This window comes from Erithacus rubecula (assembly GCF_903797595.1).
Source record: "Erithacus rubecula genome assembly, chromosome: 19".
Taxonomy (NCBI): Eukaryota; Metazoa; Chordata; class Aves; order Passeriformes; family Muscicapidae; genus Erithacus; species Erithacus rubecula.
In genome coordinates this window covers 10,281,427-11,316,620 of record NC_136671.1, presented here as the reverse complement: position 1 = coordinate 11,316,620, position 1,035,194 = coordinate 10,281,427, and the positions used below count along the sequence as shown (strand labels likewise).

At 44.8% G+C, this 1,035,194-nt stretch overlaps 46 protein-coding genes and 9 long non-coding RNA genes across 121 annotated transcripts in view; 29 read left to right on the top strand and 26 right to left on the bottom strand.

Annotated features, from left to right (window-relative positions):
• Nucleotides 1–667: 667 nt before the first annotated feature.
• SBNO1 (strawberry notch homolog 1) lies at nt 668–30,141 on the top strand. 2 transcript variants are annotated; one of them, XM_079322158.1, is made up of 32 exons: nt 668–817; nt 7,060–7,193; nt 7,653–7,757; nt 8,617–8,926; nt 10,653–10,753; nt 11,846–11,942; nt 13,063–13,223; nt 14,165–14,298; nt 14,440–14,530; nt 15,469–15,630; nt 16,117–16,252; nt 16,330–16,435; nt 17,620–17,773; nt 17,862–18,044; nt 18,207–18,304; nt 18,952–19,103; nt 19,414–19,611; nt 19,885–20,055; nt 20,144–20,313; nt 20,998–21,129; nt 22,237–22,372; nt 22,791–22,903; nt 22,991–23,062; nt 23,515–23,614; nt 24,128–24,202; nt 24,441–24,587; nt 24,666–24,760; nt 24,892–24,984; nt 25,212–25,349; nt 25,842–25,918; nt 26,625–26,818; nt 27,532–30,141. In XM_079322158.1, exons 2-32 carry the CDS (start codon nt 7,062–7,064, stop codon nt 27,672–27,674), a joined length of 4,176 nt encoding a protein of 1,391 aa, XP_079178284.1. In that variant the 5' UTR covers nt 668–817; nt 7,060–7,061; the 3' UTR covers nt 27,675–30,141. The 2 variants fall into 2 exon arrangements, with proteins under 2 accessions (XP_079178284.1, XP_079178285.1); XM_079322159.1 differs by lacking the exon at nt 668–817 and adding an exon at nt 1,525–1,722.
• Nucleotides 30,142–40,184: 10,043 nt separating this feature from the next.
• On the top strand, nt 40,185–54,723 carry CDK2AP1 (cyclin dependent kinase 2 associated protein 1). 3 transcript variants are annotated; one of them, XM_079322966.1, is made up of 4 exons: nt 40,185–40,508; nt 50,280–50,386; nt 51,063–51,189; nt 53,858–54,723. In XM_079322966.1, exons 1-4 carry the CDS (start codon nt 40,301–40,303, stop codon nt 53,923–53,925), a joined length of 510 nt encoding a protein of 169 aa, XP_079179092.1. In that variant the 5' UTR covers nt 40,185–40,300; the 3' UTR covers nt 53,926–54,723. The 3 variants fall into 3 exon arrangements, with proteins under 3 accessions (XP_079179092.1, XP_079179094.1, XP_079179093.1); XM_079322968.1 differs by lacking the exon at nt 40,185–40,508 and adding an exon at nt 42,076–42,098; XM_079322967.1 differs by lacking the exon at nt 40,185–40,508 and adding an exon at nt 42,847–42,940.
• LOC306810410 lies at nt 47,315–50,246 on the bottom strand. The gene is made up of 2 exons (XR_013776456.1): nt 47,882–50,246; nt 47,315–47,720 (listed from the first exon to the last, which is right to left on the bottom strand). It is a non-coding gene; the product is annotated as an uncharacterized lncRNA (long non-coding RNA).
• On the bottom strand, nt 54,651–58,325 carry MTRFR (mitochondrial translation release factor in rescue). Of its 3 annotated transcripts, none has more exons than XM_079322970.1 (4): nt 58,222–58,325; nt 56,818–57,127; nt 55,889–56,131; nt 54,651–55,121 (listed from the first exon to the last, which is right to left on the bottom strand). In XM_079322970.1, exons 2-3 carry the CDS (start codon nt 57,091–57,093, stop codon nt 55,919–55,921), a joined length of 489 nt encoding a protein of 162 aa, XP_079179096.1. In that variant the 5' UTR covers nt 57,094–57,127; nt 58,222–58,325; the 3' UTR covers nt 54,651–55,121; nt 55,889–55,918. The 3 variants fall into 3 exon arrangements, with proteins under 3 accessions (XP_079179096.1, XP_079179095.1, XP_079179097.1); XM_079322969.1 differs by lacking the exon at nt 58,222–58,325 and adding an exon at nt 57,869–57,963; XM_079322971.1 differs by lacking the exon at nt 58,222–58,325 and adding an exon at nt 57,869–57,963 and having other exon boundaries at nt 54,651–54,994.
• An 86-nt stretch (nt 58,326–58,411) lies between these two features.
• On the top strand, nt 58,412–81,862 carry MPHOSPH9 (M-phase phosphoprotein 9). 7 transcript variants are annotated; one of them, XM_079322961.1, is made up of 25 exons: nt 58,426–58,623; nt 59,701–59,779; nt 60,942–61,074; nt 61,322–61,472; nt 62,630–62,719; nt 65,559–65,935; nt 66,325–66,448; nt 67,102–67,192; nt 68,403–68,509; nt 68,911–69,036; nt 69,808–70,244; nt 70,834–70,992; nt 71,892–71,979; nt 72,799–73,017; nt 73,811–73,858; nt 74,225–74,289; nt 74,726–74,827; nt 76,351–76,488; nt 76,632–76,807; nt 77,549–77,713; nt 78,031–78,151; nt 78,469–78,572; nt 79,389–79,594; nt 79,928–79,996; nt 80,846–81,862. In XM_079322961.1, exons 3-25 carry the CDS (start codon nt 60,968–60,970, stop codon nt 80,945–80,947), a joined length of 3,372 nt encoding a protein of 1,123 aa, XP_079179087.1. In that variant the 5' UTR covers nt 58,426–58,623; nt 59,701–59,779; nt 60,942–60,967; the 3' UTR covers nt 80,948–81,862. The 7 variants fall into 7 exon arrangements, 6 of the variants coding, with proteins under 6 accessions (XP_079179091.1, XP_079179089.1, XP_079179090.1 ...); XM_079322962.1 differs by having other exon boundaries at nt 59,698–59,779; XM_079322963.1 differs by lacking the exon at nt 59,701–59,779 and having other exon boundaries at nt 58,419–58,623; nt 76,632–76,774.
• A 2,263-nt stretch (nt 81,863–84,125) lies between these two features.
• PITPNM2 (phosphatidylinositol transfer protein membrane associated 2) lies at nt 84,126–206,544 on the top strand. 14 transcript variants are annotated; one of them, XM_079322326.1, is made up of 27 exons: nt 84,135–84,322; nt 98,430–98,529; nt 143,769–143,941; nt 158,296–158,510; nt 159,706–159,827; nt 160,936–161,169; nt 167,506–167,829; nt 170,658–170,753; nt 173,902–174,006; nt 174,865–174,935; nt 177,562–177,806; nt 178,269–178,458; nt 179,469–179,588; nt 179,887–180,098; nt 184,241–184,416; nt 184,782–184,952; nt 186,877–187,026; nt 191,620–191,784; nt 193,453–193,656; nt 195,360–195,508; nt 198,098–198,214; nt 198,851–198,967; nt 199,318–199,466; nt 200,081–200,230; nt 200,309–200,492; nt 201,694–201,822; nt 202,385–203,422. In XM_079322326.1, exons 3-27 carry the CDS (start codon nt 143,864–143,866, stop codon nt 202,721–202,723), a joined length of 4,212 nt encoding a protein of 1,403 aa, XP_079178452.1. In that variant the 5' UTR covers nt 84,135–84,322; nt 98,430–98,529; nt 143,769–143,863; the 3' UTR covers nt 202,724–203,422. The 14 variants fall into 14 exon arrangements, with proteins under 14 accessions (XP_079178443.1, XP_079178452.1, XP_079178446.1 ...); XM_079322325.1 differs by having other exon boundaries at nt 84,148–84,322; nt 191,623–191,784; XM_079322324.1 differs by lacking the exon at nt 84,135–84,322 and adding an exon at nt 86,208–86,226.
• On the bottom strand, nt 206,354–211,799 carry ARL6IP4 (ARF like GTPase 6 interacting protein 4). Of its 2 annotated transcripts, none has more exons than XR_013776394.1 (6): nt 210,063–210,276; nt 209,416–209,757; nt 208,880–208,997; nt 207,696–207,765; nt 207,368–207,540; nt 206,354–206,491 (listed from the first exon to the last, which is right to left on the bottom strand). XR_013776394.1 is itself a non-coding variant. In XM_079322333.1 (6 exons), the coding sequence occupies exons 2-6, from the start codon at nt 210,244–210,246 to the stop codon at nt 207,484–207,486; spliced, it is 771 nt and encodes a 256-aa protein (XP_079178459.1). In that variant the 5' UTR covers nt 210,247–210,254; nt 211,750–211,799; the 3' UTR covers nt 206,600–207,483. The 2 variants fall into 2 exon arrangements, 1 of the variants encoding a protein (XP_079178459.1); XM_079322333.1 differs by lacking the exon at nt 206,354–206,491 and adding an exon at nt 211,750–211,799 and having other exon boundaries at nt 206,600–207,540; nt 210,063–210,254.
• A 450-nt stretch (nt 211,800–212,249) lies between these two features.
• On the bottom strand, nt 212,250–218,347 carry OGFOD2 (2-oxoglutarate and iron dependent oxygenase domain containing 2). Its single transcript, XM_079322332.1, has 7 exons — nt 218,095–218,347; nt 217,964–218,020; nt 215,981–216,091; nt 215,429–215,528; nt 214,580–214,704; nt 213,923–214,177; nt 212,250–213,395 (listed from the first exon to the last, which is right to left on the bottom strand). Exons 1-7 carry the CDS (start codon nt 218,215–218,217, stop codon nt 213,120–213,122), a joined length of 1,047 nt encoding a protein of 348 aa, XP_079178458.1. The 5' UTR covers nt 218,218–218,347; the 3' UTR covers nt 212,250–213,119.
• A 7,045-nt stretch (nt 218,348–225,392) lies between these two features.
• Nucleotides 225,393–238,594, top strand: ABCB9 (ATP binding cassette subfamily B member 9). The gene is made up of 12 exons (XM_079322331.1): nt 225,393–225,463; nt 226,910–227,595; nt 227,948–228,062; nt 228,501–228,631; nt 229,585–229,790; nt 230,176–230,373; nt 231,919–232,047; nt 233,166–233,354; nt 233,880–234,053; nt 235,466–235,625; nt 235,719–235,855; nt 236,893–238,594. Exons 2-12 carry the CDS (start codon nt 226,983–226,985, stop codon nt 237,220–237,222), a joined length of 2,382 nt encoding a protein of 793 aa, XP_079178457.1. The 5' UTR covers nt 225,393–225,463; nt 226,910–226,982; the 3' UTR covers nt 237,223–238,594.
• Nucleotides 238,595–244,452: 5,858 nt separating this feature from the next.
• Nucleotides 244,453–258,356, top strand: VPS37B (VPS37B subunit of ESCRT-I). The gene is made up of 4 exons (XM_079323081.1): nt 244,453–244,625; nt 252,233–252,404; nt 252,993–253,075; nt 254,191–258,356. Exons 1-4 carry the CDS (start codon nt 244,521–244,523, stop codon nt 254,659–254,661), a joined length of 831 nt encoding a protein of 276 aa, XP_079179207.1. The 5' UTR covers nt 244,453–244,520; the 3' UTR covers nt 254,662–258,356.
• A 3,905-nt stretch (nt 258,357–262,261) lies between these two features.
• On the bottom strand, nt 262,262–280,714 carry HIP1R (huntingtin interacting protein 1 related). 2 transcript variants are annotated; one of them, XM_079322121.1, is made up of 32 exons: nt 280,467–280,714; nt 275,059–275,122; nt 274,522–274,664; nt 274,171–274,227; nt 273,859–273,939; nt 273,681–273,757; nt 273,315–273,376; nt 272,130–272,270; nt 271,593–271,650; nt 271,438–271,513; nt 271,137–271,274; nt 271,004–271,062; nt 270,866–270,938; nt 270,396–270,579; nt 270,225–270,313; nt 269,514–269,630; nt 268,988–269,089; nt 268,559–268,753; nt 268,262–268,409; nt 267,881–267,967; nt 267,498–267,605; nt 267,068–267,204; nt 266,402–266,512; nt 266,227–266,285; nt 266,059–266,089; nt 265,888–265,950; nt 265,302–265,402; nt 264,590–264,695; nt 263,772–263,895; nt 263,573–263,634; nt 263,299–263,490; nt 262,262–263,118 (listed from the first exon to the last, which is right to left on the bottom strand). In XM_079322121.1, the coding sequence occupies exons 1-32, from the start codon at nt 280,506–280,508 to the stop codon at nt 263,113–263,115; spliced, it is 3,093 nt and encodes a 1,030-aa protein (XP_079178247.1). In that variant the 5' UTR covers nt 280,509–280,714; the 3' UTR covers nt 262,262–263,112. The 2 variants fall into 2 exon arrangements, with proteins under 2 accessions (XP_079178247.1, XP_079178246.1); XM_079322120.1 differs by lacking the exon at nt 280,467–280,714 and adding an exon at nt 279,984–280,201.
• A 745-nt stretch (nt 280,715–281,459) lies between these two features.
• LOC306810064 lies at nt 281,460–282,126 on the top strand. Its single transcript, XR_013776375.1, has 2 exons — nt 281,460–281,732; nt 281,764–282,126. It is a non-coding gene; the product is annotated as an uncharacterized lncRNA (long non-coding RNA).
• CCDC62 (coiled-coil domain containing 62) lies at nt 282,122–295,840 on the bottom strand. The gene is made up of 13 exons (XM_079322123.1): nt 295,694–295,840; nt 295,465–295,598; nt 294,990–295,182; nt 294,236–294,402; nt 293,860–293,961; nt 293,354–293,525; nt 293,167–293,268; nt 292,201–292,289; nt 291,315–291,415; nt 289,992–290,720; nt 286,814–286,967; nt 286,074–286,202; nt 282,122–282,310 (listed from the first exon to the last, which is right to left on the bottom strand). The coding sequence occupies exons 2-13, from the start codon at nt 295,498–295,500 to the stop codon at nt 282,281–282,283; spliced, it is 2,004 nt and encodes a 667-aa protein (XP_079178249.1). The 5' UTR covers nt 295,501–295,598; nt 295,694–295,840; the 3' UTR covers nt 282,122–282,280.
• Nucleotides 295,841–296,916: 1,076 nt separating this feature from the next.
• DENR (density regulated re-initiation and release factor) lies at nt 296,917–303,360 on the bottom strand. The gene is made up of 8 exons (XM_079322126.1): nt 303,052–303,360; nt 302,056–302,170; nt 301,308–301,327; nt 301,107–301,191; nt 300,448–300,537; nt 298,448–298,564; nt 297,850–297,989; nt 296,917–297,212 (listed from the first exon to the last, which is right to left on the bottom strand). Exons 2-8 carry the CDS (start codon nt 302,159–302,161, stop codon nt 297,168–297,170), a joined length of 603 nt encoding a protein of 200 aa, XP_079178252.1. The 5' UTR covers nt 302,162–302,170; nt 303,052–303,360; the 3' UTR covers nt 296,917–297,167.
• Nucleotides 303,361–303,369: 9 nt separating this feature from the next.
• Nucleotides 303,370–307,164, top strand: GPN3 (GPN-loop GTPase 3). Its single transcript, XM_079322124.1, has 8 exons — nt 303,370–303,502; nt 303,589–303,697; nt 304,419–304,586; nt 305,009–305,133; nt 305,801–305,916; nt 306,210–306,306; nt 306,689–306,817; nt 306,943–307,164. Exons 1-8 carry the CDS (start codon nt 303,455–303,457, stop codon nt 307,003–307,005), a joined length of 855 nt encoding a protein of 284 aa, XP_079178250.1. The 5' UTR covers nt 303,370–303,454; the 3' UTR covers nt 307,006–307,164.
• An 867-nt stretch (nt 307,165–308,031) lies between these two features.
• Nucleotides 308,032–312,682, top strand: ARPC3 (actin related protein 2/3 complex subunit 3). Its single transcript, XM_079322125.1, has 7 exons — nt 308,032–308,153; nt 309,155–309,254; nt 310,214–310,290; nt 310,547–310,615; nt 310,878–311,004; nt 311,311–311,405; nt 312,160–312,682. Exons 1-7 carry the CDS (start codon nt 308,148–308,150, stop codon nt 312,220–312,222), a joined length of 537 nt encoding a protein of 178 aa, XP_079178251.1. The 5' UTR covers nt 308,032–308,147; the 3' UTR covers nt 312,223–312,682.
• Nucleotides 312,683–313,955: 1,273 nt separating this feature from the next.
• Nucleotides 313,956–322,020, top strand: ANAPC7 (anaphase promoting complex subunit 7). The gene is made up of 11 exons (XM_079323117.1): nt 313,956–314,149; nt 315,195–315,381; nt 315,852–315,971; nt 317,071–317,182; nt 317,398–317,551; nt 317,660–317,802; nt 318,036–318,153; nt 318,499–318,695; nt 319,916–320,140; nt 320,544–320,694; nt 321,550–322,020. Exons 1-11 carry the CDS (start codon nt 314,049–314,051, stop codon nt 321,737–321,739), a joined length of 1,698 nt encoding a protein of 565 aa, XP_079179243.1. The 5' UTR covers nt 313,956–314,048; the 3' UTR covers nt 321,740–322,020.
• Nucleotides 322,021–323,910: 1,890 nt separating this feature from the next.
• Nucleotides 323,911–325,119, top strand: LOC306810465. The gene is made up of 3 exons (XR_013776463.1): nt 323,911–324,016; nt 324,562–324,610; nt 324,993–325,119. It is a non-coding gene; the product is annotated as an uncharacterized lncRNA (long non-coding RNA).
• Nucleotides 325,120–327,041: 1,922 nt separating this feature from the next.
• On the bottom strand, nt 327,042–370,858 carry ATP2A2 (ATPase sarcoplasmic/endoplasmic reticulum Ca2+ transporting 2). Of its 3 annotated transcripts, none has more exons than XM_079322727.1 (20): nt 370,027–370,858; nt 368,753–368,835; nt 361,873–361,977; nt 358,355–358,493; nt 347,707–347,787; nt 346,202–346,287; nt 344,818–345,282; nt 342,447–342,535; nt 339,436–339,538; nt 338,795–338,926; nt 338,584–338,706; nt 338,186–338,404; nt 337,100–337,435; nt 336,655–336,875; nt 335,479–335,681; nt 335,230–335,315; nt 334,700–334,833; nt 333,603–333,720; nt 333,370–333,490; nt 327,042–328,145 (listed from the first exon to the last, which is right to left on the bottom strand). In XM_079322727.1, exons 4-20 carry the CDS (start codon nt 358,440–358,442, stop codon nt 328,132–328,134), a joined length of 2,619 nt encoding a protein of 872 aa, XP_079178853.1. In that variant the 5' UTR covers nt 358,443–358,493; nt 361,873–361,977; nt 368,753–368,835; nt 370,027–370,858; the 3' UTR covers nt 327,042–328,131. The 3 variants fall into 3 exon arrangements, with proteins under 3 accessions (XP_079178853.1, XP_079178852.1, XP_079178854.1); XM_079322728.1 differs by lacking the exon at nt 327,042–328,145 and adding an exon at nt 368,924–368,941 and having other exon boundaries at nt 333,075–333,490; nt 370,031–370,297; XM_079322726.1 differs by lacking the exon at nt 370,027–370,858 and having other exon boundaries at nt 368,753–368,867.
• Nucleotides 370,859–390,520: 19,662 nt separating this feature from the next.
• Nucleotides 390,521–400,220, top strand: LOC306810065. Its single transcript, XR_013776376.1, has 4 exons — nt 390,521–390,656; nt 397,714–397,907; nt 399,090–399,286; nt 400,131–400,220. It is a non-coding gene; the product is annotated as an uncharacterized lncRNA (long non-coding RNA).
• A 437-nt stretch (nt 400,221–400,657) lies between these two features.
• IFT81 (intraflagellar transport 81) lies at nt 400,658–437,999 on the bottom strand. The gene is made up of 18 exons (XM_079322122.1): nt 437,636–437,999; nt 436,643–436,746; nt 435,003–435,183; nt 432,053–432,142; nt 430,944–431,009; nt 430,515–430,625; nt 429,206–429,290; nt 422,894–423,057; nt 420,586–420,681; nt 418,694–418,840; nt 411,261–411,410; nt 410,272–410,400; nt 409,071–409,160; nt 408,047–408,133; nt 406,683–406,754; nt 406,509–406,594; nt 402,936–402,981; nt 400,658–402,022 (listed from the first exon to the last, which is right to left on the bottom strand). Exons 1-18 carry the CDS (start codon nt 437,777–437,779, stop codon nt 401,840–401,842), a joined length of 2,031 nt encoding a protein of 676 aa, XP_079178248.1. The 5' UTR covers nt 437,780–437,999; the 3' UTR covers nt 400,658–401,839.
• Nucleotides 438,000–449,437: 11,438 nt separating this feature from the next.
• On the top strand, nt 449,438–459,852 carry P2RX4 (purinergic receptor P2X 4). 3 transcript variants are annotated; one of them, XM_079322671.1, is made up of 12 exons: nt 449,467–449,802; nt 450,359–450,506; nt 451,898–451,969; nt 452,064–452,136; nt 452,612–452,708; nt 452,843–452,923; nt 453,010–453,151; nt 453,472–453,608; nt 454,900–454,993; nt 455,078–455,143; nt 455,230–455,325; nt 456,034–456,699. In XM_079322671.1, the coding sequence occupies exons 1-12, from the start codon at nt 449,510–449,512 to the stop codon at nt 456,049–456,051; spliced, it is 1,317 nt and encodes a 438-aa protein (XP_079178797.1). In that variant the 5' UTR covers nt 449,467–449,509; the 3' UTR covers nt 456,052–456,699. The 3 variants fall into 3 exon arrangements, with proteins under 3 accessions (XP_079178798.1, XP_079178796.1, XP_079178797.1); XM_079322670.1 differs by lacking the exon at nt 456,034–456,699 and having other exon boundaries at nt 449,451–449,802; nt 455,230–455,983; XM_079322672.1 differs by lacking the exons at nt 454,900–454,993; nt 455,078–455,143; nt 455,230–455,325; nt 456,034–456,699 and adding an exon at nt 458,565–459,852 and having other exon boundaries at nt 449,438–449,802.
• On the bottom strand, nt 457,528–474,352 carry CAMKK2 (calcium/calmodulin dependent protein kinase kinase 2). Of its 2 annotated transcripts, XM_079322668.1 has the most exons (19): nt 474,214–474,306; nt 470,021–470,137; nt 469,145–469,607; nt 468,279–468,326; nt 467,834–467,887; nt 467,641–467,692; nt 467,416–467,549; nt 466,783–466,819; nt 466,015–466,036; nt 465,658–465,746; nt 465,235–465,434; nt 465,091–465,144; nt 464,560–464,633; nt 464,109–464,196; nt 463,767–463,862; nt 463,094–463,222; nt 461,148–461,248; nt 460,464–460,786; nt 457,528–460,351 (listed from the first exon to the last, which is right to left on the bottom strand). In XM_079322668.1, the coding sequence occupies exons 3-18, from the start codon at nt 469,439–469,441 to the stop codon at nt 460,714–460,716; spliced, it is 1,548 nt and encodes a 515-aa protein (XP_079178794.1). In that variant the 5' UTR covers nt 469,442–469,607; nt 470,021–470,137; nt 474,214–474,306; the 3' UTR covers nt 457,528–460,351; nt 460,464–460,713. The 2 variants fall into 2 exon arrangements, with proteins under 2 accessions (XP_079178794.1, XP_079178795.1); XM_079322669.1 differs by having other exon boundaries at nt 457,528–460,786; nt 474,214–474,352.
• A 2,103-nt stretch (nt 474,353–476,455) lies between these two features.
• ANAPC5 (anaphase promoting complex subunit 5) lies at nt 476,456–489,086 on the bottom strand. The gene is made up of 17 exons (XM_079322667.1): nt 488,828–489,086; nt 488,668–488,747; nt 487,976–488,085; nt 487,380–487,575; nt 486,407–486,473; nt 485,539–485,640; nt 484,281–484,471; nt 483,394–483,475; nt 482,686–482,775; nt 481,614–481,795; nt 481,009–481,144; nt 480,706–480,780; nt 479,802–479,923; nt 478,591–478,698; nt 477,942–478,089; nt 477,205–477,367; nt 476,456–476,854 (listed from the first exon to the last, which is right to left on the bottom strand). The coding sequence occupies exons 1-17, from the start codon at nt 489,029–489,031 to the stop codon at nt 476,640–476,642; spliced, it is 2,271 nt and encodes a 756-aa protein (XP_079178793.1). The 5' UTR covers nt 489,032–489,086; the 3' UTR covers nt 476,456–476,639.
• Nucleotides 489,087–489,171: 85 nt separating this feature from the next.
• RNF34 (ring finger protein 34) lies at nt 489,172–502,577 on the top strand. 4 transcript variants are annotated; one of them, XM_079322683.1, is made up of 7 exons: nt 489,172–489,403; nt 490,096–490,172; nt 497,100–497,318; nt 498,602–498,991; nt 499,308–499,361; nt 499,603–499,804; nt 500,864–502,577. In XM_079322683.1, exons 2-7 carry the CDS (start codon nt 490,161–490,163, stop codon nt 501,049–501,051), a joined length of 1,065 nt encoding a protein of 354 aa, XP_079178809.1. In that variant the 5' UTR covers nt 489,172–489,403; nt 490,096–490,160; the 3' UTR covers nt 501,052–502,577. The 4 variants fall into 4 exon arrangements, with proteins under 4 accessions (XP_079178809.1, XP_079178808.1, XP_079178810.1 ...); XM_079322682.1 differs by having other exon boundaries at nt 489,263–489,344; XM_079322684.1 differs by lacking the exons at nt 489,172–489,403; nt 490,096–490,172 and adding an exon at nt 494,095–494,213.
• A 225-nt stretch (nt 502,578–502,802) lies between these two features.
• Nucleotides 502,803–615,605, bottom strand: KDM2B (lysine demethylase 2B). Of its 8 annotated transcripts, XM_079322664.1 has the most exons (23): nt 615,533–615,605; nt 615,026–615,098; nt 607,857–608,001; nt 604,657–604,735; nt 600,567–600,613; nt 584,503–584,681; nt 582,610–582,716; nt 573,939–574,032; nt 572,918–573,071; nt 562,563–562,678; nt 556,258–556,384; nt 548,359–548,813; nt 541,691–541,777; nt 518,861–519,085; nt 515,529–515,672; nt 511,260–511,346; nt 510,372–510,641; nt 507,277–507,953; nt 505,822–505,985; nt 505,220–505,381; nt 504,878–504,979; nt 504,387–504,605; nt 502,803–504,063 (listed from the first exon to the last, which is right to left on the bottom strand). In XM_079322664.1, the coding sequence occupies exons 3-23, from the start codon at nt 607,894–607,896 to the stop codon at nt 503,882–503,884; spliced, it is 3,717 nt and encodes a 1,238-aa protein (XP_079178790.1). In that variant the 5' UTR covers nt 607,897–608,001; nt 615,026–615,098; nt 615,533–615,605; the 3' UTR covers nt 502,803–503,881. The 8 variants fall into 8 exon arrangements, with proteins under 8 accessions (XP_079178790.1, XP_079178785.1, XP_079178786.1 ...); XM_079322659.1 differs by lacking the exons at nt 615,026–615,098; nt 615,533–615,605 and adding an exon at nt 609,144–609,304; XM_079322660.1 differs by lacking the exons at nt 615,026–615,098; nt 615,533–615,605 and adding an exon at nt 609,144–609,303 and having other exon boundaries at nt 510,372–510,632.
• Nucleotides 608,677–626,953, top strand: LOC306810273 (calcium release-activated calcium channel protein 1). Of its 2 annotated transcripts, none has more exons than XM_079322693.1 (2): nt 608,677–608,800; nt 623,675–626,953. In XM_079322693.1, the coding sequence occupies exon 2, from the start codon at nt 623,681–623,683 to the stop codon at nt 624,239–624,241; it is 561 nt and encodes a 186-aa protein (XP_079178819.1). In that variant the 5' UTR covers nt 608,677–608,800; nt 623,675–623,680; the 3' UTR covers nt 624,242–626,953. The 2 variants fall into 2 exon arrangements, with proteins under 2 accessions (XP_079178819.1, XP_079178820.1); XM_079322694.1 differs by lacking the exon at nt 608,677–608,800 and adding an exon at nt 615,888–616,171.
• A 471-nt stretch (nt 626,954–627,424) lies between these two features.
• MORN3 (MORN repeat containing 3) lies at nt 627,425–637,201 on the bottom strand. 3 transcript variants are annotated; one of them, XM_079322688.1, is made up of 6 exons: nt 637,029–637,201; nt 634,553–634,708; nt 633,682–633,839; nt 632,119–632,278; nt 629,300–629,484; nt 627,425–627,534 (listed from the first exon to the last, which is right to left on the bottom strand). In XM_079322688.1, exons 2-6 carry the CDS (start codon nt 634,695–634,697, stop codon nt 627,466–627,468), a joined length of 717 nt encoding a protein of 238 aa, XP_079178814.1. In that variant the 5' UTR covers nt 634,698–634,708; nt 637,029–637,201; the 3' UTR covers nt 627,425–627,465. The 3 variants fall into 3 exon arrangements, with proteins under 3 accessions (XP_079178814.1, XP_079178815.1, XP_079178816.1); XM_079322689.1 differs by lacking the exon at nt 637,029–637,201 and adding an exon at nt 636,477–636,617; XM_079322690.1 differs by lacking the exon at nt 627,425–627,534 and adding an exon at nt 627,541–628,101.
• Nucleotides 637,202–643,593: 6,392 nt separating this feature from the next.
• TMEM120B (transmembrane protein 120B) lies at nt 643,594–652,896 on the top strand. Of its 2 annotated transcripts, none has more exons than XM_079322687.1 (12): nt 643,594–643,762; nt 645,878–645,996; nt 646,897–647,013; nt 647,755–647,814; nt 648,371–648,466; nt 649,493–649,582; nt 649,878–649,943; nt 650,839–650,900; nt 651,139–651,231; nt 651,619–651,683; nt 651,834–651,906; nt 652,111–652,317. In XM_079322687.1, exons 1-12 carry the CDS (start codon nt 643,694–643,696, stop codon nt 652,185–652,187), a joined length of 987 nt encoding a protein of 328 aa, XP_079178813.1. In that variant the 5' UTR covers nt 643,594–643,693; the 3' UTR covers nt 652,188–652,317. The 2 variants fall into 2 exon arrangements, with proteins under 2 accessions (XP_079178813.1, XP_079178812.1); XM_079322686.1 differs by having other exon boundaries at nt 643,596–643,762; nt 651,834–651,902; nt 652,111–652,896.
• A 1,789-nt stretch (nt 652,897–654,685) lies between these two features.
• On the bottom strand, nt 654,686–664,579 carry RHOF (ras homolog family member F, filopodia associated). 2 transcript variants are annotated; one of them, XM_079322691.1, is made up of 5 exons: nt 664,205–664,571; nt 663,986–664,073; nt 657,859–657,968; nt 657,000–657,134; nt 654,686–654,920 (listed from the first exon to the last, which is right to left on the bottom strand). In XM_079322691.1, the coding sequence occupies exons 1-5, from the start codon at nt 664,367–664,369 to the stop codon at nt 654,756–654,758; spliced, it is 663 nt and encodes a 220-aa protein (XP_079178817.1). In that variant the 5' UTR covers nt 664,370–664,571; the 3' UTR covers nt 654,686–654,755. The 2 variants fall into 2 exon arrangements, with proteins under 2 accessions (XP_079178817.1, XP_079178818.1); XM_079322692.1 differs by lacking the exon at nt 654,686–654,920 and adding an exon at nt 654,964–655,834 and having other exon boundaries at nt 664,205–664,579.
• A 284-nt stretch (nt 664,580–664,863) lies between these two features.
• On the top strand, nt 664,864–677,058 carry LOC306810275. Its single transcript, XR_013776424.1, has 3 exons — nt 664,864–664,956; nt 667,065–667,158; nt 671,049–677,058. It is a non-coding gene; the product is annotated as an uncharacterized lncRNA (long non-coding RNA).
• LOC306810274 lies at nt 673,146–680,280 on the bottom strand. Its single transcript, XR_013776423.1, has 2 exons — nt 678,821–680,280; nt 673,146–677,784 (listed from the first exon to the last, which is right to left on the bottom strand). It is a non-coding gene; the product is annotated as an uncharacterized lncRNA (long non-coding RNA).
• Nucleotides 680,281–680,638: 358 nt separating this feature from the next.
• Nucleotides 680,639–727,708, top strand: SETD1B (SET domain containing 1B, histone lysine methyltransferase). Of its 2 annotated transcripts, XM_079322658.1 has the most exons (18): nt 680,658–681,029; nt 681,349–681,503; nt 681,923–682,021; nt 682,520–682,790; nt 685,878–685,990; nt 688,619–689,794; nt 710,275–711,045; nt 713,091–713,261; nt 714,089–714,176; nt 714,961–715,178; nt 715,379–715,514; nt 716,183–716,647; nt 718,428–719,972; nt 721,280–721,446; nt 721,679–721,810; nt 721,914–722,033; nt 722,364–722,501; nt 723,137–727,708. In XM_079322658.1, the coding sequence occupies exons 1-18, from the start codon at nt 680,957–680,959 to the stop codon at nt 723,308–723,310; spliced, it is 6,012 nt and encodes a 2,003-aa protein (XP_079178784.1). In that variant the 5' UTR covers nt 680,658–680,956; the 3' UTR covers nt 723,311–727,708. The 2 variants fall into 2 exon arrangements, 1 of the variants encoding a protein (XP_079178784.1); XR_013776422.1 differs by lacking the exons at nt 721,914–722,033; nt 722,364–722,501; nt 723,137–727,708 and having other exon boundaries at nt 680,639–681,029; nt 718,428–719,930; nt 721,287–721,446.
• A 1,279-nt stretch (nt 727,709–728,987) lies between these two features.
• Nucleotides 728,988–734,334, bottom strand: HPD (4-hydroxyphenylpyruvate dioxygenase). The gene is made up of 14 exons (XM_079322681.1): nt 734,267–734,334; nt 734,037–734,063; nt 733,221–733,283; nt 732,452–732,556; nt 732,279–732,321; nt 732,110–732,192; nt 731,893–731,982; nt 731,691–731,794; nt 731,461–731,538; nt 731,154–731,316; nt 730,777–730,848; nt 729,922–730,044; nt 729,686–729,802; nt 728,988–729,605 (listed from the first exon to the last, which is right to left on the bottom strand). Exons 1-14 carry the CDS (start codon nt 734,267–734,269, stop codon nt 729,495–729,497), a joined length of 1,182 nt encoding a protein of 393 aa, XP_079178807.1. The 5' UTR covers nt 734,270–734,334; the 3' UTR covers nt 728,988–729,494.
• Nucleotides 734,335–736,296: 1,962 nt separating this feature from the next.
• On the top strand, nt 736,297–739,753 carry PSMD9 (proteasome 26S subunit, non-ATPase 9). Its single transcript, XM_079322657.1, has 6 exons — nt 736,297–736,451; nt 736,534–736,636; nt 737,464–737,651; nt 737,811–737,912; nt 738,419–738,507; nt 738,823–739,753. Exons 1-6 carry the CDS (start codon nt 736,338–736,340, stop codon nt 738,848–738,850), a joined length of 624 nt encoding a protein of 207 aa, XP_079178783.1. The 5' UTR covers nt 736,297–736,337; the 3' UTR covers nt 738,851–739,753.
• A 1,159-nt stretch (nt 739,754–740,912) lies between these two features.
• Nucleotides 740,913–757,349, top strand: CFAP251 (cilia and flagella associated protein 251). 2 transcript variants are annotated; one of them, XM_079322454.1, is made up of 23 exons: nt 740,913–740,934; nt 741,414–741,627; nt 741,797–741,878; nt 742,038–742,144; nt 742,275–742,415; nt 742,606–742,715; nt 743,150–743,258; nt 743,687–743,767; nt 744,085–744,162; nt 744,592–744,636; nt 744,959–745,176; nt 745,654–745,827; nt 747,651–747,898; nt 747,980–748,128; nt 748,640–748,813; nt 749,087–749,271; nt 749,775–749,889; nt 750,002–750,165; nt 752,104–752,194; nt 752,397–752,540; nt 754,381–754,609; nt 755,776–755,877; nt 756,729–757,349. In XM_079322454.1, the coding sequence occupies exons 2-23, from the start codon at nt 741,580–741,582 to the stop codon at nt 756,878–756,880; spliced, it is 2,946 nt and encodes a 981-aa protein (XP_079178580.1). In that variant the 5' UTR covers nt 740,913–740,934; nt 741,414–741,579; the 3' UTR covers nt 756,881–757,349. The 2 variants fall into 2 exon arrangements, with proteins under 2 accessions (XP_079178580.1, XP_079178579.1); XM_079322453.1 differs by lacking the exon at nt 740,913–740,934 and having other exon boundaries at nt 740,952–741,627.
• Nucleotides 757,350–758,461: 1,112 nt separating this feature from the next.
• On the top strand, nt 758,462–777,468 carry BCL7A (BAF chromatin remodeling complex subunit BCL7A). Of its 2 annotated transcripts, XM_079322370.1 has the most exons (7): nt 758,475–758,724; nt 762,722–762,830; nt 766,299–766,380; nt 768,862–768,958; nt 770,845–771,012; nt 773,348–773,469; nt 774,268–777,468. In XM_079322370.1, the coding sequence occupies exons 2-7, from the start codon at nt 762,796–762,798 to the stop codon at nt 774,337–774,339; spliced, it is 576 nt and encodes a 191-aa protein (XP_079178496.1). In that variant the 5' UTR covers nt 758,475–758,724; nt 762,722–762,795; the 3' UTR covers nt 774,340–777,468. The 2 variants fall into 2 exon arrangements, with proteins under 2 accessions (XP_079178495.1, XP_079178496.1); XM_079322369.1 differs by lacking the exon at nt 762,722–762,830 and having other exon boundaries at nt 758,462–758,724.
• A 3,655-nt stretch (nt 777,469–781,123) lies between these two features.
• On the top strand, nt 781,124–821,300 carry MLXIP (MLX interacting protein). Of its 3 annotated transcripts, none has more exons than XM_079322354.1 (17): nt 781,125–781,561; nt 803,336–803,442; nt 803,731–803,816; nt 805,047–805,136; nt 805,406–805,447; nt 806,541–806,712; nt 807,612–807,701; nt 808,275–808,366; nt 808,464–809,130; nt 811,929–812,050; nt 812,760–812,946; nt 813,708–813,832; nt 816,214–816,312; nt 817,448–817,575; nt 818,709–818,832; nt 819,454–819,583; nt 820,052–821,300. In XM_079322354.1, the coding sequence occupies exons 1-17, from the start codon at nt 781,191–781,193 to the stop codon at nt 820,171–820,173; spliced, it is 2,754 nt and encodes a 917-aa protein (XP_079178480.1). In that variant the 5' UTR covers nt 781,125–781,190; the 3' UTR covers nt 820,174–821,300. The 3 variants fall into 3 exon arrangements, with proteins under 3 accessions (XP_079178481.1, XP_079178480.1, XP_079178482.1); XM_079322356.1 differs by lacking the exon at nt 781,125–781,561 and adding an exon at nt 792,088–792,110; XM_079322355.1 differs by lacking the exons at nt 811,929–812,050; nt 812,760–812,946 and having other exon boundaries at nt 781,124–781,561.
• A 6,910-nt stretch (nt 821,301–828,210) lies between these two features.
• Nucleotides 828,211–830,414, bottom strand: LOC306810172. The gene is made up of 3 exons (XR_013776404.1): nt 829,659–830,414; nt 829,314–829,471; nt 828,211–828,603 (listed from the first exon to the last, which is right to left on the bottom strand). It is a non-coding gene; the product is annotated as an uncharacterized lncRNA (long non-coding RNA).
• A 1,151-nt stretch (nt 830,415–831,565) lies between these two features.
• LRRC43 (leucine rich repeat containing 43) lies at nt 831,566–838,581 on the top strand. 4 transcript variants are annotated; one of them, XM_079322365.1, is made up of 12 exons: nt 831,566–831,809; nt 831,882–832,136; nt 832,365–832,475; nt 832,605–832,744; nt 833,307–833,545; nt 834,153–834,331; nt 834,640–834,748; nt 834,950–835,089; nt 835,217–835,306; nt 835,580–835,759; nt 836,300–836,351; nt 838,373–838,581. In XM_079322365.1, the coding sequence occupies exons 1-12, from the start codon at nt 831,720–831,722 to the stop codon at nt 838,531–838,533; spliced, it is 1,746 nt and encodes a 581-aa protein (XP_079178491.1). In that variant the 5' UTR covers nt 831,566–831,719; the 3' UTR covers nt 838,534–838,581. The 4 variants fall into 4 exon arrangements, 3 of the variants coding, with proteins under 3 accessions (XP_079178491.1, XP_079178490.1, XP_079178489.1); XM_079322364.1 differs by having other exon boundaries at nt 835,577–835,759; XM_079322363.1 differs by having other exon boundaries at nt 835,571–835,759.
• Nucleotides 838,582–838,715: 134 nt separating this feature from the next.
• On the top strand, nt 838,716–841,354 carry B3GNT4 (UDP-GlcNAc:betaGal beta-1,3-N-acetylglucosaminyltransferase 4). Its single transcript, XM_079322366.1, has one exon. The coding sequence runs from the start codon at nt 839,398–839,400 to the stop codon at nt 840,514–840,516; it is 1,119 nt and encodes a 372-aa protein (XP_079178492.1). The 5' UTR covers nt 838,716–839,397; the 3' UTR covers nt 840,517–841,354.
• A 2,219-nt stretch (nt 841,355–843,573) lies between these two features.
• Nucleotides 843,574–847,300, bottom strand: DIABLO (diablo IAP-binding mitochondrial protein). 2 transcript variants are annotated; one of them, XM_079322367.1, is made up of 6 exons: nt 847,194–847,300; nt 846,514–846,628; nt 846,232–846,363; nt 845,272–845,382; nt 845,076–845,172; nt 843,574–844,195 (listed from the first exon to the last, which is right to left on the bottom strand). In XM_079322367.1, exons 1-6 carry the CDS (start codon nt 847,238–847,240, stop codon nt 843,987–843,989), a joined length of 711 nt encoding a protein of 236 aa, XP_079178493.1. In that variant the 5' UTR covers nt 847,241–847,300; the 3' UTR covers nt 843,574–843,986. The 2 variants fall into 2 exon arrangements, with proteins under 2 accessions (XP_079178493.1, XP_079178494.1); XM_079322368.1 differs by having other exon boundaries at nt 846,232–846,360.
• Nucleotides 847,301–848,519: 1,219 nt separating this feature from the next.
• LOC306810171 (uncharacterized protein) lies at nt 848,520–848,944 on the bottom strand. The gene has a single exon (XM_079322371.1). It carries the CDS (start codon nt 848,933–848,935, stop codon nt 848,801–848,803), a length of 135 nt encoding a protein of 44 aa, XP_079178497.1. The 5' UTR covers nt 848,936–848,944; the 3' UTR covers nt 848,520–848,800.
• On the top strand, nt 848,940–851,358 carry LOC306810174. The gene is made up of 2 exons (XR_013776406.1): nt 848,940–848,971; nt 850,159–851,358. It is a non-coding gene; the product is annotated as an uncharacterized lncRNA (long non-coding RNA).
• Nucleotides 851,359–851,871: 513 nt separating this feature from the next.
• On the bottom strand, nt 851,872–860,309 carry VPS33A (VPS33A core subunit of CORVET and HOPS complexes). 2 transcript variants are annotated; one of them, XM_079322359.1, is made up of 13 exons: nt 860,153–860,309; nt 860,002–860,067; nt 859,806–859,933; nt 859,198–859,387; nt 858,384–858,500; nt 857,844–858,018; nt 856,985–857,178; nt 855,315–855,441; nt 855,086–855,153; nt 854,508–854,645; nt 853,980–854,117; nt 853,685–853,853; nt 851,872–853,265 (listed from the first exon to the last, which is right to left on the bottom strand). In XM_079322359.1, the coding sequence occupies exons 1-13, from the start codon at nt 860,252–860,254 to the stop codon at nt 853,072–853,074; spliced, it is 1,806 nt and encodes a 601-aa protein (XP_079178485.1). In that variant the 5' UTR covers nt 860,255–860,309; the 3' UTR covers nt 851,872–853,071. The 2 variants fall into 2 exon arrangements, with proteins under 2 accessions (XP_079178485.1, XP_079178486.1); XM_079322360.1 differs by lacking the exon at nt 851,872–853,265 and having other exon boundaries at nt 853,804–853,900.
• A 633-nt stretch (nt 860,310–860,942) lies between these two features.
• On the bottom strand, nt 860,943–922,058 carry CLIP1 (CAP-Gly domain containing linker protein 1). 3 transcript variants are annotated; one of them, XM_079322351.1, is made up of 28 exons: nt 921,393–921,775; nt 910,810–911,005; nt 909,785–910,350; nt 897,787–897,911; nt 896,559–896,775; nt 893,624–893,821; nt 893,191–893,294; nt 892,609–892,669; nt 891,526–891,558; nt 888,066–888,170; nt 885,839–886,783; nt 884,625–884,741; nt 883,691–883,748; nt 883,369–883,452; nt 882,604–882,760; nt 881,820–881,985; nt 881,515–881,730; nt 878,320–880,536; nt 877,055–877,192; nt 875,925–876,031; nt 872,674–872,794; nt 868,725–868,777; nt 864,107–864,224; nt 863,692–863,851; nt 863,532–863,587; nt 862,545–862,669; nt 861,762–862,006; nt 860,943–861,623 (listed from the first exon to the last, which is right to left on the bottom strand). In XM_079322351.1, exons 2-27 carry the CDS (start codon nt 910,901–910,903, stop codon nt 861,784–861,786), a joined length of 6,564 nt encoding a protein of 2,187 aa, XP_079178477.1. In that variant the 5' UTR covers nt 910,904–911,005; nt 921,393–921,775; the 3' UTR covers nt 860,943–861,623; nt 861,762–861,783. The 3 variants fall into 3 exon arrangements, with proteins under 3 accessions (XP_079178477.1, XP_079178478.1, XP_079178479.1); XM_079322352.1 differs by lacking the exons at nt 878,320–880,536; nt 921,393–921,775 and adding an exon at nt 921,880–922,027 and having other exon boundaries at nt 896,589–896,775; XM_079322353.1 differs by lacking the exons at nt 878,320–880,536; nt 891,526–891,558; nt 921,393–921,775 and adding an exon at nt 921,880–922,058.
• LOC306810173 lies at nt 862,700–863,332 on the top strand. Its single transcript, XR_013776405.1, has 2 exons — nt 862,700–862,835; nt 863,009–863,332. It is a non-coding gene; the product is annotated as an uncharacterized lncRNA (long non-coding RNA).
• A 5,581-nt stretch (nt 922,059–927,639) lies between the features above and the next one.
• Nucleotides 927,640–938,780, bottom strand: ZCCHC8 (zinc finger CCHC-type containing 8). Of its 2 annotated transcripts, none has more exons than XM_079322357.1 (14): nt 938,568–938,780; nt 937,754–937,791; nt 937,085–937,159; nt 936,489–936,594; nt 935,855–935,929; nt 935,443–935,546; nt 934,133–934,198; nt 933,082–933,142; nt 932,826–932,968; nt 931,969–932,111; nt 931,194–931,309; nt 930,416–930,499; nt 929,830–929,944; nt 927,640–929,123 (listed from the first exon to the last, which is right to left on the bottom strand). In XM_079322357.1, exons 1-14 carry the CDS (start codon nt 938,736–938,738, stop codon nt 928,321–928,323), a joined length of 2,100 nt encoding a protein of 699 aa, XP_079178483.1. In that variant the 5' UTR covers nt 938,739–938,780; the 3' UTR covers nt 927,640–928,320. The 2 variants fall into 2 exon arrangements, with proteins under 2 accessions (XP_079178483.1, XP_079178484.1); XM_079322358.1 differs by having other exon boundaries at nt 933,082–933,145; nt 937,754–937,796; nt 938,576–938,780.
• Nucleotides 938,781–939,199: 419 nt separating this feature from the next.
• On the bottom strand, nt 939,200–953,043 carry RSRC2 (arginine and serine rich coiled-coil 2). Of its 2 annotated transcripts, XM_079322085.1 has the most exons (11): nt 952,916–953,022; nt 950,282–950,438; nt 949,686–949,729; nt 948,692–948,769; nt 946,875–947,087; nt 945,819–945,962; nt 942,401–942,523; nt 942,225–942,304; nt 941,488–941,720; nt 940,183–940,272; nt 939,200–939,863 (listed from the first exon to the last, which is right to left on the bottom strand). In XM_079322085.1, exons 4-11 carry the CDS (start codon nt 948,697–948,699, stop codon nt 939,684–939,686), a joined length of 1,071 nt encoding a protein of 356 aa, XP_079178211.1. In that variant the 5' UTR covers nt 948,700–948,769; nt 949,686–949,729; nt 950,282–950,438; nt 952,916–953,022; the 3' UTR covers nt 939,200–939,683. The 2 variants fall into 2 exon arrangements, with proteins under 2 accessions (XP_079178211.1, XP_079178210.1); XM_079322084.1 differs by lacking the exon at nt 948,692–948,769 and having other exon boundaries at nt 946,875–947,065; nt 952,916–953,043.
• A 56-nt stretch (nt 953,044–953,099) lies between these two features.
• Nucleotides 953,100–983,341, top strand: KNTC1 (kinetochore associated 1). 3 transcript variants are annotated; one of them, XM_079322956.1, is made up of 64 exons: nt 953,100–953,229; nt 953,541–953,673; nt 953,773–953,893; nt 954,278–954,393; nt 954,703–954,775; nt 955,090–955,167; nt 955,302–955,336; nt 955,561–955,671; nt 956,521–956,614; nt 956,953–957,005; nt 957,268–957,380; nt 957,746–957,800; nt 958,452–958,550; nt 958,896–958,939; nt 959,042–959,107; nt 959,197–959,272; nt 959,442–959,567; nt 959,661–959,750; nt 960,297–960,362; nt 960,750–960,811; nt 961,266–961,377; nt 962,085–962,228; nt 962,456–962,512; nt 962,594–962,695; nt 962,935–963,051; nt 963,535–963,678; nt 963,931–964,029; nt 964,456–964,559; nt 964,681–964,786; nt 965,129–965,263; nt 965,665–965,784; nt 966,128–966,197; nt 966,276–966,343; nt 966,709–966,998; nt 967,191–967,363; nt 967,544–967,641; nt 968,441–968,579; nt 969,042–969,098; nt 969,623–969,786; nt 970,273–970,380; nt 970,514–970,642; nt 971,205–971,321; nt 971,699–971,808; nt 972,020–972,230; nt 972,903–972,992; nt 973,190–973,361; nt 973,722–973,780; nt 973,922–974,138; nt 974,621–974,694; nt 975,583–975,793; nt 975,894–976,003; nt 976,355–976,404; nt 976,747–976,825; nt 977,363–977,481; nt 977,611–977,746; nt 978,021–978,116; nt 978,759–978,815; nt 979,147–979,201; nt 979,285–979,348; nt 979,877–980,006; nt 980,872–980,961; nt 981,477–981,622; nt 982,360–982,450; nt 982,691–983,341. In XM_079322956.1, the coding sequence occupies exons 2-64, from the start codon at nt 953,548–953,550 to the stop codon at nt 982,736–982,738; spliced, it is 6,672 nt and encodes a 2,223-aa protein (XP_079179082.1). In that variant the 5' UTR covers nt 953,100–953,229; nt 953,541–953,547; the 3' UTR covers nt 982,739–983,341. The 3 variants fall into 3 exon arrangements, with proteins under 3 accessions (XP_079179082.1, XP_079179083.1, XP_079179084.1); XM_079322957.1 differs by lacking the exon at nt 953,100–953,229 and adding an exon at nt 953,268–953,304; XM_079322958.1 differs by lacking the exon at nt 953,100–953,229 and adding an exon at nt 953,328–953,372.
• Nucleotides 983,342–983,797: 456 nt separating this feature from the next.
• On the bottom strand, nt 983,798–987,480 carry VPS29 (VPS29 retromer complex component). Its single transcript, XM_079322959.1, has 4 exons — nt 987,422–987,480; nt 985,156–985,347; nt 984,752–984,987; nt 983,798–984,454 (listed from the first exon to the last, which is right to left on the bottom strand). The coding sequence occupies exons 1-4, from the start codon at nt 987,422–987,424 to the stop codon at nt 984,337–984,339; spliced, it is 549 nt and encodes a 182-aa protein (XP_079179085.1). The 5' UTR covers nt 987,425–987,480; the 3' UTR covers nt 983,798–984,336.
• A 735-nt stretch (nt 987,481–988,215) lies between these two features.
• Nucleotides 988,216–994,969, top strand: RAD9B (RAD9 checkpoint clamp component B). 3 transcript variants are annotated; one of them, XM_079322719.1, is made up of 11 exons: nt 988,217–988,301; nt 988,941–989,011; nt 989,867–990,016; nt 990,245–990,359; nt 990,868–990,967; nt 991,069–991,175; nt 992,659–992,765; nt 993,187–993,251; nt 993,724–993,846; nt 994,115–994,367; nt 994,638–994,969. In XM_079322719.1, the coding sequence occupies exons 1-11, from the start codon at nt 988,268–988,270 to the stop codon at nt 994,767–994,769; spliced, it is 1,257 nt and encodes a 418-aa protein (XP_079178845.1). In that variant the 5' UTR covers nt 988,217–988,267; the 3' UTR covers nt 994,770–994,969. The 3 variants fall into 3 exon arrangements, with proteins under 3 accessions (XP_079178846.1, XP_079178845.1, XP_079178847.1); XM_079322720.1 differs by lacking the exon at nt 989,867–990,016 and having other exon boundaries at nt 988,216–988,301; XM_079322721.1 differs by lacking the exons at nt 988,217–988,301; nt 988,941–989,011 and having other exon boundaries at nt 989,027–989,895.
• Nucleotides 994,970–995,461: 492 nt separating this feature from the next.
• Nucleotides 995,462–1,016,676, bottom strand: PPTC7 (protein phosphatase targeting COQ7). The gene is made up of 6 exons (XM_079322722.1): nt 1,016,076–1,016,676; nt 1,006,962–1,007,141; nt 1,004,061–1,004,259; nt 1,001,820–1,001,943; nt 1,000,127–1,000,256; nt 995,462–998,805 (listed from the first exon to the last, which is right to left on the bottom strand). The coding sequence occupies exons 1-6, from the start codon at nt 1,016,275–1,016,277 to the stop codon at nt 998,747–998,749; spliced, it is 894 nt and encodes a 297-aa protein (XP_079178848.1). The 5' UTR covers nt 1,016,278–1,016,676; the 3' UTR covers nt 995,462–998,746.
• A 4,282-nt stretch (nt 1,016,677–1,020,958) lies between these two features.
• On the top strand, nt 1,020,959–1,034,072 carry TCTN1 (tectonic family member 1). The gene is made up of 15 exons (XM_079322718.1): nt 1,020,959–1,021,170; nt 1,022,307–1,022,427; nt 1,024,210–1,024,340; nt 1,024,693–1,024,859; nt 1,025,299–1,025,386; nt 1,026,250–1,026,359; nt 1,028,926–1,028,946; nt 1,029,359–1,029,484; nt 1,030,032–1,030,157; nt 1,030,490–1,030,574; nt 1,030,922–1,031,060; nt 1,031,361–1,031,517; nt 1,032,168–1,032,293; nt 1,032,637–1,032,781; nt 1,033,561–1,034,072. The coding sequence occupies exons 1-14, from the start codon at nt 1,021,011–1,021,013 to the stop codon at nt 1,032,778–1,032,780; spliced, it is 1,701 nt and encodes a 566-aa protein (XP_079178844.1). The 5' UTR covers nt 1,020,959–1,021,010; the 3' UTR covers nt 1,032,781; nt 1,033,561–1,034,072.
• Nucleotides 1,033,983–1,035,194, bottom strand: part of HVCN1 (hydrogen voltage gated channel 1) — a 5,303-nt gene continuing 4,091 nt past the window's right edge. For all 3 annotated transcript variants that reach the window (XM_079322724.1, XM_079322723.1, XM_079322725.1), the window contains exons 5-6: nt 1,034,627–1,034,739; nt 1,033,983–1,034,331 (exon numbers count right to left, since the gene is read on the bottom strand). In XM_079322724.1, the coding sequence (XP_079178850.1) occupies nt 1,034,266–1,034,331; nt 1,034,627–1,034,739 (179 nt within the window). In that variant the 3' untranslated portion in view covers nt 1,033,983–1,034,265. The remainder of the gene's footprint in view (nt 1,034,332–1,034,626; nt 1,034,740–1,035,194) is intronic.

The window sequence follows — 1,035,194 nt, the reverse complement described above, 5'->3', positions numbered from 1 at the left end:
CGAGCCCCGCTCCCGGCACGGTCCCGCCGCTCCGAGGCCGCTCCCGCCAACGCCGCCTCAGGCGGGGGCGCGCGCACGGCGCTGTGCCCCCCCCGCCCGCCCCGTGATGCAGCGAGAAACACGAGATCTCGCGAGAGCTCCGCAGCTCTGCCGCGTTCTCGCCGGCAGCCGCCATCTTGGGGGAGCATCGGTCACGTGACCTCTCGCAGCCGTTCGCCTCCGCCTTCCCCTCCCCCCACCCTACCGGGAACCGGGCCCGGATCGCCAAGGCTCGACCGCGACCGCCGCCCCGGGGCGGGGCCCGCCCGCAGGGACCTCGCTTATTTGAAGGACGGTGGATACGCCGGGTTTTCTTGGGGGGGAGGGAACGGGGAAATTTCTGCCTTCCCGTTGCTGAGGGTAGGGAAGAACCGAGGCGCGGCATGTCACGTGACGGGGGACGAGCGGGGAGCGCGCGCCAGGGCCCGGCGGCGGCAGAAGCGGCGGCGGCGGCGGCGGTGGGGAGGGGGGGGTGGGCGCGAGACGGCGGCGGCCACGTGACCGGGGAGCCCGCGGGCGGGGGGCGGGTCACGTGGTGCCGAGCGCGCGCCAGCGGCGGGCGGTGGCTGGCGGGGTCACGTGGGAGGGGAGCGCGCGCGGCGCGGCGGGGGGGAGGGAGGCGCGGCCCGGGTCACGTGGTGCGGGCGGCCCCCGGCCCCCCCCTCCCCTGTGAGGGGAGGGAGGGCAAAGATGGCGGCTGTGAGTTAGAAAGCGGCGGGCGGCGGTGCCGGCGGCGGAGACTTCCAGGATCCCGCGGGAGGATCGAGCACGATAGAGAGTAAGTCTCGCTCTGCTCTTTTTCCTGACGTCGCGCCTGTTTGGCCGCCTCTGGCCGCTCTCCGCGTTGTGGGGCCGCTCCGGGGGTTTCCTCCCCTCCGCTCCTCAGCGGGGCCCGCGGCGGCAGCGCGGGGGTGTCCGGGGAGGACCCGTTGTGCTGGGAGCGGCTCCGCGTCTCCCTCGCTGCCTCAGCCCCGGAAGGCTGCGCGGCCGCCCCCGCAGGGGTCCCGGTGGGCCGGGGGCGGCGCGGCGGGCGGGGGAGGCGCCGCCGCCGCCCCGGCGGAGCCCCGCTCGTCCCGCAAACTTGGTGCCCGGGGGCGTGCGGGGGTGGGCGGCGGGGCCCCCCGCTCGTGGGGGAGCGCTTCTCTATCGGGGGCGGGCGCGGCGATGGGTTTGGCCGCCCCCCCCCCCCTCGCCGCATCCGTGCGCGGGCAGAGCCCCCGGCCCGGCCCGCGCCTTTGTGCGCTCTTTCCGCGGCTGCTGATTGTTGAGGTTTGAAACGGAGAGACCGGCCGGGGGGGGATGGGGCTGTTTGATTTATGGTGCCGGAGCGGCTGCGAAAGCCGCCGTGAGACGGAGCCCTGCCGCCCTTCCCCGGGATCGCGGTGCTATTGAAGGGATTTTAAAGAGGTGAAGATCTGGAAACAAAAAGTCGCGCATGGGACAGGATTACGCAGCCGATTCTGGCCCAACCCGGAAGTTTATGTCGGGAACACGTGTTGGTGGGAAGGTGGCGGGGCAGGAGCCGCCGACCCCCCGCCTCTCCCTTCGCCTCCCCCGGGGCTTTCCCCGCCCGGCCGAGCCCTCCGGGGCCCCGCTGCTCCCGGGGAGCTGAACCGCGGCGGCAGACACGGCCTCAAAGTCCAGGGACTCTTAACGAGCGCACCTCAAACAGAGGTTGCTAGGGTGAGTAATAGTTTAACGTAGAAATGCCCCTACAGTCTGATGGGGAAGAGGCCTTTTGGGTTTTTCTTCTGCTTTTTTTAGGTTGCTTCTTTATTATTTTTAGCTGACCAGGTTCCACGCTGTGTTTGAGAGTATAAATTAGAGCTCTTGTACTTTCTTTTAGATATTCGTAGGCTGGTTCTGCGTGTTTGGTCAAATTTTGTTAATGGCTTTAAAAAATCCAAACCTTGAATTGATCCATCAGGTAACTCTAGAGTAAGTAAAATAAAAAAAATTAGTGTGATCAAACGACACAGTGTAAAGTTAGGAATTAACTCAGTGGTAGTCCATTTGACTTTAGGCTACCAAGGCTGTGTCTGGATTAAAATTATTTTAAAACCTACATTAATGTTTTGTAAGCTGCCCTCTTCCAAAATTGAAAATCTGTAGTTGATGTTGTAAAGCGATAATTGAAATTGTGTAACAGCATGACATTTGAATTGGTGCTCTGTCTCTGTCTTACAGCCATGAGATTTTATATTTGTATGCAATCTTAACGTTATTTAGAAATAAAATGTGGGCAGTTTGTCTTTTTTGTCCAGACTATTTCTTTGGTTTCAAAACTGGCTGAGAACTAATCTAGAAACCATTGAAGCAGGACATGGATATAGTAATGGTGCTTTGAGACACACCTGGAACTGGCTCCCAGGCTAAAACTAAGGATCCTGGTGCTCACATGCTGCTCTTATTTCTTTGAGTTTTTACATCTTAAAAACTTTTGCTAGTGGCCAAATTACCATCTCCAGCCTTTTAGTCTGAAAGCTGATTTCATGCCAAATTATTGCATTGTTAAGTATTTTAGTATTTTCAAAACTTCTGAATTTCACATTTGCAGCCTGTGTAACATGGCAACTGTAAATTTTGTAGAACAGTCATTAAAAAGCCTTGAGGCAGAGTTGAACCCCACAGTGCCCTGAAGTGTCCCTCATGCCCTTGAAAGCTTTGACGTTTGAGTGGTAACCAGCCTTGGGAAAATGGGAATGATTTTTTTCAGAATTGGAGTGAACTTATGATTTTTGTGAGAACGCCTTTGTACGTGTAAATGCAAAATTAACTGCTAGTCTTGAGGTTAAGGCATGGAGGGATGAGTGAGTTCATTAATTAGGGTTTTGCTCTTTGATTGGATGGTGGTTTGCACAGGACCAGGAGGGGTTGAATTGGTTGAGGTTTTTTTTTTTTTACTGTTACCCAGGTTGCATTCTGGAGGCAAAAGCTGTGAAATGAGCAGAACCCACGTGGATATCCAGAGAATCCTGTTGGGTGGGATGGGGCTCAGCAGCCCTTACAGCTCTGCTGTGAGAGGCTGCAAAGGGACATGTGAATTTTTCAGGTCAATAATAACTCCTGCTTTAGACAGGCAGAGAATTTGAAGGGCAAAGCTGCCTTGTCTTTCCAACTCCAATATTGGTGTGATGTTATAAATGGCTTCCAGTACAGTTCAGGTGACAGGTATTCCTCAAAAAGGCAGTGGGATAAACCTTTTTAGTAAAAGAACAAAAGTTGCTGAATGCTTTTGTGTCCCAGCCAAGCACTAACAGCCAGGTCTGAGCTGGGTGCACCACAGAGCCCAGGTGTGTGAAGGGCTTGGGAACAGCAGTGCCTGCTTGATTTTGGTGTTTGGTTTAGACCAATTTATGATACTGCAATTGATTATGGTTTTAAAATAAGCACTTCAGGCATGCAGTGTTGCAATGTGTAACTCACAGACCTAGAAATCAAAAGGCTTTTCATTGTTTGGGATTCTACCATTATCTTTCTCAGGGGAAACAGAGCAGGTTGCTTGACATGTGTTTTAGAATCTTTTTTTCTTTTTTTTTTTGTTTTGTTTCTTTGTACCAAAGCTAAAATGGAAGGAGAGAGAGAGAGCCAGGTTGGCATGGATACATGACATGATATTAAACATGGCATTCTGGTTTTGTATCTTTAAATCAGGAATTATTTACATAATGTGCAGTGATCACAAAACTGTCTCTTCATCAAAGTTTTAAGCTATATTCTTCATCAGGAGAGCACCTTAGAGAAATGTTTGGTGTGTTTTGATAGCCCTTCTTGAAATAGCAGCAGTTTGCTTTTTCTTAATGCAAATAAAGTAATTAAAATATTCTACTGTTGAAGTTTTATAAATACATTCTTTTATTTAATAGGCTGATTCTTGCTCAGTGACATTGGACTACCTCACTAAACATAGACAGTCTTATCTGCAAGATTCTACATGCTCAAAACAGTTCTTTGAGTGATGAAATGCTCAGGGAACAGCTTGTAATATTCACAACTTTTTAATAAGTATTTTCTTTTGGAGATTTTGAAGATGTGGCAAGCAGGTCCTTATATAGTATTGTCAAGGCTGAGCTGCAGAACTTGATAAAGTCACTTTCACTTGTGTTAACTGAGGAGCCTCCTACCTTGCAAGATTATGGAGCTGGTTCAGCCTGATAATGTTTTAAACTTAACCAGCATGTGCCACAGAAAATAAACTTAAGTTATCACAATGCAGCTTCTCCTGTGTTTTTTCCTTCCTCATTTAATTTCCTTGCTAAATTAAAATGAGGAGGGTGGGTAGCATTGGTGCTTGGAAGTTGCACAAAGCCTAAAATTGATGTGAAGTATTCAGTGACTTCTAGTGTAAAAATTCTAGAAGTTCAGAATTCCTTTTGTTTCAAACAATGCAGCTTTGTTTCTACTGTACAGAAACAAAATAAGTGAAACTAGTCAAACTTTCATTGTCCAAATTGACAGACAGACAATTGCTGTTGTGTTACTGAACCTTTTGCTGGGTTGTGAGCAAATATGAATTTTTAAGACTTAAAATTTGGGTTATGAGGAGAGAGGTGCAGCTGGGAGATTTCTTACATTAAAACAGTTACACTAGAAAGGGATGCTTCTAAACTGGAGATATTTACTCTGAAATTGAAGGATTTGTTTTTCTATTGTCTATCATCAGTAATCTACTGAAAACTTTGAAAAGTTTAAAGCATTACTGCTATGAATCTATGAATTGTTGTTTGTTTTTTTTTCCTGAACTCAAACTTTTAAGATATCAGCCATCATATTTTTAAAGGTTAAACATGTCAAGGTCAGTGGCATTGTGGATGTGTTAAACTGGGCTTGAAACAGATGTGATGAGTTGTGACACCATTGTAGGGTGGTCTGGGGAAGATGTGTTTTTGTGGTGTTGCTGTGGGTTTTTCTTTTAACTTTGGTTTTGCTTTGAGTCTCAACTTCATAGAAAGCCTTTCCTATATTGTGAGAGCTTAGTTCTCCTAATTGAAAGCCTTTCTCTGCCTTTTTGTGCCTTTATTCAGTGCAGTCCCTTAACTCTCTACCAAGTTTTAGTCTTACCTTTGTTTAGCAGTGGGGTGATCACAGCTCCATAAAGATAAAGAATGACTTAACTGATGTTTTTTTCTGTTGTACATTTAGACATTTTAGTTTATTTGCCCTTTGAGCAAAGGTGGTGCTTGTGCCTCTTTCCCAAATGGATATTGTGAATACTGAATTTAAAGTGGTTTGGAGAGGTTTTGATGGTGTTCATTCCCCTTCTGTAGAGAAATTCAGTAGCTACTCTCAAGTTCTGAACACCAAAAGTACTGATAAGCAAAAAACTTCATCTGCAGACTTAATCCTTCCTCCCCTCACCTGGTTCTAGTTAGTAAATAATGCTGCAAGCTTCTAAACTTAAATGGGATGGTCACTGCTAAGACTTTAGTCTGATGAAAATTAAGTATTTGTCCTGCCTAATTAATATGTGTATATATACATATAGTCCCCTTTATTGAGAGAGGAAGCACAATCTTTCTGGAATGAAAGGTGAAACTGAAAGTCACTTTTTACCACTTTTGTTGGCCCATTCAGAATTCTGGGAGACAGGGGTGGTGACATCCTTTCATGGTGCTGCCACATCAATTAAATCTGCTAGATGACTTAATACTTGATAATATTGTCTGTACCTTATAGCAGCAAACCAGGCCATTCTGCCAATTTTTTTGCTTGCCTCAAATGCCTTTAAGACAGAAGAATCTGGTTCTGACAAGTTTGATGAGGCTGTGTGTGGTCAGTAGCAATCCCACCAATTGTTTGTTGCTTTGATATTGTTCAGAGCATCTTTAAGTCTTTGATGTCTTCGAATTTATCTCCCCTTTGCACTTGTGGTGCCACCATCTCAGTATGAATCCACAACCAAAAGGTTTTTCCCTGCTATTACACAGACTAAAACTGGGAAGAGTAAGAACTGAGTGCCTGAGGCTTAGCTTATTACAAGAATTACCTGTTCTGCTAAATGTGCTGAGGAATATGTGTGACCAGCCAGCTGGATTTGGCTTAGCTGTGCATGTAGAAGGGATAAGCAAGGGAATGCTGTTTTGGAGTCTTGTGAATGAACATCTAAAATACCAGCAAATAATTCTGTTCTCTTACCTGCTTTAGAGTAGGTATTTGGTTTCATTGGCTTTCAATGTTTTGTTCCCAGTGGGTGTTTAAGGGGTGTGGAGGGTAAGTGAAATTCAGATCTGCTTGAGGTGCATTTTAGACTGTATAAGCAACAGTTAAAGTTCTGTGAAATCATTTAGTTTTTATCTTAATACTGGGGCAGATGGGTTTCCTTCTTAAGCAAGTGAAATGTGTTATCTTCTCTCTTCATCTTTAAATATGGAGTATTTGGCTTTTTAATAAGTTTTTATGCTGTCTAGAATAGCTTTTTGAAATTAGTTTTGCTTGTCCTACACATAAAGGAGTCTGTGACCTGATGTTAGTGTCCTATTTAATAAGCAGTTACATACTATAATAGTGGCACGTTTGTTCTCTCCACTATGCAAAACAAAATTTCTCCAGTGAATGAAAGTAAGGGCAAGCAAAAAATTAAAGTTTTCCTTGTAAGTTCTTTATCACTAACTTGTTACAAGATAAAGTAAATGAGTTTTAATTGTGCTTCCCTAGTGTAGTTGTTTCACTGACAAAGACAGATTGTTAGCATAACATGGTCTCACCATTTCTGCTCTTGGAATTCCTTGTAATGCTTGAAAATGTGGTGCCTTAAAGACTAGAAATGGTGTCTTAAATTTATGGACATGTGATAGCATTTTGTGTAGTAAACTGTTTAATTCTACTTTCTTTTAAATGTGGGTATGTTGAAAAGTCTACAAGTTAACAAAAGCACCAGAGCAAATCTAGAAAGTGAAACTGTGTGTACAAGAGACTGCACTGTCAATGCCCTTAAATCCAGGAAATGGAGTTGTGTGGGGGGGAAAAAAGTCAGAATTAAATGTACTTATATTTACAGTTTAATTTCTTTTTTTCTTTCAGAGATGGTGGAGCCAGGACAAGATCTGTTGCTTGCTGCTTTGAGTGAGAGTGGAATCAGTCCAAATGATCTCTTTGATATTGACTCTCCAGATGTGGTTCTTGCAAATCCAGCACCAACTCCAGCTGTTCAGCAGGTTAAAACAAGAACATAGGAGTTTGATAGAGCTTGGGTTTGCTGTGATGGGGGAGTTAAAGGGGGTGAGGTCCATAGTAAAGGGCTGAAGCATGTGGAATTTTAAGTTTCTTGCTTCGTAGTAGTGAGATTGGAAAATGACTTGTGAATTAATTTTAAACTTCTATACAAAAAAGCAATCTGCAACACTTGAGGTCAGTACAAACAGAAATATGCTTAATTCTGCACATGGGGACTTCATGACATGGGGACAGAATGTCAGGTATCCATGGAGAGCTCTCATGTCATTGGGGACTAGCTGCTCTCCAATGAAATGTATAACAAATGTAATGAAAAATGCCATGTTTAAGCTCCACGATGGCCTTCACTCTGGCAGAGTGTAGCCACTTGAGGCACAGACTGAGAACAAAAGCCCTAAGGTTTTATTCCTGCTGACTTGTTTGCTTTCTTCCCTCTGCAGTCAGTACCACTTAGTGCATTAGAGCTGGGCCTGGAGACTGAGGCTGCAGCTGCTGTGAAACAAGAACCTGAGACTGTGTCTACTCCAGCCTTATTAAATGTCCGGGTGAGAACTGGTGCTCCAGTGTTTAGATGGGAGGGGGTTGACTTGGGCTGGGCACCAGGTGCCCACTAAGCTGCTTTATCACTCCACCTCAATTGCACAAAAGCTGAAAAATGATGCTGAAAGGCTCGTGGGTTGAGGTAAGGACAGGGAGATCAGCAATTTGTCATGGGCAAACCAGACTCAACTCGAGGAAATTAATTCATTGCCAGTTAACAATGGAGAAGGAAAATGAGAAATAAGAACAAATCTAAAAATACCTTCTCCCCATTCCTTCCTTTGTCCTGGACTCAACTTCACTCTTGGCATCCATGTTTCTCCAAGGACTGCAGGGGGAGTCTCTGCTCCAGCACCTGGGACACCTTCTCCCTTGCCTTCACTAACCTTGGTGTCTGCAGGGTTTTCTCCCATACTCTTACTCCTCTGTCCCAGCTGCTGATTGTGTAACAGCTTTTGCCTGTTATTAAACAAATACCTTCTCACAGGCAGTGCCAGTGACTCTGACAGGCTGAGCCTTGGCCAGTGCTGGGTCTGTCTTGCAGTGTGTTGGACTGACTTTATCAGACGTGGGGGAAACTGTAGTGGTTGTATCTTGTATCTGGGGGATGAATTTTGTTTTATTTCCTTTTCCTTACCTTAAAATCTAAAAAGATCTTCTGAAATATGTGCAGTGTATTGAGAGATACCTCTTGCTCAGACTGTTGCAGCACAAGATAATTACTCTGGCATCTTCAGCATGTTATTTGACAACATTTCTTACTACGAGTGTCTTCTAAAAACTGGTGTGCTAAATGAAGTCTGATAAAGTTTTCTCTTTCTTGTTGACTATTATCTGAAAATTTCCCTGCTTCTTTATTGCTAGCAACCACCATCCACCACAACCTTTGTGCTGAATCAAATAAATCAGCTTCCAACTCTGGGGACAACCATAGTGGTGACAAAAACGACGCCTGTCACGACCTCGAGGCAGACGATCACTGTAGCAAAGATCATCCAGACCAGCACAACCACCCGACCCTCAGTGGCAGCACCAGCAGTTCGTAATGCCCTGACCACTGCACCTTCCAAGGACCAGATTCAGCTGAAAGATCTGCTCAAGAACAATAGTCTTAATGAACTCATGAAATTGAAGCCACCTCCTAATATTGCCCAACCGGTAGCGACAGCAGCAAGTGAGTTTTTTTTTTTTTCTTTGTAATGACAGTATTTTAGACAAATAGCAAAATAATGATCTTTGCACATGGTGGATTTTTATTGATTGGTATAGTATCATGGTAAAATGAAGTGGTTCAGGAAACCTGATAAATTTCATTCTAGCTGTAGTCGTGTTAGAACTCAGGGTGAAGTAGTATGAAGTAACAGTCAAAAAATTAAACTCTTGATTTATTGTATGGAATGAGGCAAAGGACAGATTGCAGCTGGAAAATTGGTAAAATTAATTTGTGACTATTACTGAAGTCTATTAAGTGTGTTACTGAAGTCTCCACCAGTTCCTGTTCTAATGTGTACTTGGACTAGTACACACTAGACTTGTGTACATTAAACTAGTACTTTTTTCTATTTAGCACCTTCCAAACTAGATTTGTAGCACCTAAGGTGTTTGTGTGAAGTGTCTCCTGCAAAAGGCAAATCTGTCCCTTTGTTTCATTGCAGGCATCAGATCTTTTGCTTAAGAAATTAAGTCCTAAAAACTTGCTCTTTATTTTCATGTTACTTCTGAAATGTTGCAGTAAGTTAAATGCCACAAATGCTCTATTACCACACTCCAAATCTTAATTTTTGTGATTCCTTCCATAATGCTTTCTTGTATGTTATTTCTAATATGGTCGACTTGTATAAAGAAAAAGCTGTATGCGTGTGAAACTTTAACTCTTTCAAGTTGTTCTGATTTTAGCATGAGATTAAGATCAGACTAGTTCAGTTTGAAAATATCTTTCTTCCTGCTTCTTTCTGAAAGATACACAGGCACAGGATTTCTGTGATTTTCATTGTCTCTGAAACAAGCTTTGCTGATTTTATAGGTGTGGTTGGCATAACCTATTTTTCTGTATGCAGGGAGAGTGCAGTGCAGGAGCTGTCTGTTAGGACTGAAACAAAAAGCAGAATGTCCCTCCTTGTGTCATTGCTTTCTCTTAGGGAGTGGCTGCCAAAACCCAAGTTGGGACATGAACTGAAGCTGGGGCAGGGAGTAAAGGAGGTGAGGAGAAGGGGAGGAAGCAGAAATGGATAAGTCAGTCCTATTAAACCAAGTGAAAACTCAGAGAAGCACAGAACAGGTGACATCAACACACAGTAACTGTTAGAGTGGCACAGTTGAATCTGTAGCTTCTGTATAAAGAGAAAAAGAGATCTGTAACTTCTAGAACTGCATTCCCAATCTTATTTGTGTTCCTGTGTCTCTGGATCTTTCCTCGTTTATTAAAAAAAAAGACATACTTGTAGAAAAGAGAAGCTCTTGAAAGGAAAATGATCTTTTCATATAATTCAGGCAGCAGGAGTTCTTGATGGGAAAATATTAAGAAGTTAAATTATGCAATGTCTTTGAGGAAAACATTTATTTATGCAAGTGCCCTAATTGTTTTTAGGGGCAATTATGCTAAGTTTATTACATGCATGGTATGATGGAAGTTTGACAGCTGCTTTCAGCATTTTGCATCCATCCTTATGCAAATTATTTTAGTTGTGTATTGAGCCCTGTTCCTATTTCTTGCAAATGTGACTAAAGACAGGAAGGTTAGTAAATGGCCTTTGTAAAGGATCCTGTTACACATTTGTGTTCTTGAAGCATCACTGTGCTCCTGGATACTTTAAACTTCTTCCAGATTATTAATAGAGCAGCATGTTAATCTGAGTTGATGTTTGGAGGGAATTCTGTAAAGCACAGTTTTTCTTTTGCAGCTGACCTAAGCAATGGTGCAGTGAAGAAGGAGGCTTCCACAAAAGAGGTAGCAAGAATATGGATAAATGACATTAAAATGAGAAGTTTTTCTCCTACTGTGGTAAGTGGCACAAATTACTCATTTGCCAAACCAGTGTGTTGCTGGCCATGAACAGTTGTGACCAGTTTCAGGAGTTACTCATACTTGTCTTGTGTGTGGTGGAAGTGTCAAGTGCATCTGTTTGTTCCAAAGGTCAGTTGCTCCACAAGATGAAACTTGGTTAGATGAGTGAAGTTAACAGCTGTGCTGAGCAGGCTTAGATAGTAAATGACAATTTCAAGAAATTACTGTCCTTAGCAGAAACTGGTGTGGGCCAAGAAGGGTGTGGCTCTGATTAAAGGTGATAAGCATAGCATTTCCTGTGGGTTAAAACATTTTCTTCTCAAATCACTAGCAATGAGGAAACTGAGAGACTTCCCCTAGCATGGCTTTTTTTCTGGGCAATTGAATTGAAGGTATAAATTGAGTATCATTCAATGTTCTAAATGTAATAAAATTCCATTCTGGTGCTGTAAACATTTGAGTTTGGCATCTTCAGTGATGGCTCCACTGAGGCTGGTGTTTGGGAAGAGCTGTGCTCCTCAGTGACTGCCATACAGAAGGTGTTTTTCAGATCACTTTATTTGTATCAAACATTAGTAGTTGTGGAAGAGGTTTGATTTTTCATCTGTTAAGTGCTTTACAAATATATCAATATTTCTATTGGTTGGGGTCACTGTAAATGGGTAACTCTCAGGTTTCAGAGAATATTGGACTGAACTATGTAACTATAAAGTTGTGAAATGGTGTCATGAATGTGGAACTGCAGGAGACTCCAAGGGAGTACTTGAACATTTGAGCTCTCATGTTTTAAGTCATAGTCTGGTTTTAATATACTGTAAGAGTAATTTATTTTTAATTCTGCTTATGTGAGTTTGGAGTATTTGATCTCCTTGCAATGAAGAGGAAATTCCATGATTTTGTGTCTTTACAGGGTTGTTCAGAGTGTAAGAAATCTACATTAGTTTCCTCAGTGATTCACTGGTTTGTCCTCTACATGTGTTAAAAAACTGAAGTGCAAGTTTGTCCTCATTTCCTTTCTCATGTTAATTTCCAGGAGATGGAATATTAACAATGTTCTGTTTGACTAACACAGGTATTTATCTATTCTAGAAAGTGCCAGCAGTAAAAGAAGAGGAGGAACCTGAGGAAGAAGATGAGGAAGAAATGGGCCATGCAGAGACCTATGCTGAATATATGCCAATAAAATGTATGACCTGATCTTCTGTTACATCAAAAGGCTGAATGCTTTGAGAGTTAATTTATTTACTCTTGTGTAATTACTAACACAGAAAATAGATCCTGTCTGAAGTTAACAGGACCTGAATATGTTGTGGGTTTTTCTAGGAAATTTATCTTCTCTAGTGCTTAGATGTGCACTAGATAAGTGGATTTTTAAATAGAAGAGGAATTCTTCATTGTATCACTGAGCAGTATTTGTGAGATATATATGAGTATTTGTGATATATATATCATAGATATGACTAATGAACCAAAATCAGCCTTTTTTTTACCTCTGTTAAGATGCCTTGTGCCTTAGAGGAAATTTTATAAAGGAATTCAGTGCTCACTGCTACACTTAGGAATCTAGTTTGAGTCTTTTGGTGTGAAATCACTCTTAAATACATTCTTCCTGCATTGTTCCTTGCTGACTATTTAGAACTGGCTATTGGTTGTGTTTTGAGTGAATCTTTTACTGCTGTTAATTGCCATCTCCCCTTTTTTCTCTTTTCTTTGTTGTTCCCATTGACAACAAGCTGTTACCTTGTTTGCTAAATACAGTGACCTGCTGTAAAAGCAAGGCAAAAATTTTGCAGGGAGTTTGAGAGCTAAATGGTTAATTTTTATTGCTGCCTTTGAGATCTGTCAGCAATTAGACCATGTCTGTTCTAAATCTTTTCTTCTCTCATTCTGCTCAAAAATGGCATTATATAAATAGTGAAAAGAATGTTGCTTTTGTGATTCTAGCATCCTGAGGCTGCTTCTGGCCTTTTTGGGAAGACAAGGTTCAGGCTGATTTTGTTTTTTCTCAAACAAGTCAAGTACACAATTTTCTCTAAAGTAAATTTTATCTAATCTCATAAAAATTGTGAGAAGGTGGTGAGAAGAGAAGGTTAAGATTGCAGTTACAAATTCAGATTAATGTGTTTCTTTATATGCAATGCAGTTTAACACTTGGCAGATTGTTGCAATGAAACATGCTTGTTGAGTTCAGCTTTTACAATCACAATTTTAAGTTGTTTGGGTAAATACAATAACTTGTGCTGCAGCAACAGAACTTTGTATTTTGTTTTCATTTTCTGTATTCCTTCCCCTTCTTTCTCCACCAGTAAAAATTGGTCTACGTCATCCTGACCCAGTAGTGGAAACCAGCTCCTTATCCAGTGTGACTCCTCCTGATGTGTGGTACCAGACATCAATATCAGAGGAAACAATTGACAGTGGCTGGTTGTCAGCTTTGCAGCTGGAAGCAATCACTTATGCAGCCCAGGTATGCCAGACATCAGCACAGCTTAAAAGCTAACAGAGAATTTAAGAAGAAAAACTGCAATCTGACAAGTGCAGCTATGTCAGTTTTACAAGGAGATAAAATAATAAGAGCTTAAAGGTTTGAGTTGCATTAGAAGATGGCAGGTGAGCTTCAGCTCAGATAAATGTGAGGTAATACACCTAGGAAAACTTCCTCTAAACCACTTCCACAGTGCTGATCTCTTAACTGTCTTAGAATGTGTTAGTCATTTTTATTTCTCTGAAATAATTTAATGGCTGCAGTAGCAGCAGGCAGAGAAAGCCAGCCCTGTGTGGCATCCTTGGGAAGGGAATAGAGAAGAGGACTGGGTGTTATTTTGCTGTTGGTTTAACTTCAGTGTGCCCACCCCAGATGAGTGTGCAGCAGTGGAGTTAGAGCACAACTAAAATGGTCACAGGAGGGATAAGTTGCCTCATGGGAAGAGACTGACACAACTGGGACACCTAGGGCTGGAGAGGAGAGAAAGGAAAGGGAGTGAAATCAGGGTTAAGATAATCAAGAAGTGAGTGATTATCACAGAAAACCAAGAACAAAGCAGAGCTTGGTGACACTGATAGGAGATTGGTTTAAAATGGATAAATTCAGAATACTGTGGATGTCTGGATCTTGCTGCCCCAAAAGGCTGTACAGGTACCTGTTAGTGGGTTAGGAAAAGGCACAAAATACTGGACAGATATTTAGAACCCTTCTGGGTACTGGAGGAAGAAAAGGGAGAATGGATCATGCAATACAGTTAGAGTGCTGTGCTCTCCCTAGATAAAATCCCCTCTTCCTGCTTCCAGGAGTTTGCTTGGACCACTGGTCTCCTCCAATAGGATGTTTCTTATGTTTGCTCTTTTCTGACAATCCCCTGTGATGTGTTCTGGAGAATGGGTACAAGTTTTTTGTTCTTTCTCCTACAGCAACATGAAACATTCCTGCCCAATGGAGACAGAGCTGGATTCTTGATAGGTGATGGTGCTGGTGTAGGAAAAGGAAGGACCATAGCTGGAATAATCTATGAAAATTACTTGTTAGGCAGAAAAAGAGCAGTCTGGTAAGTGTGTCAGGATTTGTTAGAGCAGACACTCCAGTGACTCTATGACTTAAATTCAGGGTCATCTGTCTTCTGACAAATGTTTTAACTGCCTTTGGACCTGCTGTAACTTATAGAATGTGCTCTGTTTTGTATCCTCAGGTTCAGCGTGTCAAATGATCTGAAATACGATGCTGAAAGAGATTTGAGAGATATTGGAGCAAAAAACATATTGGTGCATTCATTAAACAAGGTGTGGAAACTTTTTACTATGTACAGTTGAGGCAAACCTTTAGGTACGCTTGTGTGACGAGTTGTGCATGTTGGCTGGTTTGAGAGCAAGATGTACTAATTTCAATAAATTTGCTGTCTAGGTCTTGTTTGACAGGCCTAAATCTTACAAAGAACCACACAGAGCTTTAAGTTAATCATGTAAATAGGCCCCTTGTAGGATTAAGTCAGCATGTGTGCTTTTTTTTTTTTTTTTTTTTGATTACACTTCAAGCCACTACTGACACTCTTAGTAGAATATTTTCTGGAAGTTGAAATATTCTTTACATTTTTTAAGGCTTTGTAGCATTTGAATTTTTTCCTTTCCATCTCTCAGTGCACATTTTATAAGTAATGCATTTTATGTGTAATACTTGAATAATAGACTTTCTCAATAATTTATTAAATCAGCAGTGGTGTGTGCGGTTATTTTTGGAGACACTGCCTCTGCTCTGGATTAGCTGCTTAAATTGTAAAGTTGCAATTACTGGTTGAATTCACTGAACTTAAAATTTGGTTTAAGTTGATATTTTTACTTTGTGAATTCTTAATTTTTAAAATAAGGATTTAGAAATCATCATTTATGGTAGCAACTGTAAATCCCATTTGAGATATTGGTTCTTAAAGGGATACATTGAAGCTAAAATCTCAATTGTATTTAAACTAAGGAAAACATGTAGCTAAGGAATGTGGCTGCTAAGCTTTTGAATCCTCAGATTTAGTCTTCCTTTAAGTAAGGTGTTGTATAACCCCTTAACCATGCTGCCATCACCTGTGCCCTGATCATGATGTGAGGATTTGGGTGGCTCCAAGTGTTCACACCTTTAGGGTTAAGACCACCAGCATCCCTTAATCATCTGATAGGAGAGATTGAGGAGGGGGTCTCTCTCGATTAATTTCTGTAATTTCTATTTATTGCAGTTCAAGTATGGGAAGATTTCCTCCAAACATAATGGAAGTGTGAAGAAAGGTGTCATCTTTGCTACTTATTCCTCTCTTATTGGGGAGAGTCAGTCTGGTGGTAAATACAAAACCCGATTAAAGCAGCTCCTTCACTGGTGTGGTGAAGACTTTGATGGAGTTGTATCCTTTTTATGGAGTTTATTTGATTCTAAACCAAAATTGCTGTTTGAACTTACATCTTTAAAGATTTTGTGTGCCTGCTCTGACATTACACTTGTAGTTTTACAAACTTTGTGCCAAACAATATCATCAATTTGTTGCCACACAACTCTCGTAGAAGAGTGAAGTTTCTGGGTTTTTTTCTATATCAAACCTACAAAATTAAACTATTATCCTTAAGAACTTTAAGTTTACAATGCTATTTTTGCAGACTTATTTTAATATATATTTTGAGTGTTCCAGCATTTTCAAGAACTCAAGTGTTAGAAATTTTGTTCTTAAATACTATCTCAACATTTTTTCAAGGTTTTTAGTTACAATGACTAGTGTCCTGAGTTTACAATTTCCACCTGCCTCCTATTGTAATTTGTAGATTTTCTTGCTTTCTGTTCCAGCTCCTCATTCTATACATTAATGGGATAAAGCTTTTCCTTAATTATGGTTCAGATCGTATTTGACGAGTGTCACAAAGCAAAGAATCTGTGTCCTGTTGGTTCATCAAAACCAACAAAAACAGGTCTGGCTGTATTGGAACTTCAAAATAAACTTCCAAAAGCCAGGGTTGTTTATGCCAGTGCCACAGGTATGTACTGCTGGGTTTGTATTAAATGTTGCTGGATGGTTTTGCTGGCACTGGTAAAAATTTGTTTCTCTTTTTAGGTGCATCTGAGCCAAGAAACATGGCATACATGAACCGTCTTGGAATATGGGGGGAAGGAACTCCATTTAGGGAATTCAGTGATTTTATTCAGGCTGTTGAAAGAAGGTAAAATTTCTAAGACCTACAGCAAGAAAGCACAGGGTTGTGGCTGACTGTGTTCTCCAGTTCCTTGTCTTCACTCTCTAGTCCTTTGCAAACATATCCTGTCACACTAAGAAAACTCTGGCTTCTAAATCTAGCAGAAACATAATTTATCATAAGTGGTGAAAAATAAGATGTTGCCTTTGTTCACAGAAAATTTTGAGAGCTTTAAAAGCTTTCTGGGAAAAGAGGCCTCTCAAAAATGTGGGTGTTAGGAAGGCAAAATACTTTTCTGCTCCCCATGAAAACACCCTGTATTATAGTGAGTATGCTCAGTGTAGTTAATGGCTCACTATTTGTAGAAGGCCTCTAATGTTTATGCATTCATCTTAGGCAATTTAACAGGAGGAAATCTTGTGCTTCCTGGCATAAGAACCCAGTTCAGGGAAATTCTTTGTGCTGTTACAAGGTACTTGGTGTTTCAGAACATACTAATAATACTAAATGTGAGAGGTCAGTAGAAAACACTGCTGCTGCATTCTGTGGTGGGTGAGCATCTTGCTTTGCCTACTCAAAAAGAATTTTAAACGCTTCAAAATGCCACAATAGGGTTTAGGATGCATCTTGTTTACCATCTGCATGATGTGTGTTTTTTCTGGACTCTGCAAGTGTAGCCTCACTTCATTACTGAGTGCATATCAAATAAGCAATAATGAAGTTAGAGCCCCAAGCCTGTGAGCAGCAGTCAGCTGATCTGCAGGTGACTTCTGTGCTCTCAAGGTGTGTTGCTCTTGAAGAGTTATTTACTAATTAAATAATTTTCATATCAGCATAAATCTGAGTAACTTTAAATGGTATGTGTTATTTTAAATCATCAGCAGTTTATAAAATTAGAATGCAAGTATTTGCCAATATTTGGACCAACTTCATTATCCAGTTACAATTTTTAAGTTACTGTGTCCTAATCCATCCTAGGTCATTTGGGAAAAAAGTAACTGAGTTTTACCTCTTGGGGTACCCTTAATATTTGCAAGGCAGGGGTAAAGTTTTATGTAAAGAATGAATTTCAAATTGTTTTGAGAACATATTCCTTCACATTTGTAAGCTGTTTGTTTCTAAAGTACACGGGGTTGTGTTTAGAGATGTTTTTTAACAAGTTCTTGCTATTGAAAATTCTAATATGGACTTAAATTGTTCCTTTATTTTAGAGGTGTTGGTGCCATGGAAATAGTTGCTATGGATATGAAGCTGAGAGGAATGTACATAGCCAGACAGTTGAGTTTTTCAGGTGTAACTTTCAAAATTGACGAAGTTCTGCTCTCGCAGGAATACGTTAAAATGTACAATAAATCTGTGAAACTGGTAAGAACCCTTTGTTAAATTTTCTTTTTCTTTTGACTTCTGAGAGGTTGAAGTTGGTTGAAATTTGAATGCTCCTTTTCTTGTTTAGTGGGTCAGTGCTCGAGAGAGGTTTCAGCAAGCGGCCGATCTCATCGACGCAGAGCAGCGCATGAAAAAGTCCATGTGGGGTCAGTTCTGGTCAGCTCACCAGAGGTTTTTCAAGTACCTTTGCATAGCCTCAAAGGTGAAGAGGGTGGTGCAGCTGGCTCGGGAAGAAATCAAGAATGGCAAAGTGAGTTGATCGAGTCTTCTTTTTAAATATTTGTCTTATATATAATACAAATATTTTCAGCTGTATTAGGAGCGTATTTTGTACTTCATGGTATCTAATGAGAATAAATTCAGGCAAAATAAACTTAAAACTCATAGTGACAGTGGTTCATTTGTCCTTCAGTGCGTTGTCATTGGCCTGCAGTCGACAGGAGAGGCAAGAACATTGGAAGCTTTGGAGGAAGGTGGTGGGGAACTGAATGACTTTGTTTCTACAGCAAAGTAAGACAATTTTAAATCTGTTCCTTGCAAAACTAACCTTCATCCAGCTTAGTGTGTGTGTGTGGTCATTTTTCTTTCTGTGTGTCAAATGTGTATAAGTGCAGGCTGGGAATCCTTTAGTGCTGATGTTCTTTACTGAAGCTGCCTGTACCTAAAATCTGGCAGCACTGCTCAGCTCCTGCTTCTCCTGACATTCCAAAGTGATGTTTTCAGGTGTGAACAGCTCATACTGTTCCCCTCAAACTGGGAGGATGGGGACACCTGCCAAGTGTTTGCTGCATTTATACCAGAGCAAGTTATAGGCTATGATTTCCCCCTTTGATCAGATGGACCAGAGCCAATCCCAAGCTCTGAAGCTCTTAATTTATTAACTTAATCTTTTACTTAAATTGAGCAATAAAAAAATGACAGTAGTAATGCCACTTGTTACCAAAAAGAAATTTAACAAGTTATAACAGTGCTGTAAAAAAAGGTCTCCTACTTTTAAGAAGGTGACAAATACAGTAATGTGGGTGATAATACAGAAAGTGCCCAACTGCACTCACAAGAAATCATTCTTCAGAGAAGTCCAGCAAGCTGTTAAATGTTACAGGTTTGTACTTTAAATAAATGCAAATTCCACTAAGCAAACTTTTTTTCTTAAACAGAGGAGTATTCCAGTCTCTTATTGAAAAGCACTTTCCAGCTCCTGACAGGAAGAAGCTGTTTAGCTTGTTGGGAATTGACCTGACTGCTCAAAGTAATAACAATTCACCCCGAGACAGCCCTTGCAAGGAGAACAAAGTGAAGAAACGAAAAGGTAATGCTTAAGTTCCTACCCTAATAAAACAGTGAAAATGGCAACTTCAGAGCTGCCTAAGAGTGAACTTTGTGGAGGGGAAAGGGGAATATCTGTGCAGTCATCCATGAAAGAGATTGTATTGCACATCTGCTAAGGCTGTTGTTAGAGATTGTCATTAATAGATGTTCTATTGCTGCTGAAGCAATATAAACTGTAAGTTTTAATTTTGCTCAAAAGAGTATTTTTCTAGTTTGTTGTAAAACAGACCTCAAAGTGTGTAGACTAAGGTTTAAACTAACTTCTCTTTTTTCTGGGATGATGGAATTAGGTGAAGAAATAAGCAGAGAAGCCAAAAAAGCCCGCAAAACAGGTGGCCTTGCAGGTAGCAGCTCTGATGAGAGTGAAAGCGAGTCTGATGCTTCAGACAATGAAGAAAGTGACAATGAGAGCTCCAAATTTTTGAGCTCTGGAGATGATGATGACTTCAACCCTTTCAGAGATGAATCCAGTGAAGATGATGAAGATGGTAAGACAGTCTAAGTGTTTCATCAAGCACGTAGCTGTATTTGCAGAGTAAGCAGAAAGTCTTCCCAAACATTTCAATGAGCCACAGATAAATGTTTACTAACATGTAGTTCAGTTCCAGTGAGACTGCAATTAGCAGAATGTGAAACTTCAATTAGATTTTTGTGCACTGGAATTCATACTTCTATAAGTCACTTTATGCAATGAGAATGTATTTGTTTCAAAGGCATGGATGGTTGCTTAGTAAATGTTTAAAACTTCTTTTTAACTTCAGATCCCTGGTTGATTAGAAAAGAGCATAAAAAAAATAAAGAAAAGAAAAAGAAGAAAAGCATAGACCCAGATTCTATTCAAAGTGCCTTACTAGCCTCTGGTCTGGGATCCAAACGACCCAGCTGTTTCACTTCCACTGTTGGAACCACCACTTCTAGTACCAACACGTCTGGTAAGAGCAACTTTCTTTGATGTTGTTTCATTTCCTAGCAGTTAGGCAATAAAATTCTAAATCTCAAAGAGTCTTTCTTAACTTTCAGCAAACAGTAACACAAACAGCAGCTTTGTAACAAGTCAGGATGCTGTCGAAAGGGCCCAACAAATGAAAAAAGAACTGCTGGATAAACTGGAAAAGCTGGCTGAAGATCTTCCACCTAATACACTGGATGAGCTTATAGATGAGCTGGGTGGTCCTGAAAATGTTGCAGAGGTAGGCTGGTGTTCACATACAGAAAAAAAATATGTTTTTAAAGAGGTTTGTTATCAGTTTTAGTGATCTCAGGAGTGAGAGCAGAGGTTATTCTGCTGATGCCTCTGAATGAAAGAAACTTGAAGAATGTGTTAGAATACAGGGGGAGCTCTGAGTGGGTGGATACCTTATTTCTGAGATTTTATAGTTTCTAGTTGTGTAAATCATGCCACTTTCTCTTTTGCTTTACTGTGATCTGTTTCTCTGACTGGCTGTAGTCAATTTGCTGCTGGTGTGTATTAAACAGACAGGAGCTTTAGTTCATCCTCCAAGGCAGTGGAGATTAAGCACTTTTATGTGTTAATGAAAAGCCTGATTAATTAATCTCTCACTAACTTCAGAAATGTCTTTAAGCTACCTGTCTCTATCAAGTAGCAGCATCAGTGTGATTTCAAAAACTGTTAAGATCAGTGGCAGCCTAAGCTGTCTGTTTAGTTTGCTGCTGGTAAATCCCTTATGAACAGTAGCATAATACAACATCATTTCTACATAGCAGATAATGGCATCAGCCAAAAAATAACCCAGGTTCTCTGTTATGCACTTGGAGTCAATTACTGAGTGGGTACATGGATAAATATTGCTTGGAGCTTTTGGTGCTGAGGTGGTTTTGGTGTTGGCACACTGAGCTTGTGTTCCCTTCTGAAGATGACCGGGCGCAAAGGGAGAGTGGTGAGCAATGATGATGGCAGCATCTCCTACGAGTCAAGGTCTGAGCTGGATGTGCCTGTTGAAATCCTGAACATCACAGAAAAGCAGAGGTTCATGGATGGAGATAAGGTAATCCTTGAAGAGATAGACTGCAGATAAATGTGCCAGATGCCATAGTAACTCTAAGCTATTCACCAGTGACTTGCAGGTACAGGAAGTGCTAGTTAAGCAGCACTTTCACTCCACTGCTGTTTTGTTTTTCAAATCAGTGTGTTCAGCAGTCCAGTGTGTTTAAAGGTCAGGCTGTAGTTTGGGTCACCTCACAGGCCTGTGCTTGGTGTGCACCCATGTGCCAAACTGAAAGCTGGCACCTTTAAGCCATTTTAAAGTACGTGTTTAAAAGGCAGATTTGTGATTCATATCTTTGATTCATTGATCTGGATCACTGAAAAGAGGAAATTATAAAATTGGGAAATGGGAAAGACCACTGTATGAAAATCACAGTGAGGGGTAAAGGGAAAAGGTGGGGCCTGTTAACCATAACAAAGATTGAGAAGTAACACTGGGAGGAGTGGTGGCTTCTGTCCTTCATGTTGCACTCTGAAAGAAAGTCCTGACCTGAATAATGGTAGAACTCTGATAAAAGGAGGAGGGGGGTGGAAAGCCCTTCCCAGTGGCTCACTTGGGTGGTGCTGCCACAAGAGGGCAAATGGAGTAAATGTCACTGTGCATGGAACTTGTGTGGTCCCATGTGACACTTGAGGGTAAAGGCTGGGGTTCCTCTAAGTGATTTGTGCACAGCCCAAACATTTACATTCTTTCAAGGCAAATGCATTCAGGTACTGGAATGGCTGGATCCTCTTCCTTGTACAGCATTAGCAGCAATGTTTTGTCTTTTCTGTGGTTTGCTATTGGAGCAAGTCTGTGTCCCTCCCCTTTTCCTTCTGAAGTACAAGCCAGTGTCAGGGATACCTGCCCTCTGGGATGGCAAGTCTTTGTTTGCACAGGGAGTTGTTGAAAAGTAAAGCAAATCCCCCTTCCTTTCACTCAGAAAAGTTCATTAGCATTTCCAACTCTGATACAGAAAGCCACACCTTTGCTGCCCTCCCTCTGCCTTGTGACATGAAACTATTCCAGGCCTGTGTTTGGTAATAGTTGTGAAACCAGGGGTTTTTTTGGAAACTGAAGCTTGATCTTGGATTTACTGCTAACTCACATCTCTTTTCTCAATCAAAGAACATTGCCATCATCTCTGAGGCTGCCAGCTCTGGTATCTCACTGCAAGCAGACCGCAGGGCCAAGAACCAGAGGAGGAGGGTTCACATGACCCTGGAGCTGCCCTGGAGTGCTGACAGAGCCATCCAGCAGTTTGGTAAATCCCTCATTGTGTGCCCTTAGCAGCAGACTCAGAATAATAATTGAACTAGTGTGGAAAATCAGATTGAGCAGGCAACCTCCTAAGGACCCCTCCAGTCTCTTGTACCCCTGAACAGAATCAGTTTTATCTGTGCTCATAGCTGATCATCTTGAAAGCTTTGAAAGAAACCTCACAAATGAGCCTAGGCTGCAGCTTTGGAGTTTCATTCACATATGAAGTGTCTTCATAGAAGTTGTAACAACTTTTAGAGTATTTCTGTGCTATCTTCTGTTTGCTGTATTACAGCAGAAATTAACTTTTAGCTGGATTAAATTGTGCCTTTTTTTCCCTGCTCTTCACAGTTCATATTTTATTAGAATTATTCAGTGAAATAGAATTTATCTAATATATATGCTTCTATTTAATTATCCAGGAAGAACTCATAGATCCAACCAAGTGACTGCTCCAGAGTATGTGTTCCTCATTTCTGAACTGGCAGGAGAGCAAAGATTTGCATCTATAGTTGCAAAAAGACTGGAGAGTTTGGTAAGATGTTTCAAGAGGTCCTCTCTTTCCTTTGAGAAAATGCAATTTAGATTTCTTTTTCTTAAAAGTTGTATTTTGTCTTGACAGGGAGCCCTCACCCACGGGGACAGACGAGCCACAGAAACTCGAGACCTCAGCAGATTCAATTTTGACAACAAGGTGACAATTCTGTTTCTGTTGGAGAGCTCATGCTGTGGTGCTTATTCCACAAATGACCTGTTTAGGAGGGTTCCCCTCTAACCCTTACCTTTAAGTGTATCACTTTCTGTTGGAAGGCCTCTCTCTGTAACCCCTAATTCTGTTTGTGAAGCCATGTGGAACACACATCTGTAAATCACTTTTTTGTTCTTGCAAACAATCAAAGTCTTAAGTAAATGGTGTGTGTCCTTTAAGCCACAATGAAAGATTAATTTGGCAGTTCCAATTAAAAATTAAGATTGGGCTGTTTCAGTTATAAACTACACTACATAAAGGTGATAAACAGTTCCCTTCACTGTTGCACAGAAAAGCTTTTCATTGTGAATTATAAATCCCTGTTAAACCATTGGTGCCTGGGGCTGAGGTACAAACACTGGATAACATTGATAGAGCAATTTTTTTTTCTTTCACAGTATGGCAGAAATGCTCTGGAGATTGTTATGAAATCCATTGTGAATTTGGACTCCCCAATGGTCTCACCTCCTCCTGATTTTCCTGGAGACTTCTTCAAAGGTAAGATAATGCACTGGCTGCCATAGCTACCTTTTGATCCTTCTCCAGTATGCAAAAAATGGAAATACTGTGAGAGCTGTAAAACATTGTTACAATTTAAAATGATCAGCTGAGACAGATGGGAGTAAACGCCCAGTGGGAGTCTGTGCACATTGCATGAATGTTGAAGTTCACACTTGAAACCAGATCTGTGAACTCTCAGTGTAAGGAATGTTCTGTATTTACTTGGCCACTGGATTATAAACAGATTTTTCTCTTCGTTTTCCCATTACCTGCTGGAACTGTTCTCATGCATGGTGCCACTGGTGCTTTCCCCTACCTGTGCTTCCTGCAGGGACTGAAGGCAAAGCTGTGTTTTCCTTATTTGATGTCTTAGGTAGAAACTGCAAGTAATGGGAAGTGAGGGGTGTCAGAGGCTTTGGAATCAGATCCTGTGGCTAAACAAGCTGTTAGTTCACTGGGTTATTTTTAGATGTCAAAGCAGATATGATTTAACTTCTTTCTCTCTCCTAGATGTTCGTCAGGGATTGATTGGCGTAGGCTTGATAAATGTGGAAGACAGATCTGGAATACTGACACTTGATAAAGGTACTTGGGTGTTCAGTGTATCTGTACAATGTCCCTGAGAACATCTTATGTCATGACAGTGGATTCCCAGCAGCAGAACTGAACTATCTAAAAAGTGACTTTTTGGAAGAACTTAATGTTTTCTGCATTTCTAAAAGAATGTGTTTAGTGTTTGTCAGTCTTTGAATACTGATTGAGGGCTTGTGGTTATCAAACTTAATCTTTGACCTAATACATGTGTTTCTTACTCTTTTTAAAGATTACAACAATATAGGGAAATTTCTGAATCGAATTCTTGGTATGGAAGTCCATCAGCAGAATGCTTTGTTCCAGTACTTCTCTGACACATTAAATGCAGTTATTCAAAATGCTAAAAAGAATGGAAGATATGACATGGGCATCTTAGGTGAGCAAATCATTTCCCAGTGCACTTGAATTCCAGTGAGAACAGAGCAGCAGAATAAAACTCTGCCTTCCTTTTCAGATTTGGGCTCTGGGGATGAGAAGGTGAGGAAGGCAGATGTTAAGAAGTTTTTAACTCCTGGCTATTCTACCTCTGGACATGTGGAGCTGTACACAGTAAGTTAATCCTGCATCATCTCTGTAGGAGCTAGGAACATCTGCCAGGAAGTTTTTACAGTGTGTTCCCATGTGTGTAACTGTTTTGAAGTCTGTTCCCACTCAAATCCCCCTGCACTGCTCTCTTGTAGATCAGTGTGGAGAGAGGAATGTCTTGGGATGAAGCAACAAAGATGTGGGCAGAGCAGACAGGTCCAGATGATGGGTTTTATTTATCACTACAGGTAAGATTCTCCTGTCTCTTGGATTATATTCAGAGGTTTTGGGGACTAAACTGAAAAACTTATTTGTTCAGTTTTGCAAAATGTGTTGAGTCTTACTTTAAAATTAATTTTAAGGGTTTTTTAACACTAAGTATGAAATTCTACCTTTTATCTCCTCAGGATATTTTCTGATAGGAATATGAGCCCAAATTGATATCTCTTATTTAAACTTTTTTTTTTTTTCCCAGATAAGAAATAACAAGAAAACAGCAATTCTAGTAAAAGAAGTGAATCCTAAAAAGAAGCTTTTTTTGATATACAGACCAAATACTGGGAAACAACTCAAACTAGAAACATGTGCAGACCTGAAAAAGAAATATAAGAAGGTAACTATTGAAATTATGCTTGTTTTTAACTTAGAAATGTTTGAAAATAATTATAATTATTTATGTATAATTTTGACAAGTCAAAAAGTAGGCTTTTCTCCAGAGCAGAGGTTTCATTTGGGCCTCTTTAAGCAGGTCTACATGATGTTGACATTCTTGTATCTATTTCTAAACTTTCTGAATACAAATCATCTGTGGTGTGGTAATGAAAGATGAGGTTCCTTTGGATTTGGCAAGTGTTGAATTTGCAAGAACTTAAGGAAACTCACATCAGGTGGTTTATGGAAAAAGCTCTGAGGTTCTGCTGTTGAAGCATTTTGCTCCTCTCTTGAGATGGATAGTTTGAAATTATTATAGTGTAGGATGCTGTACCTCTCTACACCATCCTGATGTTGGTGCTTCCTTCTTTCTCATGATAATAACCAAATTATTTTTATTCTATGTAAATTTTGTTGTGTTTTACTTTACTCCCACTTTGGATGACTCTTCCAGGTACCCTCTGAGGATGCTCTGCCACACTGGCTGGAGCAGTACAACTCCTCTGCAGACACCTGCACCCACGCCTACTGGTCAGTGTTTGTGCTTTGACTTCTGCTTCACTTTGGACTGGTTTATCACTGCTTCTCTTCTTCTGTCCCTCCTGTAAAGTCTTGTATTTCTTGTGTGAGGGAAATTGCCCCATGACCAGCCAAATGACCCAACTTCTGAGTGAAAACATCAGGCTTTGCACTTGTCCTAAAGTCTGAATCCATGAGATGAATGTTAATGTGTAAATTACACTCAGAGTTACTCAGGAGTACCTTGTGCTTCAAGTGCCTTAATCTGTTCTGTTATTGTAGTCTGATAGTTCAAATGTTGTTGGGGAGAAGTGTTTAAAGGTGAGATGGATGTCAGAAACAGCTGCTCCTCTGCTGCCTCCTGTGTGTCTGAACTCAGCTGATGGCTGAATTCCTGAGGAACTGCATAACTGGTAGAAGTTTCAGATTAATATTGGAGCTTCTGAAATACCCTGATCAGATACCAGTGTCCTGTAACACTCCAGCTCTCAGGTGACCTCAGTGATGGTATCTTTGCACAGACAGAGCTTTGAGTCATTTTGTAGATGGGGGCTTAACTAGGCCAACCTTCCCAAAGCTCAAATATCCTCCCCTCAATCCATGTGCAGCCCTTGCTCTACTCCTAATCACACGCTAAATAACCACAAGTCCCATTTTTAACAAAATGAGGCACGTTTGCTTGCAGAATGTCTCTGACAGCTTTCCTGTGTGTCTGCAGGAGAGGCAATTGCAAGAAGGCAGGCCTGGGGCTGGTGTGTGAGGTGGGGCTGCGCTGCAGGACCTACTACGTGCTGTGTGGCTCAGTGCTGAGCGTGTGGACCAAGGTGGAGGGAGTGCTGGCCTCCGTCAGCGGCACCAACGTCAAGATGCAGATCGTCCGCCTGAGGACTGAGGATGGGCAGAGGATCGTAGGTGGGTGCAGGGGCTGCTCCTCTGCTGCTCCCAGCTTTGGAGAAGGATGTTTCAAGAGAACAGGCTTATCTGCAGCTGGAGGAATTTAAATGCAATGTATTGAGGCAGGTTAATGAAGGCAGGTTTCTTTTTCAGCCAGGCTTTGGGGCACTTTAGTCTCAGTTCTTTGGATTTGCTGCAGCACAAATGTCTTGCACAGCCTGCTGCAGCTGAGGTTCTTTGACATCGTAATGGCTCCACTTTTCCCCCACTTTTGGCAATGAATAGTAGGTCTTTGAAATAATTGTTTTCTTGGTTTTTGAGCTACTGGAAGTGTGCAGAATGACTTCAAGATGATTGTCTCTTCACCAAACCTTGCAGCAAAGCCCTCAAAACAGGGACCTCAGAAACCAAGCTCTCCAAATGTTTTCTTAAGTGTGGACTTCCTGTGGGATGTGCCAATATCATGGCAGTTCCTCCTCTAGTACCAATTTTCCAGGATATTGGAAGTAGGTTTCTCCATATTTAGATTTTCATAGTGATGTAACCTCTGTGAGACTAGAAAAGCAAAAAGAGCTGACTTCTGGTGACAGTAGGTAACATGAGACTAAAGTTTGTTGTCAGGCAAAATGAGAACTTCTTTGTCCTGCTTCATAAATTAAGGGGTGGAATCATCAGCCTGTGCTCTCAATGCTGGTGTTTTTATGAAACCATTGATGTGTTGCTGTTCTCAGGTTTGATCATTCCTGCAAATTGTGTGTCCCCCCTGGTGAACCTCCTGTCGACGTCCGACCAGTCGCAGCAGCTCGCAGTGCAGCAGCAGCAGATCTGGCAGCAGCACCACCCCCAGAGCATCACCAACCTCAACAACGCCTGAGAGGACAAGCTGCAGGTGTTGACTTTGGTGTTTGAGGAAAAGGCTGTAAAAGCATATCACTCGCATAAAAATCAGGGACAGATTCCAAAGAAATATAACTTTTTCAGTTCAGTTGTGTCTCAAATACTTTGGGAATAAAGAGATCTAAAAAGGTTGGTAGAACTGAAAGCCAGCAGTTGTTTATGGTGGTGCATCTGTCTTTCCTTATGCTCTCTGTAGTGCTTCCTGTTTGCTTTTACTTTTGGCCTTTTAAGCTACAAACCACAATTTGTTTGAAAATGCTTGAAAATCCCCAAGCAGGCTTTATTTTTATCTTGTCATACAGTGCTCAGGGTTTAACGCAGTGCATCGATGCCATTGCTGTGGGAGATCTCGAATGCATGTATTGAGTATATATATAGAAAATATATATTGGGTTTTTCTCTTCAATTTGAGTTTATAAAAGCATGATACCTAGAGGTTGCACATCATGCATTCAGGTTCCTTCCCAGTTTCTGTTTGACAGTGCATGTCTTTGGAAACGGGCATGGACAGCATAAACACACGAGACAGGAATTCAGAGAGAAACACAATCTTAGTTGTACAGCATTGGTTATTGCATTTTTATAGTGTTTATACCCAGGTGTTGCATTTTTTCTGGTTCTCTCCTGGGAGTTATATATTTGAGTCTACAACATGTTCTTTTTGTGATAAACATCTTAAATTAAAATTAGTTCATTTTTAATGTATTAATGGTATTCCTAATGTGTACTGCAAAGATGGCTGGATGCCTGTTTTCCTTAAATTGAAGCATTTCCTTAATCTGAGGTGGTTACGGAAACTTAAGTGCAAATTCACTTCCATCTCGCATACAATCTTATATTTTTTACTTCATTAACATAATTTAATTTGTCACTTGTAAGATGAAACCTTACTTGAGCTGTAAATTAGAGAATGGGAAACACTTGAGGGTTCCGCTGTATGTGCTGTTTCTGTTATGTTTAATATGTTGTAAGACATTGTAGAGTTTATCTGGAGCTGTTTAAAAGAAATTGTAATGTACAAATGTGAATAGTCACTTATCTATAATATGGGTAAGTTTTGTTTTGCCTATAATAGTAGATGTTTATAAGAAAGTGAAGGACAATGTTTGTCATTTCTTGCTTGCACAGGTTGCACTATTGAAAAATTGAGATTGTATAAACCTGTCCAAAAAACTACAAGATAATGATCTTGTAGATGTCAAATAAAAGTTATTGTACTAACAAGAAGTGGAGTCTTGTTTAGGCAATCACCATATTCCAAAAAAAACTAACAAGTCTGTACAATTGGAATTTGACAGGACTTGGCATATTGCAGGCTGCTCTAACCAGGCTTCTGTCTTGCAGCCCCAATCTCTCAGCTGAACTCACTAATGAGGCAAGAACTAAACTCTGTCTAAAGCTCTGTGTGTATTTTAAGGAAGGCTCAGTTCCAGAGCAGGATGGCTGCAGGTGTGGCACCTCTGAAGCACTTGGTGAGCCACCCAGGGGTCACAAAGAGCAGGGCTGCAGGGGCTTCCCTCATGGAATTGCTGCTGCTGAGGCTCTGTTAATGCTCCCTGTGCCAGCAGCTCAGTGTGGTCTCAGCCCCAGCCTGAACTGATCAGGAGGGGTGAATCCCCTGCTCATGCTTGGGATAAATGCAGATCTGGAATAAATGCTCTGCTCCCCATGTGCTGCTGCACCTCTGTGAAGAGCTGAGTGCAGGTGCTCAGTGTGGGGATCTCCACTCTGCTGGGAGCAAGGGAAGGGAGCTGAGATCTGTCTCAGCACTGGGAGCTGATGATGCCCTGGCAAACTCTGGAGCACAGGGTGTGGGGGAGGCTGTTCCTGTGTTCTGTACCCACCAGGGGATGGATTTGGCACCCATTGCTGGAGCAGGGCTGGGATTTTGAGGAGTGTGTTGACAGATCACTGCTGCAGCAGAACCAAACTGCCAGTAATGGCAGGCTGTGTGGGGACTGCCCTGACTCTGCTGCTGAATTGTTCTTTGCTGTAGAAACTTCTGCCATCTGAGATGGTGACATAACATTTTAGGTCTTGATTCTCAGTAAAATAGTTCTGGAAGTGGTAGATTCACAATTAGTGATTTTTTTTTTTTAATGATTTAAATAACACTCGGTTCCTAAGTGCTCTTCTCAGCCTGGTTATGCTCACTTTGATTGTTGGGATGAGCAAATCTGATATTCCCTGTATTGATGAGCAAACCTTTTTGCTTCAACCTGTTAAACTTCCCATGGACTTGTGTTCCCTGGAGGGGATGAAAGCTGACAGTACTTCCATAAGAACTGTTCTTGTTCCAGAAATCTGTTCCTCTATTTGCTCTTCTTTGCCTGTTCCTTGCACCATCACTGCCTTGGCTTTGCCATCCACTTACTAACACAGCTGCAGCCATGGCTCTGGACTGTTGTAATATCTTGAAACTTAACATTAAAAAAAAAACAAAACAGCCTTCAAGCCACAGCAACATTTTCTCTCAAAAATTCCTACTCGGTGCTTGGGGTGTGGATTTTGGTGTTTGCTCCCTGCATGAGCTGCTGATAAAACTTGGGGAGAAAAGGAATAGAAATTGCCTTGGATGGGGTAAGAACAGTGAGTGGTGTCCCTTTGCAGCACTGCCTGTGAGACAAACATCCTCCTGGGGAGGAAAAAAAGACCAATTATTACATCATAAATTACCAGGCACGGGTGGTCTCTGTATTTTCTTGCTTGTGGGGTATTGATCTGCTTTGTACAAAATGAAATACAAACTGCTTTGTATGAAAATGAAATGGGTATAAAAGTATAAAACCTATAAAGGACAGGGGGCTCTGGTAACAGGGGCAGTGCCATGTGCAAAACAGCAGCAACTTCTGTGTGGATTTGGGAATTGTGCTGCAGGAGGAGAAGGTACATATTTGAGTTGATTTGGGAATTGAAAACCCAAATTTTGGATTTTTTTTTCTAACTGTCCCTTGACAGCAACTAAATTATGACTTGTTAACTGGTTTCATAATTAAGATATGTCTGGCATGATAAATGCAATTACAACCCCTCCAAACTTCCTTGCACTGCAAGAATTCACTTTTCCCCGTGGCTCTGTGGTTCATTGGGAACACACCCCTCCAGTAAGGACTTCAGGCTCCCAAAGATGCCAGTTCTCTGTTCCATGTGTAGTATTTTCTTTGTAAATGGAGAAATCTCTGCAACCTGTAAACGCTTGTTCAAGTCAATTATCAAGGGGTTTTGTATTTTTCTTTTGTGTTTGGAATAACTTCACTCGGCTCCCAGTGCAGTCTGTACATAAATAGAGCCTGTTTGTATATAGAGGTGTTAAAGGCTACTGAATTATTGAATGTAAATAACTCTTTGTTTTCCTCTGTGGTTTTTTTTTTCCTTCATGACCTTCCCAAGATGTATTCCTATTTTCTCAACCTGCCACATGGGCAGCTTGTGTGTACTTTGAAATATATATAGAGCATATATAAACCTTCCAGGGTGTGTGTGTACATTGTAGATGTTCTGTGTTGTCATCATTTTTTTTTTTTTTCAATCTCTCTCCCATGATCCTTCTGATGCTGTATGGGTTTATTCTATATTTTTAGTGTAAAATGCATTCCCTTGAGAGAAATGGACCCAATGTCTTTCAGTGATGCATGTTCACTTCTCAGTGCCTGTATCACAGAAACAAGTATTTGAGTTTTCATGCAGATTGTTTCCTTCAGTATTTCACAACTTGAGCTTTAATCCTAGAAACATTTATATTTTCTTCCACTTACTGGTATATTCAGTGAGTTCCAAAAATCAGAGTTCTAGAATTAAGTTCTAACGTACAAAATTGCTGCTTTTATCTAAAATGTGAACTGTCTTGAGCTCTAGAATGGCAGTGATTGAGAGCAGAAAAGATGTGTCTGCTGTAGTCTTATTTCCTGGTAAAACTTTGAGCTTTCTGTCATGTCTAAATGTGCAAAATGAACATAATGAAACTTAGGAAAAAACAGTGCAGATTTTTAATTGCCGGGTAAAAATAATATATCAAAGTTGGAGATGAATAAGAAATCCCTTTAATTTGTCTCTTAGCCCTTGAGCTTCCAGCAGCTGTCCCGTGGCTTTGGCCCCTCCCCAGCTGCAGGGAAGGACTGTGGCCCTGCAGTTGTTCCCTGCATTCAGTGATTTGCCAAACCTGCTGACCAGAGCCAGGGTGAGAAGCGTGCAGCTGCAAATAGCAACAAAATACTTCTGGTAGTTTCTGTGGTCACCGTGAGCTTTAAACGGGAACTGTTGAGAGCTGAGGGGGTGCTGGGGGCTGCAGAGGGACAAAGTAACACAACCAGAGCCAGAGCTGGGAACCCTCGGGGCTGGCACTGCCCTGGGAGCAGCCCCAGGTGCTGCTTCGGCTGTAGAATGAAAAGTAGCAACTCTCCTCTTGGGAAAAACAGGGAAGAAAAGGCTGCAAGGTGCTGTTTCTCAGCCCCACTTACAACAGCTCCAAGCAGGCTGCCCCTAAAAGCTTGTGCTGAAGAGAGTGAGGTGTAAAAAATATGGGGAGAATTTCCAGGATCTGATGTGCTTTGCTATTTCTTTATTGGCCCAAAATAATTTTTGAAAGAGGTTTGAGGCACCACTAAGATTCAAGAATAGGAACTGGACAGGGTTAAGCTGAGGCCAAAACTCGTGGAAGAAATTTTTTTGTCTGTTTTATCCAAGATTCTGTGAAGCTGGCACCCTGTGTGTGAAGGATGCTGAGATATCTGTGTGGAAGCTCAAGGTAAAGCATTTGGTGCACTTAAAGCAGGCAGCTAAACCAAAATACAGAAGTATATTCACATCTAAGCAACATCCTGCAGTGCCAGTACCTGAACCAATAAAATGTGTTATATTTTATTGTGTAAGGGCTGACTTTGGTTGGTGCCTCTGAACTTAGCTGTGCTTAGGGCATCTCTTCAGTGACCTCTGTGGAGGAGTAGCTTTCCTACACTTAATTTGTACTAGGAAGGATAAGGAGACATTTCTGCTGCCATTTCTGATACCATACATATTTATGTCTCTTCTTGCTGGCTTGGAGAAGATAACCAGGAAAATGCCAGCTTCCTTGCAGTCACAGAATCACATTTTTATTTGCCAAGTAATTTGATTTATTTTTCAGTCATTGACATATTGGGTTTTATTGGAGGTGGGTGTTTGCTGCCTCGGCACCTTCCCTGTAGCCCAGCCCTGCAATAACTCACTGGGAATCTGCCTCTGCAGAGGATACTCTGATTTTTTTTGAGTAGGGTTTTGCTATTAGTACTTGTTCAATCTCCCCCTTTAACAGTCTGAGGTGACAGAATTCCAAAGCCACGTAGGATTTCAGCTGAGTTGTGTGAGGTGGTTTTTTTGCCTGCCCTAATGGGAACCTTTGCCCAGCTAAAGGCTCCATCCTGCAGCCTGGGGTTGTGCTGTGTCCTGGTGTGTGCCAAATGTCCCCAGAGCAGCAGCACTTGGAGTGCCTGGCAGTAAAACATCAGCAGTGTTTAGAAAGATTTATATACCCTCAAAAACTACAAACTGAAATATGATGGACTCTGTACTCAGTTCTTTCTTTCTTGGTAAAAAAATTATTAAATAAACTGATTGCTACTTTGGGGATTTTTTTCTTTCCCCTTTTAATTTTCTGTTCTGGAACTTGCCCACAGAGATGCTGGAATGCCTTTCAGCAACACATCCATTAAACACACTCATTGTCACGCCATTTTAGGATCCCTCAGACTACAGAAGTCATGTTCTAGTGATCCAAACAGCTTTTCTTTCAATCCACTTGAATAATGGCACTTAATCTGGTTAATGTTATGGGTTAATTAAACTGGTTTCATTGGTAGTTAAGAGCAGACTCACAACATTCTCGAAGTGCTAATTGTGTTGGGCTTAAAAAAGAGAGGAGGGTGTATAAAAACTGTATCAAGATTGGAAAGTATCAACTTCATATTTTATGCATATTTTATGCGTATTTTATGCAAAGTATGAAAATAGTTTTCCTTTATCCAAAGAGTTAGTCTGGGGTAAACAGCCTAATCTTAGTTTTGTACATCATTTAACATTAACTTTTATTTTCATTTTTCCCAAATATGGAAAAGTGATGATGCCAAGATCTCAGCAATAAATGAAGATGCCCAAACCTCAGAATTTCATTATTCATTTTAACAAAGCAGTAGACTTTGTTCTGTAAGTAAGGGAGAAATTTCTGAGGAGAGGTTTTGGTTGGCTCCTCTCCAGCATGTAAATAATACACCTTAAAAATGCCAGCAAGGCAGCTCGGGTGCTGACAGCTTCCTCCTTTGGAAGTCCAGGTCTGGTTTGTTCCTTCCACATTCATAACGTGGAAGAACCCACTTTGCCTGCTAAATGCACAATGAATTGCAGGCCATGAAGCAGAGTTCTGGAGCAGCTTAGCCAGAGTTATACCATAAACCAGGGTGCAAGTGGTTTAATCTTAGCTCTGGGTAAGGCTCCGGGGCAGGAGCTCAGCAGGTGTGTCAGACTCATCCTGGCAAAAGCTGCGTCTGGGAGGGAGGAGGGGCCGTGCCCGGCAGCGCCAGCCGAGGGCAGAGACACCGAGGGGCCCGTGCCACTGCGGGCACCGCTGTCCTGTCACCGAGATTCACCTCCTGCTTCTCCTCCTTTCCCCTTCACCCTGCTCTTCTCTCCCCCGCCAACTCCGAGGAGCTGTTGTGAGGCTCCACATTCCTTTCCTCACAGTCATTTCCATTTTCCAGCTCTGGGCTTTGCTTCCACTCTCTCCTGCACTTCCTTTGCTCAAATGACCAGTAACAAAACAATTGGGGATGCTCCCATCAGGCTGCACAGTTGGTGTTGCAAGGAGGCCCTGAGGGTCAGAGGTGTTTGTGCTTCTGCTTATTTGTTTCAGGCATGTGACACTGGCCAGGTGACACTTGCTCTGCACTCAGGTTTTCTGTGTGTCCCTTCCAGCTGTGGTTGAATCTGCAGCTCTCACGGGTGCCACGTGGATGAATATTTCACACGGACAAGGGGTGTCTGACAGCAGCGTGCCCGCAGGAATCACTGCAGGTGAGCCGGCACTCTGTGCTGTGGGTTCCTGCGCTCCCAGACGCAGAGCAGGTTCAGGAGCTTTCCCAGACAGGGCTGGGATGAAAGAAGCCAAAGGGCGGGGTGTTCCCTGCCCCGGGCCCGCAGCGCGGGGAGCAGAGGCAGGGCCGTGCCGCAGCCCGGCAGTGCCAGCTCACTCCTTGGCACAGCCTTCAAGGGCTCAGCAGTGGGAGGGGAGCGGGAGTCCAGCCCACAGGGCAAGGAGGGAGAGTCCTTCCAGGCAAACTGAAGGAATCGGGCAGGGTGGAGCACACGTTTGTCTGGAAAAATGATGCAGAGAAGCCCTGTAATGTGGGGATAAAGTGATATTCCATCCCTGCAAGCAAGCAAGGAGGAGCCCCTTGGCCCAAGCCCCACCATCAGCTCAGCTGCCTGTGCCCATCAGGGCAGGAGAGCCCTCTCCTCTCCCTCTCCTCTCCTCTCCTCTCCTCTCCTCTCCTCTCCTCTCCTCTCCTCTCCTCTCCTCTCCTCTCCTCTCCTCTCCTCTCCTCTCCTCTCCTCTCCTCTCCTCTCCTCTCCTCTCCTCTCCTCTCCTCTCCTCTCCTCTCCTCTCCTCTCCTCTCCTCTCCTCTCCTCTCCTCTCCTCTCCTCTCCTCTCGCTCTGTAGTTTTATTTGCCAGTACTTAGCAAGCAAAACGAAGTGGTTTCATTTCTACTCTAACATTTCTTTGTTGGTTTTCAATGGAATCTGGGCTGGTTTTGATATTGGTGCCTGGTGCTTGTTTGCCTGGCAAACTGCAAAGAGGAAAACTTTCATTAGACAGATTCCAGGCCTGTGCTTATGTGGCTGAGGGCTTGGAAACTTCTCATTCCTTCTCCGTGGTCCTCCAGGGAGACGTCCAGCCAGAGCAGGAGAGAGCAGCTCTCTGCTCACTCTGCCTCAGGTAAACCCACAACGCCACCAAAGCCTCTTTATCTTAAACATTCCCAGTGCCTCCCGACAGCTTTCCAGGTGCTATTTGCTCTTTCTCCCGCTAGTACACGACAGCTCCGAGGCAGAGCGTCCCCCTCGGAGATGGAACGAGCCTGGATTCGGCTCCTCAGCCCAGAGGGCAGCACCCGCGCGGCGATGCGGAGCAGCTGTCTGCCTGGCAGGGCTGCTCCGCTTGGCAGCCAGACAAAGGACTCAGGAGCAGCAGGAAAACAAGGCTGGGAGGGAAAGTCGCTCCAGATAATACGGCATCTGGCCCTGGGAGGAACCATCTCGAAGTGGGGAGCAGGGCTGGACTGGGAGAAGTTTGTCAGGGAGGATTTAAAGGGGAAAGCCTGTCCGGAATAGGCATCCCAGCTGCCAGCTGAAATTGCTGCAGGGCTGTCTGGGGCTGTGGGCCAGGCTCTGGCTGCTGCTGCTGCAGCACTCCTGCACTGGACACTGCATCACCTCCCTCCTCGCAGGGTCTCAGAGGCTCTTTCCACTGGAGAGGTGCAATCCAGAGCTTCCAGGGGATTTCGAGGTGTGAGAAGGCAACAGGGTGGAGCTGGTGTACTTTTATTCAGGATTCGGTGGTTTTTGTGCATTTTGCTGAGGATGGAGCAGTAGGAAGCAAATACCAGGCAGAAAAGGCAGATCACAGAGGAGGGACACCAAGGGCTGTCAGCTTTCTCTTGGGAACAAAAAAAAACACGAGGGAAACTTTGTAGCATCAGCAGGAAGCAGTTGTGGGGAACAGAGACAGGAACGTAAGGAGCTGTAGCAAAGCGATAAGAAAGGAGCAATACTGGTGTCAAAAAGCACAAAATGCACAATTTTCCCTCTGTGCCAGGGTCCCAGACTGGCCCAGGGGCGTGCTGGGTGTCCTGGGGAAGAAGGTTCTTCAATAGGAGCTGCTGGCTCATTACAACCACGGTGAGAAAGGTACTCAGTCTGTAAAGCATCTTTGAAAATGCTGTTTGCTAAGCTGACACTCACTTGCCTCTATCACTTGTGTTTTCCACAGAAGTTCAACCTTGCCTTTACCCAAGACTTAAAAAGCTTAATTTTCAGTCTAGGCCTATCAGAGGCTTTTCATTTTGGTTGACCATGTTTAGCACCAGAGCAGTTTGGAGATTTGAAGATTAAATTAGTGCTCAGCAATTTGGAGGTGGTTATTTTACATATGATGCTGGATCACCAAAAATGTGGGGTAAGTATTTGAATATAAACTCCCTCTAGGAAAAGGAACAAACTTCCTACCTCTTTCCCCTTGCTGCTACATGGGGCTCTGTGGTGGGTAAAGGACAGTTAGAATATCTCCAAGTCACTCAGTTCATTAAGCCTGACAACAATTAATTACATTGAAATTAATGCGCAAATTTAATGTTTTACACACGTCAAAGGCATGCCAGGAAAAAAAGAGGGTCTTACTGTGCCATCTTTAATTCTTCTCATTGTTGACTTAACCCAAGGTGATAAGGAACAAGCCTAGTTTGTGCTCCTCATTTGCAGGTCCCCATGGGTGTTACAGCACAGCTCTGTGATGACTATTTCGTTTTGTTTCCAGATAAAAGGGGACAAACAAGTTTGTTTAACAGCATGGCCCAAGGCCCCTGGCTCTGTGGCAGAGCTGCCAGCACCTTCCAACATCCCACTTTGCATGAATATTCCTTACACCCTCCCCCGAGGGCCATGGCACCGACCCGCAGAGCTTTGGAAAGGGAAAACCTCCTGCAGATCAGTCAGAGCTCTGGCTAAGCAGGGACTGGAGGCAAACTCTGTGGAAACACTGGCTGCTCAGTATTCCCAGTGGTTTGGGAGGAGCAGAGGTGAGGAAGTTAAACCAGGAGAGGGAACAGAGAAAATACCAAGAGAAGAAAGGGAGGGGGACAGAGTGAATGTGGCAGACATTACACAACTGAGAAGAGGCAGCTGTACCTGGAAAATACATCATCAGTGCTTCTTGTAGTGACTGAGGAGACACACACGTCTCCCTGTCCATCCTCCCTTGCTGGAAAACAGCAGCACACATTTAAGTTATGTCTTAGTGTGCAGAAGGCTTGCAAATGTCACCTGTGTGATAAAATGGCTCTGCTGTATTTCCTGCTCTGTGACTTGGCCACTTGGTGATGAAGAGCTGCTTTTGCTGTCAGAGAACACACCGAGCCATCAGGCTGCAGAGCAGGGACCTGCAGCTGCTGCACACAGCCTGGGGGCTGGAGCTGCCACACTCGAGGCACAGCTTGCATGTGCAGAGCACAACTCCAGCGGTGCAGCCCAGCCTGCGACATCAAACCAGCTGAAACCGCAGGCAGCCCCTCCAAGGGAGCTCAGCTCTGTGGTCACCCTGCTGAGCAGTGAGCCCAGGGCCTGAGCACGGCGGTGGTTTTGTTCTTGTGGCCACACCTGGTTCAGAACAACTGCAGTGAACCCTCAGAGCACATGGCAGATGGGAAGAACTTGCAGGTACTTCCTACACTGCAGTGAGAGCCAAAAAACCGAGAGTAAAATCATCTGAAGCTTTAATAGAGTCTGAGGCCAAGCAGTAAGTTTGTCCTTTACCAGGGTCTTGTGTCTTGTACCACCACTGCTACCTGTGCCCAGAAAACTGCAGAGCAGAGACCAGATACCCAGATCTGATCTGCTGGGCTCCTGCTCGCAGGATAAATGATGCTGCCCTACAAGCCTGACCATCTCATCAAGCCTGGCCCTCACAGTCTGCTCCAAAGTTCACAGTGCCTTGTGCTGAAGGAATAATAATCTTTACAGGACTTTTTCCATATCCCCTGCCTCCCCCTTGGAATATTGTGTATTTTGAAGCTGCCATTATAAAACCCAAGCAAAACACAGAGGATCTTGTTCTTCACAGTGTTGCTCTGAGCAGTTTTGTAGAGTTGGTGCAAAGCCGTGAAAAACATGTAAAGTTCAGAACGCTCCCATTTCGCACTCACTTGGTGTGACTATAAACAACCACACGATGGAAAATCCCAGAACGGGGTGCAGGACTTTGCTGGCCTTCCAGCATTCAACAGAAAAACCGTTATTTACAAACCTGGAAACGAAGCTTTTGGTTTGCAGAGTTCTCACTCGCACAGTGAAGGTTTACCAGTGCAGTCTTTCAGGACTTTAAGAAGAATGGCACAGTTGTAATCACAAGCACCAGTGGGAAACTGCTGTCACTGAGTCTGTAATTCTGTGCCTGGGGCTCTCAGGACCCTTCTCTAACAGGCTGGAGCGTGGATCAGTTGTAAGGACAGTCAGTGCCAGTCTGGAGCTCACCGGGACTGCTGGAGTCGAGCACTTGGTCTGGAAATAAAACACAACAGTGTTTCCTCTGGTACCAGCCAGAATTTTCAATTTCCTTTCGTGCAGTGTACAGTCAGCAAGGCATGAACAGGGGGCTCAAAAGCTGCTCCTCTCTCCCCATTCTCCCTCAATTCTCCTTTATGTAGAGAAAACCATCTGATTGCTCTGTCACTATTTCCATGTCTCTGTGCTGGAGCTTCCCTCTGCAGGGCTGTCCACTCCTGGCTTCAACCAGTGCCTCTGACAAGGAATGTGCCCCTGCTTTCCAAGAAGCAGGATCAGGCTCTCCGTGCTTGCTGTGGCTGGCATTAAGAGCAGGATGAAGCCATGGACAGACATTAAGTAGCTCATACAGATTTCAGAGTGGCTGCTGGTAAAATATACATGGGGGGATGATCTGCTGGGTCTCAGGCTGAGCTGTGCACCTAAGGAGAGGTTGTCCAGACCCCAAGCTGTTTTGTTGGGATAAATCTGGAGTAATTGAACAATTCTCCAGTGTATTCGATATAAATTTACAGAAGGAGCAAACTTGAATATCTTACAGTGAAAAGGATGAGTTCTGATGGCAGATGCATGCTGGAAAGCTTCATCATTCAACCTGATTTTTTTTATTATTATTTTACTTTGGTGGGGAAGTTTTACTGCTGCTTGCAAGCAGAAAATGTGCCAATTGTCAATGAGATTCAAATTTTTTTAGTCCCTCAGAATCTGCAATCCACACTAACCTTCCAGTGGGGAGAACTAGCGGTTGGGGGAAAAAAAATTAAAAGGAAATAAAAAAAGGCAGTTTTTTTCTTGGCGGCATCTAGGAGGGTGGGTGAGGGGAAAAAAAAACCCTTTTATTTTAAAATTATCAACAGGTATTTTCGATGGAGATTGGCGCGGGGGGGAGCCGGGGAATGAACGCCCGGTCTGAGGCGAGGGGGAGGCGGGAAAGGCGGCGGCGCGCGGGCCGCCCTGAGGGACGCCCGGCCAGGGCTGCCAGGGCCCCGCCGCGGGCACAGCCCGGCCAAAACCCGCAACTTGTGCCAAAACTTTGCGAAGTTAATTAAAACAGCCCCCCCTCCTCACCGCCGCCGGGCTCCGCGCCGCCGCCGCCGCCGCCCGGCCGGCCCGCTCCCTGCCGGCGGTCCCTGAGGGGAGCTCCATTGTCTGTGAGGGGATGGCCGCGCACCCCCGGCGCGCCCCCGCCCGCCGCGCCCCCGCCCTCCGCGCCGCCGTGCGCGGGGCGCCGGGCGGCCGCGGCGGGTGGCTGCCGGCTCTCCCCCAAAGTTTTTGGATCCGCGTCTCCTCATGATGTATGGATGATATATTGCATTGTGGGTGTCAATATAACTGACGGCCATATTTGCCGGTGCTGCTACTGCTGTAAACAACCCAAAGTGTCTGGGAGACGCGGAGACGCTTCGCTGAATTTCAGGACGCTTCTCCTCCTCCCGCTGGCCATGTCTCTGGGAATGTCTTACAAGCCCAACTTGAACGCCCACATCCCCGGGACTCCCCTCAACCCGGGTAAGTCCGCGGCGGCAACTGGGTGGCAAGTTTGGGAGGCGAGCGGCGGGTGCCGCACCGGCACCTGGGGGAAGCCCCGGACTCGAGTTTGTGCCCAGTCCGCTATGGCGGGGCAGCGGCTCCGCGCCGCCATTACCCGCGCCCGCCCGCCCGCCGGCGCCGCCGGCCCCGCTCCGCGCCGCCCCCGCGCCGGGCACCGCGCCCGCCCGGCCCCGCGCCGCCGCCGCCGCCGCCGCTCCGGGGCTCCGGCCGCCGGGTTTCCTCCATGCTCGGCTCCCCGGGGCGGCTGATTGATCTGGATCAGGAATATTCCGGCGGCGCCTCAGCGAGGACCGCTGCTGGCGGGACGCCGCAAGTGCGGCCGCTCGCCCCGCGCCTCGCCTCGCCTCACGCCTCCTCCGGCGGCGGGGCCGCCCCGGGCCGCGCTCCGCGGGCCGGAGGGGAGCCCCGAGCCCGGAGCTCCGCCGGCGGAGGCACCGCCAGCGCCGCAGGGCGACCCTCGGTCAGCGCTCCCCCGCCCGACTCTCCCCCGCATCCCGAGCGGAGGAGCCGTCTCCGATCGCTGCCGATTTTTTGGGATGGAAGGGGGGGCACACAGGGATTGCACTATTTCTTTTAAAAAACTCCTCTTTAAAAATCACTCCTCATGCTTGGATTTGTACGGGAGTCCTTCCAACTTTCCTCTTTAAAAAGTTTCCTTGACAGTTAACTTTTTGCCTTTTTTTTTTTTTTTTTTTTTTTTTTTCTTTTTTAAAAACTGCATTCCCCCGTTTTTCCCGATTTCCGAAGGCATCAGCCGGCGGGTTTTTGCCGGTGCTGCGGTGCTGCTGCACATCGGGTCTCCGTGCGTGAATCGGTGCAGCCTGAACAAAGCCGCAGCAGCAATTGCTTCGCTGTGGGATATTTGGAGGGGATCTCGCTAATCTGTGCTCGTCGGCTCCGATTAAACAGCACCAAAATGGAGAAGTTGGTTCTGACTTTAAAAAAATCGTATTCCAGTCTCCCGTTCCCGCAGCCCAGCCTGCAGGACTGGCATCAGACAGCCACAAATCAGGGTGATTTTTTTTTTTTTCCCGATAAAAAGTTTTGGAGTTGGGTTTAGGAGGGAGGGAAATGTGCCCGGGTGATTTTTTACAGCACCGTTAGTGGTTGTAATCCTGGGAGGCTGAGGAACGAAAGGGATCTCCGGGATGTATCTCTAGTCTAGCTACCAGGAGAGCAGCAATCATATTTTACTGCAAGGACTCGTCACCAGCTGGTGGCTGAGCCGAGGTGGCTGTGCCACCCCGATCCTGCGTGGAGCTGAGCTCGGCGGGGCTGCCAGGGTGCAAAGGCTCGGGGAGCCGGGCTCCTGTGTGGGGGGCACCGTGGGCTCCAGCGCTGCTCTGCCGAGGGGTCAGGGAGCAGGGGATGTGCCGAGGATTTCTGACAAAAAGCAGAAAGTGTCACCGGAGAGGGGGGAAAAAAAAAAAGAGAAAAAAAAAAAGAAACAAAACAAAGCCCAGCAAGGGAAACCGTTCTCCTGCCGGCTCCCACGAGAACCTGTGCCTTGCTCTCCGGAACAGCCGTAAAATTGCAGGGAAAACAAAGGTGGTATTTTGCGATGGTGGGTGAGGGGTGGGGATTAGGTCATGCAGTGGAGGGGATCCGAGTCTGGCTGCTCTGCGAGCAGGGACTGCGAAATCCCGGCTCAGACATGCCGCGCACAATGCGAGCCGAGCGGTGAAGTTTCTGTCTCCAGTCGTGTCTGTGCTTTCCAACGCTCCGGCTGCGATCACGGCTTTGGATTCTTTCATGCAGTTTTATCTTCCCCTTCTCTCCCACCCTCCTTTCCCCCTTGTATCGGCAAGTTAGCAGCAGTTTGCTGTCATACTGGAACTATTCTTATCTAAGTTGTCCTCTCTTCTGAGTTCGGATCATCCTCAACACCCCCAGAATCTTTTCAATGAAAGAACGTCCTCCTCTGAATCCAAAATGGGCTCTCTCTTCCCTCCCTGTCTTCTGCCATTATCCTCACGCACCAGCTCTTCCTCTAGCTAGTGGTATTGCCAGCACCGTGGCCTAAGGCCAAGGGACTTAGACAAAGCAGTCCTTGCAGTTGCACATATCGCATTCAGAGTGATATGACTGCAAATGGCCCCCTCCTTTCTGGAGCTTAATTCTGATTTGGAAGAGATTGCTTCTCTATTGTGCCTAAATTAAATGCCCCCCAGCCAAGAGGATAAATCCTAGGTTTGCTTCCAAACCTGGAGTGAAGGACCCCCCCGACCCCCCCCCACCGTCCTGCAGAGGAGAGGAAAACAGGAAATCTGTCCCTTTTGGCCTGAAATCAGCCCTGCAGAAACCTCTCTGTATGAATGCTGAATATTTTGGTCTCAGCCGACGGAGGGCTCTGGGCAGCTGTGGATCTCACAGGGATTTTCCTCTGGGAGGTAATGCTGCTTCCCTGCAGTGCAGGGCTTCTGGTGCAGGAGTATTTGGGAAGGCAGTGTCGACTCAGCTCTTGGAGCTGTGTCCTTGCTGCAGAGCAAACTCCTCTCAAGTTGAGGCTGAGAGTAGTCACTCTGCAAAATTATACTTAAACTGCACATCAGTGAGATGAAGCAGTTGTGGTTGGTGGGTGCCTGGACTCTGTTCTTGCATGGGAGCATGTTTTGGGAATCCAGTCCTGGACTGAAGTCCAGAGGGAGAGGAGCTGATTGTGGGGGAGGAAATATGGGGAGGAAACCTCTGTGGGTTGTCGGCAGATCTGGGGATGACTGCGGGTGAGGAAAATGCAGCTGCTCCACAAGTGACTCAGGATGCTGGAAGCATCTGGGTGCTGACTCCTCTGCCTTACACCAGGCTGAGGGAAGGAGAATGTGTTGTCACAGCAGAATTCAGTGCCTGTTCCTCTTCCCCATTGCCCAGGTCAGTGCTGACACTTGGCCCAGGGTGGCTGCAATCAGGTTGGCAGTGTTTTGTCCGAATTTTGTCCGAAGTCACCTTCCTGGAGGGCCTGTGCTCAGGGAATTGGGTTCCTGCATGCAGTACCCCAGGCTTTCAATTCCAAGCTGCCTGTGCTTGGGGAGCCCCATTTAATCTCCTGCACGAGCTCCTTCTCTGCCTGGGCTGTGAAAGGTGCTCTACTGGGGGACCTGCAGTGGCGCCTTCCTGCCTCACCTGACCCTGCAGTGCCCCAGGGGAACCTCTGTTACCTTTTCTAACAACCATGTTTTGATTTGTTTTTCTTATCTTGCTTATCCTACTGATTCCTGGGAAGTACTATTTCCTCCTCATCTGTCTTGTGTTTCATATTGTTTGACTATTTCTCCATAAGGGACCAGCTGCTGAGCTGAGGTGAAGTAGAGCATCTCCGTTGACTTAAGCTGAGCTAGACACTTACACCAGCTGTGAATGGGTCTGTAGTTTGTTTTTCACCATCTTTCCATGTGTTTTCTGGCTCAGTGGATATTCACCAGCATTGCTATTTTGTTTAGACTAAGCACACGTCAGAGAAAATGTGTTTCAAGATACAGAAGCTAGTAGAAACAGCTTGGGATTTTCCTTTACTTTGAGGAGAGAACATCCTTGCAGAAATGTCAGGTTTTGAGACAAAATCCTGTTAGTGTAAAAAAGCTTAAGAGCTGTCATCTGTAGGGTCTGGAAACACCAATTCCAGCTGACAGTGACAAGGGAAGGAGCTGTGTCTTGGTTCCACATGAACAAGTGCTGGCCTGTACAACAAGTGCTGCTCTAGCTGAGGACCAAAGGGGCTCTCAGTGCACCTGCCACACCTCACAGCAACCACAAGTTTCCTGTGAAAAGTACAAATTCTTACTGGGAGGTGAAATGAAAACAGTTTCCCTATGTGGGGCTGGAGAGACCAGTTCCATTCAGTCCTGAGAAACAACTCCAGCACACCAGGCTGGCCCTTATGTTCTCAGCACTGCAGTGCAGACTTGCTCGAGCACATGGCTTGCTTGTTGCCCTTTACAGAGACAGCTTCTGTTTGATATTGTTGACCATATTGAGAGGTTGTTTTTGGAGTGGGAGTACTGGAAAGAATACTCTGTAGGCAGAATAGAGAGCAAAGTGTTTGTACCTTAGCAAGGGGGATATTTTCTAGGAAATAAGCTCCCCTCTCCAATTCAGACTCTTGAAGACCGTGTGAAGTTAAGTATGATGTAAAAAGAAGCTTGCTAAACATGTTTCAGAATTAGCAATTTTCAAGTGGACTTGTTTGGGCATTAGGAAAATGGGTATTTTTGGCTTTGCCTACCTGAGTGTTTGGCTTGAGAGCAGTGATGTGGTTTTCAGAGTCAGCAAATCTCTGCATGGTCCCCACCCAGCACCTTGGCTTTGCTGCAGAGTGGTTTGGGTTTGTGCTAACTGGATTCCTTTTGGATAAAAGTGCTCCAGAAGCTCTGCTCCAGTTGTGCAACATGGATGCTCCATCCCTTGCAATGGGAGCACAAGGATCCAAACCAAAGATGGCACAGCTTTGATCCATACCCCCCTAGTCTGGGGGACCAGACTAAAATCTAACCTTAAGTCATACCCCCTCAGGCCAGCTACATGTGGTGTACACATACCAAATGCTTTCATCTTTTGATCTGTTCCTTGTGGTGCCAAATAACTTGCTAGTGTAGGAATAGCTTAAGCAAGAAAAGAAGAATGGTAGGGAGTCAAGGGACTGGCTTTAGTTTTTCTGATAAAAAAGGAGACAGGAGGGTAGGAAGAGGAGACATAAACCATGACCATTATCCACATGGAAAGATTAAATAGCATGAGAGTACTAGAGGAAAGGCCCAGAGTGTGACAGATCAAAAGAGCAAGGCCTCTGGCTGTTATGATAAAGAATGTCCTAGTTCTTGAGAACATATTTATGTGTCTGCACACTGCTTTTTTTTTAAAAGGAAATAGTTTTATTCAAAGAAAGGTCTGTTCCTTCCACAAGGGCTGTTCAAGGGAGAAATAGTGGGTGAAAATACAATTTTCACAGCCAGTGCTATAAGGAGCAGTTTGTGCAAATGAGAACAAGGTCCATTATTTTAAATTTAAAAATTTATGGGAAAACTGGGCGGAATGGGGGCTCTGTTTGAGCTTTGGGTTGGCAACTGCTGTTAGAATTCAATGTGTGGCTTGGCTGTGCAGTGGATCTACTTGTGTAGACTTGTGGTGTCCCATGGATGGCAAGGAGTTCTTGTTGAACTCAAACCAAGGTGTGTGGAGGGCTAAGGAATAAAAAATCCTTGTAGGCAGCCAAAACACTACAGCTGTGTTCAGCTACTTGCTGCAGAAGTTGCTGTGCTGGGTGAAGCTGTTACCTCTGCCCTGATGCTCAAGGATTCCTCATGGTGTGTGTTGGCAAAGCCCCTTCAGGAACATTTCTCATGTGTTTTCTTGCAAAGTTGCCTGATTGAGGACAGAAGAATTCATATCATCTCAGTTAAAATGTTCCAGCCTTGCTGTCTGGTACCAGTGGTATCACTGGTACCCAGTGTCTGTCACTGGGCTCTGAAGAGGTGGTGAGCACTGAAATGGCAACAACCTTGATATTTCAAGCAGCCCCAGCTTGAAGGGTCTGTGAAACAGAGGGAGAACTGTTGAGATTCCACACACTGCACCACGTTCCTTGGGTAAAGTCCAGCTACAGGTATCTCTTCTGGCATGCTCTCGTGTTCCTGTGTGGAAAGAGTCTGTAAAATGGCAGGAGTTTGCCTTGGTGGTTTTTTAGGACTTTACAAAGTACAGGGCAGTAGAGAAACACATATCCAGTGGGATTGGGAAACACATATCCAGTGGGTTTGGGAAACACATATCCAGTGGGATTGGGAAACACATATCCAGTGGGATTGGGAAACATATATCCAGTGGGATTGGGAAACACATATCCAGTGGGTTTGGCCCTTGGCTTGTCTAAGTCAGTCCTACACGAGTAACTCAGTGATTTATGTGACTGTTCCTGGTTTTCCTTTGCTGCCTGTGGAGCAGGGGGGCAGCTGGTGCCTTGGCATCTGCCAAAATGGATCAGGTGAGTGTCCCCAAGTGTTCCTGCTCCTGCTGCTTCCTTCAGGCTGCTCAGCAAGATGCCTTCCCTGTTATTTTTCCAGCAAGCAGCAGTAATAGAATTAAGAATTAAAACTTGAAGCAGCAAATTGGTCATCACTGCTCAGGCTTGGAGCTGAAGGGATCCCTACAAACCTCTCAGGAATTAATGAGAAGGTTCCTGGTCACCAGGAGTTTAGGCAAACAAAGATTGATTTGAGATCCTTTGTCTCTCGGGGCGTTAATTTGGGTTGAGAGAGACTGCTGGAAGGAAGAGATTTTGATACCAAAATCTCATTTCTGTTTGCTGTACCCCCCATAATTAATAAAGATTAATATTAATTAACAAGGAAATCACTATATTTTTGTGGGGAAAAATGCTTGTGGCAGTTTTCTGCTTGAATACAGAAAGAAAAGACATTGTTTGCACTAGAATGAGTGGGGATCTACAAGGTTTTGTGTAAATTTAATTGGGGAAGTGAAGGGAGGAAAGTGTGTATATTAATTGAGGTTTTAAACAACAGCAAGCACTAAGAAAATTTGGGATGTGATCCAGGGTGCCACTGAAATTCAGTACCAAGCACACTCCCTTTTGATTCTGTCAGTTCTTAACTGTCTCCATTGTCATTTTAACGTTAGAGAGAGCAAGCCTCAATTTAGATCCCCCCTCCTTTTTTCTCTCTAGTGAATACCTAATCATCACACCGATTTTTGACTGGGTATTGACTGTGAGACTTCCTGGCCTAATTTCTAACTATAACAGTAATATCGGGTGATTTTTATTTTTTTTTTTTAACCCAAGGTACACAGGCTGCTCAGACATGCAGATGAATTTTGGGTTAATTGAGTAATAGTCATCCAAGACCCAGGGCTTCTCCTTGAGATTAACACACAAAGTGATAGGTCAAAAAGCTCAAGGTTTGTTGCCCTGCGAGATACTAATACCCCCCCCAATTAATTACATTTTCATGATCGCATCATTTTAAATTGAGGTGAAACCAAGGATTTTCCCCTTTTTTCCCCCCCTCCAGCCGAGTTTGACTGGCACAACTTCTGACACGGATGCACGCAGGCTGGTACCGCGGCCAAGCCAAATCCTTTCCTTTGTTCTCCGGGCCTGCTGCTGCTGCTGATAAAGTGGTCGGCGCATGGCATTATGTCTTATTACATTTTTGATGCAGACTGCAAAGAAACGGGTAAACTCACCATGGTTACCAGGCTCTGTCACTTGGCAGGGCCCAGCCTCTAGTGTCTGCAGCGCGGCTCTGCAGAGCCCCGGCACCGAGCGCGTCCCGCCCGCTCCAGCCCCGCTCGCTTTTGTCCCTCTCCCGTGCTCTTCCCACCTCCGGGAAACTTTTCTACATCTGGATACGACTCTCTGCTTTGTGCTGGCGCTTCGTGTTTCTAGGAGAGTTGTTTTTTTTTTTTTGCTCCTGCTGTGTTATCTCCTGCAGACCGGGTGTGTGGCATTGCTTGGATTAACGGGATGTGGAACAATCGCTAGATTGGCTGTGATATCACAGAATGTGCTGGGTCAAGGGACCCATCAGACAGACCCAGGGCACCCTGAGACTCACATTATGTGCCCGAGAGCATTATCCAAATGCTTCCTGAGCTCTGGCTCAGTGGCCTCTTCCCTGGGGAGCCCAAAGCCCATCATTTCCTGATATCCTTAACCACCAATATATCATCATCAACCCATATGGGATCAATAAGTTGCTCTAAGTTGTGCCTGGGCTGCAGCTCAGTGGGTAAAGCAGGATTCTTCAGCCTGGTCATTGGAGTCCCTGCCTTATTCACACCCAGTCTGGAGTTCCCAGCTCTTGTAGCTCTTGCAACAACAGTTCAGAGACAAGTCTTTGCAGGATGGGCCTTTTGTTTTATTGTACATGAGGAAAAATCACTTAAGCCTTTCTCTGCTTAATTGAGGTAATTAAACCTTCTTACCTTGCAGCACAAGGGGCTCATTAATGTTTCTGAAGCATTTTGAAGTCCTTGGAAAAAAGATGTGGTTTGCTGTTGTGTCATGTTTAGTAATTGTTCAAATTCAGTCATCTGGACTTGAAATACTGAGTTTCACACAGAGAAATCTTACACTTGTGTGTGTATTTTGAGCTGATAATGTGAAGAACTAATTGAGAGAGTAGCTGACAAGTGTGCTGTTCCTACAGTGCCCTACTCTATGGGTGTGGAGTTTTTTTTGGGGGGGTTACTATGCTCAAGCAAAATTAGCTCTATGTGAAATCTCAGTGATGAAGCTACACGTTATAATGACATAAAATTTAGCAGCTTTGTTAAAGACAAAGAGAAACCTTGCTCTTTTTAAGGTGACCTAATGACCAGCCCAATTTGCCTTTTTGTGATTTCACATCTGGTTAACTAGTAAAAATTAAGAACGTGCTCTATTCTTGTAATGAGTGATATCCTGTGATAACTCTGAAGTGGAAAGAGATTTCCCATCCCAGGACAAGAGCCTGTTCCACTATGCTCAGCAGAGCTTTTACAGAGTAACTGCTGGCCCTTTCTTTTTGTAGAGGGGAGGGGAAATAGGTATAAAATCATTTGCAACTTTAAAACAAAGCTAGAGATTTACATAGTTCTGAGCCCCAGTGACTTTTAGCATCAGTTTAATTTAGATTTAAATGAAGGCTGGTAAATGAGATTTGTTCCTCGTATGAAAGACAGTTGGGAATTTTCAGCAGAGGAGTTTGCAAGGGGGGAGATATTTCCAGACAGCAGGCAGTCTGTGTCTGTGCCTACAGGCAAAGACAGCAGCATCCGTGGATGCAAGGGCACTTGAGCTGCAAGAGTGAAGAAGTTCAGTGATGAGATGCTCCCTTGCTCCCAGGGCATAACCTGCAGGTTTTTAGCACAGTTGTGAAGTGGGCAGTAGAATTAAGCCCCTTAAAAAAAATCTAACAGTTGTTTCTCAAACCTAGATTCTTACCAGTGTAGGACAAGGGGGAGAAGGTGTTTTGATTGCTCATTTCTGGAGCAGTTTGTCAGTGATGACATTAGATCTGTTTCTGAAGCTTGTAACTGATTCAAAACTCATTTGGTGTGAATATAATAGCTTATAACTTTAGAAAAAGTAACCATAACACAAAGTGATGTTGTTTTCCCTTTGATCTACTTAGATAGCACAATTTGACTGGCTAAAAATGTTTGATATCACACGAAGAGGAATAATGGCAGCACTCCTTGCCTCCTATGTCACACAATGAGCAGCAGATCTGATGTACCTCAACTGACTGTTCCCTAGGAATAGTTCTGGCATTGGCTGAAAATAGTACTGAGGGTAACTTGCTTTGACCATGTGATGACACTTTGAGTTGCAAAATTACTTTCAGATAACTTGCACTGAAAAAGTAAAAATAGCACAGCACATTAGACTCATCTGTGTGGAATGTATATATGCAAAAATAGGGCTCCTTAATACTTACAGTTTGTCTAGGCAGAACAACCTGTCATGCTAAACTCTGCTTCACTTTTAGGCAAACAATTTGCACTGATAATGCTGCAGGCTGTGCTATTTCCAAGTGCTCATCAAACATGAGAGAAGCATTAATTCAGCCATTCTCTTCCTAGCAGTGATGCTCAGAAATGTCATTAGTGATCTTAGACAAAGGTGAGAGGTCACATCTTTAAGAACAAGTGATTAAAATGTGTCCCAATGTAACAGACTAATTAATCTTTAGATAATAACAGTGTTTTGGTTTTTTTTCTCTTTTCTCTCTGCAGCTGGGAGTGTTCATTCTCCCTCCACAAGTATGGCAACATCAGCACAATACAGACAGCTCATAAATGACTATGGCCCCCCATCTCTAGGCTATACACAAGGGATGCAGGTACAGCTCTGCTTATTTTCCTTTAATCAGATCACTGACCCTCTGTTTGCATAGTAGCAGAGATTGTGGCCTGAAATCTGAGGTGTTCCTCCCTCCCACCAAGGTCTGAAATCAAACCCAAATGGCAGACTGCTTCCTTGCACATGTCTGGGGATCAAATTAGGCTAAGCTGAGTGCTGAGTGAGGTTGGTTCCTCATTAACTGCTAGTCCTGTCCTGTCTGAGTCACAGAGAAATGTCTTGAATCATGCTCTCTGAGGGCACTTACATATTTTAAAGTTATTTGTTAAAAACACAATATTTCTATCAGTTTTATCTTCTCAGTCTCTCTACCTGGCTAACTTCTCCAGAAAATATACACCAAAACATTGAAAAACCAGAGAGAGGGTTAAATAAGCAGTTCCCAGTTTGCTGGTTTTACAGGACTGTTTTAACTTTACTCAAAGTCCAAGGCTTGCAGCTGTATCCTCACATTTGATCCCAATTTTTGAAGAGCATTGTGTCCAACTGTAGCAGCAATTTAAAAAAATCATATTTATATAACAATCCTGAAATTTAGTTCCTTTAAAGAAGTGATTTACAGGGCTATTTCTGGTCTTGCATAAACTTCCACCTGCTGTTTCTTGTGATTGTTTTGTTTTTACAGTATTTGACTGAGATTAATCTACTTTCAACAGGGCACCAGCAGCAGTCAAGTACCACAGAGCAAATATGCAGAACTTCTAGCTATCATAGAAGAATTAGGAAAAGAGATTAGACCTACATATGCTGGGAGTAAAAGTGCGATGGAGAGGCTAAAAAGAGGTAACTTTTAAACTTATTAAAAAAAAATAATCGTTTTTCATCCACTTTGTTCACTGACTACTTGTATACAAATTAATAACAACTGCTTCCTTTGAAAAAAGACAACTTGAGCTTCTATTGAAAGTGAGAGAATTAACCAGCAATTGAAACCTTGGGATGCTCTGTCCAAGCAGTATTTGATAAATAAACAGGGACAAAATGTGTCTCATGTGGATACAGGCAGTTTCAGTTAATAATTCAGTCCTTATTGTAGAACTTCTCATGTATACATTCTTTCAGGCTCCTGGTGATTTACTTGCCCTTTCAATTCCCTTTTCTCCCCACTCCCCAAAGTCCACAGCCAAGCATTGTTAATATCTCACACACATCTCCCATCTATTTAGCCCAGGAATTTTCACTGAAGTGCATTTTGCCCAAAGAAATACAACATTGTGGTAGTTCTCACTGAGGCTGGTGGAGAAAAGAGCTACAAAAAATCCCCAATAAGGTGTTAGGGAAGGCTGAGATGTCAAACACCAGCAGAACTCTGTGGAGAGGAGAGTGGGGCTGCTCAGGCTCCTTTACCTCCTGTCAAGTGCATGTCATTAAAAGTCCACTTGTAAGGGACAGAGCAGCTTTTAGGGCTGGCTGATGAGTGTCTCCAGCTTTGCTTTGTCAGCTGAAAGGGGTAATAAATGCCCTTTCCTTGCAGTGTAAAAGAAACCCCTGCATGCCCCAGTGCTGACATCAGCCTGACATTGTCCTCTGCAGGGGACGAGCAGGGATATTTCTGAAGGAGCAGTGGGACATTCCACTGCTCCAGCTCCTGAAATGACCCTGAAAGGCCACAGACAACAGCTGTACTGGCACTCCTCTCCTTCTCTAGCATGACATGGTTACTTTTTCCTCCCTTCCTGTGCTCCTTATGCTGAGATTGCCTCAACAGCAAAGGGGAATGTTATTGTGACAGACTAACTTCTGCACCTTGCAAATCCCCCTTACACTTACCCGAGACTACAAAGCTTTATTTAAGGCTCAACCATTATGGAAGAGTAATATATCTGCCATGACATGCAATAAAATGACTAGTAGCTGTTCTGGGAAAGGATGCAATAAAGTCTGCTGATGAGTGGTAAGTGGAATCTGGCCCAGCTAAAATCAATGTTGCTGGAGTCTCTCTTTATTGCATTGCCTGAGTCAGTATTAATAGATCATGAATGGCAACAGGCTAATAGGGACAGCTTGAGAGAGACCCAGAGAGATGCAGACATTCTCTGGGCTGGATGGTTTAGTTCAGTGAGGAAAAAGTTGCTTTTCTGCCTCTTGCAACAAGGTAGGTTTAAGATACAATGCTGCCACTGTGACTTGCCAGAGTTGCACGAAATCCCGAATAAATACTTTTTGCTGCCATCTTTTGGTCACAAAGGTACCTCTCTTCCCATTTTGGGAGCCTGGTGGCTGAAGGAGCATGTGCAAGTGTGAGAGCAGAAGTGAGTGAGGGCACCCATGTGGCTGCTGCCTCCATGGCCATGGAGTTACCCCTGAATAAAACCCCTGTCCCAGCTGTGCCTGCTCCTGAGCACAGAGGCTACTGACCTCTAAAACTGGCCAAATTCCCAGTGTTCTACATTATTCAGAGTAGTTCTGCTGCATGAACTGGGCATTCTGCCACCAGATCCAGGTCTAACACACTGCTTTGAGTTCATGTTTCTGCATCCCACAGCTGCAGCTTTGCTCGTCTGTGGCAGTTTAACTCTGCACTCATCAGGTCCTCCCAGGTCAGTAGGATGCTCCTGTGATCAGAACCATTATTTAGAGATTAACCCCATCTATTGTCCTTTCTCCACCTTGTTAAGGAGCATGATGAGCAGAGAAATCACCTTCTGCCTTGCCTAGTCAGCAAAATATAAACCTTTGTTGTAGAAAAATCTGTCCATCTCATTTTAACACCTATCTCCAGCTCTGTTCTTTCAGCAGCTCTGTGAGCATGAATCTACATTTAGTTCCAGGATTATGAACCAAGGTCCAGATTGTTGGAACTCAAGGCAACAGGACTTGTAGTGGAAAATTCCACATTATGTCTGTCAGATGAGAGCAGACATGGCAGTGTGTAAAGCAGTGATGGTTTACATTGGGAGCTGAGCCAGTGTTAGGAGGTAACTTTCTGCACACACCATAAAAAAAAAAAAAAAACCTCCTATTTTTACATGAGACACAAGTTGTCTTTGAACAGTATTGTGATGGCTTGGACTTTGATGCATCCTCCCAGAGAAGAACTATCCCAAGGCATTAAGAGCTTGCTAAAATGACTCCCCAAATAACTTTGTAATTTGTTTCACTCCACTAGCAAAATAACTCATTGGTAGGTAAGAGTTTTTTTTCCCCCTCTTAAATCTTTGATTTTAAGGAGGCCCACACTGCACATTAAGATCTACCTACCACTGCAGACTTACAAATCTTACTGTGTTCTGCCTCCTGCTTTAGTCCCTTTTCAATTTATGACACAAGTTTGGGAAGGCAGACTTGTTTAGTGGCAGCTGTTTGGGAAGCGAGGGCTGTCCCCCTTTGCTGAGGCTTTCTGTGGTAGCCTTGGCAACTGGGGACAGAAACACATAAACCTTTCTGTGAAGTGTCACTGCAAGTGTTGGCCTGAATGGGATGATTTAAAACACATCCAATTCTTTTGCAGGCATTATCCATGCTAGAGGATTAGTTCGGGAATGCCTGGCCGAGACGGAACGAAATGCACGATCCTAACCCACGCCTTCAGCTGCAAGGTTCTCCATCTCTCCTTGAAGAAAAAGTAACACTTCTTCTTTTTGACTCTTGAAACATTCAGACAAACTCCTTTATTTTAAATGTTTTACCGTTCTTGTTTTGCCCTTGCAAAAATGTACAGTTAAGAATGAAAAAAAAAAAAAAACCCAAGGATTTTTCAGCTTACTGAGGGTTTGCATTTTCTAAAGATGTTAAAACTCCCTAAAATGTTTCTAAAACATGGAAACTGATGTGCATGCAGAGGAATGCTCTTTCTCTCCCAGGCTCTATTTCAGTTCTCTTCTTATCCAGCCACAGCCTCATTCTGTTTTTTTTTTTCCTTTGACTATGTTCACTTATCCCCAAAACATCAATCTTTCAAAGTTTGACATAAGCTCTAAGGATTTTTTTTTAAATAACTGCAGAATAGCATGCTGTACCTAGTAGTCTGCTAAGTCACAATTTGTCATACAGCATAGACCCTGCTTAGAAATAACCTTCCCCTTCTCTTATTTTTCCTTTTTTTGTTCATTTTGCATAAACATTTGCATGACTGTTAGTGCTTTGAAGTCCACTTAAAGTGCATGAGCTATATGGAAAATAGGGAAACCTATTAAATAAGAACAAGGTCCTGGAAAGCTAATTTCTACATTAAGGCTGGAGATTTCAGTTTAAAGTTTGCAAAAAAAAAAAAAAAAAGGAAAAAGAAAAAGGAACATTCTGGATAAATTACTAAAACTGTTATTTGCATCTTTGTATGTATTTATTACTTGACGTAATAAAGCTTATTTTCATTAACAGTTTGTATTAAAACTATGTACAGTCACTTTAATCAGATTCATACTCCAGGAGCAAAAACTCAACAGAAAAAAATTTAACCTTCATGCAGGAGTTTAGGAAAGGACAAGGGAAAGGAACTGCAGATTGCTGGAGCACTCCATGGCACAGGGTGCAGTCAGTCTCTGAGATAAGGAGGTGAGTTCTGGAAGTCCCTGTTGCCTTCAAAATCCACACTCTGGCTTTGGGTCATTGTTGAAGATCAAAAATGTGGTGGCAGCTGGTGAGGGTGCTGTCCAAAGGTGAAAGAGAAGTTCTGGTTAAGCTGCTGGAGTTGTTAACAGGATAAAACCAGGAAAATGTACTTCAGGAGTGGCTTCAGAGTAATGGTGACAAAGGAAACACAGCTGCATTTGCTCCTATAAAATGGGAAATGTCAAAATGAATGAAGGTACCAACATGGCCAAGCAGAACTGCAGCACAGCATAAACATAATAAACAACTCTAATTAATTAATTCACAGCTTGGATGAACTGGACTCTGTTGCCTTGGGAGGCAGCTTCCAAGACAGGTAATTTTTTATCTGTAATGACTCAGTTTTACCCCTGAACTGGAGGGCCATGAGTGACCATCCCTCACCTGCAGGAGAGCCCCCCCTGTGCCCCAGTGCTCAGCACCACCCCAGTAAGATCTGGAAAGCTGCTGGTTACACTTTATTCAGAGCTGAGAAGGACAAGCTGACAGACCTGAACCAGTGACTGGTGTCACAACCAGAACCCAAACCTGGTCACAGTTTGTAAAGGATTTATGTCACTGAAAGCACTGCCTAAGGATGGGAATGAAAACCTTTTAGTGCTCTTCTCATGTGCTGGAGCTCCCATGAAGCAGCCCAAGGTGTCATCTGCACAGAAGGAAATCTATTGATTTTTTTTCTGTGCTAACAATGGTGGAAAGCCTATAGCTCCTCTGTAACAAGGATTCTTTTATCTCCTGAACTTGGCAGAAAAACTGATTGCTAAATGTGATTAATGAGATGATGGCAGGGAGAAGCAGGAGTACATGAGTGCTTTTATCTCCTCAGCTTTACAGGAACAGCAGGTCAGCACCAGGGTTTCAGCTGTGCTTATGAAGCCCTGCATCATTTGTTAGTTGGAAAATTGTTTGGGTCTAATGACAATTCTCTTACCCTGCTAGGGCAAGTCAGTATTTCATGTGTTTATTCCTTATCCAATTGTTGCATCTCTTTAAAAAGCTGTTTCCTTTCTAGGTTTTCCTTTGCTCTTCTTTTTTTCTCCTGCTTTTGCTTCTCTGCTGCTTTCTTCTCTTTAAAAACATCACTGTCTTCACCTTTGTAGAAAAGGTCAACTTTTTCCTGCAGGATTTCTCTGGCAATCTTTCGGTTCTTCTCCACTGATCTTGTCTGATGACACTGAAAAAATACAAAGGACATTTTTACTGAAACTTTATCCTGTTTATTCTTCAGCTTTCCCTTTCAGTCTATATATTCCTACCATCACATTAAAGAAAATCCCCTCCTCCCCAAGCCAAGAGCATCCTCCCACCAATAACAGCTGCAATTTTTAAATCCAGAACATATATTTTAATAATTATTTGCTACTGTAACTCATCAGACTGGTTTTTGCATTAATCTTTAATGCTTCCCATCTTACCTTGGAAAGCTGCTTGAGTGTCTTCCCTTTGTCACAGGAAGCAAAGATTAATTTCAAGGTATTAATCCACAAGAAGTAGGTAAGAGAAATGCTTAAAAAGGATCTGCAGAGTGACTGTGACCAACTTGCTAAGGAAGAGATTCTAACTGACATGAGGGACAGGAATGTGACAGCTGCCACCAAACAGCAGCCACAATGAAGATTCATTTAATTGAAAACTACAAAACTGTAACTGGGTGGCAAAGCCAGGAAAAGCAGCTCTGACCCCAAGTTTATTTATCTGCTGACAGCCAAGCCTGCTTCTGCTGAGACTATTTACAATATATAAATACATATATATACACTTTTCCTCTAGTGCCATCTGCACTGTGATTATGCTTTACTCTGAAAGGAGACTTGGAAGTCCTGAAACAATCTGTGACTCAATAAAATAAAACATAATTACCTTCACTACAATCCCAGATGGAATGTGCTTCAGGACAACACAGTTGTTTGTCTTATTTGTGGCTTGACCTCCTGGACCATCACCTCTTACAAACTGTTCTTCTAATTCTGCCTCACTTAGTTCAAGGAGTTTCAGAGAGTTCCTTTTTCTTTCTGCCTGAAGCAAGGGAACACTGGGCAGAGACAGCTGCTGCTTCCTCAAAATCCACTGTGTCCATGATGGTGTTTGCACCCCTCTCAGTAAGAATGCAAAATGAAATAAACCTGGAACATTCATACAGAAACAGGACACAGCTTCTCTGGAACAGAACCTGGAATGGAATGGGAGAGTGGAGTTTATAATGAGAATCCTTGTTTTAAGATGAGCTACTTTAGCTGCACATATTGACCAGTATTTCAATATTCAGATTTATTTTCAAGGTTATATGAACTAAATATTTGCCTTGAAATATTTACCATGCTGAATAGAATTTTGGTTCACAATGTCATTACGTTTCTTAAAATATTTTGAAAGGGATCTAGAAAACAGTAAATGAAAGAATACTCCTACCACCACTCAGAAAAAACCAACAGAGGGAGAAGAGGTTATTTCAGTCTTGCAGTCTGACCTGTACAGTCTCACTGGGAACCTGATTTTTCCCAGGTCAAGGTATTATAATCAGGATTATTAACAAAGGCACAAAGGTATGCCTGAAGTGTGCATTTTCCTCATGGATAATGAGGAATGTCAGCTCCTACTCCTGTCAAGTGTCAGACTTCTGCAAGGCATTAAGTAAGCAATTAAAAGAGGACATGCTTTATGTTTGAAATACTTTATTTGACTCAGAAGAAAATATTTCAGTGTGTGAAGAAGTGCCACTTGGCAATAAGGATAAAATTTAACCATAACCGTTGAAATGAAAAAATAATTAAAAGAAAAATTTTATTGGCAGGCGCTACAGAAGTTAGTAACATTTGAAAATTAAGAATACATGCAGAAAACCAAGCAGCACTTCTGGCTAGTTCTGAACGAGCCTTTATTTAACATGTTTCACACAGCTCTACCCACTTACAGAAGTTTTGAAACCAGGACTGAGAACACTTCATAAGGTTGAAAATCACGGTTCCTCTCAGCCTATTCCTGCAGTTGGACACTACAACCCTAAAGCAGGAGTAAAGGCAGGAGTAAAGGCAGGAGATACAGGAGAATTTACACAATTTCCCTCAGCGCCGCGGCCCCCCCCGCTGGCGGCAGCCCCGCGGGCTGGGGTCAGGCTCGGAACGCGGCTCCCAGCGGGGAGGAGCGGCCCGGGGGAAGCGGGAACCGAGCCCGGAGCCTGAACCGGGGGAAACCGGGAAATGAGCCCGGAGCCCGGCCCGGGGGCAGCCGAAAACACAGACCGGAGCCCAGCCCGACCCCGCTCACCTCCGCCGGCCCGCCCGCACCGCGCATGCGCACGCTGTGAGGGGGCGGTGCTGTCGGAATGATTGGCATGTGGGACAGCCAATCGCTGCGTGAGGGGGGCGGGGAATTGCGTTCGTCCTCCAATCGTCTCGGGGAACGGCGCGGCGGCGCGCGCCAATCGCCTGGCGGCGGCGCGCGGGCTTTGGCGCGCAGCGAATCAGCGCGGGAGGCGCGGGCTGGCGCGCGCTCGAGGCGGCCAATCACGGGGCCGCGCTCAGTGCGGAGCGCCCTCTATCCCCGGCCGCACGTTCCGAACTCTCGGCCGCCGCTCGCCGGGCGGGCGGCGCAGGGCCGAGCCTGTTCGTCTCCTCACGGCCGCGGGAGGAAGCGGCTGCCGTGCGCCGTGGGCTCCCAGCGATGCGGGTATGAAGCGAGCGGGCCCGCGGGCAGCCGGCGGGGTCAGCGCCGCTGCGCTTGGCCGGGTCCCCGCGCCCGGTACCGGAGCCGCGAGGCCGCCCCGGGCGCGCCGCCCCTTTCCCCGCAGAGTGATGGGCGCTGCAGCCAATCGGAGGCGGCGGCGCTGTCAACATCGCGGAGCGCGAGGAGCGGCCGCCCAATGAGCGCGCGGGGGCGGAGCTTGGCCTGAGCGGGGCTGGGGCCGCTGGTGCAGGGACGGGACAGCGGAGGGGCCGCGCCGAGTGAGGGGCGACATGTGAGGGGCCTGGGCACAGCCGGCGGAGCGCCGTGTTCGTGAGCGGACGGGGCGCGCAGCGAGCCGGGAGGGGGTCACGGACTGACGGGAGGCGGCCCCGAGGGGCAGACGTGGCGAGAGGGGTCCCTGCGGGGGCTGAGCCCCTGGGGCTCCTGAGGACAGCCCGGGCCGCTGCAGCCCCGGGACTCGGTGTCGCTTCTGGGGGTCCCTCAGGGCCCGTGGGGCGATGGGGGCCTGGCGGGCGCTGAGGCGCCGCTGAGGGATCTGCGAGGGCTCGGAAGGAATGGGGTCAGGCTCAGGAGCGATGCAGAACCCCACGGGCTGTGCGCCGGCGTTTGCATCGGCATCAACCCCGATATTTCCGAGTTAAAAACACCTCGCATATTGGTTTTTTTTTTTTTTTTCCCCCAACCGTGCCCCTTTCTGCAGCTACGTGGCCGTATAAGGACCGTGCCGTGCTGTGGGCTCCGTGGATGACAGCGCTCCCGCAGCACAGTTACAGCTCGCTAATAATTTTTTTTTTTTTTAATCGAGAACAGACTTCTAATGAGGTTATGAAACGAGCCTGTGTCACTGCTAAGTCCCACCCATTTGCTGTGCTGCTGAGATAGGCCACCCATGATTCCATCCTGGGGATTCGGGGGGGATTTCGATGCTCCAGTGACACTCCAGCCTCAGCTTTAGCTGTCACCTTAGCAGTCTGATAACCTCCAAGTTTTGCAGACTTCTGACCTCTAGAAAAAGGAGAAAAGCCTTGTTTTTCTTCTTATTTTCTTTATGCCAAGAAGCTCTGCCAGAGGATGTGTTTGTCTGTGATAACCTCCTTCCAATTCTGGCATTTTCAGCCCTACCCAGAGGAGATAGTGAGTGAGTACCCAAAAGATATTTCTGCTAAAGCCTAGCAAGCTCCAGTAAAACAGGGAAAAATAGGGCAGTTGTCCATTAGTTTCCTTCTGGTGAAAATATTTGATACTTCTGAAGCTATCAGAGATTTATATCCAAGAACTTGCAAATAATGAAAACTGGAATCTGTAAAACCCATCAGCATGTCTTGGTAAGCCCTGTAAAGAGGGATGGTTGTGCTTTTGGAGGTGTTGTGCTTCTTTAAGGCAGCAGGAATTTATTCTTGGCATTATCAGACTACCAAGATGTTATTTCTTAACATCTCTTTTTACTCTCCATCCATAAAATGATCATAAGGTTTTTCTTCAGTGTTTGAAGACAGGCTGAATTCACCAGGGTGTAGAACATGCTGAAAAAAGCCCTATGTAAGAACTGATTAATTAATCTATTTAAACTATTAGTGAAAGTATGCAAACTGGAAGAATATTTTCATCAGCCAGTCTGCTTTGAGTACTGTAAGACTGTGGACCAAGTATTGTGTATTTATTTATTTATGATGCTTTCAGTAGCCAGCTGCTGTTTTAATCATTGTAGGATTCCTGTTTGACTCCTTTTTTTTGTTGTTTTATTAATTGGTCAGAAATGCAGCACAATTTCAAAGCTTTCTGACTTTAATGTTACATAATAACAATGAAACAAGTCATCTGTGAAAAAAGTGAGCCAAATATTACACACAGAAACAAGTCTAACTCACTTGGTCTCAGTTTTATTATTTTTGGTGAGTGTTTCTTCCTGTGAAGGTTCAGATCCTCAATCACATCTAAATGCATCAATAATAGGAGATTTCACACCTTGCACATGGTCTGGGCAGCCCCACAAAAACAACTAGACCCCAACAACACGTTTTTACCTGGAATGTTTTGCATCCAGACATCCTTTCCAGCCCAGTCTGGATGTTTTGGGAATCTCTTGGACTTTGGGAGAGGCACAAGGCTGATTGAGCAGCACCTGTTTGCAGGGCTGGCACAGAAGGGAGGGAGCCTGGCTGAGGAATATTTGCTTTTTTTGGGTTGGTTTGGCTGACACACCTGTCTCTTCAATTCTAATTCTGTTTCTTGACACAATGAAGTGATTTTTTTTTTTTTTTTTAAGAAGGAGGGTGATGCTTATTTCTCTCTGTTTTCAGGGTAATGCCATACTTGGGACTAAGATATGGAAAGCAGGGATGTGGTGAATTCTGGACAAGAAACCCCTTCATCCTCTGCAGACTCTGATGTCAGAAACACCCACAGCTCTGTCTGTAACTTGAATTCTAACAGGTAACGTGCTGAAGGAATCACTAACAAGTACTTTTATTATTTTGGTTCTGCTTAGTTAGCATCCCTTCACAGTAATACTGGTATTGATGTGAAATTTTTCTGTCACCATGCTGAGAGTAAATTGTAGTATAAATTGAGTGTATAATTCCCTTCTGGCAGCCTAGCATATGTGGTGTATTGTTTGGGCCACTGTGTTGCACACCTGACTCAATAAATAATTGAATTGTTTTTCCTTGTGTTTCATTAGAAGTCCTTCATCCAATCCCAATGGAGTTTCTGGTTACTCAGGGAATACCAGGTCCTCATTAAAACCTGGTTCTGATGAGCTGCTTGCCTCCTTTATGCAAGATATCCAGAACATTGGACATGCTGACTCAGAAATTGTGAGGAACTGTGAGGTATTTGATATTAAAGTTTATTTTTTAAAATTAATTAATTTATTAATATATTTGCATTGCATTTTGGAAGGCAAATCTAATGATAAAATTCAGCAGCAAGATCTGTGTTTATTCTTAATGATGATTTACAATAAATGAACTAATCACCTGGCTGGATTTTACTGCAGTTTTATCTTAGTGTTTTACAAGAATTTGTCTTTACATCTTGCTGGTTTATGATATGGATTTGAACATTTTTTTCCCAAAGTTAAAATAATTTTGAACTGAAAATTTTAAACCATTAAAACTGTATCACATCAAATTGGTCCTAGAAATTAGAAGGTTTTTTTTCTAAAAATGGTTCTGTTTTTCTTTTCTTATATATATAATCCCTTTGTAAAAATGTGTAGGTGATTAGTTTGTTTCCAGACTTAAACCAAGACAAAAATAATGATTTGGTTTCAACGAACTAATTCTCCCAAACACTTTTTTGAATGCTTTTTGTCCTTTTTGTCTTTTAAATTTTATCATTATTTTTAGTGATCATAAAGAACATCAGTTTTCCACACCATGGGCTTGTTCTTGCAGATTTTTGAGCTTCTTGGCTGGGATCCATCCAAGTGTGTGTTGACAGATGCTTAATTTGGGTTCTCTTTAACACCTCCAGGAACAGAATATTGATGTCTGTGTCCCGTGTCCTGTGCTTCAAGCACCAGGCTCCATAAACATTAACATAAAAGAGTTTTTAAACATCAGGTTTTGCCATGTTTTAGGAATGCTGTATATTTGATTTTTTAAAGATTATCTCTTTGTTTCCATGACATAATTATACATCATGGCCTTTAGCTGGATTGCTGAGGGGAGGAGTTTCTTACTGAAGTGGGTGGACAGAAGGGTGTTTAATTCTTAATTTTAGAATTGCCTGTAATTAATGGAACTGGAATCAAACATACCAGAATTTGACTGTTGTCTGCTGGCAGCTGTTCATACTTTTAGTTTCCACTGATTGGCATGGTGGGGGCTGAATGTACTGTGGGGTGGGCAACCACAGTGCTGTTACTCAACTTTGTATTCCATCAACACCCAAGGATGGGATTGCAAAACTAGTTGTAGGCAGAGAAAAAGGTAAGAGGTGCAATATTTCTGTGCTTTAATTATTTTACTTTGTGATTTAATAGACAAGGTGGCTTCAGCTACTGAGGCTGGTAGAAAAACAATGCCAGGAACAAATAAATGCCCAGCAAGAGCAGTTCCACCATCAAATCCAGGTGAGCAATGACTGTTCATGGAGCTAGATAAAGCTGAATGATTCTTTTTTTTCTCCCTCCAACTCTTCACTCCTCCAAAACAATGCAGAGAGGCAGTTAATGGAAGTGGATCATTGGAGTGCTGTTTAAAGGATGCATATTTGAGACAGCCTTGGCTAATTAACAAGTCACTGTTAGGATCCATTTCAGGAGTGATTTGTGGATTTTTTGTTTTCAATTATTTTGTTTTCACAAATGTTTGGTTCAGAATGCTCACATAATAATGGGATTTTGCAGGTGCAAGGTTTTATTAACTGTTAGACAGTATAATTTTTAATTTTGAGACAATGTAGGTTTTTTCTTCATTAAAAATGTTATACAACTTAGTATCCCCTCATCCAAAGAGTGTATAGCCCAGGAAAACCATCACTGTAATAGCTGAACACCTATTTCACCTTCAGTTGAACAGTTTCCTTTCTAAGAATGAAAAATAACCCATATGAAGGTTCATATTTTTGCTGAACCCCTATTTATCCAGTAGAATAGAAGAAATGTATATGTGTATATAGCAGACAGTAATACTATAAATATATAATGCTTAATATCTTCATCATTTTGGTTGCTGTTTTTCCCTTCCCTTTCCTGATGCCCTCCACACTAGTAGTAATCAGCAGTTCCTGAACTGAATTACCAAGAGGTACTGTCCTTTTATCCTGTTTCTCCTGCCTCACCTTCCACCCCTCCCATTTGTTATTTTTGTGTTCCTTACCCTTGTTTTCCCTTCCTCTTACTGTAGTGGTTTGATTCACTTGTTGCTGATCATAGTCTTTACTAATCCATTGTGTTGGCTTTGCTGTTTTTTGTCTTTTTTTAATAGGAAAGGTTACCTCTGGAAGAGCTGAGGGTGTGGTGTCAGCAGGGACTCACTGCAGGGGTTCCCACACTAAATACAAAATCAGCAGCTGTAACTGAGTTGTGTGAATGCATTAAAGGAAATAGATGCAGCTGTTCCAAACTTACACTGGTGTGCCAGTGACATAGTGAAAACACTGAAACAGACAACTCAGAGAGAGTGATAAAAGGACACAGAAATAATAATAATTGACTTTTTGTGATAGAAAAACAAGGTGCTGCATCAGCACTGACATGTCTCTGAGGAAAGGTTTGCTCCATGCTGGGTTTCAAGACCAAGTGTGCTTATAAAAATCTCCATCCATGTGAGAATAGGGATAAAAAGACCTTGAATTCCTTTTGGAATCAGTGGGGTCAGCCCTTGGCTTATGTGATCTATACCATGAAAAAAAACTGTGCCAGGGACAAGCTGTCACCAGCTATGAATCATCCCAAGATCAGACTTTATCAAAGAGATTTTAAAAACAAAATTATTATTATTTGGGATTACAATCCCAAAACTGTAGAAAGCACATCTTATTTTCCCCATTTTTTAAAAATCTCTTGTAGTTATTTGTGACTATGCAAAAAGAACTAAAATGCAATTTAATTGGAATTGGAGCCTTTCACTTTTCCTGCACAGGATATTGATGACAAAGATTAAATATCAGCAGTGAATCTGATCTTCTTTCCCTCCACTCCAGTTCTGTTCTTTCCCTTCTGTTCTCCTTTCCCTACCTTCCTGACAGTTGGATCACAAATTATTGCTGCAGTCATGATTGAAATCATTAGCAGAACACAAAGCTTTGTAGTGGAAGGAAACTTCATCCCAAGTTTTTTGTTTGTTATTTTTGGCAGAGAAAGGCTGAACTAAAATTCAATTGTTTGTTTTATTGCAAGTTAATCAAAAATCACGTAGGTTCCTCTGAAATTAAGTCTTCTTTTTTATTTCTTACTTTGAGAGAATAAATCATTTTTGTTCAATTTGTGCTCTCCTGTTGCTATTCACATGTGAGTAATGTACTGTAGTTCTGTAAAAAAACATAAGTTCCATGTTCTTAAAATTATTGCAAGTTTTTTTCTTCTTTCTTTCCTGAGGGAATTAGTTTGAAATATACTCTTGACAACAATTCTATGCTCTGTCTTGTCAAGAGCAAGAGTTGTGTGCTGCTGCAGTTCAGTAATCTCAGTTGAACTCTTCAGAAGTGCTGGCCACAAGCACAAATGTAAAATCTCTTCACAGCCCTTGGCAAAAGCATTAATTATTTCTCAGAGCTCTTTCAGTATTGCCAGTGCACAACTGTAAAACTTAGAACTTAAAAAAAATAACTTACCTAATAGACTGAAGTAAGTATTGTCAGACATTGTAGACTGAAGAGTAAGTGACCTGTTAAATCTAGTGGGCCAGTTATGGGTTTACTCCACTCCATCAGACACCAAAACCAATCAAAAGGTGGAACTTTGTACCATATGAACCTAACAGCATAATATCTAAATTGGGTTTTTTAAAGTTGAGTTTTATGCAATAATCTTGCAGAGGTACATTATCCTATTTTCATAATAGAGTAATGGTTAACACTTCCATTAAATCATCCTTGCAATCTTTAAAAATGTATATCCAAGCGAAACAGTGTTTCAGACCTAAATTTAGCCAAACACCCGGATAGTTTGTATTTCTTTAGCTGGTTGGTGTGTAACTATAGTTCAGAGTGCAATTAGTGAATACATTCATGCATGTTTCTTACATGAATTAATGACTACTGAGACTCGTAATTCACTGCATGGAGTTCAGGATTGTTCCCATGGACATTTGACTGTTATGCACAGTATGTATTTATCTACTTTATGCATGAGGTGTCTGCACATGAAAACTTGGGAGTTATAGGGAATAAATGCTGCAATAACACCAATGGAAGATGCATCAAGGGATGGCAGGATCTCACGGGAATTGTGCCTTTCCCCCGCGCAGCTGATTCAGGATGAGATAAAGCAGCTGGTGAGGTTGCAGAGCAGCAGGAGCCGGGCTTTGCTCACCGATCCCTTTCCCATGGGGATGCGCTCGGAGGCGTTCGAGGAGCAGGAGAGCCTGGTGAGCCGGCTGAGATCCGCCGAGGGGGAGGCGCGGCCCGAGGGGGAGGAATGTGCGGGCAGCGAGGGCTCCACCAGCAGCGGCTGCGGCTCCGTGTCCGCCTGCGAGCTGAGCCCCGCCCGGCCCGGCGCGCAGCCAAGAGAACTTCCCGCGGAGAAAACACAGGCAAATCCTCTGGGACACAGCCATGGGTTCGTTTTTCCTGCTGGGTTTGAGCATAAAGCTGATGAGGATCATCAGCGTGGGAAAAAACCCAGGTAAGTGATAAACTGTCCAAATATGTTAATTTATCAGTAAAAGCTGGGAACTTGTCCGAGTTGAATGGGACCTCTTGATGTTCTGTTGTTGCTTGATAGATAAATATATTTCTTTAGCCTAATGCTTTTTAATGATGCAGGTCTGCATCTCCAGCTGGAGAAATACTTTTTGGGGAAATACTTTTTGTAGATATATTTAAGGGGAAATACTTTTTGTAGGTATATTTAAGGGAAATACTTTTTGTAGATATATTTAAGGGAAATACTTTTTGTAGATATATTTAAGGGGAAATACTTTTTGTAGGTAAATTTAAGGGAAATACTTTTTGTAGGTGTATTTAAGGGAAATACCTTAAGGTGGGTGTATGTTTGTGTTTCTTACCATCTAGTAAATCTTTAACATCATGGGCACAAAAGTTGAAACAAACCCAACCAAAAAGAGTAACTGCAGATGAAGCATGTGTGAGCTCTATGCAAGAAAATGAGAGAATGAAGGGGTTGCCACTTGAGAATGTAAGTCTTTTTATTTCATTGTTTTTCTGATGCTATTCTTGTAACTAGTATTTTTTTCAGAGTTACAGCATGTTCTCATTCTGCATATACTTTCATATTTTAAGCATTTGAGTTCCCATTCACATATTTAAAGTTTGTGTGGGCAAAGTTTACTTCTTGGATCATTCCATACTTAGGTACAGAGCTATTTTGGCTTATTTTATTAATTACTTAATTTTTATCTTAACACCTCCCTGAGTGGCACATGTCCTTTCCTTGAAGAGATAAAGGCCACATTCAGCTGAAGCTTCAGGTTGTGGCAATTTATTGTGCCCTGTAATTTTTGAAGGTTCTTGGATTTCAGCTGGTGATGCCTCTTCTGGCACACAGGATTCTTTGTGTGTTAAGGCATTGACCACTTTGCTCAGGACAAAAACACAGGCACATGTCTTAGGAAATAGCAGTTTAATTATGTGGTGTAGCTTAGTTCCACTTTTGGCTATGATTACCCTCAATATAAATTCTGTAGGTTTGGATCATGCTGTATAATTGTATTTAATATCTTTGCTTAAAAGGACTAATAACATTTACATGCAATTTTTAAACATTATACCCTTGCTTTTTATTTTCTCTTGCCTTGTGATTTTCCTTCTGAATTTGTTTTGCATTTTTAGACAAACCTTACTGATGCTGCTTTGCCACCATACACTTTTTACCTCAATCAACCCAAGGAAAGTCCAAATTCCATAGTGTCAGAAGCTTCAGGTACAGTTAATTTCTTGTACTTTTGAATTCTCATTTTTAAAACTCTTACTGGAATGCATCTCCAATAACTTCAGGGAGGTGAGGAGGATTTAAGCACTGACAAGCTTTGCTGTAGCTTTAATTCTGCTTCTTGCTCCTGTTTTCAAACTGATGGCAGCTCCTGTGTATTGCTGCTGGCAGATGTAGGACATGCAGCAGTTGGCATTTTTTTCTGAATTTCTCAGCATTTCAAGGCTAAACTTTGTGTTTAAAATTGTTTCATAATGGAGTTAATGTTAATGTCATGGTAGGATATCAAATATTAGCTCAATGGTGTAGTAATTACAGGAGTTCATGGTAACAGAGGCAGAATTCCTTTAAGTCAAGGGCATAATTCAATAATTGTGTAGATAGACAAGAACAAAATAATGCAGTGTGTAACATGGTAATTCTTTAATTTTGGAGGGAGGGTTGCTTATTTTGTGTTTTGGTAAGGTTTGGCTTTGTTGTTTTGGGGTGTATGTGAGGGATGATTGGTGATAGATTTGCATGAGTTTGGGGGTTGTGGTTATTGGGTTTTTTTTATCAAAGCCAGACAACTAATTCACATATTTTGATCATAACAGGGTGGATTCATTTCAGTAGCAAACAGGGGCACAGAGATGCAGCCCTGCAAACTGTGTATAATTATTGCTTCTTCACAAGCCACTGAGAGAGGGACACATTTAAGAAATTGAAGTGGGATTGAGGCTGTGTCTGTTCCTCTTGTGCCATCCCTCTTAGTCCTGGTGGTTTGTCTTTGCATGCTACAGAGTGCTGCACAAATTGAAGGGTTTGTAATAGTAGGTGACTGCCTGGAATTATTCCTTGGGTGGTAGCAGTTTGAAGTGCTATACTGGAATCATTAAAAATATAACTTTGTGGTAAATGAGGGTTTGCCCCTTGAACACCAAATCTGTGTGTTTTAACTGATTTGTTGCTTTTTTTTTTTGCTGGTTCTTTGTGATGTGAGATTGATTATGCTGCCTGTGCTTTGCATTGAGATTTTGGTAACTCCTGGCCCAGTAACAAATGCTCTAATGACATCCTAAAGCAGTAGATGCAAATAACTAATACAGCATTCCTGTTACTGACAAAATAACATTTTACTAATGGATTTTGAATTCCTGTTCTACAGCTGCGAGTTTGAAATCTGTAGATTTAATTTTCTTTTGGTGTTTTTACTTATCAGGACTTTCATACTGGAAGTTAGATGAAAAAGAGATGTATCATACTTTACCAGAGAATTTCAGAAGTGAGTTGCCTGATGTTTTCTCCACAAAAGTATCACCAGTTCAGGTAAACTTTGTATATGTTTAAAAGTTGTCATGTAGTTGCTTTTTGTCTTTGCTGTTTGCCTGTGATGGAGAGAACCCACCCTCCAGAAGTTACATTCTCTGTGAGAACTCTTTTACCTCAGTCTCTTGTACCTGGCTCTTCCTGTACCCCATTAACCCCACTTGGAATTTACTGACCTTCTGTCATTCAAAAGAAACTGTATGTAGGAGATGAGACTTCACTAACTAATATGTTAAAGTGTATGTTCCTTGTTAAAACCCCTTTTTTAGCTGAGTGCATTGAATAAATCTACCTGTTCTGAGCTGCTTTATTAGCTAAACCCACCCCAAAATTTGCTTATCTCTGTTGGGGATGGTGGATTGTGTTCAGAAAAAATAATGTAGCAATTTTGCCTGTTGAAGTTGCCTTCTGCTGATGAAAGGAAGTTATCATCACTGAAGGATATTTATCATAAAAGACAAAGGGAAAACAAGCAGATGCCAGACCAGAGTTTTATGCCTCCTTCCCAGCCAAGTCACCCACCAGAGGTAACATTCATTTTTTTACTTGACCTGTCAGTTGAGGATATGTTGGGCTGGTTTCACATGGCTTGGGTCCTGCTGCCACCTCCAGTGTTATGCTGGAACAGCAGTTTGAGCAGCCCAGGGATGAAGCAGCTTGGGAAAGGATCCAGCTTGAAAAAATCTCTAAGAACAGCCTGAGCAGAGAAGCACCTTTGCTGCACAACCTTGAGAATGCTGCAGGAACAGACCTGCTGCTGCTGGGGCTGCAGCTGCTGAGCTGCAGTGGCAGGGTTTTCACAGTGCTTCCCACAGGATGAGTTCATTCCACCCATGAAGCAGAACAGGCACAGGTTGTGGAAATGATTCTTTATTGTATCTATTTTTTATACAGTTCTCAGCCCTGTACATAACCCAGTAATGGTGGCTGCTGTGTGACTGTATTGTTTAGGTAATTGATGAAGTGCTTTTGTAACCCTGCAAAGTTATTGTTTCAACAGACAAACAGACATCATAATCCTTCAGGTTGCATAACTGACATTTCAGAGATTTTCTAGAAAGATCTTGGATATGTCCTTTATTAATGGAAACTTAGAAACTCAAATTGCAGTTGTTGGGAATGTGTATTGTCATTTTGGTGTTACAGGTGCCTTCATTTTGTCATTTCCAAATGATTGTAATAATATTCAATATAATACTTGCAGTTAGTTAGATGGTTTACTGATGCCTCTAGATAGATTTTGTTCTTGTAAATAGAGTTACATCACAATTTTTTTAGCTTTGTAACTTATTTCCTAGATCTTGACGTTGGACCCAACCCTGCATATGAAACCAGGCCAGCAGAACCAGGGATGCTGCATTTTCAATGCTCCTGAAGACTCCACTCCCTTTTCTCCAGACTCTATGGCAGAGCCTGGATTTCCAAGTCATTGTGACACAGACTCTTTTTCACAGACAAGTCATTCATCTCAGTTAGATGATTCTCCAACACAGCCTGCCAGCAGCAGAGCTGTGCACTTGGACCTGTGGAGAAATCACCCATTCCAGAGTGAGAACAGGGCCAGCTCTCCCTTCCCAGTGGCATACAGGGATGCTGACAATGATCATTCAGCCAACACTGAGGAGGAAGAAACACTGACTCTAACTCCCTCTTCTGTTACTCAGTGTGCTGACAGCAGTTTGCCAGATTACAGCCTTTCAGTGGCATCTGTTGAAGATCCTGTGGTAATGTCAAAGTAAGTAATTTTTTCTTTTTTAAAAATCAAAAGTTTGGTACTTTCACAAAAGGAATGAAACAATAGTAGTAAACCAAACAAAATATGTGAGTTCTCTTGGTCATGTCTCTTTATACATAAAAATAAAAATACATCCTTCCCTCATAGGCTGTGTGAGGGAGTTCATTTAGGCAGAGAATTTCAAAGTTCTGAAGGAGAGTTTATTTTCCTCTTTAGAAGTGATTGTGGAGAAGCACAGAATTTACTGTGTTTAGGAAGAATAAACATTCTCCACTCACTGCTGAAGCTCTGATGATTTGCACATGGACAAGCAAACAGGGCATATATTCCATGCATGAGGGCTTGTAAAAATGTAAAGCTTTATATTGTGTTTGTGTATATTATTTGTATATAATAATAATAATATCTACCTCTACTAATGTGAAGACTTTTCTGCCTTAGATGACAAAGTTGTCTTTGCTTCAGCTTGAATGCAAATAGAGTTTTGTAATAGACATTTATATGCTGAGTTCATTATGTGCAAATGAATCCAGCAGTGCATGGTCATGTGGATGGCTGGAATTTTTTTTAATTCTTATATTGAAAATAGGATTAGGCAGAACCTGAGGGAAAAACACGCTCGACACATTGCTGATCTCCGAGCTTACTATGACTCTGAGATACAGAGCTTAAAACAGCAGCTGGAGTCAAGCCACAGAGCTGCTGCATCCCAGGACCTGAAGAAAATCAATCAAAGCCTTGCTGACAGGTACTGTTTGTCCTCCTTGTCTTTCTCTTTACATGGTGCTCTTCATATTTTAAAGGCTGAGTGTCCTTTTTTGGAATATCTTGAACAGTTTATGTCCCTCTTCAGTTCTGAAGATTTCCCTGTTAAATATAAATTGTGCATTATTCAATGCAGTTGCTAAGTTTGGCTGCCCCATCCCTGGTGAAGGGGCTGGTCAGGGCCCTGAGCTGCCTCATCTTGTGGAAGAAGTCCCTGCTCATGGCAGAGGATTGGAACTGGATGAGCTTTAAGGTCTCTTCCAACTCAAACTATTCCATGTTTCTGTGAAGATCAGTTCACTATTGTTTGACAGTAAATGTGTTGTTTGGATCACAGTTCTTGTTTGACCTGGATTTTTTTCTGGAGCCAGTGCAAGCTTTGTTCAGGAATGGCTGGCAGGCAGAGGTACTCCTGATCAGTTTCTAGTGGAATGATTTGTGTTGGAATATTGTGCTCTCCTGGTGTGCTGGTGAACATCATCCTCCTGTACCTTCCATGTCACAGGCACAGGTGACACAGGACCAGTCCTGAGTTCATTGGTGACTTTACCTTGGAGTCTGTGCCCCATTATCTACAGTTTGAGTGCTTGCTGTACAGAGAATATTGGTGTGATTTCTGTATAATTATTGCCAGTTAAAACACATATTGCCAACTTAGCTGAAATACTGCACAAAATTTGTGTGTTCCCATTTTCCTTCTCATCCCAGACCACCACAGCTCTTCTGAGCAGAGACACTGCAGGGGCTGAAAAATGTGGGAGGAGATCACAGGCTGGGCACCAAAATTCACAGGGATGCTGGAGGAAGGAAAAAAGACTATAAAATGTAGATCTATTATTTGAAAATTTCAAGAGATTGGTGTAATCTCTGTGTTCCAAATAGGTGTGACCAGTTAGATGCAGCTCTGAATGAAGCAAGTGCTCGCATAAAAGCCCTTGAAAATAAGAATAATCTGCTAGAAAAGCAAGTGGTAAGTATATGTTCTTAGATCAAGTTGCTTTTTAAGTAAAAGGGTAAAAGAACAAACTTTTTCATTAATAAGCTGATCAGTGTTTTTATACTTACCTCTTTTTATTTTTAACCTTTCCCTTAATATATAACATCAGCTCATATATCACACAGTGACTTTCCTACCTGAGTTTCTTAGGATTCCCTACTTGAATCATCATCACTTTTGCTCATGGATTTTTTCCAGGTTAGCAGGGATCAAACAAAGTCTGAGAGTGAAATACCATGATAATGTTTATCATATTTATTTTAATTTTTTCAAATTAATTAATTTTGTTTTAATTACTTTCTTATTAGAGCTATGATAAAAGAAATCTTACTTATGCTGGGGCAAAATACTCTCTTTAGGTGTATTTGCAGTTTTTCTAGCTAGGCCAGACCTGTTTGCTTGTGCATGAATTAATGCATAGGTGCATTTATTAGTCAAAAACCAGGACACTGTCATGAAAGTTGAACACTTTGTCATCAGAGTTAGACACCTGCAGAGAACTAATTCCAACTTCTTTAGACATTTTTCTATTCTGGGAAGTAAGTCAGTAAGATGGATTGGAGGCCTCACCTCTAGATATTTAAAATCCTATAAAATAAATACATTTTTTTGTTTTAATCTCATTTTCATTTATTCCAAATCAAAGAAATGAGCAAAACATCTTATTTAGTTCATGTACAGATATACCCTTGTTTTCTGTGATTTTAAGATAATCCTTTGAACTGAAATAAACAATCTGCCAGGGGAATAGGAATGTTTTTAACATTCTCAGAAATGTTTTCTGTCCTCTAGGCAGATTGGAGAGAACGTTTCTATTCCATCAGTGACAATTCCAAGGTGCTGCAGGAGCGGCTGGAGGAAACGCGCACCAGCCACAAGGAGAAGGACAACACCATCAGCCGCCTGAAATCCAGGCTCAAGGAGCTGGAGGAGGCTTTTGAGAAATTATCTTACAAGTTAACTGACAATACGAACACGAGGCTCCAGGAAGAAAACAAAATGTTTCAAAATGTGAGTGAGAAATGGACAGGGGTGTTGGCAGGGATGCAACAGCGAGTGCCTGAGTTTTACAGCTGGAAAGGAACAAGAAAACAGAAATTGCTCAGCTGGCTCCTTACTAGGCTGGGTGCTGGGGGGCACTGTGGGTCTAAAAGATATTTAAAAACAATTATTTAAGGCAGCAAGTGTGTACTTGATGTGGTAACTCTTGCAATAGTCTCAGGAATTTGATTACTCTAACTTGAGGATATTACGTGAAACTATTTCAGAAAGTAATTTTTCCTCTCTTAAGCTTTTTGGAGATGGATTAAACTTTTCATACCTCATCCCAACTTGCTGAAACTGGCCATTGTGTATGATTTTAGACTGAATCAAGTGAATTGTTCCTCTGATTCTTCAGGAAGAGCTTTATGGAATGTTTAAATGGACTGGCAGAATGGGTATTAGCTGGAAAAGCTACTTCATGCTTTAACTTCTTTTTTACAATTGAAATTTCAAAGCCACTTTTAAAGTTACAGAGAAATTTTACTGGTTCATTCATTCAGTTTCTTTAGGGACAAATAATTTGAGAACTAGAAATATATTCCATAAGTAGCTCTGTCTCCTCTTGTCCTGTCTTTAACTTTTTGTTCCAATTAGAAGATGATAAAAAGAACTGAACAAATACTATTAAAGTACATTTTGTATCCCCTGTAGTGCTTCTGCATGTGTTAGCCAAGCTGTTGAGATGATTTTACAGCAGCCAACAAAACTGTTAATTGGCTGTGGTCTCACTGTGGGTTGGTGTTCTTTTGTTTTGTTTTAGCTTTTAGGAGAATACGAGTCCCTTGGAAAAGAACATGAAAGAGTCAAGGTAGGCACACAGTGGATAATTAAAAACCCAAACATGCAAACTTTGTGATAATATTCCATGGAATTAGCTGAATTAACTTAAATATTTTGAAAAAGCTCAAACAAAAAAAATCCATATTTATTTTTACTGATAACTTCCTTCTTAAGAGTCCTGGAGGGAACAGGAAGGAAACTGGAATCTGTTATTCTCCAGTTATAAACAGCAAAAATGCTGCAAAGTCAGAGCTGAAGAAATTTAATGGACCCTTTGAAATAGGAAGGTGTAATTGATGTATTGTTTTCAAGACTGATGTGGAGTTACTTGGGTTTTATTTAATGCACTTCTGTAGTTTATAGGCTTTTTATATTTTTCTTTGTGTCTTTGTAGGATACATTAAATACAACTGAAAACAAATTGCTTGATGCAAACACAGAGATTTCTGATTTGAAAAGGTAACTGTGAAACTTATTATTGTTTTAACAATATGAAATACAAACTGTGGCCTAAACATCTACTCCCAGAATGTGAGGACTGTAGATCTTTGAAGTTTAATTACATTTTATAAAACATTTCATGTTGCTGCATGCTACTGATACAAACTAAAAATCTGATTAATGTAGGATATGCATGTTTTTTTTTCTACTTCTCTGCTTCCACAGCAGTGTCACCTGGTCCTGTCTTTCTGGCCAGATTACCTGATTTATTTAACTTCAAATTCAAATTCATATTTCTATCCATATTTAGATAGGGATGCATAGACAGAAATGCAGCAGTTGCTCTTGTTCTCCTGCTTCATCCAGAATATGTGAATAAAAATGAAGAAAACTCTTAAGAAATATGATGTTTATTTTATGCCATTTAAATCATCTCATAATGCATCTTTTTAAGGACAATTTTAAAACTTGAAGCTCAACTCAAGCAGGTGGAACATGAAAATGCTCTGAAACTTCGCCATATAAGTGAAAATCGTTTAAAAACCTCTTGTGCCAAGTAAGTGACCATCCAGACATGAAAACAATGTGTTTTGGAATAGCTTTTGACATGTTTTGGCTAAAAATGGATCAAGATGAGGTCAGTCCATGGGCTGGACTGGATTAAACACATGTGATGTAATCCAGAGATTGGGTGTGCCAAGAAATTATTAAACCCAAATAAAAACTGTGGCTGATGTATCTGACTTGGCAAACTGTCCCTGCTCTTCCCAAATAAGTTTGCTAGGTCTTAGCTGCTCAGCTGAATTCCCATACTCCACAGAGATCTTGGGAATACAGTCTGATAATGCAGTTAGACATTGGAGGTTTTCTTTGTGTGCCAGTGGTTTGGAAAGCTGATTCCTGTTTAGCATGGCTCTAAATACAGTTTGTACAGGTAACCTGAGTTCTGGTCCCAGTTCAAAACTCTGGTTTGAATTGGGAGTTTGTGTTAAAGAAATTCAAGTTGATCTGTGCTCTGGTTTTGTTTGTTTGGTGGGGTTTTTTTATGTCTTAAAGGTCTGAAAGGATTTGTCCCCCTCTGGTTTTTATTACTCAGTTCAGTGTCTCCCATTTCAGCACAGATGCTGTGGAGCCCAAAATGACAAATAATGGGATTTGGGGATGTCCATTGGGATGTATTGAACAGGAGTATCTTGGAGTCATTTGAATTTTGATGATTATAAACACAGAAATAATTTATGTATTAATATATTAAGGGACAGATTTCTATTTAGACCTCTTTTAATATTTATGAACCAGACCCCTCAACAATGAAGAGAAAAAAGAAGACCTGGACATGGCAGACCATGTTCATCAGGGAGTGAGGGATGTAAGAGCCAATATGGATTTAGGAGTTAATCTGTCCCTTACTGATCCCAGAGGCTCAAGGAAAGCCTCATTCCAATTGAATGCCCAGCAGGACAGATTTGCAGAATGGTGCCTATAGTTCATAGCTTGGGTAAACAAGTCCCTTTTTTCCTAATTATCTGTTTTCCTGTGTATAGAAATCATATTTTTCTCTTGATAGCTCAAGATAATGATATAGTAATTGATGCTTATTAGTTGATATTTGTCACTCTTGGATCATCAGTGCTGGCTTTTCCTTGTTTTTTGTTTTTTATTTTTCTAATAATAGTTGTCCAAAGGAAAGCTGGGATCAGATGCTCTGAACTACTGCAGTAATCTCCACCAAATGTTTTCATTTAATTAGTTGAGATCTACTTGCAACCCAAACCTGGGTCTGAGTAAGCAGCATTAAATTACAGGAAGATCTTTGTGGAGCTTTGCATTCTGAGCATATTGTGTAATTTAGACTGAAACCTCAACATATGTTTTGTTTTTTTTTTTCCCAAATATTCTATTTTTACTTTACAAGCGTGTTGTAAAAAGCAGGTTTTTCCCCCACCGTATTTACAAGTTTATTGTATATTTGTTTCTGTTTATTGGAATAAATAACAGGTTTTCTTAAAAAGCAAAACAGAAACAAACAAAAACCAACCCCAAACTCCAAAGCCTTTCATAATTTTTTTATTCCCACAGCAAGTTGGGAACTCCTGATGTCAGCAGGCGAAAGTGGTTGATACCAGGAGCTGAATATTCCATTTTCACTGGGCAACCTTTGGAAGGCCAGGAAAGCCCCAAAGACAACAGGCTGGAAGAAACTTATATTCCTTGTAGGTGAGTTGATTTCTGAAATCTGAACTAAACTAAAGTCTTTCACCAGGTTGTTGTTTATTCTGTTCATGTTTGGGTATATGAAATAAAATAAAAAAAAAAACTTGACCTTCTTTTTTTCCTTCCACCACCTCACATTCTTTAAGGCACAATTCTCCTCCTGAGAAAGACTCCTCACAGGAAGATTCTTCAACAAACACAATAGAAAAGAAAGAAAATGAGATGTCAGAAGCACCAATTATAAAAGCCTTTAGAGAACTTGAAGAAGGAAAAATATTTAAAGATTGGGGTACACAGACAGAAAAAGAAGATGCACCAGCTAGTAACTCTATTTTTATATTCCTGAACGTGTCTTTGCTGGCTTTTCTTTGCTTGCATGTCTTTTGGCTTTGGTATTCTCAGCATTCAAGTCCACCAGGCTTCAGGGATGGGATAAAAATGGTTTTAGCATGCAAACTTGTGGGATTCTCCTAAGAAAATTCAAAGTTAGACATCCAAGTGATTTGTTTAGAATAGAGGGAATGCAGAGATTGTTGTTAGGTCTTAAGCTGAAGACTAGTCAATGTCCCCTTTTCTAAGAATATCTCAGTATTTATAAACAGTATTTATAAACTCCATTTATTAATGGAGTCCTAACAAAGCTCTGGCTGCTGTAGATCCATTTTAGTTTCCATGGTTTTGTATGGGAGTGGAACTGAGGAAGTGGGACTGCCCTGAGCTGCTGTAACAATGCTGATTTAAACACTGAGTCTTTCTTAAAAGTTTGTATTCTGGGCCTCAGGCAGGTCCTTCAGCCTTTCCCAAAAGATGCTTTTGTCCTGATTTCCACTGTTTCCCTATTAAACAGTGTTACTCAGCATCATTTCTCCCTCACACACTGCAAAGATCCTTTCTCATGAGTTAAACTGTCTGTTCCATGAGTAGGAAGAGAGACTTGAGCAAAACAGCACAAATGCATTGATGTGAGGGAGAAAAAACTCACTTCAGGGGAATGTTTTTGAGTTCTTGTGTTTAAAAAGATTGATTAATACAACAGCTTTTTTTTTTGTTTTCTTTTAATTAGAGCCATCAACTCGACGTCAGACTGTTGGGTTTGTTGAACCTTCTTTGGTTGCAAACAGATCTCCAGAGAAGGGGAAGGAGCAGCACAGACCCAAAAGGTTCAGCTCTCCCTCTGGCCAGAGGTCATCATCCCTTCCTCCTGCCAACAGGAAATCCAACACTCCCAGTCAGTGCTTTTCTCAGCTTTGCTTTGTGTTACTCAAAAAGTTGAATCAAATCATGAAAGGTTGCTCTAGAAGATGGAAAATTAGGGGCAGGATGTCTGCATTGTTCTGACAGTCTGAAAAAATCCATGTCTGTAATCACAGAATATATGAGAGTTCTAAGTTTATTTTCATTTTTCCATGTTGTGATGCACTTCTCATCTAATTTAAATAAACATGTAGACAGCTTTGAAGAGCATTCTTTTAAGCTGTAAGCACATGAGTGGGAGGTACTGCACTGGGGAGTTTGAGGTAGATAAACATACTTTGTCTTTTGCAGCAAGAAGAGAAATAATGTTGGCACCAGTGTCTGTGACATACAGCCCAAAACGATCTCCAAAAGAAAACCTCTCTCCTGGATTTAGCCATTTGCTCAGCAGAAATGAAAACACAGTGACCAGGTATGAGTCTGGTGAATACAGTTGTGTTCTGATAATTTTTAGAGCAGCAGGATGTTCATCCAGGCTTAATGCTGCTGTTTCTTGATCATTAAATGTCCTTGAAAATGAGATGTGAAGATTTCTGAATATGAAGCTAAGTGGTGCTTTTAAAATCTGGCAAGGAACATCTAGAATGACTGAACAGGATTTAGAAGACTGCAAGTTTTCTAAAAAAAATAGAATTGCTTATTCAACCAAAAGGTGAAAAAATAGAAAATAATGTATTGCTTGATCCATGACTTCTAACAAGTAATTGCTGTGTGCTTCCTGCTCTGTAGATTTGATATACTTCTAGATGACCTGGAAACTGGTGCTACTTCTACTTTACAGCACAATAATCCAAGGAAAAGGCTCCAGTTTCACTCACTAGATGATGTAGAAGGTAATCTGTCAAAGTGGAGGGAAACTGTTCTTTATTTTTGTACCACAATTCTTTCCACTATGGTAGCTGCTTAACTAGAAAGCTGACTCTTTACTCAGTTAAGTCCAACTTTTAAAAATCCTCTAAATATTGCCTTATTCCTATAGACAGATAAATCCTGTTCATAGAGTCTTTTATTTTTATGTATATCTGTGTGTGCACGAACACAGTGGAACAAGAGAAATAATTAAATTGAGAAAGAAGGGAAATACATTTCCCTGTGCTTAACTCAGTTACCCAATGCATATCTTAGTGGGGTCTATATTAAGATGTACACACTGAGTCATACTAATAAAATTCTATTGCTAAACATTGCATTATGAACAGCAAAGAGTAACTAATAAAGCCAGTTGTTTCAGATTTTTTGAAATGATTGATCATTTCTCATTTCTGTAATCCTTGTCACAATATTCTGCTTTTTGGTTTTATCCATGCTCTTGTTTAGACTGGTGTTTGCATGACAACCAGTCAGCTTGGTGATATTTAGAAATGTACCAGCAAAACTAATTCCTAATTAGTACAACACAGGAATCTGGTTGTTAACCAAAAAATATGCTGTGTTTCAAAGATCACTTGAAAGATGACCCATACAAATGTTTTGCATTCCTTTGGGAAGCTGTTCAAGGCAAGTGACTGAGGCTTTGCTCGTCCCTCTCCTCAGTTCATGCACTGCCAAAACCACACTGCTTGTCCTGTCATTAGTTTCTTTTTCTGTCCTGTGTAAAAATTTCCCAGATAGTTACAAAACAAATTAAAAGACACCTCTTCTCTTGATAGGAAGGCAGCATTCAGGTGTCAGACACAGCTCCTGTACTGAGTCTGTCAGTAATGGAATGAAGAAAGCAGCAGCTTGGGAGGAGAGGAGCCAAAGATATGAGGCAGAGCAATCACCTTGTGAGGAAGATTTCAAGTACTCAGCAAGGATTACAACTCTGGCTGAAACAGAGAGGCTTTTTGATGAGCTGACTCACGAAAAGCAACAGGCAAAGATTATTTTTGTTTTCAAGTTGTGAGAAATCGTAATTGTTGTGTGAGAGGTGAGGGATGGAGCCATTTACTCATGGAATGCATGGCTGAAATTCAGCTCCAGTGTCACATCAGGAATGTGCCATTATCCTTCCCTGTCCCTAAATTCATTAGAGTCACTATAACACAAACACAGTGTGGGTGGCCTGGCACAGTATCACAGTGTTAAAGAACAAAACACTACATCTGTCTGTAATCCATACACCTCACCTCTCTTCTGTAACAGGAGTTAGGGAGGCTCATATTGGCTCTTGAAACTAATTTACAGCTGAAGTGTTTTCTGTTATTAGATTGAGGCTGCACTGAGCCGAATCCCTTGTTCTGGTGGAAGAATGACCTTGCAAGCAAGACTAAATCAGGTGAAAAAGCTTCTTTGTATTACTGGTCTCTTTTGTGCTTCCACAGTGGAGAATACATAATGTAGAGGAAAGATCCTCTGGGTAGTAAGTGTGATTATTCTGTGGGAATTTTTTTTAATGTTATGGTTTTATATTGTTTAATATTTTCTATTTTTTGTACATGGGATGCATTTTGCCAAATTTCTGCAAGAATCTTGTGCTAATGCTGAGAGGGAGATAAAGGCAATGCATTAACAAAATGCAGTGACTATGAAATAGATCCCTGAAGCTGCAGAGAGGATGTTGTGCTGTAGAAGAAATTGAGAAGTTTAGTTTTTGTCTCCTTGAAAATACAAAGAAAAAAGTAAGAAGGTAAAAATAACTGATTTAGGTGGAATACAGGGAAGTGCTTTCTGGAAAACTCTGCAGACTCTTTTGATAAAAACATGTTTCAAATTTGTCTTTTAGAGATCTCTTCAAAGCCTTCAACTTCAGCATTTCCTAAATTGTAATTCCAGTGTGTTTTACCAATTTATCAATATGAAATTAAAAGTGCATTCCAGTAAATCAATACTGCCACTCACTACAGTGATCAGCTGTTTCCTAAATATGCCTCCCTGATTATCAGCCTGTCCTAATTCTTGTCAGGTTTCTCTCATGGAGTTTTGCAAGTCATGTATTAAAAAAGCCAACAAATACATAAAAATAACATGGCAATGGTCTGGCTCTGTTTTTTGGGTGATAGCAATGCTCCTAAAGTTTCAAAAAGGAATATAGGAATGATAGCAGTTTCCTAATTTTAGAAGGAGCATTGGATTTTATGATATATTATTAATGCTTTTTGTTCTTTCTTTTAACTCTTCCTTTTAGGAAGCCCTGGAAGATCGTTTGGAAAGAATTAACAGAGATTTGGGGTTAATACGAATGACTCTGAAAAGATTTCATGTTTTAAGAACCTCTGCAAATCTTTGACAGTTCTTTCTTGACTGCAAATATTCTTTTTTTTTTCTTTTTTGTTTTGCACTAATATATATATATAAGGATGCACTCAGTAAATGCAAATCATTTTGTATTTTTATAAACCCTGAAAAGTAGTTTTGCAACCATGTTACCCTTTACAAACAGCAATATTTTGTACTTCAAACAGCCACCTCTATTTTAAATGTATTTTTGTTACACCTGAGAAATCAATGTTTATCCTGTATTGTAATATTTTTAGAAATATTAATTATTTTTAAATAGTGATATTCAATTTATAATAAGAAACTACAAGGCAGCTTGTTTTCAGAAAAAATGGTAGTGTTACCCTTTTGCACTTGGTTTTCCTCCACCGTTTTATAAATATTTATGGTGTGATGTAAATATTAGCCAAGAGGAGATTTTGGACTTTAATACAAAAATCATCATGAGTTACCTGTGTTGAAGAGAACCACTGTTCTGTGGTAAATCCTTTTAATTTAAACCTTTCCCATGGGTGTTTCTCATTGTGACAGAACTGTGAGCAATACTTGCACTGTGGCTGGCTGGGGCAGGAAAACCCTTCTGATTTATCTGATGTCTCCCAGCAGTCCCAGTGAGGGTGTTTTGATACTGTGAGTACCAGGATTCACCTGGCAGCAGCCTCCTGTCTCCCAGTGAACAACTCCACTCCAGGACTGGAATTCCTTTCCTGAAGTTACTGGTTCCATGTGCCAGACTGGGTTTCATGCCAGTGTTCTGTTCATGTACATTTCATGTATTTGTGAGCATAAAACAATTTTTCTTGGTGAAAAAATGCATATTTGCCAGTTGTCATATTGTTGCATTACTGTCCAACATTGATATTTTGGTTTGTATTTAAATATTAAATAAATGTTTAATTAGATTCTTTCCTCCTGCCCAAGTACAGTAATAGGCTCTGGGATATTACATCAGCGATAATGTAGGTTTTAATCATATTGTGTGTTTCAAATTCTGTCCTTGTTCAAGATGTTTAGCCACCAATGATGTGATTATAGGGCCAGAATAGCTGTCATAAAGGAAGCTTGAGAAGGTCTGATGCTAAAATTAGAGTGCTGTGGTTTAAGATATTTGATGAAGAGCTGTCCAACCATGCATGGTCTTTTCAAAAATTCTGTTGTTTTTGCAACCCCTTCTGTGGTTACTTTCAGTGCAAGATCAGAGCTGGGGAGAAGTCAAGGATGGGAGTTTCTAATTTTTCCCCTTTACTCTAAAATACAGAAATTTGGTGTGAATACTTGGAGAGGATTTGCCCCAATGCCTTTCCTGTCTCCACAAAGAGATGTACAATTCTGATGGCATTCCATGTTCTTACTGGTAATTTTTACTTAGAAGGGGTAAAGAGGGAGAAAAAAGGATCTTTACTTCCCTTCTCAGCTCTATTCAGCTGCAATTTTTCCACTATTTTGTTATTAACAGGTAAAATTTTAAAGCATTCTTCAGAAATATCAGTCAGCCAGCGGGAATTTTTCAAGGAATCCATCACAGGAAAATTTCATGAGTCCAGTAATGGTCTTGTTTTCTTTCATCAGTGCTACAGCAAAACCAAAGAATTTTCCTGACAGACATTAGAGGCAAGTAGGTAAATCAGCTCAGCTCTTTCACTGCCTCTCCTTGTAACCTCCCTTCATCTCCACTCCATTCTCTCCAGCACTATTCATATTCATGGATTCTTTTTTATTACATCCAGAAAACCGAATTGTGAGTCAGAATTTATTTTTTAATCAAAAGTCCTCCTCCATCTGTTGGAGTTCTTTAGGCTATTTCTGTTCTATTATAACACTGAAGGGGGGGTGGAAAAAGTGTTGCTTTTAGTAAACTTCTGGGCCAACCTTCTCAAATATCTGTGTGACCTGTTCAGTGTGGTGCCTTTGGCCTGATTCATCAGAGGGGCAGAGGCTCTGCAGTTCCAGATTAAATCAGTGGGAGGCCTGAATGCTCAGTGCTCCTGAAAATCAGACCCGAAGCACCAAAAACTGGGACACGGGGAGCCTTTACTGGGGGAACCAGGATTGTGCTGGCCCTGCCCTATGCTGGACATGGTCCTTTTGTTTTTAAACCCCTTCCAACTTTCCCTTAACACGTGAAAATTACTTTGTTCTCTCTTTGTGGACACATGAGGATTTCCAGATAACCAGAGAAGCTTTTGCTTCCTCTTTGGAGGACTTTAGTCATCTTCCTCCTGTATTCTCACCTGACACCTCCCAGCTCTGTTGGCATTTATCTCCTTTCCAGATCGACAAGGTCCTGTTTGGAGCCCCAGGCTCTCCTTTGCCTCAATCTGCCCCAGCAAGACACTCGCATGCCGAGTTTTCTCTATGATAATAAACATTTCAGTTTCGGAAAATAAAATTTCTGTTTGCTCACATCTCTAGAAAGCAGATTAAAAAAGTTGTAGCATTGATCGGTTTAGGCATAATCTGCCTTAACGTGGACTACAACTGGCTGTGGCAATGCAGGGAGCAGTTACAAAACAAACTGAGTGTTTTGGCTTTGCAGAGAGGGAAGAAGCGCTGGGACGATGCATCCTGAATGGAAAACAACAGGAAATTAGCGAAGGTTTAAAAGGCCACGGTAAATTTCATCGCAGGCTCTTTTTTTCTGAGGTTTCTGAATGAAACGATAGCTGAACTTTTTGAAGTTTTTTCCCCCCTTAAGCTTTGCAGAGAGTAAAGTTGGAGGAGTCACCAGCGCTGCTCTGGGGGCAGGTGAGGGCAGAGTGCGGGCCGGGGCTCGGTGAGCGCCGTTACCGTCCCTGCGGGCAGCGAGCGGGAGAACGATCCCGGCGCGGGCGGCGAGCGGAGGAGGGCGGTTCCAGCCCGGGGGATCCCCGCACCATCCGCTCGTTCCCCGCTCGTTCCCCGCACCGCCCGCGCCTTCCCGCACGCCGGGGCGGCCCCGCGCTCCCCGCCGCGCCCGGCAGGCGGCGCCCTCGCCTCGCCCGCCGCCCGCCTGAGGGAGCGCGGAGCGGCGCGGGGAAGGAAGTGGCGGCTCCCGGTGCTGCCGGTGCGCGGGGCTCGGCTCGGCTCAGCGGGCAAATCCGCGCGGCCGCCGTGCCACGGCAGTGCCGGCGCGGGGCTCTTCGCTTTCCCCGCTGCCTCCTCCTCCTCCTCCGCAGCTGCGGCGGCCCGCCCGCCTCGCCTCCCCCCCGCCTCCGCCGTCCCCGCGCCGCGGCAGCGCCGGCGGGCGAGGAGCTGCCCGCGCCCGGCCCGCCCGCGCCGGGGATTATGCCAGCGGCGCGCGGGCATGCCGGCAGGCAGCGACCCGTAGGCAACGGCAGCCGCCGAGCCGCGGCGGCATCAGCAGCAGCAGCAGCGGGAGCCGCGGCCGCCGCGCCGGGAGCAGCCGGTGCGTGGCGAGGGGCGCTGAGGGCGGGCGGGGGGCGGCGGGGCGAGCACCAACACCTGGCGGCCCCCGGGCCGGCCCGGCCGTGCCTCGGCGGGGGCGGGAACCGCGGCGGCCTGAGGGGAGCTGAGCTGGGGTGGCCGGGCCCGCCGAGGGGCCGGTGCGGAGCAGGGGCCCCTCCCGGGACCGCGGAACGGCCCCCGCGGGCCGCGGCGGGTCCCGGCCGGCACCTGGAGGCTGCCGCGGCCTGAACGGGGCCGAACTGTCCGTCCTCGCCCGGGATGCGGCGGTAAAAGTTTCCCGATGGAGCAGTCGGTGACCGGGAGGGCCCCGCGGCCATGGCAGCGCCCGGCACCGCACGCCAGGGACGCGGGACCGCAGCCCCGCGCTGCCGAGGTGCGGCGGGTGGCACAGCCAGAGCCGGGCTGTCCCTGCGCGGTCGGGCTGCGGGCGGCTGACACCGCTCCGTGCCCGCGGGGACAGCCGGGGACGAGCGGACGGACGCACGGACGCAGCACTCTCCGCGCCGGGTCGCGGCAGCCGGAGGTGCGGGGCGGTCACGGCTTGAGGCCGGAGCCAGCCCCCGGGAGAGCTCCGTCCTGGCCTCCTTCCTCGGGTACCGCATCTCCGAGCCTGGAATTTCACCGAACTGGGCTCCGGCAGAGGCCCCGGTGGAGGTTTTGTGGTGCGGAGCCCCTCGGACGGGGCCTGGCCGTGGGGATGGTGAAGGTGCTGCCCGCGGGTGTCTCCCATCCCTGAGGGAGAAAAGGGTGAGACCCACAGCAGCCTCAAAGAATAAATTTGCCGGTGCGTGGTTAGAGCTGAGGGACAGCCCCGAGAGCTTTCGGGGCTCCAGACCCCGCTGTGCCAGTTCGCTGCTGGGTGGTGATGGCAGCTGGCCGTGCTCCTTAGGCTGTGCTTCTCCTTGTGGGAGTGGGAGGAAGAGATTATTCCCTTTTAAAAGAGCAGAATGCCCATTCCTTAGCTGGATGATGGGCTGCGAGGTGATTCTTTTTGCTGGGCCTGGCAGTCCTTTCTCTTGGCCTCCCCATCCCTTGGCAGAAGGGATCCTGCCTGGTGTTCCCGAACAACCCTGGGCTCCATCCTGGGCCGTGCTGCTGCCCCACGGCTACAGCGTGAACAGCTCCCGCTTTTTGCCCTGCTGCGGGAGGGTTAAATCCCTTCCTTCTCCTCGTCCCCAGCCTCTCCTGCTCCACCAGAGAAGCAGAAGCACAGAGTGCACTGAGGTGCTTGGGCTGGGAGCATCATTCAGGGAGCCCCTCAGAGCAGCGCCCTGCTCAGTCACCCACACGAGTCAGTCCTGTCACATTTCATGCTTAAATGCCGCGACTGAGGTGAAGTCTATTTAAACCGTGTATTTAAGCAAAACAAAAACTTTCTCCCTATGTTGGTACCTGCTCTAAAGTGAAAGCTTCCATCTTCTCTGTGCTCTGTCCGTCTGGAAGCTGCTAAGTGGGAATTGGATGTCAGGAAGGGTTTTCAACCTTTGAAGACATAATCTGTGAGTGCTCAGCTCTGAACAGTAGCAATAGATCAGTCTTTGTGGACATCAGGATGCGAATAGGCGGATGTTTGAGTGCATGTCAGAGTAGCACTGGCTGTAGGACTCTTTATCCCCCGATGGCACCGATTCCTGCTCCGTGCCCACATCTTTTTGCTCGTGCTGTATTTTTATCGCGTGGTTTATTTTTATCGTGACTGCCTTGTGCTCCCGAGTAACACAAGACGACTGACTGCCTTAGAGAGTTCAGCACTGGCTCCTGGGCGAGGGGTTCCCCGCCTTCCCCCCGCTGTTGAACAGGACGCTGCTGTTCGCAGCCCTTTGCCCTGTTTTCCCCGTGCCGCCGATGGCTGATGCATCTCGGAGCGCCTGGTTATTCTGACAGGTAACCAGCTCCTTGTTTTGGCCGCGGGCTGCTCGGTAATTGAAACGCCTCCTCGGGATATACAGAGTGAAGGATAGCCAGGCATGAAAGCACGGTTGCAGGCTTGTCCTGGCTTGTTGTTTGTCTCAGGATTGCTGCTTTGTGGCCCTTGCAGCGTGTTCTGGTTGTGGCAGCATCTTTGAGAGGGGAAGGAATGAGCAGCCGGGGCTGGGAACGCAGCTTGTGCTGCTTTTGATGGAGCAGACTTCTGGTAGGCTGCTGGGCTTCATTAATCATATTTAAGTTTCTGTCACTAACTTTTAATTAAAAGCATAGTTGATACCACTTTAATGAACGTACAGATGTTAGCCATCTTCATGCATAAAAATGCTTTTTAATTCCCTTACTATTCCCTTTATGGCCCTTAGATGCTTTTGTTGCCATCTAAACCGTGTACAGTAGCAGCTGTTTATCTTGTTAATAAAACTTTTTCTTGCATCTGTGTTCGGGAAACAATAATGCTTTGAATAAACAATTCCCTGGTATCCTTTAACAGTTTTTTTTTAAGAACTTGGCAAAAAGGATCAGAAGTGGTGCCTAATAGGGAATTCCAAGGCTCTTGCTGACTATAGCCCTGAGCCTGATGTAAGTCACCTGAAACTGTTGGTTATTCTCAGTCTTATGTGAGGTGATGAAGAAAATAAGAAGCCCTCAGTGTATGACTTTTAATTCTGATGAGCCTCACGAGGATCTTTTCCCCAAATGACAACTTCTTATTAAAATATCTTTTCTATTTTGGGTTTGCTGCTGATGGTGTATGTCAATGCTCTGTCGCTTGTTGTGCATCTAACAGCCTGAGCATTTATTGTGATTTACCATCTGGCACGTGGGAGTTTTATCTAACTTCTCATTTTACTTGACAGCAACCAGTTTGGAAAGACCTTGTCCTGATTTTTTTTCCCCCCTAATAGAAATTCTCAAAACTTAAAACTGACAGTAGGGCTAAAAGGTTTTGAATTTAAATAATTACTCTCTTTTTATTCACGAATTGTTACTGCTTCTGTGAGCTGGCCAAAGAGGGAAGCAGCACATCCTTCAAGTGAGCTAATTTAAAGAAGGTTCCTCCAATTAGTCCTAAGGAGTATTAATCTCCCCTCTGCATTCAAATAAAACTCTTGTCATTCAGTTGCTGTCTTGGCAGCCTGAGTGGAAGGCTTTGGAAAATGGCAAGTGAAAGCTGATGCTCACTCCTGAGTGCAGTTTGACTCATGCCTTTCATGCATATTCACCATAATGTCCTGTTCCAGGACCAGCCGTGTCCCTCGAGACACATTTCTTCTTTTAAGGTGTTTTTCTTTTAGGCTTCCTCTTATCAGAGACTCAAAAAAGAGGAGAGGCTAGAAACAGGCATCGATGCTTTGCTTTATTTTTATTTTCTTAGAAGGAAAAAGCAACCCATGGCTTTCTTAACAGGCAATTTCTCTAAATGGTGGAGATGCTTTCTCATTTAATTTTAAAACTGGCTGACGTAGAGTGTGATGCAATTAATATTTGTTTATCTCCCCAAATTGGTAAAAATATGCCTAAATTTAATTTTGAGCCCGAAAGCATCTTATAAACAAAAATGTGCTGTAGTTTTCAGTGTGAATGGAAATGGAATAATTAATGGGGGAGAGGAAATAAATAAAACACTTTTTATTTATAACTTTATTTCCTGGGTGTTGGAGGAAATCCAAGTGCCACAAGATTGTACTGGGGCAGAGTCTGTCTGAGCTCACCCACGAACTGAAAGGGAATGTGGCTTCTCTAATTGTGGTGCCCATGCCAAGAGTCCTAGGAAAATTTAAATGAACAAAGTAATGGAAGATATTTGGATGTTCTTAATGTAAGAAGAAAACAATCTAGCCTGGGGCTGGCTCAGAACCTGTCACTACAGGGAGTTCTCATCAGCACGATGCCAAGTCAGGAGAGCTCCTGAAGTCAGGCTTGTGCATTTTCCTTAGGAAAGAGGGTTTGCTGGTTTTAATTTTTTCTTTTAATTAAACTAATACTTCTTAGATGCTCACAGCAAAATGCTTCAGTAAATCCCACTGGAGAACTTAGAAAACAGTGGGGAAAAGGTATTTTGTATTTGGAAGGAGGGAGGGGGAGGTGCAGGGGACCTCCTGAGGGATGGCAGGATCTGGAGACAGAGCTGCTTCCCCTTCCTGCAGCTCTTCCTGAGTGAGGCTTCAGAGGGGAGAAGAAATAGGAGGTTGCTCAGGCAAGTGGAAATAAATAGTTTTTGGGCAACTCTGGGTGCAGGGAAGAAATGCAGTTGGCACAGGGCTAAAACGTGCCCTGGGGAGCTTGGCCACACCTGGGCTGATCCCAGCAGGGAAAGGGGAGGGAAAGAAAGTGGGGGGAAAGCAGCGCCTTCCTGCCCCTGTGCCGGGTGGCGGGGAGGGTCAGCAGGACCCCCGGACTTGGGGCAGGGTGGGGACCTGGCACCGGGCACAGGGACGTGCCAGCGCCCTGAGTGTGCCCAGGGTGCCACCGAGGGCAGGGACAAGCACACGCCTCGGCTCGGGAAGGAGTGCTGATAGCAGCAGGGGCACCCACGGCACAGTCTCAGTCTCGCAACAGCAGCACAGGCTGATTTTGGCTTCTCCTGACTCAGATAGTGGCTGAGAACTCCAAATTAGATTTTTTTTTTTTTTTCTGGATTTAAACTGCCTTCAGAAAATCTTGCTCAGATAGATTTGAAGACCTACAACATCCAGAAGTCTGCACCCCTGTGGACCTCGAGTTGTTTTCCTGCAAAAATAACCCGAGCTTGAATACTGAGTACCTTGGATAGCGAGGACTCTGCACAGCTTTTACAGTCCTGGCTTTCTGTGTTTGGACAGCTGAGGTTGGTGAGTGCTGAGCTGTGGGCACGAATCTTAAAACTGTCCTTGGCAGGAAAACAGGTGGGATGAGATGAATTGGAGGGAGTCCCTTGATGTGATGAGGAAAAGTGATTTGCTGCTCATGGCTTTCTTTAAACAGCTCAGTCTCCCGTCGGAGACCAGATACTGAGATTTCTACTCGGGGGTTTTCTGCCAGTTTCTATGGTCTCATGATGGTGAGGGGAGGGAACTGAGATCCAGAAAATCCAGCAGTGGAACTGAGGGGGTTTGCTGTGAGCTGGGAGAGCACAGCTGCTGAGGACTTGGGGAACAAAATAGTGAATGAACTGCAGAAAGATTTGTAATTCATCACTGGACAGGGAGGGATTCCTGTAATGGACAGGGCAGCTAACTCTGATTTGTTTGGATTGCTGGCACTTACATAACAATCACGAAGCTTCAGGATACTAATTCAGGCTTAACCCTCAGAGCAGTGACCTGGGAAGGCATTTTAATGGCGTGATAACCAATTTGGAGGGTGGGAGTGTGTAATCACATCAGCACTGAGGTATCTGGGCACTGCAGGGGCGAGGCCACCTTATCTCCTGCTCCAAAGAAGTTTGGTATTTGCATGACTTAACTCTGGATGTGTGGAGGGGCCTTAATTCCATTATGTGCTTTAGAAGGTTATGGGAGGATTTCAGGTTTTTCTAGTACAGCCGTGCTAAACAGTTGAGCTTCAGCTGTGTTTTGTACAGGTATTCATAAGGAGTGGGGTTTGGATCATTTTGTGTCTCTTTTCAGATGATTTGGGTTGGAGTCAGAGTTATTCATAGCAAAACCTGGAGGGCTGTGGGCATTTCTAAGGGGGAAAAAATAATGGGCTACCATCAGCCACTACATGTTAGGAAGGAACAGCAAAACAATTTCACATATTTATATGTAAACGTCGTGTAATTATGTTTTGTATACATCAGAGGACAATTCAATGGGAATAATTTCACTTGTAATTTGTTTCAAGATCAATACCATAACTTAAATAACCTTCCAAAGGTATAAACACAGTAGAATCACTTTTTCTATGTGGGTGGCTTACCTATTTTAATGTTGCCTTTTTTTTTTTTTTTAAAGAAGGAAATAGAGATTTTTATATTTATCATATCAGATGAAATTGAAATCTAAATATTTACATCTTTTCACTGGATCTGAGGTTGAGCACCAGCTGTAGGCGTTGCCAAGCTGTTTAAGTTGTCTCCTCCACAGAGCAGGTTGATTTCTCCAGGGTGGTGGAGAGATGGAGCCTCCTCCTGTTTCTGGCTCTTATTTTCCAGCCCGTCTGTGCATCTGGAAATTCTTCCCTCTGTGGGCTCTGTGACCTGGCCTCACGTTCAGAGGCTGCTCCAGCCTAAACATGCTGAAGTTAAACATGTGTTGTCTCCACCAGAATGCAGAGTAAACTGCAAGCTGTGAAACTGGAGGGGGAGTTTGGGATATGAGGATGTAAATAACTCGGAGATATTGGGTGGAAAAGAGCAGGAGGGGGAGGAAGGCCTCTCACTTGCTTTTTCTCTGCCATCCCATCTCCTCAGTAACAATCTCTGTGCTCTTCACAAGCAAAGGTGGAAGATCTCTTCTGTCTTAAACAAGGGTAAACCAGGAGCAGGTGTAGAAAACATTGCAGGCAATTTCAGCAGAAGAGACACTAAAATTCCTGTGGTTTCTGTCTCTGGTTTTGTTTTGCATTTCTGGTTTCTCTGTTAATTTCTTGAGCAGGCTTGACATGGATCTTTTAGGCTTCTGACCAACCAAAGAGAACTGCTGGAGAACAAATAGCCTGTTTTGTTATCCCTCTCCTGTTTTTAAGGATCATTTGTCCAGACTCACGGGACTCTTTGTTTGCCTAACCTGTCTCTGGATTGTAAAACACTGTTTGTGTTTTAACTTCAACAAACAGTAAACATCTTCCATCAGATATCCTTAAAAATGTGTTCAGCCTGGGCACAACTGTTTCTATTAGGACCAAAACAATTTAAATACTCTCTTTTGCTTACATTGAATGCCTATAAATAAATTTTGTTTCAAAAGGGTCACCTTTATCTGCACACTGCCACTGTGAGAAGAAAGGGCACATTTGGACAAGCCTAGTTGGAGAATTAAATTTTTGGTTCAGCTTCTCTGTGTTGTCCTGGCTTCCCAGTTTTTATTTATCCTTTTGTTTAGAGCAGGGAGAGATGGTTTGAGTTGTCTTGCTAGGGGTAAGCACTTAGGTATCTTTAGGTCAGATTTTCTTCATGTCTGCCAAGCATCTGGGAAGAGAAGATGGAGGGGAAAGAGCCTTCTGTCCTCCTGCCTGATCCTTCATACAGGTGCCCCAGCAGAAAAAGGAGCTTGACATAAAGTGGAGATTTATTTCACTGTCTAATGGAGCATCTGTAGCATCAAAGACAGATATGTCAGAGCACTTTCCCCCTCCCTGCTGTGTCTTTTGTTGTCTGAATGTCATTTTGCTGATATAACTTGTGTTGTATTCCTTGTTATCAAAGTAGAACAGAAAAAAAAAAAAAAAGAGGTGATGCTTTGTCTTAAACATTGTTACTGAAATCATGAGCTAAACTGTGGTGAGTGAAAATATTAATTCCTGGTTTAAAGACTGACTATAATTTGGATTTCAGACCTCCCATTTTTCCTAAATCAAGTTTATGGTAGCAGCAGCCATGAGTGTCAGTTTCTGATTATAAACAGATTTGGAGCCACTAAAAACCTCCTTGAAATCAGTTTGACAACTGTTTGAGAACCACCTTTTTAATATTCCCAGCAAGTTCCCCGCTGAGGTCTTTTGCAGCAGCCTTGTAGATCTTGTAGATGTTAGTTTTTCCTGCATATTTTATTTTAACTTGCTCTTAAGCTTCCTAGGAGAATGCACATGGATAAGCTTTTCCAGGCTTTTTAAAAATTCATTTTTACATGGAAACCTGGGCTCAGCAAGATGAGAGCTGAGTGGAAACTGGTTGTGCTGTGCTGGGGGTGCAGCACCTTGGTGCTCAGACCACCTTGCAGGGAGATGCTTTTTGCTTTTGCTTGGCTTTTCTTGAGGCTGAATCTCTGGACCTGCTGGGGGGTGGAGTGTGGCTCTGCACTGCAGGGATCAAGGGATATTCCCTCTGGAGGGGGGAAAAACAACCCTGGCAGCCTTTGTTCCTTCGAGGCTGGCAGCAGCAGCAGAGTCAGGGACATATTTCCATTTGACTCATTCCTTGTTGAGATGGTGACACCCTTGAGTCACATTAAAAACGAGACCTTGTAGCTGAATTGGCACATCACAGAGCAGGTGTTTGCTGGGGGTTTTTGGGGGGTTTGTCCTTGTTAAGAAAAATCATTTTCCTGTTTGCTGAGATGGAATGAAATTGATTAATGGTGTTGCTGTTGTCCTGGGCTTAAAATAACAGGAAAACCTGATTCAAGTAGAATGCTGGAAGTTAGCTGTCAAGATAACCTGCTTGAAATAGTTGTAAAGGCCTAAAAAATAAAATAAAATAATCAAAAAGATGAGTGCCCAGTAGCCAGATGGTTGGAAGAGAACACCCCACGATCAATGAGGCAATATGTAAATATTTTCGATCATTACCACAGTACTGCTGTGTTGACATTGAAATTCAGAGTGTTATTCTGTGGAACTCCTCATTGATCAGCAGATGAGCTCTGATAAAACAGAGGATGAAAGCACAATACTGAGCATTATTATGGATTGTGGATTTCATTGACAAGGACAGGCTTCCATCAGGGGCCAGGAATGGATTTCAGACTCTGTTTAAGCACGTTACTGAGCCACTGTATTCCTTCCTTGGCTGTCAGCTACCAATTAAATGATGTTTTATTTCTTGAGCTTCTTTATTTAGGGTGAAATACTGCATAATTGACTAATTTTTCTGTGATAATTGCTGCATTTATGTGGGAAGGGGCAAGGTGGAAACTGACATAAAGTTCTCTGCTTGAAGTATACCTGGGTAGAAATGACTGGAAAATAACATCAATCAAACAGCTGAATTAATTTTTTTTTTCCCCTAAAAAGATCCTCCTGCAAGCTGGTTGTAGAGACCCTGTCTGGCTGAGTCACTTAGAAACCTTCATGGGGTGATAGCATTCTCATGAATAAAACATGAAATGCCTTTGGCATACACAGGTGCTGAACGCACCCAGAGCTTTTTTCTTCTTTTTTTTTTTTTTTCCCTTTAAAAAAAAATCATCTGTTTTACTGCTCTTAGAAGGGAGTCTGAAGCTTGACACTAAATAGACTCTTTTGAAAGCTGCTTTTTAAGATCTGCACACCCCAAAGCAATCCCAGTGCTGAGCAGGGGCTGCTGGTGGTGGTTCCTGGGATCCCAGCCTGGAGGCAGGAGGGACCTTTGTGTGATATTAAATGTGACTCTTCCTCTTTTACATAGAATGGTGAAAGGTTCCTAAATATCTTGTAAGGGTGCATATAGAGTGTAGAGTTTAGGGTTTTTCAAAATATTTTTTTCTTGTAGTTGATCAGAGTAATGGGTTGTAGCACTTCCCATTTCGTATAAGGGAATAAAGACATTTAGGAAAGGATTAATGACTTCTAAGGAAGGAGGGAGAGGACTCTTGGCAAATGAAAAGCTCATTATAGCTCCAGCAGGATCCAGAGCCCAGGCAGCTTCTGGAAGCATTTACTGTTTGTTTTCCCTCCCTTTCCCTTGGGTCTGGCTGCTTACAGAGTGGCCAGGACCTTGTGCTCCTTCGGGAATGTAACCCCAGGGCACTTGGAGGGTCCAGATGCTACAAACATCAGAGAGGGAAAAAAGGTCTCCGTGCTTTTCCAAGCTGCTCCTATTTTCCAGTTAACTGCTGCATTTCTCTTGCTTGTTGATTAATTTCCTGGCACATCCTGGAGCCCGTTCCTCCGATTAGAGTTCAGGATTTTGAATTTATTTCCCTGTGGTTTGTTGATTTTTAGTTGCACACTTATATCCCCTTAGTGCTTTAGGGTGGTTGGTAGGAGAACAGAAACCACCTTTTCTGAGGATAAAGGACTCTGGAGACTCTCTGTGGTCTGAAACTGTTGCTCCCAAACCATGGTCCTGTGCTGTTTGACCACAGCTGACACTCGGTAGGGCTTAGAATTTATTGGTGCAGATTGGGCAAGAGCAGGAGGCTGAGCTAGAGCAGCTGTGGTGGTCATGAGGAACAGTTGTGCTGCTTCATTTCTCCCTGCAAGGCAGTACTGTCAGTACTTCTGCCTTTGCAGAAGCATTTTTACTGCCTGTGCTTGGCAGGGCTCTGTTGCCCAAGGCCAGTGTGTTGTGGGTTGGGGTTTTCACCAGGTGTGTTTGTCCAGGTAATGATGAGTGGGAGCTCTGCCTGTCCCACCTGTATAGAGTGATTTAGAGGTGGCAGCCTCCTGGAAGGACTGGAAAGTGAAATGCAGCACATCAGTTCAGCAGAGAAGCCTTCAGAAACCAGCAGAAAGCATCTTATAATTAATTAATCATCCTCCATGGAAAGGTAAATGCCAGTTCTGTTAGTGCAATGTGGTGTTTTCAACATTGGCTCTAAAAACGAGCAGCGTGACACTTCTGCCTCTTTGCAAAATATATTTACATGTGAATCTGTCTATTAATAGCTGTGGTCTGCTTTCCTGTGCCTCGGGTGCTGCTGAGCTGTCGTGCTCTCCAGACCCAGACGTGGTTTTTTGATTCAGTTCTGGGCTGCTCCAGGAGTGCCCAGGGTCTTCCATGAGGAGATGCTTCCCTGCAAGCCTTTCGAGGAAAAGAGAGAGTTTGTAACGTTCCTCTTTGCAAATCACCCATAATAAAAATGTTGTTGCAGCCTTTTGGGAGCTCTTACATTAACTCACATTTCTGTGTTTTTGTTGCGTTGCTTTTTCCTGGTGGTTTGGACAAATGTGCCCCTTGTTTAACAATGCTGAGTCCTCCCACGCTTTGGGAGTTTCATTTTAAAGCCAAAGCAGTTTTAACTGTGTACTTGGTTTCCATTTAGCACAAAATGCTTCTGAAATGCAGACAGGGTTAATGATTATAGAAGAGGATGAAAACCTGACAACTTTTAAGTTTAAATTTTGCCTTGGTAATCTGTTCTCACACCTAAAAATAAGTGAATTAAGAATAGCATCAGTGAGGCCTCTGCAAACTGCAGTGACTTTAAAAAGTGATGACTTGGGAATACAGTCAAGGTGAATTGTTTATGATTATTCCAGAAAACAAGTTTTATAAATGTCATAATGTCCTAGGCTACATTAATTATCTATTACTTTTAATGTTTGCTGCAGAGAAAATGCCAGTGTTTCTGTTTTCCCAGAGGCAATACTTTCAGTTTCTCTTGTACAGAAATGTTTTTGCTTTTAATCACATTTGATTGCAGTACCATTAACAAGTGTGCAGAGAACCCAGTTCTTCTGTCTGGAACAATTGTTACAGACTTACTGTCACTGAAAAGAACTTTTGTCATCCTCCCTTAATCTACCACACAGGGAAAAAACCCAACCCCAGAACAAAAAAGAATAATGGAGTTATGAAGATTGATTTTTCTTAACTGGAGGAGGCTTTGTGGCTGTCCTTCCAGGTTTGCAGGTACCTCTGGGGGCTTTGAGATTGGCCTTACACAAACTCTGAAACCCTTTGAAGCCCTGTGTCCAGGCCCTGCTAATTCAGAATCTGCTCTCTGCTCAGCTAAACCAGACACAGAGAGCAGGACACTGTTCTGACTCAATTTTTTACAATTTATTTACCAAAATGTGGGTTGTAGTGGATGGTTCTTTTGGGGTGTCTGGAATATCCAGCACCTAGAGAGACTTGTCTTGCTTGTGGAAAATGGGGAAGAATGGGTATGGACAAATCCCAATGTGTTTGATTAAAGAATTATTCTATAACCTCTGAAAATTGGTAAGGCTCAATCAGACTGGACGTGTCTTGAGTTAAAAATTACACAGCTATAATGAATCCTTTTAAAAGAGAGAGGTAATATGAGGATTCTTATTTACTTGCAAATCATAATGGTAGAATGGCTAAAAGGACTAATGAAATACTTGCTTTCATAAGCAGGCATTTAAAATTCAAAGGCAAAGCAAGATTAAAATATTATATTTAAATACATTTCCATCATACAGATTTGAATAGTTGCTTTAGAGAGAAAGTCCTTTGGTCTTTGCATCATCGTATTGTGTATAACAGTAGGAGGTGAAACATTTTACATTTCTTTTTATGAAAAGAATTTTTGCTTAAAGCATTCCTTAAGAATTTAGTGAGTTAATTCTGCCCCAAAGTGCACTCATGAAATACTGGCACAGGTATCAAATAATTGAATATTTTTTCTGCATTTATGAAGAGGATGTAATTTTACAAGTAGCAGTGATTTTCAGTGTTAATTTTGTTGTGAGCCTGAAGAATTAATTTTATTTATCTTCTGATGTTGACTGTATTAATGTTGGCAGCAAGATCAATAGTCAATGAAAGAAAAGAAAGCTAAGATTCAGTTTCAGATAAATTCTGATTGGATCCTAAAGCACAGGGCCACAGACTGGTCCTGTGGTTTCCAGTTCTGACAGATCCAATCTAAAAGTTGCATCACAGAAGGTTTTGAGATACGTTAAGCAACTTGATGCCCAAGACTTTCAACATCATTATTATTATTATTATTATTATTATTATTATTATTATTATTATTATTATTAATTTATTGCCACCCAGCCTGGGAAAGCAAAAGTGGCATTTGGGCTCTGTGTGCCTGGCTCAGCTGTGAATCAGCAAATGACGTTAATAAGCATTTGAGGACTAAATATATTTTTAAGCTGTCTGGCTGCTTGCTCTTGGTGAGATTTCTGAGATTAATGGTCCTGAAATGTTACTCACGTTTGCTCGTCCTCCAGGATGAATCTGACCTGTGCAAGCACTATTATATTTTTTAAATTGCTGTGCAAGAAGTTACAGGAGTGAAGATCAGTTACTGTTTGTTTTTTTTTTTTTTTAAGCTGTTGGCAAGAAATAAATTTGTGTTAACTGAAGCAGTGTTTTCAGCTAAAGGTATTGCTGGTTTTTCCAAGCACTTCAGGTTCTTTGGGGTTGTATTGATGTTTTAGGTATTTTTTGTGTAACACTTTGGCAGCAGTTACTGGTGTTGAGTCTTGGATCCAAGTCCCAGTGAAGGAGATGTGCTTTCATTTGTGTGATTGTGGACCCAAATTTGTGTATTCCTGGATACTGGAAAGAACAACTGTGCCCATGGTGACCTGAAGGGGAAAGAGATATTTCTGCTGATGGGGAGTTCAGTAGACAGAGGCAGTTTCAATGTGAGCATATGGGTTTTGGGGATCCCCAGGTGACTTGTGGGATGTACCCCAACATTCCCTGCTCCATCATCCCATTAGAGAGCCCTGGCTCTGCCCTGGCTGCTGCTTGGAGGGCAGACAAACAAGGATAAGACAAGACATTAAAGACCTAAAGGAACCTGAATATACTTGGGGAAGGAGAGCACATGTGTATGCCCTAAAGTGCAACCCAGCTGCTTTAAAAGCAGCATTAAAACAATTTGGTTTTAATCTCTGGGAAAGGCATCGGGGCTGCTTGGAATGACAGCAGAGCAATGACTGGCTCTGCAGGCAGAGTCACAGGTTCCTTCTGCCCTCCTGACACAATCAGCCTTGGGGAGAGCAGGTGCCTGCAGTGGCAGTGAAATGGGTGCCTGGGCTTTCCCGACCTGGGTTTGCCCTCCTGGGTGCTGCTGGTTCACCAGCCCTGCCTTTGTTCCCTGCAGGAGCTGCTGTCTCCTTGCTCCTCCAGGTGTGGAAGCATTTGTGGGGATTACAAGGGCAGCTCCAGCTCTGCTTCCACCCTCAAATGTGGGATCCTGCCCGGGCTCTGGGGCCTCCCTGGAAGAATCTGTGATGTGCTGGGTTTGTCTGTGGTGGTGTCTCCTCTGTGGAAGTCACTGAGCTCTCAGTTCAGAAGGGAAATATTGGAGAAGTTCTGTGCAGAGGGCACGTGAGAGTGGTCAGTGCAACGCGTGCTTTTTTTCTTCTCTCTTTTTTTTTTTCCTTCTTAATTTCCATGAGTTGGAGATGACGATGACTCATGGTTTGGAACACACTTTAAATCCCTGAGGTGCTCATTGCCGCCTACTATCACGTATTGAATTTCTGACATACCGGAGGGATGTCTGCAGAGAAACTCTGATGTGCAATTATAAAATGTTGTAGCTTTATGTTGTTTGCATAGAAACCATTAGCATGGTGTAACTGGAAAAATAATGCAGCTTTATTCTTGCTCTTGATTTCCCATGGGTATGGCAGTTCAGCAACTGTGTTCTCTCTTTTTCTAGGATGTTGACACATGTGGACCAACAGTGACATCCTTTTTCAGCAATGCTGTCTCTGCTCCCTCCTGCATTCAGAAGCATCTAGAGAGTTTTTTTGCAGAAGGTAGGTTCTGACATTTCAGCTGGATGGCTGTTCTTTTTCTTCTGGGTTAGGAAAAACAACTTGGATGTTACTAGGGACTAGGGAGAATGGTCATTTGTCTGGGGGATACTAACTCGCTGCTGGGGAGAGGGGATTAACCTTAGCTTGGGTTCCACTTGAATAAATGCTTGGGGAAACATGGTAAAATGGAGTCTGGAGAGTGGCTGCAGCAGCTCTTTGAGAAGGGCTTGGCAGTCACAGGACATGGTTAGATTAAATTGCATAGATGTGTGCATTGGTAATACACTTTTTTGAAAGAAAGCTCATGCTCCTTGCCTTTTTCTGCTTAGTCAGCATCCTTTTCTGCTTAAAATCTTTCAAATAAATGAATTAAAAGGGAGAATGACTGCACGTGATGTGCAATTAATATACATTTTAACCTTATAAATCTTAACCTTGTTGATTTTATTTGTATTGAAATAAACAGTAGTACAGCTTCATTTACTACTGTCACATTGTAGTTTCACTGTGTGTGCCCAGCTCCATCCAAACCTCTTGTGTGAATTCTAGAAGTGTATCTCACAGTGTGAACTCTCACTACAAAATTAGTGGCTGGAGTTTTTTGGTAGACAGGGTGTCAGCCTTTGGCCTGACTGCACAGTTCTGCATCTTCTTACTTTCCTCCAGTACATTGCTCAGCACTTAGGTGTTTTTTTCCCTTTATCAGAAATGGTCTTTTTGACTCCACCAAATGTTTCTTTGGGGTGATACTAAAACTTAATGATTGTCAGGTTTTGCTTCAAGAACAACGAATTGCTGGGAAGAAGAAAAAGAATAAATGAGTTTGGATCCGAGACTATTCACTTGTACCAAACTGAAATATGTTTTCAGTCTCCCTGGGCTTTTACCTTGGGGTCACAGCAATTACACTGAGACTGCAGTGACACCAACTCTGTATTTGCATGTAATATCTTTATCAGAAATTGTTGAAAACTAGGGGTGATTTGAATGCCTTAATTGTCTCCTGTCAGGAAATTGGCTCCCAGTGAATTCATTGCCATTCTCCAGGTCGATTTCCTTCCTGAAGCCTCTCTTTGGGATTAGCAGAGCCCAGTGCCAGGCTGCTCACAGTGCTGTGTTTTGCCCCTCTGTGGAACACCTGATTTCCTCGGGAGAGAGCCCAGCAGCTCCTGCCTGCCCACTGCAGCTCCAGGGGAGCTGTGGCCAGGTCTCTTTGGGATCAAAAGCTGCCAGCAGCAGCTTTAACAGAGGAGTTTGTGCTCAGAGAGGCATTAATTGCCATGTGAGTTTGTGCTGCTGTGCTGAGGGGGAACATCTGTATCCCAAGAGCTTTTCCTCCTGTTTTAGGTCACACACTCCCCCACAGGCTATTGTAGAGTGAGCATTTTTCTCTGAATTAGCAGTAACAGCAGAGAAGAAATGCAGTCCTTGACAAGGCTTAGGGTTTGCTTTGCCCCAGGGCTGAGGCTTCACTCATTTTGCTTGCCTGAAGGATTTTACAGGGCTGATGAGGTGCCCAAGTGGTCATTAATTCTCTGGGTAGGTGAGGGGAAATTGCCTCCAGAATGGTGTTCACAGGAAAATGAATCCCTGCTCTTGCGTCACCAGAGAGAAATAACGTCTGTGAGTTGGCAGGTAGGGAATGCAGGGTGAGAAATGGGTTTTAAACCTTGTCAGGGAATGCAGTGCTCATGGAGACAAAAAGCTGAACCACCATGCCCAGGAAAATGCTGTAGACACCAGGTAATTTCCCCCTCTGTTCTGCCAGCATCACTGTGCAGCCCTTTGTTTTTCCACACCTGGAGGCATTCAATCCAAGCTGCTGGACAGAATGAAAGTGCTGGGAGAATGCTCCTCTGCAAGTCATCCTTGGGAGTATTTTGCATAGAACTATTTCAAAATCTAGGGAAGTGTCCTCAATCCCTGCTGTGAGCAGAGCCCAGGGACGTGTGTGCAGACTGAGCTGTGTGTGCCAGTGATGTTGGGAGCTGTGGGAGCTGGGCAGGGAGCCAGGGGCAGTGCAGTGTGATGAGGAGATGGAGGGTTTGTTATGGGATGGGGAGGGAGCTGCTGCTCTGCCCCTCAGCATCCTCACTTCCAGCTGTCCCAGGGCACTGTGCTGCTACTGCTCCTGCAGCTGCAGAAGCTTGGATGAGGCGAGTCTGTAAGAGGAGGCAGAGGCTGACATTGAGCAGGAGGATAATAAGAGGGGAAGGTAGATGAGGTTGAATCCAAGGGTGCCAGGGAAGGTGTGAGGCAGGCTGGGGACACAGCCATGTGCACTGGGAAAGTGATGTCCCCTCTGTGTGATTGGTAAAGCCACTGAAGGAATGTGTTGTGTCCTGTCAAAAGGAAGCTCAGCTTTGCTTTGCAGTTGCCTCCTTCTAATGTCCTTCCAGCACTCCCTGCCCTGCCTGCAGCACCTGTCCCTGTCTCTGTGCCATGCTGGGCTGTGATTTTCCACCCCTGACTGTATGGTGTGACCAGCATTTCTCCTTCCAGAGCTTTATGTCCTTTTATATGGACACAAATTGGGTTTGAACCTTACTTTTTCTGCACCTTTTACTTACCAGGGGACTTAGTGTGGGACCCATGACGTGAGAATTGAACCCCTTTGAAGGAGTGAATTTGTGGAAACCAAGTAATTGTGGAAAAATCTGTCTTTGTGCTGGATTCTTCATCATCTGGATTGAAAAAGTCACTGTGAAGAGTTAGATCAAGGGGATAACTCCAGGGGGCTGGGTGATGGCTGCTTTTGTACTGGCTTGGCAGGGTAATGGAGCAGCACAGTTGTGACATTCCCCTGTCCCAGTGTGTGAAGGTTGTGGGTTAGTGTGGCACTTGTTACTGTGCCAGGCAGGGAGAAGAGGAGCTGCTGAGAGGTGAGAAAAGGGGATCTGGTAAAGGTGGGAGAGAGTTACAGGTAAACTCATTTAGACCTGACAGGACACAGGTGTTTGGAAAGGTACAGAAGGATCCCTGTTCAAAAAAAAAAAGAGATCTACAGAGTCTCCTGTACAATCTGGCACTATGAAATTTTTAATGGAAACAGTGGTGAGTTTCTCTTCTTTTTCAATAGAAACACAAGACATGAGGAACTGTTTGGACATACAACTTTAACTGGAGGAAAGGGCTGTGATGCTGCTGTGGTTGTAACCACAAACTAACTGACAGTTTCCTGCTGCAAGTAACTTTCTATAGAACTAAACCTTCTTCATTTGTGTTTGTTTTTCTGTGTTGTTTAAATGTCTGAAGAAGATTCTGTTGCTGCTAGGCTTCTATTTTTTGACAAAGTCTTTGTTATAATTTTGGGGGATGGTAGCATGAAGAGAGATAATTACAGCATTGATACAAACTTAGGCGGAGTCCAAAAAGTTTCTGTATTTTACAATCTGGTTCAAAGTTACATTTACAAAGTTACAGTTACATTTGCAGGTACAAAATACTGTTTATTTCTGAGGAGAAAAGATGTCACCATGTGAACCTGCTGTGTGGCTGTGATGCTTCATCTGATATTTCCATGGCATCATTAGTGGCTTTTAATTCTCCTGCCTCCTTCCCACCCTTCTCCCCTGTGATGTGTTAAATATCACAGCTGCAAAAATGAGGGCACGTTTTTTCCCTGCTGTTCCCATTCCAGCTGGAAAACTTGGACAGAACCTTCCCTTGTGGTTTGTGATACTGTAAATAAAGGCTTGGGAGGTCACACGTTTTCCATCTCAAGTTATTTTGATTCCAATGCTGGAATGGGAGAGGAGGAGGGAGGAGAAGAATAAAAATAAAAACAAAAACAAAACCTCAAACTGTTGTAGCTTATTGTGGGAAAAAGAGCTCATTAATGCAAAAGGAAAGCAATTGAAAAAAAGGACTTTGCAGAGAGGACTTAGTCTTTGACTGAAGCTTTGACTTGGATAATTAGGGTCAAAGATTTCAAAAGAATCTTCTATAAAGCTTAGAAATAAAAGTTATCTACAAAGCAGAGGCCCTGAACACCAGCTCCTGTGATCTGGAGCTGTTGCTGGGCAGTTGCTTCTGCCTTAAAAGGTGCATCAGCCTGACTCTGTAGGCATGTGGGTGAGTAATTTTACCTGTGTCCTTCTGAATATGGTTACTCATATTCTTAAATGTCAGTTAAGTGGCCTTTAAGTGTGGAGTTGAGAAATTGTAGTTATAGGTCTCACTAGCTGTGGTCAGAGGCAGAGTTTGCAGCCTGGGCAGTACCTCATATGTGGGGGATGGGAAACCTGTTTGCACATTTTCTCAAGAGGAATGGTGCAGTTCAGCCTTCTGAAAATCTCCACAGAATCGTGGCTTTTACTGCTGCTGTTCACAGCTGGTGTCCCACACCTGCAGGCTGGGGCTCCTCAGCTGTGTCCCTTCTCATGTTGGTGTTTGAAGCTTTGCATACTCATAGACAACTCTGTGTGGGCTTTACTGTATCATATTTTTCTCTTTTGATATTTGTATAATCTTGTTTTTGATTTACTAAGAAATGAGCTCAGGACAAGGTCCTCTGGGTTTTACTACTTGGTGATGATGTGCTGGGTGTGATGAATGTTGGCTTAGAGAGGAGACACTAACACTTACAGGCAACTGTGTCACTCACTTTTGTGGAGTTCTGAAGAGATCTTTTCCTGGTAATGATTTTTTCTGATGGCTTTTTTATCAAAACAGGATGCAAAATGTGAATATAATTTGTCACTGCAGAACTCACATTGTACCTTGACACTAGAGAAGTATTTCTTTTTCCATAAACTGTTATATTTATTATGTACAGCAGGAACAAAGGAGGAACATTCCACGTCTAGATGTTAATCTCTGCACCGGGTAGTCTTTTGATTCAATAACTTTTCTTCCTTGATCTTCTTTTGTGGGTTTTTTTTTACTTTAATAGGCACAGGACATATGGACATAAAAAATAATGGCCCAATTTCACCCCTGCTGTAGCTCATTGACGTCATTAAAGCTACAGCAGGGATGACTTGGCCCAGATTCTTTAAAAATAAGACCTGATGAACAACCCCTCCTGGAAAAGCTCTGTGGAGAAGGTTGTCCTGAGCACAGCATAGAGCAGATGTGAAGCAACTCACCCTGACATTCCCCTTGATGCTGTTCCAGTGAGATGCTGAGCCCTTCCTGGAGGGGACAGAAGGCTGCAGATGTGTTCCAGATCTGCTTTTACCATGTCACAATAGTGGGATGGAAAAGGGCAATTAATGAAGTGAGAGAAGGGCACTTAAGGCAGAGGCAGGTCTGGGTGGAGACCTCACTTAGTGGAAGTTGTGGGAGCTGTCTCTGCCTGAGGACTGGGCTTGGCACACTAAAATGGAAATATAGAATTATCTGTGAAAAACTGTTGCCCTGAGGAAGGTAGTTATGAAGATGGTTTGAGTGTGTTTTGTATTTTTGTTCTTTTTCCTCTAATCCCCTGTGACATCTGGGTATTGCCACACAAAGATCAGCCCTCTGAATGTGGCCGTTTCTGGCATAAAGGAGCACTGCAAGATTCAGTATCTCAAGGCAGGTCCAAGGTCCAGCTGCTTTTTCAGGGCATATTTCCCTCCTTATAAGTAGAAATAAAAATTCTAGGTAATGTAGATCAAAAAAGGAAACATGGGTCATGGTGAAAATAGTAGGTATGACCTTAAGTGCCAAGTCTGAATTAAGCTGAAAAACATGTTTTCAGATCTGAACACACTGAAAACAGAAAGGTGAAAATGTGAAAGGTTCTCAAGAGCTGTTGACTACTTTCTGTTTACTAAAATACTGGTGGCAGTTCATAGATGGTGACTCCTAAAATCTTCACTCTAATGTACAAAGCGAGTGTTTTGCTCACTGTTATTTATAACTGCAGGAGAAAACCCCCTTTAGAGTGGTCAGAGCTCCAGAGCTGTATCTGAGGTAGGTGGATGCCTGATCACTTTTTGTACAGCCACTATTCATTGCCCAGGGTATCTTTAATTTAACTGGTTATAACTGTGTCTGGCCAAGACAGGTTCTCTTGCAGTGAGTCCAAGAAATCAGATAGTTCTTTTTCTGATGCCAGACTCTTCTGGTCCACTGAATATAACTGCAAGAACACATAGTTCCCAAGGAGGAAAATGCTTACTATGTTTTTGGTGACAGCTGAAGCTAACTTGGGGGAGGGCAAGATGGAGCAAATGGCACTTGTCTGCTTATGAGAGCATGTTCGTTTTAAGGGAATTTGAGTTGGAAAGTTTTTTGCAGTGAAAAGCCAGAATAGTGTCAAAGTGACATTGACTAGTATAAATAGTGAAGGGAGAATGAAATCTTTAAAATATATTCAGTCCTTTGATTAGTCATCCAAAACTCAGCTGGTAAAACAGGGAAAGAAATCTGGGTTTAACCTGATAAATGTCTTTCTAACGGTGGAAAAAGTCAGAAAACCCAAGAATTTCATTCATGATATCCAGAGAAGCCATGCAACAGCTGGTAGCAGACTGCTAAGGAGTATTAATCTTAGAGAGAACAAGGAGAAAAGGTAACTGAAAACTCTGCAGCCTTAAGGACTTTTGAAAGTAAAAGATATTTGATGTAGTGCAGGTAAAGGTGATTAGCTTATTTTATTGCATAGGATACACCCTTGTCTGGTTAAACCATCTTGCTTTGAGGTTCTCTTTCCTTGTATTGTCTTCATGCATTTCAAGCTCCCCTATGTCATTGTGGGTGCACCTGCTTAGGATCTAACTGAGGTTAAAAGCAAAATTTGATGGGTGTGAAAAGAACCTGCCCTGGGACTTGAAATGAACCCCCACCATCTATCTCTAACCAGACTGATGAGCAGCATGGATTGAATATTTATGCCAGATCTAACAAAACCTTGATGATTGCAGAGAACAGTTGAAGAGAGGATTTTACCTGAGTAAAAGGATGTATGAAAATTTTAAATTGCACATCTTTGTGAGTGACTTACAGCAGTTAATTTTCCTGAGCCAAGGCTACATTGTCATGAGTTTTAGCAGAGCAGAGAAATGATTAATTTCTGGGGTATACAGAGATCTTTCTCAATAATCAGAAGTGTGTCATCTGCTTGAAAATACAATTTTTCAGGAAGGAGGGGAGCTGTAAATGGGCAGCAGCTCGTTGTTATGGATGCAGTCAGAGCACACACATCCCTGTGAAGCAAACCCTGCTCCCTCTCTGTGGCACTCAGGCAGTGCTGGGAAACGATGAGCTCCAGCCAAGTCTGCTTTCCCGACCTCTGGAACGTCAGCACGTGGATGTCACACTGCACACACATCCCCAGGCTCTGGGAGGTTATCAGGGAGATAGCCTGGCTGAACCCCAGCTGCTTGTGATGGTATCTCAGCTTCACAGCCTCGAGTGGGAATCCAGGAAATTCCAGCTCCTACTGAGGCAGCGTGTTCTGTGTGTTAATCCCTGTGAGGGGGAGAAGGGTTCACCAGCACATGCACTGGCAGACTCATGTTTTGTTGATGAAGAGTTACCAGTTGAAATCAATATGCAGATCCAGAGTGCTCTGAGTACCTAAAGAAAATCCTTTGGTTCCTGCATCATCCCAGCAGTTTATAAAAAAAATAGAAAGAAAAAGAGGGGGAGGTAAATACCATCTGTATTTATTCAGATTAAAAAGGAGTGTGGGGATGGAGCTGTAGGGCAAAGGGGAACTGTTCAGTGCTGAAGCAGAACTTTCAATTTATTTGATGGGAAATTTTAATCTATTCTGGATGATTTAACTGTTAAGCTCTAGACTGACTTCAGCTCATCACCTGCTGAGTGCTTGGGTTCCACTGGGTACTTTCAAGTCCTGTAGGGACCCGTGAGGTTCAGCTCTATTCCTAAGAGCTCACAAGGGTAGGAAAGAGTGAGGTAAAGGAAACTTTCTTAAAACACTGTTTGTGTTTATAAAAGAACAAAGAAAATAACCTTGAGATTAATTTGAGTTATCCCCTTGATCAGTTACTCTAGTTTGTCTAATTTCTTTGTATATATAGCTAGAATGCAGCCTACCAATAAAAGTTCTTTTCGTTTCTTACTATTTTGAGGTTTATTTTGATGGATTATGTTTCTAGGTAACAGTTGAAGGTTATTTCTGGGAAATGCTGCCAGAATGTTTATTAACATGTGACTAGACCCAGGTAGAGTCCCTCGAGAAAATCTGGCTCTTGTGTGCACTCTCAGCAAGGGGCAGTGACTGTGCTGGAGGGTGAGAGTCCTCCCAGCTCTCTGCCCACGCTGGGCCTGGAAATAACTCTGTCAATAGTAGAAATGTCACAGCAGGAATGACTCGCTGGATGTGCCCCATTTCATTTATCTAAATGAGCTGTGATCCTGGATTTAATGTGCTGTTTTCATAGTTAAGATAAGAGTCACATGAATTAGATTATTGTTGGGGAAAAAAATAGAGGGGTGCTGATATAAATACTTCTGTGGGAAGACTGGAGAGCATTAACAAGTCTTTTTACTTTTATGAACAGCAGTGGTCAAAGCAGTTTCCTGCGAGAGATGTTTTCCACATGATAGGAACTCCACTCATTAAAAAAGCATGAATCAGATTAAGAAGTGTAGGGTTATTTTAATTTGCCTTTGAGTCTTCAGATGTCAGTGCAAGCTTTAACCAGCAGCTGTGCCAGTGAGGACCTATCAGGAAAAGGGAGGATATGGGCAGAGATGCTCCTGACTGGGTGGTTCTGGGTCTCACCTGCACCCTGAAGGGCCCAGCCAGCAGCTACTCAGTTCCCCAGGACTGCATGAGCACTCATGACCCTTTTGTGTTTGTCAGCAACAGCCAAAGGTGTCCCTGTGGTTTGGGGAGCTGAGGAAGTGTTCAGCAGAGGGGCAATTGTGTGGACAGTGGGGTGGGTACCCAAAAGCACTTCTGCCTCAGTGTGAGACTCCTGGCTAAGAACATGTGGCAGAGATAGTGCCAGTCTTGGGACATCAACAGCTGGCAGCTCACTGCCTCCTGGGTGGTTGTCTGATGCCTTTCTTTCAGGTGGACTTCAAAATACTATTTCTGCTTCCTTCTGGGAGTTTTCTCTGCATGTGAAGCAAACTCCTTGAGCCCTTTGTCTTTAGTTTCACATCACCCTTGTGGCCTGTGGTGCCCGTTGCTGTGAGCACCTGGCTGGGGTTCAGTGCAGGGTACAGCAATGACAAATGTTAACAGCTCCAATTCTTGTTTCCATGTATGCTTAATAAGCTAAAGGTCAGAGGCAGTGATGAGCAGTTCTCTCCTTCCCTGTGTTCTCAGGGCACAGATGCTCAGTTTTGGCCCTGTACCAGTGATTTTGTCATAAGGAGTCAGAAGCAGGAGGGCACAGAGGGTGTCCCTTCTCAAAGTCATGGTGGGTACAGCAGTGCTGAACTTCCAATAACCCTGAGTCAATAGCTGTGACTTTGCTAGGGGCATTCTTAATGCTCATGTCTGGGTGGATGGCTGTGTTGTGCAGGTCATGGTCAGGGAAAAGGCATATTCCCTGGACAGGCTGGCAGGAAGTTCAGGAGGTGGGAGAGCAGGAAGCAGCTTTGTGATCCTGAGCTCCTGTTGGTAGAAAAGCCGCACTTGTTCTTGTTTCTGCTCTGGCTCTGTGTTGGCAAAGCTTGTGTTTAATTTTGTGGGATGTTCAGGGCAGTACCTGCCATCTCTCTTGACAGCTGTACTTACTCCTCCTCTTATCACCATGGCTGTTCACTGGTGATAAAGGAGAAGCAGAAGAGGAACCAGGATCCTGATGCTTGGGAACGGGGCAACACTTTAATTTGAATTTGTCTCTTGTAGAAGAGAGAGTTGAGGGAAAGTGTCAATTCTCCATCTCCTTCCACCCATACCATCACACACACCCAGACTGTTCCACTTACCAGCTTTCCTTGCCTGTGGAATCTGCATCTTTGCTGTATCAATGCCTGGCATCAAAGTGGAGCTTGGGGGAGTGCAGGGTGCCTGCTGCTTTTGCTGAGGTGTTTCCTGGGCTATTCCTGATCTATGGGGTGCTGCTTCCTGATGTCAAAGCAGAGGAGAAACTCTGGCCAGGGTCTAAACTACACTGAGCTTTTGGAGATTCAGCTGATTGCAGATGTCTCATCAATAATTCTTTCTGTATTAGTAAATAATTGTCTGCAATAGTTGCATTATTATAGTTCATGGAAGCTTTCAGAAAGAAAAATTTCCTGAATGAACCATTTCTGCAGTCTCAGCCAGCTTATAAAGACTGGTGTCATTAATTGAATTTTGGCTTTTCCTCTGGAATGGAGCCTGTGCTCTTTGCTTGAGTGTATGGTTGATGTACGTGAAAGAGAATAGGAGGAGATAAAGTCTTCAGAGCTGCTTGTATGGCTTCTGTGGCCATCAGGTTATTGGGAAGAGTGGGCAGCCTTTCAGTGGGGCTGCCTTATTCTTGGGTCTTTGGGGGTATGAGGCTTTCCCCACTGAAACCCATGTCGTGGTTCTTGGTTGGCTGTACAGACCTGGCTGCTTGTCTGCTGCTGACTCATTCTTCCTGCAAAATTTCTCTTAAAAACACAAAGCGTGGTCTGTATATTACAAGTAGGCAGATTTTTTCTTTCTACAGGGAATGATACTTGTTGGAAATCGATCTTGCCTAATTCAGAGCATTGCAAATGTGATAATTAAGCACTCCTTAATTTCCATACTCATTTAGTGGGGAGATAATAGCTTCTTTTTTAAAACTGGGCTTTGCCTTTTGAAAATACTCTGACCAGTGTTACATAGAAACTATATTGCAGCCCACCCTTATTAGCCACTGATTAGAGGGTCCTTTGTGAAGTGTTGTCTCTTTCTGACATAAATTCATTAATATGGAACCAGCAAAATTCCTATGGAAGCAAAACAGAAGTAAATTTAATACCAGATAAATGTGTGTTTTGGTCTATGAAAGTGATCACGAAACTCATTTCTTAACAGGACCACTAGAAGAACAAACAGATCCACAGACATGTGGTTGTAAGCCTCAGCTAGAAATGTATATTTGTGGATATAATTAAACTTGAGTTAATAATGTATTGTCCTCAGTCTTGGCAGAGAGCTGTACTTGGGCTGTGGCTCCAAAGCATTTTTACCAGATTAACTTCTGTGTGCAGCCTGGTCAGGAGCTCTCAGAGCACTTGCAGCTCTCCAGTGACTGCTCTGCATCTCTGCTGCTCTCTCAGCTCCGGGAGCACATGAACCCTTCTCTGTGGGGCTGGGTGGCTGTCCCTGTCCCTGACCTGCTCTGGGGGGCAGCTGGGGAGACAGTCCTTCAGCAGCAGCCTGAGGAAAGGTGCAGTGTGTGAAGGTTCATGATTCACCTTTTGCATTGCAAACCTTGTTTCGTAAGTAAGCCGCTTCCACTGATCCTTAACGATTTGTTATCTCTCAGGGCTTTTCTTCACCCTAGTCAAAAACCAGAGATCATCAGTGTGTTTGAAACCTCTGTGCTGAGCATTATATGATTAAGTTGTAATTTTGAAGTGATGGGTTTGGGCATATAATTTTCATGACCATCTTTGTTTTCAGGGGTCATAAATACTGGTTCCAGCTGTAATGAAGTGCTGTACTACTTACTATGTTCTTATCATTGTGTGTGTTCTTTTGTTTAAATTACTAAATCACAGTGGCAATGGCCATAATAATGTGGTTGTTTTATGTCTTGGAACAGGGAAAAATAATTTTATTTAGTTGGAATAATGTAATTGTAACATGCCTCTGGGTTAGAGTTAAAGGGGGAGGTGATGCAGGTGGCTGCCAAGGCAGGACTGTTCTCTGGATGATTTTCTGCAGCAAATTCCACAACCGTGGAGTGGCAGCATATTTGTTTTTAATGGAACAACTTGTGAGCAAACACTGGGATGTTTATGATGACAAGGAAAGCACTAGAAAAATAGAGGCTATAAAATCCCACTGGTTAAGGGCAGCACATGGATAATTGGCTCAGTCAGGTGCATCTCAGGGGAGGGGATGTGGCTCTGAGATCTGGCCTAAGCCATTACAGGCAAAACACTTGAGCTCTTTGCACCTCTGAAGGCCATCTGTAGGGGAGGCATCTCTGCCTGGGTGGTTTTGTGAGGCAAAGTGCCAGGGAAGGACTCAGAGATCCTCTGATGGAAACTGCTTTAGAGATAAGGTGTTTATTTCCCCTTTTGAAGGGAAAAGATGTGTGATGGTTTCTTGAATCAGGATGACTGCACCAATTCAGATCTAATTTGATAAATGAAGTATAAAGGCACAGTGAATGACCTTCTGTAAAATACAAGAGTGCCTGAACCATTTGTTCTCTAAATCTTGCTTCACATCTCTGTGTTTCCTGCTCATGCTGTTCATTAGTCTCCTGTGCCCTGTTGTTTTGGGGCTGATAATGGATAGCTGAGTGGAGATGCTGAAAACAAAGCTCCTGTATAAATAACCTGCTTTTCTCGGCATAAATTCTTGTGAGCATGGGGCACAAACCCTCTTCTTTTTCCCTTTTTTTTTTTTTTTGTATTTGTAGCTAGTCCCTGACATGTATTAGTGCTCCTTAAGTAACCCCTCCAAGTCCAGCTGATTGAGGCATCTCTTCCCCTGCTGGGAGTTTACACTGCTGTGGCTGCAGCAGGGACTGTGGTTTCTTTCCAAATGAATCATGAGGGTTTTACAAGCTGTAAAACTTCTCTGGAGAGCTTAAGGGTGCAACCAGCTTACAAGTGTGGGTATCTTGTTTTTTTTTTTTTTTCTCTTTTTCTGGTTGGGGCTGAATATATCCTGAATATCTGCTTGGTGTTTTAGATTGCCAGCAGGATTTGTTTTTCCTTCAGATGGGATGCAGCATAATCCCAGAGTTTTGTGGCTGACTGCAAAGCTTTGCTGGGACTCCCTTGGGGGGACTGGGTATAGGGAGTGATAAAACTTCATTAGTGTAGGTTCCTCCAGCCAATGTAAACCTTTTATGGGCAATAAGCTTGTGCATTTGGAAGACAAAATTGCCCATTTCTCTGGCTGGGCTTTGCTTAAGGTAAATGTGTCTTTTTGCCTTCCACAGCAGCTCTTTGCCCAGGCCTGGGGAGGCAGATTTGACCAGTCCAGCTTAGTCCAAACCACTTCTGTCCTGAGCTGACTGTTCTCCTGGTACTCCATAGCTGATGGAAGAGCTCTGCAGAGGGGACTGTGGGTTGGCAGAGCTTGTTCCCTTGGGCTCATCCCTGCTGGGCTCTTGTGGCAGGGGGTGACAGCTGGGAGACTTTGCCATGCTGAGGTCTGGGGTCTGCTGTTCTGCTCTGCCACTGCCTGAGGTCTTGGAATGTGTGAGCAGCCCTGGGGAGAGCTGGCACATCCATACTTGGCTCTGGCATGTGCTGGGCAGGGGAAATCTGGAGACCAAGAGTGTTTTTGCAGTAGTTGGAGCTCTGGGTGGGGGCCTGGAGGAACATTTCACTGTAGGAGCACAGTGTCCTGCAGGGCTCATCCCAGGTTCCTGCAGCAGCTCCCTCTGTTCTGACTCAGCCTTGGCTGCCCCAAAGACAGACTTTCTCCAGAGCAGGGCACTGGCCAAGAAATCTGGAGCTGGCAGTGATACAGAGCTGGCAGAGGACAAACCAAGCAGGTAGGAACTGTCAGGAGCTCTGGGAAATGGAAGGGAATGATTTTTTTCCCTTTTTCAAGCATATGCCAAGGGTAGGTGGTTCAGAAGGGGAATACCTGGCACAATATGATGCCAATTTACCCAGCTGCCATTACAGGATACTTTTGCCAGGAACCTTTGGACCTACTTTTCTTGGTGTAAATAAAATCAAATAAATAAAATACTTGTTACTTAAAATAAAACAGAATGAGTATGATTACCTGGAATCTCTGGAGGCAACACCTCACACAGTCAGCATTTGTTCCTTTCTCCATCTGCCAGCAGTTACTGGAGAAAGAGGGAACCATCAGTGTGCACAGGCTTCAGCCAGGCAGCATGGAGGCTCATAATAACTTTCTTCTATGATAAAGGAGATATTTTTATAGTCTGAATTTTTTATTTTACTTTCCCCCTGGTGGGAGAGAATTACTGGTGATGATAGTTGGGAGACCAGCTCCTGTTGGGAAGCACTGAATGGAGGAAGGATTTATTGAAGGGAATGTGTTGCAAATTCCTTTATAACGCACGTTTTTTTTCTTTCCCCTTTATTTAAAGAGGTTGTTTATAACTAAGAGACCATTAGAGCCCAGGAGGTAATTTTGTTGCAGCAGTACCTTATTGAATGAAAGCTTGGTAGTCTGTTTCTGGATGGAAGCCTTGGGAACAGCTCCTGTGTAATGCTGTACCTAAGCTTTTTTTTTTATTTCTCCTTTTTTCTACTTTAAATTGCAGTTGGTGCTGTTCCTTCCCATGTAGTTGAATGAACAGCTTTGTGAAGTACATGTCAGCATTTGAATTATGCTTTTCATTTTCTGTAGCCAGTTCCAGGCCTCTCCTTTCACCCCCAGGGTTTCTAGAAGGTTTCTTGACAAATCTCCCTTTTCACCCCCAGCAGCCCAGAGACAAAAACCCAGGAGTTCCTTTGTGTGCTGCTTGGCTGCTTTGCCTGGCTTGCTGATGCTGTTAGAGAAATTCTGTGATTTTTGCAAAGGATACTATAATTAGGGGGTGGCACAACTGTGCTCTGAAGAGTCCTGCTCAGGTAACTGCCCACAGCTCTGCCTCTGCTAAGGAACAGTCAGAACTGATCAGTGTAAAACCTTATACACCAAGAGAGTAAACAACATGGATTAACTGCTATGGGATGCTGAGCACTCAGCATCTCTTGTTGTGTAAAGTGGGGTTTGTTACTTCTGGCTTGAACACTGACCTCGTACTTTAAATCCTGGGTTTAAAGCACCTGCCAATCTTTCCCCACTGTAGCAGTTAAGAGATGAGAGAGAGAAGTGTATGGTAAAGACTGAGGATCATTGCAGAAGCTGTGTTCCTGTTTGGTTTAAAATAATCTTTCATGTGATCAAAGAAAGGGTGATGTGTTCCTAATTATCTCCACTGTAAAATCTTTTGAGCTGTTGCTGCAGGATGTCTAATCCAGAAGCCTCTTTTGGTGATAAAAATGGTGAGGGAAGGTCATGTGTATTTTGCATCTTGCCCCTTTTACCCTCCCTTTAGTTAAAGCACTTGGGATGGAATACACTGAGCTACCCAGGTGCAGAGAATATTACAGATTTCCATATTGCAAGCCCTAATTTTAGCTTCTCTCTGCAGGGTTCATGCCAATATTCACCCACTTGCATTTGCACTTTGGGTAGCACTCATTACACAGTGTGAGCTTGGCACATGTGCCTCTCCCCCTGCCGTGGGGATTTGTGTTCCCACAGCCAGGCAGAGGGGTCTGCGTGGGGCTGCTCACAGCTGTGGATGTGTCCCTGCAGGGCACCTGGATCCCTGCAGCCTGCTGGAGCCAACTGGATGGGAGCAGGGGGAAAAGAGCTCTGTAATTCCCTTCTGCTCTTCAGTGAAGTGGAGAAATGGCTCTGCACTGCACGTTGTGCACTTTGACTGTGGAAGGACTCCCAGTCCAATTTGTCAAGGCAGAGACTTGACGTGAGTCCAAATGTACTTGACAATAGTCTCTCTGCTGTCAAAACCTCTCCTCCTCCTGTGATAAAAACACAGCTCCAAGAAACACTCCTCTCCTTCCTTCCTGTGGAAAGACTCTTAAGAAAGACTCTGCATCCCAGAGCTGCTCTGGGGAGGAAGTTTTTTCCTGGATTCAAAGCACTTACCCGTTTCCCATTAAAAAGATTTGACAAAGCAGTGCATTCAAAACAAGACAGCCACAGAGAATTTGGATTTATGCTTTCTTTAATTGGCCCACATAAGATTTTATTTACTGATAGTGTCCAAAGGGAGCTGTCGAAGTATTGCAGAAAGAGTGAATATGTCCATTGTGGTAATGTGCTTTTGATAAATGCATTATGGCATAGTTATGAAGTCAGGAAGAAGCCTTAATTACTGTTATGAAGCCATTAGAGTCTAAAGCAGCAATTTGAGCTCTTGTTGCAATTGTGTTTTATATTTCTTCACTAAAGACTCCTGCACCAAAAAAAAGTGCTTGTTTTAGAAGGTAATTTATGCCTTTTATTTCCTTTGCCTTTTTAAAATGGTGTAGAAGTGACTATGAGAGCAGTGAGCTCCACAGATTCACATAAATAAAAAAGTCCCACAACCTTTGTGCACAGCATGTATGGGGAATTCATACAGGGAAGTGATGCTATATGACCTGCTGGTTGTTTTCTTCTGTTACTCATGGCACAAGAAATTACTGAGCTTGATTCTCCCATGATAAGAAAAAGAAAAAATAGAGAGAAAGAAGGAGAGAAGGATTGGTCTCCAGGAATCTCATGTAAATATTCCTCTGGGGTCTGAGAGGAGAAAGACTGGTCTTGGAAACTTCTTATTAATGAAAATTGCTTTGGGAGATCAGTCAGTGTTGGAATAACCTGCAGATGGGGTCAACAAATAGTCTGTCCCTGGAAGCCTCTATTTTCCACATCAGCTGTTCCCCAGCACAGCCAGAGTCTCGCCTGGGTCTCCCCTGACAGCCACCACAAAGCAAATTGTTTGGAGCTGACTCTTTTATCAGAAATGTGGGCAAAGAAAGGAGCTTTGTTTTCAGATGTTTATGATCTTTTCATCTTTTAAGTTATTCAGCAAAAGGCTGTTTAATGCTCACTCACCTGTTTTTAGTGCTTTGTAAATGTTCTTTGGCTCTCATGTAGCACATTAGTTACAGCAGATGTTAATTTAATGGCATGAACTCTGTTGCCCTTCAGCGTACAAGCATCTTAATTTCAAAACCAAAACTGACCAACAGGGTTGTAAATCAAAGGTTAACAGGCATAGCAACACGAAGGCATTGTTTGCTCCGTTGTTAAACTGATAGTGAGCTGCTTTCTTAAATGGAGTATTTCTTTAGCAACAGGAAGGCTCAGTACAAGTTGTACCATTATGAGAAAGGAGGAATGAATGTTACTAAGTGTTTTTTTCCAAAGCTGATGGCTTAAAATAATTGCAGGTGCAGCACGGTAGCACTGATGGTTTTTACAGCAGCTGTGGGAAGCAGCTGTGGGTGCCTCGAGCCACTGTGCACCAGCTCTGAACTGCCTCTCACTTGGCCCCAGTCTGGGCTCTGACTTTCAGCTCTTTTTTGGAATAGATTTCCCAGAGAAGCTGTGACAGCCCCATCCCTGGAAGTTTGTGTGATTCTAGAGAGCAGCAAGGCTCTTTGCTCATAAGCTTTGGTTGGAAAGCACCAGTTAAAAGAGCCTTTCCCAAGAGCAGGAATATCCTCGGTGCACCAAACCTCCCAGGGCAGGCAGGATGGGGATCTCCACATCCAGCACTGTGGGCTCTTGGGTCATATTGTTCATGCTCAGTCTGGGATTCAGCCCCTCCAGCAGACACTCAAAAGATGTCAGAGATGTGAAGAATGTCTGCTCAGTATGTTGGACCAGTTTTTAACTTCTCCAGAGTGTTTATCTTTGCTGTCCAGGGTGGTTTGCAAGGACTCTGCTCTTGGGATGGTTTTCTGGCTTGATTCAGGTACAAGTAATTTTAAAAAAAAAGCAGTAAAACCCCTCCCAAACTACCCAGCCTCCTCCATCCCCACACTTAACTATTCCAAGGCTGTGTGGTTTTCCTCTCCATGTGCTTTTAGATACTGAGCTGGGGAAGGTGATGATGGTAAATATCACTGCCTTGTTTCCAAAAGCTGTTGGGTAAGATCTCTCACTGCAGCATCTGAAGTATTACTGGAAATATTCAGAACTGTAACAACAACATCTCTGCATAATTTTTCATTTGCAAAAGCCTTTCCTTTCCCTTAATTTTGGGTGGAAGATGCTAATCAGAAAGATTCAGGTGTCAGTAAATGTTCCAGGCTCCTGAATCACCCAGCAGACAGCGAGTGCTAAGATATTCCCCTTTCCTTTGGATAGCAGCATTAATTCTCAGAGTGCACTGGCAGTGCTGCTGCAGTTATCATCAGATCTGTGTATTTTCAAACTGAAAGTGCTTGCAGTTATGATGTTTGTCCTGATTGACTATTGTTAGAGGTGTTCTGGAATTTGGGCTGACTTCTTGAAGTCTGACACACAACATAAAAATTCTCCGTGTGCCTCATCTCTGCAGAGTGACAACACTACAGATTGAACCTAAGCATTACTACTCCCCAGGAGACAGGCTACATTTTTTTTCCTCTTCAGAGTATTCTACATTGTATAGCTCTACAATTAAAATAGATGTATCCTTACCTACTTAATGTAATACCTGTTACTTCCTCCTTGTTTTGAATTTGAGTAATTTGGGACAGTTTATGCTTCAAAGGTCTAATTTAAATTAATTTGTTCACAGCTGTAAGCTTGTAGATGTGTTAGGCAGGTAATATGAAGCTCAAAAGAAACAGTGGAAGAGTCCAGAGAAATTTAAGGAGATGATTCCTCTGCTCTCCAGGATAGTTCTGTTGGGTTGTCATCATTCCAATCAGTTTCACCAGCCTCCAGCATAGCCCTTCCACAAGTGTGCCTGTATTTATTTATTCAGAGCATTTGGTGTCAATGTCTAACTTGCAGTCTAGTGCTGTTTGACCATTTTCTGGTCTGTTAAAATGTTCTCCAAAAGGTTCCTGCCATTAGTGCAGCTGCAGGGGGCTGCCCAGCTTGTCTCTGCCCTGGTGAGGGGATTTAACCAAGAGTTCTCTGGGAAGTGTTTCACCCCAGCTACACACACACACACACATCAGTAGATGTTGAAACCAACCATTTGTCTTCAGGCATTTGGGGCAAACGCCACCAGAAAATGGCACAGAGGACAAAAAGTAAATTTGCTTTCTAAAATCCTTTCAGCTATTAACTATTACAGATATAATTAGAAACAGAGGCAAGGATTATTATCCTATAAATGCCTTTCTAGTCTGTTCTGCTTTTGTAACCTTTTTTTTCATCTGTCATCCTGCCTCACTGTTGTTTCTCCTTATAGCCTGGCGTCTCCAGCCCTGTGTCCCATTGCTGCCTCAGTGCTTTGCCTCTGTTTGCTTTTTCCCTCGATTTACGTCAGAGCTGTCGTCGCTTGGCTCTGCTCTGGTGTTCTCCTGAAGCCACCATCACTCACACAAATAGGTGATTCTTATTGCTGCAGGAGAATGAAGGGCTGCTCTCTGCAATAGCTCTCTCCCCAGGCTGCACATCTTCTGCCTTTGCCACTTGGTTGATAAGGATTTTTTTGAGTTTTGTTTTGTTTGGTTTTTAAAGTGCCTCAGAAAGTCGAAGCTTTGTGTAAATTGGTCCCTGCAGGTGCTGATGTGGCAGGCAGAATGGGTCCCTTGGAACAGGGATGCAGGTCCAGGCTGGAAAAACCTGCAGGAGCTGCCTGGACACGGTGGGAAGGAAAGCCATGGCTTTCCTGTAAGAACATGCCACAGTTTGCCCAAACCAGGCACCTGAGAGCCCCTGAGTTTAGGGGATGTGCCCCAGCCCTTGGAAGTGCCCCGAGCTCAGATGTCTGAGCCCTTCCCTGCCTGCACACTGTGGTGTCCTGGAGTGCTGGAGAACCTGGGTGAGGAATCATCTGACATGGTGTGAGTGCACTGGCCTGAAAAACCCTGTTAGGAACCACACAGCTTTGCCTCCCACAGGTGATCACCTCAGGCAGGGCCTCTGGAGTGTGATTTTATATTGTGCACTTCCATGTGTCTGTGTCAGGGACAGCTGGGGGTGCTCAGCAGGACTGGGATCCAAGGTACACAGGCTGGAGCACCCACTGAGCAATGCCAGCATCTTGGAAAACAAATAACCCCCCCTAAAATCCAAGCTGATCCTTTCCCAGACACAGCTGAGATGCTCAGCCCTGCCCACAGGGAGATCAATGCTGTGTTTGGACTCCCTGTTGCTTTCCGTGGAGGTGAGTGTGTTTATGTTATTTAAGGAGTTGGTACATAATCAGTCTTAAAATTAACTGCCTGCCTGTTGACTTGTCACCCTGTGAATGAAAACACATTGCCTGTAATTTGTTTGACATTATTCTGTCCTGTTGTCAGGCTTCTAATTACATTTAGAACATAACCCAGATGTCTGTCTGTCTCTTGTCTCTTTTTAAAAACTTATGATCAATATTATTATTATTATTTATCTTTTTTTATTGTCAAACATGGAAGGAAGTATTTCTCTGAAGTGATGGAAGTCTGTTTGTTCTTGTCTGTTTTCAGGAGATTAGTAGGTGGTTGCAGGCTTATCTCTTAAAACTGCTCCTTTTCAAGAAGGTGTCACTTTGGGCATCCAAAATTGCTGATCCCTTGTGACTTTGGACTGACCTCCTGTGTGCTTTAGGGGTACTGAATTATGTTTCCATCTACATGAAAGTAGATGGAAGGTACTGCTTTCTAAACACGATCACATTCCCCACCTTATTTATTTTTAAAGAAGAGATAAATTGCTTGTGCTTTTAGAAGTTTAAAATATTAATGTATTTAAATATAACAGTGGAAGAGAGGTGAGGCAGAAGGGGTTGCCCTTTCAAAACGTGCACAAGTGAGCAATCTTTTATGGAAGCCATTGGATAAGCCTGTCATGCTCCTTGCCAACAGTGGCTTTTGATGATTAGCAAAGGAAACTCAAGCTGCTCACTGTGAGATTTTATTGCTCCAGCCCTATCCTGTAGCCTGAGTTTTCCTCAAATCACAAAATTTTAAGCACCGGAACAACAATTTTTCTATAGAATACTGGATCACCAAACCTGGTTTTCCAAAAGCATTAAAGTCACTTAAACATCAAAGGGCTGCTACTTCTGAACACTTTACCTCTGTTCCAACTTGGAGAAAACTCTGTTGGCCACTGAACAAGCTCCATTCCTCTTGTGGGTTCTTGTTGAACTGACTTAAGTTTGCAAGCAGCAGAAGTTAGTGGTAACTCCTGTTAGGAGTTAGAAGCTTGACTCTTAGTCCCTGCTGACTTGGGGTTTTTGGTATTATTGATCACCAACTATCCTAGCCCTGAGCTGTGTAGGGTTACTATTATACTTGGACACTGTTTTCTTAGGCAAAAGAGTCAGATCTGGCTATTTCAGCAGGAGACAAATTTTTCTGTTCTGCAGAACCTTGTTCAAACAGAGCTCGTGGTAGGGGAGAAGGTGGAAGTGTATGAAAGACACAGTGGGCTGCCATAAGAGAGAAAAACTGGGGAGAAAGAATAAAGGAAATAAAGCAAGTGTTCAATACAAGTGATATGTGTGAGCCTTAGGCATAGAGACTGCAAATTATTATGTAGTCCCTGCCATTAGTACAAATACATCCTTGATTTTCCCCTCTTTATCCCAGCCAACAGGATCTTAATGAAGGACAAACTAGGCAAACAAATTCCCTGAGCCACTTGTGCCTCAGCTTGAGACAAGCCATGTTCTCTATCCCTGGGCTGCTCCATGTCACTGGGATGGTGCTTTTGGATCTGCTGCTGTTGTTCTTGGGGTCTGGGCATCTGTCAGTCCTGCCACCTGTGGAGAGGGCTCCTGCCTGTGCTGCCAAAGGTCATTGGAGTCTGCAAAACTGCAGGGACAGAAAGTAAACCTTGTTTTTTTTCTGATGGAGCTGATTCCCCAAAGGGACAGAACTGATGGGCAGTGTTGAGCTTGGCTGAAATGCTGCTGGAGTTTGCATTTGGGAGAGAGGCTGGAGAGGGAGATGCTGTCACTTGAAGTTCCTCCCTGATCCCTTCTTGTTTTTGTTGGCAGCCAGCAGTTAAAGGGGGAAAAGGCATTTCTGGCTCGGGGCATCTGGGCCCAAGCCTGGCTGCCACCTCAGCTGCCTCTGAAGATCTTGGCCCTTACAGGAGCTGACAAACAAGAATTGGTGACTCACCAGCACAATCATGTTAGAAATGCTAGTTTTATTTTGCTGTTCCTGCATGTTCTTCAACCTGTAACTATTTTATACATTTTTTAGCCTGAAGAGAGGCTCTTGTGTCCATGTACAGCAGAGGATGAAAATGCAGAGTGGGTGCTTTTGGAAGAAAAGTCTCTTTGGTGCAGTGGGATGCTGCAGGTGGATAGCTTGGCTGTCACCAATAGAGGGAGGACTGGCAGAGCTTGGTTTTAGTCCAGGTGATTGGTAGAGCAAGAAAAAGGTTTTTCTAAAGGTTTCCTCTTTTATTTTCTCTCATTTTTTCTCCTGAAGCAACACAAAAGAGAACTGTGTAACTCCCTGCGTTTGAGATCAGGAGAGCTCTGTCCTTGTGTGTTTTCACAGGTTGGGGCTTTAAGTGACAAGTTAATTCTCAGATTGAGGAGGGGGAAAAATACTTGGAACAGCAATGAAGCTATGTCAGTTTTGGGGAGGGGGAAGAAAAGATTTTTGAAGAATAGAAAAAAAAAAGCTAATTTACAGTTTAGCTAATGAAGTAAAAAGTTAAGAAGATATAACAACATACATTTATTGAGTTGTCTTTTTATTTACTGGTTGCTGTGTTCACTGAGTGTGGTTTCCAGGGGTATGACTTTTCTTTCTCTTCAATGATGAGAAGTTATCTTAATAAATTAAGGGATTTATTAGCAGGAGCTGTGTGTTTTCCAGCCTTCAGCCAGGCCCAGCTCTCTCAGACCTGTGAACCCCCTCACGTTTCTCTTTGAGCACAGAGCAAAAGGAGCATTTCTCCTGGGTGTGAGCATGTCACACAGGTCCCTCAGCTGTGGGGACTTTGTTCTGTCCCTTGTGACAATATGCTCAATGTCTAAACTGTATGGATTGTGTGAGTGATTTTGGTTTGGTTTTTTTTTTCCCTTAGTTTGACTTTTCTTCTTCTTTTAGCTGTACTTTGTTGTTGTTCCACAGTAAGCTTGGATGTTAATCATATGGTATTCAACCTCTCCCACTGTGACAATAACAGCTGTATGATCATTTTTTTGGTAAGAATTTTGCCTTTACAACTGCAGCCTTCCAAAAAAAATCAACCAAAAATTAATACCCTAAAGAACTCAACCTATGAAAAAACCAGTAAGGCTTTGAAGAAATGTCAGTGTCATTTAAATATGTAACACACACACTCGGGCTTTCTCTCCATACCTGCTGTCTAATTTCCCTTCTCTCAATAGCTCTGACTAATCCTGGGATCTTTCCCTGTTGGAACTCTGCTATTTATGAATAGAGCAAGTCCTATCTGTAGACTGGTGAATGCTCAGAGTACGTGGTGCACTTAGATTAACAATGTGCATAAATAGCAGAGAGCTGAAGGACCGAGTCCTCAGAATAACAATTGGGAGGAGATGACCCTGTGGAATATGTGATGAAGGAAACAGCTTTCCTTTGGTTGCTGCCCCCCCGAGGGTGAGGGTTGTTTCTGTTGAGGGGCTTGCCATGATGAATCAAGCTCAGCACCCAGAGGTGATGATTTCATGAATCTGCTGATCTTCATACGGTGGTATTTTTGAAATGGTGCTGAGGTCACCTGCAACAGAAACAATGATTTATTTTCCCTTATAATCATAGAATAGTTTGGGTTGGAAGATCACCTTCCACTGGACCAGGTTGCTCCAAGCCCTTTGAACACTTCCAGGGATGAGGTGTCCACAGTTTCTGTGGATAGCCTGTTCAGTGCTGCTGTACTTTCTCCTCTACAACAAACTGCTTTTGCAGAGTATTCTGAGTGCACTGGTTTGCAAAAGACTCGTAGCACTGGCTCTGTTTTTACACAATTATCTCTAATACTCTTCCTCCTCTTACTGCAGCCCTCCTCTGTGTTCACCAGATGTTCACATCACACTTTGTGTTCCCCTCCATCCCTGAGCTATAAAGGAGAAAACAAGAGTGCTGTTAACCTGTGTAGTGCTCCTTTGGAAATGGAGAGCTGCCTCTCCATCCTCACCAGGAGCAGAGAACAAAGCTGCATGCTTTCCTGACAAAGGCTTCAAGTGCTTTCCAGCCCTTCAGTGGAAAAAATCCTGGGAGCAAAATGCTGTTGCTTATTTAATTACTGTTACTACCTAGTGCGTTTAGGGCAGCAGTTTAAGTGTAACTGGCATAAGGGATTTGATAAACTCATTACTCGTTCTGCTTGTAACAATTTCTGTGTCTCCCTGGCCCTTCTTGGGGAAAATAATCCACTTAAAACATCTTGAAAGAAGGGCTAGAGAGAGCCTGCTAAGGCCAGGGCAATTCAAAGTATGTGGTGGTAATGTTGATGCTCATTTTCAGTGCTGGGTGTCTGGAACTCCTGTTAGCATAAAAGATTTGATACACTGGTTTCAGTGCAGAATAAGCATAAAGTGCCCTTAGCTGTGTTTCCAGGAGGCAGCTGACACAGGGACCTTATCTCTGTAACATTTCAGCAATGATAAGGCATCTGTAGCTCTTTCCATGACACAATTTAGCAAATCCAGCAGCAGCCCTTTGCCTGACTCACAGAGAAGATGTGGAGTTGCTTTTTGAATGGGCTGCACAAAGTGGTGTGTAATGAGCTCTCTAACATCGGGTCATTTATCTGTTAAGTGTGAACTCTGATTTCAGTCTCGTTGGGCTCTGGCTGCTCTGGTTCAGTCTTCCTTGGTCATCCCTGCACAAGGTTCTGCTTCACAGCAAGGATAGAGGCCAGAATGTGTCACTTTTTGGTTCTCCCTTTGCACATCTCTTGTGTAGGTGGTGGGAGAAAGGTGCTCCTGATGTGCACAGGGACAGGGTGCTGCCGAGGAAATTCAAGCCTGGCTGGGAGCACTGGTGGCTCAGCTTGGTCTCGGGCAGATGGGGCTGTTCCCATGTGTGTGCTGATCACACTGCAGTAAAGATCAGTATCTCTTCATGATATTTCTGGGACTGTCACGAACTGGTGCAGCTCCATTATTAATGTTGACCTTTTCCCTGCCCGATGAGACATCCATCTGCAGCATCCACTGCAGAGGCTCAGGAGAGCAGCATCCTGATACCTGCTGTCAAAACCAGTCCCTTTTCCCTCGTTGTGAACCATCTCTTGTGATGTTTTCCACATGGCAGCCCCAAGTATGTAAAGACGTGTGTGTTTTCTGTGAACGCAGCTGCTGCTCTTGACCCATCTGCCAGGAATTCTGCTCTTCAGACACAGCTTGCTTCCTCCTGGTGTCTGTCTCCCTGTTCCATCAGAAACAAACATTTTAACACAGCTTTGCTTAATGCAAAAGAATAACACACTCTCCTTTTAAGGGCATGGTTCAGAGCATGAATGAATCCAATGATGGGCTGAATCTCCTGTCAAATGGGTATTTTAGTTTGGACAGCTGTATAAAGTATTTGTCGCTGTGGTAACCCTCTTCTTCCACTGCATAAAAATTCCCTAAGCAAGTGTATCTGGGCAATGCCAAACCTAGTTAGTGTAGGGTGAAGCTTCTTGAGAGTCTCTGTCCTTCCTGCTCAAAAGAAAACCGAGTCCATGCTTCATCTTTAATTGAGTTGAGTTTTGCTCTGCTACACGAGCTTTCTCAGCAGCACAACCAATATTGGGACTGGAGAAAAAGCAGCAATTTGTTTTACTGTTGTAAGGAGAGAACAAAAAATTGTTAAAAACCCCTCAAACATAAAACAAACTTAAGAGCAAGCTGCTTTTAAAACACCTGCCTCTCACCTCTGCTAAAAAGAGGACATAACTGAATTACCAAGGGCCTGGATTGTGCATGCAGGAGTCTTTCCACACCATGGCCATGGTGCTGCCAAGAGTGTGCTCACGAGATGTCCTCTAATCCAGTTAGAAGTACTCTTCCAGGAACCATATCATTATAGAGTTGGAAATTCTGGAAACTGGGTGGATGCAGTAGTACAGGAGAGCTGCTGCACTCTCCCTTCCTTGTGCTAAAAATGTCTCTGGAATGAGCCCTGTCCTGCTCTGGCTCTGCTCCTGCTGGCTGAGCACAGCGGGCTCTGAAGGGCTCCTGTCCCCTCCTGGTGCCCTGGCTCTGGCTGCAGGCAGTGACAGGGGCTCTGCAGAGCTGGGTGAAGCCTCCTCTGTCCTGCTGTGCCTCTCTTCCCTTTGGGACCACCTCACTGATGAAGTGATTGGTTCTTTTTTTGCCATCAGGAGGGGCCTCCTGATCTTTTCATCCCAGAGGTTAAATTTTTGATGTAAACGGGTCTGCTTTGGTCCACAGGTCACTTTGCCTGTGCCTGGCTCTTAACCAGGAGAGCATCTGATCAAACTTGGGCTTTCTGCCTTACAGGGCTGTGATTAGATGGGAAATAGCAATAGGCACAGGAGGAAAATCAGCTGCAGCCCTTGGATTCTCTTTTTCTAATACTAAATGGTTTTGTTTATGTTTGCTTGTTTGTTTTACTGTGCTATGCCTTGGACAGTCTGCTTGGCCATCCCTGGTACTTGGTAAATGTGTGCTTTTTAAAAGAGGAGCATGTTTGAAACTGGAGGAGCAGCTTCTGAAATTCCTCCCATGCTGCAGTCCTTCCTGTGAAGGAGCAGGATGGGCAGTGACTCCAGAGGAGCAGCCTTCATCTCTCAGAAGAGATTCCTCAGTGCAAGGTCTCTGCAATATGATGTTGGATCTGATGCTGCCGTGTCCAGAAGACATCTGGGCCTTTTTATTGTAATCATGTTTGTGCATTCAGACCAATTTTGATGGTTATGAAGGTTCAAAAAAATCCCAGAGATCTTAATAAGCTAATTCAGTAACTGTTTGTGGCTTTTGTTGTTCCTCTTTGTTGTGAGGACAGAACTGGTTCTTGCTGATGAGTGCTGCATGAAAATTATATTATTAGTAATTACTGGTAATTTCTTGTCTGGAAGCTTCAGGTTTGTGGGAGCACTTGAATCCATTTGCTTCTGTATTTCCTCTGGCTTGGCTGTAGCATCTCATGGTACCTCAATACACTCAAGCAGTTCCCTTTCCTCTGTGGCAGCTTCTCACCCCAGGTCTGGGTGGCAGAAGCAGTTCCCTCTCTGTCCTGATGTGGATTTTCTGTCCAGTCAGGGCATCATGGAAGTGTTGAGGCTTCCCCAGGCAAAGGGAGCAGATCCAGCCCTGGCTCATGAAGGATGTCAGTGCAGGAAAAAGGGTTGAGGGGGAAGGAAAGGATCAGAATGTGCCTCTACATTTCCCCCTTAAAACTGTAATTTTATTTTAAATGTGCTGTGGTGATACCGAGGTTTCTGTCAGCTGGCAAAGTGAAGGATTAGTCATAGAGGTTTGTTTTGTTTTCTTCTAGGGAAGCTGGCAGAAAGGTAGAAAGAAAAAAGTGCACCATTAAACAAAAATCCCTGGAAAAACAACAACACTAAATCACCAGCTTTTCAAAGAAAATGTCAGTATTGCTGTATTTGCTTTTTATGGGGACCATCACTTGGCTACAGTGTCTCAATTCTCTCTTTTAGATTTAGATTAGGGATATTCCTGATTTTTGAGTTGTGCATGGAAAACATCAATTGGAGGTAATTGTACCTGACTTAGCTAAGGAAATGGGAATAAATATAAGTACTGCTTGATTCTCCAGTTTGAGAGTTATCTGTTCTCTTTGTGACAAATACTGAGTTTTTTCTTGATCATCATTGGATAGAAACATTTTTATCTTTCTCTCAGCCTGAGATTTATAGTGAGAGACTTCTTAAAAGCTGTATCTTCTGTTTTGATTTGGTTTCCAACATCCTAATTACTTCTACTTCCAGCCATGCTTCTGAATTTGCTTTCCTTTCATCTTCCCGACTGTGATTGGAAGTAGCCTTAGACCAGCAAAGAAAGAAATCTTGGCAGTAGGTGAGATAATCAGCATTTGTGGAGGAGGAGGGCCAGGGGCTGGCACCTTTCACAGGACCTGCAGCCTGGGAACCCTCGGGAATGTTTGGGAACACAGCCGGAGGTGGGGCAGCCACAGGGTCATCTCAGACAGCTCTGGCAAGGGCTGGTGCTTTGAAATTTGCTGGGAATAAATAGTAAGTAAACCCTGGGACATGCTTGGAGAGGCAGTTCCTGCAGATGTTCCAAGCTTTTGTGAAAGGAGCAAGCAGGAAAAGCAGGGGGGTTTGCACCTTTTTTTTTTTTTTTTCCTTAGGCTATGCTAAGTTTATCCACATTTTCAACCTGTTTGAAAACCTTACTGGTTGGAGCTGCTGATGGGCTGGGGGTTCTGGGGTATAAACCTATAGCTCCTGTGTCCAGGTAATAAGGTGGCAGCAGCTTTAATTCCTTATGTCAGCATCTCTTCATGATTTTCTGCTCAGGAAGGTCAGGAAAGCTAAAGAGCAAATAACTTGTTCTCTAAGCAATGGACTCACAGTGCAGGTTGAGTTTATATTTGTAGCTTTGTTTTGAATTTTGTTGTTATTGGCTAAAGAAATGCTTGTGCTCTTGTGGTGCTCTGTGAACTCAGCTGCTGTGGTGCCCTTCAGTGCCTCTGGATTCAGAGTGGGAGGAATGCTTGTTATTTTGTGTGATGGAAGGGCCTGGCTGTTTTCAGACTGAGATGTGTGAAACCTTCAAATGCCAAAATATTGGCACTGTGATGCTAAACTTTCCTCTTGTACAGATAAATAATGGGAGATTTGCTCTGATTTGTAAAATAATAATTTCTTAGTGGTTACTTCGTGTGAACACTGATGGGTTTTTTTTATTAATTGATTCTCTTGCTGCCCCCTCCTCCCCCTGGGGAGAGATCTTTACAGCACATGGAAAATGTGACTGACCCTGAAAGGTCAGATTCAGTCTACCCTTCTGCTTTTCTTATCCTGCTTGTCAGACAACACTGCTTGCTTGCTTTATCTCCTGTCCAGATCTGGGGTTTTTTTTCTGTATATCTAATTTTTTTTTCAATGTGTGAATTTTAAATAGAATTTCTATAAAATATGGTGGCAGTAGAGCTGTTCCCTGAACATAATTTACTGTGCTTTATGGCTTCTGCTGATCTTTTTTTAGTTTCTTGCTACGGATGATATTGATTGGAGTACAGCATTTTTATGCAGCTGAAGGAAAAGGTTATGCTATTACAGATTATATATTTTTTAAAGACTGTTTTACAGTATAAACACATACAGTCAGTGGTTACCAAAACTTATTATTAAGTAGCTGTAAAACCTCTAACAAGATAAACCATTTAATGCATTGAGTGGTTGGTGTCTTTAGCCCTGTCTTTGATGGGGTGGTAGGTAGAGTGTATATTTAGAAACTAATTCCAGAAAAAACCCATCTGTCAGACTAAAGTATTTCTCAAGACCCAAAAAACAATCCTGTTTTAATTTTTCTTGAGCAGAAAATCATGTGCTGTGCATGAAAGATGCTGGTAGTAAAGCTTAGGGGAAAAAACAGGGGCAATGGGTTTGTAACATGCCAGGAAAGGGATATTCACACAGAGATTCCTGCTGGGATGGAGACTTGGATGAGCAGCAGTTGGTACCAGATTCACTCCCAAACCTCCTGGATTTGGGGTTGGCTTTTATTTCTGGCTTTTGTAGCAGAGCTCAGGGCTGTGCAGTCGGTTGAGCTCAGCACCAGGCACGCTGTGGATGTTATTCCTCTGTCTGGAAGGGGTTTGGGGATGCATCAGGCATCTCAGGGAATGATTCAGTTTGTGATAAACATGCATGTTTGTGCCTCTCCTGGTGGAGCTGCCTTGCTTCTGCCAAGCACTGGGATATGACTGGTTTTCCAGAACATGAGCAGAGCATCCTGAGCAATTTAAAGGCCATTGCTAAGCATTCCTGTCTTTTTCTTCCCTTTTCTTCTTTTTCTCTTTCTCTTTTTTTGATGTCACACATAAACAATTGTCTGGAGTAGGGAAGTGTGTTATAGAACATGTAACTTTATAACTGTTTTTTTTTTTTTTTTCTGAAAGTGGCCAGTTAGCTCATTAGCTGAATTTGTGTGCTTTTGGTAGTAATGTGGGATTTTTTTCCTTGGATTTGTTTTCCCTACAGGGATGTGTATTTGACTGAAAGAATCAATTGCTTCTCTTGCACATCCCAATATTTATTTGCTTGACTGGTTCTGCTAATGAGGAAAATGCACATTCTGAAAATCTTTACACACTCTAAGGGAAAGTTAAGGAAGTTTCTCTATTTGTAGTGACACTTAACTATAAGAACTGGCCTGTAAGTAAAAGGGAAAAAGTTGCCTCTAATACCCAACAGCTTTGTCCTCTGAAATGCCACTACTGGGAATTTATGGTTATTCCCATCAGGCAGCCTGAAGGCTCTGAAAAAAAGCTGTATTGGCATTACTTGGGTGTTACCTGTGTTAGCTCTTCATGCCTGAGCTGCTGGAAAGCTGGGGAGGAATTTGCACATGCAGATTTTTTTTCACCAGAATTACAGATTTCACCAAGTGTGTTTTATCTTGTCAGTTTTTTGAGGCTTTTCTCTTTTCCCACCGTGGTTTCTATGGGAATGTCACGAGTTTGGGTGGTGTGTGTAACCCTCCCAACTGCAGCACAGTCTGTCTCTGTATTGCTTAACTTTTGGGGTTTTTTTGGTGCTCATTTTGTGCTGCAGGACAGGGGCAGAGGATGCTTGACACTAAGTGGGAGTGCCAGTTACAGGGATGGAAGTCAGAAATGATTTCTCCATCCTCTGGAAGTGAAACAATTAAGTCAGAAAGCTGCAAAAAGCATTGTTTCCACACAAGCTTGAGGATGGACCTTTACCATCCCCAGTCCCCTGGGGTGTGATGCAAGCTGGAGCTGTCACAGAGGTGGAAAGTTGGTTTTGGGAATGAAGGAGGAGAGGGAATTCTGTTGCTGACCCCAAGAAGGGCACTAGTGAGTGAAAGGTTTGTCTCTACCACCTTTTTCAGAGGAACTGGTATGTGCTAAAACATCTGAGGGAACTGGGAGTGTTCCTAGCCCTGGGCACAGCGCTCCGTGCATTTAAAAATAAAAACTGCTGACATTTCTTTCAGCTGTCCTTAGTGTGAATCAAAGCACTCTGGTTTCCAGTATTTCTCAGCACTGACAACACCAGGCTGGGCAACGGAGATATTTTAGCCCTGCATACAGGATTAGTGGTGTCTTAGGGAGGAAAATGAGGCTCCTTTTGTTCCAGCAAATGAGCAATTTACTGTTCACTGAAAAAAGTCTGGTGTTGCCTGGCGGATGGTTGTGTGCTGTACAAGGCTTTTGATCTGGAAATGTTGTCAATCACCCGAGTGAAGAGCTGCAAGAGGCTGTACCTGCTGGGAACTTCGTGCTCATTTGTTGCACTGGCTCAGAGCTGCTTCCAAAGACTGTTCAGTGCAGATTTTGTGTCTTTGGGTGTAAGAACTGAACTCCAAAGGTGTAAAGGAATTTAGTTAACTAATCCCCTTCCCCTTTTAGAACGTGATAACTTAAGCTTTGGTCCTAGGGCATCCCAAATCCTAAACAAGGGGTTCAGGTGGGATTTTGGAGACAGTTGCCTGTGGTGCAAATACCACCCTTCGCTGTTTTCTCTGGTTTTAAAACCTCTTTATGCTCCATAGCTTTCTGCCTGAGTGCTCCCCTTGCCTTTGGTCTGGCAGCATTTCTGCAGGAAGAGATGTTAGGCCACTCAGGATTAAAGATGCAACAGGAACACAGTAAATCATCCCCTTTGTCCTTGTCCTGGGATCACCCAGTGCGTGTTGGTTTGGGTGGGCAGAGTGGAGGAGCCTCTCCCAGGAGGGATTTGTAGCCAGTCACAGGAACTCTGGTAGGGAACATTGCTGGAGGTGTGGATAGAGTTGAGGTATTAATGCAGGCTTTTACCACATCATCTCAGCAAACCATTTCCTCCAATAAATGTGACAAGTTGACCTGGGGCTTCCAGAAGAATTTGTCCCTGAATCCTGGAGGAGCTCAGCGCTGGGAAATGTTAGGGAGGCTGACACTTCTGTCTTGGAAATCTTGGAGGTGATTGCCAGGGAGAAGAATATGAGAAAATGATTTCCTTCTCCTTCAGATGTGTGCAATTTGTAACTGTTTGGTTAATGTGATTATCTCATTTTGCCTGGGATGACAAATGGGACAGATAGCCATGCTCTGCTCAGTTGGGTCCTTTTGTGCTAAAGGAGCACATGATCTTATTTTGAAAGAGTAAACTCCTGCAGGAATAAATACAGCAAAGAGAAAAATGCAGCTTTCTCTACTTTCCCCTGTGACAGCCTTCAAAAACGTGTCCATTATTCTGTAAAACAGTGTAGTTATAATCTGTCTGTCAGCATGGAACTGGAAAATATTTTCAGCTCAAAATAACCTCCAAAAAGAAAATAGCTTCCTTGTGATCACCTATTCAGAGGAAAGCTACTGGACTTTAGTCCTAAATAAAGATCCCAACCAACTTTGGTGCTTTGAAGAGCAGTAGTGGTTGTCCTAAATTTGACTTTACCAGGTTTACTCTCCAGCACAACCCTTTGCCTTGGTCAAGTCAACAGAGCAAGCTTCACACATTGGCTTCTCTTTGTTGCTGGTGCTTTCAGTTGCTTCAGTGGTGTGAAATGCAAGGAAAATTTTCCAAAATGTAATTACTGAGCCATCACTTAGTTGGCAAGTAATTTTCAAAGCTTGCCATTGTCCTTTCGTCCTCTTTATCATTGCTGGGAAAAAAACATTAACCTGTGCCTGAGAAAGCAATGATTTGCTTGATTTTTGATGCAGTCAGGCCTATTTATTTTGTCAGTGGGAGATGCCTCTAATGTATTTAGCAGTAAATCATCCTGAAGCCAGGTCTCTGAACAGCTCTTGCTCGTGTTCTTTCTCCTGATGGGGCTGTTGGGATGTTGTTGCTGAATGTACAGAAGAGAATGGCCTTTCTTCTTTCTCTTCTAATTTCAGAGATCAACATGGATCAACTGCATTGCATTTTTAGAAGTAGCAATTCTGGTTAGTTTGGAACTTGGAAGTTTTCTCTCCCATTAGCTAATTAGGACTATTATACTCTATTGTCATTATTGTCACTCGGTATTTTTGAGAATCAAGGGTGAAAAGTGACTGTATAAAATGAAACTCATCAGCAAGGCTCCCTGGGTCTATTGTGAGTCACCCTCGCTGATTTTAGTGACAAAAATAAATCTTCTGTTACAACTGTTGACTCCTGCAAGCCCTGCAGTTACTCATTACAGGAGCTGGAGCTGAGTTGTGCCTTGGGAAGAGCCACTGCCACCAACATGTGGCCATTCCTGTCAGCCAGGCTCTTTTCTCTCCACCTCTAGCCTAAGATAAGTTGTTAAGCTTTTCCTACCTCTTGGATTGTTTTGCTCTTTATCAATTTTATTAAAAATGCTGAAGCTGAATATTGTGTCCTGAGGAAGGCAGGCAGCTGGTTCTTGGTAAAAGCTTGTGTTTTAGTGGAAGAACAAAGAGAATAAGGTCCTGGATTTACATAATTATTGATGCCTATTCTTTTTTTTTTTTTTTTTTTTTTTTTTTAAACTAAAAACATGAATTGCACACCTGAGCAGCTGAGATAATCTTCTGGCAGTGGTCTGTGTAATTAAAAAAATCGTTAGCAGCTTGTCACTAAAAGTATGGATTGTTAGTGCTTCCATTGCTTTTGCTTTGCTTTTCTTCTTTGTAATTATCATGACTGGTATTTTTAGGGCAGCTTTGCAGCTTGTCTATTTTCTCCCAAGTTGGCTAAAAATGCTGGTCTCACGTGACATGATAAATATTCTCTTGGAAACTAATGCCGTATATATCCTGAACTTTCTGTTCTGCTGATGTCTGGGTTCATTCCTGAAAATTCCAGGAGCTGCAGGAAAGGTGTCCCTTTTTATTTGAAGCCTGGGCATGTGACTGTTAATTGTCTTAAGAGTAGATAATGGTCTCTGCAGATAAATCATAGACTGGAATGTTTTTGTTTGCTCCTTCCAAACGACCAAGGCCCTGTTTGTGTTATTGATTTCAGGACTTTGCTGTCATTCAGGATTTTTGCTTACTGACAGAAGCAAAATAAAAGCAAATCTGCAGAAGAGCAGAAATGGAAGTTTTAGGCTAATGAAGCTGTATTGTGTCTGACAAATGGGTGGCTAATCTGCTGGAGAAGGGGGAGGGTTGACTTTTAATGAGAAGTTATTACATGTTGAATAGCTGTTAAATTGCTGTATTAATAAAGTGGACAATCCTCTCTAGCTTGTCTCCTTAAAGTATTCTTTTAATTGAGAGCCTCCTTTAATCTATTCTTTTAAAAATTAATTTAGATTTTGAAAAACACTTCTTTGACTGTGGTGGTCTGGTTCAGATTAAATTGAGGTTATGTCATGACTCCTTCCTTATGTACTTTAATTGTAATTTATGGACTCATTGGATAACACTAACTTCATAAATAAAAGTTTAACACTTCTAAGAATGAGACTAATGGGCTGATTTTTTTGGTCACAGTTGAATTGGCAGCAAACAGAAGAATAGAAATGAGATGAGAAAACAGGGTCTGGTGCCTTGAGTGAGAACTTTGGTATTATTTTCAGTTCAGCTCCTGATTGTTTTGATTGTGAGCCAGCATTTGCAGTGAATTTTGGACTAAACTGTCCAAACTTTAATGTCCCTCAGATATTGTATTACTCGTAGACAGCTTTTTTTGCAAAGAGTAATTGTCATTTTTTTCATGCCCTGTTGTGATCAAGCTGGAATGTTGCAATCCTTTGGCTCCTCTGTTACACTTCAGGGATATGCCAAACCCTCCAGCTTTGGGTGGTTTGACTTTCCACCTGTTAATTCTGGGTTTTTTAAGAGGGTGTCTGGCCGTGGCTGTCTAAGAAAGCCCAGCTCCTGAATCAGGTCAGTGTTTACAAAGCAGATTTATGTCAGATATAAATACAGCTGTAATAACCTTTAGCAAAGGGCATGTGGGGCTGTGCAGTGCTCCTGCAATCCCAGAGCTGGCTCAGCCAAGGATGGAGACATTCCCAAGGTGTGGAACAACTGGCCAGGTCATGGCAGGAGCTGGAAAACCAGGACAGGGAGCAGCACCACTCACTCAGAGCCATCCCTGAAATCTGAACCCCGGGGATTGGACACTTTCTGCCTTGCTTCTTCAGCTGCTCAGGCTGGAACAAGGTTTCCATCCAATGGTGCATCTCATGAAAAGGAAAATCTTGTGCTTGAACCCTTAGCTTGCTTTTGAAACACTTTCCTTTAAGGGTCGCTTCAAAAAAGGACAATTTGGATATTTGTTGGGGAACAAAGGAAAAATTTATTTGAATGGGTCTTGGGATCAGGAAACAGATGTTTTTTTGTTTTAATTTGCATTAAATTGCTTTCTTTTGACCCACATGTGCAGTATGATATAGTGTTGCAGGACATGCTGATGGACTTGTGAAGCTGAATTTGTAGTTGGAGGAGGCAATTGAAATCCCATTTAATTTGAGGAATAAAGCCACACATGAGTCCTCAAGGAACAGCAGAATTCCACCCTTGGGAAGGCTCTCTGCTTGCTTTGTCGGGCTGAAACCACAATCTGTGCTCTATGGCTGTTAAATGCTTTGATACATTCAGAAATTTTCTGTAGAAAAGAGAATTATTTCCTAGAGAGAATTCTGAGTGAAGCCAGATCTTGGCTTTCTGAAACCAGTGGTAGTGGGAAGAGCTGTGGGAGGGTTCAGCAAAATGGCTCAGAATTAAAGGCCAAAGGATTTGCTTCCAAGTTTTGTCTTGTGGATTTGACAGCTGAAAAGTGAGTGTGGTTTGTGATGCCCAATATATTAATGCAAAAATTGGGTTCAGAACACCACTTAATCACATCTGAGAATATTTTCCCCAGCAAGGATTATTTGCATGGGGTTTTGGGGATACGGTTGTGAGGGTTTGAGTATCTTTTGATCTTGAGTGGTTTCTTTCCTTATAATTTGTAGAAACAGAAGGTCTGCAGCCCTTCTAGAAGAGGGAGTGTTTGGTTGTGGTCATCCTGGTCTGAGTGTGCCCAGGCTGCCAGTTACTGCATCTACCAAGATTTCAACTTTTTTTCAACGTTTCAGAAAAGTTCTTGAAGCTGCCATGTGCTTTCCAGCAGGAAAAAGTTTTGTATGGGAGTGACAGGAGATGGGGTGAGATGTGTGCTGAGAACCTCTGGGCTGTCAGGGAAATTTGATATTTTCAAGAATCATTTTATTTTCTGCAGGAATTACTGATATCTTAAAAGGCAGTTGGTAAGAAGAAAAAAAATTCTTCACATTTTTTTTCTTGCAGAATTGTGCCAATAATCAGGAAAATTGAATTTACTTGAGCTACTCCACTCTCTCCTCCTCCTGTCTTGAATCTGCTCTGTCACCGATTCTCTCTTGGATATTGGATCAGATAATTTTTTTCCTTATGTCTCAATTTCCGTGCATATGAGGGATAATGGTGGTTGTCCCTGAGGCCAGGGCAGAGTTTTACTGTATCCCTCCAGCACCAGGAGCTGCTGCAAGGAGCTGGGCCCCAGCCAGGCACTCCTGTGCCTCTGCTCTGGGTGGGTGACTCAAACAATTCTGTTTCCTTGTTTCTTGCCAGTTTGTCTCCTTAGGTACCACTCCTGTCCTTGGCTTAGGTGAATTCATAATTTATTATTATTTTTTTAAGTCCTGGGTTCAGTTTCCAGTTTCAGCTACATTTTAAATTAACATAGTGTGTGCTTTGGGTTGTATTTATTATGGAGTGGGCAGCCTGGGGAAGGAATATGTTGGGATTTCCCAGAGGAGGTGAAAATTTGGGATGTGGATAACACCTGGTAGTGTCCCTGTGGTCTCACCTTGGCCATTGCATCCTGGTTTGAAAGCACGTGCAGAGCTCCTGGGTGTTGTGGAGGTGCAGCTCTTCTCAAAGAGGAATAAGGGACAGAAATGACCCAGCAATTTGTAAAGAAGAAACAGAACTGGTCTGGCACTTCAGCCTCCTCTGTCTCAGCTGGCAAAAGCTGGAAACACCCTGGAACCCTCTAGATGGTGTGGGTGGTATTTAGAGGCTGGGTTTTCCATGTTGTGGTTAGCATTAAGGATGATTTGCAAAAGCAGTAAGATGTGATGGTTTAAAAATGCACCATCACTCCGTATGTGGGATGTGGAATGGTAGAAAGAAAGAAAAAACAGCAGCCCAAAATGTGCTGAATAATGAACTGAAAGTGGTTATTGATTAGCTGTGCACTTTCATTACCCTGCTGCAAGAGCAGCGAGCGATTCTTTTTTCTTTATTAAAAAAAAAAAAAAAAAGAAAAAAAAAACTTTCAAAGGCGCTTATGAAATATTTAGTGTAATTATTTCCAAGATCAAAACTCCAAAGAAATTACCCAGCCACAGAAACCTTGTTAATCTGTTGGTGTTATGGATGAAAGACGCAACAGAGATATTAAACTTTTACTGCTCTTGTGCAAAATGGCCCTGTACTTTCCACCTCAATTGCACCATTTTTCATCAGCCTTCACTGCTGTGTCTGTCCTGCTCCCCATGTAAGAATTTTAGGTGTCATTACAAGTTTCTTCTGATGGAGTGGGACTTATTTCCTTTATCCCCATTTTGCCTTTAGGCAAGGCAAGTCTCAGCCTAATGAAAGCAGTGTGAAGTATTACAGTGCTCTAACAATGCCTTTGCAATGGTACAATGTTTTCTTCCATGAAATTGTCTTTTTAAACCAGCTTTGAATGCTCATTTCCTGTTCCACATGATATTTGCCTAAGCGAGGGAATAAAATGTTATTTCGGTCAGGACTGTAACTACTGAAAAAGTGGAATAGCTGTTGATGACCCTTTTCAGTTTGAATAGGGAGTTACTGAGGAAGCAATCCAGGGTTTGTCCAATGTTGACTCAAATCCAGAATTGTGTTTTTGTGTCTCAAAAGCAGGTTTAGTGGATCTGCAAGTACTTGGGGATAAAAATTCAAATTAACATTGAGAAATAGCCTGAAATGGGCTGTAGGTTGGAAAAGATGAGCATAAAGACCCATGAATAAGCTATAAAATGGGGAATGAGTGCTGTGGTTGCCATTCAGGGAGATGGGATTTGGCTGTGATGGGTTTGGGACTGAGTGGCTTTCAAGTGCCTTGTGCAGAGGAGTGGGAACAAAAGTCACAGGAAATACACAGAGCTTTGGACTTCAGCCTCCCTGCTCTCAATTTCTTTCTTTCATGCTTAGTGACTGGCAGGATCAAAGAGTGGGAGTTTTCATGACTTTCTGCTCTTGATGTTTTAATACAAAACTGTGATTTCCAGTGCAGCCACCGATGGAGAGAAAGAACAGGGATGGTGTGAACATGAACATTAAGAGCCTGGATGCATTTGTGGTTGGGATTTTACTGCTTAATGCAAGTGAAGTCTGGTAGGAACTGCACCAAGCTCCCTTGTGCTCCCTCTCCTGAGTTCTGTCAGGAAGAGGGATTGTACCACCCGGAGCTGGGAAGTGTAAATGCAATAACCTCCCAGGGAGGCTACCTGGAAAATTAGATATGTTTATTTTGTTTTTAGACTTGGCCTGCCTCCCATCTCCCTGCCATGCTTGTGCATGCCAGTGGCCCTTCAGACTAATGGATGTGCCACCAACCAAAGAAAAATCCTGTCCATGCTGTTTGCCCATGGCATTCCATAGATTTTTCTTTCCAGTAGTTTAATGAGCTGCCAGCAATTTTCAGTCTGTTTTCAGCCAACACTCTGTACTTGCCACTTGTCAGTGCTGCTTTTATTTTTGTTTCCCTGTGTGTGTATATATATATATGTCTATATATATATATGTGTGTGTGTCTATATATAAAATATATATTACACATTCATGTATTTGTGTGTGCAATGTTGGCCTATTTTCAGTGGATAATGCTGAGCCTTGGATTAAGAGCAGCCCCATTAAAAGCAGGCTCTGCCCAGTTCCTTTAGCTCACCAGGCTCTGCAGGCTGGCCACAGGACACTGGGGGTTGTGGCTGCTCTCCTCATGCAGACTGCTTGGAAACGTTTAAACTTTAATGTCAGCGTTCTTTTTAATATTCATCTTTATCCCCAGTATCAGCAAAAGGATTAGAGGCTGGTTTGTCTTTCCCTCTGAACTCATCTGTGGCTCAAGTGTTCTTATTAGTTCTTTTAATGGCTTCTTTATTAGTTCGTTATTGCATAACCTCCAGGCACGGCAGGACTTGAAATGTTAATTTTCCAACCAAAGTTCAGCTGCTGGACTTCACCTGATCCCCCTGGAGTGGCTGTGTGCATGGGGAGGGCTGCTGGCTTTGCACCACAGCATCACTTACAAAACAGAAGGAAGGGAGTCAGTTTTTCCTTTCCCAGGTGTTAAAAGAGTAATAGGAATGGAAAGTACAAAAAACCAGCACAATATCCGAGAATGTTTGAGCAGAAAAGGCGGTGGGTGTTGTGCACACTTTGCTGTGGTGTTACTTTCCCCCCTCCCCTTCTCCTCACGTTGCTTCGAGCCAGTATTTGGCTGCCCAGTGAACTATAACAAGATTTAATAGCTCCAGTGTCGCTGTATTGCATTTGGACTGCTTCCATCCTTCAGTTGTAATAAACGTCTGCTTTACAATGAGCTCTTAAATTCTATAAGTGACGTCAAATTGTATCTAATAATGGAAAAAAGATCAAGTACTGTAAATGTGACTTGTTTGCCGTGTCTCACCAAGCAGTGTTTGTCCTCAGCCCCTCGCTGTGCTGCCTGCCTTCGGGAGCTCTGCAGCTTGTCCTACACCTGGGAAAAGCTGATTTCCACAAATGCCACAAATTTCCACAAATTTCCTTGTCCCCCTGCCCGTTCGCTGCCCCTGGCTGTGGTGCAGGCAGTGGGCAGCTCCAGCTGCCCCGGCACTGAAGAGCTGCTGCAGTTCTGCAATGTGGGCGCTTGTTCATTAGCTGCTGATTCACTGTCAGATGGGATCTAAGCTCAGTCATGAAACTCGGATGTGCAAACATCTGCATGGTAATTTTTCTCTCTGAAGATGTGACAGATGAGATGGGCGATTAGGATGAATGGCCCCGCCGAGAGTCACACACTGACACAGTGGCCTTGGAGCCCAGAGCGTGTGAACTGTGCACTTTTAAGGAGCTTTAACTTTTGATCTATTTTTTCTTTTTCTCCCCAGGCCTGATAAGTTTTTAAATCTGCTTAGCTGTCAGTGAGCAGGTACAACCCACACTATGAAAACTGAAAACTGCTGATTTTAAAAGGCTCGTTCTGTCTCTTCAGTTTAGTGCACGTCTGTGTTTGCGTGAGAGACAGTTTTGAGAGTAGTGATGAGTGTTTTGTGGCCACAAAGTTACTGCATAGAAATGCTGAGGCTTTTTAACCTTCCATTGTAGATGTGACTTGAAACAGTCCTGCTGGAGAGATCACTTTGGGGTTGGGTGAGATGAGGAGAGAAGGGAATGGTAAAATACGAGCACTCATTATTCATCTCCTTGGAAAAGCCACATTAATTGTGTTGCTCTGCTGACCCTTACAGAGCACTGGTCAGTCATGAGAGATTCATGGTGACACTTATGCTCCAGCCTAGAGTGTGCTGAGCACTCACAAGCCAAGAAGTTTCTCTCTGTCCTGTGGGATGTGGGCAGGACAATTGCCAGGCTGTGCTGGTCCCTGTGACAGATCTTGGGCTGTATGTGCCACAGCTCCTGGGGAGGGCTGGGCAGGCAAGGCTGGCGAGTGAGGGCTGAGCAAGGTTTGACAACCAGACTCTGTAGATGCTTCTGAGGGTCAGGGACACTGTGGGCAAGGAGGATCAGAGTGCCAGGGAATGGTCTTTGCAGCAGTGCCACTCTGGACAGATAAAGCTGAGCAAGACTGCTCTGGGCCAGGAGGGAAACTGCCGCATTAATCAAGGTGTGAGCACCGAGGCTGCCTCTGAAAACTGCTGACTTAGGCCCTGGGAATCTGTTTTCCATTTATGCTGCAGCTTCTAAAGGCATAAATAAATCCAAGCACAGTAAGCATGCAGTGCTTCCAGTCGTGGGAGAGCAGTGTCCTCCTCCAGGGCGCTCTGCAGGAGAGGGAAGGTGGCTGGGCTGCTAAGCCTGGTGCTGCTTCCCAGAGTCCAAGTGTTCCATCTGCTTAGGATCAGTGCTGGCACCTCTTTGATATCACTTTCTTCAATGAAGCACCTTCTTGGGGGATTAAGGCAATGTAGAGAACCTAAGGAAGGTCTTTAGGGAGGTAGGTGAGGTCTCCAGGTAATGCCTTCGCTCATCCTTCTGCTGTTACAGGTTTGGCTTGGTTTTCTTACAGTTCTTCTGTTCATTATCTTAAATCTTTTGGTGATGTGAAGATATTGCAAGGAAAATTGTTCAATAGCTGAGTCATGGATAGAAATCCTTAGCTCACAAGTGTGCTTTTTCATAGTGGATATTTTTCTCAGCTTCAACAGAGAGCACAGCCCTGAGTGGGTAGTGGGTGACCAGAACCTGAGACCTGGGGCTGGAGCCTGCTTCTGCTACTGGGTGACCCTCCATGATGGGTTTTCCTTTTAAGTTTATAATGGCATAAACTGAACGTCCTGTGTGAGGCTGGGAAAAGCTCATTATAGTTGCTCTCTGTGTTGGGGGCCTTTTCTTCTCTATTCAAAAAGGGTGCAGCAGAACCAATGTGGGTTCCTGCTGCTGGGGCGTTGCTCACTGCAGCCTTGAAAAGTCTCTGCTCAGCAACCTGAGCATGGAAAATGTGAGCTGGTCAAAAATGAGTCATTGAGGTGACAGCTGGGAAGAGTCATATCAGCCCTTTTGTAGTCTGAACCCACAGGTGTGAGTGGTTCTCCTGCCCTGAACCTGTAGAGGTGCTGGGATCTCTGCTGTCACACTCAGTTTCCATCCCCTAGGGCCAGCCTGGGAAGCCTGGCTGGGATTTGGCCTCCAGCTCTGCAGTAGAACAGTTTAACCACCCTTCTTCATAACTACCCTTCTTCACACACTGAATCTTAATCCTTAATTACAAGCTGTCAGTTATTATCAGCCCTTTGCTACCTCCTTTAGTACCAGGGAGGCTGCCTGGACACTCCCGAAGTGAACACCCAGTTCATGGGTTAAATGGAGAGATTCTGCTGGGTCTCTTGGTCTATTCAGCTGCTGTAGATCCAGTTAATCCTCCCCTGCTTTTAAAGCAGGGGCACTTTTTTTAGGGAGTTTGTTGTTGTGAGGGAGACTGTTAAAATTGGAAGTAAATGGAGCAGGCTGTGCATGAGCCTTTCAGACAGCCTGGAGCAATGGCTCAGAGGTGGACCTGACTCATCGCAGCAGGATATTGACTCTGCAGCATAATTATGATGCTTTGAGAACCTGATTTTAAAATAATTGAGGTATAAAATTATGCGCCTGGCTCTCACAGTTACTACAGCTCTGGGTATAAATTGAATAACGGGCTGTACAAATGTGCCACTTGGCTATAGCAGGAGCAGCAGCGAGTCTGGAGAGGTCCTGCGTCACCGCTGGGAAGCCAGCTGCAGGCTGAGCTTTGCAAACAGCCTCTGCATCTTGCACTTGTGCAGCCACAGGGGTTTGGTAAATCCATGGAAAGTCCAGCTTGGTGTAGCCAAAATCCAGTGCTGAAACCCTGGCTGTTTGCTAATCCCAGCACGTGGAGCATCTCAGACACCTCTGGCTGCTTCCAGCAATGGGCTGGGTGCAGGCAAGTGCCATGGACCCTGCTGGGGTTTTGATACCCATTTTCCAGAGCTGTGTGGTGGCTCCCCTGCTTCCAGGAGCACTTTTTCCCCTCTCCCATCATTTCTGCAGAAAAACTCCTGTGTTTTGTTTGTACAACACAATGTGAGGTCTTGGTGCTTTGCTTCTCTATAAGATCCCAAGGTTTTGGAAGGAAGTCACTGTCCTCAGTGAGTTGTCTGAAAGGGACATTTTGTCACCTCTGTCCCACCTGGAATGGTGTTCCTCCATATCTGAATTTGATGGAATCTAATGTTTTTATTTCATGGTTTGATACCTGGGCTCCACTGCTCTTGAAAGGGTAAGAACAGGTTATTTTCAATTCAAAGGCAACCCAAACCACAAACTTACCTTGATAATTTACTTATTTTTGCCAGTCTGGCTACAAACCAGGCAAACAAGTCAGGTTTGTTCTCTTTGTGCCTTCTTCAGGGTCTGCTGCTGCCTGCAGTCTTGTGGGCTGAGCCCAAACATTGCTTTTTAATCACTGATCACAGGGAAAGAGAAGCCTGAAGGGAACTTGAGACTGAACCCTCATCTCTTGTAAAAGCTGAGCAGGGAGCAGGAGCCAGTGCTGTGACCAGACAGGCTCCACATGCCAAGGCTGCTGCTGTGCCTGCTTGGGGCCAAAATGTTGGGATTTTTAGTCTGTAATAAAATAAACCCTCTTGTGCCTCAGCCATCTGAATTATTACCTGACTGGCACTTCATTGTAAACACATTTTTTCCATGTTGGTACTGGTTTCTTGCCATTTTACTGCTTTTTAGGTTCTATTTTTTGTTTTATTCATCTCTTCCAATCGATAGAAATATCCCATTTTTAGCAGGCAGCAAAGGCAGACATGACTGATGTCCCTATGATGGAGCAGAATCACTTTCAGAGCATTTGGGGAACAAGGGGAGAAGCTTTTAAATCTAATTTTCAAAGATCTTTAAAGCACATGAAAGTGCTTGAGATGTGTAGCTGAGTCTCCCACTGCCATTAGCTCTAAGAACTGGGATCCTGGAGTTGCACCGTTGCAGATCTGATCCTTGAGATCCATCCTGTGGTGGTAACTGTTGTTCTTTGGCATGACACTAATTAAAACCCACTTAATGAGATTATCTCCACCTGTTCTGGAGGATTAGCTTGATGGAGGAAATCCTGCACATGTGTGTGGATGCACACACTTCTGTACAGAGCTCAGTGGAGGAAAGCAGAGTTTTCCCAGAATTATTTCTCTCCAGGCTTTGCCATAGCAGAGACTTTTTTATCCTCCCCTCCACAGATTGCTCTGACAGCAATAAAATGCAGCAGAGAATTGAATTTGGAAATAAATTGTTTAGATGCTGCAGCACCAGACAGATCACTATTCCAGAAGAGTCAGTCCAGGGTGGATTTACTTTAGTGGCAGTCAGAGGGAGGAGAGCTGGGGCCCTGTGGCACAGGGCTGGGTGTCCCCTGGCCAGTGTCCCCTGTGTGCTCAGCACTGGGGCAGCTCTGGCAGTGGCAGTAAACCTGGGCTATAAATACTGAGTGTTGTCCCTGGTTGCTCTGTGACCATGGGCATGTGTTTGAACCTCTCTAAACCTCGTAAAAGGTTGGTGAAGTGTTGTGCAAACACCGACTGGCACTAAGGGCTGTTGATAGTGATGTGGTTTCCTGGTTCCCACATCATGGTTTAATCCACAAGATAAATTGGTTGGGTTTATTCTGTTGGTTGTTTTCACCAGTCACAGGGTTTGGAGCTGGTTGGGCTCCAGCAGCTCTCTCTGAAGACATCCAATAAGCAGGCACAGCAGAAAGTGGATTTTGGTGACAAGGAGGAGCCAAGTGAATGGTTTGTGTGCTGTGAGAGTCATCACCAGATCCTGCCAAGGCTGTCTTGGGCTGATAGCAGACTCTGCTTCTTGTGTCCTCCTTTCCTCACCAGTCATCCTTTTATTTCCTTACATAAAGTTATTGTCTTTATCCACAGTCCATAGTGGGTATTGAAGGTATTTGAAAAGTTCCTGCTTTGACCTGTGGTATAGTTAATGCTGTATTCCTTGAATTCTTAACCAGTAATTCTGTTACAGTGCCTTGAGGTGGGGTACAATGGGATTTTTCTCTGTTGCAGTTTGATCTTTGTATTCTCCTGCAGTGGGAGTGTAAAAATGAGCCTGACAGAAGTGACAGGAGGATCTTGCCAGCAGACTGTTTTGGAGGTGCAAAAAGAAGGGGTCCTACCAAAACCAGAATTCAGAATAAAGCAGGGGAGAAAAATGCATTTCTGCTGTCTTTATTCTTTGAATCCAAAAGTCTTTCTTCATCATGTTGTTACTGAGGGCTGAGGAAGTTGAATTATTACTTTTTCTTCCTGCTAAATGAATTTGAGAGGATAAAACCTGATGCTTTTGAGAGGATGCATCTCCGGTGTGTTGCTGACACTGGAGACTGTGGGCAGCCTATTCATTTGGAGCTTTTGTCACATCTCTTCCGTGGAGATGCTGTTGAATATGAAAGTCTGTTATGATGGCAAAGGTCAGGAGGGTAATAGCTTTGATGGTATCCCCTGAAGTAAATCAAAATTCTTTTGAAAGATTCTGTTCAATTTGATATCAAAGGTCTGGTAGCACTCCAGGGATTCTTCTCTCTGCTATTATGCTTATAGCTATTACAAAAATTAATGTTTGCCTGTTGCTGTTTTGTTGGTTTTTTTTTTTTTTCCCTAAATAGGATGTTCTACCATAAGAATGGAAAATAACCACTTTTCTCTTTCCTCCCCTCTCCTTTCTCTCTGTTTCAGGGATCCTCAATGCATTTCCTTGCCATTATTTAAGGAGCCTTTACTGAAAGCTTTTGGATTGTGTTTGTGAGGGGACGAGAGGTTCTTGTATCAAAATGCTGATAAAGGAATATCGCATTCCCCTTCCGATGAGCGTGGAAGAATATCGCATCGCCCAGCTCTACATGATCCAGGTCAGCACATCCTGCTCCCCGTGGCCTGGGGCATGTCCCACTCTGGGCTTCCTCCTTTGCCCCAAGATCACCCCAGAGGGACATGGGGTGGTTCAAACCCTGGTTTTCTCTGAGGCAGCCAAAGAGAGATTGCTGGAGATGGTTTTCTCTTTTCCCAAGGATTGTTTATTGTTTCTTATCTCAGGCACCTTTTGCCTGGCCAGCAGGGTCTGCTCAGCCTGGCACCCATGGTGGGATCTGCCTGCTGAGGGCAGGGCTGATCTTATATAGTTTATATTACATATTACATGTTTACAAAGTTTTCCCAATACAATACAATTTTATTAAATGGCCCAGCCCTGACCCCATCCAATCCAAGAGTGCTAACATGTCACCCAACATGGATGACATGGAGAAGAAGGAGAAAAAGGTGTCCAACCCCCAAATTCTCCATCTTGGCCACATGTCCCTTATCATAAACATTCAAAAAATCTTATTTATCTACCTTCTAACAATCTAATTTACACTTTACTAATTTTGGTAGCTTGTTTCCATTCCCTTTGTGCTGACAACTTCCCCCAGGGGTTAGAATTCAGCACCTGTGACACCAGGGTCTCACTCAGAGATCTTTGAGACCCTTGTCATGGGGGTTCTGAGACCCCCAAAGAGGCCAGGGGTAGCCCTGGGCTCCCCAGGGCAGAGCTGCTGCAGCATCTGAAGATTTAAATTTGGGTTTTGCTGCTTGCTTATAAAGGAGTAGTGGGGAAAGTAAAGCAAAATCCAATTTTGGACTTTCTTCCTCTTCTTAAATTGGAGAACTTCTGTCTGACCTGCATGGGGAAACAATAATTCCTGTGGAAACACTCAGCTTGATACTGGCTGGGTTCTGGTTACTCATTGTGCCAATTCCCATTGCAAACCAAATTCTGTTCTTTTCTTGGGAAGCAACAGCCTAATATAAATTTGAGGGGGTAAACCAAAGGCATAGCTTGGAAAAAAAAATAAATGTAATATATCTGTGCTTATATATCACAGTGAAACAGATACTAATCAGTTTAGGCATAAAATGTAGATTATTTTTAATGGCTCCTGAATACTGATGGGAATTTTTGCAGAATTCCCTGTCTGCAGTAAAGCAGTTAATTAAAATGTTGGGTTTTTGTAACTAAAATCCTCTGTGCCCATATTCTCCCAGTGTTTGAAATCCAACCAGGAGCAGTAATAAAAGGAAATGAATCTCAAGTGTTATTTCATTGTCCCACACTTTAAATAAAATGTAATTTTGCTCATCCAGCAAAACTCTCATCTAATATTGAGTTTGCAGGAGAACTCTGCTTTCTGAAGTGGGATGAAGCAGTGCTAGAAAAATCTGCTTTGGCTTAAAACCTAAACTAAGGGGAAAAAGCAAACCCCTCAAACCAAAGTAAAAACATGACTCCCCATTTCTCTCCTGACCACCCAGCTGTGTCCCTTAAGGATTCATGCACTTGGGCTTGGCTGTTAAAAAATGTATAGTGTGTATTTTGTAGGAATAATGGTCAAATTCCATTTTCTGACACAAATGTGTCATCTTTGTGTGTTTAACCTAAATCTTGGCATAAACAGGTAAACACTTTTCATTTTTCTGTACCTCTTCCTGATGCTGAAGCTGCTTTGAATATTGGTGTAATTATTTTGTTAACATTTTTGTCTTCCTAATTCATCTCAGCTGCTTTGCATGAAGAGCTGGTGGATGGCAGCAGAGTATTATCTGCAGAACTTCTCAGTGAGCAGCAGAGCATAGGGGAGAGTGATCTGATGAGGAAGGAGGAGCCCACCTGATTAATTAGAGGATGAATCCTTAATTGGGGAGTGTCTGTGGGGCCTCCTGGGAAATCTGGAGGACTTGGTCAGGGAGGTGGATTTGCTCAGAAGTCAAATTGCTGATTTTAAGTTCCTTAATGCAGAACACTGTTCTGCTTTGTTACTTGACAGGAATTTTGACCATCTTAACATCAAAAGGCCACCAGAAGCCATAAGGGTTTCATGCAAGAGGAAGTTCACCAGCTTGAGAAACTACATCTCCAGCCCTGCTTTAATTTTCTGCTGCATTGACAGGCAGCAGAGTGAGGCTTCCTCTTAGATCAGATATCAAGTCAGGTTTCTGATCTCCCTCCACTTTTCTGGAGCAGGGGGCTAAGATGGAAACACTTCATGGAGCCCAAGGTCTGGGGGAGCTGGAGGAGTACATGACAAGCAAGGTACTTTGCTGTGTTACTTGTGCAAGTAGCACAAGAGGAAAACTTAGCTGTGCTTTTCCTTGAGAATGCTAGTTTCAGCTCAAGTTTGAAAAAAACAAAAAATAACAAAACAAAGACCTCTTAGGTTGAGTTCGTAGTTTGGTAGTGATTTGCTTCAATTTTTCCTGAAATTGGTGGAAAGATTCATGCTGACTTCAATGTGAGCTTTTCCTAGACCAGGATATCAAATGTTTTCTTCAGTTTGATTTAAAAGTGGAGGTTTTGTCTTTGAGACAGGCACTGGGGAAGGAGAAGTGGGGAACATGACTTTGTTTTCCCTCTGAAATGCCTGAAGAGGCCACAGAAGTAAGTTCTATGTGTTGAGCCCCCTTATGGGAACAAGCTGAGATATCTGTGCAAAGCAGCAGAGAAGAGGAATTTCTGAGAAATCTGTGGCTGAAATGTAGAACAGAATGTTTTGAAGTAGTTCCTGAGAAGAGAAGCAATTCTTAAAAGCAAAAGGTTAATTTCTGAGACATTTGTCATGTACAGAATGGTGACATTATTGCTGGAGGCACCAGGCAGCCTGCTCCTGTGAGAAGCACTACTCCAGCAGTGGAAAAGGAGATGTCACAATTGTCCCTCAAGGATTTTAGGGAGCCTCAAGCTGATCATTCATTTACCTTTAAGCTCATGAATGAAAAATTCCTGTTAAATTCCAAACCAGTTGGTGCAAAGCTGCCTTTTTATATTTCCCCCCACCCCTAGGTATAGATTTCATCACTGTCCAAATGGAAGTTTTCCAAAAGGCCCTTCTCCCTGGAGCCCTGTGGTGGAAGTGGGGATTCTAAGCCATGTGGGCAGGGATGTTCAGACTCAACTGTAGTACTGTCATCACTTTTCAAAGACATTTTTGTGTAGATTTTTGCTTTGCAGTGGAAAGATCAATCATCTGTTTTCATGAGAGAACAATCCCTTCTTATTCTTAAAAATCTCAACAAAACTTTCCACCAGATTTGATGTAAACAGCATCATGCCCAAATAGCAAAGGATCCTTCCATTAAATGGGAACAGGCTGTTCTCATATTTGCTGTGTTTACTGGGTGGGAGAATTAAAATTGTGCACTATATAATCCACATCTCTCTTGCTTCTCTGCGCCACTGGGCAGGAGAGACATGCAATAAATCATTGTGTGCATGCCCATGTTCCTCTGCAATTCCTCTTATAACTACAAGTTCTCTAGGCTGGTGTATAAAGCTGTGAAAACTTAGATAAGTGGCCTGCTGCTTTGCTTTTTATTTTTTTTTTATTTTTTAATTTGAGGTGAAAGAGCAAAAAATCTCCTAAGTTGCTTTCTGCTGGCTTCTGAAATATTATCTACAGGCAGTGGTTTCAGTACTTTAAGTAGCACTTAAATTCTTCCCTAAATAAGTTAATTTTACATTACAGCAAGGACTTAATGTACCCTCGACTTGCTTGAAGCCTAGCAGATCTGAACTGAATTGTTTTTCTCTATTAAATTTCAGACTTTCAATATCCTTCCATGGGAAACCTCTCACGCAGCACTGTCAGCCTCTCCAGGGTGGGAGCCCTTGCTCCAGAGCAGTTTGGTTTAGCTTTTTCATGGGCACAAGGCCTTTTTGCATCATTGCTGAGGTTTTGTCTCTTTTGAGGTCCAAATTAAAACACACTCATTTTTCTGTCTGAGCTAAGAACCCACATTCTTCCTTCCTGCTGTGACCTGGTTTTATTCTGGTGCATAAAACAGGCAAAATATTTCAAAACAGTGAAATCACTCTTTGTACCTCTATTAATGTAACTTTTCCCTGAAGTCAGTGTGCACATTTAAAAGCCAGTTGTGCTTCCAAGGGTGAGAGTTTCTCAATGAACTCAGCCTGGAGAGCTGTCCATGGCACTGAGAGTGGTTTGATCTGAGGAAGCTGCAGCTGCACTCAAACCAGCTATGGAAGGAACAGTTTTAACCATTTGTAGGGATTTGTTTCTTGCGGAAGTTTTGAGCCAAGGACTCTGTCCTGGATGTCTCCTCAGACTGTGCACATCACATCTGAGCCATGTGTGCTATTTCAGTCTCTGCAAGGTGAATCCTGTTGGGCACAAAGAGATCTGTGTTACACATTAGAGAGATCTCATTAAAGGGTCTCTTAATTCTTCCCCTCCTGAATCCTGCATATTTTTGTCTCAGCAGCAATCCTTTCCTGGAATACTGGCATCCTTTCCTTGTGTGTTCAGGTGCCCTTCCTCTCTGTATCCTCCTCCTCCTCACCCCAGAAACAATACACACGTTAACATAAAGTCTCTGTTTCATAAAAGCTTGGAATCCCAGCCCTGAATGCATTTGCTGGGATGTTATTAGCCAAAGGTCAGTCCTTTTATCATCTTAATAGCGTTCATTACTGTGCTTCCATATGCCATGAGATTCCAAGAGACTGCTGCCCTTCTGACCCTTTCATAAGACAAGAGAATTCCTCTTGTTATTAAAACTTATTTTTATATCCGTGTGCGCAGCTTTCTTATCTGTTGTAAATAACTCTGGTCCTCATTTTGTCTACACAGATTTCTCTGGGTATTTGTGACCTTCCTCCAAAGATAGTGTGCTTTAAAAATATTCTTCTGCTGGACCTAGTGATTACCTTTTGAGGATGAGACTTATTTTAAGATGCAGCATCATCCTTTCAAGTTAATAGCATTAATACTTTGTCATTCATCACTTTGAGGGTCTGTGGCTGGGAAAGGCCTCTGGCCCTGTTTGAGGCACTGGATGGAAGATAACCCATCTGCTCAACACTGCCTGCTGATCTCAGGCAGGATCCTGGGAACTGAGGGCTTCTCTCATGTTTTTACATGAGCCTCTCCTCTACTGTCCTCCAGGGCTTTGCATTTATTGCCTTCCCTGAAAAATCAAAGTGTGTTCCAAGCATCTGCAGTGTGCTGTACTCTCCTGTCCTGACTGCTGATAGAATATCCTGAGCCACTTTCCTCCTTTCTGAAGGATCATGGTTTGTCCATCATCTCAGTTTCCAGACACCTGCACTGTCCTATTTTCCCCTTCATTTCCATGTAACTCTCAGGAATCACCTTTGAGAACAGATTTAAGACTCTGCTGGATGCTGGTGGTAATTCTTGAGACCCAGTTGTGATACCCAGGTGCAGGAGTTGTGTCCCTTAAACCCTCAGCTCTGTTTGGCAGTTGCCAGCAGGCCCAGCAGATGGTGAAGGATTGATTGAGTGGGGGAAAGCAAACTAACCCTTCATCTCTGGACACTGAAGAACTGGATGGCTGATTATTTTTGTTCTGCATGCAGATGCCTTGGCCATCTGCACAGACATTTATGCTTCAGTTTTAAAGCAGGTGATGCTGCTGACAGCTCCAGAGACCCTGGAAGGCTCTCAAGTCTAAAAGCAAAGCCTGGTTTGAAGCTTTTCCCCTGATTTCTCTGCTGTCTTAAAACCTGTGGCTTCTGTATTCTCTCTTCTTCATCTGCTTTTCATAACATTTTGTTTGTGATCATGAGGATTTGGATCCTTCTGGGGGAGCAGAGTAAGGCACTTGCAGGTGCTTTGTTTTGAGGACAAGGGTGGTACAGTTATGTTTGGTGGTACCAGACTTGGGGTCTCATTTGCACAGGTGATGGTGACACCCATCCAGGTTATCATTTTGGGAAAACATTCAGAAGGAGCAAACACATCTTTTCTACATTCACTTTTTTCTTGTTGTGTAGTCATTATCCTTGAACTCTTACATTGTCTGGGATTCCATATCATGTTCCAAAAACGATTGGTTTTAGGGGAGTGAACTTGATGTTACCTGTTTTGTGTTTGTGTGCTCTCTTTCTCCTAACAAAGGTGAATGAAGCTGAGATAGTGTAACACAAACAATTTTAAACTTCAGATTTGCACTGATTTTAATACAGGACACAGCACTGCCAATCTTACTGAGCTTGTTGGCTGTCAAAAAATTTTCCTTCTGTATTTTTTTATTCTTGTTAAAGAAGGACAAAAATCTTGACTGGGATCTTGACTCTCTTTTTCAAATACCTGAAGGCAAGTAATGAATTAAGTGTTAGGAAGATTATGGGTATTTCTTCAAGCCAGTCCTCTGGTATTTTAGCACACAGCCCATTGTTAGTGAACAATTGCATTGGGTTCCTAAAGTATAAGGGATGTAGTCAGAGGATTAGGCTTGATCCAGAGCACCCTGAGTTGAATTTTGTCTCTGACTCATGATATAGCAATGTGCAACTTGCTTTGCCTCCCTTCAAACCAGGGACAGTAATTCTCACAGACAGTGTCTGTAGAATAGTTAATGCAGTGAAAAATCAGTTTAAAGACACGGAAGGAAATACTTAGAGTAGATGAAATACTGAGCTGGAAGTGTAGTAGACATTTTGAAAGATGAGGCATGTGGAGTAAACAACTTTGAGGTATCTCCATAATAAAGTGATCCCTAATTCATGTGCCTCTGGCACATCCAGCCCTGACTCTAAAGGAGTATGACTGGGCATCTTTGTAAGGCAAAGTGATTAATGAGTGGCCATGAGAAAGGTTCTCTTAATGCTGTAAATTTTTTATGATCCTGCACATTTGATTGTCCCCAAAATATCCTGTTTTTGTACAAGCAGCTTCATTAATATCTAGCCCTGGTTCTAAATAATGCAGTGCCTACAACGCTGGTACAAAGTGTGTGTGTTGCTGCTCTGTCTTGCAGGAGCCTGACACTGACAGCCCAGCCTGCCTTCAGCTTTTTGGGCTTTTTTTTTAACAAAAAGTATTCTATTACAAGAAAAGCAGCCAGGAGTGCTGGTGCTGATGGTGCTGCAGATGCAGCCCAGGTAATGTGCATACCTGGGTGAGAGAGGTCCCTTCCTCAGGGCCTCCTGCACCCCCAGCTTGGCTTGTGCAGCTCTGCAAGTGCCTCTGACACAAAGACCCTTCTGGGGTGACATCTCCTTGTGTGCTGGATGTCCCCTTGGAGCCAGCATTGAGGGTGGCTACAGGTCTGTCTGGTAGTCCAAATTCTTGCATGGTAAATTTAAGGGAAGATCTCCCCCCATCAAATCCTTTGCACAGGCAGGAGTGATCAGGTGGCAGAGCTGGGAAGGACCCAAAAGGGAACCCTCCTGCAAGCTACAGCTGATCAGTGCTGCATTGGGAAAACAGGTTTGTGGTTACTCTCAGAATTGTGTGCAAGTGGTGAGGTATCAGTGTTTGGGGACAGGGTAGTGCCTGGCTGGAACTGAAGCACATTGCCCAGCCATTGATCAAACCTGCAAGAGGAATGTTTAAACCAGCTGCTCTTTTGCCTTTATTAATGAAGCCGTTGATGAGGAACAGATTTCGTTCCCCTCTCCCCAGGGCTTCAGGTCATTCCTGTGTGTTTGGAGCAATGAGGCTCAAAGTGCTATTGTAAACTCCGTGTTGTGATCGTTATCTTGTTGACAAACTAACCTTCCTTCCCAAATAAGTATTGACATGGCCCTTCGTGTTTTTTCGGTTGTTTTTAACAGCACTAATTGGATTAAAGTAATTGTCACGCGTGAAGGATGCATGTTAGAGCACAAAGGGCACAGGGGAGGCTCAGCTCTGGCACCATGGTTACTGGTGACATCACTGGTTTGCTGTTCCCAGCAAGGATTCAGTGCAGCTGAAGCCCAGTGAGGATGGCCCAAACCAAACCCAAATTGCTGATGCAGCCCCTCCCATTGCCATGGAAACAGAGGATGCAGTTGAAAGGTGTCTGCATGCACAACGTGGTGCTCATGGTGTAAACAGAGCCAGGGCAGGGATGGTGCTATGGGGACAGTGGTGAGTCCTGTTGTGGTTGCACTTGACTTTACTGTGCACCCTGAGACAGAGGGAGCCTTGCTTAGAAGGACAAGAGCCAAACTTCCAAGTCCCTTGCTGTCCTCCAGCAATTTTGTGGTTGAGGGACTGCCAGTCCAACTTGGTGTAATTGTTTCTGATTGGAACTTACTAAATGCAGGCTCAAAAGTTCTGTTGAAACCATCCCTGAGATAACAGGGTTCCCATTATTAATGGTAATTAAGCCCCTGCCTACCTTTAAGATTTTTTTTTCAAGTACAACCATTAAGATTGTTCTCAACTCCTACAAAACAGAAGTAGAGAAGATTCCCTGTTTGAGGACTGTTTTGTTGTATTATGATAAAGGTCCCTACTCCAGCCCAGCAAAGAGCTCTGTCACAAATGGTTAGGGTGCTGAAATGGGGATTCAAAGATCTGGACATTGGATGTAGCCCTGCCAGCAGCTCTGTGTCTTCAGGTTAATTTCTTCTTCTTCAAAACAAAGCTCTTTTGTTGATTCCATGACCTTTAATGTGAGGGACTCAGATGTTCTGACAGCCTTTGACAGCCAGAAGTTGTGTGTGCATTTGTACTTCAGCACTCTCCTGCATAAGTAACAGTTAAGGGTGATTTTTAGTTTTAATTTATTTCCTGTAGCTTCCTGTTTGCTTTTAGAACATTGTGCACTGATAAAATTATGTTGGTTTTGATGTGATGAGAAGTTCTGCATCTTGGCTTCTCTAAGAGTGGAATATTTCCATCTCCTCTGCTCCCTTCTTTCACTTGGAAGAAAGCTTTTTGCTCAGGTATTGCCCTTGTTACAGTGATATGATTTTAATTGAGTATTTCAGAAGATAAGAAAAGAACATAAAGAAAAGAATAAGTTGTAAAGTATGAAACTATGGTACTTTTAGGATAGCTCAGCATTTTATTTTCATAGTCAAAGACGTAGGTTTTGATTACCTGCAGTAAACAGTGCCCATGAATGGGGCCTGGTCTATCAGATATCTGCAGGCAGAAGGTTGCTGGTGGTGAAAGCAGATTGCTGGTAATGAATTAGATGTCAGCTCAAATGCTGGTGAAGGAGTGGTTAACAGAAGCCAGAGCTGAGTCATTCCGCAGCAGGGGCGGCTGGAGGCAGGTTGGATACACCCTGAGCAGGCACTCCCTGCCTGCAGTGAAACCCCTGTGCAGCAGAGCTGTGCTGGCAAAACCTGTGAACAATAAACCAAACATTACTTCCAGCACCTTTCAGTCTTTCCTATTGTTCATCATTGGCTTTCTGGTTTTAGGTGCTGTTTAATTCAGGCACCTATGACTGGAATGTGCTGTAGTATTTTGTGTTTGTTTGTTTGTGGTGTTTGACTGCTGATATTGCCACAATAAGTCAAATTACCTGGCTGAGACTCACAGGCTGCTTTTCTCATAATCTCTCCCAGCTTTTCTGTTAAAGTTTACCAGGTGCAAGGTCTCACCTGCTCAGTACTGGGTGCTTGGAGGTTGGAGTGAGGATGGCAGCTGCTGGAGCATAGCAAGGAAGGCTCTTCATGGTGGGAAGAAGACTCCACTTTGGAAAATCAATTCAAAGAGTGAAATATCCCTCACCCTAAATAATGTTCAGCTGAAGATAGTTGGGAATATTTTTCCCTTAGCGTGTGAAAGAGATTGAGAGCAAAGAGTTTATTCCTCTCCTCTCCCCCAGCTTAAATTTTGTTTATACCTTAGGTGCCTTTACACTTCCTTTCTAAAAGTGAACAGAACAGGTCTGGTTAGTGAAAACAGGTCTTAAGAGCTCTCCAGTGATAGCAGGAGTCATCTTGCTGAGCAGCTTCAGGCATTTTTGTGGTCTGATGGATTGTGTGAGGCACTTCATGCTTTCTCTGGTTCCCAAAGGAAGGGTCTGTTTCTGGGGACTTAATTGGTGTTTGTGGTAGCCTTAGCATCCAAAACAATAAAAAAAATAGTAATTGGTCATAGAGAATGTTTTCTCAGCCTCCCTTGCCACAACAATATGAGCAAGTATGTTAGCAGGCTCCTCTGGGGATATTTGCTGTCATGTTCTTGTTCTGTGGTTACAGAGATGTCTTTGCTGTCCTTGTTAACTGAAACCATCAGCTGGCTGGAAACTTCTCATATCCCTATCTGTGTCTAAGTGGGCTAAAAAAATCCTGAGAGTGCAGTGTTATTTTAATGCATTCTCCCAGAAGAGTTTTGTCCAGACTATCAAAATACCCCCTTTCCAAATGGGAGCTGGAGGAAAACAAACACCCCCCAGAACATCCTCTGGTTATTGTTCCCAGACAATGATTTGTGTCTTCCTTACCCATGGATGATAGGTCTGTCATGCATGGTGCTGTCAGTCTTCATAATTGGAGTAATCTCAAATCAGAACTCTCGTGGGTCCTGTGGCACTGTGTGACTGCACTGCTGAAGGGAAGTAAGAACTGTATCAGGAAGCTGAAGCATTCCAACCTTTTGTAATCACTGTCTCACTTACTTAGATTGAGAGGTTGTTCTGTAAACAGCAATCAGTGGTAAACAAGGTGAGAGTGTAGTTCTAATCTGTTTTTGAAAGCTAGAACATGCCTGGATCACCCATTATCACCATGCAGCCTGCCCTGTCCTTGCTGCTCTCTGCAGGACCATTGCAGTGCTCAAAGGAGTTACAGTAAATCCACACCACTTCAGGAGAGGCTAAAGCAGCTGAGCTGGACTAAGCTTTGCAAGGTGTGCTGTGGTGTGTGGGACACATTTCTAGCTGGGTAAGGACATGGAAGATCTGAGGACTGATGAACCTGCCTGTGGAAGGCTCTGTTTACAGCTGTTTGTCTGCTGTTGAGAAGGGCAGATGATAAATGGGGTTAAGCTGGCCCAGTGGTTGATATTCATGGGAATTATTCATCTGTGATTGTTGTGCTGAGGTCATGTGCTGTGTCCCATGCTATGCTGCTGTGCCAAGAGATTTATTTTAATAGAAGCCTTTAAGTAACTGGCATTCTTGCTAATCATGGTGCATCTGCTTCTCTGGGTTCCCTGTTATGAGTAATTTAATGCTATTACTTTAGCTAGAAGGGATCTGTGTCACCATCTGTCCTGAAAAGCTATTGATGGGGCTGTGCAGAACATGGAGTGTCATCAGCAGGAGAGAGGGACTTGGAAAGGGATGACTGGATTTCCTTTTGTCATACAGTATAAGATGGTTTACTGTGATTGTGGCTTAGATAACCTGCATATAAAGGCTCCTAGCTGCTCTTTGATTTTGTTGGGGACCATTCCTCAGATATTTGTAAAATGGGAAGGTGCTGTGTCAGTAGTGAGTAGCAATGACCCAGGTAATCTGCTAAATAGTCTCTGCTTCTCTCTGAGGCTGAAACTTCTGACACTGACCCTCAAGTGCCTGCACATCAGCACCTCCAGCAGATATTCCTTGGAGAGGACCTGCCACACACTTCTCAAGCCAAATGTTTTCCTTGTTGAGGGTTATATTTTAATTGTTGTTTACAGACCACTTCCTTGTAACAAGCCCTCTCCAGGCTGTAGCTCAGGCACAGGAGGCATGAAGAGGTTACATGGCTGCAGAGCAAATTGCTCTTCACTCCCACAAGTGCTTCACTTTCACAGCACCACTTATGCCCAGAGTACCATCCTGGTCTCTCAAGTGCATGTGGCTAAAGTCTTTATTTTTATTATATGGGAAACATATTTTCTCTTTGTCCTTCTGGCTGGTCAGTAATTGCACTGTTCACCATCTCTGCTGATTCTTGGCCCTTCCTTACTCCACTGCAGCTTCTTGTCTTCTCCACAAGCTGCTAAGTGTGAGAGCCTGGAGGGCTGGGAAACAGCTTTGTGTGGGTTTATCCTGGGGAGTTTCTCTTTGATCATACTATCCTTCCCAGCAGTGTGGTGTGTTAGATAATTTGGGATTTTTTTTTTTTTTTTTTTTGTCAGCAGAGCTACTGCTCTTATTTCATATTCACCTGAGAAAATATTCTTGCTGCCCTTGTCATATCTTAGATAGATAAGTGACACATAGGATGGCTGTGAAAAGCCAAAATTTGTTTAAGGTTCATGTCTGGTTGACAAAGGCTGTGGACTGGAGTTGGTCATCTGGAAAGGCTAGAGGAGGAAGCATACCCTGCTCCAGAACAGGGTTTGCAGCCTGCTGCAAATGCATAGAAGTGAATAAAATAACCACAATTCAGAAGTGGGATGTGAAGTGACTTTCACAGAGAGTCTCAGTGAACTTGTTTTTTCCTTCCTCCCTTCTCTCACAGTGAGTTGGGACAGAGACACTGTGTCACCCTCACATCTTCTACCACCAGAGCATCACCAGTTCCAGGCTGTGTGGAGAAGCTGCTGATGGAATTATTCATGTACACCAAAAATTGCCCAGTATTGGGAGTTCTCCAGGGTGAGAGCCAGGCAGCTCATCTCCATGCAGAGAAGTTTTTGTTAAAATTGACTGAATGGGGTAAAACAAAATGAGGAATGGTAGTGTTAATGTGTAAAGGCCCTCAGTGGATTTTGGTCCCAAATGAGCACTTGCAGAATTGACTAGAATTACTGTAACTGCGCAGTCTAGAGGGGAGTTCTGAATGACTTGGCATGAAGAAAACTCATCTTCCCTCTGCTTATGATTTCCATGTGCTTCTGCCATATAATAAAACTCTGAATCTCTATAATTTGTGTCAACTGCTCAGAGCAGATTACTGTCTGACACTTTCACTGTGCTGGCAGGGTTACTGCCTTTTCTGAGTCCTTTGAATTAACCAGATTTTGGGGTCATCAAGATTATTTAATGTTATTATCATAAATATTTGTACAGGACTTGGTCAGTGCTTATATAAGAACTGAAAGACAGTAGTTTGTTAGAAAAGGATGTGTGCTTTAATGAGCTGCCTGCTGAGTGTTAGAAATAAACTGTAAAAAAGTACTTTCTGTTTTTGTTTGGTTTTTTTTCTATTGCAGTTTGTGGGGCAGAAAAAAAGTGATTATTTAGATTGTCAGTTATTTAGGTTTGTCAGTTACAGCTGTTTAAATTTAAAATCACTTGAGAGCTCTTTATAAACAAGGCTATTTACTCATGAACAGCTCTGTTGGCTTAACATCCTGTCCTCAAAAGATAAGAAGTTGATCTCTTGCAACTTATTAATAATTTTCTGTTAAACCATGTTATCCTTTGAATTGTTCGTATGCCAAAAATGAGGAGTTGTTATTGTGTTATATTTCACAGTTGATTCTTGGTATAAAATTCCTTTTTCCTCCCTTAATTTCCAAAGTACTGTGCTCTCAAATGCAAACAATAATCTCAAAATGCTAACAGAATGAATCTGTTGTTTGGAAATAAGGAAAGTTATACATTATCCAATCTGCTGAAATGTGTGAGAAATTAATAAATATTTGGTTTGCCTCTAGCTCATCTTAGAAGCACTGAAATTAGTATTTTTTTATTGAGGGAAATTTTGCCAGGTTTCTCACTGAAGGACAGTCCTACAAATAAGCCAAAATGCAGAGGCTGCCAGGGGGTGCCGTGATCATTCTGGCAAAACAACTTGGGTTGTTTCTTCTAAATATCTTAATTAGCAGAGCAAAGTCTCCAAGCTGTTCTTGGAGAGCTGCTGCTGGGCCAGATCAGTTGCAACAAACCCCCAAATCCTGTGGGTGTAGGTTATAGAATAGTCTTTATCACTGTGATCATGGAATCATTGAGGTTGGAAAAGACCTCTGAGATCATCAATTCCAACCTGTGACCAATTCCCAGCTTGTCAACTCAACCAGAGCACTGAGTGCCACATGCAGTCATTTCTTGAATGCCTCCAGGGGTGGCTCCAATGCTTGACCACTCTTCCAGTGAAGAAATTCTTCCTGGTGTCCAGGCTGGGATGCTCTGCACCAGGAATGTGTGTGGTTCTTCCTCTGACACATCACCATGGGGTTGTGCCAGATTGGCTGTGCTGTCTGCTGATGCAAAAGGTTTTTGTGCTGTTGGGTGGTTCAGAGCTGGAGCCAAGGGTTGGGGTGGGATGTGTTACCTGTTCCAGGAACAGGAATTGAGGTGTCATTGCATCTCCATTCAAACTGAACATCCAAATGGAAATATTTTCAGAGTCACAGATAAATCAAATGTTTGTGTTGACCTGATGATTCTCTAAATTTTGCCTTTATAATTTCTAGGTTTGCTAATCTTAGTGCTGGGGTGCTGCTGCACCTCTGCTGTGCTCAGAGGAGTCCTGGAAACATCCCCAGTGTCCAGGTGCTTTGAGAGCCTGGTCTCTGTATGATACCCTGGAAAATGAACATTTTTGTGATATACTTGTATTCTGTTTCCCTTTCAGAAAAAGAGCAGAGAGGAGACATGTGGGGAAGGCAGTGGGGTGGAGATCCTGGAGAACAGGCCCTACGTGGATGGCCCTGGGGGCAGTGGGCAGTACACCCACAAGGTTTATCACATTGGGATGCACATCCCCAGCTGGTTCCGCTCCATCCTGCCCAAGGCAGCTCTGCGTGTCGAGGAGGAGTCCTGGAATGCTTATCCCTACACAAGGACGAGGTAAAACTGGGCAAAACCACAGCTCTTTGTGTTAGAGAGGGCTTGGTGTCACTCTGGCAGTGGCATTTCCCTCTGATATCCTTCAGAGCAACTGGGGTCAAGTCCTAAAACTCCCATGAGCTCAGGAGTTTGCCTGGGCTGACTGCAAACTTACCTGAGGATTTGTGGCTCCTCCCTGTAAAATGTGGAACTGTTTTGTCTGTCAAAGCTTGGGGAATTGTGAATGGTTTTTATTTAGTCTTGTATCCTGCACTGTTCTGCTTAACAGATCTCTGCAAGCTCAGGGAAATTATAAATGTGCTCGGTGCTGGGATAGATGTCATGCTGAATCCTGTCAGGGAAGACAGGATTTGTACAGGGGAAAGAAAAAATCTTAATAAATAAATAAATAACCACAGCACTTCTTTTCTGGGAACTGCCTGTCATTTAACTAGAAAATAACAAACCTACATCCTATGGTTTTCACTCTGAGGAGGGAAGAGAGCCAGAGGCTCTGTGGAGCCCTCTGGGACCTCCTTGTTTCATCTGATTTTGTCAGGGAGGACTTCAGATACCCTGGAATAAATAACCTTTGTGCCAGTTACTCTGGTTTAGAGCATTTGCTCTTTTTCAGATTTACAAATCTGATATTCCTGTCATCTTGCACAGTAAAAGGGCTTGAATGGGTATTTTGGTTTTTATGCAAAATCTAGAAAAATTTCCTGGTCTGTGTTAGCTGGTCTCTGCAAGTAACACCAACCCTGGGAAGGTGGGGAGTCAGTGTTTGCATATGGGCTGTTGCCAGTGACTGAATATAATGGAACTGCCTGACTTTTAAGTGATTAAAGTTCACTTCCAGTCAGTTTTTATCTCTTCTCTTGAAATGCCTATGAGTCAATCAGTTGGCCAGGAAACCTGTGCTGCACAGAACTAGTTCATATTTTATTCTGCTGCAGGTTCCAGGGAGGAGCTTTGCTTTTCTCCTTGCACAGGTGCATTTCCAGGGTGTCCTTGTGTTAATATCTGTGTCACAACTTTTTAATATAGTGGGCCCAAAATTTATCTCCTTGCTGAAAACTGGTGAGCTTCTGTCTTAGGAAGTTATTAAAGAACAATCTGTAGTTGGTATTTTAAGCATATCTGAAGGAGAACATGAGTGAAGGCTGGCTGGGATTTGAGGCTGATTTTCTCTAAGCTGTGTTGTTCTGGCTCCCAGGTACACGTGTCCTTTTGTGGAGAAGTTCTCTATTGATATTGAGACATACTACAAAACTGACCCAGGAGACCATAACAACGTGTTCAACCTTTCTGCTGCAGAAAAAAGACAAACCATTCTAGGTGAATAGACTTTTTCTTCTACTTTTTTCTGGTTTTTCTTTTTTTTTTTCCTTGATATGTCCTTCTGTCTTCCCTAAAAACACACCTGTGTCACTCTCAGTGTCACTGAAGATTACAAGTAGAGTGAGAATACCAGAATTTTTTCTAGGCTTGATGTAAATCCCATGGAAATAATTTGAATCCCCCATCTGTAAATTTAAGTTTTTCTATCTTGCTTATACAGCTCCCAAGAGGAATAAGACATCTAATAAATTTGGGGGTAATTTTCCTTTCTATAGGAAACAGCTGTATAATTATGAAAATATTGCTGTTTATTTGTGTAAAATATTTCAAAAAAGTAATTTGTGCTTCACACTGTCCTCATTCCTGGGCCTGTCTGACTAGGCTTTCACTTGAGTCCTACCACTGCACTGAGAGGTGTCACAGAGCTGTCACTTCTTGGGAAGTGTGATCCTGCCCTCCAAACTTCAGATGCTTCTGCTGAGCTCTGAGGGCTGCAGGTCTTTAAAACACATTCATTCATTCCACTCCTGCTGCAGTTCCACTTCTGCATTGTTGGATTGTTAATTAGGACTTGAGTTAAACTTTCTGCTTTCCACAGTACATCTGGTCTAACAATAGCAGATGAGGAGTTCCCAGTCCCCTCATCTGGTGGACCCAAAGATGAGATGTTCCATGAGTAATTCTGTTCCATAGCAGGGCAGGTGTATTTAACTGTCTTGGCTGAGACAGCTGCAGTGCTGTGAGTGGCATTAGAAAAGCTGGAAGGTGAAATGTGCAACAGATCTGTGTGGAGCTGGAAAGGCAGAGTGTGCAGAGCTGCCAGAGTGCTGTGGATCTGCAGTTACTGTGGGCAGAAACATCTATTTGGAGCAAAGCCTCTGTTTGCTGGAACTGTGTGTACTCGTTCCTCTGGCAGAGCTGATCTCTGCCCAGCAGCAGTGTATAAACAATTTAAATATCAGTTGTTTTAAGTGTAAGTAAAAAGAAACTAAATTGCTGTAATGCTTCTGGTACTTAGTAAAACAGAAATAACTCATGAGAAATGACATTTTCTTGTTTTGCTCAAGAAAAGGAAACATCTAAATATTTTTTTCTCTTTCTATAGATCCTATTGATATTGTTAAAGATCCTATCCCTCCCCATGAGTACAAAGCTGAGGAGGATCCAAAGCTGTATAAATCAGTGAAGACTAAAAGAGGGCCTCTCTCAGAAGATTGGATTCAAGAGTACAAGAACAACCCAGGGAAATACCCCATCATGTGTGCATATAAACTGTGTAAAGTGGAGTTCAGATACTGGGGGATGCAGTCGAAAATCGAGCGCTTCATCCACGATGTTGGTGAGCATTTATGGTCTTGCAGAGTTCACTCCTTAATGTTTGCTCTGAATTGAAACATGAGGGTGAGGTCTGTGCAATGCATCACATCCCATGATATGTCTGTGAAGAGATTCTCAGATCTGATGACTCTGTGGGTCAGCTCAGAAAAAAAATCCTATTATTCTGTCACTTATAATCATGGTATGTACAAATCCAAACCACGTGTACCCACTGAAAAGGTTTCAAGTCCTTTGTAGCCAGGATCTTGCATTCTCCCCTTTTAATTTTTTTTTTTTAAGATAAACTTGCCAGATCATTTTAAAACTCTGCCAGTCTTTTTTATTGTGACCAAAATCCATCCTGAAGGGCTGCCTAAAGAAATAAGCTTCACTTCAGTGTCCTGAGTGGCTCCAGAAAACCACTCCCTGGAGCATCCCTAGTTTTTACCTGCCTTGTGACAGGGCTGCTGGGTCTGTGTGTGACTCTGAGTTGTGAGTAAATGTCCTTCTTTGATGGATGCATCATTCTTAGGTCAGGGCTTTTAAGGAGGAATTGGATGTGTCTGGGAGTAACTAAGTGGTGGCAGTGCTGGCAGTAATTTGTTCTTTGCAGAAAATCTATAAAACACATGATACAGTTTCTGAGCCTTGCCACCAATGACGAGTGGAAAACTTAAACAGTGTTTTAAAGGAGCACTGCCATCTGAAAAGGGCAGAGCTCTGGCTGTCCCCTAGCAAAGAAAATGCCAAAAAAAGGCTGTGTAGAGGATGCCACCACTTTCCTGTGCACTGTAAATCCTCCTGCATGACCTCTACAACTCTGCTTTTGATGTGCTAGTCTTCATGAAGTGCTTGATTCTAGCATAAGTAATTTTCAAGCTCTTTGCAGTCACACTGTGCTCCTGAGAGCCAATGTGAAAAACACTGATAGAGCAGTGGAGAATAGCATACACCTCTCTGAATGGTCATAGGTGGTTTTCTTACAGCTTCTTTGCTTTTCTTTAGGCAGGGGTGGAAGTTTTTCCTGCTGTAGACTGTGTTACAAGTGCCTCTCTGCACTGAACTCCCTTGGTGTTTCAGTGACACGGGTTAATTTAGTGTATGCTGGAAAACACGAGGCAGAATAACAACTCCATTGTATCTGTTAAATGAAAATTGAGCACGTGACTCTTCCAGTTGTTCAGAGGTGTTTGGCATAGATTAACTTGGTCCCTTAGAAACATTGCTTTTGTATTCCGTGAAAGATTGCCTGCCATTTCCCTCTTGATTGAAGCTTTGCAGAGAGCAGAGCCAGCTCATTGTCTGCCTTTCAAAAGCTTTTCCAGCCTGTTATAAAGATGGCAAATAGTGTTTTTCAAAGTGGTTAAGATGCATAAAATCAGGAAAGTCTTTTAGGCAAGACAAAGTAGAGTGAATGAAAAGTGAAAGTGAAGGCTTGGGGTGTCTGCAGGAGCTGTGTGGCCTCCCCCTGCCCTGGGATAGCCACGGGGAAGCCAGGAGTGGGCAAAGTGCCACAGCATTTGTACCAAAGCCAGCAATGCAGGAGCATGTTTAAGTTGGAAAGGTGTGGTTACAACAGGACTTACCAAGATTAGATGCAGATCCCCATGTGGGGCTTTCAGCTGGTGTCCAAAACAGACCTTTGTGCATTGTGCAGTGATGGTGAGCCAAGCTCCCAGGAGCCAGAGATGTTGTGCTGGGTCAGCCCCTTCTTCCTTGGCATTTTCCTCCTGGTTCCTCTGTTCCCAACTAAAACAAATTTTTTTTTCTTGAGAATTAGCTCACCTTGTTGAGGGTCACCAAGCCAGCAAGGAAACAAAGAGCAGGATCCAAACTGTGCCAAATGGGGAGCAATGCTTAGTGGAGCAAACTAAAATTAGAGAATGGGTTGAAAAAAGAGCAGGTCTGAGGTAAGTGATGGATGGCTGGTGTGATGTGGAAGGGCTGCTGAGCACAGAGGGAGGAACTCTGGGGGATGATGTTGAAACATTCTCACTCGTACTGAGTGCAGCAGCCATTCTTTCCCATGACTAATTGGACAGTTACTCAGTGCTTTGACAGCCTGAGACACAGACTAAAATTGTGATTGTGGGCTATTAGTCTACTTGGCTGTAATATTTGTATGCTTTTTTACTCCTTTCCCATAGATCTTAAGTTTAATTGGACTGGCACTGCATAATGTTCTGCTCCCACTTGCTTCCTAATGGTGCATGTGGGCTCTGAGTCTTTTGTTGTTAAACAAGTGTGTTGACTGTATATGGGTTATTAATTATATACTGTGCAAAGTGTGTTCCATCCCAGTAACTGGAGCTTTGTCTAAGCCACTGTGTCCTAGGCTAAATATGCCCAAATTGCTACACAGTGGTGGCTTTTGAAAGCTCTTTTGCAGAACTTTGGCCTCACTAAAGCACTCAAATGACTCAGTTCATCCACTGCTCACTGGATCCCAAAAGTAGAGTTTTGTCCTTCCAAGGGGAGGCAGGTTGCTGTTGGTATGATGTGACCACTGGCTTTTCTTTGTGGGGATTCTGAGCAAGGGAGGGCAGGGAAGCAAAGAGGTGTAACTGCAGGTGGATTGGTTGGATTGTACTGGCAAGGTTATGGGATATGTTGGGTCTGTCAGGAAATAGTGTTGCACATGGAAAATCAGGCATCCTGTATTTGTGACAGTGCATTATAAAATTACTTGGGAAGTTGCTTCTTGGTACAGAGTCAATGGGTATCTGAATAGTTGCTTCATTTGGATATTGAGGGTATTTGGGGCAGAATTTGTTGATGGATTTTCTAATTTATTTCCATTGAGTTCCTATTACATTTACTATTTTTATTTCACATTGAAGAACAAGCCCAGAACTACAGACCAAAGCTTTCTGAATTCCCATGAACCTGCTCTCTGCCCTGGCTTGTCTAATGGTCATTTACACTTCCTTTTGTATGATGGAGTCCAGCACCACAAATCATTTACAGGAGTCAGCACCTCATGGCTTCAACCAGCCTCTCATTGTTGAGGTGGTGAGCTGGAAACCAAATGATTTAAATGTTTGCACCCTGCTCAGCTCTTCACAGATGATCTTTCTGCACTGCACAGTGGGAAATGTTACAATAATTAAGTCAACACATGATGACTGGTGCTCTGAACTCAGCCTGCACATTTGTGCATGTGTGATGTGATTGTTTGTTTGTTTGTTTTAAACAAAGTGTTGCACTCTGGAGAAATGCTGGTCTGCTTAACAACTGATAACCAGCTGGTACCAACATCCTTCTCAAAAAAACCTCCTCCTGTTTTTTCTGGGTGACTTCAGAGAGTGCCTGATGAGGCTGGGGGGTTTTCCTCTGATTCTGGGGCTCAGATAAGCCTGGGACATGTTGGTGGAGGGGGAAAACCTGCTGGCAAGGCAATCTTCCAACTGTGCTGCAGCTGGGACAGTGTGTGACAAGGACTTCTCTGGCTGAGCAGGACACATTTACACCTTCCCTCCTTCCAGGGAGGAAAGGGAAAGCCAGCTGGGCCACAGATTCCCTCAGCACTCCCCTGATGGCCATCTGCTACAGAGAGAGGTTTTTTCCAATTATGCTCTTTCCTGGGTCTTGTGTCTTCCCTCCTTTCTTCACTGTCCAATCAGAAACTTGTTTTCCTCAACAATTTTGATACAAAAATGTTTTGAGATTTGGGTTTTTTTTCATTGCACAGGGAGAGCAGCAGTGTCTGGACAGGGGAGGTCAGTCATTTGTAGCTGGATCCTGGCTCCCTGTGGCTGTGTTGGACACTTGTTGTGTTCCCTGGCTCTCTGCAGGGAGGCTGCAGGCTGGGCAGGAATTCTGTGCCCACTGCTGTGCACAGAGGAACCCCTCAAGTTTTCTCTTCCCTAGCACTGAAACCTTTTTTCTGTGAGCCATGACTTTTATTTTTCCATTTCTTTTGTACCTTCACAGCCTCATTCTCCTCCAGATTTTCTCCTTGTGTTAAGAAAGAAATGCAGCACTGCTTGCACATCCCAGGTGGAGGCCAAATGCTGAGAAAGTAATCTGTTTTTTGGACTTCTTAACTAACCTGGAGGGGTAGAGACACAGCAGCTGTGAAGCCCTGCAGTGCTATTCTATTTTCAAAGCAGCAAAGCTTTAAGGAAGGGTGGTTTGGGATGTCTAATCAAAGGGATGTGAGCAGGGCACATGGGGAGGTCTGTGGGTTAGCAGGAAGCAGTGCAGGTGATTTTTGAGATCTAAGAAGGCAGAGAGGAACTTCAAGAGACTTTTTTTACCCCCAAGTGGTTTTCACGTTCCCTGTGATGTTAGTCCATTAAAACACAGATATGTGGTCGGTGGCATCTGTGACTACACAGAGAATTTCTGAGGAGTTGGGGCACTGATACATCAAGGCTGGATTCAGGAGCAGGAGTGGAGCCTGCTGAGCCCTTGAACGGGGGAAGCCGTGGGATAAAAGCAACATTCACTTCTGTGTCTGATCACACTCTGTTTTCAAGGTGTTCCAAGCAAGGCAGAAGTGGACACTGGGTGTGAATGTCCAAAGGGTGGTGAGGTGTTGGGGACAGCAAGAGAAATGTTTTTTTGGCTTTCACTGTGGGTGTGATGCGAATTTAATCTTGTTTTTTAAGCTCTGTTGGTTGTCAATCATAACAGGAGGTGAAGAGGCTAAAACATTCTCCTGTAGTTCTGCAAAAAGTAATCTGGCAGGGGAAATAACTCTGAATCTCGACTCAGGTTGAATGGAATTAAGCTGCTGAAGGCTGTCATTCTGCCCCCAGAAGGTCACACTCTGCTGGCTCAAACTTGCCTCTCCCTTCCAAAAGTCAGTCAGCAAAATGCATCAAATATTGATAGATTTAATCTGGCTGTGTAAATGAAGTTGAGGTTGAGCTGGTCCATGGCATTAGCTGCTGATCTCAGGGGCCATTTCCTCCTGACAGCCTGGCTTGGCATGACTGGTGGCTTAAGGACTGACCAAGGAGTAGAACAGACAATAAAGTGCTCAAACCTGGAAGGAGATAAACATGTAAAAATATGCTTTTTGTGTGTTTAAGAAAACAAACAAGCAAAAAGTGATTGCTGAAAATAAACTGGACCTTTAGGCTGATATCACAGAAACTGTGACAGTAGTGGGATCTGAGGTTTTCTGTACAACAGGGAAGCCTGTGTTGCTGGAAGCACCTCAGAAGCCCTGCACAGGTGGGACCATCCCCTTTTGGCCATGCTCCTGGAGGTGGAGAGTGGCTTGTGAGGGATGTCCTTCCTCATGGTGCTGCTCAGAGAGCTTGATCTGCAGCTCCCAAAACCTCAATGATTCTGATTAGCCTGTTGATTGCTCCCTTAATCCCACTGACAGCAAATGCCACTGGTGATTTTGGCTTGTCCTTCAACCCATCTCTGCCTCAGTTTCCTAGTAATTAAAGAGGAGACAATGTTAATTGATTGTTTAATATCAGAAAAACTCCAGAGGATCAGTTGGTCAGTATTTACAGAAGCTTTAAAAGCATCATTACTGCTGTGTGATCCCATCAGGAATAAATAGCAGTTTGGAGTTTTGACCTGTTGTGAGCTTTTAAGGAATAATGTTGGTGAAAATCCTGAGTGTGACTCGTATGTTTTAAAGTGTGGGGGTGTGATGATGTTAGTGAGTGAGTCTAAGTCTTGAGGAGAGTATCTGCTGCCTGGTCAGATGCAGTGCGTGTTGATACTGAGGCTGTTCTTCCTTTCAGGTATGTGATACGTTGAAATATTTTAAATTGGTTTTACCCACTCCATTTTTCTCCTGCAGCAGAAGACAGATGGTATCTGCAAAATAAAGCATCTTTATTCCCTCCCTTACTTTGCTTTCTATCCCATTATCTCAGAAGCTCCCATTTGTGATACTGTTTTAATGATACATAGAAACCAGGTGCAGAAAAGGGGTTTCCAAGGAAAGGAAAGGTGTGGAATGTGCTTCTGTAATGTAACAACAGGGGAGGGCAGTGGATGATTAATCAAGGAATGACTTGAAACTCTCCAGGATTAAGGAAAAAAAAAATCTGTTGTTTTGTTTTGTTTTAAATTCCTGGTAATATATTTCACTTTGAAGATGAGACCCAAACGTTACAACTTCCTAGAACTTCAGGGACTTGAAACTGTGTTCTGTGTGTGGCTCCTCCTTGGTGAAACAAACCAAAATCTTCCATCCAAAACTAGGAAATGCCATTCTGAGTTAAAAGCAGTGACAGAAGACTGGCTGATTTCAGTGCACAGGAAGAATTGAGGAGATAAAGTACATGCAGAGAGCAGGTTGTCACCCTGCCCGTGGCTGGCTGTCCCTGCCATGGCAGGTTTGGAGGGCAGTCAGTGGTGACGGGGCCCCTGTGCTTGGCAGGGCTGCGGAAGGTGATGGTGCGGGCGCACCGCCAGGCCTGGTGCTGGCAGGACGAGTGGTACGGGCTCACCATCGAGGACATCCGGCAGCTGGAGAAGGAGGCCCAGCTGATGCTGGCCCAGAAGATGGCCCAGTTCTGTGGAGAGAATGAGCCAGAGCAGCACGGTGTCAAGGACACTCCTGGGGACAAGGACGTGGAGCCCAGCACGGGCTCACCTGCAGACACCGAGGACGTCTCTGCCAACAGCGACGCGGCCTCGGGCAGGTCGCTCACCAAGCAATGGTCCACCTCCTCCAAGTCCTCACGCTCTTCTAAGAGAGGAGGTAAGAGATGCTGCCCGTGATTTGCTTTCCTGAACTCGTGGAGGTTGGGCTTTTGGGAGGTTGGACCATGTCTCCTTGTGGCAGGTGCCTTTGGGACGATGTGTATTAGTCCTATGGGTCCTGTTAGCTCAGCTTCTCTGCTGGTGCTGCAGGCTCAGTCTTCTCAGGCTTCTTCTGTTTTGGGTTTGGGAAGGTTTCTAATCATCCCATAACTGTGACTCAGTGTCCCGTGGCAGAGCTGTTGCCAATGTCAAAAGCACAAAATCTGTAAAAACACTATAGAGAAGCAATCAGGGGCTGGCTGGCAGCACTGGGACTCAAAACACAACCAGCAGCACAGAGTTAGTCCTTGTTACTCAGGAGCCACTGGTGGCTTTCCAAGACCCTTCCATGGTGTTCCCTTCTGGGCATCAGCTTATCTTTGATACCTGTGTCACAGCAGGTACCTGTGCTCCTTGGCCAGGGTTCTGTGCCACCATGTAGCTGTCATTTCAGGAGGGGTGTTTGGCTCCATGGGGCTGCACACAGTGAAACATCTCATCAGCTCCAGGGGAGAACCAAGGCAGGAACCCCCAAAGGTGCGTGGGGGCTGCTGCCTTCCCCTGGTGATGATGTGCAGTAACTGTTTGGAGAGAAAACCTCACCCAGGGATTATGTGGGACTGTACATTCCCTTTCAAACACCATTCAGGAGGCTTTAGGATTTTGATGTTAAAGCTCTGCTGTGGATTCTCTGCCAAGACTCAGCTTTGGATTTTGTTACTCACCTCTCCCTTGGGACTCACCTTGTTTTGCTGTACTTCCCTTCTTTGACCCATTCTGTACAAAGAGGTGAATCCCTGGTGTGTTACAGCCACGAAGTTCAAACCCTCAGCAATTCCCTCTCTGTTTAGCCAAGTGCTGCTGGTAGCAGGGAGATAGCAGCTCTCACTGCAACAGGGAAAAAAATAATGAAAACCCCAAGGGGCAGCATTTCTTCCAGTGATGGTGGAAGGGAACATCTGGGTGAGTGAAGCTTTTCCATCTATCATATGCACTAAATATCGGGAGTTGAGTCTCCATTTTTATTTCCCACTCCATCACTGATTTCATGGCGGGGTGAACGAGAGAGGAGCAGTAGTTTTACCTTGCCATGACTCACTCGAGTGAGCCCCAGGGAAGAACCTACCAGATCCTTCATAAATCACTGCATAAAGATAAAAATACTGGCTACTTTGCCTGCACCAGGATTTTATATTGATGCACCCATCTTCCATTATGCTCTTTGCACAAACCCCCTCTTCCACTGCTGACATGTTCACTGGGAGCTGGAGTTTTCAGACCTCTCAGGATTTCACTTGAAGGTTTTCACTGGGAGCCAAGCATGAATTTCTTTTCGACTGCAGAATGTCTCAGCTTTTACAAGAAAAAGTAATGAAAGAAATTAATTGTGATGTGCTGGGAAGTACGTCACACAGATATTTTAATCCTCCTTCATGCTGGCAGCACATTACCATATGGAAGCAAGGAGGGCTGTCGCGACGCACCGCCACCTCCAGCTGAAAAAAATGCCTTTTCTCCAAAAGATTTTCCTTTCCTCCACCCGAGTGAGACCTCTGGTGATGGCAGGACCCTTGTCACCCTCCCATATGTTATTAGGTGCTCTATTTTTAGCAACTATTATGCGAGTGCCTTGACGTCACTCCAGTGAATTAGCTCTGCTCCGCCACCTCCTCGCTGGCTGCTCCCCAGGGGTGGGCACTGGCTGCTGGGGTGCTGAGCTGTAATTACATGACTCTGCACAGGGTCTCCAGCCTCGTTCCATGTGACAGCCGGGGGGGAAGATCAGAAGAATTTTACTTTTATATTCCACTGGGTTGGAACAATAGCACGAAAGGGCTCGTGCGGCTGTCACAGTAACCGGAGCCTTTCAGGCTCTTGGATATGCTAAATGAGAACTTGTCAGTCTCCTCAGGTTTTTGCTGGGTTAGGTGGCTGCTGTGAGTGCTTTGTGTGCTGTATGTGGCAGGCACGAGGGTCAAACCCTCTCTCCCATCGTTCTCTGGACAGCGCTGCCTTCAGCAGGCGGCTGTTCTGAGACAACTTCAGCCAAGAAGAGCTCAGGCTGCACGACTGGTAAATTATAACTGAAAAAAAGAAAGGCAGAAGCCATAATGTGTTTATATTTAGCTCAGAGAACTCTGGAGGAGAAAGTGAAAGGGAGCAGTAGGTGTGAGAACAGGAGGGCAAACAGCACTAAAAGGACTTTGGGGTTTCTCCTTGCTCTATCAGGACTGCCGCTCCCTTTGAAGTTGTCGGACAGCATGTTGTTTAAATCATTCAAGTTTAAAGTTTAAATAGATCTCTAATCCAATTTGTGTGGAAGCAATTTCCTTCCAGAAAACAGATTATTCCTCTCCAGACTGCTCTGCTCAGCTACCCACCCGAAAGTTAGCGAAGCAGAGGCATGGCTTGTGTGCTGATGAGAGGCACAGAGAGAGCTTCCAATCAGCCTGCTTCCTTCCTAATTGCAAACTTTAAAACCCAGCTGATTTTGCACGTCCTACTAACAATTATAAATAGCTGCCATTCAAAATAGCAGAAGAGGGATCCAAGCAGCTTTGCTTTAATGTAGCATCTTGCTGGCAGGTTCTACCAACAGTAAACAAACAGGATCTGTAAAGCGGTACACTGACATCACACCAGCATCATCGGGGTTTTGTGTTTTTTAATATTGCAGCAGTGAATTTTCTTAGAGAGCACATGATTCTTCCTCCAGCCAAGATCATGTTGGGAACTCTCCGTCTTGTCGATGTAGCGTTTTGCATAAAGCTTTTTTGTTTTTTCCAGCAAGTCCCTCGCGCCATAGTATCTCCGAGTGGAGGATGCAGAGCATTGCCAGGGATTCAGATGACAGCTCAGATGATGAATTCTTTGATGCACATGGTATGTGGAGCCTAAATCACCATCATCCCTTCCCTGAAATGGTGGGGTAAGAGAACGGAAGGCATGCAGGGCGGGGGGTGAGCAGGGAAGGAAATGAGACTTTTTTACTTTGAAGCCTTTCCTTTCTAACCATGACATGCAGCTTTTGGTGCAGCTTCTTCCAGCACCCCCAGCAGACTCTGACATTAATGCAGCACCATTGCAGGTGCAGTCTGAGCTGTTTGAGGGGATCTCGAGCAGTCTTGGCCCTAGGGGCTGTATTTTATTTGGTGCAAATGAGTGTGCGTGAAATCCAGCAGTACTAACTGGGCTGTGGGTGTGTCCTAATGATTCACTGTGACTGATTATTTTTCTAATTTGTTTTTTAATCAGTAAGAGGTACGATTAATTGTGTTGTCTGGGCCTGAAGAGATCCAAATTTGCCTGTATTAACTCCTCATTCTGCCATTCCAATAAATGCAACAGTGAATGCAGCAAGGTACTTCAGGTGCCAAAATTAATCAGTGTTTGTTTCAGAATTCTCAAAGTAATTTTGATTATCTGTATTAAGAGAACACTGTTACTTTTTTTTCCTCTGTGCATGTATGTGTGAAGAAGCTTTGTTCCACTGCACTCATTTATATATTATACTTATGCAAATTTAAGCTTGAAGGGCTCCATCTCTATTGACAACAGATGGACTCTCCTCCCAGCTGGTCTGATGGAAGTGAGAGGTGCAATATTTACTGATAGAGCTGGGAAATGCAGTTGTTAGAAGATGACCCCCCCAGTTTTGCAAGGCAGAATTTCACTGATGCTCAGCCAAAATTCAGCCTCCAAAAATTGATAAGTGTTGTGTTCCAGAGGAGTTCTACCATGAGTGTTTAGGCATGAGTCTCCAACTGTGGGGTGGAAAGGGCTGTGTTAGTGTGGTGACCTGCACAACAGCCGCTGAAACGGTTGGGACGTTTCAGTTTGGATAAATGTGTGTCTCCTGCTGGGAAAGGGAAGGGCCAACTTAAACTAAGTATCTTTATTTATTAACTTACGTAGCATTTACAACAAGTATGTGAGGGATTTATTGGAGCGATACACATACAAGGGAAGAGGAGTGAGTCATCCCAACAGCACCATCGCTGTCCATGTGCTTTTTGCCTTTTTAATTACTCAGTAATAAAACCGAGATGGAGACAGCTCTGCCTGGGATCCAGGGCCCTGGGGAATCCCTGGCATGCTCCTAACAGGCCTGGGAAGGGGAATTAACAAAAATGAGCCTTGTGCACCTCTGTTGCAATACTTGTAGGAGGTTGCTTGGAGTAAAAGCAGCTGCTCTCCTGCGAGTCTCTGTGTACGCACAGTTTGTCCTCTGCAGTCAGCACGGTTGGGTTGAAAAGTCTGCCTAAATCTGGTGGGATTTTGTCTCATGAGTCAAAGCCTTGTGCATGTGTGTGCAGCTGAACAGAGCCCCATCCCCAGGAGGGGCCTCTTGGTGCCCCTTGGCCAGCAGAGACTCCGGGTGTGTGAGCAGGGCTGGGGCTGAGCTCGCAGCTCATCCTGCGGGATCGGTACCATGGGAACTGGCAGGGCTCAGGATGTGAGTCAAAGCCAGCAGAGTTCCTCAGAAGTGCTTCCCATACACACACACACACATTTCCTCCCAGTGCAGTGGGTGTAGCCTGAGCCCGAGAAGATTCCTTGTCTCCAGCTTCCCACTCACCCTCATTCACTGGTAAAGATAGTGACAAAAACTGTAATATCGAATATCCATCCTGTAATAATGCTAATAATGGGAGTAATATCCCATTCAGGGATCACTGGAGCAGCAGTAAGGGCTGTAATTAGACCTCTCAAGGAATTAAGTTTAATATTTAGATTAAGTTGCTGGAGGATCTTTGAGTGCAGTCATCCTCTTAATTCTCTGCCAGCACGTGTGTTACAGGCCTGTGCTTTCCACTAGCTCTGGACAGGCAGCTCCACACTCCCGTGTGCAGGGAAATTGGGATTTACTCAGATTTTTTCCATGGCTGAAAAAGGAAATGGCATGCTGGTGCAAAATTTCCAGGTTGCTCTCTTTTTATGGTCAAAGTTGAAATAGAAACTCCTAAAAATAATCAGGCTTTGCTTGGATCTTCTCTTAGTGCCCTTCATACAATTTTTTTAAGCTACTCTCAGATTTGCTGAAGAGATTAATATATTTCATAACCTTTTTTTGTTCCCCATTGTGGGAAGCTTCCAGCTAATTATTTTCTTAGTAACTGTACAGCAATAAGAAAGGGGAAATCCTAGTCTGGGACTCTGAAGATTACAGCTTTTAGATCTTCAAGACATCTGTAATTACTGCTGTTATTACGTTTATAATTCTTTATTAAATTTACAAGCCCAAAATTTTCAGGAAAGACATACTAAGCACAGAGGTATAAATAAATTAGAAAGCACTTAACCATCATAGCAGCAAAAGATATTCCATGGGAAAAAAAAAAAAGAAGAGAAAGGAGAGCTCCCCTTTGTATGTCTCTTCCTTTTAATTACACTTGTAAGAACATAATGTTTTTGGGATCCTTATTCTTTATTGACAATAGTTAAACTGAACCAGAGGGTTTGGTAGATACTGAGGTAGGAAAGTGAAGGCAGTTCCATGCTGTGTGTCTCATCTCTTGAGGAAATCAACCTGGGGAGTTCACATTCCCTTTATTGCTCCAGCCTTTTTAGGTGTTTGGTCCTATGAGCAGCAGTGAACCTTGTCCCTTCTTGCCCTAGAGAAATCCCACAGCTCTCGAACAGGGCTGGGAGGATCCCAGTGGCAATCCTTGCTTTGTCCTCTCCTGTGCTGGAGCATTCTGGCAGCTTCAGCACCATCAGAGAGAATGGCAAAGCCAAGGCCAAACGTGGTACCTTAGATGGTAGCATTAAAAATCCAAATTATTTTTTCCATGTTTAAGGAGTTTTGCCTGTTTAAATCATGCAACTAAAACATTTTGTTTACTTTTCAAAAGGTGCTTTGGTTTCTATATAACAAAAGCTGGTAAAGTATATGGTTTATTTTGACTTAAGCTATCCAAATCTGTATAGATTGCACAGAGTTGTGGGTTTTATTTAAAATTCTGCTTTTTGCTCTTTTCTGTATACATATTTTTGTGTTTGTGACTCTCAAAAAATCTGTTTTTTAAAGAGGACTTGTCTGACAATGAGGAAATGTTCCCGAAGGAAATAACCAAATGGAGTTCCAACGATCTGATGGATAAAATTGAAACCCCCGAATGTGATGATGTCCAGGGTAATTCTTTTCCAAGTACCAACTGCATGTGCTATTTTACAGTATTTCCAGGCAATTGTTACAGCCTCATTGTGAGCAAGGTAAAACTTGTTATCCTCTTCTTACAAAGGGAGAAGCTGAGACAGAGCATAAAAATGACTGCCCAGTGCTGCTGGAAAAGATTTGCTCAGTGGGAGCTGGGATAGCTTTTGATTCTCTTTTATTTTCCACATTGGTTTGCCTCCTTTGTGTGACAGCCAGGATTCTCTCATATAATGATGAAATATCCTAGCTCTGTCTCAAATGACTTGAATTTCTCCTGGCTCTTCTTTCCTTTTGCTCCATCCTTTGTTCCTGACTGTATCTGCCTCAGTTTTATTTTCTGCTCATCATTATGAAATGGTGAAAGGAAGCTGTAGCTCCTCAACCAGAGCGATTCACGGTGGAAGGTGACACTCAGGCTTTTTCTACAAAGTCAGTCTGTGTAGGCACAGATGTAGGAATACATCAGATCTCTCCTCCCCAGCATAGTTCAAGCAATTCCTTTTATTTTCCCACAAACCAATCATTTCTGACAGTCGTGCAGGGATTTCCCATTGTTGCCATTCTTAATAAAGCAGCAGTTCCAGATCACTGGAATGAGAGAAGAGCTCACTAATGTCCTCAGCTCTTACCCAGGTTATGAGAAATTGCTGGAAAATAAATGACCCAGCATTGCCCAGGCTTCTCAGGTGGAAGGAGGCAGGAAGGAGGGAAAGGATGATTTGATGAAATAATGAAGGAGATGTGAGGCATTGGAACAAGCAGTCTCTTTGTGGAAGAATGTCTTTGCCAAAGAGCATCTGGCAGTGCTGACATTTTACACCTCTGTGCTTGCAGGTGACTTGTACCAGGAGACATCAGCAGAATACCACGTTGGCTCCAGTGTGGAGAGGCTCAGCATCATTGAGGTGAGTGCTTTGAGTGCTTTGGTTGCTTGTAAGGAGACCCTTTGCTGCTGGGATGTCTCTGGGTGGGATAAATGGGTCCCTTTGCTGTGAGCAGTGTCTTGCCTCCATGTGCTGCTGAGCCCCACCAACACCTTTGTGTGTGTCCTTCTGTAATTCAGATTTAAGGGATTTTTCACCCATCTTTTGAACATTATATAGAAAATGCTGTGTAGTTTGCAGGCAGCATCAGGTATCCAGCTAAAAGAGCCTGGTATTCCTGTGGGGATCAGAGCAGGTCAGGACTGTGTAGAGCTGTCCTGCAATGCCAGATGAGCAAGTGTGGATGTGGGAGTGGGAGAACACGTTCCTGCAGCACCAAGGTGCAAAGGACAGCACTCAGCTGTAGCACACAGCAGGGAGCTGCTCAGGGACTTGTTTGGAAACCAGTTATAGCACAGCCTGTGTCAGTATTCTGAGCAAAATAATAAATAAAAAACACCACACTGACCCAGCCCAGCTTTCTAGACTTCTGCAGTTCAGAGTCCTGGTGAGACTCCCTGGGCTGGCTGTTCTCATCCTGCCATCAGCAGCTGCCTGGCTGTGCTGCAGAGGTGGTGCAGCTGCTTTGCAGAGTGCCTACATTGTGTCTGAGTGGTCCATCAAAGGTCATGAGTTTTGGAATTACTGTCTGTGCCAGGCTCTAAGTTCAGGGTGGTTTGGCTTTTCCATAATAGACTGAGAGCTCAAGGCCATGAGGAGCGTGGGTGGCTGGGAGGGGAACAGCTCTGGCCACCTCCAAATAAGCAAATCACAGCCCTAAGATTTCTCTTGGAGCTCAAGATGGTGTGGGAAACTTGTCTTCTTTAGAGGGCTGTGCAAACTCAACCCCCTCCTGTTTCTGCCTTCATTTTAGAAAAAGAACAGACTTCAAAGCAAGATGAAAAAGACAGTTATTTGTAGTTGTTCACAAGCTGTCTGCTAAAACAGTATGAAAATCCTGTGCCACCAATTGCAATGATTTTCAGGTTAAAAGCTTCCCTCACCCGAAGGTGGTTCAGGATTTAGGTGTTTTAAGAGGCTCCAGATCTTACAAGGAAGTTCTGAATAGTTACCTCCACCCTGAAACTAATCAGCAGTTCCCAGCTTCCTTCAGAGCAGAAAGTAATGAACTGAAAGGTGCCTCCAAATCACTACTGATAAACTTCTGCATGACCTGAGCTTGGTGACTCATGTTGTTCTCCAAATGAACACTTAAAATACTTGTCTGGAAGCAGAAAAGGTGCTGAGATGCTTCAAGGGCTCCTCCTGTGCCTCCACCCAGGGAAGGGTTCACTGTGCAGGTGCTAAAACTGGAGCCAGAGAAGGTTTAAGGAGCAGGCATGAATACAGTGGAATGGTGATAAATAATTCAAGGCCATTCTTATGCAGGAGGTCTGGAAAAATGGTTATTACAGACTTGGATGAGAATTTTAATACTTCTGGTGGGCTGTGTAGTAAGACAAGCTTTAATATTATCTGGCAAAAATGTGATCTAGTTGTTAGGCTGCTAATGTGTGCCTGGGCATGCTTTCCTCCCACCAGCAGGTCTGTCAGGGACTCAATCACTGCTCAAAGGACAACAGGTGACTGAAGATGCTGGAATTAGAACAATTTGCCAAATGGAAAACATTGCTGCCTTCCAGCCTTTCCTTAGCCCCTCTCAATGGCAGCAGGGAGCTGCTCAGGATGTTGTGAGATGTTGTCTCTGTTAGCACAGGGGTCAGGTACAGGAGGGTTTGCACAGTTCTCACAGGTGTGGGATGGAGGATTTGAGTCCATCTGGGAGCTGTAAACACTGAAAGCCCTGGTAGCAAATAGATATTAAAAATAGTTCCTGCTCTGTTGTGCTACAATATGTGCACATGGATGCTCTTGTACCTGCCTGGGGCATCAGGACTGGGCTTACAGCTCTTCTGGCAGGGTATTAATGATAAGAATACAATTCCATCCTTCCCCCAAATTACAGCCTGACTGTTTAGGCAAAGAATTGATTTGACACAATAAGCCAAATTAGAATCTCTCACTGTGTTCATGCAGCAGTCCCCCAGCCACATGCTGGCCATTCCTTGGTTATGGGGTCATGAACTTTTTTCTTTTCAGTTCCTCTCTTGTGAAGTTTAAGCAAATCTGAAGTATTATTTATAACTTCTGTGTTAGGCAAACATGCAATGACTGATCTTCCCACAACTTCTCAGTAACTTGCCTCTTGCTGACCTGTTTGATCTCATTTCTTAATTTTGCTGAATTTGTTTCACTGCCAACTGCTGCAGCTGAGCTCAGCACCCCACAAAAAGCAGCACCCATCTCTTGTTTCTGTATTTTTCCACCCTAATATGCATAAGGATGTCTCTACTGCTGCCATGTTTTACCTGCATACAATTTTATGCAGGCTGGTTTTTTTGCTTTCAGCATTCCTTCTGCTTCTGACAAGTCAGACTGAGACTGTGTGCATTTGTGTATGCACAAGTGTAGGATAAGAGACCTGGAAGGAGTGCTCAGGTTCTCAGCATTATATTGTGGTATATCTAATGGCCTTTGCCATAAATTAAGCAGAAGTCACACCCCTTTGAAAAAGTGTTTCTGTGTTCTCTCTTCCATCCCCACCTAGGATGAATCAGTGCAGCCATTAATGCAGCCAAGTAAAATCCATGTCCTCCTCTTGGTCCTCCATGGAGGGAACATCCTGGACTCAGGAAGTGGTGACCAGAGCTCCAAGCAGGGGGATGTCAACACCATCACAACTGTGTTTGACACGGTGATGAGGGTGCATTACCCAGCTGCTCTGGGACACATTGCCATCAAACTTGTCCCCTGCCCAGCCATCTGCTCTGAAGCTTTTTCCCTGGTGTCCAGGTAAGCTGATGCTGTTTTATCATGGAGTGGGGGTTTTTGGGGGGTTTGTTTTGTTTTATTTGTTTCCCTGAGATGCTCTGCATGTAACACTGAGAGCTCTGACCCTGCTTTGAGAATGCATTTATTAATGTACCAGCCAGGCATTCAATCTCGATTTCATACTTAGCTGCAGTGAATACAGTAATCATGCAGCACAAGTTCTGAGATTGATTTATTCTAATTAATCCAATAAATATTAGGGATTTAATTCCTTGTCTGGGGGTTGTTCTGTCAGTGTAAGCATGTTGTCCTTGAAGATTTACGTTTGATGGGAGGGAAAGATTTATTAAGCTCTCACCCATTCACAGAAGAATAAATGGCCTTTCTGTCTTGAGGCTTTTTTTTTTTTATGAACCACAACACTTGACTGTGCTGCCTGCAAGTTGTTTTCCCCATATTCCCACTGTCTCTTGCCCTCTGCAGCCTCAGCCCATACAGTTATGACGAGGGCTGCCTGTCCAACAGCCAGGATCACATTCCCCTCGCTGCGCTCCCCCTGCTCGCCACGTCCTCCCCACAGTACCAAGAAGCTGTGGCCACTGTCATTGTCAGAGCCAACCAGGCCTACAGTGAGTTCATCAAGTCCCAGGAGGGCACCTCCTTCAATGGCCAGGTGAGCCAGGGGCTGCTCTGGCCACAGCCAGAGGAAGAACAAATGAAGCAATTTCCTTCTGAAATTCTCTTTGCCTTAAATCTCTCAGGAGGATGAAAACACAACAGTGTTGGGCTGCAATAAGGAAGTGTTGTGCTTTCCTTTTCTTTCTTTCTGAGAAGGAGAGATTATTGCTGGTGCATTGTCCTGAACCTTTGGGATTCAAAGCAAAGTCTGTGTTTGTGTTCAGAAATGAAGCTCCAAAGCTGTGAAGTCAATCAGGTTTCAGCATGACACACCTTGCCCGAGCAGGAATGCTGCCTTTGTTACTAAACATGGTTTCTTCCCCATTGCAAACCAAGGCTGTTTAAGCATTCCTGGCTTTAAAGGACCTTCAGCAGCTCATGTTGGAGCTGTCACACCCATGGGTTTATTTTTTTGAGGCTGTGCAGCTGCTGCACCCCATGAAGAGCATGACTTGGCCTCACACCTCTGAGCAAAGTGACTCCCTGGCCCCACAAGGGCAGAGACATTGGAGGAGCTGTCACACTGCACTGCAATCATGTTCTTTATCCACCCTGAGCTTCTTCCCAGCCAGCCCTCTCCTACCCAGGGATCTTGGTGCTTTGCTGTGCCTGCCTGCTCATACCCTTGGAGGACACTGTTGTCCCCTCAGGATACAAACAGGCAGATGCTTCCCTGAGGTAGCACAGGCAGCTGGCAAGGGGGCTCCAGCTTGATTTCTGCAGTTAGCACCAGGATCAGAGCTCTGTCTTGCTGTCCTGTTGCTCCAGTTGGCTGGTGGGGACAGCCAGGACACCTGAGCTGTGGGAGAGAATGGGAGTCTGCAGGCAGTGATGGATTTCACTGGCTGAACAGTTTTACTGATGAAGGCACTGGGCATCCTGTTCCTCCAGCTTGTCCAGCTGTAATCCAACTGGTAGTTCTGAACTGAAGTCAAGAGACTTGTTTTTTTAAATGTCCTTATTATTCCTCCTCCTGTCCTCACCTGCTTCTGTTTCCTGTCTCAGGTGTGCTTGGTAGGGGACTGTGTTGGAGGGATCCTGGGGTTTGATGCCTTATGCTACAGCAATCAGACTGTGTCTGAGAGCCAGAACAGCAGTCGGCGGGGGAGCGTGGTGAGTGTCCAGGTAATGCTGGCTCCCAGTTCCTCCACAGAGCCTGGTTTTGGTCAGGATCCCCTGAAACAACAAAGGCTCTGTTCCTTAGCAATGGCAGACATGTCTTAAGGTGCCCATGGGTGTCAGTTAGGTGTGTTTGCTCTAAACAGGGATGTTTCACCCTCTGGTGTGAGGCATCACCCACACTTTAGGGAGTGATTTGGCCTCAACTGGATGTTGGGGTAAGTGGGGAAAGGAGGATAGGAGGGAGGTGTTACAATGTGGGTGTATTCTTAATTCAGCTGAATCCATACATTTCAAATCCCAGGATACTGACCTTCTGTCTCCTGGAATAACGGTGAACAACAGCCACTGTTCCAGTGGCTCTAATCTGGAAGCCAGCAGACACCTCAGCAGGAGCAACATTGATATTCCTCGTAGCAATGGAGAAGATCCAAAGAAGCAGCTGCCAAGAAAAAGAAGTGATTCATCCACTTATGAACTGGACACGATAAAGCAGCATCAAGCCTTTCTTTCAAGGTAAGATTTAAGATTTGGAAGGAACAGATCCAGAGTGTGGTAGAGCTGAGGGTAGTGTATCTGTAGAACCTGCATGTTGCTTTGTCATCCTGTGATAAGCAAGGTGGAGGAAAACAATTTAGATTAGAGTGTTATCGATTTCTGTGTGCTGTATATGCAAAAAAAATTAACAGCTTTCTTGCTGAGTGGCACTGAGGGAATCCAGCTTCTCTACTGCATCAGTGTTGCAATGACAAGAAACCCTTTGAGTTATGTGACAGCCAAGGCAGTGAGGGAACTGCTGCTCTGCTGTGCTTCAACTGTGGGATGGAGGTCAGAAAGCAAATGGAGAAATCGTGTTAGGGGACTCAGTGAAGCAGAACTGGGAGCCCAGTGTTGTATTAATTTTAAAGCATCTCTGAAACCTGATTTTGAGTTACTCTGTCCCCTGCCAGGGCTGTTTCATTGCACCAAGGACATGTTTCAAATTCATTACTCACTGCTGAAGCTCCCAATATCACATTTTTAAGCTTTTTCAAATGGACTTTTCAGAAATGTGTCTGTTAATATAACCCATGGAATTTTCTCAGCAGTCTGTCCATGGCCACTGATCATTTAGGGATTATTTCTGTAAACCCAGAGGATTTTTCTGACTGAATCTTCTTCTTCAACCTCTGGAACTAGACAGCCCAGACCTTTTCCTCCTGCAGGCCTGGAGGAACTGCAATAAATATATTCTTAATTCCTCTTTTCTCATGTCCCAGGAGCTGGGGAGCAGTGTCCCCCACAGCAAACTCCATTATCTGCATTGCAGCTGCATCCAAGGCTGTTCCTTCTGCCCTGTGCTGAGCTGAAGGCTTCCCCTGCATTTCTCCCCCTCCATCACTACTTGGAGTCATTGTTTTAGCACAGGGATTTGTGTTGTCCTGCCATGTCAGGGCCCTTCTGTAGATGATTTATAGGAGAGAGAATGTATCAAAGTCAATGGTGCTAGTGCACAGAGATAGGATATTCAGAAAGACAGCTGCATTTACAAAATCCACAATAAGGTTCTTGGCTATTTCCAGAAGGTTAATAAAAGGCAATCAGGATCTTGTTCTTGCCTCCTCAAAACAGTCTCCTGTATTACAGAGAAAATATGAGTTGTGCAAAAATGTACTGGTTCTCCTCCTTGTTATTGACCTCAGGGGTACAGACTCAGTTAAGGAAATCAGGCTGGCTATCTTCATGCATTTTTACACCTATTTTAGAGCAAGTGCTGGGCCTGATGTGGATAATGGATTGCTCATTTTGTTGTTCCAAATAGCTTTGTGCTGGTCCTTCCTGTTCCATCTCTGAAGGGCTCTGCCTGCACCCAACATGCAGCACTTGTGTGTCCCTGGCAAGAGCTGTCAGGATTCAGTGGGGTGACAGATGGATGCATCTTTACCTCTTAGGAGTTTTGTGTGGTTTTAAACCTCCATTTAGACCTTGAGCTGAAAAGTAGTCTCTTCCCAGGGGAAGAGGATTCCCTCAGGGGAAGAGGCAGGTTGAAGCTGCAGCAGGAGCTCTCTCTGAACATCTCTCACTCTGCTCTGTGGTGCAGGGGAGATGGGGAGCAGGGATTCACCTCACCCCTGGGGCAGGGGAGGTGGGGAGCAGGGATTCACCTCACCCCTGGTGCAGGGGAGGTGGGGAGCAGGGATTCACCTCACCCCTGGTGCAGGGGAGGTGGGGAGCAGGGATTCACCTCACCCCTGGTGCAGGGGAGGTGGGGAGCAGGGATTCACCTCACCCCTGGTTCAGGGGAGGTGGGGAGCAGGGATTCACCTCACCCCTGGTTCAGGAGAGATGGGGAGCAGGGATTCCCCTCACCCCTGGTGCAGGAGAGATGGGGAGCAGGGATTCCCCTCACCCCTGGTGCAGGGATTCACTCCTCCCCTCCTGCGTGGCAGCAGGACGTCTCTCCCACGCCCATCCCTGGACCTTGTTCTCCCAGCCAGCACCAGCAGAATGCCCTGTTGGCCTCTGCCATCAAGGAATGATTTTTCCCATGCAAAATCCAAGCTCTGGTGTGACGTGGCTTCAAGCAGGAGGTTGGCAGAATAGAGCCAAGTTTTCCTCCAGGGCTCAGCAGACGGGCAGCCTGGCACACAAGGACCTTTCTGTCCATGCCCACTGCAGATTTCAGCCTGTGCCAAAGACACTCATTTTTATTCATATATTAGACCTACCCACTTCTCTGGGATAATGCCCAGCAAGCCAGAGCAGCATCTGGAGATTACAATCACACATTTATTTTTAAATTCAGTCCTTCTGCACAACTACATTATTTCTGGCTGTGCCGTACTTGCATTATTGTAAATGAGTTGATTTGCTTCTGAAATCCATAAGCTCTTGTTTAATTAATGCACACAGTACATCTGCTGCTCTTTAAAGGGAGAACAGGGTACTGTAGGTTGCTTGGAGCATGATGGATCCAGAGTTCCCCTTGGCTCTCATTTCTTTTGATTGCTGGAAAGACGATACCAAGTTCCTGGCAAAAGGAGTGAAGATGTCCAATTTGCTCCGTGCTGTGCCTGCTCTGCTTCTTCCCTTCCCCACCAAGAGATGCTGTGGGAAGCTGTGTGGGATACCCCAAGCACCCTTTGCACCCATCCTGCCATTGGGACAGCTTTTCCTCTGGTTCCTTTGTTGGAATCCTGTTGCTGTCACCCTGCTTTCAGCAAAACCGAGCGTGTTGTAAATGACTTTGCATTCTTCACACACAGCAAACTCACTGCCTTGCATCTTGTTAGCTGAAGCAATTGTAGCTCCACCAAAGGTGCCTTGTTCTCAGAGCTGTTTCAGGGCTGTGCAGCTCAGCACTCTGATCTCATTCACATCACAGGAACAGGAGCAGGCTCGTTTTAGCTGTCACTGCTGTAACCTCCCGTGCCTCCTGCTTTGACACCAGTGTTGTGACTCCCCGTGATGTGTGTGTGTCTGGCATAAGTAACTGATCATTGCCTGGCTGGGAGCCGGGGAGCAGAGCTGTGCATGTGCGTGTGTGCAGCTCCAGAGGGAATGTGACAGCACAGCAGGAGCAGGGGGAGGCTCAGCATCCTTTGGGAATGCTGTTCAGCACAGGAGCTGTCTTTGGGATGATGTGTTCCTTATCTGCCATGGCAGGAAAGCAAAGTCTGGTGAAACTTGGTTTTCTTCCCCAAAAGTGTGAGTGTTTGCAGCCTCTCCTGAGCTGAGTGGCTGTGTCTGAGGGATCTTTGACTCTGGTGCTGAGGATGGTGAACAGGAACAGCCCTGTTTTGGGATCACAGCAGTGCTGGGCTGTCACTGTCCTCAGAACTGGCCTTGATGAGCCAGAGCTATTGTACATGAGGATGTGACAAGTACTGGTCACCACCTGGGGTTTTGTTCTGGGGACACAGAGCTGGCAGGAGACTGTTGGATTTGCGTCATTCCCAACTCCAGATCAGGAAACTATCCTACCCAACTCTTATGGTATCCATTTCTCCTGCATGTTTTCTAGAACCTGTTCTGATGCTTTTTAAAGTGTTTACAAACACCCTCTTAAGGCACTGCTGGTACTGCCTTCAACTCTCTGCTTCTAATTATGAAATAACCCACTGCAGCTGCCACTGGAATCTGTACAACCTGGAGAGCAAAGGGATTTTCAGCTTTATGCTTTTGGATGGGAATAGAAGCATCTCAGCCTTTTGTGAACCAAGTTATCAGTGATACACATCTGTCATTTCACTTTCCTAGATCTAGACTACAAAGAAGCAACTCTCCCTAACATGGGGGTGGATTCCCAGGATTTTCACTTAAGCATTCCTGCTGCTTTTTCTTCAGTGTCCAAGGAAAGTGTGAATTTACATCTCTATGTTAAACTGCGCATTGACCAGAGGTGGAATTTTGCAAACAGATTTGACACCTGAGAGAGGGAGGAAGAGCTGAACATGTATAGTAACAGCAACCATGGTTTTGATTCCTTAAAGAAAAAAACATTTTGAGGAGGTGGTGTGTAAATGAGCTCACGTGAAGCTTGGATTTGTACATTTAAATGTACAGTTCCTTCCCTGAAGAGATAAAAATTATATCCACTGTCAATCACTAATCCAGGCTTTAATAGTGAAAACACAGTGAGAATATAATTCAGACTTTATTTTCTGTTCTTGTCTCAGTTTACATTCCAGTGTCCTGAGAAATGACCCCACCTCCAGGCGATCCAGCAGCTCCACGATGCTGGATGGAGGAAATATTGGGAAGTTTGACTTTGAGATCACAGACTTCTTCCTCTTTGGCTCTCCCTTGGGTCTGGTGCTTGCACTGAGGAAAACTGTAATTCCAGCTCTTGACAGTAAGTGCTGGTGCAAACTGCTCCCTTGGTGGGTGGTGAGAGCAGCTCCTGCTGCACTTGCAGGAGGCTGCTTGAACCCAAACATTTCTGTATCATATTTATTGCACTGTAAAGAAGCAGATCTCTGTGTGCTCTGTGCACCACTGATCATGCCATCCCCAAACATCAAAAGTGCTGGGCAATTCTTGAGTCTCTAAACATCATAATAAATTGTTTCAGTTGACTGAAGTAGGAGATGAGGGAGATGATAAATCTCCTGCAATTGTGTAACCCAACAGTTGTCCCTTTTAGAGACAAATATTTACAATATTCTAACAAGTAACATTTTGATAGTTGAGGGATTTTTTTTTTCTTTGTCTTTTTAGTCTTTCAGCTCAGACCAGCTTGTCAGCAGGTCTATAACCTGTTCCACCCTGCAGACCCATCTGCTTCACGCCTTGAGCCTCTTTTGGAGAGGAAGTTCTACCTTTTGCCCCCCTTCAATATTCCCCGGTACCAGAGGTTCCCGCTGGGCGATGGCAACTCTGCAGTTCTGGGTAAGTCTCTGGATCCACATTAGAGTTACAGCCACATTTTACATGAAGTTATCATCACTCTTGGAAATGGTGAGAAAAAGAACTGGCCCTGTAGCATTAGCCTTGTTCCTGCTTTACCACAAAAGGAATTTTCTTCCAGTGAAATCAGTGCCTTGTGTCCTGTGTGCCCTCTGTTTGTTCACACAAGCACCTCCAGCTGCTGAGGGTCATGAGGTGCTGACCTCTCTGTAAAGGTCTCTGTTTTACACCCAAACTGGTGCTTGTGACTGAGAGTGAATGAAACACAATTGACTTGGCAGAATTTAGGTCTTGGAGGGCCAGAGAAGACTGGAGGCAGCAGAGTCTACAGTAAGATGATGAGATAATTTACTTGTTTGCATCCTATTTGTCTAATATTTGAATCATGCAGATTGAAGAAGACTGTGTATCTAGAGCTGAATAATTCTGCTGATCCCTTCTGCATCATTTTTAAGTTGAATATCTAAGGAAGTGGCCTTCTATATGTACCAGTGTCTTCAAATATTGTAATTTCTCAATCTAAAGGTCTGATTTGTTAAATGGGCACAAACTAAACCCCATGTTTAATGAAGTGAATAAAAAGCTTTCTGCAGGCCCCACTCACTAGTCAAATTTAGCCAAGATCTTGCTGCAACACTCTTTAAAAATGGATCCACCTACAACTGCATTTGTACTGAGGCCAGTTACAACAGCTCAGGGAATCTATAGCAACTTGAAGAGCAATTTGCTTTTTGGGTGTATTCTAGGTATCAGCTGCAAGGGGTTTATTACAAAAAAATTACAGCTAAACATCTTACCTTCTTTCTCTTAAATTCATTCCAAAGCCCCTGTTCTCAGTGAACCCAGAGGCAGAGGCCCCATTGACACTAAACCTGTGTTCTGGTTATCATTGTGGACAGCAGCAGGAATATCAGAGCCTCTCCCTGGACCTCTGAGGTGGCTGTTTGGAGAGACACTTGCTATGCAGTGAAGTTAAATAGCAATTAGCTCTTCTATGAGAAGGGCAGAGTGATTGCAAAACCTCCAAGTCTAAGCCTTGTTATTTTAAGAGATACTGCTCTGCCTTGATGAGTAAAACTGGCAAAAACCAGTTTTAAATTTTCTTTTCCTGTAAGACAAAGCCTCTTCATTTGCTTATCAGAAAGTAACAGGCCATTCCTTTCCATTAGAGTCCATGTTGTGATGGACACATTACCCAGAAGAACTAACCATAATTCACCCAGCTGCTCCTGGAGTTAGTGTTCACTGGAGGGCACTCCACAAAAGTTAATTGCTGCTATAATTAAGCTGTATGTTTTGCTGATCATGTAAAATTCAGGTGCTCAGCTATAATTGGTTTTGTACAAAATCTTGTGTAACACTGCTTGTGCACATCTCCTCATGCAGGTAGTTTTTTTGGAAGTCCACAGTTCAGAAAGCCTCTCAGGCTAGTTTTTCCCCCCATTTTCCCATCTGTACTAAATGCTGGTCTCTGTTTCATTCCAATGAACTTGCAGAGTAAAATCAAACTCACATCCTTGCTTACTCCTGTGCTTTGCACTGTGTAGGCTGTGAGTCTGATTCTTCCCTTACAGCATATTTTTTTTCCACTCATAGTAAAAAAGATTTCTCTGGATCTGCTGTGTATTTATGGATTTGGCCTAGAAGGGGGTGAAGATGCCTCCCTTTTGTTGTTGAAATGCCATCGTTGTGTTCTCCTCTGCTCCCAGTTAATCTCTGATGTTGGTCTGTTTGGAAATCACACTTGTTTTGTTTTTTTTATTCTATTTGAAGGTTGTCTGTTCGTTGAAGACTCATAAATAAGTGCTGGGGTGTAACTGTTTGTATGTTTAACACTTTGTGGCAGCATGTCTGTTGTTCTTTGTCCTTCTGTTATGTTTTGTTTTTTTTCCCCATCTGCTTCTAGTTGAGACAATCCAGAACAATCCCATCCTCCTGATGGAAAGTAGCCCTCTGGGTGCTCTCCAGCACCAGGACAGCTTCATGGAAACAAGTATCCCTGTTCCAGTACTGAATTGGCAAGATGTTTCCAATAAAAGTGCTGGTTGTGCTGAGTGTGTGTAATCTACACTTTCCTATTGTCTGTGGTGTTGGGTTCTTGGGGTCCTTTTTTGGAGGTCACACTGCTGCCTCCTGGAGTTGGAATCTTTGTGCTGTGTCTCAACCTGTGCCACACAAAACAAAAAAAAAAAAAAAATCACTGGGATCACACCTGGCTCTGGGAGAGCCACTGTGGAGAAAGGGTTTGGTGTTATAAACTCTGTGCCATGCTGGTGTTGGTGCTGGGAGCTGCTGCCAGGCACAGACTGGTTTGTTCTGTGCTGCTGGAAAGAGGCTTTGGCAGAGACAGTCCTGGTGGCCCTGCTGGTGTGGCAGGGATCCCTTGGGAAAGGGTTTTCTGCAGCTCCCCAGCAGCCACAGTCACTGTGCCCAGGAGTCCATGTCACACCTGCTTTTGTCCCTTTGAGTATTTCATGTTTGGACACTCTTGTGGCTCTGCTGATCACAGCACTGAGGCTTTCAGACCCCAGGGTGGCTCTGAGTGTTGGTTATTTGAAATTAATTTCTTGTCTCCCAACTTAAAACAAAGTTTGATGCATTTGTTTTGCCTTATTTTCCATCATCAATGCTGCATGGCCTCATTTATTCTGATTGTGGCTGGTGCTACATCTGCAATTTTGATGAGATTTGCCTTTGTTTTGGTTTCTTTCTTCCCCACATGTCTCACTTGCCCATTCTTGTTCCTTTCTCAGTGTTTTGCATTGGGAGCTGGGTTCTGCTGCCCTTTTCATGTTTAACAAGCTGAGCCTCACTGTCCCTGGGCAGTTTGGGCTGCTATGTGGTCATACAGGATGACAACATCACCGAGTTTTTGGGGTGGTCTCTCCCTCTGTCTCCTGGAGGTGGGGAGGATTTTCAGGTGTGCAGGTGCTTTAAGGTTCTGTGATAAAGCAGAGGGAAAAGATCTATTAATTAATACTATTAATTAATCTTTGGAGGTCCCTGATGAGATGCCATTGTACTGTGAGCTGATACTGCCTGTGGGGTCAGGGCACAGCTTGCAGAAGCATCCCTTGCCCATGGCAGGGGGTTGGAATTTGATCTTTAAGGTCCCTTCCAACCCAAACTATTACAGGATTCTGTGGTTCTCTGCTTTTTACATTGTGGGTCAAGAGCACAGTGTGTCCAAGTGGTTCTTGATGTGAGTGTAGCAAGTTCTGAATCCCAGTTCAGCCACTGGACTGCAGGAGATTTCCAAAATCACCAGAACTTGTGGACAGCAGGAATCTGTTGCTCTTGATCTCAGGGTAGTGGCTGCAGAGAGCCCAGCACTGACCAGTGACTCCAGTGCATGCAGAGCCTGGCCTGTGCTGAGCAGCTGCCTGGCTTTTCTGTGGTTTTTAATCTTTTTGTTTTTATTGACCTGTAGATATTTTTGATTGCTTTCAGTATTTCCTGCTTTGGTGCAATAGCTCAGTCTCCAAACAGCACAAATCAAAATCTGTCATTCAGCTACCCCAAGGACTTACCTGAGAGGATGGCTCAGGGCTGTTCCTTTATAAGAACATTGATGATTGAGTCCAAAAGTGGAATAGCACAGCACCAAAATGAGTATTAAAGATTTGTAGGTAGGCCAAAAGACAAAAAAGTGATTTGGCTTCCCAGGTCCACTCCCCTGGAAGTGCAGTTCAGCCTTGGGCCCTGGCAGGGCTGTACCATGTGGTTCCAGCAGCAGCAGGTGCTTTGCTGGGAGGGGACTCAGGGCACTGCTCCAGCCAGGCTCCTCTTCCTCTTTCTGGTCCAGTGGCCCTGAGTCAGTTCTGAGTCACAGACAAAGGGCAGCAAACCAGGGCCCCTCTGTCCTTACTGAGTGACAGAGGAACAGTAATCTTGGTAAAGGTCTTGCTGCTGCTGGACCTGGCTTCACTCTGGATTTGCCTGCAAAATCCCCCTGTGACTGTCAGGACCTGAGCTGGGGCTGGGGATGCATCTCTGGAGTGCAGGAGGCTTCCCATGGCTCCCTTTAGGAACACCTGGCTGCAGGTGCTGGGGTCAGTCTGTGCCAGCATGGCAGCATCTGTCACATCCCACCCTGGCCACCACACTCCCCAAGAAAGCCCCCTTGGTTTCAAAATTGCTGCACAAGAAACATGATGCAGAGAATACAGAAATTCAGGAAATATGTTGTTAGGTTTGTGGGTTTTTGCTGCGAGTCAGGTCTCAGGATTTTCTTTGGAAGTTGCTGTCACTGCAGCTTTGGTGTGGAGGAAGCTTTTCTGAGTGGGTTGTAATGCATAAAACAGGTTTTTCTCCACATTTCCCACCCTGCCTTTTCCTGGCCTTCGTTTTTCTAAGAAACTGTCTTTTCTCAGGGACAGAGGGTGTGGAGCTTGGGGAAAGGGAGAAGCAGAAGAGCAGCCTGAGTGGGCAGGAGCAGGAGAGCATTGCTGTCAGGTGTCACCCTGTCCCCTGCAGAGCAGACTCCTGCCACCAAGGCAGGCAGTGCTGAACTGGGCAGTTCAGTAATGCTCAAACACCTCAGGCTTTAACAGCAGTGGGAATTGTTCCTCTGCTGACACCAGGGTGGGGCTGGAAGGGCTGTTGGGGTTGGGTGCTTTTGCTGCAAACTCAGTATATACCAAAATCCCTGGTCAGCCCAGGAAAACAAGATTGACTAAAAAAGAGCAAGCCCAAAATCTTGCTGTTTCTTCCTTTATTCACTTTCTGGGTTCTCAAAAGGGAGTTGGAGTTCAGCTAAGTGAAGTGGGCTAATGGAGTTAAGGCTGTGACCACCCCAGGCAGGCTGTGTTGGGCCCAGCCCTTTCTCCTGTAACACTCTTGAACTTGTCTTCCTAATTCAAGCCAAAGGTGCTTTTGCAGGTCCCCTAGCAAAGGGAATGAGACCCTTTAACCTTGAGACCTTGTGGGGCTCAGTGCAGCTCCTGTTTTTCTCTTGGGTTGTCTCCTCCTGCTCATGCTGGTGCATTGTACAGGCAGAAAACAGCACTGGCCTGGTGGGACCAGCTGGGATGTGGATCCTGGTCACAGCCTTGACAGTCAGCAGCTCAAAGCAAGGTGGAAAGAGGGGGAAAGTGCTGAGAAAGTGATGCTGCTAATGGCCTTTGAGGCACAATGTGGGCTGTGTGTGCAGCCCATCATCAGGTCAGGCTCCTGCTAAGGCTCAGATCTCACAGTCCACAAAGCTTTTACACAGAGCAGCTTGTGGCCTGATTTTCCCTGCAGAGAACAGAACTCTTTTACTGACACTTAGCCACACATTTTCTGCTTCATACATTCCCTCTCCCTTGGCTGCAGCAGGATTTGTGTGGGCACAGACGCTGCTGCTGCGAACTGAGGGATGGGAGGGAGAAATCAGTAACCCCAAGCAAAAAAAGATTGATATTAAAATAAACCAGCTGCTAAAACAACTCCCTGTGTCAGCTGTGTGCCAGGATTAAATCCAGGGACAACTAAACAGGCTGGAATAAGTGGAGGATGTTGATGTGTGGGAGTTATGTGCTCACATTCCTTGTGGTATCTCTTGTCTGATATCTGGGAACAAATTCAGGTGCTGCTCTTCAAGTGCAGCAGAGATGGGCAACCTTAAAACCCTAATGAATTGCTTTGCTTTTGCATGTTACTGCCCCCCTGGTGCTGCCTGCTGTGAGCACCTGGTGTTGGCATTGCAAACCTCTGCCCTGCAGGAGCTTGGGATATCCCACTTAATTCAGCCTCACAGCATCCACAGAGGGGTGGATGCTCTTGGCACTGTTGCAGAGAAAAAACTGAAATGCAGAGATTGGAGCGTGATTTTCAGCATCTCTCCCTGAGCATTTGAGGTCCTTTTCCCTCCCATCCATACATAAGACCTGTGTGAGCACAATTTTAAACCCTCCTTTCTGTATTTATGTACTAAATTTCCTAGCTCGGAAAACCTCAGGTTGGGATTTAAAAATCCAGACCTGCATGTTGTACCAAAAAAGCTCTGTTTGCACAGAGCCTGAGTGCTCCCTGATCTGCTGACTCTGATGGGAGGTAGAAGTGCTCAGCACCAGACTCCCCTCAGTACCACTTTCTCCAGATTAATGAGTGTTGGCTGTATCCTTCAGCAGTAAAATCCATCTCCAAATTTAATCCCTGCCAGGCATGAAGATGTTTTCTTGATTTTTGTTTTAATAATACTTCTATCTTGGAGATATTCATTTAAGTTTAAATATCTCAAGAAAACAAATAGCCCTTTGTAAGGTGTTTTTTTTTGTTGTTGTTTTCTTTACCTTGGTTATTTTGTCTCGATGTGAATATATAAAATTGTGTATATTCACATCTGTATGTATGACACATGCTTGTTATTGCTGCTTGAATAAGTCTGCTGGGTTTTTCTTTGGATCTGGTTTTTGAGCTACTTACTTTGCTTCTCTCAAATCAAAGACTGCTCCTCCAGCCATATGTCTCTGCCTGCTGTGCTGTTTGCTTTCTTTTCAAACCAGAGCTCCAATGAAATGTGGGGTGTTTTTGTTTCATTCCAATCAGCTCTGAAAGGTTTTTGCACCCACCAGCTTTGTTTACCTCCTTCCTCCCCCCCGAATTCATCTTGCCCAGCCTCTGTCTGTTGGTCTAATATTTTGATTTCCCTGTTTCAACTTTGTAGCAGATGTTGTTCAGTCTCATGGTGCCGTCTTCATGGAAAACTCGTCCCTGTCCACCCCCATTTCAGCCCCTCAGTTCAGGGGCTTCCGGAGAGCCAGTGAGATCAGCATTGCCAGCCAGGTCTCAGGAATGGCAGACAGTTACACAGCTTCCAACATAGCCAACAGTAAGTGTTGCACCCTCCGAGGCTGAGCACGCTCCGGGCCAGCAGCTCTGTCCGTCCGTCTGTCCATCAGCAAAGCTTGGAATTGTTCTGCCTTCACCTGCTCAGTGCTGAGTGTACCCACCTCCTGCAAGAACAGCCTGGCCAGGGCTGTGCTCTGCACCTTGGACCCTGCTGGTGATGAATTGTTAAAGGAAAGGTGATCATTGCTGCCTCTGAGCAGCGTTGGGCTGCTGTGTGTGCTGAGGGTTAATGCAGGGGGATGTTTCTGTGCTGCCATGGTAAGTCAAGCACAACTGGTCAGGATCAGTACTTGATATGGGTAATGCAGGATGTGCCTTGTGCAGATCCCTCAAACGTGGCCCACATAAACAGGGATGAGTAAGCCCCTCTGTAATGCTGAAAGGCAAGGACAGGTTGGTTCAGAACAGAACATTTATTACTTTGCATTAGAAATTCAGCTCTTCTGCAGCCCACAGGATAACTCCCAGTCAGTTCTGACCCATTTCCCAGAGCTGAATGAGGAGTAAAAGGAATTTTTTATTTATTGCTTTTCCCGAGACCTGTATAACTTCCTAACTAATACAGTGGAGAAGAACAGACTTTGTTGAGTGGAGAACAGACTTTATTAATGGCCCAGGTCCTTCTTTGTTTCAGCTCAGGTATGAGATGAATGCTGTGTCCTCATGGACCTCTGGTAATGCAGACCAAAAAAAGGCTGGGAAAAAAAAACCACCAAAAAACCAAACTAACAAAAAACATGCATATGAGAAAATCTTCAGCCCAAACTCTATTCCCGGAAGGTCTTAAAAATTTAGAGATACATTCCTGGCTCAGGTTGTGAAGTGCTCACTTCATAATTAATTGCTGAGGTTAATAATGCTCCTTGAGGCAGGTATGAGTTGTTGAAGGTCTGTGAGTGCTGCTCAGGGGCTGCTGTAACCTCCTGCCCTGTTTGAGGCAACACTCAGCAGCAGGACTAAAATTCCTTCTCTGACAAATGAGGTTTTCCTGCTCAAAGTTTATCCAAGAGCCAACACCTCATTCCCCATGTGCGTCCTTTTACTTGTCCTGACATCTTGCCAAGAATTGCTGAATAGGAATCAGCTTGGGAAGCAGCCCCTGGGGGAGAAGGTGTTTATTTTGTGCTGCTCTCCACCCACAGGGAGCTGCTGGGCTGGCACACAGTGGTGGTTCATGGGGAGGGCTTTTGCTGGGTGATGTCCCACAGAGAGATCTTGTCCCAAGCAGGGTCAAGTCACACAACACTCACCTCTGCTTTCCCCATGCTCTCCCCTCTTGTGCAGCTTCTGCTTTGTGTAATTTATTCCTCCACAAAGCCTGTTCCTGAGATCAGGAAGGAAGAATTTTCCCTTGACTCTGAGTGTCCCCCGAGCTCTGGCTCTGCCTTGGCTGCTCTTGCTCTCAGCCTCATTGGTGTGGTGGTAACGTGCAGCTGTGGCACTGAGGGCTGGATGTGATCCTTGCTCATCCCCAGGGAGAGCTGGAGGAAGGTCAGAGGGACAGTGCAAAACCACAGCTCCCTTCCAGGAGCCTCCCTAGGGGTGCAGCTCCCCTGGTACCATGAGTTTGTGGAGGGTGAAATCAGTGTGTGCCTTAATAATAAATGATTTCTGCTTTTTTCTTTTTATATTTTATTTTTCCTTATAGAAACCAAACACCACCTTAATCATTGTAGGGGGTTTAGCCTTCTATCCCAACTTGCCCTCCCTTACAAATCCCCTACCCAAAGCTCCTTCAGGAGGCGTAGGCAGCATAAACATGAAATCCCTGCCAAGGGAAGGGAGCTCCAAGGGCCACGGAGCCGGGCTGCAGGCTGTGCTCTTCGGATACCAGAGCTGGACATCAAGACAGGTATTCTGGAGAGATCACTCCTGTCAGCCTCCCTCTCTCATTTGGTAGTCACAGAACTCCACAACAAATCTCTGTGCTTTCACTGAGGCACTTGCAGCTTCTGATTGCATCTTAACCAGGGTTTCTGTCACTTTGCCCTGAAGATCGATCATAACACCGCTAACAACTTGGCAGGAGCAGGAATTCTTCTGGGCAGAGCTGAGGGGACAATGCTTCTGCCTCCACCTCTGTCTTTTTTGAGCATGGAAGATTCAATCCTGTCTGCTTCCTGCAAAGAATCTGAAATTACCCAAGCTGGGGACTTGCATGAGAAATGAAAGTTGGGACGTGACCTGGAGCTGTCAGTTTGGAAGGCAGGGAATCAGCAGTGGCTGTGAGGAGGTGCCTGTGAGCTCTGGAAAAACCACATTGATCTGTCAAACCTTGCTCCTCCTTCCCATGGCTCTTCAGAAAAGCAGAACTATCAAGATGAGGGTGGCCTGGCACAGCCAGGGCTGGGCCATGGGGATGTGCTGAATCCACATCCCTCTGCATTTGCTGAGATGGAAACTCTGTGCAGGTGTCTGGAAGGAGCTGGTGGATCCATCTTTTCAGTTCAGCATCTGTGCTCATCACCAGCCAGATTTCCCTTCGCAGAGGGGTGTGTTGGATTGTACCTGGCAGCTTTCCTGGAAGTCCTTAAAAAGGGAGCATTGTCACAGAGACAAACCAAGCTTGAGGAAGCCCTTGTCAAAGCCCCAGCTTGCATCCTGCATGCAAACACAAACAATATTCTTCTGCTGCTCTCTTGATCTCCATCTTTTCTTTCCTTGGCTGCTTTTCTGGGCTGGAGTGCACAGGCATTGAGGATTCCTTGCTGCTGGGAAAGCAGCCCATGGCTTTGGGGTCTGAGGCTTTGGACTGAGACCTGCTGATTTCCAGGACCTGGGGCAGGATGTGTGCATGGGCAGAGTACAGGGCAGTGGAGGTGTGGGAGTGTCCCAGGGTGAAGGGTGGCTATCAGACACTTGATTGTGAGTTGTTGTCTCCCTGAGGGAGAATCTTGTCTGTTTTGTTTGTATCCCTGCCCCCCACAAAATCCCAGTGTATTTTTCAGTCCCCCATGCAATGAAGTCCCAGTACTCCCAGGTGCTTGTCTTGTCCAGCACAGAGGCTGTGTCCCTGGGGAGGCTGGGCTGCACATCTCAGTTACCTGTACTGTGGTAGCCCAGGAGGCCAATAAGGACTTGTTGGGGACTACCAGTCCCATCAGCACGTGCCATATTCCCTGCCTTGTGGTGCCTTTTAGCATCCTGTGGATTCCCAGTATCCAATCCTCTTTAGTGTGGCCAATACCTGGATGCAATTCCCTGGTGAAAGCTGAAGGAGTTGGAGCAGAGCACACCCATCCTTCCTCCCACAGCTCCTGGGAGATGCACTGCTGTCTTTATATTCTGGCTCATTGCTCAGGAGCCTTGAGCCCCTTCCCTGGGTCTGGACTAACACAATTAACCTGCCCTTCAGTGCCTTCCTCTGCTTCAACAAGGGAGAGCTCACTGCTGGTGGCCGCGTGTTCCTCCCTTGGTGTGAGCCACCACCGAGCCCTGGCTCTGTTCCCCCAGAGCAGCAGGAGCAGCCTCCTGGCAAAACTGGAGCAAGGAGCCAGAGCCCTGAGATCCCTTTTATTAACCCTCTTTGTCTGAAGGAGTGTTTTGCTTCTGCAGTTGCTGCCAAGTGGTGGGGAACCAAACGGATCGACTACGCGCTGTACTGCCCCGACGCCCTGACGGCTTTCCCGACCGTGGCTCTGCCTCACCTCTTCCACGCCAGCTACTGGGAGTCCACGGACGTTGTGTCCTTCCTGCTCAGACAGGTACACTCATCCCCTCTCCCTGATCCCCCTTGGCTTGAAAAATGCTTAGGGCTCTTTGGTTTTTTCCACTGTATCTTCCATAAGACTTGTTGATGCATAAAGGTGGAAAATACCCTTTGCCCCTGCAAATCCATTTTCTTCCCTTGTTATTTTTCCCCTCGCCTGTGGTGTTGGTAGAGCTGCACACATAGAAACTTCATGGATGTGCTTGGTTTGGGACTGGGTTTGTCATCAGAGCAGGTTTGATGGGCTCATGGAGAGAGCCCAGGGCAGTTTCTTGTCAGACTCATAGTGGCAAAGGTCAGTGGCACTTGTTCCTTGCACTGGTCTGTGCTCTGTGTGTACCAGGTCAGATCTCAAGTCTGAAACTGAAACTTCACAAAGGACAAATAAAACCAGCACCAGATACAATAATAACAATGGGGAAGTTTTATATAAATTTAACATGAATTGATAGGCAGAATGCAGCGCTTCATTTTGCCTTTCTAAGTTATTGTTGTCTCTTCTAGGAACTCACTGGGATTTATTCCTGCAGCACAAAGCAGTTCTAGGGCCAGGAGAATGGGGATTGTTGGTATCTGGAGTCTGACACCTCAGATTTTATCAATCTTTATTCAGCCTAAAATTCAAATTTATTGTCTAAAACCTGTTTTCCCCTAAAAGAAATATTTTCCCTTCAGTTCCTTGGGGATGAGGGGGAGTTATTTACCTTAAAAAATATGAACTCCCCATGGATTGACACTTAGAGCATGGAGCTGGAAAAACAGAAGCAACATTGTGGTTTGTGTTTCCCACTTCGGTGCCGGGTTTGCTTTGTGTTAGCTCAGCTGTTAAACCCTCCCTGTTCTCCTCCAGCCTCCTCTGCTGAAGCTCTCAGTTATTTATGATTCTGTTGGCAAAGTTTCTTTCAGTGTTATCTTCCAAATAGTGTGAGAACAATAAACAGCAGTGGTGGCAGTGCTGAAAATCCAGTGAGACCCTTCTCCTCCCAGGCTGTGTCCAGGCTCTGCCTGCACACTCCTGGATGGTGCCACATCAAACCCAGCCTAACAGGGCTGGAAAGAAGAGACAACTCTCACTGTGCATGAGGGGGAGAGCAGTATGACAGGCTCATACACAAAACGTTCCTTTTGGGAAATAGCCAATTACTCAGGTTTCAGCCCAAACCTTGGTGTGTAGCATTGTGTGGTGTTTCAATCCTTGTGGCTTGAGTACCTGGAGCTACCTCTCCATCCATTCTAAGCCTGCTGTTGGCTGCCTGGGTAATCTGGCACTCCCTTGCCCAGTGTCTGTCTCTCTTCACTCCTCTTTGCCTTGACACCAGGGTTTTTTCTCATCTTTTGTCTTCTTGCTGTCCTTCACCAGCACCACACAACTGCTTCCCCTAATAAGGACTTGTTTCTAATGGCCTTTGAAAGTCATCTCTGGACAAAATGTAAAAAGAAGCTGTTGAATAGTTTTAGTCTCCAAAGATTAAATCTTGTTAAAATAAGCCCAGATAGGATTCAAAATACATTCCTGATTTAAATAATTTTCAGTAAAACTTGTTATTTTGTTTACATTGGATTTCCATGAGCCCCTGCCCCAGCAAGCTCATCCTCCCTGGGGTCCTTTTTCCATTTCCCTGGATGAAAACCAGCTTCAGCTTTGCAAAGAGAGCTGGCCTGTGTCAGCCAAGCTCAGCTGGAGAGCTGCTGGCCTCACAGAATATGTTCAGGACCTTGTAAAAGATCCCACATTTAGGCAGCTTCTTAATTTTGGGGTCACTAAGGACTACTGGCAGTTTTGGAGTTCTGTGTGCAGGCTCACCTCCCAGTCCTGCAGTGCTGAGTCTTTGAGGTGTCCCCCAGCCTTTGGCTGTTATTTGTCCTTTTCCATTCTAGAGGTTAAGAGCAACCTTGGTAGGATTTAACCCTTCTCTCTCCATGTTCCTGCCTCCCATCCTGTCCATGCCCTGGTGACAGGCAGGAATTGCCCCACAGGACTGGATGTTTGGCAGTGATGTCTCACCAGCACAAGGTCCTGGAGTTCTGTCAGCCTTGAGATGAGGCCAGGATGGACAGACAGCCTGGGCTCTGCCTCACATGCAGCCAAGCCAGACCCCTGTGTGCCTCCACAGGGCTCAGATCAGTGAGAGGAGCAAAAGCCACAGGACAAGAGTTGGGAATTTCAGTAGGAATTAGAAATGAGCTGAAGGATCAGCATCTGTCAGCATGTGGCCAGTCTGAGCAGCTGGTGCTCTGGGGAATGGGGAAAGGCTCGTGTTCCCTTGCAGACCATGGGAAGGGACTGGTGAATCCCTGGAGGAAGGGCAGGTATCTTAGTGCAGAGCTCATCCTGCTGTGTCTGAGTCAGTTTTGTTCCTCCTGACAATCCCAAAAATGTGCATCCCAGCCAGGATGAAGTCAGTGCTGGCCACAAGCTTTGCCAGGGCAGAAAAGCCACTTGTCCTGCAAGCTGACAAGCCAAACACCCAGCAGCAAACTCAGCCTCTCTCCAGGCACTGCCCTTCCTCACCACTGGCTCAGGAGAGGCAGAACAGCCACAGCAGGGAGGGCTGATGCCTTGGTGGGATCTGTCCTCCCACAGGTGATGAGACATGAGAACTCAAGTGTTTTGGAGCTGGATGGGAAGGAGGTGTCTGTGTTCACCCCCTCCAAGCCCCGGGAGAAGTGGCTCCGCAAGAGGACGAACGTGAAGCTCCGGGTAAGGGGGAGTTTGGGGCTGCACAGACTCCTCTGAGGGCCTGGCACAGACAGAGGGTTGGGTTGTTTTAGTGGTTGTATCCTACCTGGGTGCTTGTAAAAGAGCAACCCTAAAGATGTGTGTCAGCAAGGTCTCCTCTTAGCCTTGAGTCTGTAAAACACAGGAAGCGCTGGCTGTGGGTCAGGGAATGTTCCAGAATGGAACATCTTTCAAAGTCCAATAATACCAGTTCTCAGTTCAGTAAGTGCCCTTTGCTCCCAGTAAAGTCTCCAGTTTCTGAGAGGGCAATTCTGTGCTAGAACTGAAACAACATCAGCAGATTTCTCTGGCAGTCATATGTATTTCCTCTTAATTCCAAAGTGTGAGAGTTAATAGAGAGTATCAGAGTTGCACGTACAACCTGCCATGGAAATTGGCTCTCCAGCACTCCAATCCACCCATCAATTCAGGGCACAGGGCCTCACCTCTGCCACAGGTCAAATTCTTTCCCAGAGCTGAGGGTGGAGTGGAGGGAGGGAATGGCACAGAGAAACCCACGCTCCAATTTGTCCAGTTATATTTGGCATTTCCCTGTGAGGTTATCCATTGCTGCAAACTCTTTATTTTTTTTTCCTCTTCCCCTCTTGCCTTGTGCAGAATGTCACAGCCAACCACAGGATCAATGACACCATTGCTAATGAAGATGGGCCCCAGACCTTAACTGGGAGGTTCATGTATGGTCCATTAGACATGGTCACCCTCACAGGAGAGAAGGTACTGTGTGCTGGGGGGTTTTGTCACCATGTGGTGACAATTGTGGGACAGAGGTATTGCTGGGCAGTGCTCCCTTGTCCCTGTTGGGCCTTGCTGCCCTTGTGCCCTGGCCAGGTTCTGCTGCTCAGACTTGGGGGTGCCTCCCACCAGGAACAGCATTTGCCACTGAGGTCTCACCACTGAGACCAGGGTTTATTCCAGCCCCTGATGTTTGGGTGCTGCCCAGCTCAGCCCTGTGAAGTGCAGAGGGTGGGAGCAGGAGCAGCCCTGCTGGCACCCAGAGGGGCTCAGGGGGATGTCCCTGTGCCCAGCCTGTCCTGCTGGGGGTGACACAGCCTCCCTGTCCCCAGGTGGACATCCACATCATGACCCAGCCACCGTCGGGGGAGTGGGTGTACTTTGACACGGAGATCAGCAACAGCAGTGGCAGGATTTCCTACGTGATCCCCGAGGAGCGGCGCCTGGGCATCGGCGTCTACCCCGTCAAGATGGTGGTCAGGTGAGGGCTGGGGCTGGGATGGCTGTAAAACAGGGACCCTCCTGTTGCTGGGTGGGTTCAGACCCTGGTTTGCCAGCAACAGAGGCAAAGCCATTTGTACTCTGCAGCTGTAAGGGGAAAATCCATGTTTTATTCTGGCTGTTCTCCCGCCAGCATTGAGCTCCTGCTGCAGGAGCAGGTCTCGTGCGTGACAGAGCCTCGTGGCCATCTGCAAAACTGCACGACTGAGCATATTTTAAAGACTATAAACTTGTCCTTGAGGGACAGGACTTTTGACTTGTGATGATTCACAGCCCAGGGGCTCCAGCTCAGCTCCATTTGCTGGTGTTGGGCTCTGGGAGGGGGAGGAGGGGAGCATCTTCTTGGTGGTGAACCCAGCAATATTTTTCTGGGGGTAACTTTTGAGTCATTGCTGCCAAGAAGTGCTAATTCATCCCCACCTGAGCACAGAGACCCTCACACAGAGCCTGTTACTGCTCTGACTGAGGGTGGCATCACTCTTGGAGCCTTTGGGTCAGATGTGGGAGCTGCTTTGGGCTCATGGCACTCCTCAGGTCCTGGTGATGCCTTCTAGATATTTTGATGTCTCTAAGCTGCTGCATCCCTTCCCTCAGGGGTGACCACACGTTTGCTGACAGCTACATCACGGTGCTGCCCAAGGGGACAGAGTTTGTGGTGTTCAGCATCGACGGCTCCTTCGCAGCCAGCGTCTCCATCATGGGCAGCGACCCCAAGGTCCGCGCCGGGGCCGTGGACGTTGTAAGGTCAGGGCAGGGCCTGGGGCAGCTGATCTGACTCTGGCCTGGCTCTGCAATGCACTGACTCGTGGCTTTTCCTTCCAGGCACTGGCAAGACCTCGGCTACCTCATTATCTATGTCACGGGCCGCCCTGACATGCAGAAGCAGAGGGTGGTGGCGTGGTTAGCACAGCACAACTTCCCCCACGGGATCGTGTCCTTCTGCGACGGGCTCGTTCACGACCCGCTGCGGCACAAGGCCAACTTCCTCAAGTCCCTCATCACTGATGTAAGCCTGGCTCTGCTGCAATGGGATTGTGGCACGGGTTTAGATTGCTCCTCGTCCAACCACCACTGTCAGCACCAGTCTCTTGGCAGCAATGTGACCTGCAGTGGAAGATTAATCTGTTCATTTTATTTTCATCCTTTTATTGCTCTACAAAAGTGTCTATGCTGTTAAATTGTGTTGCCTCTGCTCTGCGCTGCTCCATTTCATCACTGATCCTCAAACCCCTAATGGAACAGAGGCACTAGAGCCTCCCTTCGCCCCACACGGGCACTTTTTTCACCTGCTTGGCTTTTTGGCTGCCTGTGGTGGAGACAGCAGGACTGAGAGGGAATGGAGCTGCTGCAGAAATGGCTTTGCTGGGAAACTCCACAGAGTTTCCAGGTGTTTGACCTTGGGAGGTCCTGATGTTGCTCAGCCCAGAGCCTCCGAGAAGCTGCAGATAGAACAAAGTTTTTTGTGTCTGGAGGTGAAGGAGCTGCCAGTGTCCCAAGCACTTGCCCTGCCTTGATTAGCAGGGAAAGCCCGTCCTTAACTTTCTTAGGCTCCCTTTTTTGCCCGAGTGGCAGTGGAGGGAGCAGCTGGCCCTCAGTTGCTCTCTTGTCCTCCACAAGTTTGCTACCAGGGTCAAAAATTCTCTTTCCTCTCCCTGACCTGTGCTTCTGGGCTCCAAGCTGGCCAGTGTGTGGTGGCACCAATGTCCAAACCTCCCCTGCTCCAGACCACTACAGAAGGGGTTGTCCAGGAGCTTCTCTCTGCTTGGAGTAGAGGCAGAGGTATCCCTGAAAAGCAGCAGGTTTTGCTGCCTGTCCCTTCTCCCTCTGCCCAGCAGGTAACAGCAGCTTGGCTGTGGAGGGAAACATTCCTGGCTAATGACTCCTGCACAGGTTTGCAGCTCCTCTCCCTTGGTGACAGCAGGGAAGTGTGCAGCATCCTTGCCCCCTGCAGACCTCAAGGGAAGGCCGTGGATCAGCAAGTGGAGATTTGCTCTTGTATTGCTGTCACTCCTCTTGTCATGGCCTGTAAACATCCCCAGCTCTGTTAATTAGCGCTTCCCTGGGTGGTTCATTATCCAGCTCGGAACTTGCATTAGTTCCAGTGACCTGAGATTCCCACAAATGCTATTGGAAATCCCAAAGCCCAGCCTGCTGAGCAGCATGGGGTGCCCGTGTGTTCTGAGCCCGTGTTCCTTTCTGTCCCCCAGCTGCACATGAGGATCCACGCAGCGTATGGATCCACCAAGGACATCTCTGTGTACAGCTCCATCAGCCTCCCGCCCACGCACATCTACATCGTTGGCCGACCCACCAAGAAGCTGCAGAGCCAGTGTCAGGTAGGAGCCACCTTGGCTGAGCCCTGGAGCTGCTCCCATGGGAGGGAGTTTGGTCATCACAAGTGTGGTGACTGAGCTGCTGTTGCCAGCGGGGTGGGAACTGTCTCAGGCAGCAGGGCCACATAAGGGTGCGAGTGGTTCTGTGGCTGGTGACCCCAGAGAAGCTGTGAGAGCGAACACAGCTGACCCTGTGGCTCTCAGGGAAACGTGTGTTACTGTATTGGGGGCAAAAAAACACAGTAACATGGCACTCTCTTGCATGGTGCAAGAAAGAGCAAATTATTGAAAGAAGCCATGGGGTTAAATAAGACAGTGAAAAACAAAATACCGACAGGTCGTTGGTCAGAGAAGGAGACACCTCTTGTCTTGGGCTTTCTCACGGGTCCAGCAGGTGTTTATCTTCTGTTATAATTTTTATGTTTACAGTAGAGAAAGAGCTCTAGATTAGGAAAAATCCTAGCTGAGCCTGAGAAAGCCAGTGTGGACAAATCTTTTCAAATTCTCCCTAAGCCTGTAACAGCCACAAAGGTGTGCCCCCTCTAACGCGTGCCCTCGCCCGCAGTTCATCACGGAGGGCTACGCGGCGCACCTGGCGCAGCTGGAGTACAACCACCGCGCGCGCCCCGCCAAGAACACCACGCGCATGGCGCTGCGCAAGGGCAGCTTCGGGCTGCCCGGCCAGGCCGAGTTCCTGCGCAAGAGGAACCACCTGCTGCGCACCATCTCCTCCCAGCCCGCGGCCAGCGGCGCCGGCCACCGGCCCGAGCGCACCCAGAGCCAGTCGGACGGCGACAAGGACAGGGACAGGGAGCGCGGCCAGAGGAGCATGAGCATCGCCACGGGCTGCTGGGGCCGCAGCGCCGCCTCCCGCCTGGAGTCTGGCCTCCTGGGGCAGAAGTAGCCAGGCCAGAGCAGGATTGTCAGCTGCAGCCACCGGAGGAGAAAACAAAAGGAAGGAGGGACGAGGCCAGTGTTTGGGGCTGGAAGGGTGAATATGGTGCTACTCTAATAACACGGTGTTCGGGGAAGAGACGGGATGGTTCCCGCGCAGAAGGTGCAGGCCTGGCAGCGGGAGCGTCGGGTTTGTGCGGCAGGAGCCCGAGGAACAGCCGGCAATCGGGGGGAGTCTCCAGGTCGGGACGGCGCTCTCTCCTGCCTCCTCCTCTCTCATCCAGGGTCAGACTGTAAATACTGTGCCTCCTCCTCGCCTTGTCAGCCATCGCTCCAACACGCTGACCGAGTGCTGTCCTCAGAGCCACGGGAACAGGAGCTGGGGGAGCTTGTTCAGGAGTCAGACCGGGGCTCTGGGGTTGGGGAACGCGCCGCTCCCCCGGCCCAGAGAGGGATTTGTCGTGGGCTGTGCCAGGCAGAGCCACAGAGAGCTTTTCCTGGACAGAGAGCTCCACGTGCAGCCACTTTCTGGAGGAGCTGGTGCAGTGCAAAGCTGAAGCTGCATCGATGCCCTTGGCAGAGGCAGAATGTCAGATTGGTGCCCAAGACAAGCGGGGTCGTTATTGTTATTACTGTTATTTTTTAAAGAGACCTTTTAGAAGCCGATGGAATTTAATGTGTTGACCTATTAAAAGAGGAACACAAGCTATTTTGTTTGAGCTGTTACAAACCTCAGACACTTAATTTGCTGTTAAAGTCTCCAAATAGTCTCACTATGTATTATTTCCAACAAGTAACCACCATATATTTGGAAGCAGCTGAAGGCACTCAGCAGCTGGATTGCATTGCAGTTCTTCTCATCCAAATGCAGGGTCTGACTCTCTCAACACCCACCTCTGAGACCTTTTTTCTTCCCAGGTTCTCTCCAAGTTCAGTAGCAGCTTTCATGGGAACTAGACTTGCTTCTTTTACCTATAGTTACTGAACTGTAAAACCTCATTGTTTTTTGCACTGATGATTTTTAGAATGGAAACCTGTTACCATCTCATGTAGCTACACCAGTGTTTGTAGTGCATGACAATGAAATATTGCTAAGCCAGGGTGTGTGTGGATATCTATACATACACACACACACACACTTATATATATGTATATATTTAAAAAACCACAAACAATCTGTGCAGAAGTTTTTCCAGCAGTAAGGAGACTGTAAGGAAGTGTGCCAACAATGTCAGGCAACCTTAAGAAAAGGCCATATCTTAATTTTTCTGGTGTGTTTCTCAGTGGATGTGCCTGAGGCGCTGGGTTTGTGCTGCTGGAGCGAGCTGGCGGGCGCGTGGCTGGCGGTGACACCCAACAGGGACAGAGAACAGTGCCTGCAGCCAGGGCTTGCCAAAAAGCCCCTCAGTCCTGTCCCTCCCGGGGCCAGCAAAGGTTCCCTCCTTGCACACACCTCCTGGGGCAGATGGGCATCCACACAGGGGGTTCTGGGGTGCCCAGTCACAGACTCCAGTTGGCCTCTTCACGTGGGGATTTTATAATCCTACCGAGCTCCCCGACTGTGTGTAAAGCTCCCCGCTTTCCCCACCACACTTTTCTGTCTTTATATCACTTTCTACTTACGAGGATCTTATTTATAACAGAGAATTTTTTAGACTGGCTGCTTCATTTTCTTACCAGTTTCAATAAGAACGGTGCAGGACGGCCGCACTGAGATACACAGCACTGTGAAGGCTGCTCTGCTCACTGCTCTGGCCAAGGCAGACAAATCAACTCATCCAGCTCATGTGTTTGTGGTGTGGAGGGTCCAGGCCGAGGCAGAGCAGGGACAGTGCGGAGCTGCCGGCCCCAGGAGCGCTCAGACCCGACTGCAAAATGTGGAACCACTTCTCTTTGGTAATTAGCCAATTACAGAATGTACCTGGTGACTTTTTGGTACTGGAAACTGACTTCCCTTTCTGCTGACTCAGCTTGGCTCTCTCTGAATGTACATCCAGAGCTTTTACTGGGTTTGAAAACAATGTGAATTCGTCCCAGCTTTTTGCTAGCCGAATGTTCTATCAAACAGATGCCATCTGAGTAGGAAGCCAAGCCAAGATCCATCCTGTGAAGTCACCAAACCACATCACTAAATAATTTCTGCAGATTTGGATATGGCCTTTGCAAAATTCACCTTTCCTCCAAGTCCAAAACCGAGGCATGATCTGTACATTTTCCAGTGTTGATGAGATGTTCACATTTTCTTATGTGTAGATAGTGTAAAACAGAGGCGAATGTAAATGTTCAACATAAAAAGTGGATATATAAAATCGAAAGTTATTTATTTATGTAGAGGAAAAAAAAAAATGTCTGGAGGGACTGGAACCTTCAGGGTTTATTAATATTTAAAAAATGTAGCTTTTTGTTTCAGGCATTATGTACAAAGCAATTATTTTATGGACCAAGTTTAATGTAACTGTCAATGAATGCAGAAGTGCAATATGATACTCACCCTCTCCATCACTTCATGTTTCCAACAGCTCCTAACCAGTTAGCCTGACAATCACAGCACCTCTGTCCTCCTCCTCTGTTGAGCTTCTTGAACCTTTCCCTGGCCCCCCATCTGTTGCCATTGTATGGATCCAACATGGAGAAGCAATTGTAGAGCAGGACCTTTATTGCTGCAATAATACCCGGGGAGGTGGGTGCAGGCACCAGGAAATAATGCCAGTAAGTTTTTCTTCACCGACTCAGTCCATCCCCGTCTCCATCACTCAATCCTCAGCCGTCCCCATCTGGCACTCATCCCTCTGAAGCAGAGATCAACTCACAGAACAATAGCAATAGTTTCACTCTGTGTTTATAACCTGTTTGTCCCAAGCTGTTTTGGAGAGCAATGCATGTGACCCGATGCCTTTCCCTGTGTCTGCAAGAGGATCCGTTTGGACGTGGTGAGGGAAAGATGAATGTATATTCCATCCTTACTGAAGGGGCACTGTCAGGGTAAAGACCTGATTTATCCTTGTTATGAGTAACTTGTTTGCTTTGAAAGGAGAGAATGGGAAGTTTCTTGTCCTCCTCCCTCGGCCGTTGTCTGGGCAGCCCTCGGTGACAGCCCACGTCCTGTTCTGCACATCAGCACAACACAGCCTCGGGCTTTGGGGTTGCTTTTCTGTTTCCATGGGAATCAAACTCTGCTGCAGAGCTCAGATTTTTTATGAAAAGCAGCTTTTTATATTACTGCACCCTTAGGCCAGACTTTCTACCTGACGCTGTCCCTTTAAAGTCTTTTAACAAACCGGTGAGAGGAGCCCGTGCATTCCCCCCGAGTCGTTTTCCTGAGTTTGCTCAGATCACTCAGATGAGGCGAAATCCTAATACCAAAAACCGTTTACAGTGTCAGGGGCAGGAGCCCAGAGCAGGAATCAGCCAAAGGGTCACCACCACCCTCCCTCCCTCCCGCCCAGCAGCCGCCGTGCTTGCTGTAGCAGCCCCTTCTTCAGGTATCGCCACTGTTTGCTGCATTTCCTATTAGTTCTAGAAGCCTTACGGTCCCCTCCCTCAGCCTGTTGATACCCTCGACTGTCAATTTTATATTCCAACAATGTTAGTTATATTTTATTTATAAAAAATTGCTCTAGGGGTACCAGCTGTGCGTGGGGAAGCAGCGGGGGGATGCCCGAGGGCGCCGGCTCCGCCCCGCCTGTGCCGTGCCGATGACTCGCTTGTGTGTGGCAAACCTTCTGTACAACTTCCTTCTCCTCCTTGCTGTTAGTGCATCGTTCCAATGCCTGGTGTGCTTTGTGTACAGTATCATTGTGAGTTACACAGATTAAAGAAGTGGGAAGGCTCTTCTCTGTCTGCTTTTTTTTGGGGTGAGGGAATAACTCTAGAAATGGACAAGTCATAAAATGTAAGCAGGTGCCAGTTTAATTGGGTTACAGCCATGAACAGAATGTGGAAACCCTCTGGAGATCAGTCCTGCAGGACCCCTTTGTCCATTAACCCATCTGTCCTTTTCTTTTTTACAGTTTGTAGGTGTTTGCTTCAGAGCAGCCCTGGGCCCTGAGAAGCCCAGAGCCCCAGTGCTGCCCGGGGCTGTGCTGTGGGGAAGGACACGAGTTGCATGCAGGAGCAGAGAGCAAGGCAAAGCCACCCCTGCACAAAGCACACCTGCACAGATGCCACTGCAGTGTGCCAGGTCAGTGCCCCCCTACTCAGGGAGGTGAATCTGCAGGAAGGCTGGGAGAAGCCCTGGGGCACAGTGGAGGGTGGCACTCAGGGGTGCAAAGGAGCTGCAGCCTGAGCAGAGCCACAACCACTCCTCTCTGAGCAGGGTCAGTGAGTGCAAAGGGCCTGTGAGCCAGATCCAGCAAGGAAAGGGCCATGGGCAGCAGTGGCAGCCAGCTGGCTGTGTTTTGTGGCCCTGGTACACACCCTATCTTGGCCACAGCATTGGCTCCTGCCTCCCAAAGCCCAGAGCACCATGAGGTGCTCAGCACCCTCGAGCCCATCCTCTGGGTGCTACTGAGCTCCTCCATCACCCAGAGGAGCCTGGGGGCAAATGGCTCAGATACATTACAGCCACACTGGCCTGAGCTGGGACAGGGAGGGGAGAAGCTGTTTACTGGGAGATGAACACTAAAGTCGCTCTCCTTCCCAGTCAGTAACTTACAGAGCAGCTGGAAAGGGCCCCTGGGGAACATCTTGACACGGTGCTGGTCCAGAGGCAGAGGCTCCCTGGGCTGGCAGGGCAGCAGGAGAAGCTCCTGGGCTGGCTGGTGCCTGCCCTCACTGCAGCATCCCTGTCCTCACCTGGAAGGCCAGCCCATCCCCACGTGTGGCTTGCTGCAAGGGAGACACAACACTCAGAGCACTCCCTGCCCAGGGCTGCAGGACCCCCAGCACCACCCCTCAGCTTGTCCCCAGGCTGGAAACACAACCCCTCCCTGGCTATGCCCAGCCACCCCATGCAGCTCATGCTGGTGGCCAGTTCCCACTACCTTGTTAATCTCCTTGTGTCTCTCCTTGCTGACGATTTCTTCCAGGACTTCCCCGTCCCCTTTAATGAGCCTGCAAGACAAGCACAGGCCCAGGAGCCATGGGGGTACTGGCAAGTTCCTGCAGCTGCAGTGGTGCTGACCCCACCCTGAGGGCACCTGCTGTGCCCCAGCTCTTCCAAACCCAGGAGCAGGTGCTGGGCTGATGCACCTCCAGGCATGGCCAGTGCTGACCCACCCCAACATTGTATTTTGGGATTTTGTTTTTGTTTCAAGCTTAAACAGCACAGCAGGCTTTGCCATTGCTCCCATGGGGACAGGAGTGCACCCCTGAGAACTGAGGGACAGCTGGCCCTGCCCCAGGCTGTGGGCACTGCCTGCTGTGTGTAGTCAGTCACACTGGCACAGGGAAACACTCCTAATAAAAGCATCACCTATCCCCCTACAATCCACAGTGCCCCAACCCATGCAAAACCTCTTTTTTTTTTATAGCATTCAGGTGTGGTCCTGGCTGGCCCAGGAAACTGCAAAGCCATTCAGGAACAAGAGCCAGTTTGGGCCTGAAATGCAGCCAGGCCAGGGAGCATCTTGCTGAGCAAATTCCAAGCAGTGTTGGAGGCGGCTCACACCTCCAAACATGAACAGAAATTTAATTGTCTTCATTACGTGCCTTACAGGGAACCAACCTTTGTTCCACACCTCCCTGAGCCCTGCAGGCTGCCTTCTATTTTAAGACTGGACTTGTCATACTCAATTCTCTCAGCATGACATTTTCTGCTTGCTGAGAAGATGCAGTTTATTAAAAACTGGGTCATTTCTATTTGGCAGCTAAATGAACTTGGGTTTGATTGCTGTCTGTAACCCCACAGGGCACATGCTCCTCATTCCCACCTGGGTGTTAACCAGGGCCCAGGGCTTTGGAGATGAAAGGTATGTGGGATAAGCAATGGGATACTGGGACACAGCCCAGTGTCCCTCGTGTGGAGCCCCAGCACAATTCAATGATTTGGTGTCATTGTGTCACTTTCTGGGTAAGTCACACCAGGCCTGATGAGGGGTTGGTTCAGGCCTTTGCTGCTGAAGGGGGGCTCCAGGGTGGTGCTGCAGTGCCACAGACAGGCATCCTCCAGGCCTCCAGCCCATCAGCACAGATGGGAATGGACAGCCCCTTGTCCCCAGGCTCATACCTGGTTCTCCCCGTTTCGGGATCCACCACTCTCCTGATGACGCTCTGCCTCGCGTCCCACTCCTCCTTGGTCATTGGCTTCATAGCCTGGATCCGGGATTTCTGCTCATCTGTCAGAACTGGAATGCAGTGCTCAGTCACAGCTGTGCTCCAGGACAGGGGCACAGCACCAGGGCTTCACCCATGGACAACATCCCACACCCCATTCCCAGCAGTGCTCGGGGTACGGTGACAAACCACGCAGAGGAAGGGACACTTCACATCCCAAAGGCAGGGCCAGCTTTGCCAGGACGTTACTGCTGACTGTGCCCTTCCATTTGGCATCTTTGTTCCCCACTCACATCTATAAACTAAATATTAACACTTTACAAATCAACCTCTGAGCGTGGCTCAAAGGTGGGCACGGTACATAGGAGGGAGCAGAGCCTGGGGCTCCTCCCTGTGCCCAGCCCTGCTTCCCTCAGACACCTGCATGGACAGGGACCAGCACAGCTCCTGTGTGCACAGGCTCCAGCAGGACAGAAAGAGCATCTTTACCTGGCCCAGGGTCCCCCCCTGATTCCTTCTGCCACTGCTCCAGTGAGGGGCCAGGCACCTCTTCTCCCTTGCCTTTCTCCTCCTTAGCCCTCTCCTTTGCCTTCTTTTTTGATTTCTTCTTTATTTTTTTCTTCTTCTTCTTCCTCTTCTTTTTGTCTTTTTGTTTCACTCGCTTTTTTTTGCTGTCTTGACTCTTCTTCATTTTGGAGTCACTGTCACTGGAGTCATCAGAAGAGGAGCTGGAGGAAGAGGAAGATGACGAAGAGCTGGTGGATGAAGAATTCCCAGAGGAAGAGGTACTGGCCTTCCTCTTCTTTTTGTCCTTTCCTTCCTTCTTCTTTTCTGCAATGCACAAGAACAGGGTGAGGGCAGCAGCCCTGGCCCTGCAGCAGCAGAGATGTTGGTTTATCCCCCTCCCAGCCTGGTTTCCTTCCTGCCTGGATTTCCCTCTGTGTCCAGTTCAACCCAGGATGCTCTGTGGTACCAGGTCAGCTCTGCACTTGTCAGAATGAGACCAAAGGGGGCACAAAGTACAGGACAAGGTGACACCAACTAAAACCAGGGACCCTCTTCTCTCCCCTGGGCCCTGTCTGTGCACCTACCCCAGGGAAATGTGGTGAAAGCACAGGCTCGGGGGCCTCCCCCACCTTCCTTGGCTGCTGCCAAGCTCGACTTGTGTCCATGAGAGCCAGAGATCCTCTTCCTTGATGGAGAGCTGCTGCCCCTCTGTGAGTCCTTGCTGCTCTTCCTCCTTTTCTTCTCCTTCCTCTCCTGCCTGCTCCGGGAATTGCTCCTGCTCCGCGATCGCTTCCGAGAGCGGCCGTGGGCCATGGCAGCTGCTGCAGGGAAGGGTCACATCAGAGCCACCACATCAGGGGCCAACCCTGCCCCAAAATCCTTCCTCCAGTCTGAGCCAGCAGCCCTGGAAAAGCTGCTCCTGTTGAACTCCCTGCTCACACCTGCTCTGCCAATCTCCCATCCCAGTCGTGGCCATGTGGAATTTCACCAATGCCCAGCGTGCAGCCCTGGGCAGGGAGCTGGCACAGGGACAGCACTGCCATCCCCAGGCAGCTTCACCTGCCTCACACAACTGTCCCCAGGCAGCTTTTCCACATGGAAAACCTTCCAGCAGGTTCCCCCTGTGCTTCTGCTTTGTGCCTGGAGAACTGGCTGATCCCCAGATCAGGCACAGAGGGGCCTGGGGCTGTTCCTGCAGCACTGCTGTGCCCATGGTCACTCCAGCAGGAGATGCTGCACCAGATGGACACAGGCACAGGGTGATGGATACTGCAGCCACAGTCAGCAGAACAAAACGTCCTCCCCGAGTCAATCACCCACTTAAAATGCTGGGAGCAGCCACAAGCCAAGGGGAAGAATGAATTTTTAATATTCCAATTTACTCTTAGAAAACAGATGATGCATTGAGCTGGCACCCCTGTCCATCAGCCCCAGGGATGCTGGCAGCCCCAGGCTGGTGTGATCCATGCTCTCATTAATTTAAAAAACTAACTGGCACCGTGGGCAGAGCAGGAGCTGGGAAACGTTTTCTCACAGCCACCTTCCAACTACCACATTAATGAATTGTTTGTTTACCACCTCGACATTCCCAGGCAGCAATCTGGATTTGCTCCCAAGTGATTGATTGCTTCCCATAGGGAAATTTCAATCAGGAAAAAAAACCAGCCAGAACCAATCACGCCCATTATGGGCACGCAGGGAAGTTTCAGAGGATGAGAGTCCTCCCTGCACACACCCCCAGCAGCTGCCCCTCGCACCAGGGCCGTGCTGAGCAGAGAGTTTAGGACTCGGGTCTTTCCATTCTGGCTGTGGCAGCAGGAAAAAACCCACATTTATACATGCACAGCAGCAGGATCAATGGATCTGGAGCTGGGCTCAGCCAGCAGCATGCCAGTGACGAATCCCAAACCCATCCCAGCGGCACCGCAGGCTGGCTGTGCCCCGAGCCGGGCTCTCACCTCCCCCCGCCACAGGCTGGGCCCGCAGCGGCTCCTCCTGCCCACGCAGCTCTGCCAGGCCGGGCCCAGGGCAGCTGCAGCGGCTGTCCCTGCCCTCACCCCAGCACGGGGCCTGCGGCGGGCGGGGTGCGCTGGCCCTTTAAGAACCCGCGCGAGGTGCGCTGGCCCTTTAAGAGCTCCGCGGGGCGCGTTCTGCGCGCGCGGCCCCTTGAAGCGCGCCGCTCGGTCTCAGCCCCCCGGCCCCGGGGCCGCCGCAGCGCTCGCTCCTGTGCCCCGCTGCTCCTCCTCTCTCCGGTGCCCTCAGGCGGCCCGGCCCGGCCCCGCCGCGGGCAGGAGGCGCGGGCAGAGCGGGACTCACCGGGCCTGTTCCGCCGCCCCGAGCGGGGCTCCCGCCGCCGGGGCCGCCTCCCGCCCCTGTCCGCCGCGCGCGGGGCCGGGCGGCAGCCGGGCCGCGCTCTTTGGTTCCGGGGCCGCCCCGCCGCGCTCCGTTCCTGCGGCGAGCTCGGGCAGACCGGGCGCGCTCCCGTCCGCCGGCGAACGAGATAAAAGCCTCGAGAATGCGTTTGTCGGTGGCGGCTCCTCGCTCCGATACAACGCCGGCTTCCTTCCCCCGCTGTAATTTTAATGAGCTTTGCTAATGAGAAGCTCATCAGCCTCCACGCTCGTGGCAGCCCCAGCTGCAATAAACACGTTTAGTGCGAGCTGCACCCGCCTCCAGCCTCTCCCGATTACCCATGTGAGCGCCCGTCTGCTGCTCCTACTGCACTGAACACACACATGCAAAATTTTACTCCTTATCAATTCAGCAGCACCTATCGAACAGATCGAGTTAATTTTCCATTAGGCAAATGCAGACACCAAATCAGAGGATATTTGGCTTCTTTAATTTGTTTAGTAGGTGTAAGAGTCATATGCTTTGAGCCAGCTGGAAGGAAGGAGGGGAAGGCACTCGACCCTTCTAATTCATCAGTTCCTGGGGGATCTTGGTGCCAAACTAAGAAGCCCCAGGCCTTTTCTGCTGTTGCATCCAGGTAGGCAGAGTTATTTTATATTTTTATTTGCTCATGTAACTCAAGCAAAGGGAGTTAAATGTACATCTTGTCCTCCTCTGGGAAGTTTTGCTGTGTGCAGGTGGTTCCCAGAGCTCTGGCTCTGCTTATATAAGGTTCACAAAACCTTTGAAAGGAAAGTTTCTGCTCCCAGGAAGCCTCGGGAGATCTCTCTGCCACCCTGGGGGGATCAGTGCTCCCTGTGTTGCTCCTGGGGGATTTTTCTGAGCCTGGGTTAGTCAAACATCCAGTGATAATTCCCTGCCATTCCCAGCAGCTCACTGTGAATCACCTGGATCTCATTCCTGAGCAGATCCATTCATTAACACAAAGCTCTTCCTCTGTCCCTGTCCCTCTAAGAACAGCAGAGAAATTGTTTCTTGTACCATTCTTCCCCATTTCCAGTGTGACCTGGGGGTTGCAGAGAGGCCAAGGAGCTTTGGGTGTTTTCCTTGTACACTTGGAAATGTTGACAGAGCTCCTGCAGGGAATCACAGCTGGGGTTTCTGTGTCTTACAGAGTCTTCCAGCCCCAGCCTGAGCCCTCAGGAGCCGTGTTCCAGCTCTTCCAGCTGGAATCCTGGCAGGGCAGGCTTTGCATCCCTTCCCAAGGTGAGAGCTGCACCCAGCAAAGCCTGGGAGGGCAGAAAGGAGCTTTGGGGGAGAAATCACCACCGCTGCTAGCCCAAGGCACAGACATCCACGGTCTGGGGCTGCTCCTGCTGCAGGGGCTCTGTGAAGCCATCCCCAAAGCCCTCAGCCTCCACCAGCTGGGGTTTGCAGTGGCACATGGGGCACAGCTGGTTCCGGATGGCCGATGATCTCATCCACACGATGAGGTTCCAGCGCTGCCCCGAGGCGATGGGCAGGGCCCCGTGGATCTGCCCCCCGCGGTGCAGCAGCCCCCGGCCCCCCACGTGCTCCACCTCGATGTACCTGGGCACGGGGCTGGGATCCTGCAGCAACGGGAGGGGACTCTCTGTCACACCAGAGCCTCAAGTGGCTGAAATCTGTCACCTCTTCCCCCACAGCACACAGGGAGGAACAGGGAGAGGCCAAACTGCACCTCATTCCCTGTGCCAGATTCAGAAGGAATTTAGAGAGATTCAATTAAAAAGAAGTTTCGGAAATTTCTACCCATCTCTTGTCCTAAAAACAGGTGTTAGAGATGCAGGTTGAAGTCATATCTGAAATAAATCTCTCCCTCGGCACCTCCCTGCTCACAGTTTCAGATGTGCAAGGAGGGGATGGTTTGTTCCACTCCAGTTTCTACTGAAAGCTGCATCTGTTATTAAAATACTGAATATTGGTATTGGATATTGGAATATTGCAGCAAAAGAGGCTCCTGTATAAGCAAGCCATGCAAAAAATAGGGAAGGGAGCAGGTTTGACTGTCAGAAGTGAAGAGTTGTCTTTTAGAACACCGTGGATGCCTCGAGGCTGAGGGGTGAGGAGGGAGAGGTGAGTGGGATGTGCTCAGTACCTGGTTGAAATCCCCGAAGTACAAGTTTCCTTCTGTGAATTCTTTTCCCAGGGAAACGTTCAAGGTGACTTCAGCGTTGTCATAGTGCGAGCTCAGGTCCAGGTCCTCGTGCAGGGAGTACTTGACCACAAAAGCTTTGTGGCTGTCCAGGCAGGCCCCGCCCAGCTCCGGGTACAGCAGCGCCGTGACCGGCAGGAGCCGCTCCCGCAGCGGCGTCAGGAAAGGCTCGTCCATGCCCAGCTCGTTCAGCAGAACCTGAGCACAGGAGGGGAACAGCTCAGCTGTCCTGCTCCAGCCCTGCTGCTGGCTCAGATCAAGGGCTTTAGAGCAAGGGCTCCAGCTACAGGGAGAATGAAGGAGGATCAAGGTGGAGAGGGATGGGGGAAAACACAGAGTAATACGATCAAAAGGTGAGTGTTCTTTAAAAACTGTCTCATTGATTTAAATTTGTATTGCTTAAGCACAAGGAGCTCTTTGCTCTGAGGTACCAATTCCCACTTTGTTCTGTCCCTGTAACATTCCCTCAACTCTCACTCCAAGGGGCACTGAACTCAAACTGCACCGTGTAAAATGAGAGACGCTGGAACTGGAGGGAGGGAGAAGTGAGGAGAGCACAGTGAACGCTGCCCCTGAGCAAACCCAAGAGATGAGTCCTACCCCGTAGTTGTTCATGGTGTTGGGCCTGCCCTTAGGCATGTCTGACTGCTCAAAGTTCTCCAGCTCATCCACAAAGGCCTGGCAGAACTCCTCTGTGAACACTGGCAGTCGATAGATCCTCTTGTCTGTCAGGAGAGGGGACACAGAGTTTGCTGGGGAAATTCCCAGTTTTCCTGGCTGCCTGTCCAGCTGCACTGTGCTGCTGTCAGTGAGAGCACAGCACCCACAGGCTCCACTTTGAGGTGGAATCATTTCCTGGGGTGGTTTTTTTGTTGTTTTTCACGCTGGTCCCTCATTTCCACAGCAGAAGGCTGGGTCTGGAACTGGTGCCCTGGATAAATCCAGGAGCTCTGCTGCACACAGACACTGGTGTCTTTTGCCTTGAGGAAAGGAGGCAACTCTGCCTCTTCCCCTCTGCATCTTGGCAGTTCCTGGCAGGCAGAGAGCTTTGCAGCTGCCCCCAGGGAAGCTGAAAACCCAGATCTGTTTTTCAAAGACTGAAATTTAGACTGAAGCTGTTTCAGCCCAGACTAACCAACAGGGACTGTCTGCAATGGCAAAGCACTCAGGGAGGGAAAACCAAACTCCCAGTGCTCCTTCAGCAGGCTCCTTGGTGAGCTGTGGTACAACCAAAACCCCAGCCCTGCTGCAGCTGGAGCCTCTGGTGAGACATCAGCAGGCTGGGATGGGAAAGCAGAACACAGCCTCTGATCCAGAGCAGAACTGCTGCCTCTCCAGAGACCCTCCCCAGGCAGGGAATAACATCCTGTGTGCCTCAGCTTGTGTCAAAGCAGAGCTGTTCACACAGGGCTTGGGAGATCTGAGTGACTGAGGTGTTGTTTTCTTTACCTGAGAAGGACTCGAGGTAGCTCAGGAGGCCCTGAAGATCAGCACCTGGAGATGTGCAGAACCTCACAATTTCCAGAAACTCTGGGGCCAGGAAGGAATCCTGGTGTCAAGGGAAGGATAAGAAATACACACAGAAACACAATCAGCCTGCACGGCCTGAGAGGAAAATGGACTTCCAGGGAAATACACAGTCCCTAGGGAGCAAGGCTGAGTCACACTTGGGTTAATTCCACAGCAGGAAATGCAGAATCTCACTGGTGTTTTACCTGGTGGGGCAGGGAAGTTGCTGCTTGCTTTAGTTCATGGTTTTCTAGGAGTAAGATTTGTCACAGACATGATAGGAAAGAGCCTTTCCTGGAATCTCACCTGCAGAACACACTGTGCTGTCGTGTTTTTAAAGTTTTAAATCCAGTTTTCATTGCTACATCTGTGTTTTAATTCAGTGCAGCTTTAGCACTGTGCAGTCCTAAGGAGAGGGGGAAATTAACTGCAAAAATAACTCTCAGGTAATTTTTTTCTGGGTGCAAAAGAGATTCCAAAGCTCCTGTGTACCTGCAGAGTGTACACCTCTGGGTGTTTTGGTTTGTAGCTCTCGGAGATGATGGCTCTGCGTTCCACTGACTGATGGATGAGCTGCTTTCTTCTCTGCACTTCTGCCTCAACCTGCAAGCAAACAACAGAGCACGTGGTCAGAAATCAACAGGGGTGAGTAAAACAGCTCCAGGAATCTGCCCATTGTTCTAAATCAGTTATTTCTGTTCGGGGCCACCTCTGGGAGATAGAGTGCTTGCTTTGTTTTTCTGTGGTCAAGACAAGTCCAGTAAATATCTGGAAAGCCAAATGCCTGAGAAGAGTTGATGTTCTCTTTACAGATGGCTTAAAACTGTGCAAGTGTCAAGTGGAGCTGTGAGCTTTCAGCCTTTTCAGGTATTGACACTTTCTGAATTCAGCTTTTCTTCTGACAGTAGAGGCATTGTCCAAAATAAAGACATTTACCAGGAGCAAGGCAAGTCCTGTCATGAAGGGATTACTGCTAAGTGTGGTGGAGACAGGCTGAGATGCCCTTTCAGAGTAAACTGCTGATCCAGGCAGCTCTTCCCATTTACTTCTCCCTGCTGAGGTTCATTTGTAAGTACTGTCTGAGGAGTGAGCCAGCAGCCATTCCCTGGGACCAGGCAGCTCCTGTGCCCCTTCCCTCTCCCTCCCTACCAGGCCCTGAAGGTCTTGGGAACCAAGCAGACAAATCAAACACATTTCTCAGCTTCCTTCTTCTTCCCCTCCCTCCCAGCCCCAAGATCCCCGGGCACCAGGTCACAGGGCAGGGATTGGTAACCCCCAGCACTGCCTAAAAAATCAGTATCAAGTTCTAAGTGGGAAACTGGGGCTGGAATTGCTGCTGGACAGGGAGAGCTGTGACCTCCCACAGGCAGGGACAGCCACTATCATCTGCTTCCTCCCAGCACTGAGTGACTCCTGTTTGTTTATGTCATTTTTAAGTCTCTTTTATGATGTTTATATCAACCTTGTATGAAGATCTGAGCTGATCTGCAGAGAGCCCAAGTGATCAGAAAGTGGTTAGGACCAAGGTGATTGTAAATTACAACCAAAGTTAGGATCTTGAAGTCCTCAGACTGCTTTTATATATGTTTATAGCTTTTATATATTTATATTTTATATATATTTAATATACACTTTATAGATTTTATATTTTAATATTAATTTCTATTCTGTGTTACGTTGCTTGTTGTGCTCCATTGACTCTTCCTGGAGAAATCCTGTGCTGTCCTATTCATAAATTCTGTGCTGTATGAATCATAATATCCACTTAATAAAGCTTTAATTAACAGGATGATTTACTGCCACCATCATTCTGCCAAGAATTCCTCAAAGAACCTGTCTGTCCCCTTAGTGTCAGGTGACATTGGGGGCGGTGAGTGACTGATCCCTGACCTGGAGAGCAGCAGAGATTCCGTGAAAAATGGTGAATTTCTGTGGGATCCCAGCTCGGGGCTGCCTTTAAAAATGATCGGCACAAGAAGGGACAAGGAAGGAAACCAGGGCAGCGGGAGGCAGCGGAGCAAACCCAGGGCGGGCGCGGCCCAGAGGGCGCCGGGCTGCGCTGAGTGACAGAGTCAATTGCTGAGTGACAGAGTCAATTGCTGAGTGACAGAGTCAATTGCTGAGTGACAGAGTCAATTGCTGAGTGACAGAGTCAATTGCAGGGCGCTGCCCGAATAAACTCCTCGCTGATGGCGCTCGAGGGGAATTCTTCCCGCTGGAGCTGCCGGCACCGGAGCGGATCGGGCCGCGGTGCTGGGGGCTCCAGCAAACCCCAAAACAATTCCTCCGTGTGAGGGAGGGGATGAGCAGCCGTGGCTGCCCCTGCACCCCTGGCAGCGCCCCAGGCCAGGCTGGACAGGGCTTGGAGCAGCTGGGACAGTGCGAGGTGTCCCTGCCATGGCGCTGAGTTTTCCACGGGATGAGTTTGGCAGCCCAGCCCATCCCCGGCGGCCGTGAGGGGCTCCCGCCGCTCACCTCCCTCAGCACCTCCCGGAACTGCTCCTCGCTCCGGCAGCCGCGCTCCCGCAGCGCCTGCAACACACGGGCACGTCACGGCGGGGCCGCCGGTGCTGCCCGCTCTCCCCGGCCCCGCCCGCCCCCGGTACCCGGCCGTAGTCCCGGCGGAGCTGCGGCCCGTCCCGGTACCGCACGTGCAGCCCGAACCGCCCCACGAAGATGTTGTCGGTGAAGAAGCAGGCGCAGCCGCGGAACGGCCGTCCCGCGGACATGTTTCCTGCCGGCGAACGCGGCTCGGTCCTGCCCTCAAAGGGCTCCGCTTCCGTCCGCGGGAGGGCGCGTCGGCAAATTCCCAACCGGGCCAAAAACGGGAAGCGGCGGAACTCGCCCGTTCTGCCCAGTTTGGCGCTTGTTGTTTTTGTCACCTCCGTGACGTGGCCGCCGCCCGGTCCCGCAGCGAAGCCGCTGCCCCGCAGCCCTCACGGCCGGGCCGGCTCTGCTCGGAGCGGCAGCGGCCGCCGCAGGTTATTTGCAGACGGTCCCTGAGCTCCTCCCGCCCCTCGCGGGCGCGCGCGCGGCGGGGGCGCGCGCAGCGGGGTCAGCGCGGCCCCGGCCCGGCCATGGACGCGGCGCTGCCCGAGGCCGAGCGGGAGGTGGTGGTGGCGGCCGAGCCCTGCGGCCACGGCAGCAAATTCGAGGACATCTACCGGCTGCTGGCCGAGGGCTGCTTCCCGCCCAGCTTCTGCTCCATCAAGAGGAAGAACCTCAAGCGCTACGCGCGGAAGTTTGTCGTGGACGGTGGGGAGCCGGGGGGCAGCGCGGCGGTGCGGGGTGCCCTGGGCTGGCGGGGAGGCGGCGGGCGCCGGCCCCACACACACGGGGGATGTGCCGAGCCTCGGCGTGGGGAGGGGATGCGGCTCCTGGGCAGGGGCACACGGAGCGGGGATCGTGGCACCCCGGGCTGGCACCGGCGCTCCGCTGCCCCGTGGGGAGCACGGCGGTTTTGTTGTAGCGGAGGATTTGGCACAGTCCTGGGTGGGTGTGCGTGCGGGTGATTCCAGGTTAGCAGCTTCTCCAGGGGCAGCAGGAGCTCCCGGAGCTGTCTCCCACTGTGGAAAATGACCCTTTTACTGGAGACGAGCAGGGGTGAGAGGGAGTTGTGGGAGATAAACCTGTGGCATCCACAGGCGGCTGCCTCTACTACGTGGGACCCAAGAAGGAGGAGAAGCGCGAGGTGATCGTGGATCCCGAGCGCAGGCGTCAGGTCTTCCTGGAAAGCCATTTCACCGAAATCGGGAACCACCTGGGCCAGAAAAAAACCGTGCACCGCATCCAGAGCCGGTACTACTGGCTGGGCATCGTGAAGGATGTTGTGGACTGGGTAAGTGGAGAGCAGTGACCGTGTCTGTGACACCGGTGCTGGCAGCAGTCCCGAGGCAGCAGCCACAAGAGCCCTGGTGCAGGGATGATGTCATTCCCTGTGCCTGTGCTGGGAAGCCACACGCTGAGTTACTGTGCAGGTGAATCTTGGAACATCCTGGGGCACCTGGATAGGCTGGATGTCTTCCCTGAGTGTCAGGAAGCCTCCTCAGCCTCCTCGTGTGGGGCAGTTTTGGTCATCTTGGCAATGTGGGATTGTTTCAGACAAGTTTCGTCCAGCTTTGGGCAGTCTGGATTCCTTCCAGAGCTGCCCAGTTCCCTAAACTATAGCAAGAGGAGGATCTCGGTGTCTGCTCTGCTGTTTCATTGCTGGTAGCTCCCTGCAGCAGGACTCTGCAGCACTGTGGTTTAAGGAGTGTGCTTGCATTGCATGGTCTGAGCTCCTCCAGCATCCTAGGGCTGAGGATTTCTCTAACCAGCAGTAGGTTAAAATACAATAAAGGTTTGCCTGGGAACAGGGTGAGAAATAGCCTAGCTGTAGGCCACGTTGAGAAATTTGGTTATTGTGTCAGAGTAAGCTGCCATGTGAGCCTTGTGAAAGGTGAGATGCGTCAGCCCGTTTTTTTTTGTCCTCTTTTTTCCCTGCGCCTCCTTATTTTTATTGGGAGAAAGGAAACTGCTCAGCCCTGCTGTGTCTCACCCCTCCACAGTCTGTGCAGTCTGAGTCTGACAGGATCCGTCAGCACATTCCCAAGTCCTTTGATCCCTCTTTTCCCTCTCCAGATCAAAATGTGTGAAACGTGCCAGAACGCGGAGCACAACAAGAACGTGCCGAGGAAAGCCCGGCCCGTCAGGGTGGAATCCCCCTGGGAAGTGCTGGGATTAGACATCCACGGTGAGCTGAGCCAGTGTCTCAAGTGGCTCTCGGGGCTCCTCCCGCCTGCCCGGAGCGTGGCAGACCTGCTGCCGCTGCCTCTGAGCAGCTGCCAAGGAGGCCACAGCAGCGCCCAGGGTGCAACCTGATCCCCGGGCTTGGCTGGGCTCCCTCTGGGCACGCAGGGAGGGCTGTGGGTGTGCCTTCTTGCCCTGAGCCAGAGCTCTGATGGGTGTGCTTTTGCTGACAAAGGTCACCCAAAATGTTCTGGCCGAATGACATTGCAGAGGAGAGGCGTGGTCACTTCTGCAGCGACTGGGTTTTTGACTTTCCCCTTTTGGGGGATATGATGGCATCACATTGATTTTTTTTTGATGGTTGTTTATGCAGGGCCTTTTCCTGAGACGAGCCAGGGCAACACACACGTCCTGCTTGTGACTGACTACTTCACCAAGTGGGTGGAGGCTGCTCCTCTGCAGAAGAAAGATCCCTTCTCTGTAGCTAAAGCCTTGGCTACTCTTTTTTACAGGTGGGCTCCCGTGCTGTTGGTTATTTTCCGCATCTGCAGTGCAATGGGGTGTGTTGCAAAAATACCCCCTGCCCTCAGAATGTTTTGCTGTGAGAGCAGGAACCCTCCCTTCTACAGGAGAGACCATGCAGTGCCTCTCAGTTGCTCTTTTCAAAGTCCTTGGGAAGAGCCTGTTATGGGCAGAGAAGAAGGAGGCAGAAATGTTTCTCTGAGTAGCCCGAGGCCAGGGGAGCTGTGTCCCAGTTCTCTGCAGAAGCTTTAAAGCCATTCCCAGATTTCTCCTAGAAAGTGTTTGTGTCACCATGTGACATTCTCCTTGTGGAAAACACGTGAGGCCAGTGGAGATTTGAATTCAGAGCAAGAAGCTTCTCTCATTTCTCCTGCTGCCTCATCATTCAAAAGCAAACAGACTTGGCTGGTTTGGAACAGAGGGACCAGCAGACCTCTCTGTTTCTTGGGGAGGTCACAGCAGCCTCCTTAGCACCAGCTCCACTGGAGGGTCCTGTCCCCTTCCTATCCCATTTGCACCCATAAAGTTGGAACTCCTTCTGCTCTGCCTCTGCTGATGGAGTAAAACCAGTTGTGTGTCCTCTTCTTGCCCAGGTTTGGTGCCTCCAAGAACATTTACACCAGTCAGAGCTGGGACTTCTGCGAGGAGGTAGGTCTGCTGTGGGGTGGTTCAGGGGGAAGCAGTGTGACCTTCAGCAGGTTTTTTGGGCACTCTGACCTTCAACAGGTTTTTTGGGCAGCAGGTGCTGGAGGCAGAGTAGTGATGTGCCGTGTAGTGGGGGCAAGGAGCTGATGCTGCCTTATCCCTGCCCAGCCCTGTTGGGAGTGGGAGTTGCTTTGCCAATGTTTTCACCTTGGCAGGGATTTAAGGTTGTGGATCAGTGGTGCAAGTCTTCTCTGCTTAGGAAAGAGCGTGTGCCAGCCCTACCCTGGGATTAGCGCAGCTTCAAGCAGGGGAGCAGTCATTACAAAATATCTTCTCAGCCTCTAAACTTTTCTGGGGAGTGTTGTTTTGTGCCTCACAGCCTCTCCTGGCACAGGGGGCACAGTGCCTTGGGGGCTGCTGTGGGGCTGACACGCCGTGGTCTCCGTGTTCTCCAGGTCAGCCGGCACCTGTGCGAGCGCTGGAACATCTCCCAGCTCCTCACAGCTGCAGACCCTGCAGACCCCCCCAGCCCTGGGGACTGCAGTGCTGAGGTGCTCAGGGCCTCCATCTGCAGCGTGGTGAATGAGAAGCCCAGTGAGTGGGATGCACACCTGGACCCCCTGCTCTTCGAGTTCCGCACCTCCGTCAACTCCGCCACCAAGTACAGCCCCTTCTTCCTCATGTTCAACAGATACGTGTGCCTGTCCTCAGAGGTAACTGCCTGTCCCAGGGGAGCCTTGCAGGAGCTTTGTCACTGCCATGGTGGCACAGTAACACCCCAGTCTGTGCCTTGCAGGTGGATTTTGTCAAGGACTCTAAAGAGCAGAGGGCTGGCTCCGGTAAGGCCGACAGCCTCCCGCCGTTCACAGCCATGGTGCAGCAGCAGCAGAACGTGGTCAAGGAGATTGTAAGTCTTGTGGTGCCTTGAAATCATTTTGCAGCTAAGTCCAAGCCTGTCCTGAGAGGAGAGGTGGCACCTCAGTGTGTGCCAAGGGCAGCAGGGGCAGAGCTGGACCCTCTGGGCCAGCACCACAAGGAGCTGCTGGAGGTGCTGCTCAGAGGTGGGTGGTGAAATATGAAGGACTGACTTTCCCCATCAGGCTGAATGAGAGCTGTGTCCCAGCCTGCCCAGCTCCCTGCCTTGTAATCTGCATCCCAAATCAGCCAAGGGAGTTCCTCCTTAGGCAGGGACAAGAAGCCTTCAGGGAGATGCTGTGTAACTCAGAGGTTTAAAGTAACCTTGCCCCAAAATAGGAGGTTGGGGCTGCCATTAGGAGTAGTGGCCCAGTGGGAAGGGAGATGGGCTTGGGGAGCAAAGTCAGCATGCAGCTCCTGACTGTCTCTGACATGCTGGGTGACCTTGGACAGCTCATTTTGTCTCTGTTTCTTTGTTCCCTCACTTGAAAAGTGACCTCTGTGTCCCCTGTGAAGGGCTTGGTGAGCTGTGTGCCAAAAAAACACAGACAAGGCTCAAGTACTTTGTTTGCTCAGTCATTTCTCACACTCAGGGTTGTGTGGTTTTCTCTGATCTCACCTGGACCGTGGTTGTTCCTGCCAGGGAATGACAGGAGGAATGTGGGGCAGGAGGGAGGAGGGCCTGGGAGCTGGATATGTAGGATCTGATCCGTTTGGCAGCTCAGACCTACTCAACTCCCCTTTTGTGAAATGGAGCTGCACTTTGTGGCACAGGGCAGTGACAGCTCTGTCCTGTCCCTAAGAGAATCTCTGCTGTTGGGATCACAGCTCTCTCCTGCATCCAGGCAGGGATTGGGGCTGTAATTAAAAGAGGGTGATAAAGCTTCCCTGGGCTTTTTGGCACTCCAGCCTAGATCCCCTTCTGCCCTCTACTGATGGAGCACTGACAGCTCTGGGTCTGGAATTGCAGTTTCACATTACAAGGTCTCCTGCTGGCTTGGGGTGGTGAGAACAGGGCTGGGAAGCCTCTGCTGAGTCCCTCCCTTGCCCCAGGTGCATCCAGCTGTGACACTGCCAGTTCTCACTCATTCTCAGCCTCTTTTACAAGGAGAGACCCTGGGAATTGGGCCTTCTCAGTCTGGAGAGGACTCAGAGGGGATCTCATCAACCCATAGAAATATCTCTGGGGGGTGTCAGATGATTGTGTCAGGCTCTTCTCAGTGGTGACCAGTGACAGGATGAGGAGGAATGGCCATAAACTAAAGCACAAAAAGTTCCACTTCAACATGAGGAAGAGCTTCTTTCCATTAAGGGTGGCAGAGCACTGGAATTGCCCAGGGAGGTCTTGGATTCTCCCTCTGTGGAGACATTCCAAACCCACCTGCACGTGTTCCTGTGTCACCTGCTCCAGGTGACCCTGCCTGGACTGGGTGATCTCCAGAGGTCCCTTCCAACCCTAAGGATTCTGGGATTCACTGAGCTTGTGTCAGAGCTGAGCTGATTCCTGAGTGCACCTCAAAGCTCAGCCCCTCCATTCTCCTGACAGGTGATCTCCAACATGACCACGGCCTGCAAGCGGGAGCGGAAGGGTGTGAAAAGGAAAACTCGGAGCCTGCCCTCTCTGGCCTTCAAGGTGGAAGAAAATGTGTTTGGGGGCAGCCCTGCCAGCTCCCTGAAGAAGCTGAAGAAGGGCCAGTTTGTGTCATTCCAGATTGAGACAGTGCTGCCCCCTGAGCAGAGCATGTCTGCTGGGAAGAAAACCAGTTAGCCCTGGGGCGTTGTGGGGTCCTGCAGCACTGGGGACAGCAGGGACTGTCCCCAAGGTTTGTGGCCCAGCTGCATGGGAGTGCAGGGTGCAGATGTGCCTGCTCTGTCCTAGGAGAAAGGAAGGGGAAGGTTCACACAGGGGAGTCTGTTCAGTCCCTTCCTGGTCCGGGTTTGCCCTTGGATCAGACTGAGGGAGGTGGCACCATCCTCGTTTAGGTTTGGCAGGGAGAGGCTCAGTCCTGCCAGAAAGCTCCACCTTGACTGTGGTTTGGAAGTTGCCCTTTGGGAGTGATTGCACCAAAGCCCAGGAGTGATCTGGGTGCAGATGAAGAGAAGCAGAAACCAGACCTGGCTTAGCCACGAGCAATGTTTCCTGCAGCTTTAAAGTGTCCCTGCTGTGAGCCTGAGCCAGGAATAGTCACTCCAGGTCTGACTGTTCCTGGTGGATGTGGGAAGGGCTTGAAGTGAGAGATTCTTTTTGTTTTTAATTTTTTCTTTTGTTTTGTTTTAAGCACTTACTAGCAGAAATAAAGTTAACAAGAGAATGTGATCTTTTTGATTTTGGTTATCCAGAGAAAAATGAATTTGTCTTTTGTAATGTCACTGTGTTGTTCTCTCCAGAAATGGAGTGAACTCCAGGAATCCTGACATCTGTACCTGTGCTAGGGGTGTTTTTAAGCCCAGCACTCCAAAAACACATGGAAACTTTGGGATAATGACACTGCCCTGTCCCTCTGTCACCTGTATAGCCCCCCTGGATGCATGGGTGATGTCCAGGGAAGAGCCTGGACCCTTTCCTTCCTCAAGAGTTTGAGTGGGAGGTGAAGGGGAAAAGTAATTTACAAGCTGGATTTCTCAAAAGTGGATCCCTCTGTTTTAGGGGTTAATTAAACCCTTGTCAAGTCTCTCTTGAGGGGTTAATTAAACCCCCATTGAGCCCCTCTTTAAGGATTAACTTGTTAACCATTAAAATCATTATATATCATTAAAATATTATTTCGAGCCCTTTTCCCGGTTGCTTTTGAGCCAACTCCTATGTTGTATTTTCCTTCTTTACTGCAGGAATTACAGAACCAATAAAGTAATTTTTAAAATTCAAAACCAGGTATATTCAGAGAGGATTTAAAAAACCTTCTAAGGGGAGGAAATTTCCGGGGCTGCCTTTGCCGCGTCGGGGCGGGATTTTACCGGGACAGGGGGAACCGGGGACCCCCAAATTCGGGGCTCGAGGGGAGGGGAGTGTCCCCCGCTGTGGGCGGGGCCGGGCGCGCGCCGCAGGGAGGGCGTGGTCAATGGGGCGTGGTCAGTGAGTGACCACGCCCGGCACCGACCTTGCTCCCGGGACGCGCCGCCGCCGCTCGGAGCGGGCTGATCCCGCTGATCCCCGACTCGCCGCCGGTAAGAGCCGGGCGAGGCTGAGCTGCCGGCAAGGGGGAGCCGTGTGTGGGTGTCCGGCCGGGTATGGCGGGCACGGCCCTTCCCGGGTGTCCCGCGTCACTCTCGGGACATTCTGCTCCGCGGGGAAGGCGGGATGCGAGTGGGGACCTTGGGCTGTTCCTTGGGGCTGGGGACACTGCTGCGGGTGGTGGGGAGCTGCGGTGGCTGCCTTCTACTCCTCCTCCTCCTCCTCCATGGGCCGGATCCGCGCAGCTTTGCAGCGGATGGCAGCAGCGAGCACCCTGGGAAGCGTGTGCTGCTCCTCCCTGGCATCGCTGCTCTGCTTTGCCTCCATCCCTCCTTCCCCACCCATCCCGTGCTCTCCCAAACTGCAACCTCTGTCCTGCTTTCCTCCGCTCTTTCAGCTTTTTATCCCACTCGCCCGCCCACCGAGCGGCTCTCGCCCAAGGGCGCAGCTTGTCCGGTGCCAGCGGCTGCCCTTGGTCGCGGTGGTTTGGCTTTGGGGGCTGCGGTCACACAGGCCGGAGTGTGGCCCACACATGGCACCCCTTGTGCGGCGCCTCCCGCACTGTGCACCAGCAGTTTGAGCTGCTGACCCAGCACAAATCCCAGCATCAGGGGCCTCCCTCTTGCCAGCGAGTGGCTCCTAGGGCATGGCACGGGAGCGGGTGAGCGGCTCGCCCGGCTCGGAGCGGGTCGAGCTTTCTGCCCTTCCCCGTGTCCATTGGGAGCCCGCCCCAGCATCGCTGCTGCCCGACAGAGCCCTGCGTGTCAGCAGAGGCAGCGTCCCTCCCGGCCCGGAGTCTTCCTGCCCCGCTGGACGCGGCTGTGGAATTCCAATCCCTTTTTAATTTCCTCTCGGGATTTTTGTTGTGTCATTGAATTGCATGCTGGCTGCACGGCGGGTTTAGCGGGCTACACCGAATTAATATCCAAGAGGGCTGGGGTTAGCAAGGTGTGGCAAGCTGCAGTACATGTGGTTTAGTCTTATTTTGATGAGGGGGATTATAGAGCTGAGCTGTTCCCGTGTCTGCTTTCCTACGGTTTTGACTGCTTGGTTTTAACTTTGTCCTGAGAAAGGTGGGCGGGGACTCTGGGATCATGACTGTCCAAGTTTAACACCTACACGGCTCCCTAGAGCAGGACACGTGGCTGCACCCAGCAGCCGCCACAGCAAGCAAGGACAAAGATTCTCATCGGGATGTGCAGATTTCTGCTCTGGGATTCAGGATGGGTGAAGACATCCGGGAGGGAAGTTTGTGCTGCTCATTTAATGAAATACCTTGGGGTGTGTGCAGCAGGGGAGGGGAGGAGGTGCAGACAGTGGTGTCTGGAGTCAGGATGGGTTGGTGGGGCACTGGCACAGTTGTCCCCCCATCCTGCTTCCCTTTCCCTGCCTCTTCTCTGGGGTAAATAACCCCATCCCTCTCTTCTCTCCCTGCGCAGAGGCCACCATGAGCACACCCTTCCTGTGCTAGGGCTGCCCTGACCCCGTGAGTGATCCCAGCCCGGTGACAGGATGCGTGCCTGGAAGGCGGTGGCCAGCACGCTGGCGCTCAGCGGGGCCGACGTGGTGGTGACCACGCTGCTCTACACCCACGGCCAGGGCGGCCGCAATGTCCTGCAGGACCTGCGGCACTTCAACATCTTCAACTCGCTGCTGGACATCTGGGGGGGCTGCCTGTACCGCAGCTGTGTGCTGCTGGGCGCCGCCATCGGCGTGGCCACCAACACGGCCTACGGCCCCCGGCGCCTCCGCGCCTCGCGGACCTTCATCGCCCTCGTCTGCCTCCTCATGGGCATCTACATGATGGTGAAGCTGCTGCTCTACTCGGAGGTGCGGAAGACCATCAGGGACCCCTGGTTCTGGGGGCTCTTTGCCTGGACCTACGTGGCGCTGGCGGCCACCTTCGGGCTGTGGCAGCTGCTGGCCTGTGTCACCTCCTCCCGCGAGGCGCTGGGGCCCGGCTCTGAGTCCCGTGCTGAGGTGGAGGAGACCTGTGATGGGGGCACCCCGAGGGACAAGAGGGAGGAGGCAGCAGGTCCCACCATCCATAAGCTGCTGTCCTACACCAAGCCGGATGCCTTCTTCCTGGGCATCGCCTCCTTCTTCCTCCTTGTGGCCGCCTTGGGTGAGTGAATGGACAGGCAGGGTGTGGTGTGCTCCTGTCCTCACCAGGGGGGCTGGAGGAACTGTGGTGGTGGGGCTTGGAATCACCTTAGGATTGCTGGTTTTGGGGATGCTGGGGGGCATGTGCTGCATGGGGTGGGTGAAAAATGTAATAGGAAAAAAACAAATGCAATAGGGGATAAAATGCACTAGGAGTGTAACATTCCCATGTGCCACAGGGTGTATTGTGTGATGGCTGAGTATCTCTTTGGTGGGGATGGGGCTATCCACAGGCTGTCACAGTTGGGAATACAGGTCCTGTGCCAATCCCATGCAGTGGGGCTGACCCTGCATGTGCTGTGCTTGTCCTGCAGGAGAGACCTTCCTGCCCTACTACACAGGGCTGGCCATCGACGGCATCGTGGTGCAGAAGAGCATGGATCGCTTCTCCACGGCAGTGCTGGTCATGTCCCTGCTTGCCATAGGAAGGTAATCCAGGGGCTGGATTTGGCCCGGGCAAGGAGTTTGGGGTTTTCCCACAAGAGCTTGTGGTGATGCACAGACACCCACCCCATCAGTTCACTGCCAGACCCTAAGGATGTGCTGTGGATTCTGGATGCAGAGAGGCCGTGGCTGGCAGTCAGGAGGCCTTTGTGTGGCCCTTCATCTCCATCTGCTGGAGGTGGGGGAGCAGGAGTGGACACAGGGAATGGGTTCCCTGGGCAATGCTGTTCCAGCAGTGCTGTGTTCCCTCCCAAAGCTTGTGATTAGGACCAGCCACCACTGTGCTGGTGGCACCCAGGAGAGGTGTGGGCTGGTGATAAGTGGTGTCAGCAGTGCCCAGGCCCTTGGCCCGGCGTGGGGGTGTTTGTGTGGCTGAGAGGGTTTCGTGTCCATGGCTCTATAACGTTTCTTATCTGCAATTAGCTCATTTGCCGCAGGTATCCGGGGCGGCGTTTTTACGCTCATCTTCGCAAGACTGAACATCCGCCTTCGCAACTGCCTCTTCAGGTCGCTGGTGTCTCAGGAGATGAGTTTTTTTGATGAGAATCGCACAGGTTGGTTCCTCTCTCACCTGGATTTGCTCTAAGCCCTCTGTCCCATCCCAGATTTTTTCCCCTTGGCTTGCTCTGCTGTCACACAGCAGACTGGGGGCAGCCAGAGGCAGCACCTGTGTGCTCGTGGTTAGAAACAGAGGCAGAAAGCTTTTCCCTTTCTGTTGCCTCCCTCTGTGGGGATGTCCCATTGCCACCCATCAGCCTGGCATCCAGAAGTCCCACCCCCAAAACTCCCATTTCCTTTTTCCCATCAGTTCCTATTGGTGGGCTGCTCTTCAGCTCTGTCCCTGAAACTTTGGATGTGTGAGGCTTGCTGAGTGTGCTTGTTGCTTTCCCTGCTTGCAGTTCAGTCCTGTCCCAGTCCCAGGCCTGGGACTCTGGTGTAACTTTCACACATTTAATTTTGTCTCGGTGGTATTTTTAGTTTTGAGGCTGTTGCTGTATTTAGCAGTGCCTTGATAGCTGAGAACAGCAGAGATGTTACTGGAAGTGGAGTACAAGTAACCCTTGACTTGAACAAAAGCATGAGAATTCATCTGTACTCAAACACAGGCCAAGGATTTCAGAGTTCAGTGTGATGTTTGCTGGCTGTAACACTCAGCTCCACCAAAAGGCACCGCCAGAGCTTCATCCCTCAGGAGCTGGACCCATGTCCTCAGGTCCCTTGGGTTAGCTCCAGGCTGTGGACTGTGTGTGGCCTGTGGGCTGCCCTCCAGCATAGGATGCTGCCACAGTCCCCTTTGCTATCTCCTGCTCCTCATGCATGCAGCAGTCCAAGCTCCTCCGCCTTGCATTTCATCCACAGTGGTGGAGAGTTGCCACCCTTCAGACCCCCAGCTGGTTGGATGGGGAGCTCCATCTGGCTCTGGCATGGGGTGTGGGACACAGTTAGCAGTGACCTGCCGTGGTGACACGTCCCTGCTCTCCCCTTCCCCGACCCCTCGTTGCTGCAGGGGACGTCATCTCCCGCCTGACATCGGACACGACCATCGTGAGCGACCTGGTCTCCCAGAACATCAACATCTTCCTGCGTAACGTGGTCAAGGCCACGGGCGTGATCTTCTTCATGTTCAGCCTCTCCTGGAAGCTCTCCCTGGTCACCTTCATGGGTTTCCCCATCATCATGTTGGTGTCTGATGTCTATGGGAAGTACTACCAGGTAGGCAGGAGCAGCTGGAGTTGCCACAATGCTGGGCTGGTCTCCCTGGGAAGCCATCAAGGAGCTTGGGGCTGATGGGAGTGATGCTGGAGTGTTTTGCTGCCAGCAAACACTGGGGGCAAGAAGGTGACATTAAACTGTGTGGGCAGACAGGTGTAGTGTGGGCTCTTACCTTGCTTCATGCCCAGGAGTGGAAGCATCTCAGGTCTGACAGAAGAGGTGGCTGGGCTGTGGAACATCCTGTATTGTATTCTATCTGCCTGTCCTCGTGCCATCTCTCCTCCCCATTTGGAGACCCTTGGTGGGGTCCCAGAGCCCGGGGTGAGCGGGGAGATGTGAGCATGGCACCCGCTGAGCTCCCTCTGCCTTCCCCTGCTCCCTGCAGAAGCTCTCCAAGGATGTGCAGAGCGCTCTGGCCAAGGCCAACAACACGGCTGAGGAGACCATCTCGGCCATGAAGACCGTGCGCAGCTTCGCCAACGAGGAGACGGAGGCCAACGTGTACTGGCAGAAGCTGCAGCAGGTGTACAAGCTCAACAAGAGGGAGGCCATGGCTTACACCTACTACGTCTGGTCCAGTGGGGTAGGTGATGGTCCTGGGGCTTCCCTGCGTGGGGCTGGGGTGGGCAGGGGAATCTCTCCAGATCCCAAAGCACACATGGTTCTCCTCTGCTCGCAGGGAACTCTGTGGGGTGAGCCCAGCCCTGCTGCCCACTGCCAGTAATCCCCGGACTCTTGATCATTTGTTATTTTCATTTTTTGATAAAAACGCATCCTGTTCCACCCCGAGGCAGCGCTGTGTTGTTCTGTGGAACTGCCTGTTTTCCTCAGCAAATGGGGCAATAATTGATAAGAGCTCAAGGTCGTGGAGCAGCCCATGGCTGCGTGGTGCTGCAGTGTGTGCCTGTGCCAGCTCCGCTCCGGGGCTCCGGCTGGGAACAGCCGCGGCGTTGGTTGAGCTCCTGCTCGGCAACGGAGATTTCTGTGTGGGTGGTGGCAGGAGGAGGCTGCTGGGCTTTGGGCTTTTTTCTTTTTTTTTCCCTGCAGAATGCTTTTTCGTTGTTTAATACCAGATGGTTTGGGACTTCTCCAGGGTTGGCAAACCCTTCACGTGAGGCTGCCCTTGTCTCTGCACATTCAGGGATCAAGGCAGTCTCTGGTGAAGGGTCTGTGAGTTATGGTGCCTTCGTACAGCTGTGAGAGACTTTATGGCTTCCCAAGTGTGGAAACAAAATGGGAGCATTATTAGCATTGTTTCTGGGCACCCAGGTGAGGCTGGAGCATGAGCTGGGTTGACACTGATCCTGACAAATGTAGGAAGGCAAAAGCCCTCAAAAACTGCTCCTGCAGGGCCCATGTAGAAGGAAGACAATGGATATAGCTCAGCTCTGGTAGTGTCCTTCTTGGAGGGAATGCAGGAGCTTAAGGTCAGAGCTATAGAGAGGCATTTTTCCCCTGTATTTTTATCTCTGTGAATTTACAGCCTCTTCTGTTCCCAGAGGACATCAAGGCATCACTGCTTTTTGGAGCACTGGGGCAGCATGGAACAAAACCAGCTGAATAAAAGGGGCTGGTATTTGTCACATCAGAGCTGATCTGTCTCCTTCCTAGAGTAGGTGGTACCCCCCACACTGACTTCAGACAGCAGCTGGGGTTATGCTTCAGGGACTTGTACAAGCAAGGAAGATATTCTGCAGTAACTCCTGCCTCGATTCTGTGTTCCAAATTAAAATGTGTCACTCTCCTGTAACAGAAAGTTTATTTTAGTGGTGCGGTGACTGCTTGTCTTGGATAATTTAACATAGATTATTATGCTTGAGGACATTAGTCCAAGAGAGTTCATGAGATGCTCTGTAATTTCAGATAAATTCTGTCTCCTTGGCTGTTGTCCCTCGGGACTTGTTTTGTTGAAAGGTATCTGCCCAGCTCCTTAAATCAGCCCATGTACTCGAGTTGTTTTTGTCATTTCCATGCTCACTCCTCCAGCTGACAGCTGCACTGTCAGGGATCCTCAGGGCTCAAAGAATAAACATCAGCACATGAAGTTTGGGTTGTTGTATGAGTAAATGACAAATGCACCAAAATATCCCTTGTCCTTGCTGATCCTGGGGCGTTTTCTTGCTTTCAGCTGACCCTGCTGGTGGTCCAGGTCAGCATCCTTTACTATGGTGGGCACCTCGTGATCTCTGGGCAAATGACGAGTGGAAATCTGATATCCTTCATCATTTATGAGTTTGTCTTGGGAGATTGCATGGAGGTGAGTCAGTTTTAGCAGGGAATCTCAGAATGGGTTGGGCTGGAAGGGACCTTAAAGGGTCCATCTTATTCCAACTCCCTGCCATGGGCAGGGGCACCTTCCACACCTTCCCAGGCTGCTCCAAGCCTCATCCAACCCAGTCTTGGACACTTCCATGGGTGGGGCTGCCAAAGCTCTGAGCAACCTGTGCCAAAGCCTCCCCACACTCTGGCTACCCCTTCTATCTCCCAGAAGGTTCCAGGGCAGTTGCAGGGAGAGATCCAGTCCTGACTTTCCTAAGACACATTTCTTTGGTGCTGGGGGACTGCCAGAAGGGGGATTCTCCCCTCTGCTCCCCATTCCTCCCCTGCTGTGGTCTCACAACCTTCATGTTCCTGAAGAAGTTTGTCCCCCAAAAAGGCAACTGGGATTAGAGGGGTCAGGCTGGCCCTGCTGAAGGGCAAAGCCCTGGCTGCCTGCCAAGCACATTTCCTGGCGTGAAGAATGAAGGGATTACAAAGCTGCCTGTTAAATTTCAGGCTTCATTAAAAACTTAATTATATTACTTTTTTTTTCTCTGGAATAGGCTGCAAGCTGCTGCGTTGGCAGCACGTTAGCAAGATGGGATTGTGGGTGGGATGGTAGAGCCCACCCAGGGCTGCCTTCCCCTTGCAGAGGCATAAATTTGGCTAATCCAGGCAGGAATGATCCAGTCGAGGTTTTCTCACAGCCAAGTGTGGTTTTGGTGGTGCTTCAGCCTCTGTGCAGGCGCAGAGCAGAGCTGGAGGCAGCTTGCCTGGCTCTCACCATCTGTTCAGATGACTGCAGGCTCTGGTGGGGTTTCCAAGCTGTGGTTTTGGTGTGGATTTAGTTTGGTTTGGGGGTTCTTTTCCCCTCATGGTGGGATACATAGTTACAGTACAAACTGTTCTGCAGCTCTGGGTTTAATATTGAAAAATGACCTTTCTCTGGGTTGTCCATACCAAACAGAGGAGGAACAGTTTTCTTTTCCTGTGTCTGATGACTGCAGCCAATATCAGGCAATGGGAGATTTGGGAATACCTCAGCCATTCTCCTTATGAGTGTCACTGATTCCCCCCTCACTGGGGAAGGTCTCACCGTGTCCTCTCCCCTTGCAGTCCATCGGCTCTGTGTACAGTGGCCTCATGCAGGGAGTGGGAGCTGCTGAGAAAGTCTTTGAGTTCATCGACCGCCAACCCACGATGGTGCACGACGGGTCCCTGGCCCCGGATCACGTGGAGGGGAAGGTGGAGTTCAGGAATGTCACCTTCTCCTACCGCACGCGCTCCGCAACGCAGGTGCTGCAGGTGAGCCCCGTGGGCACTGCCTGCTCCCAGCACCACGTGCTGCTGCTGCAGCCTGGCCACAACCAAGCCCCAGCCCTGGGGAGGGGCAGCTGCCTGTCAGAGATGTGTAAAGGCAGGCTCAGTGCATGCTGGAGAACAGATTAAAAGGAGCAGTGGGGTTTAGGGCCGGCCTTCCTTACAAGGAATGAGATTTATTAATAAAACCCTTGTTCCCTGCTCAGGCATTAAACATGTCAGCGTGGTACAGGGCTTTGTGCCAAGCTTCCTCACACTGTTTCCGTGGGAGAGGGGCTGGGATCATGAGGCAGGGGAAAGCAGCAAAGAGGTCAGTTTGCTTTGTAGAGGACCTGCTACATCAGCAGGTAAATCTGAAGCAATTTGGAGGCTTCTTGCTTTCTCAGAGCCAAGAGAAATGGCTGATGTGGCACATCACCAAGGCAGAGGGTCACTGTGGCCAGATTCTGGCTACTTGTCTTGTGCAGTGCCCCAGGACACTGAGAAAAGCCTCTCCCATCCATGTTGCAGAACGTGTCCTTCACCCTGCACCCTGGCAAAGTGACAGCACTGGTGGGTCCTTCAGGGAGTGGGAAGAGCTCCTGTGTCAACATCCTGGAGAACTTCTACCCTCTGCAGGACGGGCAGGTGCTGCTGGATGGGCATCCCATTAACATGTACGATCACAAGTACCTGCACTCCGTGGTACGAGCGACTGATACGAGTATTCTGGCTGTGATACCTGTGTTCTGCTTAGCCCAGTGACCACCTGCAGGGCTCAGAGGGGATGCATGGCACTGCTGCACGTTGCTTTGGGTTTGATCTGCCAGCTTCAGAAGCATCCAGAAAGCTGGAGGCTTGGAAGTGGTCCAAGAAATTAATTTGGATAATTTGTGGGGGTGGAAGGGAAAGGGATGGAGGTTGGTTTCAAGGGGAAGGGGAAGCCTTCCAAAAACAGAACAAAAAACATGTTTTGTTTGGTATTTTTTGGCCAACACAGTAGAAATACGTTTTTGGCTGTTGGATTAATTATCATCTAAATTGGGTTTGGAAAAAAGAGTTTTGCATTCCTCCAGCAATTTCTACCTTAAGATCTTACAGTAATTCTCAGCTAATGGGGAGTTAAACCTCTCAGGATCCTGGCAGCAGCTGGAGCACCAGAAGGGCTGGTGCTTTGCCTAGGAGAGGGGTCTGGGCCCCTCAGCTCTCATCTGTGTGTCAGCACAGATCAGCCTTCATCTCTGCAAGTAACTGCCTCCTTTGTTTGCCCCCGGAGCAAATGGTCTCAGCAGTCAGCAGGAAAACCTGAAAACAATTGATCAGAGACAGGCTGGAAAGCCAAAGTCACTGTGACTAATTTACATTCCCTGCCCGTATGGAGTGAAAATCAAAGGCCAAGCAAGTCTTTCAGTTTAGAAAGTCTGGTGTGGTGTTAGGAGCATGGGGAGAAGTCAATTAAAATATGACCATGTCTCCCTGACTCTCTCATGCACAGTTCTGATTAATAGTTTGAAAGGTTTGATTTATTCCAATATCAAGGGTTGGATAAAGTAGCTGAACATGACAGTGAACAGCCATAGCTGTAAGGCAGGACAGGGAGACTGTTGCTAAGCAATTAAGGAATTGCAGCAGTCCCTAACTTGCTCATTTGGGATTAAAAGATGCAAGAGGGCTCATTCACATGGCCCAAGTGTGATAACTGGCCTTGAAAGGAAAATCAGCAAGGGCCTGGGAGAGGGTCTCTCCAGTTTGACTTTTCCCAGCAACTGGTTTTCCACTCTGGGAAAAGCAAACAGTGATGGGAATAACAGATCTGGAGCAAAACCACAGCAGGCTTTAGGAGGGGGAAGCCTATCCCAGATGCCAGTGTGGCAGCATTGCATCAAGTTTCTTTCCTGCAAAAAGAAATTTGCATCTTTCTAGCAGAAGATGCAAACTGGGCGTCCTGATGTTGGCATCCTCACTGGAAGCTCACCTTGAGCACTTCTATATCTTGGTTAATGACATTTCTGTGCCTTGATCTCAATCCTTACTCAGCAGGAACAAATGTCAGTGGTCTGAGATGCCGTGCAGTGCGCATTCTTCTCCTGACCCCTGCTGTCCCTTGCTTCCTGCAGATCTCCCTGGTGAGCCAGGAGCCCGTGCTGTTCGCCCGCTCTATTGCAGAGAACATTTCCTATGGCTTAACTTCAGCCTCCTTCGAGTCAGTGGTTCAGGCTGCCCAAAAGGCCAACGCCCACAACTTCATCACCGAGCTCCAGGACGGCTACCACACAGGTACCCACCCCGCTGCTGGGCCTGGCAGCTGCGCTGCTTGGCACCTCTTGATTTTTATTTTGACCCCTTCCTCTCTCTGCCTTGACCCAACAGAGGCAGGTGAAAAAGGAGCTCAGCTGTCAGGGGGGCAGAAGCAGAGGGTGGCGATTGCCAGGGCCCTGATCCGAACCCCTCCCATCCTCATCCTGGACGAAGCCACGAGCGCGCTGGATGCAGAGAGCGAGCACGCGGTGAGGGGCTGACCTGGGTGCTTGGGACAAAGAGGGTTTGGAGGACAGGCTGCAGCCTCAGTTTGCAGCCAGTGGATAAACCTACTCTTGACATGGTGTGATCAGACTGCTATTCAGAATGATCAGAATTCCTGCTAATTCCGCAGCAGGAATTTGCTTTCAATGCTCACAGCAGCCAGTGCCTGACAAACCTGATGAGGTAGAGGGTCTTCTGATTTTTTTCAATGTGGAAAGAGTTAATTGCCATGCAGACTCTGTGCAGCCTTTCAGGACAGGATACAGAGGAAGACCCTGTAAAATGGTACTGCAGCAAGGAGAGTAGGACTGTCTGAACTCAAATCCTAGCTGAGGCACCAAGGAAGCCACACTTGCAGGAAAAGCCTTGAGCATCCTGTGAACTGGTTTCTTTGTCTGGGATGTGATGCACCAGCAGCAGTTTGGCCTCCCTGATGTAATGACACGAGGGAAAGCCTGTTAAAGGCTGGGATTTGAGGATGTGCCTCCAATCCCAGAGGACAAATCCTGCTGGAGCAGCCCAAGTGTCTGACCTTGGAGAGCTTGCTGCCTCAGGTCCTCAGTCACGTGTGGTAACTGATGCCAGCCCAGGGCTGGTTTTGGCTACCCAGGGGTGTCAAGGTGACATGTGCCTGATGGCCACCTGCCTGCCTTTAGACGTCAGTGCTATTGTCCCTTGACTGGAAAAAAAAACCCTCTCTTGCCTTGCCTTGATACACTCAGGAAAGAATCCTGCTTTTCTGAGCAGCTGCATTCACCAGGTATCGGCTCCCTGCAGTCTCTGCCAGCACCACGTGGCCTCCAAATTTGGGCCCCAGCTGTAACAAATCCCCAGCTTGCAGGATCAGACCTGTGTTCATACCAAACCTGGCTGGACTGCGATGGGCTTTGGGCTGCAGCTGGGAGCTGAGCTGGACATGCTGGTGCTGGTAGTGCTGCAGAGAGCCAGAGGAGAACACATCTCCTGTCCAGAGGTGTCTGCTCTCCCAGTGCCCAGGCCCTGACACCTTTTCTCCCCGCAGATTCAGCAGGCGATCTACGGCGACTTGCAGAACCACACGGTGCTTGTCATAGCGCACAGGCTGAGCACTGTGGAGAGGGCACACAACATCATTGTGCTGGACAAGGGCCGCGTGGTGCAGCAGGGCTCGCACAAGGAGCTGATGGAAGAAGGAGGCCTTTATTCCAAGCTGGTGCAGAGACAAATCCTGGGGCTGGAGGGGGGCGGCACGGACAGAGCGCAGGCTGCAGCACGGGGGGATTCGGCGAGGGCGCCCGGCGGGCTGCAGGAGCAGTTCAGGACAGACCCTCCCCTGGCACAGGACGATTTCACCAACGCTGCTCCCAAGTGAGGAGCCGCGGCTGCGCTCGGACGCTCCCCGGACGCTGGGACGGCGCCGCTGGCTCGCCCCGTGTCACACACCCTGCACCCCCAAACACGCCATAGAGCTTCCTGGTGGCACCTGCCAGCTGGCAAAACAGGGATTCACTCGAGGGAGCTGGGTCTTTAGCAATTCTCAGCATTTCTACTGGGTTTCTTTTCTTACTACCAGTAACTCCTCCCGACTGGGACTTTTCTCCCATCGACCTGCATGTGTAACTGCTATTAACTGTAATGGATGTTAAATGCATGCGTGGAGGGGAAGGGTGAAAACCCCTCCAGGAATTTCAGGGGGTGGCTTTTGTGGCTGGAGAGAAAAATGGTGATTGTAAAGCAAGGTCCTGCTCCCTCTGTCAATCTATGGGGCTAATCCAAAGTTGGCTGAAGCCTGCAGGGAGTTCCCTTTGGCTTTGGTGAAAACTGGATCACTCCCATGGAGCTGAAATCGGGAGAGTTTTGCACTGAGTGCCTGCAGGCTCAGGCTCTCAACCATTGCTGCTGAGCTTGTATCACGTAGTATCCATCCTTGCTGGGACAAGCCAGGGGACCGGAGGCAGATGTTACTTTCTCATTTGCTCTTGGTGCTTGGTGGGTGTTTGTTTTTAAGGATGAAATGTTTTACCATAACTGGGTTAGGTTTTGGGGCTTGGGGTTTTTTTTTGTTTGATTTGTTTGTAGTTTTTTAACGTTACTTGTGTGCACTGTGCAATGTCTGTCTGGCTCCAGCATCCACTGAGAATTGGTCTGTTACTTCAGAATTTTTTTTAACTCACAACCCCGGTGCTGGCGTGAAAAAAACACTACTAAAGACAGGCATAAAACACTAAAAAACAGCACTTTATAAATCCCACCAAAGCTTTGTTCAGCTTCAGGCCATGCTAGCGACTTCACTGCATGGGAAATCTGTTCTGTCACGTTCCTTGAAGTCCAACTTCAGCTGCCTGAACTTTCTAATGTGTTTCTTTGACTATTATTTATTTTAGTATGAGGGATAGAAAGAAATGTGTTGCTCCTAGCCTTTTGGGGTAATGGCTCTGGCTTTGTAGTGTTATCTTGCTATAGATTGGTGAAAAATCCTGTGCAGCCAGGCAGGTGCTGTTTTAAAAATAGCATTTCTAGGGGAACACTGCCTTCAGACTCTGCATAGTTAAGATATTCTCTCAAGCACTTTAGCTCTCATGTTTTCTGATACTTGAATGCTGCTGCAGTTTCCTTTCCAGCAGGTTTGCATTTTTGTTCTTGGCAATGTTTTGTTTTCATTTAGTGATGTTTTACAAACTCTAAATTTAGTGTCCTTGAGGAGGGATGCTCAAAAGAAATAAAATACTACCTCTGCCACTCAACATTGAGCTGCTCTGGCTGGGGGTGTTTTTTGCTTTCTGGGTTTTCAAGGTAATGTTCATCTGACACCACAGCTGAATGCAGCTGCTCGTGCACGTGTTCTGGGGAATGACAAGAGGAACCCACAGAGAAGGAGGTATGTCAAGCACTTCAGCATCTGATAATGGCTGGGAGCCCAGCAGTCAGGATAACTCATTTCCATCCCAGATGGATCCTGTTGGGTGTCAGTCTCCCAGGGAAGGACAGGCAGTCTGACTGTTCTTAAGGCAAGGTGCTCCCTTACTGGAATCTTTTCAGCTGCTGGCCTTTATGATATGATAACAATCTGTGCCTCAGAAGCAGAACAAGATCTCTTTCTGTTTTCCTCCACTCTGGGAACCTGTGTGGAGCTCTGAACTCCTCAATCACCCATTTAGTAAATGGCCAGGGGTTCCTGCTTGATGGAAATTTGCACTGTGGGTATGAGGAGGTTGGGGGTTCCACCCAACACTGACAGGCAAGTGATTAATTCTGCATTTTTATCAGTACCTGGGAGCAGAATGTAGCCACCAGTTCACAGAAGAGGAATTGATTTCTGCTTAATTAAAAAACTGGAGCAAAACCCAAATTGGGTTCCCTGGGAGCTAGGGAAGCCAACTCACCCTGCAAAGTACTGGTAGGACAATGATCATTAGTGTATGAGATAACAGAAAAGAGAATTTGATTGTGTCCTCTGTGATACTCCCAGGCAGGGCTGCAAAAAGAGAAGTGGAGGATGCAATCAGATTGGTTTTAGTGCAAAAACTACATAGAATTTCAGGAAGGAAACCCTGTTTCTCAAGGCTGCTGTGATGATAATCCCAGCATTGTATTCCCAGGTTAGGTCCAAACAGCTTCAATTGAAATGGCACACTGGAAACAGCAGATTGTCTCTGCTGGTGGCACCAGTCCAAGCTGATAACAGAGCCTTTGTTCATTGCCACAGGTGCTGAATTCTCTCCTCTGCATCCAGATAACTCAAGGCTACTTTTCCCCTGAGCCTCTCATCTTGTGGCTTGAATGGACCCTTTTATTGTGCTGTTGGCACATGACATGTGGCACTGCTTGTGTGCTAAAGCTTTCCTATACCCTGGAAGATGGGTGGGAGCTCCACACACCACCAGGGATCCAGCAGAATTCATCTAATGCAGACATTTTTGCCTGCACAAACCCCGGGATTTTCTGTATAGAAAATCCTGCCTTTCTAACTCATTCCAACTAGGGCTTCTTTTTGAAGTGAAAATGAGGGTCAGACGTGGCCATTAGCCAGACTGAGGCTGGCAGTAAAGCTGTGCTTCACCCAGAGCAGCAGTGGGAACTGCTCCAGAGCTGGAACAGGAGCTGCTTCCTGGAGCTGCCCAGTCCCTGCCTGTGGGCAGACTGTTTCAGGCTATTCTCCTGGAAACAAGGTCACTGTTCCCTCTGAAACCCTGGACTGTAGAATTTTGTGGCTGTGGCTTTGCCCAGAGTTGGGAATGTGAAAAAAATCACTTCAGTGCTTCTCAGTTAGAGTGATGGAGATAAAAAGTTCCTTTTCTTCAAAGGGAAAAGTCCTCAAAGGAACTCAGAGGGGCTCATCTGAAACCTTAACCTGGGGGCACTGAAGACTGTCTTGGCAGAACTGTAAGCAATTAAACATTTGAAAACACAACTGATTGCAAAGTTGACTGTATATCCCATGGCAGGTTGTTTTCCTCACTATTAATGAGCTCTAACCATTCCCTGTAATAGGTATAACCACAGCTTTATTTGATTTAAACAACAGTGAACCTTATCCAAGGTGAAATTTGAGAGTGTATCCTACAGTCCCAGTGTTCCCCAGGGACAGGGATTTATCCTGTACCCTTGCACAGCCATGGTCTGTGGCTGACTGACCCAGTAAATGAGCACAGAGTGATGGAAAAAAACACAGCTGTGTTTATTCCAACAACTTCTCCTGCCACACCAACCTCTGCCTCAATAAACAACTGTGTGTGTTTCAGTGGCTGCACTTTCTAGACCTTCAGCAGGTCTGGAAGTGCCACAAGCAAACAGAAAGTGCTTCTAGCTCAGGTTCAGAGATGTGGTTTAGTCTGAGGAGGAAAAATAAAATCTGCCTCTTCTATTCCACCTTCACTGTGAACTTCAGGCAAAGAAAATAAGTGCAGGTAAATAAACCTGCTGGTCTTCTCACACCTGCAGCTCCCTGAAAGAGAGGAATACCTTACAAACACCTGATTCCTGCTCTCTCTCAGACAGAGGGGCACTCATCTCTCAAACAGAACAGCTGTTTCTCTGCCAGGATGCTGAATATGCAGGTCATTTCCATGTGTGAAGGAATCTGGGTTGTGAAAATTAAACAGAAGTATGGGCTGTGCTTAATATACAGAAGGAAGTTAAATTGCAAATAAGCCCCAAAACTTATCTGCACATTGAGCAACCAGACTAATAGGGGTTAATGTACACCAGAGATGAGATTTGCAAATTCAATGTGTACATAACCAACCAGTTTGTCCAGGAAAAGAAAATAAGATGTGAAGGTGACTTGCAAAATATGTCTAAATCTAATAAATATGCATGAGTGCAGTGCTACTGACCGTAAAAGGATATGAGGTACCAGAAGGAAATTCAAGATCAAGTTTAAATAGGAAAAAAACTCCTAACATCTTATTTAAACTAGTTTGACTGCCAGTTCTCCCCAAGATTGGAGTCTAACTTCTTATTCAACATGACATAGTTTCCCCTGTAATTCTCACTTTGGTTTTTTTATTCCATTTCTCCTGTAATAGGAAATCCTGATTTCTGTACTTTGCCTGCTTACAGTTCTAATGTACTCGAATGCTGTCACCCTTCAAAAGGATTTCAGCAAAGGCAAATAGGAACCAAGCCTGGGGAGATGATAAATCCCAGCCTGCAGCACTGCAATATTTGATAAACCCTGTAGCCCAAAATCCTGGTTTATCTGCAATCCTTCATATCCTGTCCAAGTGATGTGCTGTCACAAGCCTTTATCTTTCATGAAAACTGCAGAATGGGAAGGCACCCTCCTACCTGCCCAAACAGAAAATATAATTATACAAAAGCAGTTGACTTCTATCTTGTGTCTCAGACTCAGCTGCTTTTCTAGACAACTGGACAACTCAATTACATGCAGGTGCTGACAAAAGTACACAAAAACAACCCAGATGTTTAATGCAGACTCCTCTCCAACATCACCAGAACCCAAATTACCTACACAGGGAGAAACAGTATTGCCAATATATGTTTTACTTGAGCACAAATGAGTTATGGTCTCACCTGTGACTGAGCAGTTCTTATTCCCCTTTTTAAGCAAAAAGCACCATGGCTGAGGGAATCTGAGAACTCCACTCAGGATCACACAGCACTGGTAAGACTAGATTAACAACATGAACCTGAGTCAGACTCTTCTAAACCACACTCCCCTCAAACCATTTATTTAGTTATGGTATAAAGTTCAATTACCAATGTTCTTGGGAAGAAAGGGCTTCTCCTAACCCCTCAACTAATCCCTCTGTTTGTATGTGAGTGTATCTCTACGTGTGTTTGCATGTGCAGATTTACAGCAGGTTTAACCACGCCTGTAACTGTTTGACGGGCATGTGCAAATACAGGCTACAGTGGAATGGTGTTGGCAGGGCGACTATCTGCCGGTTTTAAATAACAAGGCAGGGCTGCAGTGACTGTGCAAAGCCCTGTCAGTGCCCAGGGCACGGCTGCTGACTCACCTGGCAGGGAGCACATGCCTGCAGCAGGCAGGTGTGCTGGGCTGGCTGAGTGCTGTGATGCCTGCTGCATGTCTGTATCACCAAACACCTTCTCCCCACCCTGGGCTCAGCTTCCTGCTGCGCAAACATCGCGCCCTCACCCCCCTCTGAGCGCACCCAGGGCTGGGAGTGCCTCTGCACCCAGCAGCCAGGAGGCCTGGAAGGTTTCCTCCAGCAGGGTCACCTTGCTGGTGGTTATTCCCTGTGGATAATGATGACAAAGAGGGTTTCTGGGAGGGGAAGAGGCGTGGGGAGCCGGGTTTGGTTATAGGACAAAAGGACAACCATAAAGCTGTCACGTCATCAGGGTGTCCTGCCAGGAACTGCTGGGTCACTTCCTGAGTGTGACTGCAACTTCACTGCATCAGAATTGTATTGGGTCACTGTATGGATTTCTTTTCTCCAGTTAGATCAAAAATATCAACTCCAAAGGACAAGGCCCACGTGGCCATTCCCTCCCCTGCTCCCTTGGCTCCTGGCTCCTTTTGGCTCTCTCTCCACAGTTACACACACGGAAATAATACACACACCCACACCTACGTAGGGACAAAAGCAGGCCAGGAAGGTGCTGCATGCCAAGTGATGCATACAACTTAGGCTCTTTTAACACAATTAATTGTTTCCAGGCATAATTGTCTTTATCAGCTCTGCTAACAGCAGCAGTAATTGGGGAGCTGCTGCTCCTAAGGGTTACCACACACTGCCTACTCCAGTGCTGGTGACATGACTAGATAAGAATCAGAAGAACAAAATATATGGCGGTTTAATTGACGCAGTTTTTACTACATTGCATTTCAAAAGTATTTAAATTTACTGTGAAACACATCTTTGACAGATTACTTATTGACCTTCACTGTTGAAGAAGAAAGTGCTTAAAATGGATGAAACGACCTAGCACCAAAGCTTGGCCAGGTATGATTTTCAGCTATTTTAAACCTAAATAAGTACTCAGCCTAGGCTTGAGAACAATAATGCAATCACTCTTTTGAGATTTACTCCAGCCAAGTCCCAACCTGGGTAAGGAAATGCGAGTTAAATCTCCTGATTTCCCTTCCGAATTTACAGCTGCGGAGTTTGAAACAAAAGGAGGCCACGAGTGGATACAATACCTCAGGCAGGAGCTCCAGCCGGACCCAGGGCAGAGTCCGAGCCACCGCAGTGACCTGTGAGTGTCCCTGCAGCCACATCCCTGGGACCACACCGGAGCCCTGGGTCCACTCTGGCCCTCCCTTCAGGGAGAACACTGAGGAGCGTGTCCAGGGAAGGGAAGGGAGCTGGGGAAAGGGCTCAGCCTGGAGAAAAGGAGGCTCAGGGCTCTTCTGGCTCTGCACAACTCCCTGACAGGAGGGGACAGCTGGAGTTTGGGCTCTGCTCCAGGGAACAGGGACAGGAGGAGAGGGAACAGCCTCAGGCTGGGCCAGGGGAGGCTCAGGTTGGACACCAGGAGGAATTTAGGGTGCTAAAACATTGGAAATGGTTGCTCAGGGAAGTGGTGGAGTCTCCCTACCTGGAGGTTTTTAAGGCAAGACGGCGCGGCGCTCAGCGCTGTGGTCTGGCGGAGAAGGTGGTGATCGGTCACAAGCTGGACTCGATGACCTCAAAGGGCTTTTCCAACCTCATTGACTGATCCCTCGGGACTCCGAGGGCCCCGAGCGCCTCATGTGAGCACAGCCCACAAAGCTCGCCCTGTGTGGGGCTCTGCCCGGCGCTGTGTCCATGGAGGGGCTTCACCCGCTCACAGGGGCTCCCCTTACAGACCCCTCAATGGCCTTCACCCCTCACAGGGGCTTCACCCCCTCACAGTGGCTCCCCTCACAGGGGCTTCACCCCCTCACAGGGGCTTCACCTCCTCACAGTGGCCCCCCTCACAGTGGCTCCCCCCAAAGGGGCTTCACCCCCTCTTAGGGGCTTTTCTCACCGGGACTTCAACCCCTCACAGGGGCTCCCTCCTCAGCCACCGCGGCCCCCCCTCCCCAGCCCCTTTGGTTCCGTCCAGCAGCGCCCCCCTCCCGCCGCGCAGCCCCCGTGGTACGCCCCGACACGCCCCCCCGGCAGGGGGCGCTGAGGGCGGTGCCCGCCGGGCCGGGGCGAGACCGCGGCGGCACTTCCGGTGCGGGGCCGGGGCGGGAACGGGAGCGGGGCCGGGATGGCGCTGGACGTGCGGCGCCTGGAGGCGCTGAGCCTGCAGGAGCTCAGCGCGCTGCTGGACGACGAGGACCAGCTCCAGGGCATGGCCCGCGAGATGGAAGAGGTGAGCGGCTGCCTCGTCCTCCCCGGCCGCGGCCTCTCCTCGAGCCGCCCCCCTCAGCCCGCAGGGTCCGCGCCGCCGCCGGTGCCGCTCGCTGCTGGGGGTCCGTCACTCCCCGCTCCCCGGAGCCGCCGCGGAGCTGCCGGTGCGTGAGGAGCCGCCGGGGCTGCGGGAAGCGCTGGCGGTCGCTCCTCGCCTCCCGTTCCCCGCCGCCCCCGGCCCTCCTTCTCCCGGCCTTTTGTTCGGCCCGCGGCGGGGGGATCGCTGCCCGCTGGCTGCTGTGGGAAGGGTGAAGGCTCGGCCTTTGGAAAACGCTCAATTAAATTAATTCAACCGCTGAATTAGGAGGCACTGACGGCCCGGAGGTGGGATCTGCTTTTCCGTTCGCACAGCCCTTGTTTTGTGCCTTGGCCGTGGTGCAGGATTTTGCCTGGGTGAATTCAAAACAACGTGAAAGAGATTTCTGTGTGCCCCCGTTGGTATGCTGGGCGCAGCGAGGGCTGTCAGGCTTTTCTGCTGCTTGTTTTGCCTATTTGAAGTGTCTTTGTCAGTGCATCAGGCTCTAAGTCGTGCTTTTGGATTCGTGATTCTTAAAACAAAATAGGAGCCTGTTTTCTTCCTCTGACTGTGGTTGTCTTTAACTGGTTTTCTTATGTGCCAATGGACACTGGGTGTTACAGTTCAGATACGAGACTGTTCTGGGTTTATTTGGCCACAGATGTGCCTGAAAGAATCTCACTCTTAGTCAAATAAGAATGAATAAGATGAAACTATATGTATGAAAACTTGAAAAGAAAAAAATGTGCTCTGCTTCTCTGGGTCCTGTATTTATTGGGGTTTTTTTTTTGTTTTCTTAAATTAGAGGACAAAAGCCTCAGGAGAAGAAAAACAGTGGCAATGTGTTCTTGAGAAAGAAGCTTAGTTCATTAAGTGAAATCAGTTATAGTTGTGTTCCTTCAAACAAAGGTTCTGGCCCTTTTGGTGCTTCTGAGGAAATTTTTCTGGATCGCCTCGAGCCAAATTGTCAAAGTATTACACATGGAGAGGCCCACTGAAGGCTGGGCTGAGCTGATGAGGTGTCCTGGGGAATTTATTTGCTGTGTTATGCCACAGTTTGGATTTTGAACTTTGTGCCAGCAGATTTCTGGGAGCAGGGCTGCCATAATAACTTTTCGTGGGAGCATATATTTTGAGAACTCGGGAAGAAGCAGGCGGTGCTGTGGAAAGTAGAACACGCAGAGAGCTCTTGGAGGCCCCGTGGTTTGCTGGGGGCAGCAGCACCCTGCTGAATAAAAACTATTTTAGGAAACTCAGCGGGTTATAATGGGCTTAACTTTGTAAAGATGTGAACGGGTGCAGTGCTGCTGGTTCTGGTGTGACCTCTGACAAGGGACACGGGCACAAGGCCTGGCTTAGTGGGCTCATTATTATTATTTATTTGTCAGTCTGGACTTAAGACTGTAGGTCAGAAGTGACAGAAAACCATATCTTCTCTCAGTAGAAAAGATCCTCCCTCACTGCACAACCAGCCCATAGTCTCGATTTGACCCTCAGGTTTTCCTCTTTCCTTGGCATCTTAAGGCTTTTAAATTGTAAAGTTCTCTGGGCCCGAGGGAATATTTAGTGGTGTTTGGAAAGTGTGGCCAGGTTTGAAGGTGCTCAGGCTGTGTGGAAACAGGGCTGTGCTGCTGTCTGCTGTAATCCTCTTTTATTGGATGTGGAGGCTTTTGCTGGAGTCTGTTCAACTAGAAATGTGTTTACCCATCTTGGAAGGAATTGGCCATACTTGAATATTCCTTTCTCATTCTGTTTTTGCCTTCACTGAATTGTTTATGGCATGTGCTGCTGAGACCTGAGTTTTCACTGGGAAGTGTGTGGCAGGAAGAGGGAAAGAGGGAAATCCTGGACATTAAGGAGGCACCGTGGTGACTTCACTGCTGCTTGGCTGTCAATCCATGTGTATCCAGCTTGTAGGGTTAAAGTCCTTAAATTCCTAATTTTACTGTGCCATGCCGATGAATTCACTATTCTGGAGCCACTTCTCTGAGGTCACTTGTATTTTCAGTGACAAAGTTGGTTAAAGCTGATCCTTCCATAAGTGAAAAAAACCCATTGTTCTCCTTGTTGCAAGGGAAGCCCAGCTCAAACCCCAATGTTTTGTTCACAAAGGAGGAGGATTTAGAAAAACCACTTGGCTTTCTTGCTAACAGCTAAAAATAGGCACTTCCATTGTTACAGGGAGTGTATTCCTGTGTGGCATTTGAGCAGGATTTGTGGGGGTGTGTGTCTGTCTGTGAGTGCCCACGGGTGATGTCCTTGCAGCATGTCCTGTGTCCCCAGGTGTGTGACACTGTGGCATCAGGGCTCAGCTGCCACTTCTCCTGTCCCTCAGGTTGGCTTTGCAGCCTCTGGGCTTGCAGGGCTTGAACAATGAATGTCTTGTCTGTGAGAAAGAGGAAGGAAGCTCCTTGTCTGGTAGTCCCAGTCTTTTAAAACTGAGGAGGGTTTTTTTTTTATCATCCTCTCAGGTTGATCTCTGTGCTGCATGTACAGCATTCATCTTCATGAAATAGGCAATCACAGGATGGTTTGGGTTGGAAGGGAGCTGAAAGATCATTTAGTTCCAAACCCCCTGCTATGGCAGGGTCATAAAAGTAATTTGTTTATAAAAGTCAGTCTCGGTGAGATAACTCTAAAAAGAACAGATGAGAGAATTTGTGACCTGACACTGGTGATGATTTGATGAATTTCCCTGTGAAAGTGAATTTTCTTTTTATCTCCTGGAGCATTACTTCTGTGACAGTGCAGTATTGTACTACTGACTGCTAAGATTCCATGGCCAAAAATTACTTGCTTTTCAATACCTTAATTATGTGAAATCAAGAAGCCAGAAATGTATTGCCTTCTTCTCATTCCAGCATTTCAGAGTACACTGGCAAGCACAAAAGGATTTTTTTGAGCATAGTCCTTTTCTCAGAAGCTCATTGAAAAGATGATGCAGGGCAGAAAGTCCAAGTTAAACTATGTGCAGTCGTGCCCAGATTTCTTGGATTCCTACTCCTGTCCTAAAACCACATTGTGCAAGTGGTCATGTTCTTGTTGGCCAAACATGAAATTTAGTTGCAAAGTTAGGAATTAGACTTGGTGACAACTACAGATTTTTCTTTTCTAGCTGAGCATCAAATGAGTAACCTGTCTGTGTCTGATGAGTGCAAATTGCAGTGCTGAGTGTCTTGCCTCTGCAAGAAATGTCTAGGAACTGCAGCTTACCTTCTAAGCTTTATTTTGTCATTTTTAAGTAATCAGAAGAGCTAAATTTAGCCAATCTAATTACTCTGCAGTATGTTTTAATATTTATTGCAGAACAGATGTTGTTAGGGGGTGTATTATTATTCACGAGTCCTTGATAAAAAGCACTCCTAAATCTTCTGTAAAAGAAGTCTCCTTTCCTACTCTGCACCTGTCAGCTCCTCTTTCAGGGGTTCATTTGACACTCCAAATGTGTATCTTTATACTTCTACAGCATGGCTGCATATTTTATTCTGAATTTACAAGTATCTGTAAGTGAAAGAGAATGTGGGAATGATAGAGGCTGGAGAAATCTAAAACTAACAGGGATGTGTCCAGTGTATAAAGCAATTAAAACAGTGCCACACAAAGCTGCTTTTTATTTATAGCTCCTTAAGAGACTTTTTCTCGAAGGTACCAAGAGACTCCTGGCTGTGGTGCTGGCCAGAGCAAGCTTATAATTATAATTATAGCAGCTCTTGATGGACTTTGTGGGTAGTCAGGATTGCTCAGTTTCTCAGAGGCAGCTCCTCTGGGAATGTGCTTTGGGATGAACCAGAGTGACTCTTCTCAGAGATGTTTTACACAAATAACTCTTGCTGCAAACCATTATTTTGGAGTAAGGGATCAACATTTATAGTATGAATGTTGCTAAGCTAGTACTAGTTCTGGTTTAATTTTAACCAGCTTTTTTTTTTTTTTTTTCTTTTTTTAAAAGTGGGATGAAACAAAGCTGCAGTTCATAAAAGTAGTAGACTCTAAATTCCCAAAGCAGTTGCTGCTGCCTGCTCTTGGAAATGCTCATTAAATAAATCCTTGAGCAAAATTATTCAAATTATGTCCATTAAAGACATTCTATTTTTTAAGCAGCCTAAGTCTTCAAGTGATGCATAAATGGTGACTTTGGTTTTTAGTAACCTCAGTGTGTCCATGGCTTCATTTTCCTGCAGCAGTTTGGTGTTGAGTGGTCTGCTTAGGAATGAGCAATCCTGCACCATGAAAATCCCCTTTTAAGCAGCTCAGTGTGGTTACCCCATTTGTCCCAATCAGAATTCATAGTGAGAGCTTAGCAGGTAAAAAAAAAAAAAAAAAAAAAAAAAGTCATATATTCTCCTTAATATTGTCCTGTCTCATTGTGTCTCGTGATTCTGACTGGTATTTTCATCTGGTTTCAGATTAACATTTCCTGCCTGTTGAAGTGCTCATGACCTCAGGAGTCTTGTTAGAAATTCTGCAGGAGTCCCATGCTCCTGACTTATATCTCTAAATAACTTTTTTCCTTGCACTTCCAGTGGGCAGGTGAACAACCAGTGCAGGAGCAGTTCCTGCTAATGCACATTTTTGTCACACGTGACAACAAAATACCTTTTGTTGGATTTATTCCTTCCTCAGCTTTTGTCTTGTGGAAAGCTGTGATGTTGAAAGAATGCTTTGTGCTGCACTGATAATCTTAATAGACTGCTCCTGCTGGACTGTGCCTTTGACCCTTGGATGATTTTACAGCTTTTTTTTTTAAAGTAGTTTTAAATTATTTTAAAGCTTTTCCACAGCACTCTTTAGGCAGATTTTACAGTGGTTGCTTTCTGATTTCTCAGATTAACTTCCAAGTGCAGTGGAACAGTTGCTGTAAAGTTTTTACACAGATTTTAACATCAGTTACAGAGATTATTCTGGTTTCTAAATCATGCCTGTGTTCAAGTTGCATTGCTCTGGGATTATATCTGTTCTGTTTGTGAAATAGAATTCATAGACTTCAAAATTCTTTCAGTGCCATTAAATATTTCAATGTCCTGAAACAAGTGGATGGCTCTTCACCAACTCCTCCTTAAATTTCATTAAACATCATTCCTAAATTTGCTTTGTATTGGAGGAGCTGGTTCATCTCATGGTTTTGGGTGAGATTCAAGTTTCTCATCTCTCCAAATGTGCATTGTTAAAAGAAATTTGACACAGACCAATGTTGGAAGTAAAGAATTCAGGAGTAACATTTTAATTCATCATTAAGTATCAATTGCCATTTTTTATCAACTTCTATTAGAAAAAATATGCCCTTCTCAGAAGTGCTCTAATATGGAAAAAGTTTAGTCATTAAGTCCTGTGTAATTTCAAGCATTCTAACTTAAAGTACAATTAGAAACACCTTAACTTTTTCAGTTTAAAACAAGTATTTTTAAGACTTTTGCTCAAGTTGAGTCTGGTCCATAATTATGGACAGGACAGGATGTCACTGCCTTAGATGTGGTTAGGTCACATTAGTCACGTTTTTCTTATTTTTGCAAGTCAGATACATAATATCAGTGACACTTACTCATCTTTCACACATTTGAAATGATTTAAAAGTAAAGTTATTCAGCAGATCATTATAAAAGATTATTAATTTGTTTCTTCCTTCTCCTGCCTGGTCCTGTTGAGAAATATTCTGACAATTGAGGCAGGGACAACATCACAAAAGTCTCACCTGTCTTGCTCTGTTTATCTGGAGTCCCACCTTCTCCTCTTTACTATCAATGATTTTAGTAAAAGCTTCATTTTCCTGGTATTTGTGCTCTGGAAAGGATTATATGTTTGTGTGCACTGGCTTTTTTTCTGCCCTGAGTAAATGTACATCTTCTTCATCCTAAAAGAGAGGTCAAAGTTCTCTCATTAAACTGACTGTGCACCTGCTTTGACAGAATATCAGCCTCCCAAGCAGTGAAAATACTGAATTCACTGTGAGGAAGTAGTGAGCTCATTAAAATGGTGAAAGAGGCACCAGAACCCATCAATCTTTTTGCACACAATTTTCCTTGGCTGGCAGTTCAGGAGCCAGTGAGGGACAAGGCTTGTGGTGATGGCAGGAGCTTGCTAAGAGTTGGGTGCCACTCATGAAACTGTTAAATCCTGTGTATTTGAATTCCCTTCATAATTCTTTTTAAAAAAAATGTAAAATAGGGGGGACTTCACCTTTCTGAAAGCAGCAGTCCTAACAGGATCAGGTCGTATGAGAATAAACAAATGGAAAACCAGTTTAATTTGCATTATTTTGCATTAGATTCCAAGGTAAGAAGAGGATTTTCTTTTTATTCTTTGAAAGGATCCACATTGAACACAAGCATAGGGCTGGATGCTTATTTAGGCTTGAGAAGACAAAACAACATTGAAAGTGTGAATTTCACAATTTGGAGTACAATTGGGATTGATGTAGTATTTAGGACTCTGCATTATCCTTTGTTGTTTTTGGGTTTTTAAGTGATTTGCAAGAACAGGGTGAGAGTAAAGCTTTGGTTTTTGGAGAGTGATATCTGGACACAAAGGTGTGTTTGAGTAACACCAAGCTAGTATTGAATGTAGGAAATTAAATTAAAGTAACATAAATATTTCAAAAGGAAGTAATTGCTCTCAAAGACAGTTGCTGTGCTTGGAAAAACACCTGAATTTTGATGCTGACCTTTTCTGGGGCTTTTAAACAGCTCATTTAGGTTTTCTCTTTCCTGTTTCTGGGTGTGGCTCTGTCCACCCAGAAGTGTGGCAGGAGCAAGGTCTGTGCTTCTGTTTGGAAATGGGAGCAGCTCCAGCTGGATAACCCGGGATAACCTGGGCTGGAAGGGGCCAAAATGACCCTCCTGGATGGAGGAGCTCACAAAAATGCACCAAATTCTCTTGGTGTTGAAGGCAGCTCTGTAAAATTAGTCTGTTGTGCCCCAGGAGGAGTATTCCACTTGTTGATTCAGCCTGAGAATCTGAAATCAAATCCCTTGGTTGTTTTTTTTTTTCCCCTTTTGATGTCTGAATATTTTAATGAATTTAATGTGACACCCAGGGCAGACTTGTCCAAACACTCAGCTCTCCCAGAGCTCCTGAAGGCTCTCTTGATGAAATCATGTGCATGTGTGATTGTGAGCTAACTGGAATCTGCCTGAACCTTGGGTGTGTGAGAATTGTCAGTTTTTCTTTAGGCTAGGAACTGTTAAGCAGAAGGATTAAACTGAAAAAAAATGAAGTTTTGGCCTTAATTCAGGATTGGTGTAACACAGTTGGGGAAGAATATTCTAGAGAAGGAACAGTCACGATGCCATCCTTATTTTTTACACTTTAACAAGATAAGGGATGATATTCTTCTGCACTCATTGTATCTCACTGCTGGAATTCAAATTTTTTCAAGAGCTGTTGCTTTATCTACCAATGTTCACCATTTGTTCATCAGTTGCAGGTCCACAGCACTAATTCTTACATAAAGCTTACTTTTGCTGTTTATTTAAAAGTTTTCAAATTCTCATTTTGTCTTGCTTAATAACTTCACTGTCATTTCATACACTTTGTTTTTGTTTTTAATTTCTGTCCAGGCCCAAAATGTTCAGCACAGCAAGGACATGACCCTTGCCAGCAACCGCAGTCTGGCAGAAGGAAATCTCCTGTACCAGCCAAAGCTGGAGTCTCTGAAATCAAATCTGACTGAGAAATATCAAGAGCTGCAAGTTCTTTTTGAAGCATACCAGATAAAGAAAACAAAGCTAGGTAACAGTGGATGGTGACAATTATGATTTGCTGTTTTCTAAGTGAATGTAAATGTGTTGTCTGGTTGTTGGTTGGTTTTTGGTGTCTCATTTTTAGCTGTGAATTAGGGTACAAAGTGAGATGTCATTCTTGTGTAGTGCTGAAATAGATCACACTTCTGATGATTTATTAAGGGACTGTCACATCTAGTAACAGATGCTGTGGATTCTTCTTGTTACCTACCTGTTCTTGACCTACTCTTCTCTAAATTATCTACTTCATTTACCTTGCTGAAGAGCAAAACACTTTGAATTTTCAGTGACTATTTATAAATCAAATGGCATATTACATTTAACTTTTATACTGAATTGTATTGTACATCTGATACTGCACTTGCTGAAGTGCTTTCAATATTATAAATACATAATTGGAATTAAATTTCAGCTCTTAGCTCTCTGATTGTATTCCTGAACCTCATTGTATATTTCTTGTAACCATCCTGTGCAGAACTGCAGAGCCTGGTTGTGCAGATGTCCCTTAGAGGTTGTTGTGTGTTCTGAAGTCACTTAGAGCCTGCTGTCATTTTCTGTCCTTCCTGTGCCTTTGCAGACAGACAATCCAGTAATGCTTCCCTGGAGACCCTGCTGGCCCTGCTGCAGGCTGAGGGGGCCAAGATTGAGGAAGACACAGAGGTACTGACAGAACACCCCAGTTCTGCCCCTTCCACCACTGCCAGAACCTTCCATGGCTGCAATGCTGAGCTGAGCATGTGACAGATGAAGGAGTAGTCTTAAGAATATGGTCTTGTCTCTGCTTTGAACTTCAGGGAGCAGCTATTTGATTCCAGCAATTTTATTTCTTTTTTATCTGAGTAATTTTTTACTCTTTAACATCTTTGAAGTTCAAGAGAGAAAGGGCATCTTTTTAGAAAAGACAGGCAAGCTTCCTAATTCCTTGGCTTTGCCTTCAAACTTGTAGAGTTAAAAATGTGCAATCTTTTTTTAATGGGATTTGTCTCGGATATGTATTACTTCATAATAGATGTCAATTAGTAGCCTAATAAAAAAAACTATGCCTGTGCTGCTTTTCCTCCAGTGTTTCTGATGAAATATTCCATTGTGATTTCACTGTGTCTGTGCAGGTGCCAGGGGTCACCACTTGCTGTGGCACAAGTGCTTGAAGGGTGATCTGACTTCAGAATAATGGGAATGTTTGGTTTTGTTTGCTGATTTGCATGCAGGCATTTTCTGTAATTAATCAGGAATAAAAAATTTGCTTATTAGCCTTGAGTTGTGATTGTAAGAAGACATTCCCAGGACAAACTGAATTTTGTGATTTGATGTTTGTTCAGCTCTCAGTTATTAAACATCATTTACCCAAAGCCACAAGTAAGGGTGAGTCTTAGACCTGATTTAACAATAATCTCTGTGCTGAGTCTCACAGAGTTCCCAGTGATTCTGTTGGCATTCAAGCAGCACTGAGCTGTAATTCAGCTTAGCTGGCAATCTGGGAAGCTGCTGGACTTGGTTTGTTCCCATCTCTGGTGATCAGGGGAATGCTCAGAGCAAGATTCAGATGTTTTTACTGCTGTTACTTCAGTATAAATTTATGCAAAAGTGATATTTAACTCTCAGTGCTTCTGAGTAATAACCAACTCATAGTTCTGCTCAGAATTCTTCAGTATGCCAGTCATCTTCCATATGCCAGCTGGAAAATCACAGGCAAAATGATGCTATTTTTGGGATGTGAGCCATTTAGATTCTGTTGCAGTAGGCTGTTTCCTAAGAGAATGTTCTGTATTTGACAGAATATGGCAGAGAAGTTCCTTGACGGCGAAATACCACTGGATTCCTTCATCGACGAGTACCAGAGCAAGCGGAAGCTGGCTCACCTGCGGCGGGTGAAGATCGAGAAGCTGCAGGAGATGGTGCTGAAGGGACAGAGACTGGCGCCGCGCCCGCCCGAGCCCGCGCCCGCCGCCGATCCCTTCGGGGCGGATGCGACCCCTCCTCCCGCGGTGCTGCCGCGGCGGATCCCGCCGCCCCCGCCTCCCTCCGGCCCCGCAGGACGATTCCCCGCTCCCCCCGTGAGCTCAGGACCGGCCTTCTCTTACCCAGCTGCTCCCTACCCTCCTCTCCCGCCTCGCTCGGGAGCGGCTCAGCCCACGAGTCAGATGCCACAGCCGGGATACCCAGCCCAGTGTGTGCCGCCCTACCCTCCTCCTCTGCCCCAGAGACCACCTCGCCTTCCACCACACCCTGGCTTTATCCTCCAGTAGATATTTGGGTGCGTCTGACTTAAGTATTGGTGCTTCTATTTCCTTTTCCCCCATCAGAGACTTGCTGCAGGCAATGGGAAGCCTCTGTTCTTTGCACAAGGGAGCACAAAGGCCGAGCTGTGGCACAGAGGTTTGCAATTGCTTTGCTAAATGTGCTGAGTGTTTGTTTGCAAAGGTCAGTGATGAGGTTTTCCTAGGAAGGTGATAAGGTCTAAATTCTGTAAATCCATCAAACTGGGGAGGCACTCACAGTGGATTTGCTCTGAATTCCTTAGTGATGGCAAAGCAGCATCCTCCTGTGTTGTGCTGTATTCCCGTGGCAGCTGGATGTGTGTGTGGCCAACAGGGAGCTGCTTGTCTCTCTGAGGAATTCTGTGTCTTGACACCCTTGGGATGGTAACAACCATATCTGGCTGCTGGGCCAGGGGTGTGCACGGGCCCCCCTGAGCATCTCTGTGCATCCAGGGCAGGTGCACGATGTTTTCAGAGCTCACTGAGCTGAAACTCCTGTCAGAACACCTTGGGGGGGGGTTAGACAGGGAAAATGACAAGAGTTTCATTTCTGCATTTCAGTTGTTACCTTAGACAGTGTGTAATCAAAGTAGGCACTACTCCCACTCCTAAATAGCTTGATACCCTCAAAGTCCTGGTCTCTTGAAATGAAACTAAACTGTTTGTAGAGCCAGTTTAGGGTTTTATAGACACTTTACCAGGCAGTTTTATTTCCTTGCCTATTAAGACTCTTTCTAACAGTTGTTTTTTTTTTCTCCTTTTCCACACCTTGGATACAGAAATGATTTTTTTACACCGGTGCTTAGCTTTTGCTACCATGTGATTCCAGGAATCTAGGCAGGGTATTTTCTTAATCAAATACTGGATTTTCACATGTAATTGCCCACTTGAATTTCCACAATTTTGTTTTATTTCTTAACTGTGTCTCTCACTCGGCAGAACTATTTTTAACTTTCCCATTTTGTTTAGTTTTGCAGTTGGGAGCATGTGTATCTATCTTGAATTTGCAGTTAATGTTTCTCTGCAAGGAGACAAAAAAGAAAAGCCTTTTGAAGTCCACGGTGGCTGTTTGCATCTTCCAGAATCCCTTCCTGACTCACGCCCCTGGATGGGAGAGGCTTTTTAGGGCAGCTCAGATTTCACTCTCTTGAAGCCTAAGGTGCAGACACATGCTGGTATTTTAATCGAGCACCGGGGGAGGCAAATTTTAACTTGTTGTTTGCACAGATTGTGTCTGTGAATTTGTTACCAATCAGTCCAGAATCTGTCAAAGCCCCTGGTTATTTCAGAACCTTTTGGTATCATTGTCCTGGAATGCACTACATTGTTTGGAAGTTTGTACTACAACCATCAGTCAGAATAGAATATCTAATTTTTTTTTTCTTTATGTAAGACCCAGATTGTCCCTTAATCATTTCCTCTGGAGTGTGGTGGTTAGCAAATACTAATCTGAAATTAAGCTAATAACAGGAAGCTCTCGATTCTGCAAATATAAATATGGTCATTTTGTTTTGCCTTCTGCAGACAAAGGGCAGAAGGTTGGTCAGTGTTACTGGCATCTGAACCAATACCCCAGTGTAAGTCTGGCAAGCTTTTATAGATGGGGGATTTTGTGAAGCAATGTGCATTGGATTTGTTTGCAAAGTGTGTTTTTTCTGTAATCTAGTGATGGTACAGGATGTGGTTGTTTTTGGTTTTTTTTTTTTTTCTAATAGTGTGATATTTTTTCTTGGTATTATTTTCTTACTGAAGCTTTGTATAAGCATGGTTAATTATGACTCGTTTCAAAGTAACTTTGCTGTGCTGTTAGTGCTGGTATTTGAATGGCAGCTGTTGTATCTGGATGCTAAACATGAGTCTGCTGTAGAAATGGTTTTGTGTCCTAGAAAGAATTAAAGTGGGTGGGGGCTACCAGGGTGGTGTCTGAATACAGAAATTCATTCTTTGAGCCTGCTACACAAAAACTAAAACACTCCCGAATCAGTTTTACTAAGATTTCATAAAAACAACCAGGTATATTTTACACTTATCAAGTGCCAACTTTTTTTTGTGAGGGTTGGAAATCCTCAGAAGTGTTGGGGGTGATGGATAAGTGTATTGTGAATTTGCACTGCATTTTATGTATCAGACTTTATTGGTATTAGTAGTCCAAAACTATTTTTACTACTTGTTAAATCTTCTGTCTTTTGGTAACTTTTGTGATAACAATGACCTTTCAGGGATACTTTATCTAAAAACAACCTCTTGTGCACACTAAATACAGACAAAGCTAATGCAATTTTTTTGTCTGAAAGCAAAACAATGCATTATTGCATATGCATGTGGCTGATGTGCCTTAGGATCACTACTTGTGATTGTAATTCTAGGATATTAGCATTTTTATCATTTGAATGGCCATTGCTTAACTCTAATTTAAGGGCTCTTAGAGAGCACTGACTTTTACAAAAAACTGACCCTCATACTTCAGAAAAAAACCAGCTGTATCTGCTATTTGTAAGCTTATGGTTGCCTTCACTGATGGGTAAGTTTGAACGTAGCTGATGTAACTAATGTGATGTTTCAGTTATTGCAAGCTCATAACTGAAGTCCAGCTGCTCATGGAAAACGTTTTGCCATTAATTTTGTGTGTGTGTGCACACAAACTGTAAATATTTACTTGACTGCTGGTGATGTTTAAGGGTAAAGGAGAAGAATGACTGTGGAAAGCTGTTCAGTCTTTTCAGCAACAAACTTGATGAAACACTAACCAGGCAAGAACTGTGTCAGTGCTTTCAACCTGTTGCCCTTCAACAGCTTCTTCTGTTCTGTTATAGCTAATAAATAAATAAATTCTGCTCTGGTTAGGATGTTTAGAATTGTACTAATTTGCACTGTTTATAAGATAGTGAGATTAAAATGCCATAGGCAAGCTGAGACTCGAGAGGGGGTGGCTCACGATGCTTGCCAAAAAAAAAATTATATATATATATATATAAAAGGATTTTTGATGTCTGCTACAAATAGCATATACTTCCCCAAAGCAATTGGAGTGGAGAAAAATCCTTTCAATCCACCGTGTACCACAGCTTCAGAGTGTTGGTAGCATTGGCAATGCTCTCCTGGGGTGGCATTGTTTGTGCCAGTCTTTTGTACACATTTTGTGAGCTGGGACTTGGACTTGGGACCGACTGCAGGGAGCAGCTCTGGCTCCTGGGTGGGTCTCACTGCACTCAGAGCTGCCTCCAGAGAAGGTGGAGTTGTGGAGTTGGTTGTTCCAGCACAGCTGATCCAGGCAGGTCCCTCTGAAGCTCTGGAGGGAGCAGGAGCTGCCCTGGGGTGCCAGGAGGCACCTGGGCCCTGGCTGCTCCAGGTGACCATCCCATTCCTGCCCCAGCCTGCACAGCTCAGTCTCCACCTCTCTTGGGACTTCTCTGCCCTCTCAAACTGGAATCATGATGTAGATACAGAGCTCAAACCAACAATTCTTTCAGCCTCACGTGGAGCTGCGTGGCAGACGTGGAGTTCAGAGGGGGCAGAGTCGTCCTGTGCCTGAACAGTTCCTCTGTGTGATCCTGGACTGTCTTAATCAGGGGCAGTTTTATATGCCAGGCAAGTTGTGAAACATACAGTGGAGTTGTTTGCATAATAAGTCTTTCTGTTATCTACTGTGTTCTGATTTTAAATAAAATAGCATATCTCTTGGTGTCCTGTCTCCTTGTGGCTCCATGGTGCAGTTATATTAATGATTTTCAACCTTAATGAGTTATTTTCTGTAGCAACATAAACACAGTTGTAGGTGGATGTGGAACATAAAATTGCAAAATGTTTTAATTATTCATAGCAAATCTGTTGGCTGTGTTTTTAGTGATGGATGTAATGAATCCATTTTGTATGGAGCTGATGCAGGATGGGTTTGCTCACAGTAGATTTTCCATGTTGTAATAAGGGCAGGGAGGTAGGTGAGCTGGCTGTCAGGTAAAACCCCTTTGCTTTTTTCTGATTTCCTACAATTAGCTAGTGGGAATGTTCACAATCTCCCTGGAGAGGCTGAAGGGAGAAAGCCTTTTATTTTTAAGAGAGGAAAATCTTAGATTTCAGCCAAGTTAGGAGAAATGAGTCAACCAGAGTTATTTAGGAATATGAGTCAGAGGGCAGAAAAGACCTGATGTAATTTGCTGTGATATCTGTCGCTTTAGTAGCAATATGAACCAGAAATCCTAGTGCAGAATAACTGATCAGGGAAGAAAATGCCTTTTTAAATTGTTTCTTGATCCATTCTGTTTGTGGTGGCTGCAGAGATTGGATAACCTGCACAAAAGGGAAGGTGCAGATGAGGAGAAGCTGCTGTGCTGACTCAGTGCAGGTGGGCGAGGGCAGGGGAAGGTGTTATGTAAAAGCTGCAGCTCTTCAGCTCGGCTCTTCTCACAATTTGCTGGTTTGTAGCTTGAAGGGCTGTGGGACTCCAGCTGTGCCTGTGCAGAGCTGGGGATCTTCCCTGAGCTTGGAGCCCCGGGAGCTCCTTCTGCAAAGGGGGTGAGGTCAGGGAGGGGACCCGGTGGCACAAAACAGCGAAATGCCGCAGTGAAGGGAGGGGTTGGGGACACCGTGGCTTGTCCCCTCTCTGGAGGTGCCTGTGGAGGTTCTGCAGGTCCTTCCCTTGCTCTTGCTCCTGTAATTGCATCCCCTGGGGCTGTGCATTAATCGTTCCTCATGCCAGGCTTTTGCAGGTTTGCCTCGCTGAGACTCGGGCACTGAAACTGGGCGTGTTGCTTGAGGGCTCTTGAGAGATTTTGGGTCTTGACTGAAGTTTCAGAGGTGCCTGGGCAGCCTGTGCTGGGCTCTCAGCCTCACTCTCCATTTTTACCCCACCTGCAGGACAAATCCCAGGCTGCTGAGGCTGGCAGATGTGCCAGTGCAGACCCTGGATCCTGCTGTAAGCTAAAAGCTATTTTTTTAATACTGCTTATTATTTCCAAACAGCTCAAAGGTGCTTTTTCTGCACTCCTGTAGGTGATGAGTAGGAATTATTTTTTCCTCCAAAGCTAAAAATGCTTCCATCTCACCACATGATCCCACACCTTGCTATGTGCACTTAAAGCTGCACATTATTCTAGCAACCACTGCTTGGGATGGGCCAGTTCCTGAGGGGTTGGTAATCCTGAAGGGAACCACAGAGGATGGGGGGTGACAAAGTGGCTCCAGTTTCTCTGAAATGAGACCACTGGCTGAGGAGAAATGTGGAAATGCCTTTTGGCCTGGGGTGTGTTGTCTCACATGGTATGAAGGGAATCCAGAGCAGCTTTGTATTTTTTTTTTGTTTTGATTTAAACGTGCATAGCCATGAAGCATTTGTTAAATGATTTGATTAGCTGGTGCTTCTTGGTTATCCCAGTCATTCTTCTGAGTGGGTCATTCAGGAAATACCATCCCTAAACACTGTCCTGTCCAAACTCCTGTAATTCATGCCTGGTTGGGCACAGCAGAAAAAAAACTTTTCTTGCAAAGGAGTGGCTGCTTTTCGTGGCTTCAAGGGCTCTTAAAAAACATTCTTTTGCAGTAGTTTTGTGGTTTGGTTTCTTCACCTGACTTCCTAGAGCCTGTAGCAGCCTGTTTTCTGCTTGTGTGCTTCATTTCAATGCACTTTTCCCCCCCAGTGATCTGACACTTGTGTTTTGCCAGCTTTGCTCTCTGTTGCTGCTGTTGCTGAGCTGCAGCTGCTTCTGTGCTGCTGTTCAGACTAATCTGTGGTCACTGGAGGTTTGAGGGAGCCAGAGGGTGGGCAGAGCTGTGAGCCTGCTTGAAAACTGCTTCAAGAAAAAATAAATTGTACTTTACTCACCTGGGTGGAAAGGAGCAGAAGGTGGCCAATTTCACAACTGGTTATTTTCCACTGCTTCTCTTACAGGTACTGAGTAAAATTTGTTCTCAGGAGCACATTGAATTAAATGTCTTCCTCTGTCCACAGCCACAATAATGGTATTTATAAGTCATTAGCAGATTGGATCCTGCACAACAGGATGTCTTGATGGAGTCTCAGAATAAACCTTTGCAGAAACAGTTTGTCTTTCTGATTTTTTTTGTCAGCTACAACTAGCAAACACTTTCCAAAAAAGTATAGGACTGAAAGAAAAAAATAGACTGGGCAGTAAGAATAATTTTTGTACAAAAATTAACTTAGATTACATTTCAAGTGGTTTATAGAGTTTCTTTTTATTTGTGCTTATTCTTTTTGAGACTTTTGATTATGTTGGCCTGGATAGTTTTAAGTAAATCACAGTGTGACAGCAGTGGGGGTAAACAAGTTACATTTAGCCACAGATCAATCTCAAAGCCACATTTTATTTTTGAATTCTTTAAATAGAATGAATCCTTTAAGTAGGACTCTGGCTAGAGTTTAAAAGTTTGCATTCTTGTTTAATCAGTATTTCCATGATGAAATGTGATGGTGTGAGTGGAGGGATGACATCAGTCTCCCAGCAAATATATCTTTATCACTGTCTATAAATAGACCTCGAGCTACTGCAGAAAGCACTTCCTTGAGAGAAAAGGGCTGTGGAAGAAACGAAACTCATCAGGGGGCTGGCCCCTGTCACTGCTGTCACTGCTCTGATGTGGCCACAGCTCTGTAACCCTGCCCAGGAATCAAGCTCCAGGCTGGAGTGATGGCAGCAGAAGCTGCAGGCTCAGAGCAGCTGCTCTGCTCCCCTCAGCACAGGAGAGCAGCAGAGCCCTGCTGGGGATGCACTTTGGCCACCCAGGGAGCTGGGAAAGCAGCAGTGGCACCTGAGTGCCCAGAAACCTGCCCAGCCCCTGCCAGGCTGGAACAGCAGCAACCTCAGCCAGCACCAGACTGCTGTGGACTGAAATAAATAATGAGCACCCCAGAAATGTGTTTACCTGAGATACAGCCACTTGTAATTCTTGTTAACTGCTTTACAGCCTCTTGGCAGGCACACAGATGGAAAGCCCTGGGTTTTACTGTGGCTTTTATGGAGTTTGATTGTAATTGGGTCTGAGGCTAACAAGGGATGGGATGTAAGTGCTGACTGAACATGGCAAGACACAAGCCAAACTCAAGGCAGCTGTGCTCACCTTGTTATGCTGAGCTCTAAATGCTTCAGTCTTATCACCCATATATTATGTATCATACACAGCTGCCTATTATATATATATATATATATAAAAAATATAGAAAATATATATAAATATATATGCAATATATATAATATGTACTAATATATATTATAAATCACCTATATTACCTATAATTATATATAAAATATAATTATCTTTATATATTAAATTTTATATATAGTGCATAGCAGTATAGGTACATAAAATATGCAAAAATGCATATATATATATATGTGCATATATATATATAGGCACATGCAGAACCATAGATAGATATGGCTACACATACATAGAGAAGACATATATATATATATATATATATATATATATATATATATATATATATATATATATAAATATGTATTTATGCACATTTAGCTAATTTACTGCCTCTCTCTGCCCCACAGCTCAGGCCCAGTTTCCTGCAACCAACTCTGTCATCAACTCCCTCCCCAACAACAAAGCAACACAAAAGTATTTTAAATATTGCTCCTTTAATAATCTACATCCTGGTAGTTGCTCCAAGGGAAGACACAGCTGACAGGATTTGGATTCTGCCCCCATATCTCTCCACATCAGTAATTCCTTATTGCTGCAGACTTCTCTAGCCCCTGGCTCCCACAGGCCATGGTTAGATTTAATTCTGCAAATTATCTTAAATATAAAACATAATGCAACTCATCCCTTGACATTGCTGTAGTAATAAAAAATAGAAAAGGAAAAACAAAATAAAAATGTATCCTTATTGCCAGTGTGTGTCAGTAGCTGCTTTTCCCTAACAAAAGCCCTGCTCCATGTGCTGGGGAAGGTGAAGGCTTCCCTTCCTGCTGAGGGCTGATCCTATGCCAAAATGAAGTCAAATATTCCTCAGGTTGGAAAAAGGGAAATTAAAAAAAAAAATGGTTGCAAGAAAAGCCCACCAGTTTCCTACTGTAAAACCAGTTCACAGTTCTTGGAAAGGGTCTGAGCAGTACAGTAGAGCTACATTTACTGAAAACTTCTAGTGCTGATAAAGTCCTTTTTTAAAATAAAAAAAAAAATTAACCCAAACGAACCCCAAATTAAATTAAACCAGGAGAGCCGGTTGGCAGGTGAGGAGGAGGAAGAGAGGAGGAGGAGAAGGAGGAGGAGGAGAGCACTCAGCAGTGCCTGGGGAGCACAGGAGCCCCACCACTCTACAGTTCAGAAAAAAGAAGAACAAAAAATAAAACATATTCCTTAAAAAACATCCAGTTGGGGATGGTTTGCGGGCCGGGCGCTGAGCAGACGCCGCGTGGGAAGGCACAGCAGCGCGAAGGCAACGTTGATGTGTGGGGCTGGGGCTGCCTATGGCTGCAAGGGAAGGGGACAAAGCAGAGTCAGGACTGTGCCCTGAACAGCCCCCAGCCCGGGCACCCCCAGCCCGGGCACCCCCAGCCCGGCCCAGCCCAGCCCGGCCCAGCCTCCCCCAGCCCGGGCACCCCCAGCCCGGCCCAGCCCAGCCCAGCCCAGCCTCCCCCAGCCCGGCCCCACCTCCCCCAGGCCGGGTTTCTGGGCGATGGGCGGTTTCTTGAGGATCCCTCGGCGCGGTGCCGGCGCTGGTCTGGGCTCCCCGTCCTCGGCCGTGTCCTCGCAGCCCCCGGCCAGGCCGTAGTGCTGCTTCCTCAGCTCCCCCAGCCGCACCCGCTCGCCCTCCAGGCGCTTCTCCAGCTCCAGCACCTTCACCTGCAGCCACAGACCATCCTGGCACCTGTGCTGGGGGCAGAGGGACCCCAGTGCAGGGCTGGGGCTGATCCACCTGCTGTACCTGTGTTTCCATCTCTTCTTTCTTCAGCTTGATGAGGGACATGCCTGAGAAGTCCATGGTGTCTGTGGGGGAAAGCAGGGCCCCTCCTGAGTGCATCCCTCACACACCAAAGCAGAGCTGGACGGGCACTCTGGGGTGTGCCCCAGGCCAGAAAGGGATTTGGGCTGTTTTTTCCACCTTTTCCTTGCAAAAACCTCACCTTTCTCCTCTATCTGCTCTTGCCCTGACTTGGTGGAAGCCACCACGTTTGCTGCCATCTCGTTGACATTTCGTGAGCACTCCTGGAGCCTGGCCAGGTTCCTGCTGCTCTTCTCAGCCTTCACCTGCAAGGAGCACAGCAATGGCTGTGGGTGCCCACCACAACCCCCCATGGAGCTCCAGGGAGCCCCAGGCAGAGGCAAAGAGCTTTTGGGTATGAAAAGCTGGGAGTGGAAAGAATGGGTGGACAGATGGGAAGGTTTATCCTCAGTGATCCCATCATGGCCAGACAAGGTGATTCCTGCAAAGCCCTTCAGCCCCAGGGCACCAAACCAGCTCTGCTCCCACCTGAGCCAAGCACTCAGTGAAGACAGCTCTGGTTTTTTAACCATGCTCTTAATTTTAAACCATTTAGTGCAAAAATCCCTATGGATCCCCCTCCCTCCACACCTGCATCTTTGTGTGCTCACTGAAACCTCCACCCCTCACTTCCACCCACACCAACAGGAAAGGTGGCAAGGACCAAAGTCCATCCTCAATTCCAGCTCCTGCAGCTGCTTTTCTGGATTCCTTGTTAGTTATTAACATTTCCTTTACATAACCAGCTTGACAGGAGGAAGACAGGAGGTTTTACCCATCTTCATTTCCAAGGCAAGCCTCAGGTGTGGGAATATCAACACATGCATTAAAATCACAGGCTGGAAAACAGCAAGAGCCTCCCTTCTCCCTGCTCTGGGAGGCTGCAGGGTTGGCAGAGACGATGGGAACACTGTGGGACAGCATGAGGAGACACCCAAGGGACCCTGCTGGGACACCCACCTTGGAGGCAGCCACCAGCTGGGCTGTGCTGGCAGCGATTTCGTGGGAGCAGACGATCAGCTCCTCGTATTTCCCCGTGTGCAGGACAACCCTGTCTGCAGACTCCCTGAGGTGGGGTCAAAGGGAGAGTGTGTCAGACACTACAGAGCAAGTGCAGATTATTTATCTCCTGCTAATACCCTCAGAAAGCAGCAGCTGGATCCAGCAGCTTTGTAATTACAGAATCATGGAATTGTTACAGTTGGAAAAGATCTCCAAGATCTTTGAGTCTGGCTGTTATTAAAGCTCATACACAAAGCAATTACTCAAAGCCACGATCCAGATGATTTGAACAGAGGCAGGATTTTGTTTTCACAACGAATGAGATTTTTAAAGCTTTGTTCAAAAGATACCCTCCCATCTCCTGCACCCCAATCCAAACCACCCTATCCACAACCATCTGACCAGGAACTGGGACAGGAGGGACTTGATTTCACATTTTGCCTTCAGGGAGGAACTGCCATCCCCAACTGGGTGACCAGGTGTTCCAACCCAGGCTACAATTCCACGAGGAACCAGCACTGAACCAAACTGAGGGTCCATAAAAAGCCAGCAAAGCTCTCCATAAAGAGCCAGCACTGATGCTCTGTGACACCTCAGCAGTGGGAATTTGGGATGATGGGGTGGCAGGAAGCCCTGGCTGCAGCCCATGAGCTGTGTCCAGGGTACCTACACCAGCTGTGTGGCTCCCCAGCCCACGGCCTTGGAGGCAGAGATCAGCCCTTCGGTCCAGCGCGAGTTCTTGGCGTAAAACTCCTGAGTTGTTGCTGCCCCCTGTTGGTATGAGAATATTATGGCCTGGATTAACTTGTGTCCAACATACAAGATATAAATCTGTATTAAATATCCATATAAATGTAACAATATATAAATTAATATATAAAGCCATGAATCAAAGGAGCAACACCATTCCTGTGCTCTCCATGCTGCTCTTAACTGACCTGCTTAAACACTTATCAAGGAAAACAACATCAGAGTCCCAAACCTGCAATTTTGAGCTGGGTTTGGTTTAAAACACACAAGTTTGGGCCATCATCTTTAGATGGACAAGGCTTTGCAAGGGTGACAGTGATTTGTGCATGAGAGCACAGGGCTGAGCAGCTCATCTGCAGCAGCTGGGACTGCCAGAGTACTGCCAGCAGGGGAAACCATGAAATCCAGAGTGTTCCTGCAATTTGGGGGAAATTCTCCTGTATTTCAGGTCAGTACAAAGAGATGAGTGTAAGAGATGAGTGTAAGAGATGAGTGCAAGGACTCACCCGGCCACTTTCCACTATCTCCTTCTGCAGGTTTGTAGATGTTGTTACAAGAAGTCTGATAGCCTGGAATGAAGGAAAACAGGTTTTGGGGTTTGATGGGGGTCTCACAGAGGAAGATTGATGCTGCTGCTGGAGTTCTGTGCACCCCAGATGGGTTTTTGCAGCACTGACCTTCATTAGATCCGTGCAGGAGTTAAGAATCCTGGAGGGAAGCAAGAGAAGTGTTCAGCACCCAGGGAAGCTTTGGCCTCAGAAAATGGGGCTTTTTTTGAGACCATGCAGCCTGTTTTGGAGCAGAGCAGGGCACAGACCTGTCCCACATCCCTCCCCAAAACTCACCGCTCGTTCACTTCCAGCTTAACCCCAGAGCTCTCACTCCTGGCCTGGCTCATCATTTCCTGTTGGGAAACACAAGAGGAAGGGTTGGATGCCATGGTGGGGTGAGAAAGGTGCAGTGATGGACACTCAGCTACCCCAAGGCCCCAGAAGAGCCCATCCTGCAGCTCTGTCTTACCTCTATCCTCCTGACAGCAGCCTCAATTGCCTCTGAGGTGGAGGCCATCTCCTTCTCAACCATGTCCCCCAGCTCCTCCTGCTTGATGTCCAGGCTCTTGGGTCTCAGCTCCTGCCAGAGGAGGCAGCAGGCATGAGCAGGTTGTAGGCAGAGAAACAGAAGGGAATATTTACAAGGAATAACTACACACCAAGATACCCAATTTCTTCCCACCCCCACCAAATAATGAAAGCTGAAGGAGCAGCATTCTGCAGCCTGCAAAGGTGAAGGTACCTGTGCCACCAATTTGCAGCAAAATGGCTCAGGGACCTCAGGGGTAAGAAATGACCCAAATCAAGGTGACAAAACTCAATCACAGGAGCAGTTTCTGCTCCAGATGGCTCTGAAGAGCTGAACAGTGGTGTAAAGGAAAAGACTAATAGGGGTTTCACAAGGAGAAATATCTGAAAGATGGGAAGTTTCCTTCCACAGGGGTTACTGGGCTGAGGACTTCAGCTGATCTGAGAGTGACCAGCTCTGTACACCACCAGGAAGGGTCTCAGTGCTTGGAAGCTGAGATGGCTCAAGGAAAACACCAGAACTTGTGAGCATGGGGGACAAACCACCCCAAAGTGCTCTCTGGGACCCACAGATGGGAAGGTGGCTGTGCTGGGCTCCATCTCCTACCTGGGCCAGCTGCAGGACCCCTCTCAGTGCCCCCCGCACGTCCCCCAGCTCAGCACTGCCCAGCCTCTGCCTGTCCTTCAGCTTGTCCAGGTACTCCAGGCTCCTCTGGCCACACTCCCGGCACGTCTCTGTCAGCCCTGCAGAGAGCACAGCCTGCTGCCAGCCCTGCCTGGGCAAGGGGACCCTTCCTCCAGCCCTGCCCACCCTCATCTTCTCCCCCTCATCTACTGCAAATGTCTTCTAGGAGATTACAAGTGAGTTTCCAGGAGCAAAGTGCCCAAGGAGGGGCACTAGAGGGCAGGGAATGTTGGGAATGGGAGCATGGGGAATGTGCTGTACTTAGTAAAATCTGCCCTTGGCAGAGGGGACTTTGGGATGGCCTCCCTAAAGAAAAGAATCCCCCCAACACCCCCTGCATTGCTGCACTCACGGTCAGCGTGGTCCGTGGGGGCCAGGTGGGACGTGGCGCTGCCGTTGACGATGGTGTCAGCAGTCAGGTGTGCAAAGAGGGCCAGAGCCCCCACCAGCCCTGAAGCATCTGCCAGACACAGCACAGGCTCAGCTGCCAGCCCAGGGCAACCCCTGCCAGGCCCTGGGGGCTGCAGCTCATCCTTGGGGGCACTCAAGGATCAGTACGAGACTCAGAGATGTTGGGACTGACCCCTCCAGCTTGAAGGAGCACACAGGAAACCCCAGCCCCACACGTGTCCTTCTTTCACCAGGGCATTGCCACCTGCTGGTGGCCCTGGAGCCACCAGGGATGTATGGAAAGAGGAGGAAAAGGGAGCAGTGCCAGTGCCCAGCCCCAGGTACCTGCCATGGAGGCCACGTACTGCGCGTGCCCCTTCTCCAGGGAATCCGTGGACTCCAGCGCCGCCTGCGCCCGGCTCAGCAGGTAATCTGCAAGGAATTCAACTTCATTTCATGCCTTTCCTTAGCATGGCCTGGGTGTCTGCACCAGTGCTGACTCCTCGAGGCACCACTGAGTGGATGTAGATCCCTGGCTGGGGAACAGCACTAAAATCTGAGCAAAATAGTGCTGAAGATGAGAGCTAAAAATTCATCCAGGGAAGTCCAACCCCAGCTGCCTCAGGCATGATGGGAAAAATGCCATGGGAGAGCTGAGATGGAACATTATCTGTGCAGGAGGGAGAAGGCACAGCATGTTTCAGCCCCTGGGTGAGCAGGACTCACCTGGGGAGCTGGTGCAGCGGAGGTGCAGGGGGTCATCCAGCTTGGCCATGGCATCACGGAGGATGTCCTGGGCTTCTCTCACTGTCTCCTGCAGGACTCCAAACTGATCTTCCAGCAGCTTCTGCTGCAGGCTCTGCTCCTGGTTGCTCTGTGAGGAAAAGGTAAGTGGCACAGCATCCCCATCAGCAGCACAACAGCAGAGCCAACTATGCCATGACTGCTGGTGATATCCCACGGGCTGCATTGGCTGGCACCCCCAAACATCTCACCCCACAGGCTCTCCACACAGCACTGTACCTTCTCCAGGAGCCTGCCCTGGAGCTCTCTGATCTCCCTGGAGGCCTTGTCTGCCTCCTGGCTCAGCTGCAGCTCCCTCTCCTCGATGAGGCCCCGTGTGGAGAGCAGCTCACACTCCTTCTCGCTCACCGACCTCCTCAGCACCTCCTTTTCAGCATGCAGAGCATCCACCTGGGCACTGAGCTCCACACCTGCCTGCCACGGGGGGCCAGGACACCCTGTCACTCCCCTGTCACTGCTGGCACCCCAACAGACTCACAGGAGGGAGCTCTGGGTGTGCCCAGCTCGTGGCACTGCTGGGCTGGGCCCACGCTCAGGCCTGTGACAGCTCCTTGTGCAGCTGCTGTACCTCTGGCTGAGCAGGGTGGCAGGTCCATCCCCTGTGCCAGGGTTTGATGGCCCTGGGCAGTGCTGCCCCCAGCCCCATACCTGCTTGGCGTGGCTGAGCGAGCGCTGCGCCTGCTCCAGCTCGTCCCGCCGGGCGTCCAGCTCCTGCCTCAGCTGCTCCATCTGCAGGCTCTGGTCCTCCAGCTGTGCCACACACCGTGCCCAGGGCTCAGCCCCTGCCCCACTCCACACCAGCACCAGCCAGGATGGAGGGAATGAACCCAGCCGTGTTTTGCAGGGAGGGGGTTTTGGGGTCTTGGGCAGGGGGCATCTCCTGGAAAGTCTCCTTTTCCCACACCAGGAATTTTGGGAGCAGGCCCCATCTTGAGCCCCAGAGAAGGAAAGCATTCAAACCCATCAATTTACACTGCAGCATTTTCTTAGGGGAAGAAAGGCAGATTTGGGCAAGAGGGAATGAGTCATACATTAACAGCTTCCAGAGGAGCCAGGGCAACTCTCCCTTGGAATCAGGGCCCAACAGCAACAACCACCCCTTTCCCTTGCTCCCAAACTGCCTTTCCCAGGCTGGGGAGGCCTCAGTGCTGGCAGGGAAGGATCCAGAGCTCACCTTCATCTCAGCCTCTCGCTTGACCTGCTCCACCTGAAATGCCAGCTGCTCCTTGACACGTGCCACCTCCTCCTGGCTCTGCTGTGTGACCGTCAGCTGCTTGGCAGTGTCAGCGTTCTGTGGGGGGACACAGAGCTCCAGGTGTTCCAAGGGAACCCTCACTGTGCCCACACTCCTTCCAACCAAATTCTAGCTCAGAGAATAAATCCCAGATAAATGTCTTTCTCACAGCATCCAAAATGCTGGCTGCCAGTGGGCATGGATTCAAGGGATGCCCCCTGCCTGGTGCTCAGAGGGTGATAGGAGCAATACAGGGGGACTGGGCAGGCATGAGCCACACCAGTGGTGGCAGAGGGACAAAGGGACAAAAGCAACACCAAAACACCCAAAACAAAAAACTAAACAGGTGAGTGGCACTGCTCAGACACAGGATCCCCATCACCAGCATATCCCTCAAGAGCCCCTTTCCAGGACTGGAGCCAAGCACCCCATGACTACTGCTACAAGTGATATCCCACCAGCCACACGGGCCACAGAAACCAGCAGAAACAGCAGAACACCCCAAAAAACAACAAAAATACCCAAAGGGACAATGATGGAAGAGGGAAAGGGTGCTCAGCTCTGCCCTGGATACCCCAGCCCCAAAAGGGAGGGATTTAATTCTGGGACACTGCCCTCAGTGTCAGTCCCTGCCTGCAGAGGCAGCATTACCTTCCTCAGGAGCTCGGCGTGGGTGTTGATGAGCTCGCTGTGCTTCTCCTTCAGCTTCGTGTAGCGGATCTCGGTGGCACTGGCTTTCCCTGCAGGGGTGGGAGACCCTCAGTGAGCACAGCAAGGGCAGCCCAGGGCCCTGGGCACCACAGCACACCCCAGGGCACCTACTCTCAGCCTCGGCACAGAGTCGCTGGGACCTGTCACTGTCCAGCTTCACCCTCTGCAGCCTCTCCAGCTCATCCCGCAGCTGCTCGTTGTCCACCAGCGCCTTCTGCTTCTGCTTGCGCTGCTCCTCCACTTCTCCCTCCAGGCTGTTCACCTGAGCCTTGAGCTGGGTGATGTAGCGCTGTGCCTGCGGGGTCACCAGACACTGGGGCACAGCTCTGCCCTCCCCAGCACCCCCATCCAGGTGCCCTGCTGCAATTTGGGCAAAGCAGCCCTGGTAAAGCTCTCCCCTTTACCCCTGCAGTCACTCTGTCCCTGTTGATAACAACAGGACAGCAAGGGACTGGTCTCACATGCCTCCACCCCATCAGGAATCACATCCTGGTACTGAGACGCCAGGACCCCATTCCTGCTGCATCCCTTTAGCACAGCACCAAACTCCACCTCATCCTCCCACCCCAGCCAGGCTTTACCTCCAGTTTAATCTTCTCCATCTCTGCACGCAGCGTTTCCACCTCCTTCTTCAGGCTCTCTATCTGTGCATCCCTGTGGGCAAAGGCAGGTTGGTCCCACGTGGCAGCAGCCACTGGCCCCTGCTGGCCCCCCCATACCTGTCATCCCAAACGCCGTTGGGCGGCCCGAAGGTTTGCTCAAACAGATCCGAGGTGATCTGGGGAGGAGAGGGGCTGCTGAGCTGTGCCAGGACACAGGAGCCTGCCCCCCACCCCAGCCCCAGACCCCCACCTGTGGCTCCGTGGTGGAAGTTGTGCTGATCTCAATGAGGTTCTCTGGCTCCTCATCCTCGGGGGCTTCCTCAGGGATGACGACCACCGGCTTCACGTGCTCAGCCAGCGCTGACGCCCGCAGGAAGTTCGGGGGGCTCTGTAGGGACAAAAAGTTATTGCAGCCTTGCAGGGGATTCAGGAACTGCAGCAGGCAGAGTGCCAAGAAGCCAGAGGGTCCCTCTGCAGTGTCCGCAGACCCCAAACCCATCCAGAAGGGCACCCACAAACTCTCCAGAGCACCACAACAAGTCCTGCCATACCTCTGGCAGCCGAGGGATCTGGATAAGCCGCTTGAAATACAGCATGTCAGATGCCTTCTTAAAGAAATTTTTAAGGCTGGAGAGGAGGGAAAGACAAAGGGGAGATGAGAGAGGGGTTGGAAGGAGGGAGGGGACTCCACCTGGGCCCCAGTTACCTGCGGAACTGCTCATGGAAACGGTCCCGGTGGCCCTGCAGGGTGTCGGCCGGCAGACCTGGGTGAGGAGGGACAGCTGTGACTGATCTGGGGCTGCACATGAACACATGTTCACAGACCCCTCCACTGCAAAAGTCAGCAGGGTAAAAGCTGGGAGGGAGTGGGATGTGAGGGGTCAGGATGGGAAGGATCCCAGCACAGGGATCAGGGATGCTGCACAGGGAGATGTGGGTGTGGAAACTCCAAAATACCCACATAAGGCTGCTGGCACTATGCTGCCCAGTGATCCCATGCTGGGGGCTGGCAGGCCAGAGCATGTGGGCTTGAATTAATCAAAAGTCCTTCTATTCATTAATCAAGAACAAGTCCTTCTAATTCCTTTATCTGGAATGTCTGTGTGGGATGGAGGAGGCCCTTAGAGCCCAGCGAGGATACAGGGACATGGCAAAGGATGCCTCAATCCACACCAGCCTCATCCCCAGACCCAGAAGCCCACCCTGGGAAAACACCAGCAGGGAGCACATCCCCAGGACTCACAGGAGTGCAGCTTGAACATTAACTTGACAGAGTAGTGGTAGAGGTGGCTGCAGTCCTGGATGACCTGGATGAGGGGGGCCAGGCGGCACTGCACCGCCGACATCTGCGACACGGCCATCGAGGTGTTGAGCTGCCTGAAAACTGAGGGGAGCTGTGTTTGCAGAGCTGCCTGTGCCCAGCCACACTGCTTGATCATTAACCACGGCGGATGTGGGGCAGGGGAAATGCCAGGGCTGCTGCCCTGAGCTGAGAACAACCCCACTCTGAGCAGCAAAAACACCCAGAGGGACCATGCTGGCAGAGGGAAGGGGTGCTCAGCTCTGCCATGGATATTCCAACCCAAAAAGGAGGAGTTTAACCCCAGGATGCTGCCCTCAAGCTGCTGCTGAGTAAAGTGAGAGGTTTTGCTCCATTCTGTTTAATCATGCAAGGATCTGGGAGAGGATCCCGGGCAGGGGACGAGCCCGGCGGCACTGCAGCCTCGCCTGCCCCTGCTCAGATACAGATCCCTTCCCTTGGCAGGGATCCAGGCTGCACATCCACCCTGGCTTCTTCCCTGCTCAGCTTTAAAGTATTTATGAATATAAATTCTCTGTATAACTGGGTCAGGAGGAGAAGCAGGAGGCTGTTGGGAGCCGGGAGCACAGTACCTCCCGCTGTGCCCTGTTTTCCAGGGCAGCTCCGTGCTCCTGACTCTCGACAGAGGAACAATCTGTCACCCCACTAAGCCACCTAAAAATTCCTAAGGAGGTGAGAGACATGAGCAGGGGCATCCAGCCCTCCCTGGAGGCATTTCAACGAGGGGAAATGAGTCTTTAAAAAGAAGTACAGCCCTATCCTCTGCTTCAGAGGGACAGAAGGGATTTGTGCAATGCATATGATTAATGTGGTTGTATAAAAAGGAAAGAAAAACATATTTCAGAGCAGCTCTGCTCTGAAAACAACACTCTGCCTTGCTCAGGTGGGTTCAAAGCAGCCACAAGCTCTAAATATTTTCCTACAACTGCCTCTACAGAGCTTCAACAGGGGAATCCATCTGAGAAACCACCTCAGAAATCCCATGGGAGGAGGAGGGACCTGAGCCTCCAACCTCGGCTTCCCGGAACTCCATTCCCGACTAAAGAGCGAAACTATTGCTCAAGAGCCCCGGGGCGAGTGGGAGGGGCCTCCCTGCCGCCTCCTCACCTGACTCCGACAGCTTCAGCTCACAGTCCAGGTAGTCAAACAGCTCGACCGTCAGCTGGAAGCTGCCAAAACAAACCAAACCTCCATCACTTGACAGCAGAGACATCTTTACTCCAGCTGCTCGTGTTCACTGAGAGTCCTCATGATGGCAAAGACTATGATTGACAAGAATTTGGGGTTTTTCTCTCTGCATTTACATCCCACAGTGCTTTGTTGGTGCAGGAGAAATCAGACACCATCCAAACAATTCACACAATCCCGGTGACTGCCCCATCCTGGAGTGGCTTCATCAGCAGGACACTGCCAGCTGGAAGTCATGGAGCTGGTGATCACACCCTGGGCACTGAGCCCCACCAGGACACTCACATGTTGTTCACATCTGTCCCTGCAGTCTTTTCCAGCACCTCATCTGACACTTCGAGGCCCGGGGGGAACTCGGGATGCTTTGGAAAAGGAAGGAAAAAGCCATCAGTTGCTGCTAATGTTCTTGCTGGCGTGGTATATCCCCTCATTCATGTGGTGTGGAGGAGGCAGAGGGTCTCACCTTGACGTGGAAGGAGATCTTGGTGAGCAGGAGCCGTGTGTAGATGCTCACCAGCTGCCCGTACCTGTCGTGCAAATGGCCCTGCAGAGACACGAGGGGAAATGAGGAATCCAGAGTGATGTAACCAGATCCAGCAGATCCCATGAGCCAGTGACCTGCACCAGCCCTGTGGCTCCACCATGCATACAACCATCACCAAAGAGACAGCAGGTTATTTCTGGTAGGGCTTCACCCTCTCTATGCCCACTGTGTTCCTCAAAAACCATCCCCAATCCTCCTGGGAGGCACAAACCTCCACTCTGTCCCACTCACCCACAGGTCCCCCGTCTCTCGGATGTTGCTGCGGTACCTCTGGCAGTCCTGGAGAACCTGGAGACAAAAAAGGGAAGGATGTGACACACTGGGGCTGGCTGGCTGCCCTGATGTTGGGGGAAGAGGAGGGATCCAGCCCCTTACACCATTCCAGCTCTGGGAGAAGTTCCAGCCTTCCCTTGGCACCCAAAAGTCGGGAATTTGCACGGGGAACTTTCAAAGATGCAAGACAACAGAGTGTCCCACAGCCTGGGAAAGGTGGCTGGGGTAGGGAAAGGATCCCACTCCTTCACTGGCAGGAATTTCCCCCTGCCAGTGGAGCAGGAGGGACAGTGCAGAGGGGACACTCACATTGGGGTGGCCATCACGCAGGACCTTGTGCAGGACGTGGCAGAACTTCCAGCTGAGGATGGCACTGCTGGGCAGGGGCAGCCCGATGGCGTAGGACCAGAAGGTGAACGCTCCCTTCTCGTGGTGAGTCCCCAGGATGATCCCTTCCAGTGCAGTCAAGGCCAACTGGATACACACAGAGCAGGGGACAGGCTGGGCTGGGGACTGTTCTTGTTCAACTTTCATTGAACAGAGTGTCCTGTGAGCACAGGGATCACTGGCACAATGCAGCACCCCTAAATACAACCCCCAGGTAAGACCCCCATTTGCCATTTTTGGGTGCTGAAGGCCCTCTGAATTTTACTGCCAAAGAAATGCAATTTTATTGCACTGCTCGTTTGCCTTTTCACTGATGGATGAATCTCTGTGATGCCAGCCCCCAAGCAAGTTGTGCATGGATCTTTGTCTCCCAAATCTCCTGTGACTCTAGCAGCAGGGGGTGACACCCCCACACCCCAAACTCCTCCGTGCTCTCCTGGGAGCCAAGGGAAAGGATACGTCGGGCATGTTTCTCCTTCACTGGTGCCTCCTGGGTGTTTATGGCTTTGCTGATGCTGATGGCCTGCAAGAGGAGGGCAGAGTGACTGTCAGACATGGTATGGTGCCCATGGCTACCCCAAAGTGCTGGTGCTTTTGGGGAATACCCTGAATTTTAGAGCACATTTGTCACCTCAAAGTCATTTGAAACACATCAGAATAGGCTTTTTTATCCACAAACAAAGCATCCACTAAACTCCCCATCCCCAGCAGGATCTGTCAGGATCTGACCACTGCTGCTGGTGCTCCCGGCTGTCCCTGTCCCAGGAAACCAATTTTTGCATTTTTGCAGCCTGAACTCAGCGCCGTGCCCGGGGAACATTAAAGCACAACAGTGAGATGCCAAATTCCAGGGTTGTTTGTGTAATCACAAGGAGCCTTTGAACCACGGGGGAGTGGTTTGGGTTCTTCTGAGGATGTTGCTGCGCACAAACAGCACGTGGGGAAAAGCAGCCCCCAAGCAAGGAGGGAGTGGCAGCCTCAATGCCCATCTTGATGGAGCAAAAATACAGAGCAATGTGATTATCAGAGGAGGATTATCTATATTTTGATGTTTGATCATAGCACTTTAAATTAGGAATTTATTATAAAAGATGACCCCAGACTGGAGTGGGTTGCATCTCCCATGTGTTAATGGGCTGCAAATTCAAGTTGCTGTGTTTGATGAGGATCTTCCTACTGCTCCTCAGACTCAACTGAGCTCCTTCACCCTCACAGGAGCTCTTGGGCTCTGCCTGTGTCCATGAGCCATGAGAGGAAAAAGATCCCAGCTGGGAAGGCAGGAAGCAGCTCCACTGCCAGCACTTGTGCCGGAAGAGGAACTCGGTCCCTCCCTGCAGCTCCACAGCCCTAAAACCTTATAAAAGTCCTATCTACCTGCCCAGGAAAGCACCTGCTTCCACAGGGCTGCTTGTCCAGGGACCCCTCTGAAATGAGGTGCTTTCCTATAGGAGGAACCTGACGCCGAGTTATCGAGTGCTCCTGACTTATGCAGGAGGAACTCAACACCAAAGGGGAAATGTCAAAGGTGTCCATGCACCAAACCCACCCCAAAGGAGTCTAGAACAGCTACCCACAAACTGACCATGACAGCAACAAAACCATGAATCATCCCAAAAAGTGAACCTGTCCCAAAGTGCTGAGGCCAGCTGCTGGGGAGAGGGTCTGGCTTTGCCTTTCCTGCAGCAGCAGAGTCCTGGTGTTACCCTGCCGTGTGGGGCCGTAAAGCAGAGCAGAGTTAAGCTGGTGACTTGCTGTAATCCTCTTATCCCCAAAGGTTAACGAGCCTGGAGTGCCCAGGAACAGGCAATAGCAGCACAGCTACCTCTCCCAAAGTGCCTTCACAGCCACCCAAAAGCCTGGAGCTGGCAGAGGCTGTGCCCTCGATGGCAGCTTGGCCAGAAAGATGTGCCACAGGTCCTCAGGGATGCCAGCACCTCCCACAGGATACTGACAGCAAGGATGGTTTATCCTGGACCAGGGAGCAACTAAGCCAAGGCTAGGAAGGATTTGGAAATGCACCCTGCAGGGAAGAGCTGCTGCAGGAGTTACTGAATCATTACTGAGACATTTTGCATAGAAGGAGCAGGGACGTTTTGCTTCCTGCCCTAAGACAATGCTGTCCCAACCCATCACACTCATCCCAACCCATCTATGGAACCCAAGCCTCACAGGAGTCAGAGGAGGCACAGCCAGAAGGGTCAAAGTTGAGACTGCAGACCCCTAGAGAAGGAAATGTTCTCTGTCCTCAAGGATAGGACCTCAGCTGCTCAGTGGCTGGGTCCTGCTGGTCTGTCCCAAAACAGAGCTGTAATTCCCACTGGCAGTGGTGGTTTTATTGCAACTATTGACCTTAGTCTCACTCCTCAGCCAAAACTGAGCCCAGGAAAGGTCTGTTTCATCCTTGGTGATTCAGTGCAGAGGTTTCACTGAGCCATTTCATGTCCAGCACAAGGACTGGACCATGCAGAGGCAGCCCCAGCCTACACACAGCACCCCCATGAGAGGCTGTGTCCAGCATGGTCCCAAATAAACCATAGTGGCACCAAAACAATGCCAGTCCCTCTGTGTGCCTCCACTGCCTCCAAGCATCAGGTTGGTCAGGAGATGCAGGAAAATGGGATGATGGCACCAGGGATGGGCATGGAGCAATGCTGCAGCCTGGGACACAAGTGCTGTCAGGATGTTCCTGCTGGCTGCCTGACAAAGCCAGGCTGTGGAGGATGGCTCCAAAATGAGGAGATTCACCCTTGACCCAACCTCTTGGGACACCACTGGCACATCCAGAGACGGGCAGGTCCTGGGCAGGTGCACAACCAGCCTGGCCAAAACTGTGATGCAACCTGTGGACTGTTCCCCATCACTGACAGGCACCAGGGTGAGAAGCCAACCCCAAAACCTGCCTGGCTGTGGGCTGTGGGAGCCCACAGGGGTGCAGCTTTGCTCACAGCCTGCACGTACCAAGCTGGTGACTAAAGCTGGGATCAAAGCGCCCAAATGAAGGAGCACAGCTCACATCCACCCCTTCGTTCCAGGCTGCTTTTAATTAGGGCTGATCCTCCCGCCCACGGCTCCCAGAGCCCCACCATCCCACAGGGTCCCAATCCCCACCTGGCAGGTGGATGCTGGGTCCCAGCATGATGCCAGAGTAGGAGAGATTTTTTTTTGGCAGCTGGAAACCTCCCTGGCCAGGCAGCACGAGAGCTGTCACAACAGCTGAGATACGAACTCCAGAGCTCCCTTCCTAACGCTGCTCCTTCCCAAATTACACCAGGAAAACACCACTTGGCAGGCACACACAATGCAATCCTGCAGGCTCTAGAGCTCATTGGATTTTTAACCTTTCTGTTTAAGAAAAGCAAAAACTGGCAGCAGAAAAGGACAAGTTTTTCCTCCTGCCAGGCTGCCGAGCAAGTGCCTCCTGTGGGATGGTGATTTCCTACTGCCCACGCATGGCTTCTCCAAGGGAGACATCTACATCACCCTGACTCAAGACATGGAAAAGCATTCTCAGGGAAAGCAGGTGACCTTCCTGTCACCCACAAGGACCTGGGATCACAGCAGGGTCAGCAAGTCCTGTCTGTAACCACAGACATCACCCAGGCCCTCACAGGGGAAAAGGTGATGGCACTCTGGATTCTGGTACAGAATCCTCAGGCAGCAGAGGGATGTGCCAGCAGCATCTCTGTGACACAGAGATGAGCAGGGGACGTGCCAGCAGCACCCCTGTGACACAGAGATGAGCAGGGGACATGCCAGCAGCACCCCAGTGACACAGAGGCGACTGGCAGCCGGCTGGGCAGCTGCTATAATTAGAGGAAAAAGGCAGATCAATACCCACTGAACAGTTCTGCTCTCACTGAAGCACCACTAAAGGAAACCACATCAGAATAAAGCTCCTTCAGGACGGTTTTTAGCGGTTGCTGGAAACAAGGTCAGTTCTGGGCAGTGAATGTGACAATCAGTCAGCGAGCCTGGGGTCAGAGAGCTAAAAGCTCTAATAGAGAGCAACCACCTCTCTGCCCTGTCCATGTCTCCGCTCACAGCATCCCTATGACTGCACAGATTTCCAAAGCACAAGTCCCAGCTAAAAGCCCAAAATGCCCTGGAAGGAGGGGGCAGGAGAGCCCAGCTCCCACCCGGCCGGCACGGGCAGCCCTCGGGTTTATCAGCGGTGCCCAGCAGGGCGATTGAAGGAGACGCGTCCAGAGGGAACCGGAATTGCCGGTTTTCCCGTGTTGCTCCCCAAACCCAGCAAGCTCCGTTTCCTACCCAGCACCGTGACCCTGAGAGGCCTGAAATTCCCACCTGCCTTCGCTGGCGCTGTCCGGGGCCAAACCAGCCCAAGGGCTATGGAAGGATGCGCAAAGCAAAGGGGCAGAGGGAAAAACATGAGATGAATGCACAGCCCGCAAAAGCAGAGGAGTCAGAGGAGGCATGCACTGTTATTTTTGCTGGGGTAGCAGAGAGCACATCACTCCGTCCATCCCTCTGCCCATCCCTGCCCACGCTGAGTACTTCATTTCCCACCAGCCATATGCCAGCCCCATCAGTGCCCGACCGCTGCCCATCCCCCGGGGACCAGAGAACTACGGAGACCCCGGCCAAGCCGGACACCATGGGGTACAAACACCTTCGAGCTTTGTTTCCACTCCGCCACCCTCCGTGGGTCCGAACACCCCGATCCCCGCAGGGTGACCGGAGGTGACCCGGAGCGGCGGGGCAGGGGTGAATCCAGCCCCGGTGCCAAACATTCCCCGGTGTCGCTGGGGCTCGGCGGGGATGCGGAGATGCCCATTCCCGGGGCGGGGGGCTGCCGCGGAGCCTCCGGGCTCGGCCGCGCTCCGGCCGACACCGTGAAACTTTCCGTGTGTGCTGCCGGCCGTGTTTACCTGCTCTCAGGCCCGGGAGGAGCGGGGGGGGCGCAGCGGCGGCGCGGGGCCCGGTTGCCCGCGGGGGCGGCGACGCTCGGCGGGGACGGGCGCGGGGACGGGCGCGGGGGCGGCGGGACGGGCGGGCGCCCACACGGGACCGTCCCGCGGCCGCGCCGGGAGGAAGCGGCGGCGCAGGTGGGGGCGGGGGAGCGCGAGCCGCGCCGGCAGCGGGGACGGACGGGCGGACACGGGCACGGGCACGGGCACGGGCAGAGGGACGGCGGCCGCGCTGCCCCACCGGCGCTTCCCCGGAGCCCGGCGGGGACCCGAGTCCTCCATCCCGCCTCATCCCATTGCCCGAGAAGCCCCCGCGCTCAGCCCGCCCTGAGGCGATGCCCCGCGGGAAGGGCCGCCCCGCACCGTCCCCCAGCCGGGAGCAGGACCAGGACTAAAAACCGGGACCGTAACCGCGGCCGGTCCCGCGGCCCCTCCGCCCCCTCCCGCCGTCCTTGCCTGGCTCTTGTCGAACTGCTCCCGCTCCGCCTCCAGGCTGTGCCCGCCGCGGCGGCTCAGCACCCGCGCCGGCACGCTCTTGATGCTGTTCATGGCGAGAGCTCCCCGCTCCGGTATCCGTGTTCCGGTATCCGCGCTCGGGGCTCCGCGCTCCGGGCAGGAGCGACCGGCGCCGCCCGCCCCCCGCCCCTCACGGCGCGCACTGCGCCGCGCGCCGCCGCGCCCCTGGCGGCCGCGCTCGGAACTGCAGCGCCGCTCCCCCCGCGGGCAGGTGGGAGCGCGCGGCGCCGGGGGACACGGAGGGGACACGGAGGGGACACGGACACGGAGTGGAGACACGGGGAGGGGACACAGACACAGGGAGGGGACACAGACACAGAGCAGCCCCCGCGAGGCACCAAGGTGATTCCCCAGCTCAGGAAACACCAAGGAACACCGGTCACCGCCACCTCTCAGCGCCCATCCTCACCCCTCCCACTGCACCTGCTCACAAACGCGCAGTTCTGAGCCGCGGAGTTCCAACATCAATTCCCGTTACCAAAGTCAATGACCGGAGCTCGCATCCACCCTGCGGAAAGGCTGAGGCTCAACAGAAGCTTTGTTGTCTTTAAATAATAATTCAGTCCAAGGATACAATAGCGAAGGGCTCCCTGGAGTATTGAGCTGCTTCCAGAAATAAGGCACCGAGTTTGAAGCGTTTCCATTCGAGAATCAGTGTGGTCAATAATGCAGTTGGGTTTTAAGTCACTTAGTGCTGAATAAATTAACCCAGTTATTCTCCTTCTTTCTATTCCACAAATCCAGGGCAGCCTGACACAAAATCCTAAGGCTCTGCAGATCCTCAACTGAGATCCTCAATCGCTTGAGCTCAGTTTTCTATATTGATCTTAAAGTCATCATTTTAACTCTCAAGGGATTTCAACTCAGTGAGTTCATCCAATAACTTGAAACACATTTAAACACAATTGCTGCTTGGAAGTTGCACCAATGTCTCTGTGTAGCTGCTGCACAGCTTTAGGGTGAGCATCATGGAATTGTTATCACTGGCTTTTGGGGGGGATTCTTGTTATACCCAGAGCAGGAGTTTGTGAGGATGGAGCCTGAGAAGGTTCTGTGCAGGTAGAGGAATAAATGCACTGCAGAGGCTTGAGGAAACTTGGAAAGAGCAAGAGCAGCTGAGCTTCCATGTATGGCTAACACTGGTGAGCAAGGAGGGAAAGGTTCTGGAGAACAGCAGCTCTCATCAGAATTGGCCACCTAATTCTGTGGCTATTAATACCTGCAGGAAAAGCTGTCATTGGAGTCATTAAAGAGAGAACAGAAAATGAAATTAAAGAGTTAATAATAAGAGGAATCCACTGAGTGTTGTGCTCCTCTGCAATAATTGATGGCAGAGGATGGAGCAGAAACTCCCACCCTGAGCAGGAAAAAACGCTGGCACAGGGCTGTGGGAGGGGCATTGGTATCCCAAAGTGCTGCCAACCTAGACAGGACTGGGCAGCCCACTCCTGTCTGTGCTGAGAAGTGTCAGAAATCAAGTGCTAAATGTGTTAAATGGGCAAGAGGGGCACAGCAAAGTATCACCTTTATTAGCTTATTAGATCTCTTAGTTAAAAAATAAGTTTAAATTGTGGCAACAGGACATCTTGCCCAATCAGCAAAGATAAATCCAGTTTAAATGCTAAGAAAAGGTCACATCATACTTGGCCACCTCTACAGTGCAAACACACCTGATCCCATAAAACTTTTGTTGGAAGAACCAGCTCCTGAATGTGCAAAGTTGTTCTGCCCAGCTCCTGAATGTGCAAAGTTGTTCTGCCCATCTTGTGGGTGACAGCTCTCCCATTTCAGCAACATTGGAGGCAGTTCCTGCTTAGAACACTAATTGGGAACTTCCTATAAACATTATTCATCTCTCTCTACAAGGCAAGAAATCCAGAACAAAAACAATATGCTAAAAAAAAAAAAAAAGGAGAATGCTTGGCTGTGTCATACTCTATAAATATTTCTGAGCTGCCATAGAAAAAAAAAAAAAAAAAAAATAGTTCCTATGTTGTAACAATTACACACTTCAGATCCTTAAAAAACAAGCTAGTGTTTAACCTGTGCTCTCAGCTATAAAAATAGCTTTGTTAATCTTGGCATAATTCTGTGTTTTATTTCAAGATAAAATACATTCCTGCAGAGTCACATCTTCTTGCCACTTGTGAGTCTTTCAAACATTCAAGAGGACCACAGAAAAAAATGAGGTAACTTTCCATTGGAGCTGCTGGGTTGGTGATCTTCGGTCCTCAGAATTACCTCTGTGATGGAAGCAACTTCTTCCTCTGCAGAAAATGGGAAAGATTTTTATTAAAAAGCAGGAACACTTCCCCTCAAAAATATCTGAAGCAACAACACTTATGTGAATTTACTGCATACATTTTCACGCTGCAAACAGAGTAAGAACACAGAGTAAAAATATAAAGAGGAGAAGGTAAACAAAGTGCTTCACAGAAAGGCAACAGTCCCAGGGCCACCACCAGGGTATTGGGAAATAAAACCTTTCCAGTTGGCTTTGAGGAAAGGAGTGATCTTTGTGCCCCAGGCCAGCCAGTGAGTCACCATTTATGAGCAGTGGCACATGCTGCAGTGTCCAAAACTGAATATAGCTTTGTACTCACTGCTTTCCTCCTGAGTTCTTCAACTCCCCCCCACCCAACCTCTCTCTAGAGACAAAACAACTGACTGATGAGGATGGCTAAATCACTGGCAGCTAGGGAGGATATTGCCCTAATGTTTGTCAGTGCACCTGCCCTCAAATGAGTTTCAAAGCAATTTAAAACCAAACAACACAACCAAAATCAATACAATCACTTCTGTGTATGAAACTGCATAAATGTTTAGTTGTTTCTGGATCTGCCCTGCTTCAGATCTAACTGATCACAGTGATTCAATGCCTTTTAACACAGAAAGAAAATCAGAATTATGCATTAGCCAGTGACTTGGAGAGCCACTCATTCTTGTCATGGATCTACCGTGGATTGTGGTGTGTCTGCTCCACTGGCTCTTTCTCACTCGAGGCAGATGTGATTATTTCTGTAGGCTCAGCGTGCTCTCCCCACTCTGCTGCCTCAGCACGGGGCTCAGCACTTTTGGGGATTTGCTCCTGAAGCTTTGTAACATCAGTGGTTTCAGGATGCAAGTCACAGTGCTGGCTTCAACCTGTAAAACCTCCAGCTGCTTTTACCTCAGGGCTCTTTTTAGGAAAAGAAGAGCTCTCTCTGTGCACAGAACATTACAGCAGAGGAAGGTTTGGCATTCCAGCTACTCAGCATCCATCTCCTCCAAGTGCCCCATCAGCTGCACTCTGGGCTCTGAGAGAAGACTCAGTGTCTCCAGGCTTAATGCAGACCCAGCAGAGCATGAGGGTGCTGCAAACCAGCCTGACTCCCCAGGGCACAGCAAGTTTGGCTCCACAGGGCACAAACAGCTCAGGGACTGCAGCTGGAATATCCAAGAGAGAACTGAGCACCAGCTCCCCACTGGATTGAGGCTGATCCATGTCAGAAGCTTGGTGCCACACAGTGTCACAGCCCAGCTGGCTGTGGGGTAACCTCCCTTTGCAGGCACAAGTTTGGGTTGTGTCAGCACTGGAAGATTTCTCTTTTTTTTTTTTTGCCAGTTTTTCTTCTCACTGTTCCTGGTTCTTATTCAGTTTCGTGTGGTTTTCAGGATTTTAACCATATCTGGTTACTCTTTTGTCCTCAGAACCAGACAAGGTGGTGCCTATTGAAAGCATCCAATCCACAATAGAAGAACAAATAATCAGAGTGAGAAATTTCCTGATTCAAAAAAGAAAAAAACCAATCTGCTGTGGGCAAGGCTGCTTTGGATATTATAAAACAGCTCTATTCAATACATTTTACTTTTGGGGCTCTGAGCCCAGGAACGGTATCCTAAAACAGCCCTTGGCCTTGGCACTGGAAAAAACTTCCCAATCTCTCATTCAACAATGTTCACATCCTTGATCCCATTATCTGTAACACACAGAAGGGTTTTAACTACAATAAGGAGAGTGCAGATACTGGGGAGTGAAGCTGTGATATCTGACTGCCCTGAGGATGAGGAACATGCTTGAGGAAAGTTTAATTATTTGACTAAAGGAACTACTTACTGACTTAATGTCTGTTTGCTGTTACAGTACTCACAAGAGTTTTATTGGTAATGCATTTAGAATCCTGTGCCAGGCCCATCTCCAAAATCCATAAAGTGTATTAATATTACAGGTGCATTTATAAAGAGGGAAGCAAACAAAAAAAGATCAAGCTGAAAACACCTTCATGCTCAGGGAACATCACAAAAGAAAAAAAAGGAAGCTTAGCATCTTTTTTCTCCTGCAGCAGGTAACTGGCTTCTGTGAAGAGTTCCTGTGAGTTCTGTTGTTTCTATTGTAATGTAAAAACACCACATGGAAATCAAAGGACTCAGAGAATAAAATTTCCAGAGCTGCCAGGTTCAAGCTGGTGAGCAGCAGGGGTACACTTCTTAATTTCCCCTTCTCCTCTCCCCCCCAGCAGGGTACAGAATCCAGCATGTACCAATTGCCCCTGATTAAATTCTAAAGTCCATATCTCATATTTATTATATTCTAAAGCTCAGTCTAAAACAGCCTCAGGTAAGCCTGATTTTAAGCAGAGGTTAGCTGGCCTGCATAGATTAACTCAAACATGCTTGACGAGTTTTTGCTCAGAACTGCTCTGAGTGCAGATCAAAGCTCCACAGACGTGGCTCAGGATCTGCTCCCGCCACTACACACGAGTTTGCTTCATTTTCTATCCACCAAAGCCCCCGTGCTGAAGGAGAAGCCAATTTCCAAGCTCAAAAATGCAGCATCAGATTCTAAAGCAGAGTCACGGGCAGCCAGAGTAGCTGAGCTGTGATGTGCCAAGCAGTGAGCAGGAGCCAGACAGCTGATGGGGCTGGGCAAGAGCCACAAGCAAGCACTGTGTGCAGGGAGCTTTTCAGGAATCCTCCTACTCAGGAGTCTTTGCAAAAGACTAAACTGCTGCTGTCTTTGCCACTGAATGAAATCCTGCAGAGGAACTTCTGAACAAAATATCCTTTCAGTTTATGCAAACGCTGGCACACAACCTTTACACTCAGGCCCAGCACAGCGAAGGGTTTATGGTTCTGAATGTTATAAAAATGGCTTTGTTTGCTCCTTACAGCAACGTTGTTCTGGTCAAGTTCATCTAAGGCTAAAAGGAGTGCAACTTTTTTAGAGGGAGGTGATATGTGTGAGGATGAAGATGAGGGACCAGCACTGCTCTGAAACCAGGAGCCTAAACCATCCCTTTGGGATATACAGCAGTACAAGTGTGCTCATTTCTGGGGATAAAAGGCACAATGTCCTTGTCAAATAAGGTAGAAATTCTTATGGATATTTATCTACCAAACAAGTGACCCTTTCTCTGGTTACTTCTACTGCCCAAATACTCAAAAGCAACTTTATCAGCACTTGTGCTCATAAAATAAACTGCTATGACAGCTACATACAGGTTCTCTTCTTTGACCATTGAATATACTCTCTGACCCTGCAATGAAGGAGCTAAAACTACTAACCCACAAGAACTCTGCATTTATTTAAGCTGAGCTTCTGGTTTAAATTCACACCCAAAGTATCCTATATACCACCTATTCCCTGTACTGCCCTCCTTTCCATGAATGTAATAATAAACAAGTTCTGACTGTGAGTCTCTGGGACAGCAAAGCAGTGAGTGTGTGCTGAGCCTGAGAAATCATCTCACTGGCTTTAAGTAAGAAAGAACCAGTGTTGACTTTTTTCTAGACCTCCTACAGCTTGCCCCAAAATGACTTCTGCCTTCCATCTGCTCAGACACATTCAGGAGTCAAATCCTGTCATGACCTTGAGCAGCCAAACAGAATCCTATAAAAAATTCAAGCACTAAGGCATGCAGGAATTGTCTCTTCATAACCAATATCCTCCTCATGCTTTGCTAAGGCAGTGCAAGCCAAGCATAAGGGAAAGATTGTTCCCAATCAGTATCCCTGAGCACCTCACCCTTGTCCTGGGAGAGCAATCTGTACCTTATTTATGTTGTTGATGTTGGGAATGTTGGAAGGGCTTGTGTGGAGGAGGCTGAGCTCCAGATCAGCCAGCATCTGTCGGGACTGGGCCAACGAGCGCTCCAGCTTCCAGAACAGGGAACTGGTGTCCTGCAGGAGACAAAGTCATGGAAAGATCTTTTTTTTTTGGAGGATTTCGAAGAATTATAACACATCAAGAATCAGCATTTTGATTTTGAAATGTTCAAAATACTGCAAAGTAACAGACTCTAACTGCTGATGCTTCTGGTAAACACAGAGCACTTTCCTAGTGGCATTTTTAACATTTCCACATGTAGGTTCATGGAGCACTCACAAGAGAGGTACTTCAGGGATAAAGGGGAGAATAAAGACATGAGAAAGAGGGAAGATCAAGCAGAACAGGAAAGAAACAATGTCCAATAGCTTCTGATAACTGCATCCACGTGTGCTCAGATATTTAGTGGAATTACCAATTAGCCAGCATCCATTTTCCTGAAACTTTTAATTCCAAATACCTTATACATTTTTAAAAAACTCATTAATACTTATGCTGTCCAAGACATAATGAGGCAGCAAGGAGTTATTTTTAAAAAATATGTTATAATCTTTGCCATAAGGCTACTGTCTCATCATTTGAGTCCCCAATTCTTCCATTCCAGGAAACATTCCTACTATCAGTCATTACTCCCCATAATTCCCCTTAAAAATCAGTCAAGGACATTGTGCAATAAGATACTGACTGTGTTCATGAAGTATCTGTTTGTTGGTTTAGGCACTGCTAGGTCACTGATGTCCAGAGGGGAATCTTCACCAGAACTTTGAGTCATGTTGCTCTTCTGAGTGGATGTTGAGAGGGAAGCCAAGTGGAGGGAATTCATATTCAAGTCTTCTTCACTGTTAAAAAAAAAAAAGAAAAAATTAAGACATTGTCAGAAACAGCATCACAATCCTTTTTAAACTTTCAAGGGAAAATCGTGGCACAACATAAATAACTGTGGGCCCTGAGCCAAGGAAACCAAGAAGCTTGGGAGATAACCCTGCTCCTCAGAGCATTCCCATGTTTAACAGCTTCCCTAGATCAGTTTCACCCTCTGAGGAGGAGGGTTTGACATTCAACCAGTCTCAACCAGCTCCATGACCATGTGCTTGAGTGTGTATTTAACCTTGCACAGAGCAGATGAAAGGCAATACTTTGTTCTTCCCAATATTCTGCTACTTGCTCCCCTCTCACACCCAAATTCCTTTTTGGTTCTAATCAACCATTAGGCAAATTAATATTTGGAGGTGTACCTTTCAAGGGAATTTCACAATGTTTTACAGTCATCATCTCACTTCAGGGATCACAGGAGAGCTTTCCCAAAGAGGCTTGGGTTTATTTATTTTTAAATACAGGAGCAAACCACATTCATCAATTTCTGAACACAACAGAGTGCTAGCCCTGCCTAGATTGGCAAATAATGAAAAAATTGCTTTTTAAAGAAAATACCATCTTTGAATTGATGACATTTCATTAGATATTCTTTAGACACTTACTTTGGTGTAAAAATGCATTCCATACCTGGCAAGACTGTTAAAAATAAGTGTATTTTTAAGTGACATTCAATCTAGGAAAAAGCTCCCATGAGAGTTGCCAGCTCATGAGTGTCTGCTGTGTTCTATTTCACTTCTCCCATAAAACACTGGGATAAAACAGGCTCTCTTTTGAGAGAGAAAAGCTCATTTCTATGTTTCTGACAAGGAAAGGTTCTTTGGAAACATGAAGGAACAAGGAGCCTGGAACAGGGATGTGAGGAGATAAGATGAGCAGGGAAAACACACAGGTTGGAAAGGAAGGTTTGATTTTGAGGCAGGGAAATGGCTCAGGAATAGTGGCTTAGTTCCAGCTTGAGCAGACTCAACAAATATCTGCTGATGCTCCATCTCTAAAATGAGAATTCAGATAAAAATCCAAGGCAGCAAACGTTGGCCCAACATAAATGAAGTCACCAAGTCAGAGCACACAGAAATGATTCCTGCACTCTGGGATTTCACAATCCCCTCTGCCATTTGGGGAAGGTATTTGACTGTTAACAGCCTCCCTGTTGGCTGTTCCAGAACTCAGGAACTCATGGCAAAAATATTTGCTGGGCTGACAGGGAGGTGCCAGCACCCTTCCCTAAACACAGACTACATCATCAGCACTCTGAAAGCAGCAATGGAAAACTGGAGGATCCAGATTCAAGTCCCAGGAGGAATGTTGTGTTTGGTCTCTGCCATTAATCCCTTCACAGAAGCAATGCTCCTGCCTTCCTCCCATTTAGGGGAGAGGATTTATTGCCTGGCAAATCCGAGTCAGCAGAGGCTGGAGAGCAGACAGGCAGGGATTTGCACTGAGTCAATCCATCTCCAATTAGCAGGGCCCCAGGACCAAACGTGGGCATCAAGAAAACTGGAGAGCTCAGCAGCAAATCCCACATGGGTAGCACAGCCCCCTCCCCTCCTAACTGGAGGAGACCTGTTCCAGCTGCATTGCCCAGGTTGAATTTGTTCCTTTTCCCTTAAAATTCACTCAAGGACAAGACAAATAGGGCAAGACAAAAAGTGAAAGCAGCTCTCATGATCCAGCCTCAAAAGGGATTTGGAGGGATGGCAGTGTGTCATTGGTGCTGCTGGGGGAGTTGATAAGAAAGGTCAGAGTAAACAGAAGGGAGTGGAGTCTTTTCAGTGATTTATAGGCAGTGGAAACTAGAGAGAGCCCACACAGTGTGTGAAGCTCAGCTAAGGCACATGGGAATGTGCCAGGCCAGCATTCTTTTTCAGTGGCTGCCCATTCACCTTGTTTCTGAACAGGTTTGTCTCAATGCAGCAACAATTTCTACAATATTTCTGTTTCAAAAGTCACATAGCATGAAAGCATCCATACATCAGATCCTTCCATTCCATAAGATTAATCTGTTTGGATGCTGGGCAGGCTTGCTGGCAAACACTGAGCAGGTTTAAACAGCTGTTCATTTACTGTGCTTGTCAAACCACCAGCTGGAAGGCTCCTCTCCTCTGGCTAAAAAGCAGCAATGAAATCGCTGTGAAACTTCAGAAATCCTTCTAAAATACAGCTGGTAAATCAATTTTTTGAAAGAAAACAGAGGAACCAACGAATAAACCCACAGCAAGTCCCAGCTCTGAATGCCTTTGCTTATGCAGGCACAAAACCACTTCTGCCAAGGCAGAGCAGGTTTTTATCTCAGAGACATTCCAACATCACTGAGACACCTGAGTCTTCTTCTGACACTGCTCAGCATTAGGAACCTCATCCTGCTCATCCCCAAGCACATGTCCTTTTCCTCCCACAGCACAAACAGAAGGATAGAGTCCCACAAACTGGAGAGTGGACAGATTGCTGTCCTTTAAATCTTGCCATCTCATCTCTTGCCCTGACAGAGGCAGCAGCCTGTGCTCAGAGCTGTGTCCTACATTCTTGCCCAGCCAAGGTCTGATTTCTCAATAGAAATAACACAGTCACTACAGCATCACACAAAACCTGGATCTGTTTCTTGCCCCACAGAAACTTCACTGTGCAAGCCCAGCTCTGGTCAGAACATATTTGACCCATGAGAGAGTTACAAGCAACACCTGGAAGTTCAAAAAATCCTAATATTTTCTCAATTAGTTTATTTGGCTAAGTTATATGGTATTGCTGCTTCTCCTGCCCACACACCTCTTGGGAATAAGAGAGGAGAAAAAAATAAATGCATAAAAATAGAATCATGATACTTTAAGAGCTATTTTTATTTTAAATTTGTTACTTTTCGGGTTGATAGACTAAATTTGAAAACAGCAGTTACTTTAAGCATAGCTTGAGATAATACTGAGAGCTTATACACCTAAGTTTCTACATACATCTAGCTTATGCTTATTTCTTAAAGGCAACAAATTCATAACCTTTTTGAGCAGGTACATTTCATCTCTTGTGCAGTCTTGAAACAGCTCTGCTCTTTTCCATGGCACGTATTTCCATCTCCCTTTTTGGGTTTGAAAATCTCCAGCCATTCCAGATCTGATAGTGGCTTCCACCGTTCTTTATTTACAATGAAGTTATTAATACTGGAATCAGATTCAGACTTGCAAGTCACAGGAGACTCTCTGCTTTTTTGGCCAGACTGAATGCCAGATCTCTCTTCATTATCATTTTTGTCAGATGTGATGTTGTTCTGGATCAAAGTGCTTTGCAAATCTAGACGAGATTTGATGCTAAGCCAATGATCATATGAAGGCAAACACACCTCAAAGGATTTTTGGTCTCTGCTTTTCACTCCATTCTCTGCAACTTCCCTGTTTCTCAATGGCCTGGTGTTGTTTGCCTCATGACATTTCTCACCATCTAGCTCATCAAAGCTTGATGCAACATCCTGCTTTCCTCCTTCTTCCACAGGGATGGCCAAGCCTTTCTCAGCTTTTTGACAGTGGTTTAAGAACGCTGAGGTAGTTTCCTCCAAGTCTGAAGCATTCAGTAACTGTCTGTGATCTACTTCACACATCTCAGGGGTGGGTTTTACCCTCCTTGCTGGAACTGGTGCAGTTCCACACTCCTTGAACATCCTGTGGCTGTCCTCAGTCCTACCCTTGTCTGTCTTGCTGGGGCTCTCAGAGGCAGAGACTGTGGCCCCTGTGCTACAACGGCACAACAAAAACAAGTCAGAAACACTGCAGGTAAAGAGCATCCCCAAGTGCACTCCTAAAGCTCTACAGAACACAGGCTGCTGCCATGGTTCTGCAGCAGCTCACACACCACCAGGCAGTTCTATCCTGCCAAAATCCCACAGAAAATCTGCCCAGATTTGGCTGTTACTGTTCAAAATCAGTCTGAGAGTTCCCTCATGTTTTATACAGTATGGTGATTCTGTCTGAACCTCCAGGGTATGCACCAATTCTGTAAATTTACTTCCTAAAATAAACTTTGCTTTTTAAACCAAAGTAGTAGGGAGTCAGATTAACATCCCTACCACCAGACTAGTTCACTTTCTAAAAAAATCATGAGCTGTCTGGCCTGCTACAAGACTTGGTCTGTGACTGATGTTCATGGTCCCTCCTGACCAAATAAAGTACAAGGTACTTAAAAGCTTCACTGGATGTTTGTGGTCAAGTCCAGCAAAGCCATCCTGCACCCACCCCTGTTAGGATGTTAGCTGGAGCTGAATAGTGAAACCTCTCTCTGAGGAAAATCTATTTAAGAAAAAAAAAAAAAAAAAATTAAACTGTCTTTACCTCCTTTCACTTGCTGCCTTTTCAAGCTTTTGCATGGACTCCTGAGAGCTATCCAAGTTGACCTGAAGGAAGTGTAAGTCCCTCTGCTGCTTTACACAGACCTGTTAGAGGCAGTGAGGAGCATTAGTGAATGTCTGGGTGCAGGAACATCATCATCAGGTAGTACCACAGTGCTTGTCTTCCAAAAAACATCCTCGAAACATTCTTATAAACCAATGCCTGTAGTCAAACTATTGACAAAGACTTCCAAATCTAAGAGGACATCTCTGTATGTATTTAGGAAAATAACATTTTGCAGTAATAAACCGGATTTCTACTGGAAGATTAGAATATTCTTCTAAGATGGAATCACACTGAACAATAAATATCATTAATTACTGTTACCTGATATTTAACACATATCATTATGCTGTTCACAGCTACAGAATTACAGGACATGGATGATGATCATGGGATTTGGCTTCCACTGCAGGGGATTTTTTGTAAACCTAATGGAGAAGGTAACTATCCACCAATAATTTGCAATCAAAAGCATGGAACAGGCATTGAGAACCTCAGCTGAGAGCAGGTGAACACACAGGGTTTAAGTTGTGAAAAACAGATCTGCCAGGACACTGTGCCCCTTAGTCTGAGTTCACCTTGGGCAGGTGTGCAATCCCAATGCTGCTGCACTTCCCATGACTTCCCAAGCCTGGGAGAACCACGGGCTTTTCATCTTAACCCCAAATGAAATAAATCAACATTCTACAGGGATGCCAGCAAGGCACAAACAGATTTCTTTTCCTGATCAATAATATCTAGATCTAACTTTTTTGCAGTGTTCCACACAGGTCTGAGGTTACTGAGAATATTCCTCTAATCTCTAACCTCACAATCAGGGCTGTACCTGTTGCAAACTGGACAATTCTTTTTCAATCCGCACTTGCTTAGACTTGGTAAACTGATAAAGTTGATCCTTTCTCTGTGCTTCCTCCACTGTTTCAAAAGATAATTATTTTTGTTACTTCAGGTGAATAGACACAAATCAAGTGCATTGCTAATGCTGTGTCTGTAGCAGTAGAAGGTGGTACCAAAACAAAACAAAAACATTTTTTTAAGATCAACGGGATCTGTTTATCCTCCAGATAAAGAGCACAAAACACACAAGAAAATAAAAAAATCAAGTATTTTCCTTGGACTTTTCCTCAGCACCTGGCTTCATTTCACTAGCAGTAATACTGGGCTTCACTGACTGATTTAATGTTTTCAGAAAGGAACAGGGAAAAGAGGAAAGCATAAAAGAAATTCAGTTAATTAATTCTAATTCATGCACGTAGAGGGAAGTGCAGCAAAACGATTCCCAATTCTATTGGTTTTAAAATAATGAGACATGGGCTCAATATCTGGCAAAGGTAATAGCAGACTAAAAATGACAGGCAAGGAAATTATCACACAGCAGAGGACACCTTTGGCCATCTAATCTGCCAGGGTTTCTGTGTTTTTCCCCAAGAATTGCAGTGACCTTTCCTATCCACTGAAGCACAAGATTTTCTTCCACCCAAAATCAAAGGTATGAAGGAGAGCAAGGTGCAGTTTGCCAAGGCCTGTATATTAAACTAGCCTAAACCAAACCCATCACCTAAAGAAAGCACTTTGGTGAACTTTGTGCTTTCAGAAGATTTTATCAAGTGTCCCTGCAGAAGCCCCAGATATTGCTTCTATAGAAGAATGGCACACAAGGGATATACTTTTATTAAACTCCAAGGAAGGCAGGTAACAAGCTGCTTCCTTTCACAGATATCAGTGAATTGCTGCCCAGAAGTCTCTGAGCCACTGAAAGCCAAGGCATGGAAGGCCAACTGCCCACCCTCACCTGCCAGTATCAGCTCACTCCTCAAGCAGCCATTTTCGTGCTTCAGGTGACTGATTTCTTCCTGGTGCTTGCTGCTTTCTTTCATCTTTTCAGAGAGGACATCTGTAAAACAAAATGTAGCACTTCCCAGACTGAAAAGGAATGGTGCTGGCCTACACTAAATTAGGTGCCCAGCAGAAACATTTACCTTTTATCTTATTAACTTGAAACACGACATCATTCAGTGTCAGCTTGAGGTCTTGCTGTTCTCTGTTGAGACTGAATTCCTCCAACTTTGCTGCACGCAATGCATTCTCCAGTATTTTAAATTTAGATGCAACCTCAGTAATCTGATCAGTTGTTTCAATTAAAGCCTTGTCCTGAAATAGGAAACACAGTGAATTCTTAATTTTATATCACAGATGGGTTTTGACAAAACAACAGGGCATTTTTTCTGCAGTGGTTAAAGTGATCCACAGATTTCCTTCTGAGCTTTTGAGGAAAAAAATCACCAAATTAAATCCTGGAAACAAGCTTTTTAATGAAAATAAACCAGAGTTTACTGCTGACTACATTTCCCTTCTCAAACAAGCCTAAGAATTAACCATGAGTGAGATCAACAGTGACAGAAGCCTTGTGGCACTGTCACCAACAGCTGCACTGCAGTTTGACCACATTTAGTGCTCGTGAGCTGACAGATGTTACAGATGTTACCTTCAGCTGGAGCATTGTGAGAAGCTCCTGTTCCCTCGCTTGCAGCTGGCCTGTTTTAGCAGACAGTTCCAAAACTGAGCAGTGGAGACTCTGATTTTTCTCCTAGTGAACAGAAATAATTGTCAGCTATTACTTCAGTGATTCAAAGTTAGTATTTTTTTCCCAGTAAATGCATCAATGATGTTATTTAAACACTGTGAATGGCAATGTGGGATCCTGGAGAAAAGAGGACTGGAGTAAAAATTGTTCCCCAATTTGCTTGTGATCAAGGGTCTGAATATCCTGCATGTCACAGTTCTGGAATGTCACATTTCATCACAGGCATCCTGTAAATGCAAAACCAGACTACAAAATCAGACCATTACTCAATCCCTACCTCCAGAGCCTGGCAGTGAACAGATGAATCTGTTACTTTTTGAGTGAGCTCTTTAAACTTCTGTTGTGTGCTTTCAAGTGCTATCTTACTATCATTATGCTGGGATTCTAATAACTTTAACCTTTTGGTCAGTGATTTTATAATTGCATCTCTCTCATTCAGCTCACCTGAAAAGGAAGGAGACAAAGTTATATGAGAAAACATCTCAGAGACTGTCATGCAATTTCTTAAATCTCAGAAATAATTTAACCCAGTGTTTTAAAATCACACTATTCAGATCTGGATGCTTATGTTGCACACTTTGAAGGAGGATTCCTTGGCTACCCAGGTCAGATGGAAGAGGAACTGTGTGGAGAGCTCTGTACTGAGACTGTTCACCAGGTGTTTTGCTGTGTGGTTTGTGCTTGTTCAGAGCTGTGCAGCAGAGCCTCAGGGCACAGGGCTCTGTTAACTCACCAGCAGGTTGCAAATTTTTCTCTTGCTTCACATTTATTTAATCAGATTATTTTTACAATAATTCACAGAAGCAATTCACACATTCAGATGAGAAAGAGTTGTCTCATCATCACACCCCCTTCAAGATCAGATCACTTCAGCACCAGTGTGGAAGTTTAGATCTCAGAGAGACAATAAAATTTAAAGCTGAAGGGTAGGAAATACTTCCCTATATGATGAAAAAACTGTTATTGAGGGGTTGAAGTACCTGAACATCCTTGTAAGACCAAGATCTCATTCTTTACATCACAACACTTACTAGTTAACAAGCTGCATCGTTCTGCTAAACTCAGTATTTTTTGGCGATCATCTTCCCAGGCCTGGATGTGTCTCTCATGCACTGCCACCATGTCATTGAGCTCCCTGTCACGATCCTTGAGTTCTGCAATTAAAAGCTTGAGCTCCTGTCTCTGCCTCCTAATGATGCTGTTCTTGCGATTGGGGCTAAATGCCTACAAAAGGTGAGACACGGAACGCATTTCAACACAAGGAAGTGACAAATTCTCTCATTATAAACTCGAGGGGTTTATTTTTAGTTGAGCTATGTTTATATTATAAATAGAGACCATTCCAAGAAGTTTCTTTTGCTCGTGGTACCACCTGTGGCCTTAGACTGAAGCCCTTTGCAGAACAAGGCAGTACCACCTGTGGTCCATGACTCAAACCCTCAGCAGCACAATGAGAAGCCTCCTACCCAAAACAGAGCAGATTGTTAACGGCGCTCTCAGTTTTACCTGGGGCGAAGCAGAATGCAGCAGTGATGAACTCATAGGGGACTGGGAGCCAGAGCTCTGCCAGGCATTAGTGGAACCAGGAACGCTTCAGGGCTGTCCCGCTCAGATGGAGGCGCCCCCGTCACCCGCCGACCCTGAGGGGGCACAGGCGGCGTTGAGCCGGACGGGACGGGGGCGCCCTGAGGCCTCCCACAGGCCTGAGGGGGACCCTGAGGGGGGCCTGAGGTACCTTCCACGCCCGGGGAGCGCCCCCCGTTCCCGGGCAGGCCCGCAGGGCTCCCCCGCTGTCCCGCCCGCCTGGGGCGGCCCTTCCTAAGCCCAAGCGCTTGCCCTGCTCTCGGTGCCGCGCCCCCCGCCCGTTACCCCCCGTTACCCCCGGCCGCCCCCGACCCACCGGCCCCGCCCGCCGTTGGAGGAAGCTCCGCCCCCTCAGCCGAGGGGCCGCGGGTTCGAGTTCTGGAGCCGCGGGTTCGAATCCCGCGGCCGCCTAACCCCGGGGGCTCTGCTGGAGCCGCTAGAAAAATTAGTAATTAATAACGTTGTTAATACGGAATGAGTAATTTAAGGATTGGAAACAACTTCCCTGTCCAGCGTTAAGTGGGAGGGCTATAGAGATTCAGGCAGTTCTTGAGATACTATTTCCAACCACAGGGATGGAGTTCTCTCTCCAGATAGACCCAGGGTTTATAAATAGAAATCACCAAAAAAGCAACTTTACAGGAAGAGAACAGAATGTCTGACACATCACCCCCTTGGATTTCAGCTCACTTTCTGCAGTGACAGGAGCACGTCACTTCCAGGACTCTGCCACCAGGGAACATTTATTGTTATTAAATGGAACAGTGAAACAAAAAGCAACAAAAATCGACACTCGAGGCTGTTTTTGGGAGTACAGACAGCCAAGCTGGCACCTCACCCCACCTGCTAACATGGCCTGTGGAATAATGCTCACTATTAATAGAGCTCACTATTAATTTGTTTCATTACTACCATTCTTCAACAAGCAGCAGCTTAAAAGCATAAAGCCATTACAATTGCCTCACCTAGAAGCCCAGCAGAGTTAGGAGATCTTTGGAATTATGAAAATAGGATAAATTTCTAAGCCATATTCACATATTTCTCAGTGTCTCGGCTTAGTAAAATAAAGTGTTTATTAACTGTTTCCATTTAATAAAATAATTCAGTTGGCAGGGATGTAGAATGATCACTTCAGCCCAGCTGTATAGCCACTTCAGGATTCACTGCTCTTTAGCTGCTTAAAATACTTTAGAATATTTGTTCCATTCTGATTTCTACAATTCTCTACAGGTAAATGAGAGGTAGAAGTGTCTACATCAGCCACACCTTATTCAGTTAAGCTCAGCAGAAAGGACAGCATATAAAAACAAATTTTAATGCCTTAAATTCTGATTCTCCCATAAGATAGGTAGATATAAAAAACCTCAGAAACTATTCAGTGAGGAACAGTTATTTTATTTAATCTACTTCATGCGTAAGCATGGTAGAACCCCAATTTAACTTTGGCAAATATCACAAAAAAAAAACCCAAAAGAAAAAAACAAAACCAAGCAGCCTATACAGAACAGTGAGAATGCCAAGGATATGGGTTCTCCACAGTTTCACTGCAGAGCAAATGGATTTAGAAGCCTCACTTTGCTATATCATTTATAACCATATAATTAAATAAGGGTAATTTTCCACTATCACTTCTTGACTTCTCCAAGATCTTCAATGCTGTCATCATCCACCTAGGGAGAAAAAGCCAAAATACAGCAAATTGAGTATTTTCTTTTTACATGCTTCCTTCAATGTGCACCCCTGTAAATGTGGTGAAATGTGGGAGATGTGAACAGCACCATTCCAGATCCCCTGCTGTAAATCCTGCATGAGTGGCACGTGCTTACAGGACACAGCTGAGCCTGCAGGGCTGGGAATAAAGACAAGCCTATGGAGTTAAACCAGAAAGAATTCACTTGGGAAATGCCAGGACAAGAGAGAGTCACAGAAAGCCCTTGCAAGTACAGTTCTCAGCCTTAAATTTCAGTCCAACCCACACTAGCTGATTTCTTCTGAAGCACAAATGTGTGGGGCTTGTTTGTTTTAATTTTGCAGTATTTTAAGAGGTGTTGAAAAATAGGATTGCAATGTAAGAATACATAGACACTCACTGTTAAGAAATGGTCACAAAAAAGCCACAGATATTTGACAGCTGGATTTATTCTAACATGTCTGCCTTACTGTAGGGTAGGAATGCAACAACTGCTCTTTTATTTTTGTGCACCAGTCTGTGCTGCCAAAGATGAAACTCTTTCCCAAAATCATTGTAAAGTCCCAGGCTAGTGTGAAAAAGTGTGTCTGTTCCTGACAGAGAGAAGGGTTTATTACCTCAGGCCACTTCTCCTGGATTACATCAATGATGTCATCTGTAAAGTCCCCCTGAATGATGATTTCATCTTCTCCTGTTACTGAGGCACCGCAGGAAAACTTCTGAGCAAAAAATCTTTGTGCTTCCTTAAGATCAATTTCTGCCAAGGGGAAAATGGGCAATTTAAGTACAGCTGTTATCATAAAAATATTTTCTCAAGATTAAAGCCAAAATCTTGTTTTGACTTGAAAAAGTAGTGGCACTTTACAGTTGAAGCTTTGCTAGTTTCCATTGAAAGCCAAGTCTGTTGTTTACACCCAAAACGTGACTTTACAGATCTACAAATACTTCAAGGTAGAAATTGCTGAATGTCCTCTACATGTTCTGTTGATGTGAGTCTGCACCCTGTTTCAAAAAACCTGTCACCCTCTTTGTTTAAAAATCATAGCAGTAAGCACCTTAACGATTTATCTCTGGGGGAAGCCAGTGAATGTACCTTTGACATGCTTCAAAAGCACCTTGGGACTTTCATCTCACAGCTGGAAGAAGATTCCCCACAGAAGAAATATCAAGAGGTGAAAGGGAGGCACATCCAACACCAGGAAAACCCAAACTCACCAAATGTGGCGAGGCCACAAACTCTCGTGACGTATTTCTTCTTTGCTCTGGGAATTTTAGCTATCGTAACTTTCTGTGGTACAGTCTTCTTCTTCTGTTTTATCTGACCTCTCCCACCTTTAAAACAGAGCATAAGGTTATATGGTCAATTAAATTATGTCATAGTTCATCAGAGAAAAAAGCATACAAAGTCAGATTTTGTCACTATAAACAAATAAACAGCTCCTCTACACTGCTGGCAAGCAAAAATGTGTTTTGCATATTGTCTGAGGTTTATATTATTGAAGACAGATCCCATGTCATCAAAGTCCAGTATTATGGGAAATAATATATACATGTCAAATGTGCATTCAAGCACAAATTGCAGACCCCCACTACAATTAGAAAAAAAAAGGCTTTTCCCCCACACTTTACCAATCACTGTGTTTGGTCTACATTTACATTGCTCTTTGGGCTGAATTTTTCTTTGATATTTTCCACAACTTTTAACATCCTCAGGGTTTGTGTCTGAGGCAAAGCAAGCTGCTCATGCCCATTTCCTGAGGCCACAAGGTCTTGCTTTCCTCAGTCTGCTGGATTAAACAGCAGATCAACAGCAACAGTTGAACAGCAGATATGGGAACACTCCCCATATCAGGCATTTCTGAGCTGGAATAAGGCATGCAACAGATACATTCCACTCATTAGGATTCTTCAAGCCAGATTAAGATCTCAGCTAACTTCGTGTACAGTCATCAAGTTATTCCAGGGCAACCAAAGTTTCATGTTTCTGAGCCTTCTCAGCATAAAGACCTAAAGAATTTATGACAAGTAAACCAAGCCCTGTGACTGCTTCTGTTCCTAACATGCAGCACTTTCAATTCTGTTTTATTATAAACTGGTGTCTGATAATTTTAAGACAGTAAATTTCTGCCTTAATTTTCTTCAGTGAGTTTCTGCAGTGTTTTATGAAGTTTGTGCTTATTTTCCTTCACATTCTTAAGGCCACTCCTACACCATCCTACTTAACACTATACTGTAAGTTCTCATGAAACTTTAACTTCTAGGAGAAACATCACTAGATATTTTATGCACTATTATTTTAGAACCAAAAACCAGACTGAAAATTAATCATACCACCTCTTACAACAAATTAATGTTCAAATAAAATGTCCTGAAATCTCTGGGAAAAGCATCCAAGCTACACAACATGAATTACTGTTGTCACTACACATTGCCTGCTGAGGAGGTAAATTAAACTGGTTACCAAGATACCAGAAATAAACCAAAAATATATGTGGCATAAAATATGAATCGTGCAGGGTATTAACTATAATTTCTGGAGCATTACACACAAGTGACACTGCACAGGCAAATGCATATTAACAGCTCCAGATCTCTGATTTATGGTGGAAAGTATGTTAATTAATTCAGCAGAAAGAGCTCCAACAATCAAAGATAAAAGTGTGTTTAAATTGTTCCACATAACTTTTTATCTTCCAAAGTTGGGTTTTGAAAATGTTTTTCATTAGTAGTGCTGGGAAGAGAGACACAGCTGCTACTGGAGACACAGGTAATAGATTTAAAAGCATAAAAACCAAATCCTGTTCCGTGAATACAGAGAGGTGGGAAGCAACAAAGGCAAAAGCAGAGTCATGAGGCATTGAGAGAGGGAAGAACCTTTGTTCCACTCTGCAAGCAGCCCATAAAGTGCTGCTCAACAGGGCAGATCATTCTGGGAGAAATGCCAGCTGATTTCAGGTTGGCAGGATTGCTCCCTGACTGTGACAGTGGTGACAGGAACAGTGGGATGCAGGTCACCTCTCCCTGCCTGTCCCTCCTGTCCAACATTTCCACTGGCACAGACCACAGGGAGGGAGATATTCCCTATTCCCTATGTTCTGTGCAGAGCTAACCACCAAAATGCAAGGAATTTCTGCCCTGGTCCAGACCTGCAGGTGAGAAAGGGATGCCTCAAACTGCTTTTAAATCAGTACCACAATCAACTATTTAGACCTTGCCTCTCTTTTGCTTCTTCTTCTCCTCTTCTTCTCCTCCTCCCACATTTCCTTGGCCTTCTCCAACCCCAGCTTCCTGTTTAGGTGAATTTTCTTGAATGCAGCAGAAAGGAGAAAAAAGAACAAAATTAGTCTTACAGGGACAAAATGTAAACTATTCTGAAATGCAGCAGCCTTTTGACTGATGCATGTTACATTTTCATTATAGTATTTATGCAAGTTAGACTCCAGAAAAGCTTCAGCTCAAATTTGCAGTAACAATTGCAATAAAGGCTCATGCACAGAGAGACAGAAATTAATGATAATGTTAATGTTGAAATTCCAATGCAAACAAATAAGTTCTGCATTATTAATGACCTTTCCTCCAGCCATCCACTGTAGACTGGACAGACATAAAATCCAATAAAGTAACTCAGATGAGAAACAAGTGCATGGATGACTGTTTATGGCAGCAGCCTTAAGAAAGCTCAGATATTATTAATGAAACCACACAATGATTATGTAGTGTTTTCTGGCATTATAAAACCTATTTCACAGCATCCAAAGCATTAACTTTCACAGGATATAGGAGGAAAAGGAAAGAGATAAGAACTGGACAAGCTCAGATATTTCTAAATATGTCCAAGGACACATAACAGTTAGAAAACAGAAAAGACTCCTACCTACTGTAAGTTTTGCAAATTCATCTGGAAAATTCTTTTCTAACCATTGTCTGCATTTAGTCACATCAGGCATGTATTCACAGTACTGGAGAAAAGCCATATGAATCTTGTTAGTGGAGGAATGACAAAATACATCACAAATATACAAAAATAGGGCATAATAGGACAGAAGGAAATTTGGATAACAAAAAATTAACTCACCTCTGTTGGCAATGAGCAGACTGGAGAAAAAAGGGGGGGGAAAAAAGAACAGATTACAAAAAGAATTTTTTACTTTTTATCTTTTTACTTACAGTCTTAGTAATTAAATTCCAAATGGTATTTTAAAGTCAGGGATGAGTTCTTATATAACTTCTGGTTATAACCACACACTGACTCAAAAACATTTCTTTATTGTTGCCACTCCACATTTAAATTCCTCTCTCATTAGACCTGTGCTCACATGCTCTGTATTAGAATAAAACCATCACAGCAAGAGCTGCCAGTCACTGAAGGAAGGGGAGGAGATGCCCAAGGTTGGGAAAAGCTACAGAACAAACCACCACTTGTACCTGAGGGAAAAGAGACACTGAACAAAGTACCAGGTGGTTTGGTCAGCTTTCCTTTCTCCAAGAGCTGCCAATGTCCCAAAGAGGGGACACCCAAACCAACAGTGCAGACTCTGAACACAACAGGGCTGTTTCCTCCTGTACTCCAGCCTGAAGCAAAATGCCATTCCTATCTAAAAACACACCTGCCAAGATTATTTACTTCCCTTTAAATTCCACCCACTATATAACTACGAATGGAAGGAGTAAAGAACACTTCTAAAACACAACACAGCGATTCAGTGCATTCCATTTCTTGCTCTCATCCTAATGCTCAGAGGCCTTTTCTGTGCTAATGGCTTTAGAGCAGGGAGAGCTCTGTGCCCCCACTCCTGCCACAGCCAGGCAGCTCCAGCACTTGCCTCCACAGTAGAGCACCCGCAGGGGGTAATCGGCGTCGGACCTGGCACCGCTCCTGCCGTCCCCTCTGCAGTCAGGCAGCACTGGCTCAGCCACCTCTGTGGCCATGTCACAGCCCTGCAGGGCACAGCGGGAGAGAATCAGGACACAAAGGCTGGGTTTCAGTCAGTCACATCCCTCCCAACTCGCAAAGAATCCCAGAGGAAATAGTGCGAGTGTTAAAAGAGCATAAGAGATCAGGAAGAAGAAAATGGGAGTAAAAAATAATAGAAACAAGGAGAAAACTGCTACAAAGGACACCAAGCACTATTGGAATTCCAGCATAAAAGGGGAAAGAAACCAAAGTGCCACAACATGAAGAAAAACCTTTCAGAAACGCTAATGGAATTACTGGGTTAAGGGCAACATGAAGTATCATGTTAAATCAGTCACACAAGAACAGTGGGGGCACTGGGGGCAGGTACCTCTTGCATATTAGCAAAGGAAAGGGATAATTTAAATCACTGCCTGAAGAGTCACAATCTGATCCAAGAACACTGGGGAGAAAAAAACAGAGCATAAAAAAAGGAAAGCAAACTCAAGCCACTAATGGATTTAATGGTGGTTTATACACACGTTTTCAAGTAAGGGACTTAGAAGACAGGAGTCAATAAGGAAAGAGTTTGTAACACACAAGAAATTCCCCAGGACGATGGGAACAAACAAGATATGTGTGAGGGAGCTTCGGATGTTGTACAAGCTGTGCTGAGGGAAAATTCCAGAGGAGGTGGATTCAGGGTGGAGGGACAAGGACCGGCGGCAGATGGGCACGGGGCGGGTGGGGACGCTGGGGCGCCCATGGACAGCCCAAACAGGCGCGGGGGCGCTGGGGGGTAAGGAGGCAAAAGTGGGGTTGGGTCGGGGGCAGGTGAGGGACACCAGACACGGTGGGACGGGGGGAGCCGGGGGGATTTGTGGGGGCAGAACTGGGGGGGAGCCGAGGGGATGCGGTGCGGTACCTGAGGAGGGGCGGGCTCGCAAGGCGGGGCGGTGCCGGGGCTGACGGCAAGGAGGGCGCCCGGAGGATGCTCGGTACAAGCAGCGGGGGGATCGCTGCGAGGGGCGGCAGCGGCTCCGGAGGAGAGGCAGCGGGCGGGCGTGGGAGCCGCCAGGCGGGGGCTGAGCGGAGGGAGCGGGGCGGGGGGACCCGGGGGCGGTGTCGGTGTTACCGGAGGCCCCTCGGGCCGCGGCGGGTCCCGGTCCCTCACCGCGCGCGCACGTGCGCCCGCCCCAGCGCCGCCGTCTCGCGAGAGGGGCGTGCACGGTTTGACCGCGCCGGCTCGCCGTACCGCGCTGAGCTTCACGGGTTCAGCCCAGCTACGGCGCGCCGCAGCGGCCAATTCCCGCCGGGCCGCCGCAGCCATGCCGCGGTACGCGCAGCTGGTGATGGGCCCGGCGGGCAGCGGGAAGGTGAGCGGGGAACGGCGGGGAGCGGGGAGCGGCGGGGAGCGGGGGGAGCCTGCAGACGGCTCCTGACCGCCGGGTGTGCCTTGCAGAGCACGTACTGCTCCACCATGGTGCAGCACTGCGAGGCGCTGGGCCGCGCCGTGCAGGTGGTGAACCTGGACCCGGCGGCCGAGCTCTTCAGCTACCCCGTCATGGCAGGTGAGCGGCAGCCCCGGGCACGGCTGGGCTCCGACAAGTGCTACCGGACAAGCTCTGTTGCTCTAAAACGGAGCCCATGCAGCAGTGGGGGAAGATGTTGGAAAATCGTTTCAACAAAATAGTCTGTGATCCTTGTATCAGTGAATAGTTCTAGTCCGGTACCAAATAGTACTGAGTGCCTGTGTCAGAGATTAATGCAGTCTTGTAATAGGGATAACTCCCCACATCAGTCACTGTCCCTACTCCATGTGCCAGCTCGTGCTTAATCCCTATATTTACCTGACACAGTGATTGAGATGTACTGGCAGATGCCTCAGTTTTGAGAACAGCAACAGTGCTTGTGTCTGAGCAAAGGTGATAAAAAAGGTGCATCTTGACCTGGCCACATTGCTGAGATACTTGCAGCAGAAGAGATTCATTAGAAGATCCAGCACTATCAGAGGGAAATCTGGGGAATGAGATGTTTCCCAGACAATCACCAGGAACCCTCAAACCCCCCCCAGATAAGTCCAGAGAAGTATTTAGCATCTACTTATTAGGAGAATCAAGGCATTTGTGTAAGTCCCATCAACATAAACCATTTTGTTTGGCTGCTGGCTGTGCCTGTGCCAGGGAGATCCCCCTGCACCCAGAGCTGCTGGAAAGTCGTGTTGGTTTCCTCAGCTCCCAAAGTGCCTGCAGAGTTCCTCTCCTGGCTTTGGTGACCTTTGTGTTCTCGCAGACATCCGCGAGCTGATAGAAGTGGACGATGTCATGGAGGATGAGTCCTTGAGGTTTGGCCCCAATGGTGGCTTGGTGTTTTGCATGGAATACTTTGCCAATAACTTCAGCTGGCTGGAGGAGAGCCTTGGGCACGTGGAGGATGACTATGTTTTGTTTGATTGCCCAGGTAAACACACGCCCATGTTTTGGTATCGCTCTTCATAAGCAGTGGGAAATTGGCAAATTGGAAAATTTGCTTGTAGATGGCTGTGACAATTCCCATTTTGTTGAGTTATTAACAGCTGTCAGAGCCACTCTTTCAGGTGTCTCAGGAGTGAACTTTGTCCTGGGCAGATGTGGGTGACTGCACAGATGTTTGGTAGCATCATGAGCTATGGCAGCTACAAACTAACACTAACTGGAGACCAAAGGAGGAAAAACCCTCCTTTATTTCTTCTCCACTTCAGCCAAACACAGTCAGAGCTGCCTAAAAAGAGAATGTTTTCCTTACCAGATTTTATTTAAGTGCAATTTCCATGTCTGCATGTAACTGTGGACTTTCCTGTTTGCATCCCATTCCTGCCTTTTAATAACCTGAGTGTTCCCCAGGTCAGATTGAACTCTACACACACCTGCCAGTGATGAAACAGTTGGTGGAGCAGCTGCAGCAGTGGGAATTCCGTGTCTGTGGAGTTTTCCTTGTGGATTCTCAGTTTATGGTGGAATCTTTCAAGGTATCCATTTGAAATCTGTTGATAAAGTTTGTTTTTATAAAGAACAACAAGTGAGCCATTCGGGGAGCTGGGTTTGCCCAGAGGAAGAATTGCCAAGTCCAGGGAGATCTGGTTGCTGTCATCAGCTGCCTCAGACACAGCGTGCAGCAAGGACAATCCCAGATGGATGTAAAGGCAGCCAGCACTGTGAGAGTGGTGAGATGGGACAGGCACAGAGGGATTGTGCAGTGAATGTTCACAGAGTCAAAACTTGACTGGGAAAACCCCAGAGCAGCCTGGTCTAACCTGGAAGTGCCTCAATTTGAACAGTTGTAGGAGGCAGATAACCTCCAGAAGTCCCTTCCAACCTAAATTCTTCTGTGATTCCACAAGAGCTTTCTCACATCCCAAGAACAAGCAGGCCACTTTCTATTTCAGCAGTAATTATCCCAGGAAGGGTTTGGGTGTTCTTAATGCACTTTTCAGTGGCATATTTTCAGACCATATTTGGGGCTCCAAAAATTGAGGGGGTACTTGGCACCTCCTTTTTCCAACAGAATGATTCCTGATACGGCTTTGTGTCCATGGTCCATATATTCATGACCAGAGTTGGCCTGTGGTTGAGTGTCCTGCATGTTTATATTGTGTTTTTCTGTACTTTAATACATCATTTTTCATCCTCTTCAAGTTTATTTCTGGAATCCTGGCAGCTCTCAGTGCAATGATATCTTTGGAGATTCCACAGATCAACGTCATGACCAAAATGGATTTGCTGAGCAAGAAAGCCAAGAAGGAAATAGAAAAGTAAGCTCCAAAAAATTATTTACTCTGTAGTATAATATACTGAGACAAAGTTCACTGGAAGTTCAGTCTAATGTTTCCCACAATTAAACATAGTCCTTTGAATTGGAATATGGATTTTGTTTATTTCAAACAATAATCTTGAAACATCTGGGTAGGATGCTTAGTTTAGTCAGAGTCAGAAGAATAGCTCCATGTTTGTACTGATCTCTGGATTTTTCTGTAAATAATTATCTTGAATCTTTTGTGTCATCCTGAATGACTTTCAGATTTGATGATGACTTTGTTTCATCCAGGTACTTGGATCCAGATATGTATTCTATGATTGAAGATTCTACAAATATATTGAGAAGTAAAAGGTTTAAAAAACTGACCAAATCTATATGTGGATTGGTACGTATATTGCTTTTGCACTGGTACCCTAAAATTCATTATCACTTATTTGTCTCTTTTAATTCAGTTGTTCATTTTTTCAGATTAGGACAAGATTCTTGATACTACTGATATGATACTCTTGGTATTTGGATTATAGCCAATAGATTCTCTTTGAATTCTTTTCTGTTGGCAATTCTGGGAACTGGCTTTTGCTGTTGTGTAGAACTTAGGACTGGTAGCCAGGTGTTCTGAGCAGAGAATTGCTGTTGCTTTGCAGTATGACTTTAAATGGTATTTTAGAAGTCCAGACAAATGTGGTTTAAAGAAGTGGCTTAGAGAGCTGTGGTTGAGAATTAACTTTCTGCATTTCTCTACCAATATCCTTTGAATCCTTCTATAGATTGATGACTATGGTATGGTTCGATTCCTGCCTTTGGATCGCTCTGATGAGGAAAGTATAAACATTGTTCTGCAGCACATAGACTTCACCATTCAGTATGGAGAAGATCTGGAATTTAAAGAACCAAAGGTAAGGGACCATTGGGGAGAAGATGAAAAATTAGGAAGTATCCATAATATAATAATCCCCTGATGATTCCTGTGTTCAACCCAGGTTGAAGGTTTATATTTTTCTGATTTTTTTTTTTTTTACAGGAATGTGAAGAAGATAAATCTGCTCTTGTGGATGAATACTTTCAAGATCGTGTGGATGAATAAAAAATATGTTCAAATTGGGAGGAAAGTACTTCACTTTTGGTAAAAAATAAAAATTAAATAACAAAAAACCCCAACCCCTACACAAAACCACTTGATGTTTTATCTGTAAAATAATGAATATTTATAGTGTAACTACTTTAATAAACATTTTTTTTATTATACTTGTGTGTGTTATACATAGGCCAGTGTGAGTACATATAAAAATGCAGAGCCAGAATTGGGCAAGAGGTTCAACAGACCAGCAAATCCTGAATATCTAGAGGAAAAGGGCTCAGAAAAATCTGTATATGGCAGGTCTTGTTCTGGCTGAATTAAACAATTCAAAAGTAGGGGAAACTGTGGTTTACTTCACCTCCAGACTGCCTTTGGGATGAGCCACGCTTAGGGCGTGTTGAAAGGATAAACCCCAGCCCTGCAGTTGAATTATTGTGACTCACCTTCCAAATCTCCCCATTTTATCTCACTGACTCATGCCGGGTGTCAGGCACAGGGGACAAATCCAGCAACGCTGGGTCAAAGGGAAGGTAATGGCTTCATAGCAATTGGAGCGTGCACCTTAAAATACGGTATCCTGAACACAGCACGTGTGTACTTGTACTTCATTGCACGGAGTGCCCCGTGCTGGGCTGGGCTGGAAACACACAGGAGAGAAAAACAGCTGCGAGCAAACATCCCGGAACCTCTTCCCCGAGCCTGACAAGAGCGCTGCCCCCGGGATCCCCTCCCGGTACCGGCAGTGTCCTGGCACAGCAGTGCCTCTCGGCGGCCCTTTCTCTATACGGGCAGTGCCCGGGCACAGCGCTGCCCCCGGGATCCCCTCCCGGTACCGGCAGTGCCCGGGCACAGCGCTGCCTCCCGGGATCCCCTCCCGGTACCGGCAGTGTCCTGGCACAGCAGTGCCTCTCGGCGGCCCTTTCTCTATACGGGCAGTGCCCGGGCACAGCGCTGCCTCCCGCGATCCCTTCCCGGTGCGCTTCCTCCGGGGCGGTGCACGGCTCCCGCTTCCCCTGCTCGCACCGCCTCTGCCGCTGCCTCATTTCCTGCAGCGTAGGCGGAGGAGGAAGCTCTGTGTCCGCTTTGCTGCCCGGTTCGCCCCGCTCCCCTCCCGCCCGGCCCCGCCGAGCCGCCTCCTGCCCTTCGAGATGCCGGTGAGCGGCTCCGCGGCGGCGGCGCGGGCAGGAGGGCGCGGGCGGCGGGGCCGGGCCGGGCGCGGCGGGGGCGATCGGCGATCCCGGGCCGGGGAAGGGGCTCTGCTGCGGGGGGAAAGAGGGGCTGCGGCTGCAGCAGGGGAGCGCTGCTGAGAGCAGGGAATGGCTCTTTATGGTGGCTGCTGCAAGGCCAGCGCTTTCCTCTTCCTCCTCCCCCTGCCGGGGATCCACCCGCAGCCGGGAGGGTGCGAGCCCCGGCAGCGGCGGGGGAGAGGGCGCTCCCAGCAGGGCTTGGCTCTGGCTTCTTCACACCACCTTCCCCTCCCTGAAATAAACTGCTTTTTACAGCCAGCCTCCCCCAGTCACATCCTCCTCTGCCCCCCACAAAAGAGGTGAGGGATTCCCAGTGGCCTGGCACCGCACCCAGGAAACGTTTGAAAAGTGCCAGAAACTAAACTCATTTGTTTAAAATTGGTTTACCCGGAAGAATTTGTTATATGCTAAAAGCTGGTTTGCTTTTCACTTAAATCAGTTTTGTTGGTTTGGGGTTTTTTTAATGCATTAAGTCTGGCTTTATTGCTAATTATCTAATATTAATAACCAGACATGGAAATAAATGATATATATATTGTAATGACCAGCTAACTTTCAGTGCAATGCCCCAAAACTCAGGCAGGTGAGTGGGGCTGTTTCCTTGGTGCTGCCAGGATGGGGTCAGGCAGTCTGGGGATGAACTGTGGCTGCAGACAACAACACAGATTTTATCTCATCTCCCACCACACTGCAACTGCAAGTGGTGGCAGTTCTGGTGCTTTCCTGGCATTTACCAGAATGGCATCAAGATCTGGACCTAAACAGAAAATAGCAATTGTTTGTGCAAGGAAAAATGCTGGAAGCATCAAAATGAGCTAGGCTGTTACTCCTGTTAGATGAAGATATGTGATTGGATATGGAAATGTCTATTTTCAGTAGGATCAATAACCAGCTCTCCCTGTCTCTAGGCTTACCACTCCACTTTAATGGACTCAGACACCAAGCTAGTTGGGAACATGGCACTGTTACCCATCAGAAGCCAGTTCAAGGGCCCAGCACCTCGAGAAAGTAAGTTTATAATAATCCCTGAATTACTGGATGTAGCTCATCATCTCAGGGGTTGCTCTAAGCCAACCCCAGCAGGAGTGGCAGGAAGAGTCACCAGTGGGAAATGGAAGGCTTTGCAATTTAGAGAGGAGGAAAGTCTTCAATTACTTCACTTGTGTAAATCATAGAAAATAATTATGCACAGATAACTGTGCTCCGTGTTCTGCTGAATTAGTTTCAGTAATCCAAGCCTCTGGTTGCTGTTCTGGTGCTTCCCCCTGTGTCTGCCTGTGCCCCTGAGCAGGGTTTTGGGGAGGCTGTGGTGGTGTGAGGCTGCTGTGTCAGAGGAAGTGGGGGTTTAGCTGCAGAGAGCTTTGGGCTGCTCTGAGGAACAGCAGCACTTAGAGGTGTGGGGCTGCAAGAGCTGAAATGAAGTTCCAGGCACAGGGCAGGGCCCACAGGCAGCTGGGTACAGATTCCCCTTCAATTTCCCAGGTGTGATATTCCCCAGAAATGGGGCAGTTCAGTTTGAACAGGGACATGTAAAGGAAGTGGATTGAAGCAGTCTGGGATTGTAGCAAAAGTCAGATTGTCACTGTGATCTGCTCCCCTCCTTTATTTGGAGAGGATATGGAATCTGATTGTGCTGGGATGCTTTCTCCAAAACCATTTTTTTGATCCTTTTATGATGTTAAAACTCTGATGAGTTACTCAAAAGTGGTAGAAAAGTGGGGAACTGCTGAATTGCTGCTGTTTGTGAAGTGACACATCACAGGGGAAGGAGAAGGGAGCAGGAAGTTGAAATATTACAGTCTCAACTTGTGGTGTTTCAGAAGTTTTCTGTAACATGGTGCTGACTTCTGCTTTTTGTAAATACCATGGTTTTGCTTTTGCAATAATACTTATGTATTTCAGTGAGTAAAACTTATGACAAATGTAGTGTAAGTGCACTGCTTAACTCTGTATCTCTTTTTTATTAGCCAAGGACACAGATATTATAGATGAAGCCATCTACTACTTCAAAGCTAATGTTTTCTTCAAAAATTATGAAATTAAGGTAATTTTTTAAGATACTGAGTATATTCTAGTTCTTTGGAGGGCTGGTGCTGTGAACACAAATTTTATTTTCAAGGAAGTAATTCTAGAAGATCACAAAAACTCCCCTTCCATTTAATCTTTAAAGTCAGATTAATGTCATGAATTGCAAATCTCTCTCTCATGGGGAAACAAAATGGTTTGAATTAATTCCTGTTTCAGGCTTTATCAGTTCCACAAAGTCCTGTAATCTAAGAGTTCCTGCTCTTGTTTTGCAGAATGAAGCTGACAGAACACTGATCTATGTGACTCTCTACATTTCTGAATGCCTGAAAAAGCTGCAAAAGGTGAGAAAACTGAATTTCTGTGCAGGTGGAAAACAGTCTGTTCTGAGAAATGGATTTCTTATATTCTCCTTCCAGGGGAACAAATAATCCTGTTCATCCCAGTCCTAATTGTCAGAGCCTCAAATACTCTCTGAGGCTGTGGATGTGCTGTGTTGCTCTTCTTGATGAGTTTTCATGTTCCAGATTTGTAAAACATTTGGGTCTAATGCTCTGCCAGCTTTTGTTCATAACTGCTAACCCATTGTTTGCCTGGTTCTTCCAGTGTAACTCCAAAGGCCAGGGAGAGAAGGAGATGTACACACTAGGAATCACTAACTTCCCAATCCCAGGGGAGCCTGGCTTTCCACTCAATGCCATTTATGCCAAACCTGCCAACAAGCAGGAGGAAGGTAAGGCTGACCCAGGGGCTCTGAGGGTCACCCTTCATTAACTGCACAGTTGGAAAAAATACTGTTAAACTTAAAACTTCTAAATCTGCAGTCTGTCTTCTGAGGGCAGCACAAGCTGGATTTTCTGACCTTGGGGATTCCCCTGGTTTCATAGATAAATTGGGCAAATCAACTCAGCCAGCTGGGAGTGCCTGCAGATGTGAAACTCCCTCTGTGCTTTAAGCAGTGATGTCTGATGCCTCCCAGTTAAATCCAGTTTGAGTTGGTGCTGCCCAGTTTACCCTGGTTTTGCTGTGCTGCTTGCAGAGGTGATGAGGGCCTACCTGCAGCAGCTGAGGCAAGAAACTGGCCTTCGCCTTTGTGACAAAGTGTTTGATCCTCAGAGTGACAAGCCAAGCAAGGTAAGAGTTCAGTGCCATCACCACAGAGCTAAGGAGAGGTTGGGGTGGTTTTTTAGCCACGTGTGAAGTGAGGTGATGGGGTGAGGGTCAGGAGTGGGTAATTTCAGCCAAGCCTGCCTGATTTTACACATCTGCACCTTATCAATAAATTGAATCTGATGTAATATGACAGTGAATGCCAGTTTGGGTTAGTTTCAAAAGCAGGGCAGTAATAAGAGGGTCTGGTTCAGCTCTTCAAAGCATTGCACATCTGCTGTTGGATGGGGTTGCAAAAGGACTTGACAAGCACAAAGAGGTGCTGCTGCTTTTCCCAGGCACCTCTGATTTGAGAGTTGCTTTGAAGTCAATTGTTTTACCTCATATCCAGATGGAAAAAAGTCACTAATCAATGAATGAGTCACCTCCTAGAGTGTTCACGTTTCATGTGCAAATGTGACTGCATTTAATATTGAAATTACTTAGGCTAATTTAGTTTCAAAGGCATAGTTTCCTGATGCATCCCTCACTTATGATTGTATTGGAATAAAATATAATAAAAGTAAAATAAGTAGAATTTCCCTCTTTAATTTAAAGTCCTGTAATATGAACTGGTTGTGTCCATTCCTATTGTCTTGTTCACCTCAATTCCAGTAGAAGGCAGTGTGGAAAACTGTGTGGAAAACTGGAGCCTTAATATTTGTTGTGTGTCAGAGAGTGAATACTTTAAAGTCAATCCACTTCTGCAGATTTTCTGATTCTCTACTTCCTTCTGCAGTGGTGGATCTGCTTTGTGAAGAGGCAGTTCATGAACAAGAGTCTCTCAGGCCCTGGGCAATGAAGCCAAGTGGCAACAACTTTAAGCATTTCCACAGCAAGAGTCTTCTGCCTTTGTTTTGGATACATTTTGTACCATGGAAGAATTAAGTGCTTATGAAAATAAAGAAAAAAAAAAAAAAAAAAAAAAAAAAAAAAAAAACCAAAACCTGTCAATGAGTGATAGAGGGAAGAAGAGCAAAAAGATAGGTTGTGTAAGCAAATATTATTAAGCTGGTGCTTAATATGTGATTTCTAAAGTGCTGTTTCAGATGCAAGCTGCTTTGTAATCGTGGCTACAGCATTTAAAACAGGGCTTGTATTTAAGAGAAGAAATGGGCTTGGCTGTGGGGCAGGGGAGCTGTGTCATTGCTCTGCTGGCTGGAGTCTGGGTGTTGTATGTCCAGGAAAAACAGACCTCTCACGCTGTGTTGTCCAGTGCAGTGATTTTTACCTTGTTTTCAATAAAATTCGCTTGTAATTAATGTGGTAACTACTGTGTGTCTTATGGACAGCCTTCAAAAAAATCAAAGAGGTGGGTTTTTTTTGTTTTTGTTTTTTTTGTATGTTTGTTTTTTTGTGAAAGGCTTTGGGGTAACCTAATTGTGGCATTCCAGGACTTGAAGGGACCCAACAAGAGTAGCAGGACAAGGGGGGATGGCTTTGAACTGACAGAGGGCAGGTTTATATTGGGAAAACAATCTTCCCTGTGAGGATGGGGAGGCACAGGGTACCCAGAGAAGCTGTGGCTGCCCCATTCCTGGAAGTGTTTAAGGCCAAGTTGGATGAGGCTTGGAGCAGACTGGGATAGTGGAAGGTATCTCTGCCCATAGGTGGAATGAGGTGACTTTTAGGTCCCTTCCAACCCATTACTGTGTAACATTCATGAGTAGGAAGTGAATAATTCTCACTGAAAACTGGGATTAACACAGGGCCTGCAGTTTGCAGCCATTTACCTGTTTATTTAGCAGTCTGTCTCTGCAGGGCTGTCCTTCCTCCTGAAGTGCCTTCAGTTAGATCCCACACAGCTGGGTCTGTAGCAAACTGGTAAAAAGCAGCTGTTCTGATGATTTCTGAAAGAACACAAATCCACTTTTAGTTCATTCAGGTTTTATTGACTGTAACTCGTGTTCCAGCAACCACACAGCACCAACACACATTTTGTGTTACCTAAAACCCAGTGCTGGTGATGTTTTGCTGCCTGGTGTATTTGCTGGGAGCTGTGTTCCTTCCCCAACAGCAGCGATGGCACGTCCAAACTTAAAAGTTTTCATTTTCAATTTTTAGGAATAGGATAGCCATGTTTTAAAATGGTTTTGTAATAAAGGTGGGAAGACTTATGATTCATCTCTCAGTCTATCCTTGTAGTTAATGGTAGGCCTAATGAGCCCTTTCCCAGATAAAATGTAGAATTTGGAAGGTCTTTCTCCTCCGTTACCAATTTTCACAGGAAAGTGCGTCGTTATCTCGGTCCTCAGTCACATTTAGCTGCAGCAACCATTAGCAGAAGCACCAGGGGCGGACCCGGCAGCTGTAGAGGCACGGGGAGCGTTGTTTTACACCAGAGCACCCTCAGAGGAGCGCAGCCCTCACAGCGGCGCCCGGTCCCCGCCCTCCCCTCACGCCCGTTCCCGCCGCCGCGGGGTCCTCGGCGCGGGCTGCCCTCCGCGCGCCTGTCGGGCCGCGCGGGCAATGCCTTGGCCGCCTGCAGGCAGTGCCGCGCGAGGACCCCTCGGTGGCGCCATTTTGGAGCGGCGGCGGCGGCGGCTCCGTGGCCGGTGCCTCGCTCGGGGTCTCTCCCGGTTCTCCCCCCCAGCCCCACCCCGTCCCCTCCGCCCCGCCGGCGGCAGCATGAGTGTGGTGGAGCACGTGCGCGAGATGGCGGCCGCCGGGCTGCACTCGAACGTGCGGCTGCTCAGCGGGCTGCTCCTCACCATGAGCGGCAACAACCCGTGAGTGCCCCGCCGTGAGGGGGCGCGGCGTGTGGGGGAGCGGGGCCGCTTTGGGCTGTCCCTGTCCCTGTCCCGGCGCTGGCCTTCCCCTCTCGTGTCCCTTTAGGGCATGGAGCCCGCCTCTGTTGGGCTGTCACCATCTGCGTCCCTTTGCGGTGCCCGCTACAACGTGGGAGTGCCGGCAGAGAATCACAGACTCACCGAAAGGACTTTAAAAATTGTTTTGTTTCACCCCTCCTGCCTTGGGCAGGGACACCTTCCTCTATCCCGGGTTGCTCCAAGCCCTGTCCAGCCTGGCCTTGGACACTTGCAGGGATCCAGGGGCAGCCACAGCTGCTCTGGGCAGGCTGTGCCAGCCCTGCCCACCCTCACAGGGAAGAATTTCTCCTACTATCCAATCTAAACCTGCCTTCTGTCAGTGTGAAGTCATTCCCCCTTGTCTTATCACTCCAAGCCCTTGTAAATTGTCTCTCAGTGTTTCTTATTGACTCCCTTCAGGTCGTGGAAGGCCACAGTTGGGTCATTTGGTTTGCACTCACACTAGGAGTATTACAAAGAGATTCTGTATAATGTAGGAATAGGGATTAGCACCAGAACAAGGAGCTGGGTTACCTTTTAAACTTGAGTCTCTTCAAACAAAACTCAGTTCTGAAATCTGAGTGTGCAAAATGCTCAATCCTTACCTGATAAAAGGTGAATGAATCCCAGGAGAAAGCTGATGCAGTGTAATGCACATTGACAACCTGTGGCTTGTTAAGGAAAGGATGGGGCCAGTGGCCAAACAGCCAAACATTGAGCTGCTGATGCTGATGAGGTGTCAGGAGTGGCTTTTGGATTTGTTTGTTTACAGATAAAAGAAATTGGTGAGATAACCCCTGTGTGAGGAGTCATGCTGTTACTCAATATTCCTTCCAGTGCAATAAAGAAGCTGCAGCAGTTGCAAGTTGAAGCCAGACAAACCAAAGCTACAAATGCTTTGGATCTGTAAGGTTTTGATTCTTGTGCAGCCATCTGATCTCAGCCTTTCTGTCTGCATTTCTTCTAGGGAGCTGTTCTCTCCCTCTCAGAAGTACCAGCTCCTTGTCTACCATGCAGACTCCCTGTTCCATGACAAGGAATACAGGAATGCTGTCAGCAAATACACAATGGCCTTACAGCAGAAAAAAGCCTTAAGTAAAACCTCCAAAGTCAGACCTTCTACTGGGAATGCTGCATCAACACCCCAAAGCCAGGTATTTAAGAATTGATGATGTGCTGCATAAAGTCATCATGTTCCCCCTCCAGTTGATGTTGCTGACTCAATATTCACAGTCACTGAGGCTGGAAAAGATCCTTGAGTCCCTGCCAAGTCATCACCAGCCACATCCCTGAGCATCACCTTTACATGCCTGTTAAAAACCTTTGATTGAGCATTTATCATGGCAAATAAACCTGACATTTAAGGTTAATTCGTTTGATAATATCTGTGGTATTTTCTAATGCAAAACTTAAAATGGTCTCCACGTGAATTTTTTCTGTATGTGTACTTCATACTTTTAATTTGAACAAATGAACAATATGAACTAGCAGTGAGTTGCCTTGTTAACTTACATGCACCAGATATTTTTCAACACAATATAAATATTTCTATATTTATACCTTATTAAAAGTTTCATACCTGATTAAACCAATATTGTATTTAAATCTTTCATTTTTATTTCAGTGTTTGCCATCAGAAATTGAAGTGAAATACAAAATGGCTGAATGTTACACAATGCTGAAGCAAGATAAAGATGCCATTGCTATTCTTGATGGGATTCCTTCCAGACAGAGAACTCCAAAGGTGAGTTCTGGCAGGTTTTAGTCACAGGTTTTTGGTCACTGTATTTCTAGGGCAGAGCACAGTATATAGGTTTAATGGCATGATGTCTTTTTCATTAGTTAAATATTGCTTGGTAGCATTTCCTAATTTTAAATTAGCTGATTTGGGCCCTTTTATTATAAAATCATACTGATCTTGTATTTCCTCTGTTAAATTTTTTTAAAAGAATGAAAGGAGTTAAATGTTTTGTGCTTCTTTATTAACTTTTTGTATAGTTTGAGCAAAGCCAAATCCTTGAAAGGCTGGAGACTTTGGCAAGTAGAAGGTTTGCTGGTGCTCCATCTTTTAAAATCTTTTAATCCTTTTCAACAACAGTTTAGATAATGTTAAATATTTAGATCCCTTTGTGGTCTGCAGTGCCAAATCAGTGAAGTCTTTGCTTGCTGGCTCTGTTACTCAGAATGGTTTAAAAGATTAACACATCAGATCAGTCAACTGTGTTTCATGTTAAATTGTCCTAAAAGTGTACATGGCTTAAACTCCAGTTAATGTCAGAATGTTCTGACCAACTTGCAGAACAGAAAAAGAAGAAAAGATTGAGAAAAGCAAACTTTTTGCCTATATACACCAGTAAATTAAAGTGCTGCAGCAGAAACCAGCTGCTTGTGTTGTGAGGAGCTCAGATAATTTCTGTTCTTTGCTCAATCATGGCTCCATTCAGAAGCTGAATGGAAACTTTCTCTGCCTTGCTAAGCTAATTCAAACACTTCCATGGATACAGAGAGATTCCTGGAAGGGACTGATTAATGATTATACAGATCCTTCTTGGTGCTGTGTATGAGCACTTTCCCATCTTTTGACTTCTTTGATGCAAACCACAGATTTCAAGGCACACTGTGCATGTACAAAAGGATAAAATAATTTTATTTCTGAACTCAGAAAGAAGCCACAGTTTTCATTTTGTACTCTATGGTACCTTAGAGTGTTCTCAGAAATGCAGGTTATTTTGTCTTCTGCCCAGAGCAGAGACAGGCAGGCTTGAAGACAGAGCTGTGACCTTTCTTAGTGATTGTTTCTCCTTCCTCACCCTGGGCTGTCCCCACATTTCTGTTGTCTGCAGATCAATATGATGCTGGCAAACCTCTACAAGAAGGCAGGCCAGGAGCGCTCCTCGGTGACCAGCTACAAGGAGGTGCTGAGGCAGTGCCCCCTGGCCCTGGATGCCATCCTGGGTGGGTGTCTGCACATGTGAGCACTGCAGAGTTCTGCCTGTTCATCTTTTAATTACACTAATGTAACCATCTCGAATTTGCATGTCATACCCACATTATAGAAATTGTAACCAGCTGTTTGTGCTTGTGGAGGGACTGAGATTCTGCCTGTCAGACAATTTGTATCAAAAGCAGTTTTGGGTGGCTGAGATTGATGTATGAACCCCTCTAAACAGGCTTGCTCTCGCTGTCGGTGAAGGGAGCAGAAGTGGCCTCCATGACCATCAACATCATCCAGAGCATTCCCAACTTGGACTGGCTCTCTGTGTGGATCAAGGCATATGCCTTTGTGCATACTGGGGACAACACCAGAGCAATAAACACCATTTGGTAAGAGCTGAAAGAGCATGGTCCAATCAAATCATAGATAAATTCTTATATATAATGATATTAAAAATGTAATTCATAAATAACAGGCATTTTTTTTTTCCTTTTAAGCTCTTTAGAGAAGAAGTCATTGCTGAGGGATAATGTGGATTTGCTGGGGAGCTTAGCAGATCTATACTTCAGAGCTGGAGATAATAAAAACTCTATCCTAAAATTTGAACAAGCACAAATGCTGGATCCTTACCTAATAAAAGGTGAGTAAATCCTGAGAGAAGGTTGGCCTGAAGAGCAACAGCTACATGCAGTGGAATGTTGTATATTGTTTACCCAGCTTTCAGTTCAGAATTGACATTCAGAAGCTGCATGTCTTGAGCTCTTCCAGGTAGTTGCACAGTTTAATGTAGGTGTTGGTGGGTTTTGTGGCTTTTTATCCTTGTGAATGAACTTTCAGTTTCTTGAGGATTGATCCTCCACCATGTCTCTTCAGGCATGGATGTTTATGGTTATTTATTGGCACGCGAGGGTCGGCTGGAGGACGTGGAGAACTTGGGCTGCCGGCTCTTCAATATTTCTGACCAACACGCAGAGCCCTGGGTGGTGTCTGGGTGAGTTGTTGTGTTTTCTTTCTCACCTCAGCTCTGGATTTGCTGAATGGGTGGGTTGCAGCTGACACAGTGTCTTCAGTTTGTTTTATTCAGAAAGTGCTTTTCTTTCTTGTCTGTTCCATTCTTGGGTAGCTTATATTAGCTCTCTGTAAATATCTATAGTGTTTGTTTTCTGTATATTTGAATTGCACACCTGTGCAATACCAATATTTTAAATATTTAATATTTATACTGGGTTTTTTTAGATTTTCTGAAGAAGTTTTTTTCTTCACTTCCAATGCGAGCAGTTCAAAGCCCGAGGCACCGCAGGCAAGGCGCGTTTCCAATCCCTCTGTTGTTCTGTAGGTGTCACAGTTTCTACAGCAAGCGCTACTCCCGTGCCTTGTACCTGGGAGCCAAAGCCATCCAGCTGAACAGCAACAGCGTGCAGGCCCTGCTGCTGAAGGGAGCGGCTCTGCGCAACATGGGCCGCGTGCAGGAGGCCATCATCCACTTCCGCGAGGCCATCCGCCTGGCGCCCTGCCGCCTGGACTGCTACGAGGGTGAGCACGGGCAGCTGGGCCTGCTGCTGCTGCTGCTGCCAGAGCTGCTGCCAGAGCTGCTGCTGCTGCTGCCAGAGCTGCTGCCAGAGCTGCTGCCAGAGCTGCTGCCAGAGCTGCTGCTGCTGCTGACAGAGCTGCTGCTGCTGCTGCTGCTGCTGCCAGGGCTGCTGCTGCTGCTGCTGCTGCTGCTGCTGGCAGGGCTGCTGCTGCTGCTGCTGCCAGAGCTGCTGCCAGAGCTGCTGCTGCTGCTGCTGCCAGGCTGCTGCCAGGCTGCTGCTGCTGACAGAGCTGCTGCTGCTGCTGCCAGGGCTGCCAGGCTGCTGCTGCTGCTGCTGCTGCTGCTGACAGAGCTGCTGCTGCTGCTGCCAGAGCTGCTGCTGCTGCCAGGGCTGCTGCTGCTGCTGCCAGAGCTGCTGCTGCTGACAGGGCTGCTGCTGCCCTGCTTGTGATCAATGCACAGCAGTGCTGCCCTGTTCCTGATCAATACACAGCAGTGCTGCCCTGCTTGTGATCAATGCACAGCAGTGCTGCCCTGCTCATCATCAATGCACAGCAGTGCTGCCCTGCTTGTGATCAATGCACAGCAGTGCTGCCCTGTTCCTGATCAATGCACAGCAGTGCTGCCCTGTTCCTGATCAATGCACAGCAGTGCTGCCCTCCTCTTGCCTTTCTAGGAAATTATTAGTACCCCAAAACCTATCACTTGATCTGGCAAGGGATCGAGAGAACGTGTGGATTTGTAATTTGTAATTTGTATTTTTTTCAAAAAAAAGGGTTTTCTTGGTTTTTGTTTTGTTTAATTTGGGTGTAAATGAACTTGGGCGTTTTGAGCAGCTCACTTTTGGATGATAACATTAACTGATGGTTCTGCAGGGAGCTTTGTTTTGTCATACTTGGTTAAATATTTAAATCGTGTTGATCTCAATGGCAGCTTCAAGTAGTGAGGTATTAATTATCTCAGTATTGGAGTTGGACAAAAATATTAGATTAGGTGTACTTAGTGTTGTTTTTTTTTTCAGTGCCAGATCATTAATAAACATCAAGCCAATTATCTGTGCAATGAGTATGTCGACATGCATAGATTCACTTTCTCAAGTGCAATTTGTATTTGCTTATTGGAGTGTCAGCTGTTCAGTGCTACTAAGTGCAAATAATAGTGGAGGGCTGAGTGCCTGTGGTGCTGACTCAAGCCCTGACGTGTTTCCATCTGACATCTCCAGGTCTCATCGAGTGTTACCTGGCCTCCAACAGCATCCGTGAAGCCATGGTGATGGCAAACAATGTCTACAAAACCCTGGGGGCAAACGCACAGACCCTCACCCTGCTGGCCACAGTCTGCCTGGAGGACCCAGTCACGCAGGAAAAAGCAAAAACATTGCTGGATAAAGCTCTCACACAAAGACCTGACTACATTAAAGCTGTGGTGAAGAAGGCAGAACTTCTCAGTAAGTTCCTTTTTCCCCCGTTTTAGTTTTTTTAAAGATGCTCTTGTACATGGAAGGGTGTTCTGCAGGCACGTTGATGTGAAGGATGTAGCAGTGATGGTACAGTCCAGGGCTTTATCAGTTCTATCCTGAAGGAAAAATCACAGGAATTAATTGCATCCTGCAGCTGATAGTACACATAAAGCAATTGCAAACAAAATATTTTGACTTCAAAGTAGTTGTAATTGTGAATGTTGTAACAAAAAGTTGTTTAGAGTTCATCTTGCAAGAAGCAGAGCACTGCTGTCCTCCCTGCTGACAGGTGTAGAGGGACAAATAGCCTTGTGTTGGGAAAACTGTGAACACTGACATTTACATATTTGTCTCAGCTATGGATTAAACCAGTAGCTTTGCCTGTGAACAGGTAGAGAGCAGAAGTATGAAGATGGGATTGCCTTGCTGAGGAATGCCCTGGCCAACCAGAGTGACTGTGTCCTGCACCGCATCCTGGGGGACTTCCTGGTGGCTGTCAACGAGTACCAGGAGGCCATGGACCAGTACAGCATAGCCCTGAGGTGAGCCACACTGAGGCTGCAGGAGCTTTATAAGAACCAATAATCAGTAAAAAGATGAAACACTCATTGACTAGGATGAGAATCAGAGGTGGCTTTGTATCATTCTCCCTTAAAACAAGCAAAACCGCACAAATAACACCCTGTTCATGAATTGGTTGGTCTTAAGACTTCTAACTGAGAAGTGCAGAATGTAGGGATTGTATTAATGCTGAATATGTCTCTAGGCTTGTGATTCTTTGACTAACAAAAGGATTAAGACATGGAATTATTTGTAGTTACTAATTATTTTCTGGTCAGACTTTAGGATCCATTCTTTGCACTAGAAGGTGCATATAAAAATGAGCTGTTTGATAAATTTAAATAGTGTGACTCAACTTAACAAAATCTAAATGCTATTTTAGGGTGTGACTTTGTTAAATATTCCCCTGTTTTGATTGCAACATCTTCAATTTGCCTTAAAGCCAGCACATTATGTCCACAGCAAACTTGCATAGCTTAAATGGGTCAGCTGGTTTTTGCCTGCATAGATTATATTTAGTCAGAGTCATTTGCATCTTTACTGCTTTCATGTTACTTTATAATTAGTATTGTTGGGAGAAGTGACTAAGTTTTCTGGAAGAGTGGGATGTTTAGATAAACCCATTCTTGGGGATCAGAACTGTTTTATAAAGAGATTGAAGACTCAGTGTTACAGCAGCTCAAGAGGAAGTTGCATCATCATCTAAAATAAGCTTCCTGATGATGTTAAACAGGAAGTGCAGACAACAGGAGGAGATTTTATTGCTACTTTTTACACTGAGGTCACAAAGAAAAAAAAGTTTCAAGACAATGCTTTGTTTTTCTTCCTTTCTTCAGTTTGGATCCAAACGATCAGAAGTCACTGGAAGGATTGCAGAAAATGGAAAAAGAGGAAAGTCCAACAGATGCCACCCAAGAAGAAGATGTGGATGACATGGAGGGAAGTGGAGAAGAGGGGGACTTGGAAGGCAGTGACAGTGAAGCAGCTCAGTGGGCAGATCAAGAACAGTGGTTTGGGATGCAGTAGAAGCCTGCTGCTGCTTGGTTTGAACACACCACTAGGGCCACTCTTCTTAGAAGAACAGAAACTGTGATTTTTTTTTTCAGTAACAAAGGACATTTTTTTTTGTTGTTTTTTTAATAGACTCTGAAACCAATTAATAGTTCTGTGCATCTCAATACTGTGGAGATTCTTGATGCTTCTTTATTTATTAAGTATAAGGGACTAACTGCATCCGAGGTTATTTGCAGCTTTCATTTTGAGAAGTTCCTGTTTAAACTAAAACCATCAGAATCTGAGGTGTGCAATGAACCTGTTGTTTGTGGTGAAAACAATGTCTGAGTTCTGTCCAGGGCAAATTGTGAAAACAGTGCTTTGTAGTCCTTTGTGGGAAAGATCTTGCTGGTTTGAATGCAACCATTTGAGTCTGGGGGAGCTACTTGAGTGTGGCTGAAAGCAGCACTTTTCTTTTGCTGTGTTTGTTGAATTAATTTGTCTTTTTCTAGGGCATTACCTGTGCTGTCCAGGATAAATTTGGGACAATAGGCAACTTGGACTTGCAGGACACTTTTTGTAGCTGACTGATTTCTCTGTACAGAATTGAGCCAGTGGTGGAGGATTAAAGTCACTTCTTCAACCCTTACTAAACCCTGCAATCACTTAAAGTCTGTACATGAGCATTTATTTTAAAATGCAGTTCAGTTTTATTTCAGTATGTTCCTGGAAGGTTTTGCAGCAGTGACTCAAAGCACTTTACATTCTGTGTACAGCACTGACATTTAAAATGCTATAAAAAGAATTCATCCCTCTTCCCTTGCACTGCTGAAGAAATGTTAAATTATGCAAATACACATATTGTCTTGTTTTTTCCATGTTTATATACTTTCTGATTTTGTCAGGTAATCTTTGAATTCATGTCTTTCCCCCTCACCTTTTGAAACAAAATTGTTTCATGTACAAATTCCCATCCTCAGCATTTCAAGGGTGAACTGCTTTGGGAGATCTAGAAACTGTTTCAGTTCTGTGGGCTTGATGTGTGGGAAGAGGAATTACTTATTTTTCTTATAGTTCTGATTTCCTTAGTCTTCATCAAAGTGTGGTTTTTTTAATCTTTATATCAAGAGTTTAATTCCTTTTGTATTAATTTTGTTATCAAAGGTATGCTGGAGCACAAAGACTTTTTAGAAAGCTAAAAAATTAGTTTTGAGTAACATCTGCAGGAAAAAATGGCTGTTTGTTACAAATTTGTGACATGGAAAAGAAGCTTCTCCCTGAAAGGCAGATAAGGGTAAAATATCTCTTTCTGATGTTGTATCAAAAATGCACAACAAAAGAGGCAGATTATTTTGGAAATACTCTGGCTTACAGAGGAGGAGTCCAATAGTTCATCCACTTAAGAACAGAAAACAGCTGCTTGTCTGCTCTCTCTGGAATTCTGTGGGCTTTAGTTTCCAAAATACCAAACTGAGTTATGGTTATTTGAAGGTGACAGGGGAAGAAGAGCAAAGCAAAGCTGTCGTGGCAGTTGGGTTGGCATGAGCTGCTCCTGCTCTTCCAGTCAAGCAGTTCCACCAAATGTGTGCATCTCAGGCAGAGCAAATATTTCATTAATGACTTTCTGGCAGATGAGAGGCCTAGTCCTGTTCATCTCTGTGCCACTGCTGTGGGATGCAGTGAATGGATTTCAGCTCATCACATGTCTCATAACAGAAAAAACGTGCAAGCATATTCAAAGCATCTATTTTTATATAAAAAACTCTGCTTCCTCCTCACACTCAGCATTCACCAGACATATTCTGCAGCTGAAAGCTGGGTAGCTGCATTTGCTTTGTAGTTGTATTCCAAACCTCTGCTGTGGATGAAAATTGAGTTGTTTGTGTTACTAAATCAAAGACAGGATACATTTAATTGTGATGAGAAGCATATGAGGTTTGTGATGTATTTTCAGCCATTTCATTCTAATGGCACCTTTGAATAGGTTGTTCATTTCAGGTGGAAACCACTGGCTTTACACATTTCTCTGAAGTATTTACATAGAAGAGGAAACTGGAGAGCCACAGTTCTACTGAAACCATTCTGTAGTGTGTTTGTAGATAATCTGATAATCTCTGCTTTTAGAACAGGCAGGAAACTGAAACTACTTCAAGATGAGTCCTTAAGTGCATCTTGAGCAAACAAGTCCAGGCACACCTCAAACACCTTGAGATGGCTGTCAAAAGTGATTTGTGTCCTCACAGCTTTGGTTTGCTGAGAACTTGGTTCCTTACTGCAAAGGAGAAGTTGTGAGTCTGCAGATGAAGCCTGGTGAGTACCTGGTGTGTTGGGTTATGCAGCTCTGTGTGATCTTTGCTGAGAGCTGCACTGTGCCTGTGGAACTTTGAGCTGCCATATGTGTTGAGATTGTATAGAGAGATATATTTGGCCCTCAGAATTCTAGAGGGATCCTGCTTGCCTATTAATGAGCCTTCATTACTGCTTTAATTTTAGAATGTGATCTCTGATTCTGCAGAGGTCTGGTGCTCTCCAGTGCAGTTACAGACATTTAGTTCAGGGAATATAACAATTAGCCCTTAATAAGCAGCTGACCTCATTCCCTCCCTCAATCACATGCTCTGCACCCAAGAAGAAAAGATCACAAAGCCAAGAACTGAAGTTCAGGCTGTGTTAGATCAGTGATGGAAGTGAAACAGTTTGGACATGAGGCAAGAAATCTGTTGCCATCCAGGGTTGGTGTGTCTGAGGTGCTGCTCTGGGGCTGAGTAGGGGCAGAGTGCCACTGTTTGCCTGAAATCCTTGAATTTAAATCACATATTTCATTACTAACCTTTTATTCTTTCCTACTTTGACAGGAAGTGATGAGAAAAGGACAGAATTTCTTCAAACTGTACATAGACTTGGGTAAGGGCTAAAAGGCTGAATTTAGCAGGGTCTGAAAGCAGCACATATTCCTGGTGTGGTTAGAAATTGCCTAAATAATGCATCCACTCCTATCATGTGCTGATAACACCTGCAATACTGGCAGTGTTTCTAAACCTGAAGATTTCTAGATCATGGGAATTCTGGAATTGTGAAGCAGAAATAAAGGAGGGACTGAGGACTGCTGGCCAATATCAGTGTTCTCTATTGAATTGAGGTCCTCCTTTTTCTGCTGCTGCTGATTACAGAGAGATTTTTGATTAACTAGGACTCCCCCCCTTTCCCCCCCCCTCCTCCACCTTTCAGTAACTGTCTTCCTCATTAAGCCTCTTTGTGTGGTGATTCTTCCCTTCTTGCTTTTCAGGAGCTCAGTGATGTGGAAACTGATCCCTCCAGGGCAGAAGCAGGCAGGATTTCTGATTCAGCAAATCTTATTCCCTCATTTAGATCTCATTGGTAAGGACATCTCAAAAGCTGTGTTTGCCATTGTCATTTCAAGTTACAGAAACATACCACAACCAATATATTTAAAAAAACCCAGATCTGCAGTCTCCATGGGTCTTAAATTTAGTGACCTAGGAGGGTTTAAACTCAGTATAAACTTGTGATTTCAAACTGAAGAGCCTTGGTTGGTTAAAATGTTCTTTGGAAGCTGGTCAAGAGGAGGCAAGGATGTATAGAAGACTGGTTGTTTGGGGAGCAAATAAATACAATTATTCAGGTGCAGACAACTTCAGGAAAAAAATAAACACCTGGGGACCTTCAGTGTAACAAATACTAAGAAAATCCCTTTGATCAGTCTGTGGCTATCACTTGATGGAACAACAAAATAGAAGGAATAATCTCTGTTTTCTCACTGTCTTGAGCCTGGCTTTGCTTTGCAAAGTTTGGGTTGTAGGTCCCCAGTGTTTGTTTCATCTGTACAAGCCACTCTTTCCAAGAGCTTCCAGAGGGGCCAAGGACTTTGTGAGTTTGGAGATCAGATTCCTTTTCCTCCCCTATCATCCCATCAAAACAGTGATGTGACAAATAGGGTGATGGTTTGGGGTATGAGGTAAAATCCTGGAGCTTGATAAATTGATGTCTAAAGTCTTTTCTGCACTTCTGCACTGTTGGGATGAAATCTTTTAGAAGACCTCTTCAGGTGCTCAGAGCTTCTCTCAATTCTCACCCACTCTCCTGGGGGTGGATGTGGGCTCTAATCATACTCAAATTCACCTCAAGGTAAAAATAGGGATATTTCCTGCCCTCTGTATTTAGAGTTTGTATCCATAATGCCTCATAACTTGAGCTATGGGGAGTGGTTTCTTTGTGCTGTCAGTGGGCTCACCCCCATAGTGCTTTAGAGTTTGCAGGGAGGAGGAGGAGGGGGAAGATGAAGCTGTTTATTTCAGCATCTCTTGCCACATATTCTTGCACTGAGCACCTTGGCAACCCGCTGAGCATCACGTTCTCCTCACATGGCTGTACTCCAGCTGGGGGACTCATTCTGCTTAAACTTGCAGATCATTTAAGAAATGTTTAAAAGTGAGGTGTGCCTTGGTGTGAGTTTGCCGAGGAATGCACCTCGCTGTGACAGCAGCACGGGCTGGGTGCTGAATAACGATTCCATCACTGCTGAGCTTTCCTTTTGCACCGCTGGGGACAATTGCCACCTGCAGGAAAAAGGGGCAGGAGAGCAGCACTGGGGTGTGGGTACAGCAGAGATGGGGAGCTCTGAGAAACGCCCCGATTCCCCAGCCAGCCCTGAGCTGCTCGGGGGCGCTTCCCCTGCCCTGGCCCAACGCTGCGGAGTCCGCGGGAAGCTGAGCGAGCCCTGCCGGGCCCGGCTCTAAATGCGGCTGCGGGAAGAGCCCCGGGCGAGGGCAGAGCTCAGCCTGCCCGCACAGCGCTGCGGGTGCTCAGCCCGATGTGTGACCGTGCCCTCCACCATCCAGAGCTGCCCGACCATGGAATTCGACCCTGGTATTTTTAAACCTCGCACTGCTGCGTTTGAAGGGTCTCAGACATGTCACCTCATTTGGATTATGCTGTTTGCCAGCAGGGTGCTGCTATCAGGGCTGGAGGCTAAGAGACATTACATTTAATGTAAAACACGTTCCTAAGTTGTCTCTTATTCCAAACAAAATGTGGTGTTTGGGCTTTGGAGGAGAGCATTACAGGACACTTGGAAATTCCAGCTTTTACCCTGGGAGTGCTTTAGCCTTGCCCAGCAGCAGCCTTGTGAGCTCATGGCAGAACAGCCCAAACTGCCAAGCACTCCCAGCAGGAGGCTCCTGGTGTGGTTTGGAGCAAACACATCTGGCTCATCTTCCTTTGGCCTGCAGAAAGGGAAGAGACCAAGAGCTACTTTATAAAGACTGGGGCAATTTAGAAAATAGAAAAGGACGAAAAAAAAAAAAAAAAAAAAAGATGTAGTTGGGAAAGAATTTTTATTTTACGTTTCTCAGAGGGGTTTTACAAACAATGGAGCATTTTAAAAAAACTGAGTGATCAAAGTACTTGACAGTGTCCCTTAAACACACACACAAGCCCCTGGACAGAGGAAATCACACCAGCGAGGAGGTCAATACTGCCGAGGAGCAGCTGCATCTGCATAGTTCTAGGAGGAAAGATTGCAATGGTGTTGGTGCTAAAAAGTGTCATCCTGGCATTAAAATAAGAGCACGCTGCAGTGCCTGCGCACCGACCTGCAGGAAACAAAGTGCATCAAAACACGCCGAGTACGTATTGTAGAATAAATTTATTTACCTGATACAAATGAAACTAGGTGTGATGCTCCTCACTGTCAGCATGTCAATAGACAATTGATCTTATTTACAACTTCTAAAGGTCACACATGCAGCTGTGGGAACTGGCTACGTCATCGTTGCTTTTTTAGATAAATGCATCACGATATTTTGTATTGCACCAACATCTGTCTTACTGCCTTAGATTTAAATAAGTTACATTACAGTGCAAAAGAGGTTGATTTGCACAGATGATAAAAAAATCCAACGTTATGAAGTGGAGGCTTACGGTTTAACATTCATCTGTAATCGTTTCCATGGATTTATAAATAGGAGAGCATTGTACAGAAGCTGTTGGAGTAGGATGTTTGGATGATACAATACAGAGAGAGATCCATCTACAACCCAAGGCATGCATTATCTGATATTGTACATTGTATAAACTGACATTTTACATACAGGAATATGGAAACTGGCTGACAGCTCCGCAATTCTTGCTCAAGGATAACCAAACTCTTCTCCATGCAGCACAGAAAGCCAACTTCTCTGGAGAGAGTTCCGACTTGGTAAGCTATATTGCACGTTTGTACATCTGTATCATGAAGTCCTAATGGTACCACACATTTCTTCCACAGAGAACACAATGAGTTTTGTTTTTAGGGAAAGCAAAGAATCTTTACACGATACATGCAGAAGTTTTGGTAGATGTGTTGCTAAAAACACATGCACGCAACAAAACAACCTTACATTTCTGCAAAATTGTTTAGGAAGCGATTACTCCAGTATTGCTGAAAAGGAAAGAAAGAAAAGGCATCAGTTAATGAAAGGATGAATGCTAAGTATCATTATACAAGCAAGACTAAGATCAACAGTGACAGAAGAAAGAATGTTAAGTTTGCTAACTGGCTGCTCTGTCATTGAAGGGACACTCTCAGGTTACTTTGTTCTTGAAGCTCAGAATCCTCTGGATTAAGGCTCAGCTCCCTTATTATCAGCAGAGCCAGCACTTCCTACTCAAGACTGCAGTGAAAAACAATTGAGATGTGTTTAAATTAAATTTAAAAAGCTTTTGCCTTTCTCTGCCTGACCAGTGGCAACACACAATTCTCACTTCTTTGGAATTTTTACTTTCAAGTTCTATACTATGCACTTGTATTTTTTAATTGAGGCATTAATGGCAAATTTGGCCCCAAGTGACCTAACAATGTCCCTTTTCCAAGTCAGGCAGCTTGTTCTGGGAAGCAGTAGGAAGCTTTAAAGAAGTCATTAAACTACATGGATTAATGTGTAGGCCAAGGGTAGAGTACAACATCCTAAAGCTCCTGCTGTACTTCACCCCTACACAGCACAAGGGCAGCCTTGTGTCTGGAGACTGCTCTGAGTCCCTGCAGCTCCAGGGAAGCTCTTCCAAACACTGCTTCAACACTAAAATTTGGGCTCTCCTGCTAAGATTTGAAAATGCATATTAATGCAATTAAGGATGTAATTAGCAGAGATTAGGGAAACAGTTAATGGTTAGAAGTGTAAAAAAGTAAACAAGACAGGTGCAAGAGACAGACGACTGTATCAGTTTTACCTCCCTCCAGCTCAGCAAGTTCAGCCCCCTTGGGCTGTGTACCATAACTCTGGGCTCGAGCTGTGTCTCAGGCTGGCACTGCTGTACTGCATTCTATCAGAATATTTAATCTATCAGATTAAAAACTCAGTTTCGTACCAGGAGCCTCCCCAACAGCCTCTCTACCAACACAAGCCTCGGAGCACTTTGACAGAGCAGTAGAAATGTTCTTCTGCAGCCTCTTTCACTCCTTTATTTGCAATAATGTTTTGGGAAACCAAGTATGAACTATTTTTATTGCTCGGATGCCAGCAAGAAGGAGCAGCTCGCTGTGTAGCTCAGCACTTTGGATTGCTCACATGTGAAAGCAGAGAGCCCAAGGCACTGCAAAGACAAAAGCTCCTGGCTAAAAATTCAATGCATGGCTGCAGCTGCCTGAGCATCCTCCTTGCTACAGAACACAAGATTCAGGAGGAGCTGCTCATTCCAAACCCCAGTGGGTTCCCAGCACAAGCCAATATCCTTCCTGGTGTTCCCAGCATAAGGCAGCATCAATCACACGATTGATCCTGGTCTTACACACCCCTCTCACAGCAGAGAATAAGCAGCAATGTGTGAGGGCACCAAGGAATCCAGAAAACAGCAGAGATGAAAAAGCTCGGTGAGATGGGAGCAAAGAGAAACAAAAAATATGAAGTTACTTTGTAAGAATGGAGTGGGAGATCAAGCCTGGGGAATTCTGAGTCCTGCTTGAACAAGGGCTGCTGTTTGTACATTCTCTGGGCTAACATGGTTCAATAGGAGTTACCTTCTTCAACCTCAGCACTGGGATGGTTGGAGAGGAAATATTTGGGGACAAACGAGATTTGACTTTAAGATGTTGGCAAATGAGTCTGTCCTAAAAAAGTCCTCCCTTCCTGGCTTCTCCAGCTGAAAAGGCTGAGGCTGAAAGATGGCAGGATCTATACAGCTAAGGATCAACACTTCAGTTCAGACAATTCCTGCAGAAATTACAAATTTTGCACTGCAGTTCTGTACTTTCCATGCCAGAAAAGCCCTCAGCTCCCTGGGTTCCTCCTGCAGCCTCTCCCAGCCTGCTCAGCTGCCAGGGCTGAAGCCAGACCCAGCACTCCAGCTCCAGGATCACAAGGATGTGATTCCAGGATGCCTCACTGCCCAGGAGGAAGCTCATGACAGGTCTGAGCATTTGGCAAATCCCAACCAGCCAGGGGTGGGATTCACAGCACCTGGAAAACAGAAGTTCTGAAAGCTCAGCTGCCATCCAACCCAAAATCTGCAAATGCTGATCTTGGGGAACCCTATGGCTCCATTTCTGCAGAGAAACTTGGACAGGACTGGGAGAAATAGAAGAAAAACAGGGCAGATGAAGATTGCTAGGGCTCTGTAGGAGCACCCTGTAAAAGCTGATCAGGCTCAGGAGCCTGCAGGGATGGATCCCAAAATCTCCATTTGCCCACCACTGATCCAGATTTCAAGGCAAAGTCCAAGAAACACAAGGCCCAAGTGCCTCTGAGACAGTGGCATGAATGAGCTCTTGGATCTCTATGGAAATCCATGACAAGCAGCAAGATTCATCTTCAACACTGACACATCCAACAGAGAAGGTGCTGAATTCTGAATATTCTGAATTCTACTCACTGACAGTCATTTTCCCCTTCAGCCAGATTATTGGGCATAAAAGACAGGAACAGGATTGTACAAGAAGCAGAATTATTCATGGTGGCAGCCAGACATGTAACTTTAAAAAGGCCACCACATGGTGCTCTGAGGTTCAGCAGAACCCGTGTTCAAGGATTCAGTGGCACTCCTGCCCTGGAAATGTCTGTCAATAGCAGTGGAAACACACAGAACTAAGCTGCTAATTTGTTTCCAGCAAATAACACACTGGTACACACTTTGATCTCAAGGAGTCCTACATCACAGGAACTATTTATTATTTTTTGTTTCAAGGAACAGGGATGAATTTTATGCTGCTCATTTGTTATTGAAACAGCAAAAGGCCAGTGCAGGGCAATGGTTCTGTGGAATGGAAAACCTTAGTTTGGCTCTTCCACACTAAAAAAGGGCATTTGAGGGGATTTGAATGCTCACAGTTTGGCAACACACCTGCTACATCATCAGGTCGGCTCCTCTGAGCCACTTCGGGATCAACTCAAGTCAAAGTCTCTATAAACAAAGTATCACAATGCAGTGGAATTTCTGGTAGAGCCTCTGTGTTCTGAGGGAACATCTCTCCACTTGAGAGCTTAAACCTAGAGAATTATGTGTGCTTGCTGGATTCCAGCTGGCACCAAGAGAACATAGCCTGGAACTATCCTTCCCCTCCAGGAGGGATCACAAAGCTGTTTGAATTTGGTTACTAAAGCAGCCTGAGCCAGCACAAGATAACAGCACCTGCTGCTCTACAGACACAGTGACCCCAGGGCAGGTTTCAAAGACTGCCCTGTTAAGCTGAGACTGTTCTTTTGCCTTCTCAGATGGCAAAAAACAAATAATGAGCTGGTTTTGCCAGGAGCAGCACCTGCCCTTTGAGCACTGCAGGGACCAGGGAAAATGCTCAGCTCTGAGGGGCAGCCCCTGTTCCAGAGCAGGGAAAAGCTTTGGACTAAACCAGCACCTGACCATGAGTACCAGAGAGTTTTGGACACTAAACATTTATGGTAACAGCTGTCAGTGTCTTAAGTTACAGATTTCTCTGATTTTATCTCAAACTTAAGACCAAAAGCTGTAAGACCTTGGGGCACTAAGGCTCCCAGGTGCTATAAAACAAAGACCCTAAAATACACTAAACCAAAAGCAAGTGTTTTGCCTTTGGAATCAGTAATTTGAGCTTCAGACCACAAAACAAGAGTCTAAAGTGGTGATAATAATGTAGCACAGCAGAGTTTGACAAAACACAGCATGGGAATGAAGGAAATTACTATTTATTCTTCAACATGTATACAGCATATGCTATTTTACAGCAAGTCACCACTGGCAGGGTGAAATGGAAGAAAAATACTCACTTTAGTCGATGAAAGTTGGAAGGCATTGGAGAAAAACACCACAGTTAGGACTGTTAATGGCTTACACATTGTTGATACAGGACTGAATTTGAAAACATGCTTTAACATTTACCGTAATAATGAAGGTGGTTAGTGCCACATTAAAATAAAAATAGTTCTATACAATATGTTCAATTTGGTCATGTGCTATTTACAGATTTTACAAAAAACACACACGAGCTTGTTACTTCAAGTCAGGCTAACAACAGGCCAGCAGAGTAACTCCATGTATACAACTGAGCATTAGTGCCCTAAGTGTAGGAAATCCAATTTCTACCTATGCAGTGCAAGTTATTTTTTCAGGTCTCATTGCAAATTTTGATCTTAAAAGGGGAAAAAAAAAAAAAGAAATGAAAAGAAAGGCTCTGACGTGTAAAAAAGGTATCAAACCCCAACTTAAACCCTCTTTTGAATTCAAACAGATTGTGTGTGTTAAAAAGGCTTTAGATTTAAGGATACAGAAGTAGCCCTCCCTATCCCTGCATAATGGGCAACACTGGCAAAGTAAGGTGTTTTACAATAAAATACAATAGACAAATAAATAATCCTTAAAAAAAACAACCCTATGTGTGTGGAGAGTATGGAAGAACCCCAGCAGGCTGCACCTGGAATGGTATTTTCTGCACGAGCAAGATCAGGCATACCTCATACAGAAAGTGGTGTAAACAAGGACAGTCAAGAACCAAGAGTGAGGGAAGAGGGGACCGAGAAGAAATCCTGACCCAGGGAGCAGGACTCTCTACCCAGTGCAGAAAGTTCTGCTTGTGAACAAAACCTGACTTATGACAAATTAAGTTTGGATGATCATGCAGAAGACAAACAGTTACATGCTTTTTTAGTTTTAGACAACACACATTCATTCCCTAAAATCTGCTGCCAATTTAGTTTGATAGTGTCCGCTGGCTCAAAAAAAATTTACTTTTTTTTACATGATGAATAGACTATTGAACAGAACACTGTACATGCTTTTCATCTACAAAAAAAATATTTGCATAAAATAGTGTTAGTTCTCTGTACATGTCAATGGACACTTTAACTGTGTATAAAAGAGGAATATATTGCCCCCACTGAAGTCAGAAAAAGCAAAAAACCAAAATCTAGATTATGAAACCTCCATCACCGGCAAATATGTTCATGTGAAAATTCAGCAGAAATAGACAGTTGCTCTAAACAATAAAAAAATTAAGTTAAACTTTTTTTTTTTTCTTTCCTTTGAATGTAAAACTCGTCACCATGTCAGTCAAGACCAGAACATATCACTAAAGTTAGTGTCTGTGCTGTAAAGCCAGATAACCAGGGGCAGAGTAATGAACACAAACGGCCAGGAAACTCCTTCGGTGCATGCTGACAGAGCACAGGGTTTGGTGGCAGCCCGCACACTATCATCTTTACCAGGTTCCAGGTAGTTACGGGCCACATATTTAAGTGTTTCATCCAGCAGAATGACAGGGAGGGAGATTTTCAATACCATCAGCCACTGTGTCACGTTCAGAGGGGTGATCTGGAAGATAATCTGAAAGAAAAGCCAAGGGTTACCAAGCTCCCCCTCCAGCCTGGTCTCGAGCCCCACACAAGGTTTTGCTCTGTCTGGAAGTTCAGGGATGGGGGAAGGCATGAGCACTTACTGGCAGTGGTTCCACATAAAGGATAAGGAAGTGGAGGGACATGGACAAGCAAATGGCCCCCACCAGCCAGATGTTCTCCCACGGGGGCATCCTCATCAGGGACTGGTTTTCTGACAGGCTGCAACAGAAACACGGCTCATGTGTGACTCCAGCACCAACAGGAAGCTCTGAGAACCACAGAGCAGCCTGGCACAGCACAGGGATCCCAGGCAGGAAACAGCCCAGCACACAGTTTGGATGCTGCAACTTTAAACTGGCCTGAACTCAGCAGAGCAGAACAGTCACCACCAGCCTCAGGTCAATTCTTCAAAGTCTCAAGTGTTCTGCTCACTCCTGACCTAGTCTGTTCTTCACACTATGACCCCAAAATCCTCTCCACGGGAGGGAAAGGGGACTGTGGACATGGCAGCCTAAGAGAGAATCCTCCTGAGTCTACCAGGGTCCAAAGTGCACCCACTGAAAGACTGACAGAAGGTCAAGAACTTGCAGCCTCTTAGTTGCTGGCTCTTGATTCCATCTGCATTTAGGCTGTGCTGGAGAAGAGGCTGACATCCAGAGCAGCAGATGTAGAGCAGTATCTTTATGTAGGACTACCCCAGTGCACTTGCATTTCAAGTTTATTTGTTTTTAAATTAACTGACCTCTAAGCTATTTGAAGAAAAATACCCTTGACATTGTGCTATTTAGTGGTTTCCATTTATAATCTAATATTAATTGGCTAAACCCACACTCCCTTAGGGCAGGAAAAATTATTTTCCATATCTTCAGCATTCTTATTTTAGTTCTCCTTGATATCACTTTATACCAACATAGTAGGGATAATCTGATTGATTAAGCTTAGATTAAAAATAGTGGAAAATATTCCAGTTGCTTTTGCTTTGTAAAATACCAGAGTGAATTGGCAGACTTAAAAATACACCTTATGATAAGAGATCTCCAGTGTTATCTAAGAGTCAGTTTGTTTGCACTACCAGAACTCAGAAGGGAAGTGTGACTCACTCTTCATTAGCTGAGCTGTCCACCAAGGATCAGATTGCACAAAAAGCAGAATTTTGGCTAAGCTGTGCAGGGGCTTGGCTTTGCTGGGACATACAAACCTGTTGAGAGCATTGCACATCTCAATGGTGACAAGCACAGACAGAGCCATTGTCATCGGGTACGGGGACTCGAACACCACACAGTCCACCCCATAGAAATCTGGGTTGTCCTCCTTGCACTGCAGAAAATGGCTCTGCAACAGAACACAGTCAGCTCACTTCCACAGCTTGTTAACTTTTAAAATGTAAAATAGGCAACTAAGGAAAAAAAGCAGTATTATAGAAAGTATATAGTATATGTGTGACTCCTAAAACCAGTGCTTACAAACTTGTGCCTGCTTTAGAAAGATCCTCATTAGACTTGCACTTACAAGACAACAATTTGTCCTTCAAGCTCAGGTATCCCACCACTGAGCTTTGCTATCAAGACTAATTAATCATGATCAAGTTTTACAGGAACAAGTCTGAAAATGCTTAATTATATAAATTCCCTTAACCTACCAGTCATTTCAAACATGTACAGTCATTTCAAGTATGAAAGAAGCAGAAACCTCCCCCCTCCCCCCAAAGATATTAAACTGAGCAAATACCAGCTGGTAAAAGGAAACTTTTGGACCACCATCAGCAGCAATAAACCACCAAGCAGCAGCACCCACTGTGGCAGCACCAACGTAACCTGCGAGAAACAAAGAGCTTTTCTCAGCATTGTCAACTGTATGCAAGACAACACCTCACTTGACACACTTGAACTTCAGCCTCAAGACTTCAAGGACTGAAAAAACCACAGGTTGTGATGAATGTCTTAGTTGATTGAAGGGAATAAAGCCCTGAGCACTTACATCCAATAGCCAGGTAGCGGAAGAAGAGCCAGCCACTGATCAGGGGCTCCTTGGGGTTGCGCGGAGGTTTGTTCATGATATCCAGATCAGGAGGGTTGAAGCCCAGGGCAGTGGCAGGGAGCCCATCTGTCACAAGGTTCACCCACAGCAGCTGAACAGGAATCAGAGCTTCAGGAAAACCCAGGGCAGCAGTCAAGAAGATACTACAAAGAAATCCACCAGTTACAAGCTTATCCTTGTGCATGTCAGTAATGTTTAAGTCTAAACCTGCAGCAGCACTTCTGTTCTCTCTTACTCACTGAAGATCACAAGCTGAATATTCACAATCAGGAAACTATAAACACATATCCAAGAGCAAAGACTAACCACTGGCATGTAAGCTTTGAAGCACTGTCTTTTTCTGATAGCTTCAAAAATTGAAAATTTGACTCTAGGGGTGGTTTTTCTCCACTCTACTTGTCTGTATAGGTAAATATATACATACACATGGATAAAGGCTTGCAAACCACTTTCTAAAGACACATTTTAGTTCAGCTTCATTTCCCTAGATTACTGCTAGTCCCTGCAGAAGTTTATTGAGCCTCTAACTTTCTTGGCTCCAAGCCTGTGTGAATAAACAAAACAGAAATAGGGGCTGCAGCAAGAGCCATATGAAGGACAGCCTTAAAGCTGACAAAAAACAAGGCAAGACAATTGCTGTGCTTTATCCCACTCTGGGAAAAGTCTGCTTTGATGGAAGGACTGTGAGGAGATCAGTGTTTACATTTTGTCACCAGCAGTGCATTCTGTGGTGCTGGGTCACCACTGCTCCTCCCAGAGGAACACAAGACATGTTCCTGGAACCTGAGGTTAAACAAACATCTAAGCTATGCCTGGGACTATGTTATCTGAAATTCCAGATCTCGTACTGTTTGATTAAGGTTTTGGTTTTCCCTCCCTAGGGAATTGTTCCAATCATAGAAATAACTGGAAAGCATTATCTACCGAGCTAGAATAGTCTAAATAACACAATGTGCAACTTTTTTGGCAAGCTACAATTCTTCACTAAAGACAGAAACGTGCAACTGCCACAGAGATCCATTACCTGGAGACCCTCTTCTTCTGGTTTTAGTGAGAAATACTGAAAGACTCCATCATCACTACTCTAGCTCACAGAAAAAATAAACGTAAACCTACCAGACAACTTCCCCAACATTGGAGGAGATCAGGTATCTGATGAACTGTTTCATGTTGTTGTAAATGGCACGTCCTTCTTCCACAGCAGCCACAATTGTGGAGAAGTTGTCATCTGCTAAAACCATTTCAGAAGCAGTTTTGGCCACTGCAGTACCAGAACCCATGGCAATTCCAATCTCTGCTTTCTTCAGTGCAGGGGCATCATTGACACCATCACCAGTCTAAAATTAGAATTCAAGGTTGGAAATGAATCAGTAAATAAGCTGGGCATTAACATACAGATCCAGGAAGGAATTTTGCACTGGGCGTGGTTTTGGATCTTTAAAACTCACTAAGTGCAAGGAAACACAGAAGCAAGTATTTTCCACAATGGTGAATTACTCTGCAAAACCCTAATTAGAGTTGAAACAACATTTGCCTTTCTAACCAAGTACCCATCACTCACCATGGCTGTGATCTCATCGAAAGACTGAAGGAACTCCACGATTTTGGATTTGTGGGAAGGCTCCACCCGGGCAAAGCAGCGGGCGTGGTGACAGGCGTCCCTCTGCGCCGCCAGCGACAGCTCGTCGAACTCGCGGCCCGTGAAGGCTTTGGTGGACACGTCCTCATCCTCCACGAAGATCCCGATGCGCCGGCAGATGGCCACGGCCGTGCCCTTGTTGTCACCAGTGATCATAATCACTCTGATGCCAGCCTGTCTGCACAGCTTTATGGATGAAGCTACTTCAATCCTCGGGGGATCCAGCATTCCCACGCAGCCCACAAATGTCAGGTTGGTCTGAAACAAGATACAGCCAGTTTTAGTGTAAGATCCTGCAGATTTCTCCTCTGGAAGCAGTGAAATAATTGTTTTCTCTGCATGTTACATCTGTGTCGTGACATTTAGGATCACTCCTTGTCCTGCCTTACCAAATTTTGGTTCTAATGCATTAATTTTACCAGTTAAAACATGCTCTGCTTGCCAGCCTTGGAAATTTAACCTGCAAGCATTGAGTCATTCATTTTTATCATCAGTGCCAGGAGCAGAGAGAGCACAAGCCAAAAACTCATGCAACTGTTATAACCTTCCTCCTAAATACCAGATACAGATTTCACTGGAAAATTACAGAGCAGCTAAGATGATAATCATGGACTGAGTCCCTGCAGCTGACAGCACAGAGGCAGGGAAGTGAACCTGACTCCCAGAGCAGGTATCTTCATCACAAAATCCCCAAAAAGGTCTTGCAGTTGAGCAATGCCCAACTGACAAACTGTAAAAGCTGAAACCACAACACAGTTTTTATTTAACTGATTTCTTCTTGTGCTTTTAGCCAAGCTTCAGCAGCCTGCCATCAACAGTTTCTTCCAAAACACAAAGTCTCTTCTTAGACTGAGCATTCCCTTCATACAAGTGGGGAACTGTTGTGTCTGACATCAAAAATACCCAGACAGAAAATTCTCAAATGTAACTTCCTCGAGGAATAATCAAACAGAAGGATTCACCATCCATTCTCCAGTTTGGGAGAGGGAGAAGTTCTACTGATCTTACCTCATAGTTAATGAAATTTGAGGAGTCTTCCAGATTCATTTCCTCTTTTTTGGGAGGGTTGTCATGGGTTGCCAGAGCCAAGCAGCGCAATGTGTCTCTGCCAGTTCCCCATTCTCTAATGACAGACATTATTTTCTGCTTAATTCCTGGGGTTAAAGGTATTTTAGCATTTCCAACACGGACATGTGTACATCTGTCAATCACACCTTCAGGAGCACCCTGCAGAGGCAAAAAGAAGAAATAATTGACCTTAATAAATCCCTTTCCATTACAACATTTGCTTAAATTACCAAGTCCTTCCTCCCACTCCAAGCTGCAGATAGTTGCTCCATAATTTTGAAGCAGGGTGCTCCTTTGCAGCCATTCCACCCCCTCACTCTCTGCAGTGAGGGACTGACCTTAACAAACATCTTGCTCATGGACGTGCGGCTGGGTTTGTTCGGAGTACAATAGACAGACATGGACTTCCTGTCTCTTGAGAATTCCAGAGTGAATTCTTTCTTCATGAGTTGTTTTATCACCTTATTAAAACAAAAAGCAGAGAATGCATTGAGGTGATACACACCACAGAGTTGTGTCCCCAAACAAAGGCAGTGAAAGGGGACTCACAGAGTTGCAGGCGTTGGCACGTTCGATTCTAGAAAGTCCCTTCAGGTCTGTGTCAAACACGTTCATCTTCTCAACCAGACACGTGAGTGCTGTCTCTGTGGCTTCACCAACCTTCTCATAAACTCCCTTAGCCTTAACACAAAGCAAACAAAAGCACAGGAGTTTAAACCTCACCTGGAACCTACCAGAGACAAAAGCTCAAGTGTCACAATGGGGGGGAAAAAAAAAAAGTTTTACAAGGTTTAATGTAGCTCGTGAAATAAGTAAAGCTATTTAGCTATTTTAAAAGAGCAGCTTTGAGGAGTTTGATTTGTAGTAATTTGAAGCCTTTACCCTCAAGAGCAGCAGAGAGAGATGTCAGTATTTTATCATCAAGCATTTAAGACATTTTGAGACTTGGTAGCAACCATAAAGCAGAAAAGCAGCATCAAGAAATCTCCAAATTACAGATTATACTTGCTTCTGGATTTAGTTCTCCGTGTTCAACAAACAAGTAATTATCAGAATTAATACTTCAAAGGGCCTAAATACTCCCCCCCCCTTAATGAGAAGGGGATTTACCACTGAAAGGTATTACACAGACAGATGGGAACATTTATCCTCATTCCCACATTCTCCTCTGTTGCAGGATATGAACTTACTTCATTGTAATCCAAAGAGGAATCATTGCAGAGTGCACAGATTGTTGCCAGTTCCACAAGACCATCATACTGACTGCATTTAATGAGTTTGTCATCTTTATGCCTTTCCAGAGAAGAAAAGGGGAGATTAGTTATTTAGTATTAGCATCTTGTATTTTCTTTATCCTCTTTACTGCATTTCCAGTACAATGCTCATTACTTATGGACTTGGAACTACAGAAGTTGTTGGGAAGAGCAGGATTGATAAAGGGGAGTTCTGAAGTTTGGAACAGAATCACAAATGGAATGAGAAGATCACTGATGACATCACTCCCTGAGTGACAAAACCTCACTTTCTCCAGTGACAGCCACACAGCAGCCTGGAGAATGCACTCAGCAGGCATTAAAGCAGGTTTAATTTTCTAACAATTGAATATGTGAGCCTCCTAAAGCCATGAAAAGTGAAGTCATTTCACAAGACTAACTCCACAGAAAAGAAATGCTCATTTCTAATAGTGATACACACTTGAGATCAATATCTCAAGGCTTCAGAGAGAGGGAAGGTACATTCTCCTGAAGTAAAGCATCATTTTTACATCCTAAGTAAGAAGCAACTTCTCTGCTTTCACACTTGGAAACAGTGAATTGATTCCTTTTCTGGAACATTCCCATATTTCTACAGCAAGCACAAAAGAATCAGGACAGTGTTCAATACTGTTATTTTCCCCCTAGCCAATTAGCAGGACAGAGCTAATATGTAACATCTTTTATTAAAGCTCTGAAAAAGGGAAAAAAAAAAATCTGATGGTGGAAAGATGTGGATCATTACTCCATAAGAATTCACAACTCAGACCATGACATGTCCCATTATGTAAGCTTTTGCTCAGTTGTGGTACTGCAAATAAATTCCAGTGTTGTGCAACACAGCAAGAGAACAAAATGAATCTTAGGGATACAAATACATTTCCCACCCCAAACTTCCTGTTTTCACCTGTTCTGAACTCAGAGAGCACCAGCATATTGGAATATCCATAACTTGTTATACCAGGGTGTGCTTTTTATAACCCTTGTTTTTGTGTTCCTTATCAACAGTTTTTGAAGAACAAATGTAGAGTCTTAAGGTGCTGGGATCAGTTCTGGATAAAGGAATTTTTTTGCCTTACAGCTTCAGGTTTTTCCAAGATGAACTCATTTGAAGGTCAGATGGAACCTGCCAGCTTTTGCTGCAGTTCTTAATTATTGTTGGGTTTGTGTGCTCAGTTTGCAGTAGGACTGAGTGTGCTGAGATATGGCAAAACTACTCCAAACTTAGACCATCCCCCAATATCCCTGGAAAACAAATCAGTATGAAATGTGGGAGGTTTTTAGTAAGAAATACTTGTGATTTTATAGCTTAGAGGTGAGTTAGGGTGTCATATATTTTAACAGCAAGTGAAAAATTACTGATTTAGTGCAAAAACACTTAATGGTTGTGAAGCTGAATAGGCTGTGGAAGTCAACAGTGTCTGAAGTACCAAGTAAGACCTGTCAGAAATGACTGATATCTGGAGCAGTGCAATTGATTAACTGCCTCTTAACCCCCCAACTTCATTTTCAGTGACAGTTTGCAATCCAAGGTGAAGTCAGTCAATTTACTTAAAACCTCTCCAAAGCCACTGCTTTAAAAGCTGTCCATAAATGCAGAAATAAAACAGTCCAAAGGGTTGGAGTTGGGCTGAGTTTCCCTATGCTCCACTAAGAGCCTGAGGCAATTTCCCTGTCTCAGAATCCTCTGTGTCCCCAAATGCAGCAAGTTTAACACACTTGTTCACATTTTCTCAACTTCAGCAAGTGAAAACAGCACATTAACAAACATTGCTGTTTCATTATCCCCCACATCTGTCACCACACTCTATTTTATTATTTTGTTTATCTGGAGCTCTTGTGAGCCCAGCTAAAGTGCAATAGCTGTGAGTTTTGCAAGGTCTGGAGTCACCTTGTCTAAGCAAATGATGCCTCCTGAAATGAAAGAGTAAGCTTTTGACAGCAATTAGCTTTGAAACAAAAAAGAGAACTGGGAAATTAAGATTTCCAGCTGCTGGGAACACCAGGTCTTAACTGCTATGGAAATTAAACAGAGACAGTCACTATTGAGATGGGCAAGATTGCAGGAGTCAGAGGCACACGAGTGAAACTGCACAAGGCTGGGTGTTTACAATAACTGAAGTTAAATTCTATTTCATCCACAGCAGAATTCTACTCTGCAAAAAAACTTGAATTGATAAGATTCTAAAATACATGGAGGACTGACCAAGTAAAAGGAGCTGTACCAACCTAGTAACAAGAGGCTTTTCTTCAGGAAGCAGAGCCCTAAAAATTCCTGAAGTTTTCAGGATGAACCACTTACCTCACTAGCAGAGACTTGCAGCTGATAAAGTAAACCAAACCTCATTCCTTTCCTAAAGGACTGGGTTTAACAGCAGCTCAAATAGCAAAGGCTGGGACAAACATGCATCAACTCAAGTACAGATGCACCAATAAACTACTGAGGGCCAGGAACAGGAATTCACAGTCCATTTAAGAGCTAACTCCAACACATTCAGAAGATGCCTCAGAAAAAACAACTTCCCTGCTGTGTGAGACAGGGAAACTGGAAACACTGAGCTCACAGATTAGCAAATGCTCACCTCTTCAGATCCACCCAGTTTTTAAATAAGAAAAGTAAACCTCACTTAGAAGCACTGAGATAGCTAATCTCAGTCCAGGAAGATTTCAATAAAATAAATCCTCTCTATCTCTTATTAATTTTTAGATTATCAAGGGAACATTGCAATACTGGAGCTTCTATTCAGTTTTATGAAAGTTTACTTTTCTACAGTTTACCTTAGTTTTCCTGCTAATTACTTTCCCCCCAGCCCTTCAGTGTGCATTCTCACTAGCTGACCTTTCATTTATTAACAATCACTATTGAGTATCACATACATCCCTTTTCCAGACTGAAGTAATAGTGAATGCATAAACAGACAAATATTTAACTTGAACAGAACACTTACACTTCACCCATGGGAGCATATGTTGAACCAGTTACAGTAAATTCATTCAGAGAGCAGCTGTCTCCTTCTACTCTATCCAGGATAAACATCTGAAATTAGAGAGAAGTGTTACTGTCTTTGAACAATAATTAATGCAAGAGATTCAAACAGGTCTTAAACAAGCAGGTACAAGAGGCAAGTTCAGCCTGAATAAACAAACCAGACAAGACCTGATTCTGTGCACTTTGATCCCACAGATGTTTGAACAGCTCCATACATTGAAGCACAAAGTACAGGGAACAGCCCTTCTGCCTACAAATCTCCTTGGAAAAGAGCTGAAAACCACAGGAACTGTGGACACTTCAGCTGGGAAGACCATTCACACACCACCTGACAATCCTCACTAAATCCAAGCTCTTCCTAAGCTTCACACCTCTAAATTAATTCTCATGTATCACAAATCATGAATTAATTCCCTGCTTTCTAACAGTCAAAAGCAGCCCAGCTGGACACTGGCAGCTTCTCCCCAAAAACAAAATAAAAGCATCTACAAATAGGAGAAGCTGAGATCTAAGAGGTGAAGTTTTAGCAAGAATCAAACTATGGCCAGTTTCTCTTAATACCAGCCTTAAGTGAAAGAGTTTCCTATCCTGGTTTCCAGTTAAAAGTCACTTTACCACATGGGACACTGGGAGTTTAAACCAATCAGCCAACTCAAGTGCTCTTGTAGCACTGGTGAAATGATTATTTTCAAATTCAGACACCAATCTCAAGTATGCAGTTGTACCTCCAAGAGATCTGCAACTCAGTCTTTCCTTTGTTTCCTTTCTAGCAGAGCTGCAAGGCAGAATCACATCTGAGAGGATGCAGATAAAAACCACAGTGCCTGAAGCTGTCTTACTCTCATGGCTTGGTGGACTAGCACTGGAGAAGATAATTTCTCACTAATTGATGGTGTATCCTAATGAAACTTCTGATCCACTGGTTAGCACAGGCCATTTTGCCACATTTTAGCAATGTCCTCCTCTCCCCTCATTGTGCTGCTCTATGTTTTAGACAAGCATCCTCACAAAACAGAGCCCAATAAAATACACTCATCCTAACAGGTATTAGACTACATTTCTGCAAACTGCAATTCAGGTTCTTTTCCAGCTAACCAAGCAACCAAGTTGTGCTGGACAAAATCTAAAACATTTAGCCCTCTAAATAAGGAGCAGAGCATTTGAGCTTTTAAATAAACACAACTTAAATGATGAATTAACCAGGGAAGCCTCCTGCTTTTGGCATCTGCAGGATGAAAAAATCCCTGCAAAGACTAGGGCAGTTATGCAACTCTACTGCAAGTAACCTCCTCTGGAATACTGATGAGCAGCTGCTTTGTGTCTCTTAGGTAGAAATACTATGATACTTAAGGAAGTAGAACAAGTCAACCAGCAATTAGGAAGAAAAAGCCATCAATCACATGAGAACAAAGTGCTTAGGGCTTACAAACTTTCACCACTGGCATGCAGCTCTCAACATGCACACATTTGGAATTCTAACCCAATGTAATGAGGCTCTGGGCATTTCATGTTGGAGTTGCTGTGCCAGTGAACATCCAGAGTTACTAAACTGAAGAATTCAGTGTTTTCTCCATTAAATCCCTACTCAGAAGCACAAGCTGGTAACTGAACATTCATTATGTTAAGTGACCAGCCATAAAAAGTTCCAGATTAGCCAACACTAGACAGAGTACTGGGAGGAAAAGAGGAGAGGCACAGAACTCATGCTTACCTAAAGATACACCAGCACTGAAGATGACCCTGGCAATGATGGTGACAGAGTCACCTGCACCTCAAACTGCCAGATTAGTCAGTGTGGACACTGAAAACACTGCAGTGATCCCCATCAGACCAGCAAAGCCATGAGGGTAAGACAACCAAATAAAGGTGGAACCAGTCAGGAGTGAAAACACCTTTCACTACCAAAGTTACTGCAGTAAGTCTCCTTTTCTCATAGTAAAGTTTCTCCACCATTGTTGTCTTTCTCAATTGAAAAGGCAAGTGTTTGACATTCACACACAGCCTGTTCTACAGTGTAACCTTCTAAAAAAAGACAAAAATCACACCAAGAATTACCAGTAACCTGAAAGGCTCACACACAAGCCAATGAAAAGCTGCTTACTAACAACTTTCTCCTCCATGAGCATGGGTACAGCTATTTTTGGTCATGACTAAATAAGGAAAGAGACAAAAGCCTTCAAGACTACAGAGTGGAAAACCGAATTCAAAGCGGAGGCTTATCTTAGAAAAATAAAGCAGGATTTTGATGGTATGAGAACCAAAAGAGCTGGGATCAGGAGAAAGCTGACTGAGGGTGGCTGTGGAGAGAAGCAGCAGCAGCAGCAGCTCACCCTGCACACAGACATCTGGTTGGTGGTGAGCGTGCCGGTCTTGTCGGAGCAGATGACGGAGGTGCAGCCCAGGGTCTCCACGGAGGGCAGGCTCCTGACGATGGCGTTCTTCTTGGCCATGCGGCGCGTGCCCAGCGCCAGGCAGGTGGTGATGACGGCGGGCAGCCCCTCGGGGATGGCGGCCACCGCCAGCGCCACCGCGATCTTGAAGTAATAGATGGCGCCGCGGATCCAGGAGCCGCCGTGCACCGGGTCGTTGAAGTGGCCGATGTTGATGATCCACACGGCGATGCAGATCAGAGAGATGACTTTGGACAGCTGCTCCCCAAACTCGTCCAGCTTCTGCTGCAGGGGGGTTCGCTCCTGCTCCGTCGCCACCATCTCGTCACGGATCTTCCCAATTTCGGTGTTGACCCCTGTTGCAATAACCACCCCCATGGCCTTACCAGCTGCAATGTTTGTACCCTGAGGGAGAGAAGGGAAAACTTGGAGTCAGTCTATAAACAGGTTCTGTGGGTGAGTTGCTTTGGTTTTTAATTTAACACCGCAAAAACCCCTTGAACCAAAGCACCTCGTACAAGTGCAGACTGTGCTTCAGGCAGGATATGGAAAAGGGAAAAAAAGGAAGAGGATGACACTGCCTGTGTCTGTAAGGGAACACTCCAGGGTGGAATTTCTGCTCCCAGAACAGGCTCAAAACGAGTCAGTATTGATCCCTCACAAGCACCACAGCCAAATCCAGCTGCTGAGCTAGGAGATGTATTTCAGCTGGAATACTGAATGTGTTTTACCTCTCTTTTTTAAATTAGGGCTCTATTTTGTCAGATTTAGTGTTACTTACTATAAGTAATAGATGTGTTCTCTGGGGCTCCCTGTGTGAACTTATTTAACATGGAAATGAACAGCAAAACTAAGCTGCCTGCCAGCAAAGTTATTTTCTTATATGAAAGATATTTAATCCTTCCTTCAAATAAATTTGAACTGTTTCATTCCTATACAGAAAGCCAGTTCTCAATTTGAGCTACACAACAACACAATTTGTGTGGGCTCTTATCATGCTGAAGAATTGTAACTTTAGGAAATTACTGCAGAAACACTAAGTGTGTGTGCTCCACCCTCCAAGACTTCCTTGTGAAGGACAAAAATAATTTTCCTCACATAGACTGGTTTCATCCAACATCTTCCCCTGAGGACAGCTTTTATTAAAAGTTAATTCTAATTTTTAACATATTTAGTTCAATGTGTATGGAGACACACAGAGATATGTACAGAGAACACAGCAAAGTCATGCAGGTTTTGGGGCAAGACCTGAAGTTTTGTACATTTTTATCAGCTCTAGTGTTACTTCATAAACGTTTTGAAAACCTCAAAACAAACAACTTACAGAAAAGAGCATGTTCTTCTTGTCCTGATTTACAGCACGAGGATCAGGCACAGGGTCTGTGTGCTTAATAACAGACACAGATTCACCTAAAAGAAAGAGAAGAGTCTTAAGAGATTTTGTATCTGGAGTCCTGAGGGAATCAAAAAGTTAAAATCTTCAGCCCTGAAATTTTCAGGATGTCAAAATTCGTTCCTCAAATGATTTTAATTTAATTGCTTAAGTGAAATAGGAAATATTTTGGTTGGTCAAGAAAACAGAATATCTGGCTTTTAGCAAAAATTCTGTATCACTTTCTACAAGCATGTCACACAGGTACAGAAGGTTCCTTTTCTTTAAAAGCAGATGTTCACTGATATACCAAATTTCACAAGGTGGTGCTCTCAGCTTCAGTAACTGAGTTACACTATTTTGTGTAAGCTCAAGAGAACCAAAGCTTCTTCCTTTTAAAAGGATTTTGCTAAGCAGCATCTCAGACCTCAGTCCTATTTTATCAGACAGAAGACTTAAGCATCAACTTGGCTGAAAACAGCAGAAGCTTCCTTTAAAACAAGAATTCTGTTATTTAAATAGAGGCAAGGAAAATTCCCTTTTTACAGAATTCTGATGGGCTATTTCTATTATTCCAACAGCTTTACAGGCATGGAGTGCATCCATTTTCCTATGTTAAACATAAGGAAAGCTTGATCAGTCTTGTGCTATTCAGGATCTGTGGTGAGAAACTCTGGAGCCTGTTTCAAGGCAGATTCAAGGATGAAAAATAGCATTCCTATGAATACTTTACTGTTTTAAAATTCAGAGCTAGTTAACATTAATTTATGCTACCAAAACAGGCAGACAGATCTCCATGTTCCTGCTGAAAGAAAACTGTTGTAGCATGCTTGGTTGATTCCCAGCTTCTTTCCTATATTCAGAAGTGCTGCTACTTTGTTTTGTTTTCAACAAATCTGAAAAGGGCTCTAAAAATAGCTCCTGCATTTGAGGGCTGGTACCAGAAAACACACGAATGTGTGTGCACAGAATTTGAGCAAATAAGGCTCGAGTGCACTGAGGCTTGAGTGGCAGCAGCTTCAAAGCTGCCAACATTGCAAAAGTTGTTCTCTCCTGTTGCAGGAGACATTTAGTGAGATTTACATACTTTCATATTGGATGGTGACATGATGTACAAACCTAGAAGACACTGTGAACTACAAGAGAAATCCTTTTTTTTTTGTTTTGTTTTTTAGTTTTAGTTTCCAACAAATTGCTTGTGTCTATTGGGGAAAGGGGAAGACCAAAAAAGCATTACAAGACTCAGTAAGAATGTTCATCCACTAAAGGGAAAACAAAGCCAATGATGAAGCAACACATTCAGTCACTCTAGAAGTTACCAGATCAGAAACTTACTGCACTTGAATGCACAGAACTTCAACAGCTGCAGGCTTGTTTCTAATGGATCATTGCAAATAAATGGTGAAAAGGCACTTTCAATTATGCACATAATTACCTAAAAGTCACAGAAACTGTACCTGTGAGGATTGACTGGTCTACCCTTAGAGTTGTAGATTTGATAGAAGTAATTCTTATATCAGCAGGAACCTTGTCTCCAACTACAAAGAAAAGACAAGACAAAGTCAGAATTTTGCTGTTTGAGAGATTACTGACCAAGTGTCCCTTACCTCCACCAGCCAGAAAATGACTTTCCAGTAACTGCACAATGACTGAGATCACCAGCAGCTTATTGCTGCTTTTGTGACTTGCAATACTCCCAATTTCTGAGTATCTGAGTATCACTTTGGCAATTTAGACATGCCCCTACCTAACCTCCAAAAAAGGGGCTGTAAATCACTGGATTGTTTTTCCAACCACGTGGCCACTTGAAAGCAAAGGGAAAACTTTCTCAAGAGCAAGGTATCAATTGCAGAAGACATATTTATAAACAATCAAAACCCGTAGCTAAGGTGAATTTGAGTTCCCTTTTCAGAACAACTGGTCCTGCAGAGTTTTTCAGCTGTTTTCTCTATGCCCAAAGTGAGTTCTGTGCTCTCCAAGGATCACATTATCCACATCTATTTATTTAGAAAACTAAAAGAAGTTGTATTTTCCTTTTCTTTGGCTCCAATTGTGAGAATAACGTGCTTCTGCAAATATGCTCTTGTAATGCTATACTTTGAATTCTGCCAGATGTTTCAGAGTTGGAAGTTAACCTCAGATCACACAGTAGCTTTATTTTCCAGTAATGCTGCTTTATTAAATAACTACAATCCACATCCTAGTTACAATTTTCACAGATCTCTATTGTGTTTGTCTTGTCACGCACATTTCTACTTTGCAAAAGACAACACTGAAAAAAAACAAATAAAACAAGCAACCCACAAACAACAAAACATCCACTAACAAGTGCTTGAGACACCAAGGCAGCAGATGATAAAAGTTAACACCACACTCCAAATGATGACAGTAATAAATCCAATTGTCAGTTGAGCTCCAGCATCCCTAATATCTCAAAATTAATTCTTCTCCCTTCCTACTTCCTATTATCCAGCTTTTCCTAGTTTTTAAGAAAAAAACAAAAGCTCTACCATTTTGTGTCTACTGCAAATAAAGGGCTTCATACAAATTAACTTGCTAAACCATATTAATGAGGCACATTTCTGTTTCACATGGAGGGGTTCTACATTCTGCATGTCAATATTGCTAATTAACACATGATTGAACACTCCTAATGTAATTTAATACTGCAAGCACTCAAGTGTCAGCTATATTATTATAAAATAATGCAAAGAAATAAAGAAGGGAGCATAACTAACTAAAGACATCTGATCTTTTCAGTAGGTGGAATCTGTGTCCCTGCAGTGAAATTAAAATAAGCTGCAATTCCTGCAGGAACTGCTTATGCAATCAGCAGCAATAATGCACATTAAGAAATAATATCATGAAAAACTCTACAGAGGTGTCACAGCCTTGGCTCATCCAATCCCTCACACCCTGGAGTGAAAAACTGGAACAAAACCCTGAAGAGGAGAATGAAGTGCAATTTCAAATGTTAGGAAAACTTGCACCATGTGACTTTCTGTAAATCCAGAGTAACTCCAACCACTAAAACCAGCAAAAGATTGTATAGTTTTGCCTGTGGAGTTATATGTGTGTTTTTGTCAGCATGTGTACATGAAGGGACAAAAAAGCAGCCACAAATGTGTCATTCCACCATGTGAATACTAATTTAAGCCACAATGCCCTTGAGCAGCAAGAGAAAATAGCCTTAGACAAATGGTGACCTAGGCCAAAAAAGGCAAAACTATTCAATTGCTCTCCTGGTGTCCTGAGGAGGGTTATTTGCAGACACACAGTAGCAGCTGCTTTTCAGATCTGGCTGGACAGGCCAAGCCCTCAGAGCAATGTGCTGAGAGGTCTGGCAACACTGGTGAAGATGCAGAACACAAAAAAGCTGCTAAAAAAATAAAAAAAATCTTAAAGCTTCAAGCAACTGGACAGAACATATGGCAAAGCTCACAAGTGATTTTCTAACCTACTTCTGAACTGCTCCAGGTTGTTCAAACTCAATATTCACAAGACTTAAAATGAGAAACCCCTCTACCAGATTTGGATATTCAACATCAATATTTCCATGAAAACTACTACTGTTGTTATCAACTGCCTGAATCACTAGAACTCAAGTGTTAAATTTATTATGACAGTGCAGCTTTATAAATTTATCTCAACCATTTAAGATAAGACACATTATTCACTCACCCTCTCTGACTGGGAAGGCTGTAGTAAAATATTCAAGGCATTTCCAATAGGCAGGAAAGCTGTACCTCAGGGTCAATTACAGAGACATTTCAAACAGCTCTTTGCAAAATAACAACTATGAGACTAAGTCATTTATAGTCTTGAATATACTTTCAAGAGCACAACTGAAACTCAATATAAATAGGAAGTCATCCTATGACAGAAGAACCACAGGAAATTCTCAGTGAGCAGTGTATTACAGATCTCATCTACCAAGAGAAGGCTTTTTTTGACATATACTTTAAAACAGGAAAAAAAATGAAGGGTTGTTTTTGTTTTTGGGAGGCTTTTTAAAATTCTTATAGTTCAGTCCAGGGAACCAATGGAAGAAATAACCAAGGTTTGAAAAAAAAAAAATGATAAAGTGATTATGTATTAGTGCTGTTCAGCACAGGGCTGCTACAGTAAATGATATAATTCCACAGTCTGACATCTAAAATAAAAAGTCAGTTGCAGAAATATTTTCATCCATTATTTCAACTGAAGTTTTTAATCCTAAATAGTCCCTTGATTTCCACAACAGCTCTGAAGAAATAAAATAAGCTGCTTTCAAAACTGCCCAGGTACATGCTCTGAAACATAATACAAATATATAACTAGTGATTAAAACAGCCCCACTAACTACAGCACTGACTGCTGTTTGGAGGAGTGAGACAAGGGCTTGGTTTGAATCATTACAGCTTTACCCACAGATCCTTTCATGCATGCACAGAATTTAGAATTTCAATATCGAGCTTCAGCACACAGTAAATGAGTCTGTTTAAAAACAACCTGGTCACCTGGGGTTAAAAAAGATAAATATCCATTTTATTTAACTGTGCATGAATCTACACTGAAACAGACAATTTACAATCTCTACTCCTTGGCAGAAACTGGAGCAGTACTTTGTTGTAATAAGAATTTAAAGTTTATGTCAATTGCTTTAAAGAAGCCACATTTTTTTAACTGAAAACAGGGATAATTTACTACTTTCAAACACTGGGTTCTTCAGCCACCTACCCAGCAATGTTCCCTTCCAAAATTCCCACTGATTTTTGTACTTACACTGATCAAGTCCTGCAGTGAAATGATCAACATTACCTGGCTGTTACATTTGAGCACTGATATCCCTCTCCATACTTCATCACTTTCCAGCACAGCAATAAAATTAAATACTTCATTTCAGAATTCTGTCAGGCAATGGTTTGAGACACTCCCTGGGAAACCTCTACAGCCAAAATCCAATATTAATTTTGCAGCCTATGGCAGTCTGTGCTTTTAAGCAGCCCAGGAAGATGGGCAGAAGTGATGGGACACATTCTATGAACAATGAAGGTGGAGAAAAATGACTCTTAAAGCTGAGTGAATTTCAGTCCCTTGTATTTTTAGTTACTTCTGGGTACTAACACAGAACCTTAGACTACAACAGATCCACACTCATCTTTTAAGTCTCCAATTATTAGACCATATCTCAGTATAGTCTATTGAGATCCATATTCCAGATTTTCTAACCAAAACTGCTGGTGACAGTGGCCTCAGGAAGCAACATTTTTGTACCTCAAAAGCCACTATGCTATAGAACAATCCTCAGAACAAAACTGCTGCTTGAAATGTGCCCTTTGAACAGCAATATCAGCTCTGTTAACTCTGACCCCCTGCACCCCTGGAGACTTGCTCAGCTTTACAGGCAGGTACATTATAAAAAATGAAAAGTTTTGCTTCTTTTTTTATGTTCATGTGTTACAAGAACAATTCCTCTTCTTAGCAAAGAAAGGGATTTGTTTGCAGAAAGTCCCTCTTTGTGATCACAGCAAATGAAAGTAATTCTTCCTGTAGAAGTCAGGAGAGCTGCTCATGCACAGCATGTACCTTACACTTTCTTATTTATGTTTATCATTAACCAAAGCCAGTGTCACTCTGGATCTGCTATCAGCACACTGGGGGTTGGAACTGGACTTTTGTAATAAAAATTATCAGTACAGCTCCAACCATTCTATAGTTGAACAGTTTTTGAACACAAACAGTTCCTGAAACTGAGTAAAAGCATCCCCAAACCTATTGCTGTAAACCACCAAATAGAGAGAAAAACAAAAAAAAAAAGTCTTTATATAATAAGCTTCATTGTTGACAAGTTCATGTATTTTGGTTTTTAAGACACTATGGTGTTTCTCCTACTTTATTAGGATGTTTTAATTATTTAGCATTTAAATCTAGTATTTCTAGAGTAGAAATACTCTCAAGTTTAGCAGATATAACCTACCACACTTCTATCAGAACACCTGAGTGAAAACACACAGGGTTTTACCACCCAAAGGAAAAGTATTAATCCTTTTGCCAAAACACAAAGTGTTAATAACTATTTTCTGGTTTAACATGACGTTTTACTGGTACAGTTATTTAAACCACTTTTCCTAGTGAGATTTTAGTGCCTTCAGGAGTCAGTCATTTCAGTCCCCTCTCTTACCCAAAAATAAGTTTATCCTCTAGATTAGAGCACACACATTGCATGAATATTTACTAATGAGCTGAAGCAAATAAAACTTCCTACAGGAAGAACTGAAGAACTCAGTTTAAGAATTAAAATGAGTAGATTTAACATAACAGATAAGGGATTCTACACACTTCAATGAACAGAACTGAGGATTTTCTGAGTGTTGAATTGAGTACTGCTGGGACAGTAACATTTAAAGCTCACACCTGAGCAGAATGGTTTGCTTTTATTTAGAGCTGCTCCAGCAGAACTGGTTTTTATATTAAACTTCTTAACATAAGCTCAGCTTAGCTTCTCTTCCCCCCTTGTACACAGACAATCTCATCTTCCCATTTTGTTTGATTTCCTTAGGCCATCAGAAACATTATTTTTCTTCTGTAGCAACAAGTTTTATTTATTTTAATGTATTCCTGAACAGGCATAACAAAATGGTACCAAAAATCAGAAGCTCTACAAAACAGGAACATAATTGAGTCCATCTACACTTTCATACAAGGCCAAGAATGTCAAAGTGTCAGAATTAGAAGAGGGATTATGAACCATATTTTAAGTCTGAGTTTCCACTCCAAACCAGGAAGGTAAAATTTATTTTCCAGCAACACAGATTACACCAGCAAAGCTCCAACAGTTGTAACCATAGGAGTAACACAGCACTTGCTTTCACTAACAAAGTGACAGAACAACACATTTAAATTCATTCTTTGCATTAGACAACTTGAATGAAACAGCCTCTATCATCCACCTTCTGCATTCTGGGCAGACAGAAAATATCCCCAGGGCTTACTGTGCAGTGTATGCAAGGTGTGAGAATCCTAACCCAGGGACTGTTCAGGGTAGAGTATAAAAACATTTTAAATAACACATATATATTATTTTCTTATCAAGGAAAGGCAAAAGGACAGAAAAAGCTTTGCTTTCTGGGAGCAAAATATTTCCAGGTCAAAACTGAGGGTTGAGAAAAATGGAGCTACTGTGTTAAACAGTACACAAGAATCAAATTTTTCCTAACTCATTTCTTTTCATTTTCTAAAAACAGACTTGTCATTCTCTCTGAAGAGGGCACCAGAACATTAGATAGCATGTGCTGATGGACAGGGACACTGCTTCTAAGTCTGCACTCATTTCTAAACCACATTTGTCTAGTTTTAGCTTTTAATTAGTGGATCTATTTATACCACTGACTACTAGATGAAAAACTCTTATGATCAGCCTATAAAAATATCAAATAGCAAAAAGGACAGACTGGTAAGTTAAGCTTCAGCTTAAGCCAGGTCAGGTAGAGAAAAACATCTCCACACCAAGAGAACTCTGGAAGTGCAGCAAAGTTCCAAGTGCAAATTTTCTTTAGTCTTAAAAAAAATTTCTTCCTTTGCCAGAGTAATACAGTAATAACTGAATATTATCTTGATGTTCAAGCTTTTTGTTCAGTACTAGTTGTTCTTATAATAAAACCCACTCAGTACCAGTTCTGTCAGAGTATAGAATATCAGGTATGTTTTCAATTTTCAAGCAACTAAGCCAGTTTAGTTTTGCTATTTTTACCAGTTTGGTATCTCTGAAGGAAAATGCTACAAGAATTGGGGTAAAAATTGGAAAGGTGTTTTGCAATATTTCAAATGTGTGTTAAAAGTGACACAAGTTTAGGCTGTGCCCTGAGCTGAACCTCTCATAACTCCAGACTCCAGTGAAGTGTGCACTGGAGTTTGGACTGTGATCCCCAAGCTGCCTCTGATGTGCTGGCCAAATGTTCACTGAAGCTCACAGATTTATGCACTACTTGTACATGTATTTAGTAACCACTGATCTTACTTTCCTCTCTTTTCTGGTTCAAAAGTAGTACTTAAAAAAAAACCCAACAAAATATGTGCTTTAAAACCCAGACAGGACAGTTTGCACCTGGTAAGGAAACATTTGCAGTCAATTCTTTTTGCCCATCAAGAGAAGCTCTCAGCAGTTTGCTTTAGGACAGCCTCCAGCAGGTCTCTGTTCTGGGCTTAAGCCTTCCTCCATCCTTTTCCTGACTTTTTCTAATCTCAATACTCTCCCAGAAAAAGTAAAGCTGCATCTCTAGCACTGAGTCTGAAAATCAATCCTAGTTGTTAGAAAAGTAACACAGGCACAAGGACCCAGATGCTTTGGAATAAAACCTGCAATATCTGGTTTTAGTTGTACTACTAGGGAGAACCTGGAGCTCTTCACAACCACATGGGAGTTTGACATTATTCACATCAAGAATTTTCCTTCCTTCATCCCAAAATTCATCTTCTTTTTATTATAAGGCACCCAAGAGCCCTGAAGTGCTCTGCAGTTGGAATTAAAAGCCTCAAAGTAGTTCTTGCCTAACTCTGTGCCAGGTATAAAACTGTGTTTTCTGAAATATACACTAATTTAATAAGCACCAGCTTCTGGCAACTGTGTGTGTATTTTGAACACGTTGAGTACTTGCAGATACAGTAACAGATGACAAGAATCACCCTTCAAAAATTCAGGGAAAAGAGGAACTACTGTGGCTGTGCTTTGGTCATTTACTGACTGCAACTATTGAACTTTCATTTATTAAATTACAGAAACTCAGATACACTGTATCTACTCCAGAATATTTTAGACAGGAAAATACAACGGAAGGGAACAAAGGTCATTTCTGTTCCCAAAAGTGCTTCTATAAAAAAATAGATGATTTACAACCAGTTTATCCCAATCTTTCAGTTAATTTATGAACTTAATACAAAACTTTTAAGAAGTAGGGCCATGCTATCCTAAATTTCTTTTTAAAATACCACTTTAACCCAGAAAACAAAAAGCTCAACTAAACCAAAGTGTATCTAATTTATTAAGACAGTCCCTGGTTCCAAGTTTAGAGTGTACTCTCCAATTAACTCCAGCTTCAACAACAACAACATGATAATCCAGTTAAAGGCAGGCAAACTGAAAAGCCATGTGAGGACAGCATCTGGATGTTTGTCACTCCACCAATTCTAAGAAAAACTCTGTAGCTTAGTAACCATCACACACTACAAGCTCTGAGAACCATGCCCACCACAGGTCTGCAAACAAATTTAAGGCACACATCCCAAATCTGTGACCCCAACATCCCAAACAGCTCCTGCTCATTGTACAGTACCTTTTCCACCATCTCTACTGAAGTGAACACAGAGGAAAATCTTCCTAACAAGCTGCAGTTAGGAAATTCATGTCTGCATGTATCAATATCAATCTAACAATCCCTACAATTAAGTTATCTCTGTGTCAGACCCACACACAGCTATTCCAAATCAGCAAAGCTGCCACAGCATTAAACACAACTGTTTTGCAAGGGATGACTTGGAGAAATTTGTTCACTATTAGTTATCAGCACAGGAGAGAAACCAATCACCTGGTTGTTCATGCCACTCAGTTGAAGGATATTTGCCTGGACACACAAATGTCACTGGCACTCTGCCAGGATTCCACAGCCAGATATGTATCCAGCATGAAGGGCTCTGTCACTTCCCTACATGGCCATCTTTTTGCAAACACCATGTCAAAGGCCATCACAGTCCTCCTGCACTTGAGGCACAGGCATGCACAGAGTCTCTCTCACCTCCAGGTTTTGACACCAATGCTGGGACACAGAGAATTTATTGGCTCCTCTCTACTTGCTCTGTGGCTTTTCTCAGTTTGATTGCAATTAGAACTTCATCATTGTCTAGCTACAAGAATTTATTATTTCAGTGTCAGAAGTTATATTACACTAAAGCACTGATTCCTCTATTAAACATCCACATGATTTATAATCAACTGCAGCTGCAAGTGAAGGTAATTTAAATGCATTGTTTGATCTACAAATTTAAGTGAGTATGTTACCCAGAAAAGCTTCTACAGTCCATAAACAAGCCAGACCACTTATCTTAAAGGACAATCACAAAACTTGGAGATTTTTTGGGTTTCTGCATGAGCATACTGGCTTAAAATTGTCCTTATTAAAAAAAACAAAAAACAAAACAATTATACATATGTTGGACTACCAGTCATTGTTCTACATCAGATTTTAAGATAATGCAATAGTAACCCCATGATAAAGAGGACACTATGCCTGTAAAGGCAGCCTGGTGTTACAGGCACATTGGTTATTCCCAGCTCGTTTTTCTCCTTCAGAAAAGGCCTTTTAAACAGAGTCATTGATTTTATTGGTACTGACAATATACAGCAGGTAAGTAAAAGCCCACACATCCCACAGGTGTTCTCATACAGAATAAAGGCAAAGCTAAATTTGAAGATGAAAACACAATCTGTACCTCTTCTGAAATGGCAATGAATCAAGGAGAAAGTGTTCTGTGCTCTAGACAACTGCCAGAGCATCAAAATCCAGCATTTCTCCTCAGTGATACCCCAAACCAGTGCAGAACACACAGTCATCAACTCACAATTCCACCAATTCTGCTTTAAAGTACCAAAAAACACAAGCCCAGTGTATTCCCATGATAGAAACTCCTTCCAAAACCACCATTCCATTGCTGACATTTAAAAACAGGATAAGGATTTGGCCCAGACATCCACTGCAGAGTCTGCAATTGATACAGTTCTGTTTGCCTCAAAAGGACACGTCAAACAGAGCAGAACCAACCCCCCCTTGCAGAGCACACAGCTCTGCAGAGCAGGAGCAGTGAGGCAGAGCACAGTCAGTGACAAGGCATCACAGTTCACCCTTCATTTCACTATCACCACTTTGGATTTGGACTTGTAGCTGAATCACCCTGTACACAGAACAGGGGCTTGAGACAGGGCTCAGCCAACGTTAAAGTTTCTCAAGGAATGGGAGCTGGGCAGGCAGCCAGCACCAACTTCATTCTGAGTGCACACTCTCTGCCTGCTAATTAAAACAGGAGGATAGTTAAGTTTAAGGGTATATATTTATCTCCTCTTGAGACAGCTACCACCTCTAAAATCAAAGTGACACAAGTGCAAAGTTTGATGTACACCCTGCATTGCTCCCAAAGGAAAAATCACTCAGTTAACAGTTGGTAATGACCTACAAAATCTGAGCATGCAACACTCCTGACACTCAGCAAGAGCCACCCAGTTTTATCTGGGAAGGAACAGTCAAGCCCAGTTTAGAGAAAAAGTTATTACTGTGGCATTATCACCAAAATGATGGAGTTTCAGCTAAAAGTATATAACCCTTCTATTCTTGCACTCCTTCCAAACAAAGACACACCTTTTGGAGCAGAACTAAGATATTAAAAAGCTCTAGGCAAAAGTCCAGGCTTTTAAGACTGGCACTTCAAAAGCTTACCCAGGAGAAACAGGGAGCTCTACTCTGCATAGCTCATGTATTTGAGAGCTATGCAGCAAATTGTCAAAAGAAGCAATAAAGAATTGGGAAAGATGAGAAAACAGTGAAGTCACGTGCCAGTCATACTTGCTGAGAGGACAGAAGACATTTGTGAAGAGAAGCTCAAAGGTACAGCTACTACAAGTCTAAGAGCTGGAGAAAAACATTCAGATGAAATAACAGAGCGTGACCAAAAAAACTTCTCTGTGCTCCCAAACATAAGGAAACTGAAGACATTTCAACACCAGGAACAAACATCTATTTTGTGACAGAAAAACAAGACAAGTTTTAAGACACTCTGAAAACAGACACTAGAAAACAAAATTTTAAATTTGTGACAAGTGTTAAAACCACAACTCCAATTAAGATGCTTTATTTTAGACCTAGCAATTAAACTGAGTGGCAATTTGAAAAACAATCCCCTCCGTACAAATGCACATTTAAGGTAATTACAGATGAACAGGAGCAAGATTGTTCTGCAGTGAAGCATATACTTAGGAGTGTTTGAAAACTCCCCCCAGGGCCTCAAATCATTAAGACAAAGCCCCACAACAATCTCACATTAACATGCTAATGCTTGTATGCACCATTAAGTGGGTCTTACCTGCCACTTCCACGATATCACCCGGGACAATGTCTCTTGCTTTAATCCTCTGGACACTTTTTCTGTCCTGTCGATACACTTTGCCCATCTCTGGCTCATATTCTTTAAGAGCTTCGATAGCATTTTCAGCATTTCTTTCCTGCAAGACAGCAAAAACGTGTCATGTTGAATGCCCTCAAGGAAAAATAAGCCTGTCAGATCCGATTTTTCAAAAGCATTGTCATATGAATGCTACCAACTCAGCTCAGCTATATTTTTTCATACAGAAGATTTTGTGTCCCCTCCCCTTTTGAGGTTGTGACTGGAAATCATTAGAGTGTAATTCAGGTTTTTGTGGGCCTTTAGAACACAGAAATTGATTATTTAAACCCTGCAGCATATTTCATCAAGAATATCCACTGTGTTGTTGTAGTGAGGCCACACAAAGAGTTCCAAGTCACATATGGGTGCTTTTTGACATTAAAAAAAAGAATTAAGCAGAATTAAGTTTCATGGATGTAGGTGTTGGCTGCAGCAGCTTACACTCAGCCTATGGTGGACCAGCCCTGCTGGATTTCATTTACTGACACAAATCAAGGATCAAGTTACAATGAAGCCAACTTATTATCAACTTTATTTCAGCAAATCAAGTCATGCTGTAGTGAAATTAAAGCATACACTAGAAACTTCCCCAGAATCTCTGAACAATTTACAAACTCTGATGGATTCCCACACAGGAAAACCTTTTGATTTCCCCTAACACAACAGCTTTCCTACGTGAGCTGCAGTCCTGTCACAGAGCACTAGCAGAGATTGGTATCAGTGTTGTGATGCCACCTGGATAAAGAACTACTGCAGAAAGCAGCAGCTTATCAGTGTTCCTTCTCCAGCTCTTGGAGAAGGAACTTATTTTCCATTTCCCTGCCTATTGACAAGAACAAACGTCATTTAGCCCTGATAATTATAGATAATGGTACAGTGCACAGAGTTTTTAGAACATCTGCCCTTCAAATACACATCAGCTTTTCCACATAATAAAAAATTCCTCCTTGCATGTCAAAGCAGAAACAAAACCATCAGAAATTCAAATGCTGAGGAACTCACTAGTTCCTTTTAAGAGTGCAGCTGAAAATGACTGTTACCAAAACTACCTTAAGGAACTAACACTTACATAGCACAGCTCAGGGTCTGGCAGTGCAGACACCAGCCCAGACCCATAAAGCCACAAGTAACACCAGCCTCATATTCCACCAGTGAATCAATTCTGCTCCTCAGCACTAGAACACCAACACTGCTTTTATGTGGACTGAGTCACTGTGAGGCAAAACCTTTAAGTCCCACAAAAGGAACGTTACTTCAACAGAACTTTTCCTTCAAAAAGGAGAAATAAAAATTTAACATGATGACCCAGGTGGCCAAGAAGGTCAATGGCACATGGCTTGGAGCAGAAAGTGCAGCCAGTAAGATCAGAGCAGTGCCCAGCACAGGGGATGAGCATTGCTGAGGCACCTCCAGTTCTGGGGGCAGTTTTGGGCCCCTCATGACAAGAATGACATTGAGGGACTGGAGCATGACCAGGGAAGGGTCTGGAGCACCAGAAGCACCTGAGGGAGCTGGGGGGGAGCTCAGCCTGGAGAAAAGGCGGCTCAGGGGGGACCTTGTCACTCTCTAGAAAAGGAACAGAAGAAACATCCAAGCTGCACCAGGAGGAATTTAGAACAGATATTAGCAGCAATTTCTTCACATAAGTGGTTGTCGAGCACCCAAACAGGCTGCTCAGGGAAGTGGATGAATCACATGCCTGCAGGTACCTAAATGATGTGCATGTGGCCCTCAGGGACATGGTTTTGTGGTGGCCTTGGCAGTGCTGGGTTAACAGTGTCACTTGATGATCTTAAAGATCTTTTCCACCCTCAACAATTCCATGATTCAGCTCATTTGGCCAGCTCAGTGTGCTAGCCTGAGTCTCTTTGCTGCAGTTTGCCTGGAGTTATGGTAGCCAGGCTATCCTGCAGGCCCTGAAGCACTGGCAGGTGGCTCCTGGGGAAAGGTGCACGTGAGAGGAAAGGTTGAGGGCGGCCGTGACTCAGAGCTCGATCTGGTACCTGTAGGAACAGACATTTCTGGGTGGGGACCGTGTGCTGGGGCTGATTTTCCATGCCCATTAGAACAAGGGAATGAGTCACTTCATCTGTGCAGCAACTCTCTTTCACAATGAGGTTCCATGCATGTAGAAATATACACAGAGGTAATCTTTGCACACTATGACATCTGAAAATAAACCTGATTATTTCCTACACAAGAAAATCCCTCAAACGATACAGACAGCTTTACCTTCAATTTCATGCTTAAAATTAGTACCTGCAGAACTGCAACTCGAGAGTTTCAAGTTAAACATTAACTCTTGCACAATTACTTTATGAAGACCTGAATATAAAATGTCATTTAAAGGGGCACTGCTGTCACCCCTTGACCGACATTATCTCTTCCCAGCAAGCTGGGCACTGCTAAAAACTGAATTTTGAGGAACACTTCAGCCAGCTCACTTAGCACAAAGAAGAGCACAGGAATGTGCAGCAATGCCACTTCTTCCAGCAGGCAGGGTCCTCTCTAATACATTGTAATCTATTAACAGGACTCCTCCTTTTTAATTTTTGTTATTTTGACCAGTTTGCTGTTTTTAAAGCATGAAGCCTCATGCATTAAGAGGGCAAGTAATTACATCATGCTAGCACCCTCAGGAAAAAACCCAACAATCATACAAAGAACTTACCATAAAAATCTTAAAACGTTTTTTAGCTGCAGAAAAAACCCTCTAACAAAATATTCACTATCTAAAGCAATCCAATTAGCAAACTGAAGTGATATGAACATTTTTGTTTTGGCATCTCATGAAGTGTTATTTTATGTTATGATACTACTGTCTATATGATTTATAAAAAGGCATCAAATAAATGTCACAGCTGACAGTGTGGATAAAGTTTTATGGTATTTAGATGTTTTCAGAACAAACTTGTGCCTTTTGACAGACATGCAGTCTTTGGATGTACACTTAATAGGTACTATAGTGATTGAACAGGGAGAATTAATACTGCATTAATAATTTACTAAAACACAACAGTTGTCCCAAGAGGAGACAGACAAGAAACAAGACTACAAATGTTCCATCCTTTGTTCCTTAGTTGGGAAAAAAACCCAAGCAAACCACTCCAATTGTTCTTAGCTTTGCAGGGCCTGATTTATTGCCTGAACTCAGGGCTTTATTCTGGCCTGTCTCGTTCATGTGTTCAGCAGTGTGTGGCCAAACACACTGATGGGCATTTTGCCTTTCTGGCAACACTTCTGAAGCTTCCATTTTACCTTTAAGTCAACACTTTCTATTGAGAAGCTTTAAGGTTTGCTGACTCTCAGGAATCCAAAGTCAGCAACATATTCTACTTGCTTTGTAAGAACACCCAACACTACAGGGTACAGTGCTTCCTCTTAAACCATAAAACCCCAAAACATTTGTGTTTGATGCTGAAAAAGTCTATGCATACCTGCCACACTCCCACAATTGCATTGGCTACTAATATAAGTAAGATTACAAAAGGCTCTACAAATGCTGTGATTGTTTCTTCACCTTCTTCAAACCAGGCCAGGACCTGCAAGAGAAACACAGTGATTTAAATTCTTGATTTACACAAACACCTTGCAAACTTTATGCCTGCTAAGTTTCAATTGCTTATAATTCAGCAGTTTTGGAAACCCCTCAATCTACCAAGTTTGTAGTTTTGTAATTCATGAATGAGTTGGCAAAACACAATGGAAAAGGAGAAAAAGAATCTTTACTAAAGTAGTACAAAGTTCATTTTAGAGGCCGCTCTTCTTTGAAAGGAGTAAGCTATTTATCTGGGAAACAATTGCTACTGTTGCTTCAGAAGTGAAAGCAGAAGTTGTGACAGCAGTTATGACAATGAAAAAGAATTATTTCATTACCATATAAAACAGAACATTGATTGGTTTGACTACTTAAAACACTAAAACCTTGCCAGAAACTGAATTTTAAGTAAGTGAATTGCCCTTTACCAGTAACTTAGCCAAGCAAATGGAAATAGCTTTACAAGTTTTCAGTGAGTAGATACAAAAAATAAGCATGTATTTATTTAAATACAGGTAGAGTCTTATTGAATGATCTTAGTGAATGATATAGTTACATCTGAAGCCGGATTGTAAACCAAGTAGCTGATAAAACTCAAAATTGAATTTTAAAAGGTAGATCAAACTTGAGGACATGCATAAAAGTCTCTACATAGATTTTGTTTTAATTCATTTGTTTTAAAAGTGCACTCCAGTTTTAGGCATCTGTCATTCACTCGACTTGAACCTGTCAGGGCCTCTGCAGAGTGCTGGAGTCACTGATGAAAAGTCAAGTTAACATAACCAGAGAGGAAGAGTGTTTTCGTCAACTTGTTGAGCAACAGGAAGCCTGGAAAGTGACAGTAAATAGGAACAACGTGTTGAGATAATTAGGGCTGGTAGTCAGGCAACAGCACTCTGAATCACTACAAGACTGCAGCGAGCAAACTGTTACTAAAGCAAGCCCATGATTCCACCAACATGCTGCTCTGAGCTATTGCTCAATTGTGAGACACTCCAGGATGTCAAAAGGAAGGAGCAGCAGCATGAAAGCCTCAAGCAGAAACAGCCTGTCAGGCAAATCCAATGCAACAAATTTTTATTACAAAGGGATAAACTTGTAAGATCCAGGTTGTGATTAAGAGGACTGCAACATTCCAACTGGCAGCACAGTATTTCGAGGGGCTGTGTAATCCCCCTGCAGAACAGATTTAGCTGGGATCTCTGCACACCTCAGTGCTCTCCAATCCCCAGAGGAGCCCCTGTCATTTGCCCAGCTGGGGCAGAGGGACAGGCCCTGCTGTCTGTGCCCACCCCAAACACACCCCTGTGCCAGGGGCAGCCTCCCCTCTGCACAAGTGCTGCTGCCCATGGAACTACAGGAGAGACCCACGGGGCATTTCCAGACCTTGCAGCACACACAAGGTCACACGCTGCCATCAGAATCTGTTTCTTCCCTCCCTTTCTTTCTTGGAATTCTGTAGAGTCCACTTTGCTTCCAAAGCCAATAAATTCAATTATGTTGTGATGTGCTTATCTGAGCAGGCACCTACAAGGTTAACTGGAATAAAACATCTGCTTTACATGACGTTAAACCAGAATCTTCTCCAATTTAAGACCATATGTGTTGTAAAATAACATTGAGAAAGGCCACAATTTCCAGAAGTAAAGAAAGGAGCTACAAGGACAGCAAGATCCAAGTATGTCAAGGAGAGCCAAAATTAAGTTTTCAAGGGATCTTTTCTTTCAATAAGCCTTTATTTCAAAAAGAACAGATGAACTCAAATTAGAGATCCTGAGAGTATAGAGTCTGACGGCTTAAATCTTCACTGCTTTTTTTTTTTGGTGAAATTACCAATCTGTGACAAGACTAAAATGAAGTATCTAGTTAACCCTGGAAGCCAGCAATACGTATTTCTCTCTCCAGAAGATTCTACACAATTACTATCAGTGGAACAATCCAAGCTCTAGTTCTAGAACAATTTAGTAAACACAGACATGCAATAACCAGATACATTGTGAGTTTTTGGGTTTTGCTATGCAGACTACAGCTATATTAACACTTCATTTAGGATATCTTTGATACACAACACATTCTGTAACAGATCAGGTTTATTACTTGATAGCAGCCTGAAGAAAAAAAAAAAAAACAAAACAAAGCCAAGAGAAACAAAGAGGAAGTAGAACAAGCAATAACAAATATTTAACTTTGCATTTTTAGTAACAACACACCATATGCTGAGGCCTGGTAAAGACTAGACAATTCTTGTCCAAGTCACTTAGTCCTTGTGAGAAAGTTTCCACTAGCACACTTTTAAGACCCTGGAGAGGTTTACAGTGAGAGATCTCATTTTTTTCCAATTTCTACTCAGAAGGGCCCCCACCATGTCTCAGCCCTAATCACTTTAAGACTCACATGTAGAACAGCTTAATTTCCAGGGCATTGATCTCCAATGCTCTGGTCAGGCACTACTGTCAGTAGGTAAAGTCACCATGTATTTAAGAATGAGTAGGAAAAATAAGAGTAAGATAATTGCTGAAGAGAAATGCAAGGCTAAAAATATAAGTGAAACAATAGCAAGACATGAAAGCCCCATATCAAAAGCCAACATAAGCAGCTTAAAGGACAACTTTCATTCAGCATATTTGCTTTAGGGCTGCCAGAGCTATGGCTTGCAGAGCCTATTCTAAACAAAGCCTAATGGGGTGGACCTGCAGGACTCTGAGGCAAAAGATACACAAGGACAGGCAAACAGCACTTGGTTATTTGGAAAAAGGGGACAGAAGCACAATGCCAAAGTCAGCCAGCAATGAGGTGAGTGCTGATGGGAGCAGCTGAAACACCACAAGTGCCCTCAGAGCTTTTTCCATTTCCACAAGTGAAGTAGCTCTATTGTCAGGGAAGTTCTGGGGACAAGTTACCTGAGATGATTCTGCATCATTAAGTAACAACAATAGAATGGAGAATGGGAGTTTGGAGGCAGAACTGCGTTGCCCAGCAGGCTGCACCCGCTCACCACTAACAAAGCAAACACTTTGTTGTCAGCAACCAAACAGGGATTTTTGTTTGGTTTTCTTTTTGACAACAAAAACTTAGAAGCAAGCTGGGAGAGGTAAGATCTCATCCAAACAAAAAGCCCTGGATTAATTAAAGCAGGTCATACAAAACGCATGAACTGCTTTCAACAGTTTTCTTCTCACAAGATAATATGATTTCACTTTTAGTATATTTTGGACAGAAATCAGTCTTTGAACACAAATAAGCTCAAAATTACACAGATGCAAATTATTTCAGCAGTCCTGTTCCATTATGCCAGCTATACTGAACACTAGGTAACATTAAAGAAAAAAAATCCCAATTTCAGTTCCATGATACAGTAAATTTTTGTCTGCTACACAAGGAGGTGAGGGGAAAAGAAAAATCTCAAGCACAAACCAACACATCTTGACCACATGTCTAAGCAAAAAATTAAAAATTTTACTGAGTTCACAGATTGTAAGCACCCATCAGATGTTAGTCCATATTTCTGAAAATAACTGAGTAATAATTTAATATAACAAGATACCCATCAGCCACAGTTTAATTTTTATAACACAAAATGGAATCACAATGACTTCTCAAAGTTTTATCACCCCTACCCTCATGCTAATGAGCAATCTAAGTTTAGCTAAAAGCATGTCAGTGTCACGTTCTACAGCAACCCTTATCTCCTGCCACACACTCACTGCTGTTGACCTTAACAGGTAGCTTTTGGGGCAAAGATTTTTGCAACACTATTAATGACACATCCTACTTCCTCCAAGAGGACCTTTGTTCACCTTTTACCACAAGCTAGGTTATACTCATGCTAATTTAAAGGCTATTACAATCTCTGGGCTAAAGCACGGTGTATTGTTTTAATCTAAACACAGGTATCCACTATTAGAAAACATTCTCAGGACATTCACTTCTAAATCAGCTTAGGAATCAAATAATTGAAAGGAGAGAATGCTCTTAGGATGCTGTACAAATACTTCAAGTTTTGGTAGAGTTCATAGCCTACATTTCACCTTGTAGGAGGAAATGCACTGTGTGATGCAGAGCTAAGACTGCAGAGTTCAGTACACACCACTGCTTAAAGCATCCACATTTCACCAAGGAATTATTCTACATCAGATGCAGTTAACGTTTTGCAACCTGTCAAAATCATTTATACAGCAAAGCAAGCTGTTCTTTTCAGTAAACACTGTAGATCTGAGCACATGTTACACAAGAATTAAAAGCCATGAATACACTCCACAGGTTTGCTTCTGCAGAGGCTTCAGGGATCCAACAGAAGAACAAAGACAAGTCTATTCACAGACACATTTACTCACCATCAGAAATTATTTATACTGTTTCTCTTCAAAAGCCATACTTAAGGCTTTCACTAACCAGGCACATCTCTTACAGCACTTCTGACCTGGAATGTAGGACACAGGATCCACAAACACGCAGCATCTGACCCCAGCAATCAGCCTGGCTGACACACATTGAGCTGCTGCTCTGAGTTATTTTACTGACACGTACCTGACAGGCAGAGTGGGAGCAGAGGGCACAAAAGGCACTGGGAGCACAAGTTTATACTCTACATAAGAAGGGATGTTTCTGCACAAAACCTAATGCAGGTCTCAGTGCTACAGATGTGTGTCACTGTGCAGGCAGTTCTAACAGCAATAAAGAAGTATGATTTATGATTACAACACAGCCACCATAAAAACTCCCTCAACACACACACAAAATTATCTATATACTTTGAGATCCTCTCTCTCACACTTGAATCTTAGTTTTTCTAAACTGGCAATGTACAGCTGGTCAAGCACACCCGAACTTAGGTGATGTAATTACATCCTATTTTTGCAGTAATGCAATCCTTGTATCAACATTTACAGCTATTACAAAAGTCTGTATTATGCTTTCATCAAGAAAAACTGTTAAAACCTAAGACAAAGAGACATCATCATCACCTTCTGAGCAAAGAAAACACCAGAAACAAAACACAAAGGGGAAGAGCTTTTAAAGTACCAAAATCATAATAGATCTAGTGAGTTTTTACTTTTCATCAGAGAAAAATCTTTACTTCTAACATCAATTTAGTGTGCCTCTGTAACTCCAAAATAGGAGACAGAAAAGGCAGAGCAGCAGCCCAAGGTCATGTACCATGTCAGCAGCACAGAAGCAGAGAACCCAGATCTATCCCACACTCCATTAGACAGTCTCCTCTTAATTAGATAGGAAAATTAACTATACTGAAAAAAGCAACTGAATTGAGCTTCTAATCAAGTTTTCCAAGAGGACTCAGCAGTGTATGTTCTATGACCTCTGTCAGTCTGGTCTCAGACTCAGCAATCAAAGCCTTAGTTTGAGGAATCTGATTTTTCACTTACTTGTTTATAATAAAAACAACTAATGTACTTTGGCACAGAAGCCTAACAAACTTCTGTGCTGTCATTTGTCTTATGAGATGACAGAAACACTCCTGACTTTTCAGGAACAAAAAGACATCCCCTTCTCATCCTCTGTGAGGAAAAGGGGAAAGAGGAGGGGAGGAAAAAAAAAAACCCAAGCTTTTGAATGACTGTTTATTCAATTTTCAATAGCCAGCCTGATTTCCTCTCCAGGAAACACAGGAGTGAGTGAAGCACATCTGTCTCCATGGTCAGGACTGATGTCACCAGTCAGTGCTCAGCTGGTACTGGTGAATTACAGACCCAAAGCCAGAGTCCTCTGGAAGGTGTTGGTGTGGGGAGAGCAGATCCCCAGCACAGCACAAACTGCAGCACCAGGGCAACCCTTCCCCCACCACACAACAGCTCCAGAGCACATTCTCCTCTGCCCATCCTAATTAGCTTGCCCTTAGCTAAAGAGTCACCACAATTTCCACTGCCCCCAAGAGCTGCAGCATTTTTTTTTCAAGTAGTTAATTACAACTCCAGGGCGAAGTCTACTGTAAACTTTTACTCCCTACCTAAACAATTTAATATTCTGCAAGCTTTTGTTTCTGTTGTCTAGCTCCCCAAGAAATACAGCCTTCACCATCCTCCTCAAGAGTCTTCACTCCGTTTTCCAGTTTTTCAGCAAGCACATACCATTTACACATAATGTAAGAAGAGATTGCCTAATCATGCTTTTTTTAGGAAAAAAAAAGTTAGAAACATTCTTGTTCTTTTAGTCCTGTATGCAAAGCAAGATGTCCATTTAATGACTTGACTATCCAAAGGTCAGTTACCAAATTTGGTCAACAATGGTGCCATCACAGCCGTCAACATTCTTGTCACTGTCAAAAGCAACAACTGTCACCTTGCTATTATCAGGAAGGGAAGGCAACTGGAATATTCGCCATGTAGATTCTATTTACAGTCTGCATTGCATCCAAAAATGTCTTCCAATGATTATACACGGAGCTTGATAAAGATTAACCCAAAGGCAAGAAGAATGTCCAGTTAAACGCTTACTTACTCAAGGTTAGTTTTCAAAGCCAACAGCAGCATTGGGAAATCCCACCTCAAATAAGCAAACTGGGTTGAATGAGAAGCACTTTTTAAAATACCTGTCTAGTGTAGTTATGCACTTATGACTCATGCAATGAAAGACTCCCTTAAATTTTTGTTGGCTAGGACACAGAAACCTCGTCACAAGGAACTAATTTAAGAGACGGCAATCTTGCATCTATCCAGCAAGAAAGAATAATTTCAGTATGTACAGGTCATAGACATTGGAATATGTCACTTTGCCATGCAGAACCCTAGGAAATAAAAAAAAAATTAATAAATCATACTTACAAAAGATATGCAAGCGGCCAGCAACAAAATTCTAACTAGCAAGTCTTCAAATTGTTCAATCACAAGCTCGAGTAAGGTTTTTCCTGCAATATGTAACAAAGACATTGAGTCATGCACATTTACAAAAATGAATTATCAACAAGAATTAGCAGATTTCATAACCATGCTCACCTTCCTCGGCCGGCAGCTCTGTCAGTAGAAGATTTTTCCAGGAAGCATGTCAAAGAAAAGAAATCATGGAAGAAACACATTAGAGCATTATCAGGCATCCACACCAGATACTCCTCCCGAATTGAACACTCAGCTGGGTTGGATATGACAGACATACTGAGAGCCACACTAAGGCGGCTCTTTTCACCAGAGTACGTGAATGGAACGGAGAGTTTTGCATTTTAAGACACATCAAGATTCACGGGAATGTGCCAAGGGTTATAATTCAGCCAAGTCATCACTCCAGCCAGCTGTGGGACTTCTGCTGTTGCTGCACACAAAGGGTCAAAGGCTCAAAACGCTTTCCAAATGCTTTCTGACAAAGCTTTTCCTCCACATTCACTTAAAAAAACCCACAACCATCAAACTTGGTTCAAAATATTTCAGATTCTTTCCTCCATTTTAAGAGTATGTTTTTATTGCTTCTCTCCCTTTTACGCTCCTGCAACTAGATTTAGTAATCCAAGAGGCATAAAAGCAGTGTTAAAGCTAAAAAAAACATCTCCAGCGTGTAATCTTGTCACAGATTTAAATTTTTACAAAACGGCAAGGGAGTTCAGAAGGCACTAGGACAGCCAAGCAGTGAGGATTAAAAAAAAATCTACTGAATTTTGTGTCCCGACTGGAGAGAAAGGGGGTGAAAGGCGCTAAAAAGCTGGGGAAAATGAAGGTCAAGACGGGCAAAAAAAAAAAAAAAAAAAAAAAAAAAAAAAAAAAAAAAGAAAAAAAAAGGCAAATGCTAAACCCCAAAGCGCTTGATTTCAGAATGGAAGAAGGTTTCCCACCGTTCCGAGGAAAGGGAACGGAGGTGACACCCTCCTCCCCAGAGCAGCCCTGCGAGCTCGGGATTGAAAGAAACCCACGAGGTGGAGTTCAAGTCAGCCATCTTCTCTCCCTCGCTCCTATTCCGGGTCCTGGAAGAGATGCCGGCTTTGCCAGTGCACACGCGTTAGGCCTCGCACAGGGCCCGGCAGGGATGAGGGAGAGGCGAGAGGGCTGCGAAAGGGAGCACAGGGGGAAGAGGGCGAGCGCCGGCGGCAGCATCCCCGGCCGGGCCGCCTCACCTACCGTTGGAGCCCCATTTCTCCTTCAGCTTCTTCACTTGCTCGAGGCTGAGCCCGGTGCTCTCGTTGACGCCGAAATAAGCCAAAACTTCCTCCACAGTCTTTGTGTGCGCGTTCTCCATGGCTGGGGCAGGGAGCAGCAAATGGTGCCGTGCCTCGCCTCTTCCTCCTCCCTCTCCTCCTCCTCAGCGGCGGCGGGGGCGGCGGCGAGACCCCTCCTCAGCCCTCACCACCCCCGTGCTATCACCATAGACCCTCTCCCGCAGCACAGGAGCCCGAGCACACCTCTCTCTTCGCGGAGGAGGCCGGGAGGGGCAGGAAAAAATTAAAAATTAAAAAATTAAAAAATAGGGAAAGCCGCCCTAAAAAAAAAATTAAAAAAAAAAAAAAATAATAAAAAAAAAAGAAGCCCCCACCCGCCCTCCCACCCCTCACGCCTCCGAGGGAGCCGAGCCGCCTCTTCGGCGGGGACGAGGGACTTCGGGCGGGGAGCGCGCGGGCCCCCGGAGCCGCTGTGGGTCCCTGAGGGGATGGGCCGCGTCCAGGTGGCCGAGCGGCCTCTCCGCTCGCCTCAGCGGCTCCGAGCCACCCCCGGTAACGGAGGGTGATAACGGCGCGGGGGAGAAAAAGCCGCAGCTGCCCCGCTGCCCGCAAAAGGTCAGGATCGCCCCCTTCCTTCCTTCTCTAGCAGCCCGATCCCCCCAGGTCGGCCCAGGCCGCTGTCGCCGTCACGGCTCGGGCTCCCCCGCGCCCGCCGCTGCCTCCGCTCGCTCCGGTCGCACAGCGGCGGCGGCGGCTCTAATGTAACTCGGGGGCCGCCCGGTGCTCTCTCGCCGCCGCGGCATGTGGACGCCGCTCATTGGCGGGGCCGGGGCGCGGGGCGGGCAGGCTGGCGGCCCCTCCCGCGGGGCGGAGGCGATGGCTGCGGCGCGGCCCCTGCGCAGCGCGGTCCCGCTGCCGCCCGTGCTCCCTCCCGGGGCTCGCCGGTGGCTGCGCCTCACGCGGCGGTGGCGCCGCTTCCGCTGCGCACCGGGACAGCCCCGCAGGTGCGGTGGGCGCTTTCCCGCCCCTGCTGCCCCGGCGGGAGCCGCCCCCGTCCCGGCCTCAGCCCGCCGTGAGGGGAGCCGCCCGCCATTGGGGTCTTGGCACGGGGGGTGGCGCGGAGCTGCACCGGTGCGTGTCGCGACAGGAGCCCCAGCCGCCCTGGGAGCACTGTGCTCACTCTGTCGTGATAGAAGCCTCATCCAGTTCCAGGGTGAGTGTGGGCTTGGCCCCCACCTCAGGAGCATCATCCGGTCAAAGGGTGACTGTGAGGTTGGCGTGCTCTGTCGCGACAGGAGCATCATCTGGTCAGAGTGTGAGGGCGAGACTCTCTCAGGGAGCCCGCGGATTCTCCCTCACTGGAGACATTCCAAATCCACCTGGGCGCCTTCCTGTGTCCCCCTGCCTTGGCAGAGGGTTGGATTGGGTCATCTCAGGGGTCCCTTCCAACCCTAAATACTGTGATTGTGAGGGGCTGCAGCGGCCTGTGTCGCGACAGAAGCCTCATCCATCACGAGTGTGCAGAGGTGAGGGCACCACACCTCGGCTCTGGCACAGAAAGCGATAGAGAGCACAGAAAACGGACTGATCCATCCCACCCCACCCGGTAATTTATGAGAACTTCAGTGAACACAAACTGAAGAGAAATCAGCACAACTGACATTAATACACCTGCAGCACACACACACCAGATCAACACACAGCACAAACATCTTTAAAACTTGGATCCAAGCGATGTTCTTGTGTACGTGTGCCTGTGCAAATACCAAAGCTGAACCCTACATGTGTGCTGGCTTACATAAATGCAGATCCTACATACAATCTGCATTTCCACCGCTTATAAACCACCCACAGCACCACGCTATAAGAAACTGTGTGTCTGATCTGGAATGAAACATCTCAGTCTTACCTCTGTGCTAGAAAAGGGATGGAGAAGGGACAGCCCTTGTAAAATCAGGGTGTGCTAAGGTACTTGTGGCCCTGTATCCTTTCTAACAAAAGTACAACTGCTCAAAAAGGCTCCTCTGTGAATGGCCAAGGTCCAAGGAAGGATAACTTGACAGCCTACGCTTCACAGAGCAGTTCTGAATGAAAATTCCTGAGCTAGATCTGATGACCTAGTTCAGGTAAGGCAATTACTTATTCCATGCCATGCCCATATTAATTTCATCTTGCTTATCAGCAGGATTAATCAACATGGCCAAATGTTGCATCAGTACAGTTACGGTGCTTTTCATACCTCACACAACACCTAAATAGACTTAGCCTGTTACAGAGGTGAAGAGTGTCAACATGACAGGTGCATATAATTTGTACAATTTACTGTAATTTTTTGACCAGTTTTAATAATTTTCTTGATATGGCATGAACCCATGATGCCACCATCCCCAAAACATGTACATTTGCATATACAACATTAAAAAAAACATTATTTCCACAATAGTTCCATATAGAATAATGCAAGCTACTTGAATTATTTCACTAACAGCTCAGTATATCTCTATGAGTTGTTTCTTCCCTTCTACCACATGAATAAAACCTGGATTATATATAGGTTTTTTGTAAAAATACATTTACCAAGCATTATTTTTGCACACAAGCATATTTACTAGCCTTCATATACAAGTGCACATGTAATGGACTTTAAAGTCCTGCCTTTCCTATAATTTTGAAATATTACAATTAAGCATCTGTAACAATTTTCAAAACAAAATGATGCTAGAAAGAAACCCAAGTCACATTTCATATTATTTCTCCCTGTGTTGTATTTTCTATGTCATTCTTGGTTTCCTTTTTGTGCCTGTTTCCTAAAGGCCTTATGGAAAATTATTTTAAGCATACCAGAGGCATGGCACATGCAATTAGATCTTGGCAGAGGGTAAAATAAAGTAGATACTGTGTTCTTTCTATCTAACTTGTTAACAGGAGGAAATGCTGTTAGGAAGGCAAACAGAGCCTGAATTCTAGCAAATCCTGGAGAACTCTTGGCATTCTCTGGGGTTCACTAGTTCAGCTACAGTTTGACAGTTCCCATTCGTTGTTTCTCTCTCATCCATTCAGTACAGAGGACTTGATTCTTCCCCCTTTTTTTCCACCCTATATAAAATCTGGAAAGAACCTGGAAGCACAGTCTTCTGCCTGTGTTTATTTCTGTCTCATGTTCTGTTATGGCTCAGTGAATTTTGAGAGAAGAATGACTGAATTTAGGACTGTTCTACAGTTCTTTCTTCTCTTCCAGAGCAGAATAACCTCTGCATTTCCTTCACAGTCCTTTCCCTGTCTTTCCCTAGAAGTGCAGGACCACTGCTGCTGCAGGATTCCTTTGCAGGTGATACCTTCCCAATCCTCTGACAGCTACACATTTGAAAAACATTTGCAGATACAATTCATGGTCTAGACAGCACAGTGCAGAACGAGCTACAAATACCCATGTAGACACTGCAGCAGAAGCAGTACCTGCTAAATTTGGCATCACTTGAGATCGTACAAATTTAGAATTGTGAGTTGAAATCAGTGTTGTTTCCCATTCCTCTGCAAGGATTCATGACATTTGTCTCTTAAAGAAGATGGTTATCTAAAGAAGATGGTTATCTAAAGGAGATGGTTGTCTAAAGGAGATGTTTGTCTAAAGAAGATAGTTATCTAAATATGGCTATTTTGACCCAAATCAATATGACAGCACCTCAAGCAAATGAGCTCATGAAAGCTTCCAGGCTTCCAGCAGGTGCAGAGAGTTTTACATTCTCCATTTTTAAGGGAGGAAATAAATTCATTTTGCTGCTGCAAAGTTGCTGTTTGTTATTAAAGTGGAACCCCTTAGAATGGTACCTGAGAAAGAAACACAACAAAATGGGGCAGTTTTGGCCTTGTTGAGATTCCATTCACGTAATGGAAGTGTATATTCCTACATTTGGCCTACTATTTTTTTTTTCACTGTAATATATTAAGAAGAAGCAGCCAACACATCAGGCAGCAGCATTAAAACAGTTCCTGTAATGCTTACTAATTGAAGTAAATGGGAATTTGGCCTGAGAGAGGACTGCAGGATGCTTTCCTTCAAATTGCAATAACATTAAGTCATCCCTACTGCTGCAAAGCAGATTCACAGCAGAGTTACTGGTCATAATGTGAATTGTCTCTTGCTGTACACAAACACATATGTTTTGTAGCTCCGTTTTCAAACAAGATTAATAGTTTTGAGTGGAGCTAAACTCAGCGTGGAAGAGCACTACATAAAATGCCAGTTGTTGAGCCAAAACACATGAATGCTGACCTGCAGTAGGATCTCTTTCAGTGAACATAGACAAAGTGAGAATATTCTGTTTAATTGTGCCAAATTATGTCATGATTTTTGCAGACTGGCTAACTGCCTAATGGGGCTTGTGTTGAGACCACCAAACTCACTGCTCTCATCACCCTGGCTCATTTCAAATACAAGTCTTCGTGAGTGACAAATGGGGGCATTGTTTCTTCCTCCCACAGTACTATTTTATTCCTCTGAAATTACAGTTATTAAAACGTTTCAGCCAGTTGAAATCTACTAAGGCATATTAAAATGCTGCAAAAGTGCTGTATCAAAGTGGAAAGGTTTTAAATCTGCAGTTCTGTCATAGGATAATGCAGTTTAAATATAGTAACTATTTTTTCCAGTCAGCTTGCTCTTTGAATTCATGGTATTATGTCAAAGGTTTTTTTTCCCTCTCCCCCCCTTTAAGAAGCTTATAGTTTAAACAGCAAAATGCAAAAAATACTGAGATGAAACAGTTATACAAACGCAGCAGAGGAATAAGTGATAAAATACGAGTTTGAATGTTGATAATTAAGATAATCTGAGTTTATTCTGAATAATTTTTATTCCTCGGCAATGTGTGTCAGCAGCAGGTAGAATTTGACTTCCACAGAGACTGTGATCACAAAGGATGGTGTTGCTGCTGGGAGATTTCTAGAGCTGGATCTCTGTTCCTGCACAAAGCAGCTCCTTGCTGCCTTGGAAGTGTAAAGAGGCAGCGAGACAGAGTCTGATCTCAGTGACAGTCACTATGAGAGATCACAGTTTGGCTTGGTAGATTTCTTATTTTATTTCTATATCCTATTCATGCTCATTTGGTTCATCTCCAAAGACTCCATTGGAGTATTTGCCACAATAATCTCCTTTTCCCTGCTTGGAAAAATCTGTGCATCCCAGCAGGAGATCTAGGTGTATGGGAGAGAGAAACATTTTATCAGAACCAACGTCCATCATACGTATCTGAAAAAATAATTTCTCCTTATTTTGATGGTGAGTCAGTTCCCTGGAAAAGAAATCAGCTGGACTGTTATTTTAAAAAATGCAGAGCAACTTTAGAAATAAAGCACTGGTTGGTGCCCACATGATTTGAATTCTTATCTCATCCTGACCTGATTTTTCCATCTAATTACGGTCTAATTCTGATTAATTTGGCAGCTCTCTGCCATTCTTTTTCTTGTTTAAATATTCCTTGTGGGCTTCTGGATCTCAGTTTTGCTCTCTGTAGATGGGGCTGGGGGCTTGCAGGGGGCTGCATGGCCAAGCACAATGTTTAGGAAATGTAGTTTGTTGTTTGCAGAATTGCCCTGTATTTTCTCTCTGTAACAAGGTGAGGGGTGTCATAGCTGAGATCATCTACTTGCCTGCAGAACTTCATCCTGAGAGTGCACTTCATAGTGCCATAGAAATTTGAATTATTTTAGTGGTGGTAAAATTCCTGACCCAAGGAATCACTCAGGCTTAGTACAGCGAGACTCTGGTTTAAGTGAACCATCTGAATTACTCAGTATTAAAGCTTCTTTTGTTTTTTAATCTCTTGACCTTATCAGAGGCAGTAATCAAGATGCTTGTACAACAAGAAATATTTTCTTTTTTTCACAGTTCCTACACGGTGCCATGGCATGGGCTTCTGCCATTCCATGTATTTGCTGAATCACAGGGAAAAGTCACATTCTCTGACTTCTCAAGATTGAAAGGAAGACATGCAGCATCACTCCATGTAGGTGAGTAGCAATAATGGGAGACTGAACAGCTTTTCTTACTCATGGAGATGACTCCATGCTCAGGCATTGTTTGGGACTAGTGGCACATGACTACCACTTTTCTAAGATGTGTGACACTTTGTGATATGACACAAGCTGAAGTTTCTGTATTTCTGGTGGAGGATTTCCTCCAAACTCATAGGTAGTTATTAGTAATACAGTGAAGTAGCACACTTCAGTTTTCAGACACTGATAAAATTCTTGTATGCTTTCAAACAAGCTCCTCTATTGGTTATGGGGTATATTAAAAAGAAATTCCAAAATTCTATTTAATAGAAAATTCTTTCGAGGTATTTTTTTTTCTCTGTGTCATGAAATAAGGCAAAATGAGGGATTGAAACCAAAGGATCTTTTTGGTTTACCAGTTAAAGTCTTCCAGACTGAACCTTCAGAAATCTGTGTAACCCACAATCCACATGGGTTTTGTTTTTTAAAAGGTAATAATTTTGTGGCAAGATTAGTAAGTACAATTACACAGTGTGTCTGTCACCTTCCCCTACCTTTCTAAGGTTTTCACAAATGCTTCCTAACATGGGCTGTTCAGGAGAAAAAAACCTGCTGGACTGCCTTCATTCTCTATTAATGTGACTCTAACCAAACCTGAACATGTTTTTCTTTAGTGGAATAAATGTTATATTGATCTCCTATGCTTCCATTTCCTCACCTCATTTCTACCACTTAATACAATCTATCTATGTATTTCACTGAAATGACAGGTTTTCAAAGGGCTTTAAGCTTCCAAATTACCTGTGGTAGGTTTTGGTCACTCACAGAAAAGAAATTCTTACAGTTTATCTGTCAGAACTCAATGCCACCAATACAAGACATCTGATTTTTTCTGCTTTTTTTTCTGCATAGATTTATTATATATCAATGCTGTTGCATATGAACTCAAATTATCTTGACCTACAATTCTTGTTCTATTTCAAGGTTTTGGGTTTCTAAAAGATTAACTCCTGGGTGGCTTTTTTTCCCCCCCAGTTTTGTTAGAAAAAGAAAACCTCCCCTGAGTCATATTTTAAAAATACTGTTAAGCTCTTAAAGCTGCTTCTGCTCCCATGTCACAAAGCATTATTGAAAATATATTCATTTTTACCTCCTACAATTGCTCAGATGGAGAACTTAAAGAATTCTTTTCTACTCCCATATTGAAACTCTGCTGGCAGCATTCTCATTCCTAGAAGTGAGCCACAGTGATTTTCCTGCTCTGTGCAGGTTAGGCTTTTTATCAGAACAATGCTAGTGAGCTTATAATTTGATATTAATAACATTAACACACATTATTATTATGAACAATAATAATAGCAGTGTTGATACTGTGTTTACTGTTACTTGATTAATTATTTGCATTTGCAGCTTCTAATCAAGGGTCTCAAGCATTTTATAAACCTTAACAAAATGGAAATTATGTTATAAAATATCCCTGAGAGAGCAGGATTGTCATCCCCATTTCACAAAAACGGGAGCTGAGGTTCAAAGTCACAGTCACACAGTCTATGGCAGAACTAGAAATAGAAATGGTCTCCTGGCTCCCAGTCCTCTTTCTTCTCCTGTCACCCTAAATAGTTTCTAGTGTGGTTTTGTAAGACATTTATCACATGATTTTCAAAAATCATGTCCTATTTGTCAAGGAAAAGTAAAAAATAATTTAAATAAAATTTTAATTTTAATTTTAAAATTTTAAATATAAAAGGTTATAAAAAAGGGGCTATCTAATTTTTGCAGGAGGTTTCTGAAATAATTTTAGCCATTTTATGGGTGATGCCATCCAAGTTTCATGAGTTAATCCTGACCATAAGTACACCTAAAATAGATATCTTTGCCTCCAGCTAATCAACAGGCTTACTGCCTAAATAATTTATGTATAACCAACTAGTGGAAACTAGATCTTCTGTGATTTCCCTAGACACATATTCTGCATGTATCATGTATATCCTTGCCTATTTCTGATATTCATTTGAAATTCAGTTGGGACATTTCACAACACTTTTGTGCTCCAGCTGTATAGCTCTAAGAAAAAGCCAGCTGGAGACATAATGCAGGATCTTTGAACTGGGCAAAATAATGCTTAGAATCCAAGGGCATAGTAGATGAAGATTCTGGCTTTTTTCTTAACCAACAATGGATTAGAATTTTAAGAAATACAGTTCTAATTCTCACACTGGTTCATGTGGGTAAGCACTTTGTGTCTCTGCCCTACTAATGGCATTTAGTAACAAAATTCAGTTACAATATGGTAATAAATAAATATAAATTTATAGAGATAAATATGAGCTATCAGAGGATGATTAAATAAATGAAAAATTAAATAATCTCATTTTATGGTGGAAATGTGACAAACACACAGCACCACACTGTGCTTTTTGGACACATTATATAATGTTGCCTTCAATGGAGTAGTGGAAGGAAGCTTGGATTGAAAGAGAAAGCAAAAGCATTATCAGACACTGTGTTACCATTGAAATTCAAGACTGCAAATTCAAGTATCTATAGCTGAAATGGATGGTAGAGTATACAAACTGTCTATCTGTGTTTTTTAGCTTTTGTCCAGAATTCCTAACTGGAAAATATATTCTGTCTCTTGTGGATGGCAACTACTAAAAGACAAGTAAGTCTTGCTCCTGTCTGCTCCCTATGCCAGGAATGCTGTGGACTGTTTACTGTTCTTGTTGGGACATGCTGCAAAATTAGGGCCATGTTGTAGCTTCAGTCAGCCATGCAGGAGTGGGAGGAGGAGCACCAGGTACTCCAGGAATAATTTAGGTGTGGCAGCCAGAAATTTTGCAGCACTGAAAGAACACAAAGAACATTCTTGCTGCTCCACTACTGGCTGGTGCTGCCTTCACCTGGGGAGTTTGTGGCAGCACTGAACTGGAACAGTAGCCATGCAGAGGGAGGGAGCAGCACTATTCTTCCAAACCACATCATTTTACACCCCTCTGCCTCCCCAGTGCAAAAATGCACTTTCCTTCTCACAGAGAGCAATGTCACTGTGTTCCTGTGTCCTGGTGTTGCCTGGGACAGAGTTAATTTTCCTGCTAGTATGTGCTGTAGAGTGGTGTGAGTGAGTGAGTGAGGGGCTGTGTGGTGTTTAGCTGCCTGCTGGGTTAAACCACCTCCTATTCCTGTCTTTGCATATTCCATCTCTGCACACTTGAAATTCCTCCAGGCCTGAGCCTCAGGGCACTGTGTTGAGTTCATGTACCATTCCCAAATGTGAACTTGATTACCTTGCAGATACAAGAGCCTGCTCATTTCAAATGTCACAGAAAAAAGCTAACAAGAAAGACAAATGAAAATCTCATTGAGAATGGTAAAGATGTGAATTCTTTCTGGCCTCTGTTCACTCAGCACCTGTTTATGACAACTGGGGGAAGGGATAAGTGGATTTTTAAATTCATATTTGCCATGCAGAATTCCCTGGTGCTCTGCAAAGCTGGGAGATCTCCACTGATTAAACTGACCTTTAAAGGCAAGCACCACTTTGAAAAAAAAAGTCCAATCAGAGAGCTGTGGGAATCTGGCAGGTATTCCTTCAAAATCTGGGGATGCTGATTTTCCATAAGAAAACTTAGAACATCCAGTGTTCTGATATGTTGAGACAATTTTTAGGTGGTTTTGTGATACCTGTTAAGACCTTCAAATACTGGCATTGGGGACATTTTATAGCCTTTTTATGCTGGATGTGATGTGCTGCAGCCATGAACAACTTCTATTGCTTTTATGTTTCTTTTTGTATTTTGGCTGATGGGAAAGAGATGTCTTTCCATGTGGCATGGGATGTATGCATCTCATCTCAACTTCTACTAAATGTGGTGTCCAATTTTTTTTAATCAAAGCCCTAATCTCCTATCCATTAACAATTTTTGCTTGAAAAACTGTCGTTGCCACTGGAAACCATGACTTGCCAGTTAATCCTTTTGTTTGATCCTGGCTGACACAAGACTGGGTTTTGTTGCTCTTTTTGTACATTTTGATTCCTTCTCAATCATCCAAACAAGAGGCCTCAAAGCCATTATACACCAAAGCAGTACCAGTAGTTTATTTTTTTTACTGTTTTGGCTCAAAGAAGCATCAATTCAATTATTCTGATTAGGAAAGAGGCTCAGTTAAACTCATTCTCACTTCAATTCAATGAGAGGACATTCTCTTTCTCCTAAGTGCAATGAAATAAAAAGCAGAATTTGAAGGGTGTTTTGGGTTGGGGTTTTTTTTTTGAGGAAAAAAATATAAAAATCTCAGGCTATAAATTCACCATGACAGTGAAAATATGTGTCAGATTTTGGGATGGGTTTGCTTTGTGTCAGTCACACTCTGTATGCTGGACCATGTGTTGGCTTCATGAACCTTTTTTATTTTATGCTGCCATAATCTTTATATGTCTGTCCTCTCACAAGCTGAATAAATGTCATGTAGAACATTCTGTCCCATCTGTCACAAGTGCTATTGTGTGTCTGGATCCATATTGGGTTAGTATTGATGAGAGATGCCAGGTATTTTATCCAAAATGTGTATTAAGGAGGATGTATAGAAAGTACAGATATGAAAAAAAGACCTCTTTTGGAAACAGCTGCATTAAAAGCAGTCCATTCAAACATCTTTAGAAAGATAATTTTCTTATTTCAGAGATGTTTGGGAAAGGTTTGACGTTTTTATTAGTAATTGTTTATTCTTTGAGGTGTAAACCAGCTGTTGTGGCTTTCACATGACTAACTGCAAGGATCTGAGAGAAAATTTCCTAATAAATACTTCCAGAAAATTCTAGAAGAAGCTGTTCCAGACATAGAAATGCCTCAATGTCAGCTCCTCCCAGACCAAAAAGTAAGCTGCAAGATAGGCAAGACAGGAATCTCCCTTTTCTGAAGGCGTAGAGTTTCCACATTTAGCTCTGGAGTTTCATGGCCTTCCACCTGCCACTGGGCACAGTGGGGACCATTTGTTGGCTTGCAGGGCAGTGTCACTTCAGAAAGAAATTCCACTTGAAATGGAGAAAGTGGCCATTTTTGTGAGGAGTAGATTCAGTTACTTGCATGACAGCTGCTTGCAGAAGTAAGCCAAGCACTTAAGAGAATGATTTTTAAGAGGCAGAAATCCTCAACAAACCGCTCAGCCTTCTTTTAGCTGGATTCACACAGAAACAACAAATAATTAATTGAGGCCAAAATACATGTCGTGCTGAGTTTGCATTAGCTAGAAGGTTTGGAAATAATTAAGAGCAAAACTGTTAATACTCCATTTAAATAGCTGCTGCCTATCTGTCCAGTCTGAAAGCCCAATCTGTTGTGCTCAATCAGCTTTCAGCTGCTACTTGCCAGCAGCCTAATTCCCCAGTCTTGTCTCTGTGCTGTGCTTGTGCATTCCACTACCTGCTAAGTTAAACCCTGCTGTCCTGGTGCTGCGTGGAGATTTCCAGTGCTATTCCAACCATCCACACTGGGTCAGAATATATCCCAAACCTGGCTCTGGGTGTCCACACCAGCATGCCTGCTTCCAGTGGAGCACCACATGGGGGAAAGGGGAGCAGCAGCTGTGTGCTTTAGCTCCCAGGATTAGGGCTGTGCTCATTCATACCATTCTCTGGGCATTTATGCAGTTTGGACAAGCTGCAGTATTTCCACCTCTTGTTTTAATGCAGAGTAAGTTGCTCCTCCAAAGTGCTGTTAACCACAGCCACACTGAGGTTGATAACATTATCTTAGTTTTCCCACATCTCTTTGCACTTCTGTCGCACATTCGATACTTTTTGGTTGATCATTTATATTGCAAGAGGATTAAAAGGAAATTAACAATTGTACTTCTTATTGTTTAGCTTGTGCAAGGTTCTGTGCAAATTAAGAGTGAGGCTACAGGGGAGTCTCTGCTTAGACCTGACAGTTTAAAGCTGTGGGGAGTGTGGAAATACAGTGCAGTGAGAGGTGTTTGCAGCTGAAGAGGCATCTTAAGCCTCAAACCTGTACCACCAGTTCTTGCTGAGAAATGTGTATGAAAAATGACAAAGTTCATTGCACAGGCATTTGGAAGGAACTAAAGAGCAATCCATTGACCTTTGCAGATTAAGTAATGCATATTGTCATAAGGAAGTGCTATTTGAGCACCAAACAGCAAATGTACACACTTGTCCTTCATTAACCCCTCACTGGAGGCAATCAGGATTTCCTGACCCAAGTGGGTTTGTGTTCTGATATCTGGGGTGTTTTCAGTGGGCACATCAGTTCCCTGAGCCTGTCAGAGGATGCTTCGTGCTCTCCCTGCCCTTTGTGCCCCTGAAAGTGTCCCCAGGCAGGAAAGAGGGAGGGGTGCCATGGGATGGGTGTGCAGATGGAATACTGAAGGCTCTGTGCTCTGCTCCTGGGTCCAACAGAGGCCTCAGTGCCTGGCTCTGTGTGCCTCAGTTTTCACTGAATTAAATGGGACTCAAATGTTTGCATTATACACAGAGAAACTTCCACTCCAAGGCAGCAGCAAAGAGCAGTTTTGTTGCTTTTGCAGAACATTTATATTACAGAGAGAGGACATGAATGAAAATGAGCCATGTGTATAATTCAGAATTTGAGTGCTATCAAAATTAAATATGTTCTTTTTTTTTCTTTTATAATTTGTTAGCTCGTTTATTTAATTTATGGGAAAAAAATATTGAAAACTTTTTTTTTTTTTTTCTGGAGAATGAAATACTTTGTTCAAGTACAAATGAATATGTCACATTCTTATATGATATGCAAGAAGATGAATTACTGTCTCTCCTTCTCCAGCTTTCTTCCACTTTTCCAATTCTACAGAAAGATTATTTTCAGATTCGTTGTGTTGCTTTTTCTTTATGTGGCTTGTTGCACACAGAAATAAATTTGCCACACTCTTGCTAACATAGTGGGTTTTTTAAAAACTATTTTTATATAGAAATTCTTGGTACAACAGTACACATTCTCAAAAGTTAAATCAGTGAAAAAGAAGAAAAATTCTGTTCATCAGTCTTAGCACTTGAACTCATAATTGTGTGTCAGATGTGGGAAAAAAAAAAAAATTGAGCTCTCCAGAGCCCCTGGACAAGAGAAGTCACTTTACCAGGACATTGAGATAATTTATCTGGGTGACTCAGAAAAAATGCTAGATAAGACTGAAATTTGGAGAGGCTGAGCACGTCCAGTCTCAGCCTTTGGATTATCAAGAATAAATCCAGCAACTGGCATGTGAATATGTTAATGCTGTAGCTTCTAGCATGGAAACAGGAAACTGTATTTATGAGGCAAAAAATATATCAGAGATTAATTCAGTTCTATGTATAATATATACATTTTACAGACTCAAAAATCATTGCCAAAATATGCATAATATGCAAGTACACTGAAGTTAGAAAATGCCAGAATAAAGGTTGCCTTTCCATGCATATGCCCTGAAGGAATCTTTAATTACAAAGCTCCTGGCTTCTTTTTATAACATTGAAATTTTCTAATTTCCCTGCATGCTTGAGTTTGAAGTCCTAATATTTTCTCTTTTAAGTAAAGACTTAAGGGATGCATTTCCCCAGGTTTAAAAGAAAAACAACAACACTGGAAAACAACCATTCCATCCTTCTACCACCATCAGCCTGCAGCCTCTCTGTGACATCCCAGGAGCCTCCTGAGCAGCTTTACCCAAGGTGCTGGAACCTGAGCAATGATCCTGTGTGTCTTCTGTCATGTGAAACAAAGCTACAGGTGTCAGCAAGAGGACTGGAAGGTAAGGCAGCACCTGAGCAGAGTTTTAAATTAGTTACTTATTATTGCTGTCATCTTTTTCATTATAGCTCTTATTGTGCAACCATTGCCAGCCTTGCTTGGAGCAGCCACGTGAATTTGTCATGTGCACGGTCACTTCTACCCATGCAAATAAATGGAAAAGGCTGATTTCTGATTTGCTCACATTTTAAATCTCTTTGCACTTGGTTTCTGCAGCTGTGAGGCTGCAGCCTGCAAATCCAGGGCCATGTGCTGAGGAGGGTCCCACTTGAGGCTGATTTTTTCCCTTGTGGCTGCTAAGTCAGAAAAGTCACATTGACAGCAGAGAAGTTGATAATGATTTCTCACACATCCAGTGCACTGAATCATCATGTCCTGTTTGCCTCTTTCTGCTGTGGATTGAAGTGTTTTGATCAATAGTGGCAGCATGCAAAGCCTCATAAAATTTGTTCATTTCCTAGAATCTCTTTCCATGCTTTGGTATTTTGTATGTATAACCAAGGGGGCAATATTTCAAATCTCTCTCTCTGTGCACTACAGAAAAGCCCCAAAACTGGTATTTACCTCTGCTGCACTGGGAAGGTTGTGCATTTTCAAATTCCAAATTGTCATAGAAGAGGAGGGTTGAGGACTCAGGTGCCTGACTCCAGTAAGGTAGAAAAACATCCTATCTGTGAAGACTCAGCCAAGGTGTGAGAGGGTTAAATACTTATTTAATATGGCTTTTTTCAGTTGATTAATTTAAACCAGGGCTATGCACCTGGTGCTGAAACTGCAAACTGAAAGTTCTCTGTGAGATCTGGAAACAGCAACAGGCTTGCTTCCATAAATAATACTGAAAGTTAAACAGTGATTTCACAAGGTCCAGGACGTAGTATAAATAAGAAAGCAGAAATATCCAGGAAATCCTAAGTTAACAAATGTTTTGTTTTAAACATTATATGCTTTTCTTGATCTCTGAAAATCATCTTCACAGTAGACAGTAAACTGAGAGAAGTAAAAAGAAAAATTTTCTCCGACTTGAACAAGATATTTTGTCACACTGAAAGGAGGGTTTGTTCTGAAGCTTTTCAGTGTTAATCCAAAAGCTCCCAGACCTGGTGAAAAGTAAAAAAGCAATTAAATACTCTATTAATGACACCAAGCTTGTGTCAAAAAGTCTCAGATGTCGTGTGCTGACACCAAATATCACAGCATTCAACAACTGCAGGAGATTGGATTAGTGCAATGCTTGGAATTGAACCATCCCAAAGGGGGTTTTAGGCATGTTGGGCCAAATTCAGCCAGGAGACTGCATGGATTTGACTGGATTTATACCCAGAAAAATTTGGTCTTTTTTTGTTGTAGCCAAAATGTAATGCTCAGGTTAAAACTGAGCATCTGTACAAAAGTTATGACTCTTGTTTTTAAAGAAATAACTTAAAATGTCATCCAGTTATTTCAGGTAAGCACAGGTACTACTTCAATGATTCTGCTGTTTTCATTTTTGGCTTCTAGGCCAAACTGGGTTGCTGAAGAGTGAAAAGGAGGGAAATGGGAGAAGTTCTGTGAAAATTTTTCCACTTACAGTGTACACCACTTGCTCTTTCTGTGTCCCCATTGTCCTCAGGCCACCCCATTCTAGATTCAGAACCTGTTTCAGTCACAAGTGTTCCTGTTCTGTCTAAAGCATCATCTCTGTCTGGTATTTATTACATAGTCCAGTGGACTGAACGACCTGTGAGTAGGACAGATGCCAGAGGAAAACAAGCACAGGCTGGGGGCAGCCAAAAACCTGCTGACATTGAGTCATTGAGAAGCTCTGAGGGGTTTTGTCCTGGTTTGGTTTGTTTATGCTTTTTCCTATCTATGTGGTTTTTGAAAACCACAAACTCTACTCTGGAAAATACATATTTTGGCTTTGTACAGGTTTCTAAATTCTGTTCAGCCCACTCAGCAGTATATTAACTTCTGCCATATGATTTGGTTTTTCTCTTACGGTCTCCATGGGAAAAAAGGTGTTGGAACTGTAGCTCTTGTGTGATGTTTAGGTTTATTATTTCTATGTTTGCATGTAAATGAGGGAAAGGGAAAAGTACCAATGAGCTCCTGGGCAAGGAAATCTGGTGCTGGTATAGAGCTGATGTGAAGTGTGGCAGTGGGCAACCATTCTGTATCAAAGGGTAGGATTTTCCTTATCCTGTCTCAGAGCAGTGGGGAGGCATTTCAGCAGCCATTACAATAATTTCTGTATCTCAGGAGGCTCAGAGTTGCTGTAGCAACCTTTTGCTAGATAGGAATTTGGCTGGTGAAGCCCCACAGGAATCTGCTCCCCCTCTTGCCTAACCTCTCACATCACCGGTCTCAGCTGCCAGGGAGAAACCCCAGCTGTGAATCAGGCAGGGTGAGGGACCCCTTTCCACAGGTTCCTCACAGAACTTTCCCCTAATTCCTGCTTTTTGATAAATTTCCATGGAGAAGAGCTTTGCTGAGTGTACAGAGCTCTCTGCCTGAACTCGAATTGTGAAAGTGGTCATAGTAAATTTTGTGCACACAAACAAGATTTTATTCATGCACTTGCAGATGCAGAGTGAAGGTGCAAAAGCAGGGAGTGCAGATTGGTGTGGGAAGTTTGACTGGGAGGCAGCAGGAGTTGTGGTGACACAAAAGAAGTATTATAAAGTCACCAAGGGGATCAGGCAGATGGGAACAGACATGAGTAGGAAGCAATACAGACAAGGTCCCCAGAGCCTGTTACTTAGATTTGGATAAAAAATGAAGTGTGAAGTTGGTCAGAGCATGAGGGTATGCATCACTCCTGAACCAGTTCCTTCAGAAGTGTGAAGTAGTGTCTGGATTAATGAAAGACAGTTTTTTGGCCTTCCAGACTGCTGTATGGTTGAGAATATTGGAAGGTTTTATTTATAGATAATTTTGCCCAGTGGTTATAGAGAAAAGACAGTCCATGTTTTGGACTTTTGCCTCTTATTTCTAATTCTACAGGTGATTGAGATTGTCAGACCACGGGCCTGGCTGCTGCTTTCAGTTGTAACTCTTGGAGGAGGACGTGGCATCACTGTTGTTTCCCTTCTATAAATTGTTTAATGATTATTACTTTTGAATCAGGACATGTAGGGCCAGTTCCTTCACTTGTTTCCTGTTCCTACACCCAGATCTGCCTCTGTAAGTCATTATTAGTCTGCTTAGATGAAAATATCAGTCATGGAGCAGGTACCAAAATCAGGGGTAAGGTGAATTAGTGTGGTGGGCTGGAGAACTCGGTGGCTGAGGAGCCAACTCACACTCCTTTTTGCCAGCTGTGATGCAGTGCTGCTGCCCCTGAGGAGCAGAAAGCTGAGAAAAGCTGAGGAACAGTGCAAGGCTGTCCAGCAAGGATCACCAAAAAGTGGCTGTGGAGAACTCTGGGCTCTTGCTATACCAGAGATACACCAGCTTAACAAAAAAATCATGAGTCTGTGAGGTTAAACCAGGTTGAATCCCTAATGCTAATGCATGACTTAACTCTTCTAGATACTATTTTAAGTTGTACAGGCAGTCACTAAACACAACCAACTGTGAAAAATAGAATTTAAAAAATGTTTGATTTGTGTATGTAATGATTCTCACGGGTTTAAAGCCCAGGTAAAGCAGGGTGAATTCTAGAAAAATAATCTCTGGTTTGTTTGGGGTTATTTTTTTTAAACCAAGCACCTTCCACTCTGAAGCACTTTTTAATTATGCAGAGAAGGAGGAGATGCACCCTGGCAGGTTTCTTGGGCTGCAGGGAGCTGTTGGGCCTCAGACAGCAAATGGGCCCATGTATGGTTATAGTCAGAACGTGTTGCTGAGTGGCAGCGAGGAAGGCGAGTGGGCTTTGGAGAGCTGACTGATCTCTGTGCTCTAGCAAGGAATCAAAACTGAATATGCTCTGTGCCCTAGTTAGACTTATTCTGACTACCCAGAGCTGTGTGTCACTTCATGCAGTTTGGGCTGCAGCCTGGGCTCTGTTTCGGGGGTGTCGTGGGTATGTTTTTTACTGTATATTTTTAAAAGAGCACCCAGTTCTGAGGAATCTATTCCCAGCTAAAGCACACAAGCACAAGAAAGGTCAGAGAGAGGCATCTCTAGCTTTGGTAAATAAACAAATCTCTTCTCTGGGGCTGGGATGTTGTATTAATAGCAGTAGATTTGGTTTCGCATTGTGGAGCTCCTCCTGTTTCATTGCTATTGAAGATAAGAGAACACAAAATGTTCTGTCACCCTCCCTATGAGAAAACAAGCCAACAGGCAGAGACTATTATATTTAAAGATATTACTGAGGCAAAGACTCAGAGCACACAAACACCCAGGTTTATATTCAGTAACTACTGGATACCATCACTGGCACACCAGTAACTCAGCCTTAGTTAATGCCTCACATGAAAGAGTTTGCAAGACAAAGTCACTCCATGAAAAATAAACTAAAAATAAGGGTTGAGCCTTAAGCAGATGGAAGGGTTGAGCCTTAATTTTTCCCTTTTCCATTTTTCTTAGTGATTCAGTTGCAGCAAAAAATTTACCAGGTCTCTTCTGCTTCTTAACCTGTGCACCCACGAGGCTGCTGCAGTCAGGTTTGCTTCAGCTGGTGACCTGGAGTTGTTCCTTCATCACCAAAATTGAAGAAGTTTTTCTAAGCAGTTCCTCAAAGGAAGACTTCTTATGAAATTGTAAAACCACCTATCTTGGCAGCAAGCATGTGTAAAATAAATCAACAGAGCTGTACCCCAGAGCTCCTCTACACAAGTTCTTTGGGAAAAATTAATTCTAAAATTTCACATGTAGAATATTTTACTTGGGAATATGCACCTCCTGGGTGGAAGTCAGACTCAGCCTAGTGGGTAAGAAGTGTGATGGGAAGAAATGAAGAATTTATCCTTGACATGTATGACACAAACCATTGCTTCTCTAACACTGGTCACTGTTACATGAGTTAATCCATGCTCAGGGTGTTCTTCTTGTCCTTAGTGGCACCGTTGCACCATTGGGCATCAGTCCAAGAAGGAGACAGTTTTCTCCTCTGCAAATAAGCATCTTCTGTTGGAGAGCAGATTGCTTGAGATAAGTAAAAATAAACACGGACCAAATCAGATAATTCTCCTCTCAACAGTAATTTTCCTTGTCCTTGAAATGTCCTCAGCTCCAGGTTTATTTGTTTCCCTGATGCTCAGGTAGAGTCTGTTCAGAGGGGAGTTATTCTGCATGCAGGAGGCGTTTTGGAAAACTGCACCTCTACATAGGATTCATAAACAAACCAAATGACTCAACAGAAAGAAGTTACATGCAGTGAGATTTTTTCCTCTAGGGGTATTTTTAGAGCAAGAAAATAGAAATATTGGAAGAAGATAAATACTGAAATCACCAAAATTGTTCTCTCTCCAGTCTGACCAGTCTGGAATTCACTTTATGTCCTTGTTGTGGACCCTGGTAGCAGTCTACCTTTCTGTGGTGTGGCAAAAACATTCTCAGCTGAGGTTAAGATGCTGCTTACATGTGTTTGTAAGTGAATATCACTTCCCATCTGCTGCACTCATTGCATTTTACATAAAAAAGGGATTAATTATTTCTTCTAGATCAGCACATATGCAAATTCCTCTAAAAAATTCAAAAGAAATTCTGGGCAGAGACAATGGACTTCTTTGACAGCTACTGATGAGTCTTCAAGATGATTATAAATGTTCAGAGAAAGTAACAATTTTTGTAGTTAGGAATAAAAAAAAAAGGTAATTGTTCCATACTGTAGCTTTGAGAACAACGCCAAATTTAATTCTACCATCACAGGAATTTTTGGCTGAGCTACATGTGAGGAAAGATTTCCATTTTGAGCATAAAATTTCTTTTAACTGTGATTTCTGATAAAACATATGTCATAGAAAGGGGGAAAAAATCCCAGTTTTATGTGAGGGCCTTCTGATCCTTTGGAAGGATTCTGCGTGCCTCTGTGTGTTAGGGCTTGGAAGGATTTAATCTAGATGGTTTTGGAAGGGAATGATACCTTTATTTGTACCTGATACCAATAAGATTTTCAAGCAGATTTGAGTCATAAAAGCTGTGCTCTGAATAAGAGATTCTACATAAAATTTAAATCTTTGCATATAACATTTTTCATTTAATTACATCATAAGCTGCTAAAATTGAAATATTTATTCTTGTTTTAAGTGATGTCATTGTGAAATTTCAAGGGCACACATAATCACTACATTTATGTAATGACCATTGAAAAAATAGTGCTAGAAACAGAGACTATCAATTTGAATTATCCCAAGAATATCATGTTCCTGAAAGGTAACAGATATTAAACACCCAATACATGAGAATAATAGGGAAATCAATTATTTTATAACTTCAGTATTGATGCAGGTTTTTGGCTTTCTAAAAATGAATTTGTGAACAAGGTGTGTGCAGCTGAACTTTTGGGTAGTGATTTTGACAGATTGAACCTGATATTAAGAACTTCAATCTGTTTGAACAGCATCTGAATTTCCCTTCAAGGTGTAATAAAAGGCAGCAAGCTGCCCCCAATTGCATAAGCAATAACATAATTGCTGTTCTGCTTGGCAAGGTCATCATCTGAGTCCTGATTATATGTTAATGGCAACAATTTAAGATACTTCAAGACAATGAATGTCCAACAACATTATTTTAGTGTTCCACATGCTTAAAAATTTCTTTTCCTTGAAGAATGAATCCTGTTCCCTGAAATGCAGCTGGAGAACAAGGGCAGCTCAGGCCACCCCAGACCTCAGGAGATTGATAGTGTTGGCAGCTGAGGATCTAATTATGGATTATTTGGGTCGGACTCTTTTATCCCAGGTAGGTGTGACTTGATTGACTCAAAAGAGGTTAGTTCATTCAGAGCACAGGGGTTATACTTAGAGCAGGAGTGAATTATTCCCCTAGAAATTGTCATCCTATTAATCTTAAGGAGAGTCTAACAATTCCTGTAAGCAGACATCTTGATTTTATATGGCATTTTTATGCTTATCTTAATGATACTGCACAAACTGCTGGCAGTCAGGTATGTTATTATTGCATTTGCATTAGTTATGTGTGTTTTTAATAAAGCTCAGGGTAAAAGCATTTACTCAGGAAGATACTGGTAGGAATATTTCCTTTACAACTTCTCTCTCTTAATTTTGCGAAGGCAGAGCTTAAATCAGACTGGCACATCCTCTGCAATCCTTAAACTGACCATAAACAAGACACATGGTAATGTAGGATTTAATACATATTTTAAATTTTCATTGCTTAAGAGACTGAAAAATATTGTCTACTTGAATTACATAATAACCCACAACTAGATTGCAGTATTTTGGTGTTTTCCACAGTTTCTTGCATAAGCATTTTTAAAATCTCCCCATTCTTGTATTTTACCTCATATTACCTATCAATATACAAAACATGTACATTGTGTCTGGGAATTATTGTGGCATTAAATAAAAGTCATGAAGTCAGTGTAAATGATGGGCACTAATTAGGGCAGTCTGATTTCCCTTTGTTTGTTCCAAAATCCTGTGGAGGAACTCAGGAGGGATCTGTCCAAGACATTACATCAGGAAAGAGGCTCAGTCTGATTTATCCCATCGTGTAGGCGACACATTTCCAGAACTATATGTTCCACTTTAACAGATGCATACATTCTCAGAGGGGAGGACAATGAGTTGGTGCAGGGAAAAGCATTCCCTGGAAAATCAAAAGCCCAGGTGATCATTCTGCATCTTGGTATTTCATTTTCTGAGACTCACACGAAGGAGAGGAGCATGACCCTGCTGCCAGAGTAACCAGAAGTTATGAGAATTAATTTCCTGCCTTCCAGCACTGATTGCCTGGTAGGCATTTCTTAAGTGATAAAATTCTGTCTAGCTTTCTGCTATTTAACTTTGTGATCATTCAACATCCATTAGGGGAGCAGGTTTTGATGAAGGGAAGATTTCACCTTGGCTTGGGAGCTTTTTAATAAAACAGTTGTTATTTTTCTAATTTGTCTTCATACTGTCCCTGAAGCACATTGAGGACAACAGGGACTGCAGACAGAGGTGCAGCTCTGCAGGAGTTGTTTTCTTTGAGGGAGAGGGTAGTTTAAGAAGCTCCAGCTCCTTCTTCTCTATGTCCCTTGCTCCCAGCTCCTCACCTGCAGCTCTCCACCCCTTCAGTTGTGCTCTCACAGTTTTGTGGCATAAACTGAACAACTGAGTTAATAATCATCTTTCACTGAGAGATTGTGATAAGCCTGACCATGCAGTCCCTCAGAGTTGTGCCAGCACCACTGAAAAAAACATTGTTACCATAATTCCAGGCTGGTTTAGACTGAGGTGCCACAGAGCAGGGCAGTCCCACCTCTTCTCTTGGGTTTTCCTGACTATTCCATGGAATGTGTGGGTCTGTGCCAAGGCAAAACCTCAACTGAAAGCAGAGTCCTCACTACCATTCCACTGGAAGGATTCTTGTTTTGAAGAAGCTTTGGCTGAAGTTCCACACCCTGTGCAGCACCCTGCAATTTAAGAAGCTCCATCCAAGTTTTATTTTGGTTTCCTTTTAGATTCCAGGTGCGAATTATTGCTGGGTTTAATCTCCTGGAAACCCACATCCTCCTTGCATTCAGGGAGCAACCACAGTGTGTGCAGTAAGAGGGCAGGCTTAACCCATGCTCACTTAATATGTTCTTTTCCTCCAGCCAATAATCACCCCCAACTTAATTAGCTAATGTTGTGTTTGGAGATTCAATATTTATGCACCAGGGAAGCCACAACATTGCAAACCTCTCTGTTTGTTGAATGCCCTTTTATAAAAACTGGATGTACCCATATGGACTGTTTCAAACAAAGATAGATTGCATTAGCACTGGATGTTTGCAGGTGAAATTGGCTCTGATGCAGCTGCTGTATCAAAGACATTTCCTTTATTATGAAACTCCAGTATTCATGTCTCTCCTTATGGGATATAATAGTGGAAACAGTGCTGAGCCTGTGATGACAAATCTGATCTGATTCTAAATGAACTGCTCAGTAACAGGCTGTACATTTTGTAAGGAGAACATCTCCATCCAAGCATTTTGAATTGGTTTTAATTTTTTGTATTGACTAAAGAACCTGGGTTTCATATTTTCCCCCCAAAAAAGTCTGAATTTTCTCTTGAAAATTTTGACTTTGTATTGTAAAGTTGTGTGCTATAAAGTTTTTAAACATGACTTTTTTTTTTCATGAAATTATATTAATATTTAATTACCTGTTTTTCTCTTGACACTGAATTTCTCATGGGGAAAATGTTTTTATTCCCCCGTGGTATATGCTTGTATCAACAAAAGTTTTTGCTTAAGGCCAAATTTATCAGACTAAATAGGAGCTTTCACCATTGACTGGGTTATTCATTAACTGAGGTTACCCTAGGGTTGTTCTCATATGTAAAAACAAGATTTAGAGCTCAGTGATAAATCTGCTGCTCTTCTATTTGAGGGCTAATCCAGGCAATTCCAGCACACTGAGGAGGAGACAGACAAGCAGAAGCAGCAGCTTTGTCCAGAGCTGCCTGGGGCAATAAACCAGAAACCCAAACTCTCCCATCTCTTACCATGCTCCAAGCCAGCCAGTTTTTCTCTGGCAGCTCCTTCACATTCATGCATCTTTACAATTTTTGAAGACAACATTGAACAATATTCAAATAATACAATATTAAAAATAGCTTCATTTCCTCTAATTTCCTCTAAGAAAAAATAGAATTCCCAGTTATCTCAGTGCCAGGTTATATAATTAACTTTTCAGCTACAGGACAAAGTAGACACTTGTTAGAAACTGAAATGTACAAAGAACAAGCCCACAAATTCCAGGTTCTATTCTGGTTTCTAAGTGAGATCCAACCTTGAAGTGTGCACACATGCACACAGGGCTTCTCCTGATCTTATCTCTCTGGCATTACCAAAAAATCTCAGGGTAGGAGAAAAATCTCACATTTCATTTTGTTGACTCTATTAGCCCCATGAAGGAGTTGTGATGCTTTTAATGTTTGAAATTCTTCGTTGCAATAGATTTTAAAGTTCCTTCAGGAATTGGCTTTATCTCTGTCTATATAATATTTGTTTATTTGTATCTGTTCTGACCTTTCCTTTACACTTTTCAGTGAATTCTCACATCTCAAATGTTCAGAGATTTCACTCCTGAGCTGCTTTTCAGGCAGTGCCAGGGTCAGCTGAGGATACTCTAAGTGAGGACACTGACTCGTGCACTGGGAAATTCTGTGACGTTTGAGATGTCATTCCTTTGTGTTCCAACAATCCAGACCTTGGCCTGGGATGGGGGCTTGGGGGCTTGAACAACAATATTCAGGATCAGACTCAGGAGGTTTCACAGGGACATCAGGTTGGGAATCTTGGGCATGCCCTGAGACCACAGTCCAGAGACAGGACTGGATTCCTACTTTGACTTCTGTTCTGTGCCAGAGTGGGGTTTGTTCATCCAGAAAATAACATTAATGCAGCAACTTGTTGATCTGACTATGTGGCCAACAGAACTTACTAGGAGTTGTTTGTCAATTATTTTGAGATTCCATGATGGAAGTTGCTGCACCACATAGTTCATGTTAACCTGATTTGTGGATGTGCCAATGTAGTCACACGGATTCGCAGGATCAGAGTCTGTACTATTAAGCTGTCCACAAATACTTTGCATGACAATGCCATAAAATCAGGGAACTGGATATTCTGGAGTTAGAACTTGAGCCACCAGTCACAGTCAGGGTGTAACAGAACTATAAAAGTGAGCATTGACACCGAGTATGATCAAATTAATATAAACAATATACTCCCAAGCATATGCCACTTATCCCAGATAGATCCCACTGGCATGTGTAGATTTAGTTTCCATGTTATTCCTTGGATTTGATCATTAGGTAACACTGGACAACATCAATATTGAAGGGAGCAAATCTTGTACAGGATAAATGACAAGAACATTTACTCTGTCAGTTCTCCTTTTATTTCCAGCAGTGAAACTGCATTATCATCGCCACAAACTAATCCCATTTTGTCCCTGAGTGCAGGAGGTCTGTAGCAGAGTGAAATGAATTAAAATATATTGATTGTATAGAAAATTAAGTGCAAACTATTTAACACATCCTAAGTGATTAGATGCAATAAAACCTTGCAGAGACGATTGCACAGCTGGCAAACCCAAGTCAGGAGAGAACAATGTGGGGAGAAAGGACCTGGCTCCAGACCTTGGTTTTTCTTCTGAGAGTCTGACAAACACCCTTTGTGCAGGAGGGGACAGATGTCAGCACCATCCCAGCCCCTTCCCACTCCCCATTTAGATTTTACATCAAGTCTCTGTGAGCTCTGCCTTGAAATCCCATTTTTCTAAGCACAGACAAAGGCAAACGCCTTTTATTGGCACTGGTTCTAGAGGAGCAAAGGTGTTACATAAAGGGCTGCTGAGATTCTGGATTACACAATATTTTTAAGGAGCATGTGATACATCAGGGACTATTTATATGTACATTTGAAAGTAACTGTTGATTACCCAAACTAATTCTTATCCTAAATAGATCAACACCGCCAAGGAGGTACAGAAAAACAATTCTGCAGTAGCATAAAATTAAACTGTCTTGTTTGTGGGCACACAAAAGGATTAAAGAGTATAATTTTACTGTCTTACACCAAATGAATTCCTAAATTGGAAAAGCAGCTCTGTCCAAGGTCGCCTCTGTTGTTTCCAAAAATATCTCGAAACAAACGCAAGAGGGGCACTTTGTTGGGTGTTATCTAGACATATATAGTTTCAATCAAATTCTTCAACAAGTGTCAGAATAAAAGTCAAACATGTGTCTGACACTGCCAAGTCACTGGCAAGTGAATCCCCTCAAAGGTTGAAAATAAATTTGATAAAAGAATTCAGAATTATGGGATGTTTTCTTTAAAGAAAAAGGCATGTTAATTTGAGATTGAGTTGTAAACACCTTTTAGACATTTCATGAAAGGGTTGTCTAATACTTTCCACAACACTGGGTGAAGTGATACAAGGTTGTGTTCATGACCCCAAGAAAATATTTATAGTGCTTTTTCCAGTGTATGAGTTCCCTCTTTCCCTCTCTTTGTGTTTTATGATCAACCTTCAATTAAACCAAGAAGCAGAAAAGAACCTTCATGGTATGAGATTTTACAGTGGTGCCTTTCCCATAGAAATACTGAAGGGATTGTAGTAAAAACCTCAGAAGGAGCAGTAACACAACAGCCAGAGCCTGCTGTGAGTGAGCCACACTCCAGCTCTGGTTAGGAGCTGTGGGAGAAGTTTCCTGAAGGAGATTTAATGTCAGGATGGTGCTGCCACTGCCCAGTTTCAGTGCCTGGAACATGAACTGGCTCCCTTGCTGCTCCCTGAGCCCACAAGGGAAAACCAAGCAGAGAATCCTTAGGACAGAAGATGTAAAGTGAATGTGAAATATTCCTGTAACAGGTTGTCTGTGGGTGACTTTCAGTGCTCTGATAGTTCTGTTTGCTTTTTAACACACTAGAAAAACACGGTAGGCTCCAGGCACAGGGAGATGGGCACAGTGTTTTATAAATACTTTATAAAACCTCCAGGGTTTAAATGCTGCAGTCCACAGAAAGGTGCTTTAGAGCACTGCATCATTTAAATAGCAGTTGATAAGTAAGATGTACAATTTTAATATGATTTCACTTTTAAATGTTTCCATTTTTAGAATCCCAAATTAATTAATCATCCCTTTTTGCTCTTGGTAATTTTTCACTAATGGCTCAAAATTTCTATGATAACTGCAAAGAAATGCTTAAACCCTGGTTTACTCACCAGAAAATGCTGTGGTAGTGTAAACCAAGTAAACTGATAAATTATTCATTTTTTTATAACCTTAGAGTTTCAACTGCTGTTTAAAAAAAGAGTAATCCAGTTTCAAAAACCCAAACATTAACCCCCACAAAATTTAATTGCAGAAAATCTTAATGGCTTTTAGGTTTTTTTTTCAGTATGAACTATTTGTAAAATGTCTAAAGAAATTGGGAGATTAGCTCCTTCATTATTTCCCTTACTTGGTCATTATTTATATGTAATGTAAATCTTTATATTTTTGTTGTTGTTGCTCCCAAAGAGCAAAGCATATTTCCTATTCCATTCCAGGAAAAATAAGTAGGGAGAGAGAAAGGAATTTATCTTTGACAGCTGGTAAGATCCCATATTCCCGTCAACTGCATTTTTCCTGGTATTAGCAAAAAGTGCAGGATTTGGTTTTATCCTATTTCAAGAGTAGACTTAATTAAGTGCTTATTGTATAAATGAGTGGGTTTAGAACTTGAGCAGTTGCAATAAAATTTAGAAGCTTGAAAATGACATCTAATTGTGTATGAAGAGACTGAACTGAAGCAGGAAAATAGACATTGGCTTGAGTAGATCCATTTGCAGGAAAAGAAATCCAGCTCCTGGCTTTCAACAAATGCTTGGATGTGTGTATCCTAATTAGCAAAAATTGAGTTTTCATTATTATGTGGAAAGAGAGTGCAAAAAAAAAAAAGAAAAAAATACACTTTTTAATAATAAATAGAAATAATGCCTTTAAATACAAGGTAAAGAATACAGTTTTAATCAAATCATAAACACTCTAAATATTCAGCACTGGATTTGTGCAACAACCTCTCATAAATGTCTACTAAAAATCAAACCACTTTCCTCAAGACTTGTTATTTCGATTGCTTGTGCTGAGAAAATCTTCCACAAACATTTAATTTTTGTTATAAATTAGAACATGTCCAACGGAACATTGATTTGTGTTGGCTGAGAGTCGTTATTTTAGATAATTACTGTTGTTTTTATTTTCAGTGTGCTATAAATCTGATGATGGGCCCTTTAATTCCTGCTCGTTCTGTCAGGATGAAGAACGGAGCTAAATCCAGCAGACCTTGTTTTGGCAAAACTCCCACTGAAGTCAGGGAGGGTTTTGTGAAAGTGAGGTTTGTCTCCCAGTTCCTGCTGATTATTTGGGACATGTTTGCTCCCTCTCCAGGCCTCCAGAGCTGCTCACCCAGGGTGACACCACCACAGGAATCAGGGAAATCAGTGCCAGGCAAGTGTGAAAAATGTCCTTTTCACCCAGTGCCCTTGGAACAACACAGATTGCCTCGGGAGTTTGGAGACTGCCACTGCAAAAATACTGCTCAGGGACAGACACTGAGGATTTGGAGAGCCTGAACTCTTGAAACGAGCTACAAATAGGTCAGATTCTGATTGTTAGAAAACAACTCCAACCTGGGTGTTGCCAGACAGGTGGGACCTTGTGATAAAGTTGTTGATTGGTGTAATGTTTCCTTACTGGAACGCTGGCACGGCCATGAGAATGTCAGTCCTGTTCTACTGCACTGCAGCGAGGCAGCTGAAGGGTTAACAGCGTTCCCTCGGCAGGAACCTCCTGCCAGGAGTGATAACCCCGGGCACGGGGATTTGCTTTTTACAGGAGCTCTGAGCAAACACGGGGCCAGAGAGAGAGCCCAGAGCTGCCCTTGTCCCAGTCAGGGTGATGGAGAAGTGTCCCACGCCCTGCTGTGTCACAGCCTGTCTCCCAAGGGGACATTGCCAGGTGACATTGTCCCAGTCAGGGTGATGGAGAAGTGTCCCATGCCCTGCTGTGTCACAGCCTGTCTCCCAAGGGGACATTGCCAGGTGACTGCTCCAGTCCCTGTGCCTTCAGTCTCCAGCTGCCTTCATGTGGGAGCTGGCTCCAGGCTGGCCAAGCACTGCCAGGGCAGGGATTCAGGCACTGAATTCAGGCCAAAGGGCTCTGGGGACAGTCACCAGGGAGTGAGCACTGAGCTGCCACTGGGCCAAAATACTGACCCAAGGTACAATTCTGACCTGCACTTCCAGCAAGGCACTGGAGACCAGATCCCATATTGTTTCCATAGGTTGTACATTATCCATGGACACCTCTGCTGCAGCATGTTCTGTAACTGAGAGCAGCAGCACACTGTAGGCAAGTCTTGTCAAGAAAGCTCTGGAAATTTGGATATTTAAACACATGACTGTGGGCACTTATGTGACATCCTCAGCACTCCATGAGAGTAGAGATGAAAATAAGCAATGCTAGATTTGGGTAGTGAAGGAAGTTTTATAACATCCATTTTAATTCAAATGGAAGTAATATAAATGAAATTATCTGATACCCAGATGGTAAATGGCTACTCCTGTAAAACAGTGGATGTGCTGTTTTCTCATGCCTGTTTCTGATGCCTGGAACTATTTTGTCTCTCAGGTCCATGTGGATCTTGCTGTAGCTCCCAGGACAGCTGAAATCAACATCACTAAATCCAGCAAAGCTGCAGAATATTACAGTAGTTTTATAGCTGGGATGCCTCCTCATCCAATTCTGGATAGGGATAAGGAGAAACCTTTGGAAACAAAGTGAGCTGCTGCTCATGGGACTGCTCAGATTCCAGCTGGGACAAATTGGTAAGTGCTGCTGCCCCAAATTTACCTAAATTTTTTATTTATTTGGATCTTCCCAAGAGAAATGCAAGTATTTTGCCATATGGGATGTTTAATCTTATTAAGCAGCCAGGCTATTAACAATAAAGTAAAGAACTGAGAAGTTAGCTTTTTGTTGCAAGTTAGGAAGCTAAAACTCTGAAATTCCAAGATTTTTGAATGCTCCCATCAAATCCTGAACTAGGTAGAAAAGCCAGTGGAACAGAATCCATTAAAGCTGCATTTATTAAATGTCCACTTGTATAAAAAGCTAAAAATAGTGTTTGAGTTTTTCCAATTTTCCTTTGATAACAGTTATTATGATTTTCTGCTTCATCTCAGAAAGTCATTTTGCTGCTGCTGCAGTGTATAATCTGTGTGCCCTTTCTTGGTGCAGCACAAATGACAGAGCACTAATCAGATCAGAACAACAATCACGTCATCTTTGAGTAACTAGCAGTAAACTGTTTTTATAAGGAAGAAAGATGAACTATTTTTAGGGTAACTGAACAGAAAACCAGAAAATTATTGTACTCAGTCTTACTCCTCATCATTGCTGTGAATTTCCAAGGCATTGCTTTATCCTGGGCAGCAGGCTAATCCCTGTCATACATCTTTGTGTAAATGGTCCAGTCAAATAGGATTTCTAAGGTTTGGTTAAAAGTTTTAACTTCAAGTCTATGAAATCCCCTTTCTCCCTGCCGTGTCTAGTGACTCCAAACCACAAGCTGATTCCTAAGTAACCTAAATGTCCATTTTTGGAGATTATCCCACGTTTTCAGCATGTCTCATATCTCCTTGTCTGTGCTATTTTACTATTGCTGTCAAGCCTTCAGCAAACGCCTCCGTTGGAAGTCCAGGAATGGGATTGCTGTGGCTTCTCCAGCTCTGCAGCCCTGTGCAGGTGCTGTGTGGGAATGATGGCACAGGGCAGGAGGCACAAAGCACCCAGGTGTCTCTGGCTGTGCCCACCCCACACAGCCTGGAGCTTTTCCCTGCCTCACTAAATCCTGCAGCAATCAGTTCCTGGAGCAGGGGGTGGTGGCACAGCTCTACCTGTGCCTGTGCCTTCCTTCCACCCTGGGCCAGGGGCACCCTGCTCTTCTCCCTGCCCTGGGGAGGGTCATGGTGCAGCTGTTGGGGAAAACTATCTCCAGCTATTTGGCAGTGTGGGAGGGCTGGCATGAGGATGTCCTGGGATCTGTGGATCTGAGACCTGCTCCTCACACTGTGAGCCCTCTGGGAGATTCTCAAACAAATTTTATTAAATAGCCAATTTTTCCGGTGGCCCAGCCACCAACAATTTCATTCTTTCACCTAAGAAATGTGAAAAAGAAGAATACCATATAGTCAAAATGAAGTTTTGCCAGCTTTTATTTTAGTCCTGTTAACAAATATATTTAATGCAAAGGCAAAGCAGGAACTCTATAATTACCATACTCTCTGGATATAGAAACCAGCAGAAGATCTCATAGTTAGGTATCAAAGCAAAATAACTTTTTTTATATCCTGAAAAAAGACATTCTACTTCAGGCAAGAAAAACTATAAAAAACCCCACCAACCTATCTAGGAATCCAGTGAGCCAAAGGAGAGCAGCAGGAGTTCTGGTCCCACAGAATTATCTCTGTGCTGCTGATGTGTGATGGGGGCCAGGAGCTGCTCATCCAGAATGGTGACGTGTGAGGGACACTCTGAGTCCTCAGCTCCATCCCTGTGTCCCTGGCTCAGCCCTGGGCACCTCTGGGGACAGGGACAGCTGCTCCCACTCAGGGCTGCACTCCAGGCCAGATGCAAGAACCCCTGGGCCATATCTACACCCAGGGATAACCCCCAGCCCTGGGATGACCCTCTTTGTGTGTGTAATCCCTTTGGAATTGCACTGTGCAGACAAAACAGCTCAGAACTCCTCCCGGGGGAAAGCTTCAGCTGAGCTCCTTCTGCATTTCACACCAGCAACTCAGAAAATATTAAAAGAGGTAAATGTGCAAGAAAAAACTGCTGTTAAAAACAACAACAGCAAAAGATAATGGAAACAGCTCAGAATCCAAGTGATTTTCTACAGGCAATCAGCTGAGCTCAACCATGCAAGGCAAGAATGAGCAGGAGTGCTGGGGCCGGGCTCCTAAGGACAATAGTGACAGCAGCGAGCCAGCAGCGCCACAATTATACAGTATCAACTCACAGGCCTTGCAAAAATGTAACCTTATCGATGGGGAATGAGAGGCAGAGCAATTATGGGAGTTTTCTGTGACCCTGCAGAAGGATTTGTTTCCCTTTGATCTCCCAACAGATGGGTGCCATTCCTGGCCTCATAAAACATGGATTTATGAGCAGGTTCACCCCAGTGCAGCCCTCCCAAGAGCTTCCAACCATGGCACATTGTCACTGAGACAGTGGAGCAAAAGCTTCCAGAGGGGTTTTTTGCTCACTCTGTTTATGCACCAAAACCAAATCATGTACAAAAATTGGAGAATTGATGAAAGCAACAGTATTTAACAAGAGTCTTCCTAATTCATGTGGGTATCAGGAGGAAGAATTCATAACACAAGCCTATCTTTACCTCCTTCCTGAATGATCTGACCAATGGTTGCTTGATTTTGTTGTTTCAGAAAACATTCTCTCTTACATTCCATTAATTGCTCAAAGTCCTGCCACATTTTCATTTGCTTCATATTCGGCCCGTGACTTTCCCGTACAACTTTCTGTTTCTCTCGTAATTTCTGTTAAAAATACAAAAATATCAGATTTCTGCAACAGCTCCACCACAAAAGTTGCTCACATTAGCTGCTTGGAATGACAGAGATTTTTATATGCTATGGAAATATTGTTTTGTTCACTCCCTGCAAGTGCTAAAGGCATTAACACCTGGGACTTAGATCTTTGTATGGATTGACAACTATTTCCATGGTTTTTAACTGTCTAAATATTAGTCTTATCTATTTGAGAACTTCTGCTAAAAATCTGACATAATTTCCATGCAGAGCTCTTGCAGTATCAAGGTGCAACCCGCAATGGATTCCTATCATGATATTCTTAACATGAAATCAATGTTTTACAATTAAACCCCCTCCTGATTATTAACAGAGACAGTCCAGACCTGTAAAAATCACTCAGACTGACTAAGAAAAGGAAATTAATAAAAGCTTTGGTGTGACTTGCTAAGCCCAGCCTCGTCCCTGCTGATCTGAGCTTCAGACAAGATTAAAACTGGACAACTGCTTTTGTCTGAGGCTGCTGATCCCCTGGCCTTTAGCTGCAGTGATAAGGGTGACAGGCTCAGAATTTATTGTCTTCAACAGGTTGCTTTATATACAGCAGAAAATCTGAGCTGGCACAGTTTGTTATGCCCCTGTTTCAGGGTCTTATCCAAATGGTTTTCAGGGAATGTGCTGCCACATTGAGCTGTTTGCCTATCCCTTACAGCAGCTCATGCTATTCCCTGCAGGAAATCCAGCCCTGAGGAGGGAGCAGGATCCTTTTCCAGGGTATTAATTACCAATGCTAGCAGTGATGGAATTTTCTTTGTAGGTTGTACAATGCTTTTTATAAAAGACTGACCACAGCTTTTGGGAATAAGCCCCACTAAAATATGAACTGTACAATGGCTGTACAAGGTAAAAGCTTCATTCTTACCTTCCCAAGGTTTTCTTGTTCAAGGATTATTCTTGTATACTGTTCTCTGAAGGAAACATAAAATGCTTTTATCATGATTTAGTTCTATGGAACAGGACAGAATAATGATGCAAACATGGAAAATGATGGAAGTATTAGGAGGTTCATAAATGAGATAGAAGAAAAAACACAAAAAAACCCTTTTTGTCATTGGACATCACATCCCTTGGTATGAAGGATCAGATCTCCTTGTCTCAGCTGTGCAGCTGGGGAAAGTGATACTGGCTAGAGTCTCTTACATTTTTGAAGCAGGCAAGGTCACTGCTCCTTCCAGCTTGAGGGCAACAGTGAGACCATGCAGATGAGATCCTGATCCTTTCTGTGATTAATTTATCCTGGTGACATCCCCAGGGCAGCCACAGCCTCAGCTGTACAGGTGTCAGAATTTACAGACCCACAGCCCTTAATTGCTGTGAATGCAGTGTTGGAATGAGTGGGAAAGTCCAGGAATGAAGGGGAATTACATTTCACCCCAGGCCTGACAAGTCCAGTGGCAATGCTGTATATTCCTCTCCCAGAAATTTTGGGGCCTAAGTGCAGGCTGAGAAGTGTTAATGCTGCTACTCAGCATGGAAAGCCCTGGCTGGCCACCCTCTGTCTGTACCCAGGGTCCACATCACTCTGCCATACCCAAAGCTGACACATAACCCCTGACAGTAAAATATGCAAACCACAACAGCACAGGGACTGACTTATCTTCAGCTTTTCTAAAATGTGACAGTAGGAAAAAATACTGTGCACTGAGTCACTTAGGAAAAAAAAATCAATTACATTCTGTGTGTAATTATTACATTTTTCTAGTGTGAGAGTCAGCTAGTGGAATTCTAAATAACCCAGCTCATTTAAAGAGCTTCCCAAAGTGCTCAGGGCAGATGACCTCTGAGTACAGAAATCCTAATTTCCAGAAAGAAATGTCAATCTTCACAATGCCAGAGCCTGAAGGTTTCCTGGAGTGTGAGAGCAGCTGTGTGGACCCAAAGCACTGTGTTCCCTTATTCCTTCCCTTTCTCCCAAATACTCCAGGACTTTGACTGGAGCACTTGGGCCTGGGGCCAGCTGGTCCTGCCTCCACAGGAACAGAGCTGGATCACTTTAGGATCTCTTGCTCCTGGACAATTCCAGCCAGAACAGATCAGAGCTGTGCTGAGGCTGCTCCAGGTGCTGTGCTGTCCCACTGATCCCAGCAATCCTCACCCAACTGGAGATGAGGCTGAAGCTGCTGCTTTGCCCTGGCACTCACCACGTGTTCTCACACATTTGGCCTCTGGAACACCCTCCCTTTTTTTAAAAAGCAGAGTTTTCAAAGTAATCATCAGAAGATTTTATATCTTTCCTAGTAAGTTTTTCTTTACTATTTATAATGATGACTGGAAAGAATGTAACTTAATAACTTTGTTAAAACCCCACAACTTTCTATTTTTAGAAAAGAAAATTAACTTTTCACATTCCTAACAAGTGACTCCACGGAACAGAGAGTTTATATTCAATAAAGAGGGTCTGAATTAAGACATTTTTTGTTCAATACGTTGTTAGGAAAGTGCAATTCTATTTATGGTTCATTTTTACTCCGTTTACATTCCAGCACTGCTGAAAAATACATTCAGGTTCTAAAGGGATGTCTAGAGAAAAAGGTAATAGTCTCATTTTATATTTTGCTAAAATCTCTGTATTGAGCTTTGCAGTAACTCACTGAAATGAGACAGCTCAGTGACCTCTTGGAAAGGTCAGGAGTGTGGCTGGTCACTGTGGGAGGATAATTTCCACAGTCAGGAGTGAAACAGGGACAGCACAGGAGTAACATTGCTCACATTCCCTCACCATACCTGGGACTGCACAGCTGGGCTCGTGCTCCACTCCAGCACTGGGCTCTGAGGCTGCTCTGTGTGAATCCTGGATGTTCCATTCCCAAGTGTTTGAGTTGGGGTGAACCAACCTGAGCTCCCACACCCACTGTCTGACCCTGCTGCCTCATCTTGGTGAATATTCACATCATCTCTAAGGTTTTATCTGTTTGGCCTTCTGCTTAAACAGCCTTGTGCTGTTTCATCTCTCTTTCATTAGGTAAATGTTTATTTCCTACAGCCTGTCATTATTTTGTGAGATGGAGCAAGAGCCCTCTCAGCCTCCATCACCTTCTCTCTCCTTGTCCTTCTTCCTCCCCAGCATTTGTAGTTTTGATTCTTTGCTTACTCTTACTTTCCTACACTCTTTACTACACAGTGTTTGAACACTCCTGTGCCTCCCATCCTTGCACAAGATGTGTGATGGATGTTACTCTGGTCCTTCCCTTCCTGGTGATCTCTGCCTCCTGTCCTAGAGCATGGAGATGCAGTGCAAGGGGCTTCAGGAAGGGTCTGATGGATTCTCCTGAGAGAATCCCTGGAGTTTTCTCACTGTTTGACACATTTCCATATCAATGGCCATAAAACTGAGCCAACATGAATTTTAGAACTGTTTTGATAAATGTTTTTGTGACTGGGAAATACTGTGGTGGGAAAGCAAAGACCACCTTGTAAAACTACTGACGCCAACTGAATTATTTTGTTGACAACAAGGATCTAAGATTTACTTTTCTGGAAAACAGAACTTCTATTTCATGCAATATTCTGAAACTTTAAAAAACTAATTATGAAGAATAAGCCCTGGAGATTTTGACACTTTTACCAACTGAAAACTATAAATGTTTTGGATTTTCCTGATGCCTAATTTTGAAACAGTTTGTTGACTGTTGCCTGAATTTTGTTTCAGCTTTTACAAGATTGACCATACACAATATTTTCAACAGGATACTTTTACAAAAATATTTAGTTAAGTTACACTTAACTAAGTGTAAAAAATCTCTATGACATGGTAACATTTAGACTTCTTAGCACAGATAATGAATCTGAAATATCTCATTCTCAGAAAACATTTCCATCTTTGGCAGGAAAAAATTCAATTTAAAATAGAAAACTACACCAAAAATAATCAGCTGCTCAATTTATAGTATTTCCTGTTTCTCTCCCTGCCAGTCAAAGGCAAGGGGTCCTGAAGAGAGCCATGGGATGAAGGAAGTAGATTTTCACTGGAGTCAGTGAAACTGAGGGTAAGGATGGAGGTTCATGGCATGGTACAGAAACATCCTCAGACTGTGGGGCTGCCAGTTAAAGCCTCTCCTGGGCTGAGAATCTCCAATGGGAAGGGCAAATCTCCTGGTATGTCTGAGAGAACTCAAACATTTCCAGCAGTATAGGCTGGAATCCGAGATACTTATTTTTAGATTATTATAGTGTTTCTAAATTTATCAGGTGAACTCCTCCAGCCCACATGCCAATGAGAAAATTCCTGACTTCAGCCTCAGTTTGTGAATCTCCTTCAAGGGGAGAGGAGAATCCTCCCAAGGGGAGAGAACCCTCCCAAGGGGAGAGAATCCTTCCAAGGGGAGAGAACCCCCCAAGGGGAGAGAACCCTCCCAAGGGGAGAGAACCCCCCAAGGGGAGAGAACCCTCCCAAGGGGAGAGAATCCTCCCAAGGGCAGCGCCCTGCCCCGCTCACCGAACCGCCCTGCGCCGCTCCTGCGGCTCTGGGGACATGTAGACCTTCATTTCCTCCCTGGCACGCTGCAGCTGGACCTCCAGGCTCTGCAGAGAAATGCAAAATTTAAATTGATATATGGCTGTGTCTATGGTAATTGCCATTTCATCTCACAGTGCACGATTTTGCTCTCACCTTTTTCATGCAGTTAATGTAATGGTAGTTGCTCTCTTCCTGGGCACACTCCTCAAGAAGCCCTTTCACTTCCTGTGGGAAAAGAGTAAGATTCCAAAGGACATGGTGACTGCAAGTTCCCAGGAGATGCCCTGTGTTGCCATATAAACCATTAATCATCATCATCCTTATCATCATCCTGAGTTGATAATTTCTCAAATGTTTTTATTAATTTGGGCTTCTCACAAGTCTCTTTTAGAGTGAAAGACAACCGAGTGGTTTTAGATTTGCAGTTTCAGTCACAGTCAGAGATGTAAAATGGCTGTTAACAGGTTTTTATTAATGCCTGACTTCTAACAGACACTTCAGCAGTGCTGCCAAGACTCCTGCTCTTCAGCACATCTGAAGTGCCAGGCACAGCTGTGAACAAGCATTTCCTGGAACACATCTGCAAAGTGCATGTTAGAAGCTACAGACATGCCAATAGTATGTTAATCACCAATCAATAATTATGTAGAGTCTGGAGATAGTGGGTTGCTTCTATCTCTAAATGATCCATTCCCAAAAAACCTCATGATCCCAATGGAATTCCTGTACGCATTCCAGGCTGCACAGCATTTGCAATTTCAGAGTCTGTCACTGTGATTTTTCAGACCATCAGCTGGAAAACTGAATTCTGCAGTTTAACTCCTGTCCAGCTCAGTCAGTGGATGTGATTGTCACCACGTGGTAGAAAATGACTAAGAGTTGTCTGCCAAGAAGAAAAGCCTTGATTGCTGTTGTAAAATAGTTTCTTTGGAAGGTCCCTTTCATACCAGGTCCATCTGGTATGAAGGACCCTACAAAGGAACTTTTAGAGCAGGAAATTAACTCTCTATATATCCACCCTCACTTTAAAGGTACTCCTGTTTACCTTGCAGTATATTTTTCTGAGGTCAAGGCCTTGAGAAACCAAGCCCAGTCAAAATTCACAGGAGTGATGGAATGAGACAAGGCAGGAGTACAATCCCATTTAATGAAGTCTCCTCACCACCAGTTTCAGTCATTAATTATCCACTGAATTTGTTGCTAATGCAGTGAAACTGCTAACTGCATATAAAGATTTCTCTTGATCAATTAATCTTTACCTCATGGTCAAATTCTTCCCTAACAGATACTGTCCAGGGCAGCAGGATTTCAGATCAGAGCTGGATGAAGCACCGAGTCCCTGTGCTGCTGCTCAGACCCGTGTGACTGCAACCACCCCACAGAGCAGCTTCAGGCACGACCTGTGGGTCACTGCCTGGATTTGTACTTTCCAATGCTGAGGGAAGGCAGGAGAACACACAGCATGTGTGGTATATTGTCACATACACACATTTATCCAGTGCAGGAGCCAGCCCCACCTGCCTCAGCGCCGAGCGGTTGGTCTCCAAGCCGGCCGCACAACTGTCATACTGGATTTTCTTCTCATCACATTCTTGAGTTAATTCCTTGGTGAAAAGGGCAAAAGGGCAACATCAGTGAAATCTTCCTGTGACTGGCATGTGACACTCAGCCCCTCACACACCAGCCCCAGCTCAGGAGTGTGACCCTGGCTGGCACAGGGCTGTGGTTACACGGGGAAGCCACCAACCCCCTCACATCCTGGGGATCAGAGAGAAGGAAATTCCCTCTGTACCCTGCCAGGGTAACAAGGCTGTGCTTGCAAGAAGAAAGAACAAATAATTATAAAAATAGACATTAAGAAAGGATCAATATAAGTGCTCCCTATGAAAAGCCAGATTTCCAGCTGTGCACAATCAACATCTTTGCTGGATTTCATCTGCTGACACTTTGAATGGAACCATTAAAAGTAGGTTTTTCTGGAAATTTCATTGATAGATAAATGCATCAGTTTATTTAATTACATGGTAATGAGCCAACTTATGGCAGCTGTAGACCCAAAAGATGTTTTTTTTCCCCAGCTCTCTACAAAATTTTGAGAACAAATGGGCATATTTGTCAGTGCCACAGACTAATGCAGGAGTTAGATCAATGTAGCCAACATTTGGATGAGAAGTGATCTGCAATCCACTCAGAAAGGAGAGCATTGGTTGGGATCACCAGTGCTGAAATACAAAAATAGCTTTGCAGCTAATCTGAAACTAACTTTGCTGTGGGTTTGAACTATGACTTTTCACATTTTCCCCTGATGTAGTAATTTTTTAAATTGCTATAAAGGACTGAATTTTGTGCCTGCACTGTCAGCTTTTACAAATCCCAACCTTTAGCACGTTGCCTGCTGCAAATGCTGTTGACACATTCTGCTATTTCCAGCTTTCCCTCAGAGTTGATCATGTCCTTGTAGAGCACTTCAGAGATCTGTAAATTGGATTTATTTGTGGGTTTGACTCGATTTACACAGAAAGAGAAGAGTGTTTCTCAAACCTGGCAGCTCTGACGCAGCTGCCTCAGCTCTTTGATGACAGGAGCAAGGCTTGCCTTCTTCTCTGCCACCATGGCATTCAGTTTCTTCACCTGAGAAAGGGACAAAATAATATTCATTAACTCTATGACCCTAATTATGCATTTATATAATTGGGAATGTGATGAGAAAGGGAAGTAAATCAAAATATAGAGAAAAAAAATGTGTGATGAAACCTTAATTATACAACTGAAGTTCAGGCCTAAGTAATAAAGGGAAAAAGCCCAACTGGCAGTGGGGTCATTCCCACAAATGAGGCAAATTCTGCTCTCATTGTTCTAACTGAGAACATCCCAAAGAAGTCCAGGGCACTCCCCATGTGCCAGACACCAAAAAGCTGAAGGAGCAGGGGAGATAAAGGGGATGCACAGAGGGGGCTCAGAGAAAGGAAAAGATCCTTAAGAAAACAAATACACTTGCACAGGTTAAATAAAACTTGAAAATGTTAAAATTGAATCACTTTGATATATTTAGACTGAAAATTCAAATTGCATCCATCTTTCTGTTTGAGAGTAATTCTATTTTAGTTGCACCATTTTATTTTAAAAGTGCCCTAAGGAGTTAAAAAGATACTATTTTGCTTTTTGCTCTCTTATAGTATTTTTATAATAATTAGAAATTCAAGTTCTTTCTTGCTTCTATGACTATGTGGGCAGGTAAATTAAACATGACAGTTCTAAGGGCAATTGAAATCAGGCTATAAAGAAAAAGACAAGCTATTTAGCTCTTTAAGCATATTAAGTATCTTTTCAACAAATGCTTAACTCCAGTGATTTACAAACATTTTAGAAAAGCCTCCATTACAGATTCAAACCATTTGTCTCTTTCAAACCATGTGTCAAATAAGAACAAATATGAAACCACTTCTGAAATCACAAAAAAGTAAAGAATCAAAGACAAGAAGATCTGATATCCCTACAGTTTCTGAAGGGGAGAAAAGAAGGATTTATTTGTAGGATTTTAAAGAAAAGAAACACATATTTTAGTAAACTTTCTCAAGATTATCTTTGCAGATGTGTTTGTTAGAAATATTTATATATAAATGTATAAACACAGATTAAAGGAACATTATAAACCCAAACAAAAACATTAAATTGGGTTTTATATGCTGAGGAACCAGATACTCAAACTGAAAGAAATGCAATAGTTGAAGACTAAAATCACCATTTCAGACATGTTATCTAATGTCTGGCCTTTCACTTCATCCATTTCACTCTTCACTGCAGAGACTCTTTCCAGCTCCTCCTGGGTGTAGCTGTATCCAGAGATTCCTTTCTTCTCCTCAATTGCTTGCTGCAGACACAAACAATAAATGCTGGATGTGAGTCCACTAACCAAGAAACAGCAAATTCCTTCTTGGAGCCAAATATTGTGAAGAAGTGAAAAGGGTAAGTACTGTAATGAATTTATTTTATTAATCAATTTATTATAATTAATCTAGCTTCCAGAAAAGTAGATTTTATCTTGTGCCTGAACAGCAAGACAATAAAAACCTGCTGTAAATACAATATTTGGTCATCCAATGCTCAATGAACTGAACAGAGAGTTTCCACAGAGTAAAGTGGGCTGCAAGCCAGACTCTGAAGAAGTTCAATATGTAAAGTCTGTCTGCTTGATCAGAAGATGCAGTTAATTATTTTGTAAAGTATTTTGGTTACAAGAATAGAGGGATTGAAAGAAAATACCACAGAGTGTTCCTGCATTTGGGATTCTTACAGCTATCCAGAGCAGAAATCCTTCTGCTGCTCTTCTGGCTTAGGGAAGATTCATCCAGTTTTAAATTTAAACACATTTTCCTCTAAATAACCTGGGGTTAGAATGTTTCCTTCTTACCTACTCTTTCTTTAAATACTATTACAGCAGCAGTAACTTGGCCTGTTTGCTGTTGGTCATTCTCTAAGCCCTCCCTAAAAAAAAGTAATTTAAGCATCCAGCCTTGCCCTAAGCAGCATTTGTACAGATTCACCATCGCCTTTAAAAAGCAGGGTCAGGCCCCTCAGTCTAAAAAGAAGCTGCAGAGCAGTTCTGACGGACACAGAGTACAGCAGCCTCAGAGGGGGCAGACAAAATTTTTGTACTCCAGTGGCTCCTTGAGCAGAGGAGCCGAGGGTGGCTGGGGATAGGGAGGCGGGAGCGGCACCAGCCCCGGTTACCAGCTGCTGCTGAACGGCCTCGTGGCGCTGCCGCAGCAGCTCCTCGGTCCTCTGCAGGATCCCGTACTCCGCCGTCACCTCCGACATTTCCTGCCGCTTCTTTTTGTAAAGCGTGTTCTTGCTCCGCAGCTTGCTCACGTACTGCTTGAACTGCGGGGGAGAGAGAGCAGGAATTCACTTCACTTTGCATAAAATGTAATTGTCCTCCTTGTCCCGCACGTGGAAAATGCGGTGTTTAGAGCAGAGAGCTGGAATTCAGGATTCCCAGGGTCTATTTATTTTCAGCTCTGCATTTGTTCAATGAGAGAGATCAAGGGAAGCAGCTCCGCTGCTTTCTGTCCCAGCTCACTCATTTGCAGGTCTGAGATCACTCCCTTCTGCTCCCCATTTGACAGCTGGAAAAGTAAAGACTCCTTGCAAAACGTTATGGGAGTCATGGATAATAAAAACTTAATGCAACACTAATTTGCACTTGTAACAGAGCCCCAGCTCTGCAGACCAAAACATGGTCACAGACAGCAGTAAAACTGGAAGAGAAGAGGACATGGGAAATTTTTTTTTTTTTTTTAGTATTTTCAGTAGTTAAAACTTGTTCTCTTTCCTTGACTCCTGCAGACCTAGATGATATCTCTGGCTAAGTTTTCAAACCCAGGGGAAAAAAAGCAGAGCTCTTGCATAGAAACAGAGAAATGCAGTAGGTATTTGACTCTAAATCTAAAGCAATGGAGAATTTATATTTTTCTTAAAGACTGAATAAAATAATAAAAATCCTTACAGTCCAACAGCATTAGTTGATTTACACCTGGAGCTGTGTGTTTTCAATTTGTAACACAAGCACCAGGGGTTGAAACAAACAGGTAAGATTTTTCTGTGCTTTAACGTTTTCCATCTGTTGTGCAGTCTCAGCTCTTATTCTTGGATTTTACATGAGAGCTACGAGGTAAATGCCAGTCACAGCTCAAAAAATGCATTCAGATCCAGAGATGGAAAGCAAATAAAATTTATGAGAGTAAATGATGTAAGAGCAAGCTTCAGAATGCTCCTGGATGAGGAGGCGTTCAGTGTGTGCAGGGAGCACAGACCAGGCAGCCCCAGGAAGAAAATTAATCCCACTCCCACTGATACATGTTTGAAATTCAAACATAAAATAACTTCCATTTCAAAAATTACATTAATTTTATTTTTGTGAAATTATCCCTCTCCCTTCTACAGAATGAACCCAAACCCCCAATGTGACCACAGGCTAAGAACCCCCAGAGTAACTGTATGTTCTATAAAAAGTGTCCTGGGCAAAATGCCCACAATGAAATCAACCCTGTTCATCTGCCATCCTGTGCAATATCTAGGCCAAAGCTGCCTCTCTTGCTACGCTCCAGAACTATTTTTAAAGCCAAAAGCTATAAACGTTTTTGGTGAAAGAACAAACCCACAAATTACTCAATGTGCTCTATGCAGATTGGCCTCTGTGAGGCTTTGGGATAACATCCTACATCCTGCTACTACCCTGGACAAGGATACACAAGGTCACCTGAGCCCCTGTCACACTCTCTGGCACATTACTGGCATAGTTAATACAGTAGCACCAAATTCATTCCTTTTCATAGAAAAATCAATCACATCCTCTTCATTAATATAAAAGACTTTTTTTTTCCCCTTTAATTGCTTAGACAATACCACCCTTTCTGTGATTTCCAAGTGATTACAAAAGTATAAATACAATCTTTCCAATCAACTGAGCGAATTCTAAAGGAAGCACAGTCATCTCTCTTGATCCTTGGGACATATCGTTTGATCAGTGGAATATAACAAAGAATGAGGTAAAGGATTAAACTTAATATGTGACCACACAGAATTATCAAACCTGAATGATCTTCTGTCAGTGTGTCCCAGGATGAAAAGCAAACTAGAATTCTCTTCACTTTTAAGGTCTTGAAAATAGCTCGAGTGGGAGGTAGGGCATTTGCATATTCAATATTCAAAGCAGAATGTATTTTACAATGGAAGTCAAAGGATCTTGTTGATTAATGAATCAATTCCACCACTGTTCTATTATTAGCTGATTAACTTAGGACTATATAATACAAATTTCATCCCAAATGAACTACAAGTTGCTCCCAGTGACAACTGAAATCTGTTCCTTTTAGGGGGTGGATGGCAGCACAACCTCTGGCTTTTTAAAGCAAACTTAACCTTTCAGATAGCTTTTATTGCAGCAAACAAGGTAAAACAGATCTAAACAACAGTAGGAAAGTGATCATCTGTGTAGAAAAATCAATCAATAATTTGGCAAAATGTTCAAAAGACCTGATTTACTCCAAAGGCAGCACAGATTAGCCTCTCAAAATCTCACTGACTGAAGGCTCCTTTAGATCCAGGGCCAAGTTCTGAGCTGGAGCTCTTAGATTTGACTCTACTTAAATCAGCAGCTTGTAGGGATCTTACAGCAAAACAAGGCTTCTTCAACTTAGAATTTGAGAGGCATTCCATAAGTTTCCAAAAAATTAAACTAAAATATAAATATCAATGTTTTCATCTGTGTGAACATTGCTTCTGAGGCTTTATACACCTCGTGTACATGAGAAATCAATGCCACAAAACACTGCATTTTACTGTGGTGAAAGGTCTTTCCAATAATTTGAATAGTTCACAGAGCAATAACATTGTTTGGCCACATCACTTTCAAGTTAAGTAACCAAAGGAATGCACTTCTGAGCAGCAGCATTTTCCCATAGACCAAGGCAACTGCTCCCTGTGTCCAAACTCAGCAGGCTCATCCTGGGAATTCCCATGGATCTGCCTGTGCAGGGATGTTCCAGTCAGGGCCATGTCCACCAGGAGCTTTTCCTTCTCAAGCAATTTCACACAAGCAGTTATTTCAGCTTCAAAGATTAAATGTCTGGACAAGAACCAAGTGCTGGCACTGAGGGAGCAGTGGAAGCAAACCAGCCTGGAGCCCGTGTCAGAGTCAGAGCCCCTGGAGACACAAAAACCATCCAAGGGAAAGCAAGCAAAGATTCTGCCTTTTCACTTGGCTATTTTTATGGGTGACTGTAACATAACAAGCATGGAATGCAGATTATGGAACACAGTGAATGAAAACAAGACATTGATTTCTCACATAACACAGGTATGCACCATCCCTGGGCAGATTTCCTGGATTATGCTCCATGTTCATTGGAAGAATCCAGCAATACACCTACTTCATTCTTCTCCATTTATTAGAATCTGGAAGAGGTTGGTCTCACCAGATTCAGTCTCTCCACACTTAGTGAAGGAATTATTTTAACAGTTCTAAATAAAAATCCAATCATGAAATGGCTTCTCCAGAGCCTGGCAGGTTACCCCTCCCCAGGAAAGGACATCAGCCTGGTGACCCTGTGCCCTCTGTGGTCAGAACTGGGACCAGAGCCCAGCTCCTCTATGCAGCCTTGGCTTTTCACTACAAGCTTCTCACCTCATCTCCTTTAATCTCACATTTGCCCCAGGAGAAGTTTTCACAAGGTTCTTATTCCAAGATTATCATTAAAGGAGAAAATGGATAAAGCTTGTTCTTTCCAAAGAACAAACCCCAGAAAAACTGCTCACTTTGGAGTCAAATATTTTAAAATAGTATTTTCTGGATTAATGCACAATTTGATTGTGTTATTGTAATCAAAATACCCTTCATGTTAAAATACTACAGAAAATAAAGTATTAATTGTAAAAAACCACATAACTAAACAAGGTTCCAAATAAAAAAAAAAAATAGTTAAGAAAATTATTTGCATAAGCACAATAATTGCAGAACATCTTAGCTGACTATAACTATTTTCACTAAGAACTGAGGAGCAGATGTTTTAATTTCTAACTAGACTAATTAATGGGATACAGACTGTCCAAAGTATTAAAATTCAGTATGGAAAAGTTCCTGAACATGACAGGTTTTTCATATTTTTTTACTAAGAGGGTCTAAATTTAAGCTAGCACAGGCAGTGTTGGACAGAGTTAATAACTCAGACACAGAAGGATGAGCTTCTAATAGATAAGAGCAGTACAGTCTAATAAAGTTAAAGTATCCTACAGGCTGCTCATGGCACAGCTCAGCCAGGAAAACTCTTCCTGAGCATTTTCCAGGAGTGCTTGCTTCTGGTCAGGTAAGAAGTATTAATGCAGTCATTACTAATACTTTGAATCAATCCAAATATTTATAATGAGAACTCATTTTCCACGCTCAGGAAGGATGCACAGATCAATGAGATGCAGGATTTACCATGGCAGGGTGTGCTGAGGGAGTGCTCAGCTCTGGGAGATTGCAGGTGACAGGGAACTTCCCCCAGAAAAAATCTGACAGATTCAGATTTTGAGGAAAAGTGCAAGATCTTTGATCTGAGGCTGTTTTCTCTTTTTGCAAATGGAAACATTGTCTTGCTTTATCAGGGGCAGGTAGGCATGGATGAGCATTTGTATGGAAAAAAGATTAAACTCCTTAAGGAAATGCCTGTGCAAACCTCACACACCTGTGGAAAAAGTGGGAGGATTTCCCATGGCCTGTTCTCAAATCCAGACTGATTCTCTGAGACAGAGCTGACTGTTCAGCACAGCTCTGAGACAACTCCAAATCACTGGAAACTCTGTGTTCTTGGGGCCTGTGCTGAACTCTGGAAAGTACAATGGTTTGTGTAAAAGGCTAAAAATATCCCAGCTTTACCTAGGATCACTTGTAACTGAACCATCCAGCATTCCAAGTGTCAACATGTGATTCCCTAATTTTCAGGATCTGACAGCTGCAGTGAGGAGCTGCCAACTGTGCCCCCTGCTCACTGCACTTTGATTGAAGTACTTAAAAAGACTTCATAATCCCTGAAGCAGACAATTTATTCCTACTTTTTTGTGTTTGATGTAAATGAATTGGTTATTCCCTGCTGTTTGTCCTGACTTCTATCCAGGTGTAGAACCCAGTGGAAGGCTTTTCATGACTATGGAAGAAAACAAAACACCAGCACCTAAAAACCCAAGCCAGGCCTGACCTTTTGGTGAATGAAGGGCTAAAACCACCTCAACTGAAGATCCAAATACTGTTTTGGGAGCACAAGTTAGGGAGGTGCTGATTCTTCCATTGCCAAGTCTTGAGAATGCCATGGGATGTAATAGACAGAGCAAAGATTAGAAATGCTGGGTATAGGAAAAAAACAATACTTTGATTTAACTGTAGCACTTTGATAGGATTAAAAAATCCATTTAAATTTAAGACAGCAAAGGTATTTGTTAAAACCCCTTCTTTCTGCCTTTTTAAAAATGGAGGAACTAAATGTCAAACTTGTGACTGGAAGAGAAAAGTGTAAGGAAGCTTGGCTGTCACAGTGTGAAGGGTGAATGGACAAACTCCTCCTGTCCCCATGAACTGCAGCACTGACTCACCACCACATTAATCAACACTTCCTTTGCTATTTTGCCTCAAAGCTGGAGCAGCAGAGCACTGAACCAGAAAACACAAATCCTAAGGCAGAACATACCAGAAACAAACCTGCAGCAGGAGGTTGGCTGGGAGTGAGGAACCCAGGCTTTTTGGGGAGGGAGAACCTGCTCATGCCACTTTTGCTTCATCACCTCTTCCCTGCCAGCCCTGGCTCATCTCAGCCCTGGCCCCTCACACCCCTCTCTGAGACAGGACTGGCTCTGTGCATTTGTCATGGACTTGGAGGAGATGCAGAATCTCCAGCACCAAGACCCTGTGCAGCAATTTTGGCAGCAGACATTTAGAAAGGATTAAATACCACTGTCTCCACCTTCCAGATGAGGAAACCACGACCTTTGAAACAGAAATGATCAAAAACCATCAAGAATTCAAATCCTTTCCTAGTCTTTAGGCACAGGAAACACCCTTTTTACTACTTTGCACTGGTGCCTGTGAGTACCACTGCACTTCACCTAAGGAAGTAATAAACATGAACAGAACATGGATTTATATATTGGCTTCCTTGCCAGTACACATTTCCTTGCAGAAAGTATTTTAGAAACCAGGAAATGCTTCTTCTGAAAAGACAAACTTCTTATGAAAAGACAAACATTTCTGATTTTAAGCCAGTGTTTTTTTCCAAATTCCTCAGCCATTTATCTTTCACTCTGCAAAATGAAGACTTGAAAATATTTTAAAAATCAAAAGCAGAACATATTTGAACAAAAGGAATGCAGGTCATGTCCAAAACAGATCTTGTCCTTTTTCTGTCTTGAGCCACTTCCTTGTGTCAGACAATTACCTTGAGTTTTTCATTACTAAGCCTTTTACAAGATTATGAGGTTTCCTTCCTACCCAGTTCTCAAATTTCTATGGATCAGTTTCTTGTCTCCTGAAGAATAGGCACAATTATTTCTTACCTTACAGTGCCTGTGTAGATAATGTAAAACATATGCTGCTGTCTTGGTAATACATTCTTGTTGATTAATTAAACACTTCTTTCCATCACATGTCACAAAACACAAATTGTCAGCTTTCTGCTTTTATTTTTGCTTAAAAATTTGTCAAAGTCTCCAGCAATGTGCCCACTGGAGCTGAAAACCTTGGAGTGGAGAGAAACTTAATGCAGTGGGTTCCTTATTATTGCTGCCAAGGGAAAGGGTTGAGTGTGTGATGGGAAGAGAAACCAACATCATTTTCCACATCTCTGTGCCATTGCTCCTACCTCAACTCTTCATCCACACTTTCAGACTCCTTTAAAAGTAACTGAATTTGTGGAGCAGCCATGTCCTATGGGATTAGGAAGGGAATTCCTTCCACAAAGGGCGTTCCCTGTATTTAGTAGTAAGTGAAAAAGCCACAAAAACAAAGAACATGCAAGCAAGGAGTGTGTGCCTCTGGCTAAATGAAGGCAGTGCAAAGACAGTACATGAGACAATGACAGTAAGTCAGAGAATGATGCAGATAAAATTCTCATTAGTTTAGTGACTCTGCCTGTAAGTTCCCTTAGCAGGATTCTTCCCATCTTGGAAAAATTACTGGCTGAGAAAAAGTCAATTTATTTTGCTGACAAACCAGTACCAAACTGCAGCTCCCTTATTCTTTGCAAACTTCTGAAGCAGAAAAAGCTGCTTTGAGAAGTTCAGCTGAAAGTTCTCTGTAACTGGGCCACACTGTCTGTGCCAGTCAAAGTCAGGAAGGTCTGGGAAATTTGGGTTTTAAGTAAAAACTTTTGTGGGTAATAAATATCACAGGACTAATTGCATCTCTGATAATCACTGGTGTTATGCTTTATAATCATCCAGACTTTTTATATTATTTATAACCATATTGACCTTTATGGTAAGTTATTCACCATCAAACCACTGTGATGGTCCTGCCATCATTTTGGTTGGAATATTAATACAGCCCAACACTGACTCCTTGTATACCTTGCAATGGATTAGGCACAATGTGAATAAGAGAAATTAATAATTTGAAAACAGCTACAAATCCCTACCTCATCCTCAGTGAGGACTTCAGAGCCTTCCAGCTCCTGGGCCTGACTGCTCTTCTGCTCCATCTGCCTCTCCAGGCTGGACATCTCTTCCTTGGCAGCCTGAAGCTCTTCTGCCTTGGCTTCTTTCTTCCGGGAAATTATAGAAGCCTGCAAGATCATTAATGTAAAAATTGCCTTGTTTAATCAGGAGAAAAATGATTTTTAGATAAAATGTATCATTATATACAGCAGGTTAAACCACAGCCTCACTGAAGTTGGCTGCAGCATCCCAACTTGCTCCAGTATGGATGAAGTTTCCAGCACAGCCTTTTTGCCCAGATTCAAGCTGATGTATTTTACATTTTAGATTTACATTTCTTCACTTCATTTTTTCATTTTCATTGAGGAAAAAGGCAGGCATTTTAGCTGCTCCATTTCTTCTGCTTAGTCCCTCTTGGTGCATATGTAAGATACAACAACATGGCTTAACTGGAAAGTTATCCAAGATTTCACAAATGTCATAATACAGATTTTTATAACTCCAACCTACTCCAACCTACAGAAATATGTTACACTAAAGCAGAACTGAGCCACTAAATCTTGGCAAATAGCTAGAAGATGATGAATAAAGCAATAAAGTACAGAAATAGTGTAGATTACAGATTATTTTTCATTTTTCTTAGTCTAGAAGATAAAGCACTTAAAAAATAATATTTTATACAAGACTGAATATTTAATAGTAACTGAGTATTGACCAGACAGATTTGGTAATATAAGTATACATTAGTTCAAGGGTTTGTTTTTTTTTTTTTAATTCTCTTGCCAAAGTATCCTGTTGAAAAATTAAAATAACACATTCATTTAGATGCAGGTGCAGGAATTTGAGGCATGACTGGTTTCTTCAAGTGAAAGGGAAAACTTAGAAAAAAATGAAGCCAAAACACAGCAGCTTTCTCACACTCAGCTGAGAGGACCAGCTTTCTCCCTAAATAAATCTCCAGCAGAATTGTGCTGGGGTGGGAGCTCAGCTCTTTGCTGCACGAGGTGTCTGTGGTGACAAACCAGGGAACAACAGAGCTGATTATTTTGTGAAATAGAAGCCAGGCCTGGCAGAAAAAAGCAAAGAGCTCCACAGGCTCTGAGCAGTAACCTCAGTTCCTGGTTGAGCAGGAGCTCCCTCCTTGGTCCCAGCACATTCCAGAGCAGGATTTTCTCTCAGGAACAGCATCTCTTCCAAAATAAAATGGAGTTCCACGCTGCATTTGTGACTGAATGCAATACAGATCTTATTCCATTTTTTCCCTCCCACTGATACATTTTACTTAAGCCTTTTTATTTTTCAAGCCATCACTGTCAGCATCAGGCTGAAGATCTTCCACAGAATTAGCAGAGCTGCAGGTTGCCTGGAAAAGGAATCGCTCAGGTTCCTGTGTAAGCTCCAAAAACCTCCAAGTTCATAAATCCTTTTTATAACTTGGGAATTTACTAACACTGGAGCAGACTGCCTGTTTCATAGCAAGATTATTTTACAGCCTCAGGATGAGAAATCAAAGAATTCCTTCTCAAGAGATGGAAAGGAGAAAAATGGCATTTGGTCAGACACAAGGAAGGGACAGAGCTGCAGCAGGCAGCCCTCATGCCTACAATCCATCCACAGCTGGAATTTTTCCAAAATAGCTCCTGCAAAATGCCCCTTCCAGAGCTGCTGTGATGCAAGGACAGCAGTCAGAACATTCACTGACACGTTTGACTCAGCCCTCAACAGACATATGTTCCAGTCTTTGTTTACATTCTGACCTCCATTATTATTATATATTTCTACTGATGATAATAGAAAAAATCAGCATGTAAATCAATCAGTGGCTGATTTTCTTCTCTTGCTTCTGTTTAAAACACATTTTGTTCCTTCTTACCTGCTGACGATACAAGGAGAATTTACTGTCAGTTGGCTCATACTTGATCATCCTTTTCTCAATAAGCTGATTAATTTCTGCATTGACTTCATCTCTCTGCAAGACAGAGTGGAAAACTAAGGAAACAGAGCTTGGTGTCTTTGTCTTCTCCAAGAATTAAATGCTTTGCAACCCAATTTACAATCCAGCCAGTTCCTTTTTTAAAACAGAGAAACAGACCCAAAAAGCTCAGTGAGTCATTAAGTATTGGCCAGGAAGAGGCTGTTTTTGGATTTCCAGTTCTGTGCCTTTATGATAAGGCAGAACCATGACGTTGGCCCTGAAAATGAAGTAAACTGGTGCATGTGGAGAGAAAATCAGTGAGTTGGTACAGAAAAAAGAAATTACCACATGCAGAGTGAAAAATGTAATTTTATTGCCATGAACTAAAATTCCCTTTCATTCAACCACTTAATAGAAGTTCAAAGGGAAGCAAATAAAGATTAACTGATAAAGATTTCATCAACACTTTGTAGAGTCACAGACCATCATATTCCATGTCTGTGGTGCTTTCTTCTCCTGCCACAAAATGCACTTGGCTCTCCTTAGTCCCAAAATGCTGAGCTTCATTCCAGCCAAAGTTTCTGGAACTCTCAGAACACCAGAGTGCAGATTCCAGTGCACTTGGACTCCCACTGACCATGGAAAACACAGCCACAGCAACCTTCCTTTAATTCTCTGCTGCTGATAAGGGAGCAGTGTAAACATGTGCTGCAATCCCAGGGAGTCAGAGCAGAACTCAGGGACAGTGCTGGGCATCCCTGGAAGCTCTGGGAGCAACATCCATGTGCTTGGAAAACTGAGTATCTTAAATAAATTGCTCAGGAGGGCTAATAATACTCCAACACCTGGAAAAAAACCCCAACTCTCCTGTGAATTCTATTCTATTAGCAGTAGAACAGGCTTGAATTTGAAAATGGCATAAGAATTCCCTTCTGTGAATAAATTCCTGGATTTTATATTATAAAATGCACAGTGGAAACATGCTTGGTGCAGTTCAGTTCCTTTTTAAGGCACTGACATAATAAAAAGCTGACTTAAAAAAAAAAAAAAGCTGCCTAAGGCCATGCTGTGATAACAGCCAAGTGTATGACATGTTTTTTATTATCTTTCAAGAAGAAGATACTTCCAAAATATAACAAATCAAAGGTTACATAATGGAGAAAGAAGGTAAAACTTAAAGCTTTTTAAAATATTGCAATAAACCAAGCAACACTCTTGGAAAAGAAATGTGCAAAACAGGGTTTCAAGCATGTCTGAAAGAAATAACTGCAGCCACAAATATTGTTTTGATTAGAGGATCTAATCTAGGAAAGCAGAGGCTGAATCACAGAGCTGGTTTATTATTTCAGCCCTAATCTGCCATTTATTAATGCTGTCATCCCTGAAGATGGATACTCTGTTTCCTCATTATCTCTATTTCATGGCAAAGCCTGAGTTGGAATTCCCAGGGGTATTAAACACAGCTGAATTTAGGATGTAGGACTACTCTTCTTCCCTCTAACATTGCTGTAAATCTTCATCATAATCATCAACAGAAATACTAATAATTAGCATTCCTTCAAATTCTTCCAGGACATAATATTTCATATTTAATCTTTTATTTAGGATTATGCAAATAGGAAAACTTAATTGAGTTAATATATAAATGTACTTCTGTGGCAACAAACCCCTCTGCACATTCTGGATATATCTGACAAATGAAGGTTTTTCTAAGACTATTTGCTTTTAACTTATGAAAAAGCCTGGAAAGGTGAATTAAGTATTTGATGCCCACATTTTCTTTGGTGTTAAAAACTAAACCAAACAATGCAGGGCTCTTCCAAACACTGAGGAGTTCTGAGCCATTGCACATGGATTAAAGCATCATCTTGTGAGAATAAATCCCTCAGGGAATGTTCCCTCCATAAGCTCTGGATGTGTCTGGATGGCAGGGAGGGTTTCAAACAAGTAAAATCTGAAGAGAAGAAAAATCAGCCCTTTAGTGCTGAATTAACACAATTTCCTCAATAGCACCTAAGGATATGTTTGGGTTTGGGGTTTGGCTTGGGGTTGGTTTGTTTGTGTCTCTTTTGTGGGTATTTAAAAAAACCTTATCAGAGAGTTTGCACTTAGTGATTGAGACAGCTGTGGTTTTACAACTGCAGGGATGTTGCTTTGGGAATGAAACATTTTCTCCAGGATATGAAGCAGGGATAAGAACATTGCAGAGCCCAGGAACTCAGACCATGACAGAGAGCATAAAAGAAGGGTGACCTTGGACCCTCACCTCACTTTCCAGTGCAGTGAGATCAGCTTGAGTCATGGCTGGCTCTGCAACCACCTTTTGTAAGAAATACACTGAAGTCTTTTTACTTTCCATCTCTCTGGGTATTTTTTCAGTTACCAGGTAGGAATTGAAATTCATCTCCTCTTCTAGTTTCTTCATTAAACCTTAAAAACAAATTAAATCAGTTAGTGTCTATAAAAGCAATGCAGCAGATAATTAAGTTTGATTTCCCCAACACATTAAAGTATTTAGCAGCTGATTACAATAACAACAGCATAACATTTGAGTCTTCTTTTCAGTGCTCAGAGAAAGGGGGAGTTACTTGATTTAAATTTTTAATCTGGATCTTAAACAATATAAGAGGATTTATTATGCACTTGTATCTCTAACATGTAACAGCTCCTTGAGAGATTTTTCTCATTAATAACAAGTAAACCCCATCTCATGTGAAACTCCAGCTGAATCAGATACAGAATTCAATACACACCACTGGATATAAACAGCCATTGAACCTTTATCTGTAGAAAAATCTTAATTTGGCCTAGCTTGTTGATAGATTTATTATACCCTTGGAGATTCATGCTTAATATTTTTTTTTTCTTCTGTCTGGGATTTTAAAAGGCCTTATATTGGGCAAAGTTTAATGTGTGTCTACTGTAAGGGTCCTTTACACTGCTGGAACACAGATTGCCTGCCTTGAAAGATTTCTTCTTGAAAGAACAAATATTTAATCTCAGGACAGTTTATAGACTGAGAATGCAGAAAATAACAATCCAACAGAAAAAAAGCAACCCCATTTATAAGCTTTGCTGGACACCAGCCTGATGCACCTACACCTTACCAGGCTCAGGAACACTTGGCTCTTTCTAGGCAGAGTAATTCAGGATCCTTAACAGATCATTTATAAATAAACCCAAGTACGTGCAGATAAGAACAATTCACAGATAGAAAAATGCAACAGGATAAAAGGAAACATCTATTTAAATTACACTGCACAGTCTCCACTGACAACAGGCAGCTCAGGGCAGTAATTCTTCAGAGACAACTGTGCCAAGGACTACAAGACTTGGAAGCTGCACATCAGATGAGAGTGGGAATGGGAATTTCAGAGTATTTTTCATGATCTAGGTGATCCAGGGTTCTTTTTCATTTTCAAACAACTTGCTAGGGTTGGGATTTTGGTTTTCTCCATATTAGGGAGAAGATGGAATTGTGATGAAATGCCAAGAAAAACAAGTTCACAATCTCCATCTCTTTCATTTACTGCACAAGCAGAGAGAAGTTGAGCAGAGATACAAAAGTGCAGCTGATGCTGCTGAAGCAGAGATGGGAAAGGATGTAGATGAAAACAGCTTTTGGTTCTCAGGCTAAGAAGCCTGACTGCCAAAGGGAAAGGTCAGAACAAAGTGAAAGAGCCCAGGAAAAGAGGCCCCCATTTTTTCTGCTGCTATTCACCTCTAAATCAGTGTCCTGAGAGATCCTCCTGAGCCCTGCTCCCAGCCCACTCTGACAGGAAAGCTGCCAGAAGGGAAATAAGCCATCAGCTCTTGAGAAAACCTCAAGAACTGGGAGAAAAAACAGGCCCTGGGGAAAGCAGCACTGCCAATGAAGTCGAGTCAACACAAACTAAAAATGAGTGGGAATTCCTCTTTCCCACTTTGTTGATTTGTTTATGGAAAACAACACTACCACAGGACCCCTTCCCCTTCGTGGAGGGGTCATTTATGAAAACAAGCAGCCCCCAGACTGGTTTTGGAATGGGGAAGTGGATTTACTCTGCCTATGGAACAGCCATAGTGCACTTGGCACTGCAGCTGCTCCCTGGGACTTACTGGGAGAGATTTCCCTCTTCTTTCCTGCACAAGAACTCCATTCCAATCTTCCTCAACCTGGGCAGCAGAGCTGGGCAGCAGAGACCACATTTTAATGTCTCACTAGAAATCTCCCACCTCTGCAAATGCAGCAAAGCTGCATCCCACGTACCCTGTGAGCTGAATTATCACCTCAGAACTGACTGCAACACCATCCCAACCTGATATTTATAACCAACATCTTTGGTGTGAAAATCAGTCTGATATCAATTACATTATTCTGATATGAAATATTAATATTTTAATTCAATCAATTTCTTGAGGTTTTAGCAGCAGAGAAACCTGCATGTATAACCTGTACTTCATTTTTTGTGCTACTCCAGTTTTCTGATAAAAATGTACATGCTTAAATGATTTGTTGTAGATATGACAAGAAACAGCAAAGAACCACAAGAGCTTTGATGAGAGCAGAGACCTTTTGACTTCATGGAGTATAACCTTGTTCACAGTCTGATTTATCCCTCAAATAACCTCAGAGCTGCTACCAGGTCCTGTTGCTCCCTGAGTGATTCTGTGTTGTGCTGAGTCCTAATGGAGCAACAAAACGAGTTAAAACTTCATTTCTTGATGGGGAAAGACATGATGTCAACATCCCTCATGAGTAATATCATTTCTTTCCTGAATACACTGATATATTTTTCCTCCTATACAACTCAACACAAGTAACTACCTAAAAGCTACTTTTGCTGTTTAACAGAACCTTAAAAACCAAAACACAGGACAGCTCCTGATTTGGGGTTTTTTTTTTATTTCAGTGAAAAACATTCTTTTGCAAATTCCCAGGCTAGAGAGGAAAAAAAACCAGCATACTTCAGATCTTTCCATTACACATATAAATTCTGTTTTTAATGTTTCAACATTGACTTATGGTTACAAAATCTACACACGTAAGAAATTTGGCTCTGTGCCCTCAGGTTATTTTAGCAAGCTCTGCCAACCACGTATTTACATGTGGAGAGCTATTCAGAGCAACTCCTCATGTTTTCCATTCAAATTTTTTTATTATTATTATAAAGAGAGGGATGGGAGAAAGAGTTTATTCGTGCTTGCTCAGTCATGTAGAAGAGAGGCAATTTTCTCTGCATAATTCTGTTAATGGTGCTAAAATTTGATTAACCTCATGCTCAGAATCCCACTGCTTTTCCCTCTACAGGCTGCCAGCTGGGCATCCTGGACCAGAACCACTTGCAACAGGAATTCAGTTTTTAAAAGGGGGGAAAAAGAGAGAGGGATGCTCATTTCATAGACTCTCTGACAATAATTTGTTTAATATCACATGGGAAGGCCATGACCACACCTAGAACAGACTTCCAGCATCAAATCCTTCCCTTCTCTTTCAGCAGCCACAAAGAGAGGGCTGAAATTATTTCCTCCACAGCTTCCAAGAACATCACTTCCACTTTCCCTCTCTTAAACAGAGGCCTGGGACAGGCAAACATTGGCAGATCAATCATTCCTTCCATACATCCTTGAAAAACCAAAAAGCTTCCTGAATTTGTGATCAAGTTCTGCTTTCCATGTTTATCATTATTCTTAAGAGTTCTTTGAAACCTCTCTGACTTTCAGTGCTCTTCTTGAATGTTGAATTGGCCTGGGGCTGCAGGGCTGGATGTGCCAGAGCCAAACCCAGTGGCAAAGAAACTTTTCTCTGGCATTTTCTCCCAGAAATAAAGCAGGGAAGGCACCTCAGCTATGGCTCAACTAACTCTCCTATTCCCACATCTGACCCACAAATTCTTCTCAGACACTTCTTAGGAAAAGCCCCACATGCCATAAATACATTGCATATACATTATTCCTGGAGGAATATCCTGGAATTTGGAATTTAGTTATTCCTTCAAATAAATACTGTTGGCGTGGGCTTGCCTTCCCAAGTGATTATGGTCACTTGGAATCATCAGGCTCCTCATTATTCAGCCATTTCCCTATTTCTATTTCATCAGTGATAATTTGTTATTTTCTTTCAGGAATCTGGTATAAATACCAAACAATAAACAAGCCAAACACCCATTCCATTTCTCTAAACCTTCCACTAAACTCCTTTTAATCCTTTTAACAGAGACCACATTGAATTTTTGCTGCCTTGTTTGTTCAAAATGGGGTAGAAGAGTTAATGACCTTAAAAAAATCAACTACAACAACACCATCAAATTCACCAACCAGACTTGTATCTTCATCACAGATATCAAATTATCTTAAAAGTGCTTTATCACAACCTTGCATTGATTGACAGTGACTTTATAATAAATAAAATCATTTGAAGATGAAATAAAGTTCCACCTAAGTCAGTCTGCTTTACCAAACATTTCTAAAACTTTAATTGTAATGTGGCCTGCAGTGTTGGAGGAGACCACTTAAACTTGGAATTTTAGGAAAAGATTATTGGGTGGAAGAGAAAAATATTAATTTTTTATACCAAATGGAATATTTAAGTAATAGGTTCCTAAATTTCTGGTTTTCATCAAGAATGAAATCAAATAGACATCTGTAAAAAGCAATGCCTCTTTGAGAATTGTCATTGAAGTTCTCAGTGTTCTAAATCTATTTCTAATATTAACTTAATGAAGTTTATAAATTACACATTTTACTGTTCATCAACAAATCGTTTTAACACATTCTTTTAATCAATATTTTCAAGCTACTCATTCACTTCTTCATATTTCTGCCAATAAAGTAACCAGCAATTTCCTGTAAAATGGACAGAGACCAAGAACTCAGTGATTTGGTTTGTTTCTTCATCTTATCAATTCCTGTTCATGCAGCAGAGATACTGAAAGCAAAATTGTGTCAATCTTGCAGAGTAAGTGTGAGTTGGGTTGTGGTTATTTAGACCAGAGGCCAGTGTTAATAAAAATTAATAAAAATATTAATTATTAATTTAATTATTAATTAAAATATTATTATTATAATATTTATTAACATTTTATTAATGTTAATAAAAAATGCTCACATTCAATACAACAAACACCACAAGAAACCCCTCCAGAATATGAAAATTCATGTTCCTTTGTGCTACCAGCAGCAAATCCCTCTCTAGTTAAACAATATCCCAAGTAGAACTGGAGTTATTAAACAGGGAAAGATTGAAGTTAATAAAGTTAATAAACAGGGAAGGAGTGTTCTGTGAACCAGCAGCATCTCTTCCAGCTGGTTTGTAGCAGGTCATAACAATTCATGATACAACACAAAATCTTCTAAATATGATGTTTCTAAGAGTTAAAATCCTACCAGCCACAAGGCAGATTCTCCTGGCACAGCTCAAGCAGGCTGATGCTAATTGCATGCTAATGATACTCATGAATATGTGCTAACTGCATTCCTTACAAGTTCCTTTACATTTTTTTAAATATAAAATTAATTATAAAGTGAAGTAATCAAATCCATAAGACAAACAACAAAGCTTCTGCTCATTAGCAACAACTCTGAAGATTTTATCTTGTTTAGGGAGTAAAACCACCTGAAATATTAAAAATGCAAGAAGTTTCCTTTAAAGGGGAGGATCTGACTTCCAGTGAAAATCCAGCTGTTGCACTGTCAGCAGACAAGTGATACCAGGAGGCAGCTGAGGTACCAAACTGCAGCCAAAGGGGATCTTCAAAATGAAATAAATTGTGCTACCTTGTAGACCAACAAAGCTTTTAAAATAAATGGAACCTATTCAGTGCACTGTGGTCACCTAATTTCAATTATTAAAAAAAACCCCACAGTTGGCATTCTGTAATTGCTGCTACAGGCAGTGCCTTTGTAACTGGGGAAAGCAATTACAAAGCTGAGTCCTGAGGTCTTTGTTTGGGCAACATTTCAACACAAGTTTTCTTAAGTAATGACTCCAAGATTTGATTGGGAACATCTAAATACTTTTTGTTTTTTCTCCTGCAAGCAGGACTTGAGATAAGGAAATTAAATATGTTAACTTTATTTTCATCTCAATGATTAAGTGACATATTTACTGGCATTTTATTATGTTACCTTTGCTTCTGTGAACTGAACCCATCGAGTTTCCATTGGCCTTAAAAAAACCCAGGAACTGAAACAGAATTGTTGACACAGCTTTGCTGTATAAACTCTCTGATAGCTACTGCAAAAAAGGAGCAGTTATAAAATCCACTGCAACTCCCTGTGAGATGGTTCAGATACTCCTTTAGTTCCACTTGTGGTTCAGAGGCAGATGAGAATCATTAAAAAATCACAGTAACATTATAAAGCCATAACAATGCTACAAGGTGGTGACTGAGAAAAGTCCTTTAACTCAGAAGCCAAAGCACTTGTGTGATGCAACTGAAATAGTAAATGTTCTTGAAGGAGTAGGACAATGACTTGGTTTACTAAATTTAAATTGAGAAGTAGTCAGATTCTATCATTTGGAAGTAATTTATGCACCATTCTATGGAATGTTTTGCAGCACACTAACCTAGAATGCAACAGGAAAAGCTCTACTCACTTTCTGGTTTGGAATCTGCCACCATGTGCTGCATCTCCTTCAGCTGCACCTGGGCCCTCTGCAGCTTCTGCTCTGAGTGGAACAACTTTGGAGGGACAATTGGACACACACAGGGTCATTCCTTGGAAATCCATCTGCAAACAACTAAACCAGCAGAGCCCCAAAGAACCCCAAACACAAAACAAGGCAACTCTAATGTCTGGTGGTTTTCTGTTTCATAAGGGAATTTGCCAGACCAAATTTTCAACCCTTAGTCTGGATTTACTTGATATTCCCTCCTGTTAATTGAGAAGTGTGTTCTTGTTGTCCCTAGTGATATTTTGTCTGATGGCAGAAATTTATCCAACAATTTTCAACCAAAAATATGAGTGGCTCGGGCATTACAGCAACAAAAGGCAGCAGGAATCAGGATTGCAGGAGACAACTCTCCTTATCCTGCAATGCAGCTGAGTTGTCACAGCAATCCACTGTCCATCTAAGAGCAGTCTGGAAAGCTTCATGCCAAACAAGCCCCAACTGATTTGCATTTCTGTGACTTAGAGAGATGTGTAGTAAGAACCAGAATTAACTGGACATCACATTCATTTTAGTTGTGATCTTACTTGGGCTCAAGCAAAGACCCAACAGCTTGAGGGGCCACTGACTCCCATTGATCCCACATCCAGACAAAGGCTGCAAGAAATCTGAGGGCTTTTCCCCTTATAATAGTGCTGGAATTCAGGCTGCAGAATTTAGTGACACAGTGTAGCAAAATGGCACTGGATTCTATTGAAGTATCTTGTTTTGACAACACAGGACAGGAATAAAACCCACCCTTACACCTGCATGTCAGCTGCTCCAGGGCTTCTAAGGACATCATTTTTCCCAAATTCAGGGGCCTAAATCCCTGAATACATATTGCCTCCACCCAGGAAAAAGATGAGGTACTTGCTGTGTTGCTCAGCCCCTGAAATCTTGGTGAAGATCAGAGAGATAGAAATCAAACCAAGGAAACATTTGCTCACTACCATAAATATGAAGAGTTCCCTTTGGGTGCTCCAGCAGTAAGTCATGGAATATTTCCTGGGAATGCTAAAGGATGATGTCAGTGGGAGCTGAGGCAGCCAAGTACATTCACTGTGGTGTTCAAAACTTGCAGGGTCAAGCCTCTTCCCTTAAAATTTACATAGATCTTTTAAACAGGATTTAATTTTCTGGGGCTGGGAGAAACTCTCCAAACTCCTCTTGTTCCTGACATATCTTTAAAATGCACAATTCCCAAACAAATATCAACAACTCTATTTTAACAGGTATGTTGTTATGCCAGTACCTGACTTTTTTGTTCTTGTTTCTGTTGAGCCAGAGATTCTTCTCTCTCTTTCTCTAAGCGGAGCTGTCTTGCTATTTCAAGCATCCGTTGATGATTTTGTACTGTCTCCACCTACAGCAAGTGGATAAATAGTGCATGTTGCTGTCAGATAGCTGAGAAATACATTCAGGAGATCATATGTCTCACAAGCCCACTTAGCACTTCCCTTCCATACACGTTACTACTCAGAAATGACAGCAAAGTACTGGACTCCAGATTCTTAAAAGCTCTGGATCAACGCCTGGGGAGATTCCCTGTAGGTCAATTAGTTACTTGATTCCTTCCTAGACATACAGTGTGTTTATCTTAATCCTTGTTTGCATTCCAAAATCAGAGTTGCAGGCCAAGGATTATGACACTGAAATGTAGGAGTGTTACTTCTCTTATTACCCTCTTCTTAAGACGCTCTACTCTTTTGGCCAGTTGATCTTTCTCCTCTTCCATTGCACCAATGTCCTAAAAAGCAGGAAAAACAGATAAAGAAATGTTTATTTCCCATGTATATTGGATTGACTAAACTCTCTTCAAATTCATATGAAAATCAGAATTCTTCCCTGAATACATGGAGGTGGTTATAATTTTATTGATCTATGATCAAACATCCAGGATTCCAATCTCTCCTCTCTTACTTCCCCCACAGTTCCCACTCTCTTTATGCTAACATACTTCATCTGCATCCTTGAGTATTAATGTGAACATTTAAAATAAAAGCAGGTGGATTTCTCTAAAATAAAAACAAACAAACAGAAACCACCAAGGAACAAATCAGCATGAATTCAACATCTGATGCAGTCTGACATATGTTCTTAATGTCACCAGCATTACCCACTTCCTGGCAGACCAATTTGCATGAAGCTGCTTATGAGCCATGTCTGCTGCCACTTTTTGTATTAAGACTGTCTTAAAAGAAACATTTTCTAGTACTGAAACATGTATCTGATTATTATTCTCCTTTAGTTCTACTTCACAACAGCAGGGCTCTACAGATTGATAGTTATGAGAGAAAGGAAAATGAATTCTCCAAATGTAGACCTTATCTCAACATTTTCTTGGCTTGTCTGTGTGTCCACTGGAAAGCTGTACACAAGCTTTATTATTTTGCTGAAACAAATATCTCCACTTAACACCTGAGCCACGTGGGTTCATCATTGCTGTTGACTTAAGCTCTTAATTCATTCAACACCCTCTGGAATTATTAGCCACTATCAGGAAAGCAAAAGGCTTTGTATCAGTCTGCATTCATAGGAAATGGAGTTCTAATATTTGGAAATCATGCTGCACAGAGTCTTGGCAGCCTCATTCCCCAATCTGCTCCAGAAAGCTCAGCTCTAAACAGGAGTGAGGACTTTGTGTTTGCCAACAGACAGCAGTGTCAAGAGGCAGCTGCAGTGCCCACCAGCTCTGGCCTCTACAGCTTTCACACTGTCCACAAAGCCAACAAACATGGAACTGACACGCAAAAAAAAACAACTAAATTAAAAGTTGTGGAGTTTGTTTACCCTTCTTATTTCTGCAGTTGATAAACCAGATATTTTGAGCTGCTCGTGCTCCTTATGTAGGTTTTTAAATGCTTCCATGAGTTCTTCATACTGTGAAATGAAATGGAAATTGTGCAAGAATGAGCTCTGTGTCTTAAGGATTTTCAGATCAACACACTGTTTTACTATTAAGACAGTAAATATAGACATAGAAATATGGTGAGGACAAGATAAAAAGGCATTTTCTCATTGCAAAAGCCTGTCAACTTATAAAGCAGAAATAAAATCACACTGCATTATATTCCATTTGAAGAGGCAATCAGAACTTCACAATTTCCTCAGTATTTTCACCTTTTGCAATACAGAGTGTATCTGCAAAACAGGAAGATGTCACCTGAGAGGAAAAAATTAATAAATGACTCTCTCTTACCATACATCTGTGTACACCACATATATAAATGTATCAGCCCCAAAAGGAAGAGCTGCTTTAACAACACTTTTGATGGAAGCAATGGGGCTTGAGTTTCCAGAGTGTCCCAAGAGCAGAGCTGAGTGAACACGTGAGAAATGGCTGTGCCACGTTGCATAACCCCCAGAACATCCCAGAGATTGATAGATGCAGCTCAGCACTCAGAGACAAGGAGACAGTGTGCTACTTCCACACCAGTACTTTGCCCACCAGGAATCTTAAACTGAGAGGCAGTGTGAAAGTCTGTGTGGGTAGAGAAATAACAGGGGACAGCAAGAGTTTAGAAATATGAAGAGGAAATAAATTTAGATTCAACTGGGAGAAACGCGAGCTGAGGTATGGAAAGATAATCTCCACAGAAACAGCCCTTCAATGAGATGGAAAAATCTAAAAGGAGTCTATCAAGTCATTTTTTTACTTCCTGGAAAGAGCAGTTGATATGAAAGGTGAATACCAAATGGCAACAGCAAAGGCCAGTTCAAACAAAGGCATCAGAGCCCTGAGCAGTGAAGCAGCAACTCCATTCTACAAAAACCTGGGGAAGCAGCATCCAGAGCACTCTGCTCAGTTCTGGCTGGTTCAATATCAAGCACACACTGACAAGCTGGAAGGAATTAAAAGAAAATAGCAATAAAATGGCTAAGGAGAAGAAGATAAAATGCTAAAGAGCTGGATTTAGTGGCAAATAAAGGTGTGACAAGGAATGCACAGGCTGGAAAAGGAGGAACAAGTTACAATAAGCAGGAGTAAAACCCAGTTGGCTTCCATGATACCCCTTCTGCACTCTGGAAGTCCTGCAACAAAAATGAGCAGCTGGTCTTTGAGCAACAGCATTCCCACTGCTGGTGTCCAAGAGTTTCCCTTTGTATGTCTCTACCTCTGTCAAAAGAGGAGTTCCATGAGACTTTTCCCCATTGCAACATGACATTTCAAGGCCAATGGCAGGATTCAAACAAGGCAGAGCAGAGTTTGATGGATCATAATAAAAAAAGATTCTCACTTTTCCCTTTGGGTGCCCCACATGCACCTGAAATAAGGGACACACTCAAAAAAACACCCAGGTTCCTATATGGAAAGAGAGATCTCTGGCTCCTGGGAGCAAATCCCTGAAGCCTGAACAATGAGATTAATGCCTGAAGTTGCTTATTTCTTAAATTATACATCACAGGCAGTGCAAGGTCTAAATCACAACACAGCTGAGAAGATGACAGGTTTGCTGAGTATCTTCTATAAGTAATTTACAGAAGTTAATTTTCACTTGAGTCTGCCCACTCATAAAACTTGACTGTGTTGCAAGGTGTACAAACTCTCACTTTTGAAATTTCCCTTAAAAGACACCATTGCAAGACTGTATCTAAATAATTCAGGCTAATTGTTTAATTCATTAGTATCTAAATATTTGCACTGTCATGTTATATTGCAGTAAGGCATTCTATTACCCCAGCTTCTATTTTGAATTAATCAGCAGGGTTTTAGTTTAATAAGATGGTTCTATTACTGTAATCCCAAAAAGGAAAAAAGGAACACATCTTAGGTAATGGAAATTATGGAGGTGGATATTTATACACATTAAAACTGTGACATACTGAACAAAACATACAATCTGCATTCCCTTCTCTCTCTGCTACTTTTGCTGAGTTATTTCAAGGTATAAATCCAATATTGTTAGAGGTAACAAAAAAATAAAAGGCTTAGTCAAGCCTCAGTCAGACTGTTCAGCTTTGCTGATGCTGAGTTAATAGATCAAGTTACCTCTTACAAACACTCAAACCCACTGTGGTTTTACAGAACAAAAGGCAGGGAAAATTGGAAAAAAAGTAAGCAAATATGTACCTCAGATAATAAACCCAAAACTTTGGTTCACTTCAAGTTTTACATTTCGAACCCACCCAGTCTGACTATCGAAAATCAACATTTAATGCTCACAAAAGAAGTGGGAACATAATAAGCAGGAATGTTGGCACAGAGAAAAACAAATCTTTTCTGTATTCACAAAAAAATAAATGGCTAAACCAAAAGTGGAGTAAGGCTCATACAAATATTAGGCATCAAATACAATCAAAGGACTACCATGACTAAAAATAGAATTACTGGACAATTAGGAGATATCGACTTTTGGTCATAACATTTTCTGGACTTGTTTGAAGTGGTAATTTTATAAATATCCAAGTCATATTTCATAGGAAAAAAAAACCAAACCTGTTCAAAAATTAAGAACTAAAAGTCTGTCTAAGCCAACATGGCTCTGAACATTATTTGGCACCCAGTGCTTAATGGGCTTAAGGCCTTTTAATTCAATGCTACTTATTAATACATAATTTCATGGTTATTGGAAGAAAAGTGATCAAGACACTATGAATCTTTGCTTGTCCTTGATTCCAACAAGCTTTTAACATAACTCACTTGAACATGTATTCCAGCATTAACTCCCTGATTCATTTATCCTTCCTCCCACTGGCACTTTAATTAACGTAAAATGTTGGCATTTATGAGAAATGGTACCTGTTTGTTGAAGTCAGCCACAGTATCATCCTGTAGGAACTCTGCTGGCACTTCCAGTTTCACTAAGAAACGTGCCAGGTAAGCTCTTGTCCTGAGTTCACTGGTCCTCTGAAGAAGCCAATGTAAGACAGGATGAATTACAGTTTTGCTTCCAGTAACCAGCCCTTGGCGAAAAGCACTCCTGTATGGAACCAAGCAGGAGAAAATGCCAATAAATCTCAAACAAAAGAATGCTGGCTTGGAACAAAAAATCTGCAATTTCTTCTCCACTTGCCTAATGATTTTTGTAATGCTGTTAGAAGAGAAAATGCTCATGATGACACTTGGGCTTGATTAGCCTGGAAAAGAGAAGGCTGAGGGATTTGTACATTCCAGAACCTGAAGGGAGCACAAAATAGAGATGGAGAGGAACTTTTTACCAAGGCTTTAAGTGCCAGGACAATGGGAATGGCCTCACAGTGACAGAGGGAAGGGCCGAATTAGATATTAAGAAGCAATTCTTCCCTGTGAGGGTGGTGATACCCTGGCACAGGGTGCCCAGAGAAGCTGTGGACTCCCTGGAAGTGTCCAAGGCCAGGTTGGATGGAGCTCTGAGCCACCTGGGAGAGTGGAAGTTGTCCCTGCTCATGGCAGGGGATTGGGACAGGTGATCTATAAGGTCCCTTTAAGCCCAGCCATTCTGAGCTGGAAGTCTGCAGTTTAGGCTCCCCATTCTTCTACCTTGAGTCAGATAAAAACCCTGTAACAAAATAAAAGGATAAAGCCAGCAGCAACAATTCCCTGTTTCCTGCACAGCCTTGGGGGATGCTGGCAGAGCAGAAGTGCAGGATTTGGGATTTGGGATCACCTGGCACAGGTGAGACAGGACCGGGCCGGGCAGCACCCTCTGCTGGCCAGAGCCGCCACTGCACCTGCACAGGTACAGGCAGCGCCCAGCTGGGACCCCAAAACATCCACTGGGACATGGGGACAGCGCCCACCTGAGACCCCAAAACAGCCACTGGGACATGGGGACAGCGCCCAGCTGGGACCCCAAAACAGCCACTGGGACATGGGGACAGCACCCACCTGGGACCCCAAAACATCCACTGTGACACGGGGACAGCACCCACCTGGGACCCCAAAACAGCCACTGGGACATGGGGACAGCACCCACCTGGGACCCCAAAACATCCACTGGGACATGGGGACAGCACCCACCTGGGACCCCAAAACAGCCACAGGGACATGGGGACAGTGTCCACCTGGGACCCCAAAACATCCACTGTGACATGGGGACAGCACCCACCTGGGACCCCAAAACAGCCACTGGGACATGGGGACAGTGTCCACCTGAGACCCCAAAACAGCCACAGGGACATGGGGACAGTGTCCACCTGGGACCCCAAAACAGCCACTGGGACATGGGGACAGTGTCCACCTGGGACCCCAAAACAGCCACTGGGACATGGGGACAGCACCCACCTGGGACCCCAAAACATCCACTGGGACATGGGGACAGTGCCCACCTGGAGCCACACCTGAGATCCCATCCCAACATCCATGGGGACTCTGGACAAGTGCTCACCTGAACTAAAGGTCGATTCTATATAACCTAAAAAAAATATTTTAACATGATTTGTAGGCACAAAGGAACTCACAGGTCTGACACAGTCCCTGGAGGTTTGTATTTGAGGATCCCAAGGAGATTCAGCATTCTTTTAGCTGTTTGTTCTGGCAGCTCCTCTCTGATGTCGACAGCATGCTAAATGGGTTGTAAAATTAAATAAGTAATTATTCTCTATTACTATTCCTATAGTAAAAATTATTGTAACTCTTATAAAACAATCGATTTAATAATTAATTATTAGTTATTAGGACATTACTAGTTATTAGGACAATACTATTATTTACAATAACCAATTATATTATTTTTTTTATAAACTTGTTTGTCCAAGTCAATTATCTGGCAACACTGAAAGAATTAACTTTATTAATTTACCAGATGATAGTGGGATACTGTACAGAACATCCCTTAAATCACCAAACTTCAATTCTCTTCTAATGGATTATCCTGCAATATGAGTTCAGGTCAATTTACTGCAGGAATAGCTTCTCCCTGCTCATGGGATCTCATCTGTGCAGTCACACTGATCACATCAGGGGAAGTCGATGTCCTGGCACTCCAAGGCACAGGTGTCCCCACCCCAGGTGTGTGAATGGTCCCTTCTCATCTCACACACACTTTTGGCAGCCTCCAAGGAGTGGGATATAATTTCCATTGCAGCAGCACAGTCGTGAGGTTCAATTCTTGATCAGCTCCTGCCCTGGGTGCGTGCAAGACACAGCCTGACTTTGACTAAACATGATTGTCAGTATGAACCAAGATCTGAAATCTCAATTTCACAGGAAAATCATCGTCATCAGCCTCTGTGGGACAGGGATGCTGCCGCCCTGCCCCAAGAAATATCTGCTGTTCTACCAAGAGCTCTCAGGAAGGATTCTTGCCAGGCACGTTTATTTCCTGGAAGATTCATACAAGATGTTTTGGTGAAACAAACGTGCTGCAGGATTATACTGAGCCAGACTTAAATAAAAGCAAATTCCAGTGTGAAGCCACCTCAGATCTGAGCATCTCTGAGTGCCCTCCTTACCTTCGGGTCAATCTCCCCCAGAACATCACTGAGCAGCTGCAGCAGCTGCAGCGACTCCAGGGAGTCAAACGAGATCAGATTGTAGTTCTTCCTGAAGGGCTCCTGATTGAGCTTCTCAACAATGAACTGGATTTGGTCACCCATAACTGTGTCCCGCTGCAGAGGAGACACAGCAGATGCCGGGGGGCGATGACCATGTGCGGCCGCCCCTCAGCGCCGGGATCGGGGCCGGGCCGGGCCCTGGCGGGGCTGCGGGATCGGGATCGGGATCGGGATCGGGATCGGGATCGGGATCGGGGCCGGTGGCGGGGAGGCCTCGACCGGAGCCTCGCGCGCGCCGTTACCGCGGGGACGGTTGCCAGGACACGGGCGTGGCGTCACTTCCGGCGTTACCGAACCGGGTCGGCCCGTGAGGGGGCGTGGTCTGAACGAACGGAGAGTGGTCGTGGGTGGTGGGGCGTGGTCTGTCCCTGAAGGGGCGTGGTCTGGCCGTGAAGGGGCGTGGTCTGGCCGTGAGGGGACCGGCACCGGCACCGGCACCGGGACCGCTACAGGCACCGGCACCGGGACCGGGCTGCTCTGGCGGATCGTGGATCGCTGCCCTCACAGCGCGGAGCCCTCCCGGTATCCCCAGAGCACGCCCCGGTCAGTCCCTCCCCTGCGCCCCGTCCCGTTCCCTTCCCGCCGTGAATAGCCCGGGAATTGCGCCCTGAGGCAGAAGGGCAAGTCCCTCGTGAGGCTCCTTCACACAAGTGCGAGGAGTGGCAGAAATAGGTCCGAGATTCAGCCTCTGGAGGATAAACCTGGCTCTGCGGCTCTTTGTGAGGGAGGTTGTTGTCGCATGTGTAGGAGATGTACAAACAGATTGCTGCAGTTACCCAATTAAGATTTCTGGCAGCCTTTGACAGCACAAAGGGATGTCAAGTGTGGCTGATGTACGTGTCAGGTGAATGGTTACTTAATTCCTTTGAAATGGAAAGGTGCACAGAGGATCCGTGTGGAACAGCCAGTCCTGGGCTCAGGCTTCGTCTGGGGCAAATGGCAAATTATGTCCCTGAGGCTGAACATCAGTTGTTAGTATGCCCCAAAGTAGCAAAAAAATACATAGTGCATAAATCTGAAACAAGGACAGCAGCTTCAAAAACACCAAACAATCCAAACCAGACTATAAATTAAAGTCAGTCTTGCTCATGGAATCTCTCAGTCTGCGAGTTTGTTCTCACAGATCCTTCAAAAGCCATGCTTAGGCCTGAAATAGTTGGATTTTGGAGCCTCTGTGCTATTTCAATGAGGTTCTTGGATAGTCTTAGCATCCCATGTGAGTCCCCAGATGATGGATTAAAATATGCAGTGAGTCATGTTAAATTGGTGCCAATTGAAATGCACAGGTTGTAAATCACTGCAGAATTTGACTCAGTAAGTAGCAACCATTAATGCAATACTTTGCAATTCTAAGCACTGCGACTATCTTAGATTAGCTCTTTTCCTTCTGAGAAACAGAAAACGCTTCATACAATAATCCCATAAAATTTATTGCTCTTCATGGGAAGGCTGAGAAGTGACACTGGTTGGTGTCTGAGCCCTTAACTGGTTAAATGAAGTGACAAAAGGGATGGACGGGTGCCTTGTGGCTGGGTACGGAGCTGTGGTACAGCCAGGAACATAATCCAAGTCTCCTGACTCCTGGATTTGAACTTTAAAACCAGATCGTGTTTCCTTTGTGCTTTCAATCCATATACTGACCTTTAGGAATCCTATTTACCTACAAGTTCCCAGAAGAGATCTGCTTTCCCTTGTCATGCTTTCCTGGTATCAGTTACTGTTTTCTCTGAGGAGTATTTTGAGCACGTAGAACATAGAGGGAGCAGATGAGAATGTTATTTCTGATGGAGGTGCCTGTGAGTTCCCCATCACTTAATCCTGGAGAAACTGTTTCTGTAAATACTGAGACACATCCTTTCTTCCTCGGTGCTGAGGGGAAGGCAGTTGTGGTGAGGGTGGAGAGGGATCTGTGCTGGGTGCACTGGGAGGCTGCTGCTCTGAGATTTTGCTTTATATTGAGACTATTCCAGTCCTCACACCTTCCCAGAAGGAAAGGACCATTGCCCTCGTTTCATGTCTCTGTAATGTTAAAGAAGAGGAAGGATGAAAACTTCAGATAATGCCACAATAAGAAAAAAGAGATGGTGAGGTGGAAACCCATGAAGCCTGATTATTCTGACTCTGGGAAAGGAGACCTCCATTACCAGAAATTGTTAGAACTGGACTGACTGAACATATTTGAAAGCTCAAGTGATTGGAGGCAGGAGCAAAATCACACATTGGAGCCCAGTTTTGTGGGACTTCCCAGGTTGGGGAAAGTGAGAGAGATCCTGTGTCATCTCTGAAGTTTTATATTATCACGATCCTTTCTTCCACCAGTTTTGTGCTCTCCATACATGCAGCCCCCTGGCTGCTCCCCTACTGCTTGGTATTTACAATCGGCAGTGGTGTCTGAATATTCAAAATTACTGCCTAAAAGAAAAAAAATCAAGGCTTAGCTCAGTGCCTTGACCTCTTTAGCACAAGAGAATCTTCACAGACATGAAAGAGATTACAAACTCTCCGTGCAGCCTTGGGTAAATATTACAGGAAGTAGCTGAGATTTGTTTATGCTTAACTTGTCTTAAGTTATCTTAGTTTGGGTGATGTGCTGAGTCAAGTTTTACAGACTCAAGGGCCAGTGTTCCAGTGTATTTGTTGTATAATTCTGGAGTATTTTCCACAGTCCCAAATTAGTTTGCATGGAGAGTGATACAGATTTTGAAGGAAAGTTTGACGTAAGAGTTGTTATAATAGTTCAGCCCTAGAGTTCCATCCATTTCTCAGGATAGAATTTGTCTTTTATTTAGCTTGGGAAAGGCTTGTGGAAGCTGCTTATTGCAAAGACACACTGCAGAGGTAACTTGTGGAGAAAAGAGAACAGAAATAAACAACCCAGAGCTCTCTGGGTCTGCAGGCACAGCTTCGCTGCTCCCTCCTGACTTTCTCCTCCCTCTACAGCCACTGCTGTGCAGATGCTGCTGAGTGAAGTTGTGACAGAGCTCGACCACAGAGAGCAGCAAATCCGAGTGGGACGAGACCTGAGCAAATGAGAACCCTGCTCCCGGTGGAAGAGAGATCACCTTATATGGGAACATCCCGGGCAAGAGGATGAACGCCCAGCCGGGCTGCTGAGGTCAGACCCCAAACAGATGCAAGATGTTAGTGTGAAAACAAGAGCATTTAGGAAGGGGAGACAATACTTTTGATTTGCTCAGGCAATCTGACCCCTCCTGTTTGTTTGTTTCTGTTATTATAAATATTGTGTTAGACCAGCTTGGGAGGTGGATGTGGCTGTGGATCCCCTGAGGTGGGAGTGTGGCATGGGATGTTATTTAACAAGGAGGGTTGGTTGGGCAGAGTTAACTCAGCTTCCTCTAGAAAACACTCGCTGCTTTGTTTCTTGACGTGCTGTTTGGTTTTGTTTCTTGTCTGAAAAATCCAAAATAACTTCACTGATTAGTCTCAGGTTTACACCAGTGTTTCTGAGATTAGAGCTGCTCTGTAGAGCCTCCTGTTCAAGGCCAGATGAAATGGCCAGTCAGCCCTTGCAGCAGATTCCAAGAACAATAAGATGTTTTAGGAATATGCCATAATTGATTGCCTCTAAAGGGCACATTTTGCTCTGTGCTGCCAAGGCAGGGCTGTTCTCAGTGATAAGTCTGCTGAACAAAGTCTGCCCACGTTCGTGGAGTTGGTTTCATTCTCCTGGGAGGGCAGCAGGCCAGGACATTGCGCACACCGATCCCAATCGCACCGAGGATCAGGTCTGCAGGAAATCCAAGTGACTTTACTGAGGTTCTGTGCCCACCTTCTGCTACTCAGAGCTGGCTTCCCACTGCCACTTTCCAACAATCTTGTTATCCCAAAGCACTGTTCTCCAGGAGGAAAAGGCTGAAGTGCTGTCAAAACAGAGGATATAAATAAAGGAACATTGATCAGTTGCTTTGTATTTCTGCTCTTCAGATTCTATTTTATCTCCATCCAGAAAAGTCTGTTGTTAACCTGAATTGGTGCAAGTGCTTGTGGCTTGTTTTTCAAAGCAAGCCTTTTATATCACTTTTATGTAATGTAGAAAGTATCTTCTGAACATACAATAGTTTTTCAAACTTGACAGTGCTTTTATGAGTTAGATGAGCTGGGTGACATTCCTGTCAGCTTTAGAACAGAGGTGTCCTTCCTCCTTAACACATTCAATGCATGAGAAAATAAAAATGTTAGGCCAAGGTTTTTGAAGCAATCAGCATGAGGCACAAAAATAGTCACTCTGAAAAATTAAAGCTTATGGTTTTAAACTCTTTTAAAGAAAAACAACATGGACAGAACACTACCATTTATGAAAGAAAAAGTCAGAGTCTAGGTCCACAACAACACAGCATGGGGGAAATTTTTGGATGACATCAAGGCCTGTTGCAGATAATTGCTGTTTCCCAAATGACATCTGAAGGGTCAGGATGTCACCTCACATTTTCTTTGTCATTTAGGATGGGAAAATAAAAATTTTCTTCTTGTGTACATCAATTGAAAGCCAAAAGTTGTGAAACCAAGGCAGAGTTTGATCCAGCTCAAAAATTCTCTCACCTACTTGAAAATGTCCATCTGACTTTTATCTTGGAGTGTGTTTTGCTCAAGAATGATGCAAAGAAGGTGACAACATTTTATTCTTATGGGCTTATTTGTCTTTTCTGTTTTGTCCAGACTGTTGTCTAACCACTTCTCAGAGACTCTGGCAGGAGAGGATGATGATAACAGCTCAATAAGTATCAGTGTGAAGGAAGTGGCTCACAAAAGCAACAGGATCTGGGATGCAGCAGAAAACACTGTACCAATGCAGGCAAGTCTTCAGTTATTGTCAGTTCAATATTCAGAATTCAGGTTTTCTGGCTGCTTCTACATCCTCTTTTAATTTGTTCATGCTGTTGAATTAAACTTCTAGGTGAAATACTTGATTTCTTAATCTATCACCAGACCCAGATATGAAACTTCATATAAAATTATGAAGGAAATTACTTCACCCTCAGCCCAAACAATGACAAGCACTGTTGACCCAAGCAAAGGCTAAATAAGGATTGATGAGGTGTGGCAGCACCATGCTTTGGGTAGTTCCTTCTGCAGCTTCCTCCTATAGAAAGCTGCAACAATCTGAAATGTCAAGTTCTCTATCTTACATTTGAGGAGCACAGGTTGAAACTGTCTCTAAGTGGCAAAAAAAAAAAAAATTGAATAAGAGCTTGTTTCTTTACAAGAATTCAAACAGGACCATGTGTGAATTATAATGCAAGTGTTAAATCTGTGGAATCCATGGAATACCTCCCTAAGTAAGTGAAAGACATATCTACTTTTTTTTGTGTGTGTTGAAAGAAAGATACATTGACAATGTCATGAAAACTTTAAGGTACTCCCTCTGCCTAGACACTTACACATCTCATGTATGTACAGCAGCTCTTTCCTTCACAGCCACACTGTTAACACTCATTAAAATACCCAAATCATTGACTTCTACCACACTGCCCTGCTGTATGATCCTGCAGTGAAGTCACAGCCTCCAGGTTGTACCATCATGCAGCTGCCATAGAAACAGCTTTAGGTGTCACAGGCTCATCTTGAATTCACTGGAGACATTTGGCTCATTAATTCAAATGTCAAGGAAAATGCATCAATGTAAGAGAGCTTTCATCAGGAACTGAAATTTTGTAAAAGTATATTAATGTGAGGTTTTCTTCTGCAAAGAAAGAAAATGTGGAAATTCTCTGTGGTTCATTTATCACACTGAGGTTCCTTCAACTTCCCCATGGGGTAGATTGGTTGTCTGTGCTTTGTGCTGCACAAATCCTGTTTGCACAGGATTCCCTGTTTGGGGATCCTCCTCAGACCAAAGAACAATCTCTTCATCCTCCCTACACAGATCATGAAAACCTTAATGCTGGCAATCTCAAACAGTGAGAAAAGAAAACTTGGAAAAAGATTCCACAGCACAATGCTGCTGTGACCTAGAGTAGGATGGAAGAGCCTTGTAGTCATCTTTTATTGTAACCCCATGACTGTACAATATCCAAGACAAAAATGTTCTATTTCTAGTCTGTAGCAGCCAAAGAATTAAAAAAAAAAAAAAACCTATTTGATTTCAACTGAAATTATGGAATTGATACTCTAAGAAAGCAAATTGTAATAATTTTAGTTCCTCTCAGCTAGCTTTCAAATATATACATAAGAAACTAGGTCAATTAGCACCTTCATTAGCTCATTTACAAGCCCATATGTATAAAATATAAGATTCACATTTCTACATTTATATCTCATTTTCTCTCTAATTTGGGGTTTTCTGTAGAAACAGAGCAGTTTTTCCACTGCCAGGTCCTCTCCTGTGCCCACAATGCCTCCTACAGCTCCTTCTGCTGAGGTTTTTCAGCACTTGGGAGCAAATTCCATTCCCTTCTCCTGTGGACAGAGTTATGATCTGAGAAAGGCTTTGTCCAACAACAGGAAGGCTGTAATTGTTCATACAGTATCCGGGAAAGATATGCATGAGCTTCCTGAGCTAATGAAATCCTAAAGGGTTTGTTATAAAGTTTCAGTGATTGCCAGTCATTTTGAAATGTCACCCTGTCTAGGCTCCTGCTGGGATGTTAGAGGGAGTTTTGCTTTTGATTACATTGCACAGCTGACACATTCTGCCTTGTTCCCTAACCTTCCTCTAGCATGCCAGGAGTAGGTCACTACAGGCACCAAAATAATGGATGAGAGGTTTGGTCAAACCTCTGATGTATAAAGTTCCTTCACAAGTTCCATTGGCAAGAAGCAAAAATGGAGGAGTCACTAAAAAGCAAAGCTGAATGTTTATTTTGTACCAGAACAATGCCAAGGTCAGAGCCCAGGAAGCTCTGCCATGTGGTTGAGATACTGAGGTAGCAATGTGGGGCTTTGGTTACACCCATGATTGTCTTCATTGACCAAATTCCTTTGAAAGGTAAATCTCATGAACTGCACAGGAGACCTCCTTTTCCTTCCTGTTATGGCAGGAGCTGAACAATTGCATGTTGGCAAGAAGGTTCTTTTATTTTGGAATGTTCATTTCTGCCTGTGGCAGGGCACTGCTGTTGGATTGGCTGACTAGTGTTTGTGACACCTTTTTCAGAAGGTCTTTGGATCAGGTTCCAGATGCTCCCCAGTGGATGATGATCAACAGTTTCCCATTATAGGTTCATTAAATTTTAGTTCTTTAAAAATTAACACACATAATTAATGTCTTGAGTGTTATACAGTGAAACTAATCTGTGACTTTCCTGCCCAGGTACCATCAACAAATGTTAATTTGGTTTGCAATTAAATCTCATTTGTTAATTTGGTTTAGAAGACACAAGAAGTCTCTCATGGAAGCTGCAAATCATCCAGCTAATGTGCTGCTTGTTATCACAGATCTCTGGTGCAGAGACATTGCTCAAAATACAATGATAGGAAAAATATTTCCTGCTTAGGAGCACTGTCCTTTACAAGGATGACTGATGGAAGATTGGGTTTCCCCCTTGGAATGGCTCTCTTGATGGAAATTCAAGTACTCCTGATCCTTACCCTTTTTTTACAGCTCTGGTGTAAATGACCACATCTGTGGGACCCAGCAGTGGAACTGCCAATTCATGGGGCAGAAATCAACAGCTGTCAAATGCTGTAAATTCTCATTAGTATTCTATAGCAAGATTTATATCAGAGCCTCCTGAGTTCATATTTCAGCTGTAATTAGAGGCTTGGGTTTGGCTTGGCCCACACAAACAAGTGAAATAAAGAGAGAACAATTGATACCCAAAACTAAGAAAACCACCCATATCTTTCTTGCTCTCCTGAAACACCTAACTCCCTGTTATTCTTAGCAACATATTCCTCCCACTGACAGCTTCCCAGGTAATGGTACAGTGGCATAACATTAAGTGATGTATTTAAGTAAAAGAAGTTAGTTAATTTGATGTTTCTTTTTTGGCCTGTGGTTCTGAGGAATTCTGAAGATTTCACTGTGCCTATAAGCATGACATCCACTTCCCAAAATTTAATTACACTATGTAAGTTCAAACATTCCTCAGTGCTTTCTGAAGAGTAAGTAGTAGTGTTCTGAAAAAATTGTGTAAATTGGCATTCTTTACTCAAAAAGGCTGTGCATTCAGGACTGTATCTGCCTGAGTGACAAATAGGAAGTTTCTATAATTTTTTAGACTTATTAGTCCTGCAGGAACCAAGGGAAAGGTTGGGAACACAGCCTCTCAGCATAACTATTTCACCCCATTCAATAGCATTGCTTATTCAGCTATACTAGTTTATATTATGGTAAAATCACTATAGCACAACAGATGTGTGCTTCAAATAAGGTGAAAGTGTTTAGTTTACACAGGTGAAATTTTGCTGGTGGTATTATCCAAAGAGTAAAGAATTCATCTTAATTCCCATATCACAGTTAAGGGCACAGGTATCTGGAAGCTACAAACAAAAAATTGCATATTTTTACAAACTGAGCAGATGTAAAACAGGTTCTAGACAGAGATAAGACAGCTCTGAACAGGTCAGCTCTGAGCACAAAGCTGCCACAGAGAAGTCTTCTTTCTATACCATCAAGAGCAGATGGGAAATAACCTCCACCCTGAGGGCTAGAAAAAACCTCTGGTCCTGGAAAGAGTTAGGAAAACTCACAAATAAAGCCTGACTGACCTGCAGACTAAAAGCTGGCCCATAAAACATATCTCTGCAACCATTCAACACAGAAAAAAGGGCATTTCATGTGTGTGCAAGCAACAAGATAGAAGAATATACCACAGTGGGGTGTATGGAGTGATTCACTGCCTTCAGAGAATACAAATCATGTACTGGTGAATGGGAAGCAGGATCTCAGGAACTCTGATCAAACCACTCAGAGTGTCCCAAACTTAGCTTGCAGTAGGATGTGCAGGAGAGAGTGGGATCAATTAAAAGCTTGCTCTGCACTGGTTTGTTGGCATCAAGATGGCAAAGCAGAGGAACAGGGACTGAATTAAAAAATAAAGGGGGAAAAAGAATTTTTTCTTTAGATTATCTTCAGAATACCTGGAGAGGGTAGCAAGCAGAAGGCTGAGCTGCTGGTTTTTACACCAGACATATCCTCTTAAACAGTTTCCTCTTTTGGTACTTGAGCAGGCAACCAACTGTGGAACAAATTTTGAATAGCAATGACAGAGGGGTCTGTGAGTATCTGCCACTCCTGAAAGTGACGCTTCAACTAAGCAAATTCCTATTCAAATTATTTATTTAAATGAAGGCAAACAGGGCTTAGAGATCAGTCAAGCAAACCAGTCAAGAACAATGGAGCACTTTGAGTCCTGACAGAACATCTGAGACAGAAGGCATATTGGTGTTATCATCAGAGCTCGGATATTAGTGTCATTGTGTGGTGTAGTAGGTCTTTCAGTTTAATATCATTATTTTTGACTGCACTGTCAGTTTCTCATTGTCACATTTAAAGGATCTCTTTGTGCACCAGGAATGTCAGGGTTTTGGTAGAATAAGAAACTGGAAGTTGGTTAAGGCTCCCATGGTCCTTGCCACTCTCTACTGATCAGAAAATGGAAAATGCTGATGTCCAGAATGCTGAAGTGTGCTCAGGAGTTCAGAGCTGGTCTAGAATAACACGATTTTAAAGCTGTCAGAGCATGGGCACTCTGTGACCAGAGGATGTATTTTCTGGAGTCAACTAAAAATGGCTGTTTTCCTGTGGTGGGTGCGTGCCCGCGGGAGCGCGTCGGCGTTGAAACAACTCGTGAGGTGTCGATTCGGTTTCGCTGGGGTGGGTGATGGCAACACAGAAAAACAATCCTCCTCCAGATCTGCTGATCCATCATCACTCTCCCTATTGTGCTGTGTCAAGTGCAGAACCCAATGGTGAGGATCCCCGTTGAAAATTCTCTCTGTGGTTGCATGAAGCAGCAAATGCTGCTTTCTTTAATTTATGTCGGGAATTGTTGCAGAGCCACCCTGTGAAATTTTGTGCTGCTGGCAAGCTGCTGCAGCAGCCAGTCCAATGAGAACAATGAAAATGAAGAATCTGAGCCAATGTGTACTGGTGAGTGCCATGAGAACCATCATCATAAAGAATATAAGCTGGGGCTAAGCCTTAGACAAGGAGCCTCTTCCCCAGACTGCCAAAAGTGGTGCTGCTGTGGCAAAGGCCAAGCACCTTGGAAGCACCAGGAGCAGCTCTTGCTGAAGGAGAAAAGAGCAGTGCATTACACCCTGTCTGATTGCACCCTGAAGAAAGCCAGAAGTCACCTCAAAGCATGACTCTGAAGGAAGGAAGCCCAAAAGATGTATTACCTAAAAAATGTGGTGCTGAGCATTTTTCTGCCCCAGCCTGGTCAGTTTTCTGCAGCCCTGGATTGCAAGGCTCTAGAAAGAGGCCACTGAATTGTTTCATAACTCACCATTGAAGGCCTCATGGTCTGACCAGATCAAACACGCTCATTATAGACCATTCCAGTGACACAAAGCATTTTCTGAAAAGCCCAGTGGGTTCTCTTTGTATTGTCCTTTTTAACTTGAAGCAAGGAATTGCAATGAAAAGCACTTTGATGGTTTTTATGTAATATTTTTGGGCATTTCACTCATACTCATCAGAATTGTAATGTGGGACTTTGGCCTCCTGTTTGCTCTTAGCTTCAAGCAGCCCTTGCCTCCTCCACCTCCTGCCCTGAACTTGTGTGAGTAGCTTTGTGCTATGATGTGTAAGGCCAGAGTACATCTAAGGAGCAGCAAATTCAGGGTAAATTAATCTGTGCTCCAACACCTTTTCTGTTCTCTATTTTTTGTTCTATATAGACATATTCTATTTTTGTAGAAACAAGGTGAGAGGGATTTGTAACAGGTGCGTTCTGCACTCCTTTCAACAAAGCTTTGTTCTTTCTGAGCTAACCCAGCAGTTTGCCATTTCCATTTCCCACATACATTTTCAAATCTATTGCTGGCAGATTATGCCACTTGTATTTATATCTTCAGTTGAAAAATGCATTTATTGTGTTAATATTCATATTACAGCATCTTATATACCTAGAGTGGGAAAATATTACCGCAGGCATTTATGCATTTCTGTTCTAGCATGTGAACCAATTCTCCATTTGAAAGTCACACCAAATATTCACTCATATTCCTATCCTTTCCCCACTTCTTTTGGTCCTTTCTGTTTTGTCTGGTTTTGTAAAAAATTAAGCATTTTACTACTATATCTAGCTGAACTAAGGGGTTTTAATAGTTTTGTACTGCCTGAAATTCTCACTGCCACCTTGTCAGTTCACTTTATCTCTTCCTGATGATTTTCCTGTTATAGTGATGTTTCTACAATAAGAACCATGTTGAGTATCTCAGGACGAGGTGGAGGGTACATGAACTAGGTGGTAGATACCTGCTTTTATAGCAAAGATTAATTCTGCAAGAGGATAAACAAAGAATTTGGTCATCGTGGATGGGAAGGTGACAGTCTTCAATATGCTCTGCTCTCTTTTGCAGGGAGTTGCTTGGTCGTTTCACTGACTTAAGCTATGCCAGGGTAGGTTTAGGTTGGACATTAGGAAGAATTAGGAAGAATTTCTTCCCAGAAAGGTTGATTAGATATTGCACCGGGCTGCCTAGGGAGGAGCCTGGAAGTATTTAAGTAGAGACTGGCGTGGCACTCAGTGCTGTGGTCCATTTGACAACGTTGTGTTCGGTGACAGGTTGGCCTCTACGATCTCAGAGGTGTTTCCCAACCTGATGGGCTCTGTGATTCTGTGAAAACAGCGTGGAAAGTCCATGGCTGGCGATGCCGCCGGCCCCGCCGGCCCCGGGCTCTTAGCCGCGAGCCGCGGGGCTGCGGGAGCGCGGGCGGGCGGCTCGGGGCGCTGTGGGGCTGCGGCGGCCGCGGCCCGGGACGGCTCCGGCCCGGCCGCCCTCCCTCCCCTGCGGGCCGCCGCCATGGCGCTGTGCGGGGCTCTCAAGAGCTTCCTCTTCGAGTACGACACCCCGCGCATCGTGCTGATCCGGAGCCGCAAAGTGGGGCTCATCAACCGCGCGGTGCAGCTCGGCATCCTCGCCTATGTGATCGGGTGAGCGGGCGGCGGGGCCGCGGCTGTGCCGGGGCGGCCGCCCTGAGGGGAAGCTGTGCAGGGACGGAGCCCGGGGCTGGGGGCGGGAGCCGCCCCTCCCTCAGGGGCCGGATCCGTGAGGGTCCAGGGGGCTGAGGGGAGCCCGGAGCTCCGCGAACGGCGACACTAGCGTGGTGGCACTGCTTAACTGGGCAGCCTGAGCTGGGATTGTGGACAGAATCACGGAATATTCTGAGCTGGAAAGGATCCCACAAGGATCAGGTCCAACTTTTAAGCGAATGGCCCGAGGGCCCCTCAGGAGCACGTCCGTCTCAAGAGATGATTGGCGTTCCCCCAGCTGGGCATAAAAGCAAATTAGACCCTGCAAACCGGTCTGAAAACAAAAATATCACCCTAACAATCAGACAGGAGATTGGCAATCTGGTAACCCTTTTCTAAGGAAACGTTGTGAAACTGTCTGGAATGGCCCTTTGAAGTGACATGGAAAAATGAGAAATTCCGGCCTCAGCTTGTTTATGGTGTTTATCTATTGTTTCTTGCAATCCTTCTCTTTCAGGTGGGTTTTTCTGTGGGAAAAGGGCTACCAGGAAACAGATACTGTGGTCAGTTCTGTAACCACGAAGGTGAAGGGAGTAGCACTGACAAACACATCCCTCTTGGGAGCCAGGATCTGGGATGTTGCTGACTATGTCATCCCTCCTCAGGTATCAATCACTTTCACATGCAGAGAGAAGGTTTTCTAACAAACAGATAGTGCTTTGCCAAAGTCCACTGAGAGCTGGAGCAGCTTTGGCTCCAACGTGGCTATGATATGAGAGAATGAAGCTGCTTTGCTTTGTTGCAGATCATGCTGAGCATCTGCCCTGGGGAAGCTTGTTGCAAGAAAAGTGTGTCTGTGTGTGTGTGCTTGCGTAGAATTGTAGAATGGTCTGGGTTTGGAAGCAACCAAGATAATCTAGTTTCACCCTTCTGCTGTGGGCAGGGCCACTATCCTAGATTGCTCCAAGTCCTGCCCAACCTGGCCTTGAACACTTGCAGGGATGGGGCAGCCACAGCTTCTCTGGGCAACCTGTGCCAGGACTGCTCTTTTAGTTTAAAAATGTTCCCCTTTACCCTACCACTATCTGCCTGTGTAAAAAGTCCCCCTCCCTCCTTTTTATAAGCCCCCTTTGGATACTCAGATGGGCTTTAATTTCCTCTTGGAGCTTTTCCTTCTGTGGGGGTGCACTGATCCCACTGTCCAAGGTGTCCACAAAAGCTTGCAAAGACTTTCTCCTCCTGGCAGAGGAAAAAGAACTTTGCAGGTATCAGGAAGAAGCTGCAACAATAACCACATTTCATCTTTCTTACTGCTTTCTAAAGCAAACAACCCCAAGTTAAATTGTTGGCAGAAGCCACAGGAACAACCTGCAAGTCACCTGATGCAGAATTGAACAGGAAGCATTGTTGTTACTGATTGATTGTATCTGTGGGAATCTGTGTGTGTGGGCCATATGTGAGGGCCATCGGGCTGGGCAGGCACAGCCAAGCTGCTGGTCATGGGTGCCTCTGTCTGCTTGACATGTGGTGCAGAAAAAAAGACAGATTTAGCCAGATTTTGGCTGAGTGGTCACATTTGCGTATCAGTGGAGCGGAAGCAGATGACAGATCTGGAGTTGTACAGATCTGAAAGTAGTGAAAGTAAAGTAATGAAAATAGTGCTTCCTGAAGAAACAGGACTGGGCAAACTCCTAACTGATACATTGCAAAAAGAAAGAGTGGGAGTTGTGCTCTGACTTGCAGCTGGAACTCTATTTCTGTGCCTGCCTTACAACTCCCCTGAGGAGCTGTGTGAGCTCTGCTTTCATAATGTGAATGAGGAACTTTGGGCCGAGTGGGAGGACAGAAAGAGTTGCCAGTTCCACAGTCCTTCCTCTGGCTAAACACAACAATGCACGTAGGAATCTGCTCTTTTAGCACTGCACCAGCAGTGTCCAGAGCAAGTCCCCTCTGCTGGGCCACCTGTGCTCTGTCACACAAAGATGTTTGGTGCAGTGCCTTGGGTGCTCTTTGCAGACTGTCACTCCTAATTTTCCTGCTTGTTTTGCATGCTCAGGGTGAGAACACCGTGTTTGTCATGACCAATGCGATACTCACACTGAACCAGAGCCAAGGCCACTGCCCGGAGGTAGGTGCAGAATCTGCTTTTATCCTGCCTTGTGTGGGTGGCAGTGTGGGGGAGAGGGTTCTCAGAGTTTTACGTAACTATTGTTCTTCTCCAGCTCCCAGATGATCAAACAAAGTGTGAGGTGAATAACAACTGTGTTCCAGGATATGTCAGTACCCACAGCAGTGGTAAGAAACCTGCTGCAAGGGCTCCTTTCAGTCTGGGTTGTGGTGCCTCTGTGCTGTGCCTTCCCTGCTGTGAAAGAAGCAGCATTTCACTTCAGTCTCCTTCTTCTCTTTCTCTCACATGTGATAGAACTGAAGGAGAAGCTCAGATTTTTCTTCTGGTGGACTTAGACCAGATGAATTTAGATTGTTGGGTGGATTATGGGTAGATGTGGGCTTTGGTGAGTTAGCAAGCAGTGTGAAGCTTTTTCATGGCTTCAGGCCCTGAAGCAGTATTTCCCATGGATGAGGATTTGACTCAGGAAAAGCACCTGATGCTTCTTTCTCTGAAATTACACTTGCAATGGAAGATAATGGGTTTTGGTAGTGGCACTTCACATCTGGGAAAAGTGCTTTCACCATATGGAGTGAAGGGATGTCACAGGTCAGATGCTGCCTGGTTTTGCTAAGAAGTACCTGCATGCACACATCTTTCCAGGCATCCAGACTGGGCAGTGTGTTCCATACAACAGCAGCATTAAGACCTGTGAAGTCTTTGCGTGGTGCCCCGTGGAGGATGACTACCACATACCCAAGTGAGTGCTCTACACAGTGCCCCTCCTAAGAGCAGGCTCGTGGTACCCAGCCTATGCTTCTCCCACTGAGCTGCTGAAGAGATGAGCACCAAGGACTCTGCAGAGGCTGTTTGTGTTTCCCTGTTGTTTTGCAGGCCAGCATTCCTGCGAGAAGCTGAGAACTTCACCCTTCTGGTGAAGAACAACATTTGGTACCGCAAGTTCAACTTCAACAAGTAAATAGTGAGAGGGTCATCACACTGTCTGGTCTCATGGGCAGTGAAGGGGATGCAACAACTCTCCTCTTTCTGTTCTCCTGTAGGCGAAACATCCTCCCCACTATCAACTCCACCTACCTCAAGAATTGCATCTATGATGCCCAGACAGATCCTTTCTGCCCTATCTTCCGTTTAGGGAAAATAGTTGAAGCTGCAGGGCAGAACTTCCAGGAAATGGCTGTGGAGGTATTTGGCAGACCCTTCTCTTGGGCATCAGATGGTTTTAGATGAGTGGTAGAGGTTGGCTCCTCTGCCTCGTGGCATGAGCCACAGAATGCAGATCAGCTGCAGGATGGCCAGAGGGAGGGGAGTCAATTCTACTTAACAAATAATTGGCCTTGCTTTGTTTGGGTGGGTTTATGTGCAAGGTTCTGTAGCAGCAGAAAAGAGTGTTGGACTGAGCCTGGGATTAGAGCCAGTAAATCAGGTCCTGGTCAGCAGAGAGCCTAGTGCTGGGCTGGCTGTGCACTTGGGCTGCCCATCACCTCCTCTCCTCCACTTGCCAGGGTGGAGTCATGGCTCTGCAGATCAACTGGGATTGCAACCTGGACAGAGCTGCTTCCCACTGTGTGCCAAAATATTCCTTCCGGCGCCTCGACAACAAGGACTCTGCCCACACTGTCTCACCTGGCTACAACTTCAGGTAATGTGGCTGTGGAGGACACCTGGTGTCCCTTCAGCTCCATCTGCAATAGCTGTTGTGGTAGTTTGGGGCTTTCCGTGATGCTTGGAGAGCAACAGTAGAAAACCTGGAGAGATTTTTCAATGCTGTAAAACAAAGCAGGCAGGATCTTCATTGTGTGCAAACCATAGCAGAGGGGGCAGGTCCGTGAAGCTCCACTGATTCCATCAGCTTCTTGGTGTCTGTTTGCTCAATGGGATGGCAATGGGACTACTGACTATCTCAGGGTGTGCTGATAGGGCAGAATCTGAGGAGACTGCAGTGGGGTTGGGAGGCTGAAGCATGGTGAAAAACTAACCTGTGAAAGCAGCTCTGTCAGTTGAATAGCTGTTATGGGCTGATGTGCAGCAGGAGTGTCCTGGCATACACCATCACATACATGTTCTGGCCAGTACAGCTAAGTCCAGCACTTCCAGTAGAACACCAGCACAGAGCTGGCAGCTGCTTGCATCCAGACTCAGACTGTAATAATACAGATTGGCCCCTTTGCCAAGGTCCTTGCAGGATTCCTGTTTGTGAGGAAACATGGCTCAGGGCTGTTACTTCTAGAATCACAAATTTTTGCTTAGCACAAAGGATCTTTGGGTGGAACTTGGATGAATTTGCTGAGGAGCTGTGCAGAGCACAAATGTGTGTTTGGGAGGTGCTGGGGTATCAGGACCATCTGGAAGATATTGCAGCTGGATCTGAAATGCTCTTGATAACTTCAGACTCTGGTACAACCCCTTACCAATCCTTCCTCTTCTCTTCCACCCTCTTCTCTGCTTCCTCCTGGCTTAGTCAACCACATGGCGGAGTAAGTGTAATCTCATTTATTTGTTCCCATCTCTTTTCCCTGTCGTTTGCCTGCTGTCACGCAGTGCGGGACACGGAGCAGCCTTTGTGTGCCGGGCGGAGCCGAGCGGGCGCTCCCGGCCCTGCCCTCTCGCGGCTGCCTGCTCCCCTGCAGCCGCCTGCCCGCCTCTCGTGTAGCCGAATTCCTTCCCGTTAGTCCTGCTACCCTGCTAAGGCTTTCTCCACTTCCTATGCCTTGCAAGTTTCCTTATTTTTTTTTGTTGCTCGTTGTCTTGAATTCACCTGCTTTGGGCTTTTCTACTGTATGAGCTTGCCACCCTGAAATCTTCATCATTCGGGGCTTGTGGCTGGAAGTACCAATGTTCAGCCCATCCTCTTGGGATGGGTAACACACCATGTTGCATGATCACATAAAACTCAAAATTCCCAGCTAAGCTCTGACCTGTCTTCTCTGCAGGTTTGCAAAATACTACAAGAATAGTGATGGCACTGATTCAAGGACACTTGTCAAAGCTTATGGCATCCGCTTTGATATCATGGTGTTTGGAAAGGTAGGCTGTCAGTTCCTGGAGGTCCTGTAGCAGGGGCTTTCAGAGATGCTGAAAAGCATGCTCAGGCTTGTGACTGTCTTCTAGGCAGGAAAATTTGATGTAATTCCTACCATGATTAACATCGGCTCTGGCTTAGCGCTGTTTGGTGTGGTAAGTGGCACTGCACTTGGACTCAGTTCTGGATTAGTGCCACAGTTCTGAGGATCACTGCCTTAAACTCTTTCCATCTCCACTAGGCAACAGTGCTGTGTGACATTTTTGTTCTGTATTGCATGAAGAAGAAATACTACTATCGGGAGAAGAAATACAAATATGTGGAGGATTATGAACTGGTAAGCATCAACAAAGGCTGGGTAAAGGCAAACTTGCTTCATCCTCTGACTTCACAGAGATTCTGAAACAGGATGTAGAAAGTCATCATCACATCAAATAGGGATTCTGAACCACAGTTCTAAGGAAATTTTGTCTTTGTCAGAGAAGCTAATTTTTACCTCAAAGCTGTTGCAGGGAAGAGCACTAGAAACAAATATTGTCATGTTTCCTGGGCAACCACTCTTAGAGGGGAAAATATATGTTCAAGAACTTGTCATGCTCCTACTGCACCTCCTTTTTGGGTTGCAGTCATTGGCATTTGCCTTCTAAGAGCTGCAGGGAACAGCCCCTGTTCCCATCAAATCCTTTCTTCTTGGCTTTTGGGGTTCCTGCAGTTGGGAAAAAACCCATTCAGTGGGTTGGTATTTCCTGAGACCTGTGTGCTCACAGCCAGTGACAGCTCCCTCCAGGGTCCAAATGATCTGTTTGGTCAGTAGGATTTAGCTGGTTGCTTGACTGGTGCTGAAGACAAGCTCAGCCCTACAGCCCTGTTCTTGGTGCTAAGTGTGGCTGCAAAGGGCAGATTTCTCAATCAAGACACCTCATGTCACTGGAAAAGTAAAGTCTGAGCAACAGGAAGTAGCTTGCCTGTGCAAAGGATTTTATGTGATTGGAAGGGGGAGAAAGAAGTGTTTCTGGCAGAGAACTGTAATCTCTGATCCTTGCAGGGAGCTGATGAGACATGAAACAAACTCCTGAGCTCCTGGTGCAGCAGCACCAACTGCTGCTCTAAACTGCTGCTGGAAATTTATTGACCCTGCTATGAGACCACCCCCTCTTTGCTGGAAGGAAGTGGGAAACCAAACTGAGAAAGGGACCATCTTCACTACTTTTTACTACTTGGCAGCCAGTCCCAGGGAGAACTGGGTCTGCTCCTTGTCTGCTGTCTTTCCAGCTTATTTGCACTAAGCACAGAGGGAAAATTGTGCTTTATGTCAGACCTCTGCAGTGGCTGAGCCTGGGACAGCTCTGGAATCATCATTTTGCCAGTCCTACTGTCCCTGAGCTCACTGACAGCAGAGGGCACAGGACAATAGGCACAGATTCTTCCTTAGAGTGAATATGGCCAGTGCCAGGAGGTCCCTGACCTTCGGACAGCAGCTCCTTGCTGTTGTCATTTTTCTTTCCCTGAAGGATTGTGAAGATTAGCTGAGCCTGTACCTACTATTTAATTAGATCCCCAAGCTCCAGTGGCCACAGACCAAAATAAAGCAGCCTTGCTCCACTGTGCTATGATAAATGGCTTACTGGTTACAGAACTTTTTTTTCCTGTTTCATCTAATTTTTATGCTATTACTTTAAAATTTACTTTAATAAAATACTACCTTCCCTCAGCCCTCTTGAAGTTCTGCAAGCTGTGTTTTGATTGTTCATTTCTCTCCACATACCAAGTGTTAGTGGCTATCAGTGCCAGGGCTCTGAGGCCTTTGCCTCTTGACTCTCTCAGCAGAAGTGCTGCTGCAACTACAGCTGCTTTTGCCTTGGTTCTCCTGAAACCTTGTCCATGTCTGTTGTCTCTCCAACAGAAAAGACTTGTAAGTCAGAGACCAAGATCTTAGGGTCTTTATTTGAGTGCTGGTACCAACTGCATGGAAGAACAGACCTGTTATTCCCTGGCACACCTCCTGTGCTTTTCACCACCACACCAACCCTGTGGCTGGGCTGCTGCATTTAATGAGTTTACACAATTTGACTGAAGTGGATTTGTTGGCTTTTACATTCACATGGCCTTGAGCACCTCTAGTGATAATATTGACCCACAAAGTCCATGTCATCCCTTTCTCTGAACCTTTTCTGGTGTTACAGAGCCCTGGGATCTATTCCATACCTCCAGCATCCTGGCTGCCTTTCCCCAGCAGCACAGTGGGTAAACCACAGCATTATCATTTTGCTTTACTCTTTATGTCTCTGCTGTTGAGCACTAAGTTGTATCTCAGCTCCAACAATCAGTGCTCCAGTCTGTGCATGTGAATGCTCAGCTTGGATTATACAGTGGATGGAGCTGCTGTGGTCTCATCCTTGCCCAAGATCCTCAGCAGTGGTACAGCACCAGACTTCACTAACACAGTAGAATGCTTTCATATTCCTCTTTCAACAACCAAACTCACAGCTTGATGAAGACCACTCAAACAGAATAATGGTTCCACTTGATCAACTAACTCTGTTTTGGTTGCATGTCATTTATTTCAACTTGTACAGTGAAGCTTGAACACCTGTGTGGAAAAACACTTAGTTGTCGGTTTATTCTTTCTTCTTAGGTAATATAATTTAAAAGTGGTAAATACACAGTATTTAAACTTGATACACCTGATAAAGTTAAATGCATAATAAAGGGGTAGGAGTGAAACAAGCCTTGGTCATTAAACAAACAGTATAAAAATCAGGAATAGTTCAGGACCTTAGAAAAGAAACAGATCAATTGCCTGATAGGTAAGAGGGGACCACCATGGAAAACTACTCAGATAAGAGGCCTGGTTTCCCCTTAGCACTTTCCTGTGTGCTTTCAGAGCCAAAAAGGCTTAGTACCCAGCAATAAGCCCACAGTCAGCACCGGGCTTGCTTGGAAGGAAGGGAGATGGGGAAATCAAGCTATCGCCCAGTTCCAAGGCACAAGCAAAATGTTCACTTCACTATAAGGAGAAAGCCAGCATTACTACTAAGGAACAGCAGCTGGGGAACTGAGCAGGTCTATATACACAGTACAGCTTCTCTAACAGCTCATGCATTTAGAGAGATCTCCCTCACACGGCCACCCTTTATGCTTTCAACAGAGCTGACCAACCAGAAAAATCCACATTGCGATTCTTTCCGAAATGTGCATTTGGCTGCAGCCCCAGCAGGGCCTGCACCGAGGGACACTTGGTTTGGAGAGCACCTTGGGGAAGTGCTGAGTGTAGCATCCTTTAGAACCAAGCCCGTGCAGGCAGTCAGACACTGATCAGTGGGAGTATCTGAGGCCCAGGGACTGGCTGGGCATCAGGGAGATGGTACAGCTGTTGAGAAGCTGCATTACAACTGGCAGACCTGTTTGGTCAATGTAAACTGTCTCACCTGACAAATCACAACCAGGGGTGGGCAGCACAGAGATCTCTACAACACACCTCTAGTAAACACACCACACATATTACTATGCACTACCTACAAAGAATCGGATCCCCTAGTTGTATTTTTTTGTTTTGTTTTGTTTTGTTTTTTTTAGATCAAGTCCACTTGCAGAGTTAGAAAACCAGGCTGCCCACTCACACACATTTCCACAATGAAAAGTCCTGTGTAGGAAAGGGGGAGCAGGCAGCTGTAGCAGTGCTGGCCCCCAAGTTACCTGTTTGGTTTTCCCATAGCTGAAGCTGCAGGGCTTTGGCATAGCCTGGGACTAAAATGGGAGGAAAACAGTGCATGTCTTATGGCTCCAAACTCCATAGTATTGCTCCTAAACCACCAATTGTCCTCGCTGGCTTTGGGAGAGGCCAGCAGCACAATACTTCCATAATAAATTGCAGTTTAGGGGGGAACATCACTTCAAGTGATCAAAAGGTGTAGGGACAGTTTGGGTAGGCATCTGCACCTTGCTAATGCTGTCCTGGCTTTAACAGAACCCAGTCTTAACCAGGAATTACCAGGCCAGGACTGACTGCAGCAGGGCCAAAGCCCTTGGCACACTGCTGCTTGTGCTGTCCAGGGCAAAATAAAGGAAGACAAGGGAACAGCCACTTTCTAAAGGCCAGGGTTAACAAGCAGACATCTTACCATTAATCTAGACACTTGGCAGTCTCCTAGTGCCTTCTTCCCAAGGCCAAAGAATTACACCTTATCAGTCCCTCACAAGCCTGGGAGACTCAAATCCTCCTTCTCTGTCAGGTACATCAAATGCCTCATTCAGGGTCACACAACAACATCAGACTGAGAAAGGAAAACAATCAGACCTTTTCCCCCTAGTCCCATGCTGCATCCACAGAACAGCTGTACTTACCATGACCCCTTTCCTCAGGCAAACCCTGGCTCCTCATTCTCCAGCTTTGTCCGAGCCCAGAGAACTTGGGAAAGTGAGTCTGGACACCAGAGTCTCTCCCACCACATGACAGATTGTTGTTTTGTACAAGCACCACAAATAATCAGAGAAATCTGACTGAAGGTGAAAGAGCTCTTCGTAAGAACAATCCATGAACTAGATATACACTTAATTTACTAACAAGCCTCTGATCCACAGGCATTCACAAATTACTGGTAACAAACTTGCAAAAAATACATAGCATTGGCCCCAGAATCCAGATTAAGAGTTTGGAAAACAAACGTTTCTTTGAAAATTACTAGCTAATCATTAAGTTCTTAAATTCTAAGCAAGCCCTAAGTCTATACTTTAAAAACAGCATAAGTTGTATTATTTTTAATTGTAGTAAACCATGTAATGTACATGGAAGTGAAGGATTTTACCCTGAATTTTATATTTTATAGTATATCTACCTAGATCGAGTAAAAGATTTAGAAACAAACTGTTAGTGCTTCTTCTGTTGTTTAAAACATTCTAAACACCACCTTCCACTCATATGTCTGCAGCAAAAATAGTTCAAACTGAACTTAAGCCCTTAAATACCTTTTCCTTTCATACACTGAATACCTAACTTACCAAGTCCTGGTCACACCAAGGCCTCTGGAAAGGTGTTAATTACCTGAGGAGGTAATTAACCTCACTTTCTGAACATCCTGAAGATGCTGTTTCATACAACTTGGCTCACAAAGGTAGGCATTCTTTAAAAAGCTGAAAAGGTGGGTTTTTGCTTTGTTCCCATGCAGTTAAAAAGGTGTCAATTAAAAACAAACCAGAACGACAAGAAATAGATGCAACAACATTCCTGGTAGGTTGTGAACTCTCAAAGTGCACACGTGGTTGGTTTTACTGCTGTGTATCCCACTTGGCAAAAGCTTCACCCTTCCGCACGTGCCCACGGCCACGTGATGGGCATCGTGCCCCTGGGACGCTGGCGTCAGTCCCTGCAAATTATTGGCATTAAAACCAGCTAAAAGCAGTTCCAAACACATTTCCCTTTGGCTGCTGTGGGTTTTGTTTTGCAAAGCCCTGTTGCTGCTCACCACCACCGCTCACCTCTCCGCTGTCCGCCAGCGCCTCTCCCACCAGAAGTCAGCAGTCCAAGGGATGGGAGATGTTCCGTGTTTATGGCAATAATCTGATAAGGTGTGATAACATGCTGCTATGTGAGCTCTACATCCAGCATTGTACTGAGATAGCGCCGTGTCATGCTGTGTTTGCTCTGGGCTCTGGTCACCTCGTCCCCAGAGCACGCTTGGTGACGTGCCCTGGACTGAGCTGCTCAACAGAACCGTAAAGTTCACGTTCAAGAAAGAAGTTCCTCCTCTCCCACGTTGGGCAAGTCGTTGCATTTCAGGTTGTCTTCACTGCCTTGTTTTCTGTTTTCAAAGGAAATAGAACAGCTGCTGAGCGACTCAGAAAAAGGCAAAGCAGGCCATGAGACACCAGTTTCTGACCCTTCCCTGCCATGGGATCTTTGGGATGCTGAGCATGTGTCATCTCTCCCCAGGTAACAGGCTGGAAGTGCCATAAAAAGATGTTTTTCATCCCATCAGAACAGCAGGATATTCCATGTCACAAAAATCCCATAAAGCAGTTACAGATCAAGCAGATGGGGTGTGAATGTCACAGTCATGGCCCCCATGAAAGTTTCAAAGCCCAACTATTTAATTTCTCCTCCAGAGCATCAGAAAAAGCTGCAAATGTCTCTTGGGGCCAAGGTGAGGAGATGACACTTACGGCAGCAAGTTCCCAGACGAAGACAATGACCGCTCCTCCCTCTTGCTCCCCTCAAATGGGTTCCCAAAGGATCTCTTCCGGATCATCGTTTTCACCAAGATCTGCAAAACCACAATGCAATTCATCAGGGGGCTTTTCCTTCATTCAGGAGCAACAGGAACATCCAGCTTGCATGCCCAAGTAATTAAAAAAACTAGTGAAAACAAGTCAAGTTCTCTGTAAGTAAAAATCTGAAGGAAGCAAGTCTCCAGCTGCTTAATACAGGGGCTGTGTCCTCATCTGAAACCCTTGCAAGAGCCACACTAGGTGTAAGAGGCTGAAAAGGAGAACAAAGCCAAGTCTGGGAGGTTTCTTTCCTCCCCAGAAGTACATTTTACTGATTACTGCATCCAGTACCTGCAAATTCCCAGTCCTCCATGATTACCTGGGCAAAATAATTCACTGGAAAGGGAGAAGAGAAGGAACTGGCACAATTTTACCTGAATGTTCATCTGAAACCAAACTGAAAAGTTGGCCATTTGTCCAGTTTTGGCTACAAAATACAAAGTTACCAATCAGAGACTGGTGGGAACAGAGATGTGTCAGAATTGTTCCCTGGCATACCCCAACTTGCTTTGCTGGTGGGAGCAGACAACAAGGTGAGCAGCACTGGACCCTGCCTCAGCAGGGGCATCCCTGAGAGCCCCTGGCTTCATTTGATGTTGCTTCTCATCCCTCTGTGTCTCATTTCTCTGCCCAGGAGGGCACAGAGAGCCATTCTGTGTCTAAGACTCAAAGCCATGTGAGTGGATCTCATACTGGAGCATCAATGCCTGCACTTGGCTGCACAAAGGTCAGGCACCACAGGGTAATTTTGAAGATCAAATGCAAATGTGAAAATACCACATCTGCCTGGAGGCAGTGTGTTATTCAAGAGTCAAAGAGGTGCAATAAAATCTGATTTGCCTTGGGCTGTGGTGAACACACCTGGCCTTCAACAGGGCTGGGAGGACTGAGCCTACTGATCAAGTCCCCTCTGAACAGGAAAAAGGGGGTAAACCCCTGATCAATGGTGATCTTTTTAGAGCAACATCTGCTTTTTCTGCCTGGGCAGCACAAGGCACAGCAAGAATTTGAGTATTCATACGTCTGCAGTCAGTGAGACCTCTACAGGGTACCCAAAAGAGAAAGAACTCCAGAAATGAGGACAGATGTGGGCACAGCTATGAGATGGAAAAGGGGCTTCAAAGGGAAACCTGTTCTTCAAAAAAATCACAGTCTGGGTGCCTACAGGAAGATAACACCATGCCAGGGAACTGTGAATGGTCGCTCGCTGTTTCTCCTAACACAAGGGCTAGTGGCACCCAAAGAAATCATTAGGCTTGAAACCAGAAAGGATTTCACTTTGCACACAGGACAGCATTACAATGTGGTTCTCACCACCACAGTGGGTTGCAGAGAATAAAAATTGAGCTTGAAAAGAGATGAGATGAAGTCACCAAGAATAGCTCCAGGCGGGGGCTGATGCACGTTGTGGCCCAGATAAAATCTCCATCCTGGGAAGCTCCCACAGTCCCTATGGCTGGACAGGCAGAACAGGGCAGGAGCTCCTTGTGCCTGGCCAAAACACCTGCTCCTGGCCATGGGCAGGTTCTGGACCAGATGCTCTTTTGCCCTGAACAGAGTGATATTTAGACAGCCAGCTCAAGTGTGAAGACCAGCTGACACTGACAGTTACTTTTGGAACTGCTCTAAAATATTCCTCAGCACTGTGAGGTCCACTGAGTTCCTGAGACCCTGAGACACCCAAGTGTCTTGCAGCACTTGTTTCCAAGAGAGAGAAGGTCTTTGCTCTAATCCTGCCCAACACTTTTCCCTTCAGCAGTGACCTCCAGCTGTTTGGAGCCACCCTAAAAAGCAGCGTGGACCCCACTGTACATCCATAGGCTCAACTCCTTTGTACTCACCACGGTGGCCAGGCTGGGGATGTGCTTGACTGAATTCTCCACTTCCTCCTCTGTCACCTCGACGAGGGTGCAGTTCTCATCCTCCGTGGGCAGCAGCTCCGCTCCATTCTTGGTGACCCAAGGGTGCAACTTCAATTAATAACACAGCCTGTCAGGAACGATTTCCCCTTTTTCATAACTCAACACAAGCCTGGCAAACGCATCTCCTAATCCAAGCTATGGCCCCTACGTGCTCCTGAAACGCCAGGGAGCAGGGCAGGGCTGTGCCATGTCACTGGTGAGCCAGCTCACCCCAGCACTGCCAGCAGCTGCACAGCCTGCAGCAGAAAATGCTGTGCTGTGGCTCCTCCAGAGCCAGCACTGGCCCCAGCTACACAAACAAGCCATAACCTTGGTGACCTACAGCACTGGGTATCTCTGGACTTCAGGGAAGGAGACCTATCTTCACTCTCATCTTAGGGATGAGACAGCACCAGGAGGCAGGAGAGATTTATTCCAGTCCACAGATATGAGCAGCAGTGATGGGGAGACCCACCGAGCCCTCGTCCTGGACCTGGTTTAATCCACAACTGAAGGCAGATCCCATTTCTTCTTGCCCACACACCTGGTGACTTGGTCAGCTGCAGGAGGAGCACAGATGGTTCCACAATCCCCCACAATCCTTTCCCCCTACCTTGGTCTCCATTCTCTCAGCTTCTCGCCCCTTCCAGGCTCCCGCAGGGGCGAAGGACCAGAAATCTCCTGCGAAAGGCTGTTGCACAGTACTTTCCTGGTAGCAGGGAAAAAACTGTACTCAGGGGATTTCCTTTTGCCTGCAACTTGTATAGGCACCAAAGGTCCCAAAGCTGAGCAGGTCCCAGAGCAGGGGAAGGAGCTGGGACTTACCTGCCCAGGGGCCCTGGGCACAGGGGGAGGACCTAGCCTGGCGCGATCAAACTGACTCCCGAAAAAAGCTGAGCAAGGAGAACCCAAGAGAAGTGAAGCCACAGCCAGCACCAGGAAGCTGGGTCAGTACCTTGATTTCTGGGACTGAAATCCTGGATTCGGGATTTTTATCCAGCATCCGGGAAATCAAATCCTTCAAGAAGTCAGTAACCTCTGGCCTGTGGAAGGAAGAAAGGAAAGATGAGATGAGGAAAGGGATGGATGCCTCTGTTCTATACCTCAGTGCCAGATACTATGGGCCTTCTGGGCAGAGGGGCTGGACTCCAGCCCCAACAGGGAAGCAGCTCTGGATTCTTGTACACCCCCTCCTCTCCAGACCCCGGAGAAAGCAAAATATTCCTTTTTGAGGCAATGTGAAGTGTGATCCCACATGTAGAGAGCAGGGAGAGGCCAATTCAAAGCCTGAGTTTTGCAAAACCACAGCAGAGCAGGGCCAGCCCTTCCCAGGGAGTGCTTGAGACACAACTTCAATGAGCTGTAAAATAAGGGTTGATGAGTTGTTTTTGTTTTTGAGTACTTACTGGTCTGGGAACTCCAACGTTTGGGTCTTGATTTTGTTGTGTAAACTCAAGATCCTTTCATCCATAAAAGGGCACTACCATGAAGAAAAAGAGCAATGAGGAAAGCAACACCCTCTGTTAAGGGGCAGAAGTGGGGCAGCCAGAGGAGCATCAGGATCTCACAGGGTTTGAAGGAGGGCAAAGATCCAGTTACAGGGAAATTCCAGAAGATTTCCAATTATATCAATGTCTGCTTTTAAACACAATGAAAAAAACATGCAACCAAAAATTACCCATTACTATAAGAGCTACTTTCCTAAAAAATCTGCCCAGGCACAGAATTTTTTCCACTGGGGAAGAAGAGAAACCAAATCCTTTTGGCTGCACCCATCCCAGGGACAGACAAAGGTTTCCCATTTCCATCCACACATCCTCATCTCCACTCAGCTCTAACAGGGACACAAGGTGCCAGTCCCACTGATTACCTGGAACATGGGAGGCACAAACCAACCCCCCAAAACACTAACAGCACTGAAAAATCCATCTCATTACCTGCCCAAACACGAAGCAGTACAGTGTGATCCCCATGGCCCAGACATCCAAAGCCTGCAGAATGAAGAAAGCATAGTTAAATTTACAACAAGATTCCTGTGTGTGCAAGGTTAGTCCAAGACCCTTCAAATTGCTATTAAATACCTTTCCAGAGAAGATTTTCCTGGTTTCTGAGAGGGTCTCTGGGGCCATGAAGGCAGGAGTGCCCACTGTGTTGGTTAAGAGGGCATCAGCTCCCTTGAACTCGTTGCTCACTCCGAAGTCGGCGATCTTGACGTGCCCATCTTCCCCCACAAGGAGGTTGGAAGGTTTAATATCCCGATGGATTATCTTCTGATAGTGCACTGCAGCCAGAGGGACAGTGAGTGGTGCAGCAGCAGCACTGGTTTGCAGCAAAGGAGCCTCGAGGGCTCCATGTGGCTCTTTCTGCTAAGACCACAACCAGCCCCAGCTTTAAAAGCCCTTGTGCAGCATGAGAAAAGGCACTGCACACCAGAAAGGCCAGCTCCAGGTGTTCAGAAAAAAACCCAAAAATAAGAAATCCCACCTTTTTGCAGAGACACTTACAGTATTCAATGCCCTTGATCAGATCCTGGAAGTAGAACCGAGCCTGGTCCTCACTGAGAGGTTTCAAGGTTGGGATTTCCATCACAGGGCTGCAAAGGCAACAGAGAATGCAGTGGATTCTCCACCTGGATGTGCTGAAACAGGGCCTGAAGGCTTTGCCACTGCCTGGTGACAGTACACAACCCCAAACACAGGCACACAGTTCTCAGCTGTAACCAAGCTGGGGAAATGCTACTCAAACCTCAAGCCCCAACCATGAGCCTCCCCATCACCTCTGCACCACATTCCCACCTTGGGTGGCCAAACCCATCTCACATTCAAGTGTTAATAGGATTAAATCTGGAATTTAGTACTCACCCCTGCTTCACCAGTTCAAACACTGCAACACAAAAGAGAAGGTGATTACAGATCACTTACAGGGTATGGCTCCTGTGAGCACAGCCTCAGCACAAAAGCAATTATTTTAATGACAAAATTTCTAAAAATAATATTTTATTTTTAAAAAGGAGATGCTGTCTTATGCAAGGCACGTGACATTTGGGTTGCTCCCATTTTCAGTTAAGGGGATGCTGCCAACTATCTTCTCAGTGCTGAGCTCCAGCATTGTGAAGTGCCCTCCATGGCACACAAAACTCTGCTACCAAAAAGGCTGAGCCCACACCCTGGGCAAACCTCAGTGCTGGGCCATGAAGGCATCACATGCTCCTCCACTAGTACAGGCTGAACATAACTGATGGAAAGAAAATTATTTCTTCAAAAGCTGTGTATTACCTGAAGCAACAACTGCAGTCTGCAGGCAGATTTGTACCTTGGATAAAACTCTTGCCTTTTTCCCAAAGCCAGAGAAATAAAACTCTATCATTCCAGCTTCAACCTTGTTGAGAGCATCAACACTGGTGCCTCTCATGGTAAAGCATGCCCTGGTGTCAAATTAACACCAATAAAGTGCTATAATGCACTCTTGTCTCTGTTCACAACCCAGACTGCATCTCATTTGCTCCTCCAGCACATCCAGACTATACCCACAGTGAAGGAGAGACCCAGCCCTGCACACAGAGCTGTTTCAAAACACAGTGGGAACCTTTTTCCCCATCCCTCTAAAACCCCAGGGCAGTGGGCAGTTACCCATGTACAGGTGATCCTCACTGGGGTCATCCAGGACCTGCCAAAAGAAGAAAAAGGCAGTTAAACAATGCCAAGAAACCTTTGCAAATTAAGCACTGTGATATTTTATTTAGCAGCCATCTCAGTTCTGCACCATCTGCACCATCAGCACGGTCTGCTCATTCCCCACAAGAGTAGGGAAAAAGAGGACAGAGATGTAGCTGTACTTCAAGGAAGCAAATATTTAAACACACAGGAAGCATCATCTGACTCATGAGCCAAATAAACTCCAGCCTGCACATCCTTAATTCTTGATTTTGGACTGTTCCATACAGGCAGTGGGTGGAGGGCAAGGCAGCTGCACTGCTGAACTCACAGAAACACCAGTTCTTCCCCAAAACCTGTCTCAGCACTTGTTTCCTCCACAGAAGAAACATTTTTTTTGAGCATTTCCTTTTCTGAGCAGGGAAGAAAACATCTTTTGGGAAGTGAGAATAAAAAAATCCTCTAAACCAAGGAAAACACAATTCTCCCAAAGGCAGGACACCTGTCCTTACCCTGTTCTGGGGTCACTCCCCTTCACCCAGCCCATCCCTGCAGCATTCAGTCTCTGTCACGCTCAAGGATGAGTTTTGGAAAGAGGCCAGCACTTACCTCCACCAGCTTCACCACGTTGGGGTGGTCCAGCTTCTTCAGGATGGCAATCTCCTGGTAGACCTGCTCGATGGGCCCTCTGGGCTGCAGGCAGCCCTCGGGAGCAGCCTTGGCCCCGCGGGGCGGCGGGCGGCCTGCGGGAAGGGCACAGATGTGTCCCCTTGGGAACAACCCCCAGGATATCCCCAAAATATCCCCCACCCCTAAAGGCTTTCTGCCACTTACGGGGGAAGCCCGCCTGTCTCATCAGCTTCTTTTTTGAGAGAACCTTCATTGCCTGCAAAAGGGGAACAAATGTAGGATTTGGGGCAAGTCAAGGATAAAATGTGGCTGGTGGGATGGGGCAGGGAGTCAGCAGAGGGGATCCATCCCCCTCCCACCTGCCCTGCTGCAGACTCTGGGGCTGTGTGTTACTCACATAGTAGGTGTTGTCATCCTCATTGTAGGCCAGCTTCACCACACCATAGGAGCCCTGGAGAGGGGCACAGCCATGGAGCACAAGTTAGGGACAATCCACAAAAGCCACATCACCAAACTGGGCTCTGGGCTCCTCCACAAACCCACCCCAGAGGGATCACAGAGCTGGTGGGCGATGCTGGGACGAGCAGGGGGTGTACAGCCTGACATCACACTGACAGCAAAGAAAAGCTTCAGATGCCCCACTGCGTGGGTGGGAGGGGGAAGAGGGAAAATTAGTAATAATTTTAAAAATATACAATTCAATTGGCACCGCTTAGAACAGAACAGAGAGCAACAAAGACGTGCTGTTGTGAGTGGCTGGACTTGCTCCCATTCTGGAGCATTCCCATGACTGGAAAGTGAAAACAAGCCCGACATCCTCCCAACCCAAACCCAATATTCACCTTGCCGATCTCATCCTTCAGCTTGTACTGGTTGAGCTGCACGCAGTCCTGCAGGGAGAGAGCAGGTTAGTTTGGCATAAGCCACAAAACTGCTCCCATTTGCTCTTCTCCTTTTAAATCTCCAGCAAAAACTCTGCAAACTCACACCCCATCCTGTCCTGCCCAAGAACCCGCGTGGGGCTGGGCAGCTTTGATTCATGAGCCACAAAAGCCACCCACCAAGGCACACGTTGGTGTGTTTATATATGGCTAATTGCAAATGTTAACAGGGCAGGCGATCCCATCCTGTCCACTCATGTGGAACCAGAGCAACGAACCGCCAGAGCCCTGAGGGGTTTAATGCTGGCGACCTGGCGCCGAGTAATTTTATTTCTTCTGGGCAAAGCAGCCACTTGCTGCCTGTTTTCTGTCAGGCTGGGGGCAGGCAAGCCTGTTTTCTCTTTAGATCTCAGTGAACTTCTCTGTTTCTTTATTTTGAAGGGGTGAAGAAAGAAACTTGCGCTACACTCCTGGCTCCCATCAAACACAGCCGTGAGAATTGGCGGCATCAGCAAAAGGCACAAAAACCGGTGAGTTGGGGTCTCACCTCCCTGAGGGCTGTCCCCATGGCCCAGGATATTCCACTGCCCCCTGCCACACATCTGCAGACATTCCCATGGGGGTTAATCCCAAAAAACACAAACAAGAAATGCCATGGTGGGAAAATCCAGGTAGATGGGGGAAGGAGAACCGCAGGAGCAGCGTTCACCCCGTCACCTATAACATTCATCCCCCTCCCCTGTAACATTCATCCCCCTCACCTGTAACATTCATCCCCCTCCCCTGTAACATTCATCCCCCTCCCCTGTAACATTCATCCCCCTCACCTGCAATCCCGTGATGGACACACGGTTGGACTCCACCGTGGGCCGCCGCGGCAGCCGCGGGGAGGAGTGCGGGGACGTCACCGGGGAGTAAGGGAGGGAGGGGTAGATGAAGCGCTGGTTGGCGTCCCCGTGGCCGGGCGAGCGCGCGGGCTGCGGCCGCTCCTGCAGGGACAGCTTGCGGCCGGACAGGTGCAGCTTGCGGCCATCCCCCAAGGCCTCGCTGCCGGGCACCTCCATCTCCTCCTCGCTGGCGCTGCCCGCGCCCTCGTGCTCGGTCACCACGATGAGCGAGGCCATGCTGCCGGGGCTCAGCGCCGGGGGGTCCCGCAGCGCCGCGGGGGCTGGGCGGCCGCAGCCGGCGGCGCGGCGCAGGGGCTGTGGGGCGGCTGAGCTGCTGGCGACTCGTGGCGGCGTGGAGGGACCGATGGCCTCATCCTGGCCATGCTGTGGAGGGGAGATGTGCCTGCAAACACAGGCGGGGTCAGCCAGGCTCTTAGAAAGGATTTGCTGCTGGTTATTGTGCTACAGATTGATTTATTCATTCTGTAGGGAATGGTGGAAGCCAAGGGCAGTGGTGCAGGATGGCACCAGGATGCACAATCACCCTGCCATGGGACAGACCCCAGGTGAGAGCCAGTCTCAGCCCCAAGGCTGCCGCCACTGCTCCTTCCACCCTTTTTATCTAAACACCTTCAGGGAATAACAACTCCATCATCTCCATTATATTCCAAAGGGGTTGTTTTAAAGGGGCAGGATAAAGAATTGCACTATACCGGCATAAATTCTACTGACTTCCCTACTTTACTGCTCCAAGTGGGCACATCTCTGCCGAGTCCCCACAGAAAAAGCAGCTCAAAGGCACAGGAACCCACTTACCAAGTGTGGGGTGCAGGACCAGCCTCCTGGCTCACTGCTTTCTCCCACGGCCCATCATTACCAGTGATTCCTGTTTCTCGCCCTGTGGCCTTCTGTGCAAAACTCAGGTCCCCAGACCTTGAGATAAATGAGAAAACTGTTAGCAACAAATTAAAAACCAAAATTAATCAAATAATTAAGTGATAATTAAAAAATAGGAGAAAATTATGTTAATTCACACATCCCAGGCACCTCAAAGCACCTGGAGCTGTTCAGTGGTTGGTTGGCTGCAAACCATCGCTCTTCCCTGCCCCAACATTGGTGCTGTTTTTAATTTCTAGGTTAACAAGTTGCCACAGAAGGAAGTGGAAAAAATATCCTGAAACAACCAGCCCAGAAGCAGGAACAGAGTTTGAGGCGTTTTTCTGCCTGGTTCCCACACCTCGAAGAGGCGGCCGGTTAAAATTAGCTCCACTCATCGCCATTGAAGTTTCCGTGCTGCACCCGCAGCACAACCACTCTGAATCAGCCCGGCAGAAATTATGGGTCAAGTACAGAAATCAAATCGTCTCCCCCGTCCTCGAGGCTTCACAATGCCCTAATTGCTGTTTTCAACACTGATCTATAAACCAGAGCTTTTGTGCCCAAGTGGGATCGGCCTGGAGCTGAAGCCAACGCGGCACCGCTCGCTGCTCCGAGGCATGGAGAAGCACAGGGATGGGGAGGCTATAAATAAGCCAATGAACAGCAACAAGGACAAACTATTCCAGAAACGCCGAGTTTCATGGGGCTGAATCCGCTCCTGGATGGGGCTTTGCTGCATGAGAGAGCCAGGAGCCACCAGCCAAGTCAAATTCCCCCCACAGTGCTGCTGGCAGCCCACGGTAGAGTGTTTTAATGCAGTCCCAAATGGATTAAAACAAACAGGCAGCCCCCTGTTCCTCTTAAATTCACAGGGATGCATCTTAAGGCCATTTTCCTGGCCTGGGCACCCCTCCAGTGGGCACATATAAATAGCTGCCCTGAAGCCGGAGCTGATCCAGAATGCTGTGCCCTCTACCCTCACCATGCTCTGCGGCCACACCAAAAAAGGCAGCTCATCAGTGCAGCCTTGGGATGAAACCACCCCAAGAACACTGCTGGTAGCAACACCTATCCCCAGCAGTGCCACAGCATGGCTGGGCATCCCATCCTGCCCCCACAGCATCTCCTGCATCCCAATTTCCAAGCGTTCCTGATAAACTTTGCCAGTCTTGAGCAAAACTGAGTTATAAAGTCTCAGTCACACTTGAGAGCTGAGCATGTCCTGGCCGGCGGGAGTTAATTGGCTTGACCAGGATAAACATATCAAGTCTGATTAATTCGAGCAGACTTCCCCAGGCTCTGTAAACTAAAAGTCATCCAAGCCCCATCATAACATTGGCTGAAGTGGGAAATCAGAGGGGTTTTCCCTCTGCATGTGTGCAAAGGGTCAGAGGATGGGGGTTTTAAGAAATTGCCCTTTGAGATGACACCTCCCCAGAGAGAAACCCAGAAGTGGGGTCACACTGTTGAACACAGACTGTTATACTTAATAAGCATATGAGAAGGAGGAGGAGGAGGAGGAGAAGAACTGCTGAATTCTCAACCAGAGAGAAAAGTAAAATGCTGAATCGAGGGCAGTAATCCCAAAGAGAGAAAATACAGCCTGGGGGCTTTGGCTTCACCAACCCATCCAGGCCCTTGCCTGGGGAAAAGCAGCACATTCTGGTATGAACTCCAGCAGATCCTTATGTAAAAGGGAGCAGCACATGCCCACAAAATCCTCAGGAAATATAACAGCCTGGTGTATAGGAATGATTTATCGGCACAGCTTTTGGCTGCAATCCATACATAACCCATAGCGGCTGCAGCAGGATTATCGAAGCAATCAGTCTCGCATCTAATTCAGCAAGGAGAGGGATATTAAAATGAAAAGAGGTCTGTGAAACCCTGGCAGCAGCTCTCCCTCTCACTCAGCATCCACGTGGCTTGAGCGGAAGCAAATGGGAGCGAAATCAGCCCCCGCGAGGGTGAGGGATTTTCACAGCCCCCCTCGGCCAGCCCAGCTCTGCTGAGAGCGTGTGGGCCCCGCCTGGCCCTGCTGCATGTGCTGGGAGGGGAACATGCTGACCAGTTCTGGTGAGTGCAGAGGGTGACACCTTGCAGCCAGCGCTGGCTGCAGGGATTTAAACCAGAGCATACGGATGCATCTGCCTGCACTTCCCTCCTAGTGCTGTTTCTCTACCCCGATGCAAGGGCAGCACTCTCGCCTTCCCCACACTTGTGTCACTGTGTCAGGATCAGACCCTCCCAAGGGAGTAAGACTTGGTGGCAGCTCAGCAGTGACCCCTCCATCCATCCTTCATGGGGGTCAGCTCACAAAGTGCAACTTCAGCTGTTTAAACCAAAACTGAACTCAAAACACCAAAACGAGGGCTGATTTTAATCGCAGAGATCCTCCCTTGCTACTGCTGAAGGTTGGTTGAAAGCCAAGCAGGGCCAGCCTGGGGCAGTTATTGGTCTCCCTGGGCAGAGTCCAGTGGCTATTTTGCTTTCCCCAGTCACGGTCAGCAGTGGAAGTGCCTGTGCCAAGAGTGGTGTCATCTGCAGCAACGGGGGCATCGATCACAGTTTCCCTTCCTACGGGTGAGCACAGACCTTGCCAAAAATATATTAGTCACTGTAGTATACAAAGACCATATGCATCCCTCACCTGACTTTTAATGGGAAAAAAAAAATCTCTCAGCAGCTTCTCTAGAAGTCAGAAGACACCCAAATTTATGAGATACTGGAAACAGGTGCCTGTCCATCTAGGACGGGTCCCTGTGCCCAAGCAGCGAAGCTTTTCATCATCCCCACGGTTAATGGAAGAGCCTCCTGCACTGCCTGGCTGAGCCAACACATCGTGGAAAGAACTGGGGAAAAAAAGCAAAGCCAGGCTGGTAGCATTGTAGTGTCACAACACCCAGCAGCAGGTTTCAATAGGAGTCACATAATTTTGCCTAATGCTGCTGGAGCAGTACAAGAAGCATCCCAAAAGGGCATAAGATCCAGACATGGTGTTGAGCAGGGGCCAGGATAAGTTCAGGGCACCTCCATCACCTTGTCCTGCACTGCCAAGCGACTCCCAGCTTTCCTGGAAACATCAGCTCCAGCCCATGATGCCCACAAGAGAGGAAATGAGAGCAGCTTGTGGAACACCACTTAAAATACATTAGGGCAGAGTTGAAAGCAAAGGCTCCTCCAAATTACCTCCCCGGAACAGCGCTGGTGCATCAGACACCCCTCACAGCACACTCAGGTATGGGTTTTTGGGATTTTTTGGCTGCTTTTCCCAAGAGAAAGTGCTTGGGGAGAGCCAGGAGAAGGATGGGGCTCCTTCTCCCAGGAGAGAGGCTGTTTCTGTGGGTGTGGGCCATGAAGGCAGCTCTGGTGCCCACAGTCAGCACACATCCTCTCCCCAGCACGGTCCCCCTGGCCCTGAGGACAAGCTGGTCCTGTCCCCAGGGGTGGTTTCTGCCCCTTCAGCATTGCAGTCAGCCCACAGCTCCATCGCACCACCTTCCCGTGGTCATCTCACTTCGGCTCTTGGTCTTGACTGTAACCATCATGCTCCTGATGCTCTGTGCCATACACGTGGCTGCAGGGCTGCATCCCACCTCCTAACCACACTGTCACTCGCAGCAACCCAACCTGTGCCTTCTAACGGGACCCGTCCTCTGTACACAGTCTCTCCATCCCCTCTCTCGCTTATCCCTTGACCTTAAAACTCTCCCTTTCCCCAACCCCATGGCCTATCTTTGCCTGGCACCCCTGATCCCGGCTCTCACCCCCATCAGGAGCCCGGTGGGGTCTGTGGGACGCGCGGCGTGCCCGCCCGGTCCCATTGCCGCGCCGCACCCGCCGGTACCGCCGCACGTGTCGGGCCGGCGGCAGCGGGGCGTCCGCGGGGCCCGGGCGGGACGGGGAAATGACAGCAGCGAGCCCGCACCGCGGGGTGTCCGCACAGGCCGCCGCGACACGGCCCCGTCCGAGGCGATGCGGTTCGCCAGCCCCAGCCCCGGCTCCATCCCCGCTCCATCCCGGCTCGGCCGCCCCCGCCCGCCCGCCCGCTCCCTCCGGGCGCGGCTTTGTCTCCGCCGCCGCGGGCGCATCCCCCGCCCGGGCCCGCCCGGCCTCCCCGCAGCACCGACCTGCCGGGGAGCGACCCCGGGACCCCGCAGCCCCCGCAGCTGGGCCGGAGCGCGGCTGCCCGGCGCCGCCTTCGCTTTCGGTTCCGCTCCGGCGGCGGCAGCGAGGGAAGGAGGGAGGGAAGGAGGGAGGGAGCGATGGAAGGAGGGAGGGAGGGAGAGAGGGAGGCCCCGCTCCGCCCCGGGGAAGGGCAGGTTTCCCCTCGGGCAGCCGCATCCTGCCCGCCCACCCCCTGTAAACCGCTCTTGGGGTGCGTTTTGTTCTTTTGTTTATTTATATTTTTCCCCAGTGTTTAATCCCACCCCCCGGGCCGCGCGGCCCCGGTCGCCTCCCCGCGGGATGCAGCGCGGAGCCCCGGCCGCTCCCCGCGTCCCCCTGCCCCGTGCGAACACCGGCCTTCCAGCGCCAGGTCGGCTGGGGGCAAACCGGGTTACCTGCGCCAGCTCCCCCGCACTGAGCCATTGCCCAAATCATCACCTAAAGGGGCGGTTTGGAAATGTCACAGAGGCCACCACCAGAGTTCCCGGACAAGTTGCAGCTCTGTAGCGCTGAGACAGAGCTCACGGGCACGACCTTTAGCCCCCCATAAACATGCCCCTTGCTTTGTCCAGTATTTGGGGTTTGTTTTTATTGCCACCCAGCACCATTTCTGCACCAACGTCACCCCCGGTTTTCTTTTCATGAAGCAACAGCTTCAGCCTTGAGCAGATGCAAATGCCACAGCTGGCCAAACCTTCTTCCTCATTTTGCTTCAAGGCTCATTTGTGGGCACCACTTAGACACTGTAGAGCTCCCCAGAGCAGAGCCAGGCCTCCATGCCAGCTTTGTCGATAAACACTTTCTGACCAGAATCTTGAAAGCCACTCCAAAAGTCAGGTTTATACACTTACCGTGATGCAGTAGGTGCTCCAAACATTTTAAGGATTAAACTCCTCGATGTTGGTTAAAACAGCTGGGAGGGAATAAGCTGTCAGCAGCATTCCACAGAGCTGGGCTCCCCTTTGCTGTTGGAAACTTCGTTTTAAAATCAAGGCTCTGATGATCGGCCAACAGCACAGATGCAGCACTAATTAATGGAATGTGTAAACTTACACCGGACTGTCCTTGTCTCAACCACACCTTCGTGCTTCTCTCTTCCTCCTTATCTGGCTGGGCTCCAGCAGAACCAGGTTTAGGTCTGGTCCTGCTTTCTCTTGGCTGTCAATGCCACCTCTACTGCTTCCCAGCAGAGTATCTCCTGGGGTTTATATATTCACTATATATTCAGCTTTTATATATTCACCAGGTGACTGGCACTCACAAAAGGTTTACACTCACTGCAGTGCAATCCCATCTGCCCTCAAATTCCACACTACAGCCAAAATGAAATCTTCTTCCAAAATGAGAATTTCAATGATAGCAGTCAATGCCAGCACATCACATATTCAGTTATAGAATAGTTTGGGTTAGAAGGATCTTCAACAACCATCTCGTGGGCAGGGACACCTTCCACTGTCCCAGGCTGCTCCAAGCCCCATCCAACCTGGACACTTTTAGGGATGGGACAGCCACAGGTTCCCTGGACACCCTGTGCCAGGCCCTCCCTCCCCACCCTCACAGGGAAGAATTTCTCCCCAGTGTCCCATCAAACTTTGCCCTCTGCCCGTGGGAATCCATTCCCCCTTGTCCTGTCACTCCAGCCCTTGTCCAAAGTCCCTCTCCAGATTTCTTGGAGGCCCCTCCAGATACTTCAGTTGTGATCTCCATCTATTCACCCATCAAAGCAGAGCAGGTGAATGACACACAGTGCTGAGGGGAGAACACACACAATAAAACCATTTCAGCTGAGCTGGGGCTCTTGTTTCCCACTCTGTACAAGGACACATGAAACAACAGTGCCAGGACTTTGCACTGTTACACCTCTCTGACTGAACCTTGTCTTTTCCCCTTCTGCCAGCACCATCTGTTTCTGCAGTGTAAACAGCAACTGCAGACAGGTTAAAAGCAAGGACACATTTCAAATGAGACTCCCCCTTGCATACCACTTAAAAAGAGTACAAAGGAGCCTTGCCTACATTTTCCACTATTTTTTGTACTCCTGTGTTCATAAAGCCTGCATTGATTTGGGAAATGTCACTACCAAGAACAGAACACTTCTCCGTGACTGCACTACTCCCCTCAGTGTATTTATAACACAGTCAAGAGGGTCTTTTCTCTTTTTCCCCCACTAATTTCTTAATTTCAAGTACAGAATAAAAGCAAAATGAGTGGGAAATTATGTTTGTGTTACAAAACACAAGTTTGTTCAAGAGCAGACCATGATTTATTGGCAGTTATTCTGAAACACGGATGACTAAATACAATAAAAAGATGCTTGTAAAAAAAAAAAAAAACAACAAAACAAACAAAACCAAAACAGGAAAACAAACAAATCTCATCTTTAAATGCTTCACTTGAAGGCATTGATTAAGGGGACACCGTGTGCTGGCAGCTCCTGGTGCAACTGACGGAACAACATTGCACATTTGTTCCTTTCCTGGGTCTTGCCGAGGGTGTGGAACAGCCGGGCTTGGAAGTAGAGAACGTCTCGGAGCTGCTCTTTGCAGTCCACTTTGGCAAAATAAGTCTTGGCTTCATTTAGATTCAAGATAGCAGATTCCAAAGCTGTGGGAAAAAGGGGGACAGTCATATTTAAGAAATATCACAGTAACAACTCCAAGCAAGGCAGCTCAAACCTAAGGAGGCCAATTATAAATTCCTCAGCTTTTCAAAACCATTTGTGTCTTAGCAACATGGTCTCTCAGCTAGTTTCTATTATTCAGCCTTTGCTGCAAAATATGTGTGTGAAAGTATTAAGATAAACAATGTTCCATTATAAACATCTGTGGAACAACTAACTCCACATTAATTTTGTATCCAATAACCAGGTAACACACACTGGTGTAGCAGGACTCCAGTACAGACACTGGTTTGTATTTCTGAGCAGTTTCAGAGAGAATTACTCTTCACACTACCTTCAATCTTCTTCTGTGGAGTGTAGGAAGCTGCAGAAGCCACCTGACATTTGGCCACCAAGAACATGGCACAGCCCTTGTCCAGAACAGCTCCATGGGCCAAGACAGGTTCTATTGCCATGTGCAGGATATTCAGGGCTTGTTCAGGAATGCCAAGGATCAGCTGAAAGAGAAATACTTGCTGGTCTCACACTGGAATCCACTGATATGAGCAGCTTCTTCAGGGAACACCAACACAAGCCACGTCTGTTTCTAATAACATGATGTAACACATACTTTTTTTTTTTCCAACTTTTTCCCCACAATCTTCTTTTAAATCAAAACTTGTCAGTAGAAATGATTGGGAAATGCTTCTCCACTCAGTCACAGTGCTGACAGCCACATCTCTCAGAATAAACAATATAACTGGACTCATTACCAGCATTATTTTTAATATACAAGCCAACCTATGCTACTAGAAAGCCAAAATACCAGCATAAAAAAATAACTGAAGACATTAAGATGGGGGAAATTTATGCTGCTTAATTACATACAATAACTATACATTTTAGTGATACATATGAATCAACTTTTATTAACTTCCTCGAAAGCTTTTACACTCAGAGTTTGCTTCTTCAGAATCAATAATTTAATTCCAACAAGGTCGTGTTCTTAAATCTCACAGGAGTAAAAACAGCATCCAGATCCCCAGAATAAATGTTGCCCTGCAGCCCTGTGAAAACACAAATCAGACCTACCTGGGAGAAAGCCAAGTTGAGCAGAGTTTCAGAAGCCAAGTACTGCAGGCTGTATTTCCGAGCCAGGGCCAGGGCCTGGAGCAGCACTGGCAGTGCAATGGTGTGACACGAGGATCTCCAGTACAGCTCTGCTATGGACAGCAGCACCCTGAGCAAACAGGGCAAGCAGTTACAAACCTTTATCTGCATGAAAAATGTCCAGTTGTTTCCCAGGAAATTATTCCATCCACAATGGTATTGGTTTTATTATGAATTATGCTGCTGCATGTACAATAAATTTAAATTGCACCCTTAAGAGGAGATGCCACAGACATACAAAATCTCTCTCAAGATTTACATCAAGGTAAAACTGCACACACACATTTCCATTTTGTATTTATTTGAGATGCAGTGTTTCCTTCTTTCATGAACCTTCATGGAACTTTAAGTTTACTACCTTTTAGTTTACATATTAAAAACAACTAGGTTTAAATGACACAATATTTTGAGGATACCTCCATACTGTGATTAATAATTGAAATGACTCTGTAATCTCAGAATCACAGCAGGTAATCTGAAGACTAGTGAAGTCTGAACACAGACAAATTGAAATGGCCGATTCTAATCACTGCAAAATGGCTTTAATGCTCTGAAAATGAAACATTCTTACCTAATCACCATCTCAGTGTTCTTGATTTTCTGGCAGTGGATCAACAATTTCTGCAGAAGTTTATGTGCCTCTGACATTTGATTTTGGGCTTTCAATACAATGGCTTTTCTGTTGTGGTAGAAAGAAAACATCACTGTATTTTTGTATTTTGTACAGAATTCTGCTCTTCAGAACACAGTAAAACAGGTCTCTCTTGTGTGACCTGTGTTTCTTGTAACTGCAGACTGGCACCCTGACAAAGTGTACACATGCTGCACACACAGACAGGAGGAAAAACAGATCTCCCTGGTGCCAACTGGACAGCTCCCAGGCAGAAAGGATCAAACTCATAAAACAGCTTTAGATAGAAACCAGGGATTGCCAAAACCAAAGGCCAAACAGGCAGCAGAAGTGGGAGGACATGCAAGCTAGAAAGCATAAGTAATTATCTGTGAGAAAAACAGGTATGAGGTAAAGCAGCTAAAATTGGCCTGAGTTAACAAGGATACAGAGCAACAGGAAAATGGAGAACAGGGAAGTCAGGACCAAATGCAGAGCAGCAGGGGATGGGTATAAATGCCCTGAACCAGACACTGAACAGAATATTTAAAGATCAGGAAATTCATGATCAGTCCAATTCCAGAAGGACAAGCATCAGGTCCCACAGCTTGAATATTGCTCTTCCAGCTGACTGCACTGGCTGCTTTTAGGTGTTTTGCCTTATTGAAAATCAACAAGAAATTCTTTGAACACTAAGCTGGTTTTCATACTCACCAAATACCAAGTTTTAACTGTAACTATTTTTAACATGTCATTCTCATTTAGAAACAAGACCCCATTAAGGTGAGTAAAAAAAAAAAAAAAATCACATTGTTCCATTTTGGAGATGTAGAAACCAAGCCACAGAGGAATTCACTCAAGGCCTGAGCTTCCTCCCTAGCTATTTGACATAAAAATCTGCTTTAGATTTTGAAGATGTTACCACAACAGATTCACAGCTCTAGAATAACTCCAACTTCAGCTATTCCAGTTTTTAAAATGTCTAGAGAAAGAACTACAAATTATTATTGCAGGACATGCTCTAAGGGAGTAGGTTAGACAACATGACCTTAACTAGTTCTGGAGAGGGAAAAATATGTAAGCACATGTGAATGCCAGCGATCATTTTGCTAAAGTTTTCATTATCTTTGTGGAACACACCTGCAAGTGCATGAAGAGCCAGGATTTCTTACCTGTATACACCTTCAATGCTATTAAGTGCTGTAATTCCTGCTACAAGAGAATCTGCTACATGGTACCTGCCATCGTTCATGGCTCGCTCAAACTGTATTTTCTGATCAAACAGCATCCAAAGCTAAACAAAGAACATCCAGAAACAAGTTTTAGAAGTTGTGTCTGCTCATTTTCTAATCTCAAATTAGAATTTACTTTTTATTTTCCCCTGAGGGTATTTATGTCTAGACACACTTACTCCAGTTATTGGATTTACTGAATTACTGTTCTCAACAGAAATGCTCAGGTCTGGATTAATGCTTCAATATCGAAGTTCACCTACTCAACTGCATTTTAAGTAAAAAGGCTCTTTTAAATCATTACTAATGATTTGAGACTTGTAGACAAGTAGACTTCTGTAGTGAAAAAAGAAGGTTCACACTGTATTTAATGGGATCTCGAACACTTCAATGTAAATACTATCTTATAGACTCCTGTGGCAATGTTTCCCAGAGTCACAAAAAAATCAGGCTATCAGCCTATTATCTCAGTTATTTCTGGATTGTAATAGATCAAAATAACCAGCACTAATTAAACAGAACTTTGAAGCTTCAAATCAATACAGAGTATTTAATTGCTCTATGTGCTTATGAAGCAGATGTGTATTTCTCTTTTAATGAAATTTCTTCTTGAACAGCTTCATCTTAGGAGACTGGTAAAATGTCTCACCAGTCTGAAAACAACACAGGCAGCTTTTCCATGCTTTTGTAAGAAAGTTGATGCTGTACAGCTTCCCATGAGGATGAGCCAAGGGAAATGAGAAAATGTATAGCCCAAGGCAACCAGAGGAAAATTCAGGAGCAGCGGGATTCTGATCCTATGTATAAGTTACATAACTTACAGGCTGAATGCTAAGTATTCTACCTGTGCATGCTGACTGTTGGGAGGGAATCTCTCCTTTAGATGTTTCAGTATTTCAGAAGCAGCTGCAAAGTATCCCTGGAACAGAAGGACAGTGATTAATGCACCAGGGCAGGTCCTGCTCCCCTCCCTTTCAGCACAACCCTCAGGGAAGGGATTTGCCAAGCAAACACCCTGCATTGTCTCTGCCCCCAGAGCAGGCAGTAAAGGCAGAAAAAACCACAAGTCAAGTCTTGCACCCTCTGTCAGTAACACCCACAGTCCTCTCAGCAAATGGCACTTTGTGCAAGCAGCCCTGCAGCTCACCTGCTCTGCGTGCAGCTCTGCCAGGTGACACAACACCACGGCGAAGGACTCGGTGTTGTTCTGCTGAACGCCCACGTTCACAGCCTCCAGACTGTTCATGCTCAGCAAGGTCTGGGCTTGTTGAAGTGCCATGGTGCTTATGCAAGAGAAATATCTTTTACTTTTCAAGCAGCAAACAACAACCCTTTTTAATCTATGGTCTTGTTATGACAATAGTCTACATTGTCTGGTTAAGCCAGGGGCCTGGGGAGAAGGAAAACTTGTAAAACAACTGCTGTCCAAGGACTCTGGACTGTGCAGGCACAGCAAGGACCACAGACTGTAAGCTGCACACAGCCTAAGCACAGAGATGCTGAAAGTGGGGGCACAGGAACAATTTATGATCTATTTGCCACTACTAAATGGAAACTCTATCTCTTCTTCAGTATGAGTTCTAAAGGAATGCAAGAGAATGGAAATAATTGCACTCAGCCTGTACTGAATCACAGTCTGATTGCTTTATTTTAGTGCACTGGAGAGACACAGTCACTGGTTACACCTATATAAATGCATTATGTGCTAACAAGTGCAGCAGCTAATCCAGGAGTTCCAAACCAAACAAATACCTGCGGCCATACAGTCTCCAAATGGCTGTTTTCTGTGCTATGCTGATGTCAATGAGCTCTGACAGGCTGTGCTTCCAATGCAACAGATCAGAATCTTTTAAGGCATCCATTAGTTTGTTGGCAGCCTTTCCTGCAAAAGCTCTTTGCTGAACCAAGGACTGTATTCCCAAGGAAGCAAGATACTGGGAAGAAGGAAAAAAACATACCTACAGTGTTGGAAGACAACAGAGCACCCCAGGCTTCCAAAATACACTGCAGCAGAGTTCTAAACTACTAAAAAAGAATCCCAAAAAGACAGCACATACAAAGGAACACTGCTCCAGGCATTTCTTTAAATACTCACTTATGCACACCCACACGTATGTGAATGTCATTTTGTTGGATGTGAAAGGTAATTTCCACTCCCCCACACAGAAATCTTATGGAGGAGGACAGGACCAGTACCTGGATTTCTCCAGAACTGCTGTGAAAACAGAGCCTTTGCTTTTCTTCTCTTCCCCACAAAGAGGCCATGTCTGCTCCTATCTCCCAACAGCAGCAGTTTAATCCATTTTAGAACAATTCTCTTAATAAAGGAATAGCTGATTTGGGGAAGACAGAACTGAACATTAACAGATCTACCAGGGCATGAACCACCAAAGGGGAAGGCTGCCCTGCAAGATTTTACAGAGCTGTACAAGTAAACGTGTTCAAAGCCCTACCAGAGACATCAGCACTGAGCTTCAGGGAAGGTGGAGGGCTAGGAACCTCCCCCGAGCATCAGATTGTACCAAAATTGTGTGGGCTAGTAGCCACAGAGATTTTCTGCCTGAAAATCAAACAAGTTAGAAGGAAAACCAGTGAGCCTTGCAATAATGCTCTGGCATTAAAGCAACTGAACTCAGTCTTGTTAATATGAAGAATAAAAGTCATAGAAACAGCTAAATTTTGGAGTGTTAAAACATGTTTGTTCAAATCCAGTCACATATTTTGAACAGACAAGCTGCAAAACCCCAAACTCTGATCAAACACACACCCATCACCACATGGGTTTGTCCCAGAATAAAGGTAAGGATTGATGAAATGGACTTACTGGCAATCCAAAATGTAAGGATTTGTTCACAGAGTGCTCCAGCAGAACACAGCTATCAAATATCTTCTGCTCCAGGATGTACAACCAACTCTAGCAAGGAAAAAGATCAAAATCTCATTGCAAATAACTGATGGTTGCAGCACTTTTAACTTGGCTTGATGTTAAGGAATGCACAAAAACTTACTGGAAATACAAACCACTTGAGCACTGATTCCAAGGAAACTTCTACTAAATGCTGCACAGTAAAACATATCAGAAATGCAGCCAATGCTGGAGGTTCAGTGATGCACAAAGTGAACTGTGGAATGCAGCACCTCAGGAGTTTGATACCATTGATGTCAATTCATTATAATGTTAATTACAGGAAAAAAATAGAAATCCAAGTTCTTTCCTCCCACTTTGCTTGCTCTAAAGGTGGCTGGTTACTCTGAGAATTCAACAGACAGGAAGGAGGAAGCTTCTGAAATACTTCTTTTTTCAACATCTAAGACTCAACTTCGAGCTTACTACTGAGATCTCTGGGACAACAATTCCTGCTTAAGAAATTAACCCTGAGCTGCAACAAAACATCCTGGCCCTGTGTGCCAGGAGAGATGTCATCTCACTGCTGGGCAGTCAAACTCCCTGGGGGAGATGCTGCTGTGGGAGAAGTTCTGCAACAGTGCACTGAGCAGAACAACTCAAGGCTCATTTGAACAGAGCTCTTACCAGGCAGTGCTGCAGGCAGACATGGTCATTGGACTCCTGGGCAATCCTGATGGCTTCCTGAAGGGCCAGTTCAGCCTGTTGGCTATCAGCAGACAGAGGGAGAACAATTAGTATTCCTACTTAAGATACAGCATCCTGATCCAGAGGAATATTGATCTGAATTATGCATAATGCACTCAGATCTCTGATTCAACAGCCTGTGTTTTCCTCCCAGCACTCAGCAGTGCATTCTGGATTTCAGGACAATAAATCTGACAGCATCTGCAAACCAAAATGCAGCTGTAACTCCTGTGTGGGCTTTCAAACCCTGTACAGGCCATGGTGCCAAGTTGGTGTTTGAACAGGGCAACATTTAGAATCTGCCTGTGTAGAAATTGTTGCTCTCAACTTTGCAATGTCCTTCCCCTCTCCAGTCCTTTCACATCATGCCTTCAGGCAGCAATCAATAAATGCAAACCATAAATGAAGATGGCTAGGCCAGCTTTATCAACAAAATAAATCCCACCCATATGGCATTTTAAATTTTAAAGGCTCGGATGGCTTCTTATGTTTAATTATTATTTTGCCAGATCATCAGCTCCATGTCGACTTACAGAAAACCAACCACACTTTCTTGAAAATATGGATGAAAATAGGTATTCATACCCATTGACCCTACTGAGGTCATGGAAATGCAATTGACACAGACAAATATCAACTCTTAGATTGCTCACTTCTTATGGAAACCAAATAAACAAAACAAAAATCGAACCCAAACAAACCAAGACCGCGAGAGGATCCCAACCCAACCTCAGCTGCTGTCAAGTGAGAGAAAGCCCCAGAAGGGATTTCAGGGAGGAAGGGGAGCTCTGTTGGCAGCACTGGGAGATGCCCAGGGGGCTCCTCACTAGTGGCCGAAGCGGCAGTGCAGGGCTGCCAGGTTGAGCGCGGCGTAGCGCAGGCTGCGCCCGTAGCCCTCGTCCCCGTTGCTTTTGCTCTCTGCCCCCGTGAGGATCAGCCGGTCGAAGTAATGCAGCAGGCTGTGTGTGGAACTGAAGACATCTTGCACTCTCAGGTTGTTTAAGTAGCTTAAATAATGCTGGAAAGGGAAATAAAATCGGCTTTAATTGGACAGATGCTAAACCTGAGGTTTTGTTTATAATTACTTGGTGTTTTTGTCCAAATCGTGTAACTGTGAAATACTGATCAGAAGTTGCAATACTGATAGTGTCTGTATTTCTGGATCAAATTGGGTCATTTCTTAGACAATACTGGCTGTCTACCTTAACAGGATCTGCCAAATGTGAAGATTACAAGATCTGGCCATAAGAATGATCACAGAGAGTCTGAGATCTCTACAGAGGTGGAATCCCTGTATTTATGTGTGAAGTGACAGTGAGGATGGAGGCACAACTCCCACAGTGTCTAAGAAACATCAGCACTGCTTCCAAATACTGTGCAGATAAAAAGGAGATGCTAAAATTATGTATTTTCTTTTTAGCATTGAAACCTGGGCAGGATAATCCTTTATGTTGTGAAGCCAGGGACTGTGGCAGCCCTTTCAAGGACACCCTTCCAAACAGCAGCAAGGAAAATCCTGACTGCCCAGCCCAGGGCTGCTGGGAGGAAGAGGTAGAAGGCAAGGCAGGAAAGAGTTGAACTTTTGGAAGTTTCTCAAGAAGAAGCTGTTGAGGGACAAAGCAGAAGTTGACACCACAGGTCTAGAAATGCCCCTCAGCATGAGTTGTCTGTGGCTTTCAGTATAAATTGCTATTAAGGACCAGAAGCAAAGTGAACAACTACCAGCAAAATTAACAGATATTGCACTTAATAATGGTTTTTAAACTACAGGAGTATGAGGCCTGAAATTCCTTAGGAAAATGTGGGTAAAAGAAGTGAGTTTTAGATTCAGTTGAACAAGAATTCACTCAGTCCCACCAAAATTAAGAGGCTTATATCTGTGCACAAAGGGGAAGTACTTTGCTTAATTAAGATTTCTGTAACTTCAGGACTTTTAGTCTGAATTACTAAACATTTACAAGCAACTTGCTCACACTGTTATCATCTACTTATATTACAATAGAGAATAAATTGCTCCCAAATAATCCTATCCTAGAGATAAGAAATCCTTTTACAACCATTCTGGATGAAGAAAAAGATACTTACTGCTTCAGCAAAGTCTGGATTAAATTTTAACAAGTTGTTCAATTCCTTTTGTAAAGATGCTGGTGCAAGAGCCTTTGTCTCATCATTCTTTAGTAAAGAAGCCTGGAATAAAATTTGAACAGTACAAGTAAGATATGTAACTCCATCAGGAGGGTTTTAAAAATATAATTGTGGTACAGGATTGTCAGGTTGTCATCTGCTTGGAGAGGACATTAAAGAAGGTTTTGTAGCAGCTCTACTATGACAGTGGCATTTTGATTCTATACTGTATTACAGTGCTCACTTTGCAGAGATCAAAAAGACTAAGTCAAATAAAACCTTATTCAAAGGACTGTTTAAAGGCACTTGAAGAATTCTGGTTGAGTTTCTCTCTGAAGAACTATTGCCACACATTGCTCACTGGAATTACATGTATCTTCTCATGCAAAAAAAAACCAAACCAACCCTCAGGAAAACAAATCAATAAATCCACAGCTTGCTTTGGCAAGCAGTTCAATTAATAAAAAATTACAAAAATGTAATTACTAAAATTAGCATTACTGACTATTGAATTGCTGACATTTGTGTCCATGTGTATTTCTGTTCCCTTTTTTATTTACCAGCTGGAATAACCAACTAAACTGCACATTTCACAGAAATGTGAGGCAAGCAGAGCAGAAGGACCTTCTGAGAACCAAATATCAGCATATGGTGACTTGTCTGGATAAAACACTCCTAGCCCCAAGTGCTCATACTGAGCAACAACATGTGAGACATCAACAAGCCTCTACCAGACCAGAGAAAACATCACAGCTGACACTGTGGATAAAATTCAAGGTGAAATTCATGTTATGGAACATTTCCTCCACTTTACTGAGAATTAACATACCTGCTGAGAAAGAAAATATTCTGCTTGTTTCTGGGAAAGAGGCCCACTGCAAGCTATCTCTTCTTCCCTGGTAAGAAATACTCTGGTTAGAAACAGGCAAAGAAAGACAACACAGAAATACATTTCATCAGACACCCCACACTTTTGCTTTATAAAGTTTTCTGAGGTATTACAGTTCAAAGCATGAAGGAACATTGAGAAAACTTAATAAAGAACAAAAATTTACTCCATCAAAGTCTGCAATCCAAATGATTTCCCACAGTTTAGCTTCAAACTGCAGAAACTGTACTTGAGAGCAATGTTACTGTAAATAAACACTAAAAAAACACTAAAGAAAAACAGCAGAGGGCTGACATATTCAAATGGCTCTGCTCTAGTTTTTCTGCCTTCTGAAGAGAGTCCCAAGGAGAAGAATTGGCACTTTGGCCACATCCATCACTGCTGGAAACAGCTGTTCTGCAAGACTTGTACTCTGATTGTCTCACTCATGATGCAGCAACTCCTGCACAGGTTTACACAAATACAGTTTGCAAAGTACATTTTAAAAATATAGACACATAAAATACTTTCAGGATTATTCTTACAATTTATTCTTTCAGCAGGTGAAAACTCTCAGTATTTGCTTCTCCTTTTTGAGATAAATAGACATGAGTTCTTTTATTTGGAGAGGGGTGAAAAGCAAAACAAAACCGTTCAACTTCTCCTTATTGAGCAATCTTTCCTTGTTGGAAGCAGAAGTGACCTTTCCAACAGTTTTAGCACGTGACAACCAGAGGAGTCACTCAGCAGTGGGAAATTTGGGCTGTGCTTCCCTGAGTGAGGATGAGGATGGGGCAGTGCCACTGACAATCGCTACCACACGGTGGCACCAAGGAAACGAGCAGCCACAAAGCTCAGCCTGGCTTCAAGAAAAAACAAAAAAACCCAATAATTTACTTAAAAGGGGGGAAAGGCTTTAACACAAATTTATCACCTTAAAGGCCCATCAAGTTCTTCTTTCTCCATTTTCCCATCCAGCTCCTCTGGATTTGTCAGCTCCATGTCATTCTCGTCGGCTCCATCCTTTTTCTCATCTTTTTGGAAGTACTGCTGGAGTGCTGTGTAAAGTTTATAGACCTGGCTGAAGGAAAGTTTGTTGTATGCCAGGATCATGTGGCGTAGGAACAGACCTGGAGAGGGAAATGCCTGCTGTGAGCACAGACTGTCAGGTGCTGCTGCAGACAGGACACTAAAATCACAGCCAGCAGCTTAAATAGCATCATTAGTTCCTCATTAAACAGAAACTGAATAGAAATTAGTGAGTCTCATCTCAATATACAACTCAGTGTTGCAGGGCATAAATCTGGTCTTAATTTAGCAGCAAATCTCTCTAAAGATAAGTGATAAATTGTCAAAAACATTAACAGCCTCACAATATGCAAAATATTGGTCAATATACAACATTCGAGCAGGAGAAAAAATACATTCTCCAATTTGACACCTCCCCAGAAAAAGAAAGCTGTGTCCTGAGGGAATCACATCAATGACAGATATCACATCAAAAATAGCTTATGGGTAACAATTATTTACCTACTACACTTGTTTTATGAACTTCTGGCTCTGTCCCTGAGAATGAATCTGAAAGGTCATCAAAAAATTGTTCCATATCTTTCAGTTCTCCTTCTGCCATAAGTTTTAACCTAAACAGGGGAAGAAAATGACATTTTTTAGGGTATTAATACAGACATTAAATAAAATATTCCCCTGCTTCCTGCATAAATTAGCAAATACAAACAAGTGATAACTAATTTCTTGGACCCAAGAAGTTTTCATACTGAGATAAATAAGATTATATTAAATATTGGTAAACCAAATAATAATAATCAGGTTTGAGGTTTTTTTCTTTTTAAATAGGCCTTTATTAAAAGAGAATAATTAGATAATATGTTTATTCTTAAAACATATAGGAACACTTTTAAAATTTTTATTTTTCAAATTTAAAATTCTTGACTGATTACATTTTTGGAACCGCTGCTGTTTAGTGAGTTATCTGATACGACAACAGATCTTCTGTCCCAGAGAAACTTTAAATCTGATGACTTCGATGTCGGCGCCTTTCAGAAACTTAGTTATGACAAGGAAGAAATCTGTGGAAGCAGAGCTTTGGCCCAACCGTGTGCTTTTAAAACCTGCCATGACACGGACACGGACACAACCAGCGCAGAGGATCCGCACGGCCCCGGCGGCTCCTGCCCCGCCCGCCCGCCCGCGCGGAGCCGCACCTGATGTGGACGGAGCCGGCCAGCTGCGGGCAGCACTCCTCGATGGCCTTGCGCAGCCGCGACAGCGCCATATCCGGACCCTGCGGACGACAGCGACATGTCGCGACAGGCCGCGACACAACCGGGCCACCCTTCCCCCCGCTTCAGCCCGGGCCCCGACCTGCAGCAGCGGCAGCAGCAGCCGGTTGAGCCGGCGCCGCTCCAGCAGGCCGAGCTGCGGGCCGGCGCGGCCCAGCTCGCTGAGCAGCACGAGCAGGGCCATCTTGTGCGGGGTGACCCAGTCGCGGACGCCGAACACGTTCGCGTGCACGACGCCGTTCGTCAGCATGGGGTTGAAGTAAAGGCTCTCGTGCACGCTCGCCATGGCGGCGCCGGGCCGCCCGTCACCCGGGAAACCGCGCGCGCCCGCCCCGCCGGCCAATCACCGGCCCCGCCGCCGGCGCGCGCGCCGCGCCGCAGCCAATCACAGGAGGGGCTGTGCGTGCCCCGGCCGGGCCGCCGCGGCGGAACGGACGCGAGAGAGACGTTCCGGGGAGAGAAGGGTCCGCCCGTTGGCGGGGCTGCTTCCCCCAACTGCCCCGCATTGCGGGAAGAGCGATGGAGACAGGCCGCGGCTGGGGATAGCGAGGGGATGGGCTGCGCTTGGGCCGCTGCAGCCCTGAGGAGTTATCCGCTAGGTAAAGGAACAGACATTTCCCCTCAGTGCTGGCACCGCTGAGGCTCCGCAAATCCTGGGGTCAGTCCTGGGCCCCTCACGTCAGGCAAGACCTTGAGGGGCCGGAGCGTGTCCAGGGAAGGGGCTGGAGAATTCCTGAGGGAGCTGGGGAAGGGGCTCAGCCTGGAGAAAAGGAGGCTCAGGGGGGAGTTTGTGTCTCTGCACAATTTCCTGACAGGAGGGGCAGGGGTGGGGGTCGGGCCCTGCCCCAGGAACAGGCACAGGCCGGGCCAGCGGGGGCTCTGGCTGGACACCAGGTGACATTTCTTCACTGAAAGAGCAGTGAAGCATTGGAAGGAGCTGACCAGGGAAGTGGTGGAGTCATCATGCCTGGAAGTGTCCAAAAAACAAGTAGACATGACACTTTGCAATAGGCTTTGGTGATCAATTACAGGTTGGACTTGATGGTCTTTGAAGTATTTTTCAACTTTAATGATCTGTGATAAACAGAGATGACCACACTTGTACCATGTGAAGTACAGGTGACCATGGGCAGTGGCCTGGTGAGGTTACTGATTTTGGGAGCTCTCTAAACAGACACAGACATCTTAAAAAGATGTAATTTATTCTGCACAGGCTACATGGTGGAGGTTTCTGCAAGTCAAACACCCCAAGGGGTAAAAAGTTACATCCTTTATACAGTAAAATTTAGGTGAACCCACCTCTCTAATACATTTTCTCTGTGTTCTGACACAAGCATTTCCATGTTACAGAGAACACCACAGAGTGAATTCACTCCCCTCTGGACTTCCTGCGAGTTAATTGTGATGCCATAAAGATGTTTCCACATGTAAGTTTTTATTTTCTCGATAACTTCTTAAAGTACTTCATTAAGGCATCATATTCCCAAAGAAAATACTCCAATTATTATAATAGTTCTCATTTTTGTAAGTGAGAGCAAAACAAAACTCAATATTATTATACATCTGCATGTCCCCAGGGATTTCCATTGCTCTGCTCCTGATTCATGCCTGGGGGTGGTGAGAGGAGGAGGAGGAGGCAAATCAAGCGGGGGTGTAATTTTCTAGGATACATTTACATTTAAGAAACTTAACATTGTAGCTTGCTGCTGCTGCTGCTGGCGTAATTAATGATCGTTTCCTCGCCCTCAATGAACTCACTGAGCTGTGTCTGTGCAGAGCACAGGAAGTAACAGCAGCTATTATGTTATAAAGGTCAATTTGCTGACATTTCCTGAAAATAAAGCCCGATGGCCTGGGTGGAAACACGGAACTGGTGGCGTGGCAGGGCAGGGCAGGGAGGGGAGGGGGGTGAAATAAAGACCAGGCTGCAGGCAGCCTGTGCAAGGACTGGGAGGGAAAAGGAAATGACAAATATCTGGTTCTGATGTTTCTGTGCAATGCTCTGAAACCAAAGTGTGAACTCTGCTGACAATCCTTCAGTGCGTGGTGCAGAGAGAGCATTTAACATACATTTAATGTATATTTCAATCAGCTCTCCTGCCTAAAAACCAGCAGTGAGAGATGATTTTTATTGTATCACATCCAAGATTAGGTAACACAGTTGAAAAAGTAATCTTTTATCTTACCTAGAATAGGCTGTGGCCAGCAGCAAGGCCAGAGGGGGCACCAGGATGATCTGAGGGATGGAGCACTTCTGTGAGGAAAGGCTGAGAGAACTGGGGTTGGAAAAGAGAACTTTTGGGGTGACCTTATTGTGGCCTCCCAGTGCCTGATGGGGCTGACAAGAAAGATAGAGAGACTGTTTACAAGGGCCTAGAGTGACAGGACACAGGGAATGGCTTCCCACTGCCTGAGGGCAGGGTTAGATGGGATTTTGGGAAGCAATTCCTCCCTGTGAGGGTGGGCAGGGCTGGCACAGGGTGCCCAGAGCAGCTGTGGCTGCCCCTGGATCCCTGCAAGTGTCCAAGGCCAGGCTGGACAGGGCTTGGAGTAATCTGGGATAGGGGAAGGTGTCCCTGCCCATGGCAGGGGGGTTGGAGATAAATGATCTTTAGGATCCCTTCCAACCCAAACCATCCTGATTCTGTGATTCCCTGATTCTCCCTTCAGCCATTAATATCCAATCCAAAATCCCCAGATAAAGCCTAACGATTAAATTTGTCTTTTTAACCTCTACCATTAAATTTTGCAGATTGTTAAATTAAAATCAAATTAATATTCCTGGGAAGAATCACTTCCCTACTTCTGTCTCTGGTGCTGTGTAATACCTTGAGGGATTATGGAGCTGCATTGATTTGTTGTCACTTGTTATTTGGTGGCAGAAGGAAATGGGACATCTCACAGTAATAGATTTAAATCTTTTAATGCTGCTTTGGCACAATCCAGGAGGCTCAGCAAGGGCAAGTCTTTTATTAATAGAACCTCTTGAAATGCTCCTTTTCACCCACGGAGTAGCTGGCACAGTTAAAGATCCTTGTTTAAAACCCCCAGCGTGGTTACAGTCTGGGCACACTAATGCAGTAAAAGTCATCTCAAATCACATGTTAAGGACATGATTCATCCAGATCTGCCCAAATTAAGGCAGGAGTGGCAAGTGCAGCTGCCAGCACTGTCACCAGATCTCAGCTCTGTCAGGCCCACGTTACTCCCTAAAACATCTGTGTTTGGGAGGATTTCTTGTTAGCTAATCCTCAACAGAGATAAAGGGAAAGTGTTGGGTTTTGCTTGCTTTGGGACAGCTTTTACCCCATTACAGTGACTGCATGGGGACTTGTCATGTTTTAATTTAATATTATTAACAAAAATATGTGTGTAACTTGGTACTTCAAAGGTGACTGAATTGGCAGAGTTTAGATGACATAGTACTTCTTAAAAACCAAACTGTACTGATATTTTATAAGGTGTCTTAAAGTAATCCCTTGCATGAGAAATGTGAGGAATGTGCCATTGCAAGTCCAACGTTGTATTCACAAGGCTTTTCCATTTTTTCTGTCACTTTGACTAAAATGGCAAGCTATTATTGGGGGGGAAATGATGGTTTTCACTAAGTCATGTGTAGAAGTTCAGAACATATCTTAAGCTTGTCAAGGAGCACAAGCATTTCTGAAAAAAGGTGACCTGATTTTAAGTATGGTGTCAATGCAAATCCAGAAGTTGGGCTGTGTGCAGTATCTGCTCTTCCTCCTGAAGCTGCCAGGACTGTGCCATTCACGTGGCAATTGCACACTTTTTTTTTCTTCTTTTTTACCCACTTCTTGTATCTCATTTGCTCCAAAAATAGATCCTTCCTGCAGAAATTAGGAGATTGCATCTAACCCTTTGCAGGGGTAAATTTGATTTTTGCTCAATGTTTATTTTCAGCCACTTTTGTCTGTTCCTCTTTCTGGCAAAGGCCTGCCTGGTTCTTGGCCCTGTTTGCTCTTACATAAAGCTGTTCTGAAGCTTTGGTCAGGTTTGTACTGCTGGAGTTTCTTTAATGTACTCTTCTGCTTAAAAGCTTTCAGTTCTTGCAACCTACAATTATTATTTTATGTATATATCCTACTCACAGACTAGAGAAAATAATAGTGGCATCTAGGAGCTTGCTGGAAGTGGATTTTAAAATAATAAATCTTTTCTCAAGTTCAATGGTTCTCACCAAAGGGCTTGGTAGAATAAAACTGAAAGAGGATTAGGATTAGGTGTTAGGGGGAAATTCTTTACTCAGAAGGTGGGCAGGCCCTGGCACAGGTGTCCAGAGCAGCTGTGGCTGCCCCTGGATCCCTGGCAGTGTCCAAGGCCAGGCTGGACAGGGCTTGGAGCAACCTGGGACAGTGGAAGGTGTCCCTGCCATGGCAGGGGTGGCTCTGGATGGGCTCCACAGGGGGAGAATCCACGACCTCCCTGGGCAGTTCCAATCCCTCCATGGAAAGAAGCTCATCCTCATGTTGAGGTGAAACTTGTGTTTTAGTTTATGGCCATTCCTCTTCATCCTGTCACTGGGCACCACCAAAAAGAGTCTGGCTCCATCCTCCTGGCACCCCTTGGAGATGTTTGTAGGGACTGCTGAGATTCCATCTCAGCCTCCTGCTCTGCAGACAGCTCCCACATCTCTCCTCGCAAGAGAGATGCTCCAGAGCTTTACTGTGTCTGTGCCTCCCGATGGACTCCCTCCAGGAGCTCCTTCCCTCCTGTCCTGAGGAGCGCAGAGCTGCACGCAGCCAGGCTGAGTGGAGGGGCAGCGTCACCTCGGAGCCACCATCGGAGCCACTGTCAGTGAGTGCCTGGGTGCCACCATCGGTGCCACCATCGGTGCCACTGTCAGTGAGTGCCTGGGTGCCACCATCGGTGCCACCATCGGTGCCACTGTCAGTGAGTGCCTGGGTGCGACCATCGGTGCCACTGTCAGTGAGTGCCTGGGTGCCACCATCGGTGCCACCATCGGTGCCACTGTCAGTGAGTGCCTGGGTGCGACCATCGGTGCCACTGTCAGTGAGTGCCTGGGTGCCACCATCGGTGCCACCATCGGTGCCACTGTCAGTGAGTGCCTGGGTGCCACCATCGGTGCCACTGTCAGTGAGTGCCTGGGTGCCACCATCGGTGCCACCATCGGTGCCACTGTCAGTGAGTGCCTGGGTGCCACCATCCGTGTCCCATGGGTGTCACCGCCAGTGCCACTCTCGGTGCCACCCTCGGTGCCCGCCGCGCTCGGGCATTTCCGCGCCCCCTCGGCCCCGCCGTGTCCTCTGTTCCCATTGGTCGCTTCCTCTCGCCGTCGGGCCGCAGCAGCCAATGGGCGCGCGGCGCGGCGGCTCGGCAGCCAATGGCGCGCGGCGCGGCGGCAGGGCCCGCCCTCCGAGCGGCGGCCCGGAGGGGTCGGCGCGGGGCGGGGGCGACGCGGCGCTGGAGCGGCGGGAGCGGCCATGAAGGTGAGGGGTGCCGCCGGCAGGGAAAGCGCTTCTCCCTCGCCGGGGAAGGAAGGAGGACGGGGCGAACCGGGGAGGGTGATGGGGCCGGGAGCCCGGCGGGATGTCCGGGCCGGGCCGCCCCTCCCGGCTCGCCTCAGGCCGCGGCCGCCGTCCCGCCCGGCTGTGAGGGGCGGCCGGGCCGGCAGCACCGAGCCGAGGGGCCCCGCGGCGAGTCAGCGCCCGGGCCGGGCCTGTGAGGATCCCCCGGGCGCTCCGGGCGCCCGAGCCGCGCTCGCTCCCCTGCGGCGCCGCGTCCCGCCCGGGCCCGTCCCGGAAAAGCTCCGCTCGGCCCGAGGGTGGGTGTAAAGAGGAAGTTTCAGTTAAAACCATTGAAAAGAAATCCCTCCCGCCGCTCTCCTGTCGTTCTGCGGCTTTGGGAGCACGCCCAGCTTGCACAGGTGTGTCAGGAGCAGCAGGTGAAATCCTCCTCAGGTAACTAAACACACTTAAAGCCAAAAACAGCGCAGAGAAGTTGGAACGCAGGGTTTTGCTCCTAGGAGATGCACACAAGGTATGGACAGGGAAGATACCGATGGCAGCGGAGACTGATGGCTTTGGTGTAGCAGAAATTGGAAATGTTTTGATTAATTCCCAAGGGAGGGATTTTTTATTTTAGCGTGTTAACGTATGTGTTATGTTGGTGCTTTTCAGCCATTTCTTTTACAGAGCAATATGGAGAGTCTAGACACTGTAATTCAATTATCAGTTAATGACCTGAGGACACAGAAGGAATCCACAGGTGACGTAGCCTAAGGGGAAAATGAATGCCTGTAGCCCTACTTTCACCTTAAGTGAGTGGTTGGCAGGGAGATAAAGAGATTTTCTGTTTGATACCAACAACTTCGATGTGTCCAAAATGGCTAACAGAAAGTTCCTAAAAATATAGATATGTTTGGTGTTGACAGTGATGTCTGAACAGTTGGTACAGGCTGTGGAATAAAATAAGTCCAAGAAGCAGGTGTTAAACTCTCAGGCAAGGGCTGTGGTATCAAATGTCTCATGTCCTTTTAGTCATTGTGTGTCCTGCTGCTGCTGTGACCCCCTGACCCGGCCATGGTTGTGTAAAAAAGGAAGTTGAATTTGGACAGATCCTTTTGGTTCATTATTTTATTTTTCTGTTATTTATATGTGGCTGCTTTGAAATATTTTAGATACATAATTGACTCCTCAGTTTTGAAGAGTAGGTGATGAATGAGAGGAATGGTTGTGTTACAGCTTTCCCTTAAGATGAGAGGAAGTATTTTTCAGAAGTTCTAAGCTTTAGAACTCAGGTCATTGGTTTTCAGGATGTATTTCTGGCAAGTTAATTGCCTAATAAACCAAGATAATTATGTTTTGTCCAGGGAAAATTAGTATTAATGCATTTCCACAGTGCTTATAGTGGGAAAGTATAAAACAAGCTTTAGTGTGAGGCTGGAGTGAGCTGTGAGAGCTCCCTGGAGGCCAGGGCAGGGCTGCTGGAGTTCATCTCCCTGGAGGAAGCTGAGGAAGATCTCCTGTGCCTGGGCACCCCAGGGCATGGAGGGTTCTTGTTTCACCAGGATGAATTCTGCTGTTGAAATACCCATAGTGATGAGAGGGTTTAATTAAATGTATATTTGGTGTTGTAACTGAAGCTCTTCTTCTTACCTTTTGTGCTCTGTGGTTTGAAAGGAGACATTCTGGCCTATCCTCTGTTATTCTGGCATTAAGTTCCCTACAAATGTGACAGGATTCTTTTCAGTTCAGGGCAAATGTGCAACTTCATCTAGAAATCAGTGTAGTTACTACAGGAATGAAATCACCATGTTACAGAGCTGAAATGTGTGTTCTGGTTGGTTGGGGTTTTACAGCAAGAATTAAAAGTCTCAAAAGCAATTATTTTCTGTCTTGGTGCTTTGGGAAAAAAAAAAAAAAAGTTAGTGCCCTGGAATGAAAAAGAGAACAGTTGTTAAAGAAAAAATAATTGTGTTTAAAGGAAGTTGTACCCCTCAGCTTCCTTTCAGGAAGAATCTGATGTGGTTCTGTTTGCCCCTCGTGTTTGTTCTAGCAGGTCTCACCTGACAGTGATTAAACTTGTGACCTGCCCAACTTGGAGTCCAAATTCCACCTTTAAGTAGAATATGAGCTTTTGATAGAGAATCCAGTGGTAAAGTCTTCCAGGAATAAAAAGTAGCACTTTGTTTGTATGTTCAGAATTTCCAGTGTTTGAAGATTATGTGACTCAAAACTGAGATACAATCAATAGAAAGTAAGTTTATTTAGATTTATTTTGACTTTTGTTACACATTTTGTAAGGCAACAAAACAAGGAGGTTCGGGGAGATCTTGAAAAATGTTTTTTCTCAGTGAAACCAGACCGTAATTATCTTCTAACAAAGGTTGGTTTTCAAGTTTGAAAACCAGGAATGTTATTTTAGAGAGAGTTTTGTTGTGAGTCATGCAAAAGCTGGATGAGTTGAGGAGCAGCTCCTGCAGGGACAGTTGTGCATTAATCATGAGAAGTTGCTGCTCCTGCTGTCACCGTTCTGGGTTTGCCCCTCACCTGCAACGGGCTGTCAGTCCCTCCTTCCTTGCTCTGCTCTTGCATCACTCAAATTCCTGACTCTCTGTGGGCAATTCTCTAGAAGAGTTGTGAGTGTGAGCTCCCTGTGCCTGCCTTGGCCTCTCGCAGGGAAATCTTTCCCCCTTTGTGTTTCAGCTGGGAGTGGAGCTGGGCTGTCCCAGCGTGCTGGGATCCTGGAGCTCAGGATCCGGCACCACACACTCCTGGGCTGGTGGCAGATGGAGTGCACTGGCTCCTCAGCACAAGCCACGTCTGATGTGGGTTTCAGAGACCGATTTTCTGTTTGCTCTGTGATGTTTTCAGGCGGGGGCTACTTCCATGTGGGCTTCCTGCTGCGGGTTGCTGAATGAAGTGATGGGTACGGGAGCAGTGCGTGGCCAGCAGGCGGCCTTTGGGGGAGGGGCTGGCCCCTTCAGGTTCACACCCAGCACCGGCTTCTCAGCGTATCCAGCTCCTGCTGCAGCCAGCACCAACATCGTCTGCAAAGCCTGCGGGCTCTCCTTCTCAGTTTTCAGGAAAAAAGTGAGTATATTTCCTATTGCACTGCGTTTCTACCCCTCTGAACTCATACTGGGAGATGAGTGTGTATTTCTCAGAAACCTGAGGCAGATATAGGCAAGGAGGGAGGAAGGGCCTTATTCTGAGGTCACAGGAAATCACTGTCAGCCAGGATTAGAAGTTAGTAAACCTGATGTGCATTAGTCAGTGACACGTTGGATCTGGGCTGGCCTGAAAAGTAATGGACTCTGGTTTGTAAGATACATGTGTGAGCTTCAGAATCTCAAACAGTAAAGCACAGCTGGTTTTGAAGATGGCACCAAACAGTGACTGAACTGAACAGACTGGGTGATGGAAAAGTTAAAAACTCACAGTTAGATATCAGAGCTTCTTTCTGGAAGTTCTCATGCAGTTCTGGTTTGCTGACCAGCTTTAGTTCTGCTCAATGCTGCTCTTCCTTCTTTGGGAGGCAGGTTGGTGGGTTAATACAGATAAATAAAGCTGAGATTGTTAGTTTTTTATTATTTCTGTCTATCACAACTGTCCAGGATTTTGTCCCCTCAGTGACCTAATCCTCTGCAGCTCTTCCAGATAATTATGAAGCCTCTTCCCTCAGTTTGTGTGTTGTTTTCCCCTTGTACATCCTGTTCACATGGCAAGGCTTTGGTGAACGAAGTGTTGTGTAGGGACATTTCTGAAGCCAATATTAATTTAATCCTGAAAACCTTGAGGAGTTTGGGTTTGTTCACAGCAGCTGGAATGCTGACAGTCTTGTCTATTCCAGCTTTTGTGTTGTGAGTCCTTTGAACAAAGCTCTCTTGAGCAGTGACATCTGGGCTTTTGGGAGTATTTCCCTCCCATGTGATTCATCACATGCAAGGCTTACTCTGAGTTCTTGGAATCAGTTGAGGAAGCAGTAGGTTCTCTAAAGTTTGGGGTTATACTGTTGTCACACATGTGAAAGGAGTAGTGACAGTATATTCAGAAGTATTTTAATAGACCATAAAATTGGTTTTAGTTTTGTTTGTTGTCTGAAGTACAACTTGAGTACTTGATTCATTTGTTTAGTCATAATATTTTTCCCTGAAACCTCAAATCAGCTTCAGTAGTGCCAAAAGAGTGAGAGACTCCCTTGAAGCACTTGCAAAACTGACAGGGCAGTTTTCTATATTTAAATCTTAAAAATTATCATCACAACTGACAGTGGAAGAGCTAATAGTAAATTCTGTAACCTGGAGAAGCAGAAACCAGGGCCTGGATTTGTTTCCTGTGACCCAGAGCTGAACGGTTCCCTCCTTTCCCCTCAGCACGTGTGTTGTGACTGCAAAAAGGATTTTTGCTCAGTTTGTTCAGTCTTACAAGAGAATCTCCGAAGATGTTCTACTTGTCACTTGCTGCAAGAAACGGCCTTCCAGCGCCCTCAGCTCATGAGACTGAAAGTGAAGGATCTGCGCCAGTACCTGATCCTCAGAAACATCCCCACGGACACCTGCAGGGAGAAGGAGGATCTGGTGGAGCTGGTGCTGTGCCACCACGGCCTGGGCTCCCAGGAGCACATGGACACTGGCAGCCTGCGCTCGTCGCGCTCCCAGAGCTCAGCCTTCTTTAGCCATCCCTTCTCCCCCTCTGCATCCATGGCAGACCCAGCAGAAGTGGCCAACAGGAGGGGAAGCACAGGAAGTGGAACACCTTCACAGGTACAGTGATTAACGTGTTCCGTGCAATAGCATTGCTTTTATTTTTATATTTTTAATAGTTATATATCAAAATAAAACACGAATTTATGCAGTTTGGAGGGGGAGGAAAAATGACTTTTGTACCCTGCACTTGAAAGCTGGAGATAATTAGCAAAGAATTTTATGTCAGAAGTGACTTAAACCTGAAATGATTGGTAGCAGTTGGAACTTCAAAATGTCATTTCATTGTCACCTGTGATCACCTTGGTAGGGAGGAAAATGTTTTATAAAGGAATAACATGGATTTTTATCCTCATGACTTTCATTTTGTACACAGGGACAAACAGAAACATCTGTAAATAATGAAGATGAAGAAAGTGCAGAAGAGCAGGTGAGATATGAACTATCCAAAAAATAGATTTTTGGCACGTGGCACCATCAAGTGTTTTAGATCTCTGCCAACATTTGGCCTCATGCTCTAGTTCTTGCAGAGCTTTCTGTGTCTAGCAGTCAATGTCTGCACACACTTAAAAAGAATTAAACTTTAGCCAAGCTGCTGCAGCTTCATGTGCTCCAGCTGTGGGGCTCTGGAGTAAGCAGGGCAGTTACACCACACAACTGCTGTGTTTCAGACCCCAGGGCTGGCCAGGAAGAGAGCCAGGGCCTCCCTGTCTGATATTTCCAGTCTGGACGACATCGAAGGGTTGAGTGTTCGGCAGCTGAAGGAAATCCTCGCCTGCAATTTTGTCAACTACTCAGGATGCTGTGAAAAATGGGAACTTGTGGAAAAAGTGAGCAGACTGTACAGAGAGAATGAAGAGAACCACAAGACACGTAGGTTTATACTTTATTTCTGCTTTCTTAAGACAACTGAGTTTCTGATTTCCAGTTTCTGCTTTGGTTCTGCCAGTGGAAGAACTCAGTATCTGAACTTGGTCTGCTCTGCTGGAACATATGGAAAATGTGTTTAAACAATGCAGGTTGCCCTTAGAGTAGCTGAACATGGCTGTAGTGATTAAACAAAGTTTTCCAGGATTGTGCTGGTTTTTTGAGACATCCATAGCTTGGAGAGCTCAGCTTTCATAGTGAAGGTGAAATTGCACAACCGAGAACTGGTTCCTCAGAGAACTGAAACTTGGCACAACTTCCATGTGCTTTGCTGGGTTTCACAGGGCATTAGCCAGAGCTGCTCTGTAGCCATGCAGATCAGGGCACTTCATGTCTGTCACTGCAGAATTAAAATCTACAGTGGAAAAGGTCCAAAGTGCTTTGGTCTCAGTTCACATTTTCATGATAAATCTTGTGGTTCTGTGGCTGCAGCTCAGTGGCTGCTGTTCTACCCTCTGCTCCATGCTGTGGTTGGAGTCTTTCATTGTGTAATTTGTCCTCAGACCAATTCCTGCTCACACAAAATTTGGGGGGAAAAAACTTTAAACTTAAGATTTATTTTTTTCACCATAATCTGATGGAATGTTCAGTTATTGATGGGGATGGTGACTTTGCAATGAAAGTTGACAGGTTATGTTCACTTCTGCCACCTTTATGGCCTACTTAAAGCTTCCACTTCTTAGTCTGCTTTATTATTATTGTGTTTAATCTTCTGAGGAAAAGTGTTCTGCCAAACAGTGAGCTCTGAGATGGAAAATCAACATGTTCTGAATTTTAATCCAGCATGTTATTTCACAGTCATTACATTCTGAATAGAAAATAGTTTCTTGAGCTTAAGGAACGAAGCCAAATATTGGATGTTCACTCGAGGGCCTTTCTAGTTCTTAGTTCTTTGGAGGAATATAGATGAATTTGTAGCTGGGGGTTAAAAAAGTTCATGTGAGGGGACGGAGGCTGGCTAGGCTCTGCAGGACCAGGAGCCATGATCTCTGTGTTGGTTTGCAGAGGGGGAGAGGATGCAGCTGAACGAGGACGACGACAGCCTGTGCCGGATCTGCATGGACGCCGTGATCGACTGCGTGCTGCTGGAGTGCGGCCACATGGTGACCTGCACCAAGTGCGGCAAGAGGATGAGCGAGTGCCCCATCTGCCGCCAGTACGTGGTGCGGGCCGTGCACGTCTTCAAATCCTAACGTGTCCCCGGGGTGCTGCACCTGGGGCAGCCCCGCTGCCTCCTCACACTCGGCCCTTGCCACGGCAACATCTGCAAGTTGCTGAAAGTGTTTTTTCAAGCAGCTCCTGCAGCACAGGGCTGGGCAGGCCCAGGCCCTGCCCCACTGACCCTACAGCCCCACAGATGGTTGGAGTCAAACTGTTTACAGCAGTTCTCGCTCTCTTCTGAAAAATCTCACCTGTCCTTACGCATTCGGCACTCGGCAAGTGGTCAGTAAACACCTCTGCTTGAGCCTGTTTGTTCTCTAGTGCATTAAAAGCAAAGAATATATCAGTTGATTATTCAGCTTTTCCCTATGGATAGAATGTATCTGTTCCAGCAGCCTGGCTGGTGCTGGCGTTGGACAGAGCTTAGGAAGCACTGCCATGAACTGTTCCTGCACAGAAGCCCTTAAGCAGTCTTGCTTTATGCTGATTGCTCCCTCTGAATGTCTGTCATGACACTTGTGCTGTCTTGGCTATTCTCTGTCAGTGTATGAAACACTCCATCACTTTGCAGGGCTCAGGGGCCACCACTGGGCTCTGTCTGGTGGGCTCCAAAAACCAGTTACTGAGTGATTTTTAGGTTAGGAATAAACTATTTTTTTAAGAAGGGGTATACTGTAGGTAAACCATGTTAGTGTGGTCCTTCATCTGCTCATGCCTGTTGTAACTATTAATCTGTGATGATTGTACTCCATGTGCTGACAGCCAGATGTTACTGTGAATCCTGATCAGGGGCACCACCTCCTTGCTGCTAAGGTGGAATGTACAGCATTACTAACCTTAAGTGGGGAGGGGGAGGCAGGAACAGGAGCAGTTTTTGTTTAAAATCTCCTGTTCACAGGCTTTCACCCAAAGCCAAGTCACCCAAAGCAGCTTCCCAGGGGCTGCTGAGGGCCCTGTATTGCTGCCAGCTCTTGGACCAGGGTCAGGCTTTGTGCCATGAGCTGGGGTCCAGGTCCTCTTGGAGCAGGAAGTGTAGGGTTCCTCCCTGTAGATGTCTGTGAGCAATGACCTGGGGAAGGGAGCAGCCCGAGGATCCCTGTGCAAGCACAGCCACAAATGGGACTGGTGAAGTTCACAGTAAAAAAGAGGTGAGGAAGGACCATGTGTGTCCAATTATTCTTTAAGCAGAGTTGATCAAAGGTGTGTCTCCTTTGCTTCCCCGTGTGGCAGCAAAGCTCCAGAGCCAAGGCTGTAGCACCTGAGAACTGGACCTGTGCTGCACTGGCAGCTGCTCTTACCTTCACGAAGGGTTAGGCTGGCTTGGAACAGAAAGCAGCTCCTCCTCACACAAAACACAACTCCAAGCTCTACTGGATATTTTTCAGAAGGGAGCAAACCTCTCAATGGCTTTATTTTTTAGAAGTAACTTTTTCATGGTACTTAATTCCTGGAGTCTGTCCAGAGGGGAGGTTAGTGAAGACAGACGTGCCCTCGCTGTTATTTCCATGCTGCTCATTAGCCACTCGAGCTTAATAAAGATGGGTGATGGGCTCTCTCAGCCTCTGTCTCTTTTCTTACCCAGCTCTGGCAGTGCTGGAGGTTACTCAGCTCCAGTGTTGATGTTCTCAAGCTGCCAGTGCTACTGGAGCCTGAGCTGGGCAGGTCCCTGCTGGAGGAACAGAGATGTGGATGCAACAATGCCCTGGAAAATGCTCAGAGCCCTGAACCAGAGCTCCCTGCAGCCACTCCCACCCACCCCGACAGAAATGTGCAGAGCCAGTGCCTGTTTTTGTACAATTGTTTATACAAATTCAACAAAGGTAAAACTGCATCAGGAAGGTCTACGAAAACAACACCGTACAACAATGGCACTTATGAATGCAGAATTTTACAATCAGGAAATAACCATGTTATAAACCTTAAATGAGAACTCAACTCACACTTCAAAGAAAGAGAGACTACGTTTGACCATTTATTCTACTGCTGGACTCACTGTATAAATTAATTTTTATATTGAGTACAAGAGCTCATGCTACAGAGTGAAACCCTCCTATGTGCAAAAGCTGAAATTGGAATTTTTTTAAAATTTTGAGAAAAAGGTGATTTCTATACAGATAAAAGTGTTTTACTTCAACTATAATTTACACCTTATTTCCACAACATGCTTATGTCACTTCTGAAGTATACAAAGCAGGATATAAACTTCCATTAAAACATGCTTTAAGTTGAAAGTATGAACCTACTTTTCCTGACCTGGGCACGTTTGTAGATAGATACTGCCTACGAAGTATAGGTTAAGTTCTCGCCTACCATAAGTAAAGATAAAAATTGGCAATCAAAACCGAAACACTGGTAATGCATTCAAACATTGCATAAATAATTTTTAAACAATTTTTGTACAAAAATAGTTCTGCATAATGTAAGATGTAACAAAACAAAACGTGTTAAGAAGGCAGAAATGCAGTGCGTGGTCCACTTAAATGACACCAACTTTTTTTTTTTCTTGTTTTAAGAAATGAAAAGCAGAAATCAAATTTACACTACCAAGCACATGCTGTGGTACTTTAAATAACAGTATTTCTTGGAGCTCAGTCCTCTTCCAGGGTGTGAACAATTATCATCGGTAACAGTCGCCTTATGAATTTGCATAAGAGCCAGTGCAGGACATCCCAGGTGGACTGAATTAGTGGCACAAGTTGAGATTCTTCACATGGGTAGTTTCACGTTGTTCTCTCCTCAACAAGAGTTGTAAAATCCAATCGCGGCATTTTCTGATATTCCAAGTTCCCAATTGAAAATAAAATCCCTACATGTTCTTAGTCCCTTCCCCCCCTCACCCCAGTATTTACACAAGTCCTTTAACTAACTCAGTTTTTGCAGAAGTTTTTCTTCCACCTGCCCAAACTGGACACTTACAGACATCTCTGCTATGAACTGCTCACAGCCCTCCTTCGTCACTTGCTTGCAGTACCTCAGGTCGATCTGGCAGATGTTCCCACAACGTTTGAAGTAAGACAGGCACTGGTCAGTGACCTTATTGCAGTCTGGGGAGAGCAGAGGGGAGCAACTCAACACTGACTCCAGCACAAAAGAATCCCCACACCTCCATCCCCATCAGAGGAATCCCTGCCAGCTCCACTGCCCATCCCCATCCCCCAGCTGTTGTGTAACCCATGGGATCAAGCCAGGCAGCCCAGATGTGCAGAGCAAATCCCCTGGGAGGATGAGTGTGGATACAACACCTCCTGGCAGCTGCGGGGCCATTTCCACCAGCAGCACATGCAGCTGCTGCCAGGGAGCTGCAGCCGGGGCTGGGTCAGACCCCACAGCTCCCATGCCCGGGCAGTTCCCTCCCCACAGCCCTCACCTGATAAATTAATCTCCGTGAGCGAGTCCCGCGTGGTGGTGCCCACGGCGGTCAGCAGGTTGATGGACTGATCTGTCACGTGGTTACAGTAGCTGAGGTTGAGTTTGGAGAGCAGGGGCATGTGGCGGATGATGAGGCGCAGCGACGCGTCCGTGATGTCCAGCCCGGCCAGGCGCAGCTCCACGATGTTGCGCAGTTTGCTGCGGTTGTCGATCTGACCTGCGGAGCAGAGCACGGCTCAGTCCCACGGCACACAAGGCTGCTGCCCTGGCTCAACCTCACACGCTTTTGCCTGTCTGGAGCTTTGGAGGGAATATCAGCGGGAACACTTGTCTATTTTTGGAACAGGCATGTGGACAAAGCCACCTCCTGATTTCAAAACAAAAGGGATGAAAGTAACTGCAGGGGCCCAGCGGAATTACAAGTCGGGAATAAGCAGTAGGCTGTGCAGTGCATGCCAGAAAGCAGATCTGATTTGCTCAAAATTTCACCTGAGCTGAAATCCGGGCGAATGTGGCATGACCCACAGAACTGCTCCTTCCCTGAACTGGAAGAAAGTGTTTCCATACTCTCTAAAGTACACCCGTTGCAGCCTGAAGAGAAGAAAGTCAGACAGAAAACCAGCACGGTGGCTCAGGTGACGCTTCAGCAGCCAGAGAACATCCCTGTCTCCCCGGGGCTCCATCAGGAGTGTTCCAAGTCACTTCCTCAAACTCCCCGAGGGCAGCACGGCCCAGCTGGGTTGGGCTCTGGGGCTCCTGCCCATTGCTCCAAGGGGACTAAGCACAAAGAGGCCCCGGCTGGGACGGGGCTCCCGGCCCCTCCCGCCTTACCTGGCCGGTTGTCTGTGGGCGGGGACAGGAGGTCTCTCATTTGTGCGTCTTTCAGTCCTTCTGCCCACTGCACGTCCAGAGTTCGCAGCAAGGGACAACTGGAGCTACAAAGTGCTGACACTGCTATCCATGAGCACCCTGACAACAGCAGGTCCCGCAGACCTGCGGGTACACAAGGGGTTGGAGCACTGTGACCTTCCCAGACACAGCCCAGTGACCTCCATGGCACCCCCAGGCTCTGAGCACGGCCCCCTCCTGCCCAGCTCTGTCTGTCCCACCACCTGCAACTTCCTCCCACCACTCCTTCCCCTGGCCCCTCAGCCCTTTCCACAGCAGCATTCAGAACTTACTGAGTGAAACCTTCCTCCAATTATTATAACTGAACATGTCAAGTAGTCACAAAAACAATTTTGGCTCATTTTACTGACTCAAAACTGACCCCGAAGTTTTAACCCACTGATGCCTCATTATTACACATCTTCACCCCTCCTAGTAGAGTCTACTCCTCTTCTAGGCCACCCCAGTCCCTGGAGACTTTCCCCAGAAGCTGCAGTTTAGACACAGACTGGTTTGTGATTTGGTGATGAAAAGACATCACTTACCTGGCAGTCTGTTGATAAGCCAACTCAGCTGCTTTTTAGATATATTTGTCCAGCTAAGATCAAGGGTTACAGGCTGTCTCCTAATAATGCCACTAAGCATAAGTGGAGTGATGGATTTACAATGGTTTAAATCTATTTTGGTCCATAATCTTTTGTCACAGCACCTACCCAAAAAGAAAAAAAAGCCAACAACACTTAATTTGGCACTTGTTTGGATTTTGGTAAGGCTTTAAAAGGTGTCATTAAACAGCAGGAAAAACTACAGCATTGAACTGAGAATTGCAAAAGTAAGGCCAAGTATTGCAAAGATAAACACAACCCCACACAATGTTACAGAAGTTTCAAGTTTCTCCATCAAATATATCCTGCAGTAAAGCATGGAATTATTTCTACAGAACTAAAAGTATCTTTGGATCCCATTTTAAGTCATCACAGTACTTACTAAAATCCATTTTACAGCCTGAAGACAAGTCACCACTCCTTCCTTATATTTTGATTATGAAGTCTGATTTAAATAATATGCCCATTTCCTCCGTTTTCTTTACTTAAAACCAGTGGATTTGGGAAAACAGATCCTCCCTCTCCTGTTGTGTGTTTGTGTTATCCCTATCCATGTGGATTACGTGTATTTTTGCTCTTTATGGCTCTCTAAGGACAACACCATCAAGTCCTGATGAGTGTGCTGGAGTCTGCATTTTTTTTTAAATCAGCAAATACTTTATTTAAGTAGAAAATGGATTTAGCAGGTTTCAGTGACACCAAGCACTCCACACACATCACCTCACACTGAATTATCAGCCTCTCTGCTTTGTGCATGTTTTGTTCACAGGCTGTGTTGGAAAGGAGCCTGTTCCAGTCTGTCTGTCCTTGTGCACAGCAGGAACCCAGGACAGGAGTCACCAGAGCCACAAGGCTTCACTGGAACCTGTGAATCTGCACTGAAGCTTCTGCTGCTGCTGTGCAGCCACAGCTGTGTCAGGGCCACACGGTACCGAGCACAAGGGACACACTGAGCAAAGGATTCCTGCAGAACTCCTCTGCTGGCACAGGAACAGGGAACAGGCTGGCTCTCCACGTACCCTCCACAGGGAGACAATCAGCACAGCCCTTGTGAGGAGCACACGGTGGGATCCTCACTATCTCAGTAGGTATTTAACAGCTGAACTGCACAAATGCTGGCAGTCGGGAAGTGCTGGGGCAGAATGACACAGGCTGAGCCAGCCTGGCTGTTCCAGCAGCAGGAACGCCGCGGTGTCTGACCCAGCCCAGGCTGCTCCAGAGCCAGCACGCTGACACTCACAGCTCCAACAGAACTGCTGGGAAAGCTGCTTCTGAGGAAGCAACCTGAGACCTGCCCACCTGCCTGGGCTCACCAGAGCCCCACGATCAGCCCACACCATCACCCGCTGCCCTCCCCCGCCCATCCCGCCGCACCCCGTGTCCCGCCCTCCTTACCATCTGTTCCAGGTCTTGCAAACTCTCATACAGATGCACAAGTCTCTATGACTGAGGTAGCTAAAGACAGCCATCCAGACTTCCCTCTGCATCACGTGGGCTGCCCCGTCATCCAGGGGCAGCGAGTCCGGAGGGGGGCTGATGGGCGGGGGCCGGATGACGTGCCGCTCCATCTGGATGCACTTGGGGGGCGACAGCGAGGGCGGGGGCCGGGCGATGCCGCGGGGGGCGCTGCGCAGGCCGGGCAGCAGCTGGTGGTGCCGCAGCTCCCGGGGAGTCCCGTTCAACCCTTTGCTGAACCTGTGCAGTCTCTCGCTGTTGTTCAACGCGCGCTTGGGCTCCTCGTTCTCGCTCTCCGGTTCAGATTTGATGGGTTGGTGGTTCTCATTGGCAAGGCTGTTCTCGGTTTTTTGGATCTCCTGGTTAAGCTCTTTGCTGAGCTCCTTGCTCAGTTCCTTATTGGGAAGCCGCCTTTTCCTCCTCATCTTGAACTTCTTCTTGTCCCTGGGCTCGGCGCCCTCCGTGCTGGGCCCTGCTGTGGGTGAGCTGGACCGAGACTGGTCGCTGTCCTTGGACCTGGGGGGGGCTTCAGGCAGCTCATCCTCGGGCTCCTGCTTGAGGCGCCGCAGGGGTTTGATCATGGCAGTTCGGTCATCAGGGGCCTTCCACGAGCGCCGCTGCAGGGACAGACACACGGACAGGGCTGACTGCGGGGCCGGCCGTGCTCAGCAGCCTCCCGTGTGGATGGATGCTCCACAGGGAGCCCTGCCTGGGGCTGGGCCCCTGCCAGCACCGGGCCCCATCCATCCCAGCACCATCCCAGCACCGGGCCCCATCCATCCCAGAACCATCCCACAACCATCCCAGAACCGGGCCCCACCCATCCCACAACCATCCCAGCACCATCCCAGAATCATCCCAGCACCGGGCCCCACCCATCCCAGAACCATCCAGCACCGGGCCTCACCCATCCCAGAACCATCCCAGAACCATCCCAGAACCATCCCAGCACAGGGCCCCACCCATCCCAGCACCATCCCAGAACCATCCCAGCACAGGGCACAGCCCCCCGGCCAAAGGTATCGAGTTCAAGAGGCAGCAGGGATGAGGAGTTCAGCTATTGGCTCACTGGACTCCAGGAGTGACAAGGGGACTGATTCACCCTGCAGATTCCTGCACATTCCAGGGCCTTGCCCATCTCCCCGTGGATCATTTAGACACAAGATCAGCAGCACACCATGGACAGCTTTGTCCCCAGCAAGAACCCAGACTGGGGCCACACCCACTGGGAACCCACATCAACACTACCCCAGTGCCCTCACACATGGCCATTCCAGGGCAATTCCCAGAACCTCTGGAGTCACAGCTGCCATCCTGGCTGCTGGACCCTCAGCCTCCTTTAGATGCTCCTTTACACCCAACAAACCCTGGCCATCCCCTCCAATGCCTGCAGAACAGGGAATGTGACACCCCAGGACTGCTGAGCCCTCACAGGGCACTCTCCTCCTGCCCCAGACCCTGCACCCAACAAACAGCTCTGCACTCACTTCCACTCTTCCACCCCCTCCAATTCACCAGGCTGTGAGAGACACAAACTGAGGCCCTGGAAGGCTTCAAGCCTAATCTCATCAGCACAAGCAAGAAGTAAGTCAGCAGCTGTGAAAATGGAGTAGCTCTAATAAGGAGATCTGGACTGGCAAGGAGAGAGAACTGCTGTGAGCACCCTTGATGTGTCAGAGAGCCTGTGCTTTCTCTTTCCCAATAAACTAACTGGATCAAGGCAGTGGCTGTGTTCCCAAGTTTCAGCCCATGGTTCATGGTGGAGAAATGAATGGTGGAGAAAGCTGATCACCCTGCCTTTAAATTAACATATTATAAAGGGGGAACTCACAGGAAGTTAATGACAGTTAGAACAAACATTACTACACCAGCCCAGTGCAGCTCCCAGCACCCTCACACAAGGCACTGATGGGCTCTGGAATCCTGTGATCCTGCCAGGCTGTGGGAGGGCAGCAGTGTGCCAGGACATCCCTGGCTCCCTGGGGGAGCAGGGACTCCAGGATGTGGCACAGCCTGCTCAGGGGCTGTGTGGCAGAGAACCACACAGGGAGGGCCAAATATCAGCACAGCAACAGATCTTTATTCCTTGGGTCATCACAACACAACTGGGTGCTGTATTTTAATACAGGACACCAGAAGAGAAAATATAAACCCAGACAGTGCAGCTGAACTATCCTGGAGTTAAAGGTTTCCATAAGAGAGAAATTCTGTAATTTCAAGATGCAAATGTGATTAAGTTTGTTTTCTTCTCCGTGTTTTAGCTGTTGAAAGAAAATAAAAAACCCAAATACATTTGTTGTGTTGTGTGGTAATGTGGTACCCACAGTGCCTTCCTCACTGAAGGAGTCCAAAGGGATGGGAAAAGGAAAGCAAGGCCAGCAAGCAGGTATGCATGAACTGCTACTGTGAATTTTGCTCTCTCTCCACCAAAGCAGCCCAAATCTCTACATTTGCCATCCTGCAGCACTCCCACTGTCCAGTCCTGCAGGAGACTGACTCCCACCCCTGGCAGCTTCACAGCCACTGATGCTGATTTTACAGTCATCATTTTGGAATTCACATGAAAACTCAGTGTCCCTGCCCATCCTGAGAGCCCAGATTATCAAGCTCAGGGCCGAGTTGCCTACACTATGCAGGGAGCAGCTCCTGGTCCCTGCAGGCACCCCAGGTGTCCTTTGCAGAGGCCTCCAGGGTGGCACAGCCCAAACCAGCCCCAGAGCAGCTGCCAGGCGCCACCACGTGGACAGACATGGGAAAGCTTCCATGAAAAATTGATTGTCACTTTGCTCCTACTCCGAGCACCTTGTAAAGACTTTTCAGTTCAAGTGGGTTTCCCAGTATCTTGAATAAAACAACAGCCACAGCCCAGTGCTTCTGGCCTCTGAACATCAACCCGAGTGTCCCTGTCCAAGCCCCTGTCCTGTCAGACCAGTAGCTTTTGCCAGAAGGGTAAAACATTGCTGCTCTGGGAACAGTCTGGGATTTGGGGGGGAGCTCTGAGCAGGAGGGCAGAGTCCCCAGACCATGTGCCTTACCCGTTTTCTCATCGTGGGCTCCTGGGACTTCTCGAATTTCCGCTTCCTCCACAGATGCACCTCGTCAGACTTTCTCCTCAGGATTGAGTCAACTGGAGCCTTTTTGGAATGTTCCTCCGATTTCCTCCGGGGAGTCTCCTCGCAGTCCCCTTTCCTCTTGGCAGCATCTGGCACCTCCTTGTTGTCCCTGTTGATTTTCTGCTCCTTCAGCAGCGAGCCCGGGAGATTTGATGCGTATTTAAATCCTGGTCCGCGCTTTTGCTTGTACGCCAGAGAGACACAAAACACACCAGCCAACTTTATACCTCCTGCACCCCCCAGCTCCTCGTGCTGCCACCAGCTCTCCAAAGCTGGGGGGTTGCTCACTTTCTAACTCACAAAATGATTAGTGAGGAGTTAAAAGTTTTCATTTTCCTGAGGTTATTTTTCTAACTACGCACTTACAAGTGTCTGTCTCGGTCTGCAAAGAAATAATGTTGCACTAATTTCAACAGACACTCCACGTTTTGCATAATTGCTTGTGAATTTTTAATTTCAGGAATTTTCATTGTCAAAACTAACGTGCAGCAGTGCACAGAAACTAACCTAAATCTTCCCCAGGTGCTGGGTGAAGTGTTGGCACAAATACACAAAAATGACTGAAGAATAGAAAAACTGTGAGTTTGCTTCTTTCAACTCATCATGGAATGAACCACATAAAATCGTTGGGGTTGGTAGGAACCCTAAAGATCACCTCATTCCAACCCCCCACCATGGGTAATTAAGAACAAAACCCAAATTAAGCACAAAACCAAAAGCTACTATTGGGTTAAAGTCTATCTACAAGCCAGAGGGAATGCTTAAGGTTTTGTATCTCATTCCAGCACCACTTATTCCCATTAAACTCACTTTTCCAGTTTTCCCTGCATGGTTGCACTTTGGACACTCCCAGCAGTTGGGCAGCTCATCGTTAACCACACCATCCGATTCCTTCACCTGTGGGAGACACAGCCATTCACACCTGTGCTGCACAGGCAGGAGGGTGATGCTCATTCCAGGCACACTGCACAGCTCCTGGCTTTGTGGGATGGACTGCAGCCCTCCCAGGGCTGAACCCCTGATGGTGCAGGAGGAAGGGACATTGACCAAACCCATCTGACAAAGGGCTCAGCTCTGGGCTTTCCACAAGGTCAGTGACAATCCTAATTCACACTCTCTGCTCTTAGAACAGTAACAGAGAACCCCCCAAACCCAGGGCTGTGACTGCATCATCTCCAAACACCCTCCCACACCTCAGGTGTGCAGAGCCCAGTCCTGTGTCCCCCCAGAGAGGCACAGCCTGATCCCTGCAAGGCAGGGCTCTCCCATCCATGTTCTCACATCCATTAATCCCAGGGGCATTTTTAGCAGCACAGCACCCTGCACTGTAATCAAGTGTTTCTTAAAATACTTTTCTTTCAGGATCAGAACTAGCAGTCCCAGGCTGCAGCCCTGCAGCCCCCGTGCCAGTGGGGATGGTGCTGCCAAGGCAGCTCAGAACAGACACGTTTGTTCACAGCACTGGACACACTGAGGCATTTCCAGATCCTCAGTCAGTGCAAGGGACAAAGGCTGATGACTTCACTACCTCCAACACTGGCATTCTGCTTCCTGAAAGAAACTTATGCTTAATGTTGTTACACTCCAGCAAAACCTGCCCTACACAGCTGGAATACTCCTCATTTCTGGATTGTCACACAGGAGCCTGGAGTGCTTTCTAAACAGGGAACAGGCATTTCAGAAAAGACAGTTTTGTGAATGAAAAGCAGAACTAAGATACACCCTCCACACAAACACACTCACTATGGCACAATCCCACTTAAGGGTTTTGTTACATATTCAGAAATAAAACCTTGGGGGGAAAAGAAAAGAAAAATATTGATTTATTACTACTGTAGGCAACAAAAACATACTGCTGTCCAGACTAACAGCTGGGCACTGGCAGCAGCACTGTGGCTGCAGGAGACAGGAACAAGCACAGGCAGGGATCTGCAGATTTTTCATGTTTCTGAAACACTTCCTCCTCTCCTCCCAGCATAGGGAAAAGGCACTGGCTGTGCAGGAGCAAGCCCTTGGATTTAGGAACTGCTTCCTCAAGTCCCTGAGCCAGACAGCAGCCATTCTAGTTTCACCATCCAGTGAGAGTGATGACATGTCAGTCTCTCAGCAAGACTCCTGGAGTTAATAAATAAGTAAATGAAGTGGGCAGAATTTAAATACTGGTTTTATCACAACTCTGTGCCTTTGAACCTTCTTTCCCATGGTAGGTGTAAGATACTTCAGGAGTTGTTGTATACATCTCTGCCTCAGGGGAACAATTCCTGGCCCAAGCCCAAGTTGGGAACAAGTTATTTCCCGCACTGAATATAGAACAAGTGCTGCTGAAGGGAAAGCATTACAGCTCTGTCCCCTCTGTGAAGTTTAAGGAACTGAACAGATGTGAGGAACTGTAAGCAAACTAATTAGACACACACAAACCTGCCACTGAATCTGTCCCAAGCCTTTCAGGCTGGGTGGGAGCCAGTTCTGAGTGTTTGCTGCAAACAGCAGGTGGGTGTCTGAGGCACAGCAGGGGCGGCACAGAAACCTCCCTGCAGCACGAGGTCAGCAATTCACATCTCAACACCAGACCTCGTGCTGGGGACTCCACTTGGGAGGGATATGGAGACCCCAGGATGCTGATATTCACTGCAATTGTTATCACTGCAGTCAGCTGAGATGGAAAAGAACAGGCTCCTAGTGGAGAAAGGAACCTTCTCCCTAAGAAAAGGGCATCAGATGCTGCACTCAGACATGCTAGCCAGCAACACCAGCAATTTGAGATGATTCAAGAAAAATTCACCACTGTTGTTCAACTCAAACTCTGTGTAACAATGAAAGGCAGTGTTCATCCCAAAATCTCCTGAGCTCCCTCTGGAAGCAGCACTGTGCTTGCGAAACTCTCACCAAGATCATTTTCATAAGAAACCCGTTCAGCAAAACAAGCATTTGTGTTGGTGTGGTATTTTCAAGGGAAGAAGGATGTCAGGAAGCTCCTGTGACACTTCTGAGCACATGGAACATCCTGGGAACATCCTGGTTGTGCCCAGCACAGCTCCAACACCAGCACTGCAGCTGCTCTAGTAGCCAGGGCCCCCAGAGAAGCCCCTCAAGGCTCAGGGTGCCAGGGCACAGATACACCTGAGCCACCCTTAACCCAACTCCTCAGAGAGTTGGCACTGCTGTGTCATGGAGAAAAACCCCCAGAACATGTACAGCCTAATCAGGGAGCTGGAAGAAGATGGACTTCAAACCACAACTAACCTACCCTGGAGAATAAATCACCCCCTGCCTGCACCAAACTACTCCACAAGCTCTGGGAAATGCATCTTGGAGAGAATCCACACCACAGGAGAATAAGCAAAGAAAGGACATCTGCCCTTCACTGATCCAGTCAATTCCAGTCTCCTCCAACAGTGAATTTGCCAGGCACTGAGCTGGAGATGGCCAGCAGCTGACGTGGTGCAGTTTCCCAAGTGGGACAGGAAGGGACTTTCCCTCGTGGGCAGCAGAAGCAGCTGCCCTGGGGCTGCATCAAAGGCTATTTATGGGCTCCAACCTCAGGGCTCAAGGGCTCCAGCAACATGTAAACATGGCAAGAAATTTCTGTCTTGCAGGACATCATGGAACCCAGGAAGAGGCTCTATTTTCCTTTTGCTGTTCCACTGAGCAGTCTCATCTCACCTTCCAAGATCACACTGAAATTCTACCAGTGCTCTTTTGCCTCAGGAAATAAACAGCACATTACCCATCATTTCAGCTTAGCAGAAGCACTGAGAAATCAAAATACAAGACACACAGTGAATCTCCCAGTGCTTAATTGTCAGGAGCACCCAAAGCAACGCTGCTCCTAGTTACCAAAAGAACACTGAGAACACCACGCATGTGTAAGAGAACAAACAGCACTTGCCTGACTTCACAGATCTGACCCACATCCTGTACTAGTCCCAGATGTAGTCTGGGGAGAGGAAATCTTACCTGAGCTGCCACTAGACAACAACTGTCTTCTGAACTCAGCCCTGAGGTGCCCCTGACACTGCAAAAGCAGAGTTGGAGGTGCATAAAGCACTTCCAGCAAGGGCTGGAACAGCAAAGCAGCCAAAATTAAGGTACCTCTGAAAATGAGCAGCTCCTTCCTCTGCTTAATCAGCCCCCAAAGTTTTGTTTTAAGCAGAGCCAAACAAGCCAAGCTCCTTTTCAGAGCCCATCTGTGGCAGGAACTGAGCACCAGCTCCATGAATCAGGGAGAAGGCACAGCTCTGGCTTGCCAGCTCCCCACGTTCTGCTCTAATAAATGACAGCACAGAGCAGCACCATGTACAGCTCAGGAGAAATGAAAGGCCAGGAGAGCTTCACCCCAGGCCTGCATAAGGGACACAAACCTCTCCTCCCAGACACCCCAGAAGGGGCCAAGTGCTGCTTTCTGGGGCACGGTGTGCAAGAACACATTTGCTTTGGCAAATCACTTTAACCATAAACAAATCAGCAACAGGAAATGGCTGATCAGCTGAAAGAAACAAGCTCTGGAGAAAGGCAGCTTCTAAATGCTAATGCAGGAAGATAGGCCCAAAATGACACTTTTGTTACCAGCAAATAATACAGCTGCTCACAGGACTCAAGTCAGCCAAGGGTGAGCACTCCTGCAGCCTGACACTTGCACTCTTCCTGCTCCAACATTTGCTCCTCACATCTTTAGAGCCAGCTGCCAACCTAAGGCACATCTGTGCCTGGACCTGCCATGGACTTGGGAATATCTCACCCTGAAGCACAGGCAGCTTGCTCTGCCTTCCCAACTGAAACACCTCAATTCCTTAAACAAGGGGCAAAAAGAAAGAGACAAACCCACAAGATCTTCCCATGCACACAGACTCAGGGGATGCCCCCAGCCAGGGGCCCTGCTCCATCAAGGACCCTGCCTGCTGCTCAGGGCTGTGAGTGCCACAGATCTCACCCTGCTCCTCACACCAGCCCTCTGCTCACTGACTCATCTGTCCAAAGATGAAAACCTAAAAGCTTCCCAATTTCTGTGCACCACTTTTACATTAAGGTGATAACTAATTCAGCTTTTGTTTCCAACGTGCATCACATCCTTGTACTCACCTTAAGGCATCCTGGGTGTATGATTTCATTACAAATGGAGCATTCCATTAGCATGAGATTAAACTTGCTCTCCTCCTCTTCCACAGTGTCCTCCTTCCCAGCTTCTCCACACACCAGACACACAGCAGTATGAGGCAGCACTGGCTGTTTATGCAGCAGAAAGAACTGATCAAGACATGGAAACACACGAGCTCAATGTGCATTTACAGTATCCTCACTTCAAAGAGGAGATAAATAGGGATTAATTCTGCTAACTGGCATGAAGGCAAAAAAACCTGGTAACAAATTAGGGCTGGGTACCAGACCAAGCTCCACAGGACACCTTTCACCCAAGTGCCCTCCCTGCAGCAATACAGGTTCAGGGAACATTACTGGGATGGATGAAAATGGCATTTTTGGTGGGTTCCTTGAATCTGGGAGCTGACACAGATATTGGCATGCAAGTCACTTCACCAGTGTACAATGGGAGGGGAAAGAAGCAACCTAGGACATCACTATTCACATCCATTAGGCTTCACAATCCAAGTAGCAATTTGGCAGCTCCCCTATTCTACAGGCAGGGCAGACAGATGTTATGGGACCTGGTCCAGGTCTCACAGCAAGCCCACAACAGAACCAAGAACAGCCCTTTTCCTGACTGGCAGTCCATTATCCAGGGCCCTGCTCCCAACCTGAGCACTGCAAAAAGCTCTGCTCACTTAGAAAGAGGATTCTCTCCTGCAAGTGTCACAAGTGAGATCACACTGATTTTTTTCTTTTGCTGAGGCAGAATAGGAACTGCAGCATCTCACATATCTGTCACCCATGTTAGAGCACTGAATGCCACTCAAATTAAATAGCCACCTTTTTGCTAATGGTTAACTTGCAGCAATAAGGTATAAACCTCATTACAAAAAAGAAAAGGAAGATCCTAAGGTGTCCACAAAGGGAAGTGCAATGGATTAGGCTGCCAGTCCCTAACTACTGCACAGCCAGAGACAGAGATGGGGCTTTTCCCAGCAAGGATCTCTTGTGGAAGGAGTGAATAAATCCCTAAGAGAATACAATACCTGCACACCAACCCAAGTTTGAGCACCAACAGTGCATCTGCAGCAAGTTTCAGGCAGGGGGAGGCCCAGCTGTGGTGAGCCATTAGAGCCCAGGGCATTTTGCAAAGGCAGTACAGTTTTTCTTGCTGGCAGCAAGGCAATCTCCTCTGTGCCACCACTGCCTGTCCACGGAGGGGCTGGAGCAGCAGCTGGGCTGGCACAAGGTGTCCCAGCCCCATCTCCCCTCAGAGCCATTCCCTGCAGTGTCCCAGCCATTCCTGCTTCCCTTCCTGATGGAACTGGTGATGCAGAGGAGGTTCCTGCTCTCTGAACAGCAGTACCAAAGCCTCTGAAGGCTTCTGAGCTTAATGAAAGTCTGTCTAGTTAATATTGTCAATGTTATTAACCAGGGCAAGCACAATCCCAGAACTGTAGGGATCATTACTTCCATACAGCTTCAGCATCTTGCAGGAGCTTTTTTTGGCTGGAAGCTGCTGGATAGGTACCACAATATATTACTGCTGAATTGTTAGAGAGCAAGGGCAAAGCCAACAGGATTGCTTACAGAAATGTGAAGTGTCTTGAAAGATACAACACTTCAACACCTTAATTTCCTGGGCCTTTGCTGCTTTAAGAATTTGTAACAATCTCCCTGATATTTGAACCAACCTAGAAAGTGCAGAGAAGTCACTGTCAGTGTGTGTGGGATGGGACAAGTAACCAGAGACCCCTGGTACCTCTGTCCTAACTGAAAGTAAAACTCTAGGCAGCCAGAAGATAAATAAATCTTCACTGGAAGACAGAGGATGACTACACTCACCTAGAAGAGAACTCAGATCATCTCCAAAATGCTCAGCCTGTGCTACTGAGAGTGAAACAGCTTAGTCTGAAAGTTTCCTTCATCAGTGAGGATGAGAAAGCACATTGCAGCCCTAATTTAATCCTTCCACTAAAAAGGCAGCATGATTTCACTATTTCTTGCCCTTGGAGAATAATAAATTCTTCATCCATGCTGTTCAATTCATGCCACACTCCAGGAAATCAAGTGTTCAAAGAAAAGACACTTGAGCTGCAAAAGCACTCTGCAGAAAGGTGGATATTCCATGTACTTTACTGAAAGATCCAGCAGTGCTGAACCCAATCCTCAGTGTCAGGAACAGTGCAGAGCCTGGTACAGGACATGGAGTGAGCTACCAGGATCAACTACTGGAAACCTTAAGTGCTTATCAGTTTTTTTATCAGTGTCAGGTAAAGTCATTTAATCCCTCCACTTTGGTCATCTCCTAAGAATTAAAAAAAAAAAAGCCCCAAATATTAAGTGAAGGGAACTGTAATGAGAGAAATCAGTATAGATAGGGTGATATTTCAGTTATGAATAAACAACATTCCTTTCCTTAAAAAAACAACAACAAAAGAAAACCAAACCCATAACAACAGCACAAACAAGTCCTTCTAAAGAATTAAAATAAAAACTAAAGCTGATTTTTAGCCTTGAACAGAGTTAACTACAAACATGAGACCTGAGAGGAAGCTCCACAAGTCAGCATGGCAACTGGAGATTCAAAAGCTGCTTGAACAACTTAATGGCAGATTAATCTGTCAATATTTGTTAAATAGAAAGCTATTGCTTGTGACTCAAGAAGCTCCTCAGCCATGTATCACAGGAGCCCAGGAAACAAATCCCTGCTTGCCCTGCTCTGATGCTCTTTCCCTGACAGCCATTTCCAGTCCCTGAGGAAGACAAGACCCTGCATTGATGGCTCTCTGCCTCATCCAGATCAGACCCCCTGCTCTGTGCCTAAGTAACAGCAAACAAATTAAAATTGAGATCCTGGGGAGTCTGGGGCTGGGGTCCTCAACACCAACATCTTGGAGGCTGCCAGCTGAGGATTTCTCACAGCCTAATTTATGTGGATAACATGGCAAAGATGATTGCAGGGCAGCTTTTCTCAGGAAATTCCAACATCCAAACCAAACACACCTCTTCATCCTTTGAACCAGAACTTCCCACTCCTCCCCTTTTTCCCAGATCCCAGAGTTTGAGGGTGATTTGAGCGCTGATTTTTGATGTACTGACATTCTCCACTCCTATACTGCTAAAAGGAAAGCTGTCCTGTTAAGTTTTAGTGGCATTCTGGTTTAAGATCTGGGGAGCATGAGAAGCACTAGCAAAGAAAGGATCAGAGCTGGGAGGGCAGGGGTGACACGATTTTGCCCGATGCACTTTAGAGAAGACTCCAAGCAGAGCTCAGAGCCCCACACCTGCTGACCCAGGGGGCAGGGCTGCAGGCCAGGCACACTTACAGCGATGCACTGCCTCATGATGCACGACTGCTTCATCCTGCCGGGGCCCCCGAACTTCTTCATGTCCTTGCAGAAGTGGCACTCTCCGCACTCGGTCCGCAGACACGCCTCGCACTTGCGGCATCGCGTCCGGCGCCGCCGCGCGCCCGCCGTGCTCCGGCTGGCCCCGAGCTTCACCGCCGGCGCGGCGCCCGGCTTCCCCTTGGGCCGCCCCACCGCCCTGCTCTGCAAGAGACACGCGGGGTCAGAGACACGCGGGGCAGAGAGACACAGGGACAGAGACACACACACGGGGCCAGAGACACACACACACACACACACACACACACGGGGCCGGAGACACACACACACACGGGGCCAGAGACACACACACGGGGCCAGAGACACACACACGGGGCCAGAGACACACACACACACACGGGGTCAGAGACACACACACACACACGGGGTCAGAGACACACACACACACACACACACACACGGGGCCAGAGACACACACACACACACACACACACACACACACACGGCCAGAGACACACACACACACACACACACACACACACACACACACACACACACACACACGGCCAGAGACACACACACACACACACACACACACACACACACACACACACACACACACACGGGGCCGGAGACACACACACGGGGCCGGAGACACACACACACACACACACACACACACACACGGCCAGAGACACACACACACACACGGGGCCAGAGACACACACACACACACACACGGGGCCAGAGAGACACACACGGGGCCAGAGACACACACACACACACACAAACACACACGCGGGGCCAGAGACACACACACGGGGCCAGAGACACACACACACACACACAAACACACACACAAACATACACAGAGGGTCAGACACACACACACACACACACACAAACACACACACACAGAGGGTCAGAGCAGCCCCAGCTCCCCGGCACAGCGACCGGCGCTGTCGGAACCGCGCATGAGACACACGATGGCTCTGGGACATAACGGAGCTCCATCACCTTGCCAAGGGTGTGCTGCAAAAAGACAGAAGCTAGGACACAAATGAGACACCCCAAAGCCCATTTCAACAGGAGGGCAGAGAGAAGGCATTTAGGTACAGCTCAACACAACAAGTCCCAAGTGAGGTGCCTGGCTTAGGACAATAGATGATCTGTGCCAGTGCTGAGCTCTGGGCTAGAGATATCTTAGATTTGTGCTCAGGTTAAGCCAGAAGGACTTCCTCTGTTAAATCCACGGAACAGCAAAAGTGAGTGTGTGGTTATGTACGACAGAGAAACACTCAGTCAACGGTTCAAGCCCCCAGTCATATCCCTAAAAAAAAAAAAGTTCAGGAGAGTATTAACTACTGCCAAGCAATAAAGTAGGAAATGCTTCAAAACCCTTCCAAGGTAGCTCCCCTTCTATCCAACACTAGCAATGCTCAAAAATAGAACACCAACTGATGATGTGCAAAGGCTAAAAAGGGCATCTCAGGTCTAGATTTCAATGACCTTTAAGACAGAAACTAAAGGAGTGTGAAAAGATCTGAAATGATTAGGTTAACTGCAATACATTCACTCTGGACATCCAAATTTCGTGTTCTCATTAGAAACTCCCTGTTATATACAAGAACTTACAGCTCAAGCCAAAAATCACTAAATACCATGTAATTGTATGGGGTTAATTATACAAGAATTGACTTGGCTCATACTGACCCCTGACAGCTTTCTCCATAAAGATGATAATAACAAGACTGCAAAGTTCATCTGGCTTATCATTTTTACAACTCTTCCATTTTCTGCACATCTCAGCATATGATCAACAGACCACCCAGTTTCACTTTCTGTTCCTGTTGAATTCTGGGCAATCACCAAGGCAAGGGCAGCTTGGCTATAAGGAGCCATGCAGAAATATCACCAGAGTTTTTAGAAGAAAAGATATGGAAACACTGCACCTGGTTGTAAAGAAGTTTCCCCAAGCGTCCTGCTGAACAACCCTGAGGAACAGCCACACCGGAGCGTATTTATCTTCCTCACAGCTGACTTAGCAAAGCCCCAGTGACTTTCTCTAAGCTGCAGAGAAGTGCTGATATTTTAACAGCCTCCATCCCAGGAATCTCAGTTCTGAGAGAGCGAAGAAGTCAGCAGCTAGACCCCTTAAGCTTTCTCTCCTGCAGACTATCATTACAGAGGTGACAGAAAACACTACTCAGACCATGATGCTGCAGAGATTTCGGCGCAGTTCTCAACTCCGCTCCTCCAGAAGAGACTTTGCTGCTGTGCAGGTTGGATCTCACCGCGCTGTGTGAGCGCAGACGAGCTCAGCCTCCTTCCCATCGGCAACTGCAGCAGCTGCCTGGATTTCAGATCAATGTCAGACACTCTAAAGAATAAATATTTACCTTCTAGACCAACTTTCCAGCCTCTCAAGGATAAAGTCGGCTCTGGCAGGACTGGCTTAGAGGCAACCTAGATAAGAGATAATTTTCTTCCTCAGCATGAATCACTCCTCCATTCTATTAGTCTCCTTCAGCTAGGAAGGGAGGCGAGACACAAACCAAAGGCTGGATATCAGCAGGAACAAGTTAAACCAAAACATGCACAACAACCTTGGCAGCTCCCCTTGGACAACAGCACATGGAAGATTCTGTAGGAGCACCTGACTCCTTCCTACTGGGAAGCAACATGATTATATTTGAGGCAAACAACAGCTATGATACCGTGAGAATGCTGTTTTTAAATGCTTTCAAGGAAAAATCAAACTCTGTACTTTTCCAGCTGAAAGACAACTCCTGCTTCTGCCACAGTAATACGAGTCAAGCCCTAATTCTGAGGACAACAGTTTAAAGTGCAGGACACTGCAAAGACGCCAAGTGATAAAAAGGCATCACTTGAACACAGAATTTGAGAATCCTAAAAAACCCACAAGAGCCGGAAGGTGAAAGTACAAGAACAAGCCTGAAGCCAGATCACACCACACAACTCAGATTTTCTTCCAGACACCACCAGAACACAGCAGAGATGCAATCTCCATCTCACTGTATGGAACACTTTTTGCCTACCAAACCTCTTCACTGCTCGTTAGCAAATTGTACTGGCTGGGTTTGTACTAATTGACCAACCAACCAATCCTCAATCCAAGCCACGTTTTTACTCCAGGATGTCGCAGCCAGCAAGGCTAAAGAGGCCTTGCAGGAATTCCCTTTCGTATCTAGTTTCAAGGGGCTCCAAAAGTGGTCGCTTAAAAACCTCCACAGAAGAAAATCTGGCCTGTGGGTTCCTCCCAGAAAGGGGCTGGGATTCAAGGGGGTAGAAGGAGCCTCCAACATGGCTTGGGGTTTATTTAGCACATGGCAGACAGCCAGATAAATTCCAGGTCGATGCTAGTGAGGAGATGCTGCAGGATTTCTAGCTCAAACTGCAGTTTTACAATATAGCAGCCCTAGTAATGAGACTGTAAAATCTCCTTCACAGCTCCTGTCCTGCCACTTGTCACCCTCCCAGCACAACTCCATGGATTTGTCTTGCAAATCCCGAGCACATGGCAGGGGATGGCAGCACTCCTTGCCCTGGGTTTTCCAGTGGCCAGCAAACAGCAGCTCCACGGCCCGAGGCTCAGGACTGGGTGTCACACCCAGCCCTGCTCCAGGTTCCAGGCTGAATCTCACAATCTCACTCCTGTGGAGGGGATCCCACCACCTCCTTTCCCAAGGAGCTGCAACCCTCAAGCACAGCCTGGGACTGATGACTCTGCAGCCCCCCACAGCCACCTCTGAGAACCATCAAGGAAACAAAGATTGTACCAAACTTGAAGATTTTTCTCCCCCTTAAACCTTACAACAGAGCTGAGACAGAACCTGCCTGGAATACCATCACCAGCCACCCACTATGTTCTCCAGGATCTCCACAAAAACTGTGCTTATAACTTCTGTGGCCACAGCAAATCTTCAAAAGAGAGGCAGGAGGATGCTGAAGTGGTGACAGCCACTCTGCCAAGCTCTCAACAAAGGCAGAGCAAGCAGCTGCTGAAATGTATTAGGATTAATATCTTAAATCCGTATCTCTATTACACTGAAACCTAGAAAGCTGGTGGACTTGCACTGCCTTCTAGACATGTGAACAGGACACCCTGCTCGTTTGTTTTTTGGTTTTTGTTTATTTTCTTTTGTGGGATTATTTTTGTGCTCTCCCTATTACTACTATGACAAAGCTAACTTGTTCCTGCTCCCAAAGCAGACACAGCACCTGGGCACTGGGGATAAACGTGGCCCATCACATGTATTATCCTATGCACCACAAACCATTTACAAGTCATCAAGTCGGGCTTACCCTCCCACACCCCACAGTGCTTACACATGCCCACTCCTCCAAAAGGAAAGAGATTGCAGTGATTTTCTGAAGTGCTTGCCACCTACCTACCCCACCAAATTCGCCAATTCAAATGCTGTTGGACAGCAATTATGGGACTAGGTGGGGTAGTCTCCAGTAATTAAGTCTCTCAACAGGGCTGTGCAGATCTGGGAATAAGCTCAGGTACAATACTCAGCTCTAAACCAGCCCTAGGAAATGAGCTACCTGGAAGCCTCTGCTCAGAACATGAGTTTATCCTGGTAATGGACAAACATTTGGCTGCTGGGCAGTTTCCACTGCCTACTTACAGGTACCTCAGCACACTTTCACATGTCCCAGCCCTGCTCAGCTGCCACTAAAAAAACACTAACCAGGGTCAGAAGGACCAGAGGCACTAAAGAAGAGCCTCTGCCCTGAGCATAACACTTACTGCAACAGAAACATCACCCTGATGGTTACAGCAGCACATTGCTAACCTTCACAATTACGAAGAACAACTCAAAAGACCTCGGGCAAACAAAAAAATGCCATGAACATCAAGCTTTGGAGAAAACAATGTGAGAGCTATCGGCCATTAAACGCTTCATTAAATAGGTGCTGATGTTCCCCAGCTGCTGTCCCAACACCAACTGGGATGTGCTGGAGATGTCACCAGGCAGCTTCACACAGACTCCTCTGCCGTGGGGAGGAAGATCATGGACCCTACGATCGAGTCCAGAAGGAGGGAGCTCCTGGTTCTCAAAGCAAGGCTGACTAAGTCTGCAGCCTGGAAACAAGTGGCTTTTACCTGGGCACGCTCTTATTCCACCACTCAGCTTCAGTGACCTGCTTAAAATGCTGCCAGCATCACCAAACCATTATTTCAGGCTCAACATCTCCAAGAAAAATCCAAAGAAGTGTGGGGCTGTTCTGAAGGGCTTCTCGGGGGCAGGTCAGAGAGACCTTGAAGCACACTTCAACCAAGTACAATCTGAACAGCTCATGTAGTATCCAGTGTTCATCTCCCCTGGACAAGATCTTTTATGTGTGCAGTGCTCACTGCTCCAAGGTGCTGTGCCACACAAATCTATCCCTTGCAAATGCAAGGGAGCAGTGATTTCCTTCTGTAACACATGGACAAATTCTGATGATTTTCATTCACTGTAGTTTGACCATGTCCACACAACCACAACAGTGCCCAAAGATGAGAATCCAGGACTTGGCCAGGTGCCAATTCTGAGCTTAGAGCTTTATGTGGCACAGCATCCCAGTGCAATTGTTTTAACAGAATTAGGATAGTGGATAAATACCACTTGTTTCTTTAGATGATCTGATAAATAAACACTAAGGGAAAATAATTTTTTACTGAAGCCACATGCATTAACCCACAATTCATAACTGCTGTCACTAAAACACCACCCTGCAGGGGCTGGATCATGGGCAACACTGGGCACTGGAGATACCCACAGGGTGGCACAGAAAAGGCTTCTGGTCAGTTATGTCTTTGTCCTTTTCCATTGCACCAGAGGGGCATTTTTCCATGCAAACAGGGTGCAAGTTCTGGAGGACAAGACTCCTGCATGCTGCCCAGAGCAGTGAGCAGCACTGTCCCCTCCTGCTCCAGTGCCACATCCCTCTCCCAGCCTCCCTGTGCCTGGAGTTTTGGTGTTCCTGCTGACAACCCAGTCAAAGTGACAATTCCCAGCAGTGGTGCAGACCAGGTAACTCTACATTAACACCAAACACAGGGACTGGCCTCGGCTGCCTGTTACACTCACACTGCCAGGCACTACAACAATCACAGAACTGTAAAGGCTGGAAAGACCTCGAAGATGGTCCAACCATTAACACAGCACTGCCATGTTCACCACTAAACCATGTCCCCAAGTGCCACATCCACAAGAATTTTTAACCCTTCCATAGACCATGGTTCTACCACTTCCCTGAGGCACCTGGGAATAATCACAACCAAGTCAACAGTTCTTCTGTATTAAACCCTTATGTCTGTTTAGCAATTAACAGAAACTCTTCTCAAAGGAAGAACTCAGAGGAAGAAGGAAGGACAAGATGATGTAACTGCAGGAATGCAGTGGGGCCACAGAAGCAGCTAGAGTAAGAAAGCAAAGAATCCCACTGATGCCAATAACATCCTTAAAAGTTGTATTAACTGAAGAGCACATGCCAACGCCACGGATCACCTCTGACTAAAACCTATCTGCCCAAAAATCTGCACATGCAAACTCCAGGAGAGCTGTTTTCCTCTCACAGTGAGTGTTTACAGTTACATCACCCTCCTCCAGAATACTCCTGCTGGGGTGGAGGTGTCCTGCAAATCCAAGGTTCCTCATTAAACAGCAGCATCAGAGGGAAAGGGAAGGCTCTGGAACTTTTTCAATCCCAGCCATCCCAAATCAGCATTAATCCTCTCCAGATGTTCACTGCCACCATCTCCTCCAGCTCATACCTACAAAATCCTCTTCTACCACAACCGAAGTAGCTCCCAGTGACCCTTCCAGGTGATCACGCAGAGCTCCACTACTGAATCAGATTCATTTCCCACAAGAAAATAGGAAGAAAATTAAAAATTTTATACTTTGCAGGTTCATCTGGGTGTTAATGACACCCCAGCAGCTTTTCTGCCAACATAGCAACGTTGTTTAGGGTGTGATAAACTGGCACATCAGTGCCAAGGCCAGTGCCCCTGTTTGTTTTCCTCTGGTGGTGAGGAGGCAGAAGTTAGGCCTGGAGGGTGGAATAAGATATACTGGCAAAAATATGCTTTGGGAGATAAGCTTCACCAAAAGCTGGATCTCTTAAAAACAAAGACATCAGTAAGTTCCACAGACTTGGGGCACAATGCAGCTTTTTTTACTGCTGCTTTGGGACAAATCCCCCTGCCCCAGCCAGATGCAGTTTCCTCTGTTTACACATAGTCAGAAATTGAATTTATTCACACCAGGAGCAACACAGCAACCTGGTGGGCTGGGCAGGTGTTGCTCAGGACATAGCTCCAGCATCCACACACTTCCAAGCCCCCAGTGCTGCTGGCAACTACAAGTGCAGTAAATCCTGTGTGCTCTGTGCTGTGAAACTCCAGAGTCTTTCTGCATTCTCAGTTTAGACACAGACCAGGGAATGAAGAATGAAAGTCAGTATAAAAGATGACAAAAGCTGCAGCTTCTACCCCAGCATTGAAATTGTGCTGTTCAACTGCACCTTTAGAGGTGAAGCACCTGTTACATACAAGGGCTGTCATAGCAGAAAAACAAACGTAATATTGATTTGACACGTCCTGTATAGAAAAAAAAGAGTAAGCAGACTTTAAAGCACGCCTGTATGAAAATACAGCTGGAGCTACATGAGGTGTTTTACCACTGGAACAGTTCTGAACAGAAAGGAAAACATTCCACAGGTCTTTGGTACATAGGTCACTTATAGTTTAGGACCAGACCAAGACTCTTAAGAAACTCCAAAAGAAAGATTTCCGGTCTTGCATTAGTTTTTGTTTTAAACTTTTAAGATACAAAAATGCTATGAAAGTTTTAGGAGAGTTGAAGAATCCCAGAACATAACCAACTTTCCAGATTCATCCAGCAAGAACCAGTACCTCCAAGCAGTAGCAATTTCACAGCTGGTACAATACAGCTGAGACCAATCTGCTCTCCCAACCATTAGCTCTTTTTAAAAAGTGTGCAGTGATTGCACCAAGACACAGACACAAATGGAAAAGGCCTGGCATGAGAAAAAATTTAAGAAAAGAGGAGGACTGGGACATTTTAACTACTATGTCTGGGAGCATAGCAGCAAACTCAGAAGCAGCACGGGCCTGCACAATCACACAATGCTCAGAATTAGGCAAAAGCTTAATCAAGTTGCTCATCCAGACCTCAGCTGAGGTTGCTGGACCGACACTGCCCAGGTGGCACAGCACGTTGTGTCCCCCAAGGTTTCTGCATCTCCCAGGGCACACCACCACCCACAGCTCCTTCGGCCTCCTTTTCCCTGTGCAATTCTGAACCAAAGCAAGGTAAAGTTGTTCCAAACAAGATGGGCTTTGGAAGATAGTCTCAACACCTGGACTACGTAGAAACTTGTCTCCAAAAACAAAATATCAGGCTATTTTAAAGAGCGCAACACCTCGAGTTATGAACAAAACTATCAAGTTTACGTTTAAATTACATACACATGTTTAATACTATTCCTGGTGCATTTTTAATTGCTTAGGCAGTTCTTAAAAGAGTAAAATAAGCAATCTAGAACATATGTTCTGGATTATTTTTCATAGATTACTTCATAAATTCAAAAAGTTTATTCTCCTTCTCCCACAGGGAAAAATAAAACCAAAAAAACCTTCAGAGAATAAACCCTGCAAGTATTAATAAAAGTTCTCTCTCCATTTCGGCACACATCCTTCTCTTTCTTCTACATCCCTCGTCCCTGGGAATGGAAAGGAGGCTTTGGCTATAAATCAAACCAAGACAAGGTAGCCAGGCTCAGCATCAGACTCTCCCCCAAGTCCCGCAGCCCTCTCAGCTATTTGAGGAATCTTAATAGGAAAAAAAATAACAATTCTGCCGCGGACAGGGCAGCCCCCGAGAGGCAACAACCAGCGGCTGGCGGCGCGCTGGGGCCCGGGAGGTGCCGAAGTGGCGGTGCCCGGGGCGCCCGCGGCGGGCGAGGCCGAGCGCCCCGGGCCGGCCCGGCGGAGGCTCCGCGGCCCCGCCCGGCGCGGCCCCTCGGCGGGCGGCGCTGCCCCGGGGCCGCTCCCGACCCCACATTGTTCCCGTCCCCGCGGCCGGCGCGGCGCTGCCCGGCCCGGCCTCCTCCCCTCCCTTCCCGCTGCAAACTTCGCCGCCCGCCCCGGACCTGCTCCGGCCCCAGCTCGGGCCCCGGCCCCGGCTCGGGCTCCGGCTCCGACTCGTAGTCCTCCTCGTCGGCGCTCGCAGACATGGCCATGGCTCATGGTGGGCCCAGGCGGAGCCGAGCTGACATGGCTGGAGCGGCGCTGCTGGCGGAGCCCCGCTCCCCGCACACACACACACACATGCAGGAGGAGGAGGAGGAGGAAGGGGGGCCGTGCATATTCATGCCAGGCAGCCAGGAAGGGGCTGGCCCTGCCGGCACGGCCAATCGCGGGCCGCTTCCACACCACCGGCCTGCGGGGACAGCGGGCACCGCGCGGCCGGGGCACCGCGGCCGCCCCCCGCGCACGGCGCGGCCGGCGACGGGGGCTCGGCCGCCCGGCCGGCAATTAGCCCCCCGCCGGTAATGAGCCCCGCGATGTGCCGAGGGCCGGCGGGGGCGGGCCGAGGCTCGGGTGTGCCGAGCGGCGCTGGGCGGGGAGGATGCGCGGCCGCCCGCGGGGCGCTCGGCGCTGCTCGGGCTGCTCAGACAAAGGAGACGCGCACAGACACACACACACAGACACACACACACACACAGACACACACAGAGCCCGCACCGCGGTACCTGCCCGCTCCCCTCCCGCGGCGCGGGGCGGGCCGGCGGGCAGCCTCCATCCTCGGCGGGAGGAAGGCACCGAGCAAACTTCCAGATTGCGAGCGGCAGAACCAGCGCTGGGATGAGACGAGGAGACCCGGCTGGTGGAGCCGCTCGCATCTGGCCTCACGCTGCTCCTTGTGCAGGCACCCCCTCTTCACTTGCTCCCATGGAACCATTTGTAGCCATGCTCTGATCATCCTGCCCCGCTGCCGGGGTTTCACAATGAAATGCCCGGCCCTCAGTGTCACACATGGGTCAGATGGGGATCTGTTCTGGATCCAAAGGGTCCAGGGCCAGCACCTCCACATGGCCGCTGCCTTTGCCCTCCAGAACATGAGGGTCACAGGCCTGTGTTTGAGTGCCGGAGATTTAAATTTCCCATTGGATTTAAGGGCCTGCTTTCAGGGGAAATCCCGATTCCACTCAAGTTGTTAGGATTTTGCCTCCGGCTCCTACGCCCACAACACAGAATTAAACATGAGATTAAATATTTGCATGTGCTGAGCAACCAAGAAGCCATAAAGAAGCACATCTAATGGTCCTTGCATCAGGATTTTTGCCAAACTAGTTTCAGCTCGGTTCCTTGGTCTGAATTACCACACGGCACAACCACTTTGGGTAGTTCAGAAGAGGCAGCAACAGGCAAGAGCTGGCATGGGAGCAAGCAGCAACACAGCCCTTGTGACACCAGGATCCACAGAGCCTGGTCCCTCTAGCTTAAGTAACAAAACACAGTCAAACTTTAAACACAAATTTACAGGCAACTGCTGATAAAGCCACGTGAATCACGTAATTATCCCCCTTCCTCATTTTGAGTACATTTAATATCCACTGTGTGTTTTTCCCCTATGCTCTTGCCAACTCCAGCACAAATGATGGGTAGGTGATGGTGCTCTGCCCATGCTGCTCATCCACCATGCTGGGAGCAAAGCTTTCCTCCCAGCACATGATGGGGCTCCAGAAGGAGAAGGGATGTGCTCAGCCCGTCTCCTCAGGTTTCTCTCTTCCCCCATTGTGCTCCTACACAACCGGGAGCAGGAGCAGACGAAAGCTGAGGCACGAAAGGCATGTGCCTAAGGCCTTGGCTTTCAGAATCACAAGGTAATATCAGAATCCAATGTTTTCTGGAGGAGAGAGGAAGGGGAGGGGGGATGCATTTCATGACAGGCCTACAATGTTCTAAACCACGAGCAAGGAGGTGGCTACAGCCGTGTTTGTGGTGCCATGATACAGCTGGCCTGCAGCAGCAGCAGCAGCAGGAGGACAGATGACATTGGGAAGGGAAATGCCTGGTCCCACACCTGCCCGTGGGCAGACCAAGTCTCCACCAGCCCAGTTCCCTGCAAGGCTCCTGTAACCTGCCTCACACTTTGTCCCTGCGGCCTTTTGGCTCCGTAATCCAGACAGCAGAAAAAAATAACTTGTGACATCCCCCAAGGACAATCCACCAGTCACACCACAGCACAGTGTCATTCACAGCAAATTAAATCATGACAGAGATCATCCTACTCCTCTCAATCTGCAGCACATTCCAGCACTCCTGATGTTGGCACTGGCTGCAGAGGGTTCCTTCCCAAGGAAACCCACACAGCTCAGCCCTCAGCCAGCCCTGCCACCCCTGTTGCCCTTGCAACAGCACCACAAGTGACAAGTGAGCTCCAATTACTGAGCCTGAGTTAGGACAGAAGGCTCACACAAGCCAAGATCTTGGAATGATTTCCAAATGCTAGGTAGACTTTGCTGAGATGGTGTTTAAAAAACCAGGATAGGGTATGATATAAAATAGCAAACTGGGAATCAGCAAGGGGGAAACAACACAATAAAATACTTTTTTTCTGATTATAATTGCTCTCAAAAAACCTCATCCTGTACAAGAGCAGCTAACCATTCAAAGGAATATTTAATACACAGAAGGAACTATTAAGAGAGCATTTTCCAGCTCAATTCTTTCAGCTTGTCTACACTAGAGAACACTAAATCACAACAAATAGTGAGCAACCCTTGTGTGAACAGTGTCTAGTTGCCCAGCCTGGTGGAGTTTACAACAGTTTAGAACACAAAATAAGCAGCAGTGACCCCAGCCCTGCCTGCAGTGGCAGAACTGTGTCCATACTTCAGCTTAGTGTGATACAGTTCAGTAATAAATAACATCCTTAATTACACTGCTGAATGAGCCATAGTGAAAACTGCATGAAAACAGACAGCACCTTCTATTTTGAACTGTTGCTTTGATTGCACCTCACCTGAAGTCATATATAAGTCTCATCAATATCATAATCTTCTCCACAGAAACCAATTATGTTGTCACAAACTGAGACAATAACCTCAAGCGAAGAATAAACAGCAGGAGCAGATGAGTGCCAAAGAACCAGATTTTATTCTCATGCAAATATCCTTAAGTAGTAAAACCAAGCTGGGGGAGGACGACTATAACCCCTGTGTTGTACTCATTCACTCCTGAGCATCTCCTGTACCAACAGATTGCAGCTGCTGCTGCCAGCTCTGAACAGGATCCGTGTTTTCCTATTGCACACTAGAGTTTATGATGCTCAATAATGAAGTGGAATAAAGTTTTTTATGTGGCACAAACACACTTCTGATTTAACCTTCCCTTGAAACTTTTTATGCACCTTTACAGAGTATTATATTTAGCTGGTATTAGAAAGAAATATTTACACAGAAACAATTAGACCTCAAGCTGGTTGATATGCAAGTCCTTGAAAAAAGATGTTGTGACTTGAGCTGCTGCTGCTTTCTGTAGGCCAGCATGTGTGTTTTTGAAAAGGAAACCCATTGAGATGTTTATGAATCACAATTATTGACCTGTATCAGAATAAGAGAGTTACCTAGTAGCTTTCTAAGGTTCATTGTTTTGGTGTAAGTGTCCATTCACATGAAATACGATCTTAACTGTTGGGCCTGGGCAAATTTCATGATACTTTTCTCAAGAATTTTAACCAATATTTCAGTTATATTCTCAACACTAGCAGTGACAGTCTGACAGCCTAAATATCCACAATCTTCTACTTCCCATCTACTTCATCTGAGCTATGACATAAGAGTTGTCATCAGATGCACTGAGTATCTGTCACAATCTTTTCAATAAAGTCTGATTGATCAACCTTAGATCAAATAAAGTAACTCAAGATGAAATAATATTGACTGCTCCCTCCATGCTACTGCTCATACTTCCCTAACCAGTGTCCAGCAGTGTTCCAGGAGAACCAGAGGCAGAGCAAGGGCTGTACAAACACCTCCTGGAGGACACAGCAGAGGAGCAGCACCAAACAAGAGCCCAGACAGAACATGCTGACAGGAACTCACTCATAAGCCTGAAAACCCAAACTACCCTCCCCAAACCCCAACACTCTGTCATCTTTAAAAAGTAATAAACAGGACTGCAGAATGGTGAAACATGGACTATCACACAAGACAGACTCTTGTCTGCAGGAAGAGCCATGACATGACTCGGACTGTGCACTGGGAAATGAGGGAAATCCTGCCATGCTTCCTTCTTCCACAGAACCTTATGGCACAAAGTGTTTCCACAGCACATTTGTGTCTCCAAGAGCCATGTTCTGGCAGTAAATGCAAAAACTAGTGAAGGAGGTTCCTAAGCAGATAAGCAGTGAGTGCCATGCTGTGGAGGAACATGCAAATAGATGTGGCTGAAAGAGTGGATTAACCGGAATAGGAAACCTGCTTTCCTGCAAGAGGCTCAGTGTGCTCTGACACACAGCACAGAATGCTGGGAGACACTCAGCTCTGTCCAACGTGTGGGCAGCAGCCTGAAAATCCAGAGAGCAAAGCAAACACGTGGTAAGCAAAGGAAAAGCTCAAGTGCAGTTTGCCTATGAGGGCTCATTGCTCGTTGTCGTCACCTACACACTTGACTTGGATTTGTGGGGAAACATCCAGGACTAACAACTAAACCACACTAGGCTAAGACTCACAGCTGCTTTCCTTTTTTTGGAATTTACCCATATATTTTGCTATATTTGTGATTTTCAAAAAGGAGAGCACTGCTGTCCCTCTTCTATATGGTGCCTACAGAAAGTCCTGAAATCGAAACAAGCCCTCATTTATATTCTCAGCAGACTTTAATTTCAATGTGCTGTGTAACTAAGAGGAAGCCATCTTTCTGGGGACAGAACATACAATTCCATTTTGCTCTGCAAAGTGCATGCAGGATTAATGTCCATAATTGCACGGCCTGTACTATGGAATGACAAACTGCTCTGCCAACGTGCTCCAATCCACAAACAAAACTATTCACTCCCAGATATGTAACCCAAAGCTGGGATTGTTTTGATGTTGAGGTGGTGGAGAGCAAAAGGATGTTGGAAGTCTCAAACCAGGTTCAAACCTTACCCTCTGTTGGCCAGCTCAGCAATAAACGCAGGCCAAGCTTCTGGTGATAAAATCTGAGATCTGTCAACTCATTTCACACAAAAAAAGGTCTCAAGACTACAGTAGTTTTTATCAGCACTTTTGCTGTCATGGAATAAAGAGAGAGCTTCTGTCTTGAAAAATGGGAGCCAAGGTGTAGTTGGGAAAAATTCATATTACTGAATATTCGTGTCTGTGGTAGAAGAATGACAATGGGGAGGAATACATAAATCTTCTTGTGTGATACCTGGAGCACAACAGTTGGAAAACAGAGATGTCTGCTCATTTTTTTCCCAATCCATTTAGATTTCTAGTCAGAGTCAAAATGGCTCTAATTTACCTGTTTGATGTATTAATCACATAAAGGCATTGGTCAGATTTCAAAGCAAGTGGCTGAGAGTTGATAAGAAGTGAAAATATTAAGTCAAAGATGGAAGATTAAGAAGGTGCTCATTCAAGTCCTTGCTATTTATAATTACTCCCTGAAGGGACACAATATTTCAAGCACAGCCTCTTGAGGTGAGAAATAATCTGTCAAGTCACGAGGCAAAGGTTTTAGAAAAACACTGAGGCAATAGGCAGTGAAGCTGTTTTGTGGAGTGGGCAGGGACCTTCCAGCCCATCTGATTCCAGCCCCCCAAGGTGTGTTGTGCATGTTACACACCCACCAAACCCTGAACTCCTCGGGTCTGCACCGAGTTACTGCACAAATGAATCTGTCTGGAGGACTAATGTGTGTAAGAGACTGAGACAGCTCAGAAAAATAAACAGGTCAGGCAAGGAGCTGCCTTCCTGGGAAAGCAGAGGCTTGACAGGAACTCCCAGTAGCTCCAGCAGCTTTCACTCCTTTGCACAGTACCCTGAGAAATCTTTGGTTCTGGTGCATCAGGTTTTTTTCTGCCTCCAAGTGTCCTTAGCAGGGGAAGGCCTTAGTTCTATATGTGTACAGCTGCTGTGGGAAGTCCTCTAAAAAAAATATCCCCACAACCTTAACTATGTGGTTTTGTGTCTTAATAGATTTGTCAGGAGCCAGAACTGGAGTATTTTTCTTGAATACATTTCAGCTCTCTCCTACCACATGGCATCAACTATCCTACAGTGTAAAAGAACACGAATTATTCAGAATTATTTAAATCACTGATTCCAATCACAATTTAAATCAGTAAAGAAAAACAAATTTAAATTGATTTAAATCCTCATTTTCTTTTATACTTGTGTTATTTTCTGGAAGAAAAGTAATTATTAGCATCTGATAACTATGAAGAAATGCCTGATTTGCAGTAGATTATGAACTTTATAATCAGGACCTTTTATCAACAGAAAGGATTCACAATACACACATATTTGTATATGCAAATCTCCTTGCAGACTACTGGCATTTGAAATTGTTGTTGACACCAAACAGAGTTCAGGCTCTGCTGTGTGGGATCATTTCAAACACCTTTAAGCTGGTGCCTGGCAAGAATGAAATGTGACAGTTTAAATCTCCTTTTTGCTCCTGCAACACTTGGAATGACTGATGGAAAACTTATTTGAATCTCAACCAGAAAAATACACCATGCAACAACTTACCCAGGATCTCAAACAGAAAATACATCCTACAACAATTTACACAGGGTTCTTTTGCTGTCTTATCTACCTTTATCTTTTTTATCCTTTCCAAGTTTTTTCTAACACCAGATAGACTCGATTTTTACTTCAGTTCTCAAGTGCTTGTTTTTAATTGTCACTATGTGCTTTCTAATACATTTGTATTCCCACAGGAAGTTCCCTGAGTAGATCTCCAAGGACCTGGCCTGTCTTGGGGAATCTGGCAGAGTTTTCCCACTGCTGCTGCATGGAATGTTGCTTTCCTGGTGGTAGCCCCAGGCAGGCTCCTGAAGCTGATGCTGGTTTGATGTTGTGCCATTTCTACGTGCTCAGATCTGTTTCAGCCACCACTCTGGTTAAAACACTAATTGCTGTAACGAGTCCCTCACTGCTCCTGCTTCTCTGGGTGGAGCTGGCCCAGTGATAGCTATGGCAGGAATTCTTAGTAAGCAAGCAAGTAAAAACTGGAAGCACTTATTCAAAGGTTTTCAGGAATGTTCTTTGTCCACCTCACACCTCTCCCCCTGAACTGAAAAAAAAACCTGATATAAAGCTATGCTCAACACTTCTGAAAAATCACATTAGTTTCAAGTTAATCAAAACACTCCATTCTATGCTTTACCCCCTAATTTTTGCATACAATCGAATTTATTGTGTTCACTGTTTCTCAGTCCATTTACTTACTATTTCTTAAGTTTGATCCAATGCATAATGTCACATAAAATTGAATCCATAAATAAAGGAGCTTTTTTATTAAAAACTGGCAGATTTTCTTCCCTTGCTAGCATTTTTAAGGTGAAACACCAAAGAGGAAAAAAGTTTCCTTGCTGGAAATGGCAGCAGACATATGAAAGTACATAGAGATATCTATGGGGTCCAGATCTGAGAAGGTGGCTAATCCTGCTGACTTTTATTTTTTAAAATACAGGTTCATTCTAAAAATCTACCACCCTTTTCACCATAGCTGTCTACTGTTCTTCTTGTATGCTCTTTGGTTCAGACTGTGAACAATGATCTGAAATCTTATTTCCAGCTCAAATCTATTTATGGGATGTTTATATTCACTTCTTCCCATGCCAACATTGTCCATTAGCTTAAATAACTCTTTTCCTGCCCTGATGATTATACTCCCTCAAGCACTTACACAACAATGCCCCTTCAACTCTGCTGGGCCATGCTGAACCAGGCATGTCCTGCCAGTCCCTGCTCTCCAACATCACATCTTGAATATATGTGGTTGTGGAGTCCCACATTCACCCTCACCTCAAAACTACCTATAATGGAACCAGAATAGAGGGAAAAACAACAACAAAAAAGCTCAAATGTATGGTTTTTGTATCACAAAAGACTGAACTGACTTGTGATTTTCAGCTTGAGAATAGAGGAAAAAACACTGAAACACAGTAGTGGGGACATAAAAAAATCCTTGACAGCACAGAGATGAACAGATACCTCATTCAGATTTCTCAGAATGCATGGTACAGAGGGCATGAAGTGTATTTATGATATTAAAGATCTGAAGCAACATAAGGAAGTACTTATCTACACAGAGCTTTATTAAACCGCAGGGGACACTGGCACAGGATGCTGAGGAGATCAAAAAGATCAACAGGTTCCACAAATTATTAGGTAAATTCACAGAGAGAAAAAAATTCTACCAGGGGACACTAAGCAGAAAAGATGAAGATATGATCTTCCATCTTAACAGGGAAGATAAGCAAAGGGAATCTCTGTATTTCTGCTTTGTTCCTACGACTCCTTTAACAGCTGTGATGGCACCACCAGGAACAGGACAGTTCTAAAGGACTGTGGGCTGCTGGAATGTGGCTTTCCTCAGCCACAGCAATCAGCCTTTTGCTCTGCCTCTCACAGATTAGTTCCTATGAGTTAATCCTTCTTTTTCAGATCCATGGATGTATCTGTAGAACTCTGCGAAAAGATTTCTAGTAAAAAGAATGGGGTACAAACTGAACTGCTGTAGGACAGGACAGAACTCACTAATGACAGAAATCAGATGCTGCTATCCCAGAAGGGCCTTTTCAATGTGATGCCCACCCATGACTACCCCAACCCAAAAAAACCCAGCCTGAGGGATGCCTTCCTCTTTTTTTTTCAATGATCACTTTTTCTGCCTGGTTCTCATGCCCTGATACAGAGCTGTGAACATTATTTGCATTGCCAATTGCAGGAAAACTGATGTTTAAAAAAAACATTAATCCAATCAAAGTTTCAGTTTATGGCCTTTTAGTAATTAAAAGCATTCCATTAAATAGGAATATTACTATTTCCTTATTATACTTCTCAGCTATCTTCTTTTAAAAATCAACAGGTAAAAATTACATGGAGAAAGAGTAGGAGCAGGCATCAGAGAAACAGCCACATACTGCAGCACTGTTAACCAGCTACTGAAAATTACAGCTCCATCTCCTGCTCACAGCCAGACCTAAATGTACTTGGACACTCACTCTCATTGCAAATGCAGTGGCTTTAGTTTTGTGCCAGGTAAAAGTGATGAAAATCCAGCTCCCAGTCTGCATTTCTAATTCTTCACAGAACAAGAGAGTCCAAACATATTTTAGTTCTTTATAGCTGCTCTTCATAGACAACTAAAGATCTTTATCACGATAAAAACAGAAGGCACTGCCACAGAGTGTAATTACATGCTGCTGGAGTTGACTGTTTTCTTCCAGAAATAGGAAATGGTTTGAAAAACGTGGTTTCTGCTTGAACCATACTCTGAGTTCCTTAAATAAAATACTATCCTAATTCCTGTGCAGATAAATGGGAGCTCTGGTTCTGTGGGGCTGAGCAACTCATGGGAGGGGATTTTGAGACTGAGCTTGGCAGTCACCAGCTTCCTGCACCAGGACCAGCTGTGAGCTGCCACAGTGGAAAATCAGGTTTAGGCTCTGTTCACACCAAAAGTTCATGTCCCAGGGATGGGGCAGAAGTTATCTGGGATGATTTCTTGCTCCTCTTTAGTTGCTGAAGGACCCAGCACTTGAAGGCAGCGTGCCCTATGGAGCCCTTCAGACAGCATTGCACAGCAGGATTTGGTCAAAGGGTGGCCTTGATGATCCTGGGGGTTTTTGCAACCTTAATGATCCATGAGTGCAGCCCCCAGGTGACACTGAGCTCTGCACCAAGTGAGGACAGGCCACTGCTGCACAGCCCCCAGCACAGGAAGAGGATGGGGGCTGCACACCCACAGCTGCATCCGCGCCGGCAGCCAGTGGGAAATGTCCTGCCTGGAGGTACAGAAACTGTCAGGCAGCCATCAGGACAAGCAGGTTTCAAATATCCACTCAGTCCCACATTCCTGATTCCTTCAACAGACTTAAATTAGGATTGTTCTACATATCCTAAGACCCCTGGCACTGGACTGTTTTCTCCTACTGTATAGCTAAAGAAAAAGATAGGTTCTTATTTCTTCTGAAATAGAGTTTCCAAAGGGGAAAGAAAAAAGGTGCCTAAAGGAGAGTAATTATTGTGCTAAATAATTATCAATAAATTATAAGAAGTACAAGCAACTCAAAATAGCTCCATAAAGATGAGTAAATATAATCTGAAGAGGTGTCTATGAATCACACTCCATCTCTCTTATTACCACAAAATAATAATGGTTCGTACATTTTACTACAGAACTTTCCACTGAAGATGCCAGAGATCTTTATAAACATTAATTTCACCTCCCAGCCTCCCAGATGGGAAGCCCCATCTCCACCTCTCCATCTCCTGCTCAGAGAGCAGCAATGTGCCATTCACCTCACAAGACACAAGGTGCTGCAGCAGAGCTGGGAACAGGCACAGACCCCAGCCTCCCATTTTGTGCACTAACCACAAGATCATCAAATGTCACCCAGATATTCCATCTCCTCACTAAACCATTGCTGATTATCACATCTGTTTCTTTTTCCAGAGAATCATTCTCTGTGTCAGGGAGCTGCAGTGTGACTGGCAGCCCCAAATGCCTTTGGAAAAGGTGGACAGAGCCAAGGCACCACTGCAGGGCCAGGGCACATGATGGGTCTTCCTTGTACTTGGGTAAATGTCCTGCCCATTACACCTCATCCTCTCTGAAGTGGGATTTGAGGTGAATGAACATATTTCCTCCTTAAACCCCAGCATGTCACAGGCTTCAAGCAGCTGTTCTGCAGCTCTGTGCACGCTGCTCACGTCACACTCACAACACGTGAAAAACACTGACTCTGTTCTAAAGGGAAATATTATTTTCTGCTTTGAAAATCATTCAGGTTATACCAAGGGCACATTCTTTCAAAGCAAGTCAGTGTAACCAAGCTCAGCCTTTCCTTGGGTTACTTTCACAGACACTCCCTGTCCCTATTCCAGGGACCTCTGACTTTAGTCAGTATTCTCTCCCTCTGCTCTTTGCTTTCCTCACTCCATCCCTTTTCAGTATTTGCTTCTCTCTTAATCCTGCTCTCTCACCATTTCTAGTCTCTTCCCCTCCTTTCTTTACAGTAATTTCCATCTTCTTTGAAATGTTTTGGCATTTAATGCTGGCTTTATTCTTCCTTCTCCATCTGCTGCTCTTGTCTTTCTAAATCTCTTCTGGAGCCTTCTCTTGGGAGAAAGCAAGAGAGATGCACTCTGTTCCATGTACTGCTTCATCTTTCTGGATTTCATTCCCTTCTTTTCCTTCATGGCTTGGAATCAGACAATCCTCCTGTCCCTGGAAACTGATAGCAACTCAAATGTCTCCTTGCAGCCCCACAGGAGTGGGTACTGTGCTGTACTGGATCTCCTGCTCCCTCTGAATAAAAGGACTTCAGGAAATATCTGCCATTTCTCCTTCAAATACTACAAGAGCAAGACTGCAGAAAGCAAAATTAGTGGCAGATTTTACTCCCCTGCCTTGTGCTCAACATTTGTGGGATCTTCTGGCCATGGAGACTTGCTCCACCAGCTACAATCCATTTTCCAAGGGAGTTTCCCCCTCCCTAAGGGTTCTTCTCTGCAAAATCTTCTATTTCATTATCAGGGCTTACAAGGAACAAAGGAGAAATAACCAAGCTTAAACTGCTTTTAGACAAATCTCCCCTATATTGTCTTTCCCACAGATTTTAATTTGGGACTCAAAGGCTCAGCTCTAAAACGTCTCTTCCCAGCCTGTTCACTTGGCCTCTGTTCCCAGGAAGGGAAATATCTGGAACATGGAAGATGACAAGGACATTTGCCAATTAGAAGCACAACAACAAATTTCTCTTGGGAAATGTGCAGCCCTATCTGCATGTGTACCTTTCAACTAAAACATAAGACATAACACAAACTGATCACAGATTAGGCAAAGCAAATATGAAGAGAATGGTGAAAGGATTTTTTTCTGCTATCAATTTTTATTTATTTTGAAACTTCAACCTAAAGTCTGACTTTCTGTAAAAGTTTTCCTTGAATTTGTTATTAATTAGTATGTTTGATATTGTCATACAAGTGGGAATGATGCCTCCTAAAAGTTTTTACTTTCAGAAAGGCAGAAGGAAAATAAACCTGAAAAAAGTCCCCTTGCAGCCAGCAAGATGGATTTTGCAAAAAAGGGTAAGATTTGAGTCACAAAAATTACAAATCCTTTACAGTTGCAGTTATGTTGCCAATACACAGAAATAAAATAGAAGAAATGAAGCATTTATCAAGGTTCCAAAATAAAGTGAACAAGAACATTAACAAATGCCAAAGCTTATAAAAGCCTCAAAGCACCCAGATCCTCCCTTCTCTCACAAGCTCAAAAGGGAGTCAGTTGTTCCTTAGTTTTATCTTATGTTTCCCACACCACCTTTTCTCTGGTCACAGGGATTTTTTTGCTTTATTTAGTGCCTAAAATACACCTGACCATGGAATGAGCAGCAGCCATAAAACCAGGGGAGTGGAGAATCACACACTTATTTCTCAAGGTTTTCCACTGTTGTTTCTAAACTAATGTTTTAAACACAGAGCACATTCTCATGGATTTATTACAAGCTAAAAGGGAAATATTTTTTTAACAAGACACAATTCCTTTGAAATGTGCTGAGCTAAAACCCAAAAAGAGACCAAGAAGGAACGTGATGGCAGGTCCATGTTTATGGTCGCCTCCTTCCCACCTGCAAACAGCAAATTCTCCTGGCTGCATGTGCCATAACAAGTTCACCAGCACAAAAAGTGAGAACTGAGTGAATTATCTTCCCTGGTAATTATTTTAAAGGTATCTACAATGATAACAACAACAGATTTTCAGATCAAAGCCTGATTTAAGCTGACCGATCCCTTTAGCGTTTCTAAAGAAATAATGGATTATAAAACTAATTCAGTGAAAAATGAAAGTAAAAATAGAAGTGATGAGACATCTTCTAAATAAGCAAAGCTGCTTTTACAGCGTGCTGAATAACTGGAGTGTGGTAAACATACCACTGTTATAAATAACAACCAGCCTTTTGACATTGTTCTTTCGTTAATTATTTCAAATTCTTTATCAGCCTTAACGATGCAAACCTCATGGTTCTCCTGCAAAGTGAGAAGAATTACTCCCATGTATAAGAGGAAAAATTAGGATATAAGGACAGAAAACAATGCTTCAAAGTTACAGAGGCACATTGCATAGAGCACTCAGGAAGTCTCATAGTGTAAGAGAAAAACCATCCTCTCGTTCAGACCAGAGTGCTCTCTAAGTGACTGATCTGCAGCATTTACACATCATTTAATTTTACACAAAATGCAACTAAATTTTTGAAATTAACCATAATTAGTAAACGATCAAGACATATCAAAGTTTTATACTGATAAGTAAGGCCCCAAACAATTCTTTTTAAATGGAAACTCTGATTGCTCCCTGCTAAGGCACTTTCTGGTTTTGCTTCAAGACTTAATCATAAAACCATTAAAAGTAACATTTTGTGTTAAAAATGCTAGCAGCTGCCAACAGATAAAACACAGCACTCTGTCAGATTATAGATAAATAAACACCAGACCAGGCACAACAATGATTAGTGAGCAATTGTGTCTCATTACCTTTGTGGTCTTCTTGGGCCAGCTGACCACAGGGACACCCGAAATGGCAAGATTTTGGTCATCATCAGCATGTTCCTTCAGTATGTTCTGTTGCAAAAGAAAAGGCCTTTATTAACCAGAGAATCATTTCTCCAACTCAAGAGTGCAGAGACCTACAGAAGAGAATACTCTGCTCCTGTGGCAGAGTGACAAAATCTCTGCAAGTTACTTTTGCTTCCAAACTTCCAATTCCCACTGAAACTCTCACACTTGTCATTAACATACAAGATGTAAAACTTCTTGCAAAACAGGCAGCAAAATCAACCCTCAATCACCTCAAATGTTACTGAATTCTTTAATATTGGTGTGTCCAAGACCAGTGTCACCTCTCTCCCTCAAAATCCAGGTCATTAAATCCCAGCTGACCCCAGAACTGACCCATTCTCTCCTAATCAAGGCCACAGCAGTGAGACTCTGCCCCTGTTATTTAAGCCATCACAGGGCATCAGGTATGTAGTCTGGAGTAATCCTCAGACTCCTGGTCATTCAGGTAAGCCAAGAACAAAAATGCACTCTGGAACCTTTTTGCACATGGCAATCCAAGAGCACCATCTGCCCTTCCTTCCCCCACGATGGGCAGGACAGAGCTGCTGGAATCCAGTTCCCTTTATGTGACCAGCTGAGGCATTCAGGTTCCTGAGTGTTCACTAGGAAAGGCTCTGACTATGGACAGCATTAAGGGAAAAAGATTGGTCTCCCCTCCCTTCCACCCCCACCAAACCCTTTTCTTTGATGCACTGCTCTAGAAATTTCGTGAGTGGGTTGCACAGGCTGACACAGCTTCCACCACTGTGAATCACTCCCATGACCAGTAACTCAACACAGAGGTGGTAAAACACTCAGTGGTGCAGCTGGGAATAGTCCACACTCGCCTCCCCTGACTCCCTACATGCTCACTAATTTAGCTACAAAGCTCTTCATTTTGGAGTTCAGGTGGCTGAAAAGGAAGAAATGAAAACAAAAAAAAAAAGGAGTCAGAAGGAGGATTCTGTTGTGCTGCTGAAAACTGAAGGCCATATCAGCACTAACAGGTTAAAGACCAAAAAAGAAAAGCTCCAGTAGAACAAAGGAGAATGGCAGGTTGGAAATTACCTCAACAGAATTTTTAGGAGATGACCCCAGACAATGAAGTTCAGCAGTGCTGTTCCCAAGTATATGAAAAAAGCTTAATTAGCCAACAACAGGCAGCAGGCTGTCAGTCCCCAGTGCAGCACTCTAGTAATTAGTAATTTCACACACTATACAAAAAGAGCTTAAAATACAGTAATTGTTTTAATAGAGAGTGCACTTGGAATTCATCTGTAATCATCCAGCTAAAGCCCAGAGCGTGATGCCATGTTCCAGTCCCCAGGACCCTGAGTTTGGATGAGTGTCCCTGGGGCTGCCTTTCTCCCTGGAGCTCAAACAACCTGTCCCACTCAGGCCAATTCCCCAGGCTGTGCTGAAGTGAGAGCTGTGCTGCCCCCAGACAGCCCAGCCCCAGCACAGCTCCTGCACACACCAGCAGGGCTGCTGGTGACACTGGTTAGGCTGAAAGCAGCACCAGTGACCAAAATAAGTCAGTTCAAGCCCAGTTTCATCAGCCAGGCCCTGTGGCTGCACTCAGGGCTTTGCAGGGGTGAGGAGTAAAACCCAGCTTGCCCCAGCCTGGCTGTGATGCAGTCTGTATTGTACCTGCTCTCCCAGTGCAACACCCAACAACTTTTACACAGGGACCAACCACTGGTAAATTAACTCTTGGCCAAGCTGAGGTGAAGTTAGAACCTCTTTTCTTGTGTCCTTTTTATTTGGAGAGAGATCACTGCATTAACTGAGCTGTGACCACATTCTGAAAGTTCAATCCTAAAACCAAGAGCTCTTTTGTATTCTCATTGCAAAGCCAAAATTCTCCAGAACAAGGAGGCAGTTTGAGAGCCATAAACAAAGGACAAATTAATCCCTTTTTACTTTGCCACTCTTGGGTTTGAAAGCCTGTAAGACAGAAAACCTGAACATTTCCACTGACGACTGTCAGAGACTGGGAGTTCAATGGAAAGCACAACATATTCCAAGAACTTGGCAAGGTAATGAAGGTTTCTTGTTATCATATGTATCACGTGAAAATATTATCCAAGGAGAAATGTAAAACTATGGCACTTATCATCTGAGGCAGCTGAAAACAAGGGCTGTCTGCACCCAGAGCCACAGCACAGCCTGACTGGAGCTCACAACAGCCTGGGGGAGGCAGGGTTTTGTTCACCTGCTTAAAAACAACAAAAAAGGAGATAAAGAAAAACCATGGGGCTCCAGTTAGAGGAACAACGTGATGCTCTTCCAGCACAAGGTGGCCAGATTCATTACACTTGAGGGCTGTGGTGACAACAGCAGGTATGAAGGCAAGAAGCTGATTAACTGTGTAAGAATTCAGTTTAGCCATTAATTTCAAAAGCACAGCAAGGAATGACTCCCCTGAAATGCATTCAGTAGAGGGAGGTTTTTTTCTGTCATCAGAATGAGAAGGGGGTAAGATTTCTTGGCAAGAAAAAGTAAGAACATATTTCAGTAGATATCATCTGTCTTGCACAAGAATCTTCTCCTGCTGCCAAGGAGTTGCAGATATTTGACAACCTCTGTTCTTCAAACTGAGTTTCTTCTGCTCTAATGGACTTCCACAGGCCCTTCTAAAGAAGGGCAGTGTTTTTACTTTGAAGTGGGCAAGGTCTGTGGCATTAGTAAGAGGCAGATCTCACAATCCTGTTCCCCAACAGCAGCAGAGGAATTACCACCCTGCTGTTAACACCCAGAAATGTTATGTGCAGAAACCAGAGGCTGCACACAGGTGAGTATCCCTGGCAGTGGGTTTAATGTGTGTGGCTGCACTGCCACAGCCAAAGATCTGCTCAGCTGTACCTGTCCTGTCACCTGGAGTGCAAACTACACACATTGTGCATGTGCCCACCCCAGCACTGCTGCAGCCAGCAGGGATTTAACTCCCTGCTTGGGCTGAGGGAAGAACTGACCTGCTCTCCCAGTGAAGCCTGTTCACACTGCAAATAAGCCTCCCTTGTGCTGCTGCACTCCATCCATCATGGTGATAAATGGGTGCTCAATCTGCAGAGGCAGCAGTTGGCACTTCTGGATTGCTGTGTCCTCACAGACAGGCACACTTAGTTTGGAGCCCAGATGATGTGTAAGGAATTTACACAGGCTTAGTTTAGTTTTCAGTCTCTCTTCTCATAAGGAAAATAAATTACTTTACTTCAGAAAGTCTCACCTACTTGACATTAAATAGCTGTATACAGCTGTGGTTGTGTTTACCACTAGAGCAGTAACCCAGTCACCCATCCTTTCCTGTGCCCCAGCTCAGCTGGGAAAGCATGGATTCTTTGTCAGCTACCCAGATTAGTTCTGTGAAACTCCACATCACTGAATAAAATGGTTTCCTTTCTCCAATTTAACTATCCATATCCTGTTTTCTGAAAACATTAATTATCTTCCTGAAGCACAAAGACAGACTTGAGTGTCATACAAAAAAAGTTCCTGAGTGTATTTCATTAAGAAATAAAAGTGCTACAATAAACACTGATTTATTTGCTTCAGGAAGAAACTTGTTTAAGACTTTCCATGCAGAGCAAGAGCTTTCAGACTTTGTCAGAGCATGTTCTTGCTATGCATTTGTTAAAAATAACTCTCAAATGGGTGCACTAAAAGGGTACTTCTAATAGGAAGCATTATTAATACATCAAATGCCTGAAAGTTGGGCTGCCCATGAAATAAACCTTGTTAATAGAGCTAAATACAGTCACAGCATGGGTCATTTGCACAGCTCCTGCAGGATTCCTGCCTCCATTCAGTCACACAGCTGACTGGTGCTCTGGGTATTCACCAGGGTGAGGTAAAGGGGCCAGGGCTCTGCTCACTCCATTGCTGATGCTATCAGCAACCCCCCACGTTAACATCTGTACTAGTAGCAAAGTAAGAGAGAGCATGATTCAGTGATCAAGGAGATAAATACCATTCTGGAAAATGGACTGTTTTTCTTCCTCTGCCATTATGTCTCTGTGTGGTACAAGGCAAACTTTTAAGTCAGGTTTCCACAGGGTGTCATGAATTGTGTGCTCCTGCTCTTCCTCACACCTGGCTTGGGATCTGGATGCTAAAGCTTCTGCTCTGCAGAAATGTTAAGTCACTACTGATTCAATAAAACTAAAATCATCTTTTGCACATATAATCATTAAATACACTAACTGCCCTGTGGCACATAAAGCCAGTATCCAAAATTACTTTTACCTTCATCTCTTTGCACCCCAGTTCACCCATTATGTGTGGAGGAGAAGGTGAGGATCCCTGGGAACCCCAAGGGAACATTCATTCACCCTGTCCAGCTGAGGGGCTGAACATCAGTACCTGATGGAACAGCAAGGATGGAACAGCTGCATCCTCACAGCAAAGAGGATCCTGCAAGGGCTGTTATGTTGGATGCATGCTCAGGGAACTCAAATCTGTCACTTGGCAACTCCTCCCTCAGCATGCTCCATCCTTTGAAGGTAAAAGCTCTAAACACACACACACTTGGGTTTGATTATCTTTTTTTGAAGAGAATAAACTGAATAAAACAAACCTCATGCTCTGAGGAGATCAGATCAGTGGCTCCACTGCACTGCTCTCTACACCAACGAGCCCAGTGGCACAAAGGAGTGATGGGCTGCTGCACCCAGGGTCCCAGAAGCAGATGGGAAAGGGTCACACCTTGTCAGTGGCTGCCTGTGACAATTTGCTGTGCTGGGAACCCTGGTCTCCCCTCTTGAGCTGGGGGCAAACTCAACTGCCCCCAACTGCCCCATTCCCCCAGAGCACCTGGAAGTTGATTGTGCACCCACAGGGAGGTATGGAGGAAACTGACTGTGACAATAATTTACTCTGCCATACTGACTCTCACTCTCTGAAAACTGAGGGCTGGCTTATATGTGGGTCAGTACTGTAAAGAAGATGGGTGAGAAAGTTCTTTAGACACTTTTCAAGAAGATGTTTGAGTTCAATGGTTTTTAAAAAGTCTCGCTCTGACTAATCAGTCACAGACAGGCCAAACATCCAGAGGTGATTCCAGGGGAAGCAATCCTGCAGCATGTCTGATGTTTAGATGTGGTCATGGGCTCTTTAACCAGCAGGAAACCATCAGTATCCAGATGTTGGGCTACATCCTGATGGTTACAGTGTGTGCTGGCAAGGACAGGAAGTTTAGAAGCAGGCAATTATCAAGGGAGATGGAACAGCAAGCTGTACACAATCAGCTGGCAGGTGCTCACTTAATACCAGTTACAGCTCAGCATCACCAAAAAGGTGATGTTGGCCTTTTTTTGAAATGTCCACTTGTAGGTCTCCATCTCTGTAGTCAGTGAATCCACTGCTCTGAGTAGGAAAACAGATACTCCCACACAGAGCTTTAAGCCAGATTCACATATGGCACCTTGCTGTGTTCTAGGGAGATGTCTCACAGCACTCTGGAGTCTGTCATCCAGAGAGGGAGCATGATCCCACTCACAACATCTGCACAAGCCATTATATGTTGCACCCCTTTCTGGATTTTTAAGTGAAAATTATTCTGTACATCAAGCTTGGAGAAGTAATGTGACCATTCTTTTTGCTTCACCACAAATTCAACTTCTGGTCTTCATTTTGATTTCTGATTAAAAGATGACTGATGCCAGAGCAAGCTCATGAATCTACATCCACAAGTTATAGCAGGTGTGTCCACTTTCATGTACAAAGTGGCTGATTTTGCAAGAAGAGAATTTCTGAGCTCTTGTGGTTTACCAGAACAAGAGCAGAGTATCACACTTCCAAGCTCCATGATCAGGGAATGTGGTTCCACTGCACACTGCACATGTTCAGCCTTCTCTAACTGGCTTTGAAGCCTTTCTAAGCAGCTGTTACACCACTTGCACTAAAATAGTACAGACTCCCTCCCCATTTACCACATAAACACGTATTTTTCTCCTCAGATTGGTACCTTACAGAGCTCTTGTGTATGGAAAATATGTAACTGAAGTTCCATACTGTTCACAGACTGAAAATCTACAGAGAAGTTGTGTCACTAGTGAGCACTCACTCCTCACACCAGCTCCAAAACCAATATATTGTACCAGTGGAGAATAATTATCAACCTATAGAGGGCAATGGAGGAAAGGAAAATGAAAAAGGTGAAAGAAAAAAAAAAGCAACTGAAGTGTTAGACAATCTATCTTCTGAGCTGCAATCAAGTATTTACGTTTTGTATGTGTCAGCTAATGAGGTGTACACCAGGGAGACACGAGACCAGAAAGGGCTGATTAAGACTATAAATATAAACAGACTTTTTGAGGTGTAATATTTACATGTGGAACATAACAAGTGCTGAATTATGAGAGGATATAAACTTTTGGCCCCTACTGTGACAGCCAGAAAGGACTGCATCACTTAAATCTGGCTGCAAACAGGAGCCAGAGACAGCTTTGGTTCAAGAAATCATTTCCCTGTCTGTGGCAGAGCAGCCTGACATGAGCTGATCACCACACACGAGCTGCAACCCCTCTGCAGCAGAACTTTGCCTGCTGCTGTCCTGCTGTGCCCCCAGAGCAGAGTTGGTGTGAGCAGCAGGTCAGCACACCCACCTTCATGTCCTCCAGGAGAGCCTGCGGGTCTTCGATGCCTTCTGGAACACACTTCTTGTTCTCTGGGAGAGATTCAAGCTTTTCCACCAGGGCTTTCAAACCCTTCAGTTCAAATTCTGTGAGGTGAGTCCATTTGGTTGAAACTTCTGTAGCTGGAGACCCCGTGGGTGTTTTGGGATAGTCCGTGGGGGTCGTTGATTTTACGCTGTCATCTGATTCATTAGACAAAGTTCTTTTTAGGTACCTCATCACTGTGGCTTTTTGTTTCCTCCCTGCAGCCTCCTTCCCCTCTGAGTGTGTGCTGTTGGGTGAGGAGGAGCCATCCACCAAGGATTTAGAGTTCTTATCCAAGTTGTCATCCTTCTCCTCCTGGAGATGGGCATCACAAGATTCTTCATCCATGTCTAACCACGAATCTGATGAGTAGCTGTCTGTGCTGCGTTTTCTTTTTGCATCTGGAAGTTAGAAAAAGAATGCTGAATTTTTAGCCACTGTAACCTCACAGCTGAAGCACTTCTGTACCACTGGGGCCAGGTGCTGCTTATTTCAAAGGGCACTGGAGAATGGTTTAGTGAGTATGTGACAGGAATGGGCTTTATTCAGCTGATTTTTAATTTTTTTTTTCTTTGAGGGGGGCGCTTGTTTGTCTGTTTTAATGCTGGTTTTCATTAACATCTACTCAGTTCAAATGACTGGGAAACATTTAGGGAAAAATTATGCTTTCTTCAAAGCTTCAGTCCTCTATGCCTTCAATTAGGAGTAGGCAGAGCTCTTAAGTCACACACAATTAATTTTCCCACAAATCCGAAAAAGACCAGATTCGGCAGCTTTACAGCTTTAAGAGGAGAGTTAGCACAGAAGGAGGAGGGGAAATGATGGGAGAAAGCACGTTAAAATGCTGTACATCATCATTCTTCCAGGAACCCTGCACAGCACAAAATCAACTCCTCACTACTTTTCCTCTCTGCAAGCAACTAACTGTTGATAAAACAAGAGCCTCCAGTTGTTAGTGCATGAATACTCATTGCTCTTCTGAGACAGAGGATTTCAACTGTGCTTACTTTACAACAACAAGACAAAACACACTGAGAAACACAGGGACTGTCACAGCTACATGCTACTGGTTTTCTTAATGCCATTCCCCATACATTTTAGGTACTTCTCAGGAAAATTCAAAGGCAAGTTTCTGAGTTTAAAGAACTATTAATCCTAATTTCCCCCTAAGAGCCCAAATTGTTACCTGGCTCTGTGCAATCAAGCAGTGAAAGCAATGTAGGAAACCAGTGGCCATGGTTCCCTCAAGCACACATCTTTTCTTATTTATTAGACACAATTTCCCTTACTAAGTGAACAACATTGAATGCAGGCTAGCAACAGCAGGAATTTCTGTGGAAAATACAGTTAACACTGGCAACACCCAGTTAAGTCAATGTGAATTTTATTACTGGCTGAAATGGGTATGAGATCAAGCTACAAACAAAAACACTGTGAAGGAAACACAAGTCACACAGAAAAAGTGAGAGAACAATTAATGAAAAGTTCCTTTCAAAGCTTCCATGCTTAGCAGTGCAGTAGCTTTGGATTAGGACAATGTGAACCATGCTCAGGGAAGGATTAAATGAACATTAGTGAGAAAGCTCAACATCCAGTTGTTTAACAGTGAGGTTCAAAACAAACACTGGAGCCGAGTTCCAAGCTGGAGAAACCCTCCTGATCACAAGAGATGCTCCTTGCCAGTGCACAGTCTGTGCCATCCTGTCACAAACACACTGGTCACAGATGCCACAGGCAGTGGCAGTGTGAGGGCAGCTTGCTCAGCCTGCCTGGCTGCTCAGCTCTGCAGCTCCCAGTAAAAGCCCTGCAAGGCCAGCCCAGTTCTGTGTGTTACTGCCCCAGAGACACAGGATGGTCACCTCACACTTCTCAGGGCAAGTGTGCTGATGTTACAGGGTCTGCAAAAATCCAGCAATTCTGTCCAGTATACTCCTTCAAACAAGGCTTGCATTTTTCCTCAAAACCAAAATGGCCATGAAATGACTCCTGAAAGGCAAGTTTCAGCTGAAATGCCTGTGAAAAGATGGCAGCCACAGAAAATACCAGCAAGGCAGGGTGCAGCCAAATCCAGCTCCATCCACAGGGCAGGGTAACTTCTTCCCTGCAACCCTTCAAAAAATCCTCACAGATTATTTTGTGTGCTGAGGTGGTGGCATCAGCACTCCAAAGCAGCTCCTCCTCTCTGCTCTGTGCTAATACACCCCCATGCTTCTCTCAGAAAAATAAACAGGATTAGAAAATATCTTAACCAGAACATTTAAAACCCACTCAGTTATCCAACTTTTATTTCACACTGTTTTTCCCTTTGTCCACAGTAGCAAGCACACATACCCACCTCAAAGGCTACATAATCAGCTTATGTCATTCTCCCATTTTACAACTGAGGAAACAGATGCTTGGGAGAAAGCACGATTTGCTCATTGTCACACATCAAATCTAGGGAAAAACCAGGAATCAGAATCCAGGCTCTTGGATCCAGGGCTGGAGCCCCCTTCTTTGAGCCACACAGCCTCTGTGAGCTGTTTTACAACTGCCTCAGTCACAAAGCCCAGCCTCGATGGCAGAAAATGCCAGAGATGTGGATCAAAGAGGAGAGGGTGAAAGCAGATACACATCCCCACGCTGCAGGACGGTGTCATTAACAGAAAGTGGCATAAATCTGCACAAAGAAAATCGTGTTTCTGTCCTCCTGTGCTGTAGCTCTGCTGAACAGGAACTAATGGCTGTAACTGGGGCAAAGCACAAGCGTAAATAAGGCCTAAAGAAAACGAGGGAGATCACGTTATGGAAGTGTGAATAATTTACTCCGAGTAATGCTCGGGTGCAAGGAGAAAAAGCTTCCAAGGCAGATCTCCACTTTTTGCCTCTTGCTCTAATCTATGGAAACAAAAGGCAGGAGAGGAGTGGAGCACCAGAGCATGGGGGGGCCTGTTCCCAGGAGAAGGCAGCCCAGGGAGGGGGGGCAGTGACTCCATTCTGCAGCTGCCACCACGTCCCTGCCCCAGCCCTGCTGTGCCAGCCACACCTGGGCATGGCAGGCACAAACAGCCACATCCAACCCCAAACAAGCCACAGAGCACTGCCCTGCTCTCTGCCTGCCTGCCTGTCACCTCATGCCTTACCTGCCCTGCCCTGTGGGCACAGGGCTGGCTGCTAACCTGGAGTGTCCCAGGCTATTCTGGAGCACCAGGGGATTACAGTGCACCACCGGATTAAGAGCAGGCTGCTCTCAGAACACAACAACTGTCTGCTACTGCTGCTAATCTAAAAAAAAAAAGCACTGAGGGAATCAATAATGGAAGGATAACTTCAAGGTGAGGGAGATTCAATTTTGTGTTTTCAAGTATTTTGTTGTAATGCAACATGCCATGATTTTTATTTATTCATTTCAATGAAAACACTGTCTGACAGAGTTACTGTGCTGCAAGCTGAGGCCCTACATAAGCATAATCTGCATTTACTTTGTTGAGAAGTGCATTTTAAGCACTGTATTACCAGAACTCCACTGACTTGGAGGTTTCTGGTGGGAAACAGCACTTGCTCAGCTCCACTGCTGCTTCTTCTGAGTCAATGCACCAATGAGGCCCAGGTTGGAACCCCAGCTGAAGAAGGTTTATCCAGTCTGGGCTCCCACACAACTCAGTGCAAAAACACCTTTACCCTCCTCATTTTAAAGCAAATAAAAAGCTCATACAGACCAGGCTATGATCTAGCTAGTGAAGAGGTGGAGCAGCACAGGCTTGACCACAGGGCAGAACATTAGAAATCTGTATTTCTATATTTTCTATAGCAGTTCACTTCCCTGTGGTTCTGGGCAGACCACTTAACTTTCCTCACAGTTATCCACTTGTACAAGAATAATTATACACTGTTTCTTTCCTTGCTGAAAAGCAACTTGCTGTATTACAGAACTTAAAAGAAAGGGATGGGGGTCAGGCATAATTATGAAACCTTTCTGAGCTCTTTAGAACAGTCCAGTGTGCAGTGTCTACCTTGCCATTCCCAGCTCCAAAACCTGCCACTGTGACTTGGGAGCAGCAGTTGCTATCAGTCTGCTAAAGACAGCAGTGACATTTTCATTAGCAGAAAAACCCTGAGCATACTGGAAATGTATCACTGCATGGAGCACCCCACACAGGAACCACTCAATATACTCAGGTACCTGTCTATCATCACCAAATCTATTCTATCTCCTGAAGAAGAAGGGGGAAAAAAAAAAAGACTTGGCTCCTTCACTGTGCCAGAGGGCATATTTTCTATATCCATCAGGCTTAACATACAGTTAGAGCCATCCTGTTAAAATTTTAGCAATGGGAATCTTCAAAGCTGCAGGCTACAGAGAAAGCACATCTCTGATAGCCCAGGATCTTCTCCCAATTACTCTTTGTCAGCTCACTCTCAACATCCATATCTCACTGAAGGTCAACTGTGGTTGAAAACATCCAGTACAGACTCATTCATGATAAGAGTAAAAATAATGAAGACATATCCACCCTGAAAAACAGCACACGTTCAAATCTAGTAGGAAACCCAAACAGGCTCCCTTCTGATTTCAGCTGGCAGGACAAATGTCCCAGTTGTGAGAGACAAGAAAAGAAAAGAGAAAAAGAGACTGTGTGCTTTTACAGCAGCCTGTGATTGCTGTCATGTTGTCATTCCCCTGAGTGTTTGCCCTCCTGGGAGAGATCTGAGCCACAACAGCCTCACACAGTGCCTGGGAGGACACAGAATTCATCCTGGGCCTGAGCAATGGCAGAGGAAGCCACAGCCATCAGCTTCCACCTCATTCACAGCTGCACACTTTTATTTAGGGAGTGGGAAGACTCCAGGTTTCAGCCAGGCCTCCACAGAGGTGGGGTTTTTCTCCTGTCTGAAGTTTTGTGAGTGGAGACATTTAGACAACAGAAATACAAAGAACAATATAAATTGCTACAGCAGCATACAAGTATCAGAACAGAGGTATCACAACACAATCACACAAATACACTTTCATGAACAGACACTGTGTTGAAAGTTATTCTGAATTTAACAACCTTCGCATCAAAGCAAATAAATAGTATGTTATAAAAACACAGTATGGGAAGTCTAATGATATCCTTAAAATCCAACTGCTGATGAACTTGGTTTTCTGTGTTCTCCAACAATGTTCTTCATCAACATAGTAGTTGTTGTTTTTTCTTTCCTTTATGCAGGAGAATAGAATCTCTGAATTTTATGAGAACTACTCCCCTGTGAATAGCAGAGGCTGTGGGCAGTGTCCTGCACTCTCTCTGGTCTATATCCTCCTCTACTGATAATCACTTTGTAACTTCAGAGATCCACTACAACCACTCTACCAGACACTATGTAAGGAAAGAAAGCAGCACAACTGGAGGGTAAAAATTAGACAGTTCTAGCACCCAAAAGGAAAGGCAGAAAGTTGACATTTAAAACAAATTATGTCAAGGAAATTATTTTTTAAAAATTGGGGAAGCATTTAGATTATTCAAGATAAATTTCTGAAAACGAGTAAAACGATGTGAAGTTTTTTCTTAAACCAAGAAGGACAGAAGACAATTAAATCTACTGAGGAGTTTGAGGAGAAGTTAAGTACTTTGCTTCATTACTCTTTAAGGAGAATAATGGGAATTTCTTTGTCAAGGGATACTCCCTCATGGGAAATCAAGGAATTGCTTGCAGATAGAGAAGTCCCTAAGGAGGAGAAAATTTAAGGACCTTTGCAGCTCTGAAGAAAAGCTTAAAAACGAAGAGGTAGGGTTTGGGACACCAAATATCTTCAGGATATCCCATCCCTCAGCAAGTGAACAATGTCAAGATCCAGACTCCACAGATCAAACCAGTTTAACTCAAAGATTACAGTTCACAGAGATTCGAGTCAAGAGGCTGCACATAGACCAGTTAAAGGAAAAGCAAAGCAAGTACTGGAAACAATATTACTCACACAAAGTAGCAATGAAGCTTTGTAAAGACAAATAATGTACCTTTACTCCTTTGAATTTGGCAAATGCCAAAGTGAAAGATCCAGCAGTATGGCAGATCTGGTCTTTTGAAACACAACCCCCACTAAAATAATTATTTTAAGGTTAAGTTTCTGCCAGGAAATAAAAGCAAGACCCAAGTTTCTGACAAAACAAAAGTATACATCTCTCTCTGCCACCAACTGAAGCCATCACAGGTCACAAGACCCTGACCAAGTCACCACCAAACCCTTTTCTAACTAGCCAGGTCCCTTTTCCTGAAACCTTTGCAGCTGGCACTCTTTGGTCATGCAAAACAATTCTGTTCCCTCTAGACAGTGGATATCTACAGCTCCCAGTGAGCTTTTGTATGACTGGAATATCTCCCAGCTAACTGGACTGAGGCACATTTGTGGGGATCACCAAACCATTATTAGTAATTACTGAGCTGGGCTGGAATTCACACTGGTGATTTAGCTGGGAAAGGTCCCACCTCAATATCCTGAACTCTCCACATCTCATTTGTTCTGAAATTACACATCACTGGTCTGGCACCTCTGCCCTGCCTGCAGGACCAGCCTCTTCCCATGCCAGTGCTTTAGACAACAGGAGATTGTTCCTTATCATTATTTTCCAAAGAATGCAGTTATCAGTTTTGTCACTGCTTTCTAAAGAGCTGGTCCAAAGGGCTAATTCATCCTTTCCTCCTCTAGGATAATCTTAAGAGAAAAATTCTTCTTGACACAGAATTTCTGCTTAACTAACCTTCCTGACCAAGGTCTCAGAGCTAAAATGTGAAGCACCCAAATGCCCAGTGACCCCAGGAATTCCCCCTGGCCTATCTACACAGATTATTAGCTCCCTTGCATTATTCTTGGTCAGTAAAACTCACTAGAGAGTGACACTTGCCTGTAACTTCTTCAATCCCTTCTACTAAGAATTTTGCTCATAGGTGAACATTTCCCTCTTCTGTCCAGAGTCTGGGGTAGTGCCAGCCATGCCAGGCTCACTCCAAGTGGCACCTCAGGGAGCAGGAGGTACAGAAATACTTTATCCTCCTCCCACACTTTACACGTATCAGTTAAGATTTAGCTGGTGCTTGTGCTATTTTCAGCTATTTTGTACTTAAAAGCAGAGGGAACATGGCCCATCATCTTGTTCCATCCAAAGGAGGAAAAAGGGGGCAGTTCAGCACAGCAACGACTGGATTGTCACACATTGATGCAAAGCCCACACCAGTGCCAAGGCAATGCCTCAGGCACATCTGTCTGTCTGTCCTCTGGTCCATTTTCAGCTCTTGTAAAGGTTTCTTTGACCTCCCTCTGCCTGGGTTATAGATCATGGAGATTTGTGTAGGTGTTTTCTTTGGTTTGTTTTTGTGCAGAACTAGAACTCAGTCACCAGAGAATTACAGGAGAATTTAAGGAAAAGAGAAGAGAAAGAAGGAAGGTTTAGTGACCACAATGTGTTCTGTAGCAGAGCTGTTCTACAAAAGGACAAAATATCCACCCCACCAGAGCACATTTGCAATACACACATTTCTGGCTACTGAGATACTGTGCTGAACATGGCAGTAAATCCTCAATTGTTTGGCAGATCATCCCAACACAAACATTACTGAAACCAAGGAACAAACACAACCAAAAATTATTTTTCTGGGATCCACTTGCTAAGGGAATGCTCAATAAATACACTTCAAAGTAGGTTGGCACTGCATGGAAACATTTAAGAGTCAAAAAATCTTCCCCATCCCAAAATAAAGAAACAGTTCATTAGAATTTCTCCAGTTCTCCAGTTCAATTTCTAATCTGCTTTGCAGAAACCAAAGCAGCAGCTAGCCTGAGGTGCCAGCATCAGTTCTGAATGGTCACTCCAAGGATTCACTCACCAATTAACATTGATTCTCTCTGGTACTCCTTGCTGAGGTGGCAGCGCTGGGTCACACAGGACACGTATCTCTCCAGAACATACCAGCACATTTCATAGTAGAAAGGATAGCGGAACTTGGCGTGCACCTGCAAGCAAGATCAACACTGTCAGCCCCTGGGGAAGGCAGAGAAGTTTGCAGCACAAGGGCCAGTCATCATTCCCATCGTGTTATCAAGAGCACAAACAGTGTGAGGAGGGGGAGGGGAGAGGGTGGGAGCAGGGAGCTGAATGCCTGCAGCATACGGAATGAGGAGCCAGCCTGCCTGCCACCACAGCATCATTTCTTGGTTCACTAATTTGTATCCTCTTGGGGTGGTGGGAGAGGAGAGGGTTTGTGTTCTTGTGAAATCATGAAACTGATGGATGGCCCCGACAGAATTATTTACCTGCTGTATAAACATAGGGTGGTCACATACAGATGTTAGTCACTAAAACTTAAAATAAAGGTGTGGGTTTTTCATCTCCTAAACACTAACACAGGATTTTTAACAAAATGGCAACATTACCTAAAATGAGTCAAGCAGGAAATTCATCTTTTTCATTTGTGTTTGTCTCAACAAATTGATTAGAAAATGAACACACAAATTCTTGATAACTACACATTAAAGTGAAAAATCCCTTACATAGTTTACCTTTTGGTAGCAAGATAGCTTTTGCCATAAACAGAGTAAGAAGAGAAGAGCAGGATTTTGACAAAAGATCCTGTCAAGCTGTGTACTTTTTCTTATGTCTCAGACCTGTTGTTCTCACACAAAAAGCTGAATTCTCCAACACTAGTTATTTGTGAGAGTATTTCAGATACAAAAGAAAACAAAGAGGGTTTCCTTCCTTTCCAACATAATTTTCTATCTGTAGAAGGTCACTGTATCACAGAAGTATCTGGGAAGCTCCTAAAATGCAGGAAGATATGTGTATTTGTTGTGATTTGTTAAAAATGGATGCGATGCATCTTGCATGCACTTGTACTTACACTGTACACCTCTTTCTCCTGGTGACACAGAAATCTGCATTTTGCAGCCTCACATGCATGCACTGCACTGGGATTACAGGAGCTGCTCTAAAACATTCTCTGCATATTCACTGCTCCCTAAGCCCAGAGCTGGGCACCCACCTTTACTGAAAAGCTGGACTGCACCAGCAGCATTATCTCAGAATTATCTCACCCACCACAGATCAGCCAAAAGCCCAAAGTCTAAACAGAACCACTAACCCAGCACCTGCAAACTCAGACTCAGCTCTGCAAAGCAGGCACTGCCCAAACACCTGCACGGTGATCAAAGCACCCACTTGAGCAGATCAGTGACTTACTGGAATGCCCAGATTTCAAAATTGTCCCCAAGGTGGACAGCCAAAGAACTTGCCTCTGTTCCCAGGGCACAGTAATACAAAATGTAACAAAGGAAAAATATACTGTATTGTCACACTAGATGTATCACAGTGTAGGGTTAAATACTCCATGGCAATTCCCAGAAGTTAAAATCCCTTAAATTCAACACAAATACATCTGGCAAATCTGAACTGCTTGTTGCTACAGGTCATGCATCCAGCACTGCTGCACCTTCCCAAATGTTTCCCTGTGTGGTTTGTTACAAAGCACACATACCAAAAAAGAAGGGAAAAAAGAAAAGGAAAAAAAAAAACAACCAGCCAAACAAGAACCCCCTAAGTGTGAAAACATTTAACCCCAGGGCCTTTTTGCATTGAAGAAAATTTTTCCTTTAGTTTAGTTATTTGTCATAGAGAAGAGATCAAGTCACTTATGACTATTAGGGAACACAGGGGAAATTATCCATGCTAAAATATATGCTAATAAAGGAACTCAAATTTTTCCAAGAGAGCACTGCAGGAAACAAAATTTGCAAAGAATTGACTTACAAACAGGAAGCCGCCTTCCACCCCTCAGCCTTCAAAAGGTTTTCAGCCACATGCCTGGGAATATTAAAGACATCATTGCTCAACATTTGTTGACAGATTCTGAGCTTCACCAAATTTAGTTGTTACCAATGTTAATTCAATGTGAAAGACAAGGCAGTAATGCATGCAGTGCTCCCATTATGTATATCAATCTTTAATATTCAATTTGAGTTCCTAATTGCCTCGCTATCAATGTTCCAACCCACAGCAAATCCCTCCATGCCTCTGTAATCCACTGTTTGCCCAAGAAGGCTTTGCTTTTACAAACCTTCAGAAGGAAGAGCTCTCTCTACCATCTGTAGACAGAGATACTGCGCAGAGAACTACAGGGCTTTCTGCCAGTAAAGAGACTTGAACAATGCTTCAAAAACTTTTAAAGTTTTCCTTATGGAAAAGTATAGAGGAATATGCTCTTTATGATATCCCTGAACATTTATTAATTATAATGGATGTGAACTGCATTATGTGCACGTCCATACTCTTTTCCATTGTACACTCACAGGCAAATGAACTCTTATGGACAGGGGAGGAGGAGTAAGAGAAAGAAGGAAAAAAATCAAAAATCTTCTGTGATGAGTTTGAAGTGTAATATCTGATACAGACACTGCCAGAGGACTGAATTCCCCCACCAGCAGGGAAATACACTGGATCATCTAATAGGCATTTCCAGCTCTAACTTCTGTGATTAATAATTTACTATCCACTGAAAAAAAAAATTAATTATTCCTGTACAGCAAGAAAAAATCCTCTCTGGAATATGATCCATTTCTTCAGTTCAAAGAGAAATTATTTTAGAGATTTATATACCCCTCCAAAACCAAAACAAAAACCCTAAGCAAGACACACATTTTCCTGAAAAAACTAATAATCTCTTCCACAATGCCCATTAAAATCATTACAAACTCCACTTGTGTTTAATCAATCTAATCACAATATTGAAAAGCAATTTATGATTATTTACAAAATAATTAATCTAGCCACTTAACACATTATCTTGCAGAAACCCAAGTGAACAGCAAACACCATCATCTGTGAGTGACCACCTTACGTATATATCAAGTGCCCTTGTTCCCACAAAGTTCCAGTATTTTAAGGCAGTTAAATTTAGATAAATTGTCCCTCTTCAATACTAGAGAGCTGTATCACCCCTATGCCAAATGATGAATCCCTGCATGGCATCCTGCTCTGCATTTCCTCAAGCTGGGCTTGCAGAGGGCTAAACAGCTTGGCCTGTTTGACTGGCTGTTAATTGGCCTCCAGGAAAGCCAGGCTGCAAAATGAGAGTCTCTATGAACTGTAAGGCTGGAGAATATTTGTTTACCTCAATTGCACATTAGGAGCTGTTTCCAACAATAGACATGTTTTTTATTACTCCTTAAAACTATTTTTAAATGGCTACAACCCTCTTAAAAAGTCTCCCAGGGGTATGAGGAATTAAGCTAGAATAACCATGACAAGTATATAAACTAGGCAATTTTATCAGGCTGTAAATCAGCATTACCATTTCAACCCTGTATTTATTCTTGTCTGAGCTAAGACAATAACAACTACACCTAGCATAAAAATGACTTTGAATATCAGCAATCAAAGATGATTAAACATTACATAGCAGGTTTAAACACAGTGAAACCTCCATAAAATTACTCTGTGCAAAATGAAGAGGGGAAGCACACCTGTATTACACTTTGATTTGAGTGTAGCAAATTACTTTGTCAATCACATCATGCAATTTGCTTCTGTGCCATACACAATGGAAAGATCAATACTGATGAGAAACTCATTTGCAGTATGCTCACACTGGTGAATTTGGGTGAACTACATGCACTGTACTGAGTCTGCAAAACCAGCCAGTGTATGAATGGAATTATTTCAACAAAGAAATTACAAAATTTGATTGACAAAGCAAATAATGTAGTACACACCAGAATCCTGTTTTGAAATCATTTCCCCTTCAAGATTCCGTCATGATATTTTTAGGTGGGGGGGAGTGTTATTATTTTTAAATCACAGTATTGATTTTCCTGCCTTTTATCCAACTTCTGTATGCCTTAGCTGCACAGTTTCTAATCTGTTTCTGTCCAGAAATTCTTGCTATTCTTCAACTGTTCACACATTTCTGATTTGATACATCTGCCCACGAGCACAAGTTTGTGAGCACAGGTACAGCCTGTGTGTAACACATTGCCAGCACACAGCAGCATCCAAGTGCTGAAATTGCTTCTGTGAAGTTGTGGATATTCTGGGCTTTTGGCTTTCATTGGTCTTTTTTAAAGCACTCCAGTATTTTTGCAAGGAAAATGATAAAGAACTACACAGACTTCAAAGAAAATGTAAATTAAAAATGACAAGAACAAAGGTCTGATTTGGGATTTCCAAATGTTGCAGTATCCCTTTCCCAATTAATGGTGACAGGACATTTTTCAAGATGCAGATATCCAAATCCCAGAACCTCCTCACAGGATAAGTGTACCAGTAAATTTTAAAAGGCATTTCAGTGTAACTGGCTTGTTAGTTCCTAGAAGTTACCAAATATTTGACTGTTATAAAGAGTTTTGCCTGCTGGCATAAAAAAGCTTAGAAAATCCAAGCTGCACTCAGCTTCCCAAGGAGAAAGGCCTGAAATTAAACTCAACTGAGCAGCTACAACCAAGGTGTGTGATCTTGCATAGCTCAAGTTCTGCATAAACAATATCTCAGTTTTTACACAACTTAAGGAGAGTGTTTCCTGCCCATCTTCCCCAAAGACTTCAATGGATATCACTCATTTCTGGCACTGCTCCTTCCTCCCAGTCTCCCCTTCTCCATTCTCTGTGAGCTGCCTGTGCAAACATCCTTCTCAGCAACAACACACCTTTCCCTGCACACCTGCAGTGTACTGCCAGCATGCACTGCTGCTTATTTACAGTCACTCTGGAAACCTTCCTGTGCCCAGCAGCTCTGCCAGGCCCTGGTGAGCCCCTTCCTGCTTCTGTCACCATAACTTTCCTGTCCCTCTGCACTTTCTCAAGACACTTGACACTCTCACCTGCTCAAAGCCAGGCTGAATCCACTCTGGTCTCTACTTCTGCTCTCTGCCACACTCCTCTGCTCTAATTCCCCCTAGATTTCAGCTTTTGTCTTCATCCCTCTTCTACTAACAATTCATTTTTCTGCTTCTCTTCATTGAAGTCACTCCATGAAACTGAATGCTCCCACCACTGTTTGGCAATGTGAACATTGCCAGGCCTTGTACCCACTGGAAGCCAGGGAGGCTGGGGGAGGACACCTCACCTCCACTGAGTCAGAGATGTACTTCAAAACCATTTATATTTGCTTCAGGCCTATGCACTCTCACTGCAAAGAAAGCAATTTGGGGTAAAAGCCAACTTGGAGCAAGATTTGTGTCCTCTTGTAGGGGTGAACAACAGTGAACTGCACTGATGTCTACAACACACTATTGCAATACTTTTTAGTGAAGAAGAATTGCAACTTTCTGCCATTTTGCCAGCCCAAATATCCATTAACACCAGAGCAGACACCTGTGTCACTGGTTTGTCAGCACTGGCCCATAGTGAGGCCTCCAAAATATTCCCCATCTGGATTGTACATCCCTTGGTCCAGTATTATATCAGAATGCCACAATGGCCTTGCACACATTATTTACTAAAACAGAGTCACTTCCTTCAGATCCTGCCGCTTTTTGAAACTCCAAGGGTATGATGAGTAGATGTCCTGCTTATTAACCAAGGATAAAATTATCACTCTCAACAAAGAGGTGGCACAGTAACCACCCCCACCTTTCCCTCAGGTAGGTCCTACAGCCAGATGAACATCACAGTGTCAGATCAATGTCCCATCCCAGATTCTCCATTCCAAGAAATTGTTGCATGGTATCAAGTCACTGTAGTGACTGCCAATTACAGAAGATGTCATTTCATACACAACTTCAGCATAGCTTTGTCAATTCAGCTGTGGGCAGCAGAATCATCCCAGTGCCATCAATTCTCCAAGATCAGGCATCCACCCCAGGTGTGAACAGACAGCTGATAAGCAGAGGGTTACCAGAAATACTGGTACAAAGGTCTGTAAAGTGCAATATGTTTGTGTGCAAAAGGGAAGTGTTTTATGAAAGTTTAACAGGCAGACAAAAGACACAGAAGGGACACATCTGTGGGAAGCACACGAGTAAATCCCACTAAAAATAACCAACATTTGAAAGTCTCATTACTTCATGTTTACCTCTTGTTTCAACGGCTCTGACACGGAGATCCCGTCAGTTGTTGTTTGTCAGAAGGGAATACAAGGGAGAGACTATGACAGATCATAGTCACAAAGAACTGCTCAGCTAAAAAGAGAATCAAGTATCCTTACCCTTGTTCTGTCCTCAATTTCATAGATGCGAAGCTGCATGGGAACATTAAAGCTATGCAGGATATTTCCACCAAACACCAGAGAATCTACTGGAGTATAAACGGCGTGAATCCACCCTGCAGAGGGAAAGCAAAGAACTGAGAATGCCTCGTAACATTACAGAGCAATTAGTGAGCAAATGTTAACGACCCCGAGTCCCACTGTGCTGGGATGAGAGGTTAAAGCAGTGAAAGGTTAAATGGGATGCTCACAGCCACACTTCAGGACTAGTCACAGCAGAAGGGCACCTTGTGACGTGCTGTCTTACAACACTCTGTAAAGCAGCTCTTCTATTTATTCACCCAACACTTACAGTGTTTACTGAGCACACGCAAGTTTATGACTCAACCACGGCCATGACTAAGAAGTAAATTCAGTCTGTTCCATACACTTGGCTCTCAGACTGGCACCATGGCTGCAAACCATGTCAGCAGTGATGGTGGGCCAAGGGTTGTGGAACTGGACTGAGGCACAACAAACTTCCAACGCGCCTTCAGACATAAAAGATTTCAAATTATTACCAGCCCTCCTTCAAAGGTGAAAGTTTCATCACCTATGATCAACTTCCTGAAGTAAGTGAGAAAGGTTTTTACTGCAAGCCTCAAGTTAAGGGATTTAACATTCTGGTACTGGAGCTGATGAGACTGTTCTGATCCAATCCTGCAAGAGACTGAATTAATTTCACAGGCTCCAAAGAATCTTCTATGACAGTGAAAATCCAGGCACAGCAATTCAGGCAGCCACATGCCAGCTCTTCTGCCTCTGCATTGTTTGCTTGGTCTGTCAGGAGCTGAAGCTCTGGCTATGCAAGACTGTAGCCTCTGATCTCTGCAGTGAAAAAGGAATTGATCCTGCTAATGATCTGGGACCCACAGAGACCTGACACTTTTTTTCCTCTTCTTTTTTAATGAAAAGCATTACAATTTATAAACCAGCAGACAGCAAAGCAACATGGGGGGCAGTCAATTTTCTCCTGACTGTGCAGTACTTTCCATTAAAGCTGTGGCAGCTTTCCCTCACTTCCAGATCAGTGAGGAGCAGGAAAATGCCATTCAGCCTGGAGGGTTTTCCAGCCAGCAGCCACAAAAGTGCTCCTCCACAACAATTTTTCAACCATAAAGGCCTGCAAAGCTCTATCTGGGAAGTCCTTGAGCCACAGCAGATGGCAGGACTGGGGCTTTCATTTAAGGGCATGTTGGTAGGAGAGTGATAGGAAGGAAAAGAAATCAGCACTAGAATTTTCTCCCTGGAAACATAAGCCCATCACTTCAGATACATTTTTCTGAATTTCAGAGTCACAGAATGGTTCTCTGGTCAGTACAATTTCAGTAACAGTGATCCAGCCTGTTTATTACTTCCAAATCAAGATCAACTACAGAAGAATTTTTTTTCATGTAAGAGTAGGGTGGCCACTACACACATCAACATTATAAAATACTTCACAGCTGAAGTAATTCAGCACCTCAGACAAAATACATCAGTCTGTACTAAAAGTAAACTACTAAAAAAAAAAATTATCTTCATCCTAGTCTTTGGGGAGGAAAACAGATCCAAGGTCAAGGAAGTTGAGGCCAACTGCCTCCACTGGGGAAACAAAGATTTTATGAGGCTGGGGAAAAAGAATGGAAACCATGTACTGTGGCAAATCTGGATCCCTAAAGCAAATTTAATGGCAGGGTTGGTTTGTATGACAATCCACCTTAATTGTCAGGTTTAGAAATGAACAAAGGGAAACTCGAAGAAGTGAAATGACTTTCATGGCCCCACAACTGAGTGGTGGCAGAAGAGCTCAGAACCAGGAGTTACCAGCAGAACCCTGAGGATTCCTCAGCACAGGTGACAATGTCCAACCTTAGTGGAGCTGTTATTTCAGTGAAATCATCAACAGCATTCAGAATACAATTTGTTATCCAATATTAACAACTTAATTAAAAGGAGTAACTAAGCTGATTCTTGCCCTATTTGAAAGGTTAAAAGGAGACAGCCCTTCATTTAATAATCAATAAAATTAAATCCCATCAATGTAGTTGTTTTTGAGTGGGTGCTTCCCCTGAAACCACACAGTAGCTTTCTCCTACAAATTGAACAGGGAACATTTCACACTGAAGTGCAGCTGGTTTCATTGTTTCTTGCTCTTTGGGTCTCTCATCACACCTTCCCTGACTTCTCAACTCTACCCTCACAAGATGCCAAAAGTTTTTGTGTTAATAACTGCTAGACTTTCTTGATAGTAGTCCCAATATTTTTGGGAGAAATGTGGAAGGACCCATCACTGAGTGGAGCCAAGGCTCCAACAAATGGTGCTCCAGACATGACAAACTCTCAAAAGAAAGAATGAATACAAACATAGTTTCAAACATCTATTCTTGCAGAGCTGGTACAATACAAACTGAAAATCTTCTGTAAAGTATCTGAAACAACCTCTGCTTCTGTGGACAAGGTCTCTAATTCCCTACTTGCATTTATAATCCAGGACTAAACATCTTACAAGCAATTAGTACCTTCAGCTCCCAGCTGCTGAATTAACTGAACACTAGGTCCTCCAAGATGCAAGGATTTCTAATAACAACACTGAAAATATTGCTGTTAATGACACAGTTGTCAGTAGCAAAACCTTTAATAGCACAGCACTGAAATCCATCAGGATTGGGAAAACAAAAATAAACAAGAGACCAAGCAACAAAGTCATAATCTATGAAGTCCTGGGAGTCAAATCCCTACCCCTGCCAAGGCAGGGATGATTTCCAGGCACAGCTCTGAGACAGGTACAGATGATGCCTGTGGGTACCATCCCCAGCTCAGTCCTGGGGAATCCCAGATTCCCTGCAGCTCATGTGCTCCCACAGGCAGCATCCAGCTCAGCCCCTCTGCAGGACACAGCCCTGTCAGAGGAGTCACCTGCACATAAAATAGATTTTGGCCACTCAGCTGTGCAGCATTTCAGTCACACTGCATCCCAAAATAGCTCCCACTTGCCTGAGGAACGTACGTGCATAATTGAAACTGCAGAGACACAGCACCAAGAGGTGGAGGGACACAGGACAGAACAGGCAAGGTTAGACAAAAAAGATGGGAAAACTGACAAGGTACAAAATCCCAGCAAGACTGGCACAGATGCTACAGAGGAAAAATCCCAACATGCAAATCTCTTGCTCTAATATTAACCAGGCTGTGTATGGAGAAAAACTGGGGGTCAGCACCAGAAAGTAGGAGGAAAGAGAGATGAGCAGAAAACAGGAAACAGTTTCCATCAGGGTAATGTATTGTGGAAATGAGCTCTGAGAAAAGAGAAGCTTGGATGGCACATTCAATCCATTCCCACAGCTTAGCTACAGCACGACTCAGAAATAAACTGAGGAGGATGAATGTTCATTGTGACCATTTGCAAACAAAAACACACGTCTTGTCAGCTCCCCAATTACCACAGTTTTTAAAGGGGAAGACAAACCTCCAGAACAGGAGGTGCTGAACATATGGTTAAGACAAAAGGACAGCCAAAGGATTTGCTTTCATGTTACCCACCACACCCCTGCCTCACTCTCACCTGTGCTGATACATTTTGCAGGATGAATTGAAGGCCTGTTGACATTTTAGATCATGTCACCTGCTCTGAACAGCCTGTCATGTCTGTTCTGTGTGTCTCACTTCAGCTCTCACAGCACAAACTTGCCACACACCTCCAATACCAACACCTCTGGATGAGTTCATCAGTTCTCTCCTCAGTGACTGTTTTGTGCTGTTCACACCAACCCTGCTACTGCTGCACAACTTTCATGTTTCATGGCTTTGTGCAAGACTGGAGATAACATCTCACCTCTTGGTAATTGTCTCAATAACATAAAAAATGCCAACAATTTATTGTCATCCTTAATGCTAAAAAAAAAAAAGCACTGGAATAATATTAGAACAGCTGCAATAATGACTGAAAAAATCAAAGGTCAGTGGAACAAGAATTTTTTTTTTTTTTTGTCTGAAAGCCACAAACAAAAGCACCTGCTAAACACTACCTAAAGCTACAATGAAATCCAAGAGATGAGAGGAGGACACTGACTGAAGGCTTTGAGGAGCAGTCATGAACTGGGAAGCCTCTTCCCTGTGGGAGATCATTTCCCAAGCAGCAGTGACACTGTGAAGGTGGAACCAGCCCAGCTCTGGCACAGCACTGCCCAGCCCTGCCCAGGACAGGCTCAGCCCCGTGGGATAAATGGGTTTGGGAGTACAGACACTGCACAGTCACTGCTCACAGTCCTCATGTCAAGCCTCAATAAGAAGACCATCCACTTCTGTTTTTTCTGAAGTTGATGGTTTTTTATTTCAGCTCCTGGCGATCAGTAAGTGCTTTTTCCTTCCCAAAACAATCCTAGTGTATGAAGCCAAGCCAACACTGAGCAGGAATTCTATTCAGGAAACTCAGAAATGCTCTCAGCTGATTTACAGTTATGAATTATTCCACCACTCCTAAGATACACTTGAATATTTAGATGTTATCATCTCTAGTAAATCAAGAAGGTAAAATTAACAGTAACAAACGTTTTTTCCAAACAGCTAAAAGAAAGATATGATCTCATTATCTTTTGAATTTTATAAAACAAGTATTATTAAACATTGCAAACTTGTTAAAAGATTTCAGTGGGCTGCAAATTCCTACTCAAGGATGCAATCATCCATCTGAGAATAATGAAAAAGAATATTAACTTATAAAGCTATGGGGCAAACAGCCTACAAGCTCCAAGCCAAAACCATGCTGCATCTGTTTCCATTAGTAACTGAACTGATATTTTGCCTTGTGATACAGAAGTTGCTACACATTTTCCTGCAATTCTACTGCAACTTGGGGTGAAAAAGATGAAATATATGTCTCAAAAATAAAGAGTGACTAAAGAGATAACCTGAGAGTGGGCACTGCCAGTAAATCTCAAAAGAAAAATGATTGCACCCTAACTGCCCACAATCAAATCTATCAAGGAAAGATCATGTTTACATTTTTTAAGTTAAAAACTTACTAATTCTGCCCCAGTGATACAAGTAATACAGCAACTCTCAATCTGAAATTGTTTTTAAGAATGAGGCAGAGCTCAGTATTAGGTACAGAACCAAAAATCCAACATGATGTTGTCACTTTCCATCTGAAAGCAGACACTCAAGGAAAAAAGCCTCTCCTCTGATCCTCTCCACCAATCTTCTTCATCTGGTCCCTGAGGTTCCAGGCACAGAGATTCCATTAATGTCAGTGGAAGCTCACAGAATGGGAAAAGCTAAACAGCAGCCAAAAATAGCCAGGCAGCTCTGCAGCCCTAGCACAACACCCTGCAAAAAATGTACCAGCCAGATTTTAATAGCCTGTCATTCTCCCTGCTGCAAGGGCTATGTGCCACCTTCTGGCCCCATCACACAATAATCCATCAAACTCTCACTGGCACAGCAGAGGTGACCTGGGACCACACACTCCTAATAGGCAAAATCCCACTGATAACCACTGAGACAGAATCTGAAACACTTTGAATCCCTGCAAATAGCTGCCTGCAGTCCACACAGAGCATCTCTCTGTCCACTCTCCTTCCCAAAAACATCTGTCTGAGAAAGGTCATTATTTCTGCATTTGACTGGAGACAAGAACTCTGGAGCACTCTCAGGTTACCACAATAATTAAGAGAGACTCTAACAGCATGTTTCCATGCCAAAGGCCCTGAAGTGCAGTACAGAGAACATAAGAAAAATAAAGTAAAACAAACAGCTTACTCCTCAGTGGAACACTGCCAGCTCCCAGGTGAAACAAACTGTTATAAAACTGCATGCAGCAACATGAGAAGTTTGAAGAACCAGAAAGGAACATCACCCAGTTGACAGCAGGTTACCCTGTCTGGGTTTTGATTGAAGGAATATTGAATCAATCAGCACTGCAGAATTCTTCTGCAATATCCAATGGCAGCCCAACATCTCACCTCTTCCCTGGTCACACATTAAAGCCACAGATTTGAAAATCCTACAGTAAAATCAGAAAATCCAACTCAAGCCCACAGCTGCTCATGAGCCTCTGACCAGTGACAGAGGCTCAGAAAAAGGCTGTAAGAAAGAGGGGATGATGGAGCAACCCTTGGCAGCATCAGCCATCTCCTCCCAAAGGAACCAAACCCAGGATGTTTGCAAATGTTCTGAGACCTGCAAACCCTGGAATGAACCTGCATCCACAGCAAGTGTGGCAACTGCCTCAGAGGGCAGCAAAACTGGACTTCAGCAAAAAGAAGAAAATCCATGTTTCTCCATATTCTGGCAGATAACATCAGTGACAATCCAGAACTGCCTGAGGTCACCTTTGCAAGACACTGATTGCTCTCTGACTTCACATTAAAGGCAAAAACACTGAAAGACACATCTTCCACAAGACACTATGAGCTGGCTGCTCTGCATCAATTTTACATGTGCAAACTCCCCTGAATTTGAACTACAGGTGTCTGCACCAGACATATATACACATGCATGAAAGAAAAGGTAATTTTTTGAAAGAAAGAAGCTGAGGGAAAAGCAAACAAGTTTAACATATTTCAAATTATGACAAAAATCTTGCTTGTAGAAGACAAAAAGCAAGAGGAGAAAGACAATATTCATGTCAGAGGTCCATCACTCACAATCAAAATTACATATTCAGTGAGATATTTTTGTGTATGCTTAGTTTTGAGTTTGGGTTTAGGTAACAGCAGTGATGTTTAGGAGGACACAAGAGGAACTAATGTGGTTTCCAGTGACCAAGAGAGAGAGAAATCAATGAATGCACCACTTGAGAAAACAAGTGCAGGGAGAGAAGTGAAAGAGTTTACAGAGAATAAAGACTGGAGTGGAGGGTGAAGGGCAAGAGAAGGAGAAAGAAAGGTTCCAGTGAAGTTATGCAGTGATGTATAAGAATAAAATACTTATAAAGGGAGAAGCACTGAAGATAAAAAACATGGTTAACTGGAATTAACTTAGTGAGCAGTATTTCAAAAAGGCTGTAGAGGAACAGTCACAATCTAACAGAGCAATTGGCCTGCAGAAGCCAAAAACACATGTCCACAGAAATCCTGAGCTGTAGAAATCTGAGAGATGCTGCCCAAACACTGATTCTGAGTGTTCCAGCACAGTGATGAGAGACACCTTAACTATTACTCCATAACCACAACAGACTCCAAACACTTCACACTTTCCCCCTGAAAAGTCATCACATGATGCAGAAGAAAACTACAGCAAAAATAGTACTGGCCAAGCTCTAGATTTGACTGTGACTGGTAAAATGTTGTTGTTTCCCTACTGAGACAATAACTGAGCACTGAAATGATGCTTATTCTCTTCCAGATCACAGTTTCCACCTGAAGCACACTTTACAAGGAACTTTTCTTTTATTTGGCATGTGAGTCAGATAGGCAGCATCCCCTGTCCACTATCCAGAGTGACCAGATTTCATCTGTGGTGAATGCTTACAATATAAAAACTTTAATATTAAACTCTGCCCATGGTAACATACACAGTGTAAACATCCTAGGGCTGCAGCATTTTCCCTGTGTAAGGAAAAGTTTGCTCCCATCCTAGGAAAACAGTTTGAGTTCTACAGAAAAAAAAAATTAAAATACCTAACACTGGTAGCAGTTATGGCCTCCTCCCCTCTTGAACTGGTCTAAGATCTTGAATCTGATCTGGCCACAAACCTCAGAATGGCACAATGTGTGTATTTCTCAATCAACAATTACACTGGCACCAGTTACATTTATGGAAAGGGCCAGGTTCCTAGTTGATTTTATCACTTCACCACAGACTTGAGCAGAGTTATCTTGACTCACCAGTGGGCATCAGTCAAGTGGGAGATGAGAACTTGTGACAGTGCATGGCTCATGTGGAGCAGCCCTATGGGGCCACCAGGGTACAGATAAAGGGAATGCCTCAGAATCCCAGCTCACCCCACATTTAGGAGGAGCTCCTAAAATGCTGAAAAATGCACCTTGGCCATAACAACTCACTGTGCTGACAATACTGGGCTCAGTTCCTCCTTGATACCACAGCTGGGATGGTGCTCCCAGTACTCTGCAGGGTTACAAACACCAGTGGATATCCACTGGTTTAAACTTAATCCTGAAAGGATGATGGCAGTGATGGAGAGGAAAATACCCTGAGGCCCTGGTGAGCACTATAATTATGCCTTCCCTAAGAATGATCCCCATTCTTGCCCAAGTGGTTTGTACTTTCAGGGATTTACTGGATCTGCTGCTGATCCCAGATTCTCAGACAAACCTTCCATTTCCCAGCAGTCTGATTTCACTCCCTCACTTATCTTCTTACATTCTTCTCTACCTACTTCACCCTCACAGTGCTATGGTATAAAAGCATTTCTAGGACTACTCCCAAAAATTACTTGAAAGCAGAAGAGCAGGATATTTTATGGGAAAGGCCCCTTGCTGAAATGTTCCCCATTCACAGCCCAGCTGAGCACTAATTCCTCTACACTTTCTGTGACCAAACCTGTAATTAGAAGGTATTTCCTCATGGATGAGTTGAGGCTGCTCAAGGGTTTATCAGGCTCAATTGAAAATACAGGACATGCTGGTTTTACAGACACCCATAAACAGAATCTAAACACTAAGAACACTTCTAAAGCACATAAAAACCACTTTCAAACATTAACTAACATGATATGTGCACAAACCAGAGCAAAGAGGTCACAGGAACTGACCTGTTTTACACAGCTGTGCTCAATTCACTGACCTGGAACAGCCTTTAATTAGGCATTTCCATACTATTAAAACAAAGGCAGAAATAATGCCTTTCACACAAATAAGAGATTTGCAAATAAATTTTCCAAACAAAATAGAGCAGAGCAAAAACCCTTGAATCTATGAGGTGCTTACAGAGAAATTATTCATAAATGCCTTTCAAATCTGGCACAAAGCCTAAAATGTCTGAGGTATTGGCATTTCTGTACTTGGGGCTTTCCTAAGAAAACAGAAACTACAGTCAAAAACCCATTTGGAATCACTTTGTGTCAGTCACCATGTTACAGCTGTGTCCTGTCCCAGCTCCCACAACCTGCAGTGTTCCAGCTGCTGAACATGACTAAACTGACATAGAGAAAGTCTTACTTGTAGGAGGCTTTTCACAGGAGGATGGAGATAAATGCAAGATGCAGTAATGGGATCTGAGCAAACAGCACAGCCACACTCAAACACCCAGTTCAAACAGTAACAGCCCACTCTGACCTGTTTCAAGGCAAGATCTAATTCCTTTAACAGATTAACTCCTCCACCCTCAAAGTCATTTTGCCTGTCATCTCCCAGGCTGATTCTTACCAAATACTTACAAATGTGTACATTTGTGGTCTTCAACTGATCCTAACAACATTTCCCAAATGAGAACATTGTCCCTGTCTCTGCATGACCTGCATTCTCTCTGTCTCTAGGGTTTAAAAAAAAAAAATCCTATCTTCACAGAGTAATTAATTCCAGAGCTGAAAAACCACCAGCCTGCCTTTCTGTCATGTAGAAAGTCTACCTATTTATTTCCCTGGTAATATCCAATAGACAGAGGCAATGTGTTAAATTATTAGAAACAAACTTACAGTCCCATAATAGTCACAGAAAGCCAAGTCTGATATCTTAAATGAGGGCTGTCACACATTCCACCATCCTTAATCCAATTTAGGCAGGAGCAGAAAGGGCTGAAGCATCAGCCTTCAAAGCAACAACTATTTGGTGGCTTTGCAAGATGAGCCTGGATCATGCAACACAACTACTGAGGTGGGCAGTGTGAAATTGAGTGTGACTGGGCTGCTGGAAGATGTCCAAATTCAGCACCATCTCCATCAGCAGAAATTCTGAAGAGGTATAACAATAAAGCTGTTTCCCCAAGAAGCAACTTGAGGGAGCACAGCACCATGGACTGGAATCTCTCTTGAGTTCCACCAGGGAACCAAGACCCACCTCTGGCTACAGACAGAGGCAAAGAATCAAGTTACTGAACTGCAGGTGAAACTTGCCAGAAGAGATCACAAAGAGAGAAAACTGTCTTTCTCAGAAAGCTAACAGCAGCAGTCAGCAGAGGTCTGAACTGACAGCTCCAGAGGCCCAACTCCTCTCTCCTTTCTCCCAGTGTACACACATGATCACTGCACACATTTCCTCACAGCACATTTCCCATCAGTCTCAATTTCTGGAAAATGAAGCACATTTAGTCCCTGGCCCTTCTTCTGCCACAGCAAATAAACAGGTCAGTATGGAGTTTAGGTGTGAGGAATTGTTTTACAGAGAACTGTTAGTAAAACACAACCCCAGTCATTCCAGGTTAGCTAACAGGGATACCTGAAGGAATGAAGAATGTGTAGCCTTGTTTCAGCTCAATTCTTTGGCACCGTTCCACCCTGTCTCCCAGAAAGATATCACTTTGCTTTCCTGAGAGAACCCATTCTTCATAAAGTTCTAGATTCTGCAGAGTAGGTGGAATCAGCCAGAAGATCTAAAAACAAAATAAAGATTTAACTATTACAAACAGGCAACAAAAAGAAAAAAAAAACCAAACAGCTGAGAGATTCCACCAAGGCTACTATGTGTTAGGCAAGTGAGCTGCTTTCTGCATCAAACACTTGTTTTCCAGGTGTTGTACACAGGCACACACACACAGACAGCAGCAGCAATTAGCCCACGTGCTGGAAGTGGCTGGGTAACTGTCACTTGTCATCTCTCTTCCAAAAATATCTTCCTCAGAAGCTGCCTGTGGTTTACCTGCAGTCAGAACAGCGTGTTGGTACAGCAGAGCTGTGCTGAGCTACAGAGAGGAACAGGATCTGCACCACTGACTTCAGTTCCCACCATACACTGCCCACACTACAACTGGGAAAAACATCCTAAACCAGGAAATACACATGCTGTGTATTTCAATATTCAATGTTTCAGTTCTGGCTTACTGTGCCTGTACACACCAAAGGAACATGGAATCTCTAAAAGGAACAGAAGCTTTAGCTACAAGAGACGTGTGAGGGCACTCTGACCCAACAAGGGTACACACAGTCACATCTCACTACAACACACTTCTGGACCACACAGCAACAGTGAGCCTAAAAGCACCACCACCAGCAAATAACACATTTGGTATTTCAAATACATCACTTGTTTGTTTCATAACGGTGAGTGGTGTCCTTCTAGTTCAGTAAACTGTGTGTATATCAACAAAGCTGCTGAAACACTCTGATCATTGGAAGAGCCCCTCAAAGGAAAAAAAAAAAAAAAAAAAGAAAGAGAAAGGAAAAAAAAAATAGAAAACAACCCCTCCCCTGTGTAAGATGCACAGAGAAATAAAACCAAATATCAAAAAAGGTTCACCTACCTTCCCCCCACGGAAAACGTGATACCACACTGAAGTGCCACCAAAATCAATATGAAAATCAGTGAAGCATCCTTTCACACTCATCAAACAGTACCTGCAAGCAGAGTGAAGGACAAAAATGAATCAGTCTGAAACAGTATTTTTCACATCTTAATTTGCAGAGGTTAACTGCCTGTGCAATGCTGCTTCCACCAATTAAGTTTCTGCATTTACAGTACAGGAATTTGTCTCATGAAGGTAACGAGGTTTCTGCTGAAAAATGTGTATCTCCATGTCTGAGTTTGCTGTTCATACAAGAGGAATTAAAGCTTCCATAGTTAGGGAATAGAAAAGCATTAAAAGTTAGGCTGTTCAGAAATATTTCTTATGCCACTGCCAGTCCCTGGGGTGATCTGTTTAATGCTCTCCTTCATCGCTTCAGAGACACAACCTTCACCAAAAGTTGTACACAAATTGCTTCAAAGTTTTGAAAAACCTAATTGGTTTATAAATCCTCCTGAATGTTCTTTACCTACTTTCTACTCATGCCATTTTTGCACGGATTAGGGGACAGAAACCTCATTTGGCAAACTAACTCCTTTTTGTTCACATTTCTAGGCATTCTGCATCAAAATAAATCAAGGACCCAGCTGGCAGCCACTCCAAGTATCAAATCCACTATTTCATACACCGTCTTGATACAGGATTTTTGCAGTTTGAAGTCTGCATCGCTGGAAAAGACACAAGAGCTGTGGTCTGGCTGCAGGAATCTCCAGCCTGCAGCCACCATCTGTAACTAATGGCCGAATCACAGCCGCCCTCCTCACTGTAGGCACCTTTGCAAAGGCAGGAAACACACACCACTTAACCCACTAACCTCTTTTCCTTGTTCCGGTCTCCGTTTCATGGCTTTTTTTTTTTTTTTTTTTTTTTTTTTTTTGCTTTGGTTTGGTTTTTAAGGGGAGTTATGGCAACACTAGCGGAAGGGGATTTGTTAAAAAAAATATAAAAAGGAAAGGGAGAAAAAAAAAAAAAAAAAAAAAAAAAAGGTTTTGATTTAAGTGTGTCTTTTTGTGCTCACATTCAGGTAGCAGGAGCTGAGCAGTATGCAGGCGGCGTGCAAAGCCCCTGCAATGATAGGCTGGGAAGGACCTTCCCATGTGTCTGCATCGGGCTGGCGAATCGCAGCGCCACCGCCGCTCCGGGCGCCAGCCGCTGCCTAGCAACCACATCCCAGCCGGGCTGACAGCGATGCGCAATGCTGGCATCAACAGTCCATTGGCGGCCTTCAAAAAAGGTCCTGCGCCTTCATCTCGCAATTAAAACATCTCCTTCTGCAATTACGTGTCTCTCCTCTTGCCCACTCTGGAATTTTTCAGATTTTTTTTTTTTTTTTGTTTAATCCTTCAGAAGCAGGAAGAAGCTTTTGCTGCCCCTGGGGTATTTCAGATGCTTCAAAAATCACAGCTAGCCAAGAAGCTGTCTACACTCTCAATATGCTCCATTTCAAAATATGAGTCCTTCCCTCCCAAACACTTTTTTTTTTTTAATTTCTCCTTTTATGTTTTCTCTACCAAGATGTTGTTGATTACAAGTCAGATAGAATTTAAAAACAATAAAAGAAGCCCAGAAAGGAAGTTGCCTTTCTTCCAGCCAAACTGCAAAAAGTCACAGATTGAATAATTATTGCTCATTAGGAAAAAAAAAAAAAAAATCAGCATGGAAATTCTCAGCTTGTAAGCAATGCTGAGTACTTAGAGGTTCATGTTGTTTTAAAGTAAAAAATTCAAATCCTTATGGAGTCAATTATTTTCAGTTTCTGAAAGGCCAGATATAAAATAAATCACACTAACTACAAAAAAATTCTAGACAGTGCTACCTACTAACAATCACCCAATGAATTAAGATATTCTGGAAGAGCAAACACAGCCTGGGCATTTGCTGGTTTTAGCTGTTCCTCAGTAGTCAATAATCTAAACCTGAAGCACTCAAACTGTTTATGTTCAGGGAGGAAATAACAGGATTGAATCCTGTCAAATCAAAGCACTTAAAATTTAGTTCTGTGATAAAACGCCAAAGCAGGTATAACTGTGAACACACAACTCTTCCTTGTTTTTCCCCATTTTCCCTCTGTTTTCTTGAAACTCCTCTAAACACAATTTCCACACTAATAAAGGTGGTTTTAGTGAAGGAGTCACATATGGCAATTAAAAAAAAAACAAAAACCTGCAAAACATTTGGAAAATAAACTGTTTTTCTTTCCATCCCCAAACAAGCCATGCCTTAATTTATGCTGTTAATCTCCCAGGCCTGCTTTTGTCCAAGCGCAGCAGCTCCCGGCCGGCTCGGGAGGATCCTCCGCCATCCAGCTCTCCCTGCTTGCCAGACTCTGGCACAATGCCTTTGCATTGACCTCTACAGCTTCCTCTTCCAATGTACACCGCAGTCACACACACTCCATGCCACAGCTAATCCCAGCCTCGGCCAGCGGCTTCTCATCACCAACAGCGGCTCATTTAGGGAACCACTCAACTTTTCAGGGTTTTCCATAACAACAGTGGCAAGAAAAAAAAAAAAAAAAAAACAAAACAAAACACCACCAAGGAAAAAGAGAGGGGAAAAAAAAAACCATAACACAGCATCCATGTTGGAAGAAATCTAGAACTACATCCCACCGTGTGCTGTGGCCACAGCGCTCTGGGCCAGGGCAGGTACACTGGTTACAGAACACAATCCCACCTCAGGCACGGGGAGACAACCTGGCCAGAGTTACACAGTGAAAACACAAGCGATGCAAAAGATGCCCCAAGTTGAGTATTTTCACAACTGCTACCACATCCAACCCCTGCACACTCCACTTTATCTCCCTGCACAGACTCAGTCAGGGTTTTAAAACACGCAGCTGCTTGTAATCTGTTGGGGGGGAGCTTCCCTTCCCGATTGAAGAGTTTGGTTTGTGTTCTCCACAAGCCTGAAATTTGTTCAGTTAATGTATTGTTATTTTTGAGGAAGGATTTGTGGTGTGGAGAAAAGGGGAACTTCCCCCTCCCACCCCCCTCCCCCCATAAAAAAAACAAACACCCAAACATCTGGGGAAATTTGTTAGAGAAATGATGCGAAGAAATATGGAGTAACCTGCAAACTCACGAGGAAGAACAAACACAGAGATCCAAAAAAAAAAAGAGAGGGAGACGATACAAATGAAGCTAAACCACTAAGCAAACACAGCGAGCTGGGAACACAGGAACAACACAGCCACCGCTTCATAACCCAGCGCAGAGCCCACACTCCCAGGCAAACCCACAATGCACTCGCCACGCATCGCTACAAACCCGCAAGCAAACAGAGAAACAAAGACAGCGAGAGCCGCGGCGGGATGCGAAGGCAGCGGCGGGCAGGGCGGGCAGCGGCAGCGTTCATGCACATGGGCCCGGGGACGCGAGCGGACGCACAGGCGGCAGCAGCGGCATTACCCTGAGCTCAGCTCCTTCTCTCCCGCAATAGGCACCGCGCACCATACGGCTCTATTCCCTCTGGCATTGCGAGGGCTCCCCTGCCACTGAGCTCAGCCCATAAACCACTCCCAAACCCCAGCAGAGGCTTCTGTTTTTTGTTCGGGCCAATGAGAAAAGTATAGCTCACTCTTCCTTCCTCCCAGGAGCAGCGCCGGCTGGTTGAAATCCCTGAGCCTGAAACCGAATACCACAGACCCATGAGGCAACTGCGAGTGCCGGCGCGGGGAAAGGCGCGGGCCGCGCTGCCCATGGCCGGGCGGGAGCGGCGCTCCGGGTGTCGGGGGAGAGCGGCCCCCGGCAGCATCGCGGGGCCCTGCTGCCGGGCCTCGAGCGGGGCTGCGCGAACAAAGGCTACCTCGGGGCGCCTGGGCCCGCACCGACAGCGCTCCCACACTGGGGCCCCGCAACTGGAAGCCGGGAATTGCGCCGCAAGACAAAAGAAACCATTGTCACCCGGGAGGCACCGGTCCTGCTGCCGCTTCCACCCTCCCTCACCGGGCAGCACCGGGGAGGGCCCGGCTGCCCCGCGGGGATGAGCCTCAGCATCTCCTCACGGAGGCCCGCGGCTTCCCTCGGGGTGAGCCTGGCTGCTCCTGAGGGGATGAGCCCGGCTTTCCTCAAGGGTGAGCCGCGGCTCCCCGCGCTCGGCAGGGCCCCCAGCCCGGCCAGCCCTGCCCGTGGAATGCCGCTCCGACCCCCTGCCCCTGCCCTGCCGGACCAACCTTTGCCCCGTGCCCCTCCTGGGGAGCGGTACCGAGCGCTCCCAGCCCGAGGGAACAAACCAAATCGTCACACCGTGCTCACCACACCCCGCGCACTTCAAACGCACATGAAAGGCCCGGCTCCTGCCCCGAGGGGGTTACGGTCCGAGTCACTCACACACACAAACAACACCCGAGATAAGGGAAGACAGTTTTCTGCCGTGTACCGGGGAGTTTGTGAAGTGCCTGCAAATCACACTCACACCACGCTGGCACCAAAGCAAGCGACACTTGCCCCGTCGCGCCCTTGCCCGGGGCCGGCCCGGTGGAGCACCAAGGGTGCGCGGGCTGCGCTGCACCCGAGCGGGGCCCGCTCCGGGACCCCCGGCTGACCCTCCGCATTGTGGCACCCACCGCCGCAGCAGCCTCCAACTCTAAGAACGAAGAAGCCTGATTTCTTTCTTTTTGGGCTTTGTTTCTTTCTTTGGTTGGAAGCTTAGATTTCTGAAGAGGCACCCCACCACCACAGTGAACTGGAACTCACTGCGAGCCAGCCCTGTCTGCCCCTGGAGCAGCAGTTTGGTGTCTGTGAGGACACAACTATTTTCTTCATCCTGCGACAAGGCTGTTCAGCTCCAGCGTCACCACAAACTGTTGTAAACACTGGTGGTTATTTGAGTTACGTGTGTCATGCTGCTCCTCCAAGTTCTACCTGAAGGAGGATTTGAGCCTCACGCACTGATCTGAAGACATCACATTTTATTTACTTTGCTAGCTTGGAAAAGTCTTAACGAGCATGTACTTATTGGTGTAAATTTTTTTACTGAATTGTACTTATAGAGATTTTGTATCAAAAGCAATCCACAAATAGCATACAGAGTGCAGACAAGTTTCTCACATGCATAAACCAGTGCCAGGTTGCCTTGTGGGACCTGTGAGCTCCCTCGATTCTCTGTCTCCAGGGGCACCCTCAGCTTCTAATTAGACCACAGCTCAGCAGAGCATTTTAGCATCTGTTTAAATCCATCCCTACTTAGTAAAGGAATGAATAGAAAGGAATGGATGGCTGAACAACAGCCTGGGAGAGGGAGAATAGGGCTGAGGACATGCTAACAGCAGCATTCTTTTGTGAACAGGTAGATGTTTCACACAACATACCCCATCCTTAACTGAAAGCCAGCATCATTATATAGGCCTGTTACAGCAGTGCTTAGATATTTCAAGTAATAGGAAGAATTTTGAAGGTGAAAAGGATGTTGCAGTGACTAAAGCTTTACTCTTCATTTGTTCCACAGCACAAACATTACCAAGTTCTTAGAAACTCCTGCTACTGTTTCATGTTCTGATCAGTAGCTATTTACTGCCACTGCATTGCAAATAATCTTGCAAGGCTACAAACACAAAACCTAATAAAGAGGATAATAATTTCAGCAGGGCTATCTCTTTTGATAAATGAAAAATCAAATTCGTACTTTTTTTGTTGCTGTTGACTCAGCTGTATCCAGGTTGCTTCAGTTCTGGATGAATTTATACAGAAAAACAAATCCGATGTTGTTTTGAGCTACCTGAAAATGATTATGGTGATAGAACAGCTTCTGCCCCTAAAAGCTGATGTTACAACAGTACTGCCTTTTCCACACAGCATCTTCCCACTCTCATCCAGGATCCCATATCTGTGAGGCTTTTTTCAGGAACTTGCACCCTGGGATGTAAAAAAGGGGCATAAACTATTGCCCCACTTAATTCAGTCCTCTAAAGCTCCTGTGAGGTAAGCAGCCATTTATCTACAGAGAGAAAAATACCTTCATTACCCAGAATTTTGGAAGAAGTCAGTGGTGCAAGGGCAGGGCAGGGCAGGGTGGTCTCAGCTCCTGTAACCGAAGCAGCAGATGGAGCGTTCTCTAACTTCACTCCCAGCACGGAACTCGACGTGCAGGAGCCAAGACAGACATTTGTGTCTGGTAATGCCATCTGTGTCTGCAAAACTGCAGCGCTCTCGCTGGAGTGCTTTTTGTTTGTAGGGAACACGTTAATGGTGGGGATGGCATACTGCAAACTCTCAGAATTATGGGAATGCTCAGAACAAGAATGGAATGAATCGATCCCATTTCTGAGCAGCAACAGTCATTAATAAAGCATATGAATATGGATGATTCACATAAAAGAATGGGCAGGGTGAAGCAAGTGGCAGCACTGACTTGTGCCTCCACAACTCCTCCAACTCCTCAATAAGGGCTCAAACCCTCTGGATACTCACAGCAATAGCTGGGACCAGTATCAACAGGAAAGGATCAAGTTGAATTCTCAAAGATGGAGAAAGCCAATATCTTGAGGAGTTCATCTCTAAATCAGATGAGTTCATGGAAGAGCAATCTCTTAGAGAGTCACTGAGCACACAGAAACCACTTCTGCCTCAAGACAGTCCCTGCCTGGACTGCAGACAGTCAAAGTTCAGAAGATAATTTTTAGGAGTGGCAATCATTTTACACTCACACCATTCTACACTCCTGCCAGGGCATCAGTGCCAGCACCCAACAGCAGACAGGTTACTGAGAGCCACAGATCTTCATCCTGATCTGGTACAGCTTCTCTTGTGCTCACAGACTGTCACTGTTTGTTACTGGTTTTATCTTTATGGCTTCTTCAGACTGATGAGGAGTTTGTGCCAACAGTGCTGTAAATCATCCTTCTCTAGTCTTTCTGTGAGATGACACTCAGTAGCAACATCCTCATCACTCCAGCTGCATCACCCTCGCCTTTAACACTCACTCCTGGTAGCTCCTTTTCCCAACATCAAATTCCATTGTCACATTTCAGGCGTTCACAGCCTTTCAGTGTTTAGCTTCCCTGTACCTATCACATCTACTAGTTTATCAAGCTGTCAACCTCCACCTTCCCTTTGCCAGTGACAGCAACCTCCATGGCTCCCTGTCTGCTTCTTCATCAGGCATCTCCTGCCTTTCTACCAGGCCACCCTCCACAAATGGGAAAAACTCCATGTTAAAATCTGTTGAATTGGTACGTCTCTAAAATCCGTTTGAAACCTACCATCTGGCATTCCACGATGCAAGCAGTGAACTGCAAGCCTATACTCTGCTTTTTCTGCTGAATTCTGTTAGTCATGTTGTTACCTTATCCTTCAAACCATCTCTGCCTTGCTATGTTTACTTGCTACATCTTTTTCAGCATCTGGAGTGTGCCTGCTCTAAGAAAGGAATAGTTTTCTTTACTTCTTACCTTGTACCATCCATGAATCCTTAGCCCCTGAATCATGATTCAATTTCTTAGCTCTGGCAAATTATAAATAATGTTATTTAGCTTACCAATCACTTGGGAAGCAAGTGCTGCTCTGCTACTGGTTTATTGTGTGACCTCAGGCAAGTCACTTAGGACACTTCCAAATGCATGGGGCACTCCAGTCCACATCCAGTTACACTCATGAGCAGTTTGATCCTTTCAAAATGTAGGAGTATCTTTAGCTTCCACTGAAATCAGTGGTGCTTAGCAAAATCCCCAACGTCTATCACAGAATCTCCTCTTTTATGGAGACCTTTACCTTCTGAAATGTTTATTTTTACAAAACAAGAGTAAATGCTACATATCACTTCCTGACTGCACACTCCTTTCTATCTGTTAGTACCAATCTATTTTACGGTTTGGAAGGAGTTCTGAGTGATTTGCAGAACACCAGAGGTCAGTTCAACAGCAGAGCCTGGGATGCTGCCAGCACTTGGTCTGGCCAATAAAACAGAAACAGCAGTGAAGGGCTTCCAGGGTTACCTGGTGTTCATCAGCCATACAGGTCATTACATCATTAAAGGAACCCCTACCTCAGCTGTACTCATTCCCATGAAACTTGCAGTGCACGTTTTGAGGCCCCCAAATAGTTCCTTTTTTCCAAACACCACATAAAAAGTTTCAAGGAAGACATTAGAGCAGAAGAAAAAGCAAGGTGGGCCTATGCTTGCCCAAAACCTAGAGATAGCAGAACCAGGGGCAAACTGCTCTTGTGTTCAGTCTCAAGCTGCCCTGAGTGGGTCCTGAGCCTGGATTATCAGTCCAGGCCCAGTCTTTGACCTTGCTCTTGAAAAAGTGGATAGAAAAGCAAACTGGAAGGAAGGGAAGTGTCAGAATTTCTATAAGTCACACACACCATCAAAAATGGACTTCAAGCTCTTTTCACAAAACATTTCTCAGCTGATAACATCTGCCATTAGCAGTTTAGAACCTGGGCAGGATCTGAGCCCAGCCTACAGCAGGACTCTGACTATACTGTGGGACATATCTGTGTGATGTGATTTCTTCAGACAGCACTTTCAGAGAATTTACTACTTAAGGTCAGTCTGGCACTTCCAAAACAGAGTTGCTCAAAACTGTAAAATAAAAATGCACTTTTCAAAGAGACTTGATTAAAGACTGTATTCAGCAAAGTTAAAATTATTTAAGGCAGTCAAGAATAGAGATTTAAAGACTTACTTTTTCACTTTGGGGTATTTCATCTCTGAAATAGCATTGGTAGCATCTGTCTGTCTCTCCTTCAAGTGCTGTGGCCACATATTATCCACCCAGTCGACTAAGTCCACCTGAAACGGCACCAGAATCAACTGTTAGCTCCTGAACACATGGTAGGACATATTCTTGTCAGCTAAAACTCCTCCAGTGATAGCAGCAGATGCTCACAGACAGGGAGAACCTTGTTGTTCAGCAAAATCCCGTGCACCCAACTTGTTAAGGTGCAGCATTTCATCACCACCACTCAGCCCCTTAAAACACAGGGGAAGGAGAGTTTTACAGTCAATTTTCCTGAGTGCAAATTCTGTGTCATGGGCACCTGTGAGCACCTTCTCTTGTACTGTCTGTGGCATTTTTGCAGCCAACAGCCTAGAAATTGTATTTGTGAACATTAAAATGCAAACATAAAAGGGATTCTACGATGCTAATATCTTCCATTTCAAGGAGGAAATAGGACTGATTCCATCGATATCACAACTGTGTGTGAAAACAAAACTTGCTTACTGCCCTGATTTTTAAATAATTCCCACATTCTGATATTGCAACCTGGAGTTTGCACAGCAGGGCACCTAAATCGGTATTTCTGCCTCACATGGGCTCGAAACTCTGCAGGATTTAAGGGAACACTTTACACAAATGTATGGGAGCTGACTTTGGGTACTGGACTTCCTCAACACCCTCTCTTCTACTCCCATGGGAATACAAATCTCTCAGTGAGATCTAAATATTCCTGTTTCACAAACGACTGTGCACTCAGGCCATTTTAAACAGCCATGAAATAACCATTTACACGTGATAACAGGTACCTAACTGCCTATTCCATTTCTAAGCACCCAGGAAATTTGCACAGATGTTTTAAAACCTCGCTGAACACAATGTGTTTGGGAAAAACCGGGATCAATTGAACACAAGAAACTCCCCAGAGCACCTTCAAATCGCCTGCTAAGTGTCTGAATAACAGCAAAAATGTGAATGAACCTCTAAATATGTGTTTAATATTCAATTTGTGATTTGTGTGTAAAAGAACAAAGCAGTCTAGTTAAGAATAACTTCAACAAATCAGCAATTAGAACTGCCATCTATTTGTGACCTGTTCAGGCAGAAGTGTGGTGTTTATATTTTCTTCTTGGGTGAGAGATATCCCCAGCAGAAAAAATCTGCTGCTGTAACTAGAAAAGGACTTAGAAATTGGGTGAAAAGTGTCTGAAAACAAGACATCGTAGAGCTGTAGTTTTACACCCAGCTACATGCTAGCACAGCACACATGGCTACATTTGAGAGATAAATTAAACCATCTTTACTAATAAGGTCACAGTTTCAAGCCAGTGACTCCATCAGGAATAAAATCACAACAGCCCTTTACCTTTAAAAAGTATGTACAAATCTACCCCCTCCCACCACTGCCAACTCTGATATGGCAGGGTTATGCTGATTTAATTATGTAAATATTTCTACACTTAACAATCGTGTTTCCAACTGTTTTGCTTTGGAACCCCCTGAACATTTTTTAGGTAAAAGAAGTGTTCATATATCATGAATCCAAGCATCCTGGTAGTTTAAGCTTCCTTAGAGGAGGAAAAATACTAGATAGGTATTTAATTTTGGATGAAGATTCCCCTAAATACCTTGAGAGGAACTGTGTATCAGTGCAAATTGCATGATTAACAGCTCATCAGGTACTTAATTCTTGTAAATTAAGTTCCACTGTCAAGGAGACCAGCTTTCTACTTGGCTAAAAATGAGATCCTGACACTAAACGAGCAGGAGTTCCGGGCACTTCCCATCACCTTGTTTAAACTCCCTGATTTATTTCTGGGAAGAAGCTGAAATAAAGCCCATCACCACGGGCTCCCTTACCACGTTGGGGCGCTTGACAATGTTCTCCAGTTTGGTGTGACTGAACTCCAGGCTGATGACGTTGTAGAGCTTCTCCCTCTGGGCCTCTGGGGTCTCGTAGTACCTGACAAACTGAGACATGCTCATCTCAACTCCCCTCTGAGTGTTCACATCCATCACATCCACGATCCGGCGGCTTCCTGCAAACACACAGCAGGCTCTAAACGTCTGCCTTGCCTTCATTTATCTATAGATACACACATATGTATATTATTTTATATACCCATTTATATATATCAGTTCTCACTGACTGCAGGGAAACAGCAGGAAAGAGGAGGAGAGCAATACCAGCCCTTCCCTGGCTCCTAAGAAGCTCAAACAGTGCACAAGGAACTAACTTGGAACTGGGCTTTTTGCCCAATATGCCACTGAACAGGTCACCTGGTGCTTCACAGAGATGGAGAGAGCAGTTTCCTCCTTTATGTGAATTGATGTGAGCAGGAGCACATTAAAAACTATGAAGAAGTGATACAATACGGTAGCAGGGGGCAGGCAAGACAAATTGCTCTCCAAATCATACTGCAATTTTCTAAACATCCATATGTCTCTCAAGATGCTTTTACTCATGTACAAAAACTATCCACAAAGAGCAAAAACTGCCTTGCATCCCTGGATAGTGTAAACTGCTGAACGTTCCCAATTCCAGTCATCAGCAGTGGGATGAAAGCATTAAATGCCATGGAGGAGTGAGCTCCCACTTTGGATCTCTCCACAAAAACTACAGGCCATACTTGCAGCTCCTCAAGTGGCAGACATACAAGTCTCATTAGCACCAGAATGTTGAGCAGCAGTTTTAGTCGAGCCTTTAGCTTTACACAGATTAATCCACAATCTTCTCTTTGGCCAACTGGAAGGTTTCACCTCTCCCAGCAATTTCATCATCCTAATTAGCAGTTCATTTGTGTGTGAGTGAACAGGAGCCCATGAGAGACATGCCTCATTTCCAGGAGAGGATTCCAGCAAACAAACTCGAAATGCTTCCAGAAAATCTCTCCAAAACAATTTTCACCACCGAAGAAATAACTCAAAATAAATTGCATTAATACAAAATGTAGGGCTGATATGCACCATCAGAGGGAATTATTAATAATTACAGCACCTGGCCTATGGTGTGCTTGGGAGCAGTATTTCAGCAAGAGTGATAGCTTGGATTGCTGCTCTCCATTACAAACATCCTTAGCCCCTGATAGCAATGACAGTGACAGATGTGATAATGATTCTGCAAAGGAACTCAAGACCATAAAGCCTTGAAATCAAAAAGAAGAATTTATATAGTGTAAATCTGGAATAGCCCCACCAGCCTGTCAGTCAATCTCCTCATTCCAAGGCCAGGGAACAGGAGCCCATCCTTGGGCTGGGCTTGGGACTGCCTGGAGTGTTGCCACCTTGAGGCAGGATGGGGAGAGTTTAGTTATGTGTGAAAAAGCACGAGTCCTTAAATTTGAAACAACATCCATAAAATCTAGTTATGGGTTGGAGGGTTTTGTTGTGTTTTTTTTAACTGCAAGCATTACTATCTAGGTGAATGATTTTTTTCAATTCCACAGGTTAGCAGTTTGGGGTGGAGTGCTGTTAAACAGGCCCTAATGAAAGCCATCCTGATCTCTGCTTCCAGAGTCTGGGATCAAAGCAATGGATACAGCCCAGAAGGGTTAATGAAACAGATACTGGAAAATTGTATTTGAAGGGCTGTGTGGCTGAACCTGGGATCTGCCATATTTTAGTCTAGGTTTGATCTGAGCTTTGCTGGAAGCAGCTTTGTAGAGCCTCTCAATTATCCTTTCCAAAAGAAAAATCAGCAGCTACCTGATGAATTAAGAGTATGAGGAGCAGTTCAATAGCAGGTTTGTTAAATTAACACGATTATCAATTACAGGCAGAAGAGCTTAAGATTTGAATTGATAATCTCTTGACTTCCAAATTAAAGAGTAATTTGAGGGGATGTTTTTCTCTTAAGCCACAGTACTGTCAAACAAGCCTATACATAATGATTCTTGGAGTACTGCTCACAGAATTTGAGATGTATAATTACAGGTTCACATCCTGGTGTTCACTGCCCACTGCACAGCAGCTCTGGCTCACTGCCAGCTTTATCTCTTCTGTCCTGAAAAGATTCAGCTTTTTCTTCTATCTCCTGTTCCTAGTACAAAGTGAAAAAATATCATCTAGGAGAGTAAAGAGCAAGTGAAAGAAGCACACAGATGCTCCAAAAAGGGATGGCAGGCTGTGAGATCTCAGGTCAGGCTGGATTTCTGAGCAGCTCCACACACATTTTACCATTATTCATTTCTGTTAACCAGTTCCTAGGCATCCCCTTACCACACTCTTACCATGTTCTCAGAGAAGGGACCCCACCCAACCAAGCCTGGGGCAGCCCAGCAGATCCCAGCAGGATCTCAGTGACCCTGGCAGCCTCCCACCCTTGTTCCCACCTTCCCTCACTTCAGCCCATCACCCCCTGGACATGGATTAACACCATGGAGACACCTGGAGCCCTGGCAAAGTCTCTTACTCCGGCAGGGGAAGCTGCAGTGCACTGTGCACCACTTCACCTTTGACTTCCCTGGATGTTTTTCCAATAGAGCTCTGGACTGGGCAATGTGGGATTAAGAGGCACTGCTTCATCTCTGGCAGCAGATGTGACTCAGAGGTGGAGTGGTGATGCTGGGGGATTTTACAGCCTCAAGAAACATCTTCCCCTCCTGCTGCTTGCTCATGGAGCACAAGTGAATCCCCAAAGGATCACAAAGACAGTAACTAAGAAACAAGCTAGTGCCATCTCTGACAAGGGGAACAGACAACAGCAAGAAGGAGACAGAAGAATCAATTGCAGGGATGTAAGTTGGGGAAAAAAAATCCATCAGGATGAGCTACAGGAGAACTATGCTTGACTTAAAACCTTAAAAACATATCAAAATTACTCCAGCCCATGAATTAGTAAAACCCCCATTAAAATTAAGGGGACAATAGCATATATAATATCAGTTCCCTTTATTTAGAGGCCTAATAACTAAGACACTGTAAAGATTCTAATAGATTGAATTGTACAATATTTCTATATGCTGTAATTTTATTTTTTTTTTCACATAGAAATGAACATCTAGAGGAAAAATTCCTCATATGGGGTCTCTGGCTCCCACTACCCACCCTGGACAAGTTGGCTTGGTACAGAGAGTTGGTCCTTTCTCTTCTGGGCTTCTTGGTAGAACAAGAGCAACAGGGAAACAAACCTTGTCCCCTTGCTAGAGACAGAACCACCCTCCAGGAATGCAGGCTACACAGGCACCTTCCTTGCACCAGCAAATGGTTTCCCAAAGCACAGCTCACCAAGCCCACCCCAGACTTTGGGAATGATGGGCTCCAGCTCTGAAGTCATTCAGCAAAGCTCTTGTTGATTTCCCTGCAGTTTGCACACAAGAATTTTCCAGAGAGGGAACACGGAATAGGAAATTCTGGAACTATGATCATCTCCTCTGCTGTCCAACAGCTGCCATTTTTTATTTCTAACAAATGAAGCACTGCCTTTCCCTGCCCTGAGCTTCAGGTTATCCAAGCTGCCAGACTCCAGCCTTCAGCATGCTCCATCCTTTTCCATGACGTGGAGTCAGCATGGATATTTGGAGCAGTGGAAGCAAGGCAAACATGAACCACACAGCAGAGTATGAGAAATGCACAGGAGGTGTGAATCAGAGCTGCAAATGACTCCAGAGTTTTCTAGGCTGTGGTCTCTTCTCCAGCACAGCACCAGCAGGAAAAGGTGCAACTCCCCCACAGCAGAGGAAAGAGGAAATATCCTTTCTGTAAGAATGATTATCAAGCCTGTCCATTAAGAGGATAAAGCTACCTTGGGGAATTATTTTAACCCTCTGTGGCTGAATTGAGATCTGTGCTGAAGGTACAATATAGTGTTGACAACCAGAAACCAACCCCCAGTGCCAAGGGACCGGCCCGCTGCTCCTGCCTAATCTTTATGCTTCTTAGGAGGAAAAAAATCTTTGGTTTGTAAAGCAGGATTTTTGGCAGAGCCTCAGGAAATCTGCCAGCCTCGCTAGCGGGTTAATTGTACCTAAAGACTGAAGCTTTGACTTGCATCCCAGTTAATCCCCCGGAGCTCCCGGAGCTGGAAGCACGTATTCTTCTGATGCCCACGGGAGACTATTATGGTATCCCCTGCTAACTGGGAGGGATGTGAATCCGAGCAGAAAGTCCTTGCCCAAGCGGAGCTGTTCCCGACATTCCCTGCATTTCAGAGCGAGGTACGAACAAATGAAGAGACGCGTCCGGATCCCATCGCTCCCAGTGCCACCAGAGGGCACAGAAGAACAAAGGGAAGCGAGCCCGGACACCGCACGGAGCTCTCCCCACACCTCCCCGCCAGGCCCTTCCCAGCACGGCAGGAAACCCACCGCCATCCCCTCTGTGCTCGGTCTGTCCCTCTCCCCCGGCCCGCTCCGTGTCCCCGGCAGTGTCCCAGCAGTGTCCCCGGCAGTGTCCCCAGCAGTGTCCCCAGCAGTGTCCCCGGCAGTGTCCCCAGCAATGTCCCCAGCAGTGTCCCAGCAGTGTCCCGGCAGTGTCCCCAGCAGTGTCCCCAGCAATGTCCTCGGCAGTGTCCCCAGCAGTGTCCCAGCAGTGTCCCCGGCAGTGCCCCAGCAGTGTCCCCAGCAGAGTCCCGGCAGTGTCCCCAGCAGTGTCCCAGCAGTGTCCCGGCAGTGTCCCAGCAGTGTCCCAGCAGTGTCCCCAGCAGTGTCCCGGCAGTGTCCCAGCAGTGTCCCAGCAGTGTCCCCAGCAATGTCCCCAGCAGTGTCCCCAGCAATGTCCCCAGCCCGGCCGTGCGGCAGCAGCATCTCCTCCCCTCGGAGGTGTAAAAGCGCCGTGCCTGACACGAACCTTGCCCTCCGGCCCTCTGCAGCTTTATCACTCGATATCAAAGTGCCCGGTCGCGATAAGCAGCAGCAGGAGCTGTTTGCACACAATGTAACTCAGGAACAGCCTGTGGAATCTCCGCTGCCTTGGTGCTGCAGGAGCGGGCTGAAGAAAGCGGCTCAGGCGAATCGTGTTTTAGTGGCATTATATGGAATTAATCAGTATCCTTACACCCACCCAAGCCATGATTTTCAGTGATTCTTAGAAGCTTCAGACAGTGAAAAGCACATAGAAGGAAATGCCTTATACGAAGAAGCATATACTTCTAATATATTATGCAGTATCCCAATGCATTAACGTGTGGCATAAGCGTACTGTAAGTGGCTGAAAACACAGAGCACACAAATAACAATTATATGAAGAAAAATAATAAAAGGTCCAAGAGAAGTGGGACAGAATATAACTTTGGTGAAAATCTTATGGTTTATTTATCTATCAAATTTATTTTAAGACCATTAATAATTTCCTAAAATGTCTCAACATAAAATATATCTAACAGTAACCATATAGAAAAATGTTGTAAAAATTATAACCTTTCTGACTGCTCTGAAACCTCATCATCAACCCATAACGAGGAAAACTTGATTTCCCTCATACTTTGCAATTAGGAAATGGAAGAAGAACTGCACTCACATTACCATTCAACATGTGCACTATGCCAGCAATCCTGCAGCTCCCCTCTGGTCCTGAAGGGCATTTGAAAGTATCAAAGGGCTGCAACACCCCCACACATCTCCTACCTACACTTATGAGAACATCTGAAGAAATGTGTAATTACATCAAACCTCCAGAACATGCTGGTATTAATACATATTTTTAGGTAAAGGCACTACACTTGAAGGTAGTTTTGAACTAAGATATATTGTGATACTAAAGCACCACAACTACCATAAACTATTTAGGAATTTGAGTGGGATCACTCCGAAATAAACAGCTCATTTCTAGTCTGGATGAGATAAAGCAGAGGATGCTTACTGGACTGTGACTATGGGGAGTTTTTCCAAAACAGCTGTTCTGCTTGCTTTTCCCACATGGACAATTAATCTTTAAATCCACCTGTAGAGAAAGGCTTTGAGATGTCTGTGACCACAACAACACATCACTTCAATTTCACTTTCATGTCCTGATGTCATGGAAATACATTCTCTTGAGAGGTTGTATTTTTGTTGTAGTGTTCATTCAAAGCAGATTTATTGCTGTTTATATCTGGATATGAACATGAATGTTTTAAGAAAAATTGTCTCAGTTTAAGTAAGATTTTTTTAAAGAGTTTGCCTGTGTTAAGCAGAGGACAAACTTAAAGACAGCTCAAACAGGAAGTTCACCTCTAAAAATAGAACTGGTTCTACTTCCAAAATGGTAAGTCAGCGGACGTGCTAAACATAGGCAAGTGAGTGTTGTAATATTTCATTTTAACTTCTAGGAGAAAAGAAAAAAAAGGCATAATGAGAGACCATCAAAGGCCTTCTTTTTATTTATTTTATTACACAGAAACCCTAATCATGGCTCAAAGCTCATTCACCTGGCACTTCTGATGCACAGAGTCCCAGTGGAAACTTATGACAGAGGTGGGAGCTACATCCATCACAGCTTACCCAGCACTGGTTAGTGCTGACAGCTAAACAAGCCCCAAAAATTACAAAAATAATAAGTGTATATATATATTCCTGAACCTTTATGCAAGGAAGAAAGACAGTGTGAGTTTTTTGCTGGTTCAACTTCCTGAACCACCTCACTACAAGAAAGAGGAAAGCCTGTGCCAGCACACAGGAGGGGATGAGAGAGCAATGCCAGAAGTGAGGCAAGAAGGAAGAGAATGAGCAGGATGCCAACTCAGAGCTGCTTAATTGATATGGCAAAAAATCCAAATTGTTGGGTGCAATAGGGAGCACAAGGAACAGAGACACTTTCCCATCTCACGCAGCAAAACTAGAGGCCAATTTAGATGACAAAGAGATGGTCTGGCACCAGAGCCTGGTACTGGTATTAGAGAAGTTTCTATTTCCAGTCTATCAGGAACACTGGGTAAGTTTTAACCTCTGTCTGCCCTAGGTCCTGGTTTCATGATACAAACTGTTCACCAATACTAAAGAAACTGATGAGGCTTAAATATTTTTTTTTTTAAGCAGGGTCAGCTCCCTGCCTGCTTCCCAGCACAGTCCCACAAACATCAGGGGAAGGATGTGCAGCCAGCACTGGCACTGTGGGAAATCCCACAGTGACACCAGCCACAGCCCCAGTTCCCTCCTGCTATTACACACTGCAGATTTTCTTCTTAAACAATAAGCTGTTTAAGAGACACAAAACCAGTGAGTGTTAAATGAAGCAACATCCTCTGAAAGTCTGCAATATAACACTTTAATAGACAGAGATTTCCACTTTATTTATGCACTTTTCCACCTTAACACTGGTGGATAGCTAAGTCCCAAAGGGTTCCTTCAGAGCTGCTACAAACCACTTCAATTTTCAACAAATTAGAGCCCTCAGACTGTAGGAAAATCACTAATGGAACTTTCACTTGAAAAAAATCCATTCAGAAACTTTGCTGTCTAGATACTAATTTTAATTCTGCCCAGGAGAGAACACAGTGCAGCTCTACAACTTTGTCATTCTTCCTAGCCCTGAGCTTACATGGAGGAGGTCAGAAATCACATTAGGCTGTCTGATTGACATATGGGACTGCTGGTGTCCCACATGAAAGGGAGTGATTCCATGGGAAACCAAAAAAACCCCACCTGTTAAGTCCTACTGGTCCTGGTTACAGCCAAGTGTGTTGATCTCTCTCACTAATGGTTCATGGTTGGCAACAGTATTCTGAGAGCACTTGCTTGAGTCTGGAAGGATTGATCTCACAAACTTCTCAAACTTCTATGGAATTAGGGAGTAAAACAAGTTCTGAACAGTACAGCAGCCTCCTCAAAGAAAGAGGGATACAGAGAAAACAGGAGAGGTCGCTCAAGGGAAAAGAAAGAAAGAAAATATTATAAAGACAAAAGGACGAGCCAGTAAACCTCCAGTGCTGTACTTTGGAAAGAGAAACCTGCTAGACAGAATTGGAATCAATAATTTCAATGAAATAGCACATTATATTTTATTTTATTTTACTTTTATTGGCCAGATGTTTCCTCTTTGCAGTACTCAAATTTAAAAATAAATGCAGCAGCTAGGAGTCTGTCCAGCTCATACCAACAGTACTTATAAACCCCTTAGTTGACAGACCATTGGTTTGACTCCATCTGAGCTTACAGGCACTGGGAAATTATTATTTTCAGTGGTAATATTTATTTGATGCTTTTAGGCCTGCCTTAGCACATTTCCCAGCTTAGAGCATGAAGGATGCTGACAGGCCCAATAGCACGGCCATGGGCAATTTGGAACTTGACTTTAAAAACAAAGCATTTTTTAAATACTGCAAGTTTTTAAAACAAGCTTTGGTCAGAAAACAACATGACAGAGGAAACAATTTATTTTTATGGACTGGATCTTAAACACATGTTTCTGAATAACATCTGAGACAAATCAGTAGGGCCCTGATGAAAGCTGCTTTCTGATTCTCCAATTTTTCCCTTGGAATGTTTGCAGGCAGATACATAACCCAGCCCCCTGAAAACACAGTTTTTGGGTTTGTAGCCTCAGATCAATGGGAATAGCAGTGACTTGTAATTATTTTACAGTCACTTGGGAGGAACATCCCAGTGCAGCCTCCTCCTGCAGGGAGCCATCCTTATCTCCTGCTTCAATGTGCTCTTGGATCCCCTGCTCCAGGTCTCCTGGGGGTCTGAGTCCCTTGATGAACTCAGGGTGTGACCTGCAGGCTCCAGAGGCTGAAGTACCCTCAGTCAGAATTCTCACAGCCTGAGGAAAACCTTCATAAATTGGTATAAAACTACACAGACATTGGCCTTCCAAACTATGGATATTTCATTAACTCAGTTTTCTTAATATTCTAACAGTCCCATTTAAAAGAAAAGAAAAAAAGCAGAACCCAGAGAACAGGCCAGGCACAGATCACACAGTGAGGCACAAAAACCCAATAAGAGGAGAAATCCTACAATGAATGGAAATATTTCATCCAAATACATCCCCTCCCATGAGATCAGTGGTGACTCCTCTCCCCTAGAAGAGCCTGGTGCAGTGTGTTTTGAAAAATGCATTATTTGGGTCCCAGGAGCAGAGCACAGACTTTGCTGCTTCCTCCTTGTCCCTCACACAAGACTCCTGGAGACACAACAGTTAATGACTCCTGACTCAGCTCTTCTGCTCTTCCCAAAGTGGCATTCCCATTCACAGGACAAATCCCCACACCAGGGGAGAGCATACATCTTAATCAAGACTTAGATGCAAGTCTGGGGGCAGACTTTTGCACTTTCTTTGAGCAGCCAGTTTAATTTTGGGAAGTGCTCCTTACAACAGAGCCTCTCTAATGAGCCTCCCTCCTAACTCCTCTCAGTCTCCAATTTCACAACTTCCTTGAAACAAATGCAGCATTGCTCTATAGAAAAAGCAACACTGGGTCCCTATTCAGCAGAAATGATGGAAAGTTTTCTGAGCTGCAGTGTGTGGCTGCTTTGTCCTTCTTTTGTGTCTACACAGCTAATTTTCTTTCACAGGATGGAGAACTGTACATTGATTAAGACAAAATTTCCCCTACTTGCCCACAGACCACACTACGAGCCTCTCGACTTGCTTTGTAGTTGGATGTGAATTCAACCATGATACAATTTTCAGAACAGATCAATTTGAGAGGAGCAGCAAACACGGAAGAGGAATGAACCAAAAAATCACTAGGAAGCAGCTACTCAGAGACACTTCTCTGATTTGCTTTCAGCTTTTTTGAGTAGCTGCTAACAAAAAGCTGAACATTTGCACAGCCAGCTCGGGGACCATTGTGCTGTGACACCACAAGAAATGTATGCTAATGCAAAAGGAGTGTTTTACATGGTCCCTGCCCTCCCTCCTGCCTTTACCCACCTGACCTGCAGTCACCACCAGCACCACAATTTTCTCTTCCATGGAAACACAGCTTATGATTCTTGATTCAGTACTGAATGAAATTTATATATGTGTATGTGTATATGTCTATAAATGTGTGCACAGCTTTTAATAGATATATAAAACATTTTATAAAGCCAGAATAATTATTGCCTACAATGTTTATATCTCTTTCTATTCCTTTTTCAACATCACCTGCTTCCAGAAGCATGAATTAGGGAGGTTCTTGTCTCTTTGTGAAGTACCTGGCATGCATATTCTCATTTTAGCTGGAATTCCTGGGGACTACAGCAGTGTGTGTATTTAAGAGAACAAAAATGGCTGGATGAAAGATGCAGAGCCTCACTAACTTACAGCTGTTAGGTACATCTGATGGGCAGGAATCCTTTCTGTCCCAACTGAATTTAAATTATTTACATCAGTCTGCTGACATTAACTAGTCAGGGAACTTGTTCCTCCCCACCACAGTCCCTGCACAAAGAGTCCATGACTTGCTACATTCACTACATCATTTACAGTTTACAGGAAAACTAGAAACAGAGCCTCTCCAAATTCTGATTTTAGCAGATCATTCCACTTTTCAGCCTGGTTCCCACCTGGGAAAACAAGGCCACATGTTTTACTGTGTACTACTACACTGCAGAATTGCAGTTTCTTGTAGAAAGAGCTAAAAGTTGCAACACCAAACTTCACAAACCTTGCTTAGGGCTCTCCCCTGTGAAAAAATAAAAATATCTAAACAGCCAGGGAAATTCTCCTTTGCAGGTCTGATTTCATCCACTGATGTTAATGAAAGCTCAGATCCTCACTTCAGTGCACTACGGAGCACTCAGTGAATAAAGCATGAGAGATGTGTAACAGCTCACAGCATCTCCTCCAGAACTTGTCAGCAGCACAAGGGGAGGCTGACCTGCACTTGCAGTGCCATCCCCCCATACTTATAGGACTTTTCCCTTGAAAACATCAGGGATATAATGATGTAATTTATTCTCTTATCTTGCTCCACTGACACCATGATTATAAACTCATAGTTGAGGCACAGACCTTCACACATATTTCTTTAAACAGTCAATTTGCAACTGAAATTTTTGGCTCTGCTCCTATTCTTTTGGTGTTTCTAATGAGAAGGCAAATCCCAGCAATAATCAAGTATTTCTTCAGCTACTCCCACCAAAGAAAGCAACAGGATATATAGAGCCTTGGTTTCCCTTTAACCCTTTGTCTTGAGATCAAAGCCTGCTGCCAGATCTTTAGGGATTTGACAGAATCACAGGAATCAAATACAGAGATGATCTATTAGGTCCCATCTTTTGCATCATCTCCTTGGGCAGATGAAGATTGGTCTTTACAGCAGTTACTGGAGCTTGCTTATGTTTGCTCTTTACAGCTGTACCTCAATGCACAGATTTGTATCACAATTAAAATCTTTGCTGCTTTGAACTTTTCTTGGATTCTTTATACAAGATGAAAACACCAAAGCCTTTCAATGCAGTTTGTGAACACAGCATCCAAACATTTCCTATGCTTGTGAGCATCAAGGCCCAGTCCACTCTACAGCATCAGATTTTAATAGAGAATTGCATGACTGATGGCACATCCTCTGCTGCTCCTACATTTTTTTTTTTCATTCTATAAATAAACCCATAGTGAGTTAGTTAAATAAAATCAATCAGTGGGTTGATGTCAGTTGTTAGACCACCCCATGAATAGTCTAAGTCCTGTACGTGCACTGTTCCCACTGACACAATGCCTGGCTGGGCACGGTGAATTCCACAGGACAATGCTGCTGATCCTACAGAAGTGACCGCTCTGCTCACAACTTTAACCTCTTCAGCCCAGAGATCACAATAACCCAAAGTCTCTTTTCTTTCCTACAATCCTCAGCATGTTTGAAATCTCCCCTTTTGCCACTTGCTGGGATTGCAAGCTCTGCTTTGGGGGTGAACAACAAATACCTACCCTGGCACACAAAGCTACAGCAGCCCAGAGAGGGAGGAGGTGATGCACATCACACACCCAGCACCACTTTCATTCATTTAGTTTTTTATTTACTTTATTTAGGTACAAGTATAAAAGCTGGGATTCAAAAGCCTTAGACTGTGGGCCTGTGAAAATAGGTCAGCTAAAAATTAGAAATAAAAGCAAATACATCCAAACTGGCCACTACTGTTTAGAGAGAAATACTGTGCTCGTGCAGGGCCTGCACACCTACCCAGGGAGACAAAGGCAGTGCAGAGTCACAGAAAAGCAGACACTCCTCTAACTTCAACCAGTGCTGACCCAAGAAAACCTCTAAAAAACACCCAATAAAAAGAAGTAATCAGAGAAAGAGCAAGGATCTCAGAGTGATGGACTGAGGCACACATCCATGAGCACTTCCTCTTTCTCCCTTCCACGGTTCACAGCTTCCAAAAGTATTCAGGGCTGCCAGCTTCAGGTTGTGTGATGTCCACAAAGGACAATATAAAGACAAAATTCAAACAAATGACAAAATGGAATGCTTTGGTTTTCTGACATCAAAGACTAAAACAAATTACAGCACTCAGTTCTTGAATTCAGGAGTGGCAAATGCTGGAGAGGGTCCACAGCAACAAGGGAAGCCCTGGCTTTCAGCAGGCTGCTGAGCAAGGCAGTCACTTTCCTCCTTGCTCAGCCCCAGGCAAGGGATTCCCTTGTTGTGCAGAGTATTTGGCATAAAACTCTCACACAGGTACTTATGTGCAGAGAGTGGAGCTGACAGTCTGGGAAAACACACTTTTGCTTTTCTGCCCATTTATGACAGGCACCCCTGCAGAAATAACACCAAAGTTTTTGTGCAGATGTGGCAGATGTTTAAGGGCACTCAAAGAGGGCCAATGACCCTCAATCAAATTTTAAATCAGCTTATGAAGAGATGACAGCGACATTCTGCCCTTCAGAATCAGCAATCAAATCTACCTTATGCAATGAAATTACAGAACTGAAGAGTTATTAAATTACAACAGAGCTTTACATCTTTCAAGAGTTGTCTCAAGTTCCTGAGCAGGCCAGGAATTCCTTTCTACTTCTCCATTTGTATTCTTGGCTCACAGCCATTTCAGAGATGAGACATTTCCAACTACTGAAATTAATCCATCAGCTCAGGTTTTACAGAGCATCCAGGATATGGTTCATATGGAGGTGGGAGTCTAGTTATAGCTGTGGGATGGGTCTGTAAAGTAAAGCTACTGCAGGGCAGAGAGTTTCATGCACACATGTTACACATGGGTGCACAACCAGGCACTCATGTCAGAAACAGGAGGTCATGAACATCACCAAACTAAATTACAGCTGGTTGCTGCATTTTTTAAGCCAGGAAAACAGAAAAATCCATCAAGCAATGACAATGTTTCTTTGGAAGTCTGATAGAAGACTGAAAAATAGACACCTAAGCTCAAGTAAACAAAAATATATCAAAACAAAAAATAAAATCAAAAACCCATCTTTTCTTTTTAATTCTAGAGTTTTCAAAGGGAGATTTAAAAGCTTGTTGTTATTTCCCTGTAACTTTTAGGTTCTCCTCTGTGAAGATGGTACAACAGTCACGTTAGAAATAAAAGTAAGATTTCTCAGAGAGAGAGTTTGGGACCAAAGGCTCATTAAGTTCCCATGGAATTTATGTGCTTTGGAAAAAGCCAGCACCATGTCCTTAAAGGGTTCTGTAACAAATGTGCCTCCCCTGATTCAAAGGAGAAAAGAAATGAGAAGTTTAAAAAGCACCAGCAAACTATGATGATGAGCACTTAAAAAGACAACAAGTTTACACAGAACACAACATTTTTCAGACTCTGTTCTCTCTCTTTTGACTCCCACACACAATCAGATGCATAGAGTTATGATCATTCCATTTCACATTCACCAAACATCCTTCCCTCCCCAGGTTCAGCAAGGGATTGAATAAGTTTGGAAAATACCACACATTGGAAATGCAAAACTGGAGGTTCAGGAAGATCTGAGGGATCTGTCAAAAAACTGCCAATTTTTTTTATCCTCCAGTGACAGGATATGTTAATAAAACAAGACTTTGAATGTCCTTTATTTGAACATTTGATAGTGAGTGGCACATATAAAATAAAATAGAAAAAAGTATCAGCAATGATATGCTATAGGAAGATGCTCACTAGTGTTTCCAGAAATAATGAGTAGATAATTTTAAAATTTGGCATGGAGACAGGAATTCCCCCATGTACTCTCAGTGTCAATGTGGCTGTTCCACCCAGCACAAATTCCACAGCAAGAAAAACAATTTGCCACAAGAACTCTGATTTTTCAGATGCAACTTACAGTCCATTTCCCAAATAATTCAGGTCTTTTGAATCAGTTTCCACCTGTGATGCCAAAAGTCATCAACTGTATTATAAAAAGGGCAGGTGACAATGCTCTGGAGCACATTTTGGGCTCAACACAATGACTCCAAAGGGAGTCTGCCCAAACATGATATGAAAGGACTCATGATGTGATATCTGGCCAAGAGCAGGTACAGGAATTGCTGATCCAGCTGTGAGCAGGCACGCTCTTACATCAAACTTAATGTCAAAGTTAATTACAAATGTTATTTCTGCTCCATTGTTTCATAAAGGCAATTTTATTTATAAATATCCTCCTGCTTTGCTGGCCATATACACAGGAATCTCCACCCCCTACTACTTCAAAGGACATCAATCTTGAGGAAATGCAACTCCCACACTTTGACTGTTATACAGGAAAAACACTGTTGTTATGCAACACTACACTGTTCCAAAACATCTCAACGTCAGACCCTCAGCTCCAGCAGCCTCAGAGACAGAAATGGCAGTTTATCAGCCATGGAACAAGTTCACAGAAAACTGCAACAGGGTCCAGATCATTACAGGGTTTATGCACAGGGCTCCTCCACAGCAAAAAGGGTTTTTTTCTGTACCTGCAAATGTGCACATGCAGGTATTTAGGAGAGCTGCAAATTTTAGGAGTTAATTTTCTAATTTAATGCAGATTGACCACCAAATAGCACTTCCCACACTACTTCCCAAACATTTTCTGGCAGATATTTGAGGCTTTTTATCCTGAGCTTATAAATGGTCATAAATTAAGCAACATTACTGAGTTGTTTGTGAAGGAAGGTTATCAGAGATAACCCCTCTCTCACTGATAACCCCAAGTGAGCAGAAATGGGGCACAAGTTCCTCTCCTTTGTTTTTCTTAGCTACATCTTTTTGAGACTTGATATTCCTATTGACTATAAAACTCCAAGAGTAATTTTTAAAAAAACTGATCTTTCAGAATGCAACATTTGAGCTAATTTTAAAGGTTAACTACTGCCACAAAACAGGTAAATAAACCCAGTAAATTCTAACCAGCAAGAATGCAGTTAAAGATCTCCAAGAAGGACTGCAGCCAACACATCCAACCTCCAGCTTGCTCCACAGCAACAACTTCATGGAGTGCAGGATCACTACTGAGTAACAATTTCAGATAACAAGAAATAACACACCTATCTGCAGTAAAAACAGATTTCAAAGAAACATACAGAACAATCTCCTACTCAAAATGTAGCTTTTCTTAGAGTTTAAAAACATTTATTTTGCAAAGATTGCTAGGAAACATTTGATGACAGTCACTACTCTGGTTTGTGTCTCATCAAAAGCCAGGCAGTTTGCAAGGCTTTGTGCTCAGCCTCTCTTCACAACCTTCCCTCAAAGCACCGACCTGGCCTGACACTGATAAATACTGTGGGGAGAGCACAGGCAAAAGGTGATACAGCTCCAGTCACACCTTTTACAAACAGATATCTACAACAGATTAAAAAAAAAAAATAGGAACTCAATCAATAGAGCTGCTGCTTTCCAGGATCACAAAGGTGTTTGTAGGACACCTGTTAAGAGCAAAAGCATTCCCTCCCTTCCAAATGGCCAATTATCCAGCATGAGATTGGAGTCTGGTCAGCACAACTACTAATTAGGGTTCTCCCAGCCTTTTTAATTTACAAATTGCTTCTCCATGCCTTCTCTGAGATTCTGAGAGTTATCACAAATGTCTACAAACATAACTGGACAAGTATTTAAAAGCAATTCTGTTCTGTATAGAGTTAATCCAGTGCATTCAAAATAACTCACCCACTAATAGCTTCACATCTCTGACGGTGAAATCCGGGTCAGGCATTCTGTAATTAGCAAAGAAAGCAATGTTAAATACTGTCAAGATAAGTATGGGTACACTCTTGTTAACATAATAAAAGAGAAATAAATGTCTAGTGCTCTTTGTCACTAGTGCAGGAGGTGGAATCAAGCAAGGCCTCTCTGAAGTGTGGACAGTGCAAGTTTTTATGACACACATGACATCTTTGCATTGGCAAGTGTACAATAGTTTCTCTACTCACAATAAAAAAGAAGAGTTTCTGTTAGAGCACTTTTTATCAGCACCAGAGTGGGAGAGAAGGGAAGGAGTTGGGAGTGATTTCAATAAAATCCTAAATCATTATAGCTCATTAAGCAACTGGTGGTTTGCAACTCGTGGTGCCTGATGCCTGTTCCTCAAGGTGAGCACTGTCACACTTGCCAAACTGAGGCACAGAGCAGTAAAACAACCTGCTCTAAAGCTACATCATCACAGACTGGAATCATGGCTTGGAAATAAAATATATATTTTAAAATAATAATAATTAAACTCCCTTTGTTTTAATGACCGTTCCAAACCTCCTAATCTGGCAGAAGACATCCCAGCTGTATTTGGTGGGTTGGGAAATTGTTCAATTCAATTTGGGCTAATTCAGAGCTAAATTAAATGGTAGCATAATTGGTTCAGGGATGTTGATGCATTTACAGGATCACTTCTAACACAGGCAACATTTTAGGGCATAATGTAATTAGAGAGTAGCCTGGTCCAGCCAGTGAATGAGTTCTACATGTCAGGGAGAGAGTAAAACTCTGCAGCACAGAAACTGGATGGAAAAAGAAAACAAAAACAGCAGTGAGGTTTTAAGGATGATTGTCTTCATTTAACTGACAATATTTCACACTTCACATTGCATCAAAGCTGACTAAGGAATTGTAATGAAAAAGAGTCCAGTGGGACCTGCCAGCTCAGTGCTCTGCCTCTCTAGTACTGCCCCAGATTGAAGATAAACAATTTTGTTCTGGACTTTTGACATTATTTAGTTGAAAATTAGAACAATCCAGCCCATGGGCAAACATGCAGAACAATAGTTTTACTATTAGGAAAACTGAAAGGTAAAGTAAAAAACTGCATTTATTGGCATGCACGTATCTTGAGAACTATTTGCCAAATTCTGCTTGTCCACTCTCTTTTACCCTTATCACCTTCCTCTGGTGGGATGCAGAGGCTGGACAGTATCTTTTGTTAGCTCTCTGCCAACCCTTACATCTTTGCATTTGGCTGTGAGGGCCTCACAGCTTTGGAATTCACTCCCTCTCTGGAATGAAACAGCCTGAATCTACTGACCTTCAGGGTTCATTCAGAGCTCATCTTTTCTTTCCAAACACTAGAAAGTCAGAAGTAGGGGAAACAGGAACCATTTGTGGGCAACAAGAACATGCCAGGCTTGTCTGCAAATCACACAGCTTGCTTGTATTTGGTGTCAGAAATGTTCAACAATTAGATAGACAATCTTTTTCATATTTGTATAAATCAAAATAAAAATCAATTACAAAGATGGGAAACAGCCTTAGCCCAGATGGATATGAGCAATTCTGTTTTTTCTGAGAGCTTCAGCAGCAGTCAAAAATAAACATTACTGAAACTTGAAGAATACAATACTTTTAAACAAATAAATAAGTTTAGCTCTTTGGAGAGTACACCTGGCAGATTCTTGATTTTTTTTTCTCTGCAGTCTAAGGATGTGTGTGCAGATAAGGATGTGTGATGCATAAAAAAAAAAAAAAAAAAAAAAAAAAGGAGTACACTAAGTGAAAAAAAATCAGGCCTGAAAACAGCAAGTTTCAGGAACTCATTTTGTAGTTGGGTAGTATTGGGAAGTCCAGGTTTAATTCCAAGCCATTCTTCAGCTCCAGCCTCACCAGCATAACTGCCACACTCCCTCTTACACAATTAGGGCTGGTTTGCTACAAAACTATGATAGCAAAAAAAACCAAAAGCAACTGTTTTCTTGAATGTCACCAGTGATCTGGATTTCTGTTTATAAATCCAGAATAGCACCAATGAGAGAAGTGCACAGAAATGTTTTTCCCTTGATGTTATACAATTTTCAGACAAATGTATCTTGTGTAAAACCACCATGAATGCTTCTAAAGACTCCAAATATGATATAAGGTGGGGAAGAATAGTACAGTAGGGTGACTTAACTCCAAAATGTGACTGACTACTTTTAGTAGTTTGTAATAAACAAATTGTGTTGCTAGTTTCCTCAGCCAGAAGAGAAATGCAAACACCTCAGCCTGCCCTGTGTGCATTTTAGCAAATGTTAAAAGATTTGCTAGAGAACCTATTCAAATCCAAATGAGGATGAGCTCTGGCCAGCACAGGTATCTGATTTACCAGGAAACAATGCAAGATGACTGCATTAGATAAGAGATAACACCTCTCCAAAGAGCATTCTCTCCCTGAGTTACAATCCTGGAAACAGTCCTCCAAGAAAAACAGCTTCTCCTCTCTTAAGAGATGACAGGAGAACTTTGCTGCTTTCAGACATACAAGTAGCAGCTCATGATGGTTAGAAGTACAGAGGAAAGCAATTTTCAGAGTTTCATTGTAAGGATTTTTCATCATTCCTCTCATTCTTTGCCATTTCAGAGCATGTCCAAGCACAGTAACCAAACTGTTCATCTCTGTACATCTGCCAGGCACAGACATGCTCAGCACAAGCAGAAATGGAAGCTTGTATCAGCAGATACTCAAAACATCAGAAGTCAAAAAACCATCCTATATTGTGTATTTTGTAGACCATTGTATCTCAAACATCACCCTACATATGGATCACCCAATCCACCACACCATGATGTTCACAGCCTCCTGTGATCTGAGGTAGGAATGTTTGTGTCTGCAGGATGAGCTCTTATTTCACTCTGGAGCATGAGCTGAACTGGTACTATTGGGACAGTGGGAACTGAAACATCTTCCCAGTTTACTTGAGGGGAATTTTGTGAGAATTTCCTCAAACATAGAGAAGGATCTGGCTGCTGGGAAAGTGCTGCAGTATCTCTGTCTCCTGAACACTCCCCAGCCTCACTGAACAGCTCATGGCTTCTTCTTCAGGAAGAAATTCTTGAAGTTTTTACCACTTGCCCCTTAGGAGCAGAAGTTTAAAACCAATGTATACAGAGAGAGTCTACTGAGCACTTCTTGTTCAGAGTTCAACATATAAAACTATTTTACTACATCATCAGAAGCATCACAGAATCTCCTGTTTGCTCTTATTATAGTAAAAGAACACGTGGTTGTCAAATACCCCAAATTCTGCTTCATTTCTTTCTCTCTTTAAATTACAAGCCACTGGGGTGGCTTGATTCCTTTTAATTAATAATTGGGACTCCTTGGTCCCCTAAGAAGGGAGGTGTTTCACAGCTAGAAACTGAGGTGAAACTGAGCAAAGTAATGATGCTTTCAAAAAATTATTTTTCTTTCTTTAAGCAATAGTCAGTTACATTATCCTAATTTCCAAAAGTAGCAAGGAACATTCATCTAAACTATGATTAAATACTGATAAAGTTAGTTGCAGGATTCTCTTATTAAAATACCAAATCCTTTATACTGGATATTAACAAAATGCAACCTCAAAAAGTCTCCAGTAATCCCATATTTAACTAGACATTATTAAATATTTACAAAGCTGTACCATTCTGAAGAGACATAATCATAATGGAAAATGACAGGCATCATTAGAATTCCACCTGCAATGAGGGAAAGAATTGAGAAGCCCAAAACTGAAGAGTTTGTTCTGTCATTACAGTGTGGATTGGGTGCAGAAACCTTTGGATTTCATTCCTAACTTTCACTGCAGACTTATTTTTGACTGTGCAGTACCATGCTGTATGCACTTAACTTTTATAGACTTCATTATCTCCTTGTTTATAAGCAGAAAATAATCATTCCTCCTCTCAAGGGTGCTGACAGTCTTACTAATTGCAAACTATTTTGAGATCATCAAAAGAAATATCAGATACAAGTAGAAAGCATAATGGTTATTTTATATAAGCATTTATTAATCACCAAAATTTGGTTGTAACTTACTTAATTCCCAGTCCATCCTTATTTCTGAAGATGAGGGGAACTCTGAGAGCTTCTCTTTGCACATACTCAAAAGTAAAATCTGTGAAAATGAATAAGAACATCCAAAAGCAATTACAATGGTGTTGGCACCTCATGTTACATTTTCTCAGACTCCCCATTTCCCTTTTCTCACCAAAGAACTCCCCATCACCTAAAGAGAAGTAGAAAGAGAATGCATATTTTAGATCCAAACCGGAAACCCAATGACAGACAATGCTCTCCCAGCTGCTCCCTATTTTTCCTGTTCACTGATGCACATAAAATAGAAGCCAGTCAGTTTGTCAATTAAGGTCTGTGTTGCAACACCCAGGCTGTAGTGAATTATCAAATTAACAGTTAAAAGATAATCCTGACCAAATACTGCAAATCAGTCCAGTATTCTTGGGCAAATGTGTAGTTTAAAATGTATGTGTAAGTTTAGATATTCTAAGTTACACATTTCTACTTAAATAAATAGATGCTTTCTTGTGACTATTATCTGGTTCTAGCAGAGAGCCCTGATTCTATGAACACATCATTCTTTTTATATGGGGGTTAATGCTGGTTTCAACAGAACAACTTTTCTTTTAATTAATCAGCAATGTAACTCCAGGAGCTGATAGATTTTATACAGTGAAAATCTGTCTGTTGAAAATGAATCCTGAGGAGTCACAGTCACACAAAGTGAAAATTAAACAGAAATTTGTCATGTTAACACTGGCCAGCATTACCTTGTTGCCTCTCTCTGAGGATTACACAGGACTGGCCTTTCCTGGGGATTTCTCTATGCAGAGTCTGACACAATAGCAGTGATTTGGGGATTAGAGAGGAAGTTACAAGGCAGCAATTTGGGTGAGCCATGGCTACAAAACCCCAGGCTCAGTTTGGAGCATTCTGCCACAGAGAGCAGAGGAATTCCTGCAGCAGCCATGGACTGTTTCTATGGCTCTGCTATTCCCCCGGTTTTTTTCAGGAAAAAATGACTTTTATAAAGCATCCATACACTGCCTTGAAATGGAAAGCAAGGCTTGACTGCTCAGCACTACAAAATGTCCTGCACTGCCAAACCCAGTGCTCACTCCCTGCAGTTTATCCAGGTACACAGGAGCAGTTTAACTCCAAGATTCATCCAGCTGCCCACGCTGCCTGGGTCAGCACAAGCATCTCAGCCTGAGCTTCTATTCCTGATGTTTCTCTGCTCTAAAACCCACACTGAAAGTAAGAGGGGACCCAGAGGCCAAGATCTCATGTCTGCACATGTACTGCCCTCTATTTTTACAACTTTTTCTTTCCTGTACTCAGTTAGTAATTATGACAAGTAGGGATATAATGTTCCTACTTAAGAGTTACCGAATCAGAGCACTGTAATTATCCATTTACAGAAACATGAAAACTACAGAAACTTTATTGCCACTAGTCTCAGAGTAAGTGTAATGAACACTCCATTTAACTAAGGTTACCAAGTAAATATTCTGTGCTAAAGAAGTCATCCTTCCCCATAGGCATCCCCATTAAAGCTATTGCCTTTTGGCAAGCAAATAAATAAACCACAGAGACTTTTACAGACACTGATCCAAGTCAGAAAGTCAACAAACATCAGGACTAATACTGGAGGAAGAGGCAGTGCCTTGCAGACTAGAGAACAAGTAGCTATGACAAACTGCATTCAAACCAAAAATCACACCACTGCAAGATGAGTTATCACTAAAAATAAAAACAAGGATATGCGAAAGAAAAAGCCATATTGCTCAACTAATTCCATGTGTTCAAATAAATTGTTTTATTCTTATGTACTACTGTCATTGTTTTACCCAGATTCAATTCAGCTCTTAGGTTTATAGAGAAAAAAAGTAAACCAATAATAAAAATAAAACCAGAGCAAATAGCAAGGCAGATCCTTTCTTCCTAATGCCCCAACAAAGCATTTAAATCCCTTGTGGGGTTGAACAAAGCCGACACAGACCACAACAAAATAACAAAAGACACTCATTTATTTTCAAGTTCCCTAGAAAGGAGAGAGCTGCCCAAAGATTTTGGAGCTGCCAAGCCAGGGAAGATGTGGATTGTACTATCCTTAGCATGGAGCAGTGGCAACCACTGGAGTGTCTGAAAGCTGAGGGTAGAATGCAATCATTTTCTGGAAAATTAATTAACATTTTCCAGCTAAAAAATAGTTGCTTGTGTTTTGTTGGGAGGAAGAGGGGTCAGGGTTGAGCTTATCTCCTAAACAAACACCTTCCTAAGTAAGATAGGTATTTAATTTCTCCACCACACATCAACTTTTCTAAAGGAGCTTAAAATGCTCATGCAAAACTAAGCCTAGGGGAGAAAAAGAAATTTTCTAAGCTCGATTAGTAGCTCTACACAGTTAGAGCAATTTCAGGAGGATTACAGCCAAAACTTCTCTTTCTTGAGAAAGCCATCCTAAACAGGCATCCTCAGCCAGGCCGAGTTTTGGTGATAGCCATCTGGGATTAGGGATGCGTGTCAACAGCACGGCGGTAAATAAAGGTGCCCTGCGAACCCCCGGCCCGTTTGATTCCCGGGCAAACCTCTCCCGTTTCCCCCTGCCAAGCAGCGTGCGGCAGAGCTGGGCTGCCCGGCTCTGCTTGCCGCTCCGGAACTCCTGTCACCTAAGCAAAGCAAGGAACTTTGGGGAGGGGAGCGCTGTAATTTAATATATGATAGACACACAAAGAAGTTACTGATTGTAAAGTCTCCGAGCCTGGCGAACAGGCTCATCAATCGCACCCTTTCGCAAAAGGGGTCCTGGATTCAAGAGGGGGCGGAGGGGGAGCAGGAATCACCTCTGGCTAAGTGGGGGCTGGGGTTTCGGCCTCTCCCGTGCCAGGAGCTGATTCCTGACCAGCCCGGTGCTGCGCTGGGGTCACGGTGCGGGGCACGGCGGGGGGAGCGCTGGGCGCTGCCGTGGATCACCGCGCTCATCCCGGCACCGCGCTGGGGCACAAGCCGCCCTCCGGGTGCGGGGGGGACGGGCCGGGGCACCCCCCGTGCGGGACGGGCTGCAGGGCCCCGGCAGCAGCCGCCCCCCGGCTCCCATGGGCCGGAGGCGTCACCGGATCCCCGGGCAGGGGCGCGGGCGCCAAATCCGAAGCCGGAGCGGAGCCGCACGTGGAGGCGGCGGCGAGCGCGGCCGGACAGCCCCGGCCCGGCAGTGTTACCTTTGCCGTCCATGGCATGCACGAAATCCCCGTGGTACATTTTGCTCTTTAATTTCTCTTCCAAATTGAAACTCCTGATGCTGACAATTTCCTCCACGTCTGAGAGGTCCTCGTTCTCATCGTACCGTCTTCGGCCGATGCAGCGCTAGAAAAGACACAAAAACCAAAATAAAACACATTGTCCGGAAAAGAAAAAATCCAGGAAAGCACATCGATCGTGCATAACGGTTTGATAAACATAATCTGGGGGAAATAATTAAGATGGCAAGGCACAAACTGAACAAAACCTGAACCCAAACAAGCTCCAACCCCGCTGCATGCACCTTTTCCATCCCGTGACACGGAACTCGGCAGGAATAACAGGTGCTTGGCTTCAGGAAAACTCAAACTTGGGCTGTTGAGCAGGGGCTGGCGCTGGAAGGCGAGCGGGGGACACGTAACTCGCCGACAATTCACAAGCTACAGCATCGATGCATTTTGCAGTCCCGTAAAAACCCGTGAGCGGCGGTCAACGCTCGTTAACGACCGGATCATTTTAAAAATTCTAATTATTATTATTATTATTGTTATTATTTTTGTACGTGAACACGAGCTAATTCCCCGAGGAAGGAAAGGGGGGCGAATCTTCGCATCTGATGCCCAGCATCCAGGTTTCGGTATTTACATAATCCGAGTGTTTCCATAGTCACACCGGAAGCGGCGATTTAAAAACCAGATCGCTTTATGTAACGCCGCGATGGATGCGCAGCCCCCGCGCGCTCCCCCCGCCGCCCCGCACGCTCGACAGCGCCGAAAGCGCGGGGCTCCGCGGCCGAGGGGCAGCAGCGAGTTCAATGCCGGGGGATGTAGGGTAGGCCCGGCGGAGGCCGGTGCCGCTGCCCCGGGGAAGCTGCGGCGGGCGCGGAGAGACGGGCTGGAGGCGGCGGGGACCGGCCGCGCACAAGGTAGGTCCCCGGAGGAGCGGGGGGAGCCCGGTGCACCGGGTGCCGCCGGCGGCTCTGCCCCTCTCCCGGCAGCTCTCGCCCTGCGAACCCGCCCCGCAGCCCCGCGGACACGCGCGGTGGATCAGCGCAAACCCGCACGCACCGGAAAAAATAATGATCCATGATCGTCCCACCCTGCCCGTCCCTCGGTTCCATTCCGCCCCTTCCCCGCTGCCTCAGCCGCGCTCTTGGAAACTAAGTCGCTCGGCTGTCTACGACCCACATGCATTTCTCCCTTTGCAAATAATTAAGCAAAATCAATTAAAAGGCACGAATAGGAAAGAGACCGAAGCCAGCTACACACCAATCTTCTTCCAGAGTCTTTCTTTGCCTCCATTTTTTTGGAGAGTTTCATCACTTATTTGTCAACAGTTCCTGTCCTGCATATTTGGCCCAAATGGGGAGGAGGCAAAACAAAAGCCATCCAGGGCTCGCTAAAGTTTTGCAATTTTGCACCAGGACTTTTTTTTTTTTGGGGGGGGGGAGGTGGAGAAGGGGGGAGGGAAGGGAAGGGGGGCGGCGGCGATGCCTTTTGCAAAGTCCTAAGGAACCATGTTCAGGCGCTGCTTGCGGAGCGGGGCGCAGGCGTCGCAGTGCCCGGAACGTAAACAGCGGCGGGGCCGGGGGGGTGGCGGGGGGGCGGACCGGGGACACGGCGCGGTACCGGCGCTGGGCTGGCCGGGGCGGGCGGGGTTGATGTCCGGGGGTACGGCACAGGACCGGCGCTGAGCTGGCCGGGATGGGGGGCTGGGTGGGATACCGGGGCGGTACCGGCGCTGGGCTGGCCGGGATGGGGGGCTGGGTGGGATACCGGGGCGGTACCGGCGCTGGGCTGGTCGGGATGTGGGGGCTCGCCGGGGTACCGGGGCGGTACCGGCGCTGGGGCTGGCCGGGATGGAGGGCTGGGTGCGATACCGGAGCGGTACCGGCGCTCTGCTGGCCGGTGTACCGGGGCGGTACCGGCGCTCTGCTGGCCGCCGGCCCCGCCGTGCGGTGTTCGGTCACGAGTGCGCGGCACGCAGGCGCTGAGCGGCAGCGGGGGGACGGGGACAGGGCCCCACAAAGGCGCGGACGGTCCCTGGGTTGGTACATCAGCCCCCGGGATGTGCCCGAAGAGTTGAGCCGCTCTGCTTAAGCGGAGATAATTTGAGCTCCTCGAGTGTGCCCGACCCCAACGGCGTAAAGACGGGGTAAAGAGTTGCGAATTAATGTAGCAAACACTTGAAAATAATCTTATAGTAGGCGGATTTGGAGTTAAATTGTGGTGGTGGTTTCGCTCCGTGCCTGTGCCACACGTGCGGAGCAGCTCGGCGCGGAACGCGCACCCCGGCTGGTGCCGGCACCGCTCCCGGCACTGCACCCACGTGTCTTGTGAGAACCGGCCATAAAATCGAGAATGTATTGTAAATAGTGTTAAACAGGTGTTAAATAAACCAGAATTGCATTTGCAATATGCATGTACAACAGGTAGTTAGAAATCGCATGAAAAAGTAGGTAAAAATGCTATAAAGTAGCTGTTGATACAAAAAATCTGCAGGATGGAGATCGTGCAGTTCCTAAAACTATCGGCGGGTCTCATTTCTACAACACCCACTAACATCTACTCTAAATTGATGCTGAGCAAGTTTTGGGACCATCTGATTGCAATAGCAAGGTCAGAGTGCAGGTTTCGAACAGCCCCCAGGTTCCACAGCGTGGCTCCTCTCTGAAGTGACATCCTTTACTTCCCCCACACACTCCCCAGAAAGGGAACATCAAAGGATACCCAAACCCAGGGTCGGAGCTGATGGTTTTGGCAGTGCTCCTCTGGTTTGCTTTTTGCAATCAGTTAAGCATCCTAGGTATTACAGGAAATATATTAAGTGTTAATGCAAAATGCAAAACACATTCAAATTCAGCTTTGCAGGCCTTGCCGTTGATCCCTTTGGAATGATCCCTGTTTTAATGATCCATGACACATGGATAAAGGCAGGAGAGGACAGAGTTCTAACAGGTTTTAAGGCAGCAAGCTTCTTCTTCTGATTCTGCCAAGAACTGTTTGCAGAATCTTGAAAAATCATGTAATCTTTCTCTAACATCTCCCTACTTGCAGATGATTGAACTTTATTATGGTATGGAAGTGTTTTATAGGCTATATATTGAAGTGTGGATTCCAGATGTCTGTTCAAGCAAGTGCATTATTAATCCATAATCCTGAGGAGATATATACATATCTCGACCTTTCAGCCAAGATTACTCAATCTTAAAATTAAATACATGTGTACATCTGTAGGATTGAGGTCAGAATACAAGATAAATGGATGTTACCAGAGAATAATCAGACAAAAAAACACATCATCCATCCATGCTGCAAAAGTCTACTAAAAGAGACAGAACAGAGACATAAAAGAAAATCAACTCATTTTTCTAGATATTTTTTTTTGGGCACAGACAGTCTGAGAGTCTTGGTGTATCAAGCAAACCCACCAAGGACTGTATCCATCACATACACCTGGAAACACCAGAGCACATTATGGAAGTGTGGAAGCAAATGTTTCAGAAACAACACAGTTTCTATCTACAGATCTCCAAAAATAGAAAACACTTTTTAAACCTTGTTTTAAGACAGAAATTATATCTATTCAACTACAGCTCATTATATGATGGAAATAATCTGTGTGTCAATAACAAAAAACCTATCCTGAACTTAAAAGAACTGGGGCAAAAAAAGAGGAGGGGGAATATGCAGGTTGTGGATGATGAGAATATCCATATCCACAGCTGCATTAGACAGGATAGAAACATTTAGAAGCAATATTAAATTCCCATGCTTAGTGCTGGCTGATGAGGCTTGGGTCTGGTTTCCCCTCTAAGCAGATCATGGCAGAGTTTTCAACATTGCCCAGAGCTGGGCCCCATCAGGCAGTGCTTGGATGGGACAAGCTGGGCTGACACAAGGTTGGCCTTATTCACTTCAAAAACACGGGAAAAATACATCAACATTGTGATACTGTATCAAAACCATAGTATCAACTGTGGAAAGGGAGTGGTGGTTATTGGGAAAGGGACTGGGCAGAACTCCATGAAAAAAAACACTAAAACTTTTTTTTTTTTTTTTTTTTTTTTTTTTTTTTTTTTTGCTAGATGTTAATGCAGCTTAAATTATTTAAGATCTAATCATGCCAAGGCGCTGGATCCTGACCTCGTTAGCTTGGAACTGGGAGCTGTCATTTAATTAATGTTGCACTGCAGAGCTCATGCTGAAACCAGAGCTGAAGTGCTCTGCTGGGGAAGGCTCTATGAAGACATGGGATCATTTCACCCCACTGAGCTTTAAAACAGTTACTTCCTATTGCACAGAATGGACTAGACTAATCTTAAAACATTTTTGAAAATATCATTTATCCTGTAAGATCTACCATTCTATACTTTCTTTACCTTGGGTTAAGATGGAAGATAAGTTAATAAAGTATTTTACTGTTTTGTGAGGGAAGATGAAATACAATTTTTCTAGACATGGCAGACCAAAACTTTTCATCTGCAGAAACCCCATCAACTAAATGTTAAGCTCTACTTCAGATGAGATTTGCAAAGATGTTTCCCTTAACCTCCCTGGGACTGCTGGCAAAGCTGTGTTTGCCTTTTTCAAGTTCAAATGTGTTGTTTTTAATGCAGATCTACCATGACTTCCACTTTGTGGTGGCTTGATTCGGGTTGGGTGCAGTAACAGGAAGAAATAGAAGTGCTGATTTGCATGTGAAGCTGGAGATCTGTTTTAGCAAAGCTGCTCAGCCGAGGGCAGCACCTCGGTGTGCTGAGCACCGGATCACATTAATCACAGGGTACTCACAGAACCTATTCAGCCTCCTACAGAAAATACAGAAGTACATTTTTAGCAGAAAAAAAAAAGAAGTGTGAGTATCCTTGTGACAGTGTACAGATTTCTCGGGGCTTTCTGGAAAGAAACTTGGACTTCTGCCACCTGCTCCAATTGTGTTCATGCATAAATGATCCAGAGAACGGGTTGACATTACCTCTAATTAGGGGTAATAACAGCCTGCTGCTGAAAGGGCCCGTTCCCTTCTCCTGCATGTACATCCCTCACTTTCCTGCATTAGGTCTGGTGTTGGTGCAACCACGGGGTGAGTCAGCTCAGTGACCCGATCCAGCAGCAAAGTCAGCCGTTAAGGAAAAAAATTATCTATTTATTTCATGAGGTCAATCCACTGAAGCTGTGTAGCCATTTGATGCACGGGCTGGAGAGGGCTGAGATGAAGGGAGAGGGCAGGACACACCCTTTTGGTGGCCTTCTGCAATTGCACGGGTCACAGGTGACAGCAAACCCCGGCTCTGAGCCCCAGCGTGACTTCAGAAGAACTCCCTGAAGCATTTCTAAGAGTTAATTAAGCATGGCTGACTCTCTTAGTTTCAGCTCACTCTAGAGTGGCAGTGTAGAGGTGTATCATAATAAGTAATAGAGTTGGAAATAATTTATCCTGTTTAGTTTGTACCTCAGATAGAGCTGTGAAATGGGACAGAAAGGGAAAAGGGTGCACTGCTGTGCTCCTCACATTGATCCTTATTGTATCTTCTCTTGTTTAACAAACCCATTTTTATTTTCTTTCTTACAGGAAAGGAATGTTTATTTCAAAGCTACAACACTGAGGTTTGGAATCTCAGAATGACATATGGGCCTGCTTTGGCCCATATGAGATGAAATGCTTTCATGATTCTGCAGGTCTTTTTTCTCTGAATGAAATACAAACTCAGCAGTGCATCAGTGTCTAATGTTGTTGCATCTTTCAAAGCCCTTTCCAATAAACAGGAATAAGAGTGATGGACAGGAAAATAGAGAAACAGTGAGTTCAAAGAATCTATTTTAATACAATTATTTAGAAAGACACTTGAAGTCCTTGTCAGATGGGTCTTGCAGGTGTTTTGGGGGTTTTTTTAAGAAAAATCTGATTTTACAGAACAGGTCAAGACCTAGTGCAGTGGTACTCCCTCATGATGTTACAGTTCAATCATAATTTTGCACACAAATAAGAAGAAATCATGAACAATCCATGCTGGTTATGTACATGTAGATAAACATTTGTCATAGCTTATGAGCAGCAATGCAAAATATTTTTAAATATATAATTCCACAGCACAGAGACTTAAATGTTTGTCTGAGATGTGGAAGAAGTTCTAGTTACTGTTTTTTGATGGTTATCATATCTCCCTAGAAAAAAAGTGATAATCACTATTGGTTTGCTTTTAGCCTCAGGCACCAGTGGGAGACAGAGAATGTTCATTCTGGGGTGGTCTTCTGTTCTGTATTTGGGGGGGGGTGTTTAATAATTAAAGCACACCAGAGAATGAGTAGTGTTTTATAATCACAGACTCATTTAAATTGATTAAGTTGATCACCATTTAGGATCACCAAGTCAAACTACAAACCTAATAGTGCCAAATCCACCTCTAAATCTTAACTTATGCTGGACTTCCATTCAAATGGATCCTACACAGCAGTACTGCCACCCAAAAAAGAGAAGGAAGGTGGCCAAAATTCCATGGAATCAGTGATGGGACAGCAAAGGCTTTTATGGATAGGCTAAGTCAAACTCATTGATGTACTGAGGTGTTTTAATGCTCCTGTAGATAAAATCTCACCCGAAGCTGTTTATAATTAGAGGACTGTGTTTATTTCCCGAGAAAGGAAGGAGATCAGATCTGTATAGTACAGGGAATGCCTCCAAAGACTTCAAATCCTTAAGATTATTTTTCTTGGATGTTTTCACTACATCTTTTTTAAAAGAATGCATTGTACATGAAAAGCATCAAATGACTTTGTTGGTATCGATTGTCGTTCCCTTTGTTGTGCTTAAGGAAGTGAAGGACCTTGCAAATCAGAAAGGTGTGAAGAACAAAGCAAAAATGTTAAAGACAATCTGCCGTGATTTTCCTACTTGTAAATAAGGTGGAAAATGTCAAAACAACACAAACTAACGATGCTTTTGATTGCAAAAGGAACTTGCATGGATTCATCTCCTAGGTGACCATCCATGTGCCTGTTAAGAGCAGAACTATCCTTATCGAGTATCGTGTTGTTAAAATCCTACTTTTTCTTAACTACAAATGGATAGCAACAGGTTTGTCTCTTGCACATCTCATAAGTCTCTGGATTCACAAATTTGATGTGGTACAAGCAGTGTATTGCCTCACCTTTTCAGAAATCACCTTCACAACTCTGCCAAGTATTCACTAGGGAGTTCTGCAATACGCCTCACTTTTCCCTCTGTAAAACACAGAAAAACATGAATTGTTGTTTAAAGGGTTTATGTGAACCTGGTAATAAAAAATCTTTCAACACAGGCATGTGTAGATGTTGAAATGTTCTGCTTAATCGACCTTATCAGGTGCTTGCTGGTAAAGGTGGTTTTGTCATGAGCTCTGGGCCTGCAAAATGTTGCGAAAATCATGAACTACGTAACAAAGGGTTAGGTGGGTCAGTTTTAGCTGGAAGTGGGGGTGGATGCTCTGACCGGTCTGCACCCCTGGACAGATGTAAGTCAAATGGTAAAGCATTTTAGGACGGGTGGCTACAGAAGGAAGATGTTGAAGCCCGGCTTTGTGTTTTGTTCTGAGGGACGTGTTCCAAGGGCACATCCCATCCTGTCCGCCCTGGGGGGCACAGGGGCTCCCGTTGTGGGCTGAGGGGCACAAACCCACCGGAAACCACAGATTCGTGTCAGCTGCACTCCAGCTGAGCTGCTCTCCCGGGGAAGGCGGCGGGGGCTGCGGCGGGGCTCGGGGCTCGGGGCTGGGGGCTGGGGGCTCGGGGCTGGGGGCTCGGGGCTCGGGGCTCGGGGCTGGGGGCTCGGGGCTCGGGGCTCGGGGCTGGGGGCTCGGGGCTCGGGGCTCGGCCCCGCCTCCCCTCAGGGCCCGCGGCTCTCCCGGCGCGGCGCCCCCTGGCGGCGGGCGGTGCCCCCGGGAGGCCCGAGGCTGCCGGGAAGCGGCGGCGCGCGGCGGGGCGGGGCCGAGGGCGGGGTCAGGCGGCGCGAGCCAATGGGGCGCGGCGGGGCGGGGCGGGGCGCGCAGGCTCGCGGGGCGCGCGGCGGGCGCGGCCCCGGGCCGGCAGAGCCGCGCTGCCGCCATGGGGTGTTAGCGCGGCCGGGCCCGCTGTGCCGGAAAGAGCCGCCGCCGCCCGCCGGCCCCGCTCCGCCTCGCTCCGCTCCGCTCCTCCGCCCCGAGCCCATGAGCCTGAACGAGCACTCGATGCAGGCGCTGTCCTGGCGGAAGCTCTACCTGAGCCGAGCCAAGCTGAAAGCCTCCAGCCGCACCTCCGCGTTGCTCTCCGGCTTCGCCATGGTGAGCGCCCGGCGCGGCCCGGCGGGCGGGGGGTGGCACGGGGCCGGGAGCGCTGCCGCCGCCTCTGCTTGTTCCGCCGGAGCTCGCTGCGGTGAGAACGGGGAGTGAGCCCCCCCGGCGCTGCCCCCGGAGCGGCGTGCGGCGCCTGGGGCGGCGGGGAGCGGGCGGGCGCTGCTGCCGCCGCCGGGAGCGCCCGGCCCGCCCCGGGCAGCGGGGGCAGCGCTCCCGCAGCTCGCTTCGGTAGCTCGTTTGTTTTGGAGCTCCTCATGGCACGAGTTCAGAGCTGCCTCTCGGGTTTTATCTCCGCCAAATAATACAACATTTGTTGGATCGTTACGTGTTTCGTCCGCGGAAGATGCTCGGGACCGCAGAAGCCGCGGTGCCTGCCGCGTGTGCCGGGGGCAGCTCCGCGGGTGCGGGGTCACCGTGGGGCGCTCCGGGGTCACCGTGGGGCGCTCCGGGGTCACCGTGGGGCGCTCCGGGGTGTCGGGAGCGAAGGGGCCGCGCACGGAGCCCCGCAGCGCTGCCCGGGTTCGGGGCTTCCGTCCCGATCCTCTCTGGTGCGCAGCGAGGGCAAGGGCAATTGTTGCGCTGAAGCTGCTTTTAAATAAAGCAAGATATACAACTGGTTACAGTTCTTTGTGCCGCCCAGTATCACCCTTCATCAGTCCTTTGCAGTTGCGAGGTTTCTAGTTTTTATTTAACGAAGACTTGAATGTTGCTTGGAGTCTCGTGCGTGGTTTAGAAACGCTTTTTTTTTGTTCGTGTGTGTTTTCTTTGGAGTTCGATGTGAAGCACAGTCTAGTAGCCCAAATTATCTCATGTGAAAGTTCCATATAATTTGAAATACAGTAACTCACAGACTTCCTCATCTGCCGAAACATCTGACATGCAAAGCTGCAAACTCTGCCCTGAGCCCCTTCACGCAGCTGTTAAAACGCTTCACGGTTTATAAATTCGTAATTTCACTCCTCTGACTTGCTTTATTTTGATTTTTTTGTCCCGCTTTTAACAAACTGAATACTTTCAGCCATTGCATCTACTCCTTTCCAGAGCCATTGTTCCAGTGATGCTGTTGGAAAACACAGCAGCCTCCTGACGGTCAAATAAATGTCACTGTCCTCCTTCAATGGCTAAAAACAGAGCACAACTCTTGGGAGGTGTGGAGTGTGCTGGTTTGACTGACAGGCGGCTGTGTGCTTGCGTTTGAGTCGCTTCTCCTTGGGTAACACGCATCCGCCCGGGAGCTCGCTCGGCGCTTCTGATAACGAGTTCTCCCTGTCGAACACTCCTTCTGCCATCTCGGAGCGGTTCGTGGCTTTTGCATTGAGAGAAACGTGGGGAAAAATGTAGTTTGTTGGGGTTTATAAGTTTTCTTTCTGAGGGAGGTTGCATCTCAGTGTAAATGCTGTTGTTTTAAGGTCATAGTTAATGTCCTGAATTCCTTGGTTTTTCTCTAAAGATGTGGTATGTGGACTCTCAAAATCCGTTGATGTATGAGGTGAGGCTTCTGCTTGTTTCTTAATTCTTGAATTTTAGGGGTTCAGTCCCCTGCTGTTGAAAACTGCTGCTTTTTCTAATTATTATGAATGTTACATGTGAATGTTCATATTTAAGTTTTTTGAAAGCTCTCCCTCAAAAAAATCCACTTCTTTTTCTTCGTCTAACAAGTTCAGTGTGGAAATCTGCCCTTAGTTTGGTTTTGCACTGACGGTCCTAGTCCTCTAGCTAACACTTCCTAATCTTGTTTCAGAAAAGCTGAGGTAACTTTCAAGTATTTTTAGATTTCTTTTAAAAACGTTAAAGTTGTCCCTCTGCCTGGAAAAAAACTGGGCTGTTCTGTCATGGCTGTGCATTGTTTATTGACTGCAGTTCTTTGGCACCTGATACTTGAACGAAATGCTGCTGAAGTACATTCTAGTCTTGGATCAAAGCTGGCAACAGCAATGAAGGGTCATTGTTCCTCTCTTTTCCTTATCAGGCAAGGAAGAAAGAGCTTAAATGCCACATGCAGGACCACCCAGTGAATCGATGGGAACTGTCAGGAGTGGAACGTGCAGATTTCCATGCCAGCCCCATTGATCCTTGCACTTTGATTAAAGAGTAGTGTCCTCTAGTAGAAGCTAAGTTTATCCTCGTTGAAGTGTTGCATTTTTCTGGACTATTTTTATGTGCAGCTGCAGCCATTTTGCAAGGTTTTCCCCTCAGGATTGGTGATGTATATCCTGGTGGAATGAGGCAAGGCATTGCTCAGGTCAGTGAGCTGGAGTCTGAAACGCTCAGCCAGGATTCAAGCCCTGAAGTGTTATGTTTCCTCAGAGAAGATTAAAAACCTGTTTTATGATTAGTTTTGTTCCAGGATTTGCCACTGTGTGGGAGCTTCAGGAACAGTTGCAGGGGCTGGTGGTGGCAACTGATGAGAGCTGTGCTTGCCCCAGTGAACCTGAGCATTTCCTTCACTCAGGTTGCCATGGATGCTGCCATCCAGTGCCATATGTCTGAGGGAAAATCCATGAAGTTTATAACCTCATTTAGTACACTTTTCCAATGTATTGAGCCAGCTAGTAGTATCAATCCTCCAAATTGTTAGAGGTAGAGAAAGAAATTGTAGAGATGGAATTGTAGATGTGAAACTGTAGGGGATGTGTAGTGCATTAAAGAATGGAGAATTTATTCCATACACTGGTGGGGGCAATCAGATATTTCTCACTTCTGTATTACAGCCCAGATATTGTTGCATGATCTTCCCTCTCATGTTTGGCTTTATCTGTTTTTATTTTTCACAGTGAACAGGCTGCTGACAGGCTATTTTTATTTAAACAATTATTCTGACTTTTTGGCATAATTTTGTCACCAGGAATGCATAACACTGTAGCACAACAATGTTACAATATGGGAGTCAGAATCCATAGGAAAGTTGTTAAATACCACTTAAGTCATAAAACCAGAAGACTCAACATCTCCTCCTGCCACCAATTAACAGTTTTATGAAAATAACTGAGTCAGAACTATGGGTCTGAATTATACACTATGGGAGATGGGATATACGTGCTTCAAATATTGAGCATCATCAAGGAACTGTCAACTCTTGCCTTTGAAGAGTGGCCAGTATGGTCTCCTGAAGACAGCTTCAGTCGTGTTCTGCAGAAGACTTACTGCAGTGATAAATATTTATTAAGCTGATTTCTATAATAACAGTTGGTGCTGAGGTAGGGGTCAGTAGGACCTGGGGCTGCTGGTGTCAGAGCTGTACAGGTGCACAAGACAGCATGGTCCTTGTCTAGTAAAGGTCACTTGGCTGTTCTAAATTCTAAAACAGTTATCTATAGAAGTTTTTAAGAAGTATTTAGATGGGTTGCTGGTAGAATAGCATGAAACAGTGGCATTTTGTAACCTGCAGGAAAGAGTTACAGTTTTGTGGCTTCTGCTTCCACTTAGCCTCCTGCAGTGCTGCTGCACTTGCAGATTAGAGCTGTGCTGGAGAATCTTCCCCCATGCAAAAAGTTTCTTCTATTCCAGTCACAAAAGGAAAGTTTTGTGCCTCCTTTGAAAATCCCTGTCTGGAGGTTATAGATGAGCAAGGCAGGCAGTGTGGAGTGCTTGGGGCTCTTGCTTTCTGTCTTGCAGTAGCTGAGTGGCTGCTGCAGCTCGGAGGATGTAAAGGAGATGCTGAGCCTCTGGATAATCTGAACTTGTATTTACTGAATAGATTTGCTGTAAGTTACACAGTGTAAAGGGGTATTAGCTCCTCAAGATGCATTTGCTCCAATCACATGGGTATTGCCTTTTCATGTTTGCTAGCAAAGTAAAATGAGATCCTGTGTTTGTACTCCAGTGTCAGCATCAGCAAATATTAATGTGTTTTGCCATTCTACAGCATACAATAATCTACAGAGTCAAGATCCTGGACTAATGGATGAATAATGCTTAGTTTCCCTTCTGTATGAAAGCAGTAAATAAGATCATTATTTTGACTTATCTGTTTTTAATTTCCGGTGAGTTATTCTGGCTCATACAGAGCCTCTGTATAGTTGTTTATAACTCTTTATGAATGGTGCAGACAGTCTGTGAGAGCCTGGCTCTGTGCCTCTGTCTCTGGAGTGAATTGTACTGTCAGGAAAGCAGGGAGCCAGCCAGAGGAGCTGAATCCCAGGGATGCTCTGACACTCAGCTCATTATTGAGTTTCCTCTGTGGTCCCACCCATAGACAAGCAATGATGGATGTGCCCTCAAAAAATGCAGTTGTAATGTTTGATCAACACAGCTTTCTTTTAAACCATTCCTGACATGCTAGACTGTATAAAAATGCAGTCCCAGTACAGGGTTATATTCCCACCAATCTCAGCTCAGAGGCATCTTTGTGGGGAAGGGGAGGAGAGGAAGTAAATAATAAATAGCTCATAGATAATACAGATTTACTTGAGATAAGGCATTTTATGTCCTTTTCTCTACAGCACTGTTTACTGATTCTGAAAAAGATGTAAACCTGTGATTTTAATTTAAAAGCAGGGACTTTAATTAAGCCTCTCTGGTCTAATAAGATATGGGAGCCTTATGAACAAGTAAGTGAAATTAACTTGGTCAGTATATTGAGCTTAAATAGAAATTGAAGTGCAGATTTTTATTGGGGGCAAGCTGTTAAATTTTCTGCAATACAGTCATAATCAGTGCTGTGACTCTGAAATCCAGGACTGATAAAGGCCTAACACAGTTATATCCCAAAATTCAGTTACCTTCTAAAAACATCTGAATGCCACCATTTTTTAGGCTTATGAGAGCTTCAGTCTTGTGTCCTAATGTCATGAGTCCTTTAGTTTTGTCAAGAAGCTTTGCTTCAGATGTACAGCTTGGTCAAGACCCATAGTAAATCTGTCAGTCATATCTGTAGGATGATCTGAAGTTAAAGTTAGCTCTTCTTTGAACCAGGGATTAGCCCAGATGACCTCTTGAGGTGTCTTCTAGCCCACATTACACTGTGGTTACACAGCAAGGCAGGGCACTTGCAGCATGGCAGCTGCACAGTCAAATCATGCAGCAAGTGTTCAGAGTTTTGAAAGTGGAGGAAGATAAAATGCTAGAAGTGTTTTACTGGAAAGTGTGCACCCACTGAGGACAGTTCCTGCCCTGAGCAGCTCTTCTGAAGAAATAGAGCAGGAACATATCCTGCCTAGAATGTCAACATCTACCTGTGAGTTCAGGCTTTATATGAATTTGGATCATGTCAGATGATCTCATCAGGGCCCTGTTCTTGCAGGTTATTACTTTACAAGAGTCGCTGTGATCTGTTTCTTTTGAAATTGCAGCATGAGCAAAGGAGGGAAGAACTTCTGACACTTTGTATTGCTGTTAGAAAACAGGCACAGGCCCTCATGGTGAAAAATGAAGCTCTTTGGTTTAGGTGCCTGGCTCAAGCTTGGCCAGGAAGTAAGCTCAGAGTTGAAAAGAGCTGGCAGTTTTTCTGCTAGTTTACACTGAAAGACATCCCAAGTTAGCTTTGCTGAGAGTTTGAGGAGACAAAAAACATGAACTGTTTTCATTTATGGGTCAGGCTGGGGTTACTCTGCCAGATATGAACACAAGGACCTCAAAATCAGATGCTTGATATCATTAGTGTGGAGGCATTGATAAATGGAAATATAAAATGTCTTTAGTTTGACAAACTAAATACCATCAGTTCTTAAAAGAAAATAAAGTCTTCATCTCATGAAGCTCTTTAATGTCATGTTTATGTTATCATACTAAGAACTAAGATAAAGGATTAAAGTGTCTTGCCATGCTAGATGGCTTTGAATCTAGGCACAGCAGAAGACTTAAAAGAAAAATCTTTAAGTATGACAATGAATCCTCACTGGTGAAGGATTGCAATTGTTCCGTGTAAAACACAGGAAGCCCAACATTCCACGAGTATATTGCAACTTAACAAGCAATCCTGCAGGATAGACCTGACAAGCAAATGTTTATCCTTTCAAACATGAAGTTTCCCACAGCTGAAAAATGGTATTTTTAAATCCTCGAGCAAGGACTGTATATGCATTAGTATAATTTCTTGTTGAGTTTCTTGTACACTTGGAAACTGCTTGCTAGTTGGCTGGGTGGTTAGGCTTATGACAATAAAAGCCTTCAGTAAAGGAATTAAAAAATTGGCAAATAGCCTTGAATGCCTGTTGAAACATGTCTGAGCAAAACCCTGGGTTGCCTTAATATATTGAGTGCATTAGTGATTAAGAGTTCTGGTGTCCTGGAACATTCATAAGAAGATGGATCCAGGACCAGGTTAGCTTGGCTCAGCTCTTGCAGAACAGTGAGGTTTGAATGTTCCTGCTGCTTTTGCAGCTGTCTTTGAGCCCTGGTTTCCATGCCTCCCTGCATCTGTGTTACCATTAATCTTTCTTCCTATTAGCTTGATGTGCTTCTATTTCAGATTGCTGTCAGGTTTTTTCCTCTGCATTTTACCTGTGTTTTGTCTTGAGTTCCTTTTAATGAGTTCCTTTGAGAAAGAGCATAGAGACCTTGGTGCATTATTCCCTCTCTGGAACTGTCCTTTGCCTGAAAGGCAGATTTATCAGGAAAGATCATTCCAGGAGAGCTGTTTGGATTAATGTCACTCATCAATTGCACATATGCACAAAACCACTGGCATTTTTAAAACCAGTTAAAAGGCATTCCAGTTCATTTTCTTTGTTAGAAATATCCCAGTTGCTTTTATGAGTTTCCTAGTGCTGTTATTAATGCTGATTTTTTTACTCCTTAGGCACAGGCATGCTTGTAGATCTAAGGTTACCAGAAGGGCATGGCTGCATATGGTAGTGGGGAGCTGGAACATCTTCCTGAGTAGCCCATCTTTGGGGGAGCAGTGATGCCTGGGAGCACTGTGTTATCTTTTCTGGAAACATTGTCTTTCCTCCAGCCTCTAACAGGCTTGCTTAGCTGCCATGGGTATTGTGGAGACTCACGTTTTGAATCTGTTCCAGAGTCTGCTTAAATACTTGAGTGAAGGAATATAGCTGAGAGCCCCATGGAAAGGTGATCTTTTTCATGAAAGGTTTCTGCACTTTAGAACTTAAACCCAAGTATCCAAGGAGGAAGGACCACCAAGGTTGTTTCAGGCAGTCCCCTGCCTTTGCAGCCTTTCACAGATGCTTCAAAAGACTTCGTAAGTGAAAGATCAAAAGCTGTGTCTTCAATATAACACAAAAAGGAGAAATATTTCACTTAAGGAGTCCAAATATGCTGTTCATAAGGGTCAGCTGTTTAGCTAGCATGGGCTGCAGGTGACAAGGTGGTTGTGAGTTTGCTCTGCAAGTTTAAGTGTGAAAACAGTGGCTTTTGCTTGGTAGCTCAGACCTAAATTTGGATCTAATGAAGAGGGTGCACGAAGAGAAATGTGAATACAGACTCGCTTTGTTTGGATCAGATGATCTTCCAGAAACATGGTGTAAACTTTGAATAACCTGTAGTCAATATAAGATGTAGGTAACTGCATCTCTCCCCTTTCCTTTTCAGGTGGCTATGGTGGAAGTTCAGCTTGATGCAGACCACGACTATCCTCAGGGGCTCTTGATAGCCTTCAGTGCCTGCACTACTGTGCTTGTTGCAGTTCACCTTTTTGCACTCATGATAAGTACCTGCATTCTTCCAAACATAGAGGCTGTTAGCAATGTGCATAACCTCAACTCTGTCAAGGAATCTCCTCACGAGCGCATGCACCGGCACATTGAGCTCGCGTGGGCATTTTCCACTGTCATTGGGACTTTGCTCTTTCTTGCAGAAGTGGTGTTACTGTGCTGGGTGAAGTTCCTTCCTTTAAAGAAGAAAACTGACAACACCCCACAAAGCAACAGTTCTAGCATCACATCAGGACAGGCAGCAGCCATTGCATCGACGTCCATTATGGTGCCCTTTGGATTGATTTTCATTGTGTTTGCAGTCCACTTCTACCGGTCACTGGTGAGCCACAAAACAGACAGACAATTTCAGGAACTCAATGAACTTGCTGAATTTGCACGGCTCCAGGATCAGCTGGATCACAGAGGTGATGCTGTCACCTCAGCTGTCACCAATTTTGCATAAACCTGTGCTTAAGAAAATAAACCCATTATTCTGCTTCTGCCTTATGGTGACTCCCTGTGGATGAACTGGTCGAACTGCTGATTACCATTTAAAGAATAATTATAAATATTCTAACCCTTTAGAGAGGGGGAAAAAAATGTTCCTTTCATACAAGTTTTGCTGTCTGAAGGAATGGATGGTGGGGTGTGATTGCACTGTGTGAGCAGCCCTCCTCCTGTGAACACTGTCTCGCATCTTTCTCCTTAATGCTGAATAGTGGCTGTATAAATACATGGAAAATAACATTGTACATTTGGGTATTTGTTAGGAATGGATAGAGAAGTTGTGGATTTTTTTTCTCTGTTTATCTGATGTTGGCATTTACTAGAAGATACTGCTTGTCCTATCCATATTGCATGGCATGATACAAATTACTTGGGACATGCAGCAATTAGCACTTGGTTTCAGTGCTAGTGCTGCTCTCCCTGGAAAGCCTGACAGATGGTAGGAGTGAAAGCTTTCCCAGCACTTTCCCCAGTATGTTTTGCTGCCAAGTAATTATTACTTTGCTGATTTCTCCAGTGCCTTTTTCCCATGGCACTTACATATTTTGTAACTTGCTAAACACCCAGGACTAGACTTACTGCGATGTGGTGTGGCCACATGAGTAGGAATGAGACTTGACTCTTCTCTTCCATGGAAGAAAATAAAAGCAATAACTGTTTTAAAGTTCTTGTGAGCTGGCACATAATATCTGGAGAGATAGATTTGCCTGTTTCTCATTTAAGAATCTTTTTTTAAAAAGAAGGAACTAGATGGAAATTATCACTGGATTTTTTTTTTTTTTTTGCTTGAAAATCAGAACCACTGCTGTTTTTTTTTTCCAAGCCAAAGTAGTAATTATTTTATACTTTTATATTGAAAATATATTTTTAATAAATCCTCAGAAACAAGCAGCAAAAGGTGCTTTCTCTGTGTTGGATTCCCAAGTAATTAGCTATGCCTTTGTCTTCCTTGTTTAGAAAAGTGTTCTCTTTGCTGAAGTGTTGTATTTAATAACTCATCATACATTTTTTGCTTTCAAAGGATCTGGAAGACAACTTTCGTTGATGTATATTTATTTATGAAAGTAGATTATTTGTAATTAATATTGCTGCTTTCTTTCAGACACCTCTGTGACATCAAGGCTACTGTGTTGTTCATTTCCTCTGAGCAAAACCTTCCATTTGGTCTCCTAGAGAAGAGGTTTGTCCAAGAAAGATTCCAGCAGTCTTGGACTGCTTCAGTAATTCTGGCTATATCTAGGAGTTGAATTTTTTGGAACACAGTTCTTCTATAGAGTAGCTTTGGGCTTTAATGGGTAAAAGCTGCTTTTTGAACACAAACTGAGACAAGTTTCAAGCCAAAGGAAAAAAGAAAAAAAACAAACTATCACTAGTCATAGCTGTCACTGTGGAATAGATTTTGCCATGAGACAGGAGGGACTGTGACAGTCCAGTGGAGCTGTGCCTGGGCTGAACGTGGTCTCTCACACCAGCCTCCATCTCAGGTTATCCCAATGTACTTGCAATCTGTACAAGTGCCTGTGGAGTTCAGGTGCAGAGTGTGGTTACTACTGAAGCAGATGGGGACTGATCTGTCCTGTCAGCAGCACTGCAGTGCCAAGTGTTGACAAGGTCACCTGTGGTGCCTTTGTATTCTAAAAACATAACTATTAAAAAAAAACAAACCAAACAACTGCTGGGCTGTTTGTTTTTTTCAGCAGCAGTCATGGTTCACAAGCAGCAAGCAGCTTTCCACTTGGTGTTTTCACAAGTCCTGGCATACAGAGGGCAAACTGGATTTTCTCAGCTCTGCCATTACATGCTTCAAATATATTCTATTCCTGTTGTAAATCTGATGGTGAGGATTGTAACTACACACTCACAGGTGTTTGTTCATGGAGCACTGGAAGTGTTGCTTTAATGAAGGCAACAAGGAAGCAGCATTTCAAATCACAAAATCTTGGTAGTAGGCACAAAATGTATTTTCCCATCCTTTACTGAACTTTACCACTTTTGTCTTAGGAAAACAGGCCCCTAAAATCCCCCACCAAAGGAAGAAAACCTGACATGGTATTCACACTAGAGCAACTGATTGGAAAGGTGTGGTCAGGTGTAAAAATTTTACTTCTGTCTGTAAATTTTGTTCTGGTTTGTGGTTCTGAATGGAAGCCCAGAAAATCTGTTTTCCAAGTTTATTTTGTAAAATTCCTTGCTGTTCTGAATAAGTAGCTGAATTACTCTTTCATTTGTGGATCTTTTACAAAGTGACTGAGAAGTGTGGGGTTTTCTTGTTGTTTAAGACATACAGAATTAGAAGCTAGTGGGACATGGTTATTTTTAGTTTTCTCAAACTGGTAGGCTCTGAGCTAATGGCACTGTTATTACAGCTAATTTTCTGACTATTTTCTGCACTTTAAGCCATGATATCAAGTATGTTTTTGTCATTTTCCACCTGTGGAAATGGAAATGAAAGTTACACCTTTGGGTACCTTTGTCAGTGTGTACCCAGGCAGTAACCAGACACAAACATGTGGATCTAAACATTGAGTGCACTTAATTATTTTTTATCCCTTATTTATACTAACGGTGTTAGGCATTTACCTCAATCATTTTAAACATTGGTTATTGTATATCACTTATTTGGGTATAAAATACTTTGATGAAATAAAATATACTCAATTGTTGTGGATTATTTGTTATCTAGAGGCCTAAAATACACTTTATAATTGAAACATAATGTGTTGTAACTTCAGAAGCCATTTTGGGTCATAGGTATGTATTGGGCTGTGTTTGGGGGGAGTAGGGGACACAATTACTTGATTGTACTTTTCTATATGCTGTTAACACATACTAGAAACTCTCCTTTCCTAAAGCAAAGGCTTTCAAACCAATAGGAATGTGATTTCTTAGCAGGAAGGATAAGAGGAGCTGAGCAAGGAGTCACTGCTTGTCTTCCAGTGTTTTGGTGTTTGTCTTTTGGGTTTTTTTCCCATAATTTTTTTCCTTTCTTTTCCAAAGTGATGGGGGTGTGAGGAGGCTAGTGAGCAAAGCTACCTGCAGAGGGAAGTTTACCTGAACAGCCTTGAGGGAAGGGTGAGGCAGACCACAACACTATAACCACGGTGTGGGTTTGAGACTCAAAGGAATAAATAACCCAGGATCATGTTCTTAAAACTTCTTTTTTCCTTCAAGATCTGGTTATTAATTATGGCTGTCATCAAACCTTGCCTGGGCCTCTGCTAAAACACCAGCTGGATCTTGTAGTTCAATCTAAATAAAAAGAAATACGAATCAGTTATGTGTAATTGAAGAAGCTTAAGGTTTTATAGATCTTGATTACTGAGCATTATTGGAGAGTCTCCCATGTATCAGGACTTCAGCTCATATTGCAGCCTTTAGATTATTGTTTTAGAAACAACTACACTGCCTACACTCCCCTAATTTTATTAGTGTGTTGAACATCAGTTTATCTCCTTGAAATAGCTCTGTGTGAGTGACTTTAACAAAACACACTCTTTGGCAAAAGTGACTTTTGATTTATAGTCTGTTGGGCCTCACCTATAGTTTTAATAAAGGTGGTGGTGGTGACAAAAGTTTATGAAAACCTGAATTCAATTTTTTTCCTTTTATCTATTCATATTCTGTAATCAACAGATCTCTACCTATTGAAAGCACAATAACAGCAGTGAAAGCTGATGCTTTGTTTTTGCTTATAGAGCAGAAGGATCATCACTTGGTCTTCAGGGAGTTAAATAAACAGCCAGGCTTGCACATCCTGCCTTAGTGTACCAGCAGTTCATCCCAGGCTGTTGGATTGTAGAGGCTCTTCTCAGTGACCTTTGACAAACCACATACAGTAAATATTTTTAGCTACAGAAGTGCTGCTCCTTTCACTCTTTTTTGCAAAACAGATATTTTTCTGTGGTGGGTATTTGGGCTTTATTACTCTGCACTGCCTTGGGGGTGCCTGGTAATTACAGGATTAACAGTATGATCAAAACTGTGCAAAGGGCCTTTGGCTATAGAAACCAGATTTGAAAAGATAGGGGCAATGAAGATGTAACAGCTGTAAGCTTTGGAAGGCTGCATGTGCCTGATGTGACTTTTAACAACCCTGTCCCTGGGCCAGAGGAAGGTGGTGGCTGTACTTGCCATGGGGCTGTGCTATTCCCTGTGTTACTGGAGCAAGGTGTTGAGTTGTGGTTATCCAGGGTGGTTCTGCTTGGCTCCAAGTGAGGGAGAGCTTCCCCAGCCCATCCTGCACTGATCATTTTGTTTCACATCTGTGGTTTGCAGACCATGAGGGTTCAAGATGAGACTCTTAAGGCCAGCTCTCACTTGGAGTCACATCTGTTCACTGCTGATTCCCATTTCCTCTTCCTCCAAGGACACGGAGCTGGCTCACATCACCAGAATTATGTGCAAGAACCCAGTGGCTGCCCAGTGGCCCAGTGTGTCTTTGTGTCTCACAGAATCTTTGGGGTTGGGATAGGACCTGGCTCTTCCTCTGCAGTGTGTATCAGTCAAGGGAAAAGAAGAGCAGAGGCTGTGGGCTCTAGGACACCATCTGCCCCCCTTGGGCCCGGGTGGGAAGCTGCACACACCCCTCTGCCCCTGGGGCTCTGGGCATGGTGCTGAGCCCCTGACTTGGAGGAAAGAGCTGCTGTTGGCCCTGCAGCTGCTCAGGTTCCTGCAGGGTCTGTTCAGCCTCAGCAGTTGGGCTTGGTGAAATCATTTGGTCTTGACGCAAATCCCACTATTGTCTCTGCCTCCATTGTCCCCATTTCCTTTGTGCTGCATCAGGTCTCTGAGCAGTTCTGGTGCATGAGAACTGCATTTTTTCAGATGTAGGCAATTGGGAGGCTCCAGCAGAGGCTGCATGAGTTTTTAGTCCCTATGGGGCCATTTAGGATGCTGCTGGCCAAAAGATGTGAGCACACACCCCATGGGGGAAATCTCTTGAGGAGTGAAATGCTACCTGAAGAGCTGACCCAAGCACTGATGAATGCAAACATCAAAATTTCCAAGCAATTACCTTTGGGAGTGGAAACTCAGTAGAGGCTGGAGCATTTTCTCTGCCAAAGTCAACCAGAACTCCACACTTTGGTATATCTGCTACCCAGGTGCCTTCCAACAGCTGTCCTTTGTCTAGGTAGAAGTATTTCCCTGGGCCATGCTTCTTGCCATCTTTCCAACCTCCTTCATACCGATTTCCATTTGCTGCAATTGAATACATGAACAGACCTTGAAATTTGCACCATTTTGTTAAGGGGTTACAAATGAAATCAATCAAGAGAGTGAACCAGCAGAGAAGATCATGTGTTTGGCTCCTCTTAGTAATTTCAAGGTGGCTGTGGCACTGTGTGTCATTTTGATTTTGCAGTGCTCCATTTGCTGTAGCACAGAGGGAGCAAATGCTGCAGAAGGAGCTCACACTTGCTCACTTGGAACCAGGACTGTGCTCACCTGCTTTGTTCTCATAGTGATGCTCATTTTTTGCTGACACAAGAAGCCAATGTACTCAGGGTAAGGGACTAGTCCCTGAGTCACTCTTCACAATATGAAAAATTACAAGACACAAGTTTCAGATTTGTCACTGCAACAAATCACGCAGGATCTCTGGCTTGAAGAGATTTGCTTGTCTGGGCAAGGAACAGAGCACTGATTGCTGTCCAGTCAAAATAATCTTGATTTCAAAGAATACTTTAAGTTAAGTTTTTCCTCAATGAATTACAGGGTGAGAATTGCTGCAAGAGTTTGAACAGTTCAGGCAGTCAGTTACAGGCTGCTTTTCCAGCTGTACTGCTTCTCTTGGCATTTTTCTGCAAGTTGAGAGAGGCTTTTTTTGGGCTTTCTGCTGCTCTCCAGGAATCCACTCATCCATCACTAACAGGGAAAGCAGAGCTGCAAGGGGAAGAGAACAGCCTTATCCATGGATGCTGGTTGAGAAAAGACATTATACCCATGGTGATGCTGGGGCTGGGATAGATCCAGAACACCCTGCTGTCACTAGGAGAGTCTTCTGCTCACCCCTTTTCCTATACACAGTGTTTTAAAGCCCAGACTCATGGGGATTTCTGACCATGTCAGTGAAAATACCTTTGAGTCTCAGCTGAACTCTGCCATTCTTCATCACGAGAAGTGGCTGAAATACCAGGGCACCCCACATGGTGCTGCAGAGATAGCTGGGGCCTGCCAGGATAGTGTAAGGGAAGAAGGGAAAACCAAAAACACTTCCAGAGAATGTGGCTGCTGGGCTGCTCAGGAAGGGTCTGGTTTACAGGCTGGAGCCATGGTGATGGTTATCTGCAACTTTGATCTGGTTTTGTGCTTATCTGAAACACCAAGCTGTCCTGCCCACAGGAGCAGCTCAGCTTCTGCACTCCAGCCACCAACAAATGAGAAACCACCAAAATCACAGTCCTGGCTGCAAGGAGGGGGCAGTGAACACCCTGGCTGCACTGTGGTGCCTGACTGCTCCCATCTGCTCTCCTCCCAGAGCACCTGAGGCTGTGTTGCTCACAGTCACGATCCCTGTGGATGTGAAGTGCTCTGGTACAAAGCTGTTGGGGAATGGATGCAGCAGAGGCAGCAGATCAGCACGGTGCTCTCAGCCAAGCTCACCCTCACTGGGCATGCTGCCACTACAAGCAATTTAATCTTGAGCTGCAGCTCATCGTGACCTCCACTGAAGAACTCCTTTTCTTCCACATGGCAAAGCTGCCGGCACGTGGGCGCACTTCCAGCAGCTGAGCTGAATGCATTAAGCTTGTGGGTATGAAATAATTGCTCTGGCTAATTTTAACCAAAAGGAATCCAGCTAACAATCAGTTGCAGGCTAGGCTGGAGGCAACTGGGCTCTGAAATGGTGCATCAGGCACAGCTCAGCCTGCAGGGGCTGTTAGTTTATAGCTAACAGGGCCTTTGACAGGAGCACAGCAGATCAGTGCAAGATTCCCCCTGGAAGAGGGTGCTGATTTCTCCAGATGAGCCATCGGTCCAAAGTGACTTTACAGTCAGCAGAGAGCACAGTCATGCATGTGGTGTGCAGAGAAGGTCATGCTCATTCCTCCCAGCTGCTTTGCTTAGCTAATTACTAGCCTTGAGATCACTTTCAAGAAAAAAAAAAAAAAAAAAAAAAAGATAAAATAGATGAATAATAATATGGAGATAGTATTTCTTCAGATGTTCTTGGAATGTCACGCCTAGTATTGCAGAGATTCTTGGGATTCTTGGCTTTGGGGAAAAATGTGTTAAACTCCAAGGAAAATAAGGGGAAAAAAAGTTAAATTTCTGTATTTATGCTGAGGTTGGCCCTAACATTCCCAATCCATGATGTGCTTGGTGTTATTTATAGAAAAGGATTGTGTACTAATGAAACCTCTGCGTTCACTCAACACGAACCACTGTCGGAAGTAGACAGAGGGGATGGAGTGAATTAAAAAAGAAAACTATGTTGTTGTGGGCTTTTTTCCTGTTCTGGAAACTGAACTCTTCTTTGGTATGCAGAGCTAGAAAGCCTGTCTGGCAAAGTGCCTGGCTTGAAAAGAGAGATTTGCTCTTCTCTGACCCAACAGTATATTATCTCTAACCCGAACCATCCCAGTCATTTAAATGTAAATCACAGCAAAAGTAAGCTTTCATGCGTGTGGGCTTATGGGCTTGAGCAGTGCAGTGCCGGCCCTTGCTCAGCCTGTGCTCCTCCCGCTCCAGACCCGGAGGGGAGGGATAACAAGCGGCAGTCCTGCTGCAGGGCTGCAGTGTAGCACAGGAATCTGGATGGCGGAGCCACCCGGAGGGCAGCACGACGCCGAACATCGTGGAGGGGGCGGGCTGAGGGTGGTCAGCACTTACGGAGCAGCAGCACGCCCGTCCCGTTGGGCTGATCCGTCAGCCACTGTCCCTCGTAGACGGAGCCGTCCTCGTACTGCATCTTCCCCCAGCCGCTCCGCGAGCCATTGCTCCACTCGCCCTCGTATTGCTCCCCGTTGGGGTAAAAGAACACCCCCTGGCCCTGGGCAGCACACAGAGAATGAATGGTTAGGAGCTGCTCTATTGTAAGGGGACAGTGTTCAATTTTGGGACATCACTTTGATAGAATATTCCTTGTTTATTACTCCTACACTTGGCTGCTGGCAGCCCAGCTCCGTGGCTGTTCTTGCACTGAAGGAAATGAGATGGGGTAGTATGGGATTTTTTTTTGGCAAGCAATTTTATTCCCTTGACAAAACCTTGGGTTCATATCTCAGAGTGTTATTACTGGCATGATTGCTGCTAATATTTAGCTAAAAGCAGGTTTTACGAGTACATAAACCTGCCTGGGGATAGGCAGCATTAAAGGATGTGTCTCTCAACGTGGGGATTTCATGTCTTTCAACCCTCTAGACATTTCCAGCTCAGTGTGTCCCAGGCTGGGCAATTCCACCTCTTGTTTGTTTTACGTGTATATTTGCCATTAAGAGAAGTCCAGAGGTACTCTCTAAGCCAGGGAGTGATACCATTAAGAAATATTTCCATACCACTAACACATTTTTCTATAGGAATAAAGTGTTCTCGTTTTTTCTCTGAACAAATAATAAAACCAGTTCTGAAAACAACTGATTTTTCCAAGTATTAATTTTATTAAACTGTATGGATGTAAGGGAGAAACTTTTTTAGAAGAAAACCCAACCCTACTGATATTGGGATGTCACTATAAATCTTTCACCAAAGCTCAATTATGGAAAACCTAACCTTAAAGAAACAGGAAGGGAAGCTCCCTCCAAGAGGCAGGAGCCATGGAGCCCATTTAAAAGCATTGGTGGTGATGAGTTTAATTTAAGAGCAGACACAAACACAAGGTTTCCATTGGCAGATCCAAAAATGTTCCTACAAGGATTTTGCACATTACACTGCAGTCATTTCTACTAGATGACTTTCTCATTATGTTCCTTTTAGGAAAAACAGTGATTTATGTGACAGGCCTAATTTCCAAAAGAACTCAAGTTATTTGCCTATTATGCTGTAAAACTCCTAGAAGAAGGTGCATTTTCTGGCAGTGATTAGAATACAGGTTCCTCTGACTTGTTCAAGGACAAGAGGAATGAAAGAGATGGGTGGGGAGGATTAAGAGACAGGATGTGAAACCTCCCATCGTGCTTGGCCGAGCTGCAGGTGAGTCTGAGCAGTAACCACTGCTCTGTGGCAGCCAGTGGGAGCTTGGGGCTGTAGCCTGGAAACCAGCAGATAGGTGGGGATGACTCTCTCTCCAGGAAGATGGCATTCCTATCAAAATCATGGATTTTTAGTCTTGACCATTCAATTCAGCCTCAACATTGCAAAAATTAGTATTTTAAGTAATTTTTTGCACGTGTGCACCCAACTCTTGCCCGTGTTTTGGGTCCCACTGCCTCACTGCTGGCAGAAAATCTCACTTACATCTCTTTGGTCATTTTCCCACCAGCCTGTGTACACCCTCTTGTAGTCCTTGGTCACTGGGTCAAGAATGCTGTATGAGCCATAACCATCCCTCTTCCCAAACTTCCAGTCACCACTGTAAATAGCTCCTGTGCTTTTCCAAATCTGGGTGCCTTTACCTGTTCAACGAACCAGAGGAACAACAGGGAGACCATCATGGTTAGGAGAAGCTTGCACAGGGCTGCCCTTCCTGCTCCAAACCAGGCAGGGCAGCACTCCCTGCACAAAGTCAGGCTTAGGTCTGGGATTCAGTTTAGTTTCCCAAGTTGGAACCATCGTTAATCTTGATCAGGGGCTTCCTGTGTGGCCTGTGCTGAAAGCACTGAAATCTTTCCAAACCTCAGTTTACTGCTTGTAAACAAGTCTGTCCTGCTCTGGCTGCTCCTGGCTCAGACAGGGTCTCCTTCTCCTGCCCTGGCCCCTGCAGCCCCTGCCACATCTGGGGATTAAATTAAGATTCCTGGAGCCAAGTCAGGAGCTGAGAGAGCTCCAGGGACTGTGCAGTCAGGGCACAGCCCAGTGCATGGAGTTGACTGCAGTTTGCTGTATTTGGAAAGGATTTTTAAACATCTGTAATAGAGACATTTTGGATAATTGCCCCTGAGTGCATGCAAAAGCTCTTCAAGTTATGTATTAGAAATGTTCCTGCATGTTACATATATCAAATATATATACAGATATGTGTGTGTGTGTGTGCATATAGTCATACAAGAATGAATGCTTTTCCAGGACCATATAGAGCACATAGAACCACTGACCACTTCCTGCCCCTAGGAACCTTTGTAAGGACTCTAAGTTGCTATTTTTTTTTTTTCAAAATTATCCATCTTACCATGTTTCAAGTTGTCCAGCCATTCTCCAGTATACTGATCCCCATTTACAGCATAAACTGTGTGTCTTAATCCACATTTCTGGGCTTTCCTGTCCCATTCATAAAATAGAGGGTCTCTAATCCTGGGGTACTTTATAACGGGCATATTGTTGATATCTGGAGAAGAAAACAAATTATTATCAGCAATAAATTAGAAATTACTAAGGCAGGTCAAGCAGAACAGTATTTGTGAGTCATGCACAGAGATACAACAAAAGGGAGTAAAGTAAAGATACTGAAGTACAAACCAGCACTGTGTGAAAATGGGCTCACAGCATAGCCCAGCCTGTTAGGAAATATTAAACAAATTTCAGCAGGTCAGGTTTGTGGTGGGCATTAATTTCTGCACTGCCAGACATCTTGGGGAGTGCAGGGAAAGGTATGTCCTCCATACAGCTGATGGAATGGGTCAGGGAGCTGTGACCCATTGTGACAGTGCAATGTCCCTGAGGCCCACCTGGAGCTGGGACACTTCATACCCCCAGCAGTAATGCAGCTCAGGCTCCTTTGCTGCTAAAAAGATCAGTCCTCCAGCTGCCTTGCTGGAAGGGGTTGAAACCACAACCTTTCCCTCTCCATGGAGGCTGTGGGCTTGCCCAGGGCAGGCCAAGTGCCCACCGAGCTGCCAAGGAGGTGACTTCTGAGGTGACTTCACAGTGATGTGGCTGTAAAGCAGAAACAGCAGGCAGGGGATGGTGAGCACAGTGGGGGTGATTTTGGAGGCCTGAAGAGTCAGCGTGGGGGAAGAGGAGGGAGAACGAGATGTTTTGCCTTATAAATACAGAGGACAATGGTGGAGTGCAGCACAGTGATGATTTCTGAGCGCTGCTAATGGAACTGCTGCTCAGCACAGTGGGAATTCGGCACAGACTCGGAGGTGAGAGTGGTCTCCTACAAACCACTAACAAAAGCCAAAAGGCGGCTGTAGAAACAAAAGCGAGTTTCTATGAACGCCGCTAACACCCTGAGCTCGGCTGGAGCCCGGCGGGGTGGGATGCTCTCCGATCTTGTCTCCTGGGCTCCCCCTTCTGTCCTGATCCGCTGGACTGAGCCATTTCCAACGATTTGGCTGCATCTTTCCCTTCTCGGCAGAGCAAAGCTCTGGTTCCTGCTGTGCTGCGGATGCCGGAGAGCCCGGCAGGGGAGAAAACTTGGACCTTGGGAGGAGAGGGGAAAAGTGCTTTAGGTCCTTGCTAGGAAATAAAAGCTAGAAATTCTAAGAAATACTGTTGGAGTTCAGCCTCAGTTCTGTGTTTTCCAGCTGGGAAACTGTCATTCAACAGCTATTTGGAGAGAGAGCATTGCTAAATAAAAGTACTTCTGTGTCCAGAATGAGTCTTGCTTAGAGGACACTGAGGACAGGATCTGTCCCTCGGTATGATGGAGTCACAGCCCACCACAGAAGATGTTTTTCAGCAATGCAAATACAGGATACAATCCAACTGCTGAATTCCTCCCTCACTTTTGAGTTCTGCAGCTCCTGGAGAAGGGGATCTTGTAAATATTTTCCAGGGGCTGGGCTTTTTCAGGGCACTGTGCCACGCTCTGTTGGCTTGAGCCTGTCCTGCCCTTGCTGGGGAAGCAGAAGAGCCGAGCTGCAGCAGCCTGCACCCACTCTGACACTGGCCATGACCTCTGAGCAGCTCACGCCTGTGACAAGGAGTCTCTTCACTATCCCTGCCAGATGGGAGCATCGCTTTCCCACCACCACATCCCACCACTTCTTTAACTCAAAGCTGAGGATTTACAAACCCCAGGGAGGATTCCCAGCTGCGGGGGCAGCCCCATCTGCTCGCCATGTCCCGGCACAGCCCGCGCAGAGTACTCGAGGTAATGCGGGCTGGCGGGAGCCGCCTTTATTTGTTGAATCCCCTTCTAAATTTACGTCAGCGATGCCAGGTTTGCGTAAGTGATAACGCAGCCGGTACTCGCCTCCCTGGGTGTTTTTAGCCGCCCACTACCAGGGCGCGGGAGGCTGGCAGCGAGGCAGGCGGTGCAGAGTCGCTCCGGCCGCAGCTCTCGGTGTGGACGGTGCTGCTCCCGGGCTCTGCCGCGGCGCTTGGGGATGGGCTCGTACAGATCCCGCGTCTCTCTCCGGACGCTGCTCTGCCACTTTTGTCGGGTCTCTGGTAAAATGCAGCGTTAGTCTGCACGGCCTTAGAGGAAGCCCATTTTCTTCTCCTGGCTCTTGCGGAACTTCAGAGCAATGCGGTGTAGTCACTTTTTTTCCATCTTACAACCTAACTTAATGAAGAGCAAGGAGGGAAACACACCTGGCTGCAGAGAAGCGGCTGCTGACTGTCCCTGGCAGAACCCTGCCTGACACCGCCCTGCTTGATTCTCCCCCGGCCCGAGGATGCCCCGGCCGAGCTCAGCCCCTGCCGTGAGCCAGCACCACGGCACTGCCCTGCAGCGGGGTCCCTTTGCCAGCACCCACCGGCGGAGCGGAGTCGCCCCGGTCCCCTGTCTGCAGCAGCGCCTGTCGCCGCTCCTCCTCAGCGGAGCCGGGTGGAACGGCAGCGGTGCGAGCTGGCAGGGAAAGCCCCCGAGCCCGGTCCGCAGAGCAGCCCGAGTGTGGCCGCCGCTCTCCCGCCGCTCTCCCGCCGCTCTCCCGCCGCTCTCCCGCCGCTCTCCCGCCGCTCTCCCGCCGCTCTCCCGCCGCTCTCCCGCAGCCCCCGACGCCGAGGGCCGAACCGCGGACACCGGGCTGTGCTGGCGGCGGCCGGGTGCTGCCATAGCAACGTGCCAAACTCAGCGTTAAAGGCCACGGCAGCGGCCCCGGGCGGACAGGGCTGTGCAAGGGACACACGGGGCCCTCCAGAGCACGGGATGGAGCCGGAGCCACCCGGCACACACGGCGCTGAGCTCGGGGTGCTCCAGCAGAATATAAAGTGCTAATAAAGAAACGAGTGTTTCACCTCTGGTTGGTTTTTCATACGCCCAGAAGCAGAAGGCTGGAAATGAAAGCACTGATTACAGCATCGATGAGGAACAAATAAATCAGCCTTGCAAATGTCAGGAGAAATATGAGAGAGCCCCTGAAAATGCACATCAGCGGTCTTAAAGGAGAAATCTGAATAAACCTGACACTAATTCCCTCATCCATTACATTTCTTCCACAGCCGTGGTGAGCAGGGATTGCCATTCTGGCCTTATGGGTGTCTGTAATCATCTTCCCTAATGGGTAATTGACTGTGCACATTTCCAGCATCACACCAAAGCTCTTGTATGACTCCCATGAGCAAAATGCATTTGATTCTCATCCTTTTACCACATTTTTTTTGTGCACAACTCTGCAGGCTGTATGGTAAAAATGTTGAGGCAGGTGGGAAATCTAGTGATGAAACAAAGCAGCTGCCTCTGTGAGATGCAGTTCAGTTTCTCTGATGAGTGTTCCTTTGCCATCTTCGATATCTGTGGCACTGAACGTGGCTTAAATGTTGTGTCCATGCTCAGATAGGACAGAGAATGGATTTATTGGATTTATTCCAAGTGTGAGTGTGACTAAAGGCAAATATTCCATTTCCCATGGCATGTGTGAGTGCCATGGAGCCAAAGGAGGCTGAGAAATCTGCCTGAGAAATCGGGTGTAGGAAAATGAAGTGGAGAGAAGGAAGAGGAGCTCCACACACACCAGGAGCTGGTGTGGAAATGAGGGGATCTGTACCAAGGGAAAACACACACATGAAATTTGTTGTGTTAGATCAGATGAACTGGGGGAAGATGGCAGCTGCTAGCAAGTATTTCCAAGGATGTAGGAGAGGCAGAACTTAAAAACTTCTTTAAATGGGAAAAAAAAACCGAGAGAAAACCATGGAAGCTGACCAAGTTAGGAAATACTTATACAAGAGAAAATGTCTCCTGTTATTAAAAATGAGATGAAGATATTCAGGAAGGATTTATTCCCAGTCACTCATGTTAATGTGTTCTGGTTTGGGGCAGAGCCTAAGAATTACTGAAGACAATCATTCCTGTGTTTCACCATGGACAGTTTAAGGGCAGGAGTGAGGACAGAGGTTTGGAAAGGAAATAAAGAAACCATAAGGGAGGAGAAAAAATGCTTATTGCAGCCCAAAAATCTACAGCCTGAAATTACAGCCAGAAATAGCCCTCTCTGGAAAAACATCAACTTTTTTTATTATTTCTATTTATTATTTCTGTATTACAAGGGTACAGAATGGGAAAATGTAACCATATTCTTCTTACAAAAAAATACAAAATTAGACCAGCTTGAAGAGAAGGTGGTGATATCTGAAGTTTTATCAGAAAGTTCTTTTGACTCACTCAAATGAAATTTTTCTCAGGAAATGTCATTCCGTTTTGAGAGAAGGAACTCCCTTAGTAAGTAGGAAGTGGGGATATTTTTTAAAGGGTGTCATATATAACTCAGTCAAAAAGTGAGATATAAACTGAAATTGACCTAACCAGCCTCTCTTCCTCTCCCAAGAGCAGCTGTTTCCAGGCACAACATTGAGGCCACTATGAAAAGTAGGGTCAAAAACTCAACTTTCAATGTACTAGGAGGAGAATTTGGGTTTTCCTTGACATAATTCCCCTTGTTCCTGCCTTGCCAGCCAAAATTTGGTCCCAAATACCCTTCTTGGCTGTTTAGATTTCTTTTTCTTGTTTCACTCTGACAGGCACTGGCCACTGACACCAAGGAACAAAAGCAAAGCCTTCACCAGGCAGTGCCAGGGCTTCAGTTCTGCTGCTGTTTCTACTGTAGCTGCTTTAATTTTCTGGCAGTTGATTAAACCTTGCATTTATTAAGACTGAAAGGAAGCTTTTAAATCTGTCCATGTAAATTATGCTGTAATTCAGCCCATTATTCTGCCAACAGAGGTCACTGCAATGAACTCCATTTCCAGGCTGGACACACTGAAGAGCAAACCAAGCATTGCAAGTTTGTGCATGGAAACGTGCCCAGAAGCACCTTTCTGCAGCAAGGCCCTGTGACATATGATGCACTTTCAATATTTTTATTTTTAAGTGCAGGATTAAAAAAAAATAGGTTTTTTTTTTAAATTAAATGCAGACAAAGACCCTCAGTATTCTATATCTGAAGCCAATCATTTTTGCACTGAAAGGAGACAGCTGCTCCAAGCTGAGTTTGCTCTCACTAAGCTTGGGGAATCACCCAAGTGAAATGTCCAAACCAACTGAAAACTGTCAGAACCAATAAATGAAATTTATTCTGGGAACTTCGTAGAATAAATAGAGAAAAAAACATTCAGGGAAACATATGTTGGAATTCTTTAAAGGTGAAGAGTGTGACAACAACATACTGTGGAAGTGGGATGCTCAGATGTGTGTTTTATTGCTGCTACATTCAAAAGAAAAGCCAGGGAAGAGGTGGGAGGGTCTTGGATTTAGACCAAGCTGTGTTGGTGAGCTGAAGGAGCATCCCCACCACTCTGCTCTAAAGAATTGTCATTAGCAGGATTTAGGAGGGATTGAAGTGAAAGCTTTGAGGTGTAAACTTCACCTGGTTGCCTCTGGCTTAGAAGGCAGCTTTGTGGGAAAGTACTTTAAATTCTTCCCTCCTTTTTGCTGGGAGCAGTTCTCTCAAGATAAAAACCATGTTGGTTTTACATCAGAACAGCCTAAAGTTAAACCCCTGGGTTATCTGGAATGTTCAGGCACTTAGATAATCATGCAAACTGAAAGGTTGAAATCCTGGAAGCTGACACGAGATACCCTCTCCCCAGGAGTTCCTGTTGCTGCAGATTTACAGCTCATGGGCTCTGCTTAACTATCTGCAACAAGACAGAGGTTTAAAGGTAAAGTTATGGTGTTAATTCCTGAAGTCACCCTTAGATGAGAATTATTTACTGACCATGGAGTGCTTTGCAAGACTCTTAATATCACTGGAGGCAGATAAATTTGGCATACTTGAGCTAATGCTTCACTTCAAGTCCTTAATTTATTCCTTAATTGAGGGATAAATCCAGATGAGTACAAGATGAATCAGCAGTATCAATCTCCAGCTGAAAAATGTGCCAAGTATTTTATTTATCACAGCTTATTGTCTCTTGATGTTAGAATAGGGACTAATTTACATTTATATTTTGTCCTTTCACATTTGCTGTGCTGGAAAGAATCTGTATTTCTAGGACAGGGGGAAAGCATCAAAGGAAACAGCCTCAATTATCTTCAGAGGAAAGAATGAATGGAATTTGCATTCAGGAATAGTCTGGAGGGTGAAGGAAAGGAGCTCACATATAACTATGTGCACTCAAACAAAATCTAACACCCAGAGAACATTCACAATTTCTCTGTGATCCTTAACTTGATTTATTAACTCAATTTCTTAGATACATTTTCTGGCAGTGAAAGGTTGGTGAGTTGGGGATTAATTAAGTTATAAGCAAACCAGAGATTTAATGTTTGTAGATTTGCTGTGCAATGGCCTTAGGTGATCTCTGGCAGCAGAAAACAGCCATTAAAACTTGCAAGATACCTTGAAAAATGATCATAAAATATTGAAATTCAGAGGAAAAGCACCATTCCTCATGTGCTGCCACAAGTGAAAGACAGGCAAGGTGTGGGAACCCTGAGCATCAGTTGCACAGAGCCCTGCTCCCCATCCAGGGCTGAGTGGATCACTGTTATCTCAGCTTGCTTTGCTTTTATTCACAGAGATGTGATTGAAATAATGAGATTATACAAACAGCTACAGCCTCCCAGGAGGTGGAGAGAGCTTACAGGTAATTCTGAGGTATTTTGTAATGGTATAAAGTTAAATAATGCAGAACCATCTGTAAGGCCAGGCTTGCTACACTCACATTGTATGTGCTTAAATAAATGTTTTTGTGGTTTCTAATTGAAAGAAAATGCAGATCTCTTGAATGAATATTAATTAGCATAGCTTAGTTAAAAAGTTGAAAGAAATCTTTTGAGATAATCTTGATGTACAGCCACAACATGTGTAAGAATTGTTCCTTGTCAAGAGATGCAGGGGAGATAATTAGGAAAGTTTGGGATAAATGTCTGGTGATTCTTTGGTGTTCTGGGAGAGCTCTGGGGCCAGCACAGCAGGGCTCTGAGTGGGAAATGCACAACATTTCCTGCCTTTGTATGTGAAACACCAACCAAGCCCTAACAAAATGTCATCAGCCTGCAGAATCACAGCCCAGGACAAATATTCATGTCTGATAAGAGTTTCCTTCTGCTCTTTTGAGGCTTATAGATCAGCAGTGAAAGAAATACTTTTAAGAGTTATTGACAATTTATGATGTCTTCTAGAAGCACCTTTTCCTGAATGTTAGGACTTACACAAGCAATCCCACAAATGTTGAAGTGTTTTTACTTTATGGATTGAAGGAGGGTCACCCCAACCTCAACAGCAAAGGGTAAGATGCAGCTATATCTTAAGAGTGGCTCTGTGATAAACTGCAAAGGTGGAGGGAATGTTTTCATGTGGGAAGGAAAAGTAACTTTGCTGGCAGGGAGTATTCCAACCTTTTGACCAACTGGAAAGTCTCAGCACGTATTCAGTGCAGAACAAACACTCTGATCCTTTCTCTTCCAAATCTGTAATCCAAACTCCAGCCCTCCTGTAACATAAACTCCTGTTACATAGGATTGTGGACAAAAGCTAGAATCCAGGAAAAATTTAATACAGATGTAATGAATTCCTATGACATTTCTGCTATGTTGATTTGTTTATTATTCTACTTCAGGATTACCAAGACCTGGCACAATACATTTGTTTGATCTCTGGACAGCCACAGCCTCAATGGAGAAGCTGTGGGGACAATGACACACCCCTGGGGTTGGTGGTTCTTAAACCAGCAAAAATCCCAAACCACTGTAAGTTCTGGTTTCACTGGGAACTGAATGCAGAAGGTCATCAATGGCAATTTCAGGTGTCTACCCACAAATGTATGAAAAAGACATGCACAAAGGCAAACAATGTGAATATAGACCTAGAGAAGGACCAGGGACAGCAAGAACACCGAGGAGTGTTGCTACACCCAATGTTTTTGGTTGTTTATGTCCAATTCAAGGAAATGGGATCCTACATATATTTCTCATCACAAGACAGCATTGCATTTGTGTTTTTACTTTGGCTTTGCTCCTCCCCTCACCATCATCCCTTTTTTTAAAAATTGCTTCCTTCCCTTTGTCTTTTTCTTCCTTTTTGCCCATTTCTGCCCTTTCACAAGAAACCCACAGGATGTGGTGCCAACATTTACCACTCTTCACACTCTGCCCCAGAACATCAGGCCCTGCTCACAACTGGCCAGCCCAGCTGCTGAGGGGGTAATTATTGTAAAAATAAAGACATCAGGAATCCTCTTGTCATCTTCTCTTATATCAAGGACCAGTGACCAAGGTCCAGGCAGCTGCAGGGCTGAGCTGCCTCATATTCAGCCACCAGGTCTCTCTGAGGGGGCTGGCCCTGTGCAGTGGAGGGTTTGATCTCCACTCTCAGCCTCTGCAATGAGCCATCCTCAAAGGGCAGGAAGATGGCTCCATGTCACACCACGGAGCACTTCAGGTGCTGCCTCAACACGGGGGACTCAGGTGAGGTTGCAGGTGAGCTGGGCAGAGAGGGTGACAGCAGCTGGGGGGATCCCCCGCCTGAGGGGAGCCCTGGCCTGAGGGGGGCCGCGCCTGAGGGGGGCCCGCACCTGAAGGGATCCCGTATCTGAGGGGATCCCGCTCCAGAGGGGATCCCGTACCTGAGGGGAACCCACACCTAACGGGAGCATTGACCTGAGGGGAGGCTGCTCCTGAGGGGATCCCGGGCCTGAGGGGATCCCGTACCTGAGGGGAGCATTGACCTGAGGGGAGGCCGCTCCTGAGGGGATCCCGCTCCTGAGGGGATCCCGTACCTGAAGGGAGCATTGACCTGAGGGCTCTCCGGCCCCCGGGGAACACACACCGCAGCGCTCTCTCACCTCCTCACCTGGCGGGTCCCTCCCCTGAGGCGGGCTGGGGGGAGGGGGGGGCGGGGCTGCGGGTGGCGCGCGCCGCCGCGGGGCCGCGCCCATGACCGCGCGCGATGACGTCAGCTGCGCACGCGGCGCGCGGGCCCGGGGGGTGCGGGCGGCGGGCGCGCGCGGGCGGCCCGCGGAGCTGGCGCGGCCCCGCGCCATGCGGGACCAGCTGGAGCGGTGCCTCGGCGAGTGGCGGGAGCTGGAGGAGGAGTTCCGGCAGCTCCAGGTGAGCGGCGGGGCCCTGCGGGGCATCGCGGTGCCTCCCCCTCCTGCGCGGATGCAGCTTCCTCCGCGCTGCCCCGCGCTGCCCTTGCCGGTTCTGCTTCGCATCGTGATGCGGGGCCCGCCCCGGCTCGTCCCCGCCGGGCAGGAGCGGGACCGGGGGTTCCCATCGCCGGGCGCATCCCCGGGGCGGCTCGGCGGGGGCAGCAGGTGCGGGCGGGCTCCCCCAGCCCCGCCCGGGGCGGCCAAGCGTGCCGGTGTCTCCGCTGCGGCCGCGGGGCGAGGATGGGCATCCCTGCCCGGCACCGCGAACAGCCCGTGCCCCGCCGCGCCCGGGCTGCGAGCGCTTGGGACAGCCCGACCGAGCCGCGGCCGCGCCCCAGGACCCTCTGAGGATCCCAGATCCTCAGATCCCGAGCTGTGCCGCGGTTCCCATTGCTGGAACAGGGATGGGAGAAGGGAACGCGGTGTGGTTGTGCACCGGTGTGGTGCAGAGAGCAGCGCAGGCAGCGCCTGTCCCGCCAGCATCTCCTGGCCGAGTTTGATTTCCCGTGGTGGGATACGGCCGGTCCAAGTGCTGTTTCTCCATCTTACAAAAGTGCATTGAGGGACAGAAATGCTTCGGAGTGGGGGTCCAAGAGCTGTTCTACAAGATGCTCTTACCTCCAGAAACCCTCCCTTCCTTCACTGCTTATCACCAGTGCTGCACCTATACACGTGCTTTAAATCTTAAAGCCAGTTTTAAAGTACCACCGGCTGTTCTCACTCTGGAGGCTGGTTTAGCCTCTTTTAGACTGTTCAACAGAACGTGCATGCAAAAAACTCAGTTCAGATTGTATTCGTGTTAGCAGAAACAAGGGTTGGGTGTGGGGGGAGACCAGCTGGGGTGGTTTTGTTGGTCATTTGTTTGCTGTGTGCACCTTCTCAACAAGCTCCCTGCCTGAGTCTGACCTGAACCACAGCAAATGCCAATGACTTGTCCCTACCTCAGCTTTTCCACATGTAAAAGGAAAGTAGAAACACTTTTTGGTGGGGTGACACTGGTGCTGCTGGTTGAGGTGCCAATGACCAGAGATGAGTCCTGTAGAGTCCTGAGTCTTGCTTAGCAAAACCAAAGTGAGCCTGGAACAGTGGGAGCTGCAGTGCCTGTACGGGGTTAGTTTGGTTATTAAGGTCTTTAAATCAGATATTGGAGCTTGTTTGGGATTGTTCTTGTAAGTAAAGAACAACTACCAGGTGGGTCCTAGCAAGGAGGAGAGCCAAGATTTGGTTTGTGTGGTTTCACCACCGTGTGTATGCTCTGGGAAGAGTGGTGGGAATTTCCTGTGGTTGTTGGTTGTTCTGGTTGGTGAAGCAGCTGTGTAATCCACACTGTCTCTTGGCATTGACTCTGCAAACTCTGTTTTCCAACTTACTATAGATCTTAAAATTGTCTCAGAGGTTATTATTTGGTGCTTGGGGAGCCCTTCATGGGATGGGTTTGCAGTTGGTAAGCGTGTCCTCGTTATTGTTGAGCACTAATTTGGGGCTTCAGGGGACCAATGAGCTGTGATAAAGCAGTTCCTCCCAGGGAGCATCTGAGGTCACAGGCAGGGACATCAGTTCAGCTCTTTAACCAGAATATGGGGCAGTAGGTTGCTTGAATATTTGTGGGGTTGGGGTGGCAGTGGTGGCCAGGTGGTGCCTAAACCCCCAGCCATGGATTTAAGCCTGATGTTGTGTCTTTCTCCACCCCCCCTCTCACTCTGTTAAGTCCTTATTTTTTTTCTTCAAGATTCAATCTAGTTGTGATATTGGAGTGCCCTGTGATTTAGCCACAATTTGATGGGCATGGATCAGGATCAAATGGAGGATTAGAGGATTCAAGGATTAGGGGCTTCATTGCAGGGTGGGAGATGAGTGTAGAGGATGCTTTTCCTCTTGCAGGAATTTCATCAGTGTCCATTTAAGCCCTATTGTATCTGTACTGGTTTAGCATCTTCCCCTCCTTGCTTGTTAAAGGAGTTCCTGTTGTATTCCATAAAACCAGGATTTTCCTTGTTTCCCTTGAAGGTGAGGACCAAATGCCATGAATAACCTAGAAGGGCTCTTCTACCAACCATCTCCTCTTCTCCTGCAGGAAACACACAAAGTTTACAGACAGAAACTGGAAGAAGTTACCAGTTTGCAGACAGCCTGCAGCAGCTCCATACACCGGCAGAAGAAGACACTGAGGGATCTGAAGCACAGCCTGCAACGGTAACAGGAGACCTGCAGGGTGGAGGAGACAGGGATGGGATGGTTCTCCTTCCCAAAGGCTGAAATGCTTGGATTTTTAGTGCTGAAATGCTTGGACTTTTAGCAGACAATCTGTGTTGCAGTGCTAAAGTTGTTCCATATTGCAGCCAAGTAGAATATTGATTACAGCATGAAAGAGGGAGTTCTGTAAATAAAGAAATTTAAGGGAGCTGGTGTGGGTTTCTTCCTTGCAGTGCATTCTGTACATGGCAGGGCTGTGCAGCTTTTGGCTGTGCCAGGTGAGCAATACTTTGCTCTGTAAACTGCACTGGAAGAGCAGCAATACTGAAGGTGTAATTTGCTCCTGGGTGGATTTACAGGAGGGAGCTGTCTCTGGCTGCTTGGCTGATCCCAGGAGCCACAGGCTGAATTCCTTGTGTGCAGCACCTCTGACACCACAGGCTGCTGGCTCTGCTGCTCACTGCTCTCTGGTTAACATTAATTACTAAAACTATTTGTCAGTAAATCATCAGCTCTGTGTCCTGTTACATCCTGAAATACTTCATACCTGAAGAGCTGCAGCCTCTGCAAGGGCAGTGCCTGAAACCACACACAAAGTTCCCAGAGTGGAGGGAGCTCCTGCAGAAAAGCACAGTATTCCCACACAATCCTGTCACTGAGCTGATGAAAAGAGAAGCAGATTTATAAACCAACTCATTGAAGTAACCTACAGCAGTACAAACCTGGCAGTGAGATGAAGTTGTGATAAGACAAATGGTGCTGCAGAAATGCAGGAGCAGAGCACATCACCTCACAGAGCCAGCTTGTTAACAGCCTGGGTTTTATGACAACATTATTGTCCTTCAAATAAAAAAGAGGTGAAAACATGAACAGGAATATCTTGTTTCTGTGTTCTTGCAGGTGCAAGCCCAGAGCTAGTCCTGAGGAGTTTGCTCTCATTCAGGAGATCAGCAGCCAGATCAAGGAGAGGCAGAATGCCTTCTTTGACATGGAAGCCTACCTGCCCAAGAGGAATGGGTATGTGCTCCACCAGGGAGGCTTGTGTGCTCCAGGAATTTTGGATTTTCAAATGTTCACAGTGCTTTGTTCCTGAAGGAAAAGGTTGAAGAAAGACATGTAAAATTGGATTAGTCATAAATCTCTTGCTGAGCTGCTGTGTCAGTTGTACACAGAATTCATTAGCTGTGAGTGGATGTAAATGTGTGTGGGCAGTGGAGGATTTCTGTTAAAATGACAGTAACCTGCACTGGCAAGGCATTGTGCAGTTCACTGTCCCACACTGATTTTTCCTGGGCTAATTTTTTTGAGGGCTAAATCAGCACAAGACTTTTCTGTCTTTTTTTTTTTTTAATAATATTTTAAACCAACTTTTAATGTTTTCTTCTTTCTAAGACAGAGTTATATCAGCTGTCAAGGGCTCTGTGATGCTGCAACCTCTCAGAAATTTCTATGAGAAACTTGTCTTCCAAATCCTGTGTTTGGGTTTGGACAGTGCATGCTACATATATTGCCCTTAGACTGTAGTGCAGAAAAGGGACCAGAAAAATAAACCTTTTCAAGTAGCTTCCTGGAAATGCTGACCAATCTTTCCATGTGTAAAACCTCTTCTGTGGTCTTTTCCTCCAGTCTGTCATAATTAAAAACCTCCAGCAAACGTGGCTTTGGCAGAGCCCCTGTCTCATCACCTCAATCTAGATTGCCCTGTGGTGTTCAAATAAAACAACTTACTTGGATCTTCTCTTTGCTTTTGTCTTCCAGCTTGTACTTAAACCTGGTGCTGGGAAATGTGAATGTCACTCTCCTGAGCAACCAAGCAAAGTGAGTGAGCCTCCACATGTGTGAATTGGGGTTTCTCTGGGGCCAGCTGTGGGTGTGGACTGAAGCCCAGAGAGGGGAGTGGGTTTCTCTTAGACCTGCTAAGTGAAATGCTCAGGGTGGGTGGTTGGACTATGACATGGGGATAAGTTAACATCTTATGTAGCTCCAATTGATTCCATCTATCACTTGCTTTTATGTCCAGCTCAGCCTGTGGCCTTAACTGCAAAACTGTTTGGAGTTTTTTTTGTGCTATGAAATGCTACTGTGACTTCTGGGCATACAGTGCTCTAGAAAATGGAGATATATGTGTATTTTTTAAATCTTATTGTGCCAACCCAGAAACCAGCTCTGATGGACTTGAGGCATTGTGTTGCAGCTGGGACAGATCCTCCCTGCAGGCACAACGCTGCCTTTCACCGCTGCTTTTCTGAGTGTTGAGCAAAACCTCTGTCTCTGGGCTTGGCATTTGGCTTTGTATGTGGTTTGGAAAAGGTGAAGCCACATTCCAGTTGAATTCCATCTATTTATGTCCATGACAGCACCTGTTTCCTTCTAGGTTTGCTTACAAAGATGAATATGAGAAGTTCAAACTTTATCTGACAATAATCTTGTTACTCGGGGCTGTTGCCTGCAGATTTTTTCTCCACTACAGGTAAGCTGCATTTTTATTTCTTACCAAGTATTTTGCATAAAATTGTGCTGGGTTTGAATTATCTTATGTACTGTTAAGGACACTGAGACAGCTTAAGTGGTGTTTAGGTTTTGAGTATTGGGCAGCAAGACACCTGCACTTCTTCAACTCTGGCAGGAGCTGTATTTTAGATAATGTTTTTTCCTTTTTAAAAGAGTTTTTTGTAACTGAGAAAGTCCAAAATCATGGTTCCTGATGATGCTAAAAGTCCATGTTGTTATTCTGGCATCATGCTGTCCTTGGGAATGAACAGCTGGTTGTGCTTGTGGGTTGTCCCAGGCAGGGACCAACAGTGTGCTGCAGCTCTGGGGTAACAAAAGCAACAAAAGAGAATTTGTGTGAAATAATCAGACCTGAAGCATTATCTCTAGATTGTGATAAAGTGTCTGAGCAGCACCAAGCTTCCACTATTGAGTTTTGCTTAGAAATCAGGAAGGTGTTGGAGCCACACACTTCCACTCTGGTCTCTGTGTGTCTGGGTGAATGCAGGATCATCCCAGAAATGTTGTCCTTTTACAAAGGTTGCCCCATGTCCCCTTAGCTTCAGGAGCTTACAAATGGCAAAGTAAAGTTTTGGTGTTTTGGGGGTTTTTTTTTGCCCCAGAGCATAATGCTCTTCCATTCTTATAGTTGATTGGATTTATATAGATCTCATGGAATCTCCTCATTGAATTAGCCTGGAAAGGCCTCTCTAAATTGGATCATCTGCTGCTTCTGTGGTGCTTTCTCTCCTTGAGCAGCTCTTAATGTCATCCCTGCATACCTGCTTATCAGATCAGGATCTGCAGTGTTGGATCATGGGGGAAAAGGGCCTGGAGCCTGCAGTGCTGCATGTGGGCTAGAGATATTCAGGATGGGACTTTGTGCCCATAGCCTCACTTGGGCAGGTTTCATCTACCCAGAAGGAGGAAGGAAAAATGGGGATTTAAAAAATATGTCTTTATAATTAACAAGGTTTTTTTAGTCTGTGTTTTTTCTGTTTAACAGGGTGACAGATGAAGTGTTTAACTTTCTGTTGGTGTGGTATTACTGCACGCTGACGATACGGGAAAGCATTCTCATTAGCAATGGCTCAAGGTACAGTGCCACCTGCAAAAACCATGGAAAGCATGAAATGCCCTTAAAAAAAACCCAGGCAACAAAAAGGGATTCAGCTTGGCACCAAAGCCCAGCAAATTCAAGATGCTGATGGCCTCTGCTGCCATGTGTTAGAGGTCACACATCTTTGGTTGGAAATGCCACGGCATCCCTTGTGCTTGAGTTGGGACATCTGCTTTGTTCCCATTTTTTGGATCATTTTTTGCCTGTGTGGCTGGACTTCAATGCTGAAATCCTTGTTTCTTATCTAACTGCCCTGTGTTTTTCTGCTCAGGATCAAGGGCTGGTGGGTGTCTCATCACTACGTTTCCACTTTCCTGTCTGGAGTGATGTTAACGTGGTGAGTCTGCTCTTCCCTGCTCGAGGTGCTTCAAGCCTGTTTCATGGTGTTTATATCATCTGAGCATTTAAATCCAGTGTGACTATGAAGCTGTGGCCACAGGACACATAGCAGAATGTCAGCCTTAATATTTGTTTGATGTTACAGATGTTTTCAATGATAAATACAACACTGAAAGTTTGTATTTACATTGCTGGTTTAAAAAAAAAAAAAAGAAAGAAAGAAATGCAAACCCTGTGGCTGTAGTTGGGCTGGTGATAGCAAAATCTCTGCAAGCTTCTCTCTCTGTAAATAAGGAAACAAGCAGCACTTTGCAATAGAGGAAGGGCATCACAAAATGAGTGTTTGGTGCCTTTACTGAGCTTTGCTTACAGAGTTTAAAGCCAAAAATGCAAGTTATCCCCTTGCAGAGGGTGGTGGTGGTCAGACAACCCATGATGCACTGCACATACAATCTGTCTCAACTTGGGCATGAACTGAGGAGTTAATTATTAAAAATTGTTGTAAAACAACAGAAGCTCCTGCTCCTGAATCTGTAAGGGGCTGACATAGTGTCTGGGGCAGAAGGTCCCTTGACCTACATCTATCCTGAGCTGCCCTTGGGATAAACTGCACAACCAACCTCTCCATGCAGATGATGCTTTGCTGCCTGGAGAAAACTCATCATGGATAAGAGGGGACAGCATTTATCCTTGTTAGAGAGGGGAAACCTAATCAATGAGAGCACTTCCTGTGTGGCTGTAGCACCTCTCTGGGCTCCCAGTGGGTGGAATGGGCTGGGCACCAGCTGCTGGTTCATTTGCTAATGGGATCAGGCCTGGTGGTGCAGGGGAAGGGTTGGATGCATTGGATGCTTTTAGCAAACTAATGGGCCTCCCCTGTGCTCTGCTTCCAGGCCGGATGGACTCATGTATCAGATGTTTCGCAGTCAATTTTTAGCATTTTCAATATTTCAGAGTGAGTATATCTTTCTTTGCTAATTCAGGGGATTCAGGACATTTTGTGTTAGAAAAAAACACTTTTGTTGGTAAATACTGGATTATTAAACTCTAGGAATACAAAGATAGTGTGCAAATATGCAATCTACAAATGTCAGCAATAATTAAATGCTGTTGGATTAAACATTATTAAAGTAGTTTGATATTTACCATACTTCTGAATAACCAATGTAGTGATGTTTTCTCTCCTCCTCCAGGCTGTGTTCAGTTCTTACAGTATTATTACCAAAGGGGCTGCCTCTATAGGCTCCGGGCTTTGGGGGAGAGAAACCACTTGGACCTTACAGTAGGTGAGGTTTCCTGCTCTGCTTTCTTTGCACTGCTTTTGCACAGGTTTGGGTGCAGTGATGGGGGGAGAGGGCTGTGTGTCCCCCCATTGCAGAGCTGTCCCCTGCCTGGCTGCCTGTGTCCCAAGGCAGGAAGGGCAGCAAGACTTTTATTGTTCTCCTTGGGTCCTGTGGGTTAGGAGCAGAGGAATCTGATCTTTGTCAGCATTTGAGGAGACTATGATGGAGGTCTTGGTCATCCCTGACTTTATCCTTCTCCAACTACGGCAATTTCAAGAAAATATTTTTACTTGACAGGAATAGCTGTTATGGTCTGGGTGGGGAGGAGCTGCAGGTCCAGTCCTGCTTCTTCTGTGCTCATGCTCTGCCTCTTCTGTCCACCTTTTCCAGAAGGATTTCAGTCCTGGATGTGGAGGGGGCTGACATTTCTCCTTCCCTTCTTGTTCTTCGGGCATGTAAGTTGTGTGATCCCCTCCTCTGGCTCAGTGTCTGCTGCTGCACCACACAAAGGTGCTTTGGATCACATGCAGCCATGACAAATGTTTCCAAGGTTTAAGTTTTTTTTGCTCATAATTAAATTGCCTTTTTTCTTTTCCCCTCTGCAGTTCTGGCAGCTATACAATGCAATCACACTTTTCAGATTGTCAAGGCACAAGGATTGCAAAGAATGGCAGGTGTGTTGGCTCTGCTCAGAAGCGCAGAGCAGGGCAGAGGGGATGCTTGACCACATCCTGAAAGATATTTGGGCATCTGACTCTATTAAATATCTCAGGATAATGCAGCACAGAGCCTGTTCTGTGTCTGGTAGAACCCAGCAGTGCTGAATATAATCCATGTTGTAATATTTCAAGGTAATAAATGCTGCTTCTTCTCATCTTTCAGGTTTTTGTGTTGGCTTTCACATTCCTGCTGCTCTTCCTTGGGAACTTCCTCACTACTCTCAAAGTGGTGCACACTAAACTCCAGAAGAACAAAGACAAGGTGAAGAAGCTGTGACTCCCTCTGTTCTCAGTGTGCATCCATCCCTCTGCCCCCAGCAGGGCTGGGCTTGGGACAGATCCTGCTCAGCCCCAGTTGGGCCAGGGATGGGCTCAGTGTTTGGTGAAGGACTCTGCCAGCACAGACTCAGTATTAATGCAAGCATGGCTCTCCAGTCACACTCCTGCTATTTATGTCTATTTAATATAAAACATGTTTGCTTCTGGGATTTTTGTTCTGTATATAGAGCAGCATGCACCTACCTGGCCAAGTGCCAGCGTTGGGGAAAATGTGGGATCTACTGTAATTCCAATTCTGGAATGATACCTGACACTTTCCAGTTTTATTATTTAAATTCTGGATATTGAGTTTATTGAGGTTTATGAACACTCTGGGTGGATCAGTAATTCAGAGTGAATGCTGTTTTTCAAGGCATTTGTTTAAGGCATATTCTCAGTGGCAATACTAACCTGTGTGTACTGTGAAAAGAAAATGCTCATCTTTGTACCATACTGCTGCTATATACACTTCTAAAAAGCTATTTAAAGAAGAGAAATTCCTCCTTTGAAAACAAAATCATGCAAGCAAAAGCAGTTTTTAAATGGCAGGGAAGTCTACTAGCCCTTTTCCAGGGAGACCAGGTCATTGGTCCAGGCCTGAAAGGACCTAAAATAAACTATTCAATATGCAGCTGCCTCTGCCCCTTTTTAGTAACAAACACATGGCCCTTGGGATGGTTTTTGAGACATGGTTCTGGAAAGGGGAGGACAGGCTCAGTTTAAATATTAAATACTTTCTTTAGGTGCTGCACTTGTACCAATAATGAAGGGAATGGAAATGCTGGGTCAAGGGGATGGCAGGGGACAAACACTGCCTGCTACTCTGCCAAAGTCCTTGTGCTGCTTGAATTTACACTCCCTCATTGGAACACCCTTTTTTGGGTGCTGTAATTTCTGTACCTCCTCAGGCATCTGCAGCACTGAGCTGCCTTGGGCTGTGCTTTTCCCAAGAGTGAAAGCTCCCTTTGAGCCAGCACAAAGCCCAAACTGGGCACATCCTCTGGAAGTGTGAGTGGGAAACAGTGCCCTCCTCCCCAGAGTGTGCTCACAAGGGACAGATACTGCACCACAGGCTTGAGAGGGATTCATCAGTTCTGTTGCTGCAAACTACCAAAATTACCTTTGCCACCTACAGTCCTGTGGGCATGAACAATAAACTGCAATTTGCATATTTTCAACAGTTTTCACACCAGTTGGGCTGTATTTTGCTATCCTTTGCACACCTTGTGAGGGTTTTTTTTTTTTTTTTAGTCCTTGAACTCTCAGTTTATGAGATGTAAATTGTTGAGAGTAATGCTGGAACCTGATTCTGCAGGGGTGAATAATATGAATTCTGAAACCTGACATTCTCAGAAACTCAGATTAAAAAAGCCAGAGCCATTTCCACTGTGGAGAAAGTCACTTTTTGAATGTTGGTGTTTCAGTACTGGGTGAGGCGAGGGGTGGTTCCTTTACTGACAAGTGGAGAAAAGGCTGCACAATTCTTCAAGGTTTTTCTGTAGTTAAGGGTGTGCACAAACTTTAAACTAATTTAATTTCTCATTTTAGGCTCATAGGTATTAACAAACCTAACTAAATCAAAACAACTTAGGAGAAAAATAAAAGAAAAAGATTTTTCAAGGGTCAAGATCTGTTTACCCTACACATAAAACAATAATGATGGCTTGCTCCAAAATAGTTTTGGACTTTTAATTTATACCAGTAGAGATGGCTTCATGAGTGAATGAATTTTTCCTCCAGTATTCACCATGATTTACATCTGTCTTGTATTAAGTAAGCTGTAAATGTTTATCATAAGACTGACTTAATGTTACATGTAGTAGCTGCTTGGAGTAGTTCTAAAATTGAGTACTGTAAATTAACTATTTCCCATGATACTCCACTACTTAATTGGAGCAACTGACATATTTCCATTGATAAATGCCATTTTCCATTCCAGAGCAGGCCTTGAAGGACTCTGAGGTGCAAATCTGCAGAGCTGGTCCAGAGGGGTGGTGGATGTTCCATCTGCACTCAGGGGCAGCTTGAGGCCAACTCGTGCCATTTTCACCAATTAACTTGAAAATGTTAAGACAAAACTTCTTCTGTCTCTTCAAAAGTGCCTGCTTTAACATTGCTTCTGAAAGGTGTGAGTTTTCCACTAGAAAAAGGCAGTAAATTGTGTCTCTAAAGTGCCACAATTATTCTGCAGAGGAAGAAAAACCCCAGCACTGAGTTATATAGTAGCACTTGCTATTCATTGCAGTTTAAATAATGAGTTGTTCACATTTAGAAGCAAAAGCCAGATGGGTGAAGGCACCCAGGTATGAGCTGTGATAAACAGTTTAGAAAACTCCGTGAGAACAGTGTAACAAAAGTGCAAAAATCCTAAAAATAATTAAAATTTTAAAATAAAAATTATCCTAAGAGTACAAACATGTAAAAAAGAGAAGGTTTGAAAAGTTAAACTGTTTATAAAATCTGAATCACTTGGTTCTTGTGCAGTCCAGATCATAGCACTGAGCACACTTTCCGTTTCCTGTGGTGCTTGGCTTTCCTCATGGCACTCAGTGCAATGCTTGTGGCTTCTTTAAAAACATTCTCTATGTTCTCACGACATTTGGCTGAGCATTCCAGGTAAATTTCTGCATTAATCTCCTTGCAAGCTGCCTCACCCTGGAAAGAATAAAAAGGTAAGAAAAAAATGTAAGTTCAGTGGATGAGAGAAGGAAGGTGACTTGGGAAGAATGGGAATTAATTTGTGCATCTTCACAATCACGAAGAAAGCAGCTGAGTGCAGTGCTAGAGTGTGAGTGGCATTGGTAATAAACTGAAGCACTGTAAATAAACTTGGGTTTTTTCCACTATGCTGAACCAAAGCCTGGCCTAAGAGCTCAGAGCATTAAGAGACTCTTGAGATGCAGAGTTCTGATAGCACAAAAATATTCTCAGTATTGAGTTTCTTTAAACTAAATGCTGAGGTAGGTACTTAAGTGAGGATAAGATGTCTACATGGTGATATTGGTTTTCAGGCCTGACCTTAACTATTCTGTGCTGTCACCTTTAGTAATGAGTGTCACATGCAAGAGCAGAATCTGCACTGATGCACTGTGTTGCTGATGCACATGCAGGAACCTTGACTTTTGAAGCATCACAAGGGTTCAGCCAAAATCCTCATAAAAACAAGCAGGTGCCTGCATTTTTCAGCCATGCAATGGGAACATGCTTGAATCTAAAATATTTCCATGCAATGCTGGTTGTGTGAAGTCACAAAGCAGAGTGATTTCTTACTTGTGATCTTTTTATTGTCCCTGCAGAGCCAAGCCCCAGGTTTGAATGCTTGTGAGCCTTTTACTGTGAATTCCAGGTCTGCAACCCATGGCTCACAGACTCTGCATTAATTCATTATAATCTCTGGGAATGGGGTCACTTGGGCTTTGGGATGGGGGGTGTGTTTCTTCATATTTAAGCAGTTTGTCTCCTTCCAGTTGTTTGCAAGCTGCAGTGGTGGCAGACACTGTTCAGATCCTCTGTGCCTGGCATGGGAAGCATCACATCATGTGGCTCAAGGTGCCATCAGCTGTAAAAAACTGAGGTAGAGCATATTTCAGGGAGGAAAAACCAAGTGGGAGGGCTCACATAGAAGACAAAGTTTGTATAACATGTGGCTCCTTGAGTTTAACTGCATGAAGCCTCAGTAAACTGGTCAGAAATGTCTGTTGCTTGCCTGGAACCTCTCTCATGTGAGGATAATGAAGGGATTTATTCATGCAAACAAGGGACAATCTGCAACTGTTCACAGGGACAGGCTGGGACCTCATCTTGTGTGAGAGGGAGACAAACTAAAAGGCCCAACATGGTTTTGTGGTGATGCAGTTGCAGTTTATTTTCCTGCTGTTTAGAAGTGGTGATTCACTCAAGGTCTTAGTGCACTTGACCCTGTTCCCTGGACGTGTGTCTCAGTTTGAATGCTGCTGTTCTTGCTCTGAGGTGAGAGGAGAAGAATGGCTTTGTAGTTTAGAAAAAAGAAAAAGAAAAATTGGAGGACCAAGCAGAAAGGTCCTGTGTAACATGGAACAAGCTGTTCCATCAATGTTTCTCCTGTAGCTGGGACAGCTATGCCAGTGACATAACACTACTCATAAATCTCACTGCTTCATCATACTTAGAGATACTGATAATAAGTAGTTTTCTTAAGATTATTTTACAGACTTCAAAGAACAGTCCCTCATGTCAGAGAAACCTTGCAGATGTTCTTGCTAATGGCCTTGTAAGCATTTATTTTTAAGTAGAATTTGCAAAACACATTTAATCCAGAATGGTCAGTGTATTAAATATTGGAATGTGTTTCCTAACATCTCCAGTCTTTATCACTGTACTGATCACAGCACCAGTGATGGCTGCAATGCAGGCTAATAACATTTATGAAGCAAGTCCAGCAAACTTGTTAAGACTTACAAACTTGTAACAGTAATAACCCAACTGTGAAAGAAGAATGAGATGCAATGAGCATAGAATGCAGATAGTTGTGTCCTTTAAAACTGCTCATATTTCTCTTTACTTTGGCACTAAACTGGGTGATGATTTGACCACTTCCAAAAAGAACTTACAGAAACCTCCATTAGCGCTGCCAATCATTTCTTCACCTGGATCACCTAATTTTGCATTGTCTGTGATCACACCTGTGAGGAGCAATGCCACCACGTGCTTTATCTCCTGCCAAGAGGCCAGCCCTTCAGAAGCACTGAAGTTTACCTGGTTGTAGGTGATGGGCTCCTGCTTGGCAGCCCTGAGCTTGCGCAGCTGCTCCTTGTCCTTGCGGAGATCTGTCTTGCAGCCGATCAGCACCAGCGGCACTCCCCGGCAGAAGTGATTCACTTCAGGATACCACTGGGGCAGAAAAACAAAACTTTTACAGCTGGATTTTATTTTGTTGTTTGTTTCCTGAAATCAAAACAGTACAGCCAAGCAGCATTTAATGTAAGCTGCAATTTCAGAGTTTTAGTCTAGCAGGGGGGCGGCCAACATGCACTATTTACATCCTAGAAATGTTTAAAAGTCCCACCCAAAGTCAGCTGCTTTAGAAAAACATAGTGGCATCTGTCTCTATGCTGAAATGTTTATTTACCATCTGTTTAAATTCTGAGGAGCTTGTCTAAAGTTACATTTAAAAACAGAATTTTTACTAAGCAAGAATTAAGTCTTGCTTTGTTTTCCTGGTACTATGTCCAAGAATCCTTTGAGTGTTACAGAAATCCCAGCACAGAGAAGTGGTTGCTCTCACCTCTACCCTGCAATTAAATAGATATGTGATGGAAGTAGTCTTGACTCTAAGATGTGCAGTGCTGGTCGTGTGACACTGCTGCAGATAAAGCAGTGATTTCATTGCTGCTGTGGTCTTGGATCTTTTTAATGAGAGTCCAGCCCAGTTCTGAGCACTTAGGAGCCATGGAGAGGTGAGCCCCAGGTCTAAGGTCTGTGACCTGCAGCTCAGGGCATGATGAGTGATCTGGGCATCTACACACCCAGGGCAGAGGCACTAAAAGCACCAGCATTTATAACCTGACATCTTGTCATATATCAGGCATGTGTGATTCATTTAGAAGCCTCTTACCTTGGCTGCCACATTATCATAGCTAGTGGGGTTCATGACATCGTAACAAATTAACACGACATTGGTGTTCTGGTAAGAAAGTGGCCGTAGCCTGTCGTAGTCTTCCTGCCCTGAAACACACAGCATGGTTTGGATGAAGAAATCTCTGTCCTGAACAGGCAGAACAATGGGGATATGTACAGACACATACTTGAGATCAAGAACAATGGTACAATAATTGCACAGACTGCAAGTTTATCATAATTGTAGAATTCTTTCCCTTGAATACAGGAGATTCCCCCTCACTGACAAAACTGATGGTTTAGAATACAGAACACATCCTTGGCCAGTTTTAATAAAAAGCCTGCTTTGTCCACTTGCTGAGGACTTGGAAACAGTTCTAAACACTGACTGCCAAGTTGCTGCTCAAAAATAAAGTCATCAAGAGGAATCTGACAATTATTATTAAAAATTTTCAGTTTGTCAGTGGCAGTCCCCAAAATCATTTGCACATGTAATGTTGTGAGGAGAAGAAACACTGTATTTGCTAGACAGGAATGTAGAAACCTTTGTGGCAAATTTGCTTTTCCCAGCCTGGTGAGCTGAGAGGAAGCAGTGATTAGACACAGGATTGTACAAGCCATGCTGCAGAATGAGCCAGGCTTAACTGGCCTTTGAAGCAGGACTCCCCAGCAGATTTAAGGGAATTCTGCTGGATTCTGGAAAAGCAGGGGATTTGTCATACTTCTGATTAGGGATATTCTAGCACGTGATGTGACAAGAGGAAGCTGATTTGCTTCAGACCTGTGCTCTTCCCCTTACAGTAATCACCATGCCAGGGTCTGAAGGTGTCCTGCTTTGAGAGATTAAGTTCAAGAAAGCAGTAATTCCAGATGCAGCTGGCAGCTTGGGGAAAAAGCCCAATCTTTTTCATTTAATAAGGAAGAAAGCATGATTGAAGCAGTCTGTAGAAGGTGTACTGTCATCTGAATGCTGGAATCAGGTATTTGTCTGTGATGCACTGAATTTCCACGAGAACTGGGAATGCTGTTCCTTCCCACTATCACCACAATCCACACACAGACCAGAAACTGCCCTACAGGGAAGTTCCACATCTCAAATCTTCATGTTGATATTTCAAATGAAGGAATGCAGAAAATTTCAGTGTGCCCCAAATTTACAGCAACAATTCCTGCTCTGGCACCTGCCTCAGTCCAAAGTCACATACTCATCACTCAACATTTTTTTTTCTCCAGCCTGAAGAACTGCAGATACCAGAAGGCCAATAATACTACAGTATTTTTCTCCCTTCTTTAATTTTAATGATTGGTTGAGATACAGTTTATTCCAAGGCAATCCCTACTGGATAAGCCATTACTCAGTTTGCCTGAGATGTTTGTACAATGGGAATCTTGGATTTGGACCACTTTGCATTTGAGCTTCCACGAGATCTGTGTGCTCTGTGGGGAGGTGCAGAACAAAGAGGGATTGATCTCTCAGGCTTTAATCCAGAAATAATACACAATTGACAAAATTATGCATGTTGTATAAACATTCAGAGCAAAGACTGTACTGCTTATCCCTTCTTATTCTCCCAATCCATCTACTTGTTTGCAACCGATTTGCCATTTTGTTGCAGAGATAATCCCTTAAATGCATTAAACACATCAGGTGCCAAACTTTTTTTTCCCTCCTAACTTCCTCTAGTGCTGTGTAGAGTTTTCCTTGTTGAAGTTCAAGCCTCTGAGTTTCTAACAACATAGTTTGCAAAATTAAAAGGTCCTCCAAGTTGTTGTTGTTGGCAGTCTGTGGGGAAGACAGGGTGGTTCCATTGGGAGAAACATGTTTATTTGCTTGGAATCAGAACAAACCTCCAAATTCACACTCTCCTGGATGGGATAACAGAAAAAGTGCCTTTAATTATGTGACACAATATCTTGTATTGCAAGTAACAACCTGTAGATATGCCCTGGTGAACAGCTCTTTCATCTTCAAATCCAGCTTTGCAGTTATGGGTTTTTAATCAAGCAATAAATGCATGAGAAAATGCTGCATTAAACACAGCTCCATGTGCATTTGGAGTGTTGGATACAGAGTGCAGAGCAGGGTGGGGTGCAGAGCAGGGGGGAAGGTGAGGTGGCAATTGCTTCAGCTGTGTTACAGTGGGGTGGTTGCAGCACTCAGGAGGAAGGAGAAGGAAGCTGCTCTTTAGGAGCTCAGATGCTGCTCCTCAGCTGCTGGGGATGTAACGGGAGCCAGACCAAGCTGTGTCTAAACATAGACATCCCCTTCTCTGAAAACAATCCCTGTCACCCCCTGTCCTCAAGTGCTGCTGGTGAAATGCAAGAAAGGGTCTGGGAGACTTTTTTTTCTCTGTAAAGCTGCTTAGTTTGTGGTCAGCACTAACTTGGCACAGATTTAGGTCTTTTTACTAAAAAAGTTTTAAAAAAGGAGGAACAGGGGTGAACCTAAGCAGTAACTCACTGTCTATGCTGGTTCCTCAAACACAGGTAGCTGTTTTCTTTCCCCAGTTAACACAAAACATGCTGGGGAGGAGTTGGTTAAGCATCTGCCTACATGTGAGCACATCTGTGATCCCTCTGTCCTCCTTGATTCATTGTGCCACCAGACACTTTGGGTTTTTCTAAAGACCAAACCCCACCCAACAGAATTCACCTAAAATTTGCTAATTCTCTGCCAAGCTCCCAGTCCTGTGTGCCTCTGGGAGATGCTGTGTGACCACATCCCTGCAGTCAGGCCCTGTGGTGGGGAGGAAGCTCTGATGATGGCTGAGGGTGAACAGAAGTGAAACTACAGGTCTGTCTCATGTGCATGTTCACCTCTGTCTGCTCTTCCTCACCCTTTTGCTCATTTATCACCAAAGTGCCAGCCTGTGAGTTGCTTGCCAGCTATGTTTTTTTTTTTTTCTTATTCAATTTAAAACAAATTGGGAAACAGACACTCTTGGCAGGAAAAAAATAGTAAAAGAAGACACTTGGGGCAGGAGGGGCACATGTCAATTAAAAAATTGGGGTTTTTTTTTCCTATTCAGGCATGACTTCCCTTTCAAAGTTATGAAAAACTATTCTTGCATTCATTGCCTTTTAAAATTTCCCTGAAGATCTTGTGCTTCTATCATCAGAGACCTGAAAAACCTCACTGGAGGCTTTACATTTGCTTCCTGTCAGGCAGAACAAGTACCCACAATGATGAGGCATTGCTTCCCCCCAGCCCAGCAGTGCTCTCTGTTCTGAGGAACTCCTGCACCAGGAATTGAGCCTTGTGCCTGAACTGCACCCAGAGAACCAACACTGCTCCCTGGGCATGGAAAAACTACAGAGTTCATTTACCTTTGCTCTGTCAAGAACAGCTGGAAATGGAAAGTTTTAATTGAAAAAGCAGTTGCAAAGGCTGTTTGCAGACCAGAAAAGTGACATGACAAAGCATTTACACATTGCAGATGTGTACCACCAACTTCCTGCAGCAGCAAGAAGTGTTTGATGAGGAAGACAAAGTAGCACAGTACAAAACTCACACCAAAAATTCTTTTTCTGGTACATTTTTAACTAATCCATTAAATTAATTTGTTGCCAAAATTCAAGAAAACAATACCTTTTGTATCTTGAAATGTTTGTTTCTTAAGCTTTCTGTTTGTGTCCTCCTTCCTCAGTAAGTAGGACAAGCTCAAAGGTTTGAGCTGCACTGGACTTGACAATACAAAAAATCCTTCCAACTTTAAACAGCTCATGGAGCTGAACCTGTCCTTCACCTTTCCATGATGCTGAAGTTCACCCAGCTCTATTTAGTGTTGCTCCAAGCACAATCCTAAAAATACACAACTCTTGGTCCTAGTCTAACCTCAAGGAACTCAACATCACTTTTGTACTATTAAAAACAGGATGAGATTAAAATGTGTGCTCGAGTGAGTCCTTCCTCTAGCAAAACTTCCAGTTTCAGAAAAAGGCTGAAAAGCTGCTTGAATTAGAGTTTGACAGAGTTTACAGACATGTAACATAAAACTCTGTAAACAGCTATGAAACAGAACCAAAATTCAGGTTTTCCCCTCTCAATCAAATTTCTTGACCCAAGTCACAATCCCCCTGCTTTCTTTCTTGCTGTGTCTTACGGAAAGTGAAAGAAATTTCACAGGAAGGGAGGAGACAAGTGTCAACAGCCTCAAGAAACTCGCAGCCTTGTGGCCATGATGCTGTTTTGGGAGGTGAAAAATGTCAGGTTTCAAGGTTTCCAGATGAGAGATGGAAAGCAAATGCTCTTTCATGGCAATGATAGCTCCACTTCCCAAAGTGTCTCACAGGACACCAAATGCACCCCACTGTTCTTCAGTGGAGCAGTGCTTTAGTCCAAATCAGTTTTTACACCTGAGAACTCCATGTGGAAGGTACACATTGCCTGACAGTTACATTCATGAAATTACAGGATGTGGGGTAATGGTTTTAAACTATCAGAGGGCAGATTTGCAATAGATATAAAGGAGAATTTTTTCACAATGAAGCACAGGCTGCCCAGTGAAGCTGTGGCTTCTCTATCCATGAGAACATTCAAGGTCAGCTTGGACAGGGCCCTGAGCAACCTGATCTAGTTAAAGATGTCCTTGTTCACTGCACAGGGGCTGGACTAGATGACCTTTAAAGGTCCCTTCCCACCCAAACTGTCCTGATTCTGTGATAAGCCACCAGCACCAGGCTCAGCCCAGGTCCCTGGGCTGCTGCTGGCTGCAGGTCTTGTGCAGAGCTGAACTCTGAGACACAGGGAGCTGTGCACCCCTGCCAGGCTCAGGAGAGCTCAGAGCTGCAGTGCTGGACCTGCCCAGCTTGCTGCCACCTCTGGATCCAGCCCTTGCAGCCTGGAAGAGACTCCAAAGGCAAATGCTGGAATGTTTGGCACGGGGATTTTACATGAGAACTAGAAACCATGTGACAGGCAAAAAATCCACACTGACAGAAAACAAACATAAAAATGACGAGTGCAGTGGCAGGTTCCTGGTGCCAACACCCTGTATTAAGGAAATCCCCCTTTGGCTGCTCACACTGGATTCCAGTCCTTCTTTTCTCCTCTAAGACTTAGACCCAAACCCCTTGTCATGTCAGTATGTTATAACAACTGAATGGACTCAGAGCAGTAACACTGACATAAGAAGGCTCATTGGCAAATTGGGTGCTCAGGATCTTACTACACTGTAGTAAAAATTAGAAGTGAAATTCATTTTTAGATGAAAAGCCTTTTAAATTATGTTTTCAGCTATCACATGCCGTATACAAGAAGGTGTGTTTTATTACTATTAAAAATGACTGGACTGCATTCAGTTCTTATTTGTCTTGGTGTAAATTTGGAACAACTCCACAGGCTTGAACTGAAACAGATGATTTACACTGAGCTGAAACCAAGCACGTGTCAATTTTAGGGTTCATTTAGGAGCGCAGCTGGATAACAGAGTCTGGGAACTTCAAGTGAAGTTGAACACAAACCATTTCACAAGTTCCTCAAATGAACCTGAACAACTATCAGCATTTTCACATAATTTTTACTGCCATGGCCTTTTGATTTTGAACACAAACCAGACTTTTTCTCCTTCCTGTTCTATCGCACATGGCAGCAGATTAAAATACTTTCCTGGTTGATTGTATTATGCTCTGCATCTGGGAATTGGGTTTTAATACTTCCAGATATGTTTGCTATTTGATGTTTCTGAATTAATTGGGTTGTTAAGATAATGAATGAGCCGATGGCCAGAACTGCCATTAGACAATTGATCCCTTTTTTTTCTGGAAAACACATTGATATGCAACAGGTAATAGTGGTTGGTTTGTTTGCACTTCAGTCTCTAGCAATCTTACCTGCAATGCTATGGTTAAACTATGCTGGTAGAGAAGCAATTTGAAAATCTGCCCATCTTTACAGTCTTCAAATATTGGTCTGGTTTAAGCTGACACTGAAAAATCTGCTGGAACAGAAATGGGGGTACGTTCACCGGAGCAACATTTTACAGTAATACAGTTTCTGCTTATTTGCCTGAAGTTACGAAAGGCTGGGCCGGGTTTGGGCTCAGTCCCAGGCCAATGTCCCCGGTGGTGCCACGGCCGTGGCCGCACAGGAGCTGGGATGGCAAAGTGGAACTGGAACCCCTTACCTGCGGTGTCGTACAGGTTCAGGGTGATCTCCTTCTTCCCCACCGTCACGCTCGTCGTGTACTTCTCAAAAACAGAGGGCGCGTATTGCTGCAAAGGGAGGAGAGCGATCTCAATGATCTCTGATGCCTTTTCCAAGCCTAACGGGCTGTGTGATTGTGAGGAGCGGTGCTGGCGGCGCCCAAGCGCTGGGCCCAGCCCCGCGGGGGTGCAGCCCTCACCTCGGGGAAGGCTCCCTTGGCGTACACCATCAGCAGCGACGTCTTCCCGCAGCCCCCGTCGCCCACGATCACCACCTTCACCTCCTTCCTGCCCGACGGGGCGGCCGCGGGCCCGCGGGGCTGCTCGGCCGCGCCCTGGGGCACGGCCCCGTTGGCCGCTTCCATGGAGCGGGAGGCAGCGGGCCCGCTGAGGGCGCAGCGCGGCCGGGACCAGGCTGCGCTCCCCTCAGCGCCCGGGGAGGGCAGAGCCGCCCGCGCCCCGCCGGGGATTGGCCGCGCCGCGGCCGCCGCCGCCTCAGGTGCCGCAGGGCCCCGCCCGGGCCCCCCGGGACACGGCGGGAGCCTCTCCCGGGCCCCACGGCCGGCGGCAGGCTCGGGGTCAGGGCGGGAAAGGCCCCTCAGAGCGGCCGCGGCTGCTCCGCCCGCCCGTCCCGCCGGGCAGCCCTCGGGGCTCCGTCCCCCGGGACCGCCGGGCCCCGTCCCTCTGCCCTTCCACCCGTACACCGCATCCCCGTTTATTTATTCATTCATTCCGTTCGGTTTGGTCCCACAGGGAGCACCTCCAGCGCTGAGGGCCCGCTCCGGTTCAGGGCCGAGCTCCGGTCCGAAGCCGAGCGAGGCTCGGTGAGGGCAGGCAGAGACCCCCGAGACTCCCCTCACTGGCACTGGCAGCGACCCGCTGCTTGTTTCCCACTGATTTATCGCTTGGGTAAGAACCGACAGCTCTGCTCATCATCTGCTCACCACCCAAGGTGAGCTGCAATGAAAATAGCTGGAATTTCTCATTCTCATTGCAGAGATGTGGTGGCCTCAGGCTTCCACGTGGCGTTTTTTGGTGCCGTGGGACGCAGCGGATCACAGCAGCTGGGTATGTTTGGCTCTGAAGGGATCACAATTGCTGGATTATATCAGGGGAGTGACACTGAGTTTTGGACAGAGCTGCTCAGGTGCAAACTACCACCATTCAGCACAAAAAAAACCCCCCACATTTCTTTCCTGGCAGGAATTAGGAGTGTTTGGTTTTAAGTAAAAATTTCCCCTGATTTTTTTTTTTAAATTAAATACCATTTGTGGAAATAGCAACAAACCCCTAAGGACATGCTCGGGTGTAGCAAGACCGTTTAATTCAAGTAAGGGAAAAAAAAACCAAACAAAAAAATAACACTGTTGGAGTAGGGGTTTTCATTTTCCCCTGCGCAGTTGTGTCACTAGATGGCCTTCCAGACCCAACACAAACACCACTGCACTCGGGCAAGGAGGATCCTGCTTTGTGCACAGGGCAAACAAAAAGCTAGGAAAGGATATTTCTGCTATAGATAAGAAGAAGGACCTTTAATACCCAACAAAGTGTCATATAACTCAAATTATAATAATAAAAAAAGTGCTCAAATTCACACCTATTTAAAATTCATCATTTTATTGAGGAAAAAGTTGATGCCAGCACGTAGAAATTGTGAAAAAAAATTCCTTACAAGCCACAGTCTTAGAAATCTTATCTGGTACACAGGAAAAGCCATCAGCTCCTGTCCACTGTAATGGCTGAGAGCATCCCAATGGTACAGGAATGGATGGGCCAGGAAAGAATTTGTTTTATCCTGAAATGATTTATTTGGACCTGGTTCAAACCCAGTATCACACTATGTATGGTACAATCAGCAGGCAGAGTTAACAGTCTTCCTGTAACTGAAGAATTCAGGGGGTTTTTTTCAAGTCAATTATTGCCATAAAGGGAATTTTTTGGGGGATAAAAGTATTTTGTGGTTCATTAATAATTTGTGGAGTTTTGCTTTTTCTTTTTGTTTTGGTTTTTTTTCCCAAGTCTCGCAAAACAATCTTTACATTTCTTACAGCTTTGTCTCCTTGTACATTTTTTACTTAAGGAAACTTTTAGATTTGTACACCTTTAGATTTGGGATGAAACAACATAAAATGAGCAAATTACTAATACAACTGTAAACACTTCCAAGACTGTTTTTAAGTAATTGATGTTGTACTTGTAATGAGTCAACTTAGTATGGATGAAATAGAACATTTCAGTGTCTCAGGTACTTAATTTTAATTAACAGCTATTCAATGCTCCAGGCATATCATTTGAGTTTGAGCAAAACTGAGCCCATTTTGCTGACTCCAAAAAAAAGCAAAATCTAAAATGGAATTGTGCCACTGATTTAAATGGAAGAAGATTCAACCCTCTATTAGTGAAATTCAAGTCTAATCATTACTAATTGCAAGTGTCCTTCTCTAGTTCAGTTTTGGCCTGTATATTGATTTTGGCACAAGTTCTTTCATCAAAAGCTTGCACATCTGCAGCTCAGGGGTCAATGTGTGTGTGTAGATTCTCAGTGAGCACAACAAAACCAGGGCATTAGTTGGGTATGGAAAATATCTGTGCCCAATCTTGGTGCCAGTTTGTTGCTTCATGAAGGAGTGAAAAGAGAGCACACTGCTTAGGAAAACTGCTGGGGGTTTGTGATTATTAAAGAAGCTTTAACACTCTGGATGGTATTGATGGGTAATTCAGGTTAGTTATGAAAACACAAAAAAAAAAGATTCACAGATTAGGTTCAATATTGTTTGCACACACCATCTGCTACGTATTCATATTGTTAGTTTATGTGATAACAAACTGGACAAGAATGGGGACCTTCTTATTGTTTTCAGAACTATGATTTGAAATACACTTAATTTTTTTCTTCATAGCACAGACCCCAGCTTACAAAGACTTCAGCATAGCAAGAACTAACCCCATTTATGTCCAAGAGAATATTCATAAACTTAGTTAAGAAAATGCATAAGAAGACAGAGCCTTAAAAATTTATTTTTTAACATTACCACTGACATTAATTATTTGTGTTTTCAGCTATGAATTCCCACTACAGCATGTATTGAGGAAGAGCAATGCCTTGAAAAATTCACAGTTGGAAAGACAGACCCTAAGGAACAGGATTTTCTGAGTAAGTCAAGTGAATCTCTGATAAATTTCAGATGTTGCACAAGGACAACAATTGCTTGTCAAGTGCACACAGACTCTTGCTGATGGAGAGTCTCTGCCCCACAGAATTTAGTATGAACAGGGCACAGGAGGAAGGGGAAATTATGATATGGGACAGCTGAACTGTCCCTGCACACAGCACAAAATTGTGGAGACAGAATCAGTGTGAGAGGAGAAGCCTATGACAAAGCAAGTGTGTACTACTCAAGGTGATTCCTCCTGTTTACAGAACAAATGAACAAAATTGTTTTTCAGTTGTGCTTTTGCTCACAGTGCCAACACTGCTCTGACCCTCACTAAACCCTCCACACAATATCCAAAATCAAAGCTCCCCAGTGCCCTTGACTTTCAGCTGCTTCTCAGTCTCCATTTCTGCAGTGTTTCTTGCTGTTCCTCTCACACATGCAGAGCTCAACCATCTCGTCCTCATGGCCTGATATTTTACACACATGCCCCCACCCTGAAAAATCCCTTGGGCCACATGATTCACCATCTATTCAAACCTTGCCATGTGCCTGTTTTTTTGTGTAGCAGCTCCTACTGATGTAAATCCCTTTTTCATAAGGGCTCTCAATTGCCTTTTTCACTGAAGGCAAGGTGGCTGCAACACCTGCCAGTCTCTGAGACATTTAACCCAACCTAAAACATTATTACACAGTTGTTTGGCTGAGTAGGAGCCATATTTTTTTCCCTGTGGGAAGTGCTGCCAGAAAGGCATTAACTTTCTAGACTGTTAAGTAATATGGAAAAATTATATTTCAATAAGAAAATTTCCTTTCTGCCTTTTCATGCCTTAGAAATAGTTCCTGTTTCACTTGGCTCAAGGAGCCCCTGCACTAAATCAGTGCAGAAATCTTTGGATAAATTCTCTGTAAAATCTGTTCAAATGCTACCAGGGAGTTCAGAGGCTTGGGAAAGGAAACAGGACAAGAGTCTGCAAGGGGAGGTGTGAGACAAATTAAGACACACAACTCAGCAAAATCTGGCAGAGAATATTCAGACACTCTGATGTAGTTTGGATAAACTTTATTTATAAACCACACACGACTACCTGGTGAGCAGCTATTTATAGGGAATACAAACTGTTTCTTGGATATTTTCTCTGATATTCTTTAAATCAGGGGTGCCACTGTATGGCCTACCTGATGCACACATGGCCAACTTGCTTTGTTTTGAATTTCACCTTTCATTAGAAACTGAGTTCTTAGCTTTGCAGTTGGGAGGGAAAACCACCCCATTTTACAAATCTGAAGTAAATTGACATGGTGACATTTCATCTTGATACAGTACGTGCTTAGAGGCAGTTTCAAGTTTCTGTTGATCACTAAAGCGTGCACTCTCAAGCCAAATTCTGTTGTGAAAAATGGGTAACACAAGGTTAGGATCATCTTATACCTTTCTGGAACATCAGACACAATGAGTGATCTCTGAAAAGCATGAAATGAACAGGCAAGTGTCTGCCAACACCTGCACAGCTCTGCCCCCAGAGCTCTGGGGATGTGTCTCTCAGATGTGCTGGCCTGGCTTCCCCAAACCAGGGGCAGGAATTTGTCACCACAGGCTGGCAGAGCTATCACAGCAATGCTGGATCACATCCCCTGCCTCTGTGCTGGGAAGGCAATGTGGAGGTTCCACAGAGAGAAGGGGATTCAGAGCCCTCTCACCTCATTTCAGGTGAGTTCTGTGGTTGTGTTTGCCTTGGAAGGTGGACACAGGCAGAAGCAGGGGGTTCAGGAGTGAGTGAGGCACAGCCTTGCTCGTGGCTGACAGAGATCAGGGCTCTGCTAGAGATCTGCATGAAATTAGTCACCATCAGATGCTCTTTGCATCCAGATCTGCAGCAGAGAGCACAGCCCATCAGGAAGTCATTTGGGGAAATTTAGAGAAAAGGGCTACAAATAGCTTTGCTTGCAACACAATGAGTTCTTAGCCAGTATCCAACCAATCCCTTTAGTATAACCTCTAAAATCCCTCTGGCTTAGGCCTTCCTGTGTTTTCATTACCCAACACTCCACCTAACCCAGAAAGCATGAAAATGCTGTTTTTTTCAAAATTGTAGAGCTCTTTGCAGTATCTGCTTACTTCAGATCATTCTTCCCTTCTCTCATTCCCAAATTATGTAATTCCTTGTGGATAGAGATATTTTTTTTAATGCACTTGCTGGTTCAGAAACAAGGGAAGGCTGAACCCAAGAGGAGTGTGTGTTAATTAAGATGATCTTAATGCAGGAGTTGCATTCAGCTGCTTTAGCTTACACAGGAGGGATTAATATGGAGTGGGTGAGTCAACTGTGCATTGCCAAATCTGGGTTACACTCCCCAAAATCTGTTGGAAGATTCCTCTAAACCTGAAATATGTGGAGTTGTGGTTTGTTTTGTGTGGCTGTAGAGAACATCAAGTTTAAGTGAACCCAGGTTTGGCTTCCTAAATAATCTTTTCACTATGTGAGCTACAGTGCAGCCTGAACAAGTGTGTGTTTTACAGAGTCATGAGTCAGGCTTTGATCAACACCTCATTCCTGCACTCTTGCACCTGGCCCAGGCAGGAAGCTCCCAAACCATTTGGACAAGGATGTGAGGAAACTGGGAATATTCCTGGGGGAGAATAAAAGATGGTGAAGTAGGCTGTAAGAGAATGGACTGTGGATGAAACAGGGCCATGTTTTTGCTGAGTAATGCATAGCACTGACATTATAGGGCAATTAACATGAACTTTGCATCCTCCCTTCTGATATCTGTGCAAACTTCCCACAGGAAGGCAGCCATGGCAGACTGAAGAGATGATAAAATCCCTTGTATGTGTGGGGGACACCACAATTTCTGCCTGGTTTTTGTGGAGTGTTGGATATACTGGTAGAGCTAAATGGGAAGCGCTCGCTCTGTCGTTGTCTGGCTGGCAAGATGCTCATTCATAGAGGTGGAGGTTTGGCAGGAGCCAGAGGAGCTTGTGGCCTGTCAGAACATGGCCAAGCAAAGCACAGGCCCAGACTGAATTTTTCTCAGACCTGAGAGCAATCACAACCTGGCCAGAGCAAACCCTGACAGGAACAGCGATGCTCACAGCAGGTTAATTAATAACTTGAGGCACTGGAAATAAAACCAGGTTGTAATTGAGTGATGTTTGCTTTAGAGCTGTGATTCTTGGCTTGTGCCTGGTTTGTGGGAGCTGGTTGGGCTGACACTGAAGAGTGGCCTGGCTGGATGTCCTCCTGAGAATCCCCAGAGCAGGTCAGGAAGGTGTTCAAGCAGTGCTGTGGGGTGCTGAGGGTAGGCAAAGAGAGCAGCAAGCTGACAGGGCTGGGTCTGGCACGCTGCCCTGCCCTGCTCCACACCTCTGTCCTTGATGGCACATTTCCTGTGCATTTCACCCTTCCTACACACATCTCACCCTTCCTGAATCTCCTCATAACAACAGGCACATTGTCAAGTTCCTCATTGCTTACTGGGATTAACATTGGAGCTCTGATTTCTTAAGGTGGGGAGATTGTCTGGTTATAACTGTTCTAATTAAACTTACATGTCTCATAAGGCTAAAAATGCCCCCGTGTGAATGGCAGCTGGATCTGCTTGTAAAATGTCAGTGCCCCAAGACCTTTAATGGTCTTGGGAGTCTAACAATAGTACAGACAGTGCCTGTTCAAAGATAAGGGCTCCAGGCAAATGGAAGAAGGAAACAAATACAGGATCCCAACGAATCAGACATCTTAGACAAAAATTTTCTAAGTACAGAACACATCTGGCTGTGCATTTACCAAGTACTTTATTGGCTTGAACTACACACAGAGCACCCACAGCAAATAATTCAAATAATTTCCACTGTAAGTCTGAGTGGACACCTCCATTTTCCTTTTAGAACTCAATTTTGGACTTGGGGAAAAGTGTTTTCAGTCGAAAGGCCTCCAAGCAAGCCTGGACTGGTCACAGCAGAGCAACAGCTGCACGAGCTTAAATTCCTCTCCCCACCCTGCTGTACAAGCCGTGCCCCTCAGTCCTGTGCCTGGAGGAATGTCCAGCTTTCCTGCTTCCCTGCCAGCTCCACTGGCATTTCCTATTCCACAGCCAATTGCACGTTAGGCACTGAAACCATGAACTGCTTTTTCATGTGGGCAGTGGTGGTGGAACTAAGGATCCCTTTTGGTCAGACCCCCCCTGCAGATGTTTGTGACACTTTTTTCACTCCCCTTTATGCAGCATGTGATAATTTACAGCCACAGCAACCACTTCCTGCACACTGCTAACTGCGAGTCCTTCCGGACTGCTGCCAGGCACTGCCCAGGGAAAGGGAAACACAATGTGCAGGGGAAGGTGTCAGGAAGCAAAGAGAACCCTGTCCTGCATCAGCAGCTCCCAGGAGAGAGACAGCAGAAAGGCAGCAATGGATGTGTGGGTTTAGTGGAAACTAACTTCAGTTAGAAACTAACAATGGCCTGACCTCTTGAAGGTTAAAACAACTAAAGGTACTTTAATTTAAAATTTACCTAAAAATGAAAAAAAAAAAAAAAAAAAAAAAAAAAAAAAAAAAAAAAAAAAAAAAAAAAAAAGAGCTAAAGCAACTTCAAAAATACTTCAGAAAGTAGACAAAGATAAGAACAGAGCCTGCAGGAGTCAAGTCTGAACAAAAGGCATGGGCTATGAAAGGAGAAAACCACAAATGGCAGGGGTCGAAATGTAAAACCTACAGTTCACTGTGGGACATGAAGGATGCTGTTGTATTCCACACCTCCTCTTCCTGGGTGTAGCTGTCTCCACAAGGTGAAGGGCAGTAATGAATCAAGCTCCTTGCCTCTTCCTGTATTTTCTATTCAATTATTCACAGGCTGTGCAAGTTCTGCATTATTTCCCCTCTCCATATGCCACTCTCCTCCTGTTTTTTTTTTTTTTTTAATTCTGAGCCGTGCCTTTGGCCTCTCTCCCATTCCTTTCTCCTCGGTGTGTGCCCCCTGCTCTGCCAGGATCTGCTGCCTTTGTAGCCTCTGCTGTGCACATATGCTGGCTCTTCCCTCCCCTCCTGCCACCCCCTGCTCCACCGAGTGTCCCTTCTCCTCACTCCAGCGTTTTGCCAGCGGCTCCGTCAGCCAGCCAGGAACGGAATGATTTTGCCACGGCCACTACTCCTGTTTCCAAGCTGCAGCAGCCAAGGGGAAGCCGTGCTGCTCCTTTCACACAGCACAGGCACAGACAGCCCTGCAGCTGCTCAGCAACTGGGAGCTGTGGATGGCACAGCCTCACCCACCCGGCGCCTTCGGGCCACTGAGCTGCAACCCAGCGCTGGGGGAGCAGCCGGGGCACTCCCCACCGACCTGTCAAACCATACATCAAGATGCAAATCCTCATCTGCGGGATTGAGAGCAGTGGTGGCAATGTCAAGGGCGAAACAAAGTCCTGGTCTAGTGTCACATTGCAGCAGTGGGAAGACACTGCTCTGATTTGTAAGCTGCACTCATTCCTTTTGATCTTTGTCATCAGTTTCTGCCCGCAACGTTTTCTACTCCATCACTTGTAATCAGAATGTTCCTTGCATGTGTTGCATGTGTTAAAATGGCTCCCAGGTTCCCAGCTACCATCATATCCAGACTATTTAATGAAGTGTCCAGAGACAAAAGTAATTTAATGCATAAATATCCTTTTAGATTACTTATTTGTATCTTCAGTTCCTTTTGATGCAAGCTTTGTAAGTGCCCAGTGTCTTTAAATGGTACATTCTTTTCATTCTTTCTCTTTTATTTTTGTGAAACTGTACTGTTCAGGGGCCATGAAGCACTGAACTGTTTTGTAATTCAATGGCTTTAGAATGCTGATTAGAATTGCCAATCGTCTTGATTTATTTCATGATTTTTATAAGCTTGAAAGCATTCTAAAAAATAACCAGTTCTACATCCTGATAGGATCACAGCATTTCGATGGCAGCTGCATTTCAATAGGCAAGAAGCAACACAAAACGTTCTACAAGTCAGGTGTTGAAACAGCTTCTTTATTCCTTTATAGCTCAAGAAAGATTAGATCTCTGAAAGCACTCACTCCCTACCTTACAGAGGTGGCTTTGTCATATTACTTTCAGAAATAATATGATCACATACAGTTTAAAAAGTAACAAAAAAACCCCAAACCCTCAGCTCTGGCAAATATCCAACATATCCATCAAAATTTGTCTGGATCTTAAACACAGTAAATGTTTGTTCCACTGTTGGGTGTCACCATGCATCTCTGCACCCCAGCAGCCAAACAACTTAGCCTAGTGATTCCCTGCCATTGTTCAGGGCTCACATCCTGTGCATCCTCCAATCCTGCTGGGACACAGGTGAAATCCATCAGCAGGTTGCTTATTTTGGCTGACAATTCCCTAGACAGATCATCTGCTGTTCTTAGGAAGGAATGAAAAATTTCATGGCAAGAAAATCTGAACAGGCAAATAGCCTGTCCATATTCCTACTAAATATTCCTTTGATATTCTTAGCCTGGTTTCCTAAAAATAAAACTCTCTAATGAGACTGTGTTGTTCTATGTAATTTTTCTCTCTCCTTCCTCCAATCTCAATCAAATTTGGCAGGGGGGAAGAAGTCCCTAATGTATTTAGGTCTTGAAAGAACAGCTGGATACAGAGCATGTACCGAGGCATCACGTCCAAAAAAAACCCATCTAACAGGAAGGTCTCAAAATGTACTTTGTAACCACCCTGCCCCAGACCTCTCATCTTTCTTTTATGGCTCCTGCAACCACCTGTTTTGTGCTCTGCATTATTTAATGGCTACATAATAGACCCAGGGCAGGCAAGTGTTGCAGTGTGCCTCTGGCTCCCTTCCAGCTCCTAAACTGGGCTTTCTTCCCATGCAACTGGGGTGTGGCAAGGGGTGGTGTGGAACCAGACCTCCTCCTGACACAATACTAACACTGCTGAGGTGTGTGCACACACCCGGAACCAGGAAACACCCACAGCAGATAGCGTGTTTATCTGCAAGAAAACATAAAATCATAACCAACCGAGTTTGTAGGTGACACTAAGCAGCGTCAGGAGGATCAAATAAAAATAATAATTTAAAAAGGTCATTGCCAGCAACAACGCTAAGACTTTTCAAGAGGATCAGAGTAGAGCCATACATGCACAACAAAGAGCACAATCCTACAGTACAGGGTTGTCATCCTAAGAAGGAGCAGATCTGAGAGCATTTCAGCAGCCCTGCTGGAAAGCAGCTGAACAGGGCTGCAGTAATCCCTGGATGCCTGACAGACACAGCTGAGCCCAGAGGGCTCTTGGCTCAGGCATGGCCACTGCCCATGGCTCTGTTCCCTTCTGCCCAGATCAAAATGGTGACAAACTGGAGCAGGAACAATTGCAGGATTAGTAAAGATGGACCCGAGGGGGAGCTCTGCAGCCTGCAGTGGAGTGTTTAAATGCTCAGCTTGCACAGAGCTACGAGGGGATGGAAATCTGGTCATGGAGCATTCCTCTGCCAAGGAGACTGAGAGACAGACACGTCCAGAAACTGAAAACAGAAACTAGACAAGCTTTAAAAGGTGCTTTGATTTCTAGTCTGTCAGGTAGATTTTTGATGGAAACAATTTACCCTTTTTTTACTCCCTTTCACAGCCTGTTTGAAAATGAAAATCTGATCTTTATCTATGATACAGCAATGCTGCAGTTGAATTCTTTCAAATGAGAAAAAGCAAAAATTTCAGAAAAATCCAGAGACCTGCATAATGCAGGAAGTTGAACCAGATGAACCTTGGTCTCTTTTGTCTTTTATAATCTATTAATCTAGTTTCCTTGCACAAGCAGTGGATTGTGACTTGAAAACCTTCAATATAAAGGATTCTGTGTGCAAGGCAGTCTAAAACAAAATGTTGCAAACAGTCAGGATCATTGTTTGGCAGAACAGCTGCATATTTTTTATTTCACATTGCCTCTCAATCTAATTTGCTCTTGTTGCAACACTTTGCCAAAGAAATTAAATCACTTCTTATTGATAACAGACAGTGATATAATTAGCATAAGAGTTTTCCACTCAACAATGCCAGGCAGGGACGCTGTGGGCAAGAACAAACTCCTTTGCTTCAAGAATGTGTACAGAATCACCACAAGCTGTTCAGAGAAAAACTCTTTTTTTTTTCCCCCCTCCCTTTTCCCTGAAAGATCTCTTTATCTAAAGAGTCTCACGCAGCAAACCAGGGTCAATCTAACTGGTTATGAAAGTCTGGTTTGACCTTTCTGGGATTTAAACACACTGTACCAGAACATTTCGCTTTTCAGATACGAGGTTCAGCCATGAAACCACCCACTCTGAGAGCACAACTGGCCTCAGCTGCCTTGGCGAACTACGCTGAACATTATAGTCATTTAGAAACTCTAAAAAACGGAAAGAAATTTTCGGCTCAGACTTACAAAAACAACTTGCAGAAGTGCTGAGGACCCACACAAACTCACTGGGGCGGCACGGCAGGCTCGCTGTCCAGCGCCTGCTGCCCCAGCAATTTCTGGCCCTGCTTTGCACGTACGCAGAGCCAGGCACACGCGTTAGGACCTCTCCCAGCTGGAGCACTTCATGGATCCTACCACCGGGAACAGCCGTCCTGGACAATGATTAATCGCAGACAAAGATCAGAGTCCTGGAAAAATATGCAGAGAGATGCAAGTACAGACAAAGCTGTCTAAGCTCCCACAGTATTATGGTCTGGCTGTGTCGCTTCAAAGCTGCGTTAGGCAGAGCTGGTTTGCTTCAGGGTTGAACAGATCAACGTTACTGTTTAAATGCTGGTATTGCTAACAGCCAAATATATATTTAAACATAAATCTTAAATCCCAGGAAAGTTAATAGCCCGATGCTGTTTAAATATGCCTTTTTTAGTCTCTTCACGTGTTGACTTAACTCATTACGATGCAAGCTGCAGAAACGTTTTCACTACAGTTCAAAAACCCCTGCAAACACGAGCCCAGCTCTGCGCCGTACTTTGATCTACACGTCGCCTCTTTCGGCCATTTCCAGGAAGCTGGAATGCTTTTCACCTCTATTGAGAGATACCAGAGGAGCATTTTAATGGTGTTCAGCTAAGAACAACGTCAGCGTTCCTTCCGATTTTGCCAGCAGACGGTCCCAGGGAGCCGCCGTGCCCCGGGCCGGGCGCTCAGCGCTGGCTCCAGCCCGGGCCCGGAGCGGCTCCGAGCGCCGCAGCCCCCGACAGCGCTGCAACGCCAGCCTGGCACTGCGGCAGCGCTTTGGTTTTGTTGTTGGTTTGTTTGGTTTTCTCCCCCTCCATGGGAACGTGTTCTGTTTTGTGCGGACGGTTTGTCGCTTGTTCTCGACACAGAGCCTGACCCGGTGAGGAGCGAGGGGGGGGAGCGAGGAATGGAGCGATGAGCGCAGTTGTTGCGAAAGGCGCGGGCTGCGGTGCCTCCTTCGCGGCAGCACCCTGCTCCCTCGCAGGGAAACAGCCCTGAGCCTCGGCACATACCACAGCACAGGTTGTACAAACCCACGGAGCGGCTGGTGCTGAGCCGCAGGAACTGCGGGCAGGGCGCACCCTGCCCGGCACATGCCGCTCCCGCAGACAGCCTCTGCCAAGCAGCCACTTACCTTCTCCCTCCCTCAGAGTCCGCAGGACGGTCCTGCTCTAGCCTTACCAGGGAGGCCACCTTTCTACAGTGTTTGCTTTTCCTCCCTGTCCTGCCCTCTGAAGTGGTTGCTCAAGCCAGGCTTTCCTGGCTCACCTATTCTGGGTCTGCAGTGAGCACAAGCTGCAATTCCCCGCAGAGCGCAGCGAGGCTTGTTCCGAGATAACCCTCAGCCTCCACCCAAAGCGAGCTGCAGCAGAATCTGCTCGGGGAAAAAAAAATCCCACCAAAAAAAAAAAAAAAAAAAAAAAAAAGCAAACCACAAGGAGGAAATAAAAAAAATTAGAAAAAAAAGACGAAAAAAAACCGACGCCACATGTAACACTTCATCGGGCCATGGCGGCTCCACTGCAGCGCGGCACCGGCTCCGCGCCAGCCCTGCCCGTGCGGGCCCGGGGAGCTCGGCGCTGCAGGCCGGAGGAGGCAGGGCAGCGCTGCCCCGGCTGGGCGATGGCGGAGGGGGGAACAGCCCGGCAGAGGCAGAGAAGGAAAACAACAAAGAGCCATGTGACGGGGAGCGGCGGCCGCGCTCCCCCCGGCGCACCCGCTCCGGGCGGGGAGGTGGCGGCGCCGCCCGGCCCCTCCCGCGGCCAACGCTGCTGGTTCCCCCGTCCCCCACAGTGCCCGAGCTTTAATTTTTTAGTGCATTTTGTTTTTTCCCCTCCTTGTGTGTGTGGGGAGAAGGAGGATGTTGTTGTTTGTTCCTCTTTTCCCCCCCCCCTGCATTAGGTGACTTCCACGGCTTGGTGTTTTTTATAAAGAGAGCGGGAGGCTGCGGCGGGGGAAGGGCGGTGTTATTTATAGCAGCCGGGGCTGCGCCGGCATTATCCGAGCCGCCTTTGTCCTCCCGGCCGGCTGCCCCCCCGCCCGGCCCGGCTGGAGCGCCGCCAGCCCCGCTGCCGCAGGGCGCTCCCGCCATGTTGTGCGAGGGGAGAAAGAGCTGCTCCCTGCCCGGCTTCGCCCTTCCACAGCCCCTCACAAAGCGCTGGGGGAAGGGGGGCGGGAAAGGGGAGAGAAAGGAGGATTTAAAAAAAAAGACAAAACCAAAAAAACCAACAAAAAAGCAAACCACCCCAAACCCACCATTTCCCTGCAGCGCCTGGGACGCGGAGCGCCGGGAGGCAGCGGGGGGAGAGCCCGCCGCGCCACCGCCCAGCGCTGAGGAGAACGCGGCGCCGAAGGGAAGGAGAAGCCATGATGGCGGCTGCCCTCACACAACACGGAGCGCGACCGGGAGCGCCGTGCCCGCCCCTCCCGCCGCCCGGGACACGGTGCTGCCGCAGCCTTTCACATAATAAACCCACCAGAATTCGGCGGGGAGGCCATTTTCGTGGGCTGGGTGGCGGCACTAAAGCACAACTGCTGTGAATATCAACTGCGTCACGGCTCTCCATCTGTAACACTCAGGCTGCAAAGGGTCCCTCACTTGGAAGGAAACTCCCTCATTTTGGATATACTTCCAGACCTCCTTTTTCCCCCCTCTCTCCAAGTCATTGCCTCTCGGTATGAAGGATTTTACAGTGCTTTCTAGGGAGACATCCGCCATTAAGACTCACCGTCGTGAAAAACACCCCCCCATTTTGTTGCCTGTTTTTTGTCGAGCTTCTGTAATTAGACGGATAAAACATGTAAGGGATCCCTACCACCACCACCGCCTTCTCGCCTTTTTTAACATCAACCTCACTAACATCTTACTGTTCACAGGCAGATTTTTTTTTTTTTTTTTTTGGTGCTTTCAATTTAACAGCCACGTAATGCCTGCAATGGATTCACAGCGTCTCTCCGCACAAAAAAACTCCCAAACCCACCCAGGGCTGAGGACGACCAAGAGCTTTGTGCAGAAAGAGAAATCAAATCCCTCCCTGAAAAGAGACGTTTCAGAGGCACTGTTAGATGTTTCTGAGGAGAAGGAGATCGCCAGCGCTTTCAGACGACCATTGGGATCTTTCCACCCAGGACAATACCATTAGCTACAGGCCTGGGCTATTTGTTCCTCTGCAAGGGCAAAAGGGTTTACTTACCCGCACACCATAGTTGAATGCAGCTCTGAAGGTGAAGTTGTTACTCTTTTTAAAAATAATGGCTATAAATATATATATATGATCTGTATCACCACTTCTCTCGTAAGTTTGCGAGCCAAAGCGGATCTTGTTAAGATAAGTTACGGATCTTTGTATGGCAGTGGTCTAGCATCAAAAAAAAAAGAGGAAAAAAAAAAAGGGGGGGAAAAAGCTATAGAAAAAGTCCAGCTATGTTGACTGACCGTACACAGGCGAGGACTCCTGCTCGAGGCTTAAATCTACCTTCCTGTGGCAGATTTACTCTGTACATAAAAAAGACGTTCAGTGTTTTTCCACAGAGTATGCAGACACTAAAAATATTCTCCTCAATAGTTTTAGGCTGCACATGTCAGTGTGAAAACACCTAGTTAACATTTACTGGTTCTAAACAACTTTTAAGCATATCTTAGCCCGATACTTTGCTTTAAAAGTAAAATATTTCAAAAAGCATAAATTGGTTTAAACAGACAAAGACATAAGACATGCAAATGAAGGTTTAGCAATAAGGACCACTTCAGTAACATTAACATGAAAACTACACTTAGCAAGGACAGAATGGATTGGGTACTTACAATGTAAGAGGAAAGAAAGAGAAAAAGCTTATCATAGTAAAATTGCCTTTTTTTTTGCCAGAATTCACTATTCCTATACCCATATTTAAAACATTACCTTTTAAGCACCAAAGGAGTTAATAAAAATGGCCAGGAATCAAGTGTTTAATACGGGAGAGAAGTCTCTCAAATTTATTATTCAGTCACCAGAGCTGCTTAAAGCTTAAAAACCCCCAAAACAACGAAAAAAAATACAAAAAGAATGTATTTACTCTTTTTTTTGTTGGCATTCGAAATTGTTAACTGCTGACATAGGGTGTGCCATGACCTAGTTACACAAGACAAAGATGGATTCCGAATCATAAGGGAGAAAAAAAAAATCCGCATTACTTTTTTTTTTTTTTGGTTAAGGGTTTGAGATAGATGTATATATATATTGAAATCCTTCTTCAGTGAGTCGTCTGGCACCGTGCTAGAGGCTCCCACCACCCCGCGTGGTGTGGATTCACATGGCGGATCCCCCTTTATGGAACAAAGGAAAAGCCCAGTTGGCCATTTCGCTCCACTGCAGAAAAATGGCTGCGGGTCCCGCGGCCTCTCCTTGGCTTCTGCCGCGCGGCGCTTTTACCCCGCCGCCTAATAACTCAAGCCCCATGGAAGCCGCGCTCCCATTGGCTGCGCCCGCCGCGCTGCCGCCGCCCCAGCCAATGGCGCGGCCGCTCCCGGGGCCGCCGCGGCCCCGCGCCCCGGGACGGCCGCGCCATGCGCCCGCCGCGCTCCGCCCGGCCCCGCGCCCGCCGAGCGCCGGGGGCACCGCGCCGCCCGCCTTTAATACCGAAAACAAAATGGAACCTCCCCGCTGATTGGCTGACGAGGGCTCCGGACCTTTAATAAGCAAAGCTGCTCCCCCATCCTCCATCCCCCCCTCCTCTGCGTGTGTCGCCACCCCCCCTCCAGCTTCCCCCCCCCGCGCTCTCCGCCGCAGCAGCGCGGCGGGTCCGCGCTCCACCCGCCCCCGCGGTCGCCAGGGCTCGCCGAAGTCTTTCCCTAAAAAAAGATTAAGAGAGAGAGAAAAAAAAAAAAAGGGAAAAAAAAAAAAAAACAACCAACCCCAACTTGTCCCACCTATAGGTCCATCTTGTTTAGAAACAGTTTGCGCTAAGGTAAATGCAGCGGGCAGATTCCACTCGCCCCCCCGCATGCCGTTAACCCCGCGGCGGGGAGGGAAAAAAAACCCGCGCGTCCCGGCGGCGGCCCATGCGGCGGCGCTCGGCGGCGGCGGGGCGGCGGCGGGCGGCCGCGGGCCGGGGGCTGCGCGGCGCGGCCGCCGTGAATGTGCAGGCGGCGGAGCGCGGTTAGGCGTTCGCGGCGCTCGCAGCGGTGTATTGTGGGATCCCGGCCGCCGCCAGCAGCGAGCACACACAATATGTGGTGGCTCGCGAAAACGGGAGGCAGGAGCCTGGCGGGCAGCCCGCGCCGGTAACCGGCCCCATGTGAGACGGGAGCTCGCCTTTCGCCGCCCGGAGACGATCAGCCGCCCAGCGCGATGTCTTTCCGAGAGACCAAGGCGGGGGAAAAAGCCAAGCACCCTGAAGATCATGGCAAAAAGCAGAGTTCAAGTGAGATTGGATCTGGGGTTTTTTTCTTCTTTTTTTTTTTTTTTTTTTTCCTCCTCTTCCCTCTCTGCCTCTTGTCTGCTTGGGGTGGAGGGGGGGACGCGGTTGGCAATTCCCCCATTTTGGGGCTCTCTTCGCGGTGGATTTCCTCCCTGCCTGGGTGTGTAGAGCGGGCGGCTCGTTAAAAAAAAAAAAAAAAAAAAAGCACACCGAAACGAAGAGGTCTTTGTTGAATATTTTTTTTTTAACTTTATGGTTTTTCGTGTGTTTTTTTTTCTTTTCCCCTTCCCCCTTTCTCTCTCCCCCCCCCTCTCGCGTTCAGGTTGGATCAACGGAATGGAGAACAGCACGCAAGCCAGCACTTCTGTCGAGAAAAGAAATCACCATTGGAGAAGTTACAAGTTGATTATTGACCCGGCTCTGAAAAAAGGACAGCACAAACTCTATCGTTACGATGGGCAACATTTCAGCATGCCTGTGAGTAGGGGGCTCCCGGGTTCCCCCCATTGTGTCGTGTCTCCCCCCTCAGCCTCCCTCTTACCGGCGTTTTGGGGGCTGGGGGTCCCTCCGGGTCGTGGTAATCCTCGCCGTAGCGCATGTGTGTGGGGGGGACACGCACAGCCACCAAAGTTACAGCCACCTGACACTTTGTATTCAACTGTCAGGAGCCCAAACCTGCGGCTTTTTTCTATGTTTCCAATCTGTGTGCATTTCCCAGCAGTATTGCAATTTGACACGTGTGTGTGTGTGTGTGTGTGTGCGCTTTCCCCTTCCCTTGAGACAGCCCGTGCTTCCTTGGGGTTTATTTTTTCTTTTATTTTTGTCTTAAATTTCAAGTCTCCTTATTGCTGTTTCTATGTTTTCTCCCCTCCTCTTCCTCCTCCTCCTTCTCCCAGAACTCGGGGATCGCTCCTGTGGATTGTGTCAGGGATCCCAGAATAGGGCGAATATGGACCAAAACTAAGGAGTTGGAGCTGTCTGTCCCCAAATTCAAGGTACTGCCCTGACTTTTGGCTTTAGCTCTGGAAACTTGTTTATCTGGGAGTGAAGCCTGAGTTCAAATACTTTAATGGACCGTTTAAATGACAGTCATATTCCTATTAACATTGTTATTTAGCGAAGTGTTTAACAATAATCCTCTTCTATGAGAATAACAAGAAATCAATGCATGTGTCTAACGAGATCACTTGAAGGTTTTGGAGCTGGGGCTTCTGAGGCAGGGGGCAGTGGGGAGGAGGGGGCTCTCTGCTGACAGCACCGCTCAAAATGCATCTTTGTAGCCCAGAAAGGAGCCGGTTCCCATGAATGGCCGCAGCGGCAGAGCCTCTGCTCGGCTCTGAGGTTCACCCAGAGCCCTGGAGGTTTTGTTCTTCCCCCCGAAAGTTTGCAGGATATTTTAACCCCCTCCCTCCCGTGCCGTCCTTAGGCCCTCCCCCACGCTCATTAACAATGCCGATGGTTTTTACCGTTCCCCGCCTTGTGCCCGTTTCCAGATTGATGAATTTTACGTGGGGCCAGTGCCTCCCAAGCAGGTCACCTTTGCCAAGCTGAACGACAACATCCGTGAAAACTTTTTGGCCGACATGTGCAAGAAATACGGCGAAGTGGAAGAGGTGGAGATTCTCTACAACCCCAAGAACAAGAAGCACCTGGGCATTGCCAAAGTCGTCTTTGCCACTGTTAAGGGTGCCCGGGAGGCTGTGCAGCACCTTCACAACACCTCTGTCATGGGCAACATCATCCACGTGGAGCTGGATACAAAAGGTGAGGGGGCACATTTGTGCCTGATGCCTTTTGGGTTTGCAGAACCCCTGCCCATCCCACTCCCAGCACAGAGGCTGGTGCAGAGGGCAGGGACCTGGAGATTAAAAATACGGAGGGAGCCGGCAGCGGGTCTGGTGTCTGGGGCCTGGGCGAGTCACGTGGAGCCAAATGTGTTGTCTGTTGCTAAGAGACAGCCCTGTAATTTGCAAAATGCTGCCATCCTGCCTGTCCCCTGCCTCTCCCCTGCCCGTCCCTGTCCCTGCTTGCTGCCCTCTCATGTCCCCCATCTCCCTTCCCCCAGCTGGTCCCTCTCAGCCACCTGCCAGGGCTGCTGGACCCGCTGGCACCTCTGCTTTGCAAACTTGGGATTTTTGGGCGAGTGCTGGTGTTTCCTGAGACCCAAATCGGTGGGTTCTGGTGGCAGCAGTGGGGCTGGGTGCTGTCCCCTGCGTGCCTGGCATGTCATTGATGCTCGGAGCGGGCTGGGGGCTGGCACAGCAGAGTGCACACACAGCACTTGTCGGTGTGTGCGAGTGTGTAAGTGTGAGACTGGCTCTTAAAGCCACAGCAGCTCCCTGTGCTGCAGCAAGCAGCTCCCAGCCCCACTCCCGAGCCCTCAGAAACCCAATAAAGTTTCTGCAAGTGTGAAGGCATTGTGTTTGGTCTGTTCTCTCTCCTCCAAGTGTGATAGTGAAAGGGCTTTGCTAAAATCTGCCTGAATTTTAAAAAATATCTAACTGAGGAGGTATAGTTCAGTTGCTGGTAGTATTTTTACATTCCAAAGGTGGCATTTCTAGTTCAAAACTGGCTTGCTTCACTCTTTCTTGGGGAAAAGGCATTGCTAACACCATTTTTCTTAAAAATGTTGATATTCTTGTTCTCTGTTTAAAGGTTTCAACAGTTTAGTGCACAACCAACACAGCAGTTGGTGTGCCACATGTGATAGAGTAGAGCAGGATGTTTATTGACATTACTGACCACTGTTAGAAGAAAAATCACAGTAGTATTATAATATTTTCTGTTGGGAGCTAGGCTTGACCTTACATGTGTATACTTTGAAATTCTAGTACCAATAATTTTTACAGACAAGCTCCTTCCATTGCTTTGAAATTTGAAGGTAAAAATCACATTTAAGGACAAATTAACCATTTGCAGATTTAATATAAGCTAAAGCTGCTCTGTAAGTGATGAATGTCTTAATGACAATAATTTTAAACAAGCTGATTGTACTGCCTTCCTCCTTGTTCTCCATATATAAGCTATGCTGCAAGTCTTGACCAGGCAGCTGTTCCAGAAAGTTTGTAGCACATCAGGGAAATGAGAGGGGGTTTATGCTTCAGTTTCCTGGGAGAAAATGCTGAGATCAGTTTCAAATTTCATTGCTGTTTTGTTTGCCAGCTTTATGCTCCTAATGTATTTTTTTTTCACACAGTTGCTTCTCTTTCGTTCTAAAAGAGTAGGACTGTCAGTGTGCTATAATCTGTCAGAATCAAGTAAAAATGATGTGCCTAAAATAGCATTAGCAGGTTAGGACATACTTTATATATATGTATCATTTTCACCCTTTCTAGTATTCTGCTTTGCAAGTCAAAGAAAGGTTGGTTAAAAACTTTGTAGCAGAATAAATATTAGGAGTGAAAGTGTAATTTTTATCTGTCTGGTGTGAGCATAGGCCTGGGAATCTGAAACTAATAAATCCAGTCTCCTCATCTGAGACAGGGTTGTTTAAAGAAACTTTGTCTCAGTTTATCCATCTACAGACTGGACACAAGTAGCAATTACCTGTCTTAGAGCAATAGCTAGGAATCATTTCACATTCATAAAACTCTTTGAAACTGTAACTTTTCCTGCACTATGTTTGGGATCCAAGAAGAACTATGTAACAAAAGAGCAAGTGAAAATAAGACCGACACTTCCATACCCCTGGCGTTGTAGTGTCATGTGTGGGTGGTGTGTGTTAATATTTTAAGCTTATCTTCAGACTCTTGCAGTGAAGAGATCTCTTTTGTCATGACTTTGGTTGAACTTAAACAGTTTACATAGTTGAGGATGAGGCTCAGGACTTTGTGAAATGAGATTTGAAACCCGAATAACTTCATCTGCAGCATTTGTTCAAGATAAATAAGTCTTTTTCAGGACAGAATTGTGCTACTGAGTGCTTTGTTTTTGAATTGAATGGGGTGATTTACAGGGAGTTTGAGGTTTGATCCTGCAGGAGTTTCTCATAAAAGTAGTCCTGGTTTTGGGGAGATATTGCTTGAAATAATTTTCTGGGCTCAGGTGCCAGGTCTGTCCATTTTTCTATGCTTTTTAACTTTCAGAGCAAAAATTCAGGTAGTTTCAGGATTTGATTCTGTTGCCTTTGAGGCCGATAACAGATTTCTTACAGACTGCAAAATAAGTAGGATTAAGTTTTTGTAGTGATGAAAACTTCAATATTAAGAATCTGGGTCTTTGTAGACTTTAGGAATGAAAAGGCTGAGGCTCAGTAACACTATATAGAACAGTTTGCTCAGCTGGCTTTATTCTTCGAAGGATGCCACTGAGTTCTCCTTAAACTAGGGGGAGGAAAAAGGATTAATTGGTGTCTTTTGGAAAGACAGCATTAATGGCTTTGTCCTCAGCATTCCCCTGCATTGTGTTTGCATTAGTAACAGGCAGTTCCTATGAGCAAGGTGTGTAGGGAGAGCTTTCTGAAGTGGCTCTGGGTGTTGGCAGAGGCTTCTCCCTTGGGTGAGAGTTTCACTTCTCAAATCTGCGAGCTATTTGCTTGGCACTCTGGAGAGGAGGGAAACGGCTGCGCTCCAGAAAGCATGGTAAAGAGCAGAGCTGCCAAGGAGGCTGAGAAGAGGAAAAAGGATTTAGAAATCTCCTTGTCTTGGCTGGAGAAGGCAGTGTCTGACTTCACTTGCCCAGCAGATTATTTAAAAATGATCCCTGCGAGCTCTGAGGTGATAACTGCTCCTCTCTTGCATGGATGCAGTGAGCCAGGAGTAGTAGCAGGGTCATGTGAGTGTCAAGAATGTGTGTTTTTACATGGATTGTGATATTTGTGTTTAATCTGCTCTTGCATTGTGGTCTGTGCAGGTGAAACCCGCATGAGATTCTATGAACTGCTGGTTAATGGTCTTTACACTCCTCAGACCCTCCCTGTAGGCACCGAACAGGACGTGTCCCCAACTGGGAACGAAGCTCTCCAGGTAGGTGTGCTTAGCTTTTTTCAGAGAAAAACTTCCTAGAAAATCCCAAACGTTAGCATTAGCATTTTAACATTTTTAATTTAGCTTTTTTTTTTTGTGTCTTTCTGTAGTTCCAATGGCTGTTACTAATTCACATTTTAATAGAACTTGCTCATAATTGCCATAGCAAATGAACCTCTGAATATGGAGCATGTGGCTGATGTGTGCCTGCTTTGCACGGGATGTGCTTTTTGTCTTTCTCAGTGAAAAATGCCTACAGAACTGACAGAATGTGCCCTATTAACATTAGAAATTCCTGCAGTTAGGACTGGATCAGATCTGTCCCTGAGATGAGATTATTCCCTTGAAGTCAGGGGAATGATTTACAGTGGTACATTTGGCCTGGCGTCTGCGGCGTGTAATCCCCAGCGCGCACGGACTTCAGCCTTGCTTAAAGGCTGAGAGGTGGAAGGTGTCTGAGCTTCAATAGTGCCATCAATTTTCCAGAATCTTAATTAGTTGCTGGAATCAGCTTTTAATAAAAGCAGTGGACAGAATTCCTGTGGGCTTCCAAGAATCCCTTGATATTTAGGGCACAATTCTCTACGTGGTTTTGCACGATTACCTGCTTCCCTGTGAACCCCGCTGGGATGAGAGGGCCAGGGGGAAGGGGAGCCTGTTTGTGTGAAGTTATCAGCCTCTTTGGCTTGTCTAAATGTGCCTTGGCTTCTCATTGTGACTTAAGAACTGATTTTAGGACATCAAACTTGAAAGAGATTGGGCAAAGATTTTTTTTTTTTTTCTCTCTACTTCTCTGTACTCATGCAACTTCTTAAAATGCCATGATTTCATTAATTCTGTGATCAAGTGTTCTCAAGACAGGTAATAGCTGTACATTGAACATGATAATCCCATTGATCTGAAAAAAAATAAGTCTTCTCCCACCAAAGTACCTCAACACCAGCAAGGCAGAAACCTGGTGTCCTTTTAGCAAAATCATAAAGAAGTTAGGTTTTCCTTACCTCCCAGCAAGGTGCTTTTAAAGGCAGCAGAGAGGGAAGTAATGATTTTGCTGGGAGCCCTGCTTTGAGTAGACCCTGACTGCTCATTTCTGCTGCTTCCACATCTCAAATAAAAATGGGCAGATTTGTTCCTACTCTTTTTTTCAGGGTTAACAGCAAAACACTTAATTGATGGCATCACCCAAAGCAATCACTGCTGTAATTATCCTGAAGATTTTTTTCTCTAGATATTGTGCTCATGTGTTACATTATTGTCCTGAATTGATTTTTTTCCCCAATTACCACCAGAATTATTGCTTTGTGAGTAACTTTTTACTGTTTGCATCAAAGTTTTGACACTGGAATCTGCCAACAAACTTGTTTACTGTTGTAGTTTGGTAAATTACTCCTGACATTTGCTCCTCCTCTCATGCAGAGTAGCAAAGATCTGACAGTTCTGCAATCCTTGCCTCCAGGCCATACACAAACCCCACTGAAAAACACTCCACAGCACATCTGCACTAAAGTTACAGAGTGTGGATGTTGTTAAGGACCAACCACCTGCTTCCTGCTCCTTTCTGTGGGTTTTAGGACAGTTGAGGAAGAAACTTTCCTGGTCATGGTGTCCAGGGGGTCAAACTGAGAGCAAGTCCACACTGCTTAGTGGGTGAGACATGTGAACATGGCAGGCAGGTGAGAGTTCAGCTGGAGTTTGATGGTGCTGGCATGTTTCAAGCAGGTCATTTGACACATCTCTGCCTACCTGTGCTTAGGAGGTCTCACCAGTTGCCTATCCTGATTTGCTTTTGGGCAGCTGGAGCTCAGTCCATCCTCTCTTGCTGCCAGGAGGATTCTCACTGAGCTCCTGCTTTGCATGATGGAAAATTGATTCTGGAGCTGATGATAAGTGTGGCACTGTTATGACTCAGCAGAGTCTGAGCTGGAGCAGGGCTGCTCTTAGAAACCCCCTGAATGTGCCTGTGAAGTGAGTTGCAGAGCAATTAGTTGGCTACTCTGTAGATTTGTAGGGTTTCAGTTTCAAATGGCCTAATCAGTAGCACTCTGAGCATTTGTCTTTGTGAAAAGGTTTAAAATGGTGTTTTTCTGACTGTTGTAAACTTTTTGTACTTTTTGTACATGTAGCCTTCTCCCCTGTTGCAGATGAGTGGTAGGGAGGATGGTGGATAGGTTTGGCTGCAGGCTGGCAGTTCACTCATTTGTATGTTTTGATTTGTTCACAAACAAAAGATAAATTGACAATTTCACATCTCAGTCTTTTCTTGTTTTCTTCCCTGTTTGCAGTTTAGACAAGCATTACATAGTTGCTAAAAACTGGAACTCTTCCAGCTGAAAGTGGTGTGGGAGTCTCCAGTTCACCTGATGCTCTTGGGGGTAGCTTACAAGGAAAACTTGTATCTGCTTTCTTCTTCCTCCCCTTGCAGACGAGTTACTCTTTGCCTTTTAAATCAAAGGGTCTGTTAGAAACAGATAATGGTTTGTGTTTTCAGGGATGCTGTAACCTATTTATTTTTTTGCCCTGGAAATCAGCACGAACTCTTGGGTACTCCTCTGAAAACCAAACAGATTAGACAAACATCTTTATAAAAGCATGTGTGTTTAGGTGCTTTTCTCTCTCCTGTTGCTGCAGTTGACAGACTCCCTGAAGCGCCTGAAGGACAGTTCCCTCTCTTCCGCGGGATCCTCCGTCACCCCGAACAGCAGCACGCCCTTTTCCCACGACACAGCCTATTCCAGCTGCCGGCAGGACACCCCAAACTCCTACAGCCAATTCACCCCCCAGTCCCAGGGAACACCCCACACCCCTCGCCTGGGAACACCCTTCTCCCAGGACTCCAGCTACTCCAGCCGGCAGACAACGCCCGTGTACCACTTTGGGCAGGACAGTGGGTACAAACCCCGGAGGCACGAGACGAAGTTTACGGACGCGTACAACCGCCGGCCGGGCCACCACTACATGCACAACTCGGCGGGGGTGTTCCGAGGCACGGAGCATCAGTTCAGTACGTTCAAATCCCATCAGCAGGAGCCAGTTCAGTTCTCTCACACTCCTCCCCTGAGCCACTCTAGTTCTTCGAGCTATAAATCTGCCTTCTCCCCCTACCAAGCACCAGCTGTTTTTCCCCAATCCGAGGAGCAGCCGTTTCCCCAAACTTCCAGGGAGGCCGAGTACCGGAGACCGGCGCCTCCTCCCGCCGAGATGGTTGTGGAGAGCAGCACTGCCCCGAGCATCGATTTTGTCCCAGTGAAGGAGAAACCAGAGGAGCCTCCGCCCTTGCCCGACTCGAACTCTGCTCCTGAACCGAGCACAGCGTCCTTCTCTCAGACTCCAGAGAGGAGTGAGACCCCTGGTACCCCCACCATGGAGACTGAGATGCAGCATAACAGTTTAGACTCAAGGATTGAGATGCTCTTAAAAGAGCAGAGAACAAAATTACCCTTTCTTAACGAGCATGACTCAGATAATGAGATCAGAATGGAAGGTAGCCCTATTTCCTCCTCTTCTTCCCAGCTCTCCCCCATCCCAACGTACGGTTCGAACTCTCAGCCCGGTTTCAGGGGTCAGACGCCTTCCTCACGCCCTTCCAGCACAGGCTTGGAGGACATCAGCCCCACACCTTTACCTGACTCTGATGATGATGAGCCCATCCCTGGGACAGCTTCTCTGAGTCAGAATTCCCGGGGGACATCGGAGGCCAGCATGACTCCCATTGATCAGCTGGGCAGGACCTCCAAAACTGAGACCTCGGAGGCTAAAGAAATGGTGCCTGGTGACCAGACCCCAACATCAGAAAAAATGGACGAGGTAAGTGAGCTGGAACTGACTTATGAAGCTTTGCACGTGTCCCCAGAGCTGGACAGGATGGGGAATTGCACTTGTCTTTGTGTCGTCAGAGCATGGGGTTTCTGGTGGCTTTTCCTTTTACTCGAGCCAGCTGGAAATGAGCTAGATGTGACACAAAGTAATGGTCTTGATCAATTTGCAGTCTCCAGTTTTCTTTATTTACAATACCAGCCTGCTGCAATCTATAGCTTCAGGAGAGCTCAAGGACTGAACAAGCCACCAAAGTTTGGCCAGTGCTCAGGCTGTGTGAATGTCCTGAGTGTTGACAGACACTTAAGCCACTAGAGGAGTTAATGGAGCACTTTCTGCCATTGCTGTGCTCCCTGAGCAGGGGTGTGTATGCAGGCACACACTTGCTTAATAGGGCTTTCATATTGCACTGAAGTTTTGAGTGTATAGGGTGTTTGAAAGCTCTCCAGCTATTCCTGCCATCTGGTTCCAAAGGGAGACAGTTGCTGTGTTTTAATACTCACTTTACTCTGGAGGGAGGGAGTATCTGAAAGGGGGAGGTGGTTGTCCTGTGAGGGATGTGCTCCACTGAGTTTTCCAATAATAGAGTGGAGCTTGTTGCCTCTGCCGGGGCATTTGTGGCTGAAGTGGGGGAGAGAGCTGAACAGTGTGGAATGGTGCCAGCAGACAGGAATTATGTTGCATGGTGTGTCTGTTTGGGAGGTCTGTTGCAACAAATGTGAGTATCACTGCAGTGCATGTGTTGGTCCTAGTGCACTGTGTCAAGGAACAGTCAAAATACAGATCTTTGCAAATGCCTGACCTTTCTCCTCAGTGTTTATAATGGCCATGCAAGCAGATGGAACTGCTGTCCCTGGTGTGCCAGAATGCTGCAGTCAAGAGGGCTGGTCTTCTGTAAATGTCCTGAGCGTGGTAGATCAATTTAATTTACTCATGAAAGTTTATTGGGGTTAAGCTGGCAGAATGGGTTTCCCTCCAGTGGTTTGCAGTTGTGAGGTTTTCACCAGAGAAGTGGCTGCATTTTGGGAGAGGAGGAGCTGCTCCCGTAGCCATGGGCTTTGCAGGATGCTTCACTGGAGGGAAAGCTCTGCAGCAGTTACACAGTGCAGGTCTGGGTGCTACTTAGTGAAAACAATGTGACTGTGCTGGATATTTTGGGTTTTTTTCTGCTTGCCTTTCGGAATCTGCTTGTCCTTGCAGTTGCCAGTTTAGCCTTTGAAACAGTTCAGCTGCTTGAGTTCCCATTCATCATCCAGGCTGGCCCAGACTCCCCTCTTGGGAGGCAAGTCCTTGGCTGGTGGGGCCTGATGATGTGTTAATTAGGAATGGAGTTTTGATTCCTTAAGCTCGGGTCTGGCAAGCATAAGAGGGGACACTCTTAATTTGACTAAAAACCGGTGAGGAAGATATCTCTTGTCTCCTTGCCTTTCTGGGTTTGTATCTGCTGTCCTTGCACTCATGCAAGTGGGTTGCAGCCAATCTGAGTGTGTTTAGGAAGATGGGTAGGTGCCAGCATGGTGTGTGGGGTCAAGCACTTCTGTAGCTGCCAGCAGGTTTGGGGGACTGGCTGGGATGTGATATTGTAGGTTGTGATATGGGTCTGATGCTGAAACCCATGTTAAGTCTTTGTTTCCCCTTAATGAGATGCTGGTGTCAAAAGTTCACGTCAATGGTTCTGTGATACAAAATTATGTAAGTGCCTCGATGCTGTGCAGAAGTCAGAAGGGTGGTAGCAGGGTCTCTGTGCAGGTCATTGCTGCCTTATTTGTCTCCTTCCCCCCCCAAAAAAAGTTGGTGTTTGTTGTTGGAGCTGTTTATTCAAACTTCCTCTTGGTTACAAATCACACTGGGCTATTCTGACAAGTTTGAAAAGTTGCCTGCGCCTTTCATTGCTCCTTGTGATGCAGAAAAAACGATCTCCATGTGTTTTTGCTTCCTTTCCCCACCCTTCTCCCCACACAGTTTTTTACTTTAGAAGAAGGCTCTTCTGGCTTCCCTCTCTTTTGGTGAAGGAGCAGAGCTGAACAGTGACTTAACATAGGCTGAAATTTGAGCTGCAGCTTTCCAACTGAGTTAGAGAGGAGCATTGAGTCTGTGTAAGGGCTGGAAAGCTGAACCTCCAGCTTCAGCCTATTGTGATACCACTATTCAACTCCAGTCCTTTAGAGAATCCTCCAGTGAAGCAGAGGGAAGGCAGACACAAATATTTCTAGTGGCTGTGTGGCTTGGGGAGCAGAGCAGGAGTGATATCTTAGTATAGGGAAGTCTCCTTAAGTATCATAAGGAAGCAATAAAGGGCAGTGAATTTGAACTTATTTACTTAATATTTGGCTCTTTAAGGGTCAGAGCAACCCCAGGTCAGCTCTCTTTGGGTGGGTGTTCTAGCTGGGAAAATCACAGGATTCAATGAGGATGCCAGCAAAGTCACAAGGAAGTTTTTGCTGAGGTGATCAGTGCTTTTGAAGGACCTTCTCCTGTTTCCCATCAAAACAAGCACGATTGTTGTCAATGATTGCTGATACAGTAGCATCTGTTCTATAGGTGAAGTGCTGTCAAATCATCAGGCAAATTAGCCCTCCAGACTTGCCATAAGTAAAGGAGGTACAGCCAAGCCCAGCAAATGCTCTGGTTTGTCATGCAAGACCCTGGAGTTTGATTTCAAGATCCGGTATGATACTCCTAAGCCAGAGTTTGGCAGGGATTTTGGGTGTGGGAGAGGAAGGGCTCTGCATCTGTCTGCAACACCTAACCTGCCTAATCTCAGAGCAGTGATTAAGGTCTGCAGAGAAAGTCCAGCTAAGCTGAGCCAAGGGGCCAGGCTGAGAGGTGGAACAGTGGGATGTGGGCAGTACGAGGTAAGGGGAGGAAAAGGATCCTTTCCAAACAGCACAACCTGCCAGACAGGAAGGCAGGGCAGAGAGGGCTTTTTCAAGAAACCAGAAGATGGAAAAGAAAGAATGAAAGAAAAAAAGCTGAGCTGCATTGTTTTATGAGGGAAATTTTTGAAGGAGCAACGTACAAACTTTCCTTCCTATGTGCTTGAGAAGATAAAAAGGAAAGAACTGTAATAATTTCTTTTCACAGGATTTTTGCTGTTTCAGAAGTGCAAAGGTTAAGTACATACAGTTTGACGTTTTGACATCCCATCTGAGCCAGGTCTTGCTTTGGCTTGGCTTGTGACAGGAAGAGGCCCTGCCTTTGTGCTGGGGAGGGTGACAGGATTGCAGCAAGTCACTTGGTTGTATATTGATGATGCCTTTCATGTTTCAGCTTATGAATGTATCAGTTTGTGTGCATAGCCAGTGTGTAATAAGAAGACCGTATGGCTGACAATGGTATTTTTCCAGATTTATAAGTACAAAAGCACTTTTTAATTGAGGGATCAGCAGTCTCCTGTCCTCCTGGTAGTTTGGCTAAGCACTGATTTACTGAGGTGGGAGGGGCGCCTTAAAAACGCCAAAGATCATCATAAAAATAAAGATCCTGAAGCATGAATGAGGTGAGGGCAGTTCTCCTGCTGTTTGCTGAGAATTGTAGCAAATGGGTTGGGGAGTGAACTGGAAATTACAGAGTGCTCAACAGCCCTAGGGACCCTGAAAGCCACTGCTGTCACCAGCTGTCTCACCAGGCTGTGGTGAGTGTTTTGGATGCTGTGCTGGGTGCTGAGGTGCCTCTTGCAGGGCAGCATCAGCATCCCTGGGACAAGCTGGGTGGATGCAGTGGGTCCTCTCACAGCTACCCAGGGAGAATTTCCCAGCTGTGCTTACACACAGATGAGGTGGGTCAGGCTCAGCCCTACTACAAGCTCTGCTGAAGTCCCTGAGGTTACATCTGGGCTAAATTTTCCCTTTGTATTGAAGCATCTTGGGGTTCTTGTGTGGTCATGGCCAGAACTGGAAGAAATTTTTGTTGAAGTGTCATATTGTCCCTCTGGAGCCTTAGCAGGATGTGATGACATTCCCCTGAAGACACTGCCTCGTGTCTTGTGTGGCTCCATGCTGCTGCATCCCCATCCAGACTGGGCATTGTTTCAGTAGCTGGTAAATGATTGCCCATTCCTGCAGAGCCAAGTTCAGCCTTTAGTTGTTCAAACTCTGGTGAAACAAAGCAGAGCCCAGGTGTTGTCCAGGCAGTGAGAAGAGTATTTGAGGGTTTTGGTGCTAACAGTACATACAGTACTGCCCCAGGGACAGTGGATACACCTTGGAGCTGAGCTGAGCAGGAGCAAATCCATCTGTGCCTGCAGGAGGGTGTTCTCCTCCTGTACCCTGCTCCCACCCATGGATTGTGTGGGTTGGAGGCAGCCCCTGGGACATCACCCTAAAGGTGAACCCAATCTCACTGTTTCTGGGCTGAAGAGCTCAGAAGTGATTTATTCAAGGTAAATGCACATTAAGGTTGAGAAGGCAGATCCTTAAGAGCCAGGAAATTTGATATCTTTGTTTCCACAGTAACTGTGCAAGAGCCCTTATGCCCATAGGTAGCTGTTAGTATATATAATATATATAGATACACCTGGGATCCAGTTTACAGCTGGAGTGGGATTCAGCATTTCTGAAGGGAGATGGGGAAAGTAGATGGGGGAAATGGTTGCTCTGAATGTAGTCTTTTAATTGAAGAAGGCAGGAAAACCTGAGAGCTGTGATTTATACCCAGTTTCATAAAGATTTTTTCAAATTTTCCTGCCTCCTGAGCTCTTGCAAATGCAATCATGCCTGACAGAACCGGTTCCTAATGGAAACTCAAAAAATAGGTATCATGTTATGACCATGAATTTCCAGAAATGCAGCCAGCCAATGCCCAGGCAGCAGAGATTTGGATGACTGCTGTGGTTTTACATGTGAATTACACCAGCCATGCTAAACCTGTGAAATTAAAATGAGAGTGAACTGCTTAAGCTGTGGGTTCAGTTCTGCCCTCCCTGACCCACACACAGCATCAGCGAGAAGCCACAGGGACTTCAGGGGATCTTGTGGAGTTTAAGCTTGTTCAGAAGAGAAAGGCAGCACACAATTCCCTCAAAAGGTGATTTAAATGTGACACTGCCCTGGCCCCTTTGAGAGCTCAGTGGTCTGTTCAGCCACTGAGTCCTGAGGAGGGAGCAGGACTGCAGCCCTTCATCCCCCCAGGCATGCTGAGGGTCAGTTCCTAAATAACCTGACCAAGGCAAGGATGTCCAGGCTCCCAGAGCAGAGGAAGTGCAGGTTGTTATTCTACCTTTTTTTTTCAGAATTGATGCTGGAAGACCACAGGCAGGGACTGCTTCCTTGTACACTGATTCATTTACCACATGACAGCCTGCTGCTCCTACAAAAATTTATATGAAGCAGAGGAGTCCGTTCGTTTTTGCTAAGTTGTATTTTTCACTTTTGATTTTTTGTATTTGTCTCTGATTTGATTCTTGGAGTGTTTGCAGAATGGTTAGCAGAGCATAGGGCTTGACCAGACAAATGTTCAATAGAGGAAGCAGCAAGAGGTAACAAGCCCAGTGTCAGTTTTTACAGTCACTTTTTCAGAGCAATATTGCATAAGGTTTCACCTGGCATTGCTGATGATGCACCCCTCATGCATGTATGCTTGTGGGGGGAAGGAAACCTGCATGGAAAAATATTTGGCTGTTTGTGGTTTGGTTTTTTTTGGATACCAAACAGCTCCAGTAGAGTGAGAGAACGTGTCTCTGGTTGATAACAGAGCTGGAAATGGTGAAATGCTCTGGAGTGTAACTGAAAAATAGAAAGCAGGCTGTGGTTGGGAGGCTGAGTGGTTCTTTTGCTCTCACACCAGGCCAAGGCTTTGAGGCTTTTTCATTTTGCATACCTGATAGAATTGACATTGCCATTCCTTTTTATAAATCACTGTTGCTGACAATACTCTCACCACTAGCTCAGTTTGTTCTGTTTCTCCACCAGTGACTTTCTGTAAATTTTCAGTTCCTGGTGGACTGGCTTTGTGTACTTGAACTGCTTGTTAATGGGTAGAGCATTGCTCATTTAGTGTTTGTGTAATCTGTGGATTCCCCTGCACTGCAAAGTTAGATCCAAATTACAGTGTTTAACCACAGCACATAACTTATGGTGGAAGAATATCCAAATCTGAGCCATTGGCCATCTTCCTTTTACTGCTTGCAGAGTTCTTCCTATTCCTCACAACACTGAGGGTTTAGCAGTGCTGATATTGAATGTTCAGATGTCATAAATGCAGGCTGTGAAGCCTCACACTGAAGTGACACATTTTCCTCACAGTTTCTCCAACCCATTATCATTCCAGTTGCGTTTCGCATCTGATGCCTGTGAAAAGTGACCAAGGGAATGCAGACAAGTTACTGGATGGCGGCGTGTGTTGCAACATGCAGTGACACTGAGAAAACGTGCCAGTGTGTTAGGTAATCAGTAGAAATATTGAGAAAATAATTGCTGTTAACATATTGTGCTGGCAGCCGCCAGAACAGCACTAATTTCTGGGTCTGGTTTGTGAAGATGCCGCTGTGTTCTATATGTGTCTGTGTCTGACACAGAGCACTGAGCAGACGAGCTCTTATTCAAATTTCTGCTGGCTGCTGCCTTTCCTGGAGCCCTCTAAATAGATACAGTTCATCAGTAGAATGTTTTTTCCATGCTGCATCAATTCTGAGGTCCATGACTTTGCCACCCCCCTTCTGTTAATTTTAATTTTTGGTTTGGGGTAGTTGTTTGTACCTAGTGGAGATGGGGCAGAACTCAAAATGAAACCTGTAAGATCGTTAACTCTGTGCATCATGTACCTGCCCACAAAGGCTCCTTTGACCCAGACATGTTGCTGCTGTCTCAGGATTTATTATGAAAGTGCAGTGCTTGCTTTTGGATATGCCCATTCATCATGGCCAAAAGATTGCTCACATTTTGTGCTCCTAAAAACAAAACATTAAAAAAAAAAACACAAAGAAGAAAGAAAATGGTAAAGGGAGGGAAAAAAAACCCCCTAAAAATGTTATTTTATTTGCATAGTGCTAAAATAAGGTCAGTGCCTGCTTTCACACATTTCCAGCAGTGCAGACAGGCCTCATGAAGTGGAAATAGCAGGCAGCAAATTGAGATTTCTCATTTCTCTCCAGGCTAGAAGAGCTGGGATGGGTTTGTTCCTCTGGCTGCTGCAGGGGTGTTGCTCTAGGAGCAGTTGAGCAGAGGAAGTTGTTGGTGGCTTGGGCTCAGCAGTGGCTCTGAGCACAGAGGGCACAGAAACTGCCCAGGCACGGAGCTGGCAGCAGTGCCCGTGCTTGGGAGCCTTGCCTGCAAAAGGGACAGACAGCTGGAGCTCACCTTCCAGCTTTCCCTCAACTTCAGCACATTTAGTGGTGTTTGGAGTTGCTGGCTGCTCCAAATGGTTGTGTTTGGACTGTGTGTTTCTGGGGAGTTGATAACAGTGTGCTAAGTGCAATTACCACACACCTTTGACCAGCTCACCTGTTCTTTGCCCAGTTTCTCTCTCTGTATCAGGCAGTAAGTCAGGGAAATAGTTAGGAAAAAGGCTCTGAGAATGGTGAGGAGGGGGGGAAGAGGAGATACAAAGATGGTTTTTGCCAAGTTTGAGTCCTTCCTGTCTCACCTCCTTGCCTGCACCTTCAAGCATTCACGATGGGATTTCCTCAGTTCCACAGATTCCCTGTGCCACTGAATGCAATGGCACAGAGCCTTAGGAAGAAGAGGGCTGAGGATGCTGCAGGGTGGGTGACATCAAGGACAGATGGGGTTTTGTTTTTCCTGGGCCTTTTTGCTGTCCTGATCCAGGAATCTGATATCTGCTGCTTTTGTGGGTGGAGTGGGGTGGGAGTTGCTCTCTTACTCCAGAATTTTTCCACAAGAACTGTGCTTGGCAGCAAGTAAATACTTTTATGCTTATGTCCAAGTAGCCTGTCCTCCTGCTGTGGTGTGGGATCAACATGTGTTGCACACACCAGGGAGACATTCCCTGTGGAGCCTGGGGAGGGATTGCTGAAGCAGGTGGCTTTTTTCCAGATTTCCCTTTTCCCAAAGGAGCTTGGTATTTATGCTGCCTTGTGTATCCCAGGCAGAACAAAATCTACTTATTTGGGGTGATAGCAGTGCTGTTTGGTGGAAGCAGGAGCTGGTGTGGTGCTGGCACGTGGCTCTGGGGACTGTTTCCCAACCCAGTCTTTGTTGCTAAGCAGTTGCCAAACGTGGCATTTTGGTCAGCAGATGTGGCTGAGGGTTTCCAGTGCAGATAATTGAAATATTGTCTTTGAAGGATGCAGATAAATGTGAGCAACTGTTATCATGGTGCTACAAGCATTTTGCTATTGTCAGGGAAAAGAAATACTTGGAAAATATGAAAATCCTTCATACTGCATGAAATTATTCAAATTGCAGTAATACATAAAGGGCAATCTGCCAGTGGAATGTATGCCATGGAGACGTGTGTGAAGGATGAATTTTGACCAGGGAATCTCAACAAATTTATTTGCTTGTTAATATAGTGTCAGGTGTGTCTCCCAAATTACCTCAGAAAAGTGGTAACAGCAGATGGGTTTGCCAAGCTGGGGTGTGTTCCAGGTCAGTGAGAGGCAGGCAGATGGTCAGGGTTTGGTGGCAAGGGGCAGAGCCCTGCTGGAGGATGGTGTCCTGATGCTGGGATTGCTTTTAACTTCCCTGGGAGCTGGCATCATGCTGGGGGCACCAGCTGTGAACCCTGCTGGGTTGGATGTTCAGGCTTCAGCTTGAGGAAAAAGTCTTGTTGCATGACTTTGTCTTGGGTTGTTGTTGGGACATACATGCTGCAATCAAAAAAAGGTCAGTTTTTGCAGTATTTTTACTATTTTAACTGAGCTCTGGTATCAAGGGCATTGCACAGAGCAATTGTGTTAGTGAGGCACAGCTTTAGTATCACATCCAGTGAGGTGTGTTGATGATGGTCAGTGACAGAACAACCACTGTGCAGCTCTGGTGCTTCAAAAGGTGCTGAGGCCAAATGGTGCTAAGTAATAAACAATGAGCTGCAAACCAGCACAGCAGCTGTTCCTGCAGAACTGCTTAAAAAATAAAAAGATGCCCATGCCTTCCAGCTGGCCACCTGGATCAGTGAACAGGGCATGGAATGCATGAGCACAGAGCTGTGTTTGCCTGGTTTTGTGCCTTTCTCACAACTGTTTCACATAATGCTTTGAATAAGTTACCTGCCTTTTCAGACTTCATATATAACTTCAAACTAATGAAGCAGTACTAATAGGAATGCTGGTTTAAAAATACAAATAAAGAGCTGTGTGATGGAGAGATGTTTAGCTGTGTCTGCTCAGGAGTGGGCTGTGGTGGTGATGAGCTTCTGCAGGGCTTCACTCATCTCAAGCATTTTAGCAAAGCTCTTTAAAGCAGGTAGTAAAGAAGTGAGTAAAGTTTCACCAACATGGAGAGGCCCAGAAGAGCTGAGAGCTGGAGTGGTGGGTGTGAGGAGCAGAACATGGATCAGCTGGTGCTGCCTGCTGCTGAAGGGCTCTGCTGTGGTCCCACTGCCCTTCCACTAGAGCAGTCACCCATGGGAGAGCTGATTACAGCTCTGCTGCAGGAGAGAGCAGGAGAGACTTCAGACTAACTGAGTGAGCAAGGGAAAGGCAGATCTTTACCTTTTCTTGGCTGGCTGTGCTGTTAGGGTTCTTTCCTTTGGGTCTGCAGTGGGTGCCATGCAGCAGCCTCTCCCCTGGGCTCCCTCCTGACCAGCACTGCCCAGCTCAGGAGCTTCTGCAGGACTGCCTTCCACTAACACCTAATCCATTATTCACCCCATCTGCACTCCTGAGCCTGTGCACTATCCTGTGACAGTGCACTGCACAGCTGAATTTTGTTCTAGGTGAAAAGTGTTTTCATGTGTTTGTTTAAACCTCCTGCTTGCTAATTAGGGGACAGGTGGGGAAATCAGCACACTTTACCTCTCCTCTCTCTTTTTTGCATGTTTTATGCCTGCACAAATGCCAGTGGGAATGCAGCCCAGCTGGGGGGGTGTTTCCACTCTGGTGCTTTAGAGCACTTGTGGTTTTACAATTTATTTTGCATACAGTGGGGATAGTTTGATAGTAAAAGTCTGGTGTCTTCTTGAAGGCCATGAGAAATGTTATGTCCTGCACAGGGATTATTTCTATTAAGTGATCAACTAGTCAGCAGTTGGCAGCTGCAAGGGTTTTGTTTTTATCACCCAAAAGGAGTGGTAGGGGGGAAAAGTTGTATTTCCCTCACTGAGCAGGTTTTGAAAAAGAACAACTTGGAGGTATTTCTTGGTCTTTGTCTTAGAAAGATTTTTATTTAATTAATATGTTACATTCTCCAATTGATGAGCCTGATTCTGTCCTCTCTAACTTCATGCACTTAGTTAAATCTGAGTACAACAAGAAAATAAAAGTCTAAGCAGGAAACAAAGCAGTGAAATATTGAAGCTGCCTCCAGAGAGAAGAGAAATGTTACCAAAGGGAAACTGTTTCTTGCTGGCCTCACCCTCACTTTTGAGGAAGAACATCTACTCAGCTGCTGGAAATAGACTCCTCAGAGTGAAGCATCTCCAGTGCTCTGGCTGGGTTTTAATGCATCTACTGCTTTGCTGGGAAGGACTTGTTGTGTTGCAATGCTCAGAAAATGAGGAGCTGCTGAGCTCATTAGGGTGCCACTCATCTCTTGTGGTCACTGCTGTGAAGGACTCACAGCCAGGGAGGGTTTGTGTCTCCTGGGCCTTCCATTCCCTGGGGCCACCCAGCTGTGTCCCAGCAGACCCAGAGCAGTTGTGCCACCTCCAGTGGGGGCTTTGTCCAAACTGGGTAAATGCTTTTTGTCAGTTAGGATTGTGTGGGCTGGCTGAACCATCTTCTCTGCAGCAATTTTTCTGGGAATTCAGAAATGCAGCAGATGTCCTCTTGTCCTGTCTGGGGTGATGGGGGTGCCTGAATCCAGAACAGAAAGCCACAGGTTTCCTTGTTTGAAACCATACCATGCAACCATTATGACTGCAGTTAGGATGATAACAAGGCTTTGAAAACCTTATTAACAGTGTGTTCCCTTTTTCATGCATATTTCTTTTCAAATAGCTGGTGCTAGAACAGAGTTGCTGGAAGGGGAGTGGTGTGGAGGGCAGATGGGAGTGAGCAGGAGAGCCTTAAAGGATGAGCCTGATGAATGATTTAACAATAACTCTTCTTTTGCCCATTCTCCTTCAAGACCCAAAGTTCCTTCATTTCTGCCCTCTCTTCTGAGCAGACTCAGCATTGCACAGGTCACACTGGGGACATCCAGGTTTTTCAAATGAAGCCACTGTTGGTGCTAACACTGAAATGCAGAGAGCACTGAACAGGACACTGCCAATGCTGCCACAACTATGACAGCCACGTGATTTCAGATACCCAAGGGTACAGCAGTGCTCTGTAAAAGGGGAAGAGTATCAAACTGGCCTAGTTGTGCTGATTAGAACTGTTTAAACACACCATGTGTGCTACCTATTCTTCAACAGGCTGCTATCAGCTGGGGAGCTAGACTGTTTTCCATGCTTATCTCCTTTCTTATCACCTTCTTGCTAGCAAGATCTGAATTCATGGCTCCATTTGACCTAAGGTTTAAGTATGAGGGTGAGGTCAGGGGCTGGCATGTGAGCTCCTGCCTGGCACTGAACTGTGAGGGATCTGTGTACTCTGCACATGCAGTTTGTTTTTTTTTTTTTTACTTATAGGTGGACTCTGATCCAATGTTGCCAGTTCCCTTTATCTTTGATTGCAAAGTGCCTTATTTAGAAATGTGGGTGCATTTCTGCACACCAGTGTGAAGAGCAAGACAGAGTTACAGAATCATTTGGGAAATGAGTTCTGTGTGCAGTGTGATTTATTCTGAATTCCTTGCTTTTTTTCTTTGCATCTTTAGAGAAGAGGATGCTGCCTCAAGCCCTGCATCTTTTGTGTGTGGACAGACCTTAGAATAAAATAATAGCTGAGGTGGCAGAAAATGACAGAGGAGCCCATTGTGTGCATACCAGTGCCTTTCTGTTTTTCAGAGAGATTGTTCAGTCCCTCTGTTGGATTTGGCTGGTTAGTTCCCAGAACTCTGCATCACTGAACCTGGTGTCTGAAAAGGGCTTTACCTGGGTAAAGCCAGTCTGGCTGTATGAAAGTCTTTGGGAGAAGCAGAGAACATTCCCTGACTAATTTATCTGTAGGGGGTATTTTCTTGCCACTCTACCATCCTTTTATGCATGACTTAGCTTCCCAGCCAACTAAAGCCTTTGAAGTTAGATTGCAAATAGCTCTTCAGCCATCCCTTCCCCCCCATCTAAAATAGGGAAACCAGAACAACCATTGCTGTGGGAAGAGCCTGCCTTGTTACATGGCTTCCCAATGTTAACACCCCTCTCTTTTCCTCCTTCCTTTCCTTCCCTCCTCCTCCCCCCCATAAAGAAACCTTTTTTTTCCCCCTTAATAAGATCTACTTAAGACTTAAGGGAAAAGGCCATGGTTCCATGAGATGGTAAATCCAATTTTAGGGTGTTTCATATGTGATGAAAACCCCTGTGGCCACATGACACTGGCCCTGAATTGGCACACATTGGCCCTGCCAGTTCAGATTTGTGCACATCATGCAGGAGGGGCCCCTGTCACACCTCACATGGGGGCATGCACAGGCTGCCCAGCCCTCCCTGGGCTGGGGCCAGGGACTCCCCTTCCCCTGCTCTCACTGGATTTTGTGACCTGCCCAGTGGGATGCTCATGTTGGTCTCAGTGCAGTCGGGGTGTCTGGAGGTTTCCAGTCTCAGCATTGCTGAATGTGGATCCCAGGGATGCTGTGTTGGCCTCTCCCTGCAGGCACTGGAGAGTCTCTGGTGCATGGGAAGCCCAGAGGTGATGTCTGGCTGCTCCACAGATCCCTATTTCCATGGTCCTGCTGACAGGAGCAGTGTAACCACATCACATGCCATGGGGTTTGCAGTTTGGAGCCTCCTCCTCTTGGGAGGGAGAAGGACCTTAATTGAGCCATCCTCTTTGTGGATGGCTTATTAACACTAGCAAACAGAGCAACCCAGCTCTCTTTGCCAGTTCATCTCTTCAGGAGTTCTGCTGAGGAATGTCTGGCAGTTGTTTTCCCATTGGCTTAATTCCTGGCTCTGAGGATTCCTGTCCTAGGAAGCTCTTGCAGTAGGCTCTTGAAATCCACATTGACAACTGGACTGTGGTGCTGTCTTGCCAAGAGAATGGATTTTTGAAAGTACTGAATGGTGATTGAGTGTTCTCCCCTTGGGATCTCATTCCTCAAGTTGTCTTTTTTTCTGGATCAGTAAAGATCTGTTTACCTCAGACTGTGCCACATGGGCTCCCCATCTCTGTCTTCTTGCTTCACCTGAATTGTCTGTCCTTCCCTGCACCACTTGCTAAATTAAAGTTCTTAGCCTTGTGGAAATGCCTAGCAGCTGCTTGGGTGGGTGTTTCTTACTCCAGGATCTATTTTGACTTTTGGAAGGAAGAATCTGTGCATCATTTCCTACAGCCATTGGAGATCCTATGTACAGTCAAGCAAAAACAACCTGAACTCCTCCTGTTCAATCATTGCATTCATTTTCTCCTATATTTGTGGGGTTTTTATGTGGACCATTTCATGCCCTGTGTCACATCAGGGGCTTTGCTTTGGGAAGTACTGATTTAAGCCACTGCTTAGTTCCTTTCTGTGGAGATGTTGATGTTATTCCACTGTCCTGCAGGGAGACAGGATAATCCCCTCTGGAGTCTGAAACAGGGCCTTGAAGTGTGGAGATCTATTTGAGCTGCTCAGTGCATGTGAGGGCTGCAGGAGGTGTGCTGTGGATTTGCATGAGGCTGGGCTGCTCCTTGGCACTGCTGCCCATCCTACAGGGCTCATTTCAGCTTGTTTTGTCATCTTGATTCACTAGATTTTCTGATGATGGCATGGACTGTTGGGCAGCTGTCCAGCCCTCCTGCTGTCCTGAAAACATAAGTCAATTTACTTCTGTTCCTGGTGTCAGGGAATACTGGAGTGAGTGAGGAGACCTTTTCCCTTTGTGAGCATTAGCCCCATGTGCCTTCCCCTCTCAGGAGCCCTTCCTGCCCTACACTGACAGCCCTGGTGAGCTGATCCCTGCTCCCTTCCAAATCCCAGCTTGTGGCATCTCCCCATGCTCAGGATGGTCTAATTAGGGACCAGCACCTGATGGAGCACATGGTGAGACACAGGCAGGCACGTGGCATGTCCTCAGCCCTGTCCCCCTCTTCTGGGACAACAGGGTCTTCTGGGGAATTCTCCCTCTATCCTTCTGTGGTTTGAGATATCAACTCCAAGTTCCCTCTTGGCCTTGGGAAGGAAAGTAAGTGGTGTAAATTGGGCTGGTGTTTGCAGTGCTGTTTGTTTACAGTGAGCACTTGGATATTATTGTCACTTGTTTTACTTGTTGGGCAGCCCTGTAGGTGTGGGGAGCATTGCCTGTGCCAAAGAAGTGCTGCAAGTACCAGACCAAAACACAGCCTGAGCCAACACAGTGTGTGATAGAGATATTGTCATCATAGAGAGCTTGAATTATTTTTCTGTAGTGAGAGGTGCTTTGGCAATTGGCACTAGAGAAACCAAAGCATCTAAGGAGTGTCTATCCTTCTGTGAGAAACCCCTGTTCCATTAGGGCTTTTTTGGTGCCCCTTTTTGTGGGACACTGCACTGAGTCCATCACTCTGACCTGTGTATTTGCAGCCTTTGCTTGTGAGTTCATTTATAAGGTGCTGTATAAATATATAACTATATGAAAACCTTGCAGTCTTCTTTTCTAGAGATAGAATCACATGTTGCTGGAGATATTTTATAATCACTGATTTGTAATATGTAAACCTTTCCATTTGCCAATTACTGAGCTGGGGATTTTATTACAGTGCAAACACCAGAAAGTTGTTCCAATTAAAAGCTGCTGTGGTTGCCCTTGTGGGCTCTGACTGCAGCAGGAGGACAGGAGCTCTCTCAGCTGCCCAGAGGAGGTTGACAGACCTGACTAACCCACAGGGAGGAGGCAGCAACTTAATTCCAGCTTCAATCCAGGCTCAGTGGTGGTGGGCTGCCCACTGTGGACAGCACAGTGACCTGACCAGCTTGGAAAGCTCACCCAGCAAGGTGCAGGCAGCAGTTTGCTCTGTGTTTTTGCTGCTGGACTGCTGGCAAACCACCTGGGGTGGCTCTGCCCTCCTGTGCTGTGTCTGCACCACCCCTGTGCCTGTTCCTCCCAAGGCAGGGCTGTAATTATGGTTAGCAAAGCCAAAATACTTGTGTGCATTGGGAATAAGGTGCCAGCTCTGCCCTGTTCACACCTGACACACGAGGTGTGGGTGCTCAGCACAGCCCCTGTGCCATGTCACTGTGCTCTCACAGGGGCAGCCCAGAGCCACAGCTCCTCCTCTGTGCTTTGCCTCAAACAGGGAACCTGCAAGATAAAAGCAGATTAAAAATGAGCAAAGCAATACTGTCTGAAGCCCTTGCTGGGTTTGCAAATTTTGGGTTTCTAGATGTATTTGGTGTTTACTCTGTTAGCAGAGTGAATGGTGGGATTCTTTGGGCTGAACTTGAAAGGAGATTTTCAGTGAAGTTGTCTTGGAGGAAGAGTTGCAGTGGCTGGTTGGTGACCTCAGGCTTCATTTTTGTTCTGGATGGTGGAATAGGAAATGTGGCAGGTTTGAAATGTCTCATTCTCTTTAATGTGCTCTGCTGGAGGAGTCTGAGAAGAGAATTGTGTGTTAGAGAAGTTGAGTTGTTTTCACCCAGGGATCATGAATGCTTCCCTTGTCAAACACAGAGCACAGGCAGTGAGGAGCCTGGCTGGGAGGCAGCTGGAGTTGGATATAGGAGGTCAGAGGGACCTGGAGTCTGTTCTTGACCCTGATTATGACTTGGTGTTAGTGACCCTCCTCAGTCAGCTGTCCTCTCCTCCCTACCTCCAAAGCCTTTTCTTTCTTTTTTTGTAAGGATAAAGTGTGAGATAACCACTTGTGAATTTTTTTCAACCATTGCTTGGACTAAATCCAAAACCAAATGATGACTGTTTAACCAGGTTAGCAAAACTTTTTTGTCCAAGAGTTCCCTTCTTCAGAGTTCCAGCTTTATTGAAAAACATGAAGGTTTAAGCTGTGCTGAATGCCATCAATCCTGCATTTCATTATTTTGATGCACCAGAGCTCAGCCAGAGTGGTTGCTATGTTCAGTGGTACCCTGCCTCAAATGTAAGTAACTTGGTACCCAGCAGAATGTTGAAGCAAAATTGAGCTGTAAGCTGATGGTGTTCAAAAAGTGTTCTGAAATTCTGAGTGAATTCTTTTTATCAGATGGTCTTTTAGAAGGGAATGGAAGTGTCTCTGCCTGTAACACTGAGCAGTGTGTACAGTGAATGTCCCAATCTCTGCCACAGTGTCAGTGCTCCTCTGGGTCAGGGGCTGGAACAGCTTCCTCACATCTGGAAGCTGCCAGGTCTGCATGCAAATATGAGGATGTAGTTTCTTTTCTCTGCAGGTATTAACATTTGCTTGCAAAATGCTGGGTCTGGCTCTGAGGTGGGATCCATTCCCCATAGCCAAGGGCTCTACCCTGTCCCTACCCCAGCTGATGAAGGAGTGGCATCCCAGGATGTTCCCTCATTTACCTTAAGAGTCTCTGCACACTCTGCTGGTGTTAAAGGTGGCAATTAACATTTTGGGTGAACAGTGAATGAGGCCATTTATAACCAGTTACGCTGACATGAATCTCTCCCAACAAATTTGCATCATTAAAGAACCTTTGGAAAAATGTGTCATGCCTATAATTAAATACCTGTTTTGCTAACTCTTAATTTAATTAATCCAAAGTAAAGATGGCAGCACAAATTAATTTAGCTGGAAATGGCTTTTCTCTCAGTGGGCTGCAGGGAGGTTTTCTGGTGGCATTGTACCTAATGACCTCAGAAACAGGCAGGTGAACTCCAGGGCTGATTGACACAGGGGTTTTTTTGTCAGTGATGGCCATGACATTCTCATAGCAGTATGTATGTCTTCTATCAGCTCTCTTTTTTCTGCTTGTAAGAGAAAGAGGGAGGCCAGCTAGAAGGCAGTTTCTTTGAGAGGACAGCACAGGTGCTTTTCAGCTCTACCCTGAGAGGCATTTGGTACCAACCATAGTAAATCTAGGTTCAGACAGGTGAATGAAAAGAAATTCAAATAACAGAAGATCTTTCTGTCTCCTCTCAGATTTTCTGTCTGTACCTTGATCTCTTTCACTTGGTGTCTACATTTTTCCCCCTTAGATATGAGCAGTTGCAGGAAAGTCATCCTCTTTAAATATTCGTTACTCTTAACTTTCTTTAAAGACTTCCTTGTAGATGATCTTCTTTTGGTTTGACCTCTTTCCTAACCTTGTGATTCTTTCCCCCTACCCCCTGTGCCTTTTCTGATCCCTTTCTCCCTGCCATTTTATCTCCTGTTCTCTCCCTATCCATCTTGCTTGGGATAAAACTGGAGCACAGACTGTGTGCACTGTGCAAGTGGAGGTGAGTTGCCAGCCCAGCATTGTAGGAAGCAGGGAATCTGTTGTTGCTTCCTGTACACCCATCTGAGCACCAGAAGTGAAAAAAAAAAAAATCTTTCAATATTTCAAGCACTAGTTCTTGCTTTAGCAATTCTCATTTCAGCTTAAGTAAAAATTAATGCATGTATGGATGAAGCTCTGTGCCCTAAAGCATGGAATCATGCTAGTCCTGCCACCTCTGCAATTTCAGGACTGGCTTTTTCTATGTGATGTTTCATTCAAGAGGGAAAACCAGCCTCATTTATCAGGCAGGACTCACTGGTACTGAGGCTGATGAGAGGCTGGTGTGGATGGCAGTGGGCTCTGGGTGATGGGCAGGAAGGAGCACACAAATCTCGTGTGGCAGGACTGGCTGGGATGGGCTGGTGCTGCTGGTGCTCCAGGGCAGGAGGCTGGGAGGGCTCTGGGAGGGTGCAAGGTCCTGCAGGAGGGACTGGGGAGAATTTGTGGCTTGACACTGCTCAGTGCTGATCTCCCCTGTGGCCTCATGAGGTGACTTTTCTCTATATCCTATCAGATGAGATGAGTGTGAACTTGAAGCTGATTTTGTCTGTCTTTGGTAGCCTGAACACTCCTGGCTTTCTACCCAGCACCGACCTTTAGCATCATCCAGCATTTGCAATTGGAGCCAGTGCTTTTAACAGGGCCTTTTGTGTTCACTGAGTGAAAACCAGGGTCTGTTTCACAGGAATCTTGTTTACACCTGCCACAGTCGTCCTTTTTGCTCTTCCTCTGCTCCTTTCACTGGAGCTGCAGTAGTTTGAAAGTGCAGAATGTCCTTTTATTCCCCGGCATCCTCGGCCTGGGACGTGACCGCAATAGAGCAGCTGGGAGAGGATGCAGGGTGTGAGACCCACTGAGAAGTGGGAGCCAGATGTGGGCAGCTCAGGGGCAGGACACAGCTGGGTTTTGGTAAGACTCAAGTGCAATGGGTTGTCTATCACCTCTACTTCTTTTGTAGCTGTTCATTTTAGGGTTTTCCAAACAGCCCTCGGAGTTCTCCCTGCACGCACAGATGCACTCTGTGACTATGGGGGAGTCCCCTCTCCATCACCATCACCAGGGGTCAATGGCTCTTGCTCAGGGTTTGCCAGGTGAATGGTGTCTCCTTGTCGGGCAGTTTGGGCACTAAAACTGTGAGTGGGTTTTTTTGGGGTGACCCAGGCACGGGGGGAGGTGCTGAGTTCTGCTGCAGCGGAGGAACGCGGGGAGCCAGGGCGAGGGGAGGTGCCAGGGCTGAGCATTTGCACAGCTGCTGTGCTCAGCCTGCTCTCTGGTGGTAGCTGCTGTAGCAGAGATGACCTTTGATAAAACGGGAAACATTTGGAGTGATTTGGATAGTTGTGGTTGCTCAGTTTCACACAGCGACAGTTTGTAGCAGAGTCAACTCAGCTGCTCCTGCTTTTGTTTGCATACCCCAGCAAGAAATTCACAGGTTAAGAACCAAATCACAGTGGCTTCCATGTGAATACTGCCAACAAAGTCTGCTCCTCAGCAGCTCTTCCCAGAACTTCCAGGTTCTCCAGTGTCTGATAGTGCTCTCTCTGAGACTGGTAGGAGAGCAGACAGAAGAGGCACCTGCTGGCACGAAATGTGGAGCAAACAATAAATATCTTTGGGATCTACAGTCAAATTTGGCTGCTAACTGCCAGGAGGTTCCAAAACTCTTGCCAGGAGGTTCCAAAACTCTTGCCAGCAGTGTGATAGAGAGAGGCACTTGATGGTGATCTGTTCCTGGCTCCCAGGGCAGCAGGAGGGCTCTGGCCAGGAGGAGCATCCCTGCTGTGCCCTGGGCTGTGCTGGGGAACACAGGGGCTCTTCCCTGGCACCAGCAATGTGAGACACATCTTTGGAGGTTACAGGGACCTGTCCTGTCTGCTGTCATCACTCAGGGCAGAGATCAGCCCCATTCATGATTCCTAGATAAACTGTCACCCTGTGGGTATGTCTTCCAGCAGTGTTTGGTTACTGTATTTCATGTCAGGGTGTGATACCTGGGGGATGTGACAGTCATGCATGTGGATTCTTGGTGCTGGGGACACCTTGAGGACTGGAGTGCCTGTAGGACACAGTGTGCAGGTGTGACCATGTGCTGTTGAGGATGGAGGTAGTTCCTGAGACTTTTATTTTGTACAAGACCTGTCAGCTCTGAGACTTCAGAGCAAGCTGGTACCCTCTGTTTTAATCCAGTTTCCATCCCTTTGGCAACAGAGGTAGGACATGGTTTTAGCATTTTCTACAAGTCTGTATTTCTTGTGGCTAGTGAAGTATTCATTTTGTCCCAAAACACAACATAGGCTATGTCTTTGAATCCCAGCATTTATAACTTTGATGCTTAAAAGCAATTTAACCAGATTTGGGGTTCTTTCTTTCCCATGTGAATTGCTGTGGCCTAGTCAAGACAACTTTTAGTAGCAGAAACCATGTGGAGGTATTGTCTTTCCACAATTAGAGGTTAGGAGTTGACAGCAAATGAGCCAGGGATTATAATTAAAAAACAGGGTAATTATTTGTGCAGGGAAAAACGAAGGAATAAAAACTCACGGTGTAATGTACCTAGGAGTGCTAGATGCAAATAAGAGATAATGTATCTTGCAGTGAAGGACATTTGGATTGGGTGTATTTCACCAAGCACGGGAGCAATTCCTCCTGCTCCATAGAAGCTGAGGGTTTTGTTCAGTTGGTGCTGATGCTCTTTTAGAGAGCTTTTACCTCTCTGGTTCCTGAGGTCTGACACGGAAGAGAAAAACTTCAATGGGCACCAGCTGCTCAGTGGGCCCTGTCTTTTCAGCGCATCGCTGGCTTTTCTCCTTTCCCAATTAAAATGTGTGTTAAACTTAGCTTTTGTTTGAAGCAGCCCAGCGCTGTGCTATTTAATGTAAAGAGAATGTGCTCATCACCTTTCCTCTCTCTCTTTTGTGGCAGGGTCAGCATTCCTCGGGGGAGGACATGGAAATCTCCGACGACGAGACCAACCCCGCGCCCATCACCAGCGCGGAATGTGCCAAAACCATTGTGGTGAACTCCTCCGTCAGCAACACGGCCGTGATGGCTCCATCCATCCCCCCGCTGCCACCGCCGGGATTCCCTCCCCTCCCTCCTCCTCCTCCTCCCCAGCCAGGCTTCCCCATGCCCCCTCCGCTGCCCCCGCCGCCCCCGCCCACGCACCCGGCCGTGACGGTGCCGCCGCCGCCGCTGCCGGCGCCGCCCGGGGTGCCCCCGCCCCACATCCTGCCCCCGCTGCCCCCCTTCCACCCCGGCATGTTCCCCGTCATGCAGGTGGACATGATCAGCGTGCTGGGCAACCAGTGGGGCGGCATGCCCATGTCCTTCCAGATGCAGACCCAGATGCTGAGCCGCATGATGCAGGCGCAGAACACGTACCAGTACCCACCCTTCATGACGGGCAGGATGCAGTTTGTGAATCTGCCTCCCTACCGCCCCTTCTCCATGGGAGCCGCTCTGGCCCGCGGGCAGCAGTGGCCGCCCCTGCCCAAGTTTGACCCCTCAGTCCCACCCCCGGGCTATGAGCCCAAGAAGGAAGATCCCCACAAAGCCACTGTGGATGGAGTCCTGCTGGTCATAGTGAAGGAGCTCAAGGCCATCATGAAAAGGGACCTGAACCGCAAGATGGTCGAGGTGGTGGCGTTCCGGGCGTTTGATGACTGGTGGGACAAGAAGGAGCGTCTGGCAAAAGTGGGTTCTCACATGCTGGGTCCTGGGTCCTGGGGAGAGCTGTTCTTAGTGCTTGTGGGGTCAGTGGGGGTCTGGAGCTGGCTTTAAAAAACCCCAAAGCCTAAATTGTTATGTGCAAGGGGAAGCTGAAGTTTAGCTCTGAAAAACTAAGGTCAGATGCAAGAGGAGTGTTTGAAATCACCAAACCTCTGTCTGTGTTCCCCACTTTGTGCAATGAGATTTGTGGGTATTTCCAGTTCTGCCCACTCCCCTTCATGTACAAAGCAGCAATTAACTCAAAAGCTGAACATTGACCAAATATACAAAGAGTTTCAGGGATTAGTTGAGAAAACAGCTTTGCATGAATCCTCTGATCCTTTTCTCACCCAATTTGAAGTGTACCTCAGCAAGCAAATAGCTCTGTGATTTAATGTGTGGTGAATTTGTCACTACCCAAAAAACCTAACACTACAGAAAGGTTAATGCAAGCCTCAAAATTACCATTGCAGTGAATTACTGTAAAAATAGCAGAGCAAACCACAACCTGCAGGTAGATCTGTTTCAGATGTCAGTTTTCAGAGCAGTTTTTGTAAACCAGTGCATGTTAACTGTGGTGCCTGGGAGAGCTCCTTGGCTTTCTGGAGGGGCTGGTAATGCTGCTGCTTAAGAGCTGCTTTATGACAGTGGAGTTTGCTGTGGCTTAGAGCTGGCTGGTGTGATGTGCAGCACAAACCCCATCCCTCTCCTCCTGGCTAATGCTCAGAGCTTTTCTTGTGCCAGCCAGCATGTGCTGACAGTCTTGGAGGAGGCACGTGAGTTTCCAGAGCAATAAAGGAAACAGATCCAGCAAATAGCTGCAAAAACAGCAACTGAAATACTCAAGAAATTATTTTAAACCAGACTTCTGTGGTGAAGAAGTAGAAGAAAGTTGAGGCAGATCTTCAGGCTCTTTTACATCCCATGTTATGGCTGGATTTGGGGTGTTCTTCCCTCACCTTGATTTTTTAGACATTTTGGGAAGGGAAGCTGACTGTACCACAGTCCTTGCTACAGGTTATGTTGGATGTGAGCAGTGTAATTGAAAATATGAAATTGCTGCATAGAAAACCACATGTGCTTTCTGTCCAGGAGCAGAGATGCCAGAACCATTTCTGCCCCAGGGCATGTGTTACTGTTGTGTACAGAAAAACCTCACAAATTTCAGAGCCTCCTTCCTGCCAGGACAGGGCACACTTGTGTGTTGGGTGTTGGAGTAGGACAGGATTCCTTCTTAGGCACAAGTTGCCTGCTTTTGCAAAAAACAAAATATGAATATTCAGCTTAAACTGTACCTCCCCATTGCTGGTGTCTGTGTGTGTGTGAGGATGAGGTCACTGGGCTCCTTGGTGGCAGCTGGAGGTCAGTTCCCTGTGTGCTCTGCCATCACAGGGATTCTGGCTGCTATATTCCATCAAAGGCAGCTGATTAATTGATTGACTGATTGATTGATTGATTCCAACTCTGGCAGCTGATTGATGTCCAGCCCTCCACAGCTGCAGAGCTCTGAATTCCTGCTCTTCATTTGCATCTCAGCTCTGGTGAAAAAGGATTTGTTGAGGCTGTGTGTCTATTTTGCAGACCCTTTGGTGTTTCACCTAAATATTTTGGTGTCCCTTTTCCCAGGACTGGAGCCTTGTGACAGGTTTTGTGGACTTGGGCTGTGGTTGCTAAGGAAACACAGGGATGTGTGTGATTTTTGATGCACTATTTTTGGCCTCACACTCAACAGAAGGAAGGTGTTCCCAACTGGAAGGTCTGGAGTTGCTTTCAGTTATGTGGGTTAGCAAAGGAAGGCAGATAACACATTGTTGGGACTTGCCAACAACATACAAATAACTTCAAGCTATTTGTATTATTCTGTGCAGCTCTATTTCCTTTCAGGCATGGGGCACCTTCAGATGCCCTCAGAGAAACTGATGCCTGGGCAGGGCAGTGATATTTCCCAAACCTCAAATGTCTGAATGGTTTCCAGAGTTTGTGTCCTTCCCAGCAAACTTCCCCTCTCAAGCTTCCCCTTTCTGTTGCAGGCATCTCTGACTCCAGTCAAGTCTGGAGGAGAAGTGGAGGAGAAGCCGAAGCCGAAGGATCGAATTGCTTCCTGCCTCTTGGAGAACTGGAACAAAGGAGAAGGGCTGGGCTATGAGGCCATTGGCCTGGGCATTGGGCTACGAGGGGCCATCAGGCTGCCATCCTTCAAGGTGAAAACAAAAAACACACAGAGCAGCCTTAGGAGGACAGGCCTGGCTTGGTTTGTGCCCCAGAGCCCTCTGGGCTCACTCAGGGGACTCTGACCCCCCAGGACTGAGCAGGGAGCCTCTGTTCCCTTAGCTGTTCATCCCCCACTTGTGTGAATTGGAGGATCTCCCTGCTGTGCAAGGGAAGGGAACATTTCCTCTGTTTCAGCATAAAAATACACCTGTGCTCATAGTGCTTTACACAGTTATTGCTTTGGTTGGAATCTCTGATGGTTTGGCAGCCGAGTCTCACCTGAAGTTTGCTTAAACTCTGTCTCCTCAGAAGAACAGGGTTTCTGTTTTGAAAAGCATTTGCATAAAAAATTTAAAGTATCTTAAAAGAAGTCTGGGTTGGGGAGTGTAGAGGGTTTTCCTGATATTAGGATTTTTGATTGCACAGAAGGTGCAAGTAAAGGTTTGGGATGAGAGATTCTCCAGTCTTTATTTAGAGTAAAACTTCCTTTGAGGTTCTTTAAGATGTGCTTAGGCTCTCTTTCTGCTCTGCTACAATCTCAGACATGGATTTGTCAAGAGTTTTCTCTGTCATCCTCAAAGTACCTGGTGATGACATGCACCATGCTGGTACCCGGGGTGTTTTCATGCAAAGTGAAGGGGTAGAGTTTCATTCACAGTCAAATTCTGTTTGCAAGCAAATAAAGAGATCAAGAGCTGGGGAGTGGCCCTTGGTTTCTGCTGTGACCACAGCAAAGTAAAGAAGTGGCAATTTGCTTAAGAAGTTGATTTCTGGTGTTTCTAAACTTTCAGAAATGCTAATTGTGTCTTTTGTTCAGGTGAAAAGAAAGGAACCACCTGAAGCTGCCTCAGCAGGAGATCAGAAGAGAATCCGGCCTTCTACTTCAGTGGATGATGAAGATGAAGGTTTGCAAAGTGCATTTGTTTGAAACCTAGGAGCAGATGCAAACCCCAGCAAGCTGAATCCCTTTAAACTTCACAGCAGTGTGCTCACTTACAGTTAAACACAGAGCCAAGGATCTGAGCCAAGCCCTGCATCTCACACAGCTCTGATCAGCTGGGACATGGCCCCTCTGGGTTCAATTATCTGAAATTCACTGCTGGGAAGTTTAAGACCCACATTTTAAGAATAACTCATAACCCATTTTAGCTGTGCTGGGCCCCAGCAGAAGGAGCTCAGATGGGTTCATGGGCTGCTTGGGCTGTGCTCAGCTCGCTGGGGTGTGGTGGGAGGAAGCATGTAACAGTTTGCTCTGCACTTGATTTGAGAAAGAAACTAAAGTTATTTGCCAGAAAAATCTGTTTGAAACTATCTTAACATTATTTCCTATAACTAGGGAAAAGTAAAGAGGAGACAAAGCTTTGAATGCCTTTGTTTTGCACATGGGTTCATGTTGAAGTTAATTCAGATTAACAAGTAGTTTTGGAGTCAAAAAATTAAACAAAAAAGCATTAAATTTAGGTTACCTGTCCTGACCTCAGTGATGCTGTGTCTCCTGTCTGCCCTGCCTATGTCAGCTTTGGCCACCCACATTTTGCCATCAGCACTGTTCACTGTGACTGTCCCTTGTAAGCCACCACATGGGCACATTGCTCCCGACTTCCATCTTCCCAAAGAAGTTTCCCTTATGTAGTTAACTCTTCCTGTCCTTTCCAAGGTGTTTGATGGTAATTTCTGTTTGCTCCTCAGAGTCAGAGAGGGACAGGGATGCTTCTGACACAACATCAGAACTGTCAAAGAAGGATGCAGAGGCAGTGGGGCTGCGGCGGCGACCAGCAAGGCCACTGGAGCTGGACAGTGAGGGAGAGGAGGGAGATGAGACATCAGGGAAGGAGGAAGAGTCCTCCTCAGAGAAAGAAGAGGAGCAGGAGGAAGAGGCAAGCTTGGTGAAAGCAGCACCTGCCAAGGTATGTTAGTGTGTGGCTGTGTGTCACTAAAAGGGGGCTTGGTAATGCCAAATGCCAAAGTTCCCTGTTCTGGGAGATGAGGGTTCCTGGTGGGGGTCTGTCCTTACAGAACCTCTGTCAGGTTCCCTGATGCTTTCTGCACTGACAGCCAGGTCACAGGCTCAGGCACTGTTCATTTTTGGCAATAATTTCTTGCAAAGGAGGAAGAGGAGGATGAGGAGGATGAAGATGATGAGGATGAAGATGATGATGAAGACGAGGATGAGGATGAGGATGATGAGGAGGAGACAGGCATAGACACAAGTGACAAGGAGGAGGAGCAGGACTCCGAGGAGGGTAAGCAGCAAGAGTCACCTCAGGGGTCAGCTGTGGTCTCCCTTCTTCCTTTGTGAGCTGATTTTGTCACTTGTGCACCTCCCTTCACTGATGGGCAGTTTTACACAATAAAATGCCCAGAGATGTTTTTAATTGATGCCTGTGAGGTTTCCATGATTCCTCAGTCAGTGAATCCCTTTACAGTAACTCTCCAGTCCCAACTGATCTCAGCCTGGCACAGGGGCACAGGTCTCAAGCCCAGCTAAATGTGTGCTTGTTTTGTGAAACAGGGGTAGCTGAGAGAAGAAGGGATTAGATTTCAAACAAGGGTAATTTGGCTGCTAATAACTCTGTCCTATCAATCAGTTCCTGCTCTGTAAGGTGGTAGTTTCCACTTTTTAAGGCCATGTGAAAATGCAGCAGAAAATCTCAGTAAAAGATACAATGCAGCAGGAGACCCATGTGGGAAGGTGCCAGGCAGCACTGCTTCTCACATGTTGTGTGGTGATTGTTGTAAGCAGCCAGAGGCAGAATTTATAAATCTCTGCAAAAATAAATAAATTGGGAGGCCACTCCTTCACACATTCTGCTGTTGGTGCTGTTTCCTCCCTGTTCCAGTGGAAGGGATGTTTACCTCTGGCTGTTTAATAAAGACAGAAAGCAGAACTAATGGCAGTTTGTTCTTGCAGACGTAGCAAGTCCCTCATCTTCCAAGGCTGAAGTTGAATCATCTGATGAGAGTGAGGACTCCTCTGAATTCGAGTCAAGTTCAGACTCAGATGATGAAGATGAGGAGGATGATGATGATGATGAAGATGAGGAGGAAGAAGAGGAGGAAGAGGTGGCTGAAGATCCAGGCAGAGAAGCCATGGTTGCTGAGCCAGAGCATGAACCTACTGGTCATGAGCTTCCTGATGATGAGAGGGAGACTATTTTGGATCTGTATCCTGTGGATGACTACATGGATGCAACAGGCTTGGAACCTGCTGAGCCAGCTCTGGCAGTGAAAGATGAAGGCAGTGAAGAAATCAAGGCAGGGGAAAGTGAGTGTGGCCAGGTCCCAGGGGCTTCTCTTGCTGCTGAAACTCTGAAACATTTGGTTATGGAAAGAGACCAGGAGACAAAACTTGCACTCTCTCCCATCTGTAGGCCAGGTATGCCCTTCCATGTGCTTTGGAGTTTTGTTATCATATTTCCAAGTAAATTTTCTCCCAGTATCTCATATGTATGGATTTGCATTTCCCTCGTTCTCTTTCTTCTTCCAGTCTTGGCTCTAGGCTAGGGATTATCTGTACAGGGAAAGAGGCCTGTGCTGAACTTTCCTTCCTAGTAAGGAGCTTTACATGAGCCATCTGCTACTAAAAATACTGTGGTTACTGTATCCAGAATCTTATCCTGGGGCAGTTTAGTTGGAGTCCTGCAGGGTCTGAACAGTTGTCATCATCCAAGGGTGACTGATTGGGTGGTGTGGTGGCTGAAGCTCAAGATAGAAAAGCCATGGCTGCTAAAACAGAACAGGAATGTCACTACTGGCTCTTTTTGGTTTTAATATCAAAGCAGTGTGTGACAGGGAAGCTGCATGGGGCAGGTGAGTGGAGTCTCAGAGTTAGGTATGGTTCCTAATATTATTTGTGGGGGTTTTTGTCACCCACTCCTTTTAAATGAGTGATACTCTCTGGTTTTCTGGAAGAAGGAAATTGTCTTCAATCAATACAGAATTGTATTTAACCCAAGGAAATTGGAAATCTTTTACTAGAACAGGAGTGAGATGCATAAAGCTTGAGTAATTTGGCAACTGGGGAACATATAAAAGTTGAAATTGGAGCCAACAGGGAGGGCACATCTAGTGGAGCCTGCTGTGGAGCCTTGGGCAGCACTGGTGTCTAAGCATTAGGCAATGTTTTGCCATTTGGAGAGCTGGAAATCCAGTCCCTGCACAGGGCATCACTCCTTGCTTGCTGCAAAATCTGAAAGTCACAAAGAGGCAAAGTGTTAAACTGGGCAGGCAAAGAGGAACTGGTTTTGCAAAAATCCTGTCTAGAACAGGTCAGTGTGCCCAAGGAACATAAATTTGGAGACACCTGCATTTAAGCAACTTGACACGTGTAAAGAGCTTTGCAGGTAAGCTGTGGGAACAAACTCAAACTGCAGCAGTGTTCTTGGGCAGCCCAGCTCTGTCATACAGGACTTGAAAGGCTCAGACCCTTCTCCAGCAGCCCTGGTTTGTTCAGCACAAACAGGGAATGCTTCCCTTCCAACTCTCCAGGCATTTTCACCTCCTTTCATTCTCCCACTTGAAAATGTTATTTTGAGCTGCTTAACAAGATTCACCATTTATTCCTTTTGGACCTGGCCCTAAGTGGGTAAATAAACTCCAGACAAATGAGGCTGCTGCAAGGAGAGCAGCATATAAATTGCCTCATTGATACCATCTGAGTGTCTCCTCATCCATTACAAGGGCTTCATGTGTTGTTCAGGGGTGTTCTGCTATTCCCTTCACCACCCCCTCCTTGGAGAGCTGAGGGTGCTCCTTGGCCTGCAATTAGTAGAGTTCCCACATTAGAAGAGTTGATAGCTCTGGGCTCTGACAGCTCTCCTCCAAAATCCTCGCCCCACAATCCGCTCATTCCTTTAATGTCTGCACAAAAGGTTGTCAGGGCTTTTGAAAGCAGAGAAACCTTCGTTCTGGTCTGTGTTGTAGCTAATCCTCAAATTAATAGTGTGGGTTTTTTATGGTCCATTAGGAAAGTGTGTGGTAGTGTCTAATTACTCTACACTACGTGCCTCCAAAATGTAAAGCACTGGAGTTTTAAAGCCTCCCAGTGGAATTGAGCTGTTCTTTAATTGTGGCATCTTAAACATGTCTTTGCTAGCAAGTGGCAAGTAACCAAGTGGAGGCAAAGCTCCTGATTCTCCTCTCTGTTCCCCTTTCAGAGGAAGAGCCCGAACCCACTTCCATGCTGGAGCCAGAGGTACAGGAAGGTCCAATGCCCGAATCCCAAGATGAGGAGGTGGCTCTGTGCATCTCTGCTCCAGTGGGAGTCTTTGGAGAGCCTCTGCCCAGCAAAAGCAGCTTCTTTGGCAAGTGTGAGGAGAGCAGCTTGGAGGGCCGGGCTCAAGCCAGGGCGGAGGAGGAGGAGCGGCTGCCGCGCACGCCGGGGCGGGAGGCGATGATCCACCCCGACACAGAGACCCTCCTGCTTCCAGCCCACAAGGTGCCATCCTCCATGCTGCCCTTGCCATCCACTCCTGGCAAGGAAGAGCCTTTAGTCCCTCCAGAGAAGTTCCCTGAACAATTAATGGTGACCAAAGCGTCCGTGGAAGAGGAGATTCCCAGGACTCCCGGGCGGGACATTTTGGCCAAGTCTTCGCACCCCCTTGCCAAGTCGCAGAGCACGGACACTGTTCCAGCCACACCAGGGAGTGATGCTCCACTTACAGGAAGCAGCTTGACCCTCAGTTCCCCTCAAGTCCCAGGGAGCCCCTTTTCCTACCCATCCCAATCTCCTGGCATTAACAGTGGCATTCCTCGGACTCCTGGGAGAGATTTCAATTTCACGCCTACTTTCCCAGAGGCTGGTGCTACCATTCCTTGCCTTCTTCCTGGCAAGAAACAGTCAGAGGATGAGCTAGAAGAGAAAACCTTTAAAGAGCCTCTTGGTGCTTCCCTTACAATCAGCATGAACAGTGTTCCTTCCCCTATCCCCTTTGCCAGCCCCCCACAAGCAGATTTCCACATGGACATGGGTTTGCCACCTGATGAGCCAATACCTGTAGCAGCCCTGCCGTGCATGCATGGAGATGGAAGAATGCCCATCGAGGAATGCAAGGCAGAAGTAAAACCCAGTTTGCTGTCCCCAGATCTGCCCCCTGGGGCTTCTATTCTTCCTCCCCCACCACCTCCCTCTGTTCTTCCCAAAAGGAGGCCGGGTCGGCCGAGGCGGTCCCCACCTTCTGTCCTCTCGCTGGACGTGTACCCAGGCAAACCCATAGAACCTCCTCCCATGCCAGTGGCCTTGGTGGAAGGTGCTGTGGGCAAAGAGCTGCTCAGTGGACATCCCGATGCCTACTACGGACTGAAAGACCCTGAAGCCGTCCCCCTGGACTTCAGGAATGACGGTTTCCATGAGAAGATAGCAGCAGAGGCCGTGGCAGAGAAGCTGCCTTTCAAGGAGCTGGAGAACCAGTGGAACGAGGAGCTGAAGGAGGAGGAGGCTCTGGCGAGGCCCAAGCGGCAGTGGCGCAGGCAGAAGAAGCCGTCGGAGGAGCTGCCCCTGCTGCCCTCCCCCGAGTACTCCCCGCCCCGGCCGCAGTTCCGGCCGCGCTCCGAGTTCGAGGAGATGACGATTCTCTACGACATCTGGAACGGCGGCATCGACGACGAGGACATCAAGTTCATGTGCATCACCTACGACCGCTTGTTGCAGCAGGACAATGGTATGGACTGGCTCAATGACACCCTCTGGGTTTTCCATCCTTATATCCTTTCTGGCTGCGCTGGCGGCACGAGGGGTTGGTGGGAGAAGAAGTCGTTTACAGGAATAGTGGTTGCTTGGATGAGCAGGGAATTTTAGGCTGGTTTATTCTCTGAAGCTGCAGTACAAAAATACTGCAGAGGTGGCTGTTCTTGCTGCACGTTCAGTCTGGAAGTGCAGGGACAGTCTGTAGGCATCTCTTCTGGGGAGGTTTCCTTCCTAGTTTGAAGACCTGCTGTCTGCAATGTAACCAGACTTTTTTTTCCAGCTCGCCTGTGGAGTTTCTAGTCTGCGCTTACAGAGCTTTCACTCAGAGCTAAAACTTGCTGTAAAAATAATCTCACCATCTGTGCCCAAAACAATGAGTTAGTGCTTCTAGCAGCTTTAATTTGCTTTGAGTTTGAAATACTGATAAAATCAGTGGTTTCTAAGTGGCACATCAGGGCTCTGTGTGTGTGCAGCCACCAGGAGTGATCTCCAGAGCACAGCCTAAAAGACTATTCCAAAAACCTCAGAACTCTCCAGTACTGTTTTCAGGAAGGATGTACAGGTTTATGTCTTGAAGAAGACAAACACACCACCTTGTGTGTTGCTAGAGGTTGTGTGTTCAGATATCTTCATCCCTTGCTTCCTGCAAGACAGGAAAGCAAAACCAAAAAAGCCCAAACCACCTAAAAACAGTCAGTGACAACTAGCAAAACCCATAGTGAAAATAAATCTGTTTCCCTCTTGATAAGGATTACATTGTGATAGCAAAATTACATTCACTTTTTAAGCCACTTCAAATTCACCTTGAGTTTATCATGTGCCACACTGCATGGCAAGTATGACAGTACCTGCAGGCTCACCTGCTTTGCAGCCAACCCTCATCACTCTGGTTTTGAGGCCATCACCTCTTGGTTTTTATGGTCTCTCTGCTTCAGTTTTCTGATGTCAAGGATATGTTTTGCCTCACAGGGAGAATTTTTGGGTCTGTCTCAATTGTTGTAGCCTTCATGGCTGTGTTTGTGGGGTGAGCTGGCAGCAGTACAGCTCCACTGTCCTTCCAGGAGCCAAAGCACTGAAGGTGCCTTCAAACCTGAAGGTTTGTAAGGTGTTTCTGAAGGATTTTCTGATTTCCCAAGGCTGGTGAGAGCAGCAGCATCTCTCCAAGGCCTTTGGGCTGAGCAGCATCTCCACTGTAATGTTATTTTTTTGCAACCCCACAAAACCTTCCTGATTTTCCAGGCTCCTGGTGTTAGCTCCATGCGAGTCTATCAAGTTTAGTCTGATATCCACCTCTGGCTGTGTTTCTCCTTAACTTGTTGCCACCTACCAGCTTTTCTACCCCCAAGAAGAAGAAGCGGGACGACGGGATGCGGGAGCACGTGACGGGCTGTGCGCGCAGCGAGGGCTATTACAAAATCGACAAGAAGGACAAACTCAAATACCTCAACAACAGCCGAGCTTTTGCAGAGGAGCCTCCAGCTGACACACAGGTGAGGAATCCAGGAGTGCCAGGTGTGAATGGGATTTGGTGTGACACTGTCACACACAGTAGGTGCTTCCTGCCTTTTGGCAAGGAGGGAGAGGAAGCTGTGCTTGATTGTCCCGGGGTTGAGTGTTGATGTTTGATGTCAGGTGTTGTGTGGTGATGTGCTGTAGCACAGGGGGCTCACAGGGAGCCTGCAGGGTGTTGGGCCAGCTTTGATCAGCCATTTGTCCTCCCAGGGAATGAGCATCCCTGCCCAACCTCACGCTTCCACACGGGCTGGCTCCGAGCGGCGATCCGAGCAGCGCAGGCTCCTCTCCTCCTTCACTGGGAGCTGTGACAGCGACCTGCTCAAGTTCAACCAGCTCAAGGTACATCACCCCCTGCTGCAGATTCTGGACCCAAAGACATCTCTTTCTGTTCTCTGCTGTGGCTAATTCAGTGCTGGGGTTTGGGGGTGTTTTCTTCATGCAGTTCCGGAAGAAGAAACTAAAATTCTGCAAGAGCCACATCCACGACTGGGGCCTTTTTGCTATGGAGCCCATTGCAGCTGATGAGATGGTGATTGAGTATGTGGGTCAGAACATCAGGCAGGTGAGCTGGGGTGAAATCTGAGCAAAAACCAGCTCTGCAAGGAGCCCTTGAGTACAACAGAGAGGGTTGGAGTCCTGGGTTAGAGGCATCAGCTCTGTGGGCTGGGCAGAGGTTGGGATGTGGTTTGGAGGTACAAGGGTGGGAATTTCAACAACCCTTGGAAACAGAGCACTCAGGAGAATCCTCCTTGAGAAGCCCATCCTGAACCTGTGTGTTTCCAGTTAGGAGTGTGCTCTCTTGTGTGATGGGGATGTGCAAACCCCCATTGCCTGCACGAGCAGAGCTCAGGGGAGCCTTGTGTAGTGGCTGAGCCTGCCTGGGTCCCTGCAGGTCATTGCTGACATGCGTGAGAAGCGCTACGAGGACGAGGGCATCGGCAGCAGTTACATGTTCAGGGTGGATCACGACACCATCATCGACGCCACCAAATGCGGCAACTTTGCCAGGTTCATCAACCACAGCTGCAATGTGAGTATGGGCCCCTCACCTGCCATGGGCTCCTGAGAGACCCTGGGGGGCTCAGGGGTGGCAGGGCTGTGATTAAATGTTAATGAGCCACAGCAGGTCAGAGCAGGGGCTGTAGTGTAGTGGTTTGAGAAATGAGACGTGCAGGGAGACTGGGTGCACTCAAGAGCCCTCCTGGCTGTCTTGGGAGACCCTGATGGACACTGAGCAAGCAAATCTAACAAATATTTCCTTAAAACATACCAAATTTCAGCTGTGGGAATAGTCTCCTTCTAGTGTCTGCATGGGAAATTATTCCCTGCTGTTTCCCCCTCTGCTCTGTGCTGCAGTCTGCACTCAGACTTGCCTGCCTGGCCAGATTGTGATTATTGAGCTTCTCTTACCCTGTGACAAACTTGTTGGAACATCATCCAGGCTCTTTTGCTCCACGAATGACCAGAATTTGGATATTTTGGAGCAGCACAAGGGGCTGCTCTATTTTCTGGTTTCACACCTCCCTCCCTAGGTTTGCCCTGAGCCCAGGCTCTGGAAGCATGGCCAGGGATGTCTCAGGAAGGGACTGCCCTGTTTTATTTTACCTTAAAATCATTGTGTGGAGGCTGGCCCTCACACCATGCCCTGTTCTGTCACCATTGCAGCCAAATTGTTATGCTAAAGTGATCACGGTGGAGTCACAAAAGAAGATCGTTATCTACTCCAAGCAGCACATCAGTGTGAACGAGGAAATCACCTACGACTACAAATTTCCAATTGAGGATGTAAAAATCCCGTGTCTCTGTGGCTCTGAGAACTGCAGGGGAACCCTGAACTGAACTCGAGGTTTCTCATCACACTTGCACCTTCGGCCATGTCAAAACTGTGGTAACCAGGTGTGGTTGCACTTTGCCAAAAAAAAAAAAAAAAGGAGAGAAAAAAAAAAAAAAAAAAAAAAAAAGGAAGAAAAAAAAAATTTAAAAGCAAAAAATACTTACCAAAAAAAAAAAAAGGAAAAAGAGAAGACAACCAAGCAAGTTTCGCACTTCTGCCAGGATCATGAGTGAAGCAAAAAGCGCACACAGGACTGTTCATGTTTCAGGTGCTTTTTCCTTTTCAGATCCAACACGCACACAAAAAGGTGGCTACCTTTTGTGGCATGGTCTATCCAAACACTAGCTTCTCTGTTCAGTCCCTGCAGCAATGCTCCATCATGGGATAATGGTACCTTTTTTTTTTTTTTAATTGTTCTTGTAAACCTTCATCTTTTCATAAATGCTGCTACCTTTTTCTCATCAGTTTTTCGTTGGTTGAAAAAGACATTCAACGTTTAAATGTGAAGCAGAGACTGAAAATGCCATATGGGGTTTGTTGGGAGCTTGATTGGCTGAAATTGCACAGATTTCTCAGAGTAAGCTGTAAATAAATGTAAGGTTGATGTTACAGAGCAAGCCAGAGGCTTGAGGGTGTGTGAATGGGTGTGTGTGTGCTGGGGGTGTGTGTGTGTGGAGATGTGAGACTGTCCTGCCTTTTCCTTAGGGATGAGCCTGAACAAGGCCCCTCAGCCAGGCCCTGGGGCAGAGCCAGGTCAGCCAGAGCTCAGCTCCCCTCCCTGGGCTCCCCTCTCATTTTCTATGCCATGCTGGTCCATGGGGGATCAAAACCTCTGCAGCTGCAGGTGAGAAATCCTTGGATACTTCAGTCACTGGGAGAAGTGGAGTCAGCTGAGCAGCTGTGGCATCGTGTGGCCTTTGGGGATGCCCATTCCCTGGGGATGGGCTTGTCTTGCTTGCAGGAGAGGCTGATTAAATGGACAGCTCAGCCCCTGTTTGTGCTGTAGAAATCCTGCCCTGCTTGCAAGCAAGGACTATGGCCCACGTTTGCAGCAGGATTTTTGTCCTGTGCATGGGAAACAGGCTGATGGGTGACTTGTATTCATTTTTTCTCACTTTCATCTGCATTTTCCCTGCCCTTCCAGTGTTTTACGTGGAGTATTTGCTCTGTCCTTGGATGTGGGAGATGCCTCTTGTGATAGGAACAAGCTGTGCCCTGCTGCTCTCCTCCCTCTGTTACTCAGTAACTTGGCCTGGGGATGGTCCCATCCCTCCAGAAAATCCTGGTAAAAGTGTCCCTGAGAGCAATCCTGTCCCCCCATCTACAGCATGGAAATGAATGCTTCTCTAAATTTGGAAGGCATGTTTTAAAATTATTTCTCAATATATTTTGTCCTTGTAGATGTGCTGAGGTGAAGGTTGCAGTTCTTCAAGAGGTTCCATTTACAAATAGGACAAAACACCAAAATAAAAAGTTATTTGGATGAGATCTGGAGATGTTGCACCACTGTTCAGGTATAGACAGGATCAGGTTTTCAATTTGCATTGAATTTCTCCTGCTTTAATAGAGATTAGTCATACTAAAGCCTTTTTAATTGGCTTGTAAGGGGAAGTTGCAATGTCATTATGAAATGGGAAGATTATCTGCATAACTAAACCCCTTCTCCCCACAGAACAAATTGCACAGCTGTATTCTTGTATTCTTTCCAAACCTCCACGAGCTGAGGTGACAACCTTGCAAAAGAGGTTCCTGGAAGTTTTTTCAGCTGTTCCATGGAATTGCCAGGCCTGCATTGCTGTGTGGAGCTTGTAATGTAGGTTAGACCTCTGCCTCTGAATTTCTCCTCCAGACAAAAGGCCTGAGAGAGCAGGAACACACAGACTGCTACAAGCTGCCTTAATTCCAGCTGTGTTTCTGTCTGAGGGTGAGCAAATTGTCTGTGAGATTGGACAGCCCATGGTCCATCTCTGCTTTTGTTTCAGTTCAGTTTTGTTGTTCCTCCTCTTTCTTCACAAATCTCTCCAGCACCTGGGTGTTGGTGACCCAGAACCTAAAATTGTGAGAAGCACAAGTTTCTGTCACTGAATGTTGGTTGGAGCTGCATTTGGGAGTTAAACCAGCTGCTCAGTTTAGTTGTTTTGTTTTTTTTTGAATGAGATTCAATGTGTTGGCATCTCCACAGCTTGGCCTTTGAAGGCTTTGGAAATGCATGGAAGTTTCCTGTGGGTCAGAACTGAAGCCCCTGTCCTTGGCCTTGTCCCTCTCTGCTCCATCAAACCAGTGCATTCAGGGTGGATTTGTGGGGTGGGGACACCCCAGCCCTGAGAACCTGCTGGCAGTTCTGTTTCCCAGCATATCTGTGTGCCCTGGATGGGATCAGCCCCTGCAGTTTGCCTTAATCCTGGTGAGGAAAGTGGGGAGGAAGGTCACTGTCACCTTCAGGTCCTTCACTGTGTGTTTTTGGGAGCACCAAAGGGATTTGGATGCCCAAGACCACGAGCACCTAAATCACTTGGGTACTTCTGAAACTGCCTGTAATCCATCCCCTTTTAGGATCCCAGACAGATAATGTGAATTTTTAGAAGAGTTGAGCTTGCAGGAGTTCCCCAGGAACAAACAGAGCTGTTGAAGCCACAGCACTTCTGAAAAATCATGTTAGGTCTGATCTCAAAGCCAAACCTGAGGCTTCTCATTTTTCCCCCACAAATCTTGGCTTGCAGACTCCTGGCTGGGAGATATTTCACCTTGGGCTGGGAAGCTGCCTGGACCTCCAAACAAATCATTTTATGTGAGGCCTCCCAAGTCTGCTGCAGTGATTTCCAGGGGTGCCCTGTCCCATGGGGTGTCCTTACAGGCACAGATGTGTTTTGGAGATGCCTCAAATCCTTTGCCCTGCACTTGGCAAGGGATGGGATGAGAGGAGGGCAGGAGCTGTGTGGTTCAGCACAGGCTCCCTGCACCCCATGGAAACAGGGACAGGGACAAAGAGGAACCTCACCAGCACAAGGGGCTTTTTGTCCACTGAAAAATCATGTCCAAATTTATTGTCACTTCAATTTGAGCCTAAGACAAAAATAAAGAGAGACATTTACAGTGCTCCCTGCAAAATTCCATCTCACTGAGAGGAATGACCCAAGAGAACAGAGCAAAATTTGAGTGATCTGGGACTCTGGGGGGTCCAGGAGGGGATGGGGCTCATCCTGCAGGTATTTCTATTGTATAGAGCAGCTTATTTCTACAAGGAAAGAAAAAACAACCATCAGTTTTAAACTCCAGCAAATTACACAGTAGTTTCAGTTCTGGTTTTTGTGACCTTTTTCAGGGATCATTTCAGTGCATTTCTGTACTTAATAAAAATTTAAGGAAAAAAAAAGGATTTTGAAGTATAAAAAAAATGCATCTTCTGTACATAGATGAACTCAAGAATCTTCTCTTCAAACACTGTTTCTTGTAGAAACATGTCAAAATTTTTTTGCTGATTTCTTTGTACTTCAAGAGCATGTAAATAGTTTATTAAAAGTGACTATTGTAATTTGGAGTTCTTTTTAAACAGATTCCAGCTCTAAATCATGTCAAGATGGGGAGGAAGAAGGACTGAGTATAGCAAAGGAGCTGGTGGCATTTACAGCTTGTGTCAAGCTTTGTATAATGTAAATTCTGTATAAATATGGGGTTTTTTTGTCAAATAAATAGATTAAATTAGAAGCATTAAGAAACTGAAGACAAAAAATTGCCAAGTCAAGGCTTCTTCTTTCCCCCCCTCCCTCAGTCTGAAACCTATTGTGCAAAATCTATTTATTTCAAGCGAGGAAAAGTGTACAGTCTAATAGACACCCTAAAATGTATTTAAGTGAATTTGCAACTGGATTTTTTCAGTTTAATATTTGTTTTGTTTTTATGAGTTTTTTTTTTTCCTCCTTAATTGCCACTGTAGGATTTGTCCAAGTGAAAAGAAACACATCAAGAAGGACACTGTCAAACAATGGGGCAGTTTTAAAGCAAAGTGGAAGAACACCCAGCTCCCAATTCTTGCAGTTTTCTGGGTTTAATTCCCAGCGTGGAAATCAAGGGCCTCCTTTAAAAGTAGGCAGGTCAAATTGTTTGCAATAAATTAATTTTTTTTTTCCTAAGTTCCTTTAAAAAAAAAAAAGAACAACTCTGCTTTGAAGATTTAGGATTTCTGCTTTTTCTTTTGTTAAGCAAATTTATAAATTTAGGGATGTTTTGTGCATATAGAATCTGTCACCAGTATGTATCTTGTTTTGAAGAAAGTGTTTTTGTTGTGGATGTGTCATGCTGTATATATTTGTTCATATTTTTGTGAATTGAATACTATGTACCATTGTATTATAGTAACTTTTATAAAGCAAACCATAAATATACTGACTTTTCTTACAGAAAAATTATGTTGTGCTGAATATATTACCAGGGCAGCTTTATGCTCTTAGACCTGTGCTGGGAGCTGTGAGAGCTCAAGGAGGCAGATGCAGAGCAAGAACAGTGTGAAGAACTGATTTTCAGCAAAGTTCACTGAAAATATTAATTCTGGTGAGCAGGATATGAATTTAAGCAACAGTATATTGTATGAAAGAAATATGTGAGTGATTTAGTCTATGAACTTTAAGAAATGTCTCATTATTAACAATCTTGACAGCCCTGGAGAGCTGAAGCAGAGCCCTCCTGACAGTGAACCAGTGATCCAAACATTCCAACCTCTGCAGGTGAGGGCTCCCTGCTCCTGCAGCTTTTGCTCTGAGTTTATATCCTTTTTTTATTTATTTCTTTTTGACTTTATGGAGGCAGAAGCCCTTAACCACCAGGTGAAGTGTCAGTGATGTGTGAGGCTGTTGTGGCCAGAGGCTCTTTGCTTTCCCTCTTTTAAAATCAGTTTATTCAAATTGCCAGGAGTTGGATTTGGATGATCCTTGTGGGTCCCTTCCAGGATATTCTGTGTTTGTGTGAAATCTGGATTAGTTCTGCTCCCTGGCATGCAGAGAAGGGGGAGCTGCTCAGGTTTGGCCCATGTACCCTTCCCCAGTGGGGGGGTCACAGTGGCCTCTGAGCTTTTATTTAAGCAGGAATAGCTGGAGCAGGGGCAGTGGAATGGCTGATGGAGGAGGAGGAGACAGCTCAGCTCCTGCATTCCTCAGGTGAGCACAGGCAGAGCTGCAGAACAGCCCCAGCTCAGGGCTCAGCCAGGAGGGGCTGGGATGGGGCTGGGGACAGGACTCGTGTCCTGAGCTGGGGGTAAGCAAGGTTTGGGCTCTGAGAGCTCCTGTGCTGGGGAACTGCACCAGGGGGGCTGTGCAACAGTGGGGAGACCCCAGGGTGTCCTCCAGCAGCAGCTGGGCTGAGGGTGGGGACAGGGAGTGCTGGATCTGCAGCCCCTGGGAGCACAGGGACTGCTCAGGGCACACGTGTCAGAAAAGGGATTTATTGTGCAGGGGAGGAATTCCCCGTGCAAAGGACAGTGACAACACCAGAGCAACACCCAGAGGGGACTTTGCACAGGCAGCCAGGATCTGAGCCAAGGAATCACTGCCAATGGCAGCAATTACTGCTTGGAACATGGGAGAAACCCCAACCCATCATCAGTGCAGGAATTCACAGGTATTACAGCAAGGCTGTGTTGCCTTGGGAAGGCTGAAATATGTAAATGCAATTAATTCTCATTCCAGAGTGTTGGAGCTACCCTAAAACCATGTTTATTCTCAGCAAATTCAAAGTCAAGATTTAGTCTAAAAGCAATTAAACCAAAATCTTACAAAAGGAGATGAGCAGAGAGGCAAACGCCTCCGTGCTTTCGCAGCTTCCCGTGTAGCTAAAATTAAAACTTTGGATAGACTAAATTTGAGCACTCCCAGTTGTTTCTTCTGTCTTCCTCTGTAGCTGCATGTCTTTGGCACATGCCTTAAATCTGCCCTTTGTTAAGAATTCCATGGTTTGGACCAGATTAAGCTGTTTTTGAGAGTGTGTTTGCTATTTCCCACGCCCCGTTTCCCAGGAAGTCACTGAAGGGCAGTGCCAGGGCTGGGAGAGGTGTTGGGTCCTTTTACATTGTCCAGCTTGGCAGTGGCTTCCCTGGCTTTGTGGCACTCAAGTCTGGGCTATTTACCAAAACACTGGGTGTTTCCCAGTTCATTTGGGATTCAGCTCCTTAGGGATGAGGGTGGCACCTGCTGCCATCCTCTACATCCTCCTGGTCTCCCCATTGGCCTCCAGGACAGTCAGGTTTCCTCTGGCATCCTGATCCATTTCTATGGCTTCAAACAGAGACTTGAAGTTCCCAGCACCGAAGCCCTGAGGGGACAGCAGTGTTACCCAGGCCTTGGTGGCCTCAGGGCTCGTGGCCAGGATCACTGGGAGATCCTCAAACCAACCTGGTGGTTGTGCCTCTGGATCACCTCCAGAAACACCGTGGGTCTGTCTTGAACTGGTTTGGTGAAGATCTGGAGCAAGTAGCCTTTTTCATCAAAATCCACCAGGATTTTCAGTTCCTGGAGAAAAGAAATGATGTGACAGGTCCAAGACCCAGAGAGGAGCAAGTGGAGCTCTCTGTGTCACTCACATCCCTGCAGGGCACTTGGGGGAGCAGCCTTGTCCCCCTCTGACTCACCGCCAGCTTGTCAATGTTCTCCTTCACTTTGATTTTGGCAGTTTTGAGCCTCTCCCTCAGCGTCTGGTAGTAGCTGGAGGGCACATCCATGAACTGCATGCCCCTCTGCTTCAGGTTGGTGATCTGCAAGGCAGGGGAGACCCAGCAGGGCTCAGTCTGGGAGGGGTCTGTGCCAGGAGCATTTCCTGGGATGGGCAGTGTTGGGACACAGATGCTTTCCCATGGCATTGGCCAACCCCGAGCACGAGAACCTGGCTCATCATTTCACTCTGCACCAGGAATGGGCAGACCCAAGATGCCCTTCCCAGGCACTGCAGAGAGCTGGGCAAGGATCATTTGTCTGCTCTGATCTGATACCTCTGGTGGCTCTTTGGTCTGGAGGGGACCCCAAAGGTGGGTGCTCAGCAGCAGCTGGGCTCAACCCAGACCTGTCCCTGCCCCAGTTGAAGGTGGTTGATGGGCTGTGGGGCTCAGCCTGGCAGCCTGAGTCCCACCAAGCACCCTGCAAGGGCAGAGGTGCCACCAAGGGCCCTGCGACCTCAGTTGCTTTAAGCTGGAGGTACAGACAGCTCACAGGTGCAGGCAGGTCCCTTTGCAGTGACTCCCTGGGCAGTTAATCCTGGTTGTAAAACAACCACAAAGCCCTTGTGCTCTGTCCTTGTACCCTGACAGGGTCATGGTCCACCCTGACAAGCACTGTGCCCAGAGCTGGGGCAGGAGGGATCCCAGGGCAGGGGATCCCAGGGCAGGGGGGTTCCAGGGCAAGGGGGGTCCCAGGGCAGGGGATCCCAGGGCAGGGGGGGGTCCCAGGGCAGGGGGAGGTCCCAGGACAGGGGATCCCAGGGCTGCACTCACTGCTGAGATGATGTCAGAGGTGTTCAGTGCGATGTGCTGGACTCCAGCCCCTCCATAGTAATCAATGTATTCCTACAGGGAAAAGATGTCACCATGGCCGTGACAACACAGCCACTGTAGATTGGTGTGGGCTTATAAACAAGCAGGAAAGATCAGCCCAGGGGCACCATGGAACAACAAAGACACTGTTGGTGAGAATGGGGTAAAAAGCAGCTCCCCCAGGGTTTGTCAGAGCCAGGATTGATTTCTAGCAGCCACTTTAGCACAGCAGGTCTGCTCTGGCTGCAAATCACTGACCCTTGGTCCATTTTCCTTCACTAAGATTCCCCTGGGAGTGGAGGCAGCCAGATGGCTCAACCACCAGCTCAACCATTCACCTGAATCTGGGATTTCTTCTTGCCAGGTGCTGGCTCATTGATGGGCATTTTAATGGTCTCCTCATAGTTGGTGACCACGATGGAGCGCAGGGCACTGAACTCGGTGTGCAGCTGCTTGTCATCCACTGACCAGAAGCGATGGAAGAGAAGGTTCTTCTGGTACCTGCCCAGGTCACAAGGGGCACAACTGAGCCCTTGCTCCATCCCCACAGTAACGAAACTCTGCTCTGCCTTCATCAGCCCTAGCCACCCCTGTCAGAAGCAGCAGAGCTCCATCCCACCTCCCACCAGCTCTCCCCACTCTTACCAGTCTGCCACTGGGACCATCTGGAGGTCAGGCTGGTTCCCCACAACATGATCAACAAAGCTGAGCTTGGTGCTTGGTCTGTGGGGGGAGCCAAGGAAGGTCTCAGCCAGGCTCAGGGGTACCCCACAGCTCAGGGGGCCCCAGGGCAAGGCAGTGGGGACCTGTCCTGCTCCTCGTGGGACATGCCACCACAACACAGAGTGAAGCAGGACCCTCTGGAAAGTACTCACAGCTTGGACAGCAGGGGGTCCTTGAAGAGGGGTGGGTGGTACCCAGGGAGGAACAGGCCCTTGTAGTTGATGTTTTCTATCAAGGTGTGGGTGGTGTCACCGTACTGCGAGGGGTGAAATTGGTTGTGTTTGTTTATGGGGGGTCTCTCAGGTGCAGCCAGCCCCACAACCCGGCCCTGCCCTGCCCTGCCCTGCCACTCACCGTCTGGATCACTGCAAACTTCACCTTCCCAAATTTGTCCTGCTCCACCCACGGCTCCTTCACCACCACAGCACCACGCTCCTTGGCTTTCTGGGCAGAAGGAGAGAGACCTTGTTCTGCCACAGCTCCCCTGGGCCAGGGGGAGACATCCCCAGGCCCTCCCTGCCTCCCTCACCATTTTGGGGGGCTCTATGGGAGGGGTGGAGGGGCTGCCCACCTGCACGATGAAGTCACAGTCCTCCACTTCGAAGGCGACGTCCTTCACGCCATCGCCGTGCTTCACCAGGTGCTCCCCCATCTCTGTGGAGCAGGAGCAGCCATGGGCCTGAGCAGGACTGCTCTGCTCTGCCAGGGCCATTTCCCACCCCCTCCCCACAGACACCTACCCTCGTTCCCGGGGTTCAGAGCGGAGGAGAAAACAAACACGATCTGCCGAGGAAGGGGAGGAGAGGTGAGGGTGCAGCCTCTGAGGAGGGTGATGGTTCTCACGGTGGGTTTGGCAGCAGCCTCATGTCTGACACCACCTCACCCTTCCCTGCCCTGCCAGGGCCTCCCTTACCTTGTCCTGCTTGACAGCATGTGACACCAGCTCCCTGCTGCCGGTCTCCAGCCCGCGGTACGCCAGCTCCTCGAAGCCCAGCTTGTTGCAATAGTAGGATGCAGCCTGTGGGCAGGGAAGGGTCCCCCTGGCTGAAGCTGCAGTGCTGCTGGCCCACAGGCCTTGGGGAACAGCCACCATGGCAGGTGCAAGTCACACTTGCCCTGTGTGTGTGTGTGAGAACAGGCAGCAGCTTCTCTGCCTCCTCCAGCAGCCCAGGGGCAGCAGAGGCGAGAAAGGGCTGGGATTGAGGAAAAAGCCCAAATTCAGAGGGAAGTGCTGCCTCCAGAGCTTTCTGTGGGGGCTGCCACAGAGCAGGAAACATTTCTGCGTGTCCCGTTCTGCAAGGCTGGGTGAAAAGCAGCTCGGGTGTGAAGCAGAGGGGTGTTTAATCCGCCCAGGCTCAGGCCCGTGCAGCGCTGCGGCCGCAGCTGAGCCGGTTCATGTCCCCCGGCCCTGCGCACGCCCCCGCAGCCGCCCCTCGCCTTGCGCAAGGGCCACCAAGGCCAGCGCCGGGCTCGGGGACAGCGGCACATCCCGGCCGGGGCTGCGGGATGGGCCAACGCCCCCCGGGCAGCCAATGCCCGCAGCGCCGGGCTGTCCTGGGGGAGGTGACTCCTGGCTCAGGTGTCCCCTGGCTCAGGTGTCCCCCGGCTCAGGTGTCCCCCGGCTCAGGTGTCCCCTGGCTCAGGTGTCCCCTCACACGTGCCTGGCGGCCACCGCCTCTCACCTGCTTGGCATTGCCGACCCAGAAGGTGATGGAGTGGAAATGGATGAAGCGGCCTCGTTGGGGCTAAAAGGAAGGGAAAACAGGGCTGAAAGCTGCTGCTGCTGCTGCCTTTCCTGCAGCTCAGCTCTGGAGCAGAGAGAAGCAGCAGCTGTGACACTGAAAATGCATCTCCTGCAAATGCATCTGAACTAACTGGGTGGAACAGCCCCCAAATGGTGATTTTCCAAAATGCTTTACAGTCAAGTCCCGCAGGATCCTGCACTGCAGGAAGGTACAAAGCACTGATTTGCCTTTGCCCACAGCCACACTCCCAGTTCTCCCAGTGCCCCCCACAAGTGGCTGCCCACCTGCAAACCTTGCTGTGTTAAAGATTAATTCTTCCACAAAAGCTCTTACACAACCACCAGGGCCAGGACAGATCCCTGTCTGCTCTGTTCCCCACCACTGCCCAGCCTGGCACAGGGCACCCACCGCTGGAAACACGTTGAAAGTGAAAAAGGTGGCAAAAAATGCAGCATTTGGAAATAAATGCTGCATGGAATGAGGATTCTGCTTAAAGCTTGGTTGGACTGAGAAATATCCATCATCTCCTGTTTGTCACTCTCCTCCCAAACCAGAAATTTCAATGATTAATACTAATACTGATACTAATAGCGATACTAATACTGATACTAATATTAATTTACAATGAGGATCTCATGTGGCCTATCTAGAGCAGTTTTACTCCTGATTTCAACAGGTAATGGATATAATCTGCAGTAACATGACCGATGTTTCACACCAGGCAGAGGGGCAGGACAGAGACACGACTCTTACCTTTTCTCCCTTGTCTGTGTAGGACGTCTGAAAGAGAATGAGAAAAGAGACATTAAGGGGACAGGCAGGTAGAGCAGCCCCCAGGGAGCTGAATCCAAAGGTCAGGCTGTGAGGAACAGCTCTGCTGTGCCACTTCCAGCACAGCCACTGGAAAATCCCAATTCAAGCAGAGCTTAAACCTCCCAAGGAACCCCCGAGGTCTGAATTAATTTCCATCTGCTGCCCCTCACCATTTTTGTGACCTGGCGATGCGACAGGAGCAAAGAGAGCGCAGCAACGGGAGGGGTTCCAATATAACAGCGGGAGGGGGAGGCTCCTCCTCGGCCCCACCTTCTGCCCCCACCAACCCAGCGATGTGTTTGCTCTGGGCTGGAGCTGCCCGGCCTGGCACTGGGGCCGTGTCACGGGGGCGCGGCGGTGGCACCGCGGGCTGGACGCGGACGGTGGCGAGGGTGGCTGCAGCACGTGAGGCTTGCGGAGGGCTGGGACCCGCTGACCCCGCAGCCAAACCTGCCCCGAGGGTGCCGGGGTCACAGGGGGTGGCGCAATTCGGGCAGCACATCCCCCGCTGCCCCTGGGGACATTGCCCCCGCCCTGGGGACATGCCATCCTGGCCAGCGCTGAGCCAGGACAGCCGCAGAGCCCGCCTGCGTTTGTGGGGGTGTCTGGGTGCCACCTCCAGCCCCGGTGAGCCCAGCGCTGTAGGGACCCCAAAATGTGGGACAGCAGGAGGAGGGGGCAAGGGATGGCCCTGCCGGGGCGACACCAGTGCACAAACTCCACCTGACCGGGAGTGTGGGACGGCTGAGCCACCAGCAAGGCCAGGGAGGATGAGCACAGGGGGCTTTGGGGGTGCCAGGGGCACGGGGGTCCCGCGGTGGGGCTGTCCCCTGCTGCCACACTGCTGGGACATGGATGCCATGCTGGGGCACAGACTGGAGAGGGGCCAGCAGCAGGGACGGCTGTGGTGTACACCAGTGATGGTGACACCGCCGTGCCACACCATGTCAACATCAAAGCTGTGTAACTCACTGACAGTGACACTGCTGTGCCACTCCATGTCACCTCCAAAGCTGTGTAACTCACTGACAGTGACACTGCTGTGCCACTCCATGTCACCTCCAAAGCTGTGTAACTCACTGACGGTGACACTGCTGTGCCACCGCATGTCACCTCCAAAGCTGTGTAACTCACTGACGGTGGCACTGCTGTGTCACCCCATGTCACCTCCAAAGCTGTGTAACTCACTGACGGTGGCACTGCTGTGCCACCCCATGTCACCATCAAAGCTGTGTAACTCACTGACGGTGGCACTGCTGGGTCACCCCATGTCACCATCAAAGCTGTGTAACTCACTGACGGTGGCACTGCTGGGTCACCTCATGTCACCATCAAAGCTGTGTAACTCACTGACAGTGACACTGCTGGGTCACCCCATGTCACCACCAAAGCTGTGTAACTCACTGACGGTGGCACTGCTGGGCCACCCCATGTCACCACCAAAGCTGTGTAACTCACTGACGGTGGCACTGCTGTGCCACCCCATGTCACCTCCAAAGCTGTGTAACTCACTGACGGTGGCACTGCTGTGCCACCCCATGTCACCACCAAAGCTGTGTAACTCACTGACGGTGGCACTGCTGTGCCACCCCATGTCACCTCCAAAGCTGTGTAACTCACTGACGGTGGCACTGCTGTGTCACCCCATGTCACCACCAAAGCTGTGTAACTCGCTGACGGTGGCACTGCTGTGTCACCCCATGTCACCACCAAAGCTGTGTAACTCACTGACGGTGGCACTGCTGTGCCACCCCATGTCACCACCAAAGCTGTGTAACTCACTGACAGTGCCACTGCTGTGTCACCCCATGTCACCACCAAAGCTGTGTAACTCACTGACAGTGACACTGCTGTGCCACTGCATGTCACCACCAAAGCTGTGTAACTCACTGACGGTGGCACTGCTGTGCCACCCTATGTCACCTCCAAAGCTGTGTAACTCACTGACAGTGACACTGCTGTGTCACCCCATGTCACCACCAAAGCTGTGTAACTCACTGACAGTGCCACTGCTGTGTCACCCCATGTCACCACCAAAGCTGTGTAACTCACTGACAGTGACACTGCTGTGCCACTGCATGTCACCACCAAAGCTGTGTAACTCACTGACGGTGGCACTGCTGTGTCACCCCGTTATCGCCGCCGCTCTGTCGCTCTCGGCCCCGCCCCCGCGCTGGCCCCGCCCCTGGGCGTTCCCGGCTCGGCCCCGCCCCCGCCCGTCCCTCCCGTGCGGCCGCGGCCATGGCGGAGCCCGGCGGGGGCCGCCCCGTCACCGTCAGCGATGTCCAGCAGCTGGTGCGGCGCAAGGACGAGATCGAGGCGCAGATCAAGGCGTGCTACGAGCTGCTGGAGGGGGTCAGTGCCGGGCAGGGCCGGGCCGGGCCGGGGGGCGCCGTGCGGGCCCGGCCCTCTCCAACCGCGGCCTCTTCCCTCACAGCAAAAGGGCGTCGGGATGCACGAGCCGCTGGTGGACGCCGAGGGCTTTCCCCGCGCTGACATCGACGTGTACCAAGTGCGCACCGCCCGGCACAACATCATCTGTGAGCGGGGAACGGGAACCGGGCTGGGAACGGGAGCCGGCCGGGAACGGGAACCGGGCCGGGAACGGGAACCGGGCCGGGAACGGGAACCGGGCCGGGAACGGGAACCGGGCCGGGAACGGGAGCCGGGCCGGGAACGGGAGCCGGCCGGGAACGGGAGCCGGGCCGGGAACGGGAACCGGGGCCTTGCCGGGGCCGGGCCGCGCCCCAGTCCCCGGGATGAGCCAGCGAAACCGGGATGTGCGGGGGAAACGCGGCCTCTGCCCGGGAACAGCACCGCGGGATTCTCTGAAATCCCATCTCGCTGGCTGTAATTGCTGCGCTGAGCCCGTTTCCCAGGGGTTCCGCTCAGTGCTCGGAGCTGAGTCAGTGAAATGCTTTTGTCCACGTGTTGCTGCAGCGGCACGGAAATTCTGCCACTGCTGCGCAGCTGTTTGGGATCTTAGGAACGCAACAAAGGTTTTCTGTGCTGTTTGTAGAATAAAATTTGGGTGGGAAATAGCTTGGTATTTATTTCATCCCAGGCTTTTCCAGTGCCCTGATTTTCAGGATGGGTTTTTCTCTCCATATGTAACAGCAGGTGACTTAATGGAAAGAAGATTTAAGCTGCTCACTGAGTTCTAAGGATCACGGGCCACCCAGCCCTGCTGCCTTTGCATGTTTACCAAAATTCATGGGGAGGTTTTCTCTGTGCCTTTTACTGATAAACATCTGCGGGGCTGGCAGCAGGCCCCAGCAGATGGAGCAGAGGTTTTGCTGAGATCAGACACAGCCAGGGCTCTGCTGTGCCTGGGGGAAGCCTCTGCAGCTCCCTGTGTCACCCACAGGTCTGCAGAACGACCACAAGGCGCTGATGAAGCAGGTGGAGGAAGCCCTGCACAAGCTGCACGCCCGGGAGAAGGAGAAGCACGCCAAGGATGAGGCAGAGGCCGTGGCCGAGGCCATGAGGCAGAGCCCGGCCCAGCCCTTTGCCCAGGTGAACGCCGTGAGCCCCGGCTCCCCCGCCAGCCTCTCGGTACGTGGCACAGCTCCTGGGGAAGGCTGGTCTGCAGCCAACAGCTCAGGGCTCCCTCTGGCCTTGTTAATAAAGGATAGTAAATGTTAATAGATGCCTCTGTGATATTACCTGTCTTTGGAGAATGCAGATGCTCATCTCTCTTCTTTCCCTGTCCAGGGACTTCAAGTTGATGATGAGATTGTAGAATTTGGATCTGTCAATGCAAACAACTTCCAGAACCTGCAGAACATTGCCACGGTGGTGCAGCACAGCGAGGGGGTGAGCTCATTCCTGCTGGGACTGCATTCTCTTGCCTGTCTCTGTTAGCCACAGCTTTTTCTATGGAACTTGGATCTCTGGAATCATCATTTCCGTGTCAGAAACTGTCAGATTCAGTCTGTGCTGTTGTGGCCTTGTTCTCTCACAGCACTGAGCTATTTGCTCACGAATGGAAGAGCTGACAAGTGTGTGCTCTTTGATGTGAGCATCGTGTTGTTTGTTCTCCCTGGGGACTCCCTGCAGCAGCATTGCTGTGCCACCCTCATGGACTGGCAGAGAAGCTGCCACAACCATTAAGTGCTTGGTGGTGGAAGTGAGGGATCTCCTGGAGATGACTTCACACAGAACACTCTCTTCTTTCAGTTACAGCCACAGGAGTGGAAATGGGCACTGCTGCAGAACAGTTCCTTGGGCTTAATATTCTTCAGCAAAAGAAGGAAGAGAGTTGATTTTGTGATGGAAAAGTGAAAAATTTTGGTTAATGTTTTATTTTTCCTCTCTTTCAGAGACCCCTGAGCGTGACTGTGATCCGTGGTGGCAGAAGGGTGCACGTGGGGCTGACTCCAAAGCGCTGGGCTGGGAAGGGCCTCCTGGGGTGAGCTGCTGTTCCACTTGCTGCAAGGGGAGAGGCTTTCAGCAGCTCTGGGCAGGGCCAGCCCTGGCTGTGTCACTGCCCACTGTGACAGACCTCACAGGTCTGTCCCTCCAAGGAGCTGGAGGCTGCACAGGGACACAGGGAATTGAGTTCCATCAAACACGAGCACAGGGAGAAAGGTCTCAGTGGCTGGTTTGTCTGGTAGAGGAAACCAGTGGAGGAGGGTTGTGGTGGGTCTGATCCATCCCATGTCAGTCTTCTGTGCCTGTTTGGGAAAGGAAATTTAATATTTCTTTCTACCCTCTTCTTTTTCAGCTGCAATATCATTCCTTTACAAAGATGACCATGGCTTGGAGAACAATAAAGCTGAAGCTTGTGCCTGCTTTCTGGACTCTGATCTGGTTTGAAGACTTCCCTACGTGGTGTTGCTGTGACCTCTGGTGCCTGAAGGGTTCTGGCAGAGCAGGGCCTGCCTGCAGTTCAGAATTGCACTGGTTGTCAGGAGGAACCTGCAGAGCTGCAAGATGTGGCTTCTCATCTCTTCCACCTTCTGTCAACTTAGAATGAGGCTCTAGAGAGACCCAAGTCTCACTTGATACACACTCTGAAGAGCTTGAAATGCTCTTGTTTGTGATAACAGAGCATTCTTTTTTTCTCCCCTTTGAAACTCCTCACTGAATATCATGTAATATATGCTAAAAAGTCCTAAAACACTTTTTTATGCCTGTCATAGTAGATGGCAGGCAAGATATGCAAGTTTGATATGTCATCTTCCCCATGTTGCCACAACTTTAGAAGTCAGTGACCATACTGAAAGGATTTTGGAATGCCCAGTTATTTTAACACAACGAGGTAAGGAATAGAGGTTATAATTCTACTTTTGGAACTTCTAGTAGTTTATGTAGTCATGATAAAAGCACTCCTAATTTGGCTTCTCCCTCTGTTTTCTTTTGATTTTTTAAAAATTAGTTTATTTGCAGGAGTTGATTTTGGGGTGTTTTCCTGGTTCCAGCCAGGACAGGGTTTACCTTTTTGTGCCTCCCATTCTCTCCATCCTGTTGCAGGAGCAGTGGGGGGAGTGGGTGAGTGGCATATGGTCTGGGGTGTTTTCAGTGGGAACAGTAAATTGGGGAATACCATTCTTAAACTTTGAAGGGATTCCAGGAATGACTGGTTTGTTTGAAGCTTATTTCCACTTGAACTTCAAAATAGTCTACCTAAACAATAAAACTGAGTATTGCCTCTCTCTTTTCTCATAGAAGTCATTATTTGGGGCAGCTTCTCTGGGTCAGGGAGATAATGGGAGCTGATAACAAATCTCCTTTCCGCTCCCAGCAGGGTGTGAGGCTCTTTCTGGGAAGAAAGAAAAACAAATTAAGTTTAGAAATTGTTATTATTTGAGCTTAAGAGCAAGTCTGAGGTCAACAGCTGGGAGCGTTTGGAGCAGATTATCTGCAGGGGTGAAGTGAGAGCCTGGAGTGAGCCCTGGGAGTGGATTCCCTGTGCTGAGAGCTGGGGACCGTGGGGGCCTGGCAGGGGTTGGGGGATGATTTTTCTCACTTTGACTTTGCTTACCCTGCTCAGGGAAGCCACTGCAGCAGAGCTGCCTACAACTCCTTGTGAGGGGCATCGGGTAAAGATCCCTCATCCCATCACCGGGCAGGGCTGGGGATCGGTCCCGAATTGCTCTGTCTCCAAGAGAGGCTTTGTCACGGCCACGGGCGGGGTTTGGGCTTGGGCAGGGTGAAGGGCTCAGTGCTCCCTCCTGCGGCTCCCTGCTTTGGGGCGGGGGCAGCGCTGCCTCTTCTGGCAGGGGGACGAGGAAATTCCCCCGCCTCTCCCGGCATTTCCCGGTACAGCCGGTGAGGATGAGGAGGGTTCTCCCTCTCTCCCCGTTTCCCGGTACAGTCGGTGAGGATGAGGAGGGTTCTCCCTCTCTCCCCGGTTTCCCGGTACAGTCGGTGAGGATGAGGAGGGTTCTCCCTCTCTCCCCGCTCCCGGTACAGTCGGTGAGGATGAGGAGGGCTCTCCCTCTCTCCCCGTTTCCCGGTACAGCCGGTGAGGATGAGGAGGGTTCTCCCTCTCTCCCCGCTCCCGGTGCAGCCGGTGAGGATGAGGAGGGTTCTCCCTCTCTCCCCATTTCCCGGTACAGTCGGTGAGGATGAGGAGGGTTCTCCCTCTCTCCCCGCTCCCGGTACAGTCGGTGAGGATGAGGAGGGTTCTCCCTCTCTCCACGGTTTCCCGGTACAGTCGGTGAGGATGAGGAGGGTTCTCCCTCTCTCCCCGTTTCCCGGTGCAGTCGGTGAGGATGAGGAGGGTTCTCCCTCTCTCCCACTCCCGGTGCTGCCGCTGCCGGTGCGGTCGTTGCCTGGGAACGGCGCTCGCCGAGCACGGACGCGGGGCTCGCTCGCTGTACTCGCTGTGTCGGTGAGCGGGGGCCCCTCGGGAGGGTGTCCGGGGGGTCCCGGGGGGTGCAGGAGCCACCGAAGCCTGGAGGGGTTTGGGAAGGGCTCCGTGTGAGACCCGGCGGCCGCGGCGGTTCCCGAGCTCCCGTCCCGCCTGCCGGGGCCCGCCGAGGGTTTTTCCCAAGGCCTCTTTCCTCTCCCGTGAAAGTTTTCGTGCACAAGGTTTCGGTGTTGGCTCAAATGCAGACCCGTGAAGCCGGAGATGCAGCAGCTGCCGCCCAGGAGCGGCTCTGTGCTCACGGGGACTGTGATAAAACCCCATCCAAAGGGGAATTTCCATGCCCGCGGTGTGCGGGCAGACACGGGACGGAGCTGCTGAAGAACCGCTGTGCTGCGCTTGTTTGTGCTCAGTGCGGGAGTGTTACTGGAGCTGAGAAGGGGCTCTGGGACCCATTTCCCAGTTTCACAGGTGCCTTTTCCTCCTGCTGTGCCAAATTCCAGGTTGTTGTGCAGCCAGATCTGGAAGAGTGTGTGTGGGGAAGTATTTCAGAGCATCTCCACAGCCCAGCTCCCTGGGAGGAGGGTGAGGGTGTGGATGGATGGTCCGTGTGCAGTTACACTGCAGTAACCCACTGAGAGAAGAGCAGCACTAAGCAGTGAGTCCAAGATGTCCCAGGACAGACAGACACCTCAGGAGATGGATGAGCCTGAGAAGGTGAGGGCAGCACCATGGAAAGTCCTGTTTGAGGCAGGGTCTGGGGCAGATCTGAGTGGAAAGAGAACCCCTGGGATATGCTGGGATTCATTCCCAGTGGCCACAGGGCAGTCTTCATCCAGACCAGCCCATGAACCAGCATTCACCAAAACCTTTTTTTCTTTTCAAGGATCTTGCTGCTCGCAGGGAGAATAAAGGAGAACCAGACAATACTGAAGAGTCACCATTCTGTTCCCGGTCATCTCCTTTAGGTATGGGGACCTCAGACACCCTGCCCAGCACCTGGGCTGGGAGCCAGGGCACCCCGGGGGAAGGCACTGCTGGGACATCATGCCCGGAGGGTGCTGGACTCCCTGAACCACCCCCAGCACTGTCTGAGGCCAAGAGAGCCATCTCCAGCCCTCTCTCAGGCTACAGGGAGAGGCACACACCACATAAAGGCTTTGCCAGCTTGGTGTGGGGGGCCAAGCCAGGGATGCTGTTCCAGAAGAACAAGGATAAGAGCTTTCATCCCCTGGTGAGTACCAATGGGCACAGTGCTACTGGGATGGTCCACAGGGCACTGCCCTCTCTCTTCCATCACCCCACAGACCTCATGTGCCTGTTGTCCTGGCTGCTGAGAGCCAGGAGCTGCCTCTTCCCTGCAGGAGCTGTCCTGGGTGTTTGGCTACAACAGCAGCCTGGCAGTGCACAGCCTGATGGACGGGGAGGAGCGGGTGCTCCTGTACGTCTCCTCCCACACAGTGGTCATCCACGACATCCCACGGAACAGGCAGTTCCACCTGCAGGTCTGGCACACACTGAGCATCTCCCTCCTCCTCCTCCCCTTCTCCTAATCCCCCTCCCTCCATCTCTCTTTCTGGTGCCCTGTGCTCAGGGGTCACCTATAGCCCAACCCAGGAGCAGCCCATCCAAAAGGTAAGAACAAAAGAGCTCCAGGTTTGCAGCCTCCAAGGCACTTTGCTGCTTCTCCCCCAGGGCCACACAAATGTCATCTCCTGCCTGTGTGTGAGTGAAGACAAACGCTGGGTTGCCACTGCTGACCAAGGGCCAGATGCTCTGATCATGGTGTGGGACTCCTACTCTGGGTAAGCTCCCTCTTTTGGAAACCCCCTGTGTCCAGTAAATCACCCAGGACCAATTCCAGTCTCAGCTGAGAGTAAAATAGGAGAACATGGGGCAGACTAAAAAGCAGCAAAGGAACCAAAACCAAACCAAATCCTTCATTGTTCTCGTATCACCCACACCCATGGGACACTGAGATGGGGCTGAGCTCCCCCACTGACATCACATCTCCATGCTGTATGATCTGCCAAGATCCCTGCTGAGTTGTTTCCATTTACTTGGGAGGAATGGAGGGAGGGGACACTGAGCCTGTGGCAGCACCAGTGTTTGCAGCCTCCCTCCCTCCATCCCTTCTCCCACACAGACCAGGGTGGGTGGGTTGTGCCACAGCTTTGCCAAGTGACTGCCTTGGACCCCCTGTGCTGCCAGGAGCACCCATGAGGTCTCTGCTCCACAGGGTACCTGTGTGCACCATCTTCGAGACTCAGTCAGAGGAGGGGATCTGTGCCATTGCCATTTCCCAGGATGCCAAGTATTTGGTGACCATTAGTGCTGCTACTGTGCAGGTGAAGAGAGTATCTCCTCTTTCATAGCTTTGCAGGATAGAGACCTGGAAGTTTTTTGCAGTGCAGCAGGGGAGGTGGGAATTCAGATGGGGAGAGAGGGGGAGTGGATTTGCAGAGTGATGCCTTGTTTTTGCTGAGCCATTAGAAGACAGACCTGGATTGCATTAAAATGAATGCTGCAGTGTTGAGAAAATGGATCTTAATTTGGGATAAAAGCTTCTGACTTCATCACTTTCATCTAAGCAATTTCTAGCTCATTATTTCCTGAAATTAAGCTTTCTGCTGCCAGGCTGTGCTGGGATTTACCCTGTTCCAGTCTTTCAGGCCACACCAGCCCCTGCAGTGGGTGGGGAATGGGATTTACCTGGCTCCCCAACCTCCCAGAAAGTCACAAGTGTTCCTTGTATTTTTCTTCTCTTCTTTTCCAGAAAGTTTGTGTTTGGAGATGGACTTTGCCCACAGAGAAAGTCATATGCAGCACAGAGCTGAAGCCTGAGTTTGGGTATCAGGTGAGTGACCATGGCCAAGGGGGGCAGAGGGGATGGACTGGACTGGGCAGCCCCATCCTCCCCTGCTCCCCCCTGTACCCCCATGCCCATATCCAGCACAGAGCTGCTGGTAGGTGTCAGCTGGGGCTGGAAGGATCACCCTGGGGTACCCTGGTGCAGCAGAGCATCCCAAGGGGTCCTCCCTGTTCCCCTGATGCCTGACAGATATGGGGTGTCCTCTGTTTTCAGTTCATTGCAGCTGGTGAGGTGGTTTTGGATGGAAGAATAAGCAGAAAGCACTGCTCTGCTTGGCACTAATGCAGTTCTTTGAATTTCAGGATTATGTAATTTTTAACCCTCAGAATCCCCATGAGTTTGTCAGCAACAGCAAAACCCAGGTGATATTTTACCTGTGGGTAAGTAGGGACATGGGAAGTTGTGATTCTGGTGGCAGGGGGGGCTCAGGGGCTGGGTGTCTGTCCACAGCTGAGGTCACACAGCAGATCTGTCCCTTCCCTGCTCCCTGCCCTTGCCAGACCCCAAAGTGGTCTGGACAGAGCATCACAGTCCCTCCACTCTCACACTGGTCAGGCCCAGCTGTGGCAGGGATGCTCTTCACCTCTCCCACTCCTACTTTCCCATGGGCCTTGTGCAGCTTTTGGAAAGAAGCAGGTGGAAGGAGAGGATGTTTTGTGCTCTCTGGAAGGCCTTGGAACCTTTCTGTCCCAGGAGCCCTGCTTTGGTCACCACAGTGTGGGGCCAGTGCCCAGATGGTGGGGAGGGGACATGACGGCACTGCAGAACACAAAAATCCCTGTCCTGGATGTTTTCTCTGCTTTCCCCAGGATGATTCTGGCTTGCAGTATGGGGCACCATTCCTGAGCAACCAGGTGAGCACAGCAGGGAGGGACCACAGCATGTCACCCTCTTGGCTCTCCTGCTGGCAGCAGGACTGGCCCTCCCCATCCCCTTAAGCAAAAACAGTGGCCATGGCTCCAACCTGTCCCCCTCAGACAGGCACAAGCCAAGTTTGCCCAAGCTGAGCTCCAGCAGGGCTCTCTCCTACGTGCCCCACTGCATTTCTCCTGGGGTTCTCCTCTCCTGTCCTGCCATGGGACAGGAAGGGAATGAGGACCAAGCAGAAACCTCTCTGCTTGAGGAGGGCAGAGCCAGCTCTGGGATAAAACCACAGCCTGGTTGCTGTCTCCACAGACCTTCAAGTGCCTGGTGGGACAGTTCAGCCAGTCAGTTTTCCATTTTAACAACACCCAAGCTCTGACGGGCACCTCGGCCGGGAAGCTGGTGGTGTGGGACATGGACAGTCCCCAGACCCTCCCCGAGGAACTGCCAGCCAAACCCCACGGAATCACAGCCACCAAGGTGCTGTCAATGCAGAAGGAGAGTCTTACTGTGCTTCAAGTGTTGGAGAGGTAAAGGGGCAGCCCTTTTCAGCAGCTGTAGGAACAGTCCTCAGGTACCTCAGCTGTAGGAGTGGCAGAGATAATGCCGGAGTTTCACTTGGCAGCACGGTCACTCATGAGTAATTTTCCAGAGATGGATATGCCCGGGGGTGGAAATGAAGTTGAAAAGTTGTGATGATGTGATGCCAGCTTTGCTGGGGTAGCTCAGGCAGCAGCTCAGCCTCCTGGCTGCTACCGGCAGAGGGAGCAGACAGCCACCAAACGCCGCGACAGCCTTGGGGACACGGCGGGGACACGGCAGGGTCACAGCAGAGCCGCTGCTTTCTGCACAACCCCAGCTTTCTCCTGCACGTCTGTGCAGGGCTCTGCTCATGTGATTGTACAGAGAAATGGGGAAGAGATTTGCTTCCACCCAAGGATTGTCCCCAAGAAATATTTGGGAGCTGTTAGTCAGTGTGGTAGTTAATAACTTTCCCTTCTCTGCAGCTGTATAGTCACAGGTGATGTGGGAGGGCAGGTTAAATTCTACGATGGGCAGCTGAAGCTCCTCACCATCTACAGCCACGACAAGGTGGGTCCCATCCGCTCCATCTCCTTCTCCACAGTCCTTCGTGATCCTCCCAGTGCCCCCCCGGGCAGCAGCCAGCCCTTTCTCACCAGGTGAGCCTCTCTTTACAAAGCCAGGTCTTCTCCTGTGTTTGCCTTGCAGCTGAGAGCTGGGGAGGGGGTCAGTGAGAGCTGCTCCATGAGCTTCTGCCTGGTCTGGAGCAGGATTCAGCCCTGTGCCCAGGCTCCTGGGCAGGACAGGGAGTGTGGGTGGGCTCCAGGACATCCCCTCTGATCTCAAGGTGGTGCTCAGCACAGACAGGGCATTAGTGCAGGCACGGTGATGATCAGCTTCTCTGTCACGTACCAGGCAGTGCTAGGCTGAGCCTCCAGCTCTCACTGGGCCCCTTAATCCCCCCTTAAACCCCTCCCAGGGATGGCTGGATCCAGTTGGATTTTATCATGGCCTGGCAAGCTAATCGGGGCCGTGGCACCGGCGCAGGGCTGTCCCCACTGACTGGCCACCAGCCCCTCTCTGTATCTCTGTGTGACATAGCTGTGTCTGAGGATTTTTAGGGAGTCTGCAGGCCAGATGAAGCTGTTGAGTGGCTCCATCCAGCCTGCAAACCACGTCTGTCACTCCTGTTAAGGCTTTCCTGGCAACGTCTCTTCTTAGCCCTGCATGTTTTCCAAAGAGCCACGTGGGACAGATTCTTCTCCAGCCTGGGGGGTGGTTTGGTTTCCCTGTTGGTCTGTGTTGTCTCATCCCTCTTCCTGGGTCACTGCTGCAGCTCCTGTCACTTGTAGCTGCTGTGGGCAGCACAAAAGGCAGAAAACCAAAGGGGAAGACCTGAGCTCATCCCAGAGACTGGTGGGATTAGGAATGGCTGGAGAGCCCAGCTAAGGCATGCAAGGAGTGCAGAGTCCATCTGTGTCTGGGCCAGATGTGCAGAGACTGGTGGCTGTGATGGAACAGCTGGCAAAGAAGCTGTGCTTCCCCACTTGTCTGTCTGTGCAGCTCCTGGACTCAGCCTGGAGAAGGCTCCAAGGAGACCTTATAGCTCCTTCCAGTGCCTCAGGGGCTCCAAAACAGCTGGAGAGAAACTTTGGACAAGGGTGTGGAGTGACAGGACAAGGGGAGAATGGCTGAAAAATGGCAGAGGGTAGGGTTAGGTGGGATATAGGAAGCAATTCCTCACTGTGAGGGTGGTGACATCCTGGCATTCTGGTTGCCCAGAAAAGCTGTGGATGCCTCTTGTCTGGAATTGTTCAAGGTCAGGTTGGATGGGGCATGGAGTAACCTGGTCGACTGAAAGGTGTTGAAACAAGGATCTTTGATGCATCTTCCTACTCAAACCAGTCTGGGTTTCTTGTCTCTTTTACTGGGTCCAGACTCTCAATCAGCCAGACTGAAACTGTACATGTTTGTGCAGTAATGTGAATAATTATCCATCTGTCTGCTTCACACCTCACTGGTCACACAGTGAAACTTCTGTGCTGGTCAGCGTGGCCAAGTGAGCAGACAGGGACTGAAACTGCCCTCTGACCTTGGCCATGGCAGCACACTCAACGTGGAGCCACTGGTGACGTGGAGACATGAAAAGCCCATTCAGTATATCTCTAACTCCTCATTTGTCCATCTCACACACCAGTGACTTGCAAACAGCAGGAGCTCCCCAGATGTCATTCATCTTCTGGCTTGTCCAGCCAAGTAGAAAATGGAACTGGCTCCAGTGTCTTCCCATGGCCATTTCCCAGGTCATGAACACAAAGTGCCACTTGCCTTCCAGGTCAAGGAGCGTTTGCATACCGTGCATCACAAAATATAAGTGATTGTCCAACTAACTTGCCAAAAGGAGACTGATGTGTAATATAGCTTGGAGGGACATGAGCCAGTGGGTTGATTCATCTAATTCTGTTTCTCTCACGCTAAACAGGAACTTTATCCTTTCAACCTCTGATGCAACCATGTTGCATGTTGCAACAGACAGCACAAACTTTGAAAGAATCATGGAAGAGGCAAAGAAAGCTGTGAATGCCATTGCCTGCCACCCACAGGAGCCACTGGTGGCTGTGGGGAGTCACTGTGGGCTGCTGAAGGTGTGGGAATACAGGCAGACAAAGTACCTTGCTAGCAGGATATTCACTGAGGCTGGCATCCAGTGCTTATCCTATGATCCTGAAGGTATCCCAGCCCTGTGACCTCCCCGTGTGCCTTCCTGGGAGGAATGATGGTGTCGTGAGAGGTTTCTGGTCTGTTTTCCAGGCCATTTTCTGGCTGCTGGTTTTACTGATGGAAGCGTTTACATCCTTGATGCGATTTCCCTTCAGTCCATCTGCAAGGAATTCCAGTTCTCGCAGGGTCCCGTGACTCACATCAGCTTCTCTCACGATTCCAAGTACCTCGCAACCGCTGTAAGCTTGTTTTTTCCGCTCTGTGATTTACACGCTGCTGGCGGGGCAGCGCTGGGAGGGACTGGGAATTGCCGGCCATCCTGCGAGGCACAGAGAGCAGGGCAGAGGGCTGTCCCTCCCCTGGGGCTTGGTGACTCTGAAATGCAGAGCGAGCAGGGCAGAGGGTTGTTCCTCCCCTGGGGCTTCCTGACTCCGAAATGCTTTTCCTAGCTTGAAGAGTCACTGTACAAACGTCACCAGTCACAGCGGCTCCGCAGACCCGCTGCTAGCTGTGCTCTGTCCCTAACTTTAGGGACAAGTCTCAGCTCTGCATCCATCTGAAGAAGGGGCTGGAGCAGGGATTTCCTCCTGGCTGGTGCTCTGGGAGGGGGCTGCTCCCTCAGTCCCATGTCTCAGTATAGAAGTATTGAGGCAGAACATTGAAGAAGTTCGGCTGGGAGGTTGCAGCAACTGGTGATGATCTGTACAAAGAAAAATATTCTCTTCATTAATCTTCATGCTGTTGTTGCAGGATGAGAATTATTCAGTGACAGTTTACAGGAGAGTCCTGGAGAACGGGAGCAGATGCTGGGAACACCTGGCAGGGCTGGACTCCCACTCCAAACCCATCAGGAACATCCTCTTTGGGGTCCACCCGGACAGCAAGGAGCCCAGGCTCCTGAGCCTCGGCGAGGACAGGCAGCTGGTGGGTTGATGCAAGAGCTTAAAGGACAGTGAAGATTTGTGCTTACAGGGGTGGGGCTGGACAAAGCCATCAAAGGACACTCCATGTTTGGTTCCATGGCTCCCAACCCTCTGCCCACCAGCTCCATTGCTGGGGGTTGTTTTTCAGCCTGGTCTTGGTGCTGAAGCTCTCCTATTGCAGCTTCTCCAGGAGATGCAAAGCCAGTGAATCCACAAGGTCAAGGTCCAGGGCAGACCACAGGGGAGTTGCTGTGTTTGCTTGTCTTCCCTCCAGGTTGAATATGACCTGAAGAGCAGCATCAAGGACTGCTTGGTGGTCACACACAGGGACAGGCTGGAGCAGGATGCTGTGCCCCTGTGCTTGACCTGGTACCCACAGCTCAGCACAGAGTCCTTTTTCCTCACTGCCAACAACTGCTACAAAATGAAGCTCTACAACACAACGACCAAAATGTGCAGGTAGAGGATGGATTCAGGCCTGGGAGCCTCCTCCTGACCCTGTGCTCTCCTTGCTCTAATGACCACCATACTCCTACCCATGAGCATGTGATTTTCCATCTGTGATGCAGATCTTGGGATGGCTCTACAGCACTCAGGCTCAGTTTACTCCATTCTTAGGCCCACTCTGCTGTTCACTAATGTGTCATTTAGCAAGGTTGTGGCTGCAGGCAGATCTTGGTCTGCTCTGCACATTGGACCTGAGATGTAGCAGTTAAAGACATCAGATAAAGAGACTGGAGTCCACATGAGCAAAGCATAATAATCCCTGAGTACTAAATTAATTTCTGAGCCCCAGTGTAGTCCCTTCTAGCCAGGGACTCTGTGCTATCCTGTTCTCTCAGCCATTAGCACAAAGCCCCTACACACCTCCCATATCTACCCATCCTTCCACACAACAGCTATTCAGAGGGGAAAAAGGTTTTGGGTGGCCTAGAGTGGATAAATACATTGTTTGCCTTTAGAAAGACCCTTTTGGGACCAACCTATGGCTCCCCCTTGGAGAAGATACAAATCCTCCCTAGGACAAGCTCTGCAGACCCCCAGCAACACTACCTGGTGTACATCACAAAGGACAAGGTATGGAGCCCCAGCTGTACAAGAGCCCTCCCTTGCAGAGCTGGTGTTCCCTTGGGAATTTCACTGAAGGTGAAGGACCCCCAGCCCTCCCAGACCCCCTCTTCCCTTACAGGTGGGCTTGCAGATGCTGCCTGTGGATGGCAACCCCCACAGGTCCTCAGCCTTCATCTGCCACCCTGATGGTGCCTCTGACTTTGCCATCTCCCAGGATGGGCGTTACATCTTCACAGCCGGGGGCAGGGAACGAACCTCCATGAAATGGAAAGTCAACCTACAGTGAGTCATGGCAGGAAAGGGAAAGGAAACTTGTTACTGATTTCCACAGCTGCTTGGTCAACCCATTGGGCCCCAAGCAGCCAAAACCAAGGGACATATTTTGGGGGGATTTGTTCCCCTCTCTGACATGTAGGAGGGATTAAGCCAGCAAACCTCACAGGGGTGGCCATAGTGCCCAAACAATACAATTTCCTAGTCTGGGAAATGATGCCCAAATGGTTAGAAGTTGGGCAGAGGATTTTGTGATCTTTGTGAGGGCCTGGCCAGTGTGATGGGAGATGGTCAGGGGAAGGAGCACACAGGGCAGCTGCTGATACAAAAGTGTCTGCTCTCCAAATGGGATAGGAATTTGCTGGGAAATCCCCTCTGTGTTTGAAGACTGGATTTAGGACAAGCCACCTTAATCCTATAAAGCTTTGCTTACATGAATAAATGGCCTGCAGTAAATAGGGTGGTTGAAGAGTGGAGGCTCCTTTAACAAAGGAGGATCTCCAGGCTGTGGCCCAGAACACCAGTGATGAATCCTGCCAGGTTTCTTATGCCATCCTCTGCAGGTTTCCCTCTGCCAGATCCCTTGGGCAGTGGTGCCAGGTGTGCTCCCACATGAGGGAGGGTAGCACAGCAAAGGCAGAAGAGATATTTTGGTTTCTTCTTATGTCAAGGACCAAAGCTGCTCAATGCAATACATGTTTGGGGCACAGGCTCTTCCCTCACAATAGGAACATTTGTACAGATGTGAATGGCATAAAAACTGCCAGCCACCATGGAACCACCTCACCCCTCAGGGACTGAGAATGGAGCCTCTCACCTTCCTAGGACCAAGGTTTTGTTAAGACCCATGCTGGTCCTGCAGGGAACACATTTTGCAGGTTCCATTTGCTCTGAGAAAAGCCCAAGGAGTGCCAAGCCAGCTCACCTTCATGTGCCAGAACAAAGGAAACCTGAGTGGGAAAGCAATGGGTTTATTTATTTTCTTTTCCACTTTGTGTGGCTTAAACAGTCGGGGGTCAGGATAAGCGACATTTTAAGGAAGGCAATAGAATATAAATGATCCTTCTTTATAATGGTTGGCCAGAGTCCAGGCAACATTGAATTCCTATGTAATTTGTTTTTGGAGCGAAGTTTTTGATGAGCTAATTATCATTTTATTGCTGCTTCTGGCATCTTGTGAATCTCCACTGTGTTTAATACCCAAATAACTTAATTATGAAAAAAGCATGAAGCTTGCAAAAAAACCCCCAGTGGAAGCAGCACTGGAGAGGTGTGTGTGAAAGCTGCAGCCTGGCTGCCAGGCATGGGGTATTATGTGGCAGTGCTATGCCATGATTGCACTTCCAGGCTTGGTTTCTTTTTACATCTGCACAAGCCAAAGGGATTCTTTTGGCTCCAACTGCCTATGAAATTGAAACAAAGAGGTGGCTACTCAGGCACTTTCAGTTTAATGCAAACTGCACCTGCGACTCCGTCGCCCGCCACAGGAGGAAGTTGGGTCATGGATTGCATTGAGTTATTGGGGAAAAATGTGTTGGATCAAGGAACAGGGAGTTGTGTGGTTTATTGCAAACACCCAGCCCCAGCCTTCTCTGCATGTTCAAAATGCTGATCTAGCTAATTCATCTCCCTCAATGTCTCTATAAGGAAGCAGAAAAGCCAAATGCCAGACACCAAGTTCAAGTCCATGGAAAAGCTCCTGGCTCCCAGCCCTGTACTCATTCCACTAAACAAGAGGACCATTCAGTAATAATTAATTCCCACACTGTGCTATTGTATGTAAAACCTGGGTATGAAATATGCTGTAGAAGTGCAGCTGATGATAAAATAGCACAAGGTTCAAGGCAGTGCTTTTCTTTCCTGAATTCTGAGACCCAGAGATTTTAATTATTGAAAGTGTCTCCTCACATGAACCCTTCCTGTACTTCTTTCCTCCCCTTCTGCCAGTGCCTTGGATGCTGCTGCTTTCCTGGGTGGGGAGGACATGATGCCATTCTACAACCTCCTGGATGGTGGCAGAGATGGCAAATTCTTCAGGGTAATTATGCTCACCGTGAACGCTGTCTGGCCACATCTGGCTGCAGTTTAATCTATGCAGGCCTGACATTTCTTTATGTTTTGTCCAGCTTGCCTTTAACAGCAAGCTCATTGATGTGGCTGTTAGCAAACCCTAAAAGGAGCCTTATCTTCTGTGCCTGTTGGTAACTGAAATTTGCAGTGTTTGTTTGATTCCCTGGCAGGAACTGGAGGACTATTTTTACTATGTACAGCTGTGCAGCCAAGGTATCATAACACTGGAGAGAAGACAGGTGTCAACACATATTCCCTTGGTGGAAATTCCTTCTGTAATGAGAGCAATAGGATTTTATCCATCAGAGGAAGAGGTTGGTCAGCTGTTTTTATTGTTGTTATTAAAAGAAGAAAGAGCAAGACTGATTGCACTTCCCAAGTGTTCTAAGGGCCAGATTCTGACCACTGCCATACTGGATGGCTCTGGATATATTTCTTGGATTTCAATGTATTTTTATCCAGAGAAAACTGATTTAATAAGGGTGCTGCTTCTTCCCCTTTGTGTGGCTGTTCCTCCAAAGCAGTTTGTACTGTATACAAACCTCATTTGTAATGTGTAACCTGGCATGACTGAATCTGAAGCAAGATTTGAATAACGACCTCTGGGCAGCAGCTCCAGCCCCTCAGCACAGGAGAGGCTCTCCCAAGGGAAGAGGTGCATCACTGCACTCCCCCAGCCTTTCTGTGCTCATCTCTGCCATGGCACAGGAACCCACAAGCTGCTAAGGCACATCTGCCCAGGGATGCTCTGCCAGGAGAGCCACCAGGTGGGAGGCAGGACCTTTGCCCCAGCTGCCACCAAACTGACTCACTTTGGAGCCCCCACAACCAGCAAATGTTTGTCTGAGCTGGGGCTGCTTTGCCCTGGTGTCAGGTTGAGGTGTTATCTCTTCATACTGTGTTAGATCTCTTCCTTTGGTTATTACATTTTTGCCTCTTGGGGACAGAGAGAACATATTCCCTTGGGAAATGTCTCTGGAATAGTAACTGATAATGCCCCACAGTTCCCCAAATCAAAATATAAACAGCATTTCAGGCATGGAAACGGAGGTGCTGAGCTGTTGTGATACCAGGCAACCTACAATCAGTAATAAATCCAGAGAGAAGGTTCATCTCTCTCTAGAGTGTTTTAATAAAAGAAAAGCAGGAGGGAGAAAAGGCAGCTTGAGCTGACTAGCAAAGCTTTTGGGAATTGGTGTTTCTCTTTTGTAGTTCAGTGGGGTTGATATAAAACCTAATCCCAGATCAGCCAGAGCCGAGTGAAAATGACTGTTCTTGCTTGGCGTGACATTCACTACAGGAAAAATATAAGGCTGAGATTTCCTTTTTCCCTGGGCTTCATTCAGTGGAAAAACTTGTGACACAAGGACAAAGGCCCAAAGCTGAATGCAAAGTCCTCCCTGGGGAGATCTTGCATCAGCCTCCCTTCCCGGGGAGCAGCAGGCCTGGTACGTGTTGGCACCGGGAATTCTCCCCGTGCATCTCTGAGGGGCTGCAAGCACAATGGGGGCATGGAGCAGATGCTGCCTTTTGGACACACATCTGCACAGCTGCCAACTGGGCTGACTCACAGCACCAGACTTCAGGAAAACCACTGGTATCCAGCACAGCCAGTGCTTGCCTGTTTGTCTGAGAGGAGAGAGAGGGATCCAGCAGGGCAGGGTGTCAGCCCCATTGAGCACATTTTGGGTTTGGCTTGTGCAGAGCCTGAACTGCTCTAGACACAGGGAACAGAAGATTTCTTGTCCACACAGGGAGTGCAGCCTGCTTCTGTTGGGACTCTCGTGTGTGTGTGCTTCCAGAGCAAGGATGGTGGTGTTTGCTGGTTTGTGGTTTGCCTGCCCACTGTCCCAGAGTGGGGACACAGCTGTGCCCAAGGTGCCGGTAACAGCTGCAGGGTCACCGAGTGCCTGTCACGAGAGAGGAAATCCAAAATGACTGTGTGTGTGTAACCCCCATCTTTAGCTGTTATTGTCACCTCAGCAGGTGTGTGACTGTTGGCCATTCCCATCCTCACTCACTTCCTCCTGGGATGTGGTCATGGCACCCGTGGCACAAACACAGGCTCAGTTTGGGGATGTTCACAGGATTGGAAAGTGGCCCAATGCTCCTCAAAATAAAACATGTAACAATCTGCCTTGTCCTGATCTTTAGATTGAAGAAATGATAAATGAAATAAAATTCAGCAAGCATGCGGATACTGGAGAAGAAGTGACAGAAATCAATTTAGAGGATTTTATCAAACTTTATATAAATCATCGACCTGCACTTAGCTTGTCAATGAAAACCATCCAGAGAGCATTTCAGGTTCTTGGTTATGAGAACAAGAAGGGAGACAAAGTTATTGACAGAGGAGACTTCCTGTTACTACTTCAGCGCAGAGGTGAGTTATTTTGTTTCTAATATCAGTTTTATGCTTGCTAGTTCTGCCTGCAATTTCAGGACTTTTTCCCTGCAGCAAGAAATTATTCTGGAATGATAACCTGGTAACCAGGGCAGGCATGAGGAGCCACCTGCCTTAAGATTTTAAATTGAATAATCACATGTCTTATCCTAGCTGTGCTTCTTTTACTGCTCTGGAAATCTCTGCTGGCCTGAGGTGTCTCAGCTGTTAAATGATGAGTATGATCTTTGCAAAATGTATCCTTCTCCCAGTGTGCCCTTATCTGAATTGCTGTTCTCTCTTCCAGCCACATAGGCTCTGGAAAAAAATAGTATAAAACTGATAAAAGGGAGACAAGAAAGGAGGGATGAAATTGGTCCTGGGCTGAATGTGTATGAAAGATTGAAAAGATGGGATGATTGAGTTGAGCTGAATCAGGGAGAACACCATAAATGTGGGTGTTAGTATGCTCATGGCCAGTGCCATAGAGTGCTAATAACAAACTTCTATGGTCTTACTTGTGGTGTAAAAGTGCAGCTGAGCATTCCAACAGGTAAAGGGACATGCTGGTTTACTCAGTACATCACTTGGCAAGACTACTTGCCACAAAGATCCTTGGAAACCATGGATTCAACTGGAGTGAGAGAGGTTAGCTATTTATACAGATGGTGTGAACAGCCATAAATAGGTACATGAGATAGAACAGTTTCATAACAGATCTATAACCTCATGCTCCAGGGTGTGAGCCAACCACTAACTGGGAACAAGTGCTATGTCCATGTTACTAAATCAAGACTTTTCTCCACCTTTCTCTTCCTCTGCATGGAAATGGCTACATGGACTGTGGTTTGTGCCAGGAATTCTCCAGTGGGAATAGGAGCTCAAGCCCCTGCTACTGCAATGCTGTTTAAAGAGATGTGTGCACCAGAATTTCTCCCTTTGACTGACATTTTCCCCCAAAATGCTACAGGGAAGAGCAATTTTCCTCAGGATAAACATTTTCATGCATTGGGATCATGTGTTTCAGTTGTCAGTGTATACATCTCTATCTCAGAAAAGCCAGATCCTCTTTTGAACTGTCCTGTTTAGTTTAATTTGAGTTGCTTTTGAGTTTTTGTGCTCTTGACCCCATAACTCAGGGGCTAGTGGTGCTCTGTTCTGTGCAGGGGAGCAGATGACAGAGAATGAGCTGGCTGAGTGTCTGACCACCCTGCTGGGCAGGAGAACCAGGAAAGGAGAATCTGAACTGGACACCAGTGATCTCACAGGTACAGGATTAGCATTCCACACAGCACAGAAGCAGGATTGTTTCAATTCCCAAACGGAATAATTTAAATTTCAAACCCATTTACCCTGTTAGGCCAAGAGCTGTCAAAACTGCTCAGATGGGATTGTAAAAATAGACACAGAGCTACAGACTGTCCTTCATCCACACAGCAATTGCATGGGTGTATCTAAAAATAAATGGACAATGAACTATAACTGGGGCCTGACAAGATTACACTGCTGTTTATCTGCTGGCTGGAACTGAAATTAGAAACACACAGGGAAATCCCAGTGCTGGTTTCACCCAGGCTGCAGTGCCCATTGTAACAGAGCTGCTGGGAACGACCACATTTGTCTGCAATTTATGTCCCAGTCCACACCAGTCTGGAACAGCAAATTATAGCATTGATTTGAGCCAAGGGGCTGTATTTAATTGCCTATTGTAATTGGAACTGCATTTTTGTACAATTCATGTCCCAGTCCTCACCAGTTTGGAACAACATCTGTTTAGGGTCACTGGCAATGGGCCCCGTGCAGCAAAGGTGCTGCTCTCAGAGGGAACTTTGAAATCTTGAATCCCTCAGGATCCTAAATCACATCAAATCCAGGTGTAAAAGTTGTCCCATGACTCCTCTGAGGCAGGGATCTGCTGCAAGATGAGACACACAGATTTAACAGGTTTAATCCCTGATATAAACACATCAGGTATCGAGCTAGTAAACCATCACTTTGTCATGATCCCTTCATATACCTTTAAAAACATTTCATTCACTTATTGCTGCTTATAAATTTTACTGGAAAGCCATTTTGACATTGCTTCTGTGTGTCTTGCACTGTTGTTACTGCTCTCCAGGTGCAGCAGCTTTGACTGAAGAAGAAATTCCAGCAGAAATCACAGCAGAGATATTTGTTAGAGACATTCTTGGCTTTCCTATTGCTGAACCAGAAAAGAAAGAACAAAAGGAAAAAGAAGAATCTTTGATCTACAAAGGCTCAGAGTCATAGCTACCACTAGATTTTCTGTTGTATCCTCTCCTCAAATATCTGTAAAATTTATGGCTTGTGTTCATTGCAAAGTAAAGGTCACATAGTTGTATTTCAGTCAAGCTCTAGAACAAGTCCCCATTTTGGCACATGCCACAAACCTGTAATTTCACACCTATATAGGGAAACACAGGAATGGCTGGAAAGAATGAAGCAGGTGGCCACTCCATCCTTGGCTGGGACCTTCCCAGAAGCCATTTCAGGTGGGTTTATGCCAGATGCAGTCTATTTTCATTAGGTTAAGACAGTATTCATTTGTGAAGCTTGACAGCAAAAGAGCAATGTAAGTGCATTGTATTGATTAAATACATTGATAAATGCTTTGACAGGTTAGAATGCATTTGTAATGATAAATCCAATGCACTTCGGTAAAGAAATAAATGCTGTGGTATCCATTAAAACCACGCTTCTCTTTTGGCCTTTAAAGTGACTTTTTCTTTCTGAAAGGAGTAATTCCAATTAGCAGTGTAATGCCAATGGGAGGGCATCGTTCTGTGTGTGTGTAAACAGCATAATGAGACTGATACAAGTTGCTGTGGAAAGATCAGTGAAGTGCTGTTGAACAGCTTCCTTCTTTACATCATCCTCGGCAGCAATTTGAATAATAATGTAGGCCCTTAAGAAGCGTTCCTTTCAGAAGGAATGTTTTTTAAACAGAGATCGCTGTTGTGTACTCAGAGCATCTGTGATTGTACAATTAGCAGCAGCAGCAAGGTGTGCATTAGGGAGAAGTTAATGAAGGAGTCCAGCAGCACCACACCAGAGCTTGCAGGTCTGGGACAAATTTCCTGCAAAGTATCACCTCCTATGTAAGTAATTTATTTATGCTCATGTACTTTCATATGTCTGTTGGAGCTGAGCCTCCACTGCTCAAAAGCAGCCCAGTTCCATGGATAGTATTATCTCTATGTAAAGTGCTTCGAGGTTTCTAAAAGCCCTGTATTTTAGGGCTGGATTTTGCTTTGTGGTAAAATGTAACTGTGCTCTTGATGCTGCTACACTGCATTGGTTTATCACAGAACCACGAGAATCAATTTGGTTGGAGATCTCTGGGCTCTTGCCCGGTCACCACCTTGTCAACTCAAACAGCTCCAAGTGCCACATCCCATCTTCCCCAACGGGGAGCTGATTCCACCACCGCCCTGGGCAGCGCCCGGTGACCTTTTAGAGTGGATAAACTTTTTTAGTTCTGGGGTAACTTACGGCCTGAGCTTGGTGGAAGTGGGGAAAGGACGTTGTCTTGTGCTCGCTCCATCGAACACTCGAGGAAAAACAGCGACGGGAGCTCTGGAAGCTCCGCGCGCGGGGCCGGCGGCCGCCTCGGGCTCGTTCCCGCCCGGCAGCTGCTCCGCAGGCCCCGCCGGGGGCGGCTCGCTGCGGCCGCGGTTCCGCGGTGTCCCCTCAGCCCCGAGAGCCGCGCGGGGCCCGGACCGTGCCCTGCCCTCCCTCCTCTCCCTCAGCCCGGCCGCTCTTCCCGCCACCCGCCGGCCCCTCACGGCGCGCGCCCCTCCCCTCCCCGCCGGCCGCGCGCGTGCGCGGAGCGCGGGCCCCGCCGGGCGGGCGGGCGGAGCCGAGCGGAGCCGCCGAGCGCAGCCGTGCCGAGCCCCGCGCAGCGCCGGCATTGTGCGGGCGGGCGCCCCGACACACGGACCCAGCCGCCGGCCGCGCCGAGCGCCGCGTTCCCCGCCGAGCCCGCCGCCGCCCCCCAGCAGCATGTCGGGCCGGTCGGTGCGGGCCGAGACCCGGAGCCGGGCGAAGGATGATATCAAGCGGGTGATGGCGGCCATCGAGAAAGTGCGCAAATGGTGAGCGGGCCGCGCCGCGCCGGGACCCCGCGCCCGCGTCCCCCCGCGCCCCGCGCCGGCCCCGCGCGGGTCCGGGGCTCGCCGGCGGCCGCGGGGGGCGGGGAGCCGGCGGCACCCAGCAGCCATTTCGCTCCGGCGAGTCACATGAAGGCGGCGGCGGCGTGTGAGGGCGAGAGGCGGCTCCATTGTGCGGCCGAGCCCCCTCCCCGCCGCCCCCCGCCGCTCCCCGCCGACCCCTGCCCGCCGCCCCTCGCCGCGGGTCCCGGGCCGGGCGCCTCGGGCGCGGGCGGGCGGCGGGCTCGGGCCGGGCGCCTCCCGCCGCCGGCTCCTACAAAGGGCCCGAGGAGCGGGCCCGGGGTGGCTCCGCCGCCCGCTCTTCTGGGTGGAAATAGTGCTCGGAGAAGTGTTCTGAAAAAAAAAAAAAAAAAAGAGAAAGCACGTTAAGAATATCCCTGTGAAGCTCCCGAGAGTTTATTTTTGAGTCGTTGCCTGTTTATGTGTTGATTTCACCTCCCAAGTTCCCGGGGTTTGCGCGTAAAGGCGCAGCAAACCCGAGCGCGATCTCTCCCACCGGCGCTCCGGGAGAGAGCGCGAAACTGCCCCTGGAACCGCTCTTAAATCATAAAATTAAATGTTATACCCCGTGTGAAATAAGTCCCTTTTGTTAGGCCTTCAACGCGTTTTGGGATTTCCCCGCTTTTGTCTTTTTTTTCCCTGCTTTTGTTAGAAAAACCCTCACGAGATTGAAACAATACAGCTAAAGCGGCCGCCGCCGTGCTGTGCATGGTTGGTGCGGGGATTTGGGGTGGCAGAAAGAGCAGTGCCGGTGTGACTCAAGAGTGAATCTTTCTTCCAGCAAGTTGGCTGAGTGTTCAGCAGTCTCTGTGCTTGGATCACAAAATACTTTCTTTGAACGTTTAGAATCCGCGGGGAAATCCCTTGCGTTATTGTTACTGTGCATCACTCAGCCGGTTTGAAGCTTTGATATCAAGGGGACACTTCCATTGTCCTCCTCAGCTGGCGCTTTGTTTTCCTTAAAAAAGGAGCAAAACGCAGAATTGAACGTGCTCGTTGTTAGGGTGAAATGGATCGGTAAGTTTTAAATAGCCTTGAGCACACGGAGGGGGCTCTTTGGAGTGATCCGGACAAAGAACCGGGACGTGTGTCCGGTGAGGCCGGGCACGGGATGGGGATTTCGGAGCACCCAGCCTTTGTGTGGGGAGCAGAGCAGCCCCAGCTCCCAGCTCGGCTGGTTTCAGGAACTCTCTTCTACTCGGGTGTTGTTTTTAAGTGCAGTTTGCTGACTGCTGGGCCGGCTTTGGAGGGTCAGAACAATGTGCAGTGGTGTGACAGGACTTTTGTTCCAGCCGGAGCGTGGTTGGATGCGTGGGACTGTTCTGTCTGTAGGTATTTCATTCATGAGCACAGCACGCTCCCTCTGAATCCTGCTTTGTGGAATTCAGAGAGGAGTAGGGACAGAAGCTTGGCCATTCAACAAAATACCTAATTTATTTATTTTTTTTTTCTTGGCAAGGACTCTCTGCCATCAAGCCAGTTGCTATGGCTCTTTCTGTAAAGCAGAAATCTTATGGTATAAATAGATTTCTCTACATTTTAACCTTTGTGATAGTCAACTTGTTTTAAAGGCTTCCTGTACAGTCATGCAGTGTTTCTGTTGATTTATTGTCAGAAGTATTGATACGACTTTTTGTGCGTGCAACTCACAAGTATTTACATAAAGCAATTTTCTTATTTTTAAAGGAATCATAATTTGAAGGTGAATCTCATGGTTTACCCCCCCCACCTGCAGTCAAATACAGCGGGAAATTAGCTGGAGAGATTCTGTGTTTTGTGGTTTCAGTGTTTTCAGTAGACTTGGCTTGTTAAATTGAACTTTCCACACTAGCAATTCCTGCATCTTCAGAAGAGCCACATCGGCAATTTCCAAGTGTGCAGTTTCATTTGCATAATAGGAGCAATTTGTTGCCATCCACAGCTCTTCTGTGGAAATGCAGCCGCTTAAAATTAAAATACCTTGTGTCCAACATTTCCTAGAACGGAGTTTTTTGAGATTTGTGTGCTCAGAGCAATGTGGCAGTGATGGGCTGGGAGACAGACGGGGCTGGGAATTCACCTGAGCAGACAGTGGCTGTGTCCAGGGCATTGTCCACCTGTGCAGGTGTGCAGCACCTTGCTGTGCTTGCTGTTCCTGAATCCCTGGGCAGCTTCCATCAGGGCAGGCTTTATTCCTCAGAAAATCAGCGTTCCTGGACAGGCAGTGCTTGGATGCAGGTCCCCTGTCTTCCTGTCTGTTCCCAGAGCGCGTGGCACTTCTGGTTATTGCTGGAACTTAGTAGTAAACAATGAAGTTGTTACGTTTTTATCTTGAGATTACTGTAACCTTATCTCCTTTGTTTAAACCACGCTCATGAATGAGCATCTGTTTTGGAAAACACACAGCACGTGGCTTACAGAATACATGGTTGCCTTGTGTTTGTGTGGCAGAAATGTTAAATTTCCACACTAAGAGAACAGTTGTACCTTTCTTTAACAGTCCTTAAAATTCTCTCAGTCTGTTTTAAAAAATCCTGAAATTGTTTTGTCTCAATGAATGGTAGAGGATTGGTTTTTTGTCTTTAAAGGTTGATGGGTACATGCAGATTCCAAGTGGGTTCTAAAAAAAACAAACTATAGTTTTATTAGAAAAATACTGTACACTCTTGGTCTTTATTTGATTTATTAAATGAAGGAAAATGCAGACATCTAGAGCAGGAGGAAGGCATAAGGGATAAGATGCCTTGGGAGGCAGTGAAATAATTTGCATGGGTACATAGCACTGCTGGAGTTTGGGGCAGCTGTGCAAATATGAAAGGATGGAGGTCTGGAATAACTGGTGGGGATAGGTAACCCTGGCTTTAGAGAGTGCACCAGGAATCAGGAAATCCCACTGGTGCCTTGCCTTTGAATGTCAGTGTTTCTCAGGAGTCCTTTGACCTTTTTCTGACCCATCAAGGCCTTAATTTGTGGGTAGTGATAACATCTTGGGAGGAGAGGTGAACCTGGACAGCTGGTGAAAGTACCTGGAGAAAGTTGAGGGGAAGGGTCCCCATGGGCTGTGTTACCTGGTGCCACGGGCTGGGATTGTGAGCTGTGGTTATTTAGGATTTCTAGGCAGTGCTGCTGCAGCTTTGCTGTTCAGTGTGTCCATCCAGACTTGCTAAAATGCTTTTGTGTGCTGTGTAATGCTCTGAGATTGAGCTTCTGCAGGTTTTGCTGCTCATGCCTCCTTCAAAGTGGCTTTTGCTCTGAAAAGGAGTCATGACACAAAACTCCTTAACATGATGTCTTTGGAAAAAGGCTGTTTGCTATTCCCAGATCACCTCCCTGCTTTAGCCTGTGCTGGGGTTTTTCCTAGGACTGAAGTTCAGGTAGTGGTAGTTAGAAGCAAAAATACCCAGTGTATGTGCAGGAATGCACTGAAGTCCTGTAGTGGCCCAAATAAGCTGTTACCATGCTTGAATTATGACACCTTTCTTTCATCTGGCTTGTGATTATTTCTTTCTGAGCCAGGATATGCTCTCTGACTTCAGTGGAAGCTGAAGGCAGGGTTTTGGCATGTGTAAGGCATGGTTCTCTGTGCTGTGAGCAAATTGCTTGTGGCCACGTGGAGCCAAGTTTGCTTTAAGCCATGTCTGCCTTACAGGGGACTCCCCAAATGTGCTGTACTTAGATAAACCCATGGTCTGTGACCACATGTCCTTGTCCAGTCTCTCTGCATGGCATTTTATTATATTTGCAGCCTGTTCAATAAACACCATGTGTGTTTGGGGCTCCTTCACTTTAGTCACTAGACAAACATCTACTCAGCAGTAGGCGTGCTCAGAAAAGCAAGCCTACGCTTCAAAAAAATCATTTTTTGTGCATCTGACAGCACTTTTTTGTGTATAATAATGGCATATTCTTTCCCATCCCCTTTCTCTTTTGCTTGATCCCACAGGGAGGTCATAATTCTGTGATTTTCACCAAACTCTGTTGCAATGCAAGTGAGTGTGATGTGATAAATTCAGCATTATGACGTCACTTCGTGATCACCAGCAGAAGATGGGGTATGTGGGAGCAAATCCCTGTGTGAACACACAGCACTGTGATGGATGGGGAAAGGCCAGACAAGTGGGAAAGCCTTTTCCTGAGTGATTTATTGGCAGAAAAGGCTTTCTGTGTCTCTGCCATCAAATGTTTCTGGCACTCAGTGCTGCTGCAGAAGCTGCCTTGACACTTTCTGTAGAAGTGTAATACACACTGTTGTGTTTGCTCACCCGTGTGTTACTTTTATACGTGGAATCTGATGTTCATCTGGGGAGCTTTAGTGTTATTAAACAAAGTATAAATATATTTGAGAGTCTTGGGTTATTTAGAATGGGGAATTGAGTATATAATGATGTAAGTTCTGAGATATTAATATGCCTCAGGCATAAGCACTGAAGAAGTGTTGATACTAATGGTTACCCTTTGTAGCCTTGGCTGTCCTTTAAATGCTGTGCAGATATAGTTCAGAATTTAAAAATGCTTTTACACAATTTCAGATAAATGTAAGGGTTTGTTTCTGAATTTACCATAACTAAAATATCGAAGATACTTCTCAGTGCGGAAGATTAAAAGAAAAGATATTAATGTATATCAGTTTTGCCATTTTCTGTTGTTGTTACTTCTGAGTTGTTTGTGGAGGAACAGGAGAGTTTTAGAAACAGGCAAAATGGGGTTTTTTGTAAAATTGGAGTTAACCAGCTAGACATGGAAAAGTAAAGCTGATAATTGCCACATTTTTACCTGATAGTGTGTCAGGTTGATGGTATTCCATCAGCCATATTTTCCAATCCAACACTTAACACAGAGCTCGACACACAGAGAATAACAGAGGATGTGCAATAACAGATATTGCTCAGTCATCACTTATCAAAGGTGGAATTGAGTGATGGGGCTGGAATTCTGGTCAGGATCTTGGGGTGGGTGGGTGCAGCAGACAGGAAAACAGCTGAAGAAACTATCTAAGGTTTCACAACAGGCTGAGCACAAGAGTCCATGAGTTCCTCATCCCTATTCCAGCATTGGGCCAGTGAGGATCTTCTGTGATTTGGGCAGCATTTCCCAAAGTTGCTGTAAATTGTCAGTTCTCACTGAGTGATCAGCAGGTTGGGATGGTCTCTTTGCACAAAAGATTAAAAAAAGTGAGTGCTCAGAATAGAAGTTTGGGGTTTTTGTTTGCTTGTTTGAATTTTGGTTTTGTTGTGCAATGGTAAGGCAGTAAGTATTATAGATAATATTCTAAGCTTAATTTGCAATAAATGTTATAAATCCTGAAATTCTTTTACCCTGTTGATCTTAAATGTCTGAAAGTCATTGCGTTTCTTTGTTAACAGATTTGTGTTTGTGCTGCCAATGCTTTTATTAAGTTTTGGAGGAGGTTGTCTTCTTTTTTTCTTATTAATACTTTCATGGTCTTAAACTGTCAATACTGTAAACACTTACACATGTAAAATATTTGCATAATAGCACTGTGATGTTGGGTTTTCTTTTTAGCCATAAGTGTTTGCAGGACTGGGTGTACTTCCATCACAAAATATTCTTATTCCCGTTGTTGTCTGAATTTCTGTGTATTGAAATCAGTTTAAAAAATCCCTAGAGCTGAGGGTTATCAAAACTTAAAGTGGTACATAAGAAGCTCAGAAGAGTTAAAATGTCAGGGCTAACTTTAATACTAGAAGGAAAAAGTTACTAATATAGGTTTCCTCCTGTGTTCTACAGTCTGTCCAGTGAAGATGCTGTGTGAGGCTGCTTTGAGATGCTAACAGGTATCTTGAACTTTTGGTTTTCCAGTGCAGCATCTCTAAGTAATATTTTGCTGTAGGAAAAGACTAAAATCTTGATTTTTAAAAAAAAAGCATTTATTCACCTCTCCCCACACCCAAAACAAAACCCCAGCTGGTTTTATTGCCATAATTTCAAAGGTTTTCTTACGTAGAAATAAATGTAGTTTGTCTTGTATCCTTAAAAACCCCCAAATTATACCATGATCATCTCTTCACAATTAAGTATGCTCTCATTATTGACATGCCCTCATCTCCACTGTCATTTTTATCACATGTAGAGCTCCAAATTAGAGTGAAATTGGATTTTGACATACTTTAGCCACCTAGTGTTACCCAAAAGGCTGTGTCTAAACACATTGAGGCAACGTTGCTACATGAAGAGCAGTGGGAAATAAATTAATTTGAAATAGTTTGGGACTTTATGAATTAAAATATCATTATGGACAGAGCCAAAATGCATCAAATAGTCATGTATGGTTTAGTTTTGTTCTTAATTAAACAGGAAAATGCCTCTTCTAAAGGGAAAATATAAGATTGGCTTCAGTGACTAAAACAAATAGTCAGGAGGATGCTTGTGACATTTGTACAGTGTGGCTGCTTTTGATTCTGGAGGCCCTTTTCTAAAAATGGAGCTATCACATATATATAAATACATATATTTGGAGTCACATCCAGCTTCTCCCATCCTGCAAAGAACATTTTTTTTAAATCTATAACTGAATCCCAAATCTATTATTTCAATGTGTTTATGAGGAAAAAAAAAAAAAAAAACCAGCCTGAGATCTCATGCCAAATTAATTTCAGATATTCCTGAAAATTTAATGGAATCTTTGTTGTTAACTTTCAATCGATCCATTTGCAGAGCTGCATTGCAAACCCAGGATCCAGCAGTGGTGATCTGTGAAAACTGATCCCAGAAACGTGATGAAATTTCTCTGGCATTGTGGACCTTGTTTTAATCCCTGATGTGCAGAGCTCGAGGAGTGCATCCCTCAGCACTCAGCATCCCTCTGCATGCCAGCCTGGGCCCCCTGAGGCAGAGCCACCCTGCAGCCACAATTCCTTCTCCCTCTGTCACCATTCAGGCTGGCAGGGTCTGCACCCCAGGTTGTGCTTTCCCCTCTCTGGAGCTCAGCCTTGCCTTTCCCAGAGCTGGGCTCTCCAGAGTCTGGGTTCTGCCCCAAATTGTTCCCTGGGAGCTGTTGGTCCTAGGCTGGAATTGCAGAGCTGTCTGTCAGGGGTGTGGGGTGAGCATTAAATTACCAGCAGGAAATTTCTGCCCCCCCAAATAAAGCTCAGATGGTTAAAATGCATCTAGATTTCTAATCCCATTCAACAGCTTCATGACAGTCAAAAACACACTGGTCTGTCTAAACCCTCTTCTGCTGTCTAGAAACTTCAGTGAAAATTGTAGGCATTAAATCTGCATTTTCAATTGCTGTTCTTCTTAACTTATCTTTAATCCAGATCTTATTACTGCTACTGCAGTTACTCACCCAGTCAAGTAAGAGCCCTGAGAAATCTGGAGGTTAGCAGTGCTCTAGCAAGTTGTGAAATGCCAAGAACAATTTGCACAATGCTGTGCTAAAGACGATGTAATAGAGATCATCCTACTTAATAGCCTGTTTAAAACCCTGACAACTTACAATAGCAGATCACTCTCCTCTGAGTCTGAAGTTTAACTTCTCCTGCATTGTAATTTTGTAGGGAGAAGAAGTGGGTGACAGTTGGCGACACATCCCTAAGGATTTACAAATGGGTACCAGTAACAGAGCCTAAAGTGGATGATGTAAGTATCCCGCAGTATCTTGCTTTTTCCAGATGTAGATGCTCCTGTTTAGGCAAAGTCTAAAGAAATATTCTTTGATTTTCGTTGAGCCTTTAAGCAAAAAACTGGTGTGGGTCTTGCAAGCTCCAGGGAGATGTTGATCTCTACAGCAAGTGATGTTGATGGGTGGGTGTGTGACAGTTTCCCTGGAGTCAGCTGGGATCAGTTCTCAGATAACTGTTAAACAAGCAGCTGAAACTGAGTTTGAAAACCTTGCTGTGACTAACTGGGAGGCAGGGAGGGAAAGTTATAACGTGGATTATTGTTCCCCTCTTTCTGCCTGGTGATTTAAAGAAAGGGGCTGGTTTGGAACAGGACAGAGAGCATATTCTGTGTGTACATCACTGCTGTTTTGCTCAAAAATTGGTGGAAAAAACTGACATGAGTGTAGGAATGTCCTGTGGAGCTGAGATCACTTTATTAAGATATCCAGCCAAATAATACAGCAGCACACACTTCTGTTGTCATGTGTGTTTTCTCTTGATGAATGTTCTGTCTGTGCATCCTGTTTGTGTTGTGTGCACTTTTTGTGTGGTGTAAAAATAACTTAAAGTCAATAGGACTTAAAATTGGTTTTTAAAATGATCTTTGCACTCTATTTATAAATTGTAATATTGTGATAGAGAGAACACTAATCCAGAACACCTTGTCTTACTCAGACTCCAGTTTTAAGACCTATTTTTTTTATGAGGATTGCTTTAACTGAGTTTGTTTTAAGACCTATTTTTTTTTTTATTAGGATTGCTTTAACTGAGTTTGTTTCTTTCTGTGGTTTGGTTGTCTCACAGATTTCAGGGACTGTCAGAGTTGTGGTAAACCTCAGGGGTTCTTCCAGTGCTTGGACAGCATCTCTCTGAAATTACCCCTTGGGAATTGGGAAACCTGTCCATTCTTTCTAGTTATCAAATATTTGGTCTTGATTTTATTATTTATAGTACATAATGGGGGGAAATTGTGCTGTCCATGTGAGAGGGTTTAGGATATTTAGGCTCATGGCTTCTGGCATTGTTTTCCTGCTGTTCAGCTGTTCCTGCAGGATGGGTGCTGTGGGACTTGGAAACAGAATTTCCAAGCGAGCTTCTGGAGGAGTTTTCAAGGTCACTGCTACCCAAAGTCAGGTTCTCTATTAGGAAGAATGGGTTTATATAATGGTTTCTATGTGCAGAGTTTAATTGTGTTTTCTAAGCCATCATCTCTAGGTTGAGACTCCAGATTTGCTGAAATTGGGACACTTGTTTAAGAGCAGTTACATTAGTGTCCTACAGTCATGTTCCTTTTATTTCAAGTAGAGGCTGTTGTGCAGCTGCAGTTGTTGCAGGCTTGATGTTGGCAAGGTTTCTGTCCTGTTGCTCTGGAAGTTCTCACAAATAACACAAGCACATACATTTTAACAAATACTAGGTAGGGATAATTTTGTCTTTTAAATTTTGTTGTGGACATCCTTTTATATCCAATTTCATCCACTCTGAAGGACCAGACAGGAGAATGTTATCTTCCCTATTTCAAATGGAAGTTACCTTTGATTTTGGTGAACAGAAATTAGATTATTTCCCCCTCATCTGTTGTTCCTTAGACACTTTGCACTACAATTAGCTTGGCTCTTCCTCCTCCTGGTTGTAGAAAGCTGTTCTGGAACCTCAGCACTTTGATGGTTAAACCTCTTTAAAAAACATCTGCCAGCTTCAATTGCTCACAGTCACTTTCAGTATTTCTTTTGTGGCAAAAGTGTCCTTTTTACCTTTAAAAAACAGCAAAACCAAACCCCTCTGACCTTTCATTTTGTAAGGAAGTCATGTGCTCTCACCTCTATTTCATGCATCAGCGAGTAAAATGTGGCTTCTCTAAATAAAAATACAGCTTAGAAATAAGCTTAATAATCTGTTTAAAACAGAAAGTCCCTCCAGATATCACCTGTTGAATTTCTTTTGCAGTCTTAGACACTGTTTGATTGTGGCTCAGTTCCTTCCCTCCTTGGAGGATGCTGTCTGTCCAGAAGGGTGGGCTGAGAGCATTCTTCCTGGAGTCAGGCTTTTAATTGTCTCCCCAGCAGGCAGGATCTCCAAAAGCACTGCAGCTGCCTCTTTTTCCTGTGAGGCTGATTACATCACCTCCTAATTGCAAATGCTGCATCCCTTAGCAGGCACAGATTCCCCACGTGGTGGATGCCAGGTCCCTTCCTTTGTTTTCATCCTTGTGGGCTGGGAGCAGCTTGGGACCTCCAGCTCACACAGGGTTGTTGTGCTTGTGCTCTTTGGTTTAGGTCAATCTGATTTTTCTTAATGTATCTTGCAGTTTTAAGGAAGAAACAGGATTAATTGTAGAGAAGGAGGAGGTTTCAGTTGAGATTGTGAGCTGTTCTTGGAGAGGTGGGTTTTACACAGCAATGTGGATTTCTGTGTGTGGCCATAGCCTCATTTGTGTGTGGTGCCTTTTGTTTTTCAGAAAAATAAGAATAAGAAAAAGGGCAAAGATGAAAAATGTGGCTCTGAAGTGACCACTCCAGAGAACAGCTCCTCCCCAGGGATGATGGACATGCATGGTGAGTGGGAGAAGGTCAGACCCAATTCCCCTCTTACACTGCTGTGAAAGTGTAAACCAGCAGATTCTGCACTGCTCTGATGTATGGACTTGAAGCAAAATGAAAAACACCACCAGACACTCACTTGGTACCTTGGACTTCTTTTCTGTGAATGTACTAACAGTTGTTTAAATGCCATGTATATTTGGACTATGAGTGGAAGGGAAAAAAAATTGTTAGTGGAGCTAAGTATGAAAATCAAATTAGAAACATCATTCAAAGCACTGCACTCAGGTGGAGTAATACCTCCAGAAGAGTTTGCTGATTGAAAAACCAAAAATCCCCCAAAGCCTCAGTGGGACCTGCTATAATTTAGGCAGGTTTTGTACTTATTAACTTTCTTACTGATTAAGGTCAAGAGAATTCTGCAAGAGCCAAGGAAACAAGCTCTGGTTTTGTGGTGCCTTCCTTCTGCTGCAGCTTGATGAAATTACTGCTCAAGAAAACACTTTTTTTTTGCCAATCAGGCACTATGATGTCCATTTAATTTCACTTTAATTTTTTTTTAAAATGTGACTTTTGAGTGTTAGCCTGGTGTTTATAACAGAGCAGCTTGCACAGCCCAGCTCTGCTTCAGGTTTTTACCTCCTGGGTGTTTGGATAACAATTGTGGCTGAGAACACAGCACTGTTTGAGCTGATAAGAGAGGATCACTTTTTAGGGGGTTGTAAATTTTTAATTTAGTTTTATTTGCATTTGTGTTGCCTCATGGTTGCTTTTTGCAGTGCTGACAGCAAGTGTGGTCTTGAATCAGCAGGGGTTTTACAGATCTGGATTCCTTCTTCATCTGTTTCAAACCTTTTAACTTTGGTTAGATAATTTAATTTTTTTTAAGTCTTGATTCTCCCATCCATGAGGTGAATATACTACTTGCTTTTTTGTCACTTATCACCTGTGCTTTTAACTGTGCAATTTCACACTGTACAATTTTGTGATAAACTTAATCTGAATTAACTCCAGGCAGCTCTGGAGAGAGCTGGTCCCAGCTCTGTGTTCCTGTGGATATAATGGTTGTACAGATGCAGAGGGAGGTGGATTGATTGTATTCTAATAATTAATATGAGCAATTATATTTAATTAATTCTCAATTAATTAAATATAAGCAATTATAATAATTAATAATATTTTGCAGGGTTAGTTTCCTTCAGGGAGCAGAAACTTCCCTCTTGGTTATCCATGGATGTTAGTCTGGCTTAAAGGAAGTTGCACCCCAGTGTTGTCCATAAAATAATACCTGAGCTACTTCAACCACTATCACAGGGAGGGCACAGGCAGAATATTTCAGATATTATTATTATTATTATTATTATTTCAGAATATGCAGGTCTGTGTTGCAGAAGATTACTGTCATCCAAGTCTCTGAGGGCTAGAGAATATTCTGGACAATTATAATTTATAAACTGTTGATATTGGGACTGGATGTTACATTTCACCTTGAAGGGTTTTGGGTTGTTTTTTTTTTTTTTTTACCTTCAGGACTCAATTCAAAAATCTCTGATTATCTAAACATTGGAGTGATGGGTATTTGTAAATCTGCAGCATGAACTTCCTTAGCCCTGTTGATCTGGTTTACTCACATTACAAAATTCTGGGTGCTTTTGGATTGGATCTGAGTAAAATACTCTTAATGTGTAAATTGGTTAGAATTAGATTTTTAGTAATTTTTGAAAATTCCTTAGGCTGATGTGGAAAAAAGTTGGGTGTGTAGTGTGAGTGTAAATGATTTGACTCAATCCCTGATGAGCTAAAGTATTTCATGTGTTATCAGGGAATAATTATATAGAATTAAAGTGTGCTTTGTATCTTGTCTAATCCAACTTTGTTGGCTTTCACTCTTCTGTTCACAGATGACAATAGCAACCAGAGTTCAATAGCTGATGCTTCTCCAATAAAACAGGAAAACAGCAGCAATTCCAGTCCAGCACCAGAGCAGAACTTGGCAACACAAGCAGACAGCACTGAAGTCAAATCTGACGAAACTCAGGCAGAGGCAAAGGAGCAGCCTGGTTCAGAAGGTGAGCTGGGAGGGCTGTTTGAAAACCAACCAAAAATAAAAGTTATCCCTTAGTGTGTTATTTATTTGCTTATCCACTTTAGGAGCTGGGAAATAACAATTTGAAGGAGGTGGTTTCTGAATTCTCGGCACTTATGTGAAAATGGGTCACAATTTCTCTGACCTACTGGTGATATTTCATACAACTGGAAAGGTCACACTGACATTCAGGGGTCTTTTCAGAGAGAAACAAACAAAATACTGGTTCATTGTTCTCAAATATCAGTCTTGAAAGAAGAAATAATTTTAAATCATCTTTGAAATGGCTGCCACCATGTAATCACACAAATCCTGCAAGATATTAGTTTGTGCAGATCTCTGGAAATTTATGCCCTAGTGTGATGGTAAAATAGAGGTGAGATACTTTGAAATGATTTCTTAAATTGTGTGAACTATAATGCAAACTTTCCTTTCTCTTAACCCTGCTAGCTGCTTATTCAAAAGTTAGCTCTGAGTTCTGTCCTAATTTTCTAAAAGCATTACAGGATTCTATTGCAGTTGTGGACAGATTAAAAATACATGTGGGTTAAGGGATTGTTCTGAACCTCACTTTTTAAAGGATATTTTGGGTAATTGAAACATGCACTGTATTTATATTCTTGGAAAGATAACATTCTCTGTCCTATTATAACAGATAAAAGATGTCCTTAACACCATTCTAACAATTTGGTTGCAGAATTCTTCTCATACCAAAGCAATTAAATTACACCCTCCTGATTTAGTTCTTCACTCAGTAGATCCACTGACCAATTTAAATTTAGAACTTTTATCTTGGTAATGCCAGAGTGTTAAATATGTTAAGTGTTGTCATTGTCATGGGGTTAAAATTTGACAACAGAATCATCACCAAATTGGAATAAATAATTTCCTTCAAAGAATAGCTCCGCTTACATATTTGGCCACAGTAAATATTAAGGATTTACTCCTTGGTGTAATGTTGTCTGAACCTGCTGATGTGAAACTATTCCATAGCATGTATGTTCTCCTGGTTAAATTTAGGTTTGGGGAAAATCATACCAAGTCCTCTGGGATTAGTTCCAGAGCCAGTTACTGTAAAATAAAAATAAAAAAGGGAGATATAATGGTAAAAAATACCTGTTATTATTGTGGGGGTTTTTCAGTTGGTTAAATGCTGTGTAAACAATTTATTAAACATTTATCTACCTTGTTGTGATCAGTCAGAGCCCTGCAATTGGGACATTATTCAGCTGGACAGGGTTAATGACCTTGCATGTCTGTCTCATGTTACTCCACTGGAACCAGGGAGTTCCTGCAAGCCACTTTGTGTGGTCAGAAATGCTTAATGAGCAATTCTTAAATAAAACAGGTGGATTCAAAGCATTCTGCTGTGTGAACAGCAAATCAAAACTCAGATTTCTTTGGATCCTTGGGACTTGTTTATCAGCTGAAGATGCTTTTCTGGTGAGATGTAGACAGGAAGAGGATTCACTGAATGTGATATTTGAGGTGCTCATGATGGGTGTCACTTTGTCTTGAATTCAGAAATGCTTGTGGTGTTTTTTTATAGGGTACACCACAAAAATATCCATTACTCACTGCTTATGGCATCTTCATAAACCAAAGCTGTCCAACAGTTATGTTTGATCTTGCATTTCTCTTCATATGGAATAAATTCATACAATCTTTGGGTCATGGAACACATTTTACATGCCCCTGTCCTCTGTTTTAGTAAATGGGTGCTTTAACCTTGAGTCTTCTGTAAGTCTTGTTTTGAGAGAGAGAAGGGTTTAAAAAAACAGTCAACCAACAAAAAAAACCCCCCAAAACCCAGTGAAAACTGGAAGCAATGGTAGGCTGGAGGACTTCTGTAGACCTGTCCACCAGAACTAAAAAAAAAAAAAAAAAAAAAGGATTTTAAATACATGACAGAGTTTGGATTCAGGTAACTTTATTCTCTCTGCTTAGCCACAGGTTTTTAGATCCATTGGTTGTAACAATTCAACCTTTTGCTTCTGGTTTGAAGGAATTCCCTTGCAGTGCAGACTCTGAGGGCTCTGACATCCTGTTGGAGGCTGTGCAGGAGCTTGGCTCCCTCTAGGGTCTGATCCCAGGGTCTGTGCTGCAGCAGCAGGAAGGAAAAGCTCAGGAGCTGGGTTGTGATCCTGCAGTTTGTGCTTAATCCATCATATTTGTGCACTTGTTATGTGTGTTTTCATTAATAGTTACAATGTGGGGGAAATGGATGTGCTGGGGATGTTGCTGATGGGAAAACATCCTGGAAAACTCCTGCTGAAAGCTTTCATTTGTTTGTTTAAAATTATTTCTTGTCATTTCAGATACCTCTGATGAACAGAATTCACAGTCTTCAATGGAAAATTCCATGAATAGTTCAGAGAAAGCAGAAATTCAGTCCTCTGGAGAAAATGATTTAATTACAGAGGCATCTAAAAACTCTCAGGTAACTTTAGGTGCAATATTGTGATCTTGGAAAAGTTTATTTTTACTTGAAAGCAAATATAAGGAGGACAGTTGTGTATTTCCATTAATTTCCAGAGTGAGGACAGTAAATCAGCTGTAGAGTATTAAATGTGCCTGTAGCTGGTTTTGTGGTCCAGGTGATGGCTGCTTGAATCTCACAGAATTGGAACAGTAAAACCAGATTGGTCTGATTAATTTCTTGATTTCTTAAAACCAGACCATGTTTTTTAAGTGAATATCAACATTTTACATTAATAAATTGCTTGGAACAAACCTACTGGACCCTTTGAGGACCAATCAGAAGTAAAACAACTTCTATTAAGGTAAATACTTATGGCAGTTAGGAGAGTTAATTTGTGGATGCTTGGGTGTTTACTCACTGAAACACTGAAAAATTCTGGGTGGGTGGGAGGAAGGAATTATCCTTGCAGTTGTGCCCTTGTCAGGGCAGGACAAATGCAGATCCTCCTGGTTTTCCTGTGGGTCCTTTCAGTGTCCCCTCCATCATGGATGTTCCTTGGAATATTCACTGTGGGTTTTAGCCTGGAACTAGAATTTTGCCCTTTGTAGAAGACAATAAGTGCAAAGGTGTTGAGGTAAAATATAAGGAGAGGAGTGATTTAAGGCAGCACTGGGACATGTTCTGGCATCCAGAGATGCTTTGTCTGGGACACATCACACACTGGGGAATTTGTTTGGTGCTGTTTGTTTGATGTTTATGGTGCCTGAACTTCAGTGCAATGATAACATGGCTGTTTTTCTTTTCCCCTTCATTAAGGACTCTGAAGGAGTGCCACCTTCTAAAAAGATGAAAGTAGAGGCTTCCCAACAAAATGTTGAAGAGATTTAGACTATAGATTTTCCTGGTCAGTTTTTATGTAAGGTACATCAGTGGGCTTAATTATAGAACAACCTTACTTAAGCATCTTCTCTTGGATGAGGACAGAACTCCTAACTTTTCAAGTTACCAAGCAAAAATCCAAGAAAGCCTAACAAAGGTTTAACTTCTCAGACACTGAAAACTTTTTCCTGTGAAACAAACATTGAGAACTTTTAAGTTACTGTCTCTGAAATGGTTGGAGTAAACAACTCAGGAGGGGTCTACGCACTGTTTCTAAAGTCAAAATTACAATTATGTTGCTGCTGTATTTTTTTTTTCATTTCTCTATTTAACATTGTAAGATATTTAAGGATGGTACAGGTCAGGTATTAGCTTTCATGTGAAGTTCATTGTTCTGGCGTGATGTCTGCTTTTGTTTTGTGCCTTGTGTTCTGAAAACAGTGCTAACTTTTAAAAGTTGTTTTGCAACTGTCTCCTTTGCAAAGTGGCCTATGTTTGCATAATGCCATGTAGTAAGGCTTTTTTTTTTTTTTTTTTTTTTTTTTTTTTTTTTTTTTTTTTTTTTTGTTTGGGGTTTTTGTTTCGTTTTTAAGTTTTAAATCCCTGGTGCTTAAATTTTTAAACAACTACAAATCAGGAAGCCATTTTCACTCTTGGAGTCCAAGGAGAAAAAGGAGCTTGATATTTTATTTTAGCAGCTATAGTGGAGATCTTTTATTGAATGCATGGCATTCGCAACTGTAAATTTGGTCTTCTAAATACTTAACTTCATCAGAAGTTAACATGATCTGTTTACCATTTATAGTCCAGATCTGAATAGATATTATAACACAGGCACTTAAAATACTTAGGTATTAGGTCCAGATCTCTGTACTGGGTACAACTTGCTTTACAGAAAAGTTCCACTATGTACATAAATAGGATCAAAGGGATTGATGCACAGTGAGTTTATTTTCAATTGGTCTTTTTTGATATCATGTTTTCACTGAACTGGATTTCATTGTACTGTTTCATTATGAGATGTTTACTTCTATGTTCCAGGAAAATACTGTATTGAGGGGGGGTGGGTTCCTTATTGTCTTTCAGCAAGACTTGTAAATAAGCCTTGTTGTTTCCATAGTCCAGTTCCTAACTCCAGTTAGGAACATTCCTTCTCTTCCAATTAACGTTGAAGTGTGCTTATGCTAACTAAACTGATGGAAAGGCACAAGGTAGGTGCAGCTCCCCTCAAATTCCTGGCAAGCAGAAGTGTGGAACCATCTGCATCAGGTCACGAGGGTCTGGTCTTCCAGTGGGCTTTGTACTTCCAGGGAATAAACACCCAGTGTTGGTGGAACCACTGATCTCCCACTTCCATGCACTCACATCCATCCATGTGTCCATCCTTGCTGCTGGGTCAGGCCCTTGCTCTGTCTTCTCCTGGTGTGGGAGATGGAACTTGGAATTTCAAACACGATCTCACAGCTCTGGGAATGGTTACGTGTAGTTTGTAGGCTGAAAAAAAAAAAAACTGTAAATACTTTTTTAGATAAAAAATAAAAAAAAAAGAAAAGTTGCTTCCAGTTGATAAGGTTTTTTCATGAATTAGGTCTTTGTGAAGCTTATTTAGGTCTGAATTCTCCAATAGTGAAAATGGCTTGCACTTAGACTACTGCATTACTTTTGCAATTACCACTTTATTAGGAAAAATGATGAGGGACTGGGGGGAGGGAAAAGGGGAGGGAGGAGTGGGGAGCCAATACTGACCTAAGATGTTTGTAGGATTGAACCCCAAATAACCTATGACACTCAACTTTTCCTTTATGTTGAAATAAAACATTTTGGATTTTGACTGAATAAAATTTGATTGCAAATCATTCATGATAACAGCGTGCTCCCTAATGAGATTTTGGGATTTCTGGTCTGATCATGAAGTCCATTAACATTCTGAAAATAAGGAAATGAGGAGCCAAAAACTGAAATTGCACAATATATGCAATGAAAAGGTAGAATTCTCTCTTGAATTGTGTGTATGCCTAAAATGTGGATAACTGGTCCATGATGATTGATTTGTATGTATATTACATTCAGATTTAAGTGATATTTTGTGAGAAGTTCTATTGATATATTAAATGGGCAAATCTAGAAAGATTCAAACTTCTAAATATTTTTGATTTACTAACTTTTCGTTATTCTTAATGCTAAAACAAAACAAATTGATGCCACCTTTGACAAGTAGTTGTGTTTACTGATCCCTCTGTTCAGGTGCATCACAGCAAGTTTTTAATTTTCATTTTGTAGATGTTTCCAAGGGAGTAAATAGACTTTTCATTTAGGAACTAATTCCTGTGCTTTAGGAAGAAATATATAAATAGCACTAAAAATACCTCAAATTTTTCATTAGATAGAAGCATTTATTGGCATTATTGACATCAACAGGTTTAATTATAAGCTTCCTTTTCTCTCCTGTGGCTTCTGCTCAGAACTGTTCATTGTTCTGTGGCTAACAAGACAAGGCATCATAACCATCTTCCTAGAAGCTTTATTTCTGAGGTAGAAATCCTTTATTTACAGCTTCTACAGAATGCATTCAGATCTTTTATTTTAACCAGAGATTCTAGTGACAACAGACAACTGAACAAGCAGATAGATTTGGGTTCCTTAGACCTGTTATTGTCAGTCTCTGAGGGAAGAGACTTTGACATTATCTGGTATGAAGAAATCCAAAATAGTGTATAAGACTGTTATTAGTCTTTTTTTGAAGTGCCTGATAACATTTATGGGCCAACGGATGTGATTGAACACATTTTAATGCCAGAAAGTACAGATGGGACCAAACCAGAACATGGAGTTCAAATCCACCTGAGGTTTGAAAGCAGATCTAAATCCAGCTTTTTTTGGCTTGGACCTATCTCTACCCAAAACTTGTTTTATGAACTCACTGTAAAAGGGTTTATTGAAAGCATTGAGAGGTGGAGCAGGAAGAGAGATGTAATTTTTTTCAAGATGACTGAAAGTTCTCATACAGCTGATGTTTTAGAAATAGTGCAAATATCAAGAAGTGCTTCCTTGCTACAATGCTGAATGTTGGAGCTTCAGTTACAAATAAATAAACTAAAAAAATTAACAAAAAATATGAAAAAAAAAATAAAAAAGAAACTAGAAGCAAGCAAGTAATTTAGCTGAGTTTGTGGAACATGTGGGAACGCCTTCCGGATAATCGATTTACTCAGCCAAACATTTTATAGCAGAACTATTCCTTGGAATTTTTATGCTTGGGAAAGTAGTTGTTAAACATTCCAAAAAGTGCTGGCACTTAAAAAACAACAACAATTAAAAAAAAAAATCAACAAGGCAGTATAAAATATCGGTTTTGGGTGGCTATCTTCATACATAAACATTGTCATGTTTTGGAATGTTCTTTATATCTAAGGGCCTGTTAGAAGGTGTAAAGAATTTTGTTTTCTTCAATACCTAATCGTTTTCCATCTTATGATTTGTGTGTGTGTGTGTTGTACAGCAGTATAATTTTTCACTTATTTATTCCATCGGTAGTTATGGTTTGTACAATGTACAATGGTTTCATTTCAAAATAAAATAAAAAAATCACAACACGAATGCTGTGTGAATAATTTTTATCAAGAGACTTAATTTCAGTTTGGTTCTTTTTTTATTATTATTTTTAAATTTGCAATAAATTTCTGTTTTTATAAATGGTATTTTTAAATTCTCTGGTGTTGTTTGGTTTGATAACATATAAAATGATCCACCTTTGAGCAGTCCAAAGGTGTCTTGATAATTGTGTGGTGGGGCAGGGGCAGGTGTTGGCTATGAGAATAACGAATAGATGGGGCCAATGTAATTGCAGCAATAATTTGGTAATTTGAGATAATTCATTTGCCAAATTCCTCCTTTGGTGCTGGGTTAATTGGAGAGGTAGGGAAGGCAGAACGTGGGAATGTGCTTCGGTTTGGAAACCAGCTCCAGTCTGATGCTTGCAAGGGTGAAACTCCTGAGAGTTTTGGAAAGATTCTTCACATTCAAGATGGATATAAAGTGTCCAGCTTATTTTTAGTGTTCGGTGTGCTCTGTCCCGAGGTAGCCTGCAGCTCCAGAGGCAGCTGGAGTGCTCTGCTGGCTCTGGCTCCCGGCGGGGCGAGCCCAGCCTGCTCCCACCTTGCCTCTGCTGCTCCCTCACATTTACTGGGGAGCTCCTATCATCCTCTCCAGCCCCTTAAACTCACTGGCCTGGGAAGGAAACTATGCTTTAGTTTGGTTTTTTTTTTTTTTTTTTTCCTTCTCTAGATTAGTGAATTAAACCAGGAGAGACATATCAAGGAGTTCCATACTGGGTGGAACTGGAGAGAGAGGAAAGAACAGATAGAAGCAAGGCTGTAACTCAAGATGGGTCCCAGAAGGAAAGACCTCTGAGCAGGTAAGGCTTGTGCCAGGGAGTGAGCAGCAGCAGCCTGGAGCAGGGCATGGCTGGAGGTTGTCCCTGTGGTTTCCTGGAGCAGGAGGGGCATGGAGCATGGCTGGGCTGGATCCTGCAGGGACCAGGGCTCTGAGGGACTCCTTGAGCTCACCCTCATCACTATGGGAGTGCTTATCTCCCTGTGTGTAGATTCAGGAGGATAATCTCACCACTAAGTGCTGTGGAATACACTGTGGGCATTAAACAGCTTGGATGTCTCTGTTCCCTGTGTGTATTACAATGGAATTCCTTCTGTGCTAAAAGCCTAGTTCAAGGAATTGATGTTCCTTGAAGCTGGTGGCCTGTGTTTCACCTTGCACTGTGGATTGATGAAAAACAGTAAGAAAAGACATACTCCAAAGATGCTGTGGCCTCTGTTTCCCTGTGCCTGCTGGAATTGCTTGCTGTGGAGCTGGAAAGCATTGCTGGCAGTCTTGAACTGTTTCTGGTCACCTAAATGCTCATCTTAAAAGGGCAAACCAACAGGTCTGTCTCAAAAATAAGTGGATTTATTTTAAAGGATGTCCCTTTCCTTTCACCTGGCAGAGGAGAAAACCCTGAACTTGTGTTGTAGCTTAAAGCTGCTGCCCTTTCTTTAAATGGTGGTGTATTCCTAACTCTTCCTAGAAAATTGCACTGCAACCTAATGATTTTATTTTAACAAGTTACCTGTCTTATCCTGCAGGAGGAAACACTGGATTGCTTAGAATTTAGTGAGGTCAGTGTACAGGTTGTTGTCATGGAAATACTTTATACAGTGCTGCTACTGATGGGATTTTTTTAGCTCAGGTTCAGTTCTGAACAAACGATGTGGAAAACTTAATAGGTATTCTTAAACTGTGAATGTTATTTTGAAATTTTTTTTGTACTTAAAATATTCTCAGAATGTCTTGTTAGGAGGCAGCACTTTTTTCTCTTTTTTTTAAGCAAATGTTAATATAAGATATCAATAATCAGATTTGAAGCTAAATATGACTTCAGAATTTGAGTCATGTATGATGCTGGCTAAGAGCTGAATGCTAGTTTTGGTTTTTAAAGATCTGAGGCAGCTCTCATGTGATGTGATCACTCCTTACTGCAGCTTCCATGTGTGAGGAGGTGTTTGACCTACCACTCCTTCCCTAAACACAGGGATCAGCCTTGATTCCATGCTAATGGGGAATGTCAGATCACTGCAAGGGTGTAATTGGGATATTGTAGGGGTGCCTCTTCTCTCCTCACCCAAGACTTGTTCTCAATCTCTTAAGTCTCCCTTCATCTTATTTCTGCTTTAACACACCAGAAAATGTAGGATGTGGCTATTTAATGTTTCTCCCTCCTGAGGGTGGCTGTATAGAAGAATCTGGTTTTTAATTTTAAGTGTGAGGCCCTAAAACTGAAATAATATATGTGATTTAGTATAAATGCTCTGGAATGAGTGTCCTAGGATCTGACTGCTCTCCTGGCCATGGAGGTTTGCACTGGGCAAGTTTGAAGTATTTTCTCTTGACTTTGTGTACACATATGTATGTATATGGGGTTTTGTGCTGTAGGATGATGCTCTCTCCCCACACTGGCCCTGTTGCAATGCTTTTATGTTAACCTACAGGATCCACTGCTTCCTTTATGCTTTTGAGAAGGATAAAATCTGACCTTCACTTTCCCTGGAGCATCTGTGGTTCCTTTTCATGTGCCATGAGCAGGTACTGGGGTAAGTGTGATCCACCTGGCAGCAGGAGCTCCATGTCCTGACCTCTCTGTGACTCTGCAGGTCTCCAGCTTCTCTGGAAAATAACGAGCAATACAGTGTATTAAAGACAATATAAGTATTTCTAGCAATCGCTCTCTCAATATTCTTCAGCCATTTCTGGGCTGTCTTCTATATCTCGCGTTTTTCACAGTCTCTTCGGTTTAGGAATGTTTTCCCTAATGGGTAGAGCTGGGAGGGAGCTCTGGAGATGTCTCGGTCCAGCCCCGCTGCCCAGGCAGCTCACCTGGAGCAGGTGACACAGAACGCGCCCGGCTGCGCTTGGAATGTCTCAGACAGGGAGAATCCACGGCCCCCGGGCAGCCCAGTGCTCTGCCACCCTCATCCTAAAGGAGCTGAGGTGGAACATTTCGTGCTTTAGTTTGGTTTAAAAAAAGAAATCAAATTGTCCTGTTGCATGGAAGTCCCCGCTGAATCATTTAAAACCAGAGGGAGTGGGGACATTCCTGGCACAGGGCAGCAGCAGCAGCAACGCCTTTCCTTTTTTTTTTTTAATTTTTTTAGTGATCCGCTGTAACCCGCGGTGTCCCGGGCCGGCGGGGGCAGGGCGGCGGGGCCGCTCCGTCGCCTTTAAGCGCGGCGGGGGCCGGCGCGGGGCGGAGCGGGGCGGTGGCGGCGCAGAGCGGGCGCGGGCTCGGCCGCAGCAGCAGCAGCGGGGCCATGGCCGCCGACGTGTTCATGCGGCCGGCGCGGCTGCTCGGGGCGGCGGGGCCGCTGTCCCCCCGCACGGAGCCCGACGAGGACTCGTCGGACACGGACGACGGCGGAGCGTCGCCGGGCGGGGGGCGGCGATGCGGGCCGCGGCGGGGGCAGCCCCCGGGCCCGCAGATCATCCACTCGGGGCACTTCATGGTCTCGTCGCCGCACAGCGAGCACCCGCCCAAGAAGGGCTACGACTTCGACACGGTCAACGAGCAGACCTGCCAGACTTACCAGTTCGGGGCGGCCCGCGGCGGCGGCGGCGCCGGCGGCCGCCTCAGCATCGACGCGTCCCTCACGAAGCTGTTCGAGTGCATGTCCCTGGCCTACAGGTACCGCCGGGGGCCGGGCGGCGCCGGCAGCGAGCCCCGGGCCGGGCTGGGCGGGGGGACCGCGCCGGGCCCGGCACCGTGCGAGGGCGGGGCCGCAGCCGTGTGGGGACCCCCTGAGCCGGCCTGACCCACTCGCGGGGCTCCGGTGCCGCTTTTGTTTTCAGGGCGTTAGGGGATCCCGGCGGGCGCGTCCCGCAGGCCCCAGGCCCGCGGCGGGCTGAGCCGGGGGCGCCGCTGATCCCCCGCCCTGAGGGCCGAGGGCCGGGTCCCGCTCGCCCCGGCCCGCCGCCGGTGCCGCTGGAGCCCTCAGCATCCCGCGGCCAGGCCGGCGGCGAGTGGAAGCCTCTGGTGCTAAGCAGAAACCCTTAAAGGGCAAAGTGCCCTGCTCGATGTGAAACCCGGCCAATTTTCCCTTTTCCCCTCCCCAAATTTTATTTTTATAACAAAGTCAAGCAAGCGGGCTCTGTCGCTGTTTCCTTTGTTCCTGTGGTGGCTGCAGCTGGCAGCAGCACTTCCTGGGTTTATCTGAAGCACCTTTTGCTCAGACTTCAGTTGTGCTTTTCATCTCTTCAGTAAGGCGTTATATTCCCATTTATCCCCTTTGTCTGTCATCCAAAATGGAGGCAGAGCTGTGGAATAGAAGTGTTTTGGAAAGATGTGTGTCTGCTCGAGTCTTTTGTTCCGTGTGATATAGCAGAAACCGGATCCAATCTGATGTTCTTTGCTGAGCGTATTTTGGAAGTTGATTAAAAGGGTTGATGGAAAATGCCTCTTGGCATATCAGCAGGAATATTTATTTTCATCTATAGGCACTACATTAGCTTGCTAAAAGGAAATTAACTTTGCCTACCCCAAATTCATCTACTTTAGTATTGCTCAATGAAAAGGAAACAATAGAACTATCTGTTCTGTACAGTTGTGAGATGTAAGTAATTCTTAAATTTTGGTAATATTGGCCAAGAACGTTATTAGTTATTGGCAAGAGGCTGAACCTCAGATAAGGTGTGTGCAACAGCAGCCATGAGTACTTTGCACTTACAAAAGAAATAAAAACGTGAGCCTTAATTAAAAATTAATCAGTCTACCTTTATTGTACAAGCTGGGAGGAACTTGCAGAGGAACCACAGGGATTGTGAGGGACAGAACTGGACTGCATCTGCTCCTCAGCCTCTGTCACCTTTGTTTTATTTTGTGCTTCCATCAGTGTGTCCTCAGGATTTTGAAACTGAGGATCACATCTTCTGCAGAGGAATAATTCTATTAGACTGACTGACATTACTCAATTCTGATGTAGGTGAATAAACTGAGCACCAAATTTATTTCGGAAGAAATAATTTTATCCTGCTTGCTGGTGGTAGCATGAGGCAAGCTGCAGAAAATATCTTCTTAGAGGCTTCCAAAGGAAAACACATTCTTAATGCTTCTGTCCTTGGGTATCTCTGGGTTTGCTGAGTTGCAGCTCTGAAGCATCCTGCCCAGATCCAGCCTGCTTACTCAGCAGCTGTGGGATACAATTTTTAAATCTGCCAAACAAACCAACTGTAAACTCGGCTCTTAAAAAGGATTAAAGTAATTCTGGAAAGTCTGATTGGAGGTGATGAACGTGGCTGTGAAATGGGAAGTGTCTGTTAAAGCATTGGTTGAGCCTGCAGGTTGTGGCTCTCTCTGTCCACATCTCAGGTTGGATTTGATCTGGGTTGGTTTATGGGGATGTTTTGTGGCTGTTGCCTCAGCTCTACCTTTCTCATTATTGCCTGTCAGATCCAGCACTGACTAAACACACTGATTTCACATCAATGTCTTCTGTGCTGCCTTTGCTGGGCAGAAATTCACTCTAGAAAAGGATTGGGGGTGTGGAAACCAACAGCAAAACCTGTAACACAGAAAGGTGAAGGTTTTGCTTTGTGAGCTGCCTGCAGAGCTGGGTGATGCAGTGTGTTAAACACAAACTGCTGTAACAGAGGAAGCTGCTGTAACAGAGCTCTCTGCAATATTTATTTACACATGGAACCCATTGCTGATATTTCACTGTTTAAAGTTTTAAAGAGAAGCAGTAAAATGTGGTATCCATTAGCTTTGCTGATGGACTAGAAAGCAAAGTTTTTCTAGATTACCTTGGTCATTACCTGGGTCATTACCTTGGGTGGTTTGTTTGGAAGTGACCAAATTTATGCATGATCATGGATTTGTTGTGTGACCTGTGCTCTTTTAGTTGTGCTGTAAATTTTTTTTTTGAGTTTGGCTTTGTGCTGTTAACGGTCAAACCTTTTATGATAAAAAAAGTAATTTCTGAACACCAGGGGAAGCTTTTCCTCATGCCTTTGAGCAGTACAAACCAACATGATTCTAATTTTCATCACAGCTGTTTCAGTCACATATCTAGTTGCACAGCTTGAAAAGTCTCATTTCAGATAAGCCATTCCAGAGGGGAAAATATGCCTATAGCATACTCTCCTGTACAGTGAACAGATTAAAACAATTTTAAAAATTAATTAGTAACTTATAAACACTGGGGTTTACACCAGGTGTCACGCGGGCTGTACTTTATCTAAATGTCACTTGTTTTTCTGATGAGATTGATTATGGGAGCTGTACCACACTGACAGAAATAAAAGAACATTGGTTTTCCCCTTTTAGCCCTTTCATCTCAGCTCTTTAAACCAGTGTGACCTTGCAGACCTTGACGTGTAGGTAGCTAGAATTGACCTGTTGCAGGCAGCTCACTTTAGACTGGCAAAAAGATCTTAAAAAATGGTCTTCTCAAAATGAGAAAGACCTTTGACACTGCTGATTCTAATGAGAAACTGTGCTCCTGGGTACATGACCTACAATATGCACAATTAAGTAAAATGTTATGTCATCTTGATATTTAATTTAGTAAAGCCCTCTTATAACTTTACCATTATCCAAATAATTACATTATCCAGAAATAATTTCCTGAAGCTGAACTGTATTCAAAAATGTTCCCACAACACCCTATCATGGTTTTTTTCCTTGAGATTGGGACAGAAGAATTTTTTCTCTTTGTTTTGGAGACTTCTTGTCTCCAGTGGAAGACTCAGGTTCAGCTCCATGTAAAATGCAGGCTGAAGACTTGTTTGGGGTGAAAAATTGTGCTCTACAAAAGGGCACTGTGAACCATTTATTGCCCTGACAGTCTGGAATATGGGACATTGGACTTCCCTGTGGAAAGCTTTGCTTTGGGAAGAATGATGCATAGTTTAAGGTTTAAAACCTGAAATAGGAACTTTTCTGAGCTGCATGTGGAGCTCTGAAAAATGAATGTTGGGAATCAGTGACCTTATGCTAGTTTATCTCTAGGGTAGAGAAGTAAATCCTGCTAAAATGACAAATGTAATTATTGCAGGGAGTAGGAAATACAGTGCATTACTCCTGGAAAAGGTAGCTTTAAGATAATTCTTTATTTTCTCCATTGTAAAATGCATAAGTGACATTGCAGATTTCAGTTACGCTCTGCCAGTGTGTTGTATACACGCCCTGTGAAGGAATAAGAGGTTGATGAGGCTCTGAGACCATGTAAATAATTAACTTTGTGTATTAAGATTCCCTTCCTGTGCAGTGCTGGGGAGACAGTCCTGCAGTGGAGAGAATGGGCTCCTCACATGTATATAGTGTAAACAAATTACAAGCTTTATTTTAGGAATTATTAATGATGCTACTCATACTGAGTGGTGTTTTTTTTAAACTATTATATATTATTATGGCTGTTGTTGCTTATCTTAGCATAGGGCATGGTAGGGTAGATGAAGATGACTTTGTGGGCTCATTTATTCTTAAGTAGCCTCAGAGTTCTGTCACCTCTTAATAAGAGCTTAAGGAACATGCCAGATGTTGTACTTGAGGTAAGAGTGTTAAGGTTGGCATGAGATCCTTGTTCAAAACTCTCTGGATCCAGCTTGCTAAAACTGCACAGAGCAGGAGAGTGGGCTCTGGGAACTGGGACAAAAGCTGAACAGCTTGCCAGGTCATTTCTAGATTTCATCTCTCCTCTTTAGCAATATGACTCCTTCACTTCATGTAGATGTAAGCCAAAAATATTCCCTTCCTCAGTGGACTGGGGTCAGCTTGTTTCCAGAGCACCTTTGCCACACATTCTTTGTTAGAGCAGTGTTTGGGGAAATTCTCAGCAGTGCTGATAGCACTTGGAGATTAAAAAGAATTCAGTTACATATTTCACATGCAGCTTGTAGAAGGTACTCTGATAAAACCACCTATGTTCACCTCTGAATTTAGCCAAACTTGAGCAGAGTTGCTGTTACAAATATTTTTTAATCATCATTTTTTTAATCATTCAAAGCAAGGACACCACAGTCAGTATGATCAGGACATTGGTACTGAGCCTCTTACCCTGCTTATGTAAAATGCTTGATATAGTCCCAAGCTTTTAAGCTCTGTGTAAGATGCACTTGGAAATTCCACCTTGACAACCTTGAACCTCAGGATGGTCTGCAGGAAGGTTGCTGGGCTGTTCTTGTCTCAGAGATGCATCTTTGCCAAAGTAAACATTTAGTAGTGGTGGTGTGAGAAGGCCTCGGTTCCAATTAAGGTTTGATGTTTTCAGGGCTACAAATGACTACAGGAAGAACAAATTCTGTGGACAGAGGTTTAGATACAGGGACAGTTTTGTTTGTTTTGCTCCTGGCTATTTTGGTGTCTCTGCAGACTGGTTTCTATGGACCTGGTTGGGCAGGGTGTTACTGTAGAGTCAGGGCACAGTAGTCACCTTTTTCATTAAAAAAACACATTGTTGCCATCTTTTGATCTACCAATTAATCCACATGTTTTGTTGTAGTTCTCCTCTTGTGTTTTTACTCAGTAAACAGATGTTATTTTCTGGCTTAAATACAATGTGGATTTAGTAATCATGATTTTTGGTGGATTGCTGAAATAGGGAAGAGGGAACTAGTTTGTCCTCAGACTGCCAGTTCTCAAGAACTCTGCGTGATCTGAAAAAATTGGTTGAACTTTCAGATTTGGCATTATTTTTAGTGAAGATTTTGTGTTGTATGATAATGATGTGCTTTGAATGGCAACAGAAATTAATATGTGGATTTCCAGTTCTCCCCCTCTACCCGTTTTTATTTCTTTCTGCTGAATGGCAAGATGAACTAAAGCCAAGAAACCAAAAATTCAGGTCTTGGCTTTATTCATGTTTTTCCACAGACCCCTTTAGTAGGTCACTGAACCATTCTTGTTTGTTACTTTCCCATGTGGGGGAAAAATTTCCATTCTTTTGGAAAGCAGAGTTGATTCTCAGTCACTTGAGCAGCTCCTTATCTGCCTGTGTGTCCTTAAGCTATGATTAGCGTTAATCAAACAAAAGGGTATCTAGTGATGCTGCAGGCTGGGAAGGGGTGGGGGGAATAAAGGAAGCTTTGTAGCCATTTTGAGCTGAAGGCTGGGCATTTCTGGGATGTCAGAGGCATTTTGACAGGCTTGGAGGAGAGAGTGAACTCTTTAAGTTGTTAAGGGTGGGTGGAATTTTCCCCTAATAACAGCACTTAGAGATCTCTTGTGAAGCAGCAAGAGTTGAAAGGACAAAGAATGAGGCTGGAACTCACTGAGATGTGGAGTGAAATTAAGAGGATCTTTGAGGAATGCATTGAGTGAATTAGAAGGGACAAGATAAAGCCACAGGAAGAGCTGGATGGTGTCGACAGAGGCCACAGGGATGGAAACAGGAAAGAAAAAATGAGATACTGCAAAAGTCGAGTCAAACAAAGGATGTCTCAGCTGACTGGGTGGGTTTGAGCCCGGGTTACAAACTCACTGTACCCGGGTGAGTGAGGAAACACCCAGCAGCAGGGAAAGGGAAGTCTCTAATCATGGGGGGGATGTGGAGGAGAAAAGAGGTTGGAGTTACACTTATATGAGATTTGAATAAAGGGACAGAGGTAAATGATCACGATGAGTTGGGGAGAAAAGAGGATGTTGGTGTAATGCTGTTCTGGACAGGAGAAATAGAAATGAAAGGGAACAATATATGGAAAAGGAAGGGTAGATGATGGAAGGTGTGGCTGGAGTTGGAAAAGTTCTTTATTCCCCGTGCTTTGATCAGTGATAGGAAAGTTAGATAGGAAGCACTTGATGAGGGTGTGCCTGGTAAAGGAGAGAATGAGCTGGATGGACCCAGATATGGAAGTCGTGGATGACTGAGCAGTGAGATGGGGGCAGGAGATCTGGAATTCCTCCTCTGGCTCTTCTCATGCTGCCCTGCTGCCTTTTGCTGTTGGAGGGAAAGGGTTCTCTTTTTTTAAAACAGAACAACAACAAACCTTATCAGTTGAGAAGCCTGGACCAGTTTGGGTTAAATCTGGTATTTTATTTGTAATTAACAGACTACAGGCTATATGCTTGCAACTTCCTTTCTTTGTATGCAGAAATTAATTGCATTTTCAGTTTCCCTCATGTGTCCTTTGATATCTTAATATCATTGGCACAAACAGTTCTTTAAAGACAAAACTTCTAAGCTACTTCTGAGGAAAAAGACAGGCTTTCCAAACTCTTTGATGGCTATAGAAATATTTTACAGCTTTCATACAATTTTCCTTTCGCTCTGGAAAGGAAACCTTTAACATGTCCATAAAACAATTCTGAAGATGATTAGGAAAAGTACTTGTTTCAGTTGCCTCCAAAGAAAATAGAGTTGGTTCTTTGTGTTTCAGACAGTGATGGAAAAACCTGAATCTGATTGTTTTTAGTGCAAGCTAGAGTTGCACAATTGTCACAGTTTCTGAAGCACGAAGGGTTGAAAAATAGGGTTAGGAAAAGCAAAGTTCTTCAGAAATGGCTTCTAATAGTTTTAGTACCACAACAAAAATTCTGAATATGGTATTTTCAAATATTTTTTGCTCAAATGGGAGTTGGATGGTAATTTTTGGTTGTTATTGAACATAAGCACACTGACTTGGTGTCACTCCTGATATAATTAATGTAGCCATGCCTTGGTAAGAAAAGCAGCCAGTGCCATCGGAAATGTTGCAGTGTGCATTTGCCACAGCTTATTTACTTAGTGACACACAAGCACAAAGCTCTTCACTAACCCTTGGTTTCTTGGCTGTTGATCTTAGATAAATCACTTACTGCTTTTCCTCCCTTTCTCCATTCTGAAATGACCAAAACAGTCTCAGCACTTCATAGCCCCAGATGTGTGTGTGCTGGCCTTTTAGAAAATGGGAAACAAAGGCATGAAGTTTAGAAGTGAGCTGACATAGGAGTCTAAAAGGAAGACCTATTAAAGGTGACACCTCAGCTACAAACTTAATAAAGGAAATAGGACAGACAAAAGGAAGAAAGATTTAGGAGAGGATGGTGAAGATGTGCAGCTTGCTGACACATCCTTTACTGGGGAACCTTACAGATACAAATTACAGGGTAATAAAAGCAGGCTGTTATCTGAAGGGCAGTCCTGATGCTTTTGGAAGGCAGTGCTCTGCTAAATACCCTTGACATTCACTGAACTGCCTGAGAAGCACCTGCTCCCGGCCCTGAGTGTAGTTCTGAGAGGCATCATTCTCTCATCTGCAGTCCCCAAAAATCCTTTAATATCTCTCTGGATTTCTGAGGTGCTGCTGACAGTGGCCTTCTGGAGAATCTGGAAATCCCTTTTATTCTTTTTGGCTTGGAAGCCTAAATGGTGTGAGCTTGTGTGAGCTGTCAAATGGTTCATTGCCACTGGAGGCAGGACCCCTTTCCTCAGGAGAGATTTGTTCAGGAGCTGAATGTGCCACTTCAGGCAGCAGGAGGACCCTGCCTGGGTGGCAACTCTGCAAGCTCCTTTTCTGTTTTCCTGCCTTGGCTCCATGCACTGCAATTGCTGGACTCTGCCTCCCTGTGTTAAATCTTCTGTTGGATTCAGCAGAAGTTAGCTGGAACTCAGTGGTGATAGTGTTTTATCTTCCTGACATTCCCATAGTGACAATTTCTTATCAGTCTCCTCCAGGCTTGATGCCTCTGAGCAGCAAGTGGTAAGGAGAGCCCGGGTGACACCTTGGCTGTTCTGTGTACTGTGAATGGCTGCAGGGAAATTGCCTGTCCCCTCTCTGTTAAGCAGATTTCACTTTGTGCCTTAAGGTATGGAAACTCTTGAGTGCTGCTTAAGTGCAAGCTCAGCAGCAGTTACCTTTGTGATAGATTAGATTTTTTTTTTTTTTTGGCTGTCCAGCCATGATACCAGTGGATAATAAGACCATAAGAAGCCATCTAAGCCAGAGAAAAGATTCCTGCCCTTGTTGGTTTTCCAGATCGTGGCCACTTGCAAGGTGTATGAAGGGACAAAGCCCACAGTGTTAGGAGTGGTTCTCAGGGCTGCTTTGTCACCTTTGAGACTGCAAGAGAAAAGGTGACATGCCAGATGGAAGGGGATTGCAGGGCACTGCTTGGATTATCATCTAACAGGGTATTAGTGAAACAATCTGATTCACTTCAATTAGTGATATGTCAGTGTGTTTTGGCCAGAATACTCCTGACCTGCAGATAACCCTTTGCCATGACACAGTTGCTGATGTACTGTGATCTGAGGAAAGGGTTCAGCTGTTTAAGCAGCTAAGCATTGCTGCTTAATGAATTGATCACTTTTTCTGAAAAGCACAGAAAAAATTTTAATGACTTGTTAAATTTTAATGACTTGTTAGAGAGCATTTTATCCTTGGTTTCCTGTTTGCAGCACATTATCTACAACAGTAATGCACAGTTAGAGACCTTTTTGTCTCTCTGCTTCTAGTTTAGCTGATGATGTAGTAGAAGGAAGCAGTGGATACAGCCCTTTTTGCTGTATTTAATGCATTTTCTTACTGTATTTTTTTTTGTGTGGCATTGTCTTCCTACATACAGAGGTAAATGCTTTTTATTTTCAATTATAGTGGGAAATTTTTGGATTTCTAGGAGTTATCTCTGGTGCTCATTTATATCACATCAGAGCAAGCAGAGAATTTCTTTATGGGTAGAGTACATATGAGGTGTTTGTGCTTCTGTTTCATTGCAGATTAACAATATTTTCCTGTGCATTCTCCCATGATTTGGGGGGCAAAGAGCAGAATTTTGGGGGGACAGTTCAGAGCAGAAATAAGAGTTGTGGCTGCTTTCAGCTGAAGGAGCAAGGAACAATGGATGAGAGATCCATGAAAAGTTGTCCTTACTCAAGCAAAGGCATCTGATGCCTGTTACAGTTTTGTTCTGTGTGAGCTTGAAAGGGCTTCTTCCATCTCAGGAGGTGAAGAGTGGTGTTGTCTTTGCTGCTTTTGGGTGGGGCTTACTTGTCTCAGGGCTGGCTTGTGAGTTCAGAGCAAGAATAGAAGAGTGGAGCCTTGAGGATGACTGAGGGGGTAAGGAGAAGATAACCTTGCTCTTGTGTAATAGGTTTGCCCTTCTTGAGAAAGAGGATTGCTGGTACTTGTTTTGGAAGTGAGATAGCAGCTGCATTGTTTGGAGTTGGGCTTTGCAAATCTGGGGGGAAGGTGGCAGCTTGCAAATGTGACCTGGCCTGAACCCTCCTTGTGGGGTGTTTGCTCCTCCTGGCTTTGTCCTGTGCTGTGTCTGCCCTGGTGTTCTGAGAGAGTCCTGCTGATGTGGGTGCTCAGAGGTGTTTGTGTGAACACCTTTAGTGCCATTGGAATCCCTGTGGTGAGTGCAGGACCTTGGTCCTGTGTCCTGCCAGGCAGAGGGAGCCAAGGAACAAAGGTGTGCAAGTGGTTTGTTCTGAGGAGTTGTTGCAGCTCGTTCTGCTGCCTAGCACAGATCTGCAGAAGCACAAGCAGGATGAGGCCTTTTGTTTTCACTGATCCTTCCAGGGGTGGCTGTTAGTCCTCAGAGATCAGCAGGGCTGTTCTTTATGAGACATGTCTGCGTAACAAGATTCAAGCAAACATTGCAGAGGCACGAAGGAGCCTTTGCTTCTGGAGTCTGTCAAGTTCATTGTTTTCAGAATTGTGGAGCAGGGGATGTTTACTCGAAATCCTGGCCTCCTTTCCCTCTGCTGCTTTGTTTACTCTCCCTTCCCTCAAGGTCCCATAGTAACAGGGTGCTCTGCCTGCAGCAGTTCAAGGACGTGACAGCTGAAGTGACCTTGGCCAGTGTGGCTGGGAGACTTCTGGCCAGGCTGCAGCAACTCAGTGATTTCTGTATCCAACAGCCAAACCCTTCCCCAGCCCATGTGAGCTTGTTGTCCAAAACACTTCTTGTCCATATTGCCCCATCTGTGTTGCCTCGGCACCAAAATTCTAATGTAGGCCAAGGGTTAGACTCACTGCAGCCAGCCAGGGTGATGATACAGAGCCCAGGCCTCTGTGGTAGTGCTGGTGTATCTTGGGAGCAGCTGGAATGTGGGGTTTCACAATAGTCCTAAAAATAACTCAGGCCCACAGCATTTAGTATGTTGATATGAGTGTGAGCCATCACAGGCTCTTCTGCTCAATTCTTTGTGCTGCATCTTACATCCAGATTTTAGGCTGCTATTAAATTTAGTTTGTCCTCACTGTCCACACCATTCACAGAGACTAAGTGGAGCAAGAATTGTGGAAGAGTTTCTCATGTCTTTGTAATTCTTCTTTGAAGTCCATGACTGCTCTTGGTTGTCTTTTTATCATGCAGACTTTTGCTTTTGGTGCTGTGGTGTGACACTTGATTTAGCCTCTGTTAGTTGTTGAAAGTGTTACTTTGGAGGCAGAAAAGATCAAGGTAAGAAAAGGAAAGGCATGCACATAAAAAGGAAAACTTAAAAAAAAGGTAAAAAGGAAATACCTGAGCTTGTGGGCTTGGCAGCTGTTAGAGAAGTGCCAAACAGGAAGAGGGCAGTGGAAGATCTTCTTGCATTCCTGATCTACCAGTCATTGGATATGGGTATTATCTGCTGCCACGTTTCCCAGAGCAAAGAATATCATTTGTTTTGTTCTTGGATGGGCACTCTCTACTCATGCTGATGAATTTCTGTATGTTTACATAGAAGCTGTAGCCTGAGTAAGCTTAGCCATGACTAGTCAAGCTCTGTTAATAATATTTACAGTGACAACTGTGCATCAGGAGAACTCCCAGTATTTGAGAGGCAACACAGCAAAGTCCTGGTCCTGCTAAGCTGTGTAGTGGATTCAGGAGCAGCTCTGAAATGTGCTCATCTGCTAGCAGCACACAAAGGTCTGGATGTTTGATATCATGCTTCTCCTGTTAGCTTGTCCTGTACAGTGTCCAAAGAATGTGTCCCCTTTTCCCTGTACAAACTCCTGCAGACTGGGATCTGCACAGCTTAGTCCAGCTCTCTGTTTGCTTGGTAAGCATCTGTCCCTGACAGGCTGGAGGTTGAGGAAACTTGGATAGAAGATGTGCTGGTGGTGTGCCAAATGTGGGAAAGCATGAAGCAGTGAAAGGGAATCAGCTCCTTGCCTTTGCTCTTTAAAACACAGCTTTTGAGAAAGCAGGTTGAATGCAGGGGTTGTAGAGGAGGTTTACCACCTGGAAACATGCAAAAATTACTTTTCTGGATTAGAGGATATAAAACTTTAAGAAAGGAAGGACTAAGTTGGGATTTCAATATGGTTGTGAAATGTTTAAATCTGTTACAGAGCCATAGAAGCTCTTTGAATGTTGTCAGCTTGTTTCAGTTGAACCTAGTGTTGGGATGGGAGAACTGGCTTGATCAGGAATACAAATATACACAAGGAGGAAACTGCACTCACTTCAGGTAATTATTAGCAACCATGTTTGACACCTAAAACAGAAAACTGAGATTGTAAAATAATTATTTTGAGAAACTGAAACAATCTAAAAGCTGGGACATCCAAGCTGTTGAGTAGTCACCATAGTAGCTGTTCTCTACTGAAAATGTCATTATCCCTCCCTTGGGGAAGTGTCTATAAACAGCAAAAAGAGAAACTGTGTAGTTCTTCAGTTCACTTTCAGGGAGTGAGTTAATACACTCGCTAATATCATTTCCCTTGAGAGCTGGGAGGGGCTGGATGTTGGGAGCTGGCAGGAACACCATGGGGACAGGCTCATCCTGTAGTGACCCTTCCCCAAGCACCTGCTCAGCCACTGCTGGGACTGAGCAGGGCAGGATTTGTGACACGCTGGGTGGGTGTTCTTACAGCTCTTGCCAAAGCAGGTGCCAAGTGCTGGAGTGAGCTACACTGTATTTTAGTATCAGCTGGGAAAAAATTCCAGGCAGCATTTGGTCTCTGGAAGCTGCAGATAAGGCTGGAGTGCTGCTCTCTGTGTAGCAGCCCCATTCTGTGCTGGGGATTGCATGGTCTTGTGAGAGCACAGAGCCAGTGTGTCTGTGACTGGAGTGACACTGTGATCTGAGTCATTCCTCCTGTGAGGAAGGGCAATCTTCAGTCAAACTGCATGGGAACCAGAGGCATTCCTAAGTCCTGGTCTGTCTCTCTCATGCTGTGTGAAATTGTTAACCCTTAATGGAAACCATGGGATTAGATTGCACTTATTCAAATCAGCAAATGTTACTGAAGAGCAGATCTCAGCTCTGCAAGTAGATGCATAGAATTCTGCTAAAAAAAACTAATTCATTACTGTTTCTAATAAAATATTGGTCTCTGAAGGCTGTTGTTTAGGAACTCAGCGTGGATCCCATCTGTTTTTAGTATCCAGTTGAACAAGTAGAACCCTCAAATCTCCAGTAAAAATCTTAGCAGAGCTTAAGGAGACTAAAACTTTTATTAGCAGTTTTTATTAGCACATTAGTAGGCTTGGTGTCTAAACTTGGCATGTGGTGATTATAGGCTGGGTGCATGAAGCAGGCTTTTGAAAATGGGGAAACAGATCCTAGGAAATTTGGAGAGGTTGCTTCTCTCCATAACAATAAACATGTAAAAAGTGTTATTTACCTTTCACATGAGCTTTCCCAAGGGACTGTCATGTCCCCAGGACAGGACTCTACAGAATAAAGGTTGGGACTGTTTTTTTGTGATTTTTGGCACATAGGAAAAACAAGGCCCAAAGAAAAGACTTGAGTGAGGGTCATTTAGTGACTTGGTTGTTTTGCTTGTAGTAAGATTTGTGAAAGTGCTGATGCTGTCACATGTTTTGCTGGTGAAATCACCACTTGCTTTGGGACACAAACTGTCTCAGTCCATTTGAAAGTCAGTCCAGCTGTGTCTTTTAGCTGCTGCACAGGTGGATGGCATGAACATTTCTGAACCATTTTGCTGCTTGATATTTAATCATGGTGGTTACTGGGAGCAAAGGAATGACTTTGTAAGAGTATAATGCAATAAAACAACTTCTTCTGACACTTGCTGCATATAATGAGGTTAAATATTGCTTTATGAAGTTAACTGCTATAAAACATTCATCAGTGCCCTGTGCTGTGCATGGTTACCATACCCACCAACATTATAAAGTAACAGATCCAACAATTCAGCAGGACTGGAGCCACCAAGGACAGGGATGATCTCTCCATCTGTGTGTGGGAACCTGGCATTGCCCTTGGCCTGTCCAGTCCTAGGCAGGCAGTGGGAGCCATCTGGGAAAAGTGTGGTGAGGATTATGTGAAATGAGCATTATTAGCAGCTTCCCTGCCAGCCCTGTGTCCCAATTAATTAAGGAAGGGTTGCTCATACAGCTTCCCTGAATTGCAGCAGACAGATCTTCACAGCTCCAGTTTGACTGGTGACCCAGGGGTGGAAGTTTGTTTTCCACTCTGTGTTCTCTAAATGTTCAACTTCCCCAGGGGTCTGTGGTCTTGGATGGGTGAGCTCTGGGGAGTTTTATTGTGGTGTTTGAGATGTGGCTCTCCCCATGGCACAGGCAGTGAATTGAAGGGCTGGTTTTGGTGAGGAATTGCCAGAGCACTTGTTTGCACAGATCCAAGAAAGGTCTAAGTGGAGATTTTTCCTGTGAGTTGTGCATGACTTTTTAGAGACTTTCCCCCACACATTCCAGGCTGTTTTATGTGAGTTCTGGAAGGAGTTTTCTCCCTGCATTATCTTTCTATGGGGTTTGGATTGATTTTGAGTCGTTTCAGTAGTAACACAATGGTGCCTTTACCCTGCTTCTGTCTCTTGTGTAGTTTCTGGTTCAGCTTTTATGTAAACTTTGAATAAACTGTATGTGCTGTTGCAGTCTTGAGTCTGTAATAACTGGATTTGGGAACCAGCCTGGTGTTTTTCAAGCTGCAGGGAGCTGGCTGCAGACAGCTGGGATGAAAGCTCTGTGTCACAAGGGGAGAGCTGGGGGAGCATCTCTGCCTTTACAAACCTGTAAGGCGCTTTCAGAATAAGATCCCTGAAGTTTGCAGTGTATTTATAGGCTTGTAATGCTGTTCAGGGAATGTTACAGTATCCTCTGCAGCAGAAGTGCTGGTTTCGGGTTTCTGGAGCATGGTAAACAGCTCTGGGCTCCGGTGGTATGTGTGCTGCTCAGAGAGCTGGGCTGATCTGCCACACTGATAGGGTTTGTTTGGGTTTTTCAGTGTGAAAAATCTTTTAAGTTCCAGATCATCACATCTTGATCAGTTCATTAATCTAGGCTAGGACCTTGATGATCAAAAAGATTCTGACACATTTATAGCTCCCCATACAAGAGGGTCCCTCACCAACAGCCATCCTTTTAAATGCAAACAGAGGTGTCCTGCAAAACCCTATCAGTTCCTGCTCATCTGTGTTGGGAAACAGCTCTTTGTAGTGAATATTGTGCTTCTGAGAAGGTTGATGAAAAGCCAGTGGCAGAAATCAAGTCTTAGGAAGAAATGGAAAATTTCAAGACACTGAAATAAGTAGGATCACTTCTCTTTACATTGAAGCAACTCTAAAAATGACACTTCTGTCTACCGTGCATGAGAGCACTTCAAAAAGAAGGAAAACAAAATGTACTGAAAAAAAGAAGAAAAACCAAATGTACTGATCTGATGTGAAAAATGTAAATCTAATCCTTTCTCAAGCTCACCCTTGCTGGTAGCATTTCTAGTGTGGGGTGTGTGGCTGGTGTTCTGTCCTTGCTTTGCCACTGACACTCTTTGTGCCCATGGGCAGCTGCTCTCCACTGTGGCATTTCAGATTTGGGCAGTGGAAGGGGTGGGATTTCAGAGCACTCTGACAGTTTTGTGTGTCTGCTGCTTTTTCCTTGGGGTTTCTGGTACTTCTTGAAGCAGGTACTGATTTTTGACAGTGGAAGTTTGTGGCCTTTTATAAAGTGTTAGTATTTATGAAGTTACAGAGTATGTAACTTTGTAAAGGAGTAAGTTAAAGACAGCAGGGATCAGGGAGAGGTTTGGGGAGGGTCAGCTGTGACAGATGGGATGGTAAGGCCCATTTTCTCAGCCTTTTGACTGACTTATTAATGACAGTATTTAAGAAACTTTTTTCTTTTCTTGCTGTTCCAGTTCTGTACTAAAGTGAGCCACTGTTGGACAAGTGTCTGAAAAGCAGGAAGATTTCTAGAAATATCCTTTGATTTCTGACTGGAAATGAGAAACTGTCTAAATACTCTGAGTCTTTAAATAACCACTGGCTGAAGGACACCATAACCTTCAAGTCTCCTTGATATTTATACTGTTCTTTATGTTTGCCCAGTGCTTTTTTCACTGTTTCATAACCTGTATGAAACCTGCATCTGGTGAAGGCATTTCTCAGTGGTCCTTCCCAGCTGCCTGCAGCCTCCCCCTGCACACAGCTGACCCTGCCATGTTGTGTTTGACTGAAACTGCAGCAAGGGACTCCTTTCCCTGGTTGACACAGTGGTGGTGGTAGCAAAACTGTCAGGGCTGGTGTGATAATGCTCCCAAAATGTGAATTTTTCAGCTGTCCCTGAGGAGGCTGCCTTGACACAACACCTGCCTGGTCATTCCTGACTCCAGCATAGACCAGGCTGTCAGAGCAAGAGCCCAGGCACTGCAAACTTTCATTTATGCAAATTACATTAAACTTCCACGCTTAAAATAGCATTGAATTTATAATATAAATAAATCAATGTTTCTTGTAGATATGTTGGGGCAGGAGTATTTGCTTCAGGCATACAGCTGACCTTTCACTTTCCTGTTCCATTTCAGGAGGTGCATACCTGAGCCTGCCTGTGTGAAATCAGTGCAGATAACATGTTTCTTGGCAGGTGTTGCAATTCCAATTTTCCAGTGGCTAAATTTGATCTTTGTTTTTTTATTTCTATTGCATTTCTTTATAGATATTGCTCATGACAGAGGAAAAATATTTGTCTGGTCTAGTATCTCTGTCTTCAAGATAGAAGTATTGTTTTTAAAAAGGTCATGAATCAAACAGTGTGGGGACTTTTGGTTGTTTTAAAGTGTTTAACTTCAGCACAAAGCTCCCTGCTGTCCTTTATGGTCTGTGGGCAGTAGAAGATCCCCCCACAACCCTGAGCCTGCTACTGCAGGAGGATTTCAGGGAAGGAGGATGAGCCAGGTAGCAAAGCAAATGACCTGCCCTAAATCTGGCTTTTAAAATGAGCTCTGTCTGGGATTAGTATCCTCAGGCTGCAGCTGGGATTAACTTTGTAGGTAGGAATTGTGAGATGCTAAAACATAGTCCCTCCCAGTCCTACACATATTCACCCTGTGTAGAAATGTTTTGGTTTCTCTTGCCTGCCCCTTTGCTCCAACACACAATGCATATAATCTGATTCTCTGAATGAACCTTTGTTTGGGGAAATACTGTTAGTTTTGGCTCTTGGAGGGCTGAGCTGACAGGCCCAACTCCCCAGCAGAACAGATTGGAGATGACAAAACCAATTAAAACCACGCCTTTGAAAAAAAAAAATGCTGGGGAGAAGCCAGAAAGTTCCTTTTCTGTGTTTCTGAACAAGCTAATCCATTTAACTACTGTATTATCATGTCTGATTTTTGTGCTGTTACTTAAATTAAAAGCCTCATTGCAATTACCTGTAATAAAATTCTTACCCTACCTCAAAAAATTGCATAGTTGTGCACAGGAAGGAACTGGGGGAGGCACAGAGGAAGTGGGTTTTTAGGCTGGAGCTAATTAGGCAAAAAAGAGTTGTTTTAGCACAAGGGCAGGGGGAATCCATTACCTAAACAGGAAAACATAGGACATTTCTATAGCTTGTTCCCATAAACAGAATTGATAAAATTCAGCTTTGAAAACAAAATAATTTGTTTACAACCATAGCACATTAGAATCCAGTGATCTGTAGGAGAAATGGTTCCTGCAAACGTGCAGTAGCTGCTTTCCAGTCTGTCTGCTGGGAACACATATTTGGGCAGCAGGACAGACCTGTGGAATCTAAACCACAGCACTTGGAGGTTTGTGTTTAAATTCCATGTACCATAGATCTTGGCCAGGTGCTCTCTGAGGAGAAGAGAAAAAATAACAGCTCCTGAGCTAGGGAGCCAAATGTTGCCAGAGATTTTGTTTGTGTATCAAACAAGTGAAAGATGAGAAGGTGGAAATGAGGGTTTTATGTCCAAAGCATGGTGGTATCAAAAAATCCATGTCCTCCTCCTACTGTGTCACACACACACCTTGTAGCCACAGGCATGTAATTCACTCTTTCCTTATTTTATGCAGGAGATCCTGCAGTCCATCCTCAGAGGGTATTTTAAAAACTTCTTCCTTGATGCAGCATTTAGTTCACTACAATCCCAAAATTACTTCCCAGCTGAAATTCCTGCTCAGCGACTTTTACACGTCATTGTGTGGGGAATGAACTTACATTTTTCTGAATGAGAAAAGGTGATTTTCCAGGCTGATGTTTACAGTAAAATCTCCCCTCTTGCCTTCTGTTAGGAAAGGATTTAAACATAAGGCTGTAGTACTGTTGTGAGCATTTCTGAGGGAGATAAAAAATGGGGAACTGCAAGTTGAATCTGAAGCAGCTGAGTAAAGCATCAGCTCTACCATGCTGTACCATATAGTTTCCATTTAACTGACATGTATTCAAACCACCTGCTAAGTAGAGGATATATGGAATTTATCTTAATATTTTGAAGTGCTTCTCTGCCCCTTCAAGCTCTGTGTTGAAATCAATTTCCTAAAATGATGCTGTTTCTTAATGCTATTGACTAAGGAAAGATCCCTAAATTTCTTCTGGGTTTGCACACAAATAGATGTCCCTTTCTGCCCATATCCAGAGGGAACTTCTCTCATGGGTTTTATGCTGACTGAAGTCCATCTTAAAATCCTCTGATTAAGGGAGGAGAGCAGAGGATTCTTCTGTTGTGAGTCATCTCATCTCAGAGCTTGATCCTGCTTACAGATGTTGGGAGGAGTTTCTCATTGAGTTGATTAATTGAATGTTGTTTCAGTGCTAGGGAGAGCTACTGGTTTAAATTTTGCAGCAGTGAATGGCATCTCACTTGTTAAGAAAGAGGGTCACCCCTTTGCCTTGTCTCTGCTGAGTCCAAAGCATCACTAAAACATCCTGCAAGATCATGAACTAGAACAAAACTATGAGAGGCAGAACTTTACTTGGAAATGGATACTGTTAGAACACAAACCTGCTCCCTAATTACATTTCAGTTGATTGAAGAAAAATTTAGAATCAAAGGTGTTGAAGGGAATCGGGTCACACTCGCACAGTGGATGTCTGTTTCTTGTACTTTGCTGCAAATGTTGTGATGTTTGAAGGTTTGTAATTGTTTTAAAATACAGCTGCTTTCATTGGAGTTTTAGAAATGGAGAGTTGTGTTACTGTGAGAGACCAGTGCTGCCTTATCTGTCTGCCTGCTTGGATCTCAGTTGTCTGAGGTGTAGTTCCTGAGTGGGAAAACTCGTGTAAAAAACCTTGGGAGTGGACTCCAGCCTCTCCTGGTGAATGCAGGACTCTCAGGTGAAAGTTGCAGTAGATGGAAGTGGCAGCCTCGGGTGCCTGCAGCTGCTCCTCTGACAGCCCTCCAAAGCACACTCTGTCCAAGGGGATTTCCAGCTCTCTTGCTGTTGAGCTGAAGCTCTTTTGGCTGGTTTGCTGTGATCAAATCACTCCATGAGGACATTTGGACCCAGGAGATGGAGATTTCTACATGGGAGACTGAGCTGAGCTGCTGGAATGCATTGCAAGTCACTCACCAGATGGTTTTCAGCTGCTTTGATTTGATCTGTGTGATAGTGAGGAGAGCATGAAAGTCACCTGTTATTCCAGCATTGCTTTCATGAGCTGAGCTTCTGGCAGCAGCATCCCCTGCAGGATGCACCTGGGGGCCTGGCTCTCTGTGTTCTCAGCTTGGGCACTCTCTGTGCAGCACCAGCATTCCCACAAGCTGTGGTGCAGCTGTCCTGCCTTGGCACTGCTGGGTCCAGTTCTCCCTTGGCACATTCTCCTGCTCCTCTCACTGGGAGCAGCATCCCAGAGCTGCAGCAGCTCTTGGAGCTGCTCCTGGGTTGTGCTGCAGGTACTTGGTGTCCATCCACCTGTTGGGAATTGCTCCATGTCTGCTGTAGGACTTGGCAGGAGCAGCAGTCAGATGGTGTCTCCAGTTGTTTGGGTTTTTTCCTTGTTGTTGTTTTGCTGCTTTAAAATCTGAAGACTGCTTTCAGTTAGGCAGCTGCTCTCAGTCACAGTGCTGTTCAAAGTAATTGACTTTCCATTGACTTTGGAATTTGGAATAGTGTCTAAATATTGTTGTCAGCTTCATGCTGATTCCTCTTCGCTGAGGCTGAAGTAATTTCACTTATGACCTCAAGCTGGACTTGTGTTTTGCTCCCATGGGAACTAAAAATAATAATTATTTTAAGAATAGGTTCTTAATCACTTCCTTCTTTTGATGTACTAGTCTTGTTTAGCATTTTCTAAGAATGTAATTGAAAATATTTTAAACTATTTGTGTTTTAATTCCAGTTTTAATTAGCTCTTTGAAGATGCAAGGAGTGTACCAGACTTGATTACATTTCCTTTTAGTCTTTTTATAGAAAAGCATTTGCTCTTGTTATTTCTGAGTGCAGATTATTAGAGTTTTGTTGCTTTGGCAAACTGTCGAGTCACACAGAGCTATGAAGAGATGAACATTAAGTTGACAGATTTCTTAGTCAAAGGCATGTGGGCACTTTGTCAGTGGTGGTGATGCACCAACATGTTAATCTCCTGTCTCCAAGCTGTTAATGTACAGATGAGAAACAGGAAAAGGTGTGCTTTGGTCTGGGTTTGGAAGGAAAGATAAGGTGTGCAGTGGTTCTGAGGCAGAGCTGGCTGTGCAGTGAACATTGCAGTTTATTTTTAAAGAAGACAAGGAAAAAAAATTTCCCAGTCGGGCAGCAACTCATCTTCTGGTGCATTGCTACAACCTGTTGCCACAACTGACATTTTATATAGCAGTAAAATTGAAAGAGCAGAGCTGGTTTTCTTTACCTGTCTCTTGTCTGAAGCCTGGCATTTGCTCTCTGTTACTGTCAGAGTTGTGGGAGTACCTGGGTGTGAGAGCAGTTGTGGTGTCAGCAAGGAAAGAAATGGAGCCAAATACGAAAAAATGTTGGTTTAATATCCTGTTATTGGCAGCTCTGGCATTCTGATTGCTTCTGTTTAGGCTTAGGACTTTTAGCATTGCATGTTTTTAAAAGGTTTCTTTAGAAAGAGCTGCTATTGGGAGGTTTCCCAGACCAAATAGGAAACTGGGAATCATCAGTTCTCCAGCCTCAGGCTCTATGCATGGGCTTTGGTGAGCCAAGGGAAGTGCCTTGCCCTTCTGTAGGATGTGCTTCCTATTTGCACAGCAATTTTAGAGCTTAAATGTGAAGTAAGCTTTTAAGGATAAATAATTCCTCTCTGAGTTCATTTGTACTGAATGTGTGAGGCAAATGTGCTGTACCAGGGCACTGCAGTTCATGGCAGAGACCATTCCTGATTGACCATGTGCCCAGAGCATCTCCTCTGAGAGGGCAGAGTGTTTGTAGGTGACATTGCTCCTGTCACTCCTGTCCATCACCCTTGACCTTGACCTAGTGTGTCAGGGTGAACCTGTTTCCTTTCTTGTATGGATTGCAGTTGGTATTGCTGGTTCAATTCCCTCATAGCAAGGTTGCACAGGAGACATGAACTTGGAAGATGTGGGGGGTAAATCCCCCCAAAACAAGAGAGAGAATCTGGGATAGGCACAGTTCCTATACTTTAATCTCTGGCTTGAAATGTACTGTGTTATGGGTATTTCCTACTTCCTCTGCCCTGTCAGTAGTATGGATTAATGATTCATTAAGGTGTGTTTTAAGGGCTGGGTAGTTTGTGTTTATACAGTGCTTACTAGAGTCCCTGCTGTTTCTTCTTTTTTCCTTCCATTTCCCAGGAGTATTCATGCATAAGCCATTTCCTATTCCAGCCTTGCCTTTCCTTGGAGCAAAGTTACTCTTTCTAGCCTGTTGGTACTCCTTTATGCCACACTCTGATTACCAGCAGTGTAGAATTGATGGGTTATGTTGTTTTCTTGGGCCAGAACTGGCATTTCATTCCTCCTTTCCAGTGTGACCAGCCTGGAAAATCAAATGGAACTGTATCTGACCAAACATGCAGAAGCCTCTTAATTTAAGTCATCTCAATCCCAGTTGGTGGAAGCTCATAGGTGAGGATTAGAAAAGGTGTGATACTGACAAAAAGAAAAGTGTAGGTGAAATGAATTTCATTCCTGCTGATATTTGTGAGACCAGTTGTGACAGTTTGTAGTTCTTGTGGAGGACTCTTGAAGACTGGAATAATCTCTGGCTCCTGGCTCACTGAGCCATGGACAGCAAAAGTTGTGACTGGCCAAGTGTGGCTTGTTGTTGTTTCATCTGTTGGCATTTTGACTGGTTTTGTCTTGAAATGAAGAGAGAGAGAGAAACTGAAAGCAGAATGATTTGTTGTCTGTTTTTTTTGCAGCGGAAGGTTGGTTTCACCAAAATGGAAAAATTTTAAAGGATTGAAGCTTCAGTGGAGAGACAAAATCCGTCTCAATAACGCCATCTGGAGGGCCTGGTACATGCAGTGTAAGTACCGTGCTGGGGGCGGGTCTTGCTGAGCGAGACATCGGCGGGAACAAGAGAATTGAAATGATTATCTAGTGAGGAGCTCGGGAATCTGCTCGAGGCCGGATGTTTCAGAGACAGTGCTGTTGGATCGGGGCTTTGCTGGATGTGCTGAGTGCTGCACGCACAGCCCCAGATCTGCGTGCTGTTGATCAGGAATGCTGGCTGGCTCTGTCACACCCTGCACTGAGGTGGCAGCTCTCTGCAGGCCCTGCCGTGCTCAGCACTTGCACTTTGTTGTCGTTGCAGACCTGGAGAAGCGCAAGAACCCCGTGTGTCACTTTGTCACCCCTCTGGACGGCTCCGTGGACGTGGACGAGCACCGGCGGCCAGAGGTGTGTGAAACCCTGGGAACAGGATTTTCTGGTCTGCTGGAAACAGGGGCAGCATAGCCAGGCTGTGCTCTGCTTTTATTTAGGAGGAACCATTTAAAGCAGAGTGAACCAGGTTCTGTGAATTCATCACAGTAGGATGATCAAGGTGCAACCAGAAGGACTTTTGTTATCTGTGTAATTTATGTTAATGTTGTAGTTTAATGAATCATAACTCATAGAAGTGCTATTTGGATAGGTAAGATTTTGACAGCCACTGCTGTCTTCTGACTGGAAGTTGGTGTGAAATCAGTGGTGTCTATTTTCAGGACTGAATATAAGTGACCCTAAGAGAATTTTCTGTATTTTATGTAATTAGCAAGGTGTGGTTTCAACAGAACAAGCAATTTCTTTCTCTGTATTAAGGTAGTTTCACAGACAGATCAAATATGAGTTTGTGTTCTTTCATTTTTGTGCTCCTGTAAACATAAATGAAAACTAACATCTGCCCTCTGGCTCCTTGCAGAAAACCAGTGAGGCCCTTGATGTGGCAGTATATGGCTCTCTCTAGACTGCATAACTCTAGAATAATTTATAACTCAAAGGAGTTCCAGATGAGTTTGTGGAACTGTCTCAGGTTTTTGAAAGAACAGTGTTGATGTTTGTGTTGAAAGTGACCCTCGAACACAAAGTTAAGACTCTCATTAGTCTGCTCTCCCCAACTTACACACTGCTCTCTGTGGTACATTGAAGACCCATATTGTCTGATCCTTTTGTTGCCATCAGTGTGTGGCCTGCAAGGTCCTCCCTGAGCTGGACATCAGATTTCTATTGCTTTGTGTCATTCATAGCAGCTTCTGCTTATTTTGTGTGTCTGTGCATGTGACTTTGTGGAATTCACAGGATATTGTGTGCTTTTACATTATATTTCAGTAAATTAATTTTAAAGGGTTTTTTTTTTTTTTGCCTTTTTTTAAATTCTTGATTATGATTGAGCTGCTGTGGGAGATGCTGACAGTGCAGTCAGATGTCATCTGGTGTTTGGGTTTTGTGGGAAAGATGAAGTTAGTACTGTCAGATTTGCTCTGTGGTAGCTGAACTCTGGGACAGTGTGGGCTGCTGATACATGAGCTCAAATAGAATTAGCATGCTTTCTTTTGCATTTTTTATGCCTGAATATTTGCTTGGAAATGTATTGAATATTCATCCTTTGTGTGATTCCGTGTAATTCATGGTATGTGTTTGTGTTCTCAGGCCATTGCAACAGAAGGGAAATACTGGAAACGAAGAATTGAAATAGTCATTAGGGAATACCACAAGTGGAGAACATACTTCAAGAAAAGGGTCTGTTGGTTTTCATAGTAAAAGTAGTTTGCTTGAGCTTGATCAGTATGTTGTTGCTTTTTGAGTTTATCACTTTTTCTGGCATGCAGGAGTACTTAAAACATGATAAGCTGGTACAGACATGCTCATCTGATTAGTTCCACTTAACTAAAAATTATTGTGCTGGGACTGATTGTGCCTGATTGGGTCTTACAAGTTTTTCAAAATCAGGTCTTCCACTGGCAAATACAGGACCTATTCTGACTTCACCTTCTGTTCTCCTTTTGCAGTTACAGAAACACAAAGATGAAGATCTTTCAAGTTTGGTCAGGGTAGGTAACAGCACTGTGAAGTGGCAGCATTTGTGCTTGTAGAACCCACAACAGATAACAAAGTTGTAACATGCAGTAGCTTGCTTTGATTAAAATCTAAAGACAAGCATCTTGCTTAAGCCTTAATTAAGGTTAGACACCTTAATGTTCTGTGCCTCAGAGAGCAATGTAAGATTTGTAGCTTGAATTGGATGGAGGAAAGGTTGAATGTAAAGTGCTGTGACAGAGCTAAAGGCAATCAGCATTGCATGCCCAGAGAGATCAATCTCTGAGGGCTGGCACATCATTTCAGCTTGTTCCTGAGTTGTAACTGGCACTGCTGCCTTGCTTGTGTAACTGAATCTGTGAAGATGTGGGAGCTACATGTTGCAGATCTTCCTGCTGTGCCCACACCTCAGGCAGATAATATGCCAGGATCCTATAAAAGGACAAAATGGTTAAAGGAACAGTGGTATCACTGTTTAGTATGTCCCCTTAGACTATCAGACCTACTTTGGCTATATAAGCTGATGGTCAGAAGCACTGTTCTACTGGTTTTGCAATGCAGTGCACAGTAACTCAGCCTGTAGTGAGGGATAGATAAGCCAAGCCACTTTATATTGTATTTTTCATGGGCAAAAAGTGTCTTGTGCAAACTCAGAGTTTCAGATACATCTCACAAGACTGGAGTTGTTTTTTCTGCATTCTTGCTAGTCACGTTTTTTTAAAACCTTTATTTTAACCAAGGGATTGTTAAACTATGTGCAGAAAGTAATTATGTAATCAATCAAACAAGGAAGTGTTATTATCTATCTTACATCTTTCTAGTCAATATCTGGGTTTGGGGCAAAAACCTTTCCCAGAGTGTTGTGGCATTTCAGTGAGCTAAAGTTGCTGGTGTATCAGAAACACCACTGATGTATTTCAGTTCATTTGATGGCTCCTCAAAGAGGTTCTTTCTTTAAATATGTGAAAATTATTACAAATCTTATAAATTGATTAGACAGTTATGGATTTTAGATTATATAGATCTGTGGATTATAGATTATTATAGATCTGCCCCAGACTGCTTTGGCATTGCTAGGCAGCCTGACCTCTCCCTTTCCTTTGGCAGGATGATGATGTGGTTCTCTGGCAAAAAAGAAGGTATGGCAGAGAAACCCCAGTGCCCATGGAGGAAGGCAGCCTCCTGGATGCAGACATGCTCATGTCTGAGTTCACCGACACCTTGTTCTCCACACTCTCTTCACATCAGCTGGTTTCCTGGCCAAATTCCAGGGACATAGGTATTTGTTGGCTGTAGCTATGTTGCATTGAGAATTCCTACAAAAATTCTGGTTTGTTGCTTTGCTGCTCTAGTTTTGCCTAAGAAATCTATCTTACATTGCTGATGCAGATAAGAACAGGTCAGGAAATGTCTGTCTTATGATTCTGTAGGTTATAGAATGCCAATTAATGATCTGAATTTAATTTCTGTCTTAGCTTTTTATGTGCTGCTCCCAGCTTTGCCCCCTAATGTTGCTCTGAATGAATCTGTGCTGAGCAGTATTTACTTTATCAGTGGTGAAGATTTATCTCAAAGCATAGTTGTGTGTGTATTTTTAAGGGAGTGCCTGTGTAATTTTGTTTGGCTTTGTCCAGTAGAACCAGTGCAAGTTTCATCTGTACAAACAATTCCAAGAGCTGTTCAGCTCTGTCTGGAGGCTCTGACTGATGGGACAGCACATGTCCCCTGTTCACCATCCTTGCTGTATGGATGCCTGAGCAACTCCAGAGCAGCCATGGATTGTACTCAGAGCAAATGAAGTGGGTGATTGTTTATTTTAAAATACTCTGCTGTGAGCTGTGGTGGTCAGGCTGTGCTGCCCAACATGGTTGTGTGTAATGCAGCAGGGGCAAGACAGGAGGTTTGGGAGCAGGAGGCATCTGACCTTGACAATCCCAGATGTCAGTTAGAGCCTTCAAGGTTCACCTCTTCATTTTTAATAATTGAAAGTTTAATTCCCCAATGGCTTTGATATCTGGACTATGCTGTAGCTCTGAAGAGAAGCAGATGCTCAGTTCCTTTCAGCAGCATTTTTTCTGTAACATCTTGGCCAAGCCTGGCTGTGGAATGTTTTATTCCTGCTGCTGTTATTATGTGAGTGGTGGGAAGCTAATCTAATCTGTCTCCTGAATTTTGCAGGACACTTAGGAAATGCTGACATGATTCAACCAGGGCTTATTCCTCTCCAGCCAAATTTTGATTTTATGGATACTTTTGAGCCTTTTCAGGGTAAGAATCATTAATTTCTTAAATATTGCAATGATTTATGAGCTAGGTTTTTTTAAAAAAAGTTTAAGTGTTACAAGAATCTAAGGTGTTCCCATTTCACAGTTCTTAGTGATGAAGACATTTAACATTTTATTTGTCTTTGGATGTTTTATGGCACTGTCATGGATCCATGTAACATTAAACTGCTGACAACTTTGATGTTTATGGACCTTCATGGAGGTAAAGGGCCACATCTATTTGCTGGCTCTGCAAGCAGTCTGCATCAGATAACTGTACTTTGTGAGACTCACTGACGATCAGCTCTTGACTGCCTTTGTGTAGATGAGCCTTTGACAGGACTGATTTTTGCATTGTCCCAGTTTGCATGAAAGCTGAAGGAGTCAGCCCCAAAGAGAGAGTTCCTCTGGAACACAGCAATTCACTGCTCAGTCAACAGCAGTTGTTTGAAGCCAAAATCTCATGGTTTCATTATTTACTAAATAATACAGATATTCCTGAGAATTTTAGGATTTAGCAATGCTGTATCTTGAGTATGAAAAGTAGAAAATTAATAGGTGACTTTTCATGTTTCAGAATTATTCACGCCCAGTCGCTCCAGTAATTATTTCCCTTCTGTGTCTGCTGTCAGCTCAGCTACCACAGAGAGCAGCAGCCACTCTTCCCAGGTAAGAGAGGTTTGAAACAGAAGGCTCTGACACGAGCCATGTCCTCCCAGGAGGAGTTCAGACATGTCTAAATCAGTGACATTTCCTTGTCTCTCAGTCTCCTGTGCTGCCATCGGGTTCCTTGCCCAGCACGCTTCCAGCAGAGAGCATCAGCGGTGAACTGATTCCTTCCTCAGTACCTGCTCCTGTCATTCCTGACGTCGTTGCTGACCAGTGTTCCAGCATTAGAAGCGGGGGATCTTTCATCCAGCCGGCAGACTTCCCTCCTGACTCGTCTCTCAGCGGGCCGCAGACGTTCATGTCAGTGTTCCAGCCGCCGCTGCCGCTGCTGCAGCCCGCGGGTGCCCAGCCGCAGTCGCCGCTGCCCGCGGTGCCGCTGAGCTCCAGCCCGAGCCCCGCCCCCGCCGCCTTCGCTGCTCCGGAAACCCCCAAATTCCTCTGTGAATCCTCGGTCATCACTCACACGGCTTCTGCCACGCTGACCCACAACGCCCCCGCCACCACCTTCAGCCAGAGCCAGAGCCAGAGCCTGGTCCTGGCCACGCAGCAGCCGGGGGCAGGAGTGCCTTGTAACCTGGCCTTCCAGAGTGCTGTAGTGCAGGGGCAGCCCCGGCCCCAGCTGCAGTCCCAGCTGACATTTGCACTCCCCAAACCTGTTCCTCTGGCCAGTGCTGGGACGAGGCCCAAACAGTCACAAAAAATAGTGACTGCTCCGAAGCTTGAAACAGTGTCCTTATTGGTAAAGAATGCCTTCATCACCCCAGGTGAGGAGCGCTGTGGGAGGATGGTTTTGTTTTTTGAGTTGGACTAGCAGGAGGAAAATACCTTCTTGCTTTTCTTGCTTTACATAAGTTAAAATAGAGCTTCTGAGTGCATCCATGGAACCCTCGAATCCACTGGCTGAATGCAGGTGGCTGCACTGTTCAGTGGGATACTCTGGACTGCTGCAAGGATTGGAAGCAGTTTGGTTAAGTGTGAAAAGCTGATCTGCCCAAGGGAGTCTCTCTGCAACATCTCTAATGGGCTGTGTAGCTGCACCAACTCTGTGCTCCTGCCCCACAGAAACCCTGGATTTTGATGTGATGTTGTGATTAACTACCCCTCAAAGCATTCAGCCACAGTGGAGGAGGAGATCCTCCTCAGGGAGCTGGAAATCTTTGTCTCAAGCAGTCTAGAGCCCTTGAGATGCTTTAATTCAGGAGTGGGTTTCAGGTCAGGGTAGGAACACCTGGGACTTCCACACTGGGTGGGGTCTGGAGCCACTGGTGCTGCACAAGGCAAGTAACAAGGAGCGAGAATTTTGCATGAGGTGTTTCTTGTAGGAAAGCTCAGGGCTGGAGCAGGACAGGCAGAATGCTTTTTTTAGGATTATTGCAGTCTATTTTTAGACTTGTGCTGGCTGGGGGCCAAGTGACTTCAGCCACTTGAAATGTGCAACAATAATTCAAGAAAAAGCTTGCCTGGAGGAGTAATGTTAAACAGGCTTTACTAGGGAGTAGGTGTGTCTGCCAGGGCCTGATAGTGAGGTTACCCACCAAAAAGAAAAATCACTGTTCAGGAGAAGGACAGACCCAAGATCTAGTACTAGGATGCCACTGGGATCAATTTAGTCCATGATTAATAGCATGAGGGTGTTAATAGCAGTGTTCCTATCTAAAGTATATTATAAACTAACAGTCCATGTGCCTTCAGCAGTTGAGACGTGCATTTCTCACCTAGTAAAGATTGTAGGCAGCTCATTTTCAGAAAGCCTTTGCCCCTGCTTTTCTCAGTGCTTCCTGGGTTGTTCCTCGTGCCATATATTGCTTTCCCAGTGCTCCAGCAGTTACTTCTAGACCATCACAACCAGTGGCTTTGTTTTTCATCCATATTAGTGGCATGTTTTTGGGGATCATGGTGTTCCTAAACTACTGGGACACCAAGCTCAGGGGACAAATCCAAGTATTTATATAAATACTAGAGCTTTATTTTTGGCAATAGAATAAACATCAGTACTAGTAACTGAGGCATTTATGCCTATTATTTGTGTTCAGGACAAACAAATCATCTCGTGACTGTCAAGCAAATTACAGTATATCTTGTGTTAGAACTGCTCTGTGGTATAAGGACTCAAAAACCTGTACAGATTGTCTCATCAGGTGCAAGACTTCACTGCTATCACACTTCATGATAAATGTGCTGATTTTGAGAGGAAAGTCTGCAAAAGATGCATGTGTAGGACAGAAACATGAATCATGTAACGTGACTGCTAAATACTGTTGCTGGTTGCTGCAGTTCCCCAAATGTGGCAGTCAGAAAGGCCAAGCCTGTGCAGCAGCATTAGTGCACTGGTAAGACGAGTAGGCTCTTGAGGTCAATAGAGATGTCACAAGTCCAGCTGAACATCAGTGAACAGTGGAAGGGTTGTGACTGCAGCTTTAGGTGTGGGAATGCTCAGAGAGTGAACTCCCTGTGTCAGTGACAGAGCTCTGCTCCACACAGACCCACACAAGGGCTGGCACAAGGTTTGTGCAATCCACAGGCCTCTCTTATGGAGCTGTGCAGAAACTCCACTTGAGTCAAAACACAACTGTCAGTCACAGGTGACACTGTCAGGGAGGGGACATTGGATAACCCTACACTGTCTCCCTGTCCTGCTGTGTGTGTCCTTCAGGCTCCTGATGCTGAACTGCAGAGGGGTGACTTGGCAGGGGCTGAGCTGTGCTGACACTTCTCCTGCATCATGGCTTTATTTGTGCAAAGGAGAGCTGAACCACTACAGCCAAGAGTGAGGCCAAATGTGTTTGGTTCAGTTTTATCAAAACCCAGACAGAAGTTGTGTCTTTGCCTGATTCTTCTCTTAGTAACAGTTTAGGATGGTCAGTCGTGTTCTGTCTAGATTGGGCAAGAACCATGTCCCCATCAATGCTGTGGTATTGCACTGGTTACCTGGAGATCTTCACAGACTCATGTGGAGACATTTGCTGCTATTCAGAATTACTTCCAGCTACCTAAGCACTGCAGAAATCTTGGTTCTTTAGTATATTTTGTAGAATTTTGGTGCTGTTTCCCAATCACATTTAGTTGTCTTTTGTTGTGTGTCATCTAAAGCAGCTATAAAACCAGGTAGTGAAAGAAGCTGGTAGGCTGAAGTGCTGAGGGAAAGGATTTGAGATACCTATACAAGGAAGCATGAAGTATTGAGTCATTGACCCTTCCTGGGTCAGCAAAACAAGCCTGAACTCCCAAAGTGTGATGGAAGAGGGTCCTCCTCTTGTCAAACCCAGCTCTGACAGAATGAAGAGACTTTGCACCCTGAACTACTACATACCTCTGTAAATCCACCTTGAAACAGTGACAGTGATGCTAGAAAACTCAGAAATAGCTGGAGTGTTGAAGTCCTTTGTACTGGATTAAGGGAGTTGAAGTCAATGGAAGACAGACATTTTATACTGCAGTGAAATAGTACCAAATAGAGCCCCCTTGATCCACACCTGTGTTTAATGACAAGTTATTTAATACAAAATAATCTCCATCTCTTTTTTTGTCTCATTAACTATTCTAACTGAATTGTGTTCTTCAGCTGCCTTTCAGGGACAGTCCAGAGCTGTGATTGTAACTCCAGCACCTTTAAAAAGAGAGGGGATTTTGACGCCAGCCACGTCTCAGTCTAATGTTGCAATTGCACCAGCTGGAATTGTCAGAGTAAGGAGAAGAAAAAAAAAAATTGCATATTTGTTTTCTAGGCCTGTTATTTGCAAGTAGTGAGAACCATAATGTGCTCAGGCAGGTAACAAGTCCACTAAATCCTGTGTTACCCAACGTATGCATTGTGCATTCAGCTTTATGTTTGCTTATTGTTAATGTAGCCACTTTATGGGCTTGGAAGCCCTTTATAGTCTTGACAGGCTCTGTGTCACACAACAGTAAAGTTCTGAGGAGGCCTGTGTTCACAGTGCTGTGGATGGGGATGGTTTGTGCTTTAACTGCAGAAGCTGGAAGGAGCCCAGGGAGCTCACCTTTCCAGTACCATGTTTGCAAACATGGCTTGGGTATGTGAGTGGCTTTCCCCAGTATGTTGTGTGCAGGAAGATGGAGATGGATTTTAGTACATTATGCTGTTGATGTGTTGTAATACTGCTTTAAGGATACTGGTGTCCTGCCAGAAGCCTGACTTTGGTCCCTGCCAATTCCTTATATGTTAGCCCTTGTTTCATGTCATCAGATTGTTAATCATGTATTAATTTGCTACTTGTAGTGAAAGGCAAGGTAACAAATCTCTCTCTCTCTCTTTCTCTTTCTTAATCTCTCCTTCTACTTTCTCTCTCTCATCCCTTCTCTCCCTCTGCCCCCACACTGTCCCTCCTGCTCTCTCTTCTCTGTTTTCTCTGTGCTGTCTCTGTGCTGTTCCCAGGCTCCCGGGGTGACGGAGTTCCGTAGTAACATTCTGGTTGGTCCAGCACAGCGAGCACCAAGTAGTCAACAAAGCCAGTCCACAGTCTCACATCTCTTCCCTCCTAGTGTAGTCCAGGATGTGTTGGTGAAAGGAGAACACATCCCTTCCCACTGTTGCAGTTCACAAGTTCCCTCACCTACACCTAGTAAGTTAGAAAGCTGTAAGCATTCTATCCCCTGCACATGGAAATGTGTCTTTTGGGTAGGCAGGGTGTAAAGGGGACCTTGAGGATCCCTAGATAATTTTTGAAGGAGAAGTTTTCAGACCCTTCTACTTCACAGCCTCAGTTGTGTCCAATGGTTTGCAATTTTTGTCTTAAATGACTGTACAGCATCTCCACAAACTGTGATTTTGTGGTTCCTGTAAGTCACTCCTTTCTAAAAGGATGTGCTGTTGTAGTCACCAAGAGATGAAAGGTATCTGTGTAGGAAGTGCTGAATAGGTTTGTTGTTCAGTGTCATAGCTCTCATTCTGACTGGAGGATCTCAGACACAATCCTTGTAGGTAAGTGCAAATACTCCTTTTGCATGTGCATCAACTGAGTGTTCCCTGGGCTGGCTCTGGAGGTAAATGCTTGAAGTGTCACCATCATGTCCCAGGCCTTTAGAGACACATGGGGGAGCCCAGCAGGATGATGGAATCACAGCCTGTGCATCCAACATGCCTCTGCTGAAATATGTGTGTGTGCCAGGACTGTTACATCTTGCAATTCAGGATGTATCATGTGACATGATGTCCTGAACTTTCCCAGCAGTGTTGATGTTTTCAGGCATGTGGTTGCTGTATCAAACAGTGTAATTTGGTTGCTGACTGCATTTCAGTTCAATTCTGAGTACAAATTTCTCAGCAGATACATTTGCTAACAAAGTTGTTTGATAATGTGTTTGTGTGTTTTCCTTTCTGAAGGCCGGGACTGCCAGAACTCAGGCCAGGCTTCCCCCTGCACCTCTGAGCAGAGCCCCAGTCCACAGTCTCCTCAGAGCAGCTGCTCAGGAAAACCTGCCACTGACCCTACTATGGCTGCATTTAAGGTGAGTGTCCTTTTAGGGGAGTTTCTTCTTTGCCTTCCTACCTACTTTTCTGTCCTGATGTCTGAGCATAGACTAGATAAAGTTGTGCTTCAGGACAGTAGCATATTTGTGTGTTGGGCTTAGCTTGCTGCTGCACCTGTGCTACTCTGTGCAATCCAAAATGTCAGACTCTAATTCACTCTGCTTTCTCAGGGATGTGTCACCAGAGGGGCCAGGCTTAGCTGTACCTCTGCAGGTCCTTATGGTCATGATAGTTCTGCTGTGGCTCACAGGAGTGTTGTGACAAGTGTCAGTTTACTTGGTCAAAGGTTTCAGTGTAGTGTTCTAAACTGTGGCTTTTTGCCACTGTTCTGTTGGGGCTCGTCAGTCTGCAGGGCTCTGGCCATTGCTGGAGGGGAAGTTCTTGACTTGCTGAGTTACTTACATGTCTCCAGTGATGCTCTGCTGCTCCACAGACTCTGCAAGTTACACCTGTAAAACCCTTTGAGAATTACTGGGGTAAGAACTTGGCGGTCTGGAGATAACACCCAGTGCTGCTTGTACCTCACACACAAGCTCACCTTGTCAGAACACTTTCTGTGGTGCTATGAGAAACTTCTCCACAAAAACCCCATCAAACAATCAGCTTTAACCTTCTCATTCATTCTGTTGTGGAAGGGAGCATTACTTAACTGTTTTGCAAGTGCCAAGCCCCTTCTGGCTTCTCTGCCTCTGTGTACCCTGTGAGTTTGGTTTCTCTGGGACAGAAAGATAAGTTTAACACCTGCAGCCTGTGACTGCACTCAGGTCCAGATCTGTTGCAGAGGACAACCAAAACTGCCTCTTGCTGACAATGCTTCAAGTTACTCAGAAAAGTTGGCAGGGATTTGCATGGCATGAAAGCTCACAAGCAGTGGATGCAGCCTGTTCTGCTGCTAGAGAGTAAGGTAACAAAGGAACAAATTAGTAGGGCTGGCTGATGGTGGGAAAGTGGTCACTAGATGCAAAAGCAAGGACATGGCTGTGAAATAGGCTTTACAGCCATGTAAACACACTTGCTCTGACAGGATTTGCTTTGGATATGTACTGTTAGTAACTCTCTTGTAAGACAAGAGAGAAACAGTGATACTTGCCAGGCTCCAGATGTGTGCTTTTGTTCCTCTGTATTGTTAGTTATATTAAACAGTTCTGGATTGCTAGGTAACGTGGTTATTTCAGTTTGGCAAAGCATAGAGGGCACTGGAAATCTCAGTTCTGCTCATGAACCTGCATTTCCTGTGGTTTTGGGCAACCACTTCACTGCTTTGTTCATTGCTTTCCTCCATTATAAAGTGGGGTGATGGTGAGCTGCTGCCAGAAAGCCTCACTCTGCCAGAATTGTGTTCTCAAAGTGCAAGCTCAGTTAAAGAAGTTTCTTCATCCCAAATTTTCTGTGGCAGGCTCCCAGGAAAAAGCAGAAATTGATTGGTGCAGCAATGGGAACAACTCAGAGTGGTGCTGCCAGGGAGAGACTCAGAACAAAGAAATCCCTGGGCTGTTACACAGTCATGGTCTCTCCCTTCCTGGGTCTTTGCCTGTGTCCCTGCTGTGGCTGTGACCTGTGTGACCATCCCAGGTGATCCCAGGCTGTTGCAGGCTCCAGCTGAGCTGGGCAGGAGCCACAGGGCGGCAGTGTGGCCCCAGCTTTGGGAAGGGATCTGCTGGCTCCTCCTTTGTCCTCAGCAGCTCACAGGCTTTGGAATAATGTGGCATTCCCAGTGCTGGAGCAGAAACTAAAGCTCCTTCTATAGTTTGGAAAGTTTTTTCTTTCTATGAACACCAACCCTGGGAGCTTCTGTCAGTGGTTTGTGTCTCCCCTACCCTGGGATCCAGGGGCTGCAGGATCCTCCTATGCCTAAAAAATCCTGCCAATTGTTTTCTTTGTTACTGATTTCTACCACAGGCTGGGCCAGTTCTGGGTCTACTGATCTTTGTTCTTTTGTTAATATAAATCCAAAATATTTTACTTCCTGATGACACAGCTGAAGCTTAGAAAGAGGTGTAAGGTGACCTTTTCTTTCTGCTGAAGCACTCCACAGACAAATAGTATTTTTCAAACCTTTGTGTGCCTTGCTGGCAAGTAACAAATCATGTGCATACTGTACAAGTCTAGAACCTCCAGGTAATATAGTATCTTTCAGATTTTCTCCTTGCCATCCTGGCATGTGATGTACAGATGTCAGAGGTGGGTTGATCCGTGAACACACTCTCAATTCATTATTAAAATTTTGGAGAGTCATCCCAGGGGAGACTGAATGCCAACAAGTCAATAAAAATAACATTGAATTTGAGTAGATGAAATAGTCATAGCAGTAGAATAGTAAATGAGAACAGCATAAACTGAGCTGGTTTTATTTATGCAGAATCGAAGGATGAGGCATCTTTCAGAACAAAAACGAAGGTTCAATATCAAGATTGGTTTCAGTGCTTTGAACAGTTTGGTGTCAGCCAACTCCAAGTTGGTAAGTAGTGCAGCAGCACTTTCTTATGTTTCACTTTAAACTGTAAGAGCTATTCTTCAAATCTTGTTAATAAATGTAATCATTTCACTGCTGAGTGGTCAGCACAGCAGTGAGCAGAGGTAGAATGGAGAAGCTCAGGTAAATTCCTAACATTTCTTACACCATTGAGATCTCTGCCTCCCTGCAGGAGTCAGGCATAGTCAGTTCAGATGATTTGGAAAATCTCTTCAGGACTCTTTTTACCACCCAGCTGTCTTTAAGAATCCAGGCCTTTTTTCCCCCTTTCACCTGTCTTTTGTGCATGGGTTTACAGAGAAAAAAAATCCCAACTGATTTTTCATTGTCAAGTTACTTTGTCCAAACAAAAAATTTACTCTGGCTACACTAGTTAATTTAGTTCACTAAACTGAAATACAGATCTATCTGCACAACAAAATTTTTAGTGACCTTTAAATACCAGGAGCTTTGAAACATGGAAAATATGAAATCTTTTTGTGCAGCATGTTGATTTTTTTATATAATTTTTATAGTTTCAGAAATTTAGGTGATATGCTGTCAGAATTTCACTTCCTGACTTGAATAGCCCATTTTGAAAGGAAATTCTTTTTGAAAAACTCAGCTTTACTGAAATGGTTGGTTATTTTATTTTTCAAGTACAGATTTTTAATTGGTTCCTCCAAATGTAAAAATATTGTTAATCTGTCTCCTTTGGTGGGTCCTTCTGCTTAATAACTTCAGGTTTCCCATATTAAATAATTTATATTACCAACTTCAAGCAGCACTTCCACCAGCACTATAAATCTGTCTGGAGATGTAGCACATCTTTCAGTACTTAAATAAGAGCTGTAAATATTTTTAAGAGGGCCGATAATGAAATAAAACATTTTAAATTACTAAAATACTTCTTTCAACAAAGTAGCAGAAATGGAAGAAAACAAGCCCTGCAGCCACATTTCTCTGTATGGGAGTGCAAAGAGGATTCAGAGAAATGCAGAGTTGAGTATCTAAAGTGTTTTGCTCTGGTTTTACACACAGTGAAGGCAAGTTAAGAGGTGCTGAGTGCAGGTTAGGAGGACAAGCTCCTCCTGAAGCTCAGGGTGTTGCAGGAATGGAGCTGTGTGTCTGTTTGGCCTAGATCAGCCATGCCATCACCCTGCAGAAGACAGTGGAGTACATCGCCAAGCTGCAGCAGGAGAGGACACAGATGCAGGAGGAGACCCGGCGCCTGCGGGAGGAGATCGAGGAACTGAACGCCACCATCCTGTGAGAACGGGGAACTGCCCTGCCGGGGGTGGAGCTCGGTGTCACACCAGGGATCACACACAGATGGCTGTGGGACACAGCAGAGCAGCAGGGAGTGTGAGCTCGGTGTCACACCAGGGTGTCACACACAGATGGGTGTGGGACACAGCAGAGCAGCAGGGAGTGTGAGCTCGGTGTCACACCAGGGTGTCACACACAGATGGGTGTGGGACACAGCAGAGCTGCTGGGAGTGTGAGCTCGGTGTCACACCAGGGTGTCACACACAGATGGCTGTGGGACACAGCAGAGCTGCTGGGGGATGGGCATTGCTGCAAACTGAGGATTTTCAGCAAGCTCTGAGCATGGGGTGCACAGCATCAGGGAGGAAGTGTCAGGTCAGAATAGTTCTGAGAGGTCAGTGAGGATGTTTTTGTAAAGCTCGTTGGTGATTGAACGCTCGCTCTTCACAATGGCTTTGCTGCATTTTTTTTTTCCAAATGCAGTTTTTATAGAAAACTGTGATTGAGTACACATGACACAGAACTTGGGCTCCAGAAGTTTGCCACTGGCTGAACATAACTGTGATAAATCACTTCACCTTCCCAGCACCTCAGTTTGCTCTCTGGGTTTATGATTATGTGCTATTGCAAAGCACATTGAGAGTTTCAGTGGCTTTACCTCCATCTCCAGAAGATTTAGGCTTAGGCATGATGTTAGAATTAGCAATAAATCAAAATCTTTTAATTTTTCTTACAAAATATGATGAAGTCTGCTTGGTTTTATTTTAAATTGATTTGTTTCATAAGAATCTCTGTTACATTTTCTTCTGTAACATTGCTTAGGAGTAACTTTTTCTTGACTTCTAATGTCCTTGTCCTTAACGGATGTCCAAAATCACTTTGTTCTATGTTTTACTTCATTTCCAGTTTTGTTGTTTGTAACAGCTTGATAAATTACTTTGCTGCATAAATATAGACAAAATAATTGGGAAAACAGTTTTTATTCCTGACTGGAGCAGTTAACACTGGGGGGATCATGGGAATCTCATGCACCAGAGATACCAGGAGTACACACTTTTCTCCTGCTGCAGTTTAGTCTGGAAGAGAACTGTGTCCTTTTTTGGTGGGATTCTGACCTTCAAATACCTTTTCAGTTCTTGCCAGCAGCAGCTCCCTGCTACAGGTGTTCCTGTAACACGGCAAAGGTTTGACCACATGAGGAAATTGTTTGATGAGTATGTGAGAAGCAGGACCCTGCAGAACTGGAAGTTTTGGATTGTATCCTTTTATACCAACCTGATGAACTTGGGCTTTGGTACCAGCACTTTTAGAGCCAAAAACTTGGGATTCTGCTGCTGTTGGCTTTAAGCCAAGTTAAATAGCAAATATCCTCAGTTTTCATCCACATCTGTGTGTGGATATGGATTCTTGCAGAGCTTGCTCACCTCAGGTGTGGGGAGGCAACTGGAAAGTAAAATGCAATGCAGAGCCAAGGTTTTCTTGCTAGGTTATTGCACTGCAGAAATCTTTTGTGGACTCTGCTGTAACTGCAGCTTTGTTTGCCTTTTGGGAAATGTACATAGACAATAGCAAAGATTTCAGGGGGGAATAAAAGACAGTTACTGAAGCTGCTCAAAAATTTGCACTTTCCCCTTTTTTCTTCTTCAGGTCAGTGTGGAGGAATTTTGCAAAATAATAGTGAATATCACTAGGAGCTAAAGTTCAATTTTTTCCTCAGTCTCAGTGTTACAAATTTGAAAATACAATTATTTAAACATTGCAATCTCTCTGGCAGTGGAAGTCCATTTAGAAATTGAGTGTTTTCTTTGTTACAGCCTTTCCCATAGAATGTTTTGAACTCCCCCTTTGTTGTCTCCCTTGACATCTGATGGTTTGCAGTTCAGCATTATTATTAAGCCATTGTTTGAGTCCTTTAATGGAATGGTTTCCACGACGAGCTTTAAGGATCTGAACGACACTGCACTGGCCTGGTTGGATCAGCACTGTTCTCTTCCTGTTCTGAGGCCAAGTAAGTGAAGTTTCATCCAGCAGCTCTTCAGATCATAGAAAGTCTAATATCACAGCATTTCTTAAAAGTCACGGGATGGCAAAGAAAGCACATGATGCTGAATGGGACTTTCGCTTCCTTTTGGTTACCTCAGTGAAAAAATAAGAGCTTCTTCTGACTGCAAAGGTGGAAAAAATATCGTTGAATATATCAGAATTTAAATAGTCTTTAACTACATTTAAATTTCACAAGCTTGGCTCTAGTTGGAGTACATTTGGCAGGGTGATTTATCTCATAGTGAGGGAATTTGTATTCAGCTTTGTAGTGACCTTCTCTTTGGGCATCATTGCTCGATTCTTTTCCTCTCGCCTTTCAGCGAGTATTTCATTCACATTTACAGCTGTCAAGGGCTGCTCTCTTTTGTAGAAGATTAATAGCTTTTCCTGCTTTTCCTGATGCTTTCCTGCCTTTTTTTTTTTTTTTAAATAGTGGTGCTGAACATCCTGTGGCACCTGAGCAGGAGCACCTCGATCCTGTCGGACCCGTCGCGTTTGCCGGAGCAGGCGCGAGAAGCCGTGGCCAAGGTGAACAAGAGAGCAGGGGAGACCTAACAACCAAAGACTCTGAGGTGCTTGTCCCAGGGGTGGAGAACCCACCAGGCCCTGCCTGCCCAGGCTCCTCCAGTCAGTGCACTTTAGAAAGGATTCTCTCCATCACCAGAGACATTGTTCAGGGCACCTGGCCCTGCCTTGCGAAGAGGTGCAGGTGATGCAGCGTTGTCAGAACGTTTGGGTTCCTCTCCAGTGCTGTGCTGTGCTCTTGTCACGTGAGAAAAAAACCACCAAGCTCAGGTAAACTCAGCAGGTTTGAGCCCTGCAGGCAGCAATAGATCTCCATCAATGCATCCTTATGCAACTAATGAAACACCCTCAGTTCTCTGAAGTGTAAATCCTGTACACCGAGGAATGTGCTCTTCAAGGGGGAAAAAAATACTTCTGATTTCGTGAAGCAAAATGTGCTTTTTATTTTGTTTTCTGGTATTCAGTTCCATGTGTTTTACTTGAATAGTGAAAATTGTTAAACAGGATCATATGAAAAACCAAAGGAGAAGAAAAAATCTGTCAGTGATGTCAACTTGTGGCAAAAATACTAGAATTAAAATCTCAGGCTGTGTTTTGTGTATTTTATTTTAATGAGTGTATCATTGCATTTGATCAGTTTCAAGACATGCTTTATTTTCTAGTAAATAAAGTAGCTGATTTTTATTTTTTTTTATATAGCCATTGCAAAGAAGTAACAGGCTGTGCAGTATGTGCAAGAAAGCAATTTTAGATTGTATAAATTCTGCAATTAGGAGAAATACATGAATTTTATATCAGCTTAATCAATGAGCTATTTTCTTGCACTCTGCACAGTTCAGCTGCCATCTTCACAAAATGTGCACATATAAAACACATCCATAGGTAAATGTAGTAGCACTTCAGAGACAAGAATTGAGTTTGTAATGTTAAAAAATTGGCTTTTTTATTATCTCAGAGGCTGTATCAAACCACACAGACTTGCAGTCAATTCTTTGCTTCTTTGTCTTTTTTGCTTCTTCTTTTTGCCTTCTGTCTGAAAAACCTGAAGGACTTTGCTAGACCTGATCTATATGGGAAGATTATGTTCAGCATGAATTATAAAACATGTAAAAATAGGTTTAAAACTCAAAATACATCATTACATTTTTCTGTGACAATCTCAGCTTGTGCTGTGTTCTGCTGCAGGTGAAGTGAGTCCTGTTCCAGCAATGATTGTGCATCCTGAGACAGCACTGGGATGTTCATTCCAGCTGATTGTTCACAGTCTGGGATGATCCCATGACCCTTGTAATTCCTCATGACTTGATCCTGATTGTTCAGAGCTATGCAAACATTTGGCAGCACTTCCCTTGATCAGTGTTCCTCCAGTTCCAGGAGCAGGCTGGAGGTGCTGTGCAGCCTCTCACAGTGGGAAAATGAGGAATAACTGGAACACTTGGGGATTGCACACTCTGAAATGGGCTCAGTAGGTTCCCTTGGGGAAAGGAGCTTTTCTCAAGCATTGTCCCCAATCTCCTTCACTTTGGAAGGAAACAACAGGCCTGGGGAGTGGGGCTGAGCACAGGTGATGGTTTTGTTCTTGTTTCTCCTTTGTCCTGAGTTTTTGCAGCTAATGGCTTTCCTTGCAGAGTTCCTTCTGTGAGAGCAGCACTGTAGCAAGGACAAGGCACTAAAGGTGAGCTGTCCCTGCATGGAGGGACTGAGGGCTGAGGGGAAGGCAGAATGGCACATTTTGCACCAACACAACTTCCTGTGGCTGTGCAGGCAGAGGGGGAAATGCTTTTCTTTCCTTTTGTTTTTTTTGCAATATATTTGACATATAATTTGAAGTTCATGGCACATGTGAAAACCTGTGTCCCTGTGACAGAAGCAACAAAATTCCAAGTCTCAGCCAAGGAATGGTGTGCAAAGGTTGTCATAGTAATCAAGTAGAGAGTAGATTTTCTGGAGGGATCCATTCCTAGACCTTTCATAATGCTGTAGTCAATTAAACAATATTCTTTTGCATACATCTGGTTAACAAGTGTTGCATAAGTAAACCATCTTTTGAATCAGTGCTTTCAATTCTCCCATTTTTATCACTAGTTGTGAATTTGACTCCAGTAAAGTAGTTCTACACTGTGATGAGCTGGGGATGTCCCTTATGCCCTTTCCTCATGGGCTGATCTCACTGTTTGTGTGTTAAAAACATCTCTGGGTTTCTAGCAGGGAAGCAGCAGGCATGTTGTACAAGAGCTGGTGGTCTTGCTGACCCTTTCAGATGAGGAGATCCTGTCATGCCTCCCCTGCAGTGTGGTCTCCTTGTCAGCAGTGATGGTGTGTGATTTTTACCATTTCTGGTATTGATGAAGTGGGATTTTTTGTCCTAACAAGCACAGTGCAGTACAATCATCCTTCAGGGCCCAGGGAGGAGCTGAAACCTTAATATCACATATGTCACCTTCCAATTAATTAGAAAATGAAAGCAAACTTAAAGGAACAGGGAGGGATAATTTACCTGAACTGCCAAAAACTTTGTCCTTTCACAGTTCTGATGTGGATGGAAAACTCATCCATCAGATTGCACTGTGAGCTGGTTACAATTGGAGGGAAAGTGCTTGTTTAACAAACTGTGGTGCAGAAACAAACTCAAAGCACTGTTAAAAAACTGCAAATCTTAAAAGAGAAAATACTTCTTACTTAGGCAAGAGTGTAGGAGGGAGGAAAGGAAAAGTGAAAAGATACTTTCCACTAGAGCAATTACCAGAAATGATGTGGCTGCTCTTTGAAGCAGTGATTCAATATATTCTTGTCACCCTGTTATTGCAGATCAGAATTCTTTTATCAGTCAGCCTTGTGAGGAGAGTGATTTCACTTCATTTGAAAACACAGGAGGAAAAAAGCTGGTTTATGTCTAACATCTGAACAGTAAAACCACTAAAGATTGGGATGGAAAGAGATGGACCACGTATGTATTAGTTCCTGCATAGTTTTCCACTTTGATTTATGTTTAAACACCTTAGTCTGTCTTTTTTTACCCATGGAGGAGTTTAAGTACTTCATCTTTTTCAAAGTTTGGTAACACTTTCTCCTGTAATTGAAGGACTCTTAATTTCCTCAGTGTCACCAAAGTAAGCAAGCCAAACACACAGTGCCTATAGTCTGCACAGAATTGCAGGTGCTGCACATGTCTGGTGCTAAACTTTTGGAGAACCCCCATATAACTGAATACAAGTTGTATTCTGTCAAATCCAACATATTTCACTCAGTAAAGGAGTGGCTAAATAACTTATTTATGGCCTGTGATATGCACAAAATCAAACTGGGATTGTCTGCTGGATTTCCTTCTGACCTCAAATTGTATTAATTAGTATATTGTAGATGGCCCCACCCCAAACACAAGTTCTGGAGAACTTGGACATTATCTGATGGAGTTATCAGTTTATATTGTAGTTACTGGCATGCTTTTAGCAGGAGGAGCAAGGGATGAAGTTCCAGGAGCAAACTAGAATTGAAGGAATTACTGAGGAGTAGGATCAGAGACGAGTGCACACTTCACCATGACAGTCTGATCTCTGCACAAAACCAAAGGATTTTTGGTTAGTACCGTTTGACCTGACTGGAATGTTCTTCCATGCTCTTCTAGACCCCTGGGGAAGGCTTCTCTGAAGGAGGGAGGGCTACTAGAATGTTTCCATCTGTGCCTTAGATCTTGGTGTCATGTATGCATTTGATTAATCATAAGTCATCCATTGTTCCCCCTAAAATGAAGCTCTGTGGAAAATTCAGTGAATGGAGGAAGTGGGGCTTCCCTGGCTTTTTAGGGGATTTTATCTGTGTGGCATTACTGTGACCCTTTCAGGCTGAGGTTGTGAGTAACTGTGTCTATGTTTGGAAAAAATTGCATCTTTCCTGCTGAATGCCCCCCTCCCCACTGCCATGTGCAGGAACACGTGTGCACACATGGACATCATCTCTGACAAACCCAGGAAACAGGCAAGGGCTTCAACCTCTAAATCTCAAATGGCTTGAAAAGAAAAAGGGCTCTCAAATGTATTGAAAAACTGCATCCCTTTGTGTCTTCAGTTGGTTTTTTTTAATTCCTGTGTGTGTTAGTGTTCACATGTGGTAGAAGGGACAGGGACAGGTAAATTTAGTTTTGTTTGCTTTTAAAGCTCAAAACTCCTAAAAAACAAATTGAGAACAGGAAAGGGAAGCTCACTGCAGAAAGATAATGCTTATTTGAAGGCAGTTGCACTTTCTCTGTTGCTGAAGTGGTTAATTCTTGCCTTGATGTTGCCAGCTAGGAGGTAATGATGGAAATTGAATGAGTTCTTCACTGTTTTCTCCTTTTTCTTTCTAGTTTTTGGTTCTTTTCCACTTGTATTGCATGGAAAACTACCAAAAATCAAAAGGCTGATGACATGCAGTTCAGGTTCTTTAGGGATTCAGTCACACCAGTCTGAAGGGCAATGGACAATTGTCAGTGACTTTTTGGAGTTTTTTAAATTAAGTGAGACATCAGGAGTTTTTCTATCACTCCTCAGTTTATACACTTGAGTTTCAGAGGAGATTATTTGGTTTGGGTTTTTTTGTTTTATAGGATCCCAATATTTTTCCCACAACATCAGTTAAAGCTCTTGGTTTTTTTTTTTGTTTCATTCTTTCTTGGATTTTCTGCTCATTTACTGTGTTAGAGCAAAAGTGGTAGAACCAAACTGCAGCTTTATCTGTAAAACTTGAGTTCTTCAGTTACAATTACAATAAATTCAGTTACAATGAAAAACACCTTAGGTATATAATGGAATTAGTTTCTAGCCATTGTCTGAACGTTTTATGTCTGAACTTTTCCAACATGAATAAGGTTTTCAATCAAAATACATCAATGTTATGAGCAAGCCTTTTAACAATACAATGAATAAATAGATGGTTTTGTTCTTCTAACCTTGTATTTAAATGTGTTTTAAGTGAATGGAATTCATTCTTGTTAAGAAAAAAGGTAAAAAAAAAAGCTTGAAGGTATGAGGACTTCAGGTTGTGCTCTTGCTTTGCTTAGGTTTCCTGTTCTGTTGCATGACAACTTCTGTTGTGCTGTTGATATGTAGCACTTTTCAGTAGGTCTGTTAAATTGTGCAATGCATTTTTTTATATTTACAACCAAAACAATAAAGGATATTTTTTGGAAGAAACTGGTTGTAATGCCTTTACTTTCTGACTGGAGGTGGGGAAATGGTAAGTAGAATTATTCCTGGACCAGGGTCAGCACCTGACATCCTTTTTTTGCAGCTCTAAAAGGTGACAAAAGTTCATTTCCCTGTGAACAGCTGGAGTTACCTTTGGATCTGTGTGTTTGGCATTCCCAGAGCAGGGCTCTGTATCCTCTGTGGAGTTGCTGGTTTGCACTTTTGGGATTGATGTTGGTGTTAGGCTCTGAGCTGCTAAGTCCATTTAAAAAATGAAGTTAATAAATCTTCCTTTAATGACTGATTTTTGTTTTTCCCTGGTAGGATACTCCAGCTGTTTGTGCTTCAGTTGTCACCTCCTTGGCATTTTGGATTTTGTTGCCTAGTGGAAGCAGCAGTGAGGCTCTAGTTGGAGTAAAAGGTAATAGAAGAGTGAAAAGAAGGATTTTATTTTAAAATCACCGCTCAAGAGTGTGTGCTGCTTGATGTTATCCTTGTGATTAATGCCTTTGACTTGGTATTTCTGATGAGTCAGGCCTGTGGTTCCAGGAGGTACAGCAGGGTTCAAAAACCCTGCATTTAATTCTTCAGAAATCACAAGCTTGATCTCACATAAAGCATTTTGGTGGGAGAGAAGAGCAGTTGCTATTTCAGCAGTGATAAACCAACTCTTCAGCCTGCCTTCACTCTTGACCAAGCACTACAAATGCCAGAGTTACTGCAGAGATGCTATCAGGCTCTCTGGGAGGAAGCTGTGGCTGCAGAGCACTGTTTCTGTACTACTGATTTAGTGGTGATTTCAGGGAGGCTGCTGTAACTTCAGCTGAGGTGCCAAGAGAGTTTGTGAAGTGGTTTCTTTTTGTGGCTGGCTCTGCTAATCCTTGAACACTGCTGAAAGTGGACCTCCACTTGCTTTGTGGAAATGATGCCAAATGAAATCACTGCTCCAAGTGATCTCACAGCCCAGGGCTCTCTTTATATCTAAGAGAATGGAATGCTCCCTAGATTTTTATTTATTTTAACATATATTTGCCCTCAGGACTCATCTCTGCCTATTCTCATCCCTGAGCACTTTCTCCAGGAGGTGGGCAGACAAAGAATAGTTATTTGGGTGTTGGGGAAATTCCCTGTGTGCAAACACAGAAGAGCCCTTCTTGTCATCCAGAGAGTTGTTTAACATGTTCCTATTTCAGAACAAGGTGTGTGTGTCACACCCCCAATACCTTTCCATCACCAAATGGAAACAAACCCAAGAAACCTGAGACTCATCACATCCCTGGGTCCTTGCTGCTGCTCATCCATGGCTCCTCCATCCAAACTCTTCATTCCTCACAGGCCTCAAAAGCTGTGTTTTCAACCAGGAAAAATGGGGTCATAAATCATGATCACAGCAGAGATGCTCCCTGTGGCATCCCCAGCTTGCAGCCCTGCAGGGCTGGGGAGGATTTATCTGAGCCCTGTAACCCTGCAGCAGGAAGGGCACAGGGCTGCAGCTCTTCTCTCCCTGCTCTGCCTGGGGCTGGTGCCTTTTCCTCTTGGCAGTGACTGCTCTGAGTCTTCCCCCTGGGGAAGAACAGCTCTTCTTGCTCAGGTAGCTCTTCCCATGATGTGATTTTGGACAGACCATCTGACTCACTTTGACATCTCCTTAGCACTACTGTAGAACCATTTCCCTTTCAAAGGAAAACACTTCTGTTGAGCTATTTATACATTTAGAAGGTGAAACAAAAGCTGTGCATGGGAGAGGAAACCACAGGGAGCAGCCCTGTATAATTTTCTGGTTCAGCAAGGCTTAAGTGGTTTGTGTCAGTCTTGGCAGTGATGTTTAAGCCCTTGGGGTGTGTTTTCCTCCTCAGAGTGGTTTGCTGACCACAACTGGAAAGGTCAGGGAGATGTTGCTTCAGCCTTGGGGATAAGCACATCCCCAGGCAGTTATTTTTTTTTCCAACCACTCTTATTTTTCTATTAAATATGAAGGCTATGAGGTTGGAATTTTGTGTTCATGTCACCACTATGTGACATCTCCACAATTGTGTCTGAAATTCCTCTGGGGGAGGAATCCCCTGGCTCCAGCAAGGAGCTTGGTCCCTTTGTTCCTCTTGGGAAACTTGAATGCTTTTCTAGGATTCCCCCTCAGACTTTTTGGGGGCTGGCAGTGCAATTCAGTTGATATCAAACCCACTTTTCCTGTTCTGAGCAGAACAGGGACAGTGCAAAATGTATTGTAAAAAAGAATTAGTAAAATGAGAATTCAGCAATATTTATTTTATTTAATATTTTAATTAACGTTCCAGTTTCTATCCAAAGGTGGTAACAGCAAATTAGTAAAACTATTAGTCTACTAAGTAGCAAATAGATCCCTTTCAGTATTAAAATATAAAAGTTTAAAATATTAATAAATAAATAGATACACTAATTGCTTAAATAATTTTATAAAAATAGATGGTTTATGTTGTACAAATTCATAAATAAAATTCACTAGTAGAGAGAGAAGTACAAAATCAGTCTGCTGACAATCAACTTTTCTTTTAAATAAAATAACTGCAAGATAAAAATATAAATAACATTAAAATTACTGAAATTTCACTTTCCTGATTCCTTATATATATCAGGGTTAATCAATTAAATTACCTTGACTCATGTTAGTCCATCCTTGCTATGTGCTGTTGCAAACAAGACAGTATAAATAGTTTTATAATAAATACAATCAATAACTTAACACATTCATCCTTTAAATATTAAATTAATATTTTTATATAATATAGTCATTAAATTACATACTTATAGAGAACAGCAAGTACATTATCAATGTTGATCCTGGCATCAAACTGATCCCATAACCCCTGGCACATTTAACCAGCTCTCCAGCATCATCAAGTTATTTTTTCATCCTGGCATATCCAACTGATGCTTCAGAGTACAGGTTTCCTGTAGATTGCATGATGTCCCTGTATTTCTTTAAAACCAACCAGATGTAGGTTATTTTGCTGGCCAGGTCCATGTTCTGGAGCTGGGGATGCAGCTGGGACGGGTCCTGGCTCTTGCAGCTGTAGAAGGCAGTGCCTTGGGCCAGCGTGGCATTCAGCTGGCTGAGGTTGATCCCCACCACATCTCTGGGGCTCTTGGGGCAGATGGTTTCTATTTCACCTTCCAGGGTATTCAGATTGTTCTGGATGTGGTGCAGAACACAGCAGCTGGCATGGAAAGCTTGGCATGTGGGTATTTTATCTGCCAGGCTTCTGGCGTCAGACTGGACAGTCTGGGACTCAGGGTGGAACGCTGCAGAGATGCACTTGTTCTGTGGGGAAGGAAGAGGAGAGAGAAATTGTTAATCCTTTGGTTTCCCTTTCTCATTTATGTACCCATTTGTGGGGTTTTTGGTTGTGGTTCAATTGTTGCTAACACCTCCATCCCACTGATCAAGCAGGCAATGCACAGAGTGTGCAGTTCCTCTCCCCGTGCCTTGCTTGCCTTGGTTCTCAGCTTTTCTAAATCTTAGGTTCTATTCTTTGCTGTAAGGGCAAAATTAACCTGTTCTAGAAATCTGTTTTGGTCTCTGTGTGTTTTCATCTTTGCTTTTTGATTTCAAGAATGAATTTAGATGAAGGAATTAATTTTTTCTAAGGAAACAATGGGTAAACAGGATTTTTGGCAGAAGTGCTCAAGCACTAGGGTCAAACTGAAGGGCAAAGCAATTCTCACCACATTTCCAGTGATCTGGTTAAATTCCTGCAAGAAGATGCCCAATGGGACTCAGGGGACTGAGAAGGAACACTGGGAATCAGGAAGATCCCAGCTGGTAATGAGCTGAGGCAAAGTCACCCAAGCTCTCTGAAACTGCCCTTGCTCCTGAAATAATGCAACGAACACTTTCCTTCTTGCATGGAATACAGAGAAGAGGCTACTTTAAATTTTAACCCCAATATTTATTTTCTGGTGGTCTTTCTAGTGTTTTATAATAATTTAAGAGATTTCTTCACAGACATAGGCACAGCATGTGGCACTTACATAGAAGTCAAACAACTCGTATGCGTTCTGTTGTATTACTACTGCGTAGGTCGGTATCTCTGTAGTGAAATGGTTCTGCCTCTGTCCTGATGTCTCTGTCGGTGCCATGGAGCCCAAAGGAATCAGTGAACAGAAGAGGAAGATTGCAAACCTGATCTCTGCATTCAGATGAAGAGAGGAAACCAAAAGGAAAGAAAGAATACAATGAGTAGTCTCGATGTTCTGCGTAGTTTGTTTTGGTTTTTTGCAAATCTTATTAGCAGTGTGATACATTTCTAAAGGATTTAGGCATGAAGTTGTCGACCAGAGCAACCTTACAGCCTGTAGCAAAGGTAAATCACCCACCTGCTCTGCATTCCATGGCGGGATGGGACAGCAGTGGCTTGGCTGGGAGCTGGCCTTGAGCTGGTTCTGGAGCTTCTGCCTGCCTGGAGTGCTGTGGATGGGGCCAGCCAGGCTGCATTTAAGTGCTGTGGAGTCCTGCGTCAGTGGCTCCCCCACAGTACCTTTTTTTTTCTCTTTTGTCAGTGATAATTCGGGTTTTTTTCTTTTTTGAAAGATTACATCAAAAGTTGATTCAAACGCATCTGATTGTGATCTAAGTGCAGTTTCAAACTGACAGAGAGTGGGTCCTGTGTAATTTCTTTGACTAGGAGCTTGGGATACTTGGCTTGACCATCCCATCTAAATCCTTGGGATCTCCATAGTGTAGGATTTAGAACATAAACTCTTGTTTTATTTTTAAAGGTGGTTGGGAGCACGTTATTGCTGCCCAAAGCCATTGCTTCTCCTGCAGAGTCAGTGTAAGAGTGGGCCAATGCAGGGAATGAAAAAGGCTTGTGTGCAAGGTAGGTCAGGCCTCCAGTCCCATGTATAAATCCTTTTGCTGGATACCTGTAGGACCCTGTTCTCAAGGGATGCTCAGGATTTCCCCTCCCCATCCCTGTCACCCATCTCTACAAATCCTCAGGCTGTTTTCTGCTCCCAGTAACCAAATGCAGGAAATCCTCGTATGCACCAAAACAGAGAATAGTTGCTAAATAATGCCAAGGAGGAGATGAGTTACCGTGGCCTATGGAAAGGATTGTCAGATGTTTATTTTATTTAATGTTTTTATTATTATTTGGTGAGAAAATGGAGACAGACAGAGAGATGTTTCTTTGTGCATGGTGTTCGTTAGGAATGTCCCCACTAAGGCAGTGATGGGTACAGGTGGCTCCTTTCAGCCACAGGGGTGATCTTGGAGGGTTTCTTGTTTGGAAGCACCAAACCTGCAGAGATGCAGTTGGCCAGTGGCCCACAGGAAAGTCTGTGGAAGGTGCAGGAGTTTGTACATAGAAGATGCCATTGGGCACTGCCAGCCCCCTTCCAGCTCTCCAAGATGGGCACAGCCAGGGAGTACTGGGGTTTGGATTTCCCCCAAGAGCAGGAGTATCTCTGTGCAGCACTGAAGGCAATGGGGCCAAGTTATTTTAATTAGTGATGCAAATAAGCAGAATTTTTACAGCTTTGCTTTTCCTCAAAACACAATTCAATCACTGGTGATTTTCTTCCAAAGTCGTTTGGAAGATTTTACTTCATTTTCTCCCAGGCAGCACTTTACCTGGTTATTCCACTCCAGGACATGCCATTATCTCATAGCCTGTGCTTGCTGTGCACATCCTTTTGGGTCTGTTCATGGGCTGTGATAAGCTGCTGAGCTGATAAGGGAGCAGGTCAGCATCCGTCCTGTAAAACCCAACCTGAGCAGTTCAGCTTTCCACCACGTAACGTCAGACACCACAGAGCAGCTGCGATTCATTCGCTGAGGTTCTGACACACGCTGCTCTGTCAGCTCTCTAAAATGGAATTTGTCACCATTGCCTCAACACCTGTTGCTGGAAAAAGGAAATTAGTCTTTGTGTGTGGAGACCTGGTGCTGACCTGAGACACAGTTGTGGCTTTTGTTCCTGGAGCTCACCTACTTTTTCCAAGTGTGGGAGCTGGTATTTTCAGCTGTGATCTTGATGTCTGATGGCCTTACATGGTTGTGGGGCAGTGCCCTCCACGTAAAGGGGAGAGCTGGGCTTTCAGAACTGACTGCTTCTTCCCTGAAACCTGCGTGGAACAGGACACAGATAAGGGAAATGGCAAATCCCAAGCCACAGGTTCCCCGGCCAGGGAAGAATGCTGATGCTGCACCCTGCAAGTGCAGCATGAGGCCTCCTGCTCTTTCCCTAATGGGGAGCAGCCCCCAGAGCCCAATGGGAACCAGAAAACCAGGGATTTATTCCCAGCCGGACGAGCTTGGTGCTATTCCAGACCTGCTCCACCCTCAGCTTGGAGAGTTTGGTTCCATGGCACCATCTCCTAGCAACACGGACACAAACCACCGATGCCGGGGATTCCCTGCCAGGCTGGGGCTGGATGGCAGCATCCCGCAGCGTCTCGGCTGCTTTTCAGGAGCACCTGCAGCACCTGGGCCTGCACGACTTCCCCTGTGGCCTCGGCAGCTGGGTAAGGGTCTGGGGGGGCACAGCCCTGGGACATGGCACAGCTGCCACTGCCTCTCCTCTCTCCCTTCTGCAGAACAAATCCCGGCTCCATGGCCGCGGGAGCCCCCGCGCAGAGGCAGCGGGGCTGGGGGAGGCTGTGCCGCCGGGAGAGGAGAGCCCCGAGGCGCTGCTGGAGCTGCTGAGAGACCAGCACAGCCCCTGGGCGCTGTGCTCCGAGGGCAGCCCCCAGGACCGGCTCCTGCGGGAGGTGGCCGTGCTGGCACCCGAGCTCCTCCACGGCTCCAGCATCTTCCAGCTTGTCAAATCCCTGCGGATACTGGACAAGGGGGTGAGTGCAGCTGCTGGTGCCCTAAAGCTGTAAGCCAGGAAACCAGTGTTGGGAAAAGGACACCTTCCCATCCCAGGGTGTTCCCAGGTGCTGCAGATGGAGTAGAGCTTCTCCCACAGCCTCCCCAGGATGCTGTGCTAATCTGTGTCACACAGATGTCACGCATTGCATGTCACCCTGGCCACCAGCTGCCTCAGGGACAAGTTGGCCAAACGCAGCTCTTTGCAGGTGGAGGAGGTGGATGAGGGTCTGCTGCAGTTCCAGCAGCTGGAGGAGCTCATCCTCAGTGCCAACCACATCAGCAGAGTCACCTCAGCCCACCTGCCCCGCACTCTGAAGGTGAGCAGGAAGGGAATTGTGCAGGAATTCCCATGTGGGAACACAGTGGAAGCCAAACAACTCAAGGGGGTGCCAGGAACCCCCTGGCACCGTTTCCAAGGTGTTTGCTGTTCCTTGTGTCCTGGGCAGGTCCTGGAGCTCTGCTACAATGCTGTGGGTGATCTGCAGGACCTGTGTGCTCAGCCACCCCCAGAGCTCCAGCACTTGGGGCTGGGCTACAACCAGCTGTGTGGCCCTTCCCAGGAAAAGCACCTCACTGCAGATTTCTGGTAATGCCACAGGCTGAATGTGGGCTCCTGAAAGGGAAATGAGCAGATGTGAACAGGTGACCTTAAGCTGTGGAGGTGGCCCTTTTTGGGAAAATACAGAAGGGAAGGATTTGGGAAAATTCAGAAGGGTTGTTTGTTTGCTCTGTGTCTACTCTCTGTGCAGAGCAGTCTCCATCATACCCAGAGGTTGTCTTGGTCCTTAGCAAGGTGTGGAATGGGGAGATGGCCAGGGGAGCTGACACCCTGCCCAACCATTTCCCTGGGCAGTTTACTTTTTTTCCATGTACTTCCCAAAGCCACTGCTGGAAGTCTGTAAGGATCTGAAGCATGGACTGCATCACCAAATGGTGCAGTGGGGTCACCAATGGATACTAAGGAAATGTTTTTGTGTTGTGGAGTAGACTGGCAATGGGCTGTATGGCTTGGGAATTTGAAACTGGCCTCCAGGTTGGATTCCTCAGTTCAACCCAGTTTGTTCTGGGGAAATATGATTTTTGTTTCTGTTTTCTATCCTCAAATGAGTACTGGCTGCCTTACCTCCTTCCCTGGGTTCTCTCCTTAGGCCAAACCTTGTCTCCCTTGACCTGAGCTTTAACAGCCTCACAGACCTGCCAGGGCTGGTCTCCCAGCTGTCCACTCTGCAGAACCTCCACATCCTGCTGCTCCAAGGGAACCCACTGGCTCTCATCCCTGCTTACAGAGGCTTCCTCATAGACAGCCTGCCCAGGCTGTCCATCCTGGATGACATCTACATATGGCCTGAAGAGAGGCAGCAGTTCCATGGTCTGGCAAGGCAGCCAGGTGAGCCCTTCCCTTTGAGCCTGCCCATGCTGACCCTGTGATCCAGGACTGGAGTTTGCATTGTGGCTGAGCTCTGTAATTACAGTTGAGGTAGTTTCAGCCTTAGGCCCAAGAACAACCCATCCCAGTCCCAGCACTGCCTCTGTGTCCTGGCCTGCCTCAGCTTTTCTTCCCAGACACCATCTGGTTTCAGGCCATGCATTTCCCTCCAGCTGTGGCAAGAGGAACATCTGTACAGGGGAAGGTGCTCACACTGCATTCAGTGATGCCACCTCTGTGCCACATCCCTGACTGGGATGAGAGCAGGAGACTGGCAACACCCAGGATGGGAAGCTTCTCTTGATGGCCCCTACTCAATGAGTTTATGTGCTGGATGTGCTTTCTGGAGGCTCAAACGTTGAAGGAGCAGAGCAGCCAAGCCAGCAGGTGTTAGTGTGGCTTTGGAGTGACCCCAGGTGGCAGTGGTTTGTCACAGTGTTTGCACAGGCTGGCACTGAGGGATGCCAGGAGGTGGGGCATGGGACCTGGAGGTTTCTGCTTGCTCTGTTCCTTCCTCTCTCTGGAAGTAAAGCACTGCAGCTTCAGGGCAAAATTGTTTTCCTTTCAGAGCTGATCAGGAGTGAAGCACGAGTGGTTGTGAGCATTGGGGAGTTGAAGGGACTCCCTAATCCGGAAGCTTTTCAGCAGCTGGAAGTTGGCTCTGAGGGTCCAGTGATCACCTACAGCTACTGTGTGACCTATGAGTTTGCAGAGGGAGAGCAGCTCGAGGGCAGGGGCAGTCCTGAGGTTGGTGCTTGATTTTGCTCCTGGAAACAAGCAGGTCACAGCAGGGGCAACTGCATCTCCAGGCTATGGGCTGATGGGCCTGGCATGGGCAGCAGCAGTGCTGGGGACAGGATTCCCATGTGGCTGCATCCAGCAGGACAAGCCCCAGCTGCCCACATGCCACATCCCAGAGCTCTGCATGTGGGACTGCACTCACAGCTGCCCTCCTGCTGACTGTAGCAGACCCTTTCCCTGGCACTGAAGTCCCTTCTTCCCATGAGGGTGGGCTGGGGAATAGGATTTTGGAGGCAGATCCATCTCTGTTCCAGGGAACAGAAATCCTCCAGAGTCCCACAGTGCCAAAGCTGGATGTGGACACAGGAGAAACAAAGAGCCATCAGGAGCCTGCAGCCACAGAGGAGCCCAAGGCCCACTCTGGTAATGAGGAATGTCATAATCTTCTGTCCCATCTCTCAGGGCAGCTTTGTAGTTCTCTGTGGGGTGTGGTGGCATCAGGATGTCCCTCAGTGCCAGCTGGGCTGTTTCTGGATAATGACCTGGCACCAGCCATCTCCTGGGGGTCCTTCTGTCCTGGGGAAAGAGAGGTCTCCTCTGAACTTTTTTTGTGTCCCTCCACAGCAAAGGTGTTTGCCACCCCTGGACAGCCCTGGGCAGACACCATTGACTGGAGCTACAGAAAGGAACACATCACCAAGGACTTGGTGGGGCTGAAGTCCTACCTGGAGGCTGGAACCATTGTCTCAGTTGTGGAGGAGAAGGTGAGGGTGTGGCTGTGCTGGATGAAGGTGGAGGAGCTGCTGGGAGGCCCAGCCAGCGGCATCCCATTCCCTGTGGGAGGCAGGCTGGGATGGCAGTGACCCTGGGCCAGCTCCTCTCTCTGGGCAGGTGCTTTCATGGCCTGTGGATCCTGATGCAGAAGAAAACGCTGTCACAAATAAGAAGGAAGGACAGGAGCTGAAGAAGAACACTGCAAAGGTAGGGTGCTGGGAGAGAACAATGACCAAATTATATCTGAGTTGCAAAAAACAGTGATGGGAGAACAAGGACCCTTCTCCTGGGTCAGTTTGGTGTGTCAGAGTCAGCCCTCTCCCAAAGTCCCCCCTTTCTGTGGGGGGAAGGCAGCAGCTGTTGACACACACCTTGGCCAAGATGTAGTGGTGGGAAAGGGGCTGGGTTGGGGTTACTTCTCTCTGATAAAGGGACCCCAGCCTTCTGCTGAGGCCTGTCCCCATATCTGAGGACAAGAAGAAAAAGAAGAAGAAGCAGCAGCCATGTGAATTCCGCAGCGACCCTCCCGTTCGGAGCACCATGGGAACCATGAGGGTGACCTTGGAGACCCTGCTGGCCACTGAGGACCTGGTGGCAACTGTGTGTGACTTTGGGATCCTGATCCCTGAGAAACCAGAACCACCAGTTCTGGAGGAGAAGGTAAGGAGCATTCCCAGGCCAGGGCTGCAGGCTGGGGTTCAGCAAATTCTGTCTCTGGCCTGGGCATCCATCCATCCATCCATCCATCCATCCATCCATCCATCCATCCATCCATCCATCCATCCATCCATCCATCCATTCTTCTCTCCCCAAAATGTGGCTGAAATAGCCCTGCCTAAGCACCATCCATCACTGCTGGTGTGGTAATTTAGGGCTGATATTAGTGAGCAGTACTGCTACTTTTTCTGGGCCTAAGAAAATAGATGAGTTTATTTTTCCATTCCAGAATGTGTAAGCAGCCACTCGTGCTTCCTCTGGTGCTCTCTTTCAGCATGGCAGCACATGTCAGCTGTACCAACTTCCTGTTTCCTGGGTTCTCTTCTCTGAGCAGCCACTCTGCTGTGCTCCTGCTCCCCTTCACCTCTTTCCTCTGCCCCTGAAATCCCACTGACAGCACCCAGATGATGACATCTGTCATGGGACTGAATGAGGGCAATGAGTTTCAACACAGCCTTACTATGGAAACATCTCTCTCCACAGGAGGTAAAAAAAGGCAAAGACAAGACCAAAAAACCCAAAGCAGAGAAAGAAGGTGAGGCCAGCCAGAAAAACAAGGCATCTCCCAGAGGTGGCAGAGGCTGGAGCTGGCTGGGCAGAGGGTGGGGTGTGTGAGACAGCAAACAGGAGCAGAGCCCTGCCAGCTCCAGGAGCAGTGACTTACTCACATCCTGAGCTGTGAATGCAGACATTGACTGTGGGGCTCTGACAGACACAGCCTGGACTCTTCATGAGCCAGTGCCTGCACAAGCACCGAGGGTGGGCTGTGAGACTCACACCCACAGCACCCTGTGCCAGGGGACAAGGGCAAAGCAGATTTTTGGGTTAGGAAAGTGCTGCCCGCTGTGTCAGCTGCCAAATGTGAGTGAGGGCTGCCTGGGATGCAGAATGAGCTCCTCATGCACTGCCAACTCACATCTCCAAGCACTTTGCAGAGAGGATTATTGTTCTCTCTGGTTTGGAGATGAGATGCATGGAGAGCCCCAGGTGTCCCAGCCAGCCCGTGGCAGGGCTGGGAACAGATCCCAGTCTGCTGTCACCCATGAATGTCACACCCCGCCGGGTGTGTCCCTGGGTGTGTCCCCTGTCTCCCCCAGCACGGAGCTCAGGGCTGCTCAGCCAACAGCCTTGCTTAATCTGCCAGAAGTAAACCTCACCCTGATCTTGCAGGTTATTTTTCCAGCAATCTTGGTTTTGACTGCAAAAATAGCAGTGCCCACACATCGGAAGGGGAGGAAGAGATGCAAGAGTGGGAGGAAGTGGGAGGAGGGAAGGGGTGGCCAAGCAATGCTGAAAAGCTGCTCCTGGGTCAAGGAGGGCATGGAGAGGGCCAGGCCTCCTAGCACTGCTCAGAGCTACCAAAGGAGCTTTGTTTTCCTGCTCTGGCATCAGATTTAAGAGTGCAATTAACCCCCAGAGCTCCAGGATGCTTTCGTGTGCCCTGTCACCCACAGCAAGGTCCCCAACTTTGGGGAGGCTCTCAGAGCTCTGCAGTCCTGGGCTGTGTCTGCATTCAGGGAATCCTGTGGACTCCCCCAGTGGTCTGGAAAGAACTCCTTGAATTGCTGTCCCACATAAGAAGTGTATTTGCAATGTACACTCAGCCTGTTGCTGAAGCAGGCAGCTGCTGTCAAACAGCTCAGTTTCAGCAGAGGTTGTTTCTTTGTTCCTTCCCTCCCTGCTGTGCGGCCAGTGCATGCAGGAGGTTTCCCTTCAGTTTGAATGAGGGTAGAAGTGCTGTTGTGTGCACAGAAGTGCTGCTGCAGGAAGCCCACGGCAATTAGAGATTTGTGCTTAATTTGGTTTCCCCTGTCCTTGTGCACTGTGAGGCCAACGAGTGCAAATTTCAGAGTGTGAGTGCAAAATTCACAGTGCCTAAAAATGAGCTCTGGGCTGTGACTCACCAGAACACCCCAGCTGTGGCTTTTGGGGGCTGCTGGAGCCCTGGTGAGCTCAGTGCCTGCACATCCTGCCTGTGTGTGAGGCACCAGCTGCTCCGGGCTGTTTGACACTCGCCCATCACCTGGGGAGCAGCACCTCCCTGGGGCTGTGACAGTGGCCGTGCCCCGGGACAGGGGATGGCTCCCGGTGTGTGTCCAGCGGGGCTGTGCAGGGACCGGCACTCTCGCAGCCGGGGGCTGATTTGCATCCCTCAGTCAGCAAATGCACACAAATAATAAGTGTTCTCAGAGGAATTGGGATCACTTCCAAACGGCTCAAAGAGGAAAGGCAGCGGGCTTTTTGTCACAAGTGAGCCATTTGCCCAGACACTGAAGGATGTCTTCAGAAGTAGTCTCACGTAGGTCTCATTTTACCCCACACTTCATTTCCCGGGATCCTTGAAATAATTTATTTCTGCATCTTTATTTTGCCCTAGGGCAGTTTCCCAACATAAAGGCTGCACTTAGGTCGATTGCCATCTTAAAGATGGTTTTTGGGTTTATCGTCCAAAGTCATATTCAAATGACACCTAGTCAGTGCTGACAGCCTTTCACACTGCTGCTTTTGGGATGATTTACTCTCTCAAGACAGTGATAAATGTACTTCTTGCCACAGGAAAAGGAAAAAACAAAGACACTGCTGAAGTGGAAGAGGGTCCAGAGCTCCAGCCGGTGCCGCTGACGGTTCAGTTCCAGATGCAGCTGCTTCGGTGGCCCTTGGCAGCCAGCACCCAGAGCCAGGGGAACGTGGCCGTGGCAGGGGGAAACACTCAGTGATGTGTCCATAGCAGAAGCGTGAGTGTAAATAAACCACACGGGAACTCTGCGTGGAGCCTGGTTCAGCTGAACGCCCAGAGCTGGGAGATGCCCCGGGGCTCCTGGTGCTCCGTGGCTGGTGCTGGAGCGGGCAGGGGGTGTAGGGTGGGTCTGTAGGGTGGCTGTGCCCGGTGCCGGTGCCAGCCCCCCGCATCCTCCGCCCGCGGGCGGGGTTCGGGGGCTGCGGGGCGGGGCGGGGGCGGCTCCCGGTGAAGCACGGAGAGAACGGCAGCTCCCGGGGAATCCGGAGGGAAGGGAACGGCGGCTCCCGGGGAATCCGGAGGGAAGGGAACGGCGGCTCCCGGGGAATCCGGAGGGAACGGCAGCTCCCGGGGAATCCGGAGGGAAGGGAACGGCGGCTCCCGGGGAATCCGGAGGGAAGGGAACGGCGGCTCCCGGGGAATCCGGAGGGAAAGGAACGGCGGCTCCCGGGGAATCCGGAGGGAAGGGAACGGCGGCTCCCGGGGAATCCGGAGGGAACGGCAGCTCCCGGGGAATCCGGAGGGAAAGGAACGGCGGCTCCCGGGGAATCCGGAGGGAACGGCAGCTCCCGGAGAATCCGGAGGGAAGGGAACGGCGGCTCCCGGGGAATCCGGAGGGAAGGGAACGGCAGCTCCCGGGATTTGCCGTGCGGGGTCACCGCGGAGTGGCGGCTCCAGCCCGGTGTGCGCGCCCCGGCGGGACCGGGGGCTCTGAACCGGCGGCACCAGGCGCTGGTGAGAGCTGGGGGGAAGCACCGAGACACGTCCCGGTCTCAGGTCAGGTGGGACGGAGCGGTTCGTCTTCATCTGCCCGCCCGGGGCCGGTCCTGCGCTGGATGCTGTCATGTATCCCAGGATTAAAAGCCTCGCGCTTTACACCTTCTCCATCACGCTGCTGGCCTGGCTGTTTTACATGAAGAAGGAGGCGAAGTTGGCAGCATCGTCAGCAGAGCAGAAAGTGGATGTGGTGGGTCACAGACCTCAGCCCTCGGCTCTGGACAGTGCTGAGCACAGCAAGTGTTTGCCCAACTTGACCTTTGCCAACTCTTCTCTCACCCTCCCCGAGCCTCACCGCGTCTTCTTAACCTACAAGCACTGCAGGAACTTCTCGGTGCTGCTAAGGCCTTCCAGGTGTAGTAAGGAGATGTTCCTCCTGCTGGCCATCAAGTCCTCCCCCATCAACGTGGACCGGCGCGTGGCCATCAGGAACACGTGGGGCAAGGAGGTCTCCATCGGGGGCAGGCGTGTCAGGCTGGTGTTCCTGCTGGGGCGCTCCGAGGCCAAGCTCCAGCTGCAGCCCCTGCACCAGCTGCTGGCTTACGAGAGCCAGGAGTTTGATGACATCTTGCAGTGGGATTTTGTTGACAACTTCTTCAACCTGACCCTCAAGGAGCTGCATTTCCTCCGCTGGTTCATGGAGGACTGCCTGCACGCCAGGTTTGTGCTGAAGGGTGACGATGATGTGTTTGTCAACACTTACAACATCGTTGAGTTCCTCCGGGAGCTGGACCCTGAACAGGATCTCTTTGTTGGGGACGTGATCACCAACGCCCGGCCCATCAGGAACACCAAGGTCAAATACTTTATTCCAGAGCCCATGTATGGAGCCACCTTCTATCCTCTCTATGCAGGAGGAGGGGGATATGTGATGTCCAGGGAGACAGTGCGTCGCCTCCAGAGCGCTGCAGAGGACATGGAGCTCTTCCCCATAGACGATGTGTTTGTGGGAATGTGCCTGGCAAAGATGTCAGTGACCCCAAAGAACCATGCTGGCTTTAAGACCTTTGGGATCCAGAGACCTTTCAATCCTTTTGATCCGTGCTTGTACAAAGGGCTGATGGTTGTGCACAGACTGAACCCGACGGAGATGTGGATCATGTGGACGCTGGTGAAGGATGCCAGCATTAGGTGTGCAGTGTCAGTGACACACAGCTACAGCAGGGGCTGGAAAAGGATCTACTGATGAGCCCAGTGGGACTGTGGCTGCTGACAGGGTACTTGAACTAAAAATCAGGTTGTGGTAGAAACGTGTCCATTACTAACAGACTGCACTGGAGCTGTCGTGGTTTGGTTCGCAGTGAGTCTTTTTCTGTGGGGGGTCACTGGAAGCAGTTGAATTGTCACAGGGTGGCCAGTGGCTTTGTGACACAGAGCAGGGGACTTGGCTCCTTCCAGCCAGACTGTGCCAGGGAAAATCACAAGTGCCACCTGCACTGGTGTCTGACTGCCAGCCAAAGTCAGTCTCATGTGGGGCAGCCAGCCATGTCTAACGAGTGACAGAGCATTTGAAATTTACTTGAAGGCACTGCAGAAAGGCCAGAATGTCCTGCTGGGTCTGCTGTCCCAGGGCAGCAACCCCACAGCTTCTACCAGTCAGCAGGAGAAAAGGAGTGGAGTGTAGGAAAGGAAAAGCTTCAGAAAATACATGGCTTTAACACATCAGTGATGGTGATCTGAGGGACTGTGCCCTGCCTCTGGCCCTTTGGCTTTTACAGAAACCCACAACAGGTTTACATGCACTGGAAACTTTAGCACAAACACCTTCTGATCTGGTTTAAGAGGAGCCATGTGTCTTGAATAATCACAGTGGTAGGAAGAGTGCTGTAGCTTCCCGTGTTGTGTGGGAGGTGTTTGGTTTGTTGTTGCTGTTGTTAGAATGTTGTGTATAAATAAAATAGTTTTGAAAAGTTTTTACATGGGAATATTCTTAGGTCTCCTGAAAGTTAAGAGCCCTAAAAGCCAGGGAAGGCTGAGATCTGGTGCTGGATATTTGCATTAAAGAGGATAATGTTAAGTGGAAATGGATACTTGCCTCCTTCTGTGAGCTGTTCTCTGCCCTGTCCAGACAAGATGCATTTGGCACAAAAGTGATTAATCTGAATGTTCTGGAGTTGCTAATTTGAGAAAAGATTAAATATAGAACTAAGTTTTGGTGGTAATTTTGTGAAGCTTATCAGTATCATGCTATAGCAGGAGCTGTGGATGATCAGGAAACAGCCTGGAAGCCTTAGGGGAAAAAACAAGCAAATGAGTGAAGAGGAAGTGTGTGATTAGAGAAAGCAGAGCCCTTTGTGCTGTGCTGTTGTAATTGCTGTCTCTAGTGCAGCTGCCCAGCATCCATCCCCCACCAGGTGGGAGCTGGAGCTTTCAGAAGGGCCCAGCAAGTGCTGCCAGGAGGTTCTTGCTTGTCCTACAGACAGGGATACCCTGAGAGCAGAGGTGTGGGAGCTCCCAGTGGGATGGTGAGGGACTGCTGGTAGGATGTGCTCCCTTGGCCCTCTGGAGCACCAGGGCTGAGCCAGGCTCTTGGGGCAGAAGGTGCCATCTCAGAAGAGCTGTTTCTGTGCCAGATGTGAGTTGGTGACTGTCCATCCTCAGGATGGCCTTGTGCAAGTTGTCACTGTGTTTTTTGGCTGCAGCTCCAACAGGGCTTCATTAACTGTAGCTGAAACAATGCCTGTGTGTAGTTTGAGGTGTGCTGGCTTTGTAAACAAGGCTGAGTGTCAGCAAAGCCCAGGCACAATTCTCTGGGCACAGCTGCTGGTCCTGGAGAGCAGAGTGGACAGGGGGGGCACCGTGGTGCCCTGTGAGCTGCTGTGCCAGCACTTCTGTCATCCACTCAATGATTCCCAATGCAAACTCAGGAGCACAGAGCATGATGTCATGTCTGCTGTGGGCTTAGGTGTGTGGGCTAACCCCCAGCTGGCAGCTCTCACTTCCTGACAAAGGTAAGGGACTCCCTTTGCCCTGTTTGGGGTGATGTGGCTGGACTGACTGGATGGTTGTACTCACATCAGGCTGGATGTGTGTGGGAGCAGCAGGAAGCACAGGACGTGCACTGAAACAAGAAGTGAGGTCACAGCAGGGCTGGGAGCAGGCCCTGAAAGGGGAAGAGGGACCTTCCTGACTTTGCAGGCTCCTGGCAGTGCCGTGCAAACATCTGAGTAGAGTTACTGTGCCATCCTGAAAGGTACACAACTTGTTTGTGCACTCAGGTCAGGGGCTTGGCACATGTTCCTCAACTGCACGAGGTGCCAAACGAGAGCAGTTGTGGTTAGAGGCTGATCTGAGGGTGCATTTGGCTCCTCAGAGCTTGGCTGTGCCACCACCCAAGTAATCTTCTCATCACAGGGCTTTTTTTTCCCCCTAATGCTCCAGCCCAGAGCTGTGTTTGGCACAGCAAACATTGCCAGCTCCCAGACTGTGCCATCCTCCTTGGATACAGCAGCACCCAGTGAGGAGCAAAGAAAGATGGTTTGTTAATTTACTTTTTACTACTCTATCTATAAATAAACAGTGCTGTGCACCTGAAACTGTGTTTGTTGCAAAGGCAGCCAAAATGAGACACAGTTTATGCTGCAGGTAAGAAAATTCCTGGTCAGGCACAAGTCAATTTGGTTACAGCAATTTTGACACAGATGCAGTGCATCAGATGCACAATTACTGTGGTGAAAGACCTTTGATTAATGTGTGTTTTCAGACAGGGTTTAACTGTTTTCAACCATCAGTGAGAAAGTTCTAGTGGATGCTGTTCTACAAAGCAAATTTCACCACCTGTCAAGTTAGGAAATGAACATAGTGAAAGACACCTGTGGTTTTGAAACCTGCAGTGAAACATTAAGCTTGCAAAAGAAATAATTATGATTATTTCCTGAAACTTGCACTGGGAAGCATTCAAATATGTAAAACTCTCTTTTGCTCAGTGCTTTGTAGAACAGTACACACCAGCTGCCAAAACAATTTCATTTATAATCACAGTATCTTGAAAATCAATCCTCCCCTTTGCTTCCTGGGAACCCCCCCCAGAGGTGACTCTGGGTGAAATAAGCTGCTGTGCTGAATAAAAATGCAGCAAGAGCCTGGGTGACTCCATGGGAAGTAATCAGCTCCAGAGCAAATATTTCCTGACTGCAGCTCAGTGTAATTTGGTGCAGCTGCCAAGTCAGAGGTGAAAACTCTGAAATTCAAGTAGAAAAGCAGGGCCTCATCTTTTCCCCAAATGGACACACCCACAATGAGCTGATTTTGCACAGTTTAATATAAGCATCTCCTCACAGACATCATTTACTTCACAGGTTAAAAACAAGGATTTTTAAATACACTTCTCTGGCTGATCCCTAATGAGCTCCCACAAAACCACCAAGGGAGCAGCAGGACCCTCCCAGCAGAGACACAATTACCACCAGGCCATCCCTGATAACAGTCTTCACATTTGCATAGATAAAACATTTAAATAAATGAATCCAAAAGTATTACAAACAAGGTAAGTTACAAACAAAACCGAGGCCTTCCAAATACTTGATTTGTAAAGCAATCCTTTTTCTTGGGGGGAAGAAATGGAATTCCAGGCTTGTTTCAGCAGTTTTACTCTATCCCACACTTCAGAGCTTGGGACTGTTTAATTTGTGATTGAGCCTTAGAGTTCAGTTCTGTTCAGTCCTCCCGAAGGTAAGGGTCATCATCTGAATTTCCTAAAACACCCTGTGGCAATGAGGAATCCTCTCCATGGGCTTTTATGAGCTCCTCTGTCTGAACTTCAGCTAATTTGGTCTCTGCTTTCTGGGACAGCAGCCTCACCTCCTGCACCTGGGATTTCATCACCTGGATGTGGCTGCGGGCTGTCACCGAGGCCTGGTCTGCACCTGGGGGGAGGATGGGCACACTGGGTTACAGGAGCACTGGGCAAGCCTTCAGCTAAGGAATGGATGGGATTGTCATCTGCTTTGCAGAGTTGTGATGGCTCTTAGGCTGTATTAATGCTCAATGCATTTACTGTCCATTTACCTCAAACTTTTTGTCTGCTTTAGGATGTCACTGCTCTCTTGAACTCTCCCATCCCAGTGGGACACAGCTGGAGCTGGATAGGAGTGACCACCTTGAGCCAGTGGCTTTGAGAGCTAAGCCCAGTCCAGTCCTTGTGTGCCAGAACCTTTCAGTCCCTGTTCCATCCTGGCACCTACAGCAGTGGGAATACCTGTGGCACTGCTGAATTCCCACCACTCTCCTCCCCTGCTCCCACAGATTTTGGGATCTTTTTCAGGCACTAACAGAATTAGGGTATCTCTGTATGTTCACTGCTTCCCCTCCCTTCTCCACTCCAGTAACTTTGCCCATTTACCACAAACCAGTCCATGACTCAGTCTCAGAGCTCTCAAATTTCTCCAGGGAGAAACCCCACCCCCCCAAAATTAGCATCTTTTCCTTTTTTAATATAACTAAATCCAGCTGGAAAGCCCTACTGGACTCACAGGCAGCCTTGGTTCTGTGGCTCCCAGAACTGTGTTTGAGCCTTGCATTTAAAAATAACTGAACTCAAACATTTTTGGCCATGGTTGATCCTGACCTAAACCACATGTGAAGTTTCCTAGAGGGCCTAGTTCTCAGAACCCATCTAGAGACTCACAGCCAAAACCAGGATGTACGTGCTCAGCACCTCTAAAAACCAAACACCAGCTGTCAGCCGTGGTGTAAACTGAATGTCCATTGTGTGAGGGAGGGAGAAGGGGCAGTGCTGCTGCTCACCTGACTGATAGGCAGCCTCTGCTGCCATCTCCGACAGGCGCAGCGCTGTCATCCAGCTGGACTCCAGCCTCAGGCACTCCTGCTGCTTGGTGGTCATCTAGGAGCAGGAGAAAATCAACAGGGGTGCAACAGACCCTCCTGAGCTGTGCAGAGCAGGGCTGGAGAGGCAGATGGTGAGGGAGGTTTGTTTGCTTACATCCACTCTGGCTCCTATGACCACCTGCCAGACTGCATCCACCTCTTCTGAGTTCATTTTCCCAAGGAGGTTTGAGTACTGCTTGTAGAGAGACACCAGGGTATAAACTGCCTGTGAAGGAATCATTTTGCAGTTACCACAACAACCTGCACAGCTCTGGTGTTGTCTCAGTGTTACCTGGTGTTAATTAGCAAGATTACTCTGCACACACTTGATGTACTGACAAGCATGTAAACTGGGATGCAAATATTTTACTCAAACTGGCAATTTACTTGCAAAGTTTTGTTGTTTTAGACTTAAGTATGGCTCATGCCATTCTTCTGATGGAACTCAGTTCATGGCCTTAGGAAGGCTGAGAAGGGCAATAAAATGCCCAGGAACAGAGAACTCAGTACACATGTAACATAAATAATTGTTAGGAGTTTCTTCAGCCCCAGTTCTGAGTTCCAGGGTCATTTTGCCTGAGTAAAAAGAAGGACTTCTTACAAGAGCATGGAATGACAGGACAAGGGGAAAGGATTCATGCTGGCAGAGAGCAGGGTTGGATGGAATGTGAGGGAAAAATTCTTGGCTGTGAGGGAGGTGAGGCCCTGGTACAGGCTGCCCAGAGAAGCTGTGGATGTCCCATCCCTGAAGTGTCCAAGGGCAGACTGGATAAGGCTTGGAGCAACCTGGGATAGTGAAAGGTGTCCCTGCTCCTGGGACTGGATGAGCTTTAAGGTCCTTTTAACCCAACCCATTCTGGATTGTCTAATTTTAACCCAAAAACAACATCTTAACAAAACTAAGAGTAACTTCCAATTCGGTGTAAAACGGTGACCCCACGGCTCCCGAGGGACCCGACATCTTCAACCCCGCCCACCTCTTTGGTTAAATTAACTTTGCAAAGGCCATTTGGGGCGTGGTTTGAGAGGTGTGGCTAGCAGCAGCGCCAGCAGTGGCTCGTGGCCCCTGACCCACCTTGGTGTACTCGGTGAACGCCTCGATCAGCGCGTAGGTGTTCTGGGAGAGCAGCGTGGCCGTGCTGTCTGTCACCAGGGACACGGCTCTTCTGATCAGAGCCTCATTGCTCAGCGACCCCGAGCTCTGCTGCTGCAACACAACACACCCTGTGACCCCCCACTGCCCTCCCAGCGGGGGAAAGCTGCTCTGAGAGGCTGCTGAGATGCAATCCCAGCAGGAGAGCCAGCACAGAGTGGCTCCGGGTGCTGAAATGGGGCAGGGAGGGGGTGCTGGGGGTACCTCCACAACGGGCACAGCGCACAGGGCCACCCCCAGCCCCACAGCCCGCTGCCACCGCCTGCTCCTGCCCACGAGCCCTCGCTGCTGGACGCTGGCCAGGACGGGGAAGCTGCGCCTGGAGAAGCAAGAGGCAAAGTTTAGCAGCAGAACCAGCCCCGTGTGCAGGGGCAAAGGGGCACGGAGGAGAGAAACAGCCAGGAGCTGCTGGAGGGGAGCCCGTCCCAGCCCGGCTCCTGCGGGACACTGCTGAGCCTGTTCCACATTCCACGCGATTGCCTTTTCTTGCACCTACGATTAAACAAGCACAGGAACTAGCGCATTATTAAGAAAATGTATGTTAGCTGGTATACCGGCACACTGCTGCTAGTCAATAATACTGGAAAATAGGTTAAAAAATAGGCTTAAAGTGGCGTGTGGTACATGCAGGTGAGAAATGTGACAGGTTTGTTACAAGCCAGCGACATTTGGATAAAACTGTGGCCAGTTTTATGTGCAAATGCCCTGGGGTCAGAGTATTTTTTTTTTTTCTTCTTCTTGTTCTACAGCAATTTCATGAAAACAAACGGTCGGTTTTTCCTTCTTTTATGCCACGTGCTGTTTAATCTAAAGCCCGCGGGTGGGGAGGGCGGTGCGGGCAGCGCGTCTCCCCCTCAGCCTCTCCCCCCGTCCCGCCGCGGTACCTGAGCACGGAGCAGCAGCTCCGCAGCCACCGCCCGCCCGCCGCCATCTTGGCTCACCCGGCGCACGGGAAGTGACGTCACCGCGCACGCCTGCGGGCTGTGACGGCGTGGGCGGGGCCGGGCGCGGCGCGTGCGCAGAGCGCGGGCGCGTGGAGGGGCGCGCGGGGCCGTGAGGGCAGCGGCGGGAACGTGAGGGAGGAGGGAGCGGGAGGAGCCCCAGGGCTGTCCCCGCGTCCCCTCCGCCGTCACCGCCCTGAGGAGCACAAATGGTACTGGGAGATTCCTCCTCTGTGTTTCGCCGCCATGCCCAACATCGCAATGGTCAGAAATAAACAACAATTTGCCCAGTGGTTGGGAATGAGAAGGAGATTATGAAACAGCCTTGTTGTTGCCTTGCCTAATTGTTGCAAAATGTGAAATGTGTAAAAATTATCTTTAAGAGTTTTTACTGTTCTTTGGTGTTTGATTGTGTAGCTTTCAAGCCTGATGGACAAGAGTATTTAATCCGTGAAACAGAACAGTCAACAAGCTTTGAGTGGTGTCCAGGTGTTAGAAAACCAAATTGCTTGGTGGTGGAATTGCTTTGATAAGGTTTAGGCCTTGGTGTGATTCAGTGACATTAGATCTGGGAAAGGTGGACAAAGCTTGGGAAGAAGGATTTGAACAAAAGGAATGCAGAACTTATGGGCTATGAGGATACTGGGGAGAACTCTCAAGGAAGAAACTAAAAAACCCAGCTTTGTATCTCTGTTGAGATTACCATTGGGTAAAAGGGAATTTCAGCAGGTACAGATCTTGACCACCAGCTTAGAGACACCAATGCTCCTCACAGCCTGGTTTAATTCATCTTTATTGTTCTAAAGTACATGATACTGCTTTGATTTTGGGTAGTTCCATGCTAGTGATAATCGCCACCTTCTCTATCAAAGGTTTCCCATGCAATTCTGCACAAAAGGGCCTTGATCAATTAAATCTATTTTTTTTAATGACAGCAGGAATTCCTATTCTCTCTCCTGTTAGAGACTCACTCAGCTCAGGTTACTTTACTGAGGCAGTGCTGTGTCACACACTCTTTGTGCTTTAAACATTTGTTCAAAAGCCTGGCACACCTGAGAGCACCAGGTAACAACCCTGAACCTTGTAAAACCAGCGAGAGGGGAACCTTGTGCTGATTTGAAATGTCTTTTCCCAGGACTTCTGAAACAAATTACGAGTAATTTCTGTGTGTCTGCCTTCACACCCTTAATGAGGCAGAGTAGGACAAGGCAGGACTTGTTTGTTAAGATGTCGGCAGGGTGGGAATCTCAGGAGAAAACTGCTGGGAGGCTTTAAAATAGTTCAGAGAACAGAAACAAACGTCCAGGAGACATAAGAGAGCCACAAGGATCTGTAAAGTGCATTCTCAGGGATTGCTTTTCTTTTAACCTTTATTGTTTTTACACAGGAAAACAAGACCGAGATGAGGCAGCGAGAGCACAGAACTCCTGCAGGTTTGGCACAGGGGGAAGGGGCCTCCTCCATCCTGTGTGTGGAGCTGTTTTGTGCAGCCAGGTGCCTCTGGGCAGCCCGTGGGAGCAGGAGAAGGAGCAGGAGCAGGGGCAGAGCCCTCATTTCAGCACCATGAAGTAGGTGGTCCAGCCGGCCAGCAGCAGCGCCCCGAGCAGCACGGTGTAGCTGAACAGCACAAAGGCCAGCAGCTCCCTCAGCACCTTGAGGAAGTGGATGGCAAAGGAGTCTGGCATGGCTCTCCCTGCTCCTCCTGCAAGCAGAGCAACAAGGTGAGTCTTCACAGCAGGGGCACCACCCTGCCATGGGGTAGAAATCCTCTGGGTTGGTGGTTGGGAGGTTCTCAGCGACTGCTGTGGGTCTGTTCAGAGTGTTGAAAAAGCGTTTGGGATCTGATCAAAGTGTCCAGATCAGGACTGGTAAGGAAGCAGGTGGAAATACAGACACAGGCAGTGGGCACTGCCATGGGGATGAGGCTGGGGGTGTTAGAGAGTGCAGCTGGCTCCTGGAACATCTCCCCTGGGGCCGTGGCTGTGCGGCCAGGAAACGTCAGGATCAGAGCGGCCGCTGATGGTGCATTACCAACAGTTCTGATCAGAGTGGTCAATTCCTCCAAGGGAGCCACCATTAATATTTAATTCTATAATTGCATCTAATGGAGGTACTGGCACAAACTGAGCCTTTTGTTTAAGAATGACGAAAACTGAGGCTTAAATACAAGTTTGCACGGGCAAATATTTATATCTCACGTTAAAAATAACTGTTAAATGGGAGATATGGGATAAGATGCCTTAGAATTCATCTTCTAGCAGTATTGCATAGTCATATATACACATTGCCTTGGAAGTGATTGCTCATTTGTTGGTTTAAATAAAATCAGAACTTTTTCCCTGAAGTCGTTGGCTTCTTAGATTTGAAGCTGTGAAAACCCACCTGAAAATTCTATTATCTCTTCAATTTATATGTTCTTTTAAATTTTGATCGCAGCTGTGCTTGATCAACAGTATCGACACTCTTGGTCAAGCACAAAAAAGGGGTTTAAAATCAGACTTAGGATAAAAACTAACTCAAAAAGATAAAAACTAACCAGAAGGATTATTTCTCTTCTGAACAGCCTAAAACAAACTAAACTAAACTGAATTCCTGTCCTGCTGCTTAGAATGTTTTTTAAAGAGCTCTTGTGATAAGGAATTCACTTTTTGGCGTTAACAAGTTCGGCCATTCCATTCCAAGCTCAGGCACAGGTATCCAGTACAGGAGTTAGAGCATTTTTTAACCCAGCTGTGGTTTCTCTGTTGTTCAGAGCATTTCAGTTTTCTGTCCATAGCCCATGCAAGATTCCTGGCTATCTAGAAAGATGCTGATAAAGAAATAAAGTGCTTACCCAGGCAATGACGGGCTCTGCTTCGGCGAGTTGGTGTTTCTCCCGAGTTTTGTTGTGCAGCTGTCCCTTTTCCAGGGGTTTGTGCTGCTGGCTGATCCCGGGAGCAGGAGCAGAGTGTGTGTGTGCAGCCCACAGCAGGACTGAGCTCTAGGTGTGGTCAGCACCGCTTATGATCCGACAGCGCCGTGGTGCTCGGAGCAATCAACACTCCCCTTCCCCCGGGGGCTTTTGGCAACAGCCTTTCCAGAGTTCCAGTGCCAGGGCTTGGAGTCACCAGATCAAAACCTTTGTTGAGATGTGGGGGTTTGCCTCTGACAAAACCTTGTGTCATCTTACATGTTTTATTCTGGTATCTCGAGGGCTGTAATGCCTCTTTCTCTGTTCCCTGTGAGCCACTCGGGGAGGAGGATGCTCACAGACAGCTGGGGCTCATCCCAGGGTGGGACTGTGCAGGCTCAGCCAGGATCTTTCACCAAAAGTCAGTGAGGGCTGAAGGCAGCCTAATCCCTGCACTGTCCCCAGGTCATTGCTGTAGTGTCACCCTTACCCTCCCTCCCAAAGAGTCATCCCGACCTTGTAGAGCTGCAGCTCCTTTGCAGTGAGGGGAGGAGGGAGCCAGGCTCTGTTTATTCTTAGCAAAACTGCTTCTGATAATGTTGTATGAAAAGTGAAAGTCTTTTGGGGTAGAGGTTGGGTAATATATTCTTTTTTTTTTTAGTAATGCAGACAGCAGAGAGAAGGAAGATTATGTACTGCAAATCAAATCTCTTACCTACAAAGATATTATGATGTAGAAAATGGTCCCTTAATTTAATTAGGTTCTCATTATCAAATTATTACCCACATGGTCAGCAGGGCCTTGGACAGACACAGAACATCATCAGCTGCCCAGGAAGCCTGTTAAATAGTAATTGCTCCTCCAGGGAATTGATCAGCGTCAGGATGGTTTTTATTTTGGTGCTGAATAGTTCCAGGAAGAGGCTTTGTCTAGGTGGAGTGGTTCTAGCTCAGTGCTGGTGCAGGCTGCAAAAAAATAGGCAAAATAGCAATGTTGGTGATGAATTCAGAGTTTACCAAGTGTCTGGTGTAAACTCTTACCAAAAAAATTGTATTGTTACTGATTGCTGTCCAGGGGAAAGGTGAGCCAGTCTTTGTGTTTTCCTTTATTCACCTGTGGTGCAGCTTTTACACAGCAGGACCTTAGCTCAGAAACCAGCCTGGTCAGTATTTCCTTTAAAATCCAGTTAAGATTAAAAAAAAAGAAAAAAAAAATTCTGGAAATTGTAATACTTCAAAGACCCTCAAGGCCAACCCAAGGACACTCTGTTGCTCTGAGTCAATTTCTTGTTTTTCTCTACACAGTAACATCTAATTTTTGATCCAAACCTAATTCAGTTTTAAATACTCTGAAATTAGCTCCTTTAAATGGAACTTGCAGAGCAAACAATCCATGTTTGCTCTTCTTGCATCACTGGAGTTGCCACATGTTTTTTGTTGAGTCTGTCTACAAGTTGCCTCCCCACCTGAAATACAAAGTCTCCAGTGACTGAAATTGTATTTTCCTTCAAAAGCTCAGAAATTCCACTTCTAATGTGGCCTGTTAGGTGGCAGACCAGAATGAAATTTTGCATGAGCTTTAATTATAAAACACCTCAATGTTAGATAAATAATTTCAACTTAAGTAATCAGTTATTCTGGGAGAGAGAGAGAAGGATGCAGCTGCCACAGTGCAGGGTTTTATTTTATTTTTGTATTCTAGAGAGAGAAAGAATGCAAACACTTCCAAGAAAAGATTAAATACATCTTTATTTTATTCTGGTAAGTCAGCTGGAGTTAAACAGATAGAGGGGCTCTGTGGAGGGTCTGACTTGGCAGAACTCAGTGTTAGAAAATAAAACAGACCAAAAACCACAGTCACAACTGTGACAACTTGGAGAAATGGGGGATTTATTGGGACATACTACACATGATAACCAAGGCAGAAATGTTTTTGCTAAGAGAACAATTTAAGGTGAGGAGTGGGCTTTTTTTTAAGCTGTCTTTAAAAGTGAACTGCAGTGTGGAAAATTCCCCAGTGGCTGTGAGGACACTGACAGTGTCCAGCAGCAGCACAGGCACCACCAAGGACCCTGCTCTGCCTTCCCAGCCTCTGGAGCCAGGAGCTGCCTCTTGCACACAGCCACCAAGCCCATGGAAAATTCCATTTTACAAGTTTCAGCTCTACAACAGCTTGTGACACCAAGTACCACAGTTTGTAACCTGACCAGGGGGTGAAAAAGGTGTCTGTTTTAAACCCACTGTTTACTGGCTCCCTCCTCTTGCTGTTTTTGGCCCCCACACAGGGAGTGTTTGTGTGTCTTCAACCATAAACTCAGGACACACTGATGTCATTCATACTCTGGAGCTTTCCAGAGTCAGGTGGGTGTACCTGGGACAAAAAAAAGTCACCTCACAGCGATCCCTTCAGGGGACAAGTGAAGTAAAAGGCTCAAGGATCACAGGTACAGCTGTGTGCAGATCTCTGACTGACACATCCAATGCATCCATGGAATGTATCAGGCACCAGACACAGACAAACAGTCTGGGAATACTGGTATGAAGTCAGGAATAGAGAACATCCTGCCTCCTCAGCACCTTAGGAGGGTAAAAAGCAGAAATCATATCTCCCACCAAAGCTGAACTGAAAGAAAAAAAGCAGCAAACTGCCAAAGAGAGGGACCAGGGCCACTCCTGCTGCCCCAGTGCTTGGCTGCCAGGTCAGGCCACGAGCAGGGATCTCTTTCCCACTGTTTGTTTATCATTAGTGCCTTCCAACCCTGCTTGTCTGCTTGGAAGTGCCACAGACAGCTGAACACAAGTGCAGAAGGGATGAGGAGAACTGCTCATAATCTGGTCCCAGGAGAGCTTCCCTCAATGCTGTGCCAGAGCAGCAGCTGATGTGCCTGTGTGCCACGGGGCCTCTCACATTTCCTGGTCTCAGCACACACCCTAGAACGGGGCAGGCTCCAGTTTTTCCATCAGGGATTTGATCCAGGTTGTGCCATTGATGAGTTTTGTGGTGGCAATGATGTACTCGGTGCCTCCATCCTCCATCTGGGACAGGAATCTCAGCGCGGCGATCTCCGCGTACGTCACCCCCCCCAGGAAGAACACCAGGGTCACTCTGTTCTCACCCTGCTGACCTGTGGGGTCACAAAAAAAGGTTCAGGTTGGATTGCTTTGATTTTTACAGCTCCCCTGCATCAGCTGTCAAGTCAAACTCAACATGATTTAGAGGCTTGGACCAAGAAATGCAGAGTCTGCTCCCAGCTTTGGAGGTGCTACAGGATGTGCTTCTGTTTGAGAGTATGCTGACCCTCTTTCACACAATATTACTTATTAAAATCACAGTGTAAGTTTAGGGTTTATTTTAGTACTCTGATGAGCAATTAAACCATTTGTCAAAGGAGGGTTAGGTCCATCTAACACTACTGTGGGACATGGGCATGAGACAGAGACCTGAACTCTGCTGCTCTGCGTCCAGTTTGCCTCACTCCCTGCTCAGAGAGACTGAATTCCCTGCAAACCAGGGAAACAAACAGGAAAACACAGCCAAGCTTACGTTTTTTCTGCAGGCCAGTAGGGAGCTGCTGCCTCTCCTCGAAATGGGGCCCTGGCAGCATCTTCAGCACCTCCTCGATGCTGCGCCAGCCCGGCCGCGCCAGCAGCTGCGCCAGGCGCACGCTCAGCGGGGCGTAGCCGCTGTACACGTACGAGATGTCATTGGGGTTCTGGGGACACACACACAGGGAGCAGCAGGTCAGTGCTGCCAAACAGCCTCAAAGAAACCAGTATCATTAAATAAAAACAGGAGGTTTTCCTGCTGCATGTAATTTAGAGTTAGAGGTGATGTTTACCTGCTCATTGACATCGTCCATCCACAGGCGCAGCGTTTTCCTGATCGTTGGGTAGTTATTCCTGCCACCTGTCTGAGGTTTCAGGAGTCCAGCCTTCTCCAGGTTGTTTAAGGTCAATATATGTTCATAGCCATAAGTCTGTAATATGAAGAAATCACCTTTAATGCCATGGCAATAACCCATGACCAGTGTTTAAAACAGAAAAAAAAGCCCCAAAAGCGAAGATGTTAGTTTAACAAAGGTGTTTGTTTTAAAAAGATGTTTGTTTAAAAAAAGCTTTTTGGTTAAGATCTGTGTAGAGAATATCCAATTTAGAGTGTTTAAATAATATTAGTAAAAAGCAATATAAACCTCTGTATCTACATGTTGTAACACACAAAAGCACCTCCCAAGTATCGGCCCAGACAGAAAACCAGTGCTCCCTCTGTGCATATTATTCAAGTGTGTCTGTCTAGAATTAAAGTGCAGAGCTGAAGATCTGATGTGGATTTTCTCAGGAATTTATTGCTCCAAATGTTAGAGCCTAACCTGGAGAATCTCTCTTTTGTAATGGTCCAGAACCTTCTGCTTCAGCCCACTATTGCACACGGATTGCAAGCACACGAGACGCAAGATCTTGATCAATGGATGTTTCTGAGCTATGCAGTCTTCAATATAATTGTTAACCTATTAAATAAAATGCATAAGCAGTTATTTAAAGAACTGTTAAAGTGCCCATCAGACCTGGAAAGAAAGATCTGCTTTGCCTGGATCTCCAAAACAGCAAGAAAGAGGAGCAGCTGCTCTGCAGGACCATCTGTAAAACAGTGACCCAGCACTGGTTCCACCCAGGCTCTCCCCAGAGCATCTCAGTTTTTTACTCAGTAACCAGACTTTGCCTGATGTACTGAAAAATTCTTATTAACTATCTTCTATATTCCACTGATCCCTCAGAGCACAGGGTGACTCAGGATAGGTCAAGCACCCCCCAGCTGTGCACAGGAAACTCAGAGATCCATTTCATTGGACATCATCTAGATCAGATGTTTCCCAAAACAAAAAAAAAAAAAAAAAAAAAAAATGTTTTTTGAAGATCTAAGAGTGGCTAATTGCCATTATCCACTTACCTTGTCTGTGTCTATTCCAGACATGAACTCTTGCTCCACTGTTAAATTATCAAAGAAATCTTCAGACGCTTTGGGAAAAGAATGAAAATCAATACAACAGCAAGTGACAGCTTATGCTTTACATTTAACATTTCAGCAGAGATGCACTGGATGGAACAAAGCCAGTTTTGCCAGGCTGAGTGATGTCCATCAGGTTGGCACCCAGCTGGATTTCAGTGACTCTACTCACTGGTGATGTCCTTGATGAGCTCTGCAATGGAGGTGTGGTTGGCCAGGGAGCTCCGAGCCGCCTGCATGTGGGGCAGCTGTGACACAAACTGCTTAATCTCCCCAACAGTCTTGGCATGGTGCCTCTCCTGCAGAGATCAGCACTTGGGTTAGGCTTGTTCATGGTACTAACACCAACCAGATCACTTTATTGTGAAGGATTTTTACTGCACTCCCTGTAGGGAGTTAGAGACACGCAACATTTTAACAAAGGGCTTTAGATGCTTACAGTAAAGGCACTGTATTACCTGAAACTGCACCTGGACCATGGGGAGAGGCAGCACATAGTACAGCAGGATCACTGACTGTTATTTTCCATTATCCCACTGTTGTAAATCATTTTATCCACATTTGTCTGACTCCAGCCATCACTAGCTGCTCCTCAATTTCCCTACCAGGGAAAACTCCCTTTTTCACACAAAGAGGACTCTGCTGGCTGACAGGGAGCTCTGGGCCAGTGCTGGGGAATGTCTCCCCTTGGAGCAGGAGTGAAAGGTGCTGAGGAATTGGGCTGGCAGGGTCTGCCATTCACTCTGCTTGGTGGCAACAGCATGCCAGGTTTTGAGGCAGGATGTGCTGAAGCACCATGCAGAGTTCAGCTCCAGAGGTCTGCACTGCATTTGGGCTAATTGCCTCTTGCTGCAACTTGGAATAAAAATAGTAATAATTTGACTTGTACATGAAGCTTTTAAATGGGCAAGTGCAGGCAGGAGAGTCATGATGGAGCCTGTGATTGAAGAAGTCCTCTGCTGCCAATACACTGCTGTTTCATTATCACCTATTACTGCTGACAATTTCTTAGAATTCCCTTTTTTTAACAAGCAGTATGAACAATCCATCTTTAGCACCTCCAGCACTAATAGTGCAGAAGCAGAGCTGCACTGGGGGATGAGGCTGAGCACTCAGTATTTCAGTTATGGTACCACTGCCTCATCTTAGGTGTGGCAGAGGTTAAGAGACTAAAAAAGCACCCCCAAGGAAATACAATCAAAGAGTGAAACAAGTTCTCTTGAGTCCCCATAAGGTCAGAAAAATGAGATATGGGATCTCAGTTTATGAATCATCAACAGGATGTTTTCAACAAAACCACAAACGTGCAATGTCTTTTGGACATTTCTGATGTTTTTTATGCCAGCCATAATACTCTGTGAAAGAACATTCTGGTGATTTATTGCTTAAAGCTTTTTTTCTGCATCCTGAAGGAAAAATGACCTTTCAGTGAACAAGAGCAGCCAAGTGGAATTGATCAGCACACCAAAAATCACCTTTGGGCTCTTGCAGAGGGAAGCAGCACCCGACTGCTGCAGACTGAAGACAGCAATTCCTGTTATGGGCTCTCTGGGCTCATGCAGCACAAGGGTGGGTTAAGCAAGCTCTGAACAGAGGGAAAGCCCCAGAACAGAGGTGTGGGGAGAAATGAAGCACCATGTTACTACAGGCTTAAAAGGAGATTTGACCAACATCTACTCAGAACAATCCTAGTGGAGCTGACCTCATCCCAGGGCAGGGGAACAGACTGAACAGCTTCCTGTTTTTCTTTGGATGGGGGATTACTGTGTGGGAGCAGCCAGTCCCAGCCCTGCTGAATGCAGACTGTGAATTATCTGATGCACTGTTGGACACAGGCCTCACCTCAAAGGCTGCTGAGATGATCTTGGCTTTCTTGCTCAGCACTGAGCCCACAGCATTGAAGTTCTTGTCTCGGATTTCAGCATAAAGCTCTTCTGCAGAGTTCAGCTGGAGCTTCTTGGGTTCTGTGGGGAGATCCTTCCCACCCTCCCCCTGCTTCTTCGGGGCAAACTTCTCAGGAGGGAGTTTCACATAAGCTACCAAATGCAGAGAATAACCCTTATAACAACTGGAACTTCATCAGCAGAAGTTAAGATCAGCAGGCTGTGAAAATGTGTCCCCTGAGCTGGAAACAGCTCTGAGGAGCAAAGCAATATTAACAGTCAAACCACTCAGTGCCTGTGTGTTAATCAAGGAGTGTCTCCCTGCACTCAGCCAGGGACCTGCACAAACATCAGAACCCAAGTGCCAGCTGCCCTGCTTTCAGAGAGGCTTGGAGGCAGCCCAGCAGGAGGGACTGCAGCCCATAAATGCCCCTGGAGTTTTCCTACCCCCTGAAGAGGGGGACGGCGTTCTGAAAATGGCATTTCACAAACTGTCCCTGTCCCCTCAGTGTGGCACTTCCAGGATGGATGCTGAAGGCACACACTGCCATTCCCACCCACACTCCCTGTTGTCACTGTGCCTGCACCAGCCAACAGCCAAAAAACATCTTTTCAGTAACCACAGACTGTACCTGGCTCCCCTTCCCAGGCAAAAACAGCCAGAGTGATCTTGATGTGCTCCAGCTTGGAACTGAATTAACCCCACATTCATTTCAGCCGAGCTGCTCCCACATCACATTTAGTGAAGCACAAACCCACCCAACACATGCAGCCTGCCCCAGGATATGGGAAACCTGCCCCTTCCCTGCAGGACTCACTGTTCTGAATGCCATAGATCTCATCTATCAGCCCCTCGTAGGTCAGCTGCGTGGCCAGCGGGGTCAGCAGGTCCACGTTGCGGTCCAGCAGCAGGAGGGTGTCAAAGACAGGAAATATGGAATTCTGGCTCCCAGGGAACTCACGCTTCATCCTGATCATCATGTTGGCCACGTGCTGCAAGGAAATCACATCACTCTGGTTATGGTACAGGCCACAGCAGATGGGTGTGACCTCTGGGCCCTGCAGGCACATGCTGGTAAAGGAAGGGGATGGCAGGAGGTACAGACTGGCTGACTGAGAAAACAAAAGTCCTTCTCTGCTGCTCTCTGCAGCTCAGCAAGACAGCAATGGCCAAAGCACTGCATTCACCTCAAGCTGCACCCTCACCACAAAAAGTACCAATTAAACCACAGGCTGATCAGAGAGAAGCAAAAAAGATGTGGGTGTGTTATAGCTGGATTAAAAAAACCCAGAGGTGCATTTAACCAAACACTCCTTAAGGCAGCTCCAAAGAACAAGATGTGTTTGTTCAGCCTCACCCGAGCACAGTCGCCCTTCCCAAAAATCTGCGGGATGGTTCCGTAGAGAGCCTGCAGTGTCATCAACCCCTTTGCTGCATGGTACAGACTGGTCTGGTCACTCTCCAGGTAACATTCCTAAAGAACAAGAGGGATTCTGATGGAAGGTGTCAATCCAATACAGCAGCCTCCACAGCACAGCAGGGTCCATGAGAACAGTTCAGAGGAGATACAGGCTGGGGACAAACTATGGCTGTTGGCATATATGGGCCTTATTATCTGTGCTGTCACTACATCAAATCATTTTTCTGATTGATCAGTCACTAATATCTTTGAACTTCAGACACAATCCAGTAAAAGTAAAAGAAAGTGACTGGAAGGACCCACTCCTGCTAATTAAGCAATCTGAGCACTCAACACCTCATAACAGCTGCAAGCCCTGACATCCTCTAGGCTATGCACAGGACACAGAGGGCCAAGAAACTCCCAAGCTGTCCTGTCCTTGGATGCAGCACATGCAGCTGGGATGTGACAGCTGCTAATGCTCAGTGCAGCTCAGTGCACCATCACACACGGCTCCCTGGCTGTGCAGGAACACAAACTGTGCTGGCTCCTTGTGACAACTGAGCGCTTGAAGCCTCAGCAATGCTCCATTTGTGACAATGACACCAGCAGCTGCAGCTCAGTGTGAGAACACACGGGGAAGTTCAGGCTTGAGGATGGAGCCAGGTTTGCTCTGCAAGGCCTTTCCTTGCTGTGCAGGTCACTCACAACCCCGCTGGGAGCAGCTGCAGCAGCACCAACACCCAGCACAAAGGAGGAGGCGAGCGCGCACCTTGAAGGCGCCCTCGGACTCCATGGAGAGCAGGTCCCCGTCGAAGGGGATGAGGTCCAGGCTGTACTGCTCGCGGTGGATGAAGGAGCCCAGCACGCCCTGCTCCTTCAGCCACTGCTCGCACAGCAGGCTGCGGCGCGGCACGAACAGGATGTGGAAATCCCTCTGCGGAGAGCGGCCTCTGTCCTCCCTGCAAGAGCCACAGCAGCAGCACAGCCACGGTCACTCATGGGCAACAGCCACGGGCAGGGGCACGGCATTCACACACAACAGGAGCGCTGCACGGGGCTCTTCACCCTGGCTTTGAGTGTCAGTGTCCAGCCCTGGGCAGCCACAGCTGACACACTCTGACACCTGCAGTTCCCAAAGGGCACAGCAATCCAAGCGTGACTCATTCCAGCTAATTAAAGGAGAGTACATCCTCGCAGGGAGGAACGAACCCTCTGCAGCCAAGGTGAATCCCCCCTGCCCAGGGTGTCTCGCACCCCCGCTGAAAGTGCAGAGTGGCCGTGCTGCAGTTTGGTGTCTGCACATCGCTCCTCGCTCCCTGCACAGGTGTAACAAACCGCACGGTGATTCTGTCCCCTCCTCACGCCCTCCCGCGCTACCTGAGCACGTTGTCCGTGATGATGTCCATCAGCTCCAGCTTGGGCCTGACGAAGAAGATGATGTTCTTGACGTCGGCCGGGGGCAGCCGGCCCGGCTTGAGCGTGAACATCTTCTCCACCTCATGCTCCTGCGGGGAGGCGCGGCCGTCAGCCGAGAGCGGGAGCGCCGGGGCCCGGCCCCGCCCGCGGCGCTTACCTTGAGCAGCGAGTACTGCGCGATGAGCCCGAAGGGGCCCGTCAGGTACTCGTCCCACACGATGGCCTGCGGGAAGAACGGGGGATCAGAGCGGGGGGATCAGAGCCGCGGGCCCCGCCCGGCCCCGCCGCCCCCCGGCCCCGCCGCGCACCTTGGAGCCCGCGCACTTGTCCAGGAACTCGCGCAGCTCGCGCCGCCCCGCCTCGCGCAGCGCCGTCAGATTCACCCGGCCCGAGCTCAGGTGCGCCGCCATGGCTGCCCGAGCACGTGACCGGGACGGGGGCGGGGCCGCGCGGCCGCACAAGGCGAGGGCGGGGCCACGGAGAGTGAGGGGCGGGGCCACGGCGGGAACCGGCAGCGCCGCGTGCGAGCGTCACGTGAGAGTCAGGTGATAGTCAGGTGATAGTCACGTGGTAGCCAGGTGAGTCACGTGGGCCATCGTCACCGGCCGCAGCAGGGAGCTGCTCCCCCGGGCTGGGCGCTGCTGAGGCCGCACCTGGAGCACTTTGGGCTCTCCCTTCAGGGAGAACACTGAGGAGCGTGTCCAGGAAGGGAATGGCGCTGGGGAAGGGGCTGGAGAATTCCTGAGGGAGCTGGGAAAGGGCTCAGCCTGGAGAAAAGGAGGCTCAGGGCCCTTGTGGGGGACAGCCGGGGTTTGGGCTCTGCTCCAGGGGCTGGAATCTTCACTGAAAGGTGATTAAATGTTGCCCAGGGAGGCGGGGGAGTCACTGTCCCTGGAGATATTTAAGCAGGAACTGGCCGTGGCACTCAGGAACGCCCTGGTCATGTTGACACGGTGATGTTCGTCACAGATCTGCTGATCTCAGAGGTCTCTCCCCAGCTGATGGGTTCTGTGATTTACAGTGCAGCCCCTGGGCACGTCTGTCCCCACTCAGAACCCCTCACACTCTGAACAGAAATGCAGAAAAGAAAACATACTCTTTTTTTTCCAAAATATAACTTTATTATATATATGCATATATACACACACACCACACTCACTATATAGAAGCTGAAAGAATGCAAAACAGGAATGGCCCACAAACTGTTCCAGGTGTGCACAGCTGTGCACAGCATCCAGGTTTCCAAAAACCCCCAGCAGCTCCTTACCTGCATCACTTCCACGTTTCACACCAAACCACAACCCAGAGCTCACGGCACCGAGCGACATCAAAATCAGAGTAAATGAAAATAAAGATGAAATATTTCTCAACTCAGTCCAGTGTCAAAAAAAAAAAAAGCTTAGAAATCTAAATGTACAAATTCAGCCTTAAAATGGTTTAGTGCAAATATGAAAATTAACAGCATATTTTTAAAGTATTTAAATAAGCTTTAATATAACTCTAGTGCTTCATTCCTATACACGTTTTCCCATCAATAGATCCAACAGCACAGAGGAATTTCCTGTTAAGGGCGGGACAAACCCAGAACCTGGGAAGAAACAGCATAAAGTCACTTGTTAAATCATTTATTAATCTTTCACTGAAGTTTGTTAAAAAGGGACAGGGGGTATTTATTAGTGGAAGAGCAAAGTACTGATGCTTGTAGGGGGCGTGGGGCGGGCGGGGCTCCCGCGGGTCCCTGTCCCGGAGCCTCGGGAGCCGCGGGAGCCGCGGGAGCCGCTGGAGCTGCGGGGGCGGCGCTGCGGGAGCCGCGGGTCCCTGTCCCGGAGCTGCGGGAGCTGCGGGAGCCGCGGGAGCCGCGGGAGCCGCGGGTCCCTGTCCCGGAGCCGCGGGAGCCGCGGGTCCCTGTCCCGGAGCCGCGGGAGCCGCCGCCCCTCCCCTAGAAGGTCTCGTCGTCGTTGCAATCGGCCGTCCAGTGGCCGAACACCTCGCAGGTGTCGCAGTAGGGCCGCTCCTCCCGCCGGCTGCCGTGGTGCGCTGAGTGCGGCGGCTCCTCCGGCGCCTGTGCCTGCGTCGGGCAGTCCTCGGTGTCGTGCAGGTCGAAGCAGCCGCAGATGTCGCAGAAGAGACGCGGCTTCTTCTTGGACAGGCTCTCCTCCTCGCTGCAAGAGCAGCACAGTCAGCGCCTCTGCTGTGAGCTCGGGAAACTCAGCCAAAACCAGAAAACCCTTCCCCACCCTGCAGAGCCCCCACAACCCCCTACACTAATATTTACTGAACAAGCTGCTGTTCCTGCAAATATTTGAAAGAAACACATGTAAAATAGTTTCTCTCCTCCCGTAAAAGAGCTGAAGTCGTGATACATCAAATAGGTTTCAGTTCTGGTTCTCTGGATTGGTTCTTCCCATCCCAACACAGCTACAGCCTCTTGGGAGCAAAGACTCTTCTGCACATGGAAAGGGCCAGATTCACCAAGTCATACAACAGACATGTCACGACACATCAGTGTTTGTGACTGATAAGCACAGAGCACCACTGGCACGCCCAGTTACACCACAGTGTAAAGAGAAGATGGATTAACCACTGAGCTCCAGGGGAAGCTCTGCCTGTCCCTCCTGACAGCTGAGATCAGGCTGCTGCATGGTGCAGCTGCCACACAGCTCCCAAAACAAGGGCCAAGGTTTCCTTTAGCATTTGTACCTGTCATAGTTATTTATCTCCTCTTCATTGCCATTGAGGGCTGCTTCACACATTCTTTGGATCTTCAAGTTCAGTTCTTCGTTTCTCCTTTGCAGATCCACTATCACTGAATTCAGGAAGTCGATCTAGGAGAGCCAAGGACAGGGACAGTCAGAGGGGCAGGGGTGGCAGCTCCCCCAGCCCAGGGTTCAGCACTGCTGAACACAACCAAGGAACACTTGGCAAATGCACAGGGGAGGAAAGAAGTGGAACCAACCTCGCCCTGGTGGAAGGAGGGGTTGCCATTAGCAGGTGAATTCAGAACCAGAAAACCAGAAAAAGATGGTGGTTAGTTTATATTCATGACATTTCTGGTGGCTGCACAACTGGGAAGGACATTTTTAAATCACTGTGACTGACATTTGTGATCTAACAAAGGATTTGTCATGAGCAGAAGGTGATTCTATTCTCACCATATTTTGTAGGCACTTGTTGGCACAGGCCCCTGTGAAGCAGAACTTCACGAGGTCACTGTGACTGTTCTACTCTGAATCACATCTCCTGTGCCAGCTGAGCACCTCCCTTCTCCACTGCTGCCAACACTTGTTCTGAGTCCAGTTCTGCAGTCAGGAAGAACTGCAGAGCTTAGAGCCCATTCCCCCAAGCACCAGCTCCAGGTGGGCCACAGCTTTTCCTCATGCACATTTGGAAAGGCCAAGGAGCAGTGAGTGTCTGCTGGGCTGTACCTCTGACAGGCTGCAGGGCACAGCTTGTCACCCTCATTTCCTGCTTGTTTCCTCACATTCCCATGATCTGAACTGTTTCTTCAGTGTCACTCATCACTTGATTCTTGGTATTTACTGTCAGTGACAATTCCCTTCAGAAGCTGAGGGGCTACAAGATAAATCTGCCCATTAAAATCCTGGCTGATAAAACCTGGTAAAGACTGTCTTTGGAATATTCCCCTCCCCTACAGCCCCACTGCTGGTGTAGAATGTTCATGTGCACATCCAATACCTGCTTCTCTCTTGCAATTTCCTCCTGAAGCAGAGTAGCAGCATCACCTTTAAAGGAAAAAACCAAACAAGGTACAATGTGACTCATGCCATGGCTCAGTCAGAAATATTGTCACAGGCTCTGAGGGACACTGGAGTGGCTCTCACTTTACCTGAGGGACTCACTACACTTAAAGGCTGCTCGTTGTTTTCCTTGAGTTTTTGCTCCAGGTTCTTCACCTTCTCCTCAAGTTTCAGTTTGTCAGACTCCAGTGACTTCACCACTGACTGCAGGGTTTTTGCAGAAGCGTTTTCTCCACGCAGCACCGTGATCTGCAAGAATTGTTTGACCACACCTGAACCTTCCAGCACCAAGCCAGAGCACCAAGGCCCTCAAAGCAAGGGCTGAACAGCCACCAAAACCACGTGCAGGAGTCACCTGGCTCAGCACAGGCAGCTAAAGATTTGATGCTATGGTTTAACTGTGCCACGTGAAAGAAAAATGATCAGCTGCTTCTTCAGGAGCCAGCACACAAAACCTCTGGCTGCAACTTAATTGAAATTAGGAATCATCCATTCCTCATTTACCTCATGTCTGAGTTTTTCCAGTTCCTCATCTTTTTGTGTGATCAAGGCACTAGTAACATTGATGGATTTCTGTAAAGATGCTCTCTCTTCATCAATTTCTTTTTTTAAAGTCGATTCTCTAAAAGAAAATCAAGTAAAACCACAAGTTATCTAATGAATGGGTAACTGTAGTGGCCTGAAGTAGTTTCATTTAATTTCAAATCTTAAACTACTTAAGAAGTGGTTCTTAAAAAACAAATTACAATTTACTACTTGACTTAGGTTTTATATATGTACAAACATTTCAGGTGTTACAACTGTGGAAACAAAGCAAAAACTTTACCTAGGTAGTACATGCCAGAATCTGCATAGCACCGTATCCATTTGAATTTAAAGGAGCAAGTTAACAGACTGGGGAGATACAGGATAAACAAACATGTTGCACAGTGTTCCACAATACCTAACTTGAGAGTTTTGTTACTTCTTGAAAATTACTAACAAGCAACAAAACAGGCATGCAAAGCTCATTGTACAAGTTGTCATGCAAAGCATGGGTGAGGCTGGAAATATCAGCTGGTCCTCACTAATTTCAGTGACATCATCATTTCCTGCACATGGAGAAACCACATGGGACTTGTTTTACTTCATGGGAGAAGGGTTAAAAAGAAATCCTCCAAAGCAGGCACAACTCCTTTCTGTGTACATATGTCCAGTTTTCCCAATACTTTCCATGCATCTAACAGAGATACAACTTCTGCCTCCAGCTCCTGCCTTAAGGCACCACTGCTGTGACACTGGTGCAAGCTGATCTTCCTGACAGTCACAGAACACACACAGTAACTGTCCTCTGATGGGAGGAGCACTGCTACAAATTTCCTTACAAGCTGAAAGATTTTGGTTAAAAAAGAAGAAAACAAAGAAGTGACTTCAAACCATTTACTTTTCTCCAAGAGGAGCTGGCTCTTCAGTGCAGGCAGCAGTGCTGCTGTCAGCTCTGAGCTCCTGCAGGGATTCTGAATTGCACACACCCCAGCCCTGCTGAGGGTCAGGAGCAGAGCCCATCCACGTGGGAGGCTGCTCAGGGGACACTACTGAGCTCAAATGGAAAAGTTTCCATCTCTGTGCTATCTACAGTTAGTGAGAGCCATGATACCCAGACCATGAAACACAGGAAATCTCACCCACTCGAGATCAATTCAACAATGAGAGCACAATCAATGCAATTCTTTCATTGTTCAGATTGTACTCGGGAATGGAAGCAGCAAGTGGAGAATCTGGGGTTTAGAAAAGCTGAGGCAGCTACCAAATAAAAACCAAAATTTGATTTGGTTTTGGTGCATTTTTACAATGAGAGAATCAACAGAAGTGGAAACACAACTTGCAGACTGTGTTGCCTTCACATACAAGTTGGAGTCTTGTTAATAAAACTGGCAGTGGCATGGAAAGTCCCCCTGGCCAAGCCAGCAAAGCTCCCAGGGCTCCCCAGCCAATCCTGCAGGATTCCCAGAGCTCTGCTTTGCTGCCTGGATCAAAGGCACTTGCTGGGAAAGGATGTGCCAGCAGTGCAGGGAGTGCTGCTGACAGAGCAGAGCTGCAAATCCAGGATTTGCTGGGAAGGAAACCCTGAGGAATCACACCTGGGAATTGCTGCTCACAAGCTCTGCTGCACCCAAGAGTTCTCCTGAGCATCCCCCAGCTGGGGAAGGGCAGGGGGAGCCCCAGTGACTCAGCCCAAGCTCAGGAGCTTGTGATTCAGCCAATGTTCCCACTTGGTCAGATCTTCATGGAGAGATCAGGACCAAACCATATTTGGCACAAATATGGTTAATTTGCCATTTGTCAGGCTTGGCTTCAGCCACCACAACTCTGAGGTGGCTGGAAAAGGCAAACAGGTTGGAAAGAGAGAAATAAAATATTTACAGACTCAATACAGGAGCCTTGAATGCTAAAACACAAGGGGAGAGAAAGGAGAGAAGAAAAGAGGAGAAAAAACAAGAGGAGAAGAAGATTCCTGGGCTGGAGCTTCGGGCTTCCTTTCCCTGGACAGTCCCTCCAGGAGCTGCTCCAGTGGGGAGCCCAGAAATGCTGGGACTGGAGAGGTGCTGATGCCTGAGTGGGGATCACAGGTCACCTCCAGGCACAGTCCTGGCTGCTGCTGGGCATGGACAGTGCTGGGAGCACTGTGTGCAGAGGGACTCACACACAGGGAACTGAATGGGAAATAACTGCACTGGCAGAGCTTGCAAGGAAAAACTTGTAGAAACTATTTATTTATTTATTTGAAATTGATGTAATGAACTTAAACTTTTTTCCTGCCAATTCAAGTTCAAAACATCTGCTTACCAGCATGAGGGAAATCAAAACAATAAAAATGACTTTTTCATTTTTCACTCACTTGAGAAGCACAAACCATGTTCTGAGCAGTGTGTGGAAGTTGTGGGAGAAAGGAGTTTGTTTTGGTTTAACATTCAAAAAAAAAAAAAATCACCCAGATTCTTCCCTTACTACAAAAATAAGAAATTCTAAGAATGAAGCAAATACCTTAAAGTGCTACTGGGTAAGCTTTAAAAATGCAAGATAACAAGAACCACATGTTAGAAACATGGAGTACAAATGCAAAATACTGTAAGGAAGAACAATATTTGCACCAAGGGCCTTTTCTGTTTCAGTAAAAATATAGAGATTTTTTTTCCATTATATATACATATATATATATATATAGAGCTGAGTGTTTTACAAAACAAAAGCAAGACACCAAGGGACAAAGGCAGCCAAAATATGTACAACAACTTTACTAAAAAAAAAAAAAAAAAAAAAAAATAATTATTTATTGTAACGTGGATAGACTTTCTTGAGTCTTACCATTAAAGACACACAGATATAGCAAGGGAAGCAAGGGCAGGAAAGGGAAGAGAGAGGAATGAAATGAGTATCCATAAACAGTGAAGCTCAAAGACAGTCAGACAGCAACCCAGACTGAACCCCAGAGCTGAGCACACAGAGCCCCTGAGCACCTGCATCACACTCCTGAATCCCTGCTGGGCTGGGGAATACAGGGGGAGCCAAAGCAGGGGGAGAGAACTCCTGGGGTGGAAGGAAGGAGAGGAAAACACCACTAGAGATTTGATCTAACTGAACCCAAAGATGGCTCTTGTTCAGCAGCTCCAATTCTTAAGGCAAAAGGAGGAAATTATCATCTTCCCATCACCAAATTCTGTGGAATTTGAGAATTTAGAGGCTTTTTTTTTCATTATTTTTACTTAATTAGCTCTTTATTCAGCCAAACTTTTTTCATTAGCACTGATGCCACATGTTGACATGTTCTGTTGCCTCAGCCAGGCTGTTCCTATTCCTATTCTTCATTTTCCCCTGCTCCTGTTGCTCATTTTCCTTTTCTATTGCAGTTTATCCAACACTGCTGAGCAATGTCATTAAGCCAGTCACAAACTGGGGCATCCCAGTGCAACCAGCTGAAGGTAAAGTCATGGCAAAGTTCATTTCATTGATTTCATAATGGTCTGAATTATTTCAGGCAGCTCAAGCTCACCCAGAGTGAAACAGGAGAAGGAAGATCAGAGCCACACACCTTCCTCTGTAGGACTTACAAAGAGTTTGTCTTTGAAAATATTCTCTTGTGAAACAGAACTGCTGCAAAGCACTGAGTGACTTGGTCCCCACTCCCTCCTTCCTGCCCTCAGTGACTTCAGGAGTCACACTACTGAAAACACATTTTCAGACATGTTCAGTCACAGGCAGGTGAGGGGGGTAAAGCTGCAGCTGACCCAACTCTGACATTCCTGGCTTGGGAAACACCCCAGGTGCCTGCTGGCATTTGGAGCAGCAGGAGATACAACAACCCCCTCCCTGAGAACAGAGTGCCAGGGAATGAGGAAGGAACAGTGCTAATACTGAGTGGCCAAGGATGTGCATGAACAGCCAAAAACCACTCACTGTTCTTTGCTGTGGCAATTGTCAATCCAGGACATTTAGCAGGGGTTGGTTTGTTTTTCCTGGAACAGCTGAGGTGTCGTGGGGAGCTGTGTTGTTCTCTCAGGATTTATGCAACTGCTTTGGAAAGCCCCATTTCCCCCAAGGCCAATCAGCTTCCCATGCACACACTGCACACACTCAGATTTGTGACTTGGGACCTTTCCCTGAGCAGCAGTTTACAAAGGGATGCCCCAGTCACCCAGGACAGATCTGGCATTTAAAAGCAGTGCTGAATGAACTGCAACAACCCACAACAAACTTAACAGCCCAAAACCACGAGAGCAGCAAGTGCTCAGTAACTTTTCTTTCCTTTTTCCCTAATAACCCTCCTCAGCATCACTGTATTGTCCATTATTTTTCAAGAGCTCACCAGGTCAGATCTGTGCACACACATTTTATCAGACTGAGGGACAATCCAACATTCCAGAGCAGACTAAAACCAAACATTCAACTGGTCACTGCAAGTAAGAATTACCACAATGTGGGAGGTGTGGAACTAAACGTGGATGTTTCCATCTCTAATCCAGTGAGTGCAACAACTCAGCACTTTTAACCATGACACAACAGAAAAGAACAGCTCTTAGCAGTGTGTTTGTGTTCCATTTCTGTAGGACTGGGGGGTTAAACACACATCAGCAGAACAACTTACCTCTTTTTCATCTCTAATAACTGGTTATTGAGTACTGATCTCTCCTCTTCCAGCTAAAACACAAGTACAGACTCCAGTTAATACACTGCAGATTGTTTCCTTAGTGTAATATATCATAATCATAAAATCATTATCATTATCATAAAATAAACCTCATTATCATAAAATAAACATGGGAGAGGCTGCAGAGCCCCCAGATCCTCACAGCAGCAGATTTTCTACAGGCACAGCACCTGCACCCAGACACAAACTGCTCAGCTAGTGAGGGCCTGGAGGTGCTTTATGAGCATTTCCATGTCCTGTGCACACAGCAGAGGTGTGAGTCCAGTGTTAAAGGGCATTTCCAGACCCCACACACCCCACAAAAACCCTTTGTGTGCCTGGCCATTACTTTTAGCCCAGCACTGGGGAATTGCTGGGTTTGCTGTCATTCTACCACTGATCTGCATTTGTTACTGCCCTGTTATTCAGAGATAAATTACTGATCCCAAAGCTCTGGTGTTTGTTACCACATCCTGAACCTGTAGCTCAGTGAGGCCACTCTTAAGCACTTAAAACCTGCAAAGCCTTCAAAAGAAATTATTGTTGTTGGTTCCTGGGTCTAAACTGGGTTAGGAAATGCAAAGCAACAAAACTGCAAAGGCCCAACACAGAAACACTGGGACAACTGATCTTCTGAAAAGGTTAAGAAAACAAGTGTTTTCCAGGCAAATTAATTATTTTTCACCATCTCCTCCTTCCTTTTTATTCAATGACCAAAGCCAGCAATTGCTGCTCTGAGAACTGTCTGTACCAGAACTCCCTGAGCACAGGCTCCAGTGGGATTTCAGAAGCTTCCAGGGTTCATCCACAAGGTCAGGAACACACACATTTATAATGGCAACCTCAGAGCCCTGACAACAGCTCCTGTCCCTGACAGAGGGAATTCTTCCAGCACTTTGCAGATCCTGGGGTTTGGCACAGAAGGTGTTAAACAAGTTTCCTTGAGCAGGCAGGGTGTGTGCCAGCCCCCAGCTCTCAGCTAAAAGCAGCTCAGTGAGAGCAGCCATCTCCTCCACATTTCCTGGCAGTTACCTTCTCCTTCCCTGTGCTGCAGTGCTGTTAAACCTCCCAGGTCTGGGATTAACCAGGGTTGGTTCACTGGGCTTAATCAGACAACTTCATTGATATGAAAAATAGATACTAGAAGGGTGTAGAGAGAATCTTATAAATAATTCTTAAAGCAAATGAAGATGTGTCTCTCAAGACAAGTGACCACTGTGGGAGAGCAGAGCAGCCAAGGCACTGTGGGGGTATGGCCAAGTTTTCCTGCAGGTCAAAACCCAGCTCCACCAGCAGCACCAGAGCACCCCCTGATTCCCAGTTTGTGCCTTGTTTCCTAGAGTGTGAACTCCTGACATCAGTGGTGACAGAAAGGGAGAAATGTGACAAGTCTGAGAAATGTGACTCCCTGGAGCTGCAGCTTCAGCCACTTCTCCAGACCCTTGTTCTGGCTCAGGGGTTCCAGGCCCCTCTCCTGCAGATCTCCAGAGTTGGAGACTCATCCCCTGCCCATCACACTTCCCAGCTGGTTTTTTGGATTCCTTCTCCCCTGCCAGCACTGGCATTTCTCCACAGTCACACTCAGCACCCTCGAGCAGACCTTGCACACTGTTAATAAAAGATGGGCAGTTGAGCTGCTGAGTATTTCCACACCTTCTCCAATGAACTCAAATGCCTGAGCAGGTCTGAGGCTCCCAAAATGCCACAACAAATAATCAGAAGCCAGGAAAGTTCTCTGAGCTCAGTATCTATCTGTGTGTGACTCTTTAACTAATTACAATCAGCTAATTATTAATGGATCAATATAGAAAAGCTCTCTCAGCATCTTTGGCGTGAGACACTTTAACCTTTACATGTCCACATAAATCATTCATGGAACAGGATTCATTAATTTTGCAAAGTGTGTCACAAGCAGCCACAGATTCTCTAACCCAACTGACAACACACTTGGTAGAATTTATGTGGTTACCACAGCAACAGCTCAAAATTCCCAATCCTGTGTCTGCCCTTCCTGATGCATTCACAGGTACCTGCACTGACTCTGCAGCCTGAGCTCTGCTCTCCTCACTGCCCAGAGTTCTGGGAGCACAGTCTGCAGCCTCTGGGCAATCCTGCTGTGGGAAACCCTTCACTGCCACCACACACACTCCTCCAAATTCTGCTGGAGGATTCTTTGGTGACATTTTTCCTCTTCCACAGAGAGCCTGAACCCAGGGAGCCCAAAGGCTGTGGCCACTGGTGCCTGAGTGTGGTGTGACAGGAGAGGGGAGCTGCTGGGATATCTGGGACACCAAAGCCTCTCCCTGGCTTTGGGAGGCTGAGCTGTTCACCAGATCTCACAGCCAAATACAACACTTGGGAACTGCAACAGGCAGCATTCCCACATTCCTGAGACTCAGATCACACTTTCCTTGCAGAAGGGGACACAGTGCAACACCAAGGGCTGAAGAAGGCAAACAGGCTGTGCATCCAAGCTCCTGCAGATCCTCCAGACCCTTGCTCTGGGAGCCATCTACTCCTGGGCAGGACAGGCTGTGGAGGAGCCGAGCTGATGGATCCATCCCTGTGCTTCCTACTCTGCAGCTGTGTGTCCTGGCAGTGGAGAGGGATCCCTGCTGACAGACCCACAGGCACAGGATGCACACAGCAGGATCCCTCCTGAGCTCAGCTGCAAACAAGGGAGGCCACAGACCCAGGGGGTGACAGGGCCAGCCCAGGTCCCTTCCCTCGGGGCCTTTCCGGGTGACAAAATGCAGAAAGATTGGAACAGTGCTGCCAAATCCTTCTGAAGCTACAACTCTCCCTGAAAATAACAGGTTGCCTTAAGGACTCTGAAATAAACCCTGTGGGAGTGGGGAGCAGCTCCCACTGGCTGTTTGGGATGTGCTCTCCCCACTCTGCTCAGATGGGGAATGAGTCAGTGCTGAGCCCACACGTCTGGGACTCTGCTCGTCACCTCCAAAGGCTCTTGAGGATCAAGGAGCCTGAGCATGATTCATGCCAGCAGCTGAAAGGATTTACAAACTGCCCAGGGCTGTAGTCACTCATCTTCAGGATTTCCAAACAGAACCCCTGAGGGAAAATCAGCCTCTTGGATTTAAAAATATGAAGCCTGTTGCAGGGTGGAAGAGTCTGTGCCTGTCACAGGGAACAGAATCCCCTCCTGCACAGGTGCTCTCTCAGAAAGGCAGAACACAAATCTTGGTCTCCCACATTCCTGCTTTTGGATCTTCTGCATAAGATCTTCCAAAGATTCCTTCACAGTGTGCCTGTCACTGCAGCTGCTCCATAAGAACTAAACCCAGCACATTAGGGGCTGCAAATCTATTCTATCTTTTGTCAAGTACCAGTGATACAAGCTGAGTAATTTGTTGTTTTAGGACTCCAACAACATGTTCAGATATAATAGTAAAAAATAAAAAAATAAAAACACCTTACAGGGGTTCTGTTCCCTGGTACCACTGCCTGGCTGCAGCACAGTGTGAAGTTTGAGCGGACACATGCACAGCACAAGTCCAACCAAGTAGTTTTACATAGTATTCTGAAATACATCCTAAATGCTCTTTGTTTCCAGGGAAGAGAGCAGAGTAAGAATTAAAAAGCTACATTTCCTTAGTACTGGTGGATGGACATTTCCACAGTTGTGTAACAAAATCACTCCCGACAGAAATAGCAACTCTGTTAATACACTTGGCTAAAGCACGTTTCATTTCTGCTCATTCCCAAGCCTTCCCAAGTCTCCTTCCCGGGTTATGTAACCTTCTGTCAGCCTGCACTTCCAACCTCCCCGTGCAGGTGGCTTCCAAATTTATTCCCGAGCGCTCCCAGCACGGCTCATCCTCTCTCAGCGGCTCCGGGGCAGCCCCGCGGCTCCGGCCGAGCCTCCACCCTCCCGCGGCGGCTCTACCTTGTGCTGACTCGACACCTCGTCCCTGCTCCTGCCCAGCTCCTCGGCCAGTCTCACGTTCTCCTCCTGCAGAGCCTCGAGCTGCTGGGACTTGAGAGCCGCTGCCAGCTTGAGCGCTTCGCTGCGAGCACACGGAGAGCATCGTTACCATGGGAACGGGAGAGGCACCGCCGGGAACCGCATCAGCGCCACGTGACGGGGACCGGGAACGGCGGGACAGCCCGGGATAGCCGGGACAGCCCGGGACAAACCGGGACAGCCCCGGGACAAACCGGGACAGCCCCGGGACAAACCGGGACAACCCCGGGACAAACCGGGACAGCCCCGGGACAAACCGGGACAGCCCAGAGACAGCCCCGGGACAGCCCGGGATAGCCGGGACAGCCCCGGGACAAACCGGGACAGCCCCGGGACAACCCCGGGACAGCCCGGGACAGCCCCGGGACAAACCGGGACAGCCCCGGGACAATCCAGAGACAGCCCCGGGACAGCCCAGAGACAGCTCCGGGACAGCCCAGAGACAGCCCGGGACAAACCGGGACAACCCCGGGACAGCCCAGAGACAGCCCCCGGACAAACCGGGACAACCCCGGGACAGCCCAGAGACAGCCCCGGGACAGCCCGGGACAAACCGGGACAGCCCAGAGACAGCCCCGGGACAGCCCAGAGACAGCCCCGGGACAGCCCAGGGACAGCCCCGGGACAATCCAGAGACGATCCCGGGAGGATCCCGGGACACGCTGAGCCCGGATCCTCCCCCCGCCCGCTCAGGCACTCGGGGATGGATCCCCACGGCACAAGGCTGGGATTTGGAAACGCAGGGCAGCGGGGCTGGAGATGTTTGCAGCTCGGATTGTTCACAGAAGGCAACTTTGCAGCCAGTGATAAAAACTGAATTGCTTAAAAGCATAAAAAAAAAGAAAGAAAACTTGGGGGGAAAAAAGCAACATGGGAAAATAAACCAGCTTAGAGCTCCACATTTAACTACTCCCTACCAGGTCTGACATCCAAAAGTGCAGGATCACAGGAAGCAAAACCTCATCTATTCCATTATTTTAACAGACACAAAACTGCAAATGAGACAAAACCAAAGCTGAAGAAAAAAAAGGCTCTGCAGCTTTCATCAGCCTGCTAATGAGTATAGTTTCCTTAAAATACATCTATTTGCAATGAATTTTTAAAAATACTTAGCATGCTGGCTGTAATGTGTGACTAACAAAATCTTCAAGATTTGACATCTTTCAAAAAGCACAAAAGATACCCTTAATTTCACTGAATAGTATTTTATTCCTCTCTTGGTTTTTTTAAAAAAGGAGATGCAGTACTCCTGTGTGCCAGTACTACAGACTTAAACCCTGACTGGAATATTAAAAATAGTTTTATAACTGTTGGAAGTAGAAGAACCCTGAAGTCAGAAACTTATTCAAGCACTTCAAAATATAAGGATCTGTTGTCTCTTACTGGGCACACTTGGACAAAACTCTGATTTTAGTTCAGCATCTCATAGGACTCTGATTTTTCAACCATTCCTTCTACCTGGTCTCACCTTGGCAAATTCCCACCCTGATCCCTCTGGGCTGGAGCAAACTGCTCCCAGCTCTAGCAGTGACTCCCCTCCTGCTGGGCAGGAACACACCTATTTCTAACCCTGGTTCCTTGCTGAGGTGCAGCATTATCCCCTCCTCTTCTTTCTTCTGGCATTAAGCACAGATTATTTAGAGTGTTAAAAAAACCCCACACCCAAAACTGGGCTCAGTGTGCCTGAAATGCTCCAGTGTTCATGGCAAGAATTCCCAAGGGATGGCCCTGGGAGCACCCACAGGCACTGCAGCTTTTCCAAAGGACACCCTGTCCCTGTCACAGCCCCCTGCTCCAAAGGCACCACATTCCCTCTGCTCTCCTCATCCTGCTCAGCAGGAATCCCTGTCACCAAGCTAATTACTGTAATTAAAACAGGCCAACACACAAAACAGCTAGCAAAGATCAATTAAAAACCAAAGTTCCCTTTCTCCCCAAGGTCTCAGCTCTGGTGAGCAGAGGCCACATTCAGTGTAAGAAATAAGAGAATTAACCCCTCAGAGTGATCAGGGTGCTGAGAACACCTTGTGCTGCTGGAGACTTTCAAGGCAGCATCTCCTATAAATAATTCCTGCCTGGAAAACCACAGCCCAGAACCTGCTGCCTTTCCATAATATCAGAGCCTCATTAGAGAAACCAGCAGTCATTTACTCTGGCATTTCCCACGAGCACTGAGACAGGAATTGCTCCTGGAAAGAAATCCTGCCTTTCTCAAAGGGGTCTGTGCCCAAGGTTTTCCAAAGTCACCAGCACAAGCTGCCAGTCACAGCCAGACACTGAATTCTGTGAGCTGGTGGCCCCTGTGCCCTGGGGTCCCCCCAGAGCTGTCACAAAATGACAAATGGAACTACAATAATAATAATTAGTCAAAGCTGCTCTTAAGCTGTCAGTGAGATTTCAGCTCTTACTCCATGAGCCAAAAAATTCCTCTAGGAGCACAGGTGGAAAGTGGTTTGGGATTTAATGCAGGTTTGGGATTTAATGCAGGACACCTCTGAGAGCTGGGGATGTGCAGCCACTGCAGGGCAGCAATAACTGGAGTCCTTATTCCCTGTGGCAGCTTTGCTACAATGAGATTCCATAGGGAATTACTTCAAAAATTACTTTATATCAAATGCTTTCAGTCCATTTGTTTGTGTCCAATGTTACACAGTGAGTCTGTGTATGTCAAATGTTGTTTTTCAATGAAGCAGCTCAAATAATGAACAATTAACTAGAGTTTTACACTCCATATGTAGGACTTGGTTTGCACCATTTAGGAAATAAATACACAGTGGGGCCACAGAAATGAACTTCATAAAACCATCAATAAAAAATAAAAGCAGAGCCAAATATCTATGAACAAAGCCACTTAAACTCCAAGTGCATTTGTAATTAAATCAGAATTCTCTTCTAATAAAGATTTTAATATCATCTTGTGCCCTCAGGTGACAGAACCCTCCAACAAACAAATTATTTCCATCTATGCTCCAAGGATTTGCTTCAATTCCCTTCAGCAATTTAGTAGCAACATTCTCATGTCAAAGTTTGCACATGCCAAACATTTAATTTTGACCTAATATCTGCTTTATAAGTCAGGATACCGGAAAGGTGCTGAAAGACAATTTAAAAAAAAAAAAATCAAAGGTAAATGTACCCACAAAAATTAATAGAATTAACACTGAAATACTTACAATTCTTTTTTAAGTTCTTCCACTTTCTTGTTCTCCAGATTTAGAAGCTCTTTTGATTTATTAAGTTCCTCTTCATTTTTCAGGTTGTTTTGTTTAAGCATGTCCAACTTAAAGAGGAAAAAAACCCTCATTACAGCAATGAAACCACACAGTTCTCAGGAAACAACTTTCAGCCAAACAGGGGCTTGAGCTCTTCCATTTTCCATCTTTAGCCCCTAAATGAACCCAGCCTGTCTGCACTGATGTGTTTATGAGACTTCCTGCATTTAAACAGAGCAGCACAAAGAATTCCAAGACCACTGGAGAGCAGTTTCCAGGATTGTGGAGATAACAGCCCAAGGTAAAGCCCAAAGCACCTCACCTCCACTGACTGCTGCAGCACTCACAGCATTATTTGTTTGTTAAATGCAGAGCTTGTTGCTAAAAACCAGCTGTCCCCTTGATCTTTATTCCTCTAAGATAACTCATAAATTCTGCTTTTCCATACCTTATTTTCTGAGAGTCACCAGGGTTGAATGCTGTGCCTGCACCCAGAGGGAATTAATTCCTTGCAGAGACCTTGCATGGGACAGTGCAGGACATGGATTTCTGAGCTTGTGTCCCCCCAGGAAACACCAGGAGCTGCTGGAGCTGCTTTGTTTGCATGCAGCTCCCAGTGTGTTTATTACATAACAGATAATCTGCAGCCATTCTCGTGGCATTGCAGGACTCTGGATTTTTTTAATCCACAAAAGGGAACCCCTCCCATATGAACGTCACCAATTCTAATTCTTGTGCTGGAAATCTCCCCTGTTCCAGCCCAGCTGTTCACTCCCAGGGCTCTGGCAGTGCAGAATATCAAAGGGTGAGGGCAACCTCCCCTTCCTTGGGCCCTGGAGCAGCACAAAGTGCTGGCAAGACACAGATCCCAAAGGGAACTGCTGCATCTTGCACTGACACCACATGCAAAATCCAAAATAACCATGAGCATAAAGCCACGTGCATTTTCCATCACTCTGCACTCAGCCAGTAATTTTTCACAGTGGGAAAATGACAGAATCCTCTCCTGCCTATTTCAATTCTCTATAATTCAACAGCTGCTCTCACAAACCAGGCAAAACTTTTCACAGGAAAGCATTTAATTTGATTACTTCATTCTGCAGCTTCTGGTTTGTCTGTCTCGAGTTCTCCAAAGAGGCCAAAGTTTCAATCTTTTCTTTGTGAATGGCATCCTTCTCCCTGGTCACCTGCTCCACTGCCTGGAAAACATCTTCTGCCAGTTTGGCCACCTGGGTATAAAGGAAAGTGGGGGAAAAAACCCAGTTATTCCCAACAGGAACTCTGACAGCAAAAAATCAATACTTTATGCATAGCTCTGTGGTTTGTCAGCTGATTCCCAGGAAAATAAGGACTTCAACTGGGAATTTATTTGTATTTTGGAGCTGCATAAAGTATAAAATTAACTGAAGATTCAATTCCATGCATAACCCCATGCTCGTGTCAGCACTGAGGCATTTCCTTTATTCTGATTCCTGGATTTCTCATTACCACCACTGTGATTGTTCTCAGACCTCTCACCTCTTTAAGCAGTAGCAATTCAACAGATATTCACTTCCAACAGCCTGGGATATTTTCACAAAATATGGAATTATAAAAACTCAAAAATTTGGAATTTGAGATAAAGCCAATTATTGCATTATTTCAGTGTTGTTCACTATGGCTTTGTAAAGGAAATATTTCACATTGATATTAAAATACTTAGGCAGGTGTAATCTATAGGATCTCCTGATTCCAATTTGCATTCAATGTGATTTTCTGGGCTTCAAGCCATACAAACTGAAAATCAAAGTATTTCATAAAGAATTTGTTGGTGGTGAATACAAAACACTTCTGTGAATAAAAAGAACACCAGAATTGCCAAAGTCTTTCCCTTTCTCTCACACTGCTTTTATCCAATTACATTTACAGGAGCAGCACTTTGTATTTTTTGGAGTAACTCAGATTTGTAGTTTGCTGTAATTGAACATAAAACTGCACAAAGATCCAATTAAGAACCTTATCTATTACTACTTTAGATTTTAAGCTGCAGAGTACTTCACCAGAAGGAGCTGCTCAATGCCTCCTACCAGATTCAGGGAATACAACTTCCTTTTATTCACAGTTTATGTTGTTTTCTTGCAACATTCAGCAACAACAGAGGTTTTGGTAGTTAAAAATATTTTTAAAAAACCAAACAAAAAGCATCTTTCAGACTCATAGTTGCAACAACCCCCAAATACCATACTGAGAGAGCCCACAGCTGCAGTGTGTTATGAAGTGCTGAGTGTGCAGAGAAGTGCAGAGAGGACAACAGGGGTTAGTGCTCAGGATTAGTAGAATCAGCCCCAGACTTGATTTTAACTATGAATTTCAATACCTCTGGATTCTTTACTACTGCTTGGATCGGGAGAATCTCAAGTTCTTTTACTTTCAAAATGAGATTGTTCATTTGCTCCTGCAGCATCTGACTTTGGCCCTGAGACTCCAGCAATTTGCCTGAGAAGTCACTATTAATTTGTTCTAAAAGTTCAACCTCCTCACACAGTCTGCAATAATCCTGGGAGGATTTCCCCTTCTCATCCATTGCTCCCTGCTTACTGATGACCAGATTTCCCTGCACATCCCTCAGCCTCTCCAGTTCCTGGAACAACTCATTTTCCTCCTTTTTCATCAGCTGCATCTCGTGTTCAAGCATATCCATCTTGCTGAAGATGGAGCTGTGCAGGGTCCTGTATGTTACTATTGAGCTCAACAAGGAGACAAGGTCACCCTTCAGTTGCTCCTCTTTCTCTGCATGGGCAGTTTCTTCCTCTTTCATTACTTCCATCAGTTTCATTTCAGATTTTTCCTTCTCTTGAATTAAAAGTGTTTTCTCAGCCAGAATTTCTTTATTTTTCTCTTTCAGCTGCTGTAGCTCCTTCTCTAAGCAGCAGATGTTCCTTTGAAGTTCTGTTTGTCCCAACAGAAAGGATTTCTCCTCCCGTTTTCGAGCTTCCTTTTCACAGGTTAAGGTTTCTTTTGTAAGAGCAACCTCTCTGTTTAATTTTTGACACTCCTCCTGCAGCTCATCCCTCTCCTTGGTCACCATCTCCCTGGCAAAGGTGCAGGTCTCCAAGGAAGATGACAGGACCTGCTTGGTGTATGATGCAGCAGCCAGCTCACCTTCTAATGCTCTTTTATCACCCTGGGCCTCCTTCAGAAGATTGGAAAGGTCACATTTACAGGCCATTAACTCTTGATTTTCTGCACTCTTCTTACTGAGTTCTCCCTTCAGGGCTTCAATGGAATTTTGGAGTCTGGCATTCTCTTGAGCCAGAGCATTCTTGGATGAGAGGTCCAGCTCATGTTCTCTCTTGAGATCAGAAACAGCCTTTGCACAAGATTTGCTTTCATCAAGAAGCTCCAAGTATTTTGTCTCCAGTTTCTTCTTCTCTTGGAGAAGAGCTTCATTGTGCTTTTCAAACTGCAATGACTTCTGAAGTATAGATTCCTTCTCCAAGGTCAGTTTGTTCATTTTCTCAGTGCAGATTCTCTCATAAAGCTCAGCATCTGCTGAGGCCTTCTCAAGCTCCTCAGCAATTGCCTTCTTTTCATTGAGAAGTTGCTCCCTTTCAGCCAAAAGCCTCTGTTCTGATGAGAAAAGAGCCTCTTTCTCTTGATGTAACTGATTACATTCCCAACTCAGTGTGTCTTTTGAGGCTTTCATTTCCTCAAGACAACAAGTGACACTGGCAAGGGAATCCCGCAGCTCCCTGGTGTCTTTCATGGCTTTGCTGAGCTGTGTTTGCATCTCCTCTTCTATCACTTTTAACACTTGGTTTTCACTGACTGCATTGTCTAAACTCACTTGCAGCTTCTCTGTGCCTTTGAGGAGCATCTCCTTCTCTTCCTGCAGGCCCAGCAAGACCCTGCCCAGCTCCTTTTCCAGGGCTTCGTGTCTGTCTTGAAGAGCCAAGAGCTCCCCTAGGGCTGAATCCCTCTCTGCAGCCAGAGCTGACACTTGTTGCTGGAGCTCCCTTTGGCCTTTGGACAGGGCCTCACAAGAACTTCCCAGCTTCTGGATAACATCATCTTTGTCTTTTAGAATGGCATCTTTCTCTTTCAAAAGTGTCTTCTGATAATTCTGCAGCTCCTCCCACTCTTTGAGACGTTTCTGACACGCCACATCCATGGCATCATTGCTGGCCTGAAGTTCCTCCAGCTTTTGGAACAAGGTTACCTCCAAGGACTGGAGAGCCTCATTTTCCAGAGCTGCCTTCAGCAGCTTTGCCTGCACTGCCTCCAGTTCAGAGAGTAATTTGCTTTTCTCATAAACCAATGCTCTCTTTTCTGTGCTCTCCTGCTGACCTTTGGCCTCAGCTTCTTCCTTCTGTTTTAGGATCCTTTTATTTTCTGCCTTGAGTTCTTCTCGGTCTTGTTGCATTAGTGAAATCTTTGATTCCAATTCTTTAAGTTTTGTTAACAAGGGACCTCTCTCTAATTTTAAAGTATTCCCCTCCTGTGCCAAAGTCTCTTTTTCTGATATCAAAGCCCTCATCTTGTCTGACATTTGTTGGATTTCTTTTCTGGATGAGGCTAACACAGAGCTTAAGGACTAAAGAAATAAAGTCAGGACAAGGGAAAACAAACATCAAGTCAAGCAGATGAATGAGAAATGTGCTTTAAGGGCAAATAGAGCAATTGTAATTTCAGTTTTAAAAGTGTATATACTGACACACAGTGCCTGTTTGAACTCTACTGCTGACAGACACCCCTGTCACATTACAGAATGAGCATCACCTGCAAGATTTCAGTGGCTAAGTAATATAATAAAAAATCATGGTTTAAAGGTTCCTCCATCCAAAATTTCATGTCATTTATAAAACTACTCTCAATAAATTGACTGACTGTAAATTATTCAAAAGAAGAGCCACAGAATGATTTCATGAGACTCTAAGTGGATAAAAATGCAAGGAGTTCTATTAGAAACTGACTTCCAATTCTCAGTTTCATCTCCTCATGATTCTCTCAAAAAGATGTTGTCATGACCCTTTTAATTCAAAACACCACATCAGTGCTTCAATACTGTGTGTCAATTTATACACTAAATAATTTGCTAAATCATACAGCAAAGATTATAGCAAATAATTGCTGAGGGATGAAAGCAAGCAGTAAAGTAAAAGAAATGGGAGGAAAAATTAAAATTGCTAAAGTCAAGCTACACACTGAATAGCTGCAGATCATACTACAAAACAAAAGGTGTGTAGCACTTCTAAATGAAGTAGCTCACAAAGCATCTTAAAATCCAAGCATACAAAACACCAGGGAATGACATCTGGTTTCAACTGGCTGTGCTGAGCCAGATCTATGAACATAAAATGTTAACTGATATCAAAGAACTGTATCTCATCAACTCTGGTGTAACCAGTTTGTCCTGTGGGCTTCTCCTCCCTAACCCATACCCACATACCCTGGAAAAGTTCAAAACAGGAACACTGCAAAAATCTGGCTAGGAAAGGTTGAAGCAGAGAGAAAACACTGAGACAGAAAATTTAAACTTTAAGTCACTTGCAGAGTGACAAAAGCCACTTACTCTGGCCTGCTCTGCTTGTTTCTGCAGCTCCTCAGCCTGTGCCTCCAGCTCACTGTTTTTCCTCTGGGCACTTTTCAGTGCCTCTTCTGCATCCAGCAGGTTCTGCTTAAACCCTTGGATATCTGCATCGTGTTTAGCCACCAGCTCAGAAGTTTCTTTTTCATGCTTGTCCTGAAGATCTTTGTACTGATGCTGGCTGGTCTCAATCTGCTTTTTCTGGTGGAAGATAAAGCAGTAAAACACAGTTCAAGCAGCAGTGGCACCACATTTCTGCACAGTTTTAGTGCTTTTAAAGTCGTTCTTACCATGTCTGTTAATTGATCCTGCAGAGTTTTCAGTTCTGCTTGATGAATCCTGAGAGTTTCCTGCTGACTCTGCTCAGCTTTCTGTGTTGTCTGCTCCACGTTTTTCTCAAGCTGAGCAGCCTTTTCATTTGCTTTTGTAAGCTCAAGTTGTATTTGCTCCAACTGCCTGCAAAGACCAAATGAAAGAACATCACTTTTTGCTGACAGCACCACAAGCACAGAGATGAAAGAGCCAAGATTGTGCTGAAGTTCTATATTCTGACCAAGCATTTAAAAAGAGATTTCATTATTTAACAAACAGAGAATGTTCTGCTAAATTCAGTATAAACAGAGAAGACCAAGTTACTTTGCCCCCAGTACAGGGTTTTGTAAGGTCAAGAACAGCTACTGTACATAAAATTTTTATTTGGAAAAAATCTCCACATTTTCTCTCACAAAAATGTGACTCAAGTCTTCTATATATCTAAATAAACTGAATTTTTCAGGTCATCAAATAATCATGAAGCACAATCACAAAACAGTCAGGATTATTCAAGAGGTCATTTACTCTGGGCAATGAAAAGCACATTATGTAAGAATTCTGGAATTATCAGTTTTGGATGCTCTTCAAATCACTCCCAGGAGACTGTTTTGATTGATTTAGCTTGCTGGAATAAGCTCACTTGTCATATCAATGTGACACTCAGGAGCATCTTGTTCAGATATTTACAGAAAAATAAAATGAGAAGCTGCTAGTGTGGGAGTGGAGATGTGATGTGACAGTGCTCTGACAGTGATGAAATACCTTTCTTTTAACCTCAGCTCATCATTCATTTTTGTGAGCTGGGCAGAGCTGTCTCCTGAGGACTTCATGATCTCTGCAATGTCATTTTCAAGTTTGGCTTTTGCTTCCATCAGCTGCTGCTCCCTCTCTTCTCGCTCCCTCAGCTTCCTCTCCATCTCTGAGCAAAACAAAGGTGGTTAAGCTGTAAATTTCAGAGGCAGGGTATGCAAAGAACAGCTGGAAGAACTAAAACCAGCAATACTGAAGCTCCAGACCTCAGAGATCACCCCTTCAGAATGAAAAATGATGATTGATTGAACTGGTAACTGCAGCAAAAGGTTAAGGACTCTTCAGAAACAGCAAGGAGCAGCTGGCCATGAGCCCTTTGTTTCAGAAGTGATTCACTTCAGGCCATGAGATGTTGGTACAAGTTCTGCTGTCTCAAAGGGGAAGGAAGCAATGGAGGAAGAGACCTGCAGGTCTTACAGGTGAAAGCACTCATCAGCTGTTCAGCAGAGCAGCAGAAAATGAACAAGGAAGGCAACACCAAGCTACAGTGAAAAAGTGCCTGAGGCCAGGGCAGGCACTGCCAGGGGCAAGGGCAGCCCTTGGGATCACCTCTCCTGAGCCAACAGCCAGGCAAGGCTTGCTGCAGGGCACAAATCCTGCTTTTACACAGATGTACAAGGGGAAAAGGCACAGCAAAGCCTCCTGCAGGCTACAGGAGCCAAGCCAGAGCACAAAGCTGAGGCATTTCCAGAACATTCCATTTCATCCCTTCCTTACCAGTCAAACTAGATTTGAACTGCTCCAGTTCTGAAGACATGAGTGCAAACTGCTCTTCTTTTTGGTTCAGCTTTTTCACCGTTTCTAGACAAGTAAAATTTGGAAAACAAAGTTAGTAACTACTTAATTGCAGATAATTCCACCTACTGGCAAGACATGTTTATGTTACCCTTCAGAGAGGCTACAAACAATCCTGTCCTTTGCACAGCCATTGAAACTGCTGTACCATCAGCTATGAGCTTGAAAGTGTTTAAAAAAGCCATTTTGTTGGCATTCAATTTCTGCAGCTTTTAAGTTCTCTGTTTATTTTAGCAGCACATACCTTGCATAGCTTGTTGAACATTCTCTGCTTCATCAGCTGCACTAGTAAACTTTTCTTTCTGAAAAAAAAAAAAAAAGATAAAAATTTAAGGTAAGGTTTGGTGGTAACAGTACAGTTCAACCACTGAATTTGTATTAGGTATTTTTCATGTACAAGTAGAACAGTCTTTGCTCCTATCATAAACAGATCTCAGGTTTTTGAGTCACAGCCTAACACAGATCTTCCCTTGCCTTGGCTGCAAGTCCCTCAACATTTAAAGCAACTCCTCCATCAGCTGCCACAGAGCCCAGGGTGGGAAACAAGAATTTGGGGTTTCTATCCCTGCTGCTCCCAGGCTGCACAGGGAACACCTGCAGCCCTGTGAGCCCTCTCCTAGAAGAGTTTTCCAGTTTTACCAGCAGGAATTGATGCCAGGAAGGCAAGTGAGACTCTTCCACCAAGTTTGAATATTTACTATTGGCCATGGAAAGACCAAAAATCCCATTGTTTTGTTACTAATGCCAGTGTAGTTCCTAAGGGAAACCCCACTCAACAACACAGTATTTAGAAATTTATTTAAATGAGAAATATCTTTTAAAACCATTTATAAGAAATGTGCAGCAAGCATTAATTGGTACAACAGCTACAAAAAAGGGCCATTAAGTGTTCCTTAATGAGCAGTCTAATTTAAACTGCTGCTGCTTTTGATTTGGTTTAATTTTATCTGCAATCCATAAATAGATGAGTTATATTTAGACAAAACACCTGATAACACAGGACTGAAATGCTCTTTTTATTCTGAGACAGATCTCATTAACCATGAACCCTTCCCATTATTTCCACCAGTAAAACACCTTTGGAAGGCTTTGCTCAGAGCTGATCCACAGATTTCCATTACACTCACACCATCAAATCCAAAATCCAAATAAAGTCAAAATTTTTGGGTATTACTCACCAAAACTTGAAGTTCCTTTTCCAAAGAATCTTTAACTTGATTTACTGCACTCAAGTTTTTCTCAAGGTCAAGAAGCTTTTGCTCTTTGCCCTGCAGTTCTTTGGCCAGATTACTGGCCTAACAAAGGTGATGAAATGGAGTAAAATAAAATGACAATCATGAATGAAAAATTAGGAAAATTAAAAGGTGAATCTGAAAGAAAAAACTGTAATATTAAAATCACTCTAAGATGAAAAATAAAAAAAAAAAAAAGAAGAAAAAACCATGATGGGTTAACTGAGTGAAGCTGATTTCCACTATGACTGCATACATCACAGCACTAATTGCATCTTGGAATAGATTTGAAATCATTAAAAATTAGTTCTTCTGGCATTAATTGTGAATACATTATTTAATGGCAGACATTTTTGAAAACACAATTTCCAAGTTTCAGCATTAGTTCAGTCAGTAATTTTGGTTCTTTATTGTTTGCATTGTTTGAACTGATTGATTTGTGCTTCAATTGGCTGATCAGATCAATACACACACAGGGAGGGAAGGGTGGCCTCAAAGAGAGGCAAAGGTAAAAATCTGATATCTTGGAACCACCTGTGAAAAGTTCAGGAAAGCTTTTTCCAGTTATTTTCCCACTACTCTTCACTACCACCAGAACCATCAGAGGTGTTTCATCCAAACCCAAGGGAAGTTCTGGATCAAGCTGCAGTCTGTGGTTCCAAAGTGCTGGGAAATCCCTGCAGAGCCTGGGCTTAAAGAAAAGCTCCACCAGGATTTTTTGTGCTTTCTTTTGTTTTAAAAGCCTCTTCCATCACCTTGTCAGAGGGAAAGGTAATGAAGGAACTATTTCCCCACTGAGTCCCAAGTCCCCTTGTCTATCCCCAAAGGTTAAAGCCTTTGGATGTGTGGACCCTTCTCCCAAACAAGCCAACAAAGTAATTTGTCCATAACAGGAAGATTTCAGCACAGACATGCCTAAATCTGCAGCAAGGAAGTGCAGAAGGATTTTTTTCCTTTTGCTTATTGGTGCAGGTGGAGCAGCAGAAACCTGTTGAGACATGAGCCAGTTAATGCTCCTCTAAACCTCCTCAGATGGTCCCAAGATACACATTCAGTAAAACCTGGTTTTTCTGTGATGTATTTCCTATAGCAGATTAAAACAATGTACAAATGTAAAATAAAAGCAAAAGAAAACAAAAAGGATGGATGTTGATACAAACCTGGCTAATTCCATCACCCTTTTCAGTCTCTAAAGTCTGAATTTGTTTCTCAGCTGCCTCAAGCTGCTTGCTAAGTTTCTCGATTTCCAATTTACCTTCAGAATTGGCTTTCTCAAGTGCAGCAAGGTCCAAAAGCTTTTCTTCAGCAGCTTTGATCTGTGGTGTAAGACTATCAATAACTTTGGTTTGTTCATTGTACTTGGCTTGCAGTACCTCTAGCTCCTTTACCTTTATCTCAGCTTCCTGCAATTTGTTTAAAGTGTCTTCCATTTCTACTAGATGCTGATCTTCCACACTTTCCAGTTTGGTCTTCAGGCTTTCCAGGTTTTGCTCTTTCTCCTCTGTGACTGCCACCAGTTTTGCTTTCAGAGACTCGATCTCTTTCAAGTGATGAGATCTCTCATTTTCCTGCTTCACTTTTAAATTTGCCATTTCATTCTCATAGTCTACTTTCATCTTCTCAATCTGAGTCTTTAACTCTGCAAATTCTGCTGTCTGAGCCCCAACACCTTTGCTGAAAGAAACTTTCAGCTCTTCCATTGCTTGCTGATGGGAGGCAATTGCAGATTCCAGCTTGGATTTCCACAGCTCTATCACATCAGAATTCTCCTTGTTGGCGTGGTCCAGCTTGCTTTTCAAGGATTCATTTTCTTTTGCTATTCTCTCATTTGAAGCTGAAAGTGCCTTGATCTCTTTCTGCAAGGCTTCCTCACTAAGGCCAAACTTCTCTTTCAGCGAGTTCATCTCGTTCTGATGTTCTTTGCCAGCTGCTGCCATTTTTTCTTGCAAAGAACTGATTTCTTGCAGCAAGGAGAGAGAAGTGTCCACGTCGTCGATGTGTTTGCTGGAATCCAGCCTCCCTCGGAGCTCAGCCACTTCCTTCACCCTCAGTGCCAGGTCCCTCTCCAGCTCCATGATCCGGGACTTTTCTGACACTGTGGCCACCTATGATCAACAGCAGTTGAAGAAAAGAAGAATTATAAAAGATACATTCCAGACAAAGAAACTCAGGCCTTGATGAAAAGGTGCCACCGAGCGTTGCAAATTGCTTCAAAAAGGGAAAAATGTCCACAGTTCACATGACAAACATCTTCTATTGTCTATCAACACAGAACTTACTAAAATTTGTTCTTTTGGTGTTATCTGGAAATAACTTGCTAAAAAACTCACAAACCACCCTGATGGGTATAATCAATGATTAACAAAATGTTTCTCAGAACCATTTTAAGGCAGACTGGAAAAGAATGGAGAACCTTGAGGTCTTTGTTGAAATAATTTCTTCCAAATTCATCTCACACCAGCTACAAGACTGTCAGAGAAAATAACAAACCCATTTTGAATGGATAAATCCTCTGAAAACCCTTCTCTACCTGCTCCATTCTCTCTGAAGAAGTGTCCTCACACTATCTGAGCTTTTCACTGACTGTTGGAGCAATTTTTGCTACAGCAAAGCTCCCAGAATTAATTCTAATTAGGAAGTTACTGCTTTGACCTCCTGATAAAGCTATTACTACCGACAGCTGCTCTTTAAAAGCACTTATTATACATTAAATTGTTGGCTTTATATTCATCCTGGGGTTTTTTATTCATCCCACCTGACCTTCAAGAAAATCCCCATGAGTGAGCATGAATCTGTGTATGTGTGTGTATATATACTTAAGAATTGACATCTGCTGAACTTCTGGCTCGGTAAAAAGTATGTCAGTAATATTCTGACAGGCAGCAGTATTCCTAATTACTGGGATATCCATTAAAAGATGATATCATTGGTGGGGAAAAAGAGATAAAAATCCACTGCAAACCATGATTTAGCAAAGCAAGTAGTGCAGCAGCTACTGAAGAGCTCAAAAACCAAGCCCCAAATTCTCAGCTTGCATTAAAAGGACTGGCACGTTCAATTCTAGGTTGTTTGGGTTTAATAAACTCTGCTGATTTTTAAAATGAGCTACTGAATGTTCATTTCTATCAACTCATCCTGTACTTTTGGATCCAAGGATTACTTTTGCAGTGTGAAGGCATCTTACCTGAGTTCTTCAACGAGTCACACGTCCAGGCACACAAACACACCCCAGGAAGCTCAAAATTAAGCTAATTTTTTAGAGTGATCCAGCAGTGGCTACGGCAGGAGCAAGGACCTGTTCCAGCACGTGTCACCCCCGGCATTGTGCCATCAGAAATCTTCCACAACACAGATCAGGCTCATTATTCAAACAGGGAAAACCATTACCCTAGTGTCTTCTAACTCCCTCTGGAGTTTGTCAGCTTTGGTCTTTTCAAAGAGCAGGCTCTGTTCAAGCTCCTTAATGCGGGCATGCTCCAGTTTGGTCTGCGTCTGTTAGTGGAGAGGGAGAGGAAGAGAACACAACGGTGCCACCATCACATGCCAGCACAAGAGGAGGAGCCACATGCAGGCCGTGCTGCCAGAGCCTTCTAACAGGTGAGCAGAGAGGATGCAAGGGTTGGGAAATGGACAGGGAGGTCTATGGATGAGGAGGATGGGCTGGAGGTGGGAATGGATGGGCGTGTAAAAATGAAATCAAATGTGTAAAATAAATAAATGAATCAATGAATAGCAAACGGAGGGATGTGAACAAAAAAAAGTTGCATGCAGCTGAGTAGAAGTTATTTATCAGTATGGGAAGTTTTGAGCACAAATTAGAATAGTTATGTCAAATATATATATTTGTGCATATATATCTCTTCCTGTTCTAAAAGGATGGTAAATCCCTTGTCATCCCACTACCTTTTTCCTTTAATGTGTTTTTCTGATTTTATTAAAAAAACACTTATTAACACGGGGACAAAAATTCTCCACTGAAGCTCATGTGACAAATCAAAACTTTAACTTTCTTTTTTTGATAAGTCCCAGCCATAAAAATGCTTCTGGCCAAGACCTGGGAACATGAAGGTTCCTCTGTCACCATGGTTTGAATTATCTGAACAGAAACACAAAGAGAATGGTTGTCTGTAACTCCAAAACCCTCCTCTTTTTTCTTCTCTTCTTCTCTTTCAGGAGGAAGCAAGCCAGCAACAAGATTCCTTAAAACCAGATAAAAAAGTGAATCAGAGCCTGGATGCTCTGCAGTTACTGATGTCTAAATATGTTGAAGAATACGTGGAAGTAAGAAAAAATAAGATCTTTGGAATTCTAACAGGTTCCTAAAGAGAAGCAGGACACAGATGAACCCAAGTGAGCAGGCACCTCCTGCCTTTTGCTTACAAGCAGAATTTTTAGAAAAAACACAGAATATTTTATATTCTGGCTTGATATCCAGATACTCCCTGGGGCCTGCAAGAGAGGCTGAAGTTTGGGAGATGCAGGGAAAGTCCAGCAGGTAATTCAAACCTGACCTGCACCTCTGAAGTAGGGAAGATTAAAAAATGAAAGAGAAGTATGAAGATGGGGATGAGCTTCTTGTCTGCTTCTCCAAACACAGAATTCCTTCTTGCAGCAGCAAGTTCTTCCTTCCCAAAAGCATCCAGACATCCAAGGGGGTTGATTTTTTAAACAGCTGAAGATAGTTGGCCATGTTACTGTGGAGTTCCTTGGTCCACAAACACTTAGAAGTTGCTCCTTAGATTTGCTGATGTTTTAATTCTGTAGCAGTTTCTATCCCAGTGGAAGATCTTCAGGGTGTAACAGGCAAAAATGCTCCACAAGAATACAGATTATTCTTTTTCCTGCTCACAGCCTTTGAAAATGGAATCAAGTATTCTAAGGGAAATAATATTTAATAAGTGGCTACAATTCAGTTTTCTCTCTGACCCAGGTTAGTATTAGTTCTGATCTACAACCAAATTGTAAATAAATCTGAAAAACAATCTACTTTAAAAGCTGGAAATTCAAACTATACTTGTTCTAATTCACCAAGGAGATGATCTGTAGAAACTCAAGAAATCCCAAACCTCATGGTTACAGAATTCCCCTGTGTGCCTTTGGAATATGCAACCTTAATATTTTTTATACTATATAAAACTCATACTCTTTGATCATTAATTTTATAGACAGTGCTTTGCTGCTCCAAAGATCAGACAGACCATCACTAATTCTAGGTTTTTTAAAATCCTATCTCTCATATACTACAAAGGCAAGTAAGTTAAAATCCTGCCAAAATGGAAATAAAAGATTAAAAAAGAATCCAGATCCAGAGATCTTGGCTTGACACCTTTTTCCCCATTCAGAGCATGAGAGATTATCCTTTAATCAAATCTGATTTCCAAGGGACAGATTCCAGATTCCCTGAGGTAAAAATCACTGCAGAATTTTGAACTGCTCAATTTTCTCTCCTGATGATGTAGAGAGAAATTCTTACTGATTTTTGGTTCTCTTTGAGGAAACCCAGGACACAGTGAACTCAGAAGACAGAGTACTCAAAAAGAAGAAAATTATTTGACTGTTAAACCTGAACTTGGATGGAAAAGAAAAGCAGGAAAGAAGAAAACAGACAACATAGCTAAAGGAACCATTTTCCCCTTCTCCAGAGCTTCATAATTAGGGAAGTGATGTGGAAATGGGATTCTTACTCTGCCTTGAATTCCACCCAAACTCTGGAGCTGAACATCAGCCTTTTCCAGCAGCTGTGTGTCCAGAATAAACCTCCCTGTGACATTCTCCATCAAACTGGGAAATTGTGCTGAGGCCACAAACCCTGTTCCAGGATGGGGCAGGACAGCCTCCAGCCCCCTCATGCTGGGATTCAATCTCAGGACACCACTGGGACCAGGGAGTTTCAGCCTGGCACCTCCTCTCTGCAGAGTGAAGATGTCCCTTTTTAATGGAACAATCAGAACAGGGAAGTCAGGAGAAAAGATGGGATCAAAGAAGGAGTGCACACAGGAGTAAGGAGGGGCACATGCAGATTTATTTCTGCCAAAGCATCAGCCTGGTGGGGAGACTGGAGGAGATCCAGATCCTCAGGGAACTCTGCAAAGGAAACCCCTAAGGATGCACAGCAGGATCAAGTTCTAGCCTTGACAGATTCTTTTCTTGTTAGGGATGCAGCAGAGGAAGAAGCCTGGGATAAATTTACCTTTAAAATTCCACTATTCTGAGTTGGGGAAGCAAGAGGACTCCTTAAATATCTTGCAAGGCCATTTCTGTTCTCAAGTGACACATTTTTCCTACATAATTTGAAGAGGAGCTACATGAAGATACAGTAAAATCAGAGAGCTTTGCACAGTAATTGTTCAGATGGTTTTAATCATCTCTCCCCTTGTCATTTCATACAGAAAAAAAAGAAACAAATATGGGGAGATGAAGAACAGACAGATTTTTTTTCCCCTCAGAAAAATTGTCATCTATTGAACATCAGCAGAATCTCATAGAAAAGCAGGCAGGATTTTGTGAAGAAAACAGCTAAAATCCTACATTTAAACTAAGGCCACTTCAGGATGTTGGTCAGTCATGTTCTACAAGCTCCTGGACTCTTCAGTGAGTTGCAGAGGTTTTGACCCTAAAGAATTCTAAAGCCACACTGGCCCTGTCTGCAGTTAATGGGCATTACCACGTTTAGTCATTACACACATTCTTTCCAAGAAATGTTGTAACTGCTCTGGAAGCAACATGCACACAAATACCAGAGTCAATGCCTCAATAACAGATTATGCAGTTAGTGAATCAGTATAAGCATTTTCTGCACACAATCTGTTAACATGGGATGTCTCTGCACATTGAAGTGCCCTCTTACATTTTCTGGGTCTTCCGAAATCTGCCTCTTTTGCTATCAGTAAAATTAAAAAAAACAAACAAACAAAAATGTTTCACCTGCAGACTCAGCACTACCATTCCAACACAAACAACAGGAGACATTTCATCAGCTTGAATTCAATTTAAACCCCCAAGTTAAGCAGCTTGACAAACCAGAGTCTTTTAGGATGGTTTGCCATGACTATTGATTGATTTAACAGAAAATAAAAAACTGAAATATTTTCATGGACTAAACAATAAAAGGAGCATTCTATGAAGAGTCTAGATAGGTATCTTAAAATGAATGGAAGACTAAAATAAAAGAAATGTTATATGAAATGAGTATTTTTCATAAGGCTAGCACATCAATCACAAATGTTTTATAGCAACACAATTAACTAAGTTTGTACTTTATGCTGTGCAAGAAGTTTAAATATCTTTCTGATTAGACAACAGAGTAAAGCAAATAAAAATATCTTGCTTATTAATTGGAATTCTGAGATAAAAATTGGCAGTGCTCAAATACGTGACAGCAATCCTTCCCTAAATGTTTTCTATTCTGATTGTGCAATAACACACTGTGCTATAGCCCAATATCACAATTATATAAACAACAGATTAAATGTTGTACACATGAAAAGCTATTTAGATTTTATGTGGCAACTCTTAAGACAAAACACTCTTCATTAATCAACTTTCCCAAAGGGAAGCACAGGAATTACTCAAGAAACTGATCAAACAGGACAAGACTTCAATATTAATTTTCAAAGGTATAAATATTAACTTGCAATTTCGTAACTTTAAAACTGCTTTTTTTTCTTAGTGATTGCTTTTAACAGCAAAAGGCAGAATTTCCTATTAATAATTTAAAAAAATGACTACAGCTGTTCTATAGCACAGCCTTTGCTAAAGTGTAGAAATGAATTTGGGGTGCAATCCTGCAATTTTGGGACAGTTGACTGAATAAAGGACTGCAGAAATGGGTATCATTTTCATGTGGTTGGACCAGGATTGCATCTTTTAATGACTCCTGTCTTTCTGTGCCCTCCTGGATATCCTGTTTACAAAGCTGGAGATGTTTTACCTCTAGGTCTCCTTTGGTAATGGACTCTTCTTCCACACGGAACTGAAGGTCTTCAACTTTCCTGTGGGGACAACTCATTAAAATTCAGGTAATTTTGGAAGAAAATGCTTTCAAGCTCACTTTTCAGTGGAAATCAGAATGACAGCGACAACATTTCCATTGTACCAGCAAACTGCCAGGAACATTAAGGGGAAATCTCTCACAGGAAGCATCAGAGTGAGAGCAATCTGCTGTCCTTAAAACACTACCAGTGCCAAAGCAAGGCATCACTACTGCACCTCTGAAGAAGGTATTTTGTATTAAAACCCTTTAAATCCTCAGTGATTCTCTCCTTTTTCCACCCTTCTGCATGATCTGAGGTGACCTAAATCAGCAGTTTGATCTCACATTCTATAAATTCTACCATTCATGCAGGAAACAATCAAAAATTCAGGACACATCCAAAGTGTCCACAGGCCTTTAAGATGTCACAACTGCAAAGAAACTCCCAGCACTGAGAAACATGTCAGGAGGAACAGCAAGGTGCACAAGGGGAGCACAAGAAGAACATTAATTACATTAATGAGGACACTTTGGGGTTACCTTTTCTCTTCCTCCAGCTGATTGAGGAGCTCCACCTTCTCCCTGTCAGCTGCCTCCACCATAGCTCGGAGCTGGTCCATTTTTGCCTCCATCTCCAGCACATGCTAATCAGGAAGAGGAATAAAACCTAAATTTACTAAGCTGGGAAATACAGGAGTTTTTTCCAGGTTATGTACCTCAGTAATCACAATTTGGTGAAGTGATGGGCCAAGTGGGAGAAATGTTATTAAATATGGACATGATCAAAGACTGCAGTGGAGTTCAACCAAAACCAGTTCAATTCTGGTATCTCATCAAGCCAAAGATCTCACAAGGAGATTTCACAGGTATAGATTATTTTACTTTAGCACAGCACCTCTGGTTGCCAGTCCTTTTCAAGAAGAAAAGCCATTCTGGAGGTGCATCCATTGTGCTCACTCTGTAACTCTCTTACCCGGTCGTGCCCATCACGAACCAGAGCCAATTCCTGCTCTATCTCCCCGACGTGACTCGTTGCTTTTGCAACTTCTGCCCTCTCCAGGTCCCTCTCAGCCAGGAGCTGCTCAATGTGCTGCTGCTTCTCCTTCAGGGCCTCCTGGAGGGCTGTGGTGCCCGAAATTTTTCTTGCATACCGGGAAGAGGTTTCTGTCAACTTCACAAAATAAACGTGTTAAAAATCATTCAGCACCAAGAGAAAGAAAACTGGAGTGTAGTGGGTATCTCCAGACTCCACAAACACAGGGTTAGTAAAGCAAACACTTTCTGTGACCTACTGTACCTTCTCCTTTTACATCTAAATGACTTGATTTTCCACAATTTAACAGTGGCCAACACATGTGGTCAGAGCCCTGTAAGGAGCAGCAGCCAGAGGAAGAGGCAGGAGGGATGAAGTGAAAATAAAAGGCCTCAGTTGAAGGTGTAGACTCACACAAAGGCTGGCTCAGGATGTTCCTAAGCATCTTCTTGCATTAAAAAAAGAAAGGCAGCTTTCTAGCAAGCCAGAAACACTGTGTTAAAACTCTAGTTACCAGGTCATTATCTTGGGTCAACAGCAACAGTCCAACACTTCCAAATTCTCCATGTAAAGCTTTGGGAACTCCCACCAGCATCTGGCACCTCTGCCATGGCAAACCAGCCAGGATGAAGAGCATTACCTTGACCTAAAGTCAGCCATACAGCTGAAACCTTGTGAAGAACAACTGGTATCTGACTAAATACATGTTTATATCATTTGGAATTAAATTACTTCTGGTAAAAAAAAAATCTGAAATATTAAGCTTTAAGAATGCAGCTTAAAATTAATCAGGAGAATTGTAGCTAAAATGAAATCAGGTTTTCCCTGATCTTGCATCATCTCTGCCCCACTGGATAGAATCAGTACCAGGGAAAATTCAGTATGGCCCTACCAGCTACATCCCCATGAGCTCCTAAGCTAGCAGGGAAAGTAAATAAATTAAAATTATGAAGTGAGCAATAGGTGTGAAAATAGCAAAAACTGAACAACAACAATAAAATTCAGTGCTATTCATAAAACCTAACTTCAACAGCTAAGAAATATGCCTAAGTATTAAATGAGAATGACAGCTCAGTTAATTAAAAAAAAAAAAAAAAACCAAATCACAAAGATTTGGTGTTTAGCTGTCTCAGCTCCTCCCAGCCTGGATCCCACCCTGCACACTCTGCAAGTGACTGGAGAGGCACCACACAGAATAAACCACCTTCACTCTGATGCTTAGTTTATTATTTCAGACCCTCCCAGTTTCCAGAAGAAATCCCATTCCAGAGCATATTGCTTTCTAACAGTTTTAGGTCTTCAAATCATTCTTCACTCCCAATTGCAAATTAAATAAAAAACTCTTCAGAGAAACATCAGCTTCCTTCAGACTCAGAAATAAACATCAATTGTATGAGACAGCTCATTAAATCATTGGATCACCTACTCTGACAGCTGCTTTTATTACAGGAAAAAGAAAATAAAAACAGCCCTGAACAACTGAGCAGTCAATGTAAGAGTCCAGAAATTCACAGAAAAGTTTTAGTTTTCCTAGAAACTGAAGCACGAAAAGTCTGCTGGGTCAACCCTGATTACAGGAAATCTTGCTTCCCCAGCAGCTTAACTTTTAAAGAAAAAGCCTCAGAATTATTTGGACAATCCTGTTAACTTGGATGGCCACCAAATGTTCACGCTGCCGGAGAAAAAGAGTTGGAAGAAAGCTGGAATTTTAATTCCAAAAATAATGGATTACAGCAGCTTTGTATTTTATGGCCTAAATCATGCAAAATCCCTGGGACACAACAAAATAAGCAAGCACATTTTAGACACTCACAAGGTGTAACTTGGGGAATCACAGCACATGGAATAAAGCATTTGGCTCCATGTGCTAGTGCTGTGATCCCAAACTAGAGGGCACTCTGCAGCTGCAAGTGCAACTTCCAGGATGGATTAAGTAATGAAGTCCCACTGTTTGTGCCAAATAAAAATCCTTTTTGTGGTCAGGTATTAACCCTGGTGCTCTGACCGACTGCTGACCTCTGTTAATCTGCTCCAGTCCTGCAGGAACAGGGTAAATCACCTGCTGGTCAGTGGGACAGTGGGACAGGGAACCAGCTCCACATCATTTGGAGTCACTTCTTCCTAATTACATCTATCTATGGACTGTGGTTAAAAAAAAAAATAATAATAAAGGAAAAAACTAGGGTGACAGTGGAAAAATCCAATTATTTCTATGTTTTCAATTGCCATAAAGAGACTTCTCAAAATTCAGCCTTCCCAGATTTCTGTTTTACTGCTGCAACCCAAGATTAGGACATTTATGTAACAGAGCAACTTCAAAAGAATCCATAGTAAGTATATTAGGTGGAATTAGTACTGTGTTAGATTTCACCTGAGCCACTGCAATTGGCAACACTCAGCCTGTATGAATTTGTAGGATTAAAACCAAACCTAAAAGAAAAGAAAGAGGCTTCTTGTCAGCAGAGACTTGGAAATTGCTCCTGCTGTATTTCTCAGCTGACTCATCTCTTGAACAGCAAAAGGAAATTTTGAACATTTTAGCCAACATGAAGCTTCCTGCTTAAATAAAACGAGTGTGACCTCTGGAAGCTTCAGTGCACACCAAATCCTCAGAAAATGAATTAAATGGAGAGAAATTAATGCATGTGTCCTAAGCCCCTTTCTTATTGCAATCACTCAGTTAGCCTGAATTAAACATTCAAATATTCAGCTGCTCTCCAGGGCTAGCTAAGATTTCCTTCCTTCGTGCATGCTTTGAATGAAGAGGAGCACCAGCCAACGTGCTCTGCCCACGATCTGCTCTAGGCCGGGCTCAGCCGAGCCGGGGCGGGGCGGGGCTGCCTTGGGGAAGCATGCCAAGGAAAAAGCAGCTTACGAGTCCTGTGCGGCTGGGCTTGCTGCTTACGGAGGAGGCCACGGAGCTCAGCGAGCTGAGCGAGGAGGCGCTGGGGCTGCGCTTCAGCGCCGCGGGCGTGGGCAGCACCTTGCGCACGGCGGGCTTGGCCTTGGCCGGGGTGGTGGAGGGGAAGCCGATCTTGGTCACCTTGTGCACCGGGGCGAACAGGCCGTACTTGGGCTGGCACTGGAAATACCTGAGAGCACGGGAGAGCAGGAGTTAGCTGCTGTTCGTGGGGAAATCTGCATCGGGTGTGTGGAAGGATACAAAGGCAGCGAGCTCATCCACGTTGCTCTGCAATTGTGTTTAATAACGGATTTGGGAAAGCGACTTTGAGAGGCTGGAACAGCATGATCACATCTTCAGATCAGCAAATCTTCAGATCGCATCAGCATGATCAGATTTTAGGAATTCAGAGTTAACATCACTAAAAAATTCCATTCAGATTCACTTTTATACCTTTCCCCTTCATCACATTCCACTGAGCTGCCAGCAGATGTGATGGCTGAGAGTTAAAAATAGAAATCAGATTTTAATTAAATCAAGTAGTTTTGTGTTTTATTACATACATACCATTTATGCATATGTGATGATACTAAACATATATCTTTGGTTAAATATAGACAAAAGCCACTTATAATTTTAAGCTGTATATTAAGGTGAGAGAATCCTTGTAAAACCTCTTTTTAATGAGGTAAAAGATTATTCCTTATGGAAAATGAGAATCAAAGTTAAATTGTGATGTGAATTAATGTCTTCTGACTGTGACAGTCTCTACTAGGAGGCAACTACTGGAACAGAAGCTTCCTGCTCCTGGGATGCTCCTGGGATGCTCCTGGGATGCTCCTGGGATGCTGGAAGATTTCCCTTAAGTACAACTACTGGATATCCACAGATTTTCTTAAATGAGCATTCCTTCCAAGCTGACAAATCAAATAGGTATTCAAAAGAAGGAATCTGTGTTTTCCATTACCAGTCTATGAATAAAACTCACATGGGAGGAGAGATCAGCTCATCCCACGAGTGTGAGAGAAGTGTTGGCATCCGAAAATTCAAACCATGGCACACCAACCCTCCCCACCAGCAGCAGACAAGGCAGGTTTAGAGCCTCCCTCCTTCCCCTGATTCAAAATTTCATGGAAGATATAAAAACCCAAAAGAGAATACAGAGGAAAATCTCATAGAGTAAATCTGGGATTGGACTGACCTCGTGCCAGCAACAGCTCCATCGTTCTTGCCCAGGGGTTCATCCAGCTCCACCCCACACCATTCTCCTTTTGCAAAGTCAGTTTCTCCCAGAAAACGCACAACTCCAGCTTTAGTTCCTCCAACCTAAAGCAATAACACACACACACCTGCATTGAATGCATTCCCAAAATAAAATACCAAATTCAGTGAAGTTTTTGGCATAACCATGTTCACAAAGCACAGGAATGACATAACCAGTTCTTATTTCAAACTATGTATTTTTTTGTCTGTGAGTTTAATGTTGAACAAATACTGAGCTTCAGAACCAAAAATATATTTAACAAGACACAGTCTAACCAATGTTCTGAATGCAATAGATTTGTGCTAGAATTTCACACCAATTTCTACCAGCAGGTAAGGATGTCTAAGGTCTGTTTACTTCTTATTCTAATTCTGTGAGGAAAAATAAAGGAAATTAAACAAGAAAAAAAATCCTTTCATATTTTCTCTAAGGAATAATTCAGATAAACTACACAGTACAGCCCTCTTTTATTTAGAAGAACTGATAAAAAGCATGATACAGAGCACTTGGCAAAACTGTAGATATAACCAGCTATTTGAATCCCAGGAGAGAGAATAATCATTTTATCTTTTCTTCACTTCCAAGAATAAAAAAATCCAACCCAAACACTCCTAAATGAAAGCCTAGAAAGCAGTGACTTTCAAATTTATAATATTAAATATTTACAGTCATTCCAATTACTTGCAGTGTCTGTGAGCTACAGCTTTTCATAAGGCCCAGGGGATGGAAGAATTAAATGAAGCAAAGAAAGAAAAGGTGTTGTGTGGTTGACACTTGCCAGGAAGAGCCACAGGATTCCTGCAGTTCAGGAAGACAAGATGTTGTGCCCTAAATTTGTGCAAATCTGTTCAGCCTGCATCCAGCACTGTGAAAACAGGGACATGGTGATGGAAACCTCTTCATAGAAATGGAAAATGCACCAATGGCTTGAAAATGTCCACTTGGATTGTACAACCAGGAATATTGTGAGGCCTTGGCAGAGAGCTTGAATAAAAACTCCTATTAAAGACTCTGATTCTCCTTTTTATAAACTAAAAAGTACATTAGTATTTAATATAATTTTTGCAGCAGACATTCTGTTTCTTGGGGGAACTTCCCAGGACTATTAGAATGCTGTAAATTAAGGTGCATGATCACAGCACATGAGAGAATTCACATTATCCCTGTTGGGAAGAGTTCAGTCATGAGGTCACCTGTGAGGAATTGAGGACTTTACACATCCAAAGTCCCAAGTCAGTGCCAGGAGCTGCCACACACATTTGTGCTCCAGCTTCTGGCTCCAGTGGCAAGATGAGGCCTCAACTGATGAAGAAAAATAATCCTAATCCACTCAAACTTCAGAGAAACAGGGAGAATAATGAACCTTTTCTGATATTATTCAAGTTAGAAAGGTGGCAGAGACACCTCTTGTCCACACTTAAGGTGGCAGCCCCTTCTCTGCCATTAGAAGCAATTCTGGAACAACTGCAGGTCACCTTCAGACCCTGCTTTAAGTGGCACTGTAGCAAATTATTACTCTCCATGGAATAAAAACACACTAAGTTTACAATTATCACAACTCAGCCTAATATAGTAACTCGTAGAATCTTTGGTATTTGGTGCTCTTGGCAGAGAACACACAAACAAACACTAGGACTGGGCTTAAAAAAAAAAGAATTGTAACCACCCAAAGAGTGATAGAGAATCCAGATCTCTGGCCAGTGGTGAGGAGGGAAAATACAACACTGATAAAGTAATCTCTGGGAAGAACTACCCCTTAAATTGAGAGATATGTTACTCACCCTCAGACATTAACTACTTTTTCTAGAGGGTAAATATCTTAAGTACAAACATAAAAATAAATTCTAACTGCACTGTCAGTCCATACTGAGTTCTAAGTTCTCCTCATTATTCCTTTTCTAGCAAGTTTGGGTAGGGGTTTTTGTCTCTAGGTTTGTCTTGTTTTGTTTGGCAAATTTTTCTTCACAGATAAATCTGGAATATATTTTTAGGTGAAAAGACTGGCTAGTTCTGGTTAGAAGCTGTTTCCCCACTCAATTTTGTTCTGTTTTCTACCTCAAAAAAAGAGAGTTCAATCAAAAGAGGCTCTATAAATCCATTTAAGAAATTAGACAGGAAACTAGAAGAATGGCCTAGATAAGGAGCATCCCTTCAGAGACAACACTCAGGTTTGGGGTTGCACAAAGAGATTCCTCAAGCTCCTTTTCCAGAGCCCTTGAGCCAGGCAATGGAATTTTTTTGCTGTGTGTCCATGGTGGTTTTTTTTAAAAACAAATCCAAATTAATTACCTAAACAGAGCCACCCACCACCTTTCCATAGGAAGATGAGTGGGCTAAGTGAGGTAAAAGGTGGAACAGGATAACTCCATGCAAGGACTCCCAGGGACAGGAAAAACTGCTGCAATCTGTTCCCTCCAAAATCACACTGCAAATCAACCTCTAGAGAAGCAATGCTGGCTCCAGGATAACACATTAAACTTGGGTACAGAATGAATATTCTTCCTTTTCTGTTTCATACCTTGGCCCTGCTCATCTTCCACGTTTATGGAAAAAAAAAGTGAAGAGTTTATTTTGAAGAGACCACATTAAAGCACAAGCTGGGACAGAGCCTGGAGGAATGTGGCAGTGCCCAGAGCCCCTGGAGCTGCTCCAGCCCCTGCAGTGCCCTGAGCCAGCAAATGCAGCAATTCAGATCCCACACCAGATGGGGCTGCTCAACACCACATTCCCAGGAGAGGCAGCAAAGTGACTCTCTTGTAACCATGGTACCTGGGTTATTTTAAACAGGACTCGAGGGACAATGCCAAAGAATTTTTGGTTTTCTCCAAACCCAGTCCAGCTTCTTTGAATAAGCAGCTATTACATTTTTCTTTCTGCACATTCTGTGTCTTTACAAGAGCAGGAATCAGAGCACCCTGTGGCTGTAACATGCTCAGAGAATCAGAAATTTGGTCGGTTTTAACCAAAAACTTTCTAAATTTCAGTTTTAAAGATAGCTCAGACCTTTATGAAGCCTGAGACTACTGAAAGCTTCCAATCATTCACACTCATTTGTCACAAAAAGTGTATTTATCTCTAGCTGCAGTTAGCACTTGCAAGTGACAACACCTGCCTTGAGAAGAAAACAATAATCATTTATTCCCTTGGCAGTACAATGTGAGGTGCTACTGTACAAGACAGTGTGGTAAAGGCTTTTCATGATGGAAGTTGCTGTACACACACAGACTTAATGGATAAATGGGAAAAAAAGATCTTGACATGATTAAACTCAACTGTTCCAATCAATATGGAAAAATAATAGTGTATACAGTGTATAGCATCTGTTATGGATTTTTTTTTTTTTAAATTGTGAGAATTACAGCAAAAAAAGGTAAAAAACCCAACCCCAAACCACAAAACTAGCTGCATTTGCCAACAGATCTACTTTGAATACTGTATAAAGGATTAAAAAAAACTCCATCATCTAAAAGAAAGGGGAAACAAATATTAAAAGGTTTCTGAAAGTTCTATGAAAAACTAGAGCACAACTACCACAAAGACAGTTTTCCATGACCTTCTTTCATGCTAAGGCAGGTCACTAAATAATGGATAGAGAAAAGAACTGCCAGACCTTTTCTCAGTCAGTTCCCACACTCAATAGAATCAAGCTGTAAAATACAAAGCTGTAATACTCCAGAGAATCTAGGCTAGACTACAGGTCATGGTGAGGTGAGGAATTTTGCTTGGAACTCACTAGAGTTATGTCAAACACATGCAAAAAGAGATTAAACTCCATTTATCCAACTATACCTGAGCTTACATTAATTTGCTGCCAGGTAAAGTGAAACAGCAAAATGGGTTTGGAAACCTGAAGTGGTTAAAAACCTCCTGGTGAAAGGACAGGGGGATGAACACATCAGATCTTGTGAGAACCTTTGTGGAGCCACATTTCCAAAGATAAGGAAAAGCAGGTAACAAATAAAGCAGTGTAATCTAGAGGGGTAAAAGAGAGATGGTCTAAAAAAATGAGAGTGTGATTTGAGCAGTGCTGGTGGAAAAGAGGACAGGCAGGGTCTGAACGCTGTCAGTGTAACAATATCACTTATTCAAACCTGCCCAGAGGAGGTAAAAGGTGAATAACAACTGCTCTGTGTCCCCTTCTGCCCGAGCACAAACTGGTGGTGACTCCTGAAAGCACCACCTGGATATTTCTGCATTTTTAGGACAATTCAGCACTTGAAAAAAAAAACCCATCCAGGCACACAGAGCCTTTGAAACACCTGGGATCCACTAATCAGGTTCTAATCAGAATCATCTTCCTCTTGTTCTCCAAATTTAGCAGAACTGTTTCCAGCTGGCAACAGAAATGTTATTTAATTGATTTGTTCACCCTTTCAAGGCCAGAGGAGACAAAGGGATCAGCTCCTCTGCTTCTCATGGAACAGATCTTTCCATTTCACCCAGTTCCACCTGTAATTAACCCTGTAACTGTACTGAGCTGATTTCTGTGGGGATGTTTTTGGAGCAGAGCTGATATCCATCAGGAAACATGCTGCCACTGACAGGCTGTTTTCATACTTAATCACTGCATTGTTCAAACATATTTAAATTTCAAATAAACCAAATCTGACTGTGGCCTCTGGCCACTGGATCTCATTATGCTTTGCTGGAAGATTACAGAGCTCTGCAGCATCCACCATGCAGGTACACACAGGTTTTAAGTAAGACACCTCAATAAAATCTTTTATTGCAAGATACTTTCTCTTGCTTGAGTCATCTTCCAGCTGTGTTCTGAATTCCTGCTGAATTCCAATGGGTTTTTCAAATAATTATGGATGTAAACACACTGAGTTCTTAAATCTGTCAATCAAGTGTTAATTTTGAAGCTAGACTTTATACAGCATTCAGGAGTTCCATATTTTAGTTTGTCAACATTTGCTTGCTCTGTCAGGTTTTGCCTTTTCTGCTGAGATTAGACAGATGTTAGTTATTTGCTTTAGTCTATCTTATTTCCTTTTAAAAATACCTACACAACATCCAACACTAGATCAAGGCACAACTGGAACAGTGCTAGAACATTTCCCCAACTTTAAACTGGCCTCCAAAATTCAGATTTTTCAACCCAGCAATTCTGTGAGTAGCAGGATTAATGATGGCAGTTTTTCTGTGGCATTGGATATTATGGATATTATTGGATATTCTGCTGTTTCCACTGATGGGAACAGGATTCAGACAAGCCTTGATCATGTGGATTCTGTGATGTGCAAAGTTCTGTGAAAGCAAATTGCAGCTTTTCCAGTACTGGTGGGCAGTCTCCACCTTCTATTGGGCTGTTTCCATGGAACTTGGAAGAATTTGCTTTGAATCCTCTCCACTTTTACCCAATTTGGTTGCAGTTGACTTGAAAAGTTCAAAAGCAAGGCCAAAGTGGGCAAAATTCCTCATGTGCAATAAGATACTCACACAATCCTTCACTTCCAGAGAAAACAGCTGAGTAACTAAAACTGACCTGCTATTGAGGTTCAATTCATTCATCCAACTCAAAGGAAACAAAACCAAAAAAACTCTAACAGCAATTCCATACTACAAAAGCCACATGTGAATTCATCACCACCACACAAAAAAAAAAAAAAAAAAAAAAAAAAAAAAAAAGAGCAAAAACTAAAATAAGTAAATAAACTGTTCTTTCTCCCATCCTGTGTTGAAATGACTGAGGACAAAGTGTTCCTGGATATTCCCCCTTGGGAAGGCAGGGAGAGGGGAAGGGAGCCAGGGAATTCACAGACAAAAAAAGGAATTTACTGCTACCAAAGCATGTGGGGAGTCACCAGTCCAGCCCAGGAGCTCACAGGCAATTAGAAGTTAAATAAGGAGTTGCCAAAACAGAGTGACTCAGACAGGACTCGTGCCTTGCTCTAAGATAAATTTAACACCTTAGTTGTGAGCAGATAGGTAATACCATGTCTGGAAAATATTTCAAAGTAACATTAAAAGCAAGCAGAGCTTTGCACAGGGAAAAACACCCAGATGATGAATTGAAGGCAAAGCCTTTGGATATCCCTTTTCCCTCAGATATTTTCTCATACATGGATTTCATGCTGTAGCAGTCACTTAGCAAACTAATCTACATCATAAATTACAATCTCCAAAATACTGTGCCTAACTAGACATACATAAATATAAGAATTACTTTCATCATTTACTTAACATGACAAAGCCATGAAAATACCTCACAGTCACCTCAGCTGGAGGATAAAGCACAAGTGTGACTGAGCAGTTAGAACTGTCACATTTGATGGAGGAGGCTCAAGAGAAAAGCCCCAGGAGAGCACAAACCACTCACACATTCCCAGCTTCCAAATTTTTCTTCCTTTTCCATCCCTGTGTGCATTGTGCCAGATATTTTTGCACTGTTTTAACTACACCACCAATGAATATTTGTTTTTATAACAGTTAAATATAATCATAGACTTTTAAACAGAGTAAGCTCAGAAGTGCATTTCAGAAAGTCGTAAAATCCAGAAAAAGAAAACCTTGAAAACACCACAATGAAAATGCTAAAGGGAGAAACTCCTCTCTATATGTGAAGTTTCTCTTTCCCTTGGTTGCTTTTCAGAGCCCTGGAATATAATCAGTTGACAGCCCTATATCATGTTTACTTGCAGATAGGTTACATGGGTGGAAACAAATCTGACAATAATCTCCTATCAGCCCCTGCCTGTTCCAGCACCAAAGACCTTGGGAAGAAACATCAAAGCACAGAATAACTTACAGTCAGCTCTGTAAAACAGGGAATAAAGAGAAATGAGATGTCACTTGTGCAAAAAGGCCACATCAGCACATGCCTGTAAATTGAATTTGCATCTTTTTGTGAACATATGGACGGAGGCCGAGTTCCAGCTTTACAGCTCAGCCCCAGAAGCTGCAGATTTGGCAGACTGTGATGGAGCTGTAACTGGTTAAATGAATGAAAGCACTTTAATCCCTTGAGAAGGCTAAGGCCCCTTAGGTTGATAAGATTTTTATTTATTTATTTAAAATACAGCATCTGGTCCCTTCAGGGAAAAGCTGACAACACTGTCAAAGCTGCTTCAACTTTTGGTCCAGGCAACAGTTGTCACATAGAGCAGATTCCTCCCTCTTATTAACAAGTTGGCTTTGTTTTGGTTGGGTAGCTCAGGGGGGTTTGTTTGTTTGTTTGTTTTTAAAATCAAGTTTGCATCAGGCTCTTGAGAAATCCTGAGTGTGCAGCACCAGGGCAAACAGGTTCTCTGGCCACAACTCAAACAGGAAACCCAAACTGGCTGAGCCTGAAAGTAATTTGTTTTCTGAATTGGTTTTCTGTTGTTCTTTCCCCATCTGGTTTAGTACTGAGCACTGGCACTTCTTGCACAGGAATTCTTATTCAGAGCAGGTTCAAATGCTGAAGTTGGAGCTGATTTTCAGCAGAAAAATCAACTGCAGTTCTGGCACTGTGTTAGTAACACCCAAAGGGCTGGATGAGTGCAGTGGAGAAAGTGCAGATTTCCACATCAATTTTCCTGTGTTACAGAATCCCCAAATAAAGGATCAGGCTGTCCAGAGTTAATGTTGTAACTCTTAAATCACATCCAGATTCCAGAACATACATCATATGTTAGGAATGGAAATTATGCCTAATACAGAGCTGTTTGAATTACTCTTTGCATTAATAACTCTTCTTAGGCTTGGCCTTATTTTTATTCAGTAAAAGATACATCAGTGTACAAAATGAAAAGCTGAATAGTGAATTACACATAATAAATAATTATTTGATATATCTAACTTATCTACCTATATTTTCAACATTTTCAAATACTAGCACGAGGTGCTGTTGATTTCTTGTTAGTGAAAGGAAAATTGAGCACAAGCTTGCTGAATATGGCTCAGATACACTGGGATTTGAGGGACACAGATTTATCACCAGATTCCCAAGACAGTAGAGCACAGGGTGCTGTTTCAATTAATCATCTTTGAGGACTAAACTACAGAAATCTAAAGGTCCTTTTCCACTAGAACATCCATTTAGGGCTATAATACTTCAGTGAATACTTGTGTATTCACTCACTTTGATTTGCTTTGACTCCTCTGGAATCTCAAGAAAGAACTTCTAAGACAACAGGACAATGGGAATTTTTCCACAATTATTATGTTTCCCTTAAGGGCATTGATGTCTACCATGAGTTATTTTTCTGATGTTTACAACTCAATTTAATGGCCTGGAAATGTCTTCTTCAAATTGAGGGGAAAAACCAGGAAAGGTTATAGCTGATTGTTGTAAGTATTTTTCTGCAGGCACCCACAGCTGACAGATCCAATGCCTTGAAGCACTGTCTGTTTTGATGTCAGTGTCTTTTTAATATCCAAGGTCTTTTGGGAAAAGAGGTTTTTCTGCCCCCTGAAAAAGCAAGGCTGCTTGTTTTGCCTCTTTTTATCTCTGTATCTATAGCACTGTTCAGCACAACCTCACATGAGATGCTCTGAGCAAGCCTGGGTTTGAGAATACACAGGTGATCATCTCACAGCTCCACTTGGGTTTTACAGTGGAATTTATTTTGTCTGGCATTTCTTGTCTCTGTTTTTTTCCCTCTAGAAATTTTTTTCTTTTACTTCTCTGGAATTTATTTTCTTCAACCCTGAAATAGTGTCCCAAATCTATATGTAATCATTATTCTTCCTAATGTTATCTGAATTAAAAAAAGATCATATAGTGTACCTGTCTTCATAATCAATTAAATCAGGAATCTATTCACTGGAAGCTTCCTTTATTATTAACCCTTTATATTTTAAGATATAAATTCTCCTGTAGAAGTTTGGGAGGACTCTAACATGGGACTGTGCAGAATTTGGTAATCTAACTTAAAGTGTACAAAAGGCTGGTGCAACCACCAGATATGAAAGGACTAAGAAGAAAAGCCTAAGGCATCTTTTCTCTCCACACAAAACAGAACAGGCCACACATTGGAGCTTTAATCACCTCCTCAAAACTTCTTTGCTCCCAACAGCCTTTAATCAAACCACCTCACCCCAACACTAGTGAGGCAGCAGTTTGCTGGGACAATGCAGAAGAAAACTGAGGAGTGACAACTTCTTTTCCTGGAGAGGAGCAGTATTAACATCTCTGCAGCAACAGGAGAATGTTCCAACAAAGCTGAGCTACTGGGAAAGCCTGAAATTGAACCCAACATTTCAGGTACAAACTTGTGCCCAATTTGCATCTGTGTACCACAAAGTTGAGATGTGAGTTAGTAAACATTGGTTGAATGGCCTCTTGTTCCTTGCTAATCCAGACTGGGCACACAAAAAGAGCTGTAAGATTTTTGCCTTTTTTGTTGAAATCATCCAAAACCAGCCAGTTATCACCAATAAAAAGAAACTTCAAGCAATTTAACTGATCCACTCAAGGTAACTCCTATGCAGAACATTTTAGAATCAAAGTTAGAGGAAAAAAATGAACATATTGAAATACTTCAGCGTAACACTCCACACACACCCTGAGATCACACACTAAGATCAATAAAGCTGAGGCCATCTGATGTCCATTCTGGAATGCAATCTTGGCTGAAGAGCTGTGCCTTACCCATCTATGAATCTGCCCTTTAGGACATCATTTTCCAATTAGCTGTTTTAATAGGACTCCCAAATGAGCTTTGGTCTATCATGAATTCATTGTTTTGAACTGCAGTTCTTTGCTGCTGGAGGCTCCACGTTCTCAAACCATAATTCCCAGCAGTTGTTTTCCCCACGTGTCCATAACCACCAAAAAAACCTTCACAAAATACTCACAGCAGTTGATCCAAGCTGCAAGAATTGATGCATGTTGCAGCACTGAGCCCCTCCAGCCCTGCAATGCTGTGGTCAGACTGGAACATTGTCACTTAGAGAGGAAATTCTGTGCTGAGGTTGGACTGGCAACTTCCACCCAGCCTTTCATCCCCTTGTGTAACACATCACTGAAAAGGGACTGCTGTGAGCATAAATAAACCCCAAGAGATGTGGAGCAGGCAGGTGGATTTGTCCCTCTGATGGAGTAGGAATGGCTGAGAGAGTGACAAAAGTGACAGGCAGGCCTTTCCCAACAATTGGTGTTGGTTGGAGGCTCAGAGGACAGTTCTCAGAATTACTCAGTGACACCTCAACTCTCCAGTTCAGTGCTGAACAGCAGTTCAGTGTCAGGAAAAAATATATTAACAGATGAATCAATTATTCAGCCAAGCTTAGGATTATCTGAACTAACCTGGCCACTTAGGATATTTACATCTGAATTATTATTAACACATGACAGCAGTGTCTGGGATCTGCTACAAATAATTAGTATGAGATCCAAAAGGATTAAAAAAGAGTAAATAAGGATCCTGCCTCTTCAACATTCACATTCCTGAGTGTCTCATACTGGTATAGAAATTATAGTTATGCATCACCAACACACTGTGCTAGGAATTACCCCAAAACCTCAAACTACAATTTGATGACTCATGAGGAAGACTTAAGGCAAACAGAGGTAGTAGAGAGGATGAAATATTAAGTTTAACTTGTCCTACTTAACAATTTGGGACCTTATTATTATCAAACTGTGGCACTTAGGATGTGCTGCTTCTGCAATTTGCACTAATTAGACACAGGGAAGGCAAAGTGATGCCTGGACAGCACCAGAGAATTCTGCCACCCAAGAGGGACATCCCAGAAGGGCTCACAAAGGTCCTTGAGGAAAAGGCAAACAAGTGGTTAAAGCCCTGATGTTGTCTGGAGGACAACAGGGCTCAGTCTCTGACAGAAATAGCCAGGGATAAACCACAAATCTTTGTTTCCATTGGCACTCCAAGAAAACACATCTCAGCCCAAATCCAGCTGTCAGCCAACCCCTGCCCTCACTTCACCTTTGCTTCCTTCTACAACTTGGCCCTGTGTTTTAAGCTCTTCTTAAACACAAAGAGGCAAATTCTTCCCTCAAAATACAATAAACTTAATTAAAATATCAATCCACCTTCACTGCAGAATTATTATCTGGTGGGGCAATGCAGAACAAACAATAAAATCCAGGGGATTTTTTTCTATATGTCCTTACAGTAACCCCAGAAATGTTTCTATGCCAGAATATTCACATCTGCCTAATGGAAATTCTAAAATTATATCATAAATAAGATTGTATCAAAATAAGAGCAAGACAACTCTTCAGCTTGATGATTCACTATAGTAAATCAAACCTAAAATCAGGTCTCTGTTATACAGAGATCATAGATCTGGTGGGCACACAAGGATCATTCCAGTTATATATGATCATTCCAATTATATATGAAGGCTACATAAATAGTCTTTAAATTAAGAATACAACATAGACAATCTACCACCAGTTCTGATAATTATTCTTTCAAATGTTAGAACTAACAGAGCAACTCCCTTTTAAAAAGGTGAGATGATACACTGGCAGAAGCATTTAGGGGCCTGAATTTAAGAAGGGCTGCCAAGTGCTGTGGCACATCCCCAAAAGCACAAGTAATTCCTGGCTGATCAGTGGCATTATGTGACTGCTCCTGTTCCTGCCTATCACCACTCAGGGACAATCAATTACTGAACTATCTGCTTTCTAAAGACACAGCCCTGGACAGGGCAGAAGATCTGCAAGGAAATCTCACAGGCTTGGTTTTTATTTAGCATCACTCTTGAAAAGGCAGAGAGATAAGCTACAAATGTTGTTAAACACAATGTTGTGTTTTAAACAGAGGCAAAACATAATAGATTAAAACCTGCCAAAATAACCATTTTATCTTGGTACTGCCAAGATATTCCCACAGCATGCAAAGAGCTTGTTTACAGAAAACACTAGACAAAGAAAGCTAGAGCATAAATTTCATTATCTTGACCAAGGAAATGACAGAAAAGTTTTGAATATTAGCAGAAGTTTCAATTAATCAATCAAAAGCAGACAGGGAAATCTTACCAGCACTCGATCTCCAATTTTGAGCTCCCTTTCTCCTTTCTTTAGTGATCCAGCTTCCGAGAGGTTTGATATAGATTCACTGGCAGTTTTGGAAAGATTGCTAATCTGAGAAGGAGTTGCATGTTCCTTAGCAGCAAGGGGGGTTTTCTGTGGGATTCCTGAAGGGGGGAGGGCAGCAGAGGAGGACACTGCACTAGCAGCTGATGTGGAGGTTGGGGTCGTGGCTCTGGAGGCGTGAGCTGCCTGGGTACCGTTGGCCTCGTCCTCTGTCACCACTTTCCTGGTGAGTTTGGATGGCCTGGTGAATATTCCCCTCAGGGGCTCGCACTGGAAATAGCGAACTCCAGCCACCGAGCCGTCGTTCTTGCCGATGGGCTCATCCAGCACAATCCCCGCCCATTGCCCCGGGGCGAACTGCGTTTCCCCCAGGAACTGGATGAAGCCGGGTTTGTTTCCATTGACCCAAACGCGCTCCCCGACTCTGAAATCATCCACAAACTCCTCGTGTGCATCTGCAGCGGCTGTGCTTGAGGTCTTCTCACTCAGAGCTGCTTTTTCTGCTGGAGCTGGAATCAAAGCACAATGAGAAACAATGGCAATCAAATACATTAATATTCCAAAGAGCATCATCATTACTTAGTTTCAATGTAACAATGTCCCTAATTAGGAGATCACAACTCGCAATTTTCCTGTGTGAACGCTGTAATCTCTGGAAAATAATTCAAAAATCTAAGGACAGAGACAATGAATGCATTTAATGAAGGTTTTGGTAAAAACCCTGTAAAAATCAGAAGTCTTACTTCAAAAACTCCCAACGTGTTTTTATCATGACAAGGTTTCTTTGAGGAAAACTGCCTGATCTCCAATTAGTAACCTTTAGATGTTTTGTAAGTTCTATACGTAATTTTTTAAAATCAGAAATACAAGCAAAAATATATTGTGTAAAGAGTAAAAACAGTGTATACTACTGCATTCCAGATACCTTTGGGATAAGGGGATAATTAAGCTATTTAACTTTTCCTTACCAGCAGCAACAGGTGTAGGTGTTTTCAGCAATGAACCTCCATGCTTGATGGTCTTTGAAGGAGCCTTAAGTCCACTTGGTTTTAACATACTCATCTTTTTGCAATACCAGTGGTTATCCTCCTCCTCTGTAGCAACTATCTTTTTCCAAACATGGAGAAAATATATTGTTCAAACTTTTTCAACTCTGGAATAAACCTGTATATAAAAAGATGAGACATGAGCAAAGATCAGTGTTAACTCCTGCAGAAGGGATTTCTTTATATACACAATCTGTGCATAAGATGCATTCTAAAGATGCTTTCCAGTAGCAACCAGCAGCATTTCCAATTCCTCATCTTTTGAACTTCATATAAAACCTAAATCATCAAAATAACTCACTTTGCTGAATGCTGCTGTATTTATCTTGAGATTTAAACTAAAAGGCTATTTTAAGAAAGAAAAACAAAGCCCTTAACAGCATAGCTAACATTACACATAGATTTAACTGCTGTGCACACACAACTGTTTTCAGTCACACTTTTCCATTGTTGCAACAGCCCAGCGAAACCAACTTAAAACTAGAGAAATAACAGCAAGAGAATTCAAGACAGCCAGGAATTTCAGGATAAAAGAAGTAAAGTTTCTAAGAGATTGGAATTGAAAAGCTGAAATTGTTTTCGAGTTACATGATGAGAACTGAACAGCAAAGAGGCACCTCAGCTCTGGATGACCTCAGATCACAAGATACGCTGGCTCACAGTCCCCAGCAGTGCCCCAGCTAAGAGCAGGGACTCATCCCAGCGTTGCTAGGATGGAACTTGGAAGCCAGCTCAAAGCTTTGCAGGGAACTGAGTTTTGCCACAGGAGGCATCTTCTTTCTGATGACAAAAACTTCAGAAGGGTTTTTTCATCTCTAATGAAAAATCCCCATTTTTTTACCTCGAATGCGAATTCAAAGCCGAACTTCAAGGCAACTGCTCTCCCCCCTCTTCAAAGGAATAAACTATTCTGTGTGAACACAGCTTGGCTTTGTGCTGACTTCTACATGAGGCACTGCCAGAACAGCTCCACCACTTCAACAGCAGCAGCACACACCTAAACAAAAAGCTGAAGGGGAAAAGGAAACGGGCACGCAGCGAGTTTGCTCAACTGTTTGCTCAGAACACGTCAGACAAGAACTACAAAGCAGGTCTTGCTCCTGCCCTTTACTCAGAGCTCTTGCACCTGTCAGGACACAAACTGGGGAGCTCAGCACCCAGTTAAAGGTAAAACAAACCTGCCAGGAGAGCTAAGGAGAATAAACCAATCTCGGCTTTATGCGCCATTCTAAGATTTATCCCTCCTGTGTTATGAATTATTAATCAGCGTTCCTAAAAATCAATTCACTGCTTTGTGAACCTCAACACCAAAGTGAAACATTCCTCATTCTATTTCAAGACCTGCCATGATAAATTCAAGGTATTTTCTAAGTCTTCAACAATGTTATACTTTAAACAGCATGAATTACCACCTTGGATGTAATTGTGTTTACCTACAATTGAAGTTCTGCTCCATGAAAATGATGAAGTGCTGGGAAGATTTCTGAACTTTTTTCTAGTGTTGCCAGAAATTTGTCACCCACCTGCCTGCAGTTATGACTCTGCATCATATTTATCTTTCCTGTTAGAAATCTAAAACTGCACTTTGACCTTACACACCAAGGGCCTGAAAAGCCTTCTCTTCTCTCTTACAGATGTGCTCCCTTCCTCAGGCTGCTGGCCCTGTTCCCTCCTCTCCAATTCCAGAATCTCCATCCTCACCTCCCTTACTTTCCTCATCCCATCAAAATCCATGAAACAGAAAAACTCTTCAAGATAAAGAAGGATTTGGTACAAATACAGAAACAGGAGAAGCATCATGGTCAGTTCTTTTTAATTCACAGCCAGTGCCAAGGACCAAAGTGATGGAAATTTGGGCCAAGGGGAGCACTCCTTAAGGAAGATTTCTCCTGAAGCCTGGAAGCTGGAACTCTGCCATTCTTTTCCATACATCACCTCATTTTTGGCCCCCAAAGATCATTCCAGCAACACCACAACTGCATTGTGCAAGGACAGGTAGAGCCAGAGAAAGCACACACTACATTACCACCCAAATTAGACTTTGCCAGTTTCAGTTAATTATTTATTAATGGATGGTTAACAAGCCTCTGCTCAACAGAAAGTTAGAATGTTCTACCACTGCATTTCTTGGCTCAGGGTACTCATTCATAGTTTAATCTTGCTCTCCACAGTCATGGGTTATATATTTGCTGTGTCATTTGCTTTTCTCAACACACAGGCCTTCAACTAGGCCAGAAGTAACACAATCCCTCATGTCCTGGTTTCAGAGTTACTGAAATTGTACCTTAATTCAGACAAAACAAAAGCTAAGATTATAGGCAACACTTTTGGAAAGAGTTAAAATGCAACTTTTGATCTTAGGGACAGGGCCTTTGGAGAGCATTGCCTAATGGAGCTCATTAAACACAGAAATTTGCATCAAGTGATTTTAAGCATTACACACTCCAACATATCCTAACAGGCTCCAGATGTCAATGATCTCATTTCAGTTCTCATAAAAGACAGCAGCTCATTGCTTGTCTCAATTTGTTCTCTCCTCCCTTGAATCTGTCTCAGCTCTCCTGAGAAAGGATCCTTAGAACCAATAGGTAAAAATATTACTGTGTCCCAAAATATCCTGTCAGGAACCTAAGGAAAGGTCCAGAAAGCCTCTGATGACATATTCCACTGAAGTGTTCTACCAATAACCAAACCATGCCATTATTAGAAATATGTGACTACACACAAAATGATTTTTAATTGATTAATTATATTCTTGTTCTTATTTATCTTTTGAAGACCTCTAAGTATTGCAAGGATCAAGCAACAAGTTGGGAACCATTGTTTCAAGTAAACAAATCCTACTAATGTGCTATGTGATAACAGATATGATTTTTGTTGGCAGGCTGATATTAAAAATAAATAAAATGTAGCCACATAATTACAAAATTACAAAAGCAGAATATTTTCCAACTGTCAAAAAAGGAATTCCTATAATAAAAAGAAAGCAGCTGTCCAACATTCATTTCAAGACTACTTTCAACAAATAGTATTCCAAAAAGAACTAAATGAAATAAGAACACAAGGAGAAAAGCCTCAGCTCACTCTATTTAACCTTGTAGTCATGACAAGAATTTAGGAATACCAGTGGACTCACAGAATAGTTTATGTTGGAAAAGACCTCTAAGATAATTAAGTCCAGCATTTTCTAGTTCTTTAAAACACTTCAAATTAAAAAGATTAATATTAAACTTAGTTAACACCATTAATAGATTAAATACTGCTGGAAAATGCCTTGCAATGTCAACACATTTCCAAGCTCAAAAAGAGACCACTTGATTTGTTAATTGTGCTGAGCACAGAGGTGCTTTGCAAAATACATATAAACAGTCACACTGAAAGCTAAAGAGTAAATATTCTAAAAGGAGTTTGTAGAACAGGTAACTGCTGAAAAATCTCACAGGGACCATCACATGCAACCCCTGTGGCAGTCAGCAATAAGCACCCAGAAAACAAATTCCCATACCATGAAAAAAAGGTAAAATAATCAAAATAAATCAGAAAATCCTTCTGTAGAAAAGCTAAGTGGAAAATATCTTCCCCAGATCTCATAATGCAGTGACTTCACCTTCCTGAGAGAAAAACAAACTCAGCACAAGAAGCAATGCTTGAAATCTCTGCCTGAACAGCATTTCTTAAATACCTGTTTCATACTTGTCCAACTGCTGCTGCCAAGCTTGAGGGAGCTAATGAATCATTCCTCAAATATCTGGAGTTTAGAGAAAGTAACTTGGAATTTTGAACTTCAAAGATTTCCCCTTCAGTCCATGAGTTATTCCAAGAGCTCTGACCCTACACAGCTCCTAAAATTATTGCAGTCTTAAAACTAAAGCACATAAACATGTTCTCTGTGATTCAGATTTAATCCCTACAGCTCCAAAAGTTGTATTTGCACTCTCCTGGGCTGTTATTACACTCCTGTAAAAAGTGAGTATATTTATTTACAAAAGTACTTAATGCCTTTAGCTGAATTTATAAGCTTTTGAAATTCATACCTGATTTAAAAATACAACCCCATTTTGGCTTTGAACAAAATCAATGCCTTCTCCTTGCTCTTTGCTGCTTGCTACCTCTTGGGGAATATTTCTTTGTGTGCAAGAATGAGCCAGATCAGAGCCAAACTTCTGGAAGATTCTGAGGGGAGCAATTCATGTCCAGCAGGTGCACAAACTCACCAGACTGGGATATGCCCACTAGAATTCTTACAGGAACAATTTTGGATGAAAGGGGCACAAAAAACCAAAAATCTTCCTAATCCTGACTCTCCCTCTGCTGCATTCTGGGTCTATTGGAGAAATTTCTTATTGGGCACCCAGAAAGTCTGAATAAGCACTGTTCAAGCAATGGATTGCATTTCCAATGAAATATTCCAGAGCACACAATATCCACTGGGAATGTCTCACTCAACCTCAAAGCCAGCCCTGTACAATTACAAGTTGCTAAACCAGAAGGATGGATTTGGGAGCTCTCATGCACTCACTTCACAGAGTTTCTTTGGAGTGATGCAGCACTCTTGGTGCTCCTGGACACTCACTACTTAAATACAACTATTTTGGAGCAATGAACTCCCATCCAGGTCTCTCTGCATTGATCCACTGAAGCCAGACAGTGAAAAGGCAAATGAATTTCTCTGTGACCCTCATGCTCCTGACTTACTGCAAATTCCATGTGTTTTGTCAGCTCTGATGCATTTATTGAATGGGCAGCAAGTTCAGACTGAAACACACCAGAAAGCACCGTAGGCATTTGCTAACAAAGAGAGGCACAAACAGCAAATTGTGCTGGGGCTGAGGTAAAACCCTCTGCAGAGGCCACTCTTAAAGCAAATTTAGCATCTGAGCATTCCTCAAGGATTTAACTGCACTGCTCAGAGATTACACTGTGGAATTAGAGGCATCTTCAGGTACCAGTCACATTGAAACTAATGTAATTTAAGAAAGAATTTATATATAAAGCAAAAAACAAACAGAATTAAGAATTTAAGATTTCAATACAAAAAGAGTTGGCATTTGGAAGTCAATATTTGATTACTCATTCAACACACAGCAATTAGAGAAAGGGAGCATTTACAAACATGGCTTCAGTTTCATTTTATCTTCCAGAAAACATTGATTTTTATGTCAATTAGTCAAGTAATGTTATCTGAACATAGCCTTCAGATACACCACTACTAGAAGAAAAGACATTATTTAATTCAATGTTTGTTATGCCAAGAGCATGAAAACATATTTATTTGGGTTACCACATTCTGCTTAGTGCCAAAATCAGAACATGAGGGTTGGTACCTGCTTTTCAAACCAATGTTTTGCATCTCACCTTTAAAGGTAGAAAAAAACATGCATTTATAACTCAGCTAATCAGGTAGAAAATAACAAAAGAAATACAGACCTTTGAGATCTGTTGTTTGCAGGTACTGGAACAGGAAATAAAAATTTTGTAAGAAAATAAACAAGAAGATCTCATAACTTACACAGGATCTTATGACATTCTGCTGTCCAGCCCAAGCCAACACAACCACCATAGGAATTCCAGAGGGAAACCCTTGACAAAGGCAAATACTTACCCTACAGCAACCTCAAAGGCACAGTTTCTTATATTCTAACATAAATATGAATTTTACTAGGGATAGACTCTTGAAGAAGTGCATCTCTACTTAATTTAATCAGACATAACTATTAAATGAATAGAACAAAAACAATTCTTGCTCTTTTCAAGTGCCTTCACAGTAGCTACCAGGATAACCCCAGGAAATTACTGCTGCATGCAAGTTTTAGCAGGGCTTTAGTTTAACCCAAACACAGATTGCTTTTGCTGCCATAATAACACGAGCCCAAAGCCTGCAGGAATTTGGGAAGTTTGCCCACTGGGATGACACAGCTCCTCTGACAGTGGCCCTGATGTGATGAACTCAACCTGAAACCAAGAGTGGCAAAAACCAACAGAAACTGAAACAGAGCTATCCTGTCAGTGGCAGAGGGACTGAAAAACCTTCCAGTTCTGTTTTCCATGGCTTAGATAGACTTTTCCTCAGCCTGAGGCAAGCAGAGTGTGTTTGGTGAGACAGGAGCAGGCAGGGATGTCTGGAGCAGTCCCAGGGCTGGAACACAAACACTCTGTCTTGTCATCACTCATCCCACTGCTCCCAGGGCTAAGGACATCCCCAGAAATAGCTCCTGGGTTTTCACTCCAAAGAGCAAATCCCTGTTTCTTTGAGATCTCAAAGATGCTCCCTCTGTCTTGTACACTGAGAGAGACTGAGGAAGAATATTTGGGAATCCCAAAATCCCACAATGCTGTCCCTGGTTAAGGACATGGGAACCTACAGCTCAACCAGCAACTTCATATTTATTTCCTGACTGAAATCAATAGCAGAAGTTGTATTTCTGTACCACAGAGATGACTGGAACTGTTCTCCATGTGAGTTCACAAAGCCCAGGGTATTCAGAACCAAAGACTTTTAGATCATCTTTCAATATCAGCCAGGCATGCACACAAATCTATATTTCTCCTTTGATTTTGACCTGCTGGGTAAATTCAACTAAATAAAATAAAAGGCAGGAGATCTCAAATAAAAAGAAATCCTATTCCTACAGGTTTCACAGAAGCAGGTGAACCAGGAGGAGGGAGACTTGTGTTTAGAGTTTTGAGTTTCTCCCTTTAGAAGCAAATTTACCATCAATACATTTGAGAGCAGCATGTTTCAGTTTGTTTGGAGATAATATAAAATTTGAACTTAATATAGTTAAGAAGGCAACCATTATGAGACCCAAATCCACTGAAAATTGATATTAGTGAATCCCTAAGTTGCTAAATAAGATACAAGGATGTTTTTCTATCTTGGGAAGTGCAGGATATTTGCTGCAAATTGTATAAACAGAATCCTCCCAGCACACACCAGGGAAAGGAAAAAGGTGGGGTGAATTCCTATAAGTCAGAAACTGTACTAAGAAGAAGATGAATCAGATCAAAGATAGTAAGAGGCTTAAGACCTGAAACCATCAGTCAGATATTACAGCACTGCTATGAGGAAGGTAATTCATCAAAGCTTCAGCTCTGCTTATGGATTTTAATTCTGCATCAAGGACATTTTAAGTCACCCCATTTTATCATTCTAGAACTTGTTATGCTCATTTAGATTCCTAAATGCCTCAGGATCCTCACTAAAGAAATACTGAAACACACACTGTTGAATATGAAGCACAAATGAGAGGGTGCCTAAAAAAACTATTTTAGGCCAGCAATTTGTGAGTAATTTTTTCTCAGTCTATTGCTATTTCAAACACAGCCTGATCAGTCCTTTTAAAAAGATTCTGCCTATCTTTAATTAATCAGGAAGAGCTGATAATTGCTAATATGATGCAAACTCTAACACTTCAAGTTGCCACTGTGCACACAGATTATAAAAACATTGCTGCTCTGGTCTATTAAAAGATCAGAAAGCACATGATCCTCTTTCCTCAGCACATCATTCCCTATAGAAGGAGTCAAGGATTGAGGAATAGAGAAAGTTTCCAACTAAGTAAATAATTGTCACCTCTTCTGGTAAGCCCATTATCACCACTTACTCATTTTCCTACATTTTTCCCATTAAATTATTGTCTTTCCTCAAAGACCTCCATTTCAACAAGAAAAAGAACAATTTGTTTGACTGTCCACACTGACTTCTGTTGATGATAATGAACTTCAACCACCCCAGTGAGTGCAATCAGTCAGGATAAAATAATGACTTTGGAATAGCAGAGTAGTGAGTTTAAATTGTTTAGGACTACTATTTAAATTTTGAGAAAGAAAATATCATCTCCTGTCAGCCTCAAACCCCAAAGCATTTACAGGCACAAAGGCTTCTCCCTAATACAATTACAACCAAAGCAGCTGAAACAAAGATGCTGCTTTTTATAGAAAGGATTTAATTTTGATAGACTTGGGTGAAACTGTAACTGTTTCACACTGGGTGAAAACATCAAATCAGCTGTCTCTTTTTAGCTCTCTGTGTTCTTGGCCTTTGAAATTAGCACCATGAGTGCTGCACTGCTGCCAGAGAGCTCAGGACAAGTACAAATTCAGAATTTAGATAAATATTGCTGTGATTGAGTGGATGCTGCTGCCAAGCAGAGCAGCAGAATGAGAGTGTCAAATAAGCTGATTCTATACAATATTGAGTTTCTCTCTCTGCCTTGCAATTTCCCCTCATAATAAGCTAAAAATACAGAAAGATTACAAAGATCAAGAAAAATTAATAGCTTTTAATGGTGGTTCTTCTGGAAACAGTGAAGATGTGTCTTATAAATTAAAAGAATGTATGGCACTATTCTTATTCATTTTTACAAATAATTAATGAGATGTTTCAAGTAGAAAAACCTAGGTGAGTGTTAAAACACAAACTTGTACAGCCTGTCCTTAGATACATCTCCTAAATCCTTCACAGCTTTTTGGGGGCCAGGAACCAGGGCCAGATTTGTGGGTATTTCTAAGGGTCAGCTCCACTCTGCACAAACAAATGGATGTGGAGGACAGACACCTGCACAAGCAGAAGGTTTTTAAATCATCAGGGATTTAACTCTGCTGACAGAGTTCTGCTGGTCAACACCAAAGAAATGGTTGCTCCAGCAGAAACTGGCATGGGGCTGAGGGCAGCTGAGATTACAGCTAATGCAGTATATAATTGCCTTTCATGAAATAACAAAACACCATCCATCTGAGGCATTTCCAAACATGCTGCTCCAATAAGGATTCCAGTGAGTTACTCTTTAAACGTGCCAGCAGAGCCAGTAGTCCCTAAGGAATGCCAAAGGATTAAACAAGAGCTGCATTCATTCATGGTTGTCATGTTCAAACATTAGAAAACTTGCATTCAACATACAGAGCTAACATTTGAACCCAGTGTTTTAGAAAGAGAAAGAAAAGCAGCTCTGAAAAATCATATTGGCAAGGCAGAGCTCTCTATTTCTTTTTAAGGAGGATCTATTTTGATATATTCTCAGTCCCTCCCAAGAAAAACTTTAACGGGGCTAAAAGGATAAAGGGAGGAACACTAAAGGAATTATGCAATCTGCCCAAGCTGAGTAAATAAAAGCTGTCTTGGGTATCCACAGTCAGAAGATGGCAAACAGATACGACCTGAAAAACAGACAGGAAATCTTCAGGAGCTCTAGGAAATTGTAGCAATCAGCAGAGAGAACACTGCTCCTTCCTCCAGTGCAATCACACAGCAAAGAGGCTGCTATTCCCTACAGAATACATCTGGAATGAGCATATACAACACAGCTGGTGTTCTGCCCTGCCTAGAAAGCTGAGATCTTCTCTTCAAGGGAAAACCATGCAAATGATGTAAAACTCTTTTTTTTTTCTAAATAAAATCTCCCTTTTGATCCCTAAAGACATTTAAGGTCACATTTCCAAGCTTTTCTGCTTCAGACAACTCATCCCTCTCCCTCCAGTACAGACAGAAAACCTCCCAGCACATACACAAGGACTGGGCAGGAAGAGAACCTTGAAATTTTGTCATTTTACAGCAAGAACTAACAATCCTCAGCATGGAAAAGATGAACAGCTAAACTTTCCTTAGAATAAGCAATGCTGCTGTGGGTGGAGGGGAGGTGTTTACTTTTCCTTCACAATATCTACTTTGCAATCTTCCTACTCTTGCAGCAGGTGCACACGGACACACTTCAGGAAAACCACTCTCTGCCGTTGCTAGTTTCAAATTTACATTGCATTCAAAACGCATTTTTCTGTTCTTTCAATAAAATACTTTGCAATGCAGCCAGCATCAAGGCATTTCCTCTTTTGTACCTCTTTTTCTTTCTTCTTCCTACATGTCAACACAAGTATCACATGTTTCAAAATCCTTCTGCTCAAAGATCTCAAAGCAACCTGTGAACTTCTATAAAACCCTGCCCATTCAGCACAGTGGGTAAATGAAGGGGTGGGGAGGAATATGTCTTTATTTCAACATATACAATCACAGAGTAAATTTTCCTGCCCATTCGCTATTTTGGAAAATTTCTCTGGTGTTGTTTTTTCTTTGTTTATATTTTGAAAAATTATTTAAAGCACGGAATCAGGAGTGAGATGAAAGGGAAAAGTAACTCCTGATTTTTTATGCAGCAGGAGCCACATTACCCTGTGAGTAAGAGCAGCAATTACCTTGTGCCCCATGACAGCTATGGCACAGAAAAGGGAGCAGTGCATCGCCCGAGGTTCAGCTCCATAGCGGGAACAGGAGGGGCCTGGAGCAGCGCCTGTGCTGGGAATCCCGCAGCTCTGACCCTGCCGAGAACATGGCAGCAAACTCACCTGAGGGGAGGCCAGAGCAGCTCACCTGCAAACCAGCAGCTTTTGTAACAACGCCAGGATGGGGAGCGCCCATTTTAAAACCCAACCAAATCCAAAAACGCCAAGGTAGATTATTAGTAAAATATTCGTGTGTAAATGCAGTATGCTGGCAATTGCAGGTCAGCACTTACTAAGGAATATGAGGAATACCCAGACCTCTTCCCTCAGAATCAACCGCTCAATCCACCGCCAACCCAGCACAGCGCCGCAGCTTCGCTGGGCGAGACTCGAGCAGAAGCTGCGATCCAACCTTGGCGATCCCGCTCCGGACAAGCGCCCCACGGGCTGAGGGTGACGAGGCCGCCCCGCTCTGCTGCCGCCCCGTCCCGCCGGGGCTCGGCCGGGCCCCCGCCGGAGCGGCGCACGTGTGGCGGCCGCTAACAGCCCCCAGCGCCGGGGCCCTGCCCGCCGCCGTCCCTCACGGCCCCGCCGCTCCCCTCACGGCTCCTCGGCGCCGACCCCCGCGCCCTCAGACCCGCCCAGCGCGGCGCCCGGACGGGAAGCGCGGAGGCCCCGAGGCGGGAGGCGGCGGCCGCGGCTCCCCCCGCCCTCAGGCGCTGCCGCCGCCCCGCGCGCTCCCCAGGGCGGCCCCCCCATCCCCCGGCCCCGCCGCCTCACCGGCCCCGGCGCCAGCGCAGCTCCCGCCGCCTCCTCCGGCCGCTGCTCCCGCTCCCGCTGCCCCTCTGCAGCGGCGCCGCCCCGGCTCGCAGGAGGAGGAACGGGGCGGGCACAACGTCTGCGCCCGCCGGGGCGGGGACTGCACCAGCGGCGGCGGCAGCACCAGCGGCACCGGCCGTGCCCCCGAGCTCCCCGCGCCCCCTCCTCTCTCTTTGTCCGCCCCCCGCTTTGTTCGTCCCTCCAGCCCCGGCTCGGGGTGAGCCCGGCGCTCCCGGAGCCGCCGCTGCGGCACAGCCCGGCCGGGTGGGAGGGGAGAGGGTGGGCGCAGACGGGGAGGTGTGAAGCACATCGCTCTGGTGGGTGAATAACTTCACTGTCTGCTGCCTTCGCTCCATTTTCCTTTTGTCCTGATGCCCGGAAATTTATCATGCAGAAATTTATTATCCCAAAGTACTGAATATTTTTATTTTCATTTTGTTTGTGAAGCAACACATTGGAAGCTGGCGTTATCCCACTGCTAAAGTTTAAACAGCTGGAGCAGCAGCCCCAACGCCATCACCAACAATTTAATACCGATTTTCAAGGCTGAATCAAACAGCTCTGCTCCACTTCTTCCCCTCTTATAAACAGGCAGAGAACCTGGCCCATCACCACTGAATTCCTCACAAAGCAAACCTCAGTTTGCAGTCTCATAGCTTGTTTGGTTTCTGCATGATGCCATTCGAACAAAAGGGTGATGAGAAAGCAGTTCCATTGCTGGGGACTGATTGCAATTTGTGTTTCATTTTGGCTTCGTTCTTTGGCATTAATCCAGCACGGTAAAGCACAAAATGGTGTGATGCACTCCCAAAGAATAGGTTTCAACTACATCAGCATTTAGCAATGTTTGTTGGAATTTCACTTCCTAAATGTTAAACAGAATCTCTTGCCATGGCCATTATATGGTGAAACAGATATTTGAATCCATGTACAGCCACCCCATTTTCTCCCTGCAAAATTTGATAAAAGTTTTGCTGACTAAGGACTTCTGGATTTAAACTTTGGGTTGTATTTAGAAGTGCAGAGCCAGCAAAGGATCGCTTTTAAAAAAAGAAATTACCCTGCAGCTCCTAGCCATGGAAATAATCCCTAACACAAAAATTGCAATAAGGGTAGAAACTGGGGAGTTGTACTAACTTCACAGAACACTTACCTAAAATATCTGCTGGCCTGAGAGCTGCAGTGGTGAACCTTTGTGTTTCTGGTGGTGCAGATTTGAGCTTTCTGTCCTGATCTGCTGCTAATGTAGAATGGTTTTTCTCTAAGTGTATCTATCATTCTCCATCATTAATTGGATGTTTTGTCTCTCAGTTAATTTGCCACTATGTAAGTCCATCTCAAATGCTTGCAGTTCAGTGCACAGCATTAAAATTGTATAAGCAGTATCAGACTGATGCATCTAGGACAGAGTACTGCAACTGCAAGACAGCTTAAAGATAAAAACTAGAAGTTGCAACTTTGTGCTGTTACTGTAGAACTTGTCATCATGTGGAAGCAGTACCAGTGGGGAAATAAATGGATAAAATATGGTATAAATGTGTAGTTTGTTTCACTCCCTTGCAAGGCTATGGTAAAAATGTCCTGGACTAAAGCAAGAACTGAGAAAGTCACACAGACCAAGGGAACGTGCCACTGCTTTTCCAGTAATTTCCTACTGAACAGACTCGGCTTCAAGATCCCATAGTCCTGTAGGGAAGAAAAAAAAAGAGTTTGCTACCCATTTTTTGACCAGAATCCACTGCATTCCACAAAAATGTAGCTTTGGAACAACTGTAACTTCAGTTCACCTCAGCTGGAAATGGCTGACAGCCTCTGGGTACCAGTCTGCACCAGCAGGGCAGAGCCAATTTGTAGGAATTATTGTAATAAAAGATCCTGGTGTTATAAACCACACTCCTATAACAGGATTAGATATGACTGAAAGCCAGAATATCTTTAATTCCAGTCCTGGTGACTCTGTTTTCTGATCTGCATGATCAGATCAGTCAACAAATAACATATAGGCATTTTCATAATTCCATGAGAACAGGAATTGCTGGGTGCTCCAGGAAAATTCAAGATGCCAACATAACCACTGGCATCCTGGCCACAGGTGCAAGGCTCACTTTAAATTAAAATTGTTCTCAATAATGTGGGAACACCAGTTGCAGTTGTTTCTGCCCCTTTTTAGATTTGTGAAGATCCCAAGGTTGTTGAAGCTTTCTAAAGAGCTAAAATGTCTCTTAAGAACTGAATGTAAGGATCTCCTGATTGAAGAAATTAATTTTTCTATTCAACTGGATGTATTCACCCAAGTATGAGAATTTTGAGTAAAGATTTTTTTTCCATCTGAATGATCTCTTCAATATACACATCTGGCAATTCCTATACAGAACTCATGGTCACATCTGTTACAGAAAAGGCAGCTAATTGCTTTTTTTTTTTTTTTTACATCTCTCAAGTGCTGCTTCAAAAACCCCAGCACTTGCACTACTATTTTCAGTAGTTTCTTTTCTGTAAAGGCTGCAAGAAGTCTTTTCACTGCTAATGTACTTACTGGTTCCCTTCCCCAGGTCAGCCACACTACCCAGCAGCAATAAAAGCTCTCCAAACCCATGTTCTTTTGTGAGCTACTCAAGAAAAACTTTCATCCAATTTTACATTATTTGTTCTACCTAACATGGGTAAAACAACAGGGGACAGTATTTGAACAGATAAAAAAAATCATCCTTTCTGCATTCTGGTTTAAACAAGATACTTAAATTAACAGTAATGTTCCTCCTGATGAGTGTTTCATTTCCCTGATAACTGAGAAACCATTTTATTAATAAAGATGCAAATCATTCTAGCACTTATGTAAATACCAATAAAAGCTGAATTCTCACCTACAGCAAAGCAAAGCAGGAGGATTTTGTTCCTATCAAGTGCTGAATTCTAAAGAAAGGGTAAAGAAATGCTTATTCAAGTCATGGGTGACAACCAAACCCACATTGCAAAAAATCTTATGTAACATCTCTGCTGCTGTATTTGTCTGAAGTCTAGGAAGTGTCCAATTGTCACACAGTAATTACCAGGTTATTAAACCCATCCTGTTTTCAAGCTACCCCAGGAATCACGACCAATTCCTCCCTCTGATTCATCCCCTGCCACCCCCCAAACTGCAGCAGGGACTCTGCACTGCATTCTCAGGAGCAGCACCAATGCTCAGTGGCATTCCCTTCCCAGGGGCAGCACAGCCATGGCACAGAGTGAAGGTGCTACGGGGTTCCATGGCAACTGAAACACTTGCATTTTATTGCAGCTTTTTCCTCCCCTTCATTTTTCTCTTTTTTTTTTTTTTTTTTCTTTCCCAGCTATGCTGCCTCACAGAGCTTGCAGTGAAATAATTATTTTTAGCAGCTACCACGTCTTTCAGATATCTTCTAGAACCTCAGCTATTTCTCTTTTCTTGACATTGTGAATTGGGTTATAAAAAATTTGAGTCAGAAATTTGGATCTTTTTAAGACACAACTTCCCACCTGAGTGATACCCAGAATATTTTGCAGATTGGTTTTTTTAAGATGTGCATGAGCATTTTAAAATATTTTTGGTGCTCCAAGAGCTGTAAATAAACATGAGGACCATGCCAACAGGAATCTGTGGGAAAATGTGAGTGATGCCTGCTCATGCTATACCCACCTCATTACAGATTTTATTACTCATTCATTTTAGTAAGCTCTAATCTAGGTTATTATGCCACACCCATCACCATGGGAATGGCACATAAAAGGACCCAAAATACTTTGCTATTCAGCTTTTCCTTGGGACTTCAGAGTGTGATCTGATTGCAGCTTCAATATACAAAACCCATTTGAGTAGTTACAGCTGACAGATTAAAAACCTCACTAATTACAAGCATCTTCAGTGCAAGAAGAGGTAGCACTTGATAGAATAGTGAATTATAGATAAATAGCTAAGAGATGCAGAGGAATGAATTCCTCATCATGAGAGAAGCAGCAGAGATAACTCCCCATCCCTAATTAACTGTGTCTTACAGCTGAGGTAAATACAGGAGTTTTACTTACTGCTTCAGTTTTCTCACAGCACTATCCATGCTAACTGCCACCTCCAAAGAAAGGACAATTTCAAAGAGAAGATTTAAAAGAACAATTTAAAATTTACCTTTGAGTGCTCTCAAAGAAATTTGTATGATTATCCTTATCTGAAATTAAATTACTAGAATTAAACTCAGAAATTAAACAGTCCCTACCTGCTTTACTGAGATCAAAACATATCACAAAAATATTAAAGAAAAAAAAAAAAGCATTACAGGAACATTTATAACATTGCAGTTTGGAAGATAAAAGAATAACAAATGGAAGTATTTTAGTCACAACTGTTTAGCTTATCTGTTGTGACCAGTTATTTTTGTGGAAAGGTGATTGAGGATGGACCATACAGAACACTAAAAAGTTCTAAGCACATAAAGATGATTTTTATCTTGTTATTCTTCTGCCTTGCTCACAGAAACCACAAGCACTCCTTTAGTTTAGGCTGTCCTACTCAAGCAGCAGCATTTCCTAAGAGCCATTAAAAACAGAACTTGAAGGTGTGGTGAGAGAACTTCATGTTTCAAATATGAGCAGCACAACACACCCAGAAGGTGTGCACTGGCAATCATCACCTCCTGCCTGCATCCCTTTATCATCCACGTGGCAATGATGCAGCACACAAAGCTCCTGTAAACTGTCATTACTGACTTTTAACTCCATGGAAGGAGGAGGAGGAAAAACTGCCAGACCTCCATATGCTTCCCAACAGAGCTTTCTTTAAATGTGTGTAAAGGTGGAAACAGCACATTATTTTGTTGTCCAGTTCTGTTATAAAAATACTATTTCTCCTATAAACTAGGAAGAAAAAAGTCATTCATTTTAGAACATATGATGAACATTTACCTTGACTTGCTTTCCAAGTGCAACCAAAGAAACTGAACTGGTAAATGCTGCAAAAAGATTTTTCAGCTTCTCAGAATTCACATATAAAGGTGCTTTGGTTTTGCCTTCCTGTAAAGTTTAGGGAGAAAAAAAGGAAGAGAAATAAATAAAGGCTTTTAACTGCAAAAATTCTGGAGTTCTCATAGAGATTCAAATGCAGAGTATACCAATATCATTTATTTAAAATTACTTTGGGCAATATGCAATAACTGAAAGGCTGAGAATTTGAAAGAATTAAGTTCAATCTCTAACATTATCTTACAGACAATTCCTTCACAAGTTTTTTGTTAGATACTTGAAAATGCTTTGGTTTACTCTGCTTTACACTTGGCTGGGGAGAATTTTCCTGCATTTCTGGAAGGACAAATGCTTTACCAGCTCCAAGGAATACCTTACATCAATCTAGGGCTCCCTCTCTTGGCAACTGAACAATGTACAGTCATTTCAGCCACAGGTCCCTCCCGAGAAAATGAAGGGAAAAAAATGTTACAACAATTAATCAGCAGGATTATAACATTTCTAAGCATTCATAAATGAGAGCACTTCAGATTATGAAAACTGAATGGTATGGCAAGGTTCTGTTCAAGTAGGTAAGAGAATTTTAACAGTTTCTTGATTAAGAAAACCTGAAGCCAACAGCTGTGACCCTTCCTGAAATATTTCACTACACTCATCCTCATTTTGCTCAGCTTGTTTTCCCAATTTTCTTCAGCATATGATTTTCAAAAACCAGCATTTTGCTGCTTTAGGACTCCCAATTAAAAGCTCTTTAGCTAAAAGGTCATTTATTAAACCTCTGTAGACAACCACGAATATTTATGTACAGCAAGTTTACATGAAGGACGATGCTACAAAAGATACAGTGGCAATTAAAACAGACCCACATAAATAATTTATAAAAATACTTGAAATGGTGAAAATAGCACTGTAATCCCCAATTATTTTCCTCCAATTGCCAGGACTTTGATGTGGGAAATCTTAACATCAGACCTTTTTAAAAACATTCCGAATATATTAAACTTATCTACAGGATAATTAGCAAAATGTATAAAGTGTAGATTATTGTACAAAGGACAGATATTTAAAAAAATCACCAATCCACCTGAAACTCAAGGACAATATAAATCTTAGCCAAAATAATGAACACCAAACCACAAACTCTGCATTTTAGAGTCTTGAGTATTGGCAAATAAAATGGTCTTAACAAATCATCAGTCCTATTATTCCTTAGTGGAAGCATGAAATTTGGAAAAATTCTGTATTTTCTGGCTGCATTGGTGGTCCTGGTCAAGATGGAAACCTGCACTGACTTCAACACCAAGGAAAAACAGGGCAGAACTGTATTTGTCAAGATTTTCCTATAAGATGAGGATAGGTTGTCTGAGTTTGTAAAACTGGGGGGTAAACAGAAGAGATTTGGACATAAGAAAACAAAAGACCAGTTAAGATTTAAGTCTTTTTCTTTTGTTGGTTTCTTGGGGAATTTTTTAACAGGCTTCTTATCCGTAGATAAACCCCAGTTGATTCTGCCATATTTTCAAATTCAAATGGTGTGATGCCTGCAGCAAACTTGCTCATGTCAGGAACAAATCCAGATTTTTTCACAGATGATCCAGTGCTTGTGGGCACTTTATTACCACCTGTGTTTTCCTCCTCATTAACCTGAGGATTGGGAGCAGGCTGAGTGTCATCCAGCAAGCCTTCAGAAGCTGCATTTTCAGGATTTTCCTTTAAGTCAAGCAAACTGTCCTCTAGATTGGAGCTGGCTTGAGAACATTCATTTTCTGGGATTTGCTCACTGGTGTCAGAAAACTCTGTTTCCACTGAGATCACTTTCTCAGGTGACCTGACTTCTGCAACCAGATCTGCTTCATTCCTGGCTGGTGATGATGTGAGGGAATTCCCAGTTTGAGGTGTGTCAGCTGGAATATCAGAGTCACTGTTGGTGCTCTCTGCCTGCTCCAGAGCTGCCCAGATCAACCTCTGCTGCTCCTCCAGCTCTTCCAAGGTCAGTGTATCCTCATCCATGACTGAGTCCACTATTTTGGGCTGAGGACTGTCACTGGAAGAGTTTGCTGGTGGAGCAGTCCTAGGGAGGGGAGAGTGGGTGGGTGTGGAAGGCTGAGGGGGTGTGAGTGGGGGAGTTCCTCGTGGCACAGGAGGAGGAGTGGACATGGATGGAGATCCAGGTGGCAGTGGAGGCTGGAACTGAAAACTGTTGGGAGTTTGAGATTTCTGTGCCCCTTCCAGATCTAAAAAGAGATTAAAAGATACCTTTTAGAATCTGAGATCTGACCAGGACAAGATTCAGTGACAATGTTCTGATTAACTACCACATTCACATTTTCTCATCCTTGGTTTTCAGCTGAGACAGAACAAACTTTGTGAGGGTTTTCATATCCACCAAAATGATGATTTTTTTTGGGATTTTAACTCTGTCAGCCATTCAAGGAAAAAAAAAAAAACTCTTCAAGGTGTTAAGAACAAACTCATCCCACACTGAGACACACAGGATTCCTCATGGCAGATTTCAAAAGGAAAACCAGAAGTTTCTCCAGCTGTTCCAACACTTAACATCAAATCCTCCTTTGAGTTTGCCTCATTTTTAAGAAGCTGTAAGCTTGCAATTTTATGTTATCTCATCCAAATATTTAGGGATTTGGAGGTCTTAACAAAAGTTTCTTTAGGATGCTCATGAAGTAAAGAGATCAGAATTTTTAACCTAACATTGCAATTGCTCTGAGCACACCTGAAACCTCCTCCTTGAAAACCACAGTGACAATCACAGCAAATGCCACTGCAGTAGGACACTGCTGGCCTCTGTCAGCATTGCATTTACTCACTACCAAAATGACTGCTAGCACTTTGGCTTCTCCTTTTAACTCCCACATTTTCAGAGCAAGTTATTTTGAAAATAAAAGTTGAAACTAGAAAAAAAAATAAACAGAATGACTGTACCAGAGTCCAGGTCCATGTCAGCTGCTGCTGTCTCTGAACTATCTTCTCTTGGTCTTTTGGAGTGATGAGACTTTGACTGAGGTGCAGACCTTTTGCTGCTGGATTTTGGACTTGGCTGGAAATGAATTATTCACAAAACCAAAAAGAATGAGTATTATACTGTACAGGGTAATGTTTCCAGCTGTAAGAATTAAAGCAATTTTGTAACTATACAATCATTTGGGGACCCAGTGTGTAAACAGACATTGATACTTGAGGGATGTCACACCTATAGAAATCGTTCTCATTTATTAGGGGAGTCTGGAACTTCCAGGCTGTGTAAATTTATAGCAATTTTCTTTCAAACTGCTTACAGATCTTTGCACAACTGGGATCTGCTTATATTAAGTGAAATAACTGAATTGATTTTAAACATGAAGCCATTTTTTTGTTAAAACAGGTAAGCCAGATGAGTATTTCACCCTCACTAGTATCAATAAAAAGTCTGTCCCCTTGGGCAGGAAGAAAATAAAAGCATGAAATCATGATAACCTACACTACCTAGAAGATATTGTTTCTTTTTTTTATAACAAGGAGATATATTCACCTCCTGAAAATTAGAAAGGTAGTGAGCAAAAACATCCTTCTGTTGAGATGGCTGCATGGGGATGGAACCAAACATCTGCCACTCCTATAGCAAAAAGAAAAAAAAAAAGAGAAAACAGAAATAATTGCATGTGGTTGGTTAATAACAGAACTTTGGTTAATAACACTGAATGAAAAAAACACATTTGGAAGCCACTAAATGGGCAAATGTAAAGGTGTAAATGCACAAGTGTTTCTTTTTAATGCACAGGCATTCAGATAAATGATGGAATTCACTGACTGGAGGTTAAAATGCTTTTGAAGATAAAAGAGCAGCACACACAGGAGATTTCTTGTGTGCTCTGTGCTTAAGAGGGCACCCACCATGTGGCTCTTCTGCTATGACTTGTTTAATTCCAGTTGTTACAGAGCTTTGCAGAAGTTATGCACTGAATGGTCTGATGTAACTTTTTGTGATCAAAATTATATTTATAGTAACACCCACAGTGATTTTCCCATTCCAAAAACAGCCATGGAGTTGTGTGTTTAAAAAATATCAAACTATCCTTCCAGGCTCCTGTTGGTCTCATAATGGAAACAACCCCCACAGAAGAACTGTCAGAGCCCAGCACAAGAATCATGACAAGTATCAGTTATCACATGAATTACAAACCCCAGCCCCAAAGCCAGGGCTTAAAAAGAAGAGACTCATAAAAGGAAGTATCAGATGCAGAATACAGAACATTAACTCTTGGCTAAAAGCAATTCCTGTCAGTCAGGAAGCAGAGACAGGTACTCACATCTGGGATCCCACTGGGAGTGGATATATTAAAGCCTGGATAATTCACCAACTTAGACACATCGTAAGTGATGCGTCTGGGCTGGGGAGAGACCCCATCTTCTGCTTCAACTTCACCTAGAACAGAATCAAATTATTATTGATGTTAATTGAGAACTCCACTGAAAAAATCAACAGGATTTAAAAACAGGGGTTTGAATGTAAGTATTGATGGAAGGTTTTGAAATCCACAGAGGCAGAGTGATCAAAGTCATCAGATACATGCATGAACCCTCCCAGAAACCTAACTGGGTATTCCACACAACTGCTCTTCATGTACCATTGCTATCTCAGAATTTGGCACCAGGACTATTATGAGATGCAGCATAAAACATGGTCATTAGCAGAAAGCTGGTAAATTACTTAAGGTGGGTTCCAAGAAACGTGTTGTTTGCTTGCTGGTGGTTTTGTTCCTATGTAAGAATAATTTATTGAGGACTACAGCTTCTTTCATAAAATGTAAAAGAAAAAGGGAGAGGAAAATTGGACAATAAGAGATTTGCAAGTCTTGCACTTTTACAGTCTCCATCTTTGCAACTGAACCATTATGGAATTTGTTTTGCTTTTACATCACAGCTGATAAAAAGGTGCATTTTTACATGAATAAAACCACTCGATATGCAACTTTCTCCCCCTTCCACAAGGAAGATGAAGGTTTACAAACCAGTTATTTTATTATCTCCTGAGGAGGGTGCAGCCAGCAGAGAAAAGCTGCATTCCAGCCTCACACTGCTCACCTTTCCCATCATAGAGAGCCAGTCCTGAGTGCTCCATCTCAGCCTCCTTGAGCCAGCCTGGGGGGTAGCCCAGCTGCCGCATGCGGTAAATGAACGGGGGCAGGCTCTTGTCTGTCACACCAAGGGCATCCTGCAGGACCCCACTAAGCCCAGAAAACAAACAGAACACAGAATGTCATCCAGAAAAATCCCTGAATTAGTGACAAAAACCTAGGAACGTTTTGTGGAGTTTTCAGCTGTCATGGTAAAATAGCTGAGTTGTAGCTCAAACCGTGCTGCATTTCAATCCCAGATATTACAGCTCTAGATGAAAACCAGCTCTGATGTTAAATGTAACTTTCTGCCTTTCTGATATGCCTAAACACTTTTTTAGATTTAATTCTACACCAAGAATAACCCACCTGACCTGCTCCTTCTGACTCATGGCCTTGAGTGCAGCTATCAACAGGAAGGGTGGATCTTGATACTGAATTTACTGGTGATTTTTTTTGGAGACTGCCACACAATACTATGATTTCTCTGAACATTCTGAATAGAGACTAAGGAACACTCAAAGCTGAAAATCTGCAGACTTCTGAACACTTTTTTAGTAGGAACATAATAAATTTGCAATTTGAGAAGTCAAAGAGTAATATTTATTTCCCTGCACTGGAGAAAGGGAAGGACTGTCAAGCTAGCAGTGAGTTTTCATTTGAAAAATATCTCTGCAATTTATAAAATTCTAATTAGCAAATTCAAACATAACATAGTCACAGTAAAGAGCAGCAGGTGGACTTAATAAACTTTGGCAATTAAAAACTGGCACTCCAAAGGCAGAACAGATATTCCAAAAAAGCAAATGGAAAGAAAAGAGATACCTAATTACTCCTGGCTTAAATTTTCCAAACCTCTCTTCTACTTCTTCTGCGTGGTAACGCTGCTGAAAATTCGGATTGCCCGAATCACCACAAGCTTCCAAAAACTCCTTTCTCTTCTCATTTATACGAGCTGCATTTCGTGGCTTAAAGATAATACAATTGGGAAGTTTAGAGTTGGATAACTTACAATTTATGCACTCCTTCACCCAACACAAAGCTTGGAGAGCAGCAGTCTGTGGAATACTGGTGACTTTACCTTTGGGCACTCCTTCATTTGATGGTCTTCAGAACCACAATTGAAACAATGAGGTTTGGGCCTGCTTGAAAAATGCACAAGAAATTAAACCTGAAAACAACTTTGCAATGTTAAATACACCTGATTATTTTCATTCTTGACAGATTTTAAGGCTTAGATTTGAGAAAGACAAAACCAAAAGCAGTGACTGCTGATGTCATGCGCTGTCTTCTGCTTCTTAAATTTACATCAAACCTTAAATAGAGAATATTACTGATTTCACAGTGCTGAGGAGAACATGGGAAATAGGAAATGGTATCATCAGAGGTCAGATCCCTTCCACAATTCTGGGAATCAGCCACCAATAAAAACAAACAGCAGAGCACAATAATTTCTTTGGAAAGCCTTGGCCCACAGTTCCAAGTAATGCATTTTGTGAAGCTGCACTGAAAACCTGGAATGGAACTGCAGCTGGCTTCCACTTAAATCTTCCTTTACATTCACACTGTGGCAGGAAACATTTGCAATGTTACTGGGGTGAAATGTCAAGATTTTAGAGGAAGACTTATTTTCTGAACATTAATTTTTAGTGAATTAGGATGGAAAACCAGAAGTGGAAACAAAAAGTTTGGCATAAGAATGTGTCCAAGGTAACTCCAGGTGGGAATTGAATTCCCTTCACTTCTGACCTTCCATAACAACTACACCAGCAACTCCCAGATCAGTCTGTCTTAAAAATCTATCAAGTAGGCAGAGAACAACAACAGGAGTTGTTCTAGAAAAATAGTAACCATGACACAACACCAGTGCAAGAACGACAAACCAACCACTAAAAACACAAGAAACAGAAGAATGAAGTATAAAAATTCAAAAAGTTGTGACATACTGACTTCAGGCCTTCCCTAAAGAAACTCAATAAAAAGACAAACCCAATGACTGCAATGCTCAGCTCTGGCTTATTTAATTTAAATGTAAATACTCATTGCTCAAGTATGTCCAAGACACTGGGCAATAATCACAAAGAGCATCTGAACTTTCAGCTCAAAACTTTATATTTAAGAATAATACAAACCTTTTGGGTTTTACTTGTATTTCTTGTCCATCTAGGGAGAGAATCTGGCTGAAAACTTGCTGATATCTTTAGATTTCAATAAGGAACTGCTACTGGATGAAGCAAAATTTCAATTTTGTTTAAAATATCAATGAAAAATTAAGAGTGCTTTCTGCATTAAGTTACAAATGGGTCCTTGATATAAAGTCCTGATTATAAACTATAAAATCATTCCTTAGATGAGCTTATGCTGTTTCCTCCTGCAAATTTCTACCCAGCACTTGCTAAAACTACAACCCTCTTGTTTACAGGCAGAAATTTCCAGATGATAATTCTGAAATGCTTCACAGCAATCTTAATTCAAGCACATTTTGACAGAGTTTCAAAATGACAGATTCACTGAGAGCAGTACTTGGGTCATTTAGAAGCCAGTGCCTGATGAACCATTTCCTTCAGAATCAGTTCAGCCACACTTAATTTGGCATTTTAGGAAAAATTCCCATTAGGCAACTACTTCCTACATCTAGAGGTTGGGAGATTGTAAATTTGCAATTTATGTTCAGAAACAAGTAATTTTTTAACACTGACATGACCTTGATTACAAACTTAAGAACTGGATATTGCAGAAAGAACTCTGAAACTGCTTCTTGTCCTGAGTCTTTCCAGGACATAAACAATACTGGAAACCTGGGGGAATGATGTTACTTGAGAAATTTCTTGTCCCATTTTTTTGCCATAGAAGACATCAATATTAAAAAAACATTTCAATTTTTTCCAGCTTTTTTTTTTTATTTCCAGCATTTCCCTCAATTCCACTTTTCAAACATTGGCTTTAATTAACAATAAAGGACCAACTATAAAATGGATGCATGTTAAGAGCATACCATAATTAAATTTTTATAGAAGACTTTCCCTCTAGCTCCCATATTTGAAAAAAAGCATTTTACAGCATGTTTGAGTTTTCCAAACCCTTTTCTTCTCTCAAAGAATGGATTTTATGGAGGGAGAATGCTTATTCAATCTGTAATGAGCTGTCATTCCAAAACTGATGAGGGACTGGCCAAGGAAATCCCTAAATTCACAGGATGCATTTATGGGATTAAGACATTCACTCTCATGATTGCAATCAGCAAGTCAATTATACCAAAATACTTATTTCTTTTGAATAAAAAAGCCATTAACAACTCATCAAATCATCCCATCTATAATGACTGCTAAGGTTTGGACAGAAACAAACAATCCACTGAAGAGAATTTGAGTTCAATTTACCCACTGGAATTCTTTGGGTTTGACAAACAGAAAAAAGAAAGGTGTTTTTGCAAACAGGATACTTAGGTATTTCCCATCCTTCTGTCAGCTGTGGATTCTCATTTAAAATAGGCTGTCCCAGTTTATCGAGACAAAAATTGGTAAAATACAGAACACTTCCTACAACCTGTAGAAAAAAAGTCAGAGAATTGTCAGAAATGTGTCAGTATTTAGGTGAGATTGGTAGCATTTCTATAAATTTACACTGCTTGAAACACTTCCAGGTTTTTTTCCCCATTCTTTAAGAATTTACAATTAATACAAGCCCAAACCTGTACACTTTAAGATTTTTTTGCACTGATGTAGCCCAAACATGCTGAATTTAAATTTCATTTATCAGTGTGATAGCAGCAGATCTTATTTTATTGGCAGTGTACATTGAAGTGTAGAATAAAGAGTCAGACCTACCATGGAAGTGCACAGTCAAAAACTTACACTAAAAGCTTCTTTCACTTTTTTAGAACTTGAGCTGGTTCCTTTACAGTCCTCTTCCAAAACAACACTGGAGGGCTGACAGGAAAAATAAAAATAATTAATTTAAATCAACAAAGCTCTTTAATTAGTGATGTCAAAGGCACAGAATGTGGGGTTCAGCTTCTGTCTTTTTCCACATCAGTCATGGATCTTTCCACAGCCCAAAGAATGACACAGCTCCTTTCTAAGGCTGCCTCTGAGAGAGAAATGTGCCATTCCACCCTTTCACTCATAGAGAATGGCAAGAATCAAAATTCTAAACTAGGAGGAGAAAGTGTACATTTTCAGAATTTGTTGTTTTTCTGCTTTCTTATATATACTCAGAGATGGGTCAAATGCTCTCAAAAGAGAATACATTAAGCTTCCTACTAATTATTTAAATCAACTTATTTTCTTTCACTGAAATTTCAATAGGGATAATCTCCAAGAAGCATCTTCCTGGGCAGAAAGGATCTTTCCTTTGTCTGGGCTCTATTTTTCGTAACAAACAATTGTACATCATTTGTTGGACAACTACTTGATTTCATTTTTGCTACTGCTTAACAGTAAAATATTTCAATTTTCCCATTTTGTAACAATTTGAGTTTTAAAGTACCTGTGGTTTAGCATTCAAGTGGGATTTTTCTTGTTCACTTTTCTTCTGCTCTTCATATTTTTGAACTAAACTATAAATAAAATCTTCAATTTCTTGATGATACCGCCTGGGATGGAATAGAGAGAGATGAAGACATGAGCAAGGCTGAAATAAAGAGCAGATGTTTCTTTCTTAAGCATTTATCATTTCTAAATAAATTAGAAAAGGGGAAAATCAAATTTTTTTTGTCCAACTCTCAACCCTCACCAACACAAATGCAATCTGATATTAGAGAGTACCTGAGTGGGGAAAAAAAATCACCTCAGAGGCAGGGAAAGATTAATTTCTTATATTTTACCCACAACATTCCTGAAATTCAAACTGCTGTTCAGACTCACTCCAAATTCCAGGAAGTCGCCATTGATTACATGATAAAACCAGATACTACTAATGAACAAAACTTCTGCCATACTGTCCATTATCCTTTCTCCCCTCCCTTCAATAATTTATGCTACTGAATAAAATACATCCACAATTTGGGAACAGCACTATTATATCCAAACAAATAAAAAAGTCCCCATTTCCTGTCAGGATTGTTTTTTCTTGAAAATACTTACTTAGTAATGACATTGTTCATAAATAAAATCTGCAACAGAGGTCCATCAACTTTGGGGTTTTCCACTGAGATCCCACTAGAAGAGCAGAGAACACAGACAATGAATACAGAAAATATTCCCCATCACTTTTATCACAGCTGAGTCTGGACCCCACAGAGGGAGGAAGGTTTGCTCAGTACAAAATCTGTGTTTTTAACAAGCTCCTATCCACTTAAACAGAAATTATCCTGTTCAGCAAAGGCAGGCTGGTGTGAGGTGAAAGAACAAAACACCCCCACATTACAGAAATATTAATTCTGTATGAACAGAATGCTCTTTCTGCTCTTGTAGTTTCAATAAACTTATCCAATATTTTAATTGATTCATTCAAGTATTTGAGTGCAATTTTTCCACACTGCTGAACTTTATATTTAAACTGTTTCCTTGAAGACCAAGTGAGTTTCATTAAATAGATGCACACAAAGAAAGAATTACAGAAATAGCAATTGAGTTCCTGCTATTCAACTCCAAAAGACTTTTCAGAAACTGGAATGGCATTTTAGAAGCCCAACAGGGATTGGGACATGGAAACAAGATGCTTTTACAGCTTTTACCTTAGATAAATTATATTAATATATGTATTCTCTCTACATGTAATTCATACAGTGTTTCAAATCAGCATTAACATACCTAGGACGAGTCAGAATTCTCAGCTTCCTTTTAAGTTCCTGATGTTAACTTATTGTTAAGGATTATAATTTTCTTGGGAAAACACAAACCCACAGCCAAAGCAAGCAAGAACACACCAAACAAGGAATTCACAGAACAAATAGGGTTTCAGTCCTTCCCTTTCACTGCACAGGGGATTATTTAAAAATCCACCTGTTGCTGAAGAAACACAATAAAATGAAAAAAAACCCCAAACAAACAAAACAACAAACTAGAAATGAAAAGAGGACTAACTATGACAATCCAAACAGTGCCATTCCTTACATGCAATGATTGTATCAACAGATGCATACTTTATTTTAAAAATATCTGCGATTACCACCAAAAGAAAGGTAACAGTAGCACACATGTACTTCTAAACGGGAAATAAATTATAACACATTTTAGATTTCACTCTGCTGCAGCAGCAAACCCAAAAGCCCTTTAGGAAACCTGTCACAATTCAACTACTAGAAATCATTTGTAGCTGCGTTGGAATGGCCAGTCAGAGCGAACACAGTCTGTTTTCCCTGGAAAGGCAGGAGGGATTCAGTGCCAGCCGTGCCTGAGTGCGGCTGCCACGGGCCCGGCCGCTCTGAGGAGAAAAGTTTCTATGGAAAACGTGCTGCGGGAGCAGCAGCCTGGGCTGCCCTCACCGCCCAGCTCAGACCGCTGCCCCTGAGCCCCGGGAGCAGCCGGAGCGCCCCGAGGGCCGGGAGCGGCTGGCCCGGAAGGGAACCGGCAGCAGCGGCGCGCCCGCCTCTCCCCGCCCCGGCGCGGGCCCTGCCTCTCCCGCCAGGATATTCTCCGCCCTCAGCCGCTGCACCGTCTCGTCGCGGTCGCGCAGCCGCTGGTAGAGTTTCAGCAGCGGGTCCGGCTCGTCCACGGCGGGCGGCGAGGGCGGCCCGGGCTCGCCCTCCAGCTGCCCGAAGAGCTCGCGGTCCCCGAAGTCCACCTCCGCCGCCATCTTGGCCGCCGCAGGAAGGGCGGGGCGGGGGGCAAAGGGCGGCGGGAAGCGCGGGGCGGGAAGGACGAAGCACGCTGCGGACTACAACTCCCAGTGTGCATCGGGGCGGCGAGCCACACAGACGGGTGGCGCGGAGGCGCGGTGCGCGCTGGGATGTGTAGGCGGTGCAGCGCCTGTCCTGCTCACAATGGAGAGGACACGCTCCTACCTCCAGAACCGGCACCGCTCCCGGTTTTGGAGTTTTATTTCCTCTTCTGAGAAGAGGTGAAAGGTGGAGAGAGATGCGGCAGCAGCAGCAACGTGCAGGACAAAAGTATCTGAAATAGAGCGTCTGCAGCAAGGCCCCTCATTGCAATATTTTATGCAAATCCTACTTCAAAAGGACCAAAGCAAAACCTCCTTAAGTTTTCCCTTAACTGGCTTATGAGAGTTTGACCCCAAAAAAAAATTACTATATGACCTTAGAGAAAAAAAAGTCTTTATTATTAACCAGTTTTTTTGCACTGGATTATGTGCCTATTGGCCCAGACCGCTAAATAACATCTACACAATGTTTCTTTCATGTTTCAAGAATTGAAAATAACTGTACAAGGTTAAAGTACAAAAGTACACAAGACAGTGGACACGAAATATCCATGTATGAGTTCATCCCATCTGCTGCTTGGTTTGAAAAGTAGAACTTTAACTAAAAAATACTGTCCTCCTCTAGTTCTGTCAAGTTTAATGGAAGTGGGTATAACCTGATTACAACACTAACACCAGTATCACTAATCTGATATTTACAAAAAAAATTGTATTTTTCAATAAATTAAAGTCAATGCAACACCCATGCAAGCTAGAATGCTAGCTTTTTGGTGAACAAGGACCCAACATGTGAACAAGAACCTTCCACAGTCCCAAACTTCAAAACAGCCTTTTTTTGTTTTGTTTTGTTTTTTCCATTTTTCAAACTGCATCCATTCCTCGCATGGAAGATGTGAACCCCAAGCCCATTCCTCTCTGCGTGTGAGTCTGTGATCTTGCCATTTCATACTGTGCATCCAGATTTCTGAACACCTCCTCCTGCTGCTTCAGTGTTTTGTAACTCTCCTCATCCACAGAACTGCAGCCAGCTTCATCCTCACTCTGGAAACACAACACAAAAATCAGCTCTGGCCAAGTGAGGGTCACAAATTCTTACAAGAATAAGAATTCAAGTATTTGGGTTTATTGCTGTAACGTTCTAGATATGATTTCCTCTGTTAAGAAACACACAGGCCTTCTCCCACTTGCTTTTTGAATTAAATTCAGATTTAGATGCTGCTTCTGAAGTTACTAAATACTTAAAAGCTTTTAACTACACCAGGTTAACTTAAAATCTTTACTGGCCAAGGTACACTAAAATAAAAAGTGGAAACATTATCCTGCAATTAATAAACTTAATTACATATCCAGAATTCTTTACCTTAATGCCCATCAGTTTTCTGAATTTGACATTTTGGTCCTTGTTTCCAAAATTTAGTTTTTCCCATATTTCTGCAGACTGTGATTTATCCTGTTCAGATCAAAAAAAAAAAAAAATCAAAAAACATGTGTCAACTTTTTATGTAAGATTCCATTAACAGCACAAGACAGCAGCAAGCAAAGGAGCAGTGCTAAAGACAAACCCCTTCTGTACCACAACTAGAAATACAAGGTTTCCAAGTCTGCCATTTCTCCTGCAGCATCCTCACAGGAGCTCTTTGTGAGGAAGTCTACCTAACCATGGTGTTCAAAACACAAGTATTTTCCTTCCTTATAAACTTCCAAAGGCTGGAACTCAGGCTTGAAATAAATTATGGAAAAGTGAATTTGTTTTTTTGCAATTAATCAATATACAGCACAATTCAGGAAGAACTGCCCTAGAGAGCATTCAGGGTTCTCCTGCCCTCCCTTTTGTCCCCCACCATTGCCATGGGAACTGGCTTGTTTTTCACATCTTGTGGAACAGTCTGTAAAGGTAAGAGAGCTTGTTGCATAACTGCTGCAAGATGGAAACCAGCCTAACAAACAGTTCTATATCACAGCAACAGAAGATAAAAATACAAATATTAAAGTGGTCAATTTTTCCACAGTATCAGCAGGCAAAATGTCTACTGAAATCCAGCAATTTTCTGAAAAAGCAACTGTGAGAGATGCCTTCCTTGCTTCAGTAATTGCAAAAGCAAATTTGACAGAGCACAAAAGTTTGAAGGCTTATTTGTGTTTATGGTTTTTGTTAGCATTAATTACATTACTCTGCTCCTGAAAAGTTACCAGCAAGGTCAGCAGACTTGTCTTTGAAATTTGTAGTTGGAGAGGACATAACCACCACATGAGAAATCTCTACAGTGTCAGAAAGGTTATACATTCCATACCTTAGCCATCCCTCCCAGTTAAGAGGGACCATCTGGATTTGATGTTTAGTTACATGTAGATAAACTCACAAAAGTAACACTAAGATCCAACTGTACCTCTGAAGCTTTATGACATTTGGAGTTTCCTTCAGTCTTGTGTCACAACTATTTACCACTGAAGGACTAATTATCCTAATCCTTTCCTAAATCACAGAATATTCTGAGTTGGAAGGGTCATCAAAGCCCAACTCCTCATTTTACTGAAGTTTTTACTTCAGGCTGATAGCAAAACTTGCTATGAGACATGAAAGCTGGAAATAACATTCATCAGCATCCTTAAACTGAGTGCAGATATTCCCAAATGAGCTCACAAAGGTAAAAAAAGCCAACATTACCCCTTCCTTTTTCCCTTGCCAAAGCATCTTCCTCTTCTTCTCTTGCTCAGCAAATTTCATGGGGTTCACTGCTGCTGGGTTGTAATAGCTGGGCACAGCTATGCCAGTCTCTGCCAGTGCCTTGGCCTGGAGTGCTGCCATCTGAGCTGCCATGGCAATCTGAGGGGTCACTTGTGTCCCTGATGCCAGCAGAGCGGCGACGTTGATGACAGAGCCTCCTGTGGCTGCAGCAGCTGAGGAACAAAGGGAACTTGCTAGAGAGAACTTGGAATTTGGGAAACAATCCAACCACCAACCTGCCCCAGAACCCAACAAAAAAGCCAAACCCCTCAAACACTTCCCTTCAATAGAAGTTGGAAGTGCACAGATAACAAATGTGTGATAAAATTAATGTGATTCTCAACTAAGGAACACATCTCCAGTAACTTCAGTAAACCAGAAATGCACCTTGTGGCTCTGAACACCTCTGAGAAAGCAGCAGCCCAATGGCCATCATGAAATCATTTAACAGCCCAACATACAACATTTTACTTGTACATTATCAAGTAATAAGAAATCTCAATCATTTTTGTTAGGATTTTGGTTTTTTTATAACATTTCCTAGTTCTTCTTGAGTTTCTTAATAAAGACAACCTGCCCAATTATTGGATAAGACTGCAACACTCTACTTTAACACAAGTTAATCTATCTTCCACTCACACTATTGCTCAGGAATTAATCTGATACACATTAACTACCTGCAGCCATTTCTTGTTGCTTCTGTTTTTCAACCATTTCCTTCTCTCTCTGTTCTTGCAATTTCTTTGCTCTTTCCAGCCTAGAGGTACACAAAAATAAAAATATTTAGACATGCAAAATCAACATCAGGAGTTAATTCACATCACACCTGATTAAATCCAGCACCATTTCTGACCTTCTGGCTAAGGCTTCCTGAGCATCCATAGCTGTGTTCCGTCCCCGGAAAGGCGGCGGGCTCGGGCTGCGGCTGTGGCTCCTGCTGAACCTTCGCGGCTTTTCAATTCTTTTCTTTCTCTCTCTGCAACCAAATTTTAACAGTTGTTAAAACAATGAAGGTACACGTGCAGCTTAATATTTCATAAAGTATTTGATCACAGCATGGAAAATTTGCTTTATGATTTATTTGGAGTTCTCAAGAAAAGCTGTCAAGAGTTTATACTACAACGGTTGCTTTGTGAGAACACAGAGCTAAAACTGAAGATTTCCAGCTGTAGCAGAATGTGCAATTCTGGGTATTCATTTAGCCTCTCATACTCAGTGCTCAGAACAAATAGATCTGCTCTAGAGATCCTAAATTCTAAAAAAAATCATCTAATTTCTGGTAAAAATTGCAAGAGAACTTGAATTAATCAAGCTAGAAGAATGCTTTAAAACCATAAGAGATCTCAAAGCACTGTAATTATGTTAATAAGGAGTATTTTGAAGAGGCCCAATTTAAGAAGTGGAATAGTACTTCAGGAAATTACTATTACTCTCCCCTCTGTATACCCTTCCCTAAATGTGCTTTGAGGGAGTTTACTATGCTGAACATGTGATTTTTCTTGGTTTCTCTTGGAAACAGAACTCTGAAGCATGAATTACCTGGAGCCTGATCATCTGAAAAGAACCCAGCTAAAATGTATTTTAAGCAAAATACCAAAACATTCAGTTCAACTCTTATTTACTAACAAACATTCTCCCCACCTCCAGTCATTCTTAGGACATACAATCCCATCTAAAAAACAGCTACTCAAAAGACATAAAAAGTATTATGAGCAGCAGTTCTTTGTGTCAGGATCATAATTATCTACAGTACAAGAGAAGGGCTTATCCCAGTTTAAGCCTGTGACACTGGTGTTTCAAACAAAGAAGTTATAAGCACTGGAAGTGCTCAACAAAGATAAATTTACAGGAAATATCACTCACACTTCTCTCAGATTTGCCATAATCAGTAAGTTGAGATGCACAAAGATTTTTTTTTGTAATTTTTTAACTTAGATGTTTTTATCACCCATTTGGGGCAACAGCTAACTGAGGATAATGGCTAACTTCACAATAGCCACCTTCCATGGCATTCAGAAATTCTCCTTCTTCTGTTTGCACCCTGGGCACCATCTATGAACATCACAAAATGCAGACTGCAGTTACAAAAAGATCCTTGTTTACAAATCTGGTAGAATACAAAGGAGGCAAGACTTATCTTTTCAGAGAAGATGACAAGATGCAGATTCAGGCACTGGGAAGTGACAGATCTGCATTCCTGAGATAAGATGTAATGCATGTTTCAAAGATACCTTCATTTTTCCCCGTGCTGACTATTGTTGTTTGGTCTTGTCTTTGGTCTGTGATGCTTTATTGCACTGGTAAACATCAAGGAAATAAATATTTGAGCTTTTGTATTGAAGTATTTCAATTTGAAACAAGCAGCTGGTGTCACGTTTTCCACCTAGCATTTAATCAGAGCCACTGAAAACTGTCAGGAGGTTCTATGCACCCAAAAAACAAAAGATTGGTTTAAATGCCCATGAGGACAGATCATTTGAAAATCTGAGCTTAAGGTTATGCAAAGAACCATCAAGAGAAGGTGAAGCTCTGCTCTTTACAAATGCTTCTGTGACAGCCTGTTCACTGTTATAAAACAAAAATTGCATGTCAGGAATGAGGGAATTCCTTTCACAGGTGAGTTTTAACAGGGCAGATGTGCACATCACATTTATCTGGCTTGTGCTGAGTTTGCCTTGAGGATTGTCCCAAAAGTCACCTTCTTTTCTAGCCTTTGTCTGAGCCCTGAACTTGATGAAGTTCTCCAGCTGCAGATAACAAAAAACTTATGCCTCATTTACTTCCATTCTCTATGATTTGTGTAAAAGAAAAGGATTCCTGCAGTATGTCCACCAGCATCCCATAAGGTCTGTTTCCAGTTGGAGAAATTTCTAAGCTATGACTATCCTTTACTTTTTCTTCCCACATTTGATATTTCAGGTAATTTGAATTCCACTGTAGAAGCCAAAATCTATTCTGAAACATGAAGTTTTCATGGAGCCTTGACACACCATGTTCAAAGTGACTTTTAAACAGAGCACATTATCTACAGTAACAGGAAAAAATGAGGAGCTGAAGCCTTGCACAACATGCTGAATGTAGCTCAAATACCATTAAATTCAAGTAATGTGTACCAACTGCAGACCCAGCTCTACTCACCCCAGCTCAATGTTTAGTAGAAAGTGCCTGTCAAAAATATGACACAAACCATGTAATTCAACTACTTCTTCAGAAAGGTAAATCTTCTGAACAGTTTCACAAGAGATGTTGTAGCATTACATGAGTGTGATTGTTAAGACTCCAATGTTCCACTGCAATGCTGAGTAGTCATAACCAGTCGTAGAACAATTAAAAATATTCTGGTGAAAACACTATTGAGAGAACTGGAACAGTCCAACACTTTCTTGGAGCTCTGCAGGTACACTGATTTTCATTGAAACTATTTTCAACAAAACATCTGTAGCAGTGATTAAGTTGTATTGCAGCTCCACCACTCAGAAAATCTTACAGGCCATTAAGAATTCAAAGATGATACAGACTCCACACCAAAATACTGATTGCATTATCAGTACTGAAAAACATTAACTTCTACACAGTGATGAAAGTGGCCACTCCAGCACATCCCAGGTGAGTTATGGAATCTCAGCTCTGCCAAACAGACCCAGACCAAGCCAGTACAGTCTGGATCAAGTGCTTCTAGAATTTAAGGAAGAAATCAAAGCACTTGGGGAGAAAAATTAATGTGATAAATATTCTCAAACTGAACTTGACAAAGAGGAGCTGGTAATCACCAATCTCAGAACTAACCCATCTGAACCAAAATTTACCTTAACACCACACCATTGCCACTTCACAGAAAAATTATATTAACTTTGTGGAGCTTCTGATCTGTGTATCTGCTCTGACAGCTAGTGATTCCCAGTTAAGCTTTCCTTTTATCATATGTACACAAACTGAAGGGATAAATACAGCAGCATGCCAACCACACTACTATTGTATCAAACACAGGAAAGGGTCACCTGTGTCTTGCTCTTCAGTTCTTCCCATTTAAATACTATTGCTAACAAGAAGTCACACTATAAGAAGCCAAGAGCTTGAGATGCTTCAGCTGTCTAGGACAAATATAATGCCAAGCAAACCACCCAATCCTGAACCCACTTTCAGGACAGCTGAGAAAAAGCCAACACCATTTAACTGCACTGAACAGACATTAACTGGCAAACCCTTCCCATCAGCCCAGCACACACTGTCCAACCAAACACCACCACATACATACAGAAGGTAACACTTACCTGCTTCTGCTCCTAGTTCTGCTTTTACTTCTACTTCTATGTCTGTGTCTAGATCTTGATCTAGAGCGAGATCTGATGCGTCGCTTTCTCTCTCTGCTGCGCGATCGGGATTTTTTCCTATCACGACTTCTACTACGATGACGTCTGAAACACACGCCCCGAATTCTTACACGTGTTCTTGTGTTCAAATGCAGTTTGTACTTAGGGACTTACACGTGGGTTTGTCACCACAGGGCACAATGCATCAGGCAAGGTGGGGAGACTGCAAACTACACATGGAAATGCTCATGCCTAGAACAGGCTAAGGGATGAAATGGGAAAGGAAGCAAACCCCCCCCCCCCCCAGCCACAACTGGGCTGCACAGTGTCTGTAAATAACCATACTCATCAATACTGCTATTTTTAGATGTTCATTGAAGTTACATCTCAAAACAAATACAAAGCCTAATTAATCTGATGCAGCAGTTTCAAACCCAAAGGCACACAACTCTGCTCCTCTGAGACCTTTGGGAAGAGGTGCCAGAGTTGCAGCTTGTGAGTCACATCCTGTCATTAGCCAAAGCCTGTCCTTTGCTACCCTATTCCTTGTACATCCCTCAGCTACAAAGGCAGAAATCCTGCTGGCAGTAGCCTGCTTGTCCCAGGCAATTTTCCTACCCTCAGAACCTGCTGGGTGGGCTACCAGGCAAGGGGGATTGGCCAGCACCCCCTCTGAGGAAACTCATGACTTGGGAGGTAAAGAGCAATGTTACCATAAGGTGTATTTGCTTTCCTGTCACTGACAATACATTAAATACATTTAATACTCCATTTAATATTTTCTATACTAATTATAAATGTGAGACACATCCCTACATAAAGTCATAGTGCTATTTTGTAATTTTATTTCAAATCAATCTGCAAATGCACTACCCAGTGAAAACTGAAACATGCAATATAAGCTGATGCTTCACACTAAGTCAGGAATGGAACTCAGCTGTATTTCAGAACTCTACAGTAATTCCAAACATGTCTTTTGGAAATGCACTCCCACAATGATCACATGTAACAACTCACCTTTCCCGAGACCTGGATCTGGAATGACTCCTCCCTCTGGATGATTTCCTCTCTTTGCGTTTATGCCTCTCCTCACCATTCTCAGATGAATTTAGGCTGTCTCTTCCCTTGTCAGAAGAATGCTCTTTGTCATTGTGGTCTTCAGATTTGTGCTTCTTGGAGGACTTCTCTTTGGATTCATGTCTTCTTGCCTGTTTTAAGAAGAAGTTGGTTCTTTCAGGAAAATAGTGCAACAAAGAGAGTTAGTATGGGTATCAGAAGATAAAAATGCTAAGTTGTGATGCAACATTAGTAACCTTAGGAGTGTGACTCAATCATGAGCCACAGCTGCTTTACCTAATGCCACCAACTACCCAAAGCTGCAAAAGTACACTATAATTTTTCCCCCTTTTCCCTCCTCCCACTGTATATAAAGTATTTTTAAGGTATCCATCCAGGTATCTTTACAGTGTTTCTCTGTAAGACTCACAGCATTGTAATAAAAAAAACCTGTCATTTTCAGTTACTGTCTTCATTCCAAGCACTTAAGTACCTATCTTAAAGAACCTGACAATTTATGAATATGCATATATATAAACACAGTTGCAGTGACTATTTAACATTTGACTGAGTCTTCCATGTAGTAAGTTACTAAAATCCACATGTAGTTCCAGACAAACTATTTTGCTTACAGAACCAAAAAAAAAAAAAAAAAATCATCTATTCATTATTAGGTAATCATTTTCTAGAGCAAAACTCTCTTCAGTAACTTCCAACAGTTTCTAAAAAGCAAAGTGGTAATTTACATGGCTGACATCCCATTTTAATATTTCAAATGAACATGCATCACTCAGACTTCCCACAGTAGTTTTAAATTACAGATATGCTGCTCCACTATACCGCAATTCCTGCCTGCAAGTGCCTTTAAAAAAAAAAAAAAAAAAAAAAAAAAAGATTCCTTTTTATAGCTGCAATGCCAAAAATATTTAGCAAGGTCAGGCCTGATTTTTGCCAGTGCTTTCCTTAGAGACTAAGTCGTGACATCAACACCCTTTCTTAATATATCCAGTGTGTTTTGAAACCTTTCTAGCAGAAAAGCATAGCCCACTTAAGTCTTCTGCTTAAATAATGTTTTGCTCAAGTCACAAACTAAGCATGATTCGTTTCAGATAAACCCCAATTATTGAAAAGTTGTTTGGATTTCTTGCTATCTAAATCTGTTAACTACTCATAAAATCTTTTCTTCCATCACAACTCTCTCGAATCTGGAGAAGATGCTGTAATTGATTTCTACCCACTTGCCCAAGCCTAATTCTTCATTAATATGTGTCCATTTCTAAATATATTTATTATTGTCCTTCAAATAAGTAAGAATATCAGATAATGTTCCTGCTTTCACAGTATTTTATTCTTAGCTCCTTTAATAATCAGTTGCTATATCTGAGGTTACCTGTACACTAATTTTAACTAGATATTTATGTAAGCAGCTGTTCTCACATACATACTTAGAAGAATTGATATTCAGCATTTAGTCTACAGACAGAGCTTAATCCTGCAAATGAATGACAACAGTACATCTACAGTGGGAGATCATTTCTCATCTGTTCACTCTGCAAAACTCAAAAGCTGCTAAATAAATTGTGTAAGATTAGATCCAACAACCTGGCAAGCACTGGACATGATCTTAAACACTTTTTTCTAATAACTAAACAGAGTCTTAGATTTTTTTTTTATCACATCTTTCAGACACACACTTAGTAATAAAACCACCATTATATCCCATAACGGATTTAAGATAATTTTTAAGGGAAATATGAGTTTGAATGACTAATAGTTACCTTATCATGAAGTAGGCTTATAATTTTGCTATCTGAGTCTGCAGCGTCTTCAGTTCAGTCTCTTCGCGCATTAGCACGCTGAGTATGATTTATTATAGAAATGTTATCATGTGAGCTAAACAATAAATTATTCAATTTCACAAAAACTCGCCTAGATTTTTCTTTCCTCCTTTTTTTTTTTTTTTTTTTTAAACAGAGCTTCCATTGGAATGGGGGAAGGAGAAGTTCCTGACCCAGGTCTGAGGTTAAAAAGTGCCTTATCTATCCCAGCCTCTTGCCCCACATGGCTTAAGCTTCTTTATGATTATTTTGATGCTCCTGCTTTGCTTGTTTCAGCTCTTCTCTGGTGTGTGAGCCAGTTATTTTTAAGGCATTATTGATGCTGTCTCTTCTCACTCCCCTATATATTCACACACACACTTATTCATTTATTTTAAGAGACAGCCCTCTGAAATTTTGCTGCTACTGTCACATTTCCAGCTGACTCAGCTTGGTTGCCAAGCTATGGCAGCGTTTACAATTAAAGGATGCAATAAACAGAGCTCAGTCCGGTGGGGAATTATTTTTAATACACCTAAGTAGACAGGTATCTATTATTCAAAGTCCTGAACACTGTTCAGGAACAAAGCCACCCAAGGCTTTTGGATAATGGAAGCTCTGTAAAAAGTGATCAAGAACACCATTCTATTTCTCCACACGAACTCTCTCTTTTGGCTGTTTCCACAAAAATTAAAAAAAAAAAAAAAAAAAAAAGAAAAGAAAGAAATTAAGTTACTAGTTTCTGAAAGCATTTTCTACAAAACTATTACCTTGTCAACATGATGGCTGCAATCATGCTTCACTATGAAAGGCTCTCCATATCCATTTTAAGCTTAAAGTTTTCAATTTCTTGTACTTACCATAAAGTCATTTATAAAAGTTTACACATATGTGCATTACTACAAGATACTTTTTAAGAAGTACAATTACCTAAACACTACAAAGTGTTAATTACCTCTTTGCTTCTGCTGCGGCTTCTGTGTTTTCTTCCTTCAGTATCTGGAGAAGAAAACATTTACTGTCATTTACCAAGATATAGAAGAGATCATACTCTCTGGCTATAATCTTTCTAGCTTCTTTCAATTATTCCATCCCTTGAAGTCAAGATTCAAAAAGCAAACAGCTACTTACTGAGTAGCTATTGCAGAAAGCAAACTGTGGCTGCTAATCCCAGTGCTTTGCATTTATTTAAGCTCTAAAACTAACAGTGTTTAACATCATACTCCAATCATGTTCTTCTGCCACGTAACCTTATTCTGACTGTAACTATGCAGAAGTATCCCAGTCTATGCTTATCTAATCAAAAGGAAACAAAATGAGACAGTTTCCTGTTTGATGTGGTCTGACTCTGCCCCCCACTCCCCAATTCCTTCAACAACGACAAAACCTTTTCCCTCAACAACTTCAATAGTTAGGATACACCTCAAAAGTTAGTAGATCTATTTTCTCCCAATTCTAACAAGTTACTAGGGCTAAGTCAGTCTATTTTTCCCAAAATTGCTTCTCAGAGAATTCATCTCCACAAGGAATTTGCTTCCATCAGGAGCATACCTGACTTCCGTCTCCTCTCCCGTGACCGCGAGCGTGATCTGGAGTAATGATGCTTTGATGTTCTGGGAGAACTGGAGGCATCTGATTGTTCCTTTTTCTTCTCTCTTTCTGGAGAGGATTTTTCTGGGGCTACTCCATCTCGTTCTGTATCACTACCCTACACAAGGACAGAATTTTTAAGAAACAGAAGGTTAGGACTGAAAACCAAGAAAAAAAAGCAATTTATCTTTGTATGTCTTAATATGCTTTCTCTGCATGATATTAGATATATCTAATTTTTTTTTTTTTTTGTAAAGACACTGCTGTTTACCTCATACATAGGCAAAAGCTTTACAGACTTGTAGTAAACTGTGTAGCTGCATGCAGATTGAGTTTTCAAGATTTTAATAAAGAGAACTGATATAAACTTCACATTTTGCTCTCTCACTTTGTTAAACTGTACTTTACTTTTCCTATGTACTTTTAAGACTAAGACTACCACTACCACTAAACTCTGAGTTTTCTCCAAATTATGTTTGTAGCTCAATCACTTTTTAGCATTTCCAGGATTACTTAAGCTCAATGCTGTCCCAACAGATCTGAGTGACCTGATGAGTTTGGGCATTTTTGAGGCCCAGCACAAAATCCCCAGAGTGTTCTGAAGCATGGAATGAACTCTGAAGGAAATGCAGTGAGGTGTTACAGTTGGACAGGTCACTCTGGAATGAGGAAACACTCAACAGTACCTCTGCAAAAATATTTATTTGTATGAGAGCACACACAGGTCACCACACCTGTTTTCCAAGATCACATTTTCCTCAGGTAATGAAAACCAAGACCATCCTCTAGGAGGATTAAATCCAAAAATTGATCTTGTGGAATCAAGATATTTTGTGACTGAGCGTGTGAGAAGTAAATGAGCAGAACTGGTGAACAGTGCTGAAAGGAACAGAGTGGAAAAGCACACACTGAGGAGGAAATGTGCTCCCATTAATGATTTTACAGGTTCACTGCTCTTGCTCTGAACTCCTCAGTGCCAGTGACAATCAAACCTTCTGGAAAACCTCACTAAGGAAACATTTGGCCCAGAATTGCTGTTCAGAAGATAATTTAATGTAGCAGAGGACTTTGACTTGCAGTTTTCCACCAGCTGCAACTGGCAGAACAGTTTCCAAATTGAACAAAACATGGGAAAACCTCTGAAATGCTCATGCATATCCACTGCTCTGAAAACAAAGCAGTTACTTTTTCTTAAGCCACAACAGATATTACAAATTGTAATTAATATATTGTGTGCAAATAGCAGACTTTCTTCATTACATACTACAGGTAAATATTTCGATTTATATTTAAGCTACTACTGTTTATACTTTGAAGTTACTTGAGAATACCAGCTATGAATGTTAATTAGCTGAAATTTAAAACACACTATCCAAGTGAAACTGAACCCACTGCCACATTTTCCAAGGCTCCCAATCTCATTATTTACACAGTGCTGCTCATTAGTGCCCTTGTGCTCTGCACCTGAGGGAAATCTCAGCACTAGGAAAAAGAAGAGCAATTAAAAACCTGACAAAATTCACTGAGATTATTCTGTTCTCAGACTGGCTACAGGCTCAGTGTTACCTTGAATAAGATGTTCACCTACACTTCAGGGGAACCTCTAAATATAGCAGTAGTATCTTTAATCTAAGTGCAAAATCAAAGTACATAATTACAGGTTTTTTTACAGAAAAAGATATCTTACTCTGGTATCAAAGTTACATAACCAAGGAAAAAATAAATTAATAATTCATCTTCTCCAGAAGTTTACACTCCCCCTGTTCTGTTTCACCACTAGTCAAACTTTCAAGACAAGAACTTTAATTACCAGATCAGACATTGCAAAAGGCTTAAAGCCAACTTTGAAAAGTTTTATCACTTAAGCCTTGTTTGTTAGCTCATTTTTTTTTGCTTCTGGGGCTTTTTTACACTCAAAACTATTTAACAACTTTTGAAAAAATTAACCACATCAGGTTAACTGTCTGATAAGTCTTACTGATTCTTCAACCCAGTTAGGGGTGAAATAGCTTTATACATTACCAGATCACACAATTATTTTAGGGAAAATAAAGCCACACTTAGACCCTACTTGAACATGAAGGGCGGTGATAACTACAGCAGAGGCATTTCCCATCGATATTAACCACAAAAAGCAAAATGTGAGAGAACTAATTGAACGCAAAAGAGCCTGTGACCAAACACAAAGAAAAAGGGCGAAGAAAAGGAGAGAAACTAAAATTTAACGTGGAACAGACACCAAGTCGCTCCCCTCACAGGGAAGCTTCGCCCCACAGTCGCCATGAGAAACGCCAGTATGGGCACAGCGCTTCTCCCCAAAGCCACGGAACCTCCCGGGCTCACTCCCAGGGAATCTTGTCCTCTCTCCAAGCCGCGAGGAAAGAACCAGAAACTTCTGGAGACGAGGATGGAAGCGGCGGGCGCAGCGCGGCCGCCCCTCCCCGAGCCCATCATGGCGCCGCAGCCCAAGGCGCGGCGGGCGCCATTTTGTGTCTCCGCGCACACGGTTCCCGAGCCGGCCCTGCCGGGCTCTGCCCCCCACAGCCCCTTCCCCGCCACCCCCGCCCCAAATCCCCGGCAGCGACCGCCGCTCACCGCCATGACCGAGCGCCCGGGCCGCCGGCCCTCAGCAACGTCCTCGCAGCGCTCGACCTCCCTCGGCTGCGCGGCCACAGCGATCGCGCGCGGCCCCGCCCGCCCTCACTGCGGGTGCCCGGATGTGGCGCTGGGGGGAGCGCGGGGGAGCGCGGTGCCTTGTGGGCCGGGCGGTGCGTTCGCCTTCGCGGAGGTTTGGCCGCCGCCGCGACCCGTTGAGCCTGTCCCGGCTCCCGCCAAATTGAAACCCGGGAGCGGCTGAGGGGGCGCGGTCAGGGGAGCGCGGGGTACCCGAGGGCACGGCAGTGTCACCGGTGAGGGGATCCTGAGGGCACGGGAGTGTCACCGGTGAGGGGATCTGGGATCCCGAGGGCACGGGAGTGTCACCGGTGAGGGGATCCTGAGGGCACGGCAGTGTCACCGGTGAGGGGATCCTGAGGGCACGGGAGTGTCACCGGTGAGGGGATTCTGAGGGCACGGGAGTGTCACCGGTGGGGGGATCTGGGATCCCGAGAGCACGGGAGTGTCCTGGCACAGTGCCCTCATACAGTACTAAAACTACTGTAGCCATGTAACATTTTAGAGCTGTCCGTTCTACAAGATATTCCTGAAATGTTTATCCCAGGATAAAGATGTGGAACGATATCGAGCTGCTGCTGAACGATGACACCGGGCAGCTCCCTGTGGGGCTGGGACACGAGTGTGGCACCGCCTTGTACCAGGTGGATACACTGCTGCAAATCACATCTTCGGAGAAGGTACCACCCATCAAAACTTTTGTCTGTCTTGATAATTACCGGGGATTCTTTGTTGTGTTTTCTAAGTGCTCCTGTGTGAAACAACCTTCCCCTTCCCAGGTCTCTGTGAATCCTCAGCTCCACGCATGCAGCTCCAAGGATGGCAGCGTTGTTGTTGTGGACAGGTCTGTGGCACTTCTGGACAGCGCTGGGCTGTCTCTGCTCATGCACATTCAGTTTGGTGAGTTCTTTCCTTTGGAATTCCACTGGGCAAGTGAAAACTGGCTTTTAAAATACCTGGGTTTGTACAGGAAAACATGGCAAGTGTCTGACTGGCCTGTGAAGGGAGGCATTATAACAATTACTTAATTAATAAAAAGCGAATTTGGCTTCTAAACACAATAAACCATTTCAGTACAATTTAATGAAAATGTTTTCTAATTTTTTACTGCAGTGGGAATAATGGATATGAAACCACTCCTTGTAGTCCCCTTCCCATACTTCATTTAGTCAAAATCATTTGTTTTGAAGAAATCCTGGGTGCTTATTGTCCAAACCCTTGTGTTAATATTTATTCCTAAAACCCAAATATTAATATCTGACATTTTTCTTTGGAACTTTTCAGATACTAACGTGGATGTAGTGGGTATGTGTCAAGACAAACAATTCCTAGTGGTTGGTGAGAGAAGTGGCAGTTTACATCTTATCCACATCCCATCAAAACAAACCTTGCTGACAAAGGTACAGTAACTTTTCTACTTCATTTGGCTGAGAACGTTTTGTTCTCTGACTTTCTTGAAGTTTTTAAATCATTCTTCCAAATACCAAAGTATATCCTTGTCTTTTTGACCGCATATTCACCAAACAGGTGAAACAGGCATTTCTGTTCCCATGAATAATGAATAAGGAAAATCCATTTAGGAATTGCATGTATAAAAAAGAACCTTAATTAAAAAAAAAAAATAGTTTAAAGTTTGAACTGATGATCAATATTTCTTTTTTTTTTTAGTGAAATACAGAATAATAGTCTTTATGCTGTTTCCATTTTAGATTTTGGTTGAACAATCTACAAGTGAAAAAACTTACTTAAATCTCTTTTTTGTTAAAGATAATGAAGATGCAGGTAAGAGCTGGATAGTTTTTTTTCTCCTCATTTGTCTGAATTTTTTATGATTTTGTTTCCCTTTAATAACTCTTGGGGAAAGAGATTACAAATAAATAATACAGAAAAGCATAAAGAAAAGTTAATTTTATGTGCACAAGGCAAAGCAAAGTTGTATAAGATTCTTTATGTCATTAATTATTTTTTTAAATAGTCTCATCTACTAGTCAGATGTTTTTTGGGGTCACTTATTTCTCTGTCCTATTTACAGGCAAGTCTTCTCTTTACTTGCTCTTGAATACTTAATTTTGAAATATTTCTCTTGGGTTTTTTAGGTGTTTATCACATGTTCATTCTGACAAGCAATGGATGTTTCTGCATTATGTGTGTCCCACTTGGTAAAACACAGGAAGGTAGGATAAGCTACAGATCCCTTGGGATTTCATGGGAATAGTGAGATCTGTACCCAAAAACTTTCTGTTTGTGCCTTTCTAAAATTTTGAAAAAGTTTATTTATAACTGATTTTGTTTTATTTTTCAAATTTAGCAATTGAGAAGGTGGATATGACTACAGCAAAGCAAGTAAGAAACACCTTCAGAACTGGTAAAATTGTTAAAAGTGCAGAGTTTTTAAGCAAACTTTGCTGTGTAAATTCCATTGACTATTTACCTGCCCATTGTTCCACCTCATTGTTGTGATTGTTATTTTTTCTGCATGTTTGGAAATGAGCAGATATTTTATCCACTGGTTCTATAAACAATTCTTTTTTTTCCCCATTTGTTGTCATCCCTTCTTCTCCTACAAGTTACAAGGACAGATAAAGACAACTTTCATTGCCACAGGAGAGCATCACAGCCTGGGCTGTCAGGATTTTGTCATCAGCAGCTCAGTGAACAAAATCCATTTGATAATTGGGGTAAGCACTGAAAATGTGATCATGACAATTTGTATGTGATCATAACAATTTGTATGTGATCAGCAATGGCATTTTTGGATCTGCAACAAAATTTGTCTCCAGCTGCCTGAAACAGAAGCTCATCAGCTTTTTGCACTGTTTTTCCTTTCATTTCCTTCACTGTAATTTTAAAAGTGCAGCCTGTCCATAATTTTTCTCATAAGGAAGTAACTGTTGTCATTTCCAAAGTTATTTTGTTATGATGGATGAGGGGGAAATATTTTCACCCTGAGTTTCTGAGCTTAGTAAATCTTTGTAAATCTTAGTTCCTGCTCTGTACTATCCTTGAGCTCACAGGCAGAACCAAAAAGTTGGCAAAAATCTCCCAATCAGGTTCTCATTCAACAAGGCCTGCTAAAATAAAAAGGTCTAATTCAACAAAGCATGAGTTAAGTACAGGAACTAATAAAGAGATTAAAATATAGACATGCTTTGAAATGTAATTTGGGACTTCAAACAAGTTCTGAGTTTATTTTTTGAAGCCTGTTGAATTCAATGGGATTTTCCTCAGTAGGCCCAGTGTAATTTCATTCAGCTCTTATCTTCTGTGAGAATGGAAGTGGATATTTTGAAATCCTGTTTTCAAAAAGCCAAAAACTACTGAGTGTAACAAAGGCTGGTCTTGAAGGAGAAGTGAAAAAGGTTTAATTAAAAATAAAGAAATCAATGTATTTTTCTGAACATCAGTAGAGGAATAAAATTAAATTTAGTTTTGCAGCTTTCCAAGTTAAAGATCAATTGTAGAAGCAGAACATGTCAGTGGACAAATATCTTCTGCCTTACCCTATTTTACTTTGCCTCTCCTCACAGGGTAAAGGTGATTATGTGCTCTCCAAATGGGAGGTGGACCCCACCAATGCCCTGGTGTCTGCTCAAAGTTTTGCTGATTCAAGTCTGATCCAAGGTAAAGAAGGTTTTATCTTTTAACAAACAAGCATAGATTTCATATTTAATTGCTGGATGTACTCATTTTTTGGTTATTTCATTGTTCTTAATAAGTTCACATGTACCAAACAGAACATTTCTGTAAAGGTACAGCCAAAATGTGAACTTCAAAATGCAGTTTGACTTAGTTACATACATCACAATTCTCTTCAAGCTAAAATTTGCACACTCCTAGCAAGTTCCATGAGGTTAAACCACAAGGTTTCCAACACTTGGTTGTGTGTTTAAATATGTTTTTGCTTCTGATACATATCTCAAGAAATACAATGAGTTTATCTGAATATTAATATTTTTTAGGTGCTGCAAAACTCCAAGTCCTTGACAATCAGCTGTTTGTTTTGGATACAGAGGTATGGGGTAATGATTTGGTTTAATCTTTACTTTACAATGTTCTTGAACCAGCTTCTAAACATATTTTTAAAGATTTAAAGTGAAATTTCTGTAAAATGAATGTGTTTATATTTATTTGTGTTTATATCAAGAGCATCTTGATCTTCCTGTGTTGGTTCTTTTAAAATTCTACTCCTATTTATTATTTAAGCCACAAAATGTAATATTTTGCTCAAAAACTATCTTCTATGAGGAAAATATGACATTTTTTTTTTAATCTAGAACATCTTAAGCACATGGGATATTTATTCTCTCACTCTAATTTGGGATTGGCCTTTATTACATATTGAAGAATTTCTTCTCACTACTGAGTCAGATTCCTCTCAAGTCACATGGTAAGTGAAGTGTTACAGCATCAATCCTGAGAAGTGAAAAGTTGTCTGGTGCTGTGATTTCTGTGAAATATTTCTTTATTTTGGCCCAGTTGCTGGTGCAAAAGAGCATGTCCTTGTTAGAAATTTCTTTCCCTAAAAATTAAGATTAAAACAGAATGTGTGGAAAAGTGTAACTACTGTTCTAAAGTGTGAGAAAGTGCAAGAAATTATTGAGCTATATATTAAAATATAAAGGGATTTTTAAATGTATTTGTTTTCATGGAATGCATCGTTTTCTAATATACAGAAGCAAAAATATTTCACAGTTTTAACCTAAGATTCATACAGCAAATTTTGCTTTCTTTTATCTCTTTCTCATTCATTAGGCAAGGGCTTGCCAATGTGAAACTGATTGTCATGACAATGCCAGATGACAAACAGGTACAATCTTCTCTATGTTCTGTTCCCTAATTGTTATGCAATTCCCCATAGGAGAAAAAAAAAAAGAGGGAAGAGGGATGGAGGTGGCAAAATATTTTTTTATTAAATATTTTCAAATAAGCCCAAACTGAAATGTGGCCATTTACATATCAGGGTCTGGCAAGTGAGAGTTGTTGGGATTCTTGTGGTGACCAAGCCAAGCTATCCCTGGTTGGGGTTTTTATGGATGGTTTGGGGTTTATTTGTTTGGTTCTTTTAAGGTAGACAGACAAGGAAAAGCAGCAAAATCCATTATTATCTTACACCCCTTCACAGATTTCTTTAGAGCAATATCTCTGCTGCCTTCAGCATTTACCCCCAGGTACAGTCAGTGCAGTCAACTGGAAAAAATACCAGGATAAACATGATACAATTTTAAATATTAGTTTAAACCTGTTGTATAATAGGCCTAGAGAGAGAGGGAGGCAACATCTGAAGCTTCATTAAACTTCCTCAAACTGAAAATCTGCATTCCATAAAAAGTTCTACAAATACTGCCCTCTAATTCCATAAGAATTCAGAAATTATTCTGCAAATATCTGCAAATATCACTGGTCAGTGCAGTGATTCTGACTTCTTTGCTTGTTTTCTCTTTTTTTTTTTTTTTAATAGATGAGAAGCCTAATGGTTTTTGCATTGCCAACTATGCAACAGCTCTATTCCCTGGAAGTGTCTCTCATTTCTTCCCTTGTTCAAAGTGGGATTTGGACAGTAGGTTTTGATTTTTTTTTTTTTGTTGTTCTTTGAAGAAATATAATTATCTTAATATGTGTAAATATTAAGAGGGTGCTGGGTTATTCTTGTTAGGTTAGAACCAATTTCTGCTAGAAATTATGCAAGAGCTAGACAAAGAAAGATTGTGATGTTCCCAAAGGATAGAGAAAATATCCTATTATGAAGCAAACTGAACAATTTAAATTTAGTCTGAGGTCTCTTGCACTATTTAATAGCACTGCCAGTTTTTCCTGAGGGAAGTTTTTAAAGTTCTCTTAGCATAGAAAAATGCTCTGAATTTATTTCATTTCACCTGATGGTTTCTGTCATTGCACACTGCAGGATACAATCTACTTCTTGGAAGGAATTCATGAAAAGCACCAGATGTAAGATAATATTTTGTTTGTAACTAGCTCATTATTATATAAAAATAGCAGATTACTTCCACACAGAGTTGATAAATTCACATAGTTCCCTCTCATCCTCAGGCCCTCTGAAGACCCAGTTTCTATAGTTGTGATGAGAAGTTTAACTGAAGCCTTGCCAGAAAATAGGTACTGGTTTCTGTGAAAAACCATTGTATTATATGTATTTTTTAATATCTGGACTTACATACAAGTGGTTTATTTTATTTCATCCCCAGACTAAGTCGTTTACTGCACAAACACAAATTCACTGAAGCAGAGAATTTTGCTACTCAGTTTGGACTGGATGTTGAGGTGGGTTGTTAATTCATGATAAACACATTTGAGATTAGTGAGTATAACTGAAATGATGAATAAATTCCTGCCCTGTAATCTAATAAAATGCATTAAAAATATTACAAATATTACCAAGGCAGTGGAATGTTACATAAAACAACTCACTTTTATTATTTTCTTAAAACAGCTTGTATACAAAGTAAAAGCAAACACTCTCTTAGAGAAACTGGCTTCAGCTTCTCTTGGGAGTTACTGCCAGGAAGGTTTGCTGGACCTTGGTAATGAAGCCAAAGAAAATTTGCAAAAAATTCAGGTTTGTTTTTATTTCTGCCCTCTTTCCTTACTAAAGCAATTCAAATGATAAAGGATCTTGGAATTAATTTCAGTTGTTTCCTTATGCAAACAGGACAACCAGTTTGTTGTGAATTATTGCATAAATGCTCCATGGCCACTGTATGAAACCACTCGAGAAATGCTGAATTATGCTAAAGTCAGAGTAAGGGCTTTATTTGTTTCTCTTTCTTCTACTCTTCAACTTCTATTCCACCCTTCTGTACAACTTGAGAGGGGCACAAACCATTTACAGTCATTGCAAAAGGCAAAAGTAAAGGTATTATAAATCCTATGTAATCAAACAAGAAGCAGCAAGTCTTGTTCCAGCCTCATTCTTGGTACTGCTCAAGGGCAAAAAAAGAGCTCACAGTTTTATTTTTGTGTCAGAAAGCAGGGTTTAGTTTTGAGTAGAAGTTTTTTTTGAGTACTTTTAAAATATTAATTTTCATACTAAAGCTCAAAGTAGGTCACTTTGTTTTCTTTACTTTAGTCTTATCAAACAGAACCAGAGAGATACACATTATCTGTCTCATCCTCCATCCATGCAGAAATCCAACCAGATTAGACTGGATCAGGTTGGATCCAATCTAACATTGTAAAATCTCAATTTACAGAAGTCCTGACTTTTTGCTCATGTTTTTATTGCACTCACAGTCCTGTCTGGCATGTTCTGAGTTGTCAACCAAACCCTTCCATGTCCTTTTTTCAGATCTTGAAGAAAGACAGTAAAACCAATGCTCCACCATCTGATGGTGCTCCAGTATCCATAGCTGAGGTGAGGACAAATTTCTTGGATCTGCAGTGTCATATAAACAATTGTAATGTAGTTGTATAAACTGTAAATTAAAATTCTAGCTGTGAACTACTGCTGATTTTTTTTTAAAGTCTAAACAAAATTATATTTTATAGTATGAAAGAGAACCACAGTAATGACAAATTCAGAAATAAGCCATTCCTTCACTCATAGATTCAGTTTCAGATGCTCCATAAATTGAAGGCAGAACCTTTCTTGAAATACTTTTATGTATTTAATTTTGTTTCTTGTTTAGTTCTGTTGTAAACTGGCCTCACCTGCCTTCAAGGAGAATCAGTGCTCTAATCATGAAATGTAACAAACAATATGTTAAACCAGATATTAACCTTAAATCTCATCTGCATTCAGGTATTGAGAGCTCAGGCAAGGCTTACAACATTCTATGAAGCTTTTGGACTGGAGAAATTCAGGTTTGTTTGTTTAAGATTTCAAGTAAATTTAATTGTGGTTGTTAAGCCTGTACCACTGAATTTAAAATTATTCTAGTTTTTTAATATTAATTCATTAAACTTCAAGCTTTTCCTTCTCTGCCTTAAGTTTCCCCTGCTGTGCTGTGTAGAAGGGAGAATGCAGAGAGGTTGAGTCATCCAAATTATCTGTTGCACATCCACTTAAATAATTGGGGGTGGGAGTTTGTTCAATATGTGTAGGAGGGATTGTGATTTTATACAAACACAAAGTACCACTCCTGGTGGTACAAACTAGGAGTTTGTTGTTTATACAAACACAAAGTTTGTATCAACAACAGCAGCTCCTGTTGTTTCTTACAACATCCAGCACTAGGTAGAAAAGTTTTGAAGTTGTCCCCACAATTTCTTTGTAAATGACTTTTAACAGAAATTTTCTTCCCCCTCTCACTTCTAGTGGCATTGCTTGGACAGAGTTCCTGAATAATGAGGACATGTTCAAGATCATTGTTTTTCAGCTGGAAAAAGGAAATTTGGCTTGTGCACAGTACCTCTGGCTTAGGCATCAGGTGAGGTGGCACAGACATCTCTGGGATTTATGAAGGGGTTAAATCTCTTCAATTTTCCAGCCTCATTTCACAAGGGCTGTTACAAAACAGCTCCTCAGAGAAGCAAAGGTGCCTGGCAGAATCTCATCAATTACCACAATGATTACCTGTTCACCTGCATGCTTAGGAACCTGAACTTCTTATTGATTTAGGAATAAACTGATATTTCTGATGCCAAAATTCATATTTCTAAGTCATGGCATTTTGATTTATTCTGCAGTGCTTGTAATTTTCCATTCACTTTCTTGCAAGCACAGCTGTCAGAATTTTTAAGTGAATGTTTGCTGCCTGCCTTAAAATCCTTGAAAAATTATCACACAAACTCCTTCCTCTCATTGTCACATTTAAGCTAATGTGAGTTTGCTGTTATTTTTTTAGTTCAGCACTTTCAGTTCCATGTCTGTTGTTTTCTTAATAGGACAGAACTGTAGAATCAGTCTGAAAGTAATAGAACAGCAATAAAGAAATTCCTTCAATTAGGTCTTTTTTTTAAGAAGATCAAGCTCTAGTTTTACTGAGCAGAGCTATTTATTTAATTTCTATGACTACTGAGGTTTTCTCTGCATTTGTGAAATTTGCTGTCTCTTCATATTGGTGCAACAGCTTTACAGAGTGTCAGATGAATATATACTCCATGGATCTGTAATTGTTCTGGTTTAATATTTTAGGCTGATTTTGAAAGCAGCTTTGATGAGAAAATGCTGAAGGATTTGTTCAATGCCATCCATTTCCCTGCTCCTTTGAAGGAACTTTGTGTGTGGCTTAAAAATTATGTGATCCCCTTCTCAAGAAGGGTTGTGCCAGATGGACAGGTGAGACTGACTTAAGAACTGTAAATTGCAATTTTCTCAGACTAAGATGATTTTACTGTCAGACCTCCACACTTCTGAATGTCAGGAACTTGTTCCTCTGTCTTTGAAATGGATTCTTTTCCCTAGCATTTACATTTGAAATTATTTCTTTTGAAAGAAGTTTCTAATGGAAAACTTTGCTTTGATAGATAGCATGACTCTACTTATAACTGTATTTTTTTTCCCAGAAAATATTAGCAAAGTGGCTGGAACAAGCTGCTCGAAATCTTGAATTAACTGACAAGGTAAATCATACTGAGAAACTTGGCATATCTTATATTTCTAGATATATAATATAGTTTGCTAATATCAGTTATTTTGGACAGGCAAACTGGCCTGAAAATGGACTCCAGGTGGCAGAGATTTTTTTTACAAGTAAAAATCAAGGTGAACTGGGAGTGACAGCTTTTGGCAAGTGGACTCCTTTGGTAAGAAATGTAACAAATAAAAGAATTAGCTACTAAGACTTCAAAGAGATTATGGTAGAGCTGAGTAGAACTGAGTGGATGATAATTAGGTCACTGGTGGGTTTGGTGAAGATTGATTTAATTCCATGAAGGGAAAGAACCAAGTTCCAATTTTCTTGTATTTAAAGATTTTTTAAAAGTTGATGACAGTCTCTTAATGGTCTTGTCTCCTAACTTTTCACTTCTCAACACTGTTTCAGAGGTGTGGTGACTGTGAAGAGATACAGAGGTTAAAGAAGCTGGTAAATGATTTACAAGAATTGAGAACTCTCTACAGAAAATACAACTGCAGGCTGGCATTCTGTGATTTTGAAAAGGTAACCCTGCAGACACTTGGAAAAGTGCTTTTCAGTTTCTTCTGAAAAGGAGAGGAATCTTAAAATGTGATTTAAAGTCAAACAAAAGAGGAATCCTGATGGATGTTGATATAAATTTGTGGAAATGTATAAATTTTCATTCATAAATTGCTAAGACTATTTGTTGTGTTACAAATTCTCTTTCAACTCAGGTTATAAATATAAGACACTGTCAGAAGATGTGGCTCAAATTCTGTGGTTTGCAGGTTATTACAGATCATCTACTGTGGAACAAGGATTGGCAACAGAGAAATTAGAAGTACAGCTGAACAACAAAAGCTTTGTAAATAAAAGGGGTTTTTGAGCTAAAGAGGGATTCTTGTTCTGGAATCTTTCAGTTGATTTCAGTGACCTCTGGATGCTGGATTGTGTGTCAGAGATGTCAGTGGCTTTGCAGTGACATCTGTGATGTTCTAACTTGGCCTTTTCCCACTTGCTGCCCAGGAAAATGCAACCACTATCGTGTTTCGCATGCTGGATAAAATTTTGGCACCAGAGCTTGTCCCATCCATTTTGGAGAAGTTTATAAAACCCTACCTGTGTGAACACAACCTACAAAAAGATGAGCTTCTCCTACAGTATGTCAAGGTATCCATATTTTCTTCCTTTTGAAGACAGCTATTCCAACATCAGGAAATAGAAACCAAGCCTGATGAACATTTGAATTTACAACTGAATTTTAGATTAATCCTATTCCTGTCAAGCAACTTATTGATAGTTACTATTTCAGTTATGAAACAATACCTTAATGCCCAGAAAACTTTACATTTTTGTTCATTTTACAAGATAATCTTATCTTTTCTGCTTTCAAATGTTCTAATCACCTTTATCAAAACACAGGATTTGCTGGAGCGTTGTCGGACACGATCTATTTCAGTGTTTGAAACTGCCTGGGAGGCCAAGGCAGTGGCTGTCATTGGCTGCATCTCTGACACAGATGTAAGTAGGTTTTATGAAAGGTATCAAGTGGCTCCAACACATCAGTTCAGACCAAAATGGTTTTTACATAATCCTCTGAGTACATTTTTAAGGAGTGCTATGAGGAGAAAATAGTGTCTTGTTTTCTTATTCTATTTTAATCATCTCCCCTGTGATGTTTTTTGAGGATATGTTTGTAGTTGTGATGTAATCACATGGAAAATTCACCAATTATAATATGTATGGAGCCACAGTCTCATAAATGGCTTTTTCTAATTTTCTAATCTTGACACATCATATGGTGACAATAAATACCCTTTAGGCAAGTGCAGATAGGGCAGGGAAATAAAATACTTGCCTAAAGGGATCAATCACACCTGAACAATACTTCAGAGGACTAGTTTGAAACTTATATTGAAAAGGGAGCTGTTTGTGTTCCTTTTGCAGCTGAAATTTGATGCAGTCCTGCAGATAATGCACGGAGCTGTGGTGCCATGGAGTGCAGCAGTGGAGCAGCTGGTCAAACAGCACCTGGAAATGAATCATGTCAAGTAAGCAGCATCCACAGGTTACCCTTGGCTGGGGAAATTCTGTGTGTCTGATGTGGTGTGATGATTAAATCCTGCAGCTGGGGGTAGCAAAGTAATTAATGATGGTTGCATTTGTGCCCAGAGTGAAGTTACTGCAGGAAAGTTACCGACTGATGGAGATGAAGAAACTTTTGAGAGCCTATGGGATAAGAGATACCAATCTGTTAAAGGACAAGCAGATGATAATGGTAAGTTACCAAGACTTTAGATTTCTCCAGAAGTCACAGTGAACAACACTTGGTGATTTTTTTACCACTTGGTTTGGTTTCTTTTAACATCTCCCCTTCATTAGAAGAAAACATGAGTATCTTTGATAAGACAAATATTCAGAGTTCCCAGGCTAATTTCTCCCAATTACACTTCAGCTTTTGCTAAGCTGCACTAGCTTTTCTCTAGATCAAAGTTACCTTCCAGGTAACTTGCTTGATACAAACCAAACAATTCCACTGGTAAAATAGTGTGTATAAACTAATTCCTTTGTTATCCTGTACATCAACAAACTAAAGACCATTTCTGTTTTCATCTTACAGTGGCTTGTGAGATACATTCTCAAACAAGATACCCCTACTTGCTTGGAGGATGCCTTGAAAATTGTGGAAGCCTACATGCTGCCTACAGGGGAAGTTTACTTCCTGAGGATGATGGACCTGATTGACAAAGGAAGGGTAGGGAAATGATCCTGGGATTTACAGACACTGAGGGCTCTTGATAAAACAGGGGCAAGCTGTATTGCTGAATTCTTAAAAGCAGTTTACATATTTTTAATTCAAATTATTAATTGGATGCTTAACTGCCTATGTTTAGCATTGAAAATGAGTTCTTTGTCAGAGTTTTATCCTTCTTTTGTGGCAGAATAGGGTGAAAGTTATGACCTGCAGTACACCAGATGGGTTTGGAATTAAAGTCTACCCATTTTCATGTATTGTTTTTGCTTACCCTCATGGCCATTGTGCAGCCATAGCATCAGAACAAGAATGGACACAGAACTCAGCTCTTCCAAAAGCAAATGCCCTTTCATTTTGATTATTTCTGTTCTAATTTTGTTTGTTTCTTTTTTTACCTTCAGGGAGAAGAATCTCTGGCTTTGTTAAAATCTCTGCCTCTTGCTAAGGCTGAGGAAGTTGCAGAGAGATTGACTCTTGGGGGAAGACTGGTGTTACAGAACAAAGCAGATGATCCTGAAGAGGTACCAAAGCTTTTTTTACACCACAAAGTGTGGACACAAGTTATTCTGAAAAAGGAGAGGTGTGGATATTTCCTGTGAGAGCTAACAAACAGACTGTGGAATAAACACATACTACTCACATAAAATATTTACTGTTTCTAGAAAGGATTAATATATAAAATTACTTTCTGTTGATTTGCTTTTCAACTGGTTGTGCCAGTTGAAATTGTTGCTTAAGAAGTCTGTGGAATGTTGCATTGTAATCTAAGAGCTGAAGCCCAAGTCTATTCTGTCAACATTTTAACAAAAAAAAAGTTTAAATTTTTTATAAGAGATTTTATTAAAATCTCTTCCTTTCCTGCAGCAAAACCCACAAATACTTATGACTAAGACACTGGTGGAAATCCTTAAATTCTGGTTCAGGACTCAAAAAGGTAAAGGTACAACTTCAACATCTTATATCTTCCTTGTGTAAATGGAATCCAAATGTAATTGTTTTTGTCTTCCAACAGACAATCCCATAAAGAAATATGAATGTGGAGAAAACCTAAAGATGTTTGAAACATTTTCTACCCTGCAGGTGGGTATTTCTTTTTAATCCCTTTTGATTTACTATAGTTACTCCAATTTTTCTTATCATGTGGTTTAAATTAAAAATTAATTGTATTTATGACATGCTTGCAAAGGCTGCTTTTATTATTGACTTCAAAATTGATTCTAAGGTTAATATAGCAATTTAATCTAGTCTGGGGAACTTCCCAATTAGAAATCAGTTGTCTATTTAAACAAAAAAAATTTAATATTCTCACTAAAGACTTAATTGCTAATATTTCAAAGAGTTCATGATAAAGTGCTGTAAGAATTTATTAAGATCTCAGGACAGTAGGTTAAAAAAAATGAAGAAAGTTACATGGATACAAATATATAACTTTTTATTTGTTGCAGGAGTATTTTATCTTTCTCTCAGATAAAGAATACAGGAACCCTTCACTGATATCTGCACTTCTTGAGGATTACATAAGCTCTTATGAACATGTCAGATCTGCATCCAGGTCTGGAAATGTGCCAGCAGTGAATTGTAATTCAGAAGGTGGCAGGGCCAAAGCCCCTCCCACTGAATCCAGGTTGTACAGACTGGCTTTGCTCCTGCAAGTCTCAAAGCATGAGCTGGGAGAAAAACTGGCCTTGAGAGCCCTGGATGATGGAAAAGTGGAAGTGGCTGTCAATATATGCAGGTAAAACTGCAGAGCTTTTCAAGGTCATCACTTTCAATGGGCTTTTCTGAGCTATTATTTCATAATTCTTTTTTGAATTATGTAGAGCAAAGGAAAGAGGTTTTTGTTTTGGTAAATAATTGGGACAGAATTAAGTAAAAGCCCTAAGAACAACTGGGTTTTTATTTTTAACATCCTTGTCTTTGTCAACAGGGAGTTCTATGAAAATAGCTGGAATGAAAGTACAGGGAAGCTGCTGTTTGCAGTGTGTCAGAGGCTTTGCCACATGCTGGGAGCTGATGTTCCCATGATCACTCATGATGGGATGGATCTTCCAGCAGTGATCCATGAGCTGGCTGGCCAAGCAGTCACACTGTGCAGTCCAGGTAATTCCTGTTCCCATTTTCACTTGTGTTCATGTTGGGAGCCCAACATTCCAACCAGTGTTCAATAAACCTGAAAACCAAGTGAATTTCTAGATCTGCATCTGTGATAATGGGTGCTGTTTCCTTTTAAAAGGACAGATAAGCCTTCCATTCCTGCTAATGATCTCAGTATTTTTACAGATTTAGTGTTGGATTGTCTGGAACTGTGTAAATATACTTCACTTGCCAAGGAAATTCATGGACAGTGCCAAATGGACAGCTATGAATTTACAGCAGAGGTATTTTCTGTGCTGTTCACTCTATGTATTATTTACTCTCTCATTTCTCCAGCACTCTTTAATCAACAAGCTAACAACAACAAAAAAAATCCACAAATAAAAATTTCCTAGAATCTGTGTTCTTCAGCTTAAAGAATAAACTGATTAGAGTCCTAAAAGCAGTGCAGCTTGGGACAAGCACAAGTAGCATTCTCCACTTACATTTCAGCATAATAAATCCTGCTGAAAATAGTGATTTTATCAACCAGCTCCTGCCAGGACTGGCAGAGAGCTGTCTTGAAACTATGGCAGGCAGAGTTTGGTTTTTAAATGAATGTATTATGTGAAAGCTTTCCCAAGAGTTCTGTAAAACTTTAAGATGATCAAGTTCTTGAATAGCAGCTTTGTTTTCTGTTTAGGTCAAGCAGTGCTTTAGGCTGCTTGAAATGAATGGGCTCTTACAGCTGGAGTGGAGTAGAGCAGAGTGGCTGGGCTTGTTTATCCACAAAATGTTATTTTTCTAGAAAATGGTCCATTTGCAAAATGTTTGCTTATAATATTTGACCAAGAATGTTTATGAAAGCCTCCATGAAATTGAATAAGAGTGCATTTTTACTTTACAACTAAACAACTGCAACATGAGAGGCAAATGTGGCCACTCTGGGTAGGAAATGGATTTATTGCCACTGGCCATTTAACAGAATTACTACTTTCAAATAGAACATCATGTTCTATTCCTGTATTCCAAAGCAGAAACTTGCTAGTGGATTCATTAACTCTGCTTTTTATTGTGTGTATTTCTGACCATGTTCTTACTTAGGCAACATCTGGAGGAGACAAAGATCCTTATGAAGAGTGGACTAATGATAATTTCTTTAAAGAAGATGGGATAGTCCTGGATCCTAGGACATCTCTTCCAGTTGCATATGAACTCATTTCTGCTGTTCTGCCTATTTGTGGTAAGCTTGCTCTCCTCAACATTAAAACAATTTTAAAAAAAATCTGTGTTTCTTATTGATTTTTATCTAGAAATGGAAATAATTCAGCTTGTATGTGGAAATTATCACCTCAGAAATCTCAGACAAACTCACAGTAGAAATACCCATCAGGGAGTACAGAATGGAAAGAAAGATGATTTTGGGTTTGGTTCTTATTTTCACAGTTTAATGTTGACTGTCTCATCCAAGGGATTTACATACAAAGTAGTTACTGAAAACTGCTGGATTCCTTTGTGAGTCTGAAAGATATTCCCTGCTAGAAAATAAATTCTGAGCAGGCACTGTTAAAAATAGCAGCAAATGGCTCTTGGGATTCACAAATCTCTATTTTGTCCTGTCCTGTGGTATTTTTAGGGCTCTCCTAGACTTGCTGATGTTATTGAGCTCCTGGCATGCTGCTGATAAGCATTTTCTGTCTTTCAGAGGACAAGCTGTTCCCCCTGGAGTCTCAAAGCCTGGCACACAGAACATTCATGGAAGGTATCAGACACTGCATGGGTGGGAAAGGACCTTAAAAATCACCCAATTCCAAGGGCATGAGGGCAGATCCACAGAGAAATCTGAACAAACCACTGGAAATATGAGGTTTAAATTCACCCTACACAAGCATGACTGACTCATAGGGGAGTTTTCACAGGTGCCTCAATGTTCCACTTACAGCCACGATTTAGGGGTGGTTTGGTTCAGCACAGAGGACACCAGGTTGGGTGGCAATTCCCACCATCCCACCGTGGGATTTCTGAGCATCTCAAAACCTGTACTTGACAAAGTTCTACCACTGTCAGTGAAGATCATCAAGGCCTATCCAAGAAGACAAATTCTGGTTAAGAACTTGGACTAAAATGGGAATCTGTATTGAATTAAAAGCCCTGAGAATTTTAGATTTTAAGGCAAATCCTGACTCCTAACTTTAATGAAAAAAAAGAGAAAGAGCTCTGATATTAACTCCAAGAACAATATGCTTCCTAATTACTTTCTGGGGTTGTTTTTGAACTATTTCACAGGACACAACTTCCTGCTGCCTGTTGGATCTCCCTTCTCTGCAGCAGTGCAGAACCTGCTGGAGTGCAGCCAGTTCCAGCTGGCCCTGCAGCTCACAGTCTGGGGCTGTGGCTCCTGCCTCCAGCACAGCATTTTAACCACCTTGGATCTGACCCTGAGGGAAAAGGTGACTTTTAGCATGTTTAGAGTGGTTTTCTAAGGACTTGGGAGGCAGGGGAAAGGATCTCACCATGATCTTTTATTAGCACCTTGATTATCAAGCAAACTTGAATCAGTTTGTAAAAGGAGCTGCTGTTTCTTCCCTGTTTTTCATGGCCCTCTCTCTTTGCAAAGTGTGCTCAGAACTGAGCTTTTATTCCTGATCTTCCTGCAGAGACTAGAGTGAGTGTTAACAATAGTCTACTCTGTTCTTTCATGTTGTTTTACCATTGTTTAGTATGGGAAAAGTCACAAGTAGAATATTCAAGACATATCCCTCAATTCAAAAGCTCTAAGAAAAGAGAAATCCTTTTTCTATCTAGAAGAAATCTTTGTAAGGCCTTAAATAAACCTGAAAACACAATTCCTATAGCACCTCCTACTATACTGTAAATGACAAGAAGTTGAAGATTTAGAATTTCTTTTTAATTAGGTGCTTTTTTCTTCATGACAGCCACATGACAGCAACCTGCTCCTCACTGAAACCAGAAGCTTCCTTAGAGCTATGAAGGAGAGGAGCAATTCAGTAATCAGGACCTCAGTCCTGAACTTACTACACAAGGTAAGAGTTCCCTGGAAAGGGTGAGGGAGCCACTTCTGTGGCTTTTCCTGTGTTGCACTTGATACAAAGAGACTATTGAAGAAATTAAATAAATTTCTAAAGTTTATGATTTTTTTTTTTTCCCAAACCACAGGTGTTCAACTCTCGTGTCATCGATCAGAACCTGGCCCTGGGCTATTGCACCATTTTGCCCATGGAAGAGATGTTCAATAAGTTGTGGGAGATCATAAACAATTCATGGCAGAATTACAGAAAAGTTTTGGTAAATTCCCAAGGCCTTCAGTTTCTTCAGCAAACAGAGAAAGTTTGAGATCCTTCAGTTAGGGCCCTGGGAGAGGAGCTGCCTCTGTACCACAGTGGGAAGTTGCTGTCAATATTAATGTGATTTTCAACCTCATCATGACTTATTCCAAAGCTTGAAATTATTTATTTCAGGTCCCATCATTATTTAGATCTATGTTATATTTTGGATAAGTTGTACTCTGGCAGGAATTCTCAAGAATGGAGTGAGTCAATACATCTATGAAAATATAAATACAGAAATGGGGAGGGAGAGTAATGTAAATTCTGAGAAAATGCCTAAAACACACTTTCTACAGTGTTAGGAAAATATTTTAGAGAGAGTAAATTTTAAAGCAGCTTTCACCAGCCAGCTCAGGGGGTAAGGTAGTCCTGGCATCTTCTCTGAGATTTGTTTTCATTTTACACAGTTGTGTGATCATTCATGAATTGTTTGAAGTTCCTCTAAGGATTTAGACTTCAAGATTCCTGATTTTTAGATTACTTATGAGACTTGTATTCACTTCCCTTCTCCTTCCTTCTAGGCAGTAGCTCTGGTGGGAGCTGAGCTTGCTGACAGATATGGTGAAGCAGAAGAAAAGAGAAAATTCCAGGAATTGGTTATTGATGCAGAATGGGGTATCCAGCTTGGTAAATTTGGTGTAAGTTTTTACTTACTTATTTTAGGGTTTTATTAACTAGTCAGTTAATAATAGCAATATCATTTGAGATGTGTGTGAGGTTTTAGACATTTCCCATTCAAATGTTAGCAAATTTTAGGTTTTGTTTTGGATTTTTCATTCTGCTTTTCTGCATAAGTAAACATCAGGAATGGAAATGCAATAATTGAGGGGGCTGCAAAAGAAGATTTAAGTTCTTAAATATTATTTGGCAAGGGGCATAATCAACAATTCCACTGCTTTTTTCTGCTCTGAAAGTTCTGGATTGAAACTAAAAGAAGTCAAAGTTTCACTTATAAGAAATTAGTCTTGATATTGTCTAAAAGACTCTCTTAAGATGAATGTGTTTTTATCTGCAGATTTCTTTTGAGACTGTGTTTAGACAGCCACCAGTAAGGAAGAAAGAGCTCATAAGAGTGCTGGTACAAAACCCAGAAATAGACACAGGTCTCATCCTGAATTACTGCAGGTACTGATTCCATTCAATCTATTGCTGTAAAAACAACCATGGCCACTGAATCTACTTTGCTTTAAATAAATCCTAATTAATAGAAAATGCAAATTGTTCTTTAAAAAAAAAATGCTATTCAGAATACATGCTGCCCTTGGATTAATTTAGGAAAGAAACTCCTTGATGACATCAGAGCTTACAGAGAAAATCATATTCTGTTCTTTCCTAGCACTTTCATGCTGGACAGTGATGCTGCACTGCAGCTTTGCATTGAAACCCTTCTGCTCCAGAACTCAAACACAAATGATGGTGAAGATGACTCTGCAGAAAGCAGTGAGAGGCAACCTCATTCCACATTACTGGCTAGAGCACTGCAAATAATTCCCCTGCTGAACAGCACCAAAGACCTGGTCATGAACCTCAGTGGAATATTGTACAAGGTAAAAAAAAAAAAATTAAAAATAAAGACTAAAACAAAGAAACAACACAGTCACATCCCTGGAATCTGCATCTAATAATTGCTGCATGTCACTTGAATGACAGATGAATAATTCCACAGAAACTGAAAAGGTTGTGGTTTTTTTCAAGTTTTCTTAAAGCTTGTAAATGTTAAGTTTCAGTTTTCTGCTTCTCTACAAAAGAAATTGCAGACACATATCTGATGTTCTTAAAAGAGAGGCAGGAGTCTTTCATCCCCACTTCCCTTAAAAACTAATCAGGCAGAAAATCAAACAAAAACAGTAATTTCTAAGCACACTGGAAAAGTACTAAATTAAAAATAGGTGGGGGCTAAAAATTATATATTGGGGGTGTTTTTGTTTGGTTGAGGTTTGATTTTGTATTTTAGAGGTTTGAGCTTTTTGTAGGGTGAGTTTTTTGGGTTTGGGGGGTTTATTTTACTTTGTTTTCAGCACTTATTATTTGGTTTTTATGCAAAATCCTGATGCCTTTTTTTAGGATTTAATAATTTTAGATAATTATGTCATGATACTTATAACAACACTGAAGAAACAGTAATTGGTTTTAAAATTGGGGAAGAAATCAACACACTTGTATGTATTTATGAGACAAAACATGTAAGATCTTCTAAAACAGCTGATTATTTTGAACAGCTGGATCCTTATGACTATGAAACTCTGGAAATTGTCCTGAAAGTGATGCAAAGTGCTGATGAGAAGAACACCAGCATCCAGCTGAGCCAGGTGTGTCCAGATGTGTGACCTTGCTAATGGCACCTCAATTCTGCTTTGTCTGTTTATTGATGCAGCTATCCAGCATTTGAAATTCAAATAATTATTCCATGTACACATCTTTCCCTCAGAAAATAATGTTTTAAAAGTGATTTCTCAGCAATTTATATTTTCTTATTTGTTTTTTGTTTTTTTTTTTTTTCCCCTAGGCTTTGAGCCTCCTCAAACATCTGAAATCTTACACAAGGATTTCTGCACCAGTGGACCAAGAGCACCAATATGTTTTGGAGCAGATGATTCCCTTGTCTCCAGCTGCTCACACCAGGCTGCCCTTTCACCTGCTGTTCTTCAGGACTTCCCACAGTTTCTGGAACATTATATGTAAGTTCAGGATCTCAAATTCCCTTTCTTTGCTCTCTCTGACCTTCACTTTGTGTTGTATATTAACTGAAATCCTTCATTAATGCAGTTTTCATCCCAACTACTTCTGAAAGCACTTCTTGTGCTCCCAAATTGCTGCCCACAGGAGCTCAGATGGTAAATACAGTGCAGGGTTTGTCCTCAATATTTTGTCCTAGGACCTGTAAGTTTTATCCACATATCCCACATCTCAGCCCAGTGGGAATAATTTGGATCAGATCCTGTCTCTCCCAATGGAGGTCCCCATCCACCAATAAACTGCAAGTGCTTAATTTCACAGAGGAATTGTGAGATTCTCACAGGCAACTTTTTCTTTTTCAGCTGCAGAGCTCAGTGAGGAAACCTTCCCAACCCTTCTGCTGATTTCCAAACTAATGAAGGTAAAGTAACAGCTTGAAGGAATTGATTGAAATATTATTCACTCACACCCCAAAAAAAGAAGTTTCTATCTTTCTTTTGCATGATGTTGGCCTCAATGTAGAAGCTCTGACAACTCTTCATCTACTTCACCATTATTCCAGGTTTCCCTGGATACCTTCCACATGTCTGCAGTTCGACATGTCTTTGAAAAAAAACTCAAACCAAAAATATTTGAGATGAGAAGCAGTGGCTCCTCCTCCATTGTTAACAAGGAAACCATCAAAACTGTGCAGACCCTTCAGTCCTTTTTGCTGTCCATAGTCAATCCAGAGTGGGCTGTGGCCATGGCTCACAAGATTGCCCAGGAATTCCCCATAGGTGAGTTGTAAATGGGATGGGGAAGGAATGAGAGGGAGAAGAGGCTTGGGACAAGCAGGGTGAGGGTGGGAGCAAACATTTGTTCACTGATCCTGAGTAACACCCAGCAAAGTTGGAGGATGAAAATGAATTTATCTCCTGCATCCAGTTTGGAGCAATAGCTTAGAAAAGCATCCAGCTGATATCACAGCATCACCATCAAATCCTTTTTTCCCCTTTTTTGTAGAGTCATAAAAAGGCTTTAAGGTCCTTCCAGCCCAGACTTGGACACCTTCCACTAGACCTGGTTGCTCCAAGCCCCATCCAACGTGGCCCTGTTGTCCTGCCAAAAGTTTCTCCATGTTCACACCATCTTCAGACAAGTTTTCCACCAAGAGCCAATATTTCAGCCCAATTTAATCACTTTCTCTGCTATCTGAATCCAAATAAATAATTGGATTTTTATTTCTTTCCTTTTTTTTTTTTTTTTAATCATTAAAAAGGTCCTGACCATGTCCAGGCACTGAAATTCTGTCTCTATCTGGCTGAGAAGTGGCTGAAGAGTACTGCAGCTGAGGTAATGGCAACTGTTGCCAGATAGTTGTAAAGTTAGTACAAAAATTACAAAATACTTGTCTATGTATTTTAATTTTTTGTGTTTTGGTGTGTAAATTGTACCATAACCAACTCTGATATGGGAAATACTTTTGGAGATGTGACCCCCCCAGAAGAATCCCCTCTGTCCTGGAACATTCTCCTGCAAAAATCAGGCTTGGTGTCCTTGGAGCTTGGACAAAAAATGAGCAGTTTTAGGGAAGAATAATTTCTTCTTTCTCCTGTTTTGTGCATTTTTCTTGCTGCAGGAGAACAAGGTGGAATCTGTTCCAGCTTTGATCAATAACATTATTAATTTTTGCTTACAGTTCCAAAATTCTTGAGCTGTTTGCAGGGTTACATATGAAGAAAATGTGCTTTGACTTGATTCTCAGGCTTGTTTTTACATGGTTTCCTTTCACAGGGAAAGGTGAATAAGAACTTCAGCTTTGACTAGAAATCTCAAACTTTCTATGGAGTTGAGGCATAAAGAACTCTAAATAGTTCTCTCTACTTCATCACATAATCAGAGAGAACTATGCCAAAATTAAACTGAAATTTGAGCAGACACAAGTTTTAATATTAACCTTTTTTTCTTCTACATTTTACCTCAAAAACTCTTAATTTAACCTACTTGTATATATTTTATTTGGCTTTCACAACATGGCTTTGCAATTTTTTTCAAAGTATCTTTCCTAGCTAGAGCAATGTGGTTAATCCTCTGTGTCTGCAGAAAAAATACCTGTGGGTGCAGGTGTGGGAACACCTCTGAGCAGCAGATCCTGCTGTCCACTCTCTAAAAAGATGATTTTTCTTGTGCTTTTGAGTAAAAGAAGCTTTTTTATGTAAAACTGTTGGTGTTTTGCTAAAGGATGAGTCACATCGGAAAGCAGAAATTCTCCAGAGGAATTTACACAGCCAGTATAAGAGAGCAGCAACAGAAAATGTCCTGATAACAAATAACTTGAACAGTGGGGAGCATCTAAAGTTCATGGGGAAACCAGCAAATCTGATTATTTTACTGTATGAACACCACAGCATAGACCAGAGATTCCAAAATCCAGCTGGCAGAAATTATCCAGGTGAGTTTTCCATCATCCAGGCTCAAAGGAGCAAAGAGAAGCTCTTTTAAAAACCCCAGTTCTGGTTTGGAAATAACATTGTCTGCCCTTTTTCCTGTAGATATCCATGTGGCAGCTAAGGAAATTGCTGAGATTAACAACTTGGATATGAACAAGATTTGTGACAAACTGCTGGCCAAATGGCTGTGCCCAAGCACACCACCCCCAGGGGTAAGTCATCACTTTGGGGGTTGAGGAAATAACCAATTATATAAAATATGGGCTTTTTTTTCCTCTACTTGTTCAAAAAAACCCTGAGCTTATTCTGTACAAATTGCCTGTAGTAGTCATGAATCTATTTAAGATTTCAATACCTTCCTAAAATAGCACATCAGTGTCTGGGTGAGAAGGATTTGAAATGCTTTTCCTTCTTTCTGTGTAAAGATTCAAACCTTCCCTTTAGTGCAGCCAGCCTGAAGGAATAATGCAGTTGGAAATATATCAGCTTTTAGCAGAGATATGACCCAGCTATTGATCCAAACAATATGGAAAACTCACCTAAATTTTCATTCCTTTTTAAAGAAATCCCAAGAAGTCTTTGGAGATCTCCAGGAGGATGAAGATCTCCGAAGGTGTGTGTGTGTTACCTGCAATATGGTGAATTATTTTTAACTTGCCAGTTAAAAAATGGCTTTTTCAAGAAACCTAACAGTGTGTGTGATTCAGAGCTCACTGTTCTTATTTTTACTTTCTGCTGACATCACTTTTGAATCATCCAATATTTATTTATACCACAAAATGCCACTGACAATAACTTACATCTGTAAATGCTTAAGAGCAGTTTTTGAAGCTTTTCCCCTTCTTCTTCCTATCCTTGCTCTGTTTTTGACAGTGAAATATTCACATTTTAATGACAGCTGATGTGTTGGATTCCAGTAGCTGTATTTGCATTAAAAACAAACCCATTTTTGCAGGGTTATTTACCTACTTCAGTCTCGCCCAATGGATTACAGCTCAAGAATGCTTTATGCAATTGCAACAGCTGACACATCTGTGAGTTGTTAAATTCTTGGTTTAGCTTTTTACCTCTTATTAAAATCAAATGTTGTCTGCTTAACTGCAAGAGTTTCAACTTCTGGCCTTTGCAGGTTTGGTCTTTTGGGTAGTTTGTGATTTGTGTGAGCTCTGTGTTTTCTCCCCTTTTAACCTTTGGGTTAAAAATGTGATTTTCATTGAATTTTGCTACTAACTCTCAAGAGCAGCCCTTGAACTCTGGGTTTTCTAAACTTATTGCTGATATTATCTGAAACAACTTCATGAAACATTTCCTGGAGTGTGTCTTAAACTGTCTGTGCAAAAGATTGGCTCACTTTGGGTGGAATGAAAGCAGAGTGGTAAAACTGTTTCAGCAGAACCTTAACCTCCAGTTTTTCTGCACTTAATTACAAATATGATACTATATATCACAAATATTTTACTTGCCTGTATTAATAGTCTGAAATGTAGAAAATTAGAGGGTTATATACACCTACATGATCCTTTCTAGTTATTCAGCCAACTGTTGTGACTTTGGGACTGTTTTCCCCTCAGCCCTTTGGTGACACTCAGCTGACCTTTGCTCACAGGACCAGAGCATTCAGGTGTTTGCTCTACCTGGCAGATACCAACACTGTGGAATCACTCTTCAAGAAACCCATTGAGAAAGTCAAGTAAGAGGAAATTTTTTTACATATTAAAACAACAGAAGAACACTTTTCAGTGTTATCCTGAGCTTGGATATGTGGATTAAAATATAAACATCACCTAACTCCTGCTTTGGTGGGGGTTTATTTTCACAGGTATATTCTGAAGTGCTGCATTTATCTGGCAGAGCTTGAGATCTTGAATATTCCATACACTTATGAATCATTCCACAAGAGCCCTAAGGAAGGCATGATTAAAGGGCTATGGAAGAACCACAGTCATGAACCCAGGGTAGGATTTTTAAATCCTTTGTAAATTTTGTTACATACTGAGTGATTTACACCCCTCTGCAAACCACTGTCTTCAGTGCACTTCTTTTTCTTCAATGCACTCTGGAAATGACAGATAAAAGCTTTACCATTCCTAAAATTAGAAAATAAAATACCACATTTAGATGGTTCAGGTTTTGCTCCTCCCACGTGTACAATGATTTTGGAAGTGGCTTGGAAGGGCTTGAAGATGATGAATTTCTGTTAAAATGCAGCATGTCCTTGCTCCCCTTCAGGCTGTGAGACTGGTGACAGAGCTGAGCTTAGAATACAAAGTCTATGATCCCCAGCTCTGGAATGGCCTCCTCCAGAAACTCCTGGGATTCAATTTGGTAAGGAATTTTTAAGGATAAAATCCTGCAGCAAGGTGAGAGAAAGGTTGGGTTTGTCCAGTGAATTTGTGAAGAACAGAAGAGATACAGAAAATATAAACCATGGCTACTTTGAGCTCTGAGATACTGAACTGATGAAGATTTGAAGAATTTGAATTTTAATCTTAAATTATTATAATCGTATTTTTAAAAGCCTTTCAGAATAAATCCTTTGGTAATAAATTTAAAATTTCCTTCATATTATTATCAATTTACAACATAATAGGCACATTCTTGTGTGCAAATATATACAAGCTGTGCATACCTGTATTTCCATGTGTGTACATATACACATGACCCCTAAAATGTATTTATGATCATAGAAATCCTGATTGTTGCCATTCAGAATCCCAATTGCTTGTGGCTGTCAAACATTACTATGTCAAGTTGCTGCAGCCTAAGGAGGTAACACATGTACCTGGCAGTGTGGTTGATAATTTAATTTACTGAACTACAAGGAAAATTTCCATAGGTGTCAAAGGAACACAGGTACCTTGGGAAGCTCCAAGTTTGCATCCTGCAGACAAAACAAGCTAAATGCAGTTCTGTAGATTATTGCCAAATCTTCAGAAACACCAAAGGACTTGAATTTCTTTTTTCCAGATTCAGTATTTAAGAAGAGTTTTGGTTGAAATTACTGGGATTCCTTTACTATGGCAGGTAAGCAAATATTGTCTGGCTTCTCATCTTCTTCTTCACTTACATGAATTTGGAGTGTTTGTGTGTGAGCCATGAAAATATTCTTTTTCAATTCCTATTATTTCTATCACAGTGCAATATATCAGTGAACATTGGACAGAATCAGTCAGAATATGCCTGAATCTTAGAGTGAGCTAAGAAAAGCAATGGTAGGGGAGAATTCATCCAGGATAAATAAAAATTAAGATTGACAGGCTTCTTCCAGGTGCAGTGGGTTGGGATGTCCGTGTTCTAACACACTTGGTTACACCTGGTTTGGATTCTAATTTGAAAAACTCTTTGTTGCCACCAGATTCCCAGTTTCAGCCCAGCCTGGCGCAGCGTGGTCCTGTCCCCCTTCCTCACAGGTAGGGCTGGACCTCCCTGTCCTGCTCCTGGAGTAACTTGGTTGTAGATTTACTACACCTTGTTCTCTTTCTTTCCTTCACAGCCTCGTGTCCACCAAGTCCCAGACAGCTGCAGGAGTGCAGGGAGAGCTTTGTGATCCTGCTCAGGTGAGTTCACAGTCCTGACCTAACACTGCTCCTGCACACTGTGCACAAACCAGACTTGCATGGCCTTTGCAGTGTACAAAGCACATTGTTGCATTATTTCATTCATCACAATTACACAAAGGACCCACCAGAACTCAGAGAGCCTGACTTGAACTAAAGTTAGTTTGGAAATAGAATAGATTAGGGGTGGGAGGGACCCTAAAGATTATCTGGAGGGAGATCCTGCACTGTGCAGACACACCTGTACCAAAGCTGTGCCCTGGGCAGGTGGCCAACAGTTGCCCTCAAAACAGATTGCTTAGAAAGAGAAACTGGAAGTGTGATTGGGGTTTTTTTCAGGCCTGAAAATCCTCATGAGTTTGTATCCAGTGAATTTTCAATTTGCTTGGCCATTTCTGAAATTATTGTGAGGCAGAAATGGGTTGTTGCTCTACCTGACTTCCAAATGTCAGGGCAGTTTTGCTGACAGCACTGAGCCATCCAGTTAAACAAAACACAGCTGGGAACTTCCCTCCTGATCTCCTGAAGGTGTCCTGTCCTGGCTGACCTGGATATTGTTGGAATTGCTAAACAGTACACACAGCTGGACCTCCCAGCTTTTGCCCTGGGGTGCCTCTTGGTCATTCCTCACTCTGAGAAGAGAGAGCAGCAAATTCAGGTAAATCAGAAGTTTTGTGTCTTGTCTCTGCAAGGGAAATGTCCTTAAGCATGTCCTGCTCTCCAGAGCAGGTCAAAGGTGAATTCCAGTTAACTTCAGCACATCCCTGCTGATAAATGCTCAACATTTGCCACCCCCAAAGGCTTCTAAAGGGATCATGTGAACACTTCCTCTTCTTTTTCTTTTAGAAGTTGTCATCCCCAGTAGCATTGTCATCTGACTTTGCCTTTAGTGAATTTGAGGATGTTTTATGGGATCCCACTCATAAAACACATGGGAAAAAAAACAAACAGTAAAACCCAAGCCAGAGCAGATTGTAAGAAAAGTACTAAATCCTATTTTGGAAGGGTGTTGAGTTGAAAGCTCCTGATTTCCAAGGAAGATGTTCTGATAGAAACCTTCTGCCCCAAAGCCACATCCTCACCATCCACGAACCTGGACATTTTCCTTTCTCTTCTCATTTGTTTCCATGAATTTCTGCTCTGCATTGTTCTCCCAGATGAAGCATTACAGACTTTTCCCCATATTTGTCACCAGCAAACTGGGCCCAGTAAATGCACCTGTAATTCTTAGACTCCCAGTCATTAAAACTCCACTCAGAAAAGTTGCCCCAAATCACAGCTTAAGTGGGAGACTCTCAGCCTGCTGCCAATGAGTCAAAAAAATGCTGTAACACCCACAGCAAAACACCATTTGAGAGTTAAAAGCAACATTTTCAGTCCAATCACACAGATCCTGGTTTGATAATTCTGTATTTGCACCTAGAATTTCAAAAGATTTCTGAATAAATCAAATATTTGTTCTGAGGGAAGAGTTCCTGCTTTAATCAATCACAGAATGATGTTTTGTAACTTATTTTCACAAGGGTCTGTTATCAACCTGTAAGAAAGAAACTGTGCTGCAACAACTGGATGAACACATGGACACTGGAGAACTGGTAGCATTTGCCCCCCAGGTAAATAAGTAAAATTTTCTTCACTTCCCTTTGACTTGGAAGTTTTTATGATAGGTAAGTGTTCACAGGAGCTTTTCTCTCTCCTCTGATCTTGTCCAGCCTTACTTGACAAAATGTTCAAAAAATGTAAAATAGTTGTGAAATGCATTTTTATTTATGTTGTGCAACTGAAAAACTTCTTGTACTTAGTGCTGTGTTCTGGGCTGTCCCTGTTTGGAGGGCAGCAGAACCACCTTGTTTTTTAAAATAAGTACTTGAAACTAAAAGGCCAAAGGGTTTAGGAAACTGCACTTTTACCTTGCCTTGAGCTGTTTCCCTATGGGCAAGATTAAATCACTTCTCTCTCTGAATGTGGGATCAGTTTTCCTAAAATCTGCCAGTTCACTTAAAAAAAGTTAAAAACCCCTATTCTCTGTGGAGTCCAATATGAAAACTATAAGCTCTTTCCATTCAAAAATAAAATCTCTTTTGTCTAAAATATTAACACTTTTCATTGCTCAAACTTAAACCTACAGATCAGCTCTTTGGTTTTGGACAGTATCATCAAGGAGAAGCTCTATGATCAATTCTGGAAAACCAAATATTATCCACTGCTAAAGCAACACCTGATAAACACCCACAGAATAAAAGAATTGGTGGATTATTTTGCCAAAAATAACTGGTAAGTTAATAAATGGTAAAAAACAGGTGTAACTGGTAGCAATTACAGGATTAAATCTAACCTTTATTTAATTTTCTTTTGTTTGAAGTAACTGAGGTTTTCTAACACTTAATCTCCAAGGATTTTTAAAGTATTGCTGAGTTAATAAAGAAATAAATTTCACCTCACTAGGACAGAGTTTTACAGCCATTCAAGACTAAGTAACAGACTGTTAAATTTGGACCAGCAGCACATCAAATGCAGTTAAAATAGAAGCAACCAGAGTAAAATAATCAAAACCTTGACCTTACCTTTAGGTGAATCCAGCTCAGGAGCATCACAGAGTCACAGCTTCAGCAAGAAGAACACTCAGAAAAAAATAAATCCCTGCCTGTATTGAAGACTTGGGGATTGGTGGTTTTGCCATGAAGTTTTTAAGAATTAAAAGCACCTTTTGTGCTCCACTTAAATCACAAAGGGGCCTGGGTTGGGCCCCACTCACCTGTGGAGGACTCAGAGCACTGGGCTCCCTGTTCCCACTTACCCACACAAACTGGGACAGGAACCAATAAACATCTAAATTCTAGAATATATTGATTTTATAACAGCCCTGAGAAAAAGCTAGATTTGTTTTCTCTACTGGGAAGTGACAGGGCTCATCTGACTTCAAAGCTAAGGGATCATACTTTGGTTTTTCACTTCTCTTGGCTTTTTAGAGAGCTTCATTTGACAAAGTTGATCAATTTTGCCTCTTCCAGCCTTGATGATGCAACAGCCCTGATTAAAGAGTATCAAGAGCAATGTGGAAACCCTGCTCTGGCAGATGTCTCAGCATCTGATCTCCTGCAGGTAAAACAAACCATTTCTGCACCTCAGGCAGTATTTTCTCCTTTTTCACTAAAGACTCACCCAAGTTCTTGCAAAAATATTTTTTAACTGATCTACTTTAGTAACATGCATTGTATATAATAAAATATCCCTTCATTAAGTCAAACAATTCATTGTACCTGAACCAAATCTGTGCCATCACTTTGGTTCTGGATCCCATCCCATTTTCCTAAACCCTGTTAATGTTCTTTCACCTTCCAGATGTACCTGAATGGATCAGAGGGGTCCTGTGTCCTGGAAGTGCCATAAATTAGGTGAAGATTCACCTCTTTCCCTCATTCTCCTGGCAGGAGGTGGGGCTGTACATTCAGAACTCTTGTGCTGCTCAAGAGAACTCAGCCTCAAACTCCAAAGCTTTTACCAAGAGCATCTACAACCCCTCCACATTTTTCCAGCTGTTCTAGGCTGCTTCTCCTTCATTCTACACCCTCACAAAAACAGTTCAGACTCACAGAATTTCCTGTTTGTAGTCACCAGTTCATACTCAGCACTTTAACTTTGGGAAGGAGTAAAGTTTATTTCCTTTATTTCTGTATTTCCCCATGTTCAGGCCTGCTGTCAGGACCACTCAGATGTCACCCACAACAACAGAACCTTGTCCTCACTGTGATAAACTTGTATAAAACTGCACAGGGGCTGTGGTTCATGTAAAATACTTTGTAGACAAATTCTAAGTGTAACTTTACAAACTTATAGTAAAAATAAATAAACTTTTAGGTCAATTTTGCCCTTACAATATAAATTTAAAAAAACCTCATGCATCAATTTTGACCCCTTACAGTATTCTATAAACCTCTTAATTATGAGTTTGTCAATAAATTCATGTTCCAGTTAATAAATTCCCTCAATATCACATGCCAAAGTTTTCTTTTTGACTTTGCTCTGACCTAATGAAGTGCAATGAGCCAGAGGTTCTTGAGACACCAGCCTGAAATGTCTTTTTGTCCAGGGCAAAGCAGGTTTATTTTGAATATGAATGAGTTATTTAGTCAGTTCATGACACAGAAATAAGGGTTCCAGCTGATGGAAAGGAAACTACCCCCCATCCTAAACATTCTGCTGTGGGAGGCAAAAGATAAAAATCTGTTTTGTTGGAAAGTTACAGCAGCTGTGAGAAAGGGGAGCTGTTAAATACATCCAAGTCCCTGCAGTGGAACAGAGGAGCCACAAGGTGCTGTGTCTTGAACAACCCATATTTATCTTCAGCAGCTTTAAGAGTCACATGGAATTACATCACTGAGAGCCTCTGTGCATGAAGTGCACAAAAAATGGAGTGTCAGATGTGAGCCACAAATAAAGGAAAGCCTCTCCTCACTGGTTACAGATTTAATGAGATCATCATTCAGGAAAGCACAGGGAGATGTGAAACTGCTTTGATCAGAGAGACTCAAACTTTCTGCAGTGAAACAATGAGGTAACTGTAATCCTTTCAGAGTCTATCAAACCATTTTACTCCTTTAACTTAACTGAGGATGTTAAATAGAGAAAAATAAATATTAACTGGATTAGAAACTCCATCTCTGTCTAAGCCTGTAAAGCATCTCTTAGGTGAACACCAAACCACCACAACTGCTGCATTCCTCCCCAACACCACCTCACCAAGCCCAGCTTTTCTATGAAGTGGAGTTTATTACATTAAGGAACAGTATTTAGACAGTTATCTTAATGGAATATTTTACAAATCAATTCATACAGAGAAAAGCAAACACAAGGTTGTTTAAATTCATGACAAGAAGTTACATTGTTTAGCTGTTAGTGACAGTGCAGGGCTGTAAACGAGCAATCAAGTTTTGGAACTTGAAGTTCAGAAGGAGATGGTAAAAATACCAGACAAGCAAAAACATTTTTTAGGATTTCTTGTACTCAATTCTTTCTACCTTCACATCATCTCCAATTAGTTGATAGACATATGTAACTACTGTAGAAGCCTGGATGTCCATCAGCACAAATGAAGGAATGATGTTGCTGGAAAGAAAGGAAAAAATTCATAGTGATTCTGTGTCTATAACCTCCTTAGTGTTTTACCACTATTTAGCAGAAATCACTTCAAGAAAAATGGGAATTAATTCTGTAAGTACATCACATGAGATCTGAGGCCGTGAATATTTCATATTTCAGTCCAGGAGATTGTGTAATTCACACAGCTGTGTTTGCACAATCTCTCCTCTCCCTGATATTTAAATCAGAAATATTAACCCTCAGGACTTTGTAGTTCAGTTTTGTTACCCCAAAAAAGAAAAATACCTCCATGATTTCACTTACTTCTCTAAGGCATGGTAGGCTCCTGTAGCTGATCCTGGGTTGATATAGAATTTATTTTCATGTTCAAATGCCTCAAATTTGTGTGTGTGTCCTGAAATGAGGATGTCCACATCAAACTGCCTCTGGAGCAGTGCCAGGCTGGCCATGTCACCCCAGGGGATCACCTGATGGCCATGAATCAGCCCAATTTTGAACTGCCCAACAGTCACAACTTTCTGCTCAGGATAATTCAGGTTCTAAAAATAAAAAAAAAAAAAAAAAAAAAAAAAAAGCCAGATTACACAGTTTTATATTTAAACCCAACACCAAAAAGGGGAGAGCTCAGGAATTCATTTCACTACTTTTACTTAAATGAACTTCAAATGTAAAAACCATAAAAGATACCCCAAAAAAATGAACACTACCTCATCAAAGTCCCCTCTGACAACATGGACATCCCCAGCCAGGGTCTTGAGGTAGTCATAGGTGTCCTTGGTGCAGAGGTTCCCTGTGCACAGGATGTGTTGGATCTTGCCAGGCACCAGCAGCTTTTTGAACTTGGCTGGGAGGCTGTTGCAGCGATGGGGGATGTGCAGATCTCCCAGCACCAGCACCAACTTCAGGGCAGGAGGGGACAGAGAGGGTGACAGACACAGGTTAGGGCACAGCCAGCACTGCAGTGTCCTCTGCACAGCCACAGCTTGGCACTGCCACCCCAAAGCTGCTGAAGTAAGGATGGAATGGTGATGGGATTCAAGGGGCTTTACAAACACAGGGCTACAAATTATTTGTGGTTTGTGCTGAAAGCCAGCAGGGCAAGATAGCACAGTGATAACAGATAATAATAGATATAAATAATAAAACGTTGCTGTATTGCCTGATGAATTTTACACAAATTTGGGAACTGCCACAAACTATCCCACTGTTTTTTCTCTCTAACATGTTTCAAGCACAGACCTGGCTAAGCTCCAGCCATTTCTCTTTAAAAAAACTCTTCATTCAATTTCTCTCCCCTTATTGAAAAAAAAAATAAAAATGAAAAAGCAGTAAATTTGCAATGTGTTAATAGCTGACCAGAAGAGGAAGTGTGTTCAGAGTCCTCATTGTAGAAACCAATGAAAAATTGAGTAAGGCTAAAAAAAGCCAACAAAATACAAACAGGGCACTGCAGAGAAGCCAATCCAGGTCACTGCACAGTGTTCCTGTTACAACTTCTATCCATTTGCAGCTTCAGAATAAAAATGTAGTGAGAGCTTCAAAATTAAGGACTGAGATGATGCAAGGCCATGGCTTAACAGCACAGGCTTTAAATCTGCAAAAACAGCAATAATGCAAGCAACACAGGGCAAATTAATTGTGCAAAAAGGGCATGAGAAGCTCTATAAAGCAGGAAATGTTATGGCACTGCTCTGGGAAACCCTGGATCTGGAGACACTCAGCCCTAGGAACTCAAAGAATGGCTCCAGAATAAAGAGATTTTTATCTTCCACTTCATGTTAGTGAGGCAGTTCCTAAAATGACACCCTCAAATGTGTTTGTAAAGGACACAGCCCAGATTTATTTCTATAAACAAATATAACTAGGCTAGGAAATTGTAGTTTTAAAGATTTTTTTTTTTTCCTCATGGATTTTTAGGCCATGCAGTTACCTTCAGTCTAGCAGTCCTCAAAAAGGCAGAGGGAACTTGAGGAGTATTTTTAATTGGTTTAGGGGTTTGGGGTGTTTTTTAGATTAAGAACATCTCAGTGCCACCATCAAAGCCATCTGGTTAAATAATACAAAAGCTTTTTAATCAACGAGTGACCAATTTAAAATGAAACCAAGAGAGGGGAAAAAAATAAGTTATTTTTGATGGTCTTTGATGAGTAAAAGTGGGTAACAGTGATTTGGATTAATAACTGGCAGCAGATAGATGGTTTTCCTACTGCCTAAAGGACTTAAGTGTGCAGTACAAGTTATGTATTTGATGTTTAATAAAATTATCCCACCAAGCCAGCAGTGTGAGCACTCAGCTCATTCCCCTTGCTGATAAAACATCAGCCCCACATTCCCCCAAAAATCACATTACAGCTCCCATTCCTTACAGAAAATCTTGGCAAGCCTCAGTGACCAAACCGAATGAACAGCACTGCAGGGTGTTCAATCACCACAGAGCTTAAAGCAGTGGCGAAAGTGATAAAATATCTGGATTTTACCAGGAATTTGGGTGGGATCTGGAGTCCCTAAATTCATCAGAGCCTTCCCACGGGTGTTAGCGAGAGCCGAGGAGTGACTTACTCTGTGCCCAGCCTGATTGGAATGAAGGAGTTGATTGCAGGGGATGAGAAACAGGGCGGAACATGATCAATGTTAAACGAGAGGAAGCAACAGAAGAGAAAACACAGCCAAATGAACGGGCAAATAATAATTAATGAATTGTCGATGTTATGAAAGAAGCGTTAAATAATAATTTTAAAAAAAAAAAATTAATGCGATTACGATAAAATTAATACAAATTATAAACGCGGCTCTTGCAGTGACGGCCCGGCCCTCACCCCCTGCGGGCCTCGCCTCAGCTGGGGACCGCCCTCCCGCCCGCTCTGCCCCGGCCCGGCCGGCTCGGGCCCGGCTCTGTGGCCATTGCGGGGTGCCCGGTGTGCCCGGGGGGTCCCGGGGGGTCCCGGGCAGCTCCCGGGCTCGCCCCGCTCTCACCATCGCGCCCGCTCCGCTCCGGCCTCCCGGAACCGCCCGGCGCCGCCCCCGCTACGGCGCCCGCGGAGGGACAGCAGAGCCCCGAGCGCGTCCGTACCGCGATCCGCTGGCCGGGCTTTTACACACGTGGAATCAGAGCCCGAAATAAACCGGTAATCAGAGAGAAACACTGATTATTTATTTCAGAGCTGCGCAAGCCTGGGTGCTCCGTGGTCTCCCACAAAGCAAGCACACCAACCATCAATTCTTTTTAGTCTTTATGCATTTAAGAAACAAAGGAATTGGTGCTGATTGGCTACAAGTTACATAGTTATTGATTATTACAAGGAAAACCCAAACTATAGCAAGGGAGCTGCAAACCAAGTTGGGTAAAAGCGTGGAGTGGGCGGTGACCCCTCACGTTTTCCCCAGCGCTGCGTTGCTGTGTCTATATAAAACAAAGCAATCTAAATTTTACTGAATATCGAGACTTTGTTTCTCATTTATAACACTGCGCGTAACTGCGGACAATACCGAATTCCACAATTCCAGGGTTCCTCATCCAGGGCTCCCCGCGGCGTTTCCCGCCCTCCGCGGCCGTGAGGGGAGCGGCCGTGAGGGGAGCGGCCGTGAGGGGAGCGGCCGTGAGGGGAACGGGGAGCGGCCGTGAGGGGAGCGGCCGTGAGGGGAGCGGCCGTGAGGGGAGCGGCCGTGAGGGGAACGGGGGAGTTGCCGTGAGGGGAGTTGCCGTGAGGGGAGCGGCCGTGAGGGGAACGGGGAGCGGCCGTGAGGGGAGCGGCTGTGAGGGGAACGAGGAGCTGCCGTGAGGGGAACGGGGAGCGGCCGTGAGGGGAGCTGGAAGCCGCCATGAAGTGCGTGATCGGGGGCGCGCAGCTCCGAGGTAGCGGGGCCCCGGGAGCCCGGCACTCGCGGGGATCGGTGCGGGACACCGGGATCGAAGCACCCCCGGCATCTCCGGGGCGGCCTGAGCGGAACGCGAGCCCGGCAGCGGAGCGGGGGATCCGCCGCTCCCTCACCGCAGGGTGTGCTCGTGGGGCCGCGTTTGGATGTGCAGGGTTTGGGGACAGCCAAGAGATGCTGAGTATCCCCTTGGCTTTGTGTCCCCCTGGCTGTGTGTCCCCCTGTGCAGCAAAATGTTCAAAAAGCTCCACAGGCAAATCCCCAATCCCCCTGCTGGGTCCCGCTGTGTTTTTTAGGATTCAGTCTCTCCAGATGTCCCGTTGCTTCTCAGATTTTCCATCTGTTAAATGTCATTTCTTACCCCGGTAATGGAGTTTTGTCCGATTGATTTAATTTGTGGTAACAGCAGATGCTGCAAAGGGACACGCGACGTTTGAGGTGCCTCATCAGAGGCAGCTTTTCAAAACGTTGTGGGTTTGGATAATTAAAATTTTAATTACAAAGAAAAATGTATAAGAAATTTGTAATGTTTTCCCTTGAATTATTCTGGAGAAAGTGCAAGTGTCACCTTTTTATTTTAATTTAGAATGCATATTGCAGTGTTTTCTTTCCCTGGCAGTGTTTGGAAGAGCAATACATGCCATAGCACGGATTAGTGATGAATTTTGGTTTGACCCCATAGAAAAAGGTGTAAGTGAATTTTATTTATTCTAACTTTAAAATTTTTATTATAAGCCAAATAATTATACTATTGGATATTGTTTTTTTCCTACTAGTACCTTTCAGTCCATCACATTCTCAGCTCCTTCCTATTCCAATATGGACAAATGCCACATTTTCTGTGATTGCAATTATGCAGATTCTATCATGGAAGATTTCTGGATCTGCCCTAAGATTTTTTGGGGGTTTTTGTTGATTTTTTTTGTTGTCCAGGACATCCGGATTAATGCCACAGGGTTCATTTCTGTTGTCACAGGTCACAAGGTTTGAGTTTTGTACCACACAGGAGCTGCCTCTAAAAACAACATGTTTTGTACCATTGTGACTCAACAGGAAGAACACATCCATTAATGGTTCTGATTAATCAAACACCATTTCCAGCAGAATTAGTGTTTTCTCCAGAGATTTCTTAGTTAAAAGTGATCAGCTTTCCTTGTCTCACTGGGAGGATGGAAAATCACAAGTGGAGATATTTGGTTTCATACCTGAAGAATTTTTGAGGTGTGAGTGGTGGCTTTGCTCAGCTGTATAGATTGTGTTCCTCAAATGCCTCAACCACAAGCTGAGCTCTGGATGTTTGGGTAACTCAATCATTTATATAAAAAAATAAAATTAATTAAAAATACATATTTTAATTTTTTAAAAAATCATTTTGAGATGTAAACGTCCAGGTTTGCTGGTGACACTGAAGCCCAGAGGAGGCTTATTTTTTAAATGTTCAAATTTTGAGTTAATTGATTATTTTACTTCTATTCTCTCACTGGTTGGATTCAGTGATGTTGGAGGTCTTTTCCAACCCTAATGACTCTGTGATTCCATTTCCAGCTTGCCTTGAGATCAGTGAATTCCTCGAGGTCAGCATATGCATGTGTGTTCTTCTCATCCATGTTTTTCCAACATTACTGCTGCACAGCCATGTCCCAGCCCTGTCAGAAGGAGAAGGAGTTATCCCTCCCCTGTAAATTGATAATTAAGGTACATTTTAGTGAGTTGTTACACACAGCAGCAAATTAACCAAATTTCCAGCTGAAATTGTAGTGGGTGAGGATCAGCCTGGGCTCTCCCAGTGTCCTCACAGTTTGGGGAAGCCTTAAGAGCAGCAGCCTGAGATAAACCAGGCTACAAACCCAGGGAAATTATATTTATTGCAAAGCTGCTCAGGGAGTAACCTCTGCACTGATTTTTTTTTTTTTGTTTTTTCAGTCAGTTCTCCCTGTGTTTAGATGTGTGAATGTGCTGGAAAGGAATGTAGAGAGATGCAGCATCTCCACCAACCCCAGTGATCACCACATCACCTTCCAGCTCCTCTGCAGGCATGGTAAGGTCACAGAGCAGTTTAAAGCTTCAGTCTGCAAAATTCCTAAATAAACATCATCTTCCCCCCACAGAGCTGTGCTGTGCTGGGGCAGTGGTTTATATTCTCAATAATCCAACTGGGGTTACTGATTTTAGGACAATACATTGAATTATCTCTGCAGACAGCTGAGCTCCCTTAGCACATCCTTACCCAGAACTGCAGGGTTTGTGTTCTGCATTCCACTCCCATTTATATTATTTTGACAGTTAATTACTGATTAAGATTACATTTTCCCACCCTGCACTTGTTGCTGTTCATTTCTTTCTTGAAAAAATGCTGTCCAGGCCCAGCTGATAGGATGGAGTCTAAGATGGCAGGTGGGTTCATTTCCTGGTTGTGGTGAATTATTTCCATAGAGCTGGACTAAACTACTTGGTTACTTCTTCTATTGAACAGTTAATACTTTAAAAACCCCCAAACTTAAAATTCCAGCCAAGCACTGATTTTTGTTCATTTCCTTTATACTCAGGTGTTGTAAAAACCTATAACCTGACATTTCAAGACTGTGATCCCTTGCAGGCTGTTTTTGCAAGGCACATGTGTCCAAACATTCTTAAAGTCCACTCCAGGTAACAAACACAGAAATATTTTTTTGAGTTTTACTTTCTAGTGTAACAAATGCTAAATAGTCATAGATAGAATTATTTGAGTGTTGAATGATATTTTATAGGCTGCTGGCTGATGTGATGATTCACTTCCCAACCAGTCAGGAAGAAATAACCTTGTCAGTAACTCCAATGAAAGTTTGTTTCAAGAGTTACACTGAGGAAGACACTGGTAAGGAAATTCAAAATGTGTACCAATACTTGGGCTTTTAACTTTTTTTTTTTTTTTTGTGAACTCCAGGAATAATAGCTGTCACGATATAAATGTGGGATGAACAACATTTTTAACAGAATATTATATAGAGAGATTTTTAAGTCATGCTGCCACCCTCTGGTTTTAATAAATTAAATGAATTTAAATAAATTAAAACTCTTCCTGGTGTCAGTGGCAGATCTCAGACTGAGCAGCCAATTGAAATAAATTATGCCACTTGCTGTAGGCTTGAAAGAGGTAATTACTGTGCTGCAAGAGCAGCAGCCTGGCAACTGCCAGGAAAAAAGGGATAATTTTATGTTTTAAAAAGAACTATTTAAATCTGAATACCTCAATTACAGAATTGATATCATTAGAGAGTATATTTTAGTCTGAGGACAGCACAGAGTGTCAGCAAGCACTGCACTGTTACTGCCATGGTCACATCTCCAGGAGCTGGAGAACAAGCTGGAGATTCTTGGGGTGTGACTCAAACTAATTTTGAAGCTGTAATTGTGGTTTTGGAGTAGAGGTTCTTGTGTATCATATAATAAGGAGATTCTTTTCATACTTGTTATGGCCAAAGCTGGGGAGAAGGACCTGGGAAGAGCCTGGAGCACAGGGCTGGGAAAAGGCTGGGAAGGATCAAGTGGTAGAAAGTGGCTGGAGTGAAACATTGCAGAAATTACCAAAAATAAAGAGATTACTTTTTGAATGACACATTTGGCGACTTTAGAAAAATTCACTTACCAGGACTATTGTAAGAAAGAGAGTGAAAAAATGATACAAAGCTCCTGAGCAGGGACAGGGGACAGTGGCAGTAGCCTGGGACAGTTCCTTGGCAGCCTGGCCTTGCCCGGGAGCAGCTGAAGCTGCCCTGGAATTTCTCTGAGCTCTCGGGGACTGTCACACACTGGGAAAACGCCCTCTCACTTTCTCTTCACACACCCAGTGACAGCCACGAGTGATCTCCTGATAACTGAATACCTGAGACTCAACAGTCAATTTCCTCTCAGGAAACGATTGTAATTTAAAACAAAGAGCCTCAGTCCACCTCCATTGTGCTCTGGTGATTGTCAGCAATTTTGATTAATCTCCTAAAGTCACGCTGCATTTTGGGCTTCCCATCCATGCAACAATAGCTGGGAATATTATTTGTGATGGATGCCTGTGGAACAAGCAGGTCTGCAAGAACAGCAGGTGTTAGGTTAGACCATACAGCAGAACCTGGAATAGGTGCTGTTAAAATCCATTCAAATCTACACAATGTACTGCAAACAAACTGAGGATTTTACTTAATTCTAATATGCATATAAGCTAAACATTTATTACTCTTAACCAGTATAAAAGCAATTATTTGTTCAAGCAATGCTTATGTAAAAACCTCGGGGTTACAATCCCAGCTTTGTTGAGTTCAAACTTCACTGCTGTGAGTCCCTGACTTTGTTGTTATCTCAAACAGACTTTTCAAGGACAATGCTTACTGAGATACAGCTCAGTCCAGAGGAATTTGACTACTTTCAAGTTGGAGTAGATTCTGAAGTGACATTTTGCCTTAAAGAATTGAGGGTAAAGTAAGAATTTGTCTGGGAAGAAAACCCATTTCTCATTAATTTGCCTGACTGTGCCAGGACAGCACAGGATGATTCCTGTGGAATGGCCCTGGGCTGTGTCCCACCAGCCCTCCTGACAGCAGCAGGGCTTCACCAACTGGTTGAGGATTAACTTTAAACACCTCAGAGCCTTTCAAAGGCAAACAAAACCCTTCTGACACAGAGCTGTGGTTTCTGTGCTGGGCAGACACAGCACAGCCGCCCCATCGAGAGCAGGGAAGTTCTCCATGCAGAACCTCTGCCAGGGAAAGACAAATTATTCTTAGAAGCAGCAGACTTCTCTCCTCCTTTTGCCAGTAAACAGCAGCTGGGATAAACTCACATTCCAATATTCTTGTCTGGGTTTAACAAACACTTCACCCCCACCCTTCTTGCAGGGGCTGCTGGTGTTTTCCGAGGCCGCGAGCGTTCCTGTGTCCATCCACTTTGACAGATGTGGGAGGTGAGTGTGGGAGCTGCCCTGGTGGGACTCCTGCAGTCACCCAGTGACCTCTGACTGCAGATCAGGGCAGATTTCATTTCAAACCAAAGCCATTTCTAACCTGCAGTCCAGAGTTTGTAATTCCATATAAAGCGTGGGCATTGCCAAGGCAGCTGTGCTGACTGAGGAGCTCACTGTGTATAAATTACCTGGACACCTGAGGCTCCCAGTCCCCTGCAGGCAATGATTTATTTAGCACTTTAAAGAAACATTAAGTTTTATGAATAAATATAATTTCAACAATGACATATTTAATGCTATCATTTGACTCTGATACTGCACAGCATTTGCTGATTGGAGCAGTGAGATCTGTAACAGGAGCCCCCTCTCATTCCTTAGCTGCAAATACAGATTTTCAGCGAAGCACTTTCTAATTCCATAGGTAGAATCACAGTAATTCCCTGTGCTGTTTGGTCTCAATACTTGTGTTTAGACCCATTGCTTTCAGCATTGAGGACCTGCTGCTGGAGGCCAGCTTTATCCTGGCTACCTTGTGTGAGGCTGAGAAGGAGGCAGCTACCCCAGAGCCAGCCTGCTGCCCACGGCCCTGGGACAGGTAACGGGTGAAAAAAGAGGGTGAAAAACTCAGGTTTTCACAGGAAAACTCTGAGCTACAGGGGTTCAGGAACATCTCAGCAGCACAACAGTAATTAGGGGGTACAAGAGAGAACATTCTGTACAAGCTGCTGCTTTCTCATCTCCATGGGGTCTGGGCACAGCAGGAGGGATGATGCTGAGAATGTCCTCTAAACTGTAATCTTTTCACAAACAGAAATTAAGGACACAAAGCCAGTTACTAACCTGCCCTACTCCATCCAATCCAGCTCAAGGACTGGCATGGATAAATCTGACCAGCCCTCCATGGATGGAGCCAGGAATGCAGACACAGCCACTTCCAAAAAGCCACAGCAGAAGGGAAACACTCCAAGCATGATCTCTGCAAAACCCTCAAATGCTTTGGCAAAACAAGAGGTAAAAAACATCCCCAGAGGCTCAGAGAGGGATGTGCCAGGCAGAGCAGGAGCAGCCATGGCCAAGGCAGCAGGAGGAAAGGCCACAGAGGCTCCTTATGAAAAGGTGAGGGAACTCCCCACAGTGCCAGCAGTGGAAATCCACAGCTGTGAGCACCCCCACATGCACTGGGGAATTTTAGTGGGATCAGCTGTCACAGCAGCACAGCTGAAAAACCCCAACACTGCTGGGAACACTCCTGGAGGGGCAGGTGGGATTGACTGGGAAATGCTGCTGGCTGAGAAAGAATCTTAAAGTGGCAAAAGCTTCACAAATAACTAATGCCCAAATTCTGTATCAGGGAATTCTTACCTGTACAAATATTGCATTTTCCAGTTCCACTCCTTATTCTTTGGAGCCGTCTCTTACAAGGAGAAGGAGACCATTGGTGACAACTTCCAGAGTTTGGTGACAGCCAGTGACACTGAGGAGGAGTTTGGTGCCTTGCAGAGCTCCCAGGTTCTGTAGTGGAGGGTCAGAGTGCAAGAACAGCCAGTGGGGAGTGCCCAGGAGGGAAGGGCAGTGCAGGCCCAACCTCTGTCACTGGTGCTGTGGCCCAGCAGCACAGAACATTCTGGAACTGTCAGTGCTCTCGTAATGCACAAATTTAGGTCACGACTGACTCTGTTGAGGTTTGTGTGTTCTGCAGGAGCTGCTGGGGGTTCTGCTCTCAGGGGCTCAGTTTGAATTCAAACTCTGTTACCACATCAGGCAAAAGAAGCTGCTGTTCTGGCTAAGGGTGCTGGAAAAATAACCCAACTATGCCCTGTGTGACAGCAAACCCAGCCCAGCAGAACTCAGGTTTTTACAGAGACTCTGCAGAGCCAGCATTTAACTGAAAAAACAAAGTTGTCACAGAACTGCATTTTAAAAAATAAAGGTTTGTGTTTCAGACTTGCATTATTGTTTTCCTTCCCAGGCCAGAGGCAGTGCAGTATTTCCAAAGTCACACTGGAATACAACACTGAAATTGCCGGTCAATTAAAGGATCGTTATCTGTCTGCCAGAGCTGCAGCATTGGGTGTCACTCGGGTGTGGATCTGAGAGCAGTGCAGGGAGGTCACAGTGACAGCCCAGCCCTGGCTGTGCCTCTGAGACACCAAACACATCCCCACATCAACAAACACAGCGTTGGCAGGCAACTTGACTTTAAAAGCACATTTTAGTATAAATACTATATTTATTAAATATCTTTACAATTTATTTAAATGTATTTACAGAACTATTCCTGCATAAGTTATACCTCAGACATGAAATTCACATAATTGCCTCTTAGGTAAGCATAGATGATAGTCTCATTTTAACAGCAACAAAAAAGCATCCTCAGATACAGACTTGCTCAGATTTGCTTCATTGTTTCAGCTATCTTTGTCAGAAACTACTGCATACAGTCGGGTTCTCCACACAGCAGCTGCTCCTCCCCTGGAGAAAGGAATTCCCTTTCCAAGAGAGGGACATTCCAGCACTAAATCCTCCCATCCCCACCAGATCACCACCTCTCCCTTCCCCTCGGCTCACTTGTAACAGCCTGGTCCCAAATCTACTTTTTGGTTTGGTTTTGTTTTCAGCCTGAAAAAGGACTTTTAGGACTGTATGTCGCAGCTCTCCCAAAGATAGCCAGGAAAGTAGCAAGGAACCACAGAGCTTTTCCAATTCACCACATCCTCCCCTGCTCCACCCCAATCCCTGCGGTGGCTGCTGCAGCAATCCCAGGTGCCTGGGGGACAGAGCTCCTGCTGCTCCTCCAGATCCCTGCTCCCAACCCAGCAGCTCCCCAGACAAACCACAGCCCTCTGCAGCAGCTCCAAGCCAGCCCAAGTCAGGGAACACCTTTCTTGTACATTCCTCTCGTGACCATTCCCACTAACCTAACCCTTAGCAAGTGTTACTGCTCCATGCATTGCTGGGAATTATTTTGGATAGGATGGGCCCTGTCATTTCCTTCTCCAAAGATCACTTGTGCGCAGACAGCGTTAAGTTCATAGGAAAAAAATCAGGTTTGATATGTTCAGAGTGCACGTCTTAAAAAAAACCCAAAACAATCAAGCATGTGATAAAAATATCAATTCTTTATAATACAGTATTGCTTTATAAACAGATGGAAAAGCTAAAAGCTTTACTGGTCTTTGGTGTGCCCGGTGAGGGAAAAACTCATGATTTGTAAATCAAAACCCAAATTTGTTCTTTATTTTAAAAAAACCCAACAGGTCATGGTGTGATATGAGGCAAACGGCTTTGTGGATACACACAGGGAGCACGCCCGGCCCCGGGGGAGCAGGAATTCGGAATTTGGGAATTCCAGACCCTCTGACCCGCACAGGTCCCCAGGGAAAGCCTGGAAAGCCGGGAAGGGGAACAGGGAGGGCTGGGGACGGTGCTGAGAGCAGAGAACAGCCCGGGGCCACGGGGGCGTCGCCTGAAGGGAAGGGCAAAGGGAAAGAATTGATCAAATCTGCTCTAATCCAGAAGCGTGCGAGTAAATACTGGATAAATGTAAAGACGGCCGGAGTCGGGAGAGAAAGGCCCCTCCCAAACAAGAAACAAAGCCCTGTTCTGCATGTGAATACATTCCTCCAAGACAGCCAGAGACAGCTTGTTCAGGTTAAAAACAACAAGGACTGACAGGTTGTGCAAAGTTCTCCACCACTCACTGTTCGTGTGTTGCAAAACTAATTAATTTTTCTTCATTAATATAATTCCTCCCCATACCCTCACCAAAATCCTATTTTGGTCAAGTTAGGGTAGTTAAGGCATTTTGACGAGTAATTACAAGGTGATTTAAAGTAGATATCTAACATTATGCCAATTGAGGAATAGCAGATAAATTACTGAAGAGCTCCCAAATTAATCACTTATTATAAATGAAATGCCTGTTACAAGCATGATGCACTGAAATATAGTAAAATGACATGTACATGGTACATGTTAAATGACCTTAAATAAAAGCTTGACATAGTTACGCAAATATACAGTACAAGTCCACAAAAATTCTTTAAACAAGTTGAGGTAACCTCAAACTTAAACAGTTTTAATACAATAAACCAGGTAGTAAAAATCTCCTCTTGAGAGCAGGTAAGATTCCTTACTGACCAAGTTTAACTGCACTCACCTAAACAGCAACATTACCCGACTTTTTATATATAAAAACATGGCTTTAATTTATTTCTACATACTTCTCTACCAGCAAAAAAGTTAATGAAAAACTGACCAAAAATATATATATCTTTACAGCTCTCAGCTTTCATATGAGCCTCAGGAAAGGAAAAAGGAAAGCTGGCTGGAAAAGGGGGGACAAACGTGAGCTACTGTCATTGAAAAGGAAATGTCATATTGCAAAGTGGCTGTTAGATAACTGTAAACATCATTAAGGATCACTGAAACCCCTAAACTTTAGTTAAATTGAAATGTAAGCTTTGCTGATTATTCATTAAGTTTCCATTTTCGTACTCACTGCTGCTGCTGCAGCAGAAGCAAAGAGGTTCCTGTTTGAGTCAGAAAGGATCAACTGGACTTAAACTGGTGCAGCATATTCTGTTCTACAAGCAAGAGTGGCAATTATTAACACAAATCATGTTTTATATCAACAACAGAATTATCTACCCAAAGTGAAGACGCTCGGAGTTGAGGATGAGCTGTTTTGTGCAACCTCCCACCGCAGCATTTACCATCATCCCACTCTGAGATGGGTTCAAACACTGAAACACCTCAACTGTGGCCAGCTCGGCTGTTTGAGACTGAGCTAGAATTTTTGTTTAAAAAAAATAATAATTATCCACGGCCAAAACATCCAGAACCAGGCCCATTATGGACGAATGATCTGCAGAACTTTTAAGATCACAGTTAAGCACCTGAAATCACAAAACACATTTTGCATCCATATAACTTGAACTAGGTTTGTTTGAAATCTCGTACTAGAAAAGGCTCCTAAGGCTGACACCATGGATGGCAAGAGCAGAATGTTTACAGCAGTTATAAATCTCCTGAAAACCGGAGCTCAGAAACACGAAACCTCGGCTATCACTGGAACAAGACTATGCTTTATGGAACTGGGGCTGTAACACACCCTCAACAACAGCCAACGCTCCTAGAAATAGAGTAATGTGCCCTCGTGCAGAGGTGTTACCTATTGATCTGCTTTGAAAGGTGATCAACCAATTCTGCTCCTTGGAAAGTCACATCTCCAACGCAGCAACGCCGTGGGATGGATCCTCCCCCGTTCCAGACAAGGACTAAGCTCTCAAAGACAAGCTCCAAGCCTTGAGCTTCTCCATCTCTTGCTGGCAGACCAAGACCAGTGGACTACGAGTGGTTCTTAGCAAGGGCCTCAGCTGTGTCTGGGGCCAGGCTCCGGGCTCAGGGAGCCTGGAGCAGCTGGGAAGGAAGGAAGGAACAATCCTGATCCTGCCAGCAGGACACGGGCCGGGGGCTCGGGCAGCGCCAGCACCTCAGTCTGTGTACTCGGCCACGATGGACAGCAGGACGGTGATGTCGTCTGGTTTCCCCCCTGCAAGGGAAGCACAAACCCTCTTAGTGCATCCAACCATGGTGGCTTGTCTTCTGATCATTGTGATATTCCCCATGGAAAGCTCTTCTAAACTGGTTTAAGTGTTCAAAACCTGGTTTGAGCAGACAAACTCAGCCTCCCCCATCTCCTTTCCAAACCGCACTGACATTTAACACAGCACAGAACTTTTAAGCTGCAGTGAGATCAAACTATGAAAAGGAGGTCAGAGCCCTGAACACTGCTGGTAGCTGGCAGAGCACAGAGCCTGTTTTCAGCAGACTCTTTAATAAATGCACAAAACACCTGACACTGCTCTGAGACACGTCAACTGCCATGACACCAGATCTCCTCAGGAATTTCCACTGTAAATCAAATGCAAACACCTCTTTAGCATCTTCTCCAGAACTGTATTACCTCAGGTCTGCTTAAAAGCTACTTAATGTTTTCAATAGTTATTTTGCAATCCTCAACAGCCACAGCAATACACTCAAATCCCAGAGAAATGGCCCAGGAGAGAGGTTTTGTTATGTGAGAAGTCAAACCAATCCCCTGGACTCTGGAGATCTGAAGTTTCATTATTGAGTGAGCCTGGAGCAACACAGAGCCCAGGTGTCACAGCAGCTACCTGAGGAAAGAGGCTTAAGGTTCTTACAGGAAATCCTGCTCTTCTGATACAGACATGAGAACATCTTTACTGGCAGAATTTTATTTATTTATTTTAGTGTAAAATATTGCTAAAAGAAAGGTGTTTGCTTGGGCTCTGGGGTCTGCCAGGTGTTTTGCCAAACCTTTCTAAAGCACAGAAGTAGAACCAACAGAGATATGAATATGAAGATGCCAATGATACAAGGGTTTCAAATTTAAACCATAAAATCATTCCCAAATCTACCAAAGAGTGGGCAAAACCTCAGCTGAAACACAGCAGGGAGACTTTAAAAAAAAAACCCGAATAAAAACTACTCTCACACACCACCACCCACACACCCAATCCAAGCAACAAGTCGAGTACAGGAGTACTGGAGAACTTATATCAGGCAGGATTCCTGGGGCAGGAATGCACAGATTAGATTAAAAATAAAACAATCAGAGCTCTGTGTTCTCCCTGCTCCAGCTGCTTCCCCACAGGAGGCTCCTGCTCTGCCGGGCCTGGGATGGCCTGTGCAGGCCCTGGGGGCTTTGCCAAATCCCACACGGGCTTGGTGCTCTCCTGCCAACCACATTTCCTACTGTTCTGTTTTCCTACAGGGTTTTGGAAGAGCAGAACTCCACTTTGCTGAAGATCTCTCCAAGGCAGCAGCAGTGGAGGAGGAGCAGCTCTTACCTCTGACATTCAATCCATTGTCACAGGCAAACTGTGCAAAGGGTGACATGTACGTGGGGTCATAGGCCAGCTCGTGGGCTTGCTCAGCAATGCTCCGTGCAGTCTGCTGGATGCTCTCATAGTTGGAGTTCTAAATTCATGAGGAAAGAAGTTTATTCTTATTCAGATGTCTACAGAAGCTTTTGTGCTATCTGTGTCAGGTTTGGAGATCCCTCACTGCAAACAGAGCCTTCCCCATTCTTCAGGCTTTGAACGTTGGGTTACAGCTGTGGATCTTCACAAGGGATGGCCAGACATCAAACCCCCACCAGCAGCTTGAGACTTGGGTTTGGAGGATTTCCAGAATTTAGAAATTTAGAACAATACTCAAAGCAGACTAAACCATGTCACCTGAAGGGAACAGGGCATTTGGCAGCTGTCCCTGCAGGGCACCCTGCAAGCCCCTTCCCTCCCTGCCCCAGGCTCTGCTCAAGTATTTGTTTTATCTCAGTGCAAGTTTTGCACCTCTGGCTGTCTCACCCCAGCTGACAAGAGCACCCTTGGGAGAAGAGGCACTTCAAAGTCAGATGAGAAAAATGCACTGAGAGCACACACAGGTTGTGTTTTAAGGACATTTTTTTTTCCTGTTTCAGTAATTCTGCTGCTTTCCTCCCAGGCTTTTCTCACTCAAGCCAACATGAGATACAACCACTGCTCTATTGCCTGTAACCATTTTTAAATGCCTTGTCATTTCAAGAGCCTTCCCTGCAGGTTTGGGAATTAGCAGGCATTTATGTGATTAACTTTTGGCTGAACCTCTTGGGGAACTCCAGTGCCTTTCCCAAACAGGCCAAAAGGTGGAGCTCAGCCTTCTTGCACAAGGGAATTCCAGCTCCTGTGGCCAGCCAGGACACTGCACAGACCAGGCTGTGAGGTGGCTGCAGCCCCAGTGACACATTAGTGACCTGTGGAGCTGCAGGATAAGAGGAGGCCAAATTCTCTTCAAATCACACTGTAATTCTCTTATTTGCATTTCACAGCAGTATAGTTTCCTCAAGGAGTTTATACATATTGATATCTCCTTAAGTGTACTTTCCTTTCTGTAAGTAAATAGCCTGAAGCTAAATGTTCCCAGCCAAGTTAAAATATTTTAATGTATTCTTTCTATTTAAAAAGAACATTTGTGGTCACTAATGCAGAAAAGTTGACAGGATTTGTTTTTTAAAAGAACGTAGAAGATTTTCAAGCACGTGCAACCCACAATTCAGAGAGCCCATACTATGTCAGAATTAATGGTTAGAGAAGCTGAAAGTTATTTTAAGTGTAAGCTCACCCCCAAGTGACTCAGGAGAGGCTTCTCTGTTTTCTGTGAACCTGCACATGCAGTGTGTGGCCAGAGGCAGCACCTGCTATCTCCTCCTTCCCTCCCTCACCAGTTACTGACATGGGCCCAGCTGTCACCTGGGAAATTTATGCCCAAGCTGCTGTTTCTGGATTCAGCCTGGATGCAGATCCAAGAGAAAACCCTCTGGGGTCAATGTCCCTTGCACTGCTCCCATGGGGTATTACCTGCAAAGCCTTTTAAGGACACAGCACTTTGTGATGGGATTTTTTATATAAAACACAAAGGTTTCAGGTATTAGAAGTAAAGGGAGTAACTCCAAAGGTTCAGGAAGCACAAAAGATGTGAGAGTTTGAGGACACAGCCACTCACCTTCAGCTTTTTCAGCTCCTGCAGGATCATGTAGTCAGGCATGTTGTCAAACAGTCCATCTGTGGCTGTCAGGATGATGTCCCCAAGCTGGACATCGAAGGATGTGCTGTCAGCAGCCTCAGGGCTGGGGATGGACACAGGTTAAAGGACTCACCAAAACACCAACCAACCTCCAACAGCACACCCACAGCTGCTGCACTTCACTGCTCCTTGGGGTGTGAGCAAGAGCAAGGATGATCACCCACTGTGCAGCTTTAGCACCAGGAGGGGCAGTGGGGAAAGCCCAGCACAGGCCCTGTGACTGCAAACAGGTCCTGCTCCAGCTCCCACACCAGGATCTGCAGTTAAAATTCCCACATGAACAATCCTGCAAACTAATCTGCTTCAGGAGAGTGTCTCCATGGAAACCAGTAAGCAGAATGGCAGCTCAGGGCTTCCTTCTGCTCATCTTGAAGATGTAAGAGAGTGATACTTGAAAGAACAATTCATAACAGGCCTGGCCCAAACACTTCAGGATTCTGAATCACTTTCTAATTCAATGGAATATGAAACATGCCTGGAAATCACTACCAGGAGACCAGAGTCTGCTGGAATGCTTTAACACATTACACAACACCAGGAGGAGAAAACACCCAGTTTGGGCATGAATGCTGCTGCAAAATCTGATTCTCAGAAGCAAGATAATAACAAACCTTTCATTTTTAAAAGCTCTTTGGGGGTCTGTAAAAAGGAGAAATTGCTGCATCCCAAACCACTGGGCTCTGCCAGAACCCAGAGGAGCTGCTTTGCTCAACTGCTGTGTAGCTTCAGGAAGGCAGATGGATTAAAGATTGCCTGCCCATGGCCATATATAGCCAAATTCATCACTGAACTGGGACAACAAATAAAAAGGACAGGAGAAGCGTTTCTACAAGGAGCACGAGTGCTAATTAACGTCAGGAACAGTGCAGGAACCAGGCAGAAAGCTGTAATCATGATTCAGAGCTGAAGTGTGGGAGCACATTTATCTTGTGCTTTCCTTATTACTGGATGACTCAGATTACTTGGCTTCCCTGACTTCCACTGGACATTATCAATTATCCTTCTGCTTTTTGTTTTTATGGTGTTCCTACTGATAACAAGAGAATCTCAGAAAAGTTAAAGATTTTTTACGGCTCTGGAATTTCAAGGCATCATTTAATTTTAGTCTAATTAAGAGTTTGGATTACTGAAGGGTTCTAATTTCAGAGTCCTACCCTGGCTTCCTCTCAGCAGTTGCAGGGATGAAGAAACAAAACCACACACAAGAATGGTCAGGAGTTTCAACAGCTTAACCAGCGCTTCCAAAAAGAGCTATTTTGAGTTAAAGCCTCAACCTTTGCTGCACCAGCCCTGATACTGCAGAGAATCATTCAGGTTGGAAAATATTCAAGCTCATTGAGTCCAAAATTTCAGCTGCCTACTTCATTCCCTTTATTCCATGGCCACTCTCTGAAGATCTTGTTACCACCTCCTTATACTCAGATGAAGGATATCATTTTAATGAGTGAGACATTTTGAAAGCTCCATTTTAACACATATTTGAAAACTGTTTATTTTTGAGTTCATTTCATATTACTGGTGAGACTTCATAAAGTCAGGATGGATCAGCCTGACATTCCTAAGGGAAGACACAAGAACAAGCCTGCCTTTGAAACAACTCATTTCTGTGAACAGATTGTCCTTTCCTCATACTCTCATTCCCAGCTTGGTGTTCTGCCAAACAGTTTTTTTGCTGGTTTTGGTCAAATACAATATGCTGCTGGAAACAGCAAGTTGGAAACACAAGTTACAGTCACATGTCCCTGTGCTCTATTCTTCAAGCACTTGCAACCTCAGTGCCAAGATATCTAAATTAGCTACTCCAAACAGTCCCAAAGGAGCAGGGGTTGGAACTAAAGCTCTGCTGGGAAGCCCAGCCACTTGTCCACACAGCAGCTGTAGTGGGTGACATCTTCCCATGGATCAGAACAAGCCCATGGCTATGGGAATATGCCACCATGAACAGTCCAATAAACTCAGACTGTGCAACAGGTACAAAGTTAAGCACAAGGTGAGAAATGTTCATGGCACCCACAGAGGGAGGGTGGCAGGTGCAGAACCTGACTGCAGATGTGTTTATATCCTGTGTAGTGCAGCAGAGCCCCACAGCAGCAAAACTGCAACTCTCTGGCAGCTGGTCATGCACACAGATTAAAAATTCAAGTTCCTCTTCCTCCTTACCTGTCACTTAAGACAACTCCTTCTGCTTCTGGTGGAGCTATAGACAGCTGGAAGGGAGTGTTGAAGTAATGCTGCTGCTCGTCGGATCGATGGACGACTTCTCCACCTCTGACCACCAAGAATCCAGAATCTCCCAAGTTGGCTGTATGTAAACGATGACTTGATCTGTCCAGGACTACTATACAAGCTGTGCTGCTCCCTGCAAACACAGTCACTGCAGTCAGCCTTACACAAACTGCTTGCACTCTCACTGATCTGATCAACAGTTCAATTATTTCAACATTCAGCAAAGCTTGAAAGTCAGGAGAAATGGAAATACTCAACAACACCAGAATTAGTATAAAATAAACTAGCAAAATGCTAGAAATCTTTGCAATACAAACTATGATTTTTGTGTAGAATTCACTCTTCCTGCTTTGATTTTGGTAAACACATTATGCTGACAAATACCTGTTTTGTTTGGCTTTATTTACAGTTTTCCATCCCAACATATGTCAGCACATTCTGCTATAGGACCGGATTTACAGAACTCACATAAAATACTGAAATTCCAAAATCATGGAGATAATAGAATTCTAGTAGCATCCATACAATGCTAGGAGCTCTCCACACAGTTTCACTCATCAGCTGTAAATAAACCACACCAATATAGAACTGTTTGCAATTAAGTATTAGGTCTTGCTGCATTTCTCTGCTCAGAACATGAAATGCTTTTCCTCCCAGCCTGGCTCTGCAGAGCTTGCTTCAGGTTTAAAAAATAATAATCCTGTCACATCTTCAGGACACCAAATCTCCCAGTTTAAGAAAAAAAAAAAGTTTCAGAGATCAATACTACTCCAAATTGAAGTAATAGCAGAAACATGATGTCAACTGTGCTTGGAAGTATCCCAGCCATGCTTGAGGGCACTGAGGAATTCTCCATTCATCCACTGGGAAGGAGCCACCAAGAGTGCTTGGTTGCAAGCCACAAAAATGTTGTATTGCAAAGAAACCCAAAGTCCTTCACAGCAAACAGCAATCACTCAATTCTGCAAACAGGACAGCACAGCACAGCCACCAAAACCCCTTTCAACCCCCAAGAGGGGGAAATAAGCTACAGCACTTCTGCCCCTATCACCAGCTCATCAACTGTCTTCACCCTCTACCCTCATGTTCTTCCAGCAGGATTTTCCAAGCACAGCTCCATGTTGGACAGACCCCAAGCTTGCAGTGAGCAAAGCCTGGGATCAGGCTTGCTAGTGCAGAAGTCCAGCTGGCTCCAGGCATTGCCTGTTCCAGACAATTCCCTTTCTAATACAAAGAGTCCCCTGCAATGCACTTGCCCTGAATCTGTTCTCTAGGGAACACACAGGGCCTTCCCCATCTTTAATGAATGTTAAGTCAAAGCAGTATCTCTAGAAAAAAAAAAAAAATCTGATTTTATATGTGACAGTGTCCAAGACTGTGCTGCAACACAAGAGTGATTCAATACATGGCAGTTTCCTCCCATTTCAGTTTTATTTTATAATATTTGCTGGATTCAATCCTGATGAACCAAGTATCCAGGCTTAAAGCACAACAGCAAGGAGAAGTTACAGCCTAATGAATCCTCCTTAATGAAGTCTTCTCCTGTCCCTTTATTTTAAATAAACTCCAAATGCTTATTGCTGTGGTAATTCCAAGGTTTTATTCCTCCTTCTAAAAATATTGTTCTCAGCTAAAGGAGAAACACTAAGGATCATTAGTTTCAAATTCTAACTCTATTAGCAGAGTGTAACCAGGAGGCCATGTGTGGAATGCAGATCTTGTGACTCAGCACACGCTGCTTTTCAGCACTGCAAAGGTCAAGCCCAGCCCAGCTCTGTCTCCAAAGGCACAGGCAGAGCTCTCAGTGCCCCACTTTGCAGCTCACTTACAGCTCCACCTGCTTTGCACAAATAAGCACCATTCAACACACCAAATCCTAATGTCATTACTGACCACTGCTATTTTGGTGACACTTAAGGTCACTCCTGAGGTTCCAACCTATTCTTTCGGTGTATAATGCAAGAACATCTGCTCCCAGCTCAGCAGAGCAGTTAAATATAGCTCACACAGCACTGCTCTGGCACAGGAGATAAGGTCAGGTGAGCTGCCTGCATTTTGTGCAGGGCAAACATTTTCTTGGTGCAGAAGAGGTCTCATGGCCTTTAGAGAAGTGGCCCCTTGGCAGAGCTGTCAGCTGAGACCAAGTGTGGCCTCTCTATCTGCCCCCAGTCCCCAGGCAGCTGAATGCCCTGTGTCCCATCAAGGCTGACACAGAATATGTGAAGCATCTACTTCAGCTGGCCTTCAGAAAGGTCTGTAATGAATCCCCCCACAAAGATTTATAAAAATAATGCTACCAGAGATTGTATGATATGAACTACTCAAGTCAACAAGCTGAGGTTTCAGTCCACTGGACATAAAAGGCAAAGGGAGCTGAGTTAAGGCCAGGAATGAGCAGAACTACATCCAAACATCCTCAGAAAATATTTCTCCTTGCATAACTGAGGCAGAAAGCCACAACCAGTACCACAAAGAGTTTTCAGCAGAGAACAGTTATTTATACATATAAAATACAGAGTGAGCACATGTGCACAGCATGTTTCACTGCAGAACTCGCTCTGCAAACTCTGAATTCACCCTTCCCACAGAGAGCCTTTTATTTTATATATAAATACACACACATCAACACTCTCTGCAATACCAAATTAATTAAAACAGTTTTAGAGAAAATAAGGATGCCACCAAGGCAACTGCATTTTTATGTTTTCAGCTAATTAGGAGAAAAAAATTGCCTGCAAATTTGCTGCAGACAATGACAAGAGACTCAGGCATCCTTTAGTAAGCCCATGTGTAACACACAACCCAGACTGAACTGACATCTTTTTGGTGTCTTACCAAGCAAAGGTACTTTGTTCTGCAGCAGCTCACAGTAGCCTGCAGTGAGAATTCCAACAGGATTGCTTGGAACAAACCGTCCTTCTTTCACTAAACGTTCGCACGTCCGCATGAGAGTCCCTGAGAACTGAGAAGGGTCAACCCCGTAGTCTCTCCAGCCACCAACACCATCTGCCACCCCTGCAAGGAAACACAAAACCACTGTTACCTCAACAGAAATGGTTTTCAAAACAAGGGCTTTAATTATTTACATCACTTATGATATTCAGTAACTAAAAGGTAGGATATGGCACCTGTCGGGAAAACATTTTTGATTAACAAAGAAATTTATGAGTATTTGCGTTGCTGGACAAATCTCCAAATATCACCTGAAATGCTGAAAGGAAGGTGAAAGTCTAAGGCTGAGAATGAGGAGGGTGACTCCACTAGAGAAGAAATAATGGGATATTTGGGGGTAGGTGGGGATTCAATCCCATTAGCCTCTCATCAGTCCATTAAAAAGGAAGAGGTTTAATTAATGTTAAAAGTGAAGGTCAACATTTTAACTAGTATAGAACAAATGACACAGAAACTCTTCCTGCTATTCAGCAGCACATTTTTTTTCCTCAGACTACCTCCTCATATGAAGGACAATGACTTCTATTTGATGCTCTCAATTTCTGTAGAAAATAAATCTCCATCTTACAAGTGTTTTCCAAAACCCATGTAACCAACACAATGCTGGGACCTACCCCTTTCAAGGACAGTCTGTTGCTTACAGCTTCAGCCAAGCAAGAGAATGAAAACTGACTATGATCCAGAGATAAATAACCTGGATATCAGAAAATTAAACCAATTCTGCCAAAGCCTGGGAAGCTTCTAAGCAACAGGGAAAACAGTGACTGTGGTCATGGAAAAGGGGTGAGCAGAGGGAGGTGAGCAGCAGACACATTTTCTGCTGGTCATTCGGTTCAAGAGCTTTGAACTTCTTCCAATTGTCTAAATGATAAAAGCAAAATACTGCTGAAGGTATTATTTGAGATTAGAATGTTACAATGTGGAAATTTTTCCCAAAATGGTTTTGATCCTCAGCATGGGACAAACCATTTCAAGCAGAGATTTCCAAAACATAGTACATCTGAAATATGTTGATGATAAAAGCACAAAAAGTGAACTTCAGTGCTCAGATTGTGCTGAAGGACAGTCTCCTCATGAAAAAAAAACCCCACTCTTATCAAAGGCATGAAGATGTGAGTGAGAAGATAAAAGTCAATTTCCTCATCTCCAAACGCCCTTCACACGGGACATGGTGTGAAACTGAGACGGAAGGTTTAGAGCCGACCTTGGCGTGAACTATAATCTGACAGGAGGTTATCACCAGATTCTGAACAGCCTATCAACATTAATCAGATTTCTCCCCTAAAATAGTTCACAACCTTTTGGACACCTGCTTTGCCCCTGTGTTTCCTCAGAAGAATGTTACAGAAATGCAGGTCTCTGCATTCACCTCTTTGAGCAGGCCCTGGGAAGAAGTTCAATGCAAAAGCACTCAGCATTCTCAGAAATGACTTTTCTAGATTCTTCAAGAACAGATTAATCCTCTCCCTACAGGTGTCACAACCTCAGGTTAATAGTGGATTAACCCTTTGCCTTCTGCTGTCACACAGACATGTCTAGAAGAAGAGATCATAAAGGAAAGGTTCTAGATCTGAAATTTGAAACTGAAACCCAGCTTCAGGTAAAAACAATGGTGCTTTATGTGAAGTTACCAGATAAACATTTTTCTTCTTCCTTTTAAAATGAACACAGCCCAGATGTATTTCTGCAGTGCTTCACTGACAGAGTTAATGCAATGAAAAGATGTTTGACAAATACTGCCCAAAGCTCTTGGCTCCCAAGGCAGTTACAAAGAAAGCTCAGCAGAAGTTACAGAGTTCCCTCAAGCGATCCAAAAAAATCCTTTCACATCAGTGATGGGAAACACTGAAACACAAACACTGCTCAGAAACCACCACAGCAAACACCTGAGAAGGTCAATTATCAAAACCTATTCAATTTTTAAAGGAAAAATGAGTATACCCTCTGACTTTCTTTGTTCATTCTTACTGCAGGCAGGAAATGTGAATCCATGATCATGGCAGCACCCTTCATACCCTGAGTCATGCACTGCCTTGGTCTGTCTGCCTTCCTGACTGCTTTTTGCAAGCTATGAACAGCTTTAAGCTGTCTGCCAGTGCCTTCCAAAGCAATCACCCTCCAGACATTGCCCAGCTTTGCTTGGTGCCACACCTGGGAGGACAGACAGACAGACAGACAGACCCCAGAGCACAGGACAGCTCTGCTGGCTCCCACTGCCCCTGAGCTGACACAACCACTGCACTCAGGAGCAGCCCCAGGGACTCCCCACAGTGACACCTCCACATCCCCCAGCAGCTAAACTCCATTTCCTGGCCTTGCCCCAAATGGAAAAGGTGGGTTTATAAAGGTTTGGGGTCAAGCCTTTAATCATCCTGTCCTACCTTCAATAAGGTTTTAAAATAAACCCAGCACCTTTACATTCTACAATCTTTGTAAACTGAAGAGTTTCACGTGGGAAAGGAATATATGATTTTGGAATAGTTTAAGTAAACTGCTACTGAAATAGATGAAATGTAAATGAGAATAAAGTTTAAGTAAACTTTGTGCTATTTTACATGCAGCAAACAAGGAGTAAAACTCAAGCTGTAGCAAAAGCTAAAAATTCAGCTTTGATTAATGCCAGGTTTTCCCTCTGTCATCAAAAGAAAATTCAAAGGTGTTGCTATTGGCAGGATCACTCCCAAGGATTAATGCCAAGCTCTATTTATATATGTAATACCTTTGCTTTCATCCAAGAAAAAAATAAGGTATATATTCAAAATAATTACCTTTTCAACAAATGCTAAGGTTTTCCTTTGAGCCATAAACCAATGTATTCCAGTAGTAACCATGTTATAAATCAGGAATCACAGGACATTTAAGACAAACTGCATGGCTGAGAACTGCTGAAATTGAACTGGGGTTCAATTGGGTGGGGTTTTTTTTCATTCATGTCATACAGTAAATGAGAAAATTTTATAGGAAGAAGATTTCTGTGGCTATTCTTCCCTGTTCAAGCCCATGCAGAAATTACACAAACATCCACGTGACAGTGCAATGCCTGCAGCCAGATGAACTGCCATTGTAAATAAAGCAATTGAAAATTTCACAATAAATTACTTCAAAAGAATAAATACTTCTCAAGTATTTAACTGTAATTACAGAATCTCAGAGTTAACACTCCACTACATTGCCTTGTGCTGGAAAATACAGAAATATGCCTGCCAGATAAAATACTTGCTGCATGTGTCAATCCAAAAACTGACTTTTTCCAACTCTTCAAAGATTCAGAAAATCAAAATCTCTCTCAGAGAAACACCTGTCAGGAAGTTACAAGACAAAGCACAAATGACTGATGCTGCAGCACTGAAACTAAGCCAGAAAAGATGCTGGTGATGAAACCTATTAAAGCTGATTTCAAAATGTTAAAAGCACCAGGGATAAGATACCAGCTGAAATGCAAATGTGAAGTTGTTTTGCCTGCCAGCACACGAGTTCCCTGCAGAAGCCCAGGGAAAAGCAGCCAGTGCTGAAAGCAGCAATATCTGCTTTTCACCACTCACTTGTGTGAGTGAGATCCAGGTGTTCTGCTTGGCTCACAGCAAATATAAACTGAACAGCCTGAAAGTTCATAACAAAGCCCTGATAGTGATCAAACTCTGTTTAGTATAAATAAAGTTATGAGGGGCAGTGTTGGTTAGCTGGCAAATTAACCTGCCCATGGTCAGAGTCCAAAAGTACCTGCCCCAAAAATCTCTTGAGAGCTGGATATTTTGAAATACTGCATCAGCCAAGAATAAAAAAATCACACAGAGAAGCACCAGGCAGGCACAAGTGTGTCAGCAGCAGCTACTTTTGCATGCAACCACAACTAACTTCTTAAGGCACTCCACACATCCTACTGAACTTTCAATTTCTTGAGATCCTTACCTGAAATAGCAATGAATCACTGCTAAAAGAACATCAAAAGGATACATTTATAACTGAACTTTGCATCAAATACAAAGGCTAAAATGGTTAAAAAGTGCAATGAGCTGCACCACACAAGTTTGAAATATAGCACCTAGTATTTGTCAACATCAGAACTGAGATAAAGTGATAACATTTCTTGTTTTATCAGTGATGGGGTAAATCACACACCTAGACAAGTCCAGTGCTCAAAGCCAGCACTGACCCTCTCAGCAGCTTCCCTGGATCTGTCAGAGACAAAGGGTGTCTATCCCCCCTGAAGATTTTGACACAGAAATAACCCAGTTAAACACAAACATCTAAGGGCAGTTTGTGTGTGACTGCTAACAAGTTACAGAAGGAAAGGTTACTTATTCACACTGTTACAGTAAAACTTAAACTACCCTAGCATGAAACAGAAAGGTTCTGGAAGAGTAACTGGGTGAGCAAAAAGCAAAGGCAAAGTGAGCAATGATCTTGAGGAACAAACTGAAGGAGAAACATAAAACTGGAAACATTAAATTGTGCAGCTGCTCCCAGAATAAAGCAACAATTCCTTTTATCTTTTTCTCACCTCTACAACAGCACACTTGTTTCTGAAGCAGATTTTTACCAGGTAGATTTCCTCCCTATTTTACTGAAGTCTGAGAAATCACTCAATGCATTTGGGACACTCCAGGAGAACACTAAACTATAAATTATTTCTGCAGGTGTTATAAAAAAATTCCCTAGTTACAATTACCTAATTTCTCAAAGTGTTCAGTGACTGCAGAACTGCTGAGGAAGGACAGGTACTGGGGGCAGACACTGCAATAAATCCATGCCAGCCTGACCCATCTCAGGCTCAGTTTTCAAAGCATGGATGAACCAGAGCAAAGAGCAGGAGATTTTTCCAGTGCTCCCTATGGTATAGGTGTGATTAACCCTCACCTCCTGCACTGTGCTCAGCTTTGTTGTTTCCCTCTGATTTCTGACAGAACCTGCTCTTCCTTCAGGCCAAGATCTGTGTATGAATGGAAAACTGGCTGCCATCACCAAGCATCTCTAGCATTTAGTTAAAACTAATGTGCAGCTGGAAATTCTGACCTGGACACTTGTGTGCAATGTCCTTGTAGAAACTGTGAGAAAGAAGAATAACCAGATAGAAATTTCAATCTCAGAGGTTACATTCAATGCAGCTCAAGACAAGAAAGTCAGTGACTGTTAATGGGATGGTTGCCAATCTCTGGTTTCCCTACAAATGCCAGCACTGATGCTCCCACGTTAAACAGATTTCCTGTGCCCTGTTACTAACAAAGACACGTGTGCAGCCCTGCAGGTCTCTGCCTGCTGCCTCTCAGGCACCCTGAGCTCTGTCTCACACAGTAGGTGAAAGGTGACTCCAAGGGAGGAGGGCGATTCTCGGCTCCTTTAGTGTGATAAGTTGTGATAAGGCAGCAATCTCTTTAATAGGTATGATACCAAATAAACCACTTAACATAGTCCTCTACAACCTTCAGGCGTCCGAGGAAGGATCCCTCCCTCCTCCACAGCTGCCACAACAACCTTGACATTTCATCTACAAATCCTTTTAGGTGTTGAAGTTTGATGACAATGACACTAACAATATTCCAGGGCTTTGTCACTTTGCAGTTTTACCTACCTCCTATGCAAGCTGCTGACAAATTTTTCAAACCAAGTGCAGTTCCTTTCACTTCAGAGTAACTACCCTGCAGCACCCAAACACTCCCCCCCAGCCCCAAATAAACTAAAAATCAAGATTTGCAGCAAATAGAACAACTATCGAATTTGAAATTTGCAGTGAACAAAGAGTTTCCTGCTGCCAGACAGTTTTTCCTTACTCCTGGGAGACAGAAATAGTTTGGAAGAGTCAAGTCACACTGGCTACACCCAAACTTGTACCCAGCAGAGACATTGTATAAGTGATGCTGTCACGGGATGCGCATTGGCTGCTGCAATGTTTCAATAATGAGTCACACAACAGCTTGGAAAATCCATAAAAAACGAGCAAAGAAAGCAGGAGCCTGATAAGGCCACAACAAGAAAAGGCAGATCTCAAAATTAAGGAAAAATCACCAGCATGTGACACCTCAAAATTTCTAGAAGTGAAAATCTTGGCTTTAATGTTTATTTTTGGTAAATTAGTAAAATGGCTATAAAACTGTTTCATTTTAAAAATCTGGCTTGTTCCACATGTAGTAAAAATCCTACTTGCATGCTAATGAGAAAAAACAGATGTGTCAGAGTTTTGGTTTTCAACTTCGAAAAAAACCAGTATTTCTGTCCTCAAAAGTTCCAAAGGCATCAGACATGAAACAGCACAGAATGTCTCCCAAATCTCAGTGAGAGATTTCAATACTCTGAGGATCTGAACACCCAAGACACTGGCAATGAATGAACAGAAAAGTACATCGTGGTACAAGCAGCAGAGAAAGGAAACACAGGCCTAAATTGTAAAGCTCTAGAGATTAACATTAGCAGCAAAGCCATTTCATTTCCTTAGGGTGATCCCCAAGGAAAAACTCCTGTTCTGAGCTTCTTGTTTCTCCCTGTGCTCAGAATGGGAAGAAAACACGCAAAATTGACAGCTATGTTCCAGATAAAAGCAGAAATGAGAGACAAAAGCCCCAAGGAATCAAGTACACCAGTAACAGGCCTCATCAAGCCTTGAACAACTATGGAAGGACTGGAAATAACCTGAATTTTCTTCAGCTTTCTGCTGATCTTACTGTGAAAGGATAAAGCTCAGACTACAAGACACTGCTAAACATTCAGCCTTTGAACTATACAGCACACATACAACAAAAGAAGTGTTTAGCATTTTGATTCTGCTATAAACATCTGCCAAGGCAACTCTTGTTTGACCTAAGAAAATGAATCCCCAAGCACTCCTGCCAAAGGCTGGGAGTAGTTCTTTCACTGCTCCACCACACCCAATCCATCCCACACAGGCAGGCTTTCCATAATACACTGCTCCTAGAGAAGCCTGGCACAAAGGAATTCCACATTAATTATCTGGCCTGCCTTTGTCACTGATGACTACTCACTCCAAGTGATACACTTGAAATTTACTGTGTCAACTGTTCACTGTGGCTCAAACCACATGAACCTCTTCCTTAAATGTCAAGAATTTCAGTTTGAAACCCAACAGTGCAGCTCAGGCAGTTTTGTTGAGGTGCACAGTTAGGCACTGAGGTAGCACAAAATTTATGAGGGTCTTGAAAAAAAAAATAAATTAAGGAATCTTAGATTTGTGATGGGAATAAGAGGAATTGAGGGCAGGAAAACATTGGTGGTGCTGAAACTGTCTCTGCAGCAGTGCAGAAGGGCTGGCTGAGACAGTAAAGAGATGATCCCAGCAGCAGAAACTGGGAGAAAACTACTGTGTTTGTAAACCTGAGAGCTACATACAGATGAAGAAGAAAAAGCATCAAGTTAGAAGCATCAAAACCCACCTGAACATTTCTGCTTTTGCAGAAAGTACAGAGATTTTGGGTTTTCAGTATGTATATTAAAAAAGCAATAAAGAAGTGACATAAAAATAGCTTTACCAGGGGGAAATCCAAACATCAAACAAACCAGCAGGTTTTCTATTTAAATTATTTGCTTCTTGGTACTTGAGGCATCCTGGTCTGCTGCTCTCTTTGCTGTTGGATCCTTAAGTGGAGCTACAATCCTGTTTGTTTCCAAGTTGCCATGAAAATTAATGCAAAGACCAATTTAGAAATGCAACTCTCTGTTGACTCCAGAAGGAACACAAGACAAACTGTAGGTCCACATGAAATAATTACCAAATATGGCCAAAACCCCCTAAACATCATCAAAGGAGGCTAAATCTGTCCCTTCCCCACACAGAGTCCACTTCAAAGAACAGGAGATGCTGCATTTCTCTTAGGGGCAAACACCAATTGCTCAGTTATTTATCAGTGCTGGCCTAGCATGAACTTTAAAGGCAGCCAGGGTTAGTCACATGCTAAAGGAAGGATGTCCAACAGCTAATTCTAATCCTAAAAAGTTTATCTGGAAGAGGCACCACAGAGAAGATGCAAAGTGTCTAAAATGCACCCACCAACCTTCCACATCTTGAAAGCTGTGGCATCACTCTTACAGTAACAGCTCCCTTGAGAATAAGCAGCAATAACTGTTACCTAGCACCAACTTGCAGCTTCCTGAGGAAAAACGTCTGGGCTCTGTTAAATGGCAACTAAGTTACAATGACTGAAGAACCACCAACCAAATCCACAGCATGAGACAGCACAGTGCAGCCCTACCGGTTTAAAACAAAGAAATGCAAAAAAAAAATAAATCCAAGAAACCAAAAAAAAACCCCTAAACACAGACAGGGGAAGGGAGGAGGAAGCTTCCTTTTAATTGTCAAAGTTTTGGTGAAAATTTGCTTCTGGCAGTTATACCACTCCTAACCTGTGCAGTGTCAGTCAGCCAAATTCAACCTTGATCAGACAGGAGAAAGGTCAAAGCACTGTCAAAAGCAATTGCTGCCCATAGTCTGAAGATTCTACTGATTATCCATAATTATTCACTGCTTCTAAAATTTGAACCCTTAAGATTCATTTCGCCTGCGATTCTAACCCGGAGAGGGCAATCAGGCCAGAACAAACAACGAAACTGAAGTTTGACATTTGATTCCAGTCTCAATGTCACTCTGCCTTTCACTTGACAAGGACATTGCACGCGTTAAAATCAGGAAGTGCCTGTTCGAGTGATCTTGTCTTTTTGAATGCAATGCATGTACACGGGCTCGGTTAGGTTTTAAAGACAGAAAGTGAAACGCACCAGGAGCTGCTTCTCTGAGTTTTGGAGGCACCAGGCCGGGCCAGGACACCCGGCACACACAACCCCCCATGCCAAAGGCGGGCAGAGCCGCAACAAAGAGCCCGACAGCTTCTTCGGGAAGCTAAAAAAAGCGAACTCATGGTGACACTGACAGGCAGAAGCAGCTCCTTTGTCTGAGTCTGGGGTTGAGCCGCTCGCCATGTGCGGCTCCGGGAAGGAGCGGGGAGGTGACACCGCGAGGCCGAAGCCACCTCAGCCCCCGGCCCGGCCACTTACCCAGCACATCGGCGGTGCGGTGCCGCGCCACGAAACAGGCGTCATCCCCGTAGCACATGCCTTTCTTGAGGATGCCCTTGCGGAAATCTTTGCCGAAGCCACAGCTGGCCGTCACCAGGCTGTAGTCGCGGGAGTCCGTCTGCGAGAGGCCGCCCAGGACTGCCCGCGCCACCAGCCTGCCGTAGGAGAGCACCGAGAACATGGCGTGGGGCGCCCAGCAGCCGAGCGCCAGGAACGCGGGGATCCACCGGCGCAGCCGCCTCCTGCCCGCCGAGCGCCCGCCGCAGGGCGCCAGCCTTCCTTCCCCTGCCCGCCGGCCCGCGCCGCCGCTGCGAGCCCTGCGCCCCGCGGAGCCGCGTCCCTCCGGCTGCGCTGCGCTTCACCCGCCCGCGCTGCCCCTCACGGCCCGCGCGCTGCCCCTCACGGCCGGGCTCACCGCCACCCCCCCACCACCCCCCGAGGGGGGCTGTGCCAGCTCCCCGCTGCCCGCGGAGCTCTCGGAGCTCCCTCCGGGCTCGCTCCTCGCCGCCCGCGGTGCCCGGTCAGAGACGCCCGCGCCGCCCCCGCGCCCTGCCACCCGCCGCCGCCGCCATCTTCGCCGCGCGTGCTGAGGTGAGGTGAGGGCCCCGGCGCTGGGCGGGGCGCCAGCTCGGTCCCGCCCCCTCGCCTCCGCCCCTCCACCCGGCGCGCGTGCGCGGCGCCAGCGCGCGGCCGCCCCCCATTGGCTCCCCGCCCCGCCTCATTTGCATGTTGCGGGACAATAACAGCGGGCGGTTCCCGGCAGCCCCCGCGGCGCCGGCCCCGCCGCCTCCCGGCCGCAATTAGCGCAATTAACGCAATTAACGTTCTCACACCGGGCACAGCGCGGCTGCGCCTAACCCACATACTTGCCCTCCACGCCCCGCGTGTCTCGCGTGCTCCGAATAACTCGCGGGGACTCGCTGGCCGCCGGTGCTTCGTGCCTGCTGAGGACGGTTATGTGAGTCACGCCGCGCAAAAATGTTCTGGTTTTTTGGGTTTTTTTTGGTTTTTTTTTCCCCTCAAGGATGACTCGCCCTGTTCTCCCCAGCTCGGTGCTGCCGGGGACAGAGCCAGCTCAGCGCCGCCAAATCCATAGTTAATCCTTTTTGATTAAGGAACGTGAAGTGCCAAACAAAAGCCTCACGAGAAGGGTGTGTTGTGCAGTCGTCATTCAAAGCCCATAAAAACCACGTTAATTGTAGCTGAGAGTGACACAAAGCTCTCATCTGGACAACTTCAACAGCAACGACTTTAAAGCATCAATGCTGCAGAGACCCACAATATTCAAAAATACCCAATTCCTCATTTTCTGCAGCTCGGTTTTCCGTGCTGCTCGTGGGTGTGCAAAAAATGGCTTTGTCCCCTTGGAAATTCCCAGCAGGTTGCTCTGCAAATTCATTTTAATTCCTCTGGGTACACGCACGAGAGGCTGCTGCCGCCCACATAACCCGGGACACGTAAATAACAAACAATAGCGGTGTAAATACAGCAGAGGCAGGTGTGAAACCTGCCCCCCGAGCTGCTGCAGTGAAAGGAGAGCTCTGTGCCACAAGCCACCGACAAGGCTGCTGAAGCACCCTCCTTAAAATCCGGGAGGCATTTTGCTCCCTCTGTACCTTCACAGAGACAATATTGCCCCCCCTTACACTGCTAAAGGCTTAAGCAATGCGTGAGAATTATCCAGCTAAAGCTGAAATTGCATCCAAACTTATTAAAAAATTAATCCTCTGTCGGAACAGAGAGAAGGAGAATGAACACGAGGAGGAACCCAGGCCCAGGGTGGTGGATTAGGGAATGGCTGCACAGCTGAATGTGCCAATGTGCTGCAGATAAGGGAGTGCTGCTGGCAGGGTGTGAGAGCAGACAAACAAGGTAGCTCATCTCAGTGCCTCACACCCTCCTTTATCAGCAAAAGGAAGCACATATTTGCAGAGCTTCCCCCACAGAATAATTTTTTACCCTTCCCTGAGTCTCGTTCTTCCTCCTCCTTGCCCAGGTCCTGTCTGGTTCAAGTCCAGCCTGGCCTAACCCCTTGTTCTGTGCTGCTGCCTGCAGTGCCCTGAGGCAGCTCAGGCTGGTGCAAGGTGACCTGTCCTGCATTACCTGGCTGTGCTGCTCAGTCTGTGATCCTCCCCAGCTAAAGCTGAGTTCTCCATGCCTTGGTGCCGAGTTTTCCAGGGCTGGAAGGGCTCTCTCTGTGCCACTTTGCCCAGCAGCTATGGCTCAAGTGCTGAGGAACATGGTGAGCTCAGGGCTGATGAACTCAATTGGCAGAGCACAGCTCTGTGCTTCCAAGCCAAGGCACACGGTGAGCTCTTCGCACTCCTCTGTCCTTGAAAGTCTCTGTAAAAGCCTCCCTGAGGAAATGGTGGAGTCACAATCCCCTGAAGTGTTCAAAAAAACAAGATCTGGCACCTTGTGACACAGTTTAGCAAGCATGGGAGTATTTGGTCAAAGGCTGGGCTTGATCTTGAAAGTCTTTTCCAGTCTTAATGATCCCATGATTCTACCCCAGGTTACCCACCCAAGTCTGTCCAGACAGCCAGATCTCATCATTGACATGGTAATTAGTAACCTTTGATGAACTCTGTCACTCTTGCATGAGGACACTGTGCCCAGATGAAAAACTGCTCCTGGTTTTCATTCAGAGGTTGTCTGGTTCCTGTGAGACAAAAACCCAACTCTTTTCCATAAAATACTTCAGAACTGGTTTTCTCCACTGTTCAGTGTCAGTCTGGATAGCTCTCCCTGTAAATGCCTCCCAGCTCATGCCCTGCTGCCTTACTCAGTGTTATTCTTGTACCCTGAGACTCAATATCCTGCCAAGTGATATTTGTTTAAAATTCCCCAATGCACAAATTTGGCACAAAAACTGGAGCAAAGGGCATCCCCCTGGTTACTGCAGCTGGGTGGAATCTTCCCACCTCAAAGTCCAAGATCTATTTGCATCAGCTCACTTAAGCTGCAAAAACAGAATGAACTCTTCTTGCTAGGCTTGCTCAGAGCAATCAATGCACAGGGGAGTGCAAAGCACAAGTGCTGCACAAACTCATCAACTGCTGAAGGCACAAGCAGGTTTCCAGCTTGTTTCAAAACTGATTCACTCCCAGCTGACGTCAATCCTCCCTCCCAAGTATCTTAGCCCTGAGATTGGAGTGTGATAAATTCTACCTGTAATGCCATCTGCTGTACAGACTGCCCTGGATCCTCACTATTTATTTAAGGGCTAATCTTAAATGCAGTTTATTTCAGCCCTGGATTGACTTTGATTGGACTCTTAATTCCAAATGTCTGTCCACTTGGACTTTTAAAGTGATCTGTCATAGGGGAAACCTGATGTTGGCCCTGAAAAGATCAAAGTTCAAGACAGCACAGTTGGATTAAAAAGATTAATGTGAGAAGGACAATATGGGATTTCCCACATGAGGAGTCAAAAGAAGATGCAGAGTCAGAAGATCATCAACAGGAATGACAGAATGGTTTGGAAGGGAACTCAAAGATCATCTCACTCCACCCCCTTCCACTACCCCAGGCTGCTCCAACCTGGCCTTAGACACTTCCAGGGATGTGGCAGTCACAGCTTCCAAAATGCTTAAATGATATCAGAATCTTGCTGCTTAAACTCTAATTGAAACAGTAATAGAGTAAATCCCTGAACATGTTTTTTAATAAACAGGAATCTACTGTATCTCAGATTGCTTGAATTTTCATTTTATAGGATCTCCCACACAAGGATCACAGTGCCCTTTTTAAATATTAATGAACTCATGTTGACAGGATAAATGAAAATCTCTCTGATGGAGAACAAGCATTATGTATTGATGTCCTGATCTTATCCTACACACTTGGATTTGCTCTTTAGAACCTTTTTCAGCAGTCCAATACCAGGGTGGGTTTTGTGGTGGGGGTTTTTCAAATGCTTTTTCTTAGATGTATTTTCTTTTCCTAGTATTGGAAATTGGTTTAGGTGAACTGTTGCTGTGAGTGAAGCCCTATAAAAAAAAAAAGAAAAGATCACAAGAAAACCAGATTAATTCCATCCTACTTTGCTTTTGAACAGTTGCCCACTTCTATTCCATTTCAATGGTAGATGCAGTAAGAATTAATACCTCTTTATTCATCCAGCTCCTGCCCACATTCATCCAGGATGCAATCTGTGCTTTCAGCTTTGGTTTTCCTCTTGGAGTCTGGTCCCCTGTGCACCATCAGCTTTGCCAAGCAATTCTGGATGCAAAAAGAATGTATTAAATTATGTTTTCCCCTGTGGAATATCATCAGCCCTTTTTAACTGATTTTAAAGGCATCAGAAACATGTAAAATAACAAGTAGGGGTGTTTTAATATTAATTATTTCATGACACTGCAGTGAAACAAGAACACAGATCACAACCAGTGATGATCAATAAACCGAGCTCCTTTCTTCAAAAGGAGAAACTTTAATACTTTAAAAATTAATTTAAGGAAGAATTACCAAAAAAACTAGTTGCAAAAGCACATGAAATATAGTACTTTATATCTCGTAAAGGGCCATTCCCCAATTTTTATTTTTTTTTTAGGTGTTGCCTTCCAAGGATCTCAACACCTGAAACCCCTCCCGTGGCTCTGAGGGGGCACCGACCCCTCCGCACCGCCGGGCTGGGCTGCTCCTGAGGGCGCTATGTGGCACAAAAAGCAGCGTGGCACCACCACGACGGCCATATCCAGGCAGAACCCTGCGCCTGGCCTCTCCCCGCGGTGAGGGAGCCCGAGGACGGCTGAACGAGCCCCTCATGACGGGGCGCACCGCCGCCCCTCGCCCGCCATCTTCCCGCGCCGCGCCCCTTCCCCTCCGCCCGCCAAGTCTCGCGAGAGCGCCATCGCATTCCCGTCATGCCCCGCGCGCCCTGGCAACGCGCCGTTGCTAAGGGCGGCCGCCATGGCGGCGCCGCCGGGCCTCAGGGCTTTCTTCGTTCTCGTCCTCATCCTCCTCCTCCTTCCGCCGCCGCCGCCGCTCCGGGCAGAAGAGCCGGCAGCGGAGCCCGCAGACACGCGTGATGCCGCACGGGTCCGCAGCGCGCCGGCCCCGCTCACGGACGGTGGGTGCCCTCCGGGCGCTGCGGGGCACCGGCTGAGGGGAGCTCCGCTCGCGGCCTCCATCGGGAATTCCATCCTTGGCCTCCCCTTCCCCTTGCGGTCAGCCGGGATTGGCACAACCGCCATTGGCTACACTTATATCCCTGCTCAGCTGAGCTTTCCACGGGTTATTTACCAAATAAACCCACCCCGGTGCTACCTCCTTAGGGAAAAGAGACTTAAATCCCAAATCTCACAGGCATAACCTTGCAATCTAATCGTCCATGTTTAAACTTCTCTTGTTTACAGAGTGAGCTGAGGATCCAGGGCTAAGCTCAGCCAACAGAACAGTCAGAACTTCAGAGATTCCAGGAAATACCTGGATACTGTTCAGGTCGTCAGAGAGCATCCAGGAAAACAGGCAGCAGTCAAAGTGAAATAAAATAATTAGCTATGAAAATATTCTTTGAATGTCTTTCTTATAAAACACTGACCTTAATTTCCCTCATTCTGTGCTGTTTTTAAATCTATTATAGAACAGCAACTGTCATAAACAGTTCAGTGGTGCAATATCTGTTCTTTGAATTTATAAACTTGAAAATCTCAGAGAGTTTCAAGAAGCTGCTAAGTGTTTATCTTATTGAGCCAGTTTACAGAACTATTAGCAATTCCTCTATGATTACAATATTTCACAGTATCTAAAAACTGAGAGAAAAAACAGTTTCAAAGAAGTCAATTATGGTTGTGTTGGGACATTGGGAAATGTTTTCTTGGACCCTGAAACATCTTTGACAATACTTGTCAACATCTCTCTGCTCTTTCAAAACGTTTTAATTTTCTTCCCAAAAAGCTGAAACAAGCAGATAAACACACCTTTTTTTTGCCTCTGCAGGGCTCCAAAATCCCTATTGAATTGGGGTTTTGTTTCTCAGGGAACAGATTTCAGCATGTCTTGGTTTTGTCCACATGTTCCAAGTAGATTTGCTCAGCAGCAGAAATCTTTTAAAAATGACTTCAAGAAAATGTGAATTTGAAGAAGAATTTGAAGAAGACTTTCGACCACTGTCAAAAGCAGGGCGAGGTGCAAAGCAGAAGTGTTTGGGGCATGCAGTGAAGTGCCGAGTCCCTGCTGCAGTTCTCATTTCAGTCTCTGGTGCAGTTGCCAGGCTGTGCGTGTGTGACCTGCTGGTGGCACAGTGTGATGTCAACTGCTGCTGTGACCCTGACTGCAGTGCTGAGGACTTCAGCCTCTTCACCACCTGCTCGGTGCCTGTGGTCACGTGAGTGCAGAAACCACCAGAAACTACAAATTCCTTCTTCATCCCCTGCCTGCCTTTCTCAGGGCTCTGTCCTCTGATCAATTCCTGTCCCTCCCTGCTGCCATCCTCATCCTCCTTTCACCATTCTCTGCACTCTGGCCCCAGCCAGGCAGAGCAGCAAATCCACCTCCCCCTCATTCCATCTTTGCTCCTGCTCCTTGGTTTGCTCCTGTTTCACTGTGCTCTCTGTGGGCATTTAAGTGATGATGCTTTTTTGGGAGGGAAGAGTGATGCATCTTTAGATTTTCATCAGTGCAATGTTTGGAAGTTAAGAAAACTGATAGCACAGGACCAATCTGGCCACTCCTGTAGATCACCAGTTTTTATCAGTAAATTTATCAGTAACCTCTTTGATTACATTTATGGTATCAGCTCTACACTTAATCAACTTGTTGAAATAATGTGAGCATTTTTCTGACCCTAATTTTACAACCTGCTCCCCCAGTGCCACTTCACAAACACTAAAATGTAACATTACACCAAGAAAGCAAAGCCAAGATTTGTTTCTTTGTTATCTAGTTTATCTGAAAACACCTTCTCTCAATTCCATCTCAAAGAGGGGTTAAGAAAGCTCACTTCAAAATCATAATGTGCAAAAAATCTCTGGGTGACTTCTCAGAACAATAAGTGCAGCTTTTCAACCCACCTTCTGTATAAATTATGCCAATCTGAGCACTGGGGTTTATTCTTGGTGCATTGAAATTTGAATTAGCAGTCGTGCCAGACTGTGGTTTCTTATTGTTCTGGCACACAAAGACTCCTGCTCCCCATTTGTAGATATTTATATAGATCAGAAAGGTCTAATCAACACCCTCCTGAGTGACACTTTAATTACCTTGAACGACTGTGCTGCCTTTGTCAACTGGAAATGCCTCAAATGAAATTGTGTTTCTTAGCCCAAATTCTTTTGTGCAAAAGGTTTATTTTGCATGAAAAGCCAGGGGATTTGCAGATGTGGTGGGTCTCATTATTTACATCAGTTTATTTGCATATTTGTGTTGTTTTGGCTGATGCCAAGGCAGAGGCTGCGAGGTCTCTGAAACAGCAGCAGAAGGGTTTGATTTATGATGGAATCCTATTAACAAATGACTCACCTCATGGAAGATCTTAACTCCAGCCTTCAACATTTCTGTAAGTCCTTTCACTTTCTGCAGGGCCTGTCCTCAGCTGCTCCATCCTGCTGAACAGCACTTTCACAGGGATCAGCAGCATGTGGGACACACCAGTGCTCCCAGACTCTCAACTGGGTTATTTCACCTCCTGTTCCTCACTCTGCCATTTCTTTCACTTGCATCTCAAGTAGGATTTTTTTCTCATTCCCTGCTCAAAATGAATATTATTCTAATATCCACCAAACTGATCTGTTTTCCTGCTCTGACATCCCTAAGCTGTGTGTGTCCTGCATTTTGGGGTCTCAGCCATCTGGATCCCACCCACTTTGGCATTTTTTTTCTCATATTGTCACTGGTTTACACTCCCCCAGTCTGTTTCTTACCTTCCTTCATATTGCTGCCCAGTTTCTTCTGCTGAATAAAACATATGGGAGAATTCTCTATTATTTATTATTAAGCACAAAGTATAAAACAATAGGAATCTTCTAAAAATGCATGACTGTTCTACAAATTGTGTTAAACTCAGTAATTTCATGGGTTTTTTTTATTTTTCTAGTACTGCCTCAGTAGATGAACTTTAAAATCTGGTCAACTTCTAGTGGATCATTTATTTGTTTTTTATTATTTGCAGAGGTGACAGCCAGCTGTGTAATCAGAAAGCTGCTGTGTATTCTCTTGATGTTGAAGCAAATCCACCAGAAAGGATATTTAAATTAATTGACCAAGTCAATCCCAGTATTTTCTGCATTCATGCTACAAACTGTAAGTAGAGTTGTAGGCAATATTAAGCATTGTGGTGTTGTTTATTGTAAGGTACCAGAAAAAGGCTAAATTTAAATTATTTTTATTTTATTAAACCTCTCAGGAAACTGCTAATTCTGTCTGCTCACAGTCCTTATGTTGTGATGCTTTCACTTGTGAAAACATGGAATTAAACATCTGGTACTCTTGGTCTTCTCTTTCAAAAAAACCCCAAATAGTTTGGGGCTATTTTTTGTAAATAATTTAGCATCCTAAATAAACCATGTTCAAAGTTCTCTCATTGTTACTAAATATTATTTCTGTATCTTTTTTTTTTTTTCCCTTAAATTATCTCCTTTAAATATTTTGACAGATAAACAAGCCCTCTATCTCAAATCCCCTGAAATTCCAACTGCAGAAAATTTTGATCAGTTGCTTGAAAAATTTGGAGGTGCTTCTTTCAGGGCTGAGCCTGAAATTTGGGATTTGGATACAGATGCTCCAAATCCCCCTGAGGCAAATGAAACTTCCAGATATGAGGTAAATGATCTCTGATTCATTAGGAGGTAAATTATATTTGATGCAATTAGTATTAGATTATTCCAGAAAGAATAAATCATCATTGTTTGCATCTGCTTTTAAATAATGCAGTTCTGCTGGAAGAAGCAAAATTTATACTGGTCTTTAAATAGAAATGTAAAAAGTATAAAGTTAATATTTTGTGTTTAGTTACTTAAAAAGTGAACTAGATTTTTAAGATCTTTGACAAATAAGTCACTTTTTTTTTAGCTATTTTCAACATAAAGCTGTAGCAGTGGCTGAAGAATTGCTGCACTAAGCAGTATTGAGAGATCCTGTGGAAATAAGCTTTTATTCATGTTGAAGTTAATTAAATAAAACAATGTTGTTAATAAAAATGCTCTGAAATTTTCCATGGGCTGAAACAGAGCTGTATACCTGACTGTGATTTTTATTTTAGTTTGGGGTTCCTGTGCAGACAGAGGATTCATTTCTAAGGCTGCCAAGTCCTGTTGTCACTTCTTGGTGCTCTGATGCAAATCCTGCAGGTTGGAAAATGCACTTGAATCCAAATTTTTTTTGCTTTCTACTATTCTGCTCTGGCTTGAGATTAATCAATCAGAAATCTGGCACATTTGCCATGGAGAATTCAGCTAAAGGTTCATAAGCAGATGATTTTCAAATCACTCCTGTTTCTCTGTTTTGTTTGGGTTTTTTAAAGCATAGAATGGAAATTGTGTTGCATGTCTATTAAACATTCAAAGTGAGATATGTAAATCCCTGAGAATCTTGTTAAAGGGTTGTTTATCCAACAATAAAAGGTCCTGCTTGGCATAATTGGTTTAATCAAACAGCACAAGGGTGACACCCTGAGGGAGGAGAGGTTTGCACCAAGCCAGCCCTGCCTGGGCAGATTTTGGCAGTTTCCCTTTGCCCAGAGCTTCCTCTCACCACTCAGACTTGGAGGCTGAGCTCTGCTTTTTAACTTTTCACACAATTTCCTCAAAATCTGCAGAGGTGGAGGTGAAAAAAGAAAAAGCCACAAACAAACTCACACCTGCCTTTCCCAAACCCCACTGTCATCATTAAATGTGGTCTCAAGTCATGGTGGTGATTATAGGTCTGAAGTCTTTTGTGGGAAAAAAAAAATCTTATAAGAGATTCAAAAATTAAGTAATTTTCACAGAGCTTTTTCTACTTGTTAAGAAGTGTCATTTTTTTCTCATAGCATTTTTAAGGAATATAAAAAGTTTCATTCTTCAAAGCTCACATAAAACCTTATCTGCAACAGAAATGACACTTACTTTCAATTTTGCTTGTAGCTAATTTCTTGTATTGTTTTTCACTTGTGGTTTTCATAATTGCTCTTTCATTTCCTCCAGTAATACTTGGTGACTTTTTTTTTTCCCAGGGTTTTTAGTAAACCAAGCCACAAAATGCATTAGATCAGTAAGTGTGGAAAAATGTGACAGCATTCAAGCACTTAGCATGTTGTTTTATATCAACTCCAGCATTTTGGCAGTAAGTATGATTTGAAACAGTCATATGGCTGAAATATTCATCTTTTATATCTTTTTGCATCTGCAGAATGAAGTAACTTCTGTTTACTGAGGGATATGGTGTTTTATTTGGATTTTTAAATTGTGGGTTGGGAAGAAACAGTAGACTTTCTTTTAAAAGAAATGTCTCCCTATACAGCAGACTTTTATACAGAAAGCCTTTGGGAATGTTTTTACTTCAAACTTTGGTTCCAGAAGCATTTGTTGTACTCTGCTTAGCCAAATATAAATAATATAGTCAAAGATAAAGTAAAAAAATAATAGTTTTGAAGAGCCAAGGTCATGCCACTGAGCTGGTGCAGTTTCACATTTCTGTGCATGTTCAGACTTTTCCAAGAAGCCCATTTACCAGAACACATCATTCTAAGAAATCTGAGTTTTAAAGAGTTGGTAAAACTTTGTACTGAAAGAAGAACCTGTCAGGTTTGATCCTTTGCATCTGCCCTTTCCTCCAAGCCTCAGTTTTTGGAAGTGAGGGCTGGCACAGACTTCTTTGTGCTCCCAAAGAACATGACTGAGAGCAAGTTTCTTTGGATCCTGCCTGCTAAAATCCAGTCTGGGGTTATTTTTCAAAGCTTTGCCTGCTTTTTCATCCCTTTCTGGTCTGGGGATTATGTCTTCTCTGTAAACAAATCCCCTGTAAGGATATTTGTGAAGACAAAAGAAATTACTCATGAAAAAATGAAACTCAAGTACATCATACCTTAACCTAATGGCTTCTTCTAGAAGCTGAAGGCTGTAAAGAAACAGCAACCTTTTCACTATTAAAATTATTTTAATTTATGTAACTATTTAAATTAATTTAACTAGCAGTGAGTAACTGTTTAAAGACCCCTTCCAGGCTGCTCTCAGATTCAAAGCTCCCAAAGGCAAGGAAAGCTCACTAAGCAGTTCACACCCTCATAGGTGGGATCATTCTGCTCCTTCAGGACCTCATTGAAATCAGCCAAGGATTGCTCCCAAATGTTGGATCTTGATCCTCCTGCTGTGGAAGAAATGGAGAAAACACTGCCTCAGAAGGGCTTTGAGTAGCTGCATGTCCTCCCAAAATTAGTTCTTATTGGCTGCAGGAACAAAAAAGAGCAAGAGTGGCTCAGGCCAGGCTCCAGCAGCTGAGTGGGTTTGACTTTAATGATAAATTCCCTTTCCTGACTGGAAAAGTCCATAACCCCTTATCCCTGTGCTGCTTGCCAAGGCAGTGGCTGAGCTTGGGAGAGGTCAGAGTTCTGCCCAGAGCATGGTGGATGTCAGCAAGGATCAGATGAGGAACTGGAGAGGGCTGAGAAGCTGCTGCAGATGCTCTGTGGGAAGGTCCCCTTCAGCTGGAGGTGGGATGTGACAACAGAAAAATGATGGCACTGGGGCCAGGGTGGTCACAGGGCAGAGCAGGAGCCCTCCCAGTGCCAGCAGGTGGAGCTGCTGGCAAAAGAAACACAAACCAGTAACAGGGAGCCTTACTGGGAGCACTGGGACAGCAGATCCTACAGAAAGCCCCTTCCCCACCCTCCCTGCCAGGATGGGCAGCTGGAGTGAGAGCAAACTTTTGGGAATTGTTGCAGATAATCTCTGCTCTGGCCTGACCAGCAGATCCAAGGAGTACTGGGGATTCCTGGAATCTCCAGGAATCTCCAGTGGGGAGTGTTCCTGCCTTTCCTGCCTCCATTTCAGGGGAAAGCTGTGGCTGCAGTACAGTCTGCCAGTGACCTCCAGAGCCATCATCCATCACCCAGCCATGGATAAACAGAACTTTAGGAGTGGTGCTCACTCCTATCCCAGTCAGAAATAGCATTGTTCCCTGAAGGATGAGTCTAATCTTTACAGGGACTTTTATTCATCCAGCTCATTCTGATGGCTGAGCTGTACCTTGGGATGATAAATGTGTGACAAACTGTACCTGCATCACTTTCAGGTCTCCAGCTCCCAGGAATGTGTTCCCTGCTGGGACAGATAAGTCACTGCTCTCAGTGTCCCATCATCACTCTGCAGAATTGCTTCATGATCAGAGTCCAATCCTTGGTAGCTTCCCAAAGATGTGGCTCAAACATTGATTGGAAAGTCAGGGAAGTAAAACCTTTGAGAAAATGGTGCTGCATGGGAGCATTTTCCAGACTGATTGATGACCCTACTCTGACATTTTTGCCTTTCCATGAAATATTTTTGTGGGAATTTTTCAGTGGGGCAACATATATCCATGTGCTGTATAACAAGAGATATTTGCTTCTGTTTTATAGGTTTAGAGACCATGAAAAAAAAAGCTCTTCATTTATTTGGGAAGAGCAGCCTGGCAGGTTTCCTAAACTGGTGGTCTTTGAGTAATTCAAAGAGTCAGAAGAAGGAGGGGATTGGATTGTGTCAGTTCTTATCACACTTCTTGGACACTGGTTTATATCCAAATAACTCCCTAACATAAAAGTTATTGTTATGAGAAAGAGTTAAATAGACAAAGCCTTACCTGCTTTACTTGACTGCTACTTGCTATAGTTCAGACCTTTGCTACTGCTTTAATTTGTCTTTTTATTCTCCCTCAGGTGCCCAAATCAAGTCAGATGGTAAGTATCCTTCTAAATTAGTTGAAAAAGCTGTGGGCAAAATTCTTATTAAGTTACAGTCAGTAGGAATTTTTCACTGATTGATCAAATCTTTGCATGAAAAAAAATTACATCATTTGCTATCAGTAATGATACTTAGCAACTCCAAGATAAAATGCTGCTTGCAAACATTCAAGCCTGATACATTCACCTCACATAAAACTCCCTCTTTTCAAGAAAATCTCTTTATTTGTTTAAACCCAGCCCCTTTGGTTGAGCTTCAGCAGCACTTGTAACACAGCAGTTGTTCAGAGAATTGCTGTGTGCTGTTGCTGTGGAACAGAACCTGGAAAGGTCACACACATAATAACCCAGAAAGAGCCAAAATTAATTACACCCAGTGTTCAGAGCTGACATGAGTCTGTTTTTTCAGGTGAATATTACTGTGCAGTCCATAGTTGTGCAGTCTCTGAATGGAATGAGGAGTTTACTGAGCAGCAGTGATGTCCTGAGGCTGCCAATGGTTTTGGATGATCTGTGCATCAATGCAGTTCTTGGGGTAGGTCTGGCAACCTTTTCCTCCTCAGAGCTGATGAAAAGCATCTATGCAGCAAATCACTTCTGATTCCCAAACTGCAGAGCTGTCAGGAAGGCCTTGCAGTTTCCAAATATTGTGACATCTCCAAAATGTATGTCATGGGAGAAGCACTGATTTTGGATAAAAGGGAATGTTTTGCAACACAGCAATAACTCTATGCAATATAACATTGAGCCAGGCTGAAATCCTGGTGTTAATTCTGTGTCTGTGACAAAACAGACAATGAGTTTGGAATTTACTTTATGCTTGGGTGAAGATGACTTCAGGTGCACTAATGACAGAGAAAGGAATAGATGCTGCACATCATCTTTTAATTTTAAAGTAGATGAACATTGTGTCTGTGCTCAGGTTTATCAAGAAGTCAGCCTGTAGAGGATATAATCCATCCCCACCCTGGAGCTGAGTTTCTTAAGCAAAGAACAAAGAAAACACCTGCATGGTTTAATTTTTTTTTCTAGTTTCTCTTATGTATTTGTTCAAATTAATATCTAAAATGTTTAATTTTCAGGTGAATTATCACATTACCCACACAGACACTGGAGAAATAATAGAAGCAGCTGCTGCTTTTGTCTTGGGGGCAATTAGCAAAGAAGCACTTTCAATAGAACAGAGCTTTGAAATCAGCTTCACTCAGGTAACTGTGGAGATGTCATGGGTGACTTGCTGAAAGACATTTAATTACAAAACTTATTAAACTTGAATCAGAACAATTGTTAGCAGCAAGGTAAAGCAGAACTTGCCCTGGATACCCAGATGAGGCAGCATTTCAGAGCTGGGCAGTAAAGGCCTCCAAAATCTGTCACATTCACAAGCCCCAGCTTGTGAGTGTAACAGAGAAAGCAAAGCCTTATAGTCTTGCCCTCATCATTCAAGGCACATCATAATCCTATAATAAATGAAATATTTCTGTGTTTTCCAACCACTTCAGTACAGGAAAAAACCTAATACTCTCTGTTTGCATTGCAGGAAAATACACAGCCAGTTCCTCTCAGTGGCAATCCTGGTTATGTTGTAGGGCTGCCTGTCAGAGCAGGATTCCAGCCTCAAGGATATCCTTCCCCTGCTGCATTTCTGTTTGCTGCACTTGCTCTGGTCCATCCTCACAAACCCTTTCTAGCATGGACATCTATGAAATACATCTGTTCTCCACCAAAAATAAAAATGTGCTTTTCTGGCTGTGTTTTAGGAGGGAATGAGTCAGTCCTGACTGCAATCTCCTGGGACTATGTAGTGAGGTACATTTAGCCCTTCATTGCACACCCTGGTGCTTTTTCACACTCTGAAAGAAATCTTGAGCCATTATAGCATTTGCAGCTATATTTTAAGGATGTGATTAAGAATTCTTTTTTTGTCCTGATATCCACCAAGCATTTAATTTCCCTTAACTGTGTGTTACATCTGGCATCATTCAGAGTAGTAACAAACACAGCCAACTCACCATTCTGCAGAGCACATCCACCCAGGACTGCCTGGCAGCACAGGGAGCCAGAGCCCCAGTATTATTTGGTTATAACATGATATCAGGCTGTAAGTTACGGTAAGAAATTTTTTTTTTATTTTAATTTGATGTTTTTAACCCTCTGACAACCTTTTCCCTTAGGCTCTGTTAAGGTCCTGAGCCATTTATACAGCTGGAAGAGTATTGAGAATGGAGTATTTAATTATAAAAAATGTCATTTAATTAACAATGGTCTTTCTCTTGGAAAGATTGTGTACATTAGCAAGTGTAGCCAGAAGGCTTGAACAGAGCAGAGAGCAAGGAGGAATGATGACTGTGCCAAACCCATGGATTTTGCTGTAACTCCCTTTTTTTTTGTTTTGTTTTGTTTTATGGAAGAATTACAGCAGCTATGAAATGCCAGCCTTTGGCTCAGACCCTCCTTGATGTGCTGAAGGGCCAGAGCTTCCCTGAGTATGTGGCCTCCTTTGGGAATTCTCAAGCCCAGGATGTGCTCGACTGGGTGCCAATAACTCAGCTCCACATCTCAGAACAGGTGAAAGTGAAACCACCCCTGCACCCTCATGAGATCTGTGCTGCAGCATCAGCTCAGCTTCACACCCTAAAAATGCAGGAACCAACTGCAGGAGAAAATGGGGCTGGGAATACAGAAATAAACTGGAATATCCACAGAGGAGGGTTTCACTCTTGCTGTACAAGTTAGGTTTAATCAATGCAGGCACTTCAGCTATGGATCAGGGCAACATTTTGGGTACAAAATGAGTTATTTAAACACAGGTTAGAATGTTGCTCTTCTAAAGATGGAGCACCAGAGGTGACAGAAGGAAGGAACAGAATCAGTGTTTCCCTTCTTACTCCAGGTCAGGGTAAGAGAGACAGAAGCACAAGAGTGTGGATGGTTTCTTGCATGCCTCTGCAACTAAAGAGTGAATGGTTTCTGTAATCAAAAGTGTGATAATTCAAGAAGAAATGCGTAAAAATATTTAAGATTGTAGCCTTCAAAATTCTGCCCTGGCAGAGTTGAGGATTTTGTCCTGCCCAGCAAAAGTGCAGAGTCCAGCTGCTTTGGTAACATGCTTAGTGAGCTTTCTGAGGACATTCTACCCTTTTAATTATATGAATAATTAATTACTGTGATGATTTCTGCATAAGGCAGACAATGAGTAGATTTCTCAAACTTTGCAGAGCCCATGCCAAATACCAGTGTCACTGGGAATAGAAGTGAAGTGGACTAAATATGGATCCCTGGTTAATCCCCAAGCCAGGATAGTGAATGTTACAGCCACAATCACTACCAGCACACTGAAGCAGGTATGTAATTAAATTACAGGATTTAAAATAAAACAAGAGGCTTGTTTTCCTTGGCTATCAGCTGTGTGACAGTGACCCAGATAATCTCATTATCTAAAGGCAGCACTTCACATTAGAATGTATTTACACCCAGCAGTTCTCTTCCAGCTCAAACACAACTGTGGGCTCCTTGCCAAAACACACTCCAATAAAAATCTATACATCATTTATGGAAAAAAACATGGAACTATATAAAAAAAAAAAACAAAAACAAACTACCTTTTAACAAGTATAACCCAGACCAAATAAAACAATTGTACAAATAGAAAACTGAAGCTAAGCCCTGTTTGTATTTTCATTGCAGCTTCCCTCAGGAAGGGAAAGGATTATTCCTATAACAAGTTCTGTGGTTTTCACTGACATTTCTGCACCTGCAGAGCCAAGCTACAAAGCTTGGCCCACCATTAACATCAAGCTGCCCTTTGACTTTTTCTATCCCTTTGTCTAAGGTAAGTGTGCATAAAAAAAAAAAAAAAGCCATATTTCTGCTTTATCTTATTTTTAGTCCATTGTTCATCCTGTGACTGTGATGGGCCATCACTTTTTTCTAAGTTGTAGACACTGGGCTAAAATTGGCCAAGAGAGGAAGGGTGAGACCTTGTGAGGTTTCTCAGAAGGTTTAGGGTGAAGAAAACCCCGTGAAGTGGAAAGTTCCCAATTATAACTCTGCAGAGAGGACAAAGGTTGCAGTTTGAACTTGCTGGTGGCCCAGTGACAGCCACCATCCCTCCACCAGGTGGGATCCAGCCCCAGCCTGCCCAGCAGAGACAGGAGGGAAAGGGAAGAGCACAGGGACACAAAGGGAAAGCAGGTTCATTATCCCAGAGCTAAATTGCTAATTAAACTCATCATGTGCTATTAGATAAGGCCTCTGCTTTATCTCCTTGCATAGATGAATAAGACACATATTTCTGGCTTATTTTTCCCACACTACTAATTAATTACCTTTTTAAAAAAATATCTGAACAGTTGAGTTGTGCTTTCAGTGACCCCTACAGCTGAGTGGGGCTGAAATCTGTTGGAGACACCTGCTGCACTCACCATCTCTCAGAATTCCCACTTAAACCTCACTCTTGAGCTCTCAAACAGCCTCTCCACAGGGACACTCTAGTACCTGAAAAAATTCAAACACCAGCCTGGCCTTTTAGAATTTGCTTTTTCATGGCTTTTCTGGAATCTGATTGTTCCCAGCAGTGCACTCACCTACATCTGTTCTTACATATTACAGTTCTTTTAATACATGGATTTATGAGCTGTGGAAACCATGAAATTTGCAGCCCCATGGGCTGTGAAGGAACACTGAAAAGGGAAGAAGAGATGAGGGAATTCAGAACTGGGATCTGCTGCTGGAACAAGGCATTGTTTGATGTAAGATGGCACATGTTTGCCTCTATTTTGGGGCTGATTTCTTTGTCAGGGAAAGGAGTGGTGTGTTGGTGTTTCTGAAATGAATGTTATATAAATAACAAAGTGGCACAAGCAGCAACAGAAATGAGGAAACTACCAACAGTATGAAAAGAATGGCTGGCAAAGAGATGTATTGATGATGAACAGGCAGCTGGTGGAGAAGAAATTACCTTTTCAGCCTGGGTTCTTATCATTTATACTGCAAGTTTGTTGCAAACAAAGAATGGTACTTTTCTGGATGTATAGCTTGTAAAGATATGTCTTTATTTAAATTATTTTGCAGTTTTGACTGTACAACTGTACAAGAAAGGAAAAAAATACTGTTTACAGGGACTGTGTGTGATTAATTTTCCAGTAGAACTATTTTTGCCACCCTAAGATCTGATCAAAACGGGGTCAAATAGAAAATTGTTTATAGAAAACAATACAAGAGGAAGCAAAGAGAGAGAAAAACCTTTCAGGTCAAGCTGGCAAATTCCAATACAGCAATCTCCAAGAAGAATTCCCACCTTGGAAAACTGGTCTCTTATTTTTGCTGGCTGAAGAGTCCATGCTGTTTCAATATGTTATTCAGCCTCTCGATTTCTTGCTCCTGTAAGAGACAAAATTCAAATCATTAACAGCCTGCAAGAAGCTTCCCAGGTTCCCACAGATCCTCCCACTGCTAGAATGTATCTCCTGCTGCAGGAAAACAGCTCAACCTGGCCAAAAGAAGTAGGACAAGGGTAGGGACATCATTCCTTAGAGGAGGAGCAGCCCAGGGTGGCACGGGCAGGGCAGCCCAGCTCACCCCACATTTTCCAATGAGGAAACCAAGCCAGCAGTGCCAACCTTGCACAAGGATCCCCATTAGCTAAACCCAAATTAAAAGTTGTTTTTTTTTTTACCTTCTCCAAACAGCTGTGCTCCAGTTGTTCCACCCTTGTGGCAAGTTTCAGGTTTGCTTGCTTTAACTTGGACACTTGTTGCTCCGAGCGGGTCTTCACCGATAAAATGATTCCTGTGGAACAATTCCCAGTGGGTTTGCTTTACATTGTAAAACAGCCACGAGCAGGAGCTCACAGCACACAGGCTCTGTGCTCAAGGAGTTAAACATGTTCCTCTCCAGCTCAGTTCTGTCATCTTCAACCACCCTTCCCAAGTGCTTTATTAATGAGGAAGAGTTTTAAATCAGCCACCGGGGGGATTTGGATATAGATACTCTGCTGGGGAGAGGCAGCCCAGCCTTGGAGCTGAATTAATAACTCTGACTGTCACTCAAATCCTGAGTCTGAATTTGCTCCTTTGCCAGAGCCCTGGGGTGTAGCTGAGGCAGCTTTGCTGTGTTTTAGCAGTTTTAGGTGTGACAGCAGAGCAAGGCCTGGGCCACAGGGCTCCTCCACCCCCTGGCTGATCACTCTGGCATGGCAGAGCAGGAGCTGGCTCATCCCAAAGGAGCAGGACCTGGCACATCCT

What these genes read in the sequence shown, in the direction of transcription:
- SBNO1 (XM_079322158.1), top strand. Translation starts at nt 7,062, where the DNA reads ATGGTGGAGCCAGGACAAGATCTGTTGCTTGCTGCTTTGAGTGAGAGT. An exon ending in GACTTTGTTTCTACAGCAAA is followed by an intron (nt 18,305 to 18,951) that starts GTAAGACAATTT and finishes TTTCTTAAACAG; the next exon opens with AGGAGTATTCCAGTCTCTTA. An exon ending in ACCTGCACCCACGCCTACTG is followed by an intron (nt 25,919 to 26,624) that starts GTCAGTGTTTGT and finishes GTGTGTCTGCAG; the next exon opens with GAGAGGCAATTGCAAGAAGG.
- CDK2AP1 (XM_079322966.1), top strand. Translation starts at nt 40,301, where the DNA reads ATGATATATTGCATTGTGGGTGTCAATATAACTGACGGCCATATTTGC. An exon ending in CGGGACTCCCCTCAACCCGG is followed by an intron (nt 40,509 to 50,279) that starts GTAAGTCCGCGG and finishes TTCTCTCTGCAG; the next exon opens with CTGGGAGTGTTCATTCTCCC. An exon ending in GCTATACACAAGGGATGCAG is followed by an intron (nt 50,387 to 51,062) that starts GTACAGCTCTGC and finishes TACTTTCAACAG; the next exon opens with GGCACCAGCAGCAGTCAAGT.
- MTRFR (XM_079322970.1), bottom strand. Translation starts at nt 57,093, where the DNA reads ATGAATGTTCCAGGTTTATTTCATTTTGCATTCTTACTGAGAGGGGTG. An exon ending in CATCTGGGATTGTAGTGAAG is followed by an intron (nt 56,132 to 56,817) that starts GTAATTATGTTT and finishes GTATTTTTTCAG; the next exon opens with TGTCATCAGACAAGATCAGT.
- MPHOSPH9 (XM_079322961.1), top strand. Translation starts at nt 60,968, where the DNA reads ATGGAAAGCAGGGATGTGGTGAATTCTGGACAAGAAACCCCTTCATCC. An exon ending in ATCTGCTAGAAAAGCAAGTG is followed by an intron (nt 71,980 to 72,798) that starts GTAAGTATATGT and finishes TCTGTCCTCTAG; the next exon opens with GCAGATTGGAGAGAACGTTT. An exon ending in AATGAAAACACAGTGACCAG is followed by an intron (nt 78,152 to 78,468) that starts GTATGAGTCTGG and finishes CCTGCTCTGTAG; the next exon opens with ATTTGATATACTTCTAGATG.
- PITPNM2 (XM_079322326.1), top strand. Translation starts at nt 143,864, where the DNA reads ATGCTGATAAAGGAATATCGCATTCCCCTTCCGATGAGCGTGGAAGAA. An exon ending in CCCAGCTCTACATGATCCAG is followed by an intron (nt 143,942 to 158,295) that starts GTCAGCACATCC and finishes TTTCCCTTTCAG; the next exon opens with AAAAAGAGCAGAGAGGAGAC. An exon ending in GCTTTTTCCCTGGTGTCCAG is followed by an intron (nt 177,807 to 178,268) that starts GTAAGCTGATGC and finishes TGCCCTCTGCAG; the next exon opens with CCTCAGCCCATACAGTTATG.
- ARL6IP4 (XM_079322333.1), bottom strand. Translation starts at nt 210,246, where the DNA reads ATGGCCCACGGCCGCTCTCGGAAGCGATCGCGGAGCAGGAGCAATTCC. An exon ending in CCCGAAACGGGGAGAACCAG is followed by an intron (nt 207,766 to 208,879) that starts GTATGAGCCTGG and finishes CTTGTCTTGCAG; the next exon opens with GCTCATTAAAGGGGACGGGG. An exon ending in GACACAAGGAGATTAACAAG is followed by an intron (nt 207,541 to 207,695) that starts GTAGTGGGAACT and finishes TCTCCCTTGCAG; the next exon opens with CAAGCCACACGTGGGGATGG.
- OGFOD2 (XM_079322332.1), bottom strand. Translation starts at nt 218,217, where the DNA reads ATGTCCGCGGGACGGCCGTTCCGCGGCTGCGCCTGCTTCTTCACCGAC. An exon ending in CTACCTCGAGTCCTTCTCAG is followed by an intron (nt 214,705 to 215,428) that starts GTAAAGAAAACA and finishes CTCTCCTGACAG; the next exon opens with ACAAGAGGATCTATCGACTG. An exon ending in ACTTCGGGGATTTCAACCAG is followed by an intron (nt 213,396 to 213,922) that starts GTACTGAGCACA and finishes CCGTTGCTGCAG; the next exon opens with GATCCCAGCCCCGTGCCCAG.
- ABCB9 (XM_079322331.1), top strand. Translation starts at nt 226,983, where the DNA reads ATGCGTGCCTGGAAGGCGGTGGCCAGCACGCTGGCGCTCAGCGGGGCC. An exon ending in TCTATGGGAAGTACTACCAG is followed by an intron (nt 229,791 to 230,175) that starts GTAGGCAGGAGC and finishes TGCTCCCTGCAG; the next exon opens with AAGCTCTCCAAGGATGTGCA. An exon ending in ACTACGTCTGGTCCAGTGGG is followed by an intron (nt 230,374 to 231,918) that starts GTAGGTGATGGT and finishes TCTTGCTTTCAG; the next exon opens with CTGACCCTGCTGGTGGTCCA.
- VPS37B (XM_079323081.1), top strand. Translation starts at nt 244,521, where the DNA reads ATGGCGCTGGACGTGCGGCGCCTGGAGGCGCTGAGCCTGCAGGAGCTC. An exon ending in GATAAAGAAAACAAAGCTAG is followed by an intron (nt 252,405 to 252,992) that starts GTAACAGTGGAT and finishes GTGCCTTTGCAG; the next exon opens with ACAGACAATCCAGTAATGCT. An exon ending in AGATTGAGGAAGACACAGAG is followed by an intron (nt 253,076 to 254,190) that starts GTACTGACAGAA and finishes TGTATTTGACAG; the next exon opens with AATATGGCAGAGAAGTTCCT.
- HIP1R (XM_079322120.1), bottom strand. Translation starts at nt 280,076, where the DNA reads ATGAACAGCATCAAGAGCGTGCCGGCGCGGGTGCTGAGCCGCCGCGGC. An exon ending in AGGGCAGGCTCCTGGAGAAG is followed by an intron (nt 268,410 to 268,558) that starts GTACAGTGCTGT and finishes TTTTCCTCACAG; the next exon opens with AGCAACCAGGAGCAGAGCCT. An exon ending in GTACGTGGCCTCCATGGCAG is followed by an intron (nt 267,606 to 267,880) that starts GTACCTGGGGCT and finishes TGTGTCTGGCAG; the next exon opens with ATGCTTCAGGGCTGGTGGGG.
- CCDC62 (XM_079322123.1), bottom strand. Translation starts at nt 295,500, where the DNA reads ATGAGTTCATCACTGCTGCATTCTGCTTCGCCCCAG. An exon ending in AATTGTCCAGTTTGCAACAG is followed by an intron (nt 291,416 to 292,200) that starts GTACAGCCCTGA and finishes TGCCTCTAACAG; the next exon opens with GTCTGTGTAAAGCAGCAGAG. An exon ending in AAGGCAGCAAGTGAAAGGAG is followed by an intron (nt 290,721 to 291,314) that starts GTAAAGACAGTT and finishes GTGCCGTTGTAG; the next exon opens with CACAGGGGCCACAGTCTCTG.
- DENR (XM_079322126.1), bottom strand. Translation starts at nt 302,161, where the DNA reads ATGGCCACAGAGGTGGCTGAGCCAGTGCTGCCTGACTGCAGAGGGGAC. An exon ending in TTGTGGCCTCGCCACATTTG is followed by an intron (nt 297,990 to 298,447) that starts GTGAGTTTGGGT and finishes TCCCCTTGGCAG; the next exon opens with AAATTGATCTTAAGGAAGCA. An exon ending in TCCAGGAGAAGTGGCCTGAG is followed by an intron (nt 297,213 to 297,849) that starts GTAATAAACCCT and finishes TTTTCTCCCTAG; the next exon opens with GTGGATGATGACAGCATTGA.
- GPN3 (XM_079322124.1), top strand. Translation starts at nt 303,455, where the DNA reads ATGCCGCGGTACGCGCAGCTGGTGATGGGCCCGGCGGGCAGCGGGAAG. An exon ending in CAGCTACCCCGTCATGGCAG is followed by an intron (nt 303,698 to 304,418) that starts GTGAGCGGCAGC and finishes GTGTTCTCGCAG; the next exon opens with ACATCCGCGAGCTGATAGAA. An exon ending in GCCAAGAAGGAAATAGAAAA is followed by an intron (nt 305,917 to 306,209) that starts GTAAGCTCCAAA and finishes TGTTTCATCCAG; the next exon opens with GTACTTGGATCCAGATATGT.
- ARPC3 (XM_079322125.1), top strand. An exon ending in GCCTGAAAAAGCTGCAAAAG is followed by an intron (nt 310,616 to 310,877) that starts GTGAGAAAACTG and finishes TGGTTCTTCCAG; the next exon opens with TGTAACTCCAAAGGCCAGGG. An exon ending in AGAGTGACAAGCCAAGCAAG is followed by an intron (nt 311,406 to 312,159) that starts GTAAGAGTTCAG and finishes TTCCTTCTGCAG; the next exon opens with TGGTGGATCTGCTTTGTGAA.
- ANAPC7 (XM_079323117.1), top strand. Translation starts at nt 314,049, where the DNA reads ATGAGTGTGGTGGAGCACGTGCGCGAGATGGCGGCCGCCGGGCTGCAC. An exon ending in ACCATGAGCGGCAACAACCC is followed by an intron (nt 314,150 to 315,194) that starts GTGAGTGCCCCG and finishes CATTTCTTCTAG; the next exon opens with GGAGCTGTTCTCTCCCTCTC. An exon ending in CATCAACACCCCAAAGCCAG is followed by an intron (nt 315,382 to 315,851) that starts GTATTTAAGAAT and finishes TTTTTATTTCAG; the next exon opens with TGTTTGCCATCAGAAATTGA.
- ATP2A2 (XM_079322728.1), bottom strand. Translation starts at nt 370,148, where the DNA reads ATGGAGAACGCGCACACAAAGACTGTGGAGGAAGTTTTGGCTTATTTC. An exon ending in TGGCCGCTTGCATATCTTTT is followed by an intron (nt 361,978 to 368,752) that starts GTAAGTATGATT and finishes TTTCTCTTGCAG; the next exon opens with GTCCTGGCCTGGTTTGAAGA. An exon ending in AAGTTTCCTTTTACCAGCTG is followed by an intron (nt 334,834 to 335,229) that starts GTATTTGCTCAG and finishes GTTCTGTTGCAG; the next exon opens with AGCCATTTTCTGCAGTGCAA.
- IFT81 (XM_079322122.1), bottom strand. Translation starts at nt 437,779, where the DNA reads ATGGGTGACCAAATCCAGTTCATTGTTGAGAAGCTCAATCAGGAGCCC. An exon ending in AACAAGAACAAAAAAGTCAG is followed by an intron (nt 429,291 to 430,514) that starts GTACTGGCATAA and finishes GTCCCTCCAAAG; the next exon opens with TTGTTCCACTCAGAGCAGAA. An exon ending in TAGATAACATGTCTGAAATG is followed by an intron (nt 409,161 to 410,271) that starts GTGATTTTAGTC and finishes TCCCTTTCTCAG; the next exon opens with GTGAAGAAACTGAATGCCAT.
- P2RX4 (XM_079322670.1), top strand. Translation starts at nt 449,510, where the DNA reads ATGGCTGGCGATGCCGCCGGCCCCGCCGGCCCCGGGCTCTTAGCCGCG. An exon ending in TCCAGGAAATGGCTGTGGAG is followed by an intron (nt 453,152 to 453,471) that starts GTATTTGGCAGA and finishes TCCACTTGCCAG; the next exon opens with GGTGGAGTCATGGCTCTGCA. An exon ending in GCTTAGCGCTGTTTGGTGTG is followed by an intron (nt 455,144 to 455,229) that starts GTAAGTGGCACT and finishes CATCTCCACTAG; the next exon opens with GCAACAGTGCTGTGTGACAT.
- CAMKK2 (XM_079322669.1), bottom strand. Translation starts at nt 469,441, where the DNA reads ATGGCCTCGCTCATCGTGGTGACCGAGCACGAGGGCGCGGGCAGCGCC. An exon ending in TGTCCATCACGGGATTGCAG is followed by an intron (nt 468,327 to 469,144) that starts GTGAGGGGGATG and finishes CTCTCCCTGCAG; the next exon opens with GACTGCGTGCAGCTCAACCA. An exon ending in ACTGCTTCGTGTTTGGGCAG is followed by an intron (nt 464,634 to 465,090) that starts GTAATGAGATGG and finishes TCTTCATGGTAG; the next exon opens with TGCCCTTTTATGGATGAAAG.
- ANAPC5 (XM_079322667.1), bottom strand. Translation starts at nt 489,031, where the DNA reads ATGGCGAGCGTGCACGAGAGCCTTTACTTCAACCCCATGCTGACGAAC. An exon ending in CCTTACATTTTGGATTGCCA is followed by an intron (nt 481,796 to 482,685) that starts GTAAGTCCATTT and finishes CCTTCTTCCCAG; the next exon opens with TATCTTGCTTCCTTGGGAAT. An exon ending in AACACTGAGATGGTGATTAG is followed by an intron (nt 478,090 to 478,590) that starts GTAAGAATGTTT and finishes CTGTTTGCTCAG; the next exon opens with GGTGCTGCTGTCCATAGCAG.
- RNF34 (XM_079322683.1), top strand. An exon ending in TCTCAGTTTTCAGGAAAAAA is followed by an intron (nt 497,319 to 498,601) that starts GTGAGTATATTT and finishes CTTTCCCCTCAG; the next exon opens with CACGTGTGTTGTGACTGCAA. An exon ending in TGAAGAGAACCACAAGACAC is followed by an intron (nt 499,805 to 500,863) that starts GTAGGTTTATAC and finishes GTTGGTTTGCAG; the next exon opens with AGGGGGAGAGGATGCAGCTG.
- KDM2B (XM_079322659.1), bottom strand. Translation starts at nt 609,194, where the DNA reads ATGAAACTCTCCAAAAAAATGGAGGCAAAGAAAGACTCTGGAAGAAGA. An exon ending in TGCAAGACCTGGAACAGATG is followed by an intron (nt 505,986 to 507,276) that starts GTAAGGAGGGCG and finishes CTTTTTGGGTAG; the next exon opens with GTGCTGTGACAAAAGATTAT. An exon ending in TCGCCCGGATTTCAGCTCAG is followed by an intron (nt 504,606 to 504,877) that starts GTGAAATTTTGA and finishes TCTGCTCCGCAG; the next exon opens with GTCAGATCGACAACCGCAGC.
- LOC306810273 (XM_079322694.1), top strand. Translation starts at nt 616,058, where the DNA reads ATGAGCCTGAACGAGCACTCGATGCAGGCGCTGTCCTGGCGGAAGCTC. An exon ending in TGCTCTCCGGCTTCGCCATG is followed by an intron (nt 616,172 to 623,674) that starts GTGAGCGCCCGG and finishes TTTCCTTTTCAG; the next exon opens with GTGGCTATGGTGGAAGTTCA.
- MORN3 (XM_079322688.1), bottom strand. Translation starts at nt 634,697, where the DNA reads ATGCCCGTTATAAAGTACCCCAGGATTAGAGACCCTCTATTTTATGAA. An exon ending in GGGAAAATGACCAAAGAGAT is followed by an intron (nt 632,279 to 633,681) that starts GTAAGTGAGATT and finishes TGTGCTGCCCAG; the next exon opens with GGCCAGGGGGTGTTCTTTTA. An exon ending in CTGAGTTTCCACTCCCAAAG is followed by an intron (nt 627,535 to 629,299) that starts GTAATTGCTTGG and finishes CTTTTTATTTAG; the next exon opens with ATTGAACTACAAGATCCAGC.
- TMEM120B (XM_079322686.1), top strand. Translation starts at nt 643,694, where the DNA reads ATGCGGGACCAGCTGGAGCGGTGCCTCGGCGAGTGGCGGGAGCTGGAG. An exon ending in CTCATTAGCAATGGCTCAAG is followed by an intron (nt 649,583 to 649,877) that starts GTACAGTGCCAC and finishes TTTTCTGCTCAG; the next exon opens with GATCAAGGGCTGGTGGGTGT. An exon ending in CCACTTGGACCTTACAGTAG is followed by an intron (nt 651,232 to 651,618) that starts GTGAGGTTTCCT and finishes CACCTTTTCCAG; the next exon opens with AAGGATTTCAGTCCTGGATG.
- RHOF (XM_079322691.1), bottom strand. Translation starts at nt 664,369, where the DNA reads ATGGAAGCGGCCAACGGGGCCGTGCCCCAGGGCGCGGCCGAGCAGCCC. An exon ending in CCAAGGGAGCCTTCCCCGAG is followed by an intron (nt 664,074 to 664,204) that starts GTGAGGGCTGCA and finishes CTCCCTTTGCAG; the next exon opens with CAATACGCGCCCTCTGTTTT. An exon ending in AGCCCATCACCTACAACCAG is followed by an intron (nt 654,921 to 656,999) that starts GTAAACTTCAGT and finishes TATTCTTTCCAG; the next exon opens with GGTGAGGCAGCTTGCAAGGA.
- SETD1B (XM_079322658.1), top strand. Translation starts at nt 680,957, where the DNA reads ATGTCTTTCCGAGAGACCAAGGCGGGGGAAAAAGCCAAGCACCCTGAA. An exon ending in TCAGGCTGCCATCCTTCAAG is followed by an intron (nt 713,262 to 714,088) that starts GTGAAAACAAAA and finishes TCTTTTGTTCAG; the next exon opens with GTGAAAAGAAAGGAACCACC. An exon ending in TGGGTCAGAACATCAGGCAG is followed by an intron (nt 722,034 to 722,363) that starts GTGAGCTGGGGT and finishes GGGTCCCTGCAG; the next exon opens with GTCATTGCTGACATGCGTGA.
- HPD (XM_079322681.1), bottom strand. An exon ending in ACTGTGACTTCATCGTGCAG is followed by an intron (nt 731,983 to 732,109) that starts GTGGGCAGCCCC and finishes CCTTCTGCCCAG; the next exon opens with AAAGCCAAGGAGCGTGGTGC. An exon ending in CCTCTGACATCATCTCAGCA is followed by an intron (nt 730,045 to 730,776) that starts GTGAGTGCAGCC and finishes CCTGCCTTGCAG; the next exon opens with ATCACCAACCTGAAGCAGAG.
- PSMD9 (XM_079322657.1), top strand. Translation starts at nt 736,338, where the DNA reads ATGGCGGAGCCCGGCGGGGGCCGCCCCGTCACCGTCAGCGATGTCCAG. An exon ending in TGGTGCAGCACAGCGAGGGG is followed by an intron (nt 737,913 to 738,418) that starts GTGAGCTCATTC and finishes CCTCTCTTTCAG; the next exon opens with AGACCCCTGAGCGTGACTGT. An exon ending in GCTGGGAAGGGCCTCCTGGG is followed by an intron (nt 738,508 to 738,822) that starts GTGAGCTGCTGT and finishes CTTCTTTTTCAG; the next exon opens with CTGCAATATCATTCCTTTAC.
- CFAP251 (XM_079322454.1), top strand. Translation starts at nt 741,580, where the DNA reads ATGTCCCAGGACAGACAGACACCTCAGGAGATGGATGAGCCTGAGAAG. An exon ending in ATAAGAGCTTTCATCCCCTG is followed by an intron (nt 742,145 to 742,274) that starts GTGAGTACCAAT and finishes TCTTCCCTGCAG; the next exon opens with GAGCTGTCCTGGGTGTTTGG. An exon ending in GTGTGGGACTCCTACTCTGG is followed by an intron (nt 742,716 to 743,149) that starts GTAAGCTCCCTC and finishes TCTGCTCCACAG; the next exon opens with GGTACCTGTGTGCACCATCT.
- BCL7A (XM_079322369.1), top strand. Translation starts at nt 758,633, where the DNA reads ATGTCGGGCCGGTCGGTGCGGGCCGAGACCCGGAGCCGGGCGAAGGAT. An exon ending in ATCGAGAAAGTGCGCAAATG is followed by an intron (nt 758,725 to 766,298) that starts GTGAGCGGGCCG and finishes GTAATTTTGTAG; the next exon opens with GGAGAAGAAGTGGGTGACAG. An exon ending in AGGGATGATGGACATGCATG is followed by an intron (nt 768,959 to 770,844) that starts GTGAGTGGGAGA and finishes TTCTGTTCACAG; the next exon opens with ATGACAATAGCAACCAGAGT.
- MLXIP (XM_079322354.1), top strand. Translation starts at nt 781,191, where the DNA reads ATGGCCGCCGACGTGTTCATGCGGCCGGCGCGGCTGCTCGGGGCGGCG. An exon ending in GAATGCCTTCATCACCCCAG is followed by an intron (nt 809,131 to 811,928) that starts GTGAGGAGCGCT and finishes TGTGTTCTTCAG; the next exon opens with CTGCCTTTCAGGGACAGTCC. An exon ending in CACCAGCTGGAATTGTCAGA is followed by an intron (nt 812,051 to 812,759) that starts GTAAGGAGAAGA and finishes TGCTGTTCCCAG; the next exon opens with GCTCCCGGGGTGACGGAGTT.
- LRRC43 (XM_079322363.1), top strand. Translation starts at nt 831,720, where the DNA reads ATGGCAGCATCCCGCAGCGTCTCGGCTGCTTTTCAGGAGCACCTGCAG. An exon ending in TGGTCTGGCAAGGCAGCCAG is followed by an intron (nt 833,546 to 834,152) that starts GTGAGCCCTTCC and finishes TTTTCCTTTCAG; the next exon opens with AGCTGATCAGGAGTGAAGCA. An exon ending in TGAAGAAGAACACTGCAAAG is followed by an intron (nt 835,307 to 835,570) that starts GTAGGGTGCTGG and finishes CCCATATCTGAG; the next exon opens with GACAAGAAGAAAAAGAAGAA.
- B3GNT4 (XM_079322366.1), top strand. Translation starts at nt 839,398, where the DNA reads ATGTATCCCAGGATTAAAAGCCTCGCGCTTTACACCTTCTCCATCACG.
- DIABLO (XM_079322367.1), bottom strand. Translation starts at nt 847,240, where the DNA reads ATGGCGGCGGGCGGGCGGTGGCTGCGGAGCTGCTGCTCCGTGCTCAG. An exon ending in AGCTGCTGCTCCGTGCTCAG is followed by an intron (nt 846,629 to 847,193) that starts GTACCGCGGCGG and finishes TTGCTTCTCCAG; the next exon opens with GCGCAGCTTCCCCGTCCTGG. An exon ending in CGTTCACCGAGTACACCAAG is followed by an intron (nt 845,383 to 846,231) that starts GTGGGTCAGGGG and finishes ATTCCTTCACAG; the next exon opens with GCAGTTTATACCCTGGTGTC.
- LOC306810171 (XM_079322371.1), bottom strand. Translation starts at nt 848,935, where the DNA reads ATGCCAGACTCCTTTGCCATCCACTTCCTCAAGGTGCTGAGGGAGCTG.
- VPS33A (XM_079322359.1), bottom strand. Translation starts at nt 860,254, where the DNA reads ATGGCGGCGCACCTGAGCTCGGGCCGGGTGAATCTGACGGCGCTGCGC. An exon ending in GCTCATCAAGGACATCACCA is followed by an intron (nt 855,154 to 855,314) that starts GTGAGTAGAGTC and finishes CTTTTCCCAAAG; the next exon opens with CGTCTGAAGATTTCTTTGAT. An exon ending in TACTGGCCTGCAGAAAAAAC is followed by an intron (nt 853,266 to 853,684) that starts GTAAGCTTGGCT and finishes GTGACCCCACAG; the next exon opens with GTCAGCAGGGTGAGAACAGA.
- CLIP1 (XM_079322351.1), bottom strand. Translation starts at nt 910,903, where the DNA reads ATGAGTATGTTAAAACCAAGTGGACTTAAGGCTCCTTCAAAGACCATC. An exon ending in AGCCCAGCCGCACAGGACTC is followed by an intron (nt 893,822 to 896,558) that starts GTAAGCTGCTTT and finishes TATTTTGTGAAG; the next exon opens with TTGACAGAAACCTCTTCCCG. An exon ending in GAAGAACTTAAAAAAGAATT is followed by an intron (nt 872,795 to 875,924) that starts GTAAGTATTTCA and finishes GTGTGCTCGCAG; the next exon opens with CGAAGCGCTCAAGCTGGCAG.
- ZCCHC8 (XM_079322357.1), bottom strand. Translation starts at nt 938,738, where the DNA reads ATGGCGGCGGAGGTGGACTTCGGGGACCGCGAGCTCTTCGGGCAGCTG. An exon ending in AGAATTCTGACTCGTCCTAG is followed by an intron (nt 937,160 to 937,753) that starts GTATGTTAATGC and finishes CTGCTCTTCTAG; the next exon opens with TGGGATCTCAGTGGAAAACC. An exon ending in AAATGAAGGAGTGCCCAAAG is followed by an intron (nt 932,969 to 933,081) that starts GTAAAGTCACCA and finishes ATTATCTTTAAG; the next exon opens with CCACGAAATGCAGCTCGTAT.
- RSRC2 (XM_079322084.1), bottom strand. An exon ending in GCAACAAGAAATGGCTGCAG is followed by an intron (nt 941,721 to 942,224) that starts GTAGTTAATGTG and finishes TTTGTTCCTCAG; the next exon opens with CTGCTGCAGCCACAGGAGGC. An exon ending in GAAAACTGATGGGCATTAAG is followed by an intron (nt 939,864 to 940,182) that starts GTAAAGAATTCT and finishes TTGTGTTTCCAG; the next exon opens with AGTGAGGATGAAGCTGGCTG.
- KNTC1 (XM_079322956.1), top strand. Translation starts at nt 953,548, where the DNA reads ATGTGGAACGATATCGAGCTGCTGCTGAACGATGACACCGGGCAGCTC. An exon ending in ACCACAGTCATGAACCCAGG is followed by an intron (nt 977,747 to 978,020) that starts GTAGGATTTTTA and finishes GCTCCCCTTCAG; the next exon opens with GCTGTGAGACTGGTGACAGA. An exon ending in AACTCCTGGGATTCAATTTG is followed by an intron (nt 978,117 to 978,758) that starts GTAAGGAATTTT and finishes TCTTTTTTCCAG; the next exon opens with ATTCAGTATTTAAGAAGAGT.
- VPS29 (XM_079322959.1), bottom strand. An exon ending in TCAGAGGGGACTTTGATGAG is followed by an intron (nt 984,988 to 985,155) that starts GTAGTGTTCATT and finishes TTTTATTTTTAG; the next exon opens with AACCTGAATTATCCTGAGCA. An exon ending in GCCTACCATGCCTTAGAGAA is followed by an intron (nt 984,455 to 984,751) that starts GTAAGTGAAATC and finishes CTTTCTTTCCAG; the next exon opens with CAACATCATTCCTTCATTTG.
- RAD9B (XM_079322719.1), top strand. Translation starts at nt 988,268, where the DNA reads ATGAAGTGCGTGATCGGGGGCGCGCAGCTCCGAG. An exon ending in ATTCTTAAAGTCCACTCCAG is followed by an intron (nt 990,968 to 991,068) that starts GTAACAAACACA and finishes GATATTTTATAG; the next exon opens with GCTGCTGGCTGATGTGATGA. An exon ending in TTACACTGAGGAAGACACTG is followed by an intron (nt 991,176 to 992,658) that starts GTAAGGAAATTC and finishes TATCTCAAACAG; the next exon opens with ACTTTTCAAGGACAATGCTT.
- PPTC7 (XM_079322722.1), bottom strand. Translation starts at nt 1,016,277, where the DNA reads ATGTTCTCGGTGCTCTCCTACGGCAGGCTGGTGGCGCGGGCAGTCCTG. An exon ending in GGAGTTGTCTTAAGTGACAG is followed by an intron (nt 1,001,944 to 1,004,060) that starts GTAAGGAGGAAG and finishes GTCCATCCCCAG; the next exon opens with CCCTGAGGCTGCTGACAGCA. An exon ending in AGGAGCTGAAAAAGCTGAAG is followed by an intron (nt 1,000,257 to 1,001,819) that starts GTGAGTGGCTGT and finishes TCATGAATTTAG; the next exon opens with AACTCCAACTATGAGAGCAT.
- TCTN1 (XM_079322718.1), top strand. Translation starts at nt 1,021,011, where the DNA reads ATGGCGGCGCCGCCGGGCCTCAGGGCTTTCTTCGTTCTCGTCCTCATC. An exon ending in TGCTCGGTGCCTGTGGTCAC is followed by an intron (nt 1,022,428 to 1,024,209) that starts GTGAGTGCAGAA and finishes TATTATTTGCAG; the next exon opens with AGGTGACAGCCAGCTGTGTA. An exon ending in TCAACTCCAGCATTTTGGCA is followed by an intron (nt 1,026,360 to 1,028,925) that starts GTAAGTATGATT and finishes ATTCTCCCTCAG; the next exon opens with GTGCCCAAATCAAGTCAGAT.